The following is a 1,137,602-nucleotide window of genomic DNA, read 5'->3' as shown; positions in this document are numbered from 1 at the left end:
TATTAATGCGGGTCAGTAAAATACAATCAAAGCCGAATCGAAGTGATTCATGATGACTGTAATAGTTCTTGATATTCATTTGACATACTGTCAAGTGTCAATGGTTTACATTAATTCCTTATTTTTCAGTTTGATTTTAATGGATGATTTTAAACTGCTTATTTCTCATTAGCGGTTTGGCTATTATGACCTTTGTTGTAAAGTTAATTACTCATATTTCTTTGATAGTATTCAGGACTTAACAGATGAACGAAATCCACATTTTATCGATTGTCTAGTAAAAATTTTGCTGTGTGTTTTTGATAAATTTGGTTAGGATCTCCTATGGAAGTACCCTGTGAAATGTGATGTACCATACAACGTTCGCACAGTCACCACAATCAGCCTGCAAACCGAAGCAAAAAATTACTAATGACACGCATGAAGAACCGCTTCGGGGTTTCAGGAATGGGTACAGTTCGATAATAACCGAACCACAGTTATGTCATAAAACACTAATTTTCCATGTTTTGCTTTTTTTCACTAGTTTGTATTGTTGAATGCATTCGAGGTGCTTTTAAAGCCATTACTGCACTGACGCAGATACGCCCAATCAAAACGGAGCATTTTATTATCACGGCGTATCGTATCGTTTTTCCGGTTACAAGGAGGAATTACCTGCAATTATCTAAATTGTATCGATTATCTTGATGCAATTGTGGAGTTTTTATTACTTCTCGCCCAAATGGAACTGCGATGTGTTTGTCGTTACACCAGACCGGACCATGTATTCCGTTAGTTGCGTTATATTCGCAGTTTCCCGTTTATTTTTGTACTTCGAATTACCTGAAAAAACGCGCATCTAGCGTCCTAACAAATGATAATTCTTGAATAAAATATTGTCAGGAAAATATAGCAAGTGCAACGAAAATTATAGATAACTTTTATGAAGTTTGCACGAATGTAAGTAAAGTTGAATAAGAATACAAGTGCATTTAACGGACGAGTAATTTTAGTTTAAGTTGCATAAGTTGTTAATTTTTTTTTCGCTCACGAATTCTATTTAAGAAGAGAATTTCATGAATCACGTCCTCGAATAAGGCTGTAGGATTCAAATATTTCATGTTGTTACAACATTCCTAGACCGATCAGGGAAATTATCTAGAATATTTCCCTCCTAACCGTCCATTTGGGAAATGCAATTATCGAAAAATTACAGCGGTAATTGCTAGCAGAAAAGATACTGATGATTGCTCTCTAATTATTTATAAGTACTCGGCAAGAATCAATGACATGTATCAATGTCAACTCAAAATTTAATTTGGGCAGTGATTTTTAAAGAGCTAGAGACCCTGGGGTAAAATAGAAAAAAAAATGCCTGGTAAAGTGAATCGAAAATACTAGAAATTGTGTATCAGTAGTACATTTGGTTCCAACTTTCTTTATTCGAGAAAAATTTTACTATGTAGCTGTGTTTCAAAATTAGCAGATAATTTTGCATTCGAGCGTGTTTCCTTTAAAAAACTGCGTTTGCTTATTTTCATATTTTACTGAAAGATCCACAATATACTATATCAATATATTTCGCGCAAAGTATTAAAATTAACTGATACAGTTTTTAGAAAACACGAATTCATGCAAAAATATAATTTTCAACCATAACACACAATATTGAAACTCCTCGTTTAGTATTTCAATGTATAATAATATTCATTTCACCAAGGGTTCTCTTTAGTCAACTCCAAAATCAAAAAAAGAATCCCAGGCTTAAGACAACTGTGCTTTTATTGGTTAAAACTCAAAGTTCAACCCGAACTTACTTCAAAATGTTCAATTAGTTCTGGTTCTTTTTCACTAATCCTCGAGCTAAAACTAAAATTTTATGGCAGTGTGCAATACATCGACTAAAACTCATCGAGAATAATTTTTTTCTTGCCCAATTGCTCGAATGAAAACTGTATCTCACCGCATACCACAGACTAATCTTGAATCACCTTCCCGACAAATATTTTCTCACAATCTTATTCAATAAGATAATAATCGGAATTTTGCTCTCTCCTATTTTGGACAGGCTAAGTGGTCCATCACGGATCCGTTTTGGTTGTCAAGCAATAAAGTTGTGCTGCAGCTATCGCACCATCGACTGAAAAGTGCTGCAAGAATGTGAACTACATTAAAACTGTATTCCTGCTGTTGAAGACGATGAATCGTCACGGCTATTGCTCGAAAAGTCAAGTGTCTTAGGCTCGAGTTATTTGCAATAAAGCTCAATTTAGCAAGCCTTTGTTGTGTTTATTTACGATTTGGGTAAAAATATTCATACAGTGTAGCTGCTTATACATAGTGGTGCATTCGAAACACACTCTGATTACCATTTTTGCATAAAACAGGAATTACAAAATACTGCGAAGTCATATTCATAAAGACATCGTCGCATTTAGATGCCTATCGACATTCTAAGAAAACGGTGTGACCTCAACAACCGTTCCATCATTTTTCTTTAAGTATGCGTTTTTCGAGTGGCCGTTTTGTTACAATGGGATCCCTAGTGCTTTTCATTGAACCGCAATATAATTGACGTCAAAAATTTCTCGTGTCTATACAGCTTTTTAAGGAATACTGCGGTATATCTATAGGATTTGGACATCCCAATAACGGTCCACTGAGTTTCTCCAATATTCACTTAAGCGGTACAAAAGTTCTGGTGGTTGGTTTAGTTAGAAATTGATTAGAGACCATAAACTAGAGAAATCTTGAGCATTCAGTCCTGGATGACAAAAAGAAAATTTTTAAGCTAGAAAGCCTTTGATAATCTTTATTAGGATTAACTTTCTATATTAAAACTTTTTACAGGCATTTCCAAGTTATCAGCAAACCTGCCCTGAGACCAGACGTAGGCTGTTTACGCGACAAAGCATTAACGGCAAAAAGTTCAGCTCACTTTTAGTAGCAATAATTCATGTTTTAGTGACTCCGAAAAACCTTACGGCATTAAGTTCAAGGACGTTGTTTGGTTAAGGTGCACTGAAAGGGAGGTCTGCACATGAGTGGCGACCTCCAATTGACGTAAACGATTGGAGAACCTAAGAACATTACAAAGATGACTTTCACACTTTTAATTTTACTCCCAAGCGGTAACATCTTTGTGTCGGCGTAAAGAGGGCTTGCAGGAGTTGCCTCCTTGTCCCTAAGGCCGGCGGCGGGTCGATCAGACGGTCAGCTTGGCCCGTGCTAATTCTGGTGGGAACGGAGAGTTAAGCTCGGTTCCCACGGAACGCACAGGGCGAGATGACCCTAGCAATCTTCTTCCTCTTCCGCAGTCCTTAAACGAGGTGTTACAGATTTAACCAAGAATAATAAATTCCGCAGTTCTGGATTTATGTCTGATGATTATATAACTATATGGTTGTCAAAATCGTAAGGGACTGCCGGAAGTCACATTAGAAAGTTGGAAAGTGGTTTAACAATGTTATTATTGATTACACCATTGTCATTTATATTAGTTCTTAATCAGAAACACTGTCTATAAAACTTCTACATACTTAGAAGAGAAAAAGAGTTGCTAATTTATGACATTAATTCGAGTCGCTAAGTTATCGCCCTTGGCTTAGTCTTGCAACCTGAAGAGCATATACCCAAGCAATATACAGAAATAACAAACAATTAACCACTGATCTCTTACAAAACCGTTCGGTACTTTTTATTTTAAATCCGAGTACGACCGAGGAATGCGGTACATTGTGCTTATCGCAGTCTTTCAGCTGATCGGCATGCTTCCAATAAATTCATGAATGCATCTTCTTATACAACGTTGCCAAATCTACCACAACGAATTTCCCCAATACATTCATACTTCATTATGTAAGATTTAGGCTCAATCGCGCTTGCGGATTGTAATTAACGAATCCTGTTGTGAAATCACGTTATTGCGAAGGAATGCTGTGTGACGCATAAAATAGAATGAAAAGGAAGCGCACGCCATGGTAACCAAATTTGGGAATGGCATGCTTTAATCTGTATTCTAGTAAAACTATACCTTATTTGGCCATTCCGAGCTATAAATTAATTGAATAGCTCGTCAATGTGATCTGATTTGGAGTTATCGGCCACGAATGCCGAGCATACTTTTTTCAAAGCGAAAGGAATGCAGGCTGGTAGTTCGCGGTCCATGACCACACGACTATGAAATCGATTATGCTTAGCATCGAGAAATGCTTCAGCATTAAATCAGCCAAATTTAGAGGGAATATAATAATAAAAGTCGCGCCTCGTTGCATAGCTTTGAGGTAAAGGCGCTGAAGAAGAGAGGCCTTCTTGGAAACGGCGGCCAATGCATTAAGGCAGGCTGCAAAGTGGCGTCTTTTTGCTCTCCTGCAAATTCCATACCGTATGTGGCAACCCAGCAGCCGAGTTGCAACTTCTCTTCTTCACCCCGTCAGCTGACCTGATCCGATCAGCTGCAAACCGCATTCCATCGGCCCACGGGCTCTTCTTGTTTTTGTTTTGGCCACTTCACCGTATTACATTGTTCCCATGATTACCCTATCGATTCTCTACCTAATTTTACTAGGACAAATTTCCAGGAAATTTCAGAAGCTTCAAATTAACGGAGTCTCCTCGTTTATTATGGAAAAGAAGACGAATTTGCTGAACTTATGAGAACTTCCAAACGGAATTTCCAAGAAATTTGCATGCAAAACCTGTAGCCTCTGTAGTCATGATCGTGCTGTATTGAACATCAACAATTCACAAAACGTATCTTGTCACAAAACTTGACTTGGACCGATATTTGTCTCTGTCGCAACAGTTTTTCATATTCATGTCAAACGTGCTAGACAAGGCAAAAATGCAGCAAGCCCTTTAATTGAATTCATTCTGTGGCAATACTAGTGGTATTTACAGGATTTCGTGTGGAATTTCCCCACGAAATTCGAGGTATTTTTTTAATGGAGTTGGAATTTCAATTAACTGGTACTTAATTGGTAATCGAAATTCATAACCACGTTAAACGCGCCTTGTTAAAGCGATTTCACAACGAGTCACTGGTAATCAGAATAATTGTTGTAGGCACTAGTATACAATTTTATGGTAGTTAAGTGTATAGCTTCATCTAATAGAGGAATGTACTTTTTAATTGCAAATACGAAACCGCAAGAGTGATATGCGCTGCAGATTCAAGAGGATTCCTCACTTCAAGCATTTCAATTCACGTGAAATCGAAGGTTAGTTGGTTGATTTCGGACTTGAATCAGACTTCTCAAGCTCCTGAGATGATTATAATAAGTGCAGTGAAGCGAATTATTGATAAAAAATGCTACCCAATCTAATAAATCATTAAAATAATTTATGCCGAGCCGTACAGAATCGATAGCATCGAAACAATTTACATTTTTTCCCTATCGGTAAACGACAACTAACTGGAACACATTCCTTCAAAAGAATTTCCAATCACTTTGCACGAAAGAAGCGGCATGAGCGGATCAGATCCGGTACTTCATGCAGGCCAAAGTCCACCTGCATTGCGATCGTTAGGATGGACAGCAGGATGGACGGTAGTTTCGATTACGCTAAAAAGTTGATTCATTATGGTCGGAATGCTTAACTTTCATAGACCAGCTTTCTAATCGCTAATAGCTTTGAAGAGATGTTTTCTTGTTTACATAGATGAAAAACATTACCGAGTATTTCTCTCGAGCTCGCTATTCATCAATTGGACATCATGGCATAACAGTGGTGGCTTATTAGTTTCGGGCGTATAAAAAATATTTTATACCTTGGAATATGAAGCACAGTAAATAAATCAATAAGAAAAATGCATTAAAGAACCTCACCAAAATGTAATAAAAGTCGGAAGGACTTACTAAATTAAAATGTCTACGATAAAATGAGAGAAAAACAAGGAACATTTACAGGATTTCATCTCGGCAGGAGTGATCCGCTTAGAATAACAAAAACTCTTAAATTTCATAACCATTCGAAAGGCGAGAAGTCAGGTCTTCCTGTGGGCTGCCCCTCCCACAATCGTATTTTTCCGATAATTCGAACTTTTGAATTAACAGAACTCTGTAACTTTGAACCCAAAACAACCACACCTGAACTTTAAACCGAAAACCTAATTTACTATACGAGCCAGGGGCCCGCAGGAATGCATCTCAGCAGTAGGTGGCATCCCCCGTAGGCAGGTTGGCAGCCATGTCTTTCTCTGATGTTGCCGCACGCTTTACCACCGACCCGGTGAGAATTAATTGGAATGTCGACGTTGCCGAACCTACTTGAAAAGCTCATCAAATACCTATCATCTCACATTAAAAGTTTTATAGTAGAGAAGATACATCATGTGCGTATATTCCATTTCCACTTTTAGATAAGATCTGTGTAGGTTTCTTATTTCTTTGTATGGGTTATTTTTTAAATCGAGTTCCTGAGTTTGCCGATTTGATTTTTGAATTTCATTTCGGAAAATTTACATTCCTGTAAGGTGAGAGTTACGGCCCCTACACATAAATCCCCATCACATACAGAGAAGACTCGGAGATTGCGTATAAGCCTTTGCCAAGTAAATTCTCCCCAAATTTTTAATTTAATACCATCACTATCATTGTTGGTGAATTTACCCCGGTAAATGTGGAGAATCTTTAAAAAAAAATTTCACAGGGTAAAATGTGATGAAAGGACTACAAACGGCCTCGTAAATGAAAAATTCAAATTTAAATAACTAACCTAGTATAAGAATTAGAAGACATCTAGTTATAGTTTTTTCTTTTGTCTAAGTTCTACGAGACTATTACGCAATTAATTTTTTTAAGGCTCCCCTTAATGTCGAATTAGGTCGGTTTTCACATTGAAATTTCTAAATTCAATTTACACCCTTAATAGGGCATCCTTGGGCAACTGTTAAATATGGCCAAGAAAACCGCGACAATATCTCTTTCAATGCCACCAGCATCTCGGAGTCGTAATGAGCTTTTTTTTGTCATTTGGTTGTTCTGAACCGCACACTATTTGCTAAGGGCGTCAAAAACCATACCCCTAAAATTTCCCCTTGGGCCATGTTTCGAAACGTTTAATGTGTTGTAGTGACCATTTTTAGGCAAGCACATTAAAAAAAATTACTTTGGCACGCCCTTGCTCCGGCTCCCCTGCTCAACCGCCTTCAGAAGGGGCGAGTTGAAAAGCCCAAATATTAGTTTTTAAACGATCTCGTCCCCACCTCATCATTGACACTTTGATTGCTACCTTTCAGCGAGTCTATTACTATGGAAACTCCAACATTACTTGCTACATTTTCGCTAAATTTTTATTTTTTATGTGCCTTGTGATCCGAGTGGATACATACAAAGGCAATTTTTTTAATTCTTAATCTTTAAAGTAGTGACTCTTATCGGAGTCAAGAGCATCGGAGGGCAAAACTTGACTCTGGTGTTGAACTCCCGTCGAAGACAGAGTGGGTCGTCCTAAAGAATATAATACAAATTTGTATTCTTAATGAAACACATACAGTACTCCACAAAAGTTTGGAAACATGTTAGAGCAAAATACAAAAACATGAGCTATGAGTGTAATTTATTTTTTTATTAGCATTGCAAATTTTTGATAAACGCTAAATCGGATCTGTCCTTTTTCAAGAATAATTGCTTTGAAATCAAATACATTGTAGAGAAGTAATACATGTATTAGCTAAACAAATCATAAATTACAACCACATAAGTTTGGAAACAAGTCATTTGCCTTAATATTTTATAGAAAATCCTTTGTTTCTTAATACAAGTTCACATCGATTTGTCACGGAATCGACATATTTTGCACATGTTTCCGGTGATAATTTTTCCCACTCTAATTTAATAGCTTCAAATAGGTTGTCTTTATTTGTGATGTTATGGGACCTGATCTTCCTATCGATTTCATCCCACAAATTCTCAATGGGGTTGAGATCAGGTGACTGCGCCGGCCATTTCATTACGTTAACATTATGATCCTCAAACCACCTTTTAACAGTTCGAGCCGTATGTTTAGGATCGTTATCTTGTTGGTATGTCCACAGCAACGGCATATTTTCCTCGGCAAATGCTAATATATGGTTGGATAGTATGTCCCCATATACACGTACTGATCCATTACACCTGTAATTCTAACAATGGGACCTGGACCTGATCTTGAGAAGCATCCCCACACCATTATCCCACCGCCACCATGTTTAACTGTAGGTAGCTGGTATTTAGGGTCAAACCTCTTTCCTACAGGACGCCTTACAAACTTAATTCCGTCAGTGCTAAAGAGTAGGAACTTGTTCTCGTCACTGAATAATATGGTGTTCCATTTCTGACTTGTCCACGATAAGTGGTGGCGGGCAAATGCGATTCGCTTCTTCCGATTGTTAGGGGAAATGAGTGGTTTCTTTACAGGACGCCGTCCAAACAACCCAGCCTCCACTAATCTACGTCTAACCGTTTCAGTAGAAATGTCTTTCACTAACTCCGTATTTGCAAGTTCGTCGTGGATTTGTTTCGCCGTTTTTCTTGGATCTTTTTGGGAAATTCGTTTTATTAAACGGTTAGTATTCACCGAAGTTTTACGTGGCCTACCAGATTTTAACACAGGTTGTACGGTACCTCTTTCTTTATATCGTTTTATTATTTTTGACACTGTTCCGCGATACATGTTGAAGCAATTAGCAATATTTATCATTTTTTCACCTCGTTTATAGGCATCAACTATTTTACTTTTCAAATCACAAGATAATAATTTTGTTTTAGGCATGATAGCAAGGTATTGAAAAGATCTTAGCAACAGACACTTTGCTACTAAATTCTTTATCAACCAACAGTATACCAACTCTGTTTTGTGCATGTTTCCAAACTTATGTGTTTTTCTTCCTTAGAAAAAAAATTATTTATATTTATTTTTCACAATATAAACAAACTAACGGAAAACAAGAATATAGGAAAATATAGTACAAGACCTGATGATACCTAATACATTCGTAATTGCATTCAAGTAAACCCCCTAATATATATTTCTCATAATTTAACCACTTGCTATTAATGTTTCCAAACTTTTGTGGAGTACTGTATATACAGTGGCCATCAAAAGTCTAGGCACATCAAAGACTTGCCAATTTTTGCAAAAAAATGTCAGGTTTGGAAAATGGAAACATCTAAATCTCTGTGTTAAATTATTCAGGTGTCACCTACATAAAATATTATTGATATTAATTTGTTGTATAATAAGTCAGTCGAACATTAAAAATAAAAAATAAATGAATTTGCACGTTTTGCATAAATCTAGGCACACCTGTTTAAATTTAAATTATTATGGGATTTAGGAGCTTCAAATTGCTAAAGTAGATTTTGATTAAAAACAACTGATGAACAATAATATGGTAAGGAATTATCGTTTATTGGGAGAAATCTGATTATTAAATTACACATGAGGAACAAATCTTATGGTGAAATTGGGAAAATAATAGGTAAAAATCGGTATACTGTCAAAACTATTATTTTGAAATATTAAAGGGAAAAAAGAATTGAAAATCAAACACGCCTCGGACATCCAAGAAAACTGATAATTAGAAAAGAGAGAAAAATCAAACGTCTAGTTGAAGAAAATCCTCGAATTTGTGCTCCTAAAATTGTCGCAGAGATAAACTTTTTTCAAAAAAAGGGCCACTATTACTGTATGAAGATCGCTTCATAGGTCTGGATTAAAATCTTGCACCGCCAGGAAAAAGCCTTTTGTTAGTAAAGTGAATAAAGAAAAAAGGGTAACCTTTGCAAAACAATTCCTGAATCGTAATATGGAGTTCTGAAATAAGGTAATATGTAATGACGAAAGTAAATACAACATATTTGAATCAGACGGCTTAAAAAAAGTGTGGAAAAAACCACGAGAAACATTATCTGAAAGAATACGATCAAAACTATAAAGCATGGAGGTGGAAGCATCATGGTGTGGGGATGTATGGCGGTGTCGGGTGTTTAGAATTTGGTCATAATTGATGGAAGTATGGATTGATATATTTATGTAAATATCTTAAAAGAACATCTTCAAGAGAGTGCGCAAAAACTTTGATTAATTGACGACTATTATTTCCAATAAGGCAATAACCCAAAACACGGCTTACATTATTCGCGAATGCCTGCTGTGTAGTACTTCCCATAGACTTGAAACCTCTTCTAGTCTAGAGCCCTGAGATGAACCCTGTTGAACATCTGTGAAGTGTATTAGAAAGAAGAATTCGATACTATGAAGTAATGACCAAAGGAAAATTAAAACAAGTTGTAGTGCAAGTGTGGCAGAAGTTACGGAACTGTATTACCTAAAAGTTACTACAATGTATACCAAATCGTCTTAAAGCAGTGATTGATTTGAAAGGTTACTTTAGTAAATATCGAATAAGACACAATATTGTTATTCTATTACGTTGATTTTTCTTTTTTTTAATTTCCTAAACTGTGCCTATATTTTTGCGTTTCAAAAATGTGTTATTTTATTAAATAATTTGCAATAATTTAAGAAATACGTTTTTCTTTTAAGTTGATTATCCATATTAAACGATCATAACACTGAATTTTTCAAATATATCGTTTCTGGATTCGATTGATATATAGTCATATTTCAACTTGAATGAAAAAAACTCATTGTGTGCCTAGACTTTTGCTGGCCTCTGTATGTTGACTAAAAAAAAACAAAAAACTAAACGTCAAATTTATTGACTTTTTACAAATAAACAAAAAATCAGCAAAAAAAAACGAAAAACAAACTCATCGGAAATATATAACTAAATGAAATATTTTTATAATAAAAAAACTGGCTACGAGCAATCGTCCACCCTTCAGAGCCCCAATGCTCAAAATTGCACAAAATTCTATGGCTACTACGCCGTGTATCTCAAAAAGAATTGCGGTATATAATCCTTCCGCGTGGTCGCGGTCAGATAATAAGATCAAGACTAGTGGTGGGTGGTAAACCTTGCAACACTGCAAGAAATATAAAACTTGCTCGCAGAGCTTTGAAAGTCTTGCATTTTTAATACAACTGTTATGTACATACGTGTAGAGGGCTGAAAGAAGATAACGCATAATCGCGACCAGAGTTTAAGGAGCGATACGAAGCGGAGGGCTTTTATTCAGTCAAGCGGTAATTTTTGTTTCACCCCCTGACATATACAACGTTTTACCCACAAATTATATATCTACATTCTACTTACATGTAGATATCTAATATACATATCTACAAGTAGAATAGTATTGTACCTACTTATTTGATTAAAGACAGTTAAAAAAATTGACCAGCGTTAATTTCACTTTACGGCCCGTTGCCAAGAGCGACGGGGGTTATTGTAACTTTACGGCCAGTTGCCATGGGCGACGGGCCGTAAAAATATAACAACGCCCGATGTAAATATGGTCTATACGTTTAAGGCAGATTTTTCATTCCTTCTTTTATTTTTTTGGGATAACGCCTCACGAGCCTTCACAGTTGTTGAAACGGTAGAATTGCACACTATTCTTAAGTAAAACTAACATGTACATACATGTAACAGATTCACGTATGTTAATCGCACATATTGGAACTCATTTTTGAAGGACCATTCATGATTTTCGATGTTGTGGCAACCTTCCTAGGTAACGTGGTCTTTTCCCAACAGACTGAAACTAAAAGCCCACTCTGTTATAGCAACGAATCAGAGGCATTTCTAGTTCCTCTAACCGATTTGGGTATTATACTCCCGGAGCGTTAAATCTATCACCAACTGTTGATTCTTGAAATTGTCCAATAAAATACGCTTCTAGCGGTACAGCCTAATGGAGTCCCGACGATTTTAAACTCAAAAATTCAATTTTCATTAAAAAATTGTATCCGACGAATTTTCAACAAAAAATCGAAATACTGCTCTGGTTAAAACTCTCATAGTCTTTTCAGGCTGGAAACGAAAGTTTGTCTGTTAGAATATTTTTTAATATCAATTTGTGGTTTGAAATCGACGGTCTTTTCTATAACAAAACTCCGATATCGATATATCACTATTGAAAAGCCGTTTTATGTATATATGTACTTAGTTAAAATTAATTTAGTAGTGGCTCTCTTTGGCGTGAATAAAGGCAACTTAACCTAGATTCCACGGCACATTCCTAAAATGTCTTTGAACATTCCAGCGAAAATAGATAGTTGCATAATACACGAGCGGAATATCCGGTTTCGGAAAGTTTTTATTGATTTCATGAATGAATTTAGGTTTACGACCGAGTGTAACCGATTCAGTTTGTGGGACAGCAAACGCTTTTGTTGGGGCTTCTTTGCTTGGATGAATGAACTTTCTACATACCAACGGCGCACAGTGACGGACACCCAGTGTATTGTTCGGTTCGTTCGGTAGTACCACGGGAATAATGGTAATTATTCGCGTTATGCCTATTAGTGGACCATGATTCGTCGGGATTAGAGGAGGAGTGAACTTTTTCTTGCAGTTATTGTCTGTGGATTTCCGAAGCTTCAAGTAGTATTTAATAATCTGAAATTAATAGTTAGTGAAGAATTAATAAATGTAATTTAAACTGAAAGTGGTAATACTCTCGTTGCTGGTACATAATACTACTTACACGTGCCCACACGCGGGGGATTTATAGTTCATTTCCTGTTTGGAGCAGTTGTCTATTTGATTACTGCTTCAAGGTAAATATTTGTTTAAAATTCTAAGGAGAAATTCTTTGAATTCTTTCGGATATCTTTAAATAAGCCGTTTCTTTGAAAGTATTATTTAGTGCTCCTGTCGAGATACACCTTAGCATTAAATGTAATAATTGGAGTGCGTGTTGTCGGTTTTGTTACTCTAACATTACTTGTTAAGATTGCCTAACAAGAAATGGTCGCCAGTAAATTACACACTCATAATATTTAATTCACTCTAATTTCGGCATGTTTGTAAGGTATTCTTTTTTAGATCAAATCAATTTTGCAAGGTGATGATATTTCTGGGGTACAGAACCATAATTTGTTTATCATTTGTATTTTTTTCGTAAGTATAAAGTTGTTATTTTCCAAAATAAGATAGAAAATACTATTGTTTTACGACCAGCCAGAAACCATACAAGTTTTGTTCGCCTTTTGAAACAAATACAATACAATTAAAGTAACATTTTGCTGTCCAAGACCAAAAAGTAGGCCTAAGGGATCGGCAACCTCTCTTATTTTCCTCCCGTTTGCGAAATCATAAACATGTTATGTCATTCTTTTGTAAAATCAAACATAAAATATATAAAAACAATAAAGTATTGCTTAAAGTTCGTCATAAACAATAACGAGGGATCATTAAAAAATATGTCTCCGTAAGCGGTGAACCGTAAACGTAGGGCGTTGATACTGTTAGCGGGGTTTTCGAAGCTTGACTCGGCCTGCAAAGTTACTTGCCTCGCTCTGCAAAACACTACTTTTCGGTCTTGAAACAAAAATAACTATTTCCCTACGTCGCCAGTATTCGGAAACTAATTTCAAAAAGAATTTAATCTAATTAATAGAAACATTTTTAATTATCTGTTATTTTTTCAAATCGTTTGAAACCGGATAAAAAGAAAATAGTGCAAGAACCAAACAATTTTCTATTAGTTGAATAAGGATTTAGAATTTTCGGAAATGATAATACCACGTACCACAAAAAGATTGAGGTGGTTAAAATGGACTTAATTCTAAAAACATGACTTCCCTGTAGATTCTTGGCATGGCATGGGAAAGTCTAATTATGTACTCCGTAATACTACGCTTCAATGAAATCCCTGTACTACAGGATGTCCCAAATTTGACTTCCAAGAAATCTTGGTAGCCATAAGAGATAGAGAATTGGTTAAATGAAGGTAAAATTGCGTTTTTCAGTGATGGGTAATATCTTCTCAAAAATATTTGATAATATTGTTGTTATAAGCTTGTTTTCTCTTAAGTATAGATTAACGCCAAAAGTTCATATATTTCCTATCAAACACGCAACCATCTGAGTTTTAGGGTATTGCAAAATAACCGATAGATATTACTTTCTTTCGTTTTCCAGGACTTAATGTTATTTACCCATAAAATATTTATAATTTATTGTAGTTTTTTGAGAACAAGCACTGATGATATGCCTCAGTTCATCCCAACTTAATATTTCCTTTAGACAGTACCGACGAAATGGAATGGTGGTTAGTATCAATAATAATTGGTACATATTATAATTCGGCGTACCTGCCAAGGACAATACTATTTCAATTTTGCACACTTTTTTGTCTTTAAAGACGTGAGAGCAGAATTGAACGATAAAAACAATTTCTCACGAAGAAAAACAACAAGCACCGCGAACAATAGCCCTTACCATATCGACAGTTATGGCCGTAAAAACGCTGAAAACGAATTATGCCAAGTTAAGCGGTCTTGAGTACCATCGATAAGTTCAAATTCCACAACCGCATCGGTACTGTTCATTGCTTTTATCCATTCCGGCGATTACTAAATCATGACTAAGAATGTTATCTTCACATGATCGGTCATTCATGCAACAATTGTTGTCGTTAGTTTTATCGGCTCTGGCTGGCACCAGCGATGCATAATGCAACCTAAATTGTTTATGGCTCTGACGCAGATGAAGTTCCGAGGAAATATATCGATATAGGGACGGGGAAAATTGTCGATGCTGCAGTTTTGTTTACTGGTTTTGACGATTCAGATGACTCAGCACCGGATTGTTCTGCATATGTTAAGCATTCTGTAGTGTCAACGGAAAATTGTGTTGAAAGGATTATATCAAAAAAGAGTTCTATAAATGCTCACTTGTAGATCTCACTGATAATTAACTACTTTATATCGTCTTCCTCCAGGCGGTACCAGTTCGAGTGCAGACGAAATATTAGCATTAAATCGTTTAGTGTTATATGCAAGTGGTAGTGCTTCATCCATGATTAAGACAAACATAACATAGAATGCGTTACAAATTCTTGTAGAATCCAGAATATGTCTGCGTATGAATAGTTTATTAAATAAATTCGCTTCTGGGTGGTACTACGTGATGCGGATCACAATTGCGGCATCGGGTATTAATTATCATGGAAGTTTTAATTGCCAGCCAATAAATTCTCTTCAAGATCCTACTGTCACCACATTAACCCATCTTGTCCCAAGCATCGAAAAATTAAACAAAACGAATTTTTTGTTTGTAAATATTTATTTTGTTACATTTAAGAATACATTACATATGTCAAAAAAACTAGAAAAAAATTATGTACAAAAAAAAATACTGGTGCGTAAACGAACCATTGGGAATATATATGAAATACTGTTTTGGGACACATAAGGATACTACTAATAATTTTAACGAAAATTTATACCATAATGTTACAATCTTACATAAAATAACTAAAATTGAATTATTTTGTACATAAAACTTTATTTCATATAAAAAACAGCATAATATTTCATGGTGCATTAACGCACCACTGGTAACAGACGGTCATCAGTAGACCAATAATGTTGAATATGTGGTAATGAATGGTAACCAGAAAAAAGTAAAATTCCTATAAAATTTAAAAATTCGTTTTTTGATAATAAAAATTCATGGCGGTTATTGTCTTGAGCATATTTTACCGAAAAATTTAAAACCAAGTCAATCACTTCGTCATCAAAAAACATAAAAAATATTTCAAGGGGAGTTTTCCCCGAGAGCTTATTTTTTAGTTTCTCGCGTGATTGAAATTCATCAGATATAGGTGCGTGAGTATATTCAATCTGACCTTTCCTCCATTTGACTGTAGAAGCAAGCCTTTCATTTGCCGAAAGCAAACGTCTCCTTTTGGACTCCCAAAGTTTCATCATCCGATGAATCCCATTGAGCTTCATTGGTCAACAAAGTACAGGACTGATTCGTACACGACTGATTTGTATATTCCGGTAGATGCAATTCGAAAGTTCCAACTATATCAGTTGGTTCCTCAAACTCTTGTAGATTATTTTCATCGTTTATATTTTCCTCATCGGTCAAAGTATCCACGTCGGGTGGAATATAAACAGCGTCAATAAGTTCTGAAAATATTATCTTTTCTTACTTTTAGCTTAAATTCGCAAAAAACTGAATATTACCATATTGCATCTAATATATACATATAAAAATATGTAAATACAAGTAATACTTACGACTTTCATCATTATTCTGCAAATCCGTCACGATCTCCTCCAAGGCTGCTTCTAATTCTTTTTGAGTAAAATACTTCGAAAACGACATATGGATTTTTTTGATTGTAATTAAATATCAAATGAACGGACTACAGCTTATATGGCGCTGAACCGATACAAAAAAAACACTGGATGAATACACGGTCACTCAACAAAACTACACTGTATAGTTACTGAAATTCTAATAGGCACCTGGGTTATAGAGAGATGTGAGTTTTGTTCGCTTAGAGAGACTCAAACCAACTAATTCGTTTTTTCTTCATCGTGAGATCATAGCCACAAAAAAGAGTATTGAGTCAATAAAAATCCAAATGATTTTCTCATGAGGATCAGTTTTCAAACCTATAAATTGATTGGAAATTTATGCCTATATCAACATTATCGGTAATTACCTTATTTAGTCTAAGCAATAATTTGGGTAGATTTTGTGAGTAATGACATTATTTAGTCTGAGCAATAAATTGGGCAGATAGATGGGTTTATTTATTCTAGAATAGTGTTGGGTATTTTCCCAACACAAGAAACAAATGAATACTAAACAATACACTAATCGGCGACTATTCACTCTGAATGCACACACTTTTCGAAAATTGCAATAACTTGATTTTATTTCATAGATAAAACCAGTGGTGCGTTTAGGCACCGGTATTATTTACACAAAATAAGTGATAATTTATATGACAATTCAAATGCACTTTTTCTACTATGTAATCTACATATTATAGACTTATCAAAAATGATTATACTTTGCAAAAATAAATTACCTTACTATATTTGAATCACTTCAACATTTGACACAAAATTATGCAGCGTTTTCCATGACTTTAAGATGTCATAATTTTTTTGTTTTAAAACAAAAATCAACAGTATGTACGATATTAAGTTCTATAATCTAATAGTAATAAAATTTCTAAATAGATATGAAAGAATATATATTGGATTTAGCAAAAAAAAATCATAAAATGTGTGGTTCGATAATGCACCACTGGGACAAAATGGGTTAAGCAGTTAATAAGGAGGTTCCTTAGAACACAGGAGTGCTTAATTTTATATTAATATCCGAATTCCTAAAGAGACCTATGACTGAAGATCAATCCTTGACAAAAATCAATGGAACACTCGGTGTAGGTACGCTAGAAGTAAAGTGGTCAAGAAACGCTGGAACAGCAACTAAGACTAGATACAGCAATTAGAAAAAAGGTAGTAGAAAATGCAATTATGTGTAAATAACGCTAGCTAAAAAAATTCAGCAAAAAGCACTGACTGAAGTCGGCAATTGCGCCTCTACTTGAGCTATAAACAAAAATCGCGCACGGTTGAGGTGTGGCATAGCGATTGTGACGTTGTCATTGGTCTGGTCACATTTGTCATGTTGCACTGGCCACTCGTTTTTCTTTACGTATTTGGCATCTTGCATCTGGATTCACTGTAGATGGTGCGATTTACATGGAAAGATAACAAATCACGCCCCATTAATATTGACAAATTTATCTTATTACGACCTTATTATCGCTTTATTTAGTTGCCATTGGTTCCCATTCTAACAATATTTGGGCTAATAGAGAGAAAGATTAACGGTGTACGGTATTTACCAGCAACTGTCAAAAGAGAGATCAAACAACGGAAAATGTGAAGTTTAAACTATTTTTAAGATAGATTTAGTATGTGTTTCCCAATACCTTTCGTTGAACGCTTCTCGTGTACGGTCAGCAGCCATTGTTTATGGAACACCCGGTACGTCCCTATTATTATTGCATCATTAGGAGATTTCATCATAATCATTTTTTATATGTTTTCCTTGTCTTAAATTAGTCTTCAAAACAGTTTTCCCCTCCTGGCTATTAAGGAACTTTTGAACGTCACAAAACACGTATTTACAATGTAGTTAAAGAATCATTATTAACCATATGTACATACATAGTAGCATCGAGGCTGCAGCAAACTATCGAACAATTTCTATGCCACATCCTTTAACGCATCGTACAATTTCCTATACCAAATACAATGGACTCTTCAAAGTTACCAACTTAATGGTTCTGTCTCGGAAAATCAATAAAATGGTACCATTACAATATTCGAAGTGCCAGAAGCGCCAGTGGTTCGCTTTTCAACTCGCATATTTATTGGCAGTTTTTTCGGAGAACCGCTCACATGCGTTCATCGTACCCCGTGAGAAAGTCCGGCTCTCTGGCCGCTGTGGAATGTACGAAATGTTAACTAAACAACGGCACTGACCAACAATCGGGTCATACGGACCGACGAAGGCCCAATCGGCGTCTCGACTCTTTTAAGTTAAGCTCCTTAAATTTTATTGACAATCCTTCAACTGGGAGTGAAACCTACAAGCAGAATTATCCAGGTTTAGTTTTAACTGAAAATAGTGTACAATTCCACCCCTGCTTGTGTACGCGGTTTTATTCGCAAATAGAGTTAAAGAAAAAAGCAGATTGTTGCATAACAATGCTATATAACACATTTGTTCTACAACATCGTCATAAAACTTAATTTGATATCTGCGCCACTGACCTGGATTCGAGCCACTGTACTTTTCACCTCCAATTCGGATATTGCAGCTCGAGCATCATTTTTAGCGTTGCCCCACAGATCTTCGATATGACGTAAACACGAAAACGAATATCCAACTGTTTTCAACCAACACGGCGTTGCAGAGCCACCTTAGGCAAAATTGCCAATATAATCCAATACATAGAGACGTGTTTCTAGATAGTGGATGTGTCGGGGTGTTATGCATTTTTTTCGAGCCACTGTACAGGGCTGTACAGGATTGGTCCATATATTTAGACACTTACATTTATTATATAAAAAAAGAAAAACTTTAAATAGAAAAATTGTAGGGTTTATCTTAAATCGCCTGAAAATGTTACCCAACACAACAGATCAATATTACAAAGTTAAAAAAGGACAAAAAGCCGGTAAATTTATAATGGAACACCCTGTATATTTTATAAAAATTAAGTAAACGTTAATTTCTGATTCCAAAAATATATAATATGTCGACATTTTGTTTGACCGTTTTCGAGGTATTTGCATTTAAAAATTGGGATTATATTGTTTTTCCAAATCGCAGTTGCCATGAATAAACAAATGGACCGAACATCATTAGTAATTATAATTTATTGATTTATTATTTTCATCTTGGAAATAATAAATTAATTGCGAACTAACATAAACAAATTGCATGTTAATACCATGGAACGAACAAAAACTTTTTTTTTTAAATAAATAAGACATCACTCATAAGTCTCCGGTCTGACTAAGAAAAACTAACCAAGGAAATCATGTGGGTCTGTCAGCAGTGTTGCCACATATGTACGTGTTAAACTGTGGAGTTATTGAGTAATGTGTTAATTTACAAAAATGTTGACTTCTTTATAAACTTCATTATTTCTAACTTTCCTTCTTCTATATAACCCATTTTGCGAATGGAATGAAGAAAATGCTACAGCCGGATAAATAATAATTGCTAATGACGTTCGGTCCATTTGTTTATTCATGGCAACTGCGATTTGGAAAAACGCTATAATCCCGATTTTGAAATGCAAATATCGCGAAAACGGCTAAACCAAATGTGAACATGTTGTATATTTTTGAAATCAGAAAATAAAGATCTATTCAATTTTTATAAAATATACGGAGTGTGTTCCATTATAAATTTACCGGTTTTATATCCATTTTTAACTTTCTGATATGACCCTACAAATAACAAATAAAATTCCGATGTAATCCCCTATACTTAGTTTCCTTTTTTTTATAATGAAAGTAGTACACGCTATCTAAATGTACGGCTCAACCCTGAAATTTTCACGTTCAAAACGGAAATCGCACCTCAACGATCTTTTTTAGCACGGCCCAGAGATGTTTGGTACGTGACACTGGTGTAGAAATTATCAAGCAAAAATTATCAAAAGCAAATAGCGAACCGAAATAGCCTATAGAGTCCGATTTAATGTATGTTGGAGTAACTAGTACTTTTATATACAGGCTGTCTCTGAAACAATGGTAGCGGATAAAAAATATACCGATTTAGTTAGACTTGTCTCATATAAAAGTTTCTTGTTTTCATTCTACATCGAAGTATCACTTTAATTCTGTACATTGAAAATACATTTTTTGATTTACAGACTTGAACTAAAACTTAATTTCCCAAAATACTCGGTAGACGATCACTGGAACAACTAATGTTCATTCAAATACATTCAAAGTTAGTGAGAGTGCCATAGAGTTGGTGCCGAAGTCCATGAAACCTGCAAGCGATCTTGGTAACCCAACAGGAAGTGACACCCGATAATTTTCTGATGACCCGGCGAACTTTTAAATTTATTAATGATACGAGGCCGTCTCAAAATATAAATAAAGTTTTAATTAATAGTGAGTTGGTTAAGAGTCGTGTCGCCCAAAATATCTGGAACATTTATTAACTGATAGTATTGGTGAATAACCCCATTCCTCTACAGAACAGTTGAGCCAGCAAGATAGTGTGAGAAAGATGGATTTTAGAGCTCCGTTGTTTCGGTCTTTCGACATCAGGATGTAATCACGCTCCGTATAAAATATGTGCATTGTCACGAGTACCGCGGTACTGTTGTTCTCATGTTCTTGACACTCATCAATATTCCCTGACGTAACCGCAGCATATGCACTATTATTGCAAGACGCCAGCATTTCACTGCGATATCAGTTCCTGCATCAATTATTCGCATAAAAACAGCAGGTTATGTTTCGATGAGAAGGATATTAAAAATAGAACTTGGTTTTACATGGTTTAGTTCTATTAGTTGAGTTAAGTATGTATACATTTAGTCGTCAATCTTCTAGGTTCTATTCTTCTAGTAAAAATTTATGCGACCACTCCGGCGGAGGGTTCATTTCACATTTACCACCCCTATAACGTAGAAAAACCATGTGTTATATCTTCTTTTCGTAATTTTTAGTTTAATTACCACCTTAAATTACTTAAAACTTTCCTGTGACAAATCCACTAATTTTATCAATTTCAGATAAACGGGACTCGTCTCAGGAGCCTGATATGAGAAAAAAACTTTAAGGAGCAGATTCCATTCTACTGCTATACGAAGGAAGCCGCACTTTCTTGGGAAGCTCAAAGGAGTAAAGAGGAAGAAATATGCTTGATATAACTGTTTGTAGGTCGTGGTCCTCTCCATAGCTGCAAGATAAGTTTGCCAAAATTTTATTGTGATTTTCCAAATTTATTTAAGTTCTGATGAAATTTTTCATATCATTTAATCATCACTTTCTCACATAAATTATTTTTCAAATATTTGCAAGTAAATGAATGGTACCTCTCGAAGAAGTTTCGAACAAAAACCCCTTACGATTATCTATCTAACTAATACTTAAAATGACAATTATGAATTTGTAATATTTGTCATAGGTCAACACAAACTATTTAAGATCGACGTGCATGGTAATCTCTCAAATTTTTCCCAAGCGATCGTTCTCTGGTATCACCGACAACCTAAGTAACCCTAATATCACTGTTTCAGTTCGTGACTAAGTTCTGGCCAATCCAAAAATAGCGACATGACTTCAGTACTCTTTGATACGGAATTTCGATAGGAACTCTTATGGTAATTTTCGACATTATATTGGTTAAATTATGCAGTCCGCTGATAATGATTTCGTTCGGTTTCATTCATGATTTCCGTTCATACAGTAGTGTTGAATGAACGGTGTTTCAACTGGTACGTTGTTATTTTTACAAGTGGTTTGTGTCTTGCATATTAGTGAGGGTCTCTGTTTAAATTTGTTAATTACACCAACAATGTACTGTAATTATTTCGATATGTGAAGTGTAATACTGAATACAAAGCTTAACTTGTAACTAAGGGGTTTTGTACAATTGCGGACTATTTCTGTTAGTGGACAAAATATCTGGGAATTGTTTCATTGAATTACTGTAGCCGTGAGCCTTTACGGTTTGATGAGGGGGTTTATGTTTTAAAGTTTCTTTTAAAAAAATGTTTCATACTTATTTTCACAAATCACAAAGTGACAAATGAGAAATAGAGGTAATAAATTACTTGTAACATGTGTAATGATAAAACTTGAACTTTTAATGACTATAAGTCTCTGTCCTCCTTGTCCAGAAAAAAAATTAGAAATTTCGAAAAATCATGGAAAAAATTGCAAATTTCCAAAATTCCATACTACGTAAACTACCAATAACTGTTTATACCATGACCATTATTTTCTTTGTTTTCGTAGCCCGATGCCTTTCAAAAGGGGTAGCTCATCTGCCCCTGTAACTTAAGACTTTCTCTAGGCTGAATACAAACGTTGCAAGAGAGGAAATTACATCAGTAACGGAGAAGTAAATACCTTTCTATCATAATTTTATTGTAATTCAGGTTATTAACACTTTTTACCACCTGCCTCTTAATTCGATGCACAAATCGACTGGTCGATTTCCCACGGCCGCGGCCACATTGATTAGTTTATTATTTATTTTAGTTATTAAGTTTAGTTGGGAAACCTATGCCCCCCAATCTTTGGTTTGCTCGTGCGCTCCTAGCACTTATAAATTTATGCAATGAAAGCTGAAGTTACTTAATGATACAAGTTCACTGGCCTGTTGAGTCTCTTCATTTTCTACACAGAGTTACGAATGAACAACATTTGAAAATTTGAAATCACTTTTAGCTCACTTGCATTTCTCAGGCAGACAACCAGAAATTGTTTCTACTTATTTTTCGTTTGGTTTGAGTTCATATCATCGACGGTGAACCAATCTATATCATGACGTTGAGCAGCACCCCTCGGATCTGCGCATCGTCAGAAGCCGATTTGAAAGTATTAAGTCAGTCTGAACGAACCATATACCACAAATTGATATTACATAATTCAATGCAATGTGAAGTAAATAAAGTGCGTATTTCATTGAAAGTTCCAAAAATTCTGATTCGTAGTACCTAAATCAACCACTTCAAATAATTCAAATATCCATCTATATAAACGTGTACGTTACCATTACGGCTGGCGCCATTATCAGAAATTCTAATTGAAACTCATTATTTGCAATTACTTGATGTGGCGCCAGCAAAAACAATAATTTTTATATGTATCTATGTATTTGCATTTTTGACGTCACTCTATTTGTTCTTGTTTCAATGTATTACCGTTTATTTTTAATCGTATTCCTATATTTAATTTAACTCTGATTGGGTAACTCTTTGCTCTCTAGCATTGCTGTTAGTATAGATGAGTAAATAGATTACTGAATGTAGTACCTATCTATGAACGTGAAGTGTAACATTTATAAAAAGATATTACTGCCTACTCTGTAAGATTGATTTATGTAATAAGTTAACTCAATTCGAATATACTGATAGTTAACACAGGTCCCTGGTGGGTTATTTCAGATTCTGTTGCCGATTGAACGCTGTAACTGGACGGAAGAATGCAATCTTAGACAAAACGGGTTTTCACAGTGATTTGACAGATGTTTTTGACTCTGAGATCATTGTGAAAGCTGATTTTGTCGAGGTTTCGTCGGGGGCTTTACACAGATTACTACGTTTGACTAATGGACAGAAAGGAACAACAACGAAAATATAGTCATTACAATGTATGATTGTTAAAAAAATCCAAAAGCACGTGTAGAGAATGTGTCTAGAATTCGAATGTTGAGTCCTACTAAAATTGCTCTGCAAAGAGATGCTGCTTTATCAGAGAAGGTTCTCCAGATATTTTATATAGGTGAATAGATTAGGTTAAAGAAAATAACACTTTTTCATTAATAATAGTCCGCACAGGCTTTCGTACCCACGTGTGGTTCTTTGCAAGAAGCAACAAGAAAAACCATAGAATAATTTTCCTCCGCCAAATTGTAAAGAAATATATTTGTTTTTATTCATTTTGATTTTTCTATGGAATTTGAGGTTCATCAAGCAATTTTTTACCGATGTCTATTATTTACTTTACGTTATGTTTTTATATCTTTTTTATTTCACGCAAAGCTGCAATTTCTAATATGTGCCAAACCCGTTTCCTGAAACGGTATGTATTTTAAGTAAAATGGGAAGTAGACGGACAACTATCCATAAAAACGGTCGTGACAGCTCTATAACAGAAGCGAAGAATTACTGGTCCATTTTTTTCTAAAGGTATTTTTAATTTTAGTTAATCTGTTTACATGGCATTATTTATTGAAGAGCCAAAATATAATTTATTTTCAGGAACATTAAGTACACAATATTATGGAAATGAAATCCTGAGTGCGTTCCTTGAGCAACTTCCCGCTGCTGCATTGCAAAATTGCTATTTATAGCAAGGTGGGGTAACTGCAATATCGACGATGAGGTTTCTCAACACCCTATAGGACACATCCCCGAATCCCAGGCCCGTATGAACCACTTAAACCCGTTAAAGCTACTTATTTCCGAATTCCCCGCAAGCTGAACCCTGCTTTTAACCCCTAAATACACACTCTACTACCATTTATATGTATATGTGCAACCACCAAAACGACAGTCGATAGAGAGACTGCTCTCTTGATCACCCACAACACAGATCTGCAGATACTCAATACCGTGCAGCTCTAAATTGTGTCCTCCCCCCTTTAAATTTTTAACAAAATATTATTTTTTTAAAAATCAAAAGCAGCATTACTAAATAAGACGAATAATACTATTTTTTGATGTTTATTTATTTTCTTAAATGTGATTTTCGTCATAGGTACGACAAAAGAGTCGATTTTTTCCTGAAGCACTTGCACAATAATGAACTGGAAATTGACTATTTTCAACAAGATGGTGCAACTGTAACATAGGTGAAGTGCTTAGTTTCGATTAGGTTACATTAAATAGTATTTCACACAAGCTTCCTTATCCACATATTGTTTTCTGCATGTAGCAACAATTGTACAAAAATCACCGTAGAATAATTTTCCTTCGCCAAATTGTGAAGAAATATGTTTGTTTATTTATATCGTATTTAAATTTTTTTTGAGCAATATGTGATTTTGTAGAAAAATATAGATGTTTACACTTATGGAGCCTAAATTTTTCAGGAGTTGTTTTCAGATTACAATAAAAGAGAACAGCTTTTTCAATTGTGGCTGTATCATATTGCCGATAACAATGCTAGCTGCAAAAAAAACTTTTACTCTTGAATCCTTGTTTCCTACTTCCTGCTATGCAAATTTTCAAAGAATAAAAAGTTGTGCAGCAATAAGTGAAGGAAAAATTATTGATCCAATATTTTAGAAGGTATTTATCGAGTAAGTTTGCTTAGAGGACATTATTTATTTTCAAAAATTGAAGTATTATTTGTTTTCAGGAACGTTAACTGCAGGACGCTAGCAAAACGAAAATCCAACTCCATTTCTTGAAAAACTACGAGGATGAACGGCAAAATGACATTTTTTCGCAAGTTGGGGGAACTGCTCACTATCCTATACACTACGAATTTTTAAGATAGTACTTTGATAGCCAAATTATCATTATAATGCAAATAATCTATCTAGTAGAAAATATTAGTGACGTATCCAAAACCATTTACAAGTGATACCTTGTATTGCCTTTCGTAGTTGCCTACGTCTTATATGCGGCGCGCTACCGCCCTCTATGACCAAAACGAAATATACAAAGAGCCTTATTCCATTTAAGCTTGCAGCGACCTTCTCTTGTTCATATTGATTTCTGTACTACATACGATTGCTATCATAATGAGGCTTTAATTTCATAACTGGCTGTTAGATGAGGCTTCGATCGAAGAATTAACATTATCTAGCTATCAGAAAGATTTCAGTTTTGTCTACATAAACTGAATTACAAATTACTTTTATTGGGAAGTCCGGACTTTCAGGGGTTGCAATTGTCAAGATGGAACTGCTCCAAACTACAATGCGTTAAACCCTTCTCAGTTACTGAACTAACTCTGGAAGGACTTTGGCTTCCTTTTTTGATTTTTTTTTACATTATTAAGATTGAAAACAAAAATCAAAAACTAAATGACGAACTGGCAATTTAAGAATTTTTGTAATTTAATATATGGTAAATTTTTTGATGAAGAACCGAAGTGCCTTGTGGCAATGAAGCTAAAAGACGGCCCAGTACCTTTTTCAATATTGCGGAAAGCTTGATTAGCTTAGAAGATTTTCTGAAGACCAGACCGATCACATAAAAAAATTATTTTAAAAGAGCAAAACAAAAGGAAACTAACAACTGGACACCTGAGAACAACCAGTTAATCCAAACCAGACACACCTCTTCGACTCCAATGCTCACATCTCACAGGGATAGTTCCAGACCATCCCAAGTTTGGTGAGCAGGATTCCTGAGGTTTTTAGTGGATAGACAGGCGCTTCGGTCTACTCGGTTATCAGAACATTGAGGGAACAAGACTGAGTGTGTTTTTGAAGATTTTCCTCGTGAATAAAAGGCCGATCACCTAATACTTCAGTTTCCGGTCAAGATAATTAAAAAAAACCTTGCTGATCCATAAAGCAGGAAATCGCACATCTGCTTGCCTAGAAGGCACAGCAAATTACATGAACGCAATTATATTTTTGATCGCCTCACCTGACATTCAATCGCACACATCGAATTGAAAAGTATGTCAAACACATTACCATCAGAATATGTTAATGCGTTTCGGCTAACAAAAGGGAATATAATTATACGTTATGACGGGCAAATATTGAAACGTGTCCTTCAAAACATCAATTAATGAATATCGTAATGTAATCACAAAGGAATCGAACACCACGTCGAATCGGTTTGATTAAGTTTAATGAAATATGACATAACGTATGCACTCGCATTATGCTGACTTTCAGCAAAATGACTTGCTGAATTTTGAATTTTTATCAGTCAGATTTAGGCTGACCGATGTTGTAGGTATGGTCGATAGTTGCTGGTCAAAGTGTCTTGGAACAGGAAAAGTACTAGCGAAATTACTAACCAAGCGATCACCACGGTTTAGAAAAGTTATGATTTTTAAATTTGTAGAAATGATAATAACTTGGTACCTTCGAATTGGTCCACCGAAAACTTTCCGCCAAAGTATTCTGTCTTTGATGTGGAAAACAGGAAAACGCTTGGATTCATCAACTTTAATTTCAAGTGGACCATATTTCTTTGATAATCATTTTCCCAAGTTTAACCTGTAAACGGGGGTGGGTTTCACCCTAAAAATTTTAAATGGAAAGGGATATCGTGTTATATATCACTTCAAAGGCCATTCAATTGCCTTTTTAATGCTACCTTATTTTTTAAGATTGGATGATAATTTCTTAAAAGATTAAGGTTTAAAAGCGATATTATCCTAAGAATGTACCAAAGTTAATACGAAATGTTTTTAATAAATAAATGGTAAAATGCAAATCAAACTATTATTCTTACCTAAACATTAAAAATTGTAACTAGTTCAGTGCTTTATTTATTTCTGTAAACAGTATCGTTTCGTTGTAAAATGGTTTACACTATTCAAGAAAAAACTGAAATCATATCGTTCTTGTTTCGAAATAATGGTTGTGTCAGAGGGGTTGCAAATACATTTAAGGGACAATATCCTGATGTGTCCCACTCTTTCTTGCACAGTCTGGTTACTAGTAATTTTGAGAAACTGGATCTATAGAAAACAAAAAAATAAAGATAGTTCAAAATCCAATAGTAACGGCAGCAATTGAAACAGTTTTTTAGAACATATTATGACCAGGTATTTGACGTTCCATCATCCATAGGGTATTAAAATCACATCAATTTCACCTTAAGAAAATTAAGTGAGTCCAGAATCTAAATAAAAATGATAACGATCGACGTTTGGAATTTTGTGAGATCATTAGTCAACGAATTATTAACAATCAAGAATATTCTTATAACATTTGTTTTTCTGATGAGTGTTTTTTCTTCCTAAATGGCGAAGTTAACTGTCATAATTGTCATTATTGGTCGTCCAACAAGCCAAGACTTTTTCGTAAAGTTCACACCCAACATCCAGAAAAACTAAACGTTGGATTAAGAATTTTTGGAGATCATATCGTTGGCCTATTTTTTTAATTTGGAAATCTGAACAGAGAAATCTATTTGGATTTATTAAAAAATGCGATTGACCCAGCATTAACACAAATAATTGAGCAAAATAACCGTTGCAGTACCGAAAATATAATTTTTTTTATAAGATAATGCTCCCCCGCACTACACGGTCTCTGTAAGGTAGTTTTTAGACGAAACGTTTTCTCAATGATAGATTGAGAGAAGTCTCACTGAACGGCCTGCATGTTCCCCAGATTTGTCTCCGCTGGACTTTTTTATAGGGCTTTTTGGAGTAAAAAGTTTCTGCGCACAACCTGAATCACTTGAAGACTTGCGGCAACATATTGTATATGAATGGAATCTTATAACTACAGAACTACTCAGTATTATCAGAGAGTACTTTCAACAATGTTTTTACTATTGTATGGGGATCGGTGGTAGTCATTTTCAACATTTAATAAATTAAAATAAATGGTAAGTGAAATCGATAGCATCATTTTTAACTCTTAATTTCGCAAGAACTGATCATCTGGAATTAGAAAATAAGGTGGTATTGAAAAGGCAATTGAATGGTCTTTACAATGATGTATAATATCATACCCTTTTCCATTTAAGACTTTTACGATGAAACTCACTTCCACTTAGGGTTAAACCTGGGAAAATGATTATCAAAGAAATATGATCTCCTCGAAATTAACGCTGACAGGTCCGAGCGTTTTCCTGTTTTCCACATCAAAGAGAGAATACTTTGGTAGAAAGTTTTCGGTGAGCCACCCTGGACAGGAGTCTACATATTTCCATGTTAGGCTCAAGATGGGTGCAGCCGATCTTAATATTAAAAGTCCGCTAGAAACTGAAAAACGCATAACGTAGAACTTCCATTGGCTTTCAAATATAAAATGCACATTGCAAGAACGGAATGTTTTCATACTTCCCCTGTTTGAACTTACCAGCTTATCACATAACGGCATATCGTAATTTCCCGGTGTCCTGTAGATGTTTGTCGAGGAATTATGCACATCCCTCCCTCTCTATTTATTTAATAATTATCGCATAGGAGGATAAGTATAGATTTTTTTGAAATTTTGCTGAACGATGGAGAGACAGAAGAAAAAAAGTGGAATTTTGAACTTATGTAAGTTGCGCCCCGTATTTATGGAATTACAGCAAATTTATTCTGTAGTTTTCAAATGCTGCAACAAATTTCACATTTTTTCGATATTTAAAAAATAATAATAATAAATTTAAGACTTTTTCACCGATCTGTCATTCGAGGTCAGTTCCTATTTGCTACTTAAAGAGAGATTTGATGAGGAAGGGGGAAGGGTAGTTCTATTACTAAAAAAAATGCATAATTAGCAGTACACAAATTAATGACAATAATTGAAGATAATACGATGTTACTACATCCTGCTTTACCTACTTCAACTTTATATAATAATATTTATTTTTGTTTACGTCTGAGGGCATGACGGCCTTAATCTCTTCCGAAGTGCGTCCTGCACATGCTTGCATTTGTCAGTCGATTGAGTAACAAATTTCGTTAGATTATCCGGTTACAAAACAATCATAAAAGTCTGACACTCCATTTTTATTATTATTCCCGTCACTATCAGGTCGTATTCGGGCTAAATAAACAGGTGCCCAATTTTCTTGAAAAAACACCCCTTAAATTTATGAGTGGTAATTAACAGCCTATCTGAGGCCATTATTTTTAATCTAGAAAACTGGCAGCATCAGGATTGAAAGACTGGTTAACAGTCAACACCGAGTCCACCACAGCAGAGTAGCAGATTCGAAGTTTTTATTCACCCTGTATAAATGATATTGCTTAGTTAAATATATGGATGCAAACATTAAGCATTTTTGATATGTTATTTTCATATCCCAATCCGCAACATTCTGGCAAGGTCTATTTCTTGTCTACAGAGTGTTTCCAAAAATGTGGACAATATCCGGAAATGAAAAGTTCTTATCAAAAGATTGCACTTATTGCAATTTGTTTTCCAAAAACTTACCCTTACAGAAATACATCTCTTCAAAATTTGATAAGAGAATTTGTATTTTATAAATAACTTTTCTTCCAGTTGGTGAGATTTAATTAATTTTGGGTCACTTGTGTGCCATACCAAAGTTAATAAAATAGGATCTAACACTTCTTTCTACATCTTCATGAAGCCGGAGGGAGGGCTACCCTCAATTCCTTTATCCGCAAGCTTTTAAGATCCTTGATTTTTCAGTCGTTATGTGGTTTATTAGATTTGTCCGGTGGATCTAAGAAACGAAATGTACTCTTGGTTGATGTATGTAAATCAAACAGTTGCCCAAAAACACCATTTTAACAAAGGGCGGTTTTACAAAAATAATGGAATTTTGCGTGTATTTTTTACTTCATCGCCTAGATACCAAAGTAAACAACTTTTTTGTTAAAATTGTTAAAAATAAATCAATTAAATTTTATCAGCTGGAAGAAAAGTTAGTTAGAAAATACCGTTTTCGCTATCAAGTTTTGAAGAGATATAGTGGTAAGTTTTTAGAGAACAATTTATAAAGATAAGTACAATTTTTTAACAAGAACTTTTAATTTCCGAGGTATTGTCCACATTTTTGGAAACACCCTGTATAGACCATTTTATAATTTTTATCGTATTTAATGTCCAAAATTAATTATAAAATGCATTTAATGTACTCAAATAAATTTGCTATTAAATCCAGCGGGAATGACCGAAAATAAATGGTGGCTGCAGAACTTGAAAATACAAACCCATAAGGTCATGTAGGAGCTTTTATGCTATACTCGACTTTATTGCACTTTTAGCGTTGCTAGGCTGAGATTTATGACTTCATTTTATGTTTTATTACTTTTCTGCCATTATTAGCTTTAAATGGTTATAAAGAGGCAAGACATTCTGAAGTTATCGGTCTGGATTGAAGGAGAGAAAAAAATTCCAAACTAACCTAACTTTCGATAACTTTTTATTACTTTTTTCAGAATTACAAAAAGTTCGCTGGTCATTATTATTTTTAATCGGGTACTTAGTGCTAATGTCCTCCGTAGAAGGAAATGTCAACCTCCTTTTTAAGGAACATACGTTTGGAGATAAAGAGAGATGGACGTCCTTTTATTATGGAGGAGAGCCAGCCTCACTTAGTCCATTGATTATACCAGGTGTCTCTGAACATAGTGCCATAAATTCAATCACGTATTATAGATCCTATAATATGATGAAAACTTATAAAGTACTAAAGATTAATTTACCTCGAAACATTTCGAAAATATTAATTTTTAACCATCCTAAGGACCAACCTTTCAAACCCTGTGTGTCAAAAAAAAGAGCCTTTCGATATATATTTATGAGAGTTTCGTCATATTTTAGGACCTAGTATACGTGGTTCAATTTATGGCACTATGTTCAGGAACGCCTGATACAAAGTTGGTACGTTTATTTAGACAGCGTTTACTATTTTTATGATATAAAGAAAAAAAAATTAAATACAAAAGTTATAAAGTTTATCTTAAATCGTCAGAAAATGTTAGCCAACTCAACAGATGAATGCAATGTTAAAAAATGATATAAAGCTGATAAATTTATAATGGAACATCTATGTATTTCATAAAAATTGAATAGATCTTTATTTTCTGATTTAAAAAATATAAAACAAGTTGAAATTTGGTTTGGCCATTTTCGAGGTATTTGCATTTCAAAATCGGGATTATGTTGTTTTTCCAAATCCCAGTTGTCATGAACAAACAAATGGACCGAACATCACTAGTTCTTATTATTTATTAATTTATTATTCTCATCTTGGAAATAATAAATTAATTTGGAACTAACGTAAACAAATTGCATTTTAATATCATGAAACCAAGATAAACATTTTTTTTAAAATAAATAACACATTACTCATAAGTCTTTGGTCTAACTAAAAAAAGCTAATTAAGGAAATCATATGGGTCCATCCACGATGTTGCCATATACGTGTTAGACCGTGGACTTATTGAGTAATATATTAATTTACAAAAATTTGGATTTCTTTCTTTATAGACTTCATTATTTCTAACTTTCCTTCTTCTATATAACCCATTTTGCGGATGGAATGAAGAAAATGCTACAGCCGGATAAATAATAATTGCTAATGACGTTCGGTCCAATTGTTTATTCATGACAACTGCCATTTGGAAAAACGCTATAATCCCGATTTTGAAATGCAAATATCGCGAAAACGGCTAAACCAAATGTGAACATGTTGTATATTTTTGAAATCAGAAAATAAAGGTATATTCAATTTTTATAAAATATACAGAATGTTCTATCATAAATTTATTGGTTTTATGTCCTTTTTAGCTTTACAATAGTCATCTGTTGTGTTACGTAACATTTTCTGGCGATTTAAGATAAACCCTACAACTTTTGTGTTAAAAATGTTTCTTTTTTTATTTTAAAAGTAGTCGGTGCTTAAATATACGGACTAACTCTGTACATTGGTTAAAACCGACTTAAAAAGTTGCCACTTCTAAAAGTGTTTGCAGATCGGGTAAATCCATCCGTGTGTAACATGTTTTGCACACAGGACATCACATCAACTTTGACATCGTTCACATTCATGGCAAATAACAAGAGATTGCTTGAAGATCATCCTTCTACTACAGTTTCTGGTTCAGACAACCATCATATTTATACCATTACCTCAACACAAATTATGTTTATGGCACTCGACATTAGATTACATTAAAACCTACCGAGCAGTAGTCAAGTGCATTGTTGAAGTAATTTAGATTTCCATCTTTATCTTGATGGCACTTGAAACGCCACCCATGTTGATATGACATTTTCCATTATCAAAATGGTCGCTGCATTTTTTCGTCCTTGTGGAATACTGAGATAAATGTTGAAGGAGGGCATATGCTTAAAGTTTCAACATGATACAGTTCGTACCAAAATAAGGGAAAAATTGATATTGAACGGCCTGCACGTTAGCGCATCTCTTCCATGTCGGCTGCGGTGAAGTGGATGGACATCGGCCCTTGTCAAGAACAAATGCGGTACTTTTTGTAACCGGATCTCGTTTAAATCGATATATACTACGCAGACAACCCATCCGGACAAGAAATTTATCCAGATTGCCGCCGGCCTTTATATGAAGCCCGCCTCGATAAGAGGAATGAAGCACAAGCTAGAAATTTCAGTTGTGAAAAATGTGTATTAGAGAGATATAAAACTTAACAAGTTTCCCTTTCAATCAGCATCCGAAGAATCATAAAAGGCCTCTGGCAGACGACACTTGTTAAGTACGTAGGTTTTATGGCAAAGGTTTATGCACTTCACTTCCTTCGATATAAGTAAACATTTAGCAGAACGCATTATCTTCCAGCAATTAAAATTCTTTTATTACGTCATTAACGTGATTTGTTTAAGCAGTTAAAGAAGCTCGGGGTGCTTCTGTGGTGCCATCATCCCTTCGGGTATCTCAGTCATAAATTTCGGATTGTAATGGATTTTTCCAGTAGTACATTTTTTTATTCGGAACGCTTATGGCTACATTACCCCACTGTTGGCAGTACGGTTATGAGGTCTATAACCGTACTGTATAATTTAAATGAGCCAATTTAACCGAATAACGGTGAAAAGTTTTGGCAATCTCTTTTTATGATTGTTTGACTGGAATAGAAAAAATAATAAACAGCTATAAATTTTGTAAACAATGGAAAAACTTGTTTGTTGATAGAAAATTGATTTGTTTTCGATTTTGTGCTCATAAACAGTGCGTGGTTAAAAAAATAGAAAAAGAAAAGAATAAATAAATAAATAAAAATAACCAAAAACTGTTTGTAAGCACAAAATCGAAAAGAAATCAATTTTCTGTCAGTAAACAAGTTTTTTCATTGTTTATGCACTATTTAATCAAATTTTTATTACATTTTTTACAAAATTTATAACTATTTTTGTGAAGAACTAATCGATAAATTTTAAATAATATTGTATGCTGTATTGAATGTAATTTTGAAAGTCCTTAAATTTGAAATTTCGTATGACCTCTCGTGCCGTTAAATTTTTTTAAAATGGTTACTGTTACGCGCATAACGGTGAAATTTAAGGGTTGAATCCTATATAAAAAGTTGCCCCACTCCAAAAATGTTTTACGTACTTTGGGAATTTTCCGAAAATTCCTTATTGTCAAGGTTAGCAGGGGCAGAGGTCAAGTTTTCGTTGGGAGACTCTGTATACTATTGGCACACTCGTCCATTCGAACTTTTAAGTAGGTTTGCTCTCCGTTTATGCTGTTTTATGAAACTTATATTTTAATGTTTATTACTTAAAAATGTGGTGAAGTGTATTATGACCTGAACATCGAGTTTAAGTAAAAAAATTGATAAGAATTAGTGTTAAAAAAATTATAACATTTTAAAGATAATGGCTCCTAAGCCCCCCCTTCTTGAATTGCAAATCTTTTCAAGTTTCAAACAAGTTTTGTTTAAAAATATTAACTGGCAGTCCAAATTTCGAAATGTTTGTTATAAAGACATACCATTTTAGTGCATTATTTAATAATAAATTGTAGTGAACATCTTATCTTGAAGTTTAAGCAGACAAATCGTAGCGTAAGGTAACAGACTAATGACCAAGAAACTTGACACTAAAGATATTAAGAGCTTCTATTCATGTATTTGTTGATAATAATTGGAACCATATTGCAGATGTATGGGACACGAGTCAGTCCTAGCTCACAGATCAGATTTCAGCACATTGGGTACTAGCAAAACTCCAATAAGCTTGCCGAAATGCAAAAAAAAACATTTCTTGGAACACGAGCCTTCCAGAAAATGTGTCCCAATTCTCTCTTCTTAATTAGTTTGTTAATAGGTATCTATTTGCATGTCACAAATTTTAATTTTTTTTAATTACAAATCTGTCTAAATATTTAAAAAAGACATGTAAATCGTAAAGCCAATGAAAAAGGCGACCTCTGTACAGTTTGATAAATGCATATGTTATTGTTTCTTTACCGCACGGTGATTGCCGTTGACCAAGAGGCGCGAAACGGTATTCAGAGAGCAATCGAGTATCACTTTCTGCACTTGTTATGTAAATAGCTATTACAGGCACCCGTGCGACCACAAACATTTTTGACAGTGACACATGTCGCTTTGTTTTGCGTGCTGTAAAGCACTTCTAGCGTACGCTCGCATCAACAACACGTGAAAAAAGGTGAACAAAGGGCCTGACAATGGTATAAAAATAGTGATAAGCTGAGAATCACATTCGCTCATTAGCAGCGTGATGCGTTGTCCAATTGTGTCTTAAGACAATATTCCCTCAGCCAGAATTGAATATAAATCTTCTTCGAGGTAGTTATTTTATTTTAAAATAAACAAGAAAATTTTAATTTTATTTAGCTACTCCAACGACCGGAAAATCGCTAAAGCTACCTTGATATCGGTTTATTATTTTTACAAAGTGACTTTTCCTCAAGATTAAGGCTTTTTGAGAAGCAGGTGCTTTCGCATAGCGTTCCGCACGTGAACAAACAGTATGATCTTTACACAGCTTTACTTGAGGAAATAAACATTATGTTATTTGTAATTTAAGGTGATGCCATGGGCTCTTTAAGAGTTTTTCAGAAAATAATTCATGAATCCCTAAAGCAAATTAAACGTGTTTTTCTAATTTAGGCGGTGAGCAAGTGCCAGTTTTAGTCCTTTGTTGTTTCATTTTGGACTTCTGCATTTCCACGAATTGATGAAATTTTTATATTTTCTGCATGTGTTTTTTCATCGCACGTTAAAAGTCAAATTTCTTTGAAAGAAGCCAATCGATTTCTATCTTTTCTAAAAACTTGAAACCACTTAACACCTTATGCAGACTAACGAACAAACTTTATATTTCGAACACGTTTTAGTATAATTTTATTTGACGTTAATGGCTCAAACCAATTTGGTTCGGTGTTGCTTTAATACACTTCGGCTTTAATAACCACGTAAATCATTCTTGCATTACAAAGAAAAAATTTAGGAGCCAGAACCTTTCATAAACATCGGAACAGAATTGTGTTTTAGGCATTATAAAAAGGCTTTTTATTATTATTAAGTTATATAAAAATTAATGTTAACTTGATATTTTGGTTTTTAACACTATAATTATCAACATTTATTATGTACCTATTTTTGCTAACTCGGTCAGAATGACCAGTTTGATGATTAGTTTGCAAAATATTAAAATTCGAAAATTTAAATTATAAAATCATAAAATAAATTAGCTACAATTAAAATAAAATATATATCATTTAAATATTGAAAGTAAAGAAGAGAAACAATGAAAAAATCAAAAAGTTGCACATCACAATTTAGAGAATAAATGATTAATTTGAGGTCTTCTGGGATGTTGTTTAAGAATTTCGCAACAAGGTTAAAATGTTCTAAAACAATGTTTTTTATACGATTAAGTGTTTTAAGGGACATGAAATTACAGAAAACTTACCAGACAAAAAGAAATCTTAAAAATCGGATTCTGGATCAAATAGACAAAAATTTTGAGACTTTCTGGTCGAAAACCCATAATGGCGGTTGATATCCAGAATGAGATGTTTCCAAAAAATTATGAAAATAAAAACTCACTGTTATCCATTCGAACAATTAGACATTGTCTGAATGAAACCAATTTACATGGACGAATTGTGTCTAAAAAACCGATGATTAAAAAAATATCCTAAAACTAGAATTCAGTTTGTTAAGAACCAAAAGGCATGGGCTTTGTTTCAGTGAAAATACGTTTTTTGGCCCGATGAAACAAAAATTAATCGGATAAGATTAGATGGCAGACAATATGTTCCTCGTTCTCTAAACCAAAGATATAGTCCTAAGTATACCACTATCACAGTGAAACACGAAGATGAATCGATTCAACTTTGGGGTTGTTTTTCCTGGTTCGGAGTAGATCCTATTCATAAAATTGAGTGGACTATGAATTCGCTTCAATACAAGGATATTATGGAGACTATAATGTTACTATATGTCTAAGAGAACTTGCCTCTAATTTGAAAATTTCAGCAAAACAACGACCCGAAGCATACGGTAACTAGCGTTTATGCTTGAACCAGAATTCTGTATTCTCTAAAATGGCCTTCCAATAGTCCAGATCTTAATCTGATTGAAAATTTGCGAAACGTTGTAAAAAAGGTTTTAAGAGAACAAAAGATCGATAGTATTCCAGATTTAATCGACTCTGTTAAGTAAGTGTAATACTCTATTCCTAAGGAACGTCGTCAGGCACTAATTAACTCTATGTCAAATCGTTCTTTGCAAGTAAAGAAGAATAAAGGCTACCCGACTCGTTACTAGTTATTTTAAGTTTTGTTTTTTTTTATTATTGTTATTTACGATGTTTAAATACATCGTTTTTAATTATATATCCAGGGAGTTCGTTGACTTTTTTTATGAAAAAGTGTTTTTTTTTAGATTTGAATATTACAGCTTTCTTAAAATTTCCATTATCGACTTCTCTTATGATCCAATAAAAATCGTTCAAAAAATTATTGTGATTTTTTAAAGTTTACTTGCAAAAAATTTTAACTTTCATTTTTTATATGTCCTTATTAATTTCATAGCTACTACCACAAGTATACACAGTGCGCCAAAATTAATGCAAAAGATTTTAAATTGAGTATACTGTATCAAAAAATATGTCAAAAAGTATCAAATAACGTAAAATAGTTCCAAAACGGCTACAGAAGTTAAAAATTTTATATCGCTGAACTACGAAAGCACAATCCAAGTTTGTCTTAACACGTAGGGTGTTCAAATTCGCCATGGTACAACTTTATAAATTACTCTGTATATGCACATTTATTTTTAACAAATGGTTAAGTTTTTTCAACGAAAATGAGAAAAAAGAAGAAAAATTAGGCGCCATGTATTTAAATTTACGTTACATTTTTACAAGTCTACCTGCCCAATTATTTCCCATTTTGCTGAGGCTAAATATTTGTTTTTTCTACGTAATTAAGAGGCTCATAAATTCTGAACTTTACGTCCAGTATTAACTAAATGATCCGTCTTGACCCCATATGTTACACGAGACACGCATATTAAGTTTTAAAACTCTGCAACCCATTACTTATTTGGGACATGTAGGTAAAAACCTGCCAATCAACGGCGTCAAAATGGGCATATAACTTAAGTGTAACCAAAACCCTCGCCCCCTATTTGTTTTATGATATAAACCTACTTTTTGAAAACACTATCCATTACAAATTTTTGTGATTTTTCCTAGAAATTCTGTTTTGTGTATCTTGGAGCAGTCGAGATAAAAACCATACGGCGTGTGAAAGAAATCCAATAATATTAGCAAGGGCCCGCTGAACCCACAATTGCTATTCATACTTTAATGGCAAATACTTAGAGCGGATATGAATCACACATTTGTCTCTTCACTATCATTTTTCTCCAATTCTAGACATAATTCGAAATTGACATTTAATTAAACATATATCACTGATCAAGAGAAGATAATCAGTGTCTTCGCCTGAAATAAACCATGAAAACTAGTATCACCCGCACTCTAATTACTTTAAAGTGCATTATGTTCCCAAGACACTTCCATAAAATATGTAAATTGGCATCAATCACTGCGTTATGTTAAGATATGACAAAGGTCGTCACACTTGTGGGCGTACGCTGTCAATTTTGTCAGGTGGGTCTGGGTCTGGTCCGTCAGCAGCGCTCCTCGAGTGTATCGCTTCAAAAGCATTACAACTCCTTTTACATGTTTCTTGTCGATTCTTGAATCAGAAATTAACAGCTCTTAAGAAGTCACTTCTTAAAACCCGACACCATTTCAATGGGTACTGAAGTACTTACGCGTCAAAGGCTTAAATATTTTAGCCAAATAAAAGCGGTCGGAACGTATTGTATGTTAAACAAACGCGGATACGGTTAGATTGTTTAAATTTATTTTCTGAGTTATCTCTGGGTGGAGGTGATCGATTTTTTAAATTTCCTGGTCAGAAATAGATGAAAAAATTTCTGGCGGCTTTACGGAGCTAATTTTTTATTGACACGGCGCTAATGTGTGCCTTCCTGTTGCCATAAAATTTGAAAGTTGCGCTCCTGCATAGACCTGTATTGTTTACCCAATAATAGGCCTAATTGGTTTTTAACAAAGTTTGTTAATTTTACTCCAGTTTACCAATTAGAATCACCTACTTTTTCAAAGGTTAATGATAAAAGAACGCTGGTAAAGTAGCCGGTACTAGTTATGTCGAAACTTTTGCAATAAACGGCACGCTCTAACGAAGTGGAATTCACTTAGCTTTATTATGGTACAAATAAAAAATTATGTAAGTACTGAAATTTTTTATCTTAAAAATGATCTAAGTAATGCCCCCACACAAAAAATTCAATGATCGTAAATTGGAAGGTGCGTAATAATCTATTCGACATTAAACCTTCGCAAGGATTGGCTAAAATGTTATGCTCTTTTGCTTGCAACAAGGCGGTAAATCGATTAATTAGATGAAAGCGAAAATAACCAATCGGAGGAATGTTGTTTTTACAGGCCTGCCTTAAAATGGAGATTGAGTTGGACACTTACTATTTCTCTAGTTACTTTATCACACGCCAATTGCAGTTGCCTGAACGATGCGAAGCGGAGTTCGAGCGGAGTAAAGTGCGGTAAAGTAGCTTTACCGCACACTCGTACAAAAAAAGGTCAACAATATCTATTTAAATCTTTTTAAATACGCATGGGATGGCTTAAACCAAAGGAATGTACAGTCGTAAATGATACACCCTGTATAGGATGTCTCAAACTCGATGCCCCCATACCTATTTTACGGAAACGGAAAGTGATATGAAAAATTTTAACTATAGGTCTTCAATGAGGTTGGACGACCTCCATTTCGACTTGAATAAGTTCATTTTTAAAATGCCGGAGTAACGAGTCATGACATAATCGATGATATTTTTTCGAGAAACATACCCAAATCCTAATAAAATCATATTGATCTTATTTTTCCACATAACTTTTGTTAAAGAAATTTTTTGTTATGTCTTACCGTTTAAAAGTTACAAGCAAAAATGTCTTAAAAATGATCGTAAAAATACATCCAAAAATATCAAACTAGCTTTGCCTTATTCCTATATCTAGTTTGTTAGACCTCGAATTGTGCAGCAATACCTAAATGACACGTTCTGACAAAACTGGATTGGCATTAACGGATCTGTGTAGTGGCCAAAAAAGTCCCCTGACTTAACTCCTATGGATTTTTTGTTAAATATTTTTGCGATAATTCCTAAGACGTTTTTGCTTATTACTTTTAAACGATAACACATAAGAAAAAATGTCTTTAACAAAAGTTGTGTAGAAAAATAGGATCAATATAAATTTGTCAGAATTTGGATATGTTTCTAGAAAAACGTCATTGATCACGTCATAACTCGTCACTCCGACATTTTTGGAAAAAAACTTTTTTAGGTCGAGATGGAGGTCATCCAATTCCATTAAAGACTGACAGTTAAAATTTTTCACATTACTTTCCACTTCCATAAAATAGGTACAGGGTCTTCGTCGCCTTTGAGGTACCCTATACAAGTATGAATATCAGAATGGCTAGCCAAGGCACCATTACCATTTGTGCATGATCTACGAACCTCTATTCTCTATGCGAAAGCTTTATACCTTCTGCCTCATGGTTCATTTAATTACTAAAATTTCTAGTCTACAAGAACATTTTAATAAGAATGATGAGGAATAATCTGAAGAATTTGGCCACCCCATTGATTACCCATTCATCAACGGTACGAGAGTTGATGAAGTGACACGGCAAAGAAGGGTCAAGAGTGTGGGTTCGCCCATGAGCTGTTTACTCGGCGGTACCCTCCTCGTGGCGAAGTACCTATCGGAGAACCATCCGATGACTTTCACAAATTAAAATTTATGTTTCATCCAAGTTTCGAGGAGTCTTTAATAAAGTCTCGACTCGTGTAATTGACATCGCGTTAAAAACCATCGACTGCATTCGTCACGCCGCGCCGTCCTTCAACGATTTTTCTCTTCGGGTAGGAACTCAAATGATTTGACGGAATGTCTGTCTATAAGGATTAAATTAATATGATTTATGATTATGTCGTTCGCGTAATTAATTCAAATTTACCTTGATGATTTGGCTGTTATGCCATGTCGCAAATTTTAGAGTACACTAAGCACGTGACACATCACTCAATAAGTTTCCGGTTTGACATGTATATGGCAACACTGTTGTTACATCCATAAAACTTCTGAATACTATCAACCTTCAAACGACACGTGTCAAAAGTGCATGACATTTTGACAGTTGTTGCGGTGGTTGCAATCAGTCAGGTTAGACAGTTGCAGTGGTTTTAGTGACACCAATTTTGTAATCTTCAAAACAATGGATAAAAAAGAATTTCGTGTGTTGATTAAACATTGTTTTTTTACAAGGAAAAATACCGTTGAAGTCAAATAATGGCCTGATAAGCGTTTTTAATCATTACCTGGTATGTTGGACCTAAACGCGGCCGTACAAACATCGATGAAGCTGAATGTTCTGGTCGCTCAACTCGGCAGTTATTCCGGAAAACATAAAAAAGTCCACAAAATAATTTTAGAAACACGCAAAGTGAAATTGCGTGAAATAGCTGACACCTCAAAGACATCAGGAGGTAGTTCGTTCAGAATTTTACGCCAAAATTTGAGCATGCGTCAGTTGCCTTCGAAGCGGATGTTGCGTTTGCGCACACCAGACCAAAAGCAGCAACGCATCCACGATTCAGAGCATTGTTTAGAGCTGTTCAAGCGAGACAAAAAATATTTCTTGCATTGACAGTGGATGAAACATACGTCTACTACTACATATCTGAATCAAAAAGATCGTCAGCTGAACGGACAGCAACCTGTGAAAGTCATTCGAAGTGATCAAAAACTCAATAGCCAGCTGACAAGGATATGGCATTTGTATTTTGGAACGTGGATGGTCTTTTGTTCATCGACTGTTTTGAGAACGGTAAAACTATCAATAGAAATGTACAAATCAAGGAAAAACGGCCTGACGTGCAAAAGAAGAAAATACTATTCCACCAAGACAATACAGAAATCGACAGAAACGATGGTTAAATTGAATGAATTACGCTTCAAATTGCTTCCTCACCCACCGTACTCTCCAGATCTGGCCCTCAGGGACCATTGGCTTTTTGTAGACATCAAAAAGATCCTCCAGGGAAAGAAATTTGGCTCAAATAATGAGGTGATCGGAGAAGATATTTTGAGAACAAAGACAAATCGTTCTACAAAAAGGCATAAAAAAGTTGGAGGAGCCTTGGAATGGATGTATCACTCTTGAAGAAGAGTATGTTGAGGAATAAAGTCGAATTTCTAAAGAAAATCGTTTTTCTTAGTTAGACCGGAGACTTATTGAATGATGTGTCGTACAAAAAATGGTTTAGATGTTTGTTAGTTTTCTTGATGCATCTAAGCAGGAAATCCGTGTTGCTTGATAATCGGGGCCCGTATCAAATGTATATTAGTGTAATCATAAAATTTGCAGACAGTTGATGCTTAATGGTAATGGTTTCCTTGCCCCTTGACACAGGCTAAGCAATGCGATATGACGATATAGTTATTTAGAGTTGCATTCAATGCTGCAGATAAAGTATTGCAAGGTTTAAGGTTTCTCCATGTTGCGATTTCTCTAATGAGTATTTGCACATACTTAGCTAATTATCACCGGCCGTAACAATTAATTTCTCCTTCCTAGCAGCGATGTGCTGAGGCAAAAAAAACGATGAAAACAGCGTCATCGAAGCAAATAGGTCGTCGCCAGACATTCGAGAGATGACAGATAGAGATTTCAACATGGAAATGATCCAAATTTAAATTTATTAAATTAAGTTAGAGACCATTAAATTCTCGGGCTGGACACGAGTCGTGATGGCATGTTTTAATAAAGCGACCGTGGAAATTAACTCCGCCGCAATCTTAATTGATACCAATCCAGGGACAGGAAATCGGTCTTTTTTGTCATTCTGCTTGGCTGCTTTTCTGTCCTCGTTCTGGACTAAAAGCAACTTTCGAGAGACTGATTGCATGGCCTTTCATAAAGCGGTCGATAATGAACGCGAAGAGTTAGCTGCCTGTTTGCAGATATTTTGATCATAGATTGCTTACATATTTGTGGTGCTATTTCAAAGATCTTAGCGTGGATTTGGTATTCCCGGATATTTTTCAAATTTTTGTGCAACGATTCACCCTATGTCAATTAAACGACTACTGCCGAAAGTTCGAAAGGGTATTTACAATTTTAGGCAAGCTGAGATTAAGAATCTTCAGCTTTTCGGCCTCCAAAGGTACTTTTGCTGGGCGCCAGGTTGGAAGGATCCAACCGGCGACTGAGTTAAGAAGAGGAAAACACATGACAGCAGTTTTGGCTCCTAGTGAACAAGTAGAACAGATTTTTTAGATTTAAGTCAGGGGTGGGTAATTTGGAGGAAAGAGAAGAAAATTAAATGCCATTTTTGTCAAAATAATATTTTTAATTCATAGAAATTCTAACAAGTAATATAAGAATTACAAAATGCGCCTTAATAATACAACTAGAACTTGCAAAGTTCATTCAAACCCTTACAAAAACGATTACTGAGTTGTTTAGAGTTGTCATCTTATTATAAGAACATTTTTTACTACTTAACCTAAACTACAGAAGGGAGAATTTCTAGAAACTTCTAGAGCAGACGATAGATTTTACTTTTAGCAGTAAAAATATCAGTCCTATATAAAGAATAAACCGCTCAGGAAAAAGTTAGGCACAGCAAAAATGTTTCTCAATTTTAAGAGCTCCTGTCTCCCAAAGCTCCTAATAAAATACAAGGTGTTTGGAAAAGTTGGTACAGAACTTAAGAAGATGAAAGCAGAGCCAAAAATAGTAAAAAAAGTTTCTATAAATACTGGCCCAACGGAGCACCGTTACTGAGATACGGCCCTCCAAAGGGGTCGTATCATTTGTATATTTTTTAAAATAATGGAATGAAAAATGTAGTTAATATACTACTAAGGTACATACTATTAAGGTCCTTTTCACAAGTTTCGTTAAAATCGATTATAAATGAAGGTAGTTTCCTATTAACAGACATTTTTCGATTTTTTTATCCCTTTGAATTATCAAGCAAATAATATTGTTTTCTAATAAATTAGATTTTTTTATAAAGAAATTTTTCTATTTTTTTTTCGAATTTTGCATTGTTTAGTCAAAAGTAATTTGTATAAAAATAATGTATGACTCAGAACAGTAACATTTTTTAACGTTTCCACATGGTAGACACCTCTTATGGTGACAGTTTCATTGCAGTGATTGTCACTTTCATATTTTTAACAAATATTTCATATTCCATATTCATATTCACGATTAGTAAAAGCATTCCATGGTTGTAAAAAAATCGAATATTGTGCGAAGTCAAGTGCAAAGACCACAACTAAGGAACTAAAGAAACGTAAGAATTTAAATGATATTACACGAAAGTGACAACTAGAATGAAACTATCACCGTGAAAGATGCCTACTATGTGAAAATATTTTTAAAATGTTATTGTTTTGAGTCAAACATTATTTAAAAAATTATTATTTCTGATTAAACTAAGCAGAATTCGAAAAAAGTAGAGAAATTTTTGTCTTGAAAAAAGTCTAATTAATTAAAAAATAATATTTGCTTGATAATTGAAAGAACTAAAAAAATTCGAAAAATTGCTGTCAAGGGTAGTTAGAAAACTACCCTTATTTATAATCGATTTTAATAAAGCTAAAAATCCTTATGGTATGATTATTACCTACAATTTTAATTCCATTATCTTAGTCAGAAAGAAAGTTATTTTACCAAATATCCAAATGATATGAAACCTTTAAAGGGTCATATCTCAATAACTGTGCTCCGTTGGACCAATGTTAACAAGGTTTTTTTACCATTTTTGGCTTTACATTCACCTTTTTAAGTTTTGTACCAACTTTTCCAAACACCCTGTATATTAACCTAATTTTTCTTTCTCTCGAGGATCGTTTGTTCAGAAATCAGAATTCGCAATTGATTTCACTTATAAATTATTTCTTGAACGGTACCCATGGCAAAATAAATTAATCTTTTTAAATCATTAAATTTTGTTAAGTCACTTTAGAGGTACGAGCTCTTAAAAAAGCCGAATTTTCTAAATTAAATTATCGGCTTTTCCATGAGCAATCTACTTAATACAAATTACTAAGTTTACTCAGTAGGTACTAATTTATGATTTTGGTGAAATGCATTGGCTCATCCAAATTCGGTGTGAAATTTGAGATTCTCAATGAGCAGGGAGGAAGTTTGTTATATACAGAGTGATTTATGTAGTGCCAAGCATTATCGCCAACTTCAAGTCGATATCTACAGAGTAATTCATTAACAATGGGACAACCGAAAGTTGGAGATCTGACGCGTAAAATGGTGATAATTGGGAAAATATGCTTCCAAAAGTTGATGATTTCGGATATCTACAGGGTGTTGAAGGATCAACTTTTAATTCTTTTTTTTGCCATTATTCTGAAAATATCTAGATTGGACAATTCATTTAAATCATTATTACGTATTTTATTTGTTTAATTTTTATGTGTTCTAGAAAATGAAAATACACTTGGTTTGGTCATAAATTTAAACACACTGTTCGTTAAACAGATTTTTCGCGAAAACGGATCGAGATATCGAAATGAATCAAGAATAAATAATTACTGAAAAAATGATTGCTCTTTTAGATTTTAAATCAAATTCCATGTTAGACATACAAGGAAAAAGTTATTAACTGTAAATTTTTTAAAATTGACCGCAAGTGGTGCCCTTTATTAGCAACGCGGAAATGGCAAAACCTGTTTTATTCCTCGCTTAAAAAAACATACCTACAAATTTTTCAAGTATCTAACCTAGATCTTTTGAAGATAATGGCAAAAAAATCTATTAAAATTTTAACTTTCAACACCCTGCGTATATCCTAAACTATCAACTTTCGGATAAGGCATATATTCTCCAATAGTCACCATTTGCCGTACAGTATTTCCAGCTTTCGGTTGCTTCATTATTAATGAATCACCGTGTATGCAATTGAGAAGTTATTTTTTGAAATCTCTATGTTAAAAATCGAGTTTGGAACACCCTGTAGAGAATAGCATAAAAAGCAATTCATAGAGCACCCTCTATATGTCGTTTCCTGTTTTTATATGTCTAGACTACTAAAAATACGTACCTCTAGTGTCATATCTTAAGTGCACTTTTCAGCTCTTTGCGACATAGGGGCTTTGGAAATACATCATGCGTTTTCGAAAATGACAATTTTGTTGAGATAAACTAGAGCTAAACATATGTTATAATTAATCTTGACATTTGAGGATTAATCTAGATAACAGCTTTGACACCTGTCAAAATCTATATTTAGATTAGTCCATAGACAGTATCGCGCAAACTCAAAAAGGACCACATTAAAATGTCATTATGTTGAAAACAAATTAAATATCCAAATTCCGAAATAGGTATTTGAGTTTCGAATGGAAGTCAAAAACGCAACTATGTGCAGGATTTTTCATTTACAAAATGAATTATAATGATTTCCAACATCGAATATAACAGACTTCCAAATTTCAAAATTAATACGGTATCGGCAAGTCAAAAATTATGTCTAACGAGCAGATCGTGTTGGTATAGCTAGAGTCGATCCAGACTAATCCAAAATACTCGAAATTATTAAAATGACTTGGAAACTAGATACGAATATATTAGTTAATTCATTCATGCGCAAATAAATGCTGCACAAATTTAAAAGCTATAGGAAAATATACAGGTCGTCTTAAGAAAATGCAACATTTTTCTTTATTTCGAAAACCGTGCTCATAAGAATTGCTTAAAATCACCACTGAAATACAAGGAAATCCCGTCAAAACACATGATCTAGGATCGCAAGAGTTTTTTGAGACACCCTGTATACTTTACAATAATTTTAAAATATGCGCAGTACTTCTTTCTACAATTCCTGAGTTTAACTTTTTAACGTAGCTGTGATGCTAAAAGAGATTTCGATCGATTACACACTGTTGGGCCACCTCGTATAACTAAAATCGATTCACACTATCCAAAAAATTCGGAATTGAATTTATTTGTTTACTGTCGATATATAATGGATGGTTAAACTTATCGAGTCCCTGAATTTGGGCAAAAAGTGAGCTTCTACGAATGTTTATCGGCAATCTCCCCTGTTACACACAATTGCTTCAGATCACTCTAAAGTCCTCCATGCAGCCTCCCCACAAATATCACTTCATATTTACAAGAAAATAACATAAAGCAGTAAAACACTGTAACTATGAACAACCCTACATATTATAATGTACCGCCGTTGTCCAACCTTCGGTACCGCCCCCCTCGACAGTACTGAGACTCCCCAAGGAGGAATTGGCTCCAAAAATACTTCTTTGTTGCACATACTGTGGGTACGGCATGTACTGCGCATTACTCGGATAGTAAGAAGAACTTGTTGGTCCGGGACTTTGGTAGGTGCACCCTTGAACGTACTTTTCGCTTTTTAAGGAAGTACCTTGAAGCTCGTGGTACCTCCCAAAATTTTCAGCAAAAGCACCATCTGGCTGTGAAATCAAAGCTGCTTCCAGACAAGGTCTTTTGGCCTTATAATTGTTATTCCCTTCGTCATCTTGCTGCTGATCTTTGCAATATACTGGGCCGAAATTGGAAAAAGGCCCTTGAGAGGGCAAGTACTGATCTAAATCGCTGCTGTCCAAACCGTCATCGGCAGTGAAAATTCCGTTGTAATTACCATCCAACTCCGACATACGATGGTACTGCTCCATATCTAACCCATGAGGATCGCACGAGGTTTTAAGTAATGGATGTGACTGAATCTGAGGGCTGTTTGGTTGCGAGGAACAAGTAGATGGGCTGGTGCTATGACTTCGAGGACTGCAAGGTGAGTCCTCTTGCTTCAATGATCGGCTGAAATTTTGACCGTTTTGCAGATGTGGAGGATCGGGGTTCTTATTGGGTTTGCGGCGTCTGGGTTGGTACTTGTAGTCCGGGTGTTCGCGCTTGTGGATGACCCTCAGCCTCTCCGCCTCTTCGATGAAGGGTTTCTTGTCGTTCTCGCTCAAGACCCTAAAACAACGAGGAAACATTTGTTTAAAAATGGGGTAGATAATGACGTTAACTTCCTTAATATATCTTAGGATTACCCTGACAAAGTGCCAAGTAATCCAAATACGCCCAGCTGCTTTTCAGTTCAAGTTATCGATTTAGGGAAACACGGAAATTATTGAGCAAACAAAGGGTTGCACATTACTTCTTGTATGGTATGTATACTACGGGGCTTTAAGGCGACAATGTTATCTGAAAAATGGCTCGAAAGGCAGTTTAGTAAAAAGGGGAGATAATAGCAATTCTTCAAATAAAGAACACCTAGGCGACTTTTAAATTCAGGAAACTGAGAACTTTACTTGTTAATGTAATTCAAATATTATTTGTCGTTTTTTAGAGATAAATAGTTTTTTCTATTTTGGTGTGGAATACATAGGCACTTCAGTGTCAATGAAGGACTGAAAATTGTCACGCATCGACTGCGCAGCAAAAAGGCTGCGCCTCGCAACTTTTTTTCTCATATTTAAACGGTCACCGTGACTTAAGTTAATTGACAATGTCAACTTAAACTGACAGCTAATTTAACAATTGAAAAATGAACTGAGGTTACGAGTGCCTTGAGTTTTGCCCAGGCATTGTCTGATGCACCAATAAACAATTGCTCGGTTTCCATAACGAAATATACTTCTTTTTAAGTAAATTGACTTTAGGGCGAGTTCCTTACATGAAATTCAAGAATACGTATTTTGTTAAGCGAAATTTTTGTGATGGCATATTCTATTCAATCAGATTAATCTAACGGAACTTTTAGTTAGTTTAGTACAAACTCTCATTTTACGGTTTTTTTTTTCGAAGACAATGAACGAAGTTAGTTCAGCACTCTCAATGGAGTTCATAATAATATCGGTATATTGATAGCACGTGTGCCACATACAGGGTGTTCCTTAATGTCATGCTAAAATTTCAGGATGTAATTCCTCGGGTTATTTTATGAAAAAAAGTTCATATGAACATATGTCCGCAACGGCTCAAATTTTTAAATACAGAGTAATGATTTTTTTTGCAAATTGTTATTTCTAAGTTTCTCAGAAAGTACCTTAGATATAGCTTTCAGTTTTGGTGTACGTTAATAGGACGTAAAACTCCGTATTTGAATAGAAAAGTAATTCTATTGCTCAACCAGTGGCGCCCCTACATACATGTCTTACAATATTATTTCCAAAAAAAGTAGTACGCCACTGACATTTTTTCGCACGAATGTGTTTTCTGATTAGGTTAGTCAATTCTACATGAAAAAGGTCCCTTATAGTAAACTATATATAATATTTAACATAAAATAATAACTTGTAATAAATTCTTAAAATAAACAAATTAAGACGATTTTGACTTTTTTAATCAAGAATGACTCGTCGACAAAAGCATAAGAAATCCTTTTCATGTAGGATTTATCGGCATAATCAGAAAAAAACATTCGCGCAAAAAAATGTCAGTGGCGCATCACTTTTTTCATAAATAATATCGGAAGACATGTATGCACTGACACCACTGGTTGAGCGATAAAATGACTTTTCTTATCAAAATATGTTTTATGTCCTATTAACACACACCAAAATTCAAAGCTATGTCTAAGGTACTTCCTGGCAAATTAAAAAAAAACGAGTTGAAAAGAAAAATTTCAACACGTTGTAGCTAAAAATTTGGGCCGTTACGGACATACGTTCACACTTCTCTTAATAAAATGACCTCAGGAATCACACCCTGAAATATTAACGCGACATTAAGAAACACCCTGTATAATGCAAATTTTTAGAGCATAAAATCATCTATATTTTTGTGCGTGACCGAGAAAATAGACGCAAATGACCTAGAAAAATGCGGTTTACCGCATTTATGATTCAAAATCAAATGAGGTATTAGCTATTCACGAAAGAATTTCATGTATCTGAATCTGAATTAACCTTAACCGCTCCAAATTCCTTTCGAACACGTCGGAATAAGAAGTAAACAAATTGGGAAAAATTTGCAGCGTTAAAAGGCCAATCTGAAAAACAATTTGCATATTTTCTTGCAACGAGAGATAATTGAGGAGTTTCGATGACTTCGTTCAGAAGTTTTTCTCTGCGTTTTTCTGGAGTAATGGAATAGAGAAGTTGCCGAGAAATAAGACTGCCCTCTGCGTTGTCCAATTAAAAACCGTATTATAATTGTTCGCCCACCACATTTTTTGAGGCTGCTCAACCAACACCATTCTTATCGAAAGCAAACCACCATAACAATTAATTACCATCAATTATTAGAACTTAAAAAATTGCAATTAAGTTGAAGCGATAACGTAACCTTAGGAATTATGACGGTTCTTATCGGCCCTATCATTGAATTTATTATTAAACAATTTCCTGTTTATTAATCTCATATCCGACGACGTTTCGCCGTTTTTATTTCTTTGCGATAAGTCTTAATGTTTGATCAGTGTTATTTATTCTGAGATCCACTTACTGTTTGTTCACATGCGAATTGTCTGCCACATTTAAATGTTTACCATAGGAGACTTAAATTCCGTTTAGTACCTACCTACACCTTCACCTCAAATATTTAGTTTAAGCTGCAGCTCACATTTTTTTAACAAGTGACAACGTGGAAAACTTTGAGGAAAGCGAAAGAACGAGGATGTCGAGGTTCAAGAAAAAATGGGACCAGCCGGTGCAAGTTCCATCCGCCGCAGATACCCGAGGAACCAAAAAGGATCGAACACGCGGCGGAAGAACGAGATCGGTTGGGAGGAACCGGATTTAGACACAGCAGATCAATCGACTCAAATAGAAGGCTTAGGCAAATATCAACAAATGAAGAATAAACACATGTAATTATAATCGCTCTTTGGAGTGGTCAGGATGTTCAAGAGGTCGATCAACAGTAAAATACTTCTTTTATACGTCTGAAGTGAACGCCTATAATTATGGGCCACCCTGTAAACGGAAGTGTGCCATACACGATTCGCAACGAAAAAATTCCCGTACTCGCCCATCGTCATCCTCTTTAATGACCAGTAATGAGTACCAGGTTGGTATCTCGGCGAATCGACGGCATGCGCCGTTCTAGGCACTCTGTCGGCACTTTTGTAGCACCACCCGCTGGGGCGCGGCAGTCTTGGAACCCCGTGGGGGGCCTTGGAGGCGGGTGGAAACAATTTGGTATTTTGCATTGCTACAAGTTTGTGTGAAACTATCCATAAACCGTCAGCCATAAACGGCGGACGAGCTGCGTACTAAATCTCCTATCAGGCCAGGTAAACTAACTAATGGAGTTGTGTAGATACATTTTCGCGTAGGTGCAAAAAGAGTTGGGGAAGTTGCATGGGAATGAAATTGGAACGCCACTGGATCATTTAAATACAGCATCTCATCGCCTAAACCGGTTCGCAAAATGGCTAAATTTCAAAAGTTGACTTTTCCTATGATACATCCATCTAAAAGTCTTTTTGGAGAAGTTACTCGACTGCGTGGACTCTAAGGAAGAAAAGGATGTTGTGGACGAATGTCTAACTGAGGGTAGAAGAGGGGTGTCTCATAAATATAAATAAAATTTTCCGTACGGCATTTTCCATATGACGCGTTCCTCTATAAGTGTCCGAAACAAGTCGATGGTCACATTTGTCACATTACGTCAAGTTTATGGACTTCTACAGGTCATAAGTCTGGAGACCTTTGAGGTATAGGGGAAAGTTGGGTAAATTGGACCACTACTACATCTCAAATTGTAGTTTTTATTTTTATGAGTTGACAGCACCATACGATTAGGAAGAACTTTATATTGGTCTGCCATTTTATTTTTTCACTTAAACCGACGGGATCGTGTGTTATTTGCAAAATGCTAATTTCGGATGTTTTAATGTAATTTTTAGTGTTTTGTTCCAAAGGCACAGTAAAGTTAACAGTAAGCTTTCAGTGCTTGTATTTATAATTTACATTCCTTATCTAACTAAAATTTCCTGCAATGACACAAATACTGGCTTTTATAGGTTATGTTGTTGTAATTCTTTTTAAATTTTGATATTGTGTAGTTTGACAAATTGGGATGCAGGTAGTTGAGTAAAATTAACCCATGTAATTTAACTGATGCAAATGGTTTTTTACACACGACGGAAAATAAATATTATAAGTGGAAACCTGAAGATTTGCAAAATACAATAGATGATTATAAAAACGAACATATTAGTCCAAATGAGTTTCAAAATTACGCAAAGTTTCTAAAGCTACTTTGAAAACAATTGGATAAGAGCGAAACGACAGAAAATGCGTAAATAAATAAAGGAAAGCCGACTGATTTCAAAGAAGGATTGGAAAATATTGTAGTTGAGCACATACTGAAGCTGGAACAACATGTGTTCAGTTTAACAAATGCAGATGTTCACACAATAGCTTGCCAAATTGCAAAGGAAAATTTTATTCCCCAATTTTAATCACATAAAAAATGGCAGGCAAAGCTTGGTATTACGCTTTCATAAAATGATATAAAGATGAAATTGGTCCTAGAACCCCAGGAAAAAATTAATAAACCTAAAGAAAATAGAGGAAACGATTTATTTGTAAAACAGAAATTAGAGGGAAGCAGAATACGGAAAAGGTACGTACAAAGAAGCGTAGAAAAATGATGAAGGAAAACGCAACTAAAAAATCACACTACAAAAAAAAAATCTGACTTCTAGACTATTCAGACAATTGTACGTCAGAAGATCAAGAGAATAAATGTACCAAATATAAACTTAATTATTTTGACAAAAAATGGCCTAAAGTGGATTAGTTGCAGTGTGTACGGTGGGGTCGGAATTGGTCTGTTTTAACATAGAAAACCTATTTCCCAATTAGATAGAGAAAAATCAACTTAAATGTCATGAGCTAGATTTCTGAAAAATGTTTATGGTAAAAATCGCCTGATGATATTTTCAATGCCAACCGAGAAATAGAATGTTTTTCAATTTTCGGCGACTTTGAAAACTGCCAATACTTTTGTATTTCAAATAATATTTCAATTCAATAAACACATTCCTAAAACACTTTTTTAAGTAAAATTCAGTGGTTTACTTAGATTTTTTCTATAGTCGTCCATTTTATCACAAATACATGCATATATATATATTTTAATGAAAATCATAGTTGGTTATAAACTTAAACATGTTTTCGACAGAAAAATTCAGAGTAAGTCACTGGATTGCTCTTAAAAAAATGCCTTAAGAATGTGTTTATCGAATTAAAATATTCTTTGAAATAAAAAAGTTTCGGGCCATTTTAAATATGGCCGAAAATTTAAAAAATACCCTATGTCTCGATTGGCAGTGAAAATATAGTCAGGCGATTTTTACCATTAAACATTTTTCAGAAATCGAGCCCATGACATTTAAGTTGATTTGGCTCTATCTGATGGGAAAATAGGTTTTCTCTATTCAACCAGTCCCATTCCGACCATAATATGCGTTACCATGATTGAAACCATGAAACTTGTACTAACAATCCTGACATTTATTTATATAATATATATAAATATTCTTATTATATATAATAAGAATATTAGATAGATTAGAGAGATTAAAAGATAATTCTTTTTTTTTGTTTTATAACTTATACGTATTTGCTACCGCTAGTAATTAACTATCTACTACTGTTGTTCCAAAATATTTTTTAAGAAAAGTAGGTATTATTTTGCTTTGTATCAAAGTCCAATTCAGCCACCATTAGTGGTCTAATTAATACGACTGAGTCGACTAATTTTGAAAAAAGTTTTGATCTCAAATTTTATTGATTACTGAGAAATATATAACAATTGTGTTGATTGATCTTTAATAAATATGACGATCAATAACTGTCGCTTCATTTGGTGTTATATTGATAATTTGGGCAGTTGTAAATTAATCCAAGAAAAAATAGATTTAACGGAAAAAATTGCCCAATATAGCCGACTTTTCCTTAAATTTGTTATATTTGGAATTTTTCTGGTTTTAATTCTGCATAATCTCTCCCAAATAAGGTATTTTGTGAAGTCGATGCTAAAAAGCTTTCGAAACCCTTTGGTTTATTGACTCAACAAAGTGGTGACACTACCCATAATGTTTTGTTTACTAATTAACGCATTTTTATGGTGTTTCAATTATGAAAGTCTGGGGTTTTCTGGTTAGTCATTCTACGAAAAGGAAATTAGACCTTTTCCTTGCTCACTTAAAAAAGAGATTCTAAAACCAGTTCCCTGAGTTACTTCCTGATGTTCACTCTGTTCAATCTGAATTCAGGTTACTTCCGTTCATTGCAAGTCCATTGTCTTCGCGCTGCACCTTTTCGACTCAAACTGACAAAACTTTGTCGTTCGATGTTGATGAAGATAGATGAAGTTGATTTCACATACCTCTCAATACAGGGTGACTCACATAACTGTTTTATTAGAAACTTTTGGACTTGTAAATATTTTTAATTTTTCATATTTTGGGGTTAAACTAATATAAATACACCCTATTTTTCTTTAAATATTTTGAGTCATGCTAATTCCGGTTTTACCGGAAGTCAAGGTCAACTTCTTTATTTCACATGGAACTCCCGGTATATTTTTGCATTTTTGAAATTTATGGATTAACCTGATTAAATTCTCATTAGATATCCCTATTCCTGAACCTAACCGTTACGAAGATATTTTGATTTAAAAGAAAAATCTTTTTAAAACACCATTTTTTCAAAATATAAAATTCTCAGCTATTATTAAAGGTGGCTTTATGAAAATTTGTTGACATGTTAATCAGACATGGTAGATTAGGTTAACGAGAAAAGTGTTTATAAATATTATACAGGGTCTCCAAAAAATAATGTCAAATTTCAAGAACTTTGAAAGCAAAAAAGTGGCTTATTTTAAATGGAACACCCCGTATATTTTTACCTGTCTAAATTGTAAATTTAATTCTAAATAAAAAAAAGTTTCTAATAAAACAGATTCGGGAATCACCCTGTATATTTAGCATGAAGACATGGTCGTGTTAGATAAACTCACAACACAGTCCAAGATCGACTAAATGAATCGTTTGGCGTAAGGCTCGAAACATCAGGAAGATCATCGCATGTGTGCATTCTCCAACGCTAGTTTAACATCTAAATCGGTATATCGGGATCAAAAATCGCCTGATATTTGTCATTCAAGATAGACATCGTCCTGTCAGTACCGTGGATCATAAATTAGAAAAACTTAGCTTAAAGTTGTAATTAGAATTGCCAACGGCGATTAATAATCCTAGTAAAGCGACACGCTCGCTGCAAATCCAAATGGACTTTACAAAATATGTTTGCGCCTGCCAAGAACATTTTTTTTGCATATGTATCTATAATAAGTAGGTGCAGTTGAAATTGAACGGGATTTGCGACTTTACTTTCAGGAAAACATACCAACAACACATCAAACCGATGGGTCAGCAAGTTTATTTATGTACATTCACGACGCATTTGACAGGGTCCGGCACAGTGGTCCAACACAGTGGTCCCGCACACAAACTTCAAACGTCAAAATACCTAGACGTACGAATTGACGCAGCTCTACCCATACCCCTACCCCTCAATTCTTAAACAAAATCCAATGAAACGCAAGGCTTAGGACTTCCACGGGATTTTCAAGTCACGGCGGAATTCGTGGGGCACGTTTAAATTGTATTGAACCTGTTTTTCCCCGATGATAGCTTAATAGAACAGAAAAAGTTATACGGTGCAAGAAGACACTAAAGAAACTTCTTTGGCCCTCAAAAACGAACTAAAAATTTACCATTATGCAAATTACTCAGAATTTGATGTGCCAGATATTATTTGCCATTAGCTCTCTGCATCAATCAATCATCTTTTCCTCCAATAAATGCAGAACTTCGTACATTGCAAAGAAGCAGGAAAAAAAGACCGAAAAAAAAAGGAGAAGTTTAGCACCTCCATTACCAAAAAATGTAAATAAGAATTTTGCAGCAATCTTCAATTTACGGTTTCTTGTTTTTTCCCACCAAACAAATCATTAGCGCCTCACCAACAGAAAAGTTTGATAACACGTCATCAAATAAACCTATTTTAGTCGTGACTCAGATAAATGCATTGACGTTATGACCACGATAAAAATCAAATGAGACTCATATCGACGTTTTTATGGTGGTATGATGAATCATGCAAATCTGAATTTAAAAGTGCGAAATCGAGATTTGCACAAGCTGGCTTGAAACGCCATAAATTTTGTGTATATTCAACTTTTTCTCAAGTGAATTTCTTTTTCTAATCCCAACTTTACGAGTCTATAATCGCATTGCTAACACTATTCTTATGAGCTCATAAAAATACTGCTACGATCGTCTTCTCTCTGATGTGCAAAAATTGATGATAAATGATTTTTTCGCCCACTGTGTAAGTGAGTTTTTCCTCAAGTTTTTCACAAATTCTTTAACCTTTCAGTAGAAACATTTGTCTCAGATACCGACTAAAAACTTCCTGCAAAATGTCGCAATGGGAGGATTTATTGTTTAAATTTTGTTTTAAAAAAGTAATATGAAAGACTCCCTGGTCTCGTAAATTTGCCCTGACATATGGCCATATTCTTGCCATTCGTAATATACACTGCACCACAAAATTAATGCATATTCGAATTTTTTATGCATTTTCGTTTGTGTGATTTTAGAGTAAAGATTTTGCATTTACTAACAAAATATGACCATAACTTTGAATAAATCTAACTTAACAGAATTAATAAAGGGCATAGTTAAATAAATACACGATGTACAAAAAAATTACGTAATTTTTATTCCTTAATTTATACAAACAAATGAATATTTAATAGCGTGTATTGCCATTTCTTGCTTTGATTGCTACCTCACACTTTCTCGACATACTTGAAATTAAGCTTCTAATGCCAACTTAATTAACTTGATTCCATATTTCCGTGATCCTCACTGACAGTTCATTTAAGTCCCCAAGGGCAACCCGCCAGGTTCTAACTTGTTGACTGATGTTGTTCCGTAAATGTTCAATGGGGTTCAGATCAGGTTTTCTTGCTGGCTAAAGCAACATTGGTCTTAGAGGTAATTTTGTACTACTCGTTCCACCTGCGGAGGTGCATTATCCTGCACCAATAAAAATTCCTCACCGATCAATAGAGCATATGGCAGGTACTACATGGGATTCTAAAATGTCTCTTATGTATCAGTGGCCTGTCAAACCGCTGATGTGAAGCACAACTATGTCTCCGCGCCACCTTCGAAGAAGTTAACGTCTGGCCATATCATAACACATCCACTTCCATAGCCCATAGTTCCGACAATGTTGTACTGGGCGTATCGCACTCCAGGACATCGATATATACACTTTCCTACGACGATCTCCTAGGCTAACGACTAAAAAGGCAAAATCGAAACTCATCCGCAAAGAGTACGTTGCCCTATTGACGATCTCCCCAATCTTGGTGCTCTTGGGCAAATTGAAGACGCTGTCTTCGATGTTTTATGGTCAATAAGGGGCCGCTTGCAGCCCTATAGGGAGTAACATTCCTTTCTGTGAATCTTCTTCTCACTATATCTTGATACGAAAGTTACATCGATGAGAAAACTCCTGCTGCAGCGCAATGCTTGTAATGAATTGATTTCCTAAAGCTTTTAGCTTCAGATCTTGGTTATTCGTTGTCAAACTTTATCGTCTTTGTCCAGGTCTTCTTTGATTACTACCAGCTTCTCGGAACCGTATGAGTGCTCTGGAGACCACAGATTATGCCACTCCAAATTATAATGCGATTTGAACTTGGCTGCTTCCGCAAGTGCCACAGCAGCTGCACATTCTTCCAACTAAAGATTCTTCCTCTTACGGACATTTTGGGTCATTTTCTTTGGGAACAAAATTTTAAGTTCACAAAACGCCTTAAAAGAGCAGCCTAAACGAAGTTAAATGAGGTATACAACCTTTAAGCCGAAATTGCTGAAATAGCATTTTTCAATATTTTGTAAACAACCGTTGTTATCTAATAAATAAACACGTAAAAAAAATATGAAAAAGTTTTGAGAGTCATAAAGACATCATTTCAAACCACTAGCGCGCATTATAAACATTTTCTAAGGCAGATTTTTCAGTTTTAAAAATTACGCGTTAATTTGCAGTGCAGCGTAAGTAACTACGTAACGTAAGAACGTAACTGCAAAGATCTGTATATCTGTGAGCAATTAAATTAACTTGAATTAACCTAAAGAAGTGCAAATGTAGGTCTACAATTGCACATGTTATGTATAATAATTAGCGTCGTAATCGAGATATTTATGAATGAAAGACGCAGAGGATGTATGGAATTACACACCTACCAGCAAATATGATAATCCCACATATTATGAACGACTTTTGTAATGGTATTTTGCGACCCAGCAAATACGCTTTAAGTGGGTGTAATGATTAGTTATAACTTTTCAAAGTATAAACGTTAAGCACCAAAGATCTTTTCCCAAATGTGGGAACTGATAATTGTTTCCATTTCTATCGTGTCCTAGTTTTAGCCTAGCTTGTCCCTAGGGTTTAGTTCAGTGTTAAAAGCAGGCCTTCAAAGAACAATTTCCTGGTTCCTGGGTTTAACTTGAATAATCTTAAGTGGTTTGGAGATTATTATCAATGTTTTGCATTAAGGCCAAATACCGTACAATTTTACGACTATCGCCTAAATTCATGTCCAAAGCAGTAAACATAAGAAAAAAATCGACCTCATTCTGAATACTCCAATTTGACCAACATAGTCGGTAGGATCAAATAAAAACAAAATTTCACACGACTAAACCGTTTACCATGATTACAATGAAAGAAAAAACTAACTTATTTTTAGTTTTATTAAGAAATCCGACGCGATATCTAAGAGGTCAACCCGGGGTTATGCAGATGCGCCCTTATCAGGGTCGTTGCTCTTATTCGAATGAATTCCCTCGTTGCCAATCGGTGCACTACTTTAGCTGATAATTTTGAGTAATTTGAACATACTTTTAAGGTTTTGTCAACTGCTTGTCATATGTTTTTAATTAACAGAGACCTGTTTGCAATTTACATAACATACCCGCTTTTAACAAGAGTAATTTATCTAAGACTGGTCATGGTCAGTTTCACTGCCCACTATTCCTGGCTGAGATTAGCTTACTCTACTCTCGTGTCGGTCACTAATGTTGTCAAGCTTAACTGCAAGCGAATTTGCTTGATATTGATCAGATTCTCTTGGAGTTTGTGGAAAGTAGCTTCATATTAAAGTTAACAATTTGATAATTACATATTAATTAATTTGGCCCTTAATGAAGAGGAACTGCTCGTTTCCACAAGCCTTAATAAATTAAGAGACGGTACCATTTACTGGTAACACAAAACAATACTAACCTCCATAACTTCCCTAAGGTCTTCGACAGCTCGGCATTGTGTAGCTGAGGATATTGATCAGCTAACTTTCTTCTAGCTGCTTGGGCCCAAACCATGAAGGCATTCATTGGTCTCTTGACGTGTAATTTTCTCTTATCTGAAGCTGCTCTGGAAACGAGATTCGGTATCGCTTAGAAATTGGCAACAAATGAAAAAAGTAGAAATAATTTGGTGGTTCAGTACCTACTGATATCAAAAGTGAGTGAAACAATCATGAGGGCCATTACCATCAAGGATTTCCCTATAAACTCGTGAGGAGATAATCGGGTAAACAGTTGATGTATTATTTTCTTGTGTACAAGGTCAAAATACAAATTAAAAAGCCTGTACAGGGTGGTCCAAATTCGAGGCGTATTATTAGAATCTCGGAAACTATAAGAGATACAAAGTCGTTGGAACTGGGGCGAAGTTGTGCAAATTAGTGTCCAAGAAAATGCCACTTTGAGCCGGGAAAAATTTTGAATACTTGACTTTGTTCTAAGAGATCTTTCAAAACAAATATTACTTCATTATTAGCATTTTTTTAAATTCATTTATTTCATATATTAAATTTTTTGAAAACATCTGTTATGCAAGCAGAAAATACTGCAACGAAGACATATCTATGCTAAAAACGATACGTGGGAGAGTGACAGATACATGTATGCACTTTTTAAAAGGATTTTTAAAATCATATCTACTACTTTTTTGGTGGTTGTTAAACGTCATTGTTCATAAAAGGGCAAAAAATAATAAAAGATTAGGTAAGAAAATCCAGGTCTGTATTTAAAAAAATTAAGTTAATGATAGTGGCTCAAAGATGAAATGTCGGATTTCAAATTTCATCATGTCATCTTGTAAGAATGAAAAGGTGGTAATAATGAAGTGACATTTGTTTTGAAATATCTCTCCAAAGAAAGTTAGGAAAAACAAAAATGATACAGAAAAATTTTGGATATCTCCGAAAGTATTCGGAATTTTTCCGAGTACAAAGTAACGTTTTCTTGCAACTTTGCCCGAATTTAAGCAACCTCGTACCTCTTATGGTTTCCGAGATCTCAATGATACGTCTCGAATTTGGTCCACTCTCGAATTTTGTCCGGGAGTGTATTTTCTATGAAGGTCACCCTACAGCACACACAATGGAAAAAATGCTTATTTCATTAAAACCCTATGCGCGAATGAACGATTAAAGTATCGGTCGATTTTTTATTGGTTGGTTCAAGATGTCCGTGGAATAGTCCGATTTTGTCATCGAATCGAGAAAAACAAAATAAACATTATAGAAATTGCGTGTGTTATTGCTTTACTCCTTAAATTACTAAAAAAAAAGATATATTGAGTTCAGCCTAAATCAGTCTAAAGCTGGAAAAGGGTCAGCTCTACCAAGCTTTTGAGAAAATAAGGGAACATTCGGAAAAGTTTTGGATTATACAAGAATGTCTATCGGAAGTTTCAATATCCTACATAAAATGATTTTGCCGTTCATAACATACCAAAATCAGATAGTACAAAGTGTAAGAAAGCGAAGAAAGTATTTGGCATATTTCTAAAAATGATGATGTTTTAGGCGTAGCATAAAGATATATTACAAAACAATAAACATTAAATGAAGTAATACAAAAAAAAGTGCTCATGTTAATATTTTGTTTATTTTACTTCAAAATAGGTGTCCATAGATCAGGTAAAATCGGGCTCTTGCGCATGACTTCATTAAAAATTATAAATGTAGGTACAATCGGGTCAAAAATCTGTCCCTGGACTCGGACTTTCTAATTAGCTAATTTTTCAATCGTTCATGCGCGTTGTCAAGCAGAAATGTATTGCCGTTGGTGTCCGACTCTTAAATCGGCCGAGCACAAAATCGTTCATGCGCGCCTAGGCTGATTTACTGGTAGGAGAATTTCTGAACCCATGGATCACTCTGTAGAATTTTTGTGTGATCAATAATTATGATAGCTGATTCTTTAAAATATGAAAAAACAAGTTTTCGTTTACTTTCCGGACATAACACGTGACGGTTATTTGAACCACCTGACCTAAACGTGGAGTTGCAATTTTTGCGACACACGCCGGCTTTTCTGTTACTTGATAAGGTGATAGAATTACAAAAAAACGGAGGGCAATCAAGGTGACGAATTGCCAAAAAGGTCAAAAGAAGCCGATGTTTGCTAATAGTTGCACTGCAGAAATCTGATATCGCAGACAAAACAAAATAATCACAACATGACGATTACACAGCTGCGCTGAACATCCTCAATTTTAGCACATGCCGAATACCTTAAGTAGACAATTTTCTATCATTAACTTTAGATTTCAGTTGATTAATTACAATCCATAAATCAATGGTTCAAGTTCTGTAAAATGATGATTTTAAACTGGGATTCACTGTCACACTTAAACACTTTTTGGGCTGGTGATCATCAAACAAAACGTAGCAACCGTAGAATCGTTAAAAGACGCTAAGGCTCGTGAAGATAAAGCAAACCGCCAGTTAGGGTTAATTAACAGCAGTACCTTAATTAACATGCTTTAAAATCTTTTTGTGCCGGCAAACAATTTTGTACCACGGAAAAATGACGTGTATAAATACACTTGAGCTTTGTTCTATTTAAGATCAAAAACGCGGAGAGTTAACGCCTTTAAGGTGTTTTAACTCTTAGCGGATTCCAACGGGTGGTCTTAATTGTTGACTAATCTCGGTTTGACCAATTATCTGAAAACTCACTTCTAACGGTCCTCAGTTGGTGTAGGATGGCGGAAGTGTCGAAATTTAAGTGACCAAGCAGGAAGTTTAGTCGATTTAATTAAGAAAACTGTCTAACAGTTAGTTCAGGTTGTGTTCAGGTCTGTGCATAAACAATACCAACACTACAAGATATTGAAGATCTTTTTTTTCTTCGAAAAACGCAGAATGCGAAAGTGTTACAGAGAAGACCAGGGAGAGTTGAGGAGAAGGCGTTCAGCCCATCACACATCCGCATTATAAGAGCAACTTTTAAATATAGAAAAAGAAGTGATCTTGATGCTTGGTCGTCTTGAACAGACATGGGACAAATGGTCCTTAACTTTTAATAGTTACCTGCTTGATATTTACAGTTTCTACATGGGTATTTGTTTTTCTCAGGTGAATTATATCGGCAGAAGGGAGTGGTAACGATTTAGTTCCGGTGAGACTTGAGGGAGATGATAATCTGTGGCGGAATTGCAGTTAACACCTTTTATACGTGGGAATGTTTGCCTTTGTGATATAAATCGCTTATTTGTTTAGGGTGGAATAATAAAGGAAATACATTTTTAAATAGCTTGTTTGCAAGTCAAAAAGGATTTATTCAAATTTCAATACATTGAACGAGCTCGAATTTCGAGTGTATTATAAGGCAAAACGGTCGGGCCATTGAAATCAAAAGCACGCTGATTTTTAATGTAGAACGAATGGTTAATGAAATTCTCAAGGGTAATGCAGGGTGTAAGTGGCGCTAAAAGCCAATTAAATTTCCTTTAAAACGAGGTATCACATTCATATACCTAATCTTTAAAATTTAGCTAATAAGTGCTGTTTTGCGTATCGTTCCCAAACAGTGGAGATTATTTTGGCATTTTCGCCCAAGGTGGCCGTGAAACGCCACGTTATCGGAAACAATTGAATACTCGTTTACGCCTTGACGCCGCGTAGAAGACTCTCAGCTAAAGCTATCAACGAGCTGCATTTTCCGAATTGAGCGCGAATAGCTCAGTAGCTCGCCAAGTCAGTGGCGTAGTTAACAAATCGAGTTTGACGACAGTGGTGTTCGGTTCTTTGCATACAGAAAAAAATATTAAAATTGTTGCAGTAGATAAAAATAAAGCTGCAGATATGATGGACTGTGTACCCTATTCAAATACGTAAATTAAGATGCTTATCGATATACAGAGTAGTTTCCGAGCTGGATTTAATGTGATACCAGGGGCAATCAATTGGCGGGGAGCACGGAAAACGCCTTATTTTCCTAGTTTTCGTGAAATGTGCCTTTACATAATCATAAACGGTGGTTGCGTTCACTTTCGACTAACCCGAACTACTTTTGGAACGCACTTTCCCATAAAGTTTCTTTTATCGTTTGTGCCTGCGCTGGCATATTTTCTTCAAAAGTAACGGACAAATACTTTCAGCAATGTGAATACTCAAAGTAACATCTTACGTAGCATGCATATCTCATATATCACAAAAAATATAGCTCTGGTGCAGGAAAAACGCTTTTCTGCATTTAGTGCAGATAAATATCAGTTTCCACGAGCAAACGGGCGCGGGAAAGTGCCAATTAAGCACGGTAACGCAAAAAACATGTTTTCAATTCCCAATTTAGCGTCAGTCCCGAATGATGTTTACTTAAAAAAATAATTTCAAAACTGAGTTTAAAAAACGATAAATATGAAGCAACAAGGTTCAAATAAAGTTATAACTGTGTTTGAAAATATATTAAGAAATCTGTCTCGACAACTTACTTTGAAGCAATGGGCACCAACGTCCAATCGTACCCTTGCAGAACTTTGGTCACAGCATCATTAATTTCACTTTTGTCCAACTGTTGAACCTTCGGAACACTAGAAGAACTGGATGATCCGGAAGTTCCAACATCAGGCTCATCCTGAAAGGAACTACCGACTCCTGCCGTAGGTGACGTTGCGCCACCATTGTCGCCGACGAGTCCCGTAGGAGACAACATTATCCTGCTGACCGCTTTGTCCTGTTATCTTTCGCTTATGAATGGACCAACGAATCACCTGCTCGCGGAACAGTATGCGCGCTCCAACGCTTTAGAAGTCTCGAATTAGAATGAAAGAAAGCTTTCAGCTTTTCGGCAGTACGCTTAAATGCAAGTGCTCCTTCTTTATTTTTAACTCGAGTACGAGCGAGATGGAGTTCGAGCCAGTACCACTCTTGAGACCATGTGAAGGACCAATCGGATGGCTCGTGGGAGATGAGGGCCCGCCTTTGATGTCTGATTGGTGAACATTTACTTCACTATTCTTTATTCCGATACCAGCTACTCGGTACTCGCCACGGTCAGTACGAAGTACCACGAAGTCCAGGAATAGTTTCTGGTTAGGTATCTGATCAGCGATCTGGGTGTACTGAGGAAGAACTAATTAATCTAAGATGTTCTTAGGACGTTAAGTAGCTGGTTTTCGCATTTAAAGTTTTGATTGATTTATGAACAGGAATGTTACGCTCTCAAAAATGGCTGCGAAAAAAATTTTTACTATAAAAATTTTAAAAATACCTTTCTGCATAATTTTCGCCTTCTCTTCATACCATGTTTAGAAGTTCACATATCGTTTGTCCATATATCACTTTTCTGAAACTCTCAGAAAAGTTGTTATAAATTCTTCCATTTATTAAAAAAAAAAAATGTATTTGTTATTTTGAAATTAGTTTAAGTTTGGCATTTTTAGCAGTTACACAGAAGCATAGGTACAAAGAATGTGGGAAAAGTAATAAAATTTCAAAACAAATTATTAATTATTATTAAAAATTATAATTAGAAGAAATTAAGCAAAAAATTAAATTTCTTTTCCGATTGACCTCTTATACATATTTTCCATAAACTTAAATTACAATTGTTTGCCTACTTAACTATCTTTTTAACGCTCCCTAGTTTCCGAGATTCCTGTACTGACCATCGAAGAAAATCCTACTTAGAGATACTGATTACTAATTATCAAAAATAAAAAACGCATAATTAAATTTTGTTTTTGATATTTGGGATGAGCACACCTGGGCCTGTCACTTTTCTAAAATTATACACGTGAACCCAACTTAATGACGCGCGTCAGACCGCCAATTCATGGGGCGTAACATGCGCCGCGACGCATGTCGTCACCATCTACTTACCTTTGCCTTCGGTCTCACTAATGAACGCCTAAATAGCTATTTATCGTATTCAGATCTCACTGTGAGCTTTTGATGATTGTTGAGATATGAACCCACTCAAACTCAAATTTTATGTACCCACTGCATTATGTATGTATATGGAGCGTCTCGAAATTGTCCGGCAAAAATGAATAAAAATATATTTCATTAATGATTGTCAAATCCTGTCACTCGTGGTATTTTGGTGATAAAAATACTTCATAAAAACTTTTTTTCGAAATTAAATTTTCTAATAAGTACAAATTTAACGATATTGCTCAATTCAGCATTTCGTTTTAGCTGTTTGATTTCTCTGTCATTTTGCTCCACAAAAGTTGCGCTTTATTTTAGTTGATAGCTCCGAAACCATGCCAATCATTTGACAACATTGATTATCATTGAAGTGCTTTTCTTATAGGGAGGTTTACATATCGTGGAGTTTAGCTAAACCGATTTTTGAATTTTGATTTTACAATTGGGCCTTAGCGTTTTTTAACTGTTTTTGAAAATTTTGAAATAAAAAAAGGAGGGACACAGCGTAACGAATTAATCTGGTCAGAAAAATTTATTACACAGTGCGTTAAAAAAAAATCTAGAAGCACTTCAATAATTTGACTTCATTGAGGCCTAGAAACACGTCTGAATATTTTCTACTAATGACACATTTTGAAGTTGAAGCATTAGCTCCTACCTGAATCCCTGTTTCACCTAAAATGCTCAGTGCTTTTTACGAAAAGTATTTTAAAATTACGAGTCGTACTTGATATGGGACGCTGTTAGATAAAATAGTGACTTCCACACTCTAGCATTCGGAGGTGAGAGAAACATCCACTTAACTCGCTCTTCGGAAGGGTGAAGGTAAGGACATATTAAGGCAGTGAAGGATGGGAGGCGGGATCAGCATTGACTTGGCCCACTGGATTCAACAAGATGCTCGTGGCCATCTAATGGGGTTGGAAAATCATTATTGATACCATACAACAATGGTCACCAAACTATGACCCGCGGGCCAAATTTCGCCCCTGACAATTGTTTCACAAAAAAAAAAATAAATATTCAGTATATTAAATATTAATGCCATATAAAAGCGTTTAGAAAATTTTAAAGTAGTATGTATTCATGTATTCATGTTTTATCCAATTAGAAATTGCACTATTATTAGGAGGTTCCCAAAAATTCAAAAATTCGGAAATTTACTAAATTGCCATTAGGGTTATCGATGCATTAAAATAGTTAGTCAATTTGACAAAAAAAAAATTAAATAAGTTAAAACGTAGTTTATAAGCTTATCTTTTTGTCCCAGAACATTGATTTCAAAATTCGCAAAAGTAAACGCACAATATCGATTTCCGTGAGATTTTGCAGCGGTCAATATTTTCTCATTTTTCGATATAACTTGAAAATAGTGAATTTTAGGCATGAGACAACTTACATAAACTGACCTTAAAATTTAACAAGAAATCTGGAAATAGCAAAAAAATTAGGGGGTTCCATTTAAAATAAGAAAGTTGGCATCTACTTCCGGTCTACCCGGAAGTGCCGCCATTTTGAAGACATTGCACTTGGATTCAAAATGGTCGATACTAGCTTGAAACTAAACTTCATTGGACTACGATAGTGGCAAGTGAAAAATTTTCTAATGAGCGGGTTGCGTGGCTCACCCTGTATATCATTATAAATAATAAAAAGATTCAACAAGTCATTTTGTTAATATCATTTTTGTGTAACATTTTATAGCCGATCCGCCCATAGTTTTATAATATTCGCATATGGACTTATCTCTAACAAATTGGGGACCTGTGCCATAAAGGTTTGGCAAAAATTTTTCTCGTGTTAGTGAAAGTTACCACTCTTTTATTTGACACAACCGCACTGAGCGTTTTTCATAACGGTGCTTAATCAAACTACAAATTTCCGAAAGTTGCAAAAAATTGCTCAAAATCCACATAAACATGTGAAAAAAATGTTTTTGTCTTTAATGGAACAATCAAATGCTGATTGTAATAATTTTCTTGTTTTTATTATCACTCGAGCACTTTTCTGTGAAACTTGGGCTCGATTGCTGTTAATTCGTGATTCGGCACTTCCTTTGACATGTGGCCAAGGGGCCTACCACTGATATTTTCGTTCAGAGACAATTCATTAGTCACTGAAATATGCCTTTCAGGTTACCGCCGGCATGTTGGACCACCCTTTTTGTCCAATCCGAAGCCACATTTCACTGTTTCGATAAATTATAACCGGAAAAATTTGGAAAATACTTATTGCACAGACCATTTTCTGTATAATGTTTAGATAGATTTATAGGGATAATGGTCATAAATTATGTGCTTTTGTCGCCGGGAATGATTTATTTATCACCAAATTATACCAGCTTGTAATAAGTCAACAGTAATCATTGAAAAAGTGATCTTGACCGGATAGATCAAACGAAGCTTGAGAATGATTTGGTAAACAGTTTGACGATAATTACTTCAAATCATCTGAAATACCGACATTTTCAGTCGTGTGGTTTGTGATAACCCGGTTTGCTAGACCAAGGCCCGTGCCATACGTTTTCCACCTCGAGAAACCGGAATGAGGCGGAAGTCAGTTTGCCAAGTGTTAAGAATTTGTCGCTTCATGGTTGAAAGCCAAAATTGCCTTCAGACATCTAACTATAGCTATTTTACTTCCAAAATTCACCGCCATCAAAAATTGACGTATGTTTCCTACAATTCTTTTCTAAATTACTCGTTCTATTCAATTTTTTTTAGTTACACGGCATTATTATACAGGGACTCCCAGAATATAGGGCTAACTTCCCTTATTCGTATAGAATACATTAAAAGAACATGTGGAGATGTCGGCTTCTAAAGCACATGTCCAGTGAAATGCGTCAGTATAGGACTAAATTGATAATTTTTTAACATTATGGCTTAAAACAATGCTTTTCAACGAAACTTGTTTAGTTTAATACGTCAAGAACAGACTATGCTTATAACTGTTTATTAGTAGTTTACTAAAGCCATATATTTTTGCTTTTTTTTTCAAAAAATTCAACATTTTTTCGGTATTATGATGGCATTTTTTGCATCATTGTTTTGGTCAAAATTGCTAGAACCCAATGTATTTAAGAACATTTCTTTCTAATTTGAACTATTTTTTAAGGCAATTGCTCCACTCTGCATAACATACATATACAGAGTGTCTCAAAATGGGGATGTATCCAATCAATCTTCCATATCTCCATTATTTAGGAATATTAAAATTCAAATACACACATGTATTATTTCGTGTCGTGTATCGATCGTATTTATCGTACGATTTACGAGCTGTACCTTTGCAAAAGGCGGGCTGTTTTGTTTGATGTTTTGAACCAATATCACTTCTTAGATGGTTCAGTCGAATGTTACCATGGTGGCGAACAGGGTTCTTAATACGAAATAAACTAATAATCGGGTGTCCTTTCATTTTCAATGCTACTGAGATACATCGCTAGTGTAGCTGATATTTAGTGAGTGAACGTGTAATTGACATAGGGGAAGACCGGGACACGTTTACACGTAAGTTTTGGCAGGTCAGGACGTAATTGGAAATCTGGCTTAAAGCTGAAATTGGTTTGTTTTGCAGTAAAAATTTAAGTCAGGTTTGACGTGGTATTTGGCTTTTGATATTCCTTAATTATCTCTTTTAAAGATCTAGAGATTTCCCGAATATAAGATTTCTCATATTCATAAGGAATTTTCTATATAACGTATTTTGTGTGTTCATTTTCGCTTGTAATTGCGGTTTTATACGTTTCTTGCTTTAAAAAGACTACTTTGAAATACAATTTTAATTATAATACCAGGCCTTCAAGAATTATTGCAATCTACATAACCAGAAATTTCTTGAATTGCATATATAAATACACAATTGTTTGTTATAACAAGTTCCATTCACAAATACCATTAAATTTTCAATAAATATAGAAACACATAAAAACAAAGTCAATATAGTAAAGGTCAAATACAGTAAACAAAATAAAATTATATTCATGTAAACACCAACAAAAATGAATTACCCAACCATTTTGCTCTTCAACTTTTATTATTTCTCAATAAAAGTCTTTATGCTAGAAGTGACTGGACATCTAAGTTCCACAACTTACTCTAAAGTTTGTTGACCAAATAATTGATTATCAATATTCTAAATCATTAAATAAATAAATTTAAATAGCTTTAAGAAAGTGAATCCTTCTGGAAAAATTTAAAGAAATAACTTATTTTTTAATTTACCTGATTTTCTGCAGCAAATGCAACACTCTTGATCAATGAAGTAGATATGTATTATTTTGGAGGTAGTGATACATTAAAACCCAGAAAAGTATTGTATATAATATTGCAATATTCACAATAAATTACAAATCAAAGAATTTCAAGAGATAAAAATTGCTTATCTACCTTTCAAAGATGAATCACATTTTTTTTGTAGCATGTCAGGTTCTACTTTTATGGACAGAGGTCTGGGATATACTTTTAGTTTTGTTTTTAATTTTCTTTAGCACTACTAGAAAAATTAAATTTCTTATTCTTTTTTGATAGCATTTTTTTTAATTTTAATAATCAATTATCTCAAAATTCAAAATTGGAAGTAGCTTCTTCACTCTTCAGTTTTTTTAGAGTATTGGCATAATCATATAAAGACAAAAAGGAAATTTGTAGCAGTAAATAGGTATATGAAAGCAGTCTCAGACTATATAAAACATGTTTTGTGACAAAGTTTTAACATCTCTGTTATCATAGAAGGCAACCAACAATATAACATCAAAGTCACAACACTCTATTAAATAAGAATTAGTTTGTTCATACCTTATACCACAGAAGATACCTATTTTGCTACTATATTTCGGTTATTATATGTTATTATTGCATGTTTTAAAACATAGCCTGTACGGGTCTAATCAATCCATCAAACAAAATTGGCTTTGGCAAAAGATGGACCGAGTACTCGCAATTCACAAGTACCAGAAATATTTTGTTCACACAGAAGAACTTTATTATGGTATCATCTGCTTTATTTATCATTATGTTTAAGGATACTATTAAAGTTTCCATTATTCTTATATAAAGACCAAAAAACCTCTCGTTTTCATGACATTAAAACTTAATCTAACCTTACAATTTATAAGAAAGGCGGTAAATTCTCATAAAAGGCAATTTTGACGTTTGACAGTGGGTTGTTTCATCTTTTGTCTGGAAGCCTGAGCAAGAAGAACCAGTGTAGAATAGTCTTTGATATATAGAAACTCAAATAAGAATTATCAAAAATACCAGACACTTTTTTTTTGTATAACTTCGATATAACTCGAAAGCACCAAACTCACCAAACTGACCAAAAACCTAAAATGAAGTATGGAAGCAGAATGGAAAAAGATTTTCAAAGGTACAAAACTCAGTCAAATGTTGATCCAAAGTTTTAAATAATGTTTTATGCGGCTGTTGTCTTTCCGGATATAACTCAAAATACATTTGAGCTGTTTTCGTACTGTTCCTATCAAATTTGTAATAAAGTCTTAATATATCTCGTGTCTCTTCATTTCTGAAGCTCATTTTCATTGGAAATCTGCGTACGCTCTAATCTCGTTAGAGGAGTTCTGTTATATAACGCGAACAAAAGAAAATCTTTCGATGGAGTCAAGGCCAACTATGTAATATTTCTTTTTATTTAAATATTTCGATTTTTAAAAAAGCAAATTATAAGAAGTTCTATATCAATGAATATAATCAGAATGAAACGCACTATTTTTCTGTCGAAAAATCCAATATGGCGCCCATAAGAAAAAATAAAGTTGATAATGGTAGCCGAAAGATGAAACGTCGGATGGCAAATCTGAATATGTCATCGTGTAGCTGAGAAAAAGTGGCAATGAAAATGTGCTTACGGATTTAATCTTCCTTATCAAATAACAAAAAATAGATTCTCCAATTTTTAGTTTTTCTCGGATATCTTCGGAAGTACTCGGAAAATTAAAATTTTGAAAATGCTATTCGATCAAGCGCTAGATTACGCAACTTTTCCCCCATTTAAACTTCTTCGTATCTCCTCTAGTTTCCGAGATCCCAATGGTGAGGGTCGAATTTGAAATACCCTGTATATATGTAATTCATTTTTTTTAATAATAGTAAAAAAATAATAGTAATTTTTTTTATTGAATTAATAAAACGAGTGTGTTTGTTACGATTTTCCCTAGACTCGTTTCCCAAAACTATTATACATTTAACATTAAAGAATTAAAAAAATGTTAAGGAAACAAAAATATGTTTTCCGCATCTATTCAAAGTGCTCCGTCTAATCGGATTCGGTGCGCCTTGAGCACCAAACACCCAGTTCAGGAGGGCCAAGTAGAGTAGAGCGAACGAAGCGGAAGTGAAGTTTTCAGCTGAGTAGCGCATCGATTTAACGCTTACTGATTTGACTGACTAGCATACTCACTTCCGACATCCATGTATACCGCTTCTTTCTCCGCCCGCCATTATTCTGTGCAGCCGAAATTCGTCTTCGAATTTGTGTGAAAGAAGTAACTTTTAAAGAACGCCGAATATCGTTTATTATATCCTTATTGTTCTATCTTCATTCTTAAACAAATTTTTCTAAAATGGGTGATGAAAAGAAGGTAAATATACAGGTTTTTCTACCTTTGATAGAATGATAAATCCCGGAAGTGGAAGTTTTATGGAGCAAAAGCGTTTTGTTCGTGTTTTAGGGAAACGAAGCCGAACACATCAACTTGAAAGTGCTGGGCCAAGATAATGCCGTTGTCCAATTCAAAATCAAAAGGCATACGCCACTTAGGAAGCTCATGACTGCATATTGTGAACGAGCAGTAAGCATTTTTGTATACTTTGCATTAGAAAGCATGACTTTATCCCTTATCCCAGCCGTTTGGATCGTATTAATTTAAAAAGCCGATCTTTAATCGATTCTTCAATGTTCTGGTTATTATTAAAAGCAATATATTTTCCAATTTCAAACTCTGTTTTGCTGTAGGGGCCGCTGCCTTTACAGCAATATGATGCTCCCGTACCATAACCTAACATTTTTAGTTTAATGTTGTTACTGTTTATTTGGGAAAGAATCGACGTAGAGGGAGTAGCAAATATTATATTAAGTGAAGGGTGATTATTAAAAAACACTTCAAGTAGGTATTTAAATATCAAGAGTATGTCCTTAACAAATTAATCTGTTTCCAATTGTCATTCTGATGTTGGTGATATATAGCAAATAGTTTAATCAAGGCTCTACATTTACAGTTCATTATTTATCATCAGTTTTTACTTTTATAGTAGTATTTATTAAAACTTATCACCTGTGATGTATTATAGCATAAATGTGAGGTTTTTTTGTGTGTTCCTGTACTTAAAAAAGTGTTTTAAAGTTTTGGATATTTATCATTTAAAATGTTACATTATTTAACATTATATACCATAGATATGGACACTCTTAATGTATCATATTTTAAAAATTAACGATGAGAAACAAAAAATACTGGATGATCTGTCATATATATTACGAGAAAAGTTAAAATAAGTGGTTTGTAAAATATCAACTTAGGTTATTTCCATCTGTCTTATTTTACATATATCGTGTATATTGCTATTGGAGTGTGACAAACAAATTGGGCGAGCTATGCAGTTCTTATACATTATGTTATGTGTTATACACTGTATACATCCAGCTTTAAAGAATATCTGGATAAATTAGTGTAATGTTATTTTTTAATAGTATTATAAATAATTTAATATAAGTTTTGGATAAATATTTTTGAGGTGATTTACTGAATGGACAATCATTATTTTTTTTAATTTATCATCTCCCATTTAACCCTTGTATATCTTTCATAATTTTGTTATTCCTTCAGGGCATTAGTACACAAGTGGTGCGGTTCCGCTTTGACGGGAATCCGATAAATGAGACCGATACTCCGACCACCCTTGACATGGAAGAAGGCGACACTATCGAAGTCTACCAGCAGCAAACGGGAGGAGAATCGCCCTAAATTTTAATTTCTTTTGTTTGGTGGATCCAAGGATTTATTTTAAGTAGTTAAATAACCTTATGTGACAATTTAAAATAAATCCTTTGAAGATAAATTAAAATAGATGTATGTAAAATAGACTAAGACATTTTCTTATTTTCGTTTTGCATAAAACAACCCCCGAAGCATGGGACGTATTCAGTAAGAAGTTTTAGGTTTTTTAAGATAGGTCTGATTCTTTTTTGTATTAAATTTAAAATCATAGAAAATAAATAAAAAACATTTCTTAAACCTTTTTTTTTGCTTGTGGGTCTCAGTAAATGAAACTTATTTGCTTTTTTTAAATAAGATCATTTTTATTTCAGTTTATTCTAGCTTTTTCTGCTTAGTATTTTTCTTGCCTTTGCCAGTAATTGTTTTTTCTTTAAACATAAAGACTTTATCCCCATAGGACCTGAAATGGGCGTTGTAATATACGCTAAATGCCAAGAAACATATCAGCGAAATAATCGCGATATATTCTGCCCTGTTTTCAAACGGCATTCCACATGCAGTGTACCATACGGACCCAGATTTCGGCGTTTTTTTATTTGGCAAACAGTGGAAGTCAAAATACTTTTCATCATAGTCTGTAGCACATAAATATTTCCTTTTCTGAAGAATCTGAAAATTAAAAGTGTTTTCTTCAATCTGCATAGAAAATATAATATTTCTCTCTCATAAGCGATAAACCCCTAATAATAATAAGAGTCTACTGAGGGGGGTACTTATATGCATATATAATTATAGTGTCAGATTCTATAATGTTTGATTTACCGGCCGTAAATCAATAGAGTTTAGCTGGGGTACAGATTTAATAGGTCAATACGAAACTTGATAGTTTAGCACCTAATGGGTTCCCAAGTGATTAATGCAAAATTGACCATATTAACCTGCCCCTAGCTCTCCAACTATAGTATAATTTTACACTTACCAGTCCAGAAACAGTTTGCACCGGCGCATACTCATTACAAGGACCTAATTGCTCTTTAATCCCCGTAACAATTTCGTCTTCAGGGTTAAAGAAAATTGTCATTGCTAAAAATGATGCATAATGTAGAACAAGGTGTGATATTAGTAAAAATGTGGTCCAGTGTGTCTTGACTTGGATCGATGTCAGGAAATTGCTCGATTTTGGCGTTCGATCACCGCTCCAAATCAGGACTAAGAAAATTGTGAAAAGTATGAAATAAGTAACTTCAGAGTGGATTTTATAGATATCATGCAGAGGATGGTAAATGGGGATGAAAAGTAGAACCCCTCCAATCGGCCCTAGAGCTGCAGCTATTATGGTAGTTATGAGTTCGCGAAAGAAACTGAAAATGTATTTATATTAGTAATTAGCACCAAATTTATATTCGAAGTGAAACTTAAGTCATACCTATTACTGTTGATCCATTGTCCTTCACTGTCACAAAATTGTCTCTTAAGGAGATGGAACCAAAAAGTGAAACTGGCTGCAAAAGTAGAGTGGAAATAATAGGAATTCCACGGTACCCAGTAGTGTCTGTCGTATATATTTGGGTCCGTATCATGCCAGAACCAGTGGGCAAATTTGATGCTCACTATATCGTAGGGAATATCGACAAGGACCGATCCTAAACCCACGGCAAATGGTTCTGACCATTTGGGCAAGTGCATTTTTGCCACTGCTACAGAGGAGTTATATATGAAACATACATCTGGAATGATAATAGATGTTGTTTTCATTTCTTTCTCCATTTATTTTGTTAGTGAATTCTTTTTTACTTACATAATAAAATGATGTGCAAGGGAAGTCTTCTGCCAAAAAATACTATTGGTGTTTGAGCATGCCAGAAATTGTCTATGTCCGGAACGATATAGCACATAATTTCCAAGAATACTCCATGGAGGATTATTCCAAGCCATAGCCATGGAAGTCTTCCACCTCTCACAATGGCTGTGGAAAAATTAGAAATCACCTCAAAACAAGAGTAAGGTAAATATTTGTTTCCTTTTACTGACCGTGAATAAAAGTGGCCAAACCACCAAACATAAACGCAATTTGCGCGATAAAGTAAGTCGGCTCATATTTCCAATGTATTCTTGGGTCGGTTATACTAATGAACCAATCTAGAAACTTAAAATCAATATTCTCTATTATTATTTGCTATAAATTTAAAAGGCAACTTACTCCATCAAACTTTAATTCGGACAATTCAGTTCCCGGCTGCAGTAATTCGTTTCCACTCATGGTGATGGCAAATATTCAATTTTTGAGATCTGCTTGTACGTGGGTTTTCATGTTTTATTATGACAATATTTTTATATCGGTTATTTGATGACCTCTTGCCTATTTGTTGACTTTTATTTTATCTCACAGTAGGAATATTACAGCATATTAAAGTGTGTTTTAGAGCTTATCAACTTGTTTGTTCTTAAAATAATCAGTCATATATTAACAAAAATTTAAGATTTTTCAGCATTTTTGTGTTACAAAATTCGTATTTTTTTGTCGTCTGGACGTGACATTTTTATGTTTTTTATAATACAAGGCACAGGCGAATGTGTTTAGTTGTGGGAGTAACGATTATTATGTAGGTGATATATGACTAAGTTTTGATGCACCTTGTATATTTCATTTATTCTTTAAAAAACGCTCATTAAAAAATAAAAGAACACCTATCCGATCATTTTGCCAAAAATTAATGCCCGAACGATAAACGTATTGTAATTTAGATTTTTTCCTGACAGATCAACGTAGGTGTTGAAGCAATTAGTGTCTTGCATTTAGTGATTAGAAACTTGACACAGTGATTGAAATTTAGCAAACTTGACGCCTATCCATCATGCAACCTTTTGCTTTAATAAATAAAACTCGATTTACAGTTCACTGAATTTTTATATTTCGTCACAACCAAATTGTAACTACATTGTATACCTATTAAATGCCCCAATACCCACAATCACCTTAAAGCCTGATAAACTATAACGGACGTAACTATTATAAACAGTGAAATCAAAGCCACCCAGTACCTTCCAATAAAACCACCATTATCTTCATCGGCATAGATTTTCTTTTCCCTGTTCTTCTTTTTACCCGCAAACTTTTTCTGGTACATTTCCAATTCCTTCTGATTTTTTAGATCTTCCTCTTTCTTTCGTATCTCGTCCTCGACATCTCGTTTTTTCTTATCCTCTGCTTGCTTTTGCAAGCATACCTCATCACACTTCACTATTGCCAAACCCTTTCTTATTGTCTCACATTGGAATTCTTTTTTTAAACGCCGGCATTTACACGTTACTTTCATCTTCTTCTTACATAGCTCGGGATTGGGGCAGTCTCCAGAATGACAATTAGATTTGCATCGGTGGCCACAAATATACTACGATTGCGGAAAATTAGGAAATAAGTTTTGGTTGGTGAAATAAATCTACTTACGTTTTTGGGACACTGATTTCCACAGCTTTGCAGTTCCTCTCGTTTTGCCTCGTCTAACCAGTCGCCACAGGGCACGTACGGTTGAGTGAGAGCACAATGGCATTTGATTCGTAACATTTGTTTGCAAGGAGGACAGCTGCCAGGATGACAAGGTTTTGGGCACTCATGGGTGCAATCCTCAGGGCGGGATTTAGTACACGGATTTTCACATTTTTCACAATTTTCCCCTGCCTATAATAAAAATAACTATTTATGTTTAGTGCTTAAGGGCGTTTTATATAATTACGTTTCACTATGGGGTTTCAACATAAATATTGTTTAGTAAGTCTACTACAGATTAATAGTGCCATACATCTATTGGTCATGAACCATATTTTAGAGTTATGAATTAAATTTAGAAATTTACTCCATATTGATGTTTGAAGCACCGTCAGAACAATTTCCGTTCACACAAGGTGGGCCAAGGTTTTGGCACATTACTTTATTTCAAAAAATACATTTTTTATATACCTTTAAAGAGTTAGGCGCATCTTCAACAGTATGACAAAGCAAAGAACAGGAATGGTTGGTGCACGACAGGAGTCGGCCACAGGGTCTTCCACAAGATGATGGTTTTGGAAGGTGACATGGCCAATCTGCTGTTTCATGTCCACCTGAAGAAGAAAAATATAGTAACATTGGCTAATAAAACATTGTTGCACATACGGCACTTTCAGTAACAGGGTAGAATACTATACTACAGGGTGTAGTATACTACTCCATAGTAGGATTTTCACATTTTCCACAAACATCAAAAATGTAAAACGTAGCCCAAATGTTCCAACATGAAACAATTCTGGGGTCAAATAAATATCTACAATAGCCCAGAAGCCGCTATCGAATCCTGCGACAATAGTGGGCCACCCTGAATGACTAATTCTTCTTACCAACGCAAGTGACCGGAACAGGAACTAGACAAGCTGGACAGGGTTGGTCACGCTTTTCCAACTGAGGTGCGCTCTGTTCCCACGGCATAGTGGCTTTTTGGGTCTCAACTTTAACGAGAACAGCGGAATGACATTTCACCGGACAGGGATGACCGCAAATTGGCCGAGTCTTATTGCAAATTTGCTTGCACGCCGGACAGTCTCCGAAGTGGCAACGATGCTCGTCGCGTTTCTCGTGGTGGCAATCTGGAGGTATCCTAAAAGATAAATAAATAAATACATAAATACAATATGTAATATAAAAGTGACAAACTGCTAGCTAATGAACAGATGCCACTGTCACTTTCAAGTAATCAATATGGGAATATAACTATCAATGATGCTTTCCTAGTAATGTGAATCAGTAGTACTTGATTTTAACCATTTCCAAACGAAAATGCGTGCGGCAAAGTAGACTTTATCGCATGCAAATAGAAGTTCAAACTAAGCAAGCATCTCTAGATAGGAGGTATATATATATACAGATTGCGGCGATGATTAGTGTCTATATCTATATATATTGTGACGTTTAATGTTTATAAACGTGCATTCGGTACGACCGCTCTAAAGAAATTCCTGTACCTTTCGATTATTGTGGGCAGGACAATCATCTTGTTGGAACCAGACGTTTTCTAATCGAATCTTTGGGGTATTAGTAATTTTAGTTGGGAAATTAGTATTTTTGTTTATTTTCGATATAAAAATAAACGATGTTGTCTACACGCAAGTTTTTAATAGCACAACTCAAAATTTATTGCATTATTTGGCGAATCTTAACATACCCCCTTCGAAAGTTTTGGGTTTATTAAATTCAGTTCCCGTCGCCGCTGCACCACAGATCGTAAAAGATGCGCAACGTGGATGCGCGTTCATAGACATTAAACATCACAATATACAGGGTGTCCCACTAAGATGTTCGCGGAGGATAACTCAATAACTATTAAGCTTAGAGAAAAAGTGTAAAGACAAAACAGACTTTATTTTTTCAACACTACAAACTAAAAACATTTTCGTTTACACAGGGTTCAGCATAAAGCTTGTGCAATATGAAACTTCTTTATTTCAAATGGAACACTATTTATATTTTTGCACTTTTAAATTCCAGGCATTAAACTGATCAAATAACTATTAGATTTCCCTACACCTAAACCTAACCGTTATTGAGATATTTTGATTTAAAAGAAAAAAAATTGCCAAAACACCATTCCATTAAAATGTAAAATTCTTAGCTGTTATCAAAGTTGACTTTATGAAACTTTGTCGACATGTTAACCAGACATAATAGATTAGGTTGGCAGGAAAAGTTTTTATAAATATTATACAAGGTGCCCAAAAAAAATGTCGCATTTGAAAGCAGAAAAGTCGATTATTTTAAATGAGATACCCCGTATATTTTTACATGTCTGGATCCCTATGCCTAAAATTAACGATTTTGCCATAATTTGCGTTTTTTTTAAATTATTGGCTAATAATATTCCGAAATATCTTAGTTGCCTTGGAAAAATATGGCTGCTTCTATAAATGACATTTTATATTATTTAACAAACGACTATCTCAGTTTAAGCAAACAAATATTGATTTGTCATTTCTTTAACTTTTGGTTAATTAGTTGATTTTTTTAGCTTAATAAGTTGATTAGTAATTATTTATTGATTTAAAAAAATGAATTTTTCTAAAAATGAATTAATACAAATGGTCTATGCGCTTGGAACTAGCGACGGAAATTGTTTATTAGCAAGTAAGATATATCGGCAAAAATTTCCAAACATCGAACGATCACTACCTCATGTTTCAACTTTTAAGAAGCTCAAAGAACGATTTGAGAGAACGGGAAATGTTAATTACATGAAGAATAACCAGAGGAAGAAAAACGTTTCAAATAAAGAAAACGAACTTTTAGTTCTTCAAAGTTTAATTGAGAACCCTCATAATTCTTGCCGGCGCCTGGAGTTAGAAACTGGTATTTCCAAGTTTACCATAAATAGGATAGCAAAAAAATTTAAGTTTCATCCATACAGTCAGTTATTTCAAGAGCTTAATAATAATGATTTTGTTAATCAATAAAATTTTTGTAATTGGGCCATAGAAGAGAATCAGCGTAATCCGAACTTTTTTAATACGGTTTTGTTTACCGACGAAGCAACTCTTCACAGCAATGGATTTGTAAATAAACATAATTTTCATTATTATAATAATGAAAATCCACATTTTTTTTACCCTTGAATCATCAACATCGGTGGACATTGAACGTATGGACGGGGATTCTTGGAACTAAAACAATAGGTCCCTATTTCTTCGAAAATTCTATTAATGGAGATATATTTTTACAATTTTTGCAAAATGGTTTTGAGGAGTATTTAGAAGAACTACCATTAGAAACAATTAGACTCGTGTGGCTGCAATTAGGTGGGGCTCCGCCACACTTTAGTCATTCAGTAAGAGAATATTTAAATACCATTTTTGAAAATAAATGGATAGGAAGGGGAGGACCTATTAATTGGCCAGCTAGATCGCCTGACCTAACTAAATTGGATTTCTTTTAATGGGGATATGTAAAAGAAGAAGTGTATAAAACTGTTTCTACAACAAAAGAAGATATGAAAAATAGAATTAGAACTATAATCCAGATGATTGATGGGCAAACTTTAAGAAAGGTACATGATTCATTTTTAAAAAGAATTCGTATTTGCTCACAACAAAATGGCGGACATATAGAACATTTGTTAAAATATACTTAATATATTAATTTTGTTGTTTTTTTTACTTTAATTTTTGTTAGCGCGGGGAACGAGCCATATTTTTCCAAGGCAACTAAGATATTTCGGAATATTATTAGCCAATAAATAAAAAAAAACCGCAAATTATGGCAAAACCGTTAATTTTAGGCATAGGGATCCCTAATAGAAATCGATTCAGAATTAAATTTAGGATCCAGACATGTAAAAATATACGGGGTACCTCATTTAAAATAATCGACTTTTCTGCTTTCAAATGCGACATTTTTTTTGGGCACCTTGTATAATATTTATAAAAACTTTTCCTGCCAACCTAATCTATTATGTCTGGTTAACATGTCGACAAAGTTTCATAAAGCCAACTTTGATAACAGCTAAGAATTTTACATTTTAATGGAATGGTGTTTTGGCAATTTTTTTCTTTTAAATCAAAATATCTCAATAACGGTTAGGTTTAGGTGTAGGGAAATCTAATAGTTATTTGATCAGTTTAATGCCTGGAATCTAAAAGTGCAAAAATATACATAGTGTTCCATTTGAAATAAAGAAGTTTCATATTGCACAAGCTTTATGCTGAACCCTGTATAAACGAAAATATTTTTAGTTTATAGTGTTGAAAAAATAAAGTCTGTTTTGTCTTTACACTTTTTCTCTAAGCTTAATAGTTATTGAGTTATCCTCCGCGAACATCTTAGTGGGACACCCTGTATATAGATATAGATACTAATCGTCGCCGCAATCTGTATATATATATATATATACAGTATGTCCACAGATAGAGGGCCCAAGAGGACAAATGGACACAAAATGTCGTTTTTCGACAAAAACTCATTCTTGATAAAAGTCTATGCTTCTTGAAAAAATGTGATTTATGAAAATAACTTTGAACTTTTTTATACAGGGTGCCCAAAAACTACGAATACATGAAATATTATCGAGAGTAAACTACCGTTATTTCTCATTTTGAAGCAAAATGGTAAATAAAAAACAGATTTCAAATTCTACCCAAAGTTTACATAAAAAAATTTTAACTGAGTATTCCAAGTTTTAGTTTTCTTTTAAAATTCAAGCAATTTCTAATTTTATCTTTATCACCTCATTTCACGTATTCACAACAAGCACAACAAATGTCACAATATTAAATTTGAGAAATGCGTCGAATACGTGGGAGGTGTGTTTGAATAAGTAATATCTACTAACTTTTATTTTGAATTATTTGTAAACTATTTTGGAACAGTGGAATTTTGTACGTAAACTTTGGATAAGATTTGAAATCTGTTTTTTATTTACAATTTTGTTCCAAAATGAGAAATAAAGCTAGTTTACTCTTGATAGCATTTCATGTATTCGTAGTTTTTGGGCACCCTGTCTAAAAAAGTTCAAAATTATCTTTGTAAATCGTATTTTTTCGAGAAGCAGAGATTTTTATCAAGAATGACTTTTTGTCGAAAGACGACATTTTTTGTCCATTTATCCTCTTGGGCCCTCTATCTGTGGACATACTGTATATATATACAGGGTGGCGCACTTCACCTCCCGTCTCCTGTAGCTCGGTTATCATTGACAGTAGGATTTCGATATTTTGTATACTTTACCTGTGTCTTAGGACGTACTCCAGGAAAATATTTCTAATTATACAGGGTGTCCCAAAAAAGTGTGACGATACTGAACTTTTTTTTTTTTAATGGAACACCCTTTTTTTTTTCACAATTTAAATGCTTTCTATGATCGTCTACATATTCCTAAAATTTTGTTGAGATCGGTTAAATAATACTGGCGAAAAAAATTAAAAACTGAAAAAAATTACATTTGCGCCTCTAGCTTGAAAAAATAATAAAAAATAGAGATAATGTCTATGTGAAGAAACTACTCAAGATGCTTATTAAGCATGGTTTAATAGTTTTATTAAAAAAGTTTCGATGATCGATATTGTACAGGGTCTCCAAAATTTAGCGTCACATTTTTCAAACTTCAAAGTGTTTTATTTTGCTTATTTTAAATTGGGACCCCCGTATATTTTAATTTAGTTCGATGCAGAATTCAAAATCAAACATTTTTCGAATTACATGTCTGTCTCAATTCTTAACACCTCGAGAGTTGTTCGCGGAAAACCATTCCAATAGTAATTAAATTGATTAAAAAACTACGGTTGCTATGACAAACGAATTATTTATAGGACTTATTTTATAATTACAATTATCTTACAACCATTACACATCTAAAGTATGTGTTCGAAATTTTTTTTCGAATTTGTTCAAAGCCACCCTCGATTTTTTTATGAATTGCAGAAAGTTACAAGACCTTCCATAGTCGTCTTAATTTGTGTCTTCAACAGAACGGAGGACATTTCGAACACATACTTTAGATGTGTAATGGTTGTAAGATAATTGTAATTATAAAATAAGTCCTATAAATAATTCGTTTGTCATAGCAACCGTAGTTTTTTAATCAATTTAATTACTATTGGAATGGTTTTCCGCGAACAACTCTCGAAGTGTTAAGAATTGCGACAGACATGTAATTTGAAAAATGTTTGTTTTTGAATTCTGCATCGAACTAAATTAAAATATACGGGGGTCCCAATTTAAAATAAGAAAAATAAAACACTTTGAAGTTTGAAAAATGTGACGCTAAATTTTGGAGACCCTGTACAATATCGATCATCGAAACTTTTTTAATAAAACTATTAAACCTTGCTTAATAAGCATCTTGGGTAGTTTCTTCACATAGACATTATCTCTATTTTTTATTATTTTTTCAAGCTAGAGGCGCAAATGTAATTTTTTTTCAGTTTTTAATTTTTTTCGCCAGTATTAACCGCCAGTATATAACCGATCTCAACAAAATTTTAGGAATATGTAGACAATCATAGAAAGCATTTAAATTGTGAAAAAAAATAGGGTGTTCCATTAAAAAAAAAAAAGTTCGGTATCGTCACACTTTTTTGGGACACCCTGTATAATTAAAAATATTTTCCTGGAGTACGTCCTAAGACACAGGTAAAGTATACAAAATATCGAAATCTTACTGTCAATGATAACCGAGCTATAGGAGATGGGAGGTGAAGTGCGCCACCCTGTATATATATAGAGAGAGAGAGAGAAAGAGATAGGAAACAATTGGTAGATACTTACATACACAACTTTAAACATTTGGGCGGTTTAACTCTCTGTTTCCTGCCACAAGGAACGGACATCTTTGTAGCTCCGCAACGACAAGATATTTCTTTAAATAGCTGACAAGGATAACAAGGCCCACGATGACACACTGAAGGACATTTATGGTTGCTACACTGAAGGGAGTTCCCGCAAGGTTTCTCGCAGGGAGGACAATTTCCATCGCAACACTAAACCACCATTAAAAATTTTACACGTATAGTGTAATTCAACGCGAAACAAATACTTACTTTTCTGTTACAAGGATGTTTGTTACAGTCTTTCATTTTCTTACATTTGGTGTCACACAAATACTGCTTGCAACACTGTATTTCTTTGGAATGTTGGCCACAACGGCAAGATTTTGTGACAATTTCTAAACACTGAAAAATTATGAAATTATTATAGATGTAAAAAAATGTTATAAGCTACACGTTTTATAAGGCCATTGGCGCATTCATGTATTGTATACATTGCCAACTCGTCGGTTCGCTTTTCGCTTTCTAAATTTAGATAGGTACACCAATGTGACATTTAATGAAAATTGAATCTTAATGTAAAGTCTTTCTTACGAGCGTGAAAGGATCCTGAAGTTTTACCTACCAATCCACATTTGTCTTTATGACATCGGTAATTGCAAGTATGCAGTTTACATTCTAAAAGTTTGTCACAAGTAGATCCACATGTAGGTGTCTCGTCAGTGCAAGGCAACAAATAATTGGTCTTTCCGCAAGGACAAGTACGTGGTTTGCTCAATGGGCAAGAGTCGCATACACCCGCGTGACAGATTTCTTGACACGTATCTTTGCCACAGTCCAAAAGTTTGCCACAGACCTATATAACAATATACTGTAAGTAAAATAATATATTGTTAAAATGAACGTTTAAAAAAGGAGGAAAATTTATGGACGGTCTTTTTTGTGGTTTTATTTTTTATACATTCTTAATGCATCATTTATAAATGGGATTAATCTTCCAGTATCACAAGAGAGACAGTTACAAGATAATATCCTTTATAAATATGCAAGAACTGCACTCACCTTTTCACACTGCCAAATTGGTGAAGAACAATCCCTCAACTTCTGTTGACTTCCACACATACACTTTTGAATGCTCTTTTTAGAACAGGGGTTACAATCACCAGAGTGACACTCATCACTGCAATCATGCTTTCCACAGCTCAATGCCCGGCCACAGCGATTACCACAAGACCAACCTCTATTGCAACATCTTTTTGTAGAGGGTGGTTGAGAACCACAGAAACAAGGCACAGTGACAGTAACTGGGCAAGGTGGACAAGGACCTAAAAGGAAAAAAACCAACCTGAGCTTAATTTATCCAGTAGGTTCATTAAAGTACATATAAAAAGTGAGTAAAAATGTTAATTTTGCTAAAGAAAATCAAATCTATCAAACATGAAAAAGTTTAAGTGAGAAAATTGAAATAGTGTTTACCTGGATGACATAACAAAAGACATTTATGGCCACAAACTGACAGCAATTCCTTCCTGCAAATCTCCCCACAAGAATGAGCCACTAGAAAAGGTTGGAATTTGGGATCCTCAAGTTTTCCACAAAAGCAAACATATTTAGTGGGATATTGGTCAGGAGAATAATCGGCTCTACACTTAGGACAACACCAACACACTCTCTTTTTAAGCTCAGTTTGGTCTTCAATTCTCTGTTTTTGCTGCATTACTGTATCCTTAGACCACCGTTGGATGCAATTCAAGTGGAATGCTCCAAAACAGCTGAAGCAACTCCATATCTTTTTACAAAAGGAAGTCAAGTTCAGGTCATTAAAACCCAGAAAGAGAAGTAAAAATACAAATGAATTACACACCTTATCTTCTCTTTTAATCCGAGAAATACAAATCAGGCAAGTGTTGGCACCTGAAAGGAATGATTCTTGAATAAAAATTTGAGTTCGTAGAGATTGATCGCTTGTTCCTCCAGTACTTCGGTACTGCTCGAGGATGTTGTCTGCAATAAAACAAAAAAGTTTGTCCTTAAGTCTGTTAATCAATTCTTTGAAAACTCACCTAAAAGATCAGATGATTTTACATCTTCTTCCTCAGAAGAAGAATCACAGTCTTTTAAATGTTTTTGAACCGCATTCTGCAATTTAGCCTGGGCTTCTTTGAATTTTAACGGCCCAGCAGCATATGGATTTGGCTCAGGTTTACCGAGGTCTAAGGGCTTTTTTAATTTTGATGGAGAAGTGGAAGAGCACCAAGGGTTCGATTTTGGCTTGTTTGAACTCATTGTTGGAGGCACTACAACAACTTCGGTGAATTAAGCAAGCAATTGCTGAGGGTGTCAATTTAATTAATTAAATAAAATTGGAGCTTATTGTTAAGTACCTACGTCAAAAGCTTCATAAATCGTTGACAGATGAACTTTAACCTACCTGCTACATTATAGAATCATATAAGCCAAGATCTACTAAAACGTCTGAATTAAAAATGAAAATTAAACTCTTTTATTAGCCTTTTTTTTGAATTTTAGTTTTTTATTAAATATATTTTAGTTGTTTTGTTTGAGTTCAGAAGGTCTCTTGTCGCGTTAATAACGGTCAGTCAAATTACTGTTTATTCTTAAATATTGCGGAATATTTTTATATTTGTTGAATATGGGGGATTTCTCGTGAAGTAGATAGCTATAAGTAAGCTATTGTAAAAATTGTAATCTACTTTTGGTACGAAACTAAAAAATTAAATATTTTATCATTATCACTTTATGCCATTGCGCATGTACCCGGTTTTATTCAATATTGAAAATATCCTCTTTTCAATCCACCCTTAAGGACTTTAAATACGCGTAATTTGCAGCGTAGTCTCCGGATTTCGGCATATTTAACAAACCGGGCTACGCCATTCACATTTTCTTTAATTTCCCACCCCTCCCCCATCACCCTCCAATTTTGACCTTTTAGCTCAAAAACCATAATTTTTTTATTCACCATAACATCAAGAAATTTTTCATATTAGTTTTATTAAATTTCGTTAAAAAATAAAATAACTATAGAATCTCATATTTTTTTAGTCTGAAAATTTTCAATTCAGAAATGTACATGGTGTCCCAATGGAAAGAAACCGATATTTCTTATGCTGTCGTGTTTGAAGAAATTTCCCGAAACACGTTAATTGATTCTTTTTAGGGGGCATAACATACACTTGATGCCTAAATAAACAATACTCTAAGAGGGGCCGTTACAGCCCTCCAATTTGAATAGGTAAGAAGATTCATGTTACATCTAGTTTTAAGGATCTTGGAATCTTCTTCACGACAAGCTATGATAAAAATAATTTTGATGAGTCATTTTTGAAAAATTTAAATTTTGTTATTGTTAAATTCACTTGCAAGAAAAAAAAATTGTTTGTAAATTCTCTACTTATCGCTTCTGGCTTTTATCAATTTGGTGACAAATAAAATGTAAATTTTTGGAAAAACGACCAGTCAAAATTATTTTTATTATAGAGTGTTGTAAAAAGGATCCCAAAGTCCTTAAAACTAGGTGTCACATGACCTTTCTTCCCTACTCAAATGGGAGAGGATATAACCTCCCTTTTAAAGAGTTGCTAGTTCAGGCGTTAAGTACACATCAAAACATGGCCTCCATGTTCTGTACCTAGATTTTTGAATTCTAAACACGATGCCGTCGAGAAAATTGGGATATTTCATTTGAAATAAACGAGTCATTGATGTCTGAAATCATATAAATTTAGAGACGTATTCTGTGAATATTGGAAGATTTTTCCCAAATTCAAATACGTCAAAAGATAGCTTATTAGATCCTTTCTTAGTCCTGAAAAGTTGATTCCGAAGTTTGCAGCGGTTAGGGAACAACGCCGGTTTTCGTAGGACCTTGCACCTGTCAAAATTTTCAAATTTCCGAAATAATTCGAATTTTAAAGATAAGATACCTCACATAAATTTACTTCAAAATTTAACGAGGAATCTATAAATGTCAAAAAAATAGGGGGGTTTATTTGAAATAAGGAATTTTATGTCATGCAGGATGGGATAACGAGGGCATTATTAAGTTTTATTAGTAAAATGAAGGGGACCCCGCTTGAACCATTTTTCTAATGTCAACAATAAAGAAATTAGATAGATGGTGGACACCCTGTATAATTTTTTCATGCGGTAAGAGAGATACAATTCAAAGATATGGGGATAATGTGTTAAGGTTGAGATAACCGAGTACTATCGCGGCGCGAAGTGATCCAAACGTTGCGGACGGCGAAAACGGTGACGACCCTCGTTACCTTAGACGTCTGTTACCAGAGGGCAGCATAGATTACAAAAGGAGAAAAACTCTCTCTAACCTAAAAATAAAAAAAGAACAAGTACATGTCCAAAAACTCTAGGAGAGAAATATAATAAGTAAATTGTAGATTGAAACTCAAAATTACCGGTTTTTGCATCTACACTAACATAAAATAGTCAACAAAGGATCTGTCACTAATTAACAGTTCGTAAGCCTCGAAAACGATGTTTGAAAAATCTTTAATTTTCCACCCCCCACAGCCATTTTCAAAACGCTTTTTGCGTTTCAAAAGGCAACAATGATTATTCCAATCCGCTGCTTCACTTGTGGTAAAGTTATTGGCAACAAATGGGAAGCTTATTTGGGACTGTTGCAAGCTGAGTACACTGAAGGTGATGCCCTTGATGCTCTAGGGCTTAAAAGATACTGCTGCCGCAGAATGTTGCTTGGGCATGTAGACTTGATTGAGAAATTACTCAATTATGCTCCTCTTGAAAAATAAAGGGTTTTAATTATATCTACTTAGTTCATTTAATTGAAAGCATATTTATAGATTGGAGTTTTATTCAAGGTTTAGATTTCTAAGTGATAATGTAATTACCCACATCTTATTTATTCGTGAATCAATAGGAGAACATTTTCATCAAGATTTTTTACATACGTAAGTTTCACAAGCATGTCAAATTATTAAATGAGAAATGGGACATAACAGAGATAGTTAAAGTGCTAAGGACTAGAATATTTTGTCACATTTTTGTACCAAATTAATGTACATTAAATGTAGTTTATATTGTATTATAGTGAATTGGATGGGCTAGTGCAGTTGTCCATGGTGACTTGAGGTTTATTGTGCTATAATTGTTGCCTTCAATCTTACAACTTAAGTTGTTTTCAGTTTCTGTTTGTAGAGAAGTAAGAATCTTGGTAAAAAAATAACTAAAATGCATCAAAGAGTAAGTAAAAATACTTTATTTGCAGTATTAGGAGACAAAATAATCTAAAAAAAAACATACTTCTAGCAGCCTATAGATCAACCATTAAGTGTTAAACTTAAAAATATCACAATGCAGTACAAGCACAACAAAATATAGTTTCGTGAAACACCAGTATCATAAATACGATTTCTTAAAACTATATTATTAACAAAACTGTAATTCGTCAGAATCATTTAATGTTTCATTCCTCTATCACCTTTGTAGTAATACTGATCTTCATCTGATTTTGAACTGGCTTCTGAACGTGCTACAGTTTCATCAATGAGCCTAACTTACTTCAAAGACCAGTTTCAGTTAATAAATACAGAAATTAAAGAAAAACTGCTTATACCTTTTAATAAACAAAACAATATTATATAATAAACAAAACGCGAAACAATTTATTATGAATCCCTCATTTCACGTTATACGACTGAAGGTTTGCAAGTAAAACTCTCTCAAAAATCAACACAGCAAAAAGTTTGTCCTTTTTAACATTGCATGGTATAAACAATTTTGTATAACGGAGGGTTAGAGAAGCTTCGCTTTTCGATGCAATTTACAGGAAAACGATACTAACAGTTTAAACAATTTACCATAAAATGCATTTATAAGTCTATACAGTTTGATGATTTCAAGCCAGAACACCATACCATCAGACCGAAAATCTTGAGCTTATCACAATCGTCTGAATCTTTTTACAACAATTATATTTGTTTGTTGATTTCAGCGTTATTCACATTTAATATTGCCACCTTCTATAAATTCCACAATAGATTATAAAGTGGAAAAAACGAAATAACACAATGAGTTAAATTGAGAAATCTTTGGCAGAGATATCAATCTTCATGCTCTCAAAGTGCCTTCTATTTCTGGCTTGAAAACTACTATTACGAATGCAGTCAAAAAACATATTTATTTTTTACAATCTCGTCGCCTATAAGAGAAAATAACGTTGCCTTGAAGCTTACTATCTATCCAAACAACGTGACGTAGGCAGTTGGTGAACGGACTTAGAGTGAGAACAATTTGAGGAAGGCCGAAGGCGGTACCGGAGCAGGCGGAGTGATGCCGCCCGCTTCTTGAAGCCGAGCCCGAAAATCCGGGCATTGATCGGCTATGCAAGGATGGCCTAAAGATTTCCAAAAGAGGCAACGGCAATACTTGCATAAAGAAAGCATCTCGGCATATTGACGCTCTTCGTTTAATCCATACGTCCTGAAAGAAATGGAAAATTTTAGTAAAGGCAAAAGAGGATTAAGAGATTTCGAAGCTTAGATTTGCTTTCCAAACTTGGGGGGGATATGGATTCCGAAAAAATACTTTTAATAGCAAAACAAAACATGAAAGGCAGGTCTATCGAATCTCACAAACTATAAATATATACAGGGTGTGTACCTTCACTGCAGCAGTACATCGGTGCATTGCAGAATAAATGGATAACATAAAAAATAATTCCAATTGCATATTATAAATAGCAAACGAAAATAGCTACTAACTTTTTCAGCGAGTGATAAACACTATTCCAGTCAATCTTTCCTGTATCCTTTGGTAAAACTAGTTCAATTTGTTCAGGAGAAAAGTGGAACTTAGTTAGCTCTCGCCATACCCTTTGCTCGCTGACTATCGAGCAAATTTGATCGCAAGATTGAGCACCAGCCAATAAATCTCTATGGTCGGACAGTCTTAGAATAATCTCTCTAATACATTCCTCAGGAAGGTTAAGAAGTTTTGGATGGAGATCTGGATGGGGTTCTTGTATCTGAAATTCCGATCCCATGTTGAGAATTCTATTGATTTTGGCGGAGTGCTGGTGCCACAAGAGTTGAGATCCTAAAGGCCCTAAATTACACTTTTAGTTACATTTTATTATCATTTTTATCGAATTGATCACAAACCTCCCCAGCATGCAGATCGTTCAGCAGCGCTCAAAGCTCGAAGTTTGTTTAACAATCGGCGGAAACTTCTAGGATTGTGTTGACTAGAGGTAGCGTGTCTGGCAACCTCTTCAAGCATTGCCAGCAGTGCTTTCTGGGTGCATCCGGACATGTTGGTCATTTGCTGACCGATCAGGTGGTCGAGGAGGGCGCATATGTAGTTGAAACGCCGGACATCTCGGACAGCATTGCGGAAATCAAGTCGCTTAACTGCCTCATCAAGTTCGTTAAAACCTGCAATCTGAGATTTTACCAAATTAGTGTTATTGGCTTTCAAAGTTGTAAGATTTTTGAAACAGCCATTACCTCTTTTGTACTTTTTACAGTAATGTGGCAATGGGGTTGGTGACTTGAGGACTGGTCGGCAGCATCAATGTTTTCTTTGTCTTCTTCATTGCTCTCTTTAAATCTGAAAGGACGGAAAGGATTTTCAATCTACAGGATATGTGTGTCCCATTAAAAACTTACCCCTTCTAATTTCTTAATTTTTGATATTAGAAAAAAGGTTCAAACAGGGACCCCCCTTCATTTTAGGAGTAGAATTTAAAAATGGCCTTGTTACCCCACCTCACATGATCTGTCCCACCGTACGTCATATAAACTTCCTTATTTTAAATGAAACCCCCAATTCTTTGGCATTTTTCGATTTCTCATTAAATTTTAAAGCCAGTTTATGTAAGGTGTTTTATTTTTAAAATTCACTTTATTCGAATTATTAACGCCGATTTTCGTGTGACTTTGCAGCTATCAAAATTTTCAACTTTTCTTAAATAACTCGAAAAAAGTAACTTTTAAAGATAAGATACTTTAAAATTTAACGAGATACCCAAAAACTAGAGGGGTTCCATTTAAAATAAGAAAGTTTATATGACGTGCAGTGAGACGGATCATGCAGTGTGGGGTCACGAGGCCATTTTTAAATTCTACTTTTATAATGAAGGGGGTCCTCGTTTGAACCTTTTTTCTAATATTAAAAATAAAGAAATTAGATGGGGGGTAAATTGTTAATGGGATACCATATACTAAAACTGAAAAGAAACGCAATATTTCGATCTCCAGTTTCCGTACTTTTTCTTTTCTTATGACATTTTGCCAATATTGAGATTTCTCTAGCTTCATATCTTTTTAAATTTTAATATTTTCCATCTTATTTATTTTCATAGCGAGGACATTCAATGGGTTTTCACTACGCGGATTTCTTAATTTATAAGAAACATAAAACTGTGTAGATAATTGTGTCTCCATTAAAAAGCATAATAGAATAAAAACTGGAATTTACTGAATAACAATGGGTTTAACATTCTGCATACCTTGAATATAAATTCCCAAATTGTAACTACAACGCTAAATATAGCTCAAAAACGACATGACCTTTTATGTATGAATGTGTTTGATATTGGTTAATCTCTCTTCTTTCAGGCGTACTAAAATACCTTTGATTCATTATGCATGCTTGGGAAATTTGCAGGGGATCTGATAATGTAAATATAGTCATTACAACATGCCTTATAAGGCTTTGTGGCAATTCTTTATTGAAATATATTGTAATTGTTATCTTCTAATTGTCCTAAACAATACCTTTTTATCTTTGCATATTGTTCGGTAGAGTTACATTTTTTCCACATTAGTAAATCTTGTGTTTATGCCTCTAGGGACCAAATATTTTGGCCTTCTATCGTATTTTATACTGTTCGTTTCATCTATTATAAACGTTTACATTCTAATACCTAAATATCATAATCTGAATAAATTAATAACAAATTAGGGAAAATACCAAGTAAAGCCGTGTTTTTCAATTTGCCAGAGGTGGCAAATGATCGGTGAGCCGTGTGACGTCAAAGCGCTAGCCTCTCCACAGTGTATTGTTTGCTAGCCTCGTTACTTCTGACATATCTATTTTGTATTTATTTGGAAAGTAAAAGTGTTTTCAGCCAATGACCTCTGGAAACTTTTAACCTTCGAACCAAGATTAGTTTCGACCCACAAACTTCAATAAAAAATATCATTAAGGCCACTGTCAGTCCTATTAGGAAAATAATCAATATTCCTTTCATATCATCGAAATCAAATGCCTTGTAACGTCCTCCGTCCGTACCAGTCTCGTCGTGTAGCTTATTTATCCTGGAATCATAGATAAACCCTTCGGCAAAGTCGCGAAACCATTTCGCTTTCAATCCCACTTCATTGACCCAAACTAAAAATTCGTTAATCACCTTCAAGTAGGGAGAGCCAAGAGGTACTATGTAGGAAAGGAAGAAAGAGTTTGGGCACTCAGGTACAATATGAAGCAACGGATTGAAATTTTTGTCTGAGAATTGAGTGCGAATCAGTAAATCACCATCTAGGTACCTTTCAATACCTGCTAGGTGGTTGGCAGCAGCGATTTCAGCTGAAGTCAAATTGTCGTCAACAACTTTCATTTTCTGAACCACTTTTTTGGCCAGACGTTCATAAAGAGGAATGGGAATTCCTTTGAAGGGGTTGATGGATGACCTCATGCCTATGCCGCTTTTATCAAACTCTTCTAGAGTGTTAATGTCAGGCAGATATTTGTTGGCCGTGTATTCTGAGAGTAACGCTCCTGAGAATACAGTCGATAAAACTATGGAGTACACGTAAAAGCTCCCTAGAAATGCCCTTCTTGAAAGCCTGTTGTCCGGATGGATGGTGTAAGTTACCGATTGTCCCAGGAAAGACGCATATATTTCTTGAAGGGCTTGGGCCAGTGATGCCGGATGAGCTCTGAAGAATTTATTAATAACCCCGCAGCCTAGCAGTACTAACAAACTAAACGCGGCAAATTTTCCTGTGACCATGCTTATGGTTCCCATCCACTTGGACAATTTCTCGGCCTTGGGAACCATCACACAAACTTTGTCAAAGTGGAACATGTACGTGAACTCCAAACCGTCCGCTCCATAGGGCATCATAAACCTGGAGTTCCCTTGAAGGTCCACCGTTCTTTCCAAAATCACCTTCAAACTCCCTTTGGAAGTGCCATTTTCCAAAATTTTTCCATAGAATTGAGCGTTAGGATCTTGTGATAAAATCAGCGTGAAATTCAAAAATTCGGACAGGCTGGACATTGCTGTGCCATCTGCTCCATAAAATGATGATGTAGATGGTATTTTCTTATATATAGTGGACCCTTGCAGGAATTTGGGCGGGCGTGCAACCGCTGTAGGATAACGTTCGAATAGCGATATCATCAGGGGGCACCCATTTAGGTTTTTAACATGGTTTAGCAACAGGTTTGGGTACTCCAGTATGTATAAGCAGTGGTACAGAACCACCTGCCCACAAGATTGACGCTTGTTGTTTTGATGGTTGAAAGGCTTGTAGGTGAAAATAAAGTCTTGGTATTCTACCGAGCACGGGAAGTGGGCAATAACGTTGAGTATGGAGAAGTTGGTCCACAAATATGTTAGCAAAGTGTTTATGGCAAGTAGGTTGACTGCTGTGGTCGGAAATATTAAAATTGTGAAGCACCTGGCACTTCTCGTCACACTAGAAATGTCTGTAGTACTGAAGTAGTTCATCAGTACTTCTGGATTTTCTCCCATGAATATACGTACCACGTCCGCATCAATGTGTTTTTTCGCCTGCTCGAAAATGCCAGAGGCATCCTCTTCGGTAACATTTCCTTCGTTTTGGTAAACTATTATTTCGCCTGTATTATTCTCAGTTGTATTTATTTTATCATATTCGCTTCTGCTCAAGTAAACAAACTCATTTTTAAGCAGGACGATTTTCTTCAGTAACTTAGAGTTCATCGCAAAGAAACCATCGAGTAAATCTAAAGTAGTCCACTGCCTTTCTTCCTTCCCATTTAGAATATTTGTAATCAGAATATTTTGAGATATGTTGAAGTAACGATCATAAGTTTTGTAATTCTGGAATGAGAAGCACTGTTGAATGGTTGCAGGTAGCTGACTTAACAGCAGGCGGGGCCATAATAGCGCTAGAAGTAATATTAGTGTAAATTTAAATAGTATCATTGTGTCTATTAAACTTCACTTCGTGGGCTCTTGCAGCTTTCCCACGAAACATTTACATTAAGGCGACTAAACTAGCGAATGGGATTTAGTTGTCCAGGAAATAGTGATTTCCGAGTCTCTTTAAAGTGTCAAAATCAAAGTAAATTATCATTTAAGGTTTAACAAGTGGTTGCGTGCCGAAAGTAATAAATGCCAGGCTGTAATTACCGAGTCTAATTTCGATTTAAACCAAGTTAAATTTAGAGAATTGAGTAGTGTTTGCTATAATTTGTTTGGATACCATATGGTAAGTTTCTAGATGTAAAAAACTGAGTTACCAAAAAGTTTCGGACCCGCTCAGGCAATACCTCAAAAAATTTCAATCGAAACTTGTGAAATTTCGAAAATTATTAAATTATCTTTTTGAATTAATTGTGAGGGAGATGTTGTTAGGACTTGCGAAATCTACAAATCTATCCATGACCGTTTTTTTTTCGTTTAATTAATTTTGGTTATGCGTAGGCCTAGGTTTAGACCCGCAATCAAATACCCCTTAAGTGTACGCAATTAGCATAAGTCGTTTTTAAAATTGATTTCTGTTTAGGTTTAGTCTAAACCAGGGGTCCCCAAACTTTTTGGAAACAGGACCGCATGTAACTATTTAAAACTATGAGTGGGCTGGATTGCAAATTTTATATGAAAATAACATTAATAAATTATTAATTTGCAGAAAATTTCTTTCAAATTTTTCGCAAGACTGAAAGTGTGAAAAATGATTTTCTTGCAACAGTTTGAAAAGAAGTAATTTTGTTTGAAATGCTTCAATATGGAAAAAGAGTTCATGTAGAAGTTTTCTTTTTCCGTGTAAGTTTATATTAAGGAAGTTAAAATGTTCAGGTGTCAGTAAAAAATATTAGATCCCACAACCACATGGGCTCAGAAAGTCCTTAAACTAAAATTTTCCATCATAAATATAGTATCAACTTTGTTCTACAGCTCAAAGAACTTCAGCAATGATTGTTGCGACACAGTAACTGGCTTTATCTACGACTTAATTTTGGTTTGTAATTTTTTTTTAAGTATGTTGTTAGCTGGACAAAATATGTCTGGAATCTTTCATTTTTTTCACATACAGTAAACACTCGATACTGTGAACATCGGATAACGTAAACCTCCGGATAATGTGAATCACCTTTCTATCACATTAACCACCGTATAACGTGAACAAATGATTTCCGTTACCGGGGGAACTACTTCTGGGGATTCCCTGGCAGTCGTGCTCAATACGGGGTTGCCCGACCCCGGGTTCGGCCCGGTATTTCCCCAGTTTTACTTTCCCCTATTGTTTAATTTTTTGCATTGCAACATTTGCCTGTTGCTTTTGAACGGTTGTCGAAAGGTTTAGTGAATACGTGTTGTTATATGTAATGTCGCTGAAAAAACCAAAGTGTTTAACTCTCCATGAAAAATATCTTGTAATTCAGGAGCTAAGTAAAGGTGCAAGTGTTTCAAATTTATCTAGAAAATACAATATAGCTAAATCTACGATTTGCAAAATAAAGCAAAGAAAAGAAACCATTTTAAGAGTAATAACAGATACATATGTTGGATCAAGTAAAAGAAAAACACTTAAAGGGTCTGGATTACCACAAATGGAAAAACAGATATACAAATGGTTCAACGAAATAAAAATTTTGTTGCAAGCGGAGAAATGATAAAGCAAAAAGCCAAATCCATACATTCTGAAATAAAGGATGTAATTCCTGATAAGGAATTTACGGCTACAGAGGTTTAAAAAAAGATTTGGAATTCGGTTTTTAAAAATTTCCGGGGAAAAACTTTCTTCCCAACCGGAACTTATTAACCCTTTCAAAAAGCAGTTAAAAATAAAATGCAGAAACTTGGATTTACATTAGATTAACTTTATAATGCTGACGAAACGGGCTTATACTGGAAACTTCTACCGGACAAAACATTGAAAGACTGAAAAACAACGAATAACAACAGTTTGCACAAATACTACTGGAAGACAAAGTAAAACCATTAGTTATCGGTAAGGCTGCCAATCCAAGGTAATTTAAAAACTTTACTTGCCCTGTTGATTACGAACATTCCAAGACAGCATGGATGACTGCTGTGTGTGGATTTAAAAAAAATGGTTCCATCATTCCTTTGTACCTCAGGTAAATTTTGTTGTGTATTTTTCTTGAAATCGTAGTATAAATTTACGTATTCCTTTACAGGTTACACGTATTTTGTCAAATAAAGGGCTCCCGATAAAAGCCTTACTTCTGCTAGATAACGCGCCATCTCATTCAAACGAAGAAGAATTAAAGGGCGAAGATGGACAGTTAGTAACAATGTTTCTTCCACCTAACGTTACGCCGCTTATCCAACCTATGGATCAAAATTATATTACAGGAATAGCCTTCTTGCCGATGTTATAGCAAGTAATTCAAACATAACTGATACATTGAAAAACTTGACTATTAAGGAAGCTGTTGTCAACTTAACGGCTGCATGGAATCGACTCGATTCACAAATTATTGCAAAATGTTGGAGAAATATGTTAGAGAACACTAAAATGTCCGAGGATGACGATGATGAATTACCTCTTTCTGTTTTAAAACGTCGATGGGACGATGATAAGACAGGCTTAATCTCCAAATCCTGTGATCTTCTAAATACATTAGCACCACAAATAAGGGATTTATCTTTACAATTTAAATCTGTTATTACATATGTAATTTATGTATATTTGTTGGCCACATTCAAGGAAACTGATGTATTGGAATGGAATGATGCTGACAAAGAATGTGAAAACGACCAAGAAGAATGTGAAGTTCATGTAGTCGAGAATTTTGAAGAAATGTCAAGCGAAGTGTCACTGGACAGCGCTATAACTGCATTAAATACTGCAATCCAGTGGGCAGAATATAGTGGTGTGGACTTCACAGACCTCATAGTTTTAAAAAGACTAAGAGAAACAGCCCTTGTGCAAAAAATTACAAGTCCTAAGAAGCAAACTAAAATTTCAGACTTTTTTGTCTCCCAATAATCTGTTTTCCACTCTATTTAGATTAATTCCCGATTACATAAATAATTCGCTAACGTGAACGTGCGTTGTTTTATTTTGTTCACGGTATCGAGTGTCTACTGTAATTCTCTTTGAAACTTCTCATATTTTTTACCGTATTTACTAACACACTAATACACTAATGTTTCTTCAAATTGTATTCTTTGAAAATTGCCACAGTTTCGTTGCAAATAAGACATAAACTTTTGTCTGTATCCTGATTAAAAATATTTCATTGTTCATTTTCATTAAAAATTCGACGTTCTTTACCCACCTTTCTCTTTTTTGATAATATTTTGAAATAGGTAAAAATAAAAGATAAAAAATTTTTACGTATATAAAACACATACTTAATGAAATGATTTAATGGTTTCAATGCATTGTTACTGATAGCTTTGATAACAAGTTCATAAATCCCTGAATTTTGTAACTTCTAGTAATTCTCCAATATTTTATAATTTGATAAAACATCAATACATCAATTTCAAATTTTCTATACGCTTTTATGTGGCATTAAAATTTAATGTAGCGAATATTTGTGAATTATTTTTCTTTTTGATAGTGATTTGCGGTTTCTTCTTTCGTGTGATAAGAGCACAAACACATGCTGTCTCAATAAAATCCGCAACTATTCACTTGCCATTACGCGAACGTTACCAGCAACGAAATGTTTCCAGCTACTTTTTAATCGCGTCAATATTTAATCACCAGCAACTTAAGTTGCTCTTGCGCGGCGGGCATTATTTATATTTAAAATTTTGGATTTTGTAACAGTTCCATTTTCTATGAAGCATGCTTTACGTCCTTGATAGTTTCTGTGATGCTTCCCGTTACATGTGCGTGTACATTTACATCTGCCAGTCTTATCAATTATGCATGTAGGAATAACATTATGAATATTTTCTACGTTTCAGAAATGTTAATATTTTATCAAAATATAGAAAGACAAACTAACGAATTTACTATTACTCGATTGCATCTCTACCTTTCTATATCACGACTGACTCTTTTTCTGCTCTTGCTTTTTCTTTTCAGTTTCTGGGAGATGTCCCAGTCCAAAATGGGATTCCCCGACACTAGACCATCTAGTAGCAGCGGTGGCAGTAACTTCGCTCAAGAGTGCTTCATCCCTAGATGGCTCTGTTAGTTTGCCCATGTTTATCTTATTGCTACCTCTAATACTGAAACTTGTGAACTACTCCGACAAGTACTAACGCTAAGTGCTTACAACAGTTCAAATAAAAGTTTTTTGATTTATAAATAGTATTTTCGTATGGATTAGCATATGCGAACCGAGACGTCTGCCAGGAAAATCCCGAACGGGATTAATTTCTTTGTTCCAAAAATAGCCTTGAACTTGCTTAAGTACTTGTTAATTAATTGCGCATTTCAGGCGCGTTCTAAATCCGCACAGCAAAAATGAAAAAAATATGCTGGTAAAATGCAGAAAATAAAACCAAAACGAGTTTATTCTTGTTTCATCTTCATGTCAAGTCAATGACGGACCTATCTAATAACAGTACTTAGTACATAATTATTTACTTTAATAAATTTATTATTGCGTTTTTCAATTAAGTCAGCAGATATAGTTGAATGGAATAGGGTCGTTAAGAAGCGAAACAATTTACAAAAGAAAACCAACGACAAGGTAAAAAAGTATGAGAGTCTACTTCAAATCGCAAATGTCTTTAAAAATCTATTAATTCTGAACGAATATTGTGAAAGTCCAGATCATAAGAACAAAGAAACGTGTCTAACCACGCTTGAAGCTGGCGATCGATGGCCTGTGCACGGAAAAATAAACAATTGAATATGGAAACTTACTTGATCTGTTTGCAGTGTTCGAGGACCTTTTTCTTCTCCCATCCTTCATCAGTTTTGACCCATGCTTCTCCGGGACTTCTCCAGTCTTTCGATATGAACGGCATGCTTTAAATGTGTTCAAAATTCAAAATATTGCGTTCTTCTGACAAAACACAAAACAGCTGATATAAACATCAACTTTCTCGTCTAGTCGGCTGGTAGTGGAGTGCGGGGACGCCTGCGCGAGTTTTGCTGGGAATTGCGCATGTTCTGCAGCTTGCAAGGAGCTGTTGTGGGTTATTATTTTAGATTGGGACTATTCTTTTTGCATGGAGTATACCCTGGGGTTTGCAACGAGTTTTACTTTAAATCGGGCCTGGACATTATGTACGAAGAAAGATGTGCAATGTTTATGGGATCATATTTTCCTAACTTATATGAAATGAATTATTGTACTAGTATATTGGACAACGAAGGTTGACAGGATGGTTATATCGTTCGAGAACGCGAGGGAAATATGGAGAATCTACTCGAGTTGTATAAAGTATCTCAAATTCCATCGTTTTACGGGGTCTCTCAGCTGTTGAAGTTACAGACATCCAGTTTCGCAATCTTAACCTCAATTTTAATTTTGTAGATACCGAGGGCTTTAAAAACTGCATTCTGGGATCTCCTCTGTATAACTATTATTCACCAAAAAGTCAACAATGTAAGTTCGGCTGATAATTCAGTATGAATCTGGGTGCATAATCATATGCATCCATTTATTGGTTAATTTAAAAGAGGTGAATATACGCACTTACATATGTTATGCTAAGTTAGCAACGGATTAAACTGTGAATCAATAAATTATAATTAATTTATGAGGATTTTAATTCTTATAAGTTACAGATTCTTGATAATATGGTGGATAGAATTAATTGCTTAAGTAGTTTAGTAATTGGTTAAGGAACATTGAATTATATGGCATTGTTTATGTCATTAGAAACCCTTTGATTTTGTCTTATATATGATAATTACTGTTTGCACTTTCCACGGGCTGTATTGAAAATGAAAAATGCGATTTACCGAAGTACTTTATTGTTCTGCTTAATAGTAAGTACGACCAATTTAAATACATACAATATACACTTCCAATCACACACTGTGCATTTAAACTAGTTTTTATATTATTCATTTGCTTCCATAATAGTCTGACATGGATACAAGAAATAAAATTCTCTGAAAACAGTTTTGAATGGGTACTGATTTACCCTGCAATTTTTTATAAGGGTTTGAATTTTAGAAGAATACAGCAACGATTATGGAAGGAATGGTGACATATTTAATACATTTATTAATTATGCTTATTTACTTATTAAAAAAATATCGTTAACAGCTAAAAATATTCACTGTGATCAATGATCGTGATGTGTAACCTGGATATGTAAATAATATGTCTTAGGTATATGATTTTTAATCTATAAAAGATTATAAATAATTTTGTCTATGTTACTAATTAAGAATCAAACTGTTTTTTTATTTGTTTTAAGTTTGTACAAAAATTTAACGAATTTTAGCTACCTATATGTATGTAGTTACATAAAAAATCGTTAAAAATATAAAAAATTGATTTACAAAAGTACGAGTACAATGATAGGCAAACAAGACGTATATTTTACATGCGAGTATTATACTATAAAATAGGTACCATATTTTCTTTTCTTTCTACAGCGCAGCTTTAAGATGCCAGAAAATACATTGAAAAATATTATAAGGTATAGAGTTAAAAAATTGAAGCTTATTGTGGTATTGGTTTTGTGGCGAGTCCTGTAAAATAAAAATAACTTATATAGTGAACGTAAGAAAAAAAAAGATGCACGTGTTTCCAGTCTTGAGAAATATCCATTATTCCTTGCTTTATGTCTGCACTGTACATCGAATGTGATATGGTAGGTAATTTGGTAATTGGTACCATTATTTCCTTTTTTGGCTTTGGAGTCAGATTTTTGAAAATCTTATCCAAACGAATCTTTGAAAACATATTATGAAATTAAGCGAGGATATAATCATTTTTCATATGGAGTTTATAGTAGGTTTCGTGACTACTTTGTTACTTCTTCCATATACTCCGAATGTCCCCAAGCTGAGATTAAGACATTCCGAAATTTGAGCTCAGTTTGTAGACCTGTGGAGACTGTAGGAATTGATCTTTTCATAATGACACTGAAAACACATTTTACTGAATATTGTGAGCATTGTTACTACGACAATAAAATGACAACACACATTTTTAAGCCGTAGTTTTCACTTTGTCGGTTTGAGTATCCTGGAAGTTCTTATACGAAAGCGCGAATTGAAATATTATATAGTTTCTTAAATTCCACCGGGGACATGCTAGCGAAACGATATGAGACAGGAAATGAAAGTTCACTCTGCTGGTCTTTAAATATAAATAATAAATTCCTGTTGTCTCTTTGAGAGAAGCGATATTAAAAATCTTCCTAGTACTGTATTGCAATTTTTTTCAACACTCTATATCTCTTGCTGTCAGGGGATCCTCAATTATGTCAGCAAACAGCACTGGGTCGACGAACACTTCGTCTTAATCATACGTATATCGACTTAAAAAATATAATTATTTACAATTAAAGTGCTCACTTCACAAATAGTCCAGACGGCACAGTTTTCAGTAAATTTTAATAGCTCGTATATTGGAAACGTCTTGGCTAATTTTCATGAATAAAAAAAAATTTTGAAGTCTCTTTCTTTGTATAGCTATTGACGAAAAACAATCTTCAATGCCATCAAAACATGAACCCGAGATATCGATTAAACTCATTAAATGATATTGGCATGGCGTTTTTCTTTGCCTTGTACGACATTGAGTAAACATTGTTTTTTTTAGACGAGTACTCGTCAATGATTAAAAAAAAACCGGATTTTCCGAATATTTTTAATTCATGAAAGTTATCTCCGGTATATCTGAAATATAAACATCTAAAAATGACTGAAAAATGTATCGTTTTGATTATTATTGTGAGTAGTTTATTTGGTAGTAAAAGTTAAAAATGCTTTATTACCTTGACATCAAAGTCTAAATGCTAACTAAGCTTATCAACTAGTGACTGAACTTTTACTTAAAATGAGAAACGTTCCTTTTTCATGATGTTACTAATGTCAATACAAAATGTACAAAATACAACTTAATTCACTAACTGATAACAAATTATTGCCTAAAGCTTTTTTTCTCGAACTCTACTTCCAATTGACTGTTAACATATTCCTATGGATGGAACGAGAAAGTTATTGAACTTGTGATTTGAGTTATGACTTAGTTACATAAGATAAATGTGACACGTCCAGTATTAGTGAATGGAGTTCAGGAATTGATGATATTGTTGCTCTGACATCAGGTTGTCATTGATGTTTCTGAAAAAAAAAATTATTATAAATAAATTACAATTTTGGAATGTTGACAAATAAAATGACAGTTTCCTTAAAGAAAATTAACGAGTTTTATTTCCCTACTATGCTGACTAAATATTGAAGAAATTAGTCATTACGGTAGGTCACACAAAAAAGGGTAAGAAATAAATATGCATTGTGATTACAGTGGTTCAAAATGTTGCTGAGTGGTCAAAACCAAAATGACATTAACTATTGTATATATTATTGTTTTATTTACTTACTCAGGCTAATCTGTTAAATTTGATCAGAATTATTGGTATCAAATTCAGAAATATCATTGCTGCTACTTTTTTTAGGTAACTAAAACTGACAAAAACTATTTCCTTTACACTTTTCGACAGCGATAACTTTCTGACTTTTCTACTACTTTTGCTACGTACACTCTCTTCGATTGCAAAAACATCCGAGAACTTCATTTCACCATAAACTTTATACGAATTATAGTTCTTTATTCACCAAAACTGTTTTTATTAGAAGAACTTATTTGTTTTATTTAAACTAAGTACAATGAGGATCAAACTAATAGCATAACTACTTGTAGAAAATTATGAAGCAGAATTACTATATCTTATAGGGTAAGGGCGGTTATATATTATCCTTCATCCCAGGGTCATAATGGGCTTAGGTTGTCCACGACGCCAGACGTCCATATGTGGGATAATATATGGACAAGACAAAATGCGAAGAAATACAGATGACCACATGAAGATACAGATGGCCCTATGATGTTACGGATGGCTACGTAACTCACGTTCAAATATAATCGGAAACTATCAGGTGCATGGAAAGATAGATTGGGGGGATACTTGGGAGATTTATAGGTACCTGAATAAATTCTTAACTAAGTACTAATAAAACAATCAGCATTTATTAGAACGCTCTATTAAAAAAAAACTGTATATGAAACGAACATTGAAATTTACGATTAATAAGATATTTTAACATTTTCAATATATCGGACCACTGGGCAGTTTATCAGGCGCCTTTTGCTGCTGGGCATTTTTTACTGCTCTTTTTTGTGTGGCTTATGGTGATGACTAATTTCTTCAATATTTAGATGAACTATAGTTCAGGTTAGTATTTCCAAGATATAGGCAAGGCTCTTAGTTCAACTAAGGATATTATTGATTTCGTTTGTTTTCAACAATACTTGGCAAGCCTCAAAGCAGAAAAATGGCATTACAGAGGAAACATACCCACATCGTAGCATTTGTGCCCCCTAAGCCTAATTAGTATTTCGCAAAGTATATTTACTAGAATAAAACTCAACCTAAATGTCTATGTTAATATTGTTAATTAACGCTCTGGCTTCATGTCGAAACTTTTTTGCTCTCCATTGATGAACTCGGGACTTTACGGCACAGGCACCCATTATAAGCACCTGCTAATTTCGACCTTCTCGGAAACTCACGATTCCCTCGTTCCAAGTTTATCACTGATGGAAAAGAGGTGTTTTTCTCTTTTTCCCCTTTATTAAACCGGTGTGATTCATTAAAAACTTTCAAGGAAAAAGGCCGTATTTGGCGCATGAACTTCATAATGGCCTTTGCCAAAGTCTGGACCTAACAATCAAATGCAAGATTTATGTTCAGTTTTAGTTTTCTTCTTGTTTGAGATTTAGCGCAAGCAGTTATTTATTTCTTTTTGCTCGTAATAAAATTGTTTTCCAAAAATTTTAAGAATATTTTGGCACCATTGGCAGCAAACCTCATAATGTAGTCTAAATGTTTTTCGGGAGTCGGCAACATCAGCGGGATTTTGAACTTTCTGATAGTATTTTTCCCTTAACCTGTCGTTGCAAGTGAACGAACGTGTTCGAAATGCAACTCTGTTACGTGCTTCTATTATTTCAGCCAACTGAACTTTATACGTTACAGCCGTTCATTAATAGCGTCATGTTGTTATAGCAAAATTTTCCGGATTAAAACTGAGGTTTCGACAGGAACTTTATTTCAACTTGCTGATCTCAATAAGCTTTTTGTGCTATAACTGAATCGCGCTGGTACGAGAACTTTTATGGAACCTTTATCCCTAAGCCAACATTCTGAATATACGAGTAAATAGTGATGGGGAGCTTTTATGAAGTGGCGTGCACAATGGGTGAAGATAAATGTGCAACCTACATGGATTGAAAACCATACAACTATAGGATACAAAGGTGAAAAGAGGAGGAAAGGAAAACACAAATGTGAAAATCAATGGTGATGGCCATAAAGCGATACGTGGGATGGAGACTTTAATTATGACAATATATAGCCCAAAAAAAGTGCCAATATCTGCGAAACAACTTAAAATTTTTTTGCTCTAAAAAATACGTTTTGTTGTGGGGCTAGTTGCGCAATTTTGCCTTAATTTTCCGCTAAAAAATATGTCTAAGAAGAACTCATGTCGGAGGTCCCAATACCATTTCACTGCATGGTACCATCGACGGTATATTCAGTACTCTGCCTAATGGACCGCACCGCGTCGAGCCGTTCATTCTAAGCCGATTTAGTACGTGTGCATGCTCCTTCACAAATTACTTTCGTATCTCAGAAAGTTATTTTTCACGCCTTTTCTATGCTCCTGTGTTCTTTTCCACTTCCATGTAGTTGGTTCTTTTTTTTCTGTGGGATATTGTAGCCCACTTCTCTCTTTTCACCGTTCTTTGCTGGTGCAAGTTTCCTCTACAGCAGAAACAGTTTATAATTTTCTTTTAGAAGATGAAGTTAACTTTCTATTGATCTCCGGAACACTATAACGATCTTTTGAATTATTATCAGAAAATTTAATATCCCGGAATAAAAGTTGCATCAGGGTCATACATCACTCAAACAGATACCTCTAGAGCAGTGCCCATTCAAGAAAACTATTGGCGTGGAAACACTTGGAACTTAGGACTTCCAGTGCAACGTCAAATAGTCAATTGGGATTTTAAAGAACGGAAATTGTGTATCGACTTGTCTGGAAATATGGAGCGTAAAAGATTAAAGGTTGGCATTACTTTCTATGGGGAAATAAATGGGCGCATATCTGCGAGTAATTGGTTACGAAAATAATGAGGCCGACGTCTGGTTTTGAATATGAAATCTATTTAAAACACCGAATCCTGCGATTTTTGCCAAGTTATTTGACTATTCGATTTATAAAAATAATAAGCAAATAAAAGCAATTTTAAGGGCTTCGCAGTTAGACTCCAACAAAAGAAACCATTACCGGACGCAAGCTCGAACTTTGCACAAAACTTCTTTGTGTCCATTCTCAAGCGCAATTTGCCCTGCTCCATCCTAACAGCCCTGCAGCGATTACATACAAATCAAATATGAAAGTGCTTACCTATTGTCGTTCTCCATCGTACTCCTTCGTCTCCTTTGAACAAATATTTCGCTGGTTGCCTCTACACAGAGGAGGATTAGCTTCTTGTCGCAGGGCATCGGATTTTGATCTAGTAACATTTGTCCTTTAAGGTTGCCCGCGAGACCTACTTTGCCATAGTGTGATGTGTGCCAAGCTTCGCATGACGTATCTAATGCTCTGGTACCATCCAGCAGGGCTCCATGCCAGGCCGATTTGATTGGCCAGTGAGGGTCGGTCATCACGTTCTTACCTGATAAATGTTTCATGGAGGCCTATTTTTGATGCAAACAAAGTGTCATTTTAAATACCGTTAAATGAGAAAATTCTGGGTTGGTGAGAGAATGGAGCTCCTCTTCCTTCGAATATATCCATCCACGAATCGAAGAGTACCTCCCCTCTGAGGTTGCTGACTGGTAGCACTCGGTCCACTTGTCTGACGATTGAACTGACATCTTGTGCTCGAGATGAAAGAAATGCTCTGGAAATATGACAGAAAAGTCCGTTTTAGATGATCCAATTTCTTCTACAAAATACCTAACGATTTTTGAAATACTATATAAAATCTCGTGTGTTGTTTTTCCCCTTAAATTTGTGCCGCTTCCTCGAGAAATTCCCTTATTTTTTATGTATTATAACGATCAATTTTGCTAAACTTGATTTCTATGAGCGGTTTCGAATTCACTTAATGTTCCACGATAAAAAATTCATAAAAAAAAAATTACATTTTTATTGACCCACAATTACCATTTAAGGGGAGATAATCATATTTGCTTGAAAGCGCTATTTACCACGTTTTGTATGTTGATTTATTAATTTATTCAAGAAAAATCCACGTGGTTGGGGGAAAAAAGCAAAAAGGTAAACAACTTTGGTTTTGATTGCCCGGTTTTCCTTCCTCGGAAGCCGGCTTCAGGCAGCTGTAATAAAATTGTGTTTTCCACAACAATATGAGATTTCTTATACTTATAACCCTCGGATTTTATTTGCCGTTTTAGGAATTTCACAGTATTACTTTACACTTGTGTATTTACGATACAGGGGCTTCGTTTGTTCAAGGGAAAGTGTATGCTTGAACAGGGACAAATTTCGAATCCCCTAATCGAATCGGCACGCAAATAAACCTTACAGCCTCAAATAATGTTAAATAAATAGTAAGCAAAATTCTCGTGGAAATACTCAGTTATCTGATAGCGTAAAGCTTCCAGGGGTCGCGCAAATCAACCGTGTTTATTTACCGAACTGAGATCATTAACATCAGGAGAGAAGAAAATTGGCATTAATTAAAAACATGGATTGAAGCGTTTTCTCTTACTGTTATTCCAGGCACGCATTTATTAAGGTTCATTATGGGATGTTGTTTCAACTAAAATTGGCTCCTTGATAAACTAGGATTCCTCCCCTTGAAAATTTTCTCTTTTTAAAAATTACCTTCATGGCTTTTATGGTCTCTTCTCGCATTTCTCAATATAACTGACTTAATTTTTTTAGAAATAGATTCATTTAAAATTCATTTTTCTTATTTAGTTAATTTTGCTTTTTAGAAACACATTTTTTAAAACTAATTTTCAGTTATACAGGGTAATCCAAAAGCAAGTTATGATACTTTACTTAATTTTTTTAATGAAAATTTTCAAATGCGACTTATTTTAGTGGAGACGCAAAGCTTATGTTAATTGAGCCCGTCACTACTGTTCTGTCCACGCGTTTCAAACTTCGGGCTTATTTAAGTTTCTTCAGTGAAGATGCATGTTGCCTTGTGCTGTCGCAGGTTTCTAAATTTTTGAACAAAAAGCAACACATAGCAACATAAGTTTTTCATTGTTCTTTTGGCGCATGGACACCCTAACAGCCTCTATGCTACATTTTAAAAGATCATAATGGATACCTACCTGAAAGTGCCTTTTAGTCCGGCTCGATGGGCCTCTCGGTAACAGTCATAATCCGCTCCCCGCACCCCTCCAGCGTTCCCTGAATATGGTTCGTTGAGTGCAGCTATTCGTAACTGAAACAGATCATAACTTATGCAGTGTCTACTTCAATTCTCCATAGCATTAGAGTTCTTTCACCTTAAAACCTTTATGGATATAAAATGTTTCAGAAAGCCAGGGAAAATTGGACAAGTTGGTGGTTTAATTCTAAAGCAATATCTGCGGCGTTAGAGGGAGTAAAGGAGTAGTAACTCAATTAGATCTCCTTCCTTTGAAAAGTAATAAGGCAATAAAGTTTAATTTTCTTTCCTCGTAAGCGCATAAAGTTTACACACACATTCTATATTACACTCATTTAGAAACAAATTGAGGAAAAGTCGTTGCGAATTTAAAGAGAACGTACCTAAGCAGAGAAAATAGCCATTATTTACGTTGCTTTGTGGGACTTTTTATAGGCTGTTGAGTTGCAAACGAATTTTCCTTTGAAGTGGATAGGCAATTTGAAAAAAAGGCCGTTGTTTAACACGTTATGCCAAGTATGATGAGAAATTGATGTTTTAGTGGATTTGGAAGAGGAATTAAGATAATGCGCTTGGATCTATTGGGAAGTCCTCAAAAGGAAGATGCTGCTTATCCACTTTTCAGTGAACAATTGAATTTTGTAGTCTTTTACATTAAATAAGTAATGTGAAAAAAACAGATAATTATTTTGAAGTCTCACATAACCCGAATTGCTATGTTCATTTCAATGAAATCTAAGTGCGACTTATTTGCTCTTTAATTAATGAATTGAATTAAATTTAATGCTATTACTGGTTTGTTAAATGTCAGAAAACCATTGATCAGAAAATTTTACTTGCTATTATTATTTAAGCTTGACTAGATTTCGAGTAAAGCCAAGTCAGTTTGAAAATGAATTCATATTGTGAATCCCTAATGATGGTTCTATATAGGTTTATTTTTCTATAGAAACGAACCTGAAATGATACTTTTATAGTGAATTTGCTTTTAGAGATTGACAGCGTCACACATAACACAACGTCAAAGAAAGCCAAAGTAACACGAAGGCAAGAGAATAGGTAATATTAGATTTCCTTCATTGAACAACATAATAAAAAAACATACCAATGAAGTGTCTCTGACTAATGAGCAAATGAGTGATAATAGATAGGTTTGTCACAAATATTTAGTCATAAGCACTTCTCAACCTATCGATTCTATATTAGCGATAACGTGTCAAGTAGCAGTTATGCCAAAACTCCTTCGCTGAACGTTCATTGTGATGGAAACTATAAAGTTCTAGAAGTGCATTACTACTAACTAAATATACTATATTTAGTTGAGAACACCAAACTTTATAAGAGTGTGCATAAACATAAAGCCTCTTTCAAACTATTCAACTTTGGTCTTATCATTTATTAGGTACGGCTATAAATCCCCTTTCCATTCCGAATATCGGGTCGATCTGAAAGTTCCCTAAAAATTGCAATATTTCAAAGGCAAACATTCCACTTCCAAAGATGGATACTGTTCCTAAGAGTTTTTAATATGCAATAATGAAATTCTTTTATCTCTCGTCAAAATTTAATAAATTTCAGAACTTGCACCCCATAATTCATGCGGCATCAGGCGGAATTCTAACGGTGCCGGTCGAGCATTAGACAAATTTATCGTCCATCTTAAAATTATATGATATAAAGAGGAGCTTATTCAATGTTAAATCGTTTTGTTAGGAAGTAATATGATCATAATTTGCCTGTCGGTAAAAAAAAAATGAAAAATAGACAAAAATTAACCACCGTAGAACCTTGAGAAAGACTGAGTATAAAGTTGAAACGTTGGTCAAAAGTAAGATATGCAGTTTCATTATCTTTCACTTGCAAACCTTTCTGCATCCATCCGATTAGAGAATGCTATCGCTTACAATGCTCGTATTAAATTTTAGTGCATATCTTAGGTCCCGAGATATAACGCGTCAGCCCAGTTGAGGATTGAAAGACTAAAGATAACTTTAGACGCTCTTCTTTTTCTTTTGTTAAAGACTTTCCTTCCATTCAAAACGATTATTGATTTATATCTTTCAAGTAAAAAAATTGAAACGTTGCACAAAATTAAATTTCGTTTTCTGCTTATGCTCCAGCATGAATACTCCGAGGGTGCAATAGAAGCCCTTAAAAATGCTGCACGATTTTATGGCCGCCTAGACGCTGTGGTTTTCAGTATTAGCATTGCAAGTTACTTTTATCGTTACTGCAGTGGAAATGTTTTATTCAATTTGCTTTTAAATAGTTAATAGGAAAGTTCTTTCTGAATAGCTCTGAATTAATTTGTTGCGAAAAAACGCTGCTTTTAAGAGTCTTTCAGGGAAGATTGGAACTATGATGCTTTTGACAGAATTACGAGAGGAATTTTAAATGGAGCTACGGACACTTTTTTATTTTAAAGTTTAAAATTCAGAACTAAGGAGGAGGTACGAAACCGATAAAATTTCTGACGTAAGAAAGTGGCAAAAATATTATAAATAACTTTCTTTCTGCCTGTTAGCCCTTACATTTTAAAACAATATAAAGAGTTGTATCTGAGCATAGCTGTATTTTTGCAGATCCGAGTTTATGTTTATGCCTTGGGTTCATAACAGGAAGTATCTAGATAATAATGGAAGCGGAGTGCTTGCTTAAGGAAATTTGAAGATGATTTACTTTGAAACGGGGAAGGAACGAAACAGGTGAACAGCGACGATTATTTATTTGCTTGTGGTTTTAATTAACTTGAGAGATGTGCATATATGTTAAGTAGAGATGGCGGACGGCGAAGAGAAGCAATAATGTTAATCACACTAGAAACGTTGATATAATACCCATTTTCTTACCAAAGCTCGTTTGACATCCAATGAAAATGATGCCCTTAAAATTCACAGTTAGAAAACTCCTTTTCCACATCGGTATATATTTCACAGCCACCTTGCACAGAATCTATTCCTTTGGCAAACTTTAATGAGATACTTTGAACAGTCGCCGATCTCGTTTCGGTAAAAAATGGCCCTTTTCCTTGGAATCTTGAAATTTTATTAATTAAATCGAATCCCGATCCGCCCTCGGGGTGCTAGTTTATGTGTATGTAAGCGTGAAATATTGGCTCATTTCCTTTCAACAATAAAAGTGATTTATCCTCGATGAAGATATAGAAATTTGGCTGGGATTGTGCCATTTTCTGTTAACCTCGTAATCCGTAAGCAAAAATTTATTTCTCTGAATTCCGAATTGCGAATTCGGTCGGTTTTGGACCGCAAATGTTGCGAATTTATTGCGATGAGATTTCGGGTTATCTGGTGGGAAATAAATATCTTTTTCCACTACTTGCTTGAAAAGACACTACTAAAAACACTTGATTAATAAGTTAATAATGACGTGTGGCTCATTCTAGTGAGCGAATCGGCTACAATGTCATCATCGTCCCCATTGTTGTTTTATTCCTGAATATGAATATGCAATAAATTGTCAACGTTGATGTTATAATTCGAAACGCGTCGTCTTTTTGTCTGTCGGTTTAATGTTAATTTTATTTTAAAAATATGGAACCTAGTTAAATCTAGTAGTGCACAAATCGTGTATTAGCCGCAATTGTGAAATTAACTCACGAACTAGATTGCTCAGCGTTGTGCGCTTCGGGATTTAATCATGACTTTCAAGTTATAACAATGTACCTTGTACAACATCATGAAGGCAAACCTGGAACCTGAAATAAATCGGGTACAAGGGCCCAAACAGAACTCCCTAAAAAATGCCTCACGGCGGTTCTGGGAAAAGGAGGGATAGAGTTTGGTCGATCGGTGACCATGAAGGGACGCCGACCCGATACTATGTGGGCGACTTGAATGACTTTGTATACCAAATTCTCCTACTCTCGTTAAAAAAAAAATGTGAGTAAACAAATCATCTTCGAAAAGAACTTGTTTTAGTCCGTTTACCCGAACTGCGAAAAGTGAAGTGTTTCATTCTTCATCATGTTTTCCAATGATAGCAAATGAGATGGACTGTTGCTCGATGCGCTCGGAGTTTCATCCCAAACACGGTGAAGTTCGAAGTTCGCGGAGGTCCAAAAAGGTCCGAGTGCCGCAAAAAGGAGCCGAGAAACTCCGATTAACTTGTTGCTGTGTTGTAATATTCTGAGAAATGGCTTTCAACTGTTTTTTTGAAGGGCGTAATTATAGTTTAATAGAGTTTTATAGCTTTTCTTGCGTCTTCATTGATTTATTCCTTTTAAAATTCATTCACTGCATTGAATATCTAATTTAGTTACTATTAGTTACTTTTAAAGGCTCTTACTATAAATTTGCTTGTGCCGTTATTGCAGTATTAAATTAACTGATAAACTAACCGTTTTCAGCATTTTTCTGGTCGCTTTTAGATGTCCGCCCAATGAATTACATTGAAATTTCTCTTCGAGCCAATCCGATCTGAAATCGATTATTCATCGCTTTGTAACTTCGTATAATATTATCCTATAAAGCTTTTCGGTTCTCTTCGGTTTCCATTCAATAAAAAATGCAATTTATCCTCATGAAAAGACTGAGAATTCGAGTCAAATTACGCCAATTCCCATAAAGCTTAATCCACAAATAAAATTCTTTCGTTCGATTTGAAGGATGCAAACAAGATTACGCTCGATTGAAGGCGTATCCAGAATCTTAGAAATTTCCAGTCGAGATCCCGCGGGAACTCAATTGGATTTAATGTTAAGATTGGGCCTAAATTATTATTGTTGTTAAAGACAGATTTTTTTTGTTGATAAATTATAACTTTTGCTATTATTCTCTGGTATTTTGAGATCAATAAACTTAGTAATAAATCTGGACAAACCCAACAAGATTGCTCTTTACTCAGTATTTAATTGAAAATTTTGATTAAGGAATTTTTAATACAAAAGGCTTTTAGCTGAAAGGAGAATTTTAAAAAGTTCTGGAGCTGACGGTTTCTATACGGAATAGATTTCTTAATCATTTATTAACGGCAACGTTGTCTACAGCATATGCTTAGGGTCTTAAGTATTCACGAGCGAATAGATAATGTATGATCTAGATGGAGCTCCATGGGGGAAACTTTCAAAGAGTGGATCGTTATTATATTATTATCTGTATATTATATGTAATATAACGAGTGCATTGAAAATTATAAGTTAATTTTAGGGCACTATACATGAATGCTTGAGTGCGATAAAAGTTTCCCGAACTGATTTAGAGATCGCCCAGTTTTACCTGCGGCCTAAAAGAAGTTATTAAAGTTGACTTCTGCTTTGTTAAATAACCAACATTAGTTTTGCAAGGTTTACACAATTTATAGTATCCAGACCCCCATAACTCAAACACTCAGGTCAAGCATGAAATGAATTTAATCACGGACGCAATTTATCATCATATTTTTGAGGTCACATGCATCTTAGCCCTTATTTCAAACCGAAGAGCGCATTTTTTAAATCGAGAATCTCCGCGTTGTAAGAATAAGTTATAGCCCTCGCAGATTAAAGTGTTACAAAAGCAATCCAAGGGAATCACCTACCTATCGACCTAACTATATAACAAATCGTTTTCTCCCCAGAAACCTGGGGTAATAAATCGGGAAACTAATAAAATAAGAGCAGAAAAGAGAGACAACATCGCAGGAAATAAATTCCGGTCAAGCACCTAGAAAACTGTTGCCGGGGTCGTTTTGGCAAAATGCAAACTTAGGACTTCCAGAAGTTATCAGCGAAAACGTTCGCAAGGGACCCGTAACGGAGACTCAATAGCGGAAATCGGGAAAGGCTGCATAATTATCCCGTTTTAATAGGAGCAACGCTCTATAAAAATGTAAATATTACACATGAATTTAAAACAAGGTCATTGTCTGCTTTATCTCATTCGGAAACGCGATTTTGTGTAACAGACCTCGCTTCGCTTGTCGCGTAAAGCAGTATCCCACTCGCTACATAAAACCATGTGTTTCCTAACTGGTTAAAACAATAATTAAATAGGTGATGCAGCAAGATCATCGAAAACAGAAGTAAACTTACCGCTGCAAACTGAGTAGCTTTGGCTTCCTCTGGTGACTGTCCAGGTCTCACGTGGAACTCTGGCCTTGAAGTCACATGCACCTTGTGGGGCACAATTTCTGGCAGTCGAGGTAGTTGAGGTATTTGATTGGATGTCTTGGACAACACATCCTGTGTAACGAGATTGCTCGACTCGAATGGATGATGTACTTGAGGCGGTGCTCTGGTAGATGGTACTGCCCCCGGTGACGGAACTGTATGCAATAGCGCTCCCAACTGAATAAATAAATTTAAAAAATATTGTTTTGGAATCCAGTGCTCGAAATAGTACTTTGGTGGATGAGTTTTTTTGACAATTTCGCATTACTCAAGGTATCATCAGCAGAAAAAATGTCGATGCGGTGTGCAATATTTCTTTGTCGTCTTCGATCGATTTTTAACTCGACTACGTGTCGTTAAAAACCTTGGATCTCATGCACCAAAGTAGTATTTGCTGCACTTGATATAAAAATATAATTTGCCGTTGTTGTCGCAGAGACTTTGAGACAATTGAAGTGGAAATGTTCCATCTCGGTCCTAAATTTGCAACGGTTGCAAGAATGTCTTCCCATATATTTTGGAGATATTTAACGAGCCAGAGATTAAATTGGTCGTGAGCCTCAGATGGAGATGTGTGCTCGCTCTAAAGCAGATATTTACGAAGCAATTAATATAAATTATTCGTCAGACTGAGCTGTTCAGGTGCAAAACTTGTTTTTGGTTGAGGAATTCCAGTTGTTGGAGAGGTTTATTAGAAGAATCTTGCTTCGCAATCAATGACGCGAAGTATTCCGTTCTTGTAGAAATTTCGAAGCAAAATTACAAGAAATATTTTCTTTAGGTAATTAGGTAAAAGGAGTTTGCTGAATAGTTGATTGCACGCTTCAACTGCAAATTTGCAGGAAGAATCGACCCTTTTAACGGCATTCGGATCCATTACTTTAGTTAAAATATGCAATTATTAAGTGCTCTGTACTAAAAATATTCCCTTAATTGGAACTATGCTTTGAGCGGAAATTTTTGCATTTTTTTCCCTGTTGTTACTATGGCAACTGGAAAAATTTCCAGAATTTTATAATTGAATTAAAATTAATAGTAGTCATTTTTCTGACGTTTTCGAGGATTAATCGCTCAAAAACACTAGCGAGCTTCTATGGCTTATTTAAAATTCATAAAAGAGACATAGCGTTAACGCCTATTGTCCTAACAGCCGAACAAAAATATAGACAAAAACGGGACTGACGGATAGCATCAGAGACTCAACACACAAAAGCCTCCCGGCTTGTCTACATTATTAGGTATCTCATACTAGGGACCTCAAATCATAATCAAATCATAAATTTCGAATACATACCGCGACATACTGCCATCCTGCATTCACCCGTACTAACAAGGATTCCTCCTCAATAATGTATACCATTGTCCCAATAGGGCTCCCCTTTGTCGCCTCAAGCATCATATTCCTGGATTTGAATGCCATCGCTCCAGACATAGGAGTCTCGGTCTTTTTTTGCGTTACAGCATGTGCTATAGGCGGAGCTGCTGTGGAACGACCTAGAAGTAAATAAATAATTTATACATAAAATACTGCACGGAAAAGAATACGGATAGTGATACTTTAATGCACGCTGAATGAAGTTGACCAAACGCCGCGAGCGTTCATGAGCAATCGCGAACTCCGCTTTCGATGTTCGGTCAGCAATCAACTGCGATAAAGACAAGGCCACTTTATTACGCGCTTCATATGCACTCGTAATTACAATTTTAAATAATATATTTTGTACAAGAACTATTTATAGAGTTATAGCGAACATAACTCCAATATAAAGAACTGTCGATTAAATATGTGACAAAGGAGGATGGTCCCCACGGATCCATTCCCGGCTCTTTGAACAATGAATGCAAACTTGCATCGTGACAAAAATATATACTTATTCTCCCACAGACGACATGTTACAATTTATGCTCTTGCAGGGGCACCTGGAGAGCACTTTTCCGCATGCTCTCGATATAGAGAAGAATAGATTATGGGGCCCCATTTTTCCGTTTTCAAATACAATAGAAACGGCATTTTGACGTTTGTTTGCAGGGCGCAAGGCGTACATTTATTTATTTTTGGAATAACAACCGCCTTGTGAAAGAGTACCTATAAAAATTGCTGTTTGGCAATAAGAAATATAAGGTTTCGGGCATACGTCTGAAACATGAGGGGGAATCAATTTTTTTCTGTATCCAATCTTATACGCAAATAAGGTGTATGGAAACCCAATCCCTGCTTTAGAAAGGATATATTTTTTCTTGTAAATAGGGTAAGGGGGATTTGTCAATCTCAACGTTCCATGTTTAATGCGTTCCGGAATGTTTACTGAACGTCGATACCTGGAAAGATGTCTTTGCTTTGAAATTAATCTGGATATGTGTATATGTTCAATGCAAATAATGTAAACGAAGTAGTATGTTCTCATCCAGCTGCAACAAAGCAGGAAAGTTAAAAAGCACTTGGATAGCCAAGAATTGCAAATTTAGTTAATACAATTTCACAAGTCCGGTGCGAAATTGCTGGAAACGAGCATGTGAGTGGGCCACTCAACACCATTGGGACGAATATTGAAGTTAAAACAAACGGGAGAGTGAAACAAACGGGTATGTACAAAAGTGATAAATAATTCATCCTTGAAGCACTTCATTAGGATGTACGTTTCAGAATAATACGTGTAGGCACCAGCAATGCATTAGTTCAGATTAGTCCAAGCTGGAGGGAAGGTAACGTAACCACGGTTCACGCTCATGTAACGGCACATTTCAGAAAAAACCAGAAAAACAAAGTTTTTCCCATGCTTTCCACTACTCAAGTGCCCCTACTATCACTGTGAAGCGAGCTCAGACTACCCCGAATATGGATCAATATTCTAATTTACGTGCTTGAATAGGTTACATAGTCCATTATGATTATAGCGTCACCTTCATCCACTAGAAAGGTTTTAATATTATTTTCCTTACGCAAAGAATTGAGCGCGGCTCACATCGTCATAAAACTTATTTTGTTATCTACGTCACTGACCTGGCGAGCTACTGAGCTTCCAGGCTCAGTTCGGAAAATGCAGTTTGTCGATGATTTTTGCTTTTCCGAGAGATTTTCGAGGCGATTCAAAGGTTTTCATTCACATGGCGTTCCACGGCCACCGGCGGCGAAAATACCGCGATAATCCTCAGAGTTTAGAGACGATGTACAAAACAGTATTTATTAAATAAATTTTAAAGGAAATTTGATTGTGTGTGTTTGATGAGCGCACGTGCTAATATACAAGATAACTGAAACTAATATGCAATTTCACCCCTACTATTTAAATTACTAATTAAAATTCGGCTGGAAACACGTAATATTATAATATATTAATTGCAGGTGACGCATATTTAAAGCACAATAATTCCAGTCAAATTTGGGATACAAAACGTTGAGCTTATTAGCATTAGGGCATATACGAAACGACTTTCCCAGTGAGAATCCATTCGATAAAAGGTTGAAATGACGTGTCAGCACCACGGAAGCATATTTCCGGTTTAAAATTTATGCGAAGAAAAAGTAAAGAAGCGGGGTTGGTTTCTATTAAGATCATGAAAAATGGAAGGATCCACATACACACGCGACCTCGCCCTATTCCTGGAAAAGTGACTGTGCGGCATAAAGGTCTATTCACGAACGTTCCGGATGTCAGTGCTCGCGTAAATAACGTGCATTCACTGATAGAGTGCTTATTGAAAACATGTCGTCGCAGGTTTGGGCTCGTGGATTCAATTTTTTGAAGCTATAGGATATGAGTCTCATTATTTTGTTCCAGAAATGGACCAGCTCGACAGATACGATGGGAAAAGGTGGAAATCAAGGGAGTAAATTTGATAATAGAAAACTGGCTGGTGATAAAATTGATGGCAAAGTAAAGAATGGTTATTGTTTCCATTTCATACCAGTAATACCTCCAAAGGTGTACTCAATTTTTGTGCAACGCTTCACCAAACATGTCTTAAGCAAAGGAATATGGGATATTTATTTTTATTTCTACAGGGCGTAAAATATGAGTTACAAAGTCGATTAAACAGAGGAAAAGTTGCACATTTTGGCGCTCAACAACAATCCATTTGTGGATTTTAACAAATCTGAATATTTTCGGAAAGAAGTAACTTGATCGTGTAAAGGCGCGTTAATGTATCTATTACCTACCCAGTATAAAGTATTATAGTTTACAATTTTTTTTCGATTCACTTAAAAAGTATTAATTTTTGATATTTATGATGTATATCGTATTTGTTGTTTTCCTTTTTCTACCAATCTAACTGTGCAAAAATAATTGTATGGAGCTATTTGAAAAAAATTACTTTTTTGAATTTAAAAATTCTAAATTTCAATTATTTTTTTCAAAAATTTTTTAAAATTCTTTAATTTTTTATAATTTTTTTTTCAATTTCCAGTAATTTAAATTTATTTCATAAATTTTTTGTCAAATAGTTTAGTAGATCATTGAGTTTTAGTAATGCAACAATTGTCGAAAAAGTCGTAAAAATCAACATAAATCAAAAACAGTTAAGAACCGATACTACGTTGTATTATGAAATTTATATTTTTTTTAGACAAAAAATCCATTTTCATTAAAAAAACTGTTATGTTGTATTTAAAAAAAAATGAAGCAAGGAGCAGTTTCCGTTTCAACCAGAAGTCATACAAGGTTGAAAATATTTTAAGAAAACTTTGTCAAAATGAGGAAAACTATATTAAGTTTAATAAATTGTAAAAAGAAGTATACAAAATCGTTATAACTATACAGAAAAGAAATAAATAGGAAATGCCAATATTATAGCAATAAAAAGCAAAAAACAATATTATATCTTCAGAAATCATCAGATTTTTAACATTAACGCAGTAAGATCTCTCAGAAAGAGACAGTATTACCTCTATATTATAGTTAACCAACTTACAATTTCTAATAGTTTATCCTGAAACCACTAAACGTCTTCAAAATTTTACCCTTTTTTGACTTTTCAAACCAAAAATTTGTCTTGATTTTGGAATGGAGAAATATAATCATGAATGCAGTTTGAGATGTAGGACGTAATATGATGATTTGTCATGGACTAGACTTACCTAGACATTAACATTTTCACATTTTACTTCATAAACATGGAAACTTAGACATGGAATATGTATTCCATTGTCTAGGAATGAAAATATTTCCTTACATTTATCCCCCATTTAGTTTATGTGAAGGAAGATATGCTGTACAATTTTAACATACGTTGGCTACAATTTACATCTGCAACGCAAATGTTACATAGGAAGCTTTTTAATGGCTTGGAAATATGGGGTTTTACCTAGCTTATGTTTGTAAACGAATAGGCAAATCTTTAATAAAATATAAACTTTTATTCAAAAGGCAAAAAATGGAAACCATCTTCATAATCCTGCCAGGAAATCTCTTGAAAGTATTGCTGACTGCGTCATTATTCAGCTTCTCCCACATCAATTGGATATTCCGAGAATAAGTTCTCTGAACAAATTTGATCTGATCTTTATCGAAAAAAGGGCGAGCAAAAATTGAGGGGAGTAGATAAGGTTAAAGCGGTGATTTTTCAGCAAGATTCCCTGATTTATCTTTGTTTGTAAAATTGTCTTTAAATAGCATAATTTAAGGTGAAACTGTGCCAACTCTACTAAAACTCCTGTCTGTCCTAAAAGTCCTGCCCTTGTAAAGCCTCCTAAACCTACGGTGTCGTGTATCTAATCTATTTACTTCGGAAGTGTGCAATAAAAATAGGAAAACAGTGCAACAACTAAACGAAAACAAGGACGACATATAACAGAGATAATACGTCTAAATTCGTTACACTACCTGCTGCTTCTGTTCTCAGATCCTTTAAGTCGGTTAATTCCTGCACTGCTCTAAGTTCCTCCATGTTGCTTTGGGCTCCTTTGGGTAAGTTTGAAACAAAACGTTTCGTTAGAAGAGAAATTAAGCGATTTAATTCGGTTCTAAGAAAGGTGTGTTTTAGGTCAAGCAGAAACTTGTCTTTCATTAAATTTAATGCAGGAAAATTCGTGTCATTTACAACCGGCCACTAGGGAAGACCTAATGGATTTGTGGAGTTAATAATTTAGTTTCCAATTTCTGTCGAAGGCCTGAGTTTCTCAGCCAGTTTCTTTCATTTATTTTTAAGCAAGTTTTATGGGTGTGGCTCGAAAATTACAATTTAAATGGGGATTTTGGATAAATATTAATGAGGTTAGTGGTATTTTCTCTAAACCTTTCCTGAGTTTATAATTCGCTTTTTTTCTAACTACAATATAATACTATTACTTTGCTGCACTGCTACTAATTTGAAAATGAGATATATTACTGTAATACAAACGTTATTTTCTTTATGTGGTGTTGGCTACGATTGAAGAATACAGGGTGGGCCACTTTTTGTAGCAGGACTTCAACAATCGATAGAAAAACTTATTTTAAGAAGAAAGTTTCATATTAATATAACCATAAACGCCCATAAACGGTTCATTTTAAATATAGCGAGCGTTGAAAACTTAAAAAAATCGATGATTTTTTAAGTTTTCAACGCCTGGTATTTTTAAAACGAAATATTTATGGGCCTATGTTGATATGAAATTTTCTTCTTAAAATAAGTTTTTCCATCGACTGTTAAAGTCCTGTTACAAAAACGTTTACCACCTTGTATACATTTTACATTTAGCAAAACAGCATTGATGTGGAAGAGGTAGTCTTGGCATAAAAATTCCGGCGCTCCACTAAAATTGATCCTATTTTTTTAACAGAAGGTCACCATGTATTAGTGTCCCTTAGACGACATTTTGTTGTTAGAGACATGTCATGCGTCTATGCAATCAGTGGCTATCAGACAATAAAAAGTTATGATAGCATCATTTGATCCGATTTCGCTGCCATGAATTAGTGCCTCGTTGCCAAAAGGGGGAAATAAAACAGAAAAAGGCAAGGCTATATCCAGTCCTTATAGGTCATTGGAAAACGGCTTCAAGAAAAGTGCTTTGCAACTTCATCGCACGAATTAATCCCATCTCCTTTTAGTTCGATATCGGATAAATTGTTTACCACCAACCACTGGCTAATCTTATATCAAATTTAGCTCGCGCCTTCCAACTTATCCCCAAGAATTTAATATTTTATCGTTAGAAAACGACCTCACGAACTAAACGCTGCCCTGGAAAGTTATTACTGGCTTTGAACCATAAGTAACTTCTATAAATTGGTTCAAAAATTTCCAGTCCTCCTTCTATAAACCCGTTATTGGGTTTTATGATCGCAATATTTCGCCTGATTTTGATTATGGCGGGTTTAATCTTGTTTCCCCTTAAAGGGACAATTTTTATATTACGAAAATATACTTTAGTGATTATGTTAAATACTGACCTGGTCGTATGTTGAATAGAGGCTCGCTGAAAACTGATTCACCAGGTTCGCCTTTAGGTCCAGTAATGGACAACCCTGGCAATCCTGGTGGTCCTGGTGGACCCGGAGGTCCAGGCACTGCAATAATTCTGCTTTCGGAGTCTCTCCCAGGTTGTCCGTCTTTGCCATCACTTCCTCGATCTCCCTTATCGCCCTTTTCACCCTTAAGCCCCTTAAAGAAACAAATGGGCAACACTATAGGAACCATATAAAAAGGGTTCAATAACCTGTTTTGCAGCTATCAACCTTTTCATCGGGAGCAATATTAAAGCGAAAAGGCCAACAGGCTGCGAATCTAATTAATCCCGCGTGGATTTATAAATTAAGCTTGACTGCAGGTGCAGATTCATTCAAATCATGCTTAGTAGGAATTTCTTTTCAAACTGGTAAACAGACGCGCCCTTTATTAATATTAACGACCTTATTAAGGCCAGTCAAGTTTCAGGGAATAAATCATGGAGTAGAAAATGGTAATATGACCTTAAAGGATTTATTGGATTGGTATTAGTTACTGTGGTGTTACGTACAGATCCACCACCCCAGGAATCTCCTTTTTCACCTTTGGGCCCTAGTGGGCCCGGCGGTCCAGTTGGTCCTGGCCTAACCTGGAAAATAAATTGGATGTTTATACTATTTGCAAGCAATGAATCGAATTCATTTGCCACGTGGCAAATGCAGATAAATATTGCGAACGAATATTATGTCAAATGAATAAGTGGTCCTCGAAGTTTCGTCTTGGACTACAATGTCGGGGCTGTTATTGCTTTTTTATTATTTTTGTGAAAGAAGTACTGGATTAGTAGTTAGTTTGTTTGTTCAGTCAGTGTGTGTTTCGACTTAAAAGCTAAATAATGTTTTAGTTAAAAGGAAGTGTACTTGAGTCACTCGAGTCCCAACAATGCAATAATACTTCTGATTTCCCTAAGTTTGGGTGATAAAAATCAACGAAGCACTCGGAATAAATCTCCCATAGCCTACATTTACATATCCGCATACAAAGCCCATACAAACTCTACGTGGCAATTCCACCAACACCTTTTCCGGCAATATTCTCTCCTAATATCCCTATTCCATGTAATATTCATTTCCTGCGACAACTATTAGGGCAGTAAAACTAACTTACCTTTCCATTCTTTCCGGGCGAAAGCACCGGGAAACAAAAACAAATACCTTAGCACATATGTATGCGCATGATAAATGAAAATATGCCTTAGCCCTTAATGGGATTTTCACCTATTAGACCGGTTGACATGATAATAATAACTCAATAAAGGCTAATGTAACATTTAATTTCAATGAAAGAATTTTTTTCTCATTTCTATACATGGGCTTTCAACGAAAACTCGATCTCCATATCTTCGAAAATAATGAGTTTTCGGAGAATTTGGTATAATCTCCCAACATAACCTTTATCCGTGTTACAGTGACTCTCTTAAGAATTCAGACAGCAAGGAGAGTCATCAACTGAAATATATTTTAATTCTCTATATAGTCACACAATTTTTTTTTGTTTGATCAATTTTATGGGAAAAAATGAATAGAAACTGCTGACGTGAAAGACCTTGTGTAGCTTGCTCACTGTTAGCCAACAGTCCAAAATTTTAATTTTTGCTCTTTAAAATATCGAATTTTGTTATTATATTTACCGTCCATCCTTGTAGACTTCCCTCTCCACCCTTGCCTATCACCCCTGGTGGACCAGGAGGTCCAGGCTTGCCTCGTCGCCCTCGTCGTCCTAAATCGCCTTTTTCGCCCTGTAATAAATAATATAATTGAGGGCGTTTGAGGAAGTGTGAATACAAAATTCCCGGCATAACGTGGCTGGCAACAGATTAAATGGAAGTTGATCCGAGCGCTATCGGGAATTTGACTAATTTAATTAATTAAAATTGATGTCGTATCTCGGAATGGTCAAGGTCGAAAAAGCGATTGAATGACGGGAAGCGGTAATTTAATTAAGGAAAAAACTAAAATTGTTTGTTGTTTATATTTTTGCCTTAAACAGTGCTCTAATAGTTAACTTATTTTCTAACCTCTTGATTTTATCTTATATACCTGGTACGTATGGTATGAAATGGTTTATAATAGTCTCATTGTCGGCTATGAAGATGAATCAATTAATGGCCATAGGCCAAATTTTAGAAGATTAATGTTCATGGCGGCTTTATGTCTCATCCTAGCTCTGTATTTATCTTGAGCACTCAGAAAACCAGTTTCGATCCTATAGATCTCCTCAGTTTTCGTTTCGAGTCGATCGAATGTGGGCAGAAATCGACAAAGTCGACGGCAAGTATGTTGCGCCTGCAGGAAAACATCCAACTAGCGCCATCTATCATATTCGTCTTGATGCATTGCTGTATCTAAATCTTCGAGTGTAAGCAGCAGGACTTAGTGTACAGTGCCGGCCTAAAGTCAAGAGCAATGAAGATGTATTGTCTCAATTCATTATTTGAACCTCGCTGTATGATTCAAACCTTTGACACACAACAATAATGGATAGGGAAATCAGTAATAACAGGATGTTATTACTCATTGGAATTCCTCTATTTCCTTCTATTTTCTAACTGATTTATGTCGCTTTCGCTCAAAAATGCTATGATATTATTTAACTGAGATTGGTATTTCTCGCTCTAGGTTTTTTATTTTCAGCAAAATTGTTCTATGCTACTCGTTTAAGAAAATTTTCTTCCTTCCTCCTATCCTGAAGTAATTGAAGATGCCATGATCTTATTGATAACGACATTGTGATCTTTCATGATATTATATAATTACTTTTTCCTCTGATCCAGGTTATAGAACTTCCAACATACTTATGCTCCAAAAAAATGAAGCGTACAATTCATAAAAATTCCACTTTTTTAATTATAAATCCTCAGACTATTCAGTCAACTAAGAAATCACCTGAAGACAAAGTTTCGAAAGTTGATTCCGAGAATTATGGAGTTGAACTTTTGGACTAAACATCCATTATCCAGAACTCTTCTACAGGAACCGGTAAAACCGCGTCTGGTCGTTGTACACGGAGTTGTTATAACTTTAACAGATAACGACATATCCAAGCAAGTAGGTAAGTAATCAGGTAACGACGAGAGCATCTGGAACAAGATCGCGGCGGTTGATTTCCAGATTCAATGGTCCCAACTCCGACTATTTTCTAGAACGAAACTATTTCACAGCTGTTACGAATTGCTGGCACTTTCCAGCCACTTTGTGGCCTTTTCGATTGCGACCTCGTTAAATCGTAAAGCTTTGCGGTGTCCTTAATTCAGTTCGCTTTCTTATTAAAGAAAATACCGGTAAGTCGTAAATTTAGCACTTCGCGTGTAGGTGGTAATCGGGTTTCTTGGAAAGATGCAATCCAGGGAGTTTCCAGATCCATTCCTGTGTCCCGTTAAGATGCGGATGTTGATAAGATGTAGTGTAGTTAACAATTGCTCCATAAGGCTTATAAGTACTTAGTAAAGGTTTTACATATATTTTGTGTTAAAATCTGTTGAAAATAGAAATAAATTTAAATGCAAAAAGTTGTGGCGCCTACACACTTTTTGCCCTTCTCACGAGCATCTTAACTGAATACTGATTAAACTTTCCAAGGCAATTTAAAGACATAGAGGTCAAGACATACAGGAGACGTATGCAGAGTGCTCTAGGAACATTGGTACCAATGAATATCAGGCGCCAGGAAGTTAAAAAAATAAAGCTATTGAGCTAAGCATGTCCTATACGAAACTAGTTTCTTTTCGTACCGCATGGTGTATAAATGTATAAAATGTCTATAGAATACTAAACATTGTACACGTTTTTGTTTTTCAGTTTTCAAAGGTTTTGAACTATGGATTTGAAATTGAAAAAAAATACGCAGGATTGCAATGAGGCATAAAAGCTTAAATTTTTCAAACGGTTGTTGTGTATTTTCGAAAAAAACGCAAAATCATGCAGTTATACTGGTACTTCTTTGTAGTAAAGAAGTAGTCAATTTCTAAGAATTGAAACACCGACCGAGGTTATCACAGAGTTGAAGATGTGTTTTTTGGTTGTCTTAAAACCAGTGTTGCCAGTTGACTGTAGCGCGAATATTCACTTTCACATATATTTTTTATTTAACGTTCCGATAAGTTTTTGACGCTCATGATCAATGTTACCTTTAGCAAATATAGATAGTTTGCAGTATTTATAGAGCAATAATGAAAATAGAAAGAAAATTATTTGAAACGGGGAAATTTTGCTTGAAACAAACAAATATACAATTTCACTAGTTAGTTTGAATTAAATGAACTAATTTTCATTTGAATCATCTGATTGACAAATTTGCTTAAGGAGTAGTGAGCATTGCTGGTGGTTTTCAGGTAAGTTGATAAAAGATCTTCGACGCAAAACCCGTCATAAAATAAAGGCATAATTCCAAACATATTCGAAAGGAAAAACTGAATATATTCAAAACTGTTTTAATTATTTCTTTTTTTTATTAATGACATTTCACTATTGATATTTTTTGTTAATAAATTTAGTAAAACAACGCACAAAGGACGAGCTACAATCAAAAGGATTTGATTATTTTTCTTACATTGTCCGTCTCTCATCCGCTTTGATAAATAGGCCGGAAATTTAATTACTTATAATCATATTTTATTGTGGATGTAGAAGTGTATCGCGTTTGCATTTTATTTTACGTTCTTATGGTGTACATCGAACAAAAGATATTATCTGTTTTTAAATAAAATATTTGAATATATTCATGTCATTTATAACCTTGATCATATAAAACAATAAGAACCACCAAAGTCTAATTAGATGTAACTATTAACAATTTATTACCAATTAAACGTTTTCAGTGATTAAAAAAGTTTTTTGCAAGCTCAATTTTTCTACACTTATGGGTGGGATTAGCCTGTGCAAGTCAGAACCATTTTTGCCGCAATATATGAAAATTGTACTTACATACATATGTATGTACGAGCCCAGGCTCATAATAGTTCGGCCAGGTATATTTTTCAATTAGGAGTTGTAATTAATTTTAAAACCTGGAGAATGCATGGAACATTTCTATACATTTGCTTTAACTATAACAAAGGATAGGCTGTCCAGTTACAAAATTGAAATATTTTATTCTACATTTATAATTAATAACAAATATCTAACTAAAAATGCAGCTCAACTTATGGGTCATAATAGTTCGGCCGGCAGTTAGTATTACATAACATCGCCTTTATTGTCAATTACAGCCTTGATTCTTTTTGGCATTATATCTACTAATTTTGCACATTCATCTGAAGTTGTATTAATCCAAATTTCTTGCAAAATGGTTTTTTATGTTTGTACTGTACGAGCTGGCTTTCTCCGAAGTTACTTCTTCATATTATGCTGAAGAGCTTTCATTGGTGATAAATCTGGACTGGAAGGTGTCCACTTTAGGAGTGGCATATTATTTTCCTGAAGCCATGATTTAATTGTTCTTACCGTATAACACGGTATACCGTCTTGTTGAAAGATAAAGTTACCTTCCATTACTCGGCATGTAGGGATTGAAGGTAACAAACTGTCTTCAACAATCTCCCTATATTTTTGCGCGTTAATAGAACCGTCAGCGAAGTGTAACTTACTCACACCTCTCGCCGACATGCAGCCCTAAAGCATAATAGAGGCAGGGGAAACTTCACTTTTTAATTAGACGGTCGTTATAGTAAGCTTCGAAAGGTGTTCGTAAAACTCACTTGCGTGTGTTACCAGGACAAACGTAGAATCTAGATTCATCACATCAAATTACGTTATTTCATAGGTTTGGGGTCCAGTTTCTATGGTCTCTAGACTATTTCAGTCTATTGCGTTTTTGAATTGTTGTTGACAGTGGTTTTTCTTTTGCCCAAAGAAAAATTCAAAATTGACAAAAATCTGTTTCACAAAAAAGGAAATACAAAGCAGATAAAATAATGTCTTATTAAATTTTTTAAATAGCCCTCTTTGCTGTGGACGTTGAAACTCCTTTGCTAATACTCTTCCTCTATAACACAGTAAGTTCCTTGCTATTTGATCGATGGTTAAATTTTACTATTCTTTTTAGAGCTCTCTTATTCGCCTCCGTTATGGAAGACGGTCGACCATATTTAAGCTTTTGCTCTACTCCACCAGTGCTTTTGTACAAGTTAATATCTTGAACTGTAGACCGTGTAATGGAATACGAAATGGATATTTTCCTTGCTGAATTTCCTTTTTTATGAGCATTAATAATTGATACTCGTAGATCTTTGCTGAGAGGTTTACCACGACCTATTTTGCTTCAAAACCGGTATTTTGCAAGCAATAAGAGACAGTTTATATTTATCATAGTAGCCATAGATTTCGTGTGCGTTTGTTTTGCATTTCATCTTTTGAAAGAATCAAGGCTGTAACTGCCAATAAAGCCGATGTTACGCAATATCAACTGTCGGCTGAACTATTTGACCCATGAGTTGAGTTGCATATTTAGTTAGATATTTGTTGTTAATTATAAATGTAGCATAAAATATTTCGATTTTGTAATTGGACAGCCTATCCTTTGTTATAGTTAAAGCAAATGTACAGAAATGTTTCATGCATTCTCCAGGTTTTAAAATTAATTACAACTTCTAATTGAAAAATGTGCCCGGCCGAACTATCACGAGTCTGAGTTTGTATATTCAATTTGAGCTTTATGCGGGTATGTTGCCTACCATTGAGAAGAGGAGTTTTATTTCATTTTTTTGCTTCGACGCACTGCATTGCCCGTTTCCACGTCCGCCTCTGACTGTTTTCTTCTCAATGGATGGAACTTTTACGGTGATCGTGCATTTTCGGAGATCCGAATGTAAACGACACGATATTCCCGGTATTGTCAAATATAATAGAACTTTAAAATTGCTATTTTTACCCTGTTTCCAATTGGGCACAGTCCAGTACAAACACTCATTATGTTTTTATTTAATTAACCTTGAATTCCGCACCAACTTTTCCCGTATTTCCAGTCGAAATTTTATAATTTTCGCGAGAGTAACGAGAGAAACTGCACAGACTCCCATAGCACTGACAACTGAAAAGTTATTATTTTGATTCCAAAGCCTTCTTGACGAGAACGAACAAAGGACGATTTTTTGTAAAAGGAGGTTCCAAAATCGGCGACCCCACGGTATGTCCAAAATTAATTCTTATAATTTTCTTTAATAGTAAGGAAAATATTTAAATTAATGATGCAAATTAATATTAATGATGCAATTTTGCTATTACAAAGTAAATCGCTCTGTCTACTGACAGTGCTGAATAAAAGTCTGGAATCGCTGGCATATATCCCTTAAACTCAATTTTTGTACTGATTACTATTTATCACAGTTATCACATTATCACAACTGGGGCATTGTTATCCGCCTCTTTCATGCTTTCTATTTCTTCCATCAGTTTTTCTTATAGTTTGATTCATTATCTTTCAGCAAAATCATCAGACAGTAATTTGCGTTTTCGTTCATTTGATCAGTTGCATTAGTTTTGTTGAAAAATCAAATGTACGAAAAAAAATTCGACTTCAATCCTGAAGATCGAATAAATATACGAGGCGAGAAAAACTAATTGCTGTGCGTTATTGGTTTTAATCTAAAGCTGATCTTTCTTTATAGATCCCGTGACCTGTAAAGTATCTGATGAACTCGTAGAGTGATGAACGCCATACTCACGGATACAGGTCAGGATGCGTGGCTAGAGGCAGAAGATGATTATCTTTTTGATGAAGATCAATTCATCTTTTATACAAACAGCCATTTCCTAGAGAACTACATAACATCAATCTGCGTGATTTTCGCTGTACTCGTGGCTTATTTTAGTACCGTATTAGTCTGCTATGTGATACACAAATTCGAAATAGTTCGAACTAGGACTAATTACATCCTTGCGAATTTTTTCATTTCAGCCACCATTTTTTCTACATTTGCCGGTTTTTCTGAGCTTTTAGTAACTTTTCAGTATACTCATATTGGCACTATTTATTTCATAGTTGGAATGAAATATGCCTTATATATGACCACTGTCCTTATGATAATGTTGTTGGCATTCGATTGGTACAGTTCAGTAAATTGGCCGACGATATTTCTGAAATGGCAGAAAACTTACAAATGCATCGTGGCAACTTGTTATTTGCCATGTGTAGGCTATGTTATTCCGTACTTTACTATTACGAAACAAATCGGTATAATTTTCGTAGGTACCATAATATTTCATTTCATAGCGTTGGTATTTGCAATAACAATCAGCGTTCATAAAAAGAGGAAAATGTATAAACTTGATGAACTGAAGACATTCTACACTTTTGCCAGTGCAGAATTGTGGATGTTCGCTTGGTCGTTTTGCTGGATAAGTACGATCGACTTAACTTTATTCGATGTTCTCGAGGATTCGGACCAGCAGCATGCGAGGAACGTTTTCGTGTACATGTGTCACTTTTTTTACTGTTTTGGCATTGCATCTATCGGGTTATGTTTGTTCTTCTTAAAGAGATGGGACAAACACTTCAGTATGGCTTTTGAGCACACGTTTAAGAGATCTCTGGGGAGCTATATTCCAACTGAGAATCATATAGATGCATAGTGAAGTTTTGTATTGTAAGTGGGTATAAATGTATTATTGTTGTATAATGTATAATTTCGTGCTGTTGTAAAGAACTGTTTGTTTCGTCCCTCCATGTTTCACGGTTTTTGAGATAATTACAAAACTCAAAAATTGAAATATTAGATATTTCCCTGGACATATCCCGAAATATTCAGAGTTTTCAGACGTTTAAAGATTTGTACAGACCTGAACAATTAGCCGCGCAACGAATAACACAACAAACCGAATGCCGAACAAAACACTAATTGGGACAGGGTGGGATGTACGTTTACAGACAAGTTTGCAAATTCTATGGATTTGTTGCCTGGTTCAAATTACTGTTTTGTTCAAAAAAAGCAAAATATTCAGCCTCGAAACATGCACATTTGCCTGGTCTCATAGAAAGTACTCTCGTACCGTTTTCATGACACTAAGATACAAAGTTGTAGTACCTTTTGTGGCATAAGAAATTTTTGATTATAGTAAATATTTTTGAGTAAATTGTTGTTTTTTGATATCCTATTGCATTTTCCTCCCTCATTAACCTCATCGGTCTCCCTACTACTCGTTCTCCGCTAATTAGCGCGAATTCGATCTGATATGGTTCGAAAACATTATTGGACTAGTGAATAATATACAGGGTATTTCAAATTCGACCCTTACCATTGGGATCTCGGAAACTAGAGGAGATACGAAGAAGTTTAAATGGGGGCAAAGTTGCGTAATCTAGCGCTTGATCGAATACCATTTTCAAAATTTTAATTTTCCGAGTACTTTCGAAGATATCCGAGAAAAACTAAAAATTGGAGAATCCATTTTTATTTTTTTTTAGTGTTATTTGACAAGGAAGATTAAATCCGTAAGCACATTTTCATTGCCACTTTTTCTCAGCTACACTATGACATATTCAGATTTGCCATCCGACGTTTCGTCTTTCGGTTACCATTATCAACTTTATTTTTTCTTATGGGCGCCATATTGGATTTTTCGACAGAAAAGTAGTGCGTTTCATTCTGATTTCATTGATATAAAACTTCTTATAATTTACTTTTTTAAAAGTCGAAATATTTAAATAAAAAGAAATATTACATAGTTGGCCTTGACTCCATCGAAAGATTTTCTTTTGTTCGCGTTATATGACAGAACTCCTTAAACAAGATTAGAGCGTGCGCAGATTTCCAATGAAAATGAGCTTCAGAAATGAAGAGAAAACGAGATATGTTAAGACTTTATTACAAATTTGACAGGAACAGTACGAAAACAGCTCAAATGTATTTTGAGTTATATCCGGAAAAACAACAGCCGCATAAAACATTATTTAAAACTTTGGATCATCATTTAGCTGAGTTTTGTACCTTTGAAAATCTTTTTTCATTCTGCTTCCATACTTCATTTTAGGTTTTTGGTCAGTTTGGTGAGTTTGGTGCTTTCGAAATGTTCATCCAAAGTTTTAAATAATGTTTTATGCGGCTGTTGTTTTTCCGGATATAACTCAAAATACATTTGAGCTGTTTTCGTACTGTTCCTGTCAAATTTGTAATAAAGTCTTAACATATCTCGTTTTCTCTTCATTTCTGAAGCTCATTTTCATTGGAAATCTGCGCACACTCTAATCTCGTTTGAGGAGTTCTGTCATACAACGTGAACAAAAGAAAGACTTTCGATGAAGTCAAGGCCAACTATGTGATATTTCTTTTTATTTAAATATTTCGGTTTTTAAAAAAGTAAATTATAAGAAGTTTTATATCAATGAAATCAGAATGAAACGCACTATTTTTCTGTCGAAAAATTTAGTATGGCACCCATAAGAAAAAATAAAGTTAATAATGGTAGCCGAAAGACGAAACGCCGGATGGCAAATCTGAATATGTCATAGTGTAGCTGAGAAAAAGTGGCAATGAAAATGTGCTTACGGATTTAATCTTCCTTGTCAAATAACACTAAAAAAAATAAAAATGGATTCTCCAATTTTTAGTTTTTCTCGAATATCTTCGGAAGTACTCGGAAAATTAAAATTTTGAAAATGGTATCCGATCAAGCGCTAAATTACGCAACTTTGCCCCCTTTTAAACTTGTTCGTATCTCCTCTAGTTTCCGAGATCCCAATGGTGAGGGTCGAATTTGAAATACCCTGTATATTTTTATTCACCAAAGTTGTGAAGTACAGTATTATGACCCGAATGTTCAGTTTTAATCCTGAAGCGCACAGCGCTGAGAGCCTTAATGCGAGAGGGTCATAAGTATTTCACGACCGCAGTGTATATGCGATTTTTTCCACTGCTATAAATTAAATTTCAACCACAAAAATACAACACGTCTTGTATCATAACATCAACGGTAACGTTTCATTTGACATTCATTTCCATGACAACAATTAAAACAATGGGAGTGATGACGATATTGTGGCTCGCTAGGTAAATAATGAGCCATATGCGTGTCATTATTAACCTGTTGTTCAGTTGTTTAAATTTTAGCGGTAGAAATGAGAGAAAATATACTTTACAGTCATTAAACACCCAATAATAGTGCATTTTAGAGTTAACAGTGGAAAAACGTAATTACATAGCAGGAGGTAGCGTTTGACAAGGTGGTCTAAATTCCAGGCTTTTCATAGAGATCTTGGAAACGATAAGAGATATAGTCTCGGTTAAATTGTGTCAAAGCCACGCGATTAGTCACTCATCAAAGCGCCTTTTTGATAATAAGAAAATTCTGAGGACTAGAAAGCTACTGATAATTAGGTTTCATTATGGAAACACACGTTCTGGTTTAGTATTTATTAAAATCCCCCAAACAGACACTGTATTGGTTATTTACAACAAAGACGAAAGGTTTGCAATTATTATTTTGAAAATAATGCGCTTTAAAGCGAAAGAGCTCAGTCTTTATCTCAAATGTAATTATTCCCTAATATAAATATCAGCCTAAAGAAAACATTAACGTTGGAATACGAATAACTGGGAGGTTATCGCAAGGAGTCATAGATGATAATGATGTGTATTATTTTTATTTTCTTTGAACCCAGTGCGAATTCCCTAGCAAACTATTAAATTAACAGACAATTTCAATACGATCTAAATCTGCTCGAGGAACATATTCTTGATCTTTATGGAAACTAACTTGACATTAAAGTTAACAGCGTATTAATGTGTACATTAATAATATCTAACGAAGTTATTAAAAACCGATAATATTTATTCATGAAAATTCCTCGGATTCACATATGTAATTCCCGGATTCACAGGACTAAAATAAGCTTCGAGATTCGGAAACATCGGTATCTCAAGATCGTATTCCCCAATTGTGAAGAAACCGAAAAGCAATAAAATTTCAATTTTTGGAACTAACAACCCTTCTATCTACTCCAGACTTGCACTTGTGCCCGACATTGAAAGCTCCTAATGTCAAAAATGAAAACCTCAATAAGTGACAGATACCAATCATGTGACAAGCATATACGTATACGCGTATACGTATACGCTTGTCATATTTGCTAAATGCTACCAAATTCAGCTACGGATTAGTGAAGTGCGCTGATCAACCCATCTAGAAAGACCCCAACTGAAATTTTCTTAGAAATTGTAAACATGAAGTATTAATAATGTAGGATCCGCTCGTCAGATCGCTCTAACTCTTCTAAATGTAATTATTACTGTCTGACCAAATCGAGACACCAACGGGAAAGTCCGAATATTTGTTAGATAGTATTAGTTAAATTAGGGTTGAGGAACCGAGGGGGATTAAAAAGTGAGGTACCTCGATGTTACGCCCATGCGTATCGTACCTGAGTTCGAGTGATTCTCGGCTGTTGCTGGGTTCTCCCAGTAACCTCCTAGAATCTGTGTCACGGAAAAAACCCAAAAAGCGAACATCTCTTTGTTTGAACCAAGGAAGAAGGGCCTGAGGATGGTTGCTAAGGGCTCAAACAAAGGATGGTTCGTGGTGCTGGCTCGCAGCAGCCAGATGTTGTAACGGTCGCTGGCCTCTACTCGAGGTACGACACTGGTTTATTACCCCCAGGTTTAATATTTAAGATTTGTGACAAGGAGAATCGCTCTCTTTGATATCCGGAGTGAACGACGAACTAAGTGACGCGAGTTTTTACTAATTAAGTTACCATTTAAGCTTCGTATTGTACCCTATCCCAATTATACATAAACCCTAGACAACCGAATAAAAGAAAAACCCACAACTTTGGGGGCTCGTCCGGGATTTGGGGTAACGATTTTGGAGACTTTTACGAGATTTGGGGTAATAGTTTAGAAGACTCAGCCGAAATTTGGGAAACGAGTTAGGACGACCAAGCTCTGCACTTCAGGATTGGGAGCAACGGCGACGGTGATAACGACGAAATCACTAATACCAGACGGGTAACGACGACGACGGCGATAACGACGAAACAGTGCGAGATTAGGGTGATAATAGTGATTAATTCCGCGAAGTGAAGTGGAGTGCGGAAAAGGTGTACGCAACCGACAGATAAAAGCAGTTAAGGTAGGATACAGAAGTTAGTCTAATTTTACTGTATTAGTAGATTTATTGCTTTGTAATCCCGATTGTGTCTCGATTTCTTCTATTGACTGGTCTTTTCAAGTCGATTCTACGTAAACAGCAAAACGCATCGTATCTCATTTTTTATTTTCTTGGAATATTGGCCTAGTATCAATTCCATACCCAATTATGACTACTTTGGGGGATATTGAAAAAATTGCGCAAAATATCACAAATTCTAAACTGAGGGCGGTTCAAGCGCTGCATGTTGCTGTTTACGGCAAAGAAGGTCAAGGTCGGCAAACTAGAAAAAATGTGAGGAAATTCCCTGGTTTTAACCTGGACAAGGAATCAAGGGAATATCAGACCAAATTAACAGAAACCGAAGATCAGTTGAACTTAAGCGATTTGATGGCGATCTGTCACATTCTGAACTTGGACTATTCGGGACAACACGAGGACATCGCGAATCGGGTATGCTCTTTCCTGAATGACTTGTCAGTCAACGACGATATTACTGAGGGACAAGAAGACGGGGAGACCGAAGATGAGGATGCCGGAGGTCAGGAAAGTAGCGACGAATCCGGACATGAGGACGAAATTGACGAGGGAAATTTAGCTCAGCCACAAGCCCGTACCAAAACGAAGACGAGAAAAAATAATCCTTTTGCGTTAACCTTTCGTGACGTAGAAGACAGCATTAGACCATTTGATGGCAAGGATGATTACCCGATAGAAAAGTGGATCCGAGATTTTGAGGAAATAGCAGAGGTCACACGATGGAACGACTTACAGAAATTAATATTCGCGAAAAAGTCGTTGACGGGTTTAGCGAAACTATATGTGCAATCAGAAAAGGGTATTAAATCCTGGACTACTCTTAAGAAAAGACTTACCGCTGAGTTTGAAGTGAAGGTCAGCAGTGCTCAGATTCATAAGTTGCTAATGTCTCGAAAGAAAAGTCCTGCTGAGACAGTACAGGAATATGTATTGGTCATGCGTGAGATCGGAAGCCGAGCGACGTTAGAGGCCGAGGTCGTGATACAATACATTATTGACGGGATACAGGATGATCCATCAAGCAAATGTGTGCTTTATGGAGCGAAAAACTTCGCTGAGTTTAAGGATAAGGTCAGATTGTATGAGCAGATCAGAACAAAAAGGCCGACGTTCAGCTCAGAGAAGAAGTATGAGAAAAAGGAAATCAAGAAGGAAGAGCACGATAGAAAGGGGAGAACTACCAATTGTTTCAATTGCGGGCTCAAAGGACATAAATCCAACGCGTGCCCAGACAGAGCCAAAGGGGTCAAATGTTATAATTGTAATAGTTTTGGACATATATCAACCAAATGCCCAACGAAGACAAACGACGCAGGTAAAAATAGCCCGTGTGCCAATGTTCGCCTTATGGAAGTCGTACCGAATAATGCCGTTAAGGTACAAATCGACAATGTACAACTGACCGCACTGTTAGATACGGGTAGCGACATAAGTGCGATAAGGAGCGATGCTTACGATGACTATCTAGGACATATCCCTTTAACGGGGAATGAGATAATTATAAAAGGAATAGGTTCCAATAGAGTGAGGACCAAAGGATTTTTCCAAAAGGAAGCAAGGATCAACGACGAAGACATATTGTTAACGTTCCACGTGATACCAACAAATGCCTCAAACTTTAAGGCCATTGTGGGTAATGACCTATTAAAATGGGCGGATGTAAGTTTCACAGAAGGAGGCGTGGTCATACACAAGAGGAGGGAGGAAAATTTCTTGATGGAGATGAAGATTGCCGACGGTCTGGATCAAGAGAACCCGCAAATTGACCATATACCGAATGTAGAGTGCAAAAACAAAGTTAAGGACTTGATAGAAAATTACTCGCCGGAGAAAGTAAAGGATGTCGACATTAGGATGAAGATTGTCCTGAGGGATGAAGAGCCAGTATATCAGAACCCAAGGAGACTCTCACCCGTTGAGAGAGTAGAGGTAGAAAGACAAGTACAGGAGTGGTTAGATGAAGAAATCATAAGACCCAGTTATTCTGATTTCGCAAGTCCGATAGTGTTGGTAAAGAAACGAGATGGCAGTATGAGACTTTGTTGCGACTATCGCAGAATCAATAGGAAAATAGTCAAGGACCGTTTTCCGTTACCATTGATTGAGGACGTGCTAGATAGGTTGCAAGGAGCCAAATACTTCAGCACGATAGATCTGCGAAATGGATTTTTCCACGTTCCTGTAGACGAAGACAGTCGAAAATATACCTCGTTCGTCACTCATAACGGACAGTTCGAATTCCTAAAATGTCCTTTTGGCCTATGTAACAGCCCAGCAGTTTTTCAGAGGTTTATATGCCATATTTTTCGGGAGTTAACCTCTATGAACATTGTGTTGTATTATATGGACGATGTAATAATTTTAAGTAGCACTCTCGAGGAAGGGGTAGAGCGTCTGGCGATGGTCTTACAAGTAGCGAGAGACTATGGGCTGGAAATAAAGAAGAGTAAATGCCAATTCTTAAGAAGACGAGTAGAATTCCTAGGCTATATCATCGAGGATGGTAAAGTGCAGCCCTCTGAGGAAAAGGCATTGGCGATCAGAAGATTTCCGGAACCAAAAACGCCCAAGCAGATCCAATCCTTTCTCGGTTTGACGGGGTATTTCCGAAAATTCGTCGCTTCATATGCCATAATCGCAAAACCTTTAAGCGATCTGTTGAGGAACAACAAGGAATTTGTGTTAGGCGATGAACAAAGACGGGCATATGAGACGTTGAAGGAATTACTAACTAGTGAACCAGTCCTGTATATTTACAGGCAAGATGGTGAAACCCAATTACATACTGATGCAAGTAAGTATGGTTACGGCGCTTGCTTGATGCAGAAATCCAACGACGACAATAAATTCCACCCTGTATATTATATGAGTAAGAAAACGACACCAGCTGAAGAACGATACCACAGCTACGAACTGGAGGTTCTGGCTGTGATACAAGCTGTCAAGAAATTTAGAGTCTACCTCTTAGGCAGTAATTTCAAGATAGTCACGGATTGTTCCGCTTTCCAGAAGACTATGGATAAGAAAGACTTGACTACGAGAGTAGCACGATGGGCATTACTGTTGGAAGAATATTCATACGTTATAGAGCACCGAAGTGGCCGTCGAATGGCCCATGTGGACGCTCTGAGTCGATATCCAGCCGTAATGACTCTAACTGAAATTAATGACGAAGAAGGGACTCTGCGGCGATTAAAAGCGGCGCAAGAAGGAGATGAGTTCGTCCAGGCTGTCAAGAAAATTGCCAGCACTGAAGATTACCAAGGCTATTTAGTAAAGAACGGTATTTTGTACGAATACGACAATGGGTTGGAATTAATAGTCGTACCGAAGTCGATGCAGTCCGAGGTCATAAAGAAAACGCACGAAATAGGCCATTTTGGCATTGCAAAAGTGGAGGAAATCGTCAAAAGAGAATTCCATATACCGAAGTTGAAAGAAAAGATTCATACTGTTATTAAGAATTGTGTGGCCTGCATTCTGGGAAACAGAAAAGAAGGAAAGAAAGAGGGAATGCTGCACCCGATAGCCAAGGACGAAGGACCGCTATACACTTACCATATTGACCATTTAGGACCTCTGCCTTCAACAAATAAAAATTACCAGCATATATTGGCCGTAGTAGATGACTTCTCGAAATTCGTTTGGCTGTACACTACCAAGTCGACGACGTCGCGGGAAACCATCGACAAATTAAGAACGCAACAGAAAAATTTTGGAAATCCGTCAAGAATAATTACAGACAAAGGTACTGCGTTCACGTCGAAGGAATTCAGCGATTATTGTGAACATGAGGGGATCCAACACGTCACTGTCACCACCGGAGTACCTCGAGGGAACGGTCAAGTGGAACGGGTTAATCGCACGATTATCCCTGTCCTTACGAAACTGAGCATGGAAAATCCTAGTAGGTGGTATGACAAAGTAGATAAGGTGCAAACTGCTTTGAATTCCACACTGCAAAGGAGTATCGATGCTACACCGTTCGAGGTATTGTTTGGTGTCCGGATGAGGCATAATGAGGAGATTCGCATTAAGGAAATGCTGGAAAAGGAGATAATCAAGAATTTCGACGCAAAAAGGGAAAGACTACGTGAAGATAGCAAAAAGCAAATTTTGAAGGCGCAAGAAGAAAACAGGAGGCAATATAATTTAAGGCGGAAGAAAGCGACAAAGTATAAACGGAGGGATTTAGTGGCCATAAGAAGAACGCAGTTCGGGGGCGGGCTGAAACTGTGTAAGAAATTTCTTGGTCCTTATGAGGTCATCGAGGTTCTGCCCAATGAGCGATACGAGGTCATTAAGGTGGGCACCCACGAAGGACCGGGACGCACCTCTACCTGTGCCGAATACATGAAGCCATGGGTCGATAATGATAGCGAATCCGAGGCGGATTGCTAGTCAGAATGGCCGAATGTAGGATCCGCTCGTCAGATCGCTCTAACTCTTCTAAATGTAATTATTACTGTCTGACCAAATCGAGACACCAACGGGAAAGTCCGAATATTTGTTAGATAGTATTAGTTAAATTAGGGTTGAGGAACCGAGGGGGATTAAAAAGTGAGGTACCTCGATGTTACGCCCATGCGTATCGTACCTGAGTTCGAGTGATTCTCGGCTGTTGCTGGGTTCTCCCAGTAACCTCCTAGAATCTGTGTCACGGAAAAAACCCAAAAAGCGAACATCTCTTTGTTTGAACCAAGGAAGAAGGGCCTGAGGATGGTTGCTAAGGGCTCAAACAAAGGATGGTTCGTGGTGCTGGCTCGCAGCAGCCAGATGTTGTAACGGTCGCTGGCCTCTACTCGAGGTACGACACTGGTTTATTACCCCCAGGTTTAATATTTAAGATTTGTGACAAGGAGAATCGCTCTCTTTGATATCCGGAGTGAACGACGAACTAAGTGACGCGAGTTTTTACTAATTAAGTTACCATTTAAGCTTCGTATTGTACCCTATCCCAATTATACATAAACCCTAGACAACCGAATAAAAGAAAAACCCACAACTTTGGGGGCTCGTCCGGGATTTGGGGTAACGATTTTGGAGACTTTTACGAGATTTGGGGTAATAGTTTAGAAGACTCAGCCGAAATTTGGGAAACGAGTTAGGACGACCAAGCTCTGCACTTCAGGATTGGGAGCAACGGCGACGGTGATAACGACGAAATCACTAATACCAGACGGGTAACGACGACGACGGCGATAACGACGAAACAGTGCGAGATTAGGGTGATAATAGTGATTAATTCCGCGAAGTGAAGTGGAGTGCGGAAAAGGTGTACGCAACCGACAGATAAAAGCAGTTAAGGTAGGATACAGAAGTTAGTCTAATTTTACTGTATTAGTAGATTTATTGCTTTGTAATCCCGATTGTGTCTCGATTTCTTCTATTGACTGGTCTTTTCAAGTCGATTCTACGTAAACAGCAAAACGCATCGTATCTCATTTTTTATTTTCTTGGAATATTGGCCTAGTATCAATTCCATACCCAATTATGACTACTTTGGGGGATATTGAAAAAATTGCGCAAAATATCACAAATTCTAAACTGAGGGCGGTTCAAGCGCTGCATGTTGCTGTTTACGGCAAAGAAGGTCAAGGTCGGCAAACTAGAAAAAATGTGAGGAAATTCCCTGGTTTTAACCTGGACAAGGAATCAAGGGAATATCAGACCAAATTAACAGAAACCGAAGATCAGTTGAACTTAAGCGATTTGATGGCGATCTGTCACATTCTGAACTTGGACTATTCGGGACAACACGAGGACATCGCGAATCGGGTATGCTCTTTCCTGAATGACTTGTCAGTCAACGACGATATTACTGAGGGACAAGAAGACGGGGAGACCGAAGATGAGGATGCCGGAGGTCAGGAAAGTAGCGACGAATCCGGACATGAGGACGAAATTGACGAGGGAAATTTAGCTCAGCCACAAGCCCGTACCAAAACGAAGACGAGAAAAAATAATCCTTTTGCGTTAACCTTTCGTGACGTAGAAGACAGCATTAGACCATTTGATGGCAAGGATGATTACCCGATAGAAAAGTGGATCCGAGATTTTGAGGAAATAGCAGAGGTCACACGATGGAACGACTTACAGAAATTAATATTCGCGAAAAAGTCGTTGACGGGTTTAGCGAAACTATATGTGCAATCAGAAAAGGGTATTAAATCCTGGACTACTCTTAAGAAAAGACTTACCGCTGAGTTTGAAGTGAAGGTCAGCAGTGCTCAGATTCATAAGTTGCTAATGTCTCGAAAGAAAAGTCCTGCTGAGACAGTACAGGAATATGTATTGGTCATGCGTGAGATCGGAAGCCGAGCGACGTTAGAGGCCGAGGTCGTGATACAATACATTATTGACGGGATACAGGATGATCCATCAAGCAAATGTGTGCTTTATGGAGCGAAAAACTTCGCTGAGTTTAAGGATAAGGTCAGATTGTATGAGCAGATCAGAACAAAAAGGCCGACGTTCAGCTCAGAGAAGAAGTATGAGAAAAAGGAAATCAAGAAGGAAGAGCACGATAGAAAGGGGAGAACTACCAATTGTTTCAATTGCGGGCTCAAAGGACATAAATCCAACGCGTGCCCAGACAGAGCCAAAGGGGTCAAATGTTATAATTGTAATAGTTTTGGACATATATCAACCAAATGCCCAACGAAGACAAACGACGCAGGTAAAAATAGCCCGTGTGCCAATGTTCGCCTTATGGAAGTCGTACCGAATAATGCCGTTAAGGTACAAATCGACAATGTACAACTGACCGCACTGTTAGATACGGGTAGCGACATAAGTGCGATAAGGAGCGATGCTTACGATGACTATCTAGGACATATCCCTTTAACGGGGAATGAGATAATTATAAAAGGAATAGGTTCCAATAGAGTGAGGACCAAAGGATTTTTCCAAAAGGAAGCAAGGATCAACGACGAAGACATATTGTTAACGTTCCACGTGATACCAACAAATGCCTCAAACTTTAAGGCCATTGTGGGTAATGACCTATTAAAATGGGCGGATGTAAGTTTCACAGAAGGAGGCGTGGTCATACACAAGAGGAGGGAGGAAAATTTCTTGATGGAGATGAAGATTGCCGACGGTCTGGATCAAGAGAACCCGCAAATTGACCATATACCGAATGTAGAGTGCAAAAACAAAGTTAAGGACTTGATAGAAAATTACTCGCCGGAGAAAGTAAAGGATGTCGACATTAGGATGAAGATTGTCCTGAGGGATGAAGAGCCAGTATATCAGAACCCAAGGAGACTCTCACCCGTTGAGAGAGTAGAGGTAGAAAGACAAGTACAGGAGTGGTTAGATGAAGAAATCATAAGACCCAGTTATTCTGATTTCGCAAGTCCGATAGTGTTGGTAAAGAAACGAGATGGCAGTATGAGACTTTGTTGCGACTATCGCAGAATCAATAGGAAAATAGTCAAGGACCGTTTTCCGTTACCATTGATTGAGGACGTGCTAGATAGGTTGCAAGGAGCCAAATACTTCAGCACGATAGATCTGCGAAATGGATTTTTCCACGTTCCTGTAGACGAAGACAGTCGAAAATATACCTCGTTCGTCACTCATAACGGACAGTTCGAATTCCTAAAATGTCCTTTTGGCCTATGTAACAGCCCAGCAGTTTTTCAGAGGTTTATATGCCATATTTTTCGGGAGTTAACCTCTATGAACATTGTGTTGTATTATATGGACGATGTAATAATTTTAAGTAGCACTCTCGAGGAAGGGGTAGAGCGTCTGGCGATGGTCTTACAAGTAGCGAGAGACTATGGGCTGGAAATAAAGAAGAGTAAATGCCAATTCTTAAGAAGACGAGTAGAATTCCTAGGCTATATCATCGAGGATGGTAAAGTGCAGCCCTCTGAGGAAAAGGCATTGGCGATCAGAAGATTTCCGGAACCAAAAACGCCCAAGCAGATCCAATCCTTTCTCGGTTTGACGGGGTATTTCCGAAAATTCGTCGCTTCATATGCCATAATCGCAAAACCTTTAAGCGATCTGTTGAGGAACAACAAGGAATTTGTGTTAGGCGATGAACAAAGACGGGCATATGAGACGTTGAAGGAATTACTAACTAGTGAACCAGTCCTGTATATTTACAGGCAAGATGGTGAAACCCAATTACATACTGATGCAAGTAAGTATGGTTACGGCGCTTGCTTGATGCAGAAATCCAACGACGACAATAAATTCCACCCTGTATATTATATGAGTAAGAAAACGACACCAGCTGAAGAACGATACCACAGCTACGAACTGGAGGTTCTGGCTGTGATACAAGCTGTCAAGAAATTTAGAGTCTACCTCTTAGGCAGTAATTTCAAGATAGTCACGGATTGTTCCGCTTTCCAGAAGACTATGGATAAGAAAGACTTGACTACGAGAGTAGCACGATGGGCATTACTGTTGGAAGAATATTCATACGTTATAGAGCACCGAAGTGGCCGTCGAATGGCCCATGTGGACGCTCTGAGTCGATATCCAGCCGTAATGACTCTAACTGAAATTAATGACGAAGAAGGGACTCTGCGGCGATTAAAAGCGGCGCAAGAAGGAGATGAGTTCGTCCAGGCTGTCAAGAAAATTGCCAGCACTGAAGATTACCAAGGCTATTTAGTAAAGAACGGTATTTTGTACGAATACGACAATGGGTTGGAATTAATAGTCGTACCGAAGTCGATGCAGTCCGAGGTCATAAAGAAAACGCACGAAATAGGCCATTTTGGCATTGCAAAAGTGGAGGAAATCGTCAAAAGAGAATTCCATATACCGAAGTTGAAAGAAAAGATTCATACTGTTATTAAGAATTGTGTGGCCTGCATTCTGGGAAACAGAAAAGAAGGAAAGAAAGAGGGAATGCTGCACCCGATAGCCAAGGACGAAGGACCGCTATACACTTACCATATTGACCATTTAGGACCTCTGCCTTCAACAAATAAAAATTACCAGCATATATTGGCCGTAGTAGATGACTTCTCGAAATTCGTTTGGCTGTACACTACCAAGTCGACGACGTCGCGGGAAACCATCGACAAATTAAGAACGCAACAGAAAAATTTTGGAAATCCGTCAAGAATAATTACAGACAAAGGTACTGCGTTCACGTCGAAGGAATTCAGCGATTATTGTGAACATGAGGGGATCCAACACGTCACTGTCACCACCGGAGTACCTCGAGGGAACGGTCAAGTGGAACGGGTTAATCGCACGATTATCCCTGTCCTTACGAAACTGAGCATGGAAAATCCTAGTAGGTGGTATGACAAAGTAGATAAGGTGCAAACTGCTTTGAATTCCACACTGCAAAGGAGTATCGATGCTACACCGTTCGAGGTATTGTTTGGTGTCCGGATGAGGCATAATGAGGAGATTCGCATTAAGGAAATGCTGGAAAAGGAGATAATCAAGAATTTCGACGCAAAAAGGGAAAGACTACGTGAAGATAGCAAAAAGCAAATTTTGAAGGCGCAAGAAGAAAACAGGAGGCAATATAATTTAAGGCGGAAGAAAGCGACAAAGTATAAACGGAGGGATTTAGTGGCCATAAGAAGAACGCAGTTCGGGGGCGGGCTGAAACTGTGTAAGAAATTTCTTGGTCCTTATGAGGTCATCGAGGTTCTGCCCAATGAGCGATACGAGGTCATTAAGGTGGGCACCCACGAAGGACCGGGACGCACCTCTACCTGTGCCGAATACATGAAGCCATGGGTCGATAATGATAGCGAATCCGAGGCGGATTGCTAGTCAGAATGGCCGAATGTAGGATCCGCTCGTCAGATCGCTCTAACTCTTCTAAATGTAATTATTACTGTCTGACCAAATCGAGACACCAACGGGAAAGTCCGAATATTTGTTAGATAGTATTAGTTAAATTAGGGTTGAGGAACCGAGGGGGATTAAAAAGTGAGGTACCTCGATGTTACGCCCATGCGTATCGTACCTGAGTTCGAGTGATTCTCGGCTGTTGCTGGGTTCTCCCAGTAACCTCCTAGAATCTGTGTCACGGAAAAAACCCAAAAAGCGAACATCTCTTTGTTTGAACCAAGGAAGAAGGGCCTGAGGATGGTTGCTAAGGGCTCAAACAAAGGATGGTTCGTGGTGCTGGCTCGCAGCAGCCAGATGTTGTAACGGTCGCTGGCCTCTACTCGAGGTACGACACTGGTTTATTACCCCCAGGTTTAATATTTAAGATTTGTGACAAGGAGAATCGCTCTCTTTGATATCCGGAGTGAACGACGAACTAAGTGACGCGAGTTTTTACTAATTAAGTTACCATTTAAGCTTCGTATTGTACCCTATCCCAATTATACATAAACCCTAGACAACCGAATAAAAGAAAAACCCACAATAATATAGATAAGAAAAAAAAAACAAGAACTAGTAGTTCCTGCACTTTAGAGTACGTACTAAGAGATTATGCTGCTGGCGCCGGTATTCGCATGCGTTAATAAAATAAATAGTCTTATTATTAGTTTATCTCGATGTTGCAGTGAAATGTGTGTAACTACTAACACATGTTGTGAGTGAATTATTAAATAATTGTATCTGCGGAATTTAAATTTAACTGAATGTCTTTCTGTGCATTTTATTGAGTTTATGTATTTATAATGCTGTGAATACGATTGTTTCATTTAAGTTCGAAGTGTCGTTTTAATAGAAGAATATCAGGTCAGTACAGTTGGGCTTTTACCGCAATTTCGAGCGAACTCTAGTGAAATTTTCTAGTGATAAATTTAGTGCGAAAGTAGATTACCACCTTACTTCACTAACATTGATTTAACTGGAACAGTTCGTACAATTTTTATTCCTCTTGCAGATGGAGTCAAACTGGCAATTATCAACCACGACGATGAATTCAACGAGTCCCGATGAGATAGAAAGGATCCTTGCTGAATTGTCTGAGGAAGACGAATTCATAATGCAAGACTCCGGACATTCTACATTTGCATACATTATGTTTACTAGTGGTTTTTTAATCTTTCTCGTTGCTTTCATAGGTAGCACGTTAGTTTGCTACACAGTCTTCAAATTTATAGCCTTCCGAACAAGGACAAACTATTTGCTCATCCATTTCTTCATTGCGTCCAGCTTATTTTCTGTCGTTTGTGGACTGCAAATGTGTGTATCGGCCATCATACCGAACGTCTATATAGCATACAAATTTATTTTCTCATTGCAAACGATGTTACTCAGTGTTACGTGCTTTATGACGTTGCTACTAGCATTCGATTGGTATAGTTTAGCTCACTGGCATGGTACATTTATAAAATTTGCGAAATATTATAAATGGATAATAGGATCATTTTATTCAGCGATTTTTGTTGTATTTTTTCTGACGCATCTAATTTCTCTGTTAAGTACGATTTTTGAATATTTCACTATTCTATGTTATCTAACAACTTTAATCACTGTAATCGCATGGAATGTCATGAGACTAAGAAGAACTTATACAACGGAAATAATGAAGACTTATTATGCTTTCGCTAGTGCCACCATGTACATCTTAATGTGGATACCCTTCATCTTTATTGTAATTGTTCATTCCCTCATTTTTGGGTTTGGGCATACAGAGAATTGGTTCGAAGTTTTTGATGAAATAATGATTTGGCTAACGCGCATTTTAGTATGCGTGCCTATGGTATCACCAGGCTTAATTGCATTTCTTTTGACAAGATGGGATACGCAGTTTAAAGTGGGATTTGGACACGTATTGAAGATGAATTTTGCAAGGAACGACGATCCTAATGGAGATGTGGCTTATGTAAATTATACTTCGAATGAATGTTTTGAAGAGGATGTAAAGCCATCAGGTTGTAAGTCTACTCATATTGAGAGGCAATAAAATAAAGATTAACTGCTACCAAATTTGCTTTACAGAACCTAACTCTATTTTTTTTTCACGTGTTTATGTGTACAGCTTAAAAAATATTACTACTGTCGTAAGACATATATACCGGGTGTTCCAAATAAAGCGAGTTCTATAGGGATTATAAAAGTGATAAGAGATACGAGGTGGCTCATATTTAAAAAAAAATCGAATTTTTATGCCACTTCAGAAAATGTTCTAAAATTAAAAATATGCACAGGAGGTGTCAAAATATGAGCAAAAAACTGAAAACTGTGATTTCGAAAATTGTGAATTATAAGAAAACCGTTTCAATAAATTCTATGAAATTTGGCTGTTTTCTATTATCGACAACTGCCAATCGAATGGTGTTCTCAGAATTTTTCTAGGTCTTCCAGATTTTGAGCGATTGTATCCAATTTTGTTATTTATTATGGCCGCCATATTAGATTTTGGTCGATGGTTCGACAAAATTATTCATTAGAACTTGCAAAAATTAGTGGCATAACAATATGAACTTACCTTTATCGGAGTGATTTTCTGATCTGTTTGTCCTACCCTGTGTAAATATATATCCCCTGGAGGTCCACGCTCTCCTTTTTCACCTTTAGAACCTGGGGGCCCCACTGGACCCAAAGCACCATCACTGCCAGATGCTCCTTTCTCACCAGGCAATCCTTGAGAGCCCAATGGCCCTCTAGCACCTTTTTCCCCAGCTTCACCTGTAATTTAAAATTAGTAACGTCAATGACAAAATTTTAACACTCACTAAAACGTAAATGAACATGTTGCTTGTACAACTATTGTGTATCTTAAAATTTAAGAATTTAAATTAAAAAAACAAAGAGGTTAAAATGAAGATTTTAACTAAAGGGAGACTTTTGCCTCGAGGCAAATTTTAGGGGAAGAATCATGTTTACGGACGTTTTATTCAAAGAAATTGGATTTTAATTAATTTAAATTAAAAATTAGCAACTGCCAGAATTCGTAATCGAATAAAACGAGCGAATATCGCAAATTAGTATAGGTTAGTTCGGGTTTGCAAATGCATCAGAAAAATGCATTGCAATGCAAATGCATTAAAAAACACCAACTTTGCATTTTTTAACTAAATTGCGATGCTCGTCCGTTTTATTGGATCACGATTTTAGTCAGTTTGGAAAAGTTACTTCATTTTCTGCAGTTTAAAGTTTTTTTCTACTTCTTAAAATAAGCACGCTACGGGTGATCCAAAATCTACGTAGAACCGTGTATAAGGAAAAGTGTGTGGGAAGATATGGAAAATATACTCACTCGTATATTCTTGCATTATTCGGCGCGCTTAAGAGTTACTATCAAAAATATTTTCTAGAGTATTGTCAAGGGCAGCTTTTGTGCTTTAAAGTTGCTGTTTGAGATTCCTATAGAGGGGCTTAAAAATAGGGTTGAAGCTCGGAAATTTTAGGAATTTTATGGGCAACAATGTGTTCCATATTTTGAATAGAGCATTAGTGTTTACTTTCCTTCAAAACACTCACTTCAATCCATACAATTTTGAAATTAATTTTAGAACTATAATATTAATAATTTAGAAAATTTTACGGGCAAGTAGGCAATATCATTTTGTTTTAAATAAATTGAAGGCTTATTGTGCAAATATTTGCATTATAGTAAACAAATATTTGGTTTTTCTATTCTTTAATGTTTTGTTCCGGAACTGGTAAAATGAGCGAATGCATGTTATATCAAATCAAACAATTGAAATTTTGAAAACATTTACATTTTTCACTTGTTACTAGGAAGCAACAGTATGTAGCCCCAATGCAAACGAATCTGAACAATGAATACGCGGATCAAAATATTTTATTATTGGGAGTTAAAAGGCTGGTAAAGGAGTGTAGATATGCACAAACTGTAGAATGAAATGTAAACCAAACTTTGGATAGCAATTTTTTGTTTAATATTATAAAACTATAAAGAAATGTCATTAGTTTGGTGCATTTATAATGGAGAGCTTGAGAAGAATGACTTGAAAATTCCATCCATTGCAGTAGAAAATCAACAATTACAAGTAAGTGCTATGTAGCGTACCTTCATACTGTTATGTAATATTATTACACACGCATAGCAACTCATGCACGTTGATGTCCTGGCGTTTCCATCACGACCACGTGCGACGGCGGAACTGAGAATTGAATAAGTTTCTAATGAAACCTAAATTCCATTGTTGATGACACAACAGTGCAAAAAGCATTTTACACAATTCGAAACTGCGCCTGCCGAAATTGCCGACCTCACGTATTCAGACTTGTGCAATAAATGTGTTGATTCTAATTACTAAAAGCACCAAGACAATAAATCCCTATTTTCTCATAACAGACGAGCAATAGCTGCTGAACAAAACGCTTGATTACACTTTGGAACTACCCCAATTTAAACTTACATCGCCTTGTTAACAGCAACTTGACGAGAATCTATAAAAGTTTCGCGTTTCAATAAATGTTCGTGACACAAACTCTAAATCAAGCGAGGAAGGCAAAATATACATTTCCCATATTTTCCAACTTTTGTTACTTATTCACGCCGTTACCTCCTCGAGAAGTTGTCATTTTTTTCAATTCGATAACTTCGGCCCTGTCGATGTCGTCAAAACGTATGGAAGTTCGAATCCGAACGGGAAACGGTGAATAGGAAATTCTCAATACGGATAATCAGCCAAGAAAATCGGGGATAAAATTAGATTTTCTTGGAGTTTCTTTATACATATATTTCCAGCATTACGTACCTTTAGTGCCAGGGAGCCCGTCGACTCCTGGAGGACCCGGTTGACCATCGATTACAGCGGTGCTGCCATTGGTAGTTAGCACTCCAGGCAAACCGGGTGTTCCTGGGACTCCAGGCTCACCTTTATGTCCTGGAGGGCCCGGCGTGCCAGGAAACCCATCGGTCCCAGAATCTCCTGCGAATGAAACAGAGTTATTTCATCTAAATTCTGATTAGACACGAACTGAAACTGAAGGAACGCCGTAAGTTGTTTCCAAAAATACAGCTGAAGTTCGAGAAAATAATATAGAACTTCAGCTAAGAATTTAATTATATAAGGTTCATTCTCGTGTTGTAATAGAATAAAGACTTGTTGACGTTTAATATAAATTCCGAGTTTCGAGGTGAGTATTAAAATATTCAGAATGCCACTTAGGATTAACTCCGGTAGTAATAATGATTCCAAATAGTTTACGTTCTTTTGGGTCGCTCCTTATTTATTTATTTATTTCAGATTTGTACAGAAACTTTTATCGTTAGACAAGCAGTTTCTGCTAATAAAAATGTTATTTATAACCACTTTATGCTATTTATTACGATTTGTTTAGGCGGAAACAGATTTATCTCACTTCCACCTTAAGTAAGTTATTTTCACCTGGGTGCTATAATGTCCCTTAAATTAAACTCATAGAACTTTTAATATCCTTTCCCTAATCATTAAAAAGATTCACTCGGTATATTCTTACATTTACATTAAACTTTTTGCTACCCACCTTTTTGACCATTAGGCCCCTTTTCACCAGGCAATCCTCTATCTCCTCTTTCACCTTTAGTACCTCCTGCTCCTTTTGGTCCGATAGGACCTCTGTCCCCCTTAGCGCCCTTTTCCCCTGTATGTCCCGGCTCTCCTTTACTTCCAGGTATTCCTGGACGTATGATTGGAACACCAGAAGAACCCTAGAAAGTCGAAAGTCAATGAAGAAATTATGATATGTATGGCCTGCTCACTGGTCGGTTGGTTTCGAAGTTTCTAGATGCTTTTAGCAATTCACACAGTGTCGTCCTGAAGGGATTTTCCATTGTTCTCAACAATACTTCCTTGACGGGTAATTGTTAGAATCAGTCCCGGTTTATCGTTCATTTCTAAAAATTATGGTCGGAATAAGGTAGAAAGAAGATATTTTTAAAAGTTCACGATAAACAGGTACTTTTTCTGAAATTTACTCTTAAGCAAACATCGCTACGAACAGTGGAAAATCCTTACGGATCGATACTGTGCCAACATGATGAAAGAATTGGTGCGGGCATGTTACTTGTGTCGTAAACCATTTAGCTGGTTCAGGTTTAAGATAGACACGTATTAAACAAACACGTTCATTTCGATGATTAATAGATAAATATGACCAAATTTGATTGGCCTTAATCATCGCTCTTCATTTGCAGTGGACAAGTCTGTGTCCTTAGTGGTTTTTTGGTTTAGGTTTAGTGTCCAAAGAGATTGCTTATATTAATATTTTTAAGCTAAGAAATTGGTAGGTGCGCTTTTCTAATTTATTCCAGATTTTGCATCCCAAATTAACTCGCAACTTAATTTCAGATTTCCACTCCTTTCTACGAAAAGATCCCCAGCTTGTCAAACAGTACTTCAATTTTAATTAGGGTTAAGCCCGTTCTTTCTGGCTATTTCGGGGCACATTAATAATCTGCTAGCCAGCCTGAGTTTAACGAGAACCAGGAGGCAAATTTTTCTCCCCTAAATTTATCAGAAAAATCTTCTAATCCGACGATTAAAATATGTGCCAAGCTCCTGGCTAAATTTATGTCTCCACGGTCCCAATAAATTTAAGCGATCGCTACGGCCATTACAAAACAAATAAGACACGAAAACCGTATGGCCATAAATTTTTTTAATTCGTGTTTAAACGTTAAAAGGCCATTTTGTGTATTTTGCGTTATTGCTGGTTCAATATTAGCGACATATTGTCATACAGCACCATCAGGCTGCAAATTTGAGTTTTTACACTCGCAAGGTCACCATAATGAGCAGTAATTTCATGAAATTACTGTGTTAATAGGTTTTAGTCCAGGCTTGAATGCATTTTGTGTTTGTATCTTTTCGCCAAATATACTCTCGAGCATAAAATTAGGGTCACCTCGTAATTTGCATTTAATTAAATAGCTTATAGTTTAGTCAATTTTTTCATGTGTAACATAATTTACTAATTTTATGCGGCGATTTTATCGTCATTGCTCGAAAAGAAATTTTTGTCCTTGCTGCAAAATGTATAAAAAATAATTAAATTAAAAAACACGCATTTATCTCGAACATTAAAGTTTTTGCGGACTTCGGCACCGAACATTTTCTCCTCTAGCAGCGATAATAGCTTGTAGACGATGAGGCATGCTTCGAATCAGGTTTTAGATCACGTTCTACGGAAGATTGTTCCATTCCTGCATGAGAATTTGGCGAAGTTCTCTAGAATTTCTAGAAGTCGGCACACGTTTCCGTAAGCGTCTGTTTATCTCATCCCAGACATGCTCTATCGAATTCAAATCCGGACTTCTAACAGGTCAGACAAATCGCACGATTTGAACCTCGTGAAGAAAAGCGGTAACCATGCGAGTAGTGTGGGGCCGTGCGTTATTATGCATAAATGTTGCGTTCTCTCCAGAAATAACCATGAACGATACAACATGGTCTTCTAGAACCTCTGTCAGGTATCTGTACACATTAAGAGTCCCATTTTGGATAGACTAACTTCGTACGAGCTTAAAAAAAATCTTCTAATGCCATAATTGGGCTTCCATCAAGTGGAAGCCGTTCAGCAATAGACGCTTAGGCATATTTCTCGCCTGGTCTGTGGCACACTCTCACACGTCGGTACGAGCCTCGTAATTCATCGGAAAACCATACACGATTCTAATCCTCTATTGTCCAAGCCAAGTGTTCTCGTGCGAAAATTAATCTCGCAATTCGGTGTTCAGGAAAAAGCGGAGGCCCTGTAGATCCAGTTCGAGAAGATCCAGTAGCATAAAATCGCCTACTAACGGTCCTCTCACTTACGTTTACGTTTCTCACTTTTTGCAGATGAGTACGAAGGGAAACTGTCGTAGCCGTTTAGTTCTTCAAGGCAATAGAAACGAGAAAGCGGTCATCTCTAGCTGTTGCAGCCCTTCCTCGGCCTGATACGGATCTTCGAGTGAGCAGTTCAGTCTCTTCATATCGGTGAAGCACTCGTTGCACACTAGAAAGACCTACTCCAAAGTTCCCAGCAGTAGCCGCCACAATTCGTGCCGCAACGACAGAATTTATGGGCATTTTAACGAAAGCACAAAATGACAGTAATAACCAAAATAATCGTAGAATTCGGAGTATGCAGAACAGAAAAAATGTTGATAACGCATTTCAGGCATTTTGGACGAGGCCGTTTTTTTGTCCAACGCTCACCGAAACATCTGATTATTGTTAAAGATCCTTTTATAGATTTCGAAAGGCAGCCATCCTAAGCTGGCCCTCTGAATTTGTTTGTGTAAGATTTGAAGGATTTTTCAAGCGGCTCTAATTTTATGCTCGAGAGTGTATTAAAGAAATTATTATTTATTAGGCCCACCCAAAAATTTGCCAGAATCTGATGCGGCCGACAATGCAAAAGTATCTGGATCACATTGCTGGATAGATATTGCCTTACCGCCCACCTGAGCGGTAAGTAAATCATTCCCTGGTTTGTTAGCCTTAGCAACTGTCTTGAAAACAGGTGCGGTAGAACAGGTCGTCCAGAAATGGATTCAATTTGTAAATATCGTTTTAAATGGATTTCTGAGAGAATAAATTGAATTGCTTGTTGAAACGCGAGTCCGCATAAATTTGATGTCATTTCGACGAGAAGTTGCGAACAACGAAGCAATTAACGAAAGCACTGCATGCAGTTCAATGGGCTCAGTAATTGTAGGCGAACAGTTTCCACTTGAAAGTGACAAAGACAAATATAATACGGACAATGGATTGTCGGATGCACAGCAAAAGTGCTTTTTAGTTAAATATTTAATGCAAGTGTGTCGTAACAGTTCGAAGGCCTTTTCGTTGACGAATGTTTTTTTTGTGCTTTCAGAGAGTCTGCTTCATATTCGACGTACACTCACATCCACAAGATAATGAATTAACGTTTGGCGATCATGTCCGGGTAGAAACTATCCCAGGTGTCCTGCCAAAGCTAGCTTAGAGGACTCTGAATATGAACCAGCATCTTAATTTACTTGCTAATAGCACAATTGTTCTTCATGCTGTGAAATACTTAAAAATATTTATAAAAAAATTCTTTCAATAAATGGCGTTCGGCTATTTTGGAATTCAAATGATTGTAAATTACATACAGCTATAAACAGGATTTGCACAAACCAAGAAAGGAAAAACAAATCATTGTTCCATTCCGATTTGCAAAATGGCGATGCATATTTCCATTTCTCCTCCTAAGACTATTCAATTCTTAGCTTGAAAACCATTGCCCCTAGAAATCCATTTTATTCTAGCGAACGATTTGGAAAAATATCGGAGTTTCCTTTCTTTTCAAGCAAATCTACGGTTCCAATTTTGTAAGTATTTTGCAGTCGCGTCGTATTGAAACTCGAAGTTATTGTCAAATTTCCCCGGAAAGGCATTTAATAATATGAATTATTAATTCCATAATTCATTTTCTTTATTTCTGGGGATTAACCAATTAAATTTTGTTATTTAGATTAAATCGCGTTCAAGGGATATCATGGGCTACATTCTTCATAACTTATTAAGAAATTTTAGTCCGTTCATTATAAAAGCAGACTGACGTCACAAATGAGAATGAATTGTTGCCAACCGACCAAAATATAGCTTTATCCTTGTTTGTTGCAGTGCGGTTACTCCGTTTTTGGGTCAACCTGAGGAGGTGTTGACACATATTTTCGGGAATTTTGCATACTAAATTCCCACAATTTTAAATGCAAAATTTGCTTTTTGTGCATTTCTTGCTTTTCGGTCCTTTTTGAGTTTATTTTCGTCCGATTTATGATTGTTTTACGTTAAAATCTGTTCTTTTAAGAACAAATCCGCGAAATAATGCCGAAGGACTTAAATGGCCGGCGTAAACAATTCGTTGCGTCTTTGATTCAATATTTTGAACAGCAACGAGATAAGAACGGTCCCTTTTTGCATTTAACCGCTGTGCGAGAGGTAAGTTTATTCTGTGTTATTAAAATTGAGAAGTTAATTAAAAAAATTGGGTAAAAAATGTTCTTACAGCGTGTAGCTGCAGCACTTAACTTGGAACATTCTATTGTTGCGGCAATTTCCAAAACAATGGAATCTGGCGAACCACTCAGATCACCCAAGACAAAACGTGGTAGGGTAAAGAAAATCATCCATGACTCAACTTTAGACACTGGCGAAATTCGTAATATTTATGACTTCTATAAAAACTGTAAGTGCAAGAAACTTATTATCTCTTGTATATCCGCTTAAATCCTTAATTAAACCACTAAAGGCACCACTAACTTTTGAATTCTGGGCATATATATTTAACATTTAATTTAATAATAGATTGTAGATGTTAAGGAAAACAAGTTACGCTAAATAGTCTTTTGGAAGAAGTGAAAGGAAAAGAACAGTTCAGTGGCTGTCGTTCATCACTTCGCTTACTTCGTTTTACTAAATGAAATCGGTTTCCAATGGCTAAAAGACGATCCAAGAAAAGGGCTCATGGAACTTTCAAACGTAGCGGCAAAGCGTATTCAAGTTTTGCGATCCTACATGCACGAGAAAAAAGAAGGCTTACGGCAATTCGTTTTTTTAATCGAAACGTGGATTTTTCAGACGAGAACAATTAGTCATTCCTGGCAAGACGACAATGCAAAAAGTGTTAGAAAGATTAAAGTAGATGGTAAAAGACGTGTCTCAGTCACAGTAAGGTAAATTGTATTTAACAATGAAAATAATTTGTTTTCTTCAGACATATTCTTCATTTTGAAACCGAAAATGATTTTGTCGAAGGTACAGAAACCATATTTTTGTCAAAACCACAACTCACCGATTATCGTGGTGAAATGAATAGGGGCAATTTTCTCAAATGGTTTGAGGATCGTATGTTGAAAAATTCAACTGAACCATCCGTTATTATCATTGACAATGTTCCATATCACAGTATGCTGTTAGAGAAAATACCAAATGGAACATGGAATAAATCCAATATTCAGAATTGGCTGCGTACACAAAATATCGGATATTCAACAAATATGTTTAAAATTGAACTTTTAGATATTGTTGTTAGGTAGACATAAAATTTAAAAACAGATTTATTGGTTTTTTAAACATTTATATTGCAGGAATAAACCTTTAAAAGAATGTTGTTGACCATCTAGTGGAAAAATATGAACATACGACCTTGAGATTTCCACTGTATTATTGTATTTTAACGCAATTGAAAAAGTATGGGATATTGCGAAAAATTACTATATTCGATATTTGGTCGAGATGGTAATACAGAAATCGACTGTCTTAATATGTGGCACGAACAACTATAACTCCTAAAATCTGGAAATAAATAGTCGTACATATTGACAAAATTATTAATCAGTGGTATAAAAGGGAGCATCTTCTGAATCCAGACGAACTCTTACCTCTAATTATCAGGGTTAATGAAGATGGCGATAGCAGCAAGACAAAAATTAAATTAAAAATACGTTTTTGCTGTTTAAACTAATTTAACCCATTTTAAGCAAAAAGTATTAAAGTAACTTCCAGGTAACTTTACATTACTTATTGCATAATGTTCGGATACATATTTATTATTATTAAAATTCAGTTTACTCCGACAAGCTCCAAAAAATATGTCAGAGTTGTCAACATTGCATGTTATTTTTGTGATGACGTCAACCTGTTTTTACAATAAACGGATTATAGATTTCCATTAATGTAAATGAAAGAAAAAATACTTTCATAAGTAGCTACATTAGTGTTTCATTCCTTCTACTTGCACAATGGACAAAAACAACAGACACCTACCTTTTTGAGGTCTCCGACCTGAAATTAAAGAGTCAAGTTATAGTAAACATTCAATGGATGGCTTTAGCGTGAACACTCACATTAACGCCGTCTATCTCGGTAGGCCCCGGAGGGCCACTGGGGCCTGGTGGGCCTGGTGGGCCAGGAGATCCTTCTTTACCTTCGTCACCTCTACCTCCAGGTGGGCCTGGAGGGCCTGGAGGACCTCTTTCACCTAAAATTAAAAACTTCATTTTAATACTCGCTCTACTCTTGTAATTTACACGATTTAAGACGGTATCTAAAAATCTGAAATATACTAGTATTTGGCTTGCCCTACTTTCCGGTCTTGTAACGTAAATAGCTATTACAATCGGAAAATGGTTTCACCGATCCCTCAGGTTCCCTTTCCGGTGTTGAGCAGCAAGCGATTTTTTCAGGCAGAAAAATCGGTTAGAAAGTGCATACTTTCTGGCTGGTCATAATAAAATATAATAAACTTGAAACCTTCTTTTTAAGTCGTATGAACTCCAATTCCCAAGAGGGCCCTAAAAATTCAATTAACGTAAAAATCGCAAAACATTTGTTTGCCACAATAATTATTGTAATGCAGTCGACGGAAAAAAACTTGTAACTAAAACGTTGATTTCTATCAACACGTTTGACATGCTTATGCGTTAGAGGGTCTCAATCATTTATCCATAATCACTAATTAAGTAATTAATTAATTAATAACTATTAATTAATATTTAATGAATTAATAATTGAGACACTCTAACACGTAAGCTAATAAAAGTCTAGATTAATAATCGCTCATTAATATTTTCCGTTGATTACATTGCAGATAAAGTAGGTCAGACTAGGTTGGTTTCAGCTGTAAGAAATAAAAATTCACTTCCTTCAGAAAACATTTTGCATATTCCTTAAAAACATATGTACCTCTCTCTCCTTTATCACCCCTAGGACCAGGTAGGCCTCTTTCTCCAGGTCGCCCTGGTGACCCTGGAAGCCCTGGCAGCCCCTCCTTTTCTATTGCTGGGGAGTATGGGGAAGGTAACCCTATTGCGCTCAAAATTGAAGATGCATTGCATGGACAGGAACCCTAAGAGGAAAATGAAAATTTTACTTCAGTATTGCAAGCAATTCTCTTTTTCCATCAAATGCACATTTCCAAGTCTTGACCTGGTTACGTAACAAGTTCCCATTTCACCGGAAGTAATCAAAGCTGAAGGACTTTTCGTTTCAGACAACTTCATTTCAGGACTTTTTGTTTCGCTCTGTGAAACATGGCCGCCACGCAAACTTTGCCATTCAAATTATAATATTATGTGTCACATATGGATGTCGTGTTCCAGGCTTTTCACTTTTATGTTTCGTATAATGTGCTAAGTTTGAAATTACTTTGCGGAAAAGTACAGTGGAATCACCTTTGTTAAGAGGTGGTGTTTGATGTAGGTACGTTCATTACGTGGGAGAGTGAAATCAGTTGACCAGTGGAGACTACTTTATTTTATAAACCGATGAGGGTTAAGAGTTTTTAATAGGAAAATGTTAAATAAATAAGCTATAAAAAGAGAAATAAAAAGCAGTACGTATATTAATGACGGAGATTCATGATCGCGACTTTTTATCAAGTTAAGTTAAGTTAATTAAGGTGAAGTTATTAAGAGCCCATTAATATACGTGTCACTTACAACATTTTTCCATCGCCTGCCTCGAGAAAAACTAAAAAATAAAACATTTTTACTACCTTAAGTTTAAAATTCATTCTGTTTACTCTAAGTGGATTTGCAGTTTAGTTTGAAATTCAAACGGCCTATGTCAAAAATCGAATCATTCGTAAGTTACACACGCCTGTCATGTATCAACCATAGAAGTTCTGTCATGCGTCAGATATCGCCACCACCACAACGCGCTCAATATCATGTAATAATACAAAAAGCACACATTAAGAGGGGGAATGGGGTCATTAAAGAATTATTTTTTATGCATTAAAATAATCTGTTAATACTCAGTCGCCGGAAAAAAAATGATTAAGAGATGTGCTACTGATGGATATAATGTAGCTCATACTGGAACTTAATGATGATTTTTAATACATATTCCCAATGAAAGTTTAGATTAAACCAGAGCAAACTTCATGAAGCTGTTCGATTTAATAGAGTAATTTTCATTTCAGTCAAACTGATAATCAAACAAATTGTAGATAACATTATCTTTGATAGGAGATAGGGGACCGAGGGTAATTGACTACACTAGAGAATTTGTTAGTCTATTTCATCCTAATGTATCATGACTGCCTGAAAATTCGATTAACAAATAACTGTGTAAATGTAGGTGCAATGCTATCATTATAACTTGTCATAATTTCAATTGACCTAGTTTTAAAGGTAATAATGTGATTGAAAAACACATAATACGATATCGGGGTTTTTGCGCCTTTGTACCAAAAGAGTATTTTACTGTATTGACTTGGGTGTCTTTATTTTAAACATTGATGACAGCTGGGAAAGGAAATTTTAAATATGCGTCTTTAATTTTTTTTTACTTCATCTTATACTGATTAAAGCTGCAGAAGAGAGAGCGGTGCCGTAATATAGTGATTGCGATATGTCGTAAATAATTTTTCAATGTGCATTATGATCTTGCCTAACATTAAAATGCATAAGGAAAGTTTTATAGCGCACGCTACATTGTGGGACCCCTTTCCTAGTAAACCCTGGCTTAGTTGGTGAATTTACCTCAGGGGCTGCAGGCCCAGGTAAGCCCGGAGGTCCTGGTGGTCCTGGGGGTCCTCTTATTGCTTCACCTGGCGGTCCCTGCAAAAAAACATTATCTTGACGTGTCTAATTTAATGAAATGTTTTATTATTTAAAGAATTAATTTCAAAACAGTGAAAAAAATGTATCCAGTATTTTCTTTGTTTTAGGTAATAGGGTAGTATTATGACGGGGGGAAGGTGGCCCTTCATTAATCTTACCGCCGAATAAATCTTAAGAAAAAATTTAAGAGAATTAATTTTGGTCACTTTCAGCTAATCGCCCCGTATCTGTACAAGGCATTTTTGAATTGCTTACACAACGCTTGACAAAAAATAAGGTGTTTTAGGCAAATTCACCTACATCCAATATTGATTTGTTTGCTGCTACAGGGCGTCAAAGTTCCCAAATTAATATCGTTTTTTCAAAATAATTGCTAAACGCTTTTATCGAGTTTCACTAATTTTGGAACTAAGAGTTACCACTTAAATCAGTGTGTTTTGACATGAACGGGATCTTTTTTTCATGCATGAAAATATTAAAAATGGCGCGTGGTTTGTGAATAAAAGTTTGTATTTTTGTTACCCCTTGCAGGAATGATTTAAATTTTTTCTACCACTAGCAAACTTTATTTTTAAGCTTTGTTATCTCTTGTAAAATTTTTACCAGACATACAGTTTTTCTACAAAAAATTATTTAAGATACTTTGCGATTCATCTTTGTTGTGAAAATAATCTTTAAAAAAAGCTCGACACGATGCTCAAAATACAGATTAATATTTTGAAATGAATTTTTTTACGTATTTAGGAAAACGGTCAACTTTTTGAACATTTGTTATAAGAATCAAACTAAGTTGGTAGTCATTTAGAATTAAAACTTTTTTCATGTTTTTGTTCCTACTAAACAATAGTGGTGAATTGTAAGGTACCATAAATAATTTTTGTATAGAGATATCATGTTTTTGGTGAAAAGTTTCAAAATAAAGTCATCTAGTGAATGTAAAGAAAAATTAATGTCATTTGTACAAAGTGTAACAAAAATACCAACTTTTATTTACGAAGCACGCGCCATTTTTAATATTTCGAAAAACACCCCAATTCATGTACTTGTAGTAACTCGTAGTTTCACATTTAGTAAAAATTGATAAAAGCGTTGTACAATTGTTTCGAAAAAATGGTATTAAGTTGAGAACTTTGGCACTTTGTAGCGGCAAAATGAAGCAATATTGGATGTAGGTAAGTTTACCTAAAAAGGCTTATTTTCGGTTAAGGAATTTTTTATCAAGCGTTGTCCAGTCATTTCATGGACACCTGATATATAGAGCATTTGGTCTTCCTACATTTTTTTCGTTATGTTTTAGAATATTAATTGAATTTTTTGTATTTATTAATTTGACTGTATTATTTTATGTAGAAATTACGTAGGAATAAACAACCGCATGTTTTTGAACGCGTTTGAAGATCTTGTTATTGAATATGCGTACATACACGTGAACCCTTAGCATTTAATTTCAACCCATCTAGGCTTAGTTCTGTGAAACACGAGAAGGCGAAGAAAAGATACACACAGAACATATCATTAACGTCATTACACCATGCATCACTCCCCCTATTCAAATCTTAATCCCTTCCACATTCCCGATGAATTCATTATGAAGGCACTCTGCCTCTGAACGCATTAAAATGAAATATGGCAACGAAAGACCCGGCTCCTTTCTCATAAACAAAAACAACCGCAGGCCTTTGTCTTCCCATCAAAATAAACAGGAACAACGTATTGCAAATAATAAATTCTTCCCAAGAAATTATTAATATTCCCCGTTACTGCTGAGAAAGCGGCTTTTAAATGTTTCGTCGCCATTTTCCCCCTTTAGGCCACGTTTTTTCAATCACGAACAAAGCGCTGAATAGCTAAAAGCCAATGCGTCTGAAAAAGAGTACTTAGCGCAGTAGCAAACTAGTGGAAATTTTAGTTACATCGAGAAAAGTGCACTTTATGCGGTTTAAGTGGCTGGAGCTGAGAATTTGACGTTTAAACTAAACGGTTGAACCAGAACGCGAGCGTTCTGGTTCAAACTCCATTCTTGGCTAGCGACTTGCACGTAGTACGAGTTTTTAAAACAATTATTCCTTTTTATTGAGTTATTATACTATATGTTTATTATTGTCTAATGAATGTTTTAATAGCCGTGGCCGGAGAGACAAGAGAAAAAGGAGAAGGAAAGAGAATCTCGGAAACGAGAAGAAATAATATAATTTTCATTAAAAAAAGTTTTCTCTTTGATATTAATATATTTTTTTTTTTATTGCTTTCTTCTTCAAAAAGCCCTTGAAGGGGTATTTCTTGAACAAATTGGTATTATATTTTTAGCACTTAGCACCTTCCTCCATTATGGGTTTCTACTGTGTTTCGTCCATCATCGTAAAAGTTCAAAAGTGAGATTTTAATTAAGTCCATATTGAGCAAGTCTTTGTTGCTCAATAAGTCTCTTATAAATCATATGTGATTAATGGACTTCCCACAAAGCTTGCGTATGAATCTCTCATAAAATGACCGGTCACATGAGCTATTCAATTTGGGTTTTGACTCCAAATTCAGGGCAAACTTTTATGTGGCGACGAGCAGTCAAAGCTCGATGGATGCAAATTGAGGTGCAACGATACAAAAAGGGACAAATTAAAGGTCTGCGCCCTTACTGCATCCGATACAGGGATAATCCAATCGGGGCACGTCCCAGCACTCAAACATTGTGCAAATCCCATTGCAGAAAATGATTCCAATTGCAGATTACTCTGCCACGTTTGACGATAGAACTAGTTTAAGGGATAATTTCGGCAGTTTATGGACTTGATGGATCGGATATGGCTCTTGTAAACTCGTTATGTGTTGCGACTTGGGATATACGTAGAGGATCCAATTGGCCCTAGTTTTGTATGATAATGAACTGCTTATTGATATCAGTCCATATCTTCCATACACTATTTTATTTTTAGTATATCAGATCACTGATGTTCCGCAGTAACAGGGGAGGATTTATTCGTATTTTAGAAAATCTAGAGGTTGTGGTTTCTTTCCGAAATAATTAAAGAATTCTCTAGAATTAGTTTCGCCGGAAGAAAAATGTATTTGCATAACTTCATAAAGAAAACTGCTTCGGGAGATTATCAGTTCTTTTCTTTCCAAAGAAGTTTTCTACGAATAAATATAGCCGTAGAGGAACATCGTAAGTAAGTTATGAAATTTCCCAACCGGCAAATTTAATTATCCTGTAGCATACAACCGAAAAAGGCCACGAAGCAATTAGTCTGCCAGTAATCCAGAGAAATTATGGAAATTAATGCTCGGTAAAGCCGTAATATTAAATCAAGGTTAACATAAAAGCTCTTAATAATGCTAATTTACCAAAAGCGTGAGTATGTGGTACACGCAAAGTTCAATAATGAAATTACTATTGATGTTTCGCTAGGATTCAAATTTAGGAGTCTACAGATTTGTTTAGGCGATCGCTCACTTAGAATTCACCAGCGACTATTTACTAAAAATTTATAAAAGAGAATAAGCTGCATGAATAACGCATTCACGGGCCGAATGACAAGATGAACAGTTACAGAATTTTCCTCAGAGAGGTGGGTTAATTCAGGTTAGTACCAACTTTGATATCCTAACTACAACTTACTTTGGTCCCACGATCTCCTTTCTCTCCTTTATATTTTCCCGCTGCATGTAAATCATTAAAAAGGAAATTACAGCAATCCTCGAGGCCGCCACAAGGACAAGCTTTACCGTCTGGAGGCGGCGGCGGGGGCGGAAACGTCCCCAAACCGTCGACGTCCTCCCTGCGGAACGGGGGGTAATCTGTCCTCTCCACCTGCAAAAGTACAAATAAATATTAAATGCGCCCGGAAATTAGACTTCCGTGGTGCGATTTGCCGGATTTTTGGTTTAATGGAGTTAGTCGAGCACCGTATCGGGTTAAATAGGTAATTCTGTAAAGTTTGTTAGACAACTTTGGCTGTGAAAACTCCGTTGGTCTAATTTGCTTTGGAATCGTGCAGTGAATTTATTTAATTAAGAATTAAATTGAGTCAATCGTTATAACCTTTTAAACTTATATAGCCAATTTTCTGTTTATACTGTGCGTTTCTAAATTGTCCTCCCCTTCCTGTTAACTAATTTTTTTTTTTATTCAAAAGCAGCATAAGTAGGACAAAAAATACGATCTTTTGATGTTTGTTTACTTCTCTAAATGATGTTGTCGTCATTGCTAGGGCAAAATGGCGGATTTTCTAAAATTGAAACATGAGTCAAGTGACATCTCAGATTAAATGTGTTTAAAAACTACATTTAATGGTGTAATGCGATTTAAAATCGATTCATTAGTTTTTGAGAAAGAGGGCTATAAATAGAAAAAAATGTTTGTAAAAGATGCACTACAAATTTAATTTTATGGTACATAACTAATTGAAATAATTTGTTTATTAATAGGAATTCAAAAATAATAAGATAATTAACATAATTTATAATAATAATAAAATTTGTTTTCGATTTTGAGCTAACAAACGGCCTCTGGTTATTTTTATAAATTGCTAGGTAGTGTCCAAAAGTGCTAATAATTTGTTAGTTATGCACGCGTTAAAACAAAAAGTTGAGGCTGTGTTTATTTTTACTAAAACTAGTTGAAACAATCACGCTGTCGGAAAATTGTTCAACTAAAGTTTTTTTGCTTTTTTATATTGTTATTATTATAAATTATGTTAATTACCTTATTATTATTTTTCCTATTAACAGGCAAGTTTTGTTATTGTTTATGTATTATAAAATTGAATTTACATAGCATTTTTGATATTTATTTTTTCTACTTATAGCACTTTTTTTCAAAAATGAATGGATCGATTTTAAATTATAATACACCATTAAATGTAGTTTTGAATCTCGTTTAATTTGAGGTGTCACTTGATTTATGTTTCAATTTAAAAAAATCCTCCATTTTGCCCCGACGGTGACGTCAACAATATTTAGAGAAATAAACGAATATGAAAAAATAGTATCTTTTATCCTATATAATGGTGCTTTTGAACTATAAAAAAATTTTTAAAATGTTAAAAAGTAATGGGGAGGCGGGAGATAGAATTTAGGCGCAGAAAAGTCTTCGATTTACCTTCACTTCGCAGCCCAAAATAAAAAAGTATTTGATCAAGACTTTGCGGGCTTGAGTAGCGCAAGTACAAGAGCCATAAAATTCATGTCTTGCGAAAGCAGATTTATTGGAAATCTCTTACTGCCCCGGGGTTCATATAGATTTAATTCCATAGCCCATAAAACCACAAAATACACCAAGCGCTCTATTTTTAGGGGTGGGTTGTAAAAATTACCCCAAAAATTCCTTCGTAGGTGCCTCGGGCTTTTTGGCTTATTGACTTAAAGAAAGTTCGTTAAAGAGGTTAGTGAGGTGCGATATTAATGAAATTTTCGTGGAGATAAAACAGATTGCATTCATGACGTAAATTATTATATTTACTTTCTTTTAACAGGGCGATAGACCACGGAATCTTAATTCTTTCTCCATCCTTTGTTATTTTACACAATAACTCAAGATGATAGCTAAGAAATTTCGAAATCAAACGAAATCTCTTGCGGCTTCTTAAATTCTGCATTGATCTCAAAACATCTCTTCTTCTTATTTCAGTCTTTATCGCTTTGATGATCTTTCTTCGTAGTTCATTAAAATCAGTGGGTACAGATTTATAAATGAGGTCCTTCATACTTCTCCATAAACAATAATCTAACCGGTCGCCCAGCCAACGTATGTCTCCATTATTTGAAATGACTCTGCCGGAAAATATTTCAGACAAATAGTCAGCATTTATATATCAGTGGGTGCAGATTTATAAATGTTTGTTATAATTTTTTTTCTGTATATTACATTCATAAAATTTTCAAATAAATCTGCTTTGTGGTCATGCCATTAATTGTAACAAAAGAGGGGACGGTATGATAAATAAACACATGTTTAGGTTTTAATTTTCATTAGGTTAGTTGGATTAATTCCAAATTAAGGGCAAGTAGGGTCAATGACAACACTTACAAGATAATTTATATCCTGGCTAATTTCGTTGTCTTCGTCGGATTCCTTGAAAAATCAACAAAAAATAAAATACCAAACTAACTGAAACGAAATTAATTAATATATAAAGAAGAAGGAAAAAGAAAATTATTAAGGAAGTAACAGTTGTTAATGGTTTCATTAATAATTTAAGACTAGGAGTGTTAGTACATAGATGTTGCAATTACTCACTTTTATATCTAAATTATTATCATCTATGTCATCTCCTTGCAAATCCATCAAACTCTAATAAAAACGAAATGAAAATAATGTCAGAAACTTAAAAATAGATAAATAAAATAATAATAAATGAAATATACTGCGCATTCATTTCAGTGATTGGAATTTCAAACCATTATATCAATACTTAATGAAGGTCCCAAATCCTGACACAGCAATGGTTTCACCTACATTCCATCACCATCAGTTAACATGAAAATACTGATTATCAATATCGCGATGATTATCAGAGGTAAAATCCATAAAAATTGCATGCCGACCGAATCCACAACAATCAAACAATACTCCATTGTGCCAAATCCATAAATCAACTCATAAACGAATAGATAAACTGTAAATTTAGCAAATAATTTTGGATTTAATAGAGATAAACGACAATTTTGTTTCAAATTTCCTCACGTCATCACCTGCACTATAAAACATATTTTTAAAACAAACCTGAAAATCCGTTTTGCATTGTTGCGCTGCCATCCCTGGATCTGCATATATTTTCACGTGGGATAATGTACCCTTGAATAAACAGAAAATTATTCATAATCCTGAATATATAAAAACGATTATTTCCAAATCTGTACGAATGAAAGGATCGTGCGGCTTTATGCTGTTTCATTGTTTCAGAGCATCTTGATATTAGGTTTAACAAAAGCGCACTTCAATATTCGAATTGAACCACTGATGACTTACACGGCTCCATTAATTAGTAAATGACAAAATACATTTTTTTACTGTTTTTACGCAAGAAAAAAGGTTATGAATTATTTAGACATGCGGTATTAAAGTTTCTAATGTTATTCCCCTAGTAACCATACAGGCATCATAAAAACCATTTTATGCGCAGTGCAGTGTGGTACATAAAACACCGATTATTATGCAGGCGTAATAAAAGCATATTTTATGATGATAACCTTCTTTACCCTAAATATCCGACCAACAACAGGCTACTACCTCTGCAAACTCCATTAAACCAATGATAGCATTTTAGATGACATAATCCATTACAGCTCTCGAATTTACACAGTACTTCTCTTACTTCTCTTCACACACCGAAAGGAGAGTGGAAGAGATTAAGTTTTATGCTACGGCTACAGTGCAAGCGTTTACTTTTACTTTGTCGATATCCATGGTCAAGCTTTCCTTTACCGAAATCGTAATCGTAGCGGAATGCAATGGCCGAAAAAAACTGCTTTCTGATCTTTCAAAGAGCTGTTATGCTTATCGTAACTGGAAAGAAACAGGCAAGTTGTTGAAAGCTCTTCCTGATATCTTGGGCTCAACCAAGTTAGTTTTCCTAACGGTACGTCATTAAAAGCAGCTACCTTTTTCGATTCTGATGGTCTTCTCATAAACACACTGAGACGCTACGACTTTACTGAACCACAGTAGTCTCAACTGCGCCGGCACTGCACCTTTCTTGTGTGGTGTACTGCGAGGGGGGATTATCAGGTTAATTCAATTCCTCTTATGTACCAGCCGTCGTGTTTGACTATGAGAATGTGACGATCATCATCGTCTGGGTGCTCATTTAATCCGCATCACCTCTTAAGTGGTACTTTAAATAGCTTTGGTCACTGTCTATCATATCCTTGGAGATATAACAACTTTTTTCTTTCTGGCGTTTTTTACATGCGCCAGAGGTTCATAAACTTCTAATTCCTGTAGTGCCTGAGGGCCGTTTTGAATGGTTAGCTCACGGTTAATTAGGAACCGACGAATGTTCGCTCAACTCTAAATTATTTAACAATCGCCCTCGACCTTTATTTAAACACACTGGTTTAATGATGACTTACATAGCCATGGGGAAACACTAACGACTGTATGCACGGTCGGTCTCCGGCAACTTGCCGCTGGGCCAACGACAATTTTAATGCATAGTTCCTCACCGAGGAAATTCCTAGCTCATCCAGGAAATGGCGGTAGATACGCTAAATGGTCAGTAAAGAATCAATTTATCAAGTTGGTATATCCATCAGTTGGTGCAGGGAGAATTACAAGCTGTGATCTATAGGAACATGTGAGAGTGAAAATGGTGGCATTGATTGGTGGTAAAAATCTACTAGGAAATTTCGTTTGACAAAAAATTTCATTGTCACTCTCACTTCTTCTTATAGAATCAGAGCTTAGCTAGATGGAATATTTAGGTCGACTGAAATCTACAAAGCGTCTTATTAACAATTTATCCCGCATGTAATTTCTTTATTTTTGACATTAGAAAAAAGGCTCAAAGGAGGCTCCCTTTCATTTTTAAAATAGAACATAAAAATGACCTCGTTGCCCCCTGTGCATGATCCGTTCCCCCATACGTGACATAAACTTCTTTATTTTAAATAAAACCCTCAATTTTTAGGGATTTTTCGATTTTTTCGTAAAATTTCACGGCCAGTTCATGTAAGGTGTCTTATCTTTAAAATTTACCGTTTTCGAGTTATTCTGGAAAATTTTTAAATTTTGACAGCTGCAAGGTCCCACAAAAATCAGTGTTGTTCTCTAATTGGTGCTAACTTCGGAATCGGCAATTTAGGGCTAAGAGAGGAACTAGTAGGATATATTTTGACGTATTTCAAATTGAAAAAAGGTCTTTCGCAACCCTTGAAATACGCCTCTGAATTTGCATGATTTTAAATGTCAATAATTTATTTATTTTAAGTGGAATATCTCGATTTTCTCGACGGTATCGTGTTCAGAATTCAAAAAGCTAGAACTTTTATTAACATAACCTTATCCCTAAATCCAGCCGTTTCTAAGTTTTCGAATATGACTCCCTTTTGTAGGTTAAGTTTAAATGTTGTTAATGACGTCATGAATGACGTTACCAAATTTTGACATTTGATAAAAAAAGGAAAGGCGACGGCGCTCCGAAAACTTTTATAACATATTTTTCGTACAATTTCATGTTTGTATTTGTCAAAATGCCTTCCAATATCGTTTATTCCTAAAGAGAGAAACAGGATATGTTTCAAATGTAGTTTCAATTTGATAAGCGACTAAGAGGAAATATTAGGACGTATCGCTAAAGATTTCCCGAGCGTTCTATGTCTATAGTTTAGAATTCTAAACACGATACCGTCGAGAAAATTGGAATATTCCATTTCAAATAAACAAGTTATTGATATTTGAAATCATGCAAATTCGGAAGCATATTTCGAGGGTTGTGGAAGACTTTCTCAAATTTAAATATGTCAAAACGTAGTTTATTAGGTCCTCTCTTAGCTTTAAAAAGTCTATTTCAAAATTCTCAGCAGTTAGGGAATAACGCCGACTCCCATGGAACTTTGCGGCTGTCAAAATTTTCAAATCTTCTAGAATAATTTGACAACGACAAATTTTAAAGATAAGACATCTTACTTAACGTTGCTTTAAAATTTAACAAGAAATCAAAAAATGCCAAAAAATAGGGGGGTTCAATTCAAAATAAGGAAGTTTATATCATGTGCGGAGGACAGATCATGCAGGGAGGATAGCGAGGCCATTTTTAAGTTCTACTCCTTAAATGAAAAGGGATCTCCGTTTGAACTTTTTTTTTATTATCAAAAATACAGAAATTAGGCGGGAGGTAAATTGTTAATTAAACACTTTCTATTGACATGATTTCATGATAGATCAGTGATGCTTGGATTAAAGTAACTTTGAAAGCAATCAGGTCACCAACTGTAGAAATCGTATTTACAGACTCCTGTGGATGAAAGCATATATGTATACTTTCTACGCAGGGAGGTAAGGGGTAACATTACCATCTATAGAAGAAGGCAATACAATATTCGAAAACGAGAGTGAGTGACAGACATATCAGATTAATATGGGCTCAACAATATCGAGTCCAAACCTCCCAAAGCTTTCAAATCAAGACCATCTGATACTATGCTGAGGTAAGTTTTTTACTAGAAGTATTATAAGTCAATTCGTCTTGACTTTTCTATCTGTCTAGTGGCATAATTTTATTTGCAGGGCAAAGTGCACCAAATAGTACACAATCACGATGATTTTATTAAAGGTTTCATCTAATAGTAGATATTATACGAAAATTATAATTAGCATGATGAAAATAACGTGTTAATTTATATTCAGGGTCAGACTTCAGGAGAACACAATCTAATAAATCTTTCACTAACTAAACTTAAATAGGTTATACTTCGAAATCGAGAAACTTTCCAACTCTGACAACTTTATCCGGCATTGAAAGTAGGAAAGTAATATTATTTCGCCTCACTTGGGGATATACTATATTCAAATTAGAGTTCGTTCTTACTGGTTATGAATACTCAGAAGATCTCGCTTAAACGACTTTCTTTTTTTTAAGTTTTTAATCCAATTTTCGAGGACGAAAGTGGAAGTTCTTGAACCAGTAATGCCGTAATGGCATCATTCCAGAACGGTTGAGTAATCTTAAAAATTTATTTTAACCGTGTAATTTATCGGAGTTCTCAGTCATGTTTTATGCAATATGGCGAGTGAAAAATCGCGACTGTTAACTAAAAGATATAGGCGAATGGAGTGGCATTTTGCTGCCAGACTGGTAATATACTGCCCAAATTTCAGTTGGATGTATTTTTTTGCTATATCACACATAAGAAAAATGCGAAAAGCTTTAGATACAATGTTGAGAAGTCGCCTAATTAACTTCTAGCTCTTGCAGTTTTAAACAGCTTCCGGGTTTTGTTCTATTTAGTATAAAAGCATTGAAATTTATAATATCATTTACTACATACAATAAACTTCCTGATGAGCTCAGTAAAGCAGTTGAAACTTTAAAGCACGTTACAAAGTTCCAAAGTGTAATTAGTATCGATGTAACACTCTCTTGCAGAAGGTTACAGTTAATGCTTGCAGCATGGGGTGCAAGAGTGGAATCATTTTTCACGCTTCTACCTGCAGAATTATAAGCGAACATGTGCCAGAGAAGAAGAAGGATAAAAGGATAATAAATCCACTATATCACTGACAAAATACGAGTATTTACTTAGCTGAGAGCTAAAACCAACTACTTTCTATCTTTTCGTGTTTGCATGGCGATACACTTTGGTATGTTTGGATAACGTTGTTGCTGCTACAGAAGAGATGCACTTAAATATGTGCAGAAAAGCTACAGCAGCAGTAAATTTGCGCATTGCAAACATGTTTTGCGGAATACCAGCTTTTGCCCCAAAGGGTTTTCAATTGTTATGAAATTCCTTCCCTACATCGCTCATTAAAATGTTTCATTGACAGAAATTTTAATGAGTATGAGTTTATTTCTTCCTAGCCGTGCTTTATCGCTTTTACAGTTGCCTAAACATTGGTTTGAGATAATGTGTTATGCCAGGGTCTCAAAGTGCCTACACCTTATCGACAGCAAACACGGCTGTTTGAGCGTCAACATGCTAATCGTAATACATTAATTTAAATAATATGACATGAGTGTAGGAGGGATTTACACAGATAAAATGCAAATTACCTCATGAACATGAGGTGGTTGTTAGAATTTTAAGGCTCGATATTGAGTAAGGTGAAATAAATAAAAGCGATCGTGATGAACGAGTTATCCGGATAAGGTTAAACTTGGCAAGGAGTTTTGTATCTGAACTGTAGGATGGGGTGTTGCAACACGTTAAATAATACGGGGTTTGACTGTCAGGGCAAATCATCCGACATGAAATATGCTCAGAATTTCTTTAGGATTTCAAAAATGTCGCTCTCCTTAATTGAGTTTTCCAGAGACTCTATAAGGAAATTGTTACTTTTTGATCTCAATAAACTCTAATGCTTTGTCAGTGCAAAAAACAATTTTAAAATTGAAAGCTCCAGCTTTACTTTGCGTTCTTCTGTGAGATATTAAATAAATATTAAGAGATAGTAAATGAAAAAAAAGAGTCGGCCTGACTGGAATTGATAGAATTGCATCAACAGAGAAACAGTGCCTCATCTTACGAATCTCTTTGTAAAACCCAATGAAATATCGCATAATAAATATTAATCGCCTAATTTCAAAAACCCATAAATCCAGCGATACATAGCTGACATTCCCTTGCAGTTGAAAGGTAATATTTCCTCTAGTGCCAACTTAGAGCCACCATAAATTTTAAGAGTGGCAGCGGAAACAAATGTTCATCTAAATGGCAAACAAGCTGCTTTCCAGACAGGAATGCCGTTTCTTCCAGGATAGGAAAACAATTCTTTTGTGGATACACGTCAATTTCGACCATTTGTTATGGGAAAACCGACCGGCGTTCTTTTGTCCTGCAGCGTTCTTCTACGAGTAGATTGCTGCTGTGACTGAAGGTTGGTTATAAATAAGTTTTTTCAGTTCAAAATAGAACAAAGTCAAGCAAATATTCCATGAAATTTGGTTCAAAACAAAAGACATCCCTCGTTACCCCCGTCAACAGTAATAAAGAAAATTTCAATAATTTAGTCAATGAGATTCAGATCCAGCTGGAAAATTTTTGCGGATATATTAGATTTCCGACAGGATGGTGTTGGCGAGCTAACAAACAGATGGTTGTTTTAATACGAATACGGTTTTTTTCCCTTTGTTTTTCGCCTTTTAATTATCTCGCTAAAGTCCAATTACGGATCTGCGTTTGCCACATCGCACCGAATATTTTATGGAGATATAGGGCATGGCGATGGAAGTGATGTTACAAATACATATGCAAAGCATTTGCTAATTACTTTGGCTGAGTGCAATTAACATTATGTAAACCCCTATATCCATATGTTTGGGAACGGGCAAATATGTATTATGTAATGTGCGGTTTCGAGATATGCTGTAGTATTGGGTTCCCTTTATGGGAAATAAATAGCTCCGCGACAGAACAAGAAAGTGATTATTGTTTTCAGTTTCTTAAAAATTTCTTCCCATCGTACATCTTTATTCCTCCTTTTCCATTTATACATAACTGTTATTCTTCAGAATCTTAATATAATTGTCCGTTGCTTACGTCTAGTTAAGAACGAAAGTCAAACCTGAGTGCCATGACAGGTTTAATTGGAAATTGCTGTTTCATATTGAACTGCAAGATCGATCGTCTTGGTAATGCACTCAAAAAGCTAATAAGTTTTAAAAGGAAATTCAGGTTTCAGGTTACTTCAGGTTAGGCACAAAACTGTGCGTTGCGTCGTAAAGTAGTCCACTAGAGGTAAACTATGATTACTGCAACAACTTGAGTTTTCATAGACCGCACCGCCAAATTAAGGCATATTTAGCATTTTTACGCACTTTCGTTTTTACGATTTTAAAGTAAAGATTTTACGTTTACTAACGAAATATGATCATGATTTTTCATAAATTTAATTTAACCGGATCAATAAGGGGGTATAGTTAAACGAATACACGGGGTACCAGAAAATTACATAATTTTTATTTCTTAATTTGTACAAATAAATGAATATTTAATAGCATGAATTACCTTCTCTTGCTCTGATTACTGCTTCACATTTCCGTAACGTACTTGGAATTAAGTGTCTAATGGCAACTTAATAATTAACTTGATGGCCTTATTCCCGTGATTCTCAATGACCGCTTATTTATGTCTCCAGGGGAAACTTACAAGCAATTTGCAACTCTAACTTGTCGACTCATGTTGTCCCATTAATGTTCGATGGTGTTCAGATCACGACTTCTTGCTGGCCAAGGCAACGTTTGAATTCTCACATCTTGAAGGTAATTTGGTACTACTTGTGCTACGGACGTGCATTATTGTGCATAAAAAAAAATCCTCATCGACAAATGGGGCATATGGTATTACATAGGGTTCTAAAATATTTCTTATGTATGGGCTCTCTACTGTTATGAAGCACAACTAACTTCGTGCGATCTTCCAAACTAATGCCTTCTCATATCATAACAGTTTCACTTCCATAGCTCACAGTGCTGATAATGTTGCACTGGGCGTATGGCTCTTTCGGATGTCGATACACTCTCCTACGACGATCTTCATTAAAAAGGCAAAATCGAGACTCACCTACAAAGAGAACATTGCCCCATTAACGATTTCTCCAATCTTGATGCTTTCGGGCAAATTGAGAACGCTATCCTCGATGTTTTACTGTCAATAGGGGGCCGTTTGCAGCCCTATAGGGAATAATATTCCTTTCTGAATACCTTCTTCTCACTGTATCTTGACTGATACGAAAATCATATCAACGGGAAATTTCCTTCTACAGCGCAGTGTTTGTAATGATTTAATTTCCTAAAGCTTTCAGCCGCAAAAATCGATCTTGGTTATTCGTTGTCAACCCTTGTCTATCCTTGTCCAGGTCTTCTTCGATTACTACCAGTGTCCCGGAACCGCGCGAGTGCTCTAGAGACCGCAGATTGTGCCACACCAAATTATAGTGCGATTTGAACTTGTGGCTACTTCCGCAAAAGCCACAGCAGCTGCACATTCTTCCAGGGAAAGATTTCTCTTCTTTTGGATATTTTGAGCTATTTTCTTTGAGAATAAAAATTTTTAATTCACAAAACGTATTAACAATACCATCTAAACGAAGTTAAATGAGATATATTTATAATTTCAAACCACTAGCGCGCAATATAAATATCTTCGAAAGCAGAATTAAAATTTTTTTCAATTATACGTTAGTTTTGCGATACAGTGTATTTTTGAAGTGACTTACATAAATACATACATTACGTACATTTTAATTATTTATTGTGAGAATAAATTAATCAAAGTTTCTTAAACATATTTTCGAAATTTAATTGTCAAAAGTAGCAAATTAAATTAATGTTACTAAATAACAATGTTAAAATTTTTCAGTGTGCAAATGGCACATTGCTATGTCCTGAGCAACTTAATTACCGTTTCGAACTGGTAACAAGTAACTCTACATTATGTATTATGTCATAAATTTAAGGGGTGATTCTATGAGTGATTTTGAGAAAAAAAGTTTATATGAACATAGGTCCGTTTTCGCTTTCTATCTGAAATACAGGGTGTTAAACTTTGTTATATTTTTTGTTTTTTTTTAATAAGTCCGGATCAGCATTTAATATTTTTATCAAACTTGGTGGGGGTAAGTTAAGTGTAGAAACATATCTTTTGAGAGAAAAAGAAATTTTTAAATTTAAACAGTGGCGCCCCCAAAGCCATGAAAAAAAATCGCATAATAGCTTCTTGTAACACTGTTAGAAATACTCCGGGAATTTTTCAAAGAATGCGCGATGATATGAGAAAAAGGGCTGGGGCAGGTGCCATTGCAGACGGAAGACATTTTCAGCAACTTATTTAATTTTTTTTTGTTTGAATGGTCATTATAAATTGCTACAAATTAAGTATTATTATAATTAATTTGATCGTTATTATAACATACAATGTTAACTAATCCGTTTGTTGTTTGAAAACGCTTGATGTTACGAAAAAAATTTAAGAGACCATTTTTTTAACAAAAAGAACTAGAATTAAGAAAACTATTTTTGTTTTTTGAAAAAGTAGCGGCGTAACATATTTTTCACAAAAATAATCAGGGCCATGGCCTTGGGGGCGCCACTGTTTAAATTAAAAAATTTGTTTGTCTCTTAAAAGATGTATTTCTACACCTAACTTACGCCCACCAAGTTTGATAAAAATATTTAATGCAGGTCTGGCCTTATTAAAAAAAAAAACAAAAAATATAGCAAACTTTAAGACCCTGTATTTCAGACAGAAAGCGAAAACGGACCTAGGTTTTTTCTCAAAATCACTCATATAATCACTCCTTAAATTTATGACATACTATTCTGAAGCACTCTGTATAAAAGATCTTTATTTCCTCAGAAAAAGGCTATTGACCAAGTTGGTCTTTCTGCTCTTGGTACAAATTCTTATCTTTAGATGACTAAACAGGATTACAATCAAACTTATAAGCTGCACTTTAAGTGTTCTAGCAAGGTGATTGACGAAAAGAAGAAGCGATATTGGCTTGTCTTGTTAAACAAAGTGGTTTTAGTTGACAACGTGTGTCGAAGCGACGAAATTTAAGTTGTGGAGGTTGTTCTTCCAGTTCTTCTGCAGTTGTAGAAGCCTCTCTTTTATTTTTGTCGCGCGTTCTTTGGTGAAATTATAATAATTTCCATTAATTATATATAAAAAAGACAAGCCATAGTTCTGAAACTACTGACAAAGTCCACCTATTATTATTATTAACATAATATTTGAACAGGGAGATTGATTACGCGCTAAAGCTCTTTAATATAATGTAGCTTATCGGATTATTCGTTCCGATTTATTGTGTTACGAAGGCATGAATAATACAAGAATATCGAATATCAGAAGGAATAATGCATGAATATCGACGATCATACATTATATATTACAATTTTAGCAAGTACCTTAAAAATCCATTTGCATGGAGCATGATTTGTATTTTATAGTCACGAAATTTCTCTACCCAAGACGAGGGTCCTGTATCTCACCGGTTAACGACAAGTAGTCTTAGAGGAAACAACTCAACCGTCACCGAACCGAATTACCTTGGAGAATCCGCTTTGAATATAAATTCGTTTAGGGGATTGCCTAATCAGCCAAACTACTTAAGTGCACTTAGATTCATTTGCCTAATTTTGTTCAGTGAGAAGCTAACATTACCCTTTCGACATCCAAATTTAATTTGCAATGGACTCATCATCTAAAACTTTAGGTAGGTATATCAATCTATGCCATTCAACCTTAGGCAAACAGTATTACCCAATCCCCTCCTAATATGTTGAAATTGCATTCATTATAGCCAGTCTCTGTAAACTGATATCCAATTAGAGCGTGTAGCAGGTATTATTCCGGCACGGCCGCTTTGGAGTTTCATATCTTTATCAGAGGAATTTGGTCAGCTATATTGTAGGAATAAGGAAATTTGCAATCTCGGATGGTGAGAACTAATTTCAGCCTCATTAAGAGGAGACTCATGTTTACAGAGGCGAATTAATATTGCTAATTTTTTTTATGTTATAATGATATCACGAACAACTGATTAAAAGCAGTAAAAATAAATCAACCATAAACCGGGTACACTTGTTTCAGTTTCTTTTCTTTCAATTTTGATATCTTCTTTACCAGGTTCTATAAATTGGTGTCAACGCTTTGGAGGGAATTCTGAAATTCAGAAAAAAAATCCGAAAACCGTGGGGTAGATTTGATTGAATTTATAAATTAATTAATGTATGAAGAAATTAAACAGAATTCTCTCAAAAATCAAGAGAGATTAAATGTAGGTAATAGATTGCCGAGCTTAAGGAAAACATTAAAAAACCAGTAGCGTAGGAACAAAATTTTCTAAAGGATTTTATGAACAAAGACTTCAGAAAATACACTGCCTTGCATAGTAGTTGGAGGCAATCTACTCTCGTATTAAGTGATTTTATTTTGAAAGCTCTATCTGCAGTAGATCAAGCACAATAAAATAAAAACCCAATTTTTTTTTAACTTTTAGCAATCTGTAACTCCGTTACCGATCAAGATCGGACACGTGCTTATATGAACTTTTTCCTTTACTTTGTACTAGAAAATACATACTTCAAATAGTGCCGTGCAGTTTTGAAACACCCTATGATAGTTGTACGCATACATTTCTTTAATTGAGATATCCTGAATAGTAAACTCTTTTGTGTTCTGTGGGCGACACTGTGCAATTCCTGTAATACATGTGATATATCTAGTTTCAACAGGCTCTAAACTTGAAAAATGTTCCCATTTTTCACAATGTAGGGGATTATAATTTGCAAACTAGTTTAAAAATGTATTTAAAATTCCGTTTGTTTCAAAAATGATCTATTTGAAAAACGCGTTTTCATTACTCTCTGTCTGTTGTAAAATCCCTAATAATTGTTGCTAATCGAATAACACAGTGCGATAGATTCGTTCAATTTTTACAAAACTTGGAACGTCCTGGAATATTGTGTTATAACCTTAAGATTGCAATATTTAATACATTCCACAGATTTTTTTAAACTTTTCAGGAGCATCTGCGGAATTGAGCAATATAAATATCAAATTGCGAAGTGGAACTTTTCAGGAACTTTCCATTAAGAACTTATCGTAACTTTGGGAAAGCTCTGTGAAATCCATGAATTTAGGAGAAATTCGGCATTGCTTAAGAAGACTTTCAAAATTTATTATTAAAAATTCTCATAATAAGCGAAGCAAGTCTCGAATTCCCATGAAATCTTTTAATATTTTAAACAATAAAATTGTCGGAATTTGCCTGTGTGAAGACTTGAAAAGCAAAGGAATCTATTGTTAATATAAAAAAAACCTTCAAATCCAAAGGTCGACACAGTATAAAGGGTGCTACTAATTGGTCTGTAGAGAAAATTTTCAACTTAAAATTAGCAAAAAGTCATACAAGGCCAAGTTCCATTTTTGGCAAATACATTTATAAGAGCAATAGTGCCAGTTCCATTCACTAGTGGTAGGAGGATAGTCCGGAATGTATCTGACATGACATATAGATGGAGATTTTTTTGTCAAAAATTTGCTTATTGTACAAAGACCTAACCTAAAAAAGACTATGTCTAAAGTTTGAGGGTGTTGCGTTGATTTGAATTCGTTTTGGAGTCGTTTTTAGAGATTTTGTGAACGCGGAATTTTTTTTTATCGATACGTGATTCACTACTTTGATTTAAAAAGTCTTAATTCATCCACTATTAAAGTGGAATTAGATTCTACTTTAGAGGAAACTGGTCCTTCGTTAAGAACTATAAAATATTGGGTGGAAGAGTTTAAACGTGGTCGTACAAGTTGCCGAGGCGAACTCAGCAGTGTTTGGCCCAATGAGGTAACCCCTCCAGAAATTATGGTAAAAATCCATAAAATTATATTGGAAGACCGTCGGCTAAAATTGAGTGAGCTAGCAAATATGATAGACATTTCAAAAAATACTGTACACCGTATTTTGACGGAACAATTAGAGATGAGAAAGTTGTGGACAAGATTAATGCCGTGATTACTCACAATTTAACAAAAATTCAAAGGAGAGAATCGGCTCTGAAGAAGGCGAAAACCATTTCATCTGCATGAAAGGTGATGGAGTCAGTTTTTTGGGATACACGTGGGATATTATTTATTGACTGTCTCCCTAAAGGAAAAACAATAAACAGAGAATATTATACAAATTTATTTGAGCGTTTGAGCAAAGAAATTAGAAAAAAGCGACCGCATTTGGCGAAAAAGAAAGTCTTGTTTCGTCAAGACAACGCTCCAGCCCACATTTCCGTCATGGTGACGGCAAAAATCAATCAACTTGGTTTCGAACTTTTTCCCCACCCACCCTATTCGCCAGATTTGGCCCCCTCAGATTATTTCCTATTTCTAACCTTGAAAAAATGACTCGACGGAAAGAGATTTGCCAATAATGAAGAGGTGGAGTTCGTGATTGGTGCCTATTTTGAAACATTCGAAGCTTTTTACTATAAACAGGGTATAGAAACCATGGAGCATGGCTGGGAATGTGTTAATCTTAAAAAAGACTATGTTGAGATATAATGTAATATTTTCCAAGACTTTTTTTCTTTAAATGTAAGGTCGGACACTTTGGGACTATCCTTGTACCATGAAAATTTTAACCAATACACAAAACACAAAGAACTTGTCAAGTTCACGGCAGTCTCTTTTAATTCTCCGGGACTTTTATAGGGCACTTAATCGTGTGTAATAAGGTCGTTTTCCTGTGGAAACTCATCAGCTATACATATATATGTCTGTTATCAAACCGGGGGCTAATGAACGTTCGTTTTTACTGCTATCAGTGCACTATAAACTGGAAATGCCTGGTCCCATTACCAGCTAAAGGAACTATTAATAACTTCTTCGAACGCTCTGAAATAATATCGTTTATCAAATTATTTCATGCTTCATTAACAATCTCGTAGATTTAATCCTGTCCATTATTAGAAGCTACCTATTATCTCGGATTTGTACATTTGCGGCTCTACAATGGATATCGATGGAAACTGATGTGTTGTCTGGCTATTAAAAGAAAGTTAAAAGTGGCTTTTTAGTATCTCGCAGCTTCACTTCTTCATTCTCTTCATACCGATGTTTCTTTATTTGTTTTATTTCACTTCCACTCCTTTGCTGCAATTTCACCTTTTTGCGGGCTTTACGACGAAAAGTTTCTCTAGAAATTTCTGGGTTAAAACGGTTCAATGGAGAATGTTCCATTGTGGCAAAACGCAATATCATTGTGCCATCGAATTAAATCACAAGTCCCAACGCAACCCAGCATGGGCAATTAGGAAATTAATCCAAATAATTATACGACGCCGTTCTAGTTAAATTTGTTTACAGCTATTTGTTAAACCCGGACGCACATTTACATAAAATTCAGATAAAAGCGTATGTTTGGGAGTTTATAAAACGGTGCACCAGAGACTGATAACATTAGACGGGAGGGCATGTTACTAGCAACTTTATTCTGAGGGCCTTAAAATACGTGAATTGTAATTTGCCTTCGGGCTTCTAAATTTCCATTTGTTTGCTTCAGAGCCGTCAAGCTGTTTTTAATTCAATTTATGGTGGTTTCAAAGAGAACCTGAAGGAAAATGAGGAAAACGTGATGGTAACTATAGTTCGCTCAAAGAACACGATCGACTTGAATTTCCACCAATTTTGCCGACAAAAGGTTTTTCAGGTTAACTTTTTTTCAAATATCCAACCGACCAGGCTGTAACCCACTCCTAAATCCTGCCAGGTGGGATCCTGGAATGGTAACTTTCATATCATTAACCGAAAAGGAAGGCCTGCGATGAAGTTAGAATTCCGGCACGAATCTTGGCAACTGTGCAACGATATATTGCCACAAAGTGTCTAAATTTATGTACTATGTACGTAAATTAATATCAACTGCTATTCAACACGCTTCCAGGGCATAGGGTGAACTCCATGGAGTGGATTATTGAGTTGCGGTTTTAACAGTGTGAATTTATTGAGACTTAGAGTTGTATTAAGCAAGTGCTTCTTGGAAATACAATTATGGATTTTTATTGCAAGGAGCAGTAACTTAAATTACTTTCTCTAACGCTGGGATAAAAATTAAACATTCCGAGCCTGAGATTGATTGCCGAAGGAAATTATTCCGTTATCTGTTATGCAATACGTATTATTTCGCAGCAGGTACGTAACGAAAAAGGCAAGAATGTTCAAATACGCTTGAAAAGTTCAGAATTGCAAATTTAGTTAACACAGTTCCACAAGTCCGGTGCAAATTTGCTGGATACGGGCATGTAAGTGGACCATTCAACACCATGGAGACGGAGAATAAAGTGAAAACAAATGGGGAAGTGAAACATACACAAATATCAAAAGACGTTTTATTCGGAAGTGCGTTCCAGGATATATGTGTTGGCATCAGGAATGTGTTAGTACAGGTTAATGGGAGGTAACGTAACCACCGTTCGTGTTTATATAGGGGAAAGTCGGGTATATTGGATCACTTTTGTTAAATCTATTTTTTTCGGGATAATTTAGAACTGGCCAAATTGTCCATTGCACCAAATGGAACGACATAAATTAATCATTATATTTATTAAAGATAAATCAACACAATTGATATACAGATTGCGGCGACCATTAGTGTCTATATCTATATACAGATTGTGGCGACGATTAGTGTCTATATCTATATACCAGGTATACCGGTATGAAATGAGCGTCAGGACATAAATGTCTCGATATAGGGCAATTGTTGTAAACAAACTTTTTTTTTGTTTGCTTGGTTGGTATACAAACTGACAAACATATTTAGTACAAATCAAGTCCTTGAATAAATAACACTATATTATTTCATTGTGTCAAAAATGTCGACTTTTGTACCACAAAATGATGATTTGCGGAAAGCATTAATTTTTTGCTTTCATTTGAAGAAAAGTGCTGCAGAGTTGCATCAAATGCTTGTCGAGGTATATGGTGATTATGCTTTATCAGGAGCAACATGCAAAAGATGGTTTCAACGATTCAGAAATAACAATTTTGATATGCAAAATGTAGAACGTGGCAGACCACCAAAAAAGTTTGAAGACGCCGAACTGCAATCAATATTGGATGAAGATGACACTTTAAGTCAAAAGCAAATGGCAGAAATGTTAAATGTTGCACAACAAACAATTTCTGATCGTTTAAAAGCTATGGGAAAGATAAAAACATGTAGAAAATGGGTGCCGCATGAATTGAATGAAAGACATGGAGAACCGAAAAAACACCAGTGAAATTTTGCTTCAAAGGCACGAAAGAAAATCAGTTTTGCATCGAATTGTTACTGGAGATGAAAAATGGATTTATTTTCAAAATCCTAAACGGAAAAAATCATAGGTTGATCCGGGACAACCATCCACATCGACTGCAAAACCTGATCGATTCGGCAAGAAGGCAATGCTGTGTGTTTGGTGGGATCAGAAAGGTATGGTGCACCACGAGCTTTTAAAACCTGGTGAAACCGTTAATACTGTTCGCTACCGACAACAATTGATTAATTTAAACAATGCGTTGATCGAAAAACGATCAGAATGGGCCAGAAGACATGGAAAGGTAATTTTGCTCCATGACAACGCACTTCCACACAAAGCAACACCGGTCCAGGATACCATCAAAACACTTGGCTGGGAGTGGCTACCCCATCCGCCGTATTCACCAGACTTGGCTTTTTCGGACTACCATTTGTTTTCATCGATGGGATACGCATTGACTGAGCAGCACTTCGATTCCTACGAAGAAGTAGAAAATTGGGTGTCTAATTGGTTTGATGCCAAAGAGGCACATTTCTATTGGGGTGGTATCCATAAATTGCCAGAAAGGTGGTCAAAATGTGTAGAAAACAATGGTCAATATTTTGAATAAATTTTATTTTTCTTTCCTTGTTAAAATTGGTGTTTTATTTTCACAAAATAGCGCTCATTTCATACCGGTAGACCTGGTATATTGTGACGTTTAATGTGTATGAACGCGCAACCACGTTGCGCATTCAGTACTATCTGTGGTGCAGCGGCGACGGGAACTGAATTTAATAAACCCAAAACTTTCGAAGGGGGTATGTTAAGATTCGCCAAATAATGCAATAAATTTTGAGTTGTGCTATTAAAAACTTGCGTGTAGACAACATCGTTTATTTTTATATCGAAAATAAACAAAAATACTAATTTCCCAACTAAAATTACTAATACCTTAAATTTTAAAACTGTGAGGCCCTCAAAGGCACCACAGATTGTACCGGATGCGCGACGTATGTGCGCGTTCATAGATATTAAACGTCACAATATATATAGATATAGACACTAATCGTCGCCGCAACCTGTATATATTTCTCAATAGTGATCGAAACTTTGTTTCAAATTAGCCGACTAGTCTTATAAATTAGACCACGGGTTAGCTAAATTTGATTTTGATGCAAGCAAAGCAAAAAAACAAAAAAATAAATGTGATTCTTGAGAAATATCTTGGAACAACGGTAGCAGATAATTAAGTACGAGCGGTAGCAAATATAAATTTAAAATTAATCAAAACAATTTTCGCATATGTCAGGAGTGCAAGTTTTATGATTCCAATTAGAGCAACATAAACATTGCAACCAATTCACTTTGCGTCCTTTTCTATGAAAATAATTAAGTTTACATTTGGTACATTCGTTCTCTTGGTCTTCTGACATATAGCTATCTGAATCGTCTAGAAATTAGGTTTCCTTTTGTGTAGTCTGATTCTTCAATCGCGCTTTCCTTTATCATTTTCCTACTCTTCTTTACACGTGCCTTTTCCGTATTCTACTTCCCTCTAATTTCTGTTGTACAAATAGATCGTTTCCTATATCTTCTTTAGGTTTATTAATTTTTTCTGGGACTAATTTTATCTTTATATCGTTTCACGAAAGCGTATTACCAAGCCTTGTCTCTCATTTCGTTTATGTGATTAAAATTGGGGAATAGAATTCTCTGCAATTTGGCAAGCTGTTGTGTGAACATCTGTAATTGTTAAATCGAACATATGTTTCTCCAGTTTCAATAAGTTCTCAACTATAATATTTTCAAATTTTTCTTTGAAAACAGTCGGCCTTTCCTTATTTATTTCCGCATTTCCCCTTGTTTCTCTCTTATCCAAATTCCAGGTAGCTTTAGGAACTTTGTGAAATTTTGAAACTCATTCAGACCAATACCCTCGTTTTTATAATCCTGTATTGCATTTGGCAAATCTTCAGGTTTCCACTTATAATACTTATTTTCCGTTATTGGTAAAGAAAACCATTTGCATTAGTTAAATTGGACCCCTCCAGAGTACTCAACTACCTGTGGTCCAATCCTTCAAACTGCACAATATCAAAATTTTTAAAAAATGCAACAATATAGTCTATAAAAGTCGATATTTGTATCAATGCAGTAAATTGTAGAAAAAACATGAATGTAAATTATAAATACAAACACTGAAAGCTTATCATTAACTTTACTATGCCTTGAGAACAAAACACTAAAAATTACATTAAAACATTTGAAATTAGCATTTTGTAAACAACACACGATCTCGTCGGTTTCAGTAAAAAAAAATTAAATGGCCGACCAACATGAAGTTGTTCCTAATCGTATGGTGCTGCCAACTCATAAAAATAAAAACTGCAATTTGAGATATAGTAGTGGTCCAATTTAGCAAACGGTCCAATATACCCAACGTTCCCGTAATGGCACTCTTCATCTCAGCAAGAAAAATAAATTACCTTTATGTCATTCACCAATCCAGTTCTCCTGGTATCACAGTGAACCGAGCGCAAACTACTCTGAATATGGACCCGTGCGTTAATTTACGTGTTTGGATAGCTAACACAATCTTACTAAACAGATTTTAATATTATTTTCTCTGCGCGAAAAATTGAACTCGGTTTGCAACATAGCGATAAAACTTAATTTGTTAACTACGCCACTGACCTAGCGAGCTACTGAACTTTTCAGCCTCAATTCGGAAAATGCAGCTCGTCGACAGCTTTAGCTTGGTCGAGACTTTCAACATGACGTAAATACGCAAGTGGCTATTCAATTGTTTTCAATTACATGGCGTTCCACGGCCACCTTCCGCCAAAGTGCCAAAATATTCCTCAACGTTTAGAGACACAAAACAGTATTTGTTGATTAAATTTTTAAAGTTCTTAATTAACTTTAAAAATCTGAATTTGTTATCTGCGCCACTGACCTGTATTCGAGCCACTGTACTTTTCATGTTCAGTGTGCAAATTGCAGCTTGACCCTCATTTTTAGCGTTGCCGGGAGATCTTCGATACGACGTAAACACGAAAACGAACATTTAATTGCTTTCACCCATCATGGTGTTCCAGAGCCACCTTCGGTAGTTAACATCGGCATTAGCGTGTGATGGATCATCATAATAATCGGTAAATAAAATGAAATAATATTGTGTATTATTCTGCGTCTAGCGAAAAATACCTTGAGCTTTTCTCGGAATAATTTTAATAAGCATTTGAACGCAGCAGGTTTATTATACGCCCAAATTTCAGTTTCAAGTTGATATCACGAACATAATAGATTTGGATATGAAATATGGTTTCCGACACGCGAGGACATTTTATTTGGTTTCTCACATTCCCTCAGGGAAAGTTCGAAATTTTTTGTCGTCCGGGGACTTTTAATTAATCACTGGCTGAATTTAGATATCCGTTTCCTACTTTTACGGGCAAATAAAGGGGAAGTTTGGAAATTGGGCTTTTTATTCGATTGACGCCATTGATTTCTGGTTAAAAATCCATCAATCCTACGGCAACTATTTTACGACTAGTCGTGAATTATGCATGTAAAGCGAAAAACTTATTTTTAGGGCTCGATGGCAAAGCTGGGTAAGCTGGAATATTGAAATGTCACGCAACTGACGTTTTGCATGTTATTATGTTTACTATTATTGTAAGGTCCGGTATGATACAATAACATAAGCCGCAAGACGTAATGTTAAGATGTAAGAAGTCTAAACAATTTGCAATAGAGAATCTTAGCGAAGCGTCTTACGGTTTATGTTAAAGAAACTATGCGTCTAGTTTTAAAATTCAATTGAAGTTTAGAAAGACCGTAGTTAGCAAAACTATCCCAGTCAAAGTCTTATTTATTGCAAAAGTATGCTTTTCGTTTTTCATTAACGTAAAATAGGTTTGAAACATTTTCATTAAAAGCACATTAATCATATCATATACAGAATTCACTTTTGCGAACTGACGCAATACGTACATGGAAAATTACAAGTTGAATGTATTTTTTAAGTTTATATTTTTGTTTTGTGGAAAAAATCTGACATTGTTAAAATATTTTCAACTCGATGTGACTTCCGATTGCATCGAAAACTGACCTTCAATTCATTTTCTTAAATGGAACACAGAAGTTTTTTAGCAAAAATGGGTTTTTCGTTCAAAATAAACATAAGTTTCATAAGACAACATAGTACCGATTCTCAACTGTTTTTGGTTTATTTTGATTTTAATAACTTTTCGATGCTTGTAGGGCTGTATTAAAACTCAATTATTTACAAAAGTTTTTGACTTAAATTGATGGAATAAATTTGACATTATTATGAAATTAACACATTTTTATAGCCAATTAAAGAATTAACAATAATATTTGGAAACATTTTTGAGAAAAAATATTAAAATTTAGAATTTTTAAATTAAAAAATAATTTTTTTCAAATTACACCTTACAATTAGTTTTGCACCATTCGATTGGCAGGAAAAAATGAACAAATACCATATGTATGATAAGTATCAAAAATTAATATTTTTTGAGTAAAGGGGAAAAATTTTTAAACTACTTTATACTGCGTAGGTAATAGATACATCAGCGCACCGTTACATGATCAAGTTTCTTAATGTTTATTTTGATCGTTTGTTTTGTTTTTTTTTTACTTTTATTTTAAAATTACTAAAAAACATAATTGAAAAAAGTTTATGTTACTCTAACGATTAAATTAACAATAATCTAATAATAAATGTTTACAACTAATTTACAATAAATGTTCAAAATGTGTATGACAATGGTTACTTTATTTTCTTCGTTATCAACAGTAGGTTTCTCTCTGACTGCAGAGTTGGTGAATGTGCCAAATCGTTCCAGATTTTGAACCTGGCATCTTATTGGATCCGCAAATGGTCGCTCTGGATAGCGTTCGATAAATGTTCTTACTGTTCGCATTACGACTCTACGATATTCTCCGTGAATTAGCATTAGATTCAAATATTCTTGATTAGAAAAACCAGGTCGAGCCATTGCGCTAAAAGAACAGAAATTATCCACAATTTTACTCAATTGACAATTATGAATTTAAAAAAAAAGAAACAAGCAATTAAAATAAACATTAAGCAACTTGATCCTATAAAAGTGCACTGATATACTATTAACTACGCAGTATAAAGTTTTTGAGTTTTTTTCGACTTACTCAAGGGGCATTAATATTTGATACTTATAATGCATATCGTATTTGTTTATTTTTTCCTTCTAATCAAATAGTGCAAAAATAATTTTAAAATGCTATTTGAAAATAATTGTTTATAAAATATATTGATTTTCCAGTAATTTAAAATTTACTTAATCAATTTATATGAAAAAGTTTTGTAAATAATTGAGTTTTAGTAAAGCTCTAGAAGTGTCGAAAAAGTCGTAAAAATCAAAAACAGTTGAGAATCGGTACTATGTTGTATTTTGAAACTTATATTTATTTTCAACAAAAGATTCATTTTCACTAACAAAACTGCCATGTTCCATTTAAAAAAATGAAGTAACAGTCAATTTGCGATGTAACCGGAAGTCACATCAGGTTGAAAATATTTTTAAAATGTCTGGTTTTTTCCACAAAACAAAAATATAAACTTCAAAAATACATTAAACTTGTAATTTTCCATAAATGGATTGTGTCAGCTCCTAAAGGCAGACCTTGTATATGTATATACATATATATGTAATTAAATATTATATGTTAATAAATAGTAAATGGGAAAATAAAGTTTTTCTGTGCAGACTAAAATAATACATCAAAGTGTATTTTTGGATACGAGGTTTTTGTACTGTATGATATAGAACCAAATATAGAGCCAAACGATTACTTCGGTAAAAAAAATGCTGGATTTTGAAATTTTCGGGCTGAAAATAGTGGTGAGATCAATTTCCTTATTTGAAATAAAGCACCATGCAATCAGAAAAAAAAACTCTTTAGAGATATTTATAGATATGAATAAGATAGAAATGTGCAGTTACCTTAATATTATCAAATATCTGGTCTTGAGTGTAGAACAGGTGGTTAATTAAATTCTCCATAATAAATACCTTCTTTGTCCGCGACGTTGAAATGACGTTTAATTGCATCGTATGAATATTAATTGCAGTGAATTGATTACCTGCACGCAAAGATCCGTTGATTCAATATCGATTTTTTTCGGGAATCTCACAATGGCTTGAGAAATATTTACACGAAACAGTAAAGATGTGTGCTAATGAAAATGCTTTCATGTGTTAATGAATGGTCTAGAAAATGCTGCCGTCGTCGGTAATTTCTCAAGGCGTATACGTGATAGGGAAAACTCAACAATTCTCGTGATTTAGGTCTTCAAAGTTAGTATATAAACCACATGATTCTGTCTCACGACGACTTTCCTGTTGGCAAATGTATTAAAGTCGTTTGCTTACCTACCAATTCTATTGTTATCATTTGAATAAAATATTCGTTCCTTTTGAGTCAAATAGCTAAAACATTTCTTCTTGTCACAACGAAATACCTTGTAGTACGGATGTTTATTTGTTTTCAATTCATTTTCCTACCCTTTGAGGTCTACTTTACAAGCACGATATCTCCCCTTCTTTGAAACTATATTGTCAATTTCCTTTCCAGATATTCCCATACTAAAAATAGCTTCTTTATACCCCTTTAGAAGGTTTAGTCTTTAGATATTTCGAGATATAAGGGCTTTTGTTCGGCTGACATATTTCAGATATCTTTTGCGGAATCTAAGGGAAATAAATTGCACAAATCAACAGCACTTTTGCCTTCTGCGAAACCTGGAGGTTGTCAAAGATTTGGTGCGATATGAATATTTAAACAAGATTTCACATACAGTGTGGAGCAAATGTATTATATCTAAAATGGATGGCATTTGACAAAAATCCTAAAACACGTTTATTTTAATTCTTAAGGGGCCTCATTCTAGGAAACATTTAAGAGTCGTGACGTCACCAGAGTGGACATAATGATGTAATCGAGAACTTTTTTAAATATAAATAGGGGTCATGTGACACCTCTTTTGAAAGGTCTCTTTATCGCTTATTCAGCAGTATGCCTATTTTTTCCTCAACTTTTAAATGAAACAGTTTATTTAGTAAATTTGTTTAATTTTATGACAATATAACAAATACTCAAACAGACGGCATTTAGCAATTGTACAATGCGAAATTCGCGGAGTAAATTCTTTTTTAGCATTTTCTAGAATGTCTGGAGTGCTTTCAGCAATCTCTGTTCTGATGTGCGCCTTCAATTTTTCTAAATTGTGTGGTAGATTTTTATAAACTTTGCTCTTCCAACATCCTCATCAAAAAAGTTCAATGGAATCAAATCGGGTGATTTTGGTGGCCATTCGATCAATTCTTTTTTCCCAATCCATCTACCTGGGAAAACGTTATTTGAGTAAGTTTTTGCAGCAACGGCATAGTGTGGTGGCGCCCTATGCTATTGAAGTCGCAAAACATTTCTATTTGGAAATTGCTGATTCAGTTGTGGCTGCAGATAACGCTGAAGAAGTTAAAGATATCGATCACCAGTTAAATTTTCCTCAAAGTATGGTCCTATTTGGTTGTTTATAATTCCGGTCCAAACATTCACCTTTTCCGGATATTGCGTGCCAGCTTCCTCCATCCAGTGTGGATTTTTACGTGACCAATGTCAGTGTGTTTGGCGGTTTACGTGACCGTTGAGCAAAAAGGTAGCTTCGTCTGGAAAAATTGCTAGAAAGCCCTTTGCCAGAAAGCCCTCATCTGTGTTATAACGTTCCATAATGGTCTCGCAGAATTCGATTCGTCTATCAAAGTCATCTTCTAACAGCTCCTGGACCAGATGTGCTATGTATGAATGTAACGTTTCCTTTTTTAGAGTTCTAACGACCGTTGAAAAAACATGTCAAGTTTCTTGACTTTGGAAATTGATTTTGTACCAGTTTTGGGGAGATCTTTAACATGGCCGACATCGTGCCACTTCTTCTTAAGTTTACTAACTATTGATTGAGAAATGGGTTCTTGGTTAGGGTACTTAGCATTAAATAAATTACACATTTTTGCTTGAATCCTTGCTCGATCTCCATAGCCAATCATCATTAAATTATCAATTCGTTCAGTTTCTTTAAGCTTCACTATTTGATTTATGTTTTAATATCTTTATGGAAATTATAGTACTTCATTCGCAGTACGCCAATTAATAAATATGAAATTGGATCGCTGCTCTAACATTCTGCATGCCAGTAGATAAGTATTATCTTTTCTGGTATTTTTTGCTTAATCACAAAAATCAACAAAAATGTTATTATTAGATAGTTTGATAAGTCGTTTATTTTCGCGTTTAGGTTTTATTTTTTTGTTAGAGATTCATAGACATATTATTTATTTCAGTAATAATGCTGACCGGAGAGTGCAGTCGATTATTATTTACTAGTATTTGTGTATCAAAAATTTGGTTTCATTAATAATTTACACTGCTAATAAGGAGAGAGGTGAAGAACATTTACGCCATTCTTTACTTTATGAATTTTAAAAGAGCAATAATGCAGCAAAAGCAACATAAGACTTGTGCAATGTATTCGGTAATGATGTAATAAATGTAAGAAAGGCCCAAAGATGGTTTTCCGAATTTCGTGCTGGCAATTATCACCTTGAAAACGAACGTCGGTCAGGCAGACTCGTTGATACCGATTTGGATTGAATAAAAACATTAATCGAAGATAATCCAAGATTGACGTGTCGAGACATTGCACATTTAATAAATAAAGCGCATTCAACTGTTTTTGAACCATTGAAAAAGATGGGAAAGACTATTCATAAAGGAGTGTAGGTACCGCATCAGTTAACCGATGCACAACGGGAACAACGAGTAATCGCCTCATCAGCTTTATTGAATAGACATAATTTTACGCCATTTTTGTACCGAGTTGTTACTGGAGATGAAAAGTGGGTTTTGTATGCGAATGTTAGTCGTAAAAACCAATAGCTAGGGCCAAAACAAACGCCACTTCCAACGGCAAGGCAAGGTTTGCATCCCAAAAAAGTGCTGGTGTGCATTTGGTGGGATATTTATGATATAGTTCACTTTAAATTGCTCAATCCTAATGAGATCATTGCGGTAGCTATTTACTGCCAACAGATAGATAGATTACAGGTAGCATTACTCCGTAAAAGACCAGCACTAGTCAAACGGAAAGGCGTAACCCTTTAACGTGACAATGCTCGGCTCCATACAGCAGCACTTACCGTTTAATAAATTAACAGCTTTGGATGGGAAATCTTACAATACCCACTTTACTCACCGGACCTTGCCCCTAGTGACTATCATCTTTTTCGGTCTCTCCAACACTTTTTGGAGTGCAAAAAGTATGCTTCTGTGGAGGCTATCAGAAATGATATTGAAGCTGTTATAGACTCAAAGCCACCCGAATTTTTTCGGAAAGGCATTAAAAATTTACCCTCAAGATAGCAAAAGGTCATCGATAAAAATGGCAACTACTTTATTAACTAAACCTAAAGTATACATGTATGTTTTGAAATAAAATAAATGTTTAAAAATACGACATTACTTATCGAACGACCTAATAGAATGTTTATACGATATTTTATGCATTTATTACAATGTCACAAAATTAAACAATTTTACTAAATAAACTGTTTCATTTAAAAGTTGAGGAAAAAATAATGATGCTGCTGAATAAGCGATGAGGAGACCTTTCGGAAGAGGTATCACATGACCCCTATTTATATTTAATAACGTTTTCGGTTACACCATTACTTCACCCTGGTGACGTTACGGCTCTAAAATATTGACTAGAATGAGGCCCTTTAAAAATGAAAATAGACGTGTTTAAGGGTTTTTGTCAAATGCCGCCCATTTTAGATGTAATGAATTTATTCCATGCATTTGCGCCACGCTGTATATTTAGTCGGTTATAAGCACAACCAACATGAGCATAACAAGTGGGACATTTTGAGCACGGCAAGTTTATTATAAGCCCGGTTTCGGTCGGTATCGCCAATTTAAGCGCTCAAAGTATGAATTATAACTTCCGACACGCAAGAACCGTATGAAATTCCTCCGAGGAAGTTTAGTTTATTATCGAGTAGAACTTTTAATCAATTCACCAGTAATCTAAATGGATATCTGATTGTCGAGATTGAAAACGGGCGAGAAAAAGTTTCGAAGTTGTCCTTTTTGCCTTCGGCACAATTGATTTCGGTTAAAAACCCATCCGCAGTAAATTGGTTCGGATGTTTTACAAATTTCCCATGAATTATGGATTAGCAACTAGATTTTCCTTTTGTATTCAGCAAGTAGAAAGCGACACTAAAGGTGACTTTATTGAAACATTCGCCGGTATAGCGTGTTTTCTTTCAGGCCCACATTTCAGGCTAAGCTTCTGTACAAATTTTCTTCTAGCGCTTTTCCAAACTTGTTCCAGCCCCCCTGGGCATCATTGCAAATTCCCCAGTTTAACCGCTGTTAGTTAACTATTAAAATGCGACAACATTCTCCAGCTTCGGACAATAATTTATAATGGAGTTCGTGACTGCTGTTATATTCACTTTGTTCACTGGAGACATTTATTCCCTAGAGTTGTACAAGTGCACTTTTTCCAAGACCATTTGAGCAAATGGAAAACTAAAGGAGATGGAAGATGAATTTACAGTTGTTTTTGGGACTTTACGAGCCAGAATCATGTTGACAGGTTGTAAAAAACAATATTTTCAAAATGTGTAGCATCTTGCCTTGCACCCACTTCTAACGAAGTTCTGGTATTTTTATAAAACATTTATCATCATAAACTCCAAACAACCACATTATTCATCTGCACGTTTAGTTTTAAAGCAAAATTCATTTTAATTTCTCTAAGGAATTGAAATTTCTCAGTTGGGTCAGTTGGGCAGAGTATAAACAGGCCTTCCCAAAAAGAAAAATCCAGGTCTGTACGGACCTAGATTTTGGTTTGACGATGGATATGGTTGCATGATAATATTATAATATACAGGATGTGATGGAAAGTTTTCAATGGGAGATAAATGGGGCCATTTTAAATCTATATAACCATATTTATCCTTATACAACATTTCATCGTTTTTGAAATATCGGCCAAGGGGAGAGTAGGGAGGGCAAAGTAGAGGGGCGAAGTAAATGCACTAGAAATGGAGGGTCTCGTTTTGAAAATGAAATTAATTAATGGTAGTATTGTTTAAGTTAGAATTAGCGCTATAAGTTTTAAAATGATTAATAGTTAATTAAATTTAATGTCGCTTATTCTCTCGTTGTGCGTAATCTTTCTTTTTCTGTTTAGTTTTGTGAGTGTGAGTGTTTGTGTTATAAATTTGTCATAATGTCATATTTCATTTAAAAGAATATGCAATAGAGAAGTTTTTAAAACTATTTGAACTTCTTGGGCTAGTGCCGCATTTGAAAAAAAAATATTTAAAATGGAAGAATAAACTGGAACCAAAATATTTTGACACATTAATTTGTCTACATACATGTTTGTAATAATACTTTTTAATTATTTTTTGTTTTACTTTCTCAATATGCACATTAAGAATATTAAAAAAAATATTTCCGAAAGCGCGAAGTACTTAATGCTAATAAAAATGAACCTAATTTTATCAAAAGTAATAATAATAAGTAGTAATAACTTAATAGTACAAAAGCTTAAGAAGGCTGATAGTTCAAAAACGATGAGACTTCGTGTAAGGATAAATATAGAAAGGATTCAAAATGGCTCGTTTGTCTCCTATTGAACACTTTCTATCGTTCTACCAACACCCTGTATAAATTTTGGAGAGGGCTGCTGTTTCTCCTAATTTAAATGTCATAGAAATTTATGGTATTGGTTGGTCAAACGTATTTATACTGGAAGGAGATAGTTTAAGAACATCGAAGCCCTAACGGCTGTCATTAGAGTTAAGAGAAAGTCGGTATGAGTCTAATACAGAAATTATTCAATTCATTGCTTCATAGAATATTGACAATCATGAGAAGTAGCGGGGAATTAAAAGAAGTCACTATGGTTATTTTATTTTTTGAGCTTAATTCTAGGAAAATAGTCAAATGTAATATAAATTACAAAATTAAAAAAAAAAAAAAAATTTTAAAAAACGAAAAAGAATTGCGCTTTGTGTCTACGATATATAAAGACTCATCCCTAAGAGATTTTACCCATTTGCTAACTATATGTACTTGATCCTATAACTATTCACCCCGAACAGTAACTTCCAACCCTTATCCCGACAAATCTTCCTACGCAACATTAAAACAAGAACGAAATCAACGCCACATGTTACGTAATATACGAACACTTAATTTGTTTAGTATTTGGTGGGAGTAATTAAATAGCAATTTTCCACGAGTTCCTCAAAGGAAAATGGGGCATTACCGTTTAGGATCAGGATTATAAGGTTGTTAACACAACATTGTTAAAACTGCATTAGGACCCAATCCGTTGCTCTAGCGAGTCTGATTTGGAATTTCTGATGCTGTTAGTTGCACGTGCAGCAAATTTATTTCACTGCAGTCTTATTGAAGTTACGTAGGAGAGCGGAAATCAGTACTGCAATCCTCGGTGCTCCTGAGTATCAAAATGGCTAAAAGTCAATTCAGCAACAGAGCTTATCTGTAAACAGCCATCTTAAGATTTTCCTAAGCTGCCCGCGTCGCCAAAATTAATTACACACGTTCAGCAAGTCGGGGATTTGCTTAGGTCTGGTAGATAATTTGTCTTTACTTTGTTTGCTAACTGCTATTGGCAAGATGAATGTCCCACCCCGAATATCACGTAAAGGGCGCCGCATTATTCATACCGCCTTAGGGCTAATTGGTCAAAATTGAAACTTTCGCGGGTCTCCGGGGTACGTTAACGATTCAAGTTGTTTTCTTATAAGTAACAGGATTACTGGGTGTATTCCAGGACTTAAGCCGTGCTCGTCGTTAAAAGCGAAGTTATACCAACTTTTATTTCGAAGATTTTCTGCTTTCAGATTGATGAGGGTCCGCAATTTTACAACAAGATTATGTCAGTTGTGCTTAGGGTCTGACAGGTACGTTCAGTTCTGCCTCATATGAGTCTGCTGGCTCTAAAAATGTTCCTCTTTATATTTTGTCAAGACGATAACGACTCATCTTTTTTCTCTCTCCGTATCTTCTTTTTTATTTCTTTTTTAATAACGCCTCACGGAATTTCATGAAAAGAAAAATTTGCAAATCGAAAATAATGCCTTTTTAAAAATATAATTATATGCGTTTAATCATGTTTTAAAAATGTCGGGTTTATGAAACTTATAAAGGGCGCTTTTTACAAGCACTGTATAGACCATATTCCAAAAATTTGCTTCCAGTAAGATGGGGAACCACCACCTTAAGCTATGGCTGTGAGAGAGTATCTTGATGAAATTTTCCCTAAGAGATGGATCGGTAGAAGAAGCTCAATAGAATAGCCGCCACGAACTCTAGATCTTAAGCCCCTAGACTTTTTTGCGCGATCACTTAAAGGGTTTCATTAGGAAAATTGCACCACAAAATTTAGATGACTTACGTTTTATACTTCAAACAGAATCATAATTAATAACGGTAACATTGGACAATTACATATAAGAATTCGAGAAACGACTGGGTCATTGTCAAATTGTTACTGGAATCCAATTTGAGCATTTAGGAATTTTGCTTTATGTAATAGTTGCTAAATGAGTTACTTTACTTTGTAACTAATCATTTTATTTTTTAAGGTAATTCTAGATCTAATTTTAGTTCTGAGTCTACTGTTGTATTCTTTACTGAAGTGTCCTTCATTTGATATACAACACTGGGTACCTTCCCATTTGAAAATAAAAAGTTAGTTCAGGTTAGTTGAATGGAGGTGAAAATTTTAAACATCGCAAAATAACGCATTAAATACCTTTTTTTAAAATAAAATTATACATGTTTAAGCACTTTTTTAAAAATATTGAGTTTATGAAAGTTATGAACGTGTTGCAATACTTTTTACAAGCCCTGTATGATACACAATGATGATCTATTACGTGTGAATTCTTGTCACACACACAACAAGAAATGTTTCCCTACAGTCTTGCGATACGATCTTCTGTTGCATGTCTGTACGCGCCTTTGAATATAAATCAATTAGCTCTGTGATTAATTAAGCTATTGTAATTCCCAGCCGGGTTTAGCGATTCCTAATTAATAAGAATAACGATCCTCTTTTGATTCTTAGAATATCTGAACTTTTTCCTCCCCTTCAACAATCCTCCACTTTACTTCGAGAGGGGATTTTCCATAAAGGAATGAGAAACCGGAGTTTAACAACAATAAATCTTTCAGCTTTAAAAAACTCCGTTGGATAAGGCTTGGGATAAAGCCGATATAATAGTGCAAATTGATCTTTATTGCAGACGATAAGTTTGCGTCAAAAAAGCATACCCACTAATTGCCGAGCAACAAAATCGGGTAATTAACCCAAATAGCTTTCAGAATTGATTTTTTCCATAAATAGTGAAACAAATTAGCTGGCGCATTAAAAATCCCTTCCGATTTTTCACAAAAATTTCGCCCTGCCATAGGGAAACAGTTTCCATTCATTTCCATTAGCGTTTAAAATAAAAACGAACCATTCACTAATATCCGCCCATTTAATTACACGAATACGACAGGAGCGATTTCAGTTTTGGACTTTTTCGATTTTGATGTGATTGACCGTTTTTTCCTGATACTATTCATTTGCCTATCAGACTGTTGTTTCGATACTAATTTAAAACTGATGTAAATAGGCACAAAGTTCTCAACAGAGGAAAATTATTCCACTGAACGCCTCTGAAGGTAATAGAAGTGCCACAAGCACACAAATTACGGTCAATGAATTTTGCAGTGTACTTTTGGCAATTGAGCACCTGCACTACACCGAGCGATTTGTTTTCGAGGACCGGAAATGGCAATACGATTGTAGCGATTTAGAGGGGTTGCTGATATTTCTGGACAAATGGCTCGAGTCGAATTATTGCCAGAATTAGCTGGGATTCACATCATGTGTCTGTAAAGTTAATTGTTTGAGTTCATTTAACTGAAATTATGGCAGTTTGTTGAAAAAATATTCTTCTAAAAAGCAATTTCGGCATTACTAAAGTAAGCGCCTTTCGACGTTCCTTGCCCGATGACGGATTTTAGGCAAGAGTGGAGAGAGAGCCATCTTAGAGACGTGCGCCAATGGCGCCACGGGTATTTTTTGTCGGCCTTCCTCGTTATGCTGGGTATAAATTTAATGCTGTGAAAGCTCTCATATTTTTGCCCACAATTTGGGAAATAAGGGGAAATTGGGGAATGAGCTGCCCTAGATTTTTTTGCGACATACACCTGACCTCCGGAGATCTTTGTGTTGTTTTTGATACATAGGATTGCTGTGGAAATATCGCCAATTTATTAAATCCCGTGTTGCTTTTAAAGTATGCCCTTTTTTAATTAAACAATAACAGACACCGTTTAAACTGTAACAAGGGCTCATTTTTGCTGGAAAGTTGTTAAAACCAGCAGTGTGCAAAAATTTAGAAATAAAATTTTCTCTTTCATTGTAAAATTTCAAATTTCATTTAGTGTGACTTGAAAATGTGTCAGTTAATTTTAAAAATTGTACGTAGACTCGTCTAACACTAGTTCATATAAGACGGATTCGTATAACACGGAAAAATTGTGATCGCGTTTGTATAAAGCGCTAAAAGAATGAGACAGATGTTGCGATTTTATTACGTTTTAGCTAAAGTAAATAATATAACTTTTGGCTTTTGACACTAAACGCCATTCTGCTTTTCAAATTTCGGGGAGACCCCATTTTTAGAGCAGATCGTCTCAGTTTATTAAATAGTTATATTAAGTATTTATTTTACATCTTTGCTAAGTAGGTATGTAAGTGTATGTTTATGCATAAGTAAACTGTATGTGAACCGTTCACTTATCAAACCTATTGAGTCCATAAAAGAAAAGTTAGAAAATATGTATTGATAAATATTTATATATTACGTATGAAAAAAATATTTATTATTCAAAGGCCATGAAAATTGTTGTCATGTAGTGTCTTAAGCTTGATTATTAAGGAAGATTTGTTTTAAATTAAACAAGCAAGTTAATCGCTTTAGCTTGTAAATGGCACGTTATCTGTATAATTTACATTCATTGGTAAAAGTCCTGCACCTCCCCAATATTTATATTTTCATGTATGTTAATAATACATTGGACAGAGATAGTGATTCAGTACGTATGGTTATGAACAAAAACCAAGGAAGCGAATAAAAAATTGTGATGTATCTTTTTTATTAACATTTTTGGCTTCTCCTTAAGAACAAAAACTAGTATGGAGGTGTAAGACTTTTGCCGACGAGTGTGACCAACTCGTATGACAAGGATTCATATAACATGGAACTTATTTATTGTTTTATAGATGGATCTCTGCATTAAAAATAATTTTTAAAAATGGTAATTAAAAAAATAAAAATTTCATGTTAATTCTCCTTTTTTTAGTCTATTTAGAAGGTGCTACAGAGTAGCTAGACTTGGACTGTTTTGACAGGAAACTCATATTTCTGGAATATATAAAGAGAGGGAGAAATATATATAGTATGTTCAAGATAACGACGTCCGGTATGTGGATCTCGTAGGAAGTAATGGATACAGACTTGGTTAAATGGGAGAAAAGTTTCACATTCAAGAGAGTAATTTCACCATGGAGGATGATAAAATAATTAAACATATCCTCAGTGAATGCTCAGCTGCTGAAAAGAAAAAAGAAAAAGAAACTAGAAACCAGGAAAAATACAAATCCGACCATTAGACTTCCACAAAATTTCACTCAACGGAATAATCGACTTCCTTAGGAAGCTGAATCTGCTAGGTGAACTGTAATAGATATTGTGGAACAATAGAACTGCTAGGCCGTGATGCCAGGGCAGTTTCGTATGCCATAAATCTATTCTAATTTAGTACAAAAAAGTTTTATAGATTAATTCGCATTTCCTTTTTACTGTTCATATAGTTTGAGTGAATAAATTATTCTTTGATTCCGATACGATTTTTTTGACAGAGGAACTCGATAACAAAAATTATCTATATCTCGTAAATGCAGGAACGACTGAAAAACACTGACATTTTAATTTTTTATATTGCTGAGTTCCCTTTCGCTCGGTTTTGAATTTATTACACTTTTTTCTGTTACGCTTAATGAAACATGAAATTTTTCCATAAGAACGAATTTTCGGTTTTAAATCCCATAATACTCTTTTTGCACGTTACTAGTGTCTGTTATTCTGTTAATTAAAATGTGAATATTTTAAAAGAAAAGCGGAATTTCGTAAAATAACGATATTTCCATAACCACGCTATGGGTCAAAAACATACAAAAAATATGCCTCGTGCAAACAACAGTGAATGCCATATAGTTTAATACAGTTATTTTACCAAATTTTGCAAAACGACATATTTTCAATAGCTTGCAGAAAATTTATTGAATAATTTACAGACAGTTTTGTATGCGTATACAAAGGGTGTCCCAGAAATAATGGTCCAAATTAGTACAAGGTAAAACAATAGAGCGTAATTGTTTAAATTTCGTAAAATAGGAAGAAATCACAAAGTTTTTGATTTACCAGCTTGATATTGTTCACAGGGAGGTTGACGGGTGGGTTATAAATTCTTTTTTTCTTGATCTACCGCTCGAAAAGCTGAAAATTTTCAATAGATTTCAAAAATGAATTCACCCATTGTGGAAAAAAATGAACGAAAAAAAAGCGTATTCGCAACTAATCAACTAACAGAGTTCTGATAGGATTACTTCTCCATATTTGTTTACATTTCTCGGAGTCCTCAGCAGTATAATTGCGAGTTCGCTGTAAGTACCTACTTAAACCGGGAATTGCATTCGCTTTCTCCTTATATTAACTTAGCGAGTCATCTTGCCATGATTTGAAACCGCATAGTTTCAAAATACCCGAGTTTTATCTAAAGTCGGACAATAAACCTACCTAAAGTGCGTTCGTTTAAATAGAACAACCCGTATATTAGTAAATGCGCTGAAAGACAATTAAATTCTCTTTGAAACGATGCATCATGTTGCCATGCCAAAACAGTGATATTTAACAAATAAATTTAGTTTCGTGTATGGACTATTTTGGCGTTTTTGTTGAAAGTGGCTGTGAACCGCCATGTTGTTTGAAAACAATTGCGGATTAACTCACGCCTTAAGGGGGTAGTCACTAGACGGGTTAAAGAAATTGATATTTTTTCGCGTTTTTCCATAATATATAGCCATAGAATTAATATTCCATAGTCGGTTTAGACGATTTCTTCCTTTGTTTCTGATAATAACGTTTCAAAGCAAGGTTACTAAGAGCGCGCGCTGGGAATTCGGAGGGTATCCATTGAGGTTTTTCTGCACATTCCCTATTTGAATATTCTTTTACAGTATACATATAATATTATATTTTTCAATTATTTGTGCAAATGTAGTCGTAGACGAGTGTCGCTTGAATTTCGAACAAACCGTGTCGTATAATCAGAATCTGAACCGAAAACTGAGACTTTAATCAACAAAGCAATGCAAGATTTTTAATTGTATTACAGATTAGCGATTTAACGACGTCTTAGTTTTGTGAAGGACATGCGCAAAGCAATATGGACTACTTATTGTTACAAAATTGCTACGGACGAAAAACTTCAATATCACCTTTGTCCTGAACTCGTGGTGCAAGTGGCGACAGCATAAAGCTAAGGGAACTACGTGTTCTCATCCACCTGCTTTCGATGAAGAAACTCAACAGGTTTTAATGCCAATATATGAAAATTTTAGCCAACACAATCTTCTCGAGAGATGTTTAGGTTCGACACGCAAAACAATTACGGGAGTTTGTGGCTAGAAAATGTTGGAAATTGCCGCTCATGCATGTATGTATATTTAATGAAAACCAAGCCTTCATTTTCAAGATTTTCGAAACAATGGGATGCGTACTTAATCCAGGAATTTTATATTTCTTCCATGAGTACGATGACGAGCGTGTTTACTGAATAGCCCAACGCGATGCCTCGAAAGAAGCTTGCATTGCCAAAAGTGGCCAGAGCAGCTGAAGATGACTTTTATGATGCAGAGGAGGGACTTATGTATTGCTAATCAGTACAGTAAGTTTTTTATGAGTTTTTCTTTTTAAAATTTTGAAAGTGTTTTTCTCAAAACGACATTTTTGCATCTGGCGCAGGTGATTACTCAAAAACGGCCTAATATATCGACATCAAAATTTAACACAATTTTCAGCATATTTTTGGCTATCATCCGTACCTCGATCATGTTAAAATTTTTATTTTAACGCATAATTTTACCTCATATATAGCGCAAGAAAACATTTTTTTTAACTTTTGCAAAAAACACCGCCATTTTGTTAATTTACAGTAAAATTTTTAAATTCTGGTATGGAAGATAGCAACAGTGATATAGATTAAAAATATCTTTCGATTTTCTATTTCAGATCTCTAGGAGAACCAGAATTACCTGCGCCAACACTTTTTTCATCATTTTAACATTTTTTTAATAGATGTGAAAGCAACTTTATAAATAAATACATACGCAGATATTTTTAAGGCATAAAAAAATATTCTACTATTTTAAATCATACCTTTTCAGGAAAAAAAGGTTTCCTAATTATATTATAACACTTTTCAAAAAAAAAAAAATTGAAAACGTGCTTATTTTTATTCGTACACTTCAAGGATGCAGTCGATATTAAGAGAAACCAGCTTGTCTCAGGGACACAATATTTATTTTTGATATTTAAATGATGATATTTGGATTGAATGAATATAACTGTCTTTAAAGAATATAAACTAATATTTTGTTTCAGGTGTGCCTCATTTAGCAAAGTATTTTTTTATGAAATTCCGATTTTTCGATTTTAATTTCACAGCATAAATGATGCAAATCTCTAAAATCAAAAAATTAATGAGAGTAACAAACTGCTATAAATTCATGTGACACTGCTAATACTTGGTTGATCCTTCTTCGTTATCAATGACTGCCTGTAGGTATCTAGGTATTAATTCTACCTACTCTCTTGTGCATTTTGGGGTAATGGTTTTTCAAACTTCGGTAATTTTTGTTCTTAATTCATTTTTGTAGATATTGGATCATTACGCACTTTATTTTTTAATGTCACCGACAAATTTTCAATTAGATTTAAATCTGGTGATTGAGCGGGTTTTTTAATGACATTTGGGCAGTCATTAAGGAACCAATTGTGAACTCAATATTATAACTGTTTGGGGTCGTTATTGTGATAAAAATGATAATTATTATTAAGTTCTAATTTTTGAGTACTTGGTAAAGATGTCATAATATATCCAAATACATGCGTTGGTTCATAAGTCCTTCAAATGAAATGCAAGTTACCTACTCCTGCAGACGACACAAATCCCCACAACATCAGTCCGCCTCCACCGTGCTTCACCATGGCTTTAAAATTTTTTAAGTTCAGATCTTTATTAAGCTCTCTCCACACTGATATTTTCCCACCTGACCTAAATAAATTTATTTTGGCTTCACTAGCCATTTTTACTGAATTCTAGAAGTTTAAATCTTTACTAATGTGCTTTCTGGTGTACTCCCCCCCCCCCCCCCCCCCCCATTTATTTTCTCAATAAACGGCTTATTTTTGGAGTTCGATCATGTATATTATTTTTTCTTCAAATGCGTCGAAGTGTTTTCCGGTTGCATCTTTTCTCAAATTATCTCTCCACCGTGATATACAATATTAGACAACTTTGTTTAGGATTATTGCTTATTTCTCGTACATCCATTGCTCTTCGAATTCCGTAAATATTTTATTTAGAGCCACCCGGGACTTATTCGTGATTCTATTTTCATTGCGGCAACGCTCAGTGATGTGCTGAACAGTTGATGGACATCTATTTACCATTTTAGCCATGTCCCTGGGGCTGTATCCATCTCTGTAGTGGATCAGAATGAAGTTTATTTCGCTAACCTTCGTTTGACGACCCATTCTTATGTAGTTTTGTTTAACTGATTGAAATATTGCTTTGAAACGTCAAACTAAGTAAAACAAAAACCAAAAAACAATTTTTAAATCAATGGTGGCTTCGTAATTTTAAATTGATACGTTTTTTCATAACTGCGTCGTTTAAGCCGTGACAGTTAAATCGCACGTAAAATTCAATAAATATTTATTGTTACTTCATACGGCATATCTGAGATAAAATATTAACTTATGCACCTTCAGAACATTCATGTTAATTTAATTTCAGTATATTGTATTTTCAAAATAAATATTTTGCCATTGGGGCAAGTTAGTTTTTTCCAATGCCGAGTGCATCATTTAAGCTCTGAACCACTTTATATGATTCCAAGGCAGTGAAGCGTATCAAATACCTTCGGGCTAAGCAAAAAAATGATAATTGAGGTGCGATTTCTGCATTTGACAAAAAAAGTACAATGGCTCGAATCGTGATCAGTGGCGGAGGTAGCAAATTAAGTATTAGGATGATGTAATACGCGCTCAATTCTTAGCGGAAAATGAATAATATTAAATTCCTTCAAGAAGATAAGGATAACGTTGCAGCTATAATGGACTGTGTTACCTATCCAAATATGTAAACTGATCCATATTCAGGATTGTCTGAGCTCGGTTTGCTGTGATATCTGGAGTTAATCTGAACTAAGAAGATTATTGATGTTGTTAAAAAAGTGTTCGTCAATTACAGACAAACATCTAGACCCGAGATGATGCACTCAAATCTTGAATAAAAATCCACTGTCTACAAAGAAATGTTGAAGACACAGGTGGTTAACATTAGATTATCTTTGGCTCTCCCACTTCATTTTGTTTTTAATTTGGTGGGTACAATAAAGTCATAATATCATGCATGATCCAACAGCCGTGAATAACAAATGTGATGAACTATTCATATGAAAACTGTTTAACTCATTAACTGACCTCTAAGGGATTGGGAGGCTTTGGAATTTGACCAATAAAGCTTAAAAGGTTCTATGAATAAATCACGGAGTTTCACTTAATATGGAAAGCTGGGCATGTTGAATTTGCTATAAGCATTTAACTAGCTAAGTACTGGTTTTCAACTGCTTTAATTAAGGTAATGAACATATAAGTTTAATTTAATATAAGTTTTTTTTTTTAATCGGAATTAAAGCATTTTTAAAATTTTTTAGCTTATATGGTAGAAGGATTTTTTCCAAAAAAACAGGTTTGCTTCTGAAAGTTAATGACAATAGGGCAACATTCATACACAATAGCGAAAAATTATGGCAATTTTACATGTTTTCGTACACATCACAGGGCTTACTAATCCCTACAATGCATCAAATGTTGTCGAGTGATTCAACATACCTAATAACTATCTTTCAAAACTGGTAGTGAAAAAATAATGCAGGGAGTTCCAACTAAAATTTGAACTCTGTGAAATCTCCGATTTCATTCAAAGCGGGATAAATGCTAGAATATGTCAATTTTAACTTAAAGGGGGGCCAAATTTTATCTGGGTTTCGAAGTAATTTCTGAATCCCTTTAGCGCCCAGAGCCACCCCTTCAAAAATTTTAAATGGCAAGAAGGATCGAGTGGCACATTATTTTGAAGCTACTTGCATTCTTTATGCAACCATGTTTTTTTTTCAAGTTTGAGCGATTGGTTTTTCAGAACATTGCCTAGATGACTGTGAAAGGGAACAAAAGTGGTTATGAAAAAAGAATTCAATTTAACGGATGTATCGTTCAAAACGCCCACCACCAACTTCCATACAATGGTACAAGCGATTTGGAAAATTTCTTTAACGTCTTGCAACATTTCTGGCGTGATCAAACGGCACTCTGCGACGAATCTTTCTTGAAGCACTTGTAGAGATGCAGGTGGGGTAGCAAAAACTTTAGATTTTAAGTGACCTTAGAAAAAAAAATCTACGGGGGTTAAAAATTCTGAAAAACCAATTGCTCACACTTGAAAGAAACATGGTTGCATAGAGATTGGAAGCGGCTTCAAAATGATGTGTCACCGAGCCTCCCTTGCTATTTAAAGTTTTTGAAGGAGTGGCTCTAGGTGTTAGAGTGATGTAGAAATTACTTCAAAACCAAAATAAAATTCGGTCCCCCCCCAAGTTAAAATTGACATATTTTAGCATTTCTCTCGTATTTGGACGAAATCGGAGATTTCAAGGGGTGCAAATTTTAATTGGAACACCCTGTACGGTCTACGCGTCTATTAGATGTTGCTGCAGTACTTGTTAGCACTTTCCACAGAGAGAACTCACCTACTAGACTCGTGACGTAAATAATTATAACGAGATTCCTCAATACCACCCCTACAAGAACACATCAAACAATGTAACACTAAATCAGTTTACTGCGTGACACTAAACTGGAAGCGAGTTATTAGAGTGATTAAACCAGGAAGGCCGTTCTGTAATTTCCATTTTAGGTGTACAATACACACAATGGAAAGACCTCTCTCATTTAAATTCAGCTCGGAGCTGAAGATTTTCTCACCGTTTAATCAAACAGTTCTAAGACCTTCGGCTTTATAAAGGTTTATTGGGGATACGGTAAGCTTTGCTCTAGTTGTGCCATCTGGATCTAAATATAAGCTATGCTGGTTCCAAATTGTGTTGAAACAATATCAGGAACTAGCGTTCTTTGGAAATTGATTTATTAGTGGAGACTCGTTCATGTCCGACTATTACAGAATGCTCCACCTGAGTTTGTCTGTAACATTTTAGGCTATCATGAAGTGTAATCAAAAGCGCTATGCAATGGTAATTAAATGGTGGACGGTAATATTTGGATACTATGGGATTTACGACCATTTACACTTAAAGCGACCCATTTAAATTAAAAATTACACTTAATTATACTGAATTAAAATTAATTAAATTAAAAATCGTAAAAAATTGTTGATATAAATAAAAGGTGCTTTGAGATGCAAATTACGCTGTGTGATATTCGTACCAGGACATTTCAGCTCATTAGCATTAGGAGATGAATCGAATATTTTCTTATTTCCACTCGGTTTAATCTCCGAAAGCAAACTAGGACCTCACCACGGACGACAACGGAGTTAAATTACTTCTCAGATTCTCTAAAAGTAGGAAACCACCGGGGATTGAGAACCAACTAAAGGCCAACTAAGTTTTTAATTAATTCCAATTGAATCTGAATCCGGCATTAAGACGGATGTCTTTAAAATTCTTTTCAAACTCGGTTCCGGGCTTTTAAACGAAAACAAAGCTCTCGTGGAAAATTGGGAGAGGAATGCTAAATGCAACGTAATGCTACTACCATTGTTTAGCCTTTGTATACGTCTGGTATGCCTATTGGATTTTCTCTCCCATTATGTATTAAATTGTGAAACATGTTGTCTGTTTATGATGGGATTATAGGTAATATTGACACCATCCATATACATGTTTGGAGCAAATAGCTCAGTAGCTTGAAATTCGTAATTGGACGGTTAATCGAATGCAAAATTCCCCTTCTTGTGGTGGAAGTTTCTATCGCTAAACTTAAAAGTCGAGAAGCGACAGGATTTGAATCTGAGGACATTTGCCTTGTTTGTTAACAAAATGTCTTGAAGATAAGTGAAAATTAAGGATTTTTCTGTCCTTGGACCTCACGAAATTTAAACGGCGGTCCTTGTTTAAAAATGCACGAGAGGCTCTTTCGTTCGTTGACAGAGGTCCCCTTAAGGGTCAAATAAATAGCACAAAAAACGGTTTTCTTTTACTGCTCTCTGGTGGGATTTGACACGCGAAATCCGGCATTCTTTGTCTTTCTGGAAAATAAGCCAAGAGCGTTTCCGTTAATTCTGTAAACTCAATCTGTTTCCTCCATTGTTCTTTCTTGGAGGTGGGAACAGTAAATCTCACCCTAGTTTAAAAAAGCCACAGTGGCACATTAACCGGGAACATGTGCCGTAAATAGTCGCGACCTTCTTCCAACTTTAAGACATTAATTTGAAATGCAATTTATGGGGAAAGGGGGAACTTACAATTTGTTGTTAGAGTACCCAGTAACTCGGCAAAATTGATGTGAATGGCTCTGAATAATGCAATAGTTGTCGGATAAATACTGAAAGATGCTTTCTGGGAAAAGAATCAATTTGTTTTAATTGGGAAATAATTATAATTTTTGTGTTTTATGATGGACACTATTGGACAAAAGTAGAGGAACTTTCTTCTTCGGTTGAAAGTTTTTTGGATGTTAATGTGATATTTGAAAGCAACGAATTAAGCCTTAAGGTAGCTTTGATAAACACGTTAATGTTGTACATACAGAGATAAGCTATCGTTTTTCATAGGATCTTCAGGTGTAAATAATTTTTTTAAGAGACATAAGTCCAGAAACTTTTAAAGAATTATGCTTATGACAATCGTAATTCGTTTTTAAATTCCTAAACACTTTTGGTACTAGTTCAGTTCCAGCATGGTTCGTAGAAAGCTGTGTTTCATGTACTATACCCTATATCTAAATGCAACAGGTCTTGAGAAATTTACGATTGAACATATTAAAAACTAAAACTTTTTATTTCTTTTAAAATTTCTTTAGTCGTGAAAAGTACCGATTTAATACAAAATAAAACAACAAGCAACAATTAAATTAAATGTTCAAATTGGATCCCACCTACTTCTTCAGTAAGCAACACGATGAATGAACTCCTGTTTGACATTTTGAAGCATTGCTGGGGTAATTGTTCTTATTTCATTACAGATCCTTTCTTTTAAGCCTTCGATAGTTGCTGGTTGGTTAAAGTATGTCTTACTCTTAAGATAACCCCATAGAAAGTAATTTAAAGACGTGAGGTCAGGTGATCGTGCCGGCCATTCAATTACCCTTCGTCTCCCAATCCAGCGTTCAGGAAAAATGTCATTTAAAGAAGTCCTAACATCAACGTGATAATGAGGGGGTACTCCATCATGTTGAAACCATAAAGTATCACTGGGAACATCGGGATGATTCTCATTTGGATATAGCTCAACAAGAGCAGCAACAAGATCTATGAGCAATTCTAAATACTTTTCACCCGTTAATGTTCCGTCAATGAAATAGGGTCCTAAAATTCTGTTGCCAACTATTCCGGCCCAAACATTTACCTTTTTTGGAAATCGAGTGTGGGCCTCCATCATCCAATGAGGATTCTGGGGCGCCTAATAGCGATAGTATTGTCTATTGACTGTACCGTTAAGTATAAAGGTAACTTTGTCAGAAAAAATAATACGGTTGACAAAAATAGCATCAGTATTGCACCTCTCCATCATGTTAGCACAAAATTCAACTCTGCGATCAGGATCATCTGCATTTTACTCGTGGACCAACCAACTCGTGGTAATTTGGATGGATGCCATTTATAAGTTTTCAAATTTTTAGAACAGAAGTGTGGCTGATGTCATTATTATACGTCATTACACTGCTCGCGAGGTGTTATGCGGACTTTCTTGTAGCTGCAATAAAACGTTTAATTATACTTTTTCGGGTACTTTAGACTGGTGCTGTAAATTGTCTCTAACAGGTCCCAGTTCAGAAAACTAATTTAAAATTTTGGAAACTGTGGAGTACCCTAAACGATCATCATCTGGATAATTATTGTTCAATAAAACACGTACTTTTTGATGTGTACGTTGTCTATCTCCACATCCTTTCATAAATAGAATTTTGATTCTCTGTTTTTGTATCAAATGACAAACCATTTTGTAATAAATCAAAAGCAATGAAGAACACTACTTGACATAAACAGAAACTGAACCGAAATAAATAATAAAAAAAAAGACACGCGGGTTCGCGCTCAAATAATTCCATTTGATCCCTATTTGATCAGAAATTTTTTACGACACATGGTAAGTAAACAACGTCAACAATTTTCAATCGTAAATTTCTCGAGACCTGTTGTGTTTAGGTATAGGAAGGATATGGTACATGAAACACACTTAAAATTTTACGTAGAATTCAAAAATGAAATAAAAAATAGGTGTTTCTATTTGAAAAAAACAAATTTGGTGGTCGTACCTGATTTTTGGACTACCCTGTTTACATGAATTTACCATTAAAAAAACCGCAAGAAAAAATAAAAATCAACATGTCCGAGGATTTTGACCGCATATGTTCCTGATCTTAGTTATATGGACAGTTCCATCCAAAACTTCCACACTGTATGTGTATATACACGGTCCGTCATGTCATATACATGGGATAATGACAATAACTTTTTAAATGATTTTTGAATCAAAAAATGTTTCGGTAAAAATTACAAAACAATTTTTTTTGTCACTTTTTGATAACCTTGAATTTTTTCTTGCCCCTTAACAGTCCAAGGAAGCCTGGCTTTTAATTTTCCAATGTGACCCTCTATTTCTGACTTATTTCATGGAATCTATATTTAATAGCGCATACAGACACATTAAATTTTATTGGGGTTAAATAAGGGAAAATTCAAGAAATAATTTTTTCCTTATTTTATTTAAAAAAAATTAAATTCAACTATAAAAAACAAAATAGCAAACTATTGCTTACAAGAATTAATTGTTATTTAATATTCAAAACATTTGCTCAAAATGTCTTTCATATTTATCCAAACACAGTGCTATTTTTTGCATAAGTGATCTTCTCACCTGAACATACATACGTGTCTTGCCTGATCGATTGCATTACACTGACGATGCAAGCTCTCAAGTCATCTACGTTATTTGGCCAATCCTTATAAACTTGATCTTTTAAATGGCCCTTAAGAAAAAAGTTGCAGGGATTTAAATCAGGTGCCCAGGCTGGTCACTCAATTTCACCCTGATGGATCAATCCACCTATTTAGAAAGGCCAGATTTAAAAAAGTCCCTAACTTTCAGTCCAAAGTGAGGAGGTGCTCCGTCCTGTTAGAACTAAAGTCTATTAATACTATCACTATAAATAAACCGTAATGCAGATATAATTTGCTGTCCTAATAATAAAAAATATTTTATGGTGAGTAAATTACCATCTATGAAAAAAGTTCAACTAAATTATTACCTACGATATCCGCCCACGCATTTACTTTTTGAGGTCTTTGTATATGTACTTCTGCCATTCACTGAGGGTAACGTGGAGACCAATAACGGCAATTATGTTGATTTAAAATCCCATATAAGGTATGTGGGATCCGCTTGTCAGACCGCTTAGTGTACATAGTTTGTAGATATCCTGCTTTAAGTTAGGATTAAGGATTAGGGCATGAGAGCGATTTACCCCTAAGGTACGCCCATGGTTGGCATTACCCGGTACCCAGAGTTTTTTCCACGATGCTCTGTTGGCATGGGAAGTACAATGCTGGTTCCCTTTGGCGAGGTCTTCGCCAAGGGCTGGGTGCTAGATGTGGACGCAGCGGCTCCATGCGGAGGGCTGTCCCAATGCCTTCAAGTATTGTTTAGATGGTACGTCCATGGTTTACGATCATGGATGTTCATACTTAAGGCTAGGGAGAAAGCGGATCGCTCTTTTTTTCCTGGCTTCCTGGTGGATTGAAGACTCAGGGGTTGCACCCGCGTTTTTTTACTCAGTTTTTTATCTAATATATTCATATCGTTAAGTTAACGTGGCTATCATTGAAAGATCCCTAACAATCCCTAAAACACAATTGCCGAAGCTCCAACTAATAAACCCCTAGACAACGGAGAAAAACCTACATATAAATATGGCTTCATCTGAGAATAAAATTTTATCTGAAAAATTCGGGTTTTCTTCAGATATCATTGTCACGATTTCGCAAAATTGTATTCTTCTATCAAAATCATCCTCGTTCTTGCACTAAAAGAACCTTGTAGGTATGAAATTTTAATTTTTTTTGAATCCTACGCACCGATGCTTCGAATATTGGATGGTTTGCGGTTAAGTCGCCGCAAGATCTTTTAGGATTATCTTTCACAGGTAACAAGAGATCTATCGCGGCATCACCAATTGTAGCAGATTTCGCTCGTCTCGTTTTAGGCTTATCTCGGACATTCCTAGTCTGCATGTATTTTTTTAATACCTTTGACATACTGAATTGTGATATGGGCGGTCCATTTAGATACACTTCGTTAAAGTGTCACAACTTATTCTTGGGCCCTTTTTTCGATCTCTATACCCAATTATTATTAATAAATCAATTCTTTTTTTTCTTCAAATGCATCACTTTTGGCAATACAAATATATGTATGTATGAATTAAACGAAGTATATGTATGTAAAACGACTAAGGACTTAAACCAGATAGACAAGTAAAACATTGGTACTGCTTTTTTAAATTAAAAATTGGAATTTCCGCAATGCGATTTACTTGATGTTTAAAACATACACAGGGTGTTTTTGTTATTTTGTTTTTCTGATTGAATTTAATTTTTTGAATAAAATAAGGAAAACAATTTTTTTCTTTAAATTTTTCTTATCAAACCCTAATAAAATTTAATATGTCTCTATGCACTATTAAATGTAGATTCCATAAAATAAGTCAGAAATAGAGGGTCATATTTGACAATCAAAAGTTGGACTGTTATGAGGCTGTTATGAGAAAAAAGCTCAAGGTCATCAAAAAATGACAAAAATTAGCCGTGCTTGTGTAATTTTTATTTGAAAAATTTTTTGATAGCAAATTATTCAAAAAGTTGTTGCCATTATTCAATGTACATATACGGACCCCGTAAGTGTAATAATTTACGGATTCAGCTTGGTTCAAAGGAATAAATTTAAAATTATTAAAGTATTTTTACTTTTGTCCAATGGTGTATGTAATACCCTTTTATGGCTTACAGGTTAAAGGGAAGTGATATCAACTGTACCATTTGCATCACTAGGTTTAACATATTAAACACTGCAGTATGAACCACTTGATCTAAGCCAGGGGTCCTCAAAATTTTTAGAGATAGGATCACACGTGAATATAATAACTAGGGGAGGATGGATATGAAGTTTTATACGAAAATAGCTTTAATCCATCAAAGACGGTGTTTTTAATTTTTGAAATTTTTCGGTATCAAATGGTATCATTATGCATAAAATACAACTAAATAAGTAAATAAATATTTGAAATTCAATATTTTCTTAGTAATTGCTTGTTGGCATTCCGCAACGTCAGCACTTAGTGGCAGCATCGAAAATTGAAATCAGAATATGAGAAAGTAGAACTGATTTTTTAATGCAACAGTGTATAATATTATAGTGTAATAAACATACTCTTTATAAATACGCATGTATTTTCGCAAAGTCCAACATCATAATTCATACATTTCGTACGCATTATGGAGCTACAGCTCGCCCAAATTAACATTGCAGGTGAGACAGTGCGCGTAATGACAGAGCAAACATTTGGCGAGAACTATTGCAGATGACCTTAAAATATTAAAAGTAAAGAGCGACATACAACCCAGAACAAAAGTGAAAAGTAAGGATGGTTTTATTTCGTCCTTTCTTGATGGGCCTTAATGGGCTCCACTTTTCCACTGCGCCAGATGTCTTTGCATAGGATGATACGTCGCACAAGATGGGATGAAATGCAGATGACCACAGAATAAAGCAGATGGCTGTATAATTCAAGTACTATTCAGGCACCTATTTAATATTTATTTATTTACAAAATTTCTATATAAATATATTACGTTCTATAAAAACACATTACGATTCTATAAAAAAATATAGAACTTCTATTTAACATATTTTATTACAATTAATTGTTGTTTAAGCTATTTTCAGACTCACTGCTATCATTTTCGTCACTGTAATTCTTATCATTATCGATATCTTCTCCTAAACATATAATTAATTGGTCTACGATAATATCTAAAGGTTGTGCGATATCTATTTATACAGGGTGTTTCCTAAATGTTAGGCAAAAATTTAGGGGGCTATTTTCTAAGTAGTTTTAAGAATTTTTTGTCCTTTGATGATTTTTGAAAAAATGTTTTTTTTCCTAGATACAAGGTGATAAATGTTTTTCATGAAATAAAAGCTACAATAATTGTTCAAAATGACTGCCGCAAGCTTGGATGCATGCTTCTATTCTTCTCGTTATTGACAGCCGAACTCTTTCAAAAATACTAGGACTGTTTTTTATTGAATTGCATCCATCAATTATGCGATTTCTCAAATCTTCCAGGTTTCCCACTGGATTAGTATAAACTAATGATTTTAAATGACCCCATAGGAAATAGTCCAGAGGGTTCAAGTCTAGGGATCTAGCTGGCCATAAGTGAGGTCCACCACAACCAATCCAACAATCTTCATATGTTTCCATTAAAAATTCACGAGCAATCCTACTAAAATGTGCTGGTGCTCCATCGTATATAAACTACATTACATTTCTGGTTGTCAATGGTACATCTTCAAGGAATTCAGGAAGTGACTTTGGAAACGTATTCAAATGAAATGACGTTTAACGTGTTCACTTGTGTTATTTTTAAGATTCACACTATCTTGCTACGCTTATTTTAGTTATTTTAATACAAAAGAAAAAATGTTATCAATAAACATTTATGGCCTTGTATCTAGGGAAGAAAGCATTTTTCTTAAAATCGTTAAAGGACAAAAGACATTTTAAAATTACTCAGAGAATAGTCCCCTAAATTTTTGCCTAACATTTAGGAAGCAGCCTGTATAAAACCTTTCCATTTTTTTTGCATGTTCACAACACGATATCCACTCATTAAATGTAAAGTTTTCAAAAAACTGATTACAATATTCTTCAACTTGTTTCAAACTAAAATTTACATTTCTTTCACTAACATACATATCGTTTCATTGCTGCCCGCACTAGTTCTATCGGATTAAGATCTGGATGATGTGGTTGTAACCTTAATATTGTATGTCCTTTTTCTGTCAAAAGTTCCTCAATTTTGTACGTTTTGTAACGAAGTTTATGAAGTTCAATCACATTATACAGTTCAATTTTTGTAATTTTGTCAATACAAGAAGTATTTTTATCTTGCAACCATTTCAATATTTCAACTTTCCTTGAACTCATAGTTGGTACTTTATTAGATTGAACATTATGGTATGGGGTATTATCGATGATAAGGACGCTTTTTGGAAGCAGATTAGAGATAAGTTTTTTTCCAGTCATTTTGTATAATTATTACAGTTCATGTCGTTATGATAATCTCCTGATTTCTGATTGGACCTAAATTTTAAATATATTTTTAGCACAAAACCATTTCTACCTCTTGCGTTGACAATAATTAATCGTTGCCTTTTAGGAATTATTTTATTTAGGCCTTCATTAGAATTATCGCCTCAAGCTTTCCTATGAATATGAGAAAAATATATGTAGGTTTTGTCTATATAAATAATAGGACGGTTTTTACTACGATACTGAATTATACTTATCAAATATTATACTAATCAAATCTCATCGTTTAAATGTCTGGCTTTTCCGTAATTTTCTGTTACTTTTCGTTTTTCGCCATCTAAACCCCATAAACCGTCTAATCTTTTTTAAAGTTTCACAACATCCTGAATAATTGTAATCTTCTTTAAACTTTTTATGGATACGGCTCAATGTTGGAACTTTCTTTTCTTGTAAGTAGAAATTTATAATGAGTCTTCTTAGCAGACCGACATCATATTTGTCTAGGGTCGATTTAGATTTCTTTCGTTCTCGCTTTTTGGAACTTAAAAACATAAAAGATTTTCTATTTTCTATGTTTCTCATTTCTTGGGAAATCTCTTGGATGGTTTGAAGACTCACATCAGTAATCGTAGCAACTCGTTCTTGAATCTTATCAAACGATTTCAGTGGTTTATTCTGCTCAGCTTCGCGTCTCATAAAATGCAACACATTTGCAACAACTTCGCGGGATTACCCATGCAATACTTTATGCTGAACTTTGGATTTAAAAATCTCTACATCATCCATTTTTTCCCCAAGTTAAGAGCTCTGTAATCGTCATACACATACACTAAAAATTCCGTAAATTTTTCCTCGGAGTGTACCGCACCCTTCGAGCCGCTTACCTATTTACTGCGCATCCAATGCTTTATCACTTCACCCACAAAGTCAATTTGGGCAAGCTATACAATTTTCACTGGCATACGGAATGTTTTTGTTCTGAAGGACAAGCACTAATAAATGGACTTGAACATCGAATCTGATATAATCAGACACTTTGCAAAATGATTTGCAACGAGACATGCATTTTGCAATGTATTTCTTCGCTTGAATCCCAATAAAACTTTTTACCAAGTAGGTAATGGTATCCTGTCAGTATAAGAATGCCCAAAAAACAACGAACCTCGTCGGTTCTTTGCGGGTTTGGCGAATTTTTAAAAAGTGCCTAATTTGGAGTTTCTGACTAAATGTATGAAATAATATTATTTTCAAAAAACACCTCAAACATCTCAATAGGTGGCAGAGCTGGATACATGTCATAATCAGTATTAGGAAGGTCGAAGGAAGATCTTAGGAAGCCTCCAATCATCCAATCAATATTCGCGCAATCAATATTTTTTACTGAGGTGAATTATTGATTTTCTTGTTGGTACTGATGACTTTTAAATTTTTCTATACTGGATTTATCTTCTTCGTTGCAAATGCAAGATTCTTACAAAACTTCAAATGAAGCAGGTGCCAAAATTTGGTTCGTCGATAAATTATCCACTTGGTTCCACTATTTTCATGTTCGGAGTCTTCATCAGTATTCTCGTCTAAATCGGGAGATTTTGAGTAGATGACAGCAATATTTAAATCATCTTCAAAAGTTTTTTAACGCGTTTCTTCGTGAGTAAAATCAGCATTATATGAAAAGAAATACTGGTGCCTTGGAGAACTGGCGTTGCCATATGGCAACACTCAATTTAGACTCACAAAAACTAAGTAAAAGTAATTTTCATTACCTTTGTAACCATTACCATTATAATTTCCTTTTAAAGTAATGTAATATTTTATCTGGCTCAATAAAATAACGTAGGCGAGGCATAAAATTGTATTTTTATTATTATATTTGCGAATACTTACATAAAATTCACATCCATTTTGATGAAATGAAAAGCATAATAAATGTTTTAGAAAATATCGCAAAAATATCACTAAAAAAACGATAACTAGAAGAAAGATAGGTACTACGTATTCCAGAACTACTGTTTCAAACATACGTATAACCTATCGGTAATGCTGAAAAATTCCCCAGTACAAGTCTTTGATAGGGTAATAAAATGACTTGCTGAATTTATTATTATTTATAAAAATATATAAAATTATCAAACAAAAAATACTAATAGATACAAATAAACACAAATATTTAATGCGAGTAGTGAACTTGTTTTGTAGATCTTCCAAATTTTATATTGTTACTATTTTATTTATATTTGTGCCGATTTAGAAGTACCACTAATCAAAAAAATCTTTAAAATGACTATCAGTCAGTATTAAACGGTTTTTTGATTTTATGTATTTCAATCTGAAAAAAGTGTGTTCACAAACGTACGTTGTTCCAAAAATAGAAATAATTTCTCTAGCAAAATTCCTAATATTGTTATAGTTTGTTATTATTATAGGTTTTTGGCAACAAAGAATAAAACTGAATTAAATTTAAATTTTTAAACAAAAAATTTAGAGTATTGTTAGATTGCAAATCTTTCAGTTCTAAATGAGTATTCGCATCAACCTCATTTGGATCTACTTCAATTGGATTTGGAAACAAATAAACATTTTTTCACAAAAATCTTTAAACCGCACATGTAGCTCGTTTTCTAACAATACAATTTTCTCAACACAACTTTGAGCTGAAAATGTAAATTTCTTTTGCATAATTTTCTGCAAATTTCCGTAAAACTGAAAATGTGGAAAATTATTTTGTTGCAACTGTGGCTTGAAAAGAACTAATTTTACAAGTTTTCGTTTTCCTTGTAAGTTTGCATTAAGGGCGTTAACATGTTCAGTTATGTCAGTTGAAAATGCTAGATCCCACAACCAGATGGGATCTGAAAGTTCTGGACCTGGCCTTAATTTTTCCATCATAAATATAGCAATTTCGTTTCATAACTAAAAGAAGCGTTTTAGCACTTTTCTGCGACTCAATCATCGTACTTTAGTGTGGTGTAACAAATCGCTATACTCAGGTTCAATATATTCAGGAAAACTGTCTATGATTAAGTTCAGCTTTTATCACAAAATTTACTGTTGAAACGACGATGGACATCGTGTGCATTGAATTAAGCATTTTTCCACATAAAGCCTATTGACAGATAATTTCAGATACGTTTTATATGGCATTAATATTTAATATAGTGAATAATGGTGAATTTTTTGAAGAGAAGTGTCAAGGGCCGGATTCGGCCCCCGGGCGTAGTTCGGCAACCCCTGATCTAGGTCATCACGTAATCAGTCACATCAACACTTGAACTTAGACTCGTGAATTCATCTATCATAAAATTATGTAATTCATTTTATTAATTGTTATTTGAATTAATGGCTGCATTCAACAGAGGTAACAGTTGAGCAATCGTTAGGGAACTATTTGGAATTCGGAACTGGGCTAAAGAAGATGTCGGGAAGAGCAGTTACTCGTGAAAGAAGCAGGTTCTACTGAAACGACCTTCTGCGTCATTTTTCTTCTATTTAGTGAATGCTTAGCTTAGATATTCTAATTTGAGAATTCGAATCCAGGCCGCTTTTTTAATATAAATATAATTGAATGATGGTAGATTATGCAAATGAGTAGTGGAGAATTTATTCTCGAAATGTATTATTCGGGATATAAATCAAATTGATTTAGGATGGGAATTATATTCAAAGGGACAGCGAAATTGGATTTTAGAATATTCATATGTAGTATATTATTTCTCATTCACATATCGACCCATGTTTTATCCCAGCTCGATATAAAATTAGGGACAGTTATGTTAAGGCTTTGTGCACAAATTTCCAAAACGGGCTTACGTGAAAAAGGGGATCGGCTCGAATTTAAATTGCAGAAAGTTTTAAGTTCGCGAATGAAACGCCCAACATGCGATTTAAATTAGTTCAACGTTTACGACTAAATAGTTGTTCAAATCATTCCAGATCCTCCCAGATTGTTGTTCTGCCACAATATACTCGATTCAAATCAACGCAGCCTCGGCGAAAGCCATTTCCTGGTCTGCATAATTCTGAGCTTTCGGATGTCAGTTTTAATTGCCAATTAAGTTATGGCTTTAGCAGGTTCGTCCAACATATTGACAGTGCCATTAGGAACCGATATTGGATCGGAGTGTGTAACTTTGCTTATGCCATAATACACTTTAGGCTGTGCGTTATTGGAGCTGAATTATTCGAATATTAGACAAGAATGTATTAGGTAGCTTCCTAAGTTTCAATTAAGAGTTTTAATTGTTGCAACACGGAGGCTCAAGCTGCTTAAGCAAGTTCTTGTGGTAACGTTATTATCAAAGGAGAGACGTCTTTATATAAATACCAGCATTTAGGTTAGTTTAGTACGTTGCCTCAAAACTTGGAATTAAAACTCGCAAAGTAAGTCGGAGTGCTTAGTTTACAACCGCCACTATTTCACGTAATCAAAATTAAATGCTCAGAAGTTTCCTGGAAATATTTCTACGAAACTTATTCAGTGGATACAGCCTTAGGTATTAGGATGGGGCGGGGGGATCCGTATTGGAGTTTCTTATCCGTCTGGAGTTCCTACTTAATTAAAAGTGATTTGCTGGTTCTGGCTTAAAGAGTTTTTCTACGAGTAGTAAGCTCATTTAGGAGTTTATTAGATAAGAGCTTTTGGGGATACTACTGAGATATGCAAATATCAAAAATTTCTAGAGCATCTTTAAGCCCCATCTCAATTCTCTCGATATAAGTGGCCACATTTTACACATAGAAGTAATATTATACAGGGTGGTTCCTTCTGTTTAGACCGCTACTGACAAATTTCTAATCAAACACCTTATATATAGGTACCATCATATACAGTGTATCTCAGATAAGGGCTAATAGCATAGGGGTATCGGAAACGGTAATAAATACAAAATTCGTTTAAATTAGGACAAAGTTGTGCAATTTAAAGCAAATTAATAATGTGTTTTCATACCGGCTAAATTTCGAGTTATTACGAAAATATCCTGAAAAGCACGAATTTGCCGGGTTTTTTTGCAAATAAGTTTTATACTGTTACAGTTAGAGGAATGAAAGTTTTACATTATTAAGGCATTTTTTTGAGAACTTCTTAGGAGTGTTACCAGCTTTCTTGTTAAGTCCTTACTTTTGGAGATAAATTGCAAAATTTTTTATTTTCATATGGGCTCAATATCGAATATTTACATTTATAACATTGTCAAAAAAGTCCTTTTTCAGCCAAGTGTTACATTTGGTATTTTTTCAGAAACTCTATGAGATAGAGTCATTAAAAAATTTTGTGATAAGTTGACTATGATTTTGACTTATAGCAATGACACATAATAAATAAATGACTGCTATTGAACCGTCGAAAATACTTTAAAGTTGTAAAACCTTAAATTTGTTTAACGTGTGCATAATTATATTTATTTATGCGTATTCTTGAAATCAGCATAAAATAAGAAAAAAATTAATTAAATTATGTTTTTAATAACAATAATGCGGCTATATATGGAATGAATAGAAGTTTTAAATTATAACAAATGTTCAAATAAACCACTATAATTTTCCAAACACAAATATGCTCTTTTCACCGTCGAATCTAAAACATTGTTTGGCATTTCTGGGGTAATCGTATTGAATGTCTTATACATATTTGTAGTTATTTTTCGTTTTTAAACTTTTAACTGTGCATTTTGTTATTTATGTAATCCCAAAGGAAAAAATCCAACGGAGTTATATCTGAAGATCGCACTGGCCACAAAACGTTATTGTGAGTTGCAATAGATCTTCGTGGAAGTTAGTTATTTTCATAGCATTTATTTACTTATTGCGTACCATTGCTATAAGTCAAAATCATAGCCAACTTATCAAAAAATGTTTTAATGCCTCTAATTTATAGAGATTTTGAGAAAAATACTAAATGGAATATATGGCTGAAAAAGGAATTTTATGACGATTTTAAAAATGTAAATATTCGATATTGCTCTTATGTGGAAATCAAAAGTTTAATAATTTATCTAGAAAAATAAGGAATTGATAAAAAAACTGATAACACTGCTAAAAAGTTCTCAAAAAAGTGTGTTAATAATGTAGAACTTTCATTTCTTTAACTGTAACCGTATAAGAGTTATTTGCAAAAATCAAAACCGCTAAATTCGTTGTTTTTCGGATATTTTCGTAATCATTCGGAATTTAACCGATATAAAAACAAATTATTAATTTATTTTTATATAACCTTATTCCTAATTTTAGCGATTTTTTTATCTATTACAATTTCCGAGATCTTCATTCTGTTCATCCTTATCTGGCGCAGACTGTATAATGGAATAATAGCAGTAACTTTTTATGTAATTTTTCTATTAAAAAATGTTTCAAATAAAAGCTAATTTCTGGTCACTTTTTGATAGATGAAATGATATGATAAAAAGATTATTTAAAAAGTTATTGCCGTTATTGTATACACATGACGGATTATGCATATTATGCTACAGGTAGATAGATTTAGAAAAAATTTAATTTTTTTTTTGTTTACTTTGTTTTATCAACTTAACATGCGCTATTTCTACCATCGTAAGCTAAATATTGATGGACTCTGGATTCACATGTCAAAAGAAGCAGAATATGGGGGGGGCCTCACAAGCACACATACTATTTCATATACTACTGGTGGTCCTCATCGTCGTGAATGTGTTGAATGTTTTTAATTCGTCTTTTTACTTCCTGTTTTTTCAAACACAATTTTAAATTGTATTATTCAAATGGTCTTGCTGATGGCTTTAAATATTGAAGCCGAAACATCTACGCAGAAACCAATCTCGTCTCTGTTGAAAAAATCCGATGCTAATCGTGGAAAACTTCGATTTGCAAGAAAAAATGTTTTCGCTGCATGGAAATGGAAAACTTTCAGTTTTACAGTTTCTTGTTCCTGAAATCTATTAATTAAAAGTTTCGAACGACGTGCGATTGTACAGAGCCAGTTTCTTTTACTGGTAGTTTGAAAACAAAAAGAAGAAAAATCCCGCACAAAGTTCTGCAAATCGTTATGTGAAATTCGTTTCTCTACAGTTTTATCCATTTAATAATATTTTTTCCTCCGACTTTTTTTACATTGATTTATTTCACACAACCATAAGTATATGTTTGGGGAAATATTAGAGGATTTGAATAGTTATCTGTAAATAGACTCGGTTACGATTTCACACAATGCCGCTAGCAAAGCTTCATCCAATTTCACACAACACCAGCGGTCCTCAAAAGATGTCTCTCATGGCAACACAGAACCGGTTACTCGAACTAGCTCTCTCTTTATGACCAACTTGGCGAAAACAATTAATACCCACCGAACGAGTTTCACGTTCCGGATTTAGTGCTGCAACTGGAAACTAAACTAGTGTGTCTGATACTACTTGTAAATACCATTGCCGCACAGCTTCTGGAGAAATCCAGGAAATTATTTCGAAATTTAATGGTGGCACAAGTAATTTTCAGCCATCTAAATTGGCTCGTGTTTTACCTCGAAAAGTGGATTTTAATTAAAGGGAATTTCAGACAATACACCGGCAGTATGATCAGGTGGTTTGTGAAATAGATAGCAATTCGGGCTGATATTGAGTATAGAACATGTATATGTCCATTATTACGTTATTCCTGCATCGGTATACCTGAGGATTATTTTCACAGTGCAGTAGAATACGGTTTTTAGTTAGTTGAAGATTTGCAAATTTTGGCTTGTTGTTATACCGCTTTTGACTGATTGAGGGCATGGCACTGCAAATCCGAATTCCACGTTGCCGGAAACCATGATTTTGAGAAGTAACACAAAAATTCGTAATTTCTTCCTGTCTGAAGAAATGGACAGTGTTCTCGTTTCGCATTTCTAGCATTTGGACAATTAGGACTACTAGTGTTTAAAAAAAAATGCGGTTTTGGAGCCACGCTTCGCATCATCGCCAAAGTACTAAATTTGAACTACGGGATTATATAATTCCATCTCGCTTACATTTGATCAAAATATCAATATCACAAATTACGCTGTGTTAATGGAAACTAAATGTTTAACAACGAAACCAAGTTATTGAGTTCTTCGCAAAGTGCTGTTATTGTCCAATACACAATACATACACAATGCAGTTTCTATATAAAAGCTATTGACTAGAAGGCACAATATTGAGCTTCCAGATGTCAATTAAATTGTCAATTAAGGATTGCCCCAAGTTTATCGCCCACATTGACAGGGCCGAGGCGAGTTGATATTAAATTCGTCCAAAATCTATTATTTCGAATGGTTGGAATACAGAATACTAAATAAATATATCGCGAATGTATTTCTGTTCTACACAGGTCGTTTCCAAAAATGTGGGCAATATTCCGGATATGAAAAATTCTTGTCAAAAAATTGTACTTATGCTTATAAATTATTTTCTAAAAACTTACCCTCACGGAAATGTAGCTTTTCAAAATTTTGCAGCAAAAATGGTATTTTCAAAATAACTTTTCTTCCATTTTATGAAATTTAATGAATTTATTTCAAAGTATAAATTTATTTTTAACAATTTTAACATAAAATGTTGTCTATTTTGGTATCTAGGCGTTAGAATAAAAAAATACACGCAAAATTTCATTACCTTTGTAAAATAAGGTCTTTGACAAAATGGTGCTTTTCTGGAAAACTGTTCGGTTTACCTACATCCACCAACAGTACATTTCTTTTCTTAGGTCCACTGGAAATCCAATAAACCACATACCGGTTAAAAAAATTCAAGACCTTAAAAGATTAGGGATAAAAAAGTTGAAGAGATGTGGGAAGAAGCGTTTAGGTCCCATCTTATTAACCTTGGTACGATACACAAGTGACCTAAAATTCATTAAATTTCCTTAAATGGAAGAAAAGTTATTTAGAAAATGCCATTTCTGTTATCAAATTTGGAAGAACTATATTTCCGTAAGAGTAAGCGTTTGACAAACAATTTATAAGTATAAGTTCAATATTTTGACAATAATTTTTAATTTCCAGGATATTCCTGTATTTTTGGAAACACCTTGTATAAGGAATGTGCTCATATTTTTACGTCTAATGGTGAGTCAAAACGGTAACTACCGGCACGAGAAGCAGAAATTGCGGGCACGTAACTAACGAAGATGAATCTGAAGGATATGGAAATATCTGTGCCAAAAAACAGTACGGTAAAGGGAGATAAGTGGTGGTGATAATATTGAATTGGAATTTCCAAGCGAAACAAAAAAGGGACCTGTTATCGAATAAAATCAAGTTTGCACTTTGATTTGAGCGGGTGTCAGGGGGCACTTGCCCAGTTGACTGGATCAAGTAATGCTTTACCAGCGCCCAACAAAGATCTCTGAGACCTCTCTAGCTTTAAGGGGTGGTTTGATACAATTTTTCACACACCGCTAGAGCTAATTTTGACCTTTGAGTTTCAGAAGCTTTTGTTTTGGGCAGAACAGCAAAATTAAGTCTCAATTCTACAGGTTAGTTAAAACCTGAAAAGAAGATTAGTTTGCTATGCTTATGCATTAAACAGTTTCATTATCAATATTCATCATTAATAAACTTGTTCGTTAAGTAACTATAACGGATACATTATATAAGGAATACATGTTTCGTTGTTTGTTCTACTAAATCTGCATAAACAAACTGAACTAGAATACGGTTATTAAACTTACCTGAAGTCGAGCAGGCATAGGTTCAGTGAAAACAGGACTAAACCAGCCAGCCAAAGACCCAACAGTCAATGCTCCAGCAAGAACTAACACTGTGAAGCAGAGGGCAACCAAAAGCCGGCTCTGGCTAGATAGTACCATCGCCATTTTGTCAAAATTTTAGAGACAAGATTCGCACTCAAGATCACATTTTCCACGGAGCTTACAGTTACATTTTGCAATTAACATTTCACATACAGAGTTCACGTTCACTTTATAGTTTTATTCTTAAGTGTTTTGTTGTGGGTGAACAACATTGTAGACTTCTTTACAAAGCCTGGAAAGGTTTTGTCGTTTTATGGCCAGACAAGAAAATTATATCCTATCGAGATCTAGAAAAAGTACACTGGTCATTACGCGTTCCTAAGCTTTATCTCTTTAAGCTATGTTCCCTGGGGGCTAAATTATTGACTGCACGTTAACTTTACCGGGAGTATAGCTTGGATAGAAAGAAACCATTGGGAAGCCTCGATTTCCCAGTTACATGAATGTTTTGATACCAGAAACAAGTCATGGCAATACCTGATTTTCTTTAGAAAATCGTTGGCATAGAAGTTTCGTTATTTATTAAGTAGGGTGATGAAGAACCTGGTTAGTCCAGATAAAGGACAAACATTTTTTTTTCACGACTCCTCACTATGAAAGTAAGTTTTTCTATTATCGTTATAAAAAATAGAAATTTTCTCCTTCATATGAGGCAAAAAAACTGCATTTTTGCTCTCTAGGGCGGAAAGAACTTTTATTTCTCAGGGAGCAAAAGCACATGGGAGGAAATTGCTACTTTCACTACTACTGTAAGTAACAATTGCTTCTTTTTTTGGTAAAAAAGAACAATAGTGGTTGCCCACTGTAGCCTTGCCAGTTTTATTTACTCCAGGATCTCCTCGATTATCCTGGATATCTAAAGAGTGATTTCTGCACATTAAATTCGTGACCCCACTGACATTTTGATCTCTATATGAAATGTTAAAAAGTTGGCTCTAAATTATTATTTTCTGGCAGCTCTCCCTCGGACACAATCTCTACAAACACACCCACCACACTAGCTTTACTACAGTTTTTAGCTGAAAATGATATGCCGCTGACAGTTTAATCCGGCATGATTCATTACCTCGGTTAATTCCCCAGTTTTTCAAACAAATATTTAAAATTTAGAGCACAAAAATCCCTTCCGATGGTATATTTTTAGAAAAAATTAAATATTTACAGGTATCGATTTAGAATGCTCATAGGACGGCCATAAACTCGTTTCCTCCAGCACTTTAGCTTCCGATAGCTTATTTATTGCAGCAGATTTCGTAAATACTCAAAAAGCGATAAAACTGAACGTGAAAATTAGATCTATTTGTTATGGGAAAGTTGACCTTTTATTCTTTTAGTCTGGATCGGAATTTTAGTTCGAGAAAAAATGCCCTTAAATTCAATTTCCCGGTGAAAACTCCAATTACCTCAAAGAAGCTTTCTTTAGGAGCCAATCAGAAGCCGTATTTGCTTTCAGCTGGAAAAACCTCCAAGTTCAAGTTAATTGAAGTTGTAAAACCGTGCATTCTCCTAACAAGGTTTCGGTAATTCTGAAAATATTTCGCAATAATCATATGAAACGCGGCTTAAAAGTTCGCACGGATCTCTTCAAAGTTTTAATACTTTTCCAGGCTTCCCTGATATTCTCCAATTTCTTGGTTCGTGACTTCACTGGTCATTATTGCCCCGCAACTTTCCTCAAGGTTTCTTAACCAACTTTTGGTTTAATCGTATGAGAGATCGGCACCAACAAATAAACGTTGATGTTTTCGTAATGTCGCAGTCTGGTTTCATTTTTAGTCTTTTTTAGTTCGCAATGCAGGGCAATTTAGGGCAAATTACCTTGAGATTGAAATCGGTTTTAAATCGGGTTGGGTTGCGGAAGAAAACCGTTCAGTGCTTGTGCAAACTTGGTAGTGTTTGAAGAAAATTCTTGAATTTATATCCCGCTTAAGGGGGAGCAATTAGCAAAAGAAAAGCTCAAAGAGTTTTCTTTACAGACTGAATGCCTTTTTTTAACTTCTCGTTTTATGTTAACTTTTATTGGCTTTGGCTCTCTTTCCTCCAGAACCAATATCACCAAGCCCACAGTCAGTGATGACCCATAGAAACAGTCACGAAACGAATCTATTATACCACATTCAATGACAAGCACAAATATGGTATGGTGCAGGGGTCACCAAACTATGGCCCGCAGGCCAAAGCCGGCCCTTGACACTTGCCCATGTGACCCGTGACCGCATGAACAAAAATAATTCACGAATATTCACTATGTTAAATATTAATGCCACAAACAGAGTACAGAAAAGTTTTAAATAATGTATTAGTGTTTTATCAAATTGTAAAATGTATTATTATTGAGAGATTACTAAAAATTACAAAATTCGGGAATTTATTAAGTTGCTATCAAAGCTATCAGCAACATGCATTGAAATAGTTAACTCGCTTTGTTAACAATATATTCACGTGTGTGTTGTGTATATACAAAATTTCTTTATCCGTTACTTTTATCTATTTAAAAATATTATCAAAGAAAAGAAAAGTAGACAATGAATGTCGAGTTTTTAAGGAACAATAGACAATGAAATATTTTTTCCATCAGGGTACAGACAACAATTTTTGTCTTATGTTCGACGAAACTGTAGCAATTTTCAAAGAATACAATTTGAAGAGACGTTATGTTAGTAAACATGATGAAAAATATGAAAAGTTTCAAGGAGAATTATCTGAAACATTGTAAAATATCTCAGAAATAGTTTGTCAAGCTAACAAAATGTGTTTTTTTTTTTAATTAAAAACTAAAAGGGAGCCGGGGTTAAAGTCAATTAACATATCGCAACAATTATTGCTGAAGTTCTGTGAGTTACGAAGTAAAATTGATATACAGGGTGTTGTTTAAGTACGTGGCCAAATCTTAAGAGATTATTCTTTGGGTGATTCTAAGACGAAAATTTTATGTAAATATAGGTCCTCTAATGCTTTGTTTTCAAGATACAGGGGGTCAAACTTTTCTTAAGAAATCGTTTTTTCGTAAAAATCTTAATAATTCTTTAGCTGATTTTGTTGAAATTTGGCAGTGTTATTTATGGTTATTATTGTTATTTATGCACCATTAACTTTTTAAAAACTTTTATATATAATATTTTTTAAGCAACTAAAAATACAACTTGATGCGAAAAAAATCAAGAGATAAAAAGTTGTATGTGTGTGTGTGATTTCTTAAGAAAAATTTGACATCCTGTATCTTGAAGACGAGGCATTACCGGACCTAGGTTTATATAAATTTTTCGCCTTAAAATCACTTAAAGAGTCACTCCTTAAGGTTTGGTCACGTACTTAAATAACACACTGTACTTGTGAGGGAAAAATTAAGGCCAACTCCAGAACTTTTAGATTCCATATGGTTGCGGGATCTAGTATTTTCGACTGACATAACTGAATATCTTAATTCCCTTAATGTAAATTTTCAAGGAAAAGGGAAACTTGTACAAGACCTTTTTTCCGTGTTAAATCATTTCAAAGAAAATTTATTCTTTTCAAACAATAGTTGCAAATAAAATGATTTTTCACATTTTCAGTCTTGCGAAAATTTGCAGAAAATTATTAAATTATTTTTGTATAAAATTTAAAATCTGCCCCCCATACTTTTAAATATTCACATGTGGTCTTATCTCTAAAAAGTTTGGGGACCCCTGATATAGTGAATACACGTGCGTCAATTTTAGACATTGACATCTGTCACTTTGACTGGCGAGAGGAAGTTTTTTTCATAAGAAAAACCCCTTTAAAAACACCCTGCATTTTTTTACATCGAATACGCTGATCGAGCAGTTTCCATTAATACTTCTGATGACATTTAAACTCACTAAAAGAAGCATCAATCAAACATAGTCTATTGGCCGCCTTGAAAACTTCCCTAATATATATTTTATCCCCAAATTGAACTTACGAGCACATATAACCGGAAACTCGATTTAAAATTTAAAGAGCCTTCAATATACGTAATGGTCGAACGTCTGACTTTGAAGAAAATTTAATAAAAGGGCACCATATAGATTCAATGACAGTCTACAACGTCTTATCAAAATCTGAAATCGATGTTTCATTGTGCGGTCTTTTAGGAACGGATTCTCCGGCTTCTCTTATAATATCCCGTATCCAACGTATTACAGTATTGTGGTAATTGATGGAAATTTACTTCATTTCAACATAGAAACGTTCAGAATTTAAAAGAAAGATCTACATCATGAATAACTGCTTTGCTGACCATGCTCTGCATGGCTTAGTAGCAATGAATACTAAGTTGCTAGCGTTTCTTTAGGCTTAGAATTCGTTCTCATAAATTAGAATTTTCATCAGAGAGGTTTGCAGATCAAGTTAACTCCCTAATTCAGTTTGATTAGAGCTGCGACGTAAAATACCTGCTTTCAGTAAAAATTTGCGATATAATCTCATAATCTGCATTGGGTTTTTAAATGGGTATGAGATTTATCGTGTTTATCCAGGACTAGCTGCAAGGATGTTTCTCGTTTGAACAGATTCAATTAAATATGATAGATAACCATCAATGTCTTAAATATACAGTGTAGCCTATAAAGTCCGCGTTATATGAGAAATTCTTTTACTTACGAATTTGGGTAAATTTTGACTTTGCCTTTGGATTGTGCTTCAGAAATGATGAAAAATGACTTTAAATCGAAAAAAAATGACCTTCTATAACTGTCAAATTGTAATTTTTTTTCCAAAAACATTCAAAATCCACCATTATTTCTTAAAATTTTGAAAAATCTACTTATTTTCTGCCTATATGCCAATTTTCAACTTCCTCGGACGACTTTCATTTAAAAACAATTTTTCGTATTCCTGCATTTCTGAAGTATTCAAATCAGTTAGCAAGCTTGTAAGAATAATTACAGTATATCAAAGTAATTGTCTGAATGAGTATTCATTAGTTAAAGTTATAATAAATTCATCTTTTGAAAGAAAATGTAAAATTCATTAAAGACGCTACGTATGCCTTGATGCAAAGTTGATTTAGTTTATAAAGAAAATATTCAGGTTACTTTATTCCAGTATTTTTGTAAAGTTTATTGATGCAGAATTAGATATAAACAAATATAAGCGTAAAGTGGCTACATTATATATTATATCTCTATTGTGTATCCTTTTCCAAACACATATAATTTATAAGCCGAAGCGAACTTCAAAACCTATAAGAGGGCCATGAAAACATTTGAACGAAAGTTACCGGGGAAACCATTTTTCTATGTCAATAAATTATCAATTTCAAGTAGTATAGTAGTATAAGTATCAAGTTTTCAAATTATCGTAAGCTATATGCTATCTTTCAAGAAAAAGTTAAAATTGTGTTCATTTGTGGACAAAAAATACATCATCGAGAAGTAGTTGCTATCTTTAATGCTTATCATCAAAGAAGAAATATTCACCAATCAACGGTCACTAGGATAATAGCTCCTTTTAAGTTTAAGTTTAATTGGGTCAGTAGGTAATTATTTCATAAAGTCTCGTAAGCGACCACAATACATTGAAGATGCTGAATTACAAGTATATCTGGATATGGTCGACGTCAAGACAACAAGTGTTCGAGACAATTCCAAAAGAACAGGTGTTAAGCGCGAAAGTGCAAGACACATTGTACATGAAAATAAATTCCATCCATACAAATCAAAATTTATAAACACCTTGAGAGAACGTGATTTCAACATGAGACTTGGTTTTGCTTTTTGGTTTAAAAGTAAAAAAGCAGGAAGTTGTGAGTTTCTCTACCAAATATTATGGACAAACGAAGCTTTCTTCACATGTAATGGAGTGATGGGCTCACAAAACTGTAGATGGTGGGGCCAACAAAATCCAAATTTTATAATTGGATGTCGCGATAAATATTCTTTCAAGACAAACGTGTGATGCAGTATGTTGAATAGTCAAATCATCGGTCCTTACTTTTTTAGACAGAACTTGAATTTCGAGAAATTCTTAAATTTCTTAAATACTAAATTAATCGAAGTTATCGATAATATGCCTCTCGTCGTAAGAAACACTTTATGGTATCAATGCGACGGAGCACCTATTTATAATTTAAGATGCGTTAAAGAACGTGTTGTGGAAACGTTCTGGGGAGAGTAAGCGGATGCAACATGAAGCAACTCTGGCCACCTAGGTCACCTGATTTAACCCTTATGGACTTTTTTTTATGGGAGTTTCTAAAACAAAACGTTTATAAACAAAAACCTTTTCGCGATTCATTGAAAGAATTATGAGAGAGTTTACTGAAATAGGTTTCTAGAAGAACAACACTTGATATTGCACACGATGGAAGATATACAGAAACATATTTTATTTAATTAATTTCCCCGGTAATTTTCGTTCAAATGTTTTTATGACCCTCTTACAGGTTTTAGAGTTCGTTTCGGCCTATAAATAATATCTGTTTGGAAAAGGGTACACAATAGCCATATAAGTAAAAGTAAAAAAAAATCCCATATGATGCGGACTTTACGGATCATACTATATATCTTGGTAAGATTTTTTGCTATAGTGTGTCTTAAATTGGTTCTATGTATATAGACATCTCGATTACTATAAGTGTTACACAGGCATTTTCGGTTTAGTTTAGAAAACGCAGCGCAAAATTAAAAATACAGTGTTTCACTTCCATCGACTTTTTTGGAAAACGAAAAAAAGCTAAAGACATTTTTAAACCAGGCCGGAGTTTCTAATAAAATTCTCTAGAACATTCCCCATTTAACCGGCTCCGTGTCTCTTATGATAACTGACCTCTCTATACATATAGAACCCATTTTCGGCACAGTACAAGTAAATCAATAATTGCACTGTAGGGGATGTATTGCGTAGCTCAAAGAACTATTAAATTAAAAAAAAAAAAAATTAAGTCTGAAAAGAAACGTGAGTGGAACTCGTGACTGAACCAAAGGAGATTTTAAATCAATTCGATTAAAATTGAAGATCAGCATGTACTAAAGTATTAAAAATTATTAATTGAACTTGGAGAAATTTAGGCAAAAAAACGTTAAAGCCAAAATTTAACGGCTTTAAGATTTTCCAGTCGGTTGTTTGTAACGTGTGTCCATAACGAATTTTATCTGTAGCAATTTCGGTACAAAATGGCAAATTACTGACTGAATTTCCAATTATTTACAAACTGGTCAGTGGCTCCAAATACTCACTGGAAACATTGAAATTCCCAAGGATAAATAAATAATAGTAACGCTTTGCTGTCGACCCTTTTATCTTGAACTATAGAGGGCCTGGAAAATTTAGCCTACTCGTCAAAGGGACATCCAAAGGTCTAAACGAAATTTATCAAATTAAATGGTATTAGCGCACCCTAAACACGAAAGGCCATAATAGGGCGTTTTAATCACTCTGGTCATATCGTTCCGGTCAATTCGGGGGTTTCCAATTTTTCCTTTGGTTTTCACCACAATTTAGCTTTTAATAAAACAATTTTCACAAAAACAATTAATATTGAAATCATAAAAGCTGGCATGGTTGAGGGCAACGCACACAAAACAGTCAGTTCTAGATATTTCGGATGTTATCGTCATGTTTGCGAATCCACATAAAACCGCATTTTATAAATACATATTTATAAATTATTTATTATATTACAAAGCGAGTAGCAGAAATTAAATTATTAACTTTTATTCGGCATAATTTTCGTTTTGTTTGACAGTGGCGACGAATTATGAGCCAATTAATTTTTGGTTAAGCCCAGGAAGGAAATACTGCCGTAAACAAAGCTAAAGTGAAAAATGGAACATGGCAAATGTGAGATGGTTTGTGTGTTTAATTTGAAAGCAGATTCATTTCCGCTTCGGCAATTTGCATTTTACTGTCATCCGTTTCGCTACGTATTATTGAAAAAAGGCAGGAAAGTGTTATGTTTAACAGAATTGAGTTATTAGTATTTGAAATAGTGGAAATGGGCGCAGAGTAAAATCTTGAGTTTGACAAGTTAAGAAGATCGGTCGGGTTTAATTGGTGTCCGTTGCGGGAGTCCGCTACTCTCGTCCTGCAGAAATGCACTCGTGAATAGTTATTTGTTTTGTAAGACCGGAAAGTAGTGTTTTGCGCGGCGAGTCAAGTAAGGTCCAGGGTGAGCTGCATGCGAAGCCTGGATAGGCAGGTTGAACATATTTTTGATCGTGTAATGTCAAAAATTTTTCACGGCAGACTTTAGCCGAGGCCAAAAGAGCCCTTCACTGCGTCTTTGAGAAAACGAACTTTCATACGAAAACTATCGGCAATTAAAGAAAGAAGCCAATAAGAATTGAATCAAGTTCTATTTGCTCTCCATTTGGGCGACCATGCATCAACGAAACTTCTACCCAACGACAACAAAAAAAAAGTCATCATCATTTACATTTTAGGTAATCATTCCGGCCTTTCTCAAGATTAATCCTGCAGAAACTCTAGCAAATGTTCTAAGCCCTTTCTTCTCCTCTCCCTCCTAGTCGAGATTGATTAATCCACCAAAAGCCACAAAAACTCCCGAGCGACCTCCCGAAGTTTCACCCGAAAAAAAAGTTTCGGAAACTTCGAATGATATTCGAATTGAGCGCGTCTAGAAAGGAGCGAAAGCGACGTCGTGTCGGCGTCGGCCACGCTACTATTTCGGAAGAAGCGCCGCGACGCCGACCTGTGTTGTACCGGCAGATCGGCTGCGCACCATAACAATCATAATGTATCTCTTTTTCGGAAATTGTTTATTGTTATCTGGGAAACTAGGGCTAGAGGTAAGGCATTTCACGAGAGTGGAGTTTAAAGAATTATTTTCGACCATGTTAGGTTTATGAAGCTTTTATGTACGGTCTATGCTATAACTAACCTGAACTAACCCCATTGCATTAAATATGTGACACGTGATTACTCTCATATAATGAGTGATGTGATGTAGTTCATAGATCGATCCTATTGCATGTTAGCGGTTTTTTCTCTTTAAATTCGTGATGAAATACCACTCGCGAGGGTGTTCATCATGTGAAGTTTATTTAGTGTTGTATTTTATTGGGTATTAAAAATTTGCAATCGATGTCCACGAAAACTCGGGAGTTGGGGCCAAATCAAAATTTGCAAAGTGAAATGAACAAATTCGCCTGAATTTCAAAATTCATTCGATCACCACCATCTTTGGCATTCTCATGCAAATGTAAGTGGAATATCGCTGGAAATTTCTCCAATTTCGAGCTCGTTGCATTCGAGACGTAGTAGGGTGAAACGTGGTTAAACGACACATGGGTAACCTGCAACACCCACAAACTGGCATGGAAAGTGAAAAATTCAAAGTTAAACAGCTCGCCGAGCATAAGAGCTATACGAAGTCTCCCAATAGGTTTCTTTCCTGTTCCCTAGGTATCTGTGACAACGAAGGAAGCGAACTTTTTCGAGCCCCTCATGACCTACGACAGACAACGGGCTTAAAAGTGGTCGGCGTTTACATCGAAATTTTCAACGCCGATTTGCACCCCTCAGACGAGTACTCTTGGGTAAAAGTTACATATGGCAGAGGAAGCCCGTGGCGGTAGGCGCTTTTCGACACCATCAGACGGATCTTTCTCTTTCTCCGAGAAAAGAAGCTATTTTGCCTCCGCACTCGCAAAAATTGAAACTTTGGGATTTATTTTTTTATGTACTACTTGTAAAAGGCACAGTACATAATGGCATCACAAGCTTCCAACATCTCCCACTGGGTCAAGTTTCAGCTAGTCCGATTGCGTTTTTTAGGAAAATACATTAAAAAAAGCAACGAACTTCGATTTTGGCACGTCACTGCGCCGGACCACCTTTTTGACTCACCCTAGGAGGCCCTCGTTAGAAATCCGAACATTCCCCTCTAAACGATCTGCAGTCCCAAACTATCCACTAATAACTCCTCTCCCTTCATGGCTCATGGAGAAATGTTTTATAGGAAAATCCAGTGACGGAGTTCATTTTTTTTAGAAACAAGTGATTTGTCTGTTATTAGCAAAAAATGTTTTATTTTTTAATTGGGACACCCTGTATATGTAACATTTAAACAGACAATTGTTACATAATACAAAATTTTTTGATGAACTTTCGTTTTATTTAAATAGGGAAGTTAACAGACATAACTGTTTTCTGTTGTTACTAGAATGACGTCAATCCTCACTTGTTCCAAGAGACCCATACTCAACAACGTCAAAAATTGAACGTTCGAGTAGGAATTTCGGGTGATTACATCGTTGGACCATTTTTCATTCCCGGAAACTTAAATAGAGACAACGATCTACAATTTCTACAAGACGCCATCTCTCCTAGGATAACTGAAATACTTGAACAACTCCTGTTCCTTTTAGAATAAGAATGACTTTTTCAACAAGATAGAGTGCCTCCCATACTACGCTGCTGTTATCCGAGAATTTCTAAATGAAAAATTCCCTCGAAGATGGATTGGCAGATGAGGTCCAGTGGAGCGACCCGCGAGATTCCCTGACTTTAGTCCTTTGGATTTTTTCTTATGATAATATTTAAAGACCAAAATTTACGACACGTAATTTGATTGCTTCGAGGAGTTATGTTCCCAAATCATCGAAGAGTACTGGTCAATAAAATGTTAGATAATTTGCGACGATATTTGAGGATCAGCTGAAATTGTGGATGAAAGTCAGTAGAGATCACTTTCACCATTTTTTACAATAAAATAAATAAGATATCGTTAAAAATGGTTAAAATCAATTTATTTGGTTTTTGTTTAATTTTTACAAGACCGACGTACAAAAATAAAAAATTAAACTTGAGCATGTAAAGAATAAAATTGTTTTTCCAACGAGATATAACACAACTCCTCTTTTCGATTCGAAAATTGCAAAGGGGTGGTTTTTAGGGGCAGAGGGACGACATTTTGAAAACAATTTTTTTACCAAATGATGTCTTACTCCCTGTGAAAGTTGACGTGTTTTAGCGTTTTTTTTAACAAACAACAGAAAAGATATTTAGTGTGGACATTTTTCCTTGGGACTCCCTGTATTTGTTGCTAAACGATGCGATACAGAAGAAAGTAAGGTACTTTCGAAGTATGAAATTTAAAAATCGCTTTATAGTATAATAAAAACCAAAAGGGCAATAATATATCTGCATATACCGTATATAAAATATTTCTCTTCAATCTCTATCCATCATAATAGCGTCGCGTTACAGGTTCAATAGAGGTATAAAATTTTTTTAAAAATTATCGCTCGAATCCCGGTTATTTAACAACTCTTAACCCTCTTCACCCTACTATTCGAAATGTTTACACTATTACTAATGAAGGTTTCAAGTCCATTAAACGGTTCAGTAATCTCAACGTTATACAACGCTGCGCTTTAGTGGCATTTTGCACATAAATCTCTCTTTTGCAGGGAAGGGCCTGATCAGAGACCACAATTCCTTCCTGACAGGGGCCATAAAATTAATAACACGTATAGCACACTCTTCAAGGGTTCAACAGGACTAGAGCAATTTGGCACATAACGTCAGTCTTTTAAATGGAAATGCAATTTCCTATATGGCGTAAAAGTGACGCTGAAGGAAACCTTAGACATTCACATAGTCATTTATCAATTGGACTGATTGTTCCAGTGCAAGTGTGCTAGACAGGGTGTTTTAGAAACAATGGCCTTTATAGAAAAGGTGCTTGGTCTTATTTTACATGGCGTCAACGGATTTTTTTATTTTTGTAATATGTGTATTTTTTATTCTGTAAATAACAAATAAATTTTACAAATTCTTGTTCAAAATATGACCCGGATAAAACTTCTGATTTGAATTCACAAAAAGCAGAAAAATTGGATATATCGTTTCGGGAAAGATCCGCGAAAATTCGCAATTCTACATGAGGCAAATGCCTCATGTAGAACAAGTGGGTCAAAATTAATGCTTTTACGGTTAGACACTAAACCTGCCTAAAGTGCGTGAGTTTAAACAGAACATCCCGTATATTAGTAAATGCGCTGAAAGCCAATTAAATTCCCTTTAAAACGATGCATCATGTTCCCATATCCGAACCGTCATATTTAACAAATAAATGCAGTTTTGTGTATGCTCTCTGTACATAGGAATAATTGGACGTTTTTGCCGAAGGTGGCCGTGAAACTCATGATGGTGGAAAAAATTGAGCATCGACGCAGCTTCCAGGAAGTGTGACGCATCAAATATTTCTGGACCAATCAAAAAATGTTGATCGCGCTGCAATTGTCGATTTGAAGATGAAAAGTACAGCGGCTCGCCAGGTCAGTGGCGCAGATAACAAATTAAGTTTTATGATGTTGTTGTATCTGCTGTTTTTTTGTTCTATTTGGGAACAGGGCCTCGCATACAGCTGTAGGGGTGAAATTGCGGTCTATTCTCAGTTAGAACTAACTGGAACTGAAGAGATATCACAATTAAAGTGTCAGAGTAGGACGAAAACCTAAGTCGGTCTGTTGCCTTGCGTACGGCAATTAATCTTATAGCTAACAGGTATTGGAAGAATTAATGTTACTCTTTAAACATTATTAGTTCTAGGTAACAATGACGAATCGATACATTTATCATAATATAAATGTGAGAATTGCGTGCCTGAAAGCCATTATCCTCAACATAATAATGTCATTTCAACCGATTTTCTAGGGGACAGATGCTTCCAAAAGACGCAGTAATTTTTAATACGGGTAATGGAAAGAGCAGATTAGCCTATTTATGTAAAAATAAAAAATCTGAATTACTTTTAAAATTCTGAAATCTCCGAGGAATTGTGCGGACAGCAATAAATGGTGGCTTAAGTTTCCAATCCGAAACTCTAGAGTCCTCCGACTCACGATTGATATAAAGGGGCCCCGAAACTGGGGAATAATGGGCGAAAAATGAGCATTTATTCGTAGCTTCACTCGACCTTCCATTGTCCATTGTTTCAGGCAATTCTTTGTCCTTTGTTCTCAAACGCTTCTTTTATTTCCAGTCTTGTGCAAGTCGAGGGTATAACTTTGATTGCTTATTATTGGGTACTTAAAAGCAGCCTGCGTTTGCTTCTGGCAAGAATAAGCAGCTTAGAGGTAAACAGAAGGATGAAATTAGTTATTCGGTAAGAATTTGCACGTTTCTGCCCATTTCCGGGATGTTGTTTGCTAGACTTTTCTCCTGCAGAATAGCTAATACTGTCTACAGACGTATGTGTAGCCCATCGTGAATGAAATTTTGACACATGTTTCGCATATTTCACATATTTCACGGAAGTGTCTTGCGCTGCTTATGTCAAAATAATTGTCAGAAAATTGACAATTCATAAGAGGCGACCTTCAAGTGGGCCCAATTAAGACAAGCGCACAAGTCAGCCCCATTTTGAGTAATAATTTAATTCATGTTAAAGTTAACTTCTCATAAAACATTCCATTGAAATTAGTCTGCGTTTGCCTCTGGCACATTTCAAACACGTATATTAAATAATTAATTTTGTAATATTGTATATCACGAGTTATATTTTAATTAATATAAGTTTGATTTATGCCTCATGAAAGCCCGCCGATACGTATATTACATGAGTTTAAACAAACATTACGGTGTCATCCGATGGAACATGTTTCAGAGGAATAAAACGATGGTTTTCAATTTGCATTTCCATTATGCTGAACAAATCAGGGCACTGGAGATTCGATAATGATTTTAAGACATAATTGCATGGGCACGGCTTTAACAGCTCAAAAAACCGCTCACTAAAACAAGTTAAAACGAGCATCCGGGAACTCGCTCTAACAATATCAAGTGCGGACATCAAATTTGATCGGTTTCGGAAACACAAGTTAGGAGCAAGTTTTAGTTGGAAAGTATCTATCATTTCCCTCATCTGGCCACCGACGGGGATCTCGTCAAACTAGTAAGTCGTATCAAAATCCGGTAAACTTTCGAAAACGAAACTGACGCGAAAGCAATTTCGAATGTCATCTTCCGGAGCTCGTGCTTTGCAAATGAAAGATTAGATAGGCGATTCCTTGGAGATTAGAGGGATATTCAATAAACTGATCTGATCACTTAAGCAGTTGTCGTCAGAACAACACGGAATAGTTCAGTTTCAAAACGTAATTGGCTAAGTGAGCGAGGGCGAAAGAAAGCGGCACTTTCTGTCGCTGAGAGAACAGTCACAGAGAGCAAAATGCGCATGTAAATCAATCTATACCTCTAATAAAACATTAAAAAAACTGTATTTACAAACAGCGGACTAAGCAGGCCTGATGCAAAGAAATAAAAACAAAAATATTCACCCATTTCCATCAGACCCAGCAGCCTCGGCTCGAAGTTTATCTGGAAATTTAAATTTCAGCGTGCAGAAAATGTTTTTATTTTCCACCCAAGAGCATAAATATCATCCGGAAGGTTCAATTATAGATGAAATTGCTAGAGAGACGGTTTCCAGTACTCTCGATATGTTTCATCACCGTTACCGTGGAAAAACTTTTCTCTTTTGAGTTTATTTGCCCAACACGTCGTGCTAAAATGATACAAATTGCACCTTTATAAATTTCGCTTACTGCTCTATCGAGCCAGAGCAGGGAAATTTAAAATTGTTAAGTTTGCTTTAAACACGCTTGAAATGATAGAAGTAGGTATGCCAAAGCTGTCCCACGTCATAAAGAATGTCCAGATGATTCTCATTTGCTCCTGCATTGTCCGGGGAATTGATAAATGTTAGTGTGGACGAATACCCCGGATATTGACGAACATTTTGACAGGGTGGCATCTATGCATAAAGCAGACTAAAATCCTCTATTTCATTTTATGAGATAATGGTGTAAAATGTTGCTGGATTTACACCGGAGGGCTTTATCTATGCAGCCGATTATGATACAATATGGTTCATCGAGCGACTAAATAACGCACGACGTTATAACCAACGAGAGAATACAAAACTGTCTCTATTTTGTATCCATTTTGGAACAACTAATGGGAGCGAGATGTTATAAATGATTAATGTAATACATTCGAAGGTAACAAGTAATTATATGTTGTAATTGGCAGATTAGGAGAAAAGGCAGTAAATTGTACCACAATTTCCTCTCCGACATGAAATTTCGTAATGGCTATACAGGGTGCTGCAAATTCCCCCGAACACGGGGATCTCGAAACTAGCATAAGATATAGGCCTGTTCGAAACACGATTACGTTCCCAACACTGTTACGGTTTTATTTTGTCTCGAAATTAGCGACATTTCTGGGATGAATGAAATAATTTGATTAATCGCCCTTTCTCCTCCTTCCTCCTCATCTTTCTTGTCTTCTCCGTTCCTTTCATTTTCCGAGTTCTCTATCTCCAACAGCGTGCCAGAGAAGAGAGCTGTCCCACCGTCAGCTTTTCTAAAAGCGTGAAAAATTTTAATCAGATCTTTAGAAATACCAAAAACAAAGGTGCAGCAAATTTGTGCACTGTCGTTGAAGTATTGTGCGAAGTAAAAGTGTGTAGAAAAACTGTCCCTCGTCCATTTTCCACGAGTCTCGAAATTATCAGATTAAAGAACGCTAAACCGGAACAAAGCAAACAGGCCACCATACGTATTTTGTTTAGTCGGGAGGAGGTAAATTCAATTGTTACCAGGGCAAAACAAACTGTCCCTAATAAAAGAAAAATAATGCCCCTGCAATTGTATTTTCTCTTTAAATTTACTTATTCCCCGGTTTTGGGGAGCGTCTGTGGCGATTTGCTTTGTTAAATGAACTATTTATATCCCCGAAAAGTGGAAACCGCGAACTCTATCTGCAGAATTTAAATTTTTCACCAGTCAGCCATAAAACCGTAGTCTTACTGCTTAGCAGTTTATGACGCAACGAGAACGGTCACGTTCGGAACTTTCAGCCTCATTTCCAGCCAATTACTTTGGCTGCATTTTAACGGATTTCAGGGAAATCGATAAGAAACTGACTTTCAACTTATGTTATCGGCAATGTGGTAATTTGAGCGCCCTTGTCCCAAGGGCCGCCATTTTAGATCCTTCGCTGGCACAATCGTCAAATCTCCATTTTCGAGAAAGTTTTCATCGACTTTTTGTCAAAGATTAAGCTATCCCTTTGGCCTTATTGTTACGCTACCAATCCGGTTGAATTTTCCCCAGGATTCCCCTCTTATCTGAAGCTTTATCACATTTCGTTCTCAGATAAACTGTCCGGCTTCCTTTTGCATTATATTACAGGGTATTCTTCTGTCACTTGCAAGCGACGCGAGGGAAAATCCAAAATATGTCTGAACGTCAGTTAAGTACGAAATACGAAAAATTAACCCAATTTATTATTTACACTGGCTGTTTAAATATTAAACATTGAAAATCAAATTCGTTTTTATGACAGAACGAACAATTAATACTAAAAACAAAACAGCGCTCTTGCAGGCCATTTATACTGGGAGTTCGGAAGGAAATTTATAAATTGGTACACTGCAGCGAATGGATTGTATGTTTTCACGAAAGCTTTGTTTTATTAACGGTGAATAATTGTGGTTACAGTCATGTGATTAATTTAACATCTTCAAGATTAGAATCGCCAACGAGAACGGGGAGGACGCGATCGAGGAAGGTGAGAATTGTGCGACACAAGTGCGAAAACAAATTAAAAAAATATATATAAATGTGCCAGAAAGCGGAAACAAAAAAAAAACAAATCATGAGAAAAAATCCTTCTCTTCAAAGTTCTTGGTGAAAGGATTCGAGGTATCTAATAATATATAGCTATCACCTACTAACATATAGCTATCACCATCATTTAAGTCAGAACATGGAAATTTTGCAAGTTGGAGAAGGACCGAATAAGGTTTAAGATGCCTCTGACAAAGACCTACGAAGTGCCTTGCGGGGCTAGCGGCTGAAGTTGGCGGAGTCATCTAGATTCAGTTGCCAGATCTCTCAGTGTTTCAGATCATTTTTACTGATATACATTCTAGTGATGGATTAAATAAATTTCGGATTTTTACTTCTTTATAAATTGTTGACCATTTCTCCATTATAGCATAACTTAGGTACGTCATTGATGAGTATGATGATCTAAATTTGCTGATATTTATGTATGCTCTTTTAGAGAGTCTAAGACTGAGCCGGCGTCACTGATTGTAAACTCGGAGTCAATTGATAAACGGAAGGGAACGATTCGAGCATTGTTTAAAATGATATGGGAAAATAAATAAATTGGTCAGTGCAGGTAAAGTATGAAAGGAATTTCAATTTTATTTGATTTTATTTGCGGAGAATTATTGGGTTTTCGTCTTTTTTTTTATATGCATTAAGCCTTTTTGCTTCAATATTTTTAAAACTTCGAAAAATTAAGAAAAAAATATCGAAGTGAAGACGCCTGCCTAACTCCGCCCACTTTTGTGTTGGTCTTTGTCGAAGTCATATTAAACCTTATGAGGTCCTTCTCCCACACACAATTCCTGAGTTTCGACTTGAACTGGTGATACCTGTATAGGCAGTACCACTTAAAAAAATATCACTTTTTTTTAGAACTTAAAAGCCTCTATCGGGGGAAAAGGTGTCAAGCACGCCATTGAATTTAAATTCACCATCTCAAAATATTATTATTTAAACTATTGCTCTATCTCCTATGATTGCCAAGGTACGTGGCCGTATTTTTGAAAGGCTCTGTATTTCAGGCACGAATCAGTTTAGCCTTGTGGCAATGACACCACAACATTTCTCTTGAAAATCAAATCCGAGAGTATGCAACCAGATTTCATCGATCTAGTATTACCATATTGTCTATAGCTCATAAAGGCGCCACCCTGTACAGAATGCCAATGACGTTTTAACAATACGCGTAACCTACATTTATGTGCCGCAAAATCTTGAACGAAACCCGTCCATTACTACATAATGCTTAGAGTGAATCTAGAATATTTACTTATTTCACTGTAATATCTTAGCCTTTTGATTTAAAAAAAATTCAATGCTGTATATAGTCTAAAAAGCCTCCATCCTGTATAGCAATATATGTAGATGGATTTTATTCATGGGAACTAACACATCTACTAATGCCCATTACGCCAGTTCCAGCATCATTTAGACTGTTTCAGTTGGCTTTCAAAGTGAAACTGAATCTATTCAATGTTTAATAAAAAAAAATGAAAACCGGTGTTATTTTGGATTGTTAAATGCCCGTCGGATTTCAAACTTCTATCAAACGCATATCCATTAAATCTCCAATCAAATTGTGCCTTTGAAATATTGGAGGGTTCGTTTATAGAGTTGAAAAAAAATCTTGTGCTTCGATAGGTGGTGGTTTTGAATTAAATTGATTTCTGCAATTTTTCGAAGAGGGAAGATGATGTATTAAGTTATGTTGATGTTTCGCAACGTTTTACTATGCCAAAACTCGATTTTATGCATTTTAAACTTTACCTCTTATAAATTACTTCTATCGGCAATAATAATAGATAGTTGTACAATGTACTGAGGCATTAAGTCATACAGAGGCATATTGTTAGAAAGCGCAAAGTTCTGAAAAAGTATGTAAATTTGTTGGAAAATTCGACTTGCCAACTTGGTAATAGCGTGGTATTTCTTTTATAAAACATTTCCTTATACGAACTTGCGCTCGTAGTTGCAGGCAATTGAAAATGCCGCATTCAAAATGGATACTGCATAATCAATTTTGGAGTTGCTGGATAAAACTCAATATGCTATATAATTCTTATAGATTATGGCCGGTTAACTACTTACTTCCAAAGAAGGCTTATATTCTATTAAAATAAAGAATATTCTCTTAACATAGAGATCAGTTCATCAAAAAGCATTTGGTGCGTCCTGTTAATAATACTTCCAAAGGTAAATCACTTAACACCAAGTGAGTACAAGTTGGCTTTTCCACTAACCATTCGCCAATACATACAACAAACAAAGAGTAAATCAGATCAAAATATAACCCATTTGTCTGATTTCATTTGATTTTGATCGCCGATAAATCAGCCCTCTTCCGCACAACCTACAACCTAGATCCAGGCGGGGCGAGTATTAATTTTGACTGACCAAGCCGATCAATCATCCCCTAATTCAATTGCGGTTTTTTGATTAATTATATTAGCCAACTTAGTATTATTCTTTCCCAGTTATTGGATTTCATTGTTCGATATCGCGCAGCCCAATTGGCTTGGCGAACTTGGAAAAGTTTGATTTATGTTGCGCTACTAATTACGCACCAGCAGAAAACGCATTCGTACAGATTTGAACTCGAACCTACGGCCTAATAAAAGAATGCTTTCAAACACTTACCTCGAAAGCTCCGGCAATCAGAGGCCCGGCTTGAGCCAAGTACAGCGTTGACGCAGACTCAAAGCCAAGCTTCATGGGTGTTCGGTTAACTGGGACTGTGCCAGCTTGGCTGCAATTGAAGAACAAGGTGACGTCATCCATCGTAATACCGAAGGCGAATCTAGTCCATTTATTGGAGAACTTCGGTACTGTGAAGTTAGCGAGAGCGTGCGAAGACACCTCGCTGAGCACATCAGTATAATAGAGAGAGAGGACAGTCGATGACCCGTTCTCTGGAGCTATTCTAACACCTGAAGAAAGCACCTTCATCATATCGGCCCTTCTGTGAAAGGGGTCACAAACCAAGATAATAACAAGGCCGGTGGATATCAACAAGGAGATTAGGATAAGGGTGAACCAATTCGGTCGTTGAGATATTTAGTTAAGCCTGTTGGTTTTGTTGCGTTATCCCTCGATGTAATTTGCCTTTTAGCTAGACAGCCCTAGGCTAAGATGTGGATTAACGCCTGTTTTAATATGTCGTACCTTGGCCCTGTGCTCGCTTCATAAACATGCGTACCTATTTACCTTAAGGGTAGTATTAATCCCCAAAAACAGAACAGATTGTAAAAATCTCATTAGAGCGAAATTGAAGATAGCTCCCTTGTATATTAATAAAATATAAAATGGCAGATATACAGGGTGGTTCCTAAATGTGCTGCGGGAAAAAAAAGCTCCTATAGTCACGTTCGCGGGATAAGTTGATTTCTGAAATACAGGATGTTAAAAAACGACTCTATTTTATCTTTTTGAGTTGTGTTTAATTTATTAGATATGTGTGATAGATTGGATTTTAACGGTAATCTATAAAACGGAACGAGATGCGAAAATTTTTCAAAAATCTACCGGGCGTTACTATTTTTGTGCAAAATTGAAATAGATATGTCCCAGGGATACGCCCATGAAATTTTTGGACGAACTCTGTTGTATTCAATAGACACATCATAGTGTTGTTATTAAACAACGAAAATTTAAATAAAAATGATCAATTTAAAAAATAATAATAAAAATGTAATTTTTTTATACACCCTGTATTTCGGAAATGATTGTATTGAACGTATATTTATTCTTTTTTTATTTTAGGGACATCTCCCTAAAATCACGTAAATCACGTCGTATGTATAGGAAACATCCTGTACAGTGAGCATTGCGCGATAAACTAATACAAAAATGTTTGTTATTCCAAAAGGCTATTGCTGGAAAATATGTAAACACGTATCGGGTTGTATACACACGGATTCCAATAATTCGAATTTTAATTCAGAGACTAGATGCTTTTGGCAATTCTGTAATACACATTTGATCTCCGGGTGATGAAATAGTTATAAAACGATCGAGGTCGAGAGTTCAAAAACTTTCAAAACCTGTTTTATAACGTGATAAATTCGATTTTTATTAAATCGATAAAAATTTTAGTCCCATACGTCGAATCATGATCATTACATACTAAAATTGGTGTGTACTACACAGGGTAGCTCAAAACTAATGTACATATTACGTATGTGTTCAGCTACAGCCTGAACTGATTGAAAAAAATTGTCGTCATGACCATTTAATGATACTTTTTTTCACAGCCAGAATGCAAACTCGTAAAAAATCAAAGGGATTTACTGCTCTAAAACTTCAAAATTCGAAACAGCTGTTGCCAAAATAGTCGCAGAGCTATCGGCTTTTTCTTGTTTTGTCCCGTTGTTGTGGATACCAGCATTGAAGTATAGAAAATAAGTTTATTTCTTCCCCATTGCGCGCGCAACTTGTAGAAAATGCCAGTATAATGCTAAAATAAAGAGTTTCGATACCATTTTTGAATAGGTAATCATGCAATATTCCGACAGTCATAGAATTAACGAGTGAACAAAATAGCATTTTCTGTCACTAATGAAACCGCTCAGCTTCGCCCCATTTGGTAGTGCTCTCGAATTACAAAAAATGATTTTTGACGAGTAAAACACTCTACTTTTTCTTTTAAACAATTTGATTATCCCGCATCCTCTGTTTTTCAACAGTCCACAACACACACAAAATCAACGAAATGTTTAATTCCATTGTTAAATAATTTCAGTCACACATGCTGCATTTGTGTTCTATTTGCAGCTTATCCAACAAATAGAGAGATTTATTATAAAACATTCAATCTTTATCATTTGTCATTATGCTTCATATTATGGTTCAGTCACTGTCATCCGGTTTAAATTTTTGAACTTGCATACTTCCAACATTACTCCCATGAATGGCGGGCTGCGTCCATGCGTCACTGTCAAACTTTCTTCTCTACAGATGAAAGTTAACGTTATGGGAAACTCTATTTTAGTATATGTAGAGATGAAGGCGATGTTATTGGTTGGTGTAAAATATGATGAAAAAGTGTCTTTTGCGTGATTGTAGGAAAAATATGCTTTCTAATTTTGGCAAATAACATGGGCTTTCTCGAGTTAATCCGGTAACCAAACGGGTTTTACTTTGTAACTATAATAGTATAAAATTATAATAGGTACCTTTATTTCGTAACTTAGTCAAATTTCTGCATTTTTAGTTAGTCCATATGAAAGATTCTGTAATTGAATATTATTTAATATATAATAAGATGTCTGACCTAAAATGAAAAAGTCTGCACTCACGATCACTTATAATCTTTGTATCAATAGAATTTTATCATGGAAATTACTGGGTTTCTCCATAAGTTACAAGGTGCCAAGGGACAAGAATTGTTTAATTACAAAACAATTGCTTTCAGTAATTTAATATTCAAAATAGCTCTTTTCCAGTCTTTTTTACAAAATCAAGCACCTCTATTTCCCAAAAAGTAATAAATATCCTCGGCAGACATTATTACCAACTTCAGCAGCCCTGAGATAGATAAAATTGCCTACTATACAGGGTTATTTTTTTATCATGAACCATAGCCGAAAAAAGGTCATTACTTATAAAATAAAAGTGGTTCAAGTGGTGCTTTTAACGTTTTTCCCGGCTACACAATTCCCAGAAAAAAATATGAATACATTTTTGTCTGTGGGTCGGAATATACAACGAAATACATTGCATTGAAGTCCTTGCAAAAATCCGTGAATACAGGATATTACTTCCTGATACGCTGGTACTTTACAGGGCAATAATAATAAAAATAAGGGGTAAGATTTTTCATATCAGCATGGGTGCGAAAGTTCTTCGTTAGAGAGATAGAGGGTGCCAAAGTTTGCTCAATTCTTTCTTCACAACTCGTAGATTTTACGATGTTATTTACAATAGTTCTACTACAACTTACAACTATTTCTACCAAAATCAAAGATATTTTTGGTGGAAATTTAGTTACTTAGTGTCAAAGACAGCTTTTAAAAGTTTAACTTGAAATAATTTTCTAAGTTAAAATTTTATTCTCAATTAATGATTCGAGTTTTCGTATAATAATTGTTAAATTTATGTAGCATCGGGTTAATACTACTGTAGATATAGGATGGTGTTTATATCTTATAATGAAATCACAGATAGGAAAAAGGACTATAAATATGCGTTTATTAATGTAAAGTGAACAAAAGGGAGTACAAAGTACTTGTGAGTTTCGCGAGCGCGGACGCGACATCTGAGTTACCAACGACAACCGAACCCAGAAGAAATGAGAACTTGTACATGTCCTGCAAAACCTTAAATACTAAAACCCATGGGGATAAACCATGGGTTTTAGTGTAAGATGGCGTACCCTGGTTAGGGTGCCATCTGCATCATACGCCGCATCAAACAGTTACGTCTTAGTTGGGAATTGGAACTGCAACTATAGGGCCAACGGAATCTATCAAGGGCAATTCAAATACCGACAAAGTATATTACAGGCAGTTCCAATGCCGACCAGGTTTATTGCGGGGATTTCCAACACCGACAAGGCATAGCATGGGAAATTCCCATGCCTCAACTAATACCCACCAGGGGAATGACAATCTTAAAGATAATTCCTATTATCTAACATGTATCCAACATAAAAATAAGACCTATCTACAAGAATCAGAAGTAACACCTATCTACAAGAAACGCGATCCTACATTTATTTAGCGATATTATTTTCCTTCAGCCCATCCTGGATAGAAATATATGTACATGTTTCTATCCAGTATCTATGTACCTATTTCTACTATGAGGCAGATCCTAACAATTTTACAACATTGTCCAATTTTAAATCATTTTACACTTAATATCAAAACCATTTCAATTCTAATTTAAATTAGGTGATCCCCATTTGAGTTGTAATAGAAAATAGGGAAATCCTCGGTATAAATTTTATATTCGGTTATTGTTTGCAATGTTGTATTTTACTGCAGATCATTGAATTGATTAGTTCTAAAAATAATTAAACAACACCGTTTTGGAGCTCTAGTATTTACTTCGCAGTAACTTCAATTCAAATATACAGTAGTGTAAAATTTGTGGAAATTGCCATTTCAGGAATGTATATGAATAGTAAAAGAATTTATAATATTGGAAATTATTTTTATTTTTTAGTTTATTTCTTGTAATATACCGAATGTTGTTCAGGTGGGGTTACCTATGTCACAATTGGACCAAATTTTGCATTTTTCAACAAAAAGTTACTATTAATAAAAGTTTTTGCTTGTTGCAAAAATACCTTTCATCCTGAGAAATAATTATTTCCTTATACGAGGAGCTCAGAATCTTTCAAAACATGGTTTTGACTTTAGAGTAAACTAACTCTACTTCTTATTTTTAAGCAGAATGTTACTTAAAAAAGTTACTTAGAATTACTTTAATGGTAAAAATTCAAAATTTCAATTATGTTTATTTTGAAATTGATAAATAACTCTTAAGTCAACTAAAGATACTGCTACTGCTAAGAAGCTGCTAAGAAAAATAGATACTTCTTTCCCCAATTTCCAGATAAAAATTCGTCATCGCTATCTTCTAGTGTATACAGAATTTCTGGTATGTATACTTTAAAGTTATTAATTTTTAAAACTGCATGAATATGCGTCTAGCTAATATTTAGATGATCCCACCTTTTCCTTCAGGGTAGCTTCGAATTTTGTGCCATCGGCTCCATAACTGATACCGTCGCTGCATCATCTTCATTGATCCATGCCTCTTTACGTTTTTCACATCATCTGTTCGATAAAATTTTCGTAGAAGTTTCTTTAAGTTCTCTCGACTGACTTGTATCTCACTCTCTGACTTGTATCTGTCAAAACCTGCTTATAAATTGTTTACAAGTATTTATCTGCCTATGAAATAGCAGTATCTTATTTCTTTAATTGGATTAAGAGTTATTTATCAATTTTAAAACAAAAACAATTGAAATTTTGGATTTTGACTATTAAAGTAATTCTAAGCAACTTCTTCAAGTAACATTTTGCTTAAAAATATGAAATAGAGTTAGTTTACTCCTAAGACAAAACCATGTTTTGAAAGATTCTGAGTTCCTCGTATGAGGAAATAATTTTTTCTTAGGATGAAAGCTGTTTTTACAACAAGCAAAAACTTTTATGAATAGTGACTTTCTGTTGAAAAATGCTAATTTGGTGCATTTGTGATATAGGCAACCCCATTTGAAGACACCCGGTATATTTAATTCTAAGTGTGTCCAGAATTTGAAGAATTAAAGAAGAATTACAAGAAATAAATAAATAAATAATAGAAATTAAAAAAGTGAAAAATTCGCTCACATTGATGAAGGCTAGGAATTTTATAATAAAAATTAAATGTTTATACATGTATACGGAGACTGAAAGTTTGTTAAGTTAATGATATTATAATGTTTGATTATTTTGTTATTTTGTAAGTTAAATATAAAAAAAAGAAGAGTATTTTTTAATAATTATTTCCACAGTTATTAGCATTTGAACGTAAAAGTGTCGAAAGACACCTCTTGGTCGAGATAGGTAGGTATTCACAAAATTGTGATAGAAATAATGTTAAAATCTGCCATGGCTTCTAATCTTAAGAGTATATATCAAATTATATCATTAGTCGATAGTAAAACTATATACGGTGACGTAGTTTTATATATATTTATATATTAATAATAAAAAATCAATAGGAGCCTCAAATAATTTTCATCTTCTAGATTTGTAACAACAGACCTCATATCGTATATACTTAAAATTAGTAATCAACAGATATTTCACGTAAATATGTCATTACGAGGGGTAAAGAAAAGACTAAAAACTGTTTTACAACTTTGACACCCTGTATCTCGATAACAAAGCATTTCCAGACCCTTCAAGAATTCACCTTAAAATCACCGCTATATGCCATTAACCAACACTCTCTATTTTGTGACAAAGAACTTTCCATAATTTGACTACCCCGAAACAATCAATCTTACTTCAGATGGGAACTTTTTTTGTAAGACCTAACAAAACATTAAGCCCAGAAGGATATCGGTAGTTTTGGCCATATTAGAACAATTTCCCCTCACCTGTTATTTATATAAATTGCGTAGGTATATTAAATCGACAAAAGACGTCAGAGATGGTACAAATTCTAAATAATACGTCTACAAGAACAACAGGTTTAAATATTCGATCTCGGGTGATTTATTGTTGTACCCATATTGAAACAAAGCTTACTAGAGCTCTCCAAAGAGACTTTTTTTACATACGAGTATTAGCAGGTAGAACTTTAGAGAAACTTACCGAGTTCCACAATAGTCTCCAGGGAATTCACAATTGCGAATATGAAGCCTCCGTTTTTTGTTTCTGGCTTTGCATTGATGAGAACTGCAAATTCTTCACTTAAGGTATCAGGAAGAATCTGCTTGTAGGCCATTTTCACGTCGGACCCGACCCGAAAACCAAAAGCTGGGAATCCATCTTCGCTTTCGCCTACGTATTGCGTTTTGTGGTCCTGAAGAGGGATGGTAACGGCATCTAGGAGATTGTACTCGAAGACTTAAAAAAAGACAAAAAATCGGAGTTTAGTATAATGCCTAGAAATACATTAAAACTAAAGTAGAATGCACAAAATGACCTCCTTGCAATAAAATTATTATTTTATGACGCATCGTGTTTTAAGAGCAGTTAATTTTCTACTTTCGTTTTAAGGCATGAGCAGCATAATGTGTTGGCCCTATACATTATATGCACATAAACCTGATGAAACCAATAAGAAGAAACACGTGTCCCAGCACATCCTCTTTTCAATTCTACTTGAACGTTCTATTACTTTTCCGGACTTACTGCTAACTTTTATATGGGATCTGAAAGTTCTGGAACTGGCCTTAATTTTTCCAGCATAAATATATCAATTTTCTTTGGTAACTTAAAGAAGAGTTTTAGCACTTTTTCGTGGCTCAACCATAGCACTTTAATGTGGTACAATAAATCGTCATACTCAGTTTCAATACATTTAAGAAAACTTTTAAATTGTCTATGATTAAGTCCAGCTTTTCTTATAAAATTTAGTGCAGAAACGGCGATAGACATCACGTGCATTAAATTAAGCGTTTTTCCACATAAAATCTGTCGATTGAAAAATTTCGATACGCTTTTATACACCATTAATATTAAATAGAGTGAATAATTATGATTTTTTTAAAGTGAAGTGTCAAAGGCCGAATTTGGCCCGCGCGCCGTAATTTGAGGACTCTTGTTCTAGAGCATTCACATAAGTCGCAGAGTTGGCTTCGCTCATTATGTACATTTTCATGTTCATGTCCTAAAGATGTCCATGTTTTACATTCACATCACGAATAGTCATTATTTGAGGTTCATTTGTGATTTATGGTAAAAAAAACTCTATTAATATAAGGCGCTTTTTAAGTATTAACGAAACATTCACAAAGAGGACTGTTATTGGCAAGCCAGGCACACGGAAAACACTTCATGGTTTTTTTGCCTTTGCCGACGCTTAACGCGATATTATCATCATTTCCATAAAAAAGGACAATAATGTTCCGTCCCCCGTTATTAAAATTTTTGATTATATTGCTTAGAAACAAGCTGGAAAAAGTCCATTTTGACGTATTAAAAGCTGAATTCGTTTGTTAAAAACTGGGAATTTATTCTCGATAATTCCACTCATGTAAAAAAATGCAATTAAATCATAGCTCGATATCGGAAAAATCATTTTAGTACTTTAAATGGCAAAGCTACCGTTATTCATTAAAAAGTGGGTTTGGGATGCAAATAAAGAGGAGATTTCATCATTAATGCGATATAAATTTTCTAAAATGACAGAAGAGGTTGCATTCAAACTAATGTTAAAGAGGACAACGTATTTCCCTTGACTATTTCGAATGCAGTGCTTAATGTTTATAAATTTCCATATTAGTTATTAATCACGGTATAAAATTGACCCTACGGGTACATCATCCCTAAATCGTTACCCAACTGCACTTTTGGGAAGTATAAAACCCACGATTTGCAGTTTCCCGGAGTATTTGAGTTTCGTATGTAAATAGCATTTGGAGTTGTTGGTTTTCGCGGAGTTTGACCCCAATTTAATACCGACTCAATTTTGGTGTTTATTCTAAGGTGCCCTGCAGGATGTTTTCTTTCACCCCATTTGGCAGAAATTTACTTTGCAAAAATGTGTAATCGGTAGTGAAATGATGGGTCCCTAAGCACATCTTCAAGAAATTTGCACTAGTAACACGAACTTTACCTTTTGACACTACATACTGTCATGTCAAAATTGATATAAAATTTGACATTTCCTGAATTTCTAATCTCATTTAATTGTCAAATTTGACTAGTATCACTATATGATTAGTAAACACAGTGGCGCTCTCTCAACGGATTTATGGAGTTTATACAGAAAGGTAATAGATACACGGAATCAGACCAAATTTGTTCGCGAATTCACGCAAATTTGCGAACTTTCTTATTACTGCTTTAGGTTCAAACAAACATTCCCTTTTTTCTACAAGAATCTCCGGTAAACAAAACCCTCGTGTTCCGTATCACTGACCGTGAAATATTACAAATGTATAATGTATATAATGCCCTTCTGGTCTAAAGCTCGCCGTCTATCTTCACTTTGTTTGAATTCTAAACGTCCTATTTTCATTTAATATGAAATATTTATGTTTTTGCCGAGCGGACACGATCCATATTCAGCAATAATTCAACAAATTTGCAAACGAGCACGCCGTATAATATTTGGAATTTCTTTTATAGCCCTGGGCGGCAACTTTTCGGTTGAAAAATTCCGAAATTTCCCATTTAAGCCACGTAAATTGTCAGGAAGTTCTCTCAGTTTATAGATAATGAAAAAACTAGTTACTGCAATAATAACGTATAGATCTGCATCAAATCATGTGGAATTTATAATTATTAGCGAGCAATATTCGAGGAGGCATTGTAATTGAAATATGGAAATTAATTAAGTGTGGTGTATGGCTATTAATATTACATTAACTTTGTGAGCGTTTATGGTTTTAACATTCCTGGTGCAACCGAAATAATTGGTTAAACATCATCCACATCGGAATGAAACCACATCAGGATGAATAATAATGTGGTATTTATTTGGTCTGAATTCGCCAAATTCCGCACTATACCCTGTGAATCATTCACACAACAGATAATTTGGTAGAAGATTATTTAAAGACGGCAATTCTATATAAAAAAATATAATATTTGTTTTGTTTATTTTTTTACTCTATTTTGTTTAGTATTTTTCATAAATTTTTTTGTATTTTATCAATGAACTATTTTATACGCCATTTGCATTTTCATCTATTCAAACCTGACAATCGATGTAGATCTACACCCAGTTTGAAGAAGCAAATGCTACTTTTTGTATCTGGCAATTGCATGTCAAGACACACAGAAAGTCGGAATGGTAAACTCAATATTGCCCCAAATCCGACGAAGAATTTCAATCACCGATCTCCGGAGAATTCCATAGAGTAAATTAAAAACAAACTAGGGCTAAGAAAGTGCACAGCAAAGCGAGATCCATTGGGAAAAATCTCTGCCTTCTGTTTGCAGAAATAAAGGAAAACTTGCTACGTTCCAGATGTTTTAAAACAGCTTTTAAATAGCAATTTTAGGGAGTTTTAGGAATATTCTTTTAAAGTGTTGAGGGAAAAGTGCTTTACCTTATGAGTGGAAATTTTGGATGAATAATGACACAACGTTATATAACATTTTTCTTCTAATTCTGAAAAATGGAGTGACAGTTTGTGTAATCGCCATTGTTGACTAGATGGGTTTCATTTCGTAACGAGTTACAATGTGATAAAACTAACTGTCTTCTGCATATTTCTACTGAACGATGGCAGGAAAAAAAATTTAATTATTGACTCTAGAACATTTATTCTTGGTTTATTGTCCCCTATTCCACCACTCCTTATAAAAAAAAGTAAAAGCGATGTTGTTTCGTTTATAAAAAGATATGTACGATCTCAAGAATTTTAGGTTAATCCTATGACGAATTCTTTATGATCGAACTGACCTAAGGGTTGTTCACTCGATTCTTCAACTCTTACGGTTTAGACCTCCATAGATTCCGCAAATTTGTAGCGTTTTGTGTAGAAATCTTGCCATTGACATGCAATTTGAATATTATCCAAAAATGTACAGGAGGAGTAGTTTTATTTAAAAGTTGTTGAAGTTAAAAGTAAAATAATTGCTACCTTCGGGGAATTTAAATTCAGGTCAATGTTTATCTACCATCAGGACTCTTTGTTTGTTCGTTTAAAAAGAACGATGGTGTGGCCAAATCGGATTAGCACAGTTGTAATCTTGGTCAATTTTATTCGTTTCGCCGAATTAGTTTCCTCGATCAGAAACAACTCTAGTACGATATCGCCTCGTCATTTCGATAAGAATTTTAAAAAATATGGCCGCAATGTCACCCAACACTGTCAAAAGTAGTTATATCCCTTGGATTATAATATCCCCATTTACTGTTTAGAATTTGTTGTGGAGTTGCTCCTACGCTCATTCGCGTTATCGGCTGGACAAGAAAATTCCCCACACACTATGTAAGCAATACATTCTTTGGTGTTTAATTTGAAGAGATTTAAAGTGTAATGTGATATTTCCACTTTAAAGAAATGAAAATCGTATCACAAACTAATCTAGCCGGAACATTAGTGTCCAACCCCAGCGATCCCGACAAGACAGAGATCAATTCAATTTAACCCTGCTACGTTATCAGCACAAAGCGATTTTTCCTTTGGTTCCGGGATGTTACTAAATTGAGGCCAGATGATGAAATCCGCCTTTTTCCTTTAAAGGTAATTTTGCTAAATTTTAATTAGGATAAGTGAAAAACCCCCTCTATTTAGGACCGATTGCCGTTGATTCAAAACAGATTGGTCAGCACTTCAAACATATTGGGAAGCATGTAATCCTGGAACTTGAGAAAATTAAGATAATTTTGGAAGTGGAAATATATAGGGTGTTCGTTCCTTGAAAAAATCAAAACGTATTTCCAAAATTTGAGTGTTTTCCCAATACCTCTGAAAATTACAGGAATTTTCCTAGCTGTAAAACTTGAACTTCGAATGTTCTAACTTCCTATCTGTTATGCTTACCATGGCGGAGCTTCAGATACGGACACCCTGTATACGGACTTGAATAGCCACGTAATTTCTGTCGTAGTGCAATATCTAAAGGTAAAACTTGATTCCGGCAACGGATCATTCACAAATTAGTGCTGCATAAAGAAGTCATTAAGGCATCTCGTAATAATGACTTTTTCACAAGTACACCACTGAGAGCTAATTTACTCGATCAACGATGGTGCAGAGAACAATGTATAACAACTTTAATCAAATGAATTCGCCATTAAAATTTTAATTGGCATTGAATAGCAGAGCGTCTGAAGGTAGGAATAACCCTAGAAGGGTCCAAACGGCATATTTAATGTATGCCTCGTATGGGCAAATAACAGAGATAATTCGACAAATGGATTCTCTATCCCTACAAATAATTTTGGACTGGAGGGTTAACTGTTGTTTAGTTGTACACAAAGGGATTCCATTGCTTGTTTAACATTTAAGTGAAATTTGCTCAAAATTCGGAAAAGTAAGCATTATTTACCGTAACGCACAGTATCTCTTTACATTTTCCTAATAGACTACCAATTGAGAACTTCAGGGGAAATAATTTATACCCTTGATTTCCGCCCTGAACAGACCCAATCAATAATTGCTAAGATAAGTTTTCGGCTATCGGTTTCGGGATTAATTAATTTACCAACTTTCGAAGAGGTTGTTTCTTGCAACGGGGGCGATAAATATTTTAGGGAACACCTATTAGGAAGGCATTATCGATTTTAAAGCTTCGCCTTAAGCACGAAAAAGCCCGGCTGTGCCATCAACTTCCGGTCCATTGTTTACAGCAAATGTAACTTCTGCTTTCTAAATGGCCCCTGCTTTAATTCAGCCCTTAATTTATACTTCTTTACAGTTAAGCTCACCTCATTACCATCTGTGGCCCATGTTGACAGTATAATGAAGCGCCGACGGCTTGTTTAAATGAAAAAAAGCAAACTTGACGGTGCGACATGCCCCATTTCCATGGTTTATTTCTTTCACTGCTCACAATGGGGACGAGACAAAATGTTTATGTGTGAATGTGGACTCGCCCTGGTATCAGAGACCAAGATAGTCGATAAGGAAGAAGCTCAACATTAATGGCATTTTATTAACCTATGCAGCCGTTTTATAACGCTGGGCTTAAACGGTTTCTAACACCGAAAAGCACTTTTATACCCCCATTTACAAGCAATATTGCCTATTAGCTCAGCTCTCCAACTTCCCCGGGTGAGGCTTAATATTTATTTAAGTAGCCAATTTTATGGACACAGCTACAATTAAGATTTTATTATGTGGCGTTAAACTTGTGTCAATTAACGATTAGAAATTGATAAAGGATCTATTGAGTCGAGTTTTGGAAAGATTCCAGGGAAAAATCTGCTCGTAAAATCCACTCCAAGTACTTTTATGACTGATTATGAAAAATCGTGCCGCGTTTCCCATTTTCGCTTCACACATAAAAGCAGTAAAGTGGCATAACAAACATCGTATTGATGCTATAAATAATTCCAAAATGGAATTTTTGTCAGCATGAGTGTAATATTTAAAATAGCCCAATTTAAATCGGCCTACGAACGTTTCGCGGTATTAAAACTCCCTCTCGTGCCGATTTTGCTTTGTTAAACTCGGTGTAGCTATACGTTGAGCGATTTTTATTATTTGCTTTGTTGTTAGTTCTGAATAGTTAGGTAAGAAAACAAGACGCACGAAGAACATAAAAATATAACGAGTAAAACGGTCCCACTTAAAATATAATGTCGATTCTGATGCAATTTTTTGGGTAACATTGTATGTTTAACGTATTGGCTTATTGGTACACTCTGCGCATTTTTCTATAATTTTCTTGCTTTTTACTGTTTTTTATTGGTTTGTCAGCAGTAGTAACAAACCCGATTTTTTTCCGTTTATCTCCATTTCAAAATGGCTTTGACGTTCCTCTATCTGATTGATGACCTTGTATTAAACTTTGAGGACAAGGGTGACAAAAGATAAAATACTGAACGATTCTATGGGGATCGTGTGGTGAGGAAACGGTCGGTAAGAGTTGAGAAATTACTGCAGTTTAGCAATATGGTAAGAAGAACTAGTGGTGGCTATTTAGATTTTTTTTAAACAGTATACAATGCGTTCAATAAAAACGGTTTCTACTGGTACGTCTAAGTATCTGACATTACTAGAAATTTCAATATTTCTCTCATTTCGGCAACAAACCAATGAATACACCAATTGAAAACAAGTCCATTTAAAGGTCGGCTCTAAAACACTATTTGTTGTAATGGAATCATACATTCCCTATAACAAGAATTTTATTCTCATCTATTTTGAGACTTTGCCTGCATAGATTAAAATCCGTAATTTCCCGAAAGGGCCTGGTGTGAAGCAACTTCGGATAATTGTGCTTAACACCCGGCCATTTATGCAAACTTTAATGCGGTGCTTTAGAGCTTTTTCAAATCCGAAGCTCTAAAGCTCTACGGACCACTTTAAAAATCAACAAAAATTCCTACTGCACTTGTCGTTTCAGCTTTAACAACTTTTCTCGCCTTTCATTAGAGCTGACTTTTCTATAGATCAAATTTTAAAAAAGTTTACGAATATGATAATGAATTAGTTCTTAAAGAACATTAAAATTATATTACTGAACAACTAAGGAGTATTAATCAAAACTAAAAGAACTCGAACAACTGCAACGCTATAACCAGATGTAAATGAATCAGGACTTGATATATGATAATGGCCCTTGATTTAAAGCATCTAATGAGCATGCTCTTAGTTCAAACGCTCGTGTAGTTTCATTTTCAAAGAGACTAATTTTAGCTGAATGATTTACTGATTTGCTTCAAATGCCTTACGCATGAGCGGTTATTATACGCACACTTTGTCCTTGCATCTTATACAATGTCACCTATAAAGTCCGCAACATATGGGAAATTCTTTTACTTATGATTTTGGATAAATGTTGACTTTGCCTTCGAGTTGTGCTTCAGAAATAATGAGAAATGACATACAAATCGAAAAACAAACGACTGTCTATAACTGTCAAATTGCATTTTTTTTCAAAAACATTCAAATTCTACCATTATTTCTCAAAATTTTTAAAAATCACTAAGGAAAAAGTTTTTCAGTTTCTTACTTTCTACCTATATGCCAATTTTTAGCTTTCTCGGACGATTGACTTGATCCCACTGGATTTTTCTTATGGGGTTTCTAAAACAAAACATTTATAAACAAATACCCTTTCGCGGTGTCGATCATTTTGAGAGATTTATTCGATAATGTATTTTAAACATATAATTCGCAAGTCATCAAGAATTCACTGAAAGAGGTTTCTAGAAGGACAACACTTTGTATTGAACACGATGAAAGACATGCAGAAACGTGATTTACAATAATTAATTGATTTCCTTGGTAACTTTCGTTCAAATGTTTTCAAGGCGCTCTTATAGGTTTTAAAGTTCGCTTTGGCTTCTAAATGATATCTGTTTGGAAAAGATACACAATAGCCATATAATACATAATGTAGCCATTTTACGCTAATATTTGTTTACATCTAATTCTGTGTCAATAAACTTTATAAAAATACCGGAATAAGGGAACCTGAACATTTGTTTTATAAACTATTATAGATCAACTTTGCAGTAGTGACGTAGTTTTTAATTAATTTTACATTTTCTTCAAAAAGATTAATTTATTAGAACTTTAACTAATAAATACTCATTCAGACAATTACTTTGATATATTGTAATTATTTTTACAAGGTTGCTGACCGATTTGTATACTTCCGAAATTCAGGAATACAATTTTTTTTTTAAATTAAAATCGTCCATGAAAATTGAAAATTAGTAGATGGGTAGGAAATAAGAAATTGAGAAACTTTTTCCTTTGTGATTTTTAAAAATTTTGAGAAATAATGGTAGCTTTTGAAAAAAAATTGTAATTTGACAGTTATAGATAATTATTTCTCATAATTTCTGAAGCAAAACCCGAAGACAAAGTCAAAATATACCCAAAATAAGTAAAACAATTTTTCCTATGATGCGGACTTTATAGGTCACTCTGTATATTCAACCGTAAAAATTCTTATTGGAAGAAATAGCATTTATGTGCATACATATATATTTACTCCAGAAGAGCAAGTAAATTTATTTATATGATGGCTCAAACTCTCCATTCCGAATAGTTTATTTGAAGTATGGGTTTCATGGCCTCCATTCAACTATTCACACCACATTCCACCGTCCTTTATGAGTTGCTATTGAAGTTCTGTAAGGGCTCTAAAATGCCTTTATTCCCTGAATCCCTAAATTCTTGTTTAAATACTCCTGAATTATTTCCCTCTAGTCGTATATGCTGTAATTGAGTTGAGCGTAAAGATGGAACTTATTGCTTAATAAAACATTTGGACTTCAAATGATAACTTCGAATTTTGCTCTGGGTATTGCGCATTTCGCCATAGGGGCATGATTCATGCCATCAAAAGAAAAACAAGCTTGTGGAATGTAAAAGGTCCTTGCAGGTAATAGGAAAAAATGCCTGGCAATGCAATTTCTTCTAATACGAGCTAACTAAGGCCAAGGGGATTTTTTCTGAGTTTATCTTAATTTTTCCCCCTAGCATGATCCCGCTATAATAATTCTTTATGAAGTGCGTATAAGTTTTATTTCTTTATTTCGTGAGGCGTCGACGAAATTGCAGGAAGGAAAATTGTCATAAATCTTATGAATATGGCGAAAAAAGAGAAACAATATCGCCATCCTATACAGTTGTGTTTGGCCTACGTCAATGTTTCCCACTCTTGGTTAATACTAATTGCTATACAGCGCTTTTAAACTGGCAATCATTAAACACCATTGACATTATTTATGTAACCGGTTGGGAAAAGTACTATTTTGTGCAACAAACAGATGTCTCAGAGAACAAACATTGATCGAATAGTGTAAATTACACTAAATTAAATAACGACAAATTTAAAATAAATATACTTAAAAACCATAAAATTAGCTTCACGGATTTAGAAAAATACAAATTAATACCTCATAACAGTGAAACACCTCATTTTTATGGTGTTTCTGAAACTCACAAAAATAACGTACCCTTAAAGCCCATTGTTATCAGCATAATTTCATCCACATATCTCGGGTATTTTTTTTGTTCACGAGGAAAACCTTCAATAAGACACCTGATCAGATGTTTAGGTGATCAAGTAATATGAGATCACCGAAGCTTCTATCTACTAAAAACCTCGGGGATTCCTGTCGAACCAACCTCCGACGGCCCAGAACTGTCCCTGAGGGATATAAGCGTCGGAGTCGAAGAAGCACGTGTGGTTTTAATTAGCTGGTTACCCTTTTGCGCCCAGTTGTTATTTTCCCTTTTATCTTGCTCTAATGTATTTATTTTTTCTTTGACCTTTTTGTGCATTTTTTATTTCTCTCCTTGTGTTTTGTGCCGTTCCGTTATGGAAAAACAGATGTTTCATCTTCTTGTGCGGCTCGCTCCATCCGCTCTTTTCCCTTGACCATTGCGTAAATGGTTTCGCTGTAACGATCCCATTTTAACTTGCTCTTCAGCATTCTGTTAAATAGGGATTTCAGAATCAAGGTCTCTATGCAAGCGATCAGCTCGGCTCTTTGTTCTTGAAAAATTGAGCACTGGAAAATCCAATATCCCGTGGTATCGGAGATTCCGCAGTCCCTGCAATTTGGACCCGTTTTTCTTATCCGGTGCGTGAAGTTTCTAAAACTTCCATGGTGGCCATAAGAGCCTGTGTTAGGTAGTAATTTAGGCATTTATGTCGGCATGGCGTCCACACAGTTCTAGATCAGGGTCACTGTCGTTTGTCCTCCAGATTCGTCCACCGTTCTTGCCACTTTTGAACGATCGTTTTCCTTGTTTCTCGTCTTTTCCTATCTGTTATTCTCGGAAGCTGACTTAACACAATCCTTTCTTCTACCAAGAGATCGATAAGAGAAGTCACCACCAGTATCTGCCTCGAGTAATACTGTGTGGTATGTACATACAGGGTGGTGAAAAAAGGTAAGTGAAATTGGCGGACATATTTTAATGGCTAATTTTATATTTGAAAATATGAAGAAATGTGAATATAAATATGAGGCAGCAAAAGCTTCCTAAAAGAGCTATGGCCCTTCGAAGGTGACCCCCAAGAGATGCGGGATGGCGTGAGGATCCAGGGGAGGAATTTAAAATGTTTTATTGATTTTAAACTTAATTTTTTAAGCTTTGGTATCATTTCATACTTTTAATCAAAAATATAAATTTTGTTTTGTTAGACAATTTCACTATCCAATTTCAGCTTCTCACCTTGCAATGTTTCCTTTAAAACGGTATATCTCTTCAACCGTTCGTCCTACAACAATTTATCAAGAGTACCTTTTCTATGTAATTTTAGACAAGAAGTCATATTCCGATGTTAAATTGTCATAAAAGTTAAAGAATACAGGAATATGTTAAGTAAATATAGCTCTCTTTTGGTACAGCACGCAGTTAAGCACCCTTTGGGGGCCAAGTTTGAAAGGCCGTAGCTCCCCTAGAGACTTTTGCGGACCCACGTTTATACCAACTTTTCTTCATATTTTCGAATGTAAAATCAGTCCTTAAAATATGTCCCCCTATTTCATTTACACCTTATATAACCCGTAGTAGGACCTTTCTTAGCACACTTGCCAGCATTTATGCATACTTTTTGATGCTCAGCATCCATTCCCAAATCGGGTTGGCGTAAAGTAGCATCGATTGTACTACTTCGTGAAGAAGTAGAACTTTTTGTGTGGCTGGTCCCTTTGTCGCGGACATGATCCTTTGCAATTGTACTTTTTTTTACTTTTGTTACACATATCCGTTAGGTGTTGTGCATAACACAGGGTGAGTCAGAAAGAATGAGTCAATACTAAACTGGAGATATTAGGCACCAAAACATTGCGATTGAGCTTAATATCACTTATACTAATGTCACTGGTTTTAGATATACAACGTGTTCAAAGTTGAAATTTCGCAATAATAAAAAAAGTTTTGATAATATAAATCTGAAAAATAGTAATTTTAAGTTTCTTGGTGTGAGAATTACGAATTTTAAGCTTATTTTAACGTTGCTCATAGAGGATGCTAGTTTCATTATATTATTTGAGTAATTTAAAATATGTTTTTTTATCTGATGAACTATGCTTAAAACAAGTCGAGAATTTAAAAGAACGCTCAATTATACAGAGAAAATGTATTCTTGTTTAAGTCGTCTAAATCTATCGGTTTTTAAATTATTTGTATTTAAAAGGTTTGATGTATTTTGCTATGATTTTTTTTTAATTTTTTTTTCTTTTTCTTTTTCATCTTCATTCTCTTCAGGAGTTGTGACACAAGAAGCCACGAATATATTTAAAAGTAATAGTGAAATTTTGTATAACATTTAAAAACATTCAAGAAAGTGTATTTTAAAATGTATTGAGGTAGGCGGTGAGCACTTCCAACGTTTGATTTGAAGTTTGTCATTATCACTGTTACCAATAATTGTTATTGTTATTTATTGTTACTTTGATTACTTTTCCGTATCTTATAATTTTTTAAGAATAAAAAAATCACAGCAAAATACATTGAACCTTTTAAATGCAAATATATTAAACGATAGATTTAGACGACTTCAATAAGAGTACATTTTCTCTGTAAAATTGTGCGTTTTTTTAAAATTTCGACTTGTTTTAAGCATGACTCAATAGATAAAAATATATTTTTTAAATTACTTAAATAATACAATGAAATTAGCGCCTTTTAGGAGCAATGTCAAAATAAGATTAATATTCGTAACTTTCACACTAAAAAACATAAAACTACCAATTTTCAAATTTGTAGCATCAAAACTGTTAATTATTCACAAATTTCAGAAAAAAATTAAAACTTTCAACACGGTGTATATCTTAAACCTAAACTAGCAACATTGACATAAGCCAATGTCGAGTTCAATCACGATATTTTGGTGTCTAGTATATCCTGTTTAGTGTTGACCCATTCTTTCTGACTCAGCCTGTATAAATTGGAACCAAATGGGACGTCCAAGTATCTGATGGATTTGTTGGCACATACCGGAGCTAGAATTTTGCTAACTTTCTTAATCAACTTCGTATAAATGCGTTGAAAAACAATTAAATTTCCGTTAAAACGATATATCATGTCTCCGTGCCTAATCTGACACATTTCAGGAATACATGAAGTTTTGTATCTGGATTATTTCGGCATTTTTGCCGAAGGTGGCTGTGGATCGTCATGTTATTGGAAACAATTGAATATTCCTCTGCGCGTTGACGTCGTGTGGAAAATCTTTCGGCCAATCTAAAGCCGTCGACAAGCTACATTTTCCAAATTGAGCGTGAAAAGTTCAGTAGCTCGTCAGGTCAGTGGCGTAGTTAACGTCTACACTCCCAGGCAAAATTAAAAGATCAGTTCAATATTTCTTACCATTTTTACTTGGTGATATTATAAAGACACATTTTATTATCGTTCTTAGATTGTTAGATAAAATTGAAAATATACATTAAACACTAATTTTTCTATGTAAGACCAAAGAATAGTACACAAAGTGAACGAGCCAAAAATGACAAAATCACATTTCACAATAAACCGGATGATACATTTAAAAATTAATGGCCGGTTTTTTAATAAAAGAATTCATTATTATTCGAAATGCAAATAAACGGTAATATGTTTTGTTAAAATATTCTTCGTTATTTCATTTTATAAAGCAAAAATTATGTTTAATAACGATTTTTAGTTTTTTCAATTAATGTTACAAGTAACAATATAGCTTTTTCCGGTTATCGATATCACAGGAAGAAAAATTTGGAAATATCGAAGTGATCCTCTAAATTTGTCTGATAGTGTATACAGGGGGTTATTTAAGTACGTGGCCAACCTAAATTTTTTCCACAGAGTTTTTCAAGAGACAAAAAAAGTTGCATTTTTAGTTGTTTAATGCAAAAAATATATAAAAGTTTAAATAAGTCTGTGGCGCATAAACAACAATAATAACCATAAATAATATTGCCAAATTTTAACAAGAACGGCTAAAAGATTATGAAGATTTTTACGAAAAAACGACTTTTGAAAAAAGTTGACCATGTATCTCGAGAACGAAGGCTTAGCGGACCTATGTTTATATAAACTTTTCGGTTAAGAATCACTAGAAGAATCGCCCTTTAAAGTTTAGCCACATACTTAAATAACATCCTGTAGATGATAATGAAAGAGAAAATAATATCAAAATATTTCCAGTAAATAAAGAAATAGCTACAGTCATAATGGGTTGTGTTTGTCAAACACCCAAATTAAGATGTTGATGTATATTCAGGGTCGCCTAAGCTTGGTTTGCTATGATACCAGGATTACTTGATTGGTAGAGAACATGGAAAGCACTTTACTTTTCTAGTTTTCGTGAAAAATGCCGTTACGTGATTATAACCGGGATTTGTCTATATCTGAAAATGTGGAGCATTTGAAATATGCGTCTTCCTTGTAGATCAAGAATGTCGATTCAAGGAGGAAAATGCATAAAGTAATTGTTTTAAGCGCGTCAAACACTGAATTAAAAAAAGTACAAGTAACTTTAACGGCATCACGGAAGAAAATTCTAGTAATCAGGAAAAACTCAGTTTTTTTCCTTATCACTTGCCACCCATATACAAACGTTATGCATAACATTACTCGTCGCAATAAGCTAACCTATCAAGTCTTCAAAAACCGCATTCCTATGTTTATTTTGAAAGAAAATCTGAGAAACTGACGCTTAATTTTAACTCGTCCTTTCACGCATACACTACAACGAACGATATAAATCGTGACACTTGCTAACAAACCAACGGACGCTGTGAGTTCCCTAAATAACATCCAGGAAGCTTAAGAAGATTCCAGAAATAGTTCTACGTTCTTTCGGATTAATCTGAGCTTAATTATATAAGAATGGAATCCCCGAATTTATGCCTCAAATTTCCTGCTGCCGAAATGCAAATTGGGCTTTAAAAATGTTCCCTTCGGAGCTTTTTGTTTTTGTTTGGACGGTCCAGATTAAAAAGCTGCACAACGTTGTCTTATCTGATGCGTTTATGCAAAATTCCCGCCGGGCAAGACTGAAAGGCTTATGTTAATTACCTTTGAAAACAAGCGAAAAGACAAAAATGGATTAAAGCTCTGAGCGAGCTTTATTGAATTTCATCTCTTTTTAATAACATTTCCTCGTAAATTCTCTTGCAACCCAGTTCGAACGCATATTGAGTTGCAAAGTAGAACAACTGAGTTTAAGACACGTGTGTTTCTTTGCCGCATGTGCAACCGCAATCAAAAACTCTTACTCATAATTCACGCAATTCGTGTTTGCCTGATAAGGAACCAAGACTGAAATCTGAGACGTTTGGATGCCCTTTTTTAAATTAAAATAAAAGGAGAGTGGCAGATTAGAGCGAAAAGTCTGAGCGTGTTAAGTACGGTGCTAAAAAGTTGGAGTGTTCCCTTTGAGAGAAACTGTTTGAAGTATCGTCGCGACGTTGTGGAAAAATTCGCAATCTTAAAGGATTTACTCGGAAATGAGATATTTCCCAAGAGACAGATTTAAAAAATGTTTTGTGCTTTTTTGTTACAGAGTGTATGTCACCATCTTCTCGGAAGCCTCATTGAATTTCATTTGCGGTGAGCAAGGTCTCATCATCAGTGAATTAGTGTCATAAAGCACTGAGTTTCGACAAGAGAGAGACTTTTTGATGGAATCAAAAGTTAATTGCTCCCATAGTTCATTGTGTACGTTTCACGTTCATATTTTTATGAAAAAAATTGAAATGCAAATTGCACGAGTCACTCAGTATATTTTCCTTCCATTGAGTTCTAGCCCTCTAGAGCCGATTCTTATTACGGGGGCTGCTGTGTTAGGCCGGGAAGCTGGGAAGAAAATTCCGAAAGCTATAGGAACGCGTAACAATATGTACCCAGCTCCTTCGTAACAATTCAAATCCTTTTAAGTACCTACAAGCGCAAAGTAAGACTCACAAAGCCACTTATTAATTCTGTAAAATGAACCAGAGGTAAGCCCATCAGTGCTAAATGATGCTATTTCTGCTAATTCCATAATACTTACAAATGGCTAACTCGCTGCCAAATTATACGCTCATACGCTTACTGTCTACAACTTCATATTTTCCAGTTACCTGGCAGGATAATTTAATCCCCCGAAATCCAAGGGAGTCACGGATTTAAATTATGAGACACGTACGTATAACTCACTTTCTATACTGCAAAGGAAAAAATGCTATGTGCCCGGAGATGAAAGCATTCAAATCGAAACTATTTAACCAAAAAAAGGCTAAATCTCGCAAGTGATTCTCACTGAATTGATCCAATATTTGATATTCGTCGGAGAGTCACAGCTGTCCAATGAACGTGTTCAACATCAGTCGGGACAGCCTGAGATTTCGGAACTGACAGGACATTGTTGCGTACTGGGTGGTTTTCTTGTACAAAAGCCAGTTTAAACTTTTGCCTTAGTCAAAATTGAAGGCATCGAATAAACGTCAACTTTGGAAATATTTATGCGCTTAGAAGCGCAAATTAATGTTTCGCTGAGGACCCTCATGTGGTACTGCATTTGGATTAGTAATGAAAAAGAACTTAAATTCCATCTGTGCGTCCAAAAATTTCCCCTTATCCGAAACTATTGCACCTACTGCTGGACAGTCTGGAAAGGACTCAGTCTCTCAGTAGCTGTACCTCATATCAAATTTTCTAGCTGGAAAAAAGCGCTGTGTAGTAAGAAATATTTTTCTAAATCACCACATAACTCAAATAATTACAAATAGGATCATATTAATCTACTACAAGCTCCTTATAAAACGGTGTAAAACCGACTACGATTAGTATTAAAACCCCTCCCCTAATTACAAACTCCGAGCGGCAAATTGAGATCTTACTTCCAGATACGTTTGGACATCTTAACAGAAACATAGACCTTTTACGGCAGTACCATCAATACATTAACATTAAATAACAATCAAATCACATGGAATTAAATTGATAAAATTAATTTGGCTTAATGAGTGGATTACACGGTGCATTTATTAGCATAATTACTCACTTTCCTGGGTTAATGGTTCTTAAAACGCTGCAACATAGACTTTAGGCGATGATAATGGTATGGGTGCTCCTTTAGATGACAATAATCTTCCGGATGCCTTCGACACATTAAAATTATTATTGTGGTTGAAAAGTTTGATTGTTTTTGGTTCAGGTAATATCGTAGCTATAGCTGAGATGAAATAATCTTGATGCAAATTAGCTGCTCTAGTGCCCATTCAAGGAAATTTCTTTAAGTGTAGTATTTTTATTATCAATTGAAACTGGGAGAAAACCTCTTATCGGTAAATATTAAAGGAAGTCAGGACATAGGCATAACAAAAACTTTTTATTTTAATTATTATAACAAATAAGTTTAGTAGGTACACATTATTTTTTAATTAAGTTTAAACACAGGTTTCATCATTGTCATCATCAGTGGAGAAACTATTGATGCTCGGTTGAATGATTATTGAGGCAAGTGACCCATGATATTCATTTTCTTTTTGTAAAATGTGAGCTACACAGTTTTTTCACACTATATTGTTTAATTCACTTATCACCTGCCGAACATTTTCCAAAATTGCCCCACTTAAAGTTGGTGACTTATTTATTTTTAATATATTATTTATCAGTTAAATACATTTTTTTGAAATTTAAAGACTTGTCGAATATTTCTTTTTTTGTTGTTTTTTTTTCTGGAATATGCATATTTTATCGCTCTTAATTATCTCCTGTTTCTTCACTCCATTATTAAGGATCTTAACTACTAAACGGAAACGATAAAGGGCGCTGTCCGTTACAATGTCTGAATTAGGGGAGATGTTTGGTAGTAGTTGTTCAGAGAACCATTTTTCGAATAGTTGAGCAGTCATGTCCTCATGGTAATCAGCAGAGGATTGGCTAATATTTTCAGTGGACAACAACAAGCCCTTTGGCACAAATCCATTTTCACTGCCAGCGTGCAGAATAATAATTCATTTGTCTCTCGAACATGAAGTACCTCAACTGCCACTTTTTGAATTATCTGCCCAACTATATTTAATCACATCGTGAGTGTCGAACCATGTTTCATCTAAATAGACTATTGATATTCCTAAATGTCGATACTCCCTAATTTTACGTAAATATTCTCTCCGCAAACTAACTGTTCGCTGTGACTCCATTACCACCATTCCATTATCAATTTATTTATATTTAAAGCCGCAGTCCATCATGACGGCTCGAAATGTTGCCAATTAGTTATAATTTTAATGTCAGTAGTCTTTTAGCTTTTCTTGAATCGTTTCTATTCTAGGTACCGTATTTTCTTTATAAAAATTATAAATAATTCTTCGAATAACTTCTCTCCCGCTATCATCGATTTGTTAAAATTTTCAAAAAGTCCCTTTTTTGTTAAAGCTATAACGTTTTCTTCTTTAATGACTCATTAAATCATTGACAATAATAATTTAGTTATTTCGCTTATTCTTGTTATAATCCTTTTAACCGATTGGTGCTTGTTTTCTTTCTTTAAGCAATTATAAATATTTAAAACGAAACATTGACACTGCATATGTAAGTCTTTGTTTTTGAAATCATTACTATCCTCTGCAGGATTCACATTTCTTTTATTTTCCAAATAGTCTTCAAAGAGTCTCCAAGAAGCCATATCTACCAAATCAATACGTTCGTAATAATACAATTGATTCTATAAAAATTATACATATAAAACTACGAGTAATTTAATTTAACTATGTAACACCATAAATGGGCAACAAAAATACAATTTTTATCTCCCTTTGTCGACGCCACTGGCTCCAGCTTATTTACACATACGAGTACCAGTTTCCATGTAGAGTGGCGGCACACCTCAAATATTCGTCGTTTCGCAACCCATACCAAGACAATATTCATTTTGGTCCATTGGCTTAGGCCTTCGAAATGCTACAGGGCCCCGTCACTAAATAGTAGAGGAAGCTTAGCGGTTATGATTTCTTTTTTCATCGTGACATTTTTTATCATTCCTTCCATGGGCGAGGTTGTGAACTAATATTAAAAATATGAAAAGGTGTACAACTTTACTTCAGCAATTTTTTTTCGAAATTCGAGGCTTTATTGTAAAAAATGGGTATATAATATTTGTGATTCAAAGTATTGTTCCTTGCTGGTAATTACTTTCTCCTATCTTTCGAGCAGCACACGAATTCCCATTAGAAAAACTAGTAATCTTTTGAAGCAATCCATGAATCGAGCCAACTTTTTAATTCTTCATGAGACCGGAAGTGCTGGTCAGCCTGACCATGTGATCCAAACAAGTGATAGTCAGAAGGAGTAACGCCTGGAGAAAACGGCGAGTAGGGTAGGACATTTCATTTTAACGTTTCCAAGTATGTCTTGAACACTTTCGCAACATGGGATAGAGCAACGTCATGCTGCAAAATCACTTTAACATGTCTCCTGATGTATTGCGGCGGTTTGTCTTCTAAGTCTCGGCTCAAACTTAAACTCCCAATGATCGTGCCAATTTTTCTTGACTTTGACACGAGTCTTCATTAAGTAATACCTCCAATTTTGTATCTTCGAAAACCGTCTTTCTTCCACCGCCATGCCGGACTTCGATATAAAAATCACTGTTTTTGAAGCATTAAAACCACTCACGACACGTTCTTTCACTAATAGCGGCTACCACGAGCATTTAAAAACATTTGTTGAGCCTTAGTCACAGATTTCTTCACATTAAAGCAGAAAATTAAAACCTCCTGAAAATGACGAGAATTTGGCACATAAACTACCATTTTCAATCAAGAATAACTTTATGATGCAAATACAAATCGACTAATATTTCTATGAGGTTATATTAACAGCTGCCCAAGTTTACTGCAAGATATTTATGATGTATTTGTTTCGACCATTACTTACCGTTAAAGCCGTCTTTTACAATTTCAAGCATTTCTTAGACTCTTTACATTTCCTTAAATACGTTTTTCAAAACATTCAATCCCACAAACACTCGCAGTCATTTTGTGCGACGCTACGGAAAGCAAAGCTATCATAAAAATTAAATATTGCTGGAAGATAAGACCAGGGCCTCCAAGTTCAAAATAAATCCAGCTTTGGCCCGCTTCCTCTAGGATGCAAATCTTGCGAGTTTACTAATAGCCGTGGTCGACATCATTAAGCTTAGGCTAATATTACTTCTCGCTACAGAGCATAAGCAGGCCGAAATGGGAATGGGTTTGTTCGTTTTGGAGCCAAATGCAAGATTAGGATAAGCCAGTCTTGTCCATGCGAAGGTTTAGCATTTTGTGTTGGATGAAGTGGTGCATATTCCGGTCAGCTATACTGGGTGTTCCTAAATATCATCCACATTCGGAAGGGGGTCATTCTTTAGTTTATTTCATGACTAAAAGTTCATATAAACATACGTAGTATGTAGGTTCGCAAACGCCTCGCTACCTATCTACAGAACGATCAAATTAAAAAAAAAAAAAGTTAATACGTCGATGAGTTATGAAATCGAATATTAGATGTATTTGAAACCGTAGGAAATACTCCGAGGGTATTCGTAACAGTACAGGCATTAGTGAGAAAGGCGGACACATGTGAAACGGCTAGAGCAGGTCACTTTCAATAGTTGCTGTAACGTAGTTTCTTTAACGTTATTATTATTGTTATTTAGATTATTATTTAGGGTCATTTAATTTTTAACGGGTAGTGCCAAATAACTTCTCAAAATTCTTAAAAATAGAGAATTAGCTATAATAAATAACTGCTTGTCCATAATAAATTTTAATTTAATCTGACGAATTACAGAAAATCGTTTTTTATTATTTTTTTCAATAACCGACGCAGATACGGAAAAACTACAAGAGATCAAAGAATTTCTAAATATAATAAAATAGTTATTTTATAGTTGAGGATCTCCCAGCAGTGCACCGCGAAAAAGTTCAGGGCAAAAAAAGCAGACGTGACCCCTGAAAAAATATTACCCTGTATATTATCAAAACTATTTGACATACCCAATGATGTAAAGCCTATATCATAAACTATATTCCTAATTTTAGCTAAATATTTCAAAAACTGCAGGAGCTATAGAGAAAAAACTGAAAATGTTATGAAATTTGAACACCCTGTAGATCGGTAACGATGCGTTTGCGAACTTGTGGTTATATGAACTTTTAGTTATGAAATAAACTAAAGAATTTCCCCACTACGTATATACATGATATCTAGGAACACCCTGTATAAAAGGAATTTTTATAATAGATTCTGAGAGGTACTGATACAGTGTGTCCGCGGATAAAGTGCACAAGAGGAAAAAAACCTTTATTATTCATTTTACGACAAAAAGTCATTGTTAATAAAAAGTTCTGCTGTTGAGAAAATGAGTTTACAATATAAACATTTTAAATTAGATGTACAGAGTGTTAATAAATTAGGAAAACATAAAAATGCTTCAAGATAGAAGTACCATTATTTATTATTTTTAACAAAAAATGTATGAAACAAAGTTAAACTAACAAAAAATCTAAATACAAATTTTGGAACGAAAATTCGTTTTTGTAAAAGTGGAACAATAGCATTGGTTTAATGCAATTATTTACATTTAACAAATAAATTAAGATAGTCGATTATATGACGTGATATTTACGTCACTATCCATAACAATATCTTATTTAATATTGACTAGTATTTTGATTTTGTGACAGCATTTTCAAAAATGTTCAGCAAAGAAAAACGTATTTATTTAATACAACGTTACGGTATTGGAAATGTGCCTTTTCGATATGCTATAAATCTTTTCTATGAAAAATTTCCTAATACGTCTGTATCGAAAGAAACATTGAGGAAATTAGTAAAAAAAATTAATGAAACTGGATCAGTGATGAATGTGAAGAAATCTAAGAAAACATACGACGAAAATGACGCACTTACATTATTAGCAATAGGGTCACTTTTAGATAACCTGAAATTATCTTTAAGGAAGTGTGCAGAAATAGTGGATTTAAGTAAAAGTGAATTACATCCAATTTTTAAGGAAAACAAAATTAAACTTTTGAAGTCAAAGCTCCAGCATACACTTAAACCTGAAAATGAAGAGATACGTTTTAGTCTTTTATTTATGGATAGGTGAAAACTGTCTTGAAAAAAAGAGAGTTAACAGATTTATTTTTTTTTACCGATGAATCTACATTTTGCACAAACGGGCACGTATCTTCCCAAAATAGTCGTCATTAGGCTTTCGAGAATCTTAATTATGTAATAAACAAACGAAGTCAATGTTACAAAAAAGTTAATGTATGGTGTGGAATTTTTTTGGATCAAATCATTGGTCCACATTTTTTAGATGGAAATTTAAACCAGCACGTGTATTAGAACATTTTGGAAACATTTGCTTTACCATTTCTTCATAATTTAGAGCCAGAAGTACGTAATAACATCTTTTGGCCACAAGACGGATGTCCTGCTAATTGCATAGTTTTAGTCAGATAATGGTTACATAATCATTTTGGCATAAGGTGGATAGGGAGGTTTGGCCCGATCCATTATCCAAATAGGTCGCCTGACCTTTCTTTGTTAGACTTTTTTCTATGGGGTGCCTTAAAACAAAAGGTTTATACGAATGATCTACCATATAATAGGGAAGTACTAAAAGAGCGCATACAGGAAACAATAGATGAACTAAATATGTCACGAATTATTGATAAAGTGTATGGTAAATTTATTAAGTTAGCAGAAAAGGTGCGTCGAGGTGGGAGGCAGTTCTGTTAAATCATTTTTAACTATGTAGTTTAATTTAATACTTTCGAATTTTCATTCCAAAATTTGTATTCGATTTTTTGTTAGTTCAACTTTGTTTCATACATTTTTTGTTAAAAATAATAAATAATAGTATTTCTATCTAGAAGCATTTTTATGTTTTCTTAATTTATTAAAACCCTGTATATCTAATCTAAAATATTTATATTGTAAACTCATTTCTTCAACAAGTAGAACTTTTTATTAAGAATTATTTTTTGCCGTAAAATGAATAATAAAGATTTTTTCCTCTTGTACACTCCATTCGCGGACACACTGTATATTGGACTTTTTTTATATTGCCGAAGCTGCTGATCCTGGAGTTCTAGAGATATATTCAGAGTTCAAAGACTTTCTTTGGGGGTAGCACAGAGCCAATCTCGTTATTAAAAAAAAAAAAAAATCATGAGGTCACAACTATGGCACGTGTCAATAAAAATAAGGGCCGGTATCGTTAAAATCCAACGTATTTCTGCATTTTGCACAGGGCGTGTTCCAGAGACAGTTTTCATATAGAATCGTTACGTTACGGATTCATTCGCCAGGAAAGAGCATAGAATAAGAAAAGACCGTTGCAGGTTAGGGTGTTGTTGACATGAGATCCTTTACTTGTTCCTTTGTAAGAGAAATCACAAAACCTTTAATTGTGAAAAAAGGCTTTGCCAGCAGTAATTCGAATATAAGAGATTAAAGAACTGACTTAAGAGACTTTGTATCTCTTACGGTTTCGGAAATTCCCAAACAGTGGTTCTTTCTCCTCGACATTCCGTATACATTTCATCTTGTAGACACAATGTAAAATGTTAAGGGCGGCTGGTTTCAACTAAATTGGCTAATGGCAAGTTTCATTTTGCTTCAGAGCAGTTCTCCCTTTATTTAAGGAGATAGCAACAGGTCACTTCTGACCAGCCTAAGAAACTTCATTGTTTAGATTAGAAAGGATTTGTTCTGGACATTTCCTAGGTTTCAAAGGGCGGATTCCAAAGCTTAACACCCTTTAATTACAGTAGCATCAAGTTGCCGTTAGAACGGCAACTTAATGGCTGATGGAAGAGCACTTGTAATTCCCAATTCCTGATAGCCAATAGAAGAAAAGTTATTATTCTTCTAAATATGAGTTAATTCGGGGGAGTTTCTGTTTGCTTCGAAATAGGCCACCTTATACAATATTGCATTGTTTCTATTCGCTGTTTAATGCAATGGTAAATGCCCTAGATGCCCTAGGAAAACATCAACATAAGCATATCCCAACGGCCTCAGGGGAACAGTACACCGATTAAATTCGATTTTCCTTCATATAGGGTGATTCATTAAAAATGGCACAACCGAAAGCTGAGATACTACAAGTCAAACGGTGACGATTGGAGAAAATATGCTTTATGCGAAAGTAGATGGTATATATGTTGACAGGGTCAGGCTGTTGAAAGTTAAAATTTTAATTTATTTTTTGCCATTATTCTGAAAATATCTAGGGTAGACAATTACTTTAAATCATTATTACATATATTATTTGTTTAATTTTGTGTATTCTAGAAAACGAGCATACACTTGGTTTCTTTCGCTTTTAATTACTTGTATTATATTATCAAATTCAAACTTAGTGTTCGTTAAATAGATTTTTCTTGAAAACGGACCGAAATATCGATATGAAACAAGAATACATAAAGAATGGAAAAATGGTTGCTTTTTCAGATTTTGAATCAAACATCATGTTAGACATACAGGGTAAAAAGTTATTAATTATAAATTCTGTAAAATTGATCGTAAGCGGCGTCCTTTATTAGCAACGAGAATTGCAAAACAGATCTCATTCGTCACCTAAAAAACATAACTTTACTAATTTTCAAGCGTCTAACCTAGATATTTTCAGAATAATGGAAACAAAGACAATTAAAATTTTAATTTTCAACACCCTATATATATCCGAAACTATTAATTTTCGGATAAGGCACATTTCTTCCAATCGTCATTATCCAGCTTTCGGTTGTCACATTGTTTATGAATTACCCCGCATATGCGAAAGCGCTTCGATTTCGCGATAGAGTGTTCGCACATCGGCAAACAGCTCCTTTTCAAGTGAGAGATCTGTCGCAGGCATCTTTTTATCTCAAATACTCTGTATTTATAGAAAATTACCTTTTGGGCTTTCACCCTGTGTAAATGATGCTGGCAGCTCGAAGGAATCTTGCTCACCAGTTGATGGTGTCAGGAATAGCCAAACAATGGCCACTGGCAGAGCACGACTTATCCTGAAAGAAAAGTACAAATTGGAGTGATTATTAGAGGAATTAGTCATATACATTTTTTTGGTAATAGGTATTGCGCACTTGATACAGGCAGTTTTGATTGATTGTTTCAATGATTAATCTAATAATGTATTGAAGAATAATTGGAGCCATATTCAATGTTTGAATTTCAGTTCCTCTCGATCTCAGTGTCATTATGCCGATGAAAATTAACTGAGAGAAAACCTATTTCTCATTTACAAATGAGCTAATATTCGTGATTTACTTGGGCAAAATCTCAAGAAAATAATTATCATGTATGTCCCAAAAATTTGATTGTATTTCCGTCGTAAATTGCCGTAAAAGGTGTTAAGACTTTTACCACCATTCAGAAGGAATTCCTTTTATTTTCAATTATCTCAACACCTAAAATTTACGTAGGAAGGAATAAAGATTATTACCTTAGGAAATGGTTGTTAGGAATCCCTGTAAATTCCAAATTGTTTACTACCTACTTAACATCCACGGGAGAAATCGACCCAACAAGACAAATGCCTTTTAAAGTGTTAATAAAACAGACTTTATGGGACACTAGGGCGTACATAAATAAACACTACAGTTTTTTGTAAGTAGTAATACTAAAGAAAACAAACAGGCGAAAAAAACATGAAATAACAAAGGCAAGTTTAATGAACTTATGTAAGCCACATGCTGAGAGCTGTGAGATTTTACAATAATTAGGTATTATCAGTATTATTACGTTGGTCTGCGTATGTGTACATAATTAGCATGTAAGCAACAGCAAATCAGCTGGAACGAGTCCCATTAAAGAGAAACAAGAAAGTAATTGGTAGTAGTAAAAATAAATTGCAAACCTAATGATAGTCATTAGTTGTAAACATACAATTCTGAGATTTCAACGAACGCAAACGTATTGACATAATCCACTCCTGTTGTAGCAAAGACTAGAGGTGCATCCCTCAAAGTGAAATATGGGCCATAAATAGTAACAATTTCACGCCCCATCGCGATTGAGTTTCCATGTCAAATGTTCAGAGTTGGCTTTAATCTATTTTGTGCTTTTGCCTGGCCATAAATACCAAGGTGTAAAACACGATTCGCGTTTCACTACGAGAAGCTAATCCTACATGATGCGCCATCTATATTATTCATTTGACAGTTCCCGATGGATCACTATGATGCAGTTTCGAGCATTGTCATTGCGCAGGCAAGATTTTTAATGACCCCCCATGACGATTAAATTAGCATCGTCGTGGGTTTCAACTATTTATTTGCAATACTTTGAGCTCTGCATAATGCCTTTTCATCACTTGGTCGTACTAAATCAATCCGACGCAACTCTTTATGCATGTCAAGTTCCGCACCACAAAAAACCTGGAGACTTGTCGTCAAGTACGTATTTCAACCCGCTTGTTGATGAATTATTAATCAGCAGCTCCATAACTGAAAGCGTATCAATATCCCTTATGAATTTCAATGAATTCGCTTTGATTATTCGTCTTTTGGAAATCTGTATCATATTAGCTAAAGAAAGAAATCTTGATAAATCAAACTGTAACTTAATTGCATCTCCGACAAAGATAAGGGCCTGAGTTTGTAATTGCCTGAATTAGCTTTCAGGCTCTCACAATTGCCGGCTGAAATGAGCTTTCATTAGCAGTTGATAAAGTCCCGGATAGTGTAACAAAAGAAAAGTATAGGGCTTGCTTTTGCGTCATCAGTGAGACAAAAGGCTTAAATTTTTTCATCGCCTCTAGACTGAAACTTTGATTGCTTTTAGATGATGAAGCCTCAGATGAACACATTTAATTACATTACGAAAGAAGACAAGACCGATTCAAGACGACATTGCAAAAAAATATACCGAGTCAATTTTATAGTTCAGTAAAATATAATATATATTAAAATAAATATAATGCATCAAAAAGCTTTGGTTTATACAGGCTGTCTCATAAAGAACGTGCGAAGCTATAACTCAGTTATTTTTGAACAGATTTTAATTAACTAAAAATCAAATAAAATGATATTGTTCAGGCTACTAAATAACGTCAAACTTGATTTTTTTAGAACTCAACTTCTTCTGTTTCAGGCGTGAACTTCCGAATTTTTTCTCATTATTCGATAGAAAGTAATTTTCTGAATTTAATGATGTATGATAAATTAATGTTAAAACAATTTTTAACTGAAAAAACTTGAAAAAAATAATTTTTTTGAGTAGTAATACATTTCCTTGAATATTAAAAATGGGATTTTTCTTCGGCATTTAACAATATATTTATCCGTAGTTTACACAAAATATTATTTCTAAAGATATTGCTCAAATTGACTTCCAACATGTACACATAATTGACATTTTTGATTACACCATGCGTAGCATTATAATAGCATTTGACGAAATTTCCTGGCAAGCGTTTATAATTTTTTGACTTAAAATATCGACATTTTCATGCTGAGTAACAGACTTGAAAGTAGTTCCACGGCCAAAAATCTAGCGGAAAAAGGTCTGGTGAACTAGCCGACCGTTTTATTTTCACTTTATCTTTTATCTCCACGGTGCCCGGCATCTTTGCACAGGATAATACAATAGGATAAGATGGGATAAAATACAGATGATCACAGAACAGCACAGACGGCCTTATGATGAGACACGTGGCTACATCACTCGTATTGTTTAAATTTTTCAATCTTTTTCAGATAAAAATCGTTTTAATATTAACTCGTTACACACTATCGAATTCAGAAAAATACTTTACATCACAAAGCGTAAAAAAAATGCGGAGCTCCATTTAAAATTCTGAATGTAACACTTGAAGCAGAAGAAGTTGAATTAGAAAAAAAACAAATTTGGCGTTATTTAACAATCTGAACAATATCATTTTGGTTGGTTTCTAGCTCATCAAAATCCATTAATAAATAACTGAGTTATAGCTTGGCCAGTTTTTATAAGATAGTCGATATAAAGTCGTAGATATAAAATAAAAGCAGGTGCGGTGGCCGATTATGTGCATTAATTTTTGTCTAAATGCGATTTTATCACATTAACGCAGTATTATACGGAGGCACCCCTTATAATGAGTTCAGCTGAACATAACTCACTTCTCTGTGCGTTTTTTGTTTTTTACTATTTTATCTTATTTTTTAATTATTATATTTTTTATCTGCGCATTTTTTTAAATACTTAGTGCCCCTATCGTCATACTACAATATTTAATTATGAAAATTTATTTAACGTAGGTATGAATAAATTACCTTTGTAGAGGATGAAGTGTTTTGTAGGACCGAACAGTACAGCTCATTCAGTTTTTTTACGTTGAACATATTGCTTAGGGATTTTATAAGATTTATATTATTTTTTTATTATATATATTATTTATAAGAGTGTTTTGTTGCATAACACTTTTTTAACGTTTCCGCTTGATGACTCTCTCTGATCCGTTTGACTTATTCGTTGTTGATTATTCCTGGTAATAATCAACTGAGCGTCGTTTAGTTTAGTGCTAACCAGATTACTAGAACTGAAATCATTGTTATGATATTCGCATTCTAATGTCAGAAAAGTGATGTCACCAACCGCAAATTTTGGCTGACGCCGTCTATTTAATTGCGGCATCCGCAATGTCTAATATAAACCATAAAATACGTAAATGTGAGTAAGCCAGTATTGTATGCAAATGATGAAGGAAAGCGTAAAGTGTGTAATGCCCGTTGAAATATAAAACTGTTTCGTGTTAAAGTCAAGTTTAAAATGTGTAAATTGAAGCCATTGTCCTAGAAGCAAAAATAGCACAGTCTGCTATTAAAAATAGACCCAATTTAATGAAGTGACATGACTTCCAATTACACCGCACTGACACAATTCAGTAAGCCTATAAGCTTGGCTAATTAGTTCTTTAAACGAATTTAAGAGTCTCACTTAATGAGTGTAATTAACACGAATTGATCCGAGTCGTCGCGTATATTTTACATTCACCCCGCGAAATGTAAATGAACCGCGGTAACGACCCAATTTAAAATAATTGTCTTAGATAAGTTCTGTCTGATAATACGTCGACTTTATGCAAATGAGGTCCTCGGTGGTTACTTTCCTAAGCTCAAAAAAGATTTTCTCGATATAATCAAAATTCTATATTAATGCAATGTGTGGGCGCTAAGGGAACGATCGACATATTTGTTCTTCTTAGGTCTTACCATTACGTCTTGCGGCTTACGTTACCGAAATTATAAATCCAGCTTTGGTTTTTCCAACGGGAGATTTCGGTGGAGAGTTCTAATTTTCGGCCCACTGGCGAATTTTCACCGACTTTGTGGCTTGGTGTTTCCTCTTTGTTTATTGTTTTGGCGGTTTGTCTCTTGTACGTTTGTTTCCCGAAAACAATGACTCCTTCAAGCCGTTTGTCTGTTGCATGATATTTACATTCCGTGCATACCGTATAAACATTCTTTTGTCTGTCTGAGATAAGAAACTTCTCCTTTTAACCATAATACGTATGTACAGGGTGGTCCAACAAAAACTTTGCATCTCGATTTTTAGTATTTAAAACAAAAATGTGTAAAAACGCTCGGAACCGGCGATTTTTAATTCAAGGGGACAATTTTTTATTGCATTTTCAACCCTTCAATTTCAACCCCTGAACAGGGGCGACAGTCACCCCCAAAGTTTCTAATGGGAAGAGATGTGAGTAATATCTCATTTTAAAGACAGTTGTACCTTGATTATAACCTCCAAGTTTAAAGTCACTGCCATTATTCCCGTTGATATGACAGCTTGTCAAAGTCTGTGGTGGAAAAAGCTGTCATTCGTAATTAATTTATCACCATAACAGCGACAGACTTTAAAATGAGGTTAGAAAGACCTTTAAAAGTGAGATATCACTGAATCGTATTACTTTATAAATTAAAGAGGATACGTTTTTTTATTTTAAATTTTATTCTTAAAAAAGTTGGGTAAACGAAAAAAAAGTATTCACATTGCTTTTATGAGCAATTTATCGCATGCTGGAAATGACTTCCATTTATCATTATACTTTCATGCATTAAAATAAATTTTGTTCAAAGCGTTGTCTTACGTTACGTAACATTTCAGGTGTAATTTGGTCGCATTCATTAATTATACTATTAGGGGTAAAACTTACTTCCATCAAAACGATTCAGTGATATCTCGCTTTTAAAGGTCTTCGTACCCTCGTTTTGAGGTCTGCAGCCCTTATTGTAATAAATTAATTATGAACTAAAAACTTTTTTTCTCACAAACTTTGACAAGCTGTCAGCTTAATGTAGATAATGGCAGTAATTTTAAACTTTAAGGTTATAATCAGGCTAGAACTACCTTTAAAATGAGGTATCACTCGACACCCCTTCCCATTAGAAATTTTGGGGGTGATTGTCACCCCTCTTCAGGGGTTGAAGTTAGAGGGTTGAAAATACAATGAAAAATTGTCCCTTTAGAATCAAAAATTAACGGGTCCCAGCGTTTTTAGATATTTTTAATTTAAATACTGAAAATCGAGGAGCAAAGTTTTCGTTCGGTCGCCCTGTATAATATTTACCGATAAGATGGGCAGGAATTTTAAATGTTGCAATAAGATATTTTATTTACTCGCAATGTGTAGGTCTATTTCACCCTAGCTACTTGGAACTTGCCTGGGTGGAAGGTGATCTGGAGTATTTCACCACATACACAACCGAACACAGTTTGGGTTCGGGTATGTACGGAGCTTAAAGGTCGAAGAGTTTTTGATCGAAACTCCGCCAGGACAATGTTGAATATCATCTGAAACTTGCTTAAAGGAAAAGAAACAGAACAGAAAATTTTATAAAGCGCTTTTGTTGCAACTGAAGTAATTGAGGAACTATCATGAAAGCTGATGGTGGGCTCCAAAGTAAGTTGCATGCTTCACATAGGAAAACTGATATGCTGAATGGGTATGGATATTCAGAAGGCGCAACTTGCCAGATTTTGGGAGAGATCGTGGGCTCATGGCGTCAACTCTTGCCATCAAAGCATCTCAATAGATATGTAGATGGTCAATAACCTAAGAACGTCAAAAACGGAAACATTTACCCGATATGACCTCAGGCGCAACACCTCTAGAAGGGCTTATTTGGCGACGTTTGACGACAACTGACCAGCAACTGATGTATCTCTCGACGTCCAGAAATGCATCCCTTCAGGTTGCCCAACGTATTATTACGTTTTTGCTGGCAAATGGGAAGGTTCCAGTAAAATTAAGATCCATTATATTGCATCAATCAGTATCATCATTCTGCGCTTCCTTCACATTTAATTGTCATACCCTGCACGTCTTGAATAAATTAATCTGACATCTATTACCCTCGATTTATGCTGAATATCCTCGAATGTCAAAAAAATTGGCTGGAAATTCCTCATTCATTTGACACAATGCAATTTAACCCGCACGTTACAAATGATCCCACAATTAACATATAAATGATGCCGGCCTGCCCTAAGTGGTTATCATTAACCAAAATCGCAGTTTGGGTGGTTTAGTAAATGAGCCAAGCTAGTCAAGCGATTAAGATGGACAGCTAAGAAATTGGTCAACCGCTTTTGTAAATGCATACGAGGGCAAACGATAACGAAACATAGAGAATGGCAAAAAAAGAATTATGAATCAAATTCATTATTTACGATAAAAGACACTTAAGGATGGAGATTGCACGTTTTATATCAGTGGAAACAGCACACAACTGAAACCGATATTTCCCTCGAAGCAACCAAAGAAAAGGCATTAAAATTCCTTTGCTCTGAATATCGTTAACAAGATGATGCGTATTTCATGTCGATGCGATCTTTTTATTACAATCCGTGCATAAAAGAGGCAAAATTAATATGGTTTCGCCGCTATGTAAACCGATTTCGTGTAAGTAAACTGCAATTATCTGTACAACTTGTAATTAAGTAATAACATATTTGGTTTTTCTTTAAGATAAGTACCATTCATTATATCCGCAATTACGCCTGTGGGAAAAATTCGTTTTGAGATTATTAACGATGATCCTTACCAGCCTTGGACAGGTGTCTTGTAGTCTTTCCCTAATACATCTTAACGAGACGGAAAGAATTAGCTGTTATAACTGGTACGACCTCTTTCTCTTGAGCGGTACCAGACCGTGATATACCGCTGACATTCAATCTGGCAAGTATCGGTCATTATTTATCATAAGAGATTAATTTTTAATGCCACAGAGTGACCAAAGAAACATCAATAATATCTACGAATTTTTACTGTTGTAGAACATTTAAAACTGTACTGATTATCGAATGATGGTTATGCATTGCATGATCATACAATAGACGCCATTGATAATGTACAGGGTTGGTCCGTATATTTAGACGGCGCCTACTACTTTTATTATAAAAAAAAAGGAAAAATTTAAATATAAAAGTTGTAGGGTTTATCCTAAATCGCCCGAAAATTTTACGTAAGACAACAGATGAATATTGCAAAGTTAAAAAAGGACACAAAGCCGGTAAATTTACGACGAATCGCCCTGTATATGTTATAAAAATTTAATAGACCGTTAATTTATGATTCCAAAAATATATAACATGACCACATTTGGTTTAGCCATTTTGGCGATATTTGCATTTAAAAATCGAAATAATGTTGTTTTTCCATATTGGAGTTACCATGCCATACAACGTCAATAGTAATTATTATTTATTCGGCCGTCACATTTTCTTCATTCCGTCTGTACAAAAAAATTAAGTAAAAAGTGGACTTAGCAGGAACTGGCATGTGGAGATAAATGCGCTGATATTCCATTTACGCTTGAGCAACATTATTGTTGTTTTTGTAATACAGGCGAATTATTTCTAACTTTTCTTCTGTGACCCATATTAGAGATGGAATGGAGAAAATGCGACAGCTAAATAAATAATAATTACTAACGACCTTCGGTCCATTTGTTTATTCATAGCAACTGCGATTTGGAAAAATAACTTAATTCTTATTTTTAAATGCAAATATCGCGAAAACAGCTAAACCAAATGTCAACATCTTAATTATTATTGAAATAAGAAAACAAAAATTTATTCAATTTTAAAACATATGCAGGGTGTTCCGTTATAAATTTACCGGCTTTGTGTTCTTTTTTAACTTTGCAATATTCATCTATTTTGTTACGTAACATTTTCTGGCAATTTAGGATAAACCCTATAATCTTTGTATTTAAAATTTTTCTTTTTTTATAATAAAAGTAGTAGGCGTTGTCTAAATATACGGACCGATCTTGTATGTAAATGCTAAACTAGAAAACCAGCTAAATGTTACAAATTTAAGAAAAGTTTAAATTTAATTCAATCTAAAATTGCTTTCCAATATTAAATGATTTTAATAATGATCTTTATCCAAATAGCTTTGGACAAATTCATGGCTCCCATAAACCCGCTGAAACTACTGAAATCAGCCGGAATGCCTTGTTAAGAATATTAATCAATCTGTCACATTCACATTTTTTTAAAATTTAACGCAGACGTCAACCACAATCTGACAATCAACTGGTTAACCATTATTAAAACAATGACGTCACTCGGTATTATTGGATATTCCATATCTCTAGTAGATGGCAGAAATTCAATTTCATTTTTGCTTTTTCACATTAAAAAAAAAAGAAAAAATGTGAAGTGGGATTTAAAATTGGCAGTTACTAAATACAGGCCGGGAAACTTAATACCGTGATCGTCCATCACTTGGCCAGGAAATCATCCGGCTAATGTTGCCTTGCAATCATCTTAAATCTTAATCCCCTCGTTAACCGCGATCACTGAACAGGCACTTCATGCTACCGACTTTCAGCGTATGAAATACCCGTTCATTCAAGAGGATTAAAGTCGGCGGCAATTTAAGACACAACACAATTTACTGCCGTAAAAATATCTATGTACAACCTGTCTTACTCCTTTTCCAGACCGGTGGGCAATTTAGATCCCAGATTTAAGAAACTTCTTATAATTTATAAGTTTACTCGACATGGTTGTCATGGCGAGAAAATGCATTTTACTGGCTTGAAAATGGGTGCTTTTCTAAGCGGAAATTAATGCTTTTCGGGGATTTGGAAGTTGACTGTGGAAGAACGCTCGAGTGGTAACGTGATAATGGTTGTTAGTGTAAAATTGCGTTCGAAAAGCGCCATGAATTTTAAAAACAAAAGCGATATAAAATGAACCGCCATGGAAAGAAGATCAAAGAGTGACAGTTCGACCATGGGACCCTGAGTTAGATGGAGCTTACGCAGCGTAACATGGTCGATCCATGTACCCATTTCGTCACATGAAAGAGAGGATCGAAACGAGGGAAAATTATTACATTGACGTTGTAGGAAAAGCGTTCTATAATTGGTCAATTTTGAAATTGCCTTCTTGCCGCCAATTTTCCATCGGTCGAGGTCCCGATGCAAATGATGGATAGTACAACTTCCCACCCTGTATATCAGTTAAACAAACGCGATAAACAGAGAACAAGATATAACGATGACAACTGAAATGAGTTATTATTCGGCCCTTATTTCAACATGAAGAAAACAATTTCAAGAAGTTCGGCCACGAGGTCGCTAAAAATAATATTTCATCGAGCATAAATCATACAGATAAGAGCTTCAAAGAGACCGTCTGGAGGCGGTAATTTAAGCCAAACATCAAGTTAAATATAGAGGTTTAGAAAAGGAGATTACAGAGAATTATAGTTCCGAGTAGTAAATCCTGAAAACGTAGAGGGCATTGCTGATTGTTGAGATGCCTAGGAATGCGTTCTATTGTTGGTAATCTCTGCTACTTATCTTAAAATTGATACTGAAGGCCGAAAAGGTTCTAAATCGATGGGTCGTTTTTAAACGTTTAAAACTCGAACTTAGCCTTTGGAATTAGCCATAACAATAATTCGATTTAAGATAACTTGTGGAACTTCTTCCGCAGAGTCTCAATGATAGATAAAATCTTGACGTTAGATTCACCAGTAGGCAAATCACCAGTGACTGCAGCACTCTGTCCAGAGTGGTCATTAAAGTTTTTCAGTTGCGGATCAATATAGGCTCCAAGGTTGGATGCAGAAAGCTTCAGAATGGAAGCAATGTTAACATAACTTAAGAGCGTAGAAATAATACGAACTTAAAAAAAATTATTGAGTGCCTGAGTTTCGTCCCTAAGGGTATCATCAGATGGAAAAATTATTTGAAGTGGAAGAAGGAAACTGAGGAATAAAGTTTTAATATAAAGCTTAACAGTGTGTATTTTACCCATCTATTTGTCGACTGGTGATGCCAGGGGCGAAACTCGGGTAATGCACACAATAAAACCAGTAACATCACTCTGTGTCGCTAAAATAATAACTTTTATAGTTAACAGGTGTTCATATTCCAAGTATTTTTATAGGCACAGCAGCCGTCGCAATTTATAGCTGGAAATAATTTTATTATACAGGGCGTTCCTTTTCTGGAGCGCAGATATACATATATATATATACAGGGTATTTCAAATTCGACCCTCACCATTGGGATCTCGAAAACTAGAGGAGATACGAAGAAGTTTAAATAGGGGCAAAGTTGCATAATCTAGCAGTTGATCGAATACCATTTTCAAAATTTTAATTTTCCGAGTACTTCCGAAGATATCCGAGAAAAACTAAAAATTGGAAAATCTATTTTTATTTTTTTTTAGTGTTATTTGATAAGGAAGATTAAATTCGTAAGCACATTTTCATTGCCACTTTTTCTCAGCTGCACGATGACATATTCAGATTTACCATCCGACGTTTCGTCTTTCGGCTACCATTATCAACTTTATTTTTTCTTATGGGCGCTATATTGGACTTTTCGACAGAAAAATAGTGCGTTTCATTCTGATTTCATTGATATAAAATTTCTTATAATTTGCTTTTTTAAAAGTCGAAATATTTAAATAAAAAGGAATATTACATAGTTGGCCTTGACTCCATCGAAAGATTTTCTTTTGTTCGCGTTATATGACAGAACTTTTCAAATGAGATTAGAGCGTGCGCAGATTTCCAATGAAAATGAGCTTCAGAAATGAAGAGACACGAGATATGTTAAGACTTTATTACAAATTTGATAGGAACAGTACGAAAACAGCTCAAATTTATCTTGAGTTATATCCGGAAAGACAACAACCGCATAAAACATTATTTAAAACTTTAGATGAACATTTCGAAAGCACCAAACTTACCAAAAACCTAAAATGAAGTATGGAAACAGAATGGAAAAAGATTTTCAAAGGTACCAAACAGTTAAATGTTGATCCAAAGTTTTAAATGTTTTATGCGGCTGTTGTCTTTCCGGATATAACTCAAAATACATTTGAGCTGTTTTCGTACTGTTCCTATCAAATTTGTAATAAAGTCTTAACATATCTCGTGTCTCTTCATTTCTGAAGCTCATTTTCATTAGAAATCTGCGCACGCTCTAACCTCGTTTGAGGAGTTTTGTCATATAACGCGAACAAAAGAAAGTCTTTCGATGGAGTCAAGGTCAACTACGTAATATTTCTTTTTATTTAAATATTTCGGCTTTTAAGAAAGTAAATTATAAGAAGTTTTATATCAATGAAATCAGAATGAAACGCACTATTTTTCTGTCGAAAAATCCAATATGGTGCTCATAAGAAAAAATAAAGTTGATAATGGTAGCCGAAAGACGAAACGTCGGATGGCAAATCTGAATATGTCATAGTGTAGCTGAGAAAAAGTGGCAATGAAAATGTGCTTACGGATTTAATCTTCTTTATCAAATAACACTAAAAAAAAAATGGATTCTCTAATTTTTAGTTTTTCTCGAATATCTTCGGAAGTACTCGGAAAATTAAAATTTTGAAAATGGTATTCGATCAAGCGCCATATTATGCAACTTTGCCCCTATTTAAACTTCTTCGTATCTCCTCTAGTTTCCGAGATCCCAATGGTGAGGGTCGAATTTGAAATACCCTGTATATATATATATATATACATATGTCATAGGAGTAGCCATACGAGATCGGTTAAATTGAGGTAAAGTTGTACATTTCCGAGCTTTGTTAAATGCCATTTTAAAATTTGGAAAATTCTGATTACTTCCGAAGATAATCGAAAAAAATTTAAATCTCCACAAATAGCTTTTATTTTTTTAAAGTTATTTATAAAGATTTTTTAAAATGAATTTCACTTTCTTATGGGCACTTTTACTTCTTTTTAAGATGGCGTCATAAGATTTTAGATACATCGTTTCGAAATTTGGGAAACATCAAGTAAATTTTTTTTAATACGGTTTGTTCTTTTGCATTTTTAGAAAGCCTTTTATTTTCTAAATTAAACGATGTGCCACACTTGTAGTAAAAACAAACTTAATATTGCCAAATACATTTTTAATAAATAAAATAATGAAACGCTACTCTCAGACCCAGAGAAGTGTTAATATTGAAACAACAAATTAAATGCACTACTAAATTTCGTTCCAACCGGCAAAAATGTGAATAATGTGGCTGCCGTCTTCCAGGATATTCTTGGAGATATGCTTCTCTGGCACGCATAGAATTTCTGTGGTGTATAAGATACAATCTAAACATGTCACGATATTCTTCATTTGTGTATTCCATAATATGTTTTTTCAAATTCACTAAGTTATTAATTTAAATTGCAAGTTAATAATTAAAAACTGCGAGTGTTGCAAAACTATTCAATAGACTTTGATATCTCAAAACTGATTGTTTTTTGCAGACTTTGTTTTTTCCATGGTAACATTTATGTCTGAGTACAGTTCCATTATTTTATCTATTAAAAATGTATTTTATACTACTATGTTTGTTTTCGCTACAAGTGTGACGCATCATTTAATTCCGAATATCAAAGGCTTTCTAAAAATGTAATAAAAAATTCTAGACCGTGTTAAAAAAAATGAAGTGAATAATAGTTCCCAAATTTCAAAACGTTGTATTTAAAATTTAATGACGCCATTTTATAAAGGCGCAAAAACGCCCATAAGAGAGGAAAAATCATTTTAAAAAAACCTCTTTAAATAACTTTAAAAAAATGAAAGCGATTTGTGGAAAGTTCGGTCTTTTTCGATTACAGTCAGAAGTAATGGGAATTGTCCAAATTTTAAAACGACATAGAACAAAGCTCGAAAATGCGCAACTTTGCCCCAATTCAAGCGACCTCGTATGTTTTATGGATTTCGAGATCCCAAAGGTGAGCAGCGAATTTGAATTACCCTGTGTACATACAATATATATATATATATATATATATATATATATATATATATATGAGATTATAAATCCGTAACTCGTTTTGATTATTTACGACCAAACTGCACAAAGAAATTGGTTCTACGCTGAGTAATCTCTGCTTGCGCTGTTCGATTGTCAACAATAAATTTGTTTGTTTACCCTTCGTTCTCATTACAGCTGGTACTTTATTGCGGTGACTGACTATTGCATCAATTTACATGCATTACCATTGCATGCGACATGTAACCACAAATTATGACACGCCTTCTGCATTTTTCCGTACGGGCGCCCTTCCCTCGTTTTCTGAGGGAAACAAGTGGATTTCAGTCTCTGCCTCTCCCGTCCCCTAATTTGCAACATTCTTCATATTTAACCAAGCAACAGTTATTCTTATAAGGGAAAAGGACATTTTATGGCCGATGAAGAGGCGTCTACGGATGTGTGCATCTATCTACTTAATAATGGCTCTAGATATTGTATAGATAACGTCAGAACAGCAGTAGTTGTCTTGTTAGCGTTGCTGTCACGAATGTTAACGAAATATGTTATTAATCTCGGACAGAAGCTTTCTAATATCGAAGACCTAAAGCACCAACATTTGAATAACCTATTGACTCTGCCATCTATTTATCATCCCATAAATCATAACAATTAAGCCTGTCTCGGGTTACCTTGCCTTAAGTATAGATATTTCCGCATACTTTCTCATAGGTTTATTGCCACACTCCACGGGAATGCCATTTGGACGATTCTAATTACAAACTTCATTGAAGATGCAACTTGAGAATGTCAAGCATTTAAATTTACCATTCCTCCTTGAACCTTGAACGATCAAAAGCGGCTCTTGGAATTTAAAGCCGCCAGTTCATTTCACCTCACATAAAGCCACTATGTCTGTGATGTGAGAGATTGATGTTATTGATTGATCACGTAAAGTATAGATATTTCGACGCCCTCCTGACCTCAGAATCTAATTTGTTAAAAAGTAGTTTAAACACATTAGATTTTGTATAAATAGCACTTATCTCATTCTCATTAACATGTGTCACAACAAAATATGTACTGCTTAGATTAAAAACCTTCGCATAGTTCCCTATATTATTGTATTAAAGTATGAATAACAAGGTTATTCATACTCTAATGCCATAAAAGTTATTTACAGTGAGGCACAGAAAGCGGCTAGAAATATTTATGTCGATTTGTTACATATTCATGCGTAATCTCCTCGCAGAGCACTCGCTCCCGATCTATGTACATATATATGAAAAAACCCACTCGGAGGGTTTTTTTTTCCTGTTGAACTAACAAGGTCACCAATAGCATTCCCCGAATTAAATATCTTAACCCGAAGCCTAAAGCAACAGAAGGAAACACTCTTTGGGCTACCCAGTAGACCGAATAATCTACCTCTGCCTCTGTTTAACCACATTCAATATTTGCCTTTGACGACGGGTCCACGAAGGCTCAATAAGTTAAAATAACTGTTTATCTTTTAATATCGGTATTCTTGCGTTGAATGGGGTTGTTAGAGAGGCAGCATATGTAAACATAAGGTGAAACAGTGAGCGTGACAATGATACATGCAAAATTAGCGATATGTCGATCCATATAAAGACCCATAACGTGCATGCGTTCAATTTACTCATTTATGTACCATGTAGTGAACAGGATACCAGAACGCCGAAGTTTTTAATGACATCACAATAGGTTTGTCAGTGGCTAGGCTTCAATAACAGTGTATATACAGGATGTTTCAAAAAAGTCAACCAACTGTTTACTGTGGATTCCTGTGACTGAAATAAGAAAAAAAGATGATACGAACATGGCTCTGTTTTCACTTCCTGTCTGAAATACGGGGTAATAAAACATTATTATTTTTTTAGTTTTTTCCTAATAAATCCGCTCCAGTATTAAATATTTTTATTAAAATTGGAGAATGTAAAATAGGTGCAGAGACACATCTTTTAAGGGAAAAAATGTTTTTTATATCACCAGTGGTGTCTCCATCGATGCGATCCTTAAATTTTAAGTGAAAAATATGATACGTCATAGGTTAAAAAAAATTCTGAATACTTCATATTTCTGTGAAAAAAAGGTCTTTTAAATACATTTAGTAACGTTAACCGTTTTCATGAAAAAAAACATTATTTGCTAACTAATGTTAAAACTACGAGACTAAATTAGGTACATTACGTTACTTATAAAAGAACAATGAAATAAGATGTTGAAAATGACCCCATCTGCAAGAATGCAAGTCTCGGCCTTTTTTGCATGTTGTCGCGTACACTGAAAAATTTCTGGTGTATTTTTTTTATTGTGTTAAATAAATTAATTATGTGATTTCTCAGTTGCAGATTGTTGCGTGTTTTTCCATTAAAGCGGTTAACGTTATGAAGAATATTCGAAAGACCTCTTTTTCATAGAAATATGAAGCATTCAGAAAATTGTTTTTATTATTTTTTTAACCAGTGGCATTTCAAATTTTTCATTTAAAATGATGTTGGTCACATTAATGCGGACGCCACTAGTGAAATTAAAAACATTTTTACTCCTTAAAAGATGTGTTTCTACACCTATTTTGTGCTCCCTAATATTCATAAAAATATTAAATAGCAGAGCGGGGTTATTAAGGAAAAACTAAAAAATAGTAATTATTTGTCACTTTTTATTTCAAACAGGAAGCGAAAACGGACCCATCTTCATATCAACTTTATTCCTTATTTCGGTCACACAGTAAGCAGTTGGCAGACTTATTCTGAAGCACCCTGTATATATACTGCGTGACAAAGAAAAGTAAACACCCATTAAAGATAATTTTATTTTGATAATTTTTTTTGTACGTGTTCAGTACCACATACTTATTCAATGGTTACATTTTCAGCAAGATCAGAGGAAGAACTTCATTTTTTTTTTAATAGTGTGTTGAGCATCCACGGTTCCTTATACACTCATTGATACGCCTGGGCTCGGATCTAATAAGATTGTCAATGTCTTCTTGAGGTATCTCATTCCAGGCAATCTGAACTTCATGAGTAAGGGCTGCTAAAGTCTGTGGAGGGTGCTGTAAATTCAACAGTCTGCGGCCAATCATGTCCCAGACATGTTCAATAGGAGACAGATCCGGCGATCGAGGTAGCCAGGGTAAACGGTTGATTTGATGTTGATCCATGAACGTTATTGTTTGCCTAGCGACATGAGGTCTAGTATTGTCTTGCTGGAAAATAGCGTTCGGGATAGTTTGAAAATATGGAATCACATATGGCTCCAACACTTCTTGGATATAGCGTTGGGCAGTCATGTTGCCTCTAATGAAAACTAGGGGTGACCTGCTACCATATGCGATAGCACTCCATACCATAACGCCTACAGTACGGTGGACATGACGCTCTCTGTCAATTTGTGGATCTCGCCTTTCACCCCGTCGCCTTCTCACCCTTGCCCGACCGTCGTTCATCCCCAGACAGAAGCGGGATTCATCACTAAAGATCGCCTGAGTCCATTCTTGGTCCCACTGAATCCTCTCTCTACACCATTGTAAGCGGTTAGATCGATGTTCGCGAGTAAGAGGCAGCACCCAATGCGGACGATAGGACAAAAGGCCAAAACTTCGTATTCGGCGATATACTGTACGCATACCAACCCTATTCCCATGTTCTTCAAACCAATGATATACAATAGCTCGACTGCTGCTAAATCGGTGTCTAAGAGCCAAAAGTTGCAATCGACGATCTTCGCGCTCTGTGGTTCCTCTGAGTCGCCCAGTGCCTCTGGCTCCGTGCCCACGGCCTTCCTGAGTCCACGCCTGGTAACACCGCACTATGGTTCCTAAGAATCTGTTAGTTCTTCTAGACACTTCTCTGACCGACAGACCTGCTTCGCACAACCCAACAATCCGCCCCCTCTCACAGTCACTACGCGGACGGATCTGTTCAATTTTACGCACTCTAGGCATAATGAGTAAAAATTATGACCGATTGCAACACACTTCACAAAAGTTGCGATGCAAATGTGGACAAAAATGTTTAAACAAAATTTAATTTTTTTAAGGAACGACCCATGGAAATTAAAAAAAAATTAACAGATAAACTTGAAATTTTGATCATTTCTTTCTTTTTTTAAGATAAGTCAACATGCAAAAAATTATCAAAATAAGATGGTTTTTAATGGGTGTTTACCTTTCTTTGTCACGTAATATATATAGAGAGAGTGGCCTAAATTTAGAATACATGTATGAGCATCTTGTAAACTATAGGAGCTAGATAAACGGTTAGTTTTTAGAAAATAACTCACAAACTAAAAAAAAAATTAAATACACATTTGATACTTTTGAAAACAGTATCGAATTGGGTTTTAATTATCTCGAACTTTTCCATTCATTAAATTTTCGATCTCTTATAATTCTCGAGATATTCACACATGCAGGCCCAATTTGAGATACAGTGTTTAGAAGCCTTCAAGAAAAATTTTCTATTCAAAAAATTATGGCTATCTACGGCCCAATAATAAGCTCAGCTAAATTAATTAGTATGTAGGTCGCTAATAATGACATCGGAAGTCAATGAATTGAAAGCTGACATAGTTAATTAATTTTTATGCGATAAGCTCGGTCAACATTCAATTAGCTAAGGGATAAGAGTAAATTTACCAGTAAAAAGCATTTATAATAAGTTCAAGAGATCTGAATTAAATCTAATGTTTAATCTCATATTTGGTGTTACTTTTGATTTTTTAATTTTATTTATTTTATTTTGTTCTTGCTTCATTTTAACAGTTATCCTTGATTAATAAATGAATAATAAATTTCCGCGTTTCAGTTTTGTCCATTGTTCAATGAATTTTTAAAATAAAACAAGACTTATTTGAAGTAAATGAGGTGTATATTTCACGATTTGTTAATTTCTAATTAGAGATTTGGTTGATTCATTTTCCGTTAAATCCTAAATTCGATTTTTAAAAAATTTTTCGAAAATAATTTGAGTATCTTTTTATCAGCAGAATTAAACTACGTAGAGAAAAATATCTCATTTTATTTAATTCTTTTAAGAGGAGTTGCGTTGCTTCTATAGGGGTGCTGGAATCGCTATAAAATATGATGCAAATACCCTCGCCGCAGCTTTAAAACTGTGTTAATTCCTATCAACAATCTTTGAAATGATTTCAGGTAAATGTCTTGTTTTGCTTTAAAGGATTCACTCTGTAGATTTTCTCTCGTCTTTCTCTTTTCAAAAATAAATTTAAATTTATAATTGCTCTACATTGTGGAAACGCAGGTTCAACCGTCTTTCATGTGATGATAAAAAGTTTAGATTTGTAAAAAAATACGAGTTGGTGAGTCAAAAACAATTTGATACCACCTTTAGAGTTTATACCGCATAAAGCCTCCTCCAAAGATGGCAACTTTTTTCTCATTTAACCGATTTTCAAACTCTGACCGTTTCGGACATAGCAATAGTGGGCACCCCGGGAACTGAAAATTTCGATAAGTTTTCAGATATTACTGAGTATCTTTTATTTGCTGTATACACGTAAGCCTCCCAATTCAGTTACTGATGGAATATGCAAAATCACCCTACAAAACCAACAAAAACAAATTGTCTAGAAGGTAATCCGATTCACAAAGCCTGACAAATTCATTTGAATTTTAAATTGAAATGAACCGAAACAACGAGATTATCTAAAACCGCTCAATTGCGTCCTGGATTCCTGCCATTTGGATACCAAGTTCATTCCGAACGTGATTTCATATGGATACTCATAGAGTTTTTTATGTTTTGAATTTTACAGAAGGACTGTCGTATAAAGTACCCCAGTTTTAAAATTCCCAAGCTGCGAACTTCCAGATTTCGATTTCCCAGTGCTGCAATTTACGAAACTGCAGTTGGAACAAGTAAACATCAACTTTCGTAGATAATATGTCAAGTCTCGCTCGTAAATTAATGTATTGACACTAATTATAATTGCAAAATTGCCCATCGCGAATAAATAACGACATTTTTTAGCTAAGGCATCCTTTTATCTCCTGCACTAAACCAGTGTCATTAATTGATAGTGACACATAAATCAAATCCGAGGAAAAAGCGTCTTGAAATTGCACACCAACTGATTTAAATTTCAAAGTAAATAATAATTGCGAAATTGCATATTATCTTCAATCGTTTTTTACGAAACCGAAGCAATAAATTCGATTGAGTACACCTACGATGTAAGAAGATGTTATGCGGTCCTGATCGAGCAATTTAACGTGGCAGTCTGTTATTATACGGGTTACATAAATGGAGATCATTTTCTTGATACGGAATTATGGTAGTAACTTAGCGTGGAATCTAGTTTGCGTCGTATCCGCCTTTATTAATTTCCTCGGTTAGTTCAGGTTACCCCCCCACCACGCCACATTTCATGGTAGTTGAACTTTTTGTTTGCTACCGGTATACTGAATTTGGGAAAGGTGATCACCATATATTTGGAGTTGTCGAATCCTGTCGATTGCATCCTGATAGATCTGCTTTTCCACCTAGAATAAAGGAAAACTCCTCGAAATGTGATTTGTATACCAGGGGCAAGCAAAAAATTTTAATCTGTGGGTTTATAGTTCATCAACTTTAGCAGTCATGTTAGTGTTTTAAATTTAAAATCTTTGTTTGTAAAAATAAGCGAAATCGGTTTATATACAGACTTGATTCGTATATTTAGATAACACCTATTACTTTCATTATAAAAAAAAAGAAAAACTTTAAATAAAAACATTTTAGGGTTTATCCTACATTGATAGAAGATGTAACGTAACATAACAAATGAATATTGCAAATTTAAAAAAGGACACATAGCCGATAAATTTATAATGGAACACCCTGTACATTTTATAAAAATTAAATAAGTCTTTATTTTCTGATTTCAAAAATATATAACAAGTTCACATTTGGTTTAACCGTTTTTGCGATATTTTTTCATTTAAAAATCGGGATTATATTGGTTCCCAAGTTGCCATGAATAAACAAATGGACCGAGCGTCACTAGTAATTATTTTTTATTGGTTTATTATTTTCATCTTGGAAATATTTAGAACTAACATAAACAAATTGTATTTTAATACCATCGAACCGAGATAAACATTTTTTAAAATAAATAATTTACGAAAATTTAAAATTCACAAGTGCTGAATGTAACCGCAGTTATTTTCTATAATCTTCATCTAACTTCATCAAAGCATTGCAAATAAACTCAGGATATTTATTGAATGAATAGATATTTGTTTGGATTTTTTTCCTAAATCCTCCAAATTTTGACTTCTTTCTTTATAGACTTCATTATTTCCAACGTTTCTTCTTCTGTATTACCTATTTTGCTAATGGAATGATGAAAATGTAACAGTCGAATAAATAATAATTACTAATAACGTTTGACCCATTTGTTTATTCATGACAACTGCGATTTGGAAAAACAATATAATCATGATTTTTACATGCAAATACCGCGAAAACGGCTAAACCAAATGTGAACATGTTATATATTTTTTAAATCATAAAATAAAGGTCTACTCAATTTTTATGAAATATACAGTGTGTTCCATTATAAATTTACCGGCTTTGTGTCCTTTTTTAACTTTTCAGTATAATCCCACAAGTTTTGTATTTAATTTTTTTCTTTTTTTTTTTAATAAAAATAGTAGGCGCTGTTTCAATATGCGGACCAACTCTGTACATGCGGTTTGGGTTACCCAGTACTGAGACGAAGAAATGATGCTAACACTGAGAATGGCGAAAAAAAGTAATTTCTCCACACTATTTCCCACTCGATATGTGGAAGAAATTATTTTCATCATTTCACCCAGATCGACTATCCGAGAATCATCCACTCTCATTCTAGTTATTATTTTTAAATTCCTTATTTATTTCTAATGAGGAAAGCGGTCTCTTAAAGCCTTAAAAGGACTTGCTGCTTTCTGAGAACTAATCGCTTTACATTCTTGTCCGTGATGCTGTAATTTCCTTTGATCCGATCTATTGATAAAAAGGTTATCAGACGGTTAATCGGTTAATGGGAAAGTCCTACCTACTCTAATCGTTTACCTACTTATGAGAAAACCAATTTAGGGCTTTTGAATAGTGGAACGCATCTTAATCACGTTTAAATTACAGTTGCTAAAAAAAGCTGTTACTACATAAATATCGTAAATAGGTTCGACACGTCAGACTCTAATTGTTTCTTTTTTTTTTTTTCAATGACTAAAACAAACATAATTATCGTACAACTGTATATTATTGAAGTAACAGCGATCAATCACGTACCGTCGCTTTCCTTATAGACAAAAGGTACGATCCTTCAAAAAAACTTCTTACGTAAATTCATTGAAGAGGACAGCCATTCTATCGATTACATGAATGGAAACTTATATTACACGAGTATAGTAAAAGCCCGCACAAGCAAGATTGAAAAGCCATTTATCTTTGGCATTAATTCCCATACATTAAGGCAGGGGCGTGGAAGATTGTGTGCCCCTTTGATATTTGAAGACTAAAAGAAGCGCTTTTTGATTAGAGAGTGGGCGAAGTACATTCAGTACTGCACTCGACCATTAAATCATATTTTTCCACAAATATGATGGCGGACTCGACGAAGGAGAAGGCTTTAGCGACTTACTAGTTTCGAATTTATTAAAAAGGATATGCCATGATGTAGGTGTTGAGATTAATAATTAACAGGATTTTATTGCTTCAGCTATTGTGTAATTAACTTAACCTTAACAAAGTGCTTTGAGCTTTGATTCGAAATTACAAAAGTGTTAATTTCCCTTAACGCCCACACCACTGAGTTCAGAATGCATATAATCTATGTAAATTGAAAATTGAATTTACTGGTCCCAATGAAGCGCTTTTACTTTATTAGCATTTAGTAAAGTACTTGATTATTGTCACCATTTGTTAGTGAGTTTCACACTTAGGGGGGCCTGAACGGCGCTATAAAAGTGGTTTAACAACTGCTAATAAAGTTAATTTTAAATTTTAAATCTCGTATGTTGAGACCAACCCAGAATAACCATTTAAGGAGACGAATTTCATTTTTCACACTCATATTTTCTCCATACATTATTATCCTTTTTCCTCCTGTTTTCACGGAAAATGCGTATGATAATAGTTTCAGTTTGAGAATAAGGAACTGTGGTGTTATCGGAGGAATTTCAAAAAAAAATTCACACCAACACTTTGATGTGAATCGTTTTTTTCTTCTTAATAAAAATTGCATTATTTCGTACACAAAAGGATAAAAAAATACAGGGACGGGAAAATGATTTTATCGACCCGCTAGGTTCACTTCTCGCATAAGTGCATATTCTCTGGCTGCTCGTAAAAATAGTTTTCTGTTTCATAAGGCGAATAAGTAGCAAATTTACTGCCGCCGATATTTACAGGCTATCCGAAGACAACGCTATGAATTATTAAATTTACTGCCATAGTTTACACGAAAACAGTAAATTTGAATTTTCGCCAAGTAAACTTCGACTGATATCAATGGATTTATTTTTTTCCGATTTGCATAAAATTGATTGAGTGAAAACAATGATTAATGACACAGAATGGGCCTTAAAATGTCACTTTTAATATCTAGGTGGTGTAAGTGTTATTTTATAGCCTAAACATTAAAAGTGACACTTTACAGCTCGTTTTGTGTTTCTTTTTATCCTCAGTATTAAAAATAGTAGTAGGAAAAGTAACATTTTCGCGCTCGTCGATGTAAACTCAAAGCAAACATCAGAGACCGAGAATATAATTTTCCTACAAGATGCACATACTGTTTATTTCGCAATTCCAGATTAATTTGAAATGTGTAAATTCTAAACATCTATAAGGGAACTTATGTACATAGTATGTATGCGCGAGCCTTACGGAAATATTTTCCCAGTGTGTTATTTGCTCTCGTTGCGGAATAACGAACATTCCCGGGCGCATATGGTATATGCGCCCGGGAATGTTTATTTATGTTATTATTATACTCAATTGCAAAAAAAAAAGACAAATAATATAATGGGCTTACTAAGTTATTTAATGAAAGTCTGGGCAAGCAGGTGGTTCCTTTGGGCTAAGTATTATTATGCCATTATAAGCACTGAACGCGATCTTCTATATTGGTTGGAATCACAGCCTGAAGGGTAAGTCCCACACAATACTAATAAGAAATAAACTCAAAATGAGCTTTACGGTGCTGTAATGACCCAGTCTTTTTTTGCCGTGATCGAGCTTTTTCTTTCAGCCATTTTCCTCTCGACATTCAAGTGGGCGAGAACACCCGTATCGAATTTACAGATTTTTATCGTTTATCTTGTTAAGATGTTATCTATAGACATCCATAACGTTGTAGACCTATTTAGAGTCACTTTTGATTAGCAGGTAAAGGAGAGACGTGACAAGCTGTCTCTTATTCCGGCTAACAACCTTTCTAATTTCCTTCAGTCTTATTGTTAATGATTAAACTCGAGATGGAGGTTCTTTGTGTGTATGTGGATATGCCTTATGGTATATAAGACAGCTTTAGGAGCAAACCCGATCCTGTCGACCTACTTCTTAACACAATAAGTACCCAAGGGAGCATTTTAATAAGTAATTTTACATGCGGCCATAATAAACCTACATCGTCCGAAATTTGTCTTCTAAATATATCTCGGTTTTTATACGGCTTTTTGTGGTCTGGAAGATAAATGATGCAGATAAGAGATCTGATTGCATCCTTTTGATAGAGACAATATGAATGAAGGCATTACCGTGGATTAGATATGCAGCCGGCTTTTGGGTCTAAAAATAAATTTAGACAAGGAGAGGAGTTTAAGACTCTTAAGTTACTTTAACACAAAAGGGAGCCATATTATTGAATCCAATTTTTTCTCTCTTTTTTTTAATAGGATTAAGAAAGATAAAAGATAGTCTCTATTCAGTTTTGCCAAGCGAATCTCCACCACCATGGCAATTTTTTACTTTCTTCATATTTATTTGAGCCCTATTTTTTTTCTTTCTGTCCTATCTCTTCTAATTTCTTTCCGGCCCTCCAAGCCTGACAAGGGAATCCCGGGCACTCAGATGCGACTAGCGGACCCCGGCCCTCCAGATTTGAAGTCGAGACTCCGCCCGTCCCTGTCCGAAATTAAATTTCTTTCACAATATAAAACAAAATTTCGTTTTTTGCTTCACTTAGCGTTTAATCTGCTCAATTCTGTCACTATTCATGTTTAATTTTATTCTCTATTTTATGTAAATGTTTTTTATCGCTCTTTTTATTTATTTCCGCTAAACACGTTGGAAATATGAGAATAGAAAGTATTCAACGGACAAAACACTGCTTGAAAGTATGAACATAAGATCATCCTCATATTGCTGTGCATTAATGAATGATTTGCATGTTCCTATAACAGATCAAACTCCTGAAAACTAATCTAAACCCTGCTAATAGAAGTGTCATTAGTTAGTTCAGTTTAGTGCTTCTATGTGGCAAAACATAATCCACAATTTTCATCTCGAATGGAGGCAACAGTGACCGGATTCGAGTTTAAATATTAAAATGCAATTTTCTTGGAACCGGAGCCCAAAATTTGCATAACGAGAATTTAAAATTATACTTCCAAAATTCCAGCCACTTAACCACGAGGAGCATCCAAATGATATTATTTTACTACACAATAAGATCTACACAATAACTGATTTCGTAAATAGTTATTCCGTGATTGTCCTGAAAAATCCACGTAATTTTTATTTAATACTGTAATAAAAATAAATACTATTTCGCTCAAAACGACATTGCTAAATGATAAAACGCTTTAGGAATAGCTCACAACACTATTTTGAAAATTAGGGAATCTTTGACTAGCCCCAATCACGTTTGTTGCATTGGTATTGTATTTGATCCGTATTTCTATTAGAGGGAATCACTAAAAACTCCCGTTAAATGGGGGCGTTTTTCATTGTACGGGGTCTAATCGCTTTAAAATCTAATAGGGCTGTAATTTGGTACTGATTTAATCTTCGGAAAAGGCTTTTTAATGGTTGAGTAATCTCGTACATGTATCTCTTCGGTTATTAATTGAGTAATAATAACCTTGAAATTATCAGCTTTTAAAAATTAATTTTCTAGATGTTATGGTACATGTTATCTTCGTAAGTTCTGCTTTTCCATTTATATTTAAATCTCCAGAATAAATGGACTGGAATAATTTAAGGATATTATACCTTAAAAATTAAATAAAAAACAATAAAAAGGAATGATTTTTGATATTGGATTGAACACAAATGGATGACCGGCATGAACTCTTTTTAGTTTTTTTTTCCATCTTTTTTTAGTAAACTTTTCTAGTGCGAATCAGCCAAATTAATTTTGAACGGAACTCAAAACAACGGAAATGAAAATCAAAAACGATCCGTTTACAGTTTACAGTTTAGCACAAATTTTTAAGTTAAATTAGGCCTAATACTTTCACAACCTCGTTTATTTCGATGTTGTTTTAATTTACGTAACAGTTTGTAATTTCCCTCTGTACGTACTAATAGACTACCGAACTGAAAAATAATTTACATCCAAATTTGGTCATTTTTGTGCATTTTCAATTCATTTGGGGTCGCAGGTTTAAAAAGCCATAGCGATCCAGAATTTTGTTTGATCATATTTCACGCCGAGCCGTTTTAACTCGATTTACTTGAGTTTCGTTTTATATTGAACCACGAGATTAATGCAATTTTTGGTGTTGTGCATGTCGATTTTCACTCTATAATATGCAGAGAGATGGTAAAACTCTGGCATATTGTTAACGCTTTAATTTGTCATAGCGCATTATGAAATAATACAGATGCTTAACACATTTTGTTGTTGAACAATCAGTGGAATATAAATCCGGCCTCCAACTCGAAAACTACTGGGTTTTGGCAACTCACTGATAATCCACAAAGTTTAATTCTATTGTAATGCATTAAACTAGAAGTTTCATAAGACGCAAATGCACTTTGCGTATGGATTCAAGCTCCCAAAATGAGATTCAAAGCGACGTATGTTACGATGGATTAATGTTACCACGGCCACAATAATTTCCAGACTTATCTTTGCAGGACTTCGCATTTTTGAATTGCACCAAAAACTCTCCGAATAACATATTACAGCACTGTCTAAAACATCTCGCGACGTATCCAGAATTACTACAATTTGAGCCTGAATTGAACTAATTGATGGTAGTGGTTCCTGAATCAACCGTTTTATCAGTTGCAAATGTGCTCATCCTTATCATTATCCTTTCATGGCGGGCAGATTCACTGGGACATCATGTTAAACCATCGCTCACCGATTTTGACACACCGTAGTTGTCCTGTTCATGGTGACGTAATGTAGTAACCACATGACGTCACTCCCAGAACCATTGACCCGGAAAATGAAGCCTCACTACGAATGGCCGCGACACTGCTGTAAATAAAATTGGATGTATCCTGTATAATCTGATTAGTGGTAATTTACATGCGCTATCCGATTTCATCAGGGGGATATTTTAACGCGACAATATCGTCGGCAATATCTATATAATATAAAGTTTCTTTGATAGTTTATTTATCGCCCCAACGTGACCTATGTAAAGAATGAACCACCTAAAAAGAGTTTCTTGCAGGACCGAGATGTCGTTTGTCTCGAGTAGATCGGATTAAGTGGCCTGTCTCGGTAGGGTGATAAAGTGTTCCGATCGAGATATGGTAATCACGTACTGGGAAACTTTCTTTGTTAAGTTCTTGATAAGTTCAGGGGCTATTCATATAGAGACCATTAATTACCTAATTAATGGATTTAACTTTTATTCGCTCATGTTCAGGATAGTTCAGGTCAGGCACTATTCCTGTATTTATGTCCAGAGTAATTATAATTATAATTATAATTATAATTATTATAATTAGTGTAATTATTATAATCATAATTATAATAACTACATCTATTAATAATTATTTTTACATATAGAGTGAGTTGCATGTCAGATGCTTTTAAACAAAATAAAAGCCCAGCCAATATTTTTCCATAACTAAGTAAATGGTGATATGTATGATTACTATCAACAAATATCCATCAAGAAGTATTATACACCGGTGGATAATATGGACAGCAATTTATTTCCCATATTTCTTAATATGCGTAAAGTTTTCAAACTGGATCACAAAATAAAAGTTTTATTTAAACCCCCGGTATTCTGAAGATACAATGAATCAATACATTTGCCCACCATTCTCCAATAAAAACCCAATTGTTAATATCAAATTACCTGGATTACATCGCTATTTCTATCATTACCATTTCCGATGAAGGCTAAATCTCGATTTATAATAATTTAAAATAACACTGCATTATTTACGTTTATGACTTGCCTTATAGTAATGGCAATAATCGTAACAACCATCATAAAAATCGACCTTATGCTATAAATACAATTTCAAAGCCTAGTAATGAAAAAATGTTTGATTTAATACATTTTACGACTTCTTAGCTATAATCATATGCAGTTGACTTAGACATGAGTCAACCGGTTAACTTTCCATGCAGGACATGATTTAAGGATGGTCCCTGAATGACATACTAAAGTTTATTTGCAGGCGTATGGACTTCTCTGTAGGATGGCTACCTAGTAATGGCAAATATACAGGGTGACCCAAAAAAGGAGAAAATAAAGGCAGCAAATTGGATTCCTACTTGTCAAAGATGTACAGGGTGTTAAAATTAAATTTCAATATTCGTTTTTTCCTCCTAGAAAAAATTTTAAAATTTGCAGCGGATTAAAGGTACTCCTCAATTGTTTGTCTAAACCTATAGAATAATGTTTTCTAGGGTAAAACCAATTAGGCCAGGCCATGTGATACCTATTTTTTTGTAATATTTCCACTGCTATTTGTTTGTCAATATTTCAACCGCCCGTTGCATTTAGAAACTTTTTGTTATACAGGTTGTATTTGAAATAAATACATCAATTTTAACTGGTGGTAGAACTCTTTAAGGGCAACAACTTTCCTCAATACTTTTTTTTCGATCACCTCTCATTATCAAGATAAAATGAAAAATAGTTTTGGACAAATTTTATTACTCGGCACTGACTTAGTCTACTGAGCGATAAACACATTCTAAAAACAACCGCAAAAAAGGTTGGCAAGTTTTTGTACCTACGTCGAATTCTTAACGTCTAAAATATAATACAATATTTACTTATAAAGTAAATTCATATTGACAAGAAGAGTTTCATGTTAATAAAAAAGGGCACATTAAGCAAATACAAAAATTGCTTCATTTGTCGAAATACCGAATGTAAGGCGGTCGCAGTACCAAATAAATTTAATTTGTTGACAAAAGTACATACATACATCAGTAGGTCAATCTCCGACCCTTTTTTCTGAAAAATAATGTTAACTCGACGACAAGCATCATTAGCGTGTCATGAATTTTAAGGAGGGAAATATAAGAATGAAAAAGTGATTTTCGAGGAAAATGGTCCATAGAAAAAATGTTGCCCTTAACGAGACCTATCACCAGTTAAAATTAACGAACTTACTTCTGATACACCCTGTATAATAATAAAACACTCTGTACAGGATTCTTTATTGAGATCCTTTAGTAGTTACAGTATTGGTTAATTGTGAAAAAATATGCGACAGTTTAGTATATATCTATAAGGATGTTATGTTATATCAAACTCATCAAAAACCAACACAGTTCAAGAATCTAACAGGAATGTGGCGCAATTCTGTTGACGAAAAAATAACTTCTCCACATTAATTCAATTATTTTTAGACTAAAAAACTGTATGTTTCATACTATCGTTGATTTTCGATCATTTAAAAGCCAGTTTTACACCTTGGGAATTCTAGATAATTTAAATAATGCCTTTAGCGACATCAGAATTTCACAATTTTATGGCTCCTCTTGTAACGGTAATCAGTTTAACGTTAAAAATAATATATCAAATGTGAAAATTTAGATAGCAGAACCGGAAGCTCTGAAGTGTCTGGGTGTTGCTTCACGATTTTTTAATATTTTGTAAACAAAATAAACGTTATCTTGATCTTGATGCAAATTGATTAAAATTTCAATAAGTTTGTGACCAAATGGCGCATACAGTTTCTATATATTCTCTTGATAGATATTATCGAATCGGATAAAAGTCGTAAAAAAGACATTGTACAGGATTTACTATTATATATTGACTTCTGGGTTGCCCGGCTTATTAACAAAAATCGAAAAGGTCGAATGCAAAATATTTCTCTTCTTAACTCAATATTTATAATAAAATCTTATATCCAAGAAAAAGTTGTCGAAAACACAACATTCTTGCATAAGCAACATTTCATTAAATAGAACATATACCTTATATTATATTAATGAATATTAGGTGATATTACATTTTTTCGTTTCTTATTCTTTTCTTTTCCTCTTTCTTTATTTTTTTATTTCTGATTTCTCAATATTATGCCTAAATTTTGTACATTTGGCTGTGGACCAGTGATAAAATGCCCGAGGGCAGTAAAATGTAACTAGGTAGGATCTTGACTATAATTCATACTTTCTCCTGAGATTTTTCATGTGTAAGGACTTAAATCTCTTTCTAATTTATGGTTTGTGTACTTAAAGCAGTTAAAAAGTTTGTTTAGTGCATTCGGTGTCAAAGATACGTGTTAACTATAGGGAACATATTGAAGTTTAAATGACTCCGTTAGGCAAATAATGTGATTTTCGAACGGGTCCGTGCAGTTATGCTCATAACAAGAAGAGATTTTGCAGTTTCCGATAAATGCCAACACGATTTTAGATACCTACGTGTGAAATTTAAGTCCTCTAATAGCATACGAAAATCGTAAAATTTAATTATGTAAATTATGCATCAATACTAATAAAAACTAACGAAGTTTAATAAATAAACGGTACAAGAGATAAGTTAAAAGCAGCTTAAAGAAACTACTGCTCGTACACAGTTTATGGCGTGTTAAAAGTTTTATCGTCCCCCCAGGGGCTGCCAATGTGCTTCTGATAGTAACCACACCCATAAAATACCTACAATTTTATAAGGAAACTTAAAACTTTAACTTAAACCCTACTTGATGGAAAAATTAGCATAGAAAAACCACACTAAAAACAAATGGAAAACTTTCCACCATGTGCATCTCACGGAGGCGGGTTAATGGCACTAAAGATCAACATTGTATTTTTGAGTTCAAGTGCTCGTGTCCGCTGATTTGTGTTACATTAGCGTATGTTCATTAACAGTTCTGAAAATATAACTCGACATTGTTTGGTTGCTGATTTCTAGGAGTCAGTGATTAATAGGTCACAGGAAGTATTAAATAAATAAATATCGCATAAGTAGTAATGAACTTACGTTATACAGCAGCAGGGAAATCCAGACTATACGAAAATTACATTATCAAATCGGGGTTTAATCGATAGCAATCCGACTGGACAGTGATAGCAACTGGACAGTGAAAGTTGCCGAACTTGGCATGCATATAAGTAAGATTAGAAAACTAACAAATGACACATTTTATATTTTGTGTAGTTGAGATTAGAAATTTAACACATGCCTAGCAGGATATGATATGTGATAGATTTCTATCACCATTCATACGTCAAATTCGATTAATGTCACTGTCCGTTATTTATATAGGGGCGCACTTGCAGTTGACAATGTCGAAGAAGTGGGTCATAAAATTACAATATATGACAGGAAAAATAACTATAGAAGAAGATAACCAGAGCCGGAGGCGCTTCTAAGAAACACGATGGATAAAAAAATCAACCTCGGACACATAAGTTAAACACTAATGCCACATAGAGTAATCACTAATGGTAATCACAATCCCTTAAGCCTCATTACAGGTTACCCCAAAATCTCCAGAGTAACATCCATGTCAATATTCAATTACAATATGAATCTTTTATGAACGGCGTTTTAGTAATCGATTTCAATCACATTTCGATACCATTGAAAGAAACAAAATAACTCCTTTTCTCATAGCAGGGTATATTAAATCCCACACATCAGATAATCATCACTCCAAAGGCAAAATGCAACAAAGGGTCTCGCATACTAAAGCTTCCACTGCACTTTCATCAATCACGACGAGCTTTGTGCGAGCGCGCGCCCTGTCCAAACATCGAAATTGTTGGTTTTACTGAACGTGTGCCGCATTTTAGTTCGAGATTCTTGCCTTTATTACATTTAAGTTACACAAACATGCTCCCGAGTTTATCGACTACTGAATACATTAGCTATAGGGAGAAATGAAATTCAAATAAAGGTTCATTTGCTTTTTTCCAATATTCTCAAACCTCTACGAAGCTTTGGAATAGTAGTCTTCGCGATTTTCCCCTTGAATGAAGACGTATAATTAAGAAAAACACAGATTTTAATTTGGCCGAGTTTGAAGAATGTAGGCGAATCACCTGCAGTTAAAAAAGGGCGGTTGAGCAGAAGCTTGGTGTTCCAATAGAAGCTACCACAAGGATCATCTGCCAAACTTTCACGCCACGTCTTGTGTAACTGAAGAAATAAATTACATGACATAAAAATGTCATATTGTCATATTGTCATGTTAATGATGCAAATTGGTAATGCAACCTATAGCTACACGTTTAGTCAATTATAAGCGGTAATTACCAATCTTTCACTGTGGTTTTCCGGATCACATATTTTATTGCGATATTTAGAGTTCGTAGTTTGTTTTCGGACTAGACCTATGTTTTCATTTCTGCTGCATTTGATGTGTTTATTGTGTAAACAACGAGACTACACAATGTCGCCCATCCGTCCGCGCACTATATGTTGATGTAAACAGTAGTTGTACTCCCAATGAGTTGCATACGGTGCTTTCTTTGGAAACATTTTCCCAAGCGGAAACTAAATACACAAAGAGAAAAACAAAGGGTAACATTTTCATAACTGATAGGGAATAAAAATATCGTGAAAAGTCTAGACGGACGGAGTGTTTTAAAGTTTGGCACACCCACGAACTCAGATTTTGGCCACAACAATTTCCTCAGTTATTTACAGTTCTTAAGTGCTGTACGTGTGGCATTTGGCTGAGATAATGGCCCACATTGAATCGTTTGCATTAGCCTATTAATAATTTTTATATACTCAAGTTCTTTTAACTTCTAAGTAGTTTTTTATTGCTGCTTGTAGCGTCAAATAAATGTTGAGCTTGCATAAATCATTATTTATTTGTTTATATATAAAATGTTCGAAAATTAGGTTAAACAGCGAAATTTTCAATCTATACTAATAATGAATTGCTATATTTTTAAAATTATTACATACCCAAAAACCAAGCGCTAAAACTTTAGATTTTCCAAATTCGATTTTATAGCTCCTTCAATTTCTGAGACAACAAAATGAAATTTTGTATACTTCAAAATCTACATGTTTACGACCCACCATTTTTTGTCAAAATCTCCAGTGGCATTTTTTCGGAGGTCTGGATTTCTATTACCATAATTTGGATTTTCCGAGTAGTCTCTCTAATTTCATCAGATAACCCCATTTTTACTTTAATTTATTATTAATCTAGAAATCCAAATGGGGAAATATGAAGCATATGCACTGCTTATGATACAATTTTGTGTGTTCCTAGATAAATTTGTAAAAAACTGGAAAACAGTGGCAAATATAGACATAATGCAAGAGTGTGAAAAGCTTTATAAAATATATAGAGACTTTAAGCCTTGAAAAATTGGACTGCCAGTAGCGCATGACGTATATAAGGTCAGAGGTAAAATTTGAGATTTGATAAAGTTACAATCTGTAGATTTAGCCACAAATGGTGAATCATAGTCTAAAGAATGATGTACATACAAAATTTCAACTTAATATTTCAAAAACTGAAGGAGTTCTAAAATTTTATTTTTTTTAATATCTGAAACTTTCACACTTTCTATGTCGATAGCGATGACTTTAAAAATATATTTCATACGGCAAACTAACAGTATTCAATTGAAGATTTCACCATTTAAATCTGGGCGTCACGCTTCGGAACACTCTATATATTTACCACAAACAGATACCACCTGAATTCCAAATTCTGCCATTTTTGAATCAGTTGTAAGAATGTAACCCAGAAATAGGTCAATTTAGTAATATTTTGACTAAGACCTTGCTGGAACAAAATCAGCGTTTTCTGGGAAATGAAGCTTATCAACACCGAAGTGACGATATTAACGTCGGAGATGCACACAAAGAAGCAGAGACTGACTTGTGAAACAATTTTAATTTTGCTGGGAACCTATATGACCTAATTCTATGATTTATCTCATCGAAATTCTCTCAGCACACCTTGCCATCCTACACTTCTTGCTCCCACAGAATCCCACAGACCCCGAAAGTTGCGCAAACCAAAATGGAATGGGCCTGTTAACAACCAACAAATATTAAGCCACAGCTTACCGCTGATTTAGATAAGAGCTGATGGTAACACAACGAGGAACCTCGTTTTCCATGCATCATGAATAATTATGTTTTATCAGTCCGAGAGACGTTGGGCGAATGATAATGGATGATATTTTAATAGAGAAGATTAATAGGACGGCAATTAGGTAAATGAGGGTACATTATTATGTTATTAAAAGATTTCAAGTTGGACTTAGTAATGGATAGGAGTTAGTAATAGATAGACGTCAAACCAAGAGACTACTGCCAGTGACTTTCACGTTATGTATTATTGTGACTAATGACCGAGGAGATTTCAGCTACCATTTCGTGTCTGAGACTTTGCTAGATTAGAGTAATGGTTTAATAATCAAAAGTAGATGGTAAGACGTTGCCACTATCAAGAAGTTTTCCTTCTTCCAGCTCAGATGATCATCGTTCTTTCCACATTATCTTTCCCATCATTCTCACTTTAGGAAAATTAGGATTTTCACAACCTTTAAATTAGTGCAAACAAGAATATGAACGTAAAATCAGAACTTTTGTGTTAGTCTACAGATTTTACGGTTCTATCCACTATACTTTGAAACTTTGAAAGGCGTCTGTAACTTACCCTCAAACTCAACTCTAAATATGGGTTATCATAGACTTCATTACATCTAAAGTGGGCATTATCAAAGAAGTTCCAACAAGGATTCTCAGCACAGTGGGTCAAATCGTAAAGTTCTTGTTGGGCCTTTAGAAATTTGCCTCACGCTGTGCAACACCGCCCGATTCATATTGGGAGCGGCAACTCGATAAAGCTATAAATGATTCTTTTTGATAAATGATTATTTCGACAAGATTTTAAATTCTATATCCGTGTTAACAGAGTTTTTCTTGTATCTTTGACAGAACACTCAGAGTATTAAGTGAGTTTTGGGGATGTGTTAATCAAATGCCTTGATGAAAGGCTTTGTCGGCGGTTATATTATCATCGGGCGAGGTTTCCGTGGAGGTTTCTGTATAAGAAGCTTTCATTGTTTCTTAGATTGATTGATAAGGTAGTCGCTTCAATCAAGTTTTAAACCATTTAATTAGTCCAAACATGTTTTCCCTGCAAAGGAATAACCTGTTAAATTGGTAGTAATGTGATTTTATATCTCAGAAACCAAACGAGATCTTGCAAATCTATTTATGTAGGGTCACAAAGCGCATTGAGGCGATGAATTTGAGCTATTTGTGGAGGCAATTGCGTGTTCCTGATATATCAACGTTTAAAGTGTGAAAACTCTAAGAAGTAGGTATCTTCTCTCTTTTGGAAATTTTCAGCAAAATATCCAAGTTTTCCAGACTTGAATTGCGGTGTAATAGAGTAATAAACAGATGTAATATATTTTTGCTCCCTAGCGAGGAAAGGATTTCCAACCTAAGTCGCAATGATTTGATTTTTTTAGTTTTTTTAATTTGATTTTTTTATTTTTACTACCGTTCATTTGCCAAATTCGTAGTAATTGACAATGAAGCCATTTTTAATGTCTAGGCAGTAAAAGTGCTACTTTACAACTTAGTAAGTAAAAGTAACACTTAGCAACCTGTTTTGCGTCATTAAAAGTAAACTTATTTGTCAATCGCAGGAAAAATTGTCTTATACACTTGACCCTTCAAAAAAGCATTTAGAGTTCGCCTAACTTTTCCTTCAGTCTAGTCTCCAGTCTGCTAAAAAATTTTATTGTTCTCACATAGGAGAGAAAAGTTTAAGAGTTCAACGAACTTCTTCGCACCCTCTGAAGGAGTTCGTCCACCCTTTAGGATCAATTTCGCCGGCCGGCTACGGACACCTGTAAAACGTTAAGGGCAAGGGCAAAAGCTCACCTGAGGGAAAGCACCATGTTGCCGCCCTCGACCCCGGAGTTCCTGAGTGTATCCTAATTGTCATGCGCACTCACTCACTTGCGATCATTCCGGACACGAAAAGCACGTGACACCGGCTTCACGCTGCAACCGATCACAGATTCTCCCACAGAGCGCGATACAGAACTGATTTCAATAGCGCGCTCCCAGACTGCACTCGGAAGTCTTCGGTAACAAAAGAGCTTCTCCTTCGGGAGGGGATTTCTTTTGATTTAACACTCATTTTCGATTTTTTCCAATATCCGATCCTGCTGACAGCACTCAGTCACGTCCTATAGAGTGGCGAGAAACTTACCCCTCCAGGGACGTGATTAATGGAGATTGGGAGGATGAAGTTTCGCTTGTACTTGATCGATCATCGACCGGCGATTTAAAGTACCTGCATATTATTTTTGCCATATTTCATGCATATTGTAACCAAGCAGGGTTGAATACCCCAAAAAGAGGTAAATTTAAATCTAAATATTGTTTTCACTTGTCCAGGAACACATTGTCCTGTATATACAGGGTTATTCACCCAACCCGTTCATTAGAAGGTTACTAGGATCTAAAAGTGATACGAATTTGAAAATTTGGAGTTAAGTTAAGTTCGATATATACTATTTTTCTTAAATATTTTCAACTTGCCGTCACTTCCGATTTAACCGGAAATAGCCGTAACTTGCTTATTTCAAATGGAACCCCCAGTATATTATTTTATTTTTAGATTCTACATAATATTTTAGGTACATTTTCTGTATAATGTTCTATACTTAGTTCTTACCGTTTTTGAGATATTTGACCTTGAATTAAAAACATGCCTCTGTAATGACCAAATTTAAAATTGCATATCTCTGTAGTTATTAAAGACATAATATCCATATTTTGCAGAATGTCAATACATAGTCTTAGGTTCACTCTTTCACTATTTATATGGCTTAGTATTATACAGGGTGTCCAAAATTCAGCTCCTGACATTTACATTTTTGAAGTTGCAAAAGTCGTTTTTTTTAAATGGGACACCCTACAACTTTAAGCAGTATCAAGTAGAAAATGTAATTCTCTATCGAACTGTATTAGGTTTACCTATACCTATTCCAAACCATTTTCGAGATAATTAAGTTTATGTGAAGCTAATAGTACATATTCATTCTGGTAAATTTTTATTCTTCGCGTACTTGGCCATGGAAAAGAAATAATGACAGTTATTGTACGTTTTTGTTTTTCGGTGGCTGTTAGTAGCAAAATTAAAGTGAAACTTTGAATCAAAATGGAAGAATACACAAACGCTGATATTCTCAATTTTGATTCAAAGTTTCACTTTAATTTTGCTACTAACAGCTACCGAAAAACAAAAACGTACAATAACTGTCATTATTTCTTTTCCATGGCCAAGTACGCGAAGAATAAAAATTTACCAGAATGAATATGTACTATTATTAGGTGTACAACTTTGCTTCCGCCGTTTTTTTTCCGAATTTCGCGATTTTATTGTAAAAAACTAATTATACCTTTAGGATCCAAAGTATTGTCCATCGCTGGCCACTACTTTCTCCCATCTTTCGGGCAGCATACGAATCCCGTGTTGAAAAAATTGGACATCTTTTGAAGCGATCCACGATTCTATCCAATTTCTTACTTCTTCATAAGACCGGAAGTGTTGGTCAGCTAGCCCATGTGCCATGGATCGAAACAAGTGATAATCAGAAGGAGCTAGGTCAGGAGAATATGGCGGGTGGGGTAGGACTTCCCATTTCAATGTTTCCAAGTATTTCTTGACCACTTGCGCAATATGGGGTCGAGCATTATCGTGCTGCAAAATCACTTTATCATGTCTCTCGTTGTATTGCAGCCGTTTCTTTTTCAATGCTCGGCTCAAACGCATTAATTGGGTTCGATAAAGAGCACCTGTGATTGTTTCAGTTGGTTGTAACAGCTCATAATATATTACGCCGAGTTGATCCCACCAAATACAGAGCATGATTTTGGAACCATGAATAGACGGTTTGGCCGTCGACGTGGAAGCATGGCCGGGATATCCCCAAGTCTTTTTGCGTTTGGGATTATCGTAATGAACCCATTTCTCGTCCCCAGTCACAATACGATGCAGAAATCCCTTCCGTCTTTGCCTTGCAAGCAACTGTTCACAAGCGAACAGACGCCTGTCAATATCTCTTGGTTTCAACTCGTACGGCACCCAATATCCTTGCTTCTGAATCATTCCCATGTCTTTGAGGCGTTTTGAGATTGTTTGTTGAGTCACTCCCAATGATTGTGCCAATTCTTGTTGACTTTGACACGAGTCTTCGTCAAGTAATGCTTCCAAGTTCGCATCTTGGAAAACCTTCTTTCTTCCACCGCTATGTTGGTCTTCGACGTGAAAATCACCGTTCTTGAAGCGCTGAAACCACTCACGACATGTCCTTTCACTAATAGTGGCTTCCCCATAAGTATCTGAGAGCATTCGATGAGCCTCAGCAGCAGATTTCTTCATATTGAAGCAGAAAAGTAAAACCTCCCGCAAATGACGAGAATTTGGCTCGTACACTGACATTTTCAATTGCGAATAACTTTATGATGAAGACACAAATAGACTAATATTTTTATGAGGTTATGTTAACAGGTGCCCAAGGCTCCTGCATGCCCACATGGGGTTATTTATTTCGATCATTACTTACCGCTACATACATCTATTCAAAAACGGCGGAAGCAAAGTTGTACACCTAGTTTCACATAAACTTAATTATCTCGAAAATGGTTTGGAATAGGTATAGGTAACCCTAATACAGGTCGATAGAGAATTATATTTTCTACTTGATACTGCTTAGAGTTATAGGGTGTCCCATTTAAAAAAACCGACTTTTGCAACTTCAAAAATGTAGATGTCAGGAACTGAATTTTGGACACCCTGTATAATACTAAGCCATATAAATAGTGAAAGAGTGAACCTAAGACTATGTATTGACATTCTGCAAAATATGGACATTATGTCTTTAATAACTACAGAGATATGCAATTTTAAAATTGGTCATTACAGAGGCATGTTTTTAATTCAAGGTCAAATATCTCAAAAACGGTAAGAACTAAGTATAGAACATTATACAGAACATTTTCAAATTCGTATTACTTTTAGATCCTAGTAACCTTCTAAAGAACGGGTTGGGTGAATAACCCTGTATAAGAGATGAAAAAATTCCAAACTGTGAAGCGATGTAAAAACGGGGCAAATCAGTGTTATGACAAGTCAATTACATGATCAGTGAATGACACTACTAGACTTGAAGGTCGGACTAATTACACAGGGGGTTAGTGAATTTCGGCTCCAAAATTAAATGGATAGTAGATGAAAGAAAAATAAGTCAAGTTTGACATATGTATGTGGCTTGAAAAAAATAGGCGTTTTATTTGCAGTGCGAATTTTTCAGAATTGCCAGTGGCGTGTTGAACATTAAAAAAAAATTCGTTCATCATTATTTATTAATTATTTTTAATATCATTACTTTTAATTGTTATGCATTTTTTGCAATAACGCTACACCTGCCAGGAAGGACTAGTTAAGTAAAAAATCAAAGCGTGCTATTATTTGAAACAATCACGTTAATAACATATAAGAAATCAATCCAGACATCCACATGTATTTAAAGTAAGCTTTATTTAGCGAAATTAATAATATCCTTCGTTTAACTAAGAGCCTCACCTAATTATTTTACAAGGAATAAGTATTATTTTTAGTTACTTTTAACTGAAAATGGTGCGCAATTCCATTTCTATTTAATCATAAGACCTTATTCCCAAACAGTGCAAAAGAAAAAAATCAGATTGTTCCATAATAGTGGTGGATACGACATTTCTTTTACATCGCCATAAAAGTTAATTTGTTATCTCAGACACTGACCGCGATTCGAGCCACTGTACTTTTCTTGTCGAATGCAGAAATCGCCCTTCGATAATCATTTTTCGCTTGGCATTGAGATGTTTTATACGTCACAGTGCTTTGAAGCCGTATAAATCGGCAATTGTTTACAAACAACACGGCGGTTCATGGCCACCTTCGGTAAATATGCCCAAATAATCCATACACGAAACTGTATTTATTAGTGAAATATAACGATTTAGGTATGGGGATATGTTTGCATCATTTTAAAGGAAATTTATTTGACTTTGATAACATTTGCTAATATACAGAGTGATGTATTGGAAAAAAACGCACTTTAAGCAGGTATAATGTCTAATAGTATAAGAATTAATTTTGATCCACTTCTGGTACAGACATGAACCTAAAAATGAAATAATATACGGGGTGTCCTATTTAATATATCGGAATTACTACTACTTCCTTAAACCAATCTCAGAGCATGTGGGACCTGTGCTTTATTACGGAGGAACTATTTGGTGTTTTAATTGCTTCTAGTGCTTTTGCCCCTTGTACAGCTTATTTTTCCACAGGATGTATTTATGATGGTTTTAAAAATTTATTTCTTTTTGATCTTGTAGAATTTAAAATTACGAAATCGAGAAAAAACAGCACGAACAACATGAACCTGAGTTAATCCGTCGACAATTCTCGTGCAACCTCAAGTTCTAAAGGTTACAACATGGCTATCTTCGTGGAACTAAAACCATAAACCTTAGCGATATACCTCCGATCATCCTATAAGTTATTATAGCAATTTACCCAGAACTTTAAAATATATATTTGTTCAAGTTAATCTGCAGAACTTTGTGATCTTTATGGTGGCCGAGTTACTGCCCGTCTTGCCCTGCGGCTCACTTTTATTACCAAATAAATTAAAAGTTAATATAGCTCTAAGTTGAATTTAGGACCAAGATAAGCGAAATTGAATTTTCGGGTTTGTTTTAATTTCGACTGCTCTGACAACACGGAGAGCTCAAAGAAAACTCTCGTTGAAGCACATATTTTTAAGACATAAATTTTAGGCTACCACAACTTGTTCCTAAAGCTGTACAAAGACCGTTCGCGGGTTATTGTAATAATTACGACGTTAAAGCCATTGAGCACTCATATACACGTAATCGCATGGAATGAAACCTCATGAAAATTCATGCCAAATATTTTGAGAATATGGGCAGGCCTGTCTGGAATTAGCATTAATGCGGCATTGTCTGGACAGTTTATGAATAGCAATTCTGCGATTTACTGCAATTGAGCAGCTCTTACGTGGTCGTCGAAATGACATGTTCAAACGCACATACCTAAAGTTGGCACACATCCATGTAATGCTTGGTTCAAGAGCACGTATTGCATGTTGAAGCCGATTTTTGAATGAAGGAGTCACAGAATGTCTTCGGAATATTTTAGTTCTATAGAATTTACTTACTAAAGTAATTACCTAACTGTGTCAACAGCGGGCACGGAAATTAATTCGAGACGTCAGGGAACAAGAACAATACGTCTTTTCTAGGTGCGACTTGTTAGCGAGCTTGCCCCGACTGAGCTGCAAGAAATGCTAAAACTCACTGTCGATCAATAATTTAAATTTATCGCTTAAATTGAATTAATGCTTCCGAAATATTTCTTAATCAGGTATTTAAAGCAAGCTCGTGATCACGTAACTCCGACGGATAATAACAATTAATTAATTGATGGATATCTCAGTTCCTGGGCCGCGAATCTATAGGCAAAACTAATTTTGCACGAGTTGTAAGCTCAAAGCTGATTAAGGGCGGTTACAATTCAGTTGCAGGCGTTGTAAATAATGCAATTTTTATTCTAATAACGGATCATCAGCCCACGATTTTATGAATCACTGTCTCATTTACTGTAACGAGGATGCATATAATTAGGATTTCATTTCACCCTCCTAATCTCACCTAGTCGCTTAATTTTTAATAAGTAAATAAAAGCTCCTCAAGGGAATTTTAATGGAATCCGCCCTTTTAATATCTGCTGGGGGGATTATCGAATTAATAAAGGGCTCTATACCTTGCAATTTATATTTAATATGAGGTAAAAATACGTTCTATCTGTATGTAAATTAACTCAAGGTGGTGAAAAATAATTATTTAAAGTGAACAAATGGAGGGAATAGACGTTCAGTTAGCAGTATTTACTTGATTTTCGTTTTTATCATGTGACGATAAAATACCTGACTGCCCATAAAGATTTTTAGACACTGACACATGTCACTTTGTTTCGCGTGCGGTAAATTTTTATCGGTAAACTGTCACTTTTGGCTCATAAATGCAGTACACTCGTGCGGTAAAGCGACCTTACCACACGATCGTTGAAAAATTAATAAACCTGTACAGGGTATTTCAAATTCGAACCACATTATTGGGACTTCAAAAAACGACGCAACATATTCCTTCAAAAGATTTTTTATTAATCCGCTATCACTCTGAGCAGTGTGTCAATGTCTACATTGAAGTCTGTTGTAGAAGGTTTATGTATGAGAAATCCGTTTTTACCCGCTAAAAAAGCCCTGATATTGAAGAACACATCTCTTATAGTCATTTTAAATGTGAATACTGTTGTTTAGAGCATGTAGCTGAGTATTTTTATTAAAAATGCATGTAAATCACTGAATATTTGAGTCTTCAAAATTATAAACTGTAAGTGACGTCTGATTTCATAGCTATAGTTGCACCAAAGAGTCGAGTACAGAGAGATCCCAATACTTTCTATTTGGAATTGCAATGAATTGGTAACATTTAGTCTTTCTTCTTAACAAAATTTGATCAGATTAAACTTGAATATTGTCATCATCGTAAAAGTTACAACTTTCTGGCAAATATAAACAAATGAAGGGACAGCTGAAATGGAACGAAAAGCATCAGCTAAACTCAGCATGTGAAAAACTCCTATGAGGAGCAAAAACAAGACTTACTATGTTTTTCAGTTTCTGTCCAGTATGGCACATAAACCAAGTGTTCAATATGTAGAGATTCTGGTAAGCAAATAATATATAACTACCCTGAAATGGTAGAGATACATAAATTATCAAAATTTTATGGTATAACATAGTGCTGAAAAGTATCTAGAAGCAATATCTCCTGGTGAGTTGATTTCTGGATGAATTCCTGCTGGATCAATCCGACGCTGTTAGACGACCTAATAATTGAAAAAATATTGTTGAACGTGATTACACAGGTCACATCAGTGAGAAAAGTGAACTTGAAAATTACATATTTATGGGAGATCATAATCCATGCGTTATGGTCGCGCAGCCAATAGCTGATTTGGGTGGGACAACAACTAGTAGATTTTTTTATTGAAATGCAATAATTTTCTCAATTAGCAGAAACTTTTCACTTGCACTTTTGATCGCTTTGAGAGGTAACCTCTTATCTATCAGAATTCCTTTTCATTTTATTCAATTTCTTTTTCTTTTAATTACTTACATGTATTGCATGATACATCAGGTAAGCCAGCGCTATCAGAGTCGTAAATGACGTGCCCGAAATTTTTAATGCACACTACGTTTAGTGCACAAACTGCAAAGTAACCACACGGTAAAATTTTATTTCCTACGATTTAGCAAATATACTCTAAGATGTGTTGACGGTGCTCAATCCAATTCATAAATCTGGTTTTCAGTTTCTCAAGATCCTTAATTAACTCTACCTGCTCAAAATAAAATGGTCAAGTGATTCGTTTTTGTTTCAATGTATAGGTGGACTTGAAATAGGAGAGTGGTGGACAAGCTGAATATTGCCAAAGTTACTAAGGTCAGTACTTGCAGGATCTTGAGGAGATCCTTGTTTAGAACAATTTCTTTTATAAATGCGAAATAAAAAATCTAAAATTCTGCGAAGGAGCTCTATTTTAATTGACTATAAAAGAGAATTTTACTGACTTGTTAACAGTGTTTCTCTAATTACTTCTTATAGATCCTAAGCAAAATAGTAATTGCCGTAATATTGCCGAAGTACGAAAGCTTAATTAAGTCCCTAATTTTCTAAATTCTATCTTGGAGGTTTTCCGAATTTCTGATAACCCGGTCAGTACGAACATGCCCATGAAAAAAGAAAAGACAATAGTGGCCACAAAATAATCCCTTCCTAAAGCATTTACCTCATTGTGAAATTGAAATTTCCGACATAATTTTTAATTAAATTAAATTAAATTTTTAATTAATCCATTTAATTTAAATATTCTGTTATTTACTTATAGTACTAGAAATGACCAGGTTAATAGCATGACATAAAACCAAATTTTCTTGATAATTTCTTGCGGGTAACGTCTATTAATTCTTAGAATTAGAAAAGTTAGTTAAAATAGCAAGTTCTTCTGTACGGGATACACAGTACGTTTTGATTAAATAACAAATGTAATTGTCTGCATTCAATTCCCTTAATGAGCAGCAGTAATTAAAAGTGAATAGTAATGTTGCATTTGTAAGATGTATATAAAGAGCATCGTATAGTAGTTAATGTTTTTAGATGCCCATCCGTTGACTGTACACTCTTTAATTAAAATATTCTGGACCTATTATTTTAAAATTGTATTTTTCAATTTTCACTATACAATTGTTATATGTTGGTAACTTTAAACTTAAAATTAATTAATTATGAATTTTAGGTCCAGATGTTTTGGTGCGTGCTATACATTTTTAGAGACAGTGCTTAATTTCCCTTAAAGATCCTTGGAGTTTATTAGTGTTTTACACATTAACCATAATGTCTTCAACCTTTGGTAAATTGAAGGGTTTTTTGGCCATAGAACCATATTCAGAAAGTTCAGAAGACCAGAAGAACAGCAAGTTTAGTATTCATCATAATATTCCTGACTATCTCTAATGACTTAGAATTCGTTTTCTGTTCCCTGGGTATGGACCTATTATTCTTCGTACCGTCTTGACCAATCTGAAACCTCGAATAATTTTCTCTCGTCAAGTTCACAGGCCCCAAAACCAATCACCTGTCAAACGGTTTATTCGAATCCTTTCCTGAAGTCATAAAAATATCAGCTAATGTACAGTTCAGAAGATTGCACAATAGCATTCGAATCCGAATAAGAAAATTAAGCTAATTATTAGAGTGATGGGGGACGCGAGTAATCTAACCGCTGAATGTATAGATATTTCACTCATCCATCGGAACTTTGATCTGGTCCGATGGTTGTTAAAGCTAGAAAAAATAATAACATAATAAAATAGCAAAGTTCAAAATGCGCTATATTTTTATATACATATTTTCAACAAGCTTTAACCGTTTTTGTCATTTCTCTCACTGTTTTTTTTTAGGTTTAATTTATTGTATTATCTATAACTTAATGAAGAGTACGTTTGTATGTAATTTGAGTAGCTTCGTAGATCTAATTGTTATAAAATATTGATAAAATTCATTATAAGTCGGGATGTACATTATCAGGTTGTTTTTGCAATTTTAATGGAATCTTTAACTAAGAAATTGTGTAATTGCACTATCATTATATCCACATAACTTACTGTTGGGAATTTCCCAACATAAAGATATCCCAACTGAATTATTGGGTCCGAGCAATTCGACGATAATAAAAAAAAATATACACTAGACCGATCCTTGACCTACCATTACGTGCCGAACTAAAGATACAGTAATAAGAACCCCTTTATTACTGCACTTCGAGCTCATGATCTAAAAAGAACAGCCATAAACCATCTTGAAATTTCTGATCTCACCCTTCCTAAAAAGAAACCGAAGGCGGCAAAGGGTGTAATTGGAAAAGAGAGTTGAAGGTACTAAGTCTCCCACAAAGAAAAGAGGGGGTGTCCCTTATGGGAGGCTCGGAAGTCTGCACCCGAACGGACTCTAAAAAGAAAGCTCTCCAAAAGAAGTCAAAAAAGAATTCATCTCGCGATATACACCACAATGCCAGATCTCGTGCAAACCATACTTAGTTCTGTAATTCCGATTCTTGCTCTCTTCTTTGTTTTATGTTTGTACAATAACTGTTGTGTAAGTAAAAATAATATTAATTAGGGCGACGGTGTTTCCTTTGCTCTTGAAAGTTTTGAACCCCATTAATTTACGACGGTAAACCGTCTGGTTCTTCGGTCAAAAAGAAATCACACTGGCGTAAGTGGATTACTTCGTGAGTGCCTAGTGAGGCAGTTACTACTTTTAGGCAGGATCTCAGGAAGCTCCTGGCCGAAATACTTACATAACATAAAAGGAAATGATGGTCATAGTTATTTAAAAAGTACCATTTTCGCTGTTATGCATATGGAGTTTTAATGAGTTCAAGTAAAGAACAATTAGGCGATTGATAAATACGAGGGAGATAGACTATCGTTTCCCCTTCCACTGTCAACAAGTGACTAATGTCGTTGACTTGCAGGTACTACGCCTTGATCCAAAGACGGACGTAGTTGTACGTGATTTTGAAGGACACAGATTACGCACATATATTCTGTTTTATAATACATTAAAATTTTTGAAAGTAAAAACCACAGCTACAAGAATCTTTTCTAAAATGAAGTTTATAGAAGTTGTTCAAAACGACCACCCCTTTTTGCTAAACAATATCCAAGACGATCATAACCCCAGCCCAAATGTTAAGTTTTTGAGGCCTCTGAGTACCTCTATTATAAGTCCCGTGAAGATTTTTGTTCGGTCTAGACTCAAGCAGCAGGTGGACTATGCTTTTCATGCAATGAAAAACTTGATTCATTGGTGAAAATCATTTTGAAAACAAAATTTTCGTCGACCTTCGCATTTTCCATCAAAGTTTCACACATCACTATGCGAGACCTGTGATCTGAATCCAAAATCTCATTAGAATTATGTAACTTGTATGATTAATAATTCATGTTTTTAAGAGTATTGTATGCCTTTAAATTGAATATACCAACTCTACTTGCTATGGATTCAATAGAACTATGAGATTTTTATTGAACAGCAAGGCAAATTTTCAAATTTTTCTTCCTCGTAAAAGTTTTCTCGATTACGATTGAGTGGATTCATTTTCACTAAGTAAGAAAAATTCACACATCTATATTTTTTTTAATTTACAACAACGTTCAAGATAGTATCCACGGAAAGAACAGGCCGATCAGGAAATTTTAAAGTAAATTCATATTAAACACCCGCTAAGGAATTACCTTCCAAATAGAAGATGCAAATTTTAATGCATTTTTCGAGAACAAATACCGTGATAAATTTTAATATACCTTTCCTCTACAGACAACATGTTAGAAAGCGTATCTTTAGACCACATCACTTGAAAAGCAAGCCCTTTTTGTGATGTGATCTATCCTCGGATTAAGGCGTATTGCTATAGTAGCCTGTATCACTCACACTTATCAATCGCCTAATTCTCTTTTGAGTGCATTCATTAAAACTCTACTTGCATGGTAGCAACAAAGGTACTGTATAATGTTATACACAAGAAGTCCAAAAGTAGGGCGAACTTAAGGATGAAGCCACAAGTGCTGAAGGGCGTCAAAAATTAAAAAGGTTTTTTCTTTGTCTAATTTCGATTTCCAGATTTACCGAAAATGACTTCAGTTTCCATATTTTAAATAGAATACCCTGTGTATCAGTTCAATTTCATCATGAAATGGACGATAAGGTAAAGGCAAAAAGGTAAACGTTTATAATGATACATAGAGTATTTAAAAATTAAAAATTAAAAAATATTTGACATTCAGAAAAACACAGAAATTTACCATTTTGCCGATAAAATTTGTCAATTATTTATACAGGGACTAAAAAACAACCTTCTGTGGCCGACCAAAATTTTTATTAAGTTTGAATAACATATAAAACAATAATAACAAATGAAATAGACAACATCCCATATTAGGCTCTTGCACCAATAGATTTTACAAGATTGTAGAGAAGTTAGTGATTACAAGTGTTTCTGAGAACTAGACGATTTAATATTAGTATAATTTGCAATTAAAATGCCCATAGCGATAATCTGTTCAAAAATCGTAATTACTGTGTTCCCATGTTATTAATTAGGTTAATATATGTATATGTAGTTTTCATGACCTAAAAAAAGATCAATCTCTGGACCTATTTTTGTGCATTTTCATCCCTCAACAGAACATAGTTCAATCTGCCAATTGGTACTGCTTGGAGTCCAACAAAACGTTGTGACCTCATGACTACAATAGGGATTATTTTCCGAATTTCGATACAACAGTCATACCAGCTGCTCAAGTACAAAGAGTCCCCCACTTTGGACATCTGAAAAACGTTATTTTCAAATCAAATACGAATGCGGATAAGAACATCTACTGCATGTTCCATTCTCTGTCCTGTGTGGCACATAAATCCAATATTAAGGATGAAAAGTCCGGCGTAACAAAACCATGGGTAGTTTCCCTAAATTTAATGGTTTCATATTTACATTTATAACTGCAGGTCGATATTATAATTTATTACTTTCATTTCATGGTATAAAAAAAAGGACATCACTATAGACGTGGACAAAGTTACGTGCCCCAAGGTCTTTTTGGATGTGTGATCTAATTGCTCGCACAATCTAGAAATCAACGATTATTCAAAATTTATTTGATAGCTTTAATTACAGAATAGTGACAAAAATTTAGCATCTATATCTAGGTAATAGACTCTCGAAGGCAAAAAAGAGCACAACATGAACAATTTTAAATTTTTTTAAACCTATATTAAATAATGAACTGAGATGCAATAAAGATAGCAAAAAGAGTTTTTGTAATACTTTTTTATTTTTTTTAATTGCTTATTTTATTCGAAAAAATATTTTATAATTTATGTCAGTAAGCTAGTTTGCGTTATTATTTTTGAGTTAAAATGCCCCGTGGGCATTCTCTTGGAATTTTTGGATGAATTCTCATACGCCTGTCAGGATGATCTCTTAAATATTTTAAAATGTAGTACGTATTTAATGTATTTTACCGAAATATTTCGTAGAGAATAATAAAATAAAATGTTGTTTTTTTTGAATAATTAAAGTATAAGATAATTTATTAAAAAATATATAAAATATATATTGTATTATAAATTTGTACTGCATGTTTAGGAAATATCCTCCCAACATTTTTGAATTTTCCAATAGGAGTAAATAACAATTATTTATATAATAATTACCTAATATAAGTTTTTATGAGACCAATCAGTTTATGAACAAGTGAAACTGCAAGCGAGCCCATAAATAAATGAGCGCAATAAAACGCCATATGCACAACACTCAACAGTATATTCTCGATTTAATGTTAATTTGTTAATAATTAAATTTTTGAGTCGGCGTTTTAGTTTCATTTATGAACTTTCAAAGAATGTCAGTGTTTACCAAATTACTCGGTGCGGTATTGCTAAGTGCACTGAGAATGGCAATAAATATTAAATTGAGTCTAAAACCAAAAGTGTTAAATTAACTGAAAGCGATATGGGTGCACCCATGTCCGACGGTCACTTACTTCAGAATGTACTGATGATATTCCATACAAAAAGAAAATTGTTGATATTGCAATGTTGAAGTCCCAGCAGCATTAATTTTGTTAAACAACAAAGACAGATGTTTAGTTTTGTCTTCAATAAACTGACAAACTTGGTTTTGCAAATTGAGGATTGCAGTAAACGCGCTTCCTACCAACAGAATAAACATCTGATATAGCAGCATACAACGTTTAAACACAGTGGAATCAGCGAGTTCTGGAGGTAACCAGACTGGTATCACTAAGCCACAGATTTCATTCCTGCCGGAATTCTAAATTAACCATTTTTGAGGGAAAGATTTTTTATTGCTACTCCAACTTACACTGTGCAGACACGCCTTTTCAGTAAATATCTCATAAATCGCCATAATAATTGCACTGAAAATCGAAGAAAGATAAACTATTTTTCCCAACCTGTCTCCTTGCCGCTTTATTTCATCGAAGTTTAAGGATTTTCCAAATTTCGTGCAGTCAGTCGTTTGTTTCAAAAGCACAGACCACATTTCATGTTTTACTGCAAAAATTATGTTAGTGGCCGATACCACAATTCCTCCTATGGCTAAAGGCAAAGTTGTGGTGGCCAAATAATAATCCTGTTCTGAAACAAAATGTTTTAGTTGTATTTGAATTTCGAGTTAAACACGAATTTTCGTTAGTTCGGATTATTTCAAAGTTGCGGCTGTATTGTTCAAACATTTCATTCATGAGTTGTTGAACACAAATTTGCAACCAGAGGGATTGTTAAATTTTTCACAGCAACTGGTGCACTGGTGTAAGTTAATAGGCCCTCATGCATTGCACGCGACCCTATTACACCATACATGCTTTGGTGTGAACTTCTCAAAAATATTGAAAATTGTCTTTATAATGCTATGCTTCTTTTTCGTTTTAAGGAGCTCATCACCCCTGATAATAAATGTCTTCGAAGGTGCGTAAAACGTAAATATAATTTTGATATACGCTATTTTACTTACTAATCATGCTGGAAATAGACAAGGGCAGCAATCCCCCAACAATTATGGCATTCAATATTAGAACCCAAACACATAAAACAACAAAGAACTGAAACTTGCTTTGATTATTTGATGGAAAATACTTTGAAATCGCCAAGATTTTCAGGCTGGTATAAAATGGTAAATCTTTTTTGACAGGATACAGCATTTTGGAAAATCACTCTATGGACAGTGATAAATTCGATGAATTCAGTCTAGTGATATCATAAATTGCCCACGTACTGAGTCTGTGAGTTCTTGAGTGAAGTAGAAGTGAAATTATTGAAAGCGTTTTCCCTCACTTCAACAGGAGGGTCAGGCTGTTACGTCTCCGCGAAATTTAATTCTGGATTGGCAGAAATATCGGACTAAACTATTCATGAGGCCACTCATATTAAGTCGGGTTTCCACCCAAACGGTCAGTTTCTTTTTTCAGAGTATGAGTTTTGTTTGTGTTTTCTACAGCCTGACAAACAAAAACAAAACTGAAACAAATCCATGACGTTTGTTTCCATCAAGCAGACTATTTTACATGAGAGTTTTCTTTGAGTTTCCAGTTCTTTTTCATTGATTGTCACAGAGAAGTTGAAAACACATTTTATCAATAATCAACCGATACGCTCAAAAAAAGTCTGAGTTGTGGTTGGTTTATACTATATATTATATATATATTATATGTATATAAGGTGTCTCGGTTTGCCTCGGACAAATCGATATCGGAGATGCTTCTGATTATTTTAAGCAAAAAAGTTCATATGAACATGTGTCCTATCCTGATCAGTAGCGGAGTTACAGGGTGTTAAAATTTAAGAAAAAAATAGGTTTTTATTTTATTGTGCTGGACCTGCTAAAGATAGACCCTCCAAATTTTATATACATATTTGGTAATAGGTGCTGCTTAAAACGAGAGTCAATTTCCCCCAATTAATATAAAGGGTATTGCATCTTCTGAGGTCTTGGTTTATAAAATCCTTTAAAGAAATTTGCTCATACGCCATTGCTGAATTTTTATATTTTCTTTAACTTCTCTCATCTATTACCTAAATTCTGACTCTCTTAGTTTTTGATAGAATTCTGTTCCATTTCCTTATAAAATAATTAATTTATAAATTCAGTTAAATTTACAGATGTCAAGAAGCTCATATTATTTTGATATTTTATATTAGTTAAACTATCAAAATAATTTTTTTTCACCACATTAGCTTGGAAAACATTTGATTCCTTTTAAATTTATTCTTTAAAATTTAAATTCAGGGTATTATTCTTTTTTTAATGAGAAAGCAATTACAAACATATAGGAAAAATAATAAATTTGTATTCAATTATTTTAAATATTTAAACATTTTTTTAGAAATAACATTTACAAACTTAATTTTCTGAAGAAAGTGCAAGCGTCCTCCGTTTTGCTGAATACACAATTGACATCTTCGAATAATCGCTCGTCTCATATTAAATAATTGTTGCGGTGTAATCGAGTTTGCTACATTTTGAATTCTTAGCAATAACTCGTCACGTATGTTGATTGATGTGGCATAAATCTGATTCTTTATAGCCATGAAAAATCAGTATATCAAATTGAGACGTCAAATTTTGGTAGTAATCATTCTGATTTTCCATATTAATTCTGAATTTCATTGATATTTGTTGTTATATTTATTATAGTTAATTTATCGTTTTTATTAGTGTTATTGTTAATAATTTATTTTTGTTTTTGTAATGCGTTTTCAATACACTAATTTGGAATATGCAGATATAAATTTTGCATTGAAAAATCTATATGGTACACAAACGTAAGACCTGCTGCACGCGAATATTATGAAGATTCCCAAATCGTCGACATCCTGATCATAAAATATTTCAAGCAGTTCACCAGTAGATACGAGAAAATGGGATTGGAGGAGCCAGAAGATCGAAACAAGGCTTACAAAGAACAAATCATTTGCATAGGAATAAAATATTGGAGAGTTTCGATGAAAAAATCAAAGGTAATGTGGTGAAAAAACATTATTTTGATAGTTAAACTAATATGAAATGTCACAATAGTATGAGTTTCTTGACGTCTGTAAATTTAACTGAATTTATAAATTAATTATTTTATAAGGAAATGGAACAGAATTCTATCAAAAACTAAGAGAGTCAGAATTTAGGTAATAGATGGGAGAAGTTAAAGAAAATATAAAAATTCAGCAATGGCGTATGAGCAAATTTCTTTAAAGGATTTTATAAACCAAGACCTCAGAAGATGCAATACCCTGTATATTAATTGAGGGAAATTTACTCTCGTTTTAAGCAGCAGCTATTACCTAATATACTTATAAAATTTGGAGGGTCTATCTTTAGCAGGTCCAGCACAATAAAATAAAAGCCTATTTTTTTCTTAAATTTTAACACCCTGTAACTCCGCTACCGATCGAGATCGGACACATGTTCATATGAACTTTTTTGCTTAAAATAATGAGATTTATCTCCGATATCGATTTGTCTGAAACAAACCGGGACACCCTGTATACATACACAGTGTTTCTAAATATCCTGTACATACGGAAGGAGGTACTTCTTTAGCTTGTTTCATGACTAAAAGTTCATATAATCATAGACCTACAAATGCTTCATTGCATATTTAGAGGGTGTTCAAATTAAAAAAAATAATTTTTTCTATAGCTCCCACAATTTTTGAGATATTTAACTAACATTTGGAATATGGTTACGCTATAGAACTTACATCATTGGGCATATTAAATGGTTTTGATAATCTACAGGGTGATATTTTTTCAGGGGACATGCCCCCTTTCCTCCTCCTAAATTTTTCACGGTGTGCGACTGGTAGAATCTAAAATACAAAATGACTTTTTTATTTTGTTTAGGAACTTTTTGGTCTCTTGTAGTTTTTTCGTATCTATATTGGTTATCGAGAAAAACGATAACAAAGGTTTTTTTGTAATTCATCAGATGAAAGTAAAACTTTTTAATGATTGTGGAAAAAGTGTAGTAAGTTCGGGCTTTCTTTGGCTAATTTTTTGTTTTTATTAATTCCGACATTCGCATTTGAAATTGTAACTTTTTTCTCCATATCTGATATTTAAGTTAAAGCCCCCTAGATCCCCTGGTTTAAATAGCCTAGATTTTTTTTTATAGGGGCAACTAAAATCTTTAGTATACACAAATCCAATAAATACCCTTGATGGGTTACGAAACCGAATATTAGATACATTTGGAATAGTAAGAAATACTCCGGGGGATCCAAGGAGTACGCACATCAATGAGAAAATAGGGCACACGCATGTGTACATTTTCATAATTTTGTGCGAACGTCTATCTCCGATTTTCAAGAGCCAATTGATTGGCAAAAAAGTTGCAAAGCAAAACACAAACTTTAATAATTCGATTTCGGCTAAAGATCGATTAGCAGTAACATTGAGGTTCCTTGCTACTGGGGACAGTTATCACAGCTTAATGTACAGGGTGTCCATTTTTCGACAATTTTCCAAGACATCTTCGCTATTACTATAATTCGAGGATTGGGGTTTTAGCAAACCTATTTCACTTTTTTGTAAAACAAACGATATCTCAAACAAATTTCTCATAGTCCTCTTGGTTTTTGAAATACAAGACAAAATTGAAAATTGTGCATTTTCAGACACCTATTGTAATTTAGTTATTTTATAAGTTATCGACCGGGTAAAAACGAAATTTTAAACATTTTTTATGTAGAACTCAGCGGTGTACTCAATTTCTTCCAAGGTGTCCCCATTTTTGAGAAAATTACCAAAGTTGAGATTTCTTAAATTAATGTTTGGTTGTAAACAATTAACGGAACATTTGAAAAAAATCGCTGGCGTGCCTTTTTTTCCTTGGAAATATGTCATGGCATGACCGTATAAGAACTGTAACACTCAGTATCTTGGAAACTAAGCATTTTCGCGCTTGAGTTTATATGAACTTTTTTACTTAAAAAAACCTCAGCAATCACTCATTAAAATTTTTCGCACTTGTTTTCTAACACCCTGTATATTTGCAACCAGATGGTGTGCCGCACCATAATGCTCACATAATAAGAAAGGCATTTTCTTGAAAATAATTTTCAATCCAAAGATCAACAGCCCCAAATGAAGCTGTAAGATAGCACCGCGATCGCCTAATCTATCGGTGTGGTCCTGTGAGGTTTTATAAAGAACAAGATAAACAAAACTCGACACAGAATAGTAGAAGAACTTCGACAGGCTACCCATTTAGCATTTCAATATCTACAAAATCGTCTCATTATAATTTTAAATGTCTTAAGTAAAATAACACACACGTGCTAGCTTTATATTAGGGAAAATGGCAGCCATTTCGAACAACATCTCTAAAAAAATATCAACAGGCTATTAGTTTTTGGTTTTTATTATAAGTTTAATAAAGATAAATCTGTTGTGCATCTAATCTCGAAGAATAGAGGGTTGTGGTTTTCGCAAATCTGTGCTCAAATAAAATATGTAAAATAATATTACTTCTATGGGAATCTAAAGCCTGCTTAAAAAAATGTAACTCCTGTTAAGGACTTTAGGTTATTGTTTCTTGGCGTAGTTTGCTTAGTTAATTTATTTTGCACTTTCATTCCTTAAGTTACGCCCATGTGTATCGATACGTATTTGAAGGATTCCATCTGGGCGGCAGACCATCGCACCCATTAGGCCATATCGAAGGGCTCTTTATGGCTGGGAAATACGTTACTCGTCAAAGGGAGCTTTCTAAATTGGACTATTGCCGCGATCCGCAGTTCGGGGGATCTGCAATACTTCAATGAAAGCGACTTGTATAGGTATTTGCCAGATGGCGGCGATTTATGACCTTAGGCACAACCATTGCCCGTAAGGACTTCTGGTATTGGTGCGCCCCTGGTTGGAGTTCCTCGGGTTTAGTACTTAAGGGATGATCGCAGTAATTTTGCCCTCTTTGACCGGTGCTCGCTCCAGACATGTGATCGTAAACGTAGTTCGTAATCTTCCCAACTAAGCAAACTCCCACTTCATACTTAGACCAATACTTTATCATTATTTATATAAGTGAAAATTAATACAGTCCACTTTCGTAAACCAAATTGTTGTTTTCGTGGTTTCGTTTATCCAAGGAACCTCAACAACTCCTAACCTTCGATTTGAAACAATGTGCCGACCGTTATAAATTTCTGAAAAACTCTTAATGAGTAGAATATAACTACTCATTAACATACACGATTGTCCCATTTAAAAAATCTCAACTTTAATAATTTTCTCAAAAATGAGGACACGCCGTTATTTTTATTTATTTATTTGTTCTTGTTTCTTTAACCAATGACTGTTTGTGAGTACCAAATCGAAAACGAATAAATTTTCTGTCAACAAACAAGTTTTTTTATTGTTCACGTATTATTTAACAGAGTTTATATTGCATTTTTTACAAAAATTTATAGCTGTTTTCTCAAAAAATAATCGATCGATTTTGCATCAAAATAGACCGCTGAAGGTAGTTTTGAAAGACCTTGAATTTGAAGTGCCATTTGGTTCATGCCTGAATTTTTTTTAAATCGACCATTTTGCGCTACCAGTGGCGTAGTTAACATCTAAAAAATTAACCAACGTCTAAGATAGTATTTTTTGTCTTATTTAACGTTGTTTTTGAACTGGAAATTAAAAAAAATTGTTCAAAAGTCAACAAGGGGGGACAATTTAGAGCAGCACGGTATAATGAAACTTTACTCTGGATACCAAGGACGTGGGTCTATACAACGCATATTTAATTATCGTCTAAGTTGAGCAAGAAAGGGATCAAAAATGTGTTTGGTGTATTGGCATCTGTATTCCGTATTTTTCGAAAATATCTACTACTGGAACCAACTAAAGTGGAAAACATTATACAAACTTGTGTTTTATTGCACAACAACCTGCGCCGAAATTTTGAATTAAAAAATAATTATGGACCACCAGGACCATTTGACTTAGAAGTTTAATCCCAGGAACTATTAGAAATGGGTTATGGTCAAATGAATTACAACCAACTGAATCGATGTTACTTCATAGGGCAGTGGCAAGAAAATCTTTACAAGAAGCAAGAAACATAGGAAACGAATATTCTGAAAATTTTACTTCAAACCAGAGACAAGTAACTTCGCAATTAAGATATAGGTCAATGAAAAGATGAGTTACAGGACCATTAATTACATTGTCCTATTAACATTTGTAATTGGTATTATTATGAAAAATTCTTTTACATTTTAATTGATAATTAACAAAAAATTTACCTCATACTCCACCTATTCTGAATGCCTTTTCTGGATTTATTTCTATCATTCATAAAACCTATCGCATTATTACCAAACCACTTGGCTCTAAAAACTTGACCGACGCCAAATTCTTTCAATTTTTCATATTTTTTTCTTTTACGTCGCTACTGCAAAATTACGTTTTTCATTTGATATTTAATTTGAGCAGTTTATTAGATCTGGCTGTTATAAAATATTGATAAAACTCGTTATAATTCACGATGTATGTTGCCCGGTTGTTTTTGCAATTTTAATGGAATCTTTAACTAGGCAATTGCGTAATTCACCATCATTATATCCATATAACTTATATAAAATAAAAGAGAATAATGGTCATAGTTATTTATACAGTATCTTTTTGGCTATTGTGCACATGGAGTTTTAATGAGTGCAAGTGAAGAGTAATTAGGCGATTGATAAGTGCGAGCGAGACAAACTACAGATTCCTCTTCCACTGTCAACAAGTGGCTAGTGTCGTTGACTCGCAAGCACTACGCCTCAATCTGATGATAGACGTAGTTCTACGTGATTTTGGAGGACGCAAATTACGCGCATATATTCTGTTTCATAATAATTTTAAATTTTTAAGAGTGAAAACTAAAGCTACCAAAATTGATCTTTTCTAAAAAAGATGTTGATAGAAGATACTCAAGCTGACCACCCCTTTATGCTAAGCCATACCCGAGACAATCATAATCCCAGGCCAAACATTAAGTTTTTAAGGCCCGTGAGTGTCTCTATCATAAATCTCGTGAAGATTTTTTTTGAGCCCAGATTCAAGCAGCAGATGGATTATGTTCTCTATGCAATGAAAAACATAATTCGTCGGAGAAAAAGATTTTGGAAACAAAATTTTCGTCGACCTTCGCATTTTCCATCAAGGTTTCACATATCACTATGTGAGACTCGTGATCTGGATCCAGAATTTCATTAGACCTATGCAATTTGTATAATTTATATTTAATGTTCTAAAGTATAGTATACCTTTGAATTAGATACACTAACTCTACTTGCTATGGTTTCTTTAGAACTATGAGAATCTTGATGAACACTAAGACAAATTTCCAATTTTTCTTCCTCGTAAAAGTTTTCTCGATTACGGTTGAGTGGATTGATTTTCACTAAGTGAGAAAAATTCATACATTCATATTTTTTTAAATTTGCCACAATGTTCCGGATAGTACCCACCGAAAGAATAGACCGATCAGGAAATTTTAAAGTTAATTCCTATGAAATACCCGTTAAGGAATTACCCTTTAAATAAAAGATGCAAATGTGAATGCGTTTCTGAGAGAACAAATACTGTAATAAATTTTAATATAGCCGTGCCTCTACAGACCACACGGTAGAAAAGATTTTTAGAACGCATCAATTGGAAAACAAGACCTTTTTGTGGCATGATCCATCCTCGGATTAAGGCGAATTGCTATGGTAGACTATATCCCCCATAATAATCAATCGCCTAATTGCCTTTTGAGTGAACTCACTAAAACTCTATTTGCATGACAGCGACAAAAGTACTGTGTAATGTTATATACAAGGAGTCCAAAAATAGGGCGAACTTAGGATGAAGCCACAAGTGCTGAAGGGCGTCAAAAATGAAAAAGGTTTTTTCTTTATCTAATTTCGATTTCCGGATTTACCGGAAATGACTTCAGTTTCCATATTTCAAATAGAATACTCTGTATATCAGTTTAATTTCATCATGAAATTGACGATAAGGTAAAGACAAAAAGGTAAACGTTTATAATGATATATACAGTATTTAAAAATTAAAAATTAAAAAGCATTTGACATTCAGAAACACTCAGAAATGTACCATTTTGCCAATAAAATTTGGCATTAGCTGAATTTCTAATTTGGCTAATTTGTCAAATTTAGCCACTGTGACTGTCAATTATTTATACAGGGAGCAATATTAGTCTTCTACGGCCGTCCAAAAATTTTTATTAAGATTGAACGAAATATAGAACAACAATAACAAATGAAATACATAACATCCTATATTAGGCTCTTACCCCAATGGATTTTACAATAATTTACAGCAGTTAGTAATTATCAGTGATTCTGAGAACTAGACGGATAAATATTGGTATAATTTGCAAATAAATGACCCATAGCGATAATCTGTTCAGAAATCGTAATTACTGTGTTCCCATGTTATTAATTAGGTTAATATATGTATATGTAGTTTTCATGACCTAAAAAAAGATCAATCTCTGGACCTATTTTTATGTATTTTCATCCCTCACCACAGCAAACAGAACATAGTTCAATCTGCCAATTGGTACTGCTTGGAGTCCAACAGAACGTTGTGACCTCATGACTACAAAAGGGATCATTTTCCGGATTTCGATACAACAATCATACCAGCTGCTCAAGTACAAAGTGTCCCCCACTGAAGACATCTGAAAAACATTATTTTTAAGTCAAATACGAATGCGGATAAAAACATCTACCGCATCTTCCAGTTTCTGTCCGGTGTGGCACATAAATCCAATATTAAGAATGAAAAGTCCGGCATAATAAAACCATGGGTAGTTTCCCTAAAATTAATTTTTTGTATTTAAATTTATAAACGCAAGTTGATAATATAATTTGTTACTTTCATTCCGTGGTATAAAAAAAAGGACATCACTACAGACGTGGACAATGTTACGTGTCCCAAGGTCATTTTGGACGTGTGATCTAATTGCTCACATAATCTAGAAATCAACGAGTGTTCAAAACTTATTTTATAGCTTGAATAAGGGAATTGTTATAAAAATACAGTATCTATAAATAGGTAATAGACTCTCAGGGGCAAAAATGGGCACAATATTAACCATTTTTATTTAAATAGTGAATTGAGATGCAATTGAGAGACAGAAAAACAAGAGTTTTCTTAATATATATTATTTTAATTGCTTATTTTGTTCGAAACAATATTTTATATATCAATAAGCTAGTTTGAGTTATTACTTTTGTGCTAATTTTTAGTTAAAATGCCCCGCGGGCACTCTCTTGGAATTTCTGGGTGAATTCTCATATGCCTGTCAGGATAATCTTTTAAAGTTATCAAAATGCAGTACTCGTTTTAATGCATTTCGCCGAAACATTTCGTAGAGAATAATAAAATAAAATGTTTTTCTTTTGTTCAATTAAATTATAAGATAATTTATTAAAAAATATATAAAATTTGTACCGCATTTTTAGGAAATATCCACCCAATTTTTTTAAATTTTCCAATGGGAGTAAATAGCAATTATTTATATAATAATTTCCTAATATGAGTTTTTATGAGACCAATCCGTTTATGAGTAAACGAGATTGCAAGCCAGTCCATAAATAAATCAGTCCAATAAAACTCCATACGAACAACACCCAACAGTTTATACCCGATTTAATATTAATTTGTTAATAATTAAATTTTTGAGTCGGCATTTTAGTTCCATTTATGAACTTTCAAAGAATGCCAGTGTTTACCAAATTACTCGGTGCGGTATTGCTAAGTGCACTGAGAATGGCAATAAATATTAAATTGAGTCTAAAACCAAAAGTGTTAAATTAACTGAAAGCGATATGGGTGCACCCATGTCCGACGGTCACTTACTTCAGAATGTACTGATGATATTCCATACAAAAAGAAAATTGTTGATATTGCAATGTTGAAGTCCCAGCAGCATTAATTTTGTTAAACAACACAGACAGATGTTTAGTTTTGTCTTCGATAAACTGACAAACTTGGTTTTGCAAACTAAGGATTGCAATAAACACAGTTGCTACGAACACAGTAAACACCTGATATAGCAGCACACAACGTTTAAACACAATGGAACACGCCAGTCTTGAAGGCAACCAAACTGGTACCATCAAGCCACAGATTTCATTCCTGCCGGAATTCTAAATTAACCATTTTTGAGAGGATTGCTTTTTATTCCTACTCCAACTTACACTGAGCAGACATGCTTTTTCAGTAAATATCTCATAAATCGCCATAATAATTGCACTGAAAAACGAAAAAAGATAAACTATTTTTCCCAATCTATCTCCTTGCCGCTTTATTTCATCGAAGTTTAAGGATTTTCCAAATTTCGTGCAGTCAGTCGTTTGTTCGAAAAGCTCAGACCACATTTCGTGTTTTACTGCAAAAATTATGTTAGTGGCCGATACCACAATTCCTCCTATGGCTAAAGGCAAAGCTGTGGTGGCTAAATAATAATCCTGTTCTGAAACAAAATGTTTTAGTTGTATTTGAATTTCGAACTAATCTCGAATTGTCGTTAGTCCGGATTATGTCAAACTTTCGGCTACATTGTTCAAACGTTTCATTCAAGAAGTGTTGAACACAAATGGGCAATCATAGCGAATGTTAAATTTTTCACAGCAACTTTGCACTGGTGTAAGTTAATAGGCCCTCGTGCATTGCACGCGGCTCTATTACACCATGTTTGCGTTAGTGCAAACTTCCCAAAACTATTGAAAATTGTCTTTATAATGCTATGCTCCTTTTTCGTTTTAAGGAGCTCATCTCCCCTGATAATAAATGTCTTCGAAGGTGCGTAAAATGTAAGTATAATTTTGATATGCGGCATTTTACTTACTGATCATGCTGGAAATACACAACGACAGCAATCCGCCAACAACTGTGGCATTCCACATTAGAGCCCAAATACATAAAACGGCAAAAAACTGAAACTTGCTTTGATTATTTGATGGAAAATACTTATACATCGCCAACATTTTCAAATTGGTATAGAAAGGCAAATCTTTCCTGACAGGATACAGCATTTTGGAAAATCACTCTATTTACAATGATAAATTCGATGAATTCCCTCTAATGATATCGTAATGTGCCCACGTACTGTGTCTGTGAGTTCTTGTGTGAAGTAAAAGTGATATTTTTGAAAGCGTTTTACCCCACTTCAACAGGAGGGTCAGGCTGTTACGTCTCCGCGAAATTTAATTCTGGATTGGCAGAAATATCGGACTAAACTATTCATGAGGCCACTCATATTAAGTCGGGTTTCCACCCAAACGGTCAGTTTCTTTTTTCAGAGTATGAGTTTTGTTTGTGTTTTCTACAGCCTGACAAACAAAAACAAAACTGAAACAAATCCATGACGTTCGTTTCCATCAAGCAGACTATTTTACATGAGAGTTTTCTTTGAGTTTCCAGTTCTTTTTCATTGATTGTCACAGAGAAGTTGAAAACACATTTTTTCAATAATCAACCGTCAAGGTTAAAAAAAAAATTATTCTTAGATGTGGTCGGTTTCTGCTGGGGTCCTTAGAAACAAAGTAAGTGTATACAGGATAATCCTAAATATCATATACATACGGAAGGAGGTAATTCTTTAGCTTATATCATAACTAAACGTTCATAAACACATAGGTCCACAAACGCTTCATTACCTATTTACGGATGTTCAAATAAAAAAAATCGGTTATTTCTCTATAGTTCCTGCAGTTTTTGAAATATTTTGCTAAAATTAAAAAAATAGTTTACGCCGTAGGACTTATATCATAGGGCTTATCAAATGGTTTTGATAATCTACAGATTGATATTTTCTCAGGGGACATGTCCCATTTTCTCCCCCTACCCCCTTCTACATTTCGCTATGCGCGACTGGTAAAATCTAAAATACAAAATGACTTTTTTATTTTGTTTAGAAACTTTTTAGTCTTTTGTAGTTTCTTCGTACCTGCGCCTGTTATCGAAAAAAACAATAAAAAACGTTTTTTTGTAATTCTCAGATGAAATTAAAATTTTTGAAATAAGTCTGGAAAAAGTGTAATAGGTTCGGGCTTCCCTTGGTCAATTTTTTGTTCTTATTAATTCCCATCTTCGCATTTGAAATCGTAACTTATGTCTGCACATCTCATATTTAAACCATGGCCCCCTTGGTTCCCTAACTTAAATAGCACAGATTTTTTTCTATAGGGGCAACTCTTTAGTATACACAATCTCAGTGAATACCGTTGATGAATTACGAAATCGAATATTAGATGCATTTGAAACCGTACGAAATACTCCGAGCGATCAGAAAGAGTACGGACACAAATGAAAAATAGGGCAGACGCATGTGTGCGGTTTTATAATTTTGTGAAAATGTCTATCTCCCATTTTGTAGAGTCAATAATATTAACTGGCAAAAAAGTTGCAAATCAAAAGATAAACTTTAGGAATTCAATTTCTATTAAAGATCTATTAGCAGTAACCCTCGAGTTCCTTGCTACTGGGGATAGTTACCACTGCTTAATTTACAGGATGTCCATTTTTCGAAAATTTTGTACGGTATCTTCGCTACTACTACAGTTCGAGGATTGAGGTTCTCGCAAACCTGTTTCACTTTTTTGTAAAACAAACGATGCCTCAAACAACCTTCTCATGGTTCTCTTGGTTTTTGAAATATGGGGCGAAATTGAAAATTGTGAATTTTTAGACACCTACTGTAATTCTTATATCGTATAAGTTAACGACTGGGTAACAACGGAATATTTTATATTTTTTATGTAGATCCCAATGACGTACTCAATTTTTTCCCAGGTGGCTCCATTTTTGAAAACATTACCAAAGTTGTGATTTCTTAAATGCATGATAAATAACATCCTGTATGTTAACTGATAGTAACATTCTCCTCACTAAGAGTTTTCCAGAAATATATAATATTACGCACTTTGTTTCAAATCGAGGCTTAAAATTTTTCTTTTTTCAACATTTTTTTTAACATTTCAAAAATAATCAATCAACTTTGAATCGCAACACATCATTGAATGTAATTTTGAAAGATTTTGAATTTGAAGTGTCACTTGGTTCATGTCTCAATTTTTTTTAATAGACCATTTTACGCTGCTGGTGGCATAAGCAACATTTATAAAATAAACAAATGTCAAAAGATAGTATTTTTTGGCCTATCTAATGCTGCTTTTGAAGTGGAAAATAATAATAATTTGTTTAAAAGTTAACAAAGGAGGACAATTTAAAAACGCACGTTATAACGAAACCGTAGTCTGAACACTAAGGACGCGGGTCTATGCAAGGGATATTTAATTAACGTCTAAGTTGAGCAAGACAGGTGGTCGAAAACGTATTTGGTATATTGGCATCTGTATTCCGTATTTTTCGAAAATATCTACTACAGGAAGCAACTAAAGTGGAAAACATTATACAAACTTATGTTTTATTGCACAACTACCTGCGCCGAAATTTGGAATTAAAAAATAATTATGGGCCACCAGGACCATTTGACTTAGAAGATTTAATCCCAGGAACTATTAGAAATGGGTTATGGTCAAATGAATTGCAACCAACTGAATTGATGTTACCTCATAGGGTACTAGTAAGAAAATCTTTACAAGAAACAAGAAATATAGGAAACGAATATTCTGGATGTTTTATTTCAGACCAAGAACAAGTACCATTGTAATTAAAATAAAAAGATGGGTTACCAAATTATTAAATACATTGTCTTGTAAGTATTTGGGATTAGTTTTATTGTGAAACATCTCTTTACATTTTAAGTAACTATAAACAAAAAATTTATCTCATATTCCACATGATCTGAATGCCTTTTCTGCGTTTATTTCTATGATACATAAAATCTATTGCATTAGCAAACCACTTGGCTCTAAAATACTGACCGACGCCAGATTTTTTCAATTTTTCACAATTCTTTCTTTGATTGATACTGCAAAATTACGTTTTTTACTTGATATTTAATTTGAGTTGTTTATTAGTCCTGGTCGTTATAAAATATTGATAAAACTCGTTATAATTCGCAATGTATTTTACCCGGTTGTTTTTGCAATTTTAATGGAATTTTTAACTAAGAAATTGCCTAATTACACCATTATTATATCCATATAACTTATATAAAATAAAAGAGAATAATTGTCATAGTTATTTATACAGTATCTTTTTGGCTACTGTGCACATGGAGTTTTAGTGAGTGCAAGTGAAGAGTAGTTAGGCGATTGATAAGTGCGAGCGAGACAGACTACAGATTCCCCTTCCACTGTCAACAAGTGGCTAGTGTCGTTGACTCGCAAGCACTACGCCTCAATCTGATGATAGACGTAGTTCTACGTGATTTTGGAGGACGCAGATTACGCGTATACATTCTATTTTATACTGCCTGTGCCCCATATTTTGGTATACATTTCTGTTTTTATTTGGTCCTAAATTATGATTTACAAAATAAATGAATTAATTTTTTTTACATTACTAATTATTTTTTACAAATACATTATTTACATAAAATAGGTTTACCTATTAGATTTCGGGCTATGGCTAGGACCTCTTCATTATACATTATTGGCACTGGTAAGCGTCTTTCACGGCGAAGTTTTTCTTTGTTCATATGTTGAATTTTGTAATTATTGTTCCCCCTAGCCATCAAAGTAGACTCTGTACACTTTTGAAGAGTTAAGAAAACATTATCTAAGTCGTCTACTTAACGCATTAAAAGCATTTTGCACACATTCAATTAATTAATTGATAGTTTTTTGAGATTCTTGATGCTGGAGCTATTGAATCGAATTGAAGAAACCAAGATCCAAAACATTCAAGTCTGGACTATTTGGTGGCTGTGATTGGAGCTGAATGTTCCATCCATCTTTTGACTTTAGCAAATAGAACTTCATCATTATCACGTGCATGTGGCTTGATGTTGTCTTGTTGAATATATATGGGTTTATTTTTATGTCCTATTGGAAACTTAGATCTAATAACTGGCAAAATATTTTCAACAATCATTTTTTTACATCCAACGGCGTTAATAGATTCAATATGTTAGGTTACTAACGATCCTTTTTTTCGGTTCTTGCTGTTTTGTTTAGCCAGCTTTTGATAGCCCAATCAAAGGGCCAAATTCCGACCTTTCCGTCAAAGTATTGTTTTCTACCATAATCAAAACGCGGTTTAATTATTGCAGCCATGAACATAACTTTGGTAATGAGTCGCTTACTTTTGATGAAGCAAGACATAATTAGATCGTTTACTTTGAGTTAGGTAAAACCATTTTTCATCAATATGTACATAGTCATACATGTGTTCACAAAATTCATTTGGCTTCACCTTCGATAAGCAAAATTTTATTCGAACTAAAAACAAGCTCTTTTTGTGACATGATCCATCTTCGGGTTAAGGAGAATTGCTATGATAGCTTGTGTCCCTCGCACTTATCAATCGCCTAATTCCCTTTTAAGTGCATTCATTAAAACTCTATTTGCATGGTAGCGAAAAAGGTAATGTATAATGTTATACATAGGTAGTCCAAGAGTAGGGCGAACTTGTGGATGAAGCCACAACTGCTAAAGGACGTCAAAAATTTAAAAGGTTTTTTCTTTGTCTAATTTCGATTTCCAGATTTACCGGAAATGACCTTAGTTTCCATATATCAAATATAATACCCTGTATATTAGCTCAATTTCATCATAAAATAGACAATAAGGTAAAAGCAAAAAAATAAAAGTTTATTATGATATACAGAGCATTTAAAAAGTAAAAATTAAAAAGCATTTGACATTCAGAAACACTCAGAAATTTACCATTTTGCCAATAAAAATTGGCATTAACTGAATTTCAAATCTTGCTAATTTGTCAAATTTGGTCACTGTGACTGTCAATTATTTATACAGGGAGCAATATTAGTCTTCCACGGCCGTCCAAAATTTTTATTAAGTTTGAACAACATGTAAAACAATATTAACAAATGAAATAGACAACTATAATTATAGTTAATATTATATATTTATATTATAGCTAATATTAAGCTCTTGTACCAATGGATTTTACAAGATTTTACAGAAGTTAGTGATTACAAGTGATTCTAAGAACTAGACGGTTTAATATTGGTATACTTTGCAAATAAATGACCAATAGAGATAATCTATTCAAAAATCGTAATTACTGTGTTCCGATGTTACTAATTAGATTCATATATGAGTATGTAGTTTTCATGATCTAAAAAAAAGAACAATCTCTGGACCTACTTTTGTGCATTTTCATCCCTCACCACAGCAAACAGAACATAGTTCAATCTGCCAATTGGTACTGCGTGGAGTCCAACAGAACGTTGTGACCTCATGACTACAAAAGGGATCATTTTCCGGATTTTGATGCAACAATCATACCAGCTGCTCAAGTACAAAGTGTCTCCCACTGCAGACATCTGAAAAACATTATTTTCAAGTCAAATACCAATGCCGATAAGAACGTTTACCGCATCTTCCAGTCTCTGTCCTGAATGGCACATAACGGCAATGTTAAGAATAAAAATTCCGGCGTAACAAAACGATGGGTAATTTCCCTAAAATTAATGTTTTTGTATTTAAATTTATAACTGCGGGTCGATATTATAATTTATTACTCTCATTCCATTGTATAAAAAAAAGGACATCACTACTGACGTGGACAAAGTTACGTGTCCCAAGGTTTTCTTGGATGTATAGTCTAATTGCTCGCATAATCTGTAAATAAAAGAGTGTTGAAAATTTATTTGATAGCTTTAATTAAGGAATGACAAAAATGCAGCATCTAGAAATACACTCACTTTCACATGAAATGCATCACCCAGTAATAATAATAATTAAGCCTTATAATTTTAGCAAAATCATGCTTCATAATAGAGTATCAAATGATCAGACTTACAGTAAAAAAGAAAGAATGCTAGTGGTTTTTTTGTCATCGACCTATTAGATTTTTTATTCAATTGTAAATAAATAAAACAATATTTACATGGAAATATCAGTTTATTTTTTTTGTTGAACTGTGAACAAGACATCTCAAAATGCCCCCAGTGAGACAGCGTCGAAATTTTTCCCACGTTTCGGATTTTGATAGAGGGCGAATTATCGGCATGAAGGAGGGTGGACTTTCTTTTCGTAAGATTGCCCGAAGAATGAATCGGAACCACACCACGATTGCGAGAATATGGTCTTCGTGGTCTGAAGAAAGGGTTCAGCGACATCGTCCAGCAGGACGTCCTCCCCGTAGCAGCAACGCACGTGAAGATCGACTTCTTAGACGGATGGCCATTGGTGATCGATTTCAAACAACAATATTTGTTGCAGTAGATTAGATGGGAGCTCTAAATCGTCGGGTGTCGATGGCAACAGTTTACAGAAGAATTTCGTCTTTTGGTCTGCATTCATACCGCCCAAATCTACGACTGCCACTAACCGCCCAACACCAAACTTCCAGATTGGCTTGGTGTCAAGAACGAATTGATTTGAATCATGAGTGGAACAATATCGTCTTCAGTGACGAGTCGCGATTTTGTTTATGGATCAATGATGGTCGTAGAAGAGTCAGACGATACCGAGGTGAAAGAAGAAATTTGCAATTTTCTGAAAGGCGCCACACAGCTTTAACACCTGGTGTTATGGTCTGGGGTGCGATATGTGTTGGCCGAAGATCTTCTCTTGTGTTCGTTCCAGGCACCCTAAACGCACGTCGCTACATTGACATTGTTCTGAGACCAGTATTAGTACCTTTCATGCAAACTTTACCAAATGGCATTTCCCAACAGGATAATGCAAGACCACATAGTGCGAACATTACTCGAAGATACCTGGAAGAAGCACAATTGGAAATACTGCCTTGGCCTGCACGGTTACCGAACCTATCGCCCATCGAACATCTTTGGGATATGATGAGTCGCCGTCTTCGAAATTTACCGAGGCCTCCAAACAATGTGGATGCCCTACGACATCATCTTGAGGTAGCATGGAATGAAATACCCCAGGAAGATATTGGATCATTTGTTGCAAAGCATACCGCGAAGAGTACGTGCTTGCATTGCCGTACGAGGCGATGTCACTCATTATTAATTTTTTGATTATCAAATGTTGTATCTTTTAACTGAAAGTCTGATCATTTGATACTCTATTATGAAGCATTATTTTGCCAAAATTACAAGACTTAATTATTATTATTACTGGGTGGTGCATTTCATGTGAAAGTGAGTGTAGATAATACATCCAGGGGGGTAAAAAAGAGTATAATATGAACCATTTTTATTTACATAACGAAGTGAGATGCAATAAAAACATGAACAAAAAGGATTTTTTTTTAATACTTATTATTTTTTTTATTGCTTATTGTGTTCGAAAAAATATTGTATATGTCAATAACTTAATTCATGTTATTCTTTTTGTGCTAATTTTTAGTCAAAATGCTCCGTCGACACTACTTTGGAATTTCTGAATGAATTCTCATATGCCTGTCAGGATGATCTCTTAAAATTATTGAAATGATGTACATATTTTAATGAACTTCGCCGAAACACTTTGTAGAGAATAATAAAATAAAATATTTTTCTTTTGTTTAATTAAAGTATAAGATAATTTATTAAAAAATATATAAAATTTGTACCGTATGTTTAGGAAATATCCTCCCAATTTTTTAAAATTTTCTACTGGGAGTAAATAGCAATTATTTATATAGTAATTACCTAGTAGGAGTTTTTATGAGACCAATTAGTTTATGAGCAAGCGAGACTGCAAGTGAGTTTATAAATAAATGAGTCTAATAAAACGCCATACGCACAACACTCAACAGTTTATTCCCGATTTAATGTTAATTTGTTATTAATTAAATTTTTGAGTCGGCGTTTTAGTTCCATTTATGAACTTTCAAAGAATGCCAGTGTTTACCAAATTACTCGGTGCGGTATTGCTAAGTGCACTGAGAATGGCAATAAATATTAAATTGAGTCTAAAACCAAAAGTGTTAAATTAACTGAAAGCGATATGGGTGCACCCATGTCCGACGGTCACTTACTTCAGAATGTACTGATGATATTCCATACAAAAAGAAAATTGTTGATATTGCAATGTTGAAGTCCCAACAGCATTAATGTTGTTAAACAACACAGACAGATGTTTAGTTTTGTCTTCGATAAACTGACAAACTTGATTTTGCAAATTAAGGATTGCAATAAACACGATTGCTACTGACAGACTCAACACCTGATGTAGCAACACACAACGTTTAAACACAGTGGAATCAGCGAGTCCTGAAGGTAACCAGACTGCCATCATTAAACCGCAGATTTCATTTCTTCCTGAATTCTAAATTAACCATTTTTGAGAGAAAGGTTTTTTATTACTACTCCAACTTACATTGCGCAGACATGCTTTCTCAGTAAATATCTCATAACTTGTAATAACAATTATACTGAAAAATAAACAAAAATAAACTATTTTTCCCAACCTGTCTCCTTGCCGCTTTATTTCGTCAAAGTTTAAGGATTTTCCAAATTTTGTGCAGTCAGTCGTCTGTTCCAAAAGCTCAGACCACATTTCATGTTTTACTGCAAAAATTATGTTAGTGGCCGATACCACACTTTCTGCCACAGCTAAAGGCAAAGCTATGATGGCCAAATAATAATCTTGTTCTAAAACAAAATGTTTCAGTCTTATTTGGATTTCGAATTAAACACGAATTTTTGTTAGTTCGGATTATTTCAAACTCGCCGCTGCATTGTTCAAACGTTTCATTCATGATTTGTTAAATGCAATATATGCGACCAGAATGAATGTTTAATTTTTCACAGTAACTTTGCACTGGTGTAACTTAATAGGCCTTCGTGCATTGCACGTGACTCTATTACACCATGTTTGCGTTTGTGCAAACTTCCCAAAACTATCGATAATTGTCGTTCTAATGCTATGCTTCTTTTTCGTTTTGAGAATCCCCTCATCCCTGATAATAAATGTCTTCGAAGATGCGTAAAATGTAAGTATAATTTTGATAAGCGGCATTTTACTTACTGATCATGCTGGAAATATACAAGAACATCGATCCCCCAACAGGCGTGACATTCCACATTAGAGTCCAAATACATAAAACGGCAAAGAACTGAAACTTGCTTTGATTATTCAATGGAAAATACTTTGAAATCGCCAAGATTTTCAGACTAGTATAAAATGGTAAATCTTTTCTGACAGGATACAGCATTTTGGAAAATCACTCTATGAACAGTGATAAATTCGATGAATTCAGTCTAATGATATCGTAATGTGCCCACGTACTGTGTCTGTGAGTTCTTATATGAAGTAGAAGTGATATTTTTGAAAGCGTTTTACCCCACTTCATTGGGAGGGTCAGGCTGTTACGTCTCCGCGAAATTTAATTCTGGATTGGTAGAAATATCGGACTAAACAATTCATGAGGCCACTCATATTAGGTCGAGTTTCCACCCAAACGGACAGTCGAGTATGAGTTTTGTTTGTGTTTTCTACAACCTAAAAAACAAAAACAAAACTGAAACAAATGTATGATTGTTGTTTCCATCAAACAAACTACGTTATGTGCGAATTTTGCTTGTGTCTTCAGTCCTTTTTCACTGGTTGTCGCGGAACAATTAAAAATGCATTTTATAACAACCGACTATCTAAAGAAATAAAATTTTTGTTGTTGGCTATACTATTATGGCCGTTCTATACTACAGTCCATAGGAATAAAATAAGTGTATATATACAGTACTGTTTCGGGCCAGTCGAACACGAGAAAAACCAGTCGAATTGATTACTACCCAAATCATGTCCATATTTGTTCCCCCCTTACACCCGCGTAAGGACAAGTGCCCAGTTAGTACCGTAAATAAATCAGTACGATATTGATACGTGTGGAAAGTAGACGGCGGCGGCCGCATTTCTAATAAAATACGCTAATCTCTAAAATTAACTTGGAATTACATCATTCATTTTTTTCTTTGAAACGAAAGGATTTTCTCTGATTCATCAAGTTCAACAAGGCTCTAACGTGCGCTTGGTGAAACACATCCCAATATCTCAAAATTATGAACAATTAATGTAATGTCAACAACGAGGGAATTGGTCTATTTTCTTCCCGAAACATTTCCGAAAAAGATTGCCTAATTTGGCGATAAGTCTGATCTTGGTAATACTATTTAATGATTTGGACTTTTTCAGAAACACTATAAGTAGTTGGCATTTAAATTTAAAATAAATTTTTCGTTTCTATTCAGAGGAAAATACCTTACCGTTTCTCTATCTTCGATAGTTCGAAGTAAAGTAACTGCCGGCGACCGGCTCCATTGGGCTGGGAGCATTATAGTGGGAAGAAATTTGGCGTCAATCAATTCGACTGGTTTTTCTCGTGTTCGATTGGTCTGGAACAGTAGTGTATACACAGTGTTTCTAAATACCATGTACATACGAAAGGAGATACTTCTTTAACTTATTTCATGAGTAAAATTTTATATAAACATAGGTCCACAAACGCTTCATTTCCTATTTACAATTGTTCAAATTTAAAAATAATCAGTTTTTTCGCTATTGCTCCTGCAGTTTATGAGATCTTTTGCTAAAATTTAAAAAATATCTTACGCTGTAGGACTGACACCATTGGGCGTATCGAAGGGTTTTGATAATATATATATATAATAAATACAGGGTGATATTTTTTCAGGGTTCATGCCTCATTGTCTTCCCCTAGACTTTTTTGCGGTGCGCGATTTGCATAATCAAAAATACAAAATGACCTTTTTATTTTGTTTGGGAACTTTTTGATTCTTGTAGTTTTTTCGTTTCTGCGTCAGTTAACGAGAAAAACAATAAAAAACTACTTTCTGCAATTAGCCAGATAAAATTAAAATTATTAAAACGAGGGTGAAAAAAGTGTAGTAGACTCTAGCTTTATTTGGCAATCTCTTATTTCTATTAATTTCGACATTCATGACCCCCTAGGTCTCCTGACTTACATAGCTTAGATTTTTTTTTTTATGGAGGCAACCAAAAATTTTAGTATACACAACCCTAGTGAATACCGTTGATGAATTACGAAATCGAATATTAAATGCGTTTGAAACCGTAAGAAATACGCCGGAGGATTCGAAGGAGTAGGCACATCAATGAAAAATAGAGCAGACGCATGTATGCGGTTTCATAATTTTGATGAGAATATCTATTTCCGATTTTCAAGAACATGCCAAATACATAAGAATTCATTTTTTCTGCCATGAATCATTTTGTAGTGCGTGCCGTCCAAATATTTTTGTCACGCGTTTAATGGTTCTCTAGACTTTTTCTTGAAATTGGAATATAAACTATTATGATTTCGTGTTCTTTTTTATCTAGACCCCCAAATAAATGATTGATAAAGACATTTCTGATGTAAAAAAAAAATAATAATAACTAATATGTTTAATTAGAACTCGTGAAATCTTTAAAAAGAGCGCGTCTGAATATTTTTGGGATTCACTGTATATATTTTATTTGTGGGATATTTGTTAACGATCCTAAATAATTTAAATCGTAATCATTAAAATATTTGGTGTCCAGCAGCATGATTATGCTGCAGATATCCAGCAGATGATAAATTTATTGTGTCATAAATCGACAGTTGGGAAAAAAATTCACTATGTACTGCCATATTAGTAAGAAATTTCCGTTTTCATATTATATGTATCTGTTTATACACATATTTATTAAATTTATCAAACGTTTCAAAGCCACTTCCCTATTTATAAAAATTCATTATTTACTTACCTTCCAATACAAAATTCGTATCCAGGATAGCAAAACGAAATACAAGTCGAAACAAGAAAACACAACGTAACCGTTTCCACTAAATAGACTCGAGTTTCAGAACACGTCGAAACCTTTTGATGTTACCGCTGCCGATTGGGACCTGAAAAACACAACAGAAACCGTAGTCCGAAACTCGAGTCTTCAAAAAGTTTGCAAAAAGTTGGAGTTCTGTTTTTTTTCGACACGAGCTTCTGTTATATTTCTGTTTTGTCCGTTTGGCGGAAAACCGGCATTAGGAAAGTTAAATGTTTTGTTACTAGTCAAATGATTTCAAAGGGTCAAATACCCTTTTACGCTTCTCTCCCCTAATTCTTTTATAGAGCATCACTAACCATTTCTGTGTGAAAAATCAAATTTTTTGTTCGATTTAGAAACCTCTTCATTTTGCTCTATAACTGAAGCTATTTTAGAGTTATTTGTAAATATATGAGGTAAATGACACCATTTTTACTGGAGATTTTTAGTATTCGGCATTGAGATATGGCAGGTATAAGCTATTTATATACTAAATGATTCTCATTCTGATTGGAAATCTGACGTCTTATTCCCTGTATTATATGTATAACAACTGTTTTACCCTTTTTTAATACTGATTCAGAATTTCTCAGCAAAATTTGCAAACACAAATTTGACTTTTTCGTGGGCACCGTCATAAGAGGAATTTTTTTTAACACGGACCGAATAGTTATGTGACATTTTTTGAAAACCTTTGAGTTTATAAATAAAATTTTTTGTAAAATAAAAAATTTTACTTCTCCCTTGAACAGGTATTTTTTGGACAAATAACTATAAGCCCTTCTAAATTTATTAAAAAACTGAGAGTTTAAACGTCGAATTTGAGCAAAGTCGTTTTTTAAAACTTAGGTATAAAAATATGCAAGGTTGCGTTAGTTTAATTGTTTATAATAAAGAGACCAAATTGCTGTCCAGTTTATTGCAAGAGCAATTAATCTGAAGGAAAATTGTTATGGGGAACAGCAGTACGAGTAGAAGTTTAAATTAATGTAATGGTTTTTCAAGTATTCAATTTTTCCTTTAAAAATGCTATTAAAATTGCAAAATAGTGGTTTAAGCTTCAATATGATTCGCGAATGTATATGGATTTTGCTAATATTTTATAGAAACTGGACTTAATAAAATAACTAAAGTACATATCTTCTTACACGATACGCGAAAATCGACATATTATATTTAGCTTTGGGAAATTATTCAACTAAATTATGTCAAAAAAAATGTGAATAAACTGTTGCAAAATATGTAATTTATTTAATTAATGCAAATGCAACCAGGGAGAAAAATCGATCGCAAAAGGAGCGCCGGCTTCCTCTGGGCAAAATTAGAAAATGCGACCCACACATTTTGAAATACAACAAATGTTTTCAGAAAAAGTAGAAACTCTGGAGATTGTTCGACCTAACAAAAATAGGGAAAAATTTTTTTAATTTTTTAAAATTTTGTAAATTTTTTTTCAGCACTTATGTAACCATCTATTTTGCCCTGGGACCAGCTGCGTTATCCTATGGTCTTCTGGTTTTCATAGCATCTTTTGTCTTATCAAATATGCAGTGTAAAGACGCCTGGCGCCATGGGCAAATGGAGCCCATTAGGACCTAGCCAGAAGGGACAATATAAAACCGCCCTTAACCATTAGAAATGCATCCTTCTTCCTCATAATTTTCTGCGAACAGTTATGCTGCGAGTCTGATAGTTGTATGTTAGTTTTTTGTACAATAAAACAGTAAAAAACGACAATTGTGCATAATAAAGAAACTTAATTCATGTTGAGGTCGGAGACTTGTCAAACCACCTACGTAAGAACTTTGTAAAACTTGTAAACGCCCTTTTGGTCGAATTGTGCCGTTGACTTCGTTAACCGAGTTCTTCATTTTTGCAAACTTGATTGAGGTGCATTATTTAACGATGAAATAAATTATTTCCTAAATTGTTCCTGACTTTACTGTTCCAAGGTCCATTACACCAAACACATATAAAGTGCGTTTATTTAAATAGGACATCCTGTATATTAGCAAATGCGCTGAAAGAAAATTAAATTTCCTTTAAAACGATGCATCATGTTCCTACACTTAAACAGTCATATTTCGCTAATAAATTGTGTTTCGTATATCGTTTCTAAACAACGAATTATTTTGGAATTAAACGTGAAAAGTACAGTGGCTCGAACCCAGCGCAGTGGCGGAGAGAATAAATTAAATTTTATGACGGAATTGCAGGACAAATGTGCTATCCAACATTGTTACAGAACAATCTACTTTTTTTCTTTTCATTTGTTTTGGGAAAAGGCCTAATTTGATACCAGATTTGATCCATTCATGATCGTTGTGTGGCAAAAGATCTTCAGAGATGAAACGAGTTGAAAACAAGTTTTTTTATATCACCTTAACGGACAATTCATATTATCGGTCAGGTCATGGTCCGATCAACTCAAGTAACGATCTCAATAATACAAGATGAATGTTCGATGTTACGATATTGGACCTGGACTAGACCACTGTCGAATCGCGATCTAACGAGTGATATGATTACTATTTTCAGGCAGTTAGGTTTTTAATTCGAAATTATTATTGGTTCGTTGGAAACTGAAATAATAAATTGGTCATTAATTATGATTAATTACATGTAATTATCTTAATTAACCGGTTAATTACTTATACTTAGGAACTGTAAATTACTAATTACTCTTCCTCTATAGCTAATTCACTACTTTCACAAATTTGGAAGAAGGATTGAGATGAAATGGAATTTCTTACTTCTGAATTTTAAATTTTATTGCAATTTAATACATCGATTAGACACAATAATAAAATAGCATCAGTAAGTTAAATAATCTAAGTACCTATGTAAGTCAAAAACTTATTGTAAGGGATTACAGCTAAAGAACGTTTTTACGAGTAGTTCGATGTTAATTTAGGTACATAATTATATTAGAAAAAAATCTGTAATATAGAGCCTTTACCCAAACCGAAATATCACAGCTAACAATTACTATTTTTATACGAACTAATTTTCAACGAATCCTATATAAATTATATACAAAAAATTAAAATACATAACGTAATTGACATCAGTACCTACATTCCAAAATACTCTTAGGTAAAGAAGACTTTAATAAAATTACATTATACCTATACGAAAGAAATAGCTAATTTTATTGATAACTGATCGATATATTTCAAATTTCCTGCTGGATTTGGACTACCCTGTAAGGAACTGGTGTACCTAATACACAGATCTATGACCGCTATGAACGAAGCCCCATCCCATTTATCATAATATTGGCAAGGGCGTTTCGTCGTTTTCTCCAGGTTCCCATTCCCTGGGCGTGATATTGAAGCTTGCGGTACCATAAATGGGTTTGATCTTCATCCTCGGCCTTAAAAACATTTATCAATTATGCCCGATCATTTGTTACATTTCGCGCCTCACCTTGAATATGAAGGTATCCTTATTCAGCAGTTCCTGTACCTCAAAGTAGCTTTGCCAAGCGGGGTCAGCAGCAATGACACACCGGTCAAGGTAAAGTGGGTCTCTGAGCAATGAATATCTACCATTCTTGTCCCTCACCAGCAGCAACGCTGCCTCCCTTACTCCCGAATTCCTCGCCGAGAAAACCAGACTGTTCTCTTCAGTTTTCTCAGCTGGTGATTTTGCTTGCGTCTGAAAGTAAGATTAACCCTATAACTGATTTCCATCCAAAATCAATAAGATTACTTTGCCATTAATCACCAACAAGGCATTCACAGGAGTGAGCTTGATGGTCCTGCCCTTCCTCCAGTTGTTATCCGTAGGCTGAGTAAATAAGAGCTTCCCCTCCAAAACAAACCGGGCTTCCTCATGGTTCCACTCTAGCACATCCACTGCAATTTTCCTCAGCTTGATGTTTACCAAGTCCATTTCCGCACTAGATCTACGAACGGGGTTGCTGCCAATCCTTCTCCAGAGCTTACTAGGCACGTCCTTCGTCTCAGAATTCATGTGGTTCAAATGCAACTCGATCTTGTGCTGAGACTCCCGCAGTTGTTCCCGAGTATCATGATGAGTCGGAGTGACCTTATATAGTCTGGCCAATAGAAGCGGATATTTGGTAACTCGCTGGACTGGTACCATCAAGAAGGAGTTCAGATTCATTCTGCGTAGCATTGTGTTTTCCATCTGAGACACCCTGAGAAAGATTCTCAGCAGCTCTTTGTCTTTCTCTAAGCTGGCTAATAGAAGACTGGCATTACCTAGAAGACATTCTCCCTGAACGTTACCAAACAAGTACAAAACTGAGGGATTTTGTCTTACCTTGCCTAATACAGTAGGTTTCAAATGCATGCAGCATAGGTGCAGCTTCTAGGAACAGTTTACCAATATTTACAGTAAGAAGGTCATCGTCCCCTTGCTCTAAAGCAATCTCCACAGCATCTCTGAGCCTCTCAGCTAAAGCCTGGCTATTTTCCAGCAGTTCCTCAGTGTTTAAGAAAATAGCCGACAGCTGCTCAGGGGTCAGCAACCCAGCTACCAACATGGGCTGATAAAACTCCTCCAAGATTATTTGCAGGTCTCTGCTGTATTTCTCTTCAGTCTCCACTATTTCTGTGATGATCTCTTTCCGTTCTGAACGCTTCTTGATGCATTTCCTGCATAGCAGAGGCTCGTTTTCGGTTTTGGAGTCTAAAGATGAATCACAGTCTTCACATGAGGCGAGCACTTCGGGTTTGATGCGATATTTGCTCAGACTTGATTTGCTGGTTTCTGAGCCTACCCCTGAGTCGTTGCGCTCCACTTCAGCTGCTTTTTGGAAAGTTACTTTGTCATCTGTAAAAATATGTAGTTAGTCATTGCAATAAAGAAGACATTAAGACCTGCCTGAGATTATTAAGGAATTGTCCTCGCTAGAATCACTAACTGTGCTCATATGGGACATCCTATTGTAAGGCTCTTTGGTTTCGTCATCTGGGCCGGAATTAGAAGGGTAATGGTACGTATAGCCTTCCTCCTGTTCAATTCCGCGTTCCTTAGCGTCCACCAGGTAGCTGAGAATGTCGTACTTAGACGCGCCCTCGAAGATTGACCTAATAAGAAGACTTAGTACACACTCTAGCACACCATACAATGACTAAAGTTACCTGGTGGTGTACTCTTTGTCTAAATGCAAATCGTCCAAAATTAGCGACGGAGGAGGATTCGTGGGCAGTGGTGGAGGCATCTCGATCTCCTCATAAATAGGGTCGCTGTTGCCATTACTGACTTTGATACTTTCATAATGATGATCGTCCCCTTCAGACACCTCAATGTTCCCAGTTTCAGCCAAAAGCTCATAAAATTTGGTCCTATTAACCAGCTCCTCTTCAGTGACGGAGCTTCGATTGCTATGGTCAGTGTAGCACTCTGAACTTTGATCCATAAGTTCATACTGACTGGAACCGCCATCCTCTGATGCAGCATCGTACTCAACAGACTCATACTTTCTTAATCTCAAAAATGAGTCTTCCACTGAGGTAGGAATGTTGGTGTCTTCAAGGGGGTACTCCAGAAGAGACTCAGCCTTACCAAGAGGAGAGGTGTGCTTGGGAAACTTAAGGTCTCGTTGTCGCCTAGCCACGTCTGACTTGCCACAGACATGGGGGACTAGATTGTGCCGCACAGCTTCGACAGGGTCTCGAAGAAGTTCTTTGAGGAGTTCAGACGAAGACACTGAATGTAAGTCTACAGGGGTTGATTGAGATCGCGTGTTATTTTCAGAAATGTGTTGAAGATTCTGCTGAGTCTCCTCTTCCTTCGTTGAACTTTGGCTTGACTCTACCCCAGAGATGAAAGTCCCGGTGATATAAATCCGGCTACTATTGTTGCTGGTGTTAACCTGAACTGGTAAGCAATCGTCATTGACCACTACGGAAGATTGGTACAAGGGGACGTTATCGTTGATCACCGTAGAATAGCAATCATTTCCACTAATCAAAATAGAGGTTTTTCGCTGATGATTGTCAAACATGGCAACATTCTCTATGCAGCTCACATCTGTGTACTCTGGGAACTCATTCTTGATTTTGATCTTGTGCATAGGGGTAGGCGGCTTAATTTCCACGATGGTTTTATTGACAGTAGGAGATTCCAGAGTAATCGATGCTGGCGGAACTTCTGAAAAGGTGATGATGTTGACTGAAGGCTGCTTATTGCTGCTCCTTTTTCTTGGAGGAGCCGATGGCGGTACTGGCGACTCAATGCTTGTTTCAGTTTTTACAAAGTTATCAAAGGTGCTCTCAACAACGCTTGATATGGAAATTTTGTGCGAATTTACTATTTCAGTGGGCAGTTTGACGACTTCAACTGGATTTTCATCTTCGGTTTTCTTTACAACGGTTGGTGGTAGGGGAGGCGGTGTATTCGGTCTTTGTTTCGCAGGGCTCGTTTGGCGTTTTTTAGGAATAATCCCGTCCAATTTTGCCAAGTCTTTGTCGGAAAAAACTATTCTAGAGTCGCTACGCTTTCTAGACCGCAAGGCCATAGTATCGTAAAAATTGACGTTTCGTAGAGTGTCGCTGATGCAGTCGCTATTACTACGATAGATTTTTGGTGCCTTTTTATCTTCACTGTTCGATGATACCGTGGGTGCTTTCTCCATATGCTGTATCAGCAATTCATCCTCCACTTTGCTAGTGTTGTTGTTAGTTTCAATGTGTTCCAAGGCATCTTCGAAGACTTCATCTTCGTCTTCATTGTCCTCGTTGGTTTTACTAAAGCTTTCAAGTGGTTCTACTTCGGCTCGACCTTCCTCCACATCAATCACATCAACAACTTTGGGAATTGGCGCCTTATCATCTTCCTCACTGCTGTCATTTTTACCTACAAAATTAGAATTTATTATAATAAGTAAGGGTTGACTTCAGACGTTCTTTGGAGACCTGGATCTACAAATTGGACCTTCTTCCTTGGTGTCAGAGGAAGGGGTACTGGGATGTAAAACTTGGATCCAGCCTTTCTAGTAGACGAGGGGCTGACAGCTTCTTCGACATCAGAGTAGGGCGAAGAATCGCTGTTATAATTTGAGCCCCTTTTCTTCAAAATGGACTTAAATCGACTCGCAGTCAAAGCATTGTAGGAGTAATCTGGCTCTTTATCTGAGGTGGTAGGCGTTGATATCTAGTGAAGGGAAATAGTGATAAGCGCAGTATCAGTAGAGCAGAGTTGAACTTACCAAACGTACTGGCGAATACTTCTTGGAAGTCTTAGAAAGTTTAGTTTGTGATGCCTGTTTGGCTGAAACTTTGGTCGTGTGCCTATTGCAATTTTTAGGAACTTGCACATCTTCATACTCCAGTTGAACATCTGCACCTTTTCGCAACTTAATGCGCTGATCGTTGTCTACGTTCTTGGGCTTTGAGGCCTCCACTTGTTTTTCATTAGCCATTAGTTCATACGGATTAATGTCGCATTCCAAAATCGACTTCCGCCCGAACGTGACTTTGCCATTTGAATATTTTTTGTGGCTGGCAGATTTGGTCTTTTCTCGAAAAGGTGATACGCTGGAAGTAGTTTCTGGCACCGATAGTCTTGATCTCCGCATCAAGTCGTAGGGATCCGCAGTTGGTAGTATCGAGGGCCTCACGGATGAAGTAGCTCGAACGGTTCCAGCACGCACAGGGGTGCTGGGTACCATCTGCTGACTGGTGGAATAACATCGTACCTAAAACATCGTTAAATCGAGAGATTCGACAGCACAGAAACTAAAAACTCACAGTTCCAAACTTTGAGTCCCCGGGAGAGAGAGGCAGCCTGGTACCTTTGCATTTCTTGCACATGTAAGGTGACTTCTTGGATGAGGATCGTTTACTGCCAGTGAGATAATCAGGACACTGGCAGAGCACCAAAGCTGGTGCCAGAAGCAACCCACCAGAAGCACGTACGGTGCCATAGAGCCAGGGTTCCGCGTACCTCATGGATCGCGATAGAGCTCCTGTTGTGGATGAAGATCGGTCGGCGACGTCACCACCGGCACCGCCGACGCGGTTGCTGCCTTCTCTCTATAGAAATTGAGAATTCATTGATTAATGGATTGAAAATTGATATTTTTGTAATATTGAGTCACTCTAAAAAGCCCGTTTTAATTGAACTTAGTAAAATTGTGAAACATTACCGGCAAGAAGACTAAGATAGACGAGTCTCAAGTAACTCACCCTTAAACCATAAGAAGAGTGAACGGCATCCAGAGGTGACGTGGGAAATCGATGCATTGCATGGCTAACCAAAGCTGCCATAGAAGTCTAAACTTTGTGCTAACATGTCACTGAAAAAAAAGATGATGATGGTTAGGGATATGGTTAAAAAGGAGATATCATAGAAAATAATATATCTTCCCTCAACGTTAAGAACCTAATAAATACTCTACGCAAGGCAAGGCGATTTAACTGATGGTAAGAGGGCTGTCTTTTAAATTTCGCATATAGAGCTAAAATAAAACAGTAGATAGTCTTCAAAGGCTTTATTGTTTTTCGAAGTGTTCTCCACGAAGATCAATACACTTTTGCATGCATCGGAACAATTTCTGGAAGCAGTTATTCCACTCGTTTGTAGGTAGTTAAAATGACGTTCTTAAAGACGTTGAGCGCTTCTGACAACTGGAACCTTTGACCACACAGTCCGTTCTTGATTTTCGGAAAGATAAAGAAATCGTTAGGACTTAGGTCGGAACTGTACGAAGGATAGTCTAACAATTTGACATTTTTTGCGTTAAAAATTCCATTGTCTTGAGAACTGTGTGCGAACTTATAATATGTTAGAGGAGGATAATCAGTCGTTTAAGGTTGGTTTTGTTAATCATCTCATCGATAACTTCCGGCAAGCAAATGGTTGTATACCAATCTGCAGTAACCGTTTATTGACCTTGTAAGTATACAGAAATAGAACGAATTCGAAGACAAGGCAACTTGATCTCATCCTCAACTCAATTAGCTACCCAATGAGCCAAAAAATCAATTTTTACTTGAATAGAGTACATTGATATCATTCTTAAAATGTTGAGTTTAACCCCACCATTCATTTTTGCCCATAGCTTGTTGAACGATCCTTATTCCGCGATATTATTGTATGAACTGCAATAGTAAATCAAATTCCTAAGGTGGAAGTTTCCTTTATCACACAGAAGAAAACTCAAATTCACAACTTTCATAGCTCTACGTCACGTATCATATGATTTTCACATTCTTGCAATTCGGCATTTCCACACCAGCAAGCTTCAAGAACTGGCAGGCAGGATCTTTATGGGCAAGAGCTTGAAGGGCGTCTTAAAATGAACTAGGTAATAGTTTTCTTTGATACATGAATACTCACTTGAAATGGTACTAACGTGACCTCGCATCTCAGAAAATAAAGAAAATCTTGCAAATCGGTTTATAAAGGGTTGAGATATGTTTTAAGGTAATCGATTCATGCGTTTCCTAGATATAGACGTTCGAAGTATGAAAAATGGCGAAAAATGGTACCTCTTTCCCTTTGACAATTTTCAGGAAAAATTCGATTTTTCAATGTACCGTTTTTCTGTTTAATGGAGTAATATGGGGCTTACATTGACCATGGGAATACCTTTATTAAGGTCCTAGAATCTTGGAAAGGCACTTTTCCCAAACCTCCATTTTCATCATCAAAAAATTACAAAACTAGGTATCAAAGTGACGCCGTATCTTAAAAACTAAAGGAAATTTCGGAAAGAGTTTTACATTGGGTTATAGAGCGCATGGAGACGATTAATTTGAAATTGCCCCTCGAGTTATCGAAAGATCGGCGCTCGAAGTTTGAAAAGTTGCAAAAAGGGTACCTCCCCTCTTTTGACAATTTTTGGAAAAAATTCGAAATTTTCGATATGCCGTCTTTCGGTTCAGTGGACTGATATGGGTCCTTTATAGATTATGGACATCTCAATCGAGATCCTGTAGCCTTGGAATCCGTTTTCGGCACCAAATAAAACGCGAAAAATAAATGGAAATATTAGAGATCCTCAGGTCCCTGAAAAATTTTAGTCACCTACTGGAGATGAGTTTTTTTATCCATTTTCAAACTAGATCAAGGATTAACGGAAAAACAAATCCAAGAGTAGCACCATTTATTGAAATGATTGAAAAGCATCAGTTTCTATGTCTTTTTGTATATTGGGATTAACCGCCTGAAACAAAATCCACTCATGCCTGTCTCCCCCATACTAAAAGCATATCGCTGATGCATTTATGGCAAATCCCAATTTGGTATAAAGCTATTTGATAAATTAGCGCGATATAACTAAAAGGTTTATTTATTTTCCAGTAATTACGTTATGAAACAGGCAATGTTATTGGATTAATTAACCTCAATACAACAAATAAACAAACAAGTTTCGAATAAAAATGCATGTACTGTAATTCATAATAGCGGGTATTGTTAAGCTGGCTTTATTGGAATTGAGGCTAAATTGATTATATCATTTCATTGAGCAGGGTGAGATAGGAGTATGATGTTTTTATCACCTAAAAATTGCCCCTAAGAGACGGAAATTATTAAAATAACGGACACTCACAATGAGAAACAGTCCATAATTAGCAGCGCCTATGGACGCGGGTCCAGGCATGGATAAGGGTTTCTGACATCTTGCTAAGATAAATGTAAAATCTTTCCTGAAAGATGGGTCTACTCGATACCACTGCGTATTATATACTTCGTCGGTCAAGTTTAAGCTCTATAAATTCCATTAAAAAAATTATAGACACATCTGAAAAAACCGCTAAAGGAGCTATCGATAGTATTAATTGTTTTATATTACGACCATACACAAAGATGTAAATTAAATTCGATTGACGCCAGGAAAAGCAGATTATAGCTGAGAAATTACCTCATCAATCAAGCGTTGACCAGCGTGACAGACAAGGAACATTGCTGCCACATACCCCATTATAAAACTAATGGCCTTCGGAGTTGACGCCTATAAAACCAAGTTGATCTACCATTTCAAGAGGATGCGTACAACGCGATACACTTCGCAAGAAATTGTGGGTTTACCTTAATGACTTGGCTTCCCAAAGAACCGATTACTACTGCCGCTGTTAACAGAAGACTTCCCATAGTCGATTTAACGAGTGCACTTAGCTCCTTACTGACTCTGCAGGAATATCATTAGAATTGTTTAAAAATAACATAAAACTCTTAGATTACTCAATAATGTCTTGGTGATAGCTCACACAATACTGGATCTGCTTTTTGTAGATACTCCTATCTCGGAGTTTGAGAAGGTCCTTAAATTTTGCTCTCAAATGGTCGATTCTAGAGATAATGATTCCCACCGCCTCCATAGGAATAGAACAGATTGCAAAGGATGAAGGCAGGTATATGAAAATCCCGAAGGATTGCAGCAAATACCACACGAAAAATGGAGTCCCCTCCATTTGACTGTGAGGCATCCATGTTGGATTCACCATACCGCATGGTTCCTTTCGCCCCAACCTCCTATTTTGTACTTCACAGAGTGGAATATCCTTGTAGGTCAAGTAACAATACCAAAACATTCCTGGGATAGTATAAACGATGCAGACTAAGGTGCCCAAGTTGCCTTTTTGGACCACTGCCTGGTACGTCGGAGGAGTACCGAAATGCTTGAAGTTGAGCAGTCTTTTAAAGAAGTTGCACCATCGTGAATGCTGGGTCAAAAAAGATAGGCAAACGACCATACATCCTATAAAGCCCGAGAGATCGCCTATATCTTCGCTGATGTCGACGTCAACTTTATCTACAAGAAGCTTCAGTTAGAGCTGCCTATGTTATTGGTGACGGAAAAACATCACCCCTAATGACTATTACCAGGTGAGCCAATGTTCCTAAAGCTGTAAGAAACGACATTAGTCGCAATAAGCAAGAGAAAGAAAAGAATATTCTCATATAGAGACGGTCGCTCTTTAAGGGGTACCACAAAAATAATTTGAGTAAAATTAGGGTGTAGTAGAAGGGCTTATTTTTGCCTGGAGAATACATGTTTCCTCATGTAATACTACTGGGAGAGTAGGATGATCGGATATTATTCGATCAAGTTTTGCTTTTATGTAAGCTGAGGGGAATGAGGGGACGTTCCTTGTAAACTTGAGGCCTGGTTAAAATTAATAGGCTGATTTAGAAACAGAGTTACAAAGCCTGAAATTAGGGGCCCCTGTAGGAATGAAAATTGGAAAGGAGTTGTAACTTTATTAAAAAACTGCATGGCATAAATAAAAGGAAAAAATAAAGTAAGTGAATCAGAAATAATTCATTAAACTAATGGGTCAAAAAAATCCACCTATTCCTGCTTATAACATCGATTTTCAACGTGTAACATCACATTATGTTCCGATTCTTTTGTATTCTCATGTGTGCTTAAATACAATACCTGATTTAGAACCGAATCAATTTATTTGAAAGTCTGATAAGACAAAGGGTCACTTTAGTATCCCCCTTCACCCTTCCCCTTGATTGGAATCATTGATGATGATCAGAAACAATTCTCATAGAGAAATAATTGTTATACTGGGTGTTCATAAAATGGCTACTCAACGCTTGACTAAAAATTCCTTAACCAAAAATAAGGCATTTTAAGCAAATTTACTTATATCCCATGTTGCTTTGTTTTGCTGCTACAGGGCACTAAATTTCCTATATAATATCGTTTTTTCGAAGTAATTGCTAAACGCTTTTATCAATTTTCATTAATTTTGGAATTAAGCGTTACTACATAAATTGGTGTGTTTTAACGTAAGATAGATCTTTTTTTAATGCGTGAAAATATTTAAAATGGTGCAGGGTCTATGAACAAAGGTGTGTATTTTTCTTTCCCCCAGTATGATTAACTATCATTTTTTTTCTGCCACTAGCTCACTTTATCTTGAAACTTTTTTGTTTTTTGTAAAATTTTCGCCAGACATACAATTTCTCTACAAAAAATTATTTTAAATACCTTTCAATTCATCATTGTTCTGAAAATAATGTTAAAAAAGGCCCGATACAATGCTCAAAGTAAAGATTAATTTTTTGAAAGGAATTTATTTACATATTCAAGAAAACGGCCAATATTTTGAAAATTTGTTATAAGAATCAAATTAAGTTGTTATTTATTTAAAATAAAAATTTTTTTCATGTTCTCATTCCGCCTAAATAGCAATGATGGTTACCAGGTATCGTAGATATTTTTTTTGTAGAAAAATTATATGTGCGGCGGAAATTTTGCAAGAGAAAAAAAGTTTCAAAATAAAGTCAGCTTGCGGTAAGAAAAATAATGTAATTTCTACAGGGGGTAACAAAAATACGAACTTTTATTTACGGACCACGCGCCACTTTTAATATTTTCAAGCATTAAAAAAAACGCCCCGTTTACGTTAAAACACGTCAATTTATGTAGCAACTCTTGGTTTCAAAATTTGTTAAAATCGATGAAAACATTTAGTAATTATTTAAAAAAAAAACCTTATTAATTTGAGAGCTTTGGCGTCTTGTAGCGTAAAAACGTACTAACATTGAAGACAGGCAAGTTTGCCTAAAATACCTTATTCTGGGTTAAGGAATTTTTCGTCAAGAGTTGAAAAATCATTTCAGGGACGCCCTGCAAAAATAGAGAGAAATCTAAACATTTTTTTTTCATAAAAATTTTCATACTCCATATTTCAAAAACGAGGCAATTTAGAGGTACTATGTTAATAAAGCAAACTCATATTATTTATCGTTTCTCTATCGACCACTGAAGTTGAAGAAATCGGTTCATGTTGCACTAAATGGACCTGTAAGAACTATTAAAAGCATATTTGGAGACATAAGAAGCTACTTATGTATTTTAACTGGAAAGTTTCACTTAAAGTTATTTCGTTAAATTAATTTCCCTTTAATAATTAGGCACGTAGCCGAAACTCGAGTAAACTTGAAGCTAGTTATAAATTTTAATAATAAAGCGCTAAGAACAATGGCTACCATTGTTGACGTTGCCATTGACCTTTGAAAATATTAAAAGTGAAACACGCGAAATCTGCTTAATCACTTTCATTTGGTCCATTGAAGCTGTTTTCCCAGAGGTCGTCACGTAATTATACGCAAATAAAATTTGTTTTGATGCATATCAGCGTTTCACTTTCGGATCCAAACTCGACAGGGTGGTACTAAGTACATTCTAAAACCCAAAAATTCGTCCGCCTAAAAAAAGAATTATTGGACATAGCACCTCCGCTATCATTTATTCAGAAGCAGTCACTGATTGCATGTACCTTCTTACAGATCTAAAGAAGATTCGAAAATATTTTTTGGAAAACTCTTCTGTTTTTTCCTAACCAACTCAAAAACTGAAAATTTTAAAATCATGTTAAGCAAAACCGTTTTGAAACCGACATTGACCTGGTTGTTAAAGACTCTCCAACTTTTCGACTTTAACCATTTTTCCACCTCTTGCAGTTCCCAAGATACCCACATATGCGTATATGTACGTCCAACTTGGGCCACATTGTATAAGTGTTTCTCAGTAAGTTGAGTCTTCAGATACTTCTACATAACTATTTGTGTATGTAGTTTTATACCGACACTTTGCTGCAGCAATCCTGGCCATAACGGCGGATCAGGGTTCTATTAAATTAGCATAGAAATTAGAACTGATTGCAGTATACTAAGAATCTGAACGAAGGAAAACAGGCATCAGACGCTAATTTGAATAAAGACCTTTGTTCGTAACTTTGCACTAACACATCCAAGAGGTTTTGCCTTTTGTAACATTACTTAGAAAAATACTGAAGGGGAATTCGGATAATCATTATCATTCAGCTGTGACAGTAAATAAATCAGGTTTATTGCTCTCGTTTCGCATTTCTTGTTACTGAATCAACTTTTCTTTACAACGTTAAGCATATTCCGACTGCTGAACTGCACATAATGGCGTTATTAAATAAATTAAAGTCGGCACATTCGTTTTCAATGGACGTTTAAAAAATTGATTTGCATGACTCCGAGAATGGTGGGCATTATTCACTTTCAGTGGTTTCGTCTGAAGTGATGAGTTAGTTGGAATTCGCAAAATTCAATATCAGTCAATCGAAAAAAGCCACAATGCGAACGCAAGTCGCAACAAGCTGCTCTCTCGGCTCACTAAGAAAGTACGCCGCTTCTTCGTGAAAGCCATCGTTTGAATCATTGCCAATGTCATAGAACAATATATATTGCTTAAGACAAATTAGGAAGAGACCGGTACTGTTTTGCAATGCCAAGGAGAAAATCGTACTTAATAGGAATAATTTAATGACTTTAGAAATGTTTGTTTTATTGACCCATCGCGTTCCACACTACGTCAGGAGTGTCAAAAACTAACTCGAATATTGACAAAGGAGCCTTGAGAAGGGCAGTTTCCCATAGGTAGCGCCATTGTTCCTGCACAGCTATTCATTAAATTCTACATTGTAATATAAGCTACTACTAGATCTGTAGACGAACAACAATGGATTCTTGAAGACAATGGGATGCCACGACGTTTTTATTGTTTTCACAGGAAATGAAGAGTAGAGTTCCTTTATCAGCTTCAATCTCTTCGTTTGTGGGTCGTCAGGTACAATGAAGCGTAAGAAAGTGAAAAGTGTTTTTATGGCGAAACTGCTAGAGTGAATGACTGATTACCGAAGGGTCATACGCCTTTCTTCATCACGGTTACTAGCGGTAAAATTTGGCAATAAAACACGAAAGAATTGTTTTTTTTTTTGCACGCCCCTTTTCACTTGTCACTTATGTTATACAAATGGCCTGCCTGCTTAAAGCTCTTCTCTCTAACTTTTCCACTTAAAAACCTGAATAACCAACTAGTTCAACCCCAAAATAGACAAAATTATAGAAATTAGTAATTTATAATAATTGAATAGTTATTGAAATTTGTCGTTGAAAATTTATAGCGTGTGTCCCGAAATTAGGTGGCCATAGATAAACAACAAAATCTTGAGAGAAAAGTATTCCCTACAAGTCTCCCATTTAAAATTCAAATATTGATATAATTTCCGATTAAAATAGAAAATGTAAAAAATCCTTTAAGAAAAATTCAAAGTTGATAGGGATGAACCACCTCTGAGAGACATACAGTATACACGATGTTCCAAAAATTCTTGGCTACCAAAAACAGAAAATCAAGATTATGTTTTAATTTTATTATACAGCTCCTGGGAAATAAAAAAATGATCTAGACAAAGGATTTTTTTTTAATATACTGTTTCGGCCATCAAGTTTCGAGACACCCCCATCCAGGGTGTCCGAACATAACGTCAAAATGTTTTAGGAGACGATTCTAGAAATTAAAATAATTAAAAAAATTCTTTTAAACATACCCCAAAAACTACTTCTTATAGGAGTTAGAACTTTTTAAAAGGGGAATTCAGAACAAGGTTTTTTCGCAACATTTTCGAAAGGAATTAGAAGATGTATTAAGATGAACGGAGGCCATTTTCAAAATTTATTATAAATAAATGATAAATTCTTAAAAATATTAGTCTCGTTATTGCGGGCTAATGAAAAATATTTCTATTACAAACATGCCTACTATGTTCATTAAGATGCACTTCGATGTCCATGTAATCGTGCATCGGTTTATAAAAACTAATTTTTCTGGAAAATGGTCTATGCTAATGAGCTGAAATAAGGACACTTAAAAATATTTGCGATTTAATAATTTTATTTCAAAAATGTTAGGGCAACATTTACCTAGCGGATCCCCTATACGTGACGTCTCTGACTAAAAGCTGCAATTATTAATACAAAAAAAAATCCCATTCCAATTTATTAAAATATACCGAATTTCATAATTTTAACGTACACCATTTCGAAAATATTGCGAAAAAACATCTTCAGAGTTCCCCCTTGAAGGGATTTTAGCCCATTTAAAAAGTAATTTTTTGGGTATATTTATAAGAACTTTTGTCATTATTTTAATCTCTAGAATAACCTCTCAAATAATTTCGACATTATTTCCGGATACCATGTATAGATTAATCAGTAATTCATAATATGTATATTGCCCCAATCGGCAAAATTGAATGTTTTTAGTTCTGAATAAATATGCGGCATGTTAATTGCTGAAACAAACAGCCGCGCTTACAAATGCAACTGGCATTATACAATTCTGATTTCAAAACGTCGAAAAAGGAAACAGACGGCATTAACGGCTATTTTTAGCACTAATCTCCATCTAAACGGCGCTAAGTAATGACGAGAAAGTATAAAATTAATGCAAATATTTCCCCTCTTGATTGACCCGTTTCTACTGAGTCAAACCACTAGAAAGCAAAAAAGATTTATCTACAGTTTCCACAAATATTTATGAACAATTGTTATGTTAGTTGTATTAATTTCTTGCGTAACGGTTAAGTAAAGGTAGGCTTTTAACCTGCGTTTTGTTATGTAGTTAACGGTTCCATTAATTACCTATTACGCGGTAATAGTTTTATCGGTTCACGCGATCTTGCATATTTCCAGTAATTTAATTGCAGTTCCACATAATGGTAATTGAGCTTTTATTTCAGACACTTAAAGCTTGAGTGTTAGCTCCTATTGAAGCTGCACACCTTCTCAACATGAAGTTAAGGTGAGTTTGGATACAACAAATGATTCGCGCGTTCTTTTTACTCTAATATGCTTCAAAATGCACTTAGCCTGTGTGCGTGTCCAGGTAACGTTTATTGGTTAATTTAACGCTTTTGAGATTTATTTTCTGCGAGAATAGTCTCCCTTTCGTAATTTTATTGCTTCATACTCATTATTCTTACTTCTGTGTAAAAGCTAAAAAATCCTTAAAATGATACTAATAAGCTCATTAAAAATTTACACAGCGAGGTGTTTGTGGCTTTTATTTGCATAACGCGAGTAAGGGCCATTAACATTCCATAATCAGCTAGTTTGGATACGTGTTGCATTAGTGTTAAGCTCTTTAGATCCATCAATTTTGCAAGAAGTTAAATTTTTCATTTCTCTAGTAGACTGAGTATGCAGGGCGTTCCAGAAGCACACGAAAATATTTGAAGGAGTCAGTTCTGCTACTATTAACCTTAACAAGTACAACAAACGCTTCAGTACTTAGATACAGAGTGTTCAACATTCAAACTTCACCTGTAGCGTTGCTGCTGCAACCGCACCTGTAGATTCTTACACCGCTTTCTAATATCTGGTCATGAGGAGTCATTTGCGTACAAAATTCACATCATCACTGTGGAAGAAAAATTTACTAAATTGAGAGATTTTGAGAGCCTCTGTACCTCAGCAAAGAAACGTCTAAGAAATGTTCTTTACAAACATGCCTGAGCTCTCATCTCCTGAGATATTTGCATATAATTTTGGAGTAACGGATGAACGGTGAACGTACTTTGATTGCGAAAGATTACTAGCGCCGATCCTCAGGCAAAGTGAAATGTTAAGGCTTTTAAACCAGCCACACCCCATCAGACAGGCAATAAAATCAAAAGTCTGAGTGTGAAGGTAAACTTGACCCAGAGAAAGTGTTTTGTGCGTGTTATGGAAATACGTCATCACTGTGGGTAGATACCTATTAAAATGCGATGTATAATTATCATCTTATTTGATGCTTTGCGCTTTATTTATTTACTTGATTGGATAGAGATCCTATAAATAAGGACAAGTTATAAACGTTGGGAGATGTGATGACGCTACTGAGGAGAATTTGGAGTATCCTCTCATTCCTCCCGACGATCTCCCATATATGCCGTGATTTCGCAACACCGAAGCACCGATTGAACCCATCCCACCAGCGCTAGTTGGGTACCTCAGACCATAACCGCAAATATTGGAAATTACCTAGTTTCATCAGCGACCCGTCGTTAACATACGAGGACAGTCCCAGAAGTACCCGACCTAACATTAAAAAAAAAATTTTGGAAAATATTATATTATTTCTCAACATAGTTTCCTTTAATATCAACAGTTTTCCCAACGATGTTCCATAGCTTCCATACCTAGTTTATAGTGAGAAGCTTCGAATGTGTCAAAATACGCAACAACCTCGTACTCCACCTCTTCATTATTGGCAAATCTCTTTCCACCGAGCTATTTTTTCAAGTTTGGAAATAGAAATTAATCTGAGGGAATTAAATCTGGCGAATAGGGTGGGAGTGGGAAAAGTTCGAAACCAAATTGATTGATTTTGGCCGTCGCAATGTCGGAAATGTGAACTGATGCGTTGTTTTGATGAAACAAGACTTTCTTTTTCGCCAAATGCGGTCGCTTTTTCCTAATTTTTTCGCTCAAACTTTGCAATAAATTTGCATAATACTCTCCGTTTATTGTTTTTCCTTTAGGGAGATAGTCAATAAAAATGAACCCACGTGTGTCCCAAAAAACTGACGCAATCACCTTTCCTGCAAATAGAATGGCTATTGCCTTCTTCGGAGCCGATTCTCTCCTTTGAGTTTTTGTCCAATTGTGAGCAATCGCCGCACTCATCTTGCGCACCGCTTTCTCATATCCAATTCTTCGGTCAAAATACGATGTACAATAATTTTTGAAATGTCTATCATGTCTGGTAACTCGCTCAGTTTTAGCCGACAGTCTTCCAGTACAGTTTTGTGGATTTCGACCACAGTTTCTGGAATGGCCTCATTAAGTCGACCACTGCAAAGTTCATCTTAGCAACTCGTACAACCGCGGTTACATTCTGCCATTTCACATTGTACAGTTGTTAACGAATAACCAGTTTCCTCCAGAGTAGAATCTAATTTCGCTTTGATGTTGGACGGACTAAGACCTTTCAAATGAAAGTATTTTATCACATATCGATGATAAATTTTTTTTATGTTCACAAAATCTCTAAAAACGCCTCGAAAACAGATATAAATCAACGTAGCATCCTCAAACTTTAGACATAAACTTTTTAAGGTTTTGTACTGTAGTACTGTAGTACTGTTGTAAGGTTTTGTAAGTCTTTGTACTAGAGGTAAATTTTGTACAAAAAATCGCCATCTATATGCCAGGTCTGATAGTTCTGGAACTATTTTCGTACCTCGGTAATTCGACCATTAATGAGAAAAAACTTGCGGGTTGTCGTTGGTCATTGGGGAGTCCCCTCGCTCTGTTTTAACACTAAGATCATTTTGTTTAGCGTCCCTATTGCGTGTGTATAGATAGTAAGAGATCCGGTTTGTGTTTGCTTCTCAAAAAGAAGGCACCTAATACTGGATTTAAAAGAAAAAAATGAAGTGTTAAAAGATATAGATGCCGGTGCAGCCTATTTAAGCATATCTCTAAATATGGCATCGGAAAAGCTACTGTAACTAATATTAAAAAAAAAACACACAAAAACGAGAACCTGGCATACCTTCATGAAAATGATTTCGGACTTTTAAATAGGAAATTTTAATGTTCAGTTCAAATTCTAGAGTTGAAAAGGTTTTATTTAAATTATTTATGCAAGAAGAACAAAATGTAAATCTTATACATATTCAATATTTTTATATACAGGTGGTAAAAATTCTTTTTTTTGAAGGCTCTCCAATTTCTGGAGAAATCTTTCGCGAGAAGGCGAATTTTCTATAAAAAAATGACACAAAAAGATTATTTTAAGGTAAGTTTTGGTTGGCTTCAGAAGTTCAAGAATAGATTTGGTTTCCCCTGTTAACTGTTTGTGGAAAATAGCTATCTAGCTACTATGATGCTGTCGTGTCATTATTAAAAAAGCTTGTACAATTGATAAAGAATACAAATTTCGTTTCACATAAAATTTTTTATGCCGGTGAAAACGGACTTTTCTGGAGGGTTTTACCAATCAAAACCTTAGCCCATTCAAAGTAAAAACCTGCCTCCCGACGAAAAGTTGGCAAAAAACTGATCACTTTTATGTCTTGTTCCAATGCTTCCAGATTTCACAAATTAAAGTTGTTGGTCCTAGGTAAGAAGGTAAAACCCCAGGCTTTTAGAAACGTTGAAGCTCCCATTTATTACAGAGGCCAACGGAGAGCTTAGGCAACCAGAAATGTTGTTACTGAAGGGTTTCACAATGAGCTTGTACCATTAATTAATCGTAAAATGAAGGAACTCAACTTCAGTCCAGAAGCAATTTTAATCTTGGACAATGCATCTCGGCATCCCATTCAGTTGTCCAACAACGATAATAACATTTCTGTATTTTTCCTTCCTCCAAATTGTACACTGTTGATACAGCCAATGGACCAACATGTTGTACATGTAATAAAATTGTTCTATGCCAAAAAGTTGCTAAAAAATACACATGTTTAAGAAACCAATAAATTGTTTTTAAATTTTGTGTCTACTTAACACAACAATATCTAAAACATTTAAACATATTTGTTGAATATCCGATATTTTGTGTACGCAGCCAATTCTGAATATTGGATTTATTCCATGTTCCATTTGGTATTTTCTCTAACAGCATACTGTGATATGGAACATTATCAATGATAATAATTAATGGTTTAGTTGATTTTTTCAACAAACGAGCCTCAAATGATTTGTGAAAATTGTCCCTATTCATTTCATTATGATAATCGGTGAGATTTTGACGAAAATATGGTTTCTGCATCTTCGACAAAACCACTTTCAGTTCCAGCGTGAAGAATGGTATGTTTGAATAAAAAAAATTATTTTAGATGTTAAATACGATTTACCTTACTGTGAATAAAACATGCCTTTTACCATCTGCTTTAATCTTTCTAACTCTTTTTGCATTGTCGTCTTGCCAAGAATGACTAATTGTTCCCTACTGAAAAATCCACGTTCGACTCAAAAAAAAAAAAACGAATTGCCGTAAGCCTTCTTTTTTTTCATGCATGAGGGATCGCAAAAATTCGACACGCTTTACCGCTACGTTTGGACATTCCATGAGTTCTCTTCTTGGGTCGTCTTTTAGCCATTAACAACCGATTTCATTTAGTAAAACGCGAAGTGATGAACGACAGCCACTGAACAGTTTTTTTCGTTAAACTTCATCCAAAAAACTATTTAACACAACTTGTTTTCCCTAACATTTACATTCTATTGTTAAATTAAATGTAAAAATATTTGCTCATAATTCAAAAATGAGTGGTGTCTTTAGTGATTTAATTAAGGAGATTGGCGGAGATACAAGAGATGACAAGTTTCTTAAACTTATAGTTTTTATAGAAGTCATAAATAGTATTACGAATTTCGCCAGCGTATAAAGTTGGGTCATGAATGACCTTCTTTGCCTCACCACGTTTTTTCTTGAGTAATCAGAGTGGTTCGCTAGATTTCATCGTTTTGGAAATTGGCTGAACAGTAGAATGTCTCGAGTTAAGAGCTGCAGCTACACGCTACAAGAACATTTTATTACCTAGCTTTTTTAATTGACTTTTCAGTTTTAACAACATAGAACAAATCTGCCTCTGGCATTGCGGTTGAAGGCAATAAAGGACCATTGTTATCTCGCTCCTTTTGAAAATATTGAATTAAAAACCCAACGAATTGTTTACACCGGCTAATTAAGCGTTTCGGCATAATTTTGCAGATTTGTTATTAAAAGAACAGATTTTAATGTAAAATAATAATAGATAAAAAGAATTGAAAAGAATTTAAAAAGAATCGAAAAACAAAAAATAAATTTTGTCGTTTTAAAATTATGACAATTTAAAATGCAAAATTTCCGAAAATATGTGTCAACGCCTCCTCAGATTAACCCGAAAACGGGGTAATCAGGCGTGCCAACCGCATTGTAACAAACAAGGATAAAGCTATATTTGTTGGTTGGCAACCATTCGTTCTCATTTGTGACGTCAGTCTGCTTTTAGAATAAGCGGATTACACGTATATACACACATACATACATGTTTGATAATTTAAAATGTTTTAAGAAGGTTCATATTTTGACTTATATGTCCCGTATAATTCATAGACGTAAGTAAATTCTAGTTCTAGGATTTGTATATATTTTTTTAAGATCAGATTAATACATACATGGTTAGAAAATATGTATTTTTATTCTGTGTTCGTTAATCCAAACCATTCGGTAGTCAGAATCAGGCCTGGCAATGTGGCGTTTCGATTAAAGAGGTTGCACTGTAACAATCAAAGAATTTTATCGCGTACTCTTTCAATCCCTCAAACGACTGATGAAATTGTCCCTTGAAAAGTCTTCGACCTAAAATCGGACGAATCCAATATCTCTTTCGTTTTGATTTCTTTTTTAGGTGCGATGAAAACACAGACACATGCTATCTCAACAAAATCCATGGTAACTATTCAGGCGCTCGCATGCGAACGCGAAGTATAACCAGGAACTTTTCAATTTTGTCAATATTTAGTCACCAGCAATTCAAGTTACTCGTGCGCGGCGGGCCTTAAAGAGTTTGATACATGCGCGTTGACCGCGCGCAGATCTGCAACAACGAAGTAACTAGTTTCCACAGTGATGACCCGGGTTCGATTCCCGGCCGGACCATATTTTTTTTCTTAACACACTCGCGTGCTTGCCACCCTCGCCTGCGGCTCGTACCCAAAAAGCACGTTAAGAGTTTCTTTCCTCGATTGCTATGTAAATGACTATTCTTAGATAGCAGACAGTCGCCGGTGGCTGATTGTCTGCAGTGAGCGTGCGGGAAAGCACCTCTTTCCGCACTCGTTAAGTAAATAACAATCAAGATATCTTAATCATCTACTCGTTCTTGCATAATTCCACGGAGTAACCGACTTTTGGTTTCGATGAAACAGAAACAAGGCACATTCTCACTTAAAAAAGGAGCAAATGCCAGCATCCGCCTTTTACCAACAAGTGAACGTTCTCTGACATTTTCCTTGTGGAATTTGCGTAGACCAGACGATTAAATAAAGAGCGTTTTATTATGCAAACCGCAAGGGAATAGCAAATTACACGAACATGCAAACACATTAGAAACAGTTGAATTTGTTCCGATACCATTTGCAAAGAATGTGGGTGGCCAACATTTTCTGCAGTAAAATATGCACCGTAGGACGGCGCTTAATGCTGAGATTGAAGTTTATTGTCCATTGGAGATAGGCTCGTTCTCTAATTGGCATCAAGCCAAAGGAGAATTCTGAAATCTAAAGGGTTTTCAACTTCAACAAAAACAAGGAAGTAATTTTGACGCGGGTGTGGTCGTACAGTTACAGCAGAGATATTCCGATGACCAAAACCACTTATTCTTACCGGCTAATGGTACTTTATGGTACTGTTCCGTGTTGTTCTAGAAGAGGCATAAATTGATTTACGGGTTTTATTTCGTTGATTATAACCACCTCTTGAACTTCGTCATACCACATTTCAATTGCACTGTGAATGACTCAAAAGAATGTACGTCGTGACCAATTGTGTATATACTTTAATTTAAAATTTGCAATCAAGATGCATGGGTGGAGTGAGTGAATGTAACTGTAACGAACCCACTCAGATTAATCCTTGATCGAGAATGGTCTAAGGTCAGGCGCCTTTGTTCTGTGCCTAGACGCGCCACTGCACCAATCAGGGTGATTTCAAAATCAATTAATCAGACCCTCTATCATGGGAAGCAGGTGCGGCAAAAATTGCAGAAATCAGAAGTAGCTGGTTATGTGATACAAAAACCCGAACCACTGAATTAAATCCTCGTTAAGCACGACCGCTCCCGTCCGTAATACAACTTCCTAGTTAACACGACATTCCTGCGACAGTACAAAAGGCCGCGGATCTGCAGTAGCCTTGATCTTCTATTTCATTGCGTAATGTTTATCTATGATTAGGTCTCCTTCTTTGAGATTCCACTCAGAGTTCCTGAGATACTCTCCCTTCGCGCTAACGCGGTGGAAATAACTTTTTTCAAAGACATTTCCGGCCACTTAACCGTCTTAATGATACAACGTGTGCCTTTGGTCACATGCACTTCAATCTCATTACCAGAAAAGACACGATTATCCTTAAGAGTCTTCCTCGCTAACGGTGCCGTATTTGCATGATTCTTTGGATGGGTCAGTGATTCCTCTCGGGTAAATGTGGGTTTTAATTCGAGCTATTTCCAGTTTACGTATTATTGAGTGGGTTTATTTCAGATTATTTGCATGACAGCAAAACCTACAATATTTTACATTTAATCAAATTCTTAAAACTTGTTCATAATTTTTTACGTATTCATTTCTAACTTAACAACAGTTGTTTACAAGATATTGAAAACTTCTGTTTCAGCAATTTTTGCTTGAAGGTGTATACCTTATTTAACTTCGTTTAGATGGTTGTTTTTAGTGTATTTTGTGAATTTAAAATTTTGTTCCCAAAGAAAATGGCCCAAAATGTCCATGAGAGGAGAAATTTTTCGCTGGAAAAATATGCAACTGTTGTAGCACTTGCGGAAGCAGCCAAGTTCAAATCGCATTATAATCTGGAGTGGCACAATCTGCGGTCTCCAGAGCGCTCGCACGGTTCCGGGACACTGGTAACGATCAAAGAAGACTTGGACAAGGACGATAAAGATTGACAACGAACAACCAAGATCTGAAACTGAAAGCTTTTTTAGGAAGTCAATTCATTACAAGCACTGCAATAGGAGTTTTCTCATCGATGTAACTTTCGTATCAAGATACTGTGAGAAGAAAATTAGCAAAAAGGAATATTACTCCCTATAGAGCTGCAAGCGGTCCTTTATTGACCGGAGAATATCGAAGACGGCGTCTTCAATTTGCCCGAGAGCACCAACATTGGGGAGATCGTTAACTGGATTCTCTTTGCGGATAAGTCTCGATTTTTCCTTTTTAGTTATGATCGTCGTACGAGAGTGTATCGACGTCCTGGAAAGTGATACGCCCAGTACAACATTGTCGGAATTGTGGACTACAGAGGTGGATCTGTTATGATGTGGGGAGGTATTAGTTTCGAAGGTCGCCCAGAGTTAGTTGTGTTTCAGAACAGTAGTTTGATAGCTCACCGATATACAGGGTGTTTTTTTTGGTGTGCCTACCATTGCTATCTCCGAAACGGTGAGAGTTACAACTTCGATTAAATTAGACTAAATTGGCCCCTTATGGAGCTGATTAAGGAAACCGCTGCAAGGTTGCCACATTTTCAGTAGTTTCCTAGATATTTGAAAAAGTATGAAAATGGTCCAAAACTTCAATCCCTCGTATTTCGTACACTATTTGTGGCAGAAAAGAAGTTTAAATTACAAAGTTTCAGAACTTTTTACTCTACAAAATGACATATCGAACGTCATTGCACAGCTTTTAGTAACTAAGTAATTGGTATCAATTTTGTTATTTTAAATACGGACCTGAAATTTTTATTTCATATTTCGAAAGCGCTTTTTATTCTTGACAGAACCATGTATAATATGTTTACATTTATTAACGTTTCAACCCGCATAATTCATCATAAGACTATTTATTTACCTTTTTAAACTACACTACGTACTAGATCACTATGGAAACGATTTTCTAACAAGTTTGACATTTATTTGTCAAATAAAGTTATTTTTAGATTTATTTAAACCTAACCGCTGAATAGGAAATAACGGCCCAATATTATGGCCATTTCGTTCTCCCGAGATGACTCCAATGGATTTTTTGTATTTGGAGAATAATTAAAGACAAAGTTTATAAAACCCCACCAGAAAATATTGACGACTTAAAAAATAAAATTATCTTTGCGTGTCAAAGCATTACACCCAGAAAACTTAGAAGCATCCAGAAAAAACTAATAAATAATGTACGGTTATGTCTAAGTGCGAATGGGAGACACTTTGAACATTTAGGATAATTATAGGTTAATAAGAAAGAGTATGTAGTGTAGTTTAAAAAGGTAAATAAAAAATAGTCTTATGATGAATTATGCGGGTTGAAACGTTAATAAATGTAAACATATTATACATGGGTCTGTTAGGAATAAAAAGCGCTTTCGAAATATGAAATAAAAATTCCAGGTCCGTATTTAAAATAATGAAGTTGATACCGATTACTTAGTTACTAAAAGTTGTACAATGATGTTCGATATGTCGTTTTGTAGAGAGTAAAAAGTTGTAAAACATTGTAATTTAAACTTTTATTCTGTCACAAATAGTATACGAAATACGAGGAATTGAAGTTTTGGACCATTTTTATACTTTTTCAAATATCTAGGAAACTACTGGAAATGTGGCAACCTTGCAGCGGTTTTTCTTAATCAGCTCCATAAGGGGCCAATTTAGTCTAATTTAATCGAAGTTGTAACTCTCACCGTTTCGGAGATAGCAATGGTAGGCACACCAAAAAAAAACACCCTGTATAAAAGATATTTTAGAACCCTATGTAGTACCATACGCACAATTATGCATGTCCACAGGTGGCTCGAATAATACAAAATTACCTCCAAGATGTGAGAATTTAAGTATTGCCGTGGCCAGCAGAAAGTCCTGATTTGAATCCCTTCGAACATTTATGGGACAACATGGATCCACAAATTAGAGCCTTGCAGGTTCCCCCTAGAAACTTAAATGAGCTGTGATTGAGAATCACGCAAACACAGAGCAAGAGGCAATACATGCTATTAAATATTCATTTGTTTCTACAGATTAAGGAATAAAAATTACATAATTTTTTGGTACACCGTATATTTATTTAATTATACCCCTTATTAATTTCATTAAGTTAGATTTATTGAAAATCATATTGTAGTTACTCGATGATGATGGGGGTAATATGCAGGATTTCCAAGACCGCATCAGGATAAAATAAACCTTGAATCTATTGTACCAGCGCCTAAACGGAGCATCACATGTCCAGATAATAACGGACGCCAGCTACATCGAAGACATTTTTGACGCCTAACACCTGCCACCTCACTGATCTGATTAAGTAACTTGAGCTAACCTGAACTAACCTGAATTTTGAAAAATTAAGGTAGTTTATCGTATAGGAAGTGAGGTTGTCGTGTTTGCCTTGTAAGGCAAAGAAGGACCAGTTATGATCACCAGATTGTATATTTTGCTATGATTTATATATTTTTCTTATTTGTTGACATTAGGCATGGGTTGCAAAATTTCGCCACTACCAACCCATGGGGATCATTTTTTTTTTGTTCAAAATGGCCACCCGAATGAAAAGTGGGATATAGCATCGGTCCTCTTGGCTGATGATCATGAAAGTAACTAGATATTGAGTCGGGTAAAAAAGATATCGCTCGGGATAGTTTATGTGAAATTATTTAAAATGGCTTTCGTGCTGTTCCACACAATGTTATGATAGACCTCGCTAAACATAAAAATACATAAAGGGGGGATCAAAATAATCCCGTATAACAAATCGGTCGGAATTAATGAATTGCAATTCATTAATTCCGACAAACATAAAATACATTTCAAACGCCGAGAATACCAACTAGAGCACAGCTTTGGAAACCCATTGAAAGTACATTTAACAAACTAATGGTCCATAAATTTGGTAACCAACGGGACCTTTTTAAAAAAATTATAATACAATCGATTCTCGATTTGAGTGCGGTTAACGAAATGCAAAACAATGCCTATTGATCTGTGAATTTCTGCTTTAAAAACATTAATAAATTTTTGCCAAACGACGGCCTTTGGTGTTTTTAATAACAAATTGAAATCATTCAACTATTTCCCATCAGCAAACCGTGCAGAATTTATCAGTTATTGTGCGGCTATTTGAATTTCGTTTTTAATAAATGTTTGATTTAAGCTAATTCAATTGCAATTTGTTCGGAAACAAAAGCACTTGTAAGTATTTAATCCATCAATAGGAGGCATTAAATGCCTTTATGTGCACCTGCCAATAAAAAATCCCTTGTGAATATACCGAAAAATAGGGCTCATTTGAATTGGAAATGCGAAAAAGGCGTGTTTTCTGCACAGCCGTATTATGCATTGTCCATTGTGTTTTTCGTGTTGAACAGAGATCGAGGCCATAAAATCTTATGTAAAATTTTAATGGCGTTTCCTCCAACATTATGCGCTGCCGTGAAGAAGAATACGGGATATTTCGGCAACATTTTAAGCGTTATGAAGGCACAAAGGATGGAGTGGCCCGTTTATTTTGGTATTCATGGCCTCACCACCGATAAAATCTGTTTTTTATCCAATTTCAGTCAATGCCGCATAAGATCATTCCCCAACTAACTTCGCCCTCACGATTAATCTCAAATCAAAAACATCGGGACTGATGGATTCGAGGTTTCAACCCTTCATCGAGTTGAACTTTAATTAACGACAGTTAGGAAAGTTGCTGACTTGGAAATCATTTGAGGTGTGATGATATCATTAATCTCAAGATGTCCAATTAAAACTCGGCGATTGCAATAAAATGTTTATCTTACTGAGCGTATTGTGTGTTCTGCGGTTCTGTTGTTGTGCATAAACCACCAGGTTTGGACTTTGAATGCCCTTGTTGAATGTTGTTTAGCTGCGGCTTATTGGATTACAAATCTTTTATGGGCTCATCACGATTTAGCCCGCAGATATCATAATATGGAGATATAAATAACTTTGATCTAGAGTTGGTAATCATTTTCAAACCAGTTTCAATGGTTTATGCATCAGGTTTTAGTGGATCTCTAATAAAGATCACTGATGGGAATTCATTATTAAATTTCAGAAGAGAAGCTTCAGGAAATCGATACAGATTTGCTGTAGATTTTCCCAAGGATATATTACCTATATGTACATGCAGAAAGTGGTCTTAGAATTGAATTTTGCGGAGATCTCCTGAGCGCTAACTGCGATCTTTCAATGGCAACGCCGCGTATTAAAAAATCGGAAAAACATCCACACAACAATAGAGGTATCGGACCAATAGTCCACTCAAGACCGAGAAGAAGAATTTTTAACATCCCTTACTTTTCCTAAATGTGTAAAGAAAAATATACTAAGCATGGTGCTTTTCACCTATGGCCCAAAATCTAACATCTGCACAGAGGTGCGGAAGCCATAATTAGCCAAAATTGGGGAAATTTTTTTGTTAAAATAATAAGGAATAATGAGACTTTTGTTTTTCACATTTTTCAAAGAAACTCAAAATTTGTGACGTAACGTCATCAATGTTATTGAAAAATTCCTGAAAATCTACCTACAAGAATGAGGAGAATATCCACAAAACAAACTGTTGGATTTCTGATACAAGTGTTCCCGTCCAAAATTCAATAGTCTTTATGTTCTCAAATTTATTGTCTGTAAGAGTAAAGTTTGTTCAATTTATGACTCCTTTTCTTAAAACAGAAGAAAGAAGGAAGTATGGATTTTTGGGTCTTTTGTTACTTGAAGTTAGTATTTTCACCCATGTAAAGACCAGATGACCAGGACAATAAATCAAGAGAATGGTTGCAGTGTTTGACCCTTTTAATACAGATGGGTGGTAAAAGTGTGAGTCTTTAGGAGTTAGTTCGTTACAGATCTTTTGACCGTTAACACGTACCTTCTGACTGTAATAAAAAAATTAGAGTTCTAACAGAAACGATCTGTCTTAGATTCTTTTATTTCTATACCCCATAATCGAACACAAACCAAAATTAAAATTGCAGAAAGTATCAGAGTCCAAACGTCAATATACAGGGTGAGTTTTTTAAGTGTGTCACGTAAATATCTCTGAAGTTATGAGTTTTAGAAAAAAAGTTTCAAATAAAAAAGGGATTATATGAAAGGGGAAAACTTTTGACATCATCACTGTTTCGATTCAAGGTCATCTTCAGGCTCTAATCAAGGTCAACTTTGTTTTTCAAATAGAAATCCCATATTTTTTTTGACAGATTCTGATTTGTTATTCAAAACAAACATGTTTTTACTTGAAACATTTTTTTATTCATTTGATAGTTTTGGCACAAATTGACATTTTTAAAGAATTTTGTTCTAACGAAAATGCTTGTATCGATACATTCAAGAGAAGAAATTAAAAAAAAAAAATTTTTTTAACAATTCAATCAAATAAGTGTTCAAAATGATGTCCTTCTACTTCAATGCATTTAGCGATCCTCATGTTGAATGAATGTTGGATATTCCAATATATTTCTGGTCGAATAAAGAAAGAATAAAAAAACGTAATAAATAGATGTTTTATCAATTTGTAAACAAGTAGAACCCACAGTCCTACTCGCTTACAGTTTTAATTCAGTTTTAAAATAACAAATATTGTAAAATGGCAGTGCGATTTTCAAAAGACGAAAAAATTGAAATTATTTTTTCTTATGGCGAATCAGGTAGAAGTTCTACTGCAACGGTGCAGCGTTATGCCGAGCGTTTCCCACAAAACGTACTTCCGTCACGGACTTTTGTCAATAAAATTGTGAGTTTATTTCGAGCAACAGGAAGTGTCGAAACACAAAAAAGAGCACGCTCAAATACTGTCGTAGGAAATGAAGACAATCAAATTGATATTTTAGCTGCCATTGCACTTGATCCTCATGTAAGTATTCGCCAGCTGGCTGAAGAGTCTGTTATTTCACAAAGTAGTGTTTGTAAAATTTTTAAAAATCATAAGTTTCATCCTTACCACTTCTCTCTTCATCAAGAACTACATGGTGACAATTTTCAAAACCGAGTTACCTTTTGTACTTGGGCTCAAAGAAAAATCAGACAAAATGATGATTTTTTCTCGAATGTGTTGTTTTCGGACGAGTCTGGATTCACAAACCATGGGCAAGTTAACAGACACAACATGCATTACTAAGCTGTTGAAAATCCCTATTGGTTGCGAGAGGTGGAAAACCAGCGTCCATGGACTGTAAATGTTTGGTGTGGCATTGTAGGAGAACATTTAATTGGCCCTTTTTTTATCGATGGAAATCTTAATGCTGCAAAGTATCTCGATTTCTTAGCACATGACTTGCCAATACTTCTGGAAGAAGTAAATCTAAATCGACGAATGACCATGTGGTATCAACATGATGGGTGCCCAGCTCATTATGCAACAGTTGTTCGGGAAAAATTGGATGAAATGTTTCCTCAAAAGTGGATTGGTCGTGGTGGTTATGTTAACTGGCCAGCACGTTCACCAGACTTAACATCTCCAGATTTCTTTCTTTGGAGGTATTTAAAAGAAATTGTCTACGCTGAAGTGCCAACAACTGCTGAAAACACGAAAGAAAGAATAAGAGTAGCTTGCCGTAACATTCCACCAGAAACATATTGGAATATCCAACAGTCATTCAAAATGAGGATCGCTAAATGCATTGAAGTAGAAGGATATCATTTTGAACACTTATTTGATTGAATTGTTTAAAAAAATTTTTTTTTTCATTTCTTCTCTTGAATGTATCGATACAAGCATTTTCGTTAGAACAAAATTCTTTAAAAATGTCAATTTGTGCCAAAACTATCAAATGAATAAAAAAATGTTTCAAGTAAAAACACGTTTGTTTTGAACAACAAATCAGAATCTGTCAAAAAAATGTGGGGTTTCTATTTGAAAAAACAAAGTTGACCTTGATTAGAGCCTGAAGATGACCTTGAATCGAAACAGTGATGATGCCAAAAGTTTTCCCTCTTCATACAATCCCTTTTTTATTTGAAACTTTTTTTTCTAAAACTCATAACTTCAGAGATATTTACGTGACACTTAAAAAACTCTCCCTGTATAAGGTGTCTGGATATAACGTTGAAATATTTTGGGAAGTGATTCTGGAAATTAAAATAGTAAAAAAAGTTCTTATAAACATACCCCAAAAATTGCTTCTTAAAGAGAATAAAATCCTTGAAAAGGGAACTCTGAGGACGTTTTTTTCGCAATATTTTCGAAACGATTAGCACTAAAATTATGAAATTCGGTATACTTTATTAAGTTAGAATTTGCAGATTTTAGTCAATGACATCACAAACAGGAAAACTTTTACGCAAATCTTGCTTTAACTTTTTTGTTTGTAATATTTTTTAATGTTTTGAAATGAAATTACTGAATTATAAATATTTTTAAGCAAAAAAAGTCCTTATTTCATTTCGTTAAAATACACCATTTTCTAGAAAAATGAGTTTTTATAAATCGATGCACGATTACATGGACATCGAAAGCATTTTAATGAACATAGGCATTTTTGTAATAGAAATATTTCTTTATTAGTTAACAACTATATTATTTAGAGACTAATATTATTAAAGATTTATCATTTATTCATAACAAATTTTGAAAATGGCCTCCGTTCATCTTAATGCATGTCTTCTGAATGTTTTCTTCATAAATTTCGATGTCTATGTAATCGTACATCGATTTATAAAAACGTATTTTTTTAGAAAATGGTCTATCCTAACGAGATGAAATAAGAAAACCTCTTTTACTTAAAAATATTTGTGATTCAGTAATTTGATTTCAAAAATTAAGAAATGTCACAAACAAAAAAGTTAAGGCAACATTTGCGTCGGAGACCCCCTGTATGTTAGGCCTCTGACTAAATGCGCAATTATGAACACAAAAAACGTTTTCCCATTTCAACTTATCAAAGTATACCGAATTTCATTATTTTAACGCAAACCGTTTCGAAAATATTGCGAAAAAATATCTTTAGAGTTCTTCCTTTAAGGGGTTCTAGCCCTTTTAAGAAGCGATTTTGGGGGTATATTTATAAGAACTTTTTAAATTATTTCAATCTCTAAAATCACTTCTCAGAATATTTCAACGTTATTTCTGGACGCCCTGTATTAAAAACAACCCTAAAATCGAAATGAAATAATTAAAGAGCTCTATTAGGTGCTATAATTGAATTTTTCAAATTTTTCATAACTGTTGGTTTCCCATGCTACATCATTTGCTTCTCGGCGTATTAATGTTGGGCGCCTCGCGAAACCCCTTTTAATAATATAATTTCCCTCCACCGCGGCATACTTCCAATGGAATAATATCTGTTTTCACATTTGTTATTTTTATAACTTCTTTCACTTTCTCTATCGGATTATTCAACTGAATGAATTCTATCGGCTTTTTCTTGAACGTAGAGCGTGTTAAACTGATCCCATTAAAAATTAGAATTTCTCAACCGCAATCTCGAATTTTTGCCGATAGCTAAACTCGGACAATTAAAATCAACTAATAACAGTCTACTTGAACCACCTAATCACTGTATTACTTACATTCTGCCGTCGCATAACAAGACATCTTCTATAATTCTCTATAATTTCGTTCACATTACCGACATAAATGTCAGCTGTTTACAAAAAGCATATCTGCAATCCATATGTTATTTAATATACATTCATTATATTAATAGCATAAATCATACTAAATGATTTAGTGCAATTATGGGAACTAAAAACTTATATTTCTTAATTGCAACTTCCCGAACAAAGGAGATATAATGCCAGGTTTCGCTTAGACGGTACAAGGACTGAAGAAGCTGATGGACATCTTATATGACTGGTATTATTGGAAAACCTTGATGGGTTTTTGTTAGTGATGTTTCCATTATGATTGTAATCACTATGGAGCTAGTACATGTACGTATTCACAGCATGCTTCTCCAATTATTACGCCTTGATCTCAGAACAAAAGACTCTTGATGTGGATAAGCTTTAATATGTAATAAAAAGCCACAGAGATTGTAAGAAAGCAATAAAACTGCTTTCTTAACTACTACAGTTGTTTACTTGCTTTCTTGTACTAAATAGATGTGAATAGTGTGTTTTATCAACAACTCAATCGCTAAATGTTTTATCGTCGTGCTGGCATCGAGGAATGTTTTACACTTGACACGGGAGTATCATCTATGTATGGTCAACCAGAGCACCCTGAAGATCGGTTTTGAATGTTCAACTCTCATCAGTTCGGTTCATCTCCAGTCGAAAATACATAGGCGAAAAATGGCAGATAAATGGCGCTGAACTAGGAACTGCAGGAAGTACCTAGAGGGCCGCCGACTGGAGCGTCCTGAAAGAGGTGGTACCGTAAAGAGGGCGATACTGTAGATATTTTTGCAGTCACTAACCCAACGCCATCATTTACACTATCGGGCAAAACGAAAGCAACTATTTCTAAAAAAAAATATAAAACTTCGCAGAAATCTTTTATTTATTTCAAATATAGGAACGAGTAAATTTGCTATTTAACTTGGTATCCTAATTAAAATAAAAAAAAAGTCATTTTCATCAGCATTTGTAGCAGTTTAATTTTTTGAATAATTTCTTTATTGAAATCAAGTAAAATAATAGGCGACATAAGTAAAGTAACTTTCACAAAAATAATGTGTTATTTAATTTAACAATCGAAAGAGCAATTGAAAAACCACCATAGGATCGAACTGAACTTAATAATTGATGGGCATCCATTATTAGCTATAACTTTTTAATATCGACGCGGCACTGATAAAATTAAATTTTGGAAAATAGTAATCGGCATATTTGTCCATATTTCGTTTATTTCATCTACCAAAAACTGTTTATTTGGGAACCTTTTAGTACGAATCTAATGTTCTATCTCTTCTCATAGATTCTCAATGGGATTAACGTCTGGTGATTGAGCCGGCCACTATAGAACTTGGACATTGAGATTGTAAAACCACTCTTAAACAAACAGGTTAAGTGTTTTGGATCATTGCTCTGTTGATACGAAAATCGAAGAGGCATCTCCCATTCAACATAGGGCAACATAACATTTTGAAGTATATCCCTATATACTAATTGACGCATGGTCCCATTTGTGAAGTGCAATGACTCTAGTATGATCCACGAAAAACAATCCCATAAAAATACACTATCGTGTTCGTGCTTCACTGTTGGTGTGACATACTTTGGATGAAATCTTGAATGAGGCAAAATCAAATGAAAACCGTAGAAGCGCCAAAAAATCACGCACAGAATTATATGTTATAAATTGATAGAAATATATATATACAGTTGTGGTCAAAATAATAAGAGTGGTAGTGTTGAATTTCAATATATTATCGCCAAATATTTAATGAATAAATTACATACTTTGTAATGTATCACCAATATAGAGTAACGTGTACTCATGAAAAAAAATATATAAAAAATAAAAATTATTCAAAACCACAAACTTTACAATATTTATAAAAGAAGATATGGATCTTTTTCCTGGCCAATAAAATAAGAGTATACACTTCTTTTGAGAAAAAAAATTGTAAACATGAACTTTCAACAAAAAAAAACAAATATACTTTAGTATTTCGTAACGTGTCCCTTTTGCTTAATTAGGGCGGTGCATCGCTTTGGCATAGAATCAATTAGCTTTTGACAAAGCTCTACCGGTGTGGCGTACCAGATTTTTTGAACCTCTTCCCACAAAAGCCTTTTATTCGAAGTTTTTTTATCTGCAAGTTGTTCTTTTAAATACTTCCATAGGTTTTCAATTGGATTCATGTCAGGTGATTGCGACGGCCAGGGCAACACTTCAATTTTATTTGTTACGAACCACTGTTTCACAACTTTGGCGGTATGTTTCGGGTCGTTATCGTGTTGATAGATCCAATTTAGAGGCATATTAATTTCGGCGTAAGGAAGCATAACAGTTTCCAGTATATCCATATAAATTTCTTTAGTCATGTTTTCTTTAATCAGATATAACGGACCTACACCATTATAAGAAAAGCAGCCCCACAATTTGATGTTTCCTCCACCATGTTTTACAGTTGGTAAGGTATTCCGAGAATTTAGTTCTTCATTTTTATATCGTCTAACATACCGTTTTCCATCGGATCCAAACAAATTTATTTTGGTTTCATCACTAAATAAAATGTTTTTCCAGTTACGATTGTAATTCTCATTTAAGTTGGATTTAGCAAATTCTAATCTTTGCTTGATGTTCTTCTTGCTCAAATGCGGAACTTTTCTTGCCACTCTCCCATGAAGATTCATCTCTTGTAAGCGTCTTCTTACAGTTCTTGTACTGAATGGTAGGTCCAGATCTCGTTTAATGCCAAAAGATGTAGAAAAAGGATTCTTTACTGCTTTTCTTACAATTCTTCTATCCATAGATTTGCTGGTTTTTCTTGGACGGCCTCTAGTCTCTGTTGGTATTTCAGTTAATTTTTGATCCCTCAAAACTTTGGCAATAACACATTCGGATCGCTTGATTACATCAGCAATGAATTTGTAAGTTTTGTTCTCACTTCTCAGTTGCAAAATTATACGCCTTTCTTCAGCACTACAGTGCTTTGCACGACCCATGGTGATACTCAAAACTATACTAACGGATAATAGATAAACGAAGAATTGTAAACAAATAAGATTTACAAAAAATTGAACAACATTCGACCAAAATAAAAATTAAAAATAGAACACTCTTATTTTATTGGCCAGGAAAAAGATCCATATCCTCTTTTATAAATATTGTAAAGTTTGTGGTTTTGAATAATTTTTATTTTTTATATATTTTTTTTCATGAGTACACGTTACTCTATATTGGTGATACATTACAAAGTATGCAATTTATTCATTAAATATTTGGCGATAATATATTGAAATTCAACACTACCACTCTTATTATTTTGACCACAACTGTATATATATATATTTTTTTTTTTTTTTAAAGCAATTGACCTTAGAATTAAAACAACGACGTGTTAAGGCATGTGAGGAATTCTTGCGTCGGTATGAAACAGAAAGATATGCCTTTTTGACAAAGATTCTCACTGGAGACGATTCCTGGGTTCACCACATCCTCCAAATTCGCCTGACTTCACCCCCAGCGATTATCATGTATTTGGTCGCCTTAAAGAGGTACACTGTATTGCGGCAAGAGGAGTTGCCTGGAAATGGCAGTCACGCTCTTTCCTTCCAAAAAGGCATTTAAAACCATTATTCTTAACTCTATGCCGATTCGCTTACCTTTTAGCATGTTTATTTCTGTAAAAGAAACGATGCTTGAAATAATTTAAAATGTAAAATTTCTTGGGTACACTCGCTTCAGTTGTGTACCCATTTTCTGTGTCCAAATTCAAATTATTGCTCTACTTTTGTCGCGGTTATAGCGTTTACAGTTTTAAAAGTTATTAAATTTTAGCTTATTTGACATTTCAAAACAATTTCATGTCACTTGTGACAGCCACCTACTATAACCTTTCAAACAGAAATAATTTGGATTTACGTTATTACCCATTGGTGTAGTAAACTTTAAAAATCATGTTTTATCATAATAGTTGCTTCACTTTTGCCCGATGGTGTACGTGTCATGTCTCACTTATGCATGAGGAGGTTCCACAACCATCGGCTCTTAAAATAGGTTCAGAATAAAATAAAAACGACTCGAGCAAATGTCGGTTTATGTCGAATACTTTCGCAGTCATTAAAATTTTTTTGTTCCATTTTTGCGCAATTTAATTGACTTTGTCTTATAGTTTACGAGATCGCAATGGTGAGCAGCGAATTCGTTGAACCCTGTTTACAGTTCAATGTTACAAACTGGGAAAAACTGCCCAGTATAAATGAATTTAGAATTTTTCTTCTCATCTAAATTTTTTACCGATTTGTGACGTAAAGTACGAGGCTTGCAATAAAGATCCTTACCAGCTCTTCCTGCCCCAAGATCTAGTATGCAACAACACCTGGAATAAAAATAAGAGTTAAGACAATCAAATTTTTGGTATTAAAAATGAACGAAATAATTAAAAATCTAATTCAAATAAAAAATTTAAAGTTGTTAATTGAAAAATTGTAAAATTTATAAGCTTTAAGTTGCTCAAATTTCATGAAACTTTGATAGACATCCATAGACAAAGACATGTAAGAAAAGCCGATAATTATGTGCTCCAATTTCTATGTCGCTGACAAATCGCCTTGTTTCGGGGCCTATAATTTAAAAAGACAAATACCTCCTCGTATTTAACCCAAATTGCTGTGGTTCCTTTCAACGTGCTCTCAACTTTCTGTGCTAAAGCACCGTTAAGCTTGATGAGCACTATGAGCACACACCAATTATTACTCTATATCAATTTTTTTTTAATGTGTCCACCCTCAGACACTCATTATGTATTCAATGTAAGTACCATAACAATTACAACTTACACATTATTATTGCAGGTATCTAGTAGAATGCAACATGCAAAAGTATGTCTGTTCCAATATTCTAAATTTAGCAAAAACGCTCATTGAATGCTAACTACCTTTTTAAGCTACAATCCTACAATGAATTTACGAGAAGTTTTCACTGTTTATTGTCAGAACTAGGCCTTTAACAATCTAGCGATTAATTTCGATTCTTGTTGATTATTAAAACAGGCCTATACTTAGGAATTTGTAACAAATTAGCACTCTAGCTAGGTTAGCATTGACGGTAGTACCGTCTAGCATCAGACACTGCATAACACACATACGCAGACACACGACATTGTATATTAACCTAAATGAAAGGAAACCGCTACACTCTTTGCACAACGTCTAGATTTCCAACTGCGAACCTTATCTTTCAGTTTAATTAGTGAATGCATCACGCTTTGTAATCAGCGTCAGTATGATCGTGACGAAACTTTAAATTGTATCTACGCATGTTCTTTGAGCCTTTCTGAAACATGAGATCAAAATTAAATTGCATGAACTAATTGTCATTGATAACTGCCGTCGAAATATACTTCATGCATAAGCGAGAAATGGTACATAAATGGCGTTGAACTAGGGAGAGCAGAAAATACCTACAGTGCCGCCCTCTATTTCTCCACTGTTGAAGCAAATGACTGGAAAACTGAACTCCAGTCGATCATACATATGCAATAGATAAGAAGAGGGTGCGCTTTCTTTAAGAAATTGTGGAGTTTATCTATCTCATTGCAGCATAGTTCACCTAATTGCATGTGAAGTTTGCACATCTTCCGCTAGTTCCTCACCATCTACAATTCCCGTACAAATTGCTAGCCGAAAACAGTCTCAATAGATATTTAAAAAAAATTATGTCCGACAGATCAGGGACTCAAAAACTAGGAGGCAACTCATTAATACACTCTCAACTATAACATTAAGCTAAATAGACCAACCTTAAGGCTAGAGTTTAACGTTTCTGAGCAATTTGGCTGGAGGTTAAAGTTAGTGGCACATCGGTAATTTGGTCCTAAAGAATTTCTGTTTGTACCGCTTATTGATGTCTCGGAGATATGAAAAGTTGAAAAAGCCAGACAGCGGAGATTTTAAATCCAGTCTAATCTGAATATTTTAGATATACAGGGTGGAGCACCGGGAAGTTCCAACTCTGGGTTTTTTTTTCTCGTAAAGGAGTAAATGAAAAAGTGCTCGAACACGGAAGCCTTCGTTTTCAGAAGGACACATTTTTTTTATATTTGCACCTTCTCTGCTTCAACCCCTATGAAAAGGTAGCTGTGACAAAAATTAAAATTTTAAATAAAAAGAGAGAATGAGTGATATTTTATTTTACAATAAGTTGAATACCCTTTGTTATCAAACCTTTCTCGTATTATTTGCTCGATAAATAAAATGCACAAAAAAGAGTATAAATAATAGTAGTTTGGAATATCATTTGATCCTTCGAAAAACCTGCTATTATGAGTTTATTTTTCGCAAAGGCAAATGGATTTGGAGAAAAGGCCATATTAAATATTTCGCAAGATCTCCTGATTTGTCACCATTAGACTTTTTCTTGTGGGAGCATATGAAATTTGAAATTTATGTCACCAAATTTAATTCTTTAGAAGACTAACGGCAACGAATAATGTATAAGTGCCAACAAATAACTCCTGAAAGACTCTCTCGCGAATATTTCGAACAGTGCCTTTATAATGGCAAGGAGGTTGAAGGTGAACAGTTCAACATTTACTTTATTGATACAAGTGGCAAGAAATTTAGTTATTTTTACCTTTCATTTCTTTATTTCTCACGAACTACTCAATCGATTCCAACGAGGAAGGTCCCATAATAAAGAGAAATCGATTTTTAAAATAAAATATCACTAGCTCCCCTTTCTATTTACGATTTTAAGGGTGACAGCCAACCCTTGGTAGGGGCTGCATCAAAGGGGGTGCAAATATGTAAAAAATATATCACTCTGAAAACTAACGTTTACGTGTCCAAACATATTTCCATTTATGCGTTTACAAGAAAAACAACCTGATAGGAATCTTTTCGGCACGCTACCCTGTATATATACATACTATGTATGTAAGTTTAGGCATCTCATTATACTCGAGTTAACAGCTCATAGTTGCGATATCATATGCATGATATTATACAGGGTGAATTTTTTAAGTGTCACGTAAATATCTCTGAAGTTATGAGTTTTAGAAAAAAAAGTTTCAAATAAAAAAGGGATTGTATGAAGAGGGAAAACTTTTGGCATCATCACTGTTTCGATTCAAGGTCATCTTCAGGCTCTAATCAAGGTCAACTTTGTTTTTTCAAATAGAAACCCCACATTTTTTTGACAGATTCTGATTTGTTGTTCAAAACAAACGTGTTTTTACTTGAAACATTTTTTTATTCATTTGATAGTTTTGGCACAAATTGACATTTTTAAAGAATTTTGTTCTAACGAAAATGCTTGTATCGATACATTCAAGAGAAGAAATGAAAAAAAAAATTTTTTTAAACAATTCAATCAAATAAGTGTTCAAAATGATATCCTTCTACTTCAATGCATTTAGCGATCCTCATTTTGAATGACTGTTGGATATTCCAATATGTTTCTGGTGGAATGTTACGGCAAGCTACTCTTATTCTTTCTTTCGTGTTTTCAGCAGTTGTTGGCACTTCAGCGTAGACAATTTCTTTTAAATACCTCCAAAGAAAGAAATCTGGAGATGTTAAGTCTGGTGAACGTGCTGGCCAGTTAACATAACCACCACGACCAATCCACTTTTGAGGAAACATTTCATCCAATTTTTCCCGAACAACTGTTGCATAATGAGCTGGGCACCCATCATGTTGATACCACATGGTCATTCGTCGATTTAGATTTACTTCTTCCAGAAGTATTGGCAAGTCATGTGCTAAGAAATCGAGATACTTTGCAGCATTAAGATTTCCATCGATGAAAAAAGGGCCAATTAAATGTTCTCCTACAATGCCACACCAAACATTTACAGTCCATGGACGCTGGTTTTCCACCTCTCGCAACCAATAGGGATTTTCAACAGCTTAGTAATGCATGTTGTGTCTGTTAACTTGCCCATGGTTTGTGAATCCAGACTCGTCCGAAAACAACACATTCGAGAAAAAATCATCATTTTGTCTGATTTTTCTTTGAGCCCAAGTACAAAAGGTAACTCGGTTTTGAAAATTGTCACCATGTAGTTCTTGATGAAGAGAGAAGTGGTAAGGATGAAACTTATGATTTTTAAAAATTTTACAAACACTACTTTGTGAAATAACAGACTCTTCAGCCAGCTGGCGAATACTTACATGAGGATCAAGTGCAATGGCAGCTAAAATATCAATTTGATTGTCTTCATTTCCTACGACAGTATTTGAGCGTGCTCTTTTTTGTGTTTCGACACTTCCTGTTGCTCGAAATAAACTCACAATTTTATTGACAAAAGTCCGTGACGGAAGTACGTTTTGTGGGAAACGCTCGGCATAACGCTGCACCGTTGCAGTAGAACTTCTACCTGATTCGCCATAAGAAAAAATAATTTCAATTTTTTCGTCTTTTGAAAATCGCACTGCCATTTTACAATATTTGTTATTTTAAAACTGAATTAAAACTGTAAGCGAGTAGGACTGTGGGTTCTACTTGTTTACAAATTGATAAAACATCTATTTATTACGTTTTTTTATTCTTTCTTTATTCGACCAGAAATATATTGGAATATCCAACATTCATTCAACATGAGGATCGCTAAATGCATTGAAGTAGAAGGACATCATTTTGAACACTTATTTGATTGAATTGTTAAAAAAATTTTTTTTTTTAAATTTCTTCTCTTGAATGTATCGATACAAGCATTTTCGTTAGAACAAAATTCTTTAAAAATGTCAATTTGTGCCAAAACTATCAAATGAATAAAAAAATGTTTCAAGTAAAAACATGTTTGTTTTGAATAACAAATCAGAATCTGTCAAAAAAATGTGGGGTTTCTATTTGAAAAAACAAAGTTGACCTTGATTAGAGCCTGAAGGTGACCTTGAATCGAAACAGTGATGATGCCAAAAGTTTTCCCCCTTCATATAATCCCTTTTTTATTTAAAACTTTTTTTCTAAAACTCATAACTTTAGAGATATTTACGTGACACTTAAAAAACTCACCCTGTATAAAACCTTTAAAACAATGTTTATGTTGTCATGTATCATGTTTCTACACTTAAATCCCATGTGAGTAATTGTACCGTTTCGATAGCTTATTCGAATTAAATTGTTGCTATTTGAAGGCAAATTGAACTGTCGTGATTGCAGTGGTTGTGATAATATTGAATATGCAGGAAAATGCTGAATCTGGTGAATGTTGAAGTGGTGGTCTTTTTTACGTTTATTAGGGTTGGGGGAATAGTAAGGGTAGAATTGGCTTCCTCCTCCTTCTTCTAATTTTGGCTACTTTAAAGACGACATCGTGGGAAGTTTGGTCTAATTCGAACTCAGACTATTTAGATCCAAAGATACCTATATATTTCTTTTCAAATTGCCCCTGTATTTATCGCAAAAGCCACCAAATGTTTACATATTCTTAGAATATTTGCATATTTACAAGTTTTTCGCATTTTTTGTAGGTTTTCGGATACGAAGCGATAAAAAGTTGTGAATTACTCTCTCTAGGCACGTCTTATCTGCACCGAGGTTGGATACATGGCTCAATGACAAAGTATTTTGCTTTTTATCGGGAGAATGTATTTCTAAGCTATAAATATAACTGGGCCCTTGTGTTAAATCCTAAACATATATCAAATCTTTTATCAACAGAGCTAAGTCAATGGTCGTGTTGATTCAACTGTGGGCTGTGTTGAGGTCAAGTACTTAGTACGTGCGTACTTAACTCCCACTTTCTGCAAAGTAGTCCCTACTATATTGATCATTAAAAGACTCAGATGTTGATTTACTGTGACGTGAAAAAACAAAACACCCTGTATGTACATATATCCAAAAACAAGACGCTGTTCCGCAGTGTCTCGTTTTTCGATATATAGGGTGTATTTAGCTGAGTATCCATTAGATGTATTAAGTATCGGAAATTCATAACATTTGTTATTTTAAGAAGGATGACTATGTTTCTTTTTTCTTTTTATGATTAACTGATTTTTATGAATAACAATTTTTTTATACAGACAATTTTTGCCAATGTTGACATACAACAATTTTTATCTTCCAAAGTTGACATTTTAGGTTAGCAGTATGTTATTTAAAGTTAACCTGAAATTCAACAAGGAATCATTAAAAAAATTAAAAACATAGTCATTCAACAAAGTTGTTTTGAAAATATTTTCAATCAGTAGATTTTGGACCCAAATGGCTGCATAGAAATTGTGATTTTCAAGCTTTCGCGGTTTTCTAAATACTTCTAATGGGCACTCGGCTAAAGACGCCCTCTACATAATATATCCTAAAACACTAATAATAGAACTAATAATATAACTACTAAATAACACAATACATGTAATAGAACTTAACACATTGTAAAAAACTATGAAACAAACCATACTACTAAAAATTTACCAGAGAGAGGAAAAAAAATTCTATCATGTCCAGAGAAATGGGCGATAAAAAGAAAAGTTAGTGAAAATCCACAAGTTAGTGTGACAGATATATTGAAAAGTGAAATCAGTGGTTATCAAAAGGTTATCCGCAAAACAACAATACAAACATTTTTAAAAAGTCAAGGTATGCGAGCCAAAATTGACCAAAAAAACCATTTGTACGTCGTAAGAAAGATAGAAACAAACGTTTCGAGTTAACTCGAACTCGAGTTAACTTAAAAAAGTATTTAAACAAGAATGTTGACTATTAGAATAATTTCATATTTACCGACGAAACAAAAATTGAGTTGTTTGATAAATGCAAAAAATGCTTATGAACAGAAACCAACAAAAAGCTGATAATCAAAAAAATTTAATTCCTACTGTAAATCATAGAGGAGGTTCCATTCTAATCTGGAGCTGCATGTCGTGTCATGGCGTGGGACAATTTTATTTTATTGATGGAAATATAGATCGACTTGTCTACATAGACTTAAAAAAAGATAACGTGAGGAAAAAATGAGGATTAAAAAAGACTTAATATTCCAGCAGAACAATAAAGCATACGGTCCAGATAGTTAAAAAATAGATTTTGTATAATGTACCAAGAGTGTTGGAAACACCTCCCCAATCTCCAGATCTTAATGCCATTGAACATTTATGGTCGGAACTAAAAGGAAAGGTTAAAAAACGAAGCATTTTGAACAAAGAGCAATTAAAAGCTAATGTCAAGCAGAATAATTAAAAATCAAACCAAATTTTCCTAGAAGAGTAGTAGAATCGATGCCTAGGAGATTAAAAGAAATTATAACATAACAAAATGCCACATTATTAGTTTTGTGCTATTTAGACATATTTAGGAGGAAAGTGGTAACGAACGAATAATTTTTCGCATTTTTTTTTATTTTGAAGAATATCTATTCTATAAATGAAGAATAGTTTTTGTGATAAAACTCAAATAAATTTAAGTAGTTTGGATTTTATCAAAATTTTCTGCAATTATTCTAAGTAGACGAATAATTAATCTACCGACCATACATACCAATAACAAACATCCTGCTTCTTATTTACTGCATAACAAAGAAACACCCTCAATTTTTTTGCAATTAGAATACCAAGAAGGCTTCGCCCACCGCACTCATGCAGTCATGATATACATTATGATAGCGTTGATAGTGAATAATCTGCCACTCCTGCCTAACTTATCAATAACACCCGACTTTTGTATAGCTAATTAATTCTTAGATGTGAGAAGAATTGTGTCAGATAATCGAAGTATTGCCCTTGACTTTAAACGCCTACGGATTCAGATTAGACTTCTTGTAACTGTGTTTGTAGCCGAAGCCAACAAGAACCGATATGTAAAGGTCAAGAGAAAATTTCCTTTTCTCAGTTTTCAGAAAGCTGGTTTATGAGTTCAGTCAATTATCCTGCACCGTTTGGCATTTGGTTGGAATATTTGCATACTTCAGTAGCATCCAGCAATATAAATTCTTGCGTTTAGTTGGCATGTACCATAGTCAATCCATAATATCACTCGCAATTTGTCATTTCAAGGGAACCGTCAATAACTCGTTTCAGCTGTTAACCTCGTTAAATCATGTGGTTAAATTTTTTTAATTTTGCAGCAAATGCGTAAATCATCCTAATTTATCTGTCGTAATTCGCCTGCTAATAGCTAGCAGGATCCTTGACAAAAACATCCACCATTTAGACACTTTTGTTAAAATAGTAACAGAAACCTTGCCATTTTCCTGCAGTTTACGTTCACTTCTATGAAACGAGGTCTGGCCCGACATAGATCGTTATGCGATTTTATTTTTGCAATAGATATCGCGATGCATTCATTAAGTGATATCATCTATCCGGTTGCCCAATTCACTTTTAACACACTTTTGCATGTTATTTTCGATAAAAATCAAGAGATGGTATAGTGTTTTCATTATAGTGGTGTCACGTCACATTCTTTTATACAGGGTGTCCCAAAAAGGCGACCAACCCACACGACATACAGGGCAGAACGGTTCTTTTTTTCATAGCTTCTACGGTTTTTGATACTTCAAAACAATAGACAAGAGCTCCCATTAACTGGTTAAGATAAAGGTAAATTTATTAGTTAAGGTAAATTAATAAAAAACAAATTAATTAAATGAATTGAAAAATTTTAAGATCAATTATGTACTAGCCAAGATAAAAAAACTGATTGCCCTCAAAGTCTAAGGCATTTACAATTTTCAAAATTAGCAGCACACATTTATTTCGGTCTGTCACAGGCACGCTAAACTTAAATCAAGGTTACTTAAAGGTCTATACTTACAGCAAACCTTAGATATGACTACAAATATAGAGAAAAGACTTATAGTTTCATCACAACTCCATTGGGACAAATGGTCGTGACTGACCTGAGGTGTGGCAACTTCATATACACCAAATTGACCCTAAAACTCTATTTCAATTTACTGATTGAAGCCAGATGAGACGCGCGGAACGGTAGAAAATAAAAAATAATGGTCAACGCGAGATTCGATTCTGATTTCAAAATATCTAAAATTGGATAAGGCAGGCAATTCCCATACATCTACAGGGTGTTTCTTAATATCGCGCTAATATTTCAGAGTGTGATTTTTCAGGTCATTTTATGAAGAAAAATTTATATGAACATATGGCTGCGGGAGCCCAAATTTTTAGCTACAAGATGTTGAAATTTTTCTTTTCAAATCGTTATTTTTAAATTCCTTAGATAGAACTTTAGATATTGCTTTCAATTTGGGTGTATGTTAATAGGGCATAAAACCTCGAGTTTTAATAAGAAACGTAATTCTATTGCTCAACCAGTGGCGTCGCTGCATACATGTCTTTCGATATTATTTAGGAAAAATGCAGTGCGTCACTAACATTTTTTCGAGTGAATATTTTTTCTTACTAGGCTAGTCAATTCTACTTGAAAAAGATCTCTTATGTTTTTCTCGTCAAACGAGCCGTTCTTGATTAAAACAAGAAAAATCGTCTTAGTTAATTTGTCTATTTCCAAAATTAATTTAAATTTCTTTCCTCAACAAATGTATGTTTTTTAAATATTGTGGGAAATACCCACCTGCGCTTAATAACCATGCTTCAGCAGGTCTGCGCATGGAATTGCGCACTAGTTCAAATATTCCCGAGGTATTCCGAATTGTTTCTCACGAAGCAATTATTCGCTCTTTTAAATCTTGTAGGGTGTTCGCGAGAGTTACATACACCAAAGTTTTAAGATCACCCCACAAAAAGAAATCCAAGCTATTGAGATCAGGAGATCTTGCCGGCCATTGCTGCAATCCACCGCGACCTATCAAACGATTGGAATAAATTTATGAAATGTTCGTGAGCAATTGCATTGAAATAAGCAGGTGCTCCATCACGTATATACCACATTTGATTTCTTAACGCAACTGTTACATCTTCAAGCAACAAATGTATGATACAAATCACATCGTCGTTACAAAATGTAACAAATTCACAGTCGCCTTATGTAAAATGATAAATCATCTAAATTTCATATGCTAAAAAAGGATAAAGAAACATTCGAATGTCTAAACACAACATTATTTTGTCGCCTGATTGCCGTTTAATTTGTTGACGTTTCCCAGTTGACCTGACAGGTATATTCTGAAAGCATCAATTTTCACTAACTCTTGATGTTTTTGATGTTTTAAACCCTTATTTTGTTTGTTCGTCCACTTTCGCGGTAAAAATCTCTTCTTTTGAAAACTAAAATAGAGCGCCTGGTTATTTATTATCGGTGTTGCCCAAATTCTTAAATAGTCAGTGTAAGGAGTTTATAGAGTCCCTTATCAACTATACTACGTGACAAAGAAAGGTAAACACCCATTAAAAACCATCTTATTTTGATAATTTTTTGCATGTTGACTTATCTTAAAAGAAGAAAGAAATGATCAAAATTTCAAGTTTATCTGTTAATTTTTTTTTAGTTTCCATGGGTCGTTCCTTAAAAAAATAAAATTTTGTTTAAACATTTTTGTCCACATTTGCATCGCAACTTTTGTGAAATGTTTTGCAATCGGTCATAATTTTTACTCATTATGCCTAGAGTGCGTAGAATTGAACAGATCCGTCAGCTTAGTGACTGTGAGAGGGGGCGGATTGTTGGGTTGCGCGAAGCAGGTCTGTTGGTCAGAGAAATGTCTAGAAGAACTAACAGATCCTTAGGAACCATAGTGCGGTGTTACCAGGCGTGGACTCAGGAAGGCCGTGGGCACAGAGCCAGAGACACTGGGCGACTCAGAGGAACCACAGAGCGCGAAGATCGTCGATTGCGACTTTTGGCTCTTAGAGACCGATTTAGCAGCAGTCGAGCTATTGCAAATCAGTGGTTTGAAGAACATGGGAATAGGGTTGGTATGCGTACAGTATATCACCGAATACGAAGTTTTGGCCTTTTGTCCCATCGTCCGCATTGGGTGCTGCCTCTCATTGGCGAACATCGATCTAACCGCTTACAATGGTGTAGAAAGAGGATTCAGTGGGACCAAGAATGGACTCAGGCGATCTTTAGTGATGAATCCCGCTTCTGTCTGGGGATGAACGACGGTCGGGCAAGGGTAAAAAGGCGACGAGGTGAAAAGCGAGATCCACAATTTGACAGAGAGCGTCATGTCCACCGTACTGTAGACGTTATGGTATGGGGTGCTATCGCATATGGCAGCAGGTCACCCCTAGTTTTCATTAGAGGCAACATGACTGCCCAACGCTATATCCAAGAAGTGTTGGAGCCATATGTGATTCCATATTTTCGAACTATCCCGAACGCTATTTTCCAGCAAGACAATGCTAGACCTCATGTTGCTAGGCAAACAATAACGTTCATGGATCAACATCAAATCAACCGTTTACCCTGGCCACCTCGATCGCCGGATCTGTCTCCTATTGAACATGTCTGGGACATGATTGGCCGCAGGCTGTTGAATTTACAGCACCCTCCACAGACTTTAGCAGCCCTTACTCATGAAGTTCAGATTGCCTGGAATGAGATACTTCAAGAAGACATTGACAATCTTATTAGATCCGAGCCCAGGCGTATCAATGAGTGTATAAGGAACCGTGGATGCTCAACACACTATTAAAAAAAATGAAGTTCCTCCTCTGATCTTGCTGAAAATGTAATCATTGAATAAGTATGTGGTACTGAACACGTACAAAAAAAATTATCAAAATAAAATTATCTTTAATGGGTGTTTACCTTTCTTTGTCACGCAGTATATTTTGAAAGAGAATTGAAAAGTAATGAATCCTTATTATCACTGAATTCAGTTAAAGAGGTAAATTTAATTTTTATATTTTGGAATTGAGAATTTTAAAAAGATGTGGCATCAGTGCTGATATGAAGTGTATGACGTAAATAAAATATTACGTGATTTGTATTACAGTTCTTCTTGAAGGAAATACAGGTAAGAGTGTCCATTAAGGCGTCCTGGCAGGAAATATGGACCTATAACCACCTTCACCGATTTATTCGAATAAATACAACAAAAATATAAAATAAACTTAATAAAACAATGTAAATGGAAGAAATAATACGAACAACATTGTATCAACAAGAATTTTTCTCGGAGTAACTAGATTTGTGGGCTGAAAATTCGTCAATGGTAAATCAAGCAATTTTATAATAATTTTATTGCCTTAATAACAGACGGCTCGTCTGACGAGACCGTTTTCATGTAGAATTGGCCAGTTTAATTAGAAAAAAAATTCCGGCGAAAAAATATCAGTGGCGCACCACTTTTTTCGTAAATAATATCGGGAAACATGTATGCAGCGACGCCATGGGTTGAGCAATAGAATTACTTTTCTTATTAAAACACGAGATTTTATATCCTATTAACATACATATATCCAAATTGAAAGCAATATCTAAAGTTCTTTCTAAGAAATTTAAAAATAACGATTTTAAAACACAAATTTCAACACCCTGCAGTTACAAATTTGAGCGCCCTGCGGCCATATGTTCATATGAACTTTACTTCATAAAATGACCCGAGGAATCACACCCTGAAATATTAGTACGACATTAAGGAACACCTTGTATATGTCGAAAAGATCACGTCAACGCATACGGATTTTGGCAACAAAGCTGCGCAAAAGTCGCACAACCTTAATACGTTAGTAAAAATGTATTTGTGTAACGCAGCTTGAGTCCAATCAATTCGCCCCGTATATTTTGATCTTCAATGAAAATACATAATTGGCAAATTTTTCGCAATGAGACCTGCAGAAGAAGGGTTCATTGTCAGCGAAGCAAATTTGTCGTGGGCCGTGCGACGGACAGTTTAGAACTTTTATAAAACAGCTAAAAAAACTCCTAGAATTCTCCAAAACTTTTAGAATGACTCTTATTCTGAGTCAGCCTGCATGCACTTCTTTTGAATTTCAAACCACACGCAGAGAATAAGACTTAGACAAATGAAGCTTGAGGCTTTATGACGAAACTGGGCGTTAGTAGGAGTAACTACATGGCGGTTGGGTGGTATAGTCATAGAGGAGGATATCTGTTACATCCCAAGCACACACCAAGGGAAGATAACGCATCCTATACACACAACAAGATCTTTATATCAGCGCACATCGGGTGCACTAAAAATTAATTGCCTGGCATGTCTCGGGTTCATTACCTTTCGTGGAAAGCTATTACGTCTAGTTTATCGCGTCATCTAAATTAAGCTGGTTTATTACAAAAAAAGGCAAATAATGACGCAATACCGGAATGCATATGCCTTCGTCTGGAATGCAGTTAAGTGTGGTTTTTGCGGGAAAAAACTCATCGGCGATGCCTTCCTCTGAACTCGTCTATGCGCTAGGTTAACCTAGCGCATGGTTAAGGTCGGAAGAATTATGGCAAGCTACGAGGCGACGTGAAAAAGTGATACTTTATAGATAATTAACTAGGCACAATAGAAAATCACGAAGGGAAATAATGGAAACTGATTAGCTAATGCGTGGAGATTATGGCCGCGGAAATTACATAACCGCCCACACTTGCATTGAAACTATAAAGCGAGTGATAAAAACAATAAAAGCGTGAAGTTTCATTAATTAGTTGCGTTAGCAACGGCCCGAGTATAAATCGAGGAATTACTTCGAGTTAAAGTACTTCGTTAACAAGAAGTTGTTTAATTGAGCATTAATTTGCCAGAATCCTGGCATTTTTTGTCATATGAATTCACAAGGGTTTTTGATTACCATGTAAATCAACTTGTGTCACGGGATTCTAATGGAGATGGACAGAGCCCCAGTAATTGGAAGTTCGTTGATTAAGTTCGTGTTTACTGGTTCCTACCAGTTGGCATGAATTATTAAGACTTGAAATGGAAAATTAATTATACAAACTACTTATACATACATGAATCTGATGGGAAGTTGACTGCAGCCTTTCCATTGGAATAATTTATGAGGGAAGGAATCCATTTTGAGTTTGATTAATTTTTTCCTAATTAATCTACAATTTAATTTTAATTCAAAAACTTAAACGAAAAAAAGACCATGTTTTTTGTGTAAATTCTATTCTAGAATGCCGAATATGTTGGAAATTGATGAAATGAGAAGATTTTTTTTAGCATTATTGAACAGAGACTGAAATGTTGGACAAAGGCATCAAATAAATAACAAATAAAACTAAGGAGGAAGTTGATGCGAAGTGTATAAGATGCCTCGACTCAACCCACCGTTAATGATGCTGAACTAATATTAACCATTATTCAGTCTTAGGCGACATGCATGAGGGCTTCTCTTTAAAATAAAACCTGCAGAGCAGTTCTGATGTTTCGAAGCAGCACCAAGAAAAGCCACAGACTCGTTATACAATCAACTGCCAATTTCATCAAAATTACTCCGCAATCTTCACTGAATAGCTTCAAGAGCTTTACCAGCAGAGATTAATAAATATGAAGCTGCAACCACAGTAGTAGGCAGGATCATGTATCACCGCTCGCTCAGGGTCATAAAATGCGCATTCTGGTCCATAGTAGGAAGGAATAATTGAACCTATAAATATAGACTTCTGCAATAAAATATAGGTGTTCCGGCTTACGCCAACACTTGAATTTTATTACATTACCCGTGGCAGGACTATTTTGATTTATCCGCGTAATGAGAGAGGTATTTACGATGGTAAAATATGGGGTCTCTGTAGGAATGTTCTGGATCAAAAGGCAGGCATAAGGAGATAATTTAGTGCATTGCTGTTAGCAGTATAAACCCACCTAGATATCTCTATAGATTTTTAGTAAATATCCTAAATTAGTTATTAGGAAACGTGTCTCTTACACATTGGATTATTTTGGTACTTTTGTCGAAGGCGGCTCTGGAACGCCACGATAAAAATGATGCTCGAGCTGCAATTTCAGAATTGAACGTGAGAAGTACAGTGGCTCGAATCCAGGCCAGTGGCGCAGGTCACAACGCGATTCGAGTCCATAAAAGGCAGAAATTTTGGAGATTGTTTCGGAGAGGCCTTATTCGTCATCTCTGGTCGACGAGGAGAGGAAAGGGGAGGCAAGGAGAGAAAAGGGAATTCCGGCGTTTTTGCCAAAGCTGGCTGTGCACCGCCATATTGATTGTAAACATCACAGTGATGAAGACAACTAATTAACTGTTATGTCGATGTTGTATAACAATTGTGTTATCCAGCATTGTTATGCATTGTGCGTATTGGCTCTATATGTTTGGAATTATTTCGGCATTTTTATTGAAGGTGGCCGTGGAACGACATGTGATTGAAAACAATTGAAAATTCGTTTGCCCGTTGACGTCGCATCAAGAATCTGTCAGCAAAGCTTAAGCTGTCGACGAGCCGGATTTTCCGATTTGAGTGCGAAAAGTCTATTGGCTCATCAGGTAAGTGGAGTAATTAACAAATTAAATTTTATGACGATGTTGAAAAAACACACTCAATTTTTAGCGTGAAGAACGTAATATGAAATTCCTTTTAATAGATAGAAGCGGAGGTGCAGTCATAATGGGCTGTGTTACCTGTTGAAACGCGTAAATTAAAATGTTTTCTCATATTCAGGGGTGTCTAAGCTTGTTTTGAGGTGTTTCAGGGGTATGACTTCCAAGGGACAACCCAAGACGTTAAATACTCCCAATTTAAGCTTGCGGTGTAGTGTTTTTCAATAATAAAGCTGCTGTAAAAGTAAAAGTAACTAAAAATATACAAAACCCCTTCGCAACAGGTATTGCGTGATGGTTCCCGTTGACTGTAAGTTATCCCTTCACATGCAATTTAGCAGGACATTTAAGAACCAGCCCTAAGTGGGAAACCATACATAGAATCTCAGTAGGACTTCCAATTAATCACAAAAACGAAACGCGCCTGGCGCATTTGCTTCTTCACAAATCTGTGATAAATAAATATCATTAAGCCAGCCATGTCTTTTAGCTGACAAAAGATATTTTATGCAGTAAGAAGATATTATTTTCCACAAGAATTATCCATGCTACCTAATTAATTTAATACCTCTGACTGCATTCTCGGCTTGAGCATAAATTACTCAAGCGGTGGGTGTCGTATACCGAGAATTGGCAGAATTTTATAGTGTACCCACAAGTGGGATGCTAAAATCAATAAAATTGTTATAGTTGTTTAAAAAACGAAGTTGATACTGTGGGAGGTTGGGCGGATTTGGATACTTCTATAAATACTCGTACATTTACAACAAGGTGTTGAATTAGAAAGTTTGCTCTGAAAGGCGGCATTTTTGCTCTCCCTCACAACACGTATTACACACACATAATTACATCCATGTAGAGAGAAATACAACATCCGCCAAAATAAACTGTACCGAAAATAAAAATTAGATTTATCTTTCAATCTCTGTAATTTAAATGTTAAAAATGTTCACCATTTCGCCGCTTCATATCGATTTTTTAAATCACTAACAGATTTATGAAAAGTAGTTAATGTAACTGTTGAAAAAAAATTTTAATCCTTTTTCGTAGTTCTGCAATATTCGCCGGCAGATTTTTTGAGTGAGATATTTTCTCTTTCATTATCCTCCAAATGTATGCATCAGGTGGCGTTAAATCAGGCGAATAAAACGATATTCAAAGTCCCTTCTCTGAGAAATGATTTTATTATCAAAATGCTGACGGAGTAAGTCTAGGGTGCGCGCAGCTTTATGGCTCGTTGCACCATCTTATTAAAACCATTGTGCGCGCACCTGTAAATTTCGTGCACGGTAAAATTTCTTTATATGTCTCATAAAAGATAAAATAATGTTCTCTCTATAACGCCCTTGGTTGACAGTAAGTGAATTCTGATTATCGTCTTCAACGAAGTAAGGACCAATCATTTCGTGACTAGATACCACCTACCAAACCGTAACTCGAAGACTGTGGAGTGGTTACTCTACAATAACATTTACCCAAGGAAAACACTTACAACAAGGACCTTCAAATTCAAGGAATCTGATTGTATATGGAATTAACATAGCCGCTAAGGTAAAAGTGACTCTCGTCTGAAAACGATGTTTTTCAAGAATTCCAGACCCTCGTAAATTAAACTTGACATGCGATCACAGTAAAGGCCGTGTAAGGTTAAGGGGTCAATTCGGACCCTACGGGCGATCGATCTGAAATTTTTACCAATTGTCCCTATCACTCAAAGGACTTACCACACAAAATTTGAACTTCCTAAGTCTCACCATTCAAGGGTAGGACGGGGTTGAGGGTGAAAACTTTAAAAAGCCATATCTCGGGAACTATTCATCGTACCGCGTGGGGCAAAACGGTGCGTCCTTCAGTGACCACCTTCTTATTTTCATATACTTGGAGATTTATCGGTTGATGCCAAAGAGCCGAAATCTCAAAAAAAAAAAAAACTTAGGTGATTTTAGAGGAGTTCGCACTTTGGTACACTAATCATTTTTGCACACTGTGTAGAGCGCCTGTCGAAGTATCTACCCACGTTGAATCAGATTTGTATCAAATTCAATATTTGGGATCTAACGATTCAAAGTATAGGTATACAGGGTTATTCACCCAACCCGTTCATTAGAAGTTTACTAGGATCTAAAAGTGATATGAATTTGAAAATTTGGAGTTAAGTTCGACATATACTATTTTTTTTAAATATTTTCAACTTGCTGCCACTTCCGGTTTAACCGGAAATAGCTGTAACTTGCTTATTTCAAATGGAACCGTCAGTATATTATTTTATTTTTAGATTCTACATAATATTTTAGGAACATTTTCTGTATAATGTTCTATACTTAGTTCTTACCGTTTTTGAGATATTTGACCTTGAATTAAAAACATGCCTCTGTAATGGCCAATTTTAAAATTGCATATCTCTGTAGTTATTAAAGACATAATATACATATTTTTCAGAATGTCAATACATAGTCTTAGGTTCACTCTTTCACTATTTACATGACTTAGTATTATACAGGGTGTCCAAAATTCAGCTCCTGACATTTACATTTTTGAAGTTGCAAAAGTCTTTTTTTTTAATGGGACACCCTATAACTTTAAGCAGTACCAAGTAGAAAATGTAATTCTCCATTGAACTGTATGAGGGTGACCTATACCTATTCCAAACCATTTTCGAGATAATTAAGTTTATGTGAAGCTAATAGTACATATTCATTCTGGTAAATTTTTATTCTTCGCGTAGCTGGCCATGGAAGAGAAATAATGACAGTTATTTGTTAATAATGACAGTTATTGTACGTTTTTGTTTTTCGGTGGCTGTTAGTAGCAAAATTAAAGTGAAACTTTGAATCAAAATTGAGAATATCAGCGTTTGTGTATTCTTCCATTTTGTTTCATCCAAGTATATGAAAATAAGAAGGTGGTTACTGAAAGACGCACCATTTTGCCCCACGCGGTACGATGAATAGTTCCCGAGATATGGCGTTTTAAAGTTTTCACCCTCAACCCCGTCCTACCCTTGAATGGTGAGATTTAGGAAGTTCAAATTTTATGTGGTAAGTCTTTTGAGTGATAGGGACAATTGGTAAAAATTTCAGATCGATTGCCCGTAGGGGCCGAATTGACCCCTTAACCTTACACGGCCTTTCTCTTATACGTTTATCCGCAGCGTTTAGTCGTTTTCCAACTTAAATACGGTATGGTTAACCACCAACTAATTTTGAAATTAAACGTGTAAACGTTAAATTGATGTTGAGTTTACATGCATTTCTTACAAGGCCTCTTTGAGGAGATTGTACAACTTGGTCAAAAACACGTTCTCCGTTTTCGTTAATACACACTCTTTTTCGACAACCTGAAGAACCTTTACGTTGACACAATACACTACCAGTGCAACGAAATTTTTCAACAGCAGCTAATATCACACTTTTGCTGAGGGCTACTTTATTAAACTTTTGTCGATATTTTGTAACACCTGTTGTAAATTTGGACCATGATTGCGACCATTTTCGTGTGAGCGGAAATAATGCTCTACCGAAAAAGTTTTTCTTCCGTTGTTACAAGTATTTTTAAATCAAATTTAACTGCAGCGTATTATTAATATGTTAATTAATGACAATTAATTCAAATATGACAAATACACATTACATAAGCAACTCCACAGCACCTTCTCTTTCGGTACTGTTTATTTTAGCAGATACCATATGTTCGGCTACCTCAATCCTAGATTAGATCATACGTTAGCATCCAAGTAAATAAGACAGTTTTGATAAGATTGCCTCAGTCATAATATAAAATCCTGATTTTTTTGACCTTAAGTTTGAAAATATATGCACTGGTCGACATCAGATGTGTCACACATAGCTTGAGCTTTATCTTCGAGTAGTTTATGTGAGAAATTCTTTCATATTCCTTTGTCACGCACAGGTTTTTTCGAGATTGTTTTAAAGAATATGAGTGGAATACTAAATGCGTCGTTTAAAATCATGCTTGTGGCTAATTACATTGGAAATTTGGAGCTTTTCATGGGTAAAATTTTCAACTATATTGAATAAAATACTTACTCTGTAGAGTACGATAGAATCTGAGAATTGCCTTACAAGCACCTGCATATAAATAAAGTAATTTATTATTTAAGTAATAAAGAGTTATCTCTATAAAATTAGCATACTAATTTATAAGCGAACGGAATTTTAATTTCACTACCTGATTCCTAAAACTGATTAATAGCAACATTTTGCAATATAGTAATGTATCTGAGCTATCAGATCTATTACCATACAAGGCAACTTTGCGCAAATTGGCAAAACTTCCTATATACAACCCGTCTAAAAAGCAGGAAACAAACATGCAAATAGAGGAGTTTCACGCTCTAGTACCTTTGACGAAAGTGAAAAATACTTTGTTACGGTACCAAACCAAGTGGTACTGTTTACAAATAGTTATGTGTTTCTTATGAGTGATATTTATTAATGGGAATTGCTTCGTTTAGTATTCAGTGGGTTTCAAAATGAGTAAATTTGTGTTTCTTACAATTAAACATTGCAGAAACGAAGCAAAATGTGAAAACATTCCCAACTTCTGTTTACAAAAACTGTTTGTGAAATAAATGCATATTTGCTTGTCGATTTGAAAATTTCCGAAAATTCAAATAACAAAAGACAAAATAAACAAAATAAATATATCCTAAAGACTAACAATTCTGTGGTTAAAGGATAACATAATTAACCCAATTTAAAAACTTTGGATACCTCTAGGTATCATCAGGGAATAATTTACATATAATTAAGTTAATTTAATGGCAAATCAGCTAAAATATTGAACCATTGCACGAGCTTCTATGAAAAAGTAATAAAAGTCTATTATAGCCATTAAAATTTTCACCGGAAATATTAAAATTTGCGTAATAAGACCCTAGTTAAACTCAAACCGACTGAAGCAGGCATACAAATTTTCTATAAATTTGCATCCACCTGTATCTGTTTTTATTTATCTTTTAGAGGATAGGACAGTCTCGGTGTGGTCAATAAACCCAATAAAATCGTTGTCCATAAAATTTCACTAGCACGCTTGGTTCACTCAATTGTTTATTTTTATTTTTATTTTATTTAAATTTTTTACTCCAAAGCTTACTCAAATTAAATGTAACCTGCCCAGCCACTAAACGCATCTCCAAAATGTTCTTTGTGGGAAAAGTTATCAGGCGAACTATCCATAGCTCCACGATGATAAATGTGACCATATTTCTAAATTAGACGCCATTCTTTTAGAAAATTGTCATATCAGGGCTGCATAAAGAGATATTAGGTAGTGCCAATTCAATTTGTGTAAAGGGCGTTTAGAATCAAAAAGCTTTAGCCATTAAAACTAAATTAGCATGTTTTCTCCCCAATACGCTGAAGAGGTCTTTAACAGTTTAATGACTTGTTGTTGGAAGAATAAACGGGGTTTAGGGACCCTAATGCAAATTGTGGAATTAAAAGAGGAAAAGCCCCATTACTCTGATTACTCGCTCTCTTGATTTTCGATTTTCTCATTGCTTTCGAGTAATATTTTTGAATACCTTATGATACTTATTCTACGCTCCGGTGCACGCAACCTGAGTCAAAAAAACACAGTAATTCATAACGCGCACTCGCACTTTTTCTTCCCAAGTTGCATTCCCCTCGGTTCGATTTTCAATGCATGTGATATGATCATAGAAGAAATCAGCGTTAATTTCAACCTGTTAAATATATTCCATCACATATCATATCACAACAAGCATAAGGTTTGCGACAGATTCCTCGTAGATAGGTATTTCCCCTCCTTTGCCCCATGTTCGACCAAAGCTTTCCTCCATCAATTTCCTTTTAAATAAATAATTTCTAAAATAATTTAAATCGACCAGTTTATCAACCCCTTTCCTGGAGGAATATGCTGCGTAAACATAACAGTCTGCATTAAACTTTCTGCTCCAGACAATTTTCTGCATCTTGCCTCTAAAAAGAGATTAATTTAAACTCAGGAAATCTTTTAATCATTTTAGGTTTAAATGAGTCGTGCACTACATTCAAATTTATAGTTATTTAAGCAATAAGTCAAGGGGATGAATAATCAAAGCACGTTTGACGCGTTAGCGAAGCGGTCGCGTTAATAGAGTTGAGATTAGTAATCTCCCATTAATACACGAGTTCAACAAAATCTAATTTTGGATTTAACATAAACGAAATAATTCGTAATTTCAATTTGCATCGCTGTTAATTGAGTATTGCTGGAAGTACGCCAGATCTATATCAGATCCATGCCGCCCAAATAAACCCCGAAATAAGGTAAGCATCAACCATCGGACACGTTTTGAATGCCAACCAAGTAAATGGTATTCTATAGTAAACACATATCACTATTCAAATATGTACAAAAATAATGTAAATAGCAGTAATAAATCCACTGTAAGTGTAATTGCACTTTTTTGCCCATTTTCCACCATATGTTTTTTTTCGTGATGACCAAATATGAACATTATTTCACGTTCGGTCGAGGTTTGCATAAATGGACACATAAGGCAGCTTTGTTTATTGCCTTAAGCATTTTCGAGGTACCGTGTAGACATGTTGCAAAATATCGTATTTAAAAGAATAAAGTGGATTATTGTAACAAGGTCGATGTGATGTAATCCGTGTGCATTGAGACCTGCACCGAACTAGCAACGTCTGCGATGACTACTTACGATTTCCTAGGCTTCCTAGAACCTCTCGCTTGGATTTTCCTGGAACAAAATGGAAGCATAAGTTTAAATTAAACTGCACTAAAGGTCCATACATTTGAAAGAAGCATTTAAAACTAACGCCTTGTGGGTACTGGTACATAACAGTAATTTTCTAATGCTCATTCACCTGTAGCCAACTGGCACAAATCTCATGTTTTGTTATTACAAATAGCCATAAATTACAGCTTTTTTCTAATAAAATAACACAGTAAGCCTTCCTTTATTAAACAGCGCATTTTATTATTCATTTAATTGGGGAAATAGGTCTCTGAGATAAATTGAAAACTTGAAGTTGGGCAATTGAACACTATTCAAAATGGTTATTTTATTAGCGCTAATGAGTGATTTTTTAATTGATTTACTGTTAATTATAATTATTGTGACTGCGGATGATTTAACATAAAAAATTGATTGCGGAAATATGTATAATGATTTAAGTGGACTTTTGACATACGGGGATAGTCCCAGAAGTACCCGACCTGACATATGGATGGCGATTTTTTGTAAAAAATTTACCTATAGTACAAAGACTTACAAAACCTTACAACAGTACTACAGTACTACAGTACAAAACCTTAAAAAGTTTATGTCTAAAGTTTGAGGATGCTACGTTGATTTATATCTGTTTTCGAGGCGTTTTTAGAGATTTTGTGAACATAAAAAAAATTTATCATCGATATGTGATAAAATACTTTCATTTGAAAGGTCTTAGTCCGTCCAACATCAAAGCGAAATTAGATTCTACTCTGGAGGAAACTGGTTATTCGTTAACAACTGTACAATGTGAAATGGCAGAATGTAACCGCGGTTGTACGAGTTGCTAAGATGAACTTTGCAGTGGTCGACTTAATGAGGCCATTCCAGAAACTGTGGTCGAAATCCACAAAACTGTACTGGAAGACTGTCGGCTAAAACTGAGCGAGTTACCAGACATGATAGACATTTCAAAAATTATTGTACATCGTATTTTGACCGAAGAATTGGATATGAGAAAGCGGTGCGCAAGATGAGTGCGGCGATTGCTCACAATTGGACAAAAACTCAAAGGAGAGAATCGGCTCCGAAGAAGGCAAAAACCGTTCCATTTGCAGAAAAGGTGATGCGTCAGTTTTTTGGGACGCACGTGGGTTAATTTTTATCGATTATCTCCCGAAAGGAAAAACAATAAACAGAGAATATTATGCAAATTTATTGCACAGTCTGAGCGAAGAAATTAGGAAAAAGCAACCGCATTGGCGAAAAAGAAAGTCTTGTTTCATCAAAACAACGCATCAGTTCACATTTCCGACATTGCGACGGCCAAAATCAATCAATTTGGTTTCGAACTTTTCCCTCTCCCACCCTATTCGCCAGATTTAATTCCCTCAGATTAATTTCTATTTCCAAACTTGAAAAAATAGCTCGGTGGAAAAAGATTTGCCAATAATGAAGAGGTGGAGTACGAAGTTGTTGTGTATTTTGACACATTCGAAGCTTCTCACCATAAACCGAGTACGGAAGCCATGGAACATCGCTGGGAAAAATATTAATCTCAAAGGAGACTATGTTGAGAAATATTGTAGTATTTTCCATTTTTTTTTCTTCAAGTGTTAGGTCGGATGCTTCTGGGACTATCCTTATATTAAAGATATAGCAGAAGATCAGTCTTAGCCATCATTATAATCTTCTTCATAGCAATAGTCGCAATTGAAATCCAAAGAAATGATCCACCCCTTTAATCACTAAAATACGAGCTGAAAGAAGGTGATGCTTTTAGTGAACGTTCTGTGGGGCATACGTGCAGTGTTCATTACAGTACCTGTGTTGAATCCTTTTGAAGCTGTATTCTTCCAAAATTCATTGAAATTGATGAAGTGAAACATTCTCATGATTAGCGTTATTGAAATACAAGAAAATATATAGAGTGTAGCATTATAAAAACTCGATTTTTTAATATCTAAAAGGCAAGATGATATTTGTTCAATTTTTTTTTGGAGGCTTCATGTCTAATATCTAATATTTTTATTAATGAAATAAATTGTAACTAAATGCTCATAGACAGGTATAGCTGCGCCAAGATAGGCATTAATAGCAAATTCGACAGTATCACTTTTCAAACAGCTGTTTTTGGTATTCACGGCAGTTACTTACTTATGAAACCCGAACTACCTACACATTTGACCTATAAGGAAGCATCAAAAGTAAGCCGATATATCCTTTTCTCGAAAACTGATACCGGGAAATTGCATCCGTCGAAGTCAAAAGTAGCGGTATTTGTTACATGCGTCTTTCACATCCTTTGTTCATTGACTTGAATAGATATGTGTAATGTCACGGTCAATTTGATATAAAACCCAATAAGGCATCGATTGGAAATATGGGTTGAAAAAACCAATAGATGGGATCTTCCAAGTCAGATGTGGTTTTGCGACCCAATGGAGTCGCTTACGGCAACAGGATATTACACCTTAATATTTACGATTAATTTAATATGCAGAAAGATTATTTGTATACTGAACATATTAATATTATGATCGGTAGGATAGGAAATAACGGTTTGGTTAATGAATGTTAATAAGGTAGATGTAAATACACTAGTGGTTCATTAATGTTAGTTCCCAACGATTGTATTGTAGATGAATGTGTAGAGGCATTTGCCAAGCAATTTTAATTGGTAGTAATCAAACTATTTTATGATTCGATTCGCTAAAAATAAGGATTTGATGGGAAATCGCTAAAATGTTAAGTCAACAATCGGTGTTCTTTGAATGCTCATAAAGGTCTAATTATCAATATGCAATTATCAATGCGCAATTATCATTAAATTATCTTAATTACACGTGATAAGTAATTTTCATAACAAACATTGCTAAATTCGGTACACCCCTTTTAATCTCTAAGATCTATACGGGGTGAGTCATGAGGAACTGTACTACATACCACACGTTAAAAAAAAATCCGATCAAATAAGCTTTGGAATTATTTGATACCTAGCCCGTATGCCTTTGATATGTTCTACGTAATCTCCAACATAGAAAAATAAACCTAACTTCACTTAAATGCGACTCCGTTTACCTTTATTATTAGTTGGATTTTATTAATAATAGTATTTTTTAAGATTCCACGAATATGTGTGTTGGTTAGTTACAGTTTCCTGAATGCTAAAAGTGTTGTTTACATTCGGTCAAAAAATCTTCATGATTATGAAATCATATCGAATTTAATAAATATTAATTACATAAATTAATTTTCGCTAATTTAATGGAATGCAATTAATTTTAATCTTTAATAGCAGTCCAAAAAAATAAAGCATACATAAATCTAATTAATATTTATTGGCTTATTCCATTTACAACAAATGCTGAAAATTTTATCCATTCGTGCCCAAACATAAATTAACTCTACGTTTCATATTATCAGAGACTAATGAAAATCTGTAGAGAAGCACTTTTACATTCTTGTCGAATTCTCTGCTTAAGATCTTCAATTGTGTGTATCGGAGTTTTAAAAATTATATTTTTTATCCTCGAGAACGAGAAATAGTCGAGTGGAGCTAAATGCGGAGATCCTGGTGGACAGATGCAGTCCGTCTGCGAGCGTATTACTCTATCGTCATAGTATTTCCTAAGATAATTACGAGTTGTTCTAGCTGTATGGGCCGTCACCCCATCCTCTTGAAATTGTCCATGCCGCAGTTCGTCAAAGTCAAGTTGGTTAATGAATTCTACATATTCTGATATCGGTTAGCTGTGATAGAATCATCGAAAAAAATATACCCTACTAAGCGCCTTCGTGAGATGGCAACCCATGTTCCAATTTTTCGAGGATGTAAAGGTGTTTTCGAAAACACATAAGGATTTTCTGCACTTCATATTCTCATATTTTGTGAACAACACTTTTCATTGTTTAGTAAAAAAACTAAGTTTACTAAAATGCTACAGTTTTGGATATTTAGATATTGTTATATGCTTTAAATTAGTTTACGATCCAGTGAGCTCTGTTTCGGCAAGGTTTTATTGATAGCGATTGAGATTCCCACGATATCGTAGAATGTTCAAGACCATGAATAGCACGTCCAGTTTCATGCCGTCATACAGTTTTTGAAGGCACCTATTGTTGTCTTATTCACGCGATTGTTGCGAAGATGGACTGAGGCCAGATGTGCGTCTAATTACAAGATGTTCGCCTTATTTGATTTACAACCGAAATTTCCAATGTCGAGTCCAATAAACCTCCCTTCCGAACTTCTCATCGACGGGGTTAAAAAAGATGAGACAAGTCTCGGCTCTTCTCCACGAACATTCGGACGGTACACATCGCGATCGGTCACTCACAACACCTTAAATTACACTCACTAATGCTCTAGATATATTACATTATAGTTATTCGAACATATCGTATTTTAGATTTATTGTTATTAATTAATAAATAGTGTTAACAAACATTGTGAATTAATTGAACAATTAATATCATCTCGTTTACAACCATACGGGAATAACATTGGTCCTTCGAGCCGGATTTGAGACACATATCGGTACGAGTGAAGTGAAGTTAAGGTGCATCGACAATTCAACAAGGACGCAAGACACACCAAGTGCTTGAGGTGCCAGCTATCAACGAGGTCGATATCATTGTGAAGTGCCTGATTGATCATCACAACAACCAGTGCAGTTAGAAGTCAACAGAACGTAAGCTATATCCTTTCATTTATCCTCAATCTAGTATATTCAGCAAGTCTCGATTACAATTGTATTACGACGAACACAGATCGCATACATATATAAGCATGGCTGGTGACGATTTAAAGACCAAACGCGGAATAATCAAAGCGAAAATCACCCGTTTTAGAAAATTCTTAGAAGATCCCGCGAATAAAGACAAGCATTATCAAATACGCGCACGGTTAACAGGTCATGAGTTACTCTGGTCAGAATATGGACACATACAAGATCAAATAGAAGTATCAATTCAGGCGGGAGATAGAGATGCTATAGCAAAGGAATCGGACGAACGCGACAGTTTCGAATCCGATTATTATGAACTGGTTGGACTAGCGGAAGAGCTAATAGCAAATACAAATAATGGCAATAAATCGGGACAAGGAATCAATGTAGCCGCGCAGCCAAATACACAATCCAACAACGTGTCTATGTTAAAGCAATTACCACAAATATCATTGCCCAAATTCAATGGGGACTTATCGAAATGGATAAATTTCCGTGATTCATTTGATTCATTAGTCAATTCTCAGACGTCATTGTCAAAAATTGATAAATTCAATTACCTCAATAATGCACTTGAAGGTGAAGCTGCGCGTGCAATTCAGTCGTTAGGTATTTCAGAGACAAATTACGATCATGCGTGGAAGAAGCTTCGGGATAGGTACGAAAATTCCGAAGAATTAATTCAGCATCACACACGAGCCCTATTTGGACTTGCTCCCATGGCAAAAAACTCATATACGGATTTACGCCGTCTCATTGATGATGCACATAATCATCTAATCGCCTTAAGAAGTATGGGGCAAGCAATAGGCACATGGGATTCGTTGCTCATCCACTTAATTTACAAAAAGGTGGACGATGAAGCCCGAAGGAGTTGGAATAAACGTACATTGGCTACCTTAGGCAAACGCACATTCGACGATTTTACTTCCACCCTAGAAACCCATTGCAAATATCTACAAACAGATTTCATCGAGAAGCGATCGATCGCACTGAATCAACGAGAGCAAGCCAGTCATAGAGGTGGAAAGGGGACAAACGAACGCGCTGTATTATTAACCACAACCATGAACTCATGCCCAGAATGTAAGGGGAACCACCCCATCTACATGTGTAAAAAATTCAGAGAGAGAGAAGTACAAGAACGAATTGAGCGCATTAAGGAGTTGAAGTTATGTTTCAACTGCCTGAGATCGGATCATCAAAGCAAAACATGCCTAGCGGGTACGTGTAAGAAATGCAGTCGCCGACACAATACCTTATTACACGTCAATAAGCCCAACAGTGAACTAAAGGACACATCAAATGAGCCTACCATGACATCTGAGAGACCTAATAACTCCACTGTTTTAACCGTTCAGTCATCGGACAACTCTTCAACACATGTGATCCTTGGTACTGCTATTGTACAAGTACATGATCACGAGGGAGTGATCCATGAATGCCGAGCATTATTGGACTCAGGATCACAGATCCATTTCATCACGCAAGAGCTATGCAACAAGTTAAGGTTGTTCAAAACAAGTACCGATACGACGATTTCCGGAATACATCAAGCGACAATCAATTTGAACTATAAGGCATTATTAAAACTACAATCACGTACTACAAGTTTTAAAACAACAATCACTTGCCTAATCACCCCGAAAATAACGGACAACTTGCCTAATAGTGAGATAAACAGGAGAAGCATAAAGATACCATCTGGAATTGAGTTAGCTGATCCCTTATTTGACGACAGTCGACCCATTGACCTTCTCATAGGTGCTGGATTGTTTTGGGATTTGCTATGTGTTGGTCAAATAAAAACTGGCAGGGACCAACCCCTGTTACAAAAGACGAAACTAGGTTGGATTGTCACAGGAAGCATTCCACAGCAATCGCAATCGTTACGTGACAGGGCGGCATGTCATATGATAACAAACGCACAATTACACCAACAGGTAGAGAGATTCTGGGCAGTTGAGGAGTGTACGCAACGCAGTGGAGCCCCACCATTGAACCCTTCTGATCCATGCGAGCAGTTATTTAGATCTTCAACGTCTCAAGATTCAAATGGCAGATTTATTGTTAATCTTCCATTCAACGACAAGAAGGATCAATTAGGCGAATCATATCATGTAGCAGTAAAACGCTTGATGTCAATGGAAAGGAAATTCAAGTCTAATGCTGCTTTACATGTTGAATACGTCAAGTTCATGAAAGAATACGAAGAGCTTGGGCATATGTCGAGGTTATCGCAAACACGAGTGGAAGAGGTGAGCCATGCATTCTATCTTCCACATCATGCAGTCATCAAGGAACAAAGTACGACTACCAAACTTCGAGTCGTATTTGACGGTTCGGCAATGAGCACTTCCGGTCTGTCATTAAACGATGTCCAACATGCGGGATATGAGGTACAAGATGAACTATTTTCGATACTATTGCGATTCAGGAAACATAAATACATTGTTGCAGCCGATGCAAAACAAATGTATCGACAAATATGGGTGAAAGAGCAAGACAGAGCTTATCAACGAATTTTGTGGCGCCCCAATGACACACTACCCATAGAAGTATTTGAGTTGAATACAGTTACTTACGGCACGAGGCCTGGGGCATACTTGGCAAAACGATGTCTCAGACAAATTGGTGAAGAAAACAAGGAAGTACATCCTGATGCGTGTGAGGTCATCATCAATGACTTTTATGTAGATGACTTACTTACTGGCGCAAACAGCGTCGACGCTGCTAAGAAATTAAGCCAAGGATTAACGCAATTATTAAGAACAAGAGGATTTGAATTACGCAAATGGGCGTCTAATGATGCACGGATATTAAAGGATATATCAACAGATGAACGAGTGATAGAACCCAACAAGGATCCTAAAACTTTAGGATTGAAATGGAAAACGAGCACTGACGAATTATTGATCACAATAAGCCCGCAAGAAGAGAGGAAAATAACCAAAAGGTCAATATTATCACAAATCGCTCAGATATTTGACCCATTGGGGATTATTGCCCCAATCACCGTTCAAGGGAAGATTATTCTACAACGCATATGGCAATTGCAACTCGAGTGGGATGAATCCTTGCCCCAAGATCTATACACGATTTGGAAGGAGTTTCAGCAAGGACTTATACATCTATACAGCATTCAAATACCTCGCCGAGTGCTGGGCGACCAAACCATACGAGTAGAACTCCACGGTTTCAGCGATGCATCTGAAAGGGCATTTGGAGCATGTATCTACTTAAGATCGACGGATAAAGAACAGAAGCACACAGTCCGACTGCTTTGTGCGAAATCAAGAGTTGCGCCACTAAAGAAGATGTCCATACCTAGGTTGGAATTATCGGCGGCCTTATTACTAGCTCAATTGGCCAGTAAAACAACGCAAGCTTTAAAAACAAAGATCGATGATCAATATTTTTGGAGCGATTCGATGATTGCGTTAGCATGGATTAAGGGCCAATCAAATAGATGGAAGAACTTTGTAGCTAATCGTATTGGAGAAATACAACGATTAACTAACAACAATTGGGCACACGTCACTTCCGAAAACAATCCAGCCGATTTGGTCTCACGTGGTGCGGATCCGATACAGTTGTCCAATTCAGCATTGTGGTGGCATGGTCCTTGGTGGTTATCTCAAGATAATACATCATGGCCATGCAAGGATATACAAGTAGAAGACGACGCAAGTGAGGAAAGGCATGTGGTACCTATGATCGCTCTCACCAATGTGATTCATCCCTTCAATTCGTTTAACAAATTCTCATCATGGCCACGATTAGTTCGTGTGCTAGCATACTGTTTAAGGTTTATACACACAACGCGTAATAAGGACAAGGATATAAAATCGTCAGCATTGAGCACCTATGAAATACAACGGGCGCAAAGGTGCATCATTAAAATTGCTCAGCAGGAGTGGTTCAGTGAAGAGTTGAAACGTTTGAAGGCAGTTCAACCAGTGGCAAAATCCAGCCGACTATCATCGTTGAATCCCTTTATTGATAACAACGGTATACTCAGGGTTGGTGGCCGTCTTCAAAAGGCGCCCATCGAATTCGATCATAAGCATCCTATTATATTACCGCCAAATCATAGGTTGACATGGCTAATAATAGAATATGAGCACAAAAGGCTGTTGCATGCTGGTTATCAAGCAGTGATATCATCATTGCGCACAAGATATTGGCCATTGTCAGCTAAGATGATGGTACGTAAAATTGTGAAAAAATGCGTCACGTGCATTCGATTACAAGGCACCACTACCCAATATGTCATGGGCAATTTGCCGTCATCGCGCATTACCCCCACTCGTCCGTTTCTTATTAGCGGTGTAGATTATGCTGGACCCCTGTACTTAAAGGAAAGGGGTCGTAGTCGTGTCACTATCAAGGCATACATGTGCATTTTTATATGCTTCACTACCAAAGCTGTGCACATCGAATTAGCACATGATCTTACGACAGACGCGTTCTTGAATTGCTTACGACGATTCATTTCGCGTCGGGGTCGTTGTCAAAGGTTATATTCAGACAACGGGTTAAACTTTGTAGGAGCTCGTAATCAGTTGAACGAATTAGGAGCCTTGTTACAGAGCAAGGATTTTCGCGATAAGGTAGGGGAATATACAACAAATGAACAGATCGTTTGGCACTTAAATCCGTCATATTCACCTCACTTTGGCGGATTGTGGGAAAGCGCAGTCAAGTCCACTAAATTTCATTTGAAACGCGTGGTTGGTGAAACCAGGTTAACATATGAAGAAACATACACAATACTAACACAAATCGAGGCTTGCTTGAATTCCCGTCCATTATCACCCCTATCTGATGATCCAAATGATTTAACTCCTCTAACTCCCGCACACTTTCTCATTGGAGAATCCCTAACGGCCTTACCTGAAGCTAACGTTAGCGAAATACCGATCAATCGCTTGGACAGATATCAACACTTGCAATACATGGTTCAACATTTTTGGCGACGATGGCAGCAGGAATATCTTCATCAACTACAACAGCGCAACAAATGGACTCATGGCTCACCGTGCCAATTGAAACCAGGATCCATGGTCATTATTAAGGACGATAATTCACCTCCTACGCGATGGCGTTTGGGGAGAATAACTCAGCTGCATATGGGCACTGACAGCATAGCGCGAGTTGTGTCGCTAAGGACTTCGGATGGCATAATAACTAGACCGGTGGTAAAACTTATACCGCTACTCATCGACCCTGAAGACTCTTCCTCTAAGGTAACCCGATCAATAACCGCAGCATCAAGTGAGCAGTAACTCTTTGCAGAAAACCACTGAAGTTAGAACTGGCTTAAATTAATTGTTATATTGAGAATTAGTTATGCATACTTGTAATGTAGGTACACATACATACACGTCTTACTTGCATAACATCATACGCTAATCGTTAGAATCACCTATCATCACATTCATTTGAAATGGGTCATTTCAAGGGGGGGTGTATGTTATATGCTTTAAATTAGTTTACGATCCAGTGAGCTCTGTTTCGGCAAGGTTTTATTGATAGCGATTGAGATTCCCACGATATCGTAGAATGTTCAAGACCATGAATAGCACGTCCAGTTTCATGCCGTCATACAGTTTTTGAAGGCACCTATTGTTGTCTTATTCACGCGATTGTTGCGAAGATGGACTGAGGCCAGATGTGCGTCTAATTACAAGATGTTCGCCTTATTTGATTTACAACCGAAATTTCCAATGTCGAGTCCAATAAACCTCCCTTCCGAACTTCTCATCGACGGGGTTAAAAAAGATGAGACAAGTCTCGGCTCTTCTCCACGAACATTCGGACGGTACACATCGCGATCGGTCACTCACAACACCTTAAATTACACTCACTAATGCTCTAGATATATTACATTATAGTTATTCGAACATATCGTATTTTAGATTTATTGTTATTAATTAATAAATAGTGTTAACAAACATTGTGAATTAATTGAACAATTAATATCATCTCGTTTACAACCATACGGGAATAACAGATATACTTGCCACAGAATCTAGAGGTTTTTATTTTGAAAATATCTTTAATTGGTAATAGTAAATAGCGAATTTTTCATTTCTTATGTAAGTCTTTTGAGTCACTTTCCAGTAATAGTAAAAATGAGTTTCCTTTTTCTTTTCTCCCGCTATTTTAATTTTAAAATGTTATGTACATCACAGATATTTTTTTCCATTATGATTCCATTAGATATTGCAGAGTCTTGCGTTTTGTTATTAATGTAACATTTGATATTGCAATACAGTGTATTCACGACAAAGATGGTAAGTATATCCAAATATTTAAAACTATAGGATTTTCGTAAACTTTATTTCTTTACAAAGCAATGAAGAGTGTGACAAATTTGTTGACTATTAGGCTATCTAACCTTTAGCAAATTTGCATGGCGCTTGTTCGAAAATTCGGATACAAGGTGATTTTTTTAGTCTGGAAAAAACTTACAAAATTTTTTGAGGACAGTTCTGTATTTTTTGAACTCTGAATACATTATTTTATTCATACACAACAGTGTATTCTTTCAACAGAAAAAAAAAACTGGCATTATAAGCAGAATTATAAGTAGAACAATTTTTCGCCAAAATGTGTAAAACTCCTTGTATAATAACAATAAAATATGCAAGCACATTTTTAATGCTCATTCGATATTGCTTTTAGTAATCTTATTCCATGGTAGAGGTATGTACAGTTTCTTATGACTCTTTAATTTAAATTTTTTTAATACCAAAATTTTAATTCAAGAAAACACATTCAAAGAATTCAAGAAAAAGATTCTGCTGGATACCATAAAATCTTCTCGTATGTACCGTAAGTACAACTAAGGCACAGTTGTATAATCATGGTTCAAAAGTCGCTGCAGCTAAACTCAACTATTACTTAAGTCATTCCATCAGAATAGCATTACTATCAAATTAATTTCATTTATGATAGCAATGCTTTGCATATGGATTGGTCCAAGTACCAGGCAGGTTTAACTGAGCTGATGCGATAGTTGAAGCGATGTGCATGATTGTGCAATTGGGCCATCAAGGCACCGACAGAGTCAGATCTTTCAAAAATTTGGAGGAAACGGAATTTATGCGAGGTCATGCACTTTAACCGTTATTGCTGATTAGGTGCCATTCGGCAATAAACTATTAAAAACAATACGTTTATATTCAAGCACCGTTGATAATAATAGAACAACGCCAAGTTTAAATGCACACATGCGTGAACAAATAAATAAAAGATAGCGGAAAGTCACTATTTATCCAAACTGGGTTAAGCTGATTGAAACCCAGTAGACACAAGCATATATGCCTAATTGACCATCTTAAATTGTCGTAGGATGCAGTTATAGAAAATCAGTCTAAGAGCAGATAAAATGTCTGTTTAGGTCAAATAAACAACTTTTTCTTCTGTAGCTAGTCCGGCTTTCCATATCGTTCGTGCCTGTGCATTTTTCCTCGAATTAGTTTGTTCGAAATGCGTTTATTGGTTGCTGTTTTTATTGTTACAGGCACTAACTGTCCATAAATTTTACTATCTGACATAGTCCGTATTGTATGGTGTGCAATTAACCCAATATCAACTCGGTTATATAAAAGTGCACTATATGTACTACGGCCTACTATCGCTCTGTAGATTTGCTGTTCTACATTTCTATTAATTTATTGTCCGTTTGTGTGATTGTTCGGCCTTTTCTTTCATATGCTATTCGGCAAAATTTGAAAAATAAACCAATAGGATATAGAACGAACAAAGTATTTAGTTATAAAATAAAGCAGATAATTGAAAAAATTGAGCAAAAAAGTGAGATTTTGTTTCGAAATGTAAGTCAAAGTCTATATATAGAACAAATAAATAAAAATTTTTTGGAGAGTGTTACTGTAAAATCACTTTCTGCAGGTGCGCGAGTGCGCCTTCCTCCAAAGCCTCCTGCCTCCTCCTATCTCCTTAGCATTTTTTTTTTGAGTAGTGCCACTTTAGTCACGTTTTTAGTCAAACAGAAGAACGACTTTCATGAAATTTTTTTCCTTGATCGACACGTTGCTGCTATCGAACATCTTAATTCTTCCTAGAAGCTCAACAATACCCTCAGTTTCCTAGAGACTGACTGCTGCGGATTCTGTTGGAGACAAATCTATGATGGTCCGGTACGAAACCGGTCAGTGTGACCGCCATTTTTATATAGAAAGATACGCGAACGAGACCAGAGAGTGACCTCGACAGTTTGACCCATGACGGGTATCGCCGACGCGTCGCGTGATGTAACTTATTTTCCTGCTCTTCTCCTTCTTCGTTGCTATTTGTGTGATTATCATTCTTCCAAGTTCGTGCGCTATGAGGTCGTTGAGCCGATTAGAACATGAAAATTCTCGGGAAACCGCCGGGTAATTTTGCGACAGATCCATTTTCTTGGAGAAATCAATATGTATTCAGGAATAATGCTATATGACTCATAAACGCGTGATTACGAACACATCCATCCTGGTACTTAAGCGCTTAAGCTTTAATTATATCAAATTTTTAATTACGTAGGCATAACGCACAATGAACAATTTAAATATACATAATTCTGCAATAATAGATTTTGAGAATCCAATCGCCACTTTATTCTCAGCAATGAGAGACATTTTGTCCCATGCGCGACCATTAGTGAACCAAAAGTTGTACTGAGCTCGGTGTTGCACTGTGGTTGACAAATTCTAAGATACGTCCATTATTATGAGAGCCGTGACAAAAATTTCAACTCTGAACCATGGCTGATATAAATAACTAGCTGATCGACCCATACATCAACGAACATCGATTGCTGGGTCCTGTTGAATGTCTTACCAAGTACCCTGTCGTGCATAACCGACCACAATCTTTATTTCTGTATAAAATTTACGATCGTGGAACGCCACGTTCATTACTAGTAGTATCATAAATAGTTCGTTAGATATTCAAATAAAAGCTGGTACGTAAAGCGCACATTAACACATCTGCATTAAATAAACCGTAAGTCTGCACGGGAGCATATTTTTAAGGGACTATTAAAAATTTTACCAAAATTTTCTAATATTTTTTAGTATTTCTCTTTTGTTTATTTTCTTTTCCAGATAAAATCAATTAATCAAACGAGACAAGCAATGCAATTTCCAGTAGAGGCTGTGCACTAAGCTGTGTAAATGACTAGAACCGGCGATTGCAAATCAATTATTCAATATTGAGGGCTCGATTCTTTTTGTGCTAAGGCCACTAAACCTCTGAATAAATAATATAATAACTAGAATACCGCAAAGTCACATATGGGTGTAATCGCTTTTGGAATGATGCTGATGAAATGGGCAGCCTATTGTCCTTGGTCTTTATTGTGCTAACTGGATGAATGCGCGGATAAAATAATAATTAATGGTCAAAACTTAATTAGGTAATGGATATAATCTACTATCTAAACAGTTGTACAGTTGCTTATATGTTCACCGTTACTGAATTCTTTTGAACTCGCGAACAATTCCCAAAGATTTCCCCAGTAACGATGTCACACCCATAATCCATTCAACTCTTGTAGTCATCCTTTCAGTCAAATTCCACGACACAAAAGGTAAGGCTTTCACTACATGCGGTGCAATTATTAAATTCGATTAAAAGTGAAGGTGATGATTTGCGGGTTGTTCAGTTATAATTATAAAATCGTTTATTTTGACCGCATTGGAGAAGAAATTTTGGCTCCCTCGCTTGTGTTAAATTGATTAAAAAAAATTGAAATTTTTAATATTAGGTATATTCTATCCATTAGGTGTGGCTGTAAGGTAACAAGTGAAGTAAAAATAGCAATGGTTGGTTTTTTACATTTGATGGGTTCAAGGAACTTACCATATCTGGTCACTTTCATGACAGTTTATTTAGTCACTTAAATTTTACACTACATCAAACTTATTCAATATATCCCTCATGAACATTTTCGAAATGAGTTCAACACAATCATCCAATTTTACTGTCTATGAAATTACAGTGCTTTCATGGTAGTTTTCATAACAGTTATGCGATGTTGACTTCCAAATTGTGAGGTCAAAAAGCTTGTTTAGAGAATTTTTTACCAGACCCGCTCCTAACGTGAAAAATTTACATAATACCATGCGTAAACCTCCATTATCTGCATGCTATTCAAACTTGGTGAGACGTGACCCATGTTGTTAATTGTAATAATATGGTAAGGGTGAATATGATATACTGAGGTGTTATTAAAAATTTCAGGAACTATCTGCATAAACAACTTGTTTTATAAAGCCATAAAAAAATTTAATCACCCAACAACACTGATACAGGGTGTTCGAAAAAAAGCATGTTATACAAAAAGTCTAGGGATTAATTAAATGTTTAAACGCATCACCTTAACTGAAATATACAGTATGAAATATTTTATCGCACACAAATATTTCACGGTGACATGATACGATGAAATAATACAAAATGAACATTACAATACATGACCTAACTCTGACCAGACCGTAACCTGTCCAATAATAGAAATACCGCTAGAGATATATCCCCAACGGTTTTCGAAATATTAATTAATTTGCCCATTTACCAAAGTACATTTTTCCACTGGTCGTATGTCCAGGTCGAATGTTCTCAGGCAAACTGAAATCTAGCCTTTCTATTTTTTCAAGAAATAAATGATTTTTTTGGCAGGTCTCCTAAGGTATAGTTTTGCTTAGTCTTCTAATTGACCTAACAGAAATTGAAATTGATGGTTTTTTTTATTAGGAGTTAAAAATGGATTTTTTAACAAGCATTTTCTAATTAATTTATCTGTGGCCAAAGTCGTTTTTCTGGATCTTCTAGGCTTAAGAAAACTAGCAATGGTTTCTCAGCTTTACATTAAATGATTTGTTTACAAACAATTATTTTATGCAAATTTAATTGCTTAACAATATCAACTCGTTAAACTCCGGAACGATATTTATAAATTGTAATTTGTTTAATTAGATTAAGCAATTTTTTACCACGAGGCATTTTCTTGACCCTTTTAAATACATCATCAAAATTTGAAGCTTTTTAAGCGAGCAAAACTCAAAGAATGTTATAAATAAGAAAAAGTTTCTTTATTTATGGCCGCTTAAGTGTATAAACATTTTTTCTGAGTGCTTAATGGAGAATATTTTTTCCAAAGAAAAAAAAATGCATGGATATCTAGGGTAAGTCGTAATAGAACCGACACAAAGCAGGTACATGTAGGGAATCTCAAAATATGACGATTTATTAAATACTTTTGTTTCTATAGTTAATAGTTGAGGAGATATTGACCTACGAAGTTTGCTTGTAAATTTCTGAAAAACGGCATATTTTAATTATGTATCATCATAATGCAACCAAATTTTTAACATGTTTTATTCTTTTTTTATTATTATTAAATTATTAAATTTATTATGAAAATTGCACCGTTTTTGACGGGCAATCCTTTTAAATCTCTTTAAATTTGGTTTGGTTCTATTCGACAAAACTGCAGTTTTATCAAAAACGATAGTTTTCGATAAAAAAATTTAAAGGGGAATAAAAGTTTTAGAATTAAATTTACTATTAAATGGTATTGTCCGTTTGTTAGTTACTTCACAGATAGAAAGATCCGAACTCTTTTAAACCTTACCTTACTTCTAATCCAGCCCTTATTGAGCATCTATAGATTTCACATTTCTACCCATTAAATATGTTGATAAGAATAAAACATGTTCCAAATTTAGTTGTGTTATGATGACACATAACTGAAATACCGTTTTTGAGAAATTTACAAACCACCTTTGAAGGTCTATATCTCCTCAATTACTAACCGCAGAAAAAAAAAATTTATCAAATCGTCATATTTTGAGATCTTCTACGCGCACCTACTCTGTGTCGATTTCGTTACGACTCACCCTGTACAATTTTTAACAGGATTTAGAAGTTTCTCCATTTTTGCCGTTGCTGTAAGTAAAGTGTGTCAAAAGTCATACTCTTAAACAGTCATATTTGGCAAATAAACGCAGTTTTGTGCATGGGCTCTGTGCATTGGATTATCGTGGCATTTCTATTAAACGGAGCTCTGGAATGCCGCCTTCAGAGCTTTCGAAACAGTTCGGGAAAGAAAATTGCACCACTGCTAAATATCCTTAATCTGGTAGTATGAAACAGATTTTTATATTAAAAACGCGAGTCATTTCTCAAAAAGATTGGGGTTTTATTTATTGTCTCTGCACATTGATTTATTTAGGAATTTTCTCCAAAGGTGGCCGTGGACCTCTATGATGGTTGAAAACAATTGAATATTCGTCTGCGCGTTTACGTCGTCTCGAAAAGCTGTCGGCCATGTTGGAAACGCGAGCTGCAATTTCTGGATCGAGGGTGAAAATTACAGTGTCTCGAATCTAGTCCAGTGGCGTGGTTAGCAAATTAAGCTTTATGACGATGTTGCATCCCTTAGTCCAAACTTACTTAACTAACTTGCGCTCTATCCTTAGAATAGATAAGTATGCAAATGCTCCTTTGACGTCTCTCTTGTTCATACCCCATTTAACGTCTTTACACGTGTAAACTCATAAAAGTGCAAACGCACAAGAGCAGGAAGTAGGAAGACATTTTTCCTCTTTGGGGCACAAGTCATTCGAGAAGGTCGACAAACTCTAACGTTGCTCCCGCATAAGACCTTTTGTCTTAAGGCTCATTTGCGAACCGAGAAACGGTTCTTCTAGGAAGATGCCCCGACATAATGGCGGATACATTTCCCACTTAAAATAAAGCAGCTACAAATTGAAGAGGATTTGCTTGTTTTTAAGAGACACGGCCCGGAAATGCGGAGATTTGTGGAGAACTCTCGTAAAATATTGGAAAATGTGTGCTAACGAAAGAGAATTAGGGGCTTAAAATCTGTGTAGTGGTGTTTTATTACAGGTTATATTCAGCAACTTAACAATATTTTTATTATTTTTCTATTTTATTTTTATTTTTTTCATTTTTGGAAGCAACGCTTCCTTAATTCCTCTTACGCCAATAGGGTATTTCGTTGCTTTTTTGCATCTATTGTTTGATGTCGATTGTATAACATTTTCGGGTCAACCTAGCAGAAAATGCCAGCAATAAAAAAACCTTTTCTGTGTCCCGTCAAGTATTATTTAAGTAATGAATAATAGACTAACTCGATTAATTGCTAAGTCAAGCGCAGTGAAAAGGCGAGAAAAATCTTCGCTACAGTGTTTTTATCTGGCGCTTGCTTCTAATCGTTACTCAGTCATTTACGAGCTAGAAATTAAGCCAGATATGCCAATTTAGAGGAATTTATTAAAAGCTCTTTAATAACATTAAGTCATAAAATGCACGTAGAGAATTTTAATTAGACAAACAAATTAAATTAATTTGACAGCAATGCTATTCTTACGAGATGGTTCAAGTGCCAATTTCAGTTTAATTAAGCCGAACTTGGGCCGAACCAAGTCTGCATCTATTACCGTTAACGAGATTCCCATTCAAGGCATCCTTATCTTGGACACACTGTATGCAGACTATTGATATAATCGTGTAGCAGGAGAGGGAACAGCACCGATCGCTAAAGAGCGCTTCATATTGGTACGTGGTAGAGATTTCGCTTCTGTGCGCTATTCGAAGCTCTCATGATCTTTAGCCACGAATTTCCCTTTGACGTTGTCAAAAGCTCTTGATAAATCACAAAAACGGAAAGCTCTGTCCTCATCGGAATTCAGCCTGTCGTAGATTGGCTGGAGAAACTGGAAAAAACCGGGTTACTTTGGCATGCTTGAGTGACCTACATTAACTAATGTGCGACATGTTGGGTGCACTGTATTGTAGGTATTTACACCTACAAGATCTGTCAAAATTAAATAATTAGTAGTGCATTGGAACCTACTTATTACTGCTTAATAAAATTTAGATTAATAATGGCCGTTTTGCAGGTCGTACTTAACAGTACTTTCTGATTGATTTCGAACGATATCTCCATTTCACCTCTCGCTTCAAATAGCTAATAGCCCCGGATCGCAAGTCGTATAATTTAATAAATTATGTATTCGCCACAATAATGTTAGTTCTCCAGATCGTCGTTAATGCACTCTAATGTATAATAATCGAAGCATGAAGTGATTAATCAGCCGCCATAAATTAATTGGATAAAGGCCTGGTCTAATGGCGGTCATCTTGTACTTTGGTCGTTTTAAGGTTTTATTAATGTCTTAGGTGAATAAGCGAATAATACGCTTGACTTCGTCTACATCGGGTACCGAGTGCATCATGTCACCTCTGTGAATATACTTCATTTGCTATCGGTCGGAATCTGGCAGGGGAATGGTACTAGAATCGCCTCATTAACGATCGAGAACGCCTATAGGCTCTGCTCTTGTCTAGGAAATTTTTCATTAATTTTTAGCATATCTAATGGTGTTTCACAGCAAAAAAGAGGACTTGCGATGGACATCACACCACGAAGCCATGGACGTATCGTCATTACTTTGTGGATGCCTCAGTGAACATGATATATTCTGGGCCACGCATAAGTAAAATGACAAGTAAAATGGCAGATGAAGTAAATAATATTTTACTCCTTTCTAGTAAATTGCACATAACGTAACCTATAAAAATAAATCAGTAATTAAAAATAAGTGTGTGTAATGAACGTTCAAACCGTGCGTAATAATATTACATGGCAGTGCCTGATTAGCATAACCATGACAACTACACCTCGATACGTGGGTTATGTTAATACGCATGCGCTCGTAAGAAAATATTTGTACCTAACACATGCAAAAGTGTTCTTTACGCATTCTACTGCTGAACTATTTATTACATAATCAGCGGGCATTAAAGTATCACTTTCCGAACTTGTTAGGTAAATAACTATTTGATGAAATTTCAGAAATTTACACTTTTTTCATTAACGACCGTTTTTTTATAAATTAAAAACACGTGTTAATAATCAGCGATCGGAAAAAGGAATATAGGCTGATCTGTATCAAACATAAACACGCATCTTGACCTGAAATAAACTCACAAAAATTAGAAATGTTTTAGTTACATGAATCGTTACCATCTCATGATTTACTGTTATATTTGCCGAAAGCATTAGGTAAGAATTCCGACACGAAACGTTGCTGCTTCAGGTACCATCATGTTTTACTTTTATCACTAAGCATCGCTCTTACCATTGTTCGACTCGTTAACAGTTAAACCGTTGGCCGTTATCAAACTTTAACCCAATAATGCACAATTGAATCAGTACGATATAATGGCATCAATTAGAATGGATAAACAATGGAATGCTCCTTGGGACAAGTACCATTAATATGCCTAGATTTCATAAGGCTTATATAATCCGAAATAGGATTAACTGTTCTTAGAGTAAATTAAGAATTCATTAGATTTGATTGTTCGAGTTTACGGTTATTTGGGAGCCATCCTGCAAGACAGTCTTTAAAGTAATTATGGTGGCCGAGATTTATGTACAGCGGGAATAGTAAGTAATAATTTGGTTGATTAAATTCTTCATTCGAAAGGTCGACAGTAAAATCCTACTACGGCGCTATAAATTCAACTACCGATATGCAAATTTAGAAATCATGGAGAAAACTCTATTCTTTCCAAATAAAGTTTAAATGGCTTCAATATCCTGAGTGGTTTGGCAATTAGAATTTTTCAAAAATTGCCATCGTCATGAGTAAACTTATTAAATTCTTCATTTAAAAGCTCGACAGTAAAATCCCACTACGACGCGATAAATTCAACTATCAATATGCAAATTTGAGAATTTATGTAGAAAACTCCACTCTTTCCGATAAAGTTTAAATGACTTCAATAGCTTGGGTTGTTTTTTTGAAAATCTTCGTTCACTTAATAGGACTTCTCTGTCGTCTTTATATTATTTTTTTAGACCTTAACTCGCTAACTCACATATTGAGCAAGTTATGCATATAACTAAGGCCATATCTATCTTATTACCATAAGTTTCACTTCCAGCAATGCGTAGCTGCTTTTTTCAAGTTTACAACGAATTTTCTTATAACAATTAGTCTTATCGGTACTGCTTGGCTAGGCATTAAATTATCTGAATCCGTTCTGTTTAACACACTTTCCTGCAAAAATCGTTTTTTTTTCTGACAACACACTAAGTATTTCGTTCTTTTTTGTGATGGGTGCATGCCAGGAAACTGAATCTTATAAAAAAGGGCTTAAGTGTCGGTAGGAAATATGTATGCGTAATAAACTTATTATGTTTTTGCGTGGTATTGCACCATAACAACCAATTCGGTCGAATTCCCAAAGGAAAACTGGTTATGATGCAATTGTTTAACTATTTTTTTCCGAGTTTATGGTCCAAAAGTTGCGCCTGTCTTTCAAGCTTGGCAAGTTGCTTTATGGTTTATTACATTACCACAAGTTGTATGTAGTGTAAATCAGCGTTTTTTTTCTAGTTCGCAAGCTAAGCTAGTTTTTGCTTTCAAGAAAAATGTGTAGTGATCCATGTAGCCACTGAATTTTTCCTCCTCAGTTCCTTTATTAACCATTGTGTTATGTGGCTGAATTTTAACCATTTCACTAAATAGAAGTTTAGCGAAATGCCTTTCATACTCCAAAATTGCTGAACCCTTAAAACTAAATGGTATGTTGTTAATACTGAAGTATCGTAAACTTTCTCTTTTACTTTTCCCCAAACATAAAGTCCAGTGGATTAAGATCCGGTGACCTCTGTGGCCAGGCCACTGGCCCAATATCGTTAACATCTCATGCCGATTTACGCAATTCACCAAATCTCTTACATCTCTTACAGCTATTCCAAAATGCGAAGAAATCTATCCAGTTGTATCCAACTTTTATGCCTTAAGTTAACGAGTTCATTCTCGATATAATTCTATAGGTTATCAAAAAAAATTTAAAATAGTTCTGTATAATGTGTAACTGTAAAAATAACGAATCAAATTACTAAATAGCTAATTCAATAGATCACAGTTCTTAGGTGGTCGTACCCGTAATTTGACAAATACTTATGTAACTTGATACATAAATTTGTTATTGTCACATTTGTTCGTTTATGTTTCATATTTCCAAGGCTGTTTTTTAACGATCGTGAAAAACTTAATCAGCAAGCTAATTAGGCTTTTTGATTGTTCAGAATCAATATTACATTGCATGCTATTAATGTACCCTATGGGGTCGTAGACCAAGCGAAATTAAAAATTTATTATCGACGTTAAATTTCCTTAAATCGACAACGACGGAGAAACCAGAACCACTGCTTAAAGCCTTCACTTTCTCTAAGCTTTATTTTTATTATCACAATATAATTTTTTTTTATTACGTATACTTTATAGGTGACGATTATACCACGCTGCAGCCTTCATAATACGGTATTTATTAAAAACATGCATGAATATGTATACTCTACAACTTAGAAATATTAATTTATATAGTAACTTTTGCCACCAAGAAATATCAAAGTCGAAATTTTATTTCACTCTAAAAAATTGCCGTTTTTCCATTCGCAACTTGGTATATAGGGTTTCTTCGAAATTGCTAACTTTAAGGATTTCAGTAACTAACCAAGCTACGAACTCGGTTATATTGAGAAAAAAACTGCAGCTTAAGGAGACCAATTCAAGGCCATTCTTGCTTTTTTTAATAAAAACTTTTCAATTCCGGGATATTGTCCACTTTTTTGAAAACACTCTATATATTATCCAAACAGATTTTTTTATAGATTAGTAATCCCATCCACATTACCACGCGAAACCCCATTATCATAAAAACGGCCCCATAAGCTTAGAAACTAAGACAGACAAACGTCATAAACATAACAAATATGTGCGCTGGTACCGTGATACCAGAACTACATTATCTCCACCTTGATTGTTTGTTTTGGCCTTTTGTGGATGCCTCCATATATTTTTATGTGCCCGTGTCATATAAATTCCCTGAAGATTTATGGGAAATATTGTGGGTGCACGTTCGTTATCTGTGTTAAGGTTTTTGTAAAATACTCGATGGCTGCCACTCTATGGGTACCACCCAAAGAGAGATATAGTACAAATCATGTAACTTTTTATTCACGTCACAGGCCTCATATCAGCACTGATGCCACATCTTTTCAAAAGTAATATCTTGCAGGAATTTGTCAAGTATTGGTGCAACGCTATCAGTATTTAGCAGCATTTAACAGTATTGTTAGATTCAGAGCAAATAATTATCATAACAATTAACAAAAAAGTAACAGTAATAATTTTCTTTATAGCTCGGAAATGAACAGACTTCAAATTGACACTTTCAAAATATCAGTTGTCAAGTCAACCGGAGAACGTCAACAAATTAAGCGGCAATCGTGCAACAAAATTGTGTTGTGTTCAAATATTCAAATATTTCTTTGTCCTTTTTTAGCATGTTAAATTTATATAACTTCTCACTTTACGTAACGTTACTCTCAATCGTTACATTTTACGACATCAATAAAACGTTATGTGATTTATACTATACAAGGTGTCTCTAAACATAGAATATATGATTCAATTTATGGCACTAAGTTCCAAAATATGAGGAAAACTTCATATGAACATATATCCAAAGACGCTTTGTTTTCGATATACAGGGTGTGAAAGGTTGGTTCTTGTGGATGGCTTTTTTTATTATTTTCGAAACGTTTCCAGATAAATGAATCTAATGTTGTATTTTATTACATTTTGCGCTTTTTTCGAGTTTCTGTGAAAAAATTGACACATTTTTCCAAGGGCGGGCAATAGAAGAAGGCAGTGTTGAAAAAGCACCTAAAGTTTTTTGTAATTTACTGACGATTTTATAGGAAAAATATTAATCTCAAAGAGTTGTACATAAAAAAGTGATTCTTGTTTAAAATCGAAATCTTCAATAGTTTTCAAAGAAAGTGACATTTAACAAATCGATGAATACTATGTTTTTTTGAATAAATGTCAGATTTAAAACTTAGTTGCTTTGTAAATGAAATAAAAAAATATTTTTGACATTTTCGTATATAACAGCATATACAAAATTATTATTAATAAATATTTATGTATAAAATCTGGTGGTTTTTCGATGTTACCAGAATAGTGTTTAATTATAATTATTATTAAAGAAAATTCATAAAAAACGGATTTAAATCCGATGTTTATTTAATAAAATATAGTATCCCCTGATTTGTTAAATATCAATTTTTTCAAAAACCCTTGGAGATGTCGACTTTCAACAAGCCTTTTTTATGTGAAAACCTTCAAATTAAATATTTTTCCCATAAAATTGTCAATAAAACTAAAAATAAAGAAATTTCAATACTTTTTAACCCTGTATTACCTGTCCCTGGAAAAATATGGCAATTTCTTTATAAATACTTGGAAAGAACACAATAAGTTATAATAAAGTACCAAATTTCATTAATTTATTTCGAAATATTTCGAAAATATTAATAAAAAGCCATCGTCAGATACCAACCTTTCACACCCAGCACATCGAAAACGAAGCGCCTTTGGATATACAGGGGGCCCAAGATAAGGAGGGCCACTGTGGGGATCTTCGAAACAGTAAGAGATACAGATTTGGTTAAATGGGAGAAAAGTTGCGTAATCAAGGGCCTAAAAAAATGGCATTTAGAAATCGCCGAAATATTTTTTGGTTTTTGAGATATTTGGGAAAAATTGGATTTTCCGATTTTACATTTTTTTTTTCTGGCGGTAATATTAAACCCAGACCAAAACTGATGGTACTTCTCTACAACAACTTTTAATGCGCTTTAACGTGGTATTATCAGTTTTTTAATCCGACGTTTCGTCATTGCGAAACCATCATCAATTTCATTTTTTAAAATACGGTCTGAATGTTCTGATATCAGATTCTGAAAGCCCTTTTTATTCTAAATTCAGCGATGTATAACACTTTGCAGTTTAATTGCATTTAAGTCTTTTTTTTCGACCCTAAACAAAAAAAAATTATTGCGCACCTGTACATAGTTTTTTAATTTTTAAAAATAAATAATTAGCTATATCAATTAACAGCTTATGTCACTTAGGTGTTTAATGATAATCTTTATTAATAATCGTTGAATACCTTTCAATGAGATTTCCAGAGAAGGTGATTACCAGATATTCGAAAACAGCCTGGCTAGCACGTTCACCTGATCTAACTCCGCTTGATTTTTTCGTATGGGCGTTTGTTAAGAATTATGTTTATCAGCAAAATTTTGCTACAGAACAGGAACTGAGGGGGTTAGTTCCAGAAGCATTTTTCAGTATTACTCCACAAACGTTGATTAGGGTGTTAAAATCTACAGTTCCAAGGTGCTATTTGTGCTTGGAAAGTAATAGAAATCTTTTAAAACATATGCTTTAAAGTTAGTTGTTTTGTTTGTATTCCTTTGTTGTTGTTTTTTTAATTTTTAGGTCGTCTTTCAATAAAATTTTATTTGCACTTTGTTAATTCTATCAAATTAGTGCATTAATTCTGCCATCAGATTATTATTTCCTTTTAAACATTAAAAAACTATGTACAGGTGCGCAATAATTTTTTTTTGTTTAGAGTCGAAAAAAAATACTAAAATGCAATTAAACTGCAAAGTGTTATACATCGTTGAAGTTAGAGTAAAAGGGGCTTTCAGAATCTAATATCAGAACATTCAACCCATATTTTAAAAAATGAAGTTGATGATAGTTCCGCAATGACGAAACGTCGGATTAAAAAACTGATAATGCCACGTTAAAGCGCATTAAAAGTTGCTGTAGAGAAGTGCCATCAGTTTTGGTCTAGGTTTAATATTACTGTCAAAAAAAATATATATATAAAATCGGAAAATCCAATTTTTCCCAAATATCTCAAAAACCAAAAAATCTTTCGGCGATTTCTAAACGCCATTTTTTTAAGCCCTTGATTACGCAACTTTTCTCCTATTTAACCAAATCTGTATCTCTTATCGTTTCGAAGATCCCCATAGTGGCCCTCTTTATCTTGGGCACCCTGTATGTTTATATGAAATTTTCCTTATATTTTGGGATTTTGAATATGTGGTTCAATTTATGGCACTATGTTCAGAGACACCTTGTATATCACTTTTTTGAATGGAAACCTGCACGATAATTATTGACTGAACTAACATTCATAATCAGGTTATACCAGATTTTAGCATAGAATATCGACCGAATTCATTCCGTTAAGATACAGTTGCGAATTCTTATGTAAATATTCGTTCTGTGGGGGAATTTTCCAGCCAACGAGTCGCCAATATTCCACTAATTAACGGATTAAACAAACAACTGGAAATGTTAATAATTCTAGATCTTCTAACGAGAATAAATTTGTCCAAGATGTTTCTTTATGGCTCCAATCACTGCTAAAAATAAATCGGTTACCTACCGTAAATGACGGCAGTTTGTTTGATGTAATGAAGGGAATGAAGAAGCCTGGCTATTAATTAACGAAATCATTAATTAGCTGTTTATTACTATTGATCGAAAGTGGAGTTGACTTGTTTTCGATTTTTGTTTGAATGGGAAAATCTATCGAGGCAAAACTTGTTTTGCATGGAAGACGTTTCACTTGTATCTCTTTTCTCTTATCCGTCTATAATTGCAAAATTCTTATCACACAAGCGAGTTCTTGCAGTACCCGTGAGGTTAATACCCGAAAGAAGTATTGTAATACCATTCTAATTTATTTGCATAAATTACCATTGTTACTGAAATTAAACAGATATTATTATTATCATTTCATGTCAGGGTGATTTAAGCAGTTTGTGCAAAACCAAACTATCTGCTTTCGGAAGGTTATGCCTTATGAATACATGCATTTTATGTGTAACAAAATGCTTTCCCAATCAGGTTTTCCCTTGAATACCCTGAACTTTGCACCAATGGTAAAATTCGCTTATTCAACATACATATTTACTCGTTCACAACGTGTGAACCACACTGAGCACTTCGCTCTTGTAAAAACGCTAATTAACACTGGAACAAGTTCACTGACCTTCACCTAGAAGCAGAAAAACAATGAGCAGTCATTCATTACTCAATTCCCTGTAAGGGATATTACCATTATTAATAATTTCGAGACAGTTACCTCATAATAAGGTAACTCGAGATAATAGCCTTAGTACCAACTACCACACCTGACCCACATTGCTTTTTGATCAAGTTGACACGTGTTGGGTGATCAGAAATTTTGTCGGAACAATGTCCACTTCAAGAAGAAGAAAAGGAAGTCAATTCAATTAAAAATTCACTCGTTGAAGTGCTGAAATGTACCATAGTAAAGACTTGAATTCCTGATGAAGATGGCGTGTGGAAAAGACACAATCGTTCATCGGCTATTTGTTTTTTTATGAGATATCTTATGATGTAACGTGAATTTTAATCAATTTCATGCCATACTAGTGGACGTCTTATTTATAGGCTGTCCTCGGAGGTACGTAGGATGATATACAGGGTGTCTGGCGCTCAACGATGGGGATCTCGGTAACCATACGAGGTCGGTTAAATTGAGGCACAGTTGGGTGATTTGGGCATCAAGAATTTGAAAAATTTCGATTACTTTCGGAGAGAAATTCGAAGAAAGTCATCAGAATTTTAATTCTTTCGCTGGCTAGTTCTCATCAACTCCGACTTTGTTTCAATTTGACCGATCTCTTATGGTTACCGAGATCCTCATACATGAGCTCCAGTAGCGGATACTGCACTGCGAATACGTATGATGGACGGAAGTAAGCCTGAACCCAAAAGATATAGACGTGGCAGAGAGAGCGTTTATATAAAATGGAAAAAGTGATATGAAAATTATTATAACCCAGATTCAAATGCGATTTCCTTATTTTATTATCGTGATAATTAGGTGGAACCTAGATGTAATAAGGAACCAATAATCAAAAATTAGGTTATAACAGTAATAAAAACTGCCTTAATAACAGGTTGTTTAAAAGCAGTAATAACTAGTGTCCACTTGCCATTGTATGCTTTATGGCAAAAAACGATCAATTCATTTAACGTTCCACTTTCGGCAATATCGGAAATTATACGTTTCAATTCAAACCGTATATTTACTTTCGCATTTACATAGTGCAGACAATATATTATGATTTTTGTGGTTAATGATTTGATAAATTAGGTTTTGTCGTGATGGAATATTTCCTTACATTCTAGACCTTAAAATCAATGAAAGACACGCAACCAAAAGGCCAAATCAAATAAGAAACAATTATAAAAAAATATATAAAATAATCATTGAGTACTGTAAAAATAAAAATAACCGAACAAACGGATTGGGAAAAAGCGGTTTTACATGGTCATACGTGTGTGTACACAACCCACACCCGGAATACTTTTCCTCGGCTTGTAGAAGGTAAAATTAGTGGTCTTGCCTAATGAATGTTAAAATATCTCGGTTGCTAAACAAAGAACTATTTGTGAAATACTCATAACAGGGCTAAGCGATGCAAAACCAAAAGTTCCTATTTCTTTAATTAGGCAATAGGAAAATAATGAAAATCCTATTAATTAAGTACGCGCTAAGACTATTTAGCATTCATTGGTAACAAAGCATAAGTATTTTATGAACATTAGAACTAGAGAAAGGGCATGAAAATTGTAACAATAAAAAAAAACCTGTGCTAAGATACGAGTGCCATAAAGCGACACATTAACGCACGAATTTAAGTCAGCAAGGCAAGTCGGCAATGGAAGTTTCCGCCAATGACAACAAATAAAAAGATTCTATTCGAAAGCTCTTTTCAGAATCTCGCAAACTCTTCGAATCATCATATATCATGTGTTTGATATGCATTTTACATGTATAACCTGATAGAAAGTTCTTCATATTCTTACCGATAGTGAAAACATTATGTCCGCAATTTTTATTTCCTCTTGTGTTAAAAAAAATCCTTTCACAAAATCATATTTTTGCCACGTTTTATTTGTCACATTCGGTTTTCCTTTCTCATCTCATAGATGCTGCAGCATTGCTCACTTTGACCGCAGTTTCAACCATGATTTAGCCCTCCTCTGATTAAATCTACATAACCGCTTAAACTTAATACTATAAATCAGCAGAATATCCCTGAAATATGCCGGTCAATAATTTAAAACCGTCAAATGAAGCTCATTACCAACGCAACAAACACCTGTTTTGGGGAAAATATATTTAAATACATTAAATGTAATTGCTCGAGTCTGCCTCAGAAACCGTAAAAAAACTTACGCAATTCTCGAATGATATCACCAATTACGGTCTTTAATTGGGCGCCTGCATATTTCGCCACTAATTAGTGCTTTATTTTCGTATCCTGATTGTGTTTTGGTGTGTAATTGCAGATTCCTGTGCGAACATCCTAAAATTAATATTAGGGAAATAATGCCACTGAAATTTAGTACCCTTTGTTAGCCAGACAATAATATGAATATTAATACACTAGGGAGGGAAATCACGTTATGCACAATATATTTTTTTCAGCCGCATTTTTTTGGGAGGGGGGGAGGGGGCAAAAATCTTCACACTGATTTGAAATTTTGGCAATTACGGTTTTATTAAATTTATCGTTTTTTGCTATTTTACGTTAGATATGTAGTTGCGTGTTGTGCCTCCATCATTGTTCCTTATATTTAATATCACTCCACCCTTCAATCTAGCTGTTACAGAATAAAATCAATAGGCACTACATTTTACTTGACAAACGCACAACGTTTTTTAGACACAGTGAAAGATTTTATACTAAATAAAAATGAAAGATATTTTTCAAATGAGATAGGTAATCCAATGCTGATGTCATGTCAAGGAAGATAATATACAAGGTGTTTCTGAACATAGTGCTATAAATTCAAACACCTGTTCTAGGTCCCAAAATATGAGGAAAACTTCATATAAACATATATCGAAAGGCGCTTTGTTTTCGATATACAGCGTGTGAAAGGTTAGTTCCTGAGAATGGTTTTTTATTAATGTTTTCAAAACATTTCGAGAAAACTAAAAGAAATTTTGTACTTTACTATAACTTTATGATCTCTTTTTTAATTTTTATAAAGAAATTATCATTTTCTTTCAGGGGACGATAACACAAAACACCTAGCTAATGGTATTCTCAACAAAGGAGTAGTGCTTAAAAAGTATCTATACTTTTTTTCTACTTGACTTTATTGACAATTTTATAGGAAAAATGTTAAACTTGAAGATTTTTACGTGAAAAAGGTACTTTTGTTGAAAATCTAAATCTCCAAGTTTTCAAGAAAATTGAAATTTAATAAGTTGATGGATACTATGTTTTATTAAATAAACATCAAATTTAAAACTCAGTTGGTCTTGAAATTAAACAAAAAATATTTTTAACGTTTCCGTATATGACAACATTTATTAATAAGTTTCATTGTTGGTTTTTCATTGTTACTGGAACTGTTCAATTGCCATTATTGTTTTAAAAAAATTAATAAAAAAGGGTTTTAAATTTGATGTTTATTTAATAAAATATAGTATTCCCCAATTTGTTAAATCTTATTTTTCTCGAAAATCGTTGGAGATTTCGACTTTCAACAATAGTACTTTCTTTGTACAAATATCTTTAAATTTAATATTTTTCCTATAAAATCATCAATAGTTAAGTACAAAAAAGTTTAAATACTTTTTAAGCCCCTTTTTTACCTGCCCCTGTAAAAATGTGACAATTTCTTTATAGACAGTGAGGAAGAGGACAAAAAGTTATTATAACATACAAAATTTCATTTATTTATCTCGAAACGTTTTGAAAATGTTAATAAAAAAAACCAACCTTTCACTTCCTGTATATTGAAAACGAAACGCCTTTCGATATATCTTTATATGAAGGTTTCATGATATTTTGGAACCCAGAATACGTGGTTGAATTTATGGCACTGTGTTCAAAGACGTCTTGTATAGCATATAGAATAACCTAACATATTTAAAATTTTAGTTCTATAATCACGTTACAGTACCGATAAAGATATGTGCCCTGCTCAGATGCCATTCGGCTTTGTTGCTGATGTCATCGTGCATGCGAGCTTATTAGTCGCATACGTTTCATTACTGAGATAAAGGGTCTTCCATACGAAACACGTATGGAATTCAATCTAGTTAATGGGAAAAAACTGAAAAATGCTTCCATGTATCTCAAAAACTCTTAAAGATATTTAAAAAAAACGCTGAAGATACAAAAAGGTTCAAAATTGGCCAAGAAATCGAATTTATACAACAGAGAAGTCAGTGGCGTACCACAAAGAAGAACAAAACTGAAACAAGTCTGAAGTAAAAATGTTTTATCAAGTTGTGAAGACAACGTAAAGAATACAAAAAAATGAAATTGTTTTATTGCGGTTATCATGGCTTTCACTAAGAAATTGCGAATGCATTAGCGCCAGAGGGCGAGTATGCAAAAGCGATTATCTTGTGCAAAATCAAATGACGTGAGATTACTACACTCATATAAGTCAGTTTTCAATATACCCCCTCTGCTTCAAGTTAGCCTTGGGCAGTTGAGATCAAGTTTAAGGCATATCAAAATTTGAACGTGTGCTAATTGGTCCATTGGTTCTTATACCTCGCAAACCATGATTAACCATGCTCTGCAAGACTTCTTAATCATCGTCTAAGCAAATAAAACCCAACAAGTCATCTGCTGAACTATTAGCGCTTATACGTGCGTCTTTAATGTGTGTCAATTGTCTTAACCTCCTTTGCACCCAACTGGCGGTTAAACGAGGTTTAGTCTTAATTAAATTGTAGTGTAACTAATTGCATAGGCGGTGACAATGCCCATTTTTCATTTTTGCCATTATTCACTTCGATCTATCTTGTCGGCGTTCAGCATCAGACCGCTCACCACCAAAGATTGATGTTAACGTTTGATTGTTAACGCAATGTGGGTTAGTGGAAGATGGGTTTTATTATCAACATACAGGGTGTTCGTTTTCGGAGCTCAGCCATCGAGAGCTCGATAAAAACGAGGGCCGGTTAAAGTGGAACAAAGTTGAAGTTCAAGAATTTTAAAAATTTGGAAACTGACTTTTATAGGTATTCGGAATATCTGAAATGTTGAATTTTTTTTGGCATATTTTTGAAGCTCAAATTGCGCAACTTCGACCAAATTTACCCGACCTGTTGTGGCTGCGAAAATCCCCATCATTAAGCTTGAGAAACAAGCAACTTGTATAAACCGTTGCAAATCGAAGCTTTGATGCTTAGATTCAGCAATTCAAGCAATATTATGTAGGTTAGAATGGGCTTTCTTCGAGTGGTAATGATGATTGATTATTAAAATAGTTTGGTATGAAAGGGAAGAGGAGAAATCATCGCTTCCTTGACCGAGAGGATATGCAAACTGCAGGGCGGATTGGTATGATCCAAGACTCGACCCAACAATTGGGCCTTGACCAATAATCATACCAGGCAAGTAACTTTCATAAGCCCAAACTTCCACAATCTTTCCATTAAATCACGCGTTCAAAAGCCTTGATATCACGGCACGTCACGGTTTGTAGAGATTATAAAATTCCGTGTGTAAATTTAACTCTCGTTAAAGTGAAAACTTCATCTTTTATCGATTTGGATATCAAACTTAGAGAGAAATTAAGGCCAAAGGGGAAAATCATTTTCCCATGGTTCCGAGAGAGGAGTTAATTTCGTTCCCAGCAAAATCGCCCACTTAGGATTTTTTAGCATGCACGACCTTGTTTACGCCTGGTTATCCATATCTATGTGATTTTATGCACCTAATAAAGCTGGCGGATAAGAGCTTCCTTATGGAACAAAAACAGGCAATATTCGTCCTCGATCAAAGGTGTTTTAATATTTTTATATGGGAATTATTAAGTTTAATAAGGTGCAGAAGAACGAGTTTTCTATGAAGGAAATGGCGAACATGCCTGTTCGTTGACGCTAAATATAATTAATAACTGTACCAGTTTTGGTACTTTGTCAGGGTACAGTAGATGTAATTGGTTTTTAATGCAGCCACTGGACAAGAAAGGATTTAGTGAGTAAGCAGTATAAGGAGAAAATTCGAGAAATATTTATGCCATTAATTTTTCTAGCTTCTTTATGATAATGTCTAAACTTATTAAATTAAATGTTTTGCATGCATTTAGGTGAAACTTGCAACACGCTCCATTTGCCTAATTAAAATTATCTACGAATTGAAATTCAAAACACGGCAATTAAATTAGGCCTAACCGTCGCATTTTTCCTTACCCACAGCTGAACATAAAACAAGCATAGATAATCTTGAATTCTTTCTGATTATAAATCAGTGTTGAAACTACCATGTTCGAGCGAGTACCGACAATTATTTAATAGTGCAATGATTTAAGATTCAATAAACAGCCGATATGCTTATTGATCTAGAAAATAATTAAGGAAATTGCACGGGTAGCAGCTTTTACTGGAATCTATCAGGTGCCATTTTTAACGGCAGTTATGGCCTGCATCAGGTGGCAAATCACCTGTTTTGTGTCAGGCTATCGAACCTTGTGACACTTATTATTGAAAACGAATTATATGTGGGTTTTTAACGGGTTAAAAGCCTTCGAAATTCTATTTATATGTATATGTATTATAGCAAAAAACTTAATTCAAAATCTTTTGGATTTTTGAGATTCGCATTGGCCAGCGAATTCGCCAGATTTATCCCCATTAGATTTTCATTTATTGCGATGCGACAAAAAATCTGAATTCAAAAGTGTGAAAACCCAAGATAGCGCCCATAAGAAAAAACAAACTTGCTGATTACCGAGATCCTCAAAGTTGAGCTCTAGAAACGCACACCCTCTATTTACTTGCTATGCTTAAAGTTATTTGGCACATAAAAATCTCAGTTTATTACACCACTTAACGAAGATATAATAAGACGTATGAATAAGCCTTTTTGCGAAATTTTACAAAAAAAAATTGACGATTCTCCGTTAAAAGCAATAATTAGCGTTTGCTTTTTTAGCAACGCAACGCATTCTTCAAGAGTCAGTAGGTACTTTTCTATTCCACGAAATGTCAAGGCGTTTCTCCTGAATAAGGAGGTACTTAACTTGTTTTAGATATTACTTAGAATGTAACTGTTTTTCGCAACAGGAAAGCAACTTCTAGAGCTGCTGAGAAATATAGAAATATGATCCTGTGGGCAGCTAATTAGCGAGAGCAAAAATCCCTTCCTGGTCATGAGTCACCGTCTAAAAATGGTTTACTGTTTTTTTTCGTGTCTGAGTTACAGGGTGACAACAAAAGATTTTCCAAAAAAGTTATTTTAATTTTTTTTTTTTACTTTAGATGTAGGTGAAGTTTTACCTGATGGTTATCGCTATGTATAGTCTATTTCCTGAGCTATACATAAATTTTGTTTCAACAGGGGTGGAAACCGATTCTGGATAAGTATTTCTGGCAAGTCTACTGATATTCTATGCGTGTTTTTAGGAGCGTGAAATTAATTATGAAAGGTTGGAAACGGACTTCCAAAAAAAATCATATAGGTACCAATCAAAAAATGATCAGCTGCTTTAAAACTTTCATTATGATGACAACCTTAAAACTAACGTTAGTACCGGACACGAGAAGTACTAATTACCATCGACCGTTAAAGATGTGATTTAACGCCAAGAGTAGCAAAATTTACGATGCTAAACAAAAATTTCTCTCTTCACGCTGCAAAGATCATGCTCCTAGATTATTTCCGTGCGTTGTTTACTTAAACTTTTTGTTTGTTTAATAACGGTGAAAAATGTTTAATGTACCTATGACGACAATTTGTCGGTAAGCTCCTAATTTTCGATAATCACGAAGAAAGTCAGAAACACGGAAAATTGCGTTTAAATGAAACAAATCTGTCATAAACGATGATTTTGCTTTGAAAGCATAAAATCAATGTGCACTGTGTGCGCACCGATAAAATTAAGCTTTAAATAATTTAAAACTGGAAAAAAATCTGTGCAAGCGTTTCAAAACTACAAAAAAATGGATCTGGAATGGAAAATTTGCCTAGAAAATCTATGCCTCAGGCCACAAAATCAATGCCAGAAACCAGCAAATTGACTACCGGCTTATTCTCTAAAAGCCGCATAAATATCATGCAGCACAGCCCCAGTGTGTCCGTTCTGACACTCATAATTTCGTTAGAAACTCGTTCACATACATCGTATTAATTCAAAGGCAAACTACACGCTTAAAGGACTTTTTCGATTATTTTTTTAATAATTCTTTCGAAGGCAAGCCAGCAACGAGACAGGCGCCATGGTACCGGAACCTTGACTTTAAATATCGTTCACTAAAATCCAACCACAGCCAAGCAGGTTCTTGAAACTCAGATGGATTAGACTTTAATTATTGTTGTAGTCATGAATGTGAGTTCAAATTAAAAATCGACTTGCAATTTTCATAAGCCCGACGTTCAATGTCATCAAACAAAGAAATCGTTAAAGCCTGCCCGAAGTACTCTGAAGTGTTTACTGAAAAAGTACTTATGACTGATGGACTGGTGGATATTGTAATTGTTCTTATTATACTGCTATCAAGAAGAAAACGAGCAGTTTTGCTCAAATAAGGAACACCGGAAACTGAGGTTTAGCTCAAGGTGTTACCTATTGTGTGCTCTTTGATGTAGAAAGTACTAATTCCAATTTTCACTTGCATTCAAGCAGGATATGGCTCTGAAACTTTTCTTATTTGCAAATCAATGTTCCGATGTTTCGCGTTAGAATGTTTACATCTACAAGGTAATAATAAACAGCCGGTATTTATGACATAGTTCTGAATTCAGAAGGCGTCAAATGTAATTCTCGGTGCTGAATTGCAATTTTCGCTTTCTGAATTGCAGTTGACATTTTCCCAATCACAATTCTCTGAACTTAATTAAAATTGACGCTTTTTGAATTACACTTTCTCAATTACATTTCCCGCATTATTACAATTATTATTCTCGGTTAAACTTGTAATTACCTAATTTAATTACAAGTGATGTTTCCTCAATTAAAACTGGAAATGGCACAACATGTACAGGGTGGTCTACCGAAATTTTCTGTCTATCTGTTTGTCTTACGATACAGAAAACAAGAGAGCGCTCGAACCCATTATCTTTAATTTTAAGAAACTCATATTTCTTTGATAACCACTTTATCAGGTTTAACTTTCAAGCGGGGGTGACTTTCACTCTAAAAATCTTAAATGGAAAGGGGTTTCGTGTTATACATAATTTTAAAGGCCATTCAATTGCCCTTTCAATGCCACTCCATTTTTTAATTTTAGACTATCCGTTCTTGAGAAATTAAGGTTTAGAAGCCATGTTATCAGTTTCACTTACCAATTATTTCAATTTATTAGATGTTGAAAATCACCACTGCCAATCTACATACAGTGGTAGAGATATTGTTCAAAGTGCTCTCTGACATTCTTGAGCATTTCTGGAGTTATAAGATTATATTCGTGTACAATATGTTGCCGCAAATATTCGAGTGATTCAAATTGTGTTGCATAAATTTTTGACTTAAAATCGCTCTATAAAAAAAGTCCAGCGAAAACAAATCTGGAAAACGTGCAGGTCGTTCAGTGGGTCTTTTTCTCCCAATCCATAGTTGAGGAAATGTTTCGTCTAAAAATTTCCTTACGGAAGCCGCGTAATGCGGAGGGGCCCCATCTTGTTGAAAAATGATGTCTTCAGAGCAGTGACGATTATTTTGCTTAATTATTTGTGTTATTACTGGGTCAACAGCATTTTCTAATAAATCTAAATAGATTTCTCCATTCAGATTTCCAGGTAAAACAAAATGGGTCAACGATATGATCTCCAAAAATTCCTAGCTAAACGTTTAGTTTTCTCGATGTTGGATGTGAGCTTCACGAAAAAGTTTTGAAATGTTGTTCAACCAATAATGGCACTTGTCGCGGTTAACTTCGCCATTCAGGAAGAAGAAACACTTAGAAAAACAAATGATATAAAGATATTCTTGATTGTTAATAATTAATGGACTAATAGTCTCACAAAATTCCAAAGGTCGATCGTTATCATCTTCGTTCAAATCCTAGAGGAACTTAATTTTATAAAGAAATGGAATCAAATTTATGTGACTTTATTAAAAAAGGCTATTTAAACTGTTTCTGTTACTATGAGATTTTGAACAATCTTTTTTTTTTTGTTTTCCACAGATCCAGTTTTCCGAAATTTTGTAGTAGTCCGACTGCGCACGAAAGTGTGGGAAACGTGTTTATCAGAAAGTTGTTCATTAAATAAATTTAAAGCCCCTCTGGCACAATCATTATTTCGAAATAAGAGCGACATAAATTGAATTTTTTCTTGAATAATCTAGGCCATTGTAAAACGAAACGATAGTGTTTACAGAAGTAAATAAAGCACTGGACTAGTATAATTCTTAAGGTTTAGGTAAGAATAATTTTTGATATTGATATTGATTGATATTTTACGACTTATTTACTAAAAATATTTCGTATCAGTCTTGTTATATTCTTAGCATAACATCGCCTTTAAACCTTAATTTCTCAAGAATTGATCGTCCAAAATTAAAAAGGAAGGTGGCACTGAAAAGATAATTGAATGCTCTTTAAAAAGATGCGATGATGATACCCCTTTCTATTTAAGATTTTTAGAGTGAAAGTCACCCTCGCTTAGAGGTTAAATCTGGGAAAATTATTATACCAAAGAAATATTACTATCTTGAAATTAAGGTTGAAGGATCCGAGCATTTTTATGTTTTCTACATCTTACGATAGAAAACTTCAAGGGAAAGATTTGGCCACTCTGTATATGTTTAACACGAATTCTCATCGTACCACTCCACCAATTGAACTCTCATTGGTTTTAGCCGTTAATACCTAATTCTTAATCGAAATCGCACTGCTACAAAGGAAATTAGATAATAATTGCATCGTCATGAGGGTCTACCAAATTACTTTGTTGATAACATGATTCACAAGAAATATATTGACCTAAGTCTAGTCCATTAACGCACCATCAACATTATCACTACATTAAGGCTCTTACCTTCATATCAGATTAATTATCTACATCAGTTTGTAATAGAGGAGTAACATACGTGCTTCGAATTGATACCCCGTGCCAATACGCTTGAATGTAAAGTGTCTCTTGCATAATGCATAAATGTTGTTATTTATACTTTTTCCTTAGGTGCAAATGTCATAAAAAGGTCAAACTCTCGTGAAGTAATAGATAATGAGCATTCATTATTCCATCACAAACCGTTAGACATATGAATTATTGGAAATGTTGATATCTGACATGGTCTTATTGTTGAAGTGATTTGAAGCATAACGCAATTTTCTTGACAACGAGATCTGGTGATATGAAAAGCGACTCAACGCATTATAGTGAAGACTAAATGAAAATATGTGCCGCATATGCATGCGCATCATCAACTTTAATTTTTCTTATGTGCGCCATCTTACATTTAGTTCTTTGTTACGCTTGCAAAATCACCACCAATGGGAATACCCGCGGGGTAGGAACACCAACTCTAAAAACAAATGCAACTTCTCCTAGACAATACGCGAAGCGGAGAAAGCGCGTAATTGTCAAATTCCTGTGATGTCATTTGACGTTATAATAATGTCATTTTGACATTTTTTCATTGTTTAGTTGTCAGAATATGACGAATATGACTTTTGGTACTCACTGTGTAGTAATTTTGCATATATGGCGCCTGTACTAAAAGAGTGTAACAGTAAACGTTTCATCATAAACGTATTATTGTCTTTGATTTGATGAAACATCAATTAACAAGCTAATCTAGACGGGTAACGACAAACATTTTATCTAATTGTCCAGATACAAGCGATACGTGCAATTTTATTATTGTTTGCAATGAAAGTGACAAATAGAAACCCGCATCGAACGAAATGCGACAATATAGAAAAAACGACCGCCAATTCAAATAGAAACCATGCGGTCGAAGTGAAAATGATTGATTGGTATTTTATTTGTAAACGTTGAATATAAATGGAAACTCTCGGCTCGTTCCATTAATGCATATTAATTTATTGCTTGTGTTCTAATAAATCCCGAAGGTATTACTGGCGATTATCACTTTCAGGAAAAGCGCTCCAAATTCCTGAATTGTATTAGAAAAGCAGGTTAAGGTTAAATTTAATCCCACTATTTCCATAGCAGGCCTCAGGACACGAATACCGGACCAACACCTAAAATGGCTGCTTCCTTTTTTTCTGGGTTTCCGACGTCCTCTTATTGCTTTAGCGACGTTCAGCCATATGATTATTTTTTATTAAATACGAAGGACCAAAACTAATCCGCCATATTTAATTTTTATTGAACATGACGGATTGGGACTAGCGTGCCATATTTAAGCCAACTCTTAGCGATGTATATGTCTTTGAACGTTCAATTGCGGAGATCTGGTTAAAAATCGCTCAAAAATGCTTAAGGTCCACTGACGGATATGATGGGAGGCTTTTGCGCAGGCTGGATACGACCACGCGCACTCTTACAGCATCGACTCAGTCTCCTTCAGGTCTGGTTCCACCCCATTGTACAGATCCAGATCCGTGCCCCTTACGAATCACTCGAACGTGATGAAGGCACTTGCCGATCAGTACTCGTTTTCTAGACCGACAGAGTTACAATCAAACCATATGTGTACGTAATATAGCCTCAAAAATGGAGGTTACGTGGAAAACACTCTCTTTTTAATAACTTTACGCCTGAGTGGATACAAAATGAGCCGTACCGCAAAACTGCATCGAGATAATGTAAAATTGAAAGTATTTTCTTGCAATGGCATTTAATAACAATGTCCACATCAAGGGAAAAAATGCAGTACTGATTTTTGCCAGCGAGATGGCAATATCTCTATAGGTACCACGCCCCGTTCGCTATACTCTAACCGAACTGCGCACTTTCACTAAATTAAATTATACCTTTTTTTGATATAAAGTTGTATCTTGACACGTTAAGTACCAACATTAACCACCTTTTGATCACCCTGTTTATGGTAGTGCATGGAGGGTGTGTTTTGCAGCCATCTGGAGGCTTTATGGTGATAGGTACGTTTTGATTAGCTTTAAGATATGGTGGCACCTTTCTAACGGTAACGCACGTTTTAAAGAAAATTTTGCATGGAATGGAGAAATTTTATTTGGTGTCAATTATACCCATTTATACCAACCTCATCCTCTAGGCTTAACTCTGGTCTATACTTAATGTTTTGCCATCACCCTTGCATGATCACACTTGTCAAATTGTTCATCTCAAATCCATGTCAATCACTTGTCAAACCATTGTCAATCTTTCATGATCAAGCCAAACCTGCCAAACAACGCAATGCGTATAGACATTAGTGCTTTATGTATTGCATGTACTGAATTTAATTTGACATTGTCTGCTCTGTCAAATCAAACTTACATAATCAGTCAAAAGATCATATGGTCTATATTCTTTATTCGCTCCAACCAAAGACTTTATGGTGTTCCACCATTGTTCCGCCACGATACGTTACATAATGAATTCGAACCTATACGAGGCTGAACATTTTTGGAAACGCTAAAGGTTAATGGGCCAACTTAATCCTTCTGTCTTTGTATACATCACGTAAAGGAGAACATCAAATGCGTGTAGGTGCCATACTATTTCAAAATCTGATGGTTCGTGTTGGGTACGTTTTTTGGGGCTATCCTTTTTTGGAAATAGCTCATGTACGTGTTGCGCAACGAGTCTTTGTTGAGAGTACAAAAGTTACAGAACCGTTTATTGCTCTGGATGAAGCAATGAGGAAATGATACTAAAATTCACCTCAGAATAGTCTACAAAACAGCAAGAAAATGACTTGTTACAAATGAAACTGGGCGTAAAGATAACAAAGTGAGCTTAATTTTGCTAAGGGACAGTTATCTGATCTAAGCATTGTTGTCTGCTGTCAAAGTTGCTATGTGACAGTGTTACAGTCTGTCAAAGTTATGCCCAGTAGGGGGTGTTTGGTCAACGCCTACTTTTCGATGTTTATAAAAACCTAAAAGAAGTCGCAAAAATTTGAAAGTTCTGGAACACTAAACGCTGCTAAAGAAATAAGTAAAAAGTTCAGGTCCGTATTTAAAAGATTGAATTTAAAGTTTTGGTGGGAAGGCATCTAATAAACAAAATCTGCCATAGCTGGAAAATTAAATTACCATCTTTAGGGGTATAAAAAAGTGTATCAAAAAGTGCTTTTGGTTATCACTCAGCTTCAAAAAAATGTTGACATTTTTTTTCAAATGTTGAAAATTGTATAATCTTACTTTAGCACTATTCAAAGTACTTAAAAATTATTTAAACGCTACATTTTCACCATTTTACCACACTAACAAATACATCTTCGAAATTGAGATACGTACACGTACTACTATTTCACGAAGATCTTTGACCTTATAATAATTATTGAGATCTGTACATGATCAAAATTCTTATAATGTTCCACTGACCTTTGCGAAAATATAAATCCAATCCGCTAAATATCCAAAGAGTAAGCGCCCTCCATGCCACCAAAGTCACAAAACACCACCGAAAATCGGAAATTTTCCGATTGTGGGACACAGGTCCTTTTAAAATTAGCGCACAAACGATCGAATACAACGCCGCGGTTCACGAAGTAACAGTACTACTCTTACTACTCGGGGTACCATCGGAAAACCGTCAACCACCAGTACGTACCTCTTCCAGCAGCGCCGTTCACCGTGGAATGAAGAAAGGCTGCGGTTTAAACATTGGGGTAAATCGCGTTAAATGGTAGACAAAAGTAAAAATTGGGGATTTTTGAGTCTATTCGAAAATTTGTAAACGCGCTGATCTACGGCATTTTTCTACCAAACCCAAAAAGAATAATATGACGGAATCAAACTCAGGAATTATAACTTTATAAGTTGAATGATGAGTCAATCATTTGATTTTACATCTCACAAACATGATCTATCTCTAGAGAATTTATGTCAAACAATATATCGAAGCGGCAGAAAATCAGCAAATCTATTTGTGGACTTTCCCAAGGCATTTAACAGTGTCTAACATAGTGGACTACAATACAAACTACAATACACCCTCCCTTTCCTTTTTTCTCCTGTCTGTCTAAAATCATTCCTGCAAAATGAATCCCCTTATACTAAAGTCGATTTTTGTTGCGATTTACATATTTGTTTCCCACACACTAACGTAGAAGTACTGTATGTAGCACTAGTTCTTTTAATAGTTTTGAGGACTTTTTTTAGTGAATGAAACAACCATAACCTCTTATGTGATATACAGTATGTCCACAGATAGAGGGCCAATGAGGACAAATGGATAAAAAATGTCGTTTTTCGACAAAAAGTCATTCTTAATAAAAAGTCTCTGCTTCTCGAAAAAATACGATTTACGAAGATAACTTTGAACTTTTTTATACAGGGTGCCCAAAAACTACGAACACATGAAATACTATTAAGTATCAAATAAACTACCTTTATTTTTCATTTTGGAGCAAAATGGTAAATAAAAAATAGATTTCAACTCCTATCTAAAGTTTACATAAAAAATTCCACTATTCCAAAATAGTATATAAATAATTCAAAATAAAAATTAGCAGACATTATTTCTGTAAACACACCTCCCCCGTATTCGACGCATTTTTTAAATTTAATATTGTGACATTTGTTGTCATGCTTGTTGTGAATATATGAAATGAGGTGAAAAAGGTAAAATTAGAAATTGTTTGAATTTTAAAAGAAAAATTAAACTTGGAATACTAAGTTAAAATTTTGTATGCAAATTTTGGGTAGGATTTGAAATCTGTTTTTTATTTACCATTTTGCTCTAAAATGAGAAATAAAGGTAGTTTACTCTTGATAGTATTTCGTGTGTTCGTAGTTTTTGGGCACCCTGTATAAAAAAGTTCAAAGTTATCTTCGTAAATCGTATTTTTTCGAGAAGCAGAGACTTTTATCAAAAATGACTTTTTGTCGAAAAACGGCATTTTTTATCCATTTGTCCTCATGGGCCCTCTATCTGTGGATATACTGTATTCCCGATGTAGCAGACCAGTATTATAGATACTTATTTTTGGTTGGTCACCATGTGCTTTGTGTCCCGGGTTGACACAGAAAACAATATTGTGGACAAATTATAGCATTAAATAATGTTCTTGCAGTTCATGAATTTTCTTCTATTAGGTTTTGTCCATATCAGTAACAGATCTTCGACCATTGTGTTGGTTGGCGCGCTCACGTGACTCTTTGGCGAGGTCTCTCATCTGCAAGAAGTACTGCAAGAGAGAGTCCGTCGACCGGACTTCCTTTGCCGCCATCGAGTACCACACGATGTTCCATTGTTTCGGAGTACATCCCGTGACTATCGTTTGTTTTTCGGGCTAGATAGGTTCAGAATGGACATAATGAAGGATGGATGCGTGTTTTGTGGGTATCGGCCAACAAAATAGAACCGTAGGGTGGCACTTTAGACCACAATGTATGTCTTTTCTCACTTCGATTGTATGCAAAATTGGAGTAAACTTTTTAAATGTGTATTAATAAGGAAGTAACGCTGTATTATAAATAATATATAAATAATAAATTGTACCTGATAATGAGGGAGCTATGTATACCTAGACAATACTAAAACAGTTTTTTTTCTGATTTAAATCTTTTCTTTTCATTTAGTTCAAGTAGGCTTTGGATTTCATTCGACATTTGGTGAAAATGTTGTCAAGCGCTCTTTTGTTTCAACATGACAGTTTTCCATTAATATAAATAAACGGATATAATCAAAACTTGTTAAAATTGAGGATAACAGGCATTTTTGCACCTATTTATATCATTTTCAATAGAAAATAGAAAATAAAAAAATAGATCTTTAACATCAATTGCATTAAACATCAAAAACGATTCAAAGCCCACTTGCAATAAATAAAAAAAAAGCTTGATTTAAATAAGGGAAGAATCTGTATTTCTTTACAATTTGTTCGCAGTTGCGGTTGCGCCAAGGTTGCGCATGCGCTGATTAGTTCTCTTGCATCTTCAGGCCTGGTTTGCGTATGGCCGCCATATTGAATCTGAGGTGTCTCGTTATCTCTCAGCGTGTTTCTCTCTCCTTTGGCCGATTTAATGGATTTGTAAACTGGAAAATATTTCCCTGTGTAGATGCGTTTTTGAATTACTAACTGGCACGATTTGAAATATGACGCAGTTCTTGCCTCCCAACCTCTTGGCTTTGTTTGCGCCAAGGGATCCCATACCATATTTACCTCCAGTAGCGAAGTTGCCTCATGAGAAGAAGAATAGGGGCTATTTAGGAGTTGGGGCTTTCCTTGGCGAGTTTGAGGTGAGTTATACCTACTAGGTAGGAATGTATAGGGTTATTCAAATTCTGTAATCGGTTGCGACACTCCAACGTGTCTATTTGTATGCGTTTCGGCTAGTGCCGGAAATTTAAAAAAATCCAATAATTACTGAAATAGTTCTTATTTCTTCTTCAGCTTCTTTCCACACGTTTCTTAAAATAAATACACACAGGTGCTTTCGTTAGAGCCCAGATTATCAAATTTTTAATTTGAAATTTAGGATCTTCGAAACTATATTTAGGTTTTCTTTAGTATTCTTGTTACCTCACTTTCCAAATTAGTTACAAAATTATTAGCGTTTAAACGTATTTCTAATTTTTAAAGATATGGGAAAGTGTGGATAAAACTGTTTTTCTTGGTCACCCTGGATAATTTCAAAGTCACATTAAACACATTTGATTACAGGATCCCAAGGACACACCACCCCCAACAAGGGTAGAGACTAGGGAAGAAAGGATAGAGAGACGAAGACGGGAGAAAGCAGAGCAAGTGGCATATAAACTAGAACAGCAAATTGCTCTTTGGGAGCCAACTGCTGCTCCAAACATCACAGGAGATCCTTTTAAAACTCTTTTTGTTGCCAGAATAGTAAGTATATACTCAAGTTCTGGTTCTAGCATTCAATGCAGAGGGCTTTTTTTAAAGAGTCTTAGAAAAACAATTTAATTGATAATTTGAAACTTAAGACTCTTAGGATTATTTGCTAACCATATGTCTCCATTTTTAGAATTATGATACATCTGAATCAAAACTTAGGAGGGAATTCGAAGTTTATGGCCCAATTAGAAAAGTATGTGTTGCACTTTAACTTTTTCCTAGTCATTCAAATTTCAAACTTGGCTATTTTTGCAAAGATTATGGATTTCTCTTGATTTCCAGATTGTCCTCAGCCACAATAATGTAAATGGTAAACCGAGGGGGTATGCTTTTATAGAGTATGAACATGAGCGGGATATGCATTGTGAGTATTTGAGTTTCAATTCAAGATATTCATTAAGAGTGTAATGTATCTATGTAAAGAACTTTTGCATCAAGTAGCACTAAGGGACACCTTACACTCTTAATTACTGTTGTAGGAGACTAGGAGTCTGAGGAGTTGATCTCCAAGGCACTTTTCAATCGATTCATCTCTTTATGTAGCCAGCAATCCTAGCCTAAAAATTAACGAAAGTAAATCCAAAACACTACAGTTTAATTTTCTCTATTTTTTATACAGTTCAAGCTTCAAGCAGCTAGTTCCAATTGCCGATCTGCTTTTTGCTGGCTATATAGGTTTGTATGTGTGGTAAGAGCCCTGCATACAACTAATAAATAAAAAGAGGTGTGCTTTATAATTATTGGATTTAGTCCGTACTACAAAATCTCTAGACATCATTATTGTCTAACATGGTTAGGTGTAGGCGGGTATATTACAGGTAAAATGTTCAGAATTACTAGCGGCTGTGTTACATTCCGCTCATCTTTGGGATCTCGGAAACTATAAGAGAAACAGCGATAATTAAGTCTTATCAATTTACGTAAATCGTTACTAAAATCGCTCTTTAAGAGTGGACAAATTGCCAGTGGTTCTATAAATATCTGAAAAATACTGAAAATTTGCAAAATCGTTTATGTTAATTCCTGAGTTTGGTTGTTTCGGAAGATCATTTTAAAATAATGACACTCTTGGCACTTTTCTCCCCTTAAAGTTTTATCTTCGACGTTTCGACTTTACGCCATCATCTCCAACTTTATTGTTTGTATATAAATATATATCGGGTATCCCAAATACAATTACTTATCACGCATAGCCAAAAAGATTGACGTGCCTATAGAAATCAGAATACAGGCATTAATAAAAGCATTCTCGTTTTGCTTCTGTTGTAAAAATCAGCAAGCAACATTTCTATTTTTATTCATTGCTTAGTCTTATTTTGGAAACAAAGGCTTAACGTCAGCACATTGCAATCATGCTTCAAATATACTTCAAAACAGAGGTAAGAACAAATAAAAAAGATTGATTGTTATTCGTTCAAAATTTATTGATTTATCAATTTAATTTAAGCTTCAAACTTGTTCCATGCAGTAATTGGTTACTGCTATGTACGTAGCCCCATTTTCTATCATAATTTTCATGAATAATTTTTGTAAAATAAGAAAAATCGTATATGAATGGAGCAAGTTTGTACCGGGTTAAACATATGGGTTTGCGCTCAGTAAGTAATTGCGCACCAGGTAAATCACTGTCAATAATCAGGAGCATCCTGTTCAGCACACCGAAGTTCCGTTTCTTGAATTCTCCTTTAAATCGCTGTTCTCCTTTTTATAATGACGTTGTTTCGTTCGACGTAAGTAGTTTCGGTAGGTATATTTCACTTATACCTATTAAACACATCAGTGGTAGTGTTACTATGATCCTTCTTGTGGTCTCAAATATCTCGAAAATGTGTTTGTTTCATTAAATGAACTATACGAAAGTGCAGTGACTATATTTCTGTATCGAAGTTTTTACTGGAAGCACGGGAAAGATATTTTTGCGTGCATGTTTTAAGGGGAACGAAAGTTTTCACTACCTTCGCGTTTTTGTTTTTTTGTTTACCGGAAAACTCGTCATCAAAGATGTCGTTAGCATAGAAACATTACCATCAATTTAGGGTCTTTCGGAATTAACTACGAGACATATTTTTTCAGATAAGACAATGTGAAAATTCTCTCCATAAACTTTTAAAAAATTTTGTCTATGAAATCTTGTTGAACAGAATACATTACAGTGCACTTTACTGAGCACTAAAAATGGATTTCATAGATTGTTTTCAAAGTCTGTTCTCACGGGAAAATATGTTACTGTGCCGATCTTTGTGATCATGCCTAGCATATCTTTTGGTGTCACAGCAGTTTACGCCCTTAGTGCCAAATGTCTTTTTTGGCTGTATGGTTAAATTGCTTTTTCAGCCGCTTACAAACATGCTGACGGTAAGAAAATCGACGGAAAGCGGGTGTTAGTGGACGTTGAGCGGGCTAGAACGGTCAAGGGATGGTTACCCCGGAGATTAGGTAAATATGCTTCCTTGACTATAGATTTATGGTACCTAACTAATACTTGCATCAGCACTACTAGCCTCAGTGTATTACAATATTTAATTATATTAGTAATTTTGGTTTCTGTTTATTATGTTATAACGAGAAATTTCATTTGTTGAAGGTGGCGGTCTGGGCGGTACCCGAAGAGGTGGAGCCGATGTCAACATTAAACATTCTGGACGTGAGGATAATGAACGCGAACGCGAGAGGTACCACATGTTTCCCTCCAGAAACTTCAGTTCTAATCTGAATTTTTTTATTAGGTACCGCTTGGAAAGGGAAAGAGAAGAAAGAGGTATAGTTTCAGGAGAAGGCGGCGGTGGTAATGCAGGAGGTGGAGGAGGAGGCGGTGGTGGTGGTGGCGGTGGAGGTGGTAGGAACCGCGACAGAGACAGAGCATTCGAAAGAAGACGATCGCGTTCTAGAGAGCGCAGGAGACGAAGCAGGTCTCGATCACCCAGAAGGGAGAAAAGACGTAGGAGTAAAGATAAAGTCAGAGATGAACCCGATGAGTTCGAACCGCGTTCACGTGATAAGGATAGAGACAGGTATGAACAATCTCAATGTTACATCAGATTAATTGTTACTCAAACCTGTTTTTTCTATTCTAGGGATCGTGAAAGAGATAGGAAGAGGAGACGGTCCAGGTCTCGTGATAAGGACAGGGAACAACGTAAAAAGGAGAGAAGGGAGAGACGTGAAAGGGAGAAGGGTGAAAAGTTGGACTTTATTAAAACAGACGATGGTGGGGAGGTTCGAATCAAAGAAGAGCCGGTCGATGGTGGGTTGGATTTGATATTACTTTAAATTTAGAGTAGAAGTGCTGGTTTTTTCTTTCCTTAAATGAACAAAGAAAGTTCTATTTTCTCAAAGATTGTAGAAAGTAGCCATTAATACCCCTTTTCTTTTAAACTTCATTTAGAGTGCAAGAAAAAATTAATTTCATGCATTATTTTCAGATTATGATTATGGCTATTCAACTCAGCCATATGATCAATCAAACGTGAAATATGAGGAAGAGGAAGAGCAAAAATACCAACCTGAAAAAGACCATTCCTCGAACGGAGCTCGAAATTACGAGGACTACGAAGAGGGCGAGGCCTATTAGAGCCGCCCCAACGTTTTTACAGTTCTTTTAGGTTAGGATAAGGGTATCAGGTATTTGTCGATTACAAATCAGTATACGTGGTGTTCGAGAAAATAAAAAAATCTTGGACTAAACTTCTCATGAAGTTTCACATCAAATATATAACTTTCATATTTAATTATTGCTCGTAATTTTGAGGCAAGGAAAAAGGGTTCTTGCCGCGCATTCGTAATAGACTCGTTTTAAATATTAGTCGGATTCTAATCTCTGTATTCTTCGTAAATTCATAAGCAGAGTTTAGTTTAAGTGTAGCAAAATGATATAATTGTATATGCAGAACTGTCAATTTAAGTTATACTTAGGCTCAAGCTGAGTTTGTGAACCTATGAAGAATGTGGTGGCAGCATCAATTTTACTGCAAGGCTTTTCAGAAGCAGTAGTATGAAATGAAATAGAATTTTACGAATGGCACATTGTTATTGGTAAGTTACTGGTTTAATTTGGGCAATCCTATAATTTGTGTAGTATATTCTAACTCCCATAGTAACCTAAGCGTTTAAATATCTATTTAGGTTAAAAAAAGTTAATTTTTCGAGTGCAAGTTAGTACTATAGTGGATCCAAGTGTAGTCATAAAAGTGTAATAGGTAAGAACTTTCTTACAGAAAACCTACACGTTCTTCAAGAGTTAAATTGTGTTTTTGTTTATCCCTTAACGGTGACTAGATGGAAAAGCGGAAGGAAAACATCTATTTTGAAGGCCCAATTTTATATCAATACACATCGTTACAGTGATCGGTTCGTTAAAACTAAACTACTTATATACATTATTTCAAAACAACAATTTATCCTATAATCTAAAAATTTAATAATAGTTTTACACAAATTAGACGCCGTATAAATTTACAACGTCATAGAGCAGTCGCTACTCCTGAATTTCTGCTTCTTGTTGTAGTTGCACCGATGTCTTCACAAAACATGAGCGGGCGACCGATTCGAACAATCTAGAAAAGATTAATGGGAAAATATATATCAACTATTAATTTTTAAAAACCCACTTTTCAATCTCCGGCGCACAATGCACGAACTGGTGCTGCCAAAATTTATACGTCGGGTTCTTGATCAGCTCGATGAAAGTGATTAAAAGCCCCCACGGGTGTGGCCTATTTACAATCAACCGCTCCAACAGCACCCGCGTGATCTGTTCCTGAATTACTTCTGTGTTGGCTTCGGCAAATAAGTACAAAAACGTGCAAGAGAAATAGTGCGTGTGACTGTTGGGGTAGCGCAACTGATTGGCCATTGCGTTGAAGAACAAATAACGACCTTCAGTGTCTAGGTCGACCGTCAAATTTTGGAAAATATCCATATGTGCGCTATGGGCAATTGTGGACATACTCGGAGAGTGACCCTGAAGAATAAGAGGCATTATTAGTATATATTTCTTTATAAATTTCCTAAAGTTGCTTAGTAAAAGCCAACAATAAATGAAAACTTTAGATAAATAAAATTACTTACCTTATTCCTTATATGCGCTATCGCCTGTGTTCCGACGTACAGCACGAGAGCATTCATTAAGGAGATGTTGTATCTAATGCCCGGTTCATTAGACACCTGTAAATTGCTTCTTAACTCCGACAAAAATGTAACGGGCGCCCTCGCTTTTAAGTATGAGTCCAAATCCTTCTTGAATTGTGCGGGAGTGATCATCTGTGAAATATTGGTCAAAATCCTCGGAGCGTACGAGATCTCAGGCAGCATGTCTACTTTTAAATTGGGGATGAACGGATCGGGCAAACGCATGGTGCGAGGGAAAGCTGAGAGTATGAGATTCCGCATCTGGATACAATTCGGGGGAATCACATCGCAAAAACCGTAGTAGTAGTCGCACAAAAACTCAGGAAAGTCGTGTAGGAGAACCAGTAACACCCGCAGGGTGCCTTTGTAAAGCATGGTGACAGGCTTGGCAAGTTCTGCATTCCGCAGGAATGGTGCTAAATACTTGAATAAGTCAATAAGTAATTGGGCGTAAAGCGGCCAACACTTTTGCTGTGGAGTGGTTCCAAGCATGCGCCCTATAAACACTCGGTGCGAGATCAATTCCAACCAGGCGTAACAGAATCCGGCAGCTTTGGTGGGCCGCAAAATGTGGAAAGTGTGGCAATAAGCCGTCATCACTTGGAAATTAATTGCCTCTAAAACCGGCTCTGGTGTGTTCAGTTCCAAAAATAGCATGGTGAAAATTCTCTGATAAGGCATTTGATGGAAATCTACATTCCTTGTGTCGTGATCTTGTAACAGACATCCCGCAACTATCCCCAATACTTTGTTTAGTAATTGAACTTTGGTGGAGGTGTTCGACGTGTCTCCGGAATGTTTCACTAACAGAGCGACGAGGCGCACAAAAGCATCCAGCGTGTGATAGCATTTCGGTCTGACCACAGACATGTTCGGGTTGGACTTGTCCAACAAGGCCCTATATACCGTTTCAACGCACAGCTGCGTGGAGAGGCGAAAGAAACGGGTTATAAGATCATCTGTTTTCAGGATGCCGTGTAAATTCATCTGGTGCACAAACATGCTGAATGCTTTTGTAGAGTCGCGGCCTTGGTGCTGCGAATTATAGATGTTGATCCATTCACGAAGCAGGTAGTCTGTTTTCTCAACGAGGCCGGGAGGGTCTTCGTAATTCGGTGCTCGCACCTAAAAAATACAATAAAACGTTATTATCACAATGTATAGGCCAGTTTAGGTTTTTTGAATTCAAGAAAAAATACACCTCGAACGGAACGTAAAATGCTAGATGTAATCGAATGTTTTTGCCATAACTTTTGATCTTTGCTCACCTGTAAAATGCCGGTATGGATATGGACTGTAGGACCCATCGGCGCTCTGTCTCCGAAGAAAGCGGTCTCGTGACTGCTCTGCCTCAATATCTCCATTATGCTCCCAAGCCCTTCAGGTGGTTGCCTAGTATGTGTCTGAATCTTTGCCAATACTTCAACGGTGTTTGTCAAATCGCTTTCCGCCACAAATTGCCCTGATCTGTCATTGATCAGGTAATGTTCGACCAGTTGCATAGCGAAGCTCACTCCCATATAATTAAGGCCGTTTTCTAAACACTGAGCGAGGTTGAGGTCGTACTGAGATACGTTAACTAGACCAGATTTGATTAAGGTGTCAACTGCGTCAATATTGTAACGTTGTTGTTCGTCGCGACATTCGGTTAAATATCTTGTCACAAGTTTGATAACCCATTGTTGGCTGAATATTCCTAAAAAATGAGATTAAAACATAACAACTTTTAATGGATCTGAGGGTATTTATTTACGTTGAAATTTTCAAAAGAGCGTGAAAATTGTGAGTAAAGCTAAATGGAGTCTTACCCAGCGAAATTGTCGAGATCCAAACCAACAATTTTAACAGATAACACAAAATGTAAACTTACCTTGTAAGGTTTTCAATATCTTCACGTTAAGATCCTTGAATCGCAACACGACAGGATCAGTCTCGCTTAATGACGGTACTAGGCAGTCTTGTAGCGACTCGACGCACTTCTGTACAAGACCCTGCGGTGGCGTCATGGCTACATCCCTTGTGCGCAGGAAGTGCAATAAACAGTCCCGGATGCGTAGCATGTTGCTGTTCATCAAAGTATATTGCGTTTGGCCACTGGTTAATTGTACAAACTGTTCCACTTCGGCGATATATTTTTCGAACGTCAGACTAATCTCGTCACCAGCGAGTTGGTTAATGGGGAAAGGGGTGGCTGGATGCGGCTGAGGATCGAGGGCGTTGAGAACAGGGTTTTGCATGAGGAGGGCGGTATCACGCTCGTTGGGGAGAAATCCGGGAATATTACGGCCGAATTCTTCATAGACGGCCATTTGAGACGAGGTGAGGCCACCCACCTTTAGGCGGATTGGTTCGGGCATTCGTTCGGACTGGTACGTTAGAGCTAACGTGTCACAGTAACACCTAGATATGACAATTTCTGTTGTAGGAATTGCTGGCAATTAGAATTGGAACAATTCCCGAATTATTTATATTTTCATATAACTTATCTAGTTTTTGATTTTAACAAATGAACGAATTTAATATTTCTCACCTGCCATCTTTCCTTGCTAGCCTTCTTAGCTCGTATTCGTTCGTTAACCGCTTGTCGATCTCAGGGATGGCTTTCTCGACGGCGGTTTTCTGCACAACCGCACAAGCTAGTTCCATATTATCCGTAGCGATAATGCTAGATGCTTGATCAATCATTTCTTTCTGCTGAATACTTGGTGTCACCAAGTTAGCGTTTAAAATTTGCTTGAGATGAGTATTGATAGAAGTCATCAGTTGGTCGCGACAGGTGATCATCGCCATACCAGCAGTGAGGTTTCTGACCTGGACATCCAACAAAATTAGTTTTATGAACTGTTTACACTAATATTACTCACCATGTAATGGGCGGCCAGTCGCATGCGATCCTCGTCTGGCTCCAACGCAAAATCTTTTCTAATAATATGTTCGCAAGTTTGAATAGCTATCTTAATGGACCGGTCTAGAACGGGAGCGATCCATTCCTGGATAGCCCGTTCAATGGCCGTTTTCGCTAGTGGTTTTAATTGAGGCTGAGTCTGGAATAACAGCGCATTCGTAGATATAATCGTGTGAGCTTGTAAAGCTTGCATTCCATTTAGCTGGATGTCGCTGAAGCTGAATCGCGGCTCTGGTTGGACTTGAAGGGAGGACGTAGGAGTTGTGCTTATATTTTGCATTGCCTAAATTGGAACAAAATCCAATGAAAATAATATAGTATTTCTTATAACCTACTTAGTTATTTTGAAACTTTTTGTTTCAAATAAGAAATTTAAAAAAATGTTTCAATTTTTAAAAACATGAGTTGTTCTCATTTTTCAAGCGACAACCTATATATCCCACAAAAGCACTTGTGATAGCAATCAATGTGTCTCAAAATTTGGGACCATAATATTTAAAATAAATAAAATTTCTTTTATCTCCTTTGAAAGTGGGAGTTTTCTTTCAAAATCATCGAAAGCTATGTAGGTAATGTTCAAAATAGCGGCATCAATAATGTCACTCATATTTTTGAAATTGTAAATGAGGTCTTTCATATTATCCCTTACTGGTGAACTGCTTGTTTGTCCCGGTAAAATATTGACCAACTCCGGCTCGGAAATCATACCGCTCTGGGTACTCTGTGACAAAGTAGACTCCTTTTTGATAGGTGGAGATAGCTGATACTCAATTTTCCTGATTCGATCTGGGTCTTTCAGGTACACGGACGGCTTCAATTGCGAAACGTCAATTTCCAAATTTTTACAGAGCACCTGCAAGATATTGTCATGAGAAAACAATGTCCTTGAAAATGCGTGGAAAACTATTATTAAAATGGCGCTACTACGTACTTCAATTTCAAATTTAAGAGTCAATTTTAAGTCTGGTTCAGAATGGAGCTCCGCTAGCACGTTCATCAGTGCCATCGTCCAAGGATTTGGTGGCTTGAATACTTTACTTTTGGCACAAGACTCCAACACCTAAATAAATGGGTGCTTTAAAACTCCCTTTAAACAATTTCTCTACAGATTATGGTTATTTGTCTTATAGTTTCAATCAGAACTGCAGGGGTATCATCTCATTTTCTCAGAGAGTGTGATATTATCATCATTTAAGTAAATACAAAAAAAAAAACGACATAAATAACGTAAATACGAAAAAAAATGTAAATTAGAATGAAAATTTACTCGCACTACAACTAAAGATCCTTCAAATAATGATAAGAACTAACCTTGGCCACGAAAGGCACTACGTAGAGTAGTTCTTGCGGGCCCTTATGGTATGCCTCCACAAGCAGTGATTTCAAATCTAACTCGATCTGCAGAATCGGCTTGTTACGACTAAGTGCCAGCATTCCCAACCAATGTCCAAGATTTTTTAGCAGCGATCTGTCAGAAAAATTGGCTACTGCCTTGTCCGATCGTAATAACACTCGGATATTCCTAAAAGCAAAGTAAAAATAATACTTTCATGTAAAGTGTCGGATAATAATGTATGTCATTTTTGTGACAATTATTTCTTCTTTCATTAATTATCGTTAATACAAATCGTTATTTTTTAACCTGATTAGACTGCATGAAGAAATTATTAGATGTAAATAACAGAAAGTGAAGAATTTATGTTATTTACATCTAATAATTTGTGTTATTGGTATTTTTATATGTGTTAAAGTAAATGCACATTACTCACCTGAAAGTTTCTTTTACCACCATCTTATACAGTTCATGTATACTCAGAGTGTCTAAGCAATTATTATAGAGGTTGTGGAAATTCACCTCTATAGAAGCTCGCTTCATTACTAAGTACTGTGACAACCACGGGTAAAAATCATCGGTTATCAGATCCCTGAGTTCATCGCACTTTGTTTTCAAATTTAACTGACTCAAGTTGTTAAAAATGAAAGCTATTTTGTCTTGCAAAGCTTCCGATGGCGCTATGGTTTGTTCTTCCTTTTCGGTAGCCACGAGTAAAGTGTCAATATTCGTAGCGTTAGCAATGGACGGTCGACTTCCCAATGTACTTGCAGGCGTTGTACTGGCTTTAGTGGACATGGTGCTGCCGACGGTACTTGTGTTCTTGTACACTTGAGAAATTGCGGTGGTGTTAGGAGGAGCGAGCATGGCCGCCAAACTGGCCGGCAACACGGGACCTTCCGGTTTGGTCGGCGGTTCCAAAGACTGTAGGCCGTATTCCACATATTCTTGCAAATGAGCTGGGAAGTCACTGAAATGCGTTTTTCTGTTATCGGTCGACAAAATAAATAAACAAAAAAATTCCAATTCATGATAAGTATTACTGGGAAGTCATAAAAAAGGCCATTGCTGAAAGCTTTGTTTTTTTTGTTATTTTTGCAGTAAATAAGCCCTAGAATACATTTCACAGCTAATGCTGAAATGTACTTTTTCTAATTTTAATAAATCATTTTCTTAATAGAAACCAGATTAAAGGGGTTTCATTTCGTGACTAGTTACGAAATGAGAGCAAGTACCTTTATTGTCTGACTCACGTAATGAGTGGTAATAAAAAAAATTAAACCAGTAACAATAACGGTTACTTTCTCAACGTCTTAATATATCTATGAATTAAGATTTAATTAAAACAATATTTCAAAATCCTCCTCACCCAAAGTGTGCTATTGCTCTGACGTGCTCGCAATACTTATGATACTCTTTCAATCGGACCTTAAAACGATCCAAGGCGGCTATGCCAAAATAATACATCTTCGAGCCTTCGGGTTTCTTCAACGCTTCCAGAACAAATCTTAATGCCAGCCCTAAAGTTACGTATGACGCGACTATTCCTCGCTCTATAATGCCTCCGAACAGTTGTGCGGTAATATGCAATTCTTTGTCAGGATACTGCGGAAAGAACTTATATTCCTCGAACAAGCTGCGCAGCATACAATTGAACACCTGAATACAAGAAACGAAGATGAATGGGTTTATTTATTTATTATAAAATTGAGTAATAAGGTTTTACAAAAATTTAAAATTAAAGAAGGATTAAAAATTGATTTCTCATGAATGATTCTACCTCGAATATCTTGACCGTTACCCAATAAACACATAAATAATTTTGCAATAAAGATACCTCTTTCTCCCTCTTATTGGGAGAGTCTTGGAAACGTTTCAACATATTAAGAACTTCGTCAATAGACAAGGTAGGATGTGGTGGATGGTTGTAGATTCTTTGAAAGTAGTTGTTGGCCTCATCCTCAATTTCCTTTGAAACATGTGAAGTTCCTTCAGGAAAAGTGTTATAGTCAGGCACGCGCGTCTTTTCGAGACTTGCAGCTGGACCTATACATACATATATAATATGTACTAATGAAATTTAAAGTAAATCTAAAATGTTTTAGGGCTCTGACAAAAGAGTATTACTTAACGAAATCTTTAGATGTTTTCAGACTTTTCTGGACATCTCATGTATTAATTTCTTTAGTGTTTATAATACACTGTACAATATACTATCAAAGTTTCATTATTTACCAATTCTCCCAAGATTACTAATTTGATTAACTCCCAGTACCAAGGAAGAACTAGTTCCAACAGGGCCCTGATGTTGTATAGGTATAATAGGAAAGGGACTATTGGATGGTCCACCACTTAGCAATCTTGAGGGTGAGCCAGGGGATTGTACTAACGGACCTAACCCTCCTTGAAGGTTGAATGCTGTATTACTTGGTCCTGAAAAGAAGGTTAAGGCGTAGATGTAGAGATTAAGCTTTTTAAAAAGCTCCAATGTTTCATGACAAAAAATAAATTCTCAGAAGAAAATTACTTACCAGCTAATGTTAAATTAGACAAATTCGTCCCCAAACCTTGCATTTGCTGTTCAACTCCTGCATGACCGTAAATTTGTCCAGTTGCAAATAAGGATGGATTTAAACCAGTGTCCAATCCTCTGTTACGCATGAGGGCATTGCTTTGCTGCCTGGATTTCAGCACCATGGAACACGCATTGATGACATTGAGGATGGCTTCCTGACATTCTGGACTGATATTGATACTCGTGATACAACGTTGAAGGCACAAAATAAGCGTTGTCAAAGTCTCAACAGGAAGAGGTACAGGCTTGGCTAATGGATCGTCCTATAGAAGAAGTTTTTGGTTTAAAATTTGTTTAAGACCTAGAAAATATCTATTGAACATAACACCCCAAGTTTTGATCCCTGTTAATCTGTTTAATCAAATGGACGTCAAGTGAGATGCAATGTGTCACGTAACAGTCAATATTTATTTCCAAGATTATAGTCAAATTACCAGGTAACCAAACACTTACATGACTTTTGACTTTAATTAAGCATTTGCAAACATGTTTTTAGTCTAAGTAAAGACTATGTAAAGATTTCTAAAATGGTCAACAATATACATATATATATAGAGCAAATACTATTTCAAGCGATATTTTCAAATGATGGTAACTATCTTTTTTTTAAGTATTTGCAAAGTATTCTTGACCAACCAGTAATATATTGTGCGAAATCTGATTTATAGGTATAATCAAATCTACAGAGCACAATACATAATAGCGAAAATAATCTTAAATCTACAAAATCCATAAAAAAATTGTCATATTTACAATGCTTTTCAACATGCATATTACATTCCCCTGGATAAAATGTCGAAGAGAATTTAATCTATTACCTTTCCAATCTGTGGACACCTCCTATGCAAAAACTTGACGCAGGCAGATATGAAAGCCTCGCCGTGTTCGTTTATCTTGTCCGAAAGCCATTTTTCAAGTTTTAAGTATTCGCGTCGCGACGCCAAACAGGCGAGATCTATTATAAACGGATAAGACTGGGCCGATTGTGCGTTCAGCAACATCGAAAGGGCTTTTAGGTCTTGCGCCACGTCCAGAATTCTTGACAAACTAAAAGAAAATTTATTTCTAACATTGTTTAAAAAGATAAATAGAACATTTACCAAATTTTCCACTAAAATTAATCTGAAATAAAGCTTAAGCTCAATTTAAAAATAAAAACTAAAAGACCCATCTAAGCTTTATACAAAATTACATCTTTTTTATAATGACATCACCTAAGTGGGAATTTTTCAAAACTGCAAATAGTAATTTAATTAGGGCCAGATTAATTCATTTGTTTCAAAATTTGTTCACAATTTCTAAATAAAACGTAAAATAACCTTTTGAATTTCAAATTACAACTACTTTTGCTTAGAAATTGAAAGTCATTAAATCCACTATTTTCTACAAGTAATTAAATTCAAGTAGTTAAATTACCATTTTCAATTAAAATAAATTACCGTGTTTGATCGCAATCGCCTCGGGTATACCATTCGGACATTGCATGCATGATGATAGGCTTGATGTTCAGACTTTGAGTGTGCCAGGCGTGATGCAACAATATTCCCGAATTGGGATGATTACCGAGGAATATGGGAATTAAATTAGTTAGTAGTTCTTGGCGTAAAACCGTAACTGGTCCGGATATTTGAAGTAGGGCCAATAAAAGTACATCTGGACAACTGCAAATAATGAATTATTTTAACATTGGCGCAATATCCACAAACTTTACACTTACCTGTGCAATGGTGCCTTAAACAACTCCTGAACCGGACTATATAGTCCGAATTCGGACACGTTAAGCAACAATTCAATCAAATTGAGCGAACGCCAATTTGATAATTCCTTGCTGTCATGTTCGGGAGGTGTCTTCAACATGTCCACAGCTACCGAGACACACGGATAGTCGCCGAAGCAAAAAACATCTGGGTTCTTCAAAATTTGCTGAGTGAGACTGAACTGTCCTTCCACGTTAGCCCACCGCTTATAAAAATGGTCCACTGGAAAAGTGTCTAAGAAATGTTACGTCGCATGACTTATTCCATCCAACATTTTCTACTTGTTGACAAGGCACAAAATACCTGGATGAAATCCTAAAGACTGCAAACCCTGCCTCAGGGCGCTAATCAAAATACATAGTCCTTGACGGTCCTTGATGACAAACTCCGGATGATCGAGTTCGGCCACGACGTTGTTCCACTGCAGGGATGGCGAGATTTCTTTGAGTGCCTGTACGAATATCTCGATATTCCATGAACACCGGACGTCCTGACTTTTAAAACCCCCTGTAATCAATGCTTTTAAAACCCCCATGCCACTATTTTCTATATACCTGCACCTAAAGAATCGTCTAATCCGGTGTGAGTTCGGCACATTACCGCTAAAACTCGAGCAACGGTAGATGGAGCTATGTCCCTGCCACCGAGCTTCAGGACTGTATTACGACATTCTTCAAGCGACGACGTAAACCCATATCCTAGCTCTTTCACTAAATCGGCTAAAGGAGTGTCCAAAGTTGCGCCAGATAATCTGGAATTCAATATACAGTTGAAATAAATATGATGATACATGTATATTCATGATAATGCAAAGGCATTAAAACCTACCCTGAACCGTCTGAAGTCATTTCTGAAAAGAGTTCTTCTTGCTCAGGATAAACTAAGGGAGCTAGCACCACAGGGACTTGATCCCTCGGAAAATCTCTTTGTAATGTATTTAGAAAGATCGTGTGAATATCGTTAGTTACTCCAACCTCTTTTGGAGCTTCTACTACTGAGGATAGGATGAAATGAAGTAGTTCGGTAGTTGTTTCTTGGAGTCCCCCTTCGTATTGTCGACTGGTGCCGCCTGTATCTATTCATTAAATACAATATACTAAAATGATTTAACTTTATTTTTTATTACTATGGTGACTTAATCCTATCTCAACTTTTGATCAAGAATCTCCCCAAATTTGAATATTTTCCTACTAAATCCTGGTACCCCACAAATTTTAAAAATCAACAGGTACTAACCTATATAGGCACGAACTAACAAAGGAACTGCAGTGCGAAGATGAGTGTGTGCAACGCTAGAAATATCACGTACAGATGAATGCTTTAAAGCTAGCGCGAAAAGTACTTCGCCCACAGTAGATAAATGAAGGCACTTGCTAAACTGCGTGAAGAATTGAGGTCCTAGTTTGACGTTCTGGAAAGTTTTTTACTATAAGTTTAATTCTTTATCAAAATGCAATTCAGTAACATTTATCATATTTTTTATTGATCTCAATTGCATCATATATCAATGTATAACCTAATATTTACCTTTTCATTAACCAAAGAAGGACTAGTAATGTAGCAGATGATTGTTAATAATGCAGGAGTATTGAGTAACCGGCAACTTTGGTCTAAAAGTACTTGGGCCCTGGTATCTGTTTCACTGAAATCACCAGCAGCGTACAGGCACTGGAATAGGTATCGATCTGCCTCAAGACCATGCAAGTTTACAATCTGAAATAGAGAGTTTTACTATTACTTAATAAGAGTACAAATGGATGATGGCCTTTCATAAGTGGGTATCAACTTTAAGTTATATTCCAAACTCAAGTATAAGGTTAGAGAAAAAGGACTTTATTTATGTTGAAAAGGGAAATAGCTTATAGAATGGGTTTACTATTGACACATTTTAAGATTCTGGGTTTTTCCTATTTCTCCTCCACTCTCTTTACTAAAATTCTTCTTTTACCTATATAAAACATTTTTTTCATTTCAAAAACAATATATGTTGTTAAAAAGGATAACATTCATAAAGGGCCACACTGCATCACATTTCTTCTGGAGTGAGTTAAACAGGCCACCCTGTACCTAGTTGCCTACTAAATAATAAAAGAATGTCCAGAGTTCAGAAAGCTTTTTTGGGAAACTGCTTGGGTCACTTACCCAAAGTAACTATTAGTAACCCCAGGTTAGTTAGTTCCGAGCTATATACACTTAAAATCTGAAATAGATATCCCAGAATTCACTTGTGATTGAACTAAGTTTTTGAAAAAGCCTCTATGCAAAGTCTAGATCATGAAATATCAATATTTGACAATTTTTACGTTGTGAATCTTGGTGGAAAACGGGTAGAAAATTAAACTTCATGGCCTAGAGCTTTACAATTATTCATTTCACAATTACTAAGTGATAAAATGGGATAAAGCTACTTACTGGATAAGCACCCTTATTTTTGGTATCAAAAGAAATAAGTTAATCATGAACTGAACATGAAAGGAAAGGGGATCTATGTTTTCTTCAGTAGCAGGTCAGTAGAGCACCCAGGCCAGGGTCACCAGGGTACTTCTTTCCCTTGCAAAAAAATGGCCGCCAACGTTTGTTATAAAACTGCCTCTAGAGGGCAGGAGTGAACTTAAGGAGCAAAAAATACCAATCTGATGGGGCACCAACCTTAATAAGTTCTTCAACTACTTGCTTGTGGTTCTTTTTCGTTAAAGTTACAACTAAATAACCGATTTGTGACAAGGCAAGAGACAACGAATCAAGGTTCATAGTTCCATGAACACGGCCTCGAAAGCTTCAAATCTCTTTGAAGCTTTCTTCGGTAAGCACTGACACCAAAATGACCGAGTCTTAGCAGTTTGTGAGAAGTAACTACAAGCGGAATGGCCCAAGACCATCATCGAGACTTTTAGCTTCCACTTTTTCAATTCATAATTCGACACACAACACTACAAACTACAGAAAAACTTGGGAAAGCAGAGCACAAAGCACAATTTTCGATTTTTTCACGTTGACTCTTGACACTGATTTGTGTCATTCCCGTTTTCAACGACATAACAAATGAACGACGCGAATATGACGTAAATGAAGTTGATGGCGTAGCGAGTTTAGAAATTGCGTTAGTGGTTTGCATGCGCTTTCCGGAACCTGAGAGTTGCACTTATGGCTTATGGTTATTAATAACATCAATAATTAATTAATTATGTTTATGAAATCGCAATAGATCTTAATCATCTAATACGCACGCATGGCGTCAATATCCGAACGTACCTCGAGTTGATCTTGGAGTTCCATTTGGTTCGGCGGTACTCGGGGCGTTTCTTACTTCATTCTATGAAACGTCAACTTCAAGCCTATAATTATTTTCAAATTTCAAAATTTTCAAATCAAATCCGTTTTCCGTTGGTTGGTTATATCGGGCTTTCTGCTAATGCTTTTACTATTATTCATTAACATTAATTAATCTAATTCAAATTATCATTAATCACAACAGCCTGTTTGATACACATAGCGAGATAAACAGAAGTAACGTTAATGAAAAGTACGTTTAGCAATTTCAGCTTCAAATCCTAGGCCTGCGGTCGCGTTCCTTCGAACCTTCGCTGTATCGGTTTTGCTTTATAAGGTCTGTTATGTATGGTATAGTTAATAAGAATCAGAATTATTGTGCAAGAACTTTTCTGATGTGATTGGAAATCTCAAAGTTTCGTAGGTACTTGCATACATTGAGACATCTCAGGTACATCTGAACATTAAATTCCTCAATTTTATATTTTACCCCAACTTTCTTCTAGGGAAAATTATATTTAGTTTCTGATTTCTACTCTATGTCACAATGCAACAACCTAAACACATAAGATCAGGTATAAGACCTCCACAGATTAGAACCTTATTAAGGCCATTAGGGACCTTATCTGAGAATTCAGAGCTTGTTCTTCCCAAAACATCAAAAAAGGCACATGAAGCACCAGCCTTAATCAATCAAGGGGTGTCCAATGCACTTGCAAGAAATAAACTTCGAAGGAGATCTAAATCATTTACTGATCTAAGATGTGTCAACAACAAACCTGTCAGTTTGGATTCATTAAAGGTGCCCTTAAAACTGCCTGCAGCCAGAAAAATACCAGGTCCAGCACCTGTTAGACATCCAATTTCAAAATCATCTACCAATATTAAACCTGAAATCTCTAAAGTGACTGTGGGAGCAAAAAGACCTTTGCCCAATAAAAGTGATGAAGGGGTGCAAAAGGCTAAAGTTAAAAAGATCCCTGACTGGGATTATAAAGCAAGATTTTTGCAAGCAAAGGAGAGGATCCAACAAAATGAAACTTTAATTGCCAATTTAAAACAGGAATTGACTGGTAAGACAGTTAATTTTTTTGTCAATCCCTGCTGTAATTAGCAGGAATTGACCTTTTTTAGGGCACCCTGCATAATAAAATACTATTAAACCTGTGAATCTAATAAAATTAATACTTGTATTACTTAAGGCAATCAACATTTTTTAGAAACGTTTACTGTTAAAGAAGAATTAGTGGAAATGAAGAAACATCTTATGATCCTAAAAAATGAAAAACAGTCCTTAGAATTGAAATTGATTACTTTTGAAGACCAAAAAAAGGAATTACAGGAAGCACGGATTTATCAGGACAACCTGGAAAAAAGACTACAGGAGAAAGAAGAGGAAAGAATTAAATTAGAAGAAATTATTCAAAGTCAGCAGGCTTTGTATAATGAGTGTTTGGACAAAAATCTTACTCTAACCAGTAAATGATATTGTATGCTACCAATTACTGAAAAAATCTAATAAAGATTTTTTCCAGAGAAATTCAATATTGCTCAAGACAAAAATTGTTCTTATGAAAAGCAAATTACAACTCTAGAAAGTGAATTGACCACCCTTAAAAATGATCTAACTCAGCGCCAGTTAGAGCGTCGAATATTGCATAACACCATACAAGACTTAAAAGGTATTTCCTTTTATAGATTTGAACATTACAAAATCTTGAAGTATAAGTAAATATGGTATAAGACAAATCTAATTATGATATTAGTTATTATAACTTAGTTTTAGATTTATAAATAATCTTAAATTTCAGGGAATATTAGAGTGTTTTGTAGAGTACGCCCCGTTTTGGATACTGAAGAAAATAAATTGCAAACATCAATTGAGTATGTGGATGAAACTTCCTTTTCAATCCGTAAAAGTAGGGAAAGCGTGAACCAGATCACTGGCAAGACTCTTGATATGAGGTCCGACTTTAGTTTTGATAAAGTGTTTGCCCCATGCACGTCCCAGGAAGAAGTAAGTCGCAATCTATGTTATTTAAAATGTTCTATGTGGAGGGTGAAAGGTAAAGATCGAGAACGTATTTTTTAATAAGTTTTCCGTGTAACTTAATAATATATTAAGATATAAATTTCACAAGACAGCACCTGGGGTAGTGCACAAGCCCTCAAATCCATGTTTACAAAACGAAAGACAAGTTGAGTAATTTACAGTGTTTATCCTTCATTTACTTTTTAAGTAATGAAGAAGTTCCAGCTAATTATGTCTTGACTATGCAAAAAATATTTAACGAAATTACTATTGTCCAATCACGAGGAAAAACCAAAATCATTGATCCATTTAAGTCCATTTACAGTATCATTTATAGGATTATACTCCAAACCTATCCAATCACTATAACCACTATTCTGAATGGCTTCAAACACATACTTGTAGTTAATTTCACCTGCACTGTCTGGTTCCCCTCGATTAGGTGCTTGGGCCACTTGCACATGCCCAACAAATGGTTTTACTTCATCAATTGTATGGGAAATGTCTCCTTTAATCAGTTGTAAGTGAAAAATATCCAATTGTAGCCTTATATTTGGGCTGTTAATTGTCTTGATAACTTCAATGGCTTTCTCATAAGAGTTCATGTAGTACCTCGGGATAGAGTACTTGTTTATTGGTTCAATTACTCCCAGAATGTTTGCCTGTTGTAGCAAACATGAAGCATTTCTCAGGTTGCTGATATAACTTTTGTCATGAGCTTCAGTAACTTCACCTTCAGTGATTTTTCCAGACATAATGTGAATTTTCCGAGCACCCAAAGCTTTGGCATAATTAATAGTAGTTTTAATACTGTTGAGAAATTCCATTTCTTTTCCTGGAATAGCAGCAAAACCCAGTTCCCCCTTAGTTACGTCTCCTGTTAAAGAATTGATAAGTAACTGCTCGATTCCTGCAGAATTTTTGGCATCAACCACTTGTTCTTTGGTAAAACCAAAAGGAAACCCGCTCTCGACACAATGGAACCCTGCTTTCTTAGCTGCACCATACCGTTCTAAAAAAGGTTTTTCCTTGAAGAGGAAGGACAAATTTGCACAGAATTTGGGCATTGCTGTTAGGTCCAAACGTGTATAGTTAGTAGCAAAACCTAACCTGAAATGTAGATTTATCTAAAAATTGTTGAATAAGGACTATAGAGTAATTATCGAGATACTTTAATCATCTTACTAATAAAATGTGCTTTTCGGTTGGTTTGTACGATATGGCGAAATGTAAACAAAACATATACCTAATTGTGAAGGCCAGTAAGCAAATATTGACGTACATTTTATTTATTATTTTGTACGTAGAACCAATTTTATGATTTTCAAATTTTTTAAAAAAGATGATTTTCTTTTACAAACAACATTCTTCTTTTTGTTATCGCAGTTGAAACTGGTTTCTATGTAATGACGTATTGATGACGACATATTCCAACGGAATGCGGCTGCTTCTTGGATGGTTCTGGTAAAAAATATTTGTTGATGAAATTTTGAATTGGCGGATTGGGGCAGCAAATAATAGCTGTAAATAAAAGCTGGTAATTGTGGCATTTTGGCACAACTCGACAATATATTACATATCTACAAGGTGTTTCAGAATAAGTGCCAATTGTATATTGTTGGTTTCTATGACCAATATGAGAAATTTGGGGAATGAAAGGAATTTCTATATATATGTATACAGGGTGGTGACGATTTCGATGTGTCACTATTGGGATCTCAAAAAGTAGAACAGATAGAGAAACGGTTAAATTAGAAAAAAGTTGCGCATTTTAGGGCCCTCTCATATGAGCTTTTTAAAAAAGCAAAATATCCTGTCATTTTTGAATTATCTGAAAAAAACTGAAAATCGTCGATTTTGTTTTTTATTATTTTCTTTGCTATTATAAGGAGTAGAAATATTAATTTTGGTATACATATTTAATTCAATGAGAAGAATAAACTGACATTAGAATAAAGACGGTACATGTTATAATTTTGAAGATACGGCACCCAACTTTCGTTTTTCTTATAGACGTCATACTTCATTTTTATACTGTTGGATAGAACGAAAAATTTCCTTTACAAATATGTGCAACACATTACAAAATATTTTCAAAAAATCCCTTAAAAAATAAATTTCTATTCGCCTTCACCATTTCACTCTTGATAAAGATATTTTTTATATCGGGTGGCCCATGAGAAAAAAAAGAACTGCTTTGCTGTGACGTTTATTCGAATTGAAAATAGTTACGCCTTATTCAAATCTGAATTCAATCTGTTTTTGCAAAGTGTTCAGTGTAATAAAATGTTTTCAAATGAAGAAAAACAGGATATGTACGATTCCTACGTACGTAGTTATAGGAATAGTCGAACGACTGCAGAAAATTAACATCAATTATACCCTGAAAGGCAACAACCAAATCCTGCAATATTCTCCAGGCTTCCCTGAAATTTAGCAACCTATGGTAGCTTCCAGCAGGTACGTTTACCGAAATATCGACCAAGAACTGCTAATATCAACGAAATCAACGTTTTGGCGCAAATTTAAATTAATCCTGTTAACTCAAGTCGCAACATTGCCAACGAATGTAACATCCATGACAGTACTGTTCGTAAGATTTTGAAAAAAAAAAAAAGCTCCATGATTACAAATTCCTTCCTGTTCAAACATTTCATGAGGATGATGCACAACGAAGATTGGAGTTTTGCAATTGGTACACCGGAAAATTACAAGACGATTTACATTTTTCCAGGAAAGTGCTTTGGACCGACGAATCTTTTTTTACCAGTAGTGGAATATTTAACAGGAAAAACCAGCACTTTTACTCCACAGTAAATCCTCGTTTAGCAAGAAAAGGTAGACCTCAAATTAGATTTTCGTTAAATGTATGGGCTGGAATAATTGGCAGTAAAATTTTGGGTCCTGTGTTTATCAATAATCGATTAAACGGACGCACATATGCAAATTTTCTGCAAGACGATTTAGAAAATTTAATGGAAGAAGTTCCGTTAGCTGTCGAGCGAGACTTGTGGTTTCAAAATGATGGTGCTCTTCCTCATAACACAAATGTTGTGAGGCAAATTTTAAATAATAGATTCCCCAACAAATAGATGGGCACGTATGGGTCTATTCGGTGGCCACCACGTTTTCCATGCTTAAACCCTTTGGACTTCTTCTTATGGGGTACTGTAAAGAACGATGTATTTGCAACCGTTACAAACAATTTAGAACACCTAGAAATGAAGATAACTAATTCGTTTCAAGTAATATCACAGGAAAGTGTTCTAAGAGCTGTGGATCAAATGGGTTTAAGAACACGACTTTGTGTTGAAAATAATGGTGGCCATTTTGAACAGCTATTAAATTAGTTATTTGTTCTAAGAAAAACGTTTGTTCAGTTTTTAGGTGTAAGATAATAATGTTAGAATAACGTAGAAATAAAATTTTGTAATTGTTTTATTTTTTGTTTATTTTATAATTTTCGAAATCTCAGTACTATAACATCTAAATCTTCATCGCCGCCATGGCCCACCCGATATAAAAAATATCTTTATTAAAAGTGAAATGGTGAAGGCGATTAGAGATTTTATTTTTTTATGGAATTTTTTGAAAACACTTTGTAATGTATTGCACATATTGGTTAATGAAATTTTTCGTTCTATCCAACAGTATAAAAATGAAGGATGGCGTCCATAATAAAAACGAAAGTTGGGTGCCGTATCTTCAAAATTATAACATGTACCGTCTTTATTCTAATGCCAATTTATTCCTCTCATCGAATTAAGTATGTGTCCCAAAATTCATATTTCTACTCCTTATAATAGCAAAGAAAACAATAAAAAACAAAATCGACGATTTTCAGTTTTTTTTAGATATTTCAAAAATGACAGGATATTTTGCTTTTTTAAAAAGCTCATATGAGAGGGCCCTAAAATGCGCAACTTTTTTCTAATTTAACCGTTTCTCTATCTGTTCTACTTTTTGAGATCCCAATAGTGACACATCGAAATCGTCACCACCCTGTATATATATATATATATATATATATATATATTTCTCTAAAACGTACAAGGTATCTCTTAAAGCAAGGCATACTTTTTTTGTGGGAAAATTACGAAAAATCAAGCTATAAAAGAAAATACTGATTTCATCAATTCACTAAACAAATGAATGACTTTAAATGAGACATTTTTACTTTCCTTGTATAAGGAAGCTATATGAAACATCTGTTTACATATGAAAATAAACACGATTATGAGTTATTTAAACCGCCCGACTTTCATTGTTACCATAAAAATTGTTTAAAAGTTACAAAAAAAATACTTTTTTTAACTTCTTTTTTACTTTGAAAGCGAATAATTTGGTAACGAATGCCGTTAGGAATTCTTTTATACGAAGTACTACGACTATTTTTAGCTTTCTCTATAACCTCTAGAATTTATGACATGACCTTTCTGGACACTATATACATATATACACACATATACAGGTATTCGAAGATCTCGCTCAATTAGTCCAGTCGGCATTGGACGGGTATCATGTCTGCGTCTTCGCCTATGGCCAAACAGGATCAGGCAAGACATTCACCATGCAGGGAACCGAAAGTCCTGCCCATCAAGGTATGATTCCTCGGACAGTGCGATTAGTATTCGACAGTATTGAAAAATTGGAAAGGTGTGGATGGAAATACGGCGTCCAAGTAAGTAAGAAATTTTTCTTTGATCATGCTGTAGAGCGTCATAATGGTCAACTAGATGCTATTTGCATTTCTCCATTCCATACCTTTCGTAGGTAAGTTTTCTCGAAATATATAACGAAAATGTCAGGGATTTGCTGAACTTGCATGGTGGCAAGAAGTTAAACATTCAGTTCAATGAAGGAAAAGAGACCACAGTAACTAACATGAGAATGGAATCTATTAAATCGGCACGGGAATTGGAGGTTTACATGACTAAAGCTCAGCAATTTCGAGCCACAGCGGCCACTGATTTTAATGAACATAGCAGTCGATCCCATGCTATTACAAAGATCTTTCTAAGAGGTAAGATCGCAGTTTTGCATTATAATATACAGGATGTTTCTTAAACATGTAGTACAATTGTAAAAGGATTTTCCTTGGGTCGGTTTCGTTCACAAGTAAGACTGTTAATACTGAAATTATATTTTTCAGGTATAAATACAGAACACAATATAACTTACAATGGATCAATCAATTTAGTCGATCTGGCCGGATCTGAAAATGCTAAACAAGCCGTTGCTGGTGAACGCCTTACAGAGACAAAGAACATAAATAAGAGTCTTTCTACTTTGGGTGATGTAATTCTCGCCCTACATTCCAAAGCGAAGCATGTTCCTTACCGGTAAGTATAGAGTCATTTTCTGAACCGTCAAAAATGCAAATCCGAAGTGAGTCGTAGAAAAGAATGCACGGAGATACGCCGATATGCCAAGTATATGAGAAGAAGACAATATAAGTTTAAAAAACTATAACTCATATTAAAGCTACAGTCATAAGTTGCTATCCACATTGAAAGTATCTACCCTCTACTAAGTCATTCCTATTCTCTCCCCTTGGCCGATATTTAAAAAACGATGAGACTTTGTATAAGGATAAATGTGGTTATATAGATTCAAAATGACCCTATCTATTTATTTGCCACTTTCTATCACTCCACCAAACGCCCTGTATATTTTTTTCCAGAAACTCAAAATTAACGTACCTTCTTCAATCCTGTTTGGGTGGAAATTCCAAAACCTTAATGATCGTCAATATTTCACCGCTTGAAGAATGCTTCGGGGAGAGTATAAGTTCCCTTAGGTTTGCCAGTAAAGTGAAAGAAGTCAAAACGATAAGCAAAAGGAATAAGGCCACAATAAACCACACGTTGCAACGGGAAAAGTCGGCAGTAGAATAAGACAGCTTTAAGCTGATTTAGACTGTAGATTAGATAGTTTTAATGCGTTTAGATAATGGATTAGATATATTTATATTCTAATTACATATATATATAGACAGACAAACATAAACTGAGAGAAATTTATCTGTTATTAACTTGAACTAATTCAACTTCAACAGCTTTAATTGACAACACTATCATAAAACTGACCTATGATGTCCTTTATAAAGGTGTCCGTATAATTAAAATGACTTTATACTTCAATCTTTAAAGAGGGCTCACAAATTGCGAATTCTTTGGTGTGTTTATTGAAAAAAGTATGCTGAAGCAACTGAACTATCAGGCTAAGGTCGTTCAAAAACAGAATGCATATGGAGCGATGTGGAAATATGTCGCAGAAATTGATTCATTTTTTCCAACATCATGTGTTCTATTAGGATACGTATACAGGACAGCATAAATTAACCAAAGAACTTTGAAATGTTAGATGTCAATTAGAGGTCTTGAATAGATTTAGTCCTGATTTATGTTAATTTTAACTTCGTTCCAATTTGTAGTGTAAAATCGAGTCGAGTGTCTGGCAGTACCTGATCGATCATGTAAATTTTGTTTTAAGTATGTTGAATGGTTAATTAACATCTACAATAGAATGTATCTTGATTGTGTAGTGTGGCCACATGTGAAGGTTTCTAGGATTTTTTCACAACAGTATACTGTTCATATTCTGGTAAATGAGAGCTCGCTTGGTCGTTTAAAGTTCTTGCCGCAATTCAGATATAAACCCTGTGCTTTATCATAGTAAAACTTTGGCAACCAAATGTCATTTGAAACTTCTAACCTGTTTCAATTAGAGCGGGACACTTTGACCCACTGCACAAGTTCTTTCAATTGACATAATTTTAAAATACACTGCAAGTGCCAAACTAGCACTTTAAGTAAGTATGATAGGTTTGGGACGATCATAATGTATTATTATATTTTTATCTAATAAAAAATTTTATTTTTAAATACACTGCCGGACAGAACTACCTTTTTGTGTATTTATTTACTTCTCAACTAAGTAGCAAATTAGGTAAAGAAATACTTGAATTACTCATAAAGCCTGTTAGCAAATTTATAAAGAAAACCCTCAACATAATATTCATAGAATCAACTTTCTCATTTATTATATAACAATTGGGCAGTAACTAATCAAACAGTCTACTTGAACTAGGTTGAAACGAAACAAACATCCATCAGCGCTGCCTAAAAACCAACTTTACAAAATAGTCAAGTAAAATAGTGCGTATAAAATGTTCAAACAGTAAAATGCAGCATGCTCGCTACTTAACTTACTTAGGCCTAAGAACTTATTTAATACCATCATAACAAAAAAGGTTTTAGCGAGATAGGTATAAAATGTATGTAACCCGTTAGGATAAGTTTTACCTTACAACTATTGAAGCACCAGTTCTGGTCTTTGTTTGCAGTAAAGATAAGTTTATAACCGATAATACTTACTTGTAGTATAACAACCACCGCAGACGTCAAACTTTGGCTCAGTCGACATTTTAGTCAGTTCACTTAAATGGCATAAAGATATATGTGCATGCGCAAATCTACCAATTCTAAATCGATTGATAAAGGCATGAATAAAATAATGCACCCCCGTTCGACTAAATTATCGGTTGACTATTTAATCTGTAATCTGCGAGATTCCTAAATGTAGTATAAAGTAATAATCTGGTCGAAACATTTAAACAGGGTGACGCCCTTATATCTACCTTTTCCTTAAAAAGAAATCGAGTTTAAGAAATGTGTGGGATAAAAAACAGCATAAATTTTAATATTTTGTGGTGAGACAAGGTAAATCATACTTAAAGTACTATGTTTTTCTATCTACAACAAATAGTTTTAAGGATTGCAAAATATTGTAATTTTCATATCTTATAATTGCATTGTCATTTTTGAGAGCATGCTGCAAGTGTTGTTTATAAGTAAAGCAAATATAATAGGGTGTTCCCTAGAATTTGCTTTGGAACATAAGGCCCATGTTTGCCATTGTAATACAGGGTGATTCATTGGGAATGGGACATGGCGAAACCCGAGATAGGAGACACCAAAATATGACGATTGGACGCAACATGCCTTATATCAATGTTGCGTGTTTCAGAGTTACAGGGTGTTAAAAGTTAAAATTTTATTTTAAAATTCCTTAATAACTTTTTGTGTTTTCATAGCATCAACACCAAAATCGGTGTACTTAGGTTTTGTAAGATGCCAAATAAGGATTTTGATCTAATTTTTACGAAATTTCTAGAGAGCGCTAGTTACAACTCACCGCTTCGGTATATTTGGTCATATTTTTTTATGAGTGCAACTGAAGTCAAATTTTATTCAATATATTGAAAGAGCGTCTATTTTTACGCAAAAAAGGTATTCTTGTTCAATCCCGATATCTCTCTTCGTTTACGAGATTTTTACCTATAAGCTAATTCGTGTCGTTCCATTTCAACTCGGTTTTATTAATTTTCAATTAAATATTTTGCCGCATTAAACAAATAAAAAATAAATTTTATTTAAGCACCTGTTCAAAATGACCACCTTCCACCTCAATGCACTTTACTAACCTTTTTCTCAAAGATCTTTTTATTCTAAATTGCATATCGACGTTATTCTTGATTTCATCAGCTGCTTGTTGAATTTTTTGGCATAATTATTCGCGAGTATTAATTGTCCCTTTGTATACAATTGCTTTCATACTTGACCATATTGGGAAGTCCAATGGGTTGAGGTCTGGACTTCTCGCAGGCCACGGAAATTCACTTCCACGACCGATCCATCGATGTGGAAAAACATCGTTCAAATGTTGGCGCACTTGGAGAGAAAAATGTGGAGCCGCTCCCTCTTGCATGAACCACATATTTTGACGTAAATATAATGAAACATCATCGAGAAGTTCGTTAAGTTATCTTTGCAAAAAATTTAAATACCGAAGGCCATTTAAATTCGCTGGAAGTTCGAAAGGACCAATAAAAAAGTCACCTATTACACCACACCAAATGTTTATCTTAAAATCGTGTTGGAAATGTGTTTTTCGTACAGCATTTGGATTCTCAGAATCCCATAAATGACTATTTTTCCAGTTAAAAATTCCACGGCGTGTGAAAGTTGCCTCGTCAGTAAATAAAATTTTGTTCGAAAAATTTGGATCTTCGTTTTGTTTCTCTTGCAAAATCGAGCAAATCTTAAACGAGCAAAACGGTCTTCAGCGAGCAAATTTTGAACAGGTGTTAAGTGATATGGATGGAATTTTTCTTTATGTAAAATTCTCTAGATAGACGATTGACTCATTCCCATCGTTGCACTTAACCGGCGTGTACTTAATGTTTTATTTTCAGCAATTCGTACTAAAACTTCTTCCTGTTTAACCGGGATAGTTCTTCGAGCATCATTGTTTTGGCTTTGAGGGCGAAAAGAGCCTGTTTCTCCCAAACGATTGTACAGGTTTCTGAATAATTTGTGATTGGGTTGTTGTCGGTTGGGATATAATTCAAAATAACTACGTGCTGCAGCACGACCGTTAAAATGCATTTGAGCAAAAACACAAATCATGAAAACACAAAAAGTTGTTAAGGAATTTTAAAATAAAATTTTAACTTTTAACACCCTGTAACTCTGAAACGCGCAACATTGTTATAAGGCATGTTGCGTCCAATCGTCATATTTTGGTGTCCTCTATCTTGGATTTCGCCATGTCCCATTCCTAATGAATCACCCTGTATAAGTAGAACTTTGCTAACCCCGGTTCCTGTATTTCTGGATACTTATATAAATATATTGGTGGCAATAAGTACAATAGGTAGTATTATTTATGAGTAACACCATTAATGTACCACTGGTGGACTTAGTATAAAAAATTGTATAGTTTGAAAACCTTGTAATTCCTAAAAAAACATAAAACACGTCGAAATTCGATTAAATCAGGGTGCTTGTGTTTTTACATGAAGTTCTCAATTTATCATTTTTGGACATAGTTGAGATATATATTAAAAAAATACATTTTTATGTCCTTTTTTCAAGTTTATGTTGCTACGCCATCGTGTCAAGAGATGATATCTGAAATCTCGTTTTCGTTAAAATAAATTTTGAACTTACATTTTTGTTTTAGAGCTTGAAATCGATCAGTCACTATAATTAATAGTTAAAAAGTCGAATTTCCTTTTTTAACTATTATTAGTTATTATACAATATATGTTATTATTAGTTTACATAGTATTGGTAATATTACTTTAAAAACATCGGTGGCGTAGTTTTTGATTCAATTGAAGATACGCAAACAATAATTTTTTCCGCCTCGAAATCGATATCTTTTGTTAAGTGACTATGGTAACTTTTTAAATTTGAATTTTTGATTTTTCGATGAAGCATAAAAATATGTAGATTTCATTAATAATTGAATTCAGATTACATCAGGGCGCAGCGCGTAGGCCTCTCATTGCAAATAACCATTTGACTCTGCAAAATTCCTATGGAACACCCTTTAGAATAATTTACATTGTTTATCTTCTAGGTTTTATTCGGTTGTAGTTTCTTATTTTTCCCCGCTAATTGTTGTTCGCCATATTGTCATCAATTTCTGATTGAAATTAAATATAAGTATAAAATTAAAATAACAAGGTCGACTGAATTATACCAATATTGCATAATTTTGAGCACGGTAAAATGCGGTTCTTAAATTTGGTAATTTGCGATCAGTTCCAAACGTATTTGTAAAAGTAGAACTTTTTTAAGAACGCCATGAAAAGTTTGTTTTTCTGCAGAAAACTTTCCGTTTTGATAAACTGTAATAAGCGAACTACAACCAGAATTATCACAAACAAATTAGTTACATATTTCTACACTTTTTGTATACTTTGAACCACAACCGCAACAATTCCTAACAAAAATAAATATAAAAGTGATTACGAAAACTTAGTCTTATATACAGTGCGTGCCAAAATTGGGTAGCATACCATATTGTTGTTATTTCATTTCATTTGCCATGTACCCACCTCCGGAAGAGCACTAACGTAAATGCTCATTTCAACAATATATAGTAAAACGAAGCATGTTGCTCAGTTGATTGTTTAGCTTTATACCTTAAATTTACCAGTCGATTTTTTTTAACTTGAAATAATTACTTATCATCAACAATATGGCATGAGTGACTTATATAAGTAATTAAAACTTCTTGTTATTCGTCATTAATTTTCTTCACGGGTTTTATTTAGCATTATTGCTCTCGTTTTTTTCTATATTATCCGTTTAATCTCTCTCTCTCTCCCTCTTTTTCTCACTCTCCTTTGTCTGTATTGCGATTTCGCACGCTCTTCTTTACCATTAGCCTGTCATGATGTGCGGTGCAACATAAGAAAGCTTTACGTAGCTTCGAAGGAATAATACTTAAGTACATAAGAATAAGCCTTTTTGGCGTTTCAGTGTTTTCACATCTCTTAGTTACACCGTCAAGCGAAAAATTAGTAAACTATCCACATAACAGATTGTTCTAAAATTGACATTTCTTTTGATCATCTGTGCAGTTCGTTGGGCCAGGCCAGGAAACTGAAACAAGTGACATAAATATAGTAAATTAGCAAGACTTAACCACTGATGTGTAATACTTACTCTTGAATGCTACGTCGTCGGATGCGTTCTATCACTTCTATTTTGAAATGATACCTGAGAAGTGGTCATCGTGTCCATCGTGCTAATAACCGATAGAAGATGAGTTTCTTCAGTAGGCGAAAAATTAACGCTGTCAATCGGCGGGGGCGGGGGGCAAATATACAGTGGTACCTAACGATAAATCTTTGTCTTCCTAACTTTAACTTCAAGGATTCAATTTAACTAACTTGATTGATTTGTGCAGTATCGCCCGGCTTATTAACGATGCTCTCGAGCTTCAGGAGCTGCGACTTGAAACTCCTAGTTCTATCCAATTCCTGTTGATATGCTGAGGATTGCATTTTTGAGCGTTTGGCTTGCAGCCTATTGGCCTGATGCGGCACTGGCGAGTACGTGGATAAGTCGAACACGCCTAAAAATTCTTTTTTGAAATATTTAAAATCTGCTTTTAAGTTAATTGTCTAAATAAGATCTTAAATTCCTGACATATTGGCGACAGGTTGCTGTCTAGGTAACATTGTTTTGCCGTGGAATGGCGTTACTCTGCAATTCTAATTTCAAATTAGGTAGCTAAACAAGATTTTGCTTTTAATAAACATTCCATATACATTGGCAACAAGTTGTTATGTAGGCAACATTGTACTGCCGCTGAATGACGTCACCCTGTCGCTTGAATTTTAAGTTAGGTGTGTAAACAAGATTTTGATATCTAACTCAAACATGCAACGAATTGGCTCGTACGTAACAACTCTTAACGTCAACAACTCCTTACCTGATCCATTGTCCGAGATCAAACGTTCGCTTTCAGGATCGAACTCCTTGCTGCGCCCATTACCCGAACTGTCCGCCTTTTTCAAGATAGACCTCGACTTTCGATTGGACTCCAATTGCGGCGTTGCTGTCTCCCTGCTGTCAATTGAATCCACAGAGAGCGAAGATTTACTTGTACTATTCCTCCCTTTAAAGCTTATATTACTCTAAGTGCCCATAATGCGTGAATATCAAGACCTGATCTTGGACTCCCAGGACTATCTCCAAAAAGGTGATGGTTAAGTATCCTAGCGGCCGAAGCCAATCCCCTTCCAGGCCTGCTTTTCTTCTCCAGACTGTCTTGGGAGCTTCTCTGGGTCTCCCCTGACCGGGCCGGTGGTCTTGGTAGCTGGAAGAATCCGCCTTCCCGTGAGGAGTTCTTTCGGAGCTGGAATCTGGTCTTCGGCTTTCTGGGGGCAGGGGACCCATCCAGACTGCTTCTGCTCCCTCTGTCTCCTACATTTTGCAGCGGACGGAAGCCCACTTTCTCCTCGAGGGGGGTGCTACCCAAACTTCTTAAGCCAGTGTCTCCGCTGGTCGATTTTTTCACTGCGGAGGTTTTTTGGTTTTGAGAGGGCACGGGCGGAATTGCGGGGCTGTTTTCTAGGGACTTATCTAGCGGATTTACGTAGAGGTTGCTGTCCATGTTTAAGAGGGTTGAGTCTAGGATTTCAGCGGTGAGGTCAGCCTAAAACGCGGGACAATGCTGCTATAGGATGTGACCTCTGGTTTAAAAGTACCTGGGAGTTTGATGGGAAGGTAGTACAAGTGGCGAAGGTGTCCGAACTATCCATGCTAGCCAAGTCGCCACCGTTGGTTCTAGTAGTTACCACGGCGTTTTCTTCCGCATACTGTTCGAAATATAGTTGAGCTTCTTTATTCGCCAACGCCTCCATTTCCATGGCTCTCATCTCCATACACACTGGCTGTCTGAAATCGCTAGTGCCGAAGGGCATTAAGTTCTCCGCGTCCACAAAGTCCTTATAATCCTGATAGAGAAAGAAGTAGTGTGAAGCGAAATCTCCAATGTAACTTACTTTAGTGTTGCAGAAGCAGCACTCAAACTCGCTGGGAAACTCCTCAATTTTTTCCTGGTTTTTTTTCTGACTATCTGAGGCTTTGCTACCAGCCTGCTATGGGTGATGAAAATAATGTAGGAAAGTTGAATAAGGAAATCAATGATTTTTTTCGCTTACAGAAGGTGATATGTAACTGGCGACTGGCGATCCAGGAATAAGCTGAGTTTCGTCCTGTGCTAAAGGTGCCATCATCGACCTCTCTTCATCCAAAGAGGTAGAAGCACTAAAGTCCAGGAGTTTGCGACGATGAGATGCGGGGGAGCAGGGAGGAGGTGGACCCTATAAAAGTGGAAAGTGTTGGTGAGGTGTTGGTAGTGTGGAAGGAGGTGGCGAAGCTACCTCGTTGGTGGGAAGACAAGGAGTCATGGAAGAATTGTTGCGATTTCTACTGGGAAAATGGTCGAAGTTCTTATAGCAGCCGGGTTGAGTAGGGATGCGACCCGTTAGAGAGTCGCCTTCACTGTTGCCGTCTGTATGTGATATACTCGGATTGTGACCTAGGTATACATGAGAGTGGGAGATTATTTTTGTGGCATTCGTTGCAGAAAATAATCACAACATTACAGAGATTACTAATAACAATCTACTAATCAATAGTGGAGTATACCTACCTTTGGAGGCCATACTTTGAACACTTGCAAGGAGTTCTAAAACCTATTATTCCTATACAGCTTGTTTACCCAAACTAATTTAAATTAAAATTGCAATTAGTTATTTGAAATCTTTTTATTCTAGAGAGGGTCTGTTTAACCACATAACGACATCTGTTGTTCAAACAGCACATCTGAGGTTACAATATGCTCTTAGAAAAAATATTGTTCCTAGCTATCGCGTACTTGCCACTTTGCGTCCCGCTCAACCGCAATTCCGTGCGGGAAAGTATCACTTTCAACACTTATTTGGAAAATAACTATTTCCTGCTACTGTCACAATATGGCAATTTTTAATCTAAAGATGAGTGTTTTTTTTTAAACTCTTATAATAAATCATAGTTTCTATCTCACTGAGCGAATTTCTATCCTCTCAACAAGAATGATGTTGTGCTTAAGTGCTTAGTGCAAACGAGACCGTAACAGTCAAGACATCGTCGCTCTAGGGCTTAGAGGACAATCTCTTTCCACTAAATTGTGTAATATAGGAAAGGCGTGATATGGTTAAATTATTGCAGAACTTGGGCCACAATTTCAAGTCCCCTCTTCTCTGGCAGTTATATAAGCAAATGATCATAAAAAAACTTTATTTACAAACTAAAGTTTCAGCATTCACACCAGATAACATTTCACAACTTGGCAACTTTATTGTCAATAACAGGTAAGCTCAGGTATCGATAAGTAGCAGCTTCTGGTAAGAGCTTCTTTTGGAGGAGGGTCGAAATCATCAGTGCTTTTCTGTCGCTTCGTTACCGGCAATAAGGGCACACTTGTCACCTGTGGAAGAACATCTTTGTGATGATCACCAGCACCTTCATGCACTGTAGTGTTCAGCGTTTAGTTAGTTAGATGTGACGCATTTGACGATCTCTATTATTATCCAGGATTGTTAATTTAAGCTGTATTAATAGTTAGGACCTAACTTCAATTTTTTACATACACGTATGATGTTAACCATGGTGGAAATGATTGTGAGAGACCAAGAGTCAATATTCATCAGGTCGATTGGTATACTTATTAGCCGAACAAATTTTAAAATACACAGTGACATTGAATACGTAACACTACATAAAAATAAAAAAGTTCCAATATATTTTTGTTGTCGAAATTCCATGAATTTTCCAAATACTGGGTGTTAAAATTTCGATAAAACACTACAGCCTGTTAAAACCGTAATATGCTGTAAAATGACACTTTACAGCCTGTCCAATAAAAATTCACATTTTGTTAGCAGAAGAAAATAGTTATTTACGTTACAAGACAGGAAAATAGTGTTTTGCCGGGAGAGTCAAGGAGCTAGCGAGCTCCGCAAAAAAATTTCGAGAGCATGACGTTAATTTTTATACGATTAACTTAAAAAAATAGGATGCTCACTTGATATGTAAAATGGGTCGTTATTTCTTGTCGTATAGAGTTAGAGCCAGAAAGTTATTGTATAAGTAATATGAAAAATGTAGAAATATGAAGATGTAGAATTAACTGCTACGCATGTTTTAAAATTATATGAAAGTATACATGGTGTCAAAAAAGTGTAACATTCCTAAAGTATGTTCTTTATATACCGTTAATATTATTATTCTCTTATATTCCATTTCTGATTCTGCTCAATTCCTATGAGATTACAATATATTCAATTTTTACGTTTTTCACAATTTAAGGGGATATGACTTACACATTATATGGAATAGGGACAAGTGCTTTTTATTTTTCAATATTAGTTTTCAAAGATCTATCATCTTGTGAAATAACAGATTTTTATGTAATAACTGTATAATCTAAAGTTTTAAGAGATGATTTTTTCATTGATATCATTTTTTAAATGTTTTGTAAATTGTTTTTTATAGTTTATGGCCGTGCCGGCTTGCGAGCGAGTCTATAAATAAATGAGTCCAATAAAACCCCATTATGTACGCTTTATATACAACGCTTTATGTCCGCAATCATATTAATCTGCGAATAATTAAACTTTTAAATAAAAATTAAAACATATTCGAAATACATTAATCATCTGTTAAGAGAAATTTATGTCTGTCAATATAGTTAGTCATTAGTTCCACAATAAACACATTATATTATCTGTTTTATTTGACTATTTACTACTTTGTTGTACTAGGACTGTAATGTATCATTTCATGGCTGCGAAAGAGTGTTATAAATAGCCTTTAATAAACAAATCAGATATTTCACAAATGTTCAAAAATATTCGTTATTTTGGAAACTTCAATATTCCGTGGTTTAATAGAATTTAATAATTAATGCAATTAATTAATGGAACAAATAATTAAAAGTAAAGGAAAAAATAACGAAAAAGAAGACAGAGATTTAGGATACTTTATAGGAATGACGTAAAATCCCCCATAGAAGACAAGCCGGCAATAATATTGAGGGTAGCGACTTTATTTAAGACACCCCGTATATTTTTTTATACCTAACATTTTAAATGTGCGCCGCAGTGTGTTCTCCAGCTTCAGGTTTAACTTTTCGGTCTAATTCTTGCGTTAAACAGATACCGACCAATTCGAGACCGATAGGACACCCTGTATATGTTTGTCCAGTAGTTCATTTCCTGTTTATTTCCCGTGTGGTAGAGGTGCAACATAGCAATTTAGTGCAGTACCATGGCACTTTCAAAGACGTTTAGTAAGTTAGTTTAAATTAGTTTGAGTTAGACGATCATTCCTACACATTTGTCAAATAGTGCAAAACATGTTCCATGCATGGATTAAATTACTTGGATGATAAATTTTCCCTTTGTGTCGTTCAAGACGGCTACGTATCACGTTTTACGCTTGAGGAACTCCCATGCAACTTAATCAACCAGATTAAACTGCCTCGCTAATGTATTAAAGGAAATGTTCTACAGGTACAATTCTGAAGCGAAAGTTCGATTTTTCCTTTAATAGATTGATGCAGAATGTTGATTTAAATGTGGTACCCACCTGTGTCGACGATCACATCAATAAGGTCCATACTCTTGGCGAAGGCGTCCCTCAAGTTGATATGATGGAAGGACACGATGCTGCCCTCCCGCTTGGCCCGCTCCAACGCTTCCCTCCTCTTCAGGGCCTTTTCCCTTCTCATTTGGTTCTTATAAAACTCGGCGAAATTGTTAACGATTATAGGAATGGGTAACGCAATCACCAGCACCCCGCAAATACAGCACACGCTCCCTATTACTTTGCCCAGCGGCGTCGTGGGGTAGATATCCCCATAACCCACCGTGGTCATCGTGATGCCCGCCCACCAAAACGTCTCCGGTATCGAAATGAACTTTGTGCCGGGCTCTTCTTTTTCCGCGAAATAAGCGAGGCTTGAAAATATCAGCACCCCCATGGCGAGAAAAAGCATAAGGAGCCCCAGCTCCTTGTAAGAGTTCCTCAGGGTGAACCCCAACGACTGGAGGCCGGTCGAGTGCCGGGCTAGTTTGAGTATCCTTAAGATTCGCATTATCCTAAACACTTGCACTACCCGCCTGACGTCTTGGAACTGATCGGTAGCGTTCTTATTCGTTTCGAGTAAAAACAGGGACACGAAATAAGGCAGTATGGCTAATAAGTCTATGATATTCAGACCCCCCTTGAAAAATTTCCATTTGTTGGGGGACGCACTGAACCGGAATATGTACTCCAACGAGAACCACGTTATGCACACCGCCTCCACCATGGCCAGTTGGGGGTTGTCTTGGGGATTGCCCTTCTCATCATATACTTGCATGCTGGGGATGGTATTTAGGGTCAACGCGATCGTGGACAGTACGATAAACAATATGGAAACGATGGCTATTACCTGCAATACAATGTGGCAGTGACAAATGGGTTCGGAATGCCACATAGCACAGCGACATACAGACAATTAGAATTTCCCAAAACGGGCACAAATCTCTCGAAAATATCCATTAGATTATATGTCACATATTGTCGTGAATTAAATCATTTTCAAAGGTTCAGATATACAGAGCGCACACGAACGCCCGGTATTAAAAACCTCATCAAGGAAGTAATTACTTTATTAAAAATTCTTGAAATCCAAGGACAGATTAAATTTTGTAAATACACGACTGCGGTCGTAAAAGCCGCAGCGCTCGAATGCTGCTTCTAAGAACTGGACCGTCCACCCTACCAGTCCTGACCTGGCCCCCAGTGATTATTTTCTTTTCTCAAATTAAAATTTGACCTGCATGGCAGGAAATTTTCCAATGATGAAGAGGGCAAATCAGCAGTTTTAGGAGATTTTAACACCAAAATTTCTAATTATTTTTTTAAAGACTTGGAAATTTTAATTAGTCGGTCGACGTTGATATTGAAAATAAAATATTCTGCTACCCTTAAAAGTATCTTGGGACGGAAACTTACAGGGTGAGTGGCACATACAAGATAGTAGTCGTACATGCAATAGATCAAATTCCAACCTTAAACCTCAAAATTTTCTAATATTTAATTCTTTTCTGTTAGTTAGAGATTAAAAAAAAAAATATTGTGTTTATTTCGCGAAATATAGTCAAGGGCGATAGGTTTTTATCAGAAATTCTTGCGATAAAATATTTGCTGGAAAAACAATAGTTTTTATAATTTTTTGCTAGTCAAACCGAAACTCGTACACTGCGGATTTTTAGCTAATAAATATGGTTTTATTCGACTGTGTAAATTCAAATTTACCTTATTACAATCCAGTGAAGTTTTAACGAAATTACAAATGTAATAATTAACATCTTTAGAACAATGGGACGTCGGAGAGGAAAAACAAGTTGAGCAGAGAAAGAGATAGAGAGTTAGCGATTCACCATCATAAATGAGGAAAATCATACTGGGAAATTGGGAAAATGATTAATGCACCATACATCACAATGTAAAGTATTATAAAACGTTATATTCATGACAATGAGATAAAAAATTAAGTGGGGAAATCTTCAAGGAAAATTTTTTGTTAAGTACGATATACGTTGGATTCTATGCAAAACTGCAGAAAATTTAAAATCGTCTGCTCCAAAATTAACAGAATTGATAGAAATCGAATTAAAGCAGATAGCTATGTCCCGGATAATTAGAAATTTATTACATAAAAACAATTTTCATGATAAATTGGCACGAAAGAAGTCGTGCATAAGAGAGCAAGGCAAATAGAATTAAATGTTTTCAATTTGCTTAAGAACACAGAGACAAAGATGTTTCACTTTGGGACAAGACGATATTCGCTGACAAAAGAAAATTCAACATTCTTGGTTGTGATGGAGTAACTAGAGCATGGAAAAACCTAACGAAGCACTAAAAACTAAGAATTTGCGAATATCACACAAAACACACTGAAGGCTTCTTAATGGCATGGAGTTGCAGGTCCGCCAAAGACCCTGGCAACCTATATTTTATTAATGGCATTATGCGCCAAAATGCTTATCATGACTCCTTAAAACAAAATTTTAAACAAGGTACTGAGAAGTTACGAATAAAGGATCATTTTGTTTATTACTAAGACAATGATCCCAAACAGGAGGCAACAAAATTAACACCTGGCTGTTATACAGGGCGAATCGTAACGACACGGAGTAGATGGAGGGTATCTCGAAATATGACGATGTGTTCAAGTTTTTTCTACGGTTAATAGTTGAGGAGATATTGACCTCCAAAGGTAGCTTGTAAATGTGTAAAAAAGGGCATATTTCAGCTATGCGTCGCCACAACGTAACTGAATTTGATTTTTTTTTTCATTCTTATCAGCATTTTTAGGGGAGAGTGAGATAATCGCGGACGGCGAGTAATGGCAGACGCGCCACTGTAGCTGTGTTAGAAAAGAATGGAAGATATTCTCAGCGATATTATCGCAAGTTAAGTCACAACGTAGTCCGAACACTGAGTGATGAAGTCAAGTAAAGTAAGGTAAGGTAAGGTATATGAACGTGATTTTTTTCAACAATTTCATGTAATTTTAAAGTCAAATTTAATAGATATATAATATATTAGGTGTAACATAGAAATCCGGTGTTTTTTAAGTGAAGTAGTGTCTAATGCAGCAACGTTTGCAAGTACTTACCGCGTGCATCACGCGATTCTAACCTCAAATAAAAAAAGTTTTGCGGTTTTGTGTGTGTCGGTTAATGGCGAACGATTTGAGTGAGCTAATCTTGACCGTCCGTAATTACCCCTAAATAATAAAATTATTGTATTAATTTTTATTTATAATTTATGTCCAGCAGTCGACCGCGGTGGGTTTAGCAACTAGTTGCACATATTATTTTTATACTTACTCAAATATATGTACCTATTTCAGATGCCACGAAATTACCAGAGAAAGACGGAGAGGAAATACAAATTAGAAGACTTAGAAAGAGCCATTCAGGCTGTCGAGAATAAAACACCGTCATTAGGAAAAGCCGTTATTACTTAGTCTTTTCCAAAAATTACTGTACACGACTATCTCAAGAAGAAAGTTATAAAAGAACCAAAAACTGGAAGGAAAGCTGTATTTACTAATGAACAAGAAAGTGAATTAGAAGAATATGTCATAAAATACAGTAAATTATTTTATGGTTTAACCATAGAGATGGTGCGGAAACTAGCTTTCAAATTTGCTCAAGTAAATAATTTGAAGCATAATTTTGACAAAACATCCCAAATGGCAGGAAAAGAATGGTTCTATGGATTAAAAATAAAGGCACCCTAATATTTCGCTACGTAAGCCCGAGTCTACTTCTATCAATGGAATAACAGCTTTTAATGAGATGGAAGTGAAAATGTTCTTCAACAATTTGGAAGCCTTGCAAACAAAACATCACTTTGATGCTAATCATACTTACAATATTAACGAGACAAGCGTTTCTAATGTTCGAAAAAATTCAAAAATTTTAGCACAAAAAGGCCAGAAACAAGTTGGAGCAGAAGAAAGAAAGTAAGAAGACTGTAAGTACCGCTAAACAGAAGAAAGATGTGAAGAATCTTAAAGCATTTGCAAATGAAAACATTAAAATGAAGGAGTATTATTGCATAATTTGCAATGAAAACTATGAAGATCCTTTCAATGAAAATTGGATAAAATGCCATAAGTGTAATTTATGGGTCCACCAAAACTGCACGAGTGGTGCCAGCTCCTCAAAAGGATTTATCTGTGATTTGTGTACCAATTAGAATGTCCGTGATAACCCCACGAGCTCTAGGGTAATCTCGGCCACCAATGTTTTGTTTTTTTATTAGAATTTTATCTTATTTTGAAAATTTATTTACGTTAATTATGAGCATTTAAGAATGATTAATTTAATTAAACATTCCGTAAGAAATAGCATTCGTAACTTAATCTGATTTTGTTTTATTACAGTTCTCCTTTAAGTATTCGCAATTACCCCACCTTCCCCTAATTGGTAAAAATGTAAAATCGGAAGATGCTCAATAGGGGTTGGATTAGGGACAAGGTAAGATCTAAAAAAGTTATGATTTTTTTATCTGTGAAGTAACTAATAGACGGTCAACACCATCTAATAGCAAATTTAATTCTAAAATTTTAATGCTCCTTCAAAATTTGTCGAGAACCTCGTCATTTTTGATAAAATCGCAGTTTTGTGGAATAGAACCAAACCAAATTTAAAGGGATTTAAAGGGATTGCCAGTCAAAAACGATGCGGTCTTCGACTGGTAAGCTATTTGTAATTGGCCAAAGTCATGCAAGTAACAGATATGCTAAATGTGGCATTACATCAGCGCGATTCGGCTCAGGAATGGCTGGAAAGTTTTCATTTAGTGAGCAAGTTGATATGTTGTTAGTATTGGGGATTTTAGAGGGTAATTGTGGCGGGAGTGTTGAGGAACGGCAAAGAAGGTTTCCTAATCGTTTAATTCTATACCGGGAGACATTTTCCAACTGAAAGGAAGCCTCGAGAGATTGGCCCATTTTGCATAAGCAGTTTTGGAGGGTCGATCAGCAAGTACACCTTCGAAATGAAGAACAAATTTTACGGGGTATTGAAAATGATCCTCACACTAATACCTGATGTAATTCCACATTTAGGTTATCTTCCACTTGCATAACTTTGGCAAATTACAAATAGCTTACCAGCCAAAAACTGAATCACTTTCCTGTAATCCCTTTAAATTTGATTTGGTTCTATCTCACAAAACCGCAATTTGCTCAAAAATGATAAAATTTTCGACAAATTTTGAAGGGGAATAAGTTTTAGAATTAAATTCGCTGTTAAATGGTATTGTCCGTTTGTGAATTACTTCACAGATAAAAAAATCCCAACTCTTTTAGACCTTACCTTACCCCTAATCCAACCTCTATTGAGCATCGACCGATTTCACGTTTTTACCAATTCAAAACGTTGATAAGAATAAAACATGTTCCAAATTTGATTGCGTTGTGCTGACGCATAGCTGAAATATGTCGTTTTTTTGAACATTTACAAGCCACCTTTGGAAGTCAATATCTCCTCAACTATTAACCGTAGAAAACAATTCAACAAATCGTCATATTCCGAGGTCCCCTACACGCAGTTGCTCTATATCGGTTCCATTACGACTCTATATTTAGGGTGTCCCAATATTCCGTGTACAAAGTGGTCCAAATTCGAGGCGTATCATTGGGATCTCAGAAACTATAAGAGATACGAGGTCGCTTAAATTAGGGCAAAGTTGTGCAATTTAGTACCCAACAAAATGCTACTTCATATGTGGAAAAATTCCGAATACTTTCGGAGATATCCAGAAAAAATCGAAATTTTGCTATATCAATTTTATTTTTTCCTGACTTTATTTGAAAAAATATTCCAAAACAGATGTTACTTCATTATTGCCACTTTTTCTTCCCTACAAGATGGTGTTGTGAAATTTAAAATCCGACGTTTCATCTTTAAGCAACCATCATCAACTTAATTTTTTTAAATACGGACCTGGATTTTTTATCTTGTCTTTTATTACCTTTTGCCCTTCTTAGAACAATGACATATAACAATCACCAAGAAAATTAGTAGATATGATAAAAAAACACTCTTAAAAGGTACATATATCTAGCACTCTCCCACATCTTTTTTAACATAGGTTTGTCTTCCTTATGTTCATTGTTTTATTGAGAAATTATATACAATGAAAAATAAAAAATACAAAATAAAACAACATAAGGAAGACAAACCTATGTTAAAAAAGATGTGGGAGAGTGCTAGATATATGCACCTTTTAAGAGTGTTTTTTTATCATATCTACTAATTTTCTTGGTGATTGTTATATGTCATTGTTCTAAGAAGGGCAAAAGGTAATAAAAGACAAGATAAAAAATCCAGGTCCGTATTTAAAAAAATTAAGTTGATGATGGTTGCTTAAAGATGAAACGTCGGATTTTAAATTTCACAACACCATCTTGTAGGGAAGAAAAAGTGGCAATAATGAAGTAACATCTGTTTTGGAATATTTTTTCAAATAAAGTCAGGAAAAAATAAAATTGATATAGCAAAATTTCGATTTTTTCTGGATATCTCCGAAAGTATTCGGAATTTTTCCACATATGAAGTAGCATTTTGTTGGGTACTAAATTGCGCAACTTTGCCCTAATTTAAGCGACCTCGTATCTCTTATAGTTTCTGAGATCCCAATGATACGCCTCGAATTTAGACTACCCTGTACATAGAGTTACCGTAGATTCCTGAGATCAAAATATGACGGTTTAACCCTATATATTTTAATCCAAAAGTTAATAGTTACGGATTTACGGGGTGTCATAGTTGAATTTTGAAAATCAATTTTTAGCCATAATCATTAAACCGAACGGGAAAATGTCTTGAAATTTACTACTCGGGGGTTTTTCGGGATGGAGAATCTATATTTGCTAACAATTTTAAGTTTACTCATAGATGGCGCAGCATACAGTTTATGTTACTCATTTGAATGCTTGCTACTTTTTTTGCGTTACATTAATTCACTTTTTAATAGAATAGCGTATTGGCCTATTGTTTATGCTTAAAAAAGGTATATCTTAGTCATATCGCTATGAGCAAGCATTTCCGAGAAAAATGCATTTGAACTAGTGGATGTTCAATAATGACTTACTGTAATACTCGTGCACTTTCACGGCCATTGCCATTACAAAAATCAAATACTAACATCATGTCAGTTTGCTCATTAAATATGTATTTCCATGATAATTTAGCTATAAAACGCCAATGTAAAGGCACACTTGTTAATGAAAAGTTAAAATGTTTGGTATCTGTTACTATTACAGTAAATCATTATTGAACACCCACTAGTTCAAATGCATTTTTCTCGGAAATGCTTGCTCATAGCGATATGACTAAGGTATACCTTTTTTAAGCATAAACAATAGGCCAATACGCTATTCTATTAAAAAGTGAATTAACGTAACGCAAAAAAATGTAGCAAGTAATCAAATGAGTAACATAAGCCGTATGCTGCACCTTCTATGAGTAAACTTAAATTCGTTGGTAAATATGGATTTTCCATCTCAAAATACCCCCGAGTAAAAAATTTCAAGATATTTTCCCGTTCGGTTTAATAATTATGGTTAAAAATTGATTTTTAAAATTCAAATTTGACACCCCGTAGCTCTGTAACTATTAACTTTTGGATTAAGGTATATAGAGTTAATCCGTCATATTTTGATCTCAGAAATCTACGGTAACTCTGTGTAAACGGAATATTGGGACACCCTGTATAAGATGTCTCCGAAACAATGGTAGAAACGAACATAACCTCCGAAAAGGCCTTATTGCCAAATAGAATAAAAGAAAAAAAACAGACTGTTGCATCACAATGTTGAATATCACATTTGCCTTACGACAGCACTATAAAATTTAATTTGTACCTCCGACACTGACCGCGACTCGAGCCACTGTACTTTATTGTCTAATGACATGCTACGTCTTCGCAAAGGAAATTGAATTGCCTTTCAGCGCGTTCGCTCATCTACAAAGTGTTCTATTAAAAAACTCACTTAAAGCAGGTGCAGTGTCTAACCATAAAAGTGTTAATTTTATTCCACTTTGTCTAAGTGGGGCAACTTCGCGAATCTTTCCGAAATAATCTCCAAAATCTCTGATTTTTGTGAAATCAAATCGCGTTGTAACGATGGTTTCAGCAGGGTATTATTTTCAACAAAAATAATAACATTCATTAATATTTCAAAAACCGCTAGATACATAATTATAGGAATTATTCGGCAGTAGTTATAAAAAGAAAATAACGAACCCAGTAATGGAGAAATACTCAAAGTGTTTCATTTAATACATATATCGGGTCGGCTACTGCTTCTTTGTACAAGGTGCTCTCGGAACAATGTTATAAATAAATATTTCCAAAGAATTATTAGCAAAAACAGAATTTTTAATATTTGCACGTAACTGCAACAATAAACCTTAACACATGATACTCATTCGAATCAGAAAAAAAACTGGATTCAAAAATGTGAAAACCCAAGATGGCACACATAGAAAACAATAAAGTTGATGATGCTTGTACGGAATCGAAACATCGGATTTTAATAATGATGTCGCCACGTTGTGAAAAATAAAAACATTTTCCGAAAGTTCAGTTTTTTTCGAAGTTCGAAAAAGGTTTTTTTGAATGTTCGAAAAAGGTTTTTTCGAACCTCCGAAAAACATCGTAATTTTTCGATTTTTTAAGAATTCTTCAACGCCTACTTTGCTTCAATTTAACCGACCTCCTTTTATGATATCGAGATTCATATGGCTAATCTCCCGATGCCCTGTACATGGAAATGCTGTCACAAACACAACAACAAAAAATTCATTTTACATAATAATCTATTGGGTATTTTCGACAGTCAGGGAGGTGCATTCCGATTTCAGTGCGCAGTTTGTACAAAATGCAAAGTTAGTGTTTTTGCCTGACTATTACTATCTTTATCTGTTCTTCATATAGCGGATTACGGTCAAAAAAGGACGGCGAAATGACTATAAGTACTGTAATGACTATAAGACTATAAGATAAAGTTAGTAATAAAAGAATTTTAAGGCGAAGCAAAACATCACTGTGACACGTTAAACCAACAGCCTTCGCCTCGATCCACGGTTAGTTCAGTATATTAGCCATCAAGCATACATTTACGCATCATGACCCAAAAAAAGAGGAAGCAATGTACATCTAGCCTGAACCCCTTGTTAGTTAAAAGCAGCCTAAGAGACTTAGCTTAATTTGCACAACGCACAATTTTTGTGCAAATCTGCACAATTTGCACAAACAAGACTCAGCTGACTTTGAACAATGTCTCCGCAAAATTGCACAATGTCTGCGCAATACTGCACAATGCTTGTGCAATATCGCGCAGACAAAAAGTCTTAACTTAATTTGCACAAGCTGCGGAGCAAGTTAAGCTAGTTCAAGGAGGCTAACTTGTAACTGACAACGACTAATGAGTTCCAGGTAAGCAAGCCACTGGTCGTTTCGTTTACCCATTCGCTATAATCATAAGAATTGAAAAGAAAACATTAATCGAGTTAAGCGATACACCGATTATCAGTCGAAAACCACAACGATCAAGACAACATCAATATCCTTAATAACAGATTACAATCATAGACATTAAAGTCTTAATTACATGGCAGTTGATTAATTAACTGCACAAATTTGTCGTAACAACTTCTGTTAAAAATAGAATTAATCTTAGTTTACTTACAGCCACGGAAAATTATGATTTTTTTTTAAAACAACAATCGTTGTTTTTAATCAAAAATCAACTAACCTAAACCTGAACTAACCTAATCACTAAAACTAATTATCACATCTGATTAAGGTAGTCAAATATAGTCAGGTTTCCTAGAAAATTGGCCATTCATCACAATTTCATTAATTCCCAGACTGACACTTTATAGATGAACCACATTCATGGGGTTGCAATACTTTGGAAATTTCCAGATTATGTCATTAGCAAAACAGTCACATGTTGCACGTGCTTTGCAATAAATCTCAAAATATGAGTTGAGAAAAAACCTGCAGTAATTTTCAGTTAACAGAAAATCTAAAACTGATAGGTTTTGTTTTGCGCTAAACTATCGTACGTTCAATTATATATCTTTGATACCTTTTTAAAACAGAGTTCATAAACTAAAATCACCTTTACTGTAAGGGAAAAAAAGTATTGGTATATTAGTCATTCTCAATTGTCAAATGTCAATGTCAACTGTCAAAGTAAAAACAATGAATTCATTTCTTTATTCATTAAAAAATTATTCATATTTCTTACAATTTAATAAATCGTACTAAATTTCATGTCATTTTGAAATTCTATCAAATTGCACCAAACCAAATTGAACTCTTTTCTAGTGTCAGCTTTCAAACTAGTTTTTTTAATAGCCAACGCTATAAGGAAATTACAAGTGAATATAACTTGTGTTAAAATATGAAAAGCTGAGAAGATTGTTCTTGTAAAAATTGGGCGGTCAGTATTAGAACTTTTTTGAAAATAATAAAAATTAATAATAAGTAAAAGTTATGTATTATTTTCATAAATGTATTCGTCCTTAGAAACTTTAGATTTTCGACTAATCATATCTATTTACTACCAAATAAAGTTTTTTCCCACATCGACAAAATCACTTTTATCCTTGGAGACACCCTGGTGAGTAGTTTTCAAGAATATATAATTTGAATTCAAAAATGTCAAATTCTTATAATCTGTGAAATATGACATAGTTTTTCATTAATATCAGAGTCGTATCCGTAGGTAGTCATAATCATCTGTCTAATTTGTCATGTTGTCAAGTGTGACAAGTACTACGCAATATTATTCAGCAGTTAGAAAGGCTCTGTCAAGTAATTTTCGAAAATATATAATTATTACCCAATTGCACGAACTGTACTCATATACAGGGTGTAGAAATTACTAAATGTTGAAAATCAACCTAACTGTTTTACTCGGATTTGCCAGTCAAAAATTCAAAAGACGTCTTTTAAAGTAAAGTTAAAAGTTACCTTTTAAGGTAAAATTGGGAGGTCGAATATACAATTGGTTCTAAACATATACAAAGTTAAACAACTTCCGAATAGTTGGCCAATTGCCCTGTTAAATGCCAACAAGCTGTTGTTATAATCTACAATCAAAAGCAGCATTAATTAGCCTAAGAATCAGTCAACCACTAGAGTTAAAGGCTTCATTTGCAACCTGTTGAAACTCAGTCGAAGTGTTTAACAGCAAAACCAACAAACTAGTTAAAAATAATGGGCCTGTTTAACGTGGCGTTCCTAACTAACCTCAAACTGGTTAGAACTTCAAGTAATTATTGAGATCAACTTTCATATACACGAATACACATGAAGTTAAGGTCAACTTTGCCTTACTCGGGCACGAACAACCAGGGAGTTTTTGTTAATCAGCCTGGACTTTTGGCTATTAACTGTTGTTGGTCATTCGTTAAAACCCTCAAGAATTTCAGACAACTCGCTTCTTTGGAGTTTTAAATGAATAAAGTCATTAATCTTGGAGTTGTATTCGTACTTTAAGTTGTTATTATCATCTGTCAAATGTGTCATACTGTCAAAAGTGACAAGTTTGATGTCATCTACTTTTTAAGCTTTTCCTTGTTAACTGTCAAAACTGTTCTTACACATCTCTCAGCTCTGTTTACATTGGCTTTTGATGTTGCACCCTAATTTCAGTCCTCTATGAAAAGCAACACGAACGTTTTGATTTGCTGCACGAAACTTGTTAGTCCAATTTAAAAGCATTTCAGTCAAAGTTAAGCGAAACGTAGTGGCTGGCCACTGAATCGCAGATAACCCATAATAAATGAGCTGTCCATCTGGAAATTTCCACCCTAAATATTTTTAGATTTCCTAATAATCGTAATTCCTTTCCTAATTATATCGCGAATTCAGTGTATAAAACCCTACGATTATCGTGGATCCTGACTAAAATTGATTAGCATATGGAAAAGTTTTTATCGATAAATTTATAGAGTCTTTATTTGATTTGAATGGGCCGTAAAATTATGTGAATGGTTTTTATCGTTTCGTACAAAGATCCGTAAATTGGAAGAGCAGAAGTAGGAAACAACTTTATTCGACTTACTCCAAGCAGATAAAGTGCCTCTTCGTCTTCGTGTGAGGCCTAATGAGGGATTTGCATAAACTCCTCATGGAGAACTTACCAGCTGTGATGCAGTTTAGGATGGCCAACAATATTATCCCTTAATATTATTACGCATATATTTTCAGTGTATTTGAGGATAGTTTATTTATTAGTTTTCTAGTTGTGGATGGCCGAGACTTTCTCTCGTCTAAGTCCCACAGGGTACATCGGCCATCTGAGTTCGAAAATGGGTTCTGGCCATTTAGGTGCGAAAATGGACCCCAGTCGTCTAGATCGTAATCTGACACCCTTGACGTCCAGGTCCAAAAGGTTGCCATATCTTTTTCGTTAAACTTAATTAAAGTTGTTGGTTTGTGTTGAAAAAAATTAAAAATTGTTTAATAGTTTCGAAAACAATGATTTAGACAAGGAGAGACAGACATATAAATCTGTGTGCAAGAGAGAGACAGATAGATTCATTTACTTAAATGAATTTTTTATAAATATGTGTTGTAACCTCTCCTACGTGTGACTCGTTTTAGCTACTAGTAGTATACTGGGTGTTTTAAGCAAGTGACTCGCGCCTTAAACCTTTTTGCATTTTTTTTTAAACGAAATTTTCAAGGTATGATATAAAACTGCATTATTCGCTGCCATTGGGAACTTAATCGTACTTCCGGTGTGGCCGGAACTGCCACACCGAACTTTCGAATTTTAAATTTGACTCCCACTATAGTTTTATTGGCCCTTGGAAGTGGTACGAGATTATGAAAAGGGAATTTTTCAGTTTTCTACAATGCTAAGGACGAAAATAAATATATATTTTTCAAAATCTAAGCACTCTAGAACGAAAAATAAAAAATGCTTGCGTGAAAAAGTGACAATTGATTGGTTGCGGAACGACATCTATGTTGAATCAATTGAAAGAAAAATATACAGGGAGTCCTACTTTAAATTCTAAAGTTAGCGTCATTTGCGGCCACACTGGAAGTGACTTTAAGTTTTTCATTACGACGAATATTGGAAAATTTCATGTTAATAAAATAATTAGCGAAAAAGTTGTAATCGCGAGCCTTTTGCTTTTAATAATTAGTACGTAGCAAATAAGAGTCCTGGCGGAAAACAGTGCTTTTGCATACATTATGGAAACATAAGGAACATACGTCCATACGACGAGGGGCAATACAAAGAGCTCCTCCGAATGCAAACATATTGATCCCTATATTTCTCTGAAATATCCACCTTTCCGGGCAGTTCTACTGTGATTGAATTTTTTCCATCTTAGGATTGACGGACCTAGAGCGAGAAAGTCTTAGAATCCCACAAGCGAAACTAACAGAACCTCCCGAAGCAACGACCATACCCTCAAATATACTGTCACAGCAACATAAGTTCGTTAAATTACTTAATTAGATACAATAATAACTGGGAGAAAACATTTGCAAATACACCTAAAACTCCACAAAAAAGTTGCAACAAAGAAGATATCCATACAAGGCTTGTTTGTTACCTGGAGCTGGTTCAACTTAAAACTCACTTGAATTAATCAGAGTTGTCTTAATTATTCTGGATACTATTCAGCAGTCAATTTACAGAAGCAATAAATTTGTAAAGTACCATATGTATTTACAAAGCGATTATTATAGAATCAAGTATCTACAACATCTAGAATCAATCTAGAATCAAGTATCTACAAAATATGTATAATCATTACGTTCTATGGTGTGGTATTATTAAAGCTATGATTAATTTGAATAGCAGAACATAGCCTCATATATGGGTTCTTCCTTGTTAATAGCGCCATGCTAAGAGAAAGTAACAAGGAAAATTAAAAAAATTCTTACCCTAGCTGCGATGGAGGTGGTAGGTTTCTCCAGCAGGTCCCATAGCCACTTTTGCCATTGCGAACACTGGCCTTCACCTGAAATGTAGAGAAAATATTAAATCTACATTGATCATAGATTTAATTATTTTTAAAGTTTTATAAATTTGGAGTAATAGTGCAACAGAGCAAAGAATGTCCGAAAAAGTTCCTTGACCACATCATAAGTATGTATAGTCAGAGAAGATAGTAAAAGTACTTAGTAAAGGGGCAATTTATATTATAGGTCATGTCATGGTCTAAGTTCGGTCAGGTCACGTTCTAATCGCGACGAGAGTACGGTCTAGTCATGGTCAGGTCACGGTCTCATCACGATCAGGTCAAATTTATACAGTAACTGTAGAAGAGTTATATAGTTTTTTTAATAAAATACTCTCCAGAATAAAATTAAAGGATCACTTCGATGTCTCCGACTATTTTTCGTGTTATAAAGCGACATTTATGATATTATCCTTCGTAGAATGTCAGATAAAACTGAAAATATACATTAAACACCGACTGATTTTATTTAAAACTAAAAAATTGTACATTAAGTGGAAAGCTAAAAATCGCAAAGTTACATTTTCACAACAAAATCGGAAGACACATTCAAAAATTAGTAGCTAGTGTTTTCTCCACTAGCATTTATGACAGATTCCATTCTCCGACGCGTTCCCGTTAATAAATTTCTAATTTCTTCTTGAGAAATGGTTTCTCACTCTTCAAGCAAACAATTTCGCAATTCCTCCAATGTCTGTGGTTGCCGTACTCTCACGAGTCTTTCAAGTATGTCCCACATATGTTCTATTGGATTCATGTCAGGACTTCTTGCAGGCCAATCCATAATTTCAATTTCGACTTTATGCAGAAATTCTTGAACAACTCCAGTGACATGAGGTCGTGAATTGTCGTGCATTAATAAAAACTCAGGGTCCGTAAATCGGGTAAAAGGCATCATAAGAGGTTTAAGGATATGTGAAATATAGATAGTTAAAAAAAGAGTGTCAAATATTTAAAGAGGTAATAGTATGGACCAAAATAAACAAAACAGTCTTGGTAAACATGAGTCCGCAAAGTAACGATTTCGGAGATATTTGTGAACTTTTTTGAAACATTTATTTGCAATTGTTTATTAATTACTTATTATGTACTGTATTGCAGGCGATAGGTTTCTAGATCCTGATGTTGTTTTACCAAATCAATTAACAGGCGCTACTTACCTAAATTTTCTGCAGAGCACAATAGGTGATCTTTTGGACGACATTCCTTTAGACCAAAGGCAAGAAATATGGTTCTAGCATGAAGGCGCTCCAGCTCATTTTTCGATCACCATTAGAGAGTATTTATACCAACCTTTTCCACGTGGATGGGTAGGAAGGGGAGGACTTCTATTATGGCCTGCAAGATTGCCCGATTTGAATCCTGTAGATTTCTTTTTTTTTAGGGGGATATTTGAGAATATTAGTCTATGGGACTTTTGTAAATAGCCTCAAGAAGATGCAGCTACGAATTAATTAAAAATGTCAACAAATCCGAGCGAATGAGGGAGTTTTAAAAAGAGTACGAATATCCTTCGGATAAAGATGTCATGCTTGATTGAAAATGGAAGAAGAGCTCTTTGCATATCTTATGTAACTTTATTTGTTGTTTTTACTAGAAGCTTTTGTTTGTACATAATAAATAACTAATAAATAACTGCCAATAAATATTTCAAAAAAGTATAACCTCCCATACCTCTGAAACCGTTACTTTGTGGACATATGTTTACTAAGACTTTTTTGTTTATTTTGGTTCATACTATTGCTTTTTTTAAATATTTTACACTCTTTTCTAACATCTTGTATACCTGGCAAAAGTTAGAGAACCACTTGATGCTACCCCAAACCAAAATTTATTTTTGGTGAAAAATTGCAAGGTGCAAATCGTTCGCCTAGCCTCTTCTATACTATTTTTCACCCATCTGGAGATTTTAGGGAAAATCTGGATTTATACGAGAATAATATTTTTGAACAAATCTTAATTTCTGAACAGAGGGTTCTCTGGTGAGCAGCGATTGAGAAGCTGGGGGGTGAGGTTTATACCCATTAAATCTTCTTCTTGCTGTCCACTGAGAAATTCGATCGTTGTTGAAGTTTTATAGAAAAAAATTCAAATTAGGACCAGTAGCGTGCTGATCCGAAAGAGCATGTAATCGCAAAAATGGTTATCTCTTACAGAAGTTGTCCTCGGGCGGTTTTGTCCTCTCCTACGAGTATAACTACCAGTACATTTGCAATTTCCCTTTGGCTAAACCATTAAAGCTATCGCTCTAATTACTTCTTCATCATTTAACTGTCTTCTCTGCGCTATGATACAGTAATAAAATGTTTATGAGATCTGCCACAATATCCTGATTTCATATTTTTTTAATAAAAGGATTCGTTATTATTCGAAATGCAAATAAACAGCAATATTCTTTTTTAATTCACTTTGAAACGCGAAAATTATGTTTAACAATGATTTTTAATTTTCTCAACCATTGTTACAAACAACAATATATCTTTTTCCGGTTTCTTATATCACAAAGGAAAAAAATTGGGTATATTAAAGTGATCCTTTAAATTCGTCCGGGAGTAGATATTTTTTACTATTTTTATTTTATTCTGTTTAACGTAACATAAATTTACTATTAAACAGAAGGGCAATGACTTACCGAATTCTTCTTCGTCCCGCTGCCTGAGTGACTCGGCCTCTTTCCGCATTTCTTCATGGACGTGCTCTTTCCTTTGATGATATTTGTGCTGACAACAAGACTCCAGGTAAAGCTCGTCGATCTGAAATCAAAAGATTTCATTTCGGCGATGAATGACACATGTTTGAGAGATACGGTAATAATTTCTGGAGCATAACAAATCTAGGAACGATTACCGGTGATCTCTCTTGTCATAATTCTGTTGACAAAAAGGTGAATGGCGCGCTTATCATCCCGTGGCATGATAAAAACCTGAATAATGAAATCTTTCTGGAGCCGCTGTGCAAACAATGCAATATTTGTCCGAAATTTCGCACTTATTAATGTGTGCATGGCGTGTGATGATGATTAATGACTGCTTAATATACACACACTTTCCTACTGCTCCATTGAATGTTTTCCTAATGTACGGCCCGTCTATAGACATAAGAGCGCCGGTTCAAATTAAGAGACTTGCACTATAGAAAATCGTTTCCCTGCCGAGAAACTGGGATATAAGCTAATCAATGGGTCGTTGTTTGCCTGCCAGCAATAATGGATGGCTGGATGGATTGTTAAAGGTCTTCCAAGAAATAATTGTTTTATAGCCCACTATCGCGAGCGAATTTAGTTGAGGCTTCCATTAGATGGGAACACAGGAAGACTCTTTATATAGTCCCTTTAAGACCTCGTCTAACTAGATCGAGCTGACTATATTGAAATTTTATGTGGATCTCTTCGATAAAATAGGCACTAAATTAACGTCCCAGAGAGTAAAAATTTCTTTGCAAAAAAATTAATCAAATATTTTTTATCTCAAGTATTTCCCCTAAGAACATAAGGGAAAGAGCAGTCTAGTTCAATGCAGATACGGATGACCCCCCCCACAGTGGGCGCCTTACACGAGGCAATTTGCCTACGGTCGTCTGATGAATGTCAACACGCACAAAACCGGTTACGATCTATCCTGGCCTTTTGTATCCACTAATACAATTGGAGCATTTCTTAACATGGGAATGCAGTCTTCTCTGCTGAAACGTTCAGAATTTTCCTACTTACAAGAGGTAAATCGCTTACCCCCCAATACTCCAAATCGTCACTAAAGGCCAATACGCACATCTCATCCACCAGATGCAACTTGCCAGTGCGATAGAAATTCAAGATGGACGAGAAGGACTTGGGATGTCGATCGAAAAAATATTCGTTGTCGATAAGCGAGTAATCATCACATAACTCGCTCAACGTCTCATGAGTGTTGCAATCGCGCAGACGCCCCAGCCGAGTATGAGGTAGACGGTCGAGCGTGCGCCAAAGCACCTCGTGCTTAACCCCGCCTACATTCAGTACTACTCGCCTGTTGAGTGCCTAGAAGAGCGATTAATTACATGTAGGGTGACGCGAAAATGAGTTGAAATGGTACGCACCTTCGAGCGCATGATCATAAAAGGCTCCGGTGGTAAAGAAGTCATGCTCTTGGAATACGGCCGTTGCAGGTGCAAAGGCAATGGTGGCGGGTCGAAGGAAGGTTGTGTGACCGGTTCTCCGGTCCAGTCCAATGGTGGGGATCCGGGAAGGGGGGCCGCCGCCGGCTCATCCCAACGCACGGCGGCGATGGCGGCGGGCCCCCCCTCCCCTTCGCCGCTTCCGCCGTCGCGGTCGCCCATCATCGATGGGGACAAATGCCCCAGGCTAGCCGTGCTGCAGCCATGGTTCTCTGTTGCTGCTGCTGCTACACGCTAGGGTTCGCATTCCTATCGGGTTCCTCAGGCTTTGTCGTAACACCATTGTTATCTGCAACAATAAATTATTTTCATTGTAACACCTACATTTATCTTTGTACGGAAAGTCAATAAAAACTTTTGCAGTTTTTATCTTCCAGCTGTATTCTTGTGGAGTATGAGTACGTCGCCAATGTTTTCGGGAATCTTTGAGGGTTTCCCCAATGCCCAATGCTTGCGATTCCTTCTTTTTCCCTTTCATTCTTTCCAGGCTACACTCGCATCTGCGCGTGCCTTCGGCCATGCGCAGCGTGATGTATGTATGCACATGAATGCCTGATGAAGCCAATGAGCAGAAAACGTGCCACCGGATTGCTCAACATCCTCTTTTCATTTATGTTTGAATGCTTTAATTCTTTTGTAGACTTGCAGCTAACTTTTTTTAAATTTATATGCAACCACATTAAGCTTTCCGATTTTTTACAAATGTTTATAACATATTTTAGATCCCTTTAGAGAAAGAAAGAGAGAGAAAAAGAAAGGGTGTACAAATCTAGATGCACTGCAATTATATATGTCGGGGTAACATTAGGGAAGTTTTCCATATTTAGTGATATGATATTTTAAAAAAAGCAAAGTAGAAAGGCAAACTACCGAATTCATTACTACTCGACCGCTCTTCTGCCCTTCTATCTCTTAACTACTTGTTCTTGGTTCTTTTCTTAACTTTCCCCGCTTGGGTGGTCCTTAAGACCCAAAGGGAGTACCTGCTAGTCCCTGTTTCCCATAGACAAATCCCACACGTGGGCACTTAATTATGTCGGTAGTAGTGACCTCGTTTGACAATGCTTTATCTTCAAGATGGCTTTGTCAGCCTGCCCCTCATCTATTATCGGTTCTAATGATACAATTCTAACTTAAGGACTAATAAATCTCCGACATATATATAATTTTTATTTCGGTGTATTAAAACTGAATGAAATCAATTTTTTAAAATTTAATTTAACTTAATTAAATTTTCCGCTTGAATGTATTTCCCGACTGGAGGCGTAATGAGAGTTCTTGTCATGTTGAAATCTTTTTGGTAACTCCGCCTAATAACTATATACGTGAATAAACATATGATTCAATAATTTTATTATTTCCTTCCTATTCCTTGTAAATGTTTCACTCCGGAATAACAATCTCAATTAAGGAAATAGTCCCTAACTTAGGTTGCAATTGGACTTACTGATCAAAAATTCACACTTTTTTGGCCAGGTCTTGTGCCGAAACCTTTATTATTCAGTATTATTTCCAAAAACATATTCGGGTGAAGGACAAGGGCGTATTGACTGAAGTATAAATATAACCAGCACGCATTATGTTATAGCAAGTAAATAGTTTCTATAAAAAGTTTGTCTATAGAAACAGTGAGAAAGAGAGAGTAAATTTTGAACATCGCTATGGGTTTTTGGAACGGTAAAAATACGGAAAGTCTTAGATTAAAGTGCGAATATTTTAATCACAGATGCTCCGAATAAAATAAACAGTATTTATTTTTGTTCTTCCTTTTTATCTAAAAGCTCTTTGCCTCGTGACGCTCGTCCGAACTTCGCTCCATCGTTCGGGAAAGTACCACGTTACGTCCTTGTTACCAAAATAATTGTCCCTGCATTAACATTAGAGTTGGAAAGTGTTACTTTCGAAACCGGTTTTGCATGTGGAGAAGTACACTACATAAACAGCGATTTTCCTCACAACTGCAAAAAGGTCTTCGGAAATCTGGAAAAGGAAGAAAATAGAAACACTTTTTTATTTTTTTATTAATGTTTTTTTATTCATATATCAATAAAGAGATAAGAACATACAAAGGCGAAGTTAAAGGAATAAGATAAGAAGGCAAAAATTATACCTACAAAACCGGTAGAAATGCGAAAATATGTTCCTCAAGTAAATGCATGTGGGAAAATGCCCATTAAGCACGGCAGTAGAAGAAGGTAATGTTTCTACGACTTTTATACAAAACAGAACTTTTTCCCTCACTTGAGGGCTGAAAACAACTCTTTTTCTGTTTGGGAATGAAAGTCCTCTTTTAGTCATTTTCCTTGCACAACAAAGGGTCAAAGTGCTACTTTTACTCCTGGTGGTCTTTGATATTACTGGTTGCGTTCCATTACTTCAAATAATACCCGCTTGCCTCTTTTTTTTTATAATAATTAGATGCACGCCTCTAGAGGAACGCGCCTCTTATTTCCTCGAATGTTGATGCTCTCCGCTTTGTTTCGACCCTAAAATTATTCGTGGAAGTAAAAGCCGCATTTTCTTCTCTTGATGTGCAAATAAATATTTCCCACGCCATGATGAGAATCTTGTTGTATGCACAGAATTTAATAATTGTCGTCTCTCTGCTGATGAATTTTCCGATACTGTACAATTTGCAATTGTCCGACTGAAAGGGGATCAAAATGTTCATAGATAATAGAACCTTTCTACCCTCATTTGAGGGAAGAAAACGACACTTTTTTCCCTGAGGAGGAAAGTACTTTTCTCCTTACACATTACGCGATCAAAATTTTCGCCAATCGACTAAGGTGGATGAGTATTCGCTTGTTATAAAAAGTCAGTACGATAATTTAATAGAAAATCTACATTAAGCCGATAGCTGAAAACGATCTTAGAAAGAGGAGTTTATTGGGCTCGACTAAACTTCCAAATTAAATTGCAAAACTTTGCCCTCTGATTTTATTTACCATTTCCCATAACCCGACGACCTTTAAACTTAATTCCGAAAGTTTTGCGTGTTTCCTTATCTATGTCGGCGACATACCTAAGTGCATAGTTCAAAATTTAGAGCACACAATAAACCCGTTTCCACATACACGCTATAGTATACTTTTTGCGACATCGACTATTTCCGCAGGCACTTAAGGTAAGTATAAACTACCTATATAGGCTCGATATTGGCACTGGACTGATGGAAAGACTGCTTCATATTAATTCCTTAATGTGTTGAATCCTAAGGTGTCGCGATATATTACAGAGAGTTTTTTTAAATGAACATTTAATTTCACAAACAACTTGAACTAAGCTTTACTAATCTCAATTAACCTGATTTTTTTTACGAAAATCTTACTACAGATTCCCAGCCTGGTCGTCAGTAGGTTGAGCAGTCTGAGAGTCACGTACGCGTTCCCTCTCCCTGCCGCCTCAACTCCGAAAGTGACAGGGTTAGCCTTGAGGACGACCACAAGACTCTTAATCACTAAAAACACTCCCCGTCTTTCTCAGCCTCCCCCCTGGCAAAATCCCTAGGGATAATGCATCAAGGGTGGCGTGACTGATTGGCCTGTACATTTTTCACTCTTTCAACTACCCTGAACTAACCTGAATGACCCCAAACTTTTTTAAAAGTTTCAAAAATCTTTCTAAAGACTCCCGACCTGATGGTCAGTCGGTTGAGGGAGTGGGATTTACATACGTACTCTTTCTCCCCGTCGCCTCAACTCCGAAGGTGACAGGGTTGGCCATGAGGAGGACCACAAGCCTCTTAATCACTAAAAACGCTCCCCGTCTTTCTTATCCTCCTTTTTGGCACGATCCCTAGGGATAATGCATCAGCGGTGGAATGTCTGAGTGGTTTGTACATTTTTCACTCTTTCAACTACCCTGAAGTAACCTGAATTAACCTGAACTTTTTTTACAAGTTTCTAAAATTTTACTAAACTCCCGACCTAATGGTCAGTCAATCGGGTACTAGTGTGGGATTCACCGACGCGCCCTCTTCCCCGTGAACAGGTTAGCCGGGGTTAAATGATGTATTCTGACTTGCTGTAAACATGTTTCTACGTAAAAGCGGGGACAGTGAAAAATGCAACGTTTCGCTGTGGAAGTGGCTTGAACTAACTTGTTCCAAAGACACTTCTTTCCATTTGTCTAGAAAGCGGTAAAACCTAAAGAACAGGAAAGAGTTTCTTGTAAGGTGCCTTTAAAAGTTTCCCATTTAAACCCACAGACCCGCATACATGTAGAACCAACTTCGAGAATTGCAGAATTGTCCAAACTATTCTACAACTTGTGAAGAAATGCCCGCATTTCTTACTATAGCTCAACCATTGCGTGCTGTGGTTCATACCATCACAAAATGACTATGAGTAAATACTTATATCTAAGGTGATTGGTCTACGTAATTGTGCAAAACACACTTTAAAGGTTACTACCATGGTTAATACATATACACACAATCAATACCGGTAATCAGTAATCTCCAGAATAGTGTCGGGCTGGTGGCGAGTGAAAATCCAACACTAAGAAGGAACAAATGGACAGTGGCTTTAAAGTGGCGGACAAGAGCGCGTCGTTGACCGCCAAAAAGCTGAATTGAAAATAACAAAATATTCAGTGTGATGTCATTATATTTATGACCGTGATGACGCCATCAAGTTATTTAGATTCGACGCGAGCACGCCGTGGAAAATTGCCAACGGAGCCACTGTCAAGATGCTATTTCCGAAAAATCTTTTCTATATTACCATTTGCATTCGACTATACACATAGTAATTGTGTTTCTAACATTTTTATTAATTTATGATTTTCTAGCATGCACACCAGATGATTAATTTATTAATAGGCATGCGACATGGTGAGCGGTAAAGCGATATTCAAAGGTCATTAAAATGATTCACTGCCTTTCTCACATATCCAACTACACCAGTATCGGCACTTTAAATAAATAATAATATAATAATAATATAATAAATGTAAAATAAATAATGTGTATAATTTTCGAATTAAATCCCTAACTAAAAAGTATATACACTGTCGGTAGTTTGGTATACACGATGCATATTTCTGGAACTCAACCTTCAGGATCTCGGTAACCGTAAAGGACACGAAGGCGGTTAAATTGGGGCAATGTTGCGTTATTTGGAGTTCAAGAATACGCCTTTCCAAAATTTTAAAAATCCCGACGACATTCGGAATTGTTAGAAAAAACCTAAATTTTCGAAAAAGGTTTTCATCTTTTTCCTCAACTCATTTGGCGAGAAAATTCAAAACCATTGACACTTCATCAGATACTTTCCCTTTACTGAAACCTGGCGATGTCAGATTTGAAATCCAACGTTTCGGTTTCCAACAAGCATCACCAACTTTATTTTTCCTGATGCCTCTTTCTAACGCAATTTTGGATTTTCATAATCTTTTAATTAAGTTTTTTCCTCTGATTACGATGGTGCATCATATGTTAAGGTGAGTCTAATCAGGTCTTTCATTGCTCCCAATAAATAAAAATCTAATGAGGATAGATCTGATGAACGTGCCGGCCAACATGCGTCTGCATGCGAATACCAAAAATCCTGTTTTTGCAAAAAATAGTTTAGAAATAACATTTTTTTCTTATTAATTTCTATTAATCTCGTCTTGCAGTTTGGTACAAATATTAAAAATGATATGACAACTTTTTTTGCTGTTTTGAAGTATTTTTAATAATGGCAGATGCTCGAGATGTTGATTAATTCGAATTTGCTTACACCGAATTTGAAGCTTTTCCTGAAATTTATTGAGAACATCAGTCGTTTAGAAGTTCACGCAAAGTGAGAGCAAAATTAAATAAATTGCAGAGGCATTTTTGTTGCAATTGTATAATGCCAAGGATTATGAGGGGTTATTTTTAGAAATTTTTAGAAGTGTCAGATATCAGTGGATGCGTTTAGAATACGAACTAGAGGTTTTTTGTCGATTAATTGAGGGAACTTTGAATCAATCAATCAAGCCACCAATGCAAAATAGCGTTATAAATATATAATATTTATTATAAGTGATAAATAGCATAGAAAAAATTTAAAAGTGACAACCTTACTGAACTAAAATTCGATGTAATACGAACTAAAGTGACCAAAAGGCATCGTACCGTCTCGTTCCTGACACCACATCCTCCGGATAGTTGTAGGCTACAAGTGAGGAGAAGTTTAGGTTGGTTTAGTTGATAGGTGCTTTGGGCGATTCCCTCGACGTACCTCTCCAACGCGTGGAGTGATACGGGGGGACCCGAGGGCAAATCCCACAGTTCTCGGTAGCCCGATGGTTAAGCCAGGTGTCTTAGGAAAATTTCACTTCGTCAAAAAAAAAAGAAAACGGATATTGATATAATGTAAATTCTGACAAAAAGTTTTTTGGCATGAGACAGTTTTAAGTTCCATTGCCGTTTACGAGAAATGTTAACAATAAGTTTTGTCTAAAAGTTACTTAAAATTTCCATTTTTCAAAACAACTTCAAGGGGCTCTTAAACCAGGAACAAACCGATCCATCACATTTACGTCATGTTGCGAAACTTTGCATTTTAAAGAGGCAATCCATAACTATATACTATATATTACTGCAAAGATGCCTATACAAACTGAATTAAACAGGCTAAAATAAGCAAATAGGGAACGATTTTTATTCGCTCCTTAAGAGGGTCGTTTGTTTGGAACCTCAAGCAAAATCTATTCCATTCAGCTATTGTCCCCGTTGGAAATTTATAACGCAACTACCGCTGTTCCTTGAAATTCCGACCTTTTGTTCTTATACTTCCAAGTAATTAACTACTGTTTGGGTTTTAGTTGCAGAAACTCTTTTATTGCTAGTTCCATGACTAATTTATGGATTTTCTGCTGCTGGCTACTGGATTCCTGAATTTATTGCGGATTAGAACCTCTATGGCATGAACTTCTGTCCATTCAAGTTTTGAAATGACTTCACTGCTTCAGAAACTTTTCATCTGTGGGTCAAACTCGATATTTTTTTTTACATATTTTTAGTCGGATTTTAAAGAAGAATATGATCATCTTCGACAAATGATTATAAAAGTTGAGTAGGTGGCAGATTGAGATCTGGTGGTTCTGCAAGATGACGCTTTTAATCGAGCAGAAACACCTAGAGCAAACCAAATAATGAATTAAGAAAATTTTAATTGAATCAGGAAAGTTAGCAGCAGAAAATTTCCGCATAAAAATTAACCTGAACTGCAGTAAAACAGTTTTGATATTGCACTGACTAGGGGGACAACTATTTAGTTGCTCTTTGCCTGTTGCTTTGAGCCTCAAAGTCAAGCTACTAAGACTTTAATTTAAGTAAAAAAAGTAATTTAATTTAAACACCATGGTGACAAGTGGGTCATAAGGAATTCATAAAAATACTTTAGAGGTGAATCAGTCCCAATTTCTATACATCCATGATAAAAGTTATAACAAATGGGTTCATATGTTGTTTGAATGTCATTCAAAATCGTGTATACAAGATATATTGGCAAGAAAATTGAATGTACTAAATATATATTACATTAAACCTTTGGATGAAGTGGCCATTAATTGTTAATGTAAAAAACCTGGCAGCTTTTCTCATACCAATAAAAATAAAACGATTAGTGCATGTGAGCAACGCACGTTCGAAGAGTGATTTAGAGAACTCGCATATTTGCCTGGAAATAATCTGGCATGATGGAGAAATTTGGATAAAACACTGAAAAATCTCCTTTCCGACAGGTAACAACATTCCTGTGGCATTAAAGATCTATGTAAATTTAGATCGTCACTATCGCATCAAACTGTTAAGAAATGAATTTGGCTTCCATTCAAAATCCTATGGGCAGCCATGAAAACTCATTTTTAGAGAAACTTTGTACTGTAAGAGCGAAAATAATATTGTTGTAAATGGGCATCTGCAAAGGAATTTCTGCTATGCAAGGTCACCCACCACCTGCCGACCTTCTTCTGGAACTTATAAAAAGCCTTTTCATAACATTGACCTTTCCAAGCATATTTCGGAACACTTGTTGTGGTTGGGAAATACTGCCTGACTATATCGTTGACGTTTGGATCGATTTCTGCATGAGTTTTCTTGTAATATACATACCTAAACTGTGCTCGGCCAATTATTATCCAGGGAACCGTTTTATTCTTTTTATAACTTTTTATCTGGCCTTTTATCATAATTACCTTTTCATTTTTCATTTTAACGACTTTTCGGATTACGGATCATGCTAGAGATGTAAATTGCAAAAGATAATTATTGCATCGTGTTATGGTTATTGTGCGTAAAATTCTAAATGTGGAATTAAGCCAGAAAAGAAGTTGGATTAGGTGCGAATCCGGGTATTCACAGTCCCCGTTCAAGTCGTTTTTTGGTTCAGTGTCGACAAGGAAATAAGTGGAGGATGGGTTTGTTTGGTACATCACTTTACTAAGCTTAAACACTTAGTAGCTGGGCTCAGCTGTGACGAAAATAAAAACTTGCACTGATAAGCAATAGAATTCTATCTTGGTGGTTTATTTACATGTAAGCTCTGCTGGCTGTTAGCAGAATTCTATATAGGTGGTTGATTTACACGTAACCTTTGCTGGCAATCGGTCAAAAGAATTCCATATTAGTGATTCATTTACATGTAATTTCTGCTGGTAATAAACGAAATTCAATATTGGTGTTCGACTTACTTCAAACGGCTGCTGCAAAGCTCCCCCAACTCATTCGGCTTTATGGTGACCACAGGCGTGGTTATCCCGAAGGGTTCATCCACTAAAATACTTCGAGTTTTCGCCCAGGTCCCTGCTGGAATTGTGTGAGCATAACACCGGAGGGGGGAGTAAATGTTCCCCATTTCCCTACTTCAGATTCTTCAGTGCTCATTCCCCGATTTCCTGTTTCCTGGCACAACTTGGTCATAAATTACAAAGGTCTGAGTAATTGCCAAATCTTTGTTTACTTGTAATATTCATGATATTTTCGTCAGGCACATGCTTCTTGCTTTTAGAGCTCGACTTCGCGTCGTCCCTTTACTGTAAAATTTCAATTTAATCCATCAATATCGTTCGGCTGGCGCATACATATAGATTGCGGTAATAAAGGCAAAAGCAAAATTTCTCCAAAGCACGAAGACCTAAAGAAAAACACTCCTCACTTGAGTATTAAGTAATTTTAAACTTAATTGAAAACTGAACTTCAGCCTTTCAGGGAAATAGTCTATTTCGGGGCTTGGAACTGAAATATCTGTTTATCTTGATTAACACGTAGTCCAGGGCAATAAGGGGTATTTAAAGGCAGTCTCGCGAAATTGCAGAAAATTCGTTCAAACGTTATGAAAACTTCTGAAACACGACAACCAGAAATATAAATGATGTTGCTTGAAACTAAGGAAACACGAGATGACAAGTTTGAGGAAAACACGTGTTCCTATAGCCAAACGGCCAGCTGAATATACATAACGTTATTACTTCGAAGTAGGAAATAACGTCACCTTTTATGCCACGTTTTAATTGAATTCTTAAAATAGAGGTCAGGCCTGTTGTAAAGGTTAATATTTATTCATAAAAGTACTAACGAATAAAATTTTGTCTAAGGCTTCGTTTATTTTTATCCAATATGTCTTGACCTACTGCTGCATGGTGATTCACACGTGCTCGCATGTATTTTGGTTTGTCTCACTTGAAAATGTGACCAGCACTTTCAAAATTCTCTCCAAATTTTGCAGGGAAGTCGACCTACCCAAAAATTGAAATTCAAAAAATCGTTATTTAAGGCAAGTTTAGGTCGCACATTTGATTAGAACTGATCGTGCCATTAAGCCGCTCAATCAAAATCAGTAAATTAATATTCACTGAAAGCGGACAATGTTTATTCAATGGAAAACGTTAACCATTTGCTTTCAAAAAATATGTAATTTAAACATGTCAATACTAGTGAAATTCGGAGAAAAATGCCCATAATTACTCTGAAAGGTTATTTACATAACACGATGTAAATGTGAGTCAAGTTAGCTTCTTGGTTTCGATTTTTCTACTCTAACTACAACTGTAATGCTAGTGAAACTAGTTTAATTCTTTAAAATAATAATAAAAACAAAAAACGAGACCATTCTCGTTTTTGATAATCTGCCTCAAAAGTATAGAACATATTTAAAATCAGTTTAAATGTAGAAATTGGGGAAACTCGGGTTTCCGATCTAAAGATTAAATGAAATGTTTTTAAACACAGTTTTATTGACATCAAACTGTAAATAAATCTATTTCCAATTGTTTCGTTTCGGTATCTAATAATAAACATTCCAGCAGTTTTAGTGAGTATTCGTTCATTTAGACTCAGCATTTATTGTTCCAGAAGGATTTGATTGTTACGTTTTCTGGCCGATTAAACAGGGGAATAGACGATTAAATAAACATGAGTTTGCCAGTGTTTGTGACAGAAATTTTAGAGCGTCGAGATCTAAAATTCAACCTGTAAAGAGTTCGATGGCGGTTTAATATCTCAGGAACTATCAAACGCAGGGGCACGATATTTTACATTTTTCTAATTTTCAGAATTTGAAACTTGTTAACGATTCGAAAAGGGGACGAATGCGATTTGTTCGGTTGAATTAGATATTTGCAAAAATTCGAAATTGATGATATTGGCAGATCTTCCAAAAATAACACCGGTAAGTGCGAGCAGCATATTCTTATCTGTATGTCTTGTCATTTTTTGCATTTTTATGAGACTATATTCGATAACGTGCATAATATTTATTTTAAAATAGGAGTTCACTTAAAACGTGAAATATGAAAATTCTGAAAATTTTATCTTTCAAGGACTTTTTAATTGCCTGGTATACCGGGTATCCCAAATAAGGTGAGTTCCATGGGAATTATGGAAATGATAAGAAATATAAGATGATTCAAATTAGAAAAAAAATGCGCGTTATTGTGCTTGTTTAGAGTATGTTTAAAAGTAAAAATATGTACAGAGATTAACAAAATATGAACAGAAAACTGAAAACTGCAATTTTCGAAAATTATAAATTATGAGTAAATTCTACGAAATTTGACAGTTCCCTATTATAGACAACTGTTAATCAAATAGCGTCCATAGAATTTTTCCTGACCTTCTAGAATTCGAGCAATTATATCCAACTGTTATTTCCTATGGCCGCCATATTGGATTTTGGCGGCGTCTAATAGACATTAAAAATATCTTTTTAACCATGTATGGCAAAGGTTCCTTTGAACCTATCAAAGTAGAAAAAATAAACAAAAGCATCATTTCACCCTATAGACTTATAAACAAGGATTATGTAGATATGGAATTAAGTTTCCTTGTTTTGCACAATAAGAAAAAAACTAATTTTCTTGCACTAAAGAGCTAATTTACAATGATCACTCTTTCAGCATAACTACTCACTGGAAATTGTGAGGAAGAGTGATGTGGTTTCAATGTTTAAAAGCGGTTTCACCTTGTCCCTTCTTACTGGGTCCTAATGGGCTCCATTTATCCATGGCGCCAGGCATCTTTGCACAGGATAATATGTAAAATTAGATGGGATAAAATGCAGATGATTACAGTATAAAGCAGATGGCCCCATGACGATACAAATTGCCACACAACCCTTGTTTCCTAGGCCTGCTAAGGTGAAATGATGCGTTTATTTATTGTTTCTACTTTGATAGAACCAAGGGCACCTTTGTTATACATGGGTTAAAATGCTTGGTTTATTGCATATTCAACGCCACCAAAATCCAATATGGCGGCAGTAGAAATAACAAAATAGGATATAATTGTTCGAAATCTAGGAGGCTTGAAAAAATTCTGCCAACGTCATTCGATTGTCAATTGTCCGTAATGGAGAACTGCCAAACTTCGTAGAATTTAGTCAAATGGTTATTCATAATTTACAATTTTAGAAAATTGCAGTTTTCAGTTTTTTGCTTATACATATATTTCTTCATCCTCTGAGCATATTTAAAATTTTAGAACAAATTCTGAACCGGCAAAAAAATGCGCATCTTTTTTCTAATTTGAGTTGTATCTCTCACTGTTTCCATATTCCCCATGGAACTCAGTTTATTTGGGACATCCGTATGGTGCTATAAACTGTTAAATATACATCCATTAGAAAGAGGAGAAAAGAAATAAAGGGCGATCATGAAAAAACCTCACGTAGGCGTTGAAATATCAGAGTCGTGTCTTAGATAAATTCATTTGGCAATATTGTCAATGTCGGTACGTTTACGGATCACCGCCTATGGCGAGGTTTTTTAAATTATCACCCATTATAATGTTATAAAATCAATTACTTATGTCCCGGTCTCATTAGTGTGAGTGGATCTGCGCCACTGACTATTCCCACTTCAGTTAAATTAAATTGCAATTATTTTCGTTGCAAAACATATATGAGAGGGAGAACAGGATGATCGAAACTCCTGAAGGAAATCAAGATGTAATGAAAAAAATCCATAATATCCGCTCGGATACGTAGGTCTACAGAACCGCAAATCATCGGACTAGGAAGTTAATAAAATTATACGATACCATAATAAAACGAATGTGTGATAAATGGTGAATGATGGTCCTCGGTCTGCCTACTTGACGTGTGTGACCCAATTCATTGTTTCCCAGTGGACGCGAACTCTTATTATTACATTCACATACAAGCTTGTAATTGCTTTTGGCCCACTACTGTGATATTGATCTCGGGATGGTCATTTTAACGCCCTTCGTACCACTTAATTATGTGAAATTTATTCAGTTAACTCGTAGAACAAAAAGAATATTTCAATCATCAGGTTTCTATAATGTATCAGACTTTATAGAAATCTATCATTGCAGGAAGCGCGAATCGGTCCATCAATCAGTTGATAGGGCTTATTTGCCTTCGTCCCCTTCCCTAATTTTTCTTCATATTATGATTTGTGCCCAATATAATGATGAGGGTCGATATAAAAGACCTCTTAAGCGGTACTAGAGGGAAACTGTTAAACGAGACAAAAATTGCGCATTCAAGGGTATTTATAGTGTAATGGACCTACAAATTTTTTTCTTGTTATTTCGAAAACAATGAAATTTTTGAATTTTCTGGTTTCCGCAATTTATGGTAAAAAGTGAATCACAATTTCAACCGCTTTTCCATTGCATTTTTTAGTAAGCTTCATGATGGTTTTAATTCTAACCGACTTTTTTTCTAGGTACAGCCTGGTTAATTTTTTTTGCATTTATGGACAACTTTTTATTTCTTTTCAATTTTTTTTTAGTAGGAATGCGTGACTAATTTATCGTGAGAGGAAATGCATTTGACACGAATGCAATATTTTTCACCAAGTTTATGCAAAGACTTTGCTCACCCTGTATGATATATTTTCTAAATTAAGAAAAGATACAATTTTTTATTAGCTCGCGTTTTGACTAATCGCGGCACAATGCCTACTGGGCGAAGAAATGCAATTGTGCAGTATTTTAATTAAATTGTAATTTTTGGAAAATTATAACTTTGATTAAAAAATCTCGAAACATTGTTTTAAAACCCATAAAGTTCGTTTTCGAAGAAAAGGAGTCGCAGACAAATTTGTTAGAATGCGGCATTGTTTACTGTCCACCCTGTATTTTAGAATTGTCAATTTTATAGAAGCTAAAACAAACTATGAGTGGTACGAACAAAAATGTTTCAGTCAAATTGTCATGGCCAACCGTTTGTAACAAAAAAATTGGAAGCAAGTTGGTAGGTACTTTTTTTTTATTGAAGTCAAAGCTAAAAATAAAGACCTTCGAATTGGGATGGATGACAAAAATAAATACTTGTTTATGTTTGCTCAAATGAAGCAGTTATGGATTATTTTCATAAACTCCAGGTTTCGTGCAAAAACAAGGGATTTTTCCCATGAACAAAAGGCCTTGAACGGTCTTTCGTGTAACGCGACGTGCTTTTGATTCCCATTGTTCGGTCAGCTACACCCTTTCTTATGACCAAAGGCGACAACAAATGGTAGGGAACAATTGCCAGAACCACCCCTAAATTACTGACCTGATGTAAATTACCGTTGTGTTCTGGATAAATAATTCGCAACGGGATTGATGTGTCCATAGAGCAAAATCAATGAGGTTTAATCCGGTCTAGGTGCGTTCATAACAGACACTTGTTTGGATCACAATTCAGATGAAATGGGCGAATTAATTCCCACTGAAAACTTCTAGAAAACGTAAAGTGCACAGTCGGAAAGTATGTTTCGCGGATCGATGAGAGGCGCGATTTGAACGTGGTCGTCAGTTGGGGGGACGTCGAGCGTCGGGACGTCGTTGTCGCACACTGTGGGTTTGTGGAATTGTGGATGTAGGTCACCATCGCGGCGCTCGCCGTTGGGGGTAGCGACATCTTCAGGATCGGGGATGGTTTCCTCCTATTTTTGTGCCATCGAATCGAAACCAAGCATATATTTAAATTCCAATAGCCGATAAATCGACTATTCACTCAATCCTATAAGTTAATGAGCTGAGCTACTATGTGCAGCCTTTTCCAGCAAACTGGAATGTTGATATAAAAGATCTGAATCTTTGGGTCTTTATTAATAAGAGATTTAAATTTCTGAGGTCACGTCTAACCAATGGAGGACTGGCTGTTCACTGCCATGTCAAAGGGCCGATTTACCTCTAGGTCCCATGTAGATCTAGATTTGCCCCTTTTCATTTGTAAAAAAATAATACCTACTTTTAACAATTTATTTAATAGTATTTGCCTTGAAAGTATGTAACACTCTACTTAATATTTACGCTATACAACTTTAAAAATATCAGGAGAGTTAGGGCAACAAAAAAACTATAAATTGCATAATAAGGGCTAGAATCCAATTTTACTGTTACATCTCCTAATAAGGTACTGTTTGAAATTATGGATAGTATGGGGGTTTTGTTTGATATCCAATAACAACTTCCTTTTTTTAGCGTCTTCTCGCAGGTCATAGAGCAGCCTGCATTCCTGTAGACAATAAAACAAAATTGCCATTTTATGATAACAGTAAAAACAATCGAAAATAATTATCGGAAAAGCTGCTTCCACTTACCTTAAACAACGTGTAATTTCCTATAATATACAACGCTTGTTTCGCCCTAGTAAGGGCGACATTCAGCCTATTTCCGTTTTGCAAGAAAGAGTTTGAGGAATCGCGCACGCATGAAATTATTATTATGTCATTTTCCGATCCCTGAAAACTATCTACCGTGTTAGCGGTGATTTTACAGTTTCGATTTTGATTTCTGAAACATGTAAAGAATATGAATTTTCTATATGTGAGATTGGAAATGTTTTGCGTACATCTAAGCCGCAGTTTAATGGAATTGTTTTCTTAGAGACCGCTGAGAGCTTCAGGTGTGAAAATTGACAGAAAGGAAGAAATCACTGGGTTTAATTGGGGACGAAAACGTGCTGCGTCGCGCTCAGCGCAATAATCAAACAATTTGGGAAAAACGCTAAAGATATTGATCAACTGATTGAAACGCTCATAAACTTTTGAATGACACTCTGTATCTCTGAATAGTGGTTAACGTCAACACGTCGTTTAATTTCTTAGAAGGAGAATAACGTTGGTAACAGAAGTTATGACGGACACCTCAAAGAAGTAATTCCATTGCACCACAGTTTGGATGCCCGAAACACACTTGCAATTGTACTTGTTTTGATCAGACGAGAAAGCCTTCACTGCAATTTAATCAATAAAGACACTTAATTTTCATATTGACAACTCAAAAAAATCATATTAAAACTAAACTGAAGGAGTTTCCAGCTACTTACATTAAATCCTCGATATTATTATTAATCAAATCCTTCTGAGCATTATAAGGAGTGATAATTCCCACCGAGTACTTTACGCTAGAATTAACCACATCAAATATTGTGGACAGCAATTTTTTGATCAACACGACTTCGTCCATGTTTGTATAGTCATCACCTTGACACATTTTTTCACAATTAAAAACCAAATATGGCTGAATTTCTTCCGGTAATTTATTCGAAGGTATGGCTACAGTTCTGCAAGACAAAACCAAAATTAGCCAATTAAATGTGAGTATTTTTCTCTAAAATAACTATGTTAACGTTAACTTACCTAAGTAGGCCATTATAAAATTTCTTATTGGGAAAGGAACATATTTCCGGATGCATCCTGTATTGATCGGTAAGCATCTTAATCGGCGACCTGGGATCGGTTCCAAAATTGTTCGCTAATCTAGTGAACAAACTTTGTTCGAAGCCGAACTTCACTGCGTCCTGGAAAACAAAAATTTATTGGTCTATTTTAGTCATGTAGTTTGTTAAGTGGTTTCATTTCGGATAAAGTACAGGCGCCAGATGAATAATTTAGCGAGTTTTCGGTTAAATTTCGGAAAGTTGAAACTGAAACTTGACAATGACGCAATACTAATAGAATTTTATGGCCATAATACAGGGTAAGTCTATTTTTTTATTTTCTTGAGAGCTTTTAATATATTTCTTTCAAATTTGAATTGAGATTCATTTTTCATCATATGTTCGCTGTTGTAATGCCATCCTAAAATATGAAACCAGAAATAATTTGGCAGCGTTATGTTTGTATGGTTCTCAAAAAATGACAGTTTTTGTCTCATTCAACCGCGCTTGTGTCGCTTAAAGGAAACACCCTGTATAGGGATAAAAAGTGATACCTCACAAGTAAGCCGTAATCGCCTACGTACCCTGTTCATTATCGTTGCATTTAATTGTTGTGGATCGCCAACCAAAACAAACTTATTAATTCTTATAAGAGTGGGCAAAAGGGATTCAACCTCGTGACATTGTGTAGCTTCATCAATTATGCAGCATGTGAACTTGATCAAACCCCTAAGGAAGAAAACATAGCAGAGTTAAAGCACTTAGGGCCATAAAATTCGAAAAAAAAGTAGTTAAGAGTTATAGTTGAAGCCTTACTCATTTACAGCCCCGGTGAGACGGCCATTGATGCAGCTATTTAGAGTAGTGCAGATGATATTGCTCTTTTCGATTATAAGGTTTTCACATTGTTTTAGTTCGTTTATATATTGATTCCCGAAAAATTTTTTAGCAAATTCCACTAGATTCTCATTTTTGCTTTTTGCGACCTAAAGATTCAATTTAATAAATCAGCTTACGAAAGTATACATATAAGTCATGATTGTTGTCAATCTTACTTTAAACTTTGGATGATCCTGGTTTTTCACCTGGAGATGTTTCTCGGCTAACTTCGGTAAGGAGTACCCCCTTACATCGTCGCTTATGCTCGTTTCAGGTCCAATGCGTACTAGTTTTATCTTATATTTCAGTTCTAAAATGTATTTTTTATTATGGCATAATAGGGCTTTGGCATAACACTACTCATTGGATGGAAATATGAACTTAGCAACATAGGAATGTGGATATTGATAAATGAATACTAGAGACAGTAGGCAAATCAAGCAATCTGAATTCCATAAAACCAAACACCCTGTATTGTATCTGGTATTACCTGGAGGTATCGCCAACTTCATTGTCGACAATTTTGAAATCAAACTGTCGACGGCGGTGTTAGACGGAGCGGCCAATAATATCAATGGGGGATCTGTGCTTTTCTCTTCAAGATAATAAGAAGAGAGTATTTGGAAAATAAGACTTATAATCACAGTGGATTTGCCTGTTCCCGGAGGTCCTTTAAAACAGTAGATACCGGGGTTTGTTCCTGTACATAAACTGACTGCTTCTAGTACGATGGTCTTTTGCTGTTCGTTCAAGGTAAGCTAAAAACAATTCGGTACATTGCAAAAGGGACATCTAGGTATTCATAATGTTCCAAAAACTATCAAACATATAAAGGATGAGTTTCTTATGATCGTTGAAAGGACCTGGGAAACTAGCGACTTCTTTATATCGTACCCCATAATCCTGAACACGATTTTGATTAACAGCCGTTTTGTAGTCCGAAGCTTGCGGACGTAAGATCATGGAACAGAGAGGGGAATGCATGATGTCTTTTATTGCACGTATGAGCATCAGGTACGACCGAACATTGCCCACAAGCTTAATGATGGGCACTTTCTTTAAATTGATTTCTTTGTCAGGCTGGTAACGAGTCATCATTGTGAATTCCACCTTTGCATGAGGTTCTCCTCGGCACAGATCGCCTACTGAAATAGTAACGAAAAAGCATCTTATTGGACAGGGCCAAATCTAGACAGTTTGTTTAATTACTTCTGTGTATGTTATATCTTGGTAAGTTTACGAGAGTAGCACCAGAACATATCATGAAATTATAGAATATGTGTCTAGAATTTCATGTGGGTTCACAACTTATATAGAAAATTGGTTCCGTTTCTCAGAATGTAGTAGTGAAAGAATAACGGTTTAAATGTAAAAGTTGTAAGATGAATGCAGAGGTAAAGGCTGGTGATCATTTTAAACATATGGGGTGACTTAAAAAAGATACTAACATTCAATCTCTAAAAGAAACGGAAATGCAGAGTACGTTACACATAAGACGTAAACGTCGTAGTGACGTCATTTTCTTCGATCTCGCTGCCATGAATTAATACAAAATTTGACAAAAAGGGCAGATAAAACTATAAAAACAATGCTACCTCCACTTTTCGATCATTCATGAAAATTCAATTAATTCTAGACTCTCTAAACGAGATATTTTCATTGTTCTGGAAACGTTGTTCGAACCATAGAGCGAATTTTTCCTAATTTTCAAATTCATTCAAATAGGACTATAGTAAGTTTTCCACATTGGCAAACACACACCATCTAGATTCACGGTAGACAAAGAGTGTCGTATCCTTACGTTTTATATAAATCATTGTCTCGTTCTTCAATAATGTCTTTCTGCTTTTCTGAACCAGCGCAAAATTTAAGGAGGCATAAGAATTCTTCCGGTCCGTGACGACCATTTCTAACATAACAAAATCATCGGTCTTGTAATAGTTTCCACGTTTTACTTGCTCTCGTGAAATGTAGTCTGAAACATAAATTTTAAATTGTTCAACAAATATTAGATATTTAAAGCTTAGATTCCTTACATCCGCAATCCAACAAAAGACAACCGTTAACTACCCTGACGTGTTCTATTTTAACTTTAGTAGGTTCCCTAAAATAATTTCTCTTCATCATACAAATACTGCAGTTACACATGTAAATATTTATAGAAAACTTACTCAACAGACTCCCGAAACCCTTTAAAACAATATTGCCACGTCTCCAATAAAACCAGCTTGGAAAACATATCGTAATATTGATTGGAGTCGCGAAACTTCAATGGAATTTTTTCGGCTGGAGGGTTGTTTATCGGAGGACTATGGTCGTTGTTCACTTGCTCTAATAACCAATTTGGCCACCAATGAACCATTTTTGTGGTTACATCATCTACGCTTATCAATGGTAATCTGCAGACAGAAAATATATAGAAGTTTCATTAGAAATTTATCTATCAATGAAACGCATCAAAAGCAATAGTGTCTTTATTCTAAACGAACTCTAACAACTATGTGAGGAAATACATAAAGCAAAAACATCCTGAAATAATAAACATCGTACCTTGAAATGGGCTTCCGAGCTGGTCCACCATTAGTCCACATGAGACGCATATTCGCCTCTTCTCTTCGGTTATTAAGATAACCAGAACATTGATGACGTTGTCTATGTACTCTAGGATCTACGTTCAAGTTATGAGCAGAAGGAATATTCGAGGAACAGGAACTATGCATTGCAGTGCTTCTTTGAATCGAGGATTGCATCTTTGATTGATCTTTGCATTGGTTTCCGGAAAACTGAGAAAAATATCTCACTAAACGTTCGATTAAGTCAGATTCTTTGTGTGGGTTTTAGCGTATTTAGATTTTTCACCACAGTGATGACGAATGTTGGGTTAAAAATCTAATTAAATCCCTGATTTCAATTTCTAACATAATTATACATAATAAAACTAACCTCTATAGCGTCTGAAGACTTCGTCCTTCGTAAATTGTAACTATTCTGTTGGAAACTCGGAACAAGTTGATTAGCAGAATTGAATAAAATCAATTGGCCGTTGTTATCACTACTCGATTTAAAATTTTTAGCAAATGCAGTTAGGGAGCCACTTCGGTCAGATTTTCCTTCATAATCATTATTAGTGGGCAACGCTTTTGCAGAAATACTATTCATTCTAGGACGTTCAGAAACTAGTTTCGAAGAAATTGCATTACGTTCATGACTAATACTTTGGCAAGCACTATTTCCTGAATACTTCTGCTGGCAATTGACATTTTTTGTTTCAGAACTGGCCTGACTTGGGATCCCCATCTCAACATTCTTCTTTCGAGAAGTGACTCCAACCAAAGATTTTTCTGGTGGATCATTTTTCATTGCCACACTTTGCCTTCTACTAGAAGGAAAAGAAGAAAGCTCAATTGCGGGCTTATTAAGAATGCTCTTTCCTTTAAATGTACTTATAACTGTTGAAGAAATATTTTTAGAAGGTGTAAAAATGCGATGTTCTTTGCCTAAAAGATTTTCTGGCGGATCATTTTCCAGTGCTACAATTTGTTTTTCACTACATCCGCGGAGCCGCTTGGAAGACCTAGGAGGCCCAACTGCGTCCTCTTTAACTATCTTTCTTCTATCTGCATCTGTTGAAGAACTATTTTCAGAATGTGACGAAGATGAAGTGACATGAGTAGAGGAGAGTCTCTGTTTTATACTGGTTGTCGAACTCTCTACATCCAGGCCACCGCTTTTTCTTCTAGATACAGTAGAAGCTTCTAAGTTTTCAGATGACTTGATTTCTGCAGAACTCTTTTTGATTTCACAAATACTTTTTTTCCTGAGTTGAATTTTCTCGGGTCCTTTTCCTAGCTTGTCCTCGTCATACACATCAACATTATTAACACATTTACCTCGAGTCAGTTCTGAGGAATGCTTGAAAGTAGAACAACTTGGCTCACCAGTTCTTCTGGTTTTTCCTATGACTTCGCCCCTTTCTGCTTCCGCATTAAGATTTTTTTTTTCTTTTGTTTGCTCGGACTTTGTGGAAGAACTTTGCTCTCCTAAATTGTCTTGTCTGTAGCCTGTTCTTCTAGATTTTGTTAAACATTTTGATTCTGGCTCTGTTGGCAAAACTTTATCCGCATATTTTTTTGCAGTTTGCATAAAAGCTTCGCTTCTACTGGAACTCCGGGTTCTAGTTTTGTTTAGTGAAGATCTTCGTATTGATTGCGCAGACTTCCTCACATCTAATTCCATTCCTAGAACGGTTTTTACAGTAGGCTGCCCAGAAATACGCCTTTTTCCTTTTTCCCTGTTAACCTCCACTTCCTGTGGAGGTTTTTCCGTTTTAGCACCCTCTGTATCTGGTAACTTGCCATTGGAGGATAATTCTTTAAGCCTTTTACGTCTTTTCTCCTTTATTGTCTCTTTCTCCACTTTGCCGACGTCCGGAGAGGCACTATGCCTCCGTTTCAATTCGGCTAAAATATCCTTTGGTGTGTAACTCAGAGGATTGATTGTAGTATTTTTGACTCTCTTCTTCTCCACTGGAGTTTCCATTGAGGATTTTCTCTTAATTGGACCTTTCTCACATGTCCTCAGAGATTTTTTTTTTGGAGAGCGCTTAGTCCTTGTCATTCTGTGAGGCTCCACAATCGGTAGTTTACAATATTTTTTCTTGGTGCTTGCAGAAACTTCAACACTTTTTAAAGTTTTTAAGAGATTATCAGTGCTTGAATGTGGTTCTTCAATGGTTTTGGCTCTGTCCTCTAAACACTCAAAAACCTCTTGAGTATTCTCAAACCCCGAATTATCCAACTTCTCCAAATTCACTACCACTGGGTCATTAAAGTAGTCCATTTCTGCTAATTCAATCTTGATTCTCTGATAAGCTTCATCAGGAACTTCAGGCTTGACCATTTGAGATAAATGGAATATTTGGCTGCAGGAAAAGTCCATGTCTTCATCTTCATTGGCTTCAGGGATTTCAATAATTACAGAGTTGTCCCTGAGCGTTGAAAAACCTCCATGATTATCTATTGGAATCGCGTCTTTCTTTGTTTTATTTTGCTTTGAACTTGGTGTAATAGGTGCTTTGGGTGGTGAAGTAGATACATTAGATACCTCTTTATCTAAGTTCCATGGTAGTGATTTAAAGTCATTTGATGATTCTTGAAGTTCTTTTGATGGCTCTGAGACCACCAACTCAATTTGCTTTAAACTATCACACTCTACGGTCAGCCTCCGATTCAAACTTCTTAACTTCAATAGACGGCCATGAGCATCTAAAGCCTGAGCTTGTTTACAATTATTTGGTACAGAGACAACTGCAGGACTTCTGGAGGGTTCAGGCACAGAAGAAGCTTCAGAAATTCCTAGTTTTGTTGGACAAATATTAGAGATGTCAATAATTTCCACAGACTTGGTGCTGCTTGTGTCAGAGGACAGATCTATGACACTGCTGCTTTGTGGTCCCTTTGCATTAACTGGCCAAGGAAGACATTCATTGATTCTATCTTGAATGTCTGCTATGGAATCAGTCAGAGGTGCTTGGACAGAAAGCTTCTGAAATAATTGCCACTTTGTTGGTACATTATAAATGGTGAATTTTGGAAGCATACCTGCACAACTTTAAAGAAACACACCTTATCCTTACTGCATTCAACTGTATTGAGGGAGTCTAAACCAAAGCTAACAATGTCTCCTGCATTGATTTGATGCAATGAATACACAGCAATTTGCATTCCATTGACAAATGTACCATTGACACTCTAAAAAATATAATATTTTAAGATGCAAACTGTAGAAAAAATTAATTGTTATAGATGTATCCCTAATATCTTAAAATTGATTTAAAAATAGTTTCAATTGAATGATGTGTTAACTAGTTTACTTACATTGATATTTTTATATTTTTATATTAAGACCTAGTAATATTCTAAAGAATAAACGGAAAATACAACACGAATAAAAAACAAATGTCTTCACTATGTTAATATCACCCAATAAATGGTTAAAAAAACCCTAAGTTTAAGCTTTATACTATCATCAATGGACTAGAAATAGAAATAATGAATAAAAAAAAGGAAAAATAAACTCTAGAAAGGTATTTAACATTGAAAAGCAGGTAAATACTTATAAAACCTAAAAATTAAAAACTGGTTTCTTGGATAAATAATTTACCTTCAGATCCTGAATACACAAGCTGCCTTCAAAGTTCACCACAAAGTTCGCATGCAGTCTTGAGACTTTATTATTAGGTAAACATACTTTTGCATTGGCATTTCGGCCTACCATATTCTCTGACATATCTATATCAATGATAGTGCCAGTTTCTATTTGTTCCAGATACCATTTTGTCCCCATCATTGCCAATACCTTAAACAAATATAATTTCTGCTATTAAAACATACGTAGGATGTCCAAAATTTTGTTTTCAATAGGAAAATCTTGGGCAACAGTAAGCAGTGTGTTTTTACAATACTCATTGATATTTTCTCATCCATAAATGAAATCTTCATATGATAACAAGTCACTTGTGACGTAAATAACTATTGTTTCATATTGTAATACCTATGACAAGGATAGGCAAATTACAAAAGTTATCAGATTGACCAATAAAAATCTTACCTGGACGATAATTTCCATGGAAACATAAAATGGGCCAATACTATATCTTCCATAGATATTATCCTTATAGCAATTTTTTTTTAAATTTATTTTATTATATATCTATAATTAATTTTGGAATAATAAATTTGTGGAGGAATTTGATTTATTGAGCCCTAACGAGCTAAAATATTCGTTTTAAGCCTTATACTACAAAATCATTGAGTGTGTACCTGGAAGCCTAGGTCTGAGTATTCTCTGGACTGGGCTTCTAAGTCTAGAAGTCAGAGGAAAATTGGCGGTACCAGTACTTGCTATAATATCTTTTTTAACATGATTATTCTCTCCATACTAAATTTATTTACCAGTTTAATTCCTCCTGAAGGAAATCATTATTAATTTTCAAATATTTCGCGAATTCCTTCGTTAAGCTGAGATTTTCATTCAATTTTTTTGACAGTTGGGGAATTCCGGTATCTGTACTATAAAACAATCGAGCCAACTTTCAAATGTCTTGTTGTTTATGACGTTTCTAAAATAAATCGGCCACACTCCTACCGCGAAATCACCGGGAACTGTGTCTTAAGTTTGGCAATGTCGCGCTCAAAGCAGCGCTACAGCACCTATAGCGAGAATTACAAAATATTTTTATTTTAAATTTTTTTGACATTGACACGTTGACACATTGGCTCATTGACACATTCACCTTAACCCATATAACGTCAAGCTATAACCGCTAAACATTTTGTAAATTCGTGTTCTTCTCAAATAGGAAATTTTAAAGTTGCAGAATACGGTTAAAACTTTTTGCAATTTAAAGTGGAACTAAAGATGAATGAACCTAAAGTTTTGGGCCAATCTCTGACATCAAAAGAACGCACCAAAGACGTTCTTCTAACTGAAAAATTACCATTTTCATCAATGCTCTTGCCTCCAGATATCCTGAGAGGCTTAGGAGCTTCGGGGTTTGAATGCGCCTCTCCCATCCAACTGACGGCTTTACCTGTAGGTAGATGTGGATTTGGTAAGTTAACTTTTTTTCCTTTTGTTGGACCAAGAATTAAATTTTCACCTATGATGACAAGTCGTGAGCAAGTCACGGTCCCCATAAAGTACAGAATTTCATATTAAAGTTTCACCTCCTTTTTTCCAGCATGTGGAAAGGCCCCTGATTCAAGGATATTTCACTTGTCCAGCAATGTCCCCTATTATCTCTTTAAGTTTCCCTAATTGCTAGAAAAATTGTAAAATATTATTATTTATTTACATCTTATGGGAACTCTATTGAAAGCATATCTTAGAATGCATTGATACATACTGCTTATTATATAGGACAGTCACTTTTACAATGCTCACCATTGGGATATCTGAAATAGTAAGAGTTCCAAGGTCAGTTAACTTAAGAAAAAGTTGTGCATTTTGATGATCATTATGGAACAATTTCAATTTTGGATTTATCTGTCATGGTTCCTGAAGTATTTATAAGAAACTGCAAAAATACTATTTAAAAAAAAATTCTACTGGGAAAACTACTCATCTGATTTTGATGAAACTTGAGTTACTGATATTTCTTGTTATGACACTTTACATGATATTGATAGACCTTTTTTGTGTCTTCTAAATTTTGCACATTGATAATTAAATTTTCATTTTCTTACATATTCCATTTGTATCAAAACATTAATTGCATTATGATTGCATAGAGGTAGCCATTTTGAACATTTTTTTAGTTTCAAATTTGTTTTGTGGTATCCATAAAAAATGAAAAGTTGATTATCTGTGTGCAACATCTAGAATGCACTGAAAATATCTGTCAATGTCATGTGAAGTGCTATAACAAAAAATGTCAGTAACACAATTTTCACCAGAATTAGATGGATAGTTTTTCCAGTAGAATTTTTTTTAAACAACATTTTTTTAGTTTTTTTAAGAATATTTCAGAAACTATGATAGATAAATCCAAAATCTAAATGATGAGCATCAAAATACCCAACTTTTTCCTAATTTAACCAACCCTATAATTCTTACTGTTTCGGATAATCCATTTATGAGCATTGTAAAAGTGACCACCCTATTTGATTCAAATTTTTCTGTGGTTAAATTTAAGAAAGTAGTGCTTGACTCAAAGCTTGAATGGGGCGAGCACTCAAGTGAGCACTTTGATCCTTTGCAAGGAAATACTGCAAATCTCACTGGGTGTCAAGAAATATTTCATGCTGTGCCTCTGTGAACGTGTTAAGAACTGTCTATTTGAAGTTGCTGGATGTTCCATTATTATTTATTTTTGAATACCTATTGTGGAGCTATTGATCTGATGTTGCATTTATCTGTATGTGACCTTGTCACAGGCACCATAAAGTTTACAATTTGATATTCTTTTTCAATGTTACTATTGCATTAAAAGATCAAAGGAGTTCTTGGTCAAGTTTTAATTGATCAAGAAACCAATTAACAGCATAAGATAATAGGTTTAAATCCAAAATAGAGGTGTTCATATTGTCCAGTCAAAACAATGAACTCTGTCATCTTACATTTTCAGATCTAATAGTCAAATCCAAGTCAGGCACAGGAAAGACCCTAGTCTTTTCTGTCATAGCTTTGGAATCCATTAAACTGGAAAAGCAGGCACCTCAAGTTCTTATTTTAGCTCCCACTCGTGAAATAGCAGTGCAAATACAGGAAGTCATACAAAGCATTGGAACATTTTTTGAAGGTAATTTAATTTTACTGTAAGAGTAAATTTATTGTATCTCATGAAATATCTATCAGAGATTCTCTTTCTACTCTATAATTTTCCAGTTTTCCCTTTTCATTACTGAATACAAAGCTTTAGCTCTAAGCTTAGAATTATCTTATTCACCCTTCACTCCTAATATTTAAACTTGAAAGAAGTTTTTTTTATATTTTCTATTATGTTTGTATTTCCATTGTTTAGGTCTAACAGTCAACTGCTTTATTGGAGGTCTCCCATTGGAAATTGACAAGGAAAAATGCAAGTCTTGCCACATTGCAGTCGGCACTCCCGGTCGAGTGCGGCAATTAATTGAGCAAGGCAGTCTCAAAGTTGACTCTATTAAACTGTTCGTTCTAGATGAGGCTGATAAGCTAATTGAAGAAAGCTTCCAAAATGATATAACTGAGATCTATAATACTCTGCCTGATAAGAAGCAAATCATAATGTGCAGTGCCACCTACCCAGAGGCGGTAAAGACGTTCCTTGAGCTTTATTTGCGTTGTCCGGTGGTCGTTTCCGCGGAAGAAGACACTCCTCTGCTATTAGGTCTTAAGCAGTTTGTTAGACTTTTGGAATTGCCTTCTAATGTAGTACAACAGGTTAAAGCGAAGAACGATGAATTATTGAAGTTAATGTCTTGCGTGCCCTTTGTGCAATGCATAATATTTTCTAACTATCAATCGAGGGCAGAGAGTATAAGCAACTTCCTCAACCGGAATGGGTGGAAATCGGTGTTTATATCTTCGGCACAGAAACAGTCCGAACGTCTCAAATACATGAGCGATTTGAAAGATTTTAAATTGAAGATATTAGTAACTACCGACTTAATAGCCCGCGGAATTGACGTGTCTGACGTGAATTTAGTGATTAACTACGATATTCCTTTGGACGCCTGCACGTATTTACACCGAATGGGACGTGCTGGTCGATTCGGATCCATTGGCAACTGTATTAACATCACCTTTAATGGCAAAGAGGCTGAACTGTTGCAGAATATTCTCGGTTATATCGGAGGTGAAAGCTTGTCAATCCCAGTTGTGAATGAGAAGTATCAATTTGAAAAGGAACTTACACATTTGTATGGAAAATGGCAGGATTCAAGTAGTTATGACAAAGAAATCCAGGAAATTCGCAAATCTCTAGTCGAAAGTCGTCCTAAGAAACAATCTAGCAAAAAGAAGTCTAAAAAGCAGGCCGAGGAGAAAGAAGAATTAAATCAAGCTGTTGAGGAGAGTTTGAGTGGAGATATGTCTTTAACTCTTAATGACCAGACTTCTGGAAAAAGTGAAACTGCTGAATTAAATGCAGTAGAGCTGTTGGAACAGTTCATTAATGTCCCCAACTGCAAGTCACCTCAAAAGCCCAAAAGTGTCGAAGAAGTCGTTAACAAGAATAAGGTTTTAATTGATATTGCTAGAATTCTAAGCGGTGACGAAGTGACTGACCTCAATATGTCGCATTGCTTTAAGTCGCAAGAAACCGATAATATTGAGCATTCAAAAGACTGCAAATCAGATTTTCCAAAATTATTAGAAAACATATTTGCGATTGCTTATCGATCACAAATCGATTCCACAGCGCCCCAATGGCAAGACTTGCTTCCCGATTCGGAGAAACCAAAACTCTGCGAAAATTATCAGAAAGAGATGAGTGATGACTATTTTTGCGATGACGAAGATTATCAAGAAGGTGATGATTGCGACTACGATGAGGACTATGACTTTGAAGTGGAGAAGGAAATTGAAGTGGCTTATGATACCGCAACTGTTGCCCCTGCCCCTGTAAAAAACTACGGTTTTATGGAGTGGATACCCGTAGAGCCTGGCCAAGAGGTGTTAACTAAAAAACCGAAAAAGTTGCCATCTTTTGTAAGAAAAGAGATAGTTCCCAAAATAACCGTTCAGGAACAACCAGCTATTAATAGTCCATACGCGGTAGTTCCTAAGGACCCTGCGTCTTATAACCAAGAGTACCAAAAGTATTTTCAGCATTGCAGCGGTAATTTGTGGCAGAATGGTTTAATGTTTAGTAGCGTGGAAAGTTTCGATTGGTGGTTCCATTGCGATTGGGAGAGACAATTGAGTGCAGTTAGGAATTTCGTTCAAAACAAAATATATTGTAATGAAATGTTACATTACCAGAAGAGCTGAACTGCGTTAAAGTTGATTAATGTTTTTTTTGCTCATAAGATTAATTAAAATGATAAAATAAGTGGCCAGTTGCATAAGCTTATGATCTCACTTTTTCATCTCTGTCGAATCAGAAAGTCGATAAAGGTATGATTTCCTTGGGAAAGCGGTGCAGTAGTGTAGCGGTCGTAATATTATGTAACTACATTGCTAGAAAACCCCAGTTTTAGAGTTCATTTTCCTGTTACGTAATACTTCGGATTGTCAAATTTTTTAGAATTATGCAACTAACAAAGAAAGGGACCCAAGTGTCCCCCTCCGATTTTAATGAAATTTTGCACAGAAGTAGTTTAAACCTATCTAAGAATAATGATGTACATTTTACGTGCCATCTTCAAAGCTTAAGGGGTGAAAACTACCCCTAAAGTTTCGCCAATTTTTCGTTTTTTGACGATAACTTTTGATTCAGATGAGTTAGAACAACAAATAAAAAAGCAAAATGTTCCTTTTTTAATTCTTCATCGATCCTTCTAGATCCGAAAAAAATATCACTTTTAGTTTGTTTTTTTTTGAAAATTTAATTTGTTTTTCTCCCCGTTTTTGCATGCCTCGAGCTGTCTCATACAATTTTTTACCATTTTATAGAGAAAATATTTCTTAATAGAATGGTGTAAAGTAGAACTCGATACCATGTTTCTAACAAAAGTTATAATTGTTTAAGTAAAAGTGTGCACGCCATGTTCTATTGCTTATAACTTCAGAACCGCAGGTCGCAGAAGAAAATTTTTCATAATAAAAAAGGCGTAATTTAAGTACTAATGATGTAATTATAATACATGTATCTCTGCCATATGTGGTATCACATAATCCGCATAAATAATATTATCCACTTTCATCCTGTAAAAACGTACACAGAAGTTAAAAAATGACTATTTCTAACAATCATCATTATTTAGTTACTAAACAAATAGAGTCTCAAGGAGGACATATTCCACTGATCCAAATCCTAAATTGCAAAATTTATAGTGGGGGCCATCACCCCTGATTATTTCAATTTTTTTTTAATGGAAGTAAAAATCTTCTGTAGATCTATTTCTTTGATTCATCTCTATTTAAAACAATAAAGAAAAATGAAACTGGGGATTAAAATTAATTAGATTTCATTCACTCTATTACCTTCATAAAATTAAAAATTATTCTAAATATACATATAATTTCAACAACATTTAATTTATAGAACATAAATTATGCATGTGACACTATGACATTGTGCATGTAATGAATGCATCCATAATTAATCTTACAGTTATTTAATCTTATTTACTTTTCTTAACAATTGTGCATCATATCTAAATAATGGTAATAAATAATAATGCCCTGACGATATATAAAAAGACATTCTTATACGAACCTGTGTTTAAAAGTAAACCTTCATATAGTGGTTACCAGCATTTTAGACTACGCAATGTTGATCAATCCAGTTAATATAGTAAATCTATTATTATTAACGTTCAGTGCACTAAATCTTACAAGTACACCGGTAACAGAAAAGGAATAGGATATAGCTAAAGAACTAGAAGGCATTATTAAACATGCCTGTGATGATGTATCTTCAGAATTTGAAACACAAGATACTCTTGATTTTAATGATCCGTTTGAAGCACATGAGCTGGAAATTATAGAAGACGAAGAAGAGATTCAAAGATATCATCTAGATGATAGCGATTCTAGTTCGGAAAGTGTTTGTACGAAAGACATCGAACCTTTAAGTTTCGATTATAAGAAAAGAGCTGTAAAATATTGGAAATCTGGAAAAAATGGTAATTTAAAAATATCTACAGTGCAGAGAAACTTTAGAAAGGTACTATCCAGAAAGCAGTTGAAGCGCTGGGAGTATGCCATAAATCAAGGAGGAACTCACAGAGAAAAGTTTGCAAAAATATCGCAATTTACTTTAAATAATTTCATGGAAACATTAGAGAAACGTTTGCCTATTCACGACATAGATATTCGTCGATGGGCTTTACAGGCAAATAGACATATTGGATTAGTTAATACTGCCTTTAAAGCTTCTGACCACTGGATAAAAAAATTTAAGCATCGTCATCGTATTGTTTCCAGAAAAATAACAAAATTTATAATCAAGAAGAACGTAAGAGAGCAACGTATAATAATAAAAAAAGCAAACGAATTTGTAGATGCTATTAAGAATGAAATGAATTCTTATGGATATGATAATATATATAACTCTGATCAAAGTGGCTTCAATTTAGAGTTACATGCAGGACGCACCTTATGCATTGAAGGAGAAAAGCATGTAGAAAACATTGTACAATCAAAAATGTCTACTACGCATAGTTATACAATTCAGCCATTCATTTCTGCTAGTGGAAAGCTTATGTCGCCTTTGTTAATAGTTTTATATGAACCCAGCGGTGGGTTTGGACCTCGAGTGGAGGAAAAATTATTTCGTCCAGAAAATGTCTACATTTTAGCATCCAAATCTGGAAAATTAACACGTGAACATTTCAAAACATGGATTACAGAAGTATTTATACCAAACACAGGACAAAAATCACTTACTTTTAGATTCCTGGAATGGACAATGCCCTACTGTTTTGGAAGACATAGCTATTAATCATAATGAGATTAACGTACGTACCATACTTGCTGGCACAACAGGAATAATACAGCCTCTAGATGTTTTTGGATTCCGAGTTTGGAAAAATTTTGTTAGGAAGTTTTCAGGTTCAGTATTATTATATAACTATGATATAAATTTACACGAAAGAAATAATTTGATAAAATTACAGTCCCTCGTTCATAATCAATTGTCTTCGCCGAGATTCACTAATCTTTTTAAATATTCATGGTTTAAAAGTGGATATATCGAAGAAAGGCCTGCCGAATTTGAAAACCCTGTAGAATACAGCTTTCACACAGTTTCTGCGAAATGTGATTTATGTGACCAAGTTGCAATATTTAAATGTTCTTGGTGTAAGAAAAATTTATGTTTTAAACATTTTTTCGACGAATATCATTACTGCAAAACATATAATCCATAGATACCAATAAAATATTCGACTACTTGTATATTTATCATATATGGAAAAATGCCCTACGCTGATTACTAACGCATAATACTTGTTAACTGTAGAAAATGTTAATCTAATTTCAACTGAAAATATAATTTTTATGGTATCATTCTTTAATGCTCATTAAATTACGCCTTTTTTATTATGACAAATTTTCTTCTGCGACCTGCGGTTCTGAAGTTGGGTACTTGTAAGATTTAGTGCACTGAACGTTAATAATAATAGATTTACTATATTAACTGGATTGATCAACATTGCGTAGTCTAAAATGCTGGTAACCACTATATGAAGGTTTACTTTTAAACACAGGTTCGTATAAGAATGTCTTTTTATATATCGTCAGGGCATTATTATTTATTACCATTATTTAGATATGATGCACAATTGTTAAGAAAAGTAAATAAGATTAAATAACTGTAAGATTAATTATGGATGCATTCATTACATGCACAATGTCATAGTGTCACATGCATAATTTATGTTCTATAAATTAAATGTTGTTGAAATTATATGTATATTTAGAATAATTTTTAATTTTATGAAGGTAATAGAGTGAATGAAATCTAATTAATTTTAATCCCCAGTTTCATTTTTCTTTATTGTTTTAAATAGAGATGAATCAAAGAAATAGATCTACAGAAGATTTTTACTTCCATTAAAAAAAAATTGAAATAATCAGGGGTGATGGCCCCCACTATAAATTTTGCAATTTAGGATTTGGATCAGTGGAATATGTCCTCCTTGAGACTCTATTTGTTTAGTAACTAAATAATGATGATTGTTAGAAATAGTCATTTTTTAACTTCTGTGTACGTTTTTACAGGATGAAAGTGGATAATATTATTTATGCGGATTATGTGATACCACATATGGCAGAGATACATGTATTATAATTACATCATTAGTACTTAAATTACGCCTTTTTTATTATGAAAAATTTTCTTCTGCGACCTGCGGTTCTGAAGTTATAAGCAATAGAACATGGCGTGCACACTTTTACTTAAACAATTATAACTTTTGTTAGAAACATGGTATCGAGTTCTACTTTACACCATTCTATTAAGAAATATTTTCTCTATAAAATGGTAAAAAATTGTATGAGACAGCTCGAGGCATGCAAAAACGGGGAGAAAAACAAATTAAATTTTCAAAAAAAAACAAACTAAAAGTGATATTTTTTTCGGATCTAGAAGGATCGATGAAGAATTAAAAAAGGAACATTTTGCTTTTTTATTTGTTGTTCTAACTCATCTGAATCAAAAGTTATCGTCAAAAAACGAAAAATTGGCGAAACTTTAGGGGTAGTTTTCACCCCTTAAGCTTTGAAGATGGCACGTAAAATGTACATCATTATTCTTAGATAGGTTTAAACTACTTCTGTGCAAAATTTCATTAAAATCGGAGGGGGACACTTGGGTCCCTTTCTTTGTAAGTTTTATTGGTCAATTTACGTTCACTACATTTTCAAAAAAAAATCTTTGTTTTAAACCAAAATGCAAATCTATTATAAATTAAATCACTTATATTTCTGACTAAAAACCTCTACAAACGTAAATCACATCACAACTGGCATTCCCCAATCCAAGAATGGCAGCCTGCAATCCTTCAATTTTAGCCAAAGCTTTCTCGGAAATTTTGTCCGACAACCAACTTGCTCCAAAGCTAAAATCGATTACGATCACTGGATGAGAAACGAAAATGTTCCGATCCTGTGTAACCTCACCTCAAAAATCCCATAAATAATTTACTGTTTCCATGCAAATCTCTGGAATATTTAGCTGCGCTGCAGATGGCTCTTTTAAGGCACCGGCCTTTGTCTTTTCCAGCTATTAGGACCGAATCTAATATGTTGAGTGTTCGTTTGGCAAGTTCATTTGCCACTGAAGAATCGTACAAGGTTCTTGATTGTGGAACTTCCTCATAACTAGATTGAAATATTAAATTTTAAAGAAAAATAATTGTTAGTCACGTTCTATCTGTGGTAGTGTGGTAGTAATGTGATGTGAGAAAAGAAATGTTAATATGTCGTTAAGAATATGATGAAAATATAACGTTTTTGAAATAACGTTATGTAAACGTCTATGTGCTGCAATCTGGATATTTTGATTTCTAACCTATTATAAGTAATATATTCCTCAGAATTTAAGGAGGAACCATGGGGCGATTCGCCAAATTCGTAGGAATCTGAAAAGTTTTAAAATACACAAAATTGGAAATGCAAGTATCAAGTATACTCACTATACAAAGCTGGAGATTCAGGATTTATTGCTACTATTCTGGAGTTCATAGTGGTCATTTGAGGGTTCCTCTTTGTAAATATCAATTTCATACAAACAGTCTTAACACAACCTAAAATTACTTACCACTGCAGATATACTCATTATCAAATGTATAATGAAGATTCCGAATGAGAGGTAAGCTAAGGCGGTAAGAGCTACTTCAAAAACATCCGCTAGTTTTTCGTCCTTTGAGAGCCTTTTGTCCAAGATTGAATGTTGAGGTGGGTAAGAAAAATGCGGTTGGACCCCTTCATGGTTTACAATATAATCTACAATATTATGCCTGTAAAACAACTCTCATAAGAAAATGCTTTGCTTACCTGTAGAATCATATGAAATTCCATGAAAATCCCTATCAGCTTGATTAGCGTTCAGGGTGTTCCTTACATCTGCATCTTCATTACTCTCCTTAAGTGTTTCCTCATCCGTTTGGCTATGGTGCCTGAATATGTCCTCAAGGGTGGCGCTCCTTCATTTTGATTAGATGAAAAGCAAAAATCAATATCGGCTACTCACTTGCGGAGCCATTCTTGATAAGCTGAAGATCCTTGATCCAATAAAAAGCTTGTCTGTAGATTCTCGGTTTCAATCGACGCCTGGTTCGTTGACTCGCCATCCACATTACCCATCCTACGTTTAAAAATAGTTCTGTTTGTAATATCTGCCACTATTTGATTAGCCATATAATTTCTGCAGAGATACTGGTTCATCATTGACCTATAGAGACAATTGCCCGTGTTAAGTCTCAGCTTCAATTTGAAACTCACCTGTGAAAATTCATGGTGTGCAGAGCGTTTTTGAAGGTTCCATCAAGCACTATGCCGGGCCTGTTCATATCGTTAGTGAAAGTCGTTTCATTTGATTCAATGAAGTCAGTCCCGATTCTTTCAAGAAATGTTCCAGGCATAAAGTTTAGCGACAAGATATCGTCGATATTTAAGCAAATGTTTGCATGACCTTCCCCTCGCATGGACACTATCGTTAACAAAGTTAATATAAAAACTAGATGTGTTAAATGCTTTTCTGGTGACATATTACAATTGAAAGCAGCGTTTCTTCAGCCAGTGGCATCAAATCTAATGCTGGTGGTGATAATAATTGCTCAGATTTATGTAGTGCGGAACGCTGTCTTTGATGAGTCATGGTTGAAAAATGTTTTTAATTTTCTGGGTGGTTTGAATATACTTACTAATTACAAGCGTTTTTTTGTTACCGGGGATGCCAGATAACAGGCAAAAAAGTTTTACGCTGCAAAAGTTCAAGAATTGTTACTTGTTACGTCTTTCTCAAACTAGTACTTTAGACCTCACCGTTCACGGAATCGTCAAATTCCATGCATTCGATTCTCGCAACACTGGCCTCCGCGACGACCAGATTGAATAATTGTGGCTTTTTTCTCTGCATTTGACTTTAAAAGAATCTGTTTTCCGTGCTCGTTGAAACTGAGAAGACTTATGGAATTAACGATTCTCTGTAGAATAGCGAAGAATGTCCTTAGGAAAATTAAATTTCCAGAGGATGCACATTCTCTCGAATTTTCGGTGCCATTGAACTGAGTGCGATGAACGTGAGTTTAATAAGTTTCATAGTTCGCAGACCGCGAGTCTAAATTATGCAGTTTTGTGAGCTATTATTCGCAATTTTAACTATCAATGAAGACACTGTGAAGTGTAACTAAAAACGGAGGACAACTAGTAATAGCTGTCGCATATCGCGCGGTGGAACTTCGCTTAAGCGTTGCCAATATTAAGGAGTGCTAAAGTTTTTATGAAGTCCGCATTCTCAATTTTGCTGGAACTATCCACAGCCATTATTGTTTCTGGTTCTATTTTTGATTGTTACGACATGAAAGTACCCATATGGAAAGAGTACATGTATGACAGATGGATTTGATTCGCAACTAATAGCGGAATGAAATTGGTTCATCTCCCCCTAATTCGAGAACGAATATGGGGTCTTATTGGTTAAAATTTTAACTTCAACTTTTTAAGCCAATTGAGACCAAATATGATTCCTCTTCTACGTGCTTCATGAAAGAACCCAAACATTTTCAAGTAAAACATATATAATTTATTTACACAAAAAATCAATAAATAATAAAATAAAAATATATCCAAACGTTGCTGATCTGCGAACTCGTTTAAATTAACAAGTATGGAGATTACTGTGTATAGCTAGATATTTCTAAATAGGTCTAAAGCACGTGCTCCCACTATACAGCCACTAAACCCTTCTAGGTATGTCTTATAAACTGCATTTCTTTGTAAATCGTACTGCCAAAAGGATGACCGAAATATGACCGCAAGTTATACGAACACAGAAACCCTTATTGACTACTTCGGCCAGTGCTGGTTATCCCTTCGCGAAACACCTCTTTTAGGAGCTCAGTTACCAGCTGTTTCAACAATCCCTCTCTCTGCTTTCCCACATCAATCACCTCTTCATGACTGGGCTCGTCTTCAGTCTCATAGTGAACCACACACTCGTTTGTGATCAAACTGAAGGCGAATACTGTCATGTCGCAATGGTTAGCTGTGATCACTTCGTGTACTGTTGACATGCCAACCGCGTCAGCACCTGAAGAAACAAAGAAAGGAGATTCAGGAGGAACGTACCAGGTGTTTGCAGCGTAAGCATGAGGATCTCGGTAACTCCAAGAGGTCGGTTAAATTGGGGGAAAATTGCGCAATTTGCAGTTTCGATGCCCTTCGAGAGTGTTCGGAAAATATTGAAATTTTGAAACTGGTGCATAAACTTTCCAGCACGTCATACCTAGAAACATGTCTCTGCGCACTGGATGATATTGGCCTATTTGCCAAAGGTGGCTGAGCCACCATATTGGTTGAAAATAGTTGAGTATTCCTTTTCGTGTATATTTCCTTATTTTAAATGACCCCCCCCCCCCTTTTTTGTGATTTTTTGGATTTCTCGTTAAATTTTAATGTCATTTTATATAAGATGTCTTATCTTTAGAATTTACCGTTTTCGAGTTATTCCGGAAAAATTTGGCAGGTGCAAGGTCTCACGAAAATCAGTGTTGTTCCCTAATCGTTGCGAATTTCGGAATCGACCTTTTAGAACCAAAAGAGGAATTAACAAGCTACATTTTGACATATTTGAATTTGAGAAAGTCTTCCACAGCCCTCAAAATACGCCTTTGAATTTGCATGTTTTCAAACGTCAATAACTTGTTTATTTCGAATGATATGTCCCAATTTTCTCCACAGTATCGTATTCGTGAAACCATCGGAACTTTTCAAATTTTAAAACGGCGTATTCTTCAACTCCACATCACCCAATTTTGCTCCAATTTACCGAGATCATCATAGTTCAGAAACTGACACTCCGCATTCTCAGAAAATACCATACCTAACATCTTGAGCATGTTCAGCTCAGCCACTGTCTCAAAATTCGGACCCCCGATGCAAGTGTACACTCCTTCATGGATTTTATCCCCGAGGCCAATTTCGTGCGCCACTTTTTTAGCCAGGGCGATAATATCCCTGTTGTAGGCCTGATTCATGGGAGGGAATCTAGGGCCGAAGCGTTCGTCATTGGGCCCTTGCAAAGGGTTGTTCCCAGCAAAGCCCATGATGTTAATATGGTCCCTCACGAACATCAAGTCGCCCACTTTGTATTTTGAGTTCAGGCCTCCCGCAGCGTTAGTAACGAAGAGATGGGTAACACCTGGAAAACGGACCGTTAGATATCTTTAGTGACAGTAAATGGTGAAAACTAAGATGACTTTACCAGGAGGGTGATTTGCATGGAAACAATAAAATGAAAACTAGACATGGGTCAATTTTTTCGTTTCTGTGTGAACTCTCTACGAAATAAAGCTGTCAGTATTATTTTGAACTATTTAGTTAATTAATTAGTCACTAATGAGATAAATTTTTACCGAGCAACTTCATGACCCGAATGGGCATGCAGCACTTCCATAAAGGATATCCTTCGTAGTAATGGAATCGTCCTTTCATGCACACGGTGGGCAGTCCAGATAGGTGTCCGAAAACTAAGGAGCCCACGTGTCCCTTGACAGTGCTTTGAGGGAAGTGGGGTATGGTAGAGTAGGGAATTTCTATAGCGTCGACTAGGCATTCTGCCAAAGAGCCTGTAAAAGGGTCAATTTCTGAAAAAGTGTAAATTGCGGAATCAGAATCTAAGTCTGGATCCTTGAGAATTTATAAGCGACGAAGTGAGGTGTATAGAATTGATCCGTATATTTAGACAGCGCCCAAAAATGATACATGACACAATCAATGAATATTTCAACATTAAAAAAGACAGAAAGCTGGTAAATTTATAACGGATCACCGTATATTTTATAAAAATTGAACAAATCTTTATTTTCTGATTTTAAAAATATATATGTAACATGTTGTCATTTGGTTTAGTCGTTTTCGTGATATTTACATTTAAAAATTAACATGTTTTTCCAAATCGCAGCTACCATGAATAAACAAATAGACCGCAAATCTTTAGTGATTATTATTTATTAATTTATTATGTTCATCTTGGAAATAATAAATTAATTTAAAACTAACATAAAAAAAATTGCATTTTAATACCATGGAATCAAGATATATATTTTTTTAAATAAATAATTTACGAAAATTCAAAATTGACAAGTGCTGAATATGTCCACCGTTATTATCAACATAGTTTCTCTTAAATCCTCTAAATTTTGACTTCTTTCCTTATAGATTTCATTATTTCTATTTTTTTTCTTCTATATGACCCATTTTACGAGTGAAATGAAGAAAATGCGACAACCGAATAAATAATAATTATTATTAACGACGTTCGGTTTATTTGTTTATTCATGGAAACAATGGCCATTTGGGAAAACAATATAATCCCTATTTTTAAATGCAAATGTCGTGAAAACAGCTAAACCAAATGTCAACAAGTTATATATTTTTTAAATCAGAAAATAAAAATCTATTCAATTTTCAACCAGTTATAAATTTATCGGGTTTATGTCCTTTTTCAATTTTGTAATATTTATCTGTTGTATTTTATAATATTTTTTGGAGATTTAGGATAAACCCTACATCTTTTATATTTTAAGTTTTTCTTTTTCTTTATAATAAAAGTAACGGGCGCTGTCTAAATATACGGACCCACCCTGTAGAAGTTCGAAAAGTGTGGCTAGTGCACATATAGGATTACTCGGGTTACTAAGCCACTGTAGCAAAGTGCACATTGTTGTGTTCTTGTATAGGTAAATTATCCATCTTAGAGACATGTAAGGCAGCAAATAAGCACTACTCTTCCCTTATTCGAATCTGCCAGTAAAGAATTATTTAGTCATGGCTATCTTTGACTGGTACCCACCTAATCCGGAACCGCAAATAATTCCGACTTCGGGTTCAAAATGCACTTTACTTCTCAAATAGGCAACGCTCTCCTGTAAGGCCTCATATGTGTACCTGAAAAGACAGTTCACTTGATATATTGATGTAATACATGAGTTCTCTATAATTAATGTTGAAAGCGGCCATCTAAATGAAGAAACCAATACACTGTTAAGGTACTATCTATATCCTTTGTTTCGTTCTTGGTACTAGGTGACCTCTAGTGCTTTTAGTTGTTCGTTATGCAATGTTGGTATAACGAATGAATGTTTGTTTCGAATCAGAAGAAGGAAGTAAACAAAAACAATTCTTGGAAAATGGTACCATTCTTTATTGTCAACTAACTGAAAATTGAATTATTTGCACCGAATTATACAGCTTTTTGCTATTTTAAATGATATTTTACGCAATGTGTTGCTAAACCAAGAGATTTTTTAATGTGACTCCAGGTGCGGTCTTTTTTTTACATTTTTAATTAAATTTAAACCGTTATTTAATTTATTTTATTGGATGGAAATTTATATTTAGCGGTCAAATTTAAGCATTTCATGACCAAAGTATCAAATGAACCTGAAAGGGAAACTGGCGTTGGCCAATTAATTCTCAAGATGTGGAAATACAGGAAACTTACTGTTATTATTAATTTTCTGCTCAGTTTGAGGTTTAAATTGGTTTCTTTTATGTGCAAAAACTTGAATTTTTACAAGAATTATAAATGTTTATAAAAAGAGACAAAATTCATATTTAAAAGTAAGTTTAAGGCAAAATTTAAAGGACATTATAAAATTTATAGAAATTAAAAAATATATAAATTTCTAGTGCAGAAATATACGTGATAATTTATCTACTGGTAGTACGATAAAGCAGCCATAACCGTCTTCAAATAAAAAAAATATATACAATATTGGAGCTGCTTCGAGTCGATTTCGACGAGACATACGACGAGTCGGGTATAGCCCGGCTCGGTGCCTGTCCTTGTACATGGTCCTAAAACAGTAATATATAATTTGTTGCATATTTAATTCCAAATTTTAATATGTGATAAATATCCAATCAATGTATTAAACGAAATTAAGATTGGCCCGGATCTCAATTATTATTTTGCAGGGATGGCCCGAGCAGATGCGTTAGCCCGATCTTGCCCAGTAATGAATAACTTGGAGAGAATGGCTTTGTACATCGCTTTATATGCGACCATTTGGAAATATGAACGAAAAAAAATTACATGATTCATTACATTCCCTGTGCGGTAATAAACCTCATTGCGTCCCAGGGCTATTGTCGGGATCCTACAATATCATTAGAATAAGTTACGGACTTAAAGCAGTTTTCTTGTGTTATCCGAATTAAAGCTAAAATTGAGGGGTGACAATGTATTTGATGTTACTTAAATAAAAATGTTTACAGTTATATTGGACACTAAGTAACTTATTTTATTGGGAACAATTACGTATTATTGTAAACACAATGTGTGGATTGCGAAATTAAACTTGAATATAGGTTTTTTTTTTCGGATTTAAAAATATTTGATCTGAACAATCGCAAATTCATAGTTTTATTTTAATATTGCTCAAACCTGTTGATAAGATATAGCGAATAAAAATATTTTGAGGCTAATTCGTTTTTTTTAATGACAAATATCCTTAGATTATAAGTATTTTTTCTACGAGCTCTTACATTAGGATTGCTCTTTACAGGTGTGCCTAACAGATCCAGCATATCTAGATCCAGTATTCCAGACCATGGTGCTTTGTGTCGTTGTCCCTAAACATCTATTAGAATTTGCAGAAAAGATTCAGTCTGCTCCAATCTCCTTTGGCATTTTGAAGCGATCGGTAAGCCATCACTGTTCCATAGCCTAACCTGAACTGACTTGCTTACTAACAATGCTTTTTAATAGCAAATAGTTGCAGGAGAATTCAAAAGATTTGACGATAACGTAAACCATAAAATCGAAGGTTTTGATGTTCAAATTAAAATGTACGTAAGGATATCTCAGGCTGTAGGGTTAAAACCGGTTAATATCAGATTTGTCATCAAAAAATGGCCCACGGACGATTTGTTACTGACTTCTTTTTTGATTTTTCAAATAATTTGATTTGGAATTAAATACAAGTGCAATTCAAAAACGAAAACAATTAAAAGTGATTTAATGGAGTGAAAAAAATCATAAAATGAATGTGACAACAAGAAACGATTTTCCATTAAAGGAAAGAAATTTCGAAAATTGCTTTCGTAAAAGAAATATCCTCAATTAACGGATTATATCATCGGAGGAGATTAAATAAACACATAAAAAAACTGCATAAGATGTAAATAATATGAAAAAACAAAATTTTAAACTGAAAATTAAAAAAAAACAAAATAATAAATTATAAATATTCCTACCTGTCTCCAACCTCTTGATCCTTATGGTTCTTATGTGCAGCGTGTCCGTTAGTACTTCCATTAGTAGAACCATTAAAACCATTTATCACCTTGGTAGAACTGAACCCATTCATCTTGGTGGACATAACAAGAGACGAAAATATTAAAAACCACTAAGCAATGCTGGAAATTGAATCAGCTGATAACTGTACTCGATTGGGTAGTACTCTTTGCTTTTATAGTTTATACGTTGCCAATTATTCTATACAGTATGTAACAAAAACAAACGAACGATAAGTCAGAGGCGTATGTCAGGGTTACAAGAGGCTGTGGAAATACCGAAATTTCGGTACGTCAATGGTATATTTGTTTTTGAACACATCAAAGGTTCAATTACATAACTACCATTATCGTTTAGAGTTTATCTTAGTCTTATTTAAAGCTGTAGTGGTAAATTTATGCATTATAAACCTGCCTATCCTCGTTCCTAAGAGAAATATAAATGCTTAATAATAAAGGTGTTAAATCACGCTTTATCACACGCCAACATAACAAGATTTGCTTTACTTTTTCTCGGTAGAAATATTTTTTCCCATCTGAGATGCCAAGCCTCCATTCTTTAACTGAATTATTCAGCAGCTGCAACTATAACTTATACGCTATGGCATGTTTTTCTATTAGGTATGTTACGTAAAAAGATTAAAAAATAAATATCTATCAGAGCAAATGAACGGACGTCTTTGGTGTTAAAACGCAGCAAAATAAGCGAGTGATCTTCAAACATGAAATAAAAAAATATCATGTTGCTTAACATTTAAATGTACAAAACCCACCAGCGATATATCGAGGAAATAATTATCAAATCTCAAGAGTTCATCTAAGTTCATGAATTTGCCAGCGCTTAATAATAATAATAATAATAATAATAATAATAATAATAATAGTAATATTTTTAATTTCTATGCTTTTATTTCGCATATTTGAGCGTCATATGTACTGTACAGGGTGTTTCAATTTGGAGTGTTTTAACAGGAAAAACCTATTTTCTGACCAAATAAAGGAAAACTGATTTAGGTGTCATAGGCTCGATTTTTGAGAAATGTTTAATGCCAAAAACCGTTTCTGGCTGCCCCAAATTTGTAGCCCATATAGGGTATCTCTCTTGGCGAAAAATAAGCCGACTGTGCAACTCCTTCGCATCTCTTTTTTTAAGAAAATTTCTATGGAGAGTTCAGATTTTTTTAGATTGTTATTTGTTTTGCTGCCAGCGACACAGGTACTTTTTAAATTCGCCTCTTTTTTTTCTGAAAAATTGGATTGTCGTTTCTTTAGGCGCCAGTGGTGACAAAGTTGACTTTGCACGTTCTCCTCTTCCTTTTCTACGAAAATATGTTAAGCATAAGTGTTGAGAATAATCAAACACAGGTAGTTCTGGCCATAATCCGCCGTATCAAAGCAATTGCAATGCGATCAAAATCATGCGTTAATGAGAATCATTAATGAATTATTTCGTATACTAAAACAACTTATTAAAACTCAGTTGACTCGTTAATACTAAATTTCTTTGCCTTAACATCTACCTGGGTTTAAAATTTTTATGTCAGGACCCAGGGCAAAGTGTTTGTCTGATAACGAAACATTCATCAGTCTTTGCACTCGCGAAGAGGACACATGGGACACTGCGGAAGGGAAACTAATCTGAATTTTTGTTGTGACTTGTCGATAAGAGGAACATTTAAAGTTAACTTATTTATAACATGCTGCTGTATTTCCAGAGCTAACTGGACTTCGTTTTTTATTGACAACAATTTGATATTATGGTCAGGGGTAATGTAATAAATGCAACGAAGATTATGTTGCATGAATTATGCGTGTGTGTGCGGGTTAGAAAGAAAGAAATTTTACATTACAACAGACGGAACAACACAATAACAAAACAGAACAAACGGAACAACAGAATAATGAAATTTGGCACCAAAAGTCACCATGACCATGGAATTGCTGCGACTATCATCACTATGTCCAGTTAACATTTCCGTCAAATGTTTGATGTTTTGCAATTTCCCAATTGTTACGCCTCTGCCCAGTATTTACGAAATATATCACAAACATTTTGGCTGCATTGATCAACAGCAACCATCACGAAACACATATATTTATAACGAAACTCTATCACTATCAACAACACTATGCTTATGAAAGTCTTGCATCACTCTCTTGGGGGTCCCTTTAATCAGTTTGAAAAACGGTAAACATCGCTCATGATTGCTAAGAAATTATTCTCTGTTATCATCGTCTTATTGCGGTTTGATTTACACAAGTATTTAAAACAACAATTACAGATACTTTATGTCCCGTGAAGTGTGGAAATCTCCGGCTTGTTATTCTGGCTTGCTTGAGCTTACATCAGTAAGTGTTTCGATTGATTTGCTTTGTTTTCAAGGAATTTAGTTTATGATTTTTGAACATTTATATCATTGTGGGAAGATTATAAGAAGAATAATATGGTGCATTTACCGAATTTACAAAGAAGTGGTACAATTATCCATGTGTTGCTTCCGATTGATTAGATGAGCTGACCATTCTGGAAACCTATTCTCTTTATAGCGGTCGTTGACGCTATCCAAAAATGTTTCAATGAATTGGCGAATAAACGTTCATTAATAAATTTCATTGTTTGTTAATGAGAATTCTGAAAGCAAATTGGTACTGAAAACAAGCCTAGGAAATCCACTTGACCAACTGACCAAATTTCGAGAAGTGACATCTGGCTGACATCCCATAAACGAAACGTAGCTCCAATAACTGCCATCTGGCTGTCACTTCTCGGAGTTAAGTCTGGTTCATGGAATTATGCAACGTATCGTTAAGCTATTGAACATATTCATATGGATGTTACAGTTTGTAGGAAACGTACCGGTAAATTGTAAGAATATTGTTCAATATGTTACCCTTTAGCGCATGTAAGCCTATGTACGACTATTAATAAAAATCGAGAGTCCAGTTCTTAGAACATACTTACAGAAAGCTCTGCAATACAACAAAAGAATTAACAACGAAAAGATAAACACAAAACGCCATTTTCGTTTTACAAGGGAATACGTAAATCTATAAATGGGCTTAAAAAGTTAACGGAACTTAACTTCATAACAATATTTAAATCTGCATGTGTTAAACTTGAAAAGCGGACGGGTTGTATATTTACTTCTTTATCCTCGACTTTTCTGACGGCCGTGTTGGGCAAACGGTCGGAAGGCGGTATTTCAGCCCACGGGTGGTGGGTTCGAATTCCCGCTTATGATTCAGTACAGCCCATAGCTCTTCCTCATTTTTTTAAATTTTTGAATGAAATATTACGTATTTCAATTTCCCATCTCAACTTCACAACGAAGTTAAATAATTATTTATAAAAAAATATAATTCAAATTACAGTTAGTTGATATTTGAACTAACAAATTTTGATTAATAAATTTATTTTAATGCTACTAATAAAAATTATTAGTAAATTAAAATATCATTGAATCTGAATAGCTCTAAAATGGTGAGAAGGTGGTGTGCCTAACACAAGGAATAAAAAGGTTTGTCTAAATAGATGAAAAAAGTCAATTTTATTTATAAGGTAGGACAGTGGCTTCGTAAAAAAGGTTCGTTGCCGAAACCTCACAAAGTCCACTCTGTGCATTTTTGCCAGTATTAGCATGAAAAATAATGTCAAAACATCTTAAAAAAATAATGGAGCAATAAAACAAATATGTATATGCATTTTTTAAACTTTTTTTACCACTCTGTAACTAGGTGGTGAACTGCTTTGCTGGACATATTATACTATGAACTTTTTTGCCCGAAATCCTGCATTAATTCACTGCCTTAAATAATGACGATTTTATAATAGAAATTCCTCTTTTCTGTGTCTCTTTACGCAGTAAAGATATCAAAACACTTTTTATATAAAACTATTCAAAATTTATAGAGGACCTAAGTTTTGAAAAGAAAAAAGTATCTTTTTAGTAAAAAAGATTTATTCGGCTTCGCGCCGCCGAGCGTCGCCTCCTAAATTTAAATTTATAGATCATTTGTTTTATCTTATGCGCTTTTATCTAATGTGGCAAAAAAACTGTTTTTGCTGTATCCAACCGATTTCGCGTAAAATGGATGGGGCGTCGAGTTGAATGATCCTGTACAACCTAATAATTGCCTCATTGTATTAAGGTTTCCTCTCCTACATCACTGGTTGTCACAGGTAAGACCTGTAAGTTGTTTCTCACTTACCTGTATTTTATTTATGAAAAAAGAAATATTATGTGGGTACTTTATAAACAAACTACGATCAAAAATAAATTATGGATGTGTGATAAATAAACAAAGGTTTTACGTGCCCCCGGATTATTTTTTACTGGTAAATACGGCCTAAAAAAAATAATTCGGTTTTGCACTGCTTTTTTCGGTCGTTTCCAGAACAACAAGGTATTAAAGTCAGTGACTACTCGCGTTAGCTTGTCACAACCTGGCGACCCTGCATCTCTATTTATTCCCGAGGTCTCAACAGTGTCACAAAAAGTTAAATTAATATACTCAATAAGTTAAAAGCTTAAAAGCATGGGTGCGTCAGTTTACTTATTCAACAATCGATATTGCTACGCTATAAGCAATAAGTTTCCATCTGCTCCCTCTGTTGTTATTTCTTTACACAGTTTTTGACTACATTAAGTGCGGAGGAAATATCTCACGGAAACTACAATTCTCGTTTAAATTATTTGAATCGTCCGGCCTGCAGGTGGCGCCGTCAGTAGCGTCGATCGAACCTTTCGTCGCCCTCGTCTCTGGCCTCAAGGGACGCCCGTTGTTATAGCAACGCAGGGCCCTCACGCGCCGAAGTATCAGCAGATGCGAGCTTAGGGCCTGCGATTACGATTTGATTCAGTAAAAGCTCTCACGCTATAAACGAACCCACGTGGGAGACCATGTCGACGTCTGTCAGTCTGACGATGCCCCTCGAACTACCTGGTGAAGCGTACCCGTCGCATACGTACCGTCAGTCAGTACCAGCACCACGCGAAAGGTGCGCCACTCATTAACGTCGGTTTCTTTGATCTCCGCACCTCGATGATGTGAAAATGAGCGGGTTGGACAGTATGGTGGATGGCCTAACCTCACCTGGTTATTTCGGCCGTAGCGGCGTACTCGAGACGCACGTGCGAGGCCAGTGGTACCGAGTGTTCGTCACTCTCGAGGACGATTTTCTATGCATCACCTTGGATGAGTCGTACGAGAACACGACGACTCTAAACGGTACTTTGAACAATAACATCGAGACTCCGAGCGGATTGTGTGAAACCCCCGACGTACCAGATTCGGTGGCCAATCAGAAACGATCGGTGCGAGTGATCAAGTCAGAGAATAATGGCTTGGGGATCTCGATCAAGGGAGGTAGAGAGAACAAGATGCCCATTCTTATCAGTAAGATCTTCAAGGGGATGGCCGCGGATCAGACCGAACAACTTTACGTGGGGGATGCGATTTTGTCGGTGAACGGGGAAGATCTTCGTGAAGCCACGCACGATGAGGCCGTGAAAGCTTTGAAAAAAGCCGGTAAAATTGTGGAGCTTGAAGGTATAATAATTATTGTTGGTTGTTGGGACAGTGAACAACAGGTAGTTGTTTACATGTCTATGTTGTCGATAGCTGAGAAAGTAATTTAGATCAGTTTTATTGAGTATTAATGAGGCGATGAGAACATGTGCTTTGCATGTGTGTAGCCTTTTAAATTAGAGTGTGAATTGTGACATCTTGGATGATTGAGTGATAGAGTGGAAGTGCTGTGAATGAAGATGACTATCAAGTTAATCAATCATTTCAATACTTGGGGCATCAGTTACGTCGTGACGGTCGTTAAATACGTTGTTGCTTTATGGAATACATGCAACGACTCAATAGGGATTTTAGCTGAAATTGTTTGCCAACCGGACACATCAAACTAAGCATCACTTTCCAGACATCGTCCCTGTGGTTCAGTGTTAACATGACTCTCAACAGCCTAAAAATTCTTTTAGCAGCAAAACTATACCCCCAATTTATTTCAGATATTTACTTCTAAATCGCCCACATCAAACGTCTCAGACTGTAACTTTAGCACCCAAAGGGGCAAGTCTTTCAAATCCTCATCAGCTGGCATGAAAGTCCTATCATCGGCAAAAAATATGACAGGTCATCCTTATAATGACAGTTGCACCTGGTTAATTATGGTTTGAAATAGGGAGTACCTAAATGATAACGTTGTCTCTTATCTAGAAGGATGTCTCTGTCTTATTATGATTTATTGTCTGTAGTTCGGCAGGCCACCTTGTTTGGTAATTTTCGCCTTTAAATTGATCTTTATACCCATATGCAGACTTTCGCTGTTTCGTTTCGAATTAATGAAGGAAACATCACTCCATTCTTATCTGCCCGTAGAAATCGAAAGTCTATAAATAACATGTATATAAACTAAATACATAAAGTTTAAGAAAGTACCCTCCTTTATCTATTTGTATATAAGATTAGCTTCTCACAACGGCCATAAACAAGATTTTTCCAGCAGCTAATAGTTAATCTTGAATAAACAAACTGATTTACGATATCCCTGGGTGCACCGATATGAATACTCTCTTTATGGACTACCACAGAGGCAGGGATATGATTCTTGAAAGCGAGTGTTGAACTGAAGGTCAGATCTATTCAGCCTCCTTCATATTTACAAATATAGATTCACAATAATTAATTTTTAGCATTTTGAAGCTGTAGAATTGTAGAAACTAATGACCTTTTATTTCTTATATACGTTAATTGCACCGGTACATGATGCGTCTTTGGCGACTCACTGATTCATAGAAATACTAATAGATGACGCCCTTCTCTTCAAAGGATCGGACCAATAATTTTAGTAGAATACCACCAGTAATGTGGTACGTTGATCTGACGAGATATTTTTCCCAGTTTGACACATGCCAAAATGTTCGATAGTGACAATTTCGATATTTCAATTCTACAGACGTGGAAAAACCAAAAAGTGTCAAACGTCATCGTTTCGAAAATAGTTAAGAATCGAATAAGGTATGTCACATAAAGTATTCGTAGGATTTCAAGATAAATTAAAAAATTCAATGATGTGTTTAACACCCACTTCCGGCAACTATAAGTGTCGCTATCCTCGAAATATTTTAGTCGCCTCTCCTCCTTGACTTACTCGACATGCGTACAATGTTAATCGACTTTGATAATATAACGTCCACCATTTTCTTTAAGGCGTTGAGCACACTTTCCATTTACCTCCTTAATAATGACCAACCAGGTTGAGATGTCAGTAATTAAGACTGCTTAAGTGATATTCAGTCAACATCTAAAACACTCTAAACCTTCTTTCGGCCCACATACATTTATTAATCGCTCGTTTCCCAACGTATTACAATTAATTAACTTGCCATTCATCACTAACTCACTATCGGGCCATATTTCGGATACGAGACGATTAATCCGAGGCACTTAAGGAAGAACACTTAAGGGCGTCAGTCGTAACGGTAAGTAATTACAACCTTAAGAGCTCTTTTTCCAAACAGACATCTCATCAATCACGCCGTCGAGGACATCGATAATGAGTCATGTAGCAAATGCATTATAAATGGAGTGCGTTCTCCTGAGCGTCATTAAGTGTCATTACTTTAATTACTATTGCCGCTGCTTCGTATTCTTCGAGGCGTGTCGATGGAGGAAATGCTTCTTTTCAGTACCGAGAAATTCACACAATTGTTTTGCAGAAAGAACTGAGTTATTTAGCAGCATATTCTTCACGCGCGTACTGGTTCTCTAGCCACGACGGTACAGTTATTTAATAGACCTTCATGGAATGAAATGCAGTAAAGGTAAACATTTTTTTATTAAAAACGGTAGTTTTTGGCAAATTACTAAAATAATAACAATTTTAGCAAATTATTAAAGTAATTATAATTTTAGTAAATTACTAAAGTAATTATAATTTTAGTAAATTACTAAGTTATTCATAATCAAGAAATGAGACTGCAATTAATTCTGACAACGCATTAATAATTTGGCCATTAATGGAGTTACTTTAACATGTAGGAGGATCTACAAGGTTACAGCCATAGATGCAGTAAATTGCATGCAGTGATCAAAATTATGCCTCGTCATTGGTTAGCCAAACCTGCCATATCACTAGCTAATTAGTCGAGTTGTCATTCTCATGAGGGCTTTTCGGAAATGATAATCTATACTGTATTGATCCCTATCAGATATTATCAGGGATTAATTCGATTGAGTGAAAATGACCTGATAGGGGTCAGTCCGATCTAGATCATCCCTCCCTTCAATTTCAACCATTTCACGGAAGTTAGTCCGATGTTAAAGTTGACAGCCGATCTGCCATGTTACCAGTTAATCAGTTATGTAGCCATTTTCATTAGGGGTTGATGATGTAGATCGGGAAGCGGAAATGATGATCTAGATGGGATTGGTTGATTATGACCGGGGATTAACCCGATTGGTTGAACATGATCTGATAGGGATCAATCTGATCTAGACCCAGTTACATCTCCAATAAAAGCTATTGTAGTATGAGCCTATAAATGGTTGCCGGTTGGAATTGCGAATTGCATGAGGAAATGTAAGTAAATGATCATTTGCAAATGAGAACGCGAGTGGTTCTTAAATGGCAGGCTCACATTCACTTTGAATGAATAATTTATTATTTTAATTATTTTCTTAATTGAGATTGACCTACTTGGCGATTTGTTACTATTATAATACGTAGTTAAGTCATCAGATCGGAGCTCGATTCCGTATTAGGGCAGACAAATTTTCCTGGATAGGGGATTCCCTGGCCGTTCTGTGAACAAGGGATAATATGCAACTTTCTGCCGCAAAGTGGTGTTTTTAGGTAAAATGTCATGAAATCTCAAAATTACCAAATCTTAGAGAGGAAGTCCTTCAATTCCCTTCAACAAGGGAAGTTAACTAACTCAATTTCAACTTGTAGCTGTGCTCTTTTTTCCGTTGTCATTCATTCAATCTGCATTTAATTTAAAATGCCGAAAACCTTTTTGCCGTCTCGTCTCGCTTTTCGAGTGGTGCTTATGTAAATTCCACTCGTGAAGACATTTCGGCATTTTTAAGGGAGAAAGGGCTTTGTATGCAGGAATTCATTAGAGATGTTAAATTTATGTGTGCATACTGCTTGTCAGCGATAGAACAAAATAATTGCGTTTTTGTATGAGCAACAGAAAAGTACTTGAAACTACATAACTCGATGGAGATATGAATATAATGAGCACAAACAAAGAAGTAAACAAATAAATAGTTGAAATACTCAGCTAAGTTGTGGTTCTCATGAGGGCAGTAAACTTGCGTACGTCTGCACGTGGTTCACATAATAATTGGGCTTCCAACGCACATGCTTCAAAGATAATAAGAGCGGCTGCCAATGTACCTTTTGTCCTTTGTGTGCTAATAAGGCATTACCATAGCATATTTTTTCAATGAAAATTGTTGGCAAAGAAGTGTATTCGATGAGAGCCAGAGCGCTTCTGTGGGATTTAAAAATCTCCAAATCTCAATCGACGATGTGTCAGCATATGTTCAGTTTCACATAGAAAAATACAGAGTTTCCCATATTAGACTATACACTTTAAAAATAAAATAAAAACTTTCTAATCAAAGTAAAAAAATCTTTTATTGAACTGATATGCAGGGTTATTCACCCAACCCGTTCATTAAAAGTTTACTAGGATCTAGAAGTGATACGAATTTGAAAATTATGAGTTAACTTCGACATGTACTATTTTTTAAAATATGTTAAACTTCCTGTCACTTCCGGTTTAATCGGAAATTGCTGTCAACTTGCTTATTTCAAATGGGGCTGTCAATATATTATTTTGTTTTTATATTCTACGTAATACTTGAGACACATTTTCTGTATAATGTCCTATACTTAGCCCTTACTGTTTTTGAGATATTTGAATTAAAAACGTACCTCTGTAATGACCAATTTTGAAATTCTATATCTCTGCAGTTATTAAAGACATAATCTTCATATTTTGCAGAATGTAAATACACAGTCTTAAGTTTACATTTTTGCTATTTATATGGATAAGTTCTACCATTCACATTTTTGAAGTTGCAGAAGTCTGTTTTTTTAATGAAACAGGTTATTACTTTAAGCAGTATCAAGTAGAGAACATAATTCTCTATCGAACTGTATCAGGGTTATCTATGTCTATTCCAAACTATTTTTCAGATAATAATTAAGTTTTGTGTGAAATTAGTAGTGCATATTCATTCTGGTAAATTTTTACTCTTCAATAAGCAGTAGTTGGCCATGCAAAAATAAATAATAATTATTATACAGTATACCTACATATATAATTTATTACAATAATAATAATTATTTATTTATTTTATTATTTATTTTTCCATGGCCAAATACGTGTGCTATGTAGGTATAGCTAACTCTATGGGATTTATTATTAATTTAGATAACTATTCAATTTTTAAAAATCATGTGTTCTGAATGCCCTCTATCAACGTCAATACAATTTTGAATTTTAAGTTCAAAATTTTACGCCACTTGGCTAAGTAAATCTCAATCTATTCTTGTAGTTTCATTTCGAATCCGCTCTTTTAGCTCTAGAATTGTTGCTATACCACACCAAACAGCGGCTTTTGGCCTGTGCAGTTTTCTGGTAAAAAGTTCACTAGAATTTTCACGCCAATGACGAACAAACAAATGGAAATTAAAAAAAAAATTGTTATAGAACGACTTATTTTGATAATTAATTTAAATCTTAATAAAATTGATTAATTTTTCTTTCGTGGATCAAGATCTGTATTTTTAGGGATTCTATTTTATCAAGTAGGGGTCCATTTCAAAGCACTGACTTAATTGCCTCTGTTATAAATAGTCTTAGAGTCACCAACAATAATTTCTTCAGTAGAGTTTTAAAATTTTTATTTAAAATCTTTCAGTACTATGGATTTTTCAATTTAACTGCGTGTGTTTTCCGTGGAAGTCTACATTAGAAATGGTTCAGTGAAGTTAGTTCGGTGTGCATTTCGGCGGCAGTTTGGAAACAATATTAAAGGTAATGCACCAACACATAAAACAATTTCGACATGGATTCGTCACTGGCGTGAAAATGGCTCTGTGCAAAACATAAAAAAACCTGGACGTCGAAGAACAGTGCGTACGCCTGCATATATTGAACGAGTGAGAACTGCTTTCACAAGAAGTCCTAAGAAATCTCTTAATCGGCAATTGCTTGCCTTAGGAATATCCAAATGAAACCTCCATAGAATTTTGCATATGGATTTAAAATTTCATCCCTACCAAATGGCGCATCACCTTAACATTCTAGATAAGAAAGTTAAAAAATGTAAAGAATTTTTAAATCGGTATCGAGGAGACATAATATTAATATTAATTTACTAATGAGTTACGGAGCAAATTTTCAATTGGGCGGTGTTGTTAACAAGCAAAACTTTCAGTACTGAGGAGAAGAAAATCCTCGCGAACTGTTTACCAAAAAACTTCACAATCCAAAAGTCGTTGTTTGGTGTGGTATAGCATCATTTGATATTATCGATCCTTACTTTTTTTGAGGATGAAAATAACCGTTTTGTAACAATTAATTCTGAGCGTTACATAAACATGTTGCAAACGTTTCTCATCCAAGAAATGACTAGACGGGAATTATTGAATAGTGTCAAGTTCCTCTAGCAAGATGGAGCAATACCTAATATAGCCAGAAACATCATGAGGAATCTATAATTTTTTGACAGCCGTATAATTTCTCAATTTGAAAATTTAAATTGGCCTCAGAGATCGCCCGATCTAACGGAACTCGATTTTTTTTTTGTGAGGATATTTAATGCAAAAAGTTTTTGAGTCGTCCAGCGACAATTCTGGAGCTGAAAGAGCGAATCCGAAATGAAATTGCAAGAATAGATGGAGATTGGTTTCATCGGGTAATGCAAAATTTTGAACTTAGAATTCCAAATTGCATTGAAATTGATGGAGGGTATCTAGAAGACATGATTTCTAAAAATTGAATAGTTATCTAAATTAATAATAAATCTCATAAAATTAGCTCTATATTAGTCTGATAAAAGATTTTTTTTCCTTTAATTAGAAAGTTTTTATTTGCCTTTTAAAGTACATAGTTTAATATGGTGAACTCTGTAGAATACTTGTGATTTTTTTACATTTCGGTAAAGGAGAAAGTTGATTCAAGTATATGCTCATTTTCAAATAGAAAAATAGAACACTTATGATTTTTTTACATTTTGGTGACAGGCGTAGTTGATTCAAGCATAATACAGAAACATAGAACGTGTCTTATGCTACATTGCTTCTACAAGTTATTTGAGGAAAAAATGGCCATAGGTTGAGGGTGAATAGGCCATCTAAAATATAGTTAAATGCAGCCAGAATGAGAATTCTAGCCTGACCTTCGAGATATAAGCACTTTAGTAAATTTCGTGGAAAACTCGACTTTTTTATCTAAACTTGCTATCTCTTCACTTCTTACCACTCAAAGTACAAGTACGACTACATTTTTAAAATACACATTCTTCTAAGATACGATAGTTTTTGTTGATAAATGTGTCTTTTCGAACCCAACCTACCCGCCTAAAGAATAGGAAAATCTGAAAATCCATATTTCTTGGTATTACTCAATGGAAGCTTACGCAATAAATTTTCTAGGTACCTGTAAAGTAAAATACTGTGATTGCTCTACATTTTGGTGAACGACACAATCCATTCTACATGTTCCTGTGGGTATCAGATAGAGCGGGCATTGAGCTGTTGAGGTATTCAATTAATTGTACGCCACATGTTAAACTAATTTACCGTAATTTAATCTGTTTTGTAAGTATATTAAAACTCTATTCGTACCCAATAATATAAAAGCATCGATAGGTATTCTCTTGTATGTTGAGTAAATGATATCTCTCTCATGTCTATCCGAGAAGTATCATGACTAGTAGTAAACTTTGGCTGCGGTCAAGAACAACTAGAGCACAGGCTGCTGCAAATTGCAGTTTCAAAGCACTTATCTAGAACTTGGGGCCCCAAATAAGTTTCAGTTTGGGGTTTTATGGAACAACTTTTGGTTTTATTCTAAAATGAGTCGGTAATGGAAAATGGGGTTTTCTTGTGGTAGAGTTACAGGCATGTTCGTATTTGTAGCATGTTCACAGAATAATTAGTTAAGAGCAGAAATGCTATGATTTCCTGACTTATAATAACATTTAATTATGTTAAAGCAAAATTATAATTAAATCGAGTATTCAGGAGTTGCATGATTCTATTTAGACACAAATAGTTGTAGCTATATAGCTATTTTTGCTCCAAGGGCGCGAAATTCAACCTTTACGCCCGCTAAAAGCTGCTAAACCCTCGTAACGTTCATACGTGTCAGTTAGAGACTTACTGAATATCTGTTTTCGTACTTCGAAGACTATAGTTGTAACTTTATTCCCCCTGGGGAACGACTAACGAGGATGATTTACTCTCAAGGGTGTAAAAATTTTTTACTCTCTGACTTAACCACTTATTGAGAAAATGAAATAAAATATCTATAAAGCGAAATCGCTTTTGTACATTTCTTTTTTATACAGGGTGTACCATTGAAGACTTTACACCTGACTTATTCTGAACTACGATCAAAAGAAATTGCCGTGACACGTCGATTTTGTTTCCGAGGAGGACACACTTTAGCGTTAAATGCAGATTCACCAAAACAACCCGCGGGGATCCAGTCAATCTTAGATTCTCGAATGGTACTATATGTCGAGTGACACTTCTTTTGAAATGGTTTTTAATTTTGATTGTCAGCACATAATTTTTTTAAATTTTAGATCCCCCTTTTTTTCTAGAGGTTGGGGAAATGCTTTTACGCACATCAGGCTATTGTTGAAAGATCTTGGTCGGCCTAGTAATATGGGGCTCACAGTCTAGCGGTTGCCAAATACCCACTAAAACCCCTTTCCTCTCTTCACCCCGTCGTTCCATCCACCCGGGATCGTCACAAAACTCTTTAGAAGGGGGGAGGGTCCTTATTTGTCCGTCGGTCTTTTTCTTTCTTTAATTATTTCTTCTTTTTCAGGTCTCTCGAATTTTAGATCACCTGTTAAATAATAAACTAACGTAATCCATAAATTTTTCTAAGTAGGTGCAGGCTAGGCAAATTACAATGAGGTTTAAGGTGGCTATGCGTAAAAGCTTTCCACTTCCAATTTATTAAATTTGCATCCACGGCCACCCATTTTTTAGGTTTATTTAGCAGTAATCCAATTTTAATGAAAAATTTCAAATATTCCAATTATTTTTAATATATATTCATCACATTTTAATATATTCCAATTTATCTAAAATTGAAAAAAATACATGCTGAGAATTAAAATAACAAACCCTTTCAAATGAATTTTACTGGACCTATGGTGCCATTTGAGATTGTAGAGTTGAATGCACCCCCGTGAAGGGGATTGTTTTGGCAAATTTCCAATAAACGCTAAAATGTGTTCCTCTCGAAAACAAGATGAACGTGTCGCGGCAATTTTTAGTATCTTGATCGTAGTTCACAATAAGTCGGGTGCAAAGTTTTCAACGGTACATTTTGTTATTTGAATCACTTTTCGAATTCAAGAATTTGGTTTTTTAACGGGTCATCTCGCTATGATTTTAATCCACATCCTTTCTAAAATACGTGAGTTTCACTCAAAGATAAACACTAAATGTGCCTAAAGTGCGTTGGTTTAATAAATAGAACACCCCGTATATTAGCAAATGCACTGAAAGACAAATTTTCTTCAAAACGATTCATTATGTTCTCATATCAAAACAGAGATATTTAACGAATAAATGCAGTTTTGAGTCTGGTTTCTATAAGCAGGAATATTTTGGCATTTTTGCCGAAGGTGGCCGTGGCCCGCCATGTTGTTTGTGAACAATTGCGCATTTATCTAGCTTCAAAACAGTGTGACGTATCAAATATCTCTGAAAAGTACAGTGGCTCACCAAGACAGTGGTGTAGTTAAATTGCGTAAACATAATGTTATAATATTAAAATCTTCCCAGGTAGCGCGATAGTCATAAAATACTGTGTTATCTATTCGAAAGCGTAAATTAAAATCTTGATCCCCTATACAGGTTTTTACTATTTCATTCTTTGGAATGCAGTGTATTTTAAGTAAAATTGGCCTTAATCAGACATCACGTATGTATGTATGTACATATTTCTGTAACAAAGAAACATTATTGTTAATTACATATTTAAATATCCACAACTAAAAATGACTCATACATATATCTATTTAATTTAATGGAAAATTCCCAATTCAATAGAAAAGAAATCTCTAACACACATAAATATCACAAACAAGAATCAATAATCGTGACTTCATCGTTTGCGTAATCAGCACCCACACAGGCTTCACCAAATTGAACCCAATTATAACTGAATTTGAAATAGATTTTTTCATTCTATACGATAATTACTAGACAACTTCTTACAATATCTCGATAGTTAAGTTCATTGAAATGTATATTAGTATAATTTAAAAACCGAATCTTTAATAACTAGAGAAGGTTTCCCAGGAACATTCGTAGGAACGAGTATAGCGGGCTAGCGGACAAATGAATAGAACAATTTTATTCCGCTAAACTTTCTTTAAAGTTGTTTGTTTTTGTTCTAAAGTGTGTCAAAATATTTTTTGCTAACTCTGTAAATTGGGAATAAATCTCAGAGTTTCTTCTTCAGAGAAATTAAAACATATTTTCAATTAAGTGATTCACCAATACAGTTTTCAAATCAGAAACCCAATATTTTGTCACACCTTGAATAGGGTTTGGTTATTGCTCCTGATCATATTTAAATCTTCTTGAATATCGTCCCATAACTCCTCTCTGCTGTTAGATACAGATGTGTATAACAATGACTTACAAAAAATTTAATGGGCTTACATCAGGATTTCGTGGGGGCCATAGATCTCATTATCCCTACCGACCCCAACACATTTGTATCATTGTTTCTGGGGTATAATGTATATACATATATAATAAGGGACGGTTTATGAAAATTGGAGAAAATGAGCTTTTATAATTTATAAGCAATGAATTTATCTTTATTATCCGTAAAACAATGTGTCACACATTCATAGAATATAATCCACAATTTTTAATGCTCAAGCATGAAAATTTAAGAAAATTGTCATTATTCTGCACCCTGCTGTCCCTTTTATTCTCCGGTAGCTGTCAGATGTTTGTAAAAAATGGATTTGCCTAATTCAAGGGTCCATAAACCCGGATAAAGAATAACCGCCCTGGAATTTCAATTAGGATCTTGTTTGGATTCGATATAAAGCAAACTAAGAAAGTGCCCCTTAGGAGCGTTTTTCCGGGATGCTAAATTATATCTTCAGGACCTTCACAGAGATATTATAGAGAGAAATTTGGGTCTATGATGGGTAATCGGTTTTTACACTGACACATACAGGGTTTGGCAAAAGAAGTGGACGGCCAAATATCAGTCAAAAAAAGTGAAAAAAAAGGAATTATAGCGCAATTTATGATAAGACGGACGTAGAAATTGTGAAATGGAAATATGCAAGATTTGCTTCGTGGTTAGTTCGTTAATTGTAATGAATTATTAGAGATAGAGAGTAAAATTCAATACACAAAATAAAGCAGGGAATTGAAGAAAACAAGAAAAAATTATATTTTCTTCGGAATTCTGAGTCCTTTTTTAACTTTTTTTATGTATTTATACAGTATGAGACAGTTTTCCATTATTTTCAGTTACGAAAGCATCTAAAAATGGAGCCTTTCTTCTCGATTTCCTAGGGAATTGGATTTTTAGGTTTACTGACGTGCCCCAGGTAATCTTGAAGTTCACTCTCACCATAGCTTCAAATAACGTAGTGGAAGCCACCGTTTGTGCTGCACCCTCTGTAAGCGCTGAAATATTTACTAATAAGACTCTCCCTAATAAAGCTGATTTATTAGGCTCTGGGGTTAGGCGTATGGCGCAGGAATTAGCTATGTCTATACATACATGTTACTCCACAAGCTCTGCATATAGTGTCGGATTCAGGTCGTTACGTTTCGTTTAGCTAAATTTCACATTTTAAGGGAGTCGAGTGGAAAACCTTGGTTTCCCCGGTCGTTTTTCCTTCCCGTAGACATCGCTGGTAAAAGAAAGTTTTGCAAGAGTTTTAAGTTAATATTGAAAGTATTGTTTTGGCTATTTTCTTTCTCTCCCTTTTCTGCTCTTTCTAAAACAAAAATTAAAATAAAATATCAAGTAAAAATCAACTATTACGTCAATTACACTTATCATTCTATTGTTTGAGCGTACCTAAAATTCAAGCGAATTGAGCCATTTTGGCTGCTTATTGAAAACATAGGTTTAGCTGCATTGTAATCATTTTAATGATGATTAATTATCTCATATGCGCTTGATAGTAGGTTTGTTTTTTTTACGAATAAATGGTGTTGGTTCACAATTTATTCGCATTATCCTCACGTCAAAACAGTGCCGAAATGAAGCGCTTTTTAGCACCGTTCTTCTATCTGGGACTTTGGTTTCGGCAGTACGTGTCTTCCTGATACCTGTAGAAACAGCCAAAATCTAACGGATTTGATGGAATGCAAATGAAAAGTAACACGTGAAGAATCCATAGGAGTAGTAAAAGTCAGTACACCCTTTACGGCGGAATATTTATTATTTATATCTCATTTCACGCTTTAACGACCATTTTCCGTTTACTATTGCAACGTTTTGCTATAAGCCAGCCCGGCTAATTACTTTTTAATGGGTACTGGTGTAAATTACATTCGACCATCAACATTTTCTACTTGAATATTGAAGAAAAGTAAATATTCCACAATGAGTCACGGTCCTGTACCACACTAATGGTGAAACTGGTGTATTTACTTGCCCGAGTACGGACCTGTTTTGAGTAACATTGTAAAGCTGGATTTCTTCACAGGGTGTTTTTAATCAAGATGAAGAAAATATAATTTTCTTTATCTCTGTGTTTTGCATATAAATCCAGCTTTGTCTGAAATCTGGATAAACCTGATTTAATCTGGAACGATTCTCCTCCTATCTGCTGGAAAAATCCTAAAGAATAAAAAAGTTATATGAGGCCATATTTCAGTAGAATTTTAGAGTGCAGGGTTTTTATGCTTTTAAGAGAATAACATATATGCCAGGTAGTTTATACACAATCACGTGAGGGCTGTTATAACCAAGTGTAATGCTAGTGTGGTAAGTAAGTTATTACCGCACGGAAGTGCAGTTTGCCGCCCTGGTCAATAAGGCGAGGTTTGCAAATACTCAAGGGCGGTGATAACTAAGCACAATACGGAATATAAGCAAAAATTTATGTGCAACCATATGAATTCTGTGGAATCGTTGAAATAGTGACATCGTTGTAGTTCTCACATTAACTTCAGAAATAAAAATGTAACGCGGTGAAATAAACTTTTACCGCACACAAGTCAAAGTAGCTTGTACCGAAATTTTTCGTATGATAGGTGTTTGACATTGACATGTGCACGATGAAATTTTTTATTGCGCGTGCGCGTGTGGCAAAAAAAACAAAAAAAATTCAAGAATCAGAAATTTAAAATTTTAAAATTTTTAAATGAATAATTCCAAATAGAAAAATATAATTTCCGTATTCCCCATGCATTTTAACTGCGAACAAAAGTTGTTCAACGTTTTATTCACATTTTTCCTAAGAATTAAATTGCTGCATATCGTGCAAGTTAAAGGAAAGTGCAGGCCTGTCTAAACACGTTTGGTAAAAGTCGATTTAGATTGTAATTTATTAAGGAAACGGCACAGATTTAGGAAATGCTCTTTTTGCTATTCACGTTCATTATTTTTTATTGCACTTGAATTGATTTCAAGAAAATGCACCAATAGCGGGGCTCTATTGCTTTCAAGCAATTCTGAAATATTTGCTTTCACTGGAGTTTTAAAATCACAAAAGCATCTTTCAAGGCTGCTGCAGTGCATTCGATTTCCTTTTGCGCATTGAAAATTGACACTCCTCCTGTTGAAAATAAATAGAATGTCAGTTGCAAGTCCAATGCTAGGTGGTCACGCCTTTTGTCAGTGGAAAAATGTATTGTCGAGATGATGAAATGAAAATTATTATTCTTACGACTTTGCTCCTTACGTTTATACGTCTATTGGGAAGACTTAAAATTTCAAAAGGGCCTAAAATTTCATTGTTTTTGCACCTTTGCTGAAAATGAAGTGGTATTGCGTCCAGAATTCTGCCATCTAGATAGATGACGTTATTTATGTCGTGGACGAACGTTCTGTCTAGTTTATGGCGACCGGAAGAGGATTCGCTTATATCCCTTCAAGGAAAATGGATATAGTGTCGAATCAATCTTTAAAAGTTTTCACGAGATTTACTCGAGTTAGCTTCATTCATTGATGTTGGCGACTTTGTGCTTATAGTTGGAGCCGTTTCAGGTTGAAGTCCACTAATTAGGAATTGACAAATATCGAATCGAGTGCATTAAGCTGAAGAATTATATCGTCAGCAGAAAAGATCCAAGAAAGTGAAATTAATTGAAAATTTACTAAATTAAATTGAATCATCTAAGGTACAACAGAAAGGAAAATTATAATTTTAATGTTACTATTACAGGATGTCCATTCATCAGTCACCCGAACTCAACTCCTATGAGTTTATTTGTGATATCATAAAAAATCAATTATGAGCATGTCTATGAAACTAATGAAGGAGAATTTTAAAATTAGTGATATTCCTACAGGGTGTTCCAAAAAGGCGGGGCGTCATAAAGTGTAATTTTTTTTAATAAGCCCATCTTCATTTCTTTCACGTGACAGAATCCTCTCTTGAGCCTGTGCTTCCTGTGAGTTCCTGTGAGTTCCTAGACTTCTTTTACTCTGGGATGCAGTGACTCGAAGCTAGAAAAAAAAGAAGAAATTTAGACGTTTGTAGTGCCTCATGAAAAAACGCAATACCGCAGTTAACTTAAGTTAGATTTTGATAATTTTAGGATGGATTCTCATATAAGATTACCTTAGGAAGTACAAATACTCATTTACCGTAAAATATATGTATATAGGGTCTTCACAATAACAATTTAATTTTCACCTTTTCAATTTCAACTTTCTTGATTTTTTTCAAATAAGATGATATATTTTTATAACGTGGGACGAAAGAAAATTAAATTTTCTGCATTTTGGTTTAAATATTGTCATATTTATTTTAAATGTTAATATAATTATTCATCCTTTCAGGACAACCTGCATTCATGACTAAGTGTTTGTGGGTTTAGCATGCCATGCGTTGCCATGGTTTCAATGTTTGTTTAAACTTTTCACAGCTCATTGATCGCCTGATTAAATTCTTTTGCGCTAATTCTTGCGCTTTCTACTACTGATAAAGTGATGTCCAGTTCATTTTTTTCTCCTAAAACCTCTTCTTTCGATTGTTCTTCTCCTAATTGACATTTCTTCTCTATCCAAAACGCTCCTTTGGACTTCCTAGGGTTCTTACATCAGAATATCCTCAATTAGGAAATTATTGTAACCCGATAATACGTAAACCCGAGGTGCTAACAAACAATTTTTATCGCATGAACCGATTACATAAATTATATTAATTAGTTTTTGTTGAATTTACTTCATTTTGATGACTAGTTTTTAAATAAACAGATTTTGAAGGAGCGACAAAACTGTAAAAGAGCTGTCAAAATTTAATACAAACAACATCGAAAGTACGGGAATACATTCTAAACACTTAGGCACTTAACCATGAATGCAAGTTTTCCTGAAATAATTAATAATTCCATTAACATTTAAGATAAATACAAGATTATTTTATACTAAAATGCAGAGAATTGAATTTTCTTTCGTCTTACATCATAAAAAACACACCATTCTAATTGAAAAAATCAAGAAAATTGAAGTTGAAAATTAAAGTTGTTATTGTAAACACTCTGTACATATATATTTTTGGCTAAATAGGTATTCGTGCCTCTTAATGTGATCTTACATGAGAATTTATGTTAAAATGATCAAAATCCAACTGAAACTAACTGCGATATTAATTTTTTATAAGGCACTACAAAGGTTTAAAATTCCTTTTAAAACCTCATAGCTGCGAGTCACTGCATCCCAAGGTAAAAAAGTCTAGTAACTAACACAGGCTCAAGAGAGGATTCCATCACGTGAAAAAAATGCAGGTCGCACTAAAAAAAATTACACTTTATGATGCCCCTTTTTTGGATATCCTAAAGGGATGTCACTAATTTCAAAATTCACCTTCATTAACTTCATACTCATCATTATAATTGATTCCTTTATGAAATCACAAATAAACTCATAGGAGTCTGAAGGGCTGTTAAATGCACACCCTGTATAACTTACAAAATATGACGATTTTTTCATTCGTTAACTGGACGGACGATCAGCGAATGACAACAATTTGATCTCGTCGATAATTAAAAATCATCAACATCGAATACATCAAAGAGGTAGCACAAAATTTTAATTATTGACCTGCATTTCTCTAGTAATTCTTATAGTCGACTCTAAAAGCCAGATTATTAATGTGCTGTCAACTTTAACTGCAAACTAATTTCCACAGTAGCGAGAAAATAGTGCCTCGTTATTGGTCGGAGTTTCTGTTTCTATGGAAACGAGCTTCAAGTTAAGTTAATTTGAAGTTAATAATTTATTTCTATGGAAGGGAAGACCTTAGAAGTTTTTATCTTATCCAAATTTATTCCATCCATTGCGTGGGAAAGAGAAGTAACGGAAAGAAAATGAGACCGATATATGACGCATATACGACATACAGCGTTACTGGAAAACTAATATCGGAGCCATCCAAACAAATTGGAAAACTACAGTAGCTACTTTGTCAACAAATTTCCATCTGGAGTCGGGAAAATGAATCTTCCGATACGAAAGTGCGCCTCGTCAATAAATAAAAAGGCAATTTGTTTCGTATTTGTGTACCGATCTCGCTGGAACTCGTCGTGCATTGTGATCTATGAGACTTCAGAAGATTCAGAAAATTATTAAAGTTTTTCTCACGGAAAAGCGGAAACTTTTAGTTGGAATATTGTTCTTGACGCTAAAATAAGCTTTTACCTAAGTAGGTAGCGGATAAATCAGCAATATTACCGCGAAACGAAGGACGTGTTAGAGCATCATCCACAGGATAACTCAAAAATTCTCTGTTTATGAACTTTAACTTAAGAATTACCCATTGTGAAGAATAGTTTTGAGTAAAAACTCCTTCCTATGAGCGTGTAGCAAAGTGTCTTTACCGCACGAGACACGAGTAGCTCACTCAAGCATAGTTATGATTCAAAAACTGAACTCTAACAACGTAATGCTTCTAGAGGAAAAATTTAAAGCCGACTTAGCTAAAGTCTTGTTAAAACCCGGATATACAGTTCAGCATGATGGCTCATATGGCGCTACAGCGATTTTCCCTAAAGCTCGTCTTTGGAGTTCTAAGACCTGCATTTAGTGGGGCTTAAATCGAAATATAACGGTGGGGCCTAACAGATGTAGCGGTCAACATAGGAAACACAGAAGTTTTAATAGGAAATTTCATTTTTTAAATTTAACTTCATTTAATTTAATTTTTAATTTTCTATAAAATTTTTAATTTGGGATAGTTAGGGTTAGAATTTGAAACCGGGCTGTCAAGTATGCAGTAAAATCCAGAGGACCCAGAAACAATTCAGGAATCTCTGCTCATGGAAGATTCTGTGAATTGTACAGTTGGTTTTATGCAAAAAAATCCTAATTGTAATTTATGTTTCGTTAGCTTTTTAGTTATTCGTAGAGTGATCCAAAAGTCTGGATAACTAATTCGAACTAAATAAATTCAGCTGTATTCAGTTTGGTTAATATTCTGACGTTATGCTGAGAAACTGCAAGTTTGCGTAGAATCGTTTGAGAGGAAATTTACTATTCACAACTCATTAGAACTTCGATGATGAGTTTCGCTTTAATACCTGATGTCCCTGAGAAACTGCCGCTTTTTGCTTGGTGCCGACCGTTGTCCAATGACTTTTTAACTAATTTAATTTAATACTTCTCCTTTTTATTGGCAACGGAGCCTCCAAAGAAATTCTGTGCGAGGCGATTTCACAAATGGATGATATAATTAATATAGTAATATTTAGGTCTGACATTTTAAATTGTGCCCTTTCTCAGCGTTGGGTAATATTAAAGCAATTTTCTTCGGAACATTCTCGTTGCACTTAAATAAAATAACATCATTTGTGCCATATTATTTCAGGAAAATTGTTATTTCCACGGAAGACCGTGGATCAGGAGTTAGTTCTAAATGCCGGCGAACTAATATGACCCAATTAGCTCCTCAAATGCATTCTTCTCCGTCCAGTGCTTCCATCAATATTTCTGGAAGTTTTTTTGGTGGTGTTCCTTTCTAAACTTAACCTGATCTATTTTTTTATGTATAGAGGAGGAAACCTTCATAGGTACCCGGTTTGGCGATCCAACTACCGAATTTTGTACGTTTGCAAACATTAATCCATTAAAACCGCTCTTCATCGCTATTTCCATCACAGACCGCCCTTCAGCATTATTTCTGGCAAGGGTGAATATTTCCATTTCCTTCTCTCATTTCTATTTGTGTTCAAGTTTTGTTTTGTTTGTATATTTTTTAGTTTATTTATAGATTTCGCTTCCTTCTTTCCAGGTTTTTTTCCCTCATAATGTGTTCTAACATTGTTATCACCGCGTTGCGTTCTTTTTTGCCGTTTGGCAAGAGCGACGATCCATTGTCGGCACCGGCGGTTATTCCACACTTCAGAGCTCCTTTATTTGTGACTTTCTAGAACTTCCCACAGTGGAAAGTTGTGTGTTCTGGACCGTCGTCCGATGCACGGTACCCCTGAAGTCCTTTCCGGTCCTCAAGATGTAAGTCCCGAAAACTCTGGGTCCGGTCATCGCTTGTGTGAGAAAGTAATACGTCTCTCCCCCCGTGTCATTCCACCTCTTCACGTCTTGTATAAATATTTTTACTCCCGCTTCCCTCTGTATAGATTCCACGTCTATTGCCATTCCTCGAATTGTTGATCACGTGTCCCCCCTTTTTTTTCTTTTCTTTTCTCTTTTTCTTCTCTTTGTAGATTTTGCATCTCTCCTTAACTTGCAGAGACACCAGAGGCATCTCGGCAACATCTTCTATTGCAGCACTTGCAGCGGTGCGATATACATGTCCTCAGGGCTCATTTCCACGATCTAATATGCCAAAGTTGCTCGTAGTTTTTATACTTCAGAGGTTAACTTTACATGGGTGCCGCGAGCATGAAATCGAGATAACCAATGTATAAGGTTAATTATTAGAATTTGACAAGTTACTGCGTGTTTATTATTGAAGTTGGGAAAGAGTTGTTTATATAAAAATTTTATACATGTATTGAGGAATATTTTTATAATATGATATTATTATAGAAAAAAACAAATGAACATCAAAACCCGAAAAAATCAATGAAAGTTAAGTTTTTTTAATGGGACCCCCTATATATTAATGCATATTTGGATTCCGTCAATTTTTCTCTTTTTAAAAATATATAATATGTCAAGGTTTGCTCCAGTAGTTTTCGATATATATTTGTATTTCAATTGAGAAGACGGGGCGCGCCTCTATGGCGCAATGATAGACAGATCCGAGGCAGCCATGAACGATGGGTTGAAATGCGTTAAATTCTTAAAATGAAATAAAAGCTTGTCAGTATTGCGACCACATTGACCTATAATGGGATATATTTTCTCAAATTAATCAAGTTAACAAAAAAAAAGAAACAAAAATAATCACAAATGTTCAATGTGACCATCATTACTGTCTAGACACTTCATATAATCTGTGTTAAGTTTCAAAATCGTATTTGTAATAAAATGAGAGTTTACTTCATTTAAATTTTGTGTGCACTGTTTAAGTTTACCTCTTGTTTCACTTAAGTTTGCATTAGTATCGCCATAAACTTCAGTTTTTAAGTAGCCCCATAAAAATGTATCCATCGGTGTAAGATCTGGACTGTTTGGAGGCAACAGAATAATTCCTACTTTGTCTACAACATTTCATACCTATTGTTTAAATAATTACTTATTTCTGCTATATTGTGCGGAGGTTCTCCATCTTGGTGCCAAATTAGATTGTTGTAATCTATCAGAGGAAAGCTTCATTTTCTGTCATTTTGCAAGAATTGTAAGTATCTTGCCCCTGTCAAAGCACGCTTATAAAACGCTCAAGAATACCCAGGTTTTCACTTTTTAAGTGCAGTATTTCTTTGCCATATTCTAAACGCTGTATTCTTTGATTATCTGTTAGTTTCTAGACGGGCATCGTTTTGTAAGGATGGTAGTGATATTTATGGAGGACTGAACTTATATTAAAACTTGACTTATATTAAAATACCTTGAAGCATTTACTGCAGAATCACTTGGCTTTTCTATTAAAAAGTTATATTCTTGTTTTCTTATTTCAGCTTAAGGAACAACATGAAAGAATGATTTTCTTTTCTTACCTTGGAAATATAATAATATGTTTACATCCAATTCTTCATTCCTCATTTGGAATAATTCTTCGTTTTTGTCTCTTAGAGTTTTCTTTCTATAAAACACTGTTCAATATAATAAAATGTACTTCGAGAGGGCAGAGGAAGCTCAGGATGCAAACGAGCGTATTCTGCCCGAGCTACATTAACATTTTTATTATTTTTGTAAAGTAAACGAACAATTTCGAACCTTCCTTCTTCTTTACACATTACTTTATATTTTTTTGATAATTGAACAATAAGTAATAAATAAGCTAATATTACATAAAAATAGCAAATAATACTATGACGACGTACTTTTTTTTTGTTTCACTTCCCACCACTCATGGCTGCCTGCGATATGCCTGGCCTAACAGCGCGCCCCGTTTTTTCAATATTTTATTTAAATTGAATATCAAAAACTACTGGAGCAAACCTTGACGTGTTATATATTTTTAAAAAGGGAAAAAGTGGCGGAATCCAAATATGCATTAACACACATGGGGTCCCATTAAAAAAAACCTAATTTTCATCAATTTTTTTCGGGTTTTGATGTTCATTTGTTTTCTTATAACATCATATAAAAATATACGTAAATATATAAAACTTTTATATAAACAACTTTTTCCTAGCTTCAACAATAAAACTGCAGTAAGTTGTTAAATTAGAAAAATTAACTCTGTACATTGTAACTTCCTTTTACTTGCTGCTGCTACCATCTGCCTAGGATTTCCAAGGATATCTCCACAATCCTCGGGGCGTGACATGTCATACTGAGTCCCCTGTTCCAGAATACTCCCAGATACGTTCGCTCGTTTGGACTTGGAGTTTCTATATCTTGTGATGATGACCGTTTTATTTATTGCCATCTGCAGACTCAGAGTTTTGAACTTCTGCACGATCCTTGAAACTCCGAACGACTTCTTGTTCTTTAGTGCCTTCTTGATTTTCCTGAACTTGAACTAACCAAAATCAACCTGAAATAACTTAGAAGGAACGTCCCATTACCCGATGTTTCTATTTTTTCCATTTTCGCCTTAAAATTTCGTTGACGATGCTGCAGCGGTATTACGTTCATATTTTAGAGATATGACTCTGAGCCACATAAAATATAATCTTTACACGCCATTTACGAAGCCATCTTACATCCGAGTCGTCTGTCCTATATTCCTGCTTCTCCTTTTCTAGTCTGAAATGTGTTATCTGGATCATGCGAAGTTGGAGTTTCCAAGATTTATACGAGCCGAAGGGAGCAAAATGAGTACAGGAGCGAGTTTGTATTGTGCCAGAGAGGTCTAGCTCTCTATTACCATGGGGGAGTTCTTTTTACGGGTTTGCCAAAGGAAAAGTTTTTGAAACTGTTATTGAGGTTTACAAAATGCAGTGACTGCTTCATTGAACACCGCAATCCAAAAAAATCATGCAACAAACTCATTAGGAAATGCTGTTTTGAAAACAACATCTTTCTTAACTAGTTCCATAAACAGTTTATTTTAAGGACTTCATGACTAAATTTAAAAGCAGAAAATTTGTACAACTCTAAGGTAAATCCTTCAAGAATCTGAGTCGATCGAAACTTGATTTAAAGTATTTAAATTTGAGCATGAACAGTCATGGGTCCATGATTGACTTTAAATCGAAAAGCGAGAATCCTGAACGAAATCTGTACAGTTTGCGGTTAAAATTGACCTGGAGAGTTGTATCCACGACGAAACAAATTTCGTCGAATCTGATTTAAAACAGTTAAATTTATGCAAATTTTTTCTTGAAGGTTAGTTCTGGTTACTTCAAGAGGAGGAAATTTTAACGAAATTATGTACAATTTGTAACAGAAATTTGCTCGGGATAGTGGTACAACTTCGCATTAAACCCTGCAAAGAAATCGAGTTGTATAGGATCTGATTTAAAGCATCTAAATTTATGCATTAAGAGAGGTTTTTCCGGACTGAATGAAAATGCTCTAGAGAGTTGTATAATGTTGGACCAAATCGCGCAAAAGAACAGTTGTACGAAATATGATTTAAAACATTTAAATTTAAGCATGAAGGGTCTTCTTAGTAGGGTTTCCTGAGTGGTTTTGACGCAGAAAATTTGAACAATTTTTAGTATAAGATGGCTCTGGAGTGTGATACAACTTTGGGGTAAATCATGCAAGGAAATTTGTTTAAATGAAATGTGATTGAAAGATTTCAATTTATACGTGAAGGGCCTTTTTTCGGGATTTCGTGGCTAACAAAAACAAGAAATTTAATCGATGTTCGTACAGTTTATCGTATAAAATTTCGTTTGAGATATGCCTTTCCTGCCAGAAACTGAGTTGTACGAAATATTACTTAAACAGTTTAAATTTAAGAACGGAGAGTTTTCTTTTCGTGAGTTTTTGATTGACTTTAGAATTAGAAAGTGTGGTGGTTGTCTGGAAAACGGCGGAAATTCATAGGGGACCCTTAATTTTTTTTATCAGACGTTTCGTCTTCGAGCAACCCTCATCAATCAAGCAGTCAAGCATCAATTCAAGCAGAATCAGTGAGGCATGGTAAGCCTTAAAATAAAATTGCTTCACAAATTCGTTCTAAAAAAATCTGCATTTTATTAAAAATGAATTTTTTGATGGGGTATGGAAGACGAATACTTCGTTAATTGTAAAAAATAAAACTATTTATTTTGGTAGGAGGGTTTTGTAGCCCATTAATGTCGATAGTATGTAACCAGACACCTGTAGACGGCGGCTGTAGCTGGCTTATTTTTTTTTCCGTTTCTGTGCATGTTTGGAGTTAATAAAGTTAACTAAAAGTTGCCATGAGTGTTATTAATTACCCCAAACTCATCAGGTTATGGGCTAAGTCACGGGAGACTTGGAAAATTGGTGTAATAAAGTTGGTAAATGGCATAAAGTTGGGTAAAAAAAGTAGACGTGTAGTAGAAGTATCAATTGAGTGGTGATATCAACAATTGGGCAATATAGGCTACGAGCGTAGTTGGTAGTTTTGTATATAACCACTAACAATGAAAAATCTACTTCATAAAACAACAGATAACATGGATTAAAGGCTATCTAAAAAGTGGGACGAAAATAAACGAATTTTTTTTTCCAATCATAATTTCATACTATATGACTCACGGGTTATTGCTGGCCGTTGGTTTAATGAGCCCAAGCCTCGTATTTAGTGCGGACTCTGACAATATGGTGAATGCGGTTGTGCGCAGTTCTTATATTCACAATTACGCTTTACCGCAATCACCCTCCAAATTCTATATCTTACATACATGGCAATACTTGTTCAATTGTTCAACTTGTTGGCAATTGTTCAAAATTTTCCCCTTATTTCTCTTTTCCCTTTTTCCTTTTTAAATCTGTGCAATTTAAATTAAGTGCTGACTTGCCTTGAAAACGAGATTGAAGCAGCATTAACCCCAAAACTAATATTTGAATCGAATGCTTTCTAAATCTGTGCATTTTCCCCCATAAATCCAGATAATTTGCAATTTAAATCGACTTTCGTGAACCTATTTTTAGCGAAGCCTGCATTTTTCTTACAAATCGCACGATATACCGCAATTTGATGCCTACGAAAGTTGGAAACAGGAAGGTCCGAATCTTAAAAGCGTATTATTATAGTTTCGCTGCTATTTGTTACCTCGAAATGTCTGACCTGTGTGATCGTGGAAGAATAAATTGTTTTTAGAATATTTGACCCAAAAAATGTTGGCGAATGATATTCCGAATTGAATAAAAACTGGTAGAATTTAAAATTAGGCCCCATAGACCCAACTTGGAATTATAAAAATAATAGATAATAAAGAATTAATTGATAAATTTGTTAATTATTAAAACTATAATTAATAACAACGGATTTCTTAGTTGGAGTATTCACTAATCAATGTATTAATTAATTTTTTTAAATCGATTAATTAAATATTACTAATTATAATAATGATTGTTATTTTATTGAATTTCTTATTAACCGTTCTAACTTATTTAAAAAAATTAATTAATAGATTTATTCAAGACCACCACCAATCCATTTCTAATATTGTCCTGAAACATAGTATTCAAAATCCGATTTCGCTGCGATGTAGAGGACAAAAGTGAGAAACCTAAAAGTTATATTTGTTTTTAATCATCTCTCTAGACAGTTAAAAATAAAAGTTTGTCAAATATTTTCGGAACCAGTCGGAGTCGGAGTTTTCTAAATTTCAAAACGTAATTTTGTCTGGGATAAAATTGCGCAAGTTTGCCACATTTGAACCGACTTCGTATCTTTTATGATTTTCGAGATCCTAACAGTGAGGAGTGAATTTAAAAATCTCTGTTTTTTCAATGCCTTCATTATTTGAATCTCCAGTACAGAATTCTAAGCATTCCTAGAGAACACTAATGGTTAAGTCGATTACGAAGGACCGAGGAAATCTCATTGAAAATTAATAACCCCGGGCCCTCTACGAGGCAACTGGTGCACTAAAACCTTAATCACATTTACAATTAATTGAAAATCAGACTTTGTTCCTGTTTTGATCTGAGCATTTAATCAATTTCGAGAGCACTAGGCCGTAATAAATAAGGGAACATCGTCGTCATCGGATTAATGGAAAATTGGCCGAGGGAAAGTGCCTGTTATGCCCATGTTTTGCTGCAGATAGCCAATCTGCTCAGTTAGCGTCCTCATAGCAACGTTCTCTGGAAATTCCAATAAATTTCCCTAAAAACTTTCCACGTTTTCCATTTCTACTCGACACTCACTCGTCCATCCTCACACATAAGTTACACCCATTCCATCTCTCCCTTTGATGTTGTTCAAACTTGTTTCGTCGTGCCTAAGAGCAAAAGGACGTGAACTTCGAGTGCCTGTAAATTAAAACTTTTGTCCTGGAAGAAACTCCATTGTAAAAGAATTCTGTACGTGACACTCTGAATGATGTCGTAATTTATTTCGTGGATGGACGTCCTGTTTATTTTATGGCTACCGGGACTGAGCAATCGTTTATTTATAATGCAGACAACGGACACGGTGCTAAATCAATCATTAGAAAGGGCTGCAACATTTAAGTTGTGGAGCGAAGATCCAACCAAGATCAAACTACCCTTTCTAACCAAAACATCTTGGCTCTTATGTTAAAAGAAACAAGTTCATTTGTGATCAAATAAAGAGGTAAAGGGACTCTCATTTAAGTGCCTCACTTTTATTCTCTTAGCAAAAATAGCGGAAATAACAAAATAAGAAAGAAGTAAAAAAATAGATATATAAGAGGTGCTCGAAGAGTTCACCCTTCATATCCAAGCACTGTACACCTATTGAATTGCGATAATCCTGCATCGTACCTCATTAATATCGATGGGCCCAGATTTATAAACACAGGTCTTTCATATTGCCCCAATAAATAAAAATCTAATGAGGATAGATCTGGTGGACGTGCCGGCCGACATATCCATGATCTCGTACCTTTTAAAGTTACCGAGATCCTTGTGGTTGAGCATGATGAATTATTGATGTGAATACCTGAATATATAAAAATTATTTATGTATTATTGAAAACTGCGCGCCACGGTCTGTCCAACAGCTGAAAATATTCCATATAAAGAATGTTACAATGTAAAAGAAATTCACGATTGAGTGTGATTTCGGTAAATACCTAGTTGAAACATGACATTTTCTAGTGTCTACTCCAGAAACAATTTCCCTAGAGCTGGGGTGTAATAAGGAATAAAGCAGCCTGCAATGGGTGCAATATTTCCCAGAACAGGAGCATAATTTTATATACTTCCGGTTTAGAATAAAAACGTCGCAGTAATTTGTAATTTACTGCAGCCTTAGTTCTGCCCGAGTTTTACAGGAATGTATCGTTTTACTGCCACATTTTAGTATTAAATTAAATGTAAAAGACCAAAAATAAAAATAAACGAGAGTAATGAGAGATACTCGAACGTAAAACTTACGTCTAGGATACACCAAAAATAAAAATAAGCAAGAGCAATGAGTGACACTCGAATATAAAACTTACATCTAGGATACGGAAAAGTACATAAAATTAAATGTATTCCTCGTCACATAGAGTGAGTTGAGTTATCTTCTAAAGTTATTTTTTCTCTTAAGCGTATTTCTTCATTATTTTAAATGAAGGGTATTTGTGGGAGAAAAAACAAGAAATTACTGGGACAAATAACTAAAGGCAAAATAAACAGACACTGGGCCACAGTTAACTATAGCGTGATACGGTTTGGCGAACGTAGGGTAAATCAAATAAATAACAGAAGAAAAATAAGAGGTCACCTTGACGGTAAAGTAAATAAGAAAGGCGGAAAAACTGTGACGAGTTTCCTTCCGTAACTTCTTATCCGGGATCGTTTTTCACGTGCAGGAGAATATCGCCTTGCCGCTTACTTTTTTGGACAATTTTATATCGAGAAATACTTCGTTATTCCTTGATAAGAATTAATACTAAATTATGTCAATATATTTTTTAAACAAGAACGGAAATCCGTTCATATGAAATATTTATTTGCTTAATAAGCGCGGAAAGTGATACTTTGCAGCACTCGGTTTGCAGGGAATCGAGCGCCCTGATGCGAAATTCCATCAGCAATCGAATTCTGTAAAGAAACATATACAGTTATTAAAAGCAATATTTTTTGCGTACGTGTTAACATTTGATCTTCAGTAAGTTAAATTAAGTATTACCGTGCGACAAAATTTTTACACAGAAGTGCTGTAATAGTTATTTACGTTACGAAGTTTAGTAGATGGCTTGTTACTGTACGAACTGTTTATGGGAAAGGGCAGGAGCCGAATCTAGAAAGTATCACTTGTCGCCTAATTTACAATAGTTTTATGCTTAAGCATTTTTTTCTGTTCCGAGTTCCCTATTCCCATTTATATTATTATATTCCCGTTTCCAAGTCCCATGAAACTCACTTATTTACGGCACACTATATAAAAACAGAATGAACCAGAAGCACGACATAGATCCCGGATTGCCAGCCGTTTGTTGCAGAGTCTAAAAATGAAACCATTAACAGACTAAAATAATACACATTATGTGGTGTAATTTGCAATTAAAATCAACCACAAATTTACATTTAATATTTACCTAATGCAGGAAATAATTTTCCACATTATTACCAAATTAACTCTACTCGTTACGGTTGAAAACCAAAAATCTGAAATCGATGCTTCGTCGGCCTTCTCCTTCTGAACTTCTAGATTATTTCCAAACATACCAGTGAGTGCAGGAATATTCGTTTTGGTCTCTGTGCGATTCAATCTGGGTTTTTACCACTTTTTTTATTTTCTTTCTTATGAGAATTTATTTTTTGTTTTCTTGTTTTTCCAAAAAATATTTTAATGCACTGTTTAGCTGAGTGAGCTGTGGAAATCAGAAGCAACAACGTCTGTTAAATCATTTGAACTTAATTCTGAACAAACTCTGAACTAACCAATCAAGGATTAAAGGTCAAATCAGCTCTATTCATCCTTTTAGACTGATGGGCACTCAAAGGCCTTTTACACAAAACGTAGGCAAATCTTTTATTCGAGCCCTTTCTGCCCTGCACGAGGCAAATGATTGATCTCGGAAGCAAATGTTTGGGATTGGACCGTCTTATTCAAATCTATTCTGTACCTATAGGGAATTTCTTAGCTGGAAGTTGATGCATTCGTGAATTTAGCTAAAAAATGAGGTTCCATTTCGCCAAAAAATCGGTTCAAAATCCCTAGAAAATGAAAAATAAAAAAATAAAATGAAAAGTTAAGTTTGTACCGAGTGATGGACAAAAATAATTATTATTTTCTTTTGTTTTTTAGGTACGTACTGGTCCCTAACGTGAAAGTGATATCAAATTGATATATTGGTGAGTATTTGCATTGAAGCATTCCTAGAAGATAAGAAAAAACGTGTATTACATTGAATTAAGTAGACTGAATTACCAAATTGGCGGGAACATAATTTATGCTGTTGAGTTGTGACTAAAATCGAACTACCTTAAAAAAATAATGAAAGTAGAATAAGAGAATACTGTATACTTGCAGTACCAAATTCAGCTCTGGATGCCAGAAGAGTTCATACTTCACTTCCAAATACGGTTTATAAATGAGATCTTTCATAGTTCCCCATAAAAAATAATCTAATGGGGAGAGATCTGGTGAGTGTACTGGCCAACATATGAGTCCATCACCTCGTATTTCATATAGTTACTAAGATCCTCTTGGTTAAGCTCCAAAACCAGACACTCTGTACATAGTTTGTAGCCATGGAATATCATGTATATGTAGTAAAATCGAATTCCTACACGAGTAGAGGGATCGGGTAGAAAATTAAAAAAACTCGTTCGGTTTTTTATTTATGTATCTCGCTTTAACGAACAGTTCTCATTACGTCCGGAACAAAATGAGAATTCCGCAGAGCAGACACAAGTGGAGAGATGAAAATGAATTTTTCTCCCCTTTGTCCATCCAGCGAGGAGGATGGCGGTGGAGCAAAATTGCCGAAAGTAAATAAAAATGCTACAAATCTGTCTGCAATTGAATTGATATTCGCAATTCACGAATAATCCGGCCATTCATTATCAAACTGAGTCAATACGGGTTTGATGTTTGGATTGCGTTATGGGAGCCCGAAATTAATTTTCGACGATTCGTATATATTCCCGAAATTAAATCAGGTTTTAATATGAAAAATCGACATAAACGATCAGTATCAAAGACGATATTTTAAAAGAAAATCGTGAGCTTGTTAAGGTACCTACACAATCAAAAGTAAATGTTAAGCTTAAATATTAATATATTTCATTTTTTTACATAATTAAAAAAAAAAATTTAACTAATTAAAACTAATTATGAAAAATTATAATTAATAATCACACATGGTGAAAATATAGTTATGAAAAATTATTAAAAATCCTTGTAGTTAGTAGGTTTGTAATATTTAAATAATATACAGAGTGTCCCGTGAAAAGAATAAAATTTTCATTATACGGCACTGAAAATCAAAGTATTTCACTAAGTTAACTATACTAAAAATATACGTTTTCCGTAAGGACACGGGAAAATTCACCTTCTTCGTAAGCGCACGGAAATATGCCAATATGCGGACTCCTAATGAAATTCAGAGTTTAATAATGAAAATATTGTTCATTACACGTCCTGAAATAGCGCCACCAGACTGTATTTTAGGTCAATTTCGACGGAAAGTTTTGTTCAGCTGGAAAACCCTGCTTAAGTGACTTTGTATATTTTTCTTTTGTAATATTCCCATCTAGTATTATTACAAGAACATATAGTGAAAAATATCTGATTTTCCTCGCCAAATAACTGCTAATGCAGAACGCTGCCCACCGAAAAAAATATTGTCCAAAATTAAGGAAAGCGTTACCGAAATTACCAATTAAGTTCCATAGCGAGAAAGCTTCCCATCTTCCATGAGGATAAAACGAAAATGAGCCTAAGAAACGAGGGAAAGAGATATTACACAAAATTAGATGAAGGGGCGCAATTTGGGGAAAAAAGTGGCGACAAAAATGCCATTTCCTCATTGTAGCTGTACACGGTGTCACGTAAATGGAAGAATACCTTTGGAGGGCATCTTAGAGGATCCTCTAGTGAATACGGGAATAGCAGTAAAAAATACTGGAGAATTTTTTTGGACATTTTTCAGGCACTCAATGCTTTTCTCAATATCCGATACCTGGATATAACTTTTTTGCTGTTTTTTTTTAAGGCATTTGTTAAAAAAAAAGAGGAACAAGTTATATTTGTACTATTTTTCCTAATCGAATTCGGCATCAGCTTTATTACTGTTCCCTTGCTGACCTAGTAAATTAAAATGATGCATTTGCGAGGTAACTGATACTCGTTTAATGACTTCCAAGCTTGATTATAGAGAACTTTGTCTGCAAGTTCAAGACAACAATAATAAGTAGGTATTTGCTTGGGCGTATTAAATTCGAGGAAAATATTCGACGGAAGAGAAGTTGTCAAGTGCACAAAGCACTTCTCCGTATATCAAGACAAAACATGAATATCTAGGAAACGCTGGATTCAAGGGGAAGCTAGAAATTTGCCTGAAGTTCGCACACTTAGCTGAGTTTCCGTGGCTGCATCAGGAATTACACGTCCCAATAACAATGCCTGTTATAAATTTCCTTTGCTCAGGTCTTGGCCGTTGCTGACCTCCCAGGGTTTATTAATTGAATTTAATTTTCTAAAAGTTTAAATGACAATTTTGGAAATTTAATTATATTTCCACAATAGCTCGAGTTACGTAGCGATTTACAGCCTCAAACGCATCTTAGTTCATGTGGAAACTTTGTCTAGATAACTTTAAGGTGTTGAAACATGGGCGTTCATTTTTTAACAAGAATTATTACATTATACGATTCCAATTAAAATTTTATGTTCGTTTCGTTCACAAGAAAGCTGCCAATTAGTTCGATGCTTTTACGGGAAATTGTGTTACAAATAATAAGGTATTGTTTTCAACATCTCTGTATAAAGTCGCGAAACGAGTTTATTAAATTGATATTAAATTAGTTAGTACAGTTAAAATATTTTCAAACATTGGAGACATAAGTTGGCCGGCACGCTCACCAGATCTATCACTATCAGACTTTTACTTATGGGGAAAACTGAATGATCTCATTTATAATCTACACTCATCAATATTAATGAGTTGCGAATAAATATCATCACATCACTAGGGACTAAAATAAGAAGAAAAAACGTTTTAAGATCAATCTCAGAAGTACCTGGGAGTGCTTAAGAACCTACTAACAATTTTTTTAATGTTTAAATCAATAACCTAGAAAAACTGGATATGGTACATAATTGCCAGCATCCCCCTAAAATTTTTTGGAGAGGCGGCAGCCATGTATTAGCGACATATGTTGCCCGACATTCTCTTTCCATTTCTACTTGAAAGCTCCATTTCTGTTGCGCACTTGCGACTAACTTTTGCCACATATACGTTCTTCCATACGAAATTCTTTTCTAATTTCAAACATTCCTAGCTGGGCAACTCACAGCGACATAGATAGTGACGCGTTTCTCATCAGACGTTGTGTGTGAGGTGAAATGTCAACGAATCCTAATGTTACCCAGCAGGCATTGATGAGGTCAAGCATGCTGGCACCTGTTAATTATTTCAATGCTAAGGCACTAACAGCGTCTCCTGTCGAGGTGAATAATGAAACGTGATTAATGAACGGTGGATTTAAAAAATCGGTATCGGCCCCTAAAAAGTACAGCACGAAATCGGACTTTCTTGAACAATTTTAAAGTAGCAAATCTAAATTAATAAGTTTTTAATTTAATTCGATAAAGTTTAATTTGATCGATTTACTTGAAACGCTCGTCTATTCTCCGCGCTATTAAAGTGCGACTTTAATGCACCACAGTGAGGTGAGCTCTTTCCATGGAAAATCTACTAGCATGGAAAGCTCCTAAACTTTCGCGGGTAATAATTGTATGGCCGAACCACTGCACTAATAAATTCCAACCAAGCAGCCCACATTGGCACGTACTATGCACTTTTGGGGCATCTAAATCCATGCGGCCAATTTCCAATGTATGCACACACGATATGCAGAGGCGCTTCCTTTCATATTCCGTAATTTCTATTCCTCCGGATCGTCTTGGCAAACAATCCAGAATTAGGATATCGCATCTGCATTGTTGCGAACAATTCGAACGGAATCTGGCACACTTAGGGCGGTTGCACGTAATGCCGAAACAATGCGGCCCTGGAGAATTGAGGTTAGGCAAATAGGAACTATTTTGATCCAATTTGTATGCGATATTGCGGGACACAAAAGGAAAAGATCAGATCCTGCTTTGAGGGTCGCTCGCGGGGTAGTCGGACTGCATTTAATCCTTTTCTTAGAAAATCCATCGGGGAGTTTGCCGCGCTTATCTAAAAACGTCTGAAACAACGGCATTAACTGATATTCAAATTTTCGTTATCGGCTTTTCAGGAAACATAATTTCGCCAAGTTTCCGGGATAAAATCAATTTCCGGGACATTCAGGTCCCGCTTCCCAGGGAATTCATCAGTTTTAATAAACTTTAGCAAACAATCTTTACTTCTGAGAAATCCAATTAAGTTTTTTCAGCTTTTGGAAAATTAGGAAAATATTTGGCTTTATGGAGCCAGGAGGGATATTAATCGTGTGCCCCGAGGATAGTCTCAGAAGTAAGAAAGCGTTAAATTCATACCATTTTTACGGGGAAAGAACTTACCGACAGTGAAAAATGTGCATCCAACAGGGATGGAATGATCACTGTAAGAGAGAGTGGAAGTGGGAGAAATAATTTACTGGCAAATTTCTGACTTTCTTTCCACGAATGTTATTTAAATTTGGGTAGTTTAGTGAGATTTTTCTAGTACTCTGAAGGCTTCTGCAGCCCCCTGAAAGGTCTCATTCGATTGCTAAAAATGTTGGAGTCACGGAGATCTTTATTGGCTTTTTTTAGATATTTTTTAACCGTATTCCATACATGTTTTTAACGGATTTAAAATATTACAATTTTGTCAAGATTTATTTACGTCACAATACATTCTCATGTTTCTATCTCAAATTGCGCTATGAAGTTTTTATTGAAAATCTTGAGCTCGCCGCGTGAATAGGTCAAAAAAGAGGTGGTGGGGCGGTACTCTAAGGCCTTGTTCATATTGGCGACGCTCATGTGAAGTTTTAACGATTGAAAAATTTTCCACAGCACTTTTTATTTAGTTTTTGAGTGGCATCGTGAGACAAAGCATCATTTGAGCTGTTCCAATAGTTTACCTAACGCTATAATTAGCATAATAAGGAATAAAATTTCTGTCATCTTTTCGCTTTTACCCAGTGCGTTCAATATTTTTAAATGAAAAGCCAGTAGCACATAATAAAAAGGTTTCGGGTAGTAAAGCGGGGAGTGACCATTTTGCTACTCCATCACCAATCTAAAAAAATGTTTATACGAACTTCTTGCTATATTTTTACATGTAGATCCCACATTTATTACACACGAATTTTGGGTCATCCTGTATAGATATAATCTCTCATTGTGAATAAATATTAAGTATTATCTTAAAATATCAGATTGTGTTTACATACTTATATTGATCTTAATCTAATCGTGATCAGTTTGAATGCGACCGTAGATGCATAACCTGAGTTTTGATAAGAGTTTTTGGATATACCGTACATACGGCTTTTCATTTAGGATTAAATATCTGAAGGTGTCATACAGCTCTTCCTCGAAAGTGTCGATATCTTGCAAAACCATTTCGTGAGTTCTAGAAAGAAGAGCGGCTATTTCTCTGGTGCAATAACTCTTATTGCACCTTTCTACACTGGTCCTAAGGTCGCTTATACTTTCGAGAAGAACATTCAGAGAATATATAAAATTGTTGATTAACGACTCGCCTTCGGTGATCCGATCTTCCATCAGCTCAACGACTTTCTGGTCAAACTTTATAAGCTCGTCATTCAAGTCCATTATGCACCTGATACTCTCTACCAACAAAGCTTCGTATAATATCAACCGAAAGTAGAAATACTTGTTTTCTTACCTGTATCATCATATTCTTCTAATATTGATTTTACTACTTTTCTATAAGCTGTGTTGTATATCTCAAATTTCTCCAATACCTCCATTTTAATTTGTTGAGCCTCATACATCAGTTCAATTATCTCCTGATCCTGTTTGACCAGGATCGTATTGCGCGTTTGTCTGATGCTTTCCTTAACCGATTCCCAATAAGCGAATAATTGTTTTGAGGTGATTGATGTATTCTAAAATATTTTGGCACTGAAAGATGTTGAAATATTCCGCTAAACTTGTTTACTTGTGCCGGAGTCGGTGCAGCATTTGAAGCAAGGATGACGACCACAATAAAAATGAAACTTATCATTGTTATTTATATTATGTGCATCGCGACAGTTGGTGGTTCACGAACTAAAAATGTAGCTAATAATTAATTGTCTGATTATCAGTTAAATGATAAGAATGAGTAATTTTGAGATACTAAAGATTAAAAATATCTTTATAAAGAGACAAGATTAATTGCAAATGAAACAGCAAATTCTGGGTATACCGCATATGAAATGAGTCACTTGCCATTTGGAAACACAAGAGGACCAATTTATACCATCCAGCACAAATTTTGAAAGCGCATATTATCTCATTATGTCTATGTGTGGTAATTTCGTGCGCCCACAGGTTTTTCCTCCAATCAACCCTAATTAATAAAGCATCAATATATCAATGTGATGTTGGTTAATTCGTTTGATTTCAATTTGGTTAGTTCAGACAAACGTTGTTTCAACGGAACAGCGACGTTATTCCAACCGGGAAGTTAGTTGGAACAATGCGAAACAACGAGCACGGAAATATAATATTTTCCGGACTCTTAATGAAACTCTTGTTGTGAATTGGGCAATGAAAAATGTCGGTCCTTATCGTCTCGAAATACAGGCACCAGATTTTATTTTGGGCTCAAAGAGTGTAAACCAAGAAATGGCAAAAACTAAAGGAGGTATAAGATTGCATGGACGATATTCCTGTTTATTCATCTGAGAGAGCAATTCAATAAAAATTTCTACGCTATAGAGTCGATTTTTGCTATAAATATAAATAGAGTAACGCCGTGTACTAAAATAGCAGGATTTTCTTGCAAAGTTGTTAGCAAATTAAAAAATCAAGTTCTGGGGCAAGCACTCGATTCAATATATTGCTTATCGTCTAGTAATGAAAATAATCGTTCATTATACGTCCATTATGCATTTTCCCATACTTACAAGGAATAAAGTATCAGCTAAATTCGGTCGTAAAATAACATTGTACGTTACACGAAATGGGTTTTGCAGGGCAAGATAAGTAAATTCCTAGGCGAGCTGTAGGCGATGCCTGGAAGTTTGGAGATCCTCCTCTACTCGAAGCTCGGAAAACTACTTTCTGGGCTTATAACATTAATAATTATTTTGCTAACTATTTATTTATATAAATATTTTTTGTTTCTGTGCTACAATACACTTATTCTGCATCCATTAAAATGTGGCAAGATTTGTGTGCCAATGCTGGTGGGTGCTTCAACGTAAAGAAAAATTTGACAAATATTATGAAACTTGTTGAGAAATGCTATTTTTCTTAGTCGCTACCGAAAATCATGCATATCCCAATTAGCTACATAAATAGTTATTAATATGAAAAATTATAATACCTTCCTGAAAGTACATGGCAAAAATACAATGCTAGGGCACTTGTGATGGGCTTTAGCTCAGGAGGGGGCAAATGATTAATTTAATTATTTCTCAAATATCTTAACGAACAATTGAAGTTTTAATGTTAAATTTTTGTATTCGCAAATTTCCTTTTTTGAATAAATCTGCAGCTCAAACGCATAAAAACCAAACTCGCAGATCATTAATTAATGCTTAATGAAAACCCGGAGGATAGACTTTGAACGGAATTAGCCTTTAAAAAATGCACACTCTTGCCTTAAAAATTCCCGTGATCAGCACATTATTTGCCTATAAGGGATTAAACCTGAAAAATTCACCAGAAGCCCGTGGGATAACCATGAGATAATTAAATTAGACAGGATTCGATCCCTTTTCGTATCTTTTCATTTCCGGTCCCTGCGTGACCAGCATTTATAATACATAAATCCTGTCGTTATATCATCCTCGGCCAGGAAAATATTAGATTTCAGGCCCGATACGATGTCAAAACTAATCCCGCGGCACTTTTATCGACTTTAATCAAATTAAATCTCTCACTTATTTTAGTTGATTTAGCTTTATTTCCAGGTTTTGGTCCCCAGCACTTTAAATCAAGCCATTCTTACAGCACATTAGAGTCAGGATAGGGCCGATTAGTTGACTCATTACGCAAGTTGCTATTTCGCAGTAATGTCTATCATTCCGGAAAGGGACTTTAAGCAGCTTTAATTGGATTTAATTATCTCGAATGTGCGGATTTTGGCTTTGTGGATTCGGAGAACACTTGTAATAAAGCTAAAAGATGTTTTTAAAATTAAAAAGTTTGTTGTGACGTACATGGTATGTGGCCAAGTTTTCTCGTTATACAATTTCTCTTTTTGTTATCCAAAGAATGCCGTATATTTCTTAGAACATTTGCTTGCTTGGAAAATAAGAATCCAAGGAATTATGTCAGCATGCCTCGTGAGGACTATTTGCTCGTGAATAAAAGTTTTATTAAAAAGTTGCAGAAACTGGTGCATGTCCTGCTCTCTTTATGTCGGCTTTAGATGCAGCATGTTCGAAATTGGAATAGGAATAGTAGTGCTAAAGGCATTTGCTATACAGGGTGTCCCACCGGAAACCGCCATTAGACATTTTGGGAAAACTATGAATAGCAAAATTATGAAAGTTTAGTGGTTTGGTAAGACTCATGGGGCGACCTCATGTAAAATATTTTCAATGACGTTACACTTCCGGTGATACCAGAAGTCGATGTTTGCTTAATTTAAATTGAACACCTTATATATTATTGCATTTTTGATTTTACGTTCAATTTTGATACAAGTTCGTTAATGTGTTGGCTCTCTTAAAATTAGTAGTTTTCAAGATATATGCAATTGAATGTTGAAAATGACAGACTCAGATGTCTATAAAATTGCAAGTTTTTAACAAACGAAAAAGTATTTTGTAAATTTTTTTCCACAATACTGTAGAAGGTCCATACTTTAGTATGCTGTTAAGTTTTGCCTAATATTTGGGTGTTCACAAAAATAGAGCCATCTTGAACTTCAAAAAATGATTGAAACTTACATATTTTTAATTGAACCCTATTAATATTTTGATGTATTATGAAACTACGTCGAAAAAGAACCTATGTTGTGAAGTTGGATAGTTTTTGAGTAATTTTGTTTTATAAGTTGATACGGGGATAGTACATCCCTAATTCTAAGCTATAATGCTATAATTAAGCAGTTTTATAAAACTAACTTTTTTATTTAAGCGTGTATGAATTTGGTTATATCACAGTAACATTTTGCTGGTATTTCCCTTATCCACATATCTGTCTGTCATATTCGCATTATACCTTAGAATTAGGGAAGTAGTATACTTTCATAAACTTATAAAACGAAATCACTCAAAAACTATACAACTTTACTATAGGTAAATAAATATGAACATAGGTTTTTTTCGACGCCATTTTATAATATGTCAAAATAATAATAGATTTAAAATTTTTAAATCTTGACCATTTTTTGAGGTCCAAATTGGCTCTATTTTGGTGGACACCCTTTAAAAAATATTAGGTAAAGCTTGGCAGCGCACTAAAGTATGGACCTTTCTCAGTAATGTGATAAAAAAGACTTACAAAACACTTTTCCTTTTGTTAAAAATTTGCAATTTTGCAGATATCTGTAACTGTCACTTTCAACATCCAATTGCATATGTCTTGAATACTATTAATCCTAAGAAAGTCAACTCATTAATAAACTTGTATTAAAATTTAACGTAAAATTCAAAAATGCAATAATATATAGGGTGTTCCATTTAAATTTATCAAGCATCAACTTCCGATACAACCAGAAGTATAACTGCATTAAAAATATTTTAGATGAGGTAGTCTCATAACTCTTACCAAGCCACTAAACTTCCTTAACTTTGGTATTCATAGTTTCTCTAAAATGTCTAATGGCGTTTTCTAATGGAACACTTTGTATACAGTATGATGCAAATGTATGGAATAAATTCATTAAAAATTCATTGGTGTGGTTTTTGGAAAAACACTCGAACACATGGATTTTTATTTTTTCTTGCGGTTTTTTTTATGGTAAAATCATGTATACAGGGAGACCCATAAATGAATTATGACCATCAACTTCATTTTTTCAAATGGAAACCCCTATTTTTTTATTTCATTTTCGGATTCTACATCGAATTCTAAATATGTTTGACGTACCATGTCCTATACCTAAACCCAACAGTTATCGATAAATTTACATCTAAACATATCAGTAACTAAGACAGCTCTTGGACCAGCTGCACTTCGTATAGAAGCCATTTTTCCTTTTTTAGCGTTCTAAGGATCGTCGACTGGTGTAAATTATTATCGAGTGCGCCCTGTCTGGTGCTAGTATGGGGCTAACGCTAACGCTAAAAAAGGAAAAATGGCTTCTATACGAAGTGCAGCTGGTCCAAGAGCTGTCTTAGTTACTGATATATTTAGACGTAAATTTATCGATAACTGTTGGGTTTAGATATAGGACATGGTACGTCAAACATATTTAGAATTCGATGTAGAATCCGAAAATGAAATAAAAAAATAGGGGTTTCCATTTGAAAAAATGAAGTTGATGGAAATAATTCATTTTTGGATCACCCTGTATACATGATTTTACAATCAGAAAAACCACAAGAAAAAATAAAAATCCACGTGTCCGAGCGTTTTTCCAAAAACCACACTGCTGAATTTTAAATTAATTTATTCCATACATTTGCATCATACTGTATATGAAATATGTATATATGTATATATAAAAGTAGCCTGAGGTAACATTAATCTTTCTAAACGCTTTCTAAACATGTTTTGTAAGTATATTGGTATGTAGTAGGAAAAGCAACTTTTTGTCGGCCGACGATGTAAATTAATAGCCTCAGCCGCGCCTCGTCTAGCGACCATCGAGCTCGAAAACATGATTTTCTTACGGGATACGCATATAATTTTTTTGCAATTTGAGATTAATTTCAAATGTATAAAATTTTAAATATTTATACGAAAACAGCTGGCATACCGGGAAAATATTTTCCCGGTCCTCTTACTGTCCGGGAACATATTCCCTGCTTATAATACATGGAATACCAGAGTGACGAAGGTCGCGAGTTTTTTAATTTAAAGTTTCATGAATTAACTGGAAAGGCTTTTTAAGGATCTTGCATATTCATAGTCCGAGTTAGCAGATCCTACTTTGGCAAAGTTCTGCAATATGTCCTTCAAGAACAATAATTTCATCGCTTGAACATGAAATATTAGGGTGACAAGGGATGCGAGTTTTTAAAATTTCATAAGTTAGCCGAAGATGCCTTTCAAGGATTTTACACATTCAGAGCCAAAGTAAATAGTTCCTGCCTTGGCAAACTTCTGCAATATCTCGGCCTTAATATTAAAGTAAACTGAAAATCGCATTTAACTTATCTCTAATTGTCAAAGTTTCCTCTACGAAGCCAAACTCCGAACGGCAAAATTAAACCGGTTCACCGACTGCAGTTCGGGATTTAATCATTTGATCGTTCAATAGTTTGGGAATCTTATTAAAGACAAATATAAGCCTTTTCTCGGATCTGAACCGAAATCCAATTTATGTTTCAAGATAAATTTACGATTTATCTTGTCTACACTTGGCAATGTGCGTGATTTAGACGTAAAATTTTGCCAATTTTAACCGGTATAATTATCGGACCGACAAACGAAATTTATGCTGTAATTAGAAGGGCCATTTCCTTTGGGTGATTCGCTTAAGAGCAATTTCGGCATAGCAGGTATACGCAATCAAGCTTAATGCGCGAAAGACAACGAAAATTGTTTCCGTAAATTAAATCCCCTGCGAGGCCGGTTTCTTCATCAAATTCTCGTTATGAAGGTGCGAAATGGCTGCGGACTTTTTCAGAAAACGAAGGGCGGGGATTAAAACATGGTTAGTCGTCGAAAGATGTAATTTATGCACGCGGTTAGCCCTCGGATTTTCTTGGTTTTTGCTCAGATTCCTGCTCTCTTGAATGGCTTAACTTTAATACCCTGTCATCAAGCCAAAAGGGTCCTTCTCGCAGAAAAATAAATATTTTCAACGTCGGGTTTGATGGGGATCCAGGGAGAACATAAATTGTTAGTTATCTCAATTTATCCGAAATTGGCATCTGTTTGATCATATGAGGCAAATGGGATGGTTTTGGCCAAATGCACGGAATAATTCGGATAAACTGATATGTGCACGCTTGCCAGTGATAGAATCAGTGGCAAGCGAAACGTTTGGAACGCGATTTTTTTAGATAATTTGAACTTATTTTGCACACTGTTGTTATCTAGCGTCACGATTTTATTTACGGTCTCCTATGATAACTAACTTTATTAACTGAAATATGGCATTCGATAGTGTGCAACAATGTATTTTTCCCACGGTTAACGTTCATCACCAACGATGAGATTATTTAAATGTCAAATTTTAATTCCCCAAGCAGCAGCTGCGCAATTAAGTTAGCGCCGAGTGACTGTAATGGGCGAACGGGTTGCCATGGTAGCGGGAATAAAGACTTTATATTCTGCAGATCTTTCATTATTAACTCTGATGGTGTATGACCTCTAACTTCATCATCATTAATGTTTCCTTTAATACATATGCAATAATTATAATATTTATATTACATATATAAATTAATTTCTTTCAGATATTATTCATATGTATACATACCTTTATATACATAATAACTGGGTTATATACAGAGTGGCGTATCGAAAAGTTTCCACTCGGGTTTATTCTTGTAAACGAATGAGTGGCAAGAAATTTTGTTACTTTTACATTTCATTTATTTATTTCTAACGAATTACTCAATCGATTCCAACGAGGAAGATTCCATAACAAGGGGAATTCAATACTCTTTAAAATAATATGTCACTCACCCTCCTTTCCATTTAAGATTTTAATGGTGAGAGCCATCCTTTCGTAAGGGTTGGAGCAGAGGGAGTGGAAATATATAAAAAACGTGTCCCCTGAAAACTATGCTTACTTGTCCGAGCACATTTTCATTTATTCGTTTATAAGAAAAAAGACTTGAGTGGCAACTTTTCAGTGCGCCACTTTGTATATTTTGCATATACATTAATTTATCCTATAAATCATGAGGTCTTGTGTTATTTAACGAATGCATGTAGGGTGCTAGAACGTTCTAGATAGTCTGTCCGTTGACTTATGCTGATCTGGCGATGGTATAAATCCCACCTCAATGCAAGTGGGCAAGGTTTATCGTTAATCATTCATTGTCCAAAACCGACACAACCAAATTTATAGGCCAAATTACCTTGTAAGTTTGTTTGAATGCCCGATGAGTCAGATTCGCACCCATAGTGTATTTTACTTGCAGCTAAAGCTAGCATTTGTATTCCGAAAGCAAAACCTCCGGGCATCAAAGAGTTTCTAGATAAGAAATTCCGAGTTAGGCAATTTATTGGAGAGAACTTACTCTCTAGCGCTTAATTTAATTAGAAAAACTTGGGTCCTTCCGCGTATTTCCCTTCTTTTCCCAGTGCGTGACCGACATTTTCAATGGGTAACATTTATCGTTATCATATCACTATTCCTGAGGAACGAAGTTCTAAATTGCCAGCGGGATTATCTCTTAATTATTTAAGGAGCCTTTAATGGCTCGCTGCGATCTGAAGAGATTTAGTTCTGTTCAGGAACGGTGGAATTGTTAATAAAGAAGCGAAGTCCACGAGAAAATAAATTAAAAGCAATTCGGGGCATTAAATTAACTAGAATCTTCGAGAGCGAAAAAGTAAATTAAAAAGGAATAAAACCATCAATCATTGGCTTAAGGTTCAGCCTCCCTGCTTGCTATTAATTTTCTCCCTGTTGTCAGATGTTTTCTTTTCGAGGCTTTTTAGTCCACAAAGACTTCTCTGGTTTCCAGGTTTTGTTGTCTTAGAGACAACGTCTTACACCCTTTTTGAAGTTTGCTAAGGTGTCTGAATTATTAATATATTTACGCTCAAAACGTAAACAGCCCCAGTTTCAAAGGCTCGTTCGTTAAGTCCCAGCTTTTAGTTAAACACACAGTCAGATTTTTAAAGGTAATTTTAAGCTGGTTTACAGGATTTTGTTCAAAGGATTTTAATACAAAGGGCTACGCAACTCGGCCATTATAACGTTTAAATGTCAACTGCCCCATTAGCCTTAAACTTCTCTGACTTTGACTTTTTTTTAAAAGACTTACAGACTCCAAAGCTGAGATAATCAAATAATTAACTGAGCTTAAAAGATTTAAGGCTTTATTGTTTATTCGCTTAATGAAACTAAATCGAAATTTCTGCTTTAAAATGCACGCTAATTAGGCAAAATATTAACTAAAACTACATGCGGGCTAAAGCATTGAAAAGGATTACATGGGCATTACGTTGTGAGGGCAAAGTTTTAAAGTTTAAATTAAAGCACCCTGGATTTGATGCTGATATAAAGCTAGTGGAGTTTGGGTTTTAGTAACTTTAATAAAAATCTTTGGTCCAACGCATGTGTCCTCGTCACATGAAACACTCTACAATTTATCAACTTAATGTGATTTGAAGAAGATGATGAAGCATTAGAACATAATTTTCGAGCAGTGTAGTTACCCGTATGCAGGTTAACACACACATGCGGGATTCAACGAGACCCAAATGGCCAGCAATATCTCTGCTGGCTTCTTCGCTTCAACATATTTTCAGACAGGAATGGTGAATTTATACCACGAACAACGAATATTTCCCTAAAGCGACCGTCCACGCTAATTCTCCACATCGTCTCATAACAAGTATGGACGGTACTGCGCAACAGGGTCACGTTGCTATGTGATTGACGACTAGCACTGACAGTTAGCGGGCCGGGAAAATATTTTCCCGGTCTGATAACCCGGAATATTTTCGCGGGCATTCTTGAACGAGAAATTGCAGAGATTTGCTAAGGTAAAATGGAATTTACTCTGGCTCTAAACGTATAGGATCATTGTAAAGTTTTTCGGGTTAATTTGAGATATCTAAAATTAAAAAACTCTCATGCCTCGTCACTTCTATATTTCATGTTTTGTACTAATATAGGGCGTTTCATTTAAAGTGATACAATCGATTACCTCTGAAACCAAATTTAAAATTTAAAAAAAAATCCAAAAAACATTGTTTGTTGTGTAAGGGGACGTCCAACGTACATAAGCAAATTTTTAGTCAAAGTCATTAAAGGACATTTTAAGGCCAACGTTATTTTTTAAAGGAAATACCCATTTTTTTGGTAAATTTGCAAAGAACTCAAAAAAATTTAGTGTTTTTGCTGGAATAATTTTTTTTAACTTCTCATTTTCCAGATATCAATAAAAATTGAAGTGACACATTTAAAATAACACATAATTTATATTACGAAAAATTTATTAATGGAAAGTAAAAATTCACAGATTCTAAAAATTAACCCAAAATCATAGTAAAAATTATTTTTAAACATTTATCAGTAGAACAAATGCTCATAATGTTGACCTTTCGTATCGAGACATTTTTCAATTCTCATGATAGACGATCCCGAAACATTTTTAAGTATTTCTTCAATGATTATTTTACAAGCTGCTCTGATGCGGTTTTTCATATCATTCGGAGTTGTAGGGACTTCAATGTATTCTATTTCTTCAAGACAACCTTAAAGAAAAAAATCTAATAGGGTCAAATCAGGTGATCTGAGTGGCCAGTTCACTGGACCATTACGTCCTATCCATTTTTAAGAAACATTTCATTTAAAACGTCTCGAGCCACATGAGCAAAATGGGCTGGACCTCTGTCATGCTGATCCCACAAAGCAACTTTTGGGTCAAGAGTAGGGTTTTTGAATAAAATCGGTAGATCATTCAATAGAAAATTGCGATATTTGTTTGGTTTAGAAGGAAGGCTCAAAAGAGATTTGGTTGATTCGGCTTGTTGGATCCACCCGTAGGCTTAAAATAATCGTGGACTAGATACTCACGTTCGGACCACTCTGAAGTCGCAGTTTCAGCGACACTGTTTTCTGATCAAAATTAATCAATAATCCGTTTAACGATAATAAAATTTATTAATTATACTACTAACTGACTTGAAAATATATCAATATATACGAGTACAATTAAGACAAAGTTGACATCGAACCTTTGCACGATATTAGTGGTTCAACTAAGTCTTTGTGACAAACAATACGAGAAAAAGACGATTTGAACAAAATGACAAAATCGGGAAATGCGATAGACCAGAATGCGATCGATTCAGAAGTAATGAGAAAAGAGCCCCCCTGGCCGCTTCACTCAGTCTTTAAGTACCAAAAACTGAGAGCTCCAGACATAGGCGTACTCCTACTCGGAACCCATTTTCGGTTAATTTGTTACCTATCACTTTAAAGCGTAGCATTTAGGTCAACAGCTAGGTTGGCCCTTTACTGGTTTATTGCAGTCACACCGATTTTACGAAACGTGCTTACACCCAAATTGGAAATTTCATCAAAGAAAAGCGGCGGAAATTCCAGTGCCCAAGAACCCCCTTATTGGAGCATAATGGTACTGCAATCTAGTCATGCCGGGAATATTACTATAACAGATGGCGATACACATGGGCGTAACATAGAGTTGAAACTTAAACCTCTAAACTAAAAAACTAACAATTAATAAATCGATTTAATAGGACCCAAGTCTTAACAATATTTATGTTCATTTAAATTGTTTTCAATAAAAAAATATTATTTTGTTGTCGACAATGCTGCACCAATCATTAATTGATTGATGTCGTTGATGTTGTACCTGTCTTAGCCAGTGAGAATTTTCAAGGGACCAATAGTTCACGTTATGGCGATTTACCTCACCGTGGTTCGTATATGTGGATTCGTAAGTAAAAACCACACTGAAGAAAATGTTTTCATCAAATCTAATTTTTCTCTTGTCCAAGTACAAAATTGTGCCGCTTTTCAATATCGGTATCATGTAATTCCTGGTGGAGGAAAATATGAAATGGATACAATTTATTCAATTTTAAACTGCGATTCACACTGGCCAACGATATGCCCGAATCTCTTAACAATTGACGGCAACTTACATGGGGATCAACAGCTACAGCTGCTAGAATAGCTATTTGATTGTTTTCGTTAGTGGCAGTTTTTGTTCGGGTTTTTTCACTTGTCTCCACATTACCACTTTCAAGAAATGTCTTGATTATTCGATAAAAAGTTGCTGCAACTAGGTGCTCTTTCTTCGGGGAATGTTTGCACACAAATCCGATAAGCTTCATCCCCGTTCTGACCACTTTTTCCATAAGCTGACACCATTTGAATTTAGTTTTCTTTAGAAAACTTCTCCATTTCTTACTTTTAAGTTAACAACTTTAGTTGAAAAGCAGATAATTAGCTTCGTCTTAAAGGTTCCTTTATTTATAAATAATTTAATAATATTAAATAATTTATTAAATTTATAAATAAATTCGATACTCAAAAAAACTTACGTGTATATTAGTGAAAACATGGCTTTTTTGTTCAACATTGGTTAAAAATAATTTTTGCTATTAGTTTGGGTACATTTTTAAAATCTGTAAATGTTTATTTTCTATTAATAAACTTTTTTCGTAATTTAAGTCACGCGTTATTTTATTTGTACCACTTCGATTTTTGTTCATATTTGGAAAACGAGAAGTTAAAAAAAAATGTCCAGCAAAAAATACTTAATTTTTTAAGCTCTTTGCAAATTTACTAAAAGAATGGACGATGAAATAATCGCTTGTGTCACTTTAAATGAAACAATTTGTATCACTGCTCTTGAACACAACTAAGTTATTTTTTGCCATTGTAGAGTTAACATCCCAGACATGGGGTACTTAATATGTTAAGCGTTACAGTGGTCCAGTGGATGGCTTAAAACTGGTTCGGACAAAGCCACAGCGGTCATATGGATCGCCATGTGTTTAATTCGAATTATTACCAGCTGAGGCCAAGGGATCACTTGTAAGTTGATGCTGAAAACATAATTTTGCACTACCAGGTGTCCGATGGGGAGTTTTAGTACTGATTGCTGATATGAGGTAATGAACGTTCCAGCCATACAAATAATCTTATACTGTCAAGGACCGTTGCTTATGTGAACCTTTTTTCTTAAAATAATACCTGTTGCACTTTTGAATCACCCTGTATACTATGCAGGGAAATTTCTATGGCAAATATGCTAAAAAAATATGTAGTTTGGTCGTAACAGATGCTGAATCCACCCAGAGGAAAATCGGAGAGTTTGCAAGAAAACTGCCACAATTCGTGGATCAGGGCTCTTTGTCAGCATTACGTTTCGTTATGATATAGCAGTAGCGCCTTTGTGTCACATTTAAGTAAATAAATTGATATGATTTATCGTTCACGTTTGTCTCAAAAGTAATGTTAGATACGTTATGGGGTAAATCCCTCGTTGACTCAAAGATTTTCCCAAAAATCCTCCACAAAGCAAATCAGAGTTAGCGCTTAAAAACGGCATAGTAGATTTAACTCATGCAGGATAATACCGAGTTCTGGAAGCTTTGGCGATATGATTTCGTAATTTATTGACAGCTCTGCAAACTAGCCGATATCCCGTCATGCACAGCAGCGGCTCTTCTGCTGCACAATTTCCCAACTTACGACTTTTAGTGCCCATAAATTCCAACTTAGATTTCTCGTCCCGTGCGATCGGTTTAATAAAAGGGAGGTTTTTCCGGAGGATGAAGGGGCCTCACAGGTTGGATTTCAGTAATCTGCGTCGATGGATTTAGCTCACAAGATTCGTTTACCCATAATTGCCCAAAATCTTAAAGGATATAGAAGAGAGCAAGTATCCCTGGGCAATAGTGGTGGATTAATACAGAGATTGACCATAGTGAAACCATAATTTGTCCCCGTTTCTAGTAAATGAGACATTAATTGATAGCGACAAGATCGAAAAAATGACATGTCATGACGCATCTTTGGCAACATCACTTTACAGAGACAATTTGAGCGAGATGAGGGCAACTGTTTGCTACGTCCACTTCTTTTAGATCGTCAAGTGAAACAAAGCCATTTTGAAAATTGGTTAAAGGATGGAGTTATTAAATTATCTTCGGTTTTCTCTTCAGCAGCTTCAGACTAGAACATTTGACTTGCGAAATGCGAAATTTAATTATTTAGTGAAAGCTGTGATAGTAGTCTGAAAAAGCTCCTTAAACAAGAATCAATTCCTATCCCCCAAAGGGATTACAACGAAACCGCCGAAAACAAAGTCCATTTAATGATTACAATAAATTAAGCGGGATCAATAAGGATTACGAAACCCGAGGAAGTGTAATCGTGAAATTAAATATGGTTTACGAGTTTCCTAAAGGGATTATTTGAATAATTATTCTCCTGATATCCAACTGCTAGGAAACTTCCGGATTTCCCACGAATTTTCTGTGATCGACGGCTTCGCTTTCCAGCACCAACAACAAGAAATTTCTCATACCTGCATGGCTCGTTTGCATCTGATCGATCGCATCCATTACGTTGGCATCTTATGGGTCATTACCTTAAAGGGCTTTAGCAACGTGAATGGAGGAGGTTAAATGAGACCACTTTCTTTAAGTCACTTTTAACGGGAATTAAAAAAAGTTGCAACCATTTGTTAGGCTGAATGAGGAGGGCTGCTCCACCGTTTAAAGCCGATTTAGACAGAGTTTTCAAATATCTTGGCACGATAGTTTAATAAGAAATTAAATAGAAAGAGATACGGTTGCCATTGGTTATATGTATAGCGCCACTGGCATCTATGTCATAAATTAAGATACTTTTAAAAAAGTTATAACTGGCTCTTGGAATGACAGTACTCCAATGACTTCTACGTCAATCGGCAGTGCATACATTTCCCTTTAAACATTAAAATTTTCAAATTAATTTCGAAAACATTTAGGAATGCGAGACGGACATCGGGGAAGATGCAATCTATGTCGGAAAATGTGAAACTTCTGATTGGCGACATGGTTTATTTAAATGAAAACTGACTCACTGTGTCGGCTGATCTAGGCCAGAAGTTTTATAACGCCTCAGCAATATTCAATGAAAAATACTGGCCCTCTAACCAAAAATTAGCAGCCTTTTATCTAGAATTTATAGTTTGGATGGCATAATAAATAAAAACAACTTTAACCACCGAACCTGGTCTCCCTTTCTCGGTGAAACGGGAAAGTTGCCCTATAACTAATCCCGCAGTAGAGAATTAGAGATCCTCTGTGCGTTGTAAAAAGTTAATTTCGCTGTTACTAGAGAAAATTTATTTCTAAATATGTTTACTTTGCTGTAACTATTAGAGGCTCCAGCCGCGTTGATTACGAGTCTACTGTTTTCTTTCCTGGGAACTCTTCGATATTTTATTTCGAAATATATAAGATTCTCAATTTTTAACCTGCGCCAAGTCGTAGCAGCTCTTTCACGCAGATTAAATACACTACACACAAGAAAAAAAACTACACTTCATAATATTAATGTTGGATGTGTGAAAAAAGGCCCCTGAAGACAAATAGATGCTGTACTGAATTAATTTTTTGAATGGCCACATTCAGAAGAAATCTCAACAGTTGCACAACTGTTGACTTTGCTGAGTACGGAAAATGCTTGTACAAACTTTTACGTCATTTAAATTTCTAACTATATTAAAAATATGTAAAACATGTAAAAAAAAGATAACTTGGCAATACAGCTAGCGTGTTATTATATGTTTTGGAAGAATCCCCTTACCCATGCCCTTCTACTCGTTTTCTGTCGAGTCAGTTCTATCTCAAATCAATTAACTATAGTTTCACCTCATCATCGAAGATGAGAGTGATTTTCACGTGTTCTTTAGTAAACAAGGTTTTCTTATCTCCTTTCGACTGCTTTCTTTACTCAAAAGGACTTTCAGACACTCTCCTGCGAAAAAGAACTATTTCCCGACACTTAGCAGTGTTTAAATGCAGCACCAAAGCCGAATAATGGCAAGACAATGGCAAGAGAACAAAGGCAAACATTTCGGTAATTTTCCAGTGGCCCAATTAAAAACGGAAGCCTTAGAATTATAAATGACGCTTGCTAATGGCCTCATTCACAGGACACAAAAAGGTCATGTCAAGCAAAAGGTCTTTCTGTCCTCTTCTTCTCCCTTCCGAGATTTACGAGGGCGAGTTAAAAACGCGCCCCGGAATTTCCTTTCCGGGGCGCGTTTTTAAGGAGGAGGAGGAGGAAGGAGCGTGGAGTGGATTACGTCATAGAGTGGATCCTGTTGCCATTGTTCCATACAATAGGCGATACAATAGGAGCTTAGCTGAAGCAAGAATCTTCATAAATTATAGCGCTTACTTGTATTGTATTGAAAGAAGTTAAGGTATTGTACTCTTCTAACAATGTGATTTTTAAAGCAACTTGGAGTGATTTAATTTAATCTGTAGTATCATTTTGTCTCCCTCGTATTAATGTTTCCCTCTAACAATAATGGGGATGGAAAAATGAAAATTTTTCTCAGTAAATTCCAAAGCCGATAATGGGTAAATAACGTACCGGCTTGAAAATTATAAACCAAGGCGTAGCCAAGGCACAGATTACTCTTACCAGATGCGAATCTCTTAATAATTTTCTTTTTATTCAGCTCTCGAAGGGCGGGTGACACTAAGAGCATCACTTCGAGAGTCTATGCGGAGACGGAATTTTTCACTATTTCCCCAACCAAGGAATTATAAAGCTGGTACTTTGCGCCACGGGTTTCAATTCAAAGAAATCATTATTTTTCTTCTAAAATATTACGTGCTTATATGTGTTAATAATGAAATGGAAATATGATCATCATACATCAGTTCGCAAACACATAATTAGATTATTCACTCTAGATAGACGAAAATCTTTCCGAGCGGGAATAATAATATGCAAATGGATTCTAAAATTGCCGAGTATCCGAGAACTAAATTCTTGAAATTTAGTTATTATTACGTGGAAAATTATATCCAGTCATTGTCAGTTTCAGAGTAAACAAATATGTTACCAGCTTTATTCTACTATTTGCTGCTTTATTGTACTAGAGCCATAATGGATTAGTTCATGGCCGCAAGTAGCGTCATAAAGGACCCTTTATAACCAAACCGAACATAAAGTAATTTCTGATTATCAATTTCGATCTCTACTCAAATGGTTTGAACTCCTGAATGCACTAAATCTAAAATCCGACAAATATAAATTCACGTTCGTCGGACAAATGTTTATCAGCCCAACTTCCGAAATCGATTGTTATTCATTATTGAGAATCTGGATAAATTGCTTAATTTGCGAATATTCCAGCGCTGATAGAAACTGCGTACAATGAAATTATTCGCCGCAGGTAAATGTTTTTGAGCAAATTTCCCCCGTTTTAGGTTTCTATTCCTGTACAGTATTTTGGTTTCAATTTTGATGCCCTCTTGCAGCTTTCCCAGTAATGGTAAGTCTTAAAAATAGTATTTGTCGAACATACAATAAAAATGATCTTCTCTGAATAAATACTACGCACTGAAGCTTATCTGATCATCCACAGTGATCCTAATCTCTGTGATGGTCGTTAAAATCGTCGTTTCTGTAAAGTAGGAATATTTTTTAGGTGTTTCACAGAATTACCCCCTATTCAATTTTTACAGATGAACGCCATTTTACTAGACATTGATTTAATTGCGAATATTCCTCAAAGGCGCCCTTAAAACGAACTCGCAATAGAATAGAAGGGAACAGGTGTTGTGACATTGTCTGACGTCGTAAAATCATGTTAAGTGTGAAAGTACAGCAGGGGCACATAATCTGCAAACGTATGAGACTCTTCACCTGTTCGCGTTAAGAGCAGGTCGAGTTGCTCGAAAGGGCTTTTAAAAGGGCTCCGAGGCAGCGATGCAGAAACGGAAAGCTATACAAAAACTTTAGTGTCTTCAGACGTGTCTAGTACACGTGCCGTTTAATTTTTAATGTCATTTTAGTTAAGAATTTAAGCCTCTATACGCTTACAGAACTTTTATAAAAGAAGGCAGAGACAAATGATGAGGAACATTTTTTAAAAAAATCTCGCAGTAGGTATTAAATCGTAAATAAGTTATAACGGGTTATGATAAGATTATAAACAGGTTATAACTTTCCGAGACTCCGAGGCAATGTCAGTTGTAGATTAGTAAATATGACGTAACCTTCGGGTGTCAACGTCAACGTCAACGAAAAATCATCAAAGTCAAAATTTAGTTTTCTGTGTTTTTGATATGATTGAACACATACTGAGAGCGGCGGAAAAAAACTAAAAAATACATACAAAGGAACAGATTGCACTAAAACTGATTACAAAGATAAGGCATCCCGACAACCCGCTACACATACCATTCATTTAATTATTATACGAACTCACACACATGACGAGAATAACTGAAAGACTATTACAAATTCAGACAAACTAGAAAGACAATAATTAACTGGGCTTCTCTTTAACCATTCTATTGGAGCGTTTATAAACGTAAATGTAGGGTCCGTTCTTGGCGTTTACTCATGAGAATCTCGCTAACTATAAAAGATGCTAGGTCTTCGAGACATACGTTCACAAGACCTATCTTCATTTGATTATTGTTTATGGGGAATTAAGAAGGACCTCATTTTACAAGTCTGTCCCCACCGATATTAACTAAGTGTGAGGGAAGATCATTACGCGAAGAAGAAGCACAGGGCTGTGCTTGTAAATGGAGAGTGGACCTTTCGAGCATGCTGTAGAGTTGCAGTATAAAATTCAACAATGTAGCATACGGATTTCAATTTAGATACTGATTTCGTTTTCTGTTTTTCAGTGAAATATCTTCGAGAAGTAACACCTTACTTCAGGAAAGCCAGCATCATATCCGAGGTGGGGTGGGAGCTGCAGCGAGGATTCCTTTCTGGAGCACCCCCAGTGGTGCGATTCCCTCAAAGAGCCGATACTCGTTACCTTCCCCTGCAACTTTGTCATTTAGCTAGGAATTTCCGATACCCTGACCCAGGTAAAATTTATTTTTAAAACTAACTCTTCTGGGAATGACAAATCGTGAGTCTTGTCGTACTTTAACAACAGAAAATGCATAATAATAGCGTTCCACAGAAGTGCGAACAAACTTTTAATTAAGTAGCATTTCAGGGATTCCATTGTTCTATGAATAATACGGCACTTGTTAGGCTAGGTATTATGGTTTCTAAAGTTTTACTTCTCCTTTTAATATTATTAAAGTTAAGACTAATTTGCCAAGGAAATTATGAATTTTAGATGGTGTAAATTTAGGTTGAAAACATGCCAGTGACTCTTTACCGGAGAGAGAGGTGTATTTGCTGACAATATCCCCTGGTATTAGTTGCATAAATACCATTTGAGCTATGCGGCAAAATGTCCATGTTCTGTCTTGCCCTGTTTATATTTGCTTTTGCCCGAGCCAAATCAATCAATGCACAACCGGTTGAATAAATGTGTGCAATTGTATTGTGAATGGATGCTCGATTTAAAGAGATTTTGACTACATTTCTAACTTGTAACTTCTCATGGGCAAATGCCGCGATTATTTTTGTTATTTTATTCTCGAAGATTATCACCATGTTTATCATGATCATCATCATCATCATCACGATCACCATCCTCATCATCACTGCGATCAGCATCATAATCATTGTCGTCATCATCATTATTTAGGACCCTCATTATCTTACATTACGGAAATGAGGTTGATACTACCAAATAGTGCACCCATCTCGTCTGTTTTTACATCGGTCTGACATAGTCGTGCTAATTTTTCTTTTAACGTTTCCTACTCGTTTTGCTATTTACGATATCAATAAACGCTACTGTAAACATGAGGGATACCAGTTTAAACCTTTGTTCTCATGTCAAAAATAAAAAAATTAGATGGGAGGTAAATTGTTAATGGAACACTCTGTATGTACAAGATGTTTGGTAGGGCGATGGAAAGTCCATCTATTTCTCATTGAAAACTTTCTATCGCTTTACCAAACACTCTGTGTATATATACACATATACAGGGTGATTCAAATGTACGGGTCTTTACTTCAGGGGCATATTCTACACATTAATATAAGGCAAAATTTTAAATATATGTCGGAGTAACTTGAGAAGTATTCTCCATTTTTTTTATATTTTGTATATTGCTTTTTTTTTATTAACAGAAAAAGAAAGATAGAAGAGACAGACAAATCAGTTCACTATTCCACGACCGCTCTTCTTCCCATCAATCTATTAACTGCCCGTTCTTTGTCCCTCTTGTCTTAATTTTCCCAGTTCTGGTGAGTCCTTCAGAACCGTGGGAAAAGTACCTGCTAGTCCCTATTACAAAGGAACCAATAGTCTAGTGTCACCCAAATAATTAGCATACATGGCCACTTAAGCGCGCCGTGGCAATAGTGACCTCGTTCGACAGTGCTTTGTCTTCAGATGGTCCTGTCAGCCTGCTCTTTATCTTATTGTCTATCCTAATGTTACTTTTACACATCTTAAAAACTAATAAATCTCCGACATATATTTTTTTCTAATTCTTTTTTTTACGGAAGTTGTGACGATTTAAAGATGAAGCCGATAGAGTGGTTTTTTTTACCCTAATTGGTGAACGGAAAGTTAGTCAACAGTGTTAAAATTTGGTAGGTAGCCATAAAATTGGATCTACAATATTTTTACAAAAGAAATTTAAAAAATAATTAGTGGGGTGCCGTTTTGGGAGAGTACATATGCTTATTTTTTGATAGAACTTTTTTGACATATAAAATTTTAGACATAATTTTTTAAAACCCATTTTTCTAGAAAATGGTAAGTTTAAGATAATTTGAGAAAGAGTTCCTTTTGATTGTAAAAAAAGTTGCTTTTTACGAATACAATCTCTTTGTGTTCAATTCAAATCAAATTGTTCGAAGTTATATCCGTGATTTTCAATTCACAGTTGAGTAGAGGCACAAAAAATTTATCAGATGAATCCGAACAATAACTGTGATAAATTAATTATTTTTCAATTTTATAAAATTCAGGTTATTTTATTTTTATTTGCAATAAATTGATATCTCTGCAACTAAAAGTGTTTTCATACATTTTTTTTCAACATTAATTATTATTTATCCTCAGCTATAATTTCCCAAGTTTATGCGTATAGGTTAAGAATCACCCTGTATACGAAGTGCTATTTAAGTACGTGGCCAAATGTAAAGAGGTGATTTTTTGAATGATTCTAAGCCGAAAAGTTTTTATAAACATAGATCCGGTAATGCTTCGTTTTTAAGATACAGGGTGACAATTTAAAAAAATACTAAATAACAAAAAACGCAAACTAGGATGACATTGAAACTTGGTGATAGTTTGTAATGTAGTAGAAATGAATCTTTTAAGGTAGAAATTGTTTGTCTCCTTTTGTTGACAACGTGCACAAGGATAACGTCGGAAATTTAAGAAAAATCAAACAAGAAAATGATTAAGATTACATTTAAACAAATGGTACGCATTTTTTTAGTAAAAAAATACTTAACAATAAGTAACATGAAACTTAAAATAGTTGCTAAAAATTTCCCCTTTCAATTTCAATGCAAGAATTAGTTTGTCTTAACATCGATTGCCGAACACGTTGAAATATTCCCGGCTTATATCTTATTTGATTACATGAATTCCGTGTCCGTTGGATTAATTCTTCTTCAGTGTTGACCGAAGTTTTATAAAAGAAGGACTTTACATGGTCCTAAAGGAAAAAATCTAACGGATTTAAATCCCATGAACTGGATGGCCATGACCGTGTTTAATACGAAAAAATATAAATGTTTAGTAAAAGTTAATGGTGCATAAATGACAATAATAACCATAATCAGCACTGCCAAATTTCAACAAGATTGGCTAAAGGACTTTTAAGATTTTTACGAAAAAATAATTTTTTAAGAAAAGTTTGACCTCCTATATCTTAAAAACGAAGCATTATCGGTCCTATGTTTATATAAACTTTTCGTCTTAGAATCACACAAACAACTACCTCTTGAAATTTGACCACGTACTTAAATATCACCCTGTATATTTCTGTGTTGCAGGACACTCGGTGTAAGCTAAATTTGTACTCCACGCCCACCCAAATTTGTAAATCAGTGAGCAATAAGATGCAAAATATCGATTCGGGTCATCCGCATAAAGCAACGCTCAGAAAATGGAGCTTGCATGAGGGCGCAATTTACTTCTTCTTAAATTCTTTCATGGATCGCCCATAAAATATTTTTCTCTTTCCTTTCGGCATGTTCATCATCAGCATCAGCAAAAGTAACACATTCTCTCTCATGAATCATTACGGTTTCATTGTGGTGTGCCACTGCCGCCTCAAACTGATTTAGGGATTCATTAACAATAATAACCATTGAATTCTGTATTATTAAGTTTGAGCACAAACATATTAGATGAGGCAGCTCCATAATGTAATATGGTAAGCCAGATGGGTAAATTAATCCTGTTTATTATTGTGCAGAATTACATATTGCTTCAGAGAGAAATTATTGTTCACTGCTCCGAGCTGACAAGAAAGCTACACACTTCAGACACAGCCAAACCAGCCACAGACAAATTCAGTTCAAACTGTCTGTTAAAAGGTAAAAGCAAACCAGAAATGCAACTTCGAACGAGCTGCACCTAAATTAGCAGCTACTGAAACCTCTGATTAAACTTATTCCCACGTGTCTTTTCGGGAGAAGTTGGCGAGAGCCCACATTAACTGGTTTGTGTAAATAGAGTTCGCTCTTTCCCTTATGCCCTTTAATTGTGTTTGAAGTTTTCAGAGTTGTTTGGACCAACATGAATTTCTGTTTTTGGAACATGAATTGTTGACCTGTTGGGCTTATTATTTCTAAGAGTCGCTATGCAAAAATTAAATGGGAGCGGTCCGAAAGGAGATTTCTTACATGCAATTGGGTTCGACGTCTAGAATAAAATCCTCGTCGTATTTTCTTGGAAATTTATGGAAGAATTTAATAATGGGGGGTTTAAATGCCGACCCTTTTTCTGCGAAATGATCAATAATGGAATTTCTAAATATATTTAATAGAAAAATAGTGATTGATTTGTACGTGACTTGGCATGTAAATGCCTGTTAAAGCATGGAGCATGTTGGGATTTATGCAAGGCACTACACATTTCTATCTCTAAATATTTGCTATTCGGCAGTGAAAAAAGGGCGATAACATGTGGGAAAAATTCGTCATTTATCTTATACACAATAATCGAAAAAAGGGTTGAAGTGCTTGAGGACGAACTAGAACGTGGGTGGTTTGGCTACAGCAGCCACCTTACCATCCTTCCCACGTATAGACAGAATAAAATTTACAACGACATGTCTAAGTTCTTTCAAATTTAGATGATTAAAAAAGTTAATAAACACATGAATGAAAATTTATATCGTCTAATAAATAATAATTAAATAATAAAAACACAAATCAATTAAAAATTAAAATTAATTGGAGTATTAAAAAAATTAATTTAAAAAAGTGACAATCTACTCATGTTATTTTCCTCCAAACATGTGCTTTATTGAGTTTGTGAACTTTCCATATGCACTGGAAAGAATTACATATTAGCAAATAAAGGATCAAAACCGACCTTCAACAGACGATCCAGGAAATCAAACAAACGTAACCTTTAGCTCGTCAAATATTGTAAGTAAAATAACGAATTGGAAAATTGACGAAGCTGGGAGCCTTTGGGAAGAGAAGCAGATCAACCTGCCCAATGCAGGCTGAGTAAGCTCATCGAGGCATTTCATCCAATTTTTAATGCAATTGCTCTTAAGATTAAAGTAATTTTTATTTGCGAAATACAAAGAAAGAAACTTTCAAACTCTTCAAACTCGAAAGATCCAGGAAATTTAACATGAACTAGTTAGAATTAGATCTAGAACTCTAGAGATTCCTCATCGGGATGTTGCCATAGTACTCAGAAGCGAGTTCACTTATCCCGTCAGAAGGGGATATGGCTTTAACAAGCATTCTTCCTAAAATTCAAAATCACTCTAAATGCATTCTCCTCGTTTCTTGTGTGCAATTACCAGCGAGCAGCAAAAAGAGGCGCTAAGAACTTAATTTCACGATGAATAAGCGACGTTTTAAAATAGTTTCCCAACAGAAAGGAATTAATCCAGTTCGTTAAGCCGAAAAACTTCGGGTTTTTGTCTATTTTGTATCCAGAAAGTTTCCGATTAAATTTCCGTTTCAGGATGTTAATTTAGAAATCTCAGGGATTTGATAAATCCATCATCGTCCGAACGCTTACAAAAACAGGAAAAATTTAGCGTTCACATATTATGCTTTGTTTTCCTTCCCCCCCTTGCCTTCTACCCCTATTCTTCCATGCCCCCCAACCATTATAGACAGGATTGATTGAACAGTCTATGGAGAGCCACTCTCCTTTTTATACAATTCAATCTACCGAGTTTTCCCTTGATAAAGCTCTATTTGCATCTGTCTCTATTCGCCTCCCTTTTCCGTTCCATTAGTTTTTTTGGCATCAATCGAAATCCTTTCAATTTTGATGCGACACGTAAATGAGCTCACCACTGTTTACCTGTTCAAGAACGAAAGTTCCCATCATCAGGAAACGATTACGATCGAATAAAAAACTGACAATAAATTTTTTACCGTACTTTGTACACGTTGCACTGGAACGAGCGCTCATCCAGTATGGAAACGATGGCAGACAAGGGATGATTAATGTTGGGGAAGAGGGCAAAAAATGCCCTTAGGAACTTCCCGCCATTGTGCCGTATTCCGCCCGTTGACACAGCGCGAGGAAACGTCCTATTGTTCTAATAGTGCGCCTCCCTAATTTATATTGCATATACAATAAAAAGGGCAAAAAACTCCCCTTTATGCTCGAAACATCCCCAGTTTCGTGTAGTTTTATGTTGCCGGGCTGAAATGCTCGGATTTGGAGCCTTATGGGGAACATTTAAAGTTTTTATGCTCCATTATTGTCGCTTAAATGTTGTAATAAGGAAGTGCTCAGTGGTAATTAGAGAATTCACTTCCGCCGCTATTTGGGGAAAGAAACAAGACATGCAAATTTAGTTAATACAATTCCATAGGTCCGGTGCGGATTTGCTGAAAAAGGGCATGTGAGTGAACCTCTCATGGCAATTGAGACGAATATTAAAGTGAAAACAAACGGGGATGCACAAAAAAGGGACAAATAACTCACCTTTGAAGCACTTTGTTCGAAAGTCCCACTTTCTACTATTTGAGTTCACTTGGTATCATAGCAAATTGAGCTCAGACGACCCTGAATACCGATTAACATCTTAATTTACATGTTTAAATAGGTCACACCGTCCTCTGTGATGGCAGTGTTACCTTCATCTACTGAAAGGACTTTAATATTATTTTCTTCACGCATAGAACTGAGTGCGTGTTAAAATCTCGTCATAAAACTTTCTTTTTTCGATACGCCACTGACGTGGCGAGCCACTGTAATTCTCAGGCCCAACTTGGAAAACACAGCTCGTCGACGGCTTTAACATTTTCGGCAAAAATGTCAAAACAATCCGAAGCTTAAAGATGATGCAAAAAACAGTATTTTTTAGTTAAATTTTAAAATTAAATTATGAGAACATCCATGAATGTCTGAGGGAGCTCAAGGGTAGCAAGTAGGTCTTAAGGGTATGTAAGGACCATTAAGGGTAAATTATAAAAATAACGTACTATGTTTTTGTAGAACTGAAAAAGATTATGAAAATTAAAAGTTTTACTGTTTGGACGCGTTAATTTATATATTTTTATATCCGTGATTCTGTTGCTTAATTTTTTTAAATTTGTTGACAGTTAATTTTGATCCAATTCTAATTTTAAACAAAAGCAAGTTTTTAATACTTTTAAGCGTTTTTTTCTAATTTATCAATCCTTTTGATAGGTTTTCAGAGGCGTACTCATGATGTCATGAATGTTGCAAAAAAAGTTAAACTCTGTGATGCTTCTCTCTACCAATAGCCTATTTAAAGACGTCGCTGATTTTTAAAAATATAAGAATTCTTTTTCAACAAAATCGAAATAATGGCCATCGTTGATTACTGTTAGGGCATTAGTTGTAACAGCTTGGGAACAACTACTAAAACTAATAATCGATAATAATGAATTTCAATTTACTGCTTTTGTTTTGAAAATATAACTCCCTTTTGACTTATACAAAACTTCCTCCTGCGTCGCCATTCTAAATTGTTACTTCAGATGGCGATACCTCACTGGAAAAGAATTTTATGAGCATCGCCAATATGTCAAACCTGTAAAATATGGAAATGGGGCAGTTTTTGAAAAAATCAAAATGATTTTGTGTTTTAGAAACAATCGCAACAAATTCGAAATCAACCCACAAAATCAATGGTGGCGATTTATACTTTTCTGCAATTGTTTTGTAATATGACGTCATCTTGATTATTCAAAAAATGCTTCGCCGCCAGTGTGAATCTGAATAGGGAATTGTGATATATCCTTAAAAAGGAAATTTTGCGTTTTTTCCAAAAGCTTATTATAAAAACACTGTTTGATTACATTCTTTCACTTGGGGTCAGTTCCAGTAAAACCGAAAGTCGTCAAAATATGTTCATTTTCACGATGTTCAAACTAAAACTATTTGATTTCTGATTCAGTCGTTTTGAAAGACATGTAGAAGCTATTAGATTGAAATGCATTTTTTTCCTTAAGCAAACCTCACGTATATTTACATAATTTATTTAAAATCCATGGTTTTGTGTGATAATCGACAATCATAGAAACTAAAAAAAAATGGAAGATGAAGGAATCAATAGGAGAAATATGTATTTAATTTAAGCGCAACTAATGGAACTCTATCTCTCTTTCTCTATAAGACACTTAAATTAACACGAATGGCCATCAACTATGTAGCAAGTAAAATCAGACTTTAGTATTCTCAACAAGTTTCAACACGCGTAAGAGTTGAATAGCGCTCACTCATGAATATGTGTTACATTGATGTAACTTTCTTAATTTTAAGTTTCTTGTAAAAAGTTATTTGAAAATGTCGTTTGTTTTAATGACTTCTAAACACAGTTTAAAAAAATCATGAATTTAGGAATCACCCTATAGTAGTGATTTTAATGGCTATTTTAAATTTCAATTTGTATGACCGCTGTACTCAATTTGTTCTGTCATTTTAATCATCCGTCCTTTCTCTATAAGTGGACTTAATATGTATAATACTTGGACATTTACTCGGTTACCACTCACGATCCGAATAAGGACTTGGCAATAAGTTCTGGAAAACATTAGCATTGAGCAAGATCCATTCTCGTTTCTCACTCACTCTCATGGGAGCTTTCATTTCCTAAATCTCTGAGGGCTTACCCAAGAACTTCGTTTTGCTGGTGTAATTTTAAGATTCGCGAAAAACAACAATTACAATTTAATCCTCAACAGCCATTGATAAATCCGGCATGCGTTAGCTCCTACTAACGCACGCAGGTACATTAGTGTCAGCTGATGTGCCTTAACGACCCATTGTGAAAACGTGAAAATGGTCTTCTTAAGAAGTTGTGAAATAATCTACAAACAGTCCATTATGCTTGAAAAAAGACCTGGACGAGTGGCGTGTCCCAACATAATAAAAGTGAGTTGCGAAGGTGTTTCGTAGAAATTTGTAAAGACACAACGTGGCAACGAAATGAGCTTGAAGTTTTGGTTTATTGCGTGTAGTATTGTGACATTAAAAGCCGCTATTAGTTTGTAACGATCGGCATGGAGCGATAACTTAATGGATTATGATTTGCATAAAATATACAGATGTTAGAAGCCATTAGAGCGATGTGGCATTTCAATTTACGGTAATTGAAGGGCTCCATGTCTCATAATAAGCAGAAGGCTTTGGATGGCTCCATGGACTAAAAATAGAAATTCTAAGCAAAAATCCTGTCGGAGACGCGACGATTATAATTCATCACTTCCACCTTGACGTTGCATGCATTAAGTGGCTTCCCGAAGACAGATGACACCTTTTATAAATGGCATTTTTTAAATGGGATTATCCCGGTGTTAGCATTCAGAGTTCGTAACTTGTAACTCGGGGTTAAAGGATAAGTTAATCCTCCATCCTCTTTACCCAAAGACGGCGAAGCCAGTAACACATCCCTAATTTTTGTTTTTTTTTGTTTTTCTCGTCCACTATTCCAATACTGAAAAAAATGCATGAAACACTCACCATCGGTAGGGAAAGTGAAAAGTAGTACCAGTTCAAGTATTTCCGAGCATACCATATAAACCTGGACTACTTACTCCAAAAGCTCCCCCTGTAACAAACGGAATTTATTGTGTAATGTGCGCTTCATGCGTGCTTTAATAAAACTTTCAGTGTGAAAGTGGATTTGGTTAAGGATGACAAATTCCATAAGTGAAGAATAATAGAAGAGCGAGTATCATTTAGTGTACGATGCAAACCTGGACTATATCTTTCAAAATCGCTTTCAATAACAAATAAAGGGCACAGGCAAAGAAGGGAGAATGTGAAAAACGTTAATTTTCAGGAAATCATTTGTTGAGATTTAAAACTCTATTACTTTTTATGTTATCATTTTGGATTAAATCTCTTAATGGTTATTTTCTGTTGGATGTATTTGAAAGTAAAGTAGAGAAACTATTAAAACAACGTTTTTTACAGTTTATGTAAAATCCCAGGAAAGTGAAGGATGATGTGGGGGGGTGTGAGGAAGATGTAACAAATAAGTCACAGATTGCCAATACAATTTTTAGCATTTCATTTTTTGCTACAAAATTACTTCAGATACAAAATATCAAAATGTATTAAATTTGATTCTATTGAATTTAACTTTTTTTACTTATTAAAGATACAAGAAATATTCAGACATTTTTTTTGAGCCTCTCGTGCACCCAGGTTTCGAAAAATTAGCCTTTTCTTTGACATTTTTAGTACGTGGTGGAAAAATATGCTTGAGCGGTTGAGTTGAGATATAATTCCATTAAGCATTGTAGATCCTTGAAATTTTTCATGTGATATAGGTAAATGTCCTGTAAATAAATAAAATTTCCTTAACACTGGAAAATAATATCATGAAATTCAATTTTGTTGACCAGTTTGGCTTATTAAAATTCAAAAAACTTAAAAAGCTTAAAAACTTAAAAAAAAGATCCAAGCTCGGATTTTGAAATATAAGTTTCATTTTGTACTAATCTAAATTCAATTAAAGCCAACACCCCAAGAAATTCTTGTAACAATAATATCTTATTTACCTACTCTAATATACCTTTGTATAAATGGCCTGGTAATTTGAACTCATTGTTCGGAAAATCATTGATATTTTTCATTGCCTCAATTAAAACAGCGGTTTCCCACATACGAGGGCTGTGTTTTATGTTTTGCATACAGGGACATAGATAGCAGCGCTACTCAAATGTCACTAATAAAATTTAACTTTAATTGTTAGTTAACCTATGTATATAGTACAGTGATGATACAGTGAATTGTCAAAGTTGGCAAGTTGTTCAAACTAAACCGAGAAAATTTTCGCGCAATAATTTTTTACAACTTTTAAAGACAATTATCTCAACAAAAGTGCCTCGCCAAGTTGGTTTCTGTTTTCCGCAATAAAGTGCCACATCAGACGATAACTTTTCGTTAGTATGGAGAATTCAAACGTGGACGGATGAATCTTAGCGACGATCCAAAGGCAGTTACCCAGCAAAACGTCGATGCTGTACGCAAGCGCATCAAGGAAGATTGACATGTGACACATCGCGAGATTGGGGCATCGTTGGGGGTTTCAGAGACCGCAATTTAAAAAAAATTGGCTGCAAAAAAATTACTATCCTGTTAGATATCGCATGTGTTGACCGCAAAACAGAAAGAAACTAATTGGTGCCAAAAAACTCTAGACCGCTTCAACACAGGAAACTTGAAAAACTTGTCCAGCATCTTCAGTGGTGATGAATCGTGGATTTCCTCATATGAACCCGAAAATAAACGCCACTCATCTGTTTGGGGGTTCCAAGGTGAAGAAAAGCCAACAAAAGACATCCGTTTTTGAAGTGTGTTCAAAAAGATGGTCGCGATATTTCTCTCAAAAACAGGACAAGTAGGAAGAATTCTCCTGCAAGATCAAAGAACTATTACTGCCAATTGGTATACAACTATCTGTTTGCCGGAAGTCATCACTAAGCTTAAAAAAACTGACCTCAAACAACGAATTATCCGCTACTAAGACAATACAAATTCGCACGCAGCTCGCAAGACAATAGAATTTTTAAGGCAACAAAACGTCGAATTGTTAGACCATCCTCCGTGCAGTCCCGACCTAAGTCCTAATGACTTTTTTACCTTTCCGAAAATTAACAACGGATTGCGTGGTTACAGGTTCCAGTCGCAATTTACAATGGTGGAAGAAACGAATAACAGTATAGTTTTTGTTCTGGCCCAAACATGAGTCGCAAAATATGTTGAGAATCCGAACTCTAGTAGGTGGAAAGTTGTAGAAGCAATAGTGCAACATCGAACATATTTCGTCAAAACCCTTTGGTTCATCTGTTTCAGAATAGGAATAAAAATACTTTGGCTAGTTGAAAAACATGAATATTAAAAGAGAATAAAAACAATTGTTTCTTATAATAAACACCATTTGTGCTGATTGTTAAGCATTGGAAGAGTTTTCGCAAAATCCACGCATATTGCTTCTTTAACGCTATATTTTTCTGGTGCGTTTACTTATTTTCTAGATTTTTTCTTCAAATTTGGAAAAAAGTTATTAAAATTTCGTGTTCTTTTTTTGCGGACCCATAAATAAATGATTGATGAAAATATTTTTCATGTAAAAAAACTAAAATAACAACTAATGTGTTTAATAAGTTAAATAAGATTGCGTCTGAATATTTTTGGGATTCCCCGTATATATATGGCCCTAAGATCTATGTGAAAATGCTTAGTGTCACGAAATACCCTTTTTCTAGCACTGTCAGGATTTATTGCCAGGATTCCTGCATTGTTCCCGACTGAAAAATTATATAATACAAGAATGATTTCAGACGGCTTATGCGCTACGATCAGGAAGAAGCTTATGGCATTGTGGTGCCAGCTGTATTGAATTTTGCAGTTTTAAGCACAAAATCTCTTTTATTCTTTATAAACTGTTCTAGTCGTAGAAGAAATATTGTAAAGAAGTATGGCATAAAACTTACCCAAAATTACTATTTTCTACTCATATAGCTTACCGTACTCGCTTGAGGCTCGTGCACAAGTACCATACTCACTTTTCGTACTCGTTGTATAATATACCATCAGGTCCCTAGAGAAGGTACCCAGAGGAATATTACTGAGTCATAATGGAATGTCCCTGTTCCATGGCAATAAAAGTGTTTATGACCCGTCTTAGGGACGATATTTCTCACTAAACATCCAACTCTATTTACGCCCCCAGCCCGTAATCAATGAAGTTACGACTCCCACAATGCATTAAACTGTCGTCTCTCTTCCGTTCACACCGTAACCGGAAATGTGCCGGTAAGTAATTGCTGGTGCACATTTCATTTCAACTTTTTAAATTCCTCTAAACGGGGAATAATGACACCTTCAGGGAGTCTTTTCTGCAGTTGTGAATATCGGGGAAAAATTGCAAAAATTTACTGGAGAAATTTGCTTCTGGTGAGATAAAAAACATTAATTTCTCCTGTGATGGTCAACATGAACCAACACTATTAAAAAAATCACCTTTTCCAAAATTTGGTGTTCGCTTTTTTTTGTTAATTCAATTTATATTTAAAAAAAATTAAATACAAAATAGACATATTTGAATTGTTATATGCTTTAAATTAGTTTACGATCCAGTGAGCTCTGTTTCGGCAAGGTTTTATTGATAGCGATTGAGATTCCCACGATATCGTAGAATGTTCAAGACCATGAATAGCACGTCCAGTTTCATGCCGTCATACAGTTTTTGAAGGCACCTATTGTTGTCTTATTCACGCGATTGTTGCGAAGATGGACTGAGGACAGATGTGCGTCTAATTACAAGATGTTCGCCTTATTTGATTTACAACCGAAATTTCCAATGTCGAGTCCAATAAACCTCCCTTCCGAACTTCTCATCGACGGGGTTAAAAAAGATGAGACAAGTCTCGGCCTCTTCTCCACGAACATTCGGACGGTACACATCGCGATCGGTCACTCACAACACCTTAAATTACACTCACTAATGCTCTAGATATATTACATTATAGTTATTCGAACATATCGTATTTTAGATTTATTGTTATTAATTAATAAATAGTGTTAACAAACATTGTGAATTAATTGAACAATTAATATCATCTCGTTTACAACCATACGGGAATAACAGAATAGCCCGAAGAAAACGATTTGAGAAATATATTTTGTTTTTTATAAAAACCCACTAGTGGCCCATTTACGCGAGACACTCTGTACCTAATCAAGTAAAAAAAAACCGAAAGTCAGTTACTTAGATATTTTATAGATTCGCTGGTTTCCAAGAAAAATCAGTTCTTTTTGTTCACTTTTGGGTCCACAAGGCTCTGACTTCAAAAACATTTTTGGAAGAGAAGGGTCTATCTCTCCTATACCTATTCTTCTTTTTCAGCAGTGTTATTGTGGGAAATTTCCCGGATTTGGATCATATAATAAAAACCTTTCCGAAGCGTTTTTTGATTACCCTTATACCTGATCCTTTATTCCTGAAAATGCCATCTGCCCAATTTATTGGCCCTTTTGCCCAGCATATTTTATTTATGCTCAAATATTGGGCATTCAAAAAAGGGACAAGAGCGCTTTTAGGGTATCAAGACCCAACAACCGTGCATCGAATGCCGAATCCCCATTTAGAATTGCTTTTGATGGATTTAAAAGGCCTGTTCTGCATACTAAAAATTCTGTCAAATTTGCGGTTATTAAGGAGTAAACGATCAATAGTAATCAGGTTTTGCTACCATAAACCTCAAGAGTCATTTGTTACTATCACGTTCTATGTAGTTCCTGCTATTTTATTTAATTTTCTCCGAGCATTAGGACATTTAGGCCCTTTTTTGTTTTTTGATTTATGTCTACGACGGCACATTAGGGCTCGGTTAAACGACCATTTCTTCTGTCGGCTCACATTTGCCAGAGTCGTTAGGAAAATTTAGGAACGCTGCAGTTGTCAATACAGAATTTTCGAGCGTACCCTCGAAGCATTAACATAACACTAATTGACATCTGCGCATACGTACGACCACCCTCAAATAACGCACCGACGTTATTAAATATGATAACCGTTGTCCATTTTGTTTTTCTATCCATCATTTATCATTTTCATTTCCTCCATTAGCCCCTTCTGTTATTCAGTAAAGCAGTTAAACTTGAAAAATTTCGGTCATATTTCAATCCGATATACAGTGTGTAATTTAGATACCAAAGGAATTATATATTGTGTGCATCTTGTTCATGTTTGATATCCCAAATATGAGCAATTTCAAGAATTTTCATTTCATCACGTGCAACTTCAGGAATTTTCCAAATAATATCTAATCTAAAATTGTTAGATTATTTGCGCCTATTTAATACTACCTTAGGGCGTTTCTAAGCCTATGATTAACTGCGCATGTTTGTTATTACCTTAGAGCGAGTCTTAGTTTAGTACATATCAAAACTCTTTAATATTTTGTGTTTGATTTTTAGAGGGCCGTACCCTGGAGCTACATTCACCAGACGCTGTTCACAGCTGCGTCTTGCGAGCAGCTGATGCAGCTGAAGCTATCGCTTGGTTCAACACCCTGCACTCAGCGTTGTCAATGCTTACAACTGCAGCTCTACACGAAGCTTCAAGGGCCATTCCAGATCTCAGACACATAGGGTGGTTGCTTAGGAAACCTCGCACTGAAGTAAGTGTAGACTAGTAGAAACGATTTCGGAACTATACTGGATGACGCATAGAGTTCAGACGTAATGTGGAGGGATCGGTGTACGGAGAGGTAACAGTTGCACAATAGTTAACTCTACCGAACGCGTCCATTAACGTAAAATTTGATAATGTTAACGATAATTGTTAAATAATTGATTTAAGAAGTCAAACATTATTTAGACAATGTCTAATGCCTTTCCATTGAAGTATTGCTTATTTTTCCAGAATATGTCTAGTTCAGAAAGTTCCGAAGACATGGACAGATGGCAGTCAATATTCGCAGCAGTCACAGATAGCGAACTACGATTCTATGAGAGCGCTCCTTGGTCTGGGGAAGCTTGGAGAGCCCCTGCAGAGGCCTATTCCTTGATAGCAACCAGACTGGTTGGTTCTGGCAAAAGGGATGAGTTTCCAGAGTTCAGCATTAGGTTTGTAAGCTACCACTGCCAGAATCCATTTTAATCCTTCTTGAAACAAAGTTCACTATAATCTTCATTCACATATGCAACGGACCGTCCTCAGTTCTTCTTGCTGCTATCATTGATGCGCAATTGCTCATATTATACGCTGACTTCGCGTTCAGCTTGCTTTGCGCAATGGTTGTTGAGCAAATAATTAATATTCGTGGGTTTGTAGATGTGCCACAGTCGAGGGCGTGGTTACGCATAGTCTTAGGGCGGAAACGCATCGAGATCTAGCAGTGTGGGCAAAGTCTCTGGTCAATGGTAGTCATGCAAGTGCTGTTACGCAAAAAGAACTAGTTTGTAGTAAGTATCTATACTCATTCGAAAAGTCAGGTTAGTGCCAGAAGCGGACACTATACATAAGATGAGTCCAAGTTTCACCACAGAGAGCGTATGCTTTTTTAGGATGTCTGTGGAAAGGAAGACCCGCACAACTAGTAATACACTATGAAAATGGGTTTACGTTATTGGAAGCAGGGACGGGTTCCAGGACGCTTTGGAGGTACCCTTTCGATAAGTTAAGAAATTCCTCAGACGACGGCAAGAGGTATCTTTGGTTGGATTTTGGAAATACGGAGGAAGGCGATGTGGTGGGTAAACTAAGAAGTTTCAGCGTGATCTTAGTTTATTATCTAAAGTGTTTATATATCTTAGTACCGTGAAATAAACACAACATCATCAAGTAAAATTCATGATGGTTGCTGAAAATCTAAACATGGAATTCCAAATATGACGTGGCTACGTTATTTTTATTTTGTTATTTACCAAACACTGTTTGTAAAAACAGGATTTTTGATATTTACGTGTGAACATAGGTTGGCGTTCATCAGATCTGTTCCTATTAGATTTTTGATATTTAACTCAAATGTTTTCTTACGAGCATATTAATTTTTTTTTTACTATCAGAACGTCCTAAACTTTTATTTTTCTTTCTATTTTTACAGGAACTAGACATCGAAGGATGTCCTAAGCCTATTGTGTTCATTCTACACAACTTTCTCTCTGCCAAAATACATCGGCTAGGACTGACCGCGTAAAGGAATATCACAGGCTCAGCAGTTAAGACCCGAATTACTAATAATCCGATAGTGTTATGATCACCACTAACAACAATAATTGAAAGGTTCCGAAATCAAAATGCATTTTTAAATTAATTGAAAATAAATTTCGACTATTTATTTGCTGTAGGGAGGTTATTAACCACATGAAATTAGTATTGTGTCAATTATTGATATATCAAAAGAATTCAGATTTAATATCAAACATCCCTTGTATTTTTTCCGCTTTAAATTTACAGGGTGGTCCACTTGCATTGGTACAGAAAACCTAAAATGAGGCAACTTAAAATAGCGAAATCGGTAAGAAATCGCAACCTGCCTCGGGTTTGTTGTGAGTTCTAGTAACCTTAGAATATGAAATCAAGCTTAGCAGCATGTGGGTCAAGGCAACTTTGGATGGATCGTCCCCTGTAGATTTTCGTGACTCAAGGGATAGAAAATTAGACTTAGTAAATGATTTATTAAAAACAACGAAGACGAAATACTGAATGAATACATGTTATTGAATTCACACGAACAACCAGTTACAGCCGGATTACTCAGCAGTCCCAGGACATACAGCCAGTCTTCGCATCAGTATTACTACTTCTGTTTCCCATAGTTACCACTTATAGACGCACATCATACCAAATAACAAACACATGACTATATTTTCACTTTAAGTTCTCAGGTATATTTTTATATATTGCAATGTGTAAATATTCTACAGTAGATTCCATATGGTAACAAAGATGTAGACAATATTATGTAAAGTAAGAAGGATCCTCTCTAGTTAGGAATCTAGCGCCCGGCAGCATTTTTAAGCAGCTGTGTATATACTTTCAAATCAAAAGATATGAAGTGGCCAAATATCAATCATCAACTCTGTATAACTTGGATGAGTTTGCTTTTGCAGTTATGGTCTTATCAAGGTTCTGTGGTTCCTGTCCCAAAACTACGATAATCAGACCTTAAACTTTTATCTCTATCGTTAGCTCCAACATATTTCGCTAGCTAAGGCTGACGTAATAGGTGACTTTCCAAATTACTTTTTATATAGCTTTTTACGTAACGTGTAAGATAAAAACTGAATGTCAACAATCGAGAAATTTGTATTTTTAAAATTGAGGTTGTAATCCTAGCCAAGTTTCTAGATAAGGGAAATTAATGTAGAAATAAATCTTTATTGAAAATTTGGGTTTTAATGTGTTGGAATATATCCTGATATACAGGGTGGCGCAATAGTGAGACAAAATCTTCCTTATTTTGCATTAGGCACTTGAAAACGGTATAATATGGTACGACCTTTCATTAAAATTTCATTAAAGGTTGTCATTACAACCTTTATTTTTTTCATGGAACTCCCTGTATATAGTTCCATAATCGGATTTCTTGTAAAATTCTCTTTTTCGGTTTTTCGGGTAAAGCCCAGTTCTCGGATGAAATTCAATTCCCGGGCAAGGTTCAGTTCTCGGGTAAGGTTCAGTTTCTGGCTAAAGAATATTTAACCACTACTTTAAAAACTTTATTAATCACTTTATCAACTACATTTTGCTTTTTTCCTAATTTAACGTGCATCTAACATTATCACTGCACTGACTACGTGGATCTTTTAAGATCCCTAGCGATAGTATACGTTTTTATTTGAGAATTGTAGGAGATTTGCTGAAATCTTATTATTAGTCCTCCAAATTATTGAGCATAACCGACAAATACGTGTATGCAGCCTTTACGGTCTAAAAATTTAGCGACTCTTATAAAAAGTATAATTTATAAGTACAAATTATTACAGTGACCGCTGTGTTTGTGGACATCTCAAAGAAGTCACCTGCGGTCAGGGCTATAGGAACTTGAGCTCTCATGATCACCATAAGGAAGAGTTGCTTCATTTCAGACGATTGATCCTGCCAGTTGCTTGCATTTGCAGCATCGGCCACTTTGAGAGCCTGCAAACCGAAAATTTTAATATTCCAAAAAAGCGATAAAAATTAGTTTTTTTCTAATTTTGGTTAACAAAGTGACGGTTCTGTGACGAAAACTGGTGATTAAATCGATTTCATGTCGCAACTAGTTACGTAATAAAAACAGGTACCTTCATTTCATAAATCCTTTAACTAGGCATAGAATCAATATGTTCAAATTTATGCCAATTTTTGTTGATTCTTCATTGCTTTGCAAAATTAGACAAATCCATGTACATATACAACGTATTAGGAAATGTTTCATTTTACTGGTATCGTATTGCGGAGTCTCGCTTCCCGCAGAATCCAGTCTTTACATAAAACTAGGGATTTCTCAACTAGTTATATACGTATCACCAGTTCAAGTAGAAACATAGGGATCGTGTAAGTAGGAAAAGTACCGCGTAAGGTTTAATATGTCTCCGACAAAGACCCATGATGTGGGTTGCCAAACTAGCGACTGACGTGGGTGGAGTCAGTTCAGTGTTACCAAATCTCTTACCGTTTTAGAATTTATACTAATATAAATTCTAGTGATGGATTACTCGTTTCTTCTTCATTTATTTACATTCCTGCTTTTTGCCCTGATATCTTAAAAATTTTCCATCGCCGCAAAAGAATTGAAATCGATACTAATCTAAACGTCGAAGTGGAGACGTTGACCGACCTGACTCCGCCCACTTCATTCCGTTTGAAATAGTGATATCTGAATAAATGGCTCATACAGACCTCTACAGTTATTTCGTTAGCGCTCCATGCCAAGATAAATATTTGAGAAAGTTGCATAATAATTATGGTGAAAACCACATAGAGCTGCGGTAGAGTTGTAATCTGCAATTAAAAAAGCTTACAATAAAAAGCAGTCGACCAAGTATTACTTTTTCTAATTCGTAACAGTTATTAACCACACCGCTAGCCGTCTGATTATAAGCCATGTTACCACACTGCCATGATTACGTTTTCTTTGTTTTGTCACAGAGGATTAAAACAGAATACATGAATAGTAAAAATATCATTTCTCCAGCTCATAATAACAGTACAACATTTTAGACGTTCAAATTAACCTACCACGACCAACTGAAGTAGCCCTGATGCCAGACTTAGGGCATTCAGTACGAATTCCATGAGCATTACATATTTTGTTCTGTCATTTAGGGAGTTCACGAACCTATAAAACCGAAAAACGGGAATTATGTTAAATTGGTAGATTAAATTAAATTAAATTGTTACGTTGAATTAAATTGCTATGTTAAATTAAATTAAATTACCATGTTAATATCCATTTTTAACATTTTACAAATTCCAAATACTTAAAAATAAATCTATATTTACTTTTTCCGTCTCTTTTTGCAAGTGCAATAAAACTAAGATTATTTTCCTTCAGCAAATGTATTACCTTATCAACTCTTGATGCTCTACAATTAGCTTTTTTACAGTACCAAGCACGTCCCCATTCTCCTCTTCCCTAGCAATGCGATCAAATTTGCGCAGTTTTATGTTCAATATCTTGAACCTGCTATTAGCGTACATCATAAGATTAATGAAAGTTGATTGGGTTGCCGTATTGAAGCATGTGCCCTGGGTGATCATGAGGACATTGATGAAAATCACCCAATACATGTGGTTCTCCCTTCTAAATGGGTACCACAGGTCGTGCATGAATGGCTTGTTTTTGTACTCGGAAAAGTCCTGGGAGAGTAAAGCTTCTCGTAATGGAAATGCTGTAAATGGTATTGCGCTGAAAACTGTCACCACAAATTGAGTTATGTTCACTTTCCTGGCATAGTTCACTTGGTCTTTATAACAGAACTCGATTTCTTGATCGTTCGATTCGTTGACGTAACGCTCGTTCCGCATAACATGTTCGAACATGTCGGGAATTTTTTTCACCTACAAAAAACCTGTTCAGATCTAATTGCAGAAAGACCAAGAACGCGGTTGTAGAATCTTGACTCACAACATGCATGACTCAAAATTAATAAAAATTGGCGTTGCCTGAGTGCTGAGTCAGAGAGGAGATGAAGATGATGATTGTGCAAACGAGACTAAGACATACTTGAAATATAACGATTTTCACACAACTTTCGAAGAGCATCACGAAGACATTTATTGCGGCGAAGATTCGGGTTCCATCTTCATTATTCATTACCAGGACCATGATGTTCAGCAATAAAGAAACGATGTAGGTGACATACGTGGTCGTTTGGAATTTGCAGTAAATTCTGTAGAATTTGGCTCGAATGGGGTTGTCAGTTATCTTAAAAGGCCAAAATCCCCCTGCTATTAAAAATAATTTAGCGATTTTGATGAATTTGTCGTAAGATGGTGACATGGTTTTAACACTCATTGTGACTAAACCCGGTTGGTGCTCCATAATTCAAGTTGCAAGATGATATTATTCCTTCCCCCTTTTTTTTCTTTCCATAAAAATCTGGGCGTAAACCAGATTTTTACGGAATGTACAAGTACCCCTTAATTAAGCTGAATTCGTCGTCTTAGAAATATCCTTGACTCATGAATATTGGAGGAATGCAAGGTAAGGGGACTAAATAATTAAAATCTATATCTCAATCATTAAGTTTGTCTTTACGTGCACGGATGCAGTGTAAGTACGAACATTTATCTTGTTCTCTAAAATACATAATTTATTATCCTTTGCTTATTTATATTTAATTGTTTATTTTTATTTCACTTCTTAGTTCCTTTATATTTTTATATTTTTTTCCATCTTTTTAATTCTTTCAGTATATTTGAATTTCCAACAAAAAGGTGCATCGGTGTTGATTTACAGTAAGTAATTCAACTCCCATTGCTCCTCAAATTACGAAAAATTTCTCCAGAAAGAATTCATTCTTTTTTATTGTGGGTGAATTGAATCATTCATCCTCATTTCTTGAATCGTGACCTGGAACGGTTTAATTATGTTTCACTTTAAGTTTACTCTGAAGACAAACTTATCCCCTTTCTTATCCTATTTTCAGAGGTCTTCTTTCTTCTCCTCAACGAATTCCTTGACCTTTTGTTACATCTATTTCTTCGATTTTGTACCATTGGGCACTGATAGTCTTAACTTGGTCGGACATTCTTCGGGCTTTTGGTATGTTAGTTGAGTAGATGGACTATTCTTACATAACCAGACTCAGCAGCATGATCGCAGGAACTTGTTCGCTACAGTTCAGACGATAAACAGCTAGGCAGTAAGTTATGCTAAGCACAAAACTGGCAGAAATCATATTTATCATAATTTTATCTACAAGTGATATTAACGACTGTTAGGATATGCGCTAAATGCCGTGCTATTTTTTAAATATAGGGTGTTACTTTAGCAGACATTCGGACTAAGAAAACGAAATTTTCTTTCGTCCTACATCATGAAAAAACATAATTTGTTGAGGTTCCTTCGATAAACGAAACCACGAAAACAACAATTTGGTTTACGAAAATGGACTGTATTCATTTTCACTTATATAAATAATGATAAAGTATTGGTCTAAGTATGAAGTGGGAGTTTGCTTAGTTGGGAAGATTACGAACTACGTTTACGATCACATGTCTGGAGCGAGCACTGGTCAAAGAGAGCAAAATTACTGCGATCATCCCTTAAGTACTAAACCCGAGGAACTCCAACCAGGGGCGCACCAATACCAAAAGCGCTTACGGGCAATGGTCGCGCCTAAGATCATAAATCGCCGCCATCTAGCAAATACCTATACAAGTCGCTTTCATTGAAGTATTGCAGATCCGCCGAACTGCGGATCGCGGCAATGGTCCAATTTAGAAAGCTCCCTTTGACGAGTAACGTATTTCCCAGCCATAAAGAGCCCTTCGATATGGCCTAATGGGTGCGATGGTCTGCCGCCCAGATGGAATCCTCCAAATACGTATCGATACACATGGGCATAACTTAAGGGGTGAAAGTAAAAAATAAATTAACTAGCAAACTACACCAAGAAACAATAACCTAAAGTCCTTAACATCATTTCATTTGAAAAAATCAAGAAAATTCAAGTTAAAAAGGTAAAAATTAAAGTTGTTATTGTGAACACTCTGTATATTTTAATAAGAATTAATATCGTTTTTTTAAAAAATAAAATGGTTTCCCAATAGTTCCGCTACTCTTGGGTTTGTCTGCTGAATGCGCCCAATATGGGGAAAAACACGCGTGAGTAATGCACATAAATCATTTAATTATAAACGGTTCCTACAAACTACCACTTAAACATACATAAACACATACAACAGACATAAATTATTACGTTAAACGCTGATTTTAGTATATGTTTTTACAGAAACTCTTTATTTTTCATAATTTTGCATCATAAGGGACAAATATGTGTAAGCAGCCTTCACCGTCTGAAAACAATAATTTGTTATAATCAGCGAACCAATCCAGCTCTGAGCAGACCAAATTATTAACATGCTCTTAACGTTAACATTAAACTTGTTTCAAGAGAAATCAAGGTTCTGACCAATACCGAAACTTCCTTTTCTTCAAAATTTTATATGGAAAAGCTGTTAAAGTTAACAGCACATGTTAAATTTGGCCCTTAAGAAATTTCCTCACAGTTAGAGCAGTATTCGTAGACATTCGGAAAAAGGGACCAGCTGTAAGCCCTATCGGAATTTGCGCTCTCATGATCATCATCAGGAACAACTTCCTTATTGCGGCATTCTGCTCATACCATTTACTGGAACCTATGGCGTCAGCGACAAGTAAACCCTTAAAAGTACCATTGCAAACCCATCTGAGTTAAGAAAACGAATTACAGACCTCTTGAGATATTTCGTTGGCACTCCAGGCTAATATGAATATTTGAAAAAGTTGTAGTACAACGATGGAGAACGCTGTGAATAATCGTGACAAAGTGGTTACCTAAAATGAATAGTGAGCAACAGAAAATTTTCTAATATACCTCCAAGAAAATACAGGTAAAAGACCAATTTCTCCCGTAATCTGTAGTGTATTGCGTGTTGCTTTGGCTGATAAAAGTGATTCATACCGCTTCGTGGCGACATGCCGCCCCGAGCTCGTGTCGCGCGTTCATTAGAACTTTAATTTTCCTTTTAGGTTTTTTAAAATAATTTTATAAGGTTTAAATACAATTTAATTTTTCATGGACTTCCCTATCGGCCCATTGACAATTTCGTGAAAAGTAAATTTCTGGAGATCAATCTTGGGAATCTCGGTAACGATAAAAGATACGAAGTGGGTTAAGTTGGGCAAAGTTACACAATTTGGAGTTCAAGAATATGCTATCAAGAATTTCCTCCAAAATAAATATTTCCAGGAAAGTTACAAATACATACGTTGGCCGACTCGTCCATCAGATCTATCCCCACTAGATTTTTTACATTAATTTTTGATATGTGCATAAAACTACAAGACTAAACCGTAGCATGTGATACATCATCGAAATTAGAAAAAAAGCTAAATTTGAAAATGTGAATATCCAAGACGATGTCTATAAGAAAAAGCAAAGGTGATGGTCATTGCTGAAAGTTAAAATGTCGAATTTTGAATACTACATCGCCACAATGCAGACGAAGAAAAGTTGCAATGATGGAGTATCAATCATTTTGAACTATCTCGTCAAATAAGCTAAGGAAAAATAAAAATGTTTTTTCAAAATTTCGGATTTTTCGAATAACTTCAAAAGTCGTAAAAATTATTTAAATTGTGAAATGACATTCTCTTGAACTCCAAATTGTACAATTTTGAACCAATATAACTAATCTCCTATGGTTATCGAGATCCTCATGGGGATTCCCAGAAACAGCCAGCCTGTGTATCCAGCGAAATAGTCAAAAAGTAAACACCCTGTACACATTGCATGACAAACTGAAATTACCACGACTAGTTGAATGGTTACCGACGCCAAGCTAATGGAATTGAGTAAAAACTCCATCAGCATCACATATTTTGTCCGCTCATTCAAAGACTCGACAAAGCTACAAAAAACTTTAAATGTCTGTTTACCGTCTAGCTTCTTATACCTACTGAAGTAGATTCTGATGCTCCTTAGTAAGTATTTTAACAGTGGTCATTATATCCCCACTGTTTTCTTCATGAGCAATTTCATCAAATTTCCTTAACTTAATTTTTAAAATCTTGAACCTACTGCTAGCGTATATCATGAGGCTAATGAAGGTCGACTGAGTTGCAGTGTTCAAGCAGGTGCCCTGAGACACCATAATCATATTCAGTAGAATTACCCAGCGCATGTGGGTCTCCCTTCGGAAAGGATACCACAAGTCATGCATAAAAGGCTGGTTCTTGTACTGTGCCCAATCATTAGAGCGACAGACTTCCAATAGAGCAAATGCCGTGAAAGGTATCACAGAGAAAATCGTGACAATGAACTGGCAAATATTGACCATTCTGCAGTAATGTGCCTGCTCTTTATAGCAGGTCTTCACTTCTTGGTCATTGGATTGATAAACTCGCAATTCGTTTCGCAGGATGTGTTGAAACATGTTAGGAATTTTGCATATCTACAAGACTGAAGGTCATACTAAGGATCGCGGTCGAAGAGTACCAACCTGGAATATGAGGACTTTAACACAAGTCTCGAAGACCACTATGAATACATTAATGCCACTGAATATGCGAGTTCCATCTGCCCTCATGAAAACCAAGATGATGAGGTTGAAAACCAAAGAAGTGATGAAGCAGACATACGAAATGGTTTGAAATTTGCTGTATAATCTGTAGAGTTTGGTTTTTAAAGGGCTGTCGGTGACGTAAAAGGGCCAAAATCCTCCTGCTATGAGAAAGAACTTGGTAACTTTTATGAATTCGTCGCAATTTTGGGGTATGTTTTCTCCCATCTTTGATCTTTTGCGTTCTTAACACTTTTTTGTATTTTTATTCAAGCGCCCTAATAAATGATACCTGATGAATAATGAATTTGACCAAATAAACCAGTTCTATGAAGACTTTAACAAATCATTACATATATCGGGAGGTAATAGCTATATTCTAGTTTAGGGGATATTACGATGAAAATAACATATAATTTTGGCTGGGCGTGGCTGGATTGGGAGGATGACGTTGAGAGCCACCAGAAACTACAATTAGATTTACAAGCGCGGTATTACATAACGTCCTACACATCTTTTGATTGTCGATTAAACGATCTAAATACTAAAAAAGGGCTAAAGGCTAAAGAAGAGAAACAAGAGAAATAAGTTAGAATCAAAGACAAAGGGGAAAAAAGAAAAAAAAACTATAGAACAAATGAAAATAAAAGATTAATAATAAATTCCAAGCAGTGATAAGATTAATAACAGCAGGGACAAAGAAGGTAAAAAAGAACAAGAGGGTAAGAAAAATATAGTTGAAAATCCTAGACCTATCTCATTTGCTTCATATTTCCTCAAATCTCAAATTTTTATTTCGAAAATTATGCAAAAATTTGGGTGGAGAACCACTTTGCAGAAGCAGGTGGTGCATTAAAAGATCCCCTGTCTATATAAAACTATTTATATTTGCTTAAATGTGCAATAAAGTCTAAATAATAAATACTTAACACGGCAATAATAGATAACAGGGTAAGTGGCATTTGCCCCCGACCAAAAATTAAGCCAAGCTGGCCGTTCAAATGAACTATTTAAACTACATACAGCTGTTAAATAAGTAAGTAGTTACGTGGATAATTTGACAATAATATATTTTTTATAGGACATTTTAAAATTTGTCTTAGTTGGACTTTAACTGGAACGGGTGCAAATGGCTTCTAATAAAATAATACAATATTAAATGTTAACATAACATAAATACAGTGCTCATCTAAGGTCCGTTCTCTAAATTGAAAGAAAAAATATGGGTTATATTATAAATAATAAATTTTTACTTTAAGTTGTCATCTCTAAGTTCTAAAATGGCAACTGTACGCCATCTTGGAATATTTTATTTGACACTTTTAGCTGTCAAGTTTATGTCATAACGCAATATTTTACGCCTTAATATCTATTTTCAAATTTCAAAGCGATATGTTAATTCACTTCGAAGTTACAGAAAAGGGAAGGACGAACTTTAGATGGGCATATCTATTATAAAAAATATCGATTTGCCTTGAAATGTAGATGATTTTTCTCCGTGTAAATTATATCAGGACAGTGACACTTGTCAAAGTCGACAAATTAGTGTGATTAGAATTTCAGCTAATGTCAAATTTTAACGGGTTTGCGTTAAATTATAACTTCTCTTATACGATGAAATCGGCAATTGTCACAATCCTGAATTAGCAGGATCTCTAATTTATATACGGGAAAAACATTTGCATTTCCCGGCAAACCAAGATTTTTAATAAGTTGGTATAACATACACAAAAATAAATATTTTAAGGCTTTATATAACAACTATATATTATATTTCCTTTGAAATCATGAACAGCAGAACAATATGGCCTATAAATACTTATACATCAGCATGTCAAAAAAGTATAAAATATAGCGAACTTTTTAACAACTGCTCTATAGTATACAGGGTGTTGAACTACGTACCTATTTTACAAATTGAAGTGACATTTTCCTGAGGTCACTTCAAACGAAGATATCATAAACGCATGTCCATTTCGCCATGGTTACGAAGATTATTTATTATTTGAATAGCACGTCATGCATCACCCTGTATCATTGAGGTTAATATGAGCATATCTCGTCAGAATAAAACTTTTTTGTAAGTATACAGGGTAAGCCATAAAGAAATCCTTGTTCCTTATTCTAGCCGAAATAGCTTTTTCTATATACAATGTGCCGCGGCTGAGTGAACTTTCTATCCTACATATATGTTCGGTGCTTATAACATTAAAAACTTTTATGGATCAGGTGTACTTTCAAAATCCGAGTAAAATTACCGAATTGTTCAGTATAAAATTAAAAAAATTGTATTCTTTGTCATCTTCGTCGGGTATAATAATAATAATGGTTTTAGCCTTACGAGATTCTCTATCTCTCGCTCCTATTAACTACAATGATATGAAAACTTTTAGAAACGTGTACAGGGTGCTGCAAATTGATGGGAACATATAGGAAATAAGTACTAAAAATGCTTTTTTTTCCTTAATTTTTGTAGACCTGAAGATTCTATTGAATCTACGAGGGAAAAAGTTTCGAATGTGAAAAAAGCGTCGAATATAAAATCTACCTCAACCGTGCCTCGGTCATTTAGCTCCAACTAAAGCCCAAAAGAGCTAAAATCAATTTAGGAAAAATTTTCTCCCGATATCAGCATTAATGCAAAAATTAGCAACTTTTCCTGCATTTAATCGACCCATTTTATGACCCCCACATATTTCTGCTAATTCGCAGCACTCTAAATAGCAGTTTTCGGCTTATTTTCGATATTCCTGACATTTTGGCAACCTGTTTAATTTAATTTATATTTCAAAGCTCTGCTACTGGCTAAGAATATTTAGGATATGTACGATCAGCTGATTTAGGAAGGTGGAACTTGGAAATAGATATAGGTGTACGGAGGAAGTGCAACGTTGGATTGGCTTCTTTTGGAGGAAGGGAGAAAAGGAGGAGAGAAAAGGAAAGAAACCGAAAGGGAGTCAAGGAAGGAAGAAGAAACAGGGAAATTTGGTGTTAAAATTTGATATTTACATAGAGGGCAGAAATTTCCTTAAAGTCACTTTTTCTAAGTGTTTTGCCGTTTGTCTTACCCGACTGATTCAATTTGGTAAAACCTACGGGAAAGTTTTGTGGTTTTCTTGGTGTTAAGAAAAAATTGTCATTTATGACAAATTATCGGTAATAAGCGAACTATCAATACTCAAGGACAAGAGTAGCACGATTAACAAATCGATTGAGTAGTAGTGTCACAATTGAACCAAAAACTTTCTCCTACTGAGAAACTACTCAGGCATTTGGTCATACTCATTGATTGATCTTTGAGTCTACTTAATACACAAATATATACAGTGCGTTCAATTGAAAAGTAGGCATTTACATTTCTTCCAAATGAAAAAAAATTAGATTTAGACGAGAAACCACGCGATCAAATCCCTGTTGTTGATATCGAGGCCTCTCTCGGCTGGAGCTGAAAGTTCTTGAATTGAAAGCACTGCATTGGGACTACTTTGATTCTGCATATAATACAAAAAGCTTCAAATTGGGGTTGCAGTAAAAACCTCCTTTACTTAATACTCCTTATATAAACAGCCACTATAAACAAAGAATGTTTACTTCAACTAAACTGCGATAACAACATTTGCACGGTATAAAAATCTTAAAATGGTAATGGTAACGAAACAACAACTACGTACTTTTATGTATAACTGTATGATAATGAAAAAGGTACATTTCCCCGACTACGTGCATAACCTGGAAATCAACACATACTGTACACTAGCAGTATGTTGCCCACTGTAGTTCCACTTTACATATGGACAACACACGGGGATCAGTCAACTTTCTTCTCGTGGTTCTGGTAGACGTTCAAGTTCTGCCAGTTGGGCTTGTCATTGGGTCCAAGGTAGATCAAATGGGGAACATATTTGGATACCCACGTCAGGAAGTCCTCTATAAGGAACTGTAGTATTGATCTGTATGGTCCAGATTGCACGACTTACCAAGGCGAACGAATCCCAGCTGCTTCCGATCAACTTGGTCGAAGATCTGCAGCCCGTACTCTTGACTTATTCCTAGGGTCTGGCAAACTGCTTTGCAGAAATTTTCGGCTGTTAATTTACCATTTCTTTTGACATCATATATCTATGAGAAAACGTCCATAAACGAACGAAGGGCATAGATTCGATTAAATATACCATAAATGCCAAGACCACAATCTCTTCGGTGGTTTTCTCCTCTTCGGTGGCTAAGACTCCCAGCAAGTAATCTCTAATATCCATCAAACCCGTATTGTTCTACGCAAAAGAACTAAATTAAATTAATGTATCTTTTTGGGGGTGGTCATTTACTTTGTCGTAAATTCTGAAGAGTTGCAAAGCGACCTGCTCATTGGAGTGCAGTCTCATGGTGTCTACGAACTCAATGAAGGTGACCTTGCTGCAATCTCTGCAAGTATAACTGTTGGATTTGACTAGAGCTTCCTCTCTATCTGTTCCTTTGAATCTTGAATTGTTAATAATCATTTTCAATCCATGTAAATCCCAGAGCACCATAAAATAAAACGTAACGCAGATTGGCTGGATTATGTCTTACCCCAACTTCCTCCTCAATTTCCGGACTTCCACCAATGAATTAGCGAAGGGCAAGTTCATTTCTTTCGCTTTGGTCATCATTTTACAGTCGCTGTAAGAGTAGTCGACTACAGGCACGCCCAAGGCCCTAGAAGTAAGAAATACACCATAAAGAAGATTGCAGCTAATGAAACATTGAAAGGTTCGAAATAAATGACTGAGATAAAAATTAAAAAAAACTCTTATTACAGCTTTATGATTCAAATAGAGCCACTAAGGCCAGATGGTAAGTTTGAAATTTCCCTAAGTCTAGAAAAAGTTGCACAACTTGACAATATCACACTGAGGGTGTCCAAGCTTCCCCCTCCTTTCCCCGATACAAAGTCGCGATCCTTTAGGCCTTGAAATAACGGAGTATTCCAAGTTATATTTTTGTTAATGTCGCCCTTTTGGCCGGTGAAAACGAACATCAACCCGATATTGCTATTATTACCATTAAACCTAGTATCTTTTCCGTGTGAGAATTTGGTAATTTAAAATGATTTTTAGAAAATTTCCTACTTCTGAGCCTTTTAAACACACTGTGCAAGGCATAAATAGGAATATCTAATCTAGAATGTTCGTGAAGTGCTTACTTTGCCATTACAGCTCGAACGTTGTTGGCAAATAGTTTTGCGTCCCGTTTCTCCTCTTCACTTGGATAATATATTGGAAGGAACTCTACTTCACAGTTGCTGGATGGTTGTGTCAAAGTAAGCCAAAGCAATTTTAATCTAAAAAAAAAATTTTTAATAGCATTTAATATTTACTCTAGAAATTTGTCATATGGTATCTGACCATAAAACCATAAAAGATACGAGGTGGGCCAAGTTGGGGCAAAGTTGCGCAATTCGCAGTTCAAGAATGTGCTGTCAAGAATTTCCTCCAAATTTGTAAATATTTGCTAGGAGAGTCACATAGATATACTTTGGCCGGCCCGTCCATCAGATCTATCCCCACTAAATTTTTTACATTGATTTTTGATATGTATTTCCAGAAGACCAAACCTTAAGAAAACAAATTTTGCATGTTCGAACTCGGGCATTTATCGACAATTTGCGAATAGGTATTATATAAAAATTGAAACCCTATATAGAATAACAGGATCCTCTAAGTGCAAGATATCACCGCATGGCGGCCAGTTCTATAATTAGATTATTTGGCGGGGAATCTGTTAGATTTAATTTGAATGCTTACTAGGCCTCAAGCATGCCTGGCATACTTACGCGCTAGGCCCCTCCCAAGTCCAAGTCACTGTATCCAATTTATTGGGATACCGAATACAAACAGGTTGAATGGGGACTCCTGGATAAAAAGCCCCATTCTTGAAGCTGATCAGACAGGACCTGTTCGTGCACGTTCCCTCAGGAAATATCAAAATCTGCGGCCAATCCATGTCGGACGTGGCCCGTTTTATTATTTCTTTCACCGACTTTTGTCGAGAATCAGGGTCATCTCTCCAGACATAAATAGGTTGGGTGTAGTTTATTAGCTCTGCAAAAGAACTTTGTTTCAGAGCGCAAGAATTTGTTGAAAAATTGATATTCATGCAAACTAGTAGGTACCAACCTGGACCAAAACCCAAAGAACAAATAAAATAAGAAAATCTAGACCTACTTCCTATATGAAAGCTCACGCTCTCAGTACGAACTATGGTGGATGGAAATCCAGTAACGTAGACGATCCCTGCATCCAAAAAGGTGGAATGGGGGGCGGCCACTAAAATAGGGGCTTCGTCTCTGGAAGCCTGCCGGCCCTTAATGGTAAAATGCATGCCTCCCGCCATCAGGCTGCTCTGCCCCAAGAGGCTTATGATGTTTTTTAGTTTCCTGTTTGGAATAACCGATTACATACTTTTGCCTATGGTAACCTTCACTCAATCCCAACCGCAGATAATATTCACAAAATGCCCTGGCATTGAACTTTAAGGTCTAATCTTAAGCCCAATTCTACCACATCACACACAAAAAAGCAAACTAGACTGGTGCAGGGGTTCAATCCAGAAGAGGAAAGTTAGTACTTATTGCTAAAGGATGGGGCATATTCAAACAGTTTTCTCTTGGTCTTTGAGACTTTTACCTATTTTTAACAGCATTCAACATAAATAGGTACGAAACAGTTGTGCAAAAGCCTATAATTTAGCATAACGAGCGACACATATTATAAAGTAGACCTACTCCCAAAGAAAGGTATGGAGGCAGTTTCGCCTTTGGCGACGATAGAGGGCCCTCCGAGGTAAACCATGGCAATGCTGTCCATGAAAGAGGAGTGGGGGGCTAGTGCCACCAATGGCGCTTCAGACCGTGTAGAGGGGCGACCAATCACCTTCAAGCGTACCCCACCGATGTTGTATATGCAGAAAATTAATTTGGCGATTATCGGTTTTAGCGATCTGCGGAACGGTGAAGAGAGAAGGAGGTAAAGGGCAACTTGTTTAAACTGGAGATTTAGAGTGTTAAAGTAGTCGAACCGCTTGAAGGCTGCAACCTTCAAGCGGTTTCAGTTAGAGTGGAATACTCCATTCCTTCCATTCCCATTTTAAGCAATACAAACTCATAATTATGGTTCGTTTGGGTAAAAAATGGCGGCACTTCGCAAAAACCACAATGATTACTATAACCGGACACCTTGTATGTACATCATTGCAGCAACTTTTATTTCGCAAAATACAGGGAAATAAGAGAAGTGATGCCATTCTGAACTCCAAAACATATTAGCAGAGTTCGTACTTTCTCCATCCCTCCAGGGGTTTTTCATGCAGCTCCTGCTCGGGTACGCCAAAAAGGCCTATTGTGGCCAGAATCCATCCGGTGACGACGAAGAAGCATATCAGACCCACTCGGACTGGTACAAGGATTAGTGTGAGAACTATTGTCTGAAAAAATAATTCATTATTAAATGGGTACAGGGTGTCCCGTTATAAGGGCCCCCTCTCTTCGTGTTTTATGCAAAAATTATGGGGTTTTGTCGAAATATTTGAGCGCAGCTGACTACACAGGTTATACAAAAAAAGCTTTCTTAAATGGGATGTCCTGCAAGTCTTTCCAAAATTGGATGGTCTGCTTCAAGGCAGCGTTTAAAATATACAGGGTGTATACAATAATATACAAAATATACACGTTCAAGCGTATATGGAAGACATGTGAAGAACGCTGTTCTGGACTTGAGGATTTTTGGAACAACTGCGATCTGTTGATTACCTTAGAACGACCCAATTGAAAAAATTCCTGGATAATTACTAAACCGAATTATAATTTAATTTAATTTTAAAAATACCCGCAATTTTTTCCTAATTATTTGCACACAAAGTTCTGAAATTGATTCTTAGACGCAGACTTCCTGCAAAATTGCGCGAATCCATTACTAGAAGAGTATCTCTCGGGTAGATTACAATACTTTTGTAGACATGAAAATAGTAGATTACATAAGTGATGATAAGTAGTAGGTAAGTAGAAGGTAAGTGGATTACGTAAGAAATGGTAGATTATGTAAGATGCGATATATTGAAATTCTGATTCTTTTACATGGAACATGAGCTCAAGAACTCACTTAATATTTAAAATCTACATTATCCGTCTAACATTTCCGCTCAAAATAACGGTCGATAATAGTGGGTTAAGCTGCTATGTATATTTGCCGAGTATAATAAATGGTACTTGTTAATATATAGATCGGTTTATATTTATTAAAGCTGGCCAATGGCCAACTTAAATAAATATCAACCGACTATTTATAAGATTCGCCTGGTCATCGTATAATCGGTTTGCTACCTACGTTTGCTTTGATGTACCACGGATCAAATGATGGGAAAACAGCTTCCTTTTACGCAAAAAAGCATCACTTATATTAGATTTCAAATGATTAACGTATTAAAATATTAAGGAAATGAAGAAAATGAAGCGTATTTTCTTGGCCGAAAACCGAGTTCGGAGGCTCAGAGCAGCAATTTTTCTGCGATAAACTAAACAAATATTTGGAGTAAAACTATTACTATTTATTATGATTCAAAAGTTTTTGCATGAATGTTGCCGTATGATGAGGTGATATTACTATGCACATCTAGTAATGGATTGGCGTTGATGTCTTAGCACTTCCACGATGTTTCAGGATTTCTGAGTAGAAAAAAAAAACGTTACCGACCAACGGTGACATTAAATCAGTCGTGAAATTAAGTTAAATGACAACAATGACATTAAATTTTATCTTTTTCAAGCCTCGTGGAATAAAAATTTCGTCATAATCAATGGGAATCGGAAATGGACTTTAACTAACCTAAATACTTGTGTTAAGAAAATGTTTAACAATGAGGTCTTTATTATCAGTCTGTCGTTTCTCACGTATCTAGTATGTAAATTCTATGACTACATAAACATTTAATGCAACTAACTTGTAAAAGTAAAAATTACACCACCAAGGGGATTTCGATAGAAGTAAACTATTTTTTTTTGAGTATCAAGATTGATTGCATGTATTTGTATATAGCAATACTTGTCCTTTCTATAGAGGGAACTGATGTATTATAAAAGCTCTTACTAAGTAGGAGAAAGTTGAAATTGATGCTACTGCTAAAAACATGATTTAGAAAAAAATTATACAGTAATGTATGCATTAAGGTAATCATTTTCAGGCAGGTCGTTGATCTTCAAACATAAGTTAATTATCGTATGTGGTATTACGAGGATAAAGTTGGTACCGATGACAGCAGAATGGTACCCGCTGGTAATATGCAAATGTCAAATTTCTACAGCACTATAAACCAACGCTTAACAATCTTAAAATTACTAGATACTTCATATTGATAATTATTTTTCCTGTGGTTCTGTGTACGTTTAATTGACTGCTTATTTAACTTTGCATATCATGTATAATAAATAAAGCAAGTTTTCTGATGTGTCTAGATCAAAACTCGAAAAAATCTCGGATGAAACACATTGGAAAATCAGAGTTTGGAAAAATGCGCGCGTTTTTGACGATTTCAGTTCGCCATTTCAGCAGAAGTCTGTCCGTTACACAAAATAGTACTTCTGTTAACTAGTTGCATAAACAGCCATTTTAGTATTGATGTATTTAAATAAACTTTTATCGAATGTTTGGGACTCGTATGGCCTTTACCTGTTTTCAGTCATCTAAAAAAGTTTGAATATATTTTTCATTTTGCGGGAATGTTTTCCCTGCGGTAGGTAAACAGCAGTTAAAGTGCTACTTCATAGCCTAGGAACTGAAAGTACCACTTTACAGCCTATTTTGCAGTATTAATAGGTAACTTTTTACCAACGCCGCGGACTGGCGGACTAAGACAAAATATGTTTTAACGGTTTAATTAAACCTTAGTTTTCGTTGTGTTTTAACTCGACGCTACTTTTCCTCGTAAATACCTTTTCCGTCTCGTAATTGCACTTTCTAAAACCCCGCATTCAGCAGAAATTAATTTGAAATCAAAGCACGCATATAGATGTCTGAATTCGTTCTCGGGCGTGTTCGTGCATTCTGAGGTCTTCGCACTAACTCTGATTTCAACGTGCGCCTAAAAATAGTCCCATACACACATCAGTTATTTTTAAGATAAACAAACACTAGATGTAAGTGTAGGACTTTCTGTAAATTCTGAACACAATATTATCGGAAATCTTGTGAAAATATCGGCTTGAATGTGAATATTGACGCCTTATTTCAATTTGGCCCTACATGCAAATACAAATAATTAATTGTGCAAACTAATCATGAAAAGTAATGAACGTGGAGCCTTTGATTTGCGAATAAAGCGAAATTTGAGATATGAAGAACAGTTCTTATCTGGTTATCATTAAGTAAGTATGTCAGTAGTAATGGTATCCTCAATACTCCATACCATTACTGCATGAAGTGGGCATGAACAGACTATTGGAAACACACTTTTGGGAATTTAACTTTAATTAATTAATTAATTAATCAATTATGGATAAATTAATAATTAATTCGCTTTGGAAACTTGAACTATCTGGCAGTATCAGAAAGAGCTTCCCATATGCATTTCACCGGATACCGACATGTCTTTCTTCAGTAGACTGCAGCACCTCGTCCCTTCCCCTTTTCTAATTCTATTCTGCTCAAATTAACCGAAACCCCTTCAGATCTGCTCCCTTTTACCTTAATTTTCTCATAAGTACTGTTCAATTCCAGGTGGTGAACGAAAGGGTTAATCAACGGCTCCGTGTCGTCGCAATCGATTTGCGAAATGCCGACCGCCAGTTTGGCACTCATGTTCTTTCACTTTTTTAGAGATGCAGGTTTTTCGAAACAAATGCACATTAGCCCAATCGCACTATAAACACTCGGATGAAACGGTCGTACGGTATGTGTATGAATGAAATCCGTTTTGTGTTTTGGGTGAATCAGCGTCACCAATGTGGCACACCTGGTATGGCGCGGTTGCCAATGCGGCGCTAATAAAAATCCTGTAAATTTTTGAAGGGAGGGATTGTGAGCGCCTAAGGGCTAATTGCTGTGGTGCTGACAGTTTTAACTGAAAGTTAAATCCATGAAAATGTTGGAATGGAACTTGTGCATGTCTTTCTAAGGAATTGTCAACTTGATTCTTTAGGAATTTCGAGAATTTACGTGAGACTTCCTGAGGTGTTTTCACTATAGTGGGGATGCCAGAACTATTTTCTATAATGGATCATCCGACATTTTATTGTTTTTTCAAATTTTCTACTCATTAAGTCTAATTTTGCTACAGAAGTAATTATGCTCATCTCGCCTACTTTTCCAGTAATATAAGGATTGTAAAGGGAGTTTTTACGACAAATCCCATAAACTTAATTTTTCCCATTGGATTCTCTAATTGTTGAGAAAATAAATAAACCTAGTAATCACAAGTCTAACAACCCCTTACTATAATTTCCAACAGCTATCTTTATCGCAGTTTTTGTGTAATTTGAGCCTTTATAAGGCTATAAGTTTAAAGTTTTGGAAAGACAATTTCACGTTACTTGACGCGCTAAAACTCTACATTTTTATATAGAACCCCCTATTATATTAGGCAATTTTTCAGTGAGCTGTCTATTAGGTTTAATTTACCCACATCTCTCTTAGTTTTCCATTAGCAGGAGCGTTAATAAACTCGCTCTGCCCCTTGTCAACGTTTTTTTAAATATAATTTTAAAATGATTCTCTTCAACTTGAACCTCCACAAGTCAAAAACAAAAAATTCTGGAAAAATCGAAAAAAAGTCAATGAATCAAATTTAAGTAAAAATATAAATATACATAAAATATAAAATATAAATGCAACATAAATATATATATAAACAATATAAAAAATAAGTTTCTGACGTGCAGCTTACAAGCCAAATAATTCAAATTGGCAACACGGCATAATGAAAGCTCGGCGAAAGCCGAAGTTGGTCCCGTTCAATAATTTCACTTTTGCGCTACGAAAGACTGCGTTATATTATAACGGTACCTGTTGGCGGGCCTCCATAATTGGCATAACGCTATTGTTTTAGCGCTTAAAGAGCAACAAGTAGATGTTAGGTATGGATTAGTTTGAAATAATGCTGCGTTACGGCAGCAGGTAGCGCTTACGGTTTAGAAGCACACTTGACTAATGTGATCTAAGCTGAAACCGATGGTATTTTACTATTTTCTTTTTTGTCGGATATCTTCCTTATGGCTTGTAAGCTATTTCGCAAGCCTTAAAATACCTGACTTTAGTCATTAGCCGTTTATGTTTCACGCTAATAATAACTAATTACTAGACAAGACATTTGACAAATTGAACTGAGATTTTCAGCCACAAAGAACTTTTTCTTTTGCCGATCTTCTTTTTGCAGATATCAGAAATACATATATTTTAATTAGTTTACAAATTAGATTGTTTGGGAATTTCTAAGACGTATATGCAGATTTAATGTTGACAGTCATGAGGGCGCTCATTTAAATAAATTTCATTATTAACGGTTGTGTATGTTATAATTACCAACATGAGCAGGGGTCAGTAAACATTTATATACAGGGAGTTCGTTTCTCAAACTCAATTATGAGAACCAATTGGAGCAAAGTTGGAATTCAAGAATACGCCATTTCAAAACTCCGACCAATTTTGGAGATATTTGAAAATAATTGAAATTTTAGAAAAAAAAGTTGTTATTTTTTTACTTGGCGTATTTAGCAAACTAATTCAAACTTATTAACACATCATCGTTGCAACTTCTTTTTTACATTTCTGAATTCCGCTTGTTTTACCTCATTATGATGGTGCATCACATGTTAAAGGTAAGTCGTACAGTTTAATGCAAATATCACAAATCCATGTCAAAAGTCTAATGGAAGTAGTTCTGGTGAACGTGCCGGCCAACATGTGTCCATCTCTTTTCTTTATGTTGTCGTAATTTTTGCAAGCGGAACTGGTTGAAATAAGCTCTACTTTCTCAAATGCTCGTATAACTGAATAAAATGACTTAACTAGATTCAAATCTCTACAAATTTACCGGATGTTCTATTAAAAAAATCATAGTTTTACTTCAGTTTAAACGTTTCTCCAACTTTAACTAAATCAAAAAGGTTCTACATTTCCAACAAAAAATGGACGCTCTGAACTTCGGATGGAAACACATCATCTATTCTATTTAAAGTTTTCATCTTCCACATTTTCCCTCCATAAGGCAACTTCTTAAAATAGACCGACAATTCTATCTATTCACATGTGCCATTTCGAAAGTCTCCATTAATGACTTTAGAACACCGTCACGGTGCGCCGGCGTCGGTATTGATTCACCCTAGACTGAGAGTTGGTGTGAGTGCGGTGTGACGTCGGGACGCTTGTCTCGTCCTTCCTAAATCGACAGGTACGTGAAATACAATGTTATTAGAGCCAATTTAACAATAACATGAAATACATACTAGAAGAATTGCGTGTCAAAGAAATTTAGTCAGGGTGCTGAATTTAAGGTGAAACGAGAATGTTACTGGGCCACGAGTGTTAAATTTCTTTCAAAAAAATTTTTCAAAATAGGTGATTTTTTGCATGTAAAGTAGTAAAGTGTTGCGATACAGTATTCATTGATCAACACCAATTTAGCAATATCACTCAATTAATTAAAAAAATATTCAAGTGAATAATTGTTAAGTTTACAAACATCATCCTCAACGTGACTCCAAATGCGATCTTCAATGCGATATTAAACTCACGATTTGAGGAGACTTGAGGCTGGAAAGTCATGCCCAAGTTTGCGAGAAAACATTTACACATTCCTAATAAGCTGAACTATTACTGAGAACACGTTGGTGCCTGAAGAGTTTTTACGGTACCTTTAAATTTCCTTTTAACTGTGTGACTATAATGTCGAAGGCTAATGGAATTGAATTGACTTGATCCATCACTTAGCCCAGATTTATGGCCTCGGATTGGTGTCAAAAGCATTTAACCCATTTGGGCTCCTGCCTATCTAGTTTGGCAAGAGAGCCGGATTGGCGATCCATCAATCATCATCAACCATGAGATCTGAAACTTTGTCGTCTGCCGAATTTACCATTACGAGCACATTTTTGCATCAAATTGAAGTGTAAATTAAGTAAATTAATATTACTTATTACAAATTGAAATTAATAATTATTAATTGGCATTTTAATTAATAAAAATTATGAAAAGTTATGATCATCAGAGTTTCTAACTTTTTCACAAGTATGTGAAAACATGCATTTCTGGTCACCAAGATTTCCCTTATGACCAATGATCAACATGGTTGGCACCATCTTTTCCGTACTGGACCTTGATCGTATAAGACGATAAAAAATTTCTGTATTTTTTACCACCCACTGAGGCATAATTTCTTTTCCGTTCTGAATGCGAGCTCCTGCGAAGGTTCGTTTGAAAGACAAATGTTTAGGACTTCTGGCGATGTCCGTTTGAGCCTTTCCAGTGAGGGGGATACAAGAAGTAGCATAGGAAATTTGAGGTTTTTAAAATTCCACTTGGTTACCGAACGATACAGGTCGTGTATGAAATTCCGATTAATTGCGACGAATCTCGGAGGATCGAGAGACCCCGCGGGCTTACAGGAGTAGTTGAAGTTGATGGAATATACCGAGAAGCTTTGTTGTTTAACGAAAAATCCAGCGGTATTTATAGTTAGGCTAACGTAAGATGTAAAACATAAAATTAAGATGGAAGGAAAACATATTGTATATTTCATTAGCATTTATCATCCATAGGAAGTTGCAGTAAGACTTGAAACTTGAAGATTCGGACGATTACATTCCAAACAGGGTATTATTTAAATAGGTAGCTAAACTTCAAGGGGTGATTCTTTGAGTGATTCTAAGATGAAAAGTTTATATAAACATAGGTCAGGTCATGCTTCGTTTTCGAGAAACAGGGCGTCAAACTTTTCTTAAAAAATAATTTTTTTGTAAAAATCTGAATAATCATTTTGCCGATTTTGTTGAAATTTAGCAGGCATTTTTTGTTATTATTGTTATTTATGCGCCACTAACTTTTTTTAAACTTTTACATTTTTTCACATCAAACACAGTCATGGCCACCTATGTCACCGGATTTAAATCCGTTAGATTTTTTCCTTTGGAGGTATGTAAAGTCCTTCGTTTATAAAACTCCGGTCAACACTGAAGAAGAATTAATCTAACGGACACGGGATTCATGTAATCAAATAAGATATATGCTGGGAATATTTCAACGTGTTCGACAATCAATGTTAAGACAAACTAATGCTTGCATTGAAATTAAAAGAGGACATTTTTAGCAAATATTGCAAGTTTTGTGTTACTTATTGTTAAATATTTTTTTACTAAAAAATTGCACACCATTTGTATAAGTGTCGTCTTAATAAAGTGTTTGATTTTTCTCAAATTTTCTGCATTCTATACACGCTACTAGCCAAAGGAAACAAACAATTTCTAGCTTGAAAAATGACTTTGTACTATAATAAAAACCGTCATCACGTTTTTATGTTATATTAGTTTGCATCTTCTTGTTATTTAGAAGTTTTGTTTAATATGTAACGAGTAAAAAAAAAATTGAACACCCTGTATCTTGAAAACCAAGTATTACCGGATCTATGTTTATAAGCTTTTCGTCTTTAAATCACTCAAAGGATCGCCCCTTGAAGTTTAACCACGTACTTAAATAACACCCTGTAAGTAGAACCTTAACAATACATCTTGCGTTACAAAAACTACACATCCAGCATAATTCGGGATACACTTTTAGTTGATACAAAGGATGCAAGACCAACGAACAAAAATCGAAACTTTCCGCTTTCCAGCGATATTCAAGGGTATAAAAATATATCCAGCAGGTTTGGAAGCTCTTCTAGCCTAAAGCAGTATGGATAAATAATGCTTAACATGCTCGGGTTAGCATTCATTCGAATCACATAGTAATTAATGCACTCGAGCACGACAATTGTTTCAGAGTTCAAATCGCTCTCAGAAATGCGTACTTTATCGATCAGCTTCAATCCAGGCACTCAATCCAAATGGTTAAATTGCGAAATACTGCGTTTGGAGTTATTTATTGACTTCATGACCCTCTAAACACCGTGAACAGCCTTAAAACTGCTGAACCGTTAAGTTTTGTTCAGAAAGGCATCGAAATTGCTTAAGAAGTTTTGGAGCGCCTCGAAACGGTGCTTCATGTACTTTGTAAATTAACTCTCTTATCAGTTACGCATGCAAATTATCACGTACTTTCTGAGTTTCTTCAAACATTCGGATTTTTTTGTTCCAGATAAGATGCGTTTAGTTAAACCCAAAACCTTCTTTACGTAGTCGAAGCATATCACCTGCCATATCGAAAAGGGGCAAAAATGGCCAACACAGCTCACTTGGTGCGTAGGCAGAGCTCTAGGGATCTAAATTCTCAGAGGTCTCTGGACAGGTTGGAGCTGAAGGAGATGAAAGGGCGGTTGATGCCCACTATTGAAAACGGTGGTTCCAATACTTACGGGGCAACGAACATTGCCTTCGAAGATTCCAGCCCCAGTACTAAAATTAAGTCAGCTTGTAGCAGTAAAAGGGGATCTCAAGTAAGCTATATTTACCTCTTATATAGGGTGTCCCAGAAAAAAATGGGACAAATGAGTGCTATAGGGTGGAAAATAGAGTGAAACAGGAGACGATTTGATCATCGAAGTGTCTTGACGAAGAAATGGATGAGATTAGTTTATTTTCTCTCCTTCAAAAATTCTCACTGTGAATCAAGAAAAGAAAATCTTCGTCTAAATAGTGGAGGACCCGAAAGATAGCACTAGACGTACCTCTGAAGCGATAGGGGTTAGCAAATCATCAATTTCTAAACTTCTACGGAAAGAGACGCGGCTGCCATGCCATTTTATGCTTGGTTGAAATTTGTCACCAAGGGACTTTAAACTCAGAATTGATTTCTGCAATTTGTTCTTCTAAACGCAAGATGATGGCCCTTTGCTCTTTAACAAAATATTATTGATCCACGAGGCAATATGTACAAGGAGAGGTATATTTAATTGAAGAAATAGCCGTTCTTACGAAATAAAAAATCCTCGTTGAATAAGAGAACAGCACTATCAACACCAGTTTTCAATTAATGTGTGGTGTGAGATTGTGGGAGATGTGATTTTGGGACTCATCTGAATTTTTTTTTACACGCATGAATTTGCTGGAATAGCGAACATTTGTGGCCACCACGAAGTCCCGACTTAGACCCACTAGATTTCTTTTGGAAAATTAAGTTTAGCTAAATCTCTAATTTTTTCCTCCCAGCGACTTTATTTTTGAGACACCCTGTAGAACTAGGCACTCAAATCCTGTTTGATTTCGGTTTCTAGGTTTATTTTCTCCTCATTTACACCTGAGTTTTCTATTAAACTTACCGTTGGAAATTTAAATGAATTCACATCACGAGCGGCTGAGAATCGTTCCGTATGCGAATGCATGCGGCGCCTGCTAATTTTCTATGTTCTACTCATTTAATAATTCCGGGGAGAATTGAGTTAGTCCCGGTTCAGTCTCTAAGTTAGTAATTTGTGTGGCAGACCCAAACTTTTCATCAGTTCAACGCTCACAAAGTGAGATCTGAATCAATCTATCGTAAATGTGATGTGAAAGGAGCGTAGTTTTAAAATGTAGAATTTCGCGGTAAGAATATAGAAACAAAACATTATACAGGGTGATGTGTTGGGTTATTAAGCGTACCTATACATTTTGCATCACTTGGGTAATCACATCACCTATTATTAGGGAGTCCGCGGTTCTCATTTATTTCAATTATACCACAATATTGTTTTTGCCTACATCTATCAAGTAAAAATCGGACAATTTTACTTTTTTACAGTTAGTTGGAGAACCTAATAGATGAACAGGTGAAATTAACCTCGATTTGATTGAACACATGTTGACGGTCTTGACAGAAAACGAAAATGTTAAATGAGTGTTTTTTAATACCGAATATGCCAAAATAACAGATGAGAAGGCAGTCTAGATTACAGCATAAATTTTCCATAAACAATTGGTATGGTGTTTTCAATGGACATTAAATTAGTTAAATTTTATCAATATGCTGACAGAAATTTACCTGGATGTAGCATGATATAATCGAAGTTCAACAGTATTTACTTGCGTAATAGGCCCTGGAGGCAAATTTACAAATGGTAAGATGATCAGTCTTATTCAAAAACGAAGATGAAACAAAATGAGCGAATGAATCTTATGACGTTTCTCCATATTTTACATTATTTGTAAGAATTTCTTCTGTCGACATTTTCCAAACAGGCGAATAGGTCGAGGTGGGCTTGTTAGGAGGCCTGCGAGAAGTCTCGATTTAAATGTGTTAGAATTTTACCGTTGGGAACATAAAAGAACCTTTAACTCTTAAAAACCTATCAAATTAACAGTTTCAAAATTTTTTTATGCATGTTACACACATATACCGAATAGTACACATCTGTACACTGCAGCTTTGCAGAATCCTGATATTTTACACTAATTTCAGGATGGAAAACCAATCTTTAAACCCGATTGCGAAGAAGAAGAACGCGAATCTTGGGATAGTAAACTCACGTTCCTCCTAGCCACTGTCGGATATGCCGTAGGACTTGGAAATGTCTGGAGATTTCCGTACTTAGCTCAAAAAAATGGCGGTGGAGCCTTCTTGATACCTTATTTTGTCATGCTGGCCATCGAAGGCATCCCTATATTCTACTTGGAGCTAGCCATAGGTCAAAGGTTGAGGAAGGGTGCCATCGGGGTCTGGAATCAGGTGTCGCCATATTTAGCTGGTAAGTAATCAAATTGGCTAATGCAAGGCAATATTTAGGTGAAATTTAATCAAACTAAGCCAACCTTAAGTACACTGATAAATACTCTGGAGCCCCAGTTGTTTGCCAGACATTCTCGCGAGGGCTATATCTCGGTTCAGGTGACAGGAGAAAGGAGCGGAAGCTTTATTTGGGGTTAATTTGCATAAGTTAAATATTTGGTGTTTCCTTTGCAGAAACATATTTATTAAGCGAGGTGTTCGAGCAAGCTCAGCGAGGAACGGTGATATCAGAAACATATGGGGAAGTAACGTTTCTCAGCAGTTGATGTAGATTAATAGGCGAGACTCAACCGAGGCTAATGAGTATTAGAGATCGAGAATATGATTTTTCAATAAGTTTCACAAGTTTTTCTTAGTGGATGTAAAGATGTGAGAATTACTAGAATGCGGAAATAGCTCCTTAGTGGGACACCACTGAGTTTTTTCCTTTTATCCACGGAAGCTCTGTTTGTTACAGGAATTGGAATAAGTAGCGCTGTCGTCTCCTTCAACGTCGCCCTTTATTATAACACGATCATAGCTTGGTGCCTCTTCTATTTTATGCAAAGTTTCCAGTCTGAGTTGCCTTGGGCGGAATGCCCCAACGTATATTTTCGTAATGGTTCTTACATGCCGGAACCCGAATGTGTAGTAAGTATCCTTACCCAACAAATAGTTTGGTTTTTTAGGAGGGGGGGGGGGGGGGGGGGGGTACCATTGCTTTCCGAATTCATACAGCTAGATTGTACCCGCTTTTTTCTTCCAGGTGAGCAGTCCAACGCAATTCTTCTGGTACAGGACAACGTTGGCTATCTCAGAAGACATAAACACCCCGCAAGCCTTTAACTGGAAAATCGGGGTCGCCCTCGTCGTGGCCTGGATCCTTGTCTATCTGTGCATGATAAAGGGAATAGCATCATCTGGAAAAGTTGTTTACGTGACGGCCACTTTTCCTTATATCGTCCTCATAATTTTCTTTTTTCGCGGCGTCACTCTAAAAGGAGCTTTCGATGGTTTGCGACATCTATTCACACCGACATGGCATATTATCCTGGATCCGGTGGTCTGGCTGGAGGCAGGCACTCAGATTTTCTTTTCGTTAGGCTTGGCATTCGGAGGGTTGATTGCCTTTTCATCCTACAATCCTGTAAGTATAAGAATACAACTATTTAGCTCCCACAACAGGAGTGTAGGAAGTGCTTTTTTACCGCACGCTGCTTGAAGTTCAGGAATCGAATGCGGTAAAGACGCTTCCGCACGTGTTACGTACAATATTTCAGACTTAAATAGTTCATAACTGATTGATTGCATCTTAGTTTCCATGGAGGGAAGTCTGAGTTTAGCGAACGCTTTTGTATTTTTATGACCCGTCGCCCATGGCAACGAACCTTAAAGTTACAATAACGTCAAGTTTACTTTTACGAGCGTTCGAAGGCTCAGACTCAGCAAACCGCTTACCAAACCATGAATCCGAAGAACACCACCCCAACAACCTTTGCTCTCTTAAATCTACTAAGGCGACTAATTTTTCCATTACAGGTCAACAACAATTGCTACAGGGACGCAATCATGGTATCCCTTACCAACTGCTTCACCTCCATGTTCGCCGGCATTGTAGTGTTTTCAGTAATCGGTTTCAAGGCAACGATGACCTACGAAAAATGCCTGGACGACAAAAACCGGACCTTAACCGAGTTGTTTGGCCCCAAACACGATGTTCCGTTGGAGTTGCCCTCAGAAGTGGGATCAATTTTCAACTTCACAGACGCGAACGGCACTTTAAGGAGCATTATCTTGCCTGCTCTACAGGTGTGCGATCTCGAAAAGGAACTTGATAACGTGAGTTGGGTTGCATTAAGGAACTTCCTTAGGTTTTGTCATGTTGTCTACATACTTACCTTAAATTAAGACAAATGGAGGCTATCAGATAATAATTTACTATGCCAGACAAATTAAAGCACATTCAACACGTGACTTTTAGTCGGCCTACGTTTTAGTTGGCCGATACTTTAGTCGGCGGAAACTAAAAAAATAAAGAGATACATGCATACAGGGTGATTCATTAACATTGAATGTTCCATTTCGATGTCTCAATCCGTTTTCGAGAAAAATCTATTTAACGAACACTATGTCTAAATTTGATAATACGAGCAGTTAAAAATGAAACAAATCAAGTGTATTTTTATTTTCTATAACAGATAAAAATTAAACCAATGATATACGTAATAATGATTTAAAGTATTTGTTTAAAGTATTCACCATTGATATTGATACACTTCGCACAGCGTTTTCTAAGAGACATCCAAGTTTGGAACAACATTTTGGAATTGCCTCCGATGTCGTTGGCAGCAATTTGTATTCTTTGCCACAACTGCTCACGCGTACCAATAGGTTGTAAACTAGGTCTTTCTTTCGAGACTAAATAAAAAAATCGAGAGTACTAAAATCCGGACTTCTGGGTGGCCAAGCAAAAATGTTTCCACGGCCAACTCAACGATTTGTAAAAACTGCATCTAAATATGCACGCACTGACCGACCAACATGCGATGGAGCTCCGTCGTGCATGAACCATATGTCTCTTTTTAAATAAAGTGGAACTTCTTCAAGCAATTCAGCCAAATCTTGTTAGAGAAAATTTAAATATAATTGGCTATTTCAATTTAAATTCTGTTTCGCCTAAGCGATTATAAAATTTTTAAAATAGTTTGTGATTTGATTATCTTCGGTCGGGATACAATTTATCATATCTTTGAGCTGAAACATGGCCAATGAAATTTTCTGGCTCAAAAACACAGATCATATCTCTCATTTCGTTATTAGAAAACTTGTTGTGATGCGGTATTTTGAAAATTTTATCATCAATACTATTTTTTACTACATTTAAAACTAAACAACTCGTCATTATTTACCGTTTTCTATAGCGGAGAAAATGCTATTTTTTATTATGAGACATACCTAGCCTACTATAGTTTGGTTCGCTTCGCTTTTAATTTCTTGTCTTACCAAAGTGTTCATTAAATATTTTTTTCTCGAAAACGGATCGAGATATCAAAAGGAAACTGAACTACATAATTAATGGAAAAATGATTGCTCTTTCAGATTTTGCCTCGAATTTTCTTTTAGACATACAGGGTAAAAAGTTATTAACTGTGAATTCTGTAAAATTGACCGTAAATGACTCCCTTTATTAGCAACGAGGAAATTGCAAAACGTATCTTATTCGTCACCTAAAAAAACATAACTTTACAAATTTTTCTATAAAATGTCGGCCGACACTAACAGAATAAACACATATATGTATAAGCGTGTATGCATTAACCGAGTTTAAATCGGGCGATAAATGGCTGCACCATAATAACACACCCCGATTGAACTAAACTGTCGGCCAACTGTTTAACTTGCTATCGGCAGGGATTATATAAAACTTCTAAAATAAATTTTAATCTTTCAGTCCGCGTCTGGCACAGGGCTGGCCTTCATTATTTTCACAGAAGCCATAAATCAGTTTCCCGGAGCCCAATTCTGGTCCATTCTCTTCTTTCTGATGCTGTTTACTTTGGGTATCGATTCTCAATTCGGAACCCTCGAAGGCGTGGTCACATCTATAGTGGACATGAAGCTGTTCCCCAACCTGCCCAAAGAGGTTCTCACCGGTACCCTATGCCTGATCTGCTGTATTATTTCCATGAGTTTCGCCAATGGTGCTGGAAGTTACGTGTTTGTCTTGTTCGACAACTTCAGCGGCAATTTCCCGTTACTGATCATAGCTTTCTTCGAGTGTATTGCAGTATCGTATGTTTATGGACTAAAGAGGTAGGCGAGTTTTTCCATTGTCGTGTATCAAGTTGAGTTTTAAATGTAGATAATTGTAACGTTAGAAAAACAACTATTACTAGCGGGGTTTATAGATTTGCAGATGACATAGAAATGATGACAGGTTCGAGGCCCGGTCTCTACTGGTTAATATGCTGGAAGTACCTGTCCCCACTTGCCATGGTATCCATATTAGCTGCGAGCTTTGTGGAGATTGCCGTAGATGGGTCCGGGTACGACGCCTGGATGGCCCCCAAAGGGGAGACAGAAAAGCATTCTTGGCCCATGTGGTCCATTTTCCTCATCTGCTTCCTCATTCTGATTTCAGTCCTGTGGATACCAGGAGTTGCAATCGCCAGGTATGCCCCCGAATCAATGACCGTTTCTTTTTGTCACCAACGTACCAAACAGGCTCTTTGGCTATGTCGTGGTGGACGACAACGAAAAAGCATGGTTCCCAGCCAGCGACCTAAAAGACTTCCATGGTATAATGCCTCATGAGGTCACCACGGCTGAAACGTTGTTGTTCTGCATCAGACCGGACGGCAGTGAAGGCCTATGCTGCCCCACGTACCATTCTTATGATGACGTAACTGAAGATGAGTAAATATGTGATTTTCGACGTGTTTTAGATTAGGTTTGTGGTATACGCACAAGTGAGCTTGTTAGGCTCTCGTTGGAATGATGAGACATATCGTCGACATATTATTATGAAACTATATATCAATATTCTTTGGGTTAATTCAAAGGTGGGCCGCCCTGATGATATTTTAATATTGCCGTCTATACATAGATTTTAGGGCAAACTGTAGCATATCTGCCGATTACTAGGACAATAATAAGATTATTAACATAGGACGGTGGTTGCTGAGCATGTTCTTATGGCTCAGAAGGAAATAGATCAATGTACACTCATCAGAGGGAACGTTCTTAAGTAAGACTCCCTGCATGTGGCTGTAAACTGAAAAGTTATACTCAGTTTTAAGGAAAATCACCCTGTGAACATAATTACCTGTTTAGGTTCATAACTGCCGTAGGAATTTAGACCTATTTTCGAGCTAATAATTATTAATTATAAAATATAAGAACTGAGTTGAAAGCATGATAATAAGTGTAATGACAATATGAATCATTGTAAATGTTAATATCATAAGATATATTTATCTATTGTTCGTCTTAGTTATAGGTAAAGTAGGGAGGATTGAAACTTAATTAAAATCAAACAGTTTTCAGGAAAATAGAGAGCGTAAGAAACCATCAAATAATAGAAAAAAGACTGTCAAGCGAATTCGTTAAAAACGCGACTATAAGACAATAAAGTAAAGAAGACAAAGCAGAATATATAAAACGCAATTAAATGGACTGAGAAAGTAAAGACTTTAACATAGAGAGAATCTTAATGATTTTGTCAGTTGCTATTTACTTATGAAAGTGTAGATAAATTTCCTGATTTTCTTTCAGTTTAGGTTTTAGGCCCATTTACTCCATTATGAATTGAGGTAGGTCTCACTAAGCCCGGCCCATTATACTTGGACATTCATGAGAAGTGCATTAGCGTGCATATAATATAAACTAATTTTATCTGCACAAGTTTAGGTAAATCTACATAAAAAAACTACAACCATATGTATTGTCATTATCACTTCATCAGCCTCTATGTCGAACAAACTTCATTCTTGTTTTTCTAATGGATTCTACAGAGGATAAGATCTCCATTTGCATGCTTTTTTCGAGACTTGCTGCGCTTACGATTAGCGCATGTGACTTTTTGACCTTGTTTTTCAATTGTCGTCACAGCAACGGTTCAAAACATCTCAGAAATTACTTACTATTGATGTATACCAAGTTTTTCTTAAGGGTCCATAACCATAAATCGAAGTGTGTCAGATCGAGTTACTTAGGAGGCCATGGAATAGAATCCAATCCATTGATTTCCAAAGGTGCAATCTGCTAGGCCGAAGCTGCAGCTAACTTCAACTATCCTAACCGAATTCATAATTAAGCAAATAGGCCTTAATGTTTCAGTTTCATCCGTGAATGGTCTTTTAAAGCTGCATTAGCATTGCTCCAAATAATTTGTATCTTACATAAAATGTACCTACATATGTATTATAATAAAATATCAATAATAATAGCGCAAAAATTATGTGATATGCAGCATTAAAGCAAAAACGTTGCTATTGTTATAATTCCTTAATATTTTCAATTAAAGTGGGTACTAGCAATAATAATAGTATTGATTACAGAGCGTTGACGGTTAAGAAAGTAAACTGATTCTTTTTTTTCTAGAAAAGAACAAGTTTGAGGATAATTTTTAACTAGATTTTATGGGTTACTAACAGGCACCGGTTTTACTGTAAGTACTTCAAAATTGAAATTAAATAAAAAAGTATTAAAAAGTTAAAATAAATAATATAAATATAAATTAATGTGTTTATTTATATTTATATTAAAAATAAATAAAATATTTACGGTAATAAAAATTTAGCTTAGGCCCTACTGTTTTTCTAAATACTAATTAATTTATTTAGCAAATTAACCAAATTTTGAACGCTCTGTATTAGTGTTCTAAATCCTATCTATCCAATGGTTAAGATTAGCAAGTATTTATTATCTTATAGAGACAATAAGAAAACTTTATTAAATGTATTGGTTCGAATAAGATAACTACCTACATCATGATTAACCAAGGTTAATATAAAAGTAGCCTTAAAAATATAGTCAATTAAGGAAATGGCATGTTCTTAAGGAAAAAAGCGTATTTCTTTGGTCAGTATTAACAATATTGGTTACAGGTAAACGCAGATATTATCGACATTTAAAAATATTATATATCGTAGGGCATTAGAGAACGAAAAAGTGTGTGTTACAAAATCATTGACAATAACTTTGTATGAAGTTTATTTATTTATGTATTATTTTTTTAATAATTATTATTTTTTATTTTAATTCTTTTTTCCATTTTTTAAAATACTTTTGTTTCTATTAAACTATGCATATTTACATTTTATAATCCTTCAGTTTAATTTTAGAAATTCTACTAACTCCTATTTAAAAAATACTTAGCCCCACAGCCGCTCAGAAGGCACATAAGTAGATATAAACAAGTATTCATTAGGCAGTAAAAACGCACTAAAAAAAATAATTAACGAAGACATTTTATTTCACGTTGCCGAAGAAAAGTGTACATAAAATTGTAAATCTGTGGACTTTGACTAAGATACATTCCTTATCATCTAACAGTAATTTTTTAGTGCCTGGTTAAATTCAAATAACATTTCTCGTATCAAAGAACCATTCCATTTTATTGATCCGTTACATGGAAATCTGAGCATTAAATAACATGCAGTGTTCTTTGAAAATACAGGAACTGTAAAATATTCCAGAAAGGGCTTAAGACGAAATATATATTCTAGCATGTTTATTATTCTTGAGATTAGCATTATTATTGTTACTGAATCAGGCGTCATCCTTGTAAAAATAAACAAACCGAACACTCGAACTAACCTGAACTGGGTACGTAATGGAAATCCCTGCCATTTTCATAAAAATATTGTCAAATTTACAAGTTTCGTTCTTAATGAGAGCTAAACCAATTCCAAACCGTCAGAAATATATGCAATAAAATACTTTTCGCAAGAGTCAAGAACCATATTTTTTCAACGAACATATTATGACACCACACTCTCTATTTTATGAGAAGACCATGTCACTTCATAAAGTATTACCCACAAAATAACACCTGATACTCTTTTCCGCCCTACTGCTATGCCGCATTAGAGCGATCCTACTCTAGTGTAATGCCTCCTTACTGCAATGCCATAATAGTGCTATGCCGCATTGGTGCAATGCCACATAAGTGCAATGTCTTTCTAGAGCAATGCCGTACTAATGCGAATCCGTGCGGGAAAGCGCCCTTTTCCCTTATAGGTTTAGTTTCCTGTTGGAATAAAGCTTCTATTGCCTGTTGTTTACCTGCGTACTGATAAATCGCCACTAAGTTAATCAAAGATCGACTTTAAAAGACAATAATTATTGACATTAGATTGTTGAATATTTGTAGCTGAATAATTCGGTTGTGACGTGAGCTCTTTTCGTTTTGATCAAATGAAAATAAATAAATGTTGTTGATGAAGAGGCTTTTTTCATTAAATTTTTTTCTCCACTATAAGCAATTTCCTAAACAATCTTTGAAAATCCCTTAAAAATGGTAATAAATTAAGAGAAATTCTTAAAAATTCTTTGGCAAATCAAATCTCCATTGAGGTTTCCAAACTTCTCTAGAAATTTCTCAAAAAAATGCACCTTTAAATTCGATTCAAAAAAGAGTTTAAAAAATCTTCAAATGATTCCTTTGAAATCTTATGAGATATCCAAAAATTTCTAGAAAATCTCCAAAAATTTGTCGTTTTAAAGACGCTTGAAGATCTTATCAAGCTCTAAACAACTGTTTAAAATATCGAAACAAAGAGATATATCAAATCCATCTAGACGTTTTTGAAATTTTTTTGAAAATAAAAAGACTTGTTCGAAAAAAAAGTAGTGTGTTCATTTTTGTGATTTCATTTTTAGATGGTTAACCATTGAATTTCGTTTCAAATTATATTCGCTTAATGCTCAATAATAATCATTTTCGCTGATAAAACTAAAATTTCGCAAAACATATTAGCACGATCCTAAGAATCTCAAATTAGATAAATTCAATGGTTATGGAGGTTATTATGGTCGAATTAAGGGGTTCCTTGCCATAACAATAAGCACAATAGGAACATTGAAAACCAATACTTTAATAGCCCTTTTTATCAGTTTGATTGCTTCTTCCTTCGAACTGATGCATCAATGGCTAGTTGCACGTACAGGTGACTCAAAGACATAGACGTATCAAAAAATTGTTTTTCAAACAAATCGTCAATGACTAATTAGATCACCCGCTAGTAAATTTCATTATGAAACGCCTCTGGTTTTTTGCAATTATTTGGAAATCACAATTTGGTTTTGAATATAAAAATTAATGCTGCTGTCTTCTTTCTATCCTCTGGTCAACAGTTATTAGTTGGACAATGAATACCCAAAATTTATGGTTCTACCGCGATCAACTCTACAGAATTATTCAAGAGGCTTTGGAAGCTTCGCTGATTATTTGCAAGTGGGAATTGAGTGAGTTTACTCTGGCTAAAGTAAGTAATTTTTGAGGAATATGTATTTTCTTCTCTGCTCGCATTGGAGTTTCACATTTTTGAATTCAGCTTTTTTTCTGATTACGATGATGTATCATATGTTATTTCAGTATTGCAGTTTGGTGTAAATATTAAAAATCTAATGGGGATAGATCTGGTGGATGAGCCGGCTAACGTATATCTTCCTGCAAATATCAAAAACTCTGTATTTACAAAAATCGCCTTGGAAATAATAAAGTGTTCGTACGATTCTCTCTTCACTTCCAAGGACAACTCTATACGTCTTCTTAAACTCTGTTATATATTGATCTTAAAAAATCCCTTCTTTTTTCATTCTTTAAAATTGTGCTAATTTTCTTTCGCAGCTCATTAATATCGCTGGGTATAGATTTATAATTGAAATCTTTAGAGTTTTCCATAAATAATAATGTAATGAGGAAAAATCAGACGAGCGTGCCTACTAACATATATCTCCATTGTTTGAAATATTTCTAGAAGAGGTATTTAATTTCGTTCCCATTTGGTCTATAATCTTTTAAACTTCCAAAGTATACCAAACTGGGCTGAATTTCCTGACGATCCCTGTATCCATTACATTTTCCCAGATTCCTATAACGAATCTCCGATTACTCGCAAATTTCTGGGTGGTTGCTTAGTAATAATTCATGCACATTTTCAGATTTTCGACATCTTTCTGCAAATAATACCCACCGGATTCGTTCTCAACACTGGTTACTGGCCATTTTTCAACTCCCGGAAGAGACAGTGTATATGCGTTTGCGGTCGATACGGCATAGACTGTCGCCACTCAAAACACGACTCTCATTGGATCGATTTGGATAACATTTCCAACGATAGCAGCACTTTGTTTTCCAGTAAGCTCGGAAATCTTATTCTCATGGCAAGTACCTCACCAAATCAACCGTTCAAATTATTCTATCATCCCTTTGAGGCGACCAGAAAATTGATATATCTATGTACTTAAGTGATGAAAGTTGTATTTTTCCGCAGGATTCTTTGATCGAGCTCACACCTACAACAGCAGGAACATTGGGTTATACATTAAACATAAAATTTACTTTCCAATACAGGAAAATTCAGCAGGGCAAGCCTAGACAAAGGAAAGATGAGAATTTGAATGTTTCCGATGGAGGTCAACTTTTTCAAGTCGTAATTTGCAGCATGTACGTACTTCTAGGTATATATTTCTTAAAATATTTCAAGTTTTTAACGTCCTTAGATTTAGCTTGCAAAGAGAGTACTACCCAGCTATGCACACTGTATGTTTCCAGCCGAGCCCTTTCACATACACAACCTACGGCACCATCTTTCCATGTCTCCTGAGGGCAAGAGAGCCTCATGTAGACCACCGAGGGTCGACGTCTTCAAGCCTATACACTGTGGTCTTCGACCAAATGCCCCATTTCACATTAATCCTGCATCAAGTTAACTTGCCCACTTACCAGTGTTCCAGGCATATCATCATTCCAGCCCCTTTAGCCCATGTAAATCCAGGTCCTATGAAGAAATCTACATCTTCAAGATCCACTCAGACAGATTCGCTTACAGACATCCAAGAGCTTTGGAGATGTAGAGACATGTTGACTAATGTCATGTCCTTATGGTCGAGCCCCCTTCCTTCCACTGCCAGTGAACCAACCAATAGTCCCGTCTATCCTCTTGAGGCTGGAGCAGAAGGTTTCTGTGAATGGTCCGAGGTTCAGTTCAAGAAACCTGCTCTGCCCAAAAGAAAAAATTGCAAGATCACTCTTAAAGCCCTGGAAGGGCCTGGTGGCAACAATCTGGATGTTTTCTCCTGCTCATATGCCTCAGAGGCGAAGCCAGCTATACCGGCATTGATTCTCGAGGACAACTGCAAAAACGTTCTGAAGATCAAGCCTAAAGAAAAGGACAGTTTTGAATGGCTGCACAGTGCTTTTCCGGAAACGATGAAGACTGGAGCGATTAAGCAAGAGCAAATTGATGAGGAATTTGATATTGCTGAAGAGTTTATTAAGCAGGAGCGGGACAAAGAGGTTATGAGATGGCAAGTGAAGCATATCTAGTAGTGCCTCATAGTGTAAGACGTATCAGGTATTTTCCAAATTCTTTAATTTGTTATGATTTTTGCATTATTATCTAGTAGTTAGAAGTGCAGACCACAGTATGCTACAGGAAAGGCGTAAAACATTAATTGTTAAATTTTAAAATTATTTATATGAATTAATATGAAAAAATATAATAAAAGTAACTTAAAATTGCGTCTGTAGCTTGCTATGCTTATAAATTTTAATAAATTAAATCGGAATTTCCCTAAACCTAGCGCATTTTATCGTCACTACGAATAAAATGGTAAGAAAACTATTACAGGTCTCTGTTAAATTCAGGAAAGGTGGTGGAGTTTCTCAAAATCAGTGGCGGAATAAAGTAGATAAAATAAACGTTTATTTGCTATTAATAAAAATTGAGTTTTCCTCTACATGGATAACCCAAAATGAACATGTTCTGCTACTGATTGGGGCATGACACAACTGGTAAGACAACTGGGCATAAGGTATTTATAAAATAAAATAAAAATTGCAAATAAAATTTTCTCAAAATCAGTGGTGCAAGAGGGTTTTTAAGAAAATATTTATTTCCCATTAAGCGATATTTCGACTGTTACGCATTTCATTTTTGGTTAACTAAATTGCTAATTTCCCCAAACTTTTGAGGCACAAAGCACTCGCAAGACATCCACCCCAAATACTACACCTATGTTAAACAGGTGCTTTTAGTTATTACGTTACACCGCGTGGATCGAATGGCGCCACAAGTACGTTCTTGTTTTGAGACAGGGGAACCCCAGCGCCGTCCAGGTTGTTACATATAATTGTTTCATATAGACCCAACATCATGGAGTTTCTTGACCCTCACAACTCCTATTACTGTATTAGTGTATGTAGGTAATAAGTTGCCAAGCGACGACCCTAATTTCCCATTTCGAATTATTAATATTTCAGTGAACTTTCCATGCACTTTTGAACTAAAAACCTGTTTTTCATTAATCGAACGAAAATGCTAAAAAGTTTTCCAATATTTATTCATGAGAACGTGACTTTATGTGAATAAATTCTTACATTGAAGAGAGTTTTTGTAGCACGGAAAGAGCTAACTGGGGACAAATTTATTTCTAATGGGCATTAATTACCTTATAGCAGCATTTTCTCGCAATTAGGATTGGTATTCAAGTTAATACGTTCTCTACGTTGAGACGGTAGTTTTTCCGTTATATAGAACTTCCACTTCTTAGTGTCTCGCGAATTCTCATTGCAGGTAGTAAGATCGACTTCTGGCCTAACTCTAACTCGGTTACGGATTTTCCTGTAAATTTCAAAGTGTTTTCTTTATTCAAAATCAACAATGACACAAACTGAACTTACCATAATTTTAAATTGCAGATTTTGGTATTATTGAACCATTATAATTGCCATTGCGACGTAGGTATATGTGTATATCCGAGATATAAAACTTTATTACCAATGTTAGAGAATGGCACAATTACTGTGGATCAATATTTCATAGCAGAAAATAAAAGATGTATTGTTTTTGATCGTAAATTAAAGTTATCTAACAGCCAAATGGGGAGATAGTATAAGGAAAATTCTATTGTGTGTTTGGATATATGGGGTAAATTATTGTAATTTTGTTTGGAGTTCTATGGGGAAAAAGCTTAATTTGCACTCTCCATGGAATATAACGTACATGCCAACAGTTCTACTGATTTTATACAAGGAACGAAATTGGTTTTTGCCTCTAAATCTAGAAGCGCTGATTACCTCAACGGCGTGAATTGTGAGGCTTTTGAAAAGTGGATCTGGGAAAAAGTTATTCTCCGACACTAAATAAAGGTCGACTATAAAACTATTGAAGGGGTTTGGTTTAGGAAAATTAAACAAAAATAAAAAGAAAAAGAGATGTTTAATTTTTAGCATGAATGAAGAATACTCATCAGATCAAATGTGGTAAAACGTATTAGGAAGAACTTGGGAAATGTCAAATTTTGTTGTTTGACATTAGCTGAATTGTAGTTTATGAGTGAGGTTAGAAATTTCGCACACTCCTAATAATAGGTGACATTTGCTTAAATTCTAACCTCACTCGCTTGTCAAATTCCTCGAGTCTTTTTCTGTCATTTATACACAATTTTAAAGGTCTGACGTATCATATGCATTTAATGTCGCTTAGAGTCAGTTCTGCTAGTGATAAAATTAACAAAATCATTGTAAAACTCAGGTGTTATACAATTTAGAGCTTTAAATCGATCGCGCACGCTAATGCGCCACCCGCTTAAGCTCCGAGCCGAAATTTCTTCAACCCTCAGTTTGTGTGTGTGTTTGTGAGTCGCTACCTCGGTCGAATCGCACCCCCGACGTGTACAAATTGTCGATCAGCTTCAATGTTGTCAAATATTGACTCAATAATTTTCGCGCTATGTGCTCCTTAGTTTCTAACACCGCGACTGCTTCATCGGTTTTCAGTTTCGAACGCTGTTTGATGTTCGCTTCACTACTTTAGAGACGTTGTTCATATTTTAAAAAAATATATGTTGTGATAATAACAACGCAATTCTAAAACATGATACAATGAAACCCGTCGAACGAGTATTTTTTATCGTCTTAATTCCGGGACTTGCAGCATGGCTAGACGCGTTGAGTATAAGTTTCTCAGGATACGATATAGAGGGGGGCTCCCCGGGCCCCCCAAATCTTAGTACTGATAGTTCAAATGAGTTTGGAAGTGGAGAACAGGACGCTATTGCAGTGAGTGACGTGTGTGATTTTGATGGTACTTTCAATGAAGACGTTGGCGGAAGGGTAGTTGGATTGCAAGTGCAACACGAGGTGTTTGCTGCTAACACTTTAGTGTCAGGAGTAAAGTATCAAGGTAAGGCTAAGTGAATAATGGGAGCAGGTCCAGTCTTTATTGGCTAGAAAGGCGTTCGCAACTACAAGTTAGAGCTTTACATGACTTATGAAAATAGTCAATTTATTCTGTGCAACCAGTGGAATGGACGTTAAGCAGATTTGCTTGCAAATTTCCATTTGGTAATTTCATGACTTACTCCGTATTTATTGCCGCCACTTGTTCAACACTAACAATTCCAAACTTAAAATATATTCCATGGTAATACTATTGATTGCAGAATTCTTCATCCTCATCACTGTATATATCAAACCTCTCATTATGGGAATCACCTAGACTAAAGCTCTCGCATCAACTAATAGCATACAGGACATACCATTAGGAAAGTTATGATTTTTCTCAATTTTCTGACAATATTGCTATTCACAAAATGGAACATAGTCATTAAAAGCTGTGCAAAAATGATGTCAAGGTATTTTAATAGAAGGTAACAATTGGGAATAAGAAAAGATTTACAGACATTTAAAAAAAAGTCGGGTTTTCCAAAAATATCTTGAAACGGTAATAGATATCAAAATGCGGTTTCCACCATTAGGATTGCGGTATCAGCTTTCTCCTATCACGCTTAGAAATGGGAATTTCCCTTAGCAAAGTGTCTAATTTGGCTTTTAAAAGTGTCCAATTTGTGTGCTGTGTCTGCAATACCCTGCGGTGTGTTTTTAGTTCTCAGAAAACCTATGTTGAGTTGGATTCAGAATCCTTACGACACTTTCTATTTTAAAGCGCCCAATTTGCAAGATACACATATCGATCTCCCCAAAATACGTAATAATATCGTTTATATTTAACGACCTTTTTTTAGACACCATTTGGCAACCTTCACCCTTCGACCTGCTTCCTATGTGCATTCTACGATTATTGCCTTAATACTGCTAATAATGATCAATCATTTTCCTTTTAGCAGGTTTATAAATAACACTTCAGAATGGCTTCATGAAATCTATTAAATGTTTCGATATAGGTTTAATTATAAGAATGATTAAAGGTATTTTTTACTTATTGTATGCCTACATACGTAACACCGAAGGCTCAGCATTTTTTCTACAAAAACCTGCTTGAAATCCCGAACAAGGGATTTTGATCTTTATTTATTCAGTCTCATGAAACTTCAACTGACCACCAATTTGATAGCTTCACCATACTAAACAAGACCTGCTTTCTCTCCATTATGAAACAAGCTTAATGCAAACATTAAGTTCAGGAACAAGATTGTTATTGTGTGGACACTGAGCGGCATTAATTTAGGCACCTACTGTGGTCACCAGTCTAAGCTGCCCAGTCAAGCTTGCAGATTCGGAACCATTTTTTAAAGCTTTTTCCAGACAATTAGTGGGTTCAGATAAATAAGGGATACAGTGCACAACAAGTAAACTTTGGTTAAACGCAAGTTGTCTGATGCAGAAAGTTTTCCTGAACAGGACATTTAGACCTGTCTATTGAAAACTTGTGGCCCATTAACTCTAATTAGATCTCAACAAAAGTTTATCCAATTTTCAGTTACTTACGGGAAATTGAATCGAGTAAATTGGCTGTTGGCAATCTGCAAATTGGAGAACCCGTTGGCCTCATTAGTCTAATTCGAATAAATTCTAAGTTATTACTTATGCGAATGTTTATTAATTCACGTTATTGTTCTGAAAGTTTCCGAAATAATTTGGCTCCCACTGTGGGGACCTCGATCGAAGTAAACGCCCAGATTTGTTTTAGCAGAACTAAAAAAAGTTTTGGCTAAGCCCGAAATTTTCTATTCTATTTTTCTCTTTTCTTTATAACTTCCTATGTCGCCTTTTTCCGTTTTTTTTCGTTCCGATTTTAAATACTTCCGGGAGCTACTGTGGGCCCTGCCCAATCTCGAACGGCAATGTAGGACGTGCAGCACATAAAATCAAAGATTTTAATACTCTCTAAATGAATCATAAAAAAAAGCTATAAATCTACTTGATAGGTTCGAAGTCATATTAATTTTGTATGAGATTTTTGATGAGAAATTGATCACCTTTCGGACAATAAAACATGCATTATTGATGCACTCCACATAACAATGGCAACAAGTGAAGGAAGGAGCGATTCCTGCCGAGAGAAACGGGATACATAAATTTCTTCACATTTTTAGTGATCGAATAAGGAAATACACCGGTGCAGATGAAGAGAATTTTAACTAAAATGTGAACGATATAACAGTAAAGAAAACATGCTGCTTTTGAGGTAAAGTAAGAACATGAGACTTTTCACATTTTGAACCTTGCTAGGGAAAGAATAAATGAAGTGAACATATTTTCTTAAATTCGGTATAAAAGTCGGTGAAAAAATTATGTTGATGATGGCAGATTGGAATCGAAACATCCGACAAACCATTTAGTGCGGCACTCTAGTAAAGTTCCATCCAAGATTTCCAGGACACCCATACTGGCCCTCCTTATATAAACCACAAGTTATATGTTTTCCATCAATTAAATGTGTCTTATTAGTTTCCACAAAGACATTGTTTGGACCAAGTTTACGATAGATCATTTCCTGAAGGCAGTTTTCAGTGCCCATTTCGAAACCATCATGAGGAATTTCGCTCGGAAATGTATAATATGATACGAAATATTTTATTTTCCATTCGTTTCACTAATGGAGAATCATCCATATTTTATCCCTGGTCCATTATGTATGCGTACTCATACATTCATAAGATGTATATGACGACTAACAACAATAGAGTCTAGATTTTGCTTATTTAGGTTTGACCTATTTACGAAGATGCTTTTTATGGAGAGCGTGTAAAGATGCTGGTTGGAGGGTTTACAGCTCTAAAAGGAGAATAGGAAGAGTCGCACATTTCTAATAATAGCTCATTCTTATAATTATACCGCCTCATTTAAAAGGGCAGGAAACTTTGCTTTAACCGTAAACAAAATACCACCTAATCTTGATCTGAAAGTGGTAAAGTCGTTTCCTGGACCAAAATTCGTATCGCTTAGATAGCTCACCCTGTATTTTATAACCACTATTTGAGAGATTGCCGGGCGTTTGGCGGGAATTAAAAGGCACTAAACTAGTCTAAACTGCAAAAAAAATAATAAAAAATCCAAATAAATTGTTCCCTGGAAAGAAGAGTCTAGCGGCCTGGAAAATTATACATATCGCCCCGCTCAATAGGCTCTCAGAGTGGAGTGATGGATAAATCAGAAATCTCCCAAAAAAGTGTGAGTTTGAGTATTTTCTTGTTCACAGATTTGTCGAGGCAGAAAATAAAGCTCTGCGAGTTAAATAATAAAAGATAATGAAGAATTGCTATTTACTCAGCTCTATTAAAGACCTTTGTGTTAGCGAGTTAGTTCTTGACCCTACGTCTACTCCCCTGCTGGGTATCACGATAAACAAACCAATAATTAAATTAAGTCTGAACCGACTTGGGCGCCGCCAAGGTTTTCCGGTCGGACTTGGGCGCAGAGGGATTCCCGGTCGAACATGGACGGCTCCGGAGTTTCCCTGGGTAGACCTGGGCGCCCGGGGTCCTACGGTCGGACCTTCATTATAACCTCGACCAATAATATACCATTATTCGCATAGCGATTTGCTTCGTATTGCTTTTTCAAAAGAAAACCGCTTCCCGGTTCGGTACGATGAGAAACTCGTATCAGGCTCGACGCTACAATGAAAATTAATGAGCGGTATGGAACGGCAAATTAAAACGATATTTGCGTTTTTATGTGCTGAAACCATACAGAACAGGTCGATAGAGCTGAATTCGGTTCGAATTTTTTTTGCTTACGAACATAGACCAACCAATAAAAACAAATTATGCGCTCTTGTTGACATCAGTTTTCGGGTAGCACCCTTTATTAGGGAACTCAATAGGGGGTTTTCACTGTCATAATCAGTAAAGTATTATCCCATGTTATGCTTGCTGACCGTTAATTGTATTGTTTCCCAATATTTGCTACAGTAGATTGGTGTGAACATAAGCTCATATGCGTAACAGGCGCGCTATTGTTTCGATGAGAAATCAAATGACCCAAAATTCTAATTGCGTTGTATTAGAGGTTTCACTAAGGATTAAAACGGCAAAATGAGAACATTATTAATTTTGTTATTTTACTGAATTTATTTTTTTATTGTTATTACATTTGTTAATATCCCGAAAACCGCCAGGAATTATTAAGCATAAGAATACGAATGATGTGATCAAATTACATTCAGGGTGTCCCTGAAGCGATGGTATAAATGACGCTAGAGGGTAAAAAATCAAACGGCCCAAGATCTGTTACGCAAAATTTGGTCAATTCTTTTCATATAGATTACAGATAAAATTACTTTACTGGTGAAGTTTGCTAACTAAACCTCCTGTAATGTCAAAAGTTGGAAACTCCTCCGTGCTCCGAATGGAAAATGTTAGATTTGTATTCGAAAGTAATGCCCTAAAGCAGTCAGTTATTGATTTCGGCTCAAATAGCATGTGCCAAATGGGGATGAAGGCCATAATTTCACATACATTTAGGCACTAAAAATTCTTCTCAAAGGTTTTAGAAACTGGGGCATCGAATCAGGGTAAAAATGTATATACATTAAGGGCTTCGCTATATTGTACCGTTTTCGTCGACGCGACGTAACTATTCCGTTCGCCGGGGAATTACATATTCTATTGGGGCCTGAACGTGCGGTAGGTACAATGTATGGACAAATTCCTGCATATTTGCGTCAAACGAACAACATATTTTATTCAGGTATCGGCTAAAATTTTATATGGCTATAGAGAGAAGGTGTACACCCTTCGCGTAGTCCCTGCTTAAGTGATTATCTGTGAACGAACAGGTGTCTATGCAGGGTGTCCCAGGAACGATGGTACAAATGAGTATTGAGCGCTGTAGGGGCGGAAAAAATGAGCGATTCAGCTGAACGAATATTATTCTCGGTTAGTTTTAACTGAGGAAAGTGCACAGTTGCACCCCTACTTGTGTGCGATGCCTTCTTTCCAAAGAGAATAAAACAAAAAACAGATTGTTGCATAACAAAGTCGGATAACATATTCGATTTACAATATCGTCCTTAAACTTCATGTCTTACCTCCGCCACTGACCGGGATTCGAGTCACTAAACTTTTCTAGTTAACTTCCGAAAGTGCACCTCTATATGCTGTCTAGAGTGGCTCTGAGATGTTTTGTTTTTGTTTATTCTCTGTTGCATTTGTTTCTAACGTTGTTTTTCGAACGCTTCCGAAGGCAGCCTTTCAGAACCATAGTTTATTTATTTTTATTTTATTTTATTTTAACTTTTTTATTTTTTATTTTTTAACCAACGACTGTTTGTGAGCACAAAATCGAAAACAAACCAATTTCCTATCAACGAGCAAATTTTTTCGTTGTTTACGTACTATTTAAACTGAGTTTGTACAGCATTTCTTACGACATTTATAGTTGCTTTTCTCAAAAACTAATCGATAAATTTTTAACCGCATGACATTAGTGAATGCAGTTTTGAAAGATCTTGAATTTGAGGTCTTATATGATCCCTCGTGTCATTTAAAATAATTGAGATAGTGGCTATGATGCCCGTAAGGGTGAAATTTGGGAGTTGAATTTTATATAAAAATTCGTCCCCCTAAAAAATCGCTTTGATGTATTTTGGGAATTTTCTTTATTTATCTTATTTGCACAAATATACATATTTTTAAGAAATGAAATAAAATGTTGATAATTAACCTTACTACACATAAAATGGTAATATTACCTTGCCCAACTAATTATTTCTATAAATTTGAAAAAACGGACATTAATAAAACTTTTTTACAGCATTTATTTTTCTGCGCCTGTTAGGTATTTTCTTACAACTGATTTAAATTAAACTGACATATGTCACTGTCAAATTTTTTTCAGGGTATTTGACATTGACGTGTTTGTAGTAAGACTCTTTATCACGCACGTGCGTGCCTTCCTATTACGTGTGAGTTTGCAATTCCTCGGCAAAGAAAGAAAAATCGTTTTTCATTCCAACTCAAACCTCTCGGTAAATGAAAACGATACTCGTATAAATCTTTTTCCCACAATACGGAAACTATAGGAAATATCCGCACAGCGATGTATGGAAATCAGGAAAATGGTTTTCCATTCTTTGTTTTAGGTTTTGCATACCTTATTCCAGATGGATGAGCTTTTTCTGCTTGGAAACATGTTTAAAATGTATTAGAAAACATTCGAAACAGTATGTGTCGAAAGAAAGGAAGTTTCGGAATTCGAATCTCATTATAAAAACTAGTTCGCTGTTTGAAAATCGTTTTTATTGCATAACAACTGTCTGATTGCTTTTGAATGCTATCCAGTATCGGTTGAAAACTCGAGCAGATTCTCCCAAACTTTCCATCAATGTAAAGCTGAAATTATGCGGGTCGAGTAATGGAGAGTCCAGATTTAATTGACAAACTTTCCTGCGCTGTGCATCAGAAAAGTTGGCCTTTATCAAAGGATCTGGAACATTACGAAATATTTCCTTAAGAAAATTGAAATTCTATTCGTCTGTACGGCTGGAGATAGCAACGCCTTGGCTCTGCTTTTTGTTTAAATAGAAATTTAAAATGGCTTGCATTAAGGAAGCTGCTTCGAAGTGACGAAGTGCAATTGGAATTGAATATTGTTTCATTTTTGTTTCCTGTAAAAATTCTCCTTAATGGCATAATTTGTTTAGAAATGTTTGAGAAACGTTGCGAAGAGGAGAGGAATTTTGCTGGTATTTCCGAAATGCGCCAGAAAGTTTGAGAGAATGTAAAATATTCTCACTTATTCAAATATTAAAGGAATTTTTTGTGAGTTCGAAACAAAGAGAATTCAAAGCATTCTTCATAATAAAACTAACCTGAACTAATCTTAAAAATGATTAATTTTTAAATTATAATTATCAAAAATTAAATTACAATTTAAAGGAAAAATTAAATTACCATTTAAAAGAAAAATTAAATTAAAATTGAAAAAAATTATAATTATAATGAATTTTTCAATTACAAGTAACAAAAATCGGAACCTCTTTACAATTGAGTTACGTAATAAAGAAAATTATCCGTGCAGCACTGATATTCTTACGGCCCTCAGGTCAAAGGCTCTGCCAACTTTCACATGCGGAAAAAGGCCACAACTGTTGAATATTTTATACAGCAAAAGTTTAGAGCTTGAAAATTGTTTTCAATTCCTGAGAAATAGCTGACTATTCCCACTGGAGAGATCAGATATATTTTTGACAGATCTGTAGGTTATCTTGTGACACTGTATCCGGAAATAACGTTGAAATATTTTAGAAGGCGATTCTAGAGATTAAAATAATAAAATAGTTTTTATAAACATAGCCCAAAAATTGCTTCTTAAAGAGACTAGAATCCCTTAAAGGGGGAAGTCTGAAAAATATTTTATCGCAATATTTTCAAAACGGTTTGTGACAATATTATGAAATTCGATATACTTTAATAAGTTGAAATGGAAAAGCTTTTTTGTGTTAATAATTACAGATTTTAAACAGTGGCGTCACATACAGGGGGTCTCTTACGTAAATGTGGCTCTTACTTTTTTGTTTGCGACATTTCTTAATTTTTGAAATCAATTATTGAATTATAAATATTTTTAAGTAAAAAAGGTCCTTTTGTTTCATATCATTAGGGTAGACCGTTTTCCAGGAAAATAAGTTTTTATAAATCGATATACGATTACATGAGTATCGAAATATATCTTAATGAACATAGTACGCATCCTTGTAATAGAAATATTTTTTTATTAACTGACAATAACGAGACTAATATTATTAAAGATTTATCATTTATTTATAACAAATGTTGAAAATGGCTTTCGTTCATCTAAATGCATCTTCTAATTCTTTTCTTCACAGATTTTGATGTTCATGTAATCGTGCATCGGTCCATGAAAACCCACTTTTCTGGAAAACGATCTATCCTAATCAGATGAAATGAAAGGACCTTTTTTATTTAAACATATTTGCGATACTGTAATTTGATTTCAAAAATTAAGAAATGCCACAAACAAAAAAATTAGGGTAACATGTATGTAAGAGACTCCCTGTATGTAACGCTCCTGACTAAAATTTGTAATTGTTAACATAAAAAAACTTTTTCCAATCGAACTTGTTAACGTATGCAAAATTTCATGATTTTAGCGCAAACCGTTTCGAAAATATTACGAAAAAAGCACCTTCAGTGTTTCTTCTTTAAGAAGTTCTAGCCTCTTTAAAAAGTAATTTTTCGGGTATGTCTATAAAAACTTTGCTTATTATTCTAAACTCTAGATTCGCTTCTCAAAATATTTTAACGTTAATTCCGGGGAACCCGTATATTCCGATTTTTCTAGCCGTTTAGTAATTATACGAATCTCCCCTCATCATACGAATAACCCAAGACGCCTACCCACTAAACACCTCGGAGTTCACCATTGGAGTCCTCTCGGAACCGCATTCAGATTAGTTCTGGTCAGTTCAGGTTAAAGGCAGCCACCAGCACTAACATTCTCCTCTTATTACAAATGTGTTCACTCATTCTTGGTACCATCTCAAAGCGCACTCCAATCGCATTGCCCACATTCTCTATGATCTTGTGTACCTGTCCAGCAAAATTCATATCGCTAATCTGAGCTAAACTGCCTACTCATATAACAACAGGACGTGCATCCGGTCTTAAAAGATAAACGTCGCTTCATCGAATATGGTGGCTTCTCCAAACATCTCTGAAAAACCGACGTCAAACGATCAATAATGTTTTTCCCATTTTCCTTACCCGGTTTCCTCGATGGGAAGTTCAAACACCCGACACCTGGAAAACTAGATCTAATGATGGATCGATATGAGGGGAACGGACCTGCATAATAAAATCACGATTAGTGACGTCAATCGGTGTTACTTTGTCCTGGATTGGGTAAGTAATTGGTAAGCAAACGATAGGCCGATCATCTTGGGCCATGCTGCTGTGTTTAGGATCCAGTGTCTTTTTGTTGGATTGTGCTAGTTAAGAGGTCGCATTCTAAGCGTTTGCATGTGAACTCAGATGCAAATAAGGTGATTATAACTACTACGACATGCACCTAGTAATGGGTGTTTGGCATCAAAAAAGCGATTGTTAAATTCCTGCGTAGCAGCACAAAATACCTTCGTTCTAAATTGCATATTATTGAGCGTGAGTGAGAAGATTCTTTTTGTCGTGTCGTGGAAAGAAGGAAATGAGGCTTGTGCATGGGGTTTCAATCTAACTACCACATAAAACAAACTATTTTCCTTGCAAATTTTTAATTTTATGCCAATTTTCTCATGACATTCCTTGCTCTATATACAGGTATCACCAGTTCAAGATATAGGAAATGTGTAAGGGAGAGAAGGATCACATGACGTATAATATGCCTCCGACAGAGATCAACGACGTAATGGGCGTAGTCAGTCCAGACCCAGTTATCAGGTCTATCATCGTTACAGGATTTTTACTGGTATAAGTTCTAATTACGGATTAAGTTAGTTTTGAATTTTTACTTATTTATAAATTATTGTATGTTCCCCCATTAATCCCCCACATAAGTTAGGTATGTCATTGATAAATATGATAGTTTGAATTCGTTGATATTTATTTATGATTTGTTGGTGGGCCCAAGACTGCGCCGGCGACACTGGCTGTAGACTCGAAATGAATGATTAAAAGGAACGGAACGATTCATTTATCGTTTAAAACGATATCAAAAAATAAACAAATTGACCAGTGCAAGTAAAAAATATAAGGAATTTCAATTTTAACTTATTGCGTTTTGGATTTTTTCCATTTATTTACATTGCTGCTTTTTGCTCTGATATTTAAAAAAATTCCATTGCCGCGAAGGCAGCGAAATCGATACTAATCTAAAAATCGAAGGGAAAACGCCGGCCGGACTGACTCCGCCCACTTCGTTTTTGGTCTTTGTCGGAGGCATATTAAACCTTGTGTGGTCCTTCTCCCTCTTGCACGATTTCTATGTTCCTACTTGAACTGGTGATACCTGTATACAATAAAGAGGATGGTAGGCATTCTGACGACACAGGTTTCTTACAAAGTAGGTATGCACATGTTATGCTGCGCATGTTTGAAGGCATTCGCCCATGAGTACATGTAGACTAAAAAGGGCAGAAAAGGAAAAAATATAGAGATCTAAAGGCAGACATCAGCTCTGACATTTTACAAGATCGTTTGGTGTATAAAACATGACGGTCCGAAAACATGCGTCTCTTAGCCTGGGCGTCCCTATTGCCAGTTTCCATCACCGAGCCATTACCACGGGGACAAAATCTTTGATGTCTCTGCTGTCACCATGATAACTAGCAAAGTTTCTAGAAATCTTTACTATTTTTAGCCCTAAGATAAATGAGAAAATAGGAACATTTAACGTTAGAAAATATGACAATTACATACCGTTTATTTAATGTTTGTAAAGGGCTATTTAAAAAGTGTTCAATTTTTCAATGGAATACCTCGCATCCCTGAACTAAATGGTAACATTTCTTTTCGAAAGTTGCTTTTTCAGAAAAATCTCCTCTCATCTTCTAGGGGTCCCTCAAAGAATTTCCCGAATAATTCAGACGGAATGTCATTATAAGTGAATACACTAAAATAATAAATAGTCTTCCCGTAAGGCGAGCTCGGGATAAGCTTAATATTTAATTAACTTAAACCAATCGATAGGTGGTCGTCGCTTACATAGGAAAGCATAGAGCAAAATAGAAATAGGGAAGTAATGCATAATGTAACCCGAAATTTACTACAACAGGAATATCAGAATATTTCTTAATGTCTCTCCTAAGAATGTTCGATTGCGGAAAAATGTTTACTATTTATCTATGTTGTAAATTTAATACAAATGATATTACGTATTAGTTCTAATATCGATTGCAACATTTACATTAGCCCGCACCCATTAATATGTAGGTCATACACCGAAAGATTATGTTCTCTGTTGCATGTGAAAAGGGTACATTTCTAAAAGTGCACTACGCAATTTCCATGCCGAATCAACAGTTTCGTGCAAATCTACTTTAAACTCGCGTTTTATTGCAGCTTAACAGTGAAATGCGACAATACATATAGTTCCATTTCTAAGATATATTTTTCTGTCTAAACACCCTGTATAACTCAGTTACTTTACGAGAAAATTGCATAGAGTTCCTGCTCGTAAAGCCTCTCGCAGCTTTTCATTAGCTTTTACGACTTTATGGCAGTGAAACATGTTTTCTCGATCTTCCTGCGAGAACAACAAAGTTAATTAGTGGTAAACATTGAGAGCATCCCAGTTTACGACACACGAACCCATAACTTTACGACGTGATTCTTAATAGTAGGTTTTTCGCGAAACATAATTCGGGGATAAATCTGGCTCTTTGGCCCAAAAACGATATTTTCTAACCTAAATAAAAATCCCTGTTTGAATTTTTAGCGACCACGATCCCAATTTAAGTGAAATATAATACGGTAGCCTCCAAAAAATAGATCATAACCCATGTTTGGCGACGCCTCTTTATTTTATCGTCATATTTTCCATTTGAGTTTCAATTTGCCCTGAAACACGCAACCGTTTATATACATTATCATGACTATGTGTCCTATGTGTTTGCTTTGGCTTTGTCGGGTGTTGACTCCTCTCCTTTTTTCCAAGTTTTGAATGACTGAAAGGGGGAGAGCTGTTAGATTTTCCTCCTCTTACATAAAGGCGAATATATATTTTAACGTGAACAACGTAATAACTTGGGCTCCTTACTCTGCGAAGTTGTGACGTCCCAGTTGGATGTGTTCAGGCTGGCGTTTGTGTGATTGATTAAACCCAAGCCTTCAAATTTCGCTTTGTGCTTTAATAATTGGTGAGACATAAATGCCACTAAGGCAGTGATGTACGAAGAGCACGCTATAAAAAACTTGAAGTGCATGAAAAGTTCGGATTCGGCAAAAAAGAATGAAAAACATTTTTTAAAGGAGAAAACACAAAATATAGAAATGAACACAATAGAAAAAAGACAAAGAAAAGTTAAAAAATGGGACGCCCTGTATATAATTTAATTTTTGTATTTTTCCTAAAATTTTTTGAAAATTAAACGCATCATTTTCTACTCCGATTATCGACTGTTTTTTCCTATTCTTATTTCATGTGAAACAAAATTGAAAAATCTGACCACATTATGGAGAAAATTCTTTAATTCAGCGTACTGCATCTTCTTCTAGTCTCTTCTATCTTTCTTTATCTTGATTGACTTTACATTCACGTACAAAAGCGAAAGGTTATCTATTAACTATAATAACAAGGACTAGTTAATGACATTATAGAGAACGGTAGGAGTATCTAATAATACATAACCGGTATATCCACATTACTTAGACATTTTGGTTGCCCTCAGGCTCGTCTTTGATATAAAATTATTGGAGAACTTAGCTGGAGCAGTTTCAGTGTTTGCTGAAGCAATAAGGGCATTAATGATTCCATCATATAACCGGAATTGGAGTAAATATACCCGGTAAGCTGGCGGTGTGCAGGTGCAGAACAAAGGAAAATACACGTCATATGTAACATGTCACACATGTCACATCTGACATTTAATGTAAACATCAAGTGCGACAAATAGAGCAGGGGCTTGTAACGTCATTTGTCATGAAGGTACAGTAGGGTTGTCATTATTAATCGCTAATATCAATTACGTAAATCAATTTTGAGCAGGAACACGCTTGATCAAGCATTGCTTGAAACTTTCCTAACAGTGGGCCATGACTAAGTCTGTCAGTACCCAAATTTGGAAGATTTTTGACAACAAGAAATAAAACTGTTTCGCTCTATTAAACTTTTTTATCACCGGCAAGAATTTCAGCACGGATGCCAAGAAAGTATAGATATATATATTTTCAATCGTATTTTGGCACAAGTTTCCCTCAGCCTCTTCAGTCTAAATCAGACAAAGTGCCACACTCTGAGGACCGTTACCGGAGGTCCGGCATGTAATTTCGGTCATGATTTACCAATGTGTATTGCTGCGAACATTTGCTTCTTTCTGCAGTGGCCTTAGGGAGCTTTGCCAGACAAATTGCTTTGGGAAATGCGAATGATATAAATCTTGATGTATAGGAGGACCACTACTTTCAAAGTAATCGTGACTTACATCATTCCACGACTTTGATTAAAAATGCAGATAGGCCGATTGAATGATAAGATAAATGCGTAGTTGGTCGGATTTATTCAGAGAGAGTATTGTTACAAACAGCTAAAATTCCCCATAGGAGGACTCTAAGTGCGCATAGCAAGACCGCTTGCCTTATGGTCGGGTCGCAATGATTTATAACTAAAAAAACAAAGCACGCGACTAGTATGAGAACTTTCAGGAATCGAAGTAGTTTTGCTATAAAAGAACATGTTAGTCAATTAAGCTAGTTTATTATTACATTTAAAAAGTTAATCTTAATAAACAGTGTTAAATGAAGTAATCACGTACTGGAATCTGTTCAAAAGCAAAAGCGCAACAATATTCTCCTTTCTCAGCCTCACTTTCAGATTGCTCATCAAAAGTAGACCAGTTTTCCCTTTTCAGTAAAAAACGAATCAATAAACCTCATTAAAATGAAAATACCTGGAAAATACAACAAAGGGCGAAAAAGCCACGCACCTATTATTAAAGCCTCCATATTATGAACTTTCACCTTTCCAAGGCTCCGTTAAATGGGATTAAATGGTAAAATGCTGTTCGCCTTTTATTAGCGCCCGAACTTAAATTGGAGAACTTAATCTTGAAGTTTCTGCAGATATTTTTTAGTTAAATTAGTATTAATATCTTATTTGGGTCTTTTACTTAGGAATTCTCTATATACCTGTCATAGGTCATATGTAAGATTGAATTTGCCATGAGCTTCTTTTAGGATGTAGAATATATTGCATAACATGATAAAAATTTAAAAAAATAAAAATTATTGAAAATAAATAAAAAAATTTAGAGAAAAATGAAAAATAAATTTAAGAAACCGAAAGAACGAAATTACTGCATACTCACTAGCATGGCATTTTCAGAGTTTTTTCTTTCACGGTTTTTTTCTTTTATTCTTCATTTTTCTCTTTTTTTAATGATTTTAATGATTTTAACAAACAATAAAAATAAGTAAAGCAACTTTCTACTTCCCCTTCAGCAGTGAAGTAAGGTAAATAAGACACCAAATAAACAAATGAGGCTCTTTTGTAACCTTCCCGAATTGGGTAGAAAATTGACGGTTTCACCCTCGAAAAGGTTTCACACAGGCATCGTGGGGAAAATCCAAATATTTCCCTTCTGAATGAGCCTTGCGGCATTTCGTCCGGACAGAATGGAATTTTTTTTCGAACAACTGAGCTAAAAACATGTAATTTTCGTTTCACTCTTTGGGATTAAAGCCCTAAAATACTCATTTATCTTAAAAAATCATTGGCCTTTGGTTACAGGTAACTATTTTACGCACTGTTACCTTGAGGACATGGAGCTGCACACCAAATTTCAGTTCTCGGATGTTTTATTATGTATGAAACTCAGTCGCAAATCCTATTTTGTCCGGCTCGTGCCATATCGCAAGACCCTTCTTCGCTCGTCTCGCAAAATTCCACGCGCTGCAGGAAATTATGCATTTCCTAACTGGTTACATGAAAAGCTATTAATATAAATCTGGTTACAAGAGCATAATAAAAAGGCTGTTACAGAGACTCCAGTTACAGATTATAGAATTGGAAGGGGGAGGGGTGAGGCAGGGGGCAGGGCGATGAGGGGTCGGGGAGGGGGAGTTTAAAAGGTGTTTCTATTTTTTCCCTGCCTGGATTTGGATCGCACTCAAATTATGATATATCGTTCCTGAATCTACATATGAGGATAATCCATCTTAGCAACATTATTACCGTTAAGCACGCATTCTGGCCAGCAGCTGCCACTTCCAAAGCACTTTATGTAAATTTCATGAATGGATAAGCGCTGATTAGCTTGTCTAAATTTATTTGTGTCCTTCCCCGTTTCCCCGAAGGCAATGAACATTAGTAATTTATTAGTGACCTATCAAGGCTCATTTTAATTTATTAGTGATACATCAATGGAAATTTTAATTAATTGAATTACACCAAGGCTCGTTTTAATTTATTAGTGATATACCAAGGTTTATTTTAATTTATTTGTGTTAAATCAAGGTTTATTTTAATTTATTAATGTTATTTCAAGGTCCATTTTAATTTATTAGTGTTATGTATATCAAGGCTCGGAAGGAAGTTTTATGGGCGCGTATGGGTTCGAAAAAATGGATTCAACAGAAATATTTAATACTTTTAGGGTAACTGAAAACCACGTTCCGTGTGCGTTAATTGAAAGGTCTATTTACACAAACCCTGTCCTGAAACTGGAGCTCTCTAGAAAGGATAATGGCTATTGATTTTTTAGGTCTTCAATGCATATCCATCAATTTTCAAGGATTCAATTTCAATAACAAAGGTTTACCAGGAAATTTTCGAATTTATAAAACATTATTTTAATATGCAGAATCTTGCTGGAGACAATACAACGATCGTGAATTTACGACGCAGCTTTAAGATTCGAAGACCTTTTACACACGGCCTTGAACCAAAATATGTATTAACAGTTTTCAAGTATTTGCGGGTAAAATGGGATTCGGTTTATCTTGGCTGAGAAGTTCCGGAACTGAAATTAGGTAAACACTGAAAGGTTTTAACCGTTAAGAACATCTTAAGCGAACATTTTAATCGGGACGTCCGCTTACATCTAAAATTACGCAAGTGGTTCAAGTTTCTTCAAGAGGGGTGAAGTCCGCTTTATCTCATAACTTAAATTAAATTGTTAGGGTGTTAAGTATGAGTCAATTTAAATTTTTCTGAAACTTGAGAAAAAAGGAGAAGAGAAATTCCGCCCAATATGAGATTAAGGGTCTAGTGGTTATACAAGGTGCGACAGTTGAGCTGATTAAGGGTTAAATCACGGTGTTACTAGGAACATTCAATGAACCTTTTTTCCTTTTAGTATGGATTCTTCAATGCCCTGCATACGTGCAGATGAAGAAATTTGCAATAAAAGCGAACAATCGAACAAAATGTCTCTATCAGTTGCTAAGGTGTCATACAGGGTGTCCGGTTTTCGTTGGACAGCGGCTGTATCGCGGTAAGTAGAGCAAGTAGCAACTTCGGACAAAGAAATTTATTACTAATGTGACTATGAGAAATCTCTGGAAAATATTTTCAACTTCGTGAAATCGCCGTAAGGGGGCGTAGTAGGGACGGTAGTTCCTTAAAATCGACAAATCTATACTAAGTCACTAATTAAGTAGCACATTTTAATTTTCTATCAATAAGATTACAGCATTCTGAATTTTTTTTGTTTGACACATAATTTCATAACCCACACAATAAAAGTGGGGGAAGCCGATGAATCATTCTAAGTTCAAACTATCATATCTATGTTTCTAATTATCCGATTTCAGTGATTCTGTACTTCATTGTGAGGGAATTATAAGCCGATTTAATATCCACATTGACCAAAAATCCATAGTCCAAGACAAAATCGCTAGAGGGCATTCTTTCAGGTAATGGCGATTTTCTTCATTTTTCTTTAATAAATCAAATGGAACTGTACTATTTTCATAAGCCCATCTTGTAGAGCTTTAAAAAACCTATATTTTTCCCGAAAGGCGCATTTCAATATTCTTTTTCGTTTTTGACTTATTGATAAATAACTGAAAATTTTAACTTACAACGAGTTTTCCAATAAACGGTAAGTAGGCTTTGGAGTGAAACCAAATGTTTTTGTTATTTTGACAAATAAATGTCATATTAACTACTTTACTGTAGTTAATATTATTGTCGAGTTATTGATTACTGATAATATTCCTAATATTTCTAAGTATTTTGTAATGGCGTTTTCGAATGAAGACACTTACGATATGCTGGCTGTGTATTTTCAGTGTTACGAAAATGTGGCAATTGCAGCAAGAGAATACAGTGTTAAGTATCCACTGAGAAAACATCATTCAAGAAAAGTTTTTAAACGATTGGCTAACCGCCTTAAATTAACTGGAAATGTTCATCCTACTCGACCTGTTACGCAAAAACGCAGAACCCGAAATCAGCAAAATATCGTTAATATTTTATCCTATATTAATTATGATCCTAAACGGAGTACCAGAGAAGTAGCACGAGAGTTAAGTGTTCCAAAAACAATAATCCATGAAGTTCTAAAAGAGCATAAATTGCATCCGTATCACATTGTTTTGCATCAACTTTTGAGTGACAAGGATTTTGACAATCGGCTAAACTTTTGCCATTGGTTAGAGAATATGATATGTGATGAAACTGACTTCCTATCAAGAGTACTTTGGTCCGACGAAGCAACATTTAAAAGTAATGGACAATTAAATCTCCATAATAGTCATTATTGGTCGGAAAAAAATCCTCGTTGGATGCGTGAAGTTGACCATCAATATCGCTGGACTCTAAACGTATGGTGTGGAATAGTTCAAGGAAAAATTATTGGGCCGTAATTTTTTGAACAACCTCTAAACGGGGAAAGATATTTGGTATTTTTGAGCGGTTTTTTACCCACTCTTTTTGTTAAGGACTTTAGGTTATTGTTTCTTGGCGTAGTTTGCTTAGTTAATTTGTTTTGTATTTTTATCCCTTAAGTTACGCCCATGGGCATCGATACGTATTTGAAGGATTCCATCTGGGCGCCAGACCATCGTACCCATCAGGCCATATCGAAGGGCTCTTTATGGCTGGGAAATACGCTACTAGTCAAAGGAAGCTTTCTAAATTGGACCTTTGCCGCGATCCGCAATTCGGCGGATCGCAATACTTCAATGAAAGCGACTTGTATAGGTATTTGCCAGATGGCGGCGATTTTATGACCTTAGGCGCGACCATTGCCCGCAATGGCGTCTGGTATTGGTGCGCCCCTGGGTGGAGTTCCTCGGGTTTAGTACTTAAGGGATGATCGCAGTAATTTTGCTCTCTTTGACCAGTGCTCGCTCTAGACATGTGATCGTAAACGTAGTTCGTAATCTTCCCAACTAAGCAAACTCCCACTTCATACTTAGACCAATGCTTTACCATTATTTATATAAGTGAAATTTAATACAGTCCACTTTCGTAAACCAAATTGTTGTTTTCGTGGTTTTCGTCTATCGAAGGATCCTCAACACTTTTAGAGAATGTTACTTTGAGAACGAGGCAAACCATGTGGCTGCAACACGATGGTTGCCCAGTTCATTACGATAGACATGTACGTCGTTTTTTGGATGAGAAATTTCCCTCTCGGTGGATTGGGAGAGGAAGTATTTTTCCATGGCCACCACGGTCTCCTGATCTCACGTGTCTAGATTTCTATTTTTGGGGACGTATAAAAGATCTTGTATATAAGGAGAGTCCTACCACCAAGAACAATATGAAGGTTCGAATAAAAAACGCCATCCTAAGTTTAAGTAAACATGAAATTGAGAGATCTGTAAATTCGACTTTGCCAAGAATTCGACGATGTATTGAATGTGACGGAAAACATTTCGAACATTTATAGCTTTTAACTTTAGAACTAATTTCCTTCTTCTAACTTTTAAACTTAATTTTTTCTGAATATTGTTTTTTTTTTTTTAATAAAATAAATTAAGTTATGTGTTTGTAAATTAAAGAATTTAATAACATTTATTTGTCAAAATAACAAAAACATTTGGTTTCACTCCAAAGCCTACTTACCGTTTATTGGAAAACTCGTTGTAAGTTAAAATTTTCAGTTATTTATCAATAAGTCAAAAACGAAAAAGAATATTGAAATGCGCCTTTCGGGAAAAATATAGGTTTTTTAAAGCTCTACAAGATGGGCTTATGAAAATAGTACAGTTCCATTTGATTTATTAAAGAAAAATGAAGAAAATCGCCATTACCTGAAAGAATGCCCTCTAGCGATTTTGTCTTGGACTATGGATTTTTGGTCAATGTGGATATTAAATCGGCTTATAATTCCCTCACAATGAAGTACAGAATCACTGAAATCGGATAATTAGAAACATAGATATGATAGTTTGAACTTAGAATGATTCATCGGCTTCCCCCACTTTTATTGTGTGGGTTATGAAATTATGTGTCAAACAAAAAAAATTCAGAATGCTGTAATCTTATTGATAGAAAATTAAAATGTGCTACTTAATTAGTGACTTAGTATAGATTTGTCGATTTTAAGGAACTACCGTCCCTACTACGCCCCCTTACGGCGATTTCACGAAGTTGAAAATATTTTCCAGAGATTTCTCATAGTCACATTAGTAATAAATTTTTTTGTCCGAAGTTGCTACTTGTTCTACTTACCGAGATACAACCGCTGTCCAACGAAAACCGGACATCCTTATGTCCCTCGGGATTAAGTTCACGTGGAGTTTGAATATTCTTTTAGTTAACTGACAGCAGTCGCTTCCCAACACGCTGAAAAACCGGATCCTAGCCCTAATCTCCCTTAAGACCACCAATAAGTTATACTCCCCAATGACGTAATGAAGACTTAACGTTGTGCCCTATTTATCTTTCTTTAACGTCATGTTCTTCTGTTTTTAACTTTTTTCAATTTTAAAAGTGCTCCGTACTGGTTCTTGCTACTTCATATCTACAGGGTGGTCTATTTGAATTTTTAAAATGGAATAGCCTACATTTTTTGTCTTAATGAATTCTTCTTCTAACTTCCTTTTAAATGATATATACAGGGTGGTCACTTTTACGACGCATTCTATGGGGATTTTCGAAACGGTTAAAGATACAAGGTTGGTTAAATGGAGAAAAAGTTTCGTATTTTTATGCTCTGCAAAAAGCTGAAAGCAAAATTGAAATATCTTATGTAATTACTGAGATATCAAAGAAATACCAAAAAAGTCGATTTTCTTTTTTTGTCTATAACTTATTTATTTTTCATACAATCATTTTGAAACTTGGGTGTTCTATATTTTCCGTCAGTGTCTTCAATATGGAAAGGTCAAAAATATCCTAGGCCTACTAGTTTACGTGAAAATAATACTAACTTTCGATTTTCTTATGGACGCCATATTGGATTTTCGCATTTTTGAAAAACACGAAAGATTTCTGTTTCGGTGAGGTGCAACACAAGGGTCTTCTGAACTATTTTACAATAAAAATTAAAATATTTAAATATTTAATGAAAAAATCAAGTAGCACTGAATTTGTCAAGGTCATAATTGGTTACCAAGTTACTGACTGTCTTTGACACATAAGTCAAGCGCTTGTCGTAAAACTTGCCCAGCTTCACATAAATTTTCTCAACAACACCTATTAACACCCTTAATAGGTAACTTATGGATTAAAATAGCTCTTTTTAGGCAACTGCAACTTCGCACATCAATTGAGCCAGTTCTCTTGTGACAGAACTAGAACGCCACTAATTTGGAAGGGATAATTCAGTTTACTTCCGTGAGGTAAACACCATTAGTCATTTGAAACCAGTTTAAACATGTTTGTCAACATTGGAGACATGATGCGGCACACGAAAGCCTACAGGGTATCCCTACTTGAGCTCAAATAAATTCCAAGGAATTTTTTATGCTCAATAGAAAAACGCGAAATTGTCTGGATATATCAAAGAGGAGCGGAGTAAAGCTCGATCTGTCGCCCTCGCGTTTCTCCGCAATATCCCTTTCTTCAAGGGGAGCCCTAAATAAGCGGGAACAGTCAAATTAAGTACCTGCACTGCAATTTATTGGCCTTTTTTCACAGCAAAACCCAAAACAATTTGTCCTCCGTGAACAAAGCGAAACTGCTAACTTATTCAATAAATCCGGCCTTTGGGAATGTGTTGCGCTATCAATTGGGACCAAAATGGATTTGCCTTTGGATGCCGCCAGGAGCGGCGCCAAATTAACTGGAAATTTCCTCAGACGGTGCAGCTTAGATCCTTAACATCCTGAATAAAAATTCCTCGAATTCCTTAGAGAAAATAATTATTATGCAGCAACCTCCTGGCATTGTGCCAGGCTGAAACTAAAAATTCTTCATTGTGGGAGGAAAACGCTGCGCTACTGATCTTGAAACAAAGTCCCCAAATAATCTCGATATATCTAACTTCCTTCTCGTTTAGGGTCGTAACAGAAAGCTTAAAGTCATCGTACGTAAGTTAAATGGACCGTGAGGAGAGTCAGATGAGTTCAGGGGGTAGAACACTCCCTGACCCAGTGCTCCAGTTTGCTAAACGGTGTCACTTCGACTAAAAACGCGAATTATCAATTACAAATGCGAAAAAAACCCTTTTCAACCAAAAAGGAGATTTTAAAGGAGAAATTGCTCACACTAATGCACTAACCTGAACAAAAAACTAGAACTCGTTTAAGGTGAGTTATCCCTTCCGAAGGTGCTGTATCCATTTGCACAGGCACCATTAACGAAGAAACGCAATTAATCATCTCACCTCTAATGGAATAATGGAAAAGAGGTACGTTAGTCCTAGCAGATGAGTCTGCATAATGAATTTTGTTTTTTGCTGGATTTACTGGAAAAGATCGTTTCTAGTGTTTTCCAATGAGTTAGATGCGCGAACTTAGGTGGTGATTGAAATTTGAATTGATCGTCCCTGTTGCTTGCTCAATATCCCGTTTTGTGCGTTCATTTATGCGTAGAAGTATTTCTGAAATACCCTGTATATTAATTCCTTAGCGAGATAGCACGCAAAGACAACGAAATCTGCATATTCTGCATTTCGCGTTTTATTTTATAATTTTGTTCCTTCGGTGATTCTAGGATTTACTATTCTGGAATAAGCTATGTATGGTCCTGTGATCTGACAATGTATCATATCTTCATGGGCGTAAAAATCTCCGGATTAACGCAATTCCAGTTGATTAATACCCATGAAGTCTGGCATTTCAACCTCCTGGTAACTTTACCGGCAAGGTCACTTTCATGAAAATGCTCTGCTGAGATTCCTTCGTTTTTTCTAGAAATTATCCCGTCGGCAAAGTTGCCCGGAGATTGAAAATTAAATAAGTATTTTTTGTTAGCTTTGCAAATTAAAATTCATGCAAAAACAGAAAAAAATTGATAATAAATAACTGCGGTAACAAGGGGCAAACGTCTTGTAACTCAGTTAGGGCGCCTGCGAGTCAGTCTGCCCCACTGAAACGAGTAAGTATAGAAGTTGTCTGAAACAAACAAACATCTCTCACACCAACTCGAAATAACAATCTCAATTAAACTAACCGTGAAATCCATTATGTACTTACTCCCTTTCCATCGTTCTTCTATTTAAAGTTCATCCAAAGTTTCGACGAGTAAACGCCTTCCGGACGAAATATTGCCGGAATGTAACGATTTAATAAGGCTTAAGTATGGATTTTTATTATTTTTGTGACTCATTTCCGCACCCTATGCGCGTCCCCTGCTTAAGAAGGTTTTGTTGAAATAAACAGTAAAACAACAAATAAAATGCTACTGCAATTAAAAAATTTAAATATATTTTTTTAATTATACAGGGTGTTCCTAAATATCATTTACCCACAAAAGGGGGCAAACCTCTGGAAAAGTATCACCCTGTAGATTATCAAAACCATTTGACGTGCCTAATAAATGTGAGTCCTGCAACGTAAACCATATTCCAAGTGTTGGTTAAATATCTCAAAAACTGCAGGAGTTGTAAAGAAAAAACTGATTTTCTTAAATTTGAACAACGTATAGGTAGCCGACGAAGCATTTGCGGATCTATGTTTGTATAAACTTTTAGTCATGAAATAAGCTAAAGAATTACCTCCTTCTGTATCTACATGATATTTAGGAACGCCCTGCATTAGAACGCGATCCGTCCTCCAGTGCACCGTCTGCGTCTTCAGCATAGTACAGAGATGCAGCCGAGCGCATCGAATCCAATGTGGTCATAAGCGATAAAACTGTGGAAAGTCAAAGAATTGGAAACCTAAATTTCTAAGTACCCCTTGGGTTTGATTTATTTGCTCAGAAGTACATTAACTATATTATAAAAAAAATTATGATATTTTAACCTCCTCTGTTTCCAAGATGTTGATGCCTACCTAGTCACCCCGTATACGCAAAGCAGGCAAACTTCGAAGAAAAAACTGGTCATGCAGCATTTTTCCAACGAATTTGCCAAAAACTCCATTTTCAACCATCATTTTTAAGCGTTTCCCCAACATATCAGTAAGTTAGTTCGACAGCGAGTTCAAATGGACAGAAACGCTTTACTTTCAGATTTCCAAGATATTAATGATATTTTTCCAGATTTGATGAATTGTGCTGGAAAGATTTTTTCTAATCCAGAATTATTACGGCGCGTGGTAACAAAAGATGCTTTGTAGCCAATTTATTTAACGTACGAGTATATTGCTACGTGTACAGAGTGGTCCACGTAAGATGGTCCACTGTTATCTTAAAAACCATAAGGTTTAGAAAACAAGTTCATTTAGAAACAAATTCATACTATATTGAATAAGTTTTATATTAAAGTTATTAAATTTTTCATGAATTTTTGTTTTTTTATGTTTTCAAAGTTACAGGGTGGTACAGAAAATTGTGGTAATGTAAATTAATTGAGAATTTTAAAAAGCTTTTTTTCCAACAATCTTTCCTTTAAATTAAATTAACTTAAAAACTGTTCGAAATATTTCATATTTTTTAACAACAAAAAATACTTATACAGGGTGTCCGGAAATTAGAGGTAAATATTTCAAGGGATGATTGTATGACCAAAAATATGTAGAAAACCTCATATAAGCATAGGTCGACAAATGGAACCTAAGGGAGCTAGACCCTTTTAAAAGGTGAACCCTGAATATGATTTTTTATCGATATATTCGAAACGGTTTGAGGTAAAGTTATGAAATTTGGACTGTTAACTCAGATTTTTATGATAAATTAAAATACTTAAACGAAATTTAAAAATCTTATTTAGATGTGTGTTAAACAGAGCCGGCTTAGGCCATTTTAAGCCCTAACTTTTTTGATTGTAATTTTTCCTACATTTTGACTACATAAATTGAAAAAGCATGGTTTTCTAGATTAAAAAGGTACTTTCTGTCGAATTCGAAATAAGGCCTCGTTTTCGAGTAATATCGATTTTAAATAGCATATGCAAAGTGTCACGTAACGTGCAAAAAAAAAACTTTTTAAAAAGAATTAATTTATGTTTGGAACTAGAAGGAGATCATTTTGAGACATTTTTATAAAATAAAATAAATAAATAAATTATTATTTACTTAATTAATTTTTCGAGTTACATGACACATTGCACATACTATTTAAAATCGATATTTCTCGAAAACGAGGCCTTATTTCGAAGTCGACAAAAAGTACCTTTTTAATCTAGAAAACCATGCTTTTCCAATTTATGTAGTCAAAATGTAGAAAAAATTACAATAAAAAAAGTTAGTGCTTAAAATGGCCTAAGCCGGCCCTGTTTAACACACATCTAAATAAGATTTTTAAATTTCGTTTAAGTGTTTTAATTTATCATAAAAATCTGAGTTAACAGTCCAAATTTCATAACTTTACCTCAAACTTTCGAATATATCGATAAAAAATCATATTCAGGGTTCACCTTTTAAAAGGGTCTAGCTCCCTTAGGGTCCATTTGTCGACCTATGCTTATATGAGGTTTTCTACATATTTTTGGTCATACAATCATCTCTTGAAATATTTACCTCTAATTTCCGGACACCCTGTAGTTACAAACAGAATTGGTATCCGTACTAAAATATATATTCACATAAGGTATTCCATTTAAAAAAAACAAACATTTTTGTCACGTCACGGTTTTCTGGATCATCCTACAATTTCGAAAATATTAAAAATATGAAAATTTGTGAAAAACTTTTATATTAAACTTTTTTTCAGAACCTTACGGTTTTTGAAACAAAGTAGTGGACCATCTACTGTAAACCACACTGTACATATTTTTAACATGTCTTTTGCTCTTATATTAATGTAGGTCGTTAAAGACCAATGAAAGCTGTAAAAGCTTGTTGAATGACCAAAAATGGAACGAAGCTCGTCCATACTTGTAACACATCATAAAATCGTTTTAAAAATCACTCACTTCTTTTTCAGTTCATATCAGCATTAAGGAACCACTACAAGAGCTGGTCCTTCGAGCATCAGTGCCCAGCAAGTGGTCTTACCGACTTGCTGAAACGGACAGCAATAAGTGTGGCACAAACACCCTTAAAATTCAACCAAAAACGTTTGAGTTGATGGTGAATTGGACATTCAAAGCAGATCTTGATCCAGTGAATGTTTCCAATATTAGTATTAGGTAAGTGAAGAATCCATCTTTCATCTCATATTCTTTTTCATGCGGAACTCGATGAATCCTAAGTTGGGAAGTTATTTGCTCCGACAGAAATTTAAGATCAGTTTGTCCACCTTAAATGGATATTGAACCTATAATACACAAACCTGAGCAGCTTTAATTTTATTATCTCTTAAGGGTTTTATGAGGTGCGAAATAAAATTATCTGTTTATAGGACGGTTTTAATTATGGCAATTACAAAGTTAATTGCATTACGCTTTTTAATCAGAGTCTTTCCCTTTCTTCTTTTCTCTGAAGGTAGTTTTTCCCCGGGCAAATAATCGAATCCCACCATTGCCTCTCCACCGACAAGAAGGTGATAAAGAAGACAGCGGTTCCGGCATAGATTATAGCTGCAATGATGAACATGGTCCTCCATACAGCTTTATCAGTCTGCGATTAGATAGATTAGATATTTAATTATTAGGTGTACAACTTTGCTTCCGCCGTTTTTGAATAGATGTATGTAGCGGTAAGTAATGATCGAAATAAATAACCCCATGTGGGCATGCAGGAGCCTTGGGCACCTGTTAACATAACCTCATAAAAATATTAGTCTATTTGTGTCTTCATCATAAAGTTATTCGCAATTGAAAATGTCAGTGTACGAGCCAAATTCTCGTCATTTGCGGGAGGTTTTACTTTTCTGCTTCAATATGAAGAAATCTGCTGCTGAGGCTCATCGAATGCTCTCAGATACTTATGGGGAAGCCACTATTAGTGAAAGGACATGTCGTGAGTGGTTTCAGCGCTTCAAGAACGGTGATTTTCACGTCGAAGACCAACATAGCGGTGGAAGAAAGAAGGTTTTCCAAGATGCGAACTTGGAAGCATTACTTGACGAAGACTCGTGTCAAAGTCAACAAGAATTGGCACAATCATTGGGAGTGACTCAACAAACAATCTCAAAACGCCTCAAAGACATGGGAATGATTCAGAAGCAAGGATATTGGGTGCCGTACGAGTTGAAACCAAGAGATATTGACAGGCGTCTGTTCGCTTGTGAACAGTTGCTTGCAAGGCAAAGACGGAAGGGATTTCTGCATCGTATTGTGACTGGGGACGAGAAATGGGTTCATTACGATAATCCCAAACGCAAAAAGACTTGGGGATATCCCGGCCATGCTTCCACGTCGACGGCCAAACCGTCTATTCATGGTTCCAAAATCATGCTCTGTATTTGGTGGGATCAACTCGGCGTAATATATTATGAGCTGTTACAACCAACTGAAACAATCACAGGTGCTCTTTATCGAACCCAATTAATGCGTTTGAGCCGAGCATTGAAAAAGAAACGGCTGCAATACAACGAGAGACATGATAAAGTGATTTTGCAGCACGATAATGCTCGACCCCATGTTGCGCAAGTGGTCAAGAAATACTTGGAAACATTGAAATGGGAAGTCCTACCCCACCCGCCATATTCTCCTGACCTAGCTCCTTCTGATTATCACTTGTTTCGATCCATGGCACATGGGCTAGCTGACCAACACTTCCGGTCTTATGAAGAAGTAAGAAATTGGATAGAATCGTGGATCGCTTCAAAAGATGTCCAATTTTTTCAACACGGGATTCGTATGCTGCCCGAAAGATGGGAGAAAGTAGTGGCCAGCGATGGACAATACTTTGGATCCTAAAGGTATAATTAGTTTTTTACAATAAAATCGCGAAATTCGGAAAAAAAACGGCGGAAGCAAAGTTGTACACCTAATAGTTTTAGATAATTAGCAAAACCAATTAAGTAATTAACGAAATTAAATCAATTATAATTAATTAAACCCAATAATTAAAAACTCCAAATAAAAACCTTTCAAATGCGACCTAAACTTGTAAAGTTCTTAGCTAACACAAATGCATTTTAGGCTGCTGTCGACCAGCTAGGTACGGGATAATAAATATCCCAGTTTCCGAGATTTTCATTAAACAGATGGGAGCTCCTTAGCTGAACAGGAGGCGCTATTTGTTGCTGAGCAAATATCCCCTAAACTGGTGGTGCTAATTGGAATTTCAATTGGGAGCGGCTTGGAATTTATTTCCGTTAAGTGCGTTGTAAGCATTTGGTTGATGGAGGTCGTTTAAAGTCGGGTTTATAGATTCATTTGCGGCTAACTAAATCTAGAGGCGATTAATAACAAACTAATAGCGATGTTGGTATGGTGAAGCGTCGTGGAATAAATTAAGTGAAGCGTGGATAAATTATTGGAAATACACGTCCTTACCTCTTCATACACAATAAACTCCACGAGCACTGGTGCCAAAGTGGCCAGAGTTTGTCCGACGCCATTGGAAATCCCGAAAAGTGTCCCTGAGAACCTGGGAGATATGTCAATATGGTTCACATTATATCCACAGAACATTGCTCCATTAAGACTTATTGCTACTATAAGGAGCGCTGCTATTCCCCATCGGTTTTCCTCATAAGCCAACCACACTAAAGCTGCTGCAGGTATGAAGGCTCCTGAAGTATTAAAACGTAATTTTTCAGGGTGAATTCCACGAAAAATAGGGATTTTCTGAAGAATATAAGGAATATAAGAGAGCTTGTCAATTTTCCAGAACTTTGTAAAAACATGAGTTTCTCCCATGGGTTTGCTTCACACAGCAACGAAATATTTAAGTTCATTACAGACCCTCATTCGGATTCGAGCGTTCAGTCCCTCTTCACCTTCTCTTTACGCGAGGAACTCGCGGTACCTGTGTAATTAACTCAGTTACACAAAAGTTTTCCGAAATTCATTAATCGCGATTTAGGTATACAAATAAATGTGTATTTAATATAATAAATTGCAATTGTTTAAGCATTACAATGGTTCACATTAATCGGTAATCGGTTTTAACAATAATTTACCCCCGTTGTGATACACTGTGTCTAGCAAATTATGAATTATTCCTACATTGTCGCGATATTCAAACATGTAATCAATTCCGAGGCCCCTATCGTTACTCGTACTGTAATTGTAAACTAATTTATCTAAAGCGACGATATTGCCAAAACGCTATTATATCGGTCAAATGACTAATATGTATTTGGATATTTACTGGTATTAATCTTCAATTTTCAGGCTAGTTCAGGTCAGTTTTGGTTAGTTTGGGTAAAAAAGAGGTAAGTCCCGGATGGGAGCGCCAACCCAGCCCAAAGAGGGCAAATTAAATCGCATTGTGCCAAGCCCCCAAAGTCTGTTAAAAATTCCCCTCAACCTTGGAAAAAATTATTAGTTCAGGCTAGTGCTAATTAGTTCGGGTTAGTGCAGGTTAGTTCAGGTTGAGCTCGGCGGTGCTGGCGTTAGCCAAAATATCGCTGGTGCGGATACGGATGGAAGAGAGGAGGATGATCTGGAAGCGTGACAAAAAATGTAGAGGTGAGGTGAGAAAATGGATGCTAGGCGAGTAGGAGAGAGAATGGACGAAGAATACCGGATGGATAAAGGTGCTCGTGTCTAGTGTAAAGCGATAGTTTGAGTGAAAGTGGACGAGGTCGGGGTACGTGTTATCGCAGGTGTTTACAGGGCACAATATGTTCGGTAAATATGTGAGTGAAAAAAAGTGACCACTATTAGTTCTACGGGGACGAAGTACAGGGCGTGACGGACACCCTGGAGCACACGCTGTGGGAGTGTCCGGAGTGGGAGGATGATCGTGTGGAGACCAGGGGAAGGGGACTCAACCTGGACCGAAGAACGATCGGGCATGAATTGGTGGAGACAGAGGAGAAGTGGATGGCATTTGAAAGAATGGTAGAAAGGATAATGTGAGTTAAGAGAGAGAGGGAGAACGAACAAAGGAACAATGCTGAAGTAACGAATGATTTGGGCGGCGCTTAATCCGCGAGGTGGGATGGAAGGTACCCCGAAGCAATGGCGAAAGGTGATACCGGGAACGAAGAAGGGAAGTGATTTTAGTAAGTAGGTGCATTAGCTTGCGCTCAAATCCCACGCTACCCTGCTATAACATCGGCAGCTGTGTGTCTTTGAAGATTTCCACCTCCTCGCAAAAAAGGGTTAATTCGGATTAATTCAGGTTAGTCAAAGTGCAATGCCTACCGAATGGGAGAACAGTAATGCTAGAAGTACTACCGTTGAAGATTCCCTTCGATCAGACAATAGGGGAGAGAAAGAGGAAGTTCGATCACGCGGAGGTGGAAGCAGAGACGTGAAAGAGGACACAATAAATCAGTAGTAGAAGCGAAACGAAATTTCGAAGGAGAAGTGAACGGGAAAGGTAACCCCTAGAATAACAGAGTGAACGGAAAGAAGGCACGGAGAGGTCAATCACTACACGATGCACTTCCTGACGGTACACAAAAGCTGCGCCCGATACCTGCACAGATTCGGGATCCGGGGAACAGACGCCTGCTGGAGCGAGTGATGACTCTGAGTACACGTTCTTCCAGTGTAAAAACTGGGAAAAACAAAGAAGGAAAACGAAGAGAGAGATAGGAAGAACGATAACGGCCACCAACGTCGTGGAGACCATGATGGAGAACAAAAAAAGCTGGAAAGTGATGGAAAAATGGATAGCGGAAGTGATAAAGAAGAAAAAAGACAAAGAAAGGAACTAAAGACAAACGCAGAGAAAAAGTACTAACGAAGAAAAGACCAGCGGGAAGGCAGCCCTCTCTCCCCCGAAATAATGCTATGCAGCAGTCCCGAGGATGAAATGAGTTTTTAGTGGATATTCAAATCTTAACCTGAAACCATGTGTTCCACACTATCGGGCCCACCAACATCGAACCATCAAGGCCTAACGTGCATAAATGCATTTCTCCAGACCTCTGTAGCAAAAAAAGTTAGTTCTGATTAATCCAGATTAGTTCCAGATGGTGACGCTCCAAAGCATGTGCTAGTGTGTTCTGAATGAGAAATAGAACGGGATAAAGTGAGAGCAAGTGAATTGAGGCTGAAGCATGAAATAACAGGGAGAAAACTCACACAGTATGAGATGAGAAAAAATAGTAAAGAAAACTACGAGAAGGAAAGGGGTGATTTTAAAGGGTAATAGAGTTATCCCAAATCCCACACCATCCAGTTTGGTACCACCGGGCCATTTCGGGAAGTCATCAAGTGAACGGGTACGTTTTGAAAATTTCATTTATCAAAGGTTCAAATCATATCAGGTTAGTTCAAGCTAAACAACGATAATTCATTTACGTAATGAGTACAAACCTATTCCATGAAAAAGCCTTCTGGCCGATTTCCTAGAAATCATTCTCTTGCTTATCATATAATCCGCTATTGGACCATAGACGACTGTAAAAATTGCAGCTACGACGTATGGTGCTGAAGAGTACAGTCCGTTCTAACAAATGGCAATATGTTTTTGTATTTAAAATTATTCTTACACTTCCACAGACCTTTTCGATTTCGATATCAGTCATTTTGCTGAGATATGTCGGAATCTCTGTGAGTAAGAAGGTGCTACCCCAGGACTCGCCGATGGCTGCAACAACGATTGCCCAATAGGGCAGTGATGTTAGGATGGCTTTCCAAGGCAGCCTGATGCCCTAAAATACGAGAAACTATTTCAACACCACTGAATGAATACTGGACTACTCGATGAATATACAGCAAATCTTGAAACTGTTCGCTTTCCAAATTTAATATGAGCAAGCAACCTAAAATTGAAATATGTTCTTCATTGATTTCCACTGGATTTTGCTGGTCTGGAAAAATATCCCAATTACCGTAAAATTTCCATCATTTTCTTGTCCCAAAGACTCCTCAATATACCTCCTCTCTTTCGCGCTAATACTTTTATGGGTCGCAGGCCTATCAGCTCCCCACAACAACCATAAAACGCACCAACCCACTCCGAAACCCCCAAAAAGGTAGAAAGAAGCAGGCCACCCGAAGCGAGTTGAAGAGAGATAACCGGTGATTTGCATTGAGATGATGGTGCCGAAGCTACAACCTAAAACGGAAAATTTCACAATTTTACAGATTGTGCCAAAAAACACGATCAGTTTGGTCCTATGAATAAGGCCAAGGTGTACCAGAATATACCGTAGTACTTATCCATGACCTTTCGTTGGTAGGAGCCCACCTCCCCAGCAGGGTGTGGTTTAAAGGGATGATAAAGCCTTGAGAAAGACCTTGGAAAACTCTGCATAAGATCGCCCCTCCTAAGCCTAGGCGGATGCTGAGAACGGGGAACAGTAAGCATGTTCCTAGAAGGATGATGAAAATGTAACAGCAGGACAATAGAGAAAGCTCACATAAGCAAAATCCTCTCTATGCATCAATATATCAAAATCGTGACGACAATTTTATTAACAAGGTGATCTCCATAGCGATGGATAATTTCCAGGGATGAAACCCCAAGGGGCTAATTTCGCCATTTTCATGGATAAAGCTGCCAAGACGTTGATATATTTGCTATCAGTACTACTAATTAACACCAACAATTTTACCAGGAGAATAGTTTCTATAGCAACAAGAAAATTAAGCCTGCGCATTCGTGAGTATCTATAGGATTTATTTCTCAGATAAAGTTGCCAGGCGCTTGATCTTTAGGCCCTTAATTTCTCGAGCAATAAGTACCCACCTGAATTAACCAGCATTGCAATAATCAGAATCAACTTAGGTGAAAACATATACCCTATTGGCCCTGCAAAGAACTGCAGTACCGCATAGCTCCAGTAAAATGAGGAGAGTAACACTCCAGTATTATTCCATTCGAATGTCTGTAGCAATGAAGACTAATACCACCAGTAGTGAGGTTATCTTCTGGTACTTACGGGAATGTTGTTGATATTAGTGCTGTTGGTGTCAACCATGGCCACTATGGCTACGGACAGTATTGATCTTATAGCGTAGGAAATTCCCATTAGGTAGAAGAGAAGGGCCGTTTGAACGTAGCGGACTCTTATACATGACGCTAAAAGAGTTTATAGGGATGGAAAAGTTATATGGATATCAGGTACTGGTCAAACGAAACGTACTAAGTGCCTTTTGGTACAAAATTTAAAACTCGAAATCTCGGAAACGGTTGAAAGTGGGCCCATATCGTATATTATAAATTCATACTATGAATTTCTACTATAGGGTGTTCATTTCAAAACGGATCACCCAAAATATCTTTCCATTAGGAGAATTGATTAGGAGAAAAAATTTAAAATAATAAAAAAAAGTTTTAGACATTAGAGAGAATTATATCAATCAGCCCGCACCCCCAGCTACCCTCACTTAGATATTTCAAGTGGTACCCTCCATCAAGCGGTACACTATTGCAAGTGGAATACAATTTGCTATGAAACTGTATCAAGAAATCTGAAATTGGTTAGCGGAGACGAGAGTTAGAAGGAAATATAATGTGTACTAATGCAAATAGTTTATTGAGATCATGTACTTCATTTTATAAAGTGCTCAAAATGTGAGCCGTTATTGGCGAAGCGATAATACAGTCTGCTACGAAAATGATTTAATGAACGATTTCCGGAGAAACGGAGTGACAGAAAACGTGAATTAGTATGGCCAGTACGATCTCCAGGTCTCAATTCACTAGACTTTTTTTGGTGGGGTTATTTAAAAAGCAATCTAGTTAGAACTTCACTTGGAACTGTTCAATAATTGATAGATAGAATTCTGGAATGTGGAATTATTACTGGACAAACTTTGGCCAATGTTCGCGAAGAATTTTAAAACAGACTTTATTATTACTTTGCTAATAATGGCTCACATTTTGAACACTTAATAAAATGAATTACTTGATCTTAATAAGTTCTTTACACATTTTTTCTTCTACTCCCAACTCCATTAACCAATTTTATATTTCTTCAGTATAGTTGCATAGTAAATTGAATTCCGCTTACAATGGTGAGGCACTCGATGGAGGGTGCGATTTGAAATATCACAGTGAGGGTAGCTGGGAGTGAGAGGATGACTGATAAAATTGTCTGTAATGCTAAATTAAACTTCCCCTTAGATATCTAAATAGACGATTGTTTTACTATTTAAAATTTTCCTCCCCATCAGGAGATATTTCGGGTGGTTCGTTTTGAAATCAATACCATGTATAAATTTATATATATCTAACCTTATTTTACAGTATGATAAAGGCTTGTAACACTAAACATCACATTTTTTAGGATTTTTTGGGCAATTATAGTATTAGAGACATGCGAATGCTGTCAGCTATAAAATCAGCTTACCTTCAGGTTCTTTGAACTCACCAATACCGCTATCCATTCTTTAATAAAAATGTGTCACCTTACAGTCTTGCCGAAGCTGTAATCAGTATCTTCTGTAATATCAATCATCACATATATAAAACAATCCTAATGACAAGTCATTATAGACATAACAATAAACCAAATGATATCACTAAACCAGTTCAACTTCGTAAGATTTGTCTGCTTTATTAACTATATACATGCAAGGACGTCGAAATTCATTAGTTTTTAATTTAAATTGATATTCGCACTTATACTCGCTGATAAGATTAGGAAATACTTCGAAATATGTTTTGGATATTGAAGAACTAGTGGAGATTTCGTATTAATTTAGATCTGTTTAGTGTGAATGATTTGTTACTCATATCAATAAATTTTCATATATTACTGGAGTGAAAGCAGACTGTCGCTGAAGCGAATGTGTGTGTTAGAATGCGCAAAACACGTGGCTAGTTGTTATCAGAAATGTAAGCAGTGGATGGGAAATACACTATAATTATATATCTATTTTTAAAAACCTTGCGGTGTGCTTAAAACAGGCCAATGGGTTTCAATGAGGTTAACAAAGAGAGCTGCCTGTAAGCAAGTTTTTCTTTTAATTCAGCACATTTGTTTCTTTTAATGCTCTTATTTGTTGCATTAGTCTCTGCTAGCTTCCTCCCTCCATCTACTTCACCCCGCCATTCCCCCTATCCCAAGCAAACCAATCGAAAGGAGTCAGAGAACCGGACACTATAAATACCTTTTTTTACCACCGAGCTGCATCAGTCTGCGAACCCTACACAATTAAAATTCTTTGAAGAGAATAAAGTATTACAAAAAACATATTCTGCCATCATACGCTGCGTGAGCATCGGTGCCAAAATAGCATCCAGTTGGCCAATACCCTTGGAAATCTCGGTTAATGTGTTTTTTGAGGAGAAATTCATTTTGTCAGCCAAATGACCGGTCACTGCTTCCCCAACTAGGAAATATGACTCAGTTAGCCGCAGAGTTGGTGAACACCCCGTATATTCAGTTGTAGAAATATTTTCGTTGAATTTCTTGGGCCCCTACATATAGGGTTCGCCTTTGGCAGTGGACACAATCCGTATATGGAAAATTACAAGTTTAATGTATTTTTGAAGTTTTTATTTTTGTTTTGTGGGAAAACCTGATACTGTAAAAAACAAAGCAAACGATCAGAATAAACATTAAACAACTTGATCGTGTAATGGTGCGCTGATGTACCTATTATCTACGCAATATAAAATAGTTTATTATTATTATTTATTAAATTTGTTAATTTTTCAGCAATTTAAAATTTACTTTATCAATTTATGTCAAATAGTTTTGTAGATAATTGAATTTTAGTAAAGCTCTACAAGTGTCGAAAAAGTCGTAAAAATCAAAATTAATCAAAAACGGTTGAAAACCGGTACTATGTTATATTAAGAAACTTATGTTCATTTTCAACAAAAAGCACGTTTTCACTAAAAAAACTCTCATATTTCATTTAAAAAAATGAAGTAAAAATCAATTTCCGGTTTAATCGGAAGTCGTAGCAAGTTGAAAATATTTTTACAATGCCAGGTTTTTTTCCATAAAACAAAAATACATTAAAACTATAATTTTCCATCTACGGATTCCGTTAACTCCCAAAGGCCTGTAATAAGTCATTTCATATTCATAAGAACATTTCCTGTGACTATCAGCAAGTGCCTTTAACAAATACAAGATCGTTTATCAATGAACTGCATTTATGCATGATTTCGAACACGTTGTGCTTGTTTCTGGCCAATCAAGACACCTATTCTTGACACGTGATGAGTTTCTAGTACTTCCATTTTTGATATAAGGATTTTCGATCGCTTACTAAAGTGTAAATCCACTTGGAACAAGTAGAGTGATCTGTAGAAATGGTTACAATGTTTTTGCGATCTATTCGACGGAAAAAATGTTGTAACTGACGAATATATTAACGAGCGAATATTAGCCCCAACTTTATTGTCTCTATTAAATATTCTCGATTATTAATCGCGGTCATTAATACAATTGTTCGTTAAATGACTTGTTAAAGAGGGTGAAAAATGTAGACTCGAAGGAAACGATTGCATTTTTAAGAACTTTATGTGCGTGTTCTTAATTTAGTTCATTTCATTCCTTTAGGTGCGGTAAAACAGAGGCTAAGACGAGATTAAAATTTTACCACGTGAAATCCTGTGTGCCGCTAAAAAACGCTCTGTAGAAGCTTCATAATTTATGTAGAATTTTAAAATGAATTCGGCAAGAGGGCTAATCCATCATTTTTCCTACTGCCTACAGACTTATTCCGTCCCCCCATTTTATAAACTATCCGGACACAAAGTTTAACACAGGCGATGTTTTATAAATTATTAATGCCTCGTATAAAGTTTTAATGAAATTCATAGAAGAATTAATGAGTTAATAATGTCGGTTTAGCAGGAGAGTGTCCACTACAGTAACTTTGAACCGCAGATGGTGTAGAGTGAGGAAATTGATATAAAATTTAGTTAAAACGAGTAAAGTTTATTTATTTTTTAGCGATAACGAAGTATAACAATAAAGAATTTATATAGCTGAATAATACTGAATAATATAGCGATCAACATGCCACGTCATTTTCTTCAAACCCTGGATTGCTTTCGCCTTGATTTGATTTATCCTCTTTAGTTTTGCGCTCCATCTTGATTTTATCCACATCATCCCACCACTGCCTTTCGGCGGAGCAAAACACAATGAATACGATTGTTGCAGCCGATCCGATAATCGCCGATAAGAAGAATGTGTATCTCCAAGAGAACCGGTTACCCTAAAATAATGGTCGTCAGGATTTTGTTATACCTACATAGAAGAATTTTTCTCCCTCACATGCAGGAGGAAAACTTTCTAGAAAGTGAAATTATCAGCCGCCCAAAGTCTCATAAATATACCAGAAAATTATTGCAAGGGAGAAAAGTCATTGTTTCCCACGCGAACTTTTTAACTCCCGGCGCAATTTACTACTATTCTTCTCTTTAACATTATTCGAATAAAAATTCACATAAAAGTACACAGCGGAAAAAACGCGCTTTTTCAAAGTTGATCACGTTATCGTTGGACTGAAAGCAGCACTTTTCCTCCCTTGTGTAATAGTCATTCACCTAACAACCGCTGAAAGGGGTACTTTACCACATGCCGATCGCAGCTAACCGACATACGCAACGCTAAGCAGCAGTCCAGTGTGATAAAGTGTTTTTTACCCTTGAAATCACTTTGTCACACGCTCACATCAAAATAACTATTTCCTATTAAAGCTCTCTAATACTGACCTCATCAACCACAATAAAGTGCACCAATATTGGCGCAAAGATGGCAATCAGCTGCCCGATTCCGTTCGAAATCCCTGATAAAATAGCTGCATATCTCGGTGATAGGTCAATGAGATTCACTATGTGACCGGAAGTTACTGCTGACGATGCAGTGTAGGACACAATTAGTAGTACTGCTATGAGCACTCGATCCTCGACGTATGAGAGGGACAGGAATCCTATTGACACGGAAAACATGCCTAGAATGAGAGAGGCTAAGTTAGCCAAAACGTCGATGTTTCACTGCAACAGAAACGCACTAAACCCTTGGAAAATTCTTCTGGAACTGCGGGTAGTTATCCACCCCTTCCTTATGGTGTATCCAGCGATGGGGCTGTAGAGGAGCGATCCAATAAGGGCCCCCACGGTTGGAGCTGCAGTAAATAAACTGCTCTAAAAGTTACAATTAGTTTAGTCGTTTTTCCATCAACGTGCTTTTAAATCTATTATTCCATAGAACTGTTAATAGTTATTTACGTGCAGTAGGTGAGTTTTATCATCAGTTCTTAACGAACGAGGCGACCTCAGGAGCCGCCGCTGAATCATGCCAATGAGTACTGTAGCAATACCTAATGTATGCGTGTTTTACATTATTTTATATTGTTGCATAATTTACAAAGGATATGTGCCACAATTGAAAAAAATTATTGTTTCTTGAAAAAATGGCGAACTAAATTTTTTTTCACATTTATCAATTTGACCCAGTTGGGCTCAATTAAGCATTTATTGAAACCTACTAATATCAAATACATGTGTTTCATATGCAAGGCGAGGTTTTTTTTCGATGATTAGTGAAGAGATTTCGGAGACTAGCAGTTACGAAGTCAGTTAAACGGAGAAAGAGTTACAGCTTTCCGAGATCAATTTAAAGCCACCTTTGGTTTTTTGAAAAAAGTCAATGGCTTACTAGATGTTTGACAAAAATCAAATTTTGTCGATTTCTTTCAATCGATCTAGCCGTGTAATTATTGGTTTTAAAAAAACTATGTAAATACGAATATTGTAGATAATTTTTGCTGTAAAAAAGACAGATTAACTAGATTTTTCTGACAGCTGTCATTTTTGAGATATGGCATAAACTTACTTTTTTTTGTAATGAAAAGTATAGTAGATTAGGATTTATTAACAAAAGGTATTTTTTCAAGCTTTAAAATGGTATCAATAAATTGATAGTTATTTCTCAGAATGGCGGACTTAAAGTCTTTTTTTAACCCGATATCGCAATTTTAAGACATTTGGCCATGAAACGGTTCATATTATTTTATTAGTTGTTTGACATTGAGAGTTAGCATCATTTAAGTCAGATATAAATTTAAGTTTTTGAATTGCTTTGTTAAATTGATAATTGAAATGCGTTATTCTAATGAACAATGCCCACGTTTTCTGTCAAACTCGGAACACCCTGAATACAAGAAGCCATCTATACCCTGCAAATACTGAAAAAAATCTAATTTAGCTTCCCATTTATTCAATACTTCTTAGTAAGCTCCCCATGCGCACTTACATCTTTAATGTTCAACCCAACAGCATAGCTCAAGTAGCTCGGTAACTCAGCAGTTAAGAACGTAGTGGTCCAAGATTCCCCGACGGCCGCAATGATTACTGCCCAATACGGTACGGACCTCATAATGGCCATCCAAGGAATTGACTTCTTGTCTAACTAATAACATGTTCATATACAGGGTGATGCATTAACGATGAGACAACCGAAAGCTGAAGATACTACACGTCAAATGATCACGAATGGACAAAATATGCCTTATCTGAAAGTTAGTAGTTTCAGTATATTCAGGATGTTTAAAGTTAAAATTTTAATTCATTTTTTTGCCATTAGTCTAAAAATATCTAAGTTAGGCACTCGAAAATTTGTAAAATTATTTTTTTTAGGTGAGGAATAAAATGTTTTGCAATTTTCGCGTTGCTAAAAGAGAGCGCCGCTTATGGTCAATTTTAGAGAATTTACTGTTAATAACTTTTTGTCCTGTATTTTTAACATGAAATTTCATTCAAAATTTGAAAGGGCGATAATTTTTCCAGTAATTAAGTATTCTTATGTCATTTCGATAAGTCGATCCGTTTTGGGAAAAAACTATTTAACTAACACTTTAATAAGACGAGAAATTAAACGAGAAACAAACCAAGTTTATTTTTGCTTTCTAAAACACATGAAAAACATAGTTTTACAAACTTTCAAGTATTTAACTGAGATATTTTCAGAATAATGGCCAAAAAATGAATTAAAATTTCAACACCCTTTATATATCCGAAATTATCAACTTTCAGATAAGGCACATTTTCTTCAATTGTCGTTCATTTGACATGTAATATTTCCATCTTTCGGATATTTCATTGTTAATGAATCACCCTCTAAACTCGATCAGAGGATTCAACTGCGGCCATACCAAGTGGTCATTCTGCTGGCCGAGGGAATGCTCAATATATTTTCGCTCTTCAGTACTTATACTGGAATGGGCCGCCGGGGTTTCGGCGCTGAAAATCACCCAGAATATGCACCATACAAAGCCCAACAGGGCAAATAAATAGAAAGCTGCAGGCCAGCCCCATAAGGAGGCCGATAGATACCCGGTTATTACTGAAGATAGTATCGCCCCTACTTGATAGCCTACAAAGGGGTGACAGTTGGTAAGGGGAAAGACCCAAGACTGCATAATGGACCTGCGAATACAACGGAGCTCCAGGATGATAATTCGTGGGGCGGGAGCCACCTTCCTAGCACGCCATTCATACAGGGTAACAGAAAACCTTGAAAGAGACCCTGTACAACCCTCAGAGCCATTACTCCGTTCGCTCCAACGTGTTGTGCTGTCACTGGTATCTACAACGAAAAGAAGATTTACATGTAGCCCATTAAGTCCGTAATGTGATCACTATTTCTTACCAATGCTGACGACAAAGCATTCATAAATGTCGCAACAAATAAGATCTTTTTAGTTCCAAATTTATGAATGAAATTTCCTGCCACGAATTGCAAAACTGCGTAACTCCAATAGAACGAAGACAAAATTATATTGGAATTGTCCCACTTGTAGTACTACAAAACAGCTTTAATAGTACTAATATAGCAGATTTTCCTGGCGCTGACTTACTGGCACGTCAGGATTGCTGGAAGTACCGTTCGTAGTCATGGCCACGATACCAATGGAGAGACAAAGCCTCATATTGAGCATGATTACCAGTAGGAAGAACAGAAGAACGATTTGAATGTACCGGATTTTGATGCATCCTGAGCCTGGAATAATGAGTTTTATAAGCCCATTAGATTATGGTTAAAATAAGAGATGCTTGAAGGGTTCACCCTTCACTGCATTGATCTTAAAAGGCCCCTTTTTATTTTGGTTCTTAGAGCTGTTATGACTTTCCTTTGTAATTCATTAACGTCGATGGGTACAAATTTATACATTAAGTTCTTCATAATTTCCCATAAATAATAATCTAATGGGAATAAATCTGGTGAGCGTGCTGGCCAACGTGTGCCTTTATTGTTTGAAATTAGTCTATCAGATAATATTTGAACTCTATTGCTGATCAGTAACTAAGTTAATATTAAATATAATATTAATTATAATATTAAAACACTGCTAAATTTATTATAAAAATATTACTGAAATACCCGGAATTGCCATAGACAACCATTAAGATTGAAATTATTTGAACCTCTTTCCGCTCCTAGGTCTTATTTTCATCAAATGGCTCGATAAAACTTCAGTAAATAATAAAATAAATTCTCATTTTGTGACAGACAGTTTTTCTCCACAGAAAATTGTAGCGGAGTGTTTCCGGAAACCGCTTTTTACACCACCTGTCGCTTTTCCGAGCTTTTTCCAATGAAAAAAGAGAAGTAAGACGAAACAAACTTTGTGGTTTGTTGTAGTAAACTTCTATGACAATATCTATAAAATAGTAAATAATATAATATACAAGGTATCCCACCAGGAATCGCCATTAGGTGTGTTGAGAAAACTTTGAGTAGCAAAGTTACGAAAATTTAGTGTTTTGGTAAAAGCCTTAGGGCGATCTCATCTGACATATTTTCAATGACACCACGCTTCCGGTACAACCGGAAGTGTGGTGTCGTACTTGCTTGCTTGCTTATTTTAAATGAAACTTCTTATATATTATTACATTTTTGGATTCTACGTTCAATTTTAATGCAAATTTATTAATACATTAACTTTCTTAGAATTAATAGTTTTAAAGAAAAAATTACTCAAAAACAAGGTGCCAAGAGTAATCAAATATGAACATAGGTTTGTTTTGGACGTAATTTCATAATATTAGGTTGTGTAGTATGAAATGAGTAGATTCTTGAAATGCCACATTCAACTGCGAATAACTTCACTCTAAATCTATATTTGGACTTGACTTTTTTATGTGGAAAAGGCACATTCTTCCTCTTTCGATCAGAGTTTAAAGTGTTAAAAATTATTGAAAACTTTTATTTTTATAAAAAATTTTGTGCAGCCATGCAAAACAGTGAAATTCGTGTGTTAATGAAATATGAGTTCCACCGTGGAACCACAACAGCTCAGACGGCTCGCAATATTAATGATGTGTTTGGTACTGAAGTCACTTCACAGCAAACAGTATCTCGTTGGTTCATGAAATTTCGTTCTGGCAATTTTGACCTGAACTAACCTGAACAAATGAACCACGTGGACGACCTGAAACTCAAGTGGATAACGATTATCTGAAAGTGTGGAAGCGTGGTGGAAGCGAATCCACGTCAAAGTGCAAGCGAATTATCGTTAATATTCAGTGTAACCAAAAAAACAATATTGACTCATTTGGCTGAAATCGGTAAGGTGAAAAAGCTGAACAAGTGGGTACCGCATGAATTGAGCGACATACAGAAAAAACGACGTCTCGAAGCTTGTTCTTTGTTGTTCTTTGTTGTGCCGGTATAATAACGATCCATTTTTGAATCGGATTGTTATTTGCGATGAGAAATGAATCCTATATGACAATACCAGACGTTCATCGCAGTGGTTGGATCAAGATGAACCACCAAAACATTGTGCGAAAAAAAATCTTCATCAAAAGAAGCTTATGGTGTCCGTTTGGTGGTCCAACGCAGGTGTCATCCATCACAGCTTCATGAAACCTGGTGAATCGATTACGGCTGATATCTACTGCCGACAACTGACCGAAATGATGAGGCAACTGACGGTTAAGCAGCCAAGATTAGTCAATCGAAGCGCACCGCTATTGTTGCACGACAACGCTCGGCCACACACCGCACAAGTCACCTTGGCCAAGCTACAGGAGTTGGAATTGGAAACTCTTCGTCATCCACCGTATTCACCCGACTTAGCACCCACTGATTACCACTTCTTTCAAAATTTGGATAACTTCTTGGTAGGGAAAACATTCAACTCCGACGAGGCTGTCAAAGCTGCCTTCCAAGAGTTTATCGACTCCCGGCCTGCAGGCTTTTACAGCAGGGGAATCAATGAACTTCCCGTTAAATGGCAGAAGTGTATTGATAATGGTGGTGCATATTTCGATTGACAATAAAAACATTTCATATGAAAAAAAATGACTAAAGTTTCAATTCAATTCTACTCATTTCATACTACACGACCTAATATATCAAAATAATATAAGGGTTTTATTTAAAATGTTTAAGTTTTGATCATTTTTTGATGTCCAAATTGGCTCTACTTTTGTACGTACCCTATAGAAAATATTAGGCAAAGGTTGGCAGTATACTAAAATATACAACTTTTACCGAATTGTGGCAAAAAAGAAATACAAATTACCATTCCGTTCGTTAACAATTGACAATTCTGCACACACCTTCATCTGTGCACTTTCAACATTTAATTGCATATATCTCGGAGACTATTAATTCTAAGAAAGCCAACATATGGATAAATTTGTATTAAAATTGAGCGTAAAATCCAAAAATGAAATAATATGTAGGGTGTTCCGTTTAAAATAAACAAGCATCGACTTCCGGTATAACCGGAAGTATGACGTCACTGAAAATATCTTAGATGGGGTTGCCCTAAGACTCTTACCAAAACACTAAATTTTCATAACTTAGCTGTTCATAGTTTTCCCAAAACGTCAAATGGCGGATCCCCGGGAGGACACCCTGTATATTATTTATTGTAAATTTTATATTTTATTTTAACTTTATTACAAATATTAATTTATGATAAAATATGTGGATTAATAGGGACCTGTTACACCATAGCACTGAGGTATTTCTAATTATGCATAACCGAATAATGAAAAGATTTGCAGTTTGATTTTTTATTTCATTACAATAAATAACAGATAAATACATTAAGGTTATTAAATAACCAAGTCACTAGCTACGATGTTCCGATATTCATAATAAGCGAAATTAATGCATTTGCCACTTCATTAACTAACCTGCATCCTTTGGAGGTTCCTCCACCTCCAACTGCACACATTTCCCATCTGGCATCTCAAAGACACTTCAAAACACCAAATTCGAAGCACTTCAAAAAAACATTATTTTGAAAATAATTTATCAGCTGACATTTATCAATAAATTACCGATTAATTTATCTTTCCATTCATTAGTTTTTATTAGCGATTTCGGCAATTTGCTATTGGACTCAACGTGAGATGTAGTACTGTGGTCGTACCCAGTTCATTCGAGTATCATCTTGTGTTCCTATCAAGGTCACTCTTGCGTTGACCCACGCGAAAAAATGCAGTACCGTATTCGAGCTACCATATGAAAATTTACAAAAAGTGGTTCTCGCTGCTGGAATATTTATTATCTCTTATGGTAAATACAAGTGACTGGTATTTCATGGGTTGTCTGATAATGGGCACTATCGCCAACTACTTAAACCTTCATCTGGTTATTTCCACCAGGTTTTGAACAATTCTCATTAAAACCAGGTTATTGGGTAATCTTTTTCACTGATGCAGCTCTAATAACAAGTGTTGTTTATTTCATACTGTCCGGAAAGATCTGCTAACCCTGTGCTGCACTACACTAATTGGCAACTCATTGGAGTATCTCATATTGTATTGTTGCAATTTTCCTGTAGCCCGATTCTGTATTCTGAGCACTAGAATGCTCCACGAGGAATGACGTCAAAATAACATAAGTTATAGATATTTACGAAGGAAATTTCAAATTGTTTATCAATTATAGTTCAACTGACAGCGTCCGACATAGGTAAGACGCTGATATACCGGTGACAGGACAGGCGCGGTGGGCATGCTCAGTGGTAATATGATTGGACCCACCCACAATACAGGTCCGGCTCGTTACGCTTTTTCGACAAATTATGGGACTCGCGTGTGATGGCGCCACATACCATATACGGTGTGGAAATTTTGGATGGAACAGTCCATATAACTAAGATGCCGAACATATGCAACCAAAATCCTCGGACAAGTCGATTTTTATTTTTTCTTACGATTTTTTTTATAGTAAATTCAGGTATACAGGGTAATCCGAAAATCAGGTACGATCACCAACTTTGCTTTTTCAAATGGAAACACCTATTTTTTATTCCATTTTTGAATTCTACGCAAAATTCTAAGTGTGTTTCATGTAACATGTCCCATACCATAAGCAACAGGTCTCGAGAAATTTACGATTGAACATATCAAAAACTAAAACTTTTGATTTCTTTTAAAATTTCTTTAGTCCCAAAAAAGACCGATTTAATACAAAATAAAACAACAAGCATCAATTAAATTAAATGTTCAAATTGGATCCCACCTACTTCTTAACAGTAAGCAAGACGATGAATGAACTCCTGTTTGACATTTTGAAGTATTGCAGAATTATTCTTATGTCATTACGAATTATTTCTTTTAAGGCTTCAATAGTTGCTGATTGGTTAAAATACCTTAATCTTAAGATAATTCCATAAAAAGTAATCCAAAGGCATGAGATCAGGTGATCGTGCCGGCCAATCAGTTACCCCTCGTTTCCCAATCCAGTGTTCAGGAAAAATGTCATTTAAATAAGTCCTAACATTAACGTGGTAATGAGGGGGTGCTAGTTTGTATTAAATTGGTCCTTTTCAGGACCAAAGAAATTTAAAAAGAAATCAAAAGTTTTAATTTTTGATATGTTCAATCGTAAATTTCTCGAGACCTGTTGCGTTTAGGTATAGAACATGGTACATCAAACATACTTAGAATTTTGCGTAGAATTCAAAAATGAAATATAAAATAGGGATTTCTATTTGAAAAAATAAAGTTGATGGTCGTACCTGATTTTTGAACTACCCTGTTTACATTAATTTACCATAAAAAAAACCACAAGAAAAAATAAAAATCGATGTGTCCGAGAATTATGGTCGCGTATGTTCGGCATCTTGGTTATATGAACTATTCCATCCAAAACTTCCACACTGTATAATCACAGAAAGTTCAGTCGACCTCCAAGCTTTGATTTGGTCAGATCAAAGTGCAGTGTTAATACAAGCTACAGAGCTGTGTGAATTTTCCACTTATTAACCACCGAAGAATTTTGAGAGAAGTTGGAGAAAAAAAGGTTGTTATGCAGCTTCTCCTAGCATTTGTTCTGTTGAAAACTGGGAACTAACCTGAACTAACGTTCATTTATTTCAAGTACATTAGATCTGAGTAGTCGGGTACCATTAGAGCTGGTAAGAACCTTTCGCATCGAAACAGATTTTAAAAATTCCCATACAAATTATATTGTCGTTTATATGTTAACTGTAGGGTCCACCTTAGTTTAAATATATGGAGGTCGATGTAAATAAAGGGCAACACCCGGGGAGTGACCCGTGTAGCTTTCACAAGCGAATTATACATTTTGTTATATAAGATGATCAATAAACAGAATCCCAAGAAAAGTTGAAATTTCATAGGCGTGTCTGGGCTCTAAATATTTCCGTTTAGTCGCCTGCTGAAAGATTTGTTCAAATAATCACCCATTATTAATTGCAATATAATCGCGTTCATGGTGAACATTTATACGATATTTCTTTCTGTTTCAGAATTAACTGTAAAGCGGAAGGCAATCCGACAATCAATAAAGCAATATTTATGTACGCGGTCTCTGCAGGTAAGTTTTAATTTAAAAAGATACCCCGATCCAACTCAAAGAGACCTGAAATGAAATTTTCGAGTTGCATATTAGTTGAACGTGCCTTGAGCCTCCATCTCCACAAGAAACATAAAATAAGACAAATAAGAAATATAAATAAATAAATAAATAAAATAAAAATAAGAATAACCTAAGGCAGTCAACCACGACAGTGCGGAGCCTTCTTAATGATGTCAAACGAAATAATTCGATGTTATCGCAAGTGGGCTGGCCTATGCCTTACAACCATTGGCTAGATATAAGGCTAGATAAACCGCTTTAGTAAGTTTATCTGGTGTTATAAGTCGTAATGATAAAACCCTAGTAAAGTAAAGTCAATCTGCTTTGTAGTATCACGTGTGTTCTCGCCAAATTGTCAATCAAACCATATGCATTTTCATCGTACAAACTTGTACCGCACTGCAGTATAGTGGGTGGCAGCCTAAGAAGTGCATGGCAATTTAGCTTGGCACTGGGCCATATATGTCATTTAGCTGTTGGAGTAAAGAAATAAAACTACTACGAAAATTGTATGGTAGTTGTATATGTCGGAGATGTAATAGTTCATCAATTATAGTATTAGACTGGGGCAAACTGACAGAGTCATCTAGGGATGTAGCACTGTTGAACGAGATTACTACTACTGCTGCTACTAGATGGCCTAATGTCGGGGAATCCCATTTTAGACTGAGATATCTCCCGGGAACTGAGAAGGAATGCAGAAAAAGGATTAGTCGAGATACAGAAAGGCAGAGACGCTGTAGAGTAGTAGCAAATCCGTTAGTTTGTCTTTCTATATTTTGATATCACATTAACATTTCTCCACCATTCCAAATATTCATAATGTTATTCCGACATATACACTATTTTTTGTTTTTGGAAATCATAGAGAAAAAAGCATGGTTCCTAATTAAACGCATCCCACACAATGCGTCCAGGAGAAAGAGTCCCAAAGCAGTCGCATACATTATTTTCAAGGTTGTGGTGGTCGTGCCACAATGAGCTATCTTGGGAATAATATACTATTCAATGCTCAATCTTTTTTCAGACTGTCACCTGAACCTACGACCAGATTCGGCTACTTTAAGCAATAGTGACTTGCCCAAAATGTCCGAATGCCAAATATGGTTCCCATCCCCGAATGATGGTCATGGATTAGTTGTCGAACTTACTCGCCTTAACATCCCTTGCAGCAAAGGATTTCTGTATTTTTCTGGGCTTAATCACACGCAGCATATGCATGATGGCCGATTACTCTATAAGTTATGCGGTAAGTTTAAAACTTCTAATAATTCTTTATTATCTAAAAACAGTTTAATGCAATACATATGGTGAGTCGATTTATGTTAACACTTAATATAAGATGAATAATGTCACAATATCAATGTCAACCAATAATGTCAATGTCAACCATAAATATCAATGTCAACCAATAATATCAATGTCAACCATAATACTAAGTTCACCCTTGACATCGTATACAAATATTGACATTGAAGATGCGCTGATCATTTTCATCATCTATTATTTAGCTGTTTTAGAAAAAAAGCGAGAAAACAATAATAATATCTTTAAAGCTAGTGGTGGAAAAAGATATATATTGCTTTCCTGTAAAAATCTAATAAAGACCAATCCTCTCCTTATAGTTTTTTTTGTTTCGTATCTAACCCGCTTTCTTTAGCACAAAGAATCAGCCCTCAAGCATTGCTAAAAAGCTCGCTTGAGTTCGCAAAAGTTTGGATCATGTTTTTTTTTGTCATCGTTTGTGCTTTTAATACATTTTATATCGAAGTGGACGCTGGCCACAGTTTGCGTTTGTTAGACTTTTGTCCTCTTTTATGAATAAACTTACAGCAGCCAATAAATTTCGTACGAGGCAGCACACTCTAAAACTGCAGTCGTGTTTGGCAAATGCACGAAGCATATCAGCTTCCAACTTTTGCCGACATTCTCAATTTGAATAATATACCAGCTGGTTTAGCATAACGTTGGCAATCCGACTGATAAAGCCACTTTTCGCTTCGCAGGTATTCCGTAACAGTTTCCGCCATTTCCAGGAAAATTGCTGTTTTTAGTCATGCAAGGTTCCGTTGTTTCCTCTTTCTGGGCAGCGGTTTTATGCCAACTAAATTGTAAGTACCTGATTTTCCAGTGGCACTAAATAATAGCGCACTAAGATGCGAATTTCATGAGGCAACTCATTGTCGCACTTGGTTCGCACCAAGGTTCCAAGTGACGAATTTTGCAATGAAGGGACGCAAAATGGACATTATGGGCTATGAGCCATTTTGACATGTAATGCATCATAGTAATTAGGAAAAAGGCTGAATTGAAGAATGTGAAAATCCAAAATCGCAGTTATTAGGGAAAACTGTGACAAAATATTTCTAATGCACTCATTGCGAAAAGAGGATTTTTGATATTTACATAAATACATAAGCTGGCCGCCGCATTCACCAGATCTATCCCTATGAGATTTTTGATATTTGCGCCACGCTGCAACTTTAACATGTAATAATTATTGATGAAACTAAAATTCACTACAGGGTGAAAAGTCCACTGTGCTGGTTGCGATCAATAGCCACCGTCACTATTAATTTCTTGCTGTCACAGTAAATAAAATATTGCCCACCAGGAGCATATTCTACTATTATATTAATAATTGGTTTACGTCATTACAAATCAGGAGCAACAAATGCGAAATTAACTCACTTTTGCAGTCCAAATTTTAAATCAATTTGCTCTTTGCCTGCATTAAATCAAAATCGTATTTTTTGACGCAAAATATGCTTCTAAATAATACTGTATGTGTTTGGGTTTAACCAATTTGCATAGCGAAACATTATTCGATATCTACGTAAAACTACACGTAGCACTCATGTTTATTCCATTTTCATAAAAATGGAAAGAGAGACACTGAGTCATCAGGCCTTTTGAGGCTTTTACTTAGTTCCCCGCTTTATCTTGCTAACCAAATATCATTTTTATTTATTTTCTCTAATTATCCGCTTTATTTTTCTTGACTATTATGCTCAATTTCATTTTCTATCCATCTGTAGTAAACTATTGCAATTAATGAAGTAATAAATTTACATTTTTTCCTAATTGTGTTATTCACTTGAAAACTTTTTATTGTATTGTGTACTGTTCTGCGTAAACGCTAAAAATTCCGAGCTTTAACCATGAGTCGGAAAACCGGCACAAAGCCAGATAAAAGGGTTCTTCAGCATTAAGAGCCCTCGAAGGCTTTCGAGGAAATCTTAAGTGATTTTTAATAAATGCAGTAACACTCCCAACTTCCTCTAAGAAGGACGGGAGTACCATTGAACATACATTGACATACGATATAAAATATATTTTAAAATACATAAAAATACAACTTATTTGTTGCTTTTATTTTTTAATTTAACTGAAATTTAAAAATTGCCATTTATATTATACAGAGAAGTTCTGATGGCCAACCATGTTGCAAACAACAAATGAACCGTTTATACCTACCTACTCGTACTCCTCAAAATTCTGTTCCCTTCGATATTTAAGCAATGTGGATTTTTATCATTATTTGTCTCACATTAATAATTCTTTCCAGGTAAACTCGAAGAACTCCCAGAAACGGACCGCAAAATCTATTTTCCGGAAACCAACAAGTCCCAGCCTTCCATCCACCTCCACGGGAGTCCAATCTTCGCGTTGGCCTATCGTTTAGTGGATATCTGTTACAACATCACTTTCTTTCACAAAGAAGGAACAGTGGAATTGAAACCTACAGGAATGTTACAGTGCACGTTTAGAATTTACATGCCCTACGGGAACAGGATCGCACTCAAATTGCTGATTGGAGACGGCCAAGCAAAAGGTTAATAGTTAGCTCACAGTTAATTTAATTGCTCTACGACGAAGTTGGTTAGTACGAAATTGGGAAATTGACCATTTTCTCAGGACGTCAAAGGGTTGTGGTGGCAACTTCAATTGAGGATCACCACAGCCGTATTGAGGCTTGATTTGACGCTTAATAGAGACGTTTTAAGACTTATTCGCAATGAAAGATTTTTAATTTTAATTTCAATTAAAAAAAAAATAATTACAAAATTTACATAAATTAAATTTTAATTTTACATAAACTAATTCTTGATTTTAAATATGTTAAATTAAAAAAAATAATTTTTTTCATTCAATTTACAAGGAAAATTATTCTACACTACTTGTTCAAAGTTAATGCTGTTCATCCTTTAGATTTAGATATTAAAAAAAAACGGAAGCGTAGTGAAGACTATTTAAAAAAAGAGATATTTTCTGTTGAGAGTCGCTAAAAAATCAGTTTGCGGAAGTCAAGTAGTTGGTTTCGATTCGCAGTAAAAGATGATCAGCTATCAAGCGAGGGTGATAAATATCCAAAACTGTTAGAGGCCGACGCAGAAAGGTTTGAAAGTTAATCAACACAAATCTAATTAAGCCAGCCTGGAGGGATATATCCCCATTGGTTCCCATTTTACCGACTTAATGAGCTTGAGAGTAAACTTCTTATAGGTTTTAATAGGTTTAGCTCTAGGAAATATTAAATTGAATTTCTGTGGTTATTATTTTGTTTGTTTATTTTGTTCTTTCTGAATTGTAAATTTTTGTGTTTTCTTTCTTTTTTGGGGTGTTTTTTGGATTTAATTTCCGGTTAATTTAGGCAAGCTTACTTTAATTTGATTTTTATACTTTTTTTGTTTACTCTAAGCAAATCTAGTGATAAAATAAATTGTATATACACCGCTATTGTGAGGCACTTATGATCCTCACATCTTAGACCCCTGAGGGTTGCGCGCTTGAATATTTAAGCGTAATGTTCAAGTTATAATAATGCACTTATCAACCTTGATGTGTAATATTCGATTATTGAACGATATTATTATTTTATAGCATTGTAAGCCTTTGAGGGTTTATATTAAATTTTATACAGGGTGTTGAGCGTTTAAGGGCGAATCGGATTTATTTAAACTTTGGTCATTTTAAGCACCTTTTTAGAACTGAATTGGGGAAAGTTACTGAAAAAAGAATGTTTTAGAATTTACCAATACTTCCCAATAAAATGTTGATTTTCCGTCGCGATGCTTTGGCTTTTTACGCCAGGTGATAAATTTCACCACCTTAAATCCATAAAGCCGGAAGCCATTTCCACCCTCGGTTCCACAGCTCAATATTTCACATTTATATGTTCTACTCCAAAATAAATTAAAATTATTTCCCAAATGGCTTTGTGGCAATTATAAAACTTTATGGCGAGAAAATACGGATTTATTCGTTTTATTTGATCCTAATATGCTTTAAATGTAAATTCAAATTGCGAGAAAATGGCTCGAAGTTTTTGGGAATTGGAATACATAACACGAATTACCCGAAACTGAGGAGGTAAAGTTTATTAATTTGTTTCTTCCGAATTTCCTTAAACTTTCTTTCTTCTTCTATTTGAAAGTTTATAGTGTTAAGCATCCAAAATAAGACAAAAACCAGTCTTATGCAGCCCAAATTCAATTTTAAGTCCCCACGTCAATGCACTGCTAATCATTTGACCTTTACAAGGCTTATGCGTAAGGCCCTCAACAATATTATTCGATTATTAACCTTTGACATTATCTGCCTGAAAGGAAAATTGCTTTTCCAATGGGGCATGTTTTATTTCCACTTTAATGGAAAAGTGTTTTTATGTTGAATATTAAATTCAGGAAAAAAAGTAATTGTTTATTTACACCGCAGTCCCTTCGCTCAAAGCACTGCTCTGAAAGAGCTCAAAGAAATATTCATCACTAGTGTTTCTTCACAGAGAAAATCCAAACCATCCAATCGCAAAAACTACCGAACTCAGCCTGTCCAGGCCTGCTCACCCAGCTCTACGATGGCAGCTCTAATTGGTCTTACTGCTCTCAAAATGGCGAGGAACAAAAAGAGATAGAGGTGGTAACCAAGGAAAACAAGGCGGTGCTGACGGTGACTCGGACATCCGAAACGTCGTCACAAAGTGTGATTCGTCTGCGCATGTCCTACCGAGCGGAGCCTATTGAGGACGTGGTGCGCGTGTGTGAGTTTGGCTGGGTGGCGATGCGGCAATTCTGCGTTACGGTCCTGGATTTCCAGAAACTGTCCTGGGCTAAAGCAGAGGCGGAGTGTGTGTTACGCGGGGGTCATTTGGTGAGCGTCAGAAGTGAACGGGACCAACGAACACTAAACAATTTACTTTCGAACAGGTATGTTGATTTATCCCTAGGAATGTTGGCCGCTGTTCCACGCATTTCTCCAACTCTAATTTTAATGAAGCACTTTAAATTCAAGTCCCTTATCCACAAATACATTTCTTTTTAAATAAGTTGTCGACTTGGCAATAATGGTGATGATACCGTTGCCTCCCGCGGGAGTGTTTTTTGGTTTTACTGGAAGTAATTATGGGTGCTGCAATTTCCCCAACAGCAGTTGCAAATTGCTTACATGAGAGTTACTTATAAATTATGCCTGTTGATGTTAGTCGTTTTAATTATGAATGTCGTTGACAGGTCGAAATTTCACACTAGATGAAAAAAAAAAATTAAAGAATTGATGAGGTTTTTCTCGAGGAGCTTTTGAAAACCTTCACACAGTAAATATGGGACCTGTAGACTGACGATGAAAAGAATATCAAATGTACAACGTTAATGAAAGCTTTAACTATGAAACTGACATCGTCAGCTGTCAATTTAATAGCTTCAGCTGTGAAATTAACAACTGCAAAATCAATTTGACAGTAAACCTTTAGCAGTCAATTTGTGACAGCTGTAGCAGTCAATCTTTGATAATAAATTTGGCAGCTGAAAAGAGGACCAACTGGGACATCATCAAGCATGCGTAAGTTTCTGTGGTAAACACAGTATGACAAATTAGCTAATTAATAAATTTCAAATTTAGCATGAAATACCTGTATCACTTTCCCAAAGACTCATGTGTTAACTCAATTCACTCATTAAAAATGCCACAAAGCATGTACAACAGCCCCAGACGGTCGTAATTCCTCACTGCATAGTAAGACTTAAATTGAATTGCAAGGAAATTTCATTCCGCGTTCGAAATATAATTTCTTTCTCTCTTACCTCTCCTCTCTATTCCCTTTTTCCTTGATTAAAGCATTCACCCTGGAGAAATACTTTAAAGTACCGAGAGTTAAAACACTCGAAGTTCTTTTTACTTAGACTTCCATATTTTGCATCTCGGTCGCTACAACTAAAAGTAGTTTAATAAGAAAAGGATGAAGATAACCCCTTAGACGTTCACAAAACTAAGAATTGAAGCTGAAAGACGCACCAAGATAAGTAGGCTGAATTTGGGTACATTATAAGGTGGAGTTGCACTCCACAAAGTTCACTAAAGTTAAGTTAGATTCAGAAACATTGGAATTCTAGCTTGCAACGAATTTCTGGCAAAAGGTGGAATTATCCGGCCATAAAGACCATAATGCGGCATGGCGTGTCAGCAATACCGCAAAATGCAGTTGCGAACAAAGGTTATTGTTTAAAGGTCCCAAATATTCAGGGAATTTGTAAGAGTGACCTCACGGACTCTGGAACAAGGAAGGCACACAAAACTTTATAGTACAAATCTCGATCGAAGTTTTAGCCGTGCGTACACATCAATATTAATTTTTTATTCTCATCTGTCGCTGTTTATAATACGCATGAGCAGGTAGTCTCGTCTAAAAAATTAGGTGAGATAAACTTTGTCTGCTTAGTCATGCGGCTAACTACTTGCGCCGTAGCAACCAGAACTAACCCTAACATCGGTTTTTGAGTCCAAATCGTGTGTTTTCTAAGAAAGCACCGGCTCGCTTAGTGACAGAAGAAAGTACCAAGTGAAAGGAAAGAATATAATAGAACGTGCAACTTTCCCAAGAATCTTGACGACTCACGTAAAGGGGAAAGGGAAAAGATATAAATCACGTCATTGCTCAGTCATTTAAGTCTTGTTTACGGTTTCTCTGAAAACGAGAATTAATTTTTGAACCTAATTTTCGATATTTTTCTGTAACAAAAAGGAAAATTGAAACGGTGAGAACTGATTCAACCATTTCGGAGCAAGCAAAAACTTTCATGCAGAATACATTTTTCTCGTAAAATGAAAAATAAGAAACTTTCTCCCCTTCGCAACTCCATCCGGGTACATGCCGTATATTCATCAAAAGATTAAGTGCAAAGTAGTAAAGTAAAAAGTAATAGTCTTTTAAATCTTAAAAAATGATATCCTGAAAATTAACGTTTTTGACATTTTTCCTTCTTTGCTAGTCCCCTTTAAATGTAAATGTATAACAATCACACCGCTAATACTACAGTCACTGGTATCTGGTGGTACCTGGTAGGTACCTGTTTCTGTTTACATACCCAACCCTTCCACTTACTTGTAACCATATTCAGCGTAATCCACTATTACCACATTGGGCGTCAAAAATATATTGTCATTACTTCTAAAACATACCTCGTACGAACATGATACATCGTTTTAATAATGTTTCTACCACGATTTTATGTATATCTATTTCAACCGATTTCGACGAGGATATTTTTTGATACCTTTGCGTTTGAGTCCAAATAACTGTGAAGCTAATTTTAAAAAAATCTCTTTTCATTTTCTTGTATTCTATTAGGTCGTGTAGTATGAAATGAGTAGAATTGAATTGAAGCTTTAGTCATTTTTTTTTCATAAGAAATGTTTTTATTGTCAATCGAAATATGCACCACCATTATCAATACACTTCTGCCATTTAACGGGAAGTTCATTGATTCCCCTGCTGTAAAAGCCTGCAGGCCGGGAGTCGATAAACTCTTGGAAGGCAGCTTTGACAGCCTCGTCGGAGTTGAATGTTTTCCCTACCAAGAAGTTATCCAAATTTTGAAAGAAGTGGTAATCAGTGGGTGCTAAGTCGGGTGAATACGGTGGATGACGAAGAGTTTCCAATTCCAACTCCTGTAGCTTGGCCAAGGTGACTTGTGCGGTGTGTGGCCGAGCGTTGTCGTGCAACAATAGCGGTGCGCTTCGATTGACTAATCTTGGCTGCTTAACCGTCAGTTGCCTCATCATTTCGGTCAGTTGTCGGCAGTAGATATCAGCCGTAATCGATTCACCAGGTTTCATGAAGCTGTGATGGATGACACCTGCGTTGGACCACCAAACGGACACCATAAGCTTCTTTTGATGAAGATTTTTTTTCGCACAATGTTTTGGTGGTTCATCTTGATCCAACCACTGCGATGAACGTCTGGTATTGTCATATAGGATTCATTTCTCATCGCAAATAACAATCCGATTCAAAAATGGATCGTTATTATACCGGCACAACAAAGAACAACAAAGAACAAGCTTCGAGACGTCGTTCTTTCTGTATGTCGCTCAATTCATGCGGTACCCACTTGTTCAGCTTTTTCACCTTACCGATTTCAGCCAAATGAGTAAATATTGTTTTTTTGGTTACACTGAATATTAACGATAATTCGCTTGCACTTTGACGTGGATTCGCTTCCACCACGCTTCCACACTTTCAGATAATCGTTATCCACTTGAGTTTCAGGTCGTCCACGTGGTTCATTTGTTCAGGTTAGTTCAGGTCAAAATTGCCAGAACGAAATTTCATGAACCAACGAGATACTGTTTGCTGTGAAGTGACTTCAGTACCAAACACATCATTAATATTGCGAGCCGTCTGAGCTGTTGTGGTTCCACGGTGGAACTCATATTTCATTAACACACGAATTTCACTGTTTTGCATGGCTGCACAAAATTTTTTATAAAAATAAAAGTTTTCAATAATTTTTAACACTTTAAACTCTGATCGAAAGAGGAAGAATGTGCCTTTTCCACATAAAAAAGTCAAGTCCAAATATAGATTTAGAGTGAAGTTATTCGCAGTTGAATGTGGCATTTCGAGAATCTACTTATTTCATACTACACGACCTAATATTTACAAAATAACAAAATAATTAAACATTGTAATGTTATTAACTTAACAAACTTTAAGTCTTCATACACAAGGTTTCATTTAAGTACATGGCCAAACTTCAAGCAGTGGTTTTCTGAATGATTCTAAGGCGGAAAATTTATATAACCATAGGTCCAGTAATGCTTCACTTTCAAGTTACAGGGTGTTAAACTTTTTCCCAAAAATTGTTACATATTAAAAAAAAACTCCTAAACACCACGAAGATGCCAACCAATATAACATTGAAACTTGGTGACAGTTTTTAATATAGTACCAAGGAATCTTTTAAGCTAGAAATTGCTCGTCCTTTTTTGTTAGAGGCGTGCATAGGGGTAACGCCATTAAACCATGATTACCCAGGTCACTGGGTTTAAATTCAGTAATTTTTTTCTTAAAAGTTAGATTTTTTCTTTGGGTGTCCGTAAATTCCTTCGTTTATAGAACTCCGGTTAACAAGAATTAATCCAACGGATACGAGATTTATGTAATCAGATAAGATATACGGCAGGAATATTTCAACGTGTTCGATAATCGATGTTAAGATGAGTTAATGCTTGCATTGAAGTTGAAGAAGAATATTTTCAGCTACTCTTGTAAGTTTCGTGTTTTTTATTGTTAAATGTTTTTTACTAAAACAATTGCATACCATTTGTATAATCATGGTTTTAATAATGAGTTTAATTAATGCTTTATGTTTTTTTCTTGTTTGATTCTTCTTAAATTTCTGGCGTTACCCCTATGCACGCCTCTAACAAAAAAGGACGAGCAATTTCTAGCTTAAAAGATTCCTTGGTACTATATTAAAAACTGTCACCAAGTTTCAATGTTATATTGGTTGGCATCTTCGTGGTGTTTAGGAGTTTTTTTTTAATATGTAACAATTTTTGGGAAAAAGTTTAACACCCTGTAACTTGAAAGTGAAGCATTACTGGACCTATGGTTATATAAATTTTCCGCCTTAGAATCATTCAGAAAACCACTGCTTGAAGTTTGGCCATGTACTTAAATGAAACCTTGTGTATGAAGACTTAAAGTTTGTTAAGTTAATAACATTACAATGTTTAATTATTTTGTTATTTTGTAAATATTAGGTCGTGTAGTATGAAATAAGTAGATTCTCGAAATGCCACATTCAACTGCGAATAACTTCACTCTAAATCTATATTTGGACTTGACTTTTTTATGTGGAAAAGGCACATTCTTCCTCTTTCGATCAGAGTTTAAAGTGTTAAAAATTATTGAAAACTTTTATTTTTATAAAAAATTTTGTGCAGCCATGCAAAACAGTGAAATTCGTGTGTTAATGAAATATGAGTTCCACCGTGGAACCACAACAGCTCAGACGGCTCGCAATATTAATGATGTGTTTGGTACTGAAGTCACTTCACAGCAAACAGTATCTCGTTGGTTCATGAAATTTCGTTCTGGCAATTTTGACCTGAACTAACCTGAACAAATGAACCACGTGGACGACCTGAAACTCAAGTGGATAACGATTATCTGAAAGTGTGGAAGCGTGGTGGAAGCGAATCCACGTCAAAGTGCAAGCGAATTATCGTTAATATTCAGTGTAACCAAAAAAACAATATTTACTCATTTGGCTGAAATCGGTAAGGTGAAAAAGCTGAACAAGTGGGTACCGCATGAATTGAGCGACATACAGAAAGAACGACGTCTCGAAGCTTGTTCTTTGTTGTTCTTTGTTGTGCCGGTATAATAACGATCCATTTTTGAATCGGATTGTTATTTGCGATGAGAAATGAATCCTATATGACAATACCAGACGTTCATCGCAGTGGTTGGATCAAGATGAACCACCAAAACATTGTGCGAAAAAAAATCTTCATCAAAAGAAGCTTATGGTGTCCGTTTGGTGGTCCAACGCAGGTGTCATCCATCACAGCTTCATGAAACCTGGTGAATCGATTACGGCTGATATCTACTGCCGACAACTGACCGAAATGATGAGGCAACTGACGGTTAAGCAGCCAAGATTAGTCAATCGAAGCGCACCGCTATTGTTGCACGACAACGCTCGGCCACACACCGCACAAGTCACCTTGGCCAAGCTACAGGAGTTGGAATTGGAAACTCTTCGTCATCCACCGTATTCACCCGACTTAGCACCCACTGATTACCACTTCTTTCAAAATTTGGATAACTTCTTGGTAGGGAAAACATTCAACTCCGACGAGGCTGTCAAAGCTGCCTTCCAAGAGTTTATCGACTCCCGGCCTGCAGGCTTTTACAGCAGGGGAATCAATGAACTTCCCGTTAAATGGCAGAAGTGTATTGATAATGGTGGTGCATATTTCGATTGACAATAAAAACATTTCTTATGAAAAAAAAATGACTAAAGCTTCAATTCAATTCTACTCATTTCATACTACACGACCTAATAAATCGACTTATTTTTACTTAAATAATCTGCGGTATCATTTTGGCCACGCAATTCGAGGACACCCTGTATATTTAGATCTAGGATGATCTAGGACCAGGAGGAAGAAAATAATATTGCTAAATAAATTTAAATTACAAAAAGTCAACTCATTAATTGAAAAAAGTTATTCAACTTAGAAAATAATGTCAATTTTAACTTTTAAAAATTGTTTCGTGACACCTTTGGTAATAATATTTTTAAAGGAAATTTAATTTTCTTCCAGCGCATTTGCAGGGGGACTGAGAATAACGTGCAATTCCATTCCTACTTGTGCGCGAAACTCAAACAGAATAAATGAAAATAGCAGGTTGTTGCATGACAATATTGAATAACAAATTTGATTTACAACTTCGTCATAAAACTTAATTTATTACCTACGGCACTGACTGGGATTCGAGCCACTGAACTTTTCTTGTCGAACAGGGAAATGGCACCTCGATTATGACTTTTAGCTTGACCCTGAGATGTTGATTGTGTGTGTTGTCATATTGCTTTGAAGTCACTTAAGTGGGTAATTGTCTTCAACCAACATGGTGTTCCATAGCCACCTTTGGCAAAAATACCAAAATAATCTAATGCGCAGAGACGTGTTTCCTATTAGTTGATATAGAAAATTTAGTAAAAATCAGGACAGATTGGTGACAGAGATTCAACAATATCACGGATTTTCACCTCAGAAGTTAACGACACAGAGATAAGAATTTTATGAATTTAAGATAAACACAACCTTGTCAGAGCATCCGCGCAAACGTTACCAGACAAGAAGAAGTGATCTTCTATTTTACTTTTCCCCGCTCTTGCTTAATTTGTAGTCTAATAGATCTTTCCTCAAAAATTACTGAAGCTCTTATCGAAAAGTAGACTTTTAAAGAGATTGAGAACAAGAATCTCTTTCTATCTTACCGGAAGTACTGTGTGGATCCCTGGTCCTTGTACTCAAATACGTGAAAAATAGGAATACAGGAGAGTGCCTACACGGGCAGTAGCAAGGATTACTAGCACTAGTACCAGCAACTAGTAAGAGCAATTCTCAAATATATGAACAGATGAGTAAACAGAAAGTTTAGAATACTGACTGCTGTATTACAAAGGCCTTGAAGAGGCTTGATCAGACTAGATGAGCTAAAAATAAGAAGAGTTTTTGCTTGAGAATGGCCATTTCCCACCAAAAATAATATCTAACGATTACTTGGTGAAATAGGAGTTGAAGGACCGGGAGGGTATTTCCAATACATATTTTCTATGCTTAGCTAGATTGCCCAGAACGATTCTTACGCACAGAGGTCAAACATAAAATTACATGTAGTCATTAACTATTCATAAACCTTTAATGTCAGAGAATTTTAACAAACATTTAGAAACAAATAGAATAAGTAGGTAAACTTTAACAACCGGCGATCCAGGCACTGTTATCACCATCACAGTTTCCTGGGTAAGTGGTCCAGGCTTTGAATCCGGGAACTTGGCCTATGGCTTCCGTTTCTTCGTACACGTGTTCAATGCAGGCAATGTCTTCAGTAATGTCGTCTTGAAGCAAGCTGTTGCAGCTTATTCCACAACCATTTCCTGGATAAAAAGAATACTTTGATCAGGTACTAAATGGGAAGAGAGAACAAAACATCATTGATGTAGGGAAGCGCATCTACCAATGTGTCAAGAATTATCAGTCATAATTGCTAAAGTAATCCAGATATGTTAGTGAAAATACTAACATATTCGACTAAACATTCCAAAAGATATAACTAAAGACAATGAACCTTTGAGGCATAGTAAATGTGCGAGCTATTGTCTATTACTTCCCTTGTTACCTTTTCTGGCCAGGCATTCCAGCCAGTAAAGAAACTATTGCAATATGTATAGTAAGATATTTTAGCGTTAAAAAAATATATGTACTATTGCGATTTTGGAAAAATTGAGAATTTTTTGGAATTTTAAAATTCGTTGAAACATACCAGGAGAGTCCCCAGACTGACACCAGTAAATTGAACTAATCTGGAAGATACCATAGTCCCAAGTGTTAGAGTTAACGGCGTTGGTGTCAAAGTTGGATTCGGCGTGGGCAATGCAGACCCAAGTAGCCACTTGGGATTCGGGTACTCCCCAGTTCCTCAAAGCTCGGGCCAATTCACATTTGTCGTAGACTTTTGCTTCAGAAATAGTGGCGGTAAAAGCTGAAACCAATCATTTATTCGTTCAGATGACTTTGTTTCCAAAAAAGCCTGTAGTGTTTAAGAATTTTTAAGATTTCACAGAATTTCACAGAATATCTTGAGTCAAAATGCCCAAGAGAACCTGCGAAGAGGACGTGGCCTCCTTGTTTTGAGAAGATTTTCGTGCACATTAAAATGATAAAATCAAAAATATCAGTAACTTTTCCACGTATTTTTTAATTTCCTAGACTCACCTATAAAAGCAAAAGCTAGAACTAGCTTAGCGAACATATTGATTTGTGATTTAATTTTTAGAGATATTAATACTGCTGAACTCTGAACGAATGATCGACAGTATTCTCTCCCTCTTTATATATTACGAAGATAAGATTGTAATCTTTCCAGAATAATGGAGTTTTGTTTATCACACTTGTCTCTTATTGACGAAATTGTTGTATAATTATACTGGATGACCTTTTTGTTAAAGATTTATCTCGATAAGTGGATAGAGTACTTGTCATTATGGGCAATGTTTGCTAGCAATGAATAACAATAAGATAGTATCGTTTAAATTGCTAATAATAAATGTAGAAAAATAAGATTACTCAAGTGTCGATTGTCGATGGTCGTATGACCGATATGAAAAAGAATAAATGCTCAACCGCACAAGAAGTCTCTCCTCCACAATTTAGAACAAACAAAACCAATTAATGTATTAATGATTAGCGGGGGTCTTCAGTACTCAGAATACACACGCTTAGTACTTATAGTGAGGCTCAAGTTTCAAGGAAACTAGAAATTTTGTTGACCACGAAGCAAAATAGAAATAGAATGGAATGATGATGGAATGGAAATTTCCCTAAAATATCTGGATGCCAGTGCTAGTTGAACTAGGACAGTTTGTAAGAATATGCCCTAACATCTCGTTATCTTGCACATCTCTTCCATAAAAAATCATCAATGCTGAGTTAAGCTTGAGCGAAAATCATTTATCAGTAGAGCAGCCACCCTCCTCATGTCCGAACCTCAGCAGGTGTCTGGTTCTCATAGCATTGATGCCTTCTACGTGCCTTCCAGCGATGCAGGAACATATGCAAAACTAAGGAGACATATGTGTTTGTTCAATCCAATACAGAGCCGTCCAAATTAGAGATGTATCATTGGGATGTCGAAAATTATAAAAGATGCGAGGTCGCTTAATTTGAAGCAAAGTTGCACGATTAAGTGCCCAAGAAAATGCCACTTCGAATCGGGAAAAATTGCGAACACTTCCGGAGACATACAGAAAAAAACGAAATTTTACCATATCATTTTTATTTTTCCAGACTTTATTTCAAGAGATATTTTAAAACAAATGTTGTTTCGTTGTTATCACTTCTTTTTGAGACCTCTTAGCATATTAATTTGCATTTATTTACCAAAAATGGAAACTTGAATTATTATCGTTCTATTTTAAATAATTTAATTAGAACCGTGATTTAAATCATTTTTAATACCACTTTTGAAGTTTTTTATTTTCATAAATAATGGTCTGAAGATAACTAAGTATTTCTATTGCAAGCGTAATAGATTTTTATCACATTACGCTTTTTAAGTGATGAGGACATTTTGTTTTATTTTAATAGCAATTAATATTGATTTTTTAATTTACTAAATAGATGTGACAATTAAACAGTTTGACAATTATTTACTTATTAAAGTAAAATAGAACAGACTCAATCCATAGTCACCTGCTTGTCCAGAAATTAATTTGTTTTTAAGTACTCATAAGTTCTAGCTAATTGTTATATTTCGTGAAAAATCATTTAAAAAAATTTTTATGTCATTTATTTCATACATTAAAATTCATTAAAAATATTTATTACAGGAACAGTGACACTGTAACGAAGACAACCCTATGCTGAAAATCATACGTGGAAGAGTGATAGATATACATATGCACTTTTTAAAAGGATACTTTTATCATATCTACTACTTTTATTGATGACCGTTATATGTCATTGTTCTTATAAAGGCAAAAAGATAATAGAATATACAGTGAAAAATCCACGTCTGTATTTAAAAGAATTAAGTTGATGATGGTGGCTCAAAGACGAAACTTCGGATTTTAAATTTTACACCGCCATCTTGCAGGGATGAAAAACTAGTAAAATTTGTTGTGAAATATCTCTTCAAAAAAAGTAAATTGCCCCAATTTAAGCGACTTCGCATCTCTCATAGTTTCCAAGTCCCAATGGTACCTCGAATTTGGACCACCCTGTACACAGCTTTGATATGAGAAAGGTTTTTGTTTCTGCACGTGAATTTTCCTCGATCCCACAAAGATCTGCCTGAAACCTTCTGTTTTGAAACGTATGCTATAACAACATACTGTGAGATAAAATGGAAACACGAACGTACTTGGGGGTATAGCAAAACAAGGGAAGTTCGTATGAAATATACCCTCCCAAAACACAAATACTAATTCTGTTAGGCGGTAGAAAACTTTTCCTATTTATCATATGGATGAGAGAAATTAATGCGGGTCGTTAATGAATACGTGTTAAGCGGGCCTAGTAACGAAGTTCGATGATGCAAAATTGAGCGACTTTTTTATTATTTTATATATTTAAATTCAAATCCGTAAATAGCATTTTCGATGTTTGGCAGTTAATTTTATTTATTTATTTGCACCCAATATTGCACATAAATTGCTTCATGTTCAAATATTTCCAAAAACATTATTCCTGATATTTTTTCCATCATTCAATTTCTTTTTAATGAATAAAAAAAGGTAATAAACAAATAAATGAAAAGTTTTAAAACGTACCCAAAAACAATCCAAAACAGCAGTTTAGTAACTTGTTCATGTTGTAAATACTCCTTGAAAATGCAACACTAATATTTCTAAATAAAATGATTAATACCTGATATCTGCAACTAACCTCTAATGACTCTATATTCCTTTGTTCACATATTACCTGTCTTTTTATTGTTATAAGGGAAGTGCTTAAAACTGACGTCAACTCATATCATGGTTTTACGTAGTAGTTGTTAAATGCATATTATCCCATTATTTTATTAGGTTTTTAGGCCGATAAATAAAATACTTTTTCGTATTCAACGCAATTAGGTGTACTTTCGTTAAAATATGATAATAATTTAATAATTAATTCTAAAATGACATAAAGCTTATCATCTAAAATTTAGATACGTTTTATAGTGTTTGAGTTTTGTGGTTGAGACAGGTATTTTTCCCCAATAATTATCCATTGCGTTACAAATTCGCAGAGATCTATGTATAAGCGGACTTCCAAACCATAAAAGATACACGTTCTCGCATATTAAGACATTTGTGGTTATTTATTATCTATACATACATACGTACATCGATCGATGGGCTACCAGGTTTATTTGAAAAAACATCAAAAAGTTGTAAAAAACAATTGTATTTTGAATTAGCTGTTTCTAAGACAATATCAAGTTAGCTCAATCGAAAAATTAAATTACAATATACAAGGTGTTCCACTTAAATTTACAAACTAACTGTTGAGAATACAGATTGAGGTCAAGAGTTAAGTCCCATTGTAGTACTATTTCAATTGGTTCAGAATTTGTAATGGTTACTCTAATCCATTACTCAACGCTATTGCATATTATCATTTAAAAAAAATAAAAAAAGAGTTTTTTGCGCAGTCGGTAGGATTCGAACCTACGCTCCCAGAGGGAATCTGATTTCTAGTCAGACGCCTTAACCGCTCGGCCACGACTGCTATGCGTTATATTATGCTAATGCTATTTATAAAGTACATCAACTTAACATGTTATAAGCAACAAAAATATTGAAGAATAAATATAGTTAATAATCATAGTTAATTCTTATTTCTTAAACAATACTACAGTTTCTTAGATTTCTCCGATAAGATCGAATCTGGGACACACCGTATAATAACATACAGTGCTTTTTTTAATGGGGACGTTAGAATTTTACTTACTAATTGGCCTTGTTCGTGTCCGTTTCACTGCAAAACTACCCCTGAAAGTTGAATTAGGTAAAGGTCTCAGATGAAGAAAAATTATCAGTAAGCGCTGTTATTTTCCTTGAAATGCTAATAAGTATCAATATGATTTTCCTACAAGATGTGCATTTTTTTTGTGCAATTCAATATTAATTTTGGAACGTGTAATAACATGTATATACATACCATATGGAAAAAGCCCTACCTGGATCTAATTAAAACTTTTGCAGCATTAAACCAAGTTAGAAAATGATCACTTCTACAGTGACTTCAAAAAAACTCTCTATATAGTAATTATTCAGTCACCAATTTGTCCACATTTTTTTATGGACTAGTTGACTAATTACTTTATTATACATATGTATACATCCGTGTATTTCTGGTTGCCTCGACACCAAGTCCAGATAATTGATATAATGTAGCCTAACTTTATAAATAGTGCTCTGTCTATTAACTATGCAACTTTGTTAAGTTAACACATTGAAAATGAACGAGAAATTATATGAATAATGAATTTAGGCTCAAATAGGTAAACTGGTACAACAGTATCTAATGAAGTAAAGGTAGCGTCTTTATTTACAACAAAAAGGGTTAGAGGTAGATAAAATGTCAAGAATCATAATTTTTATTTGATTAACATGAAAATATCTTGAAATCCGTCGTACCTAAATCTCTTTGAAACAATGATAATTGTAATGTTAAAATACATTAAAAAGTTGTCCCTTCTACGGGGATTTCATAAAAATCCGCAGTATAGTAGAGATTCACTCACCAATTTGTCCACATCCTTATATTAGCTGGTTCAAGTTCCGTACCATCAGGCGTATAACAATTTCGTTAATGTTTTGAGGATCTGAAAGCCACATATATGACACGAACCTAAACTGCTTCTTCAGAATTATAGACAATAAATCCAGTTTTGAGAAAAACGCAAAGTAAAGTTTCAGTTTCTGCCACATGAGCCTGAATTAAAAAATAAAAATGCTGCAATAATATATACTAATGATCATAGCTGTTATACCTAGTGATAACCCTATTTGTAACAATAAAAACACCTTAATAGTACGTAGGTACTTAACAATTCCAAAAAAACTACTTATTCTCCAGGAACGTTCGTATAGATCACAAATAGAAGCAAGACATAAATAGCCCACTGACGTGAACATATGGTGGCACTAAATACTAGCAAAAATAGAACCTCAAGCTCCGATGAGGTTAAACTGCTAAATTATCTTATCTATCACCGATGTGCCCTGCTAAAGGTTAGCCATGTGGGCAATTTGTCTTATAAACTTTAGGGCCAAATTATTGAATGCTCGTAGCTTTACCTGGAACATAGTTCCCATTAAAACAGAGCAATAAGAAAATTTAATAAGAATTTCAAGTCCCTGCTAAGCTTAAATAATTTAGTTTCAAATCCAATTGAAGAACTTCAGACGTAGAAAAACGCGCGCTGAGGTCACAGGCAAAATGGAAATGAACGTCTGTTAACATAAAACCCGCAAATACCGTTAACCTGGTAACTAACTCCATTTTCTGAGCGTTAAAACTTTAACAGCATGAAGAAGCTTCTGTCTCACGTTGTTGAACTTCCCAGCTTCCATTAATCCGAGATTTTCTTTTCAGCCCCAGTTATCGTGATGACAACGCTTATTGGATTGGAGCCTCGGATAAAACTCATGAAAGTGATTTCCGATGGTCGGATGGACTCGCTTTTTCTTATACAAGTAAGTATCTCAGTTTAAAGGTTTTTTTAGATTAAACTGAATGTTCAATCTTGCGGTGATCAATTGCCTTCTTCGAGAAAAATGGTAACAGCTAGTCAATTTTAAAACGGTTCTTTAGAAGGTAGAAAAAGGTGTTTCAAGAAGGAGATATATCACTTTCTTGAAACTTTTCAGTAGACATAAAAATATATTGTTTCTATTAATTTCGTAGTTAAATTTATTTAGTGAGTTAGCAGACTGTGTTAACTTGTATGTGAGTTAACTTTTATTTTGTGTGCCTAATTAGAAAATTTAACTATTCAGCATCGTTGCGGTTTTCCAGAGCCAGCCACGCTGTATTTTCACTTTCAGGCAGTTTTTTTTATTAAATCTTGAACACCAGTTTTTATCTTTATACACTTTCACACTGCAAGACCAGCAAATAGCGTTTTCCAGGACGAGCCAAGCAAACTCCTGAGCGAATTGTTGGTGTTTCTTCTTTCTTTTTATCACTTTTTTTCTTTTTTTTTTAGCTTCTGAAGACGTTGACAAGGTGTTAATGTCTTCGGAATGAAAAGATTTTAACATCCGATACTTTAAATTGTGTGAAACATTCCGAAATTCCGCTTTTTGTTAACAGTTTTTGGTGTTCTTTAGAAACTTTCTTGTCTCTTATTTTTAGTATTCTTCCCCATTTTCAAGAACATTCGTGATGTTTCAGTAAATCACTAATTGATCTCTAAATTTGCATTATTAGTCTGAAAAAAAAATGTAATAAAAACAACATACCAATGGAATTAATTGTTACCCACAAAAATCATCCCTGGTCAACATGGTCATGCGCATTTCCCTTTCTTAACTTAAAGGAAATAAATAAATTTGCAATTTCGTCTACCAAATTTTATTTCTTTATTTTTTAATTTTATTTATTTATAGTATTTTTCCACTTTTTCACCACTATTCCCACAATTTAATAACAAACCGACCGAACAGGCACTTCAGGCGGAAGGATTTTCATTCGATATTATTCAATTCCACGATCAAAAACTGTGAAACAATCTTTTCGCTAGCAATTATTCCCCCGACGAAATCTAGGACATTTCCAAACTTTAAGCTCTTTATGCCTTTCGTGACTCTGAACTTTGCAGTAGCGACAAAACTACTTTATAAGATAAACTTTGCTCTTTCACTGTGGGCAAATTTATTTTCCGTGGTTGACGTGGAAAACTTAATGCATGAAATTTCAAATTTCCGTTGAGGTAGAAACGTTATAACGGTTTAGCTGTTCACCATAAATGAGCATAAAAAACATTCGTGCTATCAATCCTTAAAAAGGGCTGATTAGAACTGTGCAGTATTTGAAATTAATGGGTTTTTAGCATCCAATGATGGGGCAGAAAAACTCTTAGTTCATTTATCAAATATATGAAATGACACTAATTTTCAAAAATTGTGAATATTTTACACATAAAAAAAATAAATTCCAAACTTATTGTCATTTGATAAATCTATAAAACTGGGATGTGACACTACAAGCCGTTTTACTCTAATCACCTATTTTGCACACCCTATATAATTCTAAAAAATGTCAAAATGTTGATCCTCTCTCGAATATATCATATTTTAACCCATTATAAGCCAGCTTAAAGTAGCACGTTAAACTTCTTAACGATAGATTACATAAGTCTACAAACCACGCTTTACTCCACTCGAGAAACTCGTAAGGTCGTGTCCGACCTACCAAATTCTTAATCAGAAAGTTGGCATCCTATTTCATATTTAGCCTCATTTTGAAGCTAAATAAAAATATCGTTCAAGGACGTAGAGGCGGCCATTTAATTTTAGACTCACGTTCTAAAAATGCCTGGCATGCATCTTGATATTCCGATTACCTTATTCCGTTCGATCTGTTTGCTTTCAGAAAATCCTGAAAATTTGCTTAATTTTTTTCAAATTTCGGAAAATTTTTGAAACTTCAGAAATGTCCTATTCAAATAATATATGAAGTTCAACGTATTTCCATTTCTTTCAATGTCTCGTGCACAAACTCCATGATTAAGCACTACTTGCGCAAAACCACATTTTTCGTCGATTTCATGAAAAATTGAAGTTCCTGAAATTTTTTATTCAAATAATGAATAAAATTTAACGTGTTTCAATATCTCGCGCATGAATTTCATGATAAAGCACTACTTGCGCAAAACCGCATTTTTCATCGATATCATGAAAATTTGAGGTTTCTGAAATTTTTTACTCAAATAATACATCAAATTCCATGTATTTCAATGTCTTTCAATATCTCGTACATGAACTCGATAATTAAGCATCACTTGCGCAAAGCCGCATTTTTCGTCGATGTCATGAAAGTTTGAGGTTCCTGAAATTTTTTACTCAAATAATACGTAAAATTCCATGTATGTCGATGCATTTCAACATCTCGTACATGAACTCCATGATTAAGCACTACTTACACAAAACTGCATTTTTCGTTGATTTCATGAAAGTTTGAGGTTCCCGAAATTTTCCATGCAAACAATGCGTGAAACTTCACGTATTCCGATTTTTCCCTATATCTTCTACTTGAACTAGTATGAAAAGAAACGAGTACGTGTTATGCAAAGCTACATTTTTCGTCTATATTATGAAAGCAAAATATGTCTCAGTATTTTGGCTGAATCAGGCTGGAACACTCGATATGAGTAACCGAAATTAATGAATCACCCGGGTAAATAAACTGGATTTTGCCAAAAATTCCCTGATATTTGTATAATTAAGGCGTGTATTTACATTCCCGGTGACCCTTGCCAAAAGTGTCAACCTCTATCCTCTATTGTGATCACTCGACGCTCTATTTATAGACGGGTCAGTTCAAATATAGCAATGCGAGACTATACTTTGTTCAATTCTTATTCCATCGAGATATCTAATAAGAACAAAGTTATGTATTGTGGAGAGGGTTGACGTTGATAAAGTGCCCTTAGGGGCAAATTATTTATTGGAAGGAGGGCTCGCAGTGCTGAGGGAAATATATTTGGCAAAAACGGGAAAAATGGAGATTACTGGACTTATAAGGAAGAAACTTGAAATCGATAGACAAACATGAGTCTTATCTGCTGACTTAAAGATGCGCTTTTCAATGGTTGCAGCCCCACTACAATACAGACTGTAATAGTTTACTTTTCCTGCTATTTAGGTAAACAAAGCTGGATTTATAATTTCGTTAATGTAAACCTTCAGAAGTAACGTTAACTTCGTTAGTATTTATGCTCCATTGAGAGTCAACACAAGACGCGATCTATATTAATCCTGATACCAATATAATTTCCAATCAAGAATCTAACAGTACCCGTTATGGTATTTCCTCAATACTTCCATTTCTCTCCTAGTCAAGGATCACATTTCAAAAAGCTTTTAAGTGAACATGAAATTCCCTTTAAATCCAATCTCGTGAAGTATAAAATATGATTATTTGGATTGAATATGGGAAAAAAATTCAATTAAAACTGAAACTCTTCTCTCGCTCCTTCTTTCAGTTCCACCTCATTAATTGGAAAATCGTCTTCTTCATTTTTTCCAATGGTTCTTATGAAAATGTATGACGAAATATTTTTTTCGGGCGAATATTGAATGCGTCTAAAAATCTATACGGAAATGAAAAAGAAAAGTTAGCGCATGAATTAAATCTGGAGTCACGGAAAAGGTCGATTAAATGCGCGCGTAAATGTGCGTGAATAATGTGCGCTTAAATAATTTTTAGTGCACGTAAATAATTCTCAGTGCACCTAACTAATTATTACTGCGCACAAGTAATCGTTAGTGTGCCTTCAGGCCGCTGTAAACTTCCCTCTACCCATCTTAAGATAAATACATGTTTATTAATTGGAGAGTTTGCACAAAATTCAATTACCTCACCATCATGCAATATAAACTTAGTTAAATAGTCCGTAAACAATGCAAAAACTTGTTTGCTGATAGAAAATTGAATTGTTTTCGATTTTGTGCTTACAACAGTCTTTCGTTATTTTTATTTATTATATTTTTAGTTACGAAATTCATAGCTGTTTTTCTCAAAAAGTAATCGATAGATTTTGAATCGCATAACGCCATTGAATGTAGTTTTAAAAAATCTTTAATTTGAAATATCACATGACCCCTCGTGCCATTTGAAATTTTCGAGAGGGGGTGCAGTGACTCGCACAAAGGCGAAGTTTGGGGGTTGAATGTTATATAAAAATTCTTTCCCTTCAAAAACTGTTCTGACGTATTTTGGGAATTTTCCGAAAAATTCTTATTTTTAAAGATTAAGAAAGGATCAAGTTTTTGATTGGACCATCCTGTATAATAAATAAATATAATAATAATGAGCAAAATTTTTGGATTGCACTTGCAGCATTGCTAGCCGAGTTGAAAAAGAACACGAGTGCAAGCAATGTACGGGTATAACTTGCACTAGTGCAAACTTGTCAGGCGTTATGGATATATATTAAATGAATGGTTGTGATGGGTTTTCAAATGAAGTGCAAATGGTTTCATGGCATAGCAGGTTAAAGCAAAGGTGTGGCATGTTAATTTTATTAATTATTGAAAACTATACTTATGCAATCCACCGAAAATGGCACTTGTATAGGAAAGAACCTCAGTATGGTGGGAAGAGTTTTCGCCAATATACGAAATAACAAAACTTAAAAAAAAGTGTTTTGTTTTTGTTCAATTTTTTATTTTGATGTGATTTTATGCAATATTGAAATCTCGTTAACTAATGCTAGCTATAGCTGGAACCAAAAATCCATAAAACACAATTAAAACTGACTACTTACGCTTGAAACAAGACAGATCAGATCAATTATATATCAATGAATTAGATAGAAGCTGCATGCAAAAGTTAGAGCAAAAACACAATTTGAACTTTTTACACATAGAGGAAAAGCTGAAAAGAGGAACGGTCCAAAAACAAAATCTAAAAGTTCGGAAAACTATGTGGATAATCCGGGAGAAGCATGCATTTTTGGTTTCGGGTACTATTTTAGGAGCGGTCGCCTTTGTGAAACCGCGGCAACAGGACGCGTCGCGGCGCCTCCCACTATCCACAATCAGCATGTCTTATTTTGGGCGACGCCTGCGACTGCGTCGCCCCATCGACCAGGCCATACATGGATGGTACCGGTTATTTTGGGCAACTACCACTGCGCATCGGCGTAGGAATAAAGGGTCTTAGAAATTTTATATATTTTTTTAACAATTTATCTGGATGTTTCTGGAATTAATATTGACGTCCAAAGAGTTGACAACAACTAAAGTAAACTGCTTTTGCTGTTGTCAACTATATTAAACGTTTTGTTCAGAGAGTTGACAGCATATGAAAACGCTAATTTTCTCTGAGTTTTAGAAATACCGCAGCGCAAATCATCAATTATTCTCAATCTTAGAACTTTAATAAATTTTAGAATTTTAAACAGTTTTGACATATTATGGTCCGAAGCGGAGAGTATGAAATTTAGCACGCCACTGAACTGTAACGAAGTTTTGACAATCGAGGCGACTGAGCTCTTTTTCAATGCATAGTCGAATCTATTCCCTAATCTTAAATTCTCTCTTAATTTATTCAATTTCTTCGATGTTGTATGAGGCAAATATTTACATCTCGGCTTTAGAGAAAAGAATAAAATAATTTCAAGGCATTTACACACATCCTGATCTGAAATAGAAAGACCTAAATGATGATCAGCAGTCCTGTTTTGATCGCAGGAGCTCTTTTATTTTAGGGTCTTGATATACGGGATGTTTAAATTGAAGCTTGGGTATATATTCAGAATTAGCACATTTCAGCTAATAAAAAAAATTAAAACACATTTTAAAGGAAAATTTCATTGATTTGTCCAATTCGAGATTTCAACAATGCGATCCTCGTTTCTTATTGTTACGCTGAAACAATTACTAACATAGCATAGCGGTAATTTGCAATTGTCGCGGGTGTCAACGTAAGTGCATCAAAATTACCGATAATTTTTGCATGAAAGCGTTTTCATTTAAAAATGATCATGAACCGCTTTTGAGAAATTTACCGATTTCATTTTAGTACACCGCCATCAATATGTTAAATTTCTATCCTCGTGCAAAAATCTATTCTGTTAGACTTATAGCTGTGATACTTGGCACAAGTAATATTGAAAGTCTAAATTTCATTCTAGTTTGCCAACTAGGTCAAAAAAGCCTGTAAAAATACATGTTTTACTTTGGGTACTGTATAGCAGCAAATGGCGACAAATTCGAACAATAAATGTGAGTACATCCATTTTCTGGACCCCATTGTTAATAAAATATAATATATTACCATACAAGTTTCATCAAGTAGCTCGTTGTCGCACCAGCCCAAATAGCTTGGTTCTTCGTATTTAAATTTAATTTTCATTGAAAGTTGGTCAAATGGTAACATTCGCACGTAAACGGCAGATATTTTTATTGTTTTTACATTGCTAATAATACAGCCTTTTGTAAGTTCAACATGGGCTTTGAAAATGAACCCGTAAAAAACGCACTCTATATTATACACACGTGTGAAAGTCTTCGAAACCGCCGATATTTTGACTATAATTGCTTGAGAAACCTAAACTAAAATAGTTGCTTTCAAATGCAGTTTATGATGGAGATTAAATCTAGAATCTTACAAAAATAATTAATTTATTAAAAAAATTATCAATTAATAGTGAGACGACCCTCCTCTAGTTATTAAAATAGTGTGAGCCAGTTACATCTGGAAGTTGTCAACTTCGATATTATATTATTAACAACTTACTATATCAAACTTCAGCAAATTAATTCACAATTCTCGGTGCAATGTTGTAATTAAAGATCGTCCTGCAAATAAAATTCCGTAAATGCTCAATGGGATTCAGGTCTGGTGAATTTACTGGAAATTCTATGCAAAGCCATGAAATTACATAATGTTCAACCTTATCATGCTTAGTAAGCAAATACTAGTAAAGTTTCACTAACAGATGAATAACGAAAAAAAAACAAATTTCATCTCCTATTTCAAGTTGGATGACTCAGATTCACTACAAGAAGGATCCTAAGAAAGTCCCAATTTGTACTATGTACGAGCCTTTCCTAGTGTGACGTATAATGGTTTCATATAGACGTTTATTCAGTAATTTCGTAAAAATCTCCGGATTTTATTAATTTGAACAAGACCCATTAAAAATAATCACATTCTAGCATTTCTAATAAATATAATTTTTGTAATGTGTAACAAAACAATTTCAGTAATCGAAAGTGAATAATTTCACTTACTTTAAAAATGCATTAAACTTAAATATTCGCCACTATCGTGCCAGTGTGAAAATTCTTATAAACACGCATAAGTTCAACTAGTTGGCCTTTCGTCTTAACAATAGACGTAAAAATAACGAATTAGCGGAACGTTGATCGCAGGATTAGGTTAAAATGTAAGGGTGTTTGGTAGGACCATACATCATACATCTCCATAAAGAATAGCACCTTTCATTCTACTAAGCTCGCAAATTTTACAACCGGGATTTTAGAGCCTTAAAATGTAGACATTTGGGCACTAATATGATGTATAAGGAAACTGAACAAAACTCAATAAATTCTTTAAATAGCTGATAAAAAATCAATCGTCCCTTATCGCTCAGTATATATGATTTTTTTGTTCACGCGGGCTTAAAATATAATTTTACGCTTTCATTTCTAGGCATAAATGGCTTTTTCAGAATCTAGGGCCAAAAATCGCCAAAAAAGTCATGTAAATGTCTGCTCTCAAAGGTCATTTCCAAGATCCATCCCACCTAAATCGAAAGCGAATTAATGTTTTGTAAAATTCTTTCTCCTTTAAGTTCCACTTACCAGAAATGATTGCGAAAATGTTATTATATTCATTGTTTATCCTTTCGAAAACGAAATTTTGCAAAATTTAATCTTTATGGAAGATAACGTTAAGACACATCTGGTTAGAAGAGCGTTGGAGGCAAGTCAAGCTGAGGAAATTACCAAATTAGCATGGCCCGCCAATTCACCTGATCTAAATCTCATTGAGAGATTGTGAAAGTTTGTTTCCAGAGTCATTCATGCCAGTGTTTTCTTTCAAAATAAAAACATATTTCCGAATTATTTATTCCTTTTGGAAGAAAAGAAGTATCTTGAGTTCCTTTTGCATGGCAATGGATGCAAAGTTTTCAATAAAAATTTATTTTTAAAATTTCAAGCGTTGAAGTTGGAGTAATTGCAAGTTTCTTTAGCTTTCCCAATTTAGGAGAACAGATGCTGGCTGCCACCCCCTTGAGAAATTTTTTCTGGATATGAATATGCTGCGTAAATGGATATATAATCTTACTCATTTAGACAACAAAATTCATAATTAATATTTTTTTAATACAAAGAGGTGTATTAAAGGAATAAACCTGCAGTTTCCTGCAAAATCGATTCAATCACAACCTCTGAACGGAAGTCTTAACAATAAGCTCATGTAAATTAACACAAACTGTTTCATGATTGAATTTTCTTTTCAATATTCTCACCAATCTTTTACAATCTTGCCGAATTCCCTAGTGATCAATTCTAAAAAATTACCATTTTGGGAGGTCCGTCTGCGAACCTGTAGTGTAATGTTGAGCCGCGAGTGTGTAGGAATAGAAACGTGTATATTTTTAGGGGCACGCACGACGCCACTGTCCCGCTCATCTATAAAAGCATACCTGGATCTTACTATTCCTTAGTCGCATTCAAGCTTTTGAGCTGAGTATTTTCTGTCTTGTGTGAGCAGTAGTGATCAACCACATCAGACAACATGTGTGACGACGATGTTGCGGCTCTTGTCGTTGACAACGGTTCCGGTATGTGCAAAGCCGGTTTCGCCGGTGATGACGCACCCCGTGCCGTCTTCCCATCCATCGTAGGTCGCCCAAGGCATCAGGGAGTGATGGTCGGTATGGGTCAAAAGGACTCATACGTAGGAGATGAAGCCCAGAGCAAAAGAGGTATCCTCACCCTGAAATACCCCATTGAGCACGGTATCATCACCAACTGGGATGACATGGAAAAGATCTGGCATCACACCTTCTACAATGAACTCCGTGTCGCCCCTGAAGAGCACCCCGTTCTCCTTACTGAGGCCCCCTTGAACCCCAAAGCCAACAGGGAGAAGATGACTCAAATCATGTTTGAGACTTTCAACACCCCCGCCATGTATGTCGCCATCCAAGCTGTGCTTTCCCTGTACGCTTCCGGTCGTACCACCGGTATTGTCTTGGACTCTGGAGATGGTGTCACCCACACCGTTCCCATCTATGAAGGTTACGCTCTTCCCCATGCCATCCTCCGTTTGGACTTGGCTGGTCGCGACTTAACCGACTACCTCATGAAGATCTTGACCGAAAGAGGTTACTCATTCACCACCACCGCTGAAAGGGAAATCGTTCGTGACATCAAGGAGAAACTTTGCTATGTCGCCCTGGACTTCGAACAGGAAATGGCCACCGCCGCCGCTTCCACCTCATTGGAAAAGAGCTACGAGTTGCCTGATGGACAGGTCATCACCATCGGTAACGAGAGATTCCGTTGCCCTGAAGCCTTGTTCCAGCCTTCCTTCTTGGGTATGGAATCTTGCGGTATCCACGAGACCGTCTACAACTCCATCATGAAGTGCGACGTTGATATCAGGAAGGACTTGTACGCCAACACTGTCCTTTCCGGAGGTACCACCATGTACCCAGGTATTGCTGACCGTATGCAGAAGGAAATCACTGCCTTGGCCCCATCCACCATCAAGATCAAGATCATCGCTCCCCCTGAAAGGAAATACTCCGTATGGATCGGTGGATCCATCTTGGCTTCCCTGTCCACCTTCCAACAGATGTGGATCTCCAAGCAAGAATACGACGAATCCGGCCCTGGAATTGTCCACCGCAAGTGCTTCTAAGCAATTTCTTAATTGCATTTCTATCATGTTGTTTCTACTGCTTTATTCCATCTGCAGTTACGATAATGCGACCGTGGTTCTACTGCCAGACAGACATTTTTTGCAAGAACACCTTGTATATAATTAACATCTTTCGACTCTATGTTTACCTTATTTGTTAATACTATTTACTTTATGTAATTATTTACTTTATTACGAGGCAGGTCAATAAAACCTCTCAGTAATACGCCTGCCTTTCATTTCCTATTTTAGGGTTTTACCAACGACTTTGATGTTATTATTATGTTATATTATGTAATTTTTTTAATAAACAATTTTTTGGGTTAGTAATTTTGGGATTTCTAAATTCGCCCATCAACCTGCACCCGCCTAAAAATAGGGCGCAAACGCCTCTCTTGTTGCACGAACCACCCAGGCTCCCGAAGAGCTATTTAGGGCACCGCATGAAATACCACCAAAGTCGACAAAACCCACTTTAAGAAAAAGGTCTAAATTTAGCAAGGTCGCCTTTTTAGGCAATGCAAGAAGAGTTTCCATGCGGGAGTCGTACCGTACTTACAAAACAGAACGTCACTGGTTTTATTTTCGGCCTGGCCTAAAATAGCCCGGAAAGATTATGAGCCTCTGGCAATAAGAACTAGGAATTTTGTAATATTTACACCATTTGCTCCAGGCTATTCTTAGACCAGAACAGCTTATATGGTAACGGGCCTGGATAAACTCGCTCCTTTGGGATTTGTGGTACAAACACCGTAGTTCGAGAGGAAAGCGAAATATTAGAACTTTGCTTTTGCTTTTTTAGTGCCACTGGGACGTGAACTTAGTGCAAGCTCCACTCATTCATATTCAGTGCTTTATTGTTACAGCACCATTCAACTTTTCGGAATATTAGTAGCTTTCTCTTTTCTCTTTTTCATTGTTCATTTTTCGTGTTCTTTGTTCTGTTCTTTGTTTTTTAGCACCATTCCACTTTTCGAAATATTAGTAGCTTTTTCTTTGTTCATTTTTTGTTTTCTTTGTTTTTTTTGATGAGTTTTATATTGGCGAGATATCAAAATCTCTAAAAAAGAAAATTGTATTAAACCAAAACTACATAGAAATAGGTAATTTCGTGGGTAAAAATATGTATTTGCTATTTATTATTCTCAAATATTCACAATAGCATTACTGTACATTAAATCTATAGCTAATTACTACTAATTAATTTTTAAGTGTTTTAAATAACTTAGTTAAGCGAATCAGCCAAAAATTGCAACACACTCAAGTTGACACCAATAAAGGAAAATGTTAGATATACAGGGCAATTCATTAAGAATGGGACATAAAAACTTATCTTTCTGGACAACGGTCTATCCAAACGAAATGAAATAACGGGATTTTTTTTAACTTAAAAATATTTATAATTCAGTAATTTGATTTCAAAAATTAAGAAATGTCACAAACAAAAAAATCAGGGCAACATTTACATAAGAGGCGACCCCCTGTATGTGACGTTCCTGATTAAAATCTGCAAATATTAACACACAAAAAGTTGTCTCATTTTAACTTATTAAAGTATGCCGAATTTCATAATTTTAGCGCAAACCGTTTTGCAAAAATGTCCTTCAGAATTCTCCCTTTAAGGGGTTCTAATCCCTTCAAGAAACAATTTTTGGAGTGTGTTTATGTGAACTTTTTTTATTATTTTAATCTCTAGAATCACGTTGCAAAATATTTAAACATTATTTCCGAACGCCCTATATATCGGAAACCATCAATTTTCGGATAAGGCATATTTTCTCCAATCGTCGCTATTTAACGTGTTGTATCTTCAGCGTTCGATCGTCCCATTGTTAATAAATTACTTTGTTAAATAACAGAAGAATTCAAAATTGAAACTGAAGCTAAAAGCAGAACTATCACCAGTTTGGCTTAATTAGAACTTTGAGTTGAACCTAGGTTTAATATTCATATATCATAACAGTCGTGTCGAATCACATATAGAGCATATTTTCGGAATGTCCAGGTACAGATCCAAAATAGATTCCTATTATGTTCCGTTGAAAGGGAAAAAGAATTACTCAAACTTTCCATTAATGATGATAGTCAGTTGAAATATTAAAATAGCTAAGATTATCACTTTTTATTTCACCGTCTTCAGGGCTCAGACCTCATGATGAAAAACTATTTTAAGATGTGCATTTCGCACTGGAAACAAAAAGAAAAACGACTAAAATCCGCTTAATCTAGTTTTAGAATTTCCATAACTTTCGTTGGAACTCGGACGGACGTTATGAATAGCTCCCCGCATTCTGTCGCAGTGCAACTGTAAGCCGAACATGAAATATTTAATAAATTCACTTATTTATGGATCCAAATTTGATCTGCATTTGGAAAAAAAGGCTCCTATAATACGAAAATTCCCCTATATCTAAAGAATATTACCGAGATATATTCGAATATTCGAACAACACTCTGCATGATGTTGGTTTCTTCATTTTAAAAAAATCCAAAAATAATTTATTTCTGCAAATTTTCTAATAACTCAGAGTTTAAACTTTAGTCACTTCAGTGTTTACATGAGTTGCGACAATGAAAGCGCTCCTGACCTGGTATTTTCAATTTAACGCTTAAATACCTATTCGTCGTACAATAAAACGCACTATAAGGTGCGTGGCACCATCTAGCGGCGTCAGCTGTAATTGGGTTTCTGAGCCAGAAGATGCCAGCAGATTACGAGGATCACTTTAAAGGCGTGGCGCTAACGTGATCAACATCTGGAATTAAATATGTTCTCAATAGAAAATTGTCTAAAAAATAAATCTTGCAGCACGTTTTCACTAATTTTGGCCTGCAAACAAAAATAAATAGCAATTTTCGATTTTACTCAGTGATCTCCAAAAGTAATAACAGATTTTTATTATCGAAATCAAGGTTCCCATGTTGCGAGACGAATTTGGGGCGCCTTGCCTGTATACTGTTCGTTTATTTAATTTTATGACCATGCTGACCTTATTGGATGCTTTGTCCTTTCACCACATGTAGAAATATACGGAAAACTGCTTCTTCTCAGATTGGTTTGCTGGATGGCCTCAGCACCAGTACTACAATCGGCAGCCGAACGACGACGGCTTAAGCGACCAAGACTGCGTGGAAGTTCGAAGAACTTTCACTTTGCCCACAACATCCATAGGGCTTGCTCCAGAGTTTATGTGGAATGATCGCGACTGCGCCACTCCTAACTTCTTCATCTGCGAAAAACTACAAAATGACGGTGAGTATTTCACTCAGCACATATACACAGTGAAAACGAAAAGTAGTTCGTTTTTAGGAAAGTAAATTGCTGAAAAACGTGGGAACTTTTTTCTTGTGTTCTTAAAAGCACGATCAGTACATATGCAAACCTAAAGCCTCTAATTTCTTCTTGCGCTTCTCAAAACACTCCCAGGACCGATACAAACTTAGACGCTCCAATTTTTTCTTGTGCTTTTTAAAACACTTCTAGGGCTGATGTAGACATTAAGCCTCCATTTTTTTTCTTGGGTTTCAAAACACACCCATTAAATCGACTGGAAACTATTGACTGGCTAGTTTAGTAATAATAATTTACGAGCAATATTCACAATCCCTTACTTTTCTTCGGAAGCGTGAAACATTTTATGGAAATACGACTTATTTATGTTGAAATTTCGTTCGTTCGATGCGATAAAAAACATATATAAATCGATTTAGGGACGTGACTGGGAATGGTAAATAGGGAGTGGACCGTATATGACAAATAGTGCTTTTTATCTCGTATGATGACCATCGGGGCCATAAATCACCTTGTCCTGTATAAAAACTTCGCATTTCCTTAGGAGATACTAGGCTGAATTTGAATATTATTCATCCTTATGAAAAGGGTATGTAAGTTCCACATTTACACAAGGACTTCGTTTGAAATCGAGCCATTCGAAATAGCAGTCGCCACCGATTTTGTTCGTCCTCTAGAAGATAGAGCCATCGGATTTTCGCTTTATAGTTCTATTGAACAAAAAGGTGCACAAGTTTGACCGAATTTAATCGGCTTCGTGTCTCTTACGATTTCCGAGATCTTAATGGTGAGCAGCGAATTTGACTAATCCTGTACTTTCAGAACCACTGGAGGAAAACTGGTCGGCGGATTGCAACCGCACCCTCAAGCTATCCAGACAATCCCCCAGGGCGTCTATTTCCAGCCCTGGATTTCCAAGACATTACCCTGACAATGCAGACTGTGATACTACAATAATTGCCCCATCAGGCTACCGTATTATTTTGGACTTTGATGAGCTAGTCATCGAAAATGAACCAAGGTAAAAATAGTGCATATCCGAGAAGGATAACGTCCGTGGAAAACGGGAGGAATTTGTTATCACGTAGCTTTAGTTTCTGTTAAAAAGCAGTTTTTGATAATTAATTTTTTTCATTTACCACCTTTAATTTTTGTTTTAATAATTCTATTTTTTATTTATGTGACAATTTTTATGCACCAATTTGATTTTTATTTGTTTAACGTTTAATCATTTAATGATTTTATGATTCAGTTGCAGTTACGACTACTTAGAAATCATAGAGCACACATCCAATGGTTCAGCGACAAATTCCTCGAGTAGAAGACTTTGCGGAGATTGGAGCGCAAAGCTGAAGTTGCTTCGTTATGTAGGCCACGGGTCAAAACTCATTTTACGCTTTAGTTCTGACTATAGCCACCATTTCGGAGGTTACAAAGCCCGAGTGTCAATGGAGAACGGTGAGGAGCAAAACATTTTTTTCCCAGTTGAAAAATTCTCTAAAAAATGCGATATTAAACTTTTTTTTTTAATTTTCAGCAATGCAGTGCGAGGATGAACGCCTAAATATGTTCAACGGGGCTTGCTATTTGGTTGTCAATTACCCTGAGGTCACGTGGCCCACCGCACAAGAAATTTGTCGAGGTATGAAAGCTCTTTTGTCCTCGATTACCACTGCAGAAGAGGCGAGATTTATCACCAGCATTATAAGAAAAAATGCGGAATATAGGACGAATGCCCTTTATTGGTAAGTAAGTTTTTGAAAATTTGCAACCTTAGTGGAGGTCGCCAATCAACTTAATTTTTGTCAAGATTGCACCACTTGCGGTTAAACCTTGAGATTGGGTCTCTCCAAATGCGCAAACACGGATTCCTAAAAATTCAGTACTACCTACTTACTAAAGTTAATCTGTTAATTAACCCGTATTAATTAATCTCCGAGTCTCGAAATTGAACTACGCCTCTGTCTACAGGATTATACATCACCAATATCACTTTGGGCTTAACATGTAAGTTGGAATATTTGGGACTCATTTCCCATTTTGCTTGAATGGGATTCCTCCAATTTCCCGTTGGCTTTTATACCGCACATAGTTCAAGAGTTTAGATGCAGATTGCAGGAATATATGTCATATAAATTTCTTGGAAGATGGATCGGGATGCGCTCAGAATATCCTTGGCCGCCCCGTTCTACCGACATGACTCCGTTAAACTTTTTTCGAATATCAAAAATGTGTAGTATGAAAATCAACTCTGTAATTAATTCTTATCCCTAACTCTGTAATTTCAGAAGTTGTTCGATATTGAGATTTTCCATATTATTGTATTTTAAAGTATTGATTCTGTTTTTTCATGGATTTCCCCCTTTCAAAAGCATCAAGTCCAGCCCTGATTATTGAAAAATAAACAATTGTTGAAAGGCAAAATTTTGTGTACATTAAATTTATTTAATAAAACTAAAATCGCAAATCAAACAAAAAGAATAAAGCAACGAGCAAACCAAACCACACATTTAGAGCACACTGAAACCCTTAAACTCCATTTATTCCAACTAAACCCGGATTATCCTACTGCGGTGCATTGATCGCAGTCCTTTATCACGTTTTTCTGCCTTGACGTAGGTTAGGAGGGAAAGCAGACCCTGAGGCAGACTTTGAGTGGATCGACGGAAATCCGATGGAGTTCCAGGGCTGGCTTCCAGGGAATCGGCCCACTGAAAATGATTTGCAAGATGCGAAGATGGAAGCACGATGTTTGGGCATCCAGTGGATGCCATCGCCCTCACCTCCGTTACCTAGTGGGCTGTATTGGAAGTCACAAAGGTGATTTATTAAAAAAGAAAAAAATAAAAGAAGAGAAAATAATAAAATCAGAACAGTAATGAAAAAGAAAAATAGTTATCGCAAATAAATAGAAACACCTTTTTTGTTTTTTTGATTCAATCAAAATTTTCTAAATAATCATAAACGCTTTAAATTAAATAAAAAAATTGCTTTTAACTCAATGTATTTTAAATCATTTACTCATCTATGCTCATATGAGGAAAATAATTGAGCTTGACAAATGCAAAAATAAGAAAAGAGGGCAAAATTTCTACCTACAAAAAATGTATGAAAATCTTTTTCGCGGTCAATACAGAAAAATTCAAGTTTTCAGACGCAAATGCGTGTAACAAATGATCGGTTTTGTATCTTTCAGATGCGCGAAAGTGGGTGGATATGTCTGCAAACGAAAACGCCAACTTTTAGACTCCACGATAGACTTCAACCAGACTTTAAATAGCTTAGATGGACACCTGACGACTCCGAATTTTCCCGAAAATTACTACAACAACATGGATTTTTTAGTTAAAATCATCGGACCCGAAAGAACAAGGTTGAAGATCAGGTGAGTTTATATTCACAATTTTTTTTTATTTTTTATAAAACTGAATATTGACGAAAGTTTGAAAATTTCCATCTGCATTGAGATCACAAAAATGGCGAATTCTGCCATATTTCTAAATTGTAAAAATAACGTGAAATTTGGACAAATACGTCTCTAGATGACGTCACGTGAGCCTCGTTCACATCTGAGTGACGTGGCATGAAGAATTTCGTGAAATTATACAATTTTCTAGTCAGGAAAGTAAGGTAGGTTATAGAGCAGACACATGCGACTCAAATATTTAAATGAGACGGAATAATTTAACGGGAACTTCAGCCATAAGCTCTAGAAACCTTGCATGATAAATGGTTGAAAATGTGAAATAGTACGGTTCACGCTATTTTCCATAGAAACCAGGAATTTGGCTAACGCTAAACTTTTATTTTCTGACCTTTCTTTAGTCCTAAAGACCAAATTATTGATGAGATGTTGACTTTAGCATCGAGCTAATCTCCATTGAAGGTGCTAATTTGACCCTAGATCAACTTTTGTTAGCACCGTGAATAATGTAGTGTGTCCCAAATTCGAAGCTTGCCAGTCTCATTATGTACAGAGTGAATTTTTTAAAAACACAAATATCAATTCGTCAATATCTTGAAAATTATGCCGGCAATGGAAAAATCCAAAAACACGTCTATCATAATATGATGGAGGAAGATAATTGAGAATATGATGAACTTACTAACCTCTACCTAACGCACCTCAGCCCTCCAAATACTTTTTTTAATAACGCAAGCATGGTTGCGACATATCGTCGGAAAGCATTTTCAATAAACTTTTCAATGGTACCAAAGTTTCTGAAATTTCACCAGTAAATGTAGTCGATAATATCTAAAATGCAAAAACCATAAGTAAAACATCTAGACGTATAATTAAATGGTTTTAAATTAGAAATAAGTAATAGAACTGATACTTGAAAGTTTTATTGTAATTAAATCGAAACATAAAATTGCCTCAATATTAATAATTTTACATAATAGGTGTTCTAAATGTCCGTCATTTTCACATAAGCGTACAAACATTATGTGTATCTAAATGTTCATTTGAATTACGTCACGTAATCATTGCTCATCTTGAACTTTAAAAAAATTCGCATCTGAGTGACGTCATATCCAAACAACTCTTTTTTTACTTAAAGACGTTTGAAAATCAAACACTAGCGTCGAATTTAGAGAAATTTGCATCGAAATCAGTCGACTATAGAGATTGAAAAAAATCTCATATTTTCAGATTCTCCAAGGTCGACATCGAACTACAGGCAGAGTGTCTGTATGACTACGTGGAGCTGAGATCCTCTTCCATTTGGAGCAAAAAGAAATTCCCGGATGCCACCAGGTTTTGTGGCAGCCACTCCACCCAAATGGAACGATTTGATTTTGTCTCGCAAACCAACGAGGCAGAAGTGAAGTTCCATTCGGATTATTCGGGCACAGGCAGCGGGTAAGAGGATTTCCTTAATTGTCCTTTTGGTATTATTGGAGATTTGTCATTTTATCAGTTCTCAGGCCTATTTAATTCGGCTTATGATTTTTTGATATGAAATAAGAATTTTTGCCTTCACCGGTCGATTTAGAACGCCATAAATCTACAAGGAGAAACTTTTTTTGTTCGTCCATCTTGACGATTGGGTCGGGCTCCCACGTACTCCTCGACCATAACTGCACTAATCGTTTTTCATTATTATGTCACTGTTTTTGACTTCAGATCATATTTCAACGCTTTTATTTTTAGTTTACAACCCGTTGCCAAGAGCGACGCTCATTATTAGAAATTTACGGCCCGTTACCTTGAGTAACGGGCATTAAAACTAAAACAATGTCCGCTGGTTTTTGTTACCTTTCATTCCCAGGTAAATGATCTCCTGGCAATTCTAGAAGTTTTTAAAGGATCCTCTTAATTCGCTCAAACGGACCCTCATAATTAAGTCCTTTTCTTCATGTTCTGTTAGAGATCAACAAGATGTTTGCAAGATCTCTTATTTAGGTTATATCAAGTTAAATGAATTTCGCAGCGTCCACAGCATTATCCGAATGATGGGGATAATAGTATTTTCTCCCTTCTTTAAGCTTCCCTAAGGATATTTACCTTAGATTAGCCCCTTTTCCTCAGTGGTCTAATATAGGGTGTTTATTCAACAGCCCTTTGGACCCTTGTGAGTTTATTTACGATTTCATAAAAAATCAATTATGAGGATGTATATGGGGCTAATGACTTTTAAAATTAGCGACAACCCTACAGGATGTCCCAAAAAAAGGGGCGAAATTTTAAAATTCCTTTTCATTAGCCTCATATAGATCCCCATACTTGATATTTTATGAAGTCATAAGGAAACCCATAGGAGCTCGACGAATGACTCCCCGTATTATTCCAAATCCTCTTTGAAAAGTTTTTCAAATTCGAAGGCAACTGATATTAAAAAATTCAAATAGAGAATCTCAGTAGGAACTATAAAAAAACAATTGCACAAGTGCTATGAAACTGGCATTCAGGGTAAATTGCTTTGCTGCTTAAGGGTGTGCACTCAAGCAGCTGAACGACAAAAAAGACTGGCGACTTTTTTGTCAGACGATAGCTTCGGACGTCCAGACAAACATATAAAGCTCCTACACCCCAGGAAAAATCTTACCGACTATGTCGCAGTTAGATTTTTTCCCACGTATCTGAAACAAGTAGTGGTCTTTTAACAACACTGTTAAAACAATCCCTCTCCCTTTCCCTGTTTTCCCGCATGTATACGTGTCTAAACTTACCCGAAACTTTCAGCTTTGCCCTAACCTGGAGGGCCGTCGACGTATCAGCATGCCCCACCCAAACATTAACGGCCCGCGAGGGTGTCATCGAAAGTCCCAACTATCCAGAGTTTTTGCTCGCCCACCTCGATTGCTCCATCTTTATCCAGGCTCCCCCAGGAAAAAGGATTTGGCTTGAATTCACGGACGTCGACCTCGGGGAGAACAAAGTCGGGGAGCCGATAAATAACCAAAACGACGATGTCACGTTCGAGATGCAGCTCGGCAAAAAACTGGAAACTTTCAGGCCTTTTCAAATGAGCGACCTTTTGACTGAGGGTAAGAAAAAAGTTTATATTTGTCGTGCCGTTGTTTTCAGAGTTTTCCAACAAACAAACATAACTTTGCTGACACGCACTGCTATTTTCAAATTTTAGTTGGTGTGACAACGATTTTTTCTTTTCGTGGGCAGCATAAGTGCATTTTTCCGTGCGCAAAGCTGCCTTGAAAATTACGCGCTAGTGCGTGCGGAAAATAATTTCTCATCCACACATAAGGAATTTGATGAAACTGAGATAACATGAAGATTTACGAGGGTCGAATTTTGGTAAACGAAGTGTACTTTGCAATTCGGCCTAAGCGACATTTATTTGTTTCGGCTTCGTACCAAATGTCTTCGTTTGCGTCGGTACAGCTCAATCGCGCAATGCGCACATGCGCTGTTGAGTTGTACGAAAAGTACTGGCCAGTAATAACTTTTTGAAATTAAAAACACCTTAATATTTTTAATGAACTATTTCGCTTTAATGGTATTTGCAGTAAAGTCGCGATGTTTCCATCGCACGGGCAAAAATAAAAAAGTAGGATCGAAATATCATCACTTTCTGTGATATTTGCCTTCCTTAGCAGAAAAACTCCTTTCCGTGTTTAATCTTCTTGAACTCTCAAAAGCTTTCTTTAATTACAAAAATGCGCTAATAAGCTAGGGAAATTAACTAAATATTAGTAGGCAGATTTTCCAACGCCAACCCAATTAGCTCGATTAATTTGATCTAATTTCTTGTTATCTTAGGCGTTGGGGTCCTACGCGAAGAAATATCTGATTCAGTTTAATGATATTCATTTCAAGTAACGCAGCTGAAGCTGAAGTGAAAATTGCAGATATATTATTTTTGTCTGAATGATTTCATGTGACTATTTCGGTTTTTTTCCAGGAAATTTCATGTCCATAGGCGACGTACTAAAGCTGAGGTTGCAAACAGGAAAGTGGCCCAAAGGACGCGGATTCAGGGCGTTGTACCGGATTTCAGACGAGTCGTCTATTGAGGAGAAAACTGTAACGCTTCTGAACAATTCTTCAGGTAAAAATCACCTTGCGAAAGAATCAATTCGGACACTTTTTCCAACAAGTGGAGCTATTAGGGCGTATTTACACTCTTAGGTCCGGTATTCCACGTGAACTTTCCTCAACGATCTCCCTCAAATTTGGACTTCCTTCAACGCTTTGTCGCCCCCCCGGGACATGTTATATCCATAGCCCTACACTCGGTGAAACTCAGCCACATCAACTGCCAAGAAAAAAACGGTCAAGTGGAGGTGTTCGACAGTTACTCAGCCACCAATGGCACCTTATGGAAGCTCTGCTATTCCTCCCCTTTCGAACGCACCCTCGAGGACGACGCCCTCTTCGCTAATCCCACCATCTACATAAAGTCGTTTCTCAATTCTTTACAGCTAAGGCAGAAAAGTGGTCTTTTGGGGACCTTATTAAACGGAACATTGAGCGTGCAACCTGACGAAGAGTTCAAGAAAAAGCTCATCAACTATGGTCGCAATGAAGTGGAGAGTTGTGCCCCCAATCCCTGTCTGAATGGGGGGAAATGCGTTAAAAAAACGTCAATGAAGATGTGTCAATGTGTCGGTCATTTTACTGGTAAGTTTTATTGAGGTTTTCAAGTTATTTTGCTATAAAGCAAAGAAATATTGTTCAACAAATGACACAAAGCGCATTTTCTGCCGCTGAGAAGATAATTTGATGTATGTCAATGTCAATTGTCCGCAAAATTTATGACATTGACACATACTACTTTGATATGTGTATAGTCATTTTTTTAGCGTACCCGTATACAACTTCGGGGCATTTAGGATATAGGTTTTAGGATAGGATAAGATTTAGGATATAGCTAAGTCCTTTGCGTTGTGCCCACGACTCATCTGTTTTTCCGAACACACGCTGGGGGAGGAATTTCAAACACTCGTGTACTAACACTTCTCTTCGCGACTATTATTTTCGATTGTTATGTTTCTTTTTGTAGGTGATTGTAGAAAAATGGTGTTTTCGGTTAAAATAAAGCATAACAAATGTTGCCTTTTTTTAATGACCATAAAAAAAATGTTTTCAATGCGGGAATTCAGGTCAGCTGCCTAGCTTTTCGCACCTTATGTTTGCTTTAGAGCCTGAATAAAGAGCGGAGCTAAAAGCGGAATATTTAAAGATAATTATCCCCGTCTGTTATACAAATTCCTGGAGCGATTAAATATGCTCCTCGTTAACAGACGGTTTTGTTCGAAGAGTTAGACAGATTTGTTTCTTACTCATTGCATAATCAAAAAAAATTCTATTGTACAGCAGTTTGTTTTTCCCGCACTTTTCTTCCTACACTTTTCCTTGCATTTTTTCTTCCTACCCTTTTTTTTCTGCATCTTTTGCAATGTGCGCTAAATACGTTATTGTGACCACCGATGGTTGCTGGGATGTGAATCACAAAAAGCGAATTATCACGTCATTAGATTTAACGTACAATACTTACACTTTCCCCAATTTGTTTACATTTCACAGCGCCTTCATCGATAGTATAAACTCCCAATAGGCTTATTTTGCGCCATCACCCAGTGCGACTTGGAACCCTGCATCTTTGGAACCTGCCAACTGACCAACTCAAGCTACCGGTGCCTGTGCAAACCGGGATACGTAGGACCGACCTGCGAGCAAAAGCGCAAACCTTGTGAGGGCAATCCGTGCGAGAGCCGTGGCACCTGTATGGAAAAAGGGAATGGATTCCAATGCCGCTGCCATGCTTGGTGGGAAGGTACGTATGAGAGTTTCTTTAAAATGGAGTGCCAGATATCTCTTGTAGGCCCGCGGTGCGAGAAACGCATGCTCCACATACCTTATAAACCTTTGAGCGAGCGCATGCTCCACGAACCGTTCTGGCTCGGCTTGATGACCGTTTTCGTTGTGATGGGGGTCATCGGACTAGTATGGTGCGCCAAACGACATTTTCCAGAAAAAATCGAGAAGCTGTTGGCCGAGGACGATAACCGGAATAGGAGTACTTATTTAGCCATAAGAATGATTCCAACATTATTGGTAAAGAGTTTTCAGTACACTCGCTACGAAGCACTTCAGTGAGAGAGCAGCTGGCTGCAGCTTCGGGAGCAACTGCTGCCATCTTGGCCGCAGCAACGCCGTCTCCAGGACCGGCTCAAGGCCGATCGATCTTCGGTCGTCTGGGTATTCGCAAGCCGTCCATCCTCAGCCTGACCAGCCCACACGCGAGCTGCGGCGCCGCGGGCGGTTATTCACCCGCAACGGCGCGCACGTTCAGTTTGGACGATTTACTTAAGCCGCCCCCGAGACGTAAGGCGCCCAGCCTGCGCTGTACTGTCCACTCTTTGTCTTGTTCTACTTCTGTTCACTCGTACACCTCTGTCTTGTTCTTCTATTTATATTTCTTGACAATTTTCACAAGGATATCAGACATGTAACTCATATGTACTTCATAAATGTTTTTGGATTATGGCAATCCGGAAAGCACTTCCTTTCCTTCCACTATCAATACTGAAACCACTTACTTCTCTTTTTGTAGATATAACTCTGTTCCTTCTCACTTTGCGTGTGGCTGGTAGGTTGCACTGAATTACTTGTAAATAAATGTTTTATTTTGTTTTGCTCAAGAAAGAGCCTACTGGTTCAATCATGTTTTACATTAAGTTGAACTAACCTCGACTTCGATTTGATTCAGTTGCTCTGGAAAGCAAATCTTTCTTACACACGAACAAACTTACGAATTTAATTCATGATTGTACTAGAGGTGTAACAACTGGATTCATCACAAATTACCTGAATATTAATTTTGATAGCCCGTTATTCTCATAACAAGTAATACAAAGTGTCCGTGTCTGGAGCATGGGGGTCTCAGTAACTATAAAAGATACGAGATTTCGATTTTCAGCAACGTACATCAATTTTTGTTAATAAACACCACCTTATATTTTTACATGTTTGAATTTGACTTTTTTTCCATTACGATAATGTATCACATATTAAAGTGCTTTTAATGGGGTCTTCTATAGTTCCGAATAAATAAAAATCTAAGGGAGAAAGATCTGGTGAACGAGCGGGCCAACGTATTAAAAATTTGAAAATGCATCAAAAAGATGTATCTAACAATGGATAATGCAGGTCACTAATGAATACAGTTGTTAAGGACAAATCTGCAACAAAGTCGTGGTATTTTTAGTTTTTTGCTTTCGGCTATTTATGTAATATTGTAATAAAGCGGGTGTATTTCGGAATTCCGGCAGGTTTGCAAAGTGAGAAAGATTCATGTGTTCACTGTTGATAACCACCGGAATAACGATGCATCAACTTGATCTTAAGAAGCACATAATACGGGTAATAGTCATGAGAGGTTTTGAGCAAAAATAACCGATTATTTTCTTTGTTTTTTTCGTATCACAGCACCTTGTTAGGTACTTCCCAATAGGTTCAGGTTGAAGGTTCAATCCTTGGAAATTGGTTATCTCACTCTATCCATAACTGCTTACGACTATTGACGTATTTTATGTGAACTTATATCTCATGTACTATCGGCCACAAAAGTGGTCGACCACGCTAAGGTTCAAAATCGCTTGACGCGTATTCTGAGCGAAGGTACCTTATCAGTTCACAAAAAATGATCCATAACAAAAACGTGTCTAGCGAATAAATTTAGAATTTTACATCGAATACCAAGTTTGCCGGAATATTTTCAGGATGATAATTTCAAATAAATCAATTCAGCTAGTTGTATTTTTGAGGCATAATAATTGCATTTTTTGCTTGGCACTCCAAGACCGGCCTAGCTTATTGAGAGAAAAATGCAAAATTACTTCTTTTAAACTAAGACATAAAAAATTCTATCTTGTGATACACCGTTTTAAAGGGGTTATTAAGAACTTTTAAAAACCGCCGAAACATGCACAGGTCCGTATTTGAAAAACTCAAGTTGTTGTCTCATTATCTCAAAAGTTGAGGAACATTTAAAATTTTGAAATTTACTGGTTTGTCGACATAAGAAAACTACGAAGTTCTTGTATCAAACGTTTTGATGAAAAACCTTTAGTTATCGATTCATTTAGAAAATTAAATTCGACCTAATTTTAGTTTTTTCACACTCACAACTCAGAAACTAAAAATCATTCGGCAACATTGTTTTCGGTTCTTAGAAGAGTATTAAATTTGGCACATTTCTTCCAATTTAACCGGCCCTGTAACTCTTCCCGTTTAAGAGATAGCAATAATAGCACATCGAATTTGGAACACCCTGTATAACACAGCCGACATCTCACAGACTTTTCGCTCAACTCAAGATGAATTTCTTGCCAGAAGTAACAATATAAACAAAAAAAAGTCCCCAAATTTAAGCCAGTGATAAAGTTACCATAATTGAAAAAAGACAATGTGATTACGTACCGTAATATTCAACTCACGACTAATTTCGGAAATATTGCACCCTTTTTCGTACAAAAGTACTATATTAGTTTTAATATCTTTGCCCAGATTCGGAGCCATTGCGCCTTAACGATAAACTGAGAAAATTCCAAAAAATAAAATTGTCTCCATGAATTGGGCCAGCAATACATGTTTGTGTGCAAAATATTGATGTATATACACAAAAAGGAGGATCCAACAAAAAGTAATCTAGGTCAAGTGTGACAAAAAAAGGTATCCGACCCACAGTACCGCAAGCGATTTTGATTTCAAACTGGTCGACCACTTTTGTGGCCGATAGTACAACCATTGACACACGCCCTATGCTCCCAGGTAGCCCATCACCCAAAAAGAAACGTAACAACTCAACACCCACAAAAAAGAACGTAGCTGAAAAGAAGCAGATCCTCCAACAACTTATTTCTCCAGTGAACAAGCATGTCTCCAAAAGAGTCAGCTTGGGCGAGCTTATTCAGATGACCGATCGCAAAAGCAGCGGTATTCAATCTGCCCCTTCAGTTATTATCAAGGAGACCAAACTTTCAGACACCGATCCCGCCTTAACTGCCTTGAACGATCCCAAATTAGAGAAGAAAGTCACTTTTGCACGATTGCTGAATAAAGTCAGTGCGGAAATGAGTTCTGGATCAGATATGGAGATGGGAATTATGCAGACTAATAAATTGGGGTGTATTTTTCCCAGGCCAGCCAGTACGCCGCCGTCTCCCAGCGTTATTGCTAGGAGCCCGAATAGCACTTCTAGTAATCAGGGTATAAATTTACGAATTACTGTATTTTCTTGTTCTCATAGTTTCATTTATGCCACAGGGAGCGACTCGTTTACCAGCTCAGACTTAGCCATTCCAGCCGCTCTTAGTTCCAGCATCTCGGATCTTTTAATCAATAGACGCCAAAATAAAAGCCCTATAGGGAAGCAGAAGCCTGCCAGTGCAGACTCTATTCTTGCAATGTTTCGCAACTTCTCCTCCACTTCTGCTAGTGCGAACCTCCCGTGTTCCCTCAAACTTTCCCCTTCTACCACTCCCACTGCCTCCAGTCCCCATGAGGACATTGTCGGCGATGACGAATCATCTTCTTCCTCGATCCACACTCCAGTATCTTTCTCCAGCGGAGCTCCAGAGAGTCCTGTCCATCACCATAGCTACACTCAGAGCACCATTGAAGTGCCAGTTTTGGACCCGCTGAGCGCACACAGGTCTTCAGGAAGCGGGATGAATTTGTTGCACCCTCCGACGATACTGCTAGAGATACCAAGCACAATCAACAAGTGCCTTTCTCCCATTAGGGAGTTACCTACTCCGTTGCCCTCACCGATGCCTTCACCCGCGATCACACCGATCATGCGTAGAAGCCAATCGCCTATAGCCAGGCGGGCAGCCGGCCAAATGTCCGCGTCGTCCTTGGATGATCTGGACAATAGCGACGACAGAATTTCAGTGGAGATTCCCAATATATCTGTGAGCGGCAGCGACGATGATGAAGTGAGGTGTCCGGATATAGCCATCGACCCTCAAGCCGAAGACGGACTCATTATGGAGGAAGCTGCAGCCATGCAACAATGTGCCTTGTATAAGACAAAGGTAACTCCTGAAAATAGATATTCAATTTTATTGCAATTAACCGTGGAAGCCTTCAGTCATAACGCAGTAATGTCATTTTCCAGAACCGTTCATCCCCTCTTAGTCAAATCAACGAGAAGGAACCACATCCCATCCCTCCTCCCTTAATCATCCCCACTCTCATGATCCAAACACCGTCCCCAACTCACAAGCCCCCCACTATTTTGATCCCAGGTTCACCCCCTCCCCATCGCTCTTACCCTCATCACCAGGATACGGTCTTCCAATTTCCTCCCACTGCCAAGTCGGGGCGGAGGATGTTCAAAGACTTTGAGAAGCCGACTTCTTTAGACTTGCCGAGCGCCCCGCCTTTGATCACTATCACATGCAATATGAGTGAAGCCGAATCAGATATAGAGCCCATTTCACCAGCCATTAAAATGCCCGGTCACCATGGAGGGCCAGCGGGGGGTATGAGTTATTTGAGCCCGTTTTCCATGGCACATAGAGCTGAGCAACATACTTCGGAGTCGAATTTAAGCTCTTCTGGGTATAGTTCCATGGCCAGTCCCGGTCCTTCAAGGTGTGGATCTAGTAATCCATTATGTCCGAGCGAAATGGAGGATCAAGGACCTCCCGGTGCGGGACATGGGTGCTTGAGGAGACAGTCGTTGACTCCAGTTTTACGACCCAATACTGATTCTGGTGGAGGCGACATGAAGACCAACCAAGGGAACCAACGAAGAGGGCGTTCGGACTCGGAAACCCTTTCTGATGATCCACTACTAGAGTCCAATGATGAAGGTATTGGCACCGATCACATAGACGAGAAAATCGACGAAGGTGAAGTTAAAAGCGCTAAAGAGCTAGAGGTGTTTATGAGCGATTCCGACACTAAAACACTGCTGCTAGACTTACCAGTACCTGCTGCTTTGACCATTCCGCGCGTAGCGAAGTGCGTAAGCGTAGAGAGCTCCATCGACCGGTTGCTGTCCCCGCTCACAATTAGCAAGAACTCATTACAGTTACCTTCAATAATCGTGCAGCTGGACTCGACTACAGGAGAAAAGTACTTGAGTCCTATGAGCTCGCGCAGCGAAAGCCCTTTAAGTGACCGGACGACGGGAATGGGTCGCTTCTCTCCACTTTTTTATGGAAAAAATAAGGATCTGCTACCATTCACCGACTCCGATGGACTCTACGACTTTCCCAGCTCAGACAAGGTAAACGTAACTACTGTAACACAACACAAGAAGGTGGGGAGGAAGCGAGAGAAACGTGCGGCACGCTGCTGCAAGACCCCAAGCCCAACAAAGCAGCATCAGAACGCAACTTGGCTCAATCACCTGGATGTTCCCAATATCAAAGATGCGTTTTACAAAGTGCCACCGCCGAGAAAGTTGAGCCCGAAGAGGAGACTGGCCAGAACGCAGGTGGTCAGTTCCTCCTCTAGCTCGGACAGTGTAGTGTCCGCAAGGGAAGTGATCAAACATTCGACATCCAGTCCGAGTCCCGATACTGTTCGATGGTCGTCGCCCATTAACTGGATCGATCAGAAACACAGCAGGTCGTCCGGAGAGGACAAGGTGAGAATCTTAGTTTTATATCGGATGACAACAGAAAGCGGGTCAATGCTGCATCTTTTTTGTTGTCTCAAGGTAAGTTCCTATCTATGTTGGAGCAAATTAGGAGTGTTAAACTCTCATCAATTTGGTTTATCTCTAATCCATCCATACATACAGATATCATCAGTTCAAATGAAAACATAGGAATAGTGCAAGTGGAAGAAGGGCCACATGATATTTAAATAATATGCCTCTGATATGTACCAACGAAGTGGGTTGTGAGGCTAGCGACTGACGTGGGCGGAGCCAGTCCAGTATTACTAGATCTCTCACTGTTTCAGAATTTTTACTAATGTAAGTTCTAATAATGGATTAATTATTTTTTTTATTTGTTTACATTTTTACTTCTTTGCTCTGATATTTTTTTAAATTTCTATCTCCGCGAAGGCAGAAAAATTAATAGTAATCTAAACGTTGGAGAGAGAACACCGGCCAGACTGACTCCGCCCACTTCGTTGTTAGTCTTTGTCGGGGGCATATTAAACCTCATGCCGTCCTTATCCCACTTACACCACACCTATGTTTGCACTTGAACTAGTAATACCTGTATAGTTGTCCAGTACTAAAACCAATGCACGTCATAACGCTAAAATTCAGTAGTGTTGCCGGTTGCATCATAAATTGAGTATTTTTTGTAGGGAACTGGGTGTTAAGGACTTTAGGTTATTGTTTCTTGGCGTAGTTTGCTTAGTTAATTTATTTTGTACTTTCATCCCTTAAGTTACGCCCATGTGTATCGATACGTATTTGAAGGATTCCATCTAGGCGCCAGACCATCGTACCCATCAGGCCATATCGAAGGGCTCTTTATGGCTGGGAAATACGCTACTCGTCAAAGGGAGCTTTCTAAATTGGACCATTGCCGCGATCCGCAGTTCGGCGGATCTGCAATACTTCAATGAAAGCGACTTGTATAGGTATTTGCCAGATGGCGGCGATTTATGACCTTAGGCGCGACCATTGCCCGTAAGAGCTTCTAGTATTGGTGCGCCCCTGGTTGGAGTTCCTCGGGTTTAGTACTTAAGGAATGATCGCAGTAATTTTGCTCTCTTTGACCAGTGCTCGCTCTAGACATGTGATCGTAAACGTAGTTCGTAATCTTCCCAACTAAGCAAACTCCCGCTTCATACTTAGACCAATACTTTACCATTATTTATATAAGTGAAATTTAATACAGTCCACTTTTATCGAAGGAACCTCAACACTGGGAATACATATAAAAAAGAGCACAACGTAATAATAAAAGCTTAGAGATATTATCTTAAACGCTATTATTTATTAAATATCGCTCTATTAGGAAATGAATTTAAATTACAGTAACTAACGTAACATATTTAAAGAGGACATGACTGAACAGTCTGCACAAGCTTGTATCACATATTCTTGAAGATAAAAAAAGACGATTTAATCCAAATTATGTGAGATGAAAAAATTAATTATTGTCAAGATACAATATGTTAATGTTAACGTTTTTATTTTGCATAATGCAATTGTATTGAAACTTTTTCGGGGCCTACTTCGTCTATTTTTGGTTCTACGAACTTGTAGTAAAATTTATATTCATGAACATCAATAACTCTCCTCTATTTCACTGTTGCTATCAACACTGATTCTCGGTGGAGTCACTAAGGTAAAACACGACAAATTGGCCGACACCGCGCCCTGTAACCAATGTTGTAGTTAATATTTCCATTATTTACGTTCACATTAAGTTTAAATATTCTACTAAACGTTAACGGGTAAGTTACCCTTAGATCCAAGTACTGGACAACCTATAAGTGATAAATGCAACATAAATGACGCTGGGTTGGGGACTGCAGGAAATATATACAGCGCCGCCCTCTGCCTCCCCATTGCTGAAACTCGACAAGAGAGATGCGCAAGCCTGATTTATTCACATGTCCTATGTGGAAAAATAAATCTTGCGTATTATCGCATTAAACGTTAATAACGCATTTTTGCCCGCAGGACGACTCCAACCCAAACTGCCCAATGCTGTCTCGATCGCTAGATTTTAGCAGGAACCAACCAAAGTACCAAAAAGTGAGCAGACTTCGAGCCATCAGCAATCAAATTAGGTGAGTGGCAACCTATGTATATTTTCGACCTTTAACCCTTTAACTGCTCCCGACGTAAATATACACTGCTGCTTTTGCAGCTCCAGACGTATATTTACGTTTGACTTCGAAAAAATATTAACAAGTTGTAAAGAGTTTTCGCAATATTTATATGCCAACAATTATGTTGGCATATAAAATTTGCTTTGTTAACGTATCTTCCGATAGATCGTACTGATAATAGTCTCACAATGTTCAAGATCACATTATCACAAGATCAATTATTTTTACCGGCGGCAAAATTTTATCTCGTAACGTGTTACACGAATAAATTTTTTTTAAACAGTTGTATTATTTTCATATTTTTCTAATAAAATGCCTGGAATTTTTCGTTCCTATACCAACAAAGAGTTGTACGATTTGTTGGCTAACAACTACAGTGAAGACGAACACATTCGAATTTCGAAGGAAAGCGAAAAGGCTGCTCTGAGAATAACTGTGGTAATGAACTACTATTTATTGCTTATGTATTACTTATGTATAGGTAATACTAAATATTCAAGTATATTTCGGAATTTTAATGTAACTTTTGACTCATCTGATAGCGAATGCGACGATAATTTCCTATACGACATACCACCTACCAAATTATATAAGACCCATAACTTTATTTGGAAATCAGAAAACTTAGAGCCTAAAATACATAATTTTATTGGAGACCCTGGTTGCAAAGTTTCTAGTTTAGATGAATCTTGTACACCAGTTCGGCTGCTTTCAAGTATTCTTTGGACTTGAAATAACTCAATACATCGCAGAATAGTGCAACCTGTGTTACGGGTACCAGTGCCAAAATCATGTAGAGGCTACATCAAGATTGACGCGTTGGAGGTCTACTGATTACAAAGAAATTCATTGTTTCCTTTCAATAAATTTTTTAATGGCTGGAGTAAAAAAGAATGGTATAGCTAGTTACTGGTCCACTGAGCCATTTTTGGCTACTCCTATGTTTTCTCAAACCATGAGCCGAAATAGATATGTAATTTTGCTGAGAATGTTCCATTTCGTAGACAACGATAGTAACGCTGGTAACGAAAGACTCTGGAAAATTAGAAAACTTGTAGATCATCTACGCAAAACCTTCAAAGAAGCATTCTATCCATTTACATATGTTTGCATTGATGAGAGCTTACTACCATTCAAAGGTAGACTGTATTTCAACCAATACATCCCTTCAAAGCGGCGTCGGTTTGGAATTGATTTTTTTCTAATATGTGATTGTAAGAGGGGTATGTCCTTGACTTCATAATTTATGTAGGAGCAACAACAGAGTTGAACCAGAACTACAATGATGGCGACATCGGCGTTTCTGGAAACGTTATTGGTACTTTATTGGAACCGTATTTAGGAAAAGGTCATATTATACAGGGTGGCCATTTAGTGTGAGGAAGTCCAATATTTCAGCAAATATGTAATTTAGAAGAAAAAGTTTCTTACAAAAGTTTTGAGTACGTAAAAGGTCCGTATTTTAAAATTATTTTCAAGTCTACAGGGTCCGTCATAAACGAGAGGTAAAAAAAAATCGTTTTTTTTAAATGGAACCCCCCTAATTTTTTGCCATTTTACGATTTCTTATTAAATTTTAAGGTCAGTTTATATAAGGTACTCTATCTTTAAAATTTATCGTTTTCGAATTATTTAGGAAAATTTGAAAATTTTAACAGTTGCAAGGTCCCATGAAAATTGATGCTGTGTCATAACTGTTGAGAATTACGAAATTGGTTTTCTGGAGCTCTAAAAAGATTTAATAAGCTATGTTTTGACGTATTTTAATTTAAGAAAAGCTCTTCCACAATCATCGAAATATGCCTCCGACATTGCATTATTTGAAAAGTCAATAACTTGCTTATTTTAAATTCCATTTATGGAATTTATTTAAATGGATTTAAAAGAGATTTAAAAACCCTGTAGACTTGAAAATAATTTTAAAACACGGACCCTTTACGTACTCAAAACTTTTGTAAGAAACTTTTTCTTCTAAATTACATATTTGTTGAAATATTGGACTTCCTCACACTGAATGGCCACCTGTATAAAGGATCATTGTTTGTAGACAATTGGTATACCAGCCCAAATTTATTTCAATGTCTCTTTGACCGTGGTACAAATGCGTGCAGAACAGTAAAAGAAAATCGCAAAGGATCGCAATGCCCCCTCTCACAAAAAAAACTTAAGAAAAGCGAAATAGAATTTGTCTAGCAATAATCTACTAGCTTTAAAACGGAAAGACAAAAGAGAAGTGAGCATGCTTTCTACTCTTCATAACAACGATATTGTTATTATGAAGTGTAATACTAATAAAACTGATTTCGAAACGAATCAGCCTATAAGAAAGCCCATTTGCATCAAAGACTACAATGAAAACATGGGTGCTGTTGATAGAAGCGACATGATCATCGGTTCTGTTGAATGCGTCCGAAAAAGCGTCAAATGGTACAAAAAAGTGTTTTTTCATTTGGCGGAGTTATCGCTAATAAATGCCCATCCACACTACCAAATAAAAACTTTAAAAAACTGTCCATTTCAAGTTTTCAAACAGATGTTATAAAGGGTCTATTAGAAGCCAATCATCAACCACAAACCAATTATAGACGTGGTAGATCTGCTGATGACGAAAATCCATTACACCTAACTGAAAGACACTTTATAGCACTCATACCAACAACACAAACAAAAAAAATGCCCAACGAAAATGCGTGGTGTGCACCAAACATGCCAAAAGAAGCGACACCCGGTATATACGTATGTAAGCAATGCAACGCCCCTCTTTGTGTGCTAGAGTGTTTTGAGAGGTGCCACACGCTAAAGCATTATTGGTTTTATCATTCTAAATGATCTTGTAAAATAAAAGATTTTCCTCCTTAATAAAATGTTATAATCTCTTAATATCAATTATTTGTGAACTGCATTTTTTGGTAGAAGAGTTTAGCTTCTACCTGCTCCGGACGTATCTTTACGGAATCGCTAAAAACATTGCGCATAGCGTTCACGTCGCGCGCTTGTAAATGCGTAGCGGAAAGGTTAAAGGCATCTAAAAGATTTTCATTCGACTATTTAGGCATGCGCAGTTGTTCTCAGTAGGCTTCATGGCTAATGACTTCATTACTTTTATATTACTCACCATTGTAGGAGTGAACGCCAAACTTCCCCACATCAAATGACCACATTTTTATACCTACAGCCATGGACAAACGTCTCTAACGAACTATCTAATAGGTTTCTACGAAGACTGGAACAAAGCCTGAAAAGACGCGAACGGACGGCCAGTCCGGACACGGATAGTCTCGACAGCGAAGAGGATTCGCCTATGGTGACCTCACCACTGTTACACCAATCAAAAGGGTCCAGAATTAAAGTGGAGATCTGTAAGAGTAACAGCATAAGCAAATTACAAACTAATGCGGGCTTGAACGGCAAAAATAATAAAGGCACTAAATACAAACATTGGGATTCGCTGCAGGAGCGTGCTTGGCCTAAAGAGACTGTTTCGGATAAACATGGTAATTCCGAGTAGTGGTTAGTGGCTATCCGGGAGATTCTCCCCAGATCTATTATTTTATTTAGGGGTGTAAAAAGATTTGTTTTATAGTTTTCAGTGGTTTGATATGTACATATTTATTGTTATTGAATAGGGTTTTAAACGCTCAATCATTAACCATTTACATATTCGAATTTAGCTTGCGTAAACTCTTCTTTTGCAAATACGACAGTTTTGTGATGTTGAATGTGAATCGTCCAATTTCGTTGTTCATAATTAACGCAATTGTATATTTAGCATAGGAACATAGATATATTACACATCGAGGGGATGGGAAGTACTATATCGTATAAAGTCTGAGCATGGAGCTTGTGGGGTTGCATCATGAATCGTCCCCTATAGATGGCAGCATGTACTAAACAAGGCTTACCTTTAAGTACAAAATTGTTTTATTACGTCCACGGTAAAATTGAAATTGGCACTACATCGTTTTATCTTAAATAGTTTTACCCATACTCCAGGAACTCTGTGAAGCCTCCCAAAATCGAGAGAAAATCTTTCAATTCCTAGATAGCGCTAACATTTCTTACCACAACTCACTTGAATAAGTTTAAAAATTTTAAGGGAAAACGGTTACTACAATAATTAATTAAGCAATGATGCAAAATTAACATTACCCTAATCAGAAGTATGGACTCATACATTTCGCGTTTCACATCGACCCAATGATAAAAATCGAAAAAGTCATAGGTATTTTACCTGTCGCTCCACCCGACAAGTTCAATACTCAGACTAGCTGCGATATACAGTAATTGCCCTAATGGGCAATGAATCGGACTGCTCTGGTTTGACGAATATTCATTAAGGCTTGTAAATGAGACTGATTTTCTACTATAACTAAAACTTAGTATTCGACATGTCTTTTTGCGTAGAAAGAGCTATTATTTCTCAACTAACAGGAGTTCATTAAAAATGTCTCGATAGATGTTGGACTATCAAAGGTATGTCTTGGATAAATTGAATTCTGATTACTTTTAAGGGTTGACTTTGTCACCCAAAGTTATGATGGCTCAATAAGCGCCATACGTCCTCTGCCTATCATAATCTTTTTTAATGAACACGCGTTATATGGCGCGGACATACAGCTTCTTTTATCTTCGGATTAGCTTAGGAATGTGTCAATTTGTATCGATCCTGAAAATCGATTTGAAGGAAGAAGCTCTAGGATTGAATTCTCAAGAGAAGAAATCAAACAATCTATAAAAAACTCGTTGCTGCATTACGTTTCTGGATCGCCACTTAAAAAAATACAATTTTCCGAGGAAGACCTCCAACTATCGGATCAATAAAATCAATTTTCACGGATCAAATCTCTAATTTTTAGGTGCATGAAAGATGTTTTGTCCGCGTCCTATTGTATTTTTAGCGTAACCAAATAGACGTAGGTCTCACACTGGAATATTCGACCTAAGCTCTTAGATAATTTTAACTGGGGGTTTTATATTAGATAGGCTTTAACAATTTTTCCCGGTCATTTACGAAGAGTCGAATAATCAGATTTAAACTAAGGGTTAGGGTGAGTGCTTACGCAACAGGGCACATACCCAAGTGGAATGGGTACCAATAGGTACCTACCTACTTATCCTAATAGGGCTGAAAGTTTGGCTCAGAAAATTTTGGGGGATATTTAAGAACACATCAATTTATTTTCTTAATCTGCTAAAATAATCCGCTTTCTTTCCAAAATTCGATATTTTTCAACAAAAAATTCAATATATCAATACAATCTCACAAGGCAAATCAAACGCTGATGGTCGATGAACTGTGACTGGTCCTCCTTTTCTCGAAAAAAAAGTAAATTTTGAACTCAAGATTAATCCTTAGGATAACACGGAAATAGTTAACATGAAAATAGAATAAGTGTAAAAACGTTTCTCCATCACAATCATCCACAACAAGTCACCTATGTAACTCTAAATATCCCCCAGGAGCTTAGTAATAAGTCAAAGAGAAAAAGGTCACAAAATCACTTTCTTTCCTATGTGTATTTTGTGAACAATTCATATTCATTCAGAAATTTTGTTAATTTCCAAAATTCACATTATAAAGGGTCCTTGATGGGTTGTTACACCTATAGTAAATTTTGAAAAATGGCTAAAGTGGCATTAGGCAACTCGATAGTCTCGAATGTCGTGTTTTCGACTCAATGGTTTATTTGCGGGTATCGCCTACTTTAACTTTTGATACCACTGTGATAAGTCTTCTGATCTCTTTTCGGAACTTTACTCTTCAGCAATATATAATTACCTAACTAATATTATAGAGGGAGCAAATTAATCGTATATTGATGCACAAATAAGCAATCTATTCACCTGTAACCTTGCACTCGTAATTCTAAAATATAACGGGTACCTACTCTTCAGAGCGGTTGCTTCGACTTGCAGTTTGCGAGAGAAGGCCGTTACAGAAGGACCATTGTTGTTGTTTTTTGACGAATCATCAATCGTATTTTCAACAAATTATATTAATTAACGTTTGAAAACTACATATAACATTTATAAAGACATCGTGCATGCGAAGATATTTTATATTTTCTTTGGTGTGTAGTCGTCATTACTGATAAACCCTTATTCTAATAATACACAGCTTTGTTTTCAAAACGTTGTTTTATTGTGCGCCCTTACGTGGATTTTACCGCAAATCACTTATCCATCGGTTAGGTAGGTATAGAGGGGCACTGCATTGAAATTAAAAGTGGAGAGAGGCAACGCCCCTTTACCCCTCTTTGCACTGAAATTTAAAGGATGCACCTACACGACTTAAAAAACATGTTAAGACATAAGTGAATGGGTCCGGGAATACGTCATTAATTACGAATCCTGTTCAACATTAATTTTTATTAATTTATATCCTTCGATCTATAATATAATATATAGCTATAACAAAAATAAATTAATAATGACTTAAATATCCATAGGTAACTACCTACGCTAAGATATAAATTGTAAAAAGTTAATTTTCTTCGTCCGAGCTTAGCAACATGGTTTTTTCAGTATAATTTTGAGAAATAGTTGAAACTTTTGAGCCGAGGCTTACAGGGGGTTTGGATCGATTGTCCAAGCTGTTATAGGAGTGGGGCACCGTCCCTCCACTGGGACTCATTGGATCGTCCGGGTCATATTGAGACAGTCGGATACCTCTACTGTTTTTCCCACCTGAAATAATTGATATAAAAATAACAATTCTCACCCTCAACGAAATCACCCCGGCCAACCGGCTCCACTCCGTTTCACCGGACTGTGAAGAGCTCCAGATCTGGCAATGTACAATTCAATCACGCTCCCTTAGGGTCCATCTGCTGATCTGTGCTTATATGGAAATTTTGGGCTTATAATACTTAAAATGGTCCCCTAAAATGTCTACGTTTGATTTTAGGGCACCTTGTATTAAGAAGGAAGTTTTATAAGGCGGCTCAAATTCCTCAAAGAATCGTGTAGCTTATACTATTTGTTTTTGCAAGAGGATACTGCACTGTTCCCGACTCAAAAATCGTATCGCAAAAAGCCTCAATTTCCGAATGGTTTCATTTCGTAGCGGCTGCATGCACAGCGATAAAGAAACAAACTTATGTTCTACACCATCATATCGGAATTCACAGCAACAAAAGAGTATTGTATATAACTTTCACAAAATAACTATTCATATGATTTACTGCGCTCGCCTACGACTCGTGCGCAAACGTCGTGTTCGTGAGTAGCATTTCATATTCGTTATGTAATGTATTGTTTCTTTTGAACAGGATTCTTATATACAGGTATCACCAGTTCAAGTCGAAATACAGGGTGATTCACGTAACTGTTTCATTAGAAACTTTTGTACTTCTAACTAATCTAAATTTTTCATATTTGGGAGTTAAACTAATATAGATAGACTCTACTTTTTAAAATATTTTGAAGGTCATATCACTTCCGGTTATACCGGAAGTCAAGGTCAACTTCCTTATTTCAAATGGAACACCCAGTATATTTTTGCATTTTTGGAATTTAGGGATTAAGTTGATTAAATTCTTATTAGGTACTCCTATACCTAAACCTAACCGTTTCAAAGATATTTTGGTTTAAAAGAAAAATCTGTCTAAAACACCATTTCTATAAAATTTAAAATTCTCAGCTATTATTGAAGCTGGCTTTACGAAAATTTGCTGACATGTTAACTAGATATGGTAGATTAGGTTAATGTGAAAAGTTTTTATAAATACCATACAGGGTGTCCAAAAAACATGTCATATTTAAAGAACTTTGATAGCAAAAAAGTCGCTTATTTCAAATGGAACACCCCATATATTTTTATATGTTTGAAATCTAAATTTAATTCTGAATCGATTACTATTAAGCATCCCTATACCTAAAATGAACGCTTTTGCTATAATTTGCGATTTTTTAATATCGTACACTAATAATTCTAAGTATCATAGTTGGCTTTGAAAAGAACATGGCTGCTTCCGGTAAAATGCGTTAATGTAATTGTCAATTTAATAAGTTCGCTCAGCAGTTTAGAATCATGAACTTTAATAATACTTATTCAAATAATGATATTTTAAATTTATTCTTTATTCATGGAGAGTGTAACAAAGTTTTGGAGAGAACCTGCCGTACATTCAACGAAAGATATTCGCATCTTCCGAAAATCACAAAGAACAACTTTAGGATATGGAATCAAATTTTTTAAGACATGGAAAAGTCGAAACTAAAAAGTCTTATTCTAGACCCACAATAAATAAAAAAATAATAAATCAAAACAAAGAAAATTAAATTAAAATAAATGTTCAATATGACCTCCATTAACTTCTAAACATTTCAAAATTCTTTTTTTAACTTCATGTTGTGTCACTTTATTAATTGTAATGGGGCGAAGGTCTTCAAAAGCTTCTCGAATTCTATCACAAAGATGTTGTTTGTTTTCTATGGAAACTTCATAAACCCGAGATTTTATATGACTCCATAAAAAGAAATCTAGGGGCGTCAAGTCGGGTGATCTTGGTGGCCATTTCCATGGCCCGTTACATCCGATCCACTGGTCTTCAAATGTCCGATTCATCTCTTCATAAACTTCATGGGAAGAGTGAGCCGGTGCACCGTCCATTTGGTACCAAACAGTCTGTAGCATATTAAGAGGTAAAGTGTCTAAAAAGTCGGAGACAATACCTCTCAATATATCTAAATATTTTGAAGTGTTTAAATTTTCATTGTAAATAAAATATCTTGCTTCATTATTCATAATCATGGCAAACACGTTAACACTAAAACTATCTTGATGACGGGCCGATTTGAATATTTGAGAATTTATTTCTGCCCAATAATGAAGATTTCTTCTGTTTATAAGCCCCCATTTTGTGAATTTTGCTTCATCAGTCCATATAATATTTGACAAAAATTATGGATCTTCCTGAATATGAACAAGCATAAATTCACAAAATTTACTTCTTCTAACTTCGTCTCCCGGTTTAAATGACTGTACAATTTTATAAGAATAAGAATGCATTCTATGTTTCTTTAGAATTCTCTGAATTGATGAATATGATAAATTTGTAAAAATCATTAATTGAAGATAAACAATTGCCATCATTAATAACAATAAAAGTACAAACCTAAATCATTAGAAGCAGTTCGAATAGAAAAATTCGGATTTGCATTAAAATATCCTAAAACGGTGATTTCATTGTCTTCGCTATTTATTATGGGTCTAGAATAAGACTTTTTAGTTTCGACTTTTCCATGTCTTAAAAAATTTTATTCCAATATCCTAAAGTTGTTCTTTGTGATTTTCGGAAGATGCGGATATCTTTCGTTGAATGTACGGCAAGTTCTCTCTAAAACTTTGTTACACTCTCCATGAATAAAGAATAAATTTAAAATATCATTATTTGAATAAGTATTATTAAAGTTCATGATTCTAAACTGCTGAGCGAACTTATTAAATTGACAATTACATTAACGCATTTTACCGGAAGCAGCCATGTTCTTTTCAAAGCCAACTATGATACTTAGAATTATTAGTGTACGATATTAAAAAATCGCAAATTATAGCAAAAGCGTTCATTTTAGGTATAGAGATGCTTAATAGTAATCGATTCAGAATTAAATTTAGATTCCAAACATATAAAAATATATGGGGTGTTCCATTTGAAATAAGCGACTTTTTTGCTATCAAAGTTCTTTAAATATGACATGTTTTTTGGACACCCTGTATGATATTTATAAAAACTTTTCACATTAACCTAATCTACCATATCTAGTTAACATGTCAGCAAATTTTCGTAAAGCCAGCTTCAATAATAGCTGAGAATTTTAAATTTTATAGAAATGGTGTTTTAGACAGATTTTTCTTTTAAACCAAAATATCTTTGAAACGGTTAGGTTTAGGTATAGGAGTACCTAATAAGAATTTAATCAGCTTAATCCCTAAATTCCAAAAATGCAAAAATATACTGGGTGTTCCATTTGAAATAAGGAAGTTGACCTTGACTTCCGGTATAACCGGAAGTGATATGACCTTCAAAATATTTTAAAAAGTAGAGTCTATCTATATTAGTTTAACTCCCAAATATGAAAAATTTAGATTAGTTACAAGTACAAAAGTTTCTAATGAAACAGTTACGTGAATCACCCTGTATAGGAATTGTGCAAGTGGAAGAAGAACTGCATAAGTTTTAATATGCTTCCGACAAAGATTAACAACAAAGTGGGTGGAATCAGTCTCCGCTTCGATGTTTTGATTAGTATCGATTTCGCTGCATTCGCATCGATGGATTTTTTTTTTAACAGATAAAAAAACACCAATGTAAATAAATAAAAAAAAAACAAATTACAATAACTTTACGCGTTAAAATGGAAATTCCTTACAGCCTTTACCTGTACTGCTCAATTTATATATTTTCTGATATCGTTTTAAACAGTAAACGAATTGTTTCGTTGATCAATTGACCTCGAGTCTACAGCCAATGTCGCTGGCTCGGTCTTGGACCCATCAAAAGATCATAAAAAAATATGAGCGAATACAGATCATCATATTTATCAATGAATACCTAAATTATGCTAAAATGGGAAAGTGTATAATAATTTATAAATAAGTAACAATTCGAAACTAATTTAACCTAAAATTAAAACTTATATCAGTAAAAATTCTGCAACTGTGAGAGACGTGGCAACTGCAGCTGGGCTGACTCCGCCCACTTCAACCGCTAGCCCTCGTTACACCTCACTGATCTTTGTCAAAATCATATGAATACTTATGCAGCCTTTTTCCACTTACATAATTTCTATGTTCCGACTTGAACTGGTAATACCTGCGTAGTTCATATTCAACGTAACTCTAAAATTGTGATACACTTGGTAAACTTCAACATGTGCCCTAAGGGCGGTGTAATGATCAGATATGACGAATTGTTTAGTTCGTTAGGATGGTGCTTCCAAGTTCATGGAAAGAATGTTAAATTAAGTAATTCGACTGATGTTGATTTGAGAGTAAAACACTTGCAGAAAGAATGCGTAAATGAAAGTTGATCCACTGGGTGAACACTGCCCAGGATAACCACAGTGAATGAATGCTCAAAATGTTGGTAGGTAAATAATAGTAAATATGCAGACACAAAAAGAAACCAAATAGTCGTCTATATACACCAAGCCAGTTTATTAAAAAAGAACGTCAATAACTAAATGAGAACAAAAATAATAGGCCAATTAATAATTTTAAAATTAAAATTAAATAATATACTTACTATATACAATACACTAAGTAATGGTAACGCATCAAGCGATGAAGACGCTAACAGACATGCGTGATCATAACACTCCAGGATAAGCAAATTCTACCGTGTAACTGTCACGTTTAAGGTCTGCAACTCGACAAATATCACTTTATGCGTGGTCTCTCAAGACCAAAAATACTCATTGAGGCCATTTTTGTGATTTATTTAACTATATTTATTTCTAGCAAACTAACAAAAAATATATAGAAGTCATAAACTCTACGTATATGCATTAAGTATCACTCATCTACATCAGAGCTATTCAACAATGATCATTTATGAACTAGTTAGGGTTTTGAGAGTAGATAATGGCATTAAGAGAACAGGTACTTAATATACAGTGGAATCATTAAAAAAAAAATAGTCAGAAAGGAAAAAATCTTTTTTTTTTGGGTTTTAGGGAGTATATACAAAAAATACAGAGATGTACAAGTTTCCAAATAGTGAAACGTGCGAGACTAAAAATACTGGTGCAGCAACAAGAGTTTATTGAAAAATACTGCGCACGATATTACCTATATCTGCAAGAGGGAAAGTTAATCAGGAATGAAATTTTTTCTCAAAATTTTGAACGTTTTTTGCATGGGCTTCCCCTTTGGGGGTGTACTACACATCTTTATATAATAGCAAGAAGCCTCCAATACAACTGTCATTAATACACAGAAAGCATATTCATTCCACGTTTTTGGCCACAGCGAACAAGGTCAACTTACTCCTATTAGCCTTTTTTAATCATATTTTTTGGAACCTTTTCCTTTTTCTGAGGAATTTCCCACTTCTCGAATTCAATCAAAGCAAATGATGGCAAAATTTCTTATATAGTCTTTAGGGTCATAACAACATAAACGAAATTTTACAACTAAAGCGAAAACATAGAGTCGAAGGCTTCTTCAAGAACATGCCAAATGTAAAAATTAGTCCCTGAGTTGTCGAAAATCCATAGAAAATAACAATTCGTATAATAATGTAATATGGTAAGGCACACTAGCCGTCTGAAGCGATATCCATCATGCAGGAGGCATGCGCTAGCCGGAATCACAGTCTCTCATACGGCTGGTGTGATATGACATCTGCAAAAAGCCGGTTCAACTCATGCATGTTACATGTCACATCCAATGAAGTTAAATACGATTTAGCTAATAACGGCCGCATTCAGCAGCGTCAGCAATTGTGCAATTACACGCTACCTTTCAAATATATTCGCATGTGAGTTATTTTGTTTAGAGTTTCGTACAGTTGCACAACTGTTGACGAATTATTCGGACAATAAGATAAAGTTCTAAACCAAAATACACAAAATATACGAAAAAACGAGCCGGCCTAAAATCTAAACAAAAAAAACAGACAAATATGCTTACCAGAACTATACTGCGTATATTGCTGGTACTGAGGATGGAAATTGTGAATGGCATCCGTCATAATATCCTTTGGATTCATTGTTTCCTATGAAATTATGACATTTTGGAAAAAAACTCAAATTATCCGTACCTGCTCAGATAAGAAGTCAATACGTTCAACACATGCTTTTGCACTCTGAAAGTAGTATTATTCCGCACATTTTCCGTGTGTACAGTAACAGATATTTAACTCACAAAACATGCAGTAAAGTGATACTATACCCCTTGTTCAAATAAATTTTGGGATTCGGCCATCAAAGTAACGTTCTTTCACTCTTCTACACGCAAATAACTATAAACACGTACGTGCGGTAAAGTTATACTTTCAGCCTGAAATTGCATATAGAAGCTTCCACTCATGCACTCATAGGAAAAACATTGTATTTAACATGTATGACGAGTTAAAATGACTTTAATGCACTTGACTTATGACCGAACCAAATTAATGGTCAAAATGACAGTACTTGTCATAATAAAACTTACACAACAGGTAAAAAATTAGCGATAAATCATGTTTTTTTTTCAAATGTCAGAAGTCTCAGACCTCACTTGCCCAAACATGCAAAACAAAAAATCTTTTAGTACCTTTAAACTGCTAGAAATGCTCTGCATGGTAACAGATCGTCCTCTCGAGTCAGTCACGCAACCCTGTACGTAAACCCTGTGCGGAAAAGCGTAGCGCAAAGCTACGGCAGCAAAGAACATTTCGATACAAATCAAGAAGTTCTGATACCCCGCCGACACGGTACCCGCCGAAGTTCTAGTACCGCTGCTGTCGATTATTGGTGATATCACGTCTGCCTTTTCAAGTATGGCCAATCCCACTCCTATTACGGAATAAATCGATGTAAGTCTTCTCGTTGACATGTTAACAATTGCATTTACCTTGCCAGAACGACAAGAAGATCACAGACTTGACTGTACAAAACTTAAGTACAGGCTCGAATGGCGTCAAAAGGTCGCGAGTGGCGAAATAGAACAGGAACAGGCCGTATAAGGCAAGGGAAATGGAGATATTGTAAATTATTGTTATGTAGATGTAGCCACCGTCAGGGCTGAAAATAAACCAATTTGCGAATGTTCTATAAACTCTCTGCCATATGTAATTAAACAAACCACGCATAAATCAGATGCAAGAAACAAACCAACTCACGAATAGCGAGTTCTTAGATAATTGCCAAAAACTTGTTAATTTCAATTTCGAATTAAATTTCTAATTGAATTTCTATTTAAAACTTAAATATAAATTAACGATTACAATATTTATAAACTATAACCGAAAAAAATAACACGTCCCATTATTCCTTGAGGTCTTTAATATTTTAATCTAATGGTTAAAAACGCCCTATTATTATGTAACAATCATTGAAGGGATGTGATCATTGGCCAAAATTCCATCAAATGGATTTTTTTATCGTCTTGACAGGCAATTAATTAATTTTTTTAGGCATTTAGACAGTTTCTTTTTCCTGATAAAAATATTTCTTTGAAAATCATCATTTCCAATTGAATGCATGACGTTTCATTGTTTCTTTATCTCAGATAAATTAAATCACTATCAGTATATTTAGATAACGGTTGCAAATAAACTAATCTTCAGGTAATCTGCCTGCATTCTTTCAAAGCAGGAATCTAAATAATTGCGTGAAATAAGGTTCGGGCAGCAATTAATCAATAATAAAATTTACATCTAAAGCGGATTTATCTATAAAACCGTCTTAATCTCAATTTTTAGAGGCTAAACTCGCAGAAAAAAAACAATTGTAACAACGGGAAAATTATAGCAGAAAAACCTCCTTAGATAACTTGATCCAACATAAATATAAAACAATCTAACGGTGTAAAATCAGGAGATCCTGCTGGCCATCTGGTTATTTAAGTAAAAAAAAGTGCCTGAAAACTTTTCCACATTTTTTCCACAAATATTTGCAGTTTTATTATTTTACTAATATATTAATAAACTCACTTGAAGAAATTCAAATATCAAATAACCTATACCTAACCCTATAATTGGGCGAAACTCAAACAAATGTATTCCTAGCAAAAAAAAAATTAAATTTCACTTACCTCCAATCACCATCATGATAATGACCGAACGCCTGAAGAAATATAATTATAAAGGCCATCAGCGGCTTAACCAGGCAAAACTGCAATGTAGCCTGCTTACAAAACCTCAAAAACCCAATAGTATAGGTTTTGCCTTGCAAACAGCAAGTTCCGTACATGCAGCTGGATCTAATAGGCTTGCCTCTAATTTCGGACATTATGTTGCCCTCGCCTCCGAGGTACTCGTAGCATAAGGACAAAAAGTTGTAGATTACAAAGGCTAAAATGTAACATGTCAGTTGACGGTAACTAACCGACATTAGCTGGGTTCAGAAACAAGACTTTTTGGACGTCAATTACTCTAAAAACTGACGACCACATAATTAGTTATGGCGCGTTTGTTGTTTTGTCATAATGTTGGAACTGTAGGAGGTTTTCTTCCAAACCCAGCTGTTGTCAATTTTCACTGGAGCCCCTCTGTTCCGAGACATTTATTCAAAATGGTAACTGCAAGTCGCCCCAATTTGGATCATATATTGCTCAAGGATCAAAACGAAATAAAACTGCTCGTACAGATCTATCCAGTCAATATCCCCAAGTACATCTAGTGTTTATAGGTACCTTCATAACAGTCTCTAACTGTGAAAAAGTATACATAGTAGCTCTCAGCATTGAAGAACAGCAAGCTGATCCAGGAGTAAGTTGCGTATATTGGGACTATGAAGAGAATACGCACGATCCATCGCTGCTCTGCGGGATTGGTGTACCATCGCAGATGGTGGTAGATCTGTGAGTAAATTAGCCACTTACTTCAAGCAAAAACATGACTCTCCCACTTTATGTTTTTCAAAATTAACGGAAATTAAAAAAAAAACACGCAGTGTCTCGTTCAACATCTCAATAACCAGGGAAGTACCATTTCGCGGGTTGCAGTTTCTCAAAAATTGAGCTCGTGATAATACGACAAGAAATTAAGCATCTAATTGTTAATTTATGCATTAATTCATTAATTGTAATTCATTACACTTATATGTTTTAAGATATGTACATTATTGGATGAATAGTGCATATACGTGCCAATTTGGACTTGGTTTTCGAACCTCCTGGTAACTTTACCGGCAAGATAATTTCCATGAAAACGTTGAAATCAGAGCAGAGTATCGGTCAATTTCTCCGTTTATATGGAAATTACCTTGCTGTTAATTTTACCGGGAGTTTTAATAACTGGGCCCTAATATATTAATATCTCAAATTTATTCAACTTTGGTGCGTAAATGCGTCTTTTCTATCTTCACGAAATATTTAAAAACAGTTACACAATAATATAGGTCAACTATACAAGAAAGTGATGCATTAGAGAGGGGTGCGCTCGAAGATGTACTATTACATCCCGGATAAGGCTGATTTCCTAACTGTTTACGGTGTTTACCTATTATAGTGCACCAGCGTAACGTAACGAGGCGTAATCGATATTACTCCTATACGGGCATAACTAATAATTGCGATGTGAAAGCTCTTGCCCTCGCTATTGCCGCTTAATTTCATTTTGCTGTGTGATAATGCGTTAAACATACGAAAACCTTCGTTATGTTGTAACCAAAGGATTCCTTTACGTACTCGCCGCCTTTTCTTGTGCCTGCTCTAATCCTTGAAAGAACAAGAATTATCTTTGGATAATCAGATGTAATTGTAAAAATCAGCTGTGACGTGTTAGCATGAGAAGAAACGCCATTAGACAAACACGTTTATAGATTAGATAAGCAGATTTGAAAATTCACGTTAAGGAGAATTTCGTTCTGAGTCATTTGAAATAAGCGCAAACAATGAAGTAAAGGCAAATAACGAATAACTTTCGTTTTCATTCAGGAGATTAGGTGCTTTGGATAATTACGTGAATAAAATAGCATCTGCAAGGCACCTTTATGAGGAAATATTAAATTATATCGCGTAGATGGTATCGGGATTGGTTCCCAAGACGAAATACAGCCATTGCGAGTCAACAAGTTTATTGAATTTAAATTGCAGCTTTAATATAGAACGCATTTTTTGGTCCTATCGCAGGATGTCAAAGAACAACGCGTCTAAACCGCAAAAAAAGCCTATAAATCCCGATAAACCCTGAAAAGCTCCAAAAATATCTAATCTAGGTTAAGAGAACAGTCACAACTTCATATTAAATGCACAAGACCTTCAAATCTCGCGTATATATTCAGAAATCAAGCAGGTATCACCTGGTGGTCTGACCATACGTAGAGGATGTCCCACATTTTTGTCTCTTTCACGGTCACTCAAAAATATTTTAATTGACCCAAAAGTGCTGTATTTCTTCTATTAATCTCTAGAGAATTTCAGTCAGTAAAAATCGAATGAAAGCACCACATGCCTAAGTATCCATTTATTCACGCTAAAACGACAAAATGCTGCTTTCATCGCAGCACAATTCTGGCCTGGAAGGTCTTTATTCAATCGACTTAGCACATCTAGCAGTTCGCGAAATCTCCGTATTGAGGGCCGAATTTGGGACAAGTGGTAAAACGATGCGTTAAATGTCACGTTACACATTACACACTCATACGCAATGCAGAGGATAAAAATTAAATACTAAATAGAGCAATAAACGGTCAAAATTCAAAGAATTCGCAGTGTAACATTCCGAAGCAGATCTTCGCAACATTCTCTACAGTTGCCACAAAGAGTTGTGTTCAACCTTGAACCGAATGTGGCCGCCGAAAGGTGAAATATGTGCTCTAACCGAGCTTTTTAAATAAAAAACATGGGCAATTTGTTATACAAATTGCTTATATTACACTTGCATAAGCGTGAAATCCAAACTGCCCCTGAACGCATGGAATCAGCGATTCAATGTCACATGGAAACATTAATTAAATCTTAACTGTCTTATTATTCTGGGCTGGACGTATCGATCTTGTCCTAATTGAAGCAAATTGTCCACTCTAGGAATGTATTTACTTTGATTTTAAATTTGCCCCAAATCAATATTCTAATTACAGGGGTTTCCATACTAAACCCAAAATCTACATAACTCGCCTGCCTGAATTTGCTGCAATGATTACCAAAAGTGGTCATTTGCCTAGAAATCACGAAACACCTGGCCACCGTCTCAGATCTCATAAGAAATATCTCCAAGATAGCGCCAATCATTCCTTGATCTATTAGTCCCTACACTAACCTTAGCCCAACTTCAGCAATATCAAAAAATGTATTATATACACCCTGTGTAAACGAAATTGATTAAAACTGTTGTTATTTTTTATCTGATAATAGCCATTGCAAAGCACTTCCTTATACGTATATTTGCGGGAATTTACAACTTTGCTACCTCGCAAGGCACCATTTTGATACTCGTAGAGAACGACTGGCGAATTCTTGACCTTTCTATAGTGAAAATAGTCGGATTGCGTGTACAACAAAAATAACAAGCGAAAACAGCTAGTCCAAGTCACTTTTACGGACCATTGACCGCTTGGCACTGCAAAGAATACTTTGTTTGGGTACCGCAATAATAATTGATGCTCCAAAAATGGATAGTACTGTACTGGGTCTTTATTTTGAATCTATTACTGAGCCTTTAACATGCCAATAAACTCACTCCAAAAGGAAACTAGCTTCGTTAGTGACGCAAATTTATCCACTGGGAATGATAGCCTTCATAATACGCTCGTTCAATAATATGCTAATCCTAAGCAGGATTTATTATTATGAGATTTTATTTTAATAGGAAAATTTTTCATTTTCCTTTAAAAAAAAACGGCAGTGTCATCTTTTCCAACCGAAAAAAGTTGTCATGCAAATTAAGTTAAAAAAAAGAGGAAAATTTTAATATAAGTGTGTGAGTTAAGCTTTTTTACATTTGGATTCTTACCTGAGAACACGTCAGAAACAAGGAGATTGCGACAAACAGACCTGCAGTGCCCTGCGCGAGTTTGGTTTGTAAGAAAATTGGTTCTGAAGGTTTGGAATTGGTGTAGTCAACAGGAACTACAAGAGGTTTAATTGCTGAACTGACAGTTCCTACGAAAGCTTCTGCAATGCCTGCTTCTGTGCTTCCAAGTGAGGTTGCAGAATCTGATGTCATTGTCTCTATCTGTAAAGAAAAGAATGTGTGCTTGAATATGAGGTTTCTGAAATGATGATTTTCTATACAATATATCTTGAATTAGCCTCAAGTTGCCTGACCTTGCTTTCCAATAAACTTTATAGACAGAACCAAGTCTATTGGGGGGAAATTAGTAATATGAACATTGAGCTGTGAGTTATCTACTCAACCCCAACATGATACTAACATAATTTCACAGTTACCAAACCACGACCCTACTATAAAAACTTTTGGATGCAATATCTCCAAATTGACCTCAAATTACCTAACTTGGGCATTCAATACATTTGGCTCTATTCCATTCATTGAAGTAAAGCTGCCAGAGAGAACACAAAGCTAGGAATTATTTACTCTGCCCTCTAAACTACTAATTTTGAAGATTGAACAATAAAGGCACAAGTTGAGACAGAGGTGGTGTTCTAGTTCATAAGTAGTGTTGTTTGGCTGATTGTATTTTATAGATTTATAATATTGTTGACTATTTTGTATATTTGAACTATGTAGATTAGGAATACTCAAGCAACTAAAACTGCAAATTATTATGGTCTTGGGTGTAGTCAAAGTATTAGTGCAGTCTGACAGTATTCTGGAAGGTACATATTCAAATTATTGCTGTGGGTGAAAGTAGCCTTTGGCTAACCAGAAACTAGCTGGACAATACATACAGAGATTAGTTTCCTATTAGTCACAGTCTATTCTTTCTTTTCCAGGTTTTCATCCTGCTTCCTACTTTGTAGTGTTTAAGGTCAAGGCAAAGAGAGGAATAGAAATTCAGGTTCAAAGCAATCATCCGTGCTTAGACATAACTTCCTTGTTAATTATCGACTATTCCATGACATATGGATGTTGTCTGCAACTCACCTACAGTTAAATTCAATGTTGATTTCTGAGAAGGGAAAATAATTCCACTTTGCACTAGCGGTTGACTAAAAGTTTAAGGTCTTCAAAGGAAGCAATTGGACTGTAACTCGATAGAACCACATAGTTTTTTAGCACTAACAACCATCAAAATCCGTTTTACTACACAATTTACAACGCAAACAAGATCCCAAATCCTTCTGATTTTTAATTTTAGGAATTCAATATAATACTGAAAATAATTTACGGCGCAAAATCCAAATAAATTATCCCGTTTACATTGAAACAAAATGGCTGTCATCTGTCAATGTTTAACAGGTGTCACGAAAGGATACACCATAGTCATCTATGTTAACTAACCTGATACATAGAAACATCATAGTGTATCAGAACGTCTTTGACAGGCTAACACTGGAAAGAATTAATATAATCTTTGTCTGTTCAAAGTTTACAGCCTAATTATCATAGAATTGTGTATAGTTTTGGGCCTTGGAGAATATGAAAAGCTAAAAGTGCTCGTAGACAGTTTGGCTCTGAAGGTCGTTTGAACAGAAACATTTCGAATTTCGAACGAGTCTTTTTCAAGGTCAGTCCGGTAAGCTCTCTGAAAATGTTAAGTTCGGACCTCGGCCACCTGTCATTGTCAATCTGACGGTTCACGGTGACAGAATCAATTCGGTTTTGACGTTTATTGTGTCTTTTGTAAATAAAAATAAAAAATATCTTTATGTACAGGGAGTTTACGTCGTAATTAAAATAATTTGGCAGAAGAAAATACGGATACGCCTTAGGAGTTTTCTTCTGTGGTTGTTTTGCCCATAAATCGTCTCTACGATGGGTGAAAATGAAAGACAGCCCCTTCTGGCCCAAGAAAACAACACTACTTACAACAGAAGTATATCAGGTCAGTTGTTAAAGGGATTACTATTGCAGTTTATTTTAAATCTTTCAGCGGATTTACTCATTATATGGTAATGATGAATAATTTTTATCTTCTTTTTAATAAGAAGATTCTAGTACAATATGACATTTCATTATATGTTATTAACATCTTTAGTCCTTAAGATAGATTAATCCTTATTTAACACTTATGGCGAACAATTTTCCACTTACTTAACCCCTAAGTCTATAGGTGAACCCACCCACTTTGAGTTGTAAAAGCTCGCTAGGTCTTATATTCTTACAGTATTAATATTTCTGAATTGTGTATTACAGGAGGTCAAGCTACAGTCAGTCCTATTGGTCCTGATGAATTACCACCACCATTTTATCAAGCCCCTGAAGGGGGTGTTCCTATGGTCACTTGTCGGGTTTGTCAATCCATGATTGATATTTCAGGGAAAAGAGAACAGCATGTCGTCAAATGTGCTCATTGCAATGAGGCAACAGTAAGTAATTTTAAAATTATTTTTAGACAATTGAACCATATGCACACTATGTAATACTTTTCATCAATATAATTATTTCAGCCAATCCGGAATGCCCCACCAGGGAAAAAATATGTTCGATGTCCATGCAATTGCTTGTTAATTTGCAAGAATTCATCGCAGAGGATTGCCTGTCCACGACCGAACTGTAAGAGGATCATCAATTTGGCTCCCAGTCCAGTGACCCCACCCGTGCCTTCGATGCCTGGCATGTGCCGCGTGATATGTGGACATTGTCAGGATACATTTCTGGTAATTTCATTCATTGAAAAACAATATGTAGAATAGTCTTTTCATGAAAGCCCTTTAATGTATTTTTATCTTTGCTTTTTCATAAGGGCTCTTTAAGTCAACTATGTTTCCACATGAATTAATTTTTCTTCAGTTTAACACGTTGAATAATGCCTTGGCCCGTTGCCCCAATTGCCACAAAGTATCCTCAGTGGGCCCCGACTATGCACGAGGTCGCGGCAACATTTTCTTCGTTTTGACCGTCATTTGTTTGACTGTAGGCGTTGGAGTAACGGCGGGTACGTATGCCTTTGCGAAGCAACATGGAGGTATCTATGTCGTTTACGTGGGAGCCTTCCTGCTGGCCGCCATTTTCCTGCTGCGTAGCATTTATTATTACTTCATGAAAGTAAGCATTATCGAGGGGCCAATGTAAAGAACAAAGGGTTTTATTGTAAATAATTTAGTAAGCTTTATGGTATTAATGGACAGAAGGGTGGTGAGGCTTTCAAGAGTTTTCACGTCTTTTTAAACGGGGGTTGTGATCTGTAAGCGTTCAAAGAAATACCTACTAACATGATTCATTGCGGCTTTTTGACCGTAATACTATGTATTAGTCATTCTATCAGAAGATCTGGAGTTTTGCGAGCACAGGAATATTCATGGAAAAACTACCTTTCTTTTAGCGAAATGCGCATTTATTATTGTTGGATTTAGAAGGCCACTTCTAAATTCATCTAATAATAAGTGTTAATACGTACTTCTAAGTTAGACGTTTGCCAAACTGGTCAAGCTTTGTAGATTGAGCTGTTAATATCATCAATATTTTACGAATCAAATCGGGAAAGAGCTAATTCTCAAAAATTAGGAGAGAGCCGAACTGGTGGTCACATATGGCAACTAAACTTTTGTTGTCATCCTTGCAAATTTCCATAACGTTTTGTCGTACCGATCTCAAAAGTGGCATTCCTCTATCAGGTAACTTAATTAAAAAAAAAAAGTGAAAACTCGTTTAAACTTCACGTTTCCCCATAAGAAACATTTGTTTCTCGTTAGTGATATTTTTTAATATGTGTTTTGTATATTCGGTTGCATTAGGTGAGTTCCAGCATGGTAAAATATAGATTTTTAGCGGTTAAATTTAGGTTACGTATCTATTTGTTATTTATTAATTTAATTGCTGTATGTGGAATACCAGTTCATCGTAGCCTTAGTGACACCAAAAGAACGTGCTCGTATAAAATTAAACTATAAGACGATGTGTCTATATTACGATACAGATATGAAGAGGTTGATTAAAGCAGGAAATTCTTTAGTAGTGCGGTATTCAAAGTCTGTATGGCCACACGTGGTATACTTACTTTTGAAATCCAACATTTCATCTCCAAAAAGAGTTTTGGTTGCCACTATCAAATTAGAAATTAATTTAAAATCATGGTAAAACTGTCATATTCTTCTTTAATAAGTGCCCTTTGGAGCGGTTTGAAATGAATACTAAAATATCTCTACGAACATTCCTTGTGAGGAAGAGTGTTAGTTATTTTTGCGATTTAATATTTGCTAAAATAAGTGTTCATTTGAAACCGACTCCAAAGGGTTTGAAGCATAATTTCTGCTACGTAATATTGACTTAAGTAAGTAAAATTTATGCAGATAAGTTGTATACAATAATTAATACAAATTAGCAACCTGTAGGTAGAGATTGTAATAAGCTAGCCGGCGTTATAGTAATACATTTATTTTAGAAATGTATGGAATTTTTCTCTTTTTTTACGCATGTGAGCTATATCCAAGGTAAGAAGGGAGTGCTCGCAAATGTTTATTCGTCGTGCGCATCAGGTTAACTGAATGAAAACCAATCTGAAATTTAACAGCAAAAAAAGAACTAATTTTAGTTGACTTTTCTCTTAACATTTCTGTCACTAGTTCAGTGGATATTTTCGCGTGATTCTTGTCAAATCTTCAACATCTGATTGTTGTGAACCACTTACATAAAATGTTCGCTATTTTAACTCATATCTATACTATGTAGGTCAGTAAATAGGAAACCGGAATTTATCCATAGAAGGCCCTAGCTGTCAAAGTAATTACCGTCAAACCACGTTATTGGTGCCATTTCCTTATTGACATTCTGTCAAAGATTTTCAACCCAGAACACTACAAGTTTCAGACAACATACTTTGTAATAGCGTTGAACATATCGAATTTTGTGCCTGAAAACTATGAATGGCGGACAGGATTGATTTTCTGTATTTGAAGAAAACTGCTACAGAATCGCATAGACTGCTGTCGAAGCTTATGGTGAACATGCGTTTGGTAACTTACAATGCTTTGAGTGGTTTAAAAAATTCAAAAGAAGCGATTTTGATGCGAAAAGCGAAGAACGTGGAAAACCATCGAAAAAGTTTGAAGACAGTAAGGATGACGGTCAAATCCAACAACTCGCAGAACAATTAAATATGATACGAAAAGCTATGGAAAAATAAGTTCCACATAAACTGAAAGAAAGACAGCAGGAAATAGAAAAAATCACTTGTGAAATTCTGCTCATCAGATACACAATGAAGCATTTCTCCATCAAATTGTGACTGACGATGAAGTGAATATATTTTGAGAATCCTAAGGGTAAAATATCATGGATACCTCTAGGCGAAACATCAACATAAAAGAAGAATCGCAGAAGGGTGTGATTTACTATGAACTGCTAAAACCTGGAGAAACCATTAATCCTGAACTCTACCGACAACAAATAATCAATTTAAATCGAACTTTGCGTGAAAAACGACTAGAATATAAAAAAGGTCAATGCAAAGTGATTTTGCTTTGTAACATCATCACACACAGCAAAAGTGGCCAAGGAAACGATTGAGGCGTTTAGTTAAGAAATACACTGGAGTTCAAAATTCATCGGACACTTAGTTATTTCTAGAAAATAAGCATTAAAAAATATTTAATGTTTCTAGTTGAAAGTTTAATAAAATTGGGGAAGTTAAGATTTTTCATACAATAAGAAAAAATGGAAATAAAAAAAGAAAACAACGTTACAAAAAAATGCATGTTCTGACGGATTCAAATCTAAACTCCTCGGGGGTCACAATAATAAAGGAATATCAACTTCATCCAAAAATACTCACGTTATCCTTTCAATGTGAGAACGAGCGTTATGTTGCATTAAATAAAAATTTTCACCGAGAAATGGCGCAAATGGCACTACATGCTCTTCCAAACATTGTTCAAGATATCATTCAACATTTGAGTTACCACTACGAATTGTGACAAGTTCTGTATGTACCGCTAAGGAAATGCCTGCCACATCATGGCGACCACCGCCAAATTGAATTCTATAAGAAAAACAACATTCTGCAAAACGTTCACCAATTCTTTTCCAAACTCTATTCCGCCCATCAGATGAGTATCTGATGAATCTGAGTTCATCGGTGAGAAGTATTGTACCCATTTCTCAACCCCAGAATGAAGATATTCACGAGCAAACTGTAAATGCTTTTGCTGGAGATCTGCAGTCAATACAGTTCCCGCGGCAGAATTTCTATTCCAGATTCATTTAAGCGCCTACGAAGCATATCAACGGAAACGGCGTTGGACAAGTGTTGGAACTGACAATGTACGTTCTGATGAAACGATCTTCAATTGAACTTGTTGTTCTTGGTTTACCTTGTCCTGGATTTCTGGTGAATTGCCCTGATTCCCGGAATACTAGTAATACATCTGATAAAGTACCTCGAGGAATTCCCAAGACATTTGCGATGTAACCAATACTGCATCTATCATCTTGCAAGGCAACAGCTTACGTTACTTGTTTAGGAGTCATAATTTTTTTGTTGTAATAATAAGAAACTGAAAATAGCACAAGAACTTGGTATAATGCCGCTTAATTTGAGATGCTCGTATTCAAGAAACTGTAATAATAAAAACTGTAACACAGGCAAAAGTGATTTAAATAAGTTGAAACAAAAAAAAATGTAGTGACTAATAAAATAAAAACAAGATTTCAGAAAAATATAAAAATTTAAGTGCCCGGATAATTTTCCCCTCCAGTGTACTTTCACATGCGGCTTCCTCATCAGACTTGACTCCATGTAATTTCTACGTACTTCCATCGATGGAATACGCACTTGCTGACCAGTGTTTCATTTCTTATAAAAATATTGGAAAATGGCTCGATGACTGATTTGCTTCAAAAGAGGAACAGTTTTTTTGGGGTATAATCCGCAAATTGCCAAACAGGTGAAAAAAATGTATGGCTAGCGATGGGCAATGCTTCGGATCGAACATTTTCTATCTTTTTCATACAATAAAGGTGTATTTTTTGTAAAAAAAAAAATCGAGTTTCATATTTACATACCTCGGAAAGGTTGATTTGACCGATTTGGGCGATATTTCGCATTGACCGTATAATTTCACAACAAAACACCGCCAGTTTTACTTTTACTCATTTAGTAAATACAATTTTCCGCTTTTAAAGTCGTACACGTAGAAATAAATTACGGCCACGTGGAAAATAATTTCGAGCACATAAAAATAAACTGTAAGCGCGGAGAAATGTACTCCGAGCACGCGAAAATTTGTTTCGGGGCGCACAAAAAATCAACTACGTAGAAATAAATTACAGACGCGCAAAAAAAACCACCCCCAGAGCGCATAAAAAATAAACTACAGACCCACAGTTTATTACTTTATTAATTTTGTTGATTATTTCAATAATTATCCAAATATCAACTTATCAAATCTTTGCAATCTAAGATAAAAACACGACTGAAAGTAATTTAGCGAATTAATTTCAATACCTTGAAGATAATAACTACAGGATGTCCCAAAAATATACCAACAAACTTTAAGGAGTGATAGGAGACATACAAACTTTTTTCTTAATCCCCGCAAATGAGCAAAAAATGCAGTATGGTTTGGGTATTATAATCACTTTTTGATTGTGTCAGGCATTTTTTTATTGATAAATAACAGATGGCTTGCAATAATTCCTCAAAATGTTGGCCATTTGCTTCAATATAAAGATTGCACCGTCGGTTCACTGACTCGCGGACCCTATGGAATATTCCGGAAATAACTTTTAGAGGTGTGCAACTAGCCATTATTCTTGCAAAGACATCTTCCTCATTACGAATAGGCGTTTCATAGACGAGCGATTTGAGGTAAGGCCAAGGGAAAAAATCCAGGGTGTTGAGATCAGGAGAACGCGCCGGTCAGGCTACAGGACCTCTTGCAAACCATCGGTGCATATCGGTAAGTTCTTTAAATGAGAAATTAACGTCCATTTTCAATACCAATTTTGATTAAGAAATCTACAAAATGAACGGTACTATGAAAACTGAATAATCATAACGTACAAATAATACCTACTTCGGTGTTAAAATTGGTACATTTGAAAGGTCTAATTGTGCTAAAGAAATGTTTGTGTTCCTCAATGACACACGAAGTTGAAGCAAAAAATATTCAATGAATTCAGTGGTGTCCAACTAAATCCAAATTTAATTTAGCTATTTAATGTAACTTAAAATAATTTATTTGCCCTACGGCCTTAAAGGCGCTTTTGCGGGCATATGTTCATTAAAGAAAAAAGTTTGTATTCGTGTTCCCCGCCTCCCCGTAAAGTTCGTCGGTACATTTTCGGTACACCCTGTATAAGTCGTTAATTGTCAATGACATATCTAAATAACAAGTGTGTGCTTTTCGATGATGATGGCATCATCGGCATCGTGTGAAGTGAGCGATGAGGTAATCAAAGTTGGAATTAACTCAACAGGAAACACCCGAATAGCGTAAACGTGCGCGTTTACGCAAAAAACTCCCAGCGCGCTCTCAGTTCCTCCTCGCGTTGCCTTCGGTGCGATCTACTCCACTTCGTTCCGAATTCGAGAATTCGCGTCGAAATTCGTAGGATTTTTAAATTCGAAGGTAAATATACGCTATACTCATAATGCGTATAATAAGTGGGTTATTGCAGTGTGTTTGTGCTGCCGTTCGTCGTGAATTTGGATGATTTTTATCGCGAGCAGTAAATATTTCCTGAAAGCGATTGCTGCGATTCAGCTATTTTATGCAAATATTAACTGAATTTATTGTATTGTTTTAGAGGCTTGTGTAGATCCCTTGAACTGTTAAATGCAGCAGCTATTGTTGGCTTAGGCGCAGCGGCACCGCTCCTGTGCGCTCCTAACGGACAATAAACAATACCTACATGAAAAAGCATTTCAAATAATGTAACTTGAAAGAGAAAATTCGCATTTGCTGTTTGTACAGCCCTTTGTGTGTCTAGTGGCTCCAGATCGATGGCATTGCGCATGATTTCCCCGGATTCCCGTCCGTATCCCACGGGAATATGGGAAGAAACAGGGCAAAATGTAGGGTGCGCTCTATTTTAAGGAATGATCGCATTACAGTTTACTTCGTGCCCACTATTTTTGCCCGTGATGGGTGTTAGTCATGAAACGTGTTATCTTTCCTGTCTTTTTACATGCGGGCGCTTTTAGTTTTGTTTAAACGCCCAAGACAAAGTTGCTGCTCCGGGTTTAGTTGAACGCGTCGCTTTAAACGAAGGCACGTTTGATGAGGTCGTGGCTTAATTCTGAATGAGAGCTGCTAATTCTTAATTAGTTCAAAAGATCGCCATTAGTATTCCCCCGGCAATAGATAGAATTTGGTTATACAGAGTGCCCGTTTCTGGGACTCAACCGTGGTAGATCTATCTCGGTAACCATAAAAGATTTTGCTAAATTGGGGCAAAGTTGCGTAATTCGAAAATTTTCGAAATTGAGAAAATTCTTATGACTTTTTAATGAATTAAAAAAAAACGAAATTTTGGAAAAAAGTTTTTACTTTTTCCGTAGCTAATTTGACGACAAAACTCAAAATGATTGACACTTCATTATTGCAACTTTCCCCCTTCTACACCGTAGCAATGTCAAATTTGAAATCCGATGTTTCGGTTTCGTGCCACCATCAATCCACTTTTTTTCTCGTGGGCACCATCTCGGATTTTCATATTTTTGAATTCAGTTTTTTTCTCTAATTACGATGATGCATCACATGTTAAAGTTACGTCTTGCGCTTTGTTGGAAATATCAGTTTGATACTAAATAGTAAGCGACTCAATCAATGCCTTACGTTTACAGTTTGCGGTCTGCTGCGAGGTTTTTTTTCAATGATCACCAGAACAGTGATGGATATTCGGAATCAGAATATTTATTGTAGTCCAACCACCACTGGATACTTCAGGAAAAATAGGTGTCTACTTTTTATCATTAAACAAGAAAACTAAACTGCTTGACCAAACTACTATTATCTAAGGAAACATACAACACAAGTTCTAGCTGCCATACAGGACATATCAGTTACAATGAAATTATCCTTGAACCTTAGAATATTGCTTCTACCGAACCTCCGTTAAACCTGAGACATGCATAACATATTAGTTAAATGAAAATTTTTGCCCGTTATGAGCTATCACGTTTAATTTTAGCTTCGAATTCGTTCAGGAGATATAGTGGTACAGCATAGTAATGACGTTTAATATATTTGGAGGACCTTAAGTACAGAGTTAAAAATGAGATCTTTCATAGTTCCCCATAAATAACAGTCTAATGGGGATAGATCCGGTGAACATACCGGCCAACATATCTCTCCACTAAATGAAATGTTTTTATTTTGAATTCGATCTACTTGCACTAGAAACGCTAATATCTTAAACAAATATGGTGGGTTGTGAGGTCCGATTTAAACCCTCATTTTTTAAATCTAATTTATTTTGAGATGTTTTTTCTGGTTATCCTTAGACAATATTATGAATGAAAATTTTATTAAACGTGGACAGTATATTTTAATTGAATGCCGATCCCATTTTGAATATTATATTTGCCCTCCAACAATTAACGTTTTATTAAGTAAGGGCATATAATTAAAAAAAAACACTTGAATATTTGCGTAATAAACGATTGGAGTAGTTAATTAATTGTTTATTTGTGAATTAGCCATATTGCTAGATAAATACAGGGTCATTTAACGAAAATTTAATACTCTCTTAATCTTGAGAAATAAGGACTTTTCACTTCAAACAGATTTTGAAGGTGACGAATTTTTAAGTAGAATTCAACCCCCAAACATCACCGTTATGTGTATGGTTAAAAATATAAAAAATTTAAAAAAAAAGAAAAATAAATGGATACATAAATAAATAAATAAAAATAATCAAAAACTAAATCAAACACAAAATCAAAACCATATGAATTTCTTATCAACAAACAATTTTTTTTTCATTCTTTACAGTACTATTAAACCGAGTTTGTACTGCATTTTTCATAAAATTTATAGCTGTTTTCTCAATAATTAATCGATAGATTTTGAATCGCGTTACACCATTAAATGTAGTTCTGAAAGATCTTTAATTTGAAGTGTCACATGTCCCTTCATAACATTTAAAATTTTTCATAAGGTGTTATAACGCGGATAAAGGTAAAGTTTGGGGGTTAAATTTTTTTAATAAAAATTCATCTCCCTAAAAATCTGTTTTAACGTATTTTGAAAATTGTTCGAAAAGTTCTTATTTTTCAAGATTAAAGAGCAGTTTTTGCAGCAGAGCAAGTTTTTGTTGGATGATCGTATCTATCTTGTTGTGTGGATCATTTTCCTATTTTGAAATACCTAAAAATTCGAAAGAAAAAAATTTTGACAAGTATTTCTCATTTTGAAATAAGGTCCAAAATTTATTTTTAACGGTAACTGTTTTGATTTACATTTTTGCATTTGAAACTGTAAAAATAATTGAGTATCAAACATTTTAGCGACCCTGCAAAGTTAGACTGACATGCATGTCCGAGGAAAGCGTTTGTAGGCTACATAAAAACGATTATCGCCACTTTTGAATTATCGCAAAAAACTTCAAATTTTTAGCATTAAAATTGTCTAAATAAAAAAAATATGTAGTCAGTATCTATTTTCCTACCTGCTGATAAGAGTTTAAAGCAAATAATGCACCTAGTTAATAAACTCTGGTTTTCTAATCACTTAATAACACATATACATATATACCTGTTTAGTTAATCTACTGGTATTTGCGAACGTTATAGTAACCACATTGTAATGTCTAAAAATAATAATTAATACTTATCAAGAGATTAGTTAAATAACCACCATACCACTGAGCAACAATAACCTAAAAGTTGTTACGAAATGTTTACCGAAGAACATGATCTCACATTTCTTTTCTAAACCAAGGAACTGATAAAAGTTAATTTTGCGAGCATTTCATTCGATACAATGTTATCGAATTGCAGACTAAAATTACTTTTTGCAACTTCGTGTTACTTCTTACGACTTTTAGGGGGTTAATGATTAGGTCAAACCATATTTATTAAACTAACAAATAATTACAATCGCCAACTAAGAACTATTTTAGAACAGAGAGTATAAGACCTAGCGCTCACCTGCGATTTTCTGTCGTGCGGGTATTTAGTCATAAACATAAACGAAACAGGCATTTTTAAACATAGATGCGCGTATTTGCGCTTAAAAAATTGCAGCGACTAAAAAGTTCCAACTTGCTCTATTTTGCTTGCGACTTGATTGTTGCAAGTTAAAATGATATATTCATACTATCATTGCTTCTATATACGTACCTACGATCGCTATTTTTTAGTCGCACAACAGAAAATCGCAAGTATATAATGTATGTAAAAACCTCGAAATTCCTTTTGTCACCTGCGTCGATCTGGAACTGTCTAAACTACTAACTACGTCGAGTTTGCAGATATCCGCTTATTTCAAATTAATTAGCGGTCGATCCCATTGGCCGCGGCACTTCCGGCAATGCACGGACGAACCCGATCTTGATTAATTTCTGTGGTCGGTAAGAAGCGAACGCGAATACTATAAATTCCTCTAGTTTTTCAATGCGAAAAATGCTAAGAAAAATAAAAATATATACATAATGTAATGATTTTTCTTAGATACTAATGACTTATATGAAAATACATCCGGAAAATCGCTTTTCCTATACCAAAATCCATCGAAAAGGCGCAACCCCCTATATCTAGCAGAGCGATATTTCTAACCTCTTTTTGTGAATTCTCTTGCGCATTTTTCCAGACAAATAGAAAATAAAAAATGACTGACTCACCGCAGCCACCAACTAACGAAGTGAAAAATCTGAGTCTCGATGGTGATAAATCTGACAATGACAGACCGGGAACCCCTTCCTCGGCCTCATTCGCAGAACAATTTAAAACATTTGCTAAATTTGGTGATCCAAAGTCAGATGGACGTCAAATCACTTTGTCCAATAGTGATAAATGGATGAAACAGGTGAGAAAACCAAGAAGCTTTATCGCTAAAGGTCTCTTATTTGTGTTTGATTAATAAATATGTTGTTGTTAATTACGTCAATCTTTGTTAAGCTATGTTATTATTAAAAAAACTTTCGTTCCATATTTTAGGCTATAAAATGTAATTAAAAAAGACTAAATCATCAATTATGTTGTATTTATCTGGGCGCGGCATGGCCTAATAGCAAAAAGTAAAGAAGGATGGGCCTGCCTCCATAATCTGTTTGATGTCTGATATTAAACAACCCACATTTCTCACGTTATTTATAACACCCAAGGACGTTTATTACACCCTCATTACTAATATCCACCTAAAACTTAGCCATTAATCCACCCATATACATTAAGAATTAATCCAGCAACTAAGCGTAGCTAAGAAAAACGCCTAATTTATTAGGATTTTAAATTACCAATTCCCGAACCATTGTTTTCTCAGGCGAAAGTCATCGATGGCAAAAAAATTACCACGACAGACACGGGAATTGCCTTCAAGAAATATAAATCTACCAAACTCGGAATCGTAGACTATAAAAAATTCTTAGAAGACCTCGCCAAGAGTAAGAAAATCGAACTTGAGGAGATCAAAAGTAAGCTGACCACATGTGGACAGCCTGGGCATCATGGGCTTGGAGTGAGTAATGCTATTTTTAATCTTAGCGCTTTGAGAATTTTCGCGATTCTTAGGAATAACGCAGAGCCAAAAACGGGAATTAAATCAAAGAAGAAACTGATGAAATCCACATTCGTATTATAATAAAATTAATTTAAAGAATATTGAATATTACTGCCTCGAAGAGTGAACTCGCCGAAAAGTGATCCGCTCAAAATGCAAAAACTGATCTACTTGAAAAATTAAGCGCTCGGTAAAAGAAACGTTTAACTTCGGTGTTCATCTCAACAGCACATATCCGGATCCCAAAATTAAAAAGACTTCAATTTATTCCAGAACGTGAAGACCACGAGCACAGTAGACAGGCTGACCGACACTTCCAAATATACAGGAACCCACAAGCAGAGATTCGACGAGACAGGAAAAGGCAAGGGAATTGCTGGAAGGAAAGACACCCCTGATACATCCGGGTACGTCACGGGGTACCAAAACAAAGATTCTTATGAAGCAACTAAGTAAAATGGCTTAAATTGTTTCAAAGTTTAGGTGACGTTATTAGGTTTACTCACGTTATGCAGATTGTCCCGTTAGTGTTATAAGTACCTATTTGATATTATCTTTGTACCAATAGGTAATTCGGGTGGGTTAAGGTTAGTTCGCCAATTTTAGTTCTCCTCAAAATTGTGTGAAAGTATTATTTTGAAAGGTCCCCTACACTCTTTGAAGTTCTCGTTGAAAGACCTTGCATATCATCCGTTACGATTCTGGACTTAACCAATGCAAAGAAAAGAACTGCAGTTTCTGATATTCTTACTAATAGTGAAAAGTTTACTCAAAATTAATTAAAAGTAATTAGTTAACTAATGAATTTAATTTAAACAAAATCTATTGCCATATTAATATCCGATTCTCATTCGTTTGGGACACTCTGTATAAAAATAGAATAGGACTTTGCCGTATTTTAAACACCGCAGCTTAGGACCGATATTAAGACAATTTTAGATTTGCCTATGATGATTTCGAGTGAACGATTGGTGATAGGGATGAGTAAATGTGTTATTTAATACCTCTTACAGTATCCTTTGAACTACGCTACAACTACAATTTTCATGGCTTTTGAATTTAATTTCCCATGACAACTTAGGTATTTCTGAAAGGTGGACCAACAGGTTCGTTTCAACCCATCAAAACCCGTTCAAAAACCGCCTCGCGTTTGCGCAAAATCGTTCAAGTCGTTCTAACCGGTTTGAACCAGTTACGTTTCTATTCCAACATGGCATCTGTTGGGAATCGTTCGTGCACGGCTTCACCGGTACTCGCTTGAAAGTTCGCCTTAGCATTATTATTGATTGGTAGAATCTAGATAGTACCTCACGTTCGTTGTTTTAGAAGAATTTTGGATGTTTGTATTTAACATTTAATGACGGGTTAAAGTTTTAACGAGGTTTTTACCTCGGTTACGACCATCGGTTTCAACCCTCCGACCAGTAATTAAGTAGAAAGCGTAGGAAAATGGTTTTGAAACATGTGCACAAAACCGATTCTTTGGGATTACTGGACAATTCTAGAAAGGCTCAAAATATATAGTTGGAACGAACCTTATACCAAGTATTTCTTTAAATTCCTTAGTACGAGCAAAACACTAAGCAAGCAGGCGCACACACAATCTCGCAAAAAGAGAGTTTGTCCAAAAACTAGAAACCCTTTTATCGATCTATTAGGCAAAGTATTTTCATTGTATTATTTATTTATTGTATTTTTTAAATTGTTTACGATTATCTGATTCATTTTATAGCAGTTCCGCTTTAAGCTTAAGGCGGTATAGCACAGTAAAAACTGTAAGAATTGAGCTTCTCGAGCTGTATTTTTGCGTCCTTCCAAAAAAATTATATACGAATTCAGAAACAAATTAAATATTTTATTAAAATTTAATACTAAAAATGTTTTATTTTATCGAGAAATTAGTTATGTTATCAAGAACTTCTATTTTTATTAATACTTCTTGTATATCTTACTTTTTCGCTCTTCCATATTACCTGTACCCGTCTAATTCTTTAATCGATGAGTAAATGTTTATGTTTAAATGTCTTTAAATAAGAAGGTATCAATTTCATATTTAGGACCATATAGTAGCTGGGATTTATTTTGTAATATTTTGTGATAGTCTATGTAAAGAATTATGATATATTTCCTTATAACACCTTTACATACGTAGAAATTTGTGCGAAAACCATCCCTTCATATACCCCACTCCTTTTACCCCTTTGATTAAATATGTGATTTTCCTTTAGGCGTTGTCTTTAATGAAATATGGACTTATTTTTGTTTATATAGACGAATAAAGAATTTGTTTGTATCGTCATTAATGCATCGTTTCATTTAAACATCAGCAAATCAGTATACTGTGCAGGATGTTGCGCATAAGAATATCGGACACCGTGCACAGTCCTGTCGCACATTTCCGTCGGATAGTTCTGCGCACAATCGAAAACGGTGAAGATTACGAAGTTGCTTAAGTGCTAAAATTGACTCCCTGTAAAAGAAGCAAAGTGGATTAAATCGTGGCAAACTTATGTGCTAAGTCACTAAACAAAATTATGTTTTGAAAATTTGAAAATTCGAATAGTTCCCGAGCTATTTGATGAAAAAAACGATCATTTTCAACATGTCAATATAGAAAACGCCCTCATACAATTTTTATTCGACGTTGCGGTTTTACGCCACCATTTTCAGCATTTACATTTCTGACATCTGTTGAGCCCTTAAAGGTCTACCATAGTTAAAAGAAAACTTAAATAAAGGCCTCTATCTGTTGTGTTCCACTATATATATTAAATCAATTCCCACGAATTTTCTTGCCAACGCGCTATCAATAATTTTGAGAAAAAGGATTGTTTAATATTTCTGTTATGACTCCTTCAAATTATTGATAGCAAATGAGCGCAAAAATCAGTAATTAGGTATCATTGCATTCGTTCAGTGCTTTTCTGATATTGTAAAGTGACTCTGTACCTTGGACGGTTAAGCGTATTTAATCCGGAATATTATGCAACAGTATGTATATGTTTTTTAATTATTTTTATTTATATTTTCTTACCTTCTCTTTTTTCTTTTCTTCTCTATTTCCTTACTTCTTCCTTTTCTTCTTTTTCTATATTTTTTTACTTATTTGCTCCTCTCACTTTCAGAGAATTAGAGATTCGATTTTCTGTGAGCGACGTAGAGCATACAGGTAAGTCTTTAATTTTAATATTCTTCGGTGTATGACATTTTTCATTAACGCTTATGCGATTGATACAATGCTGCACCATTTACGAGCTGAACGTAGCAATTTACCGCAAAGGTGTTTGTGAACAACCAAGCAGGCAACATTATTTTAATTGATTGACTGATCACAAAATGTTCTGTGGTAATTCTTAGTGTCCATCAAGGATGTATCTCCGGAGACCACCCTGAATTCCTACCTCAGGGACAAATTACACCTAACGGCTACAAAGAAAATGTGCCTTGAAGGTGGTTGTGGAGCCTGCATAGTGGCCGTACAAGAAGTAGACAGCAAGGGCAATAACAAAATATTCGCGGTGAACTCTGTAAGAATACATATATGCTGTTCCAACTTATTAAAAATCAAGTGCTGCCATAGAAATTAATTGTTTAACAGTGATAGCAGCCAAAGACCCATATTGGGTGTACTGTAATTGTGGCTTTGGCTCGCTATGATTCGTTCAGGATGGCTATGGAAAGAAAATCCATTCTCAACCAGCAGATGGAAGAGATGCTCCTTTATAGAACCATTTACTTCACTGTCAGTGATGATAATACGGGAAGGAAAGCCATCACGATTCTATATGGACTATCGTGTCCTCAACTAAGTTACTCATCACTCATCACTTAAAAAAATGATGGAACTTCCTGGCATATCCATTATCTAAGAGAAATTTGAGCAATTCGTCCGCGGACTCCCTGAAACGGGCCACTTCATTACTCATATGCCTAATTCAGAGTCCATGGCATCCAATCCAAAATAATTGATTTCTATAGCACCAACCGATTTTTAATAAGTTTTAACAACATATAACTTCTAAGTACTTTTTACATGGTAAAATTTCATAATGAATTTTTTATAGTGTCTGGTATCAATATATTCATGCCACGGCTGGAAAATCCTCAGCAATGAGGGCATTGGGAACCCCATAGAAGGATACAATAAAATCCAAAAACTGTTGGCATCGAATAATGGTACCCAGTGTGGGTAAGACTCCTAAAGCATTTGACCTGACTCGTGAGTTGACTCCAAATTTGGCAGGTTTTGTTCTTCGGGTATGGTGATGAACATGTACGCTCTATCAGAATCTGGAGGGAAAACACGTGAGGAAATAGAAAACTCATTTGGAGGAAACTTGTGTCGCTGCACAGGGTATAGGCCCATTTTAACTGCGTTTAAACAGTTAGCTACGGATTCTGGTAAAGAAACTTCCAGTGTTGTGGCTATTGACGGTTATCTGTTTAGAGTGTAGTTACCTATTTTACATTATAGACGACATCATGAACATTGACGATCTAGAGGACTTCGAGAGCTGCAATCCAATAAAATGTCAGACAGACTGTCCTAAACCATGCAAAAAAGTACCCATCTATTTTGACCTTAAAGATACCCAGTGGCTGAAAGTCTACAAACTCGTTGATCTACTAAACGTATTGAGAACAGTTCGGAACAAACGCTATATGTTGGTAGCCGGAAATACTGCTAGAGGCAGGTTGTTTTTGAATATAGACCCCTCTGTACATTATATACAAGGTGTCTGTTTCTGGAACTCAACCATAGGGGAACCATAAAAGATACGAAGTCGTTTAAACTTAACAACATTTACACTTTCTACAACATAGTAATGTCATATTTGATATCCGATGTTTCGATTTTCGATAACCACCATCAACTTTGTCTTCTTGTAAGCATCATCTTGAATTTTCACATTTTAAATTGAGCTTTCTTTCTGATTACAATGGTGTATCACACGTTATGGTCATTTCAATGAAGTCTTTCATAGCTTTTAATAAATAAAAATCTGCCGGGGATAGATCTGGCGAATGTGCCGGTCACCGTATGTTTCCATGGTTTCAAATGAGATAATGTTCAAATATCATATCGCCACGTTGTAGAAGAGGAAAAGTTGCAATTATGAAATGACGAAAAAACATAAATATGTTTTTCCAAAATTTCAGTTTTTTCAAATATCTCCAATAGTCATCGAAATTTTCCAAATTTTGAAACGTCATATTTTTGGAATCTTATGGTTACCGAAATATTCATAGTTGGATTCCAAAAACAGACACCCTGTATGTCCACATTTATTGGACCTCGAAAGGATATATTTAGTTCTCATTAACAACAATTTTTTTTAGGAGTTTATTGGTTGACTGAAGCTACAACTCCTGAAGTATACATTGATGTAACTGGCGTGCTGGAATTGACCACTTTTATGGCCCAAAAAGACAGTTTGATATTGGGAGGAAATATGTCGCTTACTAATACGATGGAAATATTTCGCAACACCTCAAAGAAGAACTCAAAATTTGTATATTTAGACGGGTTAGCGAGGCATATTGATTTGGTAGCACATGTCCCGGTTAGAAACGTAAGTATGAATTATTCGTTTTCGAACAATGGTTGAGAAGATTAAGGATCTCATATTTAGTTGTCATTCTATTTCATTTTTCTTTTCATTTTGCTTCCAATATACCTCCTGCCATTTGCGAAATTTCCTTACGGACCCTCGATATATTGAATACCCTGTATATTTGTTTGTAGATCGGAACCTTAGCAGGAAATTTAATGATTAAACACCAACACAATGAATTTCCTTCAGATATATTCTTGATACTCGAGACTGTCAAAGCCACCTTAGTAATCGGTAAGTTACTCGTCTAAAAAAACGCTGTTGAAATTTTACGTATTTGTAGTGGACAGCATTGGCAATGAATCCCTGAAAAGCCCTGCCGATTTCCTTAAAATTAGTATGGACAAGAAAGTAATCAAGCAAATCATTTTTCCGCCATATGGGGATGCATACTACTATACCAGCTACAAGGTAAATCACAGTTAATTATTTGTCACAATATTGACAGAATAAGTGACATACAAGCCATAAATGACAGTGAAAATGATTAGTTATGTGCACAAAATTAAGTCTCGTATGTCAATGTCAACAGCACTTGTCATACAACTAACAATGCGATGAAAGCGGCAAAATTTTTACCGTACTCTTAGAGTTCCAAGGATGTTGACACACATGCGCTCATAAGAATAATGTTATATTTAACAAGTGCGATAAAGTATCATTTTCCGTACTTGTCCGAAAGCAGTGAAAACACAGATATTTGAATAAGATCAAATTTCTGTCATTTTCTCCGAGTCCTTTTCCGTACAGCGAAATAAGAAAAAAATATACATGAAACTGTCAGGAAATGCTCTTTTGTGTAACCCGTGTCATAATGTGGCACCTCGCTTCGGCAAAATTCTATTGATTACATAAAATAATGCATTGTCTAACTGTTAATAGTCGTCTATAAATAATAGAAATCCCGTTTAAAAGGTGATGCCACGAAGTCAAAACGCCCACGCCATGGTCAACGCAGGATTCCTATTTCAGCTGACCAACTCGGGTATAGTTCAGTCAGCCCAAATTGTTTACGGAGCTATAAATCCGAATTTTATTCACGCGAAAAAGACTGAATCCTTGCTTAAAGGAAAGCAGCTGTTTGATAACACTACTCTGCAATCTGCTTTCAAGTCTTTAGACAGTGAACTTCAGCCTGATTGGATTTTACCGGACCCTACACCAGCTTTCCGGAAACAGTTGGCCATCAATCTATTTTACAAGGTAGAGGTTTTTCAAATAATTTTTACAACACCTAATGCGTAAATTACGGGTTATTGGTACGCAAGGTGTCGAGACATACTAGTTAGTGATATTCTAAAAAAAACTGCTTCACAATTGAAAACCATTGCCTGTTATAAGTTTATGAGCTGCAAGTTATGCATCATCTTGAGTTCACCCATCAAATGAAGAAAGACTCAAGTAGGGCAATATTGACTAAACCTTTTAGGGCGTATTACGCATTGCTCCATCTTCAAAACTCACCAATCGCAACAAAAGCGGAGGCACGCTGCTCACCAGGCCAGTTTCCAATGGCACTCAGCAAATTTACCCCAAACAGCAGTTGTATCCTCTGACACAACCTATTCCCAAGCTGGAAGCTCTGGCCCAAACTTCAGGTACCGATTCTGCATCTTTCATTATTCAACCCAAGTAACCTAAACTGAATAAAGGGCAAGCGCAATATATTCTGGATCTACCTGAACTTCCCGGGCAGCTCCATGGGTGTCTTGTTAAAGCTGGAGCTATGGCCGGATCCACTATTGTTACGATAGATGCAACTGCGGCACTCCAACGCCCTGATGTGATGGCGTTCTTCACTGCTAAAGATATTCCTGGAATAAATAACTTACGAGTCCGTAATATTTCGTTATTTACAGTGGATGAAAAGCTATTTTGTGAGGATACCGTTAGTATTGAATTGAGAATTTAGGATTGTAGTAAAATTGAAGGTGTTACAGACGAAATTTCGTTTTAGGTTGAATATTTCTATCAGCCAGTTGGTATAATTATAGCAAATACTCACGATGCAGCTATAGCAGCTGCAGCATTAGTCAAGGTTAAGACCACCCCTCCCGTGAAAAAACCTTTTTTGACTATTCGAGATGTACTGAAGGCGGGGGCAACAGACAGGATAAAGCTCCAATCTAAGAATGGGAGCAATCAGAAGGGTGAGATTTTAAGTCTAGCTTGTTTTACACAATTAAACGCACTGAAGATTAAAAACAATAAATGTGTTATGCATTGATCCTTTGATTAGTTTTTGCTGCATTTTTGTGAATATCACAATTAATCGTTATTTTCCTAGCTACATCTGTAAGTTCTCGCGTATCCCACATTGAGAACCCAATACGGGAATATCGATCATATTATAATCAGCACCATAATACAACAAAACAATATAACATAATGTTATGGTAGAGGACCCGTTAACTGTATTTACTTGTGAGAGTGCGCATAAGCAGCTGAAACATAGCGTTGCAATATTGTTGTGACGATATGCTGGTGAATTTTCCATTAATTGCGCATTCTGATAAGTTTTACTTTGTTGTGCTGGCTACAATTGGGTATTTATATTTATCTTTTTAGGCAGCGATGTTCAAAAAACTATAAAAGGACAGTGCTACATCAATAGCCAGTACCATTTTCACATGGAAACCCAATCCTGCGTCGTGATACCTACTGAAGACGGTTTAAATGTTTTTGCTGGAACGCAATGGATGGATGCTACTCAGGGCGCTATTGCGCAAACATTGAACATACCATCTCAACAGTAAGAAACTTATAACATTTCTTTTGTAAGTGCCTCAGCTTGTTGTATAGCAAAAGATGAACTATACAAACTATTCAAAAATAATAGCATTTATTACCAAAACGAGACCAAAAGACGCCTGAACCGTGCGGTAGCTACCGGAGGTCTGGCTTGAATGCATTGGGCCGCTTTTATAATATAGGAGCAAGATGTGACGTCACTGCCAAATTGACACGACAAGTGGCGATGCTGTCATTTGTGTATTCCTCATTGTTTCAGTTACCTATCATATACATGCTATCGACGCGACCTCTGTGTACTTACTATTGGCGCATATTTACGGTTCCGCTTCAGAGCAGCAACGATAATCCAAGCTCATTCGCGCATGTCGCATGGAAAATTTTAGTAACAGAACAGGCCTAGATCCAGTTACTAAAACCTTTCTGGATCTTTAGGATTAACATATTTGTACGGCGCTTAGGAGGTGCCTTCGGAGCCAAAATATCCAGAAATTTGTTCGTAACGTCCTCAGTGGCTCTGGCAGCCTATAAGCTACGCAAACCTGTCAGCATGTGGATGTCTTTCAATGATAATATGGATATAATAGGAAAAAGATATTATCTTTATGCGGACTACGAAGTGGACGTTAATTCTGTAGGTTTAATCCAGTATCTGAAGGTTAGTTTTGGTGCTAATTAAATCTCATTAGGATTTTTTTTTCTTCTTGTCCCTTTAACGCGAATTAAGAAATATGGATGCATTATTTAAACAACGAGACTTCATGGAAAATTATAGATAATATATTTTCATGTAAAATTATCGGTAATTTTCCTTAACTTGCGCAATTACTTCAGAAAACGACACTTATTTCAGGTAGACCTGTATTCCGATTTTGGAATAGGAGGTAATGATCCAATAGACCATTTATTGGTCCATCAATTTCCGAATGGCTACATTAAGGACTACTTTACGTTTAATACCTACACAGTTAAAACTGATAATTGTGCTCACTGTTATACTAGAGCACCAGGTAAGTCACTTTTGGGAAGATTTCATGAAGATGATCACGAACATAATTTCCATTTGATTGTAACAAACGAGGTTAAAATGATGTTAAGGTTTTGAGTTCACAGTGCGAATTGAATAAAAGTCTCCGGGATTCCCACTTACGAATAACTCTTACCGGATAAACTCATCATTATGCAATAAATTATGAAATAAAACTCTCCATTACGGAATAAAACTTTCTAGTATGGAATAGTTACTATTCTGACTCTTACTGTGTTCAGGTAGTTTCGAAGGTTTGGCTACCATCGAAAACATAATGGATCACATAGCGTACAGTTTAAATAAAGACCCACTGGCCGTTAGGAGAGCGAATTTGAATACGTCAGAGTATCCACAGTTAAAGGACATATTAGACGATGTTGAGAAGAATGATGAGATAACCAAAAGAAAAGCTGATATCGCAACCTACAATAAGGTTTGTTCCTGCCTAGTTAAACATAACAATCCTAAAAAGATTTCCTTTTCCTTCGACTCTTGTCGGTAATTATTTGTTTTTTGCGCATAGCGTGCGGTAAAGTGGCTTTATCGCAGGCACTTATAGGTTGAAAGTAGCGCTTTACTAAATGTGTGCGGTGAAAAGTTGCGTCGCATCCAAATCAAAGTGACATGTGTCAGTGTCAAAATCTGCCTTACATACGTGCGCGTAAAGATTTTACCGCATGTGAGTGATCTTACAGAAAACAATGAAGTAAACATGGAAAATATCATACTTAACATTTGTGAAAGGATCTTTACCGCACTCGATTGCTGGAAAAACTGGACTTCACGGGATTCGGTCAATTGCTATTAGCATGCGATAAAGTGCCACTTTTCGCACTTGTTAGGTAATAATTATCTACATAACAGGCGTTAAAAAAAATGAAGACACTATGCCCCACCAGTTTGCAAATAACTCTAAATTAAGTGAATGTAAATAAATACGTATATGTAAATAATTTTCTTCCTTAGGCAAACAGGTGGAAAAAGAGAGGTCTTTCTGTAGTCCCCATGCAATTCAAGTTAGATTTTCGTGGAAATTTTACCACCTTAGTCTCAATTTACCATCTAGATGGCGGGGTAGCCATTAGTCATGCAGGTATTGAAATGGGGCAAGGCATCAACACTAAGGTAAATGCATTTCAATAGTCCAATAATTTTATTACGCATGTACCATTTAGGTAGCACAAGCATGCGCGTATAAATTGGGAATTCCCTTGGAGAAAATCTCAATCAAACCAAATTATAACGTGGCCTCCCCCAATTCTGGAATAACAGGAGGCAGTATTACATCGGAAAGTGTTGTCGGTGTAAGAAGAATTTAGATTTTAGTTACATCATATCCAACATTCACCTCTTGTTAAGAGTTGGGACGAACATCCTTGTTAACGTCTTCAAAAGATAAGAAAAGAGAGTAGAAGAAACGAAGAAAGAAAAAGAGAAAAAATAGATAAATATCAAAAAGAAAAAAGAATTAGCAATCTATCTTAGATGTATAGAACATATTTATAAGATAATTATGTTCCATACATCTAGTTCATTCTTTGTTCCTATTTATTTATTTTCTTTTTTCCTTTTTTTCATCATTGAATAATCATTGAATATTTTCCATTTTATTACAAATGATTTTTGGTTTCCTCTCACTTATAGTATATTTTAGTCAGTACTTAGTGCATGCGATATTCTGTTGGACCGTATCAAACCAATTCGAGACAAAAATCCTACCCTCTCTTGGGAGGATTTGATTCAGGAATGTTATAATCAAAATATTTGTTTGAGTTCATCTGGATTGTGAGTATGTTCGGCATAAACTCTACACAATAACTGATGACAATGTATCCAAATAGCTTTTGGCCCCAATTTCCGGGTATTGGATCCTACTCCGTTTACGGGGCATGTGCTTTAGAGGTGGAAATAGATATTTTAACAGGAAAACATGAAATTTTACGAGTTGACATTGTGGAAGATGTTGGCCAAAGCATGAGCCCTCTAATCGATATTGGTAAAGCAGTTTTTCTTATTCTGCCAAATTTTCCACAAAATTTTAGAAATTTTCAGGATTTTGATTTCTTTAAGAATTTTAGATTTGTCTAGCAATTTCTACAAAAATTTGCGAATTTAAATGTAAATATTTTAGGTCAGCTAGAAGGAGCTTTTATCATGGGTTTGGGTGCCCATTCATCAGAAGAATTAATACTGGATGCTTCAGGAAAGTTGACCAATGACCGCACTTGGACTTACAAAATTCCAGGTGCCAAAGATATCCCTCAGATTTTTAATGTGAGGTTTGTGAACAATAGCTTGAACCCTCTAGGGACGCTCAATTCCAAAGGTTTTTGTTTGAGTATTTCGAGTTGCATGCGCTAAGTAATAATGAAATTTTGCAGCTATTGCTGAGCCACCATGCGGTTTAAGTGTGGCCTTTCCATTGGCTGTTCGAAATGCTTTGGCTTCGGCCAGACAGGAAGCATCGCAAACTGCATTTCCTTGGTACCCAATAGGTGTGTAAGATTTTTCTTTCTTAGCCTTTCAGACTTTTTCCATTCATAAAAATGTTATAACTTTATTTTTTCAAGATGGTCCATCGAGCACCGAAAACATTTTGATGAATGCCTTCAACAATTATTCGCAATATACATTATAATTATGATTTTATTTAGCAATAAACTTGTAATTTAACACGACAGAGTCTTATTTACCAAAATAATAATTATTGAAAATGTCGGTTACTATAGTAACATGTCGCCCGATATTGGTTACGTGTGTTAACAATCGGCCGACTCAGTGGACACAAGAAAAGATACAGTCGGACAACAATATTCCCACCAATTATGCCCAGGTCTATACATGTATATGCTTTATAACTCGGAGCACCCGGAACTGTCCGTGGGGCATAAAACTATTGGAGTCGGGGATGCATTGGTGGTTTGTTATTTGCATAGTCTTGTTGTGTTTGCACTATTTTTTTATTATATTTTTTGTTTATTTTAATATGTTATTACTAATTATTATTACATTTATTACTTTTTTATGCTCCTTCAGATTATGCATTTGGAAAGCTACATCTCGTCCTTTCCTTTTCTTTGACCATTGCAGCAATGGCATTGCTGCATCGGTCCTATTTTAATTTGCTTTCAATCATTGCTTTCATTAAGGATTCTGAAGTTAGCGCCGAAGTGAAAGTCCTAAAGCTTCCGTGACCGCTGAGCACCTGTGTTTGCACGAGACCCAGATTTCAAAATCAGGGGCTAATCTCTTAGTCCACTGGCCCTTATTCCCTAGACTCGACCATCACTCCTACCATTTCAGAATAGTTCTTCTATCAGCTCCTGTTACCCTTGGAAGAGTGCTGATCTACGTTCTCTCTTCCAGGGATATGTAGGCGTATACTACCTAGGGCGTATACTCGCTAATACTTGTACCGCTTCGAAAACAATGAAGACGGCTGTGTACAGGGTAGTTTCTTATCGCTGAGATGGTGCTTTTTGATGGACAGTGTTTTAGAGGAGCTGCAGAACAAGCGATTTAACGTACCAGGGCTTCAAGAAAACAAGATTTATAGGTTGTCCAGTACAAAAACCGATGCACGTCATAACGCTAGAATTCAGTGGTGATGCCGGTTGTGCTACTCGCTCCAAATAACAAAATTAATATACAATTTGTGAAATTTAATAAAATGATAAATATACTTCTCTGGCGGCATTCAACGACAACAAAAGGCCGTTGTTGTTCTGTTTCCACTCAGGACCCTGTTAAGGAAGCAACAAGCTCCTTACACCTGCGATTTAACTGCTTTAACATATCGAAAAGCACTAATTTTAAACGTGACGTATATTCACACTAACCTGTGTTCTTAAAAGAACAATTAGTGATAAAGGAATCACCAGAAAAATCGGAACTTTGATGGAATACGGCGAAAATTTGGATGGTATTTAAATAAACATAACCGTCACAACACAATAAAATGGCGAAATCGGGAAGACGTAATATCAAAACGGACAAACATACCACAAATTTGGCGACACCGCTGTCTATTGTCAACATTTTCATTAAAATTTCCATAATTTACGTTCAGGTTAAGTTTTAGTAAAATATTTAACGTTAATGGGTAAATTACCCTTTGTTGCAAGTACTAACTGCAGTTTATGTACATAATTATTATATACCTTGAGACGAATTCCTCGTTAAATTTTTTCATATTTTAAATGTTAGGGTTGGCAATGAAATTACGTGGTTTATGACGTACATCGGTGTTTGTATTGGATGACCTATAGGTAAACTGCGCAGTACGGGAAAGCGCTTCTACTGAAGCAAGCAGCTAAGTGATGGGAGATGACCATTTATAGTCAGAAAATTTTCAAGAAGGGGCTTGTATTTTTTTAGCTTAAATTAAATTTTTAAATTAACGTGTCATTTAATTGTTTTAGAAAATGGTCGAGAAAAAACAGTTAATAGTCGTTTATCACACCCAGTAATTTGAAACATTTTGCAGTATTGCCAGTTGCTATTCCAAGACTTGGTTAAAATGACGTCGACCGATCGCTCTCTCTGTGAGTAAAAGTTCATTAAAATCCAACTTCATGTTTGTTGTTGTTTCATTTCCGATTTTTATCATTTTTTGTTTATGTTTATTGAGTCTCCCATTTCATATATTTTTTGCACCAACTTCATGCGTGAGAGTTATCCAGATTAGCAGGATAAAGTCGGTGACAACGGTCAATTTATGAATACCCACTGGAATTACTTCCATATGTTGCAAGATAATGCGATAGAACTGCATAGAAGAAAAGATTTCCTCTTGCTTCAGTTGTTTCAAATTCCTGGCTAGCAATAATGCCACAAACAGACCAGTATTCTCCATTGGTAAAGCATCTATATGAATGTGCCACATGTACATACATTTCTCAACTTACTGCAAAATGTTTCAGGTAGGCTTAATTTATGTGTTCAACTTGATTGTTGGCACAGGGGCCCTAACCCTTCCTGCTGCTTTCCAAGCAGCAGGCTGGCTTTTCGGCACCATTGCCATTGCCATCCTGTGTTTCGTCAGCTTCATTACAGCCACTTTTGTCATTGAGAGTATGGCATGTGCCAATGCCACAATTCAATGGAGAAAAATTCAAGAACACAAAGTTGATGTAAGTAGAGTGTTTGTAAGTAAGTAGAATGATATTCATAAGAAGTTGTGTAAGTAAAAATAGTAATATTGGTAAAAGCCAATAATAACAGGTGAACATTAACAATGGTTATATTGCAATTACCTTCCTGCAGAAGATGACTTTAATTGTTATTTTCAGGAAAGTGAAGATCCTCTTCACACAGACTCAGACCCTGAAAACAGCACTGAAGAGACTGCCATCTTGGTAAACCGCACTCGCCATTATTACACCTTAAACAAAAAAGTAGAATTAGGTGAAATTGCTTCATTGTACCTGCCAAAAACGGGCCATATGCTATTCTTTATTTTCTTATGCATTTACCTTTTTGGCGACCTTTCAATTTACGTGGCAGCCTCCGGAAAGACAATCGTAAATCTCAGCTGTAAATCGTCAAATAACACCGAAAACTTTACTGAGTTTTGCTGGGAAAACTCGGAGATAACTAAGATGGACATGTATCGTATTTATGTAGCTCTGTTTGGGATCCTTGTAGGGCCCTTTACTTACTTCAATCTTCAAAAGACAAAGTATTTGCAAATGTTTACTATAAGTATAAGGTGGGTCGCATTTAGTATAATGCTTACTTTGGCTAGTTTAAGATTAATGGAATATGGCCAGCAGGGCCATCCCAGTGCAGTTAATTTGGCTGAAGTGCCTGCTTTAGCTGGTTCTAGTGTATATAGTTTCATGTGCCACCACTCCTTGCCAGGGCTCATAGCCCCGTTTAGCAGCAAACTTAAACTAAGCAAGAAAATTAGCATTGATTTTCTGATAATTTGTACCTTTTACTTAGTGGTGTGTCTCACAGGATCCTTTGCGTTTGAAACTATTGATGTATTATATTCCTTAAACTTCATGCCTGCTAGTGACGCAGGTTTCTTTATGAAAACCATCGGGATGTTCTTGGCAATTTTCCCTTTATTCCCAATGGCCACAAGCTTTCCCATAATAGCTATTACCATGCAAGGCAATTTAAAACATCTCTTCTTCGACCCCCTCACGCTGGAAAGACGTGGGTTCGTTGTTAAGCGATTGCTTTTTCCCAGTTTGGCGATCTTCCCCCCAATTATAACCGCCCTCTCCACGCACAACCTTAAAGGACTGGTGGAAATTACGGGCTCTTACATCGGAGTTGTCGTTCAGTACCTAATACCGGCGTTCTTAGTATGGAAGGCCAGGCAGCAATGCAGGGGACACTTTGGGTTTTACTCGCAAAAATATGCTAGTCCCTTTAAACATCACGGATGGTTGCTATTTGTTGTTATATGGGCTGCTATTTGTATTGTGTTCGTTACTGTAGATTTAATTATTAATCATTAGTTTTAATAAGAAGGATGAACGAGCATACAATTTGCATTTGCCATTCTTTCAAGAAATTTTGTTTTTATTTATTGCCTAAAATAAATTTTTTATATATTAAATGAAAGTGTGAAATAAAGTAATATATAATATATGTCCATTAGGTGTTGTTACAACACTCGTTAGCATTTCATTGTTACAGTATTTTCGAATAAAAAGCTCGTGCTGTAACAAATCGCTTACTGGACTCGTGCCGTAAATAACAATTTGTTTACTGCAGGCTAGTAATGTTATGGACTGAGTTACGGGTATTGTTTGTAAATGTAGGCACACCACAATGGCCAATTTGCGTAGATTTAATAATGAATGACGCATCTATAATAATATTAATTTATACAATTTTGAAGCATTATTGCTAGAAGCATAAGATGTGATATTTTTGACACACTAGTACAAGACAGAGATACTGTTTGTGAACAAATAAATTTGATACCGTCAATCTATTTCCCTTATTTAATCTCTTTTTCCTTTACCAGAACATTTCAATCTAAGAAGAAGAGGTTATTCTTTGTTCCCCTTTCTGAAGCCTTCTCTGCATTGGCCTGACAACTTTGAGAGGTGTGTTCTGTGACCTAACAAAAGCCTTTGATCGTATTAATCATTAAATCTACTGCAGAAGCTTAACATTTATGATTTTAGAAACTTGTTTTTGATCTGGGTGGGTGTTCTGTGACCTCACGAAAGCCTTTAGTTACATTAATTATAAGATACTTTTACAGAAGAAACGATGAAAACGCACATAAGTTACATTATCGCTTTTCTTTATTAGTGATTAGTGTGAGCTTATCACAAATAACACTGGTCAACTTAAGCTCTAACCATGACGAGCTCTGTAAGATTTGAAAATTGAAACCAAAGAATCAATAGTCTCGATACTAGTGGGTATAATCTCGGAAGCTGGCAGGACAAAGCCATTCTGGCCCCTGTCACGAAGCTCGTAAGTGTAGGCGATCGGGGTTTGGAACTTGTTCTTTACGGTATCCATGCTACCACCACTGGCTACGTCTACAAAGTTATCTTTAGAATCCTATATACATATTAATGTTAAGTCTTACAAATAATCTCAGCGATGTTTCCGACCACATACTGAGTTCCATACCTTCGGGACAAGTCTGTAATAGCCTGTCTGCCAATTGCCAACTAAAAGATGCAACTGATTAGAGTACAAACTCACTTAGAGTGCATTGTACCCATAACCAAAAAGGGATCTTAACTGGTAGGTTTAAAGATCGCTATTCACACCAATTAAAGCTGACCAGATTAGAAGCAAAGTTGAGGATTTGAAGACCGACCAGTTAAGGATTTTTGACTGCAGTACCATTTCATCGTAATTATCCAAATGCGCGGTTGTATGTCCATAAGGAAGCAACAGCATTTGGGAGTAAGAGTGGAAACTGATGTAAGCAACCAGTTCTTCGCCAACGCTATCGATGAAGTCGGACAAAGTGCGAGTAGACTCTTCAGAGAGAGGACTAGGTCCAGCGTAGGTGTCGGAGCAAGGCTGGTTGGAGGCACCACCGGTCATCCATTGGTAAGGCCAGTTACGGTTGGGATCGGCTCCGTAGCAAAGCACGCTGTAGGGTGTACGAGTTTTCCTCCAGAGGCGGTTCTGTAATATACCCCAGTTTATGACTCAATCATTAAAATGATGATTAACTCTATGGGGTTATACCTACATTGGTGTGCGAGTGAACAAAACCATCGGGGTTGGTAACGGGGAAAATATACCAAACGTAACCTTGGGCGAGTTCACGGATTTCTGGCTCGGTGCTATAGAGCAGCTCGTTGATTAGGTAAGTGGCCACAGCAGACGTGATCCTGATCAAAAATAAGGAATAACAATATTTTTGTATGTGGAAGAGCGCACTTTTCCGTTACCACTTACTCATATGGGTGTGCGAGAGATTACTTTTCCGCCCGAGTAAACCTGAGAACCTTCACATTTCTTCCTTCGGGCAGCATTAAGCTCGGGCGAGAAAGGGCCACTTTCCACAACTATTATGTGGGCTCTTTGTTACACCGAATATAGCTGGAGTTTTTTCCGTTCTAAATGAAATAACCGTTCTTATTCGGTTAGAGGGAGTGCGGTAAAAATGCTACCACTCGTTGAACAATATATATATTTCTTTAAATGTTTATTCAGTGGAACGTAAACCCACACTCGAAGGGAAAATGGGGAATTCTAACACATACAGAAGGTGTCTTTCTTGCTCTAGACGGCAAACTGGTCCAAGAAATTATATCTTGGCTCATTATGTGGTAAATAAACAATTACTAACTTCTCGTGTGCCAAAATGCTCTGTTGCAATCATTTAGGTGCAAGAGAGAGTACTTAGGTACTAGAAAATAGGGTAGGGGTCGCTAGAAGGGAGTACTTAGGAACTACTTAGGAAAAAATAGAAGGGAGTACTAGGGGTATCGAATAGACTTTCGAGTTCTAAAAATCTTATTTTCGCAATTTGACGTAAATTCACTCTTTGAGAAAAATTATACCTAACAAAGGAAAAAAAATGCCTTTCCGACCCTCAACAGTTCGCTCACTCAGTGGCAAATACGGAAAAGTGCCACTTTTCGCATTAGTTACTATTGAGGACACATCTTACCATTCTCTGGCATGAATGTTCGCTTCAATGAAGATGGATTGCTTTCCAGTTTGGGAACCAATGTCCAGCTTTACACCTAGAATTTCTCGCCCTTGATATGTCTGTCCACCTTGGAGAAGAGTCACGCTGCCCCCATTAGCGAATGCAGTGTTTCGAAGGAACGCATTAATCTACATAAACGAATATAAACTGGAGGACTAGAACCTGGTTTAATGAATGAAAACCTCGTCCAAGGTATGGTAGCTGGTCCACCCAAAAGTGTTAGCTTTGGAAGCGGGTCTGACCCCCTCGGCGTCGATAGCCTCTTGAATATTCTCATTGAGCAACTCGCTCTTTACGTCGGGCTGTTCCAAAATATCATCTCTGAATTTTTGGATTTGCTCGGGAGGCACCAAAATGTCCACTGGGATATTTTCTATGCCCACTTCACTAGAATGTTATATTCAAAATAGCGTGGGAGAGTTTCATGGAAACCAAGAAGGGGGACCTTCGTTCTGTTACGTAACATTATTACGCAACAGAGTTTAGCTGAGACATGTTGGTGTGTTAGCATTTCCATGGCAACCACACCACATGTGTTTTATATGTGTTTTTTCAGAATTTCAAACAATAATAGCTCTTAGAAAAAGCACTATACGTCCCCCGAAAATAACACATATTACTTTACTCGCCGGTATTTCTGACTTGCCTGCAGTTCGCACGTAAACTTTCATGTTGCTTGCAACATGCTTTTTAGCGCTCTAATTATGTAATATACTTTACTACAGAATATTACCGAGTAACTTACGAGAAGAAATTGTAACCGGTAAGGTAAGCTTCTTCCTCAATGTGACGAAGAGCCTCCACGAGTTTCTTCGTTGTGGGTGTAATACGGTACAAAGTATAATTGTCAAAACGAAGCTTTTCTGCTACGATCTGAGTCACAGCCGCTGCCACAATTACAATCACCAAATTCTTCATCTGAAAGAAAGTGAGTTCTTAATTTATTTTCTTGTCACAATGTTCTTTGTAACAAGTGATCTTGAAGAAGCTTTTCTTTTTTAGATGATCTTTTTTATTTTTTTATTCTTCTCTATATTTATTCGTAATTTTCTTATCTTATTTTTTCTATGATTATTATGCCTTTCCGTTAAAAAGGTGATTCTTTCTGTTTTTTTTTTTTACTATTTTAAGTGAATATCAAGATCGACTTCGATAAATACAAGATATGGGCAACATTTCGTCGATTTAAACGCGGTTTTAAATGCTTTAAATGTTCTTCCCTGCAAATTAGTTCAAAAAGCTCATAGTAGTTGAGCTAGATTTTGAGGAAAAGGTCAAGACTCTCTGAGACACCTTCCTTGGATAAAGTACTTACATTTTTTGGGTAATACTTAGTAAATGTCTACACACACTGCTTTCTATTCATAACGTTTTCCGAATTTTATATTATGAAAAATCAGATAATACTTAATCGGTGGATCAGTTTCTGTCGGTGATTGTGTCAGTTTTCCTTAATCCCATGTTTTTAATATGAACTTGTAGTTACATTTTCAGTTCGAGTGCTAATCATTCATTTTAGGGTCGTATTCATGAATCGAGGGCATTTTAGTGTGAAATTTTTGCTGAAAGATGTGAATACATTTATTTGGTATTGCAGTATAAAATTGAAAAATAAAACAAATTATAAAATTGTAGCTTAAATTAAATCCGCAATTCGTAATTCAATTGAAATTTAGAAAAACCTTCCAAATGAGGTAAAAAATTTTAAAAAATTATTCTTTTTTAAAAAATTTTAAAAAAATTAACAATAGAATTTTTTTAACTTCTCCGAAGCTCTGTTTCTTTTCATAAAAAAACTTTTGGTTTTATGTGAAAAAAATCATGATAGTACCAGAAATGGTGCTTAACAGTGGTGGAAATACTGAGAATCAAATTAGTGAATTACTACTTAAAATTTTATGATATACAGGGTGTTTCCTAAATTTTAGGCAAAAATTTAGGGGGTTATTCGCTAAGTAATTTTAAGAATTTTTTTATCTTTCGATGATTTTTAGAAAAATGCTTTGTTTCCTAGATACAAGGTGATAAATGTTTTTCATGAAATTTATTAAAATCTACAATAATTGTTCAAAATGACTACCGCCAGCTTGGATGCATGTTTCTAATTTTCTCCTCATTGATAATCGAACTTTCTTTCAAAAAATACCAGTACTGTTTTTTATTAAATTGCACATATCAATTATGCGATTTCTCAAATCTTCCAGGTTTCCCACCGGATTAGTGTAAACTAATGATTTTAAATGACTTCATAAGAAATAGCCCAGAGAGTTCAAGCTTGGGGATCTAACTGACCATAAGTGAGATCTACCACGATCAATCCAGCGATCTCCATATGGTTCCATTAAAAATCCTCGAGCAATCCTACTAAAATGCCCTAATAAAAAATTTAGTCAATAAACATTTATGACTTTGTATCTAGGGAACAAAGCATTTTTCCTAAAATCGTTGAAGGACAAAAAATTTTTTAAATCACTCAGAATATAACCCCCTAAATTTTTGCCTAACATTTAGGAAATACCCTATATAATTCAATTCATAGTTCTTTCGTGGCACGAACGGCACTGACTGTCAGTGATATAGGCAGCTCATAAATCCTAATTTGGCATAACTTAAGTAGAAAAATTAGGGTTGATCAGAAGTCAGAATAAAATCCTGTTTTTTTAAATTATTCATTATTAAATCAATTTTAACTTACAAAATTTAGAAAGTTTGTTCAAATTGTGAACCAAGTGTATCCAATTTTTTAAAAGTAATACTGAAATGTCAAAATATCGCGTTTTATGAATAAGTTTTAAAAAAATAAGGACGTACCTGCAGAGAGAGAGTTGTCGTTTATCCTTCTAAATTTCTAGAATTTTTGAACACTCTGAGAAACCAAATACGCCCCTGGTATCACTATATGGTACAATTCTACTTCTTTCATTAACTACACTACAACACAACACACTAAAATACCAAACGTGTTTTGAACTATTGCCAATTTCCAAAATTCCAAAATTACAAATTGTAAAATGACTAATTTCTCTAATTAACTTAAATAATTCAATTAATTATAAATATTTCGCAATTAAAAAATCATGTCTCCAAACATGGCCGCCTACATAAAATCAGCCAAATTATTTGTTTTTTTTTTAAATAATTTTGATGTCAAGCAAACGCTTAATCTAATTATGATTGATTACGTCCGCTTATGGGAAGCATTTTAAACCCGAATTTATATAAATCGTATTTTAATCTATAAAACGTATTTTCACCTACGTATTACCGATTTGAATAAATATTTGAACAGGAGTTTCTCAAATCCCTTTTCATCACCCGCATGGAGGTTTGATATCCGCTATTCTTTAAGATTTCAAAAATATATCGTCGTCTAAAGAAATTTCGTTGTTAAATAAACGTTAGACAAACTAAATTCCCCTTTATATTGCGTATAAAGCCATTTTTTATGTGCGCGTTGTATAAATTTTGACAAAAAACATGGTCCTTGTGTTGTGAAAAAATTTCGCGGACTCCGAGGTGGAATTAAATCGAGTGAGGCATAGCATCACAAAGAACCAAAAAACCGAAATGATGAATTCAAATGCAGTTTTCCGAGAATAGGACTCGGGATCGAATAGAGAACGACCGCAAGGTGTACGTGGGAACACAGCCTAGCCCGTAGCGACAAGTGCGAAGTCGAAGTCTTTCTCAAAAAGCACACTAGAATTTAGATCTTTGTCGAAACGGTCATGAAGGGATAAAACTCGAACATCTGGGAACCTGTGGGAACACGGCTAACTCTGCGTGATAGAGACATACAAAAGTTACGAGAATATTTTTGAGGCAGCATTTAGAGTAATGAAATTGTAATTTCAAGGCAGTGAACAGAGTTCATCGCATGTCCAAAATCTTGGGCTTACACAATTTCCCTTATTCGGCTTCAATATTGTCCCTTTATGAATATATGAATAGAGGTTCCCTTCTCTAGATCAATAATATGAATATAATAGAGGTAATGAAAAACCAGCTATAAATGTGAATTTTATTATGGTATTTTTTATATTTTCGGCCAAGTAACAAAAAATATTTCACTTAATCTGCAATGTTTATTGCAAAAAATCGCTCTTATTGGACCTGCGTGAGTATTAGTGTGAAATTACCAAAATGAAGTAAACGTATAAATTGTAAATTCGATTCCAGCTAATACTTCTATTGTGTTACTATACCCTATCTGATAATTGTTAAGACTTGGTTCCTATTAGATCCATCTATTAATTGTTAGTTGTTTAGCTTATAGGTTTAAGTTTAACCCTATGTTACGCCCATGTACATCGCCATCTGTTTTAGTAATATTCCCGGCGTGATTAGATTGCAGCACCATTCTGCGCCCATAAGGGGGTTCTTGACTACTTTTCTTTAACGAAACTTCTAAGTTGGCTGTAAGCACGTTTCGTAAAGTCGATGTAACTTCAATAAATCAGTAAAAGGCCAACCTAGCTGTTAACTTAAATGTTACACTTTGAAGCAATAGGTAGCAAATTAGTCGGCAATTGGTCCCGAGTAGAAGTACGCCCATGTCTGGAGCTTTCAGTTTTTGCTACTTAAAAACTGAATAAAATGGCCAGGGGGTCTCTTTTCTCATTACTTCCGAATCGATCGCATTTCTCGGTTTTGTCATTTTGTTCAAATCGTCTTTTTCTCGTATTGTTTGTCACGGAGACTTAATTTAGCCTCTAATATCGTGCAGTGACTCCATGTCAATTTTGTCTTAATTGTTCTTGTGTATCTCGATATTGTTTCAAATCAGTTAGTAGTATAATCAAAAAACCTTTGTTATCATTAAACGTGTTATTGATTAATTTTGACCAGAAAACAATGTCCCTGAGACTTCAATTTCAGAGTGGTCCGAACATGAGTATCCAGTCCACGATTATCTTGAGCTTACGTCTGGATCCAACAAGCCGAATCAACCAAACCACTTTTGAGCCTTTGTTCTGAACCAAACAATAGTAACAGGCTCACGTAAGTAATTTGTTGATAAAACTGTTAATCGGATGAGCATATAATGAAGACTATCATCTCTGCTGGAAAGGGTGAAGAATGAACTCGGCATTCACTTTTTTGCATCATTCACTTAACAACATTAGTTGAAAATTGTTTGAGCAAAGCAAGCGGCGAAATTCTTCTCAGGGGATGACGCTCATTATATGCCAGCGCAATGCGATGGGTCCTCGATCTCGTAAATCAAGAAGGACAGACACCCTGTCTGTCTGTCGTGTTTTAATTAAATTTAAGCTTGATGTTAATCTCCTTGACAATTAGGGAATTAGATGTGAAAATGATCTGCTGGTTATGATAAAACTTTATTGAAAAAGAGAGATTTCTTAAATTTGATCTGTGATTTATCGAATTTAAAATCTCTCAATTCTTTAAACAGTATTGAGTATTTTGCTTAAGCTAATCAAGCCCCTAACATCTTTTTCACAGTGTATCCAGGAATAGAATAGAAAAATAGCAATATGATTGTCGCAACAACAAGAAATATGATCAACTTTAGAATAGTCCATTTGTAGTTGTTCCACAGAATATATCTTATAGACTTTATTGGGTTCATGAACCACATGAAGGAGGAGTCGGGCCTCCTGAAATAAAAATAAATAATAGTAAAACACTTTATCGCGTGTGTGTGGTAAAATGTTTAGCCGTACACAAAACTATTAGGTCGTGTAGTATGAAATGAGTAGAATTGAATTGAAATTTTAGTCATTTTTTTTTCATATAAAATATTTTTATTGTCAATCGAAATATGCACCACCATTATCAATACACTTCTGCCATTTAACGGGAAGTTCATTGATTCCCCTGCTGTAAAAGCCTGCAGGCCGGGAGTCGATAAACTCTTGGAAGGCAGCTTTGACAGCCTCGTCGGAGTTGAATGTTTTCCCTACCAAGAAGTTATCCAAATTTTGAAAGAAGTGGTAATCAGTGGGTGCTAAGTCGGGTGAATACGGTGGATGACGAAGAGTTTCCAATTCCAACTCCTGTAGCTTGGCCAAGGTGACTTGTGCGGTGTGTGGCCGAGCGTTGTCGTGCAACAATAGCGGTGCGCTTCGATTGACTAATCTTGGCTGCTTAACCGTCAGTTGCCTCGTCATTTCGGTCAGTTGTCGGCAGTAGACATCAGCCGTAATCGATTCACCAGGTTTCATGAAGCTGTGATGGATGACACCTGCGTTGGACCACCAAACGGACACCATAAGCTTCTTTTGATGAAGATTTTTTTTCGCACAATGTTTTGGTGGTTCATCTTGATCCAACCACTGCGATGAACGTCTGGTATTGTCATATAGGATTCATTTCTCATCACAAATAACAATCCGATTAAAAAATGGATCGTTATTATACCGGCACAATAAAGAACAACAAAGAACAAGCTTCGAGACGTCGTTTTTTCTGTATGTCGCTCAATTCATGCGGTACCCACTTGTTCAGCTTTTTCACCTTACCGATTTCAGCCAAATGAGTCAATATTGTTTTTTTGGTTACACTGAATATTAACGATAATTCGCTTGCACTTTGACGTGGATTCGCTTCCACCACGCTTCCACACTTTCAGATAATCGTTATCCACTTGAGTTTCAGGTCGTCCACGTGGTTCATTTGTTCAGGTTAGTTCAGGTCAAAATTGCCAGAACGAAATTTCATGAACCAACGAGATACTGTTTGCTGTGAAGTGACTTCAGTACCAAACACATCATTAATATTGCGAGCCGTCTGAGCTGTTGTGGTTCCACGGTGGAACTCATATTTCATTAACACACGAATTTCACTGTTTTGCATGGCTGCACAAAATTTTTTATAAAAATAAAAGTTTTCAATAATTTTTAACATTTTAAACTCTGATCGAAAGAGGAAGAATGTGCCTTTTCCACATAAAAAAGTCAAGTCCAAATATAGATTTAGAGTGAAGTTATTCGCAGTTGAATGTGGCATTTCGAGAATCTACTCATTTCATACTACACGACCTAATAAATGGCATGTGTAAAGAATGAGCTTTAGCCATTGACAAGCGTGCGAAAAAACTTGTGTGTGCGCAAAGATTTTGCCGCGCACTTATATTTAATTGATGTTGTTGACTAGACGACGCACACGCACAAATGTGACGCACCTAGGTTTCTCTAGAGGGTCAGGTTCACTTCTTCCTAAACCTGAGGGCGCCTTCTCTGCCTCTTCTTTAGATAAAAGATGAATTTCTGCCTCAACTTTTCCGGTTAGCTCCATTTCCTCATTGTCTTTTTTCACATAAAACGGCCACCAGCCTAGAATTATTGTTTGATCAACATTTATTCAGACAAGAAGATCTTGTAAAAAAGATGCAGACATGGATGAACAGAAATAAACTTGTGCATTTAGAATAGTCAAAAAAAGTCAGTTTATTGTGTATTTAAATTGGCTTACCTTTAACTCTCTTCTGCTTGAAGATGTTGGCCGTTGGAACAGAATCATCGGACGATAACATGCTCAGCGAACATAATTTTGAGGATTTTGCACCCCGCGGAAAGCGATTAAGATCAAGAGTAATTGCTCCTGAAAAAGATTTTAGCTCGTTTAGTACCACAAGCGTAACTAAGAAGTTATTATAAATTCTGGTTCGCCACGGAAAGTAAATATTTCTCCCTTTGAAACAGTGGACAGTGGCAATGGCCAAATTTGACAAGCGACATTGTTAATTTAGCTGACGTTGTTTTGTCATTCAATTCACGTTAAAAATTCAACAAATGTCAACTTGATATCTGCGGGATTTCTAACCTCATTTATTTGTGAAATTTGACAACTCTCACTCTATTAAATTAAGTTGCGATATTTCTCTTCAATCTAGAAATTCTGGAAAAAATGTCAAAGTACGTCGTTTCAATTTATTTAAAGATTTTAGGACGCGAGCGTAGATTTTTCAGCACTGAACTATACATGCAATGAATGGCGTAATTCACAATTTACCTAAAAAGTCGTCTGCAGAAAAATGATCTGCATCCCAAACTTGCAGCTCAAGTCTCGCAGGGATTTTACATTCAGTTTCGTCCCAGGAAAATATTGACTCCTTTCTTGATATCACAATTTTTTGTTCCGCTACCAAGTAATCAAAGGGGAAAATAAATCTCCAGTTGAAATTTCCCTCACCAGTCAGGGATCTATAGTGAATGTCGGTAGATTGACAGTCTTCTGGACCTTTAAGCCACCTAAGGGAAGATCACAAATGTAAAAATATCCAAAGTAATAGTATAATTGTGATAGAATTAAGGCATAAATGGCACTTTTTCTTACGCGTTTAAAAATATACTTTTTGTACGAATGCAAAAACTATAGTTTTTTTATTAATTTTGTTTAATATTGTTAAAAAAAGCTTTGAAAAATAATATCGACAGACCCTCGACTTCAACCATAACGAAATAAGCTCATTTTTCATGGTTTCGTGCCGGTCTCCATAGCAATGAGGTAAAATAAACAAACATCAATAGCCTTCCGGCCATTTGGGGGATAGCTGTGACGATATGGCTGTAAGCAAAATAAAATTGCAAACCCTTTAATGTAGATATCTGACATTTTCTCTCCTGTAAAGAACGCGTCATCTTCTAAAACTACATCTTCTGTATTCCATATAATTACTCGCAACTCATAGCCTCTCGGTTTTCTGGGAGATATATCTATAGGCGGTCCAGGTAATGGCATATCCATTGGAAACATGTCAATCCACATTTCTAATTTTCCTAAAAAAAATACTCTTTTCACAGTATTACCACTGAACCCCCTGTATATTTTTGAATTTTTAGATTAGATATTTGAAATATGACAATTTTTACACTTTTGACAGTCGTAACTTAATTTGTGTCATCGCTTTTGCAGCTCGGAATACCACAACATCTGTTAAAAAGTTATCAAGGATTTGACAGATTTAAAATATGTGTCAAAGCCGTATTTTCGATTTTGACAACTTTTTGATGGATACGATGTGCGAAAAATGGTCATGTTACCTTGTTCAATTCCAGGCTTATCTGGATTATAAAGCGACCTCGTTTCAATATGTTCCGGTACTAGATGGCTTCGTGTCTTGGAAACTTCGTGCCACCTAAATGAAATTAAGTAATAGATACTCTGAATATATTTTCATTTTTTAGAAAGGTGATAGAGTAATTTTCAGTAGTTGAACTATGCAGCATTAGTAAACAGTGATTTTCAAAGATTGTTGTTGCGATTCCAATTAATAGAAAAGTAGTTACAAAGTTAATTCAAATGAGGTACTCATCTACCATAAGGGGATTATAAATAGGTATTTAAATTGTACTTTGCTACTGCGCATGTTTGCAGTGCATGCACAATGATATTAATGAAAAATCTAACTCTTCTGAATGCATCAACTCAAAGGTTCGACGTAACTGCCCCTATTTACCTATGAAGCACTGCCAAAGCCATGTTTTCTTCACATAATTTGTTTGTAGATGATATACAATTGTCTGGGAGAGAAGTGAAAACTTGCTTGCCCACTTTAACTTGATAGTCGCCATATACTGGTGCTTCCAATTTAGCTTCTTTGCACAATTTTGCTAAAATTTGGGTAGGTTTCATAGGATCCCGCCAAGCATTGCAGCTTAACCTGAAGGAGGCCATAAAGCGTTAATGTCCTGCTTTTAGGAACTCCTTGTTAGATCGGCAATAATTTAAAAGAGAAAGCTTACTCATTGTATTCTTCTGGAAGGCCACAGGTCGCTCTATGTTTGCTAAAAAATCTATTTTCCAAATCAATTTTTGTTTCTCCGATGATGTCATCTGACCCAACTAGGTCCCAGTCGTTGATCTGAATACTTAATATGGAATCTTGGGGAATTGTGGCATGCATTTCGAAACATCTACGGGTATGAACAGAAATACATTAAAAGTACATTTACAAAAAACGATTTCGGGAAACGTTGAAGAACTAATTAAAGCAACATTTTGAATTCGACGCAAATTCACGCAAGGGTGGCATAACGCGCAATCGCGTCTTAAAAAATCTGGTCGCCCTCTAGTGAGAAAATTGTGAATTGAGTTTAAAGCGTTTCCCAGCCAGGTAGTTAACACAACTTCGTAAAAATGCGTGTTTTCTTACAAATTTGTTTATATTTTGCCTCGCCCTTAACAATAGTTAAGATTTCAAAAAGGTTAAATAGGGGCCGTACTGGTCTGGAGGAAATAATGAGAGATTTACCGTACATGACTGGCAATTTAAGTCACGAATGTTGCCATGTCAACCACTTACCTGCCAAATACTGGATTCAATTGCTTGGAAATGTAATTCTCTTTGTCGCTAATTCTTTTCGATCCCAATTGTAGAACCACATAAGGGTCTGCTTTACCATTTAAATCCATCGGATGTAGATCAATGGCCTTCACAACATATATTCGTACGAGTACGCGAATGGGATCATTGGAGGGTATCCCTTGCAACAAACCGTAATGTGGGTCAAATTCCATGACATCGTTAATCGCACTGTTTTTAGGTAATGGAAGCTTATAAACTTTCAGTGCTCCCTAAAAATATGTCGTAGACTAAGTCATGGGAATAAAATTCCAATTAATTATTTTTCATTAATTTTAAAAATTTTATTAAATATGAATTAAGTGATCATTAAACTAATTAGTAGTCATAAAAAACTAAATTAAATTATTTATTTGGAAAAATTTTGAAAAAACTTAACCAAAGGAATGACTTATATGGGGTTCGAACCTTAAAGTGCCCTACTACTCTAGTGTCATCCTCTCTTTCATCTCCTGTCTTCTTACCCCTGTACAGTTCGAAAGTTTTCAGCCAATCTTTAAACTGATGAAATTCCGGTATGGTTTCCAATTCAGTTGGGTATATCTGCAAATGTAAAATATTCACAAAATTCGACCTCAATAAAGCCACGTACCTTAAATAATACAAGTTTCCGTTTAGTCCTTTTTCTCTCGCATTTAGGACTTAACTTGGCTGATACATGCGCTGCGGTGGCGGCTTGTTTAAATCCGAATCTCAATTTATTCTCAAGTCCTATATTTTTCTCAGGAACGTGTCCGGGTTGAGGATTATTCGCATCGTCATCGGACGGCAATATTCCATTTTGCCTAAAAGTGGACAAAAATTCGAAAAAATATTGCACCTCTGTCTCTCTATAGAACACATAATTTGCGTTCCAAAACATTTACTGCGTAATGAGGTTCCAGCCCTTTATCGCCTGCGATAAAAAAACGAATTAACTAAATAAAACTAAACTAATAATTTTAAAGAAACTTTTTTTAATCTTCGAAACTCGTCAATACACCAACAACAAAATTCCAAGCATAAACAAATAACAAAACAAAAATAAAAAAACATATAAAAACGAAATGATAATAATTGCAGTTTTACAGGCATGAAATTACTCTTTCGAACAATACTGTAGAACTTATCAAGACATTAGACGCTTATAGTTCAGCAGTTCAGGTACGCGATTAAAAACTAAAATCGTCATATTTTAGTTTCACAAAAATGGAGGGCAAAAGCACTGGAGAAAAACTGGGGATCCTCTTAAAGCACATCAAAGAAATGAGTCGCCTAAAGAATTTATTTAGACCACAATTAGAAGGTAACGTAATTGAATTTCGAAAGAAGTAAAAAAGTTAATTCAGGTTAGTTCAGGTTGGTAAGAAAAACGGCTCCAATACCTTTGAAATTACATTTTTTCACTTTTCGTTATCAAATACCAAAAATGGTATTTTATTTCTGTGTTTTATTTGGTATAAATTTCTTGATTGAATTTTGATTTGTTACAGGTCCTAATTACGAATTATCCCCTTACGTAAATTTTTTTGCGATAAAGCTCCCCTTTCAGTACTCTGCCTTATGTAAATTTTACTGGATTATGATATATTTAAATGGTCTGAACATTTTAATCGAACAGAGCTGGTCATTGTCCACAGAAAAGAACACGATGGTGAAGATTCACAATTTAATATTTCGATATTTCTATCTATATGTAAGTAAAGTAAGATAAAGTAGAGCTTGAAAACGTAAGATCAAATAGGATGATCCATTACCTTATTTCAAAAACTGTAAGGTTTAGAAAAAAGTTTAATATAAAAGTTATTCAGTTTTTCATGAATCTTTATCTTTGAATATTTTCAAAGTTACATTGTAATCCAGTAAACCGTGGTGTGACAAAACTACACTTTTTTATGGAATACCCTATGTTTTGCTACGAATTCCAATTCTGCTTGTAACTATAAGTATTTTTTGTTATTACAAAATATGAAAATTTGTTAACAGTTTTTGAGTTAATTCAATTTAAAATAAAGATTGAACGAAAAAAGCTGTTTAAAATTCTCAATAAATCTACATAGTATTAATTAAAAAGTTTGAAAATTTGCTCAGTTAAAAGCAAAGGATCAATCTACCAAAGTATATTTTTAATTTTCAAGAAATTTTATACAATTGTTAAAAAAATTCAAATTTTTCATATTTCAAGTGCCTTCAACTCGATTTTTTTCGATAGGACACTTTGTATTTTTTGGAAAGTTAATTCTTATTTTAATTCACTTTCAAATGATATACGGCACTGTTCCGGGCCAATCGAACACGAGAAAAACCAGTCGAATTGTCTACTACCCAAATCATGTCCATATCTGTTTCCTCCTCACGCCCGCGCAAGGACAAATGCTCAGTTAGTACCGTAAATAAATCAGTACATTATTGATACATGTGGAGTGTAGACAGCGGCGGTGGCACTTCTAATAAAATACGCCAATCCCTAAAATGAACTTGGAATGGCATCTTTCATTCTTTCTTTGAAACGAAAGGATTTTCTTTGATTCATCGAGTTCAACAGGGCTCTGATGTGCACTTGGTGAAACACATCCCAATATCTCAAAATTATGAACAATTAAATGTAATGTCGACAACGAGGGAATTGGTCTATTTTCTTCCCGAAACATTTCCGAAAAAGACTCCCTAATTTGGCAATAATTCTGACCTTGGTAATACCATTCAATGATTTGGACTTTTTCAGAAACACTATAAGTAGTCGGCATTTTTAAAATAAATGTTTCGTTTCTATTCAGAGAAAAATACCTTATCGTTCCTCTATCTTCGATAATTCGAAGTATGTATATTAACTGCTGGCGACCCGGCTCCATTGGGCTCAGAGCATTATAGTAGGAAGAAATTTGGCGTCAGGCAATTCGACTGGTTTTTCTCGTGTTCGATTGACCCGGAACAGTACTGTACATAAGAGAAGAGAAGAGATCATGATGTATAGTAAAGTTAAGTAAAATTCCGGGAAAGATTCCCTAATATATTCATTTAATTTCTAGGGATTAATTAACGCAGCTACTCTGATGACTAATAGAGATAGAGTAATTAGCGAAGTCAGGAAATACAAGGCTATGCAGTGGTCTTTACACTGCATAGACCCGAAAGTCAAAGCTGGCATTTTAAAAAGAGGCCTAATTCAATCTCTCATCAGTGAATTTTGCTTATTTTTATCAATGTTATACGCCGCCATAATGGGAAAACAGCTAAGAAGGACTTTTTTTATGTCGACAGTTAAAAACCTTCACCAGCCACTTTTGGAGGGTTTCTTATACTTTTTCGAGCATTTCAACTTCACGTTCTGCATTTTTTTCACAGCAATTATTCCTCACGTATGCATTTATTTCGCTACAGAAGGGGAAGTCCAAACGAGATTGCTTTCGGCCTATGTCAGCAAGCTGGTTCATATGTATGATTCAAGTTCTATACAAGTAAATCAACCATTATATCACCGAAAAGTTTATTGGGATCTATCGATCATTTTTAATCGACATTTGGAGTTAAAAAGGTACAGATTTTCGATAATATGACGAAAAGTTGTTTATTTAACTACAACGAAAAGTGAAATTGGGATCTCGGAAACTATAATACTTTGACAGTGAAATCTGATATACAGGGTGTTAGTGAAATAACTTTCGTAAATTTAACCAGTGATTAAAAACATCATTTTGAACAAAAAAGTTCCTTACAACAGGGGTCGAAAACCTAATAGTTTTTTCAAAAAAAAATGTCAAAGTTGGTAACCGAAAAGCTATGATAAGGTTTAAAATTTGAATAAAATGTGGAAAAATGTACTTGACACATTTTGGTTGTTTGACATGTAACAAAAAAACTTAAAATTATTCAACAATAACATTATAAAAGCAATTGAAAACTTAATTAATAACTTAAGCGGTAAAAAAAACGTAAGTGGCAACGCCGCACTGAACGTTACCGAGAAAGAGAAGTTTATTTTCGTTATAGTTGTTTTTTACGGCCCTTATGAGGGTCGCTCACCCACGTTGCGGGTGAAGTGATAAGGCATTGGAATATGCAGTAAACAGATTGACTTAGTACCTCAATAGTACATGAGTTAGTTATGTAACCATCTGTACTTTATCCCATTTTATGTGACATATGATCCTGGGCAAAGATGCCTGGCGCCATGGACATGTGGAGGTCATTAGTGACCATTAAGAAGGGACAAGACAAAAACCACCCTTATTTTTCAAATTTGTCATGGACTGTATGTCCTTCCATACTTTTAATATTTTAGTGTGATTTCGGTCTCGTTGAATGCATCTTCTGTCGGTACACGTAACAGATTATCCGCAAAGTTAATTTGGGCGAGCTTTAAGTGATTTTATTCCAACTTATTAACAGTACCTAAGTGACAATGTATTCTGTACGCGAGTATCATGACATGCTTTTGATCTATGTAGAGGCATTACAAAATTCTGAAGAAGTTAGACGCATTTACGGTAATCTTTATCCAGAAAGAAAACTTCCAGCTCGACAAACATTTGTGCGAGTTTCCCAAAATCTTCTGGATACAGGGAGTGTTGTTTCTTTAGATCAAGGACACGAGGTCGACAGAGAGAAGTTGGTTCTGAAACCGAAGAACAAATTTTAAACCTTGTTCAAAAGAATTCAACAAGGAGTACCTGGAGTAGAGCATGGACTCAAATGGTGAACATTTAGAACATTTAATGTACCAAAAACAATAATAAATTTGTGTTTTTGAATGTAATGTGAGTGGTGTAAAATGTGTAACGTGTCATGTTAAGCTAATTAAAGATGATAACAATAATTTCAAGGTAAATGGCTTTTCAAAATAATAAAATAAGAATAATACAATTTTTAAATGAATTTAGTGCATTTTATTAAATATGTACTGTAAAATCTATCAGACTCAAAAAAAAACGTGTAAAAAGCAAACCCACTTCATGTGGCTACTGAGGTAGGTGTGAAAATGAAATAAATACGAGGCGACGTTGCCAAATCTCAGAAAATGTTTTTTTGATTTTCCAGGGAAATGGTTGTATTTACGACCCCTGTTGTAAGGAACTTTTTTGTTCAAAATGATGTTTTTAATCACTGGTTAAATTTACGAAAGTTATTTCACTAACACCCTGTATGTTAGAATTTTTAATCCTTACAAGAACGTCAGCCAATCTGCCTCCAACAAAACGGTGCCTCATGCCACAATACGTCAGGTATTAAAGAATACCTTGAAAATATTATTAGTGGAAAACTAACTCACAAATATTCACATATTTTTTGGCCTATTAGATTTCTTGATTTAATCCCTATGGATTATTTCTTAAGAGGTTACTTAAGACAGAAAGTTTACTAGCCCAGGCCGTTGTAAGATGTTGATCATTGAATGATTCATGAAGAATCATTTGAAGACAATCATTTCGGAAATATGCCAGGAGATTACTCCAAATATAAAAATGAATGTATTAAGAGAATTGAGTAAAAGAAGGATTACATGTTTTGAAAGAGAGGTGCTATGTCAAAGCATTTGTGAAATGACTTAAAACTAAAGTAAATAATCCTACATAGTTGCACAAAGATTAACTTTTGTTTTTCCCTATTAGCAAAATAAATTATTTGTATGCATTAACCACCTATTTAAATTGCACAATTGTTATGAAAACATATTAAAAGACGAATAAACAAGATATAAATGTGCATTATTGAAACTAACAATGATAAAATTTTCTTGAGCAAAATTCATATTTTTAAGAAATCTGGTATACAACTCCAATTTTCAAAACCTAAGACAATTAGGGCCTCTATTTAGCTGACTAAGTAACTCTTGCAGTTCCCGAGGTCCCTATACATGTAAGCCACATCTTGATCACACTGCGCATCAATTGCAGACTCTACATGGACAACGAAGAACTTATTACTTCTGTTGGTTTGAAGTACATAATACCAGGAATATTCTCTTACACATGTAACTTATTCGAATTTGTTCAGGTAAGCTTCAACTTATGTCCCATTTATATTGTCCATGTTTCCTTCAATTTCAATCAAACCTATTACCTTGCGATCTTTTTGTCGCATTAAAAGAGTAATTTTATTGATACTGCCATCAGTGACTGAAGCTGATGAGCGTGAGTACATCATGCATTAATGGTGGTAATTAATGCATGGTTATGATGAATGTAATATTTTCAGAATGATATTAACCTGCTGATATGTGGAACCAACACCTGTTTTCTGATTGTTGTTGCTGTGTATACATTGTATTGCGGGCAATCTTATGAAGATGAGGTACGGGGGTTACTACAATTTACAGTCAAGAAAAATTAATAGCAGTTTCTTATCAATAGATAAAAAAACTTTTTGTTGACATTAGGTCATATTAAGAATCATCAATAATGCTTTAAATCAGTCATCATTTCAGTGGAGGAACTACTACAGGGAAATCTGTAAACTGCCATGGTATACCTGGACTGTCGCCAATAGGAAGACTTATCTGCTGATCCTTATGGGATCTTCTAAAACTACGAAGATAAGGATCATAAATCAAATTTCCGTAAATTATAATTTGCTAATGCAGGTACGTTTTCGTCCCTCAAGTTCTATGTTATTTTCACAAAAAAATAGGTAAAACACTTAATAGAATGCCACCTAAGGTTGGTTTTAACAATAAGCTCCGTTTACATCTCATATCAGTTCTCTGCATTACTTGGAAGTTGATAGTGTTTACGCAATATACAATATTGATAAGACTGCCGGTCTGTAGATCTAATTAACATGTACACGCAACTGAATGCTGTATTGATAGATACATAGTCGATGTATATCACCAAATGTTCACATAACGATGAATCACCAGCAGGTTAAGTTTTTGTAAACATTGGTCTATTAGCTGCGCCATAGAGACGGCATGTCTTTTTATCAATTAAAATGTATTGAATTTTTTATGATAACCGTTTATAATCTGTCATTTTCACTTTCAAAAAAAGGCTATCCTATCTGACAGTAGCAACGACAAATCATTTTCCCAAATTTCCCAGAAATCACTCAACATGTGGCAACATTCTAAAAATTTCCTAAGTTACCTCTACAAGTGAAAAGTTTTTTCTAACCGTGTGACTCAGTTTTAGAAAAACGGAAATAGTGAACACACTTAAAAAGGGTTCCCCAAATAATATAGACTTTAGGCGGCTGATTTTTGAACCTAGATAGGTACTAGAACGTTCCTTGATAGTAATGTCAAAATGACGTATATTTGTGAAGAATTTAAGTAACGTGGTTGATGTAAACTTCATTTTGACGTCATTCCCACGAGAAAATTTCCTTAGACTCGAGAATCGAGCTTCAGAATCGGTACTTAATTCTGCTCTTGTACCACTTATCTTTATCAGTTGACAGGTATTAACTTAACAATATTTATATAAATTTGCATCTCTAATTGGGCCTTTTTGTTACAGATATTTAAGTATCTCTACACTTCAGGAAACGCAGCTCGCAACCTTTATAAGAAAAAGGGCGAATCTCGATGAAGTATTTCATGAATGGTAAATAGGCCAACTGGCCGAATTTTATATTTGAATGTACTTAATGCGCATTTTCTTCAAAATGTTGCTTAATAGAACTTGCACTGCTAAAAGAAATAATTTTTTGTACGAACTTTCTTCATCGAGTCTACAGGGTGGGCCTCAATGATGTGCTGCAAAAATGTTTACCGCCATTTTGTGCACAGGGTGTAAGGCAACTTAATACTCTCAGAAAAGTATGGCGCGATAAAATAGACCTCAAATGCTTTAAAGCTGCAAGAAAACTAAATTTTCTAAAATTGTTTGGAATAAAATGACCCAAAGGTGCTAACAAATGTGAAATTAATCGCAATGGAACGAATATGAAATGAGTAATGAAATGGCAAATCAGAAAAAAGAGTTTCACTAACTCAACATTATTTATAATTGTTTTTTTTTATTGCACATTTGCCACAATTAATCGATAACTACGTTTGCGTCAATATTTTCAGTTCGGATTGAATTCAACCCAATTGAAAAAATGTATTGAACTTAAATTAAATTGAACACATTTTTTATTCTTTATTTAATCCTTTTTAAAGCTCTTTTTTCGCCTTGTTTTAATACTTCCGTCACCGTCAAATTCTTGTAGCTACCTCAACCTTGACTCGAAATAGGAATTTTATTGTTGTGTGTCCTGCTATACAGTGTTTTCATTTCAAAACGAACCACCCTAAAAAACTCTTGAATTATCTATTGTTTTAAAATTTCCAAAAACACGTCAATTGAGATGTCGAGGGGGAAACTTTTTGAGCTTATGTCCAATCCCCTATCTTCATCCATCATATCAATAAAGTCTATTTTCAAATTCTTTGCGAACATTAATGAAAGTTTGTCTGGTAATACTTCTGCATTCCAGTATTATTCTGTTTTTCAGCTCTTGAATACTTTCAATTGGAGTTTTATACACTTTAGATTTTAAATAACCCCAAAGGAAAAAGTTGAGGGGAGTAAGATCTGGAGATCTTGCTGGCCAATCTATTGCTCCTCGACGGATCAAAGTGTACACTATTTTAAGTAATAATTTCAAACTATCTGATACATAAATATTCTAACAGTAACGTTAAAATAGTACTAAGTATTCCTAAAAAGTAGTGTTTATTGCTTTGATATCAAAAGAATGCAAGATATTTGGCATTTTTTTAGGGTTATTGTCTCGAAAATAACGGGTCGCATTTTGAACATTTGATAAAATAATTTTTTTGTTGTAAAAATCGCAAAATTCAAGTGGCTGCCATTTTGGAATGGCTAAATGGAATAAGCTGAAACTTCGTAGATGAAAATGTCCTTGCATGTCCTTTAAAATGAGGTATCACTCGAGCTCCCATTCCATTTAAGATTTTAGGGGTGAGTCGCCCCCTGCTCAAGGAGATAAAGATAGGGGATTGGACATAAGTTCAAAAAGTTTCCCCCTCGACATCTCAATTGACGTGTTTTTGGAAATTTTAAAACAATAGATAATTTAAGAGTTGTTTTGGGTGGTTCGTTTTGAAATGAAAGCACTGTAAAAAAAATTGATAAAGGTCGTAAATATCGAACAAACGCGATAGAAGTCGAAGAATTTAGAGACTTCAGCTGCCTTGCTAGAAGCCTTTTACTGGATGTATAAGTCGACCAAACCGAGAAATTGTGGGAAGCTTCAAAAATTCGTGAAATTGTATTTTTAGTGGTCGATGTACAATTCTAAACAGGCGCACTTTGGGTTGGGGTGGGATGAAGTGAGGAAAAATGTCACAATTTACAACTTAGTTAGCACCCAAACTATCAACATAAACGTAGGTACTCATTAGGTCGAACGAGAGCGACCCTATATATGTACTCATTACTTACTGTACGCCTACCATTTTATATGTACATATTGTAAAATGCCCAAATTACTTACGTATTGGCGTATTTTGAACCTGCAGATTCAGTTATCATTCGATCCACTGAAGCGAAGTACTTGGCCCACCAATCCGTGTTATCATCTTCATCATCAAACTCATCAACGCAAATTTTCTTCTTTTTTGATCTCCTGGTTTTAGATTTCTTTTTAAGGTCTTGAGTGCCGTAACCTGCAGGTAAATGTTTCAATTAAGATCAGTTATTACCAATTAAAATTTAAAAAACGTGAAATTCTCATTTTTGGACAGACATAAGTCTGGGTATATTGATTAGAAAACGGTGTAGATATACAGGGTGGCTATATATTAATCAATAGTTGCACTAATTTATTTCTGATATATAGATATCGCCAGTTCAAGTCGAAACATAGGAATTGCGCAAGTAGGAGAAGGACCGCATTAGTTTTAATATGCCTCCCACAAAGATCAACAACGAAGTGAGCGGAGTTAGGCTAGCCTGTGTCTCCACTTTGATGTTTAGATTAGTATCGAATTCGCTGCTTTCGCAGCAATGGATTTTTTTTAATATCAGAGTAAAATGCAGCAATGTAAATACATTTAAAAAAATTAATCCATCACTACAAATTATATCTGTGAATACTCTAAAATGATGAGAGATCTGGACACTGAACTGGCTACGCCCACTTCAACCGCTAGTTTCACGACCTACTTCGTTGGTCTTTATCCGAGGCATATTAAACCTTGTGCGATCCTTCTCTCGCTTGCGCAATTTCTATGTTGCAACTTGATGTGTATATTTTTATAGTTCTTTAACAAACAAATGTGATACTCGATATCAGATATTCGAAACATTTTAACACATTTGCTCTCCTTCATGAAGACGAGAATCCCATGCTATTAAAGAGTTGGAAATTTATCCCGAAGTAGCTCCAAAAAGCGAGAGAAAGCACGGCGTTCTCAAAACCATGCATTAATAAGAAATTACACATTAACGGGGGTTATTAATCAACGAGTTTGAAGACAATAAAATAGCCTGTTAATAATCAGTCTACGGAAAACTTGTTTTCTACATAATTAATTAATTTTTTTAATTAAAATTGTGAATTTCTCATTTGAATTTAGATGCCATATTATAATCAGAAAACCTACTCACCTACTGGAAAAGGTATCCCTTTTAAAAGCAAGGGGCTGTTTTCTTTCTCGCAGATTCCAGAGTCGCGAAATGGGGGCTGCAAGTGGTCAATTTCCCGCACATTTTCCCCATAAGGATTGAGCTGATGGAAAAACATTTTCTCATCTTCGGTCGCCTCTCTTCGCCTTGGTAAGGATGTTATTATGTATTTGTGAATTGAATTAATGGTATGACTGCCCACCAAGGTATACCTGATAATTATTTAAACTTAAAAATCTGGGCTTGCGATAGAAAGCAGGTGTTGTGCTTGTTTATCTATCTATAAGGTGTACCAGAAAATATTGTTATTAAGAGTTCTAACATTCTAAAGCGGGTATTGTGCGGAAATAATCGCATTTCCAACGATTTTCGAGATATTTTCAAGTAAGTCATTCAGTGCATTTTCGATAGTAGTTAAACTAGTAAATTTTAGAAAAATCAAAAATCTGAATCGCTAATTTTACAAAAGCGAATATGATTCTCAGTTAGTTTTAACTGAGAATAGTGCGTAATTCCCTTCTTGGTGAAACCTTATTTTGATATAGAATAATCAAAAACAAGCAAATTGTTGCATAGCAATATCAGGTAATATATTTGATTTATATCATCGTCATGAAACTTAATTTGTTGTCGGCGCCAATGGCCTGACGAGCCATTGTACTCTTCAAGCTCAAATAAGAAATTTCGACTGGATCATTATTCTTAGCGTGGCCCAAAGATGTTTCATATGGCACGCTGCTTTGAGGCACAAATACAATACTTCATTAGAAAGTGCGTTTCAAAAGTTATTCATATAATATCAGGAACGCGAGATTAGTTCAGATTAGTTCAAGTTATTTCCCTTTTTTCTGGATTGAAACCCGCAACACCTTCTCGTCGCCTTCAGGCAATTGATTTTAATTAACTATGATTGACAAGTACTCGATTATCCTAAGCCACGGTTATGTTGTCTATGCGTTCATCAATTATGGAGATGAAATTAAAAATCACTCTATACGGTTCTGGGCAAAATGGCGAATATAAAATGCTTTTTTGCATAACCAGGCCGTGTGAAAGTCCCGATCCCGTCTTTGCAAGTCTGTACCCCACTACTAGGTACAGACTTGCACTCTGGAACCCACCTTAAAACAAATAAGGGATATAATTTGAATCTTACCTGCCAAAGCTGCGGCAGTCCACCACTCTTATTGTAACTGGAGGTCGGTACAGTTCCTGTTCAGGTAAATCCAATTCGAGAAATTTTACTGGAGTAGAGAAATTGAGATTTTTTCTGGAAAATATTTTGTTCTGTTTATGTACCATAATGCATTAAGTCCTAGGCGTATTATTTAATTTGGCCTATTTTCTCTAATAAAACCCATTTACCCTAATTTGGCTTATTTACCTGAAATTCGTTATAATAGTAGAATGTAGAATATGTCCAGCGCACTCAATGTCCACTCTCGGCTTATCAACATTCAACAAATGGATTCGTTTTAAATCTCTCAGACCCCAAAAAAGCACATCTATTCTATAACGTGCTAATGTCGGTCTAATATCTTTGGGAATAGGCAGTAAGATCTCAATGTTCTTCGGGTCAGTGTCCTAATGGAATTCATTGTCCATTACTAATACACATTCAAAATTTTTCCTACCTTGAAAATTGGAATATTCTTTGGGTTTGGTAGCGCTGGTAATGGATCGTCAGACCCTCCGGGTATTTCTAACAATTCAAACGCCGCTAGGAGCTCTCCGGCATGGTCTATACCACGCCTGATGGTGAACCACTCAAGAGGTGGTGAAAATAGAGATTTTACATGTTTCTGGTCGTTTAGTTTCACGTGAGGTTTGGCCAGGGCTCTGCCAATAAATTCAGATTTTCCTACTTTATCTTGGTCGAATATTTCTACAACGATAGATGGTGGGTCTTCTTTTATTTCACTTGCTGTACCTGAAATATAAATTTATGCTTTTTATAGAGTGATCATTAGAAACCATGGTAGTGTCCTTCAGATAAATTTGCAACGTGATATTCTACCACTAACAGATCTTTTAAAAGCCGGATAAGAGAGCAACACGCTAGGAATTCTTGCAAAGAGAAAATGTGACGGTTGACAACTTTTCTTGGGCCACCCTGTATTATTCGCCATAATGTTAAAAATCTTAATTGCTTACCAAAAATTAGTATTTCTTCAAAAATCAACAGCTCATCCCAAGTCGGGCTAAGAGTTTCTTCAATAACTTGGGTTGTTTTGCAAAACTCTCCGGCAATTATCCTTGCAAATGGATCTGACAAGCCTGACGCGTCACTGCCTATCAACGATCTAGCTTGATAAATATATGCACGAAGTTGAAAAATCTAGAAAAAAAAAAAAGTATAATGGACGAAAAAGCTTTCAAACTCGTTACTTTCTGTTTTGATCAAAATTTCAGCGCTCTATGGAGCGCCTCACCCTGTATCACATAGTAATATTAATTAATCTTACAATTAAACAAATATTGAATATGATTTTGACTAGTCATGCAGTAATTTAGTTACAGTGGCGCTATCTATGAGGGAGCGCCAGCCCTCACAATATTAGAAACTACAAGTATACAGGATCACTCAACGAAAACTTGGCCCCTCATTAATCTTTAAAAATAAGAATTTTTCAAAAAATTTCCAAATTACTTCAAAACAGTTTTTGTGGGGGACGAATTGTTATTAAAAAATTCAACCTTTAAATTTCACCCTCCTACACGTTACAGCAACTCTTTCAAAAATTTTAAATGGCACGAGGGGACACATGACAGTCCAAATTAAAGATCTTTCAAAATTACATTCAGTAGTGTAATGCGATTCAAAATCTATCGATTAGTTTTTAAGAGAAAAGCTATAAATTTCGTAAAAAATGCAATACAAACTCAGATAAATAGCACGTAAACAGTGAAAAAAAATTGTTTGTTGATAGAAATTTGGTTTGTTTTCGATTTTGTGCTCACAAATAGTCTTTGGTTAAAAAACTAAAAATAAAAATAAAAGAATGCATAAATAAATAAAAATAGCCAAAGATTGATTGTGAGCATAAAATTGAAAACAAATTAATTTCCTATCAACAAACAAGTTTTTTCATTGTTTATATATTATTTAACTGAATTCGTATAACATTTTTTACGAAATTTATAGTTGTTTTTCAAAAACTAATCGATAGTTTTTAAATCGCGTTACATCATTAAATTTAGCTTTGAAAAACCTTGAATTTGAAATGTCGCATGACTCGTCGTGGCATTTCAAATTTTTGAGAAGATTGCTGTAACGAACATGGGGATGAAATTTGGGGGTTGGGTGTTATGTAAAAATTCGTCCCTCTCAAAAACTGTTTTGATGTAGTTTGGGAATTTTCCGAAAAGTTGTTATTTTTCAAGATTCAGAAATGGTTCAGTTTTCACTGAATGAACTTGTATACAGGGTGAATCGGAAGAACGACGCAACATTTTAATTGCGTATTGTACATGGAAAGTAAACGTAAAAAAACTTAAATGTTGTTGTCCGATTTTTATTTGTTTACAAGTTATAGAACAAATTATATTTTTCTAACTAACGTTCTATTTTCAATAAAAATAATATTTCGTTATTCGCGATACTGATAACACGTTTATTTAGCAGTTCAATTAAAATGTTACAAGATACCAAATATTTACATGTATACATTTAGAATATGCAAATATGATGTTTGTTTATGGTTTTTGTAATGCTTAGGCATGATTTGGACGAAAGATTTCCAGAGAATTGGATTGGTCGAACTAGTCCTATCAGTGGGCCTCCAAAGTCCCCAAACTTCACAACATTAGACTATTGTTTATGGGGTTGGTTAAATATTAAGTATACCAAATAATAGTGGACACTCGGGATACACTAGTTCAGCAAATTAGTAATGGTGCAGCTGACATTAAAAAAAGAAATGGGGTAATCAGGACAGCAACGACTGCTCTTCCCAATTGAAGTAGAAAGTGTTTAAAAGTCACTGGTAGTATTTTTGTACATTTATGAACAGAACACTATGATGACGAAAATACTAATGTATGAAATTTCTTTATGCATATGTTTATTTATATTTTCCATTAACGGTCTAACTTTTAAACAAATAAAAATCAGATAACAATATTTATTTTGCATGTAAAATAGGCTCCTAAAGTTTAGCGTGATCCTCTCAGCTTACCCTATATAATTGTCTAGAGCTATACATATATAGTTAGTATGAGCAGGTGACAGTTATAAATAAAACAAAAGAAAACATATTTATTCATTAATTACAAATGAAAAAATATAGCACACGATATAAAAAATATTAGAAGAACGAGAAATTAAAATAAAAATCAAATACACAGTTCATATTGTGGACATATTCCACAGTAATGTGAAAATATCGAACGTTATTCATATGACTGGAATGTGAATGGAATATTCCAACAGGAATATGTATTTTAAAATTATTCTCTTGCTATGTGGGGTAACCATAATGTATACCGATGTAGTTATTAATATACCGGGTGACCACACAAAATATATCGGGTAAAACCAAAAATTTTTTTTCGAAAATTTTCGGCCTAGCGCCATATGATGGAGAAGGGTTCGATCTGCAACATTTTCCAATAAAAAACTGAATTATGCAGAAAAGCCTGGAAACTAAAGTTACCCGAAACAGTCCCCCCTGATAGAAAATAATTAATTTATCTAGCAGGTGCCAATACTTACATGCTTTTCGACGTAATTCAATGTTGAAGGGGGCAACGCTCGAACCCTATCTGCATTTTTAATCTCTTGAGAAACCTCATATCCTTTGGGGATTCCAGATATGAAGTTCTTCTTGTGCTTTAAGAGGCCAAGCCATAAGTAAATTTGGAGTTTAGCTGGAACGCTCCACCCGCTGGGTCCGGTATTTCGTTTACCAGGCCACTGCAGAAAGTAAAATTAAGTTAAAATCTTCGTTTTTTGGAGGAAGTGAAAGCTGGGAAACGGCTCTAATATTTTCAGATGTATGAGTACGACGTTAATTAATGAGCAGAATTTAATTATAATAATTTGTGTATTAAAAACTCGAAAAACGGATGGTTGACGAAAGCTGTCACCAAAATGACTTTTATTTGTTTTGCTTCGTTGCCATGGATGCCGGTAGGGCACCGTGCGAAATGAATTTGTTTCTCAATCTCTGCGCGCGCAACCCGTAGAAAATGAAAAGATACGAAAATCTAGATTTTTTCGATATCATTTTAGAGTCGATTTTAAATTCTTAGAATCGTAAAACTTGATTATACGAGACTTGAACATATTCCTACGTAATACGCCATACCTTTAAAAATATTGTCTCAATGGTTCCACAGTTCCTTCCCTTTTCCTCTTCTACTATCGAATAAATTATATCTCTAGCTGATATACGATGATACGCCTGGCGTTTTCCGCCACATATCATCCATAAAAATACATCCGGAAGGGCATGCTGTGGCTGAAATGAGATTCATGGTCAAAGGAATTCTATTGATCATTCCACTGACATCTGACAGTCGTAATTGTTAAATGTTATTGCGCATCACATTTTTTAAATGAGCGCCGTTTTAATGCGACAGTCAGATGAGTAACTCATGCGTAATAACCATCCCTAGAGTATCTGTAGATTTGTGATCGTTAGCTATTAAGCTTCATATTTCTGGTCAGAGTGGGAGGGATCAGAATTTGAGTGTGGGTTGCATGTGTAGATAGGAAAGGTAGAAAATGATGGATGCAGGATGGGATGGGACAAAATTTTTGAAAAATTAAAAGTGTTACAAAAAATTGTTTTTTTTTTAATACAGATTTTAGGGTTAAATATCCTAGATCTTTAGCAGTTCTCAATTACCAACTTACGTCTTCAGTTAAAAACTTTAATTTCGATAAATACGTTTGGGCTGTTTTAAGTCGATCCTTAAATGAGTTTTTGGTTACTATCGCTCTGAGGTTCTTGGCTGCATTGCCGATGTTTTCCTAAAATGAAAAAGCTGTTAGTATACAGAGTATTCGCCGTTAAATGTCCATGGAATTCCTCTATAGAATTTACGTTGCGCGTTAATGCATATCATTAATGAATGATTTTGTATACGTTAAAGAATCGTGGTAATTTGTAGTCTCAGATTACTGTCAGTCTAACCACATCCATCAACCAGGACTAAACTATTCCATAATGTCTCGTTGAGAACTACCTCGAAAACTAATACAGGGATTTAAAAAAATTTTATCAAGGAATATGAACAAAAAACACAAAAATTCCTATTATTCTCTTCACACAATATAATTTAAAATTCTTCTTACAATTTCTCTCTGGCATAATTTCAATCTCTCCTTATCCAGCTTAGTTTTTCCAGTTCCAGGGCCAGTCATAGATGCTTTAGATATAGTCACATATTTTCCACATGCAATGGACAATTCTTCTAAAATCACTTTCAATTTATACTCCGTGTCTCGATCTTCTCGATCCGATGCGGAAATTATTTCTTCCAAAGCGTCTTCCTATGTAAAAATCAAAACATGCCTAAACATACATGGAAAATGCATAATTTTATGTAACGAATGGGATTTTGCGGAAGCGATGCAAATACAACCGGAGTTACACTATACAGAGTGTTTCCAAAAATGTGAGCAAATCAAAATCGACAAAATTTTCGTGTTAAAACTTTTAAAAATAAATTTTTTATTTGGAAATAAGGCCATTAAATTTCATCAACTGGACGAAAAGTTATCTAGAAAATACTATTTTCTCTATCAAATTTTGAAGAGTTCAATTTCTGCAAAGGTAAATTTTTATAAAACAACCTATAAGGATAAGCACAATCTTTTAACACGAACTTTTCATTTCTGGGTTATTGGCCACATTTTTGAAAACACTCTATATACGACACTTACGAGTTTTTCGGCGATTTTTCCAATAATATTTGAATTATACATTCTTCGTCTATAATCTGGCCAAGACGACCGGATATGAAGGCAAGGTTTGTTGTCCCAATATGGTAAAAAGTAATATATTTTGTCGTGAGTCATGGGTTTGGTGGGATTTGTCGTACTCTGCCAAAATGATGAATCCGATGTCACTGTCTCTAAAACCATTTGCTTGATTTATCGTCACAAAACAGCTAATATTACCTCGGAAACTTAAACGAAGCTGATAAGTACGTACAATAGAAACTCATGGATTTTTTCATTATTTTTATACAGGATATTTCATAATAGTATGTCAAAAATTTAGAAAGTGAATCTCTAGATAATTTTAAGAAAAAAAGATTATATAAACATAGGTCCAGTTCTTGTCTGAAATAGAGGGTGATAATTTTTTTAAAGTTTTTTCCTAATAAGTCCGTTCCAGTATTAAATATTTTTATGAAAATTGGGGAGCGTAAAATAGGTATAGAGGCACATCTTTTGAAGGTAAAACAATATTTTAAATTTCACCAGTGACGTTTCCATTGATGTGACACTGAAAATTGTAAACGAAAAGTATGATACACTACTGTTTTTTTAATAAAAAAAAATGTTTTAAGTGCTCCATATTTTTGTGAAAAAAGGTCACTTGAATGTACAAGTATTTCATAAGATTAACTGTTTTCATAGGAAAAAATAAAACGCAACAATCTACAACTAAGAAATCACATAATTCATTCGTTTAACATAATGAAAAATACACCAGGAAGTTTTTAAAGAATGAGCGTTAATATGCGAAAAAGGGCCGAGACATGCATTCTTGCAGACGGAGAACATTTTCAACGCTATACAGGGTGGTCCAATTGCAATTCCAAACCAAATTTGACAACTTTTGTCTAATTTAGCCGAACTTGTAATGTCCATGGTTTAGAAGATAGCAATAGTGGCCCATAGCAATTGGACCACCCTGTATTTATTTGTTCTTTTATGAGTAACGTAATGTAATTTAATATTGTAAATAGTTTTAGTATTGGATAGAATTTTTTTAATTCTTTTCCATAAATACGGTTAACATTATGAAAAATATTCAAGGAATCTTTTTTTTACAGAATATGGAGCATTTAGAAAGTTGATTTTATTAAAAAAAAAACAGTGGCGTATGATATTTCTTATTTAAAATGTTCAGGATTACATCAATGGAGACGCCATTGGTGAAATTAAATGCATTGTTTTCCCCTTAAAAAATGTGTCCCTACACCTATTTTAAACTCCTCAATTTTCATAAAAATATAATAATGTGGGAACGTACTTATCAAGAAAAAACTTAAACATTTTTTTATCACCCTGTATTTCAGGGAGGAAGCAAAAACGGATCCATGTTCATATGAACTTTTTTCTTAACATCATCCCCTGATTAAATTCACCCCCTGAATTTTTGAAATATTGTGCCATGATGAAACACCATAATTAATGTTTTCACTTAATTTAATTTAATTGTTTAATTACCTAATTCGTCACTATCTCCGTCGTAATACTCCTTAACTGACATATTTTGGCCGTCGATAGCATTTCCGGCATTTGCCATGCTAACTTCGAAATAAACCGGTTTATCTCCCAGCTTTTTGTCAATCATAGAAGCGTCCAAGATAGTGGCGAAAAGGAAAAACTCTTCATTCCTGGTGAAAGCTGCTTCATTTAATGGAAGAGTGGGTTCTAGGCACACACCCGATGGCAAGAGATCAATATTCTCAGTTATTTCGGTTTTGATTGACATTAGAAGTCTGGCACGATACGAAACACCTGAAAATCCCTCTTATATTCCTGTTTTTTATTTATCCATTTTTATTTTATTTTATATATATTTTTTATTCTAACCGTTAATAGAACTTTTGTAATTAAATCAAAAAGTTCATATAAACGAAGGTCGACAAACGTTTCGTTTCCGAAGTACATGGTGTCAAAGTTTTAAGCTTTTTTCAATTTTTTCTTTCAAGTACCCAGAATTTATCAAACATTTAGCTCTCTTATGGAAATGAGTATTTAGGATCTACATCGCTAGATATGTTCGGTAGAAACAAAATTTATAGCGTAATTTTCAAATTATTGCGTGTCGCTCTGTCTGGTTATAATCGGGCTTTGTTCGCTTTGTAACGTTACAAAAAAGATTGCATCAAGTACAAAAAAGACACAGTGCCCTACCCATAAAAAACAAGGGTTATTAAGCCATCAAATGTGGTACCTACTTAACTTATATAACAAAAGTCAACTATTAACAACTTTGAAAAAAATCCTTGCTGATTTTGCCACCTTTGATTATTGGGTCACCATTTCGTCAGCAATTATCCTGGTTTCACCAGATATCGAGAGCTTTTCTCCCACATTTTTTTCAAAATTTTATCTTTGTCAACCGGTAAATTTACACAGGGTGTCCCAAGTTTAATGAGTAGAACTTCAATATTTCAATTAAAGTATAATAATTTTATATATATTAATATATTTTAAAAAAGCATGTTACCTTCTCCTAAACCAGTATTTAAACTGGAATGTTGATCTAGAATACAGTAATCCCTTGTTGACCCATACATATGGATGAAACTGGGTCCAAATGTTGGCATGAAACCTGGAATTATTATTATAAACGAGGCATTTTATTTCGTGTATCTACAGGGTGTTTCAAACTCGTGCTACATAATGGATATCGAAAACAATGAAACATACCGAACACTGATTGCTGATGGCCGGTCAGCAAACAAGCGCGAGAAAAACACTTCAGAACATGTTAAGCGCAGCATATGCTTTATTAAAAATGCAATTAAATATTACCGTGTGACAAAACTTTTACACACACCCTTCCGGTAAAGAGTTTTATCACATGCATGTGAATGTCAAATACTTAGGAAAATTTTGACAATGACACATGCCATTTCGCGTGCGTTAAATCTTGTTATTGCACATTTGCGGTAAAGTGCTACTTTCAACTACCAAATGCGTTCGATAACGTTACTTTACCCCAAGCTCGTGCTCTATTGCTTCGTTAACTATTTTACGTCCATTATTAAGCGAAAAAAAACCTGGATATTTTCAAAGGCATTCAACTCACCTTTTTCGCCGTCATTTGAAATAGCTGCAAGATCTATAAAATATGTTCCAATGACCCTCGGTTTAATGGGGTCATCGCCTTTTAACTGAATTTTTATTCTTTGACACAAAGGTGGAAACATTTCCGTAAACACCAATTGTTCATTCCAAACCGGAGTATAATTATGTTTCATAACGCTCGTTTTGCCCTATAGCAAATGAAAGAAAAAATAGGTCATGATGAAGATTAGCAACACAATATAAAATGAATTGCGAAAAAACCCTTCTTTTTAATTTCAACCATATCCAGATATCAGCAGTTTAAATCGAAATGTAGGAATTGCGCAAGTCAGAAAAGGATCACATAAGGTTTAATATACCTCAACAAAGACCAACGAAGTGGGTCGCGAAACTAGGAATTGAAGCAAACGGAGCCAGTTCAGTGTCCAGATCTCTCATCGTTTTAGACTTTTTTGTTATATAAGTTCTAGTGATGGATTAATCTTTTTTTTTTTCATTTATTTACATTCTTACTTTTTGTTCTAATATTTTTTAACAATTTCATCGCCGCAAAAACAATGAAATCAATGTTAATCTAAACATCGAAGTGGAAACACTAGTCGAACTGACTCCGCCCACTTTTATTGTTAGTCTTTGTCGGAGGCATATTAAAACTTATGCAGTCCTTCTTCTACTTGCGCAATTTCTATGTTCCGATTTGAACTTGTGATACCTGTATTTGGCCCTAGCATTATTTCCTCAGGCCTATCCAATTGCACGTAGAGTCTTTTTAGCAGGCAACCTCGTCGCTGTCTATTAAATTAATTAAAATGATTCATTCAAAATATTAAATTAATTAAGCCAAATCTAGTTTTAACTGGTGGGTTCAAATACTAACTAACTAACTGAATAAGAACACACTTTACTGAAGAAAACATAATTTAAAAATAGACATAAAAGAAGAGAAAAGATTCAAAATTAAAAATAAGGATAAATTAAAAATTGAAAATAGAAATAGAAAGATAGTAACTTCAAGTTGTGACTCTGTTTTTAATCAGCTGGCTGATTTAATTGCAAACGGGGGCCATTGTAACAAAAAAAACAAGAGACTCAATTTTTAAAAAAGTTCTTAACAGTTAGCGAACTAGACCTATAAAATAGTTACCGTTAAACCGGCAAAGGACACTTGAACATAAGGATCCACTAAATCATTAACTTCTCCCATGAGAGCCTTCCGCACGTTTGCCATTAAGGTGGAATTCATTTTGGGAAGTCCATCAGCTCGATAAATTTTAACTATGTAGCGCGCCATTTGTCTATCAGTTGGCACCCCATCTGGTAGTAGAAGGTTCCTGCAATAAAGACGAACCCAAATATACATTGTTCCAACTGATTAAAAATCTCGGCTCGCCATGGAACGCACATGTTTTTCCTATAGTATAAATGATAGGGAATGACCTCTTTTTAATTTTTCTTAGGGAGTACTTTTGTCTACTCGTTTGAATGAAATAGATACTTACGCCTCGATGTCATCTTCATCTTTGTCGCTTTTAGAAGGCACTTTCATTGTATCCCCTTTCCCAATAACGCAAATATCGCACTTTAAGTAACCTTTCGTGCCTCCAACCATGTCATCAGGATCGGTTATCAAGGCCCATTTATGGTAGAATTGATGATCTGAAACGAAAATGCTCTTCCGATTACTATTTACACCATCGGCCGAAATTTAAGCTAAAGTGGATAATAAAAATTATAGTTCACTTAAAATACAAAATATCCCCCCAGTGGTTCGGATATTAATTAATAATAAAAATAATTATATTTAGAAAAAGAAACTTATAACCATTTTATTTTGTCAGTTCTTCAATGCTTATAATGCTCATTTCTCTTTTTGTATCCTCGTCTCTGTTATCTTTTTAAACGCGCTTAGTGTCCCTTAAATAAAACACATCTATAAAATGATATTCGTATATTAATAATTATTTTTTATCTTCTACATTTTTGAATTATTAATTTCTTAATGGTACAATCTGTACTGGGGATTTTCGGTGAACCACGCCTCCCACTCAGGCGTAGATTCACAATTTATATTGATGAATTTGGCATCTGTGCCAACACAATTTACTTCCCCTAGAGGAAGACTCACGATGGTGCCAGCTGCATCCTGAAAAAAATTCGAGTATTTACTTTAAGTTCCAGAGTGTCTCAAATTTTTGCATCAATCTAAAAAAATTTTCATAATAATTTTTCTAATTATTTTAATGAAGTAGGCGTCTAATTGAAAATTAATTACATACTTTTGAATTCTCGTAAACGGTAATTGAATTACATAGGAAATTGTGGTTTAATTAGAATTAAGTTACAATTCCTGAGTAAGTGCGACAAATCTGGGCTCGCGGAGCAAACGCAGCTGAAAAATCTCCATTGCGCGAATTTTAAAAAATACTCATTTTATTGGAGTCACCCTGTATATAAGAGACTAACTTAAAAAAGCAAACCAATTAATAATTACCTTGCATTGGCAAATTGGGGGAATTTTCACGTTGCAATGAAAAGTTTTTTGCGAATTTGGCTCCACGCAATGCCAGCCCTGTTCATCGTGTAATGGATTCCAATTTGGCCAACATTGGCAGGGATGAGGAGGGCTTGTAGATCCACATGAGGCGAAGAGGGTTATGGAAATTATCACTGTTATTGCTGTGTACATCCTAAATTACATATGAGGAAAAAAATAATCAAAGTTGTTGTTTTTCTATGTGACTCACATATCTGCTGCGTCGCGAAAATCATTAACTGCAGTACCACATGGAATAATGGTCTAATTACCCAATTGAAGCTTCTCAATTGGAGAAGCAGGTAGATATAATAGAAAATAGGGCCAGTGGCAGGGAATATTGGGAGAATTTAAGGTGGGAACTGTCACTTATGGTGGCGTTTTATATAGTTCTTATAATATATAAAAAACATATATAAAAATATATTAATAAATAAAAATACACGTTGAGTCACAAAGTTGTTTTAAGGAATTCCATTTTTTTGTGAAGGTCTACGTCCATGGTTAAAGCGATCATCTATGCAAATTTTTTATTGTACATTGTTCGTTAGAAAATAAATCTTCTTGACCTTCGTTATGTAAATAGATAAACGTTGGACCTGCATAACCTATTTCAAAACAAATAAAATGATCATAATTATTGTGATATAATTATCAGTGTTGTTTTTTCCTAATTTTGAATTTAATTACTCGAATAACATTCAGTTGTTCGTTTGACCTAATCTGCCCGGAACATGCTGATGATGAAAATATTCAGAAAATCTGACTTTTTCGGGAATTCTCCTTTAGCAACGCGATTATAAATAACGACACTTTCGTAGACTTCGTAGATCCATATAATCCGCCACTCTATTTTGGCACCATGTTGCCTCCTAATAGAAGCAACATCGCGCTGTCAAGTTAAAATATTTGTTTATTAATCCTTCGTAAGATCTCTTAGTAATGATCGATAATTCAACTTTCCACTCGTAATAAGAGGTTTAAAACATTCGTAGATATTTTTCCAACGTATTAAAAATCCCGGTTCACCATTGACAGCTGATGTTTTCAAATATCTATTATAAAACTGACAATGACAGTTGTCAAAGTTGACATATGAACAAGGTTAGAAATTCATCTAACGTCAAATTTTAATAGGCAAATAATCTCAATCATTCATTCAAATTTTTTGACCCGGCCGCAGTTGTGGCATTGTATAAAGGGTGTACCATTGTATACAGGGTATGCTATGGGAAAAATCGATAAATTAAGGCTGTAAATACATGTATACCTGGTTGTGCCCAGACGGTCGCGACATCCAATTTAAAGCTCCCTAGCAATTTGTGTCCTCTGAGGAAATTGCGAGATTGCAGTACCTGTGAAACAAACACCTTTTGGATTTCGAATATTTGAGAAAAAAGATTCAGCGCATAAAATCTTTTAAAATCAATCACCAGGAACCAACAAAAAATATAATAATTTAATCAACATATCATTCGCCTATTTATTCTTACTGAAGAGTCGCTGTATGGTTCCCCAAGTCGCTATATCGCTATATAATAGTACAAGCCCTATCTTAGTCGAATATATAGTTACTTCTCATTTACTCCAAAACTTACCGATAAATTGATGATTTTGTCAAAGAGCATTATCGGGGGCATATGGAAGTCAAACACGAAGTACTGTAAAAAATTTTAAAAATTTAAAGTCAGACAACAGAATTGCAGAATGTTGCAAAATACGGGGTGCTACAGATAAAAACTTAATTGAAAAATTGTACAGAATTTTACATAAGTATCAATATAGAATATATATTCATCGTGGAAAGTTCAGTCATCTGCGGCACTTTGATATAGTCAGATCAAAGCAACGCCGATTGATCCCGAAGCACAACTGCGTGGAATTGCTTTGGATATTCTCTCTTTAGAGATGAAAGCTACGTTATTAATTAGGGAAGAGTATGATAAATATTCCTTTTTTTATATGGTCGTGAAAACATCACTTAAATATTCCCTTCTTTGTCGGTTTTGATCAATATAAGATAAAATAAGAGTATTGCCGTACCTCGTTATAATAAGGGCAGTTTGTGCTCTCTTTCACACTAGTAAATTTCTTCTCATCGCCAATCTGAATACAGACGACAGGATCCATATTAATGCCAGCTAGCTGACGAACTTCGATTATGGTTATGCAGACTTGAAAATCTTGCGCTTTGAGGCCTTGTTCGGTTGGTGTTTGTCGGTTTTTCAGTTCCCTGAGCCTGAAACAAATTTTTATTAACGCGATACGCTATTTTTAAAAATAATCATTTAAGAGGAAACGGAAAGTTATCGCATTAACCGCCCACACCAAATGTCGCCCCATCCCAAATTTCTTTAATTTGCGTGCCGTAACTCCAATCGGGTCAATTCAACATAGCCTGATTACTCATGAGAAAGAACTAAAAACAACTACTGAGTGGGCCAATGAAGGAGTAGCCGTTTCTCTTTTCCTCCTTGTCACCGGCGCCTTCCACGAAGCTATTTGTCTATAGTGATCTGATGAGCGCCATTAACTACGAAATCGGGAACAGGCGGACCTGAGATTCTGTGTCCACTGATGCAACGAGAAATATTTTTCAACACGATAGTGTACTTGTTAGTGGAATTTCTTAAATATCTATCTATCTAACGAAACTTACCTTAAAAGACGCCTATCATCTAGAGCTAGATTTTGTTTGTCTGAATCAATTGAAGAGCAACTTTCGGTCCTTGACATTGGTACAAACTCGCAAGATTTATCCGAAATCTTCCTTGAATCATCAATCCGAGGAAGAAGCGCCGTCTCATCATCTGTATCGCTATCTTTCGATGGTCTTGACTTTCCAAACTTTATTAAGCTCTTCAACAACAAATTCAATTTTGATGTCTTTATCGAACTTCTTTATTGGATGCACTCACCCTCATTTTTGTAAAAGTTGTCCTCTTCCTATCACTTATAGTCTTTTCTGAAGGAGAACCAAAACGAGTGCCTCTAATTTTACTCTCACATACATCCGAAGAATACCTGATAGTCTGATTGTCAGAATGTAAGCTTTTTTCTATATTAGCTATATTTCTACCAATATTAATAAGCATCAACTCCTCATCTTCTACCTGATCAATTCCTGAACTCCCGGTAAATGAAGACATAGAGGCATCTGGCAGAGAGTATAAGACGCAAAATTCTATAGTTGCCTAGAAATGGTAGACGAATTCGTAGAGCTGAATAATTCTCAGGGGAAGTAAAAATTGATGAAAAGGTTGTTAAGGTTTTATTTAAACAAACAGTTTCCAAATTGACACACTGGACACCATGATCACCAGATTTAAACTAATTGACTTTTTTCTTAGAGGGACTTCAAAAATATTTAATTGAAAAATTGATTTGTTTTGAAGTTTTTTACACGCACTACTTTCTGTGGTTAATGCATTACGGATTGCCCAGTATAACCGGTTCTTACAGCTTTATCATTTTACGTAACTAAGATTCAACTACTCAGCATAAATCTGTTTTATTATTTACCCCAAGTGCCCTGTTATTGATATCCACCATGTTATCGTAGACATTGATTCTTCCTTCCAGCGCCACTTTTTGTAGACCCATTTTATAAATTCCTAAGAGTTTGTCCGCAATAACTATAAGCTTATTCCTTAGGTAGATCTCAATCGAAATAAACTCGTCATCTTCGACTGGTCTGGCAATTGGCCAGTCAAATCTCTGGAAATAGAGACACGTAGTAGTATAATGGGATTTCAATAACTGTTGCATACAGAGTAGTCCATCCTCAACACAAGAGTCCTTAGTGCCTGAAGTATTGTAAAAACTGATTTGGAACAAAAGTTATGTCATATGGAAGAGCTTTGCCCATTTCTTTTTTTTTCTTCATGGAGAAAATATCGCACCTGTTGGTTCCAACTGAATGGCACGCCAACCCATTACAGCCACGAGGTACTAATCTTTAAAACGATAGATGATCGTTGATTTAGGCGTTTTATCCGTAAAATTGACCTGCTAGATTTCCCGATTTTACCCCTTTGGATTTTTTCTATGAGGTTAAATAAAAGTAAATACAAGTTTACATCACATCAATAAAATATAAAGAGAAATTGCTCCGTGTAATCATGTAACGTGGAATCATCTGCATCCGGCATACAAGTGAGAGATCCTGGAAATGTGCGCGTTTTAAAGTGCTTGGAATAGAATTTAATCATTTTGAGCATCGAATGTAAATATAAAATAATTTCCTATGACAAATTCATGTTCGTGAGCTAAGTAGGTCAATATAAAAATATGGTTTTTGTCCTTTGTTTGAATTTACTATGCGTGCTAGTGAGGTTGAATAAATCTGCATGTTAATGAATTTTGCTATACATGGGTAATATAGATTTTTCATATACTAAATCTATTAAGAAGTTATTAATGGATCAACAAGGAGGTCGTATTCTCAGAAATCCTAAATAATCGTTCAAATAAAATAAAATAAAAATTTGTGTTCTGGAGTTTTTTGACGATTTTGTAACATCAATATCGTAAAAACTAAAGGAGGTACTGGGTAAAAAAAATTTTAAATAATTAGTTTTTGCTCATGAAATTTTCAGAGCTTTACATTTCGTGGGTTTCTGTAGACATCCTGTAAAATGTCCTTACCTGATCTACGATCACACATTCGTCTCCCGTGTCATCAAATATTTTTGATGTGTATGAGACGCCTAAAAGAATTATAAATAATTAATCAAATTGAATTCAATTTTATAATTTTTTGGTAATTTTTATAAGATATATTTATACAGAGTCTTTCAACAAAAACTCGATCCTCCATGATTTTCGTTACCATTTTATTTTGTCAATTTTCCGAAAAATTATTGTTTGTGAAGAGGTCAAATTTTTGTCGAAACATTCTGTTTTGTGTATGAGATTAGAATAAGTCGTCCTACTTAGTCGGGATTAAAACAGAATTAACGCTTAATTTGCGCACTCATATACGTGCGTAAAAGGCACTTTATTGCCTTACTTTGTCATGATTTTTGCAACTGCCGAAAATTCATCAGAAAAATTTTACTTGGCGCAACTTTATTTATTATAGCGTGGGTTCAGATATACAGTTAATCTCTAAAAGTTCTATACAAAAATCCATAAATTTCTGAGACAAAAACATGACAATTTAACCCAATTTACCTTAGTTTAAAAGTAGACGATTTTCAAAATACAAAATGTCAAAGTAAAGATTAAAAAAAGGAAAAAAAATCAATTACTTTGTTTACTTAATACTACTATTTGAGCAAAATAACGCATCGGAGGTTTTTTAGAGATGAGAAATCAGAAATTCTTTACATTCTCAATGCAAATTGTAGAGAACTCTGTCAGCGCTAAGTCTTTAAAGGGGCATAACTTTTTTTATCACCCGATATAAAATTTATTTATGTCTAAATTCATGTTTTCCTACATGTTTTACAAAAAAAAAGGTATCTTGGTACAAGTCCCTACGGGCATTTTTTCCTGTAATATTTGAAGTTTAAAGTGCGCTGTATGCCTTAAAAAATAACTTTAAAGTACACATTTATTCGTATAGCATAATAAAATAAATAATAAACCATTGATATAGTTAAATAAAACCATAAGGATTTTAAAAAATAATAAGAGTTGAAGATTAATTGTAAGTTGTGATTTTTTTCGTTTCAACTGTACGAATAAAAATGTGCTTTAAAGTTATTTTTCAAGGCATGCAGCGAACTCTAAACTTTAAATATCTCAAGAAGGAATGCCTGTAGGGACTTGTACCAAGATACCTTTTTTCATAAAACATATCGGAAAACACAAATTTACTAATAAATAAATTTTATACCGGTTAATAAAAAAAGTTGTGCCCCTTGAACAAGAGTTCGCTTAGCGCTGACAGCGCTCTTTCCAACGTACATCGAAAATGTAAACAGTTTCTGATTTCTCGCCCCTAAAAACCCCCTGATGCGACATTTTGTTCAGACACCAGTATTATAAACGAAGTAATTAAGTTTTTTTGCTTTTTTAATCTTCACTTTGACGTCTTGCATTTCGAAAACCGTTCACTTTTCAATTAAAATAAATTGGGTCAGATCGTTATGTTTTCGCCTCAGAAATCAGTGGTAGAATTTTCTACAGATCTTTCAGAGACATCCTGTAGGGTGACCTAATTAGTCTATCCGGCGTTGCTACAATCTGACTAAATCAAAGTTCCGAGGCGGACTGGACATTCTACGACAAAGGCATATTCGGTGATTTTTTCGTCGTAAAAAACTATACGATGACTATGTGAAAACGATGTGAGTGTGTGGCACGCGCGAAGCTTACTTTCCACACGAGTGGAGCGAGCTGTGCGATTAGTAAATCTCACGAGTCTCGCCGTTTCCGTCCATAATCACATAGTGTATGTACCCTATGTTTTGAAAATTATTGATACCGAGACTGATAGATCCCTATTAAAATTCCCTTTAGGACCAGAATGTTAATGTTAAAATTAGTATTATTTATTTGAATTGTTTGGTTCCCGTGGAAGCTATAACGACATTAAAATTAACAGAGGATTAAAATCGTCGTTTAAAATCTCACCTCTAAATTGAATTTTTGCTACTTTCGGTCCTCTGCAATTGGGAATTTGAAACTGCTTTAGTTTAACGGATATCGACATGATTTCGCGCTGATCCAGATATTCCTGGATCCAGTTCGTCCTGCTGCCGCAGGAAAACTTGTTGATGCGGTATGTTTTCCTGCACTGCTAGCAGGAATACTCAATAATGGCCAAGCGCAGAAGCAGTACTGACAATGTTAACGTATTATACGCCTAATTGCTTATTTAACACCCTTGAGTAGAAGTTAAATGAGGGAAGTTTTCGATGTGTTTTACGTCGAAATTTCGGACCCTACGAAAAATACAGCATCTATTACATTAGAGGAAAGTTGCGCTATTTCGTTAAGTTCGTAAATTTTAGCGTTTACGCCGAGATGAGTAATAAATTACTTCAATTTATAATACGAAACGGAAATATTTATTACGCACCTCGTATTACAAATGCGTGTGAATTAATTTTATTACTTAATTTATGACTTAAATAAATCATTGATTTGAATCATTCACTGCGTCCAACATAAGGAATGCCAATATGTAAACGATAACAGGTACAAATTTTGCGAAATGGGAAGAAAATTGCACATTTAAGGAGGAATTTCCCGATGTAAACTGTCTACAAAAATATTTTTAGTTTTTGAGTTATTTCTAAAATTTCGAAATTTCCGAATTAACATTTTTGGAGACCTCCATTTCTACGTGCTATAAAATGAAGGCCTCAGAACATACCTGTCCAAGGCTCCAGGATCTCAATTTAGATACCCCATTAAAGCGAAAATCGGCACGTGAAAAATTTCGAAATATTTCCCTATTTGACCACCTGCTATTCATTAAAAAACCGAAACGTCGTATTTTAAAAAAATTCTTATCTCGAGCTATGTCTCTGTTTGACCACTCTGCATTTATTCAAAAACCGCATCTTGGAAAATGTTTTTTCTCGAAAAGCTTCAAAGTATTTTTATGTCTGACCATTCTGTATGTATTCAAAAACTGCACCTTAGAAAACGTCTTTTCTCAGTAAATTTCGAAATATTTCTCTGTTTGGCCACCCTGTACATACATTTCTTTCCATGTTATAGATCCGAGAAAATTACTTCAATTTTACTTTATCTCCCCCATATAAGCCGGAAAATTACATTAAAGCAATTAAAACTTTTGGTTCCCTCTCTACTTAAACGGAAAAGTAATTACACCAGGAAAGGTATTGACTTAACAAAGTTGTTAGTGACGTGGAAAGAGTCTTCAAACTGCGAGTTATTACGTTGTGACGAACCAAAGGGGCGTTTTGATCATATTTAATGCTGAAAGTAAGGCCAAATGAGCCTCAAAGAGTGCATTGGTTAATATATTAAAAAACACACTTTAAATACGATATTCGCAGATATTAGAGCCCAAATGTCTTCAATGAATTTTGTGAGTATTAAATAAAATAAGGTTGGATCAGAAACAAACGTACATACCTAAATATTGAGTAAATAATTCACATTTCTCAAATGTGGAATTTTTTAACTGAAAACCATCGTTACCGCTAAGGTGGTTAACGAGAGAACGTTTTCAGAGTAAATAAATTGAAGACAGTCAAATGATGCGCAAAATCGTCATTTATCTTTTCCCTTCTCGTTATTTACCTCTCTCCTCCATTCTATTGCATTTCCAGCAATTATGTCCAATATTCTCAAATATGTTCTCGGACCTGCCAAGCCATCCACAAGTTCAGCTGATTCAACGGCGACAACGTCCAAATATTTCTCATGGACGGAAACTAAAGTCAACCAAAAACGGAGACCCAACAGGGCCAAAGTCTGTTGATGTTGGAGGCGCAGATAGAGCAAAATTCTTCTGTCAAGTGATAAATTTGCCAGCAAATGATTTTATTGTGTTAACGAATAACATGCCCAGATTCACCGTTGAAAGGGCTGATAAAAAATGTGAAGAAGGGGATGCACACAGTGTATTTGAGGGTAAGATTATACTGGCATTATTACTGGATTCAAAAAAAGCGATTCTTAAACAAAAAAAAAGGCATTCATCATATCATTCACCATCACTATACTTCCTTAAGGAATAATTGTTTAATGAATAACTCTTTAATAATAATAACTGTACCTACTTCTACACAAACGCTAAAAATTCCAAATTTCCCCACTTTTACAGGGTCCTCATATTTTTGACGATTATTGGAAAATTTATTTTTGACCTAAAATTTCTTAAAAAAACGTGCCGTTAAGTTATGGCAGATACACATACAGTGAGTCTCATTTAAAATCGTGCAGTCCATCGATACAAGAACTCTAATGGATTAAAGCAATAAAATACGAAATACCTTTAACTTTTTTATTACTAGATTGTAGATAAATCTCTAATTAGATAACTCTATGAATATTTTATCAAGCAAAATTATAGAAATTCAAAAATTGAATATTTTATCAATTTGTTGCCAATAAATAGTCGCACTAAAAATCGTGCACTTCAAAACGTTTATTAAAAATTAGTCATTTTTATCGTTTAATGTTTGCGTTAATATTTCATTGGACAACCCTTATTATTTTCAACAGCTCTTAGTCTATTAGGCATCGATCTAATTAATTTCTCTGTAAAGCTTGCATCAATTTTAGTCCACTCTTCTTCTAAAGCTTTCCTCAAGTCACTTCTATTAGAAATATAATGTTTGCGAACTCGCTGATCCAGTTCATTCCATATATTTTCTATGACATTCAAGTCGGGAGATTGTGAAGGTGTTTTTATGACGTGTGGGCAATTATATAACAACCACTTTTTAATAATATAGGCGCTCTACTTCGGGTCGTTATCTTAATAAAAATGAAATGTTTTTGGTATTCCCAATTTTTCAGCACTTAGTTTCAAATTTAGCTTTAGAATGTTCAAGTACCCGAATTTATCCATATTTCCTTCTATAAAATGGAGGTTGCCAACACCTAAAGCACCTACACAACCCCACACCATTAGCGATCCGCCCCCATATTTGACTGTTGAGCGAAGATTTTTCTTTTTCAGTTCTTCGTTAACTTTTCTCCATACCTTAACTTTACCATTCGATCCAAATACGTTAAATTTGCTTTCGTCAGTAAAGATAACGTGTTTCCAAAACTCATAGTCTTTATGCATATACTTTTTAGCGAATTCTAAGCGTAGTTTCCGATTTTTCTCACTAACATAAGGGTTCTTTCTTGCTATTCGGCCATTATAGCCATTTTTTCGTAAAACTTTACAAACAGTTTGCGCACTTACCATTTTGTTTAAATTAATTTCAATGTCAGTCACAAGTTTAAGAGCGCTAATTTTTGGATTATATTTGACTTGTCTCAATATCCAACGTTCATCTTGCGCTGTTAACTTCTTTTTATGGCTGATTCGGACCTTATTGGATATACGATTAAACTTTTTATACCGTTCTATTATTGACTGAACAGTAGTATTTCTCTTGTTAAGTATGTTGGCAATTTTCTCTGACTTTTGCCTTGATGAAAAATTACAAGCTTTCTTTCTGCGATGGTCGTTTGCTTTTTTCCACTCATTATTTAGATTTTCTTAAAAAATTTAGAACAAAATTCTCAACGATTGGCACTTAATAAACTAATTTAATTGAATTTGTAAGTACAACAAAAATACCTATAACTTAATCACCGAACAGATCAACTGCACGATTTTGATTGAGAGCTAACAAAAGCGAGTGGTAACATTTTTTTTTGTCTAAGGTAACTTGATGTTTACGGATTTAATTGATAGTTTTAAAAACACAATCAAAGGGTTATCAATAGTCATGAAAATAAGCATTGTTTATTTAAAGGATTTTAATAAGAATACATATAATTTAAATGAGTGCATGATTTTAAATGTGATTCACTGTACGTATATCATTTTTCCTCTTATATTGCTTAATGTACCTGAGTATTTTAGATGGAAAAACTAAAAACAAACAAATTCAAACGTTATATAGAGAATCGAGTACTCAGACCATTCCATGGGAACCTCCCTACAAAATCATCGGCGATGGGGAACCAGAAGTCTTAAAACTAGATTTCCTAGATTGGGGTAACGTAAATATTTATTTTATTAGTAATTTTTGTATGTTGTAATCAATGATCAAATTTTTAAGAAGAAATAACAGAAAATTCTCCACTATAATTAATCTCAACCAGTGAGCAAGCCGGATGGTGTCTCTATGGAAATCCAAATAATTTTATACCTGTAAAATAGATTAGTTCAAATTATTTCAAGTTACTTCAGGTTAGACTTAGACTGAAACCTGACAGAAGTCCCGGAATGGAAACGGGATAAAGAGCCGAAAAGGTGTTTGGTGGTTATTCCCTGGGTATTCCCAGGGCCAATCCCACACTCCTGGGTCGCCCAATAGCAATAGCATCAAAGGTCCCCATTAGTGCTAAACGTATTAAAAAAAAGTTAGGCTTAGACTCTTTTTCTTTCTTTTCGATGATTAGCGAAGGAATCCAGGGGACTAGCAGAGTTACGAAGTCTGTCAAATGATGATAGAATTGCAATTTTATGAAATAATTTAAAATCGCGCGTCTTTTTTTTGAAAAATTCAAAGCTCACTTATACAGTCGACAAGAATCAAATTTTGTCAATGTTTTGATTCGATCTAGAGTCTTAAAATCGGAAGTATGAATTCGTTTAGAGATCCACATCTTGAATACCCTCTATATAATGCTTGAAATCGAGACCTTTGACCAATTTGCCATCTCAAAATGCTTTTTGTCCCTAATTCTATAATATTTTTCCCTAGCCGAAGGTTTACCAGCAGGTGCGCATGAAATACATCTAATCGAAAGGGCAAGAATGAAAAGATCATGGGAAAATGTTGTCAAACCGGATATAAACGACGAGAATTCTCTGCAAAGGTTCAGAGGCTACATAGGGGCTTTAGAAAGGGATGAATTGGCATTTAGAGAAAATGTGAAGCTATTTCCATTTAATTGTTATGGATGATAACAACATTCTTTAATTTTTAGGAAATACAGGAAATTCAACAGTTGCGGTTACATCTATTAAAAAAAATGCTGGAAGAAATCCATGAAGTGTCTCATAACAGGATCCAAGCAAAATTAACAAGAATTGCAGTGGCCAAAGAGACCCAGAAATTGTCTAAGCTGGCTAGAATTAGAAAAGATGCTGTAAGAGGTATTTAAATTATGATACACATGGTATATTAACTTTTTTTATTTCTTTGAACCACCCTATGCATTGCGTGCGAATATTTAAATTCCCCATCTTCCCTATGCGCGTGCGGAAAAAATAGCAGGAGCCATTTTCCCGCAAACGTGACATTGACAGTTACTTTCCCACACCGATTATCTGAAATTAACAATGACATCTGTTACCAAACAGAGTAACTGATATCACGACATACTCGCAATTTTTTTCCGAGTCAGTGCGAAAAGCGGTGCTGTCCCATACGTCTTTGCAGAAGCTACGCAAAGCAATCGCAAACATTATCTTCTAATATTATTGGTAGAACTCAGAAAATTGGAACTGAAGGAAAATGCAGTTAACCGAAGATATCAACAACCGGGCATAATTGAAGAGCATATATTTAAAGCTTCCGAGCTTTATGGGCCAGTTATGAAGAATGGAGAACACACGAGATGTTGGCACCAGATTATTGACGAAAAAGTGCATAGACGTAATGCTCAGTTTATCGGTAATTGACTACTTGGTATCTGACCCCCGGGAATTGACGATCACGTGACAAGAATTCGAAGTTACCAAGAAATACCATCAAAAAATTCAGGGTGTCAAACAAAGACGCAAAAAAAAATGAAATGGCAGATGGCAGCACTCATAGATGGCACTAATTGTAATGCTGTTATTCTAGACATGCGTACAATTCTCATTTTATAGTAATTTCGGTTGTCACGCGATCGTCACCTCTCTTGGATCAGAGTTTAAAAAACCTAAAAAATCTAATTTTTTAACTTGTATTTTAAATTTTTTTGTACATGCACTGTATATTGTAACACATTACACCTTAATTGGAATATTTCTGACAAAGTGAATCTTTCAGATGTAGAACAATTTAACACTTTACCTCGCTGGCTTGACCGAGCGACTACCCTGAAAGAAACCGAAGGCAAATTAACGTCTCGTAAGCCTCAATTATGTATTCGGGAATCTAAATGGACAGCGCCTGTTTTGAAGCGTCTGTACGAAGAACTTCAAGGTAAGTTTACCATGAATTATTCAGTATTTTACTGACAAAAGTGGTTTATTAAAGACTTACGAAGTTAAGAATTAGAGCTTAAGAGGCTTTCAAAAAAGTGCACATGACAGAAGTCGAAAAAATTCCCAAAGAACCAAATAAACATTATCAAGTATTTGTTTACGTGGGAAAGGAAGGAAGGGAAGGAAGAGCGCCTTAAATGCTGGAAAACTTCAAATTCAGCTCCAGGGGCAAATAATAAGAATTCAATTTCTTTCATTTTTTTTAAATTTATTTTAAAAATCGTTTTTCTTTCGTTTGTCGAGTTCGGTGCTCGTTATACAGGGTGTGTCATTATAGAATTTAGATATTTGAATACGTGACTACACAAAAAAAATCAGAACGTTGTTCATAAAAATTCTCCCCTTTTGAAGATATTTCATTTTTAGGGGTTTTATTAATACCCGGTACATGCGACTACCTAAAAACCTCAAAATACGGGTAATATATTCTGCCATTCAGAGATGGCAGCATATGCGACCATCCAAAGATGGCAGCACAGTGGAAGTTTCCACGATGTATTATGATGGTGACTAGTTAGTCACAACTTTCAGCAACATTTTTACAATTTTTGTGAAATATACATTGAAAGGTTTAGTCTAATTCATCACATTTGTTTAAATCAATCAGAAATTCGTATATGTTTTTTCATTTAAACGTTCTGTTAGATAATTGAGCTACCTATGAGGGCGCTGCTGAACATAAGGAAACACGTAGCAAATCATAACCTCAAATTATATTTGACGTCAAATGTAAAGGCTGAATTACTTGTTTTTTTATGTTTGCATTTGGCTTATCAGGCGTTGGTTTAATTTTTTGAGTAAGTATTATAAGATCATTTAAATTTCATATCTAGCCAGATGTGGAATTTTACACAAAAGAGATAGAAGATAAAAAGTAGGTCCTAACTTGATCATATGCCGCAAAATTACGTTAAAATAAATTTTTGATAAAGGAGCCGAGTGAGGTTATGTTGTTTTTTTTACTTTTATCGACGTAAGTTCCTTTCTTCAACAAACTTCACAACTCACTAGATATGAAATTTAAATGATCTCTCTGTAATTGTAGTTGAGTAAATTGTATTAGTTACGAAATAAGAAATGTGGCAACGTCGTGCTTAGAGTCGTCGACTATTTTATGCACCTATTTTTTAATTAACTGATTAAACGTCACTTAGGATAAACAATAAATAAACTAGACCATAAAAAGTCTACTGATATATTCTAAAATATTGGTAACATTATTAAATATCTGTTATGTATACATATAATTTTTAATTTACAAAGTTAATGACGTTAAAATTAAATTAATTATTTAGTCAACTGTAAAAAACTCCATCTCCCTTTGCTCCTAGATATTGAGGCCACCCCTGTAAATCTTCTGGAAGGAAATTCGCACATTGTTGTTCTATCTGTTTATTGAAACTGCTGTCGCATTTGCACTGGATTCTTATCCTGTAAGCGGTAAGTTGACCCATTTTCAGTTGGGAGAGATTATCGAAAAAAGGAAAGTTTCTTTTTAAAATTTCTTGATCTCTCTGACATTCAGTTTTATAGTTTTCTTGTTCCTGTTCACTCAGTTCTCTTCCTAAAATGAAAGAAAAAGTTAGTTCGGAAACACGACAAAACTTCCTTCGAAGCCTCGAAAAAGTCTTTTGTTTCGAACTTGTCACTTCGGTTTATATTATACCAATCGAACGCAAGCAGAAATCAGCTATGTCAACGACAAATATGTTAGTCCTGTAGGAAAATATTCTACCAACGCCATCTACCTATTGATAAGTAACTGGTCTTTAGTTACTTACTATTTACCATTACTACAATGGAAATCCTATTAAATTAATACGGATTTTTAATACTGACCTGACGCAAGTAACTGCTTTTCTAATATACATTCTTCAATGTCTGTGGCCTTTAAGGAACCTAGGGAAACTTCAAGGGGCTGCCAGTATTTTATATAAAATAGGTCGATAATATTGGACTGTTCTGTTGTTGTATTGAATGGGGTAAGAATGGCTCCTATAATAGAAAGAGGTACAATTTTTGGATAGGCGGAACAAATAATGGAGATCGAAAATACAGCACATATATATTATATAATATATAAAGTCTTGCGTGCTTCGTTTGAACACATCTAAAAAATTTTTTAAAAATGTTCCTGATTCAAGAAAATATTTAAGAATCTTAAAGAATTTCACACAATTGAAAAAAAAATTAATTTCAAAAAGAAATTTAATATCTCTAATCAAATTAAGTACTTTGACGCACACACGATATGTTTAAGTTCATGTTAAATGCATCTTATTGAATTTTGTACAATAATGAATCGCCCTTAAGTAAAAAAGACTTATCTTACTTACACTTACTTACTACTTACCAACAGAAGTTACCACTGAACTACTTTCCCATATAATCTCAGGCTTAACGCCCCTTTTCCTACGTAGATATCCTTTGTCTTCTCGTTCGCCCAACTCATTTTCGCTTTCTATATCCCATAAAGTGGTCGAACGATTTTGTAACGCGTAGTTCTTCTGCGCTTTTATAATATTGTTTACATCGAGAAGATCCATTTCTCCAACCATATGGGAATTTACATCCCTTTGCTCTAATTTCATTTTTTTCAGCCTGAAAAATACTTAAAAAATAACTTTTCCGTTGTCGACTCAAAAATGATATTTTCGTGGAAAGTATTTTGCTGTCAAAGTTACCAGAAACTTTGTCAACAAAACCGAGTCTTAGCATGCATCGGATGATAAGAGTAAGTCAAAATAACCCACGGAATTCTAAATAAGTCCGAATTTTCGGGTTATATCGGTTTTAATCTGACTGGATCAAAGTGCCACAGCTGACTGAACTTTCTGTGGCAAATATGTATTGGATGATTTAACTATTATTCATTATATTTGGCATTGCATATTGTGTGATGTTGGTGAGAATTATTTGTGTTACTTATCCATCTCAAAAAATGCGAAAAAAAGAAAAATGCCATTCACATTGTCATCTACGTCTTCTTACCTATTTTCCTCATTCTTGAAGTAGTTCTCCTGCAAAATATCTGTAGGCAGCGTTTCTTCATCATGTAACAATCTCTCTTTTGACATGCGCACGTTGTGGTACCCATATATCTTGTCCGACAAGTTCTTTTTGGTGGAATCGGCCTTTTTCGAAGAATCACCCTCATAATTTTCTGGTGCAGTTTTTACTTTTTTGTTGCTTCTAAAATTTCGGTCATTTATGGACAAATTTGGAGCAACTTCCTCCATGAGCAACTGTTTTTGATTGTAGGGTATGTTGTCATCGTCCATATTATAATTAGAAAACTCCTGATCCTCATCAACTTGATTGGGCATCCAGATATAATTTGCACCCGGGGAATTGGAAATTTTTGGATCCTATACAGAAGGCCCATGGTCAATAAAAAGGAATGTGATATGAATTTTCTACAAGTTGTGGCAACACTTACTTCCAACGCATCCATTTGAACAGCTGCAATATTAATTCCGTTGCCATTTGAATCCTTATCCAGTGCCCCGTAGTCCTTTATTATCCCACCTGGTCTATCCTTATGTCTAAAATTGGATTTTCCAAATTGTCTTGTACTGACTCCCATCGAACCACCATCAAGGCCTTTTGGACTATTAAGCTGAATTTCACCATTTAGTGCAGAAGATGGATTGTAAGCGGGACTTTCGGTTGAATAATTATTAAAATATTCTCTGAGCATTTTCATGGGACTTTTCGTGTTATTGAATTCAAAATCAGTGTGAAGGGCTGTAAAAAAAGGCTTCTTTTGATCGTGTAGAAATGATTTGATCCTCACCAACCCGAATTGTAAATTGTAATCCCCGGAGGTTGGTGGTACGCGTTCAGTGCATTAAGCTTGAGGATTGTTGAGGCATTGAACTGTTTCCTACATTGATCAAATAATTTTTGATGATCTGAAAGAAAGAAAATATTGCAGCTGTAGAGTTAATTTCGAAAAATGAACTGTTAAACAAGTTAAAATATAAAAGAGGTCCATCCCAGAGATCTAATCGGATTCAAACCAGAAAGCTCTCCAAACTGGGAGTTACTGCTTCGTGAACCCAGAGAGGTCAAGCGTAAACTGACACTATACCGGCTAAAAGGTTCCGTGTTCTCTATTCTCCCACCCCTTAAGCCCTTATTATCACCAAATATCCATTTCTTTGCCCAAGACTGTTACGGTGTTTTCCATCCTATAGGTTCATTTTTTTCCGAAATGGCTTTGTCCTCTCAGCGTTCTATCAAAACAAATTGTTTTCTTACTTTTTTGCGTCACTTTGAGCATTACATGTCCGTATTTTTTTGATACGATGCCCGAGCTTTTTCGCTACGTATCCGTAGTTTTTGTTTGAGGTATTTTTTAGGGGTGGGAAAGGATAAATCTTCTCCATAAAATGATACTGGAGATGCTATGAGCTCCACGGTTATTGAAAATTCCAGCCCCGACGGCCAAAATCCACATTCAATTTCCCTTAACCGTCAGCTCTAGAACTCGTTTACCCTTAAAAAATTTCGAGTACCCCTAGTCATGGTAACTATGGGCTGACACGTCTGGCGGGCAATGCTGGGAAAAATTTTGGGAATAATTCTGGATTTTATCCAAAATTATTGCACAGCGTATTCTACAGATATTACCAGTTCAAGACGGAACATAAGAATTGCGTAAGGGGGAGAAGGGCCGCATAAGGGTTTAATACGCTTCCATCAAAGACCAACAACGAAGTGGGCGGAGTCAGTCCAGCTGGCATCTCCACTTCGATGTTTAGGTTAATATCGATTTCACTGCTTTCATGGCGATGGAGTTTTTTTACCAATTTCAGAGCAAAAAGCAGCAATGTGAATAAAAAAATGAATTTATCACTAGAACTTATTTCATGAAAAATTCTAAAACGGTGAAAGATATGGTAAAACACTGAACTGGCTCCGCCCACTTCACCAGCTAGTTTCTTAACTCAACTCGTTGATCTTGGAAAGAGGCACATTAAAACTTATGCGATCTTTCTCCCACTTGCGCAATTCTTATATTCCTATTTGAACTGGTAATTCTGCATAAATATTTAACTTACCAGATGCCTTTGTCTTGTCTGCAGCAATCTGCCTATCGGTTTCGGAACACTCAGACGTCCAAAATATGAAAATATCATGCCCTTTGCCATCCATACTTAAGGTTAGGGCATTCATTTGAGTGATTATACCTCCGCTTACTGGCTTGTAGATGGGTTGTCCAGTGAACCCATCAATTATCAAGGTCTGCAAATAAAGTGTCTGAAAAATATTTGAAACGGCGCACCAAAAAGGAACATCTAGGAAAATCGAACGAAAAACATGCAGTCCACAACAACGGATACCCTGTATATACGACTCACTATACAGACGCAATAATGATTAACTAGATCCCACTTACCTGTGTGTAATTATACTTCAAAATGTCATCATATTTCTGATAAATTACCATGAAATCAGTTACGTTATCCCCATTGAAGAAAGCGGGGGTCGGACTCATATCAGTTACAGCACCAGAAACATTGAATTTCCATATTTGTTTATACGTCTTTCCATCTATCGCAACAATCGATGAATTATAGGTGGATGTAACGATATCTTGAATTTTGTCACCAGTGATGTCCACTAGTATGGATTGTGTGAGCATGCCGTTGAACTTATCTTCATACAAAGTGCGTGAGTTGTTTTCCTGAAAGCAAATCACAGTGAAGAATTAATATTCTTGAAGTCGATGTACTGAACTTCAGTAAATTTACTCACTAACTGTTCCATGTCCTTTACAGGGACTGTACTCAAATTCCCTGGAGTTCCCGGGGTTCCAGTTCCAAAGAGAAGAACTGATGATGTATTTTGATGTAACACTTGAGGCATATAAAAAGTCTTGGTCCCATTCGGGGTCCGAATTTCCTTAATCGTTTCACCGGTTTTGCCAGATAACAAAACAATACGACCACTTGCATTTTCTGAAACGAACTATGTTAACGCGCGGGATATCGTTGGTTCCAAGAAAAGGAACACTTGTATAAAGAATGTCCGTTTCTGGACAAACTTGTGCGATTTTGGGTTCTAGAATTTATCGTCTTAAAATTTAAAAACCTCAATATCTTTTGGAGGTATATGAAAAGAACTGAAGTTTTGGAAAGAAGTTTTTAGTTTTTTCTCAGCTTATTTGGAGAATTAATGTGAAACGATTAACGCTTCATTGGTGCGCTTTAAATGACCTTTTATGCCAACAAAATGTCAGGTCCACGAGATTTCCCAGCAGTCATTTTAGACATTGATGACACACGTTGACCGGCATATCCACCAGATCTATCCCCAATAGATTGTTATTTATGGGGAAATATGGGAGACCTCATTGAACTGACCTTACCATGTAATACAACATGTTAATTCGAAATGAGAGTCGAATTAAAAAATATGAAAATCCAAGATGATGCCCATAAGAAAAAAGGAAGTTAATTATGGTTAACGAGAATAGATTGAGTAATTTTACCTTAATTTAACCGATTTCATATATTTTATGATTGCTGGTTTAAAAATGAACACCCTGCACAGGAAGTAGCTAATAGAAATTATTACTTCAATTTTTGGGTGCTTCTACACTTTGCAAAATTCAAAACTCTTGCAGATCAGCATAACAACCTAAGTTTTCGATTTGAAGTGTTTTGAAGCTTAATTACCCACCTTCTAATGATGAACATGATGCAATGACATCTGAGACATTATCACCATTTTGGTCTGAAATAAAGTCGGCTAAGAAGACACTGATTTTTCCTGGGTTCAGTTTCCAGATATGTTTTCCTTGTTTTGAATTTACTATTGCTATGGTCTAAAAACAGATTATTCGATTTAAATTGAAAATCTACACTAACAGAACAAAAACCAAAAAATAATTTTAAAAAACTCGCGTGTGCGGTAAGGTACTTTACTGCATTCCTTCGAGGATGAGAGAAAGTATGTTAATACACTGAAAGTGGGAAAGTTATTTTTTGGCACTGATTATTCAATCGACAGAAAACATATTAACTCTGTAGTGTGCCCAAGATAAATATCATAAAGTAAGAGGATCTCGAAAACGGCAAGAGAAAAAATTATGGAGAAAAAATACCTTTACCACCCTTACAGAGAAAGCAATGGTAGAAAGGATAAGCTTTAGAAGAAACATTCATTTTGTAACTCTTACCCCATCAATGCCTACATATAGACAGTCGTTAACACCGTCTGCATTTACATCTGCGGAGCAATGTAAACCGAATATTGTGTCATTTATCCACTGTTTCCACATTACATTTCCATTTTTTCCATTCAGTGCAATTAGGCCTCCATCGCATGGAGGAGGAACTCCGAGGAATATTGGACAAAATATTTTCGGAGCCACCAAATTATCATTTCCTCCTGAAACATCGATGTGCAGCATTTAAAATAAGAAAAATATTTCATGAAATGCATTTTCTATTAAATATTTCACGAATATTTCATAGAAAGTTATGAAAAATTTTTGTTTAAACCAGGAAAATTTTCTTTTCGAAATGGAGCTCGTGGTAACTCTTATAATCCACACAATATGTGTGTCCACGTTTCCTTTGCGTCTAGATAAAGAGAAAAGTGATAAAACAATAAATTCCGTCATTTTTAGGTTTTTTCAAATATATGGTGTCCCAAAAGTAATGAGACAAAGGGAACGGTATATTCCTGCCATTAAAATATTAAGATCCAACACAATTGTTATCTTTCGAAAGTTAATATTAACAAAGATGCAGGGCGTTACATTTTATTTTTGATTTTATTTCATATCTTCACAATCTTTTTACCTATCGGATTCAAATTTAGTAGACGGGGGTTTTTGGACATGGGAAATAAGTTACTTCAGTCATAGGTCAAAATACTGTAAAGATATGAAATAAAATCAAGAATACCATTTAAACTTTAACACCCTGTATCTTTGTTAATATCAACTTTCAGAATACAACAATTGCACTAGTTCTTGATATTTTCATGACAGGAATCTGCCATCACTCTTTATCCCATTACTTTTGGGACACTCTGTATATTCGCATGATTTTTTTGATACAACCAACCTGTTCCGAATCCGAATATTATGTCTTTTATTCCATCACCATCAATATCCAGAACTCTCGTAGGTGACTCTGTGGTGAGTCCTGGGAAATTCACCGCCCAGACTTCAGTGACGTTTAAGCTTGTGCAAGGTAGTCGATCGCCAGAAGGTTTCGAAGGTTTAGATTTGGAAGTTATCCATTCTCTCAGCTGATCTAATGGTAGCGGGTATATGGAAACCAGGACAACTACCAGGACAATTAGACCTGCAGTAATGAAATAATCATAAAATTTGCATGAAAGAAAGATTCAAAAAGTTGCAAATTGCACATTTTCCGAAATTTGTATGTGTTCGTGCACCCGCGAAATTCGCAAAAATTCAACTTTTATGTAATCAATTTTCAACGCATTTTAATATTTATTTTTTCTTTATCTGTTTTTTTTTTCTCTTCATTTGTTTGCCTTCCCTACACCCATGAGTAATAAACGCATAAAGTTAAATGATCGGTAACGTGCATAGCAGAATTTTTTCAAAAAATCTTTTTTTGCAGGCTCGCAACATCTTAAACCCAGAAGGAACTAGAGCTGCTAATAAACTTATTTAGATAACAGATGGTTTTATGTTGTTCTCACCTAATAAAATACTAAACGAGGCCAGGGCGTAACAGCAAGGTTTGCACCACGCCTTGTAATTGCCCTTTTTATTCATTCTCCTTCCACCATCATATTTACAAGGCCTTCTTCTTGGCGCCATTAAAGGTCGCTTAACGTTGAGTTCCTCAGCCAGCTGAAAATGTATGATTGAATATGTAAGTTTTCATTATACTGGGTAATCATAAGAAAATATGTAGAAGTCCTACTATTTCAATCACCCTGTATTTATTAACTAGGAGGAAATAGTGCCTAACTCCTCAAATCTACAGGAATGACCAGCCAGTAGGTATTATCCACTTTTATTATATTTTTCATACATTTTTTTATCTTACTTTATATCCATTTTTTCCATCACGTATGAAAACTTCATCTTCAACATCACTGATATCATCGTCATCCAGTGATATGCTTTCTCGAATTTCCCCTTTCAAGTTCATCCCTGAGTATGTAGCAGTTTTAATCGCCATCTGATAACAAAAGTTCTATGAATCAACCCAAACTGATAAAAAAAAAGGATAAAGATAATGGGAAGCAGAATTCCTCACAGGAATTCTGCCAGGGCCATAGAAAAACTGGCACCTGGGAGATTTTAACAACGATTTGACAGGGCCAACTTCACAGCCTAAAAAATATGCGCTAAGAATTTCAACACCCTGTATATTAAATTTAATTAAAAAATTAACCCGTGCGTGGAAAAATCTTACCGCATATTTAATTCAAATTTCAGAAAATAATAAAGTTAACCGCGTGCTGGTAAGAAATCTATTGCCTCTAATATGTGCAAAAGTGGTTTTACCGAAGGCCCTTGCAAATCGAAAGCAACACTTTACCGTACATGTGCGGAAAAAAGTTTAACGCACTCAAGATAAAGTGGCATGCGTCAATGTCAAAAGTTTTTATGGATATTTAACACTAACATGCGCAAGTAATAGTCATATACCGAAAAGTATGATTTTTGGTTGTTTTATTTTCGTACATTTAGAGCCATAACTCCGGGGAGAATCGCATTGTCGGAAGATGGATGCATGAAACGGAGCCTTAAAGAACAAGCCTATTAAGTATTAAATTATTATTAGATCTGGTGGATTTGAACTGTATTTACAAATTTTCTTCTAACGTGCTTACCTTGAGAGAACTACGGGCTTCAGCTGCTGAAAATCTCTAGCAATCTACCATATAATTGAAACTTCCAGCTTTCAGCACAATACAATCAAAATCCCTGGTCACGAGCGAAACCGGTCTCCTCCAGCTTAGTTAACACTCACATTTTAAAAATCTCTCGATCTCAAACTTGATTTTAAAGAAGTCTTGTCCCTGAATATTGGAAAATTGTTAAAGATAGAAATAGGTGAAACGGATATCGCTTGGTATATTGTCGTATAAAATTAGGAAAACATATGTTGCCATCTGCAAGGCATGCGCGGTTTTCCAGCATTTCCAAAGACCCTTTTTATTGATTTTCCGAAGCCAATTAATTCAGTTTCATATCTATCAGTAGGGGAATAGAATACGGATATCCGCAAAAAGGTTTTATTCGACAAACATAAATGAAGTATGTTATAAAGTGAAAGTTTGATAGGTATTTTAAGAGGAAATCTGTTATACAAGGTGTTTCTGAATATAGTGCCATAAATTCAACCACGCATTCTAGGTCCCAAAATATGACAAAAACTTCATATAAACATATATTGAAAAGCGCTCCATTTTCGATATACGGGGTGTAAAAGGTTGGTTCCTGAAAATGGTTTTTTATTCATATTTTCGAAAATTTTCGACATAAATGAACGACATTTTGTACTTTATTATAACTTTTTGTGCTTTTTTTAAATCTATAAAGAAATTGCCACATTTTTTTCAGGAACGGGCATTACAAGGGAGTAATGCCTAAACTTTTTTGGGGATTTTATAGGAAAAATATCAAATTTGAAGATGTCTACATAAAAAAGGTACTCTTTTTGAAAATTGAAATGTCCAACAGTCTTCAAGAAAATTGAGATTTAACAAATTGGTGGCTACCATGTTTTATTAAATAAACGTTAGATTTAAAATCCAGATGGCCTTGAAATTAAACAAAAGAAATATTTTTGACAATTCCGTACATGACAGCAGTTATTAATAAAGTCTGGTGGTTTATCGTTGTCATTGCCAGTGTTAAATTCCAATTATTAAAGAAAATGAATATATTTATTTTAATCTGATATTTACTTAATAAAACAGTATCCAGCGATTTGTTAAATCTCAATTTTCTCGAAAACTGTTGGGCATGTCGATTTTGAACAAGAGTATCTTTTTGTGTAAAAATATTTAAATTTAAAACTTTTTCTATAAAACCGTCAATAAAGTTTAGTCCAAAAATTTTTGGTATTTTTTAAGTACTACCCCCCTATATTACCCGCCTCTAGAAGAATGTGGCAATTTCTTTATAGAGATTCAGGAAGAGCATAAAAAGTTAAAGTAAAGTAAAAAATTTCATTAGTTTATTTCGAAACGTTTCGAAAATATAAATAAAAACCCATCTTCAGGAATCAATCTTTCACACCCCGTATATCGAAAATGAAGCGCCTTTTGATAAATGTATGTTTATATGAAGTTTTCGTCATATTTTGAAACCTAGAATACATGGTTGAATTTATCGCACTATATTCAGACATACTTTGTATATCAGTTAACATGTGAGGGACATTGATGTGAACCAACCATAACGCCTATTGGAGCCGCTAAATCAATATGCTAACAACCTTACCTTAAAGAAAATTGTCATTAGAACCGTAAAACTAACCAATACTCTATTAATATTTCAATGTTTCCATGGATATTGTCCTTCGGGCAAATTTACTAAACCCCCGATCTATAGGCCCTTAGGGCCATATTATTTCTTCCTAATATACAACGTGATTCACGATCGATGTTAGTGGTTCGAGTCTAAACCAGTCTAGAGTGCCGTTTTTTAATAGAACACTCTGATTAGAAAATGCACTGAAAGACAATTAAATTCTTTTTAAAACGATGTATCACGTTTCCATACCTAAATCACCATATTTCACATATAAACGCAGTTTTGTGAATGGTCTCTACTAGTTAGATTATTTTGCATTTTTGCCCAAGCTAGTCGTAGTGAATTCGATTTAAGAATAAGGCTTTATACGCAAATAGTCCGCACTATTCTCACCTACCCTGTATATTAGATTTAATTCAAATTATCAGAGTTCATTCACAATTTTTTTTCAAACACTAAGTATTTCAGAAGTAAAACGATTCCGGACACGTGTTTTTTTTAATTTTCACCGAAGGAATATCTCCTTAAATATGCGCGTATGTTTCGGAAACACTCTGTATACTAGACAATTAACGATTCTCCATGAATCCCCTTTTAGGAGGTCTTACTTGATTTCCAATACTAACAGAATGGATCAAAAAATGTTGATTGGAAATATGATTAATCTTGCTACATTTACTATTAATTCAATATAAAACTATGTTTTTATTGATGATTGGTGATTGATGCATATAGTTGCCACTAATGTTTATAAGAATGAGAGCATTTGCAGATTAAAAGACTTCAATGCTTCACTTTGGCCATCGAATTTCGGGATATAAAATACATGCGTTGTTAGCTAGAATAAATTCAAATTTCAGCGGGATTTATTTCGCGCATTCCATAATATTCCAAAGACGGCCGTCTTCTGGCCAAACCGCTCTACCGTCCTTTATTGCCAATTCTCAACGTTGAACTTTAATATAGTAGCACTGGGCAACTCCTACCAAATGCTAGGTTATGTTGCATGTTTGTTATGATTTTATGATTCCGCCAATTTAGTGAAATTCTCTTTTTAAGAACATTTAAAAGTAAATTAGTACAAAGAACATTATTAGATTGATGGAACAATTAGATCGACATACGACATCTAATATTTTCTAAGTCAAACATGTCCACCCTGGGATCAGCAATTGAGTCACTTACTGCTGCATTAAAGTGCAACATCATACCCAACCAGGAATATCTTCTCCAAGGGTCTGTCTTGGATCAATATGTCGAAGTACTGCTGCACCGCTTGCGCGGCTTATGTGACAATGTGGATAGTGGTCCAGAAAGTTTTCATGACCATGAACTGTGTTACTCTCTTCGAGCCAATAATGCCAACACACCAATGGTATTGCCATTAAGAGTTAGACGATCTCTGGAAAAAGCAGACGCCCCGTTTCAACTCAGATATGTGGGACAACAAGAATTGGGAGACAAGAACCGACCAACTGTAGTAAGATCATGCATCGATATGGCTTGTGGTGCTACAATTATTGATTTTCTGACAGAATTAGGTAGAGACTACCATGAGTTTAAATATATTGTATAGCAAAAGAGGGAGAAGGTGGCAATATCTCATGAACCATTTACGTGAGTTGTATGAATTTGCCCTTAATTATATCAACTGCCAAAAAATTCTGGTTAAAGGTTCATGAGATATAGGGGAATTTTCCAGATTTTTGTTACACACTGTATGTGTTTTGTTATTGCTTTTTAGGTTGTCGACTAGATTTCGAATATATTGCTAGGGGATACATGTTTAGAAAAGGCAGAATGAAGGTGACAGTGTCAAAGATATTCAAAATGAATCCAATGTCTAATAAACCAGAGGGTATTGAAGCTATTTCTCAGAGTTATTTAGTAGAGTTATCTGTTCAAGCTCCTTCTGGACAGGACGCCATTGCCGAAGACATGAGAATTTTCGCTGAACAGTTGAGACCACTAGTTCAATTAGAGAAAATTGATTACAAAAGGTTAGGAAATATGATGTAAACTGCTATTTTTGGAAGTACCCTAGCCTGTTGAACTGATTTTAAGCCATAAGGACAAGAGATACGGAATTAATTTTTAATTAACCATTTGTAATATACAAGCTGCCATATCAGAATGATGGTCAAATCTTTTATTGCTATTGCAGGAAAGAGTTCTGAAAGAAATAAAATTTAGAGTTGCTGATTCCAGCTCTTCAGAAACGTAAATCACAGAACAGACACCACCAAAAAATAGCATTGGACTAGCTGATAATGTGTACCAAAATTTAAATTTCTAAGTTTTTTTTTTCATTTTTGAGAAAAAAGAAAAAAAACATTATTTTCCTCCATTTTGAATATTGACTCGAATATCTCGACAGGAAGGACCCAAATAAAAAAAGCGAAGATTCCCCCCTGAAATTGCTAGTAGAATAACCTGTTAAAAGGTTTGGCCATTATTCTGAAACACCTTGTATGTTTTTTAATACATAACAATTTAAATTATTTTTTATAAATGGTTTTTTATTGATAATTTAAATATTGAATATCGGTTTCAAGCTTTGAAACTTAATACGATAGCATAAATGGACACAACACTTACGAAATGCATTAGAAATCAGTTCTTTAAAACATTTAAGGAATAAAAATCCCTAGATCCATCGTCACTTTTAAACCACGTAATGTCCCTATAAAATCTTCTAAAACAATAAATATAGGATAATTTTATTTCAATATCACGTGTTTTTACGAAGCTGTTCTCCCCAGTTCGGAACAGTTCGAAAAACGGAATGGGCCACTGTTCCGTAATAAATGCAAAGGGTACAGCAGGATAAGCATGGCGAATCGGCCTATGAAAGGGATTTCAATTTTTTTTGTATAGAATAGATGTATTCGATTATAAAAACAATATCTACTTTGACTTTGGGTCGATTTTTCAAGGTGACCTTGAAATGTGTCAAAAAGATCACCCAAGTACCTTTATTACTTTAAACTCAAATATCTCAGGAACTAAAAGAGATACAAAAATGAATCAAAAACCAGTTTATAACTGAGACTCTGAAGAATATTTGTATATATTTTTTAATACTTTTTAGAGGGTCGCAATACAGCAGACGCTCGATAACGTAAATATGGGATAACTAAAACTTGCGCTAATGTAAACACATACTTCGTTCTATAGCATCAAACGGAACACGCGATAATGTAAACAATGTATACGTTCGATGACGTAAACAACTGTTTGCGACGGTGAATCCCCGATTTATGTTGGGGATTCACCTTTGCAAGAAAGTACGACAAACCTGGCAAACCAAGCCAGTCGTAGATGGTGTTTAGAACACGTTTATACATACGTTATAACAACCAATACATTGCATGCGTTAATACATTTTTACGATCATGGCATCCATGTCGTATAAAAGAAAATGTTTAAAATTAAGTGAGAAAGTGAAAATTATAGAAGAAGTTTCATTAGGCGCTGGAGTAACACAATTAGCAAAAAAATATGGTGTATCAAAAGCAACAATTTGCAAAATTAAGCGCATGAAAAGACAACTTTTACAAAGAACGTGCAATACATTTGGAGGACCGGGAAATAGAAGAACTTTAAAAAATGCAAAGGCACCCAAAATGGAAAATTCTCTGTATAAGTGGTTTTTACAACAGCGGGAAAATCATGTTCCAATTAGTGGCGAAATACTTAAAGAGAGAGCTAAATTGTTAAATCAAAAACTGAAAGAAACTGAAAATTTCGTTGCTAGTGATGGCTGGCTGCAACGATTCAAAGGAAGATATGGAATTCGACTGTTATCTATATCTGGTGAAAAATTATCAGCACAACCACAATTAGTACAACCATTTAAAGAAAAATTGATAAAAATCATTAAAGAGTTAGATTTAAGAATGGAACAAATTTACAACGCAGATGAAAGTGGTCTTTATTGGAAAATGTTACCAGAGAAAACTTACGCTGCATCATATGAAAAATCTGCTCCGGGTATAAAAACAGAAAAACAACGAATAACGTTTTTGGCCTGTACTAATGCTAATGGTTCACACAAGATAAAACCATTGGTAATAGGAAAAGCACAAAATCCACGATCATTTAAAAATTTTAAAGTTCCTGTTGATTATGACTGTTCAAAAACCGCCTGGATGACTAGCGGTATATTCCTGAAATGGTTTCATAAGCGCTTTGTTCCTCAGGTATAACAATAAACAAACACAAATGATCTGTGCATAATTTAAAGATGTTTTTCAATTTGTAGGTAAAAAATTTCCTAAAAGAACAGAAGCTTCCAATAAAAGCGTTATTACTATTGGATAATGCACCATGTCATCCTCCAGAACAACAACTGAGGAGCAGAGATGGGTCAATTTTTGTTATGTACATGCCTCCTAACGTAACATCAATAATTCAACCAATGGACCAGAATATAATAAGACTAACAAAACTGTACTATCGAAAGTTTTTACTTTCATCTGTTTTGTCAAAGAATCCTCAAAACATATCTGATGCTTTAAAAAAAGTAACATTAAGAGAAGCTGTCACAGATTTACATATGGCCTGGAGTGAACTTAATCAGGAAACTATTGCAAAATGTTGGAATAAGCTGTTTAGTACCAATGATGAAGATAATGAAGAAGAGAATGTTCCCTTAAGTGTAATTAGAGAACGTTTGCTATCCAGCGTTGACTCTATTGTCAATAGTGCATCATTGGATGTTGTTAATTTATTGAAAGTAGTGAATCCTAACACTGTTTGTACCTCAGCTGATATTAATATTTGGAACGAGGACAAACTAACGAATGATGCTACTAAAGATGAGAACAGTGAGAATGATGAAGACGATTCCATTGAAGCAAAAAGTTTGGTGACTGATGCCCAAGCTGTACATATATTTAATGAAGCTTTAGATTGGGCTGAAAGAAAAGAAGTGTCATACGCGGATATTTTAGTTCTTCGTAAATTACGGGCTCAGGCATTGGAAGATAATGCTAATCGCAAATTTACGCAGACTAAAATTGCTGATTATTTTTCTTCTAATTGATAACTACTTATTATTACAATAATAGAATATTTGTTAATTTTTTATAGGTATGTTAGTATTAAACGTTTCTTTCAATAAATCTTTGAATTTTTAAATTACGTTCGCTAATGGAAACATTTCGATAATGTGAACCACACTTGGTTTTAATTAGTTCACATTATCGAACGTCTGCTGTATTTTCAAAAATTAAAAAAAAATATTTAATTGCTATTTTTTCATTTTTTTTAAAGTGACAATCACAAATTTAATATATGTTATAATATGGTTCAAATTCTATCTCCTGTAAAAATTGCGATTTTTAAAAAGTGTCGCAACACATTCAAATATACAAAAAACCAAGAGCGCGTCACCAATTATTTGTATTCGTTAATGTTTCGAGTATGAAATAGAAACTAATAATAACTTATACAAATAGAAGTAAAAAATAATAAATTATAACTAATTACTAATACAGGATATTATTATATTCTACAATTTAATCAACTATTAGTCTTCATCACTATCTTCATTAATAATCACTGGTGTCTTAATTTTTTCAAAAATTGAAAATAAAATTGCGGCTGGTCTTAAAATACGAGATAAATATCATCCATAAGACAAATAGTAAATAATGGCCGCCACATGGGAACAACATCCTATATTACGGTTGCCATTAGGACAATCACAGCAATAACGTCTTATACTTTCATAGTATGTCCCATCTGGAACATAATCAATGTAAATACGATGAATTTTTCTGTTCATGTGTCGTGATTTTGCTTCTGCTTTTAGTATGTTAGATGCTTCTTTTACGTGCTTTATTGATAAATTATCATTATCCATCAATTCGGCCAAATAAGAAACAGCTACAGTAAATTGATATGAGCCAGTAAAAAACACTTTCAACTGGTCTTCACTTAAGCGAGGAAAATCAAGAAGGTCATTTGTATTGAGCTGTTTGAATTTAGATTTTCTGCGATTCCATTTTTCTACTGAAACTTCTTAACTCAATGTATTAGGCATGTTTAATCTATTATCTATATATTGCACTATGATGTCATTCAATTCACCGTCTGAACCTAATCTTTTATTATATTTATTATGCAGAAAACCAACAATTTTGCATAATCTTTCCATTTGAGGCAAAAGTGCATTGTGAACTTGATGATGTAGAAGTCTATATTATTGACCAATAATACCATGCACAGCTTCGATTACCCATCTGACTTTAGTGATTTTACGTGACATATTAGCTTCCTTCATTGTTAGTTGAGTTCGGTTACCTTTCATTGCTGGTATAAACACTTTGAAACCTTTTTGAGTGAAATTCTCTATGACATCCCGAAATCTACGATCAGCAATAAATATATCATCTGGTAACAGAATGGAACTTATGCCTGCTGGATCTTCTAAAACCACTTTCATTATTGAAGTATCGTTTTCAGTGCCATAGAATGGTCCAGCGAAATCCACTACTAAACCGTTTGTTGTACGTATAGTAAAGAATTTATATAAATTAGTTTTTTTTGTCCGGAATACGATTTTTTTTGATAATAATTATTCCTACTTTTTTGATGCCGAATATACAGTCGTGGTCATATAAATAGAACACGCGAAAGAAAAATTCTGTTATCCGTGTCTTGGAGGAATTTTTGTCACTCCCCTGGACAATGTTGTAATTAGTGGGTTCTGCTTCCGCGGCTGGTTCTAAACCTTTCGTTACCGAAGGACCACTCTCGTTTTTGTCAGACCGGGAGAAACTGGATTGAACTAGTTGCTTGTTTGATTCTTTGTGAATGTATATTAACAAACTCTTAGCTTAAATTGTGTTTACAAGTGATTGGTGTCTGATGATTTCAAAGGTAACTTTTTAATCCTTGCGAACTTCTAATCTCTGATGAGGTCAAGAGTGAACTCTCCTAAGAAGTCGGTGGAAGACTCAACAGTGAGTTCCCACTACCCTTCCCATGTCGCATCGTAACGGCTCTTTTTAAATTCCTGAAATTGGACGTCCTCCGCGGTACCAGGGATTGGTCCTTTGTCTGCCTCTAGTCAGGGTTTTTTTTTCCTTCTTTGAAATCACCAGGGTTTATAACTTTCTCTATAACTATGGGTAATTGCAGCCAATATCACAGATGAATTGCAGTGGGATTCTTGGGAAATTTTGGCAGTATATTTTTTATCTATCGGTAATAAACTGCTTCAGGGAACATCATTATGGGAAGGTTCCCAGGTTTATGCTACCCTTTCGCCATAGTTTATTGCCGACATTTGGCATTCCCGAAGAAGTCTGATTGTTTTCAGACAATCCGTAATATTCTATTGATTTTGTTCAACTTTTGTATAATAAAAATTCAAATCAAAACTCAGTTTACGTGTTCGAGCAATTTTTGAAAATTTAGTTTGTAAAGTGCTCTTCAGTGCCTTAAAAAAACCTCTGTTTTGGAAACTTTTTCTGTGGTGGAAATGTTTTAATATGATTTTAATAATCTTGTAGAGGGGATTTTTCTAAGTATACCCTGAAAGTTTGAACAAAATTGAACCACTAATAAGGGAGTTACAGCCTTTTAAATCGCCAAAAATGACCCGATTTCATAATTTTGCTTGAAAATCGTTACTTTTGGCGATTTTGTAACTCCTTTATTAGTGGTTCAATTTTGTTCAAACTTTCAGGGTATACTTAGAAAAATCCCCTCTACAAGATTATTACAATCATATTAAAACATTTCCACCACAGAAAAAGTTTCCAAAACAGAGGTTTTTTAAGGCCCTGAAGAGCACTTTACAAACTAAATTTTCAAAAATTGCTCGAACACGTAAACTGAGTTTTGATTTGAATTTTCATTATACAAAAGTTGAACAAAATCAATAGAATATTACGGATAACAGAATTTTTCTTTCGCGTGTTCTATTTATATGACCACCACTGTATGTACCATCAATAATTAGTAACAGCTGATTTTCGCCTAAATTGAACAGTTTTTTTTGCGGTTTCGGTGGTGTTAGCTATGATCATTCACATCGCCAGATTGAAGGATATACACAAGCGCAGAACATGGGTATAATAGCTAACAAAAAAACTAAGTTAAACTAAATAATAATAGGGCTAAAAACGTTGATCTAATAAAACCGAAGCCGTACCAAACTCAAAATAACAAAACTAATTCAAGACAAAGGTTTGCTTATTTTAGCATATCGTCGGTTAATAATATAAAATCTCTAACTTCAATTTTTAATCATTTTGTTTATTTTGCACAAAACGGTTCTCTATTTAATACTATATCACCGGACCAAAGTCATACAATTAAAAAACTGGATAGGAAGGATAATAATAATTTTAATACATATTTTAAATATCACATTTTTAAAAAAACTAAGACTCCAGTGGTTATTAATGAAAATAGTGATGAAGCCTAAATGTCTATAGTTGATTAAATTGTTAAATAGAATAATATTTTGAATTAGTTTCTATTTCATACTCGAAACATTAACGAATACAAATAATTGGTGACGCGCTCTTGGTTTTTTGTATATTTGAATGTGTTGCGACACTTTTTAAAAATCGCAATTTTTACAGGAGATAGAATTTGAACCATATTATAACATATATTAAATTTGTGATTGTCACTTTAAAAAAAATGAAAAAATAGCAATTAAATTTTTTTTTTTTATTTTTGAAAATATTGCGACCCTCTAAAAAGTATTAAAAAATATATACAAATATTCTTCAGAGTCTCAGTTATAAACTGGTTTTTGATTCATTTTTGTATCTCTTTTAGTTCCTGAGATATTTGAGTTTAAAGTAATAAAGGTACTTGGGTGATCTTTTTGACACATTTCAAGGTCACCTTGAAAAATCGACCCAAAGTCAAAGTAGATATTGTTTTTATAATCGAATACATCTATTCTATACAAAAAAAATTGAAATCCCTTTCATAGGCCGATTCGCCATGCTTATCCTGCTGTACCCTTTGGTTAAATGAAAAAAATCAAGGGAGTACTTTCACGGTAGGAACAGATATGCAAAGTGATAAGTTTTTTTTTTTTATGAAATTTTCGAATTAATTTTTTTTTGAAAAATCAAAAATAATTTTATAGATCTGTACGCATCATGAAACTAGCACCTTGAATGCGCAAATCTTGTAAAATTTAACTAAGTTTTTATCTATTGCCGCTTATGACATCCCTGTACCCTGTGAACATACTGATCTTAAACACACTGTATATTATATCAGTTATGTCTTAGTAAAGTGCATTGCTACAATTCTGCTAATATTGTAATTATTCAATATAAATGAGAAAAGTGTTTTTTGCAGGGTTTTTGCAAATCACTTCTTGGTTGTATTGCTTTATGCATTTATCGTACTCAACAAAATAAAATTTGTAAAAAGTTAACCAGACGTCACGAGTTGTTAATTTACCGCTGCATTGTACAGAATATTGAAAATCACCAAAATGTGTATTAATGTGATCCTTTATCTCAGAAATTAAACGAAATCTTGCAATTCTGTTTGGGTAAGATCATAAAGCGTTTCGAAATTATTAATTTAAGCTATTTTTAAGGCAACTGCTCCACATTGTATAATATACAGTCTATATTGTATGATATACAGTATGTCTAAGATAAATATATACCGAATTAACTTTCATATGTTTTAGAGAGAATTAGAAATACTAATATTCAAATACATAAATTATTTCGTATCCCATATCGATCGGTCTTTGTGGTACGACCTATGAGCTGTACGTTGGCCAGAAGCGAATTGTAAATTTTTTACATGTTTCGAAGCGATATCACTTCTTAAATTCATTCAGTCAAGTGTTACCGCGCAGGCAAACAGGACGGTCGTAATGCTGAATGAACTTATAATCAGGATAATCGGCTATTCTAGTGTTTTAAAGATTCGTCTGGCATCGGTCACTAGCGCAGCTGACATTTAGCAAGTGAACGTGGGCGTCATGTAACTGACATTTAGTGACTGATTAGCGTGTTGCCTCATTAACATTTAGTAAATGACAGTGAATGTTGTGTCACTTTAATTTTGTGAGTGAAAATGGGTGTGGCTAAAAACTTTTTGTCCTTTTGTTTTCCCGTCTGCGCAGAGGATGGAACGATGGGAGTAGAAGATCAAGGTAAGATGGTTTTGTGCTTTAAATCGAAAAGGAAGGTTCTAATTATTTTTCTTTTTGTTACTTACAGGTAAGTTTTGACAAGAATTTTAATTAAAGAGACACCATTAGAGAACGATGGCAGTAGAAAACCAGGGAAAGATGGGTTTGTGGTTTAAATTAAAGGGGGAGGTTCAGATTATTTTTGGGGTTTACGTATTATTTCTTAAAAATTTGTTCTTTACATGAAATTCCTAATTCACCAGAAAATGTCATTTGATGAAAAATGCAAAGTTATAAATTTTTAATTCCCAGGCATATTCATTAACCATCAAAAAAAAGGTCACCCAGTATAAAGCTACATGAAATTTTATGTGGATTTTTTTATTTTTAGAATTCACCAGGACCATTGATATAAATATTAAAATTTAGCGCCTTGCGTTTGTACGCAATTTTAACGGCAATTCGTGGTTGCCATATTGCAAAAACACCGCAGTCACGTTCGATTTCTTTTTTGCCTCAGTGCAAATGCACATATGCAGTTGAAACGACTACTGCACATTACTCGATGAAATTAGTTCTATGCAGCTACACAAAAATTACCATTAATGGCCTTTTAAAAAAATTACATTTTTTTGCAACATTTACCCGAAACAGTAGAAATACCCAAGCAATCAGTCTTTTACGAGTGCATTAGTCTTGATTGTTCTTTGGACGAAGTCATCTAATGAATATTGATCTCGCGTGTCCGCGTTTTATAATTAAGGTAAAACCAAAATGAAAATAACACATCTCTGCCGTGACATTTTAAATCTTTTACTCCACGTTATCCACGTAACTGGCAACAGTGAATAGTACTATTATAACTGAATAAAACCAGCCATAATTCACGAGTGAGCTGTATGCCCTCCTAAATGTACAATGACAATTTTATTCACTTCTGATATTACACCATGTTTTATCTTACAGTAGCAATTTTCACAGGTACCTTGAAACAATTTTAAATTCGACAGATTTTGATAAGCAAACATACGTGCGTGTTATTTAAGGATTTTCCTTGAGATCCTATAAACATAAACTCATTTGAAACATGGTTACCTGCCTCAATATGCAACTGCAAGATAAAATAATAAATACATTTTTTAAACAAGTATCACATGCTAATTACTACTACATAAATAAATAAGAATTATACCTATGTTTAACTATTTTAGGAAGAGATCAAAACATAAAGCATGACTAGGTTAAAATATACACATAGCTATATGCCTTGAGCTTAGATTTTTTAGCTTTTACGTGAAAACAGGGACAGTGAATCGATGCACGCAATCAATGCAATGAATGCGAGCAAATCTGCTTTATATATATTCCATTGATTGCATTAAAGAAGTAATATTGACAAGGAGACCAATACAAACAGCTACTCTGGTAAGATGTTTCTGTCTGGCTCCTTCTCAAGTTTATTACTTATTTCATCTTCGTTGCCCTACTTCTACGTAAACGTTAAAAATCCCAAACCTAAGCTATTTCTTGTAGAAAATAAATCTTCTATTACCTATACACTATTAAAAAGTTTGTTCTTATAGATCACAAAACTCACGTAATTATTAGTACTTATTAACGATTTACTTATTATTACTTAAATCGTAAAGAGAAAAATGAGTTCATAACAAAACAGTTTAAAACAGACCAAAGATAACCAAGTTATAAATTAATACATTGTAGGGCGGGGGCACGTAACACTATTTACATTGCATCATAGGACTATCGATCCGAGACGGATTAATGGCCATATCGCTTTTTTTAATGCTTACTAAACTAACTGTCCAGAAAAAGTAGAAAAAATAATGAATGATAGATCATTTATGAGAACGGCGATGTTTAATTTTCAGCTCAGGACTTCTAGAGAATCAAATTCAGCCCTTTTGAGGTTCAATCAATATTTCCAATAAAAATTGACAATCCTGCCCTGCTCTGATGATCACATGCCTGTGCTCTATACTTTTACAAACAAAACTAAAAGCTCCCACATTTGATCCTTAAGCCGGGTATTTGTAGCCGAACTTGTTAGGTCTTATGAGCTATGCAGCTACTTTAAGCGCTACAAAAAGGGTATACAAGGTGTTTTACAGGAATGGTACTAAAATGGTATGTATTCCGTTTCTTATTTCAGAGAAATGGTTATTTTCCTAACGAGTGCAGAAAAACATATTCCGCAAGAGTTAGGAAAAATATCTGTTCTACAAGCATATTGTGACTTCGTTTAAAAATAGATGTCAATCGATTTAAGGTGATCAGTTAGGGAAAGTGAATGCTACCCTTGCAGAAAGATAGCACCTGATTCTCGTTACCGCGCTAGTGCAGAAAAGAACAACTTTCCGAGCTCCAACGAGTGCAGAAAAGTACACTTTCCCGAATAGAAATTTATATAGCTACCAGACAATGTAGAAATTATGCAATACCAAAACTAAATAATTTCGATGCAAAATCCTATACATTGAAGAATAAGTTCGTAAGAACCCGATTTATCTCTTCAAATAAGGTGAAGAAAATAAAAACACAAAATCTTACAAATTTGGTTTTTCCAAATATATTTCGAAATAATCAGATTTAAAAAGGTTCCAATAATTATTAAAGCGCACTTTCTTTTATAGTTCCTTTATGCTGAATCCTACAAAACTACCGAATTCTCAACCGAAACTCAAATGCGAATATTTTAGATATTGCAATTTGCAGCTTGCGAATATTTTGAAAAAGTTTTGTTCATCCATGCCACGGATATGCGAGTGGAATGACTGTCACCTGGATACCTACATATCCTCATAACACCCTGTATAACCATATTAATACAGAAAGTCCAAGATATGAATTTTTAACATAAGAATTTGGTAAACGGTAGTAAATATTACAGTTGACTTTTGACACTGTGAATTTTTATCTGAATCCGTAATTTTATTTTTAAGAGAGCTTGATGGGTTTTAAAGCGAGATCAACAACAAAAACTCACTTATATTAAAAAATAAAAACAACTACTTACATAATATTAACAATACATTAAAATTATAATTGTTCAGGAATGTTCAAGGACTAGGATGGTAAAGTGGAATGTGTCATTTATATTTAAATTACCTTACCTAGCACCGTAGGCTCATCTTTGAGAAAAGTGCTGGATCGTTGCATTGTGGGTTGTGGTGTTGGAGGTACAGGCTGTTTGGCTAGAAATGAACACAAAGATATTAAAATAATAGATAGTTATTTTTAAATTAAAATAAAAAAGGATATAATGTATTACATATAATATCACTTAATGTTACGTCTACTTGCAAACCTTTGCATTTAGACTTTTTTTTAATTTATAAAATCAATTTTCAAGGAAAGTGTGACTTATAGGTTTTTTGCGTCTAAATACACCATATTAACTTTCCTATTAAGAACTTACCTTCCTGACTTCTTACTATCTTTGGTGATTGAGGTTTAGGTCCAGTTTTTAATGGTGACGGACTGCGAATGGTAGCTTTTACTGGAGAAGTCACCTTACTATCGAATTTTCTCGGCGAACTAATCCGACTATCAGTTTTCAAAGGCGAATTACTACGGCTATCGGTTTTCCTGTAAACTCAGTAACTTAAGAGAGAATTTAATCATATTTCACATCACAGCATTTTTGCTAGAACTGCATGATAACGAATATACTGTTTGTTCTGAACGACCTTTCTGAATTCAGATTAAATATTGTTTTTTCTATCTTTAAAACTTCAAATGTTCCTAGCAATCTTAGCACCCCTAGTTTTTTTTACATATGCTCGTATACATTTTTTCCAATCTGAGTGTAAGTATAAAACTAAATATTTTAGAACAAATAACGATTATACTACCTCTGCGAATAGCTACTGGTGACGTCTTTCTTGCCCAGACTAGAATTTCTCGACACCGTAGTCGATTTCTTTTTCAAATCACCGGCTGTTCTACGAGTATTGTTGCCGCTGCTGGTGTAAACGTTAGATGAACTCGGTCTTGAATTATTAGGGACCGATGTTGTTGATCGAATACTACCTCTTGATGATGGTCTAAAAATATATTTAAATGTAGTCCCAATAAGCAACAAAGCTGTGACGTAACATCGTATTGCTTTTTAGTGCGAACGTGTTACTATTGACGGTGCCAATGCCACGAAACAGTTAATACATTAGCTTTTAATATATTAACTATACATAGCTTTAATACGAACTATCGTAATATCTTGCTTTGATGCAGAATTAATGAATTACCTTATATAAGCATTGGCTGCGGTTTTCGGCGGTGGACGAGTTGATAGCGGGACAAACGGTTTTATGTGCTTGGGGGCAGAAGCAATAGCACGCGCTTGACTGGCAGCCGTCGGTTGAGTTAGTGTACTTCGCCGGTTAATACTTGGACTTGGCGGTACCTAAAACAAATTTTCCATGTAACAGTCAGCGCAAGCCTTAAAGGGTATAATTCTTATATATGGTGAGCCCCATGTGATGCGACTACAGTGTGGCGAAGAGTTAAAGAGAAATTCCCTTGTAAATTGGGAGTGTGTTTTATTTTGTTATATGTGTTGTTTACGATAGCAATGACGTTCTTATTGCAATTATCTAGAATGTAACATTTTGGATTATTTACGTTGGTATAATTATATTTTATGCTCAGATATACGTATATGCTCACATTTTTTTATATTTGTTACTTCAACTCACCTGGGGCGCCTTTGCGGCTAACAACAAACTCCTCCTCAAAGACGGACTGCCACCAGGCATTCGTACTTGGTTCAGGCCCGGACTCGAATTCCTAGATGAATCCGAAGAGGAAACCAAAGAACTCTGGGCGGAAGTTTTTACTTTTACTGGGGACTTTTTGTTCTTTAACGGAGTGGCTCGTGGCAACCGACTTTGAGGTTCCATGGAAGGTGTAAGTTCCTTTATCCGCGTTCTAAAAATTATTATAACAGTAAATTGTGGTCGATTTTTACGGATTTACCTCTAGTGCCCCCCTGTGCAGAAATAAATGTAAATAAAAAGGCAACACCGGGTCTTTTTACAAGCGTTTAAACAATTGAAAACTGTTGACTAACTTCAGTTTCTTGGAAACATTGAGAGTAATTACATTAAAAGATCAAATGACTCAACTCGGCTGCAGAGAGCACCTCACACTCGAAACGCTATTCTATGCGTGGGCCCAACTTACCTTAATACAGTATCCAAGCGTAGCCACGCATTGCTTCGAATCAGTCGGTCCGCCTGATTTACCAAACACTGTTCCAACTGAACCTTTATTTTATTCAATAAATCCGCAAAAGGGCGGCTCCAATGTCCCTCTAGCATTTTGCAACACCGCGGATAACTCCTGCAAGCTTGGTCAACCCCCAAATTCTTAGCGGCATTTAACATTTTGTCCTCGATTTCGCACACCCCGAAACCCAGACCCACATCTAAAGCGGAAAACGAAGAAGATCCGAGCACGCCAGCATAATGTTGTCTACAATCAAAACAGATGGAAATTTGAAGTTACATTTTACTTATGTGCTTATTTTCTTCGGATTAATTTGAGTTAAGCCGATATCTTTTTCACAGCTGTTTCCCAAATAATGGCGAAACAGAGTGAAAAGTTCATATAAACTCTTTGTAAACGAACTGGTTATTCAATGTTTCTTACCTGATATATAAGTGACAGGCATCCGACAATTGAAATACTAACTGATTAATTGGTTCCGCCCAACGCATTTTGGGAAGGGTCGCCAACACTTTATCACAGGCAGTCGTTATATCTAAAACCTGCCGAAAAGTTAATATGTAAAAATTAAATCTCTTAGTTGCAAATTATAGCATTTCTCCGCTATTAATGCATTAAAATGCTCATCCGACCAATTTATCATCGGTAATTATAGAATAATATTTATGCAAGTGGCACTCTTGTTTGAATGTTTCCCTGAAGATAATTTCATTGGTATGAATGAATCTAACGCGGTAATAAAAGGATGTATGCTGATATCGAATATACCTTCTCCGGACTCATATGAACCACGTGCTGCTGATAGCATTTCTCCCTTAATTCGCGAGGTAAACTGGCAAACGCTCTGCTGGGCCAAACCCTAACGAAGTGTTCGGTTACCCATTGAAGACACCTTTGATACAGGTCATCAAGTCCGTAAGCGGCCGATAAAGGAAGAACTTCTAATACACCAGTGCAGCAACCTATATTAAAGAAGTGAATGCCGTAAAATAATATGTTAGTTGGAAATTGCTACCAAATGAAATCCTACGCACTATAGCCCAGTTTAAAGAAAAAATTATCTGTAACATAAAAAAAGATAACTTTGTGTCATGGCAAGAAAAATACAGTTAGTTGCAGAGTTGTACGATATAATTTTTTAAAAGTAGTTGACTTGCGCAAATCCACACTTTTCAAGCAAGTTACACCATGATCCCTTGGGTTAACATACATACCTGCGCAAGGTTTATGAAAACTGTGGCAATGCCTCAGTTTTAACGCATGTTCAACAACTTCTTTTAATCCCTCTAGACCCAGCATGTCCGCCAAGGAAGCCAACTCCACTAAACTTATGGAATCAGGTACATGGGCAGCACCACTGTAAATATGGCATAGCGCGAAGTACACTGCTTCGTATGAAAACCCCTAAAAAAAGTTAAAAAATGGTAAAAGAAGTAATATTGGTGTCTAGGACACTTAAACACGCATTTTTTCAGAATTTCTATGATCTTCCTGTATTTCTTAGTGATAAACTGCGTTGACTTACCTGAAGCGAAATGATATTTCCCGACTTTTCTAGCCAATTACCGCTGAGTAATGCAGCAAAATACTGGCAGCGTGAAGCTAAAATGCACTTATGTGCTTTAAATTTATGCCCATCCACTTCTACGACCACATCCGGGCTGATTTCTTCAAGGAACATTCGCAACAGGTCCGTTCCAAGACGGCGTACTGCTTTCTTTGGTTGAGAAATGCTGGAAGAAAACAAGTAATTGAATTTTTTCTTCAAAGCCAATTCATTGGTTGTGTGGATAAAAATTATTATGTACAATCAACAATTAACTTACCTAGAACTAGAAATGGCACTATCGGAATCATAATTAATATCAGTAGTTACTGGCTCTGGCTCTATGGGATGAGGAGCACTTCTGTAACATGCTGAATGTGACATCAAAAATGGACTTTCCACCCAATGACTTTCAGGAATTGACCTACTCATTCGAGGAGTAAAGTTAACATCAACTCTAGGTTTTTGACATTCTAGATCCGATAATTTCACAAATTGAGGAGCAATCTAAAAAAAAAGAAAATTTATAAAAACTGCATTAAACCAAATATGTAAATATGTCTACCAGTATGCCTTCCTAGTATTTCACTTGGGGTTCATGTCAAACTTACCATTTCCTGGTCATTTCCCTTCATCTTATTTGTTACGACACAATCCTCATGATCATCATTGTTAAGAAAGCTTTTAGAAACTCCAGGAGAGGCAATATTCGCTTCACTAACTTTGCTATCCTGAGTACTGGAACATTCATTGTTTTGATGAGTATTTTCCCTCTCAATTAAATTAATTTTTGAAAAAATCACAGACTTGTCCAACCCTTCATCATCACAATTTTCTAACACAGAAGGCTCCCCTAAAGGCTCATCTTCACTTTTCTCCACAATGTTTCTTTCACTGAATTCATCACTGGATGACTTTGACGATATAGAGAGATTCTTCACTAAAGAAGCACTTAAGACAGTAATGTTCGATATATCATTATGACTGAAATTTGTTCTAGTAGCTTGATGTTCACTTTGGAGACTTGAACCAGCCACACCTCCTGAATTCAAAGAATTCATAGAGCCCAAGCTGGAAGAAAGACTATCGCTTCCATTGCACTTTGATAAAAGATTAAGCTTTGGCTTTGGCTTTTTGTAAGACATATAAGATGAACTCAACTTAACAGGTTTATCCTTCTTGGGACCTTCAAAATCAATAACCATGGAAAAGATGTTTTTCTTTGTGGAAGTAGAAGGGAGTGCTTTGGGGGTATCAGGTACTTGACTCAAATCAACATAAAACCCTAAAGGAGATTTGTTTGTTGAAATTTGCTCAGCTGGGTTTGCGGAATCTAATTGAACTATAGAATTGTATGGAGTGCTTGTGTCATTAAAGTTACAAGCCGAGTTCATTCTATCTCCCTCTATAGAGCTTGACATCTGCATCATAGAGAATTGCGGTATTGAAGACTGAAAAATAAGCGCGCCTTGCCGTCTTTCGTCATTTCTTCTCTGGTCAGCCTCAACTTCATCAGAGAGAGAGGCAGCATCAATGAAACATCCACTTAGAAGTTGTTGGTTGTGCAATTGCTTTTCCTCTTTAGTACGAGAACTCCGTCGCTCTTCATCACTACCCAGACCGGAATCCATGTCACTGTTTAAGCATCTTCTACTCATCACTTTCAATTTTTTACTTTCAGTTTTCCAATATTTATGACCTACTTTCTCTCTTACTGTGTAAATGGATATTGTTGAGGCTAGCTAAAAAATAGTTATTTTCAACTGGATAGTGTTCCAGAAGTTGAAATGTAGTCCAGATTTTAGGTGCTTCATTGGTAAGATATGCAATGAGCATGTATCTCTCAAAAAGAAAGGTTGTCTCCCAATTTAACATAGAGGCTAGGTAGGGGGAGTAAAGTTATTCATGTTCGAAATCAGAAAGTACCTAAAACGATATGAGAGATCTAAATTCAGTCTATTTTCAAGTGGAACTTACTTTTTGCGAAAGTTAGAATCAGGAAATTTTGAATTTCATAGGAAAACCGGTTTACTGTTGAACTTCAGCTGCTTCATGGCTTGATGATTTCACGTAATCTGTAGTTCTGCAGGTTTAGAATAATTTAGATTTTCGACAGGAGAAGATTGAGATAATTTATGATTTAATCCTAAATTTCGATTAAGTAATTTATAATTTTTAGAAAATATCCTTGATTTTGGTACTACTGCCACTAATCATTTGCACCTATTTTCTTCACAGTTTGTTTACTTGTCAAACTAGTTATCAGTCATTTGTCATCTAGGCATATGACATGGCGAACCTGATGCGGCGCAAAATTGGAATTAGACTATTTTGACGTTGCTGAGTAAGGTTAAGTTAGGTTTTTGAATTTGAATAAAATGGCGATGTGAAGATGCAAAGGAATTAAAAATATAGTTAAATACACAGTAATATTTTTAAATACAAAATAATAATTATTACTTTATACGTAAATATTTAGTTTAGAATGTTATAGATGATATAAAAAAATGAAGCTGATTACTCATAACATGCTGACATCAAAGAGCATTCGAAGCGTGAATGTTGGGTATCCTTTAATAATTAAAGTGAGTTATAGAACAAAATAGAGCAAATTGTACGAATTCATCATCACTAAAGCCATCCTCATTCTTATGATTTAATTTTGATTATAAATCAATATGGCTCTAATTCCCATTTGCATAAGTCGAGTTCAAATTCTGTTCAATTAAACTGTGAATCTGGATTTATAAATTGACACAGCTACACATAAACATAATATAAAAAACTTTAATAATGTGAAATATGTATGCCAATTTATAGATTCACAAGCTTGGTGTAGCATAAAACATGATCAAGTTTCATGTCCTGTAATAGATTGTGCATCTTATGTCAAGCCAGTCCAGAGTTGTTATACCCCCTGACTTACCCCTTGACTATTGCATACATATCTCCCATTGTTCATAACAGAGGAGGAATTCTTAGATACTCCCCAGTGGTTTCTCATTTCAATACTTAGTGTTAACTTTGACACCATATATATTAAGGCTGCTTTATTTCAGGCAATAGACATAAAATTAGTAGATATCAGCTTCAATATGGAGTTCATGTCCAAGCTAATCCCAAAAATAGATTGGCCTGTGTTGTATGAAGCAGCTGACAGTTTGGGCCACTCCAAAGATTTGCCCAAAGAAGCACCTGAAAATTATGAGAGCAATGAGGACTTTTTAAAAAAGGCCCACCATGCTTTACTTGAAATTGACGTGATTCAAGGAGATCTGGTTTGTCCAGAGAGCGGTAGGAAATTTCCAATTAGTAATGGAATACCCAACATGCTTTTAAATGAAGATGAAATCTGACGTGTCTCCATTATGGATGTTACAGTTATTTGCTATTATATATTATTATGGGCTTAATGGCTGCTCATTATTAGACACATTTTTAATGCACCCAATTCAGTACAGCACAATACCTGATAGAAACAATTCTTTCACATAGCTGCCATATTGGCAATATACCTTAAGATTTCAGGTTTCTGGTGGTCACCTTAAATTCATTAATATTGCCACTAAGATTCCCTTTGGTTCCTCAAATGGAAATGGTAGAAATCAGAAAAAAACAATTTGTCATAAAATAAGTTTAATATTCTAGTAGCTATATCACACATATACTTCCCCGCGTTTCGGCACAGATGCCGATTGCGACACGTTCGATATTTTCCGTAGTTTTGGTGACTCGGAAACGTTTTCTGAACCACCCAACGACGCTAATGAATTAGGGGCTGACGCACTACTGCTGATCGTAGACGATTTTTCGGAAGGTTCAAGAGTGCTTGATCTTGAGGGACTCAGCGAGCGTTTAGGGTTCGACCCACCCTCATGGGTCAAAGACGTACTTTGCCTAAGATAGAAATGTTTTCCTTCAACGGTGTTTCTCGCACCAGGTGAATCTGCAGCTCTCGTTTCCAATGGATGTGGCGGAACTTCCCGCTCTTCAGCACTGCCACCATCTTTCTCATCACCTCCAAAACCACTTCTCGTTTTCTCATGAAATTCGTTAGGTATTTCAGTCAAGGTTAGCGGTGTTACTGGAGTAACTGTATGTTCTGTGTCGAAGGCCTGTGTAAAAGTAGGATTTTTAATATCTTTGCTTTCAAAAGCTCTTTTAAATAAAGGACTATTTCGTGCGGAGTCGAATCCTAGTTGAGCTAATTGTGAAACGGTCATTGGTACGCTAACAGGGTTTGATAACAGTGGCCCCAAAGTGGGCGATAAAACTGCTTGTGCCAGTGCGGCAGTACCAGGCGAGTGAGCGTGAAGCGTGTTATTTACTGAACCCGAACCATCTAACTCTTGGATGGGTGATAGCACTACCTGCAATGGAAACTGTGGTGGAGATAAACTTTGTAATAAGCTCAATATACACAGAGCTGCATAGAAAACGGCCAAAGCTATGTGTGAACATCCCATATTATTTCGTTTATTATCTCGCTTACCTGTACTACCGGAACATCGTTGGGTGCATATCCTGGATAACTTGGCAATTGCGACATCATGTTTAAGCTTGAGCCTGGCAAAGTGGCGTTGCTACCGGACGTAAGTACGTATCGGTTCTGGTTTTCACGTTCGGACACTTCTTTCGTGACATCAGGGGTCGGAATTCGGGGTCTGTTTTTTATTTGCATGGAGGACGCACCAGCAAACTTTTGCCCTGAAAACCACACCTATTTTCAAATCGAAGATCTCAATCAGCAACCCCCTTCATGCTTATTAACTAATAAATTTGAGAATGTACTTCACGTAGCAAGGAGGTAGATCTTTTGTAAGCTACCTGGGCTTTTAAGGGTGGTATGTTTTCAAATTGACACTCCCTGTATAATCCATAAGGTTTCTCCAAAATATTTTTTCCATTGATTTTAAGAAAAATGAATTAAAAAATTATTCCTCTTACCAGATTTAAATTTTTGATTTCTTCCTGATCTGCGTCCGACTAACCTATCATATAACGATATCTTTTGAGGAACGTGTATTTGCCCGTTTTCCGGGTTAGCATAAACCGAATTCCCTCTTGGTCGTGCAAATAGGCCTCCTGAGGAATATGCCGTAGATGCTGACCGCACCGATCCCATCCCAGTTCTGGATATTTGCCTGGAAAACCAGTTCTGGCTTTTCCGCCGTTCGACTATGGGAGTATCTACGCTTTCCTACAATGATGCAGAAAAGTAAACTTATATTTTTCAAACTGATTGCTGTTCATTTAACGATATGACATAGAATTAGGTTAGGTAAAGTGCGGTAATAGTTACTTGCCTAACAATTCCGGAAAGTCAGACTTTACAGTACGTTGATTGCAGTTGTCAGCAATCGTGTACTGTAAAGAAACTTTCGCGGGTGTATATACATTACACTTGCTACGAGCACATCTGTAGTAACTCCATAATAGTGTGCGGTAAAATTTTTATAGGCAAACGTGCCGTAAAATGTTTTGCTACAGGCATGTCAATGTCAAATATCCACAAAAAGTTTTAATACTGATGCTGTTATTTTTATTTGCGTGCAACGCAATTTTTTTTATCGCACATGCCCATAATCGATGTTTTATGCACGCTGCACGTGCTTGCGGTAAAGCAGCCTTACGCCCGCTTTTAAGAAAGAAGTGACGTAACAACACATTTGCCAGCTATTGTGAGTATACAGGGTGTTTCCAAAAATGTGAGCAATATTCCGGAAATGAAAAGTTCTTGTCAAAAGACTGCACTTATGCTTATAAATTATTTTCCAAAAACTTACCCTTTGGGAAATACAGCTCTTCAAAATTTGATAACGAAAATGATATTTTCTAAACAACTTTTCTTCCAGTTGATAAAATTTAATGAGTTTTGGGTCACCCGTGTATCATACTAAGGTTAATAAGATTGGACCTAATGCATCTTTCTACATCTTCAGGGAGGCAGAGAGGAGGCTATCTTCAGCTTCTTTATTTCTAAGCTTTTGAAGTTTTTTTTATCGTTATGTGGTTTATTAGATATCCGGTATACCTGAGAAGAAAAAAGGTACTCTTGGTTGATGTACGTAAACCGAAGCGTTTTCCAGATAAACATAATTTTGTCAAAAAACTTATATTACAAAAGTAGTGGAATTTTGCGTGTCTCACCTAGGCACTAAAATAAACAATATTCTCTGTTAAACTTATTAAAAATAGGTTTATTATTTTGAAATAATTTCATTAAACTTCATCAAGTAGAAGAAAAGTTATTTAGAGAGTAACATTTTTGTTACCAAATTTTGAAGAGCTGTATTTCCGTAAAGGTAAGTATTTGGAAAACAATTTATAAGCATAGGTGTAATCTTTTGATAAGAACTTTTCATTTCCGGCAAATTGCCCATACCTTTGAAAACACCCTGTATAATACTTACATAGTCAGCGTACATGTCATCTATGATGGACTTCTTAGGATTACCACTAGGAAGTAAGTTAGCGTATAAGCTATCAACTGGCTTTAATTTATACATTTCTGCTGAGCCTTTCGGTTCTTCCCGTCGATAATGTTCAGATCCTATGGTGTAAGGTATCTCTTTGGGGACCACTTCGTCCCAGTATTGATCTTTCAGTAGTTCTGGATGTTCTTCATGCATTTCGTCGACGATAATGTAGGCTGCCTGAAATTGGTACAAATTATGTTTTTGAAGCACCGAAAAGACTGAAACGTTTATATGCAAAACCGCAAAATAGCGTGTTGCCGAGCGCGCTGCAAAATACATTGTCGGTCGCGCCAAGCACAATATTTTTTAAAACCGACTTTAACTAGTAATGTATTGTTTTTTGTGCTTTACATGAAAATAATAGCATGAGGAAGTCTAGTATTGTTTCGCAAATAGAGATCGAAAAACAAAGTAACAGTGATCGGAAAGCGGTTTTGCTGATTGCTTGTGTCAGCTTTGTAAACCGGAAAAAAATTTACAATATTATAAATTTAATATCATTTACAGCCAAATAGCGAGTATCAGCGAAATAGACAGTACGTTCAGTGTTATGTACCTTTTTTTAATTCACCAATCACTAGTACTTCGAAAAATATTTTCCCGTCGACTGAGGTAACACGTTTGTTTAATGTACATAAAATTGATCGTTTAACATTCGGTTGTTCAATTGTTTTAATTTAATGCACAATTTTATTATAGGCAGCCAATTATACACAAAATCAACAAACACAGTATTGTCGTGTAACACGGTACGGAATTGCGGTGAATGTGATAACGCAGAAAACGCCGGCCTAAGCACGTTTCAATATTCCCATTCTAAACCGATGTCGTTTATGTGAAACAAATAAAGGCAAGAAGTCTAGAACAGTGAACATCCACAGTAATCAAATCACGTGCGTAGAATATTCAACAAATAACATTATTTGAGCTGAGTATTCACGATATGATGATGAATACTCGTGCGTACTTGAACTTGAAGTTTCGCACGAGAACATACTCGTTTCTGCCTTGAACGTACTCGGACGTAGTCGTACGTACCCGTACGTACTCGAAGTCTAAGCGAAATTTCGTACCCGAACGTAGCGGTACGTACTCGTATTCGAAGTTTCGGAACTCAGGTCTATGACGCGCTGGAAAAATTTTTAAAAATCGATGTTTGTGATTTAACTTCCTCTATTTTGTGGGATGGAAACTGAATTGATTTGAAAATGCCACAATCACTCCTTCGGTTCGAATCCCGCGGCCTAGTCAAAACCGACTTTGCTTACCTTAATATGCCTGTCGATAAGCCAGTTAAGTTCAATGTCATCGTCATCCTCGCCAAATGGATTGATAAGGACTTCCGCCACTTTTAACCATCCGATGTAAAAACAGAACTGCAATAATATCGCTCTTAGCAGTTACTTCCTGGTATAATATCCTTGATAGATATCGTGTGAATCATGTTCGGTTTTTCCTTTTTTTTATTTTTGAGAATGACGTATAACATCCACCCTTTGCTAAGGGCTTGATAGGTGAATATTTATATTGTGTGAAACATTCCGAAATTACTCTTTTATGGCAGTTTTTTCTTTTTATTTTTTCTTTGTTTTCCTTTTCGTTTTCGCTTTTTCTTTTCTGTACAAAAACAAACTGTCATCCCTCAGCGATTAAGAAGAGGAATTTCTGAGTGTTTCGCACAATTCAAATATTCATCTGCCATAAACTTTAATTTTGATATAGCTACAGGGTGTCCAAGATAAGGATGTCCATTATCCTGGGTATGTACGTACACTGTGTCCAGGATAAGGTGAGAGTGGCACGTAAACCTCTAAATTGAGAAATTTTTAGCTGCATCTCTTACCATTTACGAGATCCCCATGCTGGACATCCTTATGTTGGAAACACTGTATGCTAGATGTCAATATAATCACGTACCTGTAAAGCCGTAAAAAATGGAAAGAATATATCTGGATCCTCAATTTTACCTCTCATTTCTGGTGGAGCGTACGGTACAAATTGTCTACCTAACAATGCTGCTACGAAGTACACGTAGAGGGCAAGAGATACTACCTAGAAAATTAAATTTGCAGAGACCGCCTGTGTCTAACGAGATTTGACATATATCAGTCAGACTTTTAACCTCAACCATATGTCAAATGCAGCTACTGTCACTGACATACATATATACATAGGCAAAACAATTGATTTCCATGACCCCACTACTTGGGGATTATCAAGAAGTTTTCGAAGTTTTTGAACAATCCTATATACTGTATAGATTTACCTGCGTATAAACCAACGGCACAGAAACAGTGTCATATCCAATTAGAGCTCCTAATCTGCGGCGAATATCCGAAAGCTCTGTGAGTATGGTTTGAACTATATGGTCGCTAGTTGTCAGCTCTTCTTTCCTCGCTCGGTTTATTAAATTCGCTGCCCACACTAAGGGCATCCAATATTTCGACATTGGAGTCTTTTGATCCATAAGCTCGAAAATTTTTTTCTCACTATCCATCATTATGCCTGGAAATTTTAGAGTGTACAGAATGTTCTCCCAAAATGTACTAAATTATTCAGGTTAATTCGGGTTAATTCAGGTCAGTTCGGATTAGTTCGAGTTAATTCAGGTTAGTTCAGATTAATTCCGGTAAAAATTACAAGTTAACTTACCACTATCGACTAGATGTTGCCACGTAGGAAATCGTTTCTTAACTCTTAATGACACTCTCATTAATGTAACAACATAAGCTAATATCGCATATCTAACTATGTTTCTTCTCATCAGTCTTTGTTTCTCTCCCTGAAAAAAAGAGCTTCAGTGAGAGGTCACTAAACAACATTTTTTCGAGGACTGCACAAGTAATCGTTTATTAAATTCCTCTGGAGAGGCTATTAAGTTCATATTTATCTTGTTTTTCCATTAAATTCTCATAAAATAGTACGTATGTGACCGGTGGTGGAAACTATTCGAGCTATCGCTAACCTCAGCACTAAATACGTCTATTCTCTATTCAGCTCTCACGGAGAGGATTCTCACTCACTCACTCACTCACTCACTCACACTCACTCACTCACTCACTCACTCACTCACTCTACTCTACTCTACTCTACTCTACTCTACCTCTCTTCTTTTTTCACATTCTAAATGCGAATTCTATTATTTAAGTCATACCACCAACCTACCCACTTAAGTAAAGGATATTTACTTACACCTCCGGGAATACCCGCATTTAGAAATAGCGCCAACGTGTCTGGCCATGGCAAGAGTTTATACTGCTCCCACCATCTCTTAACAACAAGAGATACATAAAAACCTAGGACGAAAGACATCGGTATGGTTTCACTTTGTTGGCCAAAATACATTCGTATTCTTTCGAAGACTCTGAAATAAATAATTATTTTTTCCAATTTTGACAAGTAAAGTAACAGTTGGGGACTAAATGGGACTCATTTCGCCACTAGTTACATAACGAAGTAGGCAACTTCATTTCATAACTTAATTAACAAATTATTGTTCTGGAACCTGGCTTTAACCTGAAGGATCCCACTCGTTACGTAAAATTGCATTTCTTTATGAGTTAAGTAAATAGCGATTTTTCTAATTTTAACAAATAAAGTGACATTTTTGACAATAATAACTGATACCTGAATAAAATTGGGGTTAATATCTTCATTTCGCAACTCACTAAATATGTAAATAAATAAATAAATAAATAGGGCTGTTTTGAAAGTTCTTAACTAGACGACCCAAAATATCTAATGACAATAGCGTGTATGTTTGTTAACAGGCGAGTTATCTGGCGAAACTTCGACGATTTTAGTATCTAACAAAGAATAACAAAGAACATATCTTACCTTTGTTGCGACTCGTTCAAACCAAAACGATAAAGTAAATTTATTGAGTAATATACACCTAAATATGCTACGAGTTCTCTCCAGACCAATTTATACACACTTCCTCGCCATCTGAAACAAAGAAAATGATTCTGAATACACGTTAAATCGAATAAATGTTCGAATTTGTATTTGTTTTATAGGCTTTATACTTCATTTTTGAGTTGGGAATTCCTTTTATTAATTTTATTATTATATACAGCCTGAATCTTAAGTAGGAGGTTTCCTTTTAACACCACATAGACCTCAAAATATTAAATAAAATCTGTATGTAACATTTTTCAAAACCTCAAAAACAACCAAAATATACCTGTATGAAAAAAGGACGGGATTTTTTAAATAACCAGTTCTAACCTAACAGGTGAATAGGACGCAATGTACCAATAAGACGGCCCGCGGGATCAACAAACTTAAATCCATGTGATTTTTATCTGTGGAGTTGTATGAAGAGATTTGTGTTTATAACTGAAATTAACACACTGACAAAGTGTCGAAAACGGATAGAAAGCGCCACAGAAATAATTTTACGAAAAGCATCTCTTAATGGCGACAATTTCGAACACCTTTTGTAGTCAGTCTCTTGGTGAATAATAATTAAAGGTTTTATTATTTATTTAAACTTTCATACGTTTATATTTCGGTTATTTCTAAGGTTTCAAAAAAATTTCAAGATTTTGCTTAGTTTTTGGAGCTTTATGTCGTGTTAAAAGGAAGGTCCCTACCTAAGATTTACCCTGTATTATTTTTTTTATTTTTTCTTTACATTAAAACAAAATGAATTTCGACGTTTTTTTTCTTCGAATGAGCCAAAATTACCGAACCAATTATTATTCATAAAGGGTTCAGGTGGTGTTTTCAGTTGAAATCGAAACTCCATTGAAATTATGCTGCACACTTTCCTGCTATTAATATCTTGAGGGATACTATCAAGAAACATCAATTCCTTGTCGATTAAAGTCTGCATTTTTATTATTGAACATTTCTGTCGCTGGTCCATAAGTAATGTCGGTCGCAAACCACCTTTCACCACCAATGCCTATGGCTTATGTTAAAAAACGTTCTGTAAAAAATTTATTATATACAGGGTGTTTTAAAGCATTGACATTTTTGATGCCATGCTCAGTAACGCAAACTCCTGCAATTTAGTGAATTTGAAATGACTCGCCGATTGCCGACCTCTCTCGCCAATCAAAAAAATCTGAAGGTTACAAAATTGGCAAATACTAATTGTGGGTAAAAATTAGCATTCAGTGAAAAGACAATTTATTCTCGTATTTAACTCGGCAGGAATATTAATTATTAGTAATAAGGCTTAGGCGCGGCGCTAAATGCAAAGAGCATTAGTCGCTTGCACGCAAGATTTACTTGACTTTTCATATTTTTTTTGTGCTTTTAGGAAATTTCCATATCAGATCTGAAAATGCAAAAACTATCAGTCGAACAGTTCAGTCTCCATATGCGTAGAACTTTATACGTGACGATCAGTTTTGTAGATACTTGAAAGCAGAAATTCCATATTGGTTTCGAACTGCAAACCCTCCAGGGTTTCATGATTTTTGAGTAAATTTCTAGGTTTTTAAAACATCAAACCGATTTCAATTAATTTCAGTTAAATCTGAAGGCCCAAATTCCCCATTTCCCTCCCCAACTTCTCTTGGAGATACAAATTGAGTAACTTCCGTGACATGTGATTTTTTATTAAGAGTTCATCGCTGCAACATTTCTTTTAGATTAATAATATAATTTAATACTAAATACAAGGTGTCCATTAAATATATGGTAAAAATTCAAAGGCTTATTCCCTGGATTATTCTAAGAATATTTTGTCCTTTGGAGCTTTTGAAAAGTTTGTACCGAAGATGCTGGGCAAGGAAAATTTTCATCAATAACAAAATTTTATTACTAAATGTTACACGTAAAGCTTCTTAATCTACAAAAATTGTTGAATATTGCTAGCTCCAGCTAGGATGTAAGAACTTAATTTTCTCAATGACTGCTGAATTTTTTCAAGAATCGTTTCTTTTTAAGTTATACCCAACAATAATCCGATTTTTCAAATCTTCATTTTCCACTGGATCATTATAAGCTAATGATTTTAGAAGCCCTTATAGAAAATAATCCAGGGAGCTTAAGTCCGGAGACCGGGCAGGCCATAGGTGAGGTTCGCCTCGACGACAATTCTTTTTACCTATAAAGTGAATTTCTAAAGAAATAGATTGGTCGAGGTAGGACTCACAATGACTACGTCACTCGAGGTAATCACTTTCAACAATTTTTGTAGATCAAGAAGCTTTACATGTAACATTTAGTAATAAAATGTTGCTATTGTCGAAAATTTTGCTCGCCCTGTATCTTCGGAACAAAGAGGCTTCTCAAAAATCATCAAAGTACAAAATATTCTTAGGATAGTCCAGGGAATAATTCCCTGAATTTTTGCCGCATATTTAATGAACACCCTGTACAACTGGGAATTTTTTTATGAATACAGAGAATAAGTACAAGCAGTTCGCAGTTTTTACGGCAGACGTGCTTTGATCATCATGACATAAAGAAAAAACGATATTCCTACATACATTTCTAAGCAACTACATATTGATTATGATTTTAAATCTTCTTAGAACCTTAGCAAGAACTGGTTCTACTGTTAAGTAACATGCAAAAACTTAGAGTGGATTAGTTTTATTATCTCTTCGTCGGGCCGGCTACATCACGTTAAGGAGGTCTTCTTAACTGTTTCATCTTGAAGTAATATGTGTACTGGAGCATGTAGGCGAAAATTACCTTCGGTTTGCTTAACTGCTTTAGCGCGTCACCTGCTTAGTCCTCAAAGTATCTATTTAGGCGAAAAGCAGTGGCGGATCTAAGGGAAAGTGAACATCAGTGCAAAGTCAATTTTTTTGTGCATCTGAATCCGCCTTAGACTAGTCGATATGCATTGCCATATGTATGTGTCGCTATGTTTTATAGCGACCTTTTAAAGTCGAGTAATCTTCAAAATTAATGTATTTTCTTCTGTACGTCAAACAAAACACTCAGTATATTTGACGATTGAATTCTGCGATTTATTACTAATATTTTGAATAGAAATTTGTTACATTTTTCATAGAACATAAGTGAGTAATCCGAAGATTTATAAAATGTTATATTTTAAGGTAGTGTTGAAGTCTCGCTCGCGCTCAAGAGCTCACAATTCAAATTTTTCAAATGAGAAACCCCGTATATTATTTGAGTATCAAATTCTGCGATTAATTATGAACATTTTGAAGAGAAACGTGTTACATTTTTATAGAAAATAAAGGAGTAATCCGAGAATTTATGAAGCTCTATTTTTTCAAGTAGTTTTGAAGGCTCGCTCTCATTCGAGGGCTCATAATTCAATTTTTTTTAATGAAATACACCATATATTATTTGAGAGTTGAATTCTGCGATTCATCACGAATACTTTGCTTTAATAGAAATGCTTTAAATAGAAATTTATCACTTTTTTTATAGAGAATAAGCGAGCAATTCTACGATTTATCAGATTTTCCTCTTAGAAAATCCTAATTTTAAGCTCAGGTAATACGTGGTGCGGGTTAATCGTAAGTAAAGGCCAGAATATAATAAAAGATAAAAAGAAGAATGACAAAAAAGTAATTCCGAATTTTGCGCAAGTTAATCGACCCTCTATCTCTTACAGTTTCCGAGATTCCAACAGCCATCCCTTGAAATTGGGGCACCCTATACATCCATATAATAGTAGTTATGTTACATTTACGTTGTTTTCAAATTGATAAAGACAGTTAAACACTTAACATCTCCATTGTCCAGAATTTTTTATGTCCTCTATTATCGTTGCTCACTTATGATAATAATTGTTCATGAGAAGCAATTATAAGGAATCGGTAAACAATGGAATTAAAACTCTAACATCTCTTAATATCTTATACGAACCACCCATTATTTGGTATTCAAATTCTTTACGGTATCCTATCTGATGATAATTGCACTTTTAAGCAAAATAAAAACATCCGGGAACAACAGATCGTCAATAAAGTGATGCGCATTGTTAATAACAATTATTAACTTTTGTTAACGTTGACTATCTATTGCACGTATCAAAGTTAATTCGTCCATTTCAATCGGTATGAGCAGATTTTTTTATCAAAAGGGACATAAATAGAATTTACATATACAGGGTGTTAATGAATAAAAATACGTGTTACATACTTATAGAGCATACAGGAGGATTGAAAATGAACCAACTTTTGTTAATAAACTCATGTGCAGAAATGCACCATGTTTGAGTCATGGCTAGATTAATAGTGATGCTCATATTAATCAAACACGGCAAATGACCCACCCGTAGGCGTGTTACTTCTGTGTTTACCTTGATTTTCTTTACAGTAAGTTGTCATTCTTTTGATAGTTTTTATCAGTTGACCAGTTGCATGACCACCACGCTCTCCCGACCTAACTTCCCTCGACTTTTTTTTATGGAGCCATATGAAGAGTTATTTATGAGAAACTGCTGGTGCATATGATGGCCGCGGCGCAAAAAATATGTGAAGGACCTGGCATCTTGGAAAGAATGTATCAAAATATGATACGTAGATGTAATGCGTGCATTAAGGTTGATGATCGTCATTTTGAATAATTATTATAGTTATTGACAAATTAAAAAGTTGTTATGTCATTTGCCGTGTTTGGTTAATATGAGCATCACTAATAAATCTAGCCATGGCTCGAAAGCGGTGCGTTTCCGCATATGAGCTTATTAATAAAAGTTGGTCAATTTTCAATCTCCTTGTATGCCTTATAAGTGTGTAACACGTATTCATTGACACTCTGTATATAGGGGGAACTTAAGAAAGAGAGGGAGAAAGTGTAAAATAGTGTATGTAAGGTATATAGTATGTGTCTAAATCAGTGTAAGCGTATATTAAACTGCCAAATGAAATGGGAGGAAGGGCTCTAAAGAGACGCCTTTTGGCCTCATTCTGAGTTTATATACCATTGGCATCGGGAAATTTTTGCAATTCCCTGTCGCTCTCCAGAATATGAATTTGAAGCCATGAAAAAAACCCCTTGAGAATATTCAAATTCTGAAGCAAGACGCGCATCGTGGCGTGGTTGCCATGGAGATGTCAATGCATCAGCCTATCCCAGCTAAACAATGTTACATAATAATATTACGCACGACTTGAAGCTTCATTATGCACACTTACTTACAATTACCGATTTTGCATTACGGGTTATTCTTACATTAATTGTAATTTATTTCTGGTTCATGGTTCTAAGTACAGATTTTTTAAATTATGTAATAATACCGGCCAAAACTGACATAACACGCAATTTCATTGTTTAGGAAACGCGAAAGCAGATGCCAGTTTTTAACACTGGTCCCGGTATCATCAATCAATTGCTTGTTACCTCCATTTTAACCCGCAGCGATTAAAAAAATCCATGCTTAAAGAGCAGATATCACGAAATTTTGGTAAACTGTGAAGAATTATTGGCCGTTTAAATTAATGTAACCATTCAAAGCTCTGCCCTCTCTTCGAAAAAATGCCTCAAAATGGTTAAAACTGGTAGTTTAAACTCTCAAATCTAGGTCAAAACCCAGCATTTTAAACGTTATAATAGAGATAGATCCATATTTCAACGATATGAGTCCTTTGAGAGCTAAACAACGGGGAGGAAGGAGCTTTAAACGCGCCCTGTATATTGCAACGATAACCAGTGGGTATTCAAGTTGAAGTAAGAAGGACTGGTATCTTATGGGGGAGTCCATGCTTGCGTGAATTGTTGTGTTAAAACCATTGTTCTCCGTTTCATATGAAGGTACGTACAGAACTCGAAGGTTGTCAGAATAAAACCCAAAATTCTATACTTAAAAAAACGTAGTAATAAATTCTCACTTTTCGCCACTGTCTGTTAAACCATCTTGGTACCAATGGTATCGGTAGGGTTTAAACGGTGGACTTCAACCCTAACATATTGAATGTGCATATGTAGGCACATATACAAGGTGGCCACTGGCATAGCCATATTTTCCATTCTACAATGTATAGCATTTCTTACTGCACAAATTGCATAATGCACGTAAAGCTATAGACGATAATTCTTTTTGTGGCTGTGGTGGAGGCTAAAGCACAAAAACTTACATTCCCAGTACTTTCCAAAAACACCCAAATGTACTTCCATTCGGTACCAACCCGCCATAAGACACAGTCATCTTATTTGAATCGGATAAACGAAACTAATTTACAGCCCCGTCAATTTCACTATTGCACTAACCTACTTCACAATTTCGCTTCCGCACATTCACCGTAAAAAATGCGCTTCGAGGTCATTTGAACAACTGTTGTTACATCGACAAGTAATCGGCTGGTACTAAATCGGCTGAAACAGAAATTAACAATCGCCATCAGCAGTTCAGGTGTGCTAGGCAGTCGTGCTTAGTGGGGAATACCTTCTGAATTGCTTTGTTGTATACATGTAACATGTACCAGAGAACGAGTATACCTATGTGTGGTAAGGACGGATCGTCTGTTACATATTAATGGCATAGAAATTTTATTGAAAATTCTTCAGAGCCAAAAATGTAGATTAGAATGTGGTACCATTAACCGTTAGGTCATAAACAATCGAACCCACTGTCGAAGCATTGCAAACGATGTTTTGGGTTCCCCTGTGAGGTATATTAAATACTCTAAAATTTATTTATTGATTAAGCCCTGGAAAATTGGTGTTTTCCACTGCAACGCATATACAGGGTATTCTACATCTTTACGTAGAACACCCTGTTATTAGACGATTACTTAGAAGCATGGCTTTAGGAAAATATCTCTCTTAAACTCCCATAATCATTTGTAATGTCGGGTGTGAGAAGTTACCTACGTTCCAAATTTTAGTTAAATATATCAAAAACTCTGAAAGCTATAAAGAAATAAATAAAATAGTTTTGAAAATTGGACACCCTAAATCTGAGAAACGAACTATTTGCGACGTTACGTTCATATAGATTTTATTCATGTAGACCAATATTTTTTAAGATGTTTTCGCCGATATCTCGACAATCCATGGCACAATTAAAAAACCTAGGACTTTAAAAACGGCCTTAAAATAATCGCTTCGGTGAATCAGAACTGCAATCTGCCACAAGCCTGGTAATGTCAGCATAAAAGCATACCAAGATATTTTTTTAATTTTCTTTCTTTGGAGTACTGTTGTTTTTTTATTTTTACTAGTAAACTACAGAAATACTAAAAACACATACTCCAATAACCAAAGTAATATATTTCAAAAGTACGAACAAAAATGATTATAGCCTTAAAAGTGATGATGAACTAGTAATCATAATTCTTTAAAAATCAACAAAATACTTCAACATAAAATACAAAGCATGGATTAACACGCATAACAGAAGGTTTAAATTAATACCTTATTTAAGAGGTAACATAACTGGTTTATTGCAAAATTAAGTTTTCCGGAACTTAATACTTAAGTAATGCAGGATGGCTCTTTTTCAAGGTCGTCTCGAGCTCGCCCCCGATTAAGATTTCGATTATTTTAAGAGATTCAAAGTCAAACCTGCAATAATTCTAATTTTTTGTTTGCGTATAGATCAAAAATGGCTCTAATGAGTCATTCTTAATTAAAAGAATTTATCCCAAGCATACTTTTTGCTTTTTTGGCAAAAATGCTATCAAGCAACACCATTGACAACTGTTTCGCTTCCTAATTTTTGACAGTTTAGTTACAGAAATTACATCTTTTTAAAATTCGATATCTCCTATTCTAACGAAGAAAAACGCGACATCGGTGAGCTTGATTACACTTCGCAGAAAAACTGTGTAAATGCTTTGCAAATGTGATTCTATTTTAAAAACTTTAAAAAACCGTCACCAAATTGTCAAAAAACAGGTAGAACATTTGTATCCATGTAGCTACTTCATTACAGTTTTAACCTATATGGAAACATTCAGTGTGATTTGTAACACATCGTGATCTTTTATAGACCAAAATGGAAAAATTTTTAATTTTTCATGAATATCTAGAAAAATATTGGCAACGCCGATTAATTGAACCTTAATTTGAATGTGCATTCTTTCTAAGTCTTAAATTGCATAGCTTTGTCCTAATTTAATCGGTATCTTAACATAAACGAGAGTCCAATGCTGGGGTCGAAAAGCGGCTACCCGGTATACACTTAAAAAGATGCTGTTAATCAGCTTCAGTAAGGGTAAATGGCACAGATTCCATTAAGGTGTCAGGGTATCCCAAATTACAAATCACAGATTCGTCTCCTGCTGCAAGGAATGGACGGCAGCTAACGATTTTATATTGTCCTATACAAGACGACAGCCATTCAACGTCTACCGTTACGGTTTTGAAGTTTTCTAGCCATCCTAAAACAAATGCACGCTTTTCAATGTAAAACCTTATTACGATATTTTTTTGGAGTATTATTGAATTACCTTCAAATCTGTCAGTGTCTTCGGTAGCAGAAATTTCAGTTACGATTACATCAACTTTGCCGCGATTCTTCAAAAACGCAGTTATATCAGCGATGATTTCTCCTCCAGCTAGTCGAATTGCATACTATAAATTTATTTTTAAAAAAGTAAGGAAAATGTGTATATTTCGCTCGTAATCAACTTTTTGATAAAATAAACTAAGTTAACCTTTAATACTTTTATATACGAAATCTATAGTACGCGTTAGTTTAGAAACAGATTAGATCATGCATAATATATCTCAATTTATCAAAAAAAATCATCTTTTGAAACTATAAAAATCAGATGTTTATCCCCTATAACAATGGACAGTAGCAGTGGCGTATTTGACAAATATTAAGAATATAAATAATATGTATACGTTAAACAGCATCAATTCAAAAGCATTAATTACTTACCTCTAGATCCTGTCTCGAAACCCCCCTCAATGGAGGCGCCAAATAAAACCTATAACCAACAAAAAGAGGCTGCGATTTACCAATCAAACGCGACATTCGAGGGCCAGGCTCTCCTGTTGTATCTAACGCTTCGTACGGTTCCTGAAAAACAATAGTTTTTCCATATTAGATTGGTGACATTTTTAATAAGATATCCAGTATATGGTTCTACTATCCAGCATGTCCCAAATTAATTTTGCACATTTGTACTGAGGAGATTTGATACTTATAAATGGGAACATAAAACTCCGCACATTTTCTTACCTCTGAAACTATTCGTTTCATCAATAAACAATTTTCTGCCCATTCGTATCGAACCACCCAAATACCAGCAGCTATAGCTTGTAAAATCTTCGCAGTGTGCGATACGATTCTGCCGCTTTCGTCAACGAGAACGACCACATGGGTGACTTGAGGCGTAAACACCTTAGAAGTGGTCAATAACTTTCTGCACTCCAACTGCGTAAAGACGTTCAAATCTCGATCAAGTATTCTAGACCACATTATACAGGGTCGTTTTTTCTGTGAGGGTGACACGCTTTGCTGAGATACTACGAAATTTAAGATGCTCTTTTGATTTGGGGTGGAGGTCATCAAACTGGATTTTTTTGCCGGCCTTAAACATTAATAATTCAACGTCATCTCTAATGTATATAGCATTTTAAACTCACTTAGGTGTAGAGACTAAAGGAGAATATTTGGTCTGAGATTGTCGAATGCTCCTTTTAGCGATTGAAGCATACTTGCTCTGGGATTCATCTGAGGTCTTCCGAGAACGTTTTGGGGTAGATGTGTTGCATTTACGATGTGGTGAGAAAACCGAAGCATTAAATGTATAGCTCTCCTGTGTAGACACTTTTTCAGTTCTAATCGGCATATCTTCGGATCTTACAATCAAATCAGATAATCTTAAAAGAATATAAACAGTATGGAGTTTAAGTCATTTTTGCAAAGTTAAAAAAAAAAGGTTTTGCGGCAATTTGCATTTGCAGTTCAATGCTGCTTTATTCTAAAATTCTTGAGGCGATGGAAAGTTTCGTTGTTTATTCATATCAAAATTGTAACAGTTGAAGAGAAAAATATAAAGATATTTTTCACTATAATCAAAAACTTACTTATCTGGTGTTAGAGACGGGTCGCACAGTGCTGGTATGGGGCAATTTTCTTTGGTATTTTCCAGATGTGTTTCCAAATCCTCACCTGGAAAGTTTCGAATGTTGTCATCGTCAAATTCGGGTGGAGGAGGTAAACAGAAATCCAAATCCTCATTTATAGCTTCAAAATTATCCCGTTCATTTAGACTTCTCAGGATGAATCTAAATTTAATAGAACATAGTACGCACACAATAGCAAGTTTTAATTACGGAATGTAAAAAATAGAAAAATTTAACAACTAGAAATAGTATTAAATCCCCTGTATATTATAGCTACAGCCACTTACCGTTGTGATGAGCTCGCTTTGTTCTTTTGAGGCGTAGTGTCAATAATCTCATCATCGCTAACATCGCTACCTTCAATAATTTCTTCAACGATATTCTTACTCTTGTTTATTTTATTTGAAGTGGTAGTTTGTGCAACATTTAGTTGATCTTGCTTTAGCTGTTCATTCGGAAAACTAATAGTCTTAAGCTGATTCTCAATATCTTCATCATTCTCAAAATCTTTAATATTCTCCATAACCTTAATAATTTAATAACGAGAAATATAAACGAACCCAAAAAAGTCCGGAATCACCCAAATATTTCCTTAAATAATACGTTCTTGTCAAAATCCATAAACTAGTTGGGAGATTTACTCTTAATGATACATTTTCATGATACTGACGTTTATTTTTATTTACTTATGTCAAAGTTTTGGTTAATCATCAACTTAAATGGTAAAATGGGTCGTGTGATAGTTTCAGTGAAAGTTCTTTCAATGCTCAACAAGCCTTGGCAATTGATCGAACTTGGTTAAGCTCAACATTCGTAGTACATGTGAAACACAAAAAAAATATTCGGATGTTTCCAGACCTTTTTGATAATTTGTATAAATTATTAACAAACCGTTAATATACCCAACTCACATTTTCAACATTACGTGAAAAACTACTTTGCGTTTTATGACTCCCAAGTTTTTCCACCTCTCCAGCGACTGACATGGATTCAGTGGTACCTCCGAAAAAATCATCGTTATTGTGCAGATCTTTCAGAATGTCCTCTACATCGCCTGTGACTATTTTAAAGTAAGACTGTACATTTATATTGTGGTTCAAAGTACAAAGGGATTTATTCGAAACATTTGATATATCTTGGTGTGGCAACATCTCGTGTTTTTTTTTACTATTATCGCTGTTTGCCGAACCTTTGCTTAAAATTTGAGAACGGCCGTTAAGGGGAATGGGAATAACAGTCCTTCTTTTGGTTGGAAATCTGAAACGAAGATAGTTCGTAAACTCCTAAGAGATATGTACAGGAAACACTCGTTCTTGAAGCAAAACATCCTCAAACCTTCTTGAATCCTGTTTTTTCATGTCATTGTAATAGGCACAATGAAGCAACATTTCGTAAAATACAGGATACCTGACTTACGAGCCCCACACTTCACGGAATGCGTCAAATTCTTCCACCAATATCACTTACCTAGTTACTTCAGGATAAGGCGTATTTTCCACCATTTCAAGCTCGGTATTAAAAGGCGACGCCTCTTGATATTCCATAATTTCCTTATCAAACTTATCAAAATGATTATCTAAAGCGTCACATGGAGTAAAGGATTTACTGGCAACAGTACTGCTACTTCTTTGCGTTTTTCCGATAGGTTGTGAAGTTCTCTTTTGGATTTCAACTTGAGCTTCTACAGACTTAATTTGTCTACCTTCATCAATATGCATTTTTGGAGGAATTTTGTTTTCTGTGATGACACTATTTGTGATGGGACCAGGGTCATACTTTAACATTGCATCAAGAAGGTATTGCTAAAAGAAATATTTTCCAAAAATTAGAGTTAATGGAATAGACAATAATACACACTTACATCATAATCCATTTTCTCACTGTTAAAAGTAACGGGAGGGTCTTTATTGCCAGAGTTTGCTTCAATGTTTTCAGTATCTGCGAATTCTACCGTTAAATCGTCCCTAATAAGTCTTCTTTTATTTGGTTGTCCCTCTTCATCCACTTCACTATCTGAAGAGGGCGTTCTGATGCGTTTAAATTTTCTAATAAAAAAAAAAATATGAAATGGAAGTCAAATTCCAAACGACTGCATTTTTCTCGTAATATTCAAATTAATAATAAACCACTTTCAAAAATTCACTGTCCTTTAAATATTCAGTATACTTTAGTTTCATTAAATCATTCCATATCTTATATACACACTGCATTGACTTACTTGGCTTGATCTGTGTGGGGATATATTGAATTGCTACTAATTTTGTGTTCGGATTTATTCGGAAATGACAAAGTGACTATCATGTCTGATTCCTGAGATGTGATGCGTGAAGGTCCTCTTGACTTATTTCTTTTGGGTTTTCCCGATGAGATAAGCAAACCATTTAACGTTGAAGAAGTGTTGGAGCTTATTCTTGCTTGGCTTGGCTTGTCATGGACACTTCGTATTAGGTTCTGGTCATTCAAGTCTTAAAAAAAACTTGTAGTGAATCACCTAATATTTGATTATTTTTATAAATCAAATTCTGAGGTCTATCTCATGTATACAGGGTGTTTCATAAATATACAGGCAAATTTTGAGGTGATGTAGAGCTCATAAAAACAAACATTTAGGTCGAACAATATTAAGTCCAAAATTGCTTCGTTTCCAAAATACAGTGTTAAATTTCTTATTTTTTAAATATTTCAAAAACGTTTTGAGATACGGACATGAAATTAGAAACACGTTATGGCGGGATAAATATGCGTGTTCTGAAGTAGGCAGAATATTTCCATCCACACCAGTGGCGTTCGTGAGGCCATTCAATGGGATATTTTTAATGAAAAAATGGCACGCCACTGACTTTTTTAAAATAAGAATATATATTTTTAATATTCTGTCAATTTTTAATAAAAAAGACCTTTTAGTACTTTGTTACTCAAGTAGCCGTTTTCAAGATAAAATAATTTCTCATTCCTGTACTTACCAAAACCCAGTATCGGTTTTCAAGTACGATTTCTTTTAAATTCTTTAGAAGAAATGAATTTCACTTTTTTTTAGGAGGGGTAGAAGAAATGAAAACAATCATGTGTAAAACATGCCTTATTGCAAAATAATATTCTTCTTTTAAAACTGCCATAACGTATCCATAATTTCATGTCCGTATCCCCAAATGTTTTTGAAATATTAAAAAAAATTATAAATTTTCTGAGAAGAAAACACTCTGTATCTTGGAAACGAAGCGATTTCGGACCTAATATTGTTCGACCTAAATGTTTGTTTTTATGAGCTCTACATCCCCTCAAAATTTGTCGGTATATTTATGGAACACTCTGTATAACACTTATTATACACATATAAAAATCTTCCATTACGGTATAATACCTTTCATTTCGCCCTCTCTAAATTCTCCTCCATTTTCTAACTTGGTCTCACTTCTACAAACATGTTCCTCCCACCCTACCAAATCAGAAACATTCAGTAAACCATCAGCTTGTGTTCCAACGCTACGAGAGTCCATTATTAAAGCCTGCACACATTTATTCAAAACTGATTTGCGGTCTTCTTGAAAATTGGCTTGATTCGCAATCGACCGGACTGTGGGGAGAAGGGTTTGGGTGGCTGTAGTCATCTGATTAACTGTAGGTTTGCTGTTACTAGTATTCGCTTCTTTGGGTAATAACTGAACTAGTTTTTCCACATATGATAACAAATTAGTGAAATTATTCATTGAAAAAGTCAGGTCCTGTTCTTCTTGATGTTCTTGAGTGTCTGACAAACAGGACTTTAAATTGTTATGAAGCTGAATTGCTACCGAGCTCAAATCGTCAAACTCAGTGGAGATTGGTGGAATGTGACAAATCACGTTCTCGTTTTTATTTACGATATGTAGATATGTTGGGATGTCTTCATTTTGATAGGTCTCTTTTGGCACTTGAAAACGCTAAATATGTCATTTGAGAAAACAGCAGTATCTCATTTAAATGCGAACTTACCTCTGCTTTTGTTGGGTGTTGTAAGCCGCCTGATGATTCACCTTAATTAAAAGCAAATAAAATAATGTATACAGGGTGTCGCGAATTGCAAAAACAGAACATTGATAGTCTACATCAAAAAGTACCACTAGTTAACTATACAGGGTCGCTGATAAGTAGAATATTCCAAAGATCTGTGCAACAAGTAGCAAATAATCGAAACGAGAAACGGTTGTAATAACGCAAATCAGAAACCTCATCTTAAAAGACCTTGAATTTTCTTTGTCGCATTGTTGACTTCCCAAATTCCTTTTATCCTTCCAAAAGCACAAAACCAATACCTTTCTTTAATGAGCTCTATAAGTCTCCCAAATCATCCAGTATAGCAAATTAGTACTATTTTTTCGACGTATAATTCATTATTAAATTTCCACCTTTGCAACTCGGGGCATCATGCATGAATGTATTCGAGAGCACGCTTACCTTTTTTAGGAGATATTTTTCGCTTCTTTTTTATCTGTCGGGGAGCAGTATTGTTAGTGTTATTCTGCAAATTGATTTTTAAAGGTTTCGGCTGTTTATTGCCTTTTTTCATGCATATTTTTACATTCTCAATTCTTTCCCACCCGCTGTATGAACAGGCGTTTGACATATTTTCGGACGAGGCAATTTTATCAGATTTCATTTTCGAGGGAGTGATTTTTGTGCCTTTGTTAAGCGATTCGGCTGCTTGCTCAAAATTTGCGAGACATTCATCTTCCAAAATGTCTTGTATTACTTTCCTTTCCACCTACAGAGTAAAAACTTTTTAAAACTCAAACCAGCAAAACCGAAAAGTAAATGTCAATTAACAATTAAATTTTTTTATATATAGTTTAACAAACTTAATTTAATATCTTTATAAACGCAAAAAACATATACAAGGTTATTCACGCTATACGGCGCGGAATATTATGGCTAAAATATGAGGCTTTCAAAAAGTTTCATTTTTGGGCTATATGAGGATCTATTATGGCTACTTTTTAAAATTATTTTCATATTATACAGGGTGTCCCAAAAGCCCTAAAAGTATCAAAGTTGTGTTTTTTTAAATGGAACCCTCTGTATATTATTGCATTTTTTGATTCTCCGATCAAAATAAGTTTCTGTTTTAATAAGGTTTACTATACCTAAAACCTAAGGTTTTTTAAATAATTTGAATTTTATCAAAATTTGACCTAATTTTCATGTTTTAAACACTTAAGAAGTATTTAAGTTATGCAAGTGTAATTTACAGTGTAGTGTAACAATAGATCATATTTTATATTCTAATCATGATAAACTTGCCATTTTATACAGGATGTGCAAAAATTAAAACTAATCAAATAAGAACTTTAAGTGGCTATAACTTTATTAATTTAAATACAACACTATATTTTTTAACTTACCAGGATATATCATTTTTAATTACCTATCGAATGGTATTAGGGTGTTCATAGCTAAGTTTTCGCGTTTTTACAGAATACGCTAAATAATTGTTCTCTGCGCCATTTGGTGTTATTTAGTTCAAAATTCCAATGTATAATTCAAATTCAAATGTATATTTCAAAATGTCAGATAATTTATTTAATCTGTCAGTTTAGTCTGCGTAGTTTGTTTTTCGTTTTTGCTAGAATGGTATTATTTTTCGTAATTTTGGACGCTTAGATCGTTTGTTATTAGACATATTGTTGTGGTGTTACATAGTTAAAATGAAGATTTTCCCAAAAGAAGAGCGTATCGACATGATTTTTATTCTTGGAGAATGTCATAAAAATTGTTTATTGGCTTCTCGAGTTTATGCTCAAAGAAAGACTATGCCGAAAGAAAATATCCTAAGCCAGCCGTTTTTGAAAGATTATTGCACCAGTTTCAAGAGACAGGAAGTGTCAATTACAAGAAACCCATTACAAGGAAGTCTGTCACTGAAGATGACGAAAATTTTTTTATGGCAGTTGGTTCAGTTATCGAAAATTCCAATATTAGTCAAAATTTGATATCCGAAGTTACGAACATTAGTCAAGCAAGTGTTTCAAGAATTCTTAAAAAACATAGTTTTTATCCTTATAAAATCCAGCTTTGCCAAGATCTTTATGGATATGATTTTGACAACCGAACAGAATTTTGCATGTGGATGTTAGATAAAGTGGCAGAAAATGAAAACTTTTTCGATGAAGTTCTATTTAGTGATGAATGTACTTTCCATAACAATGATCTTGTAAATAGACACAACTTTCATTACTATTCTGATTCGAATCCTCATAAATACAGAGTTACGAGAAATCAGAATAGATGGTCCGTTAATGTGTGGGGTAGAATACTGGGCCCATATTTAATTGAACCGTATGTTTTTGAAGGACCTTTAAATGGTGTGATGTTTCTAAATTTCCTTTTACACCAATTTCCAGTATAATTAGAAAAAGTCCCTTTAACTATTAGAACCACCATGTGACTTCAATTGGATGGAGCTCCGCCTCATTATCATCGCGAGGTTCGGCAATTTTTAAATGCCAACTTTAAAAAAAGGTGGATTGGAAGAAATGGATATCAAAATTGGCCCCCCAGATCCCCGGACTTAACTCCACTAGATTTCTTTTTGTGGGGATACATAAAAGGAATTGTCTACAATACGCCTCCGACAACTTCACAGGATATGAAAACACGTATAAGAGACGCATTTGAAACTGTTACTCCGCAAATGCTTTCCAGAGTTAGTAGTGGTTTTAAAAAAAGAATTTGTAAGTGCCTAGAAATGGACGGTAGATATTTCGAACATCTATTATAAATTTTTTTTTTCTGTTATAGTTGATATGTGATTTGGAACTTTAAACTAAATAACACCAAATGACGCAAAGAACAATTATTTAGCGTATTCTGTAAAAACGCGAAAACTTAGCTATGAACACCCTAATACCATTCGATAGGTAATTAAAAATGATATATCCTGGTAAGTAAAAAAATATAGCATTGTATTTAAATTAATCAAGTTATAGTCACTTAAAATTCTTATTTGATTAGTTTTAATTTTTGCACATCTTGTATAAAATGGCAAGTTTATCATGAATGGGATATAAAATATGATCTATTGTTACACTACACTGTAAATTACACTTACATAACTTAAATAGTTCTTAAGTGTTTAAAACATAAAAATTAGTTCAAATTTTGATAAATTTCAAATTATTTAAAAAACCTTAGGTTTTAGGTATAGTAAACCTTATTAAAACAGAAACTTATTTTGATTGGAGAATCCAAAAATGCTATAATATACAGAGGGTTCCATTAAAAAAACACAACTTTGATTCTTTTAGGGCTTTTGGGACACCCTGTATAATATGAAAATAATTTTAAAAAGTAGCCATAATAGATCCCCATATAGCCCAAAAGTGAAACCTTTTGAAAGCCTCGTATTTTAGCCACAATATTCCGCGCTGTATAGCGTGAATAACCATGTATACTAATTACTTAAAAAACAAAAAAAAATAACATACCTGTTTAACTAAAGTTTCAGACTGAATTTCTTCGATATTGTAATCATCATTCAACCCTTCAGCCAAGCTTTGGTACCTCTTCAACAATGATATAGGCAGATTGTTGTGTATAGTTAAAGATTGTGATCGCTGTCGACTGTCTTTGTGTTTTTTGACACCCACAGGAACAACTAAAATAGAAGGTAATATTAGGATATAAAAACAAAAACAAAATTATTCAATAGTGCAAATAAAAACAAGTTATTTCTTCACAATTTGGTGGAGGAAAATTATTCTACAGCATTTCTTATCTATAGTAAGTCACTAAGCAAAAAAAACGACTGAATCTCAAAAATTGTTCAACCTAAAACTTTGGGAAATTATTCAGTAAATATGGCCAAAATAAATCGCTGAAAATGATTTTCAACTCTAAAATCAGCGTTAAAAGACGCTTTAATAATTCTAGTATGGAAAAAGTTATGTATTTGTGTAATTTGCTATAGAAAAATATACTCAAAATACTTCCAGTATACCCTCACATAGAGAGGACTCTTACTGAAGATCTTTAAATATAATTATCAGGAAAGATTAAGCTTTCAGGAAATTCAGGAAATCAAATATACATATATCAAGCATGCCATATGGTAAAAAATTCAGCTTGGTGCCATTTTAAAGCATTTTGTTTGCTTTTCTAATAACTATTGAAAGAGTGCCATTCCGTTGTTGCAATGGTCAGGTGGCACGTTCTAAAAACAAGAAACGCAGTTACCTTGAGAAATAGAAGGCATTTGAAAGTCTTCCTCGCACGGTGGGCTTGGCGTAAGGGCATCTGATTTACTTGGTACCTTCTTTAACCAACTGATAACTTTATTTCGTGTGATATCTGACAATTCCATATTAGGTAGATTTGCTTCATTTTTCTTGGAAAAGCGCGTTCTGCTTGGCGAAGGAAAATCATCTTTTGGAATGGAGACAATGTTCTCACATGCAGTATTTGCAATTTTTATTAGATTAAGGTTTCCAGAATTTAGTTCATTAACTAAAAAAAATTGAAATTACTATTAATGCTCCTTACAAGATGTCCATACAGCAGTATGGACATTATATACATATATAATAATACAAACTGACTCAAAATTATGATCATGGATTTAAAGAAAACTAAGTGAAACTTTTAAATGAACTTACCACTGTGGCAGTATTCTTCACTTATAATTCGTGAAACATTATTAACAAACTTGCCAAATTCATCAGCAAAGCAATCTTTAAAAATAGGGACCCTTTTCTTCATCTGAGCTTTGCAAATGGGGCAAACTAGCTGTTTTTCTTTTTTTAACTGCAAAATGCAATCTTCGCAAAATCTATGCTGACAATTTAATTCGGCTGTCTGCTCTATATTCTTCAAACTGAAATACAAACAAACAAGTTGAATTATCTGCATTAGATATCTGAATGAAAGAGGTTGAATTTAATTTATTAATTGATTTACTTTACTTGAAAGACTATATCTAAAAAATTATCTTCAAAACATCTACCCCCCAAAATACATGTGTATACAGAGTGTTTCAAATTAAGAGGCAGTTGTCATGTGCCAGAAGATCCTAGAGTTAAAAATATAACAAAAAAATCATACTACAAGCTAGATTAGTTCTGTGAATGTTGATGTCCCCCATAGCAAGTATCATATTTGATCATCAGTTTTAGGACACTGTCCTAAACTGTCTTATTAGACCCCAGCAGAAGTGTGGGTTGAATTCTCAAAATTTAGTTGTCATATCTGCAGAGTATTCTATTAATTTATTTCATGAAGTGCCAACAGTTCATAAACCTGTATAATCAAACACTCATTCAATCCCACCAGAAGCCAAATTCTGTATTCTGGAAGTAGAATGGTCCCTGGAAATAACATGAAAATAACCTTATGTTTATTAACCTTGAGTATATGCGTCTTATTTAATTGGGCATTTTGACGTTACTCCCTAGGGACATTTCACTCCCTAAATTATAGAGTTGGCCTCAGTTTTGCCTGATGACTTAATAATGGAAATGGTGAATAAAGTAAAGCGCTTAAATTGAAACTTACCATATTGGGCACTGAATTTTGGATTGGAGCGAGACCAGAATCGCAGATAACTTTTCCAGCTCGCTGGAACCCATGATAAAATACTTCCAGTTGCTAATTTGTTTTGATAGAAAGCATTTTGAATTTTCTATACGTTTGCAGGGCGTTAATTTACTATTTTACTCGGTTGTACATTAAAAGAATTCGTTAGTAGGGAGTAAATTTAAAAAAAACGTTGTTTGTAGCTTTACTTTGTTTACAAACGACCTTCGACGTTCCGAAAACAAATAATCATAACCTCAAAAAACATGAATTTGGCGGGTCGGGTGTTGTCAGTTCTTATTTGTTATTAGAGTATAGATACGCCCCTTCAATCAATTGTCAGTTTAGTACGACCGGCGTCAATACAAACACATATCAGGTACTCCCTCTAATCTAAACGATCTTGTTGCTCCTTTCCACATCTGGTCGGCCGTGGCCCTTTTAGGACCTGGACGATTTGAATTCCCCTATCAGACTTAGACAGCCGATATCCACCACTCGAACCTGGACAGCCGAGATCCATTAGTCGGATAGGAATTTCCAGGATTCCCTTCTCAGACCTAGACAACCAGGGCCCCCTGCCAGAATTTAACTTCAAACTGGAGGACTAGGGTCGCGATGAATATACATCTTCATCGCATGGGTTGCATTCAAACCCGATGCAATAAAAACGCATGTTACCGATGCCTCAGCGAAAACGAATACAACCAGTATTTCCCCTTTTCGAGTTGAAATTCAACGGTACGTTTTGTGAAAGTTCATCTGTTATCTTTTGTCAATATCAGGAGCCCGATTCTATAGAAATATGCGAGAGTGAGAATAAAAGTTGCGTCCAATGAAATTGGCTATTGAAACGTTTCGACCAATCAACATCGCCGAAAATTTCCGTCTCGCTCTTATATGTTTCTGTAGAATAGAACATCAGATGTTTAAAGGTAAGTAGTAGCTAGTATATAGCATAACAGATTATATAGACAATTCACCGCTTTGAAGCATTTTCGGTTTAACCAAAACCAAGAACCAACCGCGTTTGATTTAAAACAATGAAATCAAAAATAGAACCTGGGTATAAAAATTTAGCACTTGCTCCATGAAGTTAGTTCAATATACGGTTCTAGCTTGTTTACATACAGAACTTGGGTTTAACGTGGTTTAAGTGGTCGAGGCAATAATCGTGCCCACAGTCGAGACCTAAAGAAAGGAGGGTGCATTGTTGGTACTGTAAAAAATAGTGTCGCATGCGGAACTTGCAAACATTTCCAGAACATTTTTTGTGGAATTTGCAATTAAATAAGATAAAAACTGTGGATATGGTGTAGTATGCCATTTTATCCAAGAGCATAAAATGGCACATTTTCACCAATGCAGGGGCTCACTATTTTGTGTCCATTTTTTTTTTTTGTGTCATTTTCTTATCCATAAAAGCGAACATTTTTATTGTTATATAATGTCTATATTTTTTACCGTTAGATTTAGTTTGTTTAATTATTACTTTAATAAAGAGTGTAGAAGTTTTGGATGGAACAGTCCATATAACAAGATACCGAACATATGCAGCTGTTATGTACCCCGATGCAGGGAGATAGGTTTGGTCAACAAAAACGCGTTGGTTCTACTAGTCACTACTATAATCAACTATTCTGGTCGAGATTCTATTCGGAAGTAGGTGTTTTTACCCTAAAGCTGTATTTATGTATATATCTAATCAAATAGAAGGGTGATTACAAAACTAATTACTATGCAATGTCTATTGGAAAAACCCCGGACCTTGGCTTAATTACTTTATCTGTAGGGCCAAGGTTAAGTTAGTATTATTGGTTGGGCCAAAGGCCGAGTTAATACAGAACAAATACAACTCTTCATGAGAAATACAAATAAGCTCGAATGTCAGTTAATTTATCCTAATTCATAAGATAGGTACATTACACAGCCAAAATCCTCGGACGTGTGGATTTTTACTTTTTTGTGGTTTTTTTTATGGTAAATTAATGTATACAGGGTAGTCCAAAAACCAAACACGACCACCAACTTTGTTTTTTCAAATGGAAACACCTATTTTTTATTTCATTTTTGAATTCTACGCAAAATTCTAAGTGTGTTTCATGTACCATGTTCCATACCTAAACGCAACAGGTCTCGAGAAATTTACGATTGAACATATCAAAAACTAAAACCTTTGATTTCTTTTAAATTTTCTTTGGTTCCGCAAAGGACCAATTTAGAATTTTGCGTAGAATTCAAAAATGAAATAAAAAATAGGTGTTTCCATTTGAAAAAACAAAGTTGGTGGTCGTGCTTGGTTTTTGGACTGCCTTGTATACATGAATTTACCATAAAAAAATTGCAAGTGTTGAGTTATGGACACCAAAGCTATTAAAGTCGACAAAAACTCAACCAATATTATAACTAAGATAAAGCTTTAGATTTATTATATTTAGGTTTAAAGTGGAGGATAGACACTATCTATGAGATTTAATATGATGTTGACGGGTTTAATGTCCCCTTAGTGGGGTCGTATGGTTTACATATAGGGATGATAGAAAATGGTATAGTAGTGCGTTTTGGGCTTGCTTTCCGAGTGGTCTTAGCAGATAACAGATCATATAAAACTATATAATCATATTATTTTTTTAAAGCCGATATCCTACAGCAAGAAAAAATAAAAATCGACGTGTCCGAGGATTTTAGTCGTATATGTTCGGCATCTTAGTTAATCCATCTAAAATTTCGGCACTGTATAACAAAAATATGCAATGTTATGTCAACTTCCCTTAAGGCAGATAACAGGACGATTAAGAAATGATTGGTTTCGTTGGTGGAATAAACCCGCGATAACAGTGATATTTTTATTTAAATTGAAAAATAGAGATATATTTAAATATGTTTTTTATTTTTAAATAACTAATATAAACAATTAATTATAATTGTCTCAGAAAGGCGGCAGAAAAATAAACAATATGTTACTACTAATTAATATTTTCCAAATAAAAAAGATACATTATTTATTTTTACGCATATCCCACACAAACACCAAAATACTAGAGGCGTGTCTGGAACTAATTAATATGTTAAACAGACGTTTAATAGTAAATACCAAATGTAATGTAAATACCAATATATGTATACGTAAACGTAGAGCGTTACTTACGGCCACGCTCTACCTGTGCCGATAGCCGCCTACTGGGAGGTTTTTTCACCCGATGACTACCGGGTATTTCGCAATCTACACCAAGATTGAGGTATCTAGGAAAATAACATATCAAACACAAGTAGATCTAGTCTTTCTATTAAAGTCCTGTAAAAATGTATGTTACTTCCTAAAATGTATGTTACTTCCTAAAATTTATGTTACTTCCTACAATTTTTGTATTTACTTTTTTTTTCTCTCTTGGGTAACAAGAAAATTAAAAAAGGTGTGAAAAGAAAAACTAAAATTACGTCAAAAAACATTCTTCTAATCGGTTAATGGACTAATATTACAAGTCAAAAGGTTTTACACCGTGTAAAACTTTATATTTTTTATTTATATTGTATATTTATTTACGCTTTTTATTTTTTTTTCTTTACAGAACGTTCAAATCACTAAACAATTTAACGGTACTGTCAATGTGACTAATTTCAAATTCTTTCCTTTAGTGGCTAAACCTTAGTATACGCGCTCCCGGTACGTACCAGTTTACATTAGCATCACCTGGCCTATGTGAGTTGCGTGCATGCTACGAAGCACGATCACATAGTTATACCCCAATTTGATATACCACGTCTGCAACTGATACTGTGTATTCATAATTCATCCATTAATCACCGCGGAATATTCATCTTTGAGTAGTATTGCACAGAACTAGCCATTGATATAGTAGTATTTCGTCATTAAAAAATGACTGCTTCATATGAATTGTATCCTCCAATTGATACGAATAAATAATTTTTTTCCACTTACGACTTCAAAGAACTCCATTATTGAGTGTGTTGAAAGTACAGTCTGCTTAAATAAGGATGAACAGCATAGGGATTTCGGAAAGGGTAATAAATGCAAAGTCGCTTAAATTAGGAAATGTTGCGCAATTTCAAGCAAATTAATAATCTGTTTTTATACCGGTTAAGTTACAAATAGCTTTGACGATAAACGGAAAAAAACGAATTTGGTAGTTTTCGTTTTTTGCAAATAACTCTTGTCCGGTTACAATAAGAGGAATGAAAGTTTTACATTATTAAGACACTTTTTTTAAAACTTCTCAGTAGTGTTGCCAATTTTCTTTTTAAATCGTTATTTAAGAGATAAATCGAATATTCGATATTGCGCCTATATGAAAATAAAAATTTTAACAATTTATCTCCAAAATAAGGACTTAACAAAAAAATTGGTAACACTGCGGAGAAGTTTAGAAGAGTGTCTTAATAATATAAAACTTTCATAACTATAATTCTAATTGGATAAGAGTTATTTTTTATTATTACAATAAAAAACGAAAGCCGCCAAAATAGTTTTTTTTGCGGATATCTTCAAAGCCATTTGGAATTTAACCGGTATAAAAACAGATTATTACTTTGTTTTAAATTGCGATTTTGTATTTATTACCCTTTCCGAGATCCCCATGCTATTCATCCTTAACTGGAACAAACTGTATACACACAATGCTAATAGGCCCATGATCAAAAACGCAGTTTTTTTGATATACAAAATGACAAATTTTCATATTTCTTTTTATGTTTTATAATTTTGTTTTCATTTAGATTTGTTTTTATTTAAAGAAATTTGATTAAATGTTACAAATTGCTTTAGATAGTGAATAACGAGCCGGGTGATTTTTTACTTTACTTTCTTTACATTCTTAATTTGCATCGATAGATATTTTTGCAAATTGTAGGAATACGGTGAAATATACTAAAATACTGCAAGAGACCAAGAAGCTAAAGAATTGAAAAACAAATTTAAATTTGGTATCAAAATTTATACATAATGTTCTAAAAAAAATACAAAGCATAAAATAGCATATAATTCAACAAACATAGCACCCTGTATGTAGTTACCGACAATTTTGACGTTTTGTTATAAAAGGTTTTAAAGAAAATAAGTGTATGAAATTTAAAAAATTAAACTCGAGAAATATGTGAAAAAAAAATTAAATTTTGCTACCCTGTGTAGTGAAAATAGTACGTTGTTGACCTTGAGTGTATTAACATTTTTTATTACTTTGCAGAGTACTATTACCCCTTGAAATATCTCTACAGATGATATGTTATACCCTGTATAGCACTAATCGGCTACAATATTATTATCCTTATTGTTGTTTTGTTATAGTTGCCATGGAAACGAACGTGAAAGGAAGCGTCAGTGTTGAAGTTATCATTTTAGACGCACTGTCTTTTTGTGCTTCGGATTTAATTTGTGCTAAATTTAGGTAACTTTATTGCGATTTTATGAAACTCAGTGGTAAAAAAATCGTATATAGGGTGTCCATTTTATCTAGTGCTGGTTCGAGGTTTTAGTGAAAAATGAATGTTATTCTCAGTTAGTTTTTCACCCCTACTTGTGTGCGAGACTTTATTCCCAATTAAAATTTAAAAAAAAGCAGATTTTTGCATAATAACGTTGGATAACACATTGTTGTGCTACTGGTCTGATTCAAGTGAATGTATTTTTATATTTAATTCGGAAATTGCAGCTCAATAATTTTTAGCGTGGCCCAAAGACCTTCGACACGATTGCAAACGAAGATTCACGATTGCTTAAGCGATTGAATTGTTTTCAACCATGACGATCGAGCAGAGCCAACTTCGGCAAAAGTGCGAAAATGATTCAATATCTAAAGCCGATGCACAAACCTTTTTTTCCCGGAAAAAACTTTTCTCCGCCCTATTTTTTTTGTAAGGCCGATTTTATTTATTATCATTCTTTTTCACGGCGAGTGTCATGAAAATTTCACGTCAACATTCAAACGCGAAGGAAAGAAACGAAATTTCTATAGTACGACTAGCGCATTAACCCCTATGCATACAAAAATCAGTAAACTTCAAATGGGCAAATATTAGTGAGTATAATCGATGTACAATTCGCAGAAACAATAATGAAACCATGCGAAATGCTGCTCAAATACGTTAATTCTGAATGTCGAAACACTCGGTAACTTCTTGCAAAATGACGAAATACGTGGATTCCCGTAATATCCGGCGATTTCAGCCTATGAATTATTGGAAGCTGAGGCATGCGCCTTTTCATCACTTCTGTGTCATATTAGCTAGCTAAGGTCACCTTGGTTCAGTTAGTGTTTTGTTATCGTTGAGGTTCAGTCGGGTGTCCAGTGTTAAAGATTGTGTTTATTATCGTGTTTGCCGGCACATCGAAGGTGTGAAAAGTCAGCGTTTTTAATCGTTGTTACTTGAGTGTCAATCATATAGAAAGTAAGTGTAGAACAATGAACGAATCCGTTTAATTTCAATGTTCCTAAAGTCGTTAAGGGTATTTCCGACCCCAGGGTATACCACTTCTTGCATATATGTGTCAGCATTCAAATAAGGTTTTAAAAAACTGTTAGCTAAGAGTTTTTTTACATTTACTTCAGTAGATACGTCTCGCACGAACAAAAAGTCTCAGAAATCTACCCACCCAACTTCAAAAGGTGTTCCTACTTACCCACCTGCCTACCCGCGGTATCCATTACGCCTATTTGTTTAATGGTTGTGCGTTTGGGCGCATTTATAGATATCTAACTAACCGAGTAAGTAGGAAATACACTTGGGCCTACCTAGGTATTCCACGTGGAAATGTGACAGGTTATTTACTGTAGTACCTACGTATGGTATTCCAGTAGTGCAACTTTAAGTTTGCCTAGAGATGCTAATAGGTCAAATCCACTGCTTGTGATTGTAATGGATCAGGAGTTTCTTTAAAATTTTGAAATTGGATGTAATAGGCTCCATGCCCAGATAATGACCTGTGAGCATTGGAAGTAACCGTCTATTTTGTGGTATACTGATAATAGTAAGTATTATTTAATTCATAGTATAACTCTATACTATACGACTATATACATGTATAAGGCAATAAGGGTACTAAACCTCATACATGAGTGTCTATGGTGGGCACCCGTACCCACCCAATACATACATTTCCTTTATTTCTATCACTGTACCATACTGTTATAGTATCATTTTATTGGACAATGCATTGACCTTTATTCGACCGCTACCGCTAGACGATTTATAAAATAAAAACGCTATATAACATCTTTGAGGCGATGAGGTGATCCCGATTTATCTGCTTTGAATTCGGCAATGTGACGTCCTTTATTCGACCTCACATGATCAGTGCATTATATGTATCCACAATTTTAAATGTAAATTTCCAGGCGTTTGTACACAATGTGGGAAAGTAAGGGTAACTTTCTCGGCTCAATTTTCCCCAAGTGAAAATTGGTCAGTAAAAGAAGTTCTATAAAACTGTTTCGCGCAGTTTCATCTCAGGAAATATGCTTTCAAACGGCAGATAACCAACGTCGTTAATATACGAACTGAAAATCAGTATTGGTTTCACATGCTCTAAACTCGAAGTTGGATTTTCCGGAAATATCCGAAATAGACAGAAATGTGGAAAAATAATTGTTGCTTTTTTTCTCGATAGTTAATAAATACAGTGAGTCTCATGAGTATTCGTACCCTATTGATTCCAGATTTAAAAATAAAAATACTTTTTTATAAGTAATTTTCAACAATTTTTTTTTAAGTAGAAATATTTTATGGGCGTGTAAAAAGCCCAATTCCTATAAACTTTATTGAAGATAAACAGTATTATTAACAAAATATAATTTTAAGTATAATAAGTAACAAAATCACACCCACAAGAGTATTCGTACCTACTAAAACTATACTAAAAGATCAGTTTATTTTCTATTATTTAATATTTTGTTGGACCTCCCCGGGATTTTATAATTTTTTAATTAACTTTTAAGCCGATTAGGCATACTACTAACTAATTTTTTCGTATATGTTGGTTCAATTTTATTCCAAATATCCAAAAGTTTTACTTTTAATGTTTTTTTGCTATCAATTTCGTAGTTTTTTAATCTTCTTTTCATTTCTGACCATAAATGTTCTATAGGATTGATATCGGGACTTTGGGGTGGTGTTGCCAAGGTATGTGGCGTATTATATAAGATCCATTCTTTCACAATATGAGCCGTGTGTTTTGGATCATTATCTTGCTGGAAATAATAATTATGTTGTAACTCTAGTTTTGTAGCACTTGATGCCAAGTGATTCCGTAAAATATTTAGGTAATATGTTTTGTCCATGATTCCTTCAATAAAAACCAAATCACCAACACCATTTGCGGACATACAACCCCACACCATGACGGAACCACCTCCATGCTTTACGGTTCCTTTTAAATTTTTTAATTCGTACTCTGAATTTGATTTTCTCCACACCATTGTTCGTCCATCTGAATTGAACAAATTGAATTTACTTTCGTCAGTAAAAATTACTTGTTCCCAAAAATTAATATCCTTGTCGACATATTTTTTTGCAAATTCTAAACGTTTCATTCGATTCCTTTTATTAATAAATGGCTTCTTTCTGGCAATTCTCCCATTGTAGTCGTTCTTTCTCAAAATTCTTCTACATGTTTCTGCTGATACTTCTTTTTTGAAGTATTTTAAGACGAATACTGCTAACTTGGGTCCACTAATTTGTGGATTCTTCTTTATTTCCTTAATAACTGCTTTTTCCTCGTAAGGAGTAAGTTTCTTCGGGCCTCCTTTACGTTGTTTATTGCAAATATCTCCACTTGACTTAACGTTTTTTATAACATATTGTACCGTAGATTTACTTCTGCCCACTAAATTCGCAATTTCTAAATAACTTTTACCTTCAGTGTGCCATTTAAGAATTAACTTCCTATCACTTAATGAAACTTCACTACTTTTTCTCCCCATTTTTACTAGTATCTCCTAAAGACTAACAAATCGATATGTCTATATTGGTAATCGTTCGTATTATGCCGCAAACAAGTTAAGACAGGCTAAATTTCTTATCATCTTGATTTAACCCATAACAGACAGTTGCAGTACGAATACTCTTGTGAGCCTCATTTTGTTCTTATTTCCTTAAAATTACGTTTTCGCCATATAAACATTTGAATTTGCAAGAAAGTACATATGAGTTTAAAAGCCCTTTAATTGGAAAGTAGGTTTGTGATGGTACCAGTTTCAAATCGTTCATTGTAAATTAATAACAGTAATTTAAAATAGAGAAGCAATAGAGTACGAATACTCATGAGACTAACTGTAATTAATTAAAGCTGACATCATTAGTTGTTTCCTATTTATGTTTTTTTTCTAGATATAAAATACTGAAGCGACCATGGCAAGTACAAAAGAAACCCTCCTTTCCATGATCTCAAATCAAGCAGAAGAGTCCGGCAACAAAGTAACTGTTGTCGGAGTTGGACAGGTTGGGATGGCCTGCGCGTTTAGCATATTATCTCAGGTAATCATCTTAATATTCTCTAGCTTGAAAATAAAATGGGAGTTCTTCCGCACTATTATGACGTACATATTGCACATATCCAGAGGAACCTCCTGTCAGTATCTCTTTGATCTTAGTAATAATTAAATACTGCTAAATTAAATGCCATAAATTTCGCCATTTAAAGCCGTAGAAAGGAACAATATTAAAGCTGTTGAATTCGGGTTAATTTACCATAACCCATATTCAGATTCATTACATAACCAGGTTGACTCGACTAAACCTGGGTTAATATCAGCTCTACATATTTTTCCCACTAGCTTAACCGATTTTAAGCCAAATATTCACCCTATCTGAATTTATTCTGTACATTCAAATTGACTGGACGTAACCTGAATTCGAGTCGAATGAAAGAAAATACTGCCGAACTCAATGTGTATTAGTAATGAAATTGTGGCATTGGCGAATAATACCAAAAATAGTCATCTGTTTCCCTCCTTTTGCATTTCCTCATATTCAATTCTTGATTTTCAGGGAGTTTCTAGTGAAGTTGTATTGGTTGACGTTATGGCTGATAAGTTAAAAGGAGAGATGCTAGATTTACAACACGGAGCTCTATTCTTGAAAAATGCAAAGATTATTGCTGATACTGACTACGCTGTCACTGCTGGTTCAAAGCTCTGTATTATTACTGCCGGTGAAATTGCTTAGATTTTATCTTTACGATGTTTGTAAATCAATATCTGGATAACTTTAGGCGTGAGGCAAAAAGAAGGCGAATCTCGTTTGGATCTAGTACAACGCAATACAGACGTATTGAAGCATATCGTCCCTAAGCTCGCCCAATACTCACCAGACACAATTATTTTGGTCGTCAGCAATCCCGTAGATATCTTGACCTACGTTGCCTGGAAACTAAGTGGTTTGCCTAAGCATCGAGTTATTGGATCCGGGACGAATCTGGATACATCGAGATTTAGGTTCCTGATCTCTCAGAAATTGGGAGTTGCGCCCAGTAGCGTACACGGTTGGATTATTGGCGAACACGGAGATTCCAGTGGTAATTCAAATATAGTTTTGGCACTGTTATTTTTCAAAAGCACGAATTGGGCAATATTGATCACAATATGTGGATTCGCCCTTGATGAATGATACTTTATGTTAATACGTTTCAGTTGCCATCTGGTCAGGAGTTAATGTAGCAGGTGTTCGTCTCCGAGAAATAAATCCATCTATTGGAACTGATAATGACCCTGAACACTGGAAAGATATCCATCGGCAAGTGATCATGTCTGCATACGATGTCATCAAGTTGAAAGGCTATACTTCCTGGGCAATCGGTTTAAGCGTGGCTTCGCTAGCTTCCAGTATTCTCAGGAATTCTAACAACGTTCATGCTGTTTCTACCTACGTTAAGGTAAGACGAATATATTTCTTTGTATAATTTGGTCTTGTCAATTGGGTGTTTAACAATTTTGTCCGTCCCCAAATTAAATTGAAGACTTAGTTTACCCCGTTCGGATTCTAAGAGCCATTTGCACCCCTACAAAGGAAAAAGATTTGTTTTGCGTTGAACATTTCCTATTTATTTTTGGGAAGGACAATGTACATATTTCGTGGGTATTTTGTGATGACGACAATACTGAAATCACATATCTTTAGTTCATTGACACTTCAAAATGGTTAAATATTGCTACATGTGTATATCCTTTAAATATATCCAATTTCTCCTAATTATAATTTTCAGCAGAGCACGCTGTATAGCCTATTTAAATAATAGATCAATGGTTTCTTATTTTAGTTCAAATTGTAGCCATCACAAAAACTTCCATCTTATAACACATTGCTTGGAGTTTTTATTGTTTCAATTGCCATGAATTACTTTCAAACATACCATTCCTGTGCACTGTGATCACTATTACAATGTAACTCGGTTTTGTTTTGTGGTTGCTTTTTATACAGGGTTAATTAGTGAAGTGCCAGCCTCCCTTTAGATCGTGAATAAATAGGTATTGAGAAAAAGATTTAATATAAAAATTTTGTGACTGTGGACAAATTTGTTACTTTATAAGTGAATTCCATATCCTGCTTTGAATTCCAATGTGCATGATCTGAACAATTTTGGATTGCGTTGCCTTAATTTGAGTGACTCTGTGAAATTCAAAGCAGCAATAATTAGCTTGTCTGCAACTACAAAACTCTTATATTAGACTTTTTTCTCAATGCCTATTTACCATCTAAAGAGAGGGTGTTCCTTCGCTGACTACCTGATACAGGGTGTTCCAAGCTAGACACAACACCCTCTTTTTTAAAAGCTCCTGTATTTTCGTTAAAAAATCTGAAATAACCATTTGATATAGTTTTATATGTAATCTATACATAGCGTTAATAAATTGGTTCCTTCTGAAAGAAAAAAAGCTACGATGCAAAATTTCCATTTTCTTAAATGAATGGACTGTATACTGTTCTTGTATTAAACGAATTTCTTTAATGTCGATTTAAAAAATATAAATATGCCATAATGGAATACAAATATTTTTGGTATCTCCTGTGTAACTAAAAGTTTAGGTATTTTTGTCCTTCGCAATCAATAAAAAATGTGTAATTTTAACTGTTATAAAATATTTGTTTCTTCACTAAAATACCTGGTTTCAAAGTCAAATGACATTCATTTCTAGTTCTCATAATCTTCTTGCAGCTGAGGAACAAGTTACCTAATAATTAAATAAAAACTCTTTAATCTTACACAAACGGAGTTGTAATATCTCTTTTGATTACGGTGTAAAGTACCCATTTTTGCAATTTTGAAAGTGCTGTAGAATGTGAAGAGTCTCCAAAAATTATTTTCGAAGGCTCCAGGGCTTCAATTGGGGTAATATGGATCAATATAGGACTCATATCACTCCAATAAATCGAAAGACGACGATTTACAACTAAATATCGACATATTCCTTTTGTCGTACAATTTTCAGTTTGGCTACTTGCGCCTAAATGGCATTGCAAGAAAAATTAGAGATATTTTTACAAGGAAAAGGTTTATTTGCCTTAATGGCGTATAAGTAGCGCCTCGAGAATTTTTTAACACTTAATTTTACTTTTAAAACTATATCATATTGGTATTTTGAAAGTTTTTACTCAAATACAGAGATATTTGAAAAAGAGGGTTTTGTCTCTAACTTCGAACACCCTGTAAATATTGACAGAGTGCTGGTATATAATGTGTACTACATACATATTTAATGTCATTCTTTTTGGGGTTTACTTGCTGTGCTGTTTGACCGGATAACGCATGGGTTCCATTCATAAGTTCATATTATAGAAAATATCATTATCACACGGCATGACCATCAATACATTATTGGATGTTAATATTTTCATGGATTAAGTGCATTCAAAAAAATATTTATAGGCAAGAAGGGAAATAGAATGGTGCTTGTTGGTCAATATTTGGGTAATTGTTTAACATATCTGAATTATCTACTGGTAAATCATCATCGGAATATGAAATATTGTGAGGTGCATAAAACAAGCGAATAATTAATTCTCTACTGATACAGTCCAAGGAAAAAATTCTTGTTCCAACGTTAACGTTATTTCTTATTTTGCACTTGTGCATTAAGATTACCTTCGCGTTTACTCATACGAATGAGTTGTGGATCATGTACAATAAGCATAACCTTTGCGAATTCTTCCTGCCTATGTCGATAAGTTGCGAAAAACAAAGCAGAATGGCAGAAAACAGAAAAAGTGAATTCACCATTTTGTCAGAAAAATAGTTAACGGTTATGCTTACGGCTCTGTTCTTAAACTACTTAATATATTTTTCTCTCGAAAAATGGTTGCGCTAATGTTGGCATAACAGATAATTTTGGTCAAATAGCATGACCACACGAGCAAGTTTTTTTCACGTTTTAGTGAGTGGTGAAGGTGAAGTGAAATCCCAAACTCTATCATTAAAAAAAACTGTCTTGAAATACATTTTGACGTAGCAAAGTGAAACTAAAACAATCGGTGTGAATTGATGAATGAAGTCCCGCAATCTAATATAAATAAACCTCTGTATAGATTTTTCACGATGTTGCTTGCGGTGCGGTGATCTATCACAGCCCTAAATAATAAAGTGATGGTATTTCTATGTCGACCATAATACTAGTGCTGACAGTGCCAGGAATGAAATGCGTTAAGTATGAGATTGACTATAGAATAAAGGTTCAATCAGGAAAATTTGCCGGCTCGAATAAATCCGGAGTTTTTGTCCTTAGGGCCTGCATGACATCGATAACGGAGTGTTTCTGTCAGTGCCAGCAGTATTAGGCGCAAACGGAGTTTCGCATGCAGTAACTCAAAATCTAAGCGAGGATGAGCGCTTGCTCCTTCAGAATTCGGCTAAGTTAATGGAAGAGGTGCAAAAAGATCTACAGTTTTAAGAAATTCTCCTTTTCTACCTCACTACTACTTTCTATGCCTTTATCAGTACATATCTTTACTTTTAACTCAAATTCAGGGATTTAAGATTTGCTTGTTAATATATCTTAATTAAAATGCATTTATTTATTTTCATATGAATCTATGTCAGTATATTTATTTTAGAGAGAGATAGAAATTAGATAGGTCTTTTAAAAACTCAATATATTACTTATTCAATAGCAAAATGTCTATTAGATTGTATTTACTCCAATATCTCCCAATTTTTTGTCATACCAAAACGAAATATGAAATGTGTACGGGATTTTACAAAGTTTGGCTAAATCCGAGCTGCACTATTATTATCTCGAAAATCGCAAGAGGTAGTATCTGGCTTTAAAAAATTAAGATAATCCCAAAAAATAAAAATAACATTTTGAATATGTATTGAATCAGATAATCAAAGCGCAGTTCCAATACTTTTGAGAGATGCTGTATTAGGCCCTTCATATCACTAACACACATTAGCGTTTATTTTGCCCATATTCAATATCAAAAAATGGTAGGTAATTACCCATCTACCCATCGACCTTTCTATACATTTTTTCTGAATTCCAGGGCCTCCATGGTGTGGAGCAAGACGTATTTCTATCGGTCCCCGCTGTGCTGGGCGAAAACGGAATATCTTATATTGTAAAACAGAGCTTAAGCCCACACGAAAACGAGGCATTGCTGAAATCGGCGTCTCTAATGGCCGAAGTTCAAGATGGTTTAAACTTTTAAGTATATATTAATAAGAACGTTTTCACTTTACAATCTTATAAATTTATACTGTGACATAGCATTAGCTGCTTTTAGGATGTACCAAGCTTTATATTATATATAATGGTTTGTGTGTGTAGTTGCTTTCTTGTTAATATTTGTCACGTTGTTAAGTTTGTTTCATTGCACAGCTACTGTAATTATGTAAGTATTCCTACTTACTTAATGTTATGTAAATCTATAATATTTTACATGGAACTTTGATTTTGATAGGTAACAAATTATGTGATTTGAATCAAAGTTGGCTCGTTGAGGTTTTTGACACTGTAACATCCCTACTTTGGCAGGAATACTAGAACCTATCGAGAATCTTAATAGTCAAAAGGGTAGCGAAAAAAAGGGGTATACATGCAAGTATAGTTGTTTCATAATAAAATTAGGTCTATGACTTATATTTCTTGCATTACCCTGTATATCCCACTTTTTGCTCTACTCATAATGTTAAATGAAATTTTATGAAATCGCAATCGCTGGTTACATTTATTCATATTGTTCAATTTATTTATTTCTGACCTTATTATTTCAGTAACATATTGTTACATAGGTCTGTATGTGTAAGACAGTTAAGCTAGCTGTGAAATATACCCTAAACTAGTCTTTCTATGTTATAGACTTAGTCCCACCTTTTAACCAAAGGTAAAAAATAAAATATATGAACACCCTATTTGTGGAAAATTAGTTGATATGAAATAATTGTTTCATTAAAATACCTACTCCACTCAGATCATTTATCAGAACATTGAAGCGGTACAAGAAGGTCCTTGTTTATAACCAGGCCTTCTCATTTCCTGGTCGGATTCGGTTTTATCTGAAGCATTCTAAAGATGAAACATATACTTACAAACAAAAGGATCTTTAGAAAACCCAGTTTTCTGATCAAATGTAAAAATTTAGGGATAAATATATCCTTCACCAAAACGTTAAGAATGCATACATTATTTTTGATAATCTGATAACCATATTTATTTTTAGTTCATTGTTATACGATGTAGTAGAGTGAATGCCAAAAGATGGCCACTTGAATCCAATTTTTATGATACTTTAATAGGATGTGGCTTGCGTAGCATTCTCAATGTAATCCCAGACAATTCCATAATGCCAAAAACTATCTTTCATAATTTCAATAAGCAGTCATCAGGTATAGAGGACATAGAGGAGGACTGCATTCCAGATCTCCATAAAATTGCAAACATAATTCAGTAACAGCATGACTATAATGACTTGTGTAACAACATTAGCCGAATCTATAATGATGGTTAAATTCTACATAATTAATCTTCATATTAACATCATATTTGCTGTTTCCGAATTTATATTTTAACATTATCATAAAAGGAACACAAAAAAGTCACCTAATTAAATTAACCCTTTTACTACAATACACTATATGAAGCCTGCTTAGATTATCACTTTTTAAGTAACGATTCATCTTGCATTGATAATTGTCCCAGCTTCTTGCCTATTCTTTCATGAATGTCCAAAAACTTAGCAACACATCTGTCGATACAAACTGCCTCACCTTTGGCTATTTCAGAATCATGGTAGACTGGCGGAATGCACTTTTTATGGCATGCTGCAGTCATTCGATTATACATATCTGCCATCATTTCTATCTCCAATTCCTGGATTAACTGCATATTTTGTTGTTCTTTCTGGGTCATTTTTGCACTTTTAAGATACGTTCCAGCCCCTATTGTGTGGGCTCGTACTGAGGTGCGAACTTCCGTGAACTTGGTTCGTACTGGCCTCTGTTAGATGCCTTCATACGCTGCCTCGCTTTCATATTCTCATAGCGCCTCTTTTCGACACTGCTTTTTGCCAAATAAAAAGAGTAAACTCCGCCGACAGTGCAGACGATCCTAGAACGGAAACAATTAAGGTTATGTAAAAACATGTGAGTGGATTATGAAATTGGTACATGGGACAGGCACAACTTCTAGAATACATCATGTAGGTAAATAATTTATATGTTTTTGAAAAGGTACTTACCAACCAATTGCTACTTTCGTAGTTTTGCCCAAATTCATCCCTTTTTTTACAGTAAAATATTCAAATTCTTACTTTAGTATAGTATGAATTAACCAAATGACAGTGACATCTATCGTATAGATCTACTTAATAAATGTGCTTAACCCCAAAATTGGAAATGTAGCAATATCCGGAGCACTAAGAAGCTATTTACAACATCGTAACTGAAAGAAAAGTTAGGAACAAGTCTGCTGAGAAGATATTTTCAATTTGCTCCTCGTTCACTACGAGTACCTTAAAAAAAATATGGATAGTGTAGCCGGGTATATATGTAACGTTCGGAAATCCAGAGGCTAGACACCTTAGGCACACACGTCATGTAGTTACAAACACATGTGCAGGTGTAGCTTATGAGTAGGTTCTTGAGATGTAATTCGAGTAATTCCGCAATGCCAACTAACAAAAGGCTCTAAGAATTGAAAACTTAAAAAATTATGTCTGAAAAACTAAGTCTATTTTCTGAAACAATCCATTTTCAGAGGAACAGAGGATTCATTTATATGTGGATCGGTACTCTGTTGCCACATATACATGATTCGTAACTTGCACGTAGTAAAAATTGTCATATTTCAGGTGACAATTTTGACAATTTTATCAGCTGTTTCTTATTTATTTTTAAAAATTTCCTTTATTTTGTATTTTAATGTTAAAGCAATAATAAAATAATTATATTAGAAATTATAGAGTAGTGAATTGGTGGTAAACAGCATCAGAGTATATGCCTAATTAACGATTAATTAGATGAGTGTTGTGGCAGATTAGCAGCTTACTCATTGTTGAAGATATAGTGGTCAAAATGCAATAAACTACTTTTCTGTGCAACATTGCAATGGTTATTATCAGACTCAACACTGGACAGTTTGCCTAGTTGAAACTGATAAATCTAAAGTTTTATGATATGAATTCCCATTCTGATAGAGCAAAGTGTTGGTTTCATCGCATTAGATATCTGAAAGTGTTCAAGAACACCAGTAGTAACTTTACCAAACAGTCTCCCGTTGCCCAAAACACAAACATTATAGATTATGGACATCATTGTGAACATATTGAGTTTCATCATAGTATGTCTCCAAATTTAACCAGTGAAATATCAGATTTGAAAAGTGAAACAACCTTCAGAAGGAGTATCAGGAAGTGGCACAAGCGGATGAAAAATTGCTTTTCAAAGAGGAAACATTGTTTAGGACCTAAAGGCACTACAAATATTAATCCAGAATTAGGGCAAACCATCAGTACACAGATGGTGAGTATCAGTGGCACTTGCAACAGTCCTTCAAGCAGTTCTGTCATTGAAAGTGACACTATCAAATTTAGATCTTGTGAGGGTATGTTTGAGACACAAGAAAAAGGATTAATAAAAGACAATACATCAATAGAGAAATTGATCACTGTTCTTACATATCATATTGGTGTCATTTCAGGTTCCGACCTCAGAGCAACACAACTGTGTGAATACTGTCAATGTATCCCTCACTCCAAGTTCCTCAAGATTAGCTGTAGAGCCTGATGACCAGCATAGATCACCAACTAATTCCCATTTATCAGAAAATGCCCCTAAAAATGAGATATCTACCTTGGCACATCAAGTGTGGTATTGGGGCCCAGTCTCTAAACAATTGGTAGAAGCTAAACTTGAAGGAGCCCCTGATGGATCATTTTTAGTTAGAGATTCTGCTTCTGACAGGTAGAGACATCTTTTTCAAATGATGACATAATCTAGTAAAGATCACATAAACCACATTTGCATATATCTTTCACCTAGAAGTACAATTTCATTCAATCTATTTCAGACACATATTCAGCATTAGCTTCAGAAGTGTTGGAAAAACGCTCCACACACGAATAGAATCCACAGAGAGCGGGTACAAGGTTTTTGACCACAAAGGTTTTGAAACTGTTAAGGATTTAATAGATGAAGCTATCAAGATTTCTGCAAAGGAAACAATTTTCTGCTATACTAGGAGTTTAGGCCTGGAACCTAATTATCCAGTTAGATTACTGAAGCCAATATCCCGGTATGATGAAGTTAGATCTTTACAAAATCTCTCTAGGTTCGTTATTAGGCAACATATTAACGTTAACGATATTGAAAAATTGTGTTTGCCTGCCAGGCTGATTTCTTTTTTGAAAGAGGAGAATTATTTCTAAATAATATCCCCTTATGTGTGATTTTAGCGTTTTATGAGAAATGTCGCCTGTAACGCTTTCTGGCGTCTGAGAAGGAGAAAAAGTTGAAATATGTTTATAGGTTCGCATACAGGGTCTAACGATGATTTTAATTTTAGGAGGTGATTGGCGTTTTATGATAAACATCTTTATTTTATTATCTTTCTAGTATGATAAATATCAATCAGTACCAGAGGGACCCTCTGCGGTGTCACTACAATAATTATTTTGAAATTAATTACTACTATTCTAAAAATTAATTAAAACATGCTCCTGGTTGTTGTAACAGACAAACAAAAATCGATCAAAATCCAGCGAAAGGGGTTTGCTTAATAAATAAAAAGATATTTTTATAATAAAACTTTAGACACGCGATTTATATAATTCACTAAATATGAAAGAAAATCACCTCCTGAAATCAAAGTCATTATTTTTATTACAGTATAGAGTGTTGGAATGAATAATTAAACTTGACACATTTCCTTACAATTTTTTAAAATGAAATTTATAGGTTATTATATAGAGAATATGCAGGGTGTTACAAAAATAAGAACATCCTATTATCCTTAGATTTCTTAAACAAACACAATAGAGGTCTTTGTTCCACAAGTAGGGCGTCAAAATTGGAAGTTTCCAGTAACGGATGTATGTTTTATAAGTTTTTTTGAAAACCCAGAAAACCGTCCCTCATGCTCTTCGTCCTTTCTTCTGGTTACTACACCTTTCAGTTGAGGTATTGTGGTTATGAACAAATAAAAAAGCACCTTACGGAGCTAAAGACCTTATATATTCTGCAGTTATAGAGAAAAAAATTTAATAATTCAATAAAAACTATTTTGAAACTTAGAACTTTGACTGTGTATGCAGAGTGTGACATATCATCATAGAGATATTTCAGGGGGCGATAGTACTCTATAAAATAAAAAGAAAAAAATAATAGCTCCATGATTAAAAACACACCATTTTCAATATACAGAGTGGCAAAGCTTCACATTTTTTCTCATGTATGCCTTAAGTTAAATTTTTGAAATTCATGCTCATACTTTCTTTAAAACCTTCACCACCTATAACAAGATCCATTGTATCTTATATATTTTTTTGTAGTGCCGTGTATGAATTTTGAAACCAAATTTAAATTCCTTCTTCAATTCTTTAGTTTTTTAATCTTTTGCTGTATTTTCCCAGCTTTCACCTTTTTCGTAGAATTTACAATAATACTTATTAATGCAAATTAAGATTGTAAAGGAAATAAAGTAAAAAAATAATCATTCGGCTCAGTTCTCACTTATTTGAAGCAATTCGTGACTTTTAATCTAATTTCTTAAAATAAAAATAAATCTAAACAAAAACAAAGTTATAAAATAGAAAAAAATGGAACTTTGCCACCCTGTATATTGCAAATGGTGCGTTTTTGACCATGAGTATTTTAGCATTTTTTAATTATTTTCAGAGTATTATCGCTTCCTGAAATACCTGCATGATCATATGTTGGAACCTGTATAGCATAAGCTTAAAAAAAAATTACATTATAATTTCTGATTAGTCAATTGGCCTATTTTTTGCAACACTCCGTACAACCTTTTTAAATAAGGACAAAATGAGGTGTTACACATTATACCCAAATTCAACAGAATTTTTCACAGCGTTATTTGGTGAATTCCCATTTGTTCGATGGACGGTGACCCTGTGCCGAATATTTATTAACAAAAAATACACATACATGTATATCTACTTTCGAGAGCTTGTTAAATCAAGTGAAATTTCCAATACGCCTACGTGGAAGAAACTGGGCAACGGATCGGTTCAGTATTGGTCCGTGGTCTGTCCTGGCTCAAATCTAAAGAAATGTTACTTTAAGATACATTTTTTTTGTTATGTGATTATACGAAGGTTCTGCGAATAACGTATCGCCAAGGCAGAAGGCGATTCCACGTTCTGCCGAAGTGACAATTCGCCGATGCATTTATTTCCAATCCAGATAAATAATTTTTTATTGAACGCGCTATATTCATTTTATAATTATCATTTTCTCATTACTCAAATTGTGCCGTTGTAGTAAAATAATTTATATTAAACATTTATATTAAAAAGTTCATCGGTTTTTTTTGCCATTTTTCCTCTCTATTTGTTCTTAATCCTACGCTCGTCTTGACACGAAAATATAAAGTTTTCGACTTCTACTGTTATTAGGCAATTTTGAATTGTCTGATAGTTTTAAAAGATCAATCTCTCGCAATTCAATTTGCGCTGTTAACTTTCCAGAAAAACTGCTCAGAAATATAATTTTAAGCGCTTTCAACTAATCGCAAATTTTTTAAACAATTATGTAATAGAGGTAGGAGGGGTCAATCATGATTTTGTCATTGTTGACAGCACCCAACAACGTGCAAGTTCGATCCTCGGCCTTCGCATACAAGGTGACTCAAAAAGATACAGGGTGTTCAGTTTTTATTGACACATGTACTAGTCAATAACAGCCAGTAATAATCCAGTGACTCGAATTAAAAAAGCATTTTATTATATTTGCAAATATTTAAAAAATGACACAGTTAAAATATGTAATAATAATTATCATAATTTATTATAAATAAAAAATAGGTAAAAGCTATATGCACGTATGTAGATCAAATAGCTACTTATATTAAAAAAATCACAATAGAGAACCTTAGAAATAGCTTTCTTGAACATGTAGCACCTTAGTAGCGTTTCCTTTAACAACAATTAATTACAAAAGAAGTTTCCATTATAATCTCAAAATATATTACGCGTTGCACCCCATATCAGATTGCAACTCATTTACCAATTTGTAGATGACTCTATGAGTTCACGAATTATTGCATCTAATTTGTCTTTATCTTGAAATGACTGAGAGTTTTAACTGTCAGTCAAAACCAGAGAAATGATTTATGGTGGGTCGTCATGAGCCTATGGCATAAATGACAAGCGTGACGCAGCTCCATTGGCAGAAAATGTAAGTTTGACAGTTGTTACGTTTTCCACACCAATGGAACATTTTCAGTTAAAATGACAGTTACGTTGTCGCTAGTACGCCACGACTAGACCAGCCATGAATGCACACTTGTGACGTGTTTGTTATCCTCTGGTGTCGGAGTTGGGCAGTCTTGTCAGGGCTATGTCCGAACAAAGCTTCTGACTCCGACTTTTCGGTCGGTGGTGTTATCAAAAAACCTGCACCCCAGGATAGCGAACACGTTCCGAAATCCTGAAAACCCTGAATAATTTCTTCCTCAATGAAAAGAAAATCGAACAGGGCTGCGAGTAGGTGCTCGAAGCAACCCTAATCAGTGTTATTTTGGATTAACACCGTCATATCCGTTTGACAAAAACAGTATGAGGTTATTCCATGTTTTGGGCGTATATAACTTATTGGGAACTTCATACTTGAGAAAAAATGTGAATTCGTTTGTTCATAATTTAATTCATATCCGACGCGAAAAAACTGTAATTAGATTAATACTAAAGTCGATAAGGGCGATTTATCTAGAATATTTTCAAATAAGTTGCGTGCACTTTCGGTAACGCACCTCCGCGGCATTATCAATTGTACTGAAAATTCAACTTTCTAAAATAAGAAAGTTACAGATTGAACTTCAAGAATCAATGGAATACTGTACCTGAAGATTGATCTTCAACTTACGTATTTTAAATGGAACAACCTATACATCTGTAGGTTGTATGAGTAAGAACCACAAAATAGACTTGAGGGATTTATGTGTATGAAAATAGATCCGTAAACGTTTCGTTTCTAAGATATAAAGTGTTCAAATTTGAAAATATCATTTTTTCTTCACTTAATGGCTTTCACCCATGGGTATCCAGCTAGCACCAAGTTATAGCTACACGGAGATACCTTAAGCAAGCGTCGGAGTTCCTATCTCCATTATTTTAAGGTTTTTCCGCTCTCCGAAGTTTTTTCCTTACTGAAAGAACAATGGATTTGCCATTCTTTAATTTTGTGCAAAAATTTTTGCGTGAGACAATGCCCAGTATGCATTCATCTGATTAAGGTAGCGATCTATCTGTTGTTGTGATGATGTCTGCATTGTTGTGATTTTTTTCTCGGTTACGATAACCACTAGTGGGTCACAACTTTTTGCCAAATTTTCTATCGTTGTGATATGTTTAAAAGGCGAGTCATATTTATATAGGGGTTTATAATGTAGGTATAGTCTGTTCCATATAAAATGACAAAGTTGACAAATCGGTATATTGGGAAAAGCCGTCGGATATAGCGGAAAAATAGCCCCTTGAATGTAAATAACGATGACAAAATATCTTCACACGAAGATCAATCTGTTACTATCAAAGTGTCTCGTAAAGCTGCCAACTGTTCCTCTCCGAGCTTAATCTTGTCCTGAATCTCTTTTGAATCCATTATAAGCTTTGCTTTCATATTAATAAAGTGGTCGTAATCTGCGTACTCCTCCGTGGAAAGATATTTATACAGTATATTGGATACATTAACGCTACGTTTGTCAATGGACTCCTTAAGGTTCTTTGCTTCTTCAAGTTGATCCTGAAGTTTGTTCCACTTAGATTCTAGGATGCTCTGGAAAAAAATTGTTTTTTTTAAATCAAAAATGCACTCCCAACACTCAGAAGTATTCGTTAAAAATACGACAGTAGCTCCAACGTTCAGTTTGCCACTGATGCACCGACTAGTAGTTAATGCTCGCGAATCCCACACATAGGGAGAAACAGGCATACTTTAGATGTTTCGAAAGTATATGCGCATGTGGCAGCGTCGGTCACATTAGCCACGTGATAGAACACGTGCGTCGGTCACATTAGCTACGTGATAGAAACCGTCAGTCATCCAAAACACAAAGTTATGTACCCAGGTGACGCTCGTTGCGGCCTTAACGGGCCATTTTAAACAAAGAGATCCTGATCGTATTAAGAGAAGTATTAAGAGAAATGGAGACAAGTGAAGAACTAATCCTATAAAGGATGGAGGTTAAGGTGTGACATGCAATGTAATTCCCACTGATTGGATCGTTTGTAACGAATGAAGTCATTTGAGCTTTCTAATTGTTTGGGTTATGTTTGAATTCAACATGTTCACCAGAATCAACAGTTGTGCAACTATTGAAGGCTTGCTACTTTAAATGGGAAGTGACATCATTTCTATTGCGAATTACGATCCCTTTACCGTTACCTTCTCTCAATATTGCCCACTATTCGTACTTTACCTTTTCTGGATGGTCATCCTCTATATTCATAAGGGCATTTTCAGCTCTCGCGAGTCTCCCGCTCAACCCCAGTAGTAGACTAGTAATTTTGCCGACTTCTTCAACGTGCAGTCGAAATTTGTACACTTCTTGCGGACTGGCCACCTGATTGATAGAGTTTCCTACGGTCACTCCTAATTCCTCATTAACTTTGCACTCTTCTGAAACGATTAGGGCTTCGCCTCGAAGCACATCAAGTTTTCGGCTCAGACGATTTACCAGTTCCTCCTGGAGGAAAAAATTTGATAATATAAAAACTGTAATCAAGTCATAGCTTAAGTGAAATGTGGCACAAAGCACGAGTTTTTGGTAGGTACTTTTCAATGCATTTGAGTTATAAAGGATCACAAAGGACTATAAGGGATTTCGAAACGGACGCTTCGTTACACAGGTTTTAATGTTCAAAAATGTTCGTTTTTTTTTAAAATTAAATTACCTACCTCAACATCGACTATTTTTTAGGTCTCGTATGGTTTTTTTCTTTGTTTTTTACTTCTCTCGATTTTTCCCTTACCTTCTGCCGATGCAAATCTTTGGTATCTTTAACTCCATTGGTTTGATTCATATCTTGACAGAACATTGTCAAGAATTTTGCCTTCGGTTCTGACGTGGTAAAATACATTGACGAACATGGTAACGAACTGGCTGCATCATGGGCAGATGTGGACGATGGTAAACTGGAAAAATTGTCTCTATTAGCATTATTAAAAAATCATTACACATAGTGATTAATGTAGCTCGCTTGCTCATTAATGAGTGGTACCTGCAATTTAACAAATTTTTATGCAAAAAATATCGATCTTTGCTCGAATAAAATTGCCCTGACTTAGAAAACCAGTGGCAGATCTAGGAATAAGTTGGTTCCCGGGCATATCACCTAACTGCCCGGCCATACATACATACTTCACTATCTCTAAAGATAAAATCACTGAAAATCGTCCTCTTATCGTTACATGTACCTTAATTTCTTGTCCAATACAGTAACATCCGCTGAAGGTCCAGTGGCAGGAGATCCACCGTCATCTTTTTTGGATGCGTTATCGGCGGTTGAAAATATTGCTCGAGACCTTAAGGAGGCATCTACTTTGAATAAATCCTGGACATATTCACGAGGTTTCTTGTGGTCAGGTTTAGGAACTGAAATGAAAAAAGGCGCATGATGATTTAAAATTGATTCATGTTTTAACGTTTCTGTAAAGTTCATGAAATTAGTGGCCGATCAAGGAATAAGTAAACCTCAAGCGCAGAAACGATCTGCTCAGTTGTAGGTTCGCCACTGACTAAAATTTACTTGATAACTTTCCTACACCTCTATGACCGGCTAGTTAACCAACAGTTAAAGGACAGATATGCGAAACACATCCGTAATTGAGAAAGACACTCTTTGAGTGACAGTCAGCCTTGACCACAAGTTACTTCACATGCAGTTTAGCGGGACATTGAAAAATCTGCCCTAAGGGAAACTAAATTATTTGTATCAATTGAATGGACTTACCTAAAAGAGTTTTCAGTATACTGGTTGTAGGTAATTGGCTAACGAAATCCTGAGAAAGCTTCTCGTAGTCAACTTCCTCATCAACGTCCTTCCTTGGTGGCGAAGGAGCCGTCGGAAGCTCATCTTTTTCCGTTTGGGAAGACGCATCATTAGTAGCCGAATTAATCCTTAAAACTACTTCAGTTTTTTGGACTAAAAGTCCTTCGATATCTGAGGAACCGTTAACAGCCATTTTTGACCCAGAAGGAGATATTGATCCTGAAATATCATTATCACTTTCTAAAGGAACTGGAGTAGAGATTTGATTAACAGGCGATGATAGATAACTTTTGGTTAATGGAGACGAACACAGCGTCGAGGTAAATTTATGAGTGGACTCTTTGATTGGGGATGGATTCGTTTCCATTATGGGAGATTTCATGGAAGTTACACTATTAACACTACGACATTGCTGACCATTAAAAGACCTATTCTGAGATTCTGAAATCGTTGAAGTGTTCCTCAGACTGGCAAGAGAGGAGGTAGTACTAACAGAGCTCTGCAGGGACGTAGTCAAAGATAAGTCCATCGTGCGCACAGGACTCGATCTTTGGATTGCACTTTTCAAGGAAGACTGAGATGGATTAATTTTTAACGGGGGCGGAGGTGACTTAATTTTAGAATTCAATTTATTCTCCTCAAAAGAGGAGAATTTTAATTTCACAGGGAGCTCGTGCGGGCTTAATGAAGACCTCGGCTTCATCTTCGCATTGGCGGGTAACACGTCAGGAAGCACCGTAGGGCGCAACACCCAATTATTTACAACATCACTATCACAGTTGCTATTATTACAATTTACGAGGTCCTTAGGAGATGTTCTCTTCGAACTGTTGCTTAAAACTGCATTATTATTCGTTTTCAACTCATCTTTACTTTGGCGCCTTTGGGGCCATATCAACTCTCTACTCTTAGCGTTCCCACCATCGTTAAATACTTGAGAGGGGTCGAAGTGGTCGCTAGGAGAGAGTGCACGTTTATAAGTTCCTGTGTCGGAAGAGATTCCGTCCTTTTCAGTTCTAGTCGTTAAATACGAGCCTTTCGAACGATTTCTGAAATAAATAAAAAAATAAAATAAAATTTATTAAAAAAATATCATTTAATTAAAGGGACGTGAAGGGAGAAGTAGCGGGTCACGCCCTAGTCCATGCTTGTGGCCCAGACTATAGATTACTCCAGGGAGCAAGGAATCGTGCCAAGTGACGTCACTTTTTTGTCATTTTGAGGCAGAAACAACGTGAAAATAAGGTATGTCCGAATATGACAGACCGATCACGTCAAATCCTCAGCACGTGAATATGATGTCACATTTGACTTTTCGAAAACCGATTGTATTTCTGACATACCAGCTCCCAAATATGACGAAAAAATGACGTTAATTTAATGTAATTTTGTGACATATTTCACAACGTTAAATGACGCGTGCATATCAATATGACTAATAGATGATATTACATACATGGTGTCCCATGTGAGAATGAAGTACGTGGAGATCTTGAAAGCAGTAAAAAATACCGACTTTGACCGTTTCCTAAATTGACACCCATTTTTGTACATGATGATTCATTAACAATGACAATTCTAAAAGCCGAAGATATCTTCCGTCAAAAGGCAACCACTGGCAGAAACATGCCCAAAAACTAATAATTTCAGAAATTCAAGGTTTTAAACGCAATACGAAAATATGGATGGGAACTAGACTTTTTTCCATTATTCAGAAAATATCTAGTTTAAAATATCCTTGAAGATAGCTTCAAAAAAACTGCTATTTCTAATTATTCAGAGAGGGCGTTATTTGCGATCAACTTCACCGCCATCTACCGTTAATAACAACCTTTTACTCAGTACTTCTAATGTGGAATTTGATCCGAAACCTAAAAGAGCAACTATTTTTCCGTGAATTATGTATTCTAGTTTCATCTAGGTATCTCAATCCGTGTTCGAAAAAAATTGATTTAAGGTTTAGATACGACAAATTAAATGCGAAAGCAGACAAAATTTCATTAAACAGAATATAATTTTCTTCTCTCTAGAAACCGAGGAGTTCTCCCAAATAAATTTTTATTTTGTGATAGTTTTACTTGTAGTAAATACCACACTCTGTATTTCCGAGAAGAGAGACACTTATTTATTGCACTTAGTCATTAGCACTTACTTAATTTTGAACTTGAAGCAAAAAATTTCGATATGACTGTTTAAATTATTGTTCGTATGCATGGCTAACGTATAGCGACACTCTCTGGTTATAACTAGCGTACCGATATTTTGGGGCAGACTGAATCATGAGAAATTTTCAAATACTCGTACACCTATAATAAACCGACATAAACTTTCATGTGTCTACAAGTTATTTATAAGACTCCACCAAACCCGCGACTATAGTGCGACTATTCATAGTTGAATTGCGTATAAAACTGAATGGATGATGATCCTGATATTACATATTGAAACCTCATCACAACAAAACGGATCACTTGTTTCTTGATCTGCGTCTTGTGTCCACACTTTCCATCGAACGACAGACGCAAATACAGGGCGGATAATAAACTGTACCTGGTGTTTCGGTTTCAAATGCGCCCTTCCAAGAGGTAGTGGAAATTCTCCGAATTAGAGAATTTTGAAATAAAATAGAGTTAAAGAAGAAAGAAGAAAGGAAGAAAATAAAATTTTAAAAATGCAAGGCGTTAATTTCAAAATTTTTTTTTGTTTTTTCGTTCCAGCTGCTCAAGTTTTTAAGATATTTGAAAATCGTAAATACGAAAATTGCTCTTCGATTTTGAGAACAAATTTAAAAACTCCAAATTACGCAACTTTGACGTAATTTAACGCAGATTCCCATGGTTGAGTTCTAGAAACGGCCAACCTGTGGATAAGATGAATGTAAAATTGAAATAAACTTGCCTAAATTGAGCAAAAATTAAATTAAAAATTAAAAAAAGCAAAAATTAAATCTGAAACATGTAAAGACAGCGCGTCTTAAATCATAACGTCAACGCTGACGTTTGATTTGACATTCGTTTCAGCGTCGACCATGACCATGAGTAAAACAATGAAGGTGGTGACAACGTGGCCAAATTCTTCATTATCAGACTAGGTACATCATGAGCCATAAAAATAGGTGTCACAATCACCCTAATATTGATCTGTTATAGAAAAATGAGAAAAAACCGAATTCGAACCTACATTTCTATGTTCAAAGAATGTTTCTACCTCGGTAAATAATAGCAAAATCTCTGATTACTCACTGTAAGGGAAGCCGACCCTCTCCCACAACCTCTTTTGGAGGTGATAATCTAGTGCGATGCTCATGGGTCATCTCTCCCCTCATACTTCGATAGATTCGGAGCTGCCTCGGTTGCAGTGGTGGAGGTGAATCATCTTTTGAAGTTTTGCTGGATAACACCTTCATTCTATTGAACAAGAACAGAGCATAACACACACAAAAATGCGTTAAATCGACTCGCTATATGCAGAACGTGTGAGACGCAACATGTAGATATATTCCCTCAAATTTCCATTAAATATTTTTTATTTTCATTCCATTTTATTTAATTAAATAAATATTTATTTAAACATTTAAGAATTTCTTCCAATTCCTAAAATTCATCTCTCGGTTTAAGTCTTGTACAGGGTGTCCCAAATTCGATGTTCCAGTTGCGTTCTTGCTCTCAAAAATATGCAATAAAAAGCAAATTTACCATAAATATGTCTGATGATTGAAAACGCAGTAAAACTAAGACGATTCTCTATAGCAAGAACTTGTACACGCAGTTTTTGCAAGAGTCTGAACCAACTTGAACTAATCAGAATTAACCTGAACTAATCTGGAACAAAAAACCGACGTCTGAAATTATTATTCAGCAGATACCTAAAACCGAGCCACTTTGGTTGACATATATACGAAAATTCAATTTACCAAATGAAATTGTTCTCAAACATACAGGGGGGCTCGTGGAACACACACGGGAAATCACTACATGCTAGAAGTCGCGTTTGGGACATCCTGTACATCAACTCTTTTTTTATTATATTTCCGACAGCTATACATTTGTTTCGATTTCTTACCCCATATTAGACGAGAATCCACTATATTCTCTAGGAATACCCAGCGATTGGCTTTTCTTCCTTTGCATTTCTTGCAATAGTAGCGGATTTGGCTTAATTCTGACTTGCTGTATAATATGTTCCGATGGTTTCGTTTTAATTAATGAGTAAGGAATTGATCTCTCGGGAATACCAATATTTTGATTAAGTATAACATTATTAAATGAATTAGATGACTTTTGGACTTGAGGTTCTGGTATTTGCTTCCTTGTTGAAATAATCGAGTCTTTTTGATTACTGAAACAAAAATTACTAAATAGTCGATAAACTAAGGTAAGTAGAAAAGCGCATATTACTGTACGTTCAAGAGCTTTATGGATCAGAGGTATTGAGATAAATGTATTGGGACTTATAGTGATACATATTGGCTCGCCCGATCCCCAGATCTGAGTTCGCTGGACTTTTTCCTGCGGGACTACCATCAATAGTGTTTAATCGTGTATTTCACACATTTCACACAAAACACGAAGTAATGGAAACTGGAAAAATAGGCATTTGAAATTCATAGCAATTGGTGTAGGTTAAATAGTCTTTTAAGTAGACTTGATGTGAGACCTAGAATTGAGGCCATTATAAATAGGTAATTATTTCTTCCCACGACAATCTACGAAAATATCTATATTCTATCTATTAGTCAATTAAGTAAAATATGTCCCTACCAACATGACCTACTCGACAATTATGAAAGTGAAAGACGACAGCGTTAACTCCAATGGCTTCAGTGGTTTACAAGCACAATCCTGATCTAATGAACTCTCCAACATACAAATGTGATCTAAAGTAGAGTCACTAGAGTCAGATATCGGCTCTATAACATCCATTATATCATCATGACTGAGCTTCCTACTCTTAACAGTGGTAGAAGCTTCAACGATTGAACTGTTTGCAGGATTGAGTGTGTGTTAGAATTAGGGATTCCAATGGATGTTTAATACGTCAGCAACTGATTATTTACTTTTACTTTAATGGCGACAAGTCCATCTGCGACGAAGAACAGGCTAAATCTGACCGCTTTGGAGATGTAAGCCGGAAGAGTTTGACATTTCGGGAACAGTCGAGAATATCACCAAAATAAAAGCAATCAATTTCATCACTATTTTTTCCGATCCACTCTGTATTAGAAAATAAGGCTAAAATCCCGTTCTTCATATCACCCCATCTCTCTGCTGGATCCTCTATCTGAAGTTATTGAAAGTCTTTATCTTCCCTGTCTGCGTAAAATTACCAAAGAATTTTCTACTGTACCTGATGAACAACTTGAATTTAGACCTAAATACAGAACAACACTATGAACCGCACGTAAACGGTATGTAAGCCACGAAATGAAAACGGTACTGTTACTACTTGATTTGAAGGAGGCTTTCGATAGGGTACAGTATGCTGGCGTAATTTACAAATTAGCAATCATGCGTAATAGGCTCCTGCACGGTGTCTCCTACATTTTTTCCTGCGTTACCAGGAGTTAGTAGATCACCGCCTATTCTTTACCTTCCACAACCGGCATGTTTCAAAGTACACCCTCTAAGCTCAGCAAAAACTATACCCTTTAACATGCCCAAAATTTCCCTTTTCTCCAGCAGGAAGCTTCTTTTGCATGAATCTGTCATTCGACCGTCTCGAGCACATGCTACAGGTATTCCAGAACCGTATTCTGAGAGGTGTATTATCAGCCAACCTTTACATCAGAATTCAGGACTGGTACGCTTACATTCAAACTGAATAGATTTCTGCAAATATTGATCCTACATCCGATCATTTCGAAGGCGTGACCCTCGAGAATCCAGTTTTACCAGGGATTAAGGTTAATCGTTATCAGAAAACCGCATTCGGCTCACCGCACAGTTTGCTCAATGTCGATTGAACCACGACTTTATACCACGCAACCATATGCCACGCATTTTGTTGCCTTAACCCATATAGAACATCTCAGTAAAGATTTCGATTGATTGATTGATTGCTTAAGCGCCGGACTTCCAATGTGATGTCACTAAATTCCATTCATAACTGAATAATTGCTTTTGTTCTTGTTTTCCATTGGTCGTGGGAAAAATACTGTACATAACTCGCTAGAAAGTCTCTTAACACACGCGCGTGATTGGCGCCCTCGTGTGCAACATTTCACGCTCGTGCATTAAGAGCCACTTTCTTCCCTTATTATGTAATATACCATTAAATCACTCTTTGTGTAGCGTCAAATCTCGCAACTTTTCTGTAATTTAACTAATTTCGTATGTACTACGGTTTTCCAGAAACCCATGCTGTTAATGCTTATCACTGTTACAATTTAGCGTAATTTATGAATTATTACCACTTTGAAACATCACTTCAATATAACTCACCTTTCTGGAATATCTCCTTGAAAACCAGAGCCACATTCCGGTGGAGGCGGTGGCAATGGATCGTCATTATCGAATACCTCATCTTCCAGCACGGCTGGAGGCGATGGGGGAGGCAGATCCGGACTAGGCACCCTCTGGTCATTGAACAAATCGGGAAATACTGTCCTTAAATTCGGGTTTTTGGGTGGACGGTCGGGAGGTTTCCTCGAGGCGTAGTCATCGATTGATATTGATGATCCGATGATAACTGGGCCAAGTAAGTCCGCTGACTTAAGGCTGCTGCAGGAGTTGCTGCTATGTTGGTATCCAAGCGAGGATCTTCCGTTTTCTGGATGAAAAAAAGCTGATCGATGGTCAGTGCACAAAACAAAAAATTACGAAAATAGAAAGTAATAATGAGTTAAACAAGAAAATAAAAAAGAAAATATCTCAAAAACTGTAGGAGCTCTGAGCCAAAATTTTAACACGGCTTAAGATAAATGTGACTCAATTCCTCTATATATCATTACTCACTCTATATATAATATTAAATAATAAATACAAAATACCAAATATCCCCCGTATATCGTTTGTATACGGGGGGTATTTAGTTTTTTTACATTGATACGCACCTTTATACTCAGCAGTATGCAAATCAGCGGAAGAGACCAAACTGTTCCGTCTAGAATTCCTTGCAGAATAGCTGTTGATAGATGAAGCTCTCCTTAAAGAGTGCGCCACTTTAATCTTGAGTGGAGCCCCTTTTGAGCTGGTCTGCTGGCTCGGAAGCTGCGGTTCTGAGCCATACTGTACTTTACTATAATCACCGTTCTGCTGATGCCTTTCATAAAAGGATAAAAGGGCCTTCTTTTGTATTGCCTTAAGCGTAGGGTCAGGAACTCGGTGCTTCTTGTGAGGATCTAGATATGAGTATTTTTGTTTTTCAAACTCAATCGTCCGACTTGCCACAGAAATTGGAGATTGGAGCGAGAGCGATAATCTGAAAAAAAGGCAGTTTTGCATAATAATTAGAAGATGTTATTACAATAAGTCTACAGGGTGGCCAATTTTCAAATTTAAATAAGGTGATCTCAGCTATGAAGTTGGTTAAACTAAGGAAAGTAAGTTTAATTAAATATTAGGGTGCGATAAAATCTTCAAATGCATTTCAATCAAAGATTTTTTTCTTCAAATTATCTTACCTTTTATCTATGACAATGTTATGATGGATTTCAAGATTAAGATATTCAACTAAATTTGAATGAATGAAAGTCTACTCACCTATTTTTCGAACTATTATTTATTCTATTATTGCTAATATTGGATTCATGCTCTCCTACAGTATCTTGGTCCAGAGATGTCTCTACTGGAAACAATTTCAACTTGTTCACAGAACTCCTGGGGCCTTCCTTTCTATGTTTAGCCTTTTTGTCCTCGTGTGGGTTGTGGACAAAACCGCTCATGTACAGAACACTTTCTGAACGATGTCTCTGCGGAGTTTGAACTCGGGCACTGTGGACAATCAACTGCTGGGATGATGCATTTGACTGATCAGCAAGATATGTGCAGGAACTATTTGCAACTGACACGTCACTCATGGAACCTGGAAGGCAAAAATATTTTTATCTGCGATTTGATTGACTCACTGACCATAATTTTTTAATTTTTATTTTTATGTTAATATTTATATTTATTCTGTTTTTGTCTTAATTTTGTTTTGTTTTTATTTCATTGATCGTTTTCATAATTTTTACAAACACGCTGTAAGTAAGACTTACCATGCCATTTAAGGGTGTCACTTGAAGATGCACTTCCAGAACTGGTAGTTACGACACTGTCCCGGCCCTCCCGCCTGGAAGACGATTCTTCTCCCCACGTTGCAGAAGAAGGTTGTTGAGAAACTAAAGCATGACTATCACGCCTCAGTCTGTCCAGAAATGGCGTTGAAGTTGAGTCAGTGCTTGAAACATAACTGTGATATCCCTCGCTCTGAGCATACGAAACTTGTTTTTGATGGTGAATATGCGTGATCATTCCGTCTTCATTATTATCATACATTGAACTGTATGCCGATTCTTCCTGAGTTTTGTTATACTCCATAAGTTCTTCTAGCCCCTTTTCCGTTAATCTGTTCGTAGAATGCTCAAATCGAAACCGCAAATTCTCATGATAAGCGTTTGTGTAATCTTCCATCTCTTTATGGGTAGGTGAGCGCTTCGAATAGTCTCTTTCAGGCGGTGATGGTAAGTTGTAGTCAATGCTTCCTGTTAATTGAGCATCATGTTCAACATTCGGAATGTAGAGATGATTGGGAATATTCTCGTTGTGATGTGCCTCAAATGTCTCTGCGGGGATTTTTTCACAGCGTTCCATCACAGTTTTTAATTTCTAGAAACAAAGCGGCCATTAAGATATTAATTAGGTTTTTCGTAGCACGAACAAAGAAAAAAAAGACCTAGACATTGTCAAAACCGTATATTATCTGAAAAGAGGCTATGAGTAAATTGAAGATCTCGGAAATTTTTAGAGGGTCCCAAAGATATTTAGAAGGTCTCGAACTTGTTGTCAAAAGGAACGACTTTAAATCTGACGAAGAATCTGCCTTTGTGATTCCTTTCTCCCGAAAAATTTTAATGTTTTGTTTACCTGTTGAGTATATTGTGAGTGTTGCCTTTTCATATACGGTCGAGTGTATGTAACCACCTTTTCCTTCGGGTAACTGGTATTATCTGTCCAAGATTTGGATCTGGTGGAATATCCTCCGGTGGTGGGGCGCGAGGAGGTCTCACTAGCTGCAGGTACAGGCCAGGAAGGGAACTTCTCGTGTCCAGGTCCGTACTTGATGTACTGAAACAGTAAACAGATATAAAATAGTTAAAAAATCATTTTTAACGTAGTGTTAGAAAGAAAAATTCTTGACAATGGTGAATGTCGATGTAATATAGAAGTTCATCAAAATTCGTTTCTGGTTCTCCCTATATAGTAGCAGGTAAGGCAGCGGCGCCATCTACTGGAATTCACCTTTAACGAACACAATGGTGAATGCTAATTTTAACATAGAAGTTCAGTTTATCGTCAATTTACAGTTCTTAAGTGTCCGCGCACTGACGCACTGACTCTGATCTGGTGAAGGCGACCTCATCGTCTCTTCAACAAGAGAATCAGCGGCTTCGTTGCGCTCCAAGTTTTACTGTAACCAGGTGTCCATACCAGGATCAACCGGTTGTTTTTTCCGATTCTAACTGAGCAATGGTATACCCCCAAAAATATTTTAAAAATTAAGCAGACAACGCTGAGCGTGTTTTTTACAAATGTTTTTTTGTTAGTAAATAAATGGTACATCTTGTTTAATATTTCTTAATTCATGTTAAAATACTTCGCTTATTAACCCTGTTTCATGACGGAAGTGAGCACGTAGCGCTGTATGGGCTGGCCGCTGGCAATGGCCTCAAGTCTTTTAATGAAGCACTGTGAGTTTTCGCGCGCCAGTAAGTGGCTTTGAATTGCTGAAATTAGCTGGAATCTCGGTCAACAGCCGTCTGGTCGCCTCATTGGCGATTGCGCGCAGCATGTCTGTTTATCATTTTTAGATATAGATTTTATATTTCTGAAACATTACCTTGAGACTTGATGAATCTCTAACTGGAGGTTCTGGAGGCGACGAATTGGCATCTCTATCCCCGTTAATAGACAGTACTGTCCTTCTGGAGAGCGGGCTTAGAAACACTGCTGAATAACCTTGTTGGCTGCTACTCTGATCCAAATTCGGTGCAGACCCAGATGACATAATTCCCAAAGAAATTTATAGAGGACGATGGTATGAAGAACCTCCTCGAAGCGCGTAATGCTTAAAAGGGCCATTTGCTTTTTTGCATGTTCGCCCTTTAACCTGCAACAACATTGATCACTACAGTTTTAATACAAGCAGAACCATTGATATCAAAGTAGAGCGGAAGAAAATGGGCTACTGAATGGCAGAAACGTACGCAATCCATCATGATTTCCTTAATAATTGGATATTTTCCATGATGGAAAATCGCAGCGATATACAGGGTGCTTTCAGAAAGTTCTCGCTTTTGTGTTTAATTTAGGAAGACCGCAATTAACCAGAATAAATTGTGTCTGAGAGACAGTTAATTTGCTTTCAGAATCAGTAACGTAAAATGATTTACATTGAAAAATATTCAATTTCATGCGAAATTACATACAAAAAATGTAATGCACAACAGTTACATTTTCATTCATGATGTTCGCATGATTGTGTAAATTAAAAATATAATTTTCCATATTTTATAAAAATTTCGCAAAAATCGCAATATGTACATATGTCTATACGTAACGCGTAATAATATTTGCAAGTGTCGCTTCACAGGGTGATCATTTTAACAATGCCCAGTTCAGAGATCCCCGCAGGGTGATAGTTACAAGGTCGCTTAAATTATGAGAAAATTGCGCATTTTAATGCTTATTAAGAATCCACTTTGAAAATAGATTTATCTGTCATGGAGTCTAGCAATACCTGTCAAAATGCGAAAATATATCAATTTGTTGTCAAACATGTTAACCTATACATTTAAACTACGGAATGGAAAATTAATTGAAGAATAGTCGAACAGACCAACTATTCGAATACTACGAAATATGAGGCTATTCGAATAGAAATTCAAATTTTAGGGCAGGGTTTAGTCGAATATTCGAACAACTCGAATACATATCCCAGCCCTAGTAGAAACTCGCCCACGAAATTGGGCAATATGACGTCATCTCACAACGCTTACGAATAATTATTAGAAAAGCAATAGGTTTGATCGTGAGGCAAACACCAGTTTAATCTTATTGGCTAATTATGTAACCGTGACGGCCATATAAATCGAAGATTGTTAGGTGTATCATTTATTGCAATTAGTATTTAATATTCATCTCTGGTAGTGCTGGAAATTATGCTATATTAGCCGATAACGGATACTTTATGGTCACTCTAGTTAGAGCAATGTCCTGAATAGAAAATTAATTTTTCCTAAAATCGAGCGACAAGGCTGCATTACTGGGCAGATAAATCTTTTACCGCACGCGTGCTGTAAACTTTCTACCACGTGCTAATATTTAATTGAACAGGAAATATAATTAACGAAATTAATGCATCCGCCATTGCACTCGGTTGGTGATTGAACTTCGCCTCTCGTCGTTCGGTCAACTACGAAAACCATGAAGTACAACTTTCCGCACTTGTTCGATAAATAACCATTTTTGTTACCAGTTACCGACTCAAAAATTACATGAACCAAGACTTTCGGTTTCTCCCAGTTGCGTGCGTAGCGATGAGGAAATAAGCTTATTTCCTGCGGCTTCATGTCGGTATCCATAGCAACAGACAAATATCAAATAGCAATATTGGTGACAAGTCTACTGAATTTTTGAAGTTTGCAGACAACCAATCCCTTTTACTTTCAACGACACACGTAATGATGGCATTACTAACTTTAACTGTGAACTCAGATTCGACTCGTGCGTAAATGACAAACTCACAACGTATGTGAATATAATTGTTTTTTCTGAGTGATTTTTGTGGGACATGTCGGTCTATGCCACGAGCACTGCACTCTTAATGATAAGAAAAAGCGATATGAATATGAAATGTTAAACAAATAAAAACCTGGCAGGCCTTTCCTTCTTCTAACATACACCATAATTAGCAGTAATGTATACCTCGCAATACAGTAACAATATGCGCGCTCCTAAAGCTAGAAGCCTTACCGTTATTAACCACTTAAGGACCTATTGAAATTGTGCAAACATTTTTCAGAGCTCTCAGAGATTATCATCCACTGAAAGCAGATGTTTTGTTAATAGGTCTAAAATAGCGAGGTGCACCAGCTGATTTGAGGGAATAAAAATTCCCTTTCCGTTGGCCGAAAAACTATAACTCCTGCAATTGATAGCGATTATTCAATAAATACCAATTTTATTGTTTCGCATTATCTGGGCCTTCGAAAGCCAAGAGGATATTGTAACATCGAGACAAATAAGGAAATTGTGCTCCTCTTAACTAGGACGGCAGATGTAAAACAATGGATTCTAGCTCGGGTTCTAGGCATCTTGTAATTAAGGAGATATTTAATGTTAAAAGTAAGTGCTTGGCTCAGTCTCATGAGACAAAGACGATAATTTGTCGTCCCGGTAGGGCTCACAGTAATTGAAATCATTTTTCTTATGCCCACGCCGTAGCGATTTTTGGTATCGTCGGAGGTAGAGCGAACGCGGTTAAATGGAAAAAGCAGTCAAAAATACATATTAAATCTGTCCTTGAAATGTTTGAAATATTTGCCGGATCGTCGTGTGTTACGTCTGCATACAGGGTGATCCATTTGAAATCGGAGGGCGTATATATTAATCAAACACCCAGAGGCGCATCTAAGGGTAACGGGGCTCTCAGGTTCTGTAGCGAACTGCCCTGACTAAACTTTCATATGTCCGTCACTGTTTTTAACCCACTGTGAAACCACCTATTGAAACCACCACTGTGTACTCACTAACAACATTTTAATATGAAATGCATTATAATTATAGTAACATAAGGTGAACGATCTTTCGGGTATAGAGTAAAAAAACCAATCACCGTGACCATCCTAATTGTTGTGCATTGGCCTGATCACTTTCTAGGTATTTATTTTAATAAATTAAGAAATTGCTCGTTCCACCTAAAATACTTCGGTCAGCGAGGTAAGCATTGGTATTAAAACTTATTTAAAAAAATTATAAATCGTTTGACAAATTATTCTTTTTCACATGATTAATTTATTAGTGTGAATTAAAAATAAAAATTTTCAGATTCTAGTAAATTGCTCAACAGAAAGAGACAATGCTAAATCTTCTTTTTCTCTTTCAGTGAAACCACTGACTTGCGAAGAGTGATGCGACCTTAAAAAAGCTCAAATCACATGTGCTAAATCTGCAGTGCAAGCAGGCCCTCAAACGTGCAAATCGCCAATGACTGTCAGAAAATACTGTCTGAGTAATGACATGTTCGCTTGATAATTTCAAACATTGAAATACGTAATTCATTTTCACTTTTTTCCGAATATGTCGTAAATCGAAAACTCTTTCTTTGTTCCGTAAAGTTCTTTAGGGTTCCCTTCAGGTCTGCGCACGGATTGAAACGACTTTTTTTATTTTTATTAAAATCTATTGGTTAAAGCCTGACGAATTATTAGACAGCCTCGTAAATATAGATGTGGCAACAAAACCAAATTTTAAACGACCTTTCCAATAAGAACCATCATCTAATCTTTATGGCCCATTGTTTCTGTTAGATGGCGGTAAGGTAATATACTGCAACAACTATCTGTCTACAAAGGGAAAATAAAAAAGTACCCGAATATCTCTTTTTTTCCTCTTAAATTCTGCGTGGTGTCATGTATTAAACACCTGCCTTATCCAGGTAAATATTTTATGGCCGACCATAAAGTTTTTGAAAAGTTTATTTTGGCACCCGTTTTTGCTAGTACCATTTACCATTTTTAACGTCAGATGCATACTAAGCAACCCTATTTGTTTGAAATTTATATCGTCCTAAACCTGAACTAATTAAAATGACAATTTCATTTGAAACTGACCAATGGGAAGAAGATTCGAAATTCGCTAATGCGTTAAAAGCGCACAGAGTGCCATAGAAACAAAAGCTTGTATTTACTCAAAATACATTAAACAAATGAGTTCCGAAGCACTCTAGACCTTCTTTTTTTTTAATTTCCGCACCCGTTACTTAGTACCTATATAGTTTCCATGAATTGCATGGAGTGTAATTAAAAAATAAAATTACCCGGGAACCTTAACGTCGAAATGCTTTTTTTATTGCGGTGCTCGCTAATAAATGAATGTTTGGTCGTTATATACGAGCTACAATGAGAGGTAACAGACAACTACCTGCATGAACAAAATGTGAGCATGGCACATTAAAGTTAAATTATTTTTTTAACAGTCGGTACATTCGACCAGTTCACAAAATTTAACGTGTAGGTACGTGTCATGGGAAAAAATTAATACGAGCAAGTTTCTCCTAAACTAAATACCTAAATAATTACTTTTTCGTACTGCCTTCCTATTTCATTCCATTGTCGATAACACGTAGGTAGGTACCAATGGCTAGTGGGATTTAAAAATGACAATCTAATTTCTATTTAATGAATGATTAAGTTCATAATAGTAAAATACCATAAGCGTTAGTGTATCTAGGTACCTATTAAGTAGTTAGTTTCGTCTTATCTCGCATTTTCAATCCAATAATGCCGTTCCCTATATGGCCTTATGAAATTTGCATGTATTACCTAAATCGCGGTTTGTATTCGTAATCCATTAGATATATGAACTAGAATCGTATGCATTTTATGACAAAATGAAAAAGGATCGATTATCGAGAAGAAAGAGTCAAATCACGATTATACAGGACGTCCGCTTCTGGAGCTCAAGCGTAAGGATCTCATTAACTAGAAAAAAAATACAAGGTTGGTTAAATTGGGGCAAAGCTGTGTAATTTGGAGTTCAAGAATGTTCCGTTTCGAAATTCGAAAAATTCCCATTACTTTCGGAGATATTTAAAAAAAAATATTTTTCGGCACTCGTTTTTCCTTAGATGATTTAGCGAAGCAAGTCAAAACGATTGATACTTCATTCTTGCAATTTTTACTCTTCTACAACGTTCTATTCATTCATAGAAATTTAATTGAGTTTGGTGCTTTTCTAATTTCTAATACGTTGGCCGGCACGTTCACTAGTCCTATCCCCATCAGATTATTATTTATGGGGAACTATGAAAGACGGCATTTATTTTGTACCCATTGATATTAATGAGCAGCGAAGGGAGATCATCGCAGCTATAAGGACCAAAATAAGAAAGAGCATTTTCAATCAATCCAGAATTTAAGAACAGGCATGAGCTGTAATATAAGAAGTGAGGGGTGTACATGGAAAAAGATAATCATTTTTGCACGACTTCACTTACATAAAGCTTAATTTCATCAATTTGATATGTGTTTTTCTACATATTTGACGATTTTCAAACTTTCCAATTTATCTCCAAAATGAGCAGTTAAATTTTTAAAAGGTTATTTCAGATGCATGCAAAATTCTCTAAAACTCCTATAATTTAGTATCTTTCTCTTTCGATAACAACTGAAATCACAATGAAATTGGGACACACTGCATGAAAGCCGACGGGGGCCATATATCGGAAGTAAATGTCAACTTTCTTATTTTAAACGGAACACCCCGTCCCGGATCGGGATGACAAAAATTGGCCGAACTCGAATGATCTGATAACATTTCCTTGGAATGACGCATTGAAGAAATTTCGACCAAAAACATGGTGTTTTTGTCCCCCCACGGTAATTTCCTTATGCAATGTATTGGACTTCGACTATCCTTGAAAGACAGGTAGTCCAAAAGATGGACATTAAGTAACTGAATTTGCTTCGCTTTAAAAAAGCAATTTGAACCGTTTAAGAGAAATTTCTTTTAAAATTGTCTTTCAGTCGCTGCTAATGGTTAATTTAAGAGACATATGAACCAAAAACAGCCCTTTAGTCGCATTAAAAAAATATTTAAGATACCTACCTACCTACATCAAAAACCTATGAAAAAATTACCTTTAAGCATTTCAAAATTTGCGTACATTGTCGAACATATTATCCTTTAGAGCAACAATGGGAGCAACGAAATACCTGCTTGAAACCGAAAGACAAACAGTACCGGTGCTGAACGAGACAAAGAATATGTCACTTCACATGACCATAGTTTCATAATCTGCGACCAAATCGAATCATCCAAATGTTCACAGAAACACTGAACAAAGAACTGTCGCAAAATATCCTGAGTAATAGCACCGATATTTCGTTAAAATGTACACGAACACGACGTAATTCAACAAAATCGAGCTGTAGAACCAAGATTGTGAGGGCACCAGGTTGCGTTGACCTTGGAAGCAAAAGACGCCTTCAGCAATACGAGTACGGCTGGTACCGGCGCGCGGTGACGACTGAAGAAAGAACCCACAGATCCGGCGCAGTTACCAAGAAAGAAGAATTCTTCGGCAAGGCGAAGGAGATTGTCTTGCTGCAAATGAAGAAATGCCTGCCTACCTGGTTAATGACAATATTGTGAATTTTAATGCTCCGAGAGGAACGATGAAGAGATGTTCCCTGAATTGAACCAAAAGCCAGCATAAAGCTACTTTTCAACAAGAGCAATATAAAAAAAATTGTTTTTTTTTAATGACGTAATTATAAGAAACCAGTGAATCGTAAGTCATAACAATATCCCCACAGACCTATTGCTGCGAAGTTGTTTAGATAATTTTCCACAATTTTTTTTCAGGATATTTGGTAAGGTAATTCAAAATTATTGACATTTCATCATTGCACCTTTTCCTTTCCTGCAACATTACAATGTCACATTTGAACTCCAACGTTTCGATTTTGGGCGATCATCATCAACCATACTTTTCCTTATGAGCGTTATCTTAAATTTTTAAAGAACACAATTTTGAATTCAGCTTCTAACACAATATTCAGAAAGACACTAACCAGTTCAAACTTACTTTCTACTTCTTAATAAAAATTTAGCTAAATGTGATGCATTTTATAATTTTTTACATATTGGTTGGTAAAAAAAGCGAATTAAAAAATCTGAAAATTCAGGATGCGTGCATAAGAAAAAACAATGTTGATGATGGTTGTCGAAAATCTAAACGTCGAATTTCAAATATGACAGCCCCATGTTGTAGAAGAGGAAGAGTTGCAATAATGAAGTGTTATTCACTTTGAATTAACTCGCCGAATAACCATAGGAAAAAATTTAAAAGAAATTCCAAAAAATCAGTTTTTTTCCAATACCTTCGAAAGATCCCCGTGGTTGAGTTCCAGAAACGGACATGCTATGTATTTATATATATATATATATACAGGGTATTTCAAATTCGACCCTCACCATTGGGATCTCGGAAACTAGAGGAGATACGAAGAAATTTAAGTGGGGGCAAAGTTGCGTAATCTACCGCTTGATCGAATACCATTTTCAAAATTTTAATTTTCCGAGTACTTTCGAAGATATCCGAAAAAAACTAAAAATTGGAGAATCCATTTTTTTTGAGTTATTTGACAAGAAAGATTAAATCCATAAGCACATTTTCATTGCCACTTTTTCTCAGCTACACTATGACATATTCAGATTTGCCATCCGAAGTTTCGTCTTTCGGCTACCATTATCAACTTTATTTTTTCTTATGAGCGCCATATTGGATTTTTCGACAGAAAAATAGTGCGTTTCATTCTGATTTCATTGATATAAAACTTCTTATTATTTACTTTTTTAAAAGCCGAAATATTTAATTGAAAAGATATATTACATAGTTGGCCTTGACTCATCGAAAAACTTTCTTTTGTTTGCATTATATGACAGAATTCCTCAAACGAGATTAGAGCGTGCACAGATTTCCAATGAAAATGAGCTTCAGAAGTGAAGAGAAATGAGATATGTTAAGACTATATTACAAATTTGATAGGAACACTACGAAAACAGCTCAAATATATTTTGAGTTATATCCAGAAAGACAACAGCCGCATAAAACATTATTTAAAACTTTGGATCAATATTTAGCTGAGTTTCGTACCTTTGAAAATCTTCTTCCATTCTGTTTCCATACTTCATTTTAGGTTTTTGGTCAGTTTGGTGCTTTGGAAATATTCATCCAAAGTTTTATGCGGCTGTTGTCTTTCCGGATATCTCAAAATATATTTGAGCTGTTTTCGTAGTGTTCCTATCAAATTTGTAATATAGTCTTAACATATCTCGTTTCTCTTCACTTCTGAAGCTCATTTTCATTGGAAATCTGCGCACGCTCTAATCTCGTTTGAGGAGTTCTGTCATATAATGCGAACAAAAGAAAGTTTTTCGATGAAGTCAAGGTCAACTATGTAATATATCTTTTTATTTAAATATTTCAGCTTTTAAAAAAGTAAATAATAAGAAGTTTAATATCAATGAAATCAAAATGAAACGCACTATTTTTCTGTCGAAAAATCCAATATGGCGCTCATAAGAAAAAATAAAGTTGATAATGATAGCCGAAAGACGAAACTTCGGATGGCAAATCTGAATATGTCATAGTGTAGCTGAGAAAAAGTGGCAATGAAAATGTGCTTATGGATTTAATCTTTCTTGTCAAATAACTCAAAAAAAATGGATTCTCTAATTTTTAGTTTTTTTCGGATATCTTCGAAAGTACTCGGAAAATGAAAATTTTGAAAATGGTATTCGATCAAGCGGTAGATTACGCAACTTTGCCCCCAGTTAAACTTCTTCATATCTCCTCTAGTTTCCGAGATCCCAATGGTGAGAGTCGAATTTGAAATACCCTGTATATATATATATATATACCACGAAAAAAGAATTCTTCGGCACGGAAAAGGAGATTGTCTTGTTGCAAACGAAGAAATGTCTACCTACCTGGTTAATGATAATATTGTGAATTTTAATGCTCCGAGAGGACCCATGCAGAGATGGTCCCCGCATTAAACCCAAAGCAAGTATAAAGCTGCTTTTTAATAAGAGCAATATAGAACCTGAATATTTTTAAATGGCGTAATTATAAGAAATCAGTGAGTCGTAAGCCGTAATAATATCCCTCCAGTCCTATTGCTACGAAGTTGTTTAGATAATTTCTCACGGAACATTTTTCATTTAGATAATATTAAGTCATAGTACGAAGGCCCACAGATGAAATAGACCATATTAAACTTTCACCTGAAGTCCTAGGCCTATGGGAAAGAAATATTTGACAAGAATTTGTATACAGCGTGTGGTTATCTTGGTACGGGGGTCCGGGTCGAGCGAAACGAGCTCACCAATATGACACGAGTTATATAAAACAGCATTTCCTAATAATTTCATACATGATATATGTGCGACTTGCGCCCCGTATCAAGTTTTTATTTTCAATTAGTTTTAACCCGTGTTTTTTCAGAAGACGGTAAGAAATTTTCTAAATGAGATGACATTACAAGAAAATATGATATTTTTTAGAAGTTTTTTGGAACAGTAAGAGGGGGTCTCTTTTCTTCAAGTTTTTTATGCGATACGACAACGACATTTGCTTACCAAATTTTTTAAATCCTCGTTCTTCCCGACGCCTGAATTCTTCCCTAAAAACACGTTCTTTTGCCGGCACTATCTGACCATCACGTTTCAAGTACATTCGCCCAAAAGTCAAAATTTCTCGCCTACAATTATACTATTTAAAGTGGCCTTTAAAGACGGATACATTAATTTCAATTAAGTCACAAATTATTTTTAAAAATTAAACGTTCTTTACTTTTTTTGAGTAACTCTTACTTTGAGTCTTTCTTAAATGAAAACACCTCCAGTCTATTGAACGGTCCGAGTAGATCTCCGGTCTCTCATTTGTGAAAGAGCTTAAGGCCTAATCGTAGTTTTTGGCCTCCTCATGTTATTACTACTACTACTTTTATTACTAGGTACTAGAGGCCGAAAAAAATGTTATTAAAATTGCACTCATATGTACTTGGATTTTATTATAATAACTTCCAGGAATTAATTCATGGAAAAATTTTAAATATTACTTTATCAATAATAAATACATTACATTCCCCAATGCATTATTCGATAACTTTGGCTTTGGTTCCTGAACCCGTAATGCAGGCATTTCTTAAGTGGTAATTCCTTAAAATACACAGATCCTTCCCCATATTGGTTCTGCCAGCCGCTATTTGCACGTCGTGCAAATGCAACAACATACGATAACTAAATATTTCTGGTACAGTTTTCAATAAATCCGATATTAATGAAGCAGGAATATGTGACAGTATCCCGTTAGCAGATGGTATTTTAACTTCCACCAACGTTTTAATCAGTTCAAAAATGAAGTGTGTCTGAGGCGTAACGCCGCCTTCTTGCATTTTTTCATACATGGCTAGGAGCTGAAGCAAAGAATCTATTAATTTTCTGGATGGCGTTTCAGAATCCTGTGATTCTGAATTATCAAATCTAGGCCTCTTCATGGGCGGTTCATCTTCTTTTTCCTGGAAAGGAAGGTTTAGTTAAAAATTGTAACCAACTGAAACTCTAAATAAAAAAGTATATACATAAAGGGGTCCCTGAAATGACTACAACGCTTGACCAAAAATTCCTGAATCAAAAATAAGACGTTTTAGGCAGACTTATCTATATCCAATGTTGCTTCGTTTTGCCGCTATAGTGTACTAAATTAATATCGTTTGTTAGAAATAATTGCTAAACGCTTTTATCACTTTTCACTAATTTTGGAACTAAATTAGCGTGTTTTGACATGAACGCAATCTTACTTTAATGCATGGAAATATTTAAAATGGCTCGTGATTCGTAAATAAAAGTTTTTATTTTATCACCCCTTATACGAATGGCTTTAATTTTTTCTCTACCACCAATTGGCTTTATTTTGAAACTTTTTGTCTCTTGTAAAATTTTCGTTAGGCATACAGTTTCACTACGAAAAATTATTTACGATGTCTTGTAATTCATCATTGTCATGAAAACAATTGTTTTAAAATGTGTTTTGAGTTTCTTACGCAACAATAAAATAAATTTTCCGTACACTGGACATACCGATAGAGTTTACTATAAGATAATTGTTGTCAATCGGAGTTGAGTTTATTATAAATTGGATAATTTTTTTTAAATGGAACATTCTTCTGGCGCTGAGAAGGTTGACATGCTTTTAGTATATAGATTTTGGGAGGGAAATAGACGTATGATGTCAGAGTCGATCATAACAAATGGAAAAATCGCAGAATTCCGAACCTTTTTCAGAGACATCCTGTATATTTCCTTTATATTGATTTAATCAGATTGATACCGATAATATATTAATTTATATAATAAGACTGAAAATAATAATTTAAAAAGCTAATTGTTTACCTCGGACAACATATCCCAAGAAGTATATAGGCAGTATGTTGTTAAATAGGCTAATGATGATAACTGTGGTTCCATAAGAGTATACGATTGTACATCTACGTATAAGAGCTGCGGCAGTATATGGGACAACAATTCGGTCGTGCAGGCTACAATGTTCACGTGCAATATAGCCAAAGCTAAATCTACACCTCTTTGCAATTGATCCCTGAACCTGTAAAAAAATAGTTCTCTAAATCATAGATTAGATTAAAGTTCATATATTGAGGCCATCGCGCATCTAGTCGTCACCTTCGATTCGTGTTTTAGTTCCTTGCGATAGTTACATGGCAGTTTTTCTTATAAATTTGAAATTGTCTTGAACAGTATTTACCTCAACTTTAATAGTTCTTGTATAGTTGCGTTCACAAGCCATCTAGGTCCGGCGGTACTTAAAAGGCAGTGTAAAATTTTGGTTGAATTATAGTCCAACCAACCTCTACTAATTGCACGACCCCATGCGTTGTGAAACCACTCTGTTGCTGGGGACCGTGACACTAGATTTTCACAACTTTTCGTACTGGGAGCTTGAATATCCTTTTGCATCTTCCGTATTATATCGCATGTCAGTTGCCAGCGTCCTCTGTAAACAAATGTGGTCTAAGAAGTAAACAAAGACTATAACATTGTTTATAGCACCTAGTGGCAACCTGAATTAATAAATTATGTCAACAAAATATATTATGCATTGTCACCTAACTTTTAAGAATTCTGTTATGTCACTTTTGCGTTAAGAGGAAGACAAGAACATTAGACCATTGTCTAACAATTTTGCTATTAATACTATTATAAACATATAGGAAATACCACCAATGCTGGAAAAACCATCTTCCTGGAAGTAACCGGAAGGCTTAAATTCATAATGAAAAGGAACTGTTGTTTTTTTAAATGGTTACCTTTTACTTGACGTAAATACAATTGACAGAAAGAATGATCACCTTAAACTTTTCTTCCGTACATTTTTCTGTGCAATTTGTGACTCATCTCCTTCGTCTTCCTCTTGGTCTTCCTCATTTTCTTCCTCGAGAGCAGCAGGGCAAGCCAAAAGCTGTTGAATCATGTTCATCGGTTTGAGAACTGAATCTGGAGAAGCACTCCTTAAATATGAACACAAGTACGTAGCTCCAGCTATAGGTAAACAACAGGTTTTTTCCTTTACTGCGTCCAAAATACGCTTCACATCTGAAGCAATTAAAGCACCTAAAACATTTAGCTGTAAATTGCCAGAGTAATGCCGGTCTAAGACTCAATTTCAAAGTTTCTATGGCAACTAGCTTGCATTTAAAGTTAAGAATGCACTAATAATTTGACTCTTAAGCGATTTTCTATTTTTAACGATTCATGAGCTAACAATGATAAAGTATGGTTGGACCATCGTGTATCACTTAAATTAATCGAATAAGTTCATTCACCTTGCTCCCAAGCAACCAACACTTCATGCATTACAGCCGGCATATTAAAAATAATATCCCGCAGTTGCATATTAGGTTTAAAGTCGCTGTCGCCAGAGTTGAACTGCTGAATTAATGCCTCTACTATGGCCGGGTTGCTCATGGCCAACAGTTGAGTTGGTGACTTTGGGTTATAACTGTCAACTAGACACGAACTAATCCACTGTTCGATGAGGGAATCGCCATCCAGCTCTAAAACTGTCGAGGCTCCTAAAAAAAGGCATTAATGGTTCTTTATTATTAAAATAAAAGCACATTTTGAAATGCTTTATGTACGTTAGGAAGGTAATGTTCCTCCAACAGAAGACTACACATTTTTTAGTGTTGCACACGGCCCAGTACTAGCAAATATGTTATATAAGAAATACAGAAAATGTACTTGCACGTACCTGTAAAGCTCGGAAACTGCGTCTTAACTTACCGTAATTTTGTACAATCGCAATCAACATTACGAAAATTAAGTCAAAAAGCTGCATTCTTGAGTCGTCTTGACCTAGACTATCTCGATTATTGTAGCATTCACTAAATGGAATTAATCGGCTCACGAGGGCCTTCAGTTGACCTGAACTGCACGCCACGGCTAAAATCACCTCGAAACTTATTCCCATGAACACCTTATGTAGCATACCCAAAGTCACATCCTGTAATAAACATATGTATTAAACATGGAAAAAACTAAACAACAAACAAAAAGTTTTCAATGCATTTTAGTGCAACAGCACTTAATTAAGAGAGTCGAATTAATAGTGACATGATTCTAAAACTATAAAGGGTTGTTCAATTTGGTAACCCTGGGTACTTACCAATATTTTATGATAATCTGATGACAAAGTTTTCAAAATTCCAGATAAAGATGATTGAGCGCACCTAATTATACTCTGCATGCTACTAGGAGGAGGCGGTTTGTCAGATTTAACAGACGGCGGCAAGTTTCTTTTCTCCAAGAAACGTTTGGCTTGTTCTTCATTAATCAATCTTACTTTCGCTAATTCCTCCAATATGTTTGTCAATATAGAACAAGATCCGTTTACATCAATAGCGTCCAATAATTGGCTGTGCTAAAATTAATATTGAGGAAAAAACACACATTCACCCGATTTCAAGAACAGCAAATAAAAACAATATTCCCATCGTTTTATATCAATATATACGATATGTATTTCGTTAAATAGTAGAAGCGCAATGAAAAACAATACTTCTATTATTATATACCTGTAATAACAAGTCGAGAGCATCAGTTACACTTGACGTGTCGGATTTCTCAGAAAATTCTTGAAATATATGAGGTATATTCATAAATATAAAGGCCCCAATGTGACTGGCATGGGGACATCGCGTTTCGGACACATCAAATAAAGAGATTAAACTACCTCTTATTAATTCGGCAAATAGTCTTGAGTCGGAAAAACCTAAAAACAAAGGAAAAATAATCTGGGGAGGGAAGAAAGTAGATAGGAAATTTGAAAATAAAACAGTAATAGAGTGTACCAGCACTTATAACAACAATTAAAGATTCATCACTAATATGGCATAATTTTTAAACTATACACAATTGAAAAAAATGTCCACCTTTTAGCCTCTGAAGAATATGCAGCTTGTAGATTATAGCAGAAGTATCGGCACCTGGGTGGCCAACAAGTTGAACCTGAAGCCAACTTTGAATTAGAAACCCTGGCAATCTCTCGCTATGTACGGAAAGAGACAACATATGCACGTCGATATTTTCTAATTTGACGATATGGTGAATGCTCGAGTCACTTTCAGCCAAGATCGAGAGTACTTCGGTACATATACGTTGCATTTTTTGAAATTCTGACAGCTGAGAAGCATCAGACTTATCGATCTCTACAATAAAATCATAATCTGCATTTATATCTTTATTTATAACTGCAATGCATAATCTAAATGTATCCAAAATCTAAAATACTTCCTAACCCAAGTCACTCAATATAATTATTAGTTTGGGTAAAGTAGGTTGTTGTATTGTACTTATTTGTGTGAGACAAGTCATTAATGAATCATTCATTCTTTTATTTAAATGCCTTACCTGATTTTCTAATTGCATCTTCACTATGTTTGGCTAAGCACATCATTGATACATAGAAGTCATCAGACAATATCCTTTTTAACAGTTGGTTTACCTTCTGGGTTAATATTTTATCACTTCTACAGTGATACAGGATATTTAGTAACCATGTAGTTATCACCACAATACTTCTTGCTAGTTCTATTTCTTCTGATTTTCCAAAGCATGTCACTCCCGGCAGCATATCTATAAGCAAAATAATCCCCTTAAAAGGCACATATCATCAAAAAGGATACAAAATTTAAAATCTTAGTAGTAATAGCACAAATTAAATGAGCCCCCCAAAAAAGATTGATGAACCCTCATAGCTCCTGTAGGGTTACGAACCAAACTGCATAGCTTAAATTGAGCTTTGCATGTAACTGTTAATTTAAGCCACAATTAGTCTACACTTTAATTATGAATTTATGGAGAATATGAAGATTATCTATTTAACTGATGGTCACAGGGATAATAGCTCTAGCTTTATATATCTTACCTTCTAAAAATTCCAATAGAGAGGCAAAGCAATGTGTATTATTGTACTGTTCATATTTGCTCAGCCTTCGGAGCACAGCTGCATGAGATATCAGCTGGGCACTCAGAGAGTGCCGCAAATAACTTAAGGCTAATTGATTTGCACCCGCACCAACAACAACCTGATCAATAATACAGTCTGCTAAATTATAAACATCTCCACTAACTCCTCGGGGTAAAACTGTCTTGACGTTAATACCCCACTGCAAATCTGTCCAACGTTCTCTCCAAGCTCTTAATAGGAGGGCTGTTAAGGAACTAGTAGTTTTTGATGCCATTTTATTTCAACTATGCCGAAAATTGAGGTCTAGACTGTATTCTTTACCAAATCCATTTCCAACTAGAAATTTTGGTGGTGGATTATTTTAATAGACAATCAACACATTATTTTGCACACGATTTTCACATCTGAGACATGATTTTTAAGGTTTAATACAATATAAATAATAACAAATAAAAATAATATAAACAGTTTAATTGTATTGGAATGAGACTTATCGAGTATTGAGGGTTTGTTGGGTAAGCAATTCGCGATCTGTCCTTGAAAATTCTTGTAAATTGCAATACGCATGCGTGATCAATGTCTATTTCAAACAATTCAAATCTTTACAAATAACGTATGGTTAATTGGAAAAAGGAGTGTAAGCAGAGAAAATAAACTATAAATTTGTAAAAAATAAAATAATGCTACAGAAAGTTGAACAATTATAGCAGCTCAAGATATTGGTCTTCCTAAATGTACTCAAAGTACATGTCTCCAGCACCTAGTTTGCAAGAAATCCTCTTGCTGTTCTGATAGTTTCTTAAAAATCAAACAATCAGAATTAGTCAGAGTAATGAGTATTCTCTACCCAAATGACAACTATGCGAAGCACTGGTGTGTTCGGGTTAATTCAAGTGGATATACATGGCTATTTCAGAACAGAAGTGATCCAAGTAGCATTTTTTTATAATTAAGATAATGAGCAAAACGTGTTTTCGTAATTATTAAAATTGAGGCAAATATATTTGTTACAATATGTTTATGTTATGATAAGTATTAACTTAACATAGTCTTTACTAGAAAATTTTGTGATACGTCCAATATTGAAGAAGTAAAAAATGATTTTATATTTCTAGGACAATGCAAAAATGTCACGAATAGAACTTTATTAGCAAAAGTGTTCAATAATACTTGGATTACTTTTGCACTAACTAATATGACGACAAGGAAGTTCAAAAAGTGGCATAGTTCAGTTTTTCTAAATATGTTACTTGGATCACTTCTGTTCTTAAGTAGCCATATGTATACATACGTTCCAAATAGCACAGCAAGCAAAGCAAAAGGCTGCAAATATAACAGGATAAAATTTAAGCTAAAAATGTTTAGCCTGCTAATGAAAATATTATGAAGATTTTCATTTTACTTTCTAACTAACACACATATAGCAAATAATTATTTGAATAAAATCTGTAAATATTGGTTAAATTCAAGATTTATTATTGTCAGATTGGCGACACATCTTAATTTGCAACGTTGTCGTTAATATTTTATGGTTTATGCCACGTTTTTGAGAAATTATATTTTTTCGGCAATTTGACTTACAACTCCAGATCCTATCTTCAGTATTATTGTAAAAACTATTCATTTAAGGATTAAAAATCAGTATGCATATAATTACCGCACTCAGTATTGTTTTTTTCATAAGATGGCAACGCTGTCGTCATTGAAGCTGTAACGTGCATCAAGAATTTTATCGTGACTAGCATAGGTACAATCGGTAGTCAATGTTGTGTTAACCGTTGTCATATGATCAATTTATATTTATTTCCACGCCGTCATAACCTCAAACGGTCGGTTTATACATGAGACTAAGAAATAAGGGTTAACAAAGTTGTCAATTTTTAGCCTTAAACAGGATTCTTGTGGGTTTTCTTATTAAAGAATACGTAATTTGTAAAGCTGGCTAAACTTCATTCCATTTGGTGTATTCTAGTACTTTCAGTTATTTCTTTTGGGTGTCTCAGTGCAAATTGGTAGTGGTTCCTAGATTGAAGTTTCCCCGTCCACAAGAGATCCTTCGGCGCTCTTCTGTCCTCCTGGACGCTTCTTCATTTTTTGGCTGTCTCCTTTGTGGGTTGTCAATTGGGAACAATGAAGCCAGCTTTTTCTTCACGAAAGATTCTTCTGAGAAAAATTGAAGAAAAAGAGAAGGATATCAAGTTTGCTACAGAATCTGCAGCAGTAACTGAGGTACTATTAATTGAAGATGCGGGCTTTTTGGAGGCAGATAGTGGAGAAACCACAACTCAGTTTACACAAAAACAAATTGCTAATAGTGTAGATATAACAGCAGCAGCAAAATCCTTTGAATTGAATCTAGAATTTGGCCCCTACAGGTACAATCTCATGCTTCAACTAACCATTTTTAATTCCTCATAATTTTATATTTAGAGCAAAGTATACAAAAAATGGACGTCATCTAGTTATAGGAGGCAGGAAAGGCCATGTGGCTGCGTTTGACTGGCTCACAAAGAAGCTCCACTGTGAAATTAATGTGATGGAAAGTGTGCATGATGTTAGCTTTTTGCATCTTGAAACAATGTTTGCTGTTGCCCAAAAAGATTGGGTTTACATTTATGACAATCAAGGAATTGAGATTCATTGTGTCAAGAGATTGAACAAAGTCACTCGACTTGAATTTCTACCATATCATTTCTTGTTGGCAAGTTGTGTATGTTAATGAAATTATTTTTGTAAAACATTTATTTAAATTTATAATGATTTCAGAGTGATGAAGGCTATCTAAGTTGGTTGGATGTCTCAATAGGTCAATTGGTGTTTCAATTCAATACAAATTTAGGCAGATTAACCTTATTGACACAAAACCCATGGAATGCATGTTTATGTTTGGGTCATGCAAAAGGGGTTATTTCTATGTGGAGTCCCAATCACAGAGAACCTTTGGCTAAAATGCTTTGCCATAAAGCCCCCATTTCATCTGTTCATGTAGATCCCAGTGGCATGTAAGTCTTAAATTAATATAATTGCAATACATCAAGGTGCAATGGTGTTGAATCTGTTAAATGAAGTGTAACAAATATTGAGCCTCCAAGGATTTCTAGGTCTTGTATAATTTTGATTCTGCTAGATAAGTGATTATAATTTTAATGGAGACAACCAATTTCCCATCTAGGTATATGGCAACAGCAGCCACAAATAGAGAATTGAAAATATGGGATATAAGGAAATTAGAGGGGCCTTTGCAGGAGTATAAATTGATTAATGCTGCTACGAATTTAGCATTTTCACAGAAGAAAATGCTTGCTGTAGGGTCTGGCAATATAGTGGAGGTTTATAAGTAAGATAATTGCAATAATTAAAAATATGGATTTAAACTGTTATTCTTCAGGGATTGTTGTACTCAGTCTGCAAAGAGGCCTTATTTGAGGCACAGATTTAATAATTCAATAGGTAAAACCCTCTTACAAAAATAATATTTTTTGCAATTTTCTCTTTTCTCTTCACTTGAAGGGAACTTTAACTTTTGCCCATATGAAGACATACTGGGAGTCTCTACAGCTCGAGGTTTCACTAGTGTCTTAGTGCCAGGATCAGGAGAACCCCACTTTGACACATATGAAGCTAATCCATTCCAGTCAAAAAAGCAAAGGCAAGAATCTGAAGTTAAGGCTCTTTTAGAAAAGGTCAATATAATCTTTATGATCTTCAGTTAACCATAAAAAGACAAATTTCTATTTAGATTCAACCAGATCTCATTTCCTTGGATCCCACTGTGATATCTAAGGTGGATGTGCCAACGCTGAGGGATAAAATAGAAGCCAAAAAGAAGCTGTTGGTAAGAGTATTAAATAATTTATTATCTTTTATGAATTAAAAATTAACATTAAGCATTTGAAACCGCCCAAAATTAAATACGAACCAAAAAACAAGGCAAAACGGAAAGGAGGTAGGACTGCTATAATTGCCAAGAAGGTTCGGCAGGAAGAAGCTAAAAAGGTACTTATTATTTTTGTGTTAGTATATGATTATTATTTAAATAAAATTGCAGGAATTCGTTAAAGCTAAAAGAGCGAGTGAAGTAAAAGTTCAACAAAAAAAGAAAGGTGCTTATAATGTATTAGATAGGTTTAAGTAAAAAAGAATTGTTAAATTTATTAATTAAAAATTTGTATATTTTTAAGAAATTTTATGTTTCATTTGACTATAAAGGAAGAATCAACATTATCTTAGTACGTAGAAGAGTATTCAAACCACTCGACAAGTCCATCATTGTTAACGTCTGTAGTTTTGAGAAACCCGTCCACCAGTTCTGCAAGGCCTTGATCTTCATATATTGTGCCCACAACATTTTCCCTGTCGGTTTTGGGGTCTTCCACTAAAACGGAATTAAAATAAACTTATTCCTAGTTTAGATATCCATTTATTTGTCTAAAAAATGGAGACCTAACACGGTTAGAAAAATTATTACATTAGTGTCCTGCATTGAATTTCCCCTTTATTTAATTATTCAAACCTGAGTCATGGGCAATGATTCTTCACGTTTTTTAAAGTCCAAATTTTTTATTACTCCTCCATTTAAATCTAACACAAAACTCCCATTTCCAAAAATCATTCTTAATAAGAATCGATAAATATTTCTTATAATTAAAAAATTGATAAACGTGAATGGCTATTAAAAAGCAAATTCGGAAGCCGAAACTAAAAGCACACGTAAAAACAGTACCAAAAAACTACACAATTGAACAGGGTAATATGCAAAAAAAAAATCCAATAAACAAACTATAAGTTGTTATAAAAATTGTTTATTTACAAAGCCAATATCTGCTTAGGCGGTAATTCACAACCCTTCGTACATACATAACTTAACTGTAATTAATAAACTATAAATGAGTTTGCTTTTTAACCATTTTCTTCAAATTTTCTCAGCCATAAATTAAGGAATGTTAAATGCCAGGAAAACGTACTATAAGGAGTAAGGATTAATAACCATAAAAGGTCTAAAATCTGGACAAACTGTGGACTAAATCGATTAAAAATTATTTTTCCGAGAGTAATGACTAATGTAATTCCCCAAGATGTGCGGATTCATTACTCTCTCTGAACTTTGTTCTGCTTGGCATATTCCAACCATGTAATCTGACCATCAGTATTTTTATCATAGAGAAGTAAAAGACCATCAACAGTGGTCAGCAGGTCTTCATCTAACCAAATTTTTAAGTCATCTTTTTTCTCTTGCTCAGCTAAAATGGGTTAAAATATCTCCAATTCATAAGTTCAAGAAGGTATTTCCTTGTATAATTTTCAATGTAGTGTTTAGCCCGAAAACAATTTTCCACAAAAATACAAAACATAATAATAAATATTAATAGTCAATGAAAAATTTCAGTGAAATTAGCCCGAAATCACACAGAAGCCTCCTACGAAATGACTTATTAAAATCCCCCCCTAATTACAATATTACCTAATTAATGTTGAGATTGTTTTTGCCCTGCAGCCGCCGCTTTCTGCTGCGCTCTTATAAATTCCGGATAATCAATATATCCGTCTTTGTTGCCATCATCCACATTCAAAATCGGGTCAATTAGGTTGATCAATTCTTCATCCTTGAAGATTTTTTCCTCGATTTGTCCCTGTTTCTCTTTGCTGCCTTGCTCTATTTGGAAAAACATCACAAACACACAAAGCTAAACGACAATACATAATTAAAGCACATTGCTGTAAGTGTATGAAAACATGTATGTGAAGTGTAAGTGTTTATTTAGAGAGTTGAGGTGTAAATTAACTTACCATGCCAGTGAATCAAAGACTTGATTAACTCACATCCATCCAGTTTGTTGTTATTGTCTGCATCATGCATTTTAAAGTAGTGAAATTGCAGCTCTTGCTCAGTCATTTTGCTGGTGTCTATTGGTACTTCCATGTGCTCTTGAATGTGTCTTTAAGATAGGATATTGTTTGTTTTAAATAACCGAAAAATCCACAATTTTATTACTTACTCTTTTTCATGTGCAATATTTCCCGAGTTAAAAATCTGACGCTGACCATGCCCATGGTCATGTCCTGATGGCTATAACAAACAATGAGAATGATATAAGTGATCATTAAAGAATTATTTTGCAGTAGGCAGTGAACCAAAACCTGGCTATAGGTGGTGAATCACAAACATAGGGCATTGATCAAGTCATTTGTTGTTTACCATTAAACATCTGGCTGACAACAGGTTGAAAGATGTATTTATCAAATATATACACCTGATACTTCAACGCCTACTCTCTTTTTAGTGATCATGCTTTATTTTAAATTAAATAATAATTATATTTGACAGCTATATTAATATCATGCAAAAACTGAATTTTCTGTAAAATGAAATGAGACAAATTTTAAATACATGACTAAACTCAAAATATAAACATGCAAATTGATGCATTTCAAGTTAAGAAAATTGGTTTACTTGATGATGGGCTTGTTGTGCAGCTACAGGAACTTGTTGTTGTGGAGCATTTACATGTTGGTACTGTTGTACTGGAACCTAACATGAAGCCAAAAGGAGGTTTCCAATGATAACAAAGATTTCCAATTTTTTAACATAAAAAATGGCCAAAAATAGATTCAACAGTACAAAATATGATATCCTAACCTGTTGCTGTTGATATTGAGGTTGAGCTGGAGGTTGTCTTTGAACAGGGACCTGTTGTAACACTTGTTGCTGAGGCACATTTTGTTGGTATTGTTGCTGCTGGGGCATTTGCTGTTGATACTGTGGCTGTTGCGCATACTAAACAAAGGCTTAATTTATATTATAACACGAAATGAGAATTAAATGCAGTTGTTGAAAGCAATAATGTGATATTCATACAAGTTTACACATAAATTAAAACAAAAAAAATAATACCATTTGAATATTTTTGGGTCCTTGTAACCATTTTATTCATTATACAAGGAATTTTTTTCTTGTTCAATTTTTTTAAAATATCAAATGAACTCATTTATTGCAAATGGTTTTATACGTCATTATAAAACAAATTGAATTTTATTTTTCAACTTTTAAGTCCGAAATGCCATGTTTTGTAAATGTTAACCAAAAGTCCGAATATTTTGCGCCCTGACTATAGGTAACGTTACCTAGAATACCTTATTTTTAAGTAGTTTTAAGTAGTAAAAGTAAAAAGTAAGTAAGTAAAAAATTTTAGGTCAAGCTTTGGATAGTCATTTCAGGGACATCCTGGATGTTGAGGAGATATGCTTCAAGGCATATTCAAAATTAAAGCAAAAGTATATTTGAAAGATAGTTTTAGTCATAATAAGGTGAATACACCAGAATGAGCCTTAACATATGCTAGAATTAGTTATTACCTGTGGCTGTGCCTGTGGTTGATAATGTTGAGGATTAACCCCTGGAGGAGCTCCTCTCTGTGAATTGACACTAACGAAGAGGCAGAGAAGGCCGAATTTTAATAACAATTTAACCATTTTCAGTAGGAAATAGAAAGTTAAAAAGCGTATTTTGGACGAAAAGTTTTCAGACTTGAAACATTTTCCTTTTCTTCACTAGAAAAGTGTGGTTAAGACAAAGGACACATCATCATTACATTGACAGAGATTGACATAAAACAATTTTGTTGGATGATAAAACTCTTTCAACCAATCGAAAGGGTTGACGTACTTCTGCGGCGGAACAATAAACGTTAGGATCACCACAATCACAAAATTTATCCTCCTGCCGCACGGAATCAATTCCCAAATAACCAAATTTTACTAAAATCCAAAATTGTTTCATTTTTTTAAATTTCCCTCTACTCTCCTTTCAAAACTGTTTTTCCTTAAAATCCTAACATCCTTAATGAACATCTTTCCCTAGCGACCACACCTACATAACATGAATGAAGAAAAGTTCTATAAATCTAAAACAGTTTGTTGTACTTTCAAGAATTTTTGAGTTTTTGAAATGGAAAAATTGAATATTTTGTGTTTGCACGGATACAGGCAGAATGCTGAAGTGTTCAAGGAGAAAACTGGCTCTTTTCGCAAAATTGTACACAAATGGGCAAAATTCAACTATGTGACAGCCCCCCACAAGGTGATTCTAGTGGATGACATTAATGCACTTGAAGACCCCAATATTGGACAGTCCAAAGATGAGGGTATATGTTAAGTTGTAAATTTTAGTTACTTTAACACTCTCCTTTGATATAAGTTCTTGTGGTTTACTGCCAGTCTGTTACTACTTTTTTTAAACTAAAATCTACTTCTCAGCTAATCTTGATAAACAATAGTTAAGCATTTTTGCATTAAAACATTGGAATATCAGTTGTCTCACTCTCTTATGATTTTTTTTATAGAACAATATGGATGGTTTTTTAATCGAGATGATAAAACATATAGAGGTATCAGGCAAGGAGGTCCTGCAATTGGGTTTGAAGAATCTGTGCAGTTTATAGAACACATTTTTGAAAAAGAAGGACCTTTTGATGGTGTTTTAGCGTTTTCTCAAGGCGCTTGCTTCTTAGGGCTTTTGTGTGACTTGCAGCAAAGAGGATGTAAGCAAACTAAAGGCCTTGAAAAAGGTTTTTTGTTAATTCAAATTAATTTTATCAATTTCTCTAGTAACTCAACACATAAAATTCAATTTTGCCATAATGGCTGGAGGTTTTAAGTCCCAGAGTTTCCCCCATTTGAAGTATTACATGGACGAGATTAATTTGCCCAGTATGCATATATTTGGGGAAACTGATAAAATCATTCCTACAGGTGATTTTGAGCAAATTCTGAGTAACTTTGAATAATTTTTTTCAATTTGTTCAGAAATGAGTGAGGCTCTATCTCAGTGTTTTGAAGACCCAAAAGTAGTGAGGCATCCAGGGGGACATTATTTAGCTGCCTCAAACCTCCAGAAACATGATTATCAGAGCTTTTTTAAGCTCCAACTATTGCGGAAACAACATAAGGAGGCAGACACGAAAGAAAAGAGTAATTATTAATATTAATATAGTAATTGTTTAAGATAAATGAGTTTTAGTATTTGTCTTTGTCACACCTCAGCGGTTCTCCTAAGTATCTTTATTCCTTCGCCCTTTGTCCTCGGTGTTCCGCTCAATCGATAGCCATACGGCGTGGTACCGCTCGCCCAACAAAGGGGTACGGTACCGCTAACGAGAGAAAAAAAGACTGTGACATGTAGCTTTCGAGTGGAAGGAGGAGGGCCGATTTAGGTAGGAAAAGGCCGCAGGCATTTTCGACGGTCATATTCGTGCAGACGAAATAAACTTCGCTCGGTATACGGTTGCAGAGATACAGATTGTGTCGTTTTCTCGTGGTCGAGTTACATTAAATCGGGAGCAAAGAAGTGATTTTGGGATTAATTTGAAGTTAATGGTACATCAAATAAATCAGAAGAAACCGGAGGTAAGTGCTATTCAATCAAGCACAGATTTTAATTTTTTCGCTCTATGAAATTGGGTGCAGATTTGAGTTCTATGAAGGTGTATGTAAACTGCAAACTTAAGTCGAAATTGAATCTGTGATACATATTGGTGAGTTTGGGATGCAAGTTTTTCTATAGTGTCTATCTATAATATATTTTTTGTAGGTAGTATCATTAATTCAAGTTCAGATACTCTTCAGATGCATCTGAAAAAATTCACGTAATTTGCAATTTTCTTTTTTTTTTTATTCTCATAACAGACTTAAATAAGAATAACATTTTTAAAATCTTTTTGGCACCTACATGTAATTCTTTTAGTTCATAAATATTCCTGCTTTATAATTAGGAATTACGCTTATAAAAACAACAATAAAATAATTGATTTATAAGGGAACAGATTAAACTGAAACGCGAATACCTTTATTAACAACAAAACGAGAAAGCAAGGCCACCATGGTACCACATTTAGCAGCACAAATATGCTGCACTGCAAAACCACATACCGTTTCCATTTAAGCTCAATATTATATATACCATAACACTTTATTTATTGCAAATTATAACTTTTACTTACTTGCTCAGTAGAGCACCACTTTGGCCAATTTAAGTGAGGACATCAGATATTATACTTCTCACTTCTTCAATTCCTTTCAAAAATCATCCTATATATCACGGCACTAAAGAAATTCTTATCAGCAATTTATAGTAATTTGAATAATGACACAAATAGCGCATTTGTAGGTCGTTATGTAAGCGTTATTGGGTTTTTCTTTCAATAATAAATAAGTCGTTTATTGGTAACAATAAAGTTATTTGCGACAAACGAAACTTTTAAAGCGGTTGCGTAAGATAAATATAGACATTTTTTTGTAGAAACAACACCCCTCCTGCAATTCTACATTGTTTCATACTATAGAAATCATTCGGATGTAAAGAAATATGGCGCTTCCTTTGCATGCAACCTTCGTTTTGTAATCAAAATTATGCCGGTGCTATAACTGATGGTTATTAACAAATATGATAACTACTTAAATGTAATCGGTATTGTGGTAACAAGGTGTTGGTAATATCTGCAAGATAGTTCATGCGAATCATCTGAGTGAGAAAATCCTGTTTTCCTGCATACCAATAATTTTCGATCAAATCTGACCATAATAGAATTAAAAGGAGATGGCTGATGAATAATAATGATAAAGCTACTGACGTTGGCAATTAGAAATGCTCAGGTGTAAAAACCCATTAACATAAACAGGGCATGGTTGACCAAAATTTCTCTTGAGTTGTACCAATAAGAATTATTACTAGGAAGTTAATCCATGGTTAATTTCATGGTTTTTTCTGTTGCATCCATATGAAACATTTAATTGATTTAATGGAATTGTCAATAGTTTTTGTAACTCTTTTTCACTTAATGGTTCTTCCAAATTACACCAGGAGTTACCCGTATAAAGTAACATATAAAATTTTTATTGGACGGCTAATTTTATAACCTTTTTTACTGCTTTTGTCAGTGATAAAATTTCATGTATATGCCATTTTTATACTCATAGATGCCGACAGAAGTAGAGATAACTTCTTGGTAGCTTAATTGTTATGGGAAATGAATAAACAAAAGGGATATGTCTTTTGCCCACACCTTACACATCGATTTATTCATCAGGTTCTTAAAGCCTTGATGCAATAAAAGATCCCATACCAAAGATAATTTCAACCCACCTCAATCGTTCTTCTAAGGCCGATAACGACTACATATTGACAAAGACGATTTAAAACTTCCGTTTCCATACAGGAATTACCTAATTAATTACATGGGCTGGGCAATGTAAGTGAACCCGAAATCAGTATAGAGATCGCTTATAAGAACGTTGTTGCATAATGAGAGGGGGGGGGGGTCAACTTGATATTTTGTATGCTAGATAGAGCAGTTAAAGTGGCGTTGACTGATGTTTTATACATAATAGCAATAGCAAGAACTATTATTGTGAATATATAATGTTTTCTTCAAAAGTTAAAACGCAGCAAATTATTCTTGAAATATTTGAAGCTATTTCCCTTGATATAAGCGTGAGAATGTCATGTTTATTCTATGGAAGCACGTATAATATCCGTGAAATGTTACACCTTGTTTATGTATGTTGTTTCAAGTGTGATGATAGACAAGCAATAAAAAGTATTGGGATAACATGGTTTAAAGCTAACAATGAAGATTATATGTATTCAATACGTCTGAGCCTGATTGCCAATTTTTTTTTTTTTTTTGAGGGGGGAATAGCCCTCTAACACTAGTAGGGATTACTGTGGTGAAGGTGAAATTGCACAGCATTCTCTTAGAAGATCAATCTCGCTATTCATCTAACTGTTACGCTTTAAAGATATCGACAGTAAATTAGCTGACAATTGTCCCTTAGCCGTAGTATGTCTACGTGTGTTAGCTCTCGGTTTTAGTAATTAAAAACTTAGCAAAACTTGCAAACTCTCTTTTGGCCGAATTGTCACGTTGACGTGTATTTCGTTAATCCAGTAATGTTATACGTATTATATTATATTATATTATATTATATGTATAATACCGCCAAGTCAGATATTATGTATATATTAATATTATATACATATATTATAATATTTTGACTTTTTCATTAATCTGGGTAAATAAAATATCTGGGTTTTATCGAATTGTTTAAAATTTTAATAACCCTTTAGCCGTAAGTCTTGACCCTTAGTAATTGTGCAAATTTGAACTAACCTGAATCAACTGACAATAACATTCACCTTTTAGTAATTTCTACTGTATTGTAACAGAAAGTTTTATTTAAATTCGATCTGAGCTCCATCTAGGTTTGTTGCTCAGTCATCGTGCAATTTCGGACACTCGAACGTAAACGACACGATATTCTCTCCGATATTATCAAACTAATCGAATTTTAAAAGAAGGATTTTTACCTGTTTTCAGCTGGGTATAATCTCTTGCAAACACTCACTGCTTTTCTATGAAATCAACTCTTAACTCTGAACAACTTTTTTCAAATTTCGTCCACATTTTAACTTGAAATTTGATATTTTTCGTGAGCGAAACGAGAGGAACTCGGAGACGCTATTAATACTAACAATTGAAGCATTATTGTTTTGTTTCTAAAGCCTTCTTGACAAGCGGTAACAATAACAACCCTTACTGGTGTTTGCGCCGTCATTTCCAAAAATTTAAGAAAATGAATATTAAGAAATCAATGGGAATTTCTTGATTCATTTGAAACGAAATTCAATGATTCAATTTCGTTTTGTCTGGGCTTGAGGTAAGTAGTAATTTGTTAACGTTGACTATGTATCCGTGGAAATTCGTAGTCCATATGGCTTCAGAGGTTAGCAAGTAGACGTTAGTGTATACTATAAGACAGCTAAAGACGCTACTTAGCAAACCATACAAACTCTTCTAACAATACTTAACAGCAAGGTGGAAGAATAGGAGCTCAAACCCAATGGTTATAGGAGCGCTAGTTCACATTTTTTATGTGAAAACTTAAAAAGATAAATTATTAAAAGAATATATGTATGATTAATTGAGACGCCATTTTGGATACATTTTTCAATGTTTTTCCACATTCTTGGTATAATATTTTATGAGACGCATATTTTCAGTTATAGAGAGGCACGAAATGTTAAGGAAAAAACTGATTTTCTAGTCTTCCCTTTGCACGTAACTTCTACTGTTTTAGTTTAAAAATAAGATCTACTAAATCTAATGATTCAAGACGAATTTTAAAGTGGGGAAGAAAGAAAAGTCACTTCCTGTGCCTAATTTTAAACTTAAGAGACCATGCAGACGGCCATCAAGCTCAGGCAGTCGATAGTAGTTCTCAAAATATCACGGCTAAATGCAAATAGCACTGAGGTGCATAGGCGGGGAATGTGCATGTTTTCAATTTAACATTGGAATTCTCATTATTCAACATCCTAAGAACTTCTTTATTTATTAAACATAGCACTATATGGAACAAGTCGGCAAATAAATTAAGGTGAATTCATAGATGTAGGTAAGAGTGTTGTGTTTCTCCACCACTGGTCAAGTTGCTTTGTAGTGGTTCGTTCACCCATAAGGTCCATTGAAATACCCGGTTTATTGCCTGTTTATTTTAAAATTAACACTAGAGAAAAATTGGCTTAACTAGCAATAAGGCTGGGAATAGAAAGAGTTTGGCTATCTTCAAGATTGGAGAAAAATTCCTTGATGGATATAACCGCATATACACAGCCATTATTCATTCATGTTCATTGATTCTTTTCTTTCCTGATCCTGTTCACGTGGGATTAGCTGGTTGTGAGGCGCCAATGTGGGATTCAACACAATGTTCTAGGGATTCTGAATGGTGATTAATGCATAATATATGTTAATGCTGCCCCTGATGGTATATTTATCCATTAAAATGATAAATATACAGGGTGTAACATATCGTCATGGAAATATTGGTAGGGACCTATATCACTCTGCAAAATAATTAAAAAATGCTGATAGGCCCATGGACAAAAAGCACCATTTTCAATATATAGCGTGACAGTTTCACATTTTTTCTCGTATTTTGCATTTTTCTCACATATGCTTTGGGTTAAATTTTTGAAATTTCGTACACCTATTTTATTTAAGACTCTCTTCAATAAAATGTCAAAATCGTTGGTAGTCATATATAGGGTGTTATGTTTTCTTGGGTCATATACTATTTTACGCTTTGTATCCTTTTTCGGAACACCTTGTATAAATTCTGACACTAAATTTAACTTTCTTCTTTAATTTTTTAGCTTTTTGGACTCTTGTAATATTTTTGTATTCTCCACCGTTTTCGTAGAATTTGCAAAAATATCTATTGATGCGAATTAACAAAATCCTGTGTACATATTCTGGTCTCTAAGATGCCACGACTGAATTTTAGCCATTTTAATCATTTTGTTTTGATTTAAAAAATTTTTCATTTTCAAAATTTGAACTCAAGGCATACGTGAGAAAAACGCAAAATATGAGAAATAATATGAAATTTGGCTACCCTGTATATCGAAAATGGTGCGTTTTTGACTATGAATCTATTAGCATTCTTTTATTATTTTGTAGAGTACTATCGCCCCCCGAAATATCTCAATGATGATATGTTACACCTGTATAATAGGTTTTTAACAAGTAAAACTCCTGGGTTTACTTGCTACGAAGAAGAGAAATTCTTAATTGCACCAGGTTTTTACATACATCTAGGGCAATGTTTTTTTTAATTAATTAAAACTTTAAATTTAAAAAGCAGGCCACGTTTCGTTAATAGGCAATAACTTCCCATTTTGTTGATTTAGAGTTATTAATATTGAAAGCAAGCGCTAATTGCAATGTTAATCTGGGCGGAACCGTTAATTTACAACCTATAATAATGAGTTTTAAACTTGCGACGAAAGTGATTTTTTGATACAATAATCAAGAGAGTCAATGTCAGTACTAATTGAATGAAAATCAGTGTCCTTAACTAATCATCCGGCGTTTCTTGGTCTTAAACCTTCCCAGATGAATTAAAGGTTTTATTATCTCTTCAGATGTTGAGATCAACCCCTTTCCCGGAAACTATAAAAAATTGTTTAATGTTCGTCCAGGATGTAAAAGGATTATATACCCCTTTTATCCTCAGTGTCTGATTACAAATCCGAGAAATCTTGTTCCAACTTGTATACCTGAAAAACAAGCATATAATTCTGTTTAGAAAATAACCAGATTAAATTAAAATATTAGTGGCAATTTTGTTACGTAACTTCGACACGTTTCAACAAATCTAAAAATGCTTAATATATGCATAAATGTTGTATTTTGACCTTTATATGTACAATGTGTAAGGAAAAGAATGGTAATAACCGTCAAGGTTGAGAGGTTGAGAGACAAGTGAATTTAAATTGATTAGACTAGTTTTTTTTTAATCGGTGATTGCGTAACGGTTATTGTAAATTCCAATAATCCAGTTAATCTGCATCGTTTAATACATAAAAATTGTTTATGTAAGACATGACCCCTTATACTGGAGTCTGTCTTTAGATCAGTGTTCACTTCTTTGTATGGAAAACATGCAAACCAGCTTCGAAAGTAAAATAAGTATCACACATATTAATTGAATAGAATATTTATTTTCTGCGGGAAATAATTCAAGTTTAGTATTTATTCCTTTTACGTGGGATTGGTACTCTTCAAGTATATACAAGGTGATTCACGATAAATGCTAGAATAAATGTTTACATAGCACGAACCATATGATTTTTCTGAAATTTTGCAAATATGGGTAATCGGTCTTGCTCTGTCTACATAAAATATTTTCAGCCATGCGACTTTACCGGTTATATAAAAAGGTGGTAGCAACTCCGATACATTAAATGGGACTCTCTGCTTAATCTTTTTTTTATTACTTCAGCTTCATAATTTCTATACCTATCTCAAGCGGCTTTCAGAATATTAATACTCTATATATTAAAAAATATGGTATTCCATTCGTTTTGAAAAAATATGAGAACGTAGAAACATAAAGATGATTTTGCTGTAACTCAAGCCATTGGGAAGTTACAATTGTCGAAAGTAAACAAATTTCATATTTAAAACATCGATATTTTCTTAGATTAGAATGTAAAGATAAATTCAAAAGTGTGAAGGCATACCTATACACGGTCCCGTTTAAATTAAAAGATTTTAATCCCAATGCACTTTTTTGAGCCACCCCGTATATTCCAAATTATATCTAGCCCATATCTTATAACTACCTCGATCTTATAACTTTGTGATTTAAAACATTTTCTTATTTCTATGAAGTTTTGAGATAATTGCTGTCACATACATCTGGGGCATTCTGTATACATGTAACTTAAACATTCGTCTTCAAACATCTGATGTTTTGCTTGCAAAGTGTTACAACCGTTATAGACCCAATTTATATTGATCCTTAACTACTTCGCATACTAAAAAATGTTTCGTTGTAATTATTTATATTGACATTGGTCATAATATATGAAATCGTGCATGGTGCTTAGTGGCGGACATATACAGGATGTTGCGAAGAACGGGGGCTAATCTACTAACCACAAAGTCTTTGAGCATAAAAAAATTTGTGGCTAGTAAATTAGACTCTTATTTGTCTAAGCTTAATGATATACAAGGTGTTTAAGTTCATTTCAGTTATATTTTTCAATAGATTCAAACATTGACAAATAAATGGCTATTGACATAATATGAATGAAATTTGGTATAGAAAAAGAAAATCTAATCCGAGAAAAAATATCACATTGTAAATTTAGGAAGAAATTGAGAAGTCTATACATTCTGTAAATTTCAATTTATATCTCAAAGCTGTAGTAGCTATTAAGAAAAAAATAATTGAAATTTAACTTTAACATCCCATATATTTTAAAGCTTGGAGAAATAGGAATCCAATTTCATACCGCTTACACTTTTTTACACTTACGGGCCTCTTATTTTTTATTGGTTTCTTTTTTTTGGGACCCTGTATAACCGAACAATTCGGCACTGAAATTGAGCATAATTAGTAGCAGTAACATATTTGATGACATTTTTAGTTTCGATACTAAGCTTCAGTAAAATTCACAGATTTTCTAGTAAGTTGTTTTACGCTAGAAAAATAAAGATTTAATTTGTGCAACTTAATGAGAAAAATAAGGAGTACTGACGGCTTTAATGAGTTCTAATTTGAAGTTTCCTATGAATTTCTGCCGGGTGGAAGCAATTGTTTCGACAGTTTTGGTTTTGGCTTCCTATTTCTGCACAAATACTAAAAAATTTCAAATTTAAACTATTTATCGCAGGAAATAAATCTCCTATTCAACAATAAGCGACGTCCTCCAACACGGTTCCATCCAATTTAACTCCAACAATAATGCTTATATTCCCTGGAAAAAAATAATTGCTTAACACCGATAAATACCTGTTATTATGTTTGTTCATGATGATGGGATTGTGTATCAAGAAATTTGAGAGTCTGTTCCAAGGATTTAGAACCCCATTTTGTAGAATATTTTTAGAGCATGTAAATTAAGGGTATGAGAAGAAACATTAATCACTAAATTACCGACAATAAGGTGACTGCATGTGCGGTATACTTAAGTTACCTGGTTATATTTACTCTCCAAGAATACATAAGTAGCTTTTTGTGATGGAATTCAGTAACAGTTACTTCTCAATCTATTCCATCTACATAGGCAGAAGTGGTACACATTGTGTGCCATTATACTGTTGTTCGCTGCAAGACTGTGACCTTGCCTTTTTTGATATCATCATGACCATAAAACACTTTTGAGTTGTTACATGGATAAATTTGGATAGTAAAAACTAATTAAGATCAGTGACGTCTCGACTTTGAGAAATAAAGAATTAAATATAAAATAAATTTGAAATTCTCACCTTTAAGAGCCTAATTTTTGGATTTTAAAAACGGGTTGAGATCAAGGACGTCCATAGATTCTACGGGCGTTTACGATTCTTTGAAATTGATTTATTGGTTTTTGTGCCAATTTCAAAAATTGACTCAGAACGACACTGTTTATTGAGAAAATGGGTCCGAAATGCCTTGCATTGAGAAGCTAATTTTGGATTTTTTAAACCGAATAATGTCAGTGCCGCCTGTTGATACTGGGACTATAATATTTTTTTCTCAAGTGGCTGCCATTTTAAAAACTTACCTAAGGCAGGTAAACGGTGGAACCTTACCTCCTCTTAAGGTCTTAACCTTAATAAAAATTCATTGAGTGCGATTCTGGCTTTGACTTAAAATTCTCAGCTTTCAAAGACTAATTGTGGGTTAAAAAATTTCTAATGGCATATTTTCTTCTCTCTCATGTAAGTAACAGCCACTACTTAACATTTATAAAATAAAATAGAAATCGTGGTATTAGTGAGAATTGCATCGCCATGGTGACATATTATTGTTTCTAGATAGATGTTTATAAGATAAGAAAATATTCAACTACCGCAGTCGCAAGAGTTTCTATACAGGTGATAGATACCATGCAAATAACAAGTTGGGCAATAACACGCAAGCAATCGACTGAAATGACCACAGCTTGTTCTTGGTCCGACCAAATTTATTCTGGTCAAAACTGTGTCAATACCATGCAAATAATTTCATTATGCAGTTATGCTGTAAATTCTATAGCGATCATAAGTTTCCAACAGTTGATAGTTAGTGGAAAAGCTATTTACATTTCGCAGCATTTGCCCGCTCGTAAACTTAATTCATAAACCGTACGTAAAGTTACTGTAAACGCCATATAAATGCCTAAATACTAATTCAAACTGTGGAAGTGTATATTGCTCTTTAAACATTCTTAGTGATTAATTAAATTTATGCAAGACTCCAGTCTACTCATCAATTGAATGACTCAAATGATATTCATGTAACCCAAATATGGCAAGCAATGGAAGAAATCGTAATGACACAATAATATTTATTATAATATATTTGCATGGAAAATGTTTATTATTTTGTTGTAAATTATTATTGTAGTCAAGAAGCATATCCCCCCCATATCCCCCTAAGGGACACATATTGCCTCAATAACGAAATAATTGCCTTATCAAGAATTTTAATTATTTCGAAACACTGCACTTTATTAGCAAAATGTCTAGTAGAAATAGGATTCAAAACCTACTAGGAGTGTGGTTGATAAATTTGCTATTATGTTTATAAGCAGTGGTCAGTTTGGTTTATTTGAACTAGGCCGGAACGCGAATCCTTCAGGTGGTTCAACCATCAGTGTATGGTGCACTGCGTACTGGTGGTTAATTGATGATTTGTTGACACCATATGCCATATACATAGCACATAGTTCTCTATTCAAATATCAGGGAGAGTGTACTATATATACTAATATACACATAGTACATGAGTGTACCATATATAATAATAGAATTTTATACATTCCGGGATTATTTACCGGGTACTTTTAAAAACTTGCCATCCCCAAGATTTCTAGATATGCAAACTAAAAATAAAAATGCTAAGACATGTTAGAATAGAGGGGGAGGAGGAGGAATGAAAAAAGTTAACACACCCAATGGACAATATTGCACGAATGACAACCCCTTCGTTTTTCTTTAATAGGAAACATGGGTCAAGTGATATATCATTTTAAAGGTCTTCAAATTCTCGAAACAACCGTGTCAAAAGTTTGTTCTTGTTTTATTGAAATTTTTTCGTAATTTTAAATTTTTCAAGAGATGTTCGAAATGCATTCCATTATTCTCCATCCAATAATACAAACGGTCTTCAAATTCTCGTCGCACTTCTTTAACCATCTGTTGTCAAATGTTGTGACAAGCTTCTACAATTCTTCAATGCACTACTTGAAGATCCTGTACAAGAGTCGTGCAAATCATGCTTTTAAGGTATCCCCGAAGGAAAAAGTCGAGAGTTGTAAGATCTGAAGATCTAGTTAGCCACTTGATGGTACATACGTCTTCTGCCAATCCATCTATCAGGAAAATTATTGTAAAGAAACTGTCGAATCAATAAAACTTAATGTGGAGAAGCACCATCTTGTTGGAAATGTAATAAATCTCCATCCATCTTTCTTCCATCCATTCTTGTGCGTTCTTCTTTTGATAATTTTATGAAATGACTATTTTTTCAATAAAATTTGAATGAAAAATCCAAAATTTTGGTATAGTTGGTTAAAAAATTTGAAGGTCTTTAAAACGATGTGTCACTTGTCCCATGTTCCCAATTTAAAAAAACCAAGGGGTTGCTACCCCCGCGACATTGTCGTTCTAAGATCGCGGTGTTTAATTTTTATCTTTAATTTGTACTTCTAGAAATTTGGGGAATGGCAAGTTTTTAAGAATACACCCGATATATACATAAATATACAAAGTATTTATGTAGAACGGAATTTTAGAACTTCTTGCTCGTCACTGCAGAATTTTGCTAGTAGAAGCATTTTAATCAAAGTGTCACTCCTAAAACCACATTTCCACAATGTTTTTTTTCTTCACGATCCAACCAACCATAAAGCAATCACACATCACATTATTCAAAATTACTGTTAATTCCGCCAACAGACCATAAATTTAGCCACGTACCTTCTGGCTTGCCTGTCAAAGACAACAGATGCAAAACCAATAAAAAGATAGATAATAATAATCACCCGGTTTAGCCATATTTAAGTATACGCTATAAAGAACTGAGGTCAAGGATATATATACATTATTGTTTATTTGGTATGAAAGTTAGTGCCAGAGGGGCAACTGGTGCTACTTAAATTCACCTGACCAAAACGAGTTTTGCCATTTTCTTTCTACTTTCTCGCTTTATTTTCGTCTAACCGGTCTTGAAATCCGTGTAAAAGGAAAGATATTATTAATCGATTAATGGACTAAAAGGAAATCAAGACTCATGTCCATTTTCACATGTCGAAATCTGCAATGTGTTTATTAACACATATTTTACGGATGAATTCCCGCAAAGAACGCATTCCTTGTATCTGCAATTTCCTACTTTTCTCAGGAATCGTGTGTGTGATGAAGTCATAATTACTAGTATATTATACAACAAGCACGAAATAAAAAATATTTTTTCTATTACTGAAAAAATATAAAATAATGAAATATATAGAATGTTTCAAAACAATATGATAAACATTTATGGGGAAAATTTCTGAATGGTTTTAATTTAAAAAATTACATGAACAGGGGTCTGTTGCCCTTCCTGTCTAAAATACAGAGTGATAAAAAAAATTAATTAATTTTTTCCTAATAAGTCCTTTCTGGCAATGACATTTTTATGAAAATTGGGAAATGTAAAATAAGTGTAGAGAGACATCTTTTAAAGGGAAAACAATGTTTTCAATTTCACCAGTGGCGTCCCCATTGATGTGGCCCTGCATATTTTAAATGAAAAATAAGATACGCCACTGATTTTTTTTGATAAAAATAATTTTCTGAATGCTCCATATTCCTGTGAAAAAAAGGATCTATTGAATATTTTTCATAACGTTAATTGTTTTCGTGGAAAAAAATAAAAAGCAGCAAATCGCATTATTAATTTGCTTAGCACAATAAAAAATACAGCAGGGATTTTTCAGAGCGCGTGTTAATATGCAAAAAAAAAGGCCGAGGTATGCATTATTGCAGGTGGAGGGCATTCTCAACATCTTATTTAATTGTTTTTTATAAGCAACGTAATGTACCTAATTTAATCTTGTAGTTTTAATACTAGTTAAAAAAAATTATATTTTTTCCATAAAAATCATTAACGTTACGAAAAATATTTAAGATAACTTATTTTTCAAAGAAATATAGAGGTTTCATTTTTTTTTATCAGTGGCGTATCATATTTTTCAATTAAAATGTTCAGGGCCACATCAATGGGGACGCCACTGGCCAAATTAAATACCTTCTTTTCCCCTTAAAAGACGTATCTCTACACTTATTTTACGCTCCCCAATTTTCATAAAAATAGTTCATGTCGGATTGAACTTACTAGGAAAAAAGTTTTCATCATCCTGTATTTTAGAAAGAAAGAGATGATAACGGATTTATATTGATATACATTTTTTTTTAATCATCCAAAGATTCACCGCCTGAATTTTTGACGTATTGTTATGAAACACCCTGTATAAAATACATTCCATGACGAGTAACAATTTAATATAATTTATTAAAAAAGAATTTTATGCGTTATGTGAAATTTTAATTTATCGGTTGATGTGCTCTTCTTCTGCTCTATTTATAAGATTCATAAGTTACATAATGGACAATATTATTATATATTTAGACGGAGTTTTTGTTATATCGCTAGTAATTAAGTAATTTTTCTTGTTCCAGATTATCTCAACCATGACCCAAAACTAAAGATTATCTAAAAGTAATAATAGGTGAGTTATAGTGAATACTAAATCAATGCTTCACCGTGTACATTAGAATAATTTTGATTTTATCATAATCAGACCAGAAACTTATTTGCAATGAGAGTTGTAAGGAAAACGACTTTTTAGTAATTACTTATGGCTACATAAATGATAAGGCAATCTTGTTTTTACCCCTTTCAAAACCGTTTAGTATTATGAAAATATAAGCTCTAAATTCTCTGTTTTCAAAGATTAAATTAAAATACGAAAAACTTACTAATCGAACGTCGCCCATACATTCCGATATTTTTTCCAATTTTTAAAAATTTTCAGTATGACACTGCGTTTTGGAGGAAATCGGTTAGAAGTCCTGATTTTTCAGATTCGAATTTTATATTTTGAAAACCTGTCAAAGTCAGTGTCTTGCATTGATTCTAAAAGTTTGTTAATAGTTGATCTCTGTCTAGTCGGTCAAAAATAGTAATATTATTAGAGGTGCTAAATCAATGGTTTATTGAGTATATTACAGTAATTTTGATTTTATCATCATCAGACCAGAAACTGAATTATAACAATAGTTGCAAAATGGTCAACTTTTCGCGTTAGTCATTGTTGAGGGCTATGTAAATGGCAAGGTATTCCGTCTTTTCAAAGCTTGATATCAAAAATGGCAATTTTATGCAATAGGAAATAATATTGGATGATTCTACCGGTTTTCTCGGAATAACTGTTCCTGCTGAGCAAGCAAAGAACCATATATTTGTCATGAGTTACTATAAATTTATTCTAAAATGGATTTCGATTTGCTTACTTTTACGTTGACTGTGTTTACCCCGCTCTCAATCTATCCTGCGAAAATAACCCAATTTGCCTTTTTATTAGATGCCTTTGAAAGTTAATTTTTATTTCAACAAGTCAAAAAAAGATTTCCACATAATTCCCATTGAATCCATAATCTCTGACCCGAACTTAATCAGACATATATTCCTGGGTTAAACCGGGTCATAAATCCTTCGATTTGCACTTTCCATGTTATATTTCAAATCTCTACAATACTTAGTCACTTTTATTTCAAGTAAGTAATTGCTGCCATTTATGGTCGATTCCGGGCATTGAAGTCTCAATATCTTAGCAAATATTAAACCATGATAACACCGCCTCTCTAAAGTGTTGGTTAATTAATTATTGGAAGTGGTTGTGCCTTAGAGTAATGTACGAAGTTCCTAAATAATGGATTACATCTCCGCTTAAGGTCAGTAACTTCTGATACTTTTTTATTAAACCTTGATTTTCCATATAATTAGTGTGAGAAAATCTGAATGAGTCAGGTTATCCAACTTGATCAGGAACCTTAAGTTACTTCGGGTTTGATGCTGATTTCTACTTTCTTCTGAATAAGGAAAGGTGACTGAACATTTTTCAGACCACGCAGCATCTACTAAACTAAGCAACCAGACGGTCGTAATGACCCAGCGGACGTTGAATGTATTTCTCGGAACCGGCCTTAACTGAGGGTTACCGTACCCTGAACCCGAGATGTTTGAACTTTATCGAGGTCTATGATGGTACTTTGAATCTGAACATCTGTGGCTTTCGATACAGGTCAAGGGATGATGTATACCATTCACAACTTCGCCTGCCTCTTTTTTATTTAACCGTAAAAAGGGAAGGGTATCAATGAATCACACCCCATTCACTTTATTCTCTCGTAGTTAATCATAATTAGCCCCTTTGTCAATATAAAGATAGTTTGATGATAGTGTAGACACTTAATTATTGTGTGTATGGGGAAGTTTTGTGAATTATTTTTTTGCCAAGATCAATGTACTTATATGTAAAGCATTGATGTATAGGGTGTCCGTTTCTAGAATTCAACCGTGGGGATTTTAGTAAGCATAAAAGATACGAGGTTAATTAAATTAGGGTAAAACTACGTTAATTGAAATTTAAAAAAATGAAGTTTTAAAATCTAAAAAATTCCGATGACTTTCCGAGATATTCGAAAAAAAACTGAACTTCTTGAAAAATGTTTTTATTTTTTTCTCAATTTATTCTACGAGGTAATTCAAAATAGTCAACACTTCATCATTAAAATTACTTCTACAACGTAGCAATGTCATACTTGAAATCTGACTTTTCGATTTTCGACAACCTTCATCAATTTTGTCTTTTTGTATGAATTTCTTAAGACAATGGAAAGTGAAACACACTAACAACAAACTTTGTTTGAATCAATAACTGGCTGATATACGCAAATTGAACAAAGAAGATTTTATTATGATTTGTGTAATGTAATGGTTTCTTGCAATATTCCACTTACAAAATAAAAATAACACGTTTAGTTTCTTTCTTAAAAAATACACGTGAAGACATATTTTCATCGAATCGAACTTATTAAAAGGAAAATTGAGAATAATTCTATTTGATTCAGTGTGGATGAAACTGGGGATACGTGCGGTAAATATATGATAAGTCTGATGATTTTTTTGATTGAGTGTAGATTATTCATCTAACACGCTCCTGAGAAGTTTTAAGCGATTTGAAAAAACAACAACACTAAAGAATAGATATAGATGGTTGTTTACGTTAGCTAACCCACAACTTAAAAAGAACAATCTACAAACTTTCAAAAATATTGCTACAAAATTGGATGGCCCTTAGGGACAAATAATGCTTATTAAACGGACTAAAATTTTGTATAAAATTACAAAATTCAAACCATCATTAAATATCATAAGTTATCAAAAAAATTCTGGCATTTAGAATTTTAAATTAGAATCTTCCTCTAGATATAACTCTTATTCCTAAATTTATATGCAAAGTGTTTCAAAAAGATGGCGCCAAACTTGAGGAGGTTATAGAAGACATTGGGACAGAAAATTTTTGTATATAAACTTCTAATCGAAAATAAACCGTTTTAGCGTTGGAGCAATTTTTGTCAAAAAATGTAATGTTTTTTCGTTGCCACTAAGACATCGAAATTTAAGTCATATTTATTAAAAACATTATTTAAAACGTTTCTATCATACTACAGCATAGAATATAATTCCATCATTACGGTACACCAGCACGTTTTGCCCGTCATGTGCAAGATTACCTAAACCTACAATTTCCTGGATCATGGATCGAAAACCTATCAGTTGGCCTAAGCGAAGTCCCGATTTAACCTCGTTGGATTTTTTCCTTTGGGGTTACATCAACTCCGTAACTACAAAACCCCCCTGTAGTCACCGACGAGGAACTGTTAGGGGGAATAATGGCAACCTGTCTTTTCGTGTAGCAAGATTCGCACATGCTACAAAGGATGCACGATTCCATGATTTAACGGACAAATTTATATAACGAGATGAGGGGTCGCCATTTTGAGTCATTATTATAAATTTATTATTTTTGTGTTTTTGATAAAAATGACTTAAATATCGATGACTTCTAGTGTTAACGAGAAAACATTACATTTTTGGATAAAAATTGCTCCAGAGACAAAATAGCTAATTTTCCACTAGGGGTTTATATGCAAAACTTTTCTACCCTAATGTCCTTTATAACCTTCTCGAGTCTGGCACCACCTGTTCGAATCACCCTGTATACCCAAATTACTAGGGTAGGCGTCGAACGAACCTTTTCTCATCTTAAGCACGTCCTTAGTAATAGAAAAAGAGAATTTTCTATAAAAGTTTTTCTGTTGAGCACGAGGAGTGTGGTTCATAGGTGAAAATAAACTTATAAGTTTTTGCAATTGGAAAATGAATATTAAATAAATTAATTTTTGCACAAACACATAAATTAATTTCATAGATGTTAACATTTAATATTTTTCTTAATTTTTTCTCCTATTTTAATTTTATTTTATGAGTATATTTTATGAAAGTTCCCTGTTTTTCCAAGCGTTTGTTTAAGATTTTTTACGCTCCGCACTTTACTTAGATGTATACTTTGAAATTCCATCAAAGCAAGCCCAGAATACGAAACGACATTGAATCAAACTGTTGTTCGAAATATGCGAAAGTAAAAGTTTCAATGACGAATTACGAATTGGTCTCAAAGTGACAATGACCATAACAGGTGATCAGTGAAAAAAAAACTCACAGCAGGCGGTGATCCGTAAACGTAGGGCGTTGATTAAGCAATTTACAATTTACCATCAAATATTTGATTAACAAATGCATTAATCCCCGACATGCCTTTTGATGGCTTCGTTTTTTTAACGATCACCCTTTACTATGCTAATTAATGATGAGAACACTTTATTATGGTTATTATTATGTTGTTTCCATTTCATGCCATGGAATCCGCTTTCTTCGTTTTCATTCCACTTTTACCGCATGCAGTAATAAAGCCGTAAAAGCTTCATTCATCGAATTTAGATCAACGTGAATGCTCCATGAAAACGCAGTAAACGCCACTGCAACTAATTGTCCTGGCAATCATCCATAACAGATATAGCCTTTAGTTAAAATGTCTGTGTATTGTATGTTGCCTATTCCCCGTACCGCTCTTATGTAAGGGACGAGGCTAGGTGACGAAACAGGGCGACGGTTTCCTTGGGAGTAGGGGAGTGGTGATTAAAAATTTCGCCCTGGGCTTCAGACTGGCTAAGGCCGGCCCTGCATATACCTCCCCAACATTGACAATTCCCAAGCTTTAAATAATGCAAATAATTTGTTTGTCTGCAACATTTGGATGATAAATGAAAACCACACAACTAACTAAAAGTTGCGTTAAGTCCTTTTAAATGACGCTACAAATCATGGCTTAAGCCGCTCTCTTTGGCGTGGACGAGCACGATTACGAGCCTTCATTCCATGAAGAGGAGAGATACAAGTTTTACCGTTTCTCTTTTAACACCACTGACACATTGCCCGCAAGGTACCTTTTACCAGTTCCCAGACCCAACGCGGTTCGTTCCCACATATGGTAGATTATTTGCGGCTTCGTGTTATCCTCTTCGAGGGTTCGATTCTTGCTTACATGTTTATGGGATTTAATTGATAGGGAAATCTTCAGATTGGCTGCATTATACGGACGGAGACCATCGGCTTGGGGAATCTTGGTGTTGTTATGATTTAGCTTCATGTATCCATTTATGTATTTAGAAAAAACGTTTTAATTTAATTTCTCTCCGGAAATTACCCATCTAATGTGGTTATGATGTAATTAAATTCACAACTTTCTCTCTCAAAACTATGGTAAACTATAATAAAAAATGTCGTTTAGACTGTTTCTATTTGTCTTCATTTCTGGGATCATTCCTCGGGTTAAGCTTATTGGATTCAGCATGAGTATCAGTTTCTCCATTTTTGCTGACATACATAGTGATAGAAACCTCTGTTTCTTCGTTATTGCTCACCTCCTCAAAATTTTCTCCTCCACTTTCTTGTCTTTAACTAACAGAGCTTCACCCCATCTAAATGTGTAGGAATTCCGAAGATTATTTGTTTGAAATTTTCATTGCTTATAATGTATTTCAAATTCGAATTGTTTAAAGAAATTTCAAGAATAAAACCAAATAAATTAATACTTTGTTGCCCAGTATTACTTCAACGCTATATACCCCTAACCAAATAACCAAAGGACTGTTGTAGATTTTCTTATATTGATAGTGTCATTTGGAACCTTTTAAACTGCTTAATTAAAGGAAATTTTATTTAAAGTTTTTTCTAAATTACAACCATAGGAGGTTAACATTGAAATACCTGATTTTTAACCTTTAAACAAATGGTTAGTGTAATTTTCTAAAAATATCTCACAAGAAGTTCGTCATTTTTGCTTTCTCAGTCACAATTGTCAAGAATGATCAAAGGGGGAAGATGAAAATTGAGCTGGTGGTACCATTTAATTACGAGAAGTCTAAGTATGAAACTTCGTTATAAATGAACAAAATGGGTCATTTACCGTTGTCAAGAATTTTAAAAAATTAAAATGAGACAATGGTGAAAATTGAAATTGAACTGGTCGCTCCATTTCACTACTCACTCCAACACAGCACACTAACCAAGCCATGACACCTTAATTTTCGGTTTCAGTTTCCTGATTTCCTTCATCATGTCCTCATCAGCCATCTGCCATAATTTCGTCCAGAACGCCTGGAAAAAGGAACTTTGCTCCAACTGCTTCAAGTCCAAAGATGAACATTCTGCCCCTGCAAAACCTAAGACTGTTGCATTAGTCTCTTGCAGTACTATAACCGGCATTATTCGAGATCCCAAGAAATTAAAGCCCAAGTTAAATGTTGAATTCACTCAGCAGTTAACGCAATGCATAGGTAAGTATCCCGCTTCTGTTTTAAGAAGCAATCTTTCTTATAATTATGTATAAAAGGTTATGGAGGTGAAGACTGGCTGTCCGAAGAGGAAAATTATGAGGACGTGGTAAATGAGCCTGGAGATGTTAGCAGTGACGATTTGTTAACTGATACCGATGACGAGGAACAAGTTAAGGAAATCCAGAAGTTGACTAAAGAAAACACGAATTTTAACACTGTTTCACTCGGAGATGTGATTGAAGAAAAGAAGAGCTACGCCCATTTGATGTTGGGCAAGCCTGTTGTTAACTCTGAAGGAAAGAAACAAACTCTTTTGGTCACAGTTACTCCCTTTGGGGAGGATAACACTCCCAGGAAATTCAGCACAGCCTACTCCAATAAGAGAGCCAATGCCAAGACAGGTACAGCCGTAAATGACGACGATAAGACTGAAAAATCTTTGCTGGATGAAATATCAGAAACTTTGGAGAAAAGCAATAATTCCATTTTAGGCCGAAGAAAGACTCCGTTAAGAGAGACGGAACCTAATAATCTCAATGGCAGCAATAAGGAAAATGTAATCAATAATGACAAGAAAGATCTAGAATTATCTAACAATAAAGGGGACCGTAAAGTTAGTTTAACTAGAACTCCGGCTTTGAAGACTGAAAAACCTGCACTTTATCATCAGACTTCCACTGCAAGAATTGAGCTACTCAATTCGAAAAATATTAAGAAGAATGTGGTTACTAGTGATGGATCTAATGATAAGAACAATAATAATGATATGAGTTTGTCTGAGGGTGGTCAAAAATTGGCCAAAAATATCATGTCTTCGTCAAACTTTATCAAAAACGAGAGGCAGAATTGCGAAAATCCCTCGGAAATTTTGAATCAAAGCCGGGAGCAAGCAGGAAAGCCTGATGGTCGTGAAGATCCTAAAGCAGGCCTAGAATTGCCTGCTTTACCCCTCACCCCTCCCCCAACCATGGAAAATCAGACATCGTTCCTTCATCCAATTGTGACAACTCCCAACTATCACCCACCCCTTTATGAGAAGCCCAAGATTCCATCAAAGCCTGCTACAGTGCTGATTCGAAAACCTATTCTAGTTCAGAATATTATTAATCACCCAAATAGTAGCAACCAACCCATGACCACTTTTACTAATAGAGACTTACATGATTCTAATAATGATGCTGATGCTAAGTAGGTTATTTTTAGAATTTTGACTATGAATATCTATTATTTGTGAATTTATAGAGCCGGAAAAAGGAGAGCACCTCAGCCGCCTGAAGAAACAACTCCTGTTGAAAGTAAGAACCCAAGTCCGCCTCTATTTACCAGAAACCACGTGATTACGACTAATGGAGATTCTCCAGTAGTTCGTGAAAAAGAGAAACGTGATAGAAACGAGAGAGCTAGTTCTTGCACACCCAAAATGTACGTTGTTAATGGGCAAGAAAAGAATGAAAGTGACTATTCCGTGCCGTCTCCAATCCCCAGGAAATGTTTGTCGATATCCAGCGACAACTTGGTAAATAAAAAGGCCTTTTTTGTCAATAAATAAAATGGTTTTGTGCAGGTAAACACAGACGAGAAACGTAAGCCTAAAGGACGTTTTTCGTTGCGTAAATTCCTGAGAATGGGCTCGAGCAAAGATTTGCCGCGTCTTTCAAGCGATTCTGGCATATTTGAGGAACATCAAGACATTCCCAAACTCAAGCCCCGATTGGTTATTGTACACCCCAGCGAATTAAATGGCTCAAAAGTAGAGGTTGTTGCCAAATCTGACCAATCAGACAATGTCGCTGAACGGTAAAAGTCTTATAATGCATTTCCATCATTAATCTTATGTTTGGAATGTTTAGCGTTTGTCATAAATATAAATTAAGTAACAAAAATTGTGATATGCCAATTTTAGCCTTATATTATCATTTAACGTGAACCCAACCTGTCCCATTTTCCAATTGTACCTAATACGGCATAAACGCTCAAAATTCCAAATTTAAACTATTTCTCAAAGAAAATATAATAGATTTTCCATTTTGTTAATTTTATATTAGACCAAGTATTAAAGCCAACAAGCCTCCTCCCCCGCCACGCAACTACGATAACTGGAAGCCTCCTCTCAGCTCAGCCCCTCCACCCAAGAGCACGGAAGTCTTGAACAAACAAAAAGCCTTATCCAGGAGCAGTTCCAATTCTAGCAACAGTAAAGCAAAACCGGAAACTGTTTATGCCAATATTGGAGAAGTGAGGTCAGTTAGAAGAGATAACTAAAAGCTATTTTTTTAGTATAATTCTGTTTGTTTTTAGGTCTTCTATAGTTCCCAATAAACCAGTACGCACGGCGAGCATGCGGGAAAGAGAAGCCCAGCAGCAAAAAATGCAGCAAACCAAGAAGAACCATTATGAGCCCATTGGTAACGGCAGAAAAACCTCGGAGAATGTTTATGATTACATTAATGGGTCGGGCAATAGGTCAAGTAGTCCTAGCAGCGATTCAAGTGGTAAAAACAGTCCGAAATCGAAGAATGCAAGACTTAATAAAAGGTAAAATTTTATGAAAAATGTATTCACCATTGCCAAGAATTTTTAGGGATAAATAAAATTACTGGAGGTGGGGGATATTACATTTCAACTGGTAGCATTGTCTATCTAATGGAAGCTTCAGAAAATTTAAGACATTTTGGGTAACTGGGCAAATTAAAGTAAATTAAAGGAGATTATGCGGTTTTCTAATTGACAGAATCGAAATCTGAGGCCAAAAATAAGACCAAAATATAGTTTTTATTTTCATTAAGGTTACTTTCTTGACAATGGTGAATGATATTTTTTTTAATAATGGCGAAGAAAAATTTCTATGAAAAGTTTTTAATTTGTACTTACTGGGAAGTATCTCCTCAAAATCGGTTTTGTTTAAGGTCTGAAAGCTCCATCGACATATCTGGAGAATATTTCAAATACAGTAATATCCCTAGAAGCATGTCTCTTACGTACTGTGGAAGTGAGACCGAATCAGAAATTTATGCTCCTTATAGTTTTTATGGAAGTGAGACTGAGGTACTTCATTCGCACTCTCTTTTATTATCAGAGAACTTGAAATAATTGACCTGTAGGTAACTGAAGATGACCACGATTGGATACAAAACGGGCGTACACATAAACTGCGATCTAGAAAGGGAAGAAGCATCGTCCACAAAAACCTTGAAGACAACTACGGGGCTGTTATAGTGGCCAATCATGAGGCGTTGGCTCAAGTGCTGGAAAATGTAAAATATTTCCTCACCTATTAATATATTCTTGAGTTGTTACTAATCAAATTCTACACAGATTCAGCAAACAATATACATCCAACCTGCTTTGCGAGGCCTGAAGATGTGCTCAAATTTGCGGCTAGTAGACTTTTCCTTAAAGACCAGCACACCCCCTGTTAGCATAGGTTCCAAGACTTTCCATCAAGCTTTATGGGGGGCCCAACACGTAACATTAATGTTTAATGCGGACATAAGCACCTCAAAAACATTAAACTTAGGTCCTTTTAACTTTAACTCTGTCACAGATTTCAGTGATTTGGTCCCTGGCGAGTATTGTCCCAGCAACAAGAAACAGATTCAAGGTATGTATTTAATTGACTCCAAATATGGAAATCTTAATGATTCATTTTAGCGACAATATCTGTGCTACCTTGGCTGCAAATTCACAGTATCCAATCATACAGTGATTTCTTGAAAAGCAAATCGACCCAAGAAGATTCGTGGAAAGATGGTTTCTTTGTAATGCTTCAGCTGGTGAATGCGTTGAAGATGCTACAAGCACAGGGTATTGAAGAGCTACCATTGAGTCTCAGCAGCTTCGCTATTTCAAAGGAAATGGACAGAGATTCTTATCACCGGCTAAATATTATTCAAGGCTCTGTTCCGTCTGAATTGACTATATTTACTGCTCCCGAAGAAAAATATGGCAGTCTCTGCATGTGCGCGGCTAAAGCTATATCTCTTCTTCAGCCCAACTCAAAAACCACTACATTGATTCAGTCACTTTTGAACAATGAGAGATCGGTGTCTCTTACACAAGTCAAAGCTGTACTTGAGTTTAGCCTTTGGGGCCCTAATGATGTCTCTTTGGGAAGCTCAGTGAGAGAACGAGAGCTTACATTGCAGAGGTGAGGTATGATAATAATGCAAAAGCTATGTTATCTAAACTTTTTACTTTCAGGTGGTTGGATCTTCAACGCGCAACAGTGTTGCATGGATTGGTATGCACCCGAGTGCAGCTCACTGTGTATGAGGAGTGTCATTTACTTTTCCTAGTCAGAAGTAACGCAAGGATGATGAGTGATGCTTCAATACTCATTGAATCGAACAACCTTAAATACTCCCATTCAAATTCAAGTAAAGCATAATTTACTTGTACAGAGTTAAAAAATTTGACGCCATCAGTTGAATTTTTATTTGAAGCCATCATAACTATGAGAAAATAGAGTTACACATATTTAGTGCTATGTATATTTCAATTATGCACAAGGTTTAGCATATAGAACTGCCATTAGAATGTAAAGTGCCAAGGGGCTGTATAGATATTTTAGTAATAATTTAAGTATCTTAATAAAGGTTTAAAGTGTGTAAATATGGGCCTGCAGCTGTATATTTTGGTTTTTTATTATTCATTTTTATGTACTTATTAATTGCATTAAAAATTATCCTTCAGAAGACTTTTATTTGATGATTTTCCTTTGCCATTGCAACGCGTTTGCTTCACAATGGTAAATATAATTTGATAATAAATTCAACATTTTTTATTTTAATCATAGTTTTATGAAAGAAATTCAAATATAATTAAATTCAATTGTTCCTAGTTATCTTCAGCTACATACAAACAAGATCCTATCACAGCTTCTCTTTTCTATGTTCCCATATCACTAAGACTCTATTTTTTCTTCCCAAGGTCTAGGCCCTCTTACTTGCTCCCAATTATCTATATCAAGATTTTTTATCTTTTCATATTCCTTCTCAAGTGTAACTTCCCCTGGCTTCTTCATTTCAATACCATATTTTTTTGCATACTCTGGAGTTACCGGTGACACATTCCTGAACTGGTAACTACAGAAAATGGAGTAATATTGCTGAGTAGGTGAGATAAGTGTTTCTTACCGAAGTTGAGTAAACTCTTTTAACCCGAAAGAACCTCCAACTATTAGCATCATAAAAGGAAGGCCAAATTTGACTATTTTTCTATTGAAAAAACTCGCCATGTTTAATCTTAGAAATCCTTTAAGAGCAATTTATTGGAGTCTTGATTATATAACAAACATTTCCTTCTATTGGTTGAGGTATAAGAACTAATGGAGAATAAAATATAAAATGTTGACTACTACTAACTTTAAAATTTATTAATTTTTGTAGTTATGAATCGATTTCAAAGTTAAGAAAATTGTAAATTAATCTAACCTTCAAAAAAAATAAATTTTACTTGTTAAATTACAACTGACAACTATGTTTTGGTATTAAATGTCAAATAGTAGTGCGATCAAATATGTATATAATTCAATATTAATTTTTATTACTAATAATTATTAACATATCCCCATGTCGTAACCTCATAATAAAATGATAAAACATAACACTTTCCAAGTTCTCGGAAAATTTTGACTTTTTTCTGCTATTAATAATTTTATTATACTTTACTATGGATAAATAAAAATGCAACATTGCTTCCTAACCTCAAAAATCCCCAAAATGTGCTGCCTAGTTGTCAATGTCATGTCTTCTGAACCGGGGGTGAAAAGTTGAAAATATTCGACTTTACATAAGGAAAATTTTAATAATTTAGAACTAATTATTAAATTGTGGACAAGACAATGGCCTTCCCAACTTGGCGTTTCTGCTGATACCAATGTCATTCTTTACTTTCTACAATCAAGAGAATTTTACAACTTATCTTCAAAGTCCAGGCACTACTAACCCTGATTCTGATTAGTTTGAGTGTTTGAGAGACATTGTAACATAGTGAAAAGCCATGGAAGAGTATACAAGAGAGCCCTGTCCCTGGAGAATTGTTGATGACTGTGGGGGTGCCTTTACAATGGGACTTATTGGGGGGGGTGTTTTCCAAAGTATAAAAGGCTTCAGAAATGCCCCTTCGGGCATTAACAGGAGATTGGTAAATTTACTTTAAGAAATAATGTATAAGTGAAAATAAACAATTTCAATTTAGATCGGATCACTCACAGCGATAAAACAAAGATCTCCAATAATTGCAGGCAATTTTGCAGTTTGGGGCGGTATGTTTTCAACTATAGATTGCACCTTGATTCACATACGTAAGAAAGAGGACCCCTGGAATTCGATTATTAGTGGAGCGGCCACTGGAGGCATTTTAGCTGCAAGGAATGGGTTGCCAGCCATGGCTGGCAGTGCTTTTATTGGTTAGTTTGGAAGATTAATTAAAATAAGCTGGAAATCTTCAACATTTATGTAGAAGTAGGTGCAATGAACATGAAATGAGTAATAATATTTTGTAATTAATATAGTTATTGTATAATAATTCTACATTAATTTTATTTTTTTACATTTATTGTACCTACTTATTTATAAACATAAAAAATTTGAAGCTTAAAGTATTTCACGCAGGAAATAGTTCCTATCTTCTATTACCTTTGCTCAATGTGTGAAAATGTTTCTTTTGCCCTGTTTAGGAGGTGTGCTTTTAGCTTTAATTGAAGGCGTAGGAATTCTATTTACCAGGCTCAGCGCTGAGCAATTTCAGCCACAACTGCCTCCAATGGACGATCCTTCACAACTGGGACAAAATCAACCACCTCCTGGTTTCTCCTATCAATAGCGCAGCGTACTGTTAGTAAATGTTGAGATACCATGAAGAAGGTTCTTGTTTTTGGAATTTATTATTTAAGAAATGTTCATGGTAAATAAATATCCTTTTATTTTAGATGATAGTGTACCTGTTTTAATCTCATTTCAGGTTAAGAATAAAATACATGTAAGTTAATAAATTATGTTGAATATTTGACTTTATTGAATGATATAAATTCCTTGGTAACTTGATTCATCACTCAACTCTCTTGCTTATCATATAAACCCATCTGCCTAAGAACTAATTCTGGAAACTTTACCTTATCATCAAATTCATACATTTCACATGACTTAATTTCTAATATTTCACAATTTCTAGTCCAAAATTCATTTTGAATCAAATCCTCATGCAATGGCAACACTACAATATTGTTCTTTCCTGATATTGGATGTTTAACTCTCTTCCTCAATAAAATAGTACCTTTCTTATACATTACGGGCTCATTATTGTAATTGGTATTAAACTCGCTGAATAAAATCTCATTTTTATCACATGACAAAGTGCCATTCAGCCTTTGCTCAGCTTCAGTATTACTAAGCCCTCCTCTTAGCACAAGAGCCCAAAAGGTAGTATTATAGAGGTTATTTATATGACAATCTGCTTGGCGCCAACTTAAATAATCTCTTAAATTTTCATCAGTTGGATACAGAACCACTCGAGAGTCGAATGAAGGGGGGTATTTTAGCTTTGTATCTTTGAAATAGTCCTTCCAGAAGTATACATAGGACGATGAAAATAAACTGCTCACATAAGTCATAATTTTTGATTTTCTTCGATCGTATAACGTGCTATCTTTCCTAAATACAAAAGAGTATTCGTCACTCTGCCCATAGGCAATTAGGATGTCCTTGTATTCCCCTAAGACTGCAGAGGCTGCCCGGTTCATCAAATTGAGCGCTCTAGGGTCATTTGGCTTGTGAAAATTGTGCTTACTAGAAAATTTATGGAAGGATTTCCCATCGATTCTAACCACAATCCAGCAGTTAGGGAGGAGGTATTCTTCAGTTTCGAATGTCCTGACGTACTCAAATTTACTTTTTGCCATTGTTATTGAGGTTTTCAAGCGTCGCAGTGGACTAAAATTCCAGTTTGCAAAGTTTTTTAGTAATGACATCACTTTTAAACATTTTAAATGATTACATTATGGTTATGGCAACAACTGTCATTGTCAAGCCAATAGAATGGAAAAAAATTTGCCCGGCATAGTGAGCTTAATTTTGAATTCGACGATAAAAAAACATTTAATATTTTAAAAATTTCTATTTTATGCCGTGAAGTTTAACTTTAATGGTGTGTCCATACGTGTGCTACAATACACCTTTATAAAGGAAAACTGTTAAACAGGTTCTAGAAGGAATATTTCATGTCATTAACAGCTTGCAATTGGTATTTTAGATTACAAGAATTAATCAGTTATTAATAAGGAAAATAATAATTTCTTGATAAAATGGTGAATATATATTACTGCTTATATTACTAATTTATGCCAAGACATCATAGTTATTTTAAGCTATATAAATACACGAATCCTTGCTTTTTAATATCTAGATGAACAACGAAAAAGAGCAACGTCAGTTTTTCCTCTGTAAATAACACTGTTATGTCCATTAAAGTTTAGGGATAAACAAATAATCTTATATCACAAACAGTTATTTGTACATGTATTTATTTTCCACATCACAGTGTATATAGTAATGCTTAACCAAAGTCAATAATTCATCATATAATACAAAGCGTTGATAACATTAATAAAGTATTATCACGTACTTAACCAATTTATAAATTAAATATAAATGTTTTTATGTACAAACGCGAAATACAATTTAACTAAGGAGTGCTAAAAACCTATACAAATTCCGATATTTAATAATTTTATAGCGGTCTTCTTTAATAATTTTTTTTTATATATTTAATAATTACTCGGTATTTGCATTACTTTATTTGGTTGAAGTGTTTGCTCCATAAATCTCCCTACTCTTTTTTGCTTGAATCTTCATCAGCTTTAGGAGGATCTTCCTGGCTTAAACCAGTTTCCTCCGACGCCTTTTCTTGTTCAGCCCTAGCAGTTAGAACCTCCTGACGCAAATCAGTCACGATTCCTTCAGCCAAATTCTTCTGATTGTACTTCTCCCTCAAAGAGCTGAAGAGGCACAGCTGCGTCTCATACTCCCTCTTCAATTCCCCATTATGCCTGATCATAGTCTCCAGCTTCTTATGCAGCAAATCCTGTCTCTCTTTCTCGGCCATCACCTTTTTGTCCATGACATCGATTTTCTCCTCCAATTGCTTCACTTCCATATTTCTAATCTCCAGCAAGTCTTTCGTAATCCTGACCACGTCTCTCAAGCTTTCATTTTGCTGCCCTAAAGCTTCAATTTGCAGCTCCTGGTTTTTAATAATTTTAGTGTTATCAAAGATCATGGCTTTGGCCTTTGTAAGGATGTTTTCGGACTGGGTTTTGAGCATCTGCACTTCCTCTGCTTGCTTATTTTTCTGCATTTTTAGATTTTGAGCCTCAGCCAACTCCATTTCCATTAGTCCCATTTTCCCTTTCAAGTTTTCAATTTCGAGGTCCTTTAGCTATAATTAATTTCATTTCATAAGCTGTGCAGTTTTAAATTTAAATTTAACCCACCTTTAGGGCTTTGGAAAACTCCTGTGAGGTGGACGGTAATGGTTCGCTTGCCTATATATATGAAGCATTATTACACTTAAACGTGTTCTTAGGGCTACTTACCTCTGCCATATTTTGTTTTACAATTAAATAACAAACTGCGATCTATAACTTTGTGGAAATCACGTTCGCGTTTTGAAGCGTAAGAGAAATAAGTCTATTTCCAGAGCGGTTACTTCGTTTCCAAATTTATTTTTAGAGGCCCACATATACAAAAATAGTGCATATTGAGAATGTTTTCTGTGCAATGTTGGTTGTCAATAGATAGACACATGCAGGGATTTAATAAGGAATAGTGAGTAAAAATCGCTATTAAAAAACATAACATTACCTTTATTACTTGCGGAAACATATTGCTATTATACAGGGTGTTTCAAAACTATGGGATCAACTTTTAGGGATTATTCAGTGCAGCGATAGAATACATTTGAGTATTAGAACCTATGTCCGGAAATGTCTCCTTAAGGCGATACGGCCTTATAATACTTTAAGACAGTTATGTGCTAAAAAGGTGTTTTATCGAATTTTAGTACGTTTCATTTTAATATATTTGTACAGCATAACACTACAGTAATTATTCAAAATATTGTCCTTAAACTCGAACGCGCCTGTTGAAGCGGTGTACATGATTTCAAGGGATTTGATTAAAAATTTTTGATAATCGTTTTGAACGACTTCAAATGTCGCAGTAATTCGTGAAATCAGATCTTGCTCTGTGTTTATTGACATTTCATAAACCAGAGACTTTACATGTTCCTACAGAATAAAACCTAAAGGTGTTAGATCGGGTGACCCAGAGAGCCACAGAACTGAACCACCACCTCTGCCAATCGAATGTTGCCTAAATTAACGATCTAAATACTGCCGAGCTCAAATAGAAAAGTGTACAGGCTCCCCATCGTGTTGCAGTCACATTTGAGGTCGAACGATTAACGGGGCGTTTTCAAGAAGTTCTGGCTTGAAAATAAATGAAATAACTCAATAAAACACATTTTTGCACATAACTGTCTTTAGGCATCGTAAGGCTGTAGCGCCTTAGGGAGACATTTCCGGATATAGGTTCTTATATTTAAATAACTTCTAGTGTTACACTGAACAATCCTTAGAAATTTGATCCCATAGTTATGAATCACCCTGTAGATACTTCTCAACTAAATTTCTTTATTGGGTACGTAGTACGTGCCTTATTGAAATAGTGAACTGTAAATACTATTTACACTTAACAGCATTAGAAAGTAACGAGGTTGCTCTTGAAGAGATTTCAAAGAAATATCTTATTTACTATTAAGTATCAGATTATGAAATGTTTCTTCACCCCTAAAAGGTAATCCCGACTCTAAGGCTACAACGCTTTATTAGCCGAACCAAGTCTTGTGCAACACCAGACTCTCCAAACATCCAAATGGCAGTGATCACTAAGTTGCTGGTTCCTGCGATATGTTTCTTGGACACTTTTCGTCAAACGAGAACCTCCATTTTGTTCCCCTTGCGGAACACCCTTATTTGGCCGGGTTGTACCTCCGGCAGGCCGCATTTGAACGTGAAAGTCACGGTTTGAGAACCGAAATTTGCCTCAAACCTGTATGTGGAACGTAACAATTCTTTTGTATGATACCTACTCAATTGGTTATAAATAAATCATATGGGTTGTTGGCACTTACTCAGTGGTGATATTAACTTCCGGCGGCTTTCCTGTGGCGTTTTGCACCACCAGAAACAGTTTAGTGACGATTTCGATAACGTGACCCGTTTGGAAGACGAAATCGCCCTTCTTCTTGCTCAGGTCGCTCTGAAAAAGGCAGCCGGGTGTATCAGAAGCGACGCTCGAGGTTTCCGGGTTCACTACTGAAGACTAGCAAAAGAGCTAAGTTAGCTAAGCCTACTCTAGCCTTTAGACCCAGCTAAATTAAGCCGGAGAAGATTCGCATGCTCTAGGAACTCACAGCTTTCACGTGAACTACTGCAACGTCGTCCAAAAAAGGAGACAGGGAAATTCGATATATGTCTGTTGCGGGTACGCGGTACTTAATTTGCAACGTTCTTTGGTCCAGAATAAGCATCGACCTTGTCGATATCACTAATAGAATGGGGACGAACTGCAATTGAGCGGAAAGAGTTATGGATTTACTAGGAGAAAGAAAAGATTTGACTGTTGGGAAAGGTAGAAAACTTACTTTTCCGCTGGATCTAGTAATCTTATTAATAATATCAGCGAAAACTACGTATTGGTCGTTATTTTCCAGGCTCATTTTCTTCCATTGGACGTTCTGTCTTAGTCGAACATAGTCGCCCAAAAACGGATGAGAAACGCTGAAAGAAGTTCATTTTACTGCACTCAAAGAACGCAAGACAGTAATAAAACTTATAAAAGTTCTGTATATATAAAGAAATTTAAAGAAATGCTCATCAATTTTACCTTCGAGGATATGAACACTTTCTGTCTTTAAAGATAAAACTGGCAGTAACCTTTTCTCTCATCCGATTTCTCGCTGTCTGGTCGAAAGATGATCTGTAAAAAATGATTTCTCATCTAAATCTAGTTAAAAGAAAATCACACTTCAGAAATATGCCTTCATCAAGTCTCTACTTGCCTGTATTTGTAACAACGCCATTTATGATGTATCTTTTTCAATAAATTACCAGTCTCCATCAATCTAGGCATGCAACAGGGCCAGTCTTGACACAATGGAGAATCACTGTCATCCGGCAGTTTTCGTATTAAAGTTAAGAAATATTGTCTTCGCTGTAAATTATAATTTAAAACTACATCAAATTAAAAATTGCAATGCCCTCACTTTCCATTGAATATAGTGCCGTTGTATGACTCTGGCCGCCCATTCCACCTGTTTTCTGTGCTTTAGAATTCGATACTCTTCTCTGGCCTGAAAAGGAAATATTACAGGAAATTATATAGTGGCCGAATTGCAGCTTTCTAGCTCGAAAAATCTACATTATAAAGCTTAAAGTGATATGTCATACCACGTTGTACAAACACCACAAGTGTCTGCGCCCATGGAAGGGAATTCCATATTTTAATTCCTGTGATTAAAAGATATGTAACCAGAAAATCATGTATTGAAGTACTTACCCTCCAACTCCTCCATGCAGATGCGATGATCATCTGGCTCTGCCTCATTTTCCGATACTTTTTTCTACGACTATATCCGCGCCATATTTTCTGAATTAATAAGGCCAAATCTTGCAACCGATTTCTCCTAAAATCCTCCAATTCAAACACTGTTCTGGGACTCCTAATGAACACTTTGGACCTTCCTAAAACAGCAGAAACTTTCGTATATGATGAAATTTAAATTTAATTAAATACCAAAAGTGAATTCCGCCGCTGGTATGGGTAAGCTTCGCACGAGCATTGAAACTCCTTCTACAGGGGATCCGCGCCATTTGGGCCAAGTATGGCCACAGATCATTTTATATCGGTATAAAAATTGGATAAAAGGCATCTTCTGGCAAAAACCAGCCCTCCATATTTGAACTGTTGACAGGAGGCACATATATCTGATCTAAGAAGAATTTAAATAAATGATAGAAATGTAGTCAATTAGAATTTTATACAAGTATCTCAAGTTTAACTGAGAACATAGGAATTGTGTAAGTGGGAGAAGAAAAACCACTCAAGGTTTAATATGCCTCCGATAAAGATTAACAACAAAGTGGACGAAGTCAGTCCAGCCGACTTCTCCACTTCGATGTTTAGATTATTATCGATTTCACTTTCTTCGAGGCGTGTCGTTAATCTTTGTCGGAGGTATATTAAAAAATTGTGACCCCCCCCCCCCCCCCCCCCGTTTCCGCTTGAACTGGTGATACCTGTATAAAATATGACCGTCCTACTATCAAAGAATAAGTTAATTTTGTCTTTTTTCGCCCCTAACTTAATCATTAAATTTAAGTCCTCTAATGCAAGCCGTTTGACGATCTCGGTTACTCTAAGACACACGAACTTTTAAACATTGTACAGCAGCACGCATGTGTGGTATCCTCTTTCCACACTAAGTTACCACACAATGGCCGATCACTGTACAACAAAATCTGTCTTGGGCTGACACCCCAGGAACATCCAAAGACCCTTTTACAAATTTTGCAAAATTGCAGAAAGGCCACGATGCATGTGTGGCCTTCAGACTTGGTGGTATTCAAGTACGATACCACAGTGAGCGATCTCCAATCTTATCTCTTTTTTTATTACTGAAAATAATCACCTATGTTTTCGCTGGATTTATTTAATCAATCAACATATACTTTCTGTTTTGTGATTTCTATGGAAATTATCTTATAAAATCAAGTGGCTCTTAAAGTGCTTTATACTTTAAAAATTCCTTTATACATACAGATGTTTTGTGGTGTTTAAAATCATTTTGATTCTTAATATTCTTGAATTTACCTCAGAGATTTTACTTACTTGATGTTGAACTAAGCCAACCTCAAATATTCTGGGCTGCTTTAAATCGTTCGGTTTGACACACCTGCAAAAAACGCTTAGATTTAAGTTGCCTAAAAAAAAATCCGTACCTAATATAATGACTCTGTCTATTCTCTAAATTGTTCAATAAGGCGTTAAGGGAGACCTGAATTTGTGTTGCAGTACTAACTCGTCGTTTCAAACTACATCTAAAATTTAGTACAATTTAAAACTCTTAAAGAACATCCGCTTCAGCTTTAAATAAAACCTTTTGGGGTTGCCCTCAGGAAACAACTTCTGCATAATATTCAATTCGCACTTAAACATTGCCTTTGAATGCTCCTTGGGAAGATTATCCCGGTTTTTTTCAATAAAGCTGGCAATTTTGTAGCTCACAGGTCCGGCGAAGTGTCTAATTCTTAAACAACCATTTCAGAGTATAAAAGACAATAAATTATCGACTTACTGGAAGCTATTGGGAACATCAATCAAACAATGCGTGTGCCCAGAACAACATTGTTCTAGGCGACCCAAATACGCATCATCAGAGTGAATATGTGGTTCTTCTAATAGAGTCAGAATACCGTGATTTTCATGTTCTAACAATTGACATATAGCTCTAAAATATGCCGATTAAGCAGTCTCAACTGTTAACAAAAAAAGAAGCCTTACATGTTATTAAAAAAATCTATTTTGGTCCATTCTAAGCCTTCTTTAACAATTTCCTCTTGCTCTTCTTTGAGGCAAATGTTAGTCATAAATTGGTGCAACTTTTCGTTGCAGTAATTTATGATTAATTGTTCAAAGGAGTTATGACTGAAGCATTCAAAGCCATAGAGATCTAGTACTCCCAAGACCTTCCTTTTGCCTAATGTTTTTGCCTAAAACTTTGACTGTGATGATCTAAACTCCCTTATATGAGTTGACTAAGTAATTACTTTTATGGAATCATTTATTCTGCTTATCAGCCACGTAAAAAGCCTACTATACAGAGTCCTGCATAAAGTATCTCGTATTTTGACAGCCTCCAAGGCGCTCAAATCTGCCAAAGCTCCCTCCTCCACCTGCTTACTGGTTAAAATCCTTTGAATCCGTCTGTGATCTACACACAACAACTCACACACCTCAAACAACTCTAAAACTTAACCTTTAGACTTCCAAATAAGTACAAAATCAGAAATCTACCATAATCGTTACTAATAGAACATCCATCTGTACCATCTATGTTACTGCAAGGCACAAATTGTATGTTACCTGCAAAAGCTGCATGAGTACTAGTCTGGGTGATTTTAAGAATTCAAACCTAGTTTTAAAATAACAGCTAAAACTCTGAAAATATCTGCAATATCGCCGGGAGAAAAATCCAGCACTTCGAGAGCCCCTTTAGTATATACAAACAGCTTCTTGTCATCTTCTTCTGTAGCTGTGGGGTGCCGAGAGTCTGTTTGGAGCACTGCATATTGCTCAACATTACGTTGAAGTTTCAAAGACTCTTTGGAAAATTTTATTACTAAAATTTAAATAATTATTAATGAACTTACTAAGAAGGTGAATGTCAGCTCCCGATAACAGTTGATAAAATATGTGAAAATTCCTGTCATGTGATCCTAATTTTGTAACTCGGGCCTAAGGAAAAAAGAACGTTGTTTAGAAAGAAAAGTTATTGAAATGCTTTCAGATATTGACACAGGAGGAAGATTGGTGAGGTACTTTGAAGTTCACGCTTTAAATATTTCTGAGATAAATATTTCAAAGTATGTTCACTTTATTTTTAAGGCATTTTAGGGCTACTAAAATTCCATCAGCAATCTATTCCTTGATTTGATTTGAATTACCTTGTCCAAAAAATCTGAGAGCGTTTAAAATAAACACAAACCAAAGATTAATACACAAAATTACTATAAAACTGACTTACAATTGGTTAAATGTCCTCCAATGGGATCCCCTTTAAAGTCAAACTCAATATCTAGAAATTTGCCCTAAAGAAAACCATTTATTAAAACTCAAAAACAAAATTTTTTTAGGCTTACAAATCGAGATGCATTATCATTTTTCATGGTTTTTGCATTGCCAAAGGCCTCAAGCAGTGTATTGGCCTGCACTAAACGGTCTTTAATTGTCTGTACTTCCTCAGAATTTCCCGAAACTAAGACCAAGAACTGTAAGACCACCCTAGCAGATTCAGTCTTGCCTGACCCACTTTCTCCTGAATTATAATATCTCTTATTGAAAAAGATTTTGAAAATCTAATTTCATTAAATACCTGTTACAATTATACACTGATTTTCGCTTTTATCATTCAGCCATCTATAGGCTGATTCTGCGACTCCATAGCTAATATGAATCAGCACATTAAGAGTTAAAAATAAAAGTGATTTTTGAGTTAATACTTACATGTGTGGTGGCAACTGAAATGGAGGTCTCTTCAGGTAAGTTTCAACCAAATCAGCAGAATACAAAGCTAGTTTTTTATAGGGATTTACTGAGACTAAAACATTCCCAATGTAGGTGTAAATGTGATCTCGTTTGAAGCGCTGTTGCAGGTTTGTTATGAAGCTATCTTCGGTGAGAGGATCCAGTAATACTGTATCCCATGACCCAACTTCTTGATTCAAATTGAGCATGGCACGGGTCTGCAATTTTAGCCTCAAGTAAGCATAATGTTTGGAGTTACCCTTTTAGGAACTAACCCTCTTGAGAATGCCGCCCCCTCGGCGGCATTTAGCTCCGCAATTTCTGCTTTTCAGTGTGCCCCAGAATGAAACAATAGGGAAAAAATTGAAATGCACACTGAACAGAAATTGAAATGTACTGGGCTGTTTATTGAACTCATTATTGGTGGGGAAACAAGCCGTGACCCAATTTTGTGGCTTTGTAGCGGTTTTTAAATGAAAAGTAAGGAAAAATCGAACTTTTTCTCCAGTTTCCCTGTTCTACTTTATTTTGACAACCGTTTGACGTTTTGCCTTTTGTTTACTTTTTTTATGATGACTTCTGATAGAACTGCCAAATCATAAATATCATTCAGAATATGGAGTAAGTGTAGTAATTTTAGATAATTGAATTAAATATTAAAAATATACAGGATGAAACGGAAAAATATGCTTTTTACATATCTATTTTTAGCTAATATCACCCCTTATTATTGAAGATTTCATCTGGTTAAAAAAATAATAAAAAAAGGAATAAGCTGAAAAACGACTCATCTATTCCCAACCCCTCCAATCACCAATACTTAAATTCCCAAATGACCATAATGGCTCTAATTGCTCTCCTCCTGTAATTTTGAAAACAACCTTTCTTCAATGCCATCCATGTCTAATTCAAATGTCACTTGTTTAAACGCCATTTTATGTCTTGTTCTTTTCGATGAAAAACTCTGAGAAAATGGCTACCCCAAAGGTAAATTTCTTCATTTTTAATAATAAAAGATCCTCTAAATGGCACTTTTCATTCTCAAGTAACAATTAACAACCCTTATTTTCAGCCTAAAAGAGAGCCCATTCACGCAGTTCAAGTTTTCGGCCGAAAAGTGAGTTTGAACAAGTTAACCTACAAATGGAGCCCATGTGAACATGTGGCTTCGTTTTAGAGGGCCGCTATTTAATTATTTTTCTTTAATTTGCAGAAATCTGCCACTGCTGTAGCCTACTGTAAAAGGGGAAAGGGAGTGTTAAGGGTAAATGGCCGTCCGTTAAGCCAGGTGGAGCCTAAGATGCTCCAAGACAAGTTGCAGGAGCCCATCTTGTTGCTTGGCAAGGTAACTTCATTATATTTTATTTGGGGCCTAGTTTAATCTTGAAAATATTCAGTGATGATTGTTTTTATCCCGAATATGATTATTTCAATGAAATATTTATCAAATCTGACTTAGTAATTATGACTTAATTGTCATAATCTTAAATTGTATCATGAGCTTATGCTGAGTTGTAATATTTCAGGACAAATTTTCTGCTGTAGACATGAGAGTAAGAGTAAATGGTGGTGGTCATGTGTCTCAAATATATGCCATTCGACAGGCTATTTCCAAAGCATTGGTAGCCTATTACCAAAAATGTAAGTTTTCTTGTATTATTTCTTCAATTTGTTTACTCAACATTTATTGTATAGATGTGGATGAAGCTTCCAAAAAAGAGCTAAAAGACATCCTGATTCAGTATGACCGTACCCTGTTGGTTGCTGATCCTCGTCGCTGTGAACCCAAGAAGTTTGGTGGGCCAGGTGCTCGTGCTCGCTTCCAGAAATCCTACCGTTAACGGTTATATTCAATAAACGGATGGTTATATTAAATAAACATGAGTCTTTTTAAGTAAATTTTGATTTTTAATAAGAGACAAACAAAATCTGGAAGTTTACTTTTATAGGTTTTATAATAAAGTATCTAAAAACAAAACAATGACAACCAACACAAGTAAATAAAGTAATAAAAGAAATAATATGGACATTGGAATGCTGAAAACACCTATTCAACTCATTTTCTCCCTATATAAATGATGATTTAAACTATAAATATTCATATTATAACAATAATTTAAACACATGAGTATTCACTAGGGGTAAGAAAGGTAACAAAATGTAATATAGCACAATGTTTTCATACGTAGCTCTCGTTTTGCGTGGAGTACGCCAGAAACGAATCCAACAGTTTGGGCTCCACCAATTCCTGACAGTCCTGAACATCTAAAACGTCTTTTCCACACGCTTCTACTATTTTTCTTAAAGTAGCCTGCAAAATATATGCTACAGATCTATATTAAAACTGGCTTTTGTCCTCACCAAAGCTGCAACCAAAACAGCATCGCTACTGAACCTCTCCTGCTTCTCCCTACAAAGTTCCACCAGTTTCTTCAACCCTCCACAATCGACTACTTGCCTAGAAGCCTCTCCAACAGAACAAAGTCGAGATAGAGCAATTACACTTTTTTGGAGTAATCTGCGTTCCGCATCTTCATGCTGCAGTCGTTTGGGGGAACGAAGGAAATGGATCAGGGCATTTGGAGCCTAGAAAAACATCATTAAAACTTTTAAGGGGGAAAATCCAGAATCTTACTTCACACAAGATTAATTGCTTCCTTGCAACATCCAAAACAGCCATGTTTGCCATCAAAGTTGCTACTTGTTCCAATAAGTAAACGCTCACTAACGGGCCTCTGGATTTAATTGAAGCTAAGAGAATAGGGGCTGATCCAGATTCCACTAAAAGTTTTATGCATTTGTTGTCTAACGAGCTTAAATTGGCAAGAGCAGCCGCGCACAGCAGGAGGTTTTGGCAGCATTTGGTAGATGCTGAGAATTTGGTTAACGAGGATATTAAGCGTTTTGAGTACTCTTGAAGGCTTTTGATCTGAAAATGAAACTGTTATTCAATTTTTACTACTTTATGAGAGTATTGAGAGCTTTACAGAGTGATTATCATCGATCCAAGGAGCAGTTACTTGGGCCAAGAGACCTACAGCCTCACTTCTTTCAGGTTCCGGTTTCGATTCCTCTTCAAGAGTATCGGAGATAATTTGAATTCCTGAAAATTTTTCAAAGCTCCTTATAGCTGACGCATTGATGCACATAGTACTCAGGGCTCGCAAGATTAAAGTTCTCAGAGAAGACCCCTCACACCTCTCACAAAGTATCAGTAAAATTGGAATGATCTCAGCCTTGACGAAATAAGCGATCAAATCCACATTTCTCAAAGAAACAGAAGTGATCCCGGTGAGCGTAGCTCTGAGATCCAAATCTGATATAGGATCTTCGAGTTTGCCCACAAGCTTCTTAATTTCATCAACTAGAACTTGATTCTGAAGCACCTGCCATTCATTAAAAAGCTCTGTCAAAGGATTGCGAGCCTCTGCTGCTTTAGCATCTTTGATCCGATCGTAGAGTCTCAAAGATTTTGAATTTACTTCTGAGCAGTGGATTTTTAGGAAGTCCATTATACTGCCAGCAAGGCTCTGGATCAGAAATTGTCTTTGGTTTGTTTCACTGTAAGAAAAACAAACATTAAATTTGGTTTTGTAATTTATTATAAGAATTATTTACTTATTTAAATGTTTATAGTCCATTTCAATGCATCTGCAGTGGGACAAAAGTCCACGTAAAATGGTGGTGGAGCATGCTGCCAAATGGCTGACTTTCTGAGCCAACTCAGCTGCAATGGACTTGCACTGAAGAGTGGTGGTACATTCCTGCTCTAAAGATTCTCTAGCCTCTTCTAACCAATGAAGAACTGCGTTATTGTTCGCATTAATGCCGTCAATAGGAATTGGAGGAACTCTAAAATCATCATATCGATAAGCATTCATAAGGTAAAATCTACATTCTCCAGTTGTCAAGAATTTAAAAACATTTTCTTGACAAGTGGTGAATAAAAATGTGCTGCGTGTATTTTGCTCTCATGTTTTACAGTCCTGTAAAACGAAATTTAGCCCTATTCAAGTGGATCTTAAAGCAAGGAGCTCACTCACTCAGAAAATGTTTAACAATTCTTGACAAAAGTTGTTATAATTGCAGTTTCTAAATTAACCAACATATTGCCTCATATTTTGTGGTTGTTTATCGTCTTTTTAGCTAACCTTTGAGTCTCCTGATATCTCTGCTGCAACCTCCCTCTATTCCTCCTCCTCTGCCTCATTTCCAAATCCAAGCATTTAGGTGTGGAAGTGTGTTCTCCATCCAAATCTTCAAATATATGCTCCAACTCACTTTCGCTTGACGAATTTAACTCGGGTTGTGAAGCAATCGAAGTCTGTAGAACTTCCGGCGCCGATAAACCTAATCGGGGCGCCGCCCTAGGGCTATTTTTAGTCAATGGCAGAGATTTGGTTCCCGATATCTCACTGCTTGTGCTGTAATCGTGACTGTTTTCTTCGTCTTCTTCGTTTGGTTCTTCGGTTGTCTTGAGTGTGAGCTTTGAATACTGATTAGGGGCGCATTCTTTGGTGTATTTGCTTGTAAAGAGATTCCTGCTCACTTTCGGCGAATGCTTCACATATCTCTGCCTTTTGGCAGGCTCAGTGAGACTTTCAGTTGAGAACTTTTTGAGAAAGTGCGGGGAGCTTCTCCTTTCAGTCTTCACCAGCCTCTGCTCAATGTTTTGCTTCACTGGAGTTGATTTTTCCTTGTAGTTACAGGACAAATTGTCGTTTGTAAGTGTGTTTGAAATATCTGAAAAAATCCTCATTGAAACTCTATTAAGCTCCTCATTCTCACTCAATTTACCTTTATAAATGTTTTTGGCAATTTGAGTTCTGCTGGTTAGTGCAACGGTCTTGGGCGTGTTGTCATTGTTGTTTACCTCAGGAAGGTTGTCTTTGCCTTTCTTGGAATTCCGAGGGCTTCCCTCCGTGTCGGAAAATCCAGAATCTTGGCTCCCAGGGCTAGAAGACACCTCCCTGAACTCCAAACTTTCACTACCCCACCACACCTTACTGGGACTGCGTTTGAAGCTCATTTTTAGAGCTTCCTGCAATTGGATAAAATCAGGTTAATACATTAAAATCTCAGTGCGGGTTTTAGGGGGTATTTAAAAATATACAAACCAACTAGCAACACATACAGTGGCTCGGAATCCACCTTGAGCCTTAATTAAATTTTTCTAACAAGTCTTATTTATCGCTGGGAATATTTACTAAACATGTGTGACTTGTTTTACTTATTCTGCACAATGTTTACACTACATCTCCTATGTGGCAATCATGGGTGAGTAACCTGGTGTTGATTTTATGTTTGTGGGTGATAAGGAGTTAAGTAACAGGTGATTAAAATTTCGAAAATATTGCATTTTTCGTATTAGTGAGACATTCTAAACAGGGTTAAAATATGTAAAATTTGATGCTCTCTTGATTGACCGAAAATCCAAGTCAGTACCTGTTACCGTTTTCGAGATTTTACGATTTTGTGGGAGTGGGGGAGGGTGGGGCACATTTGAGCACAACCTATTTAATAGCGAATAAAATGGATACAGTTTACAGATATATGCCCAAGGATCACTATATTAAAGCTCTTGCGATGAAATAATAGATAATTCGCTTTTATAAATCTAATAGACTCTAATAATTAATCGGAGTTACAGCATTAGTGTCATGATGTCGACAACCGTATGGGGTAGCATGTAATTCTTATGGAACAGAAACTCTGTATTTGCCCAATAAAAGCCTCAAAAATAGAAATAATAATATACAGAGAGTCACATTTAAACAATGCAGTAAAATATCTATCGATGCAAATTTAGACTGTAAAGGAACTAAAGAAAAAAAATAGATCAACAGACTATCTCAACCATTTCAGGAGTATTGGCATAATGTTGCATGAATCTATTATTCAATTTCGCAATTCTTCTTTTGTTTCAATTGGGGCCTGATACACCAATGATTTTAGGTGTTCCCAAAAAAAAAAGTTCCGATTATTCAGGTCGGGGAACCTAGGAGTCCATGACTGATGTTTTCATGACCTTAGATAGGTTGCTAAAACGTTGATTCAGGATCTCAAAAATCAAAATAAAATTATTAAAATGATTGGAACTCAGTAGTAGCATCCTAGATCACAGACCGGAATAAGTACACTGAACTTCCTTAATTTGCATTCATAGATATTTTTGCAAATTCTATGAAAACGGTGAGAGATACGAAAATACCGCAAGAGACCAAAAAGCTGAAAAATTGAAGAAGAAATTGAAATTTGGCATCAGAATTTATACAGAGCGTTTCAAAAAAATATATAAAACAGAAAATAGTACACAATTAAAAAACATAACACCCTGTATATGGCTACTGACCATTTTGACATTTTGTTGTAGAGGGGCATAAAGAAAATAAATGTATGAAATTTCTAAAATTTAATCTAAGGCACACGTCAGAAAAACGCAAAATATAAGAAAAAATGAAAATCTTTGCCACCCTGTATATCGAAAATGGTGCGTTTTTTACCATGGGTATATTAGCATGTTTTAAATATTTTACAGAGTACTATCGCCCCCTAAAATATCTCGATGATATGTTACACCCTATCTAACGGTTCAGTAGTTTTAGGGCAATTTAGAAGTTTAAAGTGGCAATTTCATGCAGGATAGATTTACACAGAAACCGATAGATTCAAGCACAATTAAAGCAGTTGATATGGCGAAATTGAAATAGCATGAGCATTAAGATTAGTCAAACAATGCTGCTTTTGTTATGATTCATTAGAACAATGCAACAAACAACTTCCCCTTCGGTGAGTAATTAACCGCAAAAATTGTTTAATAATAATTGTTATTGTTAGTGAGGTGTTTACAACCTTTATGGCAGATTTTGTGATTCATGCCCAAAACAGCGCGTTTTTTTTATGGTCTGATACCATTAATTAATTACCGATACATAGTCTCCATACCTCGATGGGTCGTTAAATTTCCTATCGAACTCAGTTATATATAAAAGAAAATACACTAGTCCGAATGTTATTTGGTTTTCTTGCACACTTCACGATTTAATACAATGGCCGCAGTTTATGGTTTCATATGGGTTTCACGCAGTACCACGATGGTACCTGCGATGCTAGTACGAGCCATATCCACCGGCATTGAATTAGCTACTGGCGATCATTAGTGGCGTCGGCAAGACTTAAAATTGTCTAAAGATGTTTTGTAGTTACATTTCCGAGTTCTGAGTTAATGGAGCTTCCGTGGTTAATGTTAAAACGCTCCATTATGAATGAACACATTCCAAAGAGTGGTCAATCTGAACAAAATTTAACTTAATGGTAAGCGCAATTCCATAGAGGATTTTAACACCGTTCTATGGGGTTTAATGATGTTCAGTTGGGTTCCTCATTATAATTAATAATTCTAAACTGCTCGCCAAATTAACAGCATAACGTTAATTTTTCGTCTAATTTTAAAACGCGAAGAGATAGTCAAACGAAGTTTGCGCCGAATTCAAGCGGCAAGTTTGGAAAATGTTATTTTCCGCACGTTTTCTCATTTCAGTAACTTTGAGGGGCGTAATTCAAAAGACTCCTGCGTACAGGGCCGGCCTTGGGAGGTCTGACATCCTGGGTGAAATTTTTAATCCTGTCCTCTTACCCACAAGAAAATCCGCTGCCCTTCCTGATCTGCTGCCCTGGGCCGTTGCCTCCCTCCCCCCCTCGTGAGGATGATGCTGTCTACATATTTTTCCTAGTTTATAGTTATTATGAGCAATTTATGCGAAGCTCAGTGTGAGAAATTTGGACGAATTAGTTGAAATTCGCACTCTTCACGATTTCTGGCGAATCTTCGCCTTCTAAACGTAATGCGATTTATCAACATTTCGCATTGGTTTTGTGAGTTCAGAGAAAAATTGTCGTTTTCGACCTTTTTGGTAAGTGCGTCAAAAGAATCTAACGGAATACGAAAAGATATACATGGTGTAACATATCGTCATGGAGATATTTCAGGGAGGGATAGTACTCCACAAAATAATAAAAAATAATAGACCTATGATCAAAAAGGCACCGCTTTCGATATACAGGGTTTTTCTCATCTTTTGAGTTTTTTTCACGTAAACCTTAAGTTAATTTTTTTGAAATTTCGTACACCTATTTTTTTAACCCAAGAAATGTTGAAATTTTTGGCAGCCATCTACAGGGTGTTATGTTTTTTGGGCCATATAGTATTTTATGCTTTATATATATTTTTTGGAACACCCATATAACATGAACTCTGATACCAAATTGAAATTCCTTCTTCAGTTTCTAAGCTTTTTTGTCTCTTTCGGTATTTTCGTATCTCTTACCGCTTTCGTACAATTCACAAAAATATCTGTCGATGCATATTAACAAAAAAAAAAGTAAAACTCGCAGTAAACATTAAACCGTACACGTAAGTCGTTGATTACACCATTTGCTATGTAGAATCGCCTATCTTACTGATAACAAATTAACATATAAAGTTATCCAAGATCTACCTCTGATATTTTAACTTCACCTTACTTGAGTTTTTTCAACGACCACCTATCATAACTTCTTATGCGGGTGTAAAACTGTGAAAAGAGGACTAAAAGTGGGCCAGGTGCTAATTTCTGGGTAAAACTGCATGAACCTGATGGATCAATGAAAGCGCAAGAAATTTTCATATTCTAACGACGTGAAGTTGTAAATATTGATTTGCTTTTGGTTAACGGTAAAATCACAGAGGCGTGTGCCCTGGGGGAGTTTACAAAGGGGGAGATAATGATCATGATCATAAAGCACAAATTTTGTCGTTACAAACTCTAAACGAACCATATCGCTTTGGGTTTCTCGCAGAGCTTCTAAAGAATGTTCGTTATTTCGTATCGTCTTACAGGAAATCGCTAATAATATAGCTGAAGCCTTATCTTGCCTTATTTTGCTGCAGTGATGGTTAAGTATGGGGTTTATCCCGTATTGCCAAGGTTTTATTTTTGTCTTGAGTGTTTTCTATTATTTCTAATAATCATTCTTTTAAGCACTTGCAAAATCTGTAGGTTTAGAAGAATGCAATTTAATCTTTTACTAATGAGACAACCACATGAACCAAATATTTGTTAATAGACAAATTAAAACGTTAAAATTCATATTAATTCGCACGCAATAATTAAAGTAATTAAAATAAATTCTGAGAAACAGACGCATTAATTTGAATTTAAATTATTTCCCGCCTCTTTTCAAATACCTTCAAGCGCCGCTAAAATTTTCCTTTCAATTATGTACATGTATGTCTGTCATTCTCATATAGGCAAGAAATAGGATGACCACATTCTCACTCTATTTTAACTCACCAATAAAATATGCGATTTCATTTGTCTACTGTCATTTCTTTTGTTTTCCTGTTAATCAGCAAAATGGCCGGTATATTTTAAAAATTGTATTATTTCGAGAAGAAAACCTGAAAATGTCGGCTTTAATAAATATTTCCGCGTTTTAAGTGCGTGATCATCAAAATGTAGGTCACCATTTATTAGAAATTTACTGAATGACCGCTCAATTGGAGGTTTATAACCCAGAAAAATCCACCAGTTCGCCCATGTAAGTATTACCTTAAACTCAATCAACTTCAGATAAAACACCTGAATTTCTTATTCTATAATGAGGACTAATAAGTTAGAAAATTCTTTATTGCTATTTAATTTTTACGTAGTTGCATTATCTCGAATTAGTCATCTAAATTAAAGCGCTTGTCTGATTCGGGGTAGTAAGAATTCCATGCATTTTAGTACTGAAATTTCATTTAATTGTTAATCAAAGTCATCACATTTTATTGAGAATTAGATAAGTCCTAGTCATGTTAAACAGATAGTGTTTGCCTGAATGCGTATAAAAGTAGATAAAGTTTGCAAGATTTGGTCTGCAAATGTAGATCTTATGTCTATAAAGATACTATGGCATTTCTTTAAACTCTGTTACTTGATTATATAGCGTAAATTACGTTTGAGATTATCTAGGATATTATACAGGTACTTGAAAAGGTATTATGGCAGCTGATAGGACACACCTAAATAGGCAGGTATAGGTACTCATGATTACCATTTTTTAAATTGGTTATTCTATGCATACCTACTTAATGATTCAATTATGGTACATCCATTCTCAATACCATTAGCTAAACCATTTAATTTTGTAGGTGTACGATAGCGTGCCTTATGCACAGGATTCTAAGTTTGATTTTAAGTAGTATTAATCATTAAAAATGTGGACTTCATGGACTATTTACTCTAGACTATTTGCGGATTATGCGAGTTTTAGTTATTCCTTATCTTTTTTATTCTGGTTTTGAAGGAAAAATGAACAAAAACTCGTAAAAATAAGCTCAAGGAAAGCCCAATTACATACATGTCTTAAAAAGCAATTTCTTGTTCAATTATTGTAGTATTGACTAAGCCTGATAAAGGAACATGTTTTTAGGACATCTAAATAATTATAACTGATGTATCAATCATGAACAGCTTTATCAATAATCTTCACAAAAATGTTTTAATACTTAAAAAAATTATAAATTTTGTTGCGTTACCTGCCATAATCGTAATGTTACCCATTACTTTTCCTCATTAGAGCCAGCAGGTATCTAATAATAATAATATTTTATGATCTGGGAAAATTTGCTACTACTTATGCACTTTTAAGCATCTTGTTAAAGTAACAGATTTCCCATTATGGCCACTTTTATTATAAGGAAATGCTGATTCAATGGGAATATTAAGCTTACAAACTGCATTAACGGAGATCTTCTTACTAACGATAAAGTGGCTTATTTTGATGGCTCGCATCTTATCATGTTACATGTTTTTTTCCCATGATTTGGTGCCCTTCCTGCTTCTTCCATCACTAATACCATTCTTTCTCAATCTGATGACACAGACTCCCTGATGAATAACAATGACTACCACCTGGCATTGGTAATGACTTACTTGCTGGGAATTTCGATTAAAAGCAAAAGCGCCGTGAATAAGCTTAAAACCAGTTTCAAACACTAACCATGCAAATATGTTGATAATAGTAGTACTGTAGTACTCATTCAGACATTGTTTAGTCATAATTTTTCTAATATTTTATTGTAGGAAGTGACGCAATTAAGGCTGATCATAATAAGATTATTTGCAATTATTTCTGGAGATGTTTTTATGATTTGCTCTTCAGTAATGGCTCAGTTTAATGGGTAAATAATAAGCTTGACTTTTGTAATGTTTTGCCCTCTTCAATGGTGTTTATGTACAGATGGACGTTGGTTCTGGTTTATGGTCGTTAAGGATTTAGCGACCACCAGGTGTGCACGTGCTAGGCACACGTCCCTACAATCGAATATCCACTAACTCTAACGGAACTCCAGTGGCGTGGGTGGATACCAAAATTAATATTTTTATAACACTCGAGAGTGCGAACGAAAGGTCATTTGCACGCCAATGAGGGACACCCCTATTTTCACCCATATGCACCCGTATTTACTCAAATAGAATGAGTGAATCGCAGCTGTTAAGGATGTTCCATATGCATTTCGATTCTACCGAATTGTTTTGTTACAATGCGGTTACAAAATATATGAATTTTATGAGTTTGTTTCATATTCTGAGACCAAAAACTAGATTTTTTCAAATTGAATCTTCAGATTCAATTTTTCTTAAGGAAAATATTTTCATCTCAATAACTTATATCGGTCTCCATTGTTTTTCAAGATGTACAGACGTGTATATACAGGGAAACTAAATAAAAAAAGTGTTCTCAATAAAATAGAATTCAAACACTCGATTCCATGGAGCAGGAAAACATCCAGTTAAGGTTTCAGTGGGGGTGTAAATTATTTTTATTAAAGGTCGGTTGTCATAAAATTATGTTATTTTCTAGATTTTCCATTTTTCTGAAGTCCAAAAAATTTGACAATTTTTTATTTAAAATAACGACTGAATTTTTTGAGGATGAATAGCGTAACTATTGTAGCCCTATATACACTCAGAAAAAGTCTTGTATCGGCGGTAAAAATTACTTTTGTTAAAGGTTTCAGCTTAGAACGTTTTCTAATTTTTGTAAACTCAAAGAATTCTGTATATTTTGATTAAAAATACTAACGCAAATGAATTCTATGCGTCCAAAAAAACTTTTACAGCAGCCCTTTACCTACTAAAAAAAGGCTCAGTTCAGTATTTTAGTGGAAATGTAAATTATTTTTGTAATTTTTATTAACAGAAAAGTAGAAAATTTCCGCTGTTTTGCTTTAAAAAATTGTAAAATTTCCTCACATATGTATATACGTAGAACCAGAGACTGAAAAAACGATTATTTTAAATTCAAGACCCTGTATAATATTCATTTAGATTATATTTCTCTCCACTTGAATAAGTGTTATGAAAATAGCCTTTCCTGATGCATTTTAAGATAATATTTGAGATTTAAAAACCGTTCAAGCGGCATTATTTCAATACTACACTTTAAATGCAAATCAAGTGCTGTGCTGTATTATTTCAAGTAGATTTTCCTGTCCAAACCAAATGATTTTTATAATAAACTATTTGTAGTGTTTCATTTTAGATCTTATAAAATACATTAAAATGAATTCGTCTTCAATTAGATCTGGTTAGTTAAGGTTATTAATTAATCGAGCACAATATTGATTTCTTTTTTCTGCTTTTAGACACAGTTGTAATATGAAATTCGTCATATTTCACCGTGTTTTTAACATTCAGACAACTAAAACCATATTTAATTTGACGATTGCTCAACTGAGCTTAAAGGTTGCATGATGAAGAGTGTAATTAGTGTCAGTAATTAGCATCAACAACACTCTCATCGTACAACTGACCATTCGTTGTTTTTACACTAAAAACAAGTATTTTTAATCAGCTGTACGGTGAGAGTTTTCAGGTCTGCTGTGTGCCAAAAACTATACGAGAGAAATAGTTTCTATATAAAAGTAAAGTAGACAACATTCTCTACTCAAAATGGCGAATGCACTAATTAAAAATTTAAGCGTAACAATCTTAACTCACCTCCGATATTATAGTCCTCCACAATAAATCACACAAATCACACTGGTTGATACAAAAAAAATCTATAATTTAGCACTAAAGTAATTTCAAATAATCGCGCTTCTAAAAAAATATTCGATTTTCCGCCCGGGTAATGATTAAACCAGCTCATCAGCGACTCCGGTATAGAACCGAGGCACAATTCCCACCCATCCATCCCATCATGCTGTGGTAGGGGGGCCCATTGATATGAAGAGGCCGCGTTCATTGGCTGTGATTTTGAGCGTTCAAGACTGAAACGGTCGTGGTATTGTTTTCAACCCCTGTATAACGTCTCATACTCAGGGGTGATAAAGGTAAACCGTTAGTTTCTTGTTTGTTGAATGCAAGTAAATTTAAACCAAATTTAGGCTTTTGCTAAGGCTATCTTCATATTGTCAATTTTGTCTTCAAGTCTGGTGATTTTAAATAAAATGTTTACAAAGAAGATTATGCTAATGATTCACTCTGATGTATATAGAGTGATTTTTTGGCGTATGGTGCAAATTTAAGGGGATATTCCTTGGGTTGGAATAAGAGGAAAAGGTCCTATAAACACATAAATGTCTGGATCTGGCTGGAAAAATTTATTGGGTGTTATTATTTTTTAGTAAAATTCCAACAAACCAGCCTCATACTTACGCTCTTAAAAATTCTAGTTAAATAACTTTTTTTAAATAATTAGAACCAATTTTTTTCTAACTTTCAAGATTCTGCAATTCCGAATTTCAATACAAACTTGTTTTCTAATTTTGTCCCAAGGAATATCTCCTTAAATTTACGCCATTTATTTAGGAACCACCCCGTATATTCATAATAAATAAACACTGTGTTCTTCATAACTGCCAAGTTTATTTTAGAAAAATATTATATATATACATGAGAATTAACAGACTATAAGTTATATTCATATAGAGTGGCCCTTCTATTTTATCTTTATGCGGAAGACTCACTTTGTATACTTACCAAATTTTCAAAGTTACTAACACAACAAACAGAGGGAATACTGTGACTAGAATGAGTTACTTATACTATTAGTTATAGGACTAATACTAGGGAGGAAGTACAAATATTGTACAACAGCCATCTCAGAGCTCCATGCAAAGCCATAAGAATTTTTTGGGTATATTATGTAGCTCAAAATTTTACTACATAATACCCATATGAATCATTTCTGCATCGATTTTCGCTCCCATTCGTTTCAACGCGATAATGGTGTTAACAGCCTTGATCCATCGCCTCTTGATGACGTATCTCTTGAGTTTTGAGGTACTGAGGGCCAAATCTGAGAACACGGCTGAAGGCTTCAACCAAGGGTGTGCCAAGGCTTCCTTTGAGGTCATGCGAATACTGGAAAATTTGGAAAAATTGAGAGAACTTGAAAGAATTGACGGATGAGGAATGAAACGAAACTAAAGTTTTTTTTACAGTTTATTGGTTTAAACACACTACTGTGATTGAAAAATGCGTATGGTCCCTCTTATTGATGGTCTATAGGTATATAAGGACAAAGTAACAAAAATAAATTAGTACCTATTATAATAGAGAACTTTACATACGACACAAGAAAGAAAATAACTAGACTCATCAAATTTTAGAGCATAATCGCGATTGGCAACCAACAACACACACGGTTGACATTCTGTTTAGCTGAAGAGCAAAACTGATTCTGACTTGTGAGTAATCACGTGCTGATAGTATCAGCGTGGTGAAAAGTTCCAGCTCTTTCAACAACAACGCTAAGATTTGTTGAAGTGAAAAGGAGTGATTTTCTTATTTGCAGCTCTGCTTTGAAAGAAATTATTCAATGAACTAATAGTTCTTTGCCCCAAAGAATCATCTTCAGTCCATTCAGAAACAGACCCATGCCTCGTGGAGGGTCTGCTAAAATTTCTAGTTTTAGTCTCGTCCCAGTTCTGCAAGAGTTGCAGCAAAAGATCTTTAGTTCCATTGGCCTCTGAGGACTTCCGTCGATCACAGTATTGCAAAAACTCATCGTCACTCTTTTTATAGATGCTCCGGCAGCTCATAGGCACATCTCTGCTAGTGTTAATGTTAACTTTATTCTTTGAGCTCCTACGCCAAGGTATACTGCAAGCAGGGTTTTGAGGGTGATCTATGGGCAAAGGTTCAGTCTTAGAGAGTGTCTCTGATTCCTTGGTGGTAAACCCCGTGTCAATGTTGGAGAGCCTGAAGAGCTTGTCTGAAAGTTGCCTGATTTCCTGAGCTAAATTAATACGCTCAGTAATGTCCTGGTTCTTGACGAAACACGATGAGTCAGAGGACCTTCGTAGGTGATCTGAGGCCACCAGCAAATTCTTTGGGGGCATGAATAACTGATTATTGCTGCTATCAATGTTGTTGTTACTAGAGAAAACAGAATCGGCCTCAGGGCTTGAAGCCAAGCTCTCACAAGGCGAAGGTGACTCACACACCAAAGAACCAGAGCTCGATGAGCTAAAGCTCAAATCAAAACTATGGGGGGTAACTTCGAAGATATAGGGCGAGTTTGGGTGCTCATTCCACCTCTCCACGAACTGCCGCAAATTGTCCTTCGCCACGTCCATGGAATTTAGCCTCTGGACCGGTTGGCGCAACTTTTTCAGCCACTCGTGCTGCAAGCACTCCTCAGCGGTCATTCTTTGGCTGGCGAAAGACAAAGACCCATTGTTAGTCTTGGTTAAAATGGGCGATACATGCGCGAAAGCAACCCAAATTAGTACATGTCATAGAGGATTCTATATAACAGGGAGGTGACCTTTGGAAAGCACTCAATTTGATGTGGAGAGATTTTGAAGAAGTTGAAATTTTAATTTAAAAGAATGAAATTTTAAGTGGCTATACATTTTCTTGACAATGGTGAAGGAATACTTTTTAGTGTTTGATTTTTCGCTATCACCTACAACAAGTAAAAGTGAGATGGACTCATGCTCGAAACTTCTATCCAAACTTTAAATTCATTTTTGAAATTACAGCAGCTCAGTCAACTGTTATTCCTAACTGCTTCTCAACATATTACTCTCTTGTGTTTCATATGCCTTAAATTGTTAATTGGTAAGTGGCATCCACGAGACTACCTTTCAAATGTTTGGTTGTATATCATTTAATGAAATGCTTCTTTGCAAGGAATCAAGGAAAGGGTTTAGGAATTTGATTTTACTCATTCTTTCAGACCCACTAGGTCAATGTAGTGGTAACTTTGAAGTGTTTATAGATATTATTCTCTTGATAAGCTTGCTAGAACTTGGATCTACTAGTCCTTACCAATATAAGTGAGTTGAATCTGATCTGCTTAGTTAGATTCGATCCATTATAGAAAATTGCTTCTTTAAATCCAGATTAAATGGGGGTGTTACAACTAGCACTTTCGAGGGATATCTATATAAAATGTGTTAGTCTGTGTATATTCATGAAATGCACTAATTTGGGTCTTTGTCTTGCATTTTTACGATGATTCATAAGTCGAATGATAAAGTGTAATATGTAATGAGATTTACTTAAATTCCACATATGATGATCTTACCTCATGTCTTTAATTAAAAGTCTCCTAATAAAGTGCTTGGCGTTCTCCGAAATATTCTGGAAGGTTTCATCGTCAAAGTCGTACTTTGATATGGTGACATTGGCCATTGTTTCCACGTCCGTGCTGCCCATAAAAGGAGACAATCCAGACAACCTAATCGTGAATAATTGATTGAATGTGACTTGATTTAGACTTAAGAACGATTCATATTCTCGATCAGGTCATGCTCAGATCAAATATTGTATTGTATTTTTTGACTGTGCACGTTAATTTAAATAAACAATACAAATTGAATATTACAATATTTGATCTAATTGTAACCAGATACTCACCTGACGGACAATGACATTAATATATTGGTCAGTATATGAATCGTCCTTTAAATTGACTTACAAAACATAACAAATCACCCCTATCGACCACATATCAGTGCCAAATCCAATGGCGTCGAAGTTTACAACTTCAGGGGCGACAAATTCTGGGGTTCCAAACAAAACTTGGAGTTTCTTGTCTGGATCGAACTTCCTGGCCAGGCCAAAATCTATTATTTTTATCCGGTTTCCGGTTTTCGTCAGGCAGAGGATGTTTTCAGGCTAAAATACCCAGGTTTGGTCGAATTCGATAAAAATTAAGGTTTATACCTTCATATCCAGGTGTAATATCCTTTGCTTATGGATGAAGTCTATGCCTTCGCAGATTTGCCTCATGAAGACTGTGCAAGCCTTCTCTGTGAGAATAAAGTCGTCATCTATGACTCTTTCGAATAATTCTCCTCCTTGAATGCTACGTAGGCAGATAGATTTTTTCCTGGATATGGTCTTGATTTGTACTCACAGTTCTAATATAACACACATAACTTTTCCATTTTCAAAGGCATCGTAAATCTGAATCAGCCTGGGATGTTGCAGCATTCTCATTATGTCTATTTCTCTTTCCACATTGCGTCTGTCCTCCTTTTTTGGACATGAAACATATTTCGCTGCCAAAGCGAGACCTGAAGATTTTTCCGTGCATTTGTAGACGATTCCGAACTTTCCTCTGGAAAAAATTACCTGGATATATACAAATATTTGTTATTGTTGAAGCTTTACCTTCCGATTTCTTCCTCTAACGTGTACTCTTCTTTGGGATCTATATCTCTTCGGATTTGTACATCTCTATACGGGAAACTAAGTTCGATTTCTAGAAATAGAAATTGTATTAAACAAATAGATAAACAACACATAAAGAATTTGGCTACAGTATCAATTTTCTCTGTGCCAAAAACTTTTATTTTTCAGCGAAAATCGTAAATAACAACTCATAATAAATAAAACAGATCTGGCGAATAGGTGAGTTGAACGGAGTCATACAGCCTTGGCCAAAAGTATTTGCCACTTATGTTAAAACTCAATAATTTTAAATTATTTTATATTCGAGATAAAAAGAAAATACCAGTTGATCAAAATAGGAATCTTTATTAAAATAAAACATTAAACATTAATATTTAGTAGAAAAGCTTTTAACTTTAATAACAGCGGCGATTCTTTTGGGTAAATTTGACACTAAACTTCGGCATTCTTGTGGAGTAATATTATGCCACTACTGAATCAAAACATTTTTTAGTGATTTCTTTGATGTAATAGAGTATTCTCTAATTTTGCGCTTCAGTATCGCCCAAAGATGTTCAATGGGGTTGAGGTCTTGTGACTGAGGAGGCCAATCTATGACCTCAATCCCATTATCCGAGAACCACTTCATTGTCGTTCGCGATTTGTGACATGACGCGTTGTGTTGCTGAAAACGAACGTCATCCATGTTGGCGTCACCAAACATTTTATTAAAAGACGGTTCTAGTGCCGTTTCTAGTACTTGAATATATTTTTTTGAATTCATTCGGCCCTCACACACAACAATTTCGCTCACCCCGTATGCCGACATACTACCCCATACCATTATACTTCCTCCTCCGTATTTTATAGTTGGGACGATACATTCTGGCTTGTATTTTTCACCTATTCTGCGTCTAACAAAGGTTGCACCCGCGGTACCAAAAACCTTAAATTATTACAAAAATCATTGAATATTTAAAGGACGACTAATAGGAATTTTACTTGTTTCTCTATTACTATAATGTAATTGAAATAAATTTAGAATTCATGAAATAAATATACCTCGAAGTTACACTCGTCCGACCACACGATAGTTGACCAATCCTCTTCAATGAAATTTTTATGTTGAATACACTACTGCAAGCGTTTTTTTTACTATTTTTTGACAGCCACGGTTTCTTCCTTGCTTTACAACCTTTGAGCCCGGCATATTGAAGCCGTATCCTGACTGTTCTGGCAGAAACTTTTTTCTCAGTGCCCCAGAATAATTTTACAGCCAGCTCAGAAGATGTGTCTTTCCGATTTTGTAAAGAAGTGCATACCAATTACCGGTCTTCTCTTGCACTTGTAGTACGTTTTCTTTCACTCCTTTTTAAATTTTCGTGACTTTTTGATTTTTTATAACGTTTTAATTTATATCTGACAGTACTATGAGGACACTTGACTATTTTTGCGATTTGTGTTTTATTTTTATCTTCCTCAAAAAGTAATTGAATTTTTATACGTTTTGCTAAATCTAATTCTCTCGTTTTTGACATTTTTGTCAACAAATAAGAGTTTTCTTCAGAATAAACGACTATAAGCTAATAATTGTTAATCGATGTGCACACTACGAGTGACCGAGTAAAATGAATACCTATAAGTAAAATTCAAGTTTGTTGCTGTAATCGTGTCGCAACTTGTTCTGGCATGTTTATGATGGGATGCTTTATTTACGTTATTCAGGTGATCGCACCGATTAATAATAAAATACAAAATAATTGCTTAGAGTCAAAAAAATTAAATTTCTAAGAATTGAGAGGAGTGGCAAATAATTTTGGTCAAGGCTGTATGTTCTCTCTTAAGAAGCGGTAGAGTGTATAGATCGACTGTGCTTTTGCCTACTTAAAAGAGCTTTGAGAAATGGTTTTAAATCTCTAAAAATCGAGTGGCAAAAGAAAATAAACAACCTATTTTTACCATCACTGAGATTCAAGCCAAACAAAAGATTGTTTACGGAGTAACTAATGACGCAAAAATCGAAAAATGTGCCCGCGTCATTTGTGACCGTCTGATTGAAAAATAAAGTCCAGTGATTACAGATTTTTATTAATGAACTTCGGATCTGCGTGGGCGAATACGATTTATTTACATATGGAGGGAATCTGTGTTGAGGTTTTGATGTGTCATTTGTTATTTACTACATAAATCATTAAATTATGGACTATTTAGGTATACTTACACAAGGTGATTCAATTGCCATAGTTCACTATTGTTGTCTATTAAACCTTTAGAATTAGAAGGTCGATTAAATGACAAAACTTGCTACATATTGTATAGATCTTATGTGTAATATAGTCAGTAAGGACTAGCGAAGAGTTATAAGTTTTTTATTGGTACCTTCCAAATTTATGTTTGACGTATTACTTTTTTTTAGTATGATGTATTAGAACAAATGTAAATGAAAAAAAGCAAAATGTATATTCGAATTAAAATTTTCATAAAAATGTCTGAAGATGGCTTTTTTCAAAATAGCAATTTCAAAACATCGGAACATGCAATCTTGTGATACATCCTTGAATTGGGGACAAAAAATACTTCCAAAACACGACTAAAAATTTTCAAGTCAGTACTTAAAAAATTAATGACAGGGCCCGTGTCGCAAAAATTACACATCGAAAATAAAATTTATTGATGTCAGTGTGTATGCTTCAACTTTTTTTGTAGAGGAAAATCCGTTTTAACGGTTTTGATTTTTCCTCAATATATCGTAAATCTAATGAATTTTGGCAACAACATTTTCGCATATTAGTTAACGGTTTAGAAGATAGCAATAGTGAATCATGACAATTAAATCCGCCTGTTAAATAATTAAGACATTAATCCAAAAAAAATGTTGATAGTTTCGCGAACTAATTTTTTTGTTGAGAGAGTTTTCCTAATCACTAATTTCCTTCATATGTAGTATTTTCTAGACACTTTTTACCTCATAAACACAGGCTCTAGGTACACGTAATCCTCACTCACTCACACTTAACCCAGAAACCTGTGTAATACAGACGATTTAAATGCAGAAGCCAAAACATTGTGCAATTTCGGATTCCCGGGCATTTTTGGCCCCTCGCCCAACTATTCCGGCCAAATTAATTATTTCAATTGCCTTTAGACTTAATTGGGATTTTTTTCGCTTGGTTTGGAGGAATTTATTATTTGCTCTCGTGTTTCCTTGAGCGTCTATGGAATGCAAGGGTGAACGGAGATATTTTCGTGTTACGATGTGGAGATTCTCGAAATAAATTCGAGTGTCGAGAAGTTTTTATCACAATCATTGATATACTGTATACTAGGAGAGTCAAAAAGGTTAAGTAATTATATTGTTTACAGCTATAAAGTCATATTCAGATTTATCTCAATCAAAAGCATTTTTTAGTATTCATCGCGTTTATATCCATCTACGATGAACGATTGTTGAGGTCATATTAATTAATGCTGCCAGTAATTAATTTACCCGAAAATCGCCTGTAAACAGTAAATCTATCAACAAGCAACATGTTGTCATCGCTCAGCAAATATTATTGGCACATTGGTTTGATATTTTGGCTATTAATAAGTGATTTGTAGGTACACAAATTTAGTAGATATAATACACAAATTATGTCAGATTTATAATGGTAAGAAACTATTGCTAGGACTTACCTCCCACAGGATCGTTTTCATCCACTTTAATCATCTCGAGAGAGTCTGCAAAAGAAAGCATTATTGCAAAGCTTTTTCCTACCTCATTGCTATTCGCTGATTTAATAAAATGGAAGCGCTGTTAGAATCTAAAATCGTTTTGTACGTAAGTAAAATAAACAGGGATATTCTTTATTTCAAATTTCCATTGCTTCTAATGAACTGATGTCATATCTGATATCTGAAAACTAGTTAAAAGCTTTTTCTATCTTATCTATAGTATACAGTCGGGTTAATTTGTTACATTTATTCTACACAAATGCCGCCTTTAAAGACATTCAATATATATAATATAGTTTTTAATTTCATTATAGTAATGTTGCCTACATGCTTTCGTTTGATGGCGTAATACATTAAATCCTTTTATTTTAAGTTGGCGCTATCTCGAATACGTCACTATGACTAATTTAGTACTCAAAACACTACTAAACCAGTCATATATGTCTGTTACTGTCAACTAAATAAAGATGACAATCCCCTAATTCGTTCACGAAGACCGCCATTAGTCTGTAGACAGTTCGTTTGTTATTCAACATGGTTTGAAAATATCAACGATTAGGAATGAATGGGAGGGGGGGCAAACAATTGCCGGCATTCCACTAAAAGTGATCCTATTTTTTGAACGAAACCCTTATGACGTCATTTTGTCACAAGAAATACGTCATATGTCGATGCAACCAGCGCAGAAGATGTCATGGTAGCGTCACATTTGAAAAAAAGAGTGAACAAAACTATAAAAATACCACATCTTCTTCCTTTTTAACGTTGGATAATGTTGTAAATTCCAAGGAAGAAGATCTAGAATTTTCAAGTTTAAGGCTGATTCTAGTGTTTCAAGTATAAAGTTATTAAATTCTAGAGTACTGGCGATTTGGTGCCCCGTCCACCAGGGCAACTACTTCAAAACCGATCCATTTTCGGCTCACTTGAAAGCATTTAAGAAAAACGAACGTGCACTACACTATACATGGCGACTCAAACGAACTGGGTTAAAATTTATTAATACTCCTATTCTGAGCGAACATAAAGTGTTTTGCAATAAGCGAAAGAGATATTTTGAGTTATTATAAACCAAATCAGTGAGGTGAGCTAAAGCATAAAAAACTGAAACATTTGGCAGACAATTTGTTATGAATTGTCACTTTTGCTGATTCTAATATTAGCTTTTATGAGTGAAACGTGCACTTTTGTTTATGCTTTAATTATGTTATCGAACCAACTGGTTCCAGGGATAAAGTGTATTTATATCCACTATTGTTGCGTATTAAATGTATCGTCGTTTTAGAGGAATTTTGAATGAAAAATGTTCTTAACGTCATGTAATAATAAATAACATTGTTATAAGCGAAAATATATGAACGCAAATTTAAACATCCTGTACGATCGTCAATGTTTTATTCCTCATATAGGATCAATTGAAAGGCAATAAACATTATTTGTATGCAAAAAAGGCACCATATAGGTCCAAAATCTATGCAAATAAATTCGGTATGTATCGTACGTTTCAGATTCATCATCAGGATATATCTACTGTTTCATTAAGTTTAAGACATATAAATACACTTAAACTTCGATTTACATATATCCACCGAGCATCCTGTTTAGATCAAGACGTATTACAAAACTGTTGGCTTCGTTCGACACGATTTATTCAAGATAAAGAAAAAAGACGCATCTTTCAGATAAATCTGTCTAGTCCAGGCATTTGGCGCGATTTTTCCAAAAGACCTGTATGATTATTTTTAGCTACTGCAGTTCAACTTTGCGGTAAGGGCGAAACAAAGTAATCGCCCAGGAATCACTGCGTTTTTCTTATTTATATTTATAGAGCTTTGGAAAAAAGTTCTACTAAAAATTAAAAATGGTGTTTTACCTTTGTAATTTGATAACTGAAATTCCTTTTGCTTAGAAATAAGCCCTGATTCCTCGAAAGACCCTCTAGAATTCACAACATTTTGATCCCTGGAAAGAAAAGTACCGCGCCCACAAACAATCTATCCCGCCCGCGAACCGTTTTCTCCCACTGGAACTGGAGGCGAATTTAATCGAAGTGTATAGTAACTATAAAGTGTGTATGTTTTGCCCGCGACGCCCCGTTAATGTTATTTCGGCGTCTGACGTCCAAAATTAGACGCCAGCGACCATATTGTAATAAGCTCGGGTGGACGATCGTTTTATACTGTGCTTTTTTAGCTCATGCATGATTCAGTAAGTGAGCTTATTCGGAGAAGGTGTTGCGATGACGAAAAATTGATTTAAGATTCTTAATTTATTTAAAATAAAGATTTTTTTTTAATCGATCTTAATAGAATTAAAAACTGCGAAACAATTATACCTTCCTAAAAATTCCAACTATTACCCGTTGTAGTCGTTTTTTGGGCCACCCTATATATTGGGTGTCTTAGGTTTTTATTTGAATTATGGCAAAATTTTGCATTAATATTTAGATTTTTCAAGACGCTTTGGAATACCAAGTTTGACATTGGTCAACCTTTTGTCAATTATTTGACAGATATCAAATTTGGAATTCCGATTTGCTTTAAAAAACTAAGATAGGAATGTAAAAATAATTTTGCCATAACCGAAACCGTTTGAAAGTTGCAAAATGTGCTGTATTCTAAACGTCGATATTAAGAGAACAGTTTGAATGGTATTAGAATTTAAAGACAAATCCAAAAATGCGAAAAGATACTGCGGTTCCATTTGAAATAAAAAAGTTGAATTGTAATCCAACTTTTTTGAACCACTCCATATGATTAAGGTTATGTCCATCTATACTCTTACTTCTATCTTATATCTTTTATATTCAAACCGTTTTTCTATTCCTACGAGGTTCGCAGTAATTGTTGTCACATAAAATCCAAGACATCCTGTATAGTAAGCTTCTCCAGAGGCACTACTGTCGGAGTACTTAGTGCAGTGTTAGGCACATTGTGACTTTGTAGCTGTCTTTATTTGACGCTTTTGACAGTCGCTTGTCAATTTGACTTCCGAATGAAATTCTAAACAAACAAAGTTTATTTAAATTTTCGTTTGTAAATTTATTATTTAATTTAGTTATTAAATAGTGAATAAGAAAATTATTCGGAGTAAATTTCCGAGCCATTTGCGTTGTCAGTATCCATCTTAAAAGTTTATCTCAATAATTGAGGAATAAACTAGCTCAGAAAACGTTTTTCTCAGAAGTAAAAATTGCGCTTTTGCTCCTACAGCCTGTAGGATGCCTCCCAAGTTTAAATTCCATGAAGGTATATAAGGATTTCTCCCTATTCTCTTAAGAGATTTAAACCCCATTCTGCATAGCTACTATTCCCTTCAGTCCCAAAATAGTGCTTTATTAATGTTGTAGGTGAGAAAGTTCTATGTTTTCATGGACCTCTAATCTATGAAGCCAAATGCCTTAAGTGCACCCTTACAAAGGAAAAACAGGTTAAATATTTCATTCATTATGCAGGTTGGAATAAAAAGTGAGTATGACATTTTTTTGTGTCTAAATATGATGGAAAATGTAACAACAAGAAATTCTTAATAAAAGCAAACCAAAAACATACTTTATAAAGATTTGTTATATTTATCTTACAGCTGGGATGAATGGGTTCCTGAAAGCAGAGTTTTAAAGTATAATGAGGCAAATGTGGCCCGTCAAAAAGAAGTACAAAAAAACCATTCTGCACAAAGCAAACAAAAGAGGACCACCAAAAAGGCAGCCACAGCCACTAAAACTGAGTCAGTAAAAGATTCTGATTCAAGGGCCAGCACTCCTATATCAGATATTGCAAAAGGGGGAAAAGGAATTAAAAGGGAAAAAGAAACTACTGCCCTTTCCAGTGGGCAAGAGTCCAGTTCTGATGCTCCACGTAAAAAACGAGGTAATTAAAGTTTCTCCTTTATAATCATCAAACTATTAGTAACAAGGTACTTTAATAGTCATATTTTTATACTATATGAAATGGTTGTTTAATAGTGTTTGTCATGAACACCTAAGCAATTTACTCAAAGCACTATTCAATAGATACTTATCAGTTAAAATAGTCCATTTGTAAAATTGGTAAGCAAGAAATATGTATCAAAATGCAAGGTCGAGAAAGCTCTTTTGAGAGCTGTTTACAGTCTAGTTCCCTTGATATTGGTAAGGATTCTTAGCTTAGTTATGTTTTTCAACACAAATCAGCTATAATTGAGTGAGTTTTTCTTAAATGTATAAGAGTGGGGGATTTATTTCAGCCAAACTTGACCCATCTATAGAGTCTGAAGAGCAGTTCCAAAGCAAAGTTGAAATTCGAATAAAATTGCCAGATGAGCTTAAACCCTGGTTAGTTGATGACTGGGATCTGATTAATCGGCAGAGAAAATTGGTGAATCTCCCTGCAAAAATCACTGTGGATCAGATCTTAGATAATTATTTAAACTACAAAAAGTCGATTAAGTCCAATAATAGTAGCAAGGAGAGTGCTAGCATGGAAACTGTCAGAGGTACACTTATTGAAGAATGTCTTGGTGCTGAAAAGTAAATAAAAACAAATTGAAACAGGTATTAAAGAGTATTTTAACGTCACTTTGGGCACACAATTGCTGTACAAATTCGAACGTCCCCAGTACGCAGAAATATTGCAGGAACATAGTGGTAAAACAATGTCAGAAATCTACGGCGCCATCCACCTGTTGAGGCTCTTTGTGCGGTAATTATTTGAAACAATTTATAAGTAATTCCTTATTTTATTAATAATTATTATACAGGTTAGGATCAATGCTAGCCTACACTCCATTGGACGAACGCAGTGTGCAAATCCTGCTGCAGAATATCCAGGATTTCCTTAAATATTTGATTAAAAACACGGCTCAGTTGTTCAGTCTTCAAGACTATTGCAATGTTACGCCCGAGTATCATAGGAAAGTCCTATGATACATAGAAAATGATGATAATAATAGTGACATCTCAAAGGGTAGTTGGACCAGCCATAGTGGATGATCAACCCTAAAATAAGATCAAAATTTTGTTTACTTGAGTTTTTTAAATAATTCCTCTGAAAGGACAGATGCATATGCTGGTCTTGTGGATGTAATAAAAATTACTAAATTATGTTATTACTGAGAATTTATTTACAAACCTGACTAACTAATATTTATGCTAATTTACATGCTGCGAATCTTCTTTTTTTCCTTGTAAACGCTCTCTTTCTGTACTGAAAATTAAAGACTACAAACATTTGGTTTTCATGAAATGGAGTTAATTATTGCATTTAATATTTAATGAAAACAATAAGTTTGGTTTTGGTTCACCTATGTTTTTGGCTAAAATTCACATAGCTAATAAACTTTTTACATATTTGTAAACAATGAATGCTGCTCTGTACAGGACAATTGTAAATATAAATAGATAAGTTTATATTTTTTTGGATATACTTACTGTAGGGATCGAATCGAATGAGTTCCAACTTCTCTGCCAGCCTTGGTCTGATGATATTGAAAGTGTGGCCGCTTACCAGGCTTTCCATTTGTACCATTATGTCCCTGTAAATGATGAAAATGGGATTATGTCTCTTACTTGGTTGTTTACTCTTACTTAGCTTTAACTTTTTTTAATAAAATTCTCGTTAGGAACATTATGTATTAACTAAAATTATCAATATTGTATTAATACTTTCTTTAACGTATAATAAATAGTTATTATTCAATTTTAAGAAAATTAATTATTGTCTTTTAGGCAATAACCTACAAAAATAATTTAAAATTAAATCATATTGATGTAAAAAATGTAGAAAAGAAGTGAAATCATGGAGTTGCCTTTTATTTCAGCTAGTTACAAGTCAAAGTGAGATAGACTGCTGCTCCAGAGTTCTATCCGGAACTATTAATGTCAAACATTTCTACGAGATAGATTTCTGACTTCTAACCTCAAATTCTCGGATTGTTAACGTCACCTTTGTTTTTCTTATTATTTCTCTAAAAAATTCCATCTATAATTACTTAAAACCATTCAATAAATGCATTAAAGTATTGAAACACAAGATCGTTAAGTAATGGTTGGTATTAAAGAAATTTTAATCTTATAATCCCTAAATTAATGTGTGTATTTCAATCTATAGACGGCAGTTTTCAATCTCCAAAGTTTGCTGACTGTGGTCCTGCTGTTTATTTGCACTTGTGCCTATTTAAAATCTTTTTTCCCCAAGATTTTGGACAAAAGCCGCACAGGGTAAGTCTTTAAATGTCCCCAAACTCACCTATTACATTAGTTCAAATTGGTTATGTGACTTGATTTAGTGTTTCTTACTTGTAACTTGTCTTTCAGCGTACTAAAAACCTGTTGGAAATGCGCCAGAATAGGCGAAAGAAAGTCTCCATGGATAGGACTGGCCTGTTTTGGGATGGCCTTTAGCATTCTTTTCCTGCAGTAATTTAATTAACACTTAACCTACCTGTGCATTTTTAACTGTAAGTTTTGTACTCAATTTAGCGTTTTATGAAGAATGTATGTTGAAATTAAATGATATTTTTTCCTTGTTAAGTTGTTCAGAGCCATTTGAAATCTCAAGGGTATCTTCTTGAGAAGAGTACTAACTAAAAACCTACTACCCACTGGTAAGTTTTCCCCTCCTCTATTTTGAAAAAGTTTATATTTATTGTATAACTGGTTGCCTTGATCTCTCCAGGGTTTAAAAATTGTAATCTATTCCTGGAAAGAAAGTTTATATGTCTGACTAGGCAAAACAAATACTATTATGATTTTTTCAAGGTGCTAAGAGTTAAACCTCTAAATTGCACTCCCTCAGATAGTGATAAAGGTATTGTTTTAGTCGCTAATACAACTGAGCATACAGCTTTATGGATTTATTTTTATCAGTTAATAACCAAGATGGATATGATTTTACAAACACAATTGAAAACCAATCATTTCTGGAATTATTTTCACATAAATCTCCCAGTTATTGTGACATGCTAATAGTATTTTTGGTGATAAGTCCACGATTCTACAGGCTAAAGGTGAAATCTTGACCCGAAAACTATAAATATAAGCGGCTGAGAGTGATTTTTGTGCCGCGCGGACATTAGTTCAGTTGTGATTGCTTACATAAACGCAATTTTCGTCTGTCGCGGATTGTTCTGTGATAATTGTTAGTGCATTAAGACAATGGCAGGCAAAACCGAGCCCAACGTAAGTGAAACTTCTATATAAATCAATGTTCATTGAAATTTTTGTCTTCTCTGATGTTATCCTTATTTCCCCTATTTCTCCTACTTAATAAATTACAAGAAATGAATAGATGTGCGTAAAACATGACTATATGAATGTGTGGTCAAAATTATTATTTTATTAATACATCGATTGATGATGTGTATTACTGTCATAGTCATTAGAAGTTATGCAAGTACGGATTCTAATGATGCAAGAAGTTTAATCGCTAAGTTTACTTGTACGTAGGTCAAGGCACTTTAGCTTTTAATGTAACTGCCACAGTAAAAAAAATTTTAAACGCAAGATATACGAATTTCAATGGGAATTTGCAACAGTCATTGCTAAATTTATTGTTGGTTCATTGCCATAAAAGAAAAATTAGGCAGGTAAACTGTGCGTTCGCCATGTTGTCCATAAATATGTTTTCTCCTGTTTGACGCTGTATTGGTTACCTTTACTTAGCAATTCTTATTGTTTTTTCAGTAGATTTAAATTAGTAGATATACTAGCTCAAGCATTTCGAATTGACTTTAACATTAAGCTAGTTTTTATGGAAACGAAGAATTTTATTCACATTCTATTTCAACTCTAACGTATCCATGGAAATTAGTTAAGGTACTAAATAAGCAAGTTAAGGTTGATAACCCATTATTAACTCATTTGGCAGCAGACACTACATATATTGAGAGTTCTACCAAGAGACCGTCTAACAAATGGCTTACAAGCACTGATGTTTGCTGTATAATATGGTAAAATTTCAAAATAGTCACATTTTACAGGCGTAAATGATGAGTTGAATTTTCAATGGCAGACGCGAGTTTATGATCTTGAAATCTACACAGTTGAAACTTCTTTGACTTTTTTGCTGAAATATCTGGTCTGGCTCTATGATGTAGGTAAGAGAACTAAAGTTTGTAAATTACGGGGATTTAGCAGCCACCATAAAAATAGAGCTCGTTAATTTTTGCCCAACCCAGGTACAGGGCGATGTAAGTCGTTGACTAAGCCACGACAGATACTACGAGTTTTACGCTTACAATTGGGTCCCTGATACAGCAAAATATTAGTAGCCTTATGAATTAAATGTTAAACAGGCTTCAATGTCTGCTGTAGACGCTGAATGTGTTAATGTTGCATATGGAAACAAATTATCTTTTATCATTTTATACAGGTGATTAAAGATGTATCTTAAATTTGAGTTTAATCCGTTAACCCAATACGTGTGAGAGGTTTTAATTACTTATGATTATTGTATGTTATCTAAAAACAAGGTTTCAGCATAATTTAGCAATTTTAGTGGGTAATAAATTGAGATAATACTTATATTGATAAGCATGTAATTACGCCATTAGTGTTCTAATAGATCAAAACAAATTTTGAGCCAAGATACAATTAAAAAGAGCCGGTATTAAGAGGTGCTTTCCTAATTAGTGGTATCATAAATAGACAGGATTTAACATTAAATTAATGTTAAAGTGATGGATCACTACCTTAACATTAATCCACCAAAGGTGGACATATAAAAGGTCTTTTAATAAGGACGGTCGATTTTTAAATGTAAATAAAAACAAGTTGTGTGTGATATATCCAATCAGTATTTTTTTATTTAAAAGAACATTTTATAACATTAAGTTTGGAATATAACATCATTGAACTGTCCGCTACGGCTTTGCTTGGTGACATGTTTTCAGGAGGTTCAATTTTCGATTACTTTATCACACAAATCTGGCGTTTGTGATGTTGACTTTGAGGGCATAAGTTGCTTGCGATTTATTTGTATAGATCTGCAATTTAAGATAGCCCCAAAAGAAGAAGTCTAATGGCGTTAAAACGTTTGTGCAGAATGTCCATCGCGGCCCGCGCTGTGTGGCACGTAGTGCCGTCCTGTTGGAATATGTCGTCATTGTCCATATCATCCAATTTAGGCCACAAGAAATTTCTAATCGTCGATTTGTAGCTCTCGCCATTCACAGTTATAACAACGCCAGTATCGTTTTGGAAGGAGTACGAACCGATAATTTTGCCAGACCAAAATCCACACACCAAAAATTGACCTTCTCAAGATGCATTTGGTGCTGGCGTATCTCGTGTGGATTGATATCATTCCAAATCTGACAGTTCTGTTTATTCACAAATCCATTCATTTAAAAATGGAGCTCGTCGTTAAAGATGATTTTTTGGGGAAATTTTGGTCAACTTCTAATTGCTTCAGGGCTCAATCGGTGAAAACTCGGCGTTGTTGATGGTCATTTACCTTAAGTTGGAGTCAGTTGGATTTTATGCGATTCAAGTTTTGACTCAATATCTGCCAGATTAAGGTCGTAAAAAGATCAACTTCTTGTGAACGACGAAAAATTGACTGTCTCGAGTTTTCCTTTGGACTTTTAGCAGATTTTGCGTTTCGGTGACGTACCGATGTAAGCCAATTATTTATCGAGCCGATTGACTCGAATTTGGCCACAAAATGTCGAATAGTCTATTTGGCGATTGTGCTGAGGGTGAAAATCCCGTAATGTACGTAAAGTTTGTCGAATGGGGTGCTGCTTTTAAAAGTAAAATTTTATGATTTTACGATTGCTGAACGTTACAACCGTCCATGGTGATTTGCCATACACTACTGAACAATTTACGACAAATTTGACAAATGTTGCTGTAACAACATGGCCGCTATATCTTAACAAATTTTGAGCGTCCCCATTGAAAGATCTATTAGACGCAAGAGGCGAGCGATAAGGGCCTGAAGGGTGTTATCTCAAAGTTATATGTCTTACGTCAATAAGAACTAGAAGCGATCAAATTTCTGAAGATAGCAGAAATAGTGTGTGAACGTTAAAATGTTACTTATTACATATAAGTCAGTCCTCTCAACTTCATTGTTTCTCTCACATTAAACCCAAGCAAAGCGTAATTAAGACACCACTTCTCAAACGTATCCTTCTCGTTAACGGTTTAATAGCGCTCAATTAGACGACCAATTACCAATTGCGTAGTAGACACCCATCAATAAATCGAGATCAGGCGAGTGCGGAACACGCTCCCATAGTGATTTTCTTTTCGGCCTTTAAAAAGTGGTAAAATGCGTGTTAAAAGGGTGATCAGCATTCTAAATGATTTGGGGAGGGTGGAGCGCGATCACGGCCATCAACACGAGGAGGAATACGAACACGCTGTGAGAAATCACGTATCGAATGAGGTAGGTCTCTTGCGTAATTTTAGTTAGAAATATTTGAGTGTGAATTAGGAATTCAAGGGCACGACTAAATCTGGAGAAATAAATCCAAGAATACGTGACGCCATCGTTTACCAAAATAGTTCGTCTGGGGGAGCTATTATTAACCAGCATACTTTTTATTTTAATAAACCATTATTCCACTTGAGAACAAGTGTATCGGCACTATATATATATTTTTTTCTATTAATTGGACACCCACGATATCGCCCATTAATAATAACTGAATGTTATAACGAAACATGCCTACGTGTGTTGACGCATCATTGCGCGACCTTTTTTTAATGGCTTGGTGTTTAAATGTCAAACAACTGACGTTAGTCGTCGTTTGTGATTTTTTTTTTGATAGCATGGCAGTCGTGGTTTGAAATTTTCGGCGATTCCGTTAAGAATATATGAAATTTTCGGTTTCAAGTACGGTTTGCTTCAGTTTAAGAATAAAAATAGTGGATTGCTGGTTCAATTAACCAGAAAATTGTCAAAGACTTGGGGATTGAGGTATGTGTAAGCTAAAATAAGCCTTTCAAAGTTGTCATTCTTAGGAAACCTCAATTGAAGTAAACGTTGTGTCTAGTACTATCATATGTAATACAGAGTGGCCCAACGAAAACTTTGCACCTCGAATTTCAGTATTTAAAATGAAGATGTGTAAAATACTTGGACCCGTCAATTTTTGATTCGAGAAGGACAATTTTTTATTGTATTTTCAACGTTTCAACTTCAATCTCTGGGCAGAGGTGACAGTTACCCCCAAATTTTTAATGGAAAAAGGTAGCAAGTGATACCTCATTTTAAAGATAGTTGCATCCTGATTATAACCTCCAAGTTTGACCTCACTATCATTATTCCTGTTGATAACAATTTATTACAATCTGTGGGAAATTTATCGCAAATAGAGCTACAGACTTCAAAATGAGGGTAGGAAGACCTTTAAAAGTGAGATTCTTCAAATTTAAAAGGGTGCGCTTCTTTATTTTAATTTTTCCTTAAAAGAGATGGCTAAATGAAAAAAAATTTCACGTTACCTTTTTGATCAATTTATTAAATACTGGAATTACTACAATTTACCTTCCTACAATAAAATAAATCTTGTGCAAAGCGTTGTCTTGCGTTATGTAATATTTCGGGTGTAATTTGGTGGCATTCATGAAAACTCTCCTCCATCAAAACGATTCAGTGATATTTCACTTTTAAAGGTTTTACTACTTTCGTTTTGAATCCTGCAGCTTTTATTGTAATAAATTCCCCACAGACTTTGACAAACTATCATATCAATGAGTATAATAGCAGCGACTTAAAAATTAGAGGTTATAACTAGGATACAACTATTTTTATGTAGAAATCTTTAAATGTGATATAATGTGAATGTGAATAAATGTGAGGTGTCACTCGGTACCCTTTCCCATTAAAAATTTTGTGAGTAACTGTCAACCCTGTTCAGGGATTGAAGTTGAAAGGTTGAAAATACAATAAAGTATTATCTCCCTCGAATAAAAAAACTGACGGGTTCAAACGTTTTTACATATTTTTATTTTAAATATGGACAATTGAGGTCCAAAATTTTCGTTGGGTCTCCCTGTATAACGAGCTTTATCAGATAAATTTTTCTGTAGTTATGAAATCATTGTTACTTAGCAAAAACAGATACATCAGCAAAATAAGATAATTGTCTGTGTTGAGTGCTTTTGCTTAAGAAATGAATGATTAATTTGGCACAACAACAAAATTTATCATATCAAACATAAAGTCAAGTTACTATTCGCTAGACAAATGCTCGAAAATCTTATCGCCCCTTCAGCATAGGTACAATTACCCAAATTTTCTATAAATAACCACTATGTTGTCGGGACTCTTTAGCCATCCATAATAAACCAGAAAGTGTATATGTCTTCGTTGTCTTGCCACATTCAGTATTAATTCTATACTGAAATGATTCTTTAGAGGAAAAGACTTAATATTTGTATTACAATTAACTTGATTATTAAGTTAAAATTGACGTTGAAAAACGATCAAACTGGCCATATTACCTTAATGACACTGGTAAAATTTTATGTTTGTTCGCGTTAAAAAATATTTTATCGATACCAGGAATACTCATTCGGTAGTAAATTGATATGATTGCCTGAAAATCTAATATTTCTAAGGATGACCGCATTTCTCCGATAAAATGCCAGGAAATATGGGTAAATTTACGTAAACACAGAATCAAACTTCAAGTTATTTAAATCTCGTTAAATTATATTGCCATCCACGTGTCCCCCCCCGCCACGTGATCGTGACATTGAGGAAAGTCATCCACGCCCCCCTCCCCCCAATGACGTCATTACCCTATCCAGGGATTTCCCATCGAATATTCAGGAAAACGGAGGTGTGGCCCTTTGTAATCTACATGCCGATTCACAGGCCCGTACTCATTCGTGTATATTAGACTTGGCTTGCCTCTATGGGATAAAAATACTAGATATTCCAGTTCTGTCGAATCATATATCGACCGTTCGTAATAATCTAGATCGAGTCAGGCGCCGGTTTTCCCTTTCGGGATTGGTGGAAAAGCGAAATTGCCCGATGTCTGGATTTTGAAGAAAATTCTGGAGTAATAAACAAGTGAAGGTGACCTCCGACTGATATTGCATTGCTTACACCCGCGTCTAATCGAGTATACCGCTGCAATTACCAACTCAATTGTTTCGGGATAATTAGTTGAAACAGCTGATTATACTACTCATTTATTTTTTAATTACTTGATAGGCGTGGATTATTGCAAAAGTTGGCGTGCAAATCGGCATACAGCCTAGAATTGGCGACTGATAAATACCGCTGGTAAAACGAGAATGATTTATTAGTCGTTGCGTTAACAAAAATCTCGGTCGAAATGAAGTGCAAAAAGGTGGATTTAAGCTCCTTCGTTACCCCAGAAGTAAGTAATCACTTATACTGTAGCAGATTTGGGGCATGAATGGGAAAGAAGGACTAAACATCTGCTGGATAAGGAAAACTGCCATGTATTAGTACCTTTATGACGTCATATTGTTGTCAGAGTTGCATCATGCGTCGGCGCGTATAAGACGTAAGCTGTTATAGTAATGTCATTTCTTGCGATTTTGCCTCCATGGATTAGTGGACTTTGTCAAAAAAGCTAACAACACTGTGCAAGACAATGTTAGAAGCACTTGTTTTATTGGAAACACCCAAAAAAATGTTAATTAAATGTTATTGAAACCGCTTTTAATTTCAATACAATATTGATAAAGTTAATTCCTGAGTATTGTTAAGTAAATATCAGTTTGTTACATGCCAAACATTATTAAATGCGATAGGTCTGGTTCTGACGTAGATGTCTCAAGTGAACTGTTGCGATTTTGATAGTATTTGTACCACTGTTTATTCACGAGAGAAATGATTAGGCGTAGCGTATCGAGATTTTATTCAATTTTTAACGTATGAGAAAAAAAATCTATATTTGATTTTAGAAAATGTAATTAGTTTTACTACATATGGTCAGTGGTGTCAATGGATTAAATTTTTCTACATTACCTGTGGATAAAATGTTATTTAGAGCGTTGCTCCGCGTTAAATAATAAACAGGCTCAATCTTTGTTACTTAAAATGGAAAATGCTAATTCAGAGGTCACACAATCACGTACTATAATCACGAAAAAAAAAGAACTATTTGGGGCAGTTGGAAGATGATAATTACAATATGTTTCAACATGTGGTTTAATAAAGAATTATCACGATACCTTATGAGGCAAACTATAATACCTATATTTACATTATGCCATTACCTGCGGATTTCCCAAACATGTTGAGAATTGAATAGAAAATCTGAAGCTGTATACGATTACCATTCTATCCCTCAGGTGTATTACAATTCTAAATACGAGGACCGTTTGATAAGTCAGTGACTTTTTGAATGAAAGGTATTTTGTTCGATAAAAAACGTTTTATTTCTCAATATAGTCTCCTTTTAGCTCGATACATTTAGTTCGGCGTTCTTCCAATTTCTTTATCCCATCCAAATAAAAGGTTTTATCAAGGTCCTCAAAATAGGTGTTTGTTTCAGTGATGACTTCTTTATTTGACCTAAATCTCTTACCGTCCAGCTATTTCTTCAGGTTTGGAAACAGGAAATAGTCGCAGAGGGTTAAATCTGGAGAATATGCCTGGTAGGGTAGCAGTTCGTAGCCTAATTTATGGATTTTTGCCATGGCGACTACACACGTGTGCAACCGTGCATTGTCTCTATGGAACAGCACTTTTTTTTCGCCAAGTGCGGTCGTTTTTGCTTCAATATCGAATCTGTCCAAAAGCTCTGAATAATATTCACCGGTGATCGTTTTACCCTTTTCAAGGTAATCGATGTGAATGACACCACGTGCATCCCAAAAAAATGTGGTTATCACCTTGTTGGCCGACAGATCCATCTTGGCCTTCTTTGGTGTATGTTCACCTGTAGAAGCCCACTGTTTCGATTGTTCCTTGGTCTTTGGTGTGTTGTGATGGATTCACGTTTCATCAGCGATTACGAAACGGCGTAAAAACTCATTCGAATTGCGGCTGAACATCGTTAAATACTTTTTTAAAATGGTCACACGGGAGCGCTTAAAGGTCGAGTGTGAGCAATCGCGGCACCCATCGCGCGGTTAGTTTTTTCATATCTAAATATTCATGTAAAATGTGATGTACCCGCTCAATTGAGATACCTACAGCCTCAGTCACCTCACGCACTATCATTCTCCAATCGTTCAATATCGTTCCATGGATTTTATCGACAATTTCTGACATGAGGACTTCTTTTGGACAACCTGCACATTCTGCGTCATTTGTGCTGGTACGACCACAACGAAACTCAGTAAACCACTTCTTAACCATTGAAATTGATAGTGCAAAGTCCCCATAGCATTTATCAAGCCTTTCCTTGGTTTCGGTGATGTTTTTTTTACGTAAAAAATAATGCTTGATCAGCACATGAAATTCACTTTTTTCCATTTTCGTTGAAATTCCCGAGGTCGTCTGCTTTCAATGGCTGTTAAACACAAACTAAATGACTACTAAACGTAGCTTGCTCAAAATTTGACAGTAATCTACTAACAGATGACAGTTGACGGGAGTAGTGCTGCATTTAAAGTTATTACGCAAGAAATTTAAAAAATCACCTACTTATCAAACGGCCCTCGTACAATAGTGCTACTTAAGGGTATGTAAGATATGATGCTACCATTAACATTGTTTCAATTGGAACATTACCTTTTGAACCCCTTCTTTAATTTTTAGCACAAATACTAAACAATTTAACAAATAATTAAGTAATATAAAGATAATATAAACCTGAAAAAGCTAAATTTTTCCCGTAATACCCCAATTAATAGGCCTAGCTAAAGTCGAGCATATCAGTTTGAGATATCACACTTCTGCGAGAGCGTTTTGCAGAATCGTCAAAAAGTTCCCCCATAAAACGATTTATTTGACTTTTATGAAGTTTTTTATATGTAATTTCATAAGGTTTAAATATATCTTAATTTTATTGTCATCTTCCTATTGACTACCAACATAATATCAAAATTGAATAAAATAATTTATTGTAATAATATCTCTACAAAGCTGGAAACTTATTTAGAGTATCAGGGAATAGCGTGCATATCTTTTAAGAGAGGATTCCTTAGGTGGAAATAAGAATACATAAATAGTCTTATGAACATGAATCCGGAAATGGGGTCAAAGGGAGCTAAGCTCCTTTGAAAGTGGCTATCTATAAATAACGTTTTTAAAATTTTTCGGACATTAAATGATTAAAATATTATATCAGGGGGTTATTTTTTACTGCAAATTTACTGCCAGCATTAAAGATTTTTTATCACCACCAGCGGCATACAATCTGGGGGCGCTCTATTAAACATTTTCGATTTACTTTTATTTTGCGGAGTTGTGAATTTTAATAGCCGAAAACGATTCTCTGGATATTTTTACTTAAAAAATATCCTCTTGCTGAAAACACAAAGAATGAACGTTTCCGAAAAAATCACAATTTTGTAAGTCATTGAACGCTGGACTTTGTTTTGATTTTTTAAAAAGCAAAGTTGGCATGATTCAGATATATGATTTCTGCATCACAATTTCTCAGAAGGTTTTAATTTTTCTCATACTTAATATATGTAACCTGAGTAGTGATCAAGATATTTAAAAAATAACATTTATCGGGAGCCATCTTTAAAAAGATCTAGCTCCCTTAAACTCATTTCCGGAATAATTTTAAAAGAAACGTTTTTGTTATTTTGATTTAAAAAATCGCGTTCTAAAAGTTATGCACGTTACTCCCAGTCACCCTGTACATGGAAGGAATAGGTGGTGTGTGTGTTAAATTCCACATTACAACGACGAATTCCGCACGTAGGAGTGGTGCAATTCTTTGAAATATTCCAACATTGCACAACGAGTCTAAATCGAATGCAATGAATGAGTTTGCTCCGGCCTTTTCGTGTTATATAAGCTTATGGGTATGAACACCGAAGACATGCCGATTATCACGTTCTGCAGCTGCATCCAACAAGCATGAATTTCTAGCATTTTTAATGAAAAAAAGTTCACCTCAATTTATTTTGTTATTTTAAGCAATATTGTACATGTTTCATGTAATTTGTAGTCATTATAGCAACACTTATGGTCCTATTTATAATAATTAAAACAAAAACATTAAAAAATACTACGAATAAAAAAATATTTTAGAATAAGTTGCAAAAATTCTATAAGTTTGGAATTTAAAATTAGTTCATTGAGTGTCTCAACGATGATCGAAAAGGAAATTTTTCTATTGATGTGATTGAAACTTTGTCAACAGGTGACAAACACAATAATAAATGTATTTGTCAATAATCACATCTGTATTGATTTATGACTTGAATTTATCAGCCAGAATTCCACATAATGTGTTTTGCATCAAAATAAAATCTACACGGTAGATAGCTTTTATTCGTTTGTTTCCTGCTCTTGGTCTCTTACATCTTTGGCAATTTGCTTAAATTTAACCGCCCTGTACAATACCAGCACTATCAATCAACACACCAATCCCATTTATAGTACGCAGTAATCCCTATAGTATTAAATAATATTTGCAAATAAATATTGACTCATATAATTATTTGTTCTGGGAAGTCCCATCATGTAAGTGGTGTCTCGATTGTTAAAAAAAAAACCATATCACTAAATTTTCCAATTTAGTTAATGTCCTACACTTGAATCATTCTAGATCACGCTTATATACTTAACTTTAAATATGTATAACTACCTTAAAACGAGTGTGAACTATGGTGGCTCTGATATTTCCATTGCTAAGTCTACTTGGATTTTTGCCCGACGGTGAACCATCTCCAAAGTAAACCCAGTCGTAGACCATAATTATTAAGGAAATGTGGGTCAGCTAGCGCCATCTGTTGAGGTGCAAAAAAATTGCTTTGTTTGTTTACGGTTTTTTTAAATTGTAGACTACCCGAAATTAGCTTACACATCTTTGGTCACGCATTGTAAAGAAAATTAAAAATAATAATTGCATGACCTTTGCACGTACCCTGTGGGCACGACGGCCTGGAAAATTCTTGAAGGTCCAGGGGCAAACGCGCCACACCTCTTTCGTGGACCAATGACGTTGCGGGACGTAGGGGCCCGGTGCTGTGCCCCTACCCCGCACCTACTGCTAATATTGAATGGTTTTCACTTTAATGCAGCGTTGCCATTTATTTAATGAAAGCGTGGAGTATTTGCGGAGTTCGTTGTTTAATACACATTTTCAAAGTCACGTGTAATCCCCATAACTATGACGCGAACTAAATACTTAAATATAGCGCAGATGTTGCCGTGATGATAGTATGAAAAAAAATGTCTGACAGTATTTCCGTTACAATCAGTTGGCAACGTCGCGCTTGTAGCAGTCAGGTTCAGCGAATTGGTGTTTGGGTTTCACTGTTTCAAGTTTCAGTCAGTAGTCAAGTTGACCTGTCGTACTGTGTATTTTTGAATAAACGGTTCGGTTAGTAAGTACCTACTTATCAGTGTAGGCTTTATCCTGGTTACTCGAATTTAAATTGTGATTTTGCGTCGACTATCATGGGTTACAGGCGAGATATTCAGGCACACCCCTTGGTACGTTCAGAATTTTGTTTGTCTATTTTCTAGTGCGGTTGTTAGGAAAATACCGGCAAAATATTCGATTCTTGTGTGTGACTTATCAACTTTTTAAGCGTCTACAGTTCCACCACATCTTCGTTCTAAATAAAAATGACGAAATTTTCCGCAATATTTCAACTATTATAGAATCGACACTAAAAAAGGAATGTGTCAGCATACCTGGTCCTTTTCTCTTGAAAAAATATTCAATGTTATTATCATTCTAACTACCAGTAATAGTATAATAGATATATTCAAATCAATAATAATTTATGGTGGGAAAACTACATTATACCGCGGAATACCAGGGGTACTCCGGCCGGAATCGCAATATTAGGCTTCTTAAAGATAATGGCGTTTTAGTATATGCAAATTTTTTTTTGCATGCACTCACATCGGGGGTGTAATACCTGAATGCGACCTACCGGAAAGTGAATTTACTACAGCTCCGTCTATGAGGCACTTCATAGTTACATTAAGTTTCAAAAGCACACTTTGAGAATTATTTTTATAAATTTGAATGTATTTAATTAAATGTGCAGTACTCGTTAATTTCATTTCTTTTTTTTTTAATTGTATTTTACACTCTGTTCATAGATTAATAAAAATCAAATAGCAGTTTGTGTTTTTTGCATTCGCCTGTCCCCTTTAGGATAATTGACTGAAGCGTGGCAAAAAATGAAGTTTGTGAAAACATTATCCATCTATTTGCGATATACCTATAGTATTTGACCTCGCGAGATTGACGCAATATCCAAATGACGCGCCTCCGGCACCTTAAGCGTTTTTTATCTTTATTTCCATAGCTACTCCAATTGTTTAGAGATAATCACACTCTCTTCCATACGAAGTATTCAGCATTAATAAGGAGTACTTGGAAATATTCTCGAATAATTAACTTGTTTGTATGTACAGAACATCGCAACCGGTAATAGTTGACTTGCCCTTGAGAGGAAAATTTAAAGGTAAAGGTCGGTTTATTAAAAGAGTGACAGGCATTTTTTTATTTATATTAAAGCGTATTTCGGTATGCATTTCTCAGGAACAATCCTTTGGAACATGTTTCCTGGAATTACATAAATTCGTTTATTTAGTATCAATTTGTCAAAACGTTTTTAATTTTCGCAAATTGTGGAAAGGCATATCAATATAATCAGCAAAATATGTTTGTAAATTTCTGTTTACTTACTTACTAAATGAGTACGAATATCAATTATTAGCAGACATCTTTAGTGGTACACATCTTTAGTATTTGCCCCTTGGAGAATTGGGTCAGCAAAGTGTGTGTATAAGGGAAAACAATATTTTTAATTATGTATAAGAGAAATGCTTTTGCATTCAAAATTAATTCATATTAAACAATTACGGTATTTTTCGATTTTAAATTAATGAAAGTATGAAAATGACCTCCTACAGCTCTTTGCCTTTGTCAGACACATTGCACAATGCTATAAAAAAAACAAGGATGAATAAAAAGATCGGCCATTCTTGGCCCCGATTCATTTGACAAAAGAACAACAAACTTTTAACCCTGAAAAAATAATTTAAATATCCCGCCGTAAATTAAGACTTCTGATTGGTGGAATAGCTGACGCGTTTGTTTCTTCGCTAATGCTTGCCATTTTTGACATTTTTCTATGTTGAAATTTCAAAATATTTCCGCAGCATTTTAATTCGATTTTTTACTGTTTGGTACTATAGTTTTGGTGTTATTTTACATAAAAGATATTGAATTAACTCTATAACGTGCTTTTGTCCCTGTACCTTCCTTTGAAACGTTAATATAGGTCTAGGATGCACAGTAAATATCAGTTGAATTCACCCCCTTAACAGCAAATATGTCCGCCGTAAGTAAATATTTATGTAAAAATGAAATAATTAAGCAGTTTTCTGGAGTATATTTGCATTATGTATACCTAACCTTTACGAAACCATAATTTTTGCGTAAATTCCAAAATTATGTCAAATCAGAAATTTATTAATTTATCATCAGACATTTCAACAACATCGATCAAAACAACCATGCGATGGAAAGAGAGAGTGGCACATAGGTCATGTTTTACAGTATTTACTGTCACATACACGTTGGATATTAATATCTATTTCTCTCTTGTATCGCATGTTAAAACAGTTTTTTCTTGTTAATACGATTTAAATGAAAGATTAAAAAAACGTCAAGTAGGCTTTGAAATATCTGAGGCATGTCCTGGATAAGTTCATCTATTGTTAGTCATGTTTAGTGGTAAATAATAAATGGCTTAATCAACGCGCTACGTTTATGCTTCACCCTGAACTTTTTAAACTCGTCTACTACATGAGTTTGAAACAAAAAGCAACTAAGTTAATGCGAAGTGCTAACTCAATATATTGCTTGTTGTCGGTCAATGACATTGCCGTTTAAATGCATTTGAAAATATGGATTAAAACTGCAATTAAAAAAAATTGATGATTTTGAAAACGGTTTAAAAAGAGTTTCATGTGATATTAGCAGTTAAGAGGAAAATACACTGTTTTTAAAGTATTTCAAACCGCATTAGCAAGAAAAAGCAACTTTAGATTTTTTAAATTCATGAGCAAATCAAATTCGCATTTACTGAGAATGCAATAAGACAAATTGCAATTAATGCTGAATTCCACACGTCTCCTACCCGTTATAAATCAATTCGTCATTAGTATGATTTTGCGATAATTTAGAAGTGAAATACTTAATGTCTTGACGGTTAAGATAAATAAAGAACAACTTCAATGTATATAGCTGTAACTGTATAGTAGTGCATTCTAATTCCGTTGTATAGAGATGAAAATCATCAAGAGGCTATTTAATGCATCGATCTCAAAATTGTCCATTTTTAAAATATATTCATAATACCTTGAACATTCTTTCGTGTTTTTCTTAATTTCTTTCACTTTCAATCCAGTCATTGACATAAAGGCTAGCAAGAATTAATATCCAAGGCAACCGGTATAAACGACAATAATTCTCATTATGATTTAATAATTATTATTTTATAATCACTCACATTTAGGGTTATTTCCTATATTTCTGGTAGATCCACTCATGGTCTAACTAGCCTAGCCCATAGGCCAGATCATCACGCGATCCATGACGTTCCCATTATTTAGTCATGTTTATATGCAAATTTCATTATTTGCCAAAATACTTAATAAGGAACCAGTTTTGCAAAGTTTACCGGAGGTCACATTTTGACGTAGGAACTTCAATTTTTTAGCTCTGTTGGAAAAACGTGTAATAATAATTGAATTTTTATTGCAATAGTTACATAAAGGTTCAGCAATTTGTGCACATTTCCTTGCCATAAAGAATACTCGTGTAGTGGACTAACGCTGCCCACAGCTTCCACCGCATCTAACGCACACCCATTTACATACAACACAATACAGTGACTAACAATGGGTCAATAAATGTACTAAATAATGGCGAAAGTACCATAAGCTGGGTTCAATATATTGTCTGTGTTTGTGTAAGGAATTGTCGAGCATTAATTATGCCTTGCTAGTAAAAAAGGATTTTGACTAGATTTTTATTACAGATTAGAGAAAAATGCAGAGAGCTGGTTTATGACAATGAGACATTGAAGAAAATCCAGGAAATCTTCCTGGATAACATCCAGAGAGGGTTAGCCAAAGGCACTCACAAAAAAGCGACTGTCAAATGCTTTCCCACCTATGTGCAAGACTTACCCGATGGCACTGGTACGTTTAATATGTGAAAAAGCAGAAGTCTTCAGACTACTAACATTACATAATGCTATTTGTCTGACCTTGGGTTTTTCAGATTATTTAGTAACTTTTGGTGAAATCATATCGCTTTGTTGCTGCCGGAAATTCGTCTATTATTATTTAGTAACGTATATAGTAATAACAGCAATGCAATTTGATGGTTGCAGGTACTTTAAATTGAAACATTTGCGTTTTAATTGGAAATTGTAACATTATTTCAACTATTTTGTCATTCGCCAAATCTTCCACGTTATTTTTACACACTATAATGGTATTATCTTCTGACAAGTTGACCACATCGCAATTAAACCTGGGCAACTGAGTGAGGGGGGGGGGGGGGGGGGGGGTAAAAAGTCTGTCTATTTCTTTGATGATTGCGAATGTTTTCTAATGTTGAACTTGTCCTTTTATGGGTCTTTAAATTTCAATTTTCTTTCGTAGAAACAGGAAAATTTCTGGCTCTTGACCTGGGCGGTACCAATTTCCGCGTCCTGCTCATCGAACTCAGTGGCGAACACTTCGAGATGAAGTCGAAAATTTTCGCCATTCCACAACACATCATGCTCGGCTCGGGTGAACAGCTCTTTGATCACATTGCCGAGTGTTTGGCCATTTTCGTTAAAGAAGAGCAGGTCCGAAGGATTAATGAAAATCCGCGATTTTCTTCTAATTACAACGTATTTAGGTCCAACACGAAACTCTGCCTTTAGGCTTTACATTCAGTTTCCCGTTGGCTCAAAAAGGGCTCACAGTAGGCATTTTGGAGCGCTGGACTAAAGGCTTCAATTGTTCTAATGTGGTGGGCAACGATGTGGTGCAAATGTTGAATGAAGCTATTGATAGAAGAGGGGTAAGAACTTTTTTTTTTGTTAAAAAAAAATCTGTTATTTTGGATATGTTCCAAGTCTGGTTGATCGATTTTCCAGGACTTTAAAATTAATTTAACAGCAATTTTAAACGACAGTACTGGTACTTTAATGTCATGTGCCTGGAGAAATCCCAATACCAGAATTAGTATGATCGTGGGTGAGTCAGAAACCCGTCAGTCAAGAAAATTCACCTTTGTCGTGCATGTCAATTCATTCAGGGGTTTTAACTGTCAAACCAAACATTGCCAATTTGACATTTTGGCAAAAAAGTGTTACATTTAGGAATCAAATTGGTTTGGTTGGGGAAATTATGTTGTGTCAGTTTATTCAAAAGGGTTTCAGCAACTGTTAAATTAATTACTATTGTCAATGTTATGGAATTGCGGATCTGTATCATGTGGGCAACTTGTCATTGTTCCAGGACGTACACATTGACGTCATGGCGGTTTTAAACGATTCCACGGGTACGCTAATGTCATGCGCTTGGTTAAACAAAAATTGCAGAGTTGGCATCATTGTGGGTGAGTTCCCTAAGGAAAAAGGGGGGAATTATATTGGAGGCATTAGCGCATGTCACATTATTATATGCATGATATTTATTAAAATTTACATCGTGTCGAAGATATTGATGGTGAGTTGAGGATCTCGGATCCGGAAAACTATAAGAAATACAATATAGCATCTAAAAGACATTGTTAATTAATGTCAATGTAAAAATGTCAACCGCTCTTGCTTAAGAGCTCTCACAGACGAACTATTTCATTGAGATACCGAGTAACGCGACTCGGTTGGGAATATCAGCGATTTCATTACAAAGCGATTCGTTTAAAAAGTGTTGATGAAACCGGGTTTTCCGGGATAAAAACTATTTCACAATGAAATGAGAGCAGATTATTTTTAACAAATAAGAGAAATTTTACTTTAGCAAAAGGCACATACCCTTATTACGGTCTTTTGAGTGCTCAAATTTTTCTTCATTTATTGAAATTATATCTCTTATGATTTCTGAGATCCTCATACATCGCTGTATTTATCTTGAACACTCTATATATACGGTAAACAGTTCGCATGACATTAGAAATGTAGAGGTTGCCTGATATATATACATTAGGGGGAATTGTGGTGTTTAGGTTTTTATTTACTAACTCTATACGAGGTGGAACTGAATGGATCGACTGTAAGGAAGTTATAATTAAATAAAATTAGAAAAATCACTATAAAAGTTAATGGGAGGCATACAACTAAACTTATAAAGTTTACTAAATGAAAAGAAATAAGATTTTTATAGAATAATTAACATTAAAGGTTTCCTTCGTCATATTGTCAAGAAATGGTATAAAATTTTCTTTCGTGTTCTCTATACTCGCTTGTGAACCGGAACATTGCATCATTTCTCATCTTCACCCTGTTTTCAATTAATTTCGAGCTTTTCCTATGGCTGGCACGTTTCATTCACAAAGCTTTATTGCATGGCCTCCTTCTTGATTCTAGGATGTTAAGATCGAGGTGTGCGCCATCTTGAACGATACCACCGGAACGCTGATGTCTTGTGCATGGAAAAACCGCGACTGTAGAATCGGCCTAATTGTTGGTAGGTGGTTAGTTTATAATAAAAGTAGTACTCATGCTATTTTCTTTATTAACCTAGTTAAGGATCGAGTTAGTTTGATCCTTTAGTAATGAAATTTAACGCTTGGTTGCACGTTTTGAGTACCATTTTTTGTTTAATTTCTTAAGAGAACCTTGTTGAATTAGGTACTGGCAACAATGGGTGCTACGTGGAAAAACAGGAAAACGCAGAGCTCTTCGATGACACTGATGCCGGCTCCGGAAAAGTTATAATTAACCTTGAGATGGGAGCTTTTGGCGACGATGGTTGTCTAGATTTCGTGCGCTCGGACTACGATAATGAAGTCGACAGGCACTCTATCAACCCTGGCAGTCAATTGTATGTAAAATTTGCTTTTAAGGCCTCTTTAGGCAATTGTTAATTTGAATTTAGGTTGGAAAAAATGATATCTGGCATGTACATGGGAGAACTAGTCAGATTAGCTTTAGAGAGATTTACCAAAGAGGGCCTACTTTTCGGCGGAAAAGGCTCGGATTTACTCTTCGAACGAGGCCGATTTTACACTAAATACGTTTCTGAAATTGAGAGCGACGAGCCTGGAATGTTCACCAATCAAAAGGAGATTTTAGAGGAATTAGGTATTATTTAAAACACGCTTACAATTCATTCACTTAAACCCAATTTCGGGATCTCTATAATAGGATTGAAACACGCCACTGAACAAGATTATGTCAATGTGAGATTTATTTGCGAATGTATAAGCAGGCGAGCTGCCCATTTAGCGTCGGCCACTATTACAACACTACTGCACAAAATGAACGAGAAAAGGGTGACAGTGGGCGTTGACGGGTCAGTATACCGCTACCATCCGCATTTCCGCAATTTAATGATGGAGAAAATTAAGGAATTGTGCGATCCTAGCATTGAGGTAAGTTCAAAATATTTATCACAAAATGGTGAATGTATTGGTTGCGATGAAATTGTGAAGGTGCAGAGAGATTAATAATTATTAATTAATTAATCGGATTTAATGAAGTTTGGCCATTTTATCTTAGGTTGCATTTAAGTACGAAATTAAAAAATGTCATTATGTATTTTATGAATTTTGTTTTTGCAAATGTTGATGAAATGGTAAATGTACTAGGATATAAAAAATGCTATTGCGTGATATGAGTTTTTTAAGTATTTCTTATTGCTAAAAAGAAACTTCAGGGACGAACCAATGAAAGAATAATAAAACTTAAAAAATCTATTTTTATCCAAATGCACTCAAATACTCCCTTTGACTCTGTCAGTGGTTGCTAAAACCAAATTAAAAGCATATCTAATGGGAGAGTAGAAGGATCCCGCTTCTTTATATATTTTCATATCTTCATTTTTACAGTTTGACCTGATGTTGTCCGAAGACGGATCAGGAAGGGGGGCCGCGCTGGTAGCGGCTGTGGCAGCTCGTCAAAAGAAAAAGATGCTGGCCACATGAACAGAAATAGACTCCATTTGTACATACTGCAAAACCAGCAAAAGATAGCCGATACGATAATTTTATTACCACGTTTCGTGTCTAGGGAAATTATTGGGAACGACAACGTGTTCGTTTTAAGGACATTTTCGCCTTCATGCCTTTTGTTCCTATAGAGACGGTCATATGTCAAGACTCTTCGGATTATTTAATTCGTTTAAATACTCAAAATTTGTCTTTACTAAACGAATCCGAACAGTTCTGCGTGTTAGAACAAAGCAAAAACTACTTAATTTATTCGTTGGAAAACTTAATTACGTCTGCTTCTTAGTTAGTTTAGCACAAATTATTTGATTATAGTTCAGCATTGCCTCTTGATGAGTCTTATACAGTTAAATAGAGCTTTTGCTTGCTAGATATTAGCAGCAAAAATATAAACCACTTATTGTCTTACCTCTGTGACTGATGTGCGTCCCAAAACCAGCAAAGCTGGATTGAAAATTTGAAGGTAAGATGTGGAGGTTTTCACTGATTCCAGCGAGGTTATTGTTAACTACTTACTTAATGATTTTATTATAGCAGATAAAGGCAATGTTTTTTATAATATGTTTAAGAAAAGTTTATTACTGTCGCATAATACATAATTTAATAAAAGTTTGAATTATTGTACTAGTTTATTTTAATTCGCAGTATATACATATACTTCCCTTCATCATTATCAAGAAAGTAATCAGAAAAATTCTTGACAATGATGAAGGATATATTTGCAACACTTAATTTTCCGAATCCCACAAGTTTCATAATGGCCTAATACGAACAGACTATTACTATTGTTATAGGGTGCTTAGTATTGCACAACAGTTTCGGCACGATTGTGCCTAAAGAGTCAGCATACCTTGACAATGTTCAGAAGTCAGAACCTAAATGCATTTTGACAACTTTGAATCTTTTTGTTCTGAAAGCTATTGACGTTACTTCTTTCACCGAAGGAAAAATTTATTCATCGTCAAACAGTTTTTTAAGCGTTCATGTTTGACAATGATTGCAATTTATCGTAAATATCCTTAAAGATGCCAGTAGTCCAATTATACCAACAGACTATGGCCGTAGTGACCAAACTTGCGCGTTACGGTGATACACAGAAAAATTAGGTAAATCGGACCGTTAACTCCTATATGCTATACAGGGTCATCCAACTAAAACTTTAAAAATAAAAGCTTTTCGGAAAATTCCTAAAATACCTTAAAACAGTTTTTGAGGGGGAGAAATTTTCATATAAAATTAAACCCCCAAACTTCACCGTTATGCGCGTCAAAAAAAATTTCTCAAAAATTTTAATTAACACGAGGAGTCATGTAATATCTCAAATTCAAGGTCTTTCAAAATTGGATGCAATGGTGTAATACGATTCATATCTCTCGATTCGTTTTTGAGAAAAACAGCTATAAATGTCGTAAAAAATTTAGTAAAAACCAGTTAAATAGGACGTAAACAATGAAAAAACTTGTTTATTGATAGGAAATTGATTTGTTTCTGATTTATGCTTACAAAGAGCCTGGTTATTTTTCTTTATTCTTTTATTTTTCTTTTAATTATTTATTTTTTTTAACCAAATACTGTTTGTGAGCACAGAAAACTAATAGATAAATTTTAAATCGCATTACATCATCGAATGTATTTTTTTTTTATTTGAGGTGTCACGTGATTTCTCCTGATTTAGGGGTGGAATTTTATACAAAAATTCGGCCCTCTCAAAACTATTTTAACGCATTTTGGACATTTTCCAAAAAGTCCTTATTTTTCAAGTTTAACGGTGGTCAAGTTTTCATTGAATAACCCTGTATAATTCACAACAGAAAACTCTTTAGTGATAAATTTCAAATTTTTCACATAAAATGTGGGGAATGTAGAAATTATAAACTGTAAAAAAGGGTAGAGAAAGCGCTCCTAAGCAAGATTAAGTAGGCCCCAATGTGAGTCAAAAAAGATTGGAACATAGGAAAACATAGAAAAATAACAAAAATCTTGACAATGGCGAATAAAATTTTCTCGTCAGTGACGAAACAGGCCTTTACTTTCCACGAATGTTTATGACCCAAAAAGCAATAATTAGAAAGGCAAAATCAAATGAATAAGATTTTTTCGAATTTGAGTAGTTTCTAATCAAATAACTCGATTGATTTGTTGTTCTCGCTGATTAATCTTATACTTCCTTAGGAAGTTCTCTTTCTACAGCTTCCCCTTCAATTCAAAAAAGAGCCTCCATTGCAAAAATATTTCCTTGCGGCTCTCGATTTCACTGTGAAATAAAGAGTTCCAGTCCACCTCTTCACCATAAAGATTTACGAAGAGACGTCCACTCTTACAAATGTGCAAGCTCTTGTTCCCAACCCCTGAATTCAAGTGTCCCAGAACAGCGAGCCACAACTTTCGCATAGGGACAGTAAGAACTTTTTTGAAAAATGAACGAATCCCGCTGCTTATTGATTACGATGATGATTCTAAAGGGGTGAATAAATGAAATGTGATAATTTATGAAGTCTAATTTCATGGATGTGAATGTTGCTGCTAAAGCAGTTCGGAATAATTTACTTTACTGCCTCAAATCTCTGTAACTTTCCTAAGCAACGCACTATTATCTTCAAATGAATAAATTGTTACTTTATCATATCGACCTATGGACGTCTTGGGATAAGAGAATTGCATTAGAAAGTGTATAGTTCATTGCAACTTTTAGTCATAAAATGAAGCTTTATACTAGAAACTCTTTAGTAGTGGGACTTATGGTCCTATTGGCAATTCCAGCGGCAGACTCAGATTTGAATAATCAAGTCAACAAAACTTCATCAAATGAAGAAGATAGTTTCGAGCTCGAACAATTCAGAGCAATACTGCTGGGCATGCAGGAAATGGTAAGAAGTCCACATTTACCACAAAATCTCAGAGAATCCTTAAAAATCTTCAAATTAAAGGATAATACTTGGATGATAAATTCGAAGGAATTTTAAATTTTATCGAGGAAATTCGAAGCTTCGGTGACAATTTTACTATCGTGAGCTCTGAGAATGTTTACAGTGAGGACAGAAATCTCAAGGAGGTGAGAACACTTGAGCTCTTTCTCCCTCAGAATTTGACGCAGCCGAGAGATGAAAATTCAATATCATTTAGCCATACAGTCCAAGACGCATTTGACCAGCAACAGTACATTCAAATGCTCTCAGCTTTGGGCATGGGAGAGCTGGAAATGGTATCGCAGAGGCTGATCGACGATGACAAGGTTTTAAGTGAGATTTATGTAACTGGAAATTTGATTGTGAGTCTATACGTCTTTGGCATTGAACCCAAATTCTGAAGGGAATGATTTTTTTAGGCCAGAACTGAGCAGAACCTCACAGTGGTAAACCAAACTGCCATAACAGTAAATACGACCGAAGAGACTGCTGAGGATTTCTTAAAGAAAACTGGCGGTTTTAATGCATCTTTTAACAGCTATTTGGCTTTTGATAAAGAAGGGAAGTTGATCAAGTTCAAGAGCACAGTGCATCCAGAATGTTTTGTATGTATAACACATTACCAATACTTACTTTCTCTATAGTTTCTTCTCGGAATTTCAAGCCCTTGTTAATATGGAATTGCAGGAATCTACAGATGGAGAAATGATTGAGGCCACAATAAAATCTTTTGTAACCATCATGCTAGAAACCGAGTCTCTGGACGAAGTCTGTGAGCAGCTGCACACGGATTTGCAAAACCAATATCCAGACATGAAATTTGTGGTCATAAATAGCCCCGAAGAGGACTCCTACGTGGATAGGGATTTCAAGATAACACTGACTTACCATTATACTGAAAATTCCAACATGAATAATTTTAAATACATAGTTTACGGCAAGAACATACATCGGGCAGTCTAAACTCTGTTAATGCATAAATAAAATGATATAGAGATTTATCAATAAATAATAAGTACGTCCCTGACCATCGTAATGAGATAAAGCAGGAAAACACACTAGCTCGATTGGACACGATAAAATCCTGCATACATGTTTGTAATAAGTGTGAAACACTTTACAGCAGCCGGTATCCGAATAGGGTTGAGTTCAGCAGGTAATTTAACTAGCTATAATTGTATTTATCGAGTGTGCCAGAGCTGAAGACGACAGTAAGGTAGTAAGAGTAATTATTCAAGTAAGTTATTACATCATTATAAAATCTTAAGCGACCTTAATTGATAAGAATCCATTCTGCTACACAGTGAAGTTCACCAAATTATCAAGAAATTGTTTTTAAAATTTTTTTAATAACATTGGATTTATTGATTTGTAACTAAAAATGCACTATTTCAATTTATTTTATCACACTTTCTCTCGCTAAATGTGTATTTCACTAGTGTCTAAATAATTTAATTTATATTTTTCGGTGGTTTAAGTAGTTCATGTGGTAAATTTTACTGACCCATTGCCGTGCTTTATAGACCCATATCAAAGCTTCAGATTGTAGTATAGCGACAAAAACACGTTGTAAGGTTATTTAAATATTAAAATAACTCAATCAATAGTCTTTAAAAGCAAACGATTGAACTAAAATAGAAAAAACTAAATTCAAATTAAATAATAAAATGACAGAAATTCAGGAAATGTCACATAGTAACCAATAGCGAGTAGTGAGCAACAAATACGTCAGCTGTTGCAATTAGAAGTCTCCATTTATGGCGAAAATTAGAATTGTTTCTTCGGAGTTAAAAATTTGGGCTCTTGTCAAATAGCAAGGAACAAAAATGGTCGACTTTTTATACATCTCCTTGTTCTTTTATGTCATTCTGCAGAGCGTCAGGCAAAGATGGAGAATTGTAGGAGGCCATTTTTATCACTTATTTTCTTTAAAATAGCAAATTGGCATAAAACAATTTTTCACAAAATCACATTTTTTTTTAAATAACTCTCTGCTTTCGTTATGGTAAAAATATAAATTTTTGATAGACATAGATCCAAGTTGATTGTGAACCTCCGCTAACCTGAATTTTCTCCCTTTTTTACCTGAATAGCACACATAAAATCTCAATAAAATACCATAAAAATCCATGCAGTTGTTGAGATATAATTCAAATCCCATTAAACTGCAAATAAGCCATTAATTATGGATTTAATTTAGAAAGAATTTAATATTTAAAATTATAGTTAACTGAAAAAAAGCCATTTTGACGCGTGAAATTGTACCCACTTGATTGTCAAACTATATTCTCTTCTTACACACTTTGACATAACAAGTTAAACAGAAAAAGAACTGCACCAGTATGTCGTTTCTATTACCAGATATTCATTAGTTAAGGCGAGTACCAGGTTGACCAATCGCTAACTCTCAAATTGCCGCGTTTCCATGTCGCTTTAAATCCATGCTTGGTTCTATTAGTAGGTGTATACACTCACTTTCACATGAAATGCACCACCCAATAATAATAATAATTAAGTCTTGTAATTTTGGCAAAATAATGCTTCATAATAGAGTATCAAATGATCAGACTTTCAGTTAAAAGATTCAACATTTGATAATGAAAAAATTAATAATGAGTGACATCGCCTCGTACGGCAATGCAAGCACGTACTCTTCGTGGTATGCTTTGCAACAAATGATCAATATCTTCCTGAGGTATTTCATTCCATGCTACCTCAAGATGATGTCGTAGGTTATCCACATTATTTGGAGGCCTCGGTAAATTTCGAAGACGACGACTCATCATATCCCAAAGATGTTCGATGGGCGATAGGTCCGGTGACCGTGCAGGCCAAGGCAGTATTTCCAATTGTGCCTTTTCCAGGTATCTTCGAGTAATGTTCGCACTATGTGGTCTTGCATTATTCTGTTGGAAAATGCCATTTGATAAAGTTTGCATGAAAGGTACTAATACTGGCCTCAGAACATTGTCAATGTAGCGACGTGCGTTTAGGATGCTTGGAACGAACACAAGAGAAGATCTTCGGCCAACACATATCGCACCCCAGACCATAATACTAGGTGTTAAAGCTGTGTGGCGCCTTTCACAAAATTGCAAATTTCTTCTTTCACCTCGGTATCGTCTTACTCTTCTACGACCATCATTGATCCATAAACAAAATCGCGATTCGTCACTGAAGACGATATTGTTCCACTCATGATTCCAATCAATTCGTTCTTGACACCAGGCCAATCTGGAAGCTTGGTGTTGGGCGGTTAGTGGCAGTCGTAGATTTGGACGGTACGAATGCAGGCCAAAAGACTAAATTCTTCTGTAAACTGTTGCCATCGACACCCGACGATTTAGAGCTCCCATCCGATCTACTGCAACAGACATTGTTGTTTGAAATCGATCACCAATGGCCGTCTGTCTAAGAAGTCGATCTTCACGTGTGTTGCTGCTACGGGGAGGACGTCCAGCTGGACGATGTCGCTGAACCCTTTCTTCAGACCACGAAGACCATATTCTCGCAATCGTGGTGTGGTTCCGATTCATTCTTCGGGCAATCTCATGAAAAGAAAGTCCACCCTCCTTCATGCCGATAATTCGCCCTCTATCAAAATCCGAAACGTGGGAAAAATTTCGACGCTGTCTCACTGGGGGCATTTTGAGATGTCTTGTTCACGTTCAACAACAAAATAAACTGATATTTCCATGTAAATATTATTTTATTTATTTACAATTGAATAAAAAATCTAATAGGTCGATGACAAAAAAACCACCAGCATTCTTTCTTTTTTACTGAAAGTCTGATCATTTGATACTCTATTATGAAGCATTATTTTGCCAAAATTACAAGACTTAATTATTATTATTACTGGGTGGTGCATTTCATGTGAAAGTGAGTGTATGAGGGACAATTTTTTGGACATATCAAAGAGATAATTTTTAATGAAATTTTTATAATCGAAACAACATTATCATGGGGTAAGCCCGACTATGCTTCGACATTACCGCTTCGGCAAGATCGAATATCCATAGTTCCAAACTCTCGCTTTGTATTTGTTGGGATCAGTTGGGTGTGGTGTATAGCTCAAACCCAACGAGACTATCACGGGAGATCGTTAAAAATGATAATTGATGTGTTTAAACCAAGCATTATAGGAAGAATGTCCGCAATACGAAGAGAGACACGATAAGGTGATTTTACAGCATGATAACGCTTGGCCACATGTTGCAAAATCTATCAAAACACACTTAGAAATGCTCAAATGGGACATCCTACTCCATCAGCCGTATTCACCAAATATTGCTCCGTCCGACTACCACTTATGCCGATCCATGGCACATGGCCTAGCTGAACAGCACTTTGATTTTTGTGAAGATATTTGGATTCTTGGATAGCTTCAAAAGACGTTTCATTTTTCCGACGTGGAATTATTACGCTACCAGAAAGATGGGAAAAACTGGTGGCTCGTGATAGATAATACTTTGAATCTTAAGTTCTTTCCCAATTTCCTCAATAAAGTAGTTATTTTCACGAAGAAACAGCGAGAATTTATTCAAGTACCTAGTATTTAACCGAACTGAATTTGCCCATGCTAATATCCTTGTTTGAAACAACTGCTTTAGATAACAGAGTCAAACAGGATTATCGTTCTTCACTCTGCCATCGCTGGCTTCTTTGTTTTCTTCATATTGGCTTCTAGAGCTGCTTTTATATCCGCTTCCAGGGTCGAAACGGCCTTATGAATTATAACTGTATTTTCCAATCTAGTAAGAACCGATAGATATTTCTTGGAATATTGTTCTAAACAGCTTCTAGTTTGTCTTTCTGCTGTTCATTCTCTCCTTTGATGGTGTTTCACTTCATAGTAACGGGCGATTGTAGAGCGCTGATAAAAACTTTGTTATTTTACCATCGAAAATCTACCTAACGGCTGATTCCATAAATCCAAAAGTATTCATGGAGAATCTGATCCGAACATCCCAAATTTACGACTTTTATCTCAACTTTCATGCTGAGGTCCCTCATAAGTACGAAGTCGTAAATAGGATGCGGTTTACCCCCATGCACATTTGCCGAATGTATAGGTTCAAATCATCCATGGCTGTGATGTCCTCTTTGTCCGCTAAAGAGCACTTCTTTAAGGTCGCATTTGCAGGAATCTTTGTATCGGTGGATGGTAGCAGGGGACAATATAAATTTTCCCCTGCTAGCGTAGCCTTATTGCTGTGCGTTCATGTTTTGCATTTAGAATGTCGGTGGTAATTGTGGTATGTTGTTAGGGCAGATTTGGATGTTCCAGGTGGAGAGAAGTGGTGTTCCTGTGACAAGTTGTTATTGTCTATCCTGTCGCGATTCTAAGAGTTCAACCTAATTTCTTGAGCGGAGCTTGATGACCTAGATGGCTGCTGCATCCACACTTGGAGGTTTTTTACTGTTCTCCAAGGGCATTAATAGAAAACAGTAAATACTGGAAATTAATTAGCAGTAATCAACAAGGCAATTGATGAATTTATTAGCATCTTCGTTGCAAACTTTCGTCATAGATACATGTATAATGTGATAACAGTCCAGCTGACCTTTCTGTTAAACATTTACCAATAGGTATTAGCACATATTCGGAAAAATAACAACAATGGAAGCTATTTATAAAATCATTAACAATTCCGTAGAACCAGTCACATTGAGTCAATGATGATTTTAATAATTTCGTTACTGCATTTTAGGTATTCGCAGGATTAATACTTTGTTTTCGTTTAAGCTCAGATTTAGATATGGAGTCGTGTAACGCTTGCTGATTATTAATACTTTTAGCAACAACTAAACTCGTAATGCGATTCAAGGTAAGTGAGAATGTTGAACCTCGCTGATACTTAGATCAAAAACAAAATTGCGCGTTTATTATTGCTGCTTTTATTGCACCTGATAACCCCCGTCGCACGAAAATAATGATTGACCGAATCTCGCCCTATAAACGAATTTTTTTTTCCATATTGTTGTCAAGTGGTTCTTGCCCGCAGGTACGCTGAGTAACGATGTTGTCAAAATACCGTGCAGCTACGTTGGTAGCTAGGCAGTTGCAAAAGGAGCCCCGGAGACTAATTAGTTGTAAACAAGTGATTGACAGGGAGGAGAAGTACGCCGCTCACAACTACCACCCCTTACCGGCAGTACTATGTAAAGGGAAAGGTAACGTACATTGTATTGTAATATGCCATGTCAGACTCCCATATATACTTGAAATTATCGTTGCGTAATAGATATAAAAACATTAATGTATCAAGTAGATGTTAGATAAGCAATAATCTGCCTCTTAGTTACATTAAATTTAGACCCCTTATCTACATTCTTAGATACTGTTTATTTCCAAATACAAGAGGAAAGTAAACTAAATCTACTGATTGAGACATCTATGTCCAATTTGAGATGGCGTAAACAACTTCTTGAAGTTCACAATTTCAAATACTCACTTAAGGTGAAAAGGGTCAAAGAATAAAGGCAAAACAAACTCCCTCAAAAAACTTTCATGTCTTACGACTCTTTTGCATCCATCTAGGGGTGTTTGTGTGGGATGTTGAGGGCAAACAGTATTTCGACTACCTCAGCGGCTACTCAGCCAATAACTTCGGGCATTGTCACCCCAAGATAGTCGAAGCCCTGAGGACCCAATGCGGGATTCTCCATCACACCTCCCGGGCTTTTTTCAATGACGTCTTGGGGGAGTATGCCGAAAAAGTGACCAAACTCTTCGGGTATGACAAAGTACTACCCATGAATACAGGTAATGAATTAAAAAAACATGTTTGTATACAAGGTGTAACATATCATCGTAGAGATACTCCATAAATTAGTACAACAATGCTTGTAGACCTATGGTCAAAGACGCACTATTTTCGATATACAAAAGTTTTACATTTTTTCTCATATTTTGCGTTTTTTTGTTGAGTTAAATTTTTTTAGTTTTCGTACACCTATTTTTCATAAGTCCCTGCACAACAAAATGTCAAAATAGTCGGTAATCATATACCTTGTGTTATGTTTTTTGGATCATGTACTATTTTATGTTTTGTATCTTGTTGGAACACCCCGTATGAATTCTGATACCAAGTTTAAATTGGTTCTTCAATTCTTTAGCTTTTTAATCTTCTGCCGTATTTTTGTATATTTCACTGTTTTCGTGAAATTTGCAAAAATATATTGTATACAGGGTTGGTCACGAGTAACGCCTCGGAACTTCATGACAAAGCCAAGAGATTTTGTAACTGTTTCTTTTTTGAGGTGTATACAGACTAACTAGAGATACATTTTAAAATTATTTTCAAAGTATACAGAGTGTCCCAACACACATGTAATTGGTCAAAGTTGCATTTTTTTAAATGGGATCCCCTGTATATTATATAATTTTTGAACTCAACCATTAAAATAAAATTAAGTTACATCAAGGTTTATGGTATCTAACTCTAGCAGTTTTTGAAATAATTCAGTTTTTGTCAAAATACAAGATAATTTTCAAGATCCAATCTCTCATCCCAGATTTAAATTTTTAAAACAAAATTTTAATAGGAAGCCATCAAGGGACCAAATTTTGTACTGCAAGTTTCAAAAAGTCGGCGAATTGTACAGGGTGTTCTAAAAATGGCGCCAAATTCATTAAACTTTTAACTGTTAATAACTTCTTTAATTAAAATGGGACACCCGGTATGTTGTGTTACTGTTAAATGCCAAATTTACTTATCTATCGAATATCATTAGGGTTCCCTATACCTAGCTCTACTAATTTTCGCAAAAAACATACATTAAAAAAAAAAATCTAAATCCCCAATTTTAAAATTATGCCATATGAAATTGCCAAGATATCTATGCAATTTAATTATTTACTTGCGTATATTTGTATATTACAATTTTAACAATATTAACAAAAAGCAGAAAACTAAGTATAATTTAAAAAAATTTATATCAGGTGTTCTACATAATGACCATTTTCTTCTATGCATATTTAACATTATGCCATATGAAATTGCCAAGATATCAATGGAATTTTGACATTAAGTTATATTGCCATCTTGTTTAGGTCTGTCATATTTAGTTAAAAGTGATTTGTTTATTCGAAGTATTAAAAATTTTTAATTGGAAAGATGTTTTCCTATTCGATACCACGAATAGACATGATTATGGTGATAGGAGAATGCCAGCAAAATTGCCTTTTGGCATCAAGAGTTTATGCCCAAAAGTATCCGAATCGAAGATATCCAAATAGACGGGACGGGTATTTGAAAGGTTGTTGGAGAATTTTTGCGCGTCGGGTAGTATTAATTATGTGATATTCGATAGATAAGTAAATTTGGCATTTAACAGTAACACAACATACCGGGTGTCCCATTTTAATTAAAGAAGTTATTAACAGTTAAAAGTTTAATGAATTTGGCGCCATTTTTAGAACACCCTGTACAATTCGCCGACTTTTTGAAACTTGCAGTACAAAATTTGGTCCTTTGATGGCTTCCTATTAAAATTTTATTTTAAAAATTTAAATCTGGGATGAGAGATTGGATCTTGAAAATTATCTTGTATTTTGACAAAAACTGAATTATTTCAAAAACTGCTAGAGTTAGATACCATAAACCTTGATGTAACTTAATTTTATTTTAATGGTTGAGTTCAAAAATTATATAATATACAGGGGATCCCATTTAAAAAAATGCAACTTTGACCAATTACATGTGTGTTGGGACACTCTGTATACTTTGAAAATAATTTTAAAATGTAGTTCTAGTTAGTCTGTATACACCTAAAAAAAGAAACAGTTAAAAAATCTCTTGGCTTTGTCATGAAATTCCGAGGCGTTACTCGTGGCCCACCTTGTATAGAAGCAAATGAAGTAAAGAAAAAAATAATAATTCGGCTCAGTTATCAACTATTTAAGGCAATTTGTAACGTTTAATCAAATTTCTTAAAATTAAGATAAATCTAAAAGAAAACAAAATTATAAATACTGTTGAAAACGTCTTTTTTCCTACTAACATGCAGGACTCCAGTCTTTACCTCATAGGCCAACGGACTCTCTAAAATATTCCATGAGTATTGCGGATGATGTTGCATTAATTAACTGTTTTATTTCACAATTTCTCTTCCGTTTCAATTGGAAGCTGGATACACTAATTATTTCTGCCCCCCTCCAAATCCAGGCTATTCAGGTCGTGGGATCTAAGAGGCGAAGACTGAGGTCCCCTTCGATCTATTCAATGGTGGTTAAAACGTTGATTCAGAAACTCATAAATCAAAACGAAATTATAAAATGATTCAAACTCCATCACGGTATCCTAAATTACAAACCATAATATGTATGGGAACTAAACTTCCTTAACTTCCATTGATAGGTATATTTGCAAATTCTACGAAAACACTACAAAAGATCAAAAAGCTAAAAAATTGAAAAAGGAATTTAAATTTGGCATCAGAATTCATACAAGGTCCTTCAAAAAACGATACAAAGCATAAAATAGTGCATGACTCAAAAAATATAACGTCCTGTATATTTTTAGCCACGGACGATTTTGACATTTTGTTGTAATGGATGTTAAAAAAAATAGATGTACTAAATTTTAAAAATTTAACCAAAGTATACGTGAGAAAAACGAAAAATATGAGAAAAAATGTGAAACTTTACCTCCCATAAAAAATGGTGTGTTTTTGATCATAAACATTTTTTTAAATTATTTTACTGAGTACTATCGCTCTTTGAAATATCTCTACAATGACATGTTACACCTATATAATATGTATGTATACAGGGTGCCCAAGATAAGGAGGGCCACTGTGGGGATCTTCGAAACGGTAAGAGATGCAGATTTGATTAAATAGGAGAAAAGTTGCGTAATCAAGGACCTAAAATATGGCATTTAGAAATCGCCAAAATATTTTTTGGTTTTTGAGATATTTGGAAAAAATTGGATTTTTCGATTTTACATATTATTTTTTTCTGGCGGTAATATTAAACCTAGACCAAAACTGATGCCACTTCTCTACAGCAACTTTTAATGCGCTTTAACGTGGCATTGTCAGTGTTTTAATCCGACGTTTCGTCATTGCGGAACCATCATCAACTTCATTTTTTTAAATGCGATCCGAATGTTCTGATATCAGATTCTAAAAGCCCTTTTTACTCTAAATTCAAGGATGTATAACACTTTGCAGTTTAATTGTGTTTTAGTCTTTTTTCAGCCCTAAACAAAACAAAAAATTATTGTACATCTGTACATAGTTTTTTAATTTTTAAAAATAAATAATAATCTGATGGTTGAATGAATGCACTAATTTAATAGAATTAACAAAGCATAAATAAAATTTAATTAAAAGACGACCTAAAAATTAAAAAAACAACAACAAAGGAATACAAACAAAATAACTAACTTTAAAGCATATGTTTTAAAAAATTTCCATTACTTTCCAAGCACAAATAGCACCTTAGAACTGTTGATTCTAACACCCTAATCAACGTTTGTGGAGTAATACTAAAAAATGCTTCCAGAACCCCCTCAGTTCCTGTTCTGTAGTAAAATTTTGCTGATAAACATAATTCTTAACAAACGCCCATACGAAAAAATCAAGCGGAGTTAGATCAGGTGAACGTGCTGGCCAGGCTGTTTTCGAATGTCTGCTAATCACCTTCTCTGGAAATCTTATTGAAAGATATTCAATCATTATTAATAAAGATTATCATTAAACACCTAAATGACATAAACTGTTAATTGCTATAGTTAATTATTTATTTTTAAAAATTAAAAAACTATGTACAGATGCACAATAATTTTTTGTTTTGTTTAGGGCTGAAAAAAGACTAAAACACAATTAAACTGCAAAGTGTTATACATCCTTGAATTTAGAGTAAAAAGGGCTTTTAGAATCTGATATCAGAACATTCGGACCGCATTTAAAAAAATGAAGTTGATGATGGTTTCGCAATGACGAAACGTCGGATTAAAACACTGACAATGCCACGTTAAAGCGCATTAAAAGTTGCTGCAGAAAAGTGCCATCAGTTTTGGTCTAGGTTTAATATTACCGCCAGAAAAAAATAATATGTAAAATCAGAAAATCTAATTTTTCCCAAATATCTCAAAAACCAAAAAATATTTCGGGGATTTCTAAATGCCATTTTTTTAGGCCCTTGATTACGCAACTTTTCTCCCATTTAACTAAATCTATATCTCTTACCGTTTCGAAGATCCCCATAGTGGCCCTCCTTATCTTCGGCACCCTGCATATAGGATTTCCCAGGTTTATGATTAAGACTTCAGGAGTGGTTAAAATAACGAATTTTAAGGTGAATTGTTCATAGAAACAACTCTCAATTTTCTCAATTTGTGAATTGACACCTGGAATCTCCTATAGCCTCAAAAGTTAAAATAAAAATTGATGTTAAGTGAGTCTCTAGGCGTTGAAGCTGACGACACTGCCTGCAAACTAGCTCGAAAATGGGGCTACCGCAAAAAGGGCATTCCCAAGAACGAGGCCAAACTAGTATTCTGCAGTGACAACTTTTGGGGCCGCTCATTGGCCGCAGTGTCTGCCTCCACAGACCCAACCAGCTTTGAAGGCTACGGCCCTTTTATGCCCGGATTCTCCTGCGTGCCTTACAATGACTTAAAGGCCCTCGAGGTTCACACTTTACAAACCTAAAATCCCTAATTCTAATCTTTACCTTCGTCCTACAGAAAGCTCTTTCAGACCCTTTGGTGTGCGGTTTCATGGTGGAACCCATTCAAGGAGAAGCGGGCATTAAAGTACCTGATGAGGGATATCTCAAGGGAATTCGGGAGCTTTGTACCAAATATAACGTGCTTTGGATTGCTGATGAAATTCAAACAGGTTTAGGAGCTTTATGAGGAATTATTATGAGTAATTGTAATTACCGTTTTGTTAGGGCTGGGTCGTACCGGTAAAAGACTGGCGATAGACTACGAAAATGTTTTGCCAGATATATTGGTATTGGGCAAAGCCCTTGGTGGGGGGGTTTATCCAGTGTCAGCGGCACTTGCCAATGACTCGGTGATGCTAGTCATAGAGCCAGGTAAATAATTAAGTTGTTGTTAGATATAGAGTTGCAGTTAAATAATTTAAGGGACACACGGTTCAACCTTTGGAGGCAATCCTTTAGGGTCCAAAGTGGCCATTGCAGCCCTGGATGTGCTTGAAAGTGAAAACGTATCCGAAATCGCCTATAAACGAGGAGAGCTGTTCAGAAAGGAGCTGGATAGCCGAATTAACAGGAAAATCGTTAGTGAAATTAGGGGGAAAGGCCTGTTAAACGCCATTGTTATTAATAACAGTAAATGTCTTGTGAGAGGACTTTCGAGCTTGTTTTCAAAAGGAATTTGTTACAGATTATGCCAATGCATGGGACGTTTGTTTGAAGTTAAAAGAAAACGGACTTTTGGCCAAACAAACCCACGATGACATAATCAGATTTGCGCCGCCACTGATCATCACCGAGCAAGAACTGAACCAGTCTCTTGATATTATTGTTAGCACTGTGAATGGCATTTCCGCGTGATAAAATCTGCATATTTTAAGTGTAATTTAAGTGCATAAAATTTGTTTTCAAAGGTCGAAAAAATGTATAAACACTGATGGAAAAACTGACTCCAACTACAGACACAGTTCGTGTATTTATTCTTATATATTTTCACAAATAAATTCCATATTAAATAGATCGGTAATACTCTTAATTCAACAGTCTTTACATCGAGTTGTACATTAGGGGATATACAATAATGCAGAGCTGCATAAAACTTCTATACAGAGGTTTTCTACTATGAACACTCATGCGGATAAGTCTTATTCGTTCGCCAATAGACACGTTTACATTTAAGGCAAAGCTTGAAATTATCCTAATAAAACAACGGTATCAAAATGTGGTATACGCAATTAAGTCCATTGCTTATGTATTAATAAATAAGGCAAATACCGATGAAATCTATTTGGCACATTCATATATTATTTGAAGGGGCCGCCGTTTGATTCCTAATGCGCCAACTCGGGTCTTTGTCACTGACAGTCGAATTTGATTGGAGCATTCAAGGTGGCCTCGCGTCACTTAGAATTATAGGGTTTACATGTAGCTTTAAATCGGAAATGAGTGATTCTACCTAGTGCGTTTATATGGTGGTTTTCCTTCGAATTTAACAGATTTTTTAAAACAAAACTCACGGTTTTATCCTCTTATCGCATACTTAGATATCTGTCTTGTCTGATAGAACTGTGCGACATCTAAGATTTAAAAAAATTAATTCCAAATCCTCCCGGAAACGTTGCGTTCCTAATTTTGTCGAGACGGTACAAAATGGCAGAAGTAAAAATAAACATGTTAATCAATTTATCTTATATGAAGAAACACCACAAGATGGCAGAAAGAATTCTCTTGAGCATGTATATACCTGATAGTTTAACCAACTTCTAGCACACATGATTGTAAAAGCGCCTGTCAACATGATGACACTGAAAAAGAAGTATACGGGTATGTTATTGACGATCTACTAACAGCATGGACAATGCGTGCGTTTGATTAGTCGATAGATTGCCTGGAGTTACTTTTACTATACTGACTGGTCTAGTCAGGGTAATGGCTGTTTCACCGAAGAATTTTTAAAAACACTTTAATTTGAATTATCATGAAATCTAAAATTCCCATGTTTTTTTTTTTATTTAAATCTTGTCAGTTTAAGAATATATCAAATTGTACGGTTTGACCAAGGCGTCTTCTGTTTAAAAAAGGTCTTATCTATGTTTCCCTACTTTTTCCTCAAAGGTTCCAGTCGCTCATCGATCTTCCTCTATAATGAGCCATTCGGCTACCGATTCACATACATCGAAATTTCCATGCTCTCTCGTAGACGCTGCTCTCCTTGACTAAATAATTCAAAACTGTTACCCTCTTCAGGACCGTATTCCGTTTCGTCACTCGGGGAACAAACACCCAAAGATCATCGAACTCCAAACAACGAATTTGAATTTCTTCAGTGAATACGATTAAGCAAAGAGGAAATAGAATAAGAATTTTTCGTGACCGATTCGCCTTCGTTGTTGTTCGCTTCGTGAGCGGTAATATCATTTAGTGGTTTCGAAGTCCAACATCATAGTTCTCACGAGGTGGTAAAATGTCTAAATTTGAATGGAAGGATAAAAAGATTTAAACTTAAGTAACGCTCGCAGAACACAGAAATTATTATGAACATGGAGAATGGAAACAAAAAAGATGCTTAGATGCGTTTACTCGAGCTTTATTAAGCAGTATTCATTCAGGGTGATGGATTGAAAACAAGTACAATAAGACGTAGTAAATCTTGAGCGATCAACGAACTTAAAAACATTAAGAAAATCCGTCTGGAGCTTCAGGTTGACTTTAAAAAATGAACAACAAATTGCAATTATACGAATTTTGAACTTCGTTGTTTAAAGTTTGATGTTTGTCCGCTTGAAGAATATACATCTTTCCTTAGCACAAGCAAATCTATTGATCAGCTTAGGAACGGAGGCAACACAATAAGGAATAAAAGTACACAAACAATTATCTACGAAATGGACGGAATGTCAGCAGAAAAATAATTTTCAAAGTTTCTAATTTAAGAAAAATCTTATTTAGAACATACTGATATTTGGAGTTGACACCATGTTTGATGACGTAACTCCACAATTTTAATGAGCAGATTTTAACAATCATGCAGGGAACGCCTATTGAGATGCAGGAGGGTGCAGCTATGCCGGGAGGGTTTTGAATTACTTTTCTTTTATCGCTAATTGTTGCATAAACGTAACTATATCGTACAAATATCTAATCATGTAATAGTTTGGACAAAACTGCTCGTCTAATACGGGTCAAAGATCATATTGGGAAAGATCATTTAATTCATTAATTTCATTTCATTTATTTATTTCATCGGCACTTGCACCCGGTGAAAAAATTATTCCTAATAGTATCGTTCATATCACAGATTCTCGTATAAATACTTAAGTTTAAAATCGAAAATATCAAAGAATAATCCCTAAAATATACTATAACGCGGCTTAAGTACTTTGCAACTGAAATAAAAACCATCAGAGCTTTGTTTTTTCTGACAAATGGTCAAATTACTACAAACTAAATCACAAAACAAAAAAAATATGGTTGAGCATTCTCAAACAAGTTTTTGACACATTTATGGCCTCATAGAGAGCAACAACAGCCGCTTCGACACGCCACTGAAGCGTCACAACACCGCTGCGATTATACCGTAATAAGAAAATAAAATCCTAAAGTTCAAACTGTCCTAACAACCTTGAGAGTGAGTTTTAGCGACAGTGTCGCGTTAATCAATCGTTGTTAATAAGATGGCCACCATATAAAGAACTTAAAAAATTCTAATATCATTGCAATGTTGAAGCATGCATTTTTAATGAAACTTGCATCCTCACTACGTTTGATATCTATTACACGGTAGTTTCAACGTCGACAGAACTTACGTCTTCCTCAAAATACGTCTGCGGTCTGTCACCCCCATCGGTGAAACCTGTAATCTCCGAGTCAGACAAAAAAGGACTGGAATAGGCCCGTTGCGGCTGCGCAGGCTCGGCATTGAAGTGGCAACCCTGTCGTATTTTAAGGGGCAAGGGCCCGCGACGTATTTGCTGATACAGTTCGTCTATATCAGTGGCGGAGGCGCTGCTGGTGCGGGAGAAATTTGAAGGGGAACGTAAACTGGAAGGAAAAATATATAGGGTTAGTGAAGGCTAAAAAATCTTTAAACTCTTAAAAATCAAAAATTTCAAAATTGATTTTTACCGAGCTAACGGACTATTCTTTTCTCCCAAACCGAATCTGCCCCCTCTAATCGTCGATTCGCTGCTTCGTAACTCTTCAATTTCTGCATAATGATGAACCTCCTCCACAGGACTATTTTCCCTCCTAGTGCCATTAAATTCACTTTTCAAATTCTCCCCCCCAAAAAAAACAACTCACCTAGTGCTTAAATGGGCAGTATTGTCGGTGGTACCAGAAGTTTCCATGGGAGTGCTACGACTCTCTGCTCCCAATACTTTTTGCACATGCATTAACGCTGCAGGAAGCGGCTTAATAGGAGATAGAGGCGACAGCAAGTCGCTCTTATCTAAAATAGAGTCAGAAAGGGGATTTTCCGAACTGTACTCCAGAGTGCACTGCTGGGATACTGTCCGCATTTGGGCGGCAGGTCCGCTTTCCTCTGTTAAATTCGACTTTTTTCTAGTTTTATTCCGGGAAATTTCTATGAAGTTTGCCCTTTCAAAATTGAGATATTATACAAGAAACGCAATGTTTACCTTTTTTCCTCAATCGTTCAGCGTTAATCACTATTTTTTCCATTCGAACATCGCTAAGACGCTCGAACTCGTCACCACTATCTGAAAAAATGTTAGGGTTTTTTCTTTGTGATTTTCGGATATGCTCTACGTGAATGTTGGTATTGTTAACCTGAAACATGAGGAAAGAAAATGAAGTTTAACAATGGGTAGCAAAACATGAAACCTTCATTCCCACCTTTGAATTGGTACCGAACATATTTTGTTCGGCATTTTTATTTTTCACCGGTCTAGGTTCGGAAAACACCGATGTGGCATCGCTATTCACGTCCCTGGGAGGTTTAGTCTGCAAGTTATTCCTCTTCATCATGTCCCTCCTCTGCCTCCGAAAAAATTTCCGCGCGACAGTGCTTTGATGTGGGTTATAGAATACCTCCGCTGCATTAGTAGGATTTTCGATTATATGAGGTACCACGTTGGAGCGATAATGAGCTCGATGCAACGCAATCTAAACCCGTGTTAGAGTGTTACTTTTAAACGCGCAATATATGGCTCTCCAATTAATTTTACTAAATTTCTGCTATTAACGGGTAATAATAATTACTGTACTCACCAAATTTACATTATTAATCTTTGCTCCGCCCTCTGCGGACGGTCTATCACTTAAAGACCCATTTAAATCGACTGCGGCTGCACCCTTTAGGGAATTAGTCTTGGCAGGCCCGGAACTCCTGCTGGAGGACCGAGACATGGCCTGGGCATCACTATTAGAGATAGGAGGTAGTGGTAAGGGTTGTATTTGCACCCTTGGGGGAGTGTCCGAGACTGTGCGCGGACGCAAAAGTCGTTTGCGACGCATCCATCTAATAATATATTTCAATTCGAGTTACTTTATATTCAGATGGAACTTACCGAAACATGGACATCCACAAGGTTCTCACATCGTTCCTGGCCACGCAGTAAAAGAATAGCGTAAACGCGCTCAAAGTAGTGGCGCAGATGATGTAAGCGCCGCTGAACAAATCCGCCTCATACGACACTAATCCAAGAGGGGGCACCGTAGCAAAAGCACAACTCAACCATGTGAACAGAAACAGAAACAGAAAGATAACGTGCGCCTTCAATTGGGCCAACGGTGATCTTTCGCTGTCCTCAGTTTCACTAGAAGCTGTTTTCGACGAATAACTGCGCACACTCTGGCCATCCTGTTGTGGGAAACTTGGTTCAAGCAAATCGAGGTCCACGTGTTCAGTGGCCTGAGTGCCTAAAATCGAGTCTTGGAGGTGTAACGGTTAAAATTTGGACTAAAGCGAAGCAATAAAAAAAGAAAAGTAAAGCGAGCAGGGTTGCATACCCTAATTTTACATGATAGATTGAAACTTTAGAAATGTCCAATTTTATAGATTATAAAACGAAGGTATACAACTAGGCTTCAATGCAAAAATGTCTCACCTTCACTCAAATGACCTCCATGTGATAAGTCCAAACTACTAATGGAACATCGGACCAATAAAAAAAGGACAACCATGAAAATGAAGAGGATGGCAAAGGGGACGTAAACAGCGCTTAATGCGGGCCCTGTACGCAGGAAACAATGAGAATAAGAGCCATACTCGCGCACATTTATCGCCGCAGATAAACCGCAAACTATCAAACCCACCCCCCACCCCACCAGATAGAGTCCCATTAAGGGTTTTTTAATTGGTTGTTCACTGGGCAGATCATCGTCCTAAAAACACCCAAATCAAACGCTATCAAATATGACTGATCTAAAAATGACTACCTGTAGGATTGAGTCAGAATTCTTGCTCAATCGCTTGTACATAGAATTGAGGGCAACGCAGATCCAAAGTAAAACGCATAAGGTTAAATAATGTAAAATTAATCCTACAATTTGGCACAATCTCTGGTCCTCAGTCTGGTAAATACCGAATGTGTAAATGAAACTTAAGAGGGCTATCGAAGTCCATGTGTTGACCAGACAATGCTTCGCTTTTTTTGGCATTTGAATCGCCACAAATCCCAGAATGTATGTTAAAATGGCAACCAACAAGGACGTGAACAAAATCACGTTACCTACATAAATTGCAGGGTGCGAGAACCTGAAGAGACCTCGATATGTACCCTAAAAGAAATGGTGAAATTAACATAACATGTAATAAGAAAATTCTTACAGTAATATTTGAATATGTGACGTCCTGCATCAGCCCGTAATAGCCCAATTTGTTGCACGAAAACACCACGTGGTCCTGCCAATGTTGACCGAAATGGCAGCCTTGATTAGACCACCGCATTGAAACCTGGTCCCAATACACAGGGGTAAACGGGGTTACTTCGTATGAAGTGGAATGAGGAGCACGTATTGTCACAATAATAGGGTGCGAAGGCTCTGCATAAGCAGGTCCAACTGAGTGAAAAAATTCATTAAAATTGATAAAGTTCTAGAGAGGTTTTTGGTACCGATTTTTACTCCCACAATTGCAGAAGTAACCCCTTCCTTGCCCACTTTGCTTTGATCAATGGGGAAGAATTTGCTTGATGAATACATCGAAACTACGACGTTGTATGAATTTTTAATTTCCCCAGCCACCTAAGGAAATTAACAAATGCACACTCGGTAACCACCATTTCTGGTTTATGTTGAAATTTTACCTCATTTTTCGTTTGTACAAAGACGCTGTCAGGCAGAATAACCGAAGTTTCAACATTTTTATCTTGCAAAACTGAGGAATCAGGCATGTTGTTGTTAGTGCTGCAAGAGAAAAGCGAGTCCAGAGGGTTCAAATCGTTGCGGAACCAAGTACACTTTATGCCAGGGAAACTTTCTTTGACGCTCGGAAAGGCTTCCACGACGAAATTTTCCTGAAATAGAAGAAAATATATTGTCCCTCTTCAGAGGAATTTTTTGTTACTTATGTACGTATTCTCCACAAAAAAATACAGAGCCACATAATTTCAATGAATATTTCCAAAATTTTCAAAATCCATAAGTAATATTATTCTTGTTAATGTCTGTGAATGGAACAGGTACTTATAATTATTTGGTCTGAATTAAAGTTCTTATCTATCTATATATTGCCAAAAATTATACATATAAGTGCATGTTGTATTGGTTGCAAGTTGTGTTTAAGCTTTTGAAATGTAAAGCAAAATCAATGTATAAGTGACTACAACACACACTGGTAAACTTACCCGCTGAAACGAGGTACCCGGATGAGTAACAGCGATACTCTCCAATAATCCCACCATCTTTCTACAGCTTCCAAATCGCACATCACTCATCATCAAATATGTCCAAGGCAGTGGCATTAAATTGTTAAGAACATCAATTAAAATATTGCCCAACAATTCACTAGGCTGCAATATGCTGTAATTCTCCACTGCCTCCACTGTGTAAACCAAATCCATTACATCTTGATAAATGCTGTAATTTGAAGTAAATTCCTTGAGATGGCGTGCGCTTTCTAGTACACTAGAGTTGACTTTGGAAAAGCCTTCCAAGATGCGGGTGGTGTCTGATATATAGGAACAATGTGAGGTGTCCAGAAGTTGCCAGGTAGCGTTTTCTGAGCAGTAATATGAGGCAGTTTGATAGGTGGTGTTATAATAGTCATTTTTAAAGTTGCAAGGCAGAGTTACTGTGTGATTTACCACAGTTTTGGGCCAAACATAAATGCCCTTGTTGTCTTTTGTGGTGATGATAGAGCAGTACCTTAATAAGAATCATTATAATTAACCATAAAATATTACTTATCTGAAATGAACCTTGTGTCCTCAGAAATAACTAAAATTGTAGTGCTCTTTGAATGATTTCCCTGTACTGATGTATACAAACATGTCCAAATTCCTGTATGAGATCTGGTCAACCTTTTAATATAGAGAACACTCACAATAATTCCAGGATTGGGAAGAAAATCATTAACCATTGAAACATCAGGAAAATTGGGGTGTGAATCAAGCCACAACCATTCCAATCTAAAACTCCACTCAAAACTATTTTAAATTTAAACACTTGAAAACGATATACTTCGAGTCATTAGTGGCGTCATTAATGGCAGGTGCTTTGCACTGCAACTTCAAAGAATCCCCCTCAAAAACCACCTGATTGTTTTCCGGTTTCAAGTCCAACAAAGGCAGAAGATTGTCATGAGATGCAGATTTGCAATGAATATCAACCCCAACCTTAAGTTTACGCATGGGAGTGCCCTTGAAGATACTGCTACATTTAGGATTTGACATTAATTTTACTGATTGTTTCACTGAATAGTCTAAAATCCAGAGAAGGCTGCAGTCACAGTGCAAGGGATTGAATGATATATCACTGAAAAAGTTTGATTTTATTGGAAGATTAAAACATTGTGATGGATTTACTTACAGTTGCCTGAGACTCACTAAAGAATCGAATGTTCCAAAAGTCACAGTTAAAAGCTCATTATGGTTTAGTTTCAGTCTTTCTAAATCTCTCAACCCCTCAAAGGCCTTTAAGTCTATGTGTTTGAGACCATTTTCAGACAAATCAAGTCTTTTCAATTTAGGTGTTTCTTTGAATTGATATGGCTTTAAATCTGTGATTTGATTTACACTCAAATTCCTAAAATTTGTCCAAGAATGATAAATAAATACAGGAAAAACTTAAACAATGTAAACTACTTACAACTTTTGTAATGCAATTAGTTCCACCTTGGGGGTGAATGATTTTAAATTATTATTTGACAAATTCCTGGAAAGAAAAGTAATGCATATTCCATATGAGATATTCAAACTAAAAAATTCAATATTGGTACTGAGTAATATTACAAAGTGGGTGTGGAACTTTTTTTGCTACCTAGTTTTACAAATCTGAAATTTGGTCGTAAATGAATGCTTTTGCCATATTTAGAAAACACCCCATACAACAGTTTAATTACTTACAATTGAACTAAATCCGCAGCAATATTGAGCAACTCCAATTCGTCCAAATGGGAAACTTTCTCAGTTTCTCCGCAAGTCATTTTCAAATAGTTTCCTCCATCTCTTTGCGAATTCAGTTTACAGGTGCACTTCTTCGAACAGACATAATCTTGCCCCAAAACACCACTTGTCCCAAGGCATAGCACCAATAATAAACAATTTAGGAATCTGCGGTCCATTTTGCCTGGTATAAGCATCAATAGTAGATGAATATATAACTGAAAACTACACCCTTGGTGAGAAAATTAACTTAAGGCAGGCACTAGTGGTTGAATGTGATGTAGTGGGTTTAGGGCATTTGTTTTGCGGCACATTTTAAAGCGGTAAACAAGTGAGAAATAAGAGAAATATTAATTATTTAAAGGGAAAATAAATATTGTTTGACAACAACAGTTTCGGCCATTTTTTTTCTCTTACACGAGTGACAAGACAAAAATGACAGGCAAAACATTACCAATCAGAATCTAGAATCAATGGAGTAGCTCTCAATGTTCTTTGAGTATGTACAAAATTATGTTATGATCAGAAATTCGGTGCCCACAAAAGTTATGATCCAACATACCATATCCACGTAAATTGTCTTACTCTTTTCTGAGATGGCTCTTTTTTGTATTCTTTTGGCTTGCCACAGCTTTATCCCGGTTAATGTTTTAAAATTTTCATTTGAAAGGTCAAACATACCTGTGCAATTTTTTCACTTATTATCATGGACGTAGGGATGTAGGTTTCCCATTTCCTTTGTAAAAAAATTGAATTATCGGGAAATAAATTAAATTACTTTAAGTAACTGAAAATGATTCCTACTCTATTCCTTTTTATCTCATTTCTAACAGTTTTCACCTAATAATCCCCCTTTAGTTATTTCATAATTGACACTTTCTATGTCACTTTCGTTTAATGTCACAATCATCAATATAACCTCACATTTTTTACATGCAGCATAAAGGGGTAGAAAAATGAACGTTCCATTAATGAACCCCAATTTTCTCTCTAAAAACATGGATTTTGAGCTTATTTGCAATTACAAGTGGTAGTAAAGAGTGATTCCTCTCTAGAGAAGCCAAAACGTCTGGATATCATTCTTTTATATATAGAGAAATAGGTGAAAATTCCTAAGGTGCCATGACTGCACAAATCCCCATTTTTAGTAAGTATTTCACCCTTTAATTCACGTAAAATTAACTAAATTTGGTTAATTAATTAAGCTCGAAGTTCCTCGGGTATAACGGCTATGTTGGGCCCTCCCAGCTTGAAATCCTATGATCAAGTTCCGACAATTGAGAGCAAATCTTGCCGTACTATATTGTTCAGCCCTGGAGGATTGTATCTGGCTTATGTTAACTGGCCAACGTAAGTTACCTAATTCTATATAAAATCTCATTTTGTAGAATTCTTTTGGTTTAGAATTACAGTTCTTAATACTGAGACTTGGGAAAAAGTGGCATTTATCGAGAACACAAAAGCATATCATTTAGCTTTTTCACCTAAAAGTACTTTTCTATTGAGTTGGGAACCTTTCACTGTTAGCAATGCTAATCCTCAAGGAAGTCCGAATATGAAAATTTATAAAACTGAAGGTGGAGAGCTTGTCAAGAGCTTCACCCAAAAGAAGCAAATGAATTGGTACTATTTAGTACTTGAAATTAAATTTTTAAGTTGATTGTTAATGTCTAGGGAGCCTCATTGGAGCCTTGATGAGAAGCTGTTTTCAAGGCTTGTAAACACTGATGTAGTGTTTTACAAGGATTTAAATTTTGAGAAAATTGTGGAGAGAATTAATGGGCATAAAGTAGTATCATATGAATTATCTCCAAATATTGGGAGTTATTTTGTTTTGTGCCACACAATTGGGTCTCCAGGACAACCAAGTTTTGGGAGGTAATAAGTTGCAAAGAAATAAAATGTTGGTTTTATTTTCACGGTTTTAGGTTGTTTAAATATCCTAATTTTGACAATCAACAGGTAATAGCCAATAAAAGCTTTTTTCAAGCTGATAAAGTTGATTTTCTTTGGAACTCCAAAGGAAATAATGCTTTGCTGTTGACATCTACTGAGGTGGATAAAACAGGTGGTTCTTACTATGGCAAACAGGGATTGCATTTTATTGGTTTAAATGGACAAACCTCTATGGTGACTATGAGTAAGGGCTTTCTTATATTTTTTGAAGGGAAGTGCAAATGAAAGGTTGATTTAGGTAAGGAAGGGCCAATCTACAGTGTGCAGTGGTCTCCTAAAAATCAGGAATTTTGTGTGGTATATGGTTTCACCCCTGCTAAGGCTACAATTTTTAATTTAAAGTGTGAACCTTGCTTTGAACTGGGCACTGGGGCAAGAAATACTATTTATTATAATCCCCAAGGGAATATTCTACTTTTGGGGGGATTTGGGAATCTACCAGGACAAGTGGAGGTATGGGATGCTATTAATAAAAAAAAGATAAGCAGTGGAGAAGCTAGGGATACTACGTTTCTCCAATGGGCCCCTGATGGCGAGCATTTTCTCACAGCCACCACAGCTCCAAGACTCAGAACTGGCAATGGCTTCAAAATTTGGCACTATTCCTTGTCTCTGTTGTATGAAAACCGCTTTCCACAGGGGGAGGAACTATATGAAGTCACTTGGAAGGTAGATTACTAATAGCTTTAAAATAAAGCAAAGAAAATTTGTATTTTTGCTTATATAGCCCTATCCCAAATTGACCTTTAAAGAGCCTCAAATCTCTTCTAAAAAAGTAGAGGGAATTGCTCCAAGTGAGCCTCAAGCCTCTAAAGATGTTTATAGGCCCCCTTCGGCTCGCAATCGACCTGCTATCAGTTTTCAGTTGCACAAAGATGAAGAAGAACCCCATAAAGTTGGTAATATCTTTTTGTGCCATTATAAAGTTTAAGAGGCTAATTTTCGTATTTTTATGTAGGCACCAACAATACTCCGTCCAAGGCTGCACTCAAAAAGAAGAAGAAAAGAGAGGCGAAAAAGGCATTGAAGCTGAGTGATGATGGTGAGAATAAACAGGCCTCATCTCCAATTGTTAGCAGCGTTCAAGTTACTTTGACTGGAGACCCTGAAGTTGATAAGAAGTTAAAAAATATCAAGAAGGTTTTGAAATAGTTTTGTGTTGAGGTTTTAGTTAATAATTGTATTTTTATCATAGAAATTGGACGCCATAGAGAAACTGAAGGTGGAGCAAGCAAGTGGAAAAATGCTGGAAGCCAATCAGTTGACCAAAATCCAAGGAGAGGCCGAGCTGCTGAAGGAATTGGAGCAGTTGGCAGTTTGATTTTTTCCACATGAAATGTATTCTTTGTTAAACATGAATTGGAAAAATAAGATATTTTGTGTTTTCTTATAGTTAGTGTAAATTATAATTTGGAAAATAACCAGTAATTTCACAGAACTTTTAAGCAGGTTTCCGAGTCCAGTTTTTCTATTTAATGTGTCACGTTATATACTAATTTTCATTATGCATTTAAAACATGTCTTTAAAAACTGACGTGGAGATGTCGCCAGTGTTACGTTTCAACGTCTACGTTGCCAAAACGCGAGCAGAGGAGTTCTCTCGAGGAAAATTTCAGAAACCGAGTATCAGGAAAGCAGAAGTTGATCGAGGTAAGTGGGAAGACTCCTCAATTTTGATCACGTGACTATGACGTCGAACAAGTATTAAGCACATATTTATATTATAGGTTAGAATCCATTATTGTTCAATAAATAAATAATTAATTGTTGTTTATAATTTAGTTTTAGTGGGTTTCAAGTCTTAATTTAGCATTATCAATTTCAGTAACATTGTTCTTTTTATAAAAATCCTCTTTAAGGTGAGCCTCCTTCTATCGAGTGACCTTCTAACGTTACCAAGCAAGATAATTGAAAATTACATCTCCTTATTTAATTATTTATTTAACAATAATTTTACTCTATATGCACTAAACATTTTAATGTGCTTAATTTTTTAGATGGCTTTAACTGAGGTTTCAACAAACAAGAGTTTTGGGGGCTGGCAAAAAGTTTTCAGTCATGATTCTAAAGAATTGGGTTGCACCATGAAGTTTGGAGTCTACTTACCTCCTCAAGCCGAAAAAGAGAAACTTCCAGTGATTTATTGGCTATCAGGACTTACTTGCTCTGAGGCAAATTTTATTGAAAAGGCAGGGGCACAAAGGTAAGGAATTATAGGCTTTTGTATCTAAAAACATCTTAAACTTCATGCTAAAGGTATGCATGTGAACATGGGGTTATCATAGTGAATCCAGACACATCACCAAGAGGCCTTAACATAGCTGGAGATTCGGAGTCCTGGGATTTTGGAGTAGCTGCTGGCTTTTATTTAAATGCCACTCAAGAACCTTGGAAAAAGAATTATAGAATGCATGACTATATTGTCAAAGAACTTGTTAGTCTTGTTAATAGCAACTTTGATGTTATTGGTGAACAATCAATAATGGGGCACAGGTTAGGGCTCATTGGAATAATGGAAATGTGCAAGCAATTAGTGTGATTTGCAGCATGGGAGGCCATGGGGCCTTCACACTAGCCCTAAGGAACCCAGGGTTATTTAAGTCAGCTTCTGCATTTGCCCCAATTTGCAATCCAATTCAATGTCCTTGGGGAATTAAGGCTTTCACTGGATACCTGGGGTCTCAGACAAATGGGGAGTGGGAGCAATGGGATGCCACTGAGCTTGTTAAGAAATACAATGGGCCCCCTTTGGAGTTGTTAATTGATCAAGTTAGTGAAATGATTTTTTAGTGTTTGATAGTTACTGACGACTTGCCTTCGCCATTGTCAAGAATGCTTTTATTTTGCTGTGTAAAATTCAGTGTACTAGAAGTTATTCCTAATGACGTGGTTTTTTTAACAAATGGCAGTTATATTTGAATTTTACTTAAAGTTGATGGTATATTCCATATCTTCAGCCCTGGTATATTCTATATTTCATTTTTTTTTAGTCTGACTATTCATCACTCTCGACAATGGCGAAGGAAACTTTGCGATAACGGTGAAAATAGGAATTTGCACCTTAATGTCTTTGGCCAAATTGGTGAATTATAGCTTAAATTCCGTTCTAGTAAATCCAGCCATTGTGTATATGAATACACATAAGGAATTTGTTTGTCAGATTGTTGTTTTATGATAGCAATATATTTCTTTTTTACATCAAAATGTACAAGGGTCATGTTTAGGTATACTAAGCATAAACCATGATTCAAAAATGTGGCCTTAAATATTAACTTTGATTGTTTTATTAAAAAAAGGTTTTTTTACCATTGTTAAGAAATTTCAATTACACAAATTCACATTATTTGGATTTTAGGGATCAGCAGACCAATTCTTATCACAGTTGAACCCTGAGAATTTAGTAGAGGCCTGCAAGGCTTCTGAGGTGTCAGCAATATTGAAGAAAAGGGAGGGTTACAATCACAGCTATTTCTACATTGCTTCATTTATTGGAGAGCATATTGAGTATCACGCCAAATACTTGAAGTCTTAATTATTCCTATTCAATATAACCAACAGTTTTATGATGTAATATGGATAATTTACAGTGTTAAATAAAGAAAATCTATGTTAAGGTCATTTAATTGATCCTCGTAATTGGTGCCAGTACCTCAGAATCGGCTCTCTCTGAGGCCAAACGTGTTGATTGCCCCATAACGCCCAAATACTACAATAATGTCAATTTTAAGAGTTCAAAATGAGCATATACATATTTACGTACATTCCGGTGGCGGCGCCACCTAAGTGGGCAGCATGGTCAAAGAACTTCCAGCCCATTAAGACTCCTGCTGTGTCCAATCCGACAATAAACTTGATTGCCTTTTTGTAAGAAAGAAATATAATTTTGTTTATTTGTTCAATAAGAATAACATACAGTTCCTGCTGAAAAGGTGAAAAGTGGTATGAGGATAATTCCAAGCTGAGTTTCAGGAAACTGCATACACACATATCCCAGTACAGCCATTATTGATCCTGACTATAAAAAAAAATTCAAATTTGGAAACTTCTCAAGTCAACAAATGCATAATAATTGGACTATGTTTAATCCTAGACATATAGTAGCATTTCCAAAACCTTTAAAAGTCAGCTTTTAATTAAAGTAGAGTAAGTCATGGAGATATGACATTGTTTGTCTATTATGTTACATGGCCTACTGGCATGACACTCACTGCTCCTAATGACAATCCTGGTTGTTTTCTAAGAATTTTGTATAAATAACTGGTAAAACTAGAAATCACTCCTGCACTCAAATATAGGGCCATAAACTGCTCTTTTCCTAAACTGTGCACTGCACCTAAATATCACAGACTTTTAATATTAATTATTCTCTAAAAACATATAGCTTTTACCTGTGCTAAAGCTATGTAAAACATACATATTGGCAAGCAAGTGGAACCCTGAATAATGGCTGAAAGTGGAGAAAATCATGGGTAAACATTGATGTGGACTGGCAGGATTTGAAGCAAAAAAATTCAACATAAATTGATTGAGTCGAGGAATTCTCCAAGTGGCAAAAACCACCACATTTAAAATGCAGATGGGTACAAATACTTTTTGCCCAGCAGTGAGGGAATTCCACCATTTCTTTACTTCCTTTGTGAGATTGTTCTGAATGGCAAGAATATTAATAATTCCAATAAATGCAATGAAGCATAACTTACAGTCTTATCAAGCCCAAATTCTGACTGTTTGTTAAAAAATTTCACAGGTTTCTTTAACATATTCACAACATGGGAACGCATATTTTCATACTCCCATAAAGAACAACCTAGAAATGTTGCTCCTGAAAACTAAATTACTGTCTTTTGAGACTATCAGCACAGGCAATGTCCAATTTTACTGACTCCTATAGTGAAAATAAATGGTTTCCACAACCTTCCCATGCTCAAGTTGGCAGAATCCATATGTACATTGCTGAAAGGAGTCTCCAAACTTCCTGAGGTGAGTTTGAAGGCTTCTTGGGTTCGCACATCATTTCGACCTTTCCTAAAATGCCTCACTCCTTTTTTGTATGGGTTAAATGAGTTTTGGGAGAAAGGCGACTTTATTGTGCTGCAACGCGATAGTTTATACAATATTAGGCAATTTATTTAAAGTTAGATTACCAAAACCAAAATCGCCCTATTTGGTTTAGAGCCATAATCCAAATAATATTTGAATTATTTAGGGTTTAATAGGTCGTTAATATAACAGAATGTGCAGTTTATGAACCTCTAATACTGCAAAATGTGATTAGTCTGTAATTAATTTTGATGTAAAACGATTTTGAAAATAAATACTATAACCTTACAATTTGCATATCTACGACTACTGAATTTTTATCGATGTGTGATGGTTGGGGGATTACAGAGTGACGTAATACAAATTTAACGTATTTATTATGAATTTGTCCATGCACATTGTCTTTTATTTATTTATAATGGTAAACAATCAAAAATTATGAAATTTAAAAATATAGCAAAATCTACTATACTATTGTCTATGTAATAATAATTTTCATTCAGTTCTAAATTTAGGGAGTTTTCTATACTAATTTAAATAAACTTTTATTTTTAACTTTATTGACTAGATATTTGACTTAAAGTATGTTATGTATAAAAATATAAAAAATTTTCGTTCGCCATTGTCAAGAAACAAATTATTCTTTATCGTTAAAACCATTCTTATTCAGTTTTTCTAAGTCATAAGATTTTTGGTATTCCAGAAAATGCAACTTATTGTCCCTTCATTTTAAAAATTATAGAAATGTAAAGTAAAATTATTCAAATGCAAAATTTTAAATTGAGAAAATTATTCGTGCATACCGCATGACGCTTAAATATCATTGATTTTACGAATGACATTGAATCATCATAAGACAAGTGATTTGACAATTGACGGTTGTTATATGGCGCCTTTCTGCCGAGATATTCCTAATAATCCGCATGCCGATTGTACCGATTCAGGAAAACATTTAATTTAATGAGTTCCCCGTGAATTAGTGCACAATGGCAAGTATAAACCTAGACAAAGAAACCTTCCACAGGCGTCTGAAGCGCTTATACGTCGCATGGAAGGATTCTTCAGGCGACAATAGCTTCTCCAAAATGGATGCTTTGGTATCCGCCGTGGGAAAGGACGACGATATCGTCTATAGCAAATCTGGCGCCTTACAAACCTGGCTTTTGGGCTACGAACTAACGGACACTATAATAGTGATAACAGAGAACAAGATCCACTTCCTAGCCAGCAAAAAAAAGATTGAGTTTCTCAAGCAAGGCGAACCTAAAGATGACACTCAAACCCAACTGAATTTGCTTGTAAGGGATAAAGACAACGATAAACAAAACTTTAAGACTCTCATAGCAGCCATTAAGGAGAGCCGGAACGGAAAAGTCGTAGGACATTTTCCCAAGGACAACTATCAAGGCCCTTATATGGATAGTTGGCGAGAAGCTCTGAAAAATGAAGCCTTTGAGTTAGTTGATGCTAATGCCCCTATCGCCTATCTCATGGCTCCAAAAGAGGACTCTGAGATCACCACTATGAAAAAGGCCTCTCTAGTCACTGTAGATGTTTTTACCAAGTTTTTAAAGGACCAAATAATGGAGATTATTGACTCAGATAAAAAAGTTAAGCATAGCAAGTTGGCAGAAGGAGTCGAGTCGGCTATCCAAGACAAGAAGTATGTGTCTGGTGTTGATGTTAATCATGTAGATTTGTGTTACCCGGCAATTGTTCAGTCAGGGGGCAATTACAGCCTTAAATTCAGTGCAGTAAGTGACAAAAATAATCTTCACTTTGGGTCCATTATTTGCTCCTTTGGAGTCAGATACAAGCTTTATTGCTCCAACATTGTTCGGACCTTATTGGTCAACCCTACAGATGAAATGCAGGCTAATTATAACTTCCTATTACAATTTGAAGAGGAGTTGTTAAAGAAATTACAAGCTGGAGTAAAGCTGTCTGAAGTTTATGAAACTGGCCTCAGTTATGTAAAGAAAGAAAAGCCTAATTTAGTTGACAATTTAACAAAGAATTTTGGTTTTGCTATGGGAGTAGAGTTCAAAGAGAGTTCTTTAATAATCAGCCCCAAAAGCACTGCAGTTTTGAAAAAAGGAATGATCTTTAATCTCAACTTAGGGCTGAGTAATTTAAACAATAAAGAAGCTTCAGACAAAGAAGGAAAGATTTATGCATTGTTCATTGGAGATACTGTGATGGTTAATGAAGGCCAGGCAGCTTCTATTATGACAAATAGCAAAAAGAAAATAAAAAATATTGGAATATTCTTGAAGGGAGAATCAGAGGAGGAAGAAGAGGATGATGAAGAAAAGGAAAATGCCCCAAAGCCAGAAGTGTTAGGAGGCAGGGCAAGGAGGACTGCTGTATTAGAATCAAAGCTACGTACTGAGCACACCTCAGAGGAAAAACGGAAAGAACATCAAAGAGAATTGGCCCAACAGCTTAATGAGAAAGCTAAGGAAAGACTAGCAAAGCAAGGGGGGGCTAAAGGTACAGAGAAAGTGCGGAAGAGTACTGTGTCTTATAAAAATATTAATCAAATGCCCCGAGTGCCCGAAGTCAAACAGATGAAGATTTTTGTTGACCAGAAGTATGAAACTGTGATTTTGCCAGTTTACGGGATACCAGTTCCTTTCCACATTTCAACTATAAAGAACATTTCCCAGTCAGTTGAGGGAGATTATACTTATTTGCGTATTAATTTCTTCCATCCAGGGTCTAGCTTAGGAAAAGATGGTAAGTTAATTCTCATACACATGTCAATGACCATAGCTTGGCATTGCCTGCAAAAGTTTTTCGCACAAACATATCCCACTTACAGCAGCTTACTGTCAACAACAAGTTATAGTGCTTTTCACATTCATTTTAGTGTGGAAAGTACATTTTTTACAAGCCAATCAAATGAATGATAATATTGTCTCTTAAAATTAAAATTCGCCTATTATTTACTTTATGTTTGATTTACGGGGGAAATCTCATGGTTTAAATAGTCACTATAAATTTTTCAACAGGAAATTTCCAACAACCAGAAGCTACTTTTGTTAAAGAAGTAACATACCGCAGTACAAACACAAAGGAACCGGGCGAAATCTCACCTCCATCGTCGAATTTAAACACCGCTTTTCGGCTCATTAAAGAAGTACAAAGAAAGTTTAGAACCCGTGAGGCCGAAGAAAAGGAAAAGGAGGACCTCGTCAAGCAAGACACTCTGGTGTTGTCCCAAAACAAGGGCAATCCCAAACTGAAAGATCTTTTCATACGTCCTAATATTGTTTCTAAAAGGATGACGGGCACCTTAGAGGCTCATACCAATGGGTTTCGCTACACCTCAGTTAGAGGAGATAAGGTGGATATTTTGTATAATAACATCAAAAACGCCTTTTTCCAACCATGCGATGGCGAGATGATCATTTTGTTACATTTCCACTTAAAACACGCCATTATGTTTGGCAAAAAGAAACATGTGGACGTGCAGTTTTATACTGAAGTTGGAGAAATTACCACTGATTTAGGAAAACACCAACATATGCATGATAGGGATGATTTGGCTGCCGAACAAGCTGAAAGGGAACTAAGACATAAGCTAAAAACTGCCTTTAAAAGTTTTTGCGAAAAGGTATATTTTATAAATTGTTTCATGAAAATTTATTATTCATAGTTCTCCATGTATTTTAGGTGGAAACAATGACCAAACAAGAAATAGAGTTTGACACTCCCTTCCGAGAACTGGGCTTCCCCGGAGTCCCTTTTCGTTCCACTGTACTACTGCAGCCAACCTCTGGATGTCTGGTCCATTTGACTGAATGGCCCCCTTTCGTAATAACATTAGAAGATGTGGAATTGGTGCACTTTGAGCGTATCCAGTTCCATCTCAAGAACTTCGACATGGTCTTTGTTTTCAAGGACTATCAAAGGAAAACCGCCATGGTGACTGCAATTCCCATGAACATGCTGGATCATGTGAAAGAGTGGCTGAATTCTTGTGATATTCGGTTAGTTTTGATTCGGTTGTTGAGTGGGTTTGAGCGTTGATTGTGTGCAGGTATTCTGAGGGCGTGCAGTCGTTGAATTGGGCGAAAATCATGAAGACTATTACGGATGATCCTGAAGGGTTCTTTGAGAGCGGTGGATGGACGTTTTTGGATCCAGAGTCGGATGATGAACAAGTGGTTAGTTAGAATAATTATTACGTTTAGGTGAAATATAAATTGATAAATAACAGGTGGAAGAAGAAAGTGAGGAAGAGGATGACACGTATCAACCCTCAGATGTTGAAACTTTTTCTGAAGAGAGTGAAGAGGATTCTGAATACTCTGAAGGTGACACGGAGGAAAGCGACAGCGCATCCGGGGATGATGAATTGGGTTCTGATGAAGAGTCCGGAAAAGATTGGTCTGATTTGGAGCGAGAAGCGGCAGAGGAAGATCGCGAGAGGGTTTACGACGACTTTGAAGATCGAAAAGGCGGCAGGAAGAATAATTTCTCCAAGGACAAGAACAAGTCGTCCAGCAAGCATTCCAGCTCTAAGCACAGTTCTAGCAACCACAAAAGCGGCTCTAATAGCAAGCACAACAGCAGTGGAAGCAGCCGAGATAAAGGTAAGATTTGTTTGAAAAAAAAACTCAATCTCAGAATTTTTTTCTTGATGAAGACCGAAGTAGAGATAAGGTGCGGCATTCGGCGTCAAGCTCCAAGCACAAGTCCTCGTCGTCAGGGCATTCAAAAGATAAACGCTCCCATAATTCGTCATCTTCCAGGGATAAGGACAGACATTCGTCCTCTTCGAGTAAGAAAAGGAGCCGCAGTGATAGTGGCGATAAACAGAAATCAAAAAAATCTCGAAAATAAATTTCTTTCCTTTATTTTTTTTACTTTACTTTTCTAAAAAACTAAAATTTCTCCCAAATAGATATAGGTACAAATGGGTTTAATTTTTGGTAACCCTCTAGGTATCTGTTTGAAGCCTGTTTCTAGCAGATATTTCAATCTGTTAAGGTTTAAGTTATGTAAGGTGCTTAGTTGTCGTTACTTATGATTAGTTCTCATAGATTTTAAGTTATTTAATAATATGTTTAATTACTATGTGTCGTATGAGAAAAGGACTTTTTGGTGTTGCTTTTAAAAGTGCTTAGGAAAAGCCTATCCTTGTTTTTCCTAATGAACCTATCCTTGTTTTCCCTGGTGTAATAAACTTCAACACATTTTTATACCCAGAAAGTTTTTAATTTAAATTTCTGGTATGCAAATTTTAGGTATACGCGCATTAAAACGACATTAGGCTCCCATATGTTATGGTTGTAATAATAGTGAAAATTGTAGCGTAGAATAATAAGTGACTGGCAATTATGGTAAGTCAAATTTGGTTGGTCTGAATATTTTTGACTTTGACCGTTAATGTCAATATTGGCAGAATAAGTAACCTATGTGACGTGAAGGACAGTAATAGTTGACATTAACATTTAAAATTAAATTAATACTGCCTCTCGGCCACGTACTAAAAACTAGCTGTTAGTGGTTTTGCTTCAGAAATTTAAGTAATTTGTCACTCTCTATCGAATACATTCACTATTTTAAGAAATTGAAACAAAAAAAAACAGCCATAAATTGGAAAGTTCTAAAAGTCGTTCGTATTGCGATATTATTTGATTTCAGAACATTTCTAGAGTGACGCAGAAACCTTTGTCAAAAATGTCAAAATAATTCAGTATGTAGAAACGTATCTCGACAGGCAGTGTAGAGTCTCGAACAACATATGTATATTTCAAGTTTCATTCAAGTTCAAACAATGGAGGCATACAAACGATACGGCACGCTCACCAGATGTTTCCCGATTAAATTATTATTTATGGGAAACTACGAAGCTGAAAATGGAGATCACAAGTTTAAAGACCAAAATAAGAAGGGGCATTTTGAGATCAATGCAAAATTTAAGAAAAACGTAGAATTCTGTCTGGAAATGGAAACTTTGAACATTTCTTATATTCACCTGTACATATTTGCTTATTATTATTCCAACCTTGGAAATAATAACAATCATTCCTTGTTATTATTTCCAAAAACAGAATTTTTGATATTTTCACCAAACTGCAAGACTGAAATTTAACGTAATATTTCTGAGTAATCAAAATGTAATGAAGTCGCTGAAGACTTGGTCACACAAGAGAGGTAGGGACATTTTGTCAACCGAAAACTTCTATTCAAGGATTTGTTACTAGTACCCAAGAAAAAAATTTGGATTCGATGAGAAAATTAGTATTATCTTTTCTAACATAAAATCTTTCGAAGATGCCCAGCTTGGTCTTCAGGCGGCTGAGTAGTTTTGAATTTACCTTAGGTATTTATTCAAAAAGAGAATACACCGATAATAAAAGAAACGTTAATTAAACCTCAAGGAAGTATTGAAATATAAGGGGTATGTCTTGGATCTGACTCACAACAGTTATGAGTCATACGGTTGAGGGTAAATAGCTTAACTAAGCCCCATTTTTATGGCGCACCACTGCAAAACTGAGAGCTTTATTTTAAAGCCTTCCGTTATTATGCATGCAATAAATGGCAACAGCGGATTGTTTATTCTTTCTATAATTTGGGATTTGAATTTTTTTATATTTTGTGCTTAATATTTAGGTAAAAAAATATGTCGTATCAAGTGCCTAACGTCCATTGTTATAAATCAAAAACAAAACCTGTCTATTATTAAAATTCAATAAAAGTGAATAATAGCAGAGAACTATATGATTTCCCATGTTGTCACATTTTCCACTTGTATACTACTAAGTAAAAATTAATTGATATTAAGCTTGAGGGTTTTTTCAATAGTCGCCCATTATTAATAAAAAAAAGTGTTTAATGCTAAATGATAAATTGCCTTACAAATTTGCAACGCCCGACGTTAATGGTTCACCACCTGCTGTGAGGTCTTAATATAATTGATCACACTATATAATATTTGCATTAAAGTCAAATTGTCACTGTCAAAGTCAAAACAAAAGATCCAAAATGGATTCATTAGATTCATAAACTGCATAAAAGCCAATTTAATTTACGTTTTAATCATCTTTTTAGCGATTAAAACCAATAATTATTAAAAGAAACTTGCTTCGTTTAACAGACGAAAAACCACTTCAATCTTTAATCCCTTAAACACCATGGGAAACCCATTTTAGCCCCTAGAAGACCCTTGTTAATAGAGCCAAGGCATAGCTGCTTGGAAACAGTTCCAAGCATGACTAAAAGGGCTTCCTGTGCTATACCACAATGCCCCAATTCCTCAGAAAAAACTGCAGGTCCCAATGTCACTTATCACAAACTGCCCTCAAAGGAAAAAATGAGGAGACGATGGCTTAGAGCCATTGAATGTGCTTATCGTAAGTCTACATTAGCAGCTTTAACTCTAGTTTAAAAATTACATAAATTAGCTCAATTTACTGTGGATGCTGCATTGCCCACTCCAAGACTGTGTAGTGACCATTTTGAGGATGGAGATTTGCTTTATAAGAATGGGAAAGTAATCCTGTCTCCTGATGTGATTCCTTCGGTCTTTGCAGTAAGAATCAAGCTTGAGGTTTCCAGCTGTGTTGTTTATTTTTAAATTGCAGCCAAATATTGTTCCAAAAAAGGAGAAAATTGATGTTAAACCACGACATCATGCCCGGAGAGCTGCCAGCAAAGAAGCATTGAAGCAAATGCAAATGTTGCTTGAAGATGATGATGATGTTGCTGAGGTACCTGATGATGATGATGTAAGTTAGTTTTTTAGGTGCAACATGCAGTAATTTATTATGTTTGTTTATATGTGCTGTAGTATGTCTATGCTGGGGATGTTAAAGAGGTAATATTTCCTTTATTTTATAATATTTATGGTGGAATTTAAGATTGGTTTATTCTTTAGGAGGAAGAGCCACTTGCACAGACAGTGGCAGCAGCTCCTAAAAAGAAATACAAATTGACTCATCGTAAATCAGCTGATGGTAATGGTAGGTAGCTGAGGGGTAAATCACTAATGAAATTTTTGCGAATTACATTGTCTATTTACTATATATTCCCTGTATTAACTTCCTTAGTGATGTACCCTTCATATATGTGAAAAATCATTTATGATCTAAGAAGCATTTTCAACTGCATATATAGACCGGGAAGTTTTGGTTTTAAAAACAATTCCCACCCCCAATATCACTAACCACAATGTGGAGAACAATCTGGAACTAGAGTGTTGGGTAGAGGAGTTGGAACCATGTCAGAAAGAGAGGAATCAGAGGCTGCAAGATGAGCAAAAAGCTGTGCAAGACAAACTTGATGAACTGTTAAAAGAATGCAAGGGGGAGATTGTTTTCAAAGGCGATTTGACTACTGTTATTGAGGTGGAGGAGCATGTGCAAAAAACTATACAAGGTAAAGTAGGAATTTGATTCGATAAATTGGGTAAGTAAATGACATTTCAGCGGTTCAAGCCTCTCAAAATCAGCCCCCAATAGTGTTAAACAGCAGTGTCGCCACTCCCGCTTATCATTTAGTAGTAGATTGCCGGCAGCTGGGAACTGCTGGCAAACAACCAAAAATTCAGGTAAAAATTTGCTTAAAATGGACTGAAAGTGCTGAAAAGTTTGTTTAAAGGTGGCGACGAATTTACAGGCTCAGAGTAGTCCTGCCTGCAGTCCTACACCTGCCGGCAGAGGCCGACCGCCTAAATTGAAGAAACTCACTGTGGTGGCGCCACCGGCGACTCCTACAACTACTCCTGTGGTCACCAGATCAATTCTGGCTAGTCAAGGAGCAAAGCAAGTGCTGAAGAGGGCTGTACCCTTGCCTGTTATTACAGGGCCTCCTGCAACTCGATCAAGAGGAAATGTAAGATAAATTTAACTGTATTATAAGTTAAAATTTTTCCTTATTTTATAAAGAATTCATTCGACATTGTCAAGAATCGTAACTGTAAACTTAAGATATTTGTTAATTTGCTGAGTTGCCAACTTCCTTTCATGATGGTTTTGTTAAAAATCCAGGACCAAAAAACAACACCTTAAAAATGTTGAAATTTTCCTAATTTTGTGCAACAATACCTCAGGAACCAATGGAGTAATTCCATTAAAAGATAGGTCAAGTCAATCACCTTGATGAGCTCTATACATATATCTGAATAAATCGGGCTGTAACAATTCCTTTAGATTGTAGTTCTGAGATAAATACAAATTTCCACTACTTCAGGACTTGTCAGTTCTCCTCTTAATGAAAAAATCATGTTCCTAAGGCCACTGGATCTCCTAATGCTCGCCCTACCGAAAACAACGTAGAAGGAGGTCTATCGGCCGGAACTACCGTAAAACCAAAAGCAATAGTAGATTTAACTTCGGACGATGGTCGACCTTTACCGGACAGTCGCGAAGTTTCCTTCAACAAATTGCAAGGAAAAACATTTCCTTCTTTAGTGGTCGTGGCCAGGCCGCACCTGCGTGTTGTGAACGTCAATGCCGACCGGACCAAACTGGACAGCAAAGTCAAGGGGGTGTTGATGTACCCACCTACGAAGTTTACCGAATGGTATGTACACCATATTATGAAGGTTTGTATTATTAATTGCAATTATTTAATGTTTTTCCAGGTTAATTCAGCAGGGTTTGGTGAAATCCGAGCAAAAATGCTCAGTTCACTTTTCCAATCAGCTGAAACTGGGCATGTATAGTGACGTCACAAAATTCCCCTATTCCGGAGGTTACGTATGGATTTCCGAGTGTTGCCCCCAGAGATTCGTGTCTGTGTTTAGTGGCTCTCTTTTTGAGGGCTCTCCGCACCAACCCCTGGTCATCCTCAAATTGCTCTACCACTGGATTTGCCAGACAAACATTCAGAACGTTACACAATGGGTAAAGAAAGATTTCAATCCCAAATTTGCTCTAAAATTGTGTTTAAAGGTGAAAGTCGACAATTTGTACGTAAAGGGCATGTACACGTGGTTGCGTTCCATCTGCAGCGTGGCGTTGCAAACGCATTTGCGCCAATTGGGAGGACCTCAAACTAAAGTGGAAGTAGGAGTGATTTCTCTTGGAACTACGTCGCAGGACGGAAATTCTCGACAAGTCAAAGTGGAAGTTTTGGGCGTGTTGGAGACCACGTCGAAGTTGGTCAGGTTGCGGGCTATCGAGCCGCAAACAGAGGGCGAACGAAACTACAAAAAACGATTTTCAAAGATTCTGGAACCTCTGGAAGGGTGGGTGCATTCCGATAGTACCATAGTAACAGATTTGACGGTAGATAAAGCTACGTTGATGCAAATGGGCTTCGCCAATGTTATCCAGACAACATCAGTAGATGTGAACAACTCTAATCGCACCATTATGGAATATTTGAGGAGGATTGTGCCTAGGATGTTCCAGAATACGCTGTCATTGTTGTCAAGGTAAATTTGGATTTTTGATATCCACTTGTAGGGAGGAAGAGCCAACCAGAGGACATTCACAGTTTAGTCAGCAAAATTAAAAAAAAAAAAATCATTAATCGTCATTACGCAAGATTTAGGACTTTACATTAAGAATAAATGTGCCTAGCTTGTGACTGAGTTTGGTTAATTTTCCTACAGGTATTAGTTGCGAGCATTCGCCGTAACATCATAGAAAGCTTTTTCTGACTACATTTTAATTGTATTGCATAGGAAATAAACTATTCCCTGTTCTTTTCATACTTCATTTCTTACTTAATTAAAATCATCTCCATTTTAGACAAATCATCCAACAATTTCTTGACGAATTGGTGTGGCGTGAATGGTTTGGCACTACGTCAATGGAGGCGTTCGATAATTTGATTTCGCATTTGGCTGAACAAACGCGTCATGAATCATCTCAGAATTTAGTGGTGCGTTTGAACAAGGTGGCTTTGAACCCCTTCAAAAACTGGGCCATTACTCCGTCTGGGGGTACTCCCGCGCCTCCTAACGGAGTTTCATTGACTATCAATCAACAGAGTAAAACCCTGGAGACTTATGGAAAAAAAAGGAAAAGGTCTGTGTGTATGCGTGAGTTTGTTTCACATTATCATGATAATATAATAAATAGAAAGGAAAGTGAGGCCCCCACCAAAATTACCTCCCCATCTCAACAAGAAATGAATAGACCGCCCAAATCCACTTCTCCAGATGTGCCCGAGCAGATGGTGCCTTTGGAGAGCTACTATTACGGCACCATCGACCATTACCCCCCCAAAACTAACGTGAAACTCAATTTAAAGTGCCCGATATGTAAGGAAATTTACAACAACAATATCGTTCTAATGGGGCACTTGTTCAAGCACGCGCATAATGTGTCTAAGGATTTGCAAATGTGCAAATATTGCCTGACCAGCGTAGCTACTGCAAATGACCTTTTGAAGCACATTGGTAATAGCTTAAGAAGTTGATTGATGGTTTTGTACTCACTTGAGTGACTTATTAAGCTTCAGCCCATCCCTCAGAGACCAAACACGAGAACGGCTTTATTTGTCTGATCTGCGAAGCTCAATACATGAATCCATTCGTTTTGGGCAAGCACATGTCCAAAGAGCATTGTCCCTCAGAACTGCCTTATCAATGCGGCACGTGCGGCTACAGGTATATGAGTTTTCCACGAATTTTAGAGTAGTTTTAGTGTAAACATTTTATAGGTGCTCGAACCACAAACAAGCTATTGATCATTTCTATAAGCAGCACAATAACGGGCCCACAATTCAGTGCCCTTTCTGTCTCAAGTCGACCACAGTGTTCTCGTCGTCGAGGAATATTGCGCAAAACATGCACTTTTTCATTCAACATTTGCAGAAACATCAGAGAAAACAGTTGGCCAAGAGGTAAAAAAATACGAAATTGGATATCTCAATAAGTTAGAATTATGGGGCTGTATCAGTTTTATACTATTTTGATTTCTGCACAGGTGCGGAAAATGCAATTCTTGGTTCATCCAAAAGGACCTGCTTAAAGATCATTTGATCAAGATGCACACATCTCAGCGCGGTAAAACCGGGTTGGTACCATGGGTTGCGCCCCGCAACGGCGTGATGGTGCCCAAATCCAAAATGGATAAATACCCGTGTGACGCTGAGGGCATCAATTTCGCCACTTTGTTCTATAACGTAGGAAAAGGGCTTAAGTGCAAAGAATGTGAAGGTTTAATGGACAACCCCAAGCATTTCCCGTAAGGAGAAAACCTCAACTTATCGCCAAAACTTAAGAACATTTTGCAGATCGTTTGAGAGCTGTCAGAATCCTAATTGTCAGTATTCTACATGCTGCTCCAGTGCAATGCAAGAGCACAACGCAAAATGCAATAAAAACGCTTCATTAACTTTGCCAGAGGAGAAATTACCTTATGAGATGTTTTGCATTTGCGGCTTTAGCAGTCAAGATGGTAAGTAAAGTTGCTTTTATAAGACGAAGTTTTTAGGTGGAATTTTAGGCAATCAAATGGCAAAACACCTGGCCACGTGCGAAAAAAAGTCGGCTTACTCCTCCCTGCAGGAGGCAAAAAACGCCTCAGTCACTCACAGCATGCTGGACGTACTCGGTTTGGTGCGCAAGCCCGAGGAGGGCGACAAGAAGTCCAAAAAGCTACCCACGGAGGATCACGAACCGGAAAGTGCGGCCAAAAAGTTCAAAGATGCGGAAAAAAGCGAGGAGGTGATTGAGCTTATTGATGAGGACTCAAAGCCGGCCGAAGTGGCTGTGGGTAATGAAATTGAGGATGTGAAAATTGATGAGGACAATGAGAAATCTCTCAAAAGCCCCGAAACTGTATTTGCAGATACTGAGAATGAGAATGTCTCCAAAAACAATAAAGAACCCGAAGAAACGCCCATTTTGAGGGTAACAGAAGAAGACACTGCGGCACCTTCAGAGCATGAAAAAGTCGAGAAATCATTAATAAGTAATGAGAATATTGAGCAATCGCCAACATTAATAAATGAAGAAGAGGCTGTGCCTTCTAAAAACGAAGAGAATACATTATTGAACGTTAACGAAGCGCCTTTAGTCGCTGAAGAATCCTTAAAAGTCGAAGATAATATAGCTATGGAAATAGTAGAAAAAGCAGCTGAAGACGCAAGTGTTGAAGCAGCGTCAATGTTGCCCGAAAAAAATTCCATGGAGATCGCAAAATCCCCATTGTTGACAGATGAACTTGGCGTCCCACCTAAGTCTGAACCAGAGATCGATAAAGTGGAGTGTGACTCAGGGGTCGAAAAAATGGAGTGTGAGGACAGTGTTGCAAGCTGAGAAGTCGAATAGAAATAATATGACTTTTTTTAAGGATTTTTGTTTTAATTTACCCATTTAGACTTCAAAAAGATTTAGTGGCAGTTTTACATAATATATGTTTTACGATTATGTTAAAGTTTTTTTCTTTGACATATATGTGTAGGCACTAATCTACAACAACGTAAGACTCGTTAATTCAAATTTTATGTAAAGTTTATGGTCCGTAAACTACATATTTAAATTATCAATAAATTGAGTTTTATTTTTTTAACCTCGAAGGCCTTGTAGTTAAATATTCATCTTCAAATATTTGATATTTTAAAAACGCTCAAAACTACAGTATTCCTTTCAAACCGCACCATATTTGTCGTAGGTTGTCTGCATCAGGGTATCTATACTGCATTCAAATTCTTTAATGGTTTAATTAATATTGGTACTGGAATTTTTTAAATTTTAATAAGACTAATATTTTCTGGGAACAACTAAACTGCACAAGTGTTTATTACACTACAAATATATTAACTGTCAGTTGCAATCAATAAAAACATCTTATTTTCCACATAGCAGTCATTTGCGTTGCGAGTAGTACCATTTTTAATAAAATTAAACTATTGTCTTTCTTTGATAAGATACTCCTCTTTAGCTTTAACCTAACAAGTAAGTAAAATACACCTTTGCATATGTTTTTAAACTCTCTTAATATAAGAATAGAACGTTCAAACAGTTAGTAATAATTTACGTTAAGGCCATTTTTCATTGCTGACTTTCAGTGAAGGTTCCCAGTTCTTCGTCTGCAACTTCGACGACTTGCCTGGAAACAAAGAAAAACAACGTTAATAAAATTTTTATGTTTAAATAATTTATTAATTGTAGTTTTATCCCTTCACATGCACTAAACATGTAATTAATCGCGATTAGTTAGTGCAAATAATGAATTAAATTAAACAGCCTTTGTAAAGATAATCAGTAATAATTCAAATTTAATTGATTATCTTCGCCAAAACTGGATTTATGAGTGATAGCAATTTGCATTTTGTAGTGGGCACCTCTCAAAGAACAGTTATTATGGTTTTCCATGGAACCGTAATAAAGACGACCCCGTTGCCACTCACGATTACCGAAATTTGAAGGTCTCCGATGCCTAAACGAACTGAAAAACAAAAACTTCGTTAAAGCATGCTGATTGGAGAATAAGCTGTGCTATAATAGAATCATTAGAGGATTAAAACTACTAATGTCACGTATGGAATTTTGGCCTAAATAAGATAAGGGCCTTGAAGGTACAATCTTATGTATAATTTTTGATATTTTATTGTGCATGAAAATAGATTTTTTTAGTACTGACATGGTTATACTTACTTCTTTCTGGCTCTGTAAATGTAGAACACCACAACACCGTTTAGAGCGAAGAGGATCAGCATGAGGACGATGGGAGCTACTAATTCTGAAAATTGAAAAAGCTATAGAATTGTAATAAGTAAATTGTATTTTTACCTGAAGCCATTGATTCTGATATCTGTACTATACTTTTGAGATTTATCACAGCCTCAGATACTTTCCCGGGCCCTGAAAATAAATGGAACACTGAGAACTAAATAAGCACGTGATGCTTGTTTTGCAGTGGTTTTTGAAATCGTTCAGTAAACTAATTAAACGTGGAACATTACTTCCTTAATGGATCAAACAACAACAACAATTAAGATAAGAATGGCATCCACATTTTATACTTTATATGAAAAAAATTCTAATGTTATTAATTTTACCCTACATACCTATATAAATATTGCTGCATTATGTTGTGCTTTTTAAACTATATTTGGCTATATTACAATTTCGTTCGTAGTTAAAAATTGATAAGGAATAAGTCAGATACACTGTGCTCTCCTTCAACTCTTATCGAAAAATAAGTGATTATAATTGGTTGTAGGTCGAACAATCCTACAGTTGAATTGCCGGTAGTTATTTATATTTAAGTGCTATTCAAGTTAATAGGAAGATGCTCTGCTATTGGAGCTATTTTAAGTTCTCGGCTATGGTTATATTGAATTTTTAAATCGGGTGTTCCACGTAAAAGAAGTAATAAAATAGTGTCAGATCTGAACTTACCTTTTTGGTTCTCTAACGAGGACTTAGTACAACAAATATTTTCTGCTTAGTATATGAAATATCTCTATATCAGTAAACAAGCGTGTTTTGAATAATACAATGTGGCAAGCACCGGGTTCGAAAGTATGGCTAAGAGAGCGTAACAAATTGCTTTTGAAATGAATTTATTGACTGAATTAAATTTGGCCGAGGGTCAACAAACTTAACTTGAAAAATTCCTGTCATTAATATAGGACATTGTAACAATACACGGTTGCTGGTACTTATGTTTGGTCATTACGGGCGTTACCGATGTTTCAGTCAGGATCGCATTTAGGGAGGGTTTCAAAATTATTGAAGACTTACGTAAATACTTATGACGCCGTTGATCAATTACTGTCTAAGCACTTTTATTCCCACACACAAGTGATAGGCAATTGAACAATATCTGGATACATGTGATTTTGACCTTGGCCTTGTATATGAATCATGTTTATTGAAATTACCTATTCTTATATACTCTCGATTTAATTAAATTTTCTCGCAGTTTGTGATTAATTAAAAAGATCAATATGTCGTATCTCTTGTAACGTAACATAGACTTATGAATAATATTTCTTAGTAACTAAATTCTAATCAGGAATCATGAGACAAATTTATATCAAATTTTCATTCACTATAGTGTCAATATTTTCTATTAAATAACCATTTATTTGATTGTAATTGAATTTCAACATACTATCATTGTAAATAAAACCCGTCATACTCTTTTTATAACATACAATTAGTAACATTTTGTTGTAATCTAGAACCATAGAGATTAACGAAAATGTAATTCTGATTTTTATAAGTTATCAATAGAATTTACATTTATTTTTGTTCACCATAGTATCAATAATTTTAAATTATTTTCTTGACAATTGGTGAAATTAAGTTCTCAATATATTTTCAAACGTAGCCATTTCAAGATAACAAAGTACCGCGCACATATAACATCTAAACTACATACAACAAATACTACATAAAAGACCTTTTAATTTTATTTTTTAGTATCCTAAAAGCTAGCTATAAATACATACATTCACAATCCAGCAATGGGGTAGATACATTCCATGAAGCAGCAAAGCAGCTAATTGACCGTGTTTTGGTCTGAGTGTCTGGAAACACATAGCCCCTCCTGCAGGAGTATGTAGCTATTGTATCATTGTAAGACACCAAGTAGGCGTTTTTTGGGGGAGGCACCAAGGAACACCCTTCAATTGAATAATAAATAAGAACTCCTCTTCTGGGATTTATCAACTGTCTAGATGTAAGCACTAACTGTAAAAAAAAATGAAAATCACTCTGAAATAATTCAAAATATCTTTCAGACCTCCACAACTTCACTAGCAGACACCACTTCAACTGGAGGATGCTCCTGCGTGCAAGTAGAATAAATTGCTTGGTCGCTGTCAATTACCTCCAAGACGTCTCTGCATTCCTCTTGAGATAACACTTTGGTATCTGTAATAATGTTCTCGCATAACTCAAATAAGCAAAAAAATATGTGAAGACTTGAAACCCACCGAAAAGAGCGACATCCAAGATTCTCAACCTGACTTTCTGATAAAGCGGAGCTGTGATTTTCCACACGCATTTTTTCTGCCCTGCGTATAGTCGCGGATAACCTGGATTGTGAATAAATCCAGAAGACGAGGAGTTGTTCAGGTGGATGTCGGTGTTGCAGTAAGGGTGCACTTTATCCCCTAAAAATTATCATACTAATATTACACCATTCAAGCAAGTTTATTATGAATTAGGTGAAAGAAGAAGCCCCATGGCAGCAGCCCTTTTAGAGGGTCAGCTTTTTGGGAAATCTATTTGCGTTTTCATAGGTGCTTACCGGTTGCGCATGCGTATTTTATAGTAACATTTCCAGGTCCAAATGCTTCGCTTCCAGGACTGTCCTCGGTTAAAATGAAACTGCAGTGACTTAGACCGGAACATCTTCAGGGAGGGAGTAACAAAAACTAGTTAATTCGAAGATAATAAATTAGGTATGTAGAAAAGTGTGATTTTTTCTTTTTCTGTTGGTGCTACGCTGTTTTGTAGTTACTAATATTTTGAAATATTCAAATTTAAGTGAAGAAGTATGAAGTAAATATCGGAAAATTGAAAAAATTGGGGAGGAATTTGGGTAGTGAATGTAGAGGAGGTATTTTTTTATATAATTTAATGACATTTTAAAAAATATCTATAGAAACTGTTCTTTCGAAAAATCGAATATTACCTAGATTTTCTTTTGAAAAATATCGCAATTTTTGTTTTTGGGACTGCAACTTCTAAACACAAAAACTTTTCTATGTACATATAATTTAGGAAAATTTAGGGCTTTTCTGTAGATCCATAATCTGATGCGAAGAAATCTGAGCCATCTTTTATATACGTCGAGAATATTTTAAATTTGGAAAAACCTAGGAAAATATTGGTCCAGATGCGCTGCTTTACAACTTAGGTACTATTAAAGATATATATTTCGGTGGGACACTACAATGTGGTTCTATCTGTATACTTTAAGTATCTTTGTCGTTCTGTTGATGTTTCTTGGAGGTCAAAGGTGAAAAATGCAGTTTTTCGAGTTGGAAATTTATGTTTTCGACCTTTTGAAAAATGCTTCTTTCTGATTAATGATTAGAATTCGAGTTTCTATTGTAGAGGAAGCAGTCTATAAAGTATTTTAACAAATTTGACAGAAAATCTATATCCCAAAATTGTGAAATGGCTCATGAAATCCTCGATCATATCCGCAGGGGACCCCGAAAGGAAAATGTGTCACCCTCTTTTGTGGACTTACGCGTGCACTTCCTACCCCGAAAATGTAGATTAAGCGTCACCCCCGCAAGCTCTTTCACCCTGACCTATTGTCGTTCAGTTAGCACATTGACACGCTTTGGGATTTCTAGCTTCTATACACATTTCATTGAAAAGTTTCTGTTACCAAGTTGGGAACTTTACAAAGATGAATTGGCTTTTTCGTTTGTTGCGTTATAGCGAGGGGTGCAACTTAATTTCAAACTGCGCAAACTAATTAAAATGCACCTTCTTTTGGTGAGTGTTTTAGGCTTTAGATTTAAAGCCAGATAAGAATGAATGAATAGGAAAACAAACGTCTGCTCCTAATTGTAATTAAAAAGCCATATGGCTTTGGTTCGTTTGAAGATAAAACAGGGTTAAAACTGTTAAGTGCTTTTAGCTTCCAATCTAATCAATACAGAAAAGAAGCAATTTTCTTATCGGGCTTCAACTAAGCCTCTCACATTACCTCTTGTTCAGAGAATCTCGGGGATGATCTGGGGGGAAAGGCCTCATAGTTCGATTTTTCATGAGCCCAGTGTCATATACTGAGCTTTCAGCCTGAAAATCCACATCCAGGATGGCGATAAGGGAGTCCAATTGACGACAGGTCAGCATCAATTGACAAGACTCACAGCCTCTCACTATCACCTTTTCTATAGAGAAGTAAAAACGTGAGTTTATCCTTGAAACAAAAATAAAGTCGGGGTCGGGCTAACAATACAAATCCCCTGACAATGGAAGAAGTAATTCGAAGGGAAGTTTCTTGGTTGTAAAGGAATTAGTGAAGCCCCAGGCAACTACTTCCTGGCCTATTGATATCAGAGAAAGCAGATCAATGGGGAATTATAAAACTATTTTTTTATTACAATGTAATTGCCAACAGATAAACTCCCATTTTTCTTATCTAGTGACATATTATTGTTTACCTAAATGGTCTTATTGAACAAAGTTTATTATAGCTAAGATCTTAGTTCTCACTGATAGTCTAAATATACAGCCACATTGCTAAGTGATTTATAAGACACTTTGCCAGATAAAAGAAACATTTGTGGTCCACATTTTTACTGTTTTCTTAACTTGATAGATGTGGCCTATATTTAAACTTCTTGGCAACACCAGCAGGAAGACATTACAGGCTTTTAGGCGGTCACCAACACTCACCAATATATCCTGCAAAAGCATGGTGCACGTATATGATAAATGCTACAAACAAGGGCCGAATCATCTCAAGTCCCTTCCTGCAAAATTCCTCCTTCTACTCCTCTTTTTCTGAAACATCACTGACACCATTCCAGTCCCGAACTGGCACAATCAGCATTTAAGTGTTCGTGTTTTATGGGGTATTCCTGCAAATGTGCGTAGTTTGTATACATATATTCCCACGATGAGGCTTGTTTTCATCTGTGTAGGATAAAAGTGCAGGCGTTTGTTGAGTTAGAAAGCGACAAGGTTAAAAACTCCGAATTAATACCTACGTAATCCACCATACACTTCGATCAATCGCACAAAAGCCGTTCATCGATAAAAAAGCCTATAAAGGCCTTAGATACGAAACCGCAAGTTACGTTTGATTGAGTGTTTCGTGTCTATATCACAGATTCTATAAACTGAAACGTTCTTGTACTGCGCGCCGTGTGGAGCGAGACCCGATTCCAAATCCCCGCCACAAGGTTTTCCACCCTCGCAAAACCGCCCCCTGAAGGCCGCGAGGGCTGATTTTGCAGATTTGGCGCACTAGTTAGGGTCCAGATCGGGAGATACGATTCAATTAACGTGCCAGCGGGGAATAGGACGTTTTATGACTCATTTCATTGCTAATATCAATAATGTGAGACTCCGGAGCCAAAGAGAGAGAGAGAGAGAGAGAGAGAGAGAGAGACCAAAACATTTGGACAAAGGAAATTCGCCGCCAAAAATAAGGGAAAATCTGAAATATATTAGTAAAAATGAAAAGTGGGGAAACTATGTAGAATTCACTTTTGCAATGAGTAATTAATGATTTATATTATTTGTTTTATATGACATACTCATTTTGAATTTTAAATAAAAGTGTTTTGGCCAGAGAAACGCAACTCAACGCGATTTCCACCACCAAATTGACCAGAATTTTTCTATTCTTCAGTAGCGTCACTCTTTGTAAGATGGCACAACAATATCTATGTGTTGCTACACTAGTAGTGCTATTGAAGAAAATCTACACATATTGTAGTTGTTTTGTCCAGAATTTTCGTGTTTATTTAACTTTTGTCATAAGAAAAAATAGCAAGTACACCTGAACGGGAAGAATGTGCGTTAAATCCCAGGCACAAGCATTAAACTTTATTTGCTATAATTATTGATAGATTATAAATCTAAATGTTAATTTACGATAATGATTTATTCGTTTCAAAGCTTGTTCAATAACCTTAGAGGGACAGACTAATTTATATCTTGATTACTTTTCTTTTGTTTTGCAGTATTATTTATTTTTAACCTTATAATCAACTCCTAAAACAACTAAAAATCTCCTCAAATCAAAGAATTTTGAAAACTACGAAATTATTCACTTTATTACAGAGTGCCAAAAGTAAAAATGTAAAGTAACTACAAGAGCAAAATACAGTATCTCTTTTAACTGCCGGAACCAGATTGCCCTTCGTTCCGGGTTCCATCCCTCTTGTTGGCACCCTACATGGTCCCACAACTTCTGATGTCAGTGGACCTATATATTTTGTTTTGTTTCGCTCGAACCCCATATGTTGATAACAATCTCTTGGTCCACATTTCTTCTTGATTAGCCATAAATTGAAATCATTTTGATTTTTCTTCTTTATTAAAATGCAGTGCTATTTCAAAAATTTCAGTCTGCTTGGTGCGATGGGAAGGAAAGATGTGTGGTCCCACTCGGTACTCGATATGTGGGGCTTCCAGAAAGTGGCAGCCAAGATGATTTTGTACTGGATAAACTTCACTACTTATTAAGGTTTATTAATATTGCAAACTTCTTAATACAAATATTACGAGAAATTTGATGAGACTAAACCGTATGTTTTCGAATTTAAATTAAACTGACTAAAAATGTAACCGTTTTTCTTTAATTTTTTAAACTTAAACTAAACATAAACAAAATTAGAATTAAATTCTTTCCCATGCTAGCTGAGTCTGAATAAAGGAATGTCTAATTACACTCTAGATTAAATCGAAACATAAACAGAAATTAATTTAAAAAATGACTGACGCTAACTGTATAAACTGCACACACTTAAAGGTACTTGATTGCTAAGCTAACTTGGGCCTATGCGTAAACAAATCAAATAAACATAAGATAAAATCAAAAACAGTCATCGATGGATTTGTCGATTTCACAAGTACACCTAATCCACGAAAAACTATTTTTAATTGGATTTATCTGCTTTAACAAAAATTTGATGAAATTGAACTTGTAGCACTGCTGAGATAAGATTTAATTTTGTATCTAGTGTTATGAATTTCATTACTTTTAGCACAAAATGTTTCAAGTAAAACAATTTTTACTATCAATAAAGAATTCGAATCTTCAAAAAAAAATTGGGTGTTCTATTTGAAATAAACGAAGTTAACTCCAAAAGACAGATGAAGGTGACCTTGAGGAAAAATTGACGGCATAAAAAGTTGAGCCCTCGAAAATAAAAAATATTTTAAATAAAGTATTTTTTAAACTAAAAATCTAAAAAAAAAGTTTAAATAAACTTTTTTTTTAGATCTTCTCGATTTTAAGATATTTGCTTATCCCATTTATCTAGAATCACCTGGTATTTGAGGCTAAGTCGTAATAAATTCTAACAAAACTGCCTAACAAACACCAAAACCTATTTACACAATCAACATTCAACTAAAATAACCATTTTTGCAAAAGCAAAAGTACTGCAACTATGGCAAAGGAGGATTTGGACATTTTTGCGCCCCCATTTTCGCCTTCATATTCTTTTAAAAATGTTACCACATCCTCCTTCAGATTTTTCGCCCATTGAATGGTTTCAGTAGCTGACTTTTTGGCATTATTTACTATAGTCTTATGAGCGTCTGATATTTTTTCATTATTAGCCAAGACATCTAACTACAATAGGAAAGTCAACAGTATAGGAAAAGTTACAGGTATAGAAAAAATACCTTCTCGAGCTGATCCTCATCGTATATGTAGCCGGCAATAGTGGAGATCAAAGATCCAACACTGTCATACCTAAAAAAAACCTTTGGTATAACCCAGGTCTAAGATACTACCAGTACCTTACGCATCATTGAGCTCAACATAATTCTCAGTAATATACTCTAAAGCTGCATTAGTACCATTCTTGCTACTGGTGTAAACATATGACCAAACATTGGCAAAGTCTTGCGTTCTTATTCCTGCAGTTTCATCAATGGTCTGTCCCAACAACTGCTTTAGCAAGGTGATATCCTGAGAGCATCCCAAACCCTGGTAAATGGTGATTATCTCAGTGGACAAATCAGTTTCAGTGTATTTTTCCCACAAAAACTCATAATCTCTGTTTATATCGTCACTGTATCGCAGGGCGTTGCAGTATACGGTAGTTTTCAAATCTTTTGGGACTCTATGGGGCATGTTTAATGCAATTTTGTGAGGTGGAGAAGTATTATAATTCTTACTTGGTGCCATTCTCACGATATTCTGCAAAGATATTCTTGGCGTAGCTAATACAAGTTTCTTCGCCATATTGGCAAACTTTTGAGAGAATCAAAGCTTGTTTCATACTATAAACTTGGTTGTTGGGGTCTAGAGTCTCAAAGGGTACAGTATTGTACACTTCTTTCATTAAAGTTAGCATGAACGATGTGAATAACTTTCCCTCCTCAGAGTCATATCTATATACGATCAATTACAATAATGCTTATTATTCTTTGGTAATGCAAGAGTGATTTACCCAATGCGCGTCAACAGATAGTTGTTCCCAATAATTGTAGCATACCAAGGAAAATAATCCACCTCGTGATGGAGATAGGTCAAGACGTGGAAAACCTTTTGGAAATTCCATTTTTCAGGGGCGTATCCTCCATTGCGTCCAGCCCTGGCAAAGTTGTAAGAATCACTGATAATTTGGGCTCTATTGAGGACGTCTATGGCCAGGTGGTTGGAGTGCAATTGAGAGATAATGTTAGTCCTGAGGGTGTCATCATAATCCACCCTATAATAACCTTTAAAGGGGGTTTGGTGGGTCTCAAAATGGTTTTCTTAAATACCTGATTGTCGGTTATTTAAAATAATCCAATCGCTGTTGCTTAAAGCTCCCTCTAATAGCACACTTTTTTCTTTGGGGGTTAACCATTCTTTTACAGTGGTATTGGAGAACTTGCTGGTGTCATTGGATAAAGTGTAGGTAATAGGGACGTAATATGCCCTCTCCGAATTAGTTGCAGAGGATAATAGGAATCTCTCCTAAAACTGCCTATTAATACTAGATAAATACATTTGATCCATTAAACACCTGAGTTAAGTCTACGTCATTCCCATTAACGCTAACTTTAACCACCGGATGTCCGTTATACTCCACCCAATTCTCTAGAACTGCTTCTAAAGTGGTTGAGGCAGGTAGGTTAGAAGCAGGGACGAATTTTGCTAAAGAGGTCCAAAGATCTTGAGGCTCAGTCCCTGTAAGTTGGCTATTTTAAGGGGCATTAATATACAGGCTACAAAGATTTGTATCTTGTTATTTACTTGAGAGATAAATAATCTCTGATGCCATAAACGAAGTTTATTGGGCCCAAAATATTGGTCTCAATCATCCTAAAAATGGAGGCTCCCTTGTTATAACTGATAGTGCCAAATTTCGCAGAAACTTCCGTGGAATTTGCACATTTTGAAGTTAACTCCTGAGCGGTCGCAGTAGAGTCAGCGAGCAAAGCTGTATGGACTTGTTCCACGACGAAGTGTTTCTCCAGCTGCCAGTCCAGGAATTGTTGCGTCGTGGCAGCAGCAAAGTACTGGTAAAACCGGGCGAAGCCCTCGTTTAAAAACGTATAATCCCACCATTTGCAGGTGACTAAATTCCCGAACCACATATGGGTGAACTCATGGGCCACCACCAAGGCCAAGTTCTTCTTATAGTTCGATGACGTGTCTTCTTCGTTGTAGAGCAAGCCTGTTTCTCTATATGTGACCAATCCCCAATTTTCCATAGCACCAGCTGAGAAGTCGGGAATTGCTACCTGGTCCATTTTAGGCATATACTCCCCTACATCCAGTTTAATTCAAGAAGGTATCATGAGGTACGAAATATTCATATTACCAAACTTGATCCCAGTTATGCTCTCTAAGCTGCGCAGCAACGGAGGCCCAATTTCCACTGCAAATTTCCTCTCATTCACCTCTTCATCCCTAGAGCACACTCGGTGAGGCACCCCACTTGCAATGGTATCTCCCTCAGTGCAGGTAAACTCCGATATAATAAAAGCTATAAGGTATGTAGACATGGTAGTGGTTTCTTCATAGGTAGACTTAATGTAGCCACTAAAACCGCTTCATTATTACCCTCTACAGTTAGAAGAAAAACTGCATACCCGTCAACTGTGGTATTAGATTTAATATTAGTGTTGCCTAAAGCTGTTAGTCCATCAGGGTAGGTGAGACTAATGACGAAAGTGGCTTTATATTGCGGTTCGTCCAGGCATGGAAACGCGTGCCTGGCCGAGGTGGGCTGAAATTGGGTGGTCACTAAATAGGCGATGGTGCCATTTTCTTGCTTGTAGGTACTAATGTAGAAGCCCTTCATGGCTGTAGACTCAAAAGTGGCGTAATAGCTATATTGAACAGTTATTAAGATGTATCTCTCATAAAGGTTTAAAACTACTAACGTGGTGCGTAAATTATAGGAGACTCCAGTGGTTAAATTGGTGGCTGTGCTTAGAGTATCGATTTCTGTAACTGAATTGTATTCGTTAGTGACTGATATTTCCTCATCTTCATTGAATAAAGTATAGCGAGTGCCGTTGACCCTTTGATGCAGTTTGATCTGCGAAGTGCTCTCAGTCACTGTAAAGGTCATAGTAACCTCCCCTAGAACCAAATGAATAAATCTTGATAACTCTTCATTACGCTTGCAAATGATTACCTTCAAATGTGGTATTGTCTCCCGTGAATACTTCATGAGGGATGAGCAAATCCACCACATATTTAGAGGGCGAAACTGTCTCTGGTAGTCTAAAATCTTCTGAATGCACTAAAGAGACACTAATCAAAATCAGCAGCAAGTGCCGAGATACCCCCATGTTTCTAATGGTAGATAGATACCACTCAATATAAGATGAAAGCATACAGTTAGCGAATTAATTTATAACTTCGTCTATGTTTATCTTATCTAGGCATTATGCTGTATAAAAATCTTTCTTGCTTAATCCTGCTTAATTCTTCTGAAATGATTGTAAGGGCCTTCAGCTTCAAGTTTAAATTTTGATAACATTAGCGTAATGGCGCAAATGAGGTTTTCTAAAGGTCTTTTTATGAATATGTAACCAAATTTTATAATGGTTCTCAGGGAGTAAAGCTAATGCATTATATCACATGAGCTATTGGGTAACATAATTGGGATTACACTGAAATCCCCGGATATTTGAGAACCATATAAAAGCGTTTTTACTTATATAATACAGACATATGATTTATTATTTTACAGCTGAAATTTCTAGTAATAAAATTTGCTGGAGACTTTTTAAATTCGGATTTGCAATCTTAATATACATATAGTCAGTGGAAATGTATCCATTCTTAAGTTTCGCACACTTAATACATAATTATTTATACCAAGTTTATCATCGTCAAATTGTCAAGAAACTGATTTAGTTTATACAATCTCTTGCTAGATGGCGCTCGTCTGTACGACATGGTACGGATCGAGAGAACCCTCTCAGTAAGGAATGAACCGTATAGCTACGGCGTCGATTAAGCCATTTGCCATTTACCATGAAAAACATATGGCTAAAAAATACTAATTAATGAATTTATCCAAGAGGTGTCTCTTTAGCGTCTACATGAGTGTTTTTTAATGATCACTCTATATTTAGTAAATACTGTCAGAGTTCTTTAAATTTTGTGTGTTTTTTTAAAATCTTTAATATAAAGCTTATTTAAGCTCTAAAAGAATATGTAAATTCATACTGAATCGGATAATTCTGGGATTAACATTTGAATTAACATTAACATAATCTGTGGATTATTGGCCAACATCTTTAATTCACTGGTGTGGGAATTAATGCCCATTATTACTAGCATTTTGCCTTATTATTTCCATTTTTCTCTCGTATCAATTATCTAAAGAAAATTCTAGAACCGGGCGGAAAATAAAACAATGATTTAATTCACCCATAAAACTCATTCGAATTTACAACCTTCATCAGGCAAATCTTACATATTATTGTGGTAATAAAACTTGCCAGATATAGATACTTTCGTAACAATTTATTAATTTGTCAATATGTGAATTTATATGCCTAAATACGAGATAAAGAGAATTAAAAAGAGGAAACGTGACTTAACAGAATTATGTTTTCATGGTTGTTCGAAGCAACGTGACGCAGAATTAATTAAAATTTGCAACAATCTTAGCAAATATGTAACAAAACCATTATTAGACCCGTGGCAAAAGCCCCACAAGACCCTATCGCGAACGCTCTATCCTCTTGAGGAACAGTGGTGCTTTCCTCATCCTTATCGATTCCCAGATACTCCAGTATCGACTCTTGTATAGGTTTACAAGGTCCTGATTGGCTTTAGTGGTTTCTAAAGCGTTCTCAATTAAAGTTACGAGGGATTCATTGAGGCCCTCAGTCGCCAGAAAGGCCTCTACTTTATCAAGCTGAGATGTTTGAGTGAGATATGAAGCCATTTCTGAGAAGATGCTGCCGGCATCTAAGCTATCTCAGAAAATCATTAAATTAAGTTGTTTTATTGTAGAAATTACTGGATGATTTTGACTCACATTTACAGAATCACTTCATAGTTCTCCAGGAAGTAATCCAGGGCGGCATCGATTCCCTTTTCGTTTCTTGAAAAAATCGTCGAGAAAATTGACGTGAAATTTTCCGATAGAAGCGCAACATCCGATTCCAAGATCTTGCCCAGAAACCTGCGAATTCAACAAATTTAACCGTAAAATCAGAACCTCCTTACAGCCTCCTCTTATAGCCTCAAAACCTCTGCGTCCTTAGTGCACCCCAATGCATTCCAAATATACGAAGTGTCACTAGAAACAGACATATTTTGGATATTGAGAGTAGAGGAACTCTCAATCGGCAAGGGCATCATCACTGTATCTGAGGGCGTTGCAGTAAACTATCGAACGCATTTTGACGTTGGGCCTGAAACAACCAGCCTCAGGACAAGTTTAGGCCTCGCGCTTTGATATACCGTTCGAATATAGTCTTGTACGTAGCAAATGTAGCTTTGGCTTATGAGATACAAGCCTCATCCCTATATTTACAATCATAGTTATCAATGAGGACCTGCTTCAGAGTGTACACGTGATTGTCCTCATCTACCTGATCTAAAGGCGCTGGGGTGGCTGTCGCTTCTACCAGTCCCAGAAAGTGGCTCTAAAACCCTGAAGTGAACCTTAGAATTATTTGTTTTATTGAGCTTACTGCGAGGGCTGCTCCAAGGGTCGTAGTGCTCCCAGTTTTTTCAAGCAAATAATTGAAGAGGGTGACTGCAGGGTACCAGCTAATGTATCTGACATCATTTTCCAGGAATTCTACGATTTGCAGAATCTATCCGAAGGTGAGGAATCCAATTCTGAGAAGCATGTGCGCGTCATCGGCTATTTAAGCTCTGTTGACCTCGTGAATTCCAGAGAAGTTAGATTGTTTCAAGACAATTGACAGGTTTTGCCATAAAACTTGGTCGTAGTTGACGTGGTAGAAACCTTATTTGGTACTCCACTGGTTGTGCTTGTATCGTTTATAGTTTGATTGCTTACCAGTCTGTTGATTGTTAACCACAATACAATCATTGCCCTCAGCAAAACTGGATATAACCAGGTTCTCAGTGGGGGTTACCCATCCTCTGGGGGTGGTGTCTTGGTTATTGTCGTTAGAGCTAGAAGTGGTGAAGCTGACTGGAACATACCATTTGGTTTCCTCAGTCTTAATTCCACCGTACAAAAATCTTTGCTGCAAAACTGCACTTGAACTTTAAGAATTCAGAAAAGAGTCGGTAGCAACCTGGGAAATAACCAGATCATTGCCATTTAATGAGATATTCAACACTGGGTACCCTCCCTTGTTAATCCAGCTATCAACCACTTCACTCAAGGTTACCCCTTGAATGAGTCTTATATGACTCACTTATCGGCCATATATTTTTGAATTCCCAGCTTGAAAGTATTTCTACCCACTATATGCTCGATCATCCTTAATACTCTGGCGCCCTTGCTGTAGGAGTAAGTACCAAAGGTACCACTGGCCTCTGATTGAGTGGAGGCATTTGTTTGTAGTGCTGACAGGTCCAGATTTCCATCGGTTACCAGCATGGTTTGCACGATTTTCACTATGAATTGAGGTTCCATTTCGTAGCTAGGGAGAATCTAAACAGAAAAAACTTGGCTGATACCCCCCTGAATTTCTAACGACTGCTTCAGGAAAATAATCCTCATACCAAAAAAGAACCCAATTTTTAGAATAGAATTACTAACCTGGAAGAACGTAAACTCACCTAAAATAACCTGAAATTACAATTTCATACAATAAACAGTGGCGTAACACAACCTTTCTGAAATCAAAACATATTTCCACTGTACTTACTGTTGGTAAAAGAGTAAACCATGCAGGGTGTGAGTGACCAGAATGATACACGTTGATAGTATATAAACTATTAATATATTATATAAAAATGAGGTGCTTAGTTGAGGTGATTCCGTAACTTCTTACAGACGACGATTAACTCACTTATATCATATGCAAAGAAGTAAGCGGCACATTGAACCCAAAAATCAAAAACATAACGTAGCCAGAAAAGAATCAGACATAAACATAAACAGTCTCCCTAGACGAAAGGTAATCAATATTAAGTATTTATTACCGAATATGGGAGACTGTTCCCATAAACCATCTTTAATATTGTGATTTCTAACACTTACATCATCTACAATGTAATACTGGAACAACCTGGCAAATCCTTCATTCAAAAAATTCTAGGACCACCATTTGCAAGTGACCAAATTCCCGAACCATTGATGGGTTAGTTCATGAGTAATAATCTTCGCAATGCTCTGTTTCTGAGTCATAGTTTGCACTTCCTTGTCATAGAGCAGAGCCGACTCACTAAACCATCCCTTACACATATAAAATCCTTCTTTAAATTATTCAGTCTCATTCTCACCCATAGATCACCAACCCCCAATTTTCCATCACTCCAGATTTCTCAGGAACGGCTATATGACCCAGCTTGGAGACTGACTAAGTGTTGTTGATCTCAATATATTGATTGTGGAATTTGATCACGGCAGCAGTGAGGCTCAATGCCCAATCCCTCTGCTCCTCTGAGTCCAGTTTTGAGCACACTCGATGTTTATACTCAGAGGATCCTTCCAGGTCCCCCTCAGTGCAGGTATACTGGGAAATGGTGAATGCGACCAGGTAGACAGACATTCTGGAGGTGACATCGAATTCAGTCCTTACAAGCCCTCTAAAAGTATTTTTTAGTTAGTATTGAGTTAAGGTCCTCAATTGAGGTTCTCACTCGTCGAGGGTTGAATTTGAAGTAGAGAGAGTGTTGATCCAGGCATTTAAGCCATTTGGTTAGGTTCATTTTCTTCCATTTTCGGGAAAACTTGCAAATATGGTTAAAACAGCCAAGTTATCGCAGTTCAAGTATTTGGAAAGTGCAGAAGAATAAGTAAAAAAGTGATGATGTATCTCGTGGACTTCATGATATGTCACCACAAGGTTTGCAGCATGTTATAGAAAACGGATTTTCGATTAATGAGAATTATTATTTTAGGTACTTCAGCCAAGTCTGCCCGAATTATCGTAGTTCAAGAATTAGGAAAGTGCAGAAGAATAAGTAAAAAAGTAATGATTTATCTTGTGAGGTTCGCAAAATGTCAACATATGGTTTGCGGCATGTTATAGAGATCGGTGTGTTGATTAATGAGAGTTATTTTTTAAAGTAATTGAGCCTCGTCTGCCCGACTTATCGCAGTTAAAGAATTTGAAAACTGTAGAAGAATTGGTAATCAATGTGATGATGTATTTTGCAAACTTTGCAACATTAATTAAGTTACCGCGTTTTTTTTTAAGCAACTACTTTATTTATTCTTAAGAAATAATATACATGTTAGCGTGCGTCGCTCCAAAATCACCCAAAACCACGACGGCGTGCGCCTCCTGTCTCATAGAAACCAACCTCTTAAGTCTTTAGGGAAGCAGAGAGATGACCCTGAGAAGGTGGCAAGTCAGTAGCTTTTCGGTAACAAAAGAAAAAGGAATATCGGGTCGGTCGAGAACAAAAAGTACGGGTGTCAGTGTCATAATAAAGTAGATTGTTACCAATAGTTTTAATTTTAATTGAAGACAGAAGGTCTCTCAGATACCTCCATTATATTATACATATAAATAAAAGATCAGACTTTTGGCATAACTATTTGACCGAAAATTATGTAGAAGAAGAGTGATGATCTAAATTAGTCTAAAGATGGTTTTTATTCTTTTGGTTATCTCAGGTCCTTAATGAGGTCCAACAAAGAGTTCAATGGTTTAATGAGATCTTAATAGAGAGTTCAATGGTTTAATGAGATTTTAATAGAGAGTCCAATGGTCTATGTTGACACAGGCTGAGATAGAACGATCTAGGCTACATGACTCTTCCCTCCCCAAGTTCAGAAAATGCAGGTTCGCAAGTTTTCTGAGGCGATTGTGGTGGTTTCTTGAACCAATTTTATTTATGGTGTGCGTATAGATACCCTAGACACACAAAGAATAAAATTAGGAGGCAGATTAGTATGGAGTTTATCCATTGATGGGTCTTTATCTCGTTCTTGGAATACGTCTTCTGTTGTAGTCCGTTGGAAAGTTAGTGAAGGTTTTTTAAATCTTCAAGTTTCACTTTTTGGAGGATTATTCGAGGATTCTCTGTTACCGATGATTTGGGTATTTCAACTTCTGGAAGGTCTAATATATACTCTTCTTCTGTAGCATCTTCTTCTTTATGAATGTTTCCATTCACTAAGATTGAGCACTTCTCCAAAGTTATTATGGTAAACCTGGAAATTTTCTGAAATCCGTTCTTCGTACATAAGGTTTGTATGGTATCTGGAGTGTTGGGTACTACTAGGATGTCGTTTCCATTTAATCTTTGGACATTGGTTTTTCCAACAAAGACACGGTCCCAAGGGCATTCCATTTTTCCACTGCGGACAAAATTGGCTATGCATGCTTTTTCTTTGGCTAGGTGACGTTGCTGGAACATGTATAGAGTTTCTATCTTGTTACAATCCTCAGAGGCTGTTGGATTTCTGATACAAGTGTTCCCGTCCAAAATTCAATAGTCTTTATGTTCTCAAATTTATTGTCTGTAAGAGTCAAGTTTGTTCAATTTATGACTTCTTTTCTTGAAACAGAAGAAAGAAGAAAGTATGGTTTTTGAGTCTTTTTGTTTCTTGAAGTTAATATTTCACCCATGTAAAGACCAGATGATCAGGACAATAAATCAAGAGAATGGTTGCAGTGTTTGACCTTTTTTTTAATACAGATGAGTGGTAAAAGTTTGAGCTTTTAGTAGTTAGTTCGTTACAGATCTTTTGACCGTTAACACGTGCCTTCTGACTGTAATAAAGGAATTAGAGTTCTAACAGAAGTGATCTGTCTTAGATTCTTTTATTTCTATACCCCATAATCCAATAGAGGCCATCTAAAAATCTTCAGTGTCGAGTAATAGCTAAGGATGGTTTAAGATAATGGTTTGGTTCTGGATTAGGACGGAGTACATACACACATATATTGAGATATCGTGATTGGTGTATGTATTTTGAATAGTATTATATTTTTGTTTATTTGTACTTGAATTCCAAAATAATTGTAATAATTAAGTTTATCTTTAAATTTTGTGATTTTATTTGGACTGTAGAGAGTGTTTAGTTTTCGCGGTACGTCATTCAAGTTTTTTAAGGGGAGAATAGAGGGATGTAGAACATTTATTTTTGCAAATGCAAACTGCATTATCTATATATATTATCGATCACATGATGAACATTTAGAAGTTGGTTTAAACTTATGCCGGCCGTGCTGAATATTAAGTCATAATGTTGTTGGATATCAAGTTGGTGTGAGAGTTGGTTTGTTTCTAGATTAAGTTGGTTTGGTTTAAGTTAAAGTTTTTATATTTTATTTATGTAACTGTCCGATAATTGTTTGAGGAAGGTCGTTTGTTTATTAGATTTAGTTTTTTACATTTCGTTACCTTTTTTAAGACTATTCAGATATTTGACAAAAAAAGTTTTATCTTCGCTATCTAGTGTTCCAAATAACCACTTAGAGGTTTTCCTATTATACTGAATAAACCGCGTTTGTTTCTATGTATTTCTTTGGTTGTGTTAAAGATGCTAATCCTTTGAGTGAGGTGTTCTAAGAGACATGCATTGATTAATCTTACGTTTAGTGTTAATGATGTTACTTGAATCTACCGAATATTGGTGGTTATGGTCTGTTCAGTAAAGTAGTTGATTACATCTTTGATTTGATCTATGGTTAATAGTATATCCGTGATATTTACATGATATATGAATGTATGTTGGGAGGTGATTATTTTTGCTTGTCCCAAAGATACAGGGAGGATTGGGTTATTGCGGGGTTTAGTTTTAAGGTAATTACTAAGGGGAATATCAGAATCACAGCTATCGTCAGCAGGTTCATGATTTCCTTCTGAAACAAATCGTTGAGGTTTTACATAGTTTTTGTAGTAGGTCTTATTTTTTTATTGTATTTTGTTGTCGGAGATTTCTATTGGGTTTTTCAAATTTCTTTTTCGTTTTTCTTTCGTTCCCGTTTCTATTTGTTCTTCTATATAAATCGACGTCGTGTTTTAGTTTAATATCTTCTTACCTATCTTTATGTTCTTTTTCTAATGAGCGTTGTTGTTTGTTTCTAAGTTTGTCTTTAACATTTTTTTGTAGTGTTTTGAGATTTTCTATATGTTCTAACATATAGTCATTAATCTTGTCGGCTTCGTTTAGTTCGAAGGGATTTTTGTTCTGCTTGAAGGATTATACAGGGTGGCCCATCGAAAATAGTCCAGCAAAGTTTACTGCTTTGTATGTGAAAATTAAAAAAAAGCCTCGGACCCGTATACTTTTGTTTTCAGGGAGACAAATTTCCATATTAATTCTATCACTGTAACTTCAACCCCTTAGCGGGGGCGGCATTCACTCTTATTTTTTCAAATAGAAAGGGATATGTTGTAATACATCTTTTGAAAGGGCATTAAATTGTCTTTCAAATGGCGTTTCGTTTTTTACATTTGAGCTACGCGTCGCCGAGAAATGGAATTTTAAACATTTTACTGGACTTCTTATTTACAAAAAGGTTTGTGAGTAAAAATTTTTTGTAAACTAACAAATATCGGTGGATAATTCGACTTTATCTTCAGTAAAGTAGTTGATGTGGGTAGTTCGTTGTTGTTGTGCAATTCTTCTCTTTCGGTTCGATAAAAATGGTTTATTCTGTTGCGGAGAGAGTGGAAATTATTGAATTGTATTTTAAAAACAATCAATGCGCAAGAGTAACGGCAACTTTGTTTAATGAGGGGCATGCAGACAGACACATACATCATGGTTACATCCGACAATTAGTAGCAAAATTGCGGCAAACTGGTTCAGTAACAAAAAAAAACAGAATATTGAAAATCCGGTGAGAGCAGTACAAGTAACTGTTCTGAGCCAAGTTAGTATGGACCCTACATTAAGTACAAGAAAACTTTCTGATGTAAGGAGAGTTTCGAGGACCACTGTACAAAGAATTCTGAAAGATAATAAATGGTATCCATATAAAATTCAACTTCTACAAGAATTGAATGAAGATGATACTGACCGCCGTTCACAATTTTGTGAAATAATGTCCGAAAAAATTATAAATAATTCCAACTACCTTTTTAATGTTTGCTTCTCAGGCGAATGTACATTTTTTCTCAATGGCACAGTCAATCGACATAATTGTCATTACTGGTCCGACACGAATGCAAGGATCTACCATGAGGTCCATACTCAACATTCTCAAAAATTAAACGTTTGGACTGGTATTTTTGGTGATCACATAATTGGACCATTTTTCTTACCGGGAAATTTAACTGGAGATACTTACTTAGACTTGTTGGAGAATGCTGTCAGCCCAGTGCTGATCGAAATTATGGAAAACGACCAACGTTACCATGATGAAAATCCGATATTTCAACAAGACGTAGCTCCTCCCCATTATGCAATACCTGTACGGCAATTTCTGGATGAAACGTTTCCTGATAGATGGATTGGGAGGAGGGGTGCTGTCGAATGGCCGGCGAGATCACCCGATTTATCTCCTCTTAATTTCTTTTTGTGGGAAAATTTGAAATCGAAAATTTATGCCACCCAGCCTGAATCCTTAGAAGATTTACGGAACCGTATCACTAATGAATGTGAACAAATTACACCAGATATTCTTCAAAATGTCCGGGAACACTTTGAACAGTTGCTGTACTATTGTATGGAGGTAAACGGGGGACATATCAACACTTAATAACATAACATGTAAATACGAATCAATAAAATTAAATTAATATTTCTCGGCGACGCGTAGCTCAAATGTAAAAAACGAAACGTCATTTGAAAGACAATTGAATGCCCTTTCAAAAGATGTATCACAACATACCCCTTTCCATTTGAAAAAATAAGGGTGAATGTCGCCCCCGCTAAGGGGTTGAAGTTACAGTGATAGAATTAATGTGGAAATTTGTCCTAAAAACAAAAATATACGGATCCGAGACTTTTTTTAAATTTTCACATACAAAGCAGTAAACTTTGCTAGACTGTTTTCAATGGGCCACCCTGTATAGTGTGGTGTAATGTATTTGTATATCGTGGGTTCTACAAAATTCCTGGACTAAATTGTTTTTAAACTCGTGACCGTTATCTACTGTGATCTTTCTCGGTATCTCAAAGTGTGTTATGTACATCACTAATTTGTTAAGAATTTTTACTGCGGAAACGCTGTTTATTGCGTAGGCTTGTCTGAATTTAGAAAATGAATCTAGATACGTTACAAAATATTGACCATATGTTTTGTAAACATCTACATATAAATGATCAAAAGGTTCATGTCCAAAAAAACTAACTTATTTGGGTGTCTTTAGTATTTGCAACTTTAACAAGTTTCGCATGTATTTATGTACTGTCGTACGTCGCTGTCAATGTTTGGTTAGCATAGTTGTCTTTTGATGGCCTTTAAGTTTTCTTGAATTCCTTTATGGGAAGTTTTTGATTCGTGGTATAATTGAATCTTGGTTTTTTGTTCTTCAGGGTCTGTTATGTCCGTCGGGAGGAGGTTGGAGATGAAGAGCTTAAAAGAATTGTTCTTAAAATACTTTTGAAAAACTCTCAAAATCGTTGGTTCTAAATTTTTTTTCATAAAATGCAAGCAATATGTAGCGTTTGGGATTAGCCAGTCTTTAATCAGATTACAGATGTCTTGGTCCGTAGTGTTTTCGTTGATAAATATGTTTAACCTAGTTTTGTTACTCTGAAGTTCTTTTGCCTTTGTTTATTACATATAAATATCAACTAATTCTGGTACTGGTTCACACATTTTTAGAAGGTATGATGCTCCGATTACGGGGACTTCCACGCATGTGTGTATGGTATTGTCGTCTTTTTCGTGATCATTAATATTAGATGACGGTGGTTCTTTGTTTGTAGTTAACTGTATGTCCTGTAGAATTGTGACTTTGTCATTAATGTCCTTGTCCAAGGTATTAATGATTTCGTCTAAGTCGATTTCATCTAGTAAGGGTCCTGACACATCGTCATTAGAATCAAAGTTTACTAGCATGGAAATGTCATCTGGGCAATCTTCAGGGATGATGCCCTTTTCGGCATGATTAATTTGTACTTCTTGTGGTTTTGTGTGATTGGTGAAAATAGCCAAAATAGTAAATACATAAACTTGAGTATTTAATTTAAAAGGGTAAACAAAAACATTAGCTGGAGCTTAAGACCAACGGTAAAACACTACTGATATAAGAGCAGGTCCAGAAAAGCCATCGAAACGCTGCATCATCTCAATCCGCTTTCCGTTACCAAAACAAAACAAAAAAGTTTAGCGTCAACCAAATCTTACAAACTATAGAATCAGTCAATATTACTTTTATTTAACACTCTCCCTAAAAGTAAATCTGACTGAAGTAAAAAAGCTATAACTACTCTTTACCAGTGTAATGGAACTCGCGAAACAAAACTCGGGAACACTTTGGTAGATTTTTATTCCACTAGTTATGATACACACAACCCTTAATCGTTTACAAAACCAAAGATCTGGGGATTAAACTGACATTTCGATAGAGAGAGCCAAGAGTTAATGAGGGAAGTGACAAAAATACGGGAGCGTTGAGTTATATTATTATAATGATTATGGTTAAAATGGTTATGGTGCTTTTACAAGCTTCGGGGTATCTTAAGTACCAAATCTGGGGGTCAATACCCATAGGCGTACTCCGGTTTTAGACAATTAACAAGACAATTCACAGATGGCAACTTTCTAAATCCTTCACCCGTAACGTCAAGATAATGGTAAGAAAGAATGATTTACGGGAGTGTTGCAGCTGTAGTGTGATTTTAGCAAAATGTGGATATTTTAGATTTTTGTCTTGACGAGGAAAAGGAGTGAAAGTTTTTATGAAGGGTAACCCTTATTGGAAGATAATGGGTTCCCAACATATGGTCATCCTGGACATACCACTAAAGCAATGAAAATTCATAGGCGTAGCCTAGGGGTACATTACAATACTATTATTTGAAATAACTATATTTTTGTTTATTTATTATTTTATTTATATATTTTTAGTTATATTTTTGGAATGGGGAAAATTAGGGAAATCAAAATAAGTAAAAATATACAGGATGGCCCTTTAAAAAAACACAAGTTTCGTCCATATCTGGAGAACTATAAATTATAAATAAAATCTGAGTATGTCACTTGATTGTACGTAAAAATCTCTATCTGACACCGTTTTTACATTTTCAATAACTTAATGCATACTTATATTATAAAGGGGGTCCTAAAATACAATATTTTCAATAACGCCCTGTAGTGTAAAAACTAAGATGGCTGGATCTATTCTGCCAACGTCCTCATTAGTTTCACTAAAAAGTGATACAGGTTTGCAAAAACAGTATCTCTCTATCTTTGCTAATAATCGAGATATCCCATGATTACAACAAAAATGGGACACCCTGTACAAGGTGCAGCATCAGAAAAAAATGATTACAAAACTGGTGTTTTTTAAAATTTTGAAATTTGTTTTTGTAAAGTAGTAAATGAAAGTCAGAGGTACTTAAAAACTTTAAAACATTTTTTTAATGCACCATGCTTTTTTTGTATAAGAGCGCTAATTTACAAATTTTACAAATTGCTGAAATTCATTTTTTTTCAAATAGTACCCATGATTTTTTCAAGTCCTTCTAATGTAGTTTTTAATTCTCTATTAATTTGCAATAACATCTTTTCATCTAACATTTACAGTTATGGAGATATTTACAAAATTTCAATTAAATTGCAAATGACACTATTATAATTAATATTTACAGTTTTAGAGATATTCATAAAGTAAACTTTAGTTAAACTAAAGAATAATAAAAAATAACAAAATTTAAAAAATATATTAATTTAACAAGTGCTCGAAATTTTGCCCGTTTTGTTATAGGCACGTCTGAAGTCTTCGTCGCAAAAATTCGCGCACATTTTTTAACATCTCTGGTTTCACGTTAGAAAATGCGGTTCTTATTCTGTTTTTCATTGCCTCTTGTGTAGTAGCATCTTCTTGAAATACGTAATCGTTTACGAATCCCCATAAAAAGGAATCCATGACAGTAAGATCCGGAGATCTCGCCGGCCATGGCACAGGACCTCCGCGGCCGATCCATCGGTCACGAAATTGTTCGTTTAAATAATTACGCACATTTCTAGCATAATGACAGGGAGCACCATCCTGCTGATACCACATGATGCGTCTTATGCTTTCCGGAACATTTCGTAGTAACTGTGGCAAAGAATTATTCAAAAATTCCAAATATCTGTCGCTGTTTAAATGACCATCAAAGAAGTAAGGACCTATGATAAAATCATTCACAATTCCTCCCCATACATTGACCGTCCATCTATGCTGATGATCCACGACTCGTAAAATATGAGGATTTACATTGTCATAATAATGAAAATTTCGACGATTCATTCGACCATTACTATAGAAGATGGCTTCACCGGTAAATAAAATAGTCGATGTAAAATCTGACTTCTCATTGAGTTTATTTAACATCCATTCACAGAAAGCTCTTCTTGAGTTAAAATCCCTTATAGTCAACTTTTGATGCATTTCAATGTAATATGGATGATATTTATAGTTTTTTAGCACTCTACTGAAGTAGCACTAATTGTACCAAGTGCTTCAGTAATTTGATTGGTGCTTGCATTTGGATTTTCAATTTACAGCCTGCAATACCATAAATTCTGTCTCTTCTGTTCTGACAGTTTTGCTTTGAACAGGTGGTTTGTAGTATACCGATCCTGTTTGTTCGAATCGAACCAACAATTTTTGTAATGCACGGGTACTCGGAGGTCAGCGATCAGGATATCTTTGTTTATAAACACGAGAAGCCAAAAGGCAATTTTTTTCACATTCACCCAAAATAAACACCATGTCCACTAATTTGTTTTGTAAAAAATTCATTTTCATTTAAAGTTAATGATGCAGAAGGTAGTGACAGGTAATATGACAACTAAATGAAATAAGTAACTTATACTTTTGTTAAATAGAAGCAAAACCTACTAAAATAAACCTGTTAGATTATAATAATGTCTGTTGCAATTTGATTGAAATTTTGTAAATATCTCCATAACTGTAAATGTTAGATGAAAAGATGTTATTGCAAATTAATAGAGAATTAAAAACTACACTAGAAGGACTTGAAAAAAATCATGGGTACCATTTGAAAAAAATGAGTTTCAGCAATTTGTAAAATTTGTAAATTAGCGCTCTTATACAAAAAAGTATGGTGCATTAAAAAAATGTTTTAAAGTTTTTAAGCACCTCTGACTTTCATTTACTACTTTACAAAAACAAATTTCAAAATTTTAAAAAACACCAGTTTTGTGATCATTTTTTTCTGATGCTGCATTTTTAAAGAAATTGCTCTAATATGGCAACGCCGCAACCAATTTAAAAAATGTTTAATGTATTTTTCTTCTAAATTTAGGCTTCATCAAATGGCGTAAAAAAATTATGGGTTGCTATTTAAAAAAGTATAACTTTATGCTGCCCAGCGAAAACAGAACACCCTGTATAAACAAAAATATTATTAAATCATGCAGCTTTCCAATATAAATGAGTACTGTACTAAACATTTTATATTGATATTTATACAGACACCAGAAACCAAGGCCGGAGTAATGGCGAACCCTGTATAACGTATTAATTTTTTGACATAAGTTGGCTATGAAAATTACGATTTTCAAAATAGCCAAAAATCGAAAAACCTTCTGTATCTTAGTAGGCTATGATGATATCGGGAAACGGTTTTTGGCATTAACCATTTCTCAAAAATCGAACCCGTGACACTTAAATCAGTTTTCTTTTATCTAGTCAGGAAATACATTTTTCCTGTCAAAACATTCCAAATTGAAACACCCTGTACATGCGCATTTAACATTGCTAGCGGCAAAAAACGGAATTTTGATCACGTCGAAATAATAAAAACACTTGACAGTTTTATGAGTTTTTGGTATAATTTTGCTGAGTTCAAACGTTTGTCCGTTTGGTTTGTTAATTTCTGGTAAAATGGAAAAAGGTAAGCGTCTTTTGCAACATGAGCAAAGTCGTATTATTATAATAATATCCACGTGGTCGAAAGCGGTGTCAGAGAGATTGCGCGCCATAGATAGGTCTCCAAAGGTCGTATGCATGTTCTTGAAAAATCCAGTCGGATGGTGAACCAAAAGGAGTTCTGTACATCCTCCAAAGCTCACGGGACGCGAAAGGCGTGGAATCGTTCGAAAGGTGTCCAATTCTACCAAGTCTACCAATGATGTGAAGCGCAAATGCTCCCTGGATGTATCTAAAAGCACCATTTTGCGACCGATTAATCGTTCTCCGCACATCCAGTGAGCAATAATAAAACCAATCCGATGAGTTGTGGGAAAAAAATTTTTTTTTAGACGAGAGCAAATACGACATTTTTCATTCAGATGGAAAGTCTTTAGTGCGGAGAAAACAAGCTTGATGCAAAAAATTTGAGGCAAACCGTTAAACATGAGGGAGACAGGGTACTGGTTTAGGATTGTATGGCTGCAGGAGGTGTTGGAAATTTGGTGTTTATCGACGAAGTAATGGATAAAATGGTTTATTTAAACATTTTAAAAAACAATTTAAGACAGAGTGCTAAAAAACTAAATATGGTTAATGATTACTATTTTTAACAAGATAACAATCCAAAGCACACGGCTTATATCGTTAAACAATGGATAGTTAACAGGGTTTCCCATCAATTAGCAACATCTTCTTAGTTACTAGACATGAGATCGTGAATTTATGGAACGATTTAGAAAAGTGCATTAGAAAATACCATTTTTCGAATAAGAACCAACTTAAAGATATTCTTTTTCGAGAATGGAATTCTTTAAGTGAAAAATATAGTTGAAAATTAATCTATTCTATGCAAGGGGGCTTCAGGAGTTTATAAATAGAAAAGGTCTGCTAATGAAATATTAATTATATTTTAGCACCATTCTTTTATTTACTTGTGCTAATACTTTTGTCCACTTAATATTACGAATTATTCTTATGTTTCTAATAAAATATTTTCCACATTAGCATTTTAAATTTTAGTTTATATCAGAAATAAAGTTAAAGGTTGAAGGTATAATATAACATTATCCATATGATACGTATCCTTTTTATTTATGAGACATAAGACTCTATTTCAAAAAATGTGTGCTCTGCCAATACTTTTATCCATCACTGTATGTTTAATAGGTTTAACTTCGGTATTACCTGTTGCTCAATGAAGGCTTCGACAAAAAGAGGAAGAAGCGAAGTTTAATGATTGTGGCTTTGCGTATCGAGTGAGAATCTCACGAAACAATTCTGTTCAAGATTTGAGAGTCTGTTGAAAAGCATTTCTATCTTTACATGGTATTACCAAAGGGCGGATAAAAACAATACAAAGTTATTTAAAACAATGTAAATCAGTTTGTGATGGTAGAGGACAACATAAAACTCCTCCACATAAAGTTCAGCAACCAACAAAAAACGCTGTTTTAGAATATCGTCGAGTCATTTAAAGGCAGAGAAAGCCATAATACCCTATCAAAGACCAAAATCATATTCAGGGTCCGGCAATAGGACTGAACTATTTTTAAAAGCTTACTGTGAGAAAATAAATGTAGCGATTAAATCAATCAGTACTGAAACATTAAGAAATTGCCAACAATAAAATCTGTTTGTAAATTATGTCTTTAAGATGTCCGCCATAATCATTGACACACATTTGGAGTCTCTTTTTAAAATTTTCCAACACGTTCTGAAGCAAATCTGGGAGAATTCCGTTTACCGCTTCCCTAATCCGATCTTTTAGGTCTTGTATTATCTGAGGATGAGTAGCGTATACTTTTGCCTTTAAATAACCCCATAGAAAATAATCTGGTGCCGTTAGATCCGGAGATCTTGAAAGCCATGGAATGTCATCAAAACGCGAAATAAGGCGATGTGGGAACAATTGCCGTGATATAGTTACAATTCGCCTACTGGTATGAAAAGTGGCACTATCTTATTGAAACCATACAATATTTTAACCCCTTCTTTGAAGTTCTAAATTCATATACAGGGTGGCCATTTAGTGTGAAGAAGTCCAATATCTTAGCAAATATGTAATTTAGAAGGAAAAGTTTCATACAGAAGTTTTGAGTACGTAAAAGGTCCGTATTTTAAAATTATTTTTAAGTTTACAGGGTTCGCCATAAACGAGGAGTAATAAAAAATAGATTTTTTTAATGGAAACCGCCTAATTTTTTGCCATAAATAAAATATGCAACAACTGAAAAAATCATATATTTTTGAAAACTGAACACTGTGAATTGCAGCTGCCAAAATTTTCAAATTTTCCTTAATAATTCGGAAATGGTAAATTTTAATGTTAAAGTACCTTATATAAAATGATCTTAAAATTTATCGAGAAATCATAAAATGGCAAAAAATTAGGCGGTTTCCATTAAAAAAAATCTATTTTTTTATTACCCCTCATTTATGGCGAACCCTGTAAACTTGAAAATAATTTTAAAATACGGAACTTTTACGTACTCAAAACTTTTGTATGAAACTTTTCCTTCTAAATTACATATTTGCTAAGATATTAGACTTCCTCATACTAAATGACCACCCTGTGTGTGCCCCACATCATAACATATCGGTCAGAATTGACGGTAACGGTATGGTTGTTTTTCTCAAAAAAGTATGGTCCGATTATGCCAAAAGCGGATACTCCACAACATACTGTCACTTTTTGGTCGTGAAGAAGTCATTCATGCAACTCCTTTGGATTGTCACGTGCTCAATAATGAAAGTTCTGTTTGTTAACGTATCCAGTTAGACGAAAACAAGCTTAATCCCACATGATAAACCCATTGAGAACATTTCGATCGTTATTTAACATTTCTAACATTTGTCCGCAGAAACGTAAACGAGCTTCTTTATCAAGATCATTCACTTTATGAACAATCAATATTTTAAATGAGTGATAGTGTAAGTCTTCATGCAAAATGCGTCTTAAACTTTATGTTGGATACCCATCCAAATCACCTGTTATGCCTCATTCAAATCTAAGCGATAACCAATATACATACATAAATCGCTCAATTTGAGGAATGTTCTGGTTTGATCGTGAAAACCATTAGGTAAAAATATTCCCGAGTACTCTTAACACACTGTGACTCTGTCACCCCTCATCTGTCCTTATCAGTAATCTGGCCCTTCACAAAGCTACATGTGTTAAGACGTTAATTGTAAAAACCTTTTAAAGTCTGTTTTTTTTTTCATTCAACCTAAAAATCCCAAATTCGTGGGAACCTACCTAATCTGTGTTTTGATTGGTCAACTAGAACAAAATGGGCAGAAAACAAATTCTGTTGATTTTCCCTGTTTTCCTTTTTTGGGTAGATTTAGAGTGGAACTCGAGGTATAAACTTAAATTCAATATTCCTCCAAATTCGAACAAAACTTTTACTTGAGATTCGAACGTCCTTTATATAGATAAAGTTATCATTGATTCTGATTATAGACTTGTTGACGTTAACAGTAGTGTTTTTTCTCGACCATCCTCCTGATTTTTCGTGGCGGTATCCATGTACAAAATAATATCTGGTGTTAGAAGTCTCCCTTAAGACTCCAACATTCGATCTGAAATATTCAACGCAGTCGCGTGCCTGGCGGCAGAACTCAATGGATTTCGCTGAACTGATCGCCCAGTCCTTTCAATATTTTTTGGAGTACGAATTATACGGGTACCACCAAGAAACTTTGATACGACACTGCCTGTTTCTTCAAAACATTTTACCCATCTTAAAATCGCGTTTCTTGTTGGAACGCGTCTGTGGCGTGGTACATGAAATTCATTGCGAAAGCACCTTTGTGTCTGTACTACAGATTGCGTAGTAATAAAATACTTTACGGCAAAAACGTGTTAATTAATTTCCCAATTAGCCATAGCACACTTAATTGCCAAACTGATAGAACCAAGAAATCGCATTTTGACAAACATAACTTCATTTGTTTTATCATAGCAAACTTTTCGAAACTGTTCTATCCTGTTGCCGGACCCTGTACTTACCTGAAAAACTTAACATCAGTAAAATGCATACCATGTACCAGGATAAATATCCAAACTTGCCCGTTTCATACGAATTTTACAGACGTATGTTCAACGAAAACTTGAATATTGCTTTCGGTTAGCCCTAAACCGACACGTGTAGTACGTGCAATAAAAATATTGCTGATTTGAAAATTCTAAAACGACTTATGAACCTAACCATGGGAAATAATGACGAAAAACTCAAAATTCGACAAGACATCAGAAAGATCAGAGAGACACTAACTTCTGAAGTATATAAACGCAAGGCCGAAATATTTTATATAAGAAAGAAAAACGTGAGGATATCTAGCCAAAAAGAAACCAAAAAACAAGCGATTGCAATGGATTTTCAAAAAAATCTATCAATGTCTAACATTTTCACCAATGATATTTACTAAAAAAGGCAATTAATGCTATGTTCTTTTAATATTCACAAATTATCCACAGGAAATTCAGTGTTTTTTTGTTACCCAGAAATTGTTGCTAAAAAGGGTGTAAATGAAATATGTTCAATATTGAATTACTTCGTATTCACCATATTTAGCCATACTAGAAATATTTTGTGACTCGTGTTATGAACATAATAAGAATTACAGTACTTAGATTCATACATTACCTTGTTCATTCAGCTAAACGATTAAATATCACGTTTCCGGTTCGCGGTCATTCCTATCTGGAATGTGACAGAAATATGGCCATGGTAAATCAAAAGGTCAGGGCTGAAGTACATGAAAATTGGTATCAGGAATTCGAATCATGTCAAAAAAACCATCCCCTTTTCAAGTTATTGCAGTTAATATTGTGGAATTTGGGATTATTTGACAGTCGCAAGCGGGGCACTTGTGTTGTCCGGTTCAATCCTGTTCCTGCCTTACCGACCACACTTACCCTTTCCTCAATGGTACTTGGGGAATCGTCACTTTCGCCTCTTAACGAATCGAAGAAAGTCTGCTTGCTGTTTCTTGAATTATCGTAGGCTATTCTTTTACTGTATAACGAATTTATTTACGAAAGAAAAAATTTATCGGGTATAATCTTTGTTCGCCAAGGGGTACCACTTTAGTTTTTCGAAAAGATCCCTTAACGGTACTTTTACAACTTAACTGAGGACACTTTGGAAAGTAACCAGATTACAAGAAAGAAAGTTCTCTCTAAGACACTCTACAACTTAAGACTAATTGTACAATGCCGTTTCTATGCTAGGTAAATTACAACTAACTTGCGTGTCTCTTCTCTGTTGCCTGATATTGTGCTAACACTTCCCGAACTTATTGTTTAAGGCGTGTCAACTATGAACTTCCGAAGAATCCGTCGTAAGACCAATCAGTCGGGATCAGCTACTTCCTCCGGGAACCACTTAACAGATTAATTTACGGGAGGCACTTTTTTAACGAGTAAGAAGTCACATGAGTCGGTGATTGAGAACCAAGAGCAAGGTCTTAAGACGCGGGGATGCAAGATTGCAAGAGAGCGATGTCCCATGTTGCGAGTTCTTAAATAGTTAAGCTACTGGAGAACGATCATAAACGTATTTAGACTATAGGGTAGTTATTGATCTAATAACTACTGACCGCGTTAAAGCGTAGCGCTTAGGAGGCACGATTTGGCATTTTTGGATCTTTCTGTGTTTGCACCTTAGTACTAGTCCTGACTGTTTATTCGTGGATTCGTGGTACCAAAATTTTGATTAGATGTGGCTAAATTTTTGATATGTCTAGTTAGCAATGAACTGGATGCTTACGAAGGACCACCCTGAGTTCGCGGTCTCAGAGACACCGTGTTCGTGCAAATGAACAAAACAAAAAAACCCTTTTAACTGTAACAAAGATTTATTGTTCACCAACAATTTCGAGCAACTTAATAAAAGGAGTAACAACTTTCCGTGATAAATTTACTAGTGTACTAATTAAACGTGTGTAGGAACCGTAAAGTATTCGCGTACGAGTAACGTGCGAAGTACGGAGTTAAGAGTTGACGGAGACGCACAAGAGAGCGATTTTTCTTGTTGCAAAAGCTGAAATACTAAAATTAATGGTAAGCGCACATAGGCGTACTAAAACTAGGAGGTCATCATCGGCACTTCTTCTAAATCTGACCTTGTAGCTTTACTCACTTTAACAGCATAATTTGGGTTTTATTAGAGGACGGTTGAGACCAGAATCGAGAACGTGCCTAAATTCTGGTACGCACAAAGGGCGGCGAGAAGGTTTATTACATAGTTAGCTTTCAGTTCAAACAAAATACGTACCAACATCTGGTCATACGGACAAATGCGGCTAAAAAAACGGGTGATGTTCATAGGCGTAGAACACAGGTTCCTTACATACTAATTATAAATTTAATTTTAGGCTTATGTAGAATATATTTAATCGAATTAATAAATTAAATGAATTATCGGATATTCTTTTACTTAACAAAGGAATTCACTAGATCATGAGAAACTCTAGGCGGTACCTTTTAGAGAGTATTTTTCTTCAGCTGTTGATAAAAGTAGAGGATTAGTTAAGATCTATAGATTCTGTGGCAGGCATATCTACAAAATTAAGCAGAATTTGACAAAATTTTACGAGAAAAAGTGTCCTTTTCCGATAAGGTCCATTAAGGAATTTGAGGTGACACATACCAAACTGGTTCAATTTAGGGATTCTTACAATGGTTAATGGAAAACTTCTGCAATAATCACTGGTAATAAGATCAACAAAGAAACCCGCAAAATTAACCTAAGTGAATTTTTTATCGCCAAGAGTTTGTGCAGTTAAATGTTAAATGTAATTTTTAAACAGATCTTTTATCAAGTATACTTTTTAGAGCCATTGACTGCATCAAAAGAGAAATATCAGGACTTACAACAGATCAAACCATTTTGTGAACAAAAAGCAAGAGACTTTACGAATATTCCTTATAAAAATTAACATTATGGTACCGTAGTTAATTTGTTATTTGTGACATTTTCTGTTATTTCAAAGGATATTTTGAGGTTGAACTATTCATTTTATTGTATCCGACTGATAGCATAATATAATTTCTTATTTATACTTGCATACTTAGTTATACAATTTAAGTTTATTTTGT

The 1,137,602-nt window shown here is 35.2% G+C and overlaps 83 protein-coding genes, 2 long non-coding RNA genes, 1 other non-coding gene and 1 pseudogene across 137 annotated transcripts; 38 read left to right on the top strand and 49 right to left on the bottom strand.

Moving 5' to 3' along the window:
* Positions 1–15,106: 15,106 nt before the first annotated feature.
* Positions 15,107–17,087, bottom strand: LOC136412052 (piggyBac transposable element-derived protein 3-like; annotated as a pseudogene).
* A 30,264-nt stretch (positions 17,088–47,351) lies between these two features.
* On the bottom strand, positions 47,352–64,859 carry LOC136411981 (transcription factor Sox-9-B-like). The gene is made up of 3 exons (XM_066394808.1): positions 64,226–64,859; positions 59,723–59,869; positions 47,352–48,362 (listed from the first exon to the last, which is right to left on the bottom strand). Exons 1-3 carry the CDS (start codon positions 64,444–64,446, stop codon positions 47,570–47,572), a joined length of 1,161 nt encoding a protein of 386 aa, XP_066250905.1. The 5' UTR covers positions 64,447–64,859; the 3' UTR covers positions 47,352–47,569.
* A 7,251-nt stretch (positions 64,860–72,110) lies between these two features.
* Sumo (Small ubiquitin like modifier) lies at positions 72,111–73,772 on the top strand. Its single transcript, XM_066394830.1, has 3 exons — positions 72,111–72,270; positions 72,361–72,480; positions 73,516–73,772. The coding sequence occupies exons 1-3, from the start codon at positions 72,253–72,255 to the stop codon at positions 73,651–73,653; spliced, it is 276 nt and encodes a 91-aa protein (XP_066250927.1). The 5' UTR covers positions 72,111–72,252; the 3' UTR covers positions 73,654–73,772.
* Positions 73,534–75,961, bottom strand: LOC136411979 (uncharacterized). The gene is made up of 6 exons (XM_066394806.1): positions 75,827–75,961; positions 75,658–75,772; positions 75,425–75,592; positions 75,053–75,353; positions 74,606–74,987; positions 73,534–74,295 (listed from the first exon to the last, which is right to left on the bottom strand). Exons 1-6 carry the CDS (start codon positions 75,884–75,886, stop codon positions 73,999–74,001), a joined length of 1,323 nt encoding a protein of 440 aa, XP_066250903.1. The 5' UTR covers positions 75,887–75,961; the 3' UTR covers positions 73,534–73,998.
* A 593-nt stretch (positions 75,962–76,554) lies between these two features.
* On the bottom strand, positions 76,555–86,204 carry LOC136411963 (NF-X1-type zinc finger protein NFXL1). Its single transcript, XM_066394784.1, has 11 exons — positions 85,971–86,204; positions 85,772–85,911; positions 85,384–85,696; positions 84,970–85,232; positions 84,533–84,763; positions 84,181–84,312; positions 83,909–84,120; positions 78,001–78,257; positions 77,585–77,727; positions 77,075–77,305; positions 76,555–77,018 (listed from the first exon to the last, which is right to left on the bottom strand). The coding sequence occupies exons 1-11, from the start codon at positions 86,191–86,193 to the stop codon at positions 76,599–76,601; spliced, it is 2,565 nt and encodes an 854-aa protein (XP_066250881.1). The 5' UTR covers positions 86,194–86,204; the 3' UTR covers positions 76,555–76,598.
* Positions 86,205–88,255: 2,051 nt separating this feature from the next.
* Rpb10 (DNA-directed RNA polymerases I, II, and III subunit Rpb10) lies at positions 88,256–88,717 on the top strand. Of its 2 annotated transcripts, none has more exons than XM_066394916.1 (2): positions 88,256–88,405; positions 88,462–88,717. In XM_066394916.1, exon 2 carries the CDS (start codon positions 88,500–88,502, stop codon positions 88,701–88,703), a length of 204 nt encoding a protein of 67 aa, XP_066251013.1. In that variant the 5' UTR covers positions 88,256–88,405; positions 88,462–88,499; the 3' UTR covers positions 88,704–88,717. The 2 variants fall into 2 exon arrangements, with proteins under 2 accessions (XP_066251013.1, XP_066251014.1); XM_066394917.1 differs by having other exon boundaries at positions 88,264–88,409.
* Positions 88,718–89,152: 435 nt separating this feature from the next.
* LOC136412045 (F-box only protein 25) lies at positions 89,153–100,194 on the bottom strand. Its single transcript, XM_066394914.1, has 5 exons — positions 99,990–100,194; positions 91,419–91,521; positions 91,074–91,353; positions 90,675–91,017; positions 89,153–90,393 (listed from the first exon to the last, which is right to left on the bottom strand). Exons 1-5 carry the CDS (start codon positions 100,091–100,093, stop codon positions 90,189–90,191), a joined length of 1,035 nt encoding a protein of 344 aa, XP_066251011.1. The 5' UTR covers positions 100,094–100,194; the 3' UTR covers positions 89,153–90,188.
* LOC136412290 (uncharacterized) lies at positions 93,017–95,404 on the bottom strand. Its single transcript, XM_066395320.1, has one exon. The coding sequence runs from the start codon at positions 95,108–95,110 to the stop codon at positions 93,017–93,019; it is 2,094 nt and encodes a 697-aa protein (XP_066251417.1). The 5' UTR covers positions 95,111–95,404.
* An 837-nt stretch (positions 100,195–101,031) lies between the features above and the next one.
* On the bottom strand, positions 101,032–310,625 carry Mp (Multiplexin). Of its 9 annotated transcripts, XM_066394764.1 has the most exons (26): positions 310,474–310,625; positions 274,872–274,984; positions 250,000–250,254; positions 243,326–243,615; positions 166,512–166,583; positions 166,026–166,079; positions 165,816–165,860; positions 163,514–163,598; positions 163,407–163,447; positions 159,713–159,790; positions 157,911–158,073; positions 157,073–157,206; positions 156,993–157,010; positions 150,736–150,919; positions 149,985–150,158; positions 147,743–147,942; positions 123,867–123,974; positions 122,748–122,825; positions 122,182–122,392; positions 120,631–120,708; positions 116,103–116,302; positions 114,731–114,985; positions 108,644–108,756; positions 107,063–107,232; positions 106,734–107,004; positions 101,032–103,379 (listed from the first exon to the last, which is right to left on the bottom strand). In XM_066394764.1, the coding sequence occupies exons 1-26, from the start codon at positions 310,488–310,490 to the stop codon at positions 103,316–103,318; spliced, it is 3,471 nt and encodes a 1,156-aa protein (XP_066250861.1). In that variant the 5' UTR covers positions 310,491–310,625; the 3' UTR covers positions 101,032–103,315. The 9 variants fall into 9 exon arrangements, with proteins under 9 accessions (XP_066250861.1, XP_066250860.1, XP_066250863.1 ...); XM_066394763.1 differs by having other exon boundaries at positions 163,407–163,598; XM_066394766.1 differs by lacking the exon at positions 120,631–120,708 and having other exon boundaries at positions 163,407–163,598.
* On the top strand, positions 118,423–120,992 carry LOC136411998 (uncharacterized). The gene is made up of 4 exons (XR_010752373.1): positions 118,423–118,524; positions 118,588–118,731; positions 120,210–120,714; positions 120,791–120,992. It is a non-coding gene; the product is annotated as an uncharacterized lncRNA (long non-coding RNA).
* On the top strand, positions 145,766–147,527 carry LOC136411983 (orexin receptor type 2-like). The gene is made up of 2 exons (XM_066394811.1): positions 145,766–146,043; positions 146,192–147,527. The coding sequence occupies exon 2, from the start codon at positions 146,192–146,194 to the stop codon at positions 147,215–147,217; it is 1,026 nt and encodes a 341-aa protein (XP_066250908.1). The 5' UTR covers positions 145,766–146,043; the 3' UTR covers positions 147,218–147,527.
* Positions 310,626–350,424: 39,799 nt separating the features above from the next.
* On the bottom strand, positions 350,425–407,790 carry LOC136411953 (uncharacterized). Its single transcript, XM_066394755.1, is given in 10 exon segments — positions 350,425–351,066; positions 351,120–351,350; positions 351,405–351,919; positions 351,981–352,750; positions 352,805–354,521; positions 354,581–354,818; positions 354,874–355,362; positions 355,415–355,699; positions 355,853–355,962; positions 407,781–407,790. Coding segments are annotated over 9 exon segments (4,458 nt in total). The 5' UTR covers positions 355,934–355,962; positions 407,781–407,790; the 3' UTR covers positions 350,425–350,934.
* On the bottom strand, positions 358,121–359,666 carry LOC136412239 (putative odorant receptor 85d). Its single transcript, XM_066395248.1, has 6 exons — positions 359,480–359,666; positions 358,854–359,424; positions 358,701–358,800; positions 358,534–358,623; positions 358,222–358,380; positions 358,121–358,171 (listed from the first exon to the last, which is right to left on the bottom strand). The coding sequence occupies exons 1-6, from the start codon at positions 359,664–359,666 to the stop codon at positions 358,121–358,123; spliced, it is 1,158 nt and encodes a 385-aa protein (XP_066251345.1).
* Positions 407,791–412,584: 4,794 nt separating the features above from the next.
* Positions 412,585–417,810, top strand: LOC136412311 (uncharacterized). The gene has a single exon (XM_066395339.1). The coding sequence runs from the start codon at positions 412,585–412,587 to the stop codon at positions 417,808–417,810; it is 5,226 nt and encodes a 1,741-aa protein (XP_066251436.1).
* Positions 417,811–451,513: 33,703 nt separating this feature from the next.
* On the top strand, positions 451,514–456,675 carry snRNP-U1-70K (small ribonucleoprotein particle U1 subunit 70K). Its single transcript, XM_066394807.1, has 9 exons — positions 451,514–451,817; positions 452,242–452,424; positions 452,564–452,626; positions 452,716–452,797; positions 454,768–454,869; positions 455,018–455,105; positions 455,160–455,444; positions 455,508–455,677; positions 455,856–456,675. Exons 1-9 carry the CDS (start codon positions 451,674–451,676, stop codon positions 456,002–456,004), a joined length of 1,266 nt encoding a protein of 421 aa, XP_066250904.1. The 5' UTR covers positions 451,514–451,673; the 3' UTR covers positions 456,005–456,675.
* Positions 456,676–456,734: 59 nt separating this feature from the next.
* On the bottom strand, positions 456,735–469,141 carry Not1 (CCR4-NOT transcription complex subunit 1). 2 transcript variants are annotated; one of them, XM_066394747.1, is made up of 24 exons: positions 468,780–469,141; positions 467,658–467,843; positions 467,367–467,541; positions 466,959–467,205; positions 466,691–466,881; positions 466,434–466,637; positions 466,091–466,364; positions 465,813–466,034; positions 465,192–465,420; positions 464,330–464,636; positions 464,034–464,231; positions 463,636–463,844; positions 463,168–463,457; positions 462,235–462,768; positions 461,777–461,987; positions 461,397–461,525; positions 461,115–461,318; positions 460,425–460,748; positions 460,091–460,371; positions 459,431–459,960; positions 458,829–459,256; positions 457,501–458,685; positions 457,041–457,393; positions 456,735–456,986 (listed from the first exon to the last, which is right to left on the bottom strand). In XM_066394747.1, exons 1-24 carry the CDS (start codon positions 468,879–468,881, stop codon positions 456,908–456,910), a joined length of 7,092 nt encoding a protein of 2,363 aa, XP_066250844.1. In that variant the 5' UTR covers positions 468,882–469,141; the 3' UTR covers positions 456,735–456,907. The 2 variants fall into 2 exon arrangements, with proteins under 2 accessions (XP_066250844.1, XP_066250845.1); XM_066394748.1 differs by having other exon boundaries at positions 466,091–466,352.
* Positions 469,142–469,684: 543 nt separating this feature from the next.
* On the top strand, positions 469,685–477,842 carry ncd (non-claret disjunctional). The gene is made up of 9 exons (XM_066394790.1): positions 469,685–469,851; positions 469,907–470,473; positions 470,621–470,878; positions 470,936–471,082; positions 471,212–471,417; positions 475,904–476,113; positions 476,206–476,455; positions 476,585–476,774; positions 477,116–477,842. The coding sequence occupies exons 2-9, from the start codon at positions 469,948–469,950 to the stop codon at positions 477,327–477,329; spliced, it is 2,001 nt and encodes a 666-aa protein (XP_066250887.1). The 5' UTR covers positions 469,685–469,851; positions 469,907–469,947; the 3' UTR covers positions 477,330–477,842.
* Positions 471,678–472,731, bottom strand: Gip (hydroxypyruvate isomerase-like protein Gip). Its single transcript, XM_066394818.1, has 2 exons — positions 472,679–472,731; positions 471,678–472,542 (listed from the first exon to the last, which is right to left on the bottom strand). Exons 1-2 carry the CDS (start codon positions 472,714–472,716, stop codon positions 471,711–471,713), a joined length of 870 nt encoding a protein of 289 aa, XP_066250915.1. The 5' UTR covers positions 472,717–472,731; the 3' UTR covers positions 471,678–471,710.
* Positions 477,843–482,116: 4,274 nt separating the features above from the next.
* Positions 482,117–520,964, bottom strand: LOC136412328 (potassium voltage-gated channel protein Shab-like). Of its 3 annotated transcripts, none has more exons than XM_066395369.1 (15): positions 520,579–520,963; positions 506,504–506,870; positions 506,157–506,444; positions 505,062–505,182; positions 502,353–502,429; positions 488,436–489,282; positions 485,186–485,343; positions 484,964–485,125; positions 484,805–484,900; positions 484,508–484,756; positions 483,966–484,455; positions 483,730–483,915; positions 483,185–483,369; positions 482,958–483,128; positions 482,119–482,894 (listed from the first exon to the last, which is right to left on the bottom strand). In XM_066395369.1, exons 2-14 carry the CDS (start codon positions 506,744–506,746, stop codon positions 482,967–482,969), a joined length of 3,264 nt encoding a protein of 1,087 aa, XP_066251466.1. In that variant the 5' UTR covers positions 506,747–506,870; positions 520,579–520,963; the 3' UTR covers positions 482,119–482,894; positions 482,958–482,966. The 3 variants fall into 3 exon arrangements, with proteins under 3 accessions (XP_066251468.1, XP_066251466.1, XP_066251467.1); XM_066395370.1 differs by lacking the exon at positions 520,579–520,963 and adding an exon at positions 511,028–511,256; XM_066395371.1 differs by lacking the exons at positions 506,157–506,444; positions 506,504–506,870 and having other exon boundaries at positions 482,117–482,894; positions 520,579–520,964.
* On the bottom strand, positions 486,067–488,429 carry LOC136412329 (uncharacterized). The gene is made up of 2 exons (XR_010752396.1): positions 488,228–488,429; positions 486,067–486,273 (listed from the first exon to the last, which is right to left on the bottom strand). It is a non-coding gene; the product is annotated as an uncharacterized lncRNA (long non-coding RNA).
* A 418-nt stretch (positions 520,965–521,382) lies between the features above and the next one.
* On the bottom strand, positions 521,383–530,234 carry LOC136411951 (probable helicase senataxin). 4 transcript variants are annotated; one of them, XM_066394750.1, is made up of 17 exons: positions 530,161–530,234; positions 529,714–529,908; positions 529,152–529,301; positions 526,495–529,095; positions 526,102–526,334; positions 525,723–525,950; positions 525,588–525,667; positions 525,353–525,526; positions 524,446–524,696; positions 524,042–524,309; positions 523,728–523,861; positions 523,489–523,658; positions 523,257–523,401; positions 522,653–522,813; positions 522,340–522,576; positions 521,612–521,804; positions 521,383–521,526 (listed from the first exon to the last, which is right to left on the bottom strand). In XM_066394750.1, the coding sequence occupies exons 1-17, from the start codon at positions 530,176–530,178 to the stop codon at positions 521,389–521,391; spliced, it is 5,376 nt and encodes a 1,791-aa protein (XP_066250847.1). In that variant the 5' UTR covers positions 530,179–530,234; the 3' UTR covers positions 521,383–521,388. The 4 variants fall into 4 exon arrangements, with proteins under 4 accessions (XP_066250847.1, XP_066250848.1, XP_066250850.1 ...); XM_066394751.1 differs by having other exon boundaries at positions 524,446–524,693; XM_066394753.1 differs by having other exon boundaries at positions 525,588–525,655.
* A 669-nt stretch (positions 530,235–530,903) lies between these two features.
* On the top strand, positions 530,904–535,074 carry LOC136412226 (probable ATP-dependent RNA helicase DDX20). Its single transcript, XM_066395233.1, has 3 exons — positions 530,904–531,163; positions 532,679–532,852; positions 533,075–535,074. Exons 1-3 carry the CDS (start codon positions 530,971–530,973, stop codon positions 535,021–535,023), a joined length of 2,316 nt encoding a protein of 771 aa, XP_066251330.1. The 5' UTR covers positions 530,904–530,970; the 3' UTR covers positions 535,024–535,074.
* Positions 535,075–539,607: 4,533 nt separating this feature from the next.
* Positions 539,608–541,578, bottom strand: LOC136412310 (uncharacterized). Its single transcript, XM_066395338.1, has 8 exons — positions 541,144–541,578; positions 540,893–541,093; positions 540,697–540,845; positions 540,461–540,645; positions 540,324–540,405; positions 540,212–540,281; positions 539,821–540,021; positions 539,608–539,759 (listed from the first exon to the last, which is right to left on the bottom strand). The coding sequence occupies exons 1-8, from the start codon at positions 541,407–541,409 to the stop codon at positions 539,630–539,632; spliced, it is 1,284 nt and encodes a 427-aa protein (XP_066251435.1). The 5' UTR covers positions 541,410–541,578; the 3' UTR covers positions 539,608–539,629.
* Positions 541,579–542,423: 845 nt separating this feature from the next.
* On the bottom strand, positions 542,424–548,329 carry LOC136411984 (purine nucleoside phosphorylase). Of its 2 annotated transcripts, none has more exons than XM_066394812.1 (5): positions 548,125–548,329; positions 545,717–545,811; positions 544,278–544,508; positions 543,746–544,063; positions 542,424–542,953 (listed from the first exon to the last, which is right to left on the bottom strand). In XM_066394812.1, exons 1-5 carry the CDS (start codon positions 548,247–548,249, stop codon positions 542,703–542,705), a joined length of 1,020 nt encoding a protein of 339 aa, XP_066250909.1. In that variant the 5' UTR covers positions 548,250–548,329; the 3' UTR covers positions 542,424–542,702. The 2 variants fall into 2 exon arrangements, with proteins under 2 accessions (XP_066250909.1, XP_066250910.1); XM_066394813.1 differs by having other exon boundaries at positions 544,278–544,490; positions 548,125–548,328.
* A 4,888-nt stretch (positions 548,330–553,217) lies between these two features.
* Positions 553,218–623,040, top strand: Syn1 (Syntrophin-like 1). 2 transcript variants are annotated; one of them, XR_010752369.1, is made up of 8 exons: positions 553,218–553,713; positions 605,260–605,448; positions 620,124–620,326; positions 620,572–620,774; positions 620,983–621,113; positions 621,216–621,400; positions 621,755–622,168; positions 622,220–623,040. XR_010752369.1 is itself a non-coding variant. In XM_066394796.1 (7 exons), the coding sequence occupies exons 1-7, from the start codon at positions 553,218–553,220 to the stop codon at positions 621,845–621,847; spliced, it is 1,500 nt and encodes a 499-aa protein (XP_066250893.1). In that variant the 3' UTR covers positions 621,848–623,040. The 2 variants fall into 2 exon arrangements, 1 of the variants encoding a protein (XP_066250893.1); XM_066394796.1 differs by having other exon boundaries at positions 621,755–623,040.
* On the bottom strand, positions 586,704–587,689 carry LOC136412231 (uncharacterized). The gene is made up of 3 exons (XM_066395239.1): positions 587,552–587,689; positions 587,276–587,498; positions 586,704–587,219 (listed from the first exon to the last, which is right to left on the bottom strand). The coding sequence occupies exons 1-3, from the start codon at positions 587,615–587,617 to the stop codon at positions 586,834–586,836; spliced, it is 675 nt and encodes a 224-aa protein (XP_066251336.1). The 5' UTR covers positions 587,618–587,689; the 3' UTR covers positions 586,704–586,833.
* A 486-nt stretch (positions 623,041–623,526) lies between the features above and the next one.
* LOC136412309 (odorant receptor 10-like) lies at positions 623,527–626,155 on the bottom strand. Its single transcript, XM_066395337.1, has 6 exons — positions 625,865–626,155; positions 625,205–625,698; positions 624,877–624,976; positions 624,538–624,639; positions 623,638–623,793; positions 623,527–623,583 (listed from the first exon to the last, which is right to left on the bottom strand). The coding sequence occupies exons 1-6, from the start codon at positions 626,153–626,155 to the stop codon at positions 623,527–623,529; spliced, it is 1,200 nt and encodes a 399-aa protein (XP_066251434.1).
* Positions 626,156–628,104: 1,949 nt separating this feature from the next.
* On the bottom strand, positions 628,105–630,069 carry LOC136412128 (odorant receptor 10-like). The gene is made up of 5 exons (XM_066395044.1): positions 629,807–630,069; positions 629,658–629,757; positions 628,580–628,681; positions 628,373–628,528; positions 628,105–628,161 (listed from the first exon to the last, which is right to left on the bottom strand). Exons 1-5 carry the CDS (start codon positions 630,067–630,069, stop codon positions 628,105–628,107), a joined length of 678 nt encoding a protein of 225 aa, XP_066251141.1.
* A 3,879-nt stretch (positions 630,070–633,948) lies between these two features.
* On the bottom strand, positions 633,949–641,391 carry LPCAT (lysophosphatidylcholine acyltransferase). 2 transcript variants are annotated; one of them, XM_066394794.1, is made up of 10 exons: positions 641,121–641,391; positions 637,724–637,869; positions 637,172–637,386; positions 636,221–636,488; positions 635,591–635,728; positions 634,978–635,103; positions 634,734–634,887; positions 634,581–634,679; positions 634,386–634,527; positions 633,949–634,335 (listed from the first exon to the last, which is right to left on the bottom strand). In XM_066394794.1, the coding sequence occupies exons 1-10, from the start codon at positions 641,232–641,234 to the stop codon at positions 634,217–634,219; spliced, it is 1,521 nt and encodes a 506-aa protein (XP_066250891.1). In that variant the 5' UTR covers positions 641,235–641,391; the 3' UTR covers positions 633,949–634,216. The 2 variants fall into 2 exon arrangements, with proteins under 2 accessions (XP_066250891.1, XP_066250892.1); XM_066394795.1 differs by lacking the exon at positions 637,172–637,386 and adding an exon at positions 636,612–636,823.
* A 2,252-nt stretch (positions 641,392–643,643) lies between these two features.
* Positions 643,644–655,480, top strand: LOC136411967 (sodium-dependent neutral amino acid transporter B(0)AT3). Its single transcript, XM_066394788.1, has 9 exons — positions 643,644–643,821; positions 646,722–647,019; positions 648,960–649,245; positions 649,744–649,916; positions 650,032–650,412; positions 650,805–651,104; positions 652,717–653,078; positions 653,174–653,437; positions 653,490–655,480. The coding sequence occupies exons 2-9, from the start codon at positions 646,801–646,803 to the stop codon at positions 653,683–653,685; spliced, it is 2,181 nt and encodes a 726-aa protein (XP_066250885.1). The 5' UTR covers positions 643,644–643,821; positions 646,722–646,800; the 3' UTR covers positions 653,686–655,480.
* Positions 655,481–658,136: 2,656 nt separating this feature from the next.
* On the top strand, positions 658,137–660,321 carry LOC136412289 (uncharacterized). The gene is made up of 4 exons (XM_066395319.1): positions 658,137–658,255; positions 658,935–659,156; positions 659,267–659,439; positions 659,496–660,321. Exons 1-4 carry the CDS (start codon positions 658,139–658,141, stop codon positions 660,319–660,321), a joined length of 1,338 nt encoding a protein of 445 aa, XP_066251416.1. The 5' UTR covers positions 658,137–658,138.
* A 2,315-nt stretch (positions 660,322–662,636) lies between these two features.
* LOC136411947 (uncharacterized) lies at positions 662,637–765,980 on the top strand. Its single transcript, XM_066394746.1, has 25 exons — positions 662,637–663,181; positions 688,285–688,489; positions 709,034–709,101; positions 710,171–710,392; positions 712,712–712,978; positions 714,929–715,349; positions 729,310–729,410; positions 742,376–742,576; positions 743,438–743,636; positions 743,868–744,073; positions 744,153–744,360; positions 745,235–745,435; positions 745,812–746,000; positions 747,270–747,479; positions 748,803–749,107; positions 749,983–750,129; positions 750,210–750,701; positions 751,639–751,857; positions 751,906–752,100; positions 752,154–752,408; positions 754,857–755,294; positions 755,352–756,124; positions 756,208–757,689; positions 759,697–759,806; positions 763,059–765,980. The coding sequence occupies exons 1-25, from the start codon at positions 662,881–662,883 to the stop codon at positions 763,354–763,356; spliced, it is 7,713 nt and encodes a 2,570-aa protein (XP_066250843.1). The 5' UTR covers positions 662,637–662,880; the 3' UTR covers positions 763,357–765,980.
* On the bottom strand, positions 688,695–696,724 carry LOC136411976 (putative inorganic phosphate cotransporter). Its single transcript, XM_066394802.1, has 9 exons — positions 696,673–696,724; positions 695,260–695,399; positions 695,067–695,205; positions 694,516–694,689; positions 694,207–694,433; positions 693,877–694,026; positions 693,689–693,821; positions 690,746–690,984; positions 688,695–688,919 (listed from the first exon to the last, which is right to left on the bottom strand). Exons 1-9 carry the CDS (start codon positions 696,707–696,709, stop codon positions 688,752–688,754), a joined length of 1,407 nt encoding a protein of 468 aa, XP_066250899.1. The 5' UTR covers positions 696,710–696,724; the 3' UTR covers positions 688,695–688,751.
* Positions 699,277–706,640, bottom strand: LOC136411973 (putative inorganic phosphate cotransporter). Its single transcript, XM_066394799.1, has 9 exons — positions 706,446–706,640; positions 703,151–703,293; positions 702,943–703,095; positions 702,720–702,879; positions 702,446–702,666; positions 701,548–701,703; positions 700,304–700,436; positions 700,005–700,243; positions 699,277–699,505 (listed from the first exon to the last, which is right to left on the bottom strand). The coding sequence occupies exons 1-9, from the start codon at positions 706,498–706,500 to the stop codon at positions 699,299–699,301; spliced, it is 1,467 nt and encodes a 488-aa protein (XP_066250896.1). The 5' UTR covers positions 706,501–706,640; the 3' UTR covers positions 699,277–699,298.
* On the bottom strand, positions 722,845–724,097 carry LOC136412246 (lysozyme C-1-like). The gene is made up of 3 exons (XM_066395255.1): positions 723,940–724,097; positions 723,488–723,706; positions 722,845–723,101 (listed from the first exon to the last, which is right to left on the bottom strand). The coding sequence occupies exons 1-3, from the start codon at positions 723,974–723,976 to the stop codon at positions 722,920–722,922; spliced, it is 438 nt and encodes a 145-aa protein (XP_066251352.1). The 5' UTR covers positions 723,977–724,097; the 3' UTR covers positions 722,845–722,919.
* Positions 727,356–727,437, bottom strand: TRNAS-AGA (transfer RNA serine (anticodon AGA)). The gene has a single exon. It is a non-coding gene; the product is annotated as a tRNA-Ser (tRNA).
* On the top strand, positions 738,113–739,549 carry LOC136412277 (actin, muscle). Its single transcript, XM_066395305.1, has one exon. The coding sequence runs from the start codon at positions 738,193–738,195 to the stop codon at positions 739,321–739,323; it is 1,131 nt and encodes a 376-aa protein (XP_066251402.1). The 5' UTR covers positions 738,113–738,192; the 3' UTR covers positions 739,324–739,549.
* A 224-nt stretch (positions 765,981–766,204) lies between the features above and the next one.
* Tmep (Transmembrane endosomal protein) lies at positions 766,205–779,821 on the bottom strand. 3 transcript variants are annotated; one of them, XM_066394804.1, is made up of 8 exons: positions 779,553–779,821; positions 778,454–778,675; positions 775,192–775,357; positions 774,592–774,850; positions 773,410–773,579; positions 773,110–773,351; positions 772,486–772,570; positions 766,205–766,535 (listed from the first exon to the last, which is right to left on the bottom strand). In XM_066394804.1, the coding sequence occupies exons 2-8, from the start codon at positions 778,664–778,666 to the stop codon at positions 766,333–766,335; spliced, it is 1,338 nt and encodes a 445-aa protein (XP_066250901.1). In that variant the 5' UTR covers positions 778,667–778,675; positions 779,553–779,821; the 3' UTR covers positions 766,205–766,332. The 3 variants fall into 3 exon arrangements, with proteins under 3 accessions (XP_066250901.1, XP_066250900.1, XP_066250902.1); XM_066394803.1 differs by having other exon boundaries at positions 779,549–779,820; XM_066394805.1 differs by lacking the exon at positions 766,205–766,535 and adding an exon at positions 770,986–772,197 and having other exon boundaries at positions 779,549–779,818.
* On the top strand, positions 772,056–930,774 carry Ldh (Lactate dehydrogenase). 4 transcript variants are annotated; one of them, XM_066394816.1, is made up of 7 exons: positions 772,056–772,065; positions 921,789–921,876; positions 924,814–924,960; positions 925,474–925,636; positions 925,697–925,999; positions 926,115–926,356; positions 929,962–930,773. In XM_066394816.1, the coding sequence occupies exons 3-7, from the start codon at positions 924,835–924,837 to the stop codon at positions 930,124–930,126; spliced, it is 999 nt and encodes a 332-aa protein (XP_066250913.1). In that variant the 5' UTR covers positions 772,056–772,065; positions 921,789–921,876; positions 924,814–924,834; the 3' UTR covers positions 930,127–930,773. The 4 variants fall into 4 exon arrangements, with proteins under 4 accessions (XP_066250913.1, XP_066250911.1, XP_066250912.1 ...); XM_066394814.1 differs by lacking the exon at positions 772,056–772,065 and having other exon boundaries at positions 921,720–921,876; XM_066394815.1 differs by lacking the exons at positions 772,056–772,065; positions 929,962–930,773 and adding an exon at positions 929,202–929,591 and having other exon boundaries at positions 921,720–921,876.
* On the top strand, positions 780,284–782,955 carry LOC136412222 (type 2 phosphatidylinositol 4,5-bisphosphate 4-phosphatase). The gene is made up of 4 exons (XM_066395228.1): positions 780,284–780,449; positions 780,761–780,933; positions 781,015–781,224; positions 781,358–782,955. Exons 1-4 carry the CDS (start codon positions 780,380–780,382, stop codon positions 781,637–781,639), a joined length of 735 nt encoding a protein of 244 aa, XP_066251325.1. The 5' UTR covers positions 780,284–780,379; the 3' UTR covers positions 781,640–782,955.
* On the top strand, positions 791,311–794,531 carry LOC136412228 (tubulin polymerization-promoting protein homolog). The gene is made up of 3 exons (XM_066395235.1): positions 791,311–791,535; positions 791,992–792,186; positions 792,502–794,531. The coding sequence occupies exons 1-3, from the start codon at positions 791,338–791,340 to the stop codon at positions 792,682–792,684; spliced, it is 576 nt and encodes a 191-aa protein (XP_066251332.1). The 5' UTR covers positions 791,311–791,337; the 3' UTR covers positions 792,685–794,531.
* LOC136411956 (xanthine dehydrogenase/oxidase-like) lies at positions 795,145–804,297 on the top strand. Its single transcript, XM_066394761.1, has 24 exons — positions 795,145–795,219; positions 795,354–795,397; positions 795,586–795,755; positions 796,293–796,417; positions 796,472–796,629; positions 796,703–796,918; positions 797,569–797,801; positions 797,975–798,077; positions 798,127–798,254; positions 798,759–799,046; positions 799,273–799,441; positions 799,496–799,731; positions 799,801–799,993; positions 800,412–800,595; positions 801,030–801,252; positions 801,448–801,604; positions 801,864–802,057; positions 802,591–802,749; positions 802,800–802,928; positions 803,279–803,409; positions 803,466–803,620; positions 803,756–803,950; positions 804,006–804,119; positions 804,195–804,297. Exons 1-24 carry the CDS (start codon positions 795,212–795,214, stop codon positions 804,260–804,262), a joined length of 3,780 nt encoding a protein of 1,259 aa, XP_066250858.1. The 5' UTR covers positions 795,145–795,211; the 3' UTR covers positions 804,263–804,297.
* On the top strand, positions 806,265–808,569 carry LOC136411975 (transmembrane protein 104 homolog). The gene is made up of 3 exons (XM_066394801.1): positions 806,265–806,481; positions 806,547–806,756; positions 806,916–808,569. Exons 1-3 carry the CDS (start codon positions 806,452–806,454, stop codon positions 808,095–808,097), a joined length of 1,422 nt encoding a protein of 473 aa, XP_066250898.1. The 5' UTR covers positions 806,265–806,451; the 3' UTR covers positions 808,098–808,569.
* Positions 808,874–812,164, bottom strand: LOC136412012 (zinc carboxypeptidase-like). Its single transcript, XM_066394860.1, has 8 exons — positions 812,097–812,164; positions 811,527–811,699; positions 810,964–811,168; positions 810,740–810,909; positions 809,813–809,954; positions 809,455–809,745; positions 809,192–809,276; positions 808,874–809,141 (listed from the first exon to the last, which is right to left on the bottom strand). The coding sequence occupies exons 2-8, from the start codon at positions 811,697–811,699 to the stop codon at positions 808,951–808,953; spliced, it is 1,257 nt and encodes a 418-aa protein (XP_066250957.1). The 5' UTR covers positions 812,097–812,164; the 3' UTR covers positions 808,874–808,950.
* On the bottom strand, positions 816,162–850,938 carry LOC136411950 (otoferlin-like). Its single transcript, XM_066394749.1, has 35 exons — positions 850,786–850,938; positions 848,851–848,912; positions 847,726–847,920; positions 847,122–847,397; positions 846,863–847,062; positions 846,247–846,442; positions 845,802–845,864; positions 845,474–845,558; positions 843,170–843,326; positions 842,815–843,001; positions 841,672–841,858; positions 841,087–841,191; positions 840,078–840,371; positions 838,560–838,750; positions 837,969–838,166; positions 837,528–837,644; positions 836,977–837,129; positions 836,382–836,582; positions 833,822–834,005; positions 833,302–833,597; positions 833,052–833,251; positions 832,824–832,937; positions 831,650–831,879; positions 830,535–830,706; positions 821,704–821,896; positions 821,520–821,654; positions 821,052–821,323; positions 820,492–820,662; positions 820,206–820,409; positions 819,790–819,884; positions 819,339–819,525; positions 818,759–818,997; positions 818,219–818,347; positions 817,929–818,079; positions 816,162–816,402 (listed from the first exon to the last, which is right to left on the bottom strand). The coding sequence occupies exons 1-35, from the start codon at positions 850,862–850,864 to the stop codon at positions 816,222–816,224; spliced, it is 6,099 nt and encodes a 2,032-aa protein (XP_066250846.1). The 5' UTR covers positions 850,865–850,938; the 3' UTR covers positions 816,162–816,221.
* On the top strand, positions 822,300–828,635 carry LOC136412288 (uncharacterized). The gene is made up of 6 exons (XM_066395317.1): positions 822,300–822,401; positions 824,120–824,270; positions 824,436–824,625; positions 826,985–827,084; positions 827,467–827,670; positions 828,548–828,635. Exons 1-6 carry the CDS (start codon positions 822,300–822,302, stop codon positions 828,617–828,619), a joined length of 819 nt encoding a protein of 272 aa, XP_066251414.1. The 3' UTR covers positions 828,620–828,635.
* Positions 852,119–857,144, top strand: LOC136412308 (cilia- and flagella-associated protein 91-like). The gene is made up of 9 exons (XM_066395336.1): positions 852,119–852,140; positions 852,183–852,214; positions 852,459–852,762; positions 854,720–854,854; positions 855,567–855,736; positions 855,793–855,961; positions 856,296–856,481; positions 856,845–857,000; positions 857,055–857,144. Exons 1-9 carry the CDS (start codon positions 852,119–852,121, stop codon positions 857,066–857,068), a joined length of 1,188 nt encoding a protein of 395 aa, XP_066251433.1. The 3' UTR covers positions 857,069–857,144.
* LOC136412209 (uncharacterized) lies at positions 858,244–867,175 on the bottom strand. 2 transcript variants are annotated; one of them, XM_066395203.1, is made up of 16 exons: positions 866,903–867,175; positions 866,754–866,814; positions 866,110–866,244; positions 865,757–865,910; positions 865,147–865,389; positions 864,252–864,463; positions 863,753–863,897; positions 862,826–863,028; positions 862,467–862,754; positions 862,129–862,312; positions 860,863–860,976; positions 860,502–860,809; positions 860,054–860,430; positions 859,416–859,663; positions 858,902–859,057; positions 858,244–858,626 (listed from the first exon to the last, which is right to left on the bottom strand). In XM_066395203.1, the coding sequence occupies exons 2-16, from the start codon at positions 866,802–866,804 to the stop codon at positions 858,358–858,360; spliced, it is 3,087 nt and encodes a 1,028-aa protein (XP_066251300.1). In that variant the 5' UTR covers positions 866,805–866,814; positions 866,903–867,175; the 3' UTR covers positions 858,244–858,357. The 2 variants fall into 2 exon arrangements, with proteins under 2 accessions (XP_066251300.1, XP_066251301.1); XM_066395204.1 differs by lacking the exon at positions 866,754–866,814.
* Positions 869,662–870,992, top strand: MED18 (mediator complex subunit 18). The gene is made up of 2 exons (XM_066394888.1): positions 869,662–870,094; positions 870,298–870,992. Exons 1-2 carry the CDS (start codon positions 869,704–869,706, stop codon positions 870,570–870,572), a joined length of 666 nt encoding a protein of 221 aa, XP_066250985.1. The 5' UTR covers positions 869,662–869,703; the 3' UTR covers positions 870,573–870,992.
* Positions 871,674–873,644, top strand: LOC136411969 (jerky protein homolog-like). Its single transcript, XM_066394791.1, has 2 exons — positions 871,674–872,755; positions 872,818–873,644. Exons 1-2 carry the CDS (start codon positions 871,949–871,951, stop codon positions 873,598–873,600), a joined length of 1,590 nt encoding a protein of 529 aa, XP_066250888.1. The 5' UTR covers positions 871,674–871,948; the 3' UTR covers positions 873,601–873,644.
* Positions 879,489–887,711, bottom strand: LOC136412048 (uncharacterized). The gene is made up of 13 exons (XM_066394919.1): positions 887,462–887,711; positions 886,096–887,410; positions 885,765–885,991; positions 885,464–885,671; positions 885,153–885,342; positions 884,707–884,900; positions 884,362–884,480; positions 883,894–884,184; positions 883,407–883,638; positions 882,957–883,114; positions 882,564–882,755; positions 882,128–882,297; positions 879,489–881,903 (listed from the first exon to the last, which is right to left on the bottom strand). Exons 2-13 carry the CDS (start codon positions 887,140–887,142, stop codon positions 881,809–881,811), a joined length of 3,123 nt encoding a protein of 1,040 aa, XP_066251016.1. The 5' UTR covers positions 887,143–887,410; positions 887,462–887,711; the 3' UTR covers positions 879,489–881,808.
* Trmt112 (tRNA methyltransferase subunit 11-2) lies at positions 887,829–888,897 on the top strand. Its single transcript, XM_066394904.1, has 2 exons — positions 887,829–888,069; positions 888,544–888,897. The coding sequence occupies exons 1-2, from the start codon at positions 887,992–887,994 to the stop codon at positions 888,838–888,840; spliced, it is 375 nt and encodes a 124-aa protein (XP_066251001.1). The 5' UTR covers positions 887,829–887,991; the 3' UTR covers positions 888,841–888,897.
* On the bottom strand, positions 889,104–902,273 carry Best2 (bestrophin 2). The gene is made up of 11 exons (XM_066394785.1): positions 901,986–902,273; positions 895,801–895,911; positions 895,156–895,327; positions 894,616–894,745; positions 894,230–894,468; positions 893,881–894,015; positions 893,232–893,339; positions 891,898–892,140; positions 890,432–890,684; positions 889,977–890,191; positions 889,104–889,854 (listed from the first exon to the last, which is right to left on the bottom strand). Exons 1-11 carry the CDS (start codon positions 902,054–902,056, stop codon positions 889,141–889,143), a joined length of 2,391 nt encoding a protein of 796 aa, XP_066250882.1. The 5' UTR covers positions 902,057–902,273; the 3' UTR covers positions 889,104–889,140.
* LOC136411955 (breast cancer type 1 susceptibility protein homolog) lies at positions 903,098–915,606 on the bottom strand. 2 transcript variants are annotated; one of them, XM_066394760.1, is made up of 19 exons: positions 915,454–915,606; positions 914,559–914,776; positions 914,140–914,409; positions 913,392–913,561; positions 910,490–910,672; positions 910,366–910,429; positions 909,904–909,944; positions 909,293–909,851; positions 908,150–908,396; positions 907,793–907,976; positions 907,399–907,733; positions 906,843–907,188; positions 906,219–906,457; positions 905,893–906,093; positions 905,449–905,685; positions 905,042–905,393; positions 904,739–904,879; positions 904,302–904,425; positions 903,098–904,232 (listed from the first exon to the last, which is right to left on the bottom strand). In XM_066394760.1, exons 1-19 carry the CDS (start codon positions 915,525–915,527, stop codon positions 904,048–904,050), a joined length of 4,170 nt encoding a protein of 1,389 aa, XP_066250857.1. In that variant the 5' UTR covers positions 915,528–915,606; the 3' UTR covers positions 903,098–904,047. The 2 variants fall into 2 exon arrangements, with proteins under 2 accessions (XP_066250857.1, XP_066250856.1); XM_066394759.1 differs by having other exon boundaries at positions 910,366–910,672.
* Positions 930,775–931,360: 586 nt separating the features above from the next.
* On the bottom strand, positions 931,361–931,826 carry Tim10 (translocase of inner membrane 10). Its single transcript, XM_066394831.1, has one exon. It carries the CDS (start codon positions 931,824–931,826, stop codon positions 931,572–931,574), a length of 255 nt encoding a protein of 84 aa, XP_066250928.1. The 3' UTR covers positions 931,361–931,571.
* A 29-nt stretch (positions 931,827–931,855) lies between these two features.
* On the bottom strand, positions 931,856–932,309 carry LOC136411996 (uncharacterized). Its single transcript, XM_066394832.1, has 2 exons — positions 932,155–932,309; positions 931,856–932,024 (listed from the first exon to the last, which is right to left on the bottom strand). The coding sequence occupies exons 1-2, from the start codon at positions 932,190–932,192 to the stop codon at positions 931,856–931,858; spliced, it is 207 nt and encodes a 68-aa protein (XP_066250929.1). The 5' UTR covers positions 932,193–932,309.
* A 608-nt stretch (positions 932,310–932,917) lies between these two features.
* On the top strand, positions 932,918–936,447 carry Socs44A (Suppressor of Cytokine Signaling at 44A). Its single transcript, XM_066395281.1, has 3 exons — positions 932,918–933,436; positions 933,615–933,877; positions 933,984–936,447. Exons 1-3 carry the CDS (start codon positions 933,092–933,094, stop codon positions 934,339–934,341), a joined length of 966 nt encoding a protein of 321 aa, XP_066251378.1. The 5' UTR covers positions 932,918–933,091; the 3' UTR covers positions 934,342–936,447.
* A 425-nt stretch (positions 936,448–936,872) lies between these two features.
* On the bottom strand, positions 936,873–957,552 carry Shrm (Shroom). Of its 3 annotated transcripts, none has more exons than XM_066394756.1 (14): positions 957,206–957,552; positions 951,184–951,453; positions 950,211–950,411; positions 949,343–949,952; positions 948,846–949,167; positions 948,197–948,564; positions 947,586–947,913; positions 945,208–945,483; positions 944,388–944,552; positions 941,107–942,194; positions 940,571–940,748; positions 940,126–940,288; positions 939,573–939,839; positions 936,874–938,929 (listed from the first exon to the last, which is right to left on the bottom strand). In XM_066394756.1, exons 2-14 carry the CDS (start codon positions 951,349–951,351, stop codon positions 938,669–938,671), a joined length of 4,395 nt encoding a protein of 1,464 aa, XP_066250853.1. In that variant the 5' UTR covers positions 951,352–951,453; positions 957,206–957,552; the 3' UTR covers positions 936,874–938,668. The 3 variants fall into 3 exon arrangements, with proteins under 3 accessions (XP_066250855.1, XP_066250853.1, XP_066250854.1); XM_066394757.1 differs by having other exon boundaries at positions 957,232–957,552; XM_066394758.1 differs by lacking the exons at positions 944,388–944,552; positions 945,208–945,483 and having other exon boundaries at positions 936,873–938,929.
* A 3,578-nt stretch (positions 957,553–961,130) lies between these two features.
* Positions 961,131–967,126, bottom strand: MED24 (mediator complex subunit 24). The gene is made up of 11 exons (XM_066394921.1): positions 966,580–967,126; positions 966,063–966,287; positions 965,585–965,860; positions 965,228–965,424; positions 964,819–965,073; positions 964,437–964,656; positions 963,977–964,225; positions 963,503–963,764; positions 962,899–963,147; positions 962,529–962,739; positions 961,131–961,654 (listed from the first exon to the last, which is right to left on the bottom strand). The coding sequence occupies exons 1-11, from the start codon at positions 966,893–966,895 to the stop codon at positions 961,232–961,234; spliced, it is 2,883 nt and encodes a 960-aa protein (XP_066251018.1). The 5' UTR covers positions 966,896–967,126; the 3' UTR covers positions 961,131–961,231.
* A 1,442-nt stretch (positions 967,127–968,568) lies between these two features.
* On the top strand, positions 968,569–970,805 carry LOC136411974 (WD repeat-containing protein 46). The gene is made up of 9 exons (XM_066394800.1): positions 968,569–968,996; positions 969,052–969,331; positions 969,388–969,623; positions 969,794–969,958; positions 970,010–970,071; positions 970,132–970,304; positions 970,361–970,456; positions 970,510–970,617; positions 970,670–970,805. Exons 1-9 carry the CDS (start codon positions 968,752–968,754, stop codon positions 970,754–970,756), a joined length of 1,452 nt encoding a protein of 483 aa, XP_066250897.1. The 5' UTR covers positions 968,569–968,751; the 3' UTR covers positions 970,757–970,805.
* Positions 970,772–974,212, bottom strand: LOC136411988 (multiple coagulation factor deficiency protein 2 homolog). 6 transcript variants are annotated; one of them, XM_066394820.1, is made up of 7 exons: positions 973,975–974,206; positions 973,259–973,396; positions 973,073–973,150; positions 972,618–972,688; positions 972,409–972,557; positions 972,083–972,274; positions 970,886–970,996 (listed from the first exon to the last, which is right to left on the bottom strand). In XM_066394820.1, exons 1-6 carry the CDS (start codon positions 974,089–974,091, stop codon positions 972,087–972,089), a joined length of 741 nt encoding a protein of 246 aa, XP_066250917.1. In that variant the 5' UTR covers positions 974,092–974,206; the 3' UTR covers positions 970,886–970,996; positions 972,083–972,086. The 6 variants fall into 6 exon arrangements, with proteins under 6 accessions (XP_066250921.1, XP_066250917.1, XP_066250919.1 ...); XM_066394821.1 differs by lacking the exon at positions 970,886–970,996 and adding an exon at positions 971,728–971,861 and having other exon boundaries at positions 973,975–974,207; XM_066394824.1 differs by lacking the exon at positions 972,083–972,274 and having other exon boundaries at positions 970,772–970,996; positions 973,975–974,212.
* A 175-nt stretch (positions 974,213–974,387) lies between these two features.
* On the top strand, positions 974,388–975,627 carry LOC136411989 (esterase AGAP003155). Its single transcript, XM_066394826.1, has 4 exons — positions 974,388–974,762; positions 974,961–975,158; positions 975,226–975,369; positions 975,424–975,627. Exons 1-4 carry the CDS (start codon positions 974,567–974,569, stop codon positions 975,597–975,599), a joined length of 714 nt encoding a protein of 237 aa, XP_066250923.1. The 5' UTR covers positions 974,388–974,566; the 3' UTR covers positions 975,600–975,627.
* Positions 975,628–975,753: 126 nt separating this feature from the next.
* LOC136411958 (uncharacterized) lies at positions 975,754–999,853 on the top strand. The gene is made up of 13 exons (XM_066394762.1): positions 975,754–976,023; positions 988,875–988,924; positions 994,921–995,159; positions 995,216–996,347; positions 996,402–996,675; positions 996,724–996,956; positions 997,205–997,399; positions 997,458–997,694; positions 998,066–998,204; positions 998,261–998,413; positions 998,475–998,760; positions 998,811–999,306; positions 999,360–999,853. Exons 3-13 carry the CDS (start codon positions 994,940–994,942, stop codon positions 999,544–999,546), a joined length of 3,552 nt encoding a protein of 1,183 aa, XP_066250859.1. The 5' UTR covers positions 975,754–976,023; positions 988,875–988,924; positions 994,921–994,939; the 3' UTR covers positions 999,547–999,853.
* Positions 999,854–1,000,011: 158 nt separating this feature from the next.
* Positions 1,000,012–1,000,536, bottom strand: l(3)neo43 (cytochrome c oxidase assembly protein COX16 homolog l(3)neo43). The gene is made up of 2 exons (XM_066394829.1): positions 1,000,295–1,000,536; positions 1,000,012–1,000,243 (listed from the first exon to the last, which is right to left on the bottom strand). Exons 1-2 carry the CDS (start codon positions 1,000,393–1,000,395, stop codon positions 1,000,063–1,000,065), a joined length of 282 nt encoding a protein of 93 aa, XP_066250926.1. The 5' UTR covers positions 1,000,396–1,000,536; the 3' UTR covers positions 1,000,012–1,000,062.
* A 360-nt stretch (positions 1,000,537–1,000,896) lies between these two features.
* Positions 1,000,897–1,002,170, top strand: LOC136412133 (mitochondrial import inner membrane translocase subunit Tim17-B). Its single transcript, XM_066395051.1, has 3 exons — positions 1,000,897–1,001,303; positions 1,001,358–1,001,568; positions 1,001,839–1,002,170. Exons 1-3 carry the CDS (start codon positions 1,001,160–1,001,162, stop codon positions 1,001,982–1,001,984), a joined length of 501 nt encoding a protein of 166 aa, XP_066251148.1. The 5' UTR covers positions 1,000,897–1,001,159; the 3' UTR covers positions 1,001,985–1,002,170.
* Positions 1,001,838–1,003,195, bottom strand: THG (tRNA-histidine guanylyltransferase). The gene has a single exon (XM_066395050.1). The coding sequence runs from the start codon at positions 1,003,126–1,003,128 to the stop codon at positions 1,002,214–1,002,216; it is 915 nt and encodes a 304-aa protein (XP_066251147.1). The 5' UTR covers positions 1,003,129–1,003,195; the 3' UTR covers positions 1,001,838–1,002,213.
* Positions 1,003,196–1,003,663: 468 nt separating this feature from the next.
* Positions 1,003,664–1,004,889, bottom strand: LOC136411990 (golgin subfamily A member 6-like protein 25). Its single transcript, XM_066394827.1, has 3 exons — positions 1,004,752–1,004,889; positions 1,004,650–1,004,700; positions 1,003,664–1,004,594 (listed from the first exon to the last, which is right to left on the bottom strand). Exons 1-3 carry the CDS (start codon positions 1,004,758–1,004,760, stop codon positions 1,003,986–1,003,988), a joined length of 669 nt encoding a protein of 222 aa, XP_066250924.1. The 5' UTR covers positions 1,004,761–1,004,889; the 3' UTR covers positions 1,003,664–1,003,985.
* Positions 1,004,890–1,005,000: 111 nt separating this feature from the next.
* LOC136411961 (unconventional myosin-Ib) lies at positions 1,005,001–1,012,120 on the bottom strand. 2 transcript variants are annotated; one of them, XM_066394780.1, is made up of 24 exons: positions 1,011,799–1,012,120; positions 1,011,503–1,011,741; positions 1,011,372–1,011,442; positions 1,011,139–1,011,314; positions 1,011,024–1,011,087; positions 1,010,944–1,010,957; positions 1,010,650–1,010,734; positions 1,010,412–1,010,600; positions 1,010,294–1,010,362; positions 1,010,047–1,010,243; positions 1,009,781–1,009,989; positions 1,009,575–1,009,727; positions 1,009,377–1,009,526; positions 1,009,219–1,009,317; positions 1,009,109–1,009,172; positions 1,008,014–1,008,209; positions 1,007,777–1,007,961; positions 1,007,484–1,007,570; positions 1,007,280–1,007,431; positions 1,007,105–1,007,197; positions 1,006,863–1,006,998; positions 1,006,632–1,006,784; positions 1,006,350–1,006,540; positions 1,005,001–1,006,267 (listed from the first exon to the last, which is right to left on the bottom strand). In XM_066394780.1, exons 2-24 carry the CDS (start codon positions 1,011,730–1,011,732, stop codon positions 1,006,147–1,006,149), a joined length of 3,084 nt encoding a protein of 1,027 aa, XP_066250877.1. In that variant the 5' UTR covers positions 1,011,733–1,011,741; positions 1,011,799–1,012,120; the 3' UTR covers positions 1,005,001–1,006,146. The 2 variants fall into 2 exon arrangements, with proteins under 2 accessions (XP_066250877.1, XP_066250878.1); XM_066394781.1 differs by lacking the exons at positions 1,010,944–1,010,957; positions 1,011,372–1,011,442; positions 1,011,503–1,011,741; positions 1,011,799–1,012,120 and having other exon boundaries at positions 1,010,412–1,010,598; positions 1,011,139–1,011,191.
* A 301-nt stretch (positions 1,012,121–1,012,421) lies between these two features.
* RpS16 (ribosomal protein S16) lies at positions 1,012,422–1,013,711 on the top strand. Of its 2 annotated transcripts, XR_010752370.1 has the most exons (6): positions 1,012,422–1,012,510; positions 1,012,596–1,012,640; positions 1,012,737–1,012,868; positions 1,013,050–1,013,164; positions 1,013,219–1,013,417; positions 1,013,473–1,013,711. XR_010752370.1 is itself a non-coding variant. In XM_066394828.1 (5 exons), exons 1-5 carry the CDS (start codon positions 1,012,478–1,012,480, stop codon positions 1,013,362–1,013,364), a joined length of 471 nt encoding a protein of 156 aa, XP_066250925.1. In that variant the 5' UTR covers positions 1,012,422–1,012,477; the 3' UTR covers positions 1,013,365–1,013,711. The 2 variants fall into 2 exon arrangements, 1 of the variants encoding a protein (XP_066250925.1); XM_066394828.1 differs by having other exon boundaries at positions 1,013,219–1,013,711.
* Positions 1,013,460–1,024,679, bottom strand: insc (inscuteable). Of its 2 annotated transcripts, none has more exons than XM_066394787.1 (8): positions 1,024,552–1,024,679; positions 1,016,321–1,016,564; positions 1,015,675–1,016,266; positions 1,015,142–1,015,375; positions 1,014,511–1,015,084; positions 1,014,159–1,014,452; positions 1,013,885–1,014,109; positions 1,013,460–1,013,834 (listed from the first exon to the last, which is right to left on the bottom strand). In XM_066394787.1, exons 2-8 carry the CDS (start codon positions 1,016,550–1,016,552, stop codon positions 1,013,703–1,013,705), a joined length of 2,283 nt encoding a protein of 760 aa, XP_066250884.1. In that variant the 5' UTR covers positions 1,016,553–1,016,564; positions 1,024,552–1,024,679; the 3' UTR covers positions 1,013,460–1,013,702. The 2 variants fall into 2 exon arrangements, with proteins under 2 accessions (XP_066250884.1, XP_066250883.1); XM_066394786.1 differs by lacking the exon at positions 1,024,552–1,024,679 and adding an exon at positions 1,016,658–1,016,790.
* Positions 1,024,680–1,026,091: 1,412 nt separating this feature from the next.
* Positions 1,026,092–1,035,062, bottom strand: LOC136412215 (myosin light chain kinase, smooth muscle-like). The gene is made up of 8 exons (XM_066395211.1): positions 1,034,771–1,035,062; positions 1,032,859–1,032,903; positions 1,029,184–1,029,274; positions 1,028,927–1,029,130; positions 1,028,734–1,028,875; positions 1,028,486–1,028,685; positions 1,028,093–1,028,245; positions 1,026,092–1,027,215 (listed from the first exon to the last, which is right to left on the bottom strand). The coding sequence occupies exons 2-8, from the start codon at positions 1,032,890–1,032,892 to the stop codon at positions 1,026,309–1,026,311; spliced, it is 1,731 nt and encodes a 576-aa protein (XP_066251308.1). The 5' UTR covers positions 1,032,893–1,032,903; positions 1,034,771–1,035,062; the 3' UTR covers positions 1,026,092–1,026,308.
* Positions 1,035,063–1,035,876: 814 nt separating this feature from the next.
* Positions 1,035,877–1,037,982, top strand: MRG15 (MORF-related gene 15). The gene is made up of 6 exons (XM_066395223.1): positions 1,035,877–1,036,145; positions 1,036,247–1,036,364; positions 1,036,480–1,036,766; positions 1,037,122–1,037,370; positions 1,037,429–1,037,576; positions 1,037,635–1,037,982. Exons 1-6 carry the CDS (start codon positions 1,036,118–1,036,120, stop codon positions 1,037,798–1,037,800), a joined length of 996 nt encoding a protein of 331 aa, XP_066251320.1. The 5' UTR covers positions 1,035,877–1,036,117; the 3' UTR covers positions 1,037,801–1,037,982.
* mRpL33 (mitochondrial ribosomal protein L33) lies at positions 1,037,975–1,110,811 on the bottom strand. Of its 2 annotated transcripts, XM_066395227.1 has the most exons (4): positions 1,110,799–1,110,811; positions 1,038,461–1,038,533; positions 1,038,305–1,038,408; positions 1,037,975–1,038,080 (listed from the first exon to the last, which is right to left on the bottom strand). In XM_066395227.1, exons 2-4 carry the CDS (start codon positions 1,038,499–1,038,501, stop codon positions 1,038,031–1,038,033), a joined length of 195 nt encoding a protein of 64 aa, XP_066251324.1. In that variant the 5' UTR covers positions 1,038,502–1,038,533; positions 1,110,799–1,110,811; the 3' UTR covers positions 1,037,975–1,038,030. The 2 variants fall into 2 exon arrangements, with proteins under 2 accessions (XP_066251324.1, XP_066251323.1); XM_066395226.1 differs by lacking the exon at positions 1,110,799–1,110,811 and having other exon boundaries at positions 1,038,461–1,038,617.
* Positions 1,038,772–1,039,401, top strand: ksh (transmembrane protein 167A-like protein ksh). Its single transcript, XM_066395225.1, has 3 exons — positions 1,038,772–1,038,920; positions 1,038,984–1,039,093; positions 1,039,190–1,039,401. The coding sequence occupies exons 1-3, from the start codon at positions 1,038,918–1,038,920 to the stop codon at positions 1,039,293–1,039,295; spliced, it is 219 nt and encodes a 72-aa protein (XP_066251322.1). The 5' UTR covers positions 1,038,772–1,038,917; the 3' UTR covers positions 1,039,296–1,039,401.
* Positions 1,039,787–1,059,768, top strand: LOC136412216 (hexokinase type 2-like). 6 transcript variants are annotated; one of them, XM_066395218.1, is made up of 9 exons: positions 1,039,787–1,040,053; positions 1,055,012–1,055,174; positions 1,055,643–1,055,833; positions 1,055,887–1,056,051; positions 1,057,562–1,057,661; positions 1,057,826–1,058,018; positions 1,058,073–1,058,278; positions 1,058,342–1,058,568; positions 1,059,025–1,059,768. In XM_066395218.1, the coding sequence occupies exons 1-9, from the start codon at positions 1,040,030–1,040,032 to the stop codon at positions 1,059,118–1,059,120; spliced, it is 1,365 nt and encodes a 454-aa protein (XP_066251315.1). In that variant the 5' UTR covers positions 1,039,787–1,040,029; the 3' UTR covers positions 1,059,121–1,059,768. The 6 variants fall into 6 exon arrangements, with proteins under 6 accessions (XP_066251315.1, XP_066251312.1, XP_066251311.1 ...); XM_066395215.1 differs by lacking the exons at positions 1,039,787–1,040,053; positions 1,057,562–1,057,661 and adding exons at positions 1,043,108–1,043,267; positions 1,056,128–1,056,227; XM_066395214.1 differs by lacking the exons at positions 1,039,787–1,040,053; positions 1,057,562–1,057,661 and adding exons at positions 1,043,109–1,043,267; positions 1,056,492–1,056,591.
* LOC136412219 (uncharacterized) lies at positions 1,062,028–1,063,017 on the top strand. The gene is made up of 3 exons (XM_066395224.1): positions 1,062,028–1,062,412; positions 1,062,470–1,062,655; positions 1,062,738–1,063,017. The coding sequence occupies exons 1-3, from the start codon at positions 1,062,311–1,062,313 to the stop codon at positions 1,063,011–1,063,013; spliced, it is 564 nt and encodes a 187-aa protein (XP_066251321.1). The 5' UTR covers positions 1,062,028–1,062,310; the 3' UTR covers positions 1,063,014–1,063,017.
* Positions 1,063,084–1,074,750, top strand: Oat (Ornithine aminotransferase precursor). 3 transcript variants are annotated; one of them, XM_066395221.1, is made up of 8 exons: positions 1,063,084–1,063,206; positions 1,068,059–1,068,227; positions 1,068,595–1,068,819; positions 1,073,473–1,073,696; positions 1,073,753–1,073,906; positions 1,073,962–1,074,108; positions 1,074,160–1,074,366; positions 1,074,422–1,074,750. In XM_066395221.1, the coding sequence occupies exons 2-8, from the start codon at positions 1,068,074–1,068,076 to the stop codon at positions 1,074,589–1,074,591; spliced, it is 1,281 nt and encodes a 426-aa protein (XP_066251318.1). In that variant the 5' UTR covers positions 1,063,084–1,063,206; positions 1,068,059–1,068,073; the 3' UTR covers positions 1,074,592–1,074,750. The 3 variants fall into 3 exon arrangements, with proteins under 3 accessions (XP_066251318.1, XP_066251316.1, XP_066251317.1); XM_066395219.1 differs by having other exon boundaries at positions 1,063,147–1,063,287; XM_066395220.1 differs by lacking the exon at positions 1,063,084–1,063,206 and adding an exon at positions 1,067,620–1,067,881.
* On the bottom strand, positions 1,074,682–1,083,703 carry Remo (Remoulade). Of its 2 annotated transcripts, none has more exons than XM_066395208.1 (18): positions 1,083,261–1,083,703; positions 1,083,004–1,083,069; positions 1,082,725–1,082,940; positions 1,082,377–1,082,670; positions 1,082,115–1,082,324; positions 1,081,542–1,082,061; positions 1,081,002–1,081,211; positions 1,080,810–1,080,939; positions 1,080,524–1,080,756; positions 1,080,133–1,080,474; positions 1,079,802–1,080,078; positions 1,079,262–1,079,625; positions 1,078,963–1,079,212; positions 1,078,588–1,078,857; positions 1,078,371–1,078,521; positions 1,078,033–1,078,315; positions 1,077,856–1,077,978; positions 1,074,682–1,077,771 (listed from the first exon to the last, which is right to left on the bottom strand). In XM_066395208.1, exons 1-18 carry the CDS (start codon positions 1,083,494–1,083,496, stop codon positions 1,077,504–1,077,506), a joined length of 4,443 nt encoding a protein of 1,480 aa, XP_066251305.1. In that variant the 5' UTR covers positions 1,083,497–1,083,703; the 3' UTR covers positions 1,074,682–1,077,503. The 2 variants fall into 2 exon arrangements, with proteins under 2 accessions (XP_066251305.1, XP_066251306.1); XM_066395209.1 differs by having other exon boundaries at positions 1,079,262–1,079,613.
* Positions 1,084,205–1,086,622, top strand: eIF2A (eukaryotic translation initiation factor 2A). The gene is made up of 9 exons (XM_066395180.1): positions 1,084,205–1,084,446; positions 1,084,505–1,084,649; positions 1,084,704–1,084,922; positions 1,084,974–1,085,177; positions 1,085,228–1,085,439; positions 1,085,494–1,085,924; positions 1,085,983–1,086,154; positions 1,086,214–1,086,395; positions 1,086,451–1,086,622. The coding sequence occupies exons 1-9, from the start codon at positions 1,084,422–1,084,424 to the stop codon at positions 1,086,574–1,086,576; spliced, it is 1,716 nt and encodes a 571-aa protein (XP_066251277.1). The 5' UTR covers positions 1,084,205–1,084,421; the 3' UTR covers positions 1,086,577–1,086,622.
* LOC136412151 (S-formylglutathione hydrolase) lies at positions 1,086,823–1,088,787 on the top strand. Of its 2 annotated transcripts, none has more exons than XM_066395084.1 (5): positions 1,086,823–1,086,905; positions 1,087,253–1,087,458; positions 1,087,512–1,087,748; positions 1,087,802–1,088,024; positions 1,088,611–1,088,787. In XM_066395084.1, the coding sequence occupies exons 2-5, from the start codon at positions 1,087,253–1,087,255 to the stop codon at positions 1,088,785–1,088,787; spliced, it is 843 nt and encodes a 280-aa protein (XP_066251181.1). In that variant the 5' UTR covers positions 1,086,823–1,086,905. The 2 variants fall into 2 exon arrangements, with proteins under 2 accessions (XP_066251181.1, XP_066251180.1); XM_066395083.1 differs by lacking the exon at positions 1,086,823–1,086,905 and adding an exon at positions 1,086,982–1,087,114.
* rho-7 (rhomboid family intramembrane serine protease rho-7) lies at positions 1,088,773–1,090,557 on the bottom strand. Its single transcript, XM_066395082.1, has 8 exons — positions 1,090,400–1,090,557; positions 1,090,139–1,090,346; positions 1,089,956–1,090,084; positions 1,089,644–1,089,902; positions 1,089,464–1,089,588; positions 1,089,169–1,089,270; positions 1,089,016–1,089,113; positions 1,088,773–1,088,961 (listed from the first exon to the last, which is right to left on the bottom strand). The coding sequence occupies exons 1-8, from the start codon at positions 1,090,432–1,090,434 to the stop codon at positions 1,088,871–1,088,873; spliced, it is 1,047 nt and encodes a 348-aa protein (XP_066251179.1). The 5' UTR covers positions 1,090,435–1,090,557; the 3' UTR covers positions 1,088,773–1,088,870.
* dre4 (SPT16 homolog, facilitates chromatin remodeling subunit dre4) lies at positions 1,091,174–1,095,515 on the top strand. Its single transcript, XM_066394743.1, has 6 exons — positions 1,091,174–1,093,034; positions 1,093,310–1,093,914; positions 1,093,974–1,094,290; positions 1,094,341–1,094,467; positions 1,094,521–1,094,896; positions 1,094,950–1,095,515. Exons 1-6 carry the CDS (start codon positions 1,091,282–1,091,284, stop codon positions 1,095,144–1,095,146), a joined length of 3,375 nt encoding a protein of 1,124 aa, XP_066250840.1. The 5' UTR covers positions 1,091,174–1,091,281; the 3' UTR covers positions 1,095,147–1,095,515.
* row (relative of woc) lies at positions 1,097,284–1,103,782 on the top strand. 5 transcript variants are annotated; one of them, XM_066395352.1, is made up of 18 exons: positions 1,097,284–1,097,665; positions 1,097,717–1,097,844; positions 1,097,897–1,098,040; positions 1,098,103–1,098,129; positions 1,098,190–1,098,268; positions 1,098,429–1,098,689; positions 1,098,740–1,098,861; positions 1,098,912–1,099,145; positions 1,099,546–1,099,835; positions 1,099,897–1,100,158; positions 1,100,207–1,100,691; positions 1,101,011–1,101,289; positions 1,101,344–1,101,663; positions 1,101,720–1,101,873; positions 1,101,927–1,102,109; positions 1,102,193–1,102,453; positions 1,102,503–1,102,666; positions 1,102,715–1,103,782. In XM_066395352.1, exons 1-18 carry the CDS (start codon positions 1,097,524–1,097,526, stop codon positions 1,103,527–1,103,529), a joined length of 4,350 nt encoding a protein of 1,449 aa, XP_066251449.1. In that variant the 5' UTR covers positions 1,097,284–1,097,523; the 3' UTR covers positions 1,103,530–1,103,782. The 5 variants fall into 5 exon arrangements, with proteins under 5 accessions (XP_066251449.1, XP_066251450.1, XP_066251448.1 ...); XM_066395353.1 differs by having other exon boundaries at positions 1,098,190–1,098,274; positions 1,098,930–1,099,145; XM_066395351.1 differs by having other exon boundaries at positions 1,098,190–1,098,274.
* Positions 1,104,008–1,110,209, bottom strand: LOC136412325 (CUB and sushi domain-containing protein 2-like). 3 transcript variants are annotated; one of them, XM_066395357.1, is made up of 11 exons: positions 1,109,903–1,110,209; positions 1,109,593–1,109,777; positions 1,108,898–1,109,084; positions 1,107,479–1,107,582; positions 1,107,162–1,107,341; positions 1,106,969–1,107,099; positions 1,106,676–1,106,916; positions 1,105,006–1,105,077; positions 1,104,871–1,104,955; positions 1,104,558–1,104,661; positions 1,104,008–1,104,322 (listed from the first exon to the last, which is right to left on the bottom strand). In XM_066395357.1, exons 2-11 carry the CDS (start codon positions 1,109,654–1,109,656, stop codon positions 1,104,252–1,104,254), a joined length of 1,239 nt encoding a protein of 412 aa, XP_066251454.1. In that variant the 5' UTR covers positions 1,109,657–1,109,777; positions 1,109,903–1,110,209; the 3' UTR covers positions 1,104,008–1,104,251. The 3 variants fall into 3 exon arrangements, with proteins under 3 accessions (XP_066251454.1, XP_066251453.1, XP_066251455.1); XM_066395356.1 differs by having other exon boundaries at positions 1,109,593–1,110,209; XM_066395358.1 differs by lacking the exon at positions 1,104,558–1,104,661 and having other exon boundaries at positions 1,109,593–1,110,195.
* Positions 1,110,812–1,112,242: 1,431 nt separating the features above from the next.
* LOC136412214 (membrane alanyl aminopeptidase-like) lies at positions 1,112,243–1,115,713 on the bottom strand. Its single transcript, XM_066395210.1, has 12 exons — positions 1,115,517–1,115,713; positions 1,115,260–1,115,461; positions 1,114,966–1,115,205; positions 1,114,695–1,114,915; positions 1,114,124–1,114,640; positions 1,113,894–1,114,068; positions 1,113,649–1,113,844; positions 1,113,333–1,113,603; positions 1,113,058–1,113,273; positions 1,112,682–1,113,002; positions 1,112,560–1,112,629; positions 1,112,243–1,112,506 (listed from the first exon to the last, which is right to left on the bottom strand). The coding sequence occupies exons 1-12, from the start codon at positions 1,115,671–1,115,673 to the stop codon at positions 1,112,282–1,112,284; spliced, it is 2,811 nt and encodes a 936-aa protein (XP_066251307.1). The 5' UTR covers positions 1,115,674–1,115,713; the 3' UTR covers positions 1,112,243–1,112,281.
* A 1,874-nt stretch (positions 1,115,714–1,117,587) lies between these two features.
* Positions 1,117,588–1,118,736, bottom strand: LOC136412307 (aminopeptidase N-like; the record flags this gene model as incomplete). The annotated part of the gene is made up of 5 exons (XM_066395335.1): positions 1,117,588–1,117,758; positions 1,117,808–1,117,992; positions 1,118,041–1,118,321; positions 1,118,376–1,118,568; positions 1,118,620–1,118,736. Coding segments are annotated over 3 exons (411 nt in total), but the record flags the coding sequence as incomplete, so codon positions are not given.
* A 2-nt stretch (positions 1,118,737–1,118,738) lies between these two features.
* Positions 1,118,739–1,119,852, bottom strand: LOC136412306 (aminopeptidase N-like; the record flags this gene model as incomplete). The annotated part of the gene is given in 3 exon segments (XM_066395333.1): positions 1,118,739–1,118,981; positions 1,119,534–1,119,717; positions 1,119,776–1,119,852. Coding segments are annotated over 3 exon segments (504 nt in total), but the record flags the coding sequence as incomplete, so codon positions are not given.
* Between the last annotated feature and the right edge of the window lie 17,750 nt (positions 1,119,853–1,137,602).

The sequence above is a fragment of the Euwallacea similis genome, chromosome 11 (genome assembly GCF_039881205.1).
Source record: "Euwallacea similis isolate ESF13 chromosome 11, ESF131.1, whole genome shotgun sequence".
Lineage (NCBI taxonomy): Eukaryota > Metazoa > Arthropoda > Insecta > Coleoptera > Curculionidae > Euwallacea > Euwallacea similis.
The sequence above is the reverse complement of the archived record's forward strand: the minus strand, read 5'-3'. Positions and strand labels throughout refer to the sequence as shown.

Excerpts from the sequence above, each read along its gene's own strand:
- LOC136411996 (XM_066394832.1), bottom strand. The coding sequence starts at position 932,192 with ATGAATTTGGGCAAAACTACGAAAGTAGCAATTGGTTG. Across the intron at positions 932,025-932,154 it reads ACGAAAGTAGCAATTGGTTG|GATCGTCTGCACTGTCGGCG; the intron begins GTAAGTACCTTT and ends TTTCCGTTCTAG.
- LOC136411967 (XM_066394788.1), top strand. The coding sequence starts at position 646,801 with ATGGCCAACACAGCTCACTTGGTGCGTAGGCAGAGCTCTAGGGATCTA. Across the intron at positions 647,020-648,959 it reads GCAGTAAAAGGGGATCTCAA|GATGGAAAACCAATCTTTAA; the intron begins GTAAGCTATATT and ends CACTAATTTCAG. Across the intron at positions 651,105-652,716 it reads TCGAAAAGGAACTTGATAAC|TCCGCGTCTGGCACAGGGCT; the intron begins GTGAGTTGGGTT and ends TTAATCTTTCAG.
- LOC136411963 (XM_066394784.1), bottom strand. The coding sequence starts at position 86,193 with ATGAGTTCAAACAAGCCAAAATCGAACCCTTGGTGCTCTTCCACTTCT. Across the intron at positions 84,764-84,969 it reads CAATTTGGCAGTGTGAAAAG|GTCTGTGGCAAACTTTTGGA; the intron begins GTGAGTGCAGTT and ends ATTGTTATATAG. Across the intron at positions 78,258-83,908 it reads AAATGTTTAAAGTTGTGTAT|GATACCTCCAGATTGCCACC; the intron begins GTAAGTATCTAC and ends TTTATCTTTTAG.
- rho-7 (XM_066395082.1), bottom strand. The coding sequence starts at position 1,090,434 with ATGGCTCTAAACCAAATAGGGCGATTTTGGTTTTG. Across the intron at positions 1,089,271-1,089,463 it reads CAGGATTGTCATTAGGAGCA|TCAGGATCAATAATGGCTGT; the intron begins GTGAGTGTCATG and ends TTTTTTTTATAG. Across the intron at positions 1,088,962-1,089,015 it reads GGTGGCGCCGCCACCGGAAT|TATTTGGGCGTTATGGGGCA; the intron begins GTACGTAAATAT and ends ACATTATTGTAG.
- LOC136411975 (XM_066394801.1), top strand. The coding sequence starts at position 806,452 with ATGCCACAAACAGACCAGTATTCTCCATTG. Across the intron at positions 806,482-806,546 it reads CAGACCAGTATTCTCCATTG|GTAGGCTTAATTTATGTGTT; the intron begins GTAAAGCATCTA and ends AAAATGTTTCAG. Across the intron at positions 806,757-806,915 it reads TTCAAGAACACAAAGTTGAT|GAAAGTGAAGATCCTCTTCA; the intron begins GTAAGTAGAGTG and ends TGTTATTTTCAG.
- LOC136412239 (XM_066395248.1), bottom strand. The coding sequence starts at position 359,666 with ATGTATTCTCCAGGCAAAAATAAGCCCTTCTACTACACCCTAATTTTA. Across the intron at positions 359,425-359,479 it reads CCTGGTAATAGTCATTAGGG|ATAAAGTTGACGTCGACATC; the intron begins GTGATGTTTTTC and ends AGCTTCTTGTAG. Across the intron at positions 358,172-358,221 it reads ATTATGGACTGTTTCTCATT|GTGATAAAAACATCATACTC; the intron begins GTGAGTGTCCGT and ends GGCAATTTTTAG.
- Syn1 (XM_066394796.1), top strand. The coding sequence starts at position 553,218 with ATGAGCGGGTTGGACAGTATGGTGGATGGCCTAACCTCACCTGGTTAT. Across the intron at positions 620,327-620,571 it reads TTAGGAAACCTCGCACTGAA|AATATGTCTAGTTCAGAAAG; the intron begins GTAAGTGTAGAC and ends TTATTTTTCCAG. Across the intron at positions 621,114-621,215 it reads GCAAAAAGAACTAGTTTGTA|GATGTCTGTGGAAAGGAAGA; the intron begins GTAAGTATCTAT and ends ATGCTTTTTTAG.
- LOC136411981 (XM_066394808.1), bottom strand. The coding sequence starts at position 64,446 with ATGTTGTCTCCTACGGGACTCGTCGGCGACAATGGTGGCGCAACGTCA. Across the intron at positions 59,870-64,225 it reads TTGGTGCCCATTGCTTCAAA|AGCAGCTTCAGATAAGAGAA; the intron begins GTAAGTTGTCGA and ends TCTCGTTTCCAG. Across the intron at positions 48,363-59,722 it reads ACCTTAGGGAAGTTATGGAG|GGTCTTGAGCGAGAACGACA; the intron begins GTTAGTATTGTT and ends TCGTTGTTTTAG.
- snRNP-U1-70K (XM_066394807.1), top strand. The coding sequence starts at position 451,674 with ATGACGCAGTTCTTGCCTCCCAACCTCTTGGCTTTGTTTGCGCCAAGG. Across the intron at positions 455,106-455,159 it reads AATGAACGCGAACGCGAGAG|GTACCGCTTGGAAAGGGAAA; the intron begins GTACCACATGTT and ends TTTTTTTATTAG. Across the intron at positions 455,678-455,855 it reads CAAAGAAGAGCCGGTCGATG|ATTATGATTATGGCTATTCA; the intron begins GTGGGTTGGATT and ends CATTATTTTCAG.
- LOC136411950 (XM_066394749.1), bottom strand. The coding sequence starts at position 850,864 with ATGTCGATATCCGTTAAACTAAAGCAGTTTCAAATTCCCAATTGCAGA. Across the intron at positions 845,865-846,246 it reads ACTGCCCTTATTATAACGAG|TACTTCGTGTTTGACTTCCA; the intron begins GTACGGCAATAC and ends AATTTTTTACAG. Across the intron at positions 838,751-840,077 it reads CGGAGATAGTGACGAATTAG|AGACAGTGACATCGGATTCA; the intron begins GTAATTAAACAA and ends AAATGGTTTTAG.
- LOC136412325 (XM_066395356.1), bottom strand. The coding sequence starts at position 1,109,656 with ATGATTCGGCCCTTGTTTGTAGCATTTATCATATACGTGCACCATGCT. Across the intron at positions 1,107,100-1,107,161 it reads CTTGGATGTCGCTCTTTTCG|ATACCAAAGTGTTATCTCAA; the intron begins GTGGGTTTCAAG and ends ACATTATTACAG. Across the intron at positions 1,104,662-1,104,870 it reads ATTTACAGAGCCAGAAAGAA|TTCGTTTAGGCATCGGAGAC; the intron begins GTAAGTATAACC and ends TTTGTTTTTCAG.
- ksh (XM_066395225.1), top strand. Across the intron at positions 1,039,094-1,039,189 it reads TTGGACAAAAGCCGCACAGG|CGTACTAAAAACCTGTTGGA; the intron begins GTAAGTCTTTAA and ends CTTGTCTTTCAG.
- LOC136412219 (XM_066395224.1), top strand. The coding sequence starts at position 1,062,311 with ATGCTCTCAGCTTTGGGCATGGGAGAGCTGGAAATGGTATCGCAGAGG. Across the intron at positions 1,062,413-1,062,469 it reads ATGTAACTGGAAATTTGATT|GCCAGAACTGAGCAGAACCT; the intron begins GTGAGTCTATAC and ends TGATTTTTTTAG. Across the intron at positions 1,062,656-1,062,737 it reads CAGTGCATCCAGAATGTTTT|GAATCTACAGATGGAGAAAT; the intron begins GTATGTATAACA and ends ATGGAATTGCAG.
- LOC136412214 (XM_066395210.1), bottom strand. The coding sequence starts at position 1,115,673 with ATGGGGGTATCTCGGCACTTGCTGCTGATTTTGATTAGTGTCTCTTTA. Across the intron at positions 1,114,641-1,114,694 it reads CATAACTGGGATCAAGTTTG|GGGAGTATATGCCTAAAATG; the intron begins GTAATATGAATA and ends AACTGGATGTAG. Across the intron at positions 1,113,274-1,113,332 it reads TATCTGTTGACGCGCATTGG|ATATGACTCTGAGGAGGGAA; the intron begins GTAAATCACTCT and ends GATCGTATATAG.
- LOC136412216 (XM_066395215.1), top strand. The coding sequence starts at position 1,043,151 with ATGCGTGTTAAAAGGGTGATCAGCATTCTAAATGATTTGGGGAGGGTG. Across the intron at positions 1,056,052-1,056,127 it reads AAGCTATTGATAGAAGAGGG|GACTTTAAAATTAATTTAAC; the intron begins GTAAGAACTTTT and ends TCGATTTTCCAG. Across the intron at positions 1,056,228-1,057,825 it reads CAGAATTAGTATGATCGTGG|GTACTGGCAACAATGGGTGC; the intron begins GTGAGTCAGAAA and ends TTGTTGAATTAG.
- LOC136412128 (XM_066395044.1), bottom strand. The coding sequence starts at position 630,069 with ATGCATGACTTGTGGTATCCTTTCCGAAGGGAGACCCACATGCGCTGG. Across the intron at positions 628,682-629,657 it reads TAACCATTCAACTAGTCGTG|GTAACCACTTTGTCACGATT; the intron begins GTAATTTCAGTT and ends TATTCATTTTAG. Across the intron at positions 628,529-628,579 it reads CCAACGAAATATCTCAAGAG|GGTTTACTTGTCGCTGACGC; the intron begins GTCTGTAATTCG and ends GGTACTTTTAAG.
- Oat (XM_066395221.1), top strand. The coding sequence starts at position 1,068,074 with ATGTTGTCAAAATACCGTGCAGCTACGTTGGTAGCTAGGCAGTTGCAA. Across the intron at positions 1,074,109-1,074,159 it reads GATGCTAGTCATAGAGCCAG|GGACACACGGTTCAACCTTT; the intron begins GTAAATAATTAA and ends AAATAATTTAAG. Across the intron at positions 1,074,367-1,074,421 it reads CGCCATTGTTATTAATAACA|ATTATGCCAATGCATGGGAC; the intron begins GTAAATGTCTTG and ends AATTTGTTACAG.
- LOC136412311 (XM_066395339.1), top strand. The coding sequence starts at position 412,585 with ATGGCTGGTGACGATTTAAAGACCAAACGCGGAATAATCAAAGCGAAA.
- Shrm (XM_066394756.1), bottom strand. The coding sequence starts at position 951,351 with ATGTCATCTGGGTCTGCACCGAATTTGGATCAGAGTAGCAGCCAACAA. Across the intron at positions 949,168-949,342 it reads TGACACCCTTAAATGGCATG|GTTCCATGAGTGACGTGTCA; the intron begins GTAAGTCTTACT and ends TTTGCCTTCCAG. Across the intron at positions 944,553-945,207 it reads GGATTCTCGTCTAATATGGG|AATGAAGGTGTTATCCAGCA; the intron begins GTAAGAAATCGA and ends CTTGTTCAATAG.
- LOC136412328 (XM_066395369.1), bottom strand. The coding sequence starts at position 506,746 with ATGATGGGCGACCGCGACGGCGGAAGCGGCGAAGGGGAGGGGGGGCCC. Across the intron at positions 485,126-485,185 it reads CTTGTCTTCCCACCAACGAG|GGTCCACCTCCTCCCTGCTC; the intron begins GTAGCTTCGCCA and ends CCACTTTTATAG. Across the intron at positions 483,129-483,184 it reads ATACTGCACAAATCAATCAA|GTACCACTGTATATTTGCCC; the intron begins GTTAGTTAAATT and ends ATTTATCGTTAG.
- LPCAT (XM_066394794.1), bottom strand. The coding sequence starts at position 641,234 with ATGAGTGCCAAACTGGCGGTCGGCATTTCGCAAATCGATTGCGACGAC. Across the intron at positions 635,729-636,220 it reads ACTTGGGAGGGGCCTAGCGC|ATTAAAATTGCTTTGGCTTA; the intron begins GTAAGTATGCCA and ends TTTTTTTTTTAG. Across the intron at positions 634,336-634,385 it reads GCTGGGATTCGTTCGCCTTG|AGGACTTCCTGACGTGGGTA; the intron begins GTAAGTCGTGCA and ends AGTTCCTTATAG.
- LOC136412226 (XM_066395233.1), top strand. The coding sequence starts at position 530,971 with ATGAATGAACCTAAAGTTTTGGGCCAATCTCTGACATCAAAAGAACGC. Across the intron at positions 531,164-532,678 it reads TGTAGGTAGATGTGGATTTG|ATCTAATAGTCAAATCCAAG; the intron begins GTAAGTTAACTT and ends TTACATTTTCAG. Across the intron at positions 532,853-533,074 it reads CATTGGAACATTTTTTGAAG|GTCTAACAGTCAACTGCTTT; the intron begins GTAATTTAATTT and ends TCCATTGTTTAG.
- LOC136411976 (XM_066394802.1), bottom strand. The coding sequence starts at position 696,709 with ATGGATAGCGGTATTGGTGAGTTCAAAGAACCTGAAG. Across the intron at positions 695,206-695,259 it reads CTAATATCAACAACATTCCC|ACATTCGAATGGAATAATAC; the intron begins GTAAGTACCAGA and ends TCATTGCTACAG. Across the intron at positions 694,434-694,515 it reads AAGTACTACGGTATATTCTG|GTTGTAGCTTCGGCACCATC; the intron begins GTACACCTTGGC and ends TTTCCGTTTTAG.
- LOC136411958 (XM_066394762.1), top strand. The coding sequence starts at position 994,940 with ATGTCCTCATCAGCCATCTGCCATAATTTCGTCCAGAACGCCTGGAAA. Across the intron at positions 996,676-996,723 it reads CGATATCCAGCGACAACTTG|GTAAACACAGACGAGAAACG; the intron begins GTAAATAAAAAG and ends GGTTTTGTGCAG. Across the intron at positions 998,414-998,474 it reads TGGCTCAAGTGCTGGAAAAT|ATTCAGCAAACAATATACAT; the intron begins GTAAAATATTTC and ends AATTCTACACAG.
- LOC136412231 (XM_066395239.1), bottom strand. The coding sequence starts at position 587,617 with ATGATAAGTTTCATTTTTATTGTGGTCGTCATCCTTGCTTCAAATGCT. Across the intron at positions 587,499-587,551 it reads CTGCACCGACTCCGGCACAA|AATACATCAATCACCTCAAA; the intron begins GTAAACAAGTTT and ends AAAATATTTTAG. Across the intron at positions 587,220-587,275 it reads AGAAGAATATGATGATACAG|AGAGTATCAGGTGCATAATG; the intron begins GTAAGAAAACAA and ends CTTTGTTGGTAG.
- Mp (XM_066394763.1), bottom strand. Across the intron at positions 159,791-163,406 it reads AAGGAGATCGTGGGACCAAA|GGACCGCCAGGTGAAGCAAT; the intron begins GTAAGTTGTAGT and ends GTTTTTTTGCAG. Across the intron at positions 123,975-147,742 it reads AGAAAATCACTCCGATAAAG|GGCGAAAAAGGCGATTTAGG; the intron begins GTAAGTTCATAT and ends TATTTATTACAG.
- LOC136411984 (XM_066394812.1), bottom strand. The coding sequence starts at position 548,249 with ATGTCCACCAAGATGAATGGGTTCAGTTCTACCAAGGTGATAAATGGT. Across the intron at positions 545,812-548,124 it reads GATCAAGAGGTTGGAGACAG|GTACACATATGAGGCCTTAC; the intron begins GTAGGAATATTT and ends CTGTCTTTTCAG. Across the intron at positions 542,954-543,745 it reads GAACATGCTCAAGATGTTAG|GTGCTGACGCGGTTGGCATG; the intron begins GTATGGTATTTT and ends TTGTTTCTTCAG.
- LOC136411973 (XM_066394799.1), bottom strand. The coding sequence starts at position 706,500 with ATGCCAGATGGGAAATGTGTGCAGTTGGAGGTGGAGGAACCTCCAAAG. Across the intron at positions 702,880-702,942 it reads ATGCTTTGTCGTCAGCATTG|ATACCAGTGACAGCACAACA; the intron begins GTAAGAAATAGT and ends TTTTCGTTGTAG. Across the intron at positions 701,704-702,445 it reads GCCAGCAGAATGACCACTTG|TTAGACAAGAAGTCAATTCC; the intron begins GTATGGCCGCAG and ends ACATGTTATTAG.
- LOC136412309 (XM_066395337.1), bottom strand. The coding sequence starts at position 626,155 with ATGAGTGTTAAAACCATGTCACCATCTTACGACAAATTCATCAAAATC. Across the intron at positions 624,977-625,204 it reads GAGCATCAAGAGTTGATAAG|GTTCGTGAACTCCCTAAATG; the intron begins GTAATACATTTG and ends TCGGTTTTATAG. Across the intron at positions 624,640-624,876 it reads GGCTACTTCAGTTGGTCGTG|ATTACAACTCTACCGCAGCT; the intron begins GTAGGTTAATTT and ends TTTTAATTGCAG.
- LOC136411961 (XM_066394780.1), bottom strand. The coding sequence starts at position 1,011,732 with ATGCTCAATTTGAATCAAGAAGTTGGGTCATGGGATACAGTATTACTG. Across the intron at positions 1,007,571-1,007,776 it reads CTGCATGGAGGAGTTGGAGG|GCCAGAGAAGAGTATCGAAT; the intron begins GTAAGTACTTCA and ends TTTCCTTTTCAG. Across the intron at positions 1,006,785-1,006,862 it reads TTACTAGATCCAGCGGAAAA|TTCGTCCCCATTCTATTAGT; the intron begins GTAAGTTTTCTA and ends GCTCAATTGCAG.
- MED18 (XM_066394888.1), top strand. The coding sequence starts at position 869,704 with ATGTCCACCCTGGGATCAGCAATTGAGTCACTTACTGCTGCATTAAAG. Across the intron at positions 870,095-870,297 it reads TGATTTTCTGACAGAATTAG|GTTGTCGACTAGATTTCGAA; the intron begins GTAGAGACTACC and ends ATTGCTTTTTAG.
- LOC136412290 (XM_066395320.1), bottom strand. The coding sequence starts at position 95,110 with ATGATACTATTTAAATTTACACTAATATTACTTCTAGCGCTATTATGG.
- Rpb10 (XM_066394916.1), top strand. The coding sequence starts at position 88,500 with ATGATTATTCCAATCCGCTGCTTCACTTGTGGTAAAGTTATTGGCAAC.
- LOC136412151 (XM_066395084.1), top strand. The coding sequence starts at position 1,087,253 with ATGGCTTTAACTGAGGTTTCAACAAACAAGAGTTTTGGGGGCTGGCAA. Across the intron at positions 1,087,459-1,087,511 it reads GAAAAGGCAGGGGCACAAAG|GTATGCATGTGAACATGGGG; the intron begins GTAAGGAATTAT and ends TTCATGCTAAAG. Across the intron at positions 1,087,749-1,087,801 it reads CAATCAATAATGGGGCACAG|CATGGGAGGCCATGGGGCCT; the intron begins GTTAGGGCTCAT and ends TGTGATTTGCAG.
- LOC136411979 (XM_066394806.1), bottom strand. The coding sequence starts at position 75,886 with ATGAGTGGAAACGAATTACTGCAGCCGGGAACTGAATTGTCCGAATTA. Across the intron at positions 75,773-75,826 it reads CCGAATTAAAGTTTGATGGA|TTTCTAGATTGGTTCATTAG; the intron begins GTAAGTTGCCTT and ends ATTGATTTTAAG. Across the intron at positions 74,296-74,605 it reads TGCAAACTGTTTCTGGACTG|ATTCTTCAGAAAAGGAAATA; the intron begins GTAAGTGTAAAA and ends TTTAATTTTCAG.
- MED24 (XM_066394921.1), bottom strand. The coding sequence starts at position 966,895 with ATGGCATCAAAAACTACTAGTTCCTTAACAGCCCTCCTATTAAGAGCT. Across the intron at positions 966,288-966,579 it reads TCTATTGGAATTTTTAGAAG|ATATGCTGCCGGGAGTGACA; the intron begins GTAAGATATATA and ends TTTTGCTTATAG. Across the intron at positions 961,655-962,528 it reads CTTGGGATATGTTGTCCGAG|GAAAAAGAAGATGAACCGCC; the intron begins GTAAACAATTAG and ends CTTCCTTTCCAG.
- Not1 (XM_066394747.1), bottom strand. The coding sequence starts at position 468,881 with ATGAACCTTGATTCGTTGTCTCTTGCCTTGTCACAAATCGGTTATTTA. Across the intron at positions 466,638-466,690 it reads CGGATTAGACGATTCTTTAG|GGGGTTTTAAAAGTCAGGAC; the intron begins GTGCAGGTATAT and ends CATTGATTACAG. Across the intron at positions 461,526-461,776 it reads TAGTGCCTTTCGTGGCCAAG|GTGTTGGAGTCTTGTGCCAA; the intron begins GTTAGTTCTTAT and ends CCATTTATTTAG.
- dre4 (XM_066394743.1), top strand. The coding sequence starts at position 1,091,282 with ATGGCAAGTATAAACCTAGACAAAGAAACCTTCCACAGGCGTCTGAAG. Across the intron at positions 1,093,035-1,093,309 it reads GTCTAGCTTAGGAAAAGATG|GAAATTTCCAACAACCAGAA; the intron begins GTAAGTTAATTC and ends ATTTTTCAACAG. Across the intron at positions 1,094,468-1,094,520 it reads AGTCGGATGATGAACAAGTG|GTGGAAGAAGAAAGTGAGGA; the intron begins GTTAGTTAGAAT and ends GATAAATAACAG.
- LOC136412308 (XM_066395336.1), top strand. The coding sequence starts at position 852,119 with ATGAGCCTCAAAGAGTGCATTG. Across the intron at positions 854,855-855,566 it reads ACTAGATTTCCTAGATTGGG|CCGAAGGTTTACCAGCAGGT; the intron begins GTAACGTAAATA and ends ATTTTTCCCTAG. Across the intron at positions 855,962-856,295 it reads TAGAAAAGATGCTGTAAGAG|AACTCAGAAAATTGGAACTG; the intron begins GTATTTAAATTA and ends TATTATTGGTAG.
- LOC136412133 (XM_066395051.1), top strand. The coding sequence starts at position 1,001,160 with ATGGAAGAGTATACAAGAGAGCCCTGTCCCTGGAGAATTGTTGATGAC. Across the intron at positions 1,001,304-1,001,357 it reads CGGGCATTAACAGGAGATTG|ATCGGATCACTCACAGCGAT; the intron begins GTAAATTTACTT and ends ATTTCAATTTAG. Across the intron at positions 1,001,569-1,001,838 it reads GGCTGGCAGTGCTTTTATTG|GAGGTGTGCTTTTAGCTTTA; the intron begins GTTAGTTTGGAA and ends TGCCCTGTTTAG.
- eIF2A (XM_066395180.1), top strand. The coding sequence starts at position 1,084,422 with ATGACTGCACAAATCCCCATTTTTA. Across the intron at positions 1,085,178-1,085,227 it reads GGACAACCAAGTTTTGGGAG|GTTGTTTAAATATCCTAATT; the intron begins GTAATAAGTTGC and ends TCACGGTTTTAG. Across the intron at positions 1,085,440-1,085,493 it reads AACCTCTATGGTGACTATGA|GTAAGGAAGGGCCAATCTAC; the intron begins GTAAGGGCTTTC and ends AGGTTGATTTAG.
- MRG15 (XM_066395223.1), top strand. The coding sequence starts at position 1,036,118 with ATGCCTCCCAAGTTTAAATTCCATGAAG. Across the intron at positions 1,037,371-1,037,428 it reads TAGCATGGAAACTGTCAGAG|GTATTAAAGAGTATTTTAAC; the intron begins GTACACTTATTG and ends AAATTGAAACAG. Across the intron at positions 1,037,577-1,037,634 it reads CTGTTGAGGCTCTTTGTGCG|GTTAGGATCAATGCTAGCCT; the intron begins GTAATTATTTGA and ends ATTATTATACAG.
- LOC136412222 (XM_066395228.1), top strand. The coding sequence starts at position 780,380 with ATGGGTGAAAATGAAAGACAGCCCCTTCTGGCCCAAGAAAACAACACT. Across the intron at positions 780,450-780,760 it reads TTACAACAGAAGTATATCAG|GAGGTCAAGCTACAGTCAGT; the intron begins GTCAGTTGTTAA and ends TGTGTATTACAG. Across the intron at positions 780,934-781,014 it reads CTCATTGCAATGAGGCAACA|CCAATCCGGAATGCCCCACC; the intron begins GTAAGTAATTTT and ends TAATTATTTCAG.
- LOC136412012 (XM_066394860.1), bottom strand. The coding sequence starts at position 811,699 with ATGAAGAATTTGGTGATTGTAATTGTGGCAGCGGCTGTGACTCAGATC. Across the intron at positions 811,169-811,526 it reads ACCGGTTACAATTTCTTCTC|TGAAGTGGGCATAGAAAATA; the intron begins GTAAGTTACTCG and ends ATAACATTCTAG. Across the intron at positions 810,910-810,963 it reads GCTACCATACCTTGGACGAG|ATTAATGCGTTCCTTCGAAA; the intron begins GTTTTCATTCAT and ends TCGTTTATGTAG.
- row (XM_066395351.1), top strand. The coding sequence starts at position 1,097,524 with ATGACTAAAAGGGCTTCCTGTGCTATACCACAATGCCCCAATTCCTCA. Across the intron at positions 1,099,146-1,099,545 it reads CAACTCGATCAAGAGGAAAT|GCCACTGGATCTCCTAATGC; the intron begins GTAAGATAAATT and ends CATGTTCCTAAG. Across the intron at positions 1,100,159-1,100,206 it reads TTCAGAACGTTACACAATGG|GTGAAAGTCGACAATTTGTA; the intron begins GTAAAGAAAGAT and ends TTGTGTTTAAAG.
- LOC136411990 (XM_066394827.1), bottom strand. Across the intron at positions 1,004,595-1,004,649 it reads AGTTTTCCAAAGCCCTAAAG|CTAAAGGACCTCGAAATTGA; the intron begins GTGGGTTAAATT and ends AATTAATTATAG.
- LOC136412215 (XM_066395211.1), bottom strand. The coding sequence starts at position 1,032,892 with ATGATTAAAGTGGATGAAAACGATCCTGTGGGAG. Across the intron at positions 1,029,275-1,032,858 it reads TGAAAACGATCCTGTGGGAG|AAATCGAACTTAGTTTCCCG; the intron begins GTAAGTCCTAGC and ends TTCTATTTCTAG. Across the intron at positions 1,028,686-1,028,733 it reads TATTACACCTGGATATGAAG|CCTGAAAACATCCTCTGCCT; the intron begins GTATAAACCTTA and ends TGGGTATTTTAG.
- Best2 (XM_066394785.1), bottom strand. The coding sequence starts at position 902,056 with ATGACTGTGTCTTATGGCGGGTTGGTACCGAATGGAAGTACATTTGGG. Across the intron at positions 893,340-893,880 it reads CATTTTTTACGGCTTTACAG|TTCTGTTTTTACATCGGATG; the intron begins GTACGTGATTAT and ends ATATTATTGCAG. Across the intron at positions 892,141-893,231 it reads TTATCGACAGGCATATTAAG|GCAGCCTACATTATCGTCGA; the intron begins GTAAGCAAAGTC and ends TACCAATTTCAG.
- ncd (XM_066394790.1), top strand. The coding sequence starts at position 469,948 with ATGCAACAACCTAAACACATAAGATCAGGTATAAGACCTCCACAGATT. Across the intron at positions 476,114-476,205 it reads GATGGAAATACGGCGTCCAA|GTAAGTTTTCTCGAAATATA; the intron begins GTAAGTAAGAAA and ends TACCTTTCGTAG. Across the intron at positions 476,456-476,584 it reads TACAAAGATCTTTCTAAGAG|GTATAAATACAGAACACAAT; the intron begins GTAAGATCGCAG and ends TATATTTTTCAG.
- Remo (XM_066395208.1), bottom strand. The coding sequence starts at position 1,083,496 with ATGCTTATACCAGGCAAAATGGACCGCAGATTCCTAAATTGTTTATTA. Across the intron at positions 1,082,941-1,083,003 it reads CTAATTGCATTACAAAAGTT|GAATTTGAGTGTAAATCAAA; the intron begins GTAAGTAGTTTA and ends GACAAATTTTAG. Across the intron at positions 1,080,475-1,080,523 it reads TCACATATTCAAATATTACT|GGTACATATCGAGGTCTCTT; the intron begins GTAAGAATTTTC and ends CATTTCTTTTAG.
- LOC136411956 (XM_066394761.1), top strand. Across the intron at positions 795,756-796,292 it reads AAATATTCGCGGTGAACTCT|TGTCTGGTATCAATATATTC; the intron begins GTAAGAATACAT and ends AATTTTTTATAG. Across the intron at positions 799,047-799,272 it reads CCATCAATCTATTTTACAAG|GGCGTATTACGCATTGCTCC; the intron begins GTAGAGGTTTTT and ends TAAACCTTTTAG.
- LOC136411969 (XM_066394791.1), top strand. The coding sequence starts at position 871,949 with ATGGCATCCATGTCGTATAAAAGAAAATGTTTAAAATTAAGTGAGAAA. Across the intron at positions 872,756-872,817 it reads ATAAGCGCTTTGTTCCTCAG|GTAAAAAATTTCCTAAAAGA; the intron begins GTATAACAATAA and ends TTCAATTTGTAG.
- LOC136411989 (XM_066394826.1), top strand. The coding sequence starts at position 974,567 with ATGGAAAAATTGAATATTTTGTGTTTGCACGGATACAGGCAGAATGCT. Across the intron at positions 974,763-974,960 it reads TGGACAGTCCAAAGATGAGG|AACAATATGGATGGTTTTTT; the intron begins GTATATGTTAAG and ends TTTTTTTTATAG. Across the intron at positions 975,370-975,423 it reads TGATAAAATCATTCCTACAG|AAATGAGTGAGGCTCTATCT; the intron begins GTGATTTTGAGC and ends CAATTTGTTCAG.
- Sumo (XM_066394830.1), top strand. Across the intron at positions 72,481-73,515 it reads CTGCATATTGTGAACGAGCA|GGCATTAGTACACAAGTGGT; the intron begins GTAAGCATTTTT and ends TTATTCCTTCAG.
- Socs44A (XM_066395281.1), top strand. The coding sequence starts at position 933,092 with ATGAATTCCCATTCTGATAGAGCAAAGTGTTGGTTTCATCGCATTAGA. Across the intron at positions 933,437-933,614 it reads AAACCATCAGTACACAGATG|GTTCCGACCTCAGAGCAACA; the intron begins GTGAGTATCAGT and ends GTGTCATTTCAG. Across the intron at positions 933,878-933,983 it reads AGAGATTCTGCTTCTGACAG|ACACATATTCAGCATTAGCT; the intron begins GTAGAGACATCT and ends AATCTATTTCAG.
- Tim10 (XM_066394831.1), bottom strand. The coding sequence starts at position 931,826 with ATGACCCAGAAAGAACAACAAAATATGCAGTTAATCCAGGAATTGGAG.
- LOC136412228 (XM_066395235.1), top strand. The coding sequence starts at position 791,338 with ATGACTGACTCACCGCAGCCACCAACTAACGAAGTGAAAAATCTGAGT. Across the intron at positions 791,536-791,991 it reads GTGATAAATGGATGAAACAG|GCGAAAGTCATCGATGGCAA; the intron begins GTGAGAAAACCA and ends TTGTTTTCTCAG. Across the intron at positions 792,187-792,501 it reads CTGGGCATCATGGGCTTGGA|AACGTGAAGACCACGAGCAC; the intron begins GTGAGTAATGCT and ends AATTTATTCCAG.
- LOC136412310 (XM_066395338.1), bottom strand. The coding sequence starts at position 541,409 with ATGTCACCAGAAAAGCATTTAACACATCTAGTTTTTATATTAACTTTG. Across the intron at positions 540,406-540,460 it reads TAATGAGTATATCTGCAGTG|AGGAACCCTCAAATGACCAC; the intron begins GTAAGTAATTTT and ends ATATTTACAAAG. Across the intron at positions 539,760-539,820 it reads TTATTTATGGGATTTTTGAG|CTTTGGAGCAAGTTGGTTGT; the intron begins GTGAGGTTACAC and ends AATCGATTTTAG.
- RpS16 (XM_066394828.1), top strand. The coding sequence starts at position 1,012,478 with ATGAAAAACTCTGAGAAAATGGCTACCCCAAAG. Across the intron at positions 1,012,511-1,012,595 it reads AGAAAATGGCTACCCCAAAG|CCTAAAAGAGAGCCCATTCA; the intron begins GTAAATTTCTTC and ends CCTTATTTTCAG. Across the intron at positions 1,013,165-1,013,218 it reads GGTAGCCTATTACCAAAAAT|ATGTGGATGAAGCTTCCAAA; the intron begins GTAAGTTTTCTT and ends TTTATTGTATAG.
- LOC136411955 (XM_066394759.1), bottom strand. The coding sequence starts at position 915,527 with ATGGGTTCCAGCGAGCTGGAAAAGTTATCTGCGATTCTGGTCTCGCTC. Across the intron at positions 907,189-907,398 it reads CCTTATCCTGAAGTAACTAG|ATTTCCAACCAAAAGAAGGA; the intron begins GTAAGTGATATT and ends TCTTCGTTTCAG. Across the intron at positions 905,394-905,448 it reads CCTTTAGTCTCTACACCTAA|GCCGGCAAAAAAATCCAGTT; the intron begins GTGAGTTTAAAA and ends TTAATGTTTAAG.
- LOC136411974 (XM_066394800.1), top strand. The coding sequence starts at position 968,752 with ATGAAGCCAGCTTTTTCTTCACGAAAGATTCTTCTGAGAAAAATTGAA. Across the intron at positions 970,305-970,360 it reads TTAAGGCTCTTTTAGAAAAG|ATTCAACCAGATCTCATTTC; the intron begins GTCAATATAATC and ends ATTTCTATTTAG. Across the intron at positions 970,457-970,509 it reads AAGCCAAAAAGAAGCTGTTG|CATTTGAAACCGCCCAAAAT; the intron begins GTAAGAGTATTA and ends ATTAACATTAAG.
- Ldh (XM_066394817.1), top strand. The coding sequence starts at position 924,835 with ATGGCAAGTACAAAAGAAACCCTCCTTTCCATGATCTCAAATCAAGCA. Across the intron at positions 924,961-925,473 it reads CGTTTAGCATATTATCTCAG|GGAGTTTCTAGTGAAGTTGT; the intron begins GTAATCATCTTA and ends CTTGATTTTCAG. Across the intron at positions 925,637-925,696 it reads GCTCTGTATTATTACTGCCG|GCGTGAGGCAAAAAGAAGGC; the intron begins GTGAAATTGCTT and ends GGATAACTTTAG.
- LOC136412277 (XM_066395305.1), top strand. The coding sequence starts at position 738,193 with ATGTGTGACGACGATGTTGCGGCTCTTGTCGTTGACAACGGTTCCGGT.
- Tmep (XM_066394804.1), bottom strand. The coding sequence starts at position 778,666 with ATGACATCAGATTCTGCAACCTCACTTGGAAGCACAGAAGCAGGCATT. Across the intron at positions 775,358-778,453 it reads TGTTTCTGACGTGTTCTCAG|ATCTACCACCATCTGCGATG; the intron begins GTAAGAATCCAA and ends ATTTACTCACAG. Across the intron at positions 766,536-772,485 it reads ATATACGCAGTATAGTTCTG|GTGGGAAAAACAGTAGAGGT; the intron begins GTAAGCATATTT and ends CAATTATTTCAG.
- LOC136411988 (XM_066394821.1), bottom strand. The coding sequence starts at position 974,091 with ATGGTTAAATTGTTATTAAAATTCGGCCTTCTCTGCCTCTTCGTTAGT. Across the intron at positions 973,151-973,258 it reads CTCAATATCAACAGCAACAG|GTTCCAGTACAACAGTACCA; the intron begins GTTAGGATATCA and ends GCTTCATGTTAG. Across the intron at positions 972,275-972,408 it reads GTCTTTGATTCACTGGCATG|AGCAAGGCAGCAAAGAGAAA; the intron begins GTAAGTTAATTT and ends TTTTCCAAATAG.
- LOC136411947 (XM_066394746.1), top strand. The coding sequence starts at position 662,881 with ATGAAACCCGTCGAACGAGTATTTTTTATCGTCTTAATTCCGGGACTT. Across the intron at positions 709,102-710,170 it reads TATGTACGCGGTCTCTGCAG|ACTGTCACCTGAACCTACGA; the intron begins GTAAGTTTTAAT and ends ATCTTTTTTCAG. Across the intron at positions 750,130-750,209 it reads GCTTCTGAACAATTCTTCAG|GTCCGGTATTCCACGTGAAC; the intron begins GTAAAAATCACC and ends TTACACTCTTAG.
- THG (XM_066395050.1), bottom strand. The coding sequence starts at position 1,003,128 with ATGTCATTACTAAAAAACTTTGCAAACTGGAATTTTAGTCCACTGCGA.
- mRpL33 (XM_066395227.1), bottom strand. The coding sequence starts at position 1,038,501 with ATGTTCCTAACGAGAATTTTATTAAAAAAAGTTAAAGCTAA. Across the intron at positions 1,038,409-1,038,460 it reads TTAAAAAAAGTTAAAGCTAA|GGACATAATGGTACAAATGG; the intron begins GTAAGAGTAAAC and ends CATCATTTACAG. Across the intron at positions 1,038,081-1,038,304 it reads CATTCGATTCGATCCCTACA|TACAGAAAGAGAGCGTTTAC; the intron begins GTAAGTATATCC and ends TTTAATTTTCAG.
- LOC136412048 (XM_066394919.1), bottom strand. The coding sequence starts at position 887,142 with ATGAGTAGAAGATGCTTAAACAGTGACATGGATTCCGGTCTGGGTAGT. Across the intron at positions 882,756-882,956 it reads GCAGCCAATGCTTATATAAG|ACCATCATCAAGAGGTAGTA; the intron begins GTAATTCATTAA and ends ATATATTTTTAG. Across the intron at positions 882,298-882,563 it reads ACCAGTAGCTATTCGCAGAG|GAAAACCGATAGCCGTAGTA; the intron begins GTAGTATAATCG and ends CTGAGTTTACAG.
- LOC136412045 (XM_066394914.1), bottom strand. The coding sequence starts at position 100,093 with ATGCCGTTCATATCGAAAGACTGGAGAAGTCCCGGAGAAGCATGGGTC. Across the intron at positions 91,018-91,073 it reads ACGATCTGCATGCTGGGGAG|GGCCTTTAGGATCTCAACTC; the intron begins GTTTGTGATCAA and ends AGTGTAATTTAG. Across the intron at positions 90,394-90,674 it reads GTTTATCACTCGCTGAAAAA|GACGTATGGATTAAACGAAG; the intron begins GTTAGTAGCTAT and ends CATTTCTTTCAG.
- insc (XM_066394787.1), bottom strand. The coding sequence starts at position 1,016,552 with ATGAGCTTCAAACGCAGTCCCAGTAAGGTGTGGTGGGGTAGTGAAAGT. Across the intron at positions 1,016,267-1,016,320 it reads TGCCAAAAACATTTATAAAG|ATATTTCAAACACACTTACA; the intron begins GTAAATTGAGTG and ends GGATTTTTTCAG. Across the intron at positions 1,015,376-1,015,674 it reads AGATATCAGGAGACTCAAAG|AGTTCCTCCAATTCCTATTG; the intron begins GTTAGCTAAAAA and ends TGATGATTTTAG.
- LOC136412289 (XM_066395319.1), top strand. The coding sequence starts at position 658,139 with ATGAATACCCAAAATTTATGGTTCTACCGCGATCAACTCTACAGAATT. Across the intron at positions 658,256-658,934 it reads GTGAGTTTACTCTGGCTAAA|ATTTTCGACATCTTTCTGCA; the intron begins GTAAGTAATTTT and ends GCACATTTTCAG. Across the intron at positions 659,440-659,495 it reads CAAGTCGTAATTTGCAGCAT|ATTTAGCTTGCAAAGAGAGT; the intron begins GTACGTACTTCT and ends TAACGTCCTTAG.
- Gip (XM_066394818.1), bottom strand. The coding sequence starts at position 472,716 with ATGTACGTCAATATTTGCTTACTGGCCTTCACAATTAG. Across the intron at positions 472,543-472,678 it reads TTACTGGCCTTCACAATTAG|GTTAGGTTTTGCTACTAACT; the intron begins GTATATGTTTTG and ends TCTACATTTCAG.
- LOC136412288 (XM_066395317.1), top strand. The coding sequence starts at position 822,300 with ATGGAGGGCAAAAGCACTGGAGAAAAACTGGGGATCCTCTTAAAGCAC. Across the intron at positions 822,402-824,119 it reads GACCACAATTAGAAGGTAAC|GGATTAATTAACGCAGCTAC; the intron begins GTAATTGAATTT and ends TTTAATTTCTAG. Across the intron at positions 827,085-827,466 it reads ACTTATTCGAATTTGTTCAG|GTCATATTAAGAATCATCAA; the intron begins GTAAGCTTCAAC and ends TGTTGACATTAG.
- LOC136411983 (XM_066394811.1), top strand. The coding sequence starts at position 146,192 with ATGGAGTCAAACTGGCAATTATCAACCACGACGATGAATTCAACGAGT.
- LOC136412246 (XM_066395255.1), bottom strand. The coding sequence starts at position 723,976 with ATGTTCGCTAAGCTAGTTCTAGCTTTTGCTTTTATAG. Across the intron at positions 723,707-723,939 it reads TCTAGCTTTTGCTTTTATAG|CTTTTACCGCCACTATTTCT; the intron begins GTGAGTCTAGGA and ends GATTGGTTTCAG. Across the intron at positions 723,102-723,487 it reads TCAGTCTGGGGACTCTCCTG|GAAATGGTTGTGGAATAAGC; the intron begins GTATGTTTCAAC and ends CTTTTTATCCAG.
- Trmt112 (XM_066394904.1), top strand. The coding sequence starts at position 887,992 with ATGAAGCTGATTACTCATAACATGCTGACATCAAAGAGCATTCGAAGC. Across the intron at positions 888,070-888,543 it reads GGTATCCTTTAATAATTAAA|GCAATAGACATAAAATTAGT; the intron begins GTGAGTTATAGA and ends GCTTTATTTCAG.
- LOC136412209 (XM_066395203.1), bottom strand. The coding sequence starts at position 866,804 with ATGCATCCATCTTCCGACAATGCGATTCTCCCCGGAGTTATGGCTCTA. Across the intron at positions 863,029-863,752 it reads ATCATGTTCATCATTAGAAG|AAAATGCAAGTGGTCGTATT; the intron begins GTGGGTAATTAA and ends AGTTCGTTTCAG. Across the intron at positions 862,313-862,466 it reads TGAAGTATAATTACACACAG|ACCTTGATAATTGATGGGTT; the intron begins GTAAGTGGGATC and ends CTTTATTTGCAG.
- LOC136411951 (XM_066394750.1), bottom strand. Across the intron at positions 529,302-529,713 it reads TGTGTATTCAGGATCTGAAG|AGTGTCAATGGTACATTTGT; the intron begins GTAAATTATTTA and ends TATATTTTTTAG. Across the intron at positions 522,814-523,256 it reads ATGCAACGATAATGAACAGG|GACGCAGTGAAGTTCGGCTT; the intron begins GTACGTAGGCGA and ends TTTGTTTTCCAG.